The 914,168-nt window shown below is 34.3% G+C and overlaps 49 protein-coding genes, 2 long non-coding RNA genes and 1 other non-coding gene across 121 annotated transcripts; 23 read left to right on the top strand and 29 right to left on the bottom strand.

Annotated features, from left to right (window-relative positions):
* Nucleotides 1-1,069: 1,069 nt before the first annotated feature.
* LOC123681616 (S-adenosylmethionine decarboxylase proenzyme) lies at nt 1,070-20,804 on the bottom strand. The gene is made up of 7 exons (XM_045619812.1): nt 20,541-20,804; nt 20,331-20,417; nt 9,000-9,201; nt 6,868-7,101; nt 6,716-6,808; nt 4,433-4,588; nt 1,070-3,269 (listed from the first exon to the last, which is right to left on the bottom strand). Exons 1-7 carry the CDS (start codon nt 20,714-20,716, stop codon nt 3,132-3,134), a joined length of 1,086 nt encoding a protein of 361 aa, XP_045475768.1. The 5' UTR covers nt 20,717-20,804; the 3' UTR covers nt 1,070-3,131.
* A 1,890-nt stretch (nt 20,805-22,694) lies between these two features.
* Nucleotides 22,695-29,606, bottom strand: LOC123681614 (fatty-acid amide hydrolase 2). Of its 2 annotated transcripts, none has more exons than XM_045619811.1 (10): nt 29,458-29,606; nt 28,735-28,876; nt 28,221-28,632; nt 28,019-28,159; nt 27,811-27,966; nt 27,126-27,215; nt 26,817-27,048; nt 26,493-26,643; nt 25,253-25,402; nt 22,695-23,574 (listed from the first exon to the last, which is right to left on the bottom strand). In XM_045619811.1, exons 2-10 carry the CDS (start codon nt 28,753-28,755, stop codon nt 23,287-23,289), a joined length of 1,641 nt encoding a protein of 546 aa, XP_045475767.1. In that variant the 5' UTR covers nt 28,756-28,876; nt 29,458-29,606; the 3' UTR covers nt 22,695-23,286. The 2 variants fall into 2 exon arrangements, with proteins under 2 accessions (XP_045475767.1, XP_045475766.1); XM_045619810.1 differs by lacking the exon at nt 29,458-29,606 and adding an exon at nt 28,942-29,102.
* Nucleotides 29,607-32,069: 2,463 nt separating this feature from the next.
* On the bottom strand, nt 32,070-180,227 carry LOC123681613 (protein yippee-like 2). Of its 4 annotated transcripts, XM_045619809.1 has the most exons (6): nt 180,047-180,227; nt 75,992-76,032; nt 62,652-62,817; nt 52,268-52,311; nt 37,710-37,818; nt 32,070-35,058 (listed from the first exon to the last, which is right to left on the bottom strand). In XM_045619809.1, exons 1-6 carry the CDS (start codon nt 180,056-180,058, stop codon nt 34,969-34,971), a joined length of 462 nt encoding a protein of 153 aa, XP_045475765.1. In that variant the 5' UTR covers nt 180,059-180,227; the 3' UTR covers nt 32,070-34,968. The 4 variants fall into 4 exon arrangements, with proteins under 4 accessions (XP_045475765.1, XP_045475764.1, XP_045475762.1 ...); XM_045619808.1 differs by lacking the exons at nt 75,992-76,032; nt 180,047-180,227 and adding an exon at nt 122,077-122,215; XM_045619806.1 differs by lacking the exons at nt 75,992-76,032; nt 180,047-180,227 and adding an exon at nt 73,553-73,653.
* A 1,905-nt stretch (nt 180,228-182,132) lies between these two features.
* On the bottom strand, nt 182,133-265,889 carry LOC123682030 (ankyrin repeat domain-containing protein 12). 2 transcript variants are annotated; one of them, XM_045620410.1, is made up of 13 exons: nt 265,617-265,889; nt 246,095-246,265; nt 205,901-206,084; nt 205,075-205,257; nt 204,835-204,942; nt 202,750-203,006; nt 200,340-200,497; nt 194,273-194,556; nt 192,862-193,026; nt 190,989-191,280; nt 185,721-186,391; nt 184,014-184,210; nt 182,133-183,845 (listed from the first exon to the last, which is right to left on the bottom strand). In XM_045620410.1, the coding sequence occupies exons 2-13, from the start codon at nt 246,205-246,207 to the stop codon at nt 183,560-183,562; spliced, it is 2,898 nt and encodes a 965-aa protein (XP_045476366.1). In that variant the 5' UTR covers nt 246,208-246,265; nt 265,617-265,889; the 3' UTR covers nt 182,133-183,559. The 2 variants fall into 2 exon arrangements, with proteins under 2 accessions (XP_045476366.1, XP_045476367.1); XM_045620411.1 differs by lacking the exons at nt 246,095-246,265; nt 265,617-265,889 and adding an exon at nt 223,316-223,565.
* Nucleotides 226,634-227,247, bottom strand: LOC123682031. The gene is made up of 2 exons (XR_006747766.1): nt 226,979-227,247; nt 226,634-226,915 (listed from the first exon to the last, which is right to left on the bottom strand). It is a non-coding gene; the product is annotated as an uncharacterized LOC123682031 (long non-coding RNA).
* An 11,158-nt stretch (nt 265,890-277,047) lies between the features above and the next one.
* LOC123681952 (zinc finger protein 91-like) lies at nt 277,048-284,728 on the bottom strand. The gene is made up of 3 exons (XM_045620337.1): nt 284,430-284,728; nt 284,032-284,223; nt 277,048-282,316 (listed from the first exon to the last, which is right to left on the bottom strand). Exons 1-3 carry the CDS (start codon nt 284,537-284,539, stop codon nt 278,431-278,433), a joined length of 4,188 nt encoding a protein of 1,395 aa, XP_045476293.1. The 5' UTR covers nt 284,540-284,728; the 3' UTR covers nt 277,048-278,430.
* A 471-nt stretch (nt 284,729-285,199) lies between these two features.
* Nucleotides 285,200-286,333, top strand: LOC123682505 (EKC/KEOPS complex subunit Tp53rk). The gene has a single exon (XM_045621148.1). It carries the CDS (start codon nt 285,201-285,203, stop codon nt 285,939-285,941), a length of 741 nt encoding a protein of 246 aa, XP_045477104.1. The 5' UTR covers nt 285,200; the 3' UTR covers nt 285,942-286,333.
* A 57-nt stretch (nt 286,334-286,390) lies between these two features.
* Nucleotides 286,391-287,654, bottom strand: LOC123682506. The gene is made up of 2 exons (XM_045621149.1): nt 287,493-287,654; nt 286,391-287,427 (listed from the first exon to the last, which is right to left on the bottom strand). Exons 1-2 carry the CDS (start codon nt 287,523-287,525, stop codon nt 286,969-286,971), a joined length of 492 nt encoding a protein of 163 aa, XP_045477105.1. The 5' UTR covers nt 287,526-287,654; the 3' UTR covers nt 286,391-286,968.
* A 290-nt stretch (nt 287,655-287,944) lies between these two features.
* LOC123682525 (U3 small nucleolar RNA-interacting protein 2) lies at nt 287,945-289,413 on the top strand. The gene has a single exon (XM_045621172.1). It carries the CDS (start codon nt 288,017-288,019, stop codon nt 289,394-289,396), a length of 1,380 nt encoding a protein of 459 aa, XP_045477128.1. The 5' UTR covers nt 287,945-288,016; the 3' UTR covers nt 289,397-289,413.
* An 819-nt stretch (nt 289,414-290,232) lies between these two features.
* LOC123681919 (protein-L-isoaspartate O-methyltransferase domain-containing protein 2-like) lies at nt 290,233-306,053 on the bottom strand. 2 transcript variants are annotated; one of them, XM_045620284.1, is made up of 6 exons: nt 305,346-306,016; nt 304,888-305,139; nt 303,435-303,506; nt 299,599-299,984; nt 291,150-291,358; nt 290,233-290,817 (listed from the first exon to the last, which is right to left on the bottom strand). In XM_045620284.1, exons 1-6 carry the CDS (start codon nt 305,785-305,787, stop codon nt 290,388-290,390), a joined length of 1,791 nt encoding a protein of 596 aa, XP_045476240.1. In that variant the 5' UTR covers nt 305,788-306,016; the 3' UTR covers nt 290,233-290,387. The 2 variants fall into 2 exon arrangements, with proteins under 2 accessions (XP_045476240.1, XP_045476241.1); XM_045620285.1 differs by lacking the exon at nt 303,435-303,506 and having other exon boundaries at nt 305,346-306,053.
* A 997-nt stretch (nt 306,054-307,050) lies between these two features.
* On the bottom strand, nt 307,051-312,749 carry LOC123683453 (platelet-activating factor acetylhydrolase IB subunit beta homolog). Of its 3 annotated transcripts, none has more exons than XM_045622517.1 (5): nt 312,731-312,749; nt 311,903-311,949; nt 311,170-311,318; nt 310,417-310,600; nt 307,051-307,432 (listed from the first exon to the last, which is right to left on the bottom strand). In XM_045622517.1, the coding sequence occupies exons 2-5, from the start codon at nt 311,903-311,905 to the stop codon at nt 307,163-307,165; spliced, it is 606 nt and encodes a 201-aa protein (XP_045478473.1). In that variant the 5' UTR covers nt 311,906-311,949; nt 312,731-312,749; the 3' UTR covers nt 307,051-307,162. The 3 variants fall into 3 exon arrangements, with proteins under 3 accessions (XP_045478473.1, XP_045478472.1, XP_045478471.1); XM_045622516.1 differs by lacking the exon at nt 312,731-312,749 and adding an exon at nt 312,218-312,306; XM_045622515.1 differs by lacking the exon at nt 312,731-312,749 and having other exon boundaries at nt 311,903-312,211.
* LOC123683451 (ATP-dependent (S)-NAD(P)H-hydrate dehydratase) lies at nt 308,485-309,647 on the top strand. Its single transcript, XM_045622512.1, has one exon. It carries the CDS (start codon nt 308,576-308,578, stop codon nt 309,596-309,598), a length of 1,023 nt encoding a protein of 340 aa, XP_045478468.1. The 5' UTR covers nt 308,485-308,575; the 3' UTR covers nt 309,599-309,647.
* Nucleotides 312,750-312,845: 96 nt separating the features above from the next.
* Nucleotides 312,846-326,810, bottom strand: LOC123683443. Of its 4 annotated transcripts, XM_045622492.1 has the most exons (12): nt 323,770-324,189; nt 323,499-323,717; nt 323,255-323,442; nt 322,889-323,168; nt 321,993-322,144; nt 319,711-319,906; nt 319,633-319,660; nt 319,416-319,483; nt 317,580-319,082; nt 315,094-316,819; nt 313,647-315,063; nt 312,846-313,091 (listed from the first exon to the last, which is right to left on the bottom strand). In XM_045622492.1, the coding sequence occupies exons 1-12, from the start codon at nt 323,815-323,817 to the stop codon at nt 312,962-312,964; spliced, it is 5,955 nt and encodes a 1,984-aa protein (XP_045478448.1). In that variant the 5' UTR covers nt 323,818-324,189; the 3' UTR covers nt 312,846-312,961. The 4 variants fall into 4 exon arrangements, with proteins under 4 accessions (XP_045478448.1, XP_045478449.1, XP_045478446.1 ...); XM_045622493.1 differs by lacking the exon at nt 323,770-324,189 and adding an exon at nt 326,368-326,810 and having other exon boundaries at nt 313,647-316,819; XM_045622490.1 differs by having other exon boundaries at nt 313,647-316,819; nt 323,770-324,187.
* Nucleotides 326,811-328,191: 1,381 nt separating this feature from the next.
* On the top strand, nt 328,192-330,705 carry LOC123683450 (SPRY domain-containing SOCS box protein 3). Of its 2 annotated transcripts, XM_045622511.1 has the most exons (5): nt 328,396-328,533; nt 328,595-328,694; nt 329,251-329,485; nt 329,575-329,805; nt 330,146-330,705. In XM_045622511.1, the coding sequence occupies exons 2-5, from the start codon at nt 328,641-328,643 to the stop codon at nt 330,424-330,426; spliced, it is 801 nt and encodes a 266-aa protein (XP_045478467.1). In that variant the 5' UTR covers nt 328,396-328,533; nt 328,595-328,640; the 3' UTR covers nt 330,427-330,705. The 2 variants fall into 2 exon arrangements, with proteins under 2 accessions (XP_045478466.1, XP_045478467.1); XM_045622510.1 differs by having other exon boundaries at nt 328,192-328,694.
* A 457-nt stretch (nt 330,706-331,162) lies between these two features.
* LOC123683454 (acyl carrier protein, mitochondrial) lies at nt 331,163-332,323 on the top strand. Its single transcript, XM_045622518.1, has 4 exons — nt 331,163-331,429; nt 331,527-331,637; nt 331,670-331,780; nt 332,081-332,323. Exons 1-4 carry the CDS (start codon nt 331,286-331,288, stop codon nt 332,258-332,260), a joined length of 546 nt encoding a protein of 181 aa, XP_045478474.1. The 5' UTR covers nt 331,163-331,285; the 3' UTR covers nt 332,261-332,323.
* Nucleotides 332,324-332,541: 218 nt separating this feature from the next.
* LOC123683455 lies at nt 332,542-333,158 on the bottom strand. The gene is made up of 2 exons (XR_006747982.1): nt 333,021-333,158; nt 332,542-332,810 (listed from the first exon to the last, which is right to left on the bottom strand). It is a non-coding gene; the product is annotated as an uncharacterized LOC123683455 (long non-coding RNA).
* Nucleotides 333,159-333,258: 100 nt separating this feature from the next.
* Nucleotides 333,259-338,272, top strand: LOC123683447 (kinetochore protein NDC80 homolog). Its single transcript, XM_045622508.1, has 14 exons — nt 333,259-333,631; nt 333,787-333,913; nt 334,014-334,094; nt 334,151-334,364; nt 334,494-334,582; nt 334,811-334,895; nt 335,000-335,118; nt 335,187-335,304; nt 335,475-335,680; nt 335,805-335,924; nt 336,159-336,350; nt 337,585-337,700; nt 337,906-338,008; nt 338,068-338,272. The coding sequence occupies exons 1-14, from the start codon at nt 333,384-333,386 to the stop codon at nt 338,170-338,172; spliced, it is 1,923 nt and encodes a 640-aa protein (XP_045478464.1). The 5' UTR covers nt 333,259-333,383; the 3' UTR covers nt 338,173-338,272.
* A 9-nt stretch (nt 338,273-338,281) lies between these two features.
* LOC123683446 (dynein axonemal assembly factor 5) lies at nt 338,282-347,569 on the bottom strand. The gene is made up of 10 exons (XM_045622507.1): nt 346,846-347,569; nt 346,562-346,745; nt 346,221-346,366; nt 345,539-345,771; nt 345,107-345,316; nt 344,684-344,996; nt 344,431-344,613; nt 340,747-341,040; nt 340,491-340,682; nt 338,282-338,497 (listed from the first exon to the last, which is right to left on the bottom strand). The coding sequence occupies exons 1-10, from the start codon at nt 347,483-347,485 to the stop codon at nt 338,379-338,381; spliced, it is 2,514 nt and encodes an 837-aa protein (XP_045478463.1). The 5' UTR covers nt 347,486-347,569; the 3' UTR covers nt 338,282-338,378.
* A 284-nt stretch (nt 347,570-347,853) lies between these two features.
* Nucleotides 347,854-439,679, top strand: LOC123683444 (tight junction protein ZO-1). 12 transcript variants are annotated; one of them, XM_045622494.1, is made up of 22 exons: nt 347,854-348,048; nt 413,599-413,762; nt 413,849-414,090; nt 421,270-421,560; nt 424,474-424,776; nt 424,838-424,907; nt 425,067-425,217; nt 425,951-426,224; nt 426,285-426,629; nt 427,132-427,354; nt 427,409-427,586; nt 427,976-428,236; nt 429,350-429,577; nt 429,758-430,245; nt 431,544-431,670; nt 431,749-432,080; nt 432,171-432,248; nt 433,082-433,352; nt 433,582-433,937; nt 436,491-436,939; nt 438,058-438,099; nt 439,139-439,668. In XM_045622494.1, exons 1-22 carry the CDS (start codon nt 347,947-347,949, stop codon nt 439,318-439,320), a joined length of 5,157 nt encoding a protein of 1,718 aa, XP_045478450.1. In that variant the 5' UTR covers nt 347,854-347,946; the 3' UTR covers nt 439,321-439,668. The 12 variants fall into 12 exon arrangements, with proteins under 12 accessions (XP_045478450.1, XP_045478452.1, XP_045478457.1 ...); XM_045622496.1 differs by having other exon boundaries at nt 424,474-424,755; nt 439,139-439,667; XM_045622495.1 differs by lacking the exon at nt 347,854-348,048 and adding an exon at nt 364,425-364,567.
* LOC123683452 lies at nt 348,605-350,914 on the bottom strand. Its single transcript, XM_045622514.1, has 4 exons — nt 350,274-350,914; nt 349,580-349,902; nt 349,138-349,499; nt 348,605-349,049 (listed from the first exon to the last, which is right to left on the bottom strand). The coding sequence occupies exons 1-4, from the start codon at nt 350,423-350,425 to the stop codon at nt 348,876-348,878; spliced, it is 1,011 nt and encodes a 336-aa protein (XP_045478470.1). The 5' UTR covers nt 350,426-350,914; the 3' UTR covers nt 348,605-348,875.
* Nucleotides 368,004-390,238, bottom strand: LOC123683448 (heat shock protein 68-like). The gene is made up of 6 exons (XM_045622509.1): nt 389,822-390,238; nt 386,319-386,519; nt 374,183-374,557; nt 372,549-373,003; nt 370,329-370,576; nt 368,004-368,526 (listed from the first exon to the last, which is right to left on the bottom strand). Exons 1-6 carry the CDS (start codon nt 390,108-390,110, stop codon nt 368,178-368,180), a joined length of 1,917 nt encoding a protein of 638 aa, XP_045478465.1. The 5' UTR covers nt 390,111-390,238; the 3' UTR covers nt 368,004-368,177.
* A 2,125-nt stretch (nt 439,680-441,804) lies between the features above and the next one.
* On the top strand, nt 441,805-446,910 carry LOC123683442 (15-hydroxyprostaglandin dehydrogenase [NAD(+)]-like). The gene is made up of 5 exons (XM_045622489.1): nt 441,805-441,961; nt 443,228-443,378; nt 444,607-444,713; nt 444,944-445,278; nt 446,717-446,910. The coding sequence occupies exons 1-5, from the start codon at nt 441,866-441,868 to the stop codon at nt 446,847-446,849; spliced, it is 822 nt and encodes a 273-aa protein (XP_045478445.1). The 5' UTR covers nt 441,805-441,865; the 3' UTR covers nt 446,850-446,910.
* A 1,126-nt stretch (nt 446,911-448,036) lies between these two features.
* On the top strand, nt 448,037-448,944 carry LOC123683441 (probable Bax inhibitor 1). Its single transcript, XM_045622488.1, has one exon. The coding sequence runs from the start codon at nt 448,085-448,087 to the stop codon at nt 448,814-448,816; it is 732 nt and encodes a 243-aa protein (XP_045478444.1). The 5' UTR covers nt 448,037-448,084; the 3' UTR covers nt 448,817-448,944.
* A 3,831-nt stretch (nt 448,945-452,775) lies between these two features.
* Nucleotides 452,776-455,374, top strand: LOC123683439 (15-hydroxyprostaglandin dehydrogenase [NAD(+)]-like). Its single transcript, XM_045622483.1, has 5 exons — nt 452,776-452,952; nt 453,869-453,995; nt 454,173-454,279; nt 454,445-454,782; nt 455,179-455,374. Exons 1-5 carry the CDS (start codon nt 452,857-452,859, stop codon nt 455,303-455,305), a joined length of 795 nt encoding a protein of 264 aa, XP_045478439.1. The 5' UTR covers nt 452,776-452,856; the 3' UTR covers nt 455,306-455,374.
* A 2,600-nt stretch (nt 455,375-457,974) lies between these two features.
* Nucleotides 457,975-494,401, top strand: LOC123683440 (15-hydroxyprostaglandin dehydrogenase [NAD(+)]-like). Of its 3 annotated transcripts, none has more exons than XM_045622487.1 (5): nt 457,975-458,256; nt 481,399-481,525; nt 492,080-492,186; nt 493,454-493,791; nt 494,036-494,401. In XM_045622487.1, the coding sequence occupies exons 1-5, from the start codon at nt 458,161-458,163 to the stop codon at nt 494,160-494,162; spliced, it is 795 nt and encodes a 264-aa protein (XP_045478443.1). In that variant the 5' UTR covers nt 457,975-458,160; the 3' UTR covers nt 494,163-494,401. The 3 variants fall into 3 exon arrangements, with proteins under 3 accessions (XP_045478443.1, XP_045478440.1, XP_045478441.1); XM_045622484.1 differs by lacking the exons at nt 481,399-481,525; nt 492,080-492,186; nt 493,454-493,791; nt 494,036-494,401 and adding exons at nt 460,823-460,949; nt 463,635-463,741; nt 471,198-471,535; nt 472,976-473,376 and having other exon boundaries at nt 458,057-458,256; XM_045622485.1 differs by lacking the exon at nt 457,975-458,256 and adding an exon at nt 477,479-477,713.
* Nucleotides 494,402-498,883: 4,482 nt separating this feature from the next.
* LOC123683438 lies at nt 498,884-502,444 on the top strand. The gene is made up of 6 exons (XM_045622482.1): nt 498,884-499,460; nt 499,905-500,004; nt 500,090-500,191; nt 502,045-502,200; nt 502,282-502,368; nt 502,428-502,444. Exons 1-5 carry the CDS (start codon nt 499,000-499,002, stop codon nt 502,348-502,350), a joined length of 888 nt encoding a protein of 295 aa, XP_045478438.1. The 5' UTR covers nt 498,884-498,999; the 3' UTR covers nt 502,351-502,368; nt 502,428-502,444.
* A 2,414-nt stretch (nt 502,445-504,858) lies between these two features.
* Nucleotides 504,859-521,921, bottom strand: LOC123683435. 2 transcript variants are annotated; one of them, XM_045622479.1, is made up of 11 exons: nt 521,749-521,921; nt 519,820-519,947; nt 511,107-511,309; nt 510,767-510,948; nt 510,466-510,701; nt 509,340-509,516; nt 508,974-509,283; nt 507,387-507,625; nt 506,451-507,135; nt 505,757-505,911; nt 504,859-505,351 (listed from the first exon to the last, which is right to left on the bottom strand). In XM_045622479.1, the coding sequence occupies exons 1-11, from the start codon at nt 521,906-521,908 to the stop codon at nt 504,992-504,994; spliced, it is 2,835 nt and encodes a 944-aa protein (XP_045478435.1). In that variant the 5' UTR covers nt 521,909-521,921; the 3' UTR covers nt 504,859-504,991. The 2 variants fall into 2 exon arrangements, with proteins under 2 accessions (XP_045478435.1, XP_045478436.1); XM_045622480.1 differs by lacking the exon at nt 505,757-505,911 and having other exon boundaries at nt 505,220-505,351.
* LOC123683436 lies at nt 516,188-519,926 on the top strand. The gene is made up of 6 exons (XM_045622481.1): nt 516,188-516,882; nt 517,335-517,434; nt 517,522-517,623; nt 519,425-519,580; nt 519,662-519,748; nt 519,812-519,926. Exons 1-5 carry the CDS (start codon nt 516,422-516,424, stop codon nt 519,728-519,730), a joined length of 888 nt encoding a protein of 295 aa, XP_045478437.1. The 5' UTR covers nt 516,188-516,421; the 3' UTR covers nt 519,731-519,748; nt 519,812-519,926.
* An 8,922-nt stretch (nt 521,922-530,843) lies between the features above and the next one.
* On the top strand, nt 530,844-561,533 carry LOC123683434 (probable sugar efflux transporter). Its single transcript, XM_045622478.1, has 6 exons — nt 530,844-531,056; nt 555,202-555,709; nt 557,951-558,242; nt 559,296-559,476; nt 559,531-559,899; nt 561,182-561,533. Exons 2-6 carry the CDS (start codon nt 555,216-555,218, stop codon nt 561,376-561,378), a joined length of 1,533 nt encoding a protein of 510 aa, XP_045478434.1. The 5' UTR covers nt 530,844-531,056; nt 555,202-555,215; the 3' UTR covers nt 561,379-561,533.
* Nucleotides 561,534-562,312: 779 nt separating this feature from the next.
* LOC123683433 lies at nt 562,313-565,219 on the bottom strand. 3 transcript variants are annotated; one of them, XM_045622476.1, is made up of 4 exons: nt 564,942-565,148; nt 564,687-564,840; nt 563,240-563,896; nt 562,313-563,173 (listed from the first exon to the last, which is right to left on the bottom strand). In XM_045622476.1, the coding sequence occupies exons 2-4, from the start codon at nt 564,802-564,804 to the stop codon at nt 562,512-562,514; spliced, it is 1,437 nt and encodes a 478-aa protein (XP_045478432.1). In that variant the 5' UTR covers nt 564,805-564,840; nt 564,942-565,148; the 3' UTR covers nt 562,313-562,511. The 3 variants fall into 3 exon arrangements, with proteins under 3 accessions (XP_045478432.1, XP_045478431.1, XP_045478433.1); XM_045622475.1 differs by having other exon boundaries at nt 562,313-563,896; nt 564,942-565,219; XM_045622477.1 differs by lacking the exon at nt 564,687-564,840 and having other exon boundaries at nt 562,313-563,896; nt 564,942-565,147.
* Nucleotides 565,220-566,114: 895 nt separating this feature from the next.
* On the bottom strand, nt 566,115-577,400 carry LOC123683432. Its single transcript, XM_045622474.1, has 6 exons — nt 577,246-577,400; nt 574,393-574,724; nt 572,075-572,351; nt 569,847-569,930; nt 567,726-569,783; nt 566,115-566,950 (listed from the first exon to the last, which is right to left on the bottom strand). The coding sequence occupies exons 1-6, from the start codon at nt 577,331-577,333 to the stop codon at nt 566,181-566,183; spliced, it is 3,609 nt and encodes a 1,202-aa protein (XP_045478430.1). The 5' UTR covers nt 577,334-577,400; the 3' UTR covers nt 566,115-566,180.
* Nucleotides 577,401-578,104: 704 nt separating this feature from the next.
* On the bottom strand, nt 578,105-579,267 carry LOC123683431 (5'-AMP-activated protein kinase subunit beta-1). The gene is made up of 2 exons (XM_045622472.1): nt 578,502-579,267; nt 578,105-578,448 (listed from the first exon to the last, which is right to left on the bottom strand). The coding sequence occupies exons 1-2, from the start codon at nt 579,168-579,170 to the stop codon at nt 578,302-578,304; spliced, it is 816 nt and encodes a 271-aa protein (XP_045478428.1). The 5' UTR covers nt 579,171-579,267; the 3' UTR covers nt 578,105-578,301.
* Nucleotides 579,268-579,728: 461 nt separating this feature from the next.
* Nucleotides 579,729-579,820, bottom strand: Trnay-gua. The gene is given in 2 exon segments: nt 579,729-579,764; nt 579,784-579,820. It is a non-coding gene; the product is annotated as a tRNA-Tyr (tRNA).
* An 878-nt stretch (nt 579,821-580,698) lies between these two features.
* Nucleotides 580,699-621,742, bottom strand: LOC123683430 (insulin receptor substrate 1). Of its 10 annotated transcripts, XM_045622470.1 has the most exons (12): nt 620,999-621,742; nt 600,284-600,468; nt 600,132-600,223; nt 589,920-590,047; nt 589,496-589,561; nt 588,940-589,014; nt 586,828-586,959; nt 585,556-585,888; nt 585,074-585,424; nt 584,690-584,932; nt 583,860-584,348; nt 583,669-583,779 (listed from the first exon to the last, which is right to left on the bottom strand). In XM_045622470.1, the coding sequence occupies exons 1-12, from the start codon at nt 621,384-621,386 to the stop codon at nt 583,697-583,699; spliced, it is 2,565 nt and encodes an 854-aa protein (XP_045478426.1). In that variant the 5' UTR covers nt 621,387-621,742; the 3' UTR covers nt 583,669-583,696. The 10 variants fall into 10 exon arrangements, with proteins under 10 accessions (XP_045478417.1, XP_045478420.1, XP_045478427.1 ...); XM_045622461.1 differs by having other exon boundaries at nt 580,699-584,348; nt 620,999-621,740; XM_045622464.1 differs by lacking the exon at nt 588,940-589,014 and having other exon boundaries at nt 580,699-584,348; nt 620,999-621,740.
* A 13,805-nt stretch (nt 621,743-635,547) lies between these two features.
* LOC123683421 (sialin-like) lies at nt 635,548-662,274 on the top strand. 2 transcript variants are annotated; one of them, XM_045622447.1, is made up of 7 exons: nt 635,548-635,710; nt 646,518-646,759; nt 649,347-649,589; nt 658,484-658,789; nt 660,153-660,432; nt 660,491-660,732; nt 661,785-662,274. In XM_045622447.1, exons 1-7 carry the CDS (start codon nt 635,695-635,697, stop codon nt 661,992-661,994), a joined length of 1,539 nt encoding a protein of 512 aa, XP_045478403.1. In that variant the 5' UTR covers nt 635,548-635,694; the 3' UTR covers nt 661,995-662,274. The 2 variants fall into 2 exon arrangements, with proteins under 2 accessions (XP_045478403.1, XP_045478402.1); XM_045622446.1 differs by lacking the exon at nt 635,548-635,710 and adding an exon at nt 644,344-644,498.
* Nucleotides 662,275-662,597: 323 nt separating this feature from the next.
* LOC123683419 (GPI inositol-deacylase) lies at nt 662,598-672,198 on the bottom strand. Its single transcript, XM_045622438.1, has 16 exons — nt 671,978-672,198; nt 671,680-671,821; nt 671,372-671,595; nt 671,052-671,297; nt 670,800-670,973; nt 670,487-670,746; nt 669,135-669,288; nt 668,815-669,080; nt 668,643-668,756; nt 668,368-668,586; nt 668,123-668,308; nt 667,906-668,068; nt 667,685-667,853; nt 667,356-667,629; nt 667,197-667,298; nt 662,598-664,404 (listed from the first exon to the last, which is right to left on the bottom strand). The coding sequence occupies exons 1-16, from the start codon at nt 672,116-672,118 to the stop codon at nt 664,185-664,187; spliced, it is 3,054 nt and encodes a 1,017-aa protein (XP_045478394.1). The 5' UTR covers nt 672,119-672,198; the 3' UTR covers nt 662,598-664,184.
* Nucleotides 672,199-672,302: 104 nt separating this feature from the next.
* On the top strand, nt 672,303-673,087 carry LOC123683429 (glutamyl-tRNA(Gln) amidotransferase subunit C, mitochondrial). Its single transcript, XM_045622460.1, has 2 exons — nt 672,303-672,661; nt 672,718-673,087. The coding sequence occupies exons 1-2, from the start codon at nt 672,345-672,347 to the stop codon at nt 672,881-672,883; spliced, it is 483 nt and encodes a 160-aa protein (XP_045478416.1). The 5' UTR covers nt 672,303-672,344; the 3' UTR covers nt 672,884-673,087.
* LOC123683422 (DNA polymerase subunit gamma-2, mitochondrial) lies at nt 672,886-674,443 on the top strand. Its single transcript, XM_045622448.1, has 5 exons — nt 672,886-673,338; nt 673,410-673,580; nt 673,648-673,834; nt 673,993-674,219; nt 674,280-674,443. Exons 1-5 carry the CDS (start codon nt 672,886-672,888, stop codon nt 674,337-674,339), a joined length of 1,098 nt encoding a protein of 365 aa, XP_045478404.1. The 3' UTR covers nt 674,340-674,443.
* A 321-nt stretch (nt 674,444-674,764) lies between these two features.
* LOC123683423 lies at nt 674,765-676,976 on the bottom strand. Of its 3 annotated transcripts, none has more exons than XM_045622452.1 (5): nt 675,891-676,976; nt 675,712-675,834; nt 675,391-675,655; nt 675,193-675,338; nt 674,765-675,129 (listed from the first exon to the last, which is right to left on the bottom strand). In XM_045622452.1, exons 1-5 carry the CDS (start codon nt 676,072-676,074, stop codon nt 674,924-674,926), a joined length of 924 nt encoding a protein of 307 aa, XP_045478408.1. In that variant the 5' UTR covers nt 676,075-676,976; the 3' UTR covers nt 674,765-674,923. The 3 variants fall into 3 exon arrangements, with proteins under 3 accessions (XP_045478408.1, XP_045478407.1, XP_045478405.1); XM_045622451.1 differs by having other exon boundaries at nt 674,765-675,150; nt 675,712-675,822; nt 675,891-676,974; XM_045622449.1 differs by having other exon boundaries at nt 674,765-675,150; nt 675,891-676,971.
* A 1,011-nt stretch (nt 676,977-677,987) lies between these two features.
* LOC123683426 (NFU1 iron-sulfur cluster scaffold homolog, mitochondrial-like) lies at nt 677,988-680,698 on the top strand. 3 transcript variants are annotated; one of them, XM_045622455.1, is made up of 6 exons: nt 677,988-678,002; nt 679,265-679,410; nt 679,466-679,833; nt 679,886-679,972; nt 680,023-680,269; nt 680,332-680,698. In XM_045622455.1, the coding sequence occupies exons 2-5, from the start codon at nt 679,352-679,354 to the stop codon at nt 680,256-680,258; spliced, it is 750 nt and encodes a 249-aa protein (XP_045478411.1). In that variant the 5' UTR covers nt 677,988-678,002; nt 679,265-679,351; the 3' UTR covers nt 680,259-680,269; nt 680,332-680,698. The 3 variants fall into 3 exon arrangements, with proteins under 3 accessions (XP_045478411.1, XP_045478413.1, XP_045478412.1); XM_045622457.1 differs by having other exon boundaries at nt 680,316-680,698; XM_045622456.1 differs by lacking the exons at nt 677,988-678,002; nt 680,332-680,698 and having other exon boundaries at nt 679,250-679,410; nt 680,023-680,318.
* On the bottom strand, nt 680,306-681,858 carry LOC123683425 (lipid droplet-associated hydrolase-like). The gene is made up of 2 exons (XM_045622454.1): nt 681,458-681,858; nt 680,306-681,400 (listed from the first exon to the last, which is right to left on the bottom strand). Exons 1-2 carry the CDS (start codon nt 681,740-681,742, stop codon nt 680,792-680,794), a joined length of 894 nt encoding a protein of 297 aa, XP_045478410.1. The 5' UTR covers nt 681,743-681,858; the 3' UTR covers nt 680,306-680,791.
* Nucleotides 681,859-682,028: 170 nt separating this feature from the next.
* Nucleotides 682,029-683,395, bottom strand: LOC123683424 (lipid droplet-associated hydrolase-like). The gene is made up of 2 exons (XM_045622453.1): nt 682,829-683,395; nt 682,029-682,719 (listed from the first exon to the last, which is right to left on the bottom strand). The coding sequence occupies exons 1-2, from the start codon at nt 683,111-683,113 to the stop codon at nt 682,102-682,104; spliced, it is 903 nt and encodes a 300-aa protein (XP_045478409.1). The 5' UTR covers nt 683,114-683,395; the 3' UTR covers nt 682,029-682,101.
* A 190-nt stretch (nt 683,396-683,585) lies between these two features.
* Nucleotides 683,586-685,743, top strand: LOC123683427 (superoxide dismutase [Mn], mitochondrial). 2 transcript variants are annotated; one of them, XM_045622459.1, is made up of 4 exons: nt 683,586-684,267; nt 684,859-685,035; nt 685,090-685,319; nt 685,371-685,743. In XM_045622459.1, the coding sequence occupies exons 1-4, from the start codon at nt 684,242-684,244 to the stop codon at nt 685,568-685,570; spliced, it is 633 nt and encodes a 210-aa protein (XP_045478415.1). In that variant the 5' UTR covers nt 683,586-684,241; the 3' UTR covers nt 685,571-685,743. The 2 variants fall into 2 exon arrangements, with proteins under 2 accessions (XP_045478415.1, XP_045478414.1); XM_045622458.1 differs by lacking the exon at nt 683,586-684,267 and adding an exon at nt 684,606-684,766.
* A 257-nt stretch (nt 685,744-686,000) lies between these two features.
* LOC123683420 (protein CLEC16A homolog) lies at nt 686,001-691,593 on the top strand. Of its 6 annotated transcripts, none has more exons than XM_045622440.1 (10): nt 686,001-686,443; nt 686,498-686,637; nt 686,691-686,839; nt 686,935-687,164; nt 687,270-687,982; nt 688,037-688,370; nt 688,430-688,592; nt 688,918-689,065; nt 690,195-690,508; nt 690,858-691,593. In XM_045622440.1, the coding sequence occupies exons 1-10, from the start codon at nt 686,241-686,243 to the stop codon at nt 691,488-691,490; spliced, it is 3,027 nt and encodes a 1,008-aa protein (XP_045478396.1). In that variant the 5' UTR covers nt 686,001-686,240; the 3' UTR covers nt 691,491-691,593. The 6 variants fall into 6 exon arrangements, with proteins under 6 accessions (XP_045478396.1, XP_045478395.1, XP_045478398.1 ...); XM_045622439.1 differs by having other exon boundaries at nt 688,918-689,068; XM_045622442.1 differs by having other exon boundaries at nt 686,002-686,443; nt 688,918-689,056.
* A 2,963-nt stretch (nt 691,594-694,556) lies between these two features.
* Nucleotides 694,557-710,550, bottom strand: LOC123683418. Its single transcript, XM_045622437.1, has 3 exons — nt 710,108-710,550; nt 697,639-697,883; nt 694,557-695,057 (listed from the first exon to the last, which is right to left on the bottom strand). Exons 1-3 carry the CDS (start codon nt 710,365-710,367, stop codon nt 694,738-694,740), a joined length of 825 nt encoding a protein of 274 aa, XP_045478393.1. The 5' UTR covers nt 710,368-710,550; the 3' UTR covers nt 694,557-694,737.
* A 10,422-nt stretch (nt 710,551-720,972) lies between these two features.
* LOC123683417 (beta-1,3-galactosyltransferase 1-like) lies at nt 720,973-722,116 on the top strand. The gene has a single exon (XM_045622436.1). The coding sequence runs from the start codon at nt 721,006-721,008 to the stop codon at nt 722,041-722,043; it is 1,038 nt and encodes a 345-aa protein (XP_045478392.1). The 5' UTR covers nt 720,973-721,005; the 3' UTR covers nt 722,044-722,116.
* Nucleotides 722,117-727,812: 5,696 nt separating this feature from the next.
* LOC123682540 (DNA-directed RNA polymerase III subunit RPC8-like) lies at nt 727,813-730,823 on the bottom strand. The gene is made up of 5 exons (XM_045621188.1): nt 730,618-730,823; nt 729,404-729,696; nt 729,085-729,268; nt 728,694-728,953; nt 727,813-727,944 (listed from the first exon to the last, which is right to left on the bottom strand). The coding sequence occupies exons 2-5, from the start codon at nt 729,512-729,514 to the stop codon at nt 727,894-727,896; spliced, it is 606 nt and encodes a 201-aa protein (XP_045477144.1). The 5' UTR covers nt 729,515-729,696; nt 730,618-730,823; the 3' UTR covers nt 727,813-727,893.
* Nucleotides 730,824-734,257: 3,434 nt separating this feature from the next.
* On the bottom strand, nt 734,258-737,393 carry LOC123682539 (DNA-directed RNA polymerase III subunit RPC8-like). The gene is made up of 5 exons (XM_045621187.1): nt 737,135-737,393; nt 735,829-736,185; nt 735,510-735,693; nt 735,122-735,381; nt 734,258-734,402 (listed from the first exon to the last, which is right to left on the bottom strand). Exons 2-5 carry the CDS (start codon nt 735,937-735,939, stop codon nt 734,352-734,354), a joined length of 606 nt encoding a protein of 201 aa, XP_045477143.1. The 5' UTR covers nt 735,940-736,185; nt 737,135-737,393; the 3' UTR covers nt 734,258-734,351.
* A 1,182-nt stretch (nt 737,394-738,575) lies between these two features.
* LOC123682471 lies at nt 738,576-763,870 on the top strand. Of its 15 annotated transcripts, none has more exons than XM_045621097.1 (5): nt 738,651-738,804; nt 741,624-741,671; nt 750,670-750,708; nt 760,378-760,513; nt 763,598-763,870. In XM_045621097.1, the coding sequence occupies exons 1-4, from the start codon at nt 738,723-738,725 to the stop codon at nt 760,494-760,496; spliced, it is 288 nt and encodes a 95-aa protein (XP_045477053.1). In that variant the 5' UTR covers nt 738,651-738,722; the 3' UTR covers nt 760,497-760,513; nt 763,598-763,870. The 15 variants fall into 15 exon arrangements, with proteins under 15 accessions (XP_045477041.1, XP_045477048.1, XP_045477051.1 ...); XM_045621088.1 differs by lacking the exons at nt 760,378-760,513; nt 763,598-763,870 and adding exons at nt 756,459-756,671; nt 756,840-757,529; XM_045621090.1 differs by lacking the exons at nt 760,378-760,513; nt 763,598-763,870 and adding exons at nt 756,459-756,675; nt 756,840-757,529.
* A 2,101-nt stretch (nt 763,871-765,971) lies between these two features.
* On the bottom strand, nt 765,972-779,324 carry LOC123682102 (platelet-activating factor acetylhydrolase-like). Of its 4 annotated transcripts, XM_045620509.1 has the most exons (9): nt 779,161-779,324; nt 773,260-773,374; nt 773,047-773,182; nt 772,717-772,852; nt 772,277-772,374; nt 770,752-771,032; nt 769,207-769,563; nt 768,671-768,844; nt 765,972-766,404 (listed from the first exon to the last, which is right to left on the bottom strand). In XM_045620509.1, exons 4-9 carry the CDS (start codon nt 772,757-772,759, stop codon nt 766,176-766,178), a joined length of 1,182 nt encoding a protein of 393 aa, XP_045476465.1. In that variant the 5' UTR covers nt 772,760-772,852; nt 773,047-773,182; nt 773,260-773,374; nt 779,161-779,324; the 3' UTR covers nt 765,972-766,175. The 4 variants fall into 4 exon arrangements, with proteins under 4 accessions (XP_045476465.1, XP_045476466.1, XP_045476467.1 ...); XM_045620510.1 differs by lacking the exon at nt 779,161-779,324 and having other exon boundaries at nt 773,260-774,013; XM_045620511.1 differs by lacking the exons at nt 773,260-773,374; nt 779,161-779,324 and adding an exon at nt 773,375-773,534.
* Nucleotides 772,497-783,060, top strand: LOC123682104 (deoxynucleoside kinase-like). Of its 2 annotated transcripts, none has more exons than XM_045620513.1 (5): nt 772,497-772,728; nt 780,093-780,345; nt 781,876-782,182; nt 782,582-782,812; nt 782,875-783,060. In XM_045620513.1, the coding sequence occupies exons 1-5, from the start codon at nt 772,592-772,594 to the stop codon at nt 782,958-782,960; spliced, it is 1,014 nt and encodes a 337-aa protein (XP_045476469.1). In that variant the 5' UTR covers nt 772,497-772,591; the 3' UTR covers nt 782,961-783,060. The 2 variants fall into 2 exon arrangements, with proteins under 2 accessions (XP_045476469.1, XP_045476470.1); XM_045620514.1 differs by lacking the exon at nt 772,497-772,728 and adding an exon at nt 778,993-779,132.
* Nucleotides 783,061-785,910: 2,850 nt separating this feature from the next.
* LOC123682257 (class A basic helix-loop-helix protein 15-like) lies at nt 785,911-913,911 on the bottom strand. Of its 4 annotated transcripts, XM_045620792.1 has the most exons (7): nt 913,827-913,911; nt 867,518-867,561; nt 845,082-845,153; nt 790,614-790,773; nt 790,377-790,522; nt 788,977-789,113; nt 785,911-787,912 (listed from the first exon to the last, which is right to left on the bottom strand). In XM_045620792.1, the coding sequence occupies exons 4-7, from the start codon at nt 790,762-790,764 to the stop codon at nt 787,774-787,776; spliced, it is 573 nt and encodes a 190-aa protein (XP_045476748.1). In that variant the 5' UTR covers nt 790,765-790,773; nt 845,082-845,153; nt 867,518-867,561; nt 913,827-913,911; the 3' UTR covers nt 785,911-787,773. The 4 variants fall into 4 exon arrangements, with proteins under 4 accessions (XP_045476748.1, XP_045476749.1, XP_045476746.1 ...); XM_045620793.1 differs by lacking the exons at nt 867,518-867,561; nt 913,827-913,911 and adding an exon at nt 849,655-849,697; XM_045620790.1 differs by lacking the exons at nt 845,082-845,153; nt 867,518-867,561; nt 913,827-913,911 and adding an exon at nt 828,394-828,679.
* Between the last annotated feature and the right edge of the window lie 257 nt (nt 913,912-914,168).

The raw sequence follows: 914,168 nt of genomic DNA, 5'->3' as shown, positions 1-914,168 counted from the left end.
AACACGTTTTTTATGGAAAAATACTGTGCGAGTAAAGCAATAGGTTGATTAGTGTTCAGACTCTGTTCCATCGATAACAACAACGGTTAAAAGTTACCTAGAGAAAGAAATTTGAAGAAGTGCCGAGGTTGACTATGGTCTCCAAGCGCGCTTAAATGGTTAGGAGAACAAGGCCATGCTGTAACTGTCCGAACGGTTTACCGCCGGATAAGGTCTTTTGGACTGCAGCATTATCGACCCCATCTTGTGTTACCTCTGACGGTTGAGCATCGCCAGCAACGATTATAGTGGTGCAGAGAACCTTAACATTGGAATGTGGAATGGCATCAGGTCGTCTTTTCTGATGAATCTCGATTCTTCTTGGTGCACATGATGGCCGAAGAAGGGTTAGACGAAGTCGGGGAGAAAGACATGAACCTCAGTTTGATGTTACAGTAGGCATTATGGTATGAGGTGCTATTGCGCATGCAAGTAGGTCACCATTAGTTTTTATTCGAGGTAACATAACAGCACTCCTTTACCTTCAAGAAATAGTGAAGCCATATGTTCTCCCTTACCTTAACCGGCTTACCTGATGCTGCCAGAGTTAGTTAAAACTTTTTCGAAGCGACGCATGTGAATCTTTTGCCATGGCCGCCCAGATCCCCCGATCTTTCGCCCATAGAGCATGTTTGGGACATCATGGGTAGAAGGCTTGGAAATTTACCCCAGCCCCCACGGACTTTGGCGACTCTGAGACATGAAGTACAGGTATCTTGGGATTGTATCCCTCAAGAAGAAATAGACCATCTTATTGCATCAATTTCGAGACGTGTTGGGGAGTGTATGGAAAATCGCGGTGGACAAACGCATTATTAACAAATTTATTAAAAAAAAATTGTAAACCCTTCGTTTTTTCTCCTAATGTCAATCATTCACTCCTTTCTATACTATCTATGCTCTACAAAAAAAGAATTAAAATTTAAACAGCTCCTTCTGGGTGTTGCAGTTTCTTTGTCAGTTAGTATATTTTGACAAAGCCTTTCAAAAACTTTATAGGTGTTGGGTTTTCTGTAATGAAAGATTGTAATTGTCTACTTGTAACTTTATTTAATTTCCATTTCTTTATAACATCAACATTATTAGATATTCATTAAGAAACTAATTTCTACTCTTAATTTCAATAAGCATAGCATCTATAAGAATAATTCGAAGGTAGAGGAATCCTTTTAATTAGAATATCTGTGAAGAAATACCGTTATAGGTTTCTTAAATATATCGTATCACAATTTTTATGTAATTCGTAATTGATATCGATTTATAATCGTTTCATACAAACTATATCAATCACAACTAACATTTAACAATTTCAACAATTAAACATTTCATCTATTTGGTGGGAATAAGGAAGTACAAGATTCAATTAATTTTAAAAACTAAGGTTTTAAGCGATCTACTGCTATGTTCTTGTGACAACAAGGATATAGATTGATATGTTCAAGTAACATTTGAAAGAATTCGAAACTTGTGATTGACAGTTTGGAGGACTTAAGTCATCTGGAAAGGGATGAAAAGAAATAGAGTGAACTTCACATTGTAGAATAATTAAAATTATTTTGGAATTGAAAGTAGTTGTTCGCTAGTTGGGGGGACTTGATGATTTTGGCATTGCAATTGATCTGAGGCATATAAGTGCAAATGCTTTGTTACAAAGTTTTGTTACCGTAGCTTTATTTTCAGAAATTCTTTATTTGAAAGGAATATGATTTAGTATGGTAGATCCACCTTTCCAGTGACAAAATTCCTAGGTATTTGGTATTTATCGTATTTCGAATCAGTACATCGAACGAACCTCTATTGAAACCAGTAAAGATTTATCAAAGGTTACTTGTGTTCACCCACATCTAAAACTCTGGTCTCCGAAACTCTAGAACAAGGTACATAGAACACCATGGGATGAGAAACATCGGAAATCAATAAACCTAACTTTTTGACTTCAAGGTTTAATATACAATTCAGTGGACCATGGCAACCTTGCTTCTTTTTAAATGCAGAAAAAAAATTCGAAACATCTCGTACGCTTCTCTCTGAAGAAAATATATTATGACACGAGTTCTGTTCAGCACTTAAACCTTCTAAACAGTGATACATAGTGATTATGGCCGTTCTTCATGAAAATAGTTGATGCATACATCGGAAAAATACCATATCAAACACATTACTATAAACTCGAACACAATAATAAAACAATAAAATAGAATGCTAAAAGTTAAACAAATTTACAAACAACAAATATATCATATGTATCAAACAAAATATTCCCCCATAAATTTTCATTTGATTGGATAAATGTGAATATTTTTTTTAGAAAAAATCAAATTTTGTTTGTACCTAAATAAAATATGCACTTCCGGTGTATACAACGAATTATCAAATTTATATGACTCCTTCAACCCTCATAGGTAGAAGAGTGCGCAATATCACTATGTTCTACTGTACCCGAAGGTTTATAGTAATTCTCACGAAATCTTATTTCTCCACCACACGAAAAGTAGCAGCAAAGATACAAATTCTGTATGAATGAAAACAATGGAACATAAAACAAAAAGCATAGAGAATAACATAAATAAAAAGTTCTCTTCGTAGGTAATACTGGTTAAACATCTCTCAAATGTGCGCTCAAACCTTTTCTTCGAGAAATACTTGTACTGAATATTCAATATGTCCTCAGCCATAATTATAATATCGGACAATTTTCTGTGTAAATTATAAAAAAATTTTGAACACTCCCTGCTTATCACAAATTTCGAATTCTGAAGTTCGGTTTTGTATTTCAACAACGAATCCAACATATTCTTCAATAGTTTTTCGGATAATAATGTTAGATGGTAAAAATCATACTTAAGGGACTTGTGACTCTTCAGAACACCTGAGAGCACCTTTTTGAGATTTTGCGACTGGTAAAAAGAATACGGTTGCGTATTTTGATAATTCTGTAGTATGAATACTGACTGGGATTTTTTCAGGCATGGTATACATTTTATGGGAGAGGGGGGAAGAGAGGTAGATGGGACGTTGGGGATATGGGTGGAGGAATAGGTAGTGGGGGGTGCGGGTACAGCTACGTTTTCACGCAGCCTTTCCTGAAACCCTCAGCTGGGGAAACGGCAGAAGAAGGCGTAGACGAGATCGTAGTTCTTGAAGTGGCAAGTCTGAAGGTCTTGCCTCTCGTATTCACCAAGTTGTGTGAGCTGCCTCATCTCTCGAGTGGTCTCTTTTGGGTTGGAGGTCTGAAAAAGGGAAAGAAATTATTATAATAATTGAGTTCTTCAAATGAATTTTATAAATCGTAAAACAAAAATGGATGTTGAAGGATGTGACACCACAGTGAAGAAGAAAGCTGTAACCTGAATTTATGGGTTACAATTTCTGGGAAATTCATTTGAACATGTAACAAATAAAATTAAAGGACATTCTTCTCCATATGATTTTATGAAAAATTTTATCACATATTGTTGGAAATCTACATCGCACACATTTACATATTTCTTGTATCGTGCATCAGCCAAAATTATTAAATTCCTGCCACAAATACATTCACATAATATTCTCAAAAATAAGATCAACATAGTTTGACTGTTACGAAAAATAAAGTTTCTTTGGAAACAAACGGAACGGGACATTCTTGATAACTTGGTGGAAAACACATAGAAAAATGCCAAGTAGTTATTGGTGGTCAAATTTTACATAATTTGTATGAAGTCATATTATTCTAATCTGCAATACCCTATATATAGGATGAGTTCTAAAGTCGTACATTATATTTGACCATTGATTCCTCTCATAAAATAAAACCCTTTTTTCATTCGCCATTTTTGCAGATTCAGCTCAGATGGAAGAATATAAACTGTTAAAGTTTATTCGTTTATAGCTTCAAAATGATCATTCAGAATGAAATAAATTTAAGGTTGCAGTTAAGAGACATATTCTTCAATTATCATTTTTTCTACTTCTAATGGTTTCCATAAGTTATATACTCGCCGATCCATAAAGTTAGCATATAAAAAAGCAATTAGAGACTACCTAAAGCCACTATCAGAATACTCAAACATTTAAAAAAATTTAAATATTCTTTATGGCAAAACGAACTATTTCAAAGATATCCAAAGTGGAATGATATAAAATTAGTGAAAAATCGGACATATTACACAATAATTATGATCCATCCCTGAGTAAGAAAACATCGTCCTGAATCTGCTAAACTAAAGCAATGTTGATTTTTTATATAATACTATTGACTAGCCTTTTATTTGTACGCCAACTATTATTGAGTGTTTAATTGTATGTACCTCACATAATACTTTTGACTAGTGGGTACGGTTCATCCCTTAAAAACAATAAATGAACTTTCTTACAAATTTACCGAAACTATTCAAAGAAAATAGAAACTTACCTCGCTGGTGAAACAAGTTATCATGAATTTGCCTGGCTGGAAAGTGTTCAAAACTTTTCCGATAATTTCTTTGTAGGAATCTGCTGGTACATTTGTTTCGAAACTGACGTAGGAGCATTCTGGTTCAGGGGTAACGTGAATCGTCATGTAGCATCCCTATGAAAATTGAAAAAGAATTCTGAGGTTAGGTAATCGAGTGTTAACTGACAGAAATATGCAGGATGTCTGATGACCAGTGGGACACTCTTTTGAAGGAAGACTCATGGCATGCCATGGTTTCCTGAGGAATGGCCACCTCGATCTCCTGACCTAACACCACTTGACCATTGTCTTAATTGTTTAATAGTATAGAAGGAGTCTTGTGGAGAGATAGATAAATAGATTAGTTTATTGTGACATAAACATGAATACGGAATAATACCAACGTAATTCAAAAATCAGACTAGAAGAGTCCATGTATAAACCTTACAGCGTAATTCAAATAATTTTTTTTACAGCCTTTTCGAATGTATTATCCAAGCTTTGCTTCGTCATCATTTCATTGAGATCTTTTTTAAAAAGTTTGTGTTATGATGTTTGATACAAATATTCACAACAATAAGACAGAATGTTGTTTATTTCTGTATCTCGAAAACGGTCTTGAGGCGAATTAAAATATCATTTCCCAATTTACATAGATGTCTTCTATCTTCACCTGCTTTGTTCCACTGGTCAACAGACCCCCTTTATATAATTATGTAATGAAATTAATTCAAACACTAAACATTGAATAAGCTAGTTTATCTGAAAATGTTATTGTTTCACTTATATTTACATTAGAATAGAACTTTTGAATTGAGAGGCAGAAATGTGCTTCATTAGTTCAATAGACTACTAAGAAGGATAATATTATCAAGGTTTAACTTTAATCTCTCATTTGTTATAAAACAATGTAGCACTACTAGAAAACTTTAAAATATGGTAAAAACATGGAAGACATTTTGTAAACAATTTCAAAACAATGCTCAACTTCAATAGATTGAAGATGAAGATGCTAAAATATTGCACAAATATTTTCTTTTGAAATTAATAGTCGATTACAAGCCTCGAAGGTGATTCTAAATTTTGCTGAAATGAGTAGTTATTTATAATAAAAGTGCAGGAAGCATGGATATTCTTACACTAGTTTGAAATCCAAAAACTAGCCACGAAGTGGCGAATTTTTGAATGAACTAGTGTTAGAATGAGCTTTCTTTCCGAGTATTATACATTTTTTCTCTCTAATTCATTGAATTTTTATAGAAATCAATGGAATATTTCTATAAAGACTGTTTAGTGATTTATGATTTATGCAAAAATGTTGGTTGGCAGAACTGTTTTCTGCATCACTAATTTGACAGATGATAGATGCCGAGTACCAACATATAATGATGAAATTTAACCATGAAATCAGTGTAAAATCGAGATATTCCCGCACGATTTTGTTCTACAAGGTACAATGAATGGTTTGCCACAGAATTAGAGAAATTATGTTCAAATTTATAGTTTCAATTAGACTGAAACCACTCATGTTTTCTTATTACTATCGATTGTCGATTGTTTTAATATTCTCAGAATTACGTATAGAATAGCTTGTTAGGGAACGGTAATTAACTGTATTATGATCGTCATGTCATTAAATAGAAACACTAGCTTTATGTCGGTAGGTAAGAAGCTTCCATGGCTTGACGTGATATTTGTTTGAAATATGGAAGCAGAATTAATTGAGCAACAAAGTAGTAATATTCAATATTCATTAAACTGATGGAATTGTAAGAAAAACGGCAATCCCAATAAGCATCTTTGGTATGAACATGAAACGTTAAAAGAAACAAATTTTTTCAAAATGTCCACAGGATGTCTTTTGATAATACGTAGAATCTATGTAACCACATGTCTAAAAGAAGTAGAATGCAAATATTTTTGATAACGCTCTTTGCATTTCGATTTATTATTATTTGTTAAAAACTACTTGTTTGAATTTAATTAAAGAAATAACAACTGCATAAAACTAATCGAGTTTTGAAGAAAGTGCTTTTGGACACAAGATTTGAATTTTATATTGCCTTAAAAAGAAGTAGTATATTGAATTGAACTTATTCAAAAGCATGCTCAGTAATACTCACTTCTGAAACTTCTGTTATGACCTAGCATGCAAAAGAAACTAGAATGTTACAATTCAATAAAAAAAATCTAAATCTACTGAGACTAGTTTTCAGATAAGTTAGTCGGAGTTGTTGCAGGACATGTATAAAAGAAACTTACGTTTTTGTTTATTCCATTCATAGAATAGCCACAAGGATCGAAAAGGAAGTCATCTATAACCATATTGGGTATGATCTTATCAATTCCTGATTTCTGTAAAATTGAAAACAGAGTTAGCAACGAATAGTGGTAAAAAACAGGTTTATATCTACCTTTGTAGCTTCTGTTGCATTCAAACACTCCTCCTTTGTGAATATTGACATCACCTCAGAGTCCAAATCTGTCATCAATATCTCCAACGTTTGGTCCTGTTCTTCAGCAGTGATAGGACTCCTCTTTGACATCTTGACCGGCGAGTTCAAGGTGTATAGATACCAACAGTCTCTATTGACTGCTCCCAAACAATAAGCTGCTCCATCTTGGAATATGGAGTCCAACAATCTCACCTAAGAATTGCGATGTTAAGTTAGAGTTGTACATTGGCTTTGATCAAGAAAAATGAAAAGACTGTCGTGAAGAAGACACAATTTGATCTTTAAGGAATTAAGGTGATATTCAATTGATCATTAGGGAATTCACGATTCCATAGGTGTATCAAGGGCTTAAGATATGATTTCAATTTTTTGAGCTGATTTAGTAAGACCAACTGTTCATTTCCCAAATTGAAATATCTAGCCTGTGCAGCTAATATCATTTTCAAATCAACCAATGATGTCTCCACTGCAAAAACAAAAATGATACACGAGGAAAAATAATCAAGTTCTGAACCACTGAATGAATTTTCGGAAAAAAGACTGATATATTTCATTTATTTGCTGGGATGGCCAGAAAGAAATGCCAAGATACAACAAGAACGAAATTTTAATCAGGTGTCGAGTTGATAGCAATAAGACGCTACATTTATTTAAAAAAATTGGTAAATTTCAATTGAAAAAGATCCAAAATGGAAAAATCCGAATATAATGTTCTTTCCTCATCATTTGTCCATGATAAAATGATATAACCAATAGGAAATTATGCAATTTAAAATTTTTATGATGGCAACACTGTGTCCTGTGTTTTAACATTTTTTATGTCATTCTCGCTCAGTAGGTTATGCCACAGTGTAGCCACTATAACCATTTCAAATTGTATTACACCTATTGGAAAACCTTTTATTACCTCTTCAAATAATTTACTTTGTTATTTATCAACACCCTTCTAGAATACATACATTTGTAACTGAAATTTTGAAAATAATGCATCAAAGAAATCTTGAATAAAAATGTAGATACTTATTGATATATTTTGGTACATTAGGTCCTTATGGGTAAAAGTATGAAAGGACAAATTTTGAAGATATTCATTCTCAGCTCATTAAACAGATAACCATCCATTCTTGGTTTCGTGATATCCCTGAATGAAATTATATAAACCAAGCACTCCTCGGCATGGCTCTTATATGACAGACTTAACAGTCCAATATCAGAAATGTGAATTTACATTTCAGTTCAGTCAACAATAAAGATCCACACATTTGATCAATTAACACCAAATGGTTTTAGTAAATACCTAAATTTTCACACTACGAAATTGTTCCAAACCCATCACTATTACCCATACATTATGGTTATTGTATAACGTATAAACAACTGTACCTGTACCACTTTATTTCACCATCGACTGAGGATTGGAGGTACTTTCAAAACCTGAACAGAAATCACAGAGGAGATTATACATGCAAAAGGCTCAGTATAAATGCTCATCAGACTCATGAGACAACATCTTAATATTGAAAGTCCTGCTTAACATAATATACTTAGGTGAGTGCATTTATGCAGCCTCAAATAGCTAATAAAAATTAACAAGAATAAGTTGAATGTCTTTTTTTAACGAGAGTGGTTTTGGAGTCAAATAATATCAAAGTTGGTCAACCTTCAACTTGAACGAGATTTTCTCATTGGTCGTTGATAATCATGGATTGGTCCACCCAGTGGTGAAATATAACCAAAATCTGAATATTCATTGCAGTGAAAGGTTTCATTTTGAATAATCCGCTATCTGGACAACTGCCACTTTTGAAGCTGTCATATTTGGAGATTTTAAGAGTAAAAACTACGCCATTACTAAAAATGGAAGATATATGCTTCACCAACGCACTGAAATGGTTAAAATTCACTAAAAAAATGTTTTGTAATCCATGTTCGCAAAATTAGAGCATTTTTGGATTGTCGTGAAGCACCTTCTCGGCAGTGAAGTTACCTTCATTGAAATGACATGAAACTAGCTGCACATGTCAGCACTTGTATTTGTTATTTGATGCTACATGAATGCACACTTATTTAATTAAATGGAATGTTCTCACCTCTTGATCGAAATGCTTATGAGGTGTCATCTGTAGGTCTGGTCTCTTGTAGTTTCTCCTTGAATAAAATACGTCCTCTACCTCTGTGAATCCTGCGTATTGTTCTGCTAGCAGAAGGAGATGCTCTAGACACAAGAGAGGAGTTGTAGTACCGCAAGTCTTCAAGATGAAACGTCTCTTCGAAATGAACATGGAACTTTCACTGAAATAAAATTAATGTTACATAAATTTCGTTCAAAAAACAGTGGTCAAGATTTTAGTTCAATAACAATAACGACTCTTCATGAAAAAAATTCATTTAAACATATATCCTAACAAGCTTAGTTTTCGAGACACGGGGTGTCAAATAGGGATTCATCAAGCCAAGTAGCTTGACATTTTAACCAACTATTTGACTTGAAAATCAAGCTCGTTAAAAATTACATACTTGAGCTTAACTTGACTTGATTTTAGATATTTATTGCTTGACTTGATATTACTTGAGCTTGAGCGCCGCAAGGTAAATATATTTCTGCAATCTCGTGTGCGCTTAGACTAAATAAGGGGATTCCTCGAGCGCCGAGAGACTGATGTATTCGCCAGTGTGACTTTATTAGTAGTTTTCTCATATTTCTATGAAATCTATTGGTAGATTTTGGAGGTTTCAGAAATATTTTTCCAAACTTGGCCAAAATGGCCAAGGATTTTTCATCAACGCCAGCATCTCTGCAGTTGATAAAAAGAATTTTCCAGGGCTGCTCTTACAGTTACAAAAACCCGCAATAATTTAGGCGACAAATCTATAAGATGCCTCATGTGTTTTAGATCCTGGATGGAAAATGATGAAATCATATATTTTTTATTTTTATTTTGTTATGATTTAATTTATGTTTCTATTTCAACGCTTCAGAATGCATTAATTTGAATATCTCAAAAATTTTGTAGCATTGAACTAAAATCTGGACCACCCTCTTTTTTTTCAAAAAGGTATAGTGAAAAAATGTTCTTATGTCTTCGTGTGTCTTTTAATTGGGAAAAATGTTCTGACTCCTTGAACGATTCTAAAGGTATATCATTTAATTGATAACTTTCAATTAATAATTCGATATTGATTAGAAAAAGTCATCCTTTCATAAAACCTACTGCGTCATTCAATAATAGAAAAATATCAAATACCACGAAGCTACAGAACAATGAATTAGATAAGAACGCTAATAAAAAATAGATGTATCAAATTCGCATAAAAATAATAGCTCAGCGAACTGCTTGCAATGAATGCACCGGTTTACAATAATTGCAAATGCAATGAACCTCCTTTGAAAACAATAACAGGAAAAACCACACCAACGAATATCTACACCTGCTGATGTTGCACTTTATGCAATTCAATATCTCTTCTGAGAAATTGATATCGAATTGACCTAGGATATTCAAATTGAATTATTATTTATGGTATAGATTCACCTAATGCACACAGGGATTTTTGCCAATATAAATTATTATTAGGTATTAGTCTGGATTGTATATTTTCGTATCGTTTTCTTCAAAAATATGACTAAATAACACTTTTCTATTTTATTGTTTTCAAAAACTTGAAACGTGAAACTAATGATACAAACTTTCGACGTTATTTACTACTCCCAAGTTATGAATCTTTTATTTTGACAATGAATACTAACGAGTGAAAATTAAGCATTATAATATTCATTCATTTATTAGGTGTACAATTTTGCTTCCGCCGTTTTGCAATACATGGCTGTAGCAGTAAGTGGTAGTCGAAATAATTAGGTCGTAGATGTCATACAATAAGCTTAGGTATTTGTAAACATAACGCCATCGAAATATTAGTCGATTTGGGTCTGCATCATAAAGTTATTCTCGATTAATCATGTCAGCTTACGACCCAAATTCTCGTCATTTGCAGGTTTTAATTTTCTGCTTGAATATGAAAAAAATCTGCGGCTGAGACTCATCGAATGCCTTCTAATACCTATGGAAAGACCGCTATTAGTGAAAGAACCTGCCGAGAGTGGTTTCAACGCTTCAAGAACGGTGATTTTGACGTCGAAGATCAGTGGAAGAGAGAAGGTTTTCGAAGATGCAGAATTAGAGGCATCACTTGATCAAGACTCGTGTCAAACGCAACAAGAATTGGCAGGATCATTGGAAGTGACGCAACAAGCCATTTCAAAACGCCTGAAAGACATGGGAATGATTCAGAAACAAGGAAATTGGGTGCCGTACGAGTTGAAGCCGAGAGATTTTGAAAGGCGTTTGTTTGCTTGTGAACAGCTGCTTACAAGGCAAAGACGGAAGGGATTTCTCATCCCCATTGTGACTAGAGAAAAGGATTCATTACGATAATCCCAACCGCAGAAAATCATGGGGATATACCGGCCATGCCTTTCCGGATTTTGTGGCAGAAAACCAGATGAATAACGAACTGCAATAACGAAGTTCTGACCAAGCTTCAAACTCAACTAACAATTACATGCCGATTTTCAGTAGATAAAACACCAATCCCCGACTTGAGTCATATTCCTGGCAATAAATTACGTCCTTCTGTACAATTTACAGGTTTTTTTGAGGTCAGTCAACGATGTGGTTTTCCTTCCTTCGACAAATCCCAATTTAACTCTTGAGAACCCCATATTTCACCATTTATGGGCTCCAAGAGACGCGTAATATCTCCCACGGCAACCGTTCCAACGAAACAACGGTGTACAAATATATCTGGCCGTGTGTGCCACCTGAAAACGTGACTCCGGAGCGCGGAAATCTGACATGAATCGATTTCGCGGCTATCAATAAGCCAAGGGCAAGGTCAGCCGGCCTCGCAGTAGGCAGGCTGGAGAGGACCAGCTGGTTGTAGCGGTCTCCAACCCGTAACATCTCAACTGTGCTGAAATCGTCCAAGAACTCTGATCATTGTTACAGAATCGCACAACTGGTTTTATTGGATGGAGACGTTATTTTTAGAACACATTTGCGAGAGCTTAGGGCAGATGAAATATACTAGGTGACATTAAAAGTGGAACACAAAGAAGGAATGATTTGGTTTTTCAACAATATGTTATTAGAACTATCAGGGCCAGTTTCATGAATGAAAGTAAAATCTCGTTGTCCGTGAGAAATCTTCTCTACAAATGAAACGTTTTTCATAAACCGATTTCAAGGTTAGAAAAAGGTTTGGAGTGTCCTTCCTCACAAAGTCCCGATATTGGCCCTTTATGGCAAGAAAGTTATCTTTTTCCAACACTAGGAAATTTAACACTTACGAATAAAAGAAAGCTTGCTCTAAAAGACGGTCGGATTATGTTCATGAAACCGGAGCCACTTTCATGCTCCATTTGAAGGCGACTTTCTAATGAAAGTGCCTTTATAAAGTGGAGCCTTTTCCGATGGATTATGAAACTGGCCCTTAGCAGTGTTTCTTTCAGTGTTTCGTTCCGGGGTAGCAGTGCCCCACAGAGCTTTGCAGGTGTCCCCTTGGCGGAAAAATTAAGGGGGGCTAGATTCAGTTCTTCTTCACGAAAAAAAATATTCAAAATTCAAATGTAGGTGCAGTAAGAAGAAAACTTTCTGAAATAGTCTAAATAGAAGTGCTCCATATGCATTGCCTAGCGCAGATATTCTTTTATTAGCTGCAGCATCCTGCAGGAATAAAAATTGAAAAAAAAAACAAAATGTTTTTTATGTACAGAAGGACAATACACTCTGTTCAGCAAATCACAAAAAAAAAGAAAATATTCAGAATTCTATTTTGATAGCTTGCGGATACATTCATAAGTAAGGTGAAGATTTGGCAAATCAAGCCAATTTGCTTGACATCAGAAATGAGAGTTTCACCGTCTCCTACCATGTGATGAACGAGGTGCTAATTGCACTCTCTTATCTCAGCAATGCTTTGCAAAGAAAGAACTTGTGACTGACCAAAGTGAATTCGTCAAGTAGAAAAACAAATTTGCTTTTGAAAGAAAATGCAAAAAATGCAGAGATGAGATAAGTCCCTTACAAAAAAACATAAAACAAAAACCATGAAATTAAAGATCAAGTCTAACTTACTCAAGATGAGAAAGTTATAGAAACATTGAAGTTCTTGAAAACGTATTGTGAAATCAATGAAATAGATGACAGTTTCAATAGTGAATCGATTAAAGTTGAGACTTTTTCAAGCAAATTTGAAACTTTCTTGTCCTTTATAGTCTTTCAAAGAAAATGAAATCAATGCAGCCGTTATGAGTAGACAAAATCATTTAAATTTTACATTTAGGCAATACTCAATAATGTTTTGATTAAGATGGATGATAATTCGATTTCAAAGATTTTGGAAGCGGATGTGGGATACAGAAAATTACAGAAGCTCTGTGAAATAATGCTTGTTATCCATAAACTACTGCATTCGTGGAAATATCTTTCGGTACGATGAATATAGTACCTAATGAATAAATCAGAAAATAGAATGTTATCCAATATCCCATAAGTAATACTTATGGGACCAGAAAACCCAGATGAAGAGTACATAGATAAAGTTATAGATTTATATGATGGGAAGAAACCTAATAAAGAATTAGATTCTTGCAAAGAAAAATGTTTTTTTTTCTCAAAATTGAGATTCTTTTTATTACTTCCCTCAATAACTTCCTTTCATCAATGAAATGTTTTGAAAATTTTTTCAAGTTAATATCTTTCCAAAACGTTCGTACTTTTTCAAGAGATATTGACGTTAAAACCCATACATGCATACATACATACATACACCAATAGTTGTTTATACCGTTTTTGTATCCTTTATGTATCAGAAATAATTTTCAATTTCAATTCAATCAAAATATTGATTTCCCAGAGGAATGTAAAAATGTTGGCTAAACGATTCTATAAGTTACAGAATCATTTCGTGAATAATGGCGAAAAAGAAACTATGAGAATCAGCGAGAATTTTTTAGGAATTTTTTCTAAAGAAAAAAAATAGTTGGAGGTGATTTTGAAAAAGTTAGCGAACTAGAAAAATGTCTCTTTCACTCAAGAATATGAGTGCAGGGATACAAAAATAAAAGAGCTCCCTCTGGGGAACACCCTAAGTCAGCGGTAAATAGTATGACTTGACTTGTCCATAACCTATTGTCACTAAGCAACTTTATACGCCTCGTTTATCTTCTTGGTGTGCATTTCGCCATAGGACAATCTAACATCACAAAAGGCAACAGTCCTCAGTCCTACTACCTGTCGAAGTCAAGTCACTTACACTAACGTATTTCAATGGCTGCTAGGTAACAAAAAAAACCTTCATTTTGAGTATTCAACCGTTAACTTTTCATATTTGATATAAGACGTTTTTCAGGATATTCTGGTACCAATTTGAATTCAACATCCTCAAATAAATTTCAGAAGAGTGTTATCCTTGATTTGCAATCATATTGAAATTATAAATCATATAAACTATCAAATAAGCGTGTCAAAAACAATTGAAATGAATATAATCCTGATCTGAAATCAATATTCAGTAGTGTTACTGAGATTATGGAGGTTTTAAGAACAAATAATGTATAATGCACATTTTTAAATGTCCTTAAGCACTTGCAACGCTGTTTGCTTCAAAGGTTAACTCATTCACTTGTATTATAATATATTTTTTCCTCTGTGTAATCTGCAGGTTCTTTCATAAAGTCAGAGACGCAATAACTAAAAATATATCTTTATGTCAGCTCTCAACCGGTTTATTCCTTAAGGACTGCGAAATAAAATGTTGTTTTTGCAAAGAAAAATCAAAGATATTACGACGACATTTCTTCCATCTCATTATTTAAATATAAATTCATCAAGTTGAAGAAATTATTTTTTTTAGGTGTAACACTTTTATTGTCGTAGAGTATATGTAAAATAGGAATGAATCAATGATACGACGTCGCTGCATGTTTACAACACCAGATGGCACTCGAGATGAAGTCACAGACAACAGATTTTTAGGTGTGTTTTTCCTTCAATTCGCACTCAAATTCTAAATTTATGTTAAAATTATTTCGTTCAAATGCATACCACTACTTCATTGCCAATAAAGTATACGATCGTCCAAGTTCATTAAAAGACTGTCACACATATGAGCATTTAACATATTTTTTGGATGTTAGGTAAATACCTGAATAATTCTTGGATTATTATCGTAAATCTCTTGAGTATATTCGATAATATTTTTTATGAAAAAACAATGTATGTCTGTTTCTTTGTTCTTTTTCCATTACTACATCATTCATCTGATGGGATCAATAATTTAGAGAATTGTTAAGTGCAGTCACGCAAAAGCTTAGTGCAATTCTAAGATGAAAACTTTTTGAGAATTAAATTTGATAAAACTGAAACTTGCGCATCCACCAATTTGTTGCGTTTTCTTTTCTTTATTTTTTTTTGAACCTCTGAAATATTCCGCATGTGACAAATTTTGAGCTCGAATAAAACGCATATTTTGAAACAAACAAATGCTAAAAAATATTCGAAGAATTAATAAGGGGAAATTTTAATTTACAGACTGCTGTAATTCACGTTTGTGAGATTAGTACTTTTTTTAATGCTTTTCTTCTGTATATTTGATAGCATCTCTTCAAGCCTGTTCAAGTAGTATATTCCAATAAATCTTCAGTTCAACAATTTGGGTTCGATGAGAAACTAAACTGATTGAAATACGATATGTAGGATTTCAACTACAAAGTAGCATGAGTTTACACCAGTTATCACTGGAAAATAACATTTTAACTCAATTAGAAGTCATTTACGCATATTTATTTGCAATTGGAAAATCTTCATTTCAATTGGACTCTTTATAACCTCTTGTAATTCGATTATTATAAAGTTAGAAAACGAAATTTCAGTAGACTGTTTCATCATACGAAATCAATGACAATTTTTGATGTCTCTTCAATTTCGACATATCTTTCAAATTGGATAAAGAGTAATTTCTTCTGTGGAAACTCAGCATATAATTATTATATCGACTTGCTCAACCACAACTCGAATATAAATAACAGGATCATAAAATCAATATAGAAGAACAATAGAGAAGTGCGAAAATTTTTTTACAGGCGGAAACCTTACAGTATAGGTATATGAAGATCAAAGTAAATATACAGAGGAGAACAATAAAATGTTGCTATGAAACGATATGTGTTTGTTTTATCATTGATGCGTTAAAATGTACAAATCTACAACGCTATGCAAAATCAGAAAGGTATTATTGACCTACATTTTAATATCGCTTAGTCTGAAGTCTGTTACGTCACTGTCGGCCAGTGGCGTAATGGTAATTTAGAATTTTCAAGGTAATATTCTGATACCTCCAAATTCATATGTACAATATACAGGGTGTATAAAAACGTTAGAATAGGTGGAACACATAAAAATAAGTAGAGTTTATTCAGTAAAAAATGTTCGTAACGGCCCTCATATTCAAGATAAAGAGAGCTGAAAGAAAAAACAACTCATTTTGGGGTGTTCTACTTATCCTAACATGAAGTCACCTTCTTCGAAACACCCTATATAATAAAACTGAATTGAATATATATTCAAATGCAGTTAATTTTTAATTACTTCGCCTGAGTTTTGTCATAAGTACCTACCTAGTATATACCGTACTTTAAAATGTATTTAGTTCTAATTTTCGGTAATTTGATTTATTTCGTCATAAATTTCATGTCATCTATTCATAATTTATGGGATACCTTTTTGACTTGGGTAACGTTAAGCCGTCTTGCCTTTTACGAGATAATCATTCTTGAATGCGTAGTAGTCATAGTTTGAAATAGAAAGTTTTGTGTACGATTTTGAAAAGGAATTTGGCTTAAACCTCTTCCAGGAAAAATTTGACTTGAGTAAAGTCCAAAGGAAGCACGTACAACTAGCAGAAAATAGGTACAGTTAACGGTAATAGTATATTAAAAAATGAGAAATGAAAAATGAAAGAAATGTAAAGAAATAAGAAATGAAAACATTTCTTATTTCTTTAGACCTTTTTCTGGCTGAAGATGAGGGATTGTTCCCTTGAAACATGTCCCATTTGATATAACACTCAATAAAGTTTGTATTTGGTGGAGTTTGACTGTGAGTTTTCACCTACCCTATATAGATATTTATTTCAATATACATATTTTGAGTTAATATGAAATGTTGATTTACTATTACTATTACTATATGTGACATAACAAGTGCGTTCTTTGTGGAGGAACTCGCGAATTGAGTGAAATATCGTATCACTGATATGTTTTCATTTCCGCGCTTCATGTAAAATTTGGTAGTTCATATTGGGGCCAAAATTTGCTTACTGAAAATGACATATTCTCCCTCTATCTATGTTGCTACAAAAATATAAGGATTTTTTTTTCGATATTCTGCTTGATTTTTTATGGTTTTGGTCATGCGATCCATATGAAATTCATATAAAGTTTGGAATAATTATTAATACACGCAAAATTTCAAATCGATCGGATTTGTTGTCACTGTTAAGTTGAGATTTTGCAAGCTTAAAATTGTTTTTCCTATATCTGCAACGCAAAATTTTAGCATGATCGAATCTTTTATCAACTTGATTTTTTTTCGTTCGAAAGTTATCGTGTGGACGGACAAAGCGAATTAAATTTGATTTGAGCATGCACAGATTTCTCATCAGTTGATTGAACCGTATCATTTGAGACCATTTCCGGTTCAAGACTCGACAATTACAGAAATCGTGACGAAATAACAATTTTCAAGATCAATTTTTGACAATATCTTTTGTTCGCTTTTTGTCGAAATTTTCAACTTTGTTACTTTTTTTTTATAAGGCAATGAATGAGTAATAGACGAATAATGACAAATGACATTCTAAGTAGAACATGTCATGAAGATCATAAAAGTGTTATCGGTGTTGAAATTTTTCGTGGAAAGAAAAATTTAAGAATAGTTATATGAGCAAGAATGATGATGATATTAGTGGTATTTAATAAGTCATTATTCATACTCAACCATCATGAATTGTAGCAATTTTCAACTTAGTGGCTTTCTTCACTAAGCAATGAATAGAAATAGACGAATAGTGACAAATGACATTACATTTAAGTAGCAATTGCCATGAAGATCATAAAAGTGTCATCGGTGTTGAAATTTTTCGTGGAAAGAAAATTTAAGAATAGTTTTATGAGCAAGTATGATGATATAAGGGGTATATATATACAGGCGCGGATCCACGGGGGGGGAACTGGGGTAACGTCCCCCCCCCAAATGACCCAGGCACCTCTTAAATTTTGCCGTCCCTCCTAGAATTTGACATACTTAGGCTCAAATAATTACAATATCAGCAAAAATTTCACCTTCAATACATTTTGGGAAGATCCATATCTATGAACGGCAAAAAAAATGACGTCCCAAAATGGCGAAAGTGTCTGGGGTCCACATTTTCAGTATTTTGAGTATCTAAAAGTTCCCCCCCCCAAAAGTGGAGCCTGGATCCGCGCCTGTATATATATATATATAATAAGTCATTATTCATACTCAACCATCATGAATTGTCGGAATTTTCAACTTTGTGTTTTTTTTTTCATTAGGCAATGGATAAGTAATAGACGAATAATGACAAATGACATTACATTTAAGTAGAAATTGCCATGAAGATCATAAAAATGTTATCGGTGTTGAAATTTTTCATGGAATGAAGTATTTAAGAATAGTTATATGAGCAAGGGTAATAATAATAATTTGTATTATCTAATGAGTTACTATTCAATAATAATATTAATAATAACGTTATTTGGGAAGAAATCTCATTGTGTATTACTAATACTAAACGGAGTTGAAAACAGGATAACTTATGAATAATTTGTTTCCTATCTGAAAACATTATGTGGCTTGATTTAATTATAGTTTGGGAGTGAATTGTAATTTTTTCCAATCGATTCATAACATTAAAGACACATAATTAGGTAATATCAACTTTATGTAAATTTAGGAAGGTATTACCAAAGTGTATCTACCTAAGTAATGGTTTTCATGTAGAAATATAAAATATTTCAATTGATGTAGAAATGTCTGTATGAAATAGGGAAAGGAATTTAAATTATTTCTTATCGCTTACTTTCCTTGCCTCTTTATCAGTTACCAAAGTGTTGAATTTTTTTTATGTGGGAATCAATTCATCTCATAGTTCATTATGTTCAGATTGTTTATTTATTCGATGTCAAATTTGTGAATCGTCCAGATTGATGGAATATTTGCAACAATGAATTACACATATTGATAAAAACTTATAATATTATGTATTATCTGGCCTAATACTAATATTCAAAGATATACGTCTCAAGTATCAAACTGCGTGCGAATTATCTAAGATATTCAATCATAGATATTAGAATATAGGTCCCTTCTAATTCTTTAATTTTGATGAATAACATTTTAGAAGGAATTCTTTCTAGTTTACGAATTGAAATTCAAAAAATTTTTCTATACGAAATCTAATAGTTTTGTAGCTCTGAAATTTTTTTCAAAATGCGGAACAAATGAGCCTGAGTTCAAAGCTCGTGCGATATTATTTATAGATTTTTTGAATGAGTTCCGATATTGTGTGAAATAATAGACCATTATGTATGTGCAATTTGTAATGTTTTTATCTCTCCCGGACATGAGTAAGACATATTTGTTTTTTTTTTAGTTCGAGTATTCACATGTTAATTTATGCAAATAGCTACAAGCAAATCTAAAGATTCATTTGGAATTCGTTCAATTATCTTGGAATGAAAAAAATTACAGAGCTTCTTCAATCTCTCAACATATTCGAGCATAATCTTCGTGTTATCGTCTTCAAATGTACAAATTTAATTTACTTCTATGTTCGTTATTCATCTATTGTTATTTATATTATTTTTGAAGGTGTCCGTTTCAAGATGCTAAACCTATTCCTATGTTAATCTACATACGTTTGTCATTAACTTTCAAAATGCTTCTAAGTGTTATCTTCAGAAATTACGTTCAATTCGTATTTCGCCTCAACAGGATCAATCAAGGACACGAATATCCAACACTTTGTGGTAGGTCAATTAATGCGTTATCTAAAAATAAGTAGGTAATAGTTTGCACGAAATTATTCGAATTGCTTTATTGGTAGCATAAACTCCAAATCGTCTATATTCAAGGACATTCATTGCAACTCCTTCTAGACGTCATTTTATAATATAAGTATGTATATAAATTGATTTAGACCTCGAAGAATACCGTTTACAAAGATTGGTATCGAATTGCCACCTGCTAAAGTTTACGTAAATTTGAATATCCCGTTTGTTTCAGTCATCTATTTCATCTAATAAACATTTTATATCATTTGTTGACTTTCTCACTTACCTCAGTACATAGGCATCGATCTGTTCGTTTCTGGTAAAACTGATTATTTCGCATCTAACGATCTTCAACAGCATCTCCAGCTCCTTTCTGAAACGCATCAAGAAGATATCAATTGAAGAAACCGACATAGAAGCAGATGTAAATAAAGCTACCGGGATAAAATCGATGAATGTCAAAACCGGCTAGTGACATGTTACGTGAAAAACTCACCTGGGTATTTTCCTCAAATCCGGAGATAGGTTACCGTTGTCACCGGTAGCGAACCATATCTCCAGAAGCTTCTCCACCCCCTCGAAAAACTGGACGGGGTCACTCATACTGTAACTTCTTCTACGTGCTGCGTGAGCTATTCTCTCGGTTTGCTGCGATCTGCAGTTGACAAACATCCGCGCGCTCTGACACTGATTTGAGTGCTATTGTGCGTGCGTCAAGTTATAACTAACCCAGCAGGCCGTGTTCGCCAGACGCCTTGCGTTTCTGGTCACAAGATCGTGCGCGCGCAACGAAAACAATAATAAATAATGTAATGCAGTGGAGACGGCTTGTTGCATTGGCTGGTTTATGTCCCCCCCTCTACTTCGATATTATCTATCTATTCAAGCCTTTCGATCTGGCTTTTGGGGGTTTTTGGAGCCAAAAATTTGAATTTTCGAAAATTAGATAGTAGTATGTATGATTTAGTTTTATATTCTGCATCTCATTATAGCCTTTAAATATTAGAAGTTGATTTTTTAATATAATTCGCGGGAATTCCACAAGGCAATGTTTTTGGACTCCAAATATACATCTACACGTGGTTTTCGTGGGATAATTTTATGTCCGGTGTATTTGCTGATTCTAACCAGTAATGTGAATCAACTGGGATGTAAATATACCCAGATTACTATTTGTTGATAGTATTGAAAAAGGGGGTAACAGCAGTAACAGATAGAGTTCTAAAAGAATGTCTGCAAATGTAATGGAACTTCAGATACCTACACTACAGTAATTATAGGTTGGCCTCACTGTAAAATGAGCACCAGAGGCATTGCAGTGTGATCTTTATGTATGTAGAAGAAGCTTATTGTGTATTATGGAGAAGCTTCTAAGAATGTTACTATCACATGTACCTACTTCTTCTTCAAGTACCTATCTGATGCGAATGTTTCCAATCATAATTTTTTTGGTGACAGCTCGAAACAGTTCTGCTGAGCTTTTCCCAAACCAGGTTCTCAGGTTCTGCAACCAGGATATTCTTTTTTTTTCGAGTCTCTTCTTACCTACTACTTTCCCTTGAATTATATTCTGCTGTAGGGAGTATTTCTCTTTATTTCTCATGATATGCCCCAGGTATTCGAGCTTTCTTTACTTAACTGTAAGAATTATTTACAGTTCTTTTTTCATTCTCTCTAGCACATCTTTATTTGTTATGTGAGCTACACAAAAGGCAATTAGTAAATGTGATTTATTTAATTTTTGGGAAGACCTATACTGATATAGATTTGTCAGAATGCAGTTGGCTTGTTTGGAACCGTTCATCCATTTAATCTTACTTTACACATAAAAATAGAATTCAAGTGATAGGAAAAAAAGTGAAATTACATTATTTCATTTCATCATAGAATATTTTGATATGTAGAAAAAATTATACAAGAAATAACAGTATAGAAATATTCAAATTTAATTTTCAGAAAAAAAAAATGTTAAGAATTTTCTGTGAAAATATTATTTTATTATTATTATTTCATGGTTAAATGTATTTAAAATGAATTCTGAGAAAATAATGTAAGCTTTCGATATTCATAGATTGTGAGTTTGGTCTGCAAAATTGCAATTATAGTTTTCGAGAAAAGGTTTAGAGGCCAATTTTTTCATTTGATTTCACACATACCCAAAGGGTATGTATATGAAATCCAAAATAGTTGAAGAAATTTCAATTGAATGATCTGAAAGGTTGATTTGTGAAAAATACACCAAACGACGAAGATAATGTAAACATTACTTTAATGTCAACCAAAGTAAAAAAGGGGGGCCAAAACACATTAATTGAGAGTCATAATAATTTTCAATTTTCTATCAACACGTCACACCTACAGGGTGGTTCCACAACAATAAACCAACTAGAGGTATTATTCACGTCAATTGGTGATGAATCTTATACAAATGTTGATAGCTCCCAATATACAGGGTATTGAAAGAGCAAGACTAGCTAATTAATAGAATAAGAATAATTGATACTTCTGTCATTCAAGGTCGGTTTGAATAAAATAATTTGATCTTACCATACAATATTAAAATACCTTAAATATTTCCATACTACAGGAGCCTTCGATCAAATAACAAAAGATTCCAATATTTCTTTAGAACTGCAATAAAATACAAACATTTAAATATCTAAATATCTTTATTGATTCCTTTAATAAAATAAATTCAATCTATCACATTAGTTTGAATACCCAGACCACAGCCATTGCATAGAAAACCCTAAAGCACTTGATAAACCATCAATTCAATGAAGGTTGATGAAAACAATTAAAAAACCATGTAACAACTATTAAAAGCAGAAATTCTCTAAAATAGATCACAACTTCGAGCTTGAATTCCTCTAGTCAAAATATGTAAGTATGCAAAAATAAACAAAAAATGTTTGAATCTAAGTCCCATCGCCTTGCTATGACAGATTTGAACATGAATGCGTCATTAGCACACCTTTTTCAGAACTGATGAAATAGCTAATGAAATGTTCACATCCTGTGATCATACGTACAAATCGTCCCTCAAAATCGAAGATCGTAACTTGAAACGTCTACTTTTTTTTTGGTCTAGCATGAAGTTTTTGATAACGCTCATTCTTCTCTTGTATTTTGACTTGAATAATCCTATCTTGAAGTTATAACGACCTTCAAATTGAGATATAAATAAATATCCTGATATTTTCTAAGATATAAATATTCCTGATATTTTCTAAGATACAGATTCAAAGCTCTTCCACTTTAAACGGAGGCACATATCCACCAAATTGCTTTTCCAGACGTTTGGCTACAGCAATCGTTAGTCTATCGTTGTACGGGGCTGCCACTACTTGGATACCCAGGGGTAGTCCTTCGGAGCTCAATCCAAGAGGTACCTGTGTAACTGGTAGTTTCATTGCATTCCAAATTGCGAAAAGATTGAAGTTCCACGGTCGGAGAAATGCTGTGTAATGATAACTGGCAGGCCATGGTGCGGAAGGATACAATAACACTCCATCATCTCCTAGTTTATCCTAGGGAAAAAATAATTACCTATTATTTTTTATTGCTAGCATTTGGTTTTCATTGAGAATCCCAAAAGTTCAATAAAAATGATAAGCTCGGACATCAAGTCAGGAGCTTTTGAGCGCTCCTTCGTTAATGTGCCAACCTCTTTTTTGGAAACCACAAAACTGTATACAGCACATAGCTTGAAAATGTTATTCTTTATATACACGCAAAATTTTAACTCTGTCACTGTTGTCACTGAAATATTAGGTTTTATCGATATTCTGTTTGAATTCAAGTTCTCAACCTATCTCTGTTCCTTCGGGAGTTATCGCGTTTACGGCCGGACGGACTTGAATTTGACCACGAATTCGTCATCAGAGTCCAGGGTCAACCTTCAATTCGAAACATTTTTTGGTGAGATGTTTCCTCTTCGAGATTTTTGACTAATTCAAATTAAAAAAACCATCAAGTATAATAAAAATAAATAAAGATTACCAATTGAATATGGTGTTAACCAAAACTGATCCTATAGAAAAATCATATGGTCCCTAAGGCACCATGTTTAAAACTTCATCATTATTTAAGTCAACATCAAGGAATCCTTTTTTGAATGCTATAGCCATATTGTGAAGAACTTCAATAGCCACTATAACTTTCAATATTTTGTCCATTTTTTTCAAAGTGGCCCTTTTTTGTACAAGGAAATCTAAACTTACAATACTCCTATACGATAAGTAATTGAGATCTAGCATAAATTGCTTTGGAACAGGCGACAAGGACCAGAGAGACCACAAGGACCGGACAGGAATGAGCTCTTTTCTTCTGATATTTTAACTATGCGAAATTAAGTGAATTTTCCCTTAGCGGGGAGTGAGAAAAATGGGTGCGAGCAGTTTTCTCACCTTCGCTGATAGGCTAAGGTCAGGGATATATTTTTTTTCAATTTTCGCCGTTCGAAAAACGAGAAAAGAAAACTTCTCTCAATGAAATGAGAACATAATGGAGGGTTGACATTAAATTTAACCAACCACTGATGTTTCCATTAAATTTGGATACCTAAAATTGAATACACCGTTTAAATAAGGATTAAAATTGTATACACCGTTTAACGAAGGATTAAAATTACGTTGTCGGATTGTGATATATTTTCAAATCCACAATTTTACTATATCATTATGAATGTATAATATATTGAATGAAATATATTTATTTGAGTGATTCCTGATCAAATGTGCAAATTTGAATATTTGGAATTGTAATGACGGCATTAAATTTCAATTATGGTTAAGGAACCATAATTGAAATTTAATGCCGTCATTACAATTTTAATCCTTCGTTAAACGGTGTATACAATTTTAATCCTTATTTAAACGGTGTATTCAATTTTAGGTATCCAAATTTAATGGAAACATCAGTGGTTGGTTAAATTTAATTTAATTTTGACTGGGTGTTAGTTATACAGATAAAATAATATGAGACAGTTACATAATATTCAGTTCTACAGTGAGTTGCAATACAGCTGTTTCATTTGAATTCCTAGAATTGAAAATTTTGAAGACTCAATTATAGTCGCAACATCTGAACAATTGATAATTTGATTAATAATTTTATTGCCAATTACTGCAAGAGCTATAAGTATGTTGATAAGACGGAACAATAGAAAGTTATCACTACAGAGTTATTCACGCGAACAAAACTCACCAGTATTTGCCTTCTTAGTGTTTTTATTTCTGCAGCAGCCCACTCTTCTTTTTCAGCTGGTAGAAGTTTATTGACCATGTTGAAAATAGAAGACAAAGAGAAATCTCTATTGAAGCAAGCATACTTGGCAATTTCAACGATAGGATTGAGCTGAAAGAATGTAAGTACAGTTAAAGACATCCTAGTTAAAAAAACATTTACTGCACATTACATGTATATTTACATATCTGACAATTTGTTCCCTTTTATCAATTACCTGAATTTCTATTCTTCTGGTATTGGAGTGAAAATGAAGACAATAAGAAATTCAATATTATATTTCATTTTTTAGGTCCATTTGCATATTAATGATATTTTTTTACCCTTAATGTTTAAAAACGTTCGATATGTACTTAACAAAAAAAATAAGAAAAGCAATAACGTCCGGAACTTTCCAGCGTCCGGTCATTCATGCACCCTTGGAGACCACATAATTGTACATAGGTATATGTGGTGTCCAAGGGCGCAATTGGTGAATTAATGAACGATCGCTCAAAATCTCCTGACTTCATCTCAATATTTCCTCATTCTTACTTTGCACAAAGCTTCAAATTGTTATTTTATATTTACCAGCAAAATCTAAATATACTGTTCTCTTGTTATCGAAATATTATATTTTTTCGATATTATAGGTCTTTCCGTTCGTCAGTTATCGTATTCACCATAATAACAACCATAAATTATTTTGAACAATTTAAAATATGTTAAAATAAGTGCAGACTAATGAATGTGAAAGATAATAATCAACCATTGTGTTATAATTGTTTTTTATGTTAGTCAAAAAAGTACCATGAAATGAACAATTGAACATGTATGTATTATTTATACAGGCAGTACATGAGAATGTGGAGGTTGATAGATAAGATCTGATGGGTGTTTTGTCAGAAATTAGTAATTATGGTTAAAATGGATAAATTTTCTGTTCATTCTTTTTCATTGATGCTCTGTTTCAATGAATTTTTTAACTTTTCAGCACTAAGGAAATCAGCTAACAATGCAAAACACATTTGAGATTTTTTTAATGAAATGAAGCACAAACAAATTAACACATTACTTTTAGTTCCTCATGAATATTAATGATGAACTGGTCAACTTCATGACAAAAAAAATTCCACAATCTATTCCACTGTAATTACAAATGATAAATTTAAAATACAAAATGCATTTTGATTCAATTCGATTAGTGTTAAAATGTACTCACTTCTGTTTGTCTATCGGTCAAGTCTCTGACAAAATTAGCATTCGGTTCTTGGCCCATAGAGTATCTCCATAGTTTTCCACCATATTGCGTTCCTTTGAATTCCACTCTTCTAGGTTTCTGTGGTAGAGTTTCTTCGAAAAAGTCAACTACCCTGTGAAAAAACGTTAAACTTTTCACATAACCTAACTGAAAAGTACTACCTAACCTAACCTTAATGAAAGGTTGTATTGCTTTTAATAACCCGGTTCAGCTTCAATTATGAATAAATTATTTTACTCCACCCCTACGGTCTATGACAATGTATTTTCAATTTCTCTTTCTCACTTTTTAAAGCAGTCCTTCATTTCCTGTCTCATGGCACTTATGGTTGGATCTTGGGGATCATCGATATAATACACATTGATGCTTTCGAAATCTACTGGTTTTTCCAAGTTCAATTTAGAAACATTATCATCCAATAATACTTTCAGGAGTGGAATTATATCTTCTGCATATCTGGTCATAGGCCCAGGAACTACCATGGTGTCTTTCTCTTTACCGGTTCTGAATGTCATGCCTGAAGAATATCGATTAAGTTGAAATTAACTTATAACACGGGATCACGATTGTACATGAATGGTTCAACTGACCTACCTCTGGTATTTATCAAGTTGCAGGTAGGTTTATGGCCGTAGATTCCACACATAAAGGCAGGTATTCTCAAAGATCCTCCGATGTCAGTACCTGAAAATTTATTATTACAATAAGAGCTGGAATGGAAAATTAATTGTATTTCAAACTTTAACTTTAAAATTTTCATGAACGCTTTTCATCAAGTATGAGCCCATACATTTAAAAGAAATTTTCTGATTATAAGAGACTATCCAATCATTCTATGTTAGTTGAAAATCAACATTAAATCAAAAATTAATTCGTACAAGCTTTCTAAGCAAATGAAAGGTCTCACCAAAGGAAGTCGATAGACAAAATATTGAACAAAGCAACAATATTCAATTTAACAATAATAAATTGTCCAGCTTCATTATGAGAAACAGATTGTAACAGTATGAATTACAATAGGAACTAATTTAAGGAATAAAATTCTGAAGTTGTCGGACCAAAGATAAATGTATTTTTAAAACTTGAGAATTAATTGTCTTCAGAAATAATTTCTAATTAACTCAGAAAAAATTTAACGTTTCCTCACTCTGATAAAAAAGTAACATAAAAATTCTTCAAGCATAACAAACAATGAAAAATAACCTCATTTGAAATTATGTTTTGACTCAAAATATAACTTTTGAATATTTCTAATGAAACCTTTTTTTTCAGTGCTTACCAAGTCCAATAGGGGATCCTCCAGCAGCTATTATGCTTCCCTCACCTCCAGAGGAGCCTCCAACATTTCTGGTAGTGTTATAGGGATTCCTCGTCAGGCCATATATTGGATTCATAGTCTCTTGCCACATATTTAACTGAGGAATATTTGTGACACCTAAAATATATCTTGCAGTGATGTTTATGGTTGCAGATGTTTCTATACACACCTAAAAGTATCCCTCCAGCATTTTTCATTAGTCTAACAATTTCGGCATCTTCTTTCGCTTTTCTATCTTTGCGAGCAAATATTCCAAATGTATATGACAAACCTTCTGCTGCGGTGCTTTCCTTAGAAGTGAATGGTACACCTAAAGCAAAATAATAATAATGATTTTTGGAGTTTGTTTCAAAAACTTTGATGTTATTCACCTAAAAATGGTTTTTCCTGAAAATCAAGGTCTGTTATTTCCCCAATCTCTATTTGTTTATCAATTTTTTTGGCTTCTTCAATTGCTTCTTTGAATCTATTATCTACTACAGCGTTCAGAATAGGGTTCACTTCCCTTATTCTACCTATGAAAGCTTTTACTACTTCCTCAACTTTGACTTCCCTTTTTCTTATCTTTTTAGCTATAGTGGTGGCACTGTCTAGAATAATAGGATTGTCTGCTGAACATACTCGCTGCTTTTTTGATTCACTGAAGATTCCAAACAGCTTATCGATGAACATATCGAAGTAATATCTCAACCAAAAGAACATACTTAATAGAAATCCTTTAATGATATTACACACTTTAGCCTCCCTTTTCTTCAATTTTTTCTGCTTTATTTTTTCATCATACTGAAAATTAGTACTTCAATAAAAGATTGAGATTTTAAAAAAGTCAATGCAGTTAATGATATTTCATAATTTTAATTGATAAAATGATTATTGAACACCTACTTCCATACTGAACTCGGTCATGGTGATAGATTCAATAGAGCAACGTCATAAATTACCATATATAATTTATTGATTTCTTCCTTTTCTAAAGTTCATATAGGTATTGAAATTAAAAAGGTGATATTGTTCATTGGCACTTATACTGAAAAGAATTAATGTTTATTAATTGATGATGGGACAAAAACAAAGGGAGCAGATTATCATTACCTATAAAAATAATTTAATTGATCTGATCATGAGTGAAATCATTGACATTAATTACAGGCGAATGAATCTAGAATTTCTGATGACTGAATATTGAAAATGATTGAAGTGAATATTCAGATTCTAATATCGCACTGACGGCAGCGTCGTGTGGTCAATAAAGGAACTATTATTAATGTGTGTTTTAATCTCGGAGGATCTGAGGTTTTGATATTGTTCAGGTTATTTTGTGTTTCAGATTTTGATAGTTTCAAGATTTTAATTTTTGCCTCACGTAATTTATGAGATAAAAGTGAATGCGCACATTCAATTATATATCATCTCAATCTGTAAACAAGTGCTTGGAACTTAGGTACTGATGTTACCATAATAATTGAGAGAGACAATTTTAATTCTTATGCCTTGAGCCTTCAATTCACCTACCAATTCTGGACAAGCAAATCAAACACATATAAGTACTTGACAGAAGTGAAAAAATCAAAATTCTGTCATCAATTATTGTACCAGTTTTGTTTTTACCTTTTCTAGTTTCTTGATCTTTCACTGTAGATTCAGGAAACAAAAATGATTCATTATGATAATACTAGCAACGTAGTTCGGCTTCAATATGAAGTATTCTCCAAAACAAAGGATGTAAAACGACTCCAAGAAATACTTTCTTTCAGTCACTCTGTAGATGCGTGTGTTTTTATTTAAGAAATTTCTGAATCTTGAAGGTAGTGATCTGTCTTAATGAAATATTGACGCTACACTATTGGCGAGATAGATGGAGCCACCTTACGTTGAGAATCAATTCAAATTTTTGATAAGTGCAACAGTTGAATTCTAGGTTTTTTAACTATTAATAAGGAAATAGACTTTTGCAATAATTATTTCCCTTATTCGTTATGGAGTTATACTTTTTTCACGAAATAGAAAACAAATGTTTTTCACAGCATCTCAGAAACATCGAGAGCGCTTTCATTCGAAACTTGCCTCTTCATATTTTCGCACTACCTTGAAGTTTGGACAATTCACAGTAGCAATTTTTTTTTCAAAATATTTTTTTTACATCTAGCTCCTAGCTGACTTTCTTATATGTTTTATTCGTTTTCGACATACAGGATGTCAAAGTCGACTTTAACTTTGTTAAGATCTGAACAAAAATTAGTTTTTTACTTTTAACTCTAAGTATTTATTACATTCATTGTTCGAATTTTTAGCTATTGAAGTCTAGATAATGTAATGCTTCGGATTAGGTAAATGTCTTCTGCCAAAATTATCCATTAGCGTAGATATAGGAGATGCCATGATGATCATTTTCCTATTGAAAATCTACACCACTTTCTTTTTTTCGAGAAAATTATTTCATTTCTGAAATCAACAGAGGTTCACTAAAAAAAAGTTAAATTTTTTTCATAGAATATACCGTTTCCAAGATAATCGAGTACAAATTTCCAAAAAAATCTATAAAAATTGATTTTTCAAATTTTCCTATTAGTGATAAATGAAATGAGAGTACAAAAAGTGGCTTGCTTTATTATAACGTTTTCAGATGGTATTTAATTGAAAATTTCAGAAGGAACTTTTATCGGACACTTAAACAATAAAAAATATTCACAGAATTTTTTTATTGTTCGAGTCTGATAAATGTTCTTTGTGAAATGTCCAATTAAATTCTTAAAGCGTTATATAAACTACGCCAATTTTTGTAATTTCAAATAACAAAACATAGTTCGGATAAACTGACAAAATATGAAGCAATGTGAATAAACTAGACATAATATATCCCAACTTAAAGCTTTTCAAATGATCCATTACTTGTTTACTTTGCTGAAATGCATAATAATACTTTTGGATTTATTTGGGATCAAAGAGTTCATCTTCATTTATATGTGCAGCAAGCAGCAAAATTATCTCATTCATCTTTAAATATGAAGTGATATCATAAAGATCAATTGGTCAACAATAAACACAGTTTGAATTTGTAGGATTTATTAAATCGTACTCATATCAAGAGATGCTGGAAAATAAAAAATAATCCACGTCATCAAGATGATATATATCAATTATATTTGACTAAGGAAAATACAAAATAAAAACGTAAATTTATATTTAGTTGAATATTAATATTAATGACAACACTAACGCTACTGGCAGTATGAATGCAATGAGACAATATGATTTATATTATGAAGTAACACGTGTTTTACAAATAGGACTCAACTTAAAGTAGAGTGGCTACATAAGAATCAAAGAGATTTTGAATAGTTTATGTCCCTAATACATGTATGTGTATTGAAATAAATTTTGGTTGGCTGATTCACTGAAAAGTTTATTTTTCTAGTTCAGGATCTTTATAGATACATGTTATCTTTTTATTGATTTATTTATAATCTTGTCAGAAATTGATCATATTTCATTTTGTTATATGAATATCAATTAGTTTTTGGCCATTATACAGGGTGTTTCCTAAACATGTGGCACAAATTCAGGGGGTTGTTCCTTGGACTATTTTAAGCATGTTTTGTCCTTGGATGATTTTTGAAAAACCTCTTTGTTTCGAAGATACAGGGCGAACAACATTTTTCATATTTTTAAAATTAATAATAGTTTAAATGAAAATGCGTACCGCACTGTGTTTACTAAGTAGGTACAATTTATTTTTAAATTTGTTTAACAACATTCCAATTACTAAAAACGGCCAGTTTTTTGACTAAAAATTGATAAGTGCAGATGGTAAAGGAATACAGATTAAACACGGTTTTCATTTGAATTCGTTTTGTGATGTATTAGCAATTAACATTTTATCTTTGACTATTATGAATCGCTATACAAACACCGAGATGACTGACATGCATTTCATTTTCAACAGTTTTTGTAGGTTGAGTTGAATTTTCATGTAATTTTTCATAATAAAATGTTATTATCTGAAATTTTGTTTCCCCTATATCTTCGAAACAAATAGGTTTTTCAAAAATCATCAAAGGACAAAATATTCTTAGAATAGTCCAAGGAACAACCCCCTGAATTTTTGCCGCATGTTTAGGAAACACCCTGTATAATAACAAATAGGAATTATATGTTTTTGTGTAGCATGATCTTATGAACATCGATATCAAATAATAAAAAAATTAGGCTGAATTGATGAATCAATTTTTTGGTGTTTCAATCTGAAAGCATTCGAGTCAATGAACTATCAAACATAAATTTTTCCTGGTACTCAACCATCCAAAGTCCAGCGTGGGTTGAAAGCTCCGTAAATGTTGCCACTCAAGAAAAAAAATTATATCACATAACTATCACAAACATTATTTAAAAAACACACTTCAGTTAACTTCATCGCATTATGGTATTCTCTTATCATATTTGCTCCTAAAAATTTTTGACTCAGATTAATATAATCTGTCATTCAAAATAAGCTACACGAAAATAACAATGCGATGAAGTTAATGATACTTCACTGATCCCTCTATTCATTCTTAACCGAATACATTTGCAAATATGTAGATTTAGATAATCATTTATAGTTAAAAGCACCATCTAAGACCAACAACACTAAACACTGTTTCCAGTTTCTTCTCCCATCGTCCACTCAAATATTTATGTGATCCCACTATTTGAAGTAGCTTTAACATTGATCAACATCGAAAATGTTTAACACTACTTTTATCCTTAAAAAATAATTTCGATAAATATAAACTGAAAATTTGAGGTCTGTTCCTTACACAATATCCCAGCTAAACATATCAAATATTCAAAGTTAGGAATAACAAATAATTGAATTTTGTTTTTGTCACAATTCCTGTTATGTAGGTAAAAAATCGATTATTCATTCTTATATCAAAGGCTTAATACAGTATAAACTGTATGCAGTTGTAATTAAATATGTTATACACCGATTATTTATGTATAAAATATTTCATGATTCCAATAATGTGATGATTTTTATCTAAGTATTAAGAAATTGGCAATTGATGTCAACACTTATTTTGTGATCTGTGTTCTTGTAAATATTTTTCATTTATTGTTTCATTATTGTTTGTAGGTTTTATTTTATTCGTGTTCTTTGCTAATAACTTATTCTCATCAGTGTCAAATCTTGAAATATTATATACAGTGCTGGCAAATTGATATCTTGGTATTGTACCTAATATCTACATGTGAGAAAGAAATACCCAAAGAATTGATGAAACTCATGCAGTTCAATTAGAAGAAGATGATCTCTCCCTTTCTCTTCAAATCAGAATTAAGGTAAACTTCACCGAAGCATTTCGAACAGGCCTACATGTATTCCCTACTCTCAAAGCGATGTTAGAAAAGGAGAATTGCTCAAATGACCTACTTTCTTTGTTGGGATTTCATCTCTGTCCCTCACATTGGTCATCTGCCCTATCAAGACGTATCTTTGCCAATACTGTATTGAATTTTTGTTGATAATTTTCTGTTTGATTCATGAACTATGTTATACATAATAAGAGAATCTAAATATACATAATTCCATCTAATTTGAGTGATCCTTCCAAGAGAAAGAGGTTATAAAAATGCAGACCACCAACGATTATGAAAATTCTACATGTATAATAATAATTATTACAAATATGAACAATATAGCAGTGCACAGTGCATTCTTCTTGCACCGCATTCAATCATTTACCACAGATTCTTTACCACAGACACAGTTTATCTACCACAGTATGCTTTTGCAAGGGTCGAGATTATCCAAGATTAGGTTGAGGAGGTATTTGCCAAATTTGATCCAATATCATCACCGAATGTTAGAAAATGAGAACGAAATATTGAAATTTTATGTCATTTTTCGAATAATACTTTATTCAATTTTTGTCAATGTGTACTTAAAATAGAGTTGATTATATTTGATTGTCTAAAGTACCCGCTTTTTTTAATTTCAATGGTTCAAATGAATATAAAATTTATCATCTAAAGATTTTGATTTTACAATTTTTGTTCTGTTGAATTCTTCAAATGAAATTTTTTTTAAAATTCCTCTTTCATTTACAATTTTAATATCGATTCAACATTGGAGAAAATTGACAAGGAGCTATTTTTGGGAAGCCGAGCGTCTAATCGAAAGAAAGCACTAAACATCAAGACGTCTGTACCTCTCAGAATTGACGATATTTATTCTTCACCCGAGAAATTTTTGGGATAATCATTTTGGTCCTATAATAGCGAATCCAGCTGACTCTAAAAACAAACCTTCTGAACCGCAGAATCATATTTATCACGCTGGTCAAGAAAAATCAAGCAAAAAAGGAATTGGTGCAGCACATATAACGACTGTGGTATTGAAAAAATGTCGATAATATGAACAATAAATAGAAACCCAAAAATATTTAAATTCTTGATTATTCAATTTTTTCAACTCAGATGTCTGAAAAATGGCAGAACCTTTTTTTTTAAAAGCTTCATGCGATATTCTACTAACAACACTGCTAGTGACATGCATCAGGAATATTAAAAATATTCTCATAATCGTTTTAACATTCACATTAATATATCATTTTATCAATAAAATATGATATGGATGCGTGTATAATATAATTGAGCACATTTTTGAAAGTTTTGACATCTGAACGTCATTTTTTTTAACGACAATTCCGCATCTCTTTCTCTAAATGTTTTCGCAATGTTGGTACTAATTTTTAGTGTTTTTTTTCCTGCAGTGAGATTCATTTTCAGTCAGTTAGGCACGCTAGAAACTATACCCCAATCAATCGACACATTTACAAGACTTATTCTCTACTTATAACAATGGTACAATGTCCAAACACTTCAACTACCTTCGAAGAAAAAAATCGAAACGAAAATAACTCAATAAATTCAGGGTCTACACATGTCATCACTAATGTCCACTGTCAACACCCTGCGCACTGCGATCTTGCTTAGGTCCAATCGAGAAAACAGAAGTTTGTGTTGTACACTAGACCCTTATATGCATGTGAGGAATAGCCTATCATTAACGTCTTCTTCGGTAACATAATGCAAGATGGCAGTGCTTCTGCCTGCGTCAGAACATACGTAGAATGGTCAGTCCCATCCATTTTCCTTGATCATATGAGCTAGTTCGATGATGAATTTACCCTCCTTGTATTTTTGGCTGGATTCGAAGGCGTGCTCCTGGAAAAATTCAAGGTATTAAGTATTTTTCAGTGAAATCCAGTAGATAAATCAAAAGTTTAGCCTCCTTCGGGACACTGAGCAGCGGAGGGAACAACATTTCTATCAAGGACCGAATCTATTCGTAGTGCCCGAGAGGTGGCGGTATGGGCGTCACGCCACACTCTAGTACGGCCCCAGCGGGTTTATGAGCGTCACCGCGTTGCAGCAGAGTCACTTCTCCACGATGGTGTGAGAGGGTGTCTCAGACAGAGAACGCTGGATGGCCTAACTGGAGACTCCACCAGCGATCCCGGGACGATACAAGTATTAGGGAGAGGGTGCCTCTAGGTAAATTTTGGTCGAGAACGTCTCGCCAATTATCAAAAACCCAGTTAGGGCGTCATGCATTTCGAAAAATTCAAGAAAACCATTGGCTTGGGGGTACGGGCGTTTAAATTTAATCTCTTGGTCATTCACGCCACCGTAGAGACCACAAAACTATAACTTTCGAGAAACGACATATTTTGGTTATTTTTTGAAGAAAGACCATAATAACTGAATCCAAATACTTATATCTTATGTACAATAATATCAAAATGTTTGCATATTTGGACCTTATAGTACTTTCCATGTAGGATGAGGAAATCCAGCTGTTGGAAGCAAACTGTGAATGTAAATTTTGAAGAAAGAAATATAAGGAAGTGAATTCAAACTACAAATGAATGGAAATTCAGAAATGAGATAACTGTGTTTATATCTATTCGTGGATCAAAATCGAAATGACTATTCATTACGGGGTTTACTACGAAATTTTAATGAGGCTATTCTCAAACTGCTTATTTCAAGGATTAATTAACATACTAATTGAAGTGGGTGTATAAGGAAACAATAACAAATCAGACAACTTCGCGTCATGGAAACATTGTCAATTCCTATTCCTCGGGTGTTTTCTCTTTCAATCCCAAGACACACTAGAATGTTCTCTTACCCAACTATCGGATCAAGTTCGCCATTTAATTAAAACTATCCGTTTGAAGTAGGAGCATCCCCTCCCATTCAAATTACACCGAAGAAACGTATAACATCCACGACTTTGAATCTATTCCTTTCGAATGTAGAAATTGTTCGGTATAATTTGAGAGAGACTATTTATAACAAAACTTCACTTGTTTGTTCTTATGTTTTCCTGGTACTTTCAGATCTCATAAACCGAACAAAAAATCGTAGCAATCTAATTTATTTTCATCTAGATTGTAGATAAATTATTGACTAGAGATCAACCTTTCAGAACTGTGAACATTTTGATCTTTTGTTCTAATAGCCTGCTTCACCATTCCTGAGTACATCTCCATTAGTAATTTCACGACTACGCGGATAAAAGGGAAGTTGATAGATACATTAGGAAGAGAAGCCAAAATTAGCTGCACATAAGACGATGAAAATTAACTTGGAAAAAAGAAGCAGAAGAAAATGAAGAATTGATGTGGGACCCACCGGATTCTAAACCATTTCTAATCCAGCAAGACCAACAGAGATCAACGAAGTAATCAAGAAATTGAAAATCAAAAAAGCTCCAGGTAAGGACAAAATGAAAAATTTTATGTTACAGAAGATACACAGAAAAGGAATATAGCCAATGGATAACAGATCGAACACTATCCAAAGAGATTAAAAACTGCAGAAGTTATTATTTTCACTCAGCCAAGGAAAGATAACAAGTCTACTGTCTGCCATTGTAAAAGAAGTTGATAGAAGAAATCATTCTACACAACTGCAACTACTGAGGCTTACCGAATATGCTACTGAAGTATTTCAGAACAAACAAGCCTCAGAACTAGTGCTATTAGATTTTGAAAGAGCCTTCCACCGAGTCTGGCACAAGAGACTACCGTAAAAGATGAAAATGGCAGGCTATATTATCAAAATTTGCCAAAATAATAAGAAACTACCTGAGAGACAGGAATTTCTACGTCAAACTCTATTACCTAGTATCTGCCAAAGGACCAGTAAACACATTAGACATCTCAAAAATCCCAAGAGATTTGTTAGCCCTATATCTATATGCAGATGATACGGAAATATCATCAGATATCGACGAATAGACGTAATATACAAGAGATTGCTAGAAGATAAATGTTTCATTCAATGAAAAATTCAAATAAACGGCAAAAAGAGCTAGGCTATTCATAAAAGAAAAGGAGACTAGAAATCAACTCAAATCTAAGAATAGATGGAGAAGAGACAGAGATAGATAATAATAGTCCTACATGGAATAACCATATAAAATACTCGGTGGTTCAAACAAGCTCTGCAATGATTAGACTTCACCCATTTATAGTAAGAAACAGCAGAACTAAGAATGTTCAAGTGGATTCAAGGCCTCAACTAACATATGGATCAGTAGCCAAAACCCGTGATGAGTATGTCGTGGTTCGTTTGAGGCGGAAAATTTGCACACTCACTATAATACCGTCTCAGATTTCCCGAAGAGAAAAAACAAGTCAACATCTCATTGTGAACTAAAAAGACGGGTTGACTACAACCATATTTAATGGAACGTATGAATTTTAATGATTCAGGACGGTGTTCAGAGATGTGGAATCGAAATTAGGTGCATTCACCTAATTTCGATTCCATATTTCGATTCGAAAGTTGAGTCGAATACTTACGTATTTCCAGCCGAGTATCGTTTTGCAGCATTCGCAGTAGATATCAGCCACGGCATGTAGACCTGTCAAAAGCACTCTTTCTTCTGCCGGACCACATCCAACGTTTACCCTGGAAAAAATATTAAGAATTTGAAGAGAACAGTATTAAAACATCTTATGAGCTTATTCTACTCATGTAAAAACCTGAAAATGCATCCATGATATCTACGATCAAAGACACCGGTAAAATATGAATGCAAAAAAATTGTTTTAATGCTCTAATTGGACATATATACAGGGTGATTCACCGCGATGGCCTATTTGAACTAATTATAATTTTGTGCTGAAAATTTGCATGTTGGGGTTTGAGGCCATGAACTTTCTCCCTTTAAAATTTCAGATTTCTGCAACTTCCGGTTATATCGGAAAGAGACTACTACTTCCTTATTTCAAATGGCACACGCACTATATTATTGCACCATTAGTTAGCTTTTTCGATGAAAATTTTAGCAATATGTCATACCTTGGGAAAAAACTCTACGGTTCATGAGTTGATGGGATTCTTATGAAAAAAATGGTGGCGACTCACATTTTTTTCGAATATGTCTGCTGAAAAAGTTTTTTCATTTTCGATTCTGCAAATACGTAGTATTGAGACTCTTTGCGGTTCGAGTCAAAAAAGTACAGGGTCTTTAAAGAAGAAGATCATGAACTTGGACATTTATCGAAACTCAAGATTTTCGAATTAGAAACCTATATTTATTATTATTTCAGTCAATTCTACGTAGAGAAAGAGTGGGGGTTACTTAAACAAACCCTATACTTGAAGTGAATACTTTAAAAGTCATCGAGGATGAGGAAAAACCTCAATTTCTAACTAAGTAGAGTAGTACTGTGGGCAGTTTGTGACCGGAAAATACAGAAAGAAACTAAAATTCGATGTTTTGATAACTAAATTTTACATTTCATGAGTTATAATTAATTTTTCGTTGGGATTGTTGAGAAATCCATAAACCAATGAAATTTTCAATCACGAATAATTGATTACAATTCTTGAAATTTCATATTTACTTATCGAAACATCGAATGTTAGTTTCTTTCTGTGCTTTTAATGATTGATTAAATTTTTACTAAACGGCTCTTAATAACTACCTAAACTAGTTGAATTGATGATATTCGAAAAATTAGCACAATTCCCACTAATAAGAGCTACCAAATTGCCGCGCGGCAGCATGTGCAGAATTCCGAGCAATGAAAGTGACCAAACCGACACATACTATTTCGATAGACAATCAACTAGAATACTGGAACTTATCCAAAAGGATTAGTGAAACAATAAATCAAAAAGAGTGAAAATGCTCAATTCATTAATCCCCTACTGACCGCACTGGTCAATGCGAATCATCTTGAAAGATAATTAAGAAGTAATAGCTGCAGCTAATGAAAGTAATCAAATCGGCACCCGGACCGAACGTGGACTATTTAAGCCAATAGAAACAACGAAATCGACACATTCTGGTTTAATCCAAGTGACTTAGGCCCAGTTTCACCAAATGCTTTAATCTTGACTTAGCTCTTAAGTGAGGCCTTAGATCACGATTAATGTAATGTAGCGTTTCACCACACTCCAAAGCGCCATTTAATCGACCAATCGCGATTTAGCACTAATCGGCCATTTTTGGAGGATTATAACCTTTCAAGTTGAGATTAATAATTATTTATCAGTATGGAACTCTTGTCTATGTAATTATTTTTCCTGAAATTTCTAATTTTTGGGTCAATTTTATCAAAATATATGACTATATGTATAGGCTCAACATTTCCCATTTAAAATACACGTAAACTTTGGTTTTGTGTTTTATGAAATTTATTGCAAAGAATAATTTATTGATATGTTTGATTGAAATATTATTTAAGAAGCGGTTAAACTTGTTAATAAAAATAAATAAGTTAATAAAATTACTTATATAGTTTTTTTTCCAGAATGTGTGGTTTTGTGAAATGGGATAATTTCTTTTTAACTTCTGCAAGTTTCCGACATTTCGAAGCACATCACTTGACATTTTCGGCAAAAATTAACTTTGTTACAAGATGACAAATGATTTGAAATGTTATGAGTTATGAATGAATGACACCTGACACATAGCGCCAATGGTGGTCATCACTGCTAATACGATACAGAACACTATATAACTTTTTGTTCACAACGTTGCCAAATGGTTTGACTATTTAATCGCGATTTGGTTAATCGCGATCATCTTCGGACGGGTTGATGCTTGGTGAAACAGAAAACACTGTTAAGCCTGCTTTAGTAACAAGCGAAGTTTAATCAATCTGGGATCAAGTGCTGTTTGGTGAAACTGGGCCTTAGTGTATACTATATGTATCTAATAACAAACAAAATGTATATGGAACTGGTAGAGCCATCTGTGTCGAGTCCAGGGACTTATTGAGTGACAAGTTAGTATTGCGAAAGGGTTTCCATACACCTGAGCAATAATCTGCTGAGTATATCGAAGATCTATACAAAATGCAATGATTATTTGCCCAAGAGTGTGGTAGCCGTAGACAAAAATAACTATAAATTCCCAGTCAATCCAGCGAATGATTCAATAAGCTGTTCCGCAACCTGCGCCCTTGCCGGATCGATGTTGCCGACAATCTGGAAGCTATAAATCTCCCCCGCCAACAATTGGGATGGAAATTGTGTTCAGTTATCAATGGTAAGCGTTGACGTGAAACGACGGCGACATGTCATGTATTATTCACCGGACAAGGATGGTTGAAACTAGGACGACAGCTTTCGAAGGCTACACCACCCATCAGAGCGATGGGGGATGTAGATCCGGGGACCATGAATAGATTTCCTCATCTCCCAAGTAGGGCGAGATTGATAGTTCTTCGCGAAGAGGTGACAGATGAAATATGCCCTTCAATAGGAAGAGCGGCAGCAGTTTAGCGGATGCACAAAACTCGGTTTTCGATAGTCGGAGTTATTCCTCTTTTGGACATTTTATTATATTCTTCACTATTGGAAAACTCTGTGAAGAAGGGTGGCACAATGATTCGTCGTCCTTGGCTCTTGTGAGGTCAACACTACACAGAACGTTGATATAACGGGTGTTTTATTAGCTGCATATGGAAGTTTCGATGGTTCGTCTATGGTTTGACAATTGAGAATGTCAAACCATAGTATAAGGAAAGGATAGTAAGCCAACCTCCGTTTGACGGCAAGGAAATAGTCACCAGGAGTCGCTACTTAGTTGGATTTGGAGAAGTAACTCGATAATAGATGGCACTGAATCTTGAGCTATAGATGGCGCAGAAATAATACGATAATTCATTCAGTGGCGTGGTTGAAAAGGGGTCGCATGACATTGCCAACAATTTTTATGTTATTATTAAGTTATCACAAATACACGCCACTGGCGTAAATGCTTATTACAGAGCAGAAAAAATATCAAAATATAGAAATCTTCTGACCACTCTATTTCAAATATTTTAGTTCTTCAAAATAACACCGATTTTTTCAGAGGGCTCCACTTTACGGACCAATTTTTGACAGTAAAATTCGAGTAAAAGTGAGTACAACTAGATGGCGCTCAACATCAACAAAATCGAAAAAAGCACTACACTGGCTTACTATCCTTTCCTTATACTATGGTCAAACTGTGTTGACATTTCTATTTGGCAATGAATCGTTTACAGCCAGAAATTATGGAAATTTACTTTGAGAAAAAATCTGTTCGCGAAGTTCATAGAGCACTCCGTTCATTTTGCGGTCAACATAATTGGTCATAATGAGCGAGCATTTCGAGCAGTATTATTGATCGCTTTCGGAATAATTTCACTCCTCTCGATTCAAAACCATCAACAAGACGAATAAATGTACGTACCGAAGAGAATATTGCTGCTGTCGTGCGAAGTGTTGAAGAAAACGCAAAAATGTCGATACGTCGCCGTTCTCAACTTGTTGGCTTTTGTCCTTTGAGGGAAAATTTTAGTAATGATCTAGCTATCGTGACTATAAAATACAGCTCGTGCAATTAAGGCCAAATGACCATCGTATACGTCGCATTTTTGCTGATTGGGTTAATCTAACTAAGTGAAACTGACTCTTTCGATGATTGTTATAGTATGTTTATGAAATTTATATAACATGTTATATTATATTTTACAAAAAAGAGCGTTTTATTTGCTTTACAAATTGTTATGCTGTTTACATTTAAAAAAACACAAGTTTGTATTATGACTTCAAAACTAATAGCAATAAAAATGAATGATTACACTAATGAATTCGACTAAAAAAAGTGCCTGTAAAATGTAATAAAGAAGTTTTGAGAACTTTTCATTTAACGCTATGTTACAGTTTTCCCTTATAGCTTGAAAACAGTGGAAATCATGAGGTTGTAGTTTCTACCAAATTAATTTTCCCAAAAATCGAGCCCGAAAATGTTTCATTCATTTTTTTTTAGCACAAAGGGGTTGTGAAATCCCCCAACTAGACAACGAATTTGGTACTCCCGATACAGCAAATGCAATTTGAAATTCAATACTCTGTAACAAAAAGCAAATATAGCATGCATGCATCTATCTAATTGAACAACTAATTAATGAAAATGTAATTTTCAGCAATGCAGGTCAATATTTTTTTGTGAACGTCATTGCGCGTGATTTTCACTTCGGATTGAAATAAAAACAATAACCTATTGATTGATTTTGTCGGAATTACTCCATGTGAATCAATCAATCACTCTAGACAAGAATTTTTTGTTTGCTTTCCACGATACCAAAAGAAAGCCTCTGTCCATCCGGATGATGGAACGTTCTGGAATTAGTGGTAGCATTTCCAAACGTTTAATCACGTGAAAGGGTCTTGAACACTCAGTTACGATTGTAAGAATCCCACAGAAAGAGGAGTATTACAATAGCATTCTGAATCCCCGGATGTATTCCAAAGAATGGAAAACTGAAAGTTGGGGATGTCTAAATTCACATCATGTTCTATTATGCCACATCTAAATCGAGCTGACTGAAATTCATCCCGAAATGAAGCTTTCATACATTCGCAAACTTTTCTTCTAGAGTTCTTATGAACTCCAGAATCTGAAACAGCATCATTTTATGGCAGAAGCATTTTTGGTGACCACATCGTAATATTACATTGAGATGAAGCAACTTGAAGCATCTCGAATCATTTTTAATAAATCATAGGTCTAGGACCTGTTTAGGAGATAGTGCTGCAAGATGTAAGTATAAGCCAAAATATATTGAAAACAAAAATGCGTTCAATCTTCAGAAATTCTTATAATTCGATATTAAATCAATTCCATCAATCAATTTACTGATTGTAGCAAAGCGAGGCATAAGTCATTGACAAATTGAATGAGGAAACTGCAAGGTAAATCATTGGGCAAATTTGGATGCAGCACTACCAGCATACGTCAGAAACAAGTAAACAATCTAGTCACAGATAACTCTTATTTGTTATTGGTTGGCCCAAGGTCAAACACTTCAGGAAGATTGTTGTTGGAAAGTTGTGCAGAATTATTGACGTATTAGGTGCCTACAGATACGTATTAAATACAGGCAGTTGAACATTGATATAATAATGAAAATGGACGCTTTTTTTTCAAAACAATACATATAAATGGGAAAAGCACTAATGTTGAGTCAGGAGCTATCGAGCGTTCATCTATTCATGAGCTAATTGCGTCTTTGGACACCACAGAAGTGTATATAGGTATATGTGGTCTTCAAGGATGCAATTTGTGCCTGAATTAGCACTCAAAAGCTCTTGATTTCACGTCAGTTGGATGTCCAAACTTCCTGGCGTCTTACATTCCAAATTATGTGCCCTAAAATTCCATCATTATGAAACACAATTATGTAATCAATCTGCAATGTGACAAGCCACATTACGTTGTTAGAGCAATTTTGCTGAGGGAACGAAAGAACTTATAAAAAACATTCCGAAAGTACCTCGGTCATATCGTATTATTTCTTCTCTTTCGTTATACAATCAACCCACATTCCAGAGATAATCATCTCTCTAACTATGATGGTTAAAATTTTATATCGGAATATTTCGACCGAGACCTGGGAGATCGTCGCTACCTTACCCAGCCGTTTTTAACACAACGGTCCTGGCAACACCAAACTGTCGTCAACCCATATTATGCATCTTGACATCGATTGTTACATACAATTTTTCAATTAAAAAGTTATCTTCGTAGTCATTCAGTGACTCAATTTAATCAATTTCCCAATTTCCTGGATTCGATTCCAAAGATGCCGTACACAAGCTTCGCCTTCCTCTCGACATCAATACAAATTGCAACCTAATACTATGCTACTACGATTGTACCAGTTCAAGAACTTCCTGGCATGTTTGATTGCAAATTAGCATATATGTATATGGTCTTGCTTGTTGACAAACATCGGCCCGAGATGGAACTGATCAACAGAGCAGGCGAGCTGAAAGCAGATATCAGTCTGCTTTGAGAGGAGGTACAAAACATGAATGGGCTACTGGAGCCGAATAAATATTGCATATGGCTGTTTCTGCATTTCGACTGCAGTCAGCGAAGGTGAACGAATCGAATACTAGATGAATTTGAATATCTTTTCGATTTGTATACTTGAACTTCGTGTGTTAGGAGGTGATATTCGACATAAAGCATTAAGGAGTGAGAATCTATCTCTATACCTTTCTGCATCTGCTGAAACGTATATTATTATTACTTTTCTATAGAAATTATTCAATATTCAGTTAGTCCACTCACTGTTCGTCGCATCGAAAGCAAATTGAATGTTCATTTTCTTCACACGATGCGAGAGTATCAGATACTCAGCCGTACATGGTACCACTTCCATATTTTCTACAATACTACGAACAGCGAGTTGATTGATTGAATATTTTGATGAAATAATTTAACAATTTCTAAACGTTGTTGAATCGTGTATTTATTTATTTAGTCAATATAAACTGGAATCCTAACAGGAATAACCCAATTTCAAGGATTCATAAAAAAAAATTAAGAAATTTATAGTTGGTAATCAACATACACTATTAGATAAAAATAATATGAAGTACGAGAAACCAGAAAGTGCAGTAATGGACTAAAGTTTTTATTTTACATTTTACTAAACTACCAGTGTTCCACCAACGGCGTTTGTTTGATTATGAATAGTTGCTTGCAAGGCAATGACGGAAAAGATTTCTGCATCGCATTTTGACAGAAGACGAAAATTAGATTCATTATGATAATCCCAAGCGCAGAAAATCATTGGGATATCCCGGCCATATTTCCACGTCAACGGCCAAACCGAATATTTAAGGTTCTAAGGTCATGCTTAGTGTTTGGTGGGACCAACTCGGCGTAGTGTACTATGAGTTGTTAAAACTGACTGAAATGATTACAGACGATCGTTATCAAACGCAATTAATGCGTTTGAGGCGAGCAATACAACGAGATACATGATAAAGTAATTTTACAGCATGACAATATTCGACCCCATGTTGCGAAAGTTATCAAGACATACTTGAAAACGTTGAAATGAGAAGTCCCACCACACCCTCCGTATTCTCCAGACGTTGTTCCCTCGGCTATTGCTTGTTTCGATCAATGGCACACGGTCTGGCTGACCAGCACTTCCGGTCTTATGAAGAAGTAAAAAATTGGATCGATTCGTGGATCGCTTCAAGAGATGAGCAGTTTTTTCAACGCGAGATTCGTACGCAGCGCGAAAGATGGAAGAAAGTAGTGGCCAGTGATGGACAATACTCCGAATAATAAATGTATAATCAGTTTCTTACAATAAAGCCTATAATTTCGGATAAAAAATGGTAGAAGCGCAGTTGTACGTCTATGTAAATGGCATAACATACTGACCAAAAATGACATAAGAAATGTCAGAAAAATACACATTGTTGCCATAATAACCATTTCAAATTGTATCATTCCTATTAGAAAATCCTTTACTACTTCATTTGGTACTTGAAACGCTCGAGAATGAAGTGAACTGACAATATCTTAGAAATTCCGATGTCTATGAAACTGTTGCTGAGGCGTAACATTAGCATGACGGAAAGCAGAAAGCAATTAATAGAAATGACGACTAAAGTGTATATTTCGCAAGCCGTTGATGTTTCAACACAAATACAATGTCGCGAATGTTGAATATCGAATGAAAACTGCACTTTGGCAGAATCGTATGATAATATTTGCCTTTCATCTGCATCGGTTTCCGGGAGAGGAGACAAGATAAGCAATCCGAACAAGATTAGACGTTCAATCGCGTTTCATCTTTATCCGCTGAATCTGCCTGCTTTAGTACTTGTTAGCTTTATTCGATCACATATAGAATATTGCTCAATATTGTTCAACGACAAGGTTGATTGGAACTATTTGAATATTCATGGTGGACGAACTAAGGGTAAGAAGTTAGGATTGGATCGGTATGATTGAGTGAAGACATTTTTTTGCTCCTGAAATTTTTATTGGAATTGCAATGAAAGTTTTAAAGTTTTAGTTTCATCTAAGCCAAGCGAACAGATGGCACAGGCATTTCCATATCACTTTTTTTTTATTAGTGCCAAGTTTCAAAAGCTTTCGAAACATATGAGTAAAGTCTGGATCAAGATATTGAAGGTTAAGTGACTCTACTTTTGTTGTTATTCGTGAAAAGAGATGAAAACAAGATTCGTGTATTGATAAAACACTGATTTTCGATGGGTAAATGCAACGTGCAAGTGAAGCAATGGCTTGGATAAGTGTTCAAATTTTGCTCCAACAGTAAAAAAATGCTCCAAAGACCAATCTTTCTACAGAAAAGGTATTATTGCATAACTGGGAGAAGCATTGGAGTACATGGTATCACTTTTGAAGGTGACTAAGTTGAAGAATGAAGTCGAGTTTTTAAGAAAAAGTTTCTACTTGTTAGGCCCGATACTCATTGAGTGAAGTGTTGTCTATGGCGACAAAAAGCAATTAGACATAATGCCTGTGTCTAGCCGAATTTTTCGTCACATTACTTTATATAAATTTACCTGCATTAGTGTAACAATGGTCTTTCGTGGTAGGTACTTGTGCATACAACTTTCTCATTCATAAGGTTCTCAGTAAGATACAATAGAGAATATCTTTCCTCTACCCTAATGAGTGTGCAGGTACCATGATACCATTGCGCAGGCATACAATTTAGAGAATAAGAAAAGGAAGAAGAAATTCACGGTGTACAATATGATTCAATGTTTGTAACTCAGGTATAAAACTGGCCAAAGGAGAGTTCAGTGGAGTAAGTTAGGAGATGATGACCAGTTGAGTTAGTAGAGTGTTCAAGAATGATTCCAAGTGCTGTACCACAATAAAGTTCTCGTCTGTCATCCATCAGTGTTTTAATGAACCCCACGAAAATGCGATACCCCAAATGTCGTTTAGTATATCAACTTATATGGAAAAGGGGACTATTGTGCTTATGAGGCTTAATTGCGACCTTGAAGGCCACAGTTCTGTTTAAAGGTGTATATTGATTTATGGTGCTTCGTGCAAAATAACTTTTAGATATATCGGAAAACAAACAAATAATAAAATATTACATGTTTATATACAAACAATAGTATTTCCAAGCTCTGTGTGAAACTAACCGGCGGAAAAGCACCGAATTGAAGTCCGCTATTCACAGTAGGGGTCACTTAGTGATATTCTCCTCGGTCTCGGCTGAAATATTCCGATACAAAGAACCATAATCATGATAGTTAAATTCAAACTGAAAAAGTATAAATAATACGATATGATCAAAGGTATCTACCTCATCAATGTATTTTTGAAAGATTTTTCGTTTTTTCTACTAATTGCTTCAACGAAGTGATGAAAATGATATGTTGAAAGTAGGTAGATACTTTAATTCTTTTTTTTCTTGCATGTCAATTTGGAGATTAATTGAAGAATTGTTGAACATAACTATCAAGATGCGAAGGTACATATTTCGAAAATTAAGAGACCAGAATGTTTAGACTTCCAACACGTCTTCAGAGACCAGTCTCCAAGGGTGCATTTGGCGTATGGATGAACGAGCGCTCAAAAGCTCCCGACTACACGTCAGTGTCAGCCATTTTTATTGTTCAAAAAGGGTGCCAATCTCAAATTCAATTCAGCGCGAATTGAAAGTCTCACTAACATCAAACGAATTAATAGTTTGGAACGCTACCCGACAGTCGTAAAATTTTTATATTTCGCCACAGACAACCTCAAGACCTCTGTCGGCAAAGTGATAAAATATCGATTCCGCTTCGTCTTCCGAACAGAATTCACGGATCAAACCGGTCACATTATTGTCTTCAAATCCCTCAAGCCTCCGAAAACTTCGATTCTCATAAACTCCCAGTCTAGACGGGAAAACGTTAACAGCTAGAACAAGCCGGTTGTGTCCTGGATAAGCCGCTTCCGAACTGTGGCCTCATGCCGAGGCTCGTCTAGCTCGGACTTCCGGCCGGTGTTGCCAGGTCTGGCGTTTTTTTCCCAGAACTGGGGAAATTCAATGCTGTTTGGGGACTGCAAAATCTGGGGAGAATCAGAAATATTTTCTCAGAAAAATTTTCTGAGCATTTCAAACAGTAAAGCTATGTTATTCAATTATGCTATCGACACATACATAGAGAAATAAACATATATATAGGGAGTAAACGCAGCTTTACATGTCCCTTACATGGATAGCTTGGATTGTGGTATATTTTCAAATCCACAATTTTACTATGTCGTTATGAATGTATATTATATTGAATGAAATATACTCATTTGAGTGATTTCCGATTAAATATGCAAATTTGAATATTTGAAATCCGATAGTTTCTCAGCATGGCGGTGGAATACAGAAGATTTTTGAAGACGCTGAATCGGAGGCATAATTTGATCAAGACTCGTGTCAAACGCAACAAGAATTGGCAGGACCATTGGGAGTGACGCAAAAAGCCATTTCAAAACGCTTGAAAGTCATGGGAAAGATTCAAAAACAAGGAAATTGGGTGCCCTACGAGTTGAAGCCGAGAGATGTTGAACGGCGATTGTTTGCTTGTGAACAGTTGCTTGGAAGGCAAAGACGGAAGGGATTTCTGAATCGCATTGTGAATGGAAACAAAAAATGCGTTTATTACGATAATCCCAAGCGCAGAAAATCATCCCATCCCATCCGATTTTCACCATGTGTCAGGTAGCTAAAGGAGTCGATTAGCTCAGAGTAGATACAGCCATTCAGAACTACAAATTGTTTGATCCATAGTGGAATATTTTCCATTGAGCAGTACACGTAAAAACCAGAATTGACGGTGGCGACAAAAAGCAATTAGTGTCTTGCCGAATTTGCCATCACAATACTTAATATAAATGAACCTGCATTAATGTAACAAAGGTCTTTCGTGGTACTTGTGTATACAACTTTCTCATTCATAAGGGTCTCAGAAAGATACAATAGAGAATATCTTTTCCCTACCCTAATTAGTTCGCAAGTACCATGATACCATTGCGCAGGCATACAACTTAGAGAATAAGAAAAGGAAGAAGAAATTCACGGTGTACAATATGATTTTATGTTTGTAACCCAGGTATAAAACTGGGAAGAGGAGGGTTCGGAAGGTAAGTTACGAGGTGACGACCAGTTGAGTTAGTAGAGTGTTCAAGGATGTTTCCAAGTGACATACCACAATAAAATTCTTGTCTGTTATCCACTCAGAGGAAAGAAAAGATAGAGGTGCCTTATAGCATTTGTTGACATCGCTATAACATTTTTGTTTACAAACACTTATAATGTACTGCGTTGCCATTCTGAGGAAGAAGTAATCTTTTCTCCGTTCTGTGGCATAGATGTTTTGCGAATATTCTGAGGATTTGGCAACACGGTTCTGTTGTTGTTATTGCACGTGTCAACTAGAGGTGCGTTAAGGGTTAACTGTTCATTTTAATTTCACGTTTGTAATCGGCGTTATTTCATACAAGTTTGTGAATTTTAAGTTACATATTGTTAATTTTAATCATGGTAAATACTCGAAAAACATGTATAGTGTGTAAAACATCGGAAATGAAAACCTAACCTATCATAGGTAAGTTCCCGTTTTGAGTCCATAGGCGTAGAATATATCTCGTCTATGGCGTAGTATTTGTGAGATATCGAAAACTTAATTCAATGCTAACATTTGTAGGTTTCCTTCAAATAGAGAATTTAGCAAAATATGGTGCCACGTATTAATATTGCAAATGAACAATTTGCCGAAATATGCATATGTTTGTTCCAAACATTTCAGCACCGAAAACTTAATAAGAGGCAGTAAGAGAACCATTGACTACGCCACCGAAATGTTTACCGCCCCTCTAGTTGTCAATTTTGCAGGTTTGTTGTTGTCCTATCTCACTTTATCATCATGCTGTTGCAATTGATTACAATACAACGCTATTTACTTCTAAGGGCACCTCTATATTTTCTTTCCTCTGAGGTTATCCATCAGTGTTTTAACAATGCCCCAAATGACAATTTTGATAAAATATTTTTTTTTATAATTTTTACGACGTGTCAGGACAACTTCGACCATTTTTTCCACAATTCCTTTGAAAAAGAATCCCAATCCTCTGATAGCTGAAGTTTATTGAAATGTGACCAATTTGATCCATTGTTGTTACCAATAGTCTTGTTAAAAGAAAGAACTGTTTCCATCGGGTAAAATCTCCTAATTTTTTAAGGCAAAATATACCACAATATGTCTTGTTTTCATCTCAACGAAAATTTGAAATAGAAATTCGGGGTTTTCTCTTCAATATCTGGCATCATTTGATACAGATTCTGGGATAAATATTTTTTTTAGACTTGGCAACACTGCCTTCAACTCAGTTGGGATAGGAACAGCAGCGGCAATGCCGAAGTATAAAGTTTACAGTTCACAGGGGCAATGTGCATTTCGAAGTTATCTGTTGTATTATGTGTGTTTCCCCAGATAAGGGGATAATCTTGGGAACGAGACGAGGTGCTGCTGACCTTCGTTGGAAAATATACCGTTCGCGATGTTGAGGAATAGCCTTTTCCCGCTATTCGGAAATATAATTGAGTTCAGGAGGAAAATTGCTTCAAAAAACAAACAAGCCGTATATGGATAGAGAAATGAAGAAAGCGCCGACTTGAAGCCTGGAGCTTCTGAGCGCTCGTTCATACACGCGCCAATTGCGCCATTGGAAACCACATAACAGCAGGTGCTCTCCAAGTGTGCAATTGGCACATGAATGTAACCTAAAAACGCAGTTATTTTGGGTATACTTAGATCTCGTATATTCTTCTTGAATATTCTATTCATCTGGAAAAATACTGAATGAAATGATATTTGTTCGAGTAAAGTACTCGGATGCTTTTTATCATTGTACCAATTAACAATAATTTTTTCACCAATAATACTCATGATCAATTTCTTATATTCAGCTGAAAAAATATTATATTTATTGTGAAGTTTGATACAGGAGTAATTTCAAATGGGAAAAACCACTCGTCTATAATCATTTGCCAAATAATTCAAGAGGACTCTTCGAGAATATTTAATCCAAGGAGTTTTTTATATATAGTTTCGATAAATGTCCTCAGTGTTATTGTGTCTGTTTTATCTCTATTATAATATGTTTCTTTTGTTGTGTTGTTATAGTCATCATTTTTTTTTCAATTAGTGTTATTGATATTTTATATAATGACTATCAAGTATTGCCTCTTGTTTGTGATACTTCGTACTAACCTAAAAGGAAAATTTCGAATTTTATACTATTTCTTTTTGTCTTGCAGAATATTTGTCATTTTCTGCACCATTTCGCGAGAATTAAAATAAAATGAGAAATTTTAAATTTGTATCCTTTATTATTTTCTCTTCGAAATTCATGGATCTATTTCCAAAGCTATGAGGATTAATACGGTGTTGCAACAGATTTTTGTTGCAAAAATTTGGAAATAGCACATATAGCTTTAATATTTGTATTCCACGCATTATAAAAAGTAAATTGAAAATTTCATGGGAGATTGATTTTTTTTTTCCGCAAACGATTCAAAGATTCATTTTTAGAAATGAACACGATATAAAATGTTTTATTTGTACGACGAAAGCAGAAAAAAGAAGAAGGAACAAGAAGGACAAGTTATTGTCCGAAAGCTTGGCTGAAGCAATAAAGACCTAAAATTGTTTAAGTTTGACTACATACCCGATAACCTTTCTGTTTCAAATTATAAATTGTTAGTCGAGATTTACAAGTAGTTAGCAGAAAAAAGATTCAACCGTCATATCCATAAGTAATAAGGGAATACAATTCTTTTGATCGCTATAAAAATGATAAAAATTGCTATCAAAGATTCAATATGCTTCCTACTGGAAACAAAAATGGGTAAATCAGAACAGTACATCTCCCGAACGCGCCATCAGATTTTATATTATCCAGACATGAACTTCTTACCCCGTCTCTGATTCAATATTCGAAATTAAGTGCAAATTTCGCTATTCTAGCATACTGAAGAGGAAAAGGTTTTCACTTCACTGAATACATTCAAAGTCGAACATTACTTACACCGAGTTGAACAAATACGCCCGTCCTTGGCTGCCTTGGAATGACTGTAAAAAGAAAAGACAGTTAGCTCTCTTCCATAATGGTCCAACACTGGAAAGCAGTTAGCTAATGAAATAGAATTCGATCCTTTCGAAGAATGGAACATTTCAGTTCTCTTGAAAGGGTAGATGGGATTATTCATTACTAAATACTATTTATGGGTGCATATTTTCAATGGAATGTGTATGTGTGTTCAGTGGATTGTGCCTATAGAAATATTTTTGTGTCTAGTAGCAGATGTAATGGTTAATGGATATACAAATTTTGAAATGACAAATGTGAAATATGAATATGTAAGAATAAAACTTATTTTTAGGGAAAAAACTTTGTAACTTCTATGTTCTATGTTTAAGATTCTAACCTAAAACTACCTCATGTTATATTTAGTCAGATGTTAGAAGTGTGAATTGAAGTGTGAGCTATTTCTTTTTATTTTCTTTCTTTTTATTTCTATGTATGTTATTAGTTTTTTTTTGTATGTTATTATATTATATTTTAAACTAAAGAAAATAAAATCTTTCAGGATCAAGTCATCAAAGAGTCTATTTCTCCGATTATGAAGATAAGAATAGATTACATATATATAAATATATGTCCAATAGACATCAAATAATAAATAAAATAATATAGTTTGGTATGTCACCAAAATGAGATGAAAATATATTTCCAGTCGAAAATATCTGTTCGACATGAAAATAATTTCAAGAGGCGAATTTGAAAATACTCTATAGTAGAAAAAAAAAGTTAGATCTCTAGAAACAGAACTGGATGTGTTCTTTTTGTTCACACGTCTGTTAATAGTAGAAGTAGCAGAACGCACCGTATAACACGCAAGTATATAACAGCGTGAATAACTTTATAAATATGGAGAACCGTTGTTGGAGAATGGAGATTGCTTATTCAGAGGCATTGAAGGCCTTCCTTTAGCAGCGGGTGGCAAAATTTATATGAGATGATAATGCCATATGAAACATGAACAAGTAATAACACGCACAAGGGACAATAAGGCTTAGAAGGGAAAATTCATCCTCTCTTTAGCATTATACAGTGCTGGCAAGTAGATATCTCAGGATGTAATACCAATGTGTTTGAAAGAAATGCATGAAGAATGCTGAAAGTCAAACAGAGAGCGATAACGTTTTCCTATATCACTTCCACAAGCAGTGAAAGTCCAATTAGAAACGAGATGAGAGTACATCCCTGACTATGCAAATTCTCATCTCCATATTAATACCATAGCCTAGTTCACATTGGTATAATTAGTAGATGTGTTCACTAGAGTACTATTTTCTGAAATAGTCTGCTATGCTCATTTTGGTAGAGTAACTGTATTCATGTTTGCTAGTAATTTGAGAAAAAAGCAACACACATGCAGTTAGAAAGACACACTATACACTGGCGAAACCCAACTTGTGTTTGTCAACAAACAAACCGTTAGAAAGTCAACTATCCTCTGCTAAAACCAAACTTATGCTTGTTTACATTGGTTTAGTCAACAAACAAACCAGTGGAGTAGATTAAGATTGTGAAATGGGAGTGGGATAGTCAACCTAGACTCGAAACACTCAACTCGAGTAATATTCAACATGTGCTATCCAATTCACTATCCCCTGTACTATATATTTACATTATTATAGTAGGGGAATAATAAGCACTCCACCAGTCAACCACCGAATTCTACTACTAATTATACCAATGTAAACCTGGCTTATCATATTCGTAGCTCCTCATAGTATCATTTCCGCTTAGTATTTCGTGAGAGCATTTTGCAGAGTATACATTTTCATTCTAAAGCAATATACTCGCGATGAATAAAATCTTCTTCTTAGTGTTCCTTCCCCGTCAATGGAGGTTGGATATCACCATGGCATATTCCTCTTTGTTTTCGGCGGTTCTTATGAGTTGTTTGAAATTTAGTCCAGTCCACTGTCGTATATTTCTCAACCATGACAGATTCTTTCTTCCCTGCCCGCGCTCTCTTTCGATTTTTTCCTTTATAATGAGTTGAGCGTAACGGTATTTGTCGTTTCTCAAGATGTGGCCCAAATGTTTTGCGGATCTTTATAAGCTTCACCAGCTCACGTTCGGTCCCCAATCTGCGCAATACTTCTTCATTTGTTGTGTATGAAGTCCATAATATCTTAAGGATTTTTCGAAATGTTCACATCTCGAAAGCTTCCAATTTATTGAAGGTATTCGCTTTGAGCGTCTATGTTCCGGCTCCAAACCAAGACCGACGCCGATTCCAAGTCCGAGAAAAGCTTCCTAAGTCGCACAAAGCAGTTTCTGGTTTGTTCTATTCTTGATCTAACTTCCATGTCTGGATCCTGCTTGCAATCTACCCAGCACCCTAGGTACCGAAACCTATCTATCTGCTCCAGAACTTGTCCGTCTATCTAAACCGGTTGCGGGACATTTTTGGTTCTTTTAATGACCATAATTCTGGTCTTTTTCATATTTATTTACATTCCAAACTCCTCACAAGCCCGACACACAGCGTCAAGGAGCAGTTGTAGATCCACATCCGAGTCAGCAATCAAGACAGTATCGTCAGCGTATCTGATAGTATTGATATTCACGCCGTTATCCATGATTCCCTCAGAGACGTTCGCCAGAGCTTCGCTGAATATAAGATCCGAGTACAGGTTGAACAGCAATGGCGATAAAACACAGCCCTGTCTAACTCCTCTTCGAACCTTTATCGGGCTTGAGGTCGAGCCCTCTATTCTAATCCTAGCACTTTGATTCCAATATATATTCTGTATCAAAGAGATGTCCCTTGAGTCCAGTACCACACCACGAAGAATGTCCACCAAGACATCATGTCTCACTCTATCAAATGCTTTCCCGAAATCGATAAAGCAAATGAAAATGTCCCATTGCTGATCGTAGCATTTTTGTGCTAACACCTTCAAGCCAAATAAAGCCTCCCTCGTGCCCATTCCGCTCCTAAAGCCAAACTGATCGTCTCCAAATAAAATAAATATTATAATATAACAATCTGACAGCGTCTATATATCAATGATAGGGACACTTTTAAATTGGAAATGTAGATGATTACTCTCGAACTCTGCTAGAAATTAGCAACTTTCAGGGTAGATTCAAGGTCCGAATATCTTTTTTAAGTTAACTAATGGGCAGAATCATTCATATTGATTCGGAGTTATACCTATATGATCATCTTCAGGTACCTTTTTGGTTTAGTTAAATCTTAAGTTACAAAAATAAATCATTGTTATAATGAGAATTATCCTTATTTCCACTTCAACTTTGGAAGTTCAAAATTTTCCCGTCAACATCAGTAAAACCCTGTTTTCAATCCTACCACGTCGAGGCAGCTGAATCCTAAGAATGTTCAAATGAACAATTTCATTTTATGACCATTTTCCGCAGTTCCGCTTCAAGGATATCAACCAGTTGATGAACGTCAATCAAATTCTGCATATCTCGAGTCATAGAAATTCCCAGTCTTCATTTCTTCGTATATTACTCATCTCCCTACTGGAGACGATCTTTCGACGCCAAAGTGTCAACTTCCAAGGCGACGACAGAACTAACTCTTTCAAAGACAAAGTTCCCAAGGTGACGGCATAAACTCTACGACTTTCTTCAACTGCTACAAAGTGGCAACCTCGAATGCGACTCAATAAACACTTTTTCGACGACTTTGCGGAATCGTCAGCACTAAAAAGTTATATCCCCATTGGCCGAGCCCTCTCCACTGTTGCCAAATCGCCATGGCGTGACCGTAGCCGGTGAACCCGAATAACCTCGTTAAAAGTGCAATTTTTATTAGGAGGATGTCACCAGACCGGGGTCAATTACACTAAATGGGGGGCTTGCATTTCCCTATGCACCCAGCCTGGTTCGTTTCAATTAAATGGAGCTATTAAATTACCAGGAACTAGACGAGACGTGTTTTTGTCTCCGTTACAGAATTGCAATTCTATCCCAGGGTGCTCTTGAACCGATATAACTGGCAGATACGGAGCAGTTCGGGTTTAATTTGAATGCAATGGTTTGGATCCTGACGATGGGGGTTATTTCGAGTTTGGTTCCGTTGAGGTGCGGGCTAGGGTTGAGGTTTACGTAATGATAGAGTAACAAAAGTTACATAGTTATTCATCGGTTCCCTTCAAAATGGTAAGACCTAGAAGATTGTATCTAATCCTTTATCTACAGCGTTTTACGTAAAGACAGTACCTAGAATTCATCAGCAATGAAACAAACAAAAACGAAATGAAAATGCTCACTGAAAATAGTTGATAGAAGTCTTTGAAAATATGCAAAATGTTTATAGCCAAGAAATCTCGAAACAATGGTAAAGACACCGTCAAACGAAAAAAATTCTTAGCAAATTTTATACCTACTCTAATGAAAATTGAGAAGATTCAAGTTGAAGAATGAAGGAAGCTGATTTGAAAAATTATGGGAAAATAAGGGGAAATATTAAAGAAAACATAAAAGTAAGAGACCTTCTTTTGGGAAAAAGAGGAGATAGCTGCTAATCGCAAATGAGTGAAGTTTCGGAAATCAATTTCATATCAAGGTTGGACCTCTAGGAAGAGAAATTGACATATTTCTTTTGTTCACACGTCTGTTATTAGTAGAACACACCGTATTACACGCAAGTTAACAACACTTTATAAATATGGAGAAGCGTTGCTGGAGATTTCATATTCAAAGGCATTGAAGGCCTTCCTAGAGCAGCGGGTGGCAAAATTTATATGAGATGATAATGCCATATGAAACATGAACAAGTAATAACAGGCCTCATATCCAGAAGGGACAATAAGGTTTAGAATGGCTGGCAAGTCGGTATCTCAGGATGTAATATCAATGTATTTGAAAAAATGCAAGAATAATGCCGAAAGTCAAACAGAGAGTGACATCGTTTTTCTATTTCCCTTCAACAAGCAGTGAAAGTCCAATTAGAAACGAAAGGAGAGTACATCCCTTCCTATGCAAATCTTCATCTCCATATCAATACCATAGCCTAGTTCACTTTGGTATAATTAGTACAAGAGCTCACTAGGGTATTTTTTTCTCAAAAACTCTATGTTCATTTTGGTAAAGTAACTGTATTCATGTTTGGTAGTGTTTTGAGAAAATAGTAACACACAAGCAGCTAGAAAGACACACTATACTCTGGTGAAGCCAAATTTGTGTTTGTTTGGTATAGTCAACAAACAAACAGCTAGAAAGTAAACTATCGTCTGCTAAAACCAAAATTATGCTTTCTTACATTGGTTTAGTTAACAAAAAAACCAGTGGAGTAGAGCAAGATTATGAGTGGGAGTGGGATAGTCGAGTCTCTCGACTCGAAACACTTGACGCGAGTACTATTCAACATCTGCTATCCACTTCACTCTCCCCTGGACTATATGTTTACATTATTAAAGTAGGAGAATAATAAGCACTCTACCAGTCTACCATCGACTGCGTTTGACGTAAAGCTAGTACCTAGAAATCATCAGCAACGAAACGAACAGAAACGACTTGAAAATGCTCACTTAAAATAGATGATGTCTTCGAAAATATGCAAGCAAAATATTCATAGTCAAGAAACGATGGTAAAGACTCCGTGAGCATATCGTCAAACGATTCAAACGAAAAAATTCTTAGCAAATTTTGGACCAACTCCAATGAAAATTGAGGAGATTCAAGGGGAAGAATGAAGGGAGCTGATTTAAAAAATTATGGGATAACTGATTACATTGACTCTACCCAAACAATTTATATAAGAAAATACTAATTAAATGTACAGGTGCATAGGCTCTTCCAGAACTACAACAACTTTTAACTTTCTGTAAGCTACTCAGGAATTACCATATTGGTAAATCTGTCTATGGGGTATGCAGAATATGCATATCTCATCTGCTGGCAGGCCCATGTAGAACAGAAAGTATTCATATGGACAGTGTCTCATCAGAATTCTCACGATAACTGGAAATGGAACCTCAGCTCAGGTCCTTCTTTGTTTCAGACAAAAAAAACTCCACGAATCTTCAGGTGTATTATTCCTTCAGTTCTCTTTTCCTGACACTCATATAGCAAATTCCCTTCAAAGCCTTCAGTCAGAAGTTTTAAGGTATTGCGGCACTACCAGATCAGCTTTTGATATGAAATTTCAACCTCCTCAGTGTGATCTGAGGGTCTGTGTTATGTTATAATGCACGAGTAAGCACGCCCCTTCAGGGTTTCTTAGAAACACATACAGATAGATGTTTATTTGATTCTGTTCCTGCCTGCAAGACTTGAGGTTTTTGGATCAGGTAAATACATGGATATCGTCAAATTTGGTTCAACTCATCAAGAATCAAGCATACATACATAGATTGGCTCTTTGCGATTTGCCCTAAACAACTCAACAGAACTGCACTTGTACCATTTTTTCAAGTTGTTTAACCAGGAGATTCTTCTTCTTCCGATGTTCCCTCTTTCCTGTATCACTATTTGCAAGAAAGTATATTTCTCCCCTCTCAGCACATGACCCAGATACTGCAACTTTTCAATCTTTACCTTGTTAGTATTTCTCTCTCTTTACCCATTTATTTGAGCACTTCTGTATTTGGTTCTTGTCTATCCACCTCATCTTGAGGATTCTCCTGTACGTCCACATTTCGAACGCCTCCAGGCGATTAATAATATCCTGCTTCATTGTCCAAGTTTCCATTCCATAGAGGAGCACAGGGAATACGTAACATTTCAAAAACCTGATCTTGAGCTATAAACGGAGATCTTGTGGGTTGTGGTCCTTATACAGTGACTAAAGTAGTTCACGGCCAAGGACAAATTAGGGAAATTAAAGAACGGGATAAAAAAACTAATTTAATTTATTTCCAATCCACTAAAAATGTGTGAAGAAGATGATAGTTAGATCTAATCATTTTTTAAGGGTCGCTGGACACTTGGGTCGTTGCGGCTTGGTAGCAGGTACTTTTTTGCCGGTCTCGGGAACAGATGTGAAAATCTTTACTCTTCTCGTTGTCGGTGCAAGTGTTGCACATATGTTGTAGATGTAGTTTCTCGTAGTCTGGTGTGAACTCAATTGTCTTATTCGCCCTGAAATGCCGAGTTTTATGGGCATTCAGGCTGTTTCCCATTCGACCGTTAGCAAAGCATTTCTACGGATCCCTTAGAGGTGTGGCTTTGATAATCCTAAGTTTGTACACCGAATTCTTCAGTTCTCGGAACCGATAGATTCCCTACAATCTTTTCGACAAAATACTTTTCTCATTTCATTAAATATATTTCAGGCTTGGCCAATTCGCACTCGAATTTCCTCCATACACTCATTACTCTCATAAACAATGGCTCCCAGATATTTATACTTCCTCACCTTTTCCACTGGCTATTCTTTAATCCAAAGATACATTGTGATCGAAAGAAGAGCTAATTTCCAACCAAAACCTTCAAGAAACACATAAAACACTGTATAACTTCGGCCAATTCCAGCGATTCATCATTAAAACTAGAGCTATGCCTTGAACTCATATTTTTTTGTATTTAAGAAATAAATTCTTTCATTTTTAAGGCTGACGTATGTTGACACACGAAGTCAAGAAATTTCATCGTACAAAACTCCCATAAAATACCAACATCAAAATATCATCGCATGCAGAACACTTTCCAGTTATTATAAACACGAACACTCGCAGAGTACTCCATAAATCCAGAACTAGCAGCCTTCAATTAAACAAAAATTACCGCCTTCCGTGTAAGATACGGTTCTCACGGTAACAAATCACTAAGGGATAAACTAGAACTGATCGAATGGCACTCAGCAATGAAATGTCTCTCGGACTCTTTCGAATATCAATTATTAGATGGAATTGAAAATCCTCCAGCTGAATGCATCATCACGTTGTTCATTCAATCTCTCGAGCATTAAGATGCTTGAAATAAATGGAATCGGATAATTTTCTAGCAGCTAAAACGAAGAATTTCTTAGCAGCGTAAACGGAAAATTTGAGATGAGCAATACAGAGGTAATCTGATCTTCAGCTTGGTAAAAGCCTGGGCTCAGAACTCTTTCAAGATTTTAAAGAGCTAGACGGTTTTTCAATAAGAGGTTTCATTTTGGATATCCAGCTATCTGGGCATGTGTCATTTTTTCAGCTGTCATCTTCTGAAATTTGATAGTGAAAAATACACCGTTACTTAAAATGCTTCAACAATTGTTGTCTTGATATTGATGATGGACTATATGGTAGATAGTTTATTGGGCTGTTTCCATCATTTGAAGGTTGTTCTTTGAGTCTCTCATCAGCTTTTCCATTTTTCTCGATTGTTTCTCTTTTTGTTGTTCGTTTGTTCTCTCATAACTCTTCTTAACTGTTCTTGAAGTCTCTCATCAGCTTTTCCAGTGCCAACAATGCTTCAACAACGCACAGAAATTGTTGAAATTCGATACAAAAACGGTGAAAATTTTGCACAGACAGTTAGGAAAACTAAAGCACTTTTGGGTCGTCATGAAGCACCGGTGATAAACAACATTACACCGTATTTTGCATAAAGACTTTGATCTTGAGTCTCTTCGCTGATTGAGTCCTCGAAATGTATCAAAATAATAGGGATTTTTATCGAAAATTTCTAAGATTTCATCAAAAAATCATTCCCTGTGATGAGGTCCGTTTTCACTTCGGAGGCTACATTAATAAGCAGAATTGTTGAATTTGGGGTTCGGACAATCCAAGAAAAGCCTCTCCATCCTCAACGTGTCACTGTTTGCTGGTGGTGTGATTGGACCTAACTTATTCGAAAATGAGGCTGGTGCAACTATTATAGTAAATGGATGGCTTTGCCGAGCTATGTTTTATGATTTTTTTCTGGCCGGAATTGGAGAATATTGATGAGGACGACGTTTATTTTCAACAAGACGGCGCTACGTGCCAAATAAGCAACGAAACGATCGCAATTTTGCAGGAAAATGTTTATGGCCTTATTATTTCTGCTGTAGCCTTGGCGGCCATTTGACTTATATCGTTTTATATCCTTAAGGGCATACCTACATTTCTCTTCACAATGAAATAAACATACAATTTCTCTTAAAATATACTCCTTAAATATCAAAATGAATTATCTAAAAATTAATATTATATTCCATTCTGAGCTCTACCTCTCCTAAACTACAGATGTGTTTCATTTGTGCACTTAACATGCCTCAGCCAAAAAATTACAATTTCTTTCAAAAAACTTATGTAAATAATAACCCAAATTTCAATACTAGATAAAATTTAAATTTATAATTCAAGAACCATGTACACATTGTAGTTATACAGGGCGATTCACAGCTGTGACATATTAGACGTTTTTGTACTAATCATAATTTTGTGCTGAAAATTTGCATGTTGAGGTTTGAGACAATGATCTTTCCTGCTGAAATATTTTCAGATTTCTTAAACTTCCTTATTTCAAATGACTCGCCCTGTAGTATATCAATGCATCATTAAATACAATTCTTGATGACAATTTCAGCAATATACATAACCTTGGGTAAAAAATCAACGGTTCATGAGTTAATGGAATTCATGAAGTGTCAAATTAAGTTATCCAAACACAAATTTTAGTTTCTGCCTGTGTCTTCCCGACGCCACAGAGTACTCTACACAGTTAGAAATTGCGGTTTTTCCTCATTTGAAGGTCTTCCTCGATAACTCTTAAAGTATAGGGTATGTTTAAGTGACCCCCTCTTTTTATACTTAGAATTGACTGAAGTAATAAAAAATATAGGTTCTAATTTGAAAACCTTTTTTTTTGGTGAATTTGAGTTGTCAAACTTCATTACCCTGTGCATTTTCGGGCCAAACTCCAAACAGTTTTATAATTGTATGTATTTGCAGAATATTCAAAAAAATGTGAGTCCTCGTCACCACCATTATTTTCATAAGAATCTCATTAACTCTTAAGCCATTGAGTTTCACCCGAGTTTCACATATTGGTGAAATTGGTATAAAAAATCCATCTAATGATGCAATGACATACTGGGAGTGTCAATTTGAAATAAGGAAGTAGTTGTGTGTTTCCGGTATAACCGAAAGTGTAGAGATCTGAAAATATTTGAGGGAGAAAGATCATTTTCTCAATCCCCAACAAGCAAATTTTCAGCGCAAAATTACGATCAGTTTTCCATAAACGACTAATAGTCCATCGCTGTGAATCACCCTGTACATCCTCTTGTATATATAAGTAATAGGATGCAGAGTTTGAACTCTGAAAATAAGAAAACAGTTGTGTTCCATTCATTCGAAAAAGTCACCATGCTCCGCTGTGGAGGTTGAAGGTGTATAAAGCAGGGGCTACTGAAGATTCCTGTAATTCGCCAACAAAAGTTCAAACTCACCTTCGAAATGAGCTCGTCGTGATTGGCTAGATGGGCCCGGCAGTGGATGCATGAATATGTGCGATGGCATTGTGGTAAGTAGGCCTGAAACGTCTTCACCATGGTGACCTGACTGCTCGAGCTGCTGCTGTCGGCTGCGACGGCATGCCATGCGGAGTTGTCACAGCTGAAACAATGGAGAATGCAATTAGATCGTTTCGTCGACGAGGTGAACGTGTCAGATGGAGTTCATGAGAATGAGGAAATGTGCACGTGTGACGATGCCTTTCGCGGCATAACTGGTTCGCAGAACAACGAACAAGGTGTATATTTCATGTCGAGTAAGAAGGAATTCTGAATTTCTTGAGGAGGCGGATAACTAGGTTATATTTGGCAACGCCGCGATCTTTCGATGACTTTTGGTTTTTATCTACGACTAATATATGGAGAGTCCCACAATTCAATGAGTCACCACAATAGTCTTCGATCAAAAAAATTGCGAATTAAAATAATTTTTTTTCGATAAATATTTCTTTATGAATCATAAAGAAACATAAAGTGCAGTCCTTCGATTGCACGACCTTTAAAATTGATTTTTTCCAGAACTAACGCAGCGCTTCAGCAAATATCGTAAAATTTAGTTAAGACTCTTGTTATTCACGAACTCAATTAACTACTGTTAACATTTGCTGATAATTTCAACTGGAGGCGTTTGAAACTGGGCGATTCAAAGTTAATTTTCACAACTCTTTCGGACCTCAATATTTTTTCATTTTGATGTAACATTTCTATGATGGAAGTTTACAACTCATAATACTGAGCATGACCTTGGAACCGTGAATATTCGGTTTGGCCGCCGACGTGGAAGCATGACCGGGATATCCCCATGATTTTCAGCTGTTGGAATTATCGTAATGAACCCATTTTCCGTCTCCAGTTACAATTCGATGCAGAAATCCTTTCCGCCCTTGCCTTGCAAGCAGCTGTTCACAAGCAAACAAACGCCGTTCAACATATCTCGGCTTCAACTGACGGCACCCAATTTCTTTGTTTCTGAATCATTCCCATGACTTTCAAGCATTTCGAAATGGCTTGCTGCGTCGCTCCGAATGATTCTGCCAATTCTTGTTGCGTTTGACACAATTCTTGATCAAGTACTGTCTCCAATTCTGCGTCTTCGAAAACCTTTTCTCTTTCACCGCCATGCTGATCTTGCACATCACAACCACCGTTCTTGAAGCGTTGAAACCACTCTCGGTACATTCTTTCACTAAAAGCGGCAATTTGAGAGCATTCGATGAGCCTCGGCCGCAGATTTCTTCATATCAAAGCAGAAAATTGAAACTTTCCGCAAATGACGAGAATTTGGCTCGTACGCTGACATGTTTAATCGACAATGACTTTATAAGGCAGACACAAATCGACTAATATTCAGAAAGCGTTATTTTCACAAAGCTTATTGTATGACATTTACGATCTATTTGTTTCGACTATCACTTACTGCTACAGCCATCTATTGCAAAACGGTGGAAGCAAAGTTGTACACCATTAAATTTTACTATCAATAAAACCTCAACTAAAATCATAGTTGGCTTCAAGTTATGCTATGCAGGAAGTAATCTAGTCTCAAATTAAAAGTCAGTATATGATTTAACTTCTCTGGAAATTTTCAAGCAAATTTATGAGCATAAGAATTAATAGGGCTTGCTATATAACGTTAATCGGGTCTATTCTCCTTAGGATTCATAAATTGAATCAATATTGATTTGAATTTTTGTTAGTCTCTTGGATATTGGGCATATCCATATATAACCCAATACCAGAAATTTCTTGAATTATGATACAGCAAAGAGAAGTAGAACATTCATTGAACTAGTTTGTTCGAATGGAATGAAATCGATTTGCTGCCACGGCCACCTTTACCACTTGTTTTTAACCTATTAATCACGTCTAGGTCATTAAGGGTGAAAGATGGCAAAATTCCCCACATTCCTACAACTCTGCCGTTATATCCACAGCGTTTTGGATGAAAGGAGGAAAAACATGCATTCATACACAAATACCAAAACACGTATACCTCCTTCTAGTTTTACCCAATTTGGTAGCTTTTAGGGTCAGGTGTTCAAAGAGGAAGTAGCTCTATTGCCACCAGGATTTTTAAAAATGTGGGGTGCTCAGATAAAAGAATGTGGCGACAAAAGCAATTAGACAATATATATGTGTCTAGCCGAAACTGTCGTCACAATACTTAATTTCAATCTACTTGCATTGGTGTACCAATGGTCTTTCGTGGTACTTGTGCATACAACTTTCTCATTCATAGGATTCTCAGAAATATACAATAGAGAATATCCTTCCCCTCCCCTTATTAGTGTGCAGGCACCATGATACCATTGCGCAGGCATACAACTTAGAGAATAAGAAAAGGAAGAAGAAATTCACGGTGTACAATATGATTTTATGTTCGAAAACCAGTGATAACCAGTTGAGTTTAAAAGTGTTCAAGAACGTTTCCAAGTGCTGTACCACAATAAAGTTCTCGTCTATCAGTGTTTCAATAATCCTCACGAAAAATAATGAAATAATACCCCTAAAGAACAACTTATCCGGATCATGTTCAATATTGCCAGTCAGCATTACTCCAAAAGGCTCATTAAAATACTGTCGAAAAAAAAACAAACGATATTCAACATAAGCTCAGCACAAGGAGTCTGATCTCCTCGACATTCGAAAGCTGATATTTACAGCTTTTTTACGGATGAAGAAATCGTGAATAGAATACGGCGATATTGGAATCTTTTCGACCAGCTCAAGATTCAACATGAATATTATGGTGTCACTGTATAGAAAAACATGTAAAAAGCGCTGTTTTCCATTTCTAGGACCTAGGTTATTCAATTTGTAACTCATTTGCGCAATATCACAACAAGGATAAGCTTTGTGAAATTAAGATTGTTTATTGTGGAAAATTTCAGTGTTTTTGAGGATTTGTTTCAGGGATTTTTTTGTATTGTATTAGTGTTTGGTAGCTGTTGCTCTTGCATCTCTTTATTATTATATTATTTTGTATGAGCTTCTTTTTTATTGTAGGTACATTTGTTTTCATTGTGGATATTGAACAGATTACCTCAACTGCATTATATTTTGGATCAAGCTACACAACACAATCCTAGCTTCAGATTCAAACTTATTTGTACATCATTTTGTGAAGGCTTTCCTGAATATATCTATCTATTCGAATGAAATATGTTGGACTTGAATATACATCAGTAGTTGATGAAGAAGTCTTCAAAACTTCGCGAAAACTTGCAAATTCATTATTCAGAACGGACGGATACAATATAATCATGCCCGAACACAACAAAGTGTTTGTAACAACAAGACGAAATGCATACAATGTCGATTCACCCTTCAGAACATCCCAAGGCGTGAAATATTCAGAGTGATTACAAGCAGAGAGAATGTGTAATGAAGACGGGGATGAAAATGCTGGAGATGAACGTAAATTAATCTAGAATGAGGAAGGCGCAGTCTGATGGATGCAGGGCACCATGAATTGTCTACTAGTTCCCACCTGTGGTGCGCTTTCGATATATATATGCGGAAGTAGGCTGGTTTGAGTAATTTGGGTGAGTGATATTATCTTTTGGCTGACGATTTTCAACGGTGGTAATGAAACGAAGAAGGATTGTGGTGTAAGTTTTATTGTTGTCAAGTTTCACGTCTGGATTTCTTGCCTGGTACAATATAGATGAAGTAGTGTCAGTTGTTTTTCGCTTCCCCAATCAACGAAATATCAGATGACTGAAAGAGCCAAGTACTGGGTTTTTGTAAACATCGTAGTGGTCTTTGGAATAGTTTCAATTGAGGGTTTGGAAACAGAGAGTTCATTGAATCTTAATAAGGATTGATAGTACACTCAGAGTACTAAACATAGATAGAGGGAGCATGTATCATTTTCTGTAAGTCAATTTTGTCCCCAACATGAACTATCAAATTTGACATGAAGCGCGCGGAAATGAAAACATATCAGTGATACATTATTTCACTCAATTTGCGAGTTTCTCCACAAAGAACGCACTTCTTATGTCGCATAGTGAATCAACGTTTTATATTAACTCTAAATATATTGAAATAAATACCTAAATATATAAGAAATTCAGAAAACAAACTTCAAGCGCGCCAAACAAATGATGATACTAGGAGAGAAAAAGTTGCCAAGCCTTGGATTTCAGCAGGTAGGTACAGAAAATAATAAGTATTCTGCTTATTATCAATTCAACAATTAGGGAATAGTATATTGTGCAACAAGTGGGGAAAGTCTAACTTTTCTCGCGAGTGTGGAAGTTTGTGGCACGAGCCTGAAAGGCGAGTGTCGCAAACACACGAGCGAGAAAAGGACTTTCCTCACATGTTTCACTATACTTTTCCTACAACTGCACAAATTTCAATAATTCAAGTAATGGACTTGACTCAAATCAAAATGGTCTTCGTTGAAAGTATGTGCTAATTTATTGCGTTTCCATAGAAACGAGTCAAAAGCCCAATTTCATTGGTCTACTAAGCGAGGTGTGGGCAAAGTGCCGTGAGAAATAATATTTCTCATAGTATGAGCAATACATAGTTTTGGAATTGAGTAAACTATGAAGAATACTATACTTTTCATAGCAGTTGTAGGAAAAATAACATAAATAACAGGGATGCATTTCAAGGACCCAATCAGAGAAGATACTTCGTTGCTGGTGATCGACCGGCTTGAGTTCTTGTGTCAACTGCATTTCGAAAACCTTAAGACTTTATGTAAAAAACGGTATGATGTTGTTTGAGGAATGCCTCATTTCCAAGATCGACAAGGAAATGTTTAAACTGGGTTTCTGTCAGGACTACTGCATGGACTACATCAGCAATATTGTCAGTTGTTCTTGAGCGAGTCTCTATTCCAAAAATAATACTTGACGATATAAAGCTTCAGGTTGGAAACAAGTGGCATCGGATAGTAAGGGGCAGATCAGAATGAAGAAATTTGAAGTAGGTCTGAATCTAGTAGTGGATCAACAATGGCTGAAGAAGAAGGAGAGAAATTTCAAAATGTCATCATAAACTAATCGTTCTAGACAAATTTCAGCTCAACCTCCAAAATTTACATTGTAGAGAACTGAAAAAATATCATATTAACTACTTTGAAGTATCTAAGGTATCCTATTTCCTTTATATGAAATCCAACAAGAGCGAATAATTAATTCGAGTGAGCTGTATCGAAATGCCTCTTCTGGGAGTCCACTATAACTGTGGACTACAAGTGCAAGTTTGAAATTGTTTGAATTCCCGAAGTTGGCTTCGCAATATGGGGAGTGAACAGTGAAATTACGCCTTGACCGGTTTTTCTGTTGGGCAAACTGCTCAGAAATACCATCCCCATTAAACTAAATGTGGCATGAATGGAGACCAAGTGGAATTTTTGCTCAAGTACCTTGGTGTGAAACCAGCTTTAGTCATGGAAATTTATTACGACTTTCAGAAACAAGTTTACAATAATTATATGAACAATAACTATAAATGCTGATCTGTTTTAAACCTAGAGTAAGCTGATCTTACACATATCTCTGACAGTCGGAATTGTTGTCAGTTAGTTTTTTGGTGAAGTGTGAGAAAACTGTGAACATGCGTATTGTGATGATAAAAATCAAAGGAGAGTGGAAACCTAAAATATCTTTGCATCAGTCGATAAGTCCATCAAAAATGTTCTCTCAACAAATATCGAATCATTCTTGAAAACCTCCAATATTCTCAGTTTTATAGCAGTGGTAGAAATTAGTCTAGACGTGATTTTTTGTTGGAAATTACGTATATGTACTTTTATGCTCTTGTGTCTTCACGTAAGAGCAAACAGTGAAATATGTATAAACATGAGGCACTTGGGATTTTGTCACCTTGGAAAGCACGACTTGAAATATTTCCATAATTGACTCAACCAATCATCCTAACAGCTTTCCCCTGTAATCCAAATGGAGCCTTCATACTAGCTAGCATCATGGCCTCAAACATCATTCTATGTTTATTTTCATTTCAATTGATGCCTGTAAACATACACCTTTGAAGATACATATATCATTTTATGTATAGCAGTTCTCGATGAGTTTTCTGAGAAAGCCTCATAAAGAAATTCATAAATTTAGTACTTGTTTATTACTATCAATGAATATCTCAGTCGCCCCTTTTAATTGTCTTCAGCGTAAAACCACTCTAGGGCCATTGCTCTCGAAAAGGTAAAAAAGATGAGCAGTTAACGTTAAGCTAGAAGAACCTGAAAGCCTAATCATGTAATCAAACAGTTCTTGGAGGTTTCTCAATATGAAGAAACTGTATTTTTTTTATTTCATTTTATTATGATTTAAAATGATTTGATTTGTATTTCCAATTTAAAATAGTTGATATTTTTGGTTCTTTTGTTCAATAAGTTTAATAAATAAAGTGTTTTTTGCAACTTGCAAGGTTCCTTCTCATATCATAATTTTTTCATTGATGTGCACACTACACAATAAATTTACTGAACATCAGGTACCTAGCTTGATAGAATGTACTTGATTTCTTAAGTACTTGATGAATGAATACCTGAATTGACATTGAAAAACTAGTACTTGACTTGACTGATGTGAACCAAATGAAAATTCGAGTTATAAAGGTGAAGGTATTCCCAATAGTAGGAGTAGATCGTCCATATTTGGAAAAATTTACTGAAAAATGAATTTAAATTTGAAAATTTCAAAACGAATCAACGTCTTTGCGTTTGGCAAATGTTAAATGACAAATTCTGAATATTTTAAGAGTTTTTCCGATGATGGAGTTTGATTTGGACTCCAAAACGTCTAAAAATCAATTGATTCAAAGTGTTATTGTTCGTTCATTTTTGGGTAACATTTTTTTTCAATTGATTTACTCTTGACATATTAGTGCAAGAATATCCTCAGGACCATTTCTTTCCTAGGACTATGCAGGGTCCTAGGAGGAGAGTCGGAATAAAAACAATAAATAAAAGATGTGTTTTCTACAGTCTTTACAAGACTAAACGATCCAATTATTGCACCATTAAATATGACCTATCCACCGACACGTTGTGACTACTTACTTGGGGTTATAAAAGTATATACAGGGTGGCCATTTGAAAACGAAACAGACGAGATTACAGACGAAATAAAGTTTTTCGATAGAAATGCTCGGACAGGTCGATTTCTGTTTCGAGGGGGACAACTTAAGATGTAGGTTACGGACGCATAGCGCTTCAACCCTTGCTGCTACAACCCCCACCCCCAATTTTTGAATAGGGAAGATGGGGTGAGTGATACCTCAATTTAAAGTTATTTTTATACTGATTTCAGCACAGTAATTGTTTTTTCATTTTATGCATTAGTTCTCGAAATATTCATGCGTTAGTTAGTTAGGAAGGAAGCCACAGTCATGGTTGTTTTGAAGCTCAAAATGTCGATTTTTCACAAAACACTACAAGTGCCATGAAAACACCATTTCATTTTCAAATACTTAGTTAAGAATATTTCGAGAACTAATGCATAAAATGAAAAAACAATTACTGTGCTGAAATCAGTATAAAAATACCTTTAAATTGAGGTATCCCTCACCCCATCTTCCCTATTCAAAATTTGGGGGTGAGGGTTGTAGTAGCAAGGGTTGAAGCGCTATGCGTCCGTAACCTACATCTTAAGTTGTCCCCCTCGAAACAGAAATCGACCTGTCCGAGCATTTCTATCGAAAAACTTTATTTCGTCTGTAATCTCGTCTGTTTCGTTTTCAAATGGCCACCCTGTATATCACCGTAAAATGATTTCCAGTTATGCATGGTTTTTTGTTCAAATTAGACCGGTTTTTTTCAAGGGGATTGAAAATAATTCGAGTATCGAGGTTCGAGTTAACAAGAGCCGCTGCATTTTTTGTTTGTTTCAGAGACAAGTTGATAACATACCAAATGACGACGTAAAAACCACCCCCAAGTATCCGAAGACCACCAAAATCCACCAATAACATCAAAGATCACTCCGAAGCCTGATACACCCTCTCACAGACCGCGCTCGCTCTGTCTAGATCACATGGACGTTCCATCAACACCACGCGCTGTACTGGATTCGGCACTTGCAGCGACATTTTCGGATTTCGGTGTTTATCGGAGCATTTATCTTCCGCAATTGTTCCTCTTATCGACGATTACGAGGTGTGCTGCTTCATCGCGAGAGAGTTCCTTTGTCCGGGGCTTCGAGCAGACCGGAGATAGTCCGCTCTTTTGTTGTGGTTATCATACAGATGACGGAGGGTCAACATTGACTGGTGTCGGCCGGTCAGACGATCAACGCGACCGCAGCTGAAGTTTGAAAGGACGGTCCGACAATCGAATGGCGAAGTGTGATCGAATTGCGTCAATCGAGATGAGGGGAGCGCTGGCATTAACGAAGAAGAGATTTGAAATTCGTTGCTTATCTCGATCGAAATAGGATAGGTTGTTCATTTGGCTTTGCAACAATAACTTGAAAGTCAATATAAAAAAATCGAAGTATATGTTAATAGGTAGTGAATATAGGACACGTAGTAACGACATAAGTAATTTCAGAATTAATATTGATAAAGATGAAATAGAGAGGGTTACTAAAATGAAATACTTAGGATTGATTTCAGACGAGAATTTAAAGTTTCAGTTTCACGCGGATTATATCGCAAATAAAATGTCCAAAAAGGTTGGTTTCATATCTAGAATAAGGGGTAAAATTGATATGAATACTTCACTGATGTTGTTTAGTTCATTGGTACTTCCTCATGTGGATTATTGCTCGTCAGTTATGTTTAATTTAAATAAAGGTAGCATAGATAGATTACAAAAAGTGCAAAATAGAGGTATGAGAATTATTTTGAAATGTAATAAAAGAACTCCCATAAGAAATATGTTAAATTGTTTGAAATTGATGAGTGTCAATCAAAGGATTATTTATAGAACATTAGATTTAATATTCAAAGCAAGGAATAAAATGTTACCTGAATATTTGAGTGAAAACCTAAAATTTGCTAAGGAGATACATAATTATGAAACACGACGTCGAGATGATTTTTACATAGAAAATGTTAGTACTACATTAATGAATAAATCCACATTTAGGAGGGGATTAGTTATCTTCAATAAACTACCTGAAAAGATCAAATATTGTAATAATTATAGAGAATTCAAAAAATGTTTAATGAGTTATATTTATGAAGAATTTAATTAAGTTAGTGGATTACATTTGTATTGTTTTCAATAGCTGAGTGCTAAATAAAGTTTATTATTATTATTATTAAATGATTTTTTTCGTGCTGATGTATGGTTTTGTCATTTTACTTTATATTTTGTAATTTTTTTTTGATGGAATACAACCAGTTTGAATCTATAGGAGATGATTCCCAATATAAGGGGTCTGTGGCGATCTTGGTACACCTGAGGATTCTAAAAATCATCGCGTGGAGAATGGTCTTGGTTGGAGTAACCCTTCCGATTTTGGAGCAGATTTGGTATTGCATAGGCTTACAACTATACTTCCGCCGTTTTTTCCTGAAATTCGAGGCTTCATTGTAAAAAAATGGTTATACATTTATGATTCGAAGCATGTCCATCGCTGGTCACTACTTTCTCCCATCTTTCGGGCAGCGTACGAATCTCGCGTTGAAGCGATCCACGAATCGATCCAATTTTTTACTTCTAATTACTTAATGCCTCCAATTCTGCATCTTCGAAAAAATCTTCTCTCTTCCACTGCCATGCTTATCTTCGACTGGTCATCATTCAATGTTGTATATATTGGAAACTATATCATTTATTACTCCTTTCTGATTTGTTTTTCTGTTTGTTTTCAGATTTATTATAATTTATGCGTCGTCACCTTTTGGTGAATGAGAAGGATGGAAGGATTCAGTTTGGATGAAGAGGAAGCCCTTCAATATATGTACATGCCAGCTTATCCTATAAACAAATACACAAACCAGTCCCTATATACCTATACGGGGAGACAGAGTTTTTGCTGGAGTTTTATCTGTGCTATTGTATCATACATTGAAATGTATGATGCCCCGTCCTCTGTAGAATTTTTTTCGAAAACCAGGGAGTTGGGAGAAAAATTAGAGATAATCACTGACTTCATTACAAGAATTTCCGTTCCGACATCGCATAGAGGAAAGGTATAGGTAAATGTACCTACAAAACTGAGATTCAGTAGAAGGGAAAAACCGAAAGAGAAATACTCTAACGAAATCTTCCTGAGTAGTATAATTCTAAAAATGTTCTTCGAAACTTTGTTACTACGATACCTAAGAAGTATCTGGATCTTAGCAAGAATATGCTACACCTCCGCACTGGATTCCTCACAGGGCATTGTCGCCTCAGGAAACACCTAATGAGAATTAGTCTAGCAGAAAACGACGAGTAAAGATTCTGTGCAAAGGAGGACGACACTTCAGATCACCTGGTGACGGAATGCCTCGCCATCACTAACCAACACAAAATACTTTGGACAAGAGACTTGTAGAAGTGAGGAAGTAACATCCATGAAGCCATCTCAGATACTGGAGTTCATTAAAACTTTGCAACTGGAGGACGAGCTGAAGACTACGAGGAATAATGGCAAAAACAGCTATGATGAGGACACAATAAAATTCCCTTAAATCTACCATCTAAGCATAAAAACGATAGCATCAACTACATACAATAATACAACAGGATATTTCGAAACGATGAGAAATATTTAAAACTGTTTCAACACACGGAATTATTTGAACAATATAAACAGCAATAAATCGACAAACCACTTTACCCGCGATCTCATTTCTCAAATCCCATTCAATAATATAGATTATTTCTTCAAGTGAATACATTTTTTTAGAATGACAATTCTTACTGTGATAAGGCTCTCCTCTTGTTTATAATTGAATAAATCCACTGTTTGTGGAAGGGAAGAGTCGTTCTCTGTTTGACTGCCGACATTCTTTATTCTTTCTAACACATTGATATTACCATCCCAAGCTAGCGTCTTGCCAGCACTGTATATGAGATGTCATTTATTGTGACGTCAATTGTCGGTTAGTTTATCTAGATGAGGGGTTCTGATCCTCCTGAAATTCATCATGAACATTCGCATGACTATTTTACATATAGAAACTATTCTAAGCTCCTATGTTAATTCAATTAATATTTTCGGTCGCAGCAAAAATCCATAAATAATCCCCAAATATGTTTGTGACTGTAATTTGTGTTTCTAGGAATTTTTTTTTGATTAGCTCATTTATAGGTAAATACTTTGTTATACTTTGAACATAGGCATTGCCAAAACATGACGTTTTGAAATTTATTTGGAATGAAGTTGTCAAACTCATTCGTGTTGTCCTAGTGATTGATAATTGCACTGATTACAAATATCAGTGTAATGTTGACATGATGATGGGTGAAATTGTTTCATATGACACAAAATGACCAAATTTGATTGGTTGTTGGAACTGTAAAAAATTTTTCAGGAGAACAAAAACTGCATGATGAATCAAATCAGTAGTGACATGGATTTGTGTGCATACCTTGCTTTGAATTACTTTTTTGGAGCTGGTTTTTTTACGGTTTTTTCTGAACCTCGTTCGTAAAGCCTAGACGTTGAGCGAATTAGGATAAAAAACCGATTGAATTCAATGTCAACTGTATGCGTGAGAGGATCCTTTATGCTTGACCCTAGAAAATTCATTTCCTGGCCGAAGGATGCGAACCCATAAACTTTTCGGTCACGAACAAAAACGTCCCGAGAGACAGTGAGAAGACAAAAAAAGGGTACTTCGAGATGTCACAGTGCAATGCCCTAAGGGCCTTGATGACGAAGGTCTTGAGCGGGAATGGCATTTTCATAGAAAAAGCGCATTCTTCATTCTTCTTATGATGTTAGATCAAATGGTATTTGTTCAATTTGAAACATATTCGTCGAGAACAGATATCATACAAATACTTATTTCCCACTGCACAAATGAAAAACGAAACTTCATCATCAAACAAAAAGGGTAAACATTCCAATTGAATCGACTACACCTGATTGATTACAGCATAACGTTCAAATACTAAAAGGTTTGAATTAACCAGAATTCTTAATGAAAAAGTCACTAATTTTCATTCCTCAAAATGCGTCATAAATGTCACCGGTAGGTTTGTTGTTTCGATAGAATTTTTGAACAAACCTGTGGTTTTCTGAGATAGACGTTCTTTTGAACTCGCTATAGACCTACTACCCTGATTATAAAAACTATATCTATATTTCTGTTCCCTTGTATACCGACCAACTATCTTTCCCAAACCAAGTTCTTGATGTTTGTTCTTGAACTATCTCGAGATGTTTTTTTCTATAAGTTGATTTACCTTTAGGTAAACTTTTTTCAGCCTTCTATAAGTGTTTCCGTGAAACAAAAGTTTTTTTTTCTTGGTTGCTAAGTTTTATTTCTCATTCCTCCAATGTTATCAAATATCAATCCCTCCCAACTACGACTAAGTAATAATATAACACCATAATTTCTTAATATTGAGAAACCTTCAGGCTATGTTTGATTTTATAATTTTCCATCCAGGATCTAAGACACATGAGGCATCTTATAGATTTGACGCCTAACCTATTGCGGGTTTTTGTTACTATAACAGAGGCTTTGGAAAATTGTCTTTCAACAGGAGATGCTGGCGTTGATAAAAAATCCTTGGCCATTTTGGCCAAGTTTGAAAAGATAATTCTGTAACTACCAAAATCTACCTATAGATATCGTGGAAATGTGAGAAAACTATTAATAAAGTCACACTGGCGAATGCTTCAGTCTCTCAGCGTTCGAGGAATCCCCTTATTTATTCTAAGTGCACACGAGATTGCAGAAATATATGCCGTGCGACGCGTGCATATCAAGCTCAAGTAATATCAAGTAGTTTGATATCAAGTCAAGCAATAAATATCTAAAATCAAGTCAAGTCAAGCTCAAGTATGTAATTTCTCACGAGCTTGATTTTCAAATCAAGAAGTTGGTTGAAATGTCAAGCTACTTGGCTTGATGAATCCCTAAATCTAACCCATCCCGGCACATGAAATTTTCAAGACTGGTAGATAAACACTCTCTCTATCTGTCAGATAATCCTATGACAAACAATATACCTATAACATCCTCATCAAATTCACTTAGCGTGCCACTTATCCATTAGCATGTGTAAGGTGCAGTGATGTCTGAACGAAAACAATAAAGATGGTGATGAATTGTTGATGGGGCTCGTGTATTATAATGGAAAAATTGAATGAGGCGAGTTTTTGAACGTTACTGCAATGTCTACCTACCCTTTAAACACATTACCACACGATGCAAGTCCCAACACAACCTGGAATAGGTTAATGTTAATACATAAAATCTAGGACAAGTCACACCGACACAGGCTGAAAACAAGCAGAAGAAGGCAAGCATGGAAGTTCAGGCAAAACATTTAGATTATCTTCTACTGATGTTATAGCACGTCACCCAATAATAATAATTTATTGATCCTTCAGGACACATAACAATGTGTATAGGATAAGTCAGGATAAGGTCACAATTTAATAAATACTATTCTAATATTTACAACAATTACTATTCTATCGAGTGATCAACGAAACAGAGAAACAGAGTTAGAACTTAAAGACACAATTTGGTTTTTCGCAGTGCATCAGTTGAAGAATATCTTCTTCTTCAGAACGCATGAAATTATCGCTTTGCGACCTCCAGGTTTTTTCATGCAAATTTGATGGAATTTCTGTTTCTGTTAAAAAAATTTCATCATTACATTTGAAATTTCGCAGTAAAATGAACAAAACAATGAACTGTTTGCCCCCTATCGAAAGCAGCAAAAACAAATTCATCATGAGTATTTTTTGTCCCCAATCAACGAGATATTATCTCTTAGACGAGATCTAATTTGCTCAAAAATGTTGAGCCAAACTGAAGTTACAGGCGTTTCAATCAGTCAGATTTCTCGCTTTCACCTACCCTTATTTGATGTCGTAAAATCGAAAATGACAATTTAAAAAGATAGAGAATTTTTCAAGGATTACAGTGATGATATGTTTTCTTCAACTTCATATGAAACATTTTCGAGTAAAATTCATTTTTCTACTCGACGGTAGCTATTACGCCCCCTAGCGGTAGAGGTATGAACTTCAAAACAATTACCAGTTTATTTTGTTGTACACTTTAGTGTTAAAATTTTTTACCGCAAGACTCTACGATGAGTGGATCCTGAGATATAGCCGCTTACCTCGCTTATTTGCCCACCCTGTACAATTATCTCAAGATATGATGAAATTTAGCTCAAAATTTCCAAGAGTTATCCACCAATCCAACACTGTTGATTCACCCTGTATAACCTTAGCAAGTTAAAAGTTGGGTGAATTATATTATGTAGAGATTTTTGAGCGCTTATTTCCGAATTGATCCCTATATCATTATGTCACAAAGTTCGTGATTTCACACCAGTCTTTTCTCAATTTTTTCCGATATTTTGCTTGAATTTTCTTTACAATTTTGAGGCCAGGGTCAACACGAAATTTTAAATAAAGCTTAAAATTGTTATTTCCTATTCACTCGCAAAATCTCAACCAAATAGGTCGGTTTTATTTGAACGCAATAATTGTGTAATTTTTTTCACGAATTTTCGCTCACCCCCGAGATTGAACGGTAAACAAATTCTCACATTTTATTTACACGTCGAAAACAACGATTTCATGTACATTCTGAATATTTATCGCCACGAATCGCACGAAAAACTGACACATCGCATGTTTGTTCCAATCCTGGAAAGCTGCGCTATCGTTCGATCAATCCTTGCTCACAAGGACGCGGAAAATTAAAAACGCAAAGTTTTCCATTTCGCCCATTTTCGGCACGGGCACGGACTGCTTATTAGATTGGCCGGTTGCAATCGAGCGGAAATTTCAGATCGAAAAAGGATTTCGGTATTCCTCATCACGTTCGATTGGTTCGTTTGTATCAGACGTATAATTACGATTTGACTTTGACGTCTGTAAAGGACGCTTGGTCGAATGTTGGATGAAAATATTCGGAATGAATATTGCAGAGGGTGTGTAAGGATTCGTTTTTGACATGTGATGGAAAAAATTGATATTTTTTTCATTGATTAAACAGGGCAACCAAAAATAATTTTGTTTTTTTTTGGTGCCTTGGATTTTAGAGCTGATTTTAACTATATCTGGGACGCTGAATCTGTTCATGCAATCGGTTTTTCCCAATCAGCTCTACTTCTTCAGATACATCAACTTATCTACCAATGTGGGTTTCATTCGGTATATTCACGTATGATAGTTCTAAAACTATTATATATTCTTTAATGTAGGTACAATGGTTTTATTGTCAGTCTGCAATTGAGTAAATTACAGGTAAATCTATAAATAGTGGAACCATTGCCTATCAGGTACTAGAACTGACCCTTCTAATCCCCTTAACTCGGGTAAGTAATAAAAAAAAATCATACTTCCTCCGTTACATATAAAGTTGGGCTTAATGAAGCAATTTGTGAAGGCTCTTGCTATGAATGGGTAAATTATTTATATACTTATAAGGGTAAAAATGCATCAGTTGAGCACAGAAAAACTCAAAGCAGGATATTTGACGGCCCACAAATAAGACAAACAATTAAGGATCCTGCCTTCATAAATTCAATGAATCAAGTAGAACGAGAAGCTTGGACATCATTTGTTGCAGTTGTAGAAAATTTGCTACGCAAACATAGAGCTCAAAACTATGTTGAAATGGTTAACAAGATGCTTAATAGTTTCAAATCCTTAGGGTGCAATATGAGTATTAAAATACACTATTTACACAGACACTTTGACTGTTTTCCAGAAAATTTAGGACACATGAGTGAGGAACAAGGTGAAAGATTTCATCAAGATATTAAAGTTATGGAGGACATCTATCAAGGAAGATGGGGCATGCACATGATAGCAGATTACTGCTGGAGTTTAAAAAGGGACTGTTCAAAAAAACATTCAAGAATGTCGCGAAAAGAAGATTTTGAAATGTTGAGTGACTTTTTGATTTCTTCGATGTTTTTGTTGCTTGTATGTACGACATAATATTGTATTTCGTACAAATAAAATAAAATTTTGTATCTACTTTTGTTGACTACACCTACGGATTTGAGTTAAAATAATGTAACTTATATTTCCCTAAAATTGTATATCTTAAAAATTTGAGCTCCTAATGAATACGTTATTTGAATTCAGGACTTCAAACTGATATATAATGAGCTAAAAAAACTTCGACACCAAAACAGCTGTTTTCCTTTGTATTGACTGAAATTGTTTATTCAATCTTACGATTTTATATCGAAGAACATTGACCGGCGCCTCCACCATTCTGCAACTCCCATTCTCTTAATTTTTACCCAGTTTAATTCCAGAACTGAATTTAGTCTACAACCTTCACAGTAGGTTGTAGCAGAGGAATTTTGAGATTCCGTCGATTAATTCTTGAGATAAGTGGTAACATACAAACTAGTTATATCTCGTTATATGAAGCCAGCCAATATAATATCAGGTTTCATCAATCATCATCAAAGACTTAGAAGGATTGTGCTCTATAATCAATAATCACCATGGATTTATTTGCAAACTGTCATTCAATTTGTTTATAGTTCATTATATCTTCATCTTTGCATTTTTTTTTTATCAATCATCTTATTTCTCAAATGTGTTCTATTGACGATTTTTTACAGCGTTTCCCTCGGCATTTTCCAATAAGAGGTTTCGTTTTGATATTAAAATAGTGTATTTTAAGAGAAATCAATAGATGTGTATTTCATTGTGAAGAGAAAGGTATGCCATGCTATTAATGATGGAAAACAGTATCAGCTTAATGGCCACCACAGCTCCAGTTGCAGCACCATACTTGGAATACAGGTGCTTTACGAAGACTCAAAAATGCTTTAGTTTTGCGAACTGTGACTGCAAAATGTTCATTATTATTGTTGTGTATTTTGACGATTTCAATGCCTTGTTTGAGCATTTATCTCTCCATTTTTAGTAATGGCGTAGTTTATAACATGTCAAATGTGAAAAGATGACAGCTTTGAAAGTGACAGCTGCCCAGATAGCAGGCTATTCAAAATGAAACCTTTTATTGGAAAACCCTTTACAATTTATTTTTATTGTTCGATAAATTCCGCCTTAACCAGTTTTATATTCTGCAACATCTTCCACTCCTTTTGAATGCTTCCCGAGATGACATAATCAATCTCGTGGAGCATGGATACGTTCAAGATTACAAGCTACATAGCAACCACATTATCATCATCGCTGTAATTGTCGAAATCGGGCATATTCCAGTAATTATATAATATTGAAGCTCAGAGTGGATCATTATGTCGCATCCCCGATTTTAAGATGTTCTCATTAAAAGGATATAGACGGTAGATTCTCCCCCCTCCCTGTCTTCCCTTACTGTCCATCTTCGTATCCAAGAGCATTTCAGCACTTAGAACGGGATCATTCCATCGATGTAACCGTGAAAAATTAATTAATTGTAGAGGACAATAATTCAGCGAAGTTTTCTTGTAATTCTTTCACGAAATCTCGCATCAACCTTCACACCGTCATCTTCCATTCAAATACAACTAAGTGCCTCCCATTTTTGAAGATTAAATTTCGTGAGCAATCATTGGGTGGATGGTGCTTCGATATACTTGACACTTTCTGTTCTCTCTTAATCTATCTCAGTTGTCAAAGGATACACTAGCCAATTTTCATTCTTCCATAACAAAAAAATTCTGAAATTATGACAAAATGAACTTCACATATTTTGTCCATTAACGATTCTAACCGAGATATTTGGAACCTGATTCTATCCTGAAAATTCTCAATCACATTCCAATCGAAAGTTATGGTGGGCAAATAAGCGAGGTAAGCGGCTATATCTCAGGATCCACCGCAGGACTTGCGGTAAAAAATTTTACCACTAAAGTGTACAACAAAACAAACTGGAAATTGTTTTGAAGTTCATACCTCTACCGCTAGGGGGCGTAATAGCTATCGTCGAGTAGAAAAAAGAATTTTACTCGAAAATGTTTCATATCAAGTTGACAAGTTGAAGAAAAAATATCATCACTGTAATCCTTGGAAAATTCTCTATCTTTTTGAATTGTCACTTTTCGAATTTACGACATCCAATAAGGGTAGGGGAAAGGGAGAAATCTGATTGAAATGCAGGTAACTTCAGTTTGACTCAACATTTTTGAGCAAGTTAGATCTCGTTTGAGACATAATATCTTGTTGATTGAGGACAAAATATACTCATGATAAATTGATTTTTGCTGCTTTCGATAGGGGGCGCTAAGTCAGAAGTTCATTGTTTTGTTCATTTTACTTCGAAATTTTAAATGTAATAATAATAATATAATAATATGGTTTATTCACAATTAAATTTACATTGATTGCTTTTGACAAAAAAGTAATGTACATACTGGAAAACTGAACAAAATAATAAGCCAATACAACACAAAAAAAAAGACTGTTGCTGAATAAACATAGATTTCCTCCAAAAACCGAAGGTTGCACGGAGGATTAATCTCTTCTTAATATGTGCATCTGTTTTGTGACCATGGCATTGAAGCAGTTTTATGAGCAAGGTACGACTTAAGACGTTGGACATCGCTATCTCTGGTTGATCATGTCTGCTACTTTAGCTCTACCAATTTGTCCCAAATAGTTTTTAATATACTTGCTGAATAATTTGCAGGAGTTTAGTGAATAAAATTTAGTTAGCAGTTCACCCTCCAGCAAGTTAAAAATACGTGGCATGATGTAAGTATATGTACGTTGTCCTACAGTCTTCTTCGTTCTATGGGTCTGTACTTTCGGCTTTTCTGTTCTACGAGTATTATATCCGTGATTGAGGTACTCCATCGAATTTCGATTTTTAAAGCTTTGCATAAGTAGGGTGTGGAAGTACATCCCTCTCATATCAAGAACTTTTGCTTCCAAAAAAAGATTATCTGTTGGATACAATCTCTCCCTACGTAGCATGATTCTCAAGAAGTAATTCTGTAGAACCTGTAATCCTTTTAGATGTATATCATACAGGCCACCCCAGGCCAGAATACCATATTGAAGCCGGGATTCTACGAGTGCATGGTATAATATTTTCATCTGCTTGAATCCCAATATTTGATTAAGAGAGCGAAATCGATGGAGAAATCGTCGCAGTGTATTTATTGTATTACGGCAGTGAACATCCCACCGGAGATGCCGGTCGATATGTATACCTAGGTACCTAATGGAACTCGCTTGGCCAATTCTGAATGTTGTTTCTCCGTCACATATCAACAGATCATCAAAACGTGGTAGCCCACCTGCGCAAAGTGAAAAAGGTAAATATTTAGTTTTTTCCTCATTTACTGTCAAGTATCTGCATTTAATAGCATTCAAAACATTTTTCATGTCTTTCTCGACTAGCACTTTTAAACTACTCCATTTCAAGTCCTTATAGAGAATGGCTATATCATCTGCGAAACAGATTATCTTTCCCATACAATCAATACCTAGTATGTCATTTATATACAACGTGAATAAAACAGGACCCAGTAACGTGCCTTGAGGCACCCCACACTGTATTTCCAACACATCACTCAACACTTCACCAACCTGCACCCTCTGTGACCTATTTTTTAAATACGTACTAAATAGTTGAAGGGGTATTCCACGCACTCCAATATTTTCCAAGACATTCAGCATCTCATTATGATTTACCGTGTCAAATGCCTTTGAGAGGTCCAAGAACACACACACTGCCGCCTCATTAGCATCCAAGATCCTATACACCATATCAGACAGGTACGATACCGCATCCGTCGCAGACTTCCCCTCACGAAAGCCAAACTGATTATGTGATATGATCTCATATTTTTCCAGGTAGCTGTTCAACCTCGTTCCGACAATCTTCTCAAATACCTTGGCAAAAGAGGTAATCAGCGATATAGGCCTATAATTTGAAGGTGATTCCCTTGTTCCCTTCTTATATATTGGTCTCACAATTGATAATTTAAATTCTTTGGGACAACAACCAGACTGCAACACTTCATTTAGTATATGCGCCAACGGGACAGATATTTCGTCTTTAATTTTCCCCAAGGTTTCACCTGTAATGCCATCGTATCCCGGAGATTTATTCCTCTTTAAGCTATTAATCGTTGACTCAACTTCTGCTGGGGTCGTTGGGTTAAGAAAAAAAGAATGTTGAATTTTTCCCGGCTTGAATGGTTTTGTGTCTGCAACAGTTAGGTTATTTGCAAGGTCCGATGCAGCATTTATAAAATAGCCATTAAAAATATCAGCAACCTCCCTTTCATCCTCTGTTCTCGAACCATCTCCTCCTCGAATCCCCTTCACTCCGACCTTGTTTCCACACTTATATTTCTCCTTTAGTATACTCCATAAATTCCTTGAGCTACCCCCATTCTTCTCTATCTTCTCGCTGTAATAGCTGCACTTGGCTGCCCTAATTATTCGGTTTAGGTGGTTTCGATATCTGACAAATTCCTCTCTATATTTGTCTGGTTCTCTAATGTATTTCTTATAGAGCTCGTTTTTATGATTTACAGATTCAACAACCCCCGCAGTTATCCAGTAATGATAGGATTTTCTTAATAGAAACAAAAGTTCCATCATATTTGTATAAAAAACCAGTATGTCGAGAAGCGATAGCTTCAGATGTTCTGGAGTTATGGCCGAAAGAAGATACAATTTGGTTTTTCAGTGCATCAGTTGAATAATATCTTTTTTCGGCCATAACTCCAGAACGCTTGAATCTATCGCTTTGCGACCTTTTGGTTTTTTCATACAAATTTGATGGGATTTATGTTTCTGTCAGAATTTAAAGACACAATTTGGTTTTTCAGTGCATCAGTTGAGGAATATCTTCTTTCGGCCATAACTTCAGAACGACTGAAACTATCGCTTTGCGACTTTCAGGTTTTTTCATGCAAATTTGATGGAACTTCTATTTCTGTTAAGAAAATCCTATCATTACATTAGAAATTTCGGAATGAACAAAACAATGAACTTCTGACTTAGCGCCCCCTATCGAAGTAGTAAATATTGTCCCCAATCAACAAGATATTATCTCTCAAACGAGATCTAATTTGCTCAAAAATGTTGAGCTAAACTGAAGTTACCTGCATTTTAATCAGATTTCTCCGTTTCCCTACCCTTATTCAGAAAGATAGAGAATTTTCTAAGGATAACAGTGATGATGTTTTTTCTTCAACTTGATATGAAACATTTCCGAGTAAAATTCATTTTTCTACGCGAAGATAGCTATTACGCCCCCTAGCGGTAGAGGTATGAACTTCAAAACAATTACCAGTTTGTTTTCTTGTACACTTTAGTGGTAACATTTTTTACCGCAAGTCTCTACGATGAGGTGCTCCTGAAATATAGCCGCTTACCTCGCTTATTTGCCCACCCTGTACAAGTCGGCATCGAGCATCGCAATAAGTTTGGTAAAACTCTCAGCTCGAAATTACACAGACGTTTCGACAAAACGACGTTCCGATCCAGACGAACAACCACGCGAAAAGAGGAAATGCAACGGTCATCGCCGTTCTCCGACTGCTGCTACGAAATTACGATGGAAACGTCAAACGAAGCAACGACCCTAAAGAACGAGCTGCCGCCGTCCGACCAGCGCTTTTGCCGATTCCTCCAACGGCCGGGCTACTCATTTGCCATTCCGCCAAACGACGAGATGATTAATCGCACGTCTAGCCTCGGCTCTTTTTCGACGACGGTTCAGACGAATTGCGAAACGCGCGAATCCGATACGAGTGGACACATCGATGGCGGCACGGGTAGGGGAGAGAGAGAGAGAGAGACGGTCGAACAATGGTATCTCGACCGGCTTATTGTTTCCGAGAACGGCTATCGGATTTAATCGTCTGCATTCGCGGAAATGGACGTACTTCTGGCTAAACGATTATGGTCTATCAAGACGGGAATTTGATGCAGACGGCGTGGAGCGATGTTGAGGTCAATGCTTTTTGAAGATGTAGTAGGATTTGGACGAGGATTGGCTGGAGTGGAGTGGGATAAGGGTATTTGTCAACGTCAATATGTTCGATACATCCCTTCCAATGATCTTAAGTTATGCAGTATCAAAAGAGGAATCGACTCCAACATATTAGTGCAGGCTTGGTTAATCGATCGCCTAGAGATATGATTCGATTACTTGGCCTTTCCTCTTCTTTTCCGTGACTTTGCTCGGGTTTGCAATAATTGAACAATTTTAATTATATACATATGTAGGATCCAGTTATTGTTCCCTGTAAATAATTGAGATGGTCAACCTTATGCTTGGAGACCTATTAGTTTCTTCAAGTGTCGAGGGCATGACACTTTCAATGAATTTTCAGGGAACGAATTGTTATTGTACATATAATGTAAAAAGGATGTGTTATTTTTCGAGGTGTCGAAGATATGTCAAGAGTTGTAAATCTTGAAGAGATTTACTGGGGGGTTGTGAAAGTTCGAAGACAATACGGTCGTACCAGATGGATCACATCTGGGTATCAGGTTCTAGTCCTTCGAGAATATTCGATTTCCAGGAATCCGCGAAGATCTTATTTGTGGGCGGTACGGCAAAGCTCTTATTGGACTAGGGGATGGTACTTTCCCTAAGGGTGTGGTCAAGCCGAAAGAAGGGAAGTCGATATTCGAGACAGGGTAAGTTCCAATCGGCAGAGAGGACAGTTCAAGTTAAGTCGAAGACGAGTAAAGTTCGGTCGGTCAACTTAAGACGTACGACGTGAAGACGGTTCGCGGAGTAGATTAAGACGAGTCGCGAATAAATCAAAGACGAGACGATCGAAAACTTGAAGTACGACGAAGACGTGATAATCGAAGACGTTTCGAGTAATCAACAAACGAGTTAAAGACGAAATTCAGTACCGTAGTGAGAAACTTGTAATTAAGACGTAATTAGGATCTTCCCAATACTGAGTTTGTACTGTGTAAGTGTGGCTTTGTAAATAGATGTAAATAATTCAAAAGAGTTTAATTATTACAAATCCGACAAAGTCACGGAGAAAAAGACGAAAGGCCAGGTAATCGAATCATACCTCTAGACGATCGATTAACCAAGCCTACACATATATTTACAAAGCCACACTTACAGTACAAATACGGTACTGAATTTCGTCTTATCCTTCAGTGTTAATTACGAAACGTCTTCGAATTTCACGTCTTCGTCTTACTTTCTTAGTTCCGGTCGTCTCGTCTTCAATACGTCTATGATTTTATTACGGTATTATGGTGACGTCATTGCATAAAACAGTCAGCACCGTAGACTAACTAACTAGTTCATCTATGATCGCCAAACTGAACTAATATAAACTGATTATGACAGTCAAGTCGGTTTGATTATATCATCTGACGTTCTAAACCATAGATAAACTAGTTCTAGATAAGATTAGTTTGTTTATGTTCTGAACGTTTCAGTGCTATGACGTCAAATTGCCCTGATCGGCGTTCGCAGTGACGTGCTAGTCGATAAGAATTAACACAATTTGTATCAGTTTTATTGAATTGAATTCGAGAAATAAGATAATAAAAATGCCATTTTATTATTTCAAAAACGGCTTTCAATGTGGAAAACCTAAATTCATTTGATTTCATTATATGACGCAACATCCCTATTGTGCGACAACCTCTAGGTTTTCACTTCTAGCCGACGAATTGCGTTCCACCACAGCCAACTACGCAGTCTGAACCCCGCAATGAAAATCACCTTCACATACCGGAACCTGCCGCGATAATAAAAACGCCCATTTTCATAACTCTTCGTGTCGCCCTCCGTGTCCAAACGAAATGTTTATTAAAAGCGAAAACACCGCGCCGAGAATCGATCACTTCAACAGGCGGCCAGTCGTCTCGAGCCCCTCAATTAGGACGCGGAACCTTCGGGAGGTTCGTATCTCCAATCCCCGCGCTACTCACGTCCAAATTAGAGGTTCGCCACGAGTCGGTGAGCCCCTGTGCCGAAAGACGGTCATTAGCGAGCCTAGCTTTGCGGCCTTCTTGGCCGATTTAACTCCGCTCGGCATTGCGTGCCGTCCTTGCTGCGATAAAATGATTCATTTGGCATGCGGTCTGGTTTTTAGTGCGGTAGTGTTTAGAACTGGTATGTTCACCCTTGGGTGTCGAGTACTGATGTTACAAGGTGCCTCAAAAGAAAGTTTTCGTGGGGATTATTGAATAACTGATGGACGACAGATGAGAACTTTATTGTGGCACAGCACTTGTAAACATCCTTAAACACGCGCTAATAACTCCACTGGTCATCACCTCGTTCGTAACTTACTTCACTGAACTCTCCTTTTCCCAGTTTTATACCTGGGTTGCAAACATAAAATCATACTGTACACCGTGAATTTCTTCTTCCCTTTCTTATTCTCTAAGTTTATATATATTTACTAATTAGGGTAAGGGAAAGATTTTCTTTATTGTATTTTTCTGAAAACCTTATGAATGAGGAAGTTGTATGCACAAGTACCGCGAAAGACCATTGTTACACTAATGCAGGTACATTTATATAAAGTATTGTGACACAGATATTAATTCTAATTACTTTTTGTCGCCACAAAAGTTAATCGTATGTGAAAAAATAATCCGTTTATCGAAAAAATGTTTGTTGGTTATGAAAATACACTATTTTGAGAGTTCTTTCTCTTCTTCATTCTTTCTTTAAGTCTTGAAGCATGTTCCCCTTCGAGGCATAAATTATCACTACATCTCTTCCTTGAACGATCAATACTCCTCCATTCTAGAGGTGATCTACCTCTGAACTCTTTCACGATTCTATCCTGTCCCATTCTCTCTTTGGGCGCTCTCCTTTCTCTCTTCATGTTGGTTACCCAGTCTTGGATGTTTTGCACTCCACACATTCTTCCTATGCCGTTCAAATGTCTCACTTCGCGTTCTCGACACTCATTCAATCCAACACTAATATTCTGATGATGGCTTGGCTCCGTGATGTATTTACGGAAACACCACAGGTCAAATTCCATAGGCAGTTGAATCAGTACTACGGGGTAGGCCAATGAATGTCACCTCTTCTGGAAATTAATTTTCCTGGAGAAATTTCACGAACTCGTTGCAGAAACACATGATATTATTATATTGTAGTGTATATTGCTTGCCCGAGAGATGACGTCGTGAGCTGCGCATCTCTTGAAAGATTGGAAACGCTTGGAAATATAAACTATTCCGTTCTACGGCAAAGACACCATTGTACGCTATGTAGATGAAAGTGTGTAAGGCAGGAATCACTAAGTGTCCCTGACCGATGGCGATGATTCGATGGAATTATTATCTTCAAAAAACAGATGTTTCTCAACAATGCCTGCACAATGCACATTCCAACAAGGGATCTTCTCCAGCATTGTAATCATTTCGGTAATAGTATAAGGAAAGGATAGTAAGCCAACCGCCGTTTGACGGCAAGGAAATAGTCACCAGGGGTCGCTACTGTAGTTGGATTTCGTGACAACCCAAAGTGGAGAAGTAACTCGATAATAGATGGCGCTGAATCATGAGCTATAAAAAAAACCTAGAGATATCATTTCATGACGACTGGACCTGATTAGTGATTTCATGATAACTTGTAGCATTGTACTTGTTTATCACAAATACACGCCACTGGCGTAAATGCTCATTACAGAGCAGAAAAAATATCAAAATATAGAAATCTTCTGACCACTCTATTTCAAATATTTTAGTTCTTCAAAATAACACCAATTTTTTCAGAGGGCTCCACTTTACGGACCAATTTTTGAGAGTAAATTCGAGTTAAACGTGAGTACAACTAGATGGCGCTCAACATCAACAAAATCGAAAAAAGCACTACACTGGCTTACTATCCTTTCCTTATACTATGTACCTACCTACCTTCCAGAAGGTGGAAACAGTGACATGAAGCTTTACTCTGCAGACAGAGAACTTCAACATTAAAAATTCGAGTCACTGACTCTGTCACCGATTCGAAATTTATCCAATACATCAAAATAATTCTCAATAGGAAATATATAGTTAAAATTGATTAAGAACTTCTCGAGAAGGACGATGAGTAATCGATGAATTCTGTCAATTGAAGCGGAAATAGTAGCTGATGTTAATTATGGTGTGAATATGAAAAAAATTCAGTGAAATCTAGTACTGGAAAATGGAAGGTGTTCTTGCAAAGCTGACATTTTTCGACGTACAAGGAAAAATAATACTCATACACTTGAGTGTAACTCGAGCCAACTTTCCCGGAAGCCTATCATGTAAACCAGTAAACATATAATATTAACACTACCAACATCAAGGCGCTATATTCGGATAACCTTTCACGAACTAATTGAAGTTCGAATGGAACGCGCGTGCACCCTCCGCCACACTGCCTAATGAGCGATTTCCCGGAAGCGGAAAGGTATTATTATTATTTTCTACATAAACCGATCTCACCCCCAGTTCCGGGAAAACATACACAATCACCTAATTGAATATTCCGGGAATTATAGTTAAGAGTTTTCCGATAATCCGGGACAATATCCCTGTTGATTGGCGTTCAAGTATACAGAATATATTTATAGGTATATACGCCCGGTCCGCAGCTATTATAAGTACCACGGAGGTGGATTAATCGAACGCGTTTTATGTGAATATTCAACAACTAAATCCTACGACCTTTCCACCTCCATTCTGTGGTTTATTCTGATCTTCTTCTAGCAATGTTGAAGGAGTTCAGGTTCGGTCAAGACTTTATTAAAGTTGTATCCGACATTCTTTGAGGAAAAATGAAGAAAGCTTTCTCGGTTCAATAGTTTGAAACAGAGATAAACACATACACAAACGACCAACATTAAAATTATATATATGTAATACTAAATTCAAAAATTGAATTAGTCCTGAAAGTAGTACACTAAAAGGCTCTTCAGCACTGTCAAGTTCGAACTGAAATATTGTTCTCCGCAACAAAACAACTCATATGCTTTGGGACCACTCAAAAATTAAGGAATATATGAAATTAGGATAGTCTAGTAGTTAGGAATAAGTGTTTCTTCTTCAAGAACTGAAAATTGCTAGGAAGTGATACACATCTTTGAAAGTGCAGACCAAAATAAGAAAAAACCCGCAAATTATGGTCCAATCTCAACTCTGTCGGCACTATCAGAAGTGAGGTTGGCGTATTGGTTGAACATTAATCTGGATGCCAAACTTCAAGATCAACAAATTTCTGAGCTTGTTAGGAATTTCATGCTACAGACCAACAATGGATATATAAAATTATATGACTTGATTTGACTAAAGCATTTGATAATGTCAGTAATGCAATACTAATAAAGACACTTTTTACATATGGAATAAAGGAATAACAGGTTCAACGACAAAATGAGAAATTAGACAGAAGATATGTAGAATTTTTTGTTCCCCAAGACTCCTCATTGCGGACCTTAATTGTTTCTGATTTTTATGAATGATTTGTATGAGTGCAAACGTTCAGGAATACTCCTGATTGCCAATGATACAACCTTTGTTCTGAAATCATCAGATTCAACATTTTCGAAAGAAATGGTAAAAAATCGTCATTCAAAATCCAATAATTGGTTCGACTGTCATTCTCTATCTGTGAATGAAACTGAGACACAATAACTTGTCCTTAAAAGTAAAAGAAAAATACAATCAAAGTATTTAGATGATGGACTGTCTTGGTAAATGCATGTTGAGAACACAAAGAAACATGAACATTAGCCATCGACATGATAACAGTGGTGATAGAAGTTATAACTAGAGAGGAAGCCCTAACAACATACTCTACCATCTTTCACTCTGTTACTTCATATGGAGTTACCTTTTGGCGTACTTCATATACGTGAAAGATTTACTTAAGTATTACCAAAAGATTGTAAGAATATGATATTGAATTTGAAATTTGCATCAAATAATTCTAACTATAAGTTTGGTACAAGAAAAAGACAACATCATTCCACAACATAGATGCAGATTTTTTCCAGCAGTTCGTGGACCAATAATCTACAATAACCTATCCTCAAGTTTAAGAGTACTGGCAAGGAAAAATCGGAAAATGTTTAAAGGGATACTTCCTAGTACATTATATTCAATAGATGAATTCAAACAAAGTTGATCACTTAAATTTTTATTGACTTGGCATGTATTGATACTGTAAATATACATAATTTTTACTATTTATCATCATATTTACAATCATCGATAGGATCCCCCATCATTTAAAGTAAAATCCATGTGTCTAACTAGTAACTACACTTGATAAATTCATGAAATAGATGATATGAAACAGTTGCATTAGAAAGAAACCATTTTTATTCCTTGTTCTGCCTTTCTGTATGTAGACGCTGAATTCCGACAGTGCTGAATTGATTTAATTTCGGTTTCAAAGGTAAATTCAGCTCATACTGGGAAACATTTAGATTCTCCACGTGTCGAAGATTGAAAATATTTTATAAAAAGTCTATGAAAACAATTTTTAAAGTGAATTTTCCAATTCTTTCATTGCGGACCTAAAAATGGCTAATCTGCAACTACGAATTCAATTCCAGAGGAAATATTCAACTTATTCCTGTGTGGGACGATTACGTCGATTTCAATTTCGTTCCTGCCAATTATATTTCCCCTACTAGTCCCCTGGAGTGTTCTCGTTCCACTCTGGCCTCCACGGAATTTCACATTTTCATCTTTAGAGCAAATTTCGATACCGCTTGTCTTCGTTGCTCCTTCTCTACTTCATGAAAACAAAGGCCAATGTTTGTCGTTCCTGACAGATTTTGAGATTCTAATGGAATGCTGTAAGAGGAAAGGAAAGATACCGGGATAAATTGAGTCGAGAAGTTTTATGATCTGGTAAGGAAGTTTGTTTTTGCCTTATTGATTGGAAATAGAGTGTCTTATGAAAAGGGTGGCACATTGAATTTTAAATGAGATATCCTCGAAGGAAGGGATTTGATCTTGTTGGGAAGTGTTGGAAGTGTAATTTTCAGTGCTCATCATACAGTTTCGTCATCCGGTAGTGTCTTTTATTGAGAAAAACCATTCTGAAACTTTCAACCCTCGAAAGCAAAGTCTGTAGGCATCATTGGGTCTTACTTTTTAAAGTAAACGGCGAAGAGAAAAACAAAGTTCTTCTGATTCCAGCAAGATGGTGCTGCTAGGACTACGATAGGTTGTAACTGACTTTTTTAGCTTTGCCTGAAGGAGGAGGTAACTCATAAGCTTTCAGGACGAATCCATGGGTTCAAGTATTAATAACTCATAACTGTAAAAAAGCGCTTTGTTTAGAATATCCCCTATTTTTCAAGTGATCTGGGTCTGATTATGGATGAAACACTCTCTAGGGATGAAAAAAATTATTTCCGTAGCTCTTGCATCAACAAAAGAACATTTTGCCATTCCAAACTTGAAAAAAACCTTCCCTCACACTCCATATACTTGATTATGTCAATATATAAGCCTTACGACGAATTCGTTGAACAAACTATAGCGCTTGCAGAATGCTGGTGTCAAATTCATCTACACTTTGCGGAAGTTCGATAAAGTCAGTAAGTTGAAGCAAGACCTTAATTTTGTTAACTATAAAACAACGCCGCATTTGGCATATGCTGCTCTTGAGATATAAGATTCTGGAAACCTAAGTATCTTTTTTAAATACAATTGAATTTTGATGCTTCCAGACGTTGAATTAACGCAAAAGAGTCAAAGGCCCTTCTGAAGTGACTTTTTGATAGCCCGGTAGAAGGTGTTGTATGCTCCGCATCTTTTGGAAGAATGGTACCGCTTAGGACATGAACTCAGTCGTTATGCTCCTCTATAGAAACGGAAGGTGTATATGGCAGGGATCACTGAGTTTCTATACTGATGATTAAATCAGTTCCCAGGATGAAACACAGCAATGCTTGAGAAAGGGCGCATTTTCAAATTTGGCTGCGAACGCCTCGCCATGCTTCGCTGTCACCTCCACCTTTCATTTCAAGCATTTCAAAAAAGAAAATATAACTTGTTCCGCAGTTCGAACAAACGAAACTACTCTCCGACATCGCCCTAAACGAATATACCCGTTATTAATGGATCACGGAAATAACGGATTTTGAATAAATAACGTTTATTTGTTGCTATACTGATGATTCAATCAGTGATCACGGGATGAAACACCCCAATGCTTGAGAGAGGGCGCATTTTAGAAATTGGTTGTGAACGCTTTGCCAAGCTTTGCTATCACCTCCACCTTTCGTTTAAAAAAAGGGAATATAAATTGTCGGTCTAAGAGTACACAGTTCTAATAAACGAAACTTCTTTCCCTCATTAATAACGGAAATCACGGATTTCAAATGAATAACGGTTATTTCCGCCGTTACGAACTATCGATTTCTGCCTTAATTTTCACGTGTCGATATGTACGCGACGCGACCGGGCCTAAAACGTCGATGCTGCGGAACTGCCTTTATCGGCGTCGCTGACGCGCTCATTACCATTTGCGCCACCCGCCAATTACTCTCTCGGTTCTCGTTGCTCGCGCTGCCACTCGTAAGGTTTCATGTTTCGCGTCCCCGTCATTAGCCGACTCGAAAGATTTTTCAGCATCTGCCAGCTGCATATTCCATCGTTGGGTTTTGGCCTTTTCAGCATCAAGAACGCCACGTGTAGAGGCAGGTCGTTTCCGAAGGGCGTTTTAATGAGAGCGCGAGTTTTGAATTGCGCGCCATTTGGGCTGTCATCAAGACATATTGTTTATGTTTCTTATTGTTGGACAATGAGTGCGTCGCGGTTGATTTCCATTTTTCAAAGGGCTTTGAGAAAAACGAAAAAAACCTGACTCGGATTCAGAAGTTTTTGAGTGATAGCTCATTCATGCGCCTTTGAAGACAACATAATTGTGTATATATGTACCTGAGATCTCATTTACTTTGAGGTAGATGTATATTATGCCAGATGTTGGTATACCAGCCATTGATACAGGAGACCATTCCAATATTATGTTCTAATACCATGATCAATCAGTTAGATCTTCTATAGTGTAGATAAATCGGACATACTTGGGACCCTTAGGTATCACATCGTTGGGATTAAGAACTGACCCTACTGGTCCTCAGCCAGTAGTTTGTAGAGCCTGCAGATTTCATCTGCCCACAAAGCTATTTGACCCCGTTAGCACAATGAACCAAAACTCAGATCGTAACAGCTGAAGACGCTCCTTACAAAAACTGCACAAATCTTGTTGCCTGCGCAACTCTGGATGTGTTTCTCCAGGCTGTGTCTTTGTTTGTGTGTTCCCACTGCCGAATCATCGCCCTGTAGTATTATTTTTCCAGCTAGGGTTTAAGAAGGATTGGGGTCCGGCAGGTGGTAACGGTCAAGTTGAAAAGTCCCCGATTTACCATAGTAATACACATTTTTTTGGCAAAATTCGTATTTATTATTCAACATAGTTGCTTTCGAGGGCGATAGAGCGATTATAGCGTTCTTCCAACTTCAAAATAGACCTCAGTTTCGGCGATTACTTCTTCATTGGCGCTAAATTTCTTTCCAGCGAGCATTCTTTTGAGGTCTGAAAACAGGAAAAAGTCGCTGGGGGCTAGATCTGGCGAATACGGTGGATGCAGAAGCAATTCAAAGCCCAATTCATGCAATTTTGCCACTGTTTCCATTGATTTGTGACACGGCGCATTGTCTTGATGGAACAGCACTTTTTTTTTCAAATGGGATGGGACCGTTTTTCAACGATCGTTCAAACGTTCAAACGCTATATAATAATAGCTGTTGATAGTCTGTGTAGTCTTCTCAAATGACTTTCGAATGGACTCCGGAGTGAAATTATGGATCTATGTTTCATCCAATATTCAAGGCTTTTTAGGAATCATGTTTGGAATCCAAGAAATAGAAATCGCAGTAAAAAGTATGGCGGCCAATAAAGTTGCTGAAATGCACACGTGAACGTCGAGCTGTGTCTGCTGCAGCACAATTAGAATAATTCTACTTAGCGAAGTTCAGCATGCCACAATTACTGGTCTCTGAACTGATATCTCAGGGATCAAAAAAAAGGAAGCACTCTGATGCTTAAAGATGCCTTTCGGATGTGAAGGAATGGGTCTTAGCTTATGTTCTCAGGGTGTGAGTTGTATAATATAATGCCAATTCTACATATAAACACCTTCACTTAAAAACCGTCATAAGCTTCACCGCACTTCTTACTCTCCTTCTGCGTACTTTAAAGACTCGCTTGTACCTATTATCATACCCATAATATGCATATTTTAGCTATCAACAGGCGTTATGAAAAGCTCTGTAGAATGTAATTTCCACATTATCTTTCTCTCTCAGCATGTAACAACTGTACTTGTTCATTAATTTAAATAGTTATATTTCGTACTCAGAAAGATAATTTATCATTTTATTCATTCAATTTTAATGAAGCTATGATTTTGAACAATCACCAGAATTCAGAATGTTTCTATAAATAAATATGTCAAATCCCGCTAAGAACCAGCATTATTCTTTATGCCTTCACAAAAATGGAACGAGAGAAAAGCGCAGAAAGGAACGTACATTTCATTCCATCTGGACAGAAAGAAACACATATACCATACGAGAAAAGACCGAGAACGTTCACAAAGTAAACTCGAACAATAAACCCGTGCCAGAAAGTTGCGGAGATGGCGTATCCGTCCGTCCACCCCGTTGCCATAATTTTCACCCCCAAAGGGGCAAGGAGGACGAATGCATCTGCTCGAATGGGACCGCCCGTCGTGATGCAAGACGTCCTTTATTCTACTCTGAAAACTGACCATGAAAATGTGGGTTGACAAATCGTTTCATTACATTTTTTTGGTCAAAATTTGAAAAACCTTAGAAGACAACCTAGAAGGATTTTCTTTTCAATTATTTTTGAATCTTTGTTGAATTCAAAATGATACAGTTTCAACTGGAAATGATGTTAATTCCGTTGACGATTTAATTATAAGTCTTTTTTTCAATATAAACATACAAGACTGGTTTCGGTTGGAGTCGATAATTTCAGATATTTGGATCTCCTCTTGAGAGGTCGCAGAGTCCAGTTTCAAATTCAAGTGTTTTTTCAATTAATTAAACCAGGTTCACACGAAACACAATTCATTTATGGAACTTTGGAACGGATATGGTAAGTTACAAGTTTCTAGATTATTAGGGAACTGATACTCGTATCAGATACTACTTACTCAAATGTCTAAATTCCCGTAACAAACTACTTAACTCGTTTTTCTTGTTGATCTGAGAAGCAAATACACTTTAAATTCATTCATTTCAAGCAGAGTTTCCAGATAAGCAGTACTACAATAAGATACTTCTCAGCACTATCAAGTTTGAATCGCAGTGTCCAGTTTTAGAGTCGTTTAACTAAACGACTCACACTTGATAGTGCTGAAGAGTATCTTATTGTAGTACTGTTGTCGTTTTTTCGAGGTCTATTTTTCTGGTGTTGAGTGAATCTTTTTTTCATGTTGCGCGTTCTCATACCTATATAAAAGGATTGGCAATCTGTACATAAACCATTAAAATTCATTTGTTTTTTCCTAACCAATTTTGATTCTACAGTTTACTAGCATATTTTGTAGGGTCCTATTTCGTTTATTCGCTATATCAAAATTATATTTTGTGAGAGATATACACAATTTATGATTTAAATTTACATAAAAGGGGGTTGAAATATGAAATGTTTTTCGGCCGAAACGTGAGGGTGAATTTAATCAATGTTTAATTTTCTTTTTATAAAGGGTGTTTTTTTAGAGCTATAGAACTTTGAATTGCAATAAAACAACGATGGATTATTCGATTGACATGAATTTTATTTATCCGCAAGATGATCTTGTGGCATTACATTTTAAATATGATTTCTGTCATATGACCGCCACGGCTGGCTCGGATGTAGTCCAATCTGGACGTCCAATTTTCGATTACTTTCTCCAACATTTGTGGCCGTATATAGGCAATAACACGGCAAATGTTGTCTTTCAAATGGTCAAGGGTTTGTGGCATATCCGCATAGACCAATGACTTTACATAGCCCCACAGAAAGTAGTCTAGCGGTGTTGAATCACAAGATCTTGGAGGCCAATTCACAGGTCCAAAACGTGAAATTAGGCGGTTACCAAACGTGTCTTTCAATAAATCAATTGTGGCACGAGCTGTGTGACATGTTGAGCCGTCTTGTTGGAACCACAGCTCCTGGACATCATGGTTGTTCAATTCAGGAATGAAAATGTTAGTAATCATGGCTCTATACCGATCACCATTGACTGTAACGTTCTGGTCATCATCGTTTTTGAAGAAGTACGGATCAATGATTCCACCAGCCCATAAAGCGCACCAAACAGTCAGTTTTTCTGGATGTAACGGTGTTTCGACATACACTTGAGGATTAGTTTCACTCCAAATGCGGCAGTTTTGTTTGTTGACGTAGCCATTCAACCAGAAGTGCGTTTCATCGCTAAACAAAATAAAATGGACGTAGTGCGCGATACGTATTCCGCACAGAACTATTATTTTCGAAATAAAATTGCACTATTTGCAAGCGTTGTTCAGGCATGAGTCTATTCATGATGAATTGCCAAACCAAACTGAGAATAAATCACTTGACAGCTGTTAAATCGGTCGCTATATTGAACAGTAATGCCAATTTACAGTTATATACCTCGAAAAAAAAAACACCCTATAGATTTCAAAATGCTGTCCAAAAATTCATCTTTTTATTGATTGTTTCTTCCAATTTGGTAAATGGTTTTCAGATTTCTGGTTTTCTATTGGAGATTTTAGTGTTGCTACTATTTCTTGTTAACCCGTCACTTAGAAAACCACTCAAACAGTTTTCTCCTACACCAATCTCACACCAAAACCCGACGCATTTCCCATGGCTGCCTCCATTTTCACCACTTTCATCGTTCACCGTTCGCGCCAAAGTAGAAGACCGGTTCATCTCCGAAGCAGGAAAATCATATTTTCCTCGTCGATTTTCCAATTAGTCGACCAGCGTCAGGATGAGAAGAGATCGAAATGGCCGCCGTCTAGACAGCCTCGCGCCAGAGGCGGAAAAGGAAAAACACCGAAGCTCAGTAGCGGTAGCGGAGCTCCTACGACGTCTGGCTCTTTCAGTTTTTTGTCCAGGACCGACGAGGGCGCGAGCGAATATGCGGTCGCTGCAAACGAGGAAGTGGCCTTCGTTCGATAAGTGATATATAGCCAAAAAAAAATTGAGTTTAAATTGGGGATGTGTTGAGAAGTTTCTGATGAGATGGGAAAATAACACATTTTGAAGTGTATTTATTCATTATTAACTTGTTTCCACAACTTCGTCTGCATAAAAGGCGATTGTCTCGTACCACGATTAGTTTATCGCGTTGTTTCAACTTAATCTTTAGGATTAAGCATGTTGTGACGAATTAGTATGGCCACAACCCAAATATAATCGATGCTCTGTAAAAACACCGATTCTGTGATTATCTCCGCGGAGATAATCGTAGTGAAGAAGGATAGGTCTAGGATAGCACTAAAACTATTTCTTGCACAAAGTTTAATTATTTTCTTGTCATCCAACTTGATAACAAGAACTTGTTACAGGTTTGTACACGTTAAGTATAAAAAAAGTAAATATGACTTTCTTCGTTTGAAGGGATCACCCTCTTTAACTAGAAGTACTCACACTAACTTGTGATCAAATGATGAATATAAAAGTGGTTGCAACATATTTGAATATTTACAAATGATCCCTCAATTTGTGAAGTGGGAAATATAGGTTTTCTCTTAGTTACTCATATTTTCATGGAAAGAGTGGAGGATTTAGGGATCGGTCTATGTGAGTGGAAGGAGAAAACGGAGACGAAAATATAACATAGGTCTGGCCATCGTGGGCTCTCGGGCTATTGCAGAAAAAAAAATTCTCACGAGTTTCTAGAAACAAAGCGTTATTTTTATGGATGTTAAAGCCTTACATCGAGTATATAAAAATACTAGATTTCGAAGGCCTCTGGCATCTGGCACAGCTCAACGATGCAATATTCTTTCAACGACGCATCGCCTAAGTGAGCGTCAACCAAGTGCTGTAAATGTTGTTCCGATATGAAAAGAATATCCAGCAAAGCACGCCATGGAAATTGATGCCGCTGGAATTTTCAATTTATCACCTAATCCAAAAGCGTTCCGGTTGATGAAAGAATCAACTGATAAAAGGTACCGAACAAAATTCAAAAGCGGGAACATGATTGATCGCAAAGTATACTCAAATTATCACTTTGATTTGCGCTGGCTTTTTTGAGCTATAATTACATCGACAAGAGATTACAACGAGGTGTGCAGATAATTGAATCAGTGTAAAGTGCCGTATCATGCTCTGGTAAACAAGGCTGAAAGGCAGACAATGCATTTCCTTGGAAATCATTAAATTTAGTACAATGACTCACACAAGGCGTCTGTTTTAGTGGATGAATTTATTTTATTGGTGAGATTTGTATTGTTTCGTTAAGTATGTAGTTATATTTATGGTTCATTCCAAAAACAATGTACGCGCAAATCTCGCTATGCAAATGTCAAAACTTTAACACCAGTAATACTGAACAGATATGTTAGTGAATTAATTGAAGTATTGGGTATATCATATTCACTCCTTTCAATTGGCTGGAAGTTAAAAATTGGTTTTCCTTTTGTTTCCCCATAAGAATCTTCTGAATTATCATAGCCTTATTTGTCAATAAATGTTCATACATAACTGTCTGCAACACTCCAGTCACCATGGAGATTTTTGAAGCTTATACATTGTTTTCTAACAAGAGGTTGATTTTGAATAGGAAGCTGGGAAGCTGTCACCTGTCATTTTTTGGCATTTGACAAGTAAAAACTACGTCATTACTAAAACTCAAACGATATACGCTTCAACAATGCTTAGTTAAAATTTACTACAAACATGGTGAAAATTTAGCAGATACATTTAGCTAAATTGAAGAACTTTGGGGACGTTGTGGAGCACCTTCTCAGCGGGCAATAGTGGAACTGGTGGAAAAATTTGAGCTGTTGAGACAAATCAGTGAGTGAAGAATAGAAATCATATGCGTCGCTCAAGAACAAGTGAGAATATTGCTTCTGCAGCTCGTAATGTTAACGAAAACTCGGATTTTTCGAGTCTTTGTCGATCTTGGAAATCAGGCATTCCACAAACAACTTAGATCTTGAGGTTTTTAAAGTTCAGTTCACACAAGAACTCAAGCTGGTCCATCACCAGCAACGTAGTATCTTCGCTGATTGGCCCCTTGAAATACATCAAAATGATCAGGATTCTCAACGAAAAATCATCTTCAGTGATGAGACCCATTTTCACTTCAGAGGGTGAAGTAATAAGCAAAAATGTTGCATTTGGGGCTCGGAAAATCCAAGAATGATTGTTGAAAAGCTTCTCCATCTTCAACATGTCACTAATTGATGGGGTTCATGGATTGGTCTTGTGATTGGAGCTTACTTACTTGGAAAGAAGGCTGGTGCAACTGGTATGGTGAATAGATTGCGCTACCAAGCTATTATTATTGATTTTTTATAGCTGGAATTCGAAGATATTCATGCGGACGTCGTTTATTTTCAACAAGACGGCGTTACGTACTATACAAACAACGAAACAATCGCAATTTTGCAGGAAGAGTTTCCTGGCCGTGTTATTTCTCGAAGAGACGATCACAATTTGCTACCTAGATCGTATGATTTAATATCTTTAGACTTTTTCTTTGGGGCCACGGGAGATATAAAGTCTAAGCCAATGCTGCACAATCTATTCAAGACGCTGAACATGACATTCGTGAAGTTATCGAAGACATACAGCAGCAAATATGCGAATTGGTCATGAAAAATTCAATGAAAAATATATGGTGCTGGAATAGTAGCTGTGGAGGCCATTTGGCTGATATCGATTTCCATGGTTAATGATATACCTTCCCCTCCACAAATAAAATAAACATACATTGTGTAACGTTACTATTGCCCATAAGACTCTAAAGACTAATTTCTAGGGGTGGTTTGGCTCATTTGGCAACAAAACTCCTACCCAGGTTTTTACGAATTTAATGAAATTTAAATATACAATGATCGATCCTTTTCACTTTAAACAAATAATGAAATAGAATCTTCACTTAAATCGGTTTTAAATGAGGTACTCTGCTATAAGGATGGAACCTCTTCTGTAAATTATTTTCAGCCTTTTCAACACCAGATCTTATCAGGAAGCTATAGTACTCCAATCCCCATTCAACGAAGTTGATGTGATAATGCCAGGTATTACGCAGGTATTCTTTCAAATTCAGGAACTAAAGTGGTTTAACATACGTACTATTCCAAATTCTGTATCTCAAGCAAGTACTTCTTGATCAATCCCAAGAAAGGTTTCTGTTGTTCCAATTCCACGGGAGGTGCTTTGAGAAAATGGACAACGATATTAGAATATGTTAACTGAATTTACAACTCCTTCTCGGATTTCTAACCAAGAAATTACAAAGAAATCATTACATTTATTTATTATCAAATAAACCTGAGAAGGAGTTTTGTTGAAATTGTTTGACACAAAAAGAATCCTACCAAACCTGAAATACGTTTCGATAAGATGGATGACTCTAAAAAAAAACGACTGTTTCAAATTAAATTAATTCGTTCTGGTGAGATTATTACTTGTTGAATACAAATATTAATGTCAACACTTACCGAGAATCCCGACATTATTCTCGCCGATAAATTAGATTCCAAATCTCAGATTGAATTAATAATGACTAAATCTAAATCTTAGGTACGTATCCTTGCTGAAGTCTCGACAACTATTGAAAATCTCTCGGAAGATTCTCTCTAGATCCGCGCATCAGCGTTCCGACCGATGGTATACGATTGATTGACAAATTACCGCGTCTTCGAAAATTCCAACAGCGTAACATGGAATGAAGCGTGCAAAATCGTTGCAATTGATTTCTCTTAAAGATATACCTCCTCGATTATTTATATCAAACCTCTTCTTGAAAAACCCTTCATATCAGAACCTGTATGGGTCAGCAAATATGTTGATAAGCGTCGTGTAGGAAGATGAATTGGTTTATCTGAGGTATTCGGCTATTTTTTTTGGCACTCATCCAAAAGTGTTTTACCTACTGGTTTCGTGGAACATTTATTATTTCCATAACTCACAGGAAATCGTCTTTCTTATGCAAAACTTATGCAAAAACTATTCGCTTAATTTCTGATGGTTCACTACTAGTAACACAATGTATTTGTTTCATCACACATCAATCACAATATTTGAATTGTCCAGGATTTTTGTGGCAATAAACGCTCCACCTTTCCGCAGCAGCTCTTTCATAATTTCATCCCACTTTTTGCAATATTCATTTCAAAAAACCTAGTATTCTTCCATAAAAGCAATAATAATATAATATTTCAATAGTTTTGTTCTTACGGTTGGTACAATTTACATCTTTTTGGTTAATTTTTTCAGTAAAATATTGCTGAAGAATGATTTAAACGTTTACATCAAAAACATTCTCCGAACATTTTAAAGGGGGGTTATGAGAAATATTTTTATTGGAAATTTTGGTAGTGGATTATTTTTTTCATGAAGTTTAGCCCATCGTAGTGGAAAAAAAATGTACCGAGCTACTGCTGCACATTACACCAATAAATTGTCTATTTTATAGTGATTTCAAAGAGGTATCACACAAGTCATTTGTTATTCAAAGAAAAAAGATATGGCTGTTTTTATCCAAATGGGTACGTTTCTGACAAAATCAAGTTTGTCAATTCTGTCAAGAAATCGTCGATATTGCATTACTCAGTGAACAATGGCAATTGTTTACGTGCGAAAATATTATTCGCATGATTATTCACCTCAACGAAATTCAATTTTGCCGGCAAATTTTGCGAAAACAGGGATAATCTCCGCTCCAAATGATCTTATTGAAAAAATCTGGATCTACATGATGTTTTCGCGAAATTGAATTTCGTTGAGGTGACTAATCATGCGAGTAATATTTTCGCACGTAAACAATTGCCATTGTTCACTAAGTAATGCAATATCGACGATTTCTTGACAGAATTGACAAACTTGATTTTGTCAGAAACGTACCCATTTGGATAAAAACAGCCATATCTTTTTTCTTTGAATAACAAATGACTTGTGTGATACCTCTTTGAAATCACTATAAAATAGACAATTTATTGGTGTAATGTGCAGCAGTAGCAATATTTCACTGAAAAAATTAACCAAAAAGATGTAAAATTGTACCAACCGTAAGGACAAAACTATTGAAAGGGGCAAAAATTCATTATTTAAAAAAAAAAAATATCTCGAAAACGGTAAGACTTTTATAATGGGAATTTTGTCATAGCAGGTGGGTTATCCTTTGATCTACATTCTCCCTCGGTTTGACGTGGTCTTTACGGGACACCCTGTATAATAATAATATTATTTATAGGTCGTTATGATGATCAAATTTAGTTTCTTATGCCATCTAGATTTTTGTGTAAATTTGAAAATTCATATCGGCAATTGATTAATTTCTTTTTTCAATCAAAATCGTTGATAAGTGCAGTCAAGTCATGCAAAAAATGGGTATACTTTTTTCCTCGGTGCTCTAAAGCTACAAACGCACCTCGGGAAAATCTTACATTTTATTCCCAAAGTATTTAATTCACTTTTTCCTCCAAACGAATCCAAAAGAGCAAATAACTCACCTTAGTCAAGACCCATACCGTGCTCCTCATCATTTTCCATACACGACCGAGAAAGTGAAATTGAAATGAATGTCCAACACACGAAGACTTACGACCCGAAAAGTGTTCTCGACGGTTTCGAAATGAGGTCGCAAAAAATATTCGCGTTACCCCGGACTTGGCCTTACGCAGGCATTTCATCCCACACGCCAAGGCGATGGCGGCATAAGGAAAATATACGTTCTCGTATTTCACTCTCCGAAGGAATGACCCCAAAACTCAACGCAGGTCTGAAATTAAACCGGCGAAAGTATCCTAATCTGTTTTTATTATTTTGACAGGGGTGGTTGCGAAGGTGGCGTAATATATCTTGAAGGGTTAGAAGTAATAGGGTCGGTTTGGTATCGTTTCTATACAAGAAATATACCTACTCGCCTACTCGGACACATTGAAAGTTTTACTTCCGGAAAGATTTTTTTTTCATATGTAATTCTACAAATCATCAATACATTGATGTTCCCATAGAATGAATACGTTTCGCAAAAAATTACATTAAGTAAAAGTAAAAAACACCTATGGTGAATGTGTCATTCTTTCTCCTTCAGTTCTTCTGGTGAGTTGTTGTATTCCGTTGCAGCCTGGTAGATCAGGTGAATATTTTGCTCTATTTGTTCTTATACTATTTAGAATCTAGATGGTAATTGTTTATTTTTTTTGTCTGGTAATTATGTACGTCTAATCTTTCTTTAAGTTCCGTGTTGATTTCGAGCAGGACATGCTTCATCTTGTACTTTACTTCAAATTGTTATACGACCTTCGTGACCTTCATGTTGGGTATCTTCAGGGTATCATATAAATCAGTTGTTGAAGTATCATTATTTGGTGAATGGTATTTAGCCTTCAACTTCAAAGCTCGATTTTGCAATCTTTATATCCTCCGTAAATTGCTGACTGTTGTATTCAACCACACACTAATAAAGGATGCAAGCACAGAATGAATATTCGAGTAATATTATAGTCTTTTTTGCTTGCTTACTAAGATAGGGACTGACTGTTCTCAATGCTCCAATAAGTTTATATGACAAGTAATCTATGTGTGCAGTCTACTCCAGTTTTGTGACGATATTCAATTCAAGATAGGTGTATGGATTATTTTGATTCCATTAATTTTGATGTTTAGTGGGTTTGGGGGTTCATTTTTCTGTTGGAAAAGAAGAACAACCGTTTTCTTCACATTCGAGATGAGTCAGTTTTCAGTTAACCATTTATGGAACTTTTTTAGGTCAACTTCAACTTGCTGCTGCAAAATGTCTAGGTCCCCATCCTCGCAGAACAACGCTGTGTTGTTAGCAAACATATAATACATAGCCTGCAATCTCGCAATCTCAAGATCTTCTACGAACAAAAGAACAACAGTGGTCCAATCACTGATCCTTGCGGTACTCCCTTCAATACCCTTTCCTCTAAGCTTCTTGTAGTTTTTATTACCGTGTGATGTATTCTGTTCCTTATGAATGTTTTATAAGAGTATAGGCTTTATTGTCAATTGCTATTTTTTCAGTTTTTTTAAGAGTAAATCGTGATCAACCAAGTCAAAGGCTTTCCTTAAATCTATAAACCGCATTATCACATAATTTCTCTCATCTATACCTGCACTTATTCTTTGAACTACGTAAATTGTGGCCCCAATGGTTGAGTTATTACTCTGAAAACCATACTGATAGTCGGAGAAACTTTAATAAGAGCAAATTCTGTTTTTTACTGTCCTAGTAGTTTAGATTTTTTCAAATCTACTCATGAAAATATGTATAACTACTCTGTAGAAAGCATGTTTAATTTTGATATTTTCTAAGGAATTGGGTTTTGGGAGTGAAAACATGATTTTTTCTTATAGATTTTTGATAAATAGTCTAGCCATAAAAAACGTTCTTCTCTATATTGAACTTGTAGTATTTTTACTACAAATAGTATTTCTATAACAGAAATTAAATTGGAAAAATATTTAAAATATATTCATTTCTGTAGTCTATAGTTTTATAACTTTCAAAATGAAGAAAAAACATATATTTTTTCTACGTCAAGGAAAATTTGTTGCTTGAAAGGATTCTGCTCAATCTCTATTCGATTCATAGAATCTCATTTCGATTTGAAGTTATAGAAAAGACCTGAATGGTTCAACTAGGTTAAAAAATGTTAGCCGTAACGGACCTTTAGAAATATGATTTTCGGTAAACAACAAATCATTGTTGAGTTCAATGAAGGTTTTTCCTTTGAGAAAAATCCAATTTATGCTCGCATGACCATCATGGCAGTTAATTTTTATAACAGTATAAATCTCAACGACGTCACGGACTGTTGGATACAATGTATGTCAATAAAATTAAAACCGGTACTTTTTATACGAGCCATATTTTTGATTTTATTGTTTAGACGACGTTTCTGTTCATTTCACTAGATTTTGCAAGGCGATTCTTCGAATTCAATTGCTGTTGAATGGTCTCACTCATCAAAATGAATGAAATGTACAGTCAAGGTCGGATTACGACTCAACCCAAACAAAACGACATCGTCGAGTAATAACAGTGCATTTTGTACTTTCACGTTCGCAGAAAAACCTGTATGGTCGGCGATGTATACAAAACGCTAGTGTTTAATGATAATTATCGAAGCCGAGAACCATACATTAGCTCGTTAGTAGGACTTGTGGGTAGATAATAGAGTGAGTTAATGACATGATTAGACCAAAACGTTTCTCGCTATCTACATGTGGAGACAAAGAATTTTCGATCGCACGGCGGGTATGTTGAAGAATGTCACATGTGTGCATTTTCTCTACTGTTTTTTTGCCGGGAATTTATACATTCTGCGCTATCAATCTTATCCGTCATTATGATAATCACCTGACTGCAACGTTTTATACTTAGAGCCATATGATTCTGTTGATCGTGATGGTTCTCAGACGTCCCTTTTTTAGTGTTCGTTCCCCGAACAGAGAGATATACAGGGTGGGCCACGGTCGATGGTACCCTGAACTTTTACGAAAAAGGAAAGGTACGATTTTATTGAAAATTTGGTATAATATAATATATTCGTATAATAAAATACTTCCCTAATCATATGGAGTTGTTCGAAATCACAGAATTCAACAAGACATAATAAAATGATGAAAACCGCGTTTTTTCAAATGGAATGACCAGCATATCATAAGATGTATTGGAAGAAAATTATATTTTTCCATCGTGAAAACAACGGAATAACACCGAAAGTTATTGGGCAGTTTATTACGTACATGAAACTTTCAATTCTAGAGTCGTAACTCTACATTACTTTGACCTGTGGAAGCAATTCTGGAAATTGTAAAAGCACCATCAACAATATCCCTGTCCCTCTCCATTGTTTCCGAATGGGTCTACTTTGGGGTTCAAGATAATAGCTTTTATTTTCTTTATTCGATTTTGACCGCCACTCCAACGTTGAATGTGGATATTCCTGGAAATGCATAAACATGTCTCCTTGTAATATTTCGTACGTTTTTGAACGAAAGCTGCTGAATCCCTATATCATTTATCATTTCATCATGATGTCTGAAACGTTCGAACTTTGAATCAGAAATTTAGTTTCCAAAAGATCGAATTTCAATTTCTTTCTATGTTTTCCGGAAGTCACAGACTACTCCATTCAGTTAGATATTGAGGTTTTCCCTTAGTTCAAGTTTTTCCTCAATAACTTCATTTCATTTAAACTATAGAGTTTGCGTAATCCCCTTCTTTTCACACTTAGAATTGACTGAAAGGATGAAAAATCTTGAGTTTTTGGCCAAGTTCATGATCTTCCATAAACACCCTGTACATTTTTGATCCAAATCGCAAACAGTCTTATAATACTACGTCCCCGGTCTACCATAGTAAAACCCATTTTTTTGGAATATTCTATTTTATTATTCAACATAGTTGCCTTCGAAGCGATACAGCGATTATAGCGATCTTCCAACTTTTCGATACCATTTTTGGCGATAACTTCTTCATTGGCGCTGAATTTCTTTCCAGCAAGCATTCTTTTGAGGTCTGAAAAAAGGGAAAAAGTCGCTGGGGGCTATATCTGGAGAATACGGTGGATGCAAAAGCAATTCGAACCCAATTCATGCAATTTTGCAATTTGTTTCATTGATTTGATGAAACAGCACCTTTTTTTTTCTTCAAATGGGGCCGTTTTTAACGATTTCATCCTTCAAACGATCCAATAACGCTATATAATAATCGCTGTTGATGATCTGATGCCATAACCTTGCCAGCTGACTGTTGTATTTTTCCCTACTTTGGATTGAGTTCATCGTTTGCAGTCCACTCACCTGACTGTCGATTGGACTTCGAAGTGAAATGATGGAGCCATGTTTCTTCTATTGTCACATATCGACGCAAAAATTCAGGTTTATTGCACTTAAACAGCTTCAAACTCTGCTCCAAATCATTAACACGTTGTTGCTTTTGATAGGTTGTGAGCTCACGCGGCACCCATTTTGCACACAGCTTTCTCATGTACGAATATTCGTGAATGATATGATGTACAGGGTGGGCAAATTTCGATGTTTTAGCACTACAACTTTTAAACCAGAGGTGATAGACAAAATCTGATACCCTTTTCTCGATCTCTTTTTCTGAGAAACTATCAAGGGTAGTATTCATTTTTGGCCACCTTCTTTTGTTTTCGAGTTATAAGCGAAAATTGGAAAAATGGCGATATAGAAAAACATTCATATCTCCGTTGATATTGATGATAGAGCTCTGAAATTTAAACATTATACAGGCACTTTTTTACGTAGAATCCAGTGGCGTACTCGTCTTTTCAAAAGGGCTTTTAATTACGGAGCTATGACCCAAAGTTATGTTTTTTTAAATGGGAACACTATATTTCTGTGACATTTTTTGAAAGCTTAATTTTTCCTGATTTCAAAAATGTATAACATCATATGGTTCGTATCAATATAAATAATAGAAAATGGTCAAAAACCTTTTTTTACCTAAGATTCTCATTATTTCTATGGTTTCAACTGTTGACGAGCACATAAAAATTGAGCTTCATAAAACAAGAGTAGTGTCCTTCCATCAATCTGATTATTTCTATGCTTTTTACTAATTTATACAAAATTCGAATCTAGGTATATTTTATAAATTTTTCATCTAAAATAGATTCGGAAATAACGAAAAGATCCACAGGATCGATTGTTTCAATCGAAAGAGTTGTAATGAGATGGATGCATCAGAAGATTATTTTCATAGGTCTCCAGATTGAATACGCACAGTTTATTCAAAGTCACTTGAACTATTCCATAAAAACTCTTGGCCATAGATGCACCTTTGAAGTGGATACCGCGATCTGCAAAATACCGGGGTTTATCTAAAAGTATTGTTAGGCAATAAATTCACTGGGTCCAAAGGAATTTCTGGAAACTTGGACAAACCTTGTATAATTGAAATATTCATCTTCCTCCAAGTGACTTTGGATATACTATACCAATCCATTTCAAATAGCACATGAAACAATGCATATATGATTGAACAATTTAATTACGAAGGGAATTAGTAAAAATCATAGAAAAAATCAGATTAACGGAAAGACACTTCTCTTGTTATAGGAAGCTCAATTTTTATGTGCTCGTCAACAGTTGAAACCATAGAAATAATGAGAATCTTAGGTAAAAAAAGGTTTTTGACCATTTTCTATTAATTGTATTGATACGAACCATAGGATGTTATATATTTTTGAAATCAGAATCTTTTTTCAAATAAAAAAAGTAGCTACACTCACAACGCAATATCCCACAAACTAATGATCGGACTGCTGTCAAATTTCGACACGTATCGTTTTAAGGTTGGTTCTAGCTAAAAATCATATGGATTCAATACTAGCACTGCCATCTGTGCATCAAACCAGGGACTTTTCAATTGCTCTAATCTATACAGTTCTATGGTCTCCACTAGCGCAATTGGCGTCAAGTCAGTGCGAATCCCAATTTTTTTTAAATAACTCAATATCGGTTACTACAGACTTCAGCTGGACAAAACGATCGTTTCCTTTTCCATATAGATCCCACGACCATGTAAAGCCGTCCCGAAAGATAGTGGTACGATCTAAAATTCCAAAAACGCACGTTTCGATAACTCAATCTAGTCCGGGAATGGCGGAAGACAAACCTCCCTTGTCTCGTCTGCGATTCCCGCTGTTCGATTCTGCAGCCAGAGACAAAGCGACTCGATTAACCCAGTTAATTAGCTTGGCTAGACTCGTCGCGATCGAACAATGCCTCGTTTATAATCAGACGATGCTCCTACAACACCGCGAGGGTTGTGCGACCCAAGAATTACTCACGCAACATGTTCAATTACGCATCTTCCAATCGGAAGTTTCGACGGAATTAAGTGATCGATTCATTTGGGGGGCGGCAATTCGGCCCAGTTTGCTGGCCGTCTTTTCATTAGAGATGAGCGATACCGTGATTTCCAAATCACGTTGTGAAACGTTACTTTATGATATCAGTGAAATTAAAGCGTGACCTGATCACTGCTTAGGAATCGGATTCGGTTGCATTCCGTGTTGTGCTTTCTATCAGTATTTGTATGAATTACCCAAATTTTAGCTCGTTTATCTCTGCACCTTGAATTGATGGTATTTTCTGTTAATTCCTAGCAGGGGTAAATAATTCTTTGGAGTGTACAGATTTGTGAAATATTTATGGATATGAATAATTTTGGACATCGAATAAAAATAATACACACAAATTAAAACGAAAATATACATTGATATTGCATTAGTTGGGGTGTAACAGTGAAGCGACTGTTGCAGGTGTCCCTATTTGAGGGGAGGCAGTTCAGCCCAGTTTGCTAGACGCCTTTTTATATTTCTTCCTTGATTCTTTAAAACAACATAAGGTTGATCCGCTCCGCTGCATTTGTCAACACTCCCTGCAATAATAATCCCCACACCGCCTTTTCTAAGCCGCCTATATTAGGCCAATTGAAAAGTCCCCGGTCTGATGCACAGATGGCGGTGCTATTATTAAATCCATATGACTTTTAATTAGTACCAAGCTTTAAACGATACGTGTCAAAATTTGACAGCAGTCCGACCATTAGTTTGTGAGATATTGCGTTGTGTAAATATTTTTGTTATTTGAAAAAAGATGAAAAAAAAATCTCCACACCGCCTTTTCTGAGCCGCCTAGGCCAATTGAAAAGTCCCCGGTCTGATGCACAGATGGGGGTGCTAGTATTAAATCCATATGATTTTTAGTTAATACCAAGCTTTGAACGATACGAGTCAAAATTTGACAGCAGTCCGGCCATTACTTTGTGAGATATTGCGTTGAGTGTAGCTACTTTTGTTATTTGAAAAAAGATGAAAAAATAATTTCGTGTGCTGATAAAATATTGCTTTTTGAAGGTAAAATATACAGTTGAAACAAAATCTTGGCTTGATGAAGAGTTTTCTGGGTCTGCACCAGGAAAATCAACCATCATTGGTTGGTATGCTAAGTTTAGACGTGGTGGAATGAGCACCGAAGACGGCGACCGCAATGGACGAAAAAATTCAAAAATGTTCACAAAATAATTTTGAATGACCCTAAAGTGAAGTTGATCGAGATAGCAGACATTGTGAAGATATCATCTGAACGTGTACATTATATCATTCACGAATATTTGTACATGAGAAAGCTGTGTGCAAAATGGAAGCCGCGCGAGCTCAGAATCGATCAAAATCAACAACGTGTTAATGATTCTGAGCAGTACTTGAAGCTGTTCAAGGTCAATAAACCTGAATTTTTGCGTCGATATGACAATGGTTAAAACATGGCTCCATCATTTCACTCTGGAGTCCAATCGACAGTCAGCTGAGTGGACTGCACACGATGAACCGAATCCAAAGCGAAAAAAATCACAACAGTCAGCTGGCAAGATTATGGCATCAGTAGGGATGCGCAAGGTATAATATTCATTGATTACCTCCAAAAGGGCCTGACCATCAACAGCGATTATTATATAGCGTTATTGGATCGTTTGAAGGATGAAATCGTTAAAAACGGCCCCCTTTTGAAGAAAAAAAGGTGCTGTTTCATCAAGACAGTGCGCCGTGTCACAAATCAATGAAAAAAATGGCAAAATTGCATGAATTGGGCTTCGAATTGCATCTGTATTCACCGTATTCGCCAGATCTGGCCCCAACGACTTTTTCCTGTTCTCAGACCTCAAAAGAATGCTTGCTGGAAAGAAATTTAGCGCCAATGAAGGAGTCATCGCCGAAACTGAGGCCTATTTTAGAACGAAAGACAAATCGTACTACAAAAATGGTATCGAAAAGTTGGAAGATCGCTGTAACGTCCTCAAAGGCAACTATGCTGAATAATAAAATCGAATTTTTTCCAAAAGAAGTGTTTGACTATGGTAGACCGGGGACTTTCCACTTGGCCTGTTATATTAAATAACACATGGCAGCCCAAGAAATTTAAACAGAATTATCTGTTATCCTCATTGGAAGATGGATAAAATCATTATGTATTTCACAAAGACGAAAAAACGTCAAAACTTTCGCTTTCGAATAATTTGGAAAAAGATGTTTACACATTCAACACATGAAAAATTCCTACGATTTTGCATTCGCAACTGATGGTTACAGCTGAATGCCAAATGTTTGCAGTGTACTACTATACTATAAGTTGAAGATACTACCTTCAAAACTAATCGTTTGATCTATGCAGTTCTAAACTGGTTCCGAACTACTTCCAAATGAAGCGATCACTTAATTTCGTCCAAACTTTCGATTGAAATAAACATTGAAAAAAGCAATTTAGACTATTATGCAACTATAGAGGGTATCCCAGAATAACCACGTCAAAAGAAAACGGAATATAAATCAGAATGTGCTCTACCTGATGTGAAAAAATGTTTTATCTGAACGTCTCACAGTTTTAGTTATAGATATAGATGTTATGAAAATTCACATTTTCACTAAACATTAAATATCTCGAAAAGATAGAGCACATTCTGATCTACATTCCGTTTGACGTGGTCTTTTCGAAACACCCTGTAGATATCCATATTTCTAGACATTGCAAGAAATAGAAGGAAACAATAGAGAGGCTATGAAAAGAACGAAATCGGTTTTTGTCAGATTTTCCCAGATGTCTTCATTTCTACCGAAATCCTCGTAAGCACCTAACATTCCCCGCCTTCAATACATTCAAGATTGCTCCTCTGGAATGCGAGCTGGCATTCGAACATGACTAGGAATCTCCTTGAATATTTAAACGGTCCATACTAGGGATGTTTATCGTTCGACATTGGTCGCGACGGTTGTTGCCCCAGCAAGGATACAAAATACGAACTTTTTCTCCGCTCGCATAGAATTTCTGGGAATTCTGTTTATCGAACTTATTCCGGAATGATAGGATACTGAACGATATGAAAAGTTGGATCTGGATATTTACAAATACCGTTTTTTTGGCGTGGGCGAGTCTAAAAAGAAAAAGAGTTTGAGGTTGAGTGGCTGCACCACAATTTCCCAACTGAATGAACGGAATATTTTGTTTTTCTCCGATTGACAGCAAATATTAATTTCGCGGTCACATATCAATCAGTAAAGTATTACTTTTCCTGCCTAGGCAGCAAAGTGATTATTTTGAATGGGAATAAAACATTCGACATTTTCTGACAATCAATATTTTTTTGCCACCTCCCTTATATCTGGAGGAGTAAGTACCTCTAAGTCGCTATCACTGACCATAATACGAATATATCCGATATTTTTCCAAAAAACTGCATTACTGGACTCCACCTCTTCTCAAATTGGTTTTTTTTCTTTGTAAAATTATTTGTATTGATTTTGTATTGTGGGAATAAAGTCAATTATTATTATTATATTTCATAAATTGTTACACTACAATAATTATGGACATACATGTAGGGTTTTTATATGGTTGTCTAGGGGTTTATATAAAAGGCCGCCGGAACTTAACTATTGTTTATTTACACAATATACAATTCAACTTCAATTGAATGTACAGCCACTGAACTTTCGTCAACTATCGAAGTTATTTTATTCCGTCTAATTCTTAATCGTCTAATTGTCTAATTATCGAATTTTCTAACTCGCTGCGTCTACTATTTTACGTCGAACTCTATGCGTCTATCACGTCGAATTCTTTAACCTTTCCCGTCTCGTCTCTAATAATCTATAACGTCGAATCCTAACTATGTCCGTCTACTATCTTACGTCGAATTCCACCCTCGTTCCAGTATCGTACCTCAGTCCTTAAGTTTCAAGTACCTATTCCCCTTACGTCTTCCTATATCGATAAATCTGCATGGTGCAACCTTTTAGGGTCGATCGTGAAGTTCTCGTTTCGTAAAGTCAGTAGCGTATCATTCAGTCGGGTGTTAAGAATTTGGATCCCACATACATTTCCATAGCAGGAAAATGAAAAAATTGTGGGAATTATAATAATTTGCAAATACAATATCCTACATATATCATTATAAACAATCGAAAAATAAATTATATGTTCAACTCGGCAGCAAAGTCGACTGATTGCCTTGGCTGAATTCCTAGCCTCGCTATGCGGATTCGCCCCTGTACGTGCCACAAAAGCAACAAAACAATCGCAATTTTGCAAAAAAAGTTTACTGGCTGTGTTATTTTTCGATTCGATGGGGTGATTACAATTGTCCACCATGGTCTTGTGATTCAACAAATTCAGACTTCTTTCCTAGGGATCACGTGAAAGATTAGGTCTAATAATGCTCAACTATCGATTTAAGACCTTAAAGATGAAATTGGTGAAATTTTGATATTTTTCGGCACCTTGCAAGTGCCACCTTTACCACGACTTAGTTACGGCCCTGTTTGCTCCTCTCAAAACATTTGACCATAGACATAAAAAAGTTTTCGCAATAAAAACTGTTTTAAAAATCAACTCGCCCAGCTAGTTCATAAATAGCACTTTCCCTTCAAACATAACTGCAAGATCTGAACCTTGAAGTAGGGATGGGCAGTAAATATCGATATATCGAAATATCGATATTTTTTCAAAAAATTTTCGGTAAATATCGTCGATATTTTCCAATTCGATACTATCGATTGCCGATATTTTTGCAACCGATATAATCGATATATTTATATAGAGTTCAGAGTATCAAATTCGATATTTTTTTATATTTCGCATTATGATTTTGACCTCACGAAATATATTATACTTTAGTTCCAATAGTCGAAAATCCTGATTTAGCGGACTATAAAATAAATATCGAATTTTTTCGATATATGTAGCAGTTTTGAAATTCTACTCATCGAAAATAAAAAGTTATGTCTCGATCTTGCTGAAAGCTCAAGAAAAAAAGACAATGAAATTGTAATAAAATTTAACGGCTGTTGTTAAATACCTTTCTTTCTGTACATAAACGTCCTGAACCATTTTGCTGGAGTTTCCCTTTTACCCAAGGTCTATAGATTTAGTGTAATCTATAGACCTTGCCTTTTACCTACCCCATATTAACCCATACAATAAGAAGCATTTTCAGTTTTGAAATTCTACATATTGAAAGATGGCAAAACTACTAAATATGATGTTTTCAACTGAATCTGGTCACGATGAAACTGGATTTTCGTCTAATGGAATTAGAGCATAATATGTTTCGTGTGGTCAAAATCATAATGCAAAATATTAAAAAATATCGAATTTGACACTTTCACATAAATATCGAGTATTTTCGATATGTAGTAAGTACCTACTGCATTTTGAAAATATTTTATAAAAATGGAAGCAAACTACTAGATGTGTTTTCAACTGAATCTGGTCACGATGAATCATAATGCGACATATTGAAAATATCGAATTTGAAACTCTGAAATACCTAAATATCGAAATGTAAATCGCAAAACAGAAATTCTGCATACCGAAAATATTCCATGAAATGGGAGCAAACTACTAAAAATCTGGAATTTCGACTAATGGAAGTAGATCAAAATATGTTTCGTGTGGTCGAAATCATAATGCGAAATAATGAAAACTACTAAATATATATTTTCAACTGAATTCCGTCATCTGAATCTTATTATTCTCCTCTATGGTAGAAAAACTTTATTAATTCAACAAAATTTTTCCACACTAAAATATTACAGCGATATATATCGATAAATATCGATAAATATCGATATTTTTACTCTAACATATTTCGATACATTTCGATAGTGCCAGAAAATATCGCTACAATATATATCGATAGTTTTCTGTTCCTTGCCCATCCCTACCTTGAAGTAATAAACGTTTATTACTCTGAGGTTTGAACCTAGGCTGAACCATTGTTTCTCGCAAAACGTAGGCAACCTAAGCGAAGGTACCGCTCTATCCTTAGGTAGGAGCGATAAAGTTGCCAAACGTTTTGAAAAGCGTGAAAGTAAAAACTAACCGTCATGGTGCACAAAATTGCATTTGAGCACGAACACGTCGTTAGTGAGTCAAACTTTTTTCTTTTGAGACCTCTGCTCGGAGTTGAGAGTGCTCATAAATCAAGAATTCAACTTGTTTGCACTGCTCGGTCGTGCAAAAAATAGTCGTTTTGCTTCTCAAAATATAGTGCTTATTAAAATATAATAAATTCATTTTAGCAATGGTGAAATTTTAGTACCAACTAAAACTAGGGATATTTGCTAATTTGTTCGCCCTGCTGTTACCAATTGAAAATGTTGACGATGTGTCATTTTGATTGTAATTAAAATTTGAGTTTTAATTTCAATCATCCAAGATAGGTTTATACATTTCTTTTGAGAACCACCAAATTTTCGAAAATTCAAAGCGTAAGAATATTCTCCTCTATTTCGGTCATTATACCACAAATTTAGAATGGATTTTTATAAGTTTCATTCATGATTTTTTCAAATTACCTGCAGAAACTATTTCAATACTCTTTTCAAAAATAGGTTCATAAGAGTTGGTAAGGCCATTAGCAGTTTATGATTGATATACAGGATATTCCAACATTGACCCGACGCTGTATTACGGTTAAGCGTTGGAATTTTCGATTATTTTTTAGACAGACGATCACTAGGCTTCACTAGATGTATATTCTCAAATCATTTGAAAATACACAGGACACACCAAAAAATATAAATGACTAAACATATATTTTTTTTTGTGGAACACACAATTTTTTATTTTTGAAATTGCATGAAATAAATAAACCAAAGTTTGTTCAAAGTTGCATATGCTTAAAACTTACCGTTTTTGAGATATTTAAATTTTTCATGAATTGAAGTGTCTTCGTAAAATCGTAATAACTTCGAAATGAATGAATTATATGAATGAGATTTTGAAAGTGGACACTGGAAGAACGAAGGTGGGTACACTGACTTTTTGATAATAATTCAGAACTCTACGGGGTGTTCAAAATGAGACGATTCAAGCGTTAATATCGAAGTTATTGCAAATGGCATACTCTGTATTTTATTCTTTATTAGGTAGCATCTTCGATAAAATATCTACCAAATGATAAAATAAAATATGGGGTATGCCATTTGTAATGAGTCCGATATTAACGTTTGAATCATTTCATCAATTCATCGGTTAATCGTCTCATTTTGAACACCCAGCAGAATTCTAAATCAGAAAGTCTGTATACTTCCACTCTTCTAGTATTCACTTTCGAAATCTAATTCAAATAGATTCATTTATTTCGAAGTTTTCCCAAAGACCCTTTTAATAATGAGGAATCTGAATATCTAGAAAACGGTTAGTTTGAAGCATATGAAACGTCGAACAAACTTGAGTTCATTTATTCCATGCAGTCCGAAAATTCAATGAAAAACAGGAGGTTCCCTAAGAAAAAAACATATTTTTGGTACAACAATTCGAGAATACAGCTCTAATGGAGTAAGTGTTACTGTGTCGAAAAAAATTTCAGCGAAATCTGCGGACATATAGAAAAATATAAGTATAAACGATACCACAAAAATATCAATGAAACAAAACAAATATAAATAAAATTGAAGGAATATGGATAAAACCATAAAGCGTAACGATAAAATTGTAACAAATAGAAATGAAGATAAAACAACGTGAATAAAATAATATGGCAAAGCGAGGAAAAAAACACATTCTGAAAAAGAAGCGAATAAACGTTTTATGGAGTATAACTAACATATCACTGATGTGTTCTACAAAACTTTCCACCCCCAAAAAAAATCGCCCTATCTACGAACATCGATAGGCGATATCGGCCCTTAATCGAGCCGTAGCTCGGAATAACCCACATCTCGCCTTTGTTCGAAAAGTGCATCCCGCGATTCCGGCGGCGACCGTAAAAACGACGTCAAAAGAACCGCCCTTGAGTCCGAAATGGGGCGGCGGAAGCACCCCCACCTGACCCAGATACGGGCGATTTCCGCGACCGCCGGATCTCGCGCGCGGGCGAAATGCAGCGTAATGTCGGACGAACGACGACTGTACGTTGTCACGTTCCTTCTTCTCATAGCCCCCCCTGCGTATCGATTGTCCCCCCGTTGTTGGGGAAGGTCACGTTGGTGTCGCGAGTGGGCGAGATGGATGTAGGTGTATACGGGGTTGATGAAAAAAAATGTAGATGTTACAATGTGGTTTACAAGACCGCAGCCAAGGGGGGTCCGATGGGGGTATAGAACCCCCCCTTGAATTTTTTAAGAAATACAGTAATCTTATTTCACCGAAAATACTCTCAACTCTCATTTTTAATTGCATATTCAGAGGTATAGTAAATCCAAAGTCACTTGGAGGAAGCCAGAATATTTCGATTATACAAGGGTTGTCTAAGTTTCCAGAAATTCATTTGGGGACAGTGAATTTATTTCCTAACAAATTTATTTATTTCAAATAAACCCCGATATTTAGCGGATCGCGGTATCCACTTCAAAGGGACATCTAGCCAAGCATTTTTATGGAATAGTTCAAGTGACTTTGGATATACTATATTTCTTAATTCATACGTTCATTTGGTGTATAGGGTGTTCCAAATTTGTTGTGAGGGAATCTCAGAATCCCTTTGGCATATTTTCGAGCTCGATTTTTGGGAGGATCAATTTGGTGTAAACCACAACCTCATATATTCAAATGTTTTCAGAATATAAGAGGAAATTGGAAAATGACGTGAAAAGAAAAGTTCTCATAACTTCTTTATTTCTGATACCATTATGTTTACAACTTTGCTTCCGCCGTTTTGCAATAGATGACTGTAGCGGTAAGTGATAGTAGAAATAAATAGATCGTAGGTGTCATACAATAAGCTTAGGTATTTATAAACATAACGCCAACGAAATATTAGTCGATTTGTGTCTGCAACATAAACTGATTCTCGATTAAACATGTCAGCTTACTAGCCAAATTTTTGTGATTTGCGGGAGGTATTAATTTTCAGCTTTAATATGAAGGAATCTGCGGCTGAGGCTCATCGAATGCTCTCAAATACCTATGGTGAGGCCGCTATCAGTGAAAGGACGTGCCGAGAGTGGTTTCAACGCTTCAAAAACTGTGATTTCGACGTCAAAGACCAGGGAAGATGCAGAATTGGAGGCGGTTCTTGATCAAGACTCGTGTCAAAAGCAACAAGAATTGGCAGGATTGAAGGAATGGCGCAACAAGCCATTTCAAAACGCCGAAAAGGTGAATGAATCAGAAACAAGGAAATTAGAGATTGAGTTGAAGACGAGAGATGTTGAACAGCGTTTGCTGTGAACATCTTCTTACAAGGCAAAGACGGAAAGGATTTCTGCATCGAATTCTGACTGGAGACGAAAAATAGGTCATTACTATAATCCCAAGCGCAGAAAATCATGGTGATATCGCGGTTATGCTTCGACGTCGACGGCCAAACCGAATATTCACAGTTCCAAGGTCATACTTAGTGTTTGGTGGGACCACCTCGGCGTAGTATATTATGTGTTGTTAAAAGCGACTGAAACACAATCGCTCGAACGCAATTGAGCCGAGCATTGAAAGACAAACGTCCACAATACAACGAGAGACATGACGAAGTGGTTTTACAGAATGGCAATGCTCGACCCCCTTTTGCGAATGTGGTCAAGACATACTTGGAAAAGTCTGAAGTTCACAGATTATGATAGATAGGCACAGTTGTTTAGAGTTGTGACAGTGTTGTGCAATTTAGATATCATGTTATATTCTTATTTTGGAAAAGGGAAAACAACAAATTATTTCTTATTACAATTTTTATGATTTTATTCGAAAAAACAAATGTTGGTATTATAACTTCGATACTTATTTTGATAAAAAACAAATGATTACACCAATGGATTCTACTAAAAAATATAATGTTTTATGTCATGTTCATAGCAGTAATAATAAATAAATTATGAGAACTTTTCATTTCATCATCATTTTTCAATTTTCTCTTAGAGTTTCCGAGATATCGAATTTTTCTTGGAAACGGACTATTTATTTATTGCTCTGAAACCGGTCGAGTTATTCGAATAAAATTTAATTGGTTTCAAGAAGAAGTTATTGCGCATTTATTGACATGCAATTATGAATTTTATGTTCATCATTGGCGCACAAACTGTGTAAACTGCTGGAATAGTTCGAGCTAAAAATCATTTTTGAATTCTTCATTCAATTTGTGACCTTTCCTTTTTTCGTATATTAAAAATAAAAAATCTCAAGGCGTATTTTTTTTCCTTCAATAAATTATCTATTATTAGACAGTTATTGATAATGTATTAAAGTTGAGTCAGTTGAGATGGTTTATTTTTTTGCATGAAAATGGCGGATTATACGAAAAAAGGCATGGGGTATTTTTGTTTTCTGCATTAAAGGAATTTTTTTGAATTTTATGAATGTTTCGTCAAGGAATTTTGGTGGCAAAGCTTTGATTCGGATTTAGCACCCCGAAAAACATATAAAATCGAAGAAATCAAAAGTACCTCAAAAATTTCCAGTGAAAAACACATTTTGACTGGACTATAGTTTGAAATTTAATTTGTGCATGTAAAATTATCACTCGAATGTTCATGCGAAATTCGAATCATAAGAGCTTTTCATCTAGATAAAGTAGTCGACAAATTATCTCATCTCATATAATACAAACAACAGGACTGTGGTCTCCGATAGGAGTATTATTGACGAGCTTGCAAAAGCTCCTGATACAAAGTCAATGCTTTCTTTAAATTTTCATTCAATCTCATCGTATATTATGTAGACTGAACAAAAGGTTTTTAAAGATATTATTTAAACAAACTTAAACAACGATGAAATACCTCGTTAACTCATCCAGTTCTTCAAAATGCTACTTCATTGTAGTAATTTGGCAAACAAGAGCCATAAAATCGTCGTAGATCTTCATTTTGAATGCATAACAAAATTCCATGAACCATAATTTCAATTTAAAAAACAAGAAGAAACATATTTTTTATTAGCTTACCGTTCGAGATCAATATCCCAGTGGCGGCGAGTACGACAACAATTGTTTCCCATATTTTTACACAAAATTCCAGAGAGATGTTCACTAGATAATTATAACCGTCGAACTGAGTCCAAGAGAGACCAGCATGGCTTCAAAATGGAACCAGGTAGAAACAAGTTGTCAAAGTAGTAAAGTACCAAAATGTTATCGCAATGAGGTCTTGAGATAAGGGTTTCACAATTACCACCTTTCACAGTCAGTTCAGGTAGACATAATAAGAGCTATTGCTATTGACAATAAACGTTTGAGAAAAAGGAATGAACAAATTTATAAGATTCAAAAGACATTATTCTACTAGGTTAGGTTAGGTTATTGATACGCAAATAAAAATTTATAGACGTTTCTCATTATCCACAAAATTCTACTCCAATAGAAACAACTCCTTCAAATTTTCTAGAGCATTAAAAAATATTTTACAGTGATAAATCTACCTCGGGATATATACGCCCAATATATCATATGTTTTATCATTAAATTTAACAGTTATCATCAAGAGAAGTGAATTATATCTCGTTTTTTATCTCTCCCTGATAGTTTACAATCTGAATCGCTTTGAAATCATTAATGCTGGATCTAGTCTGTGATTATTTCCAATCTATTTCTGAATAACATGCTTTCAATTTTCGTTTATTAATTTATGATATGAATGAAGTATTCAGATATTCAGTCCAAAATAGTCGTAATATAGTTAGCTATACTGAATGAAAATTCGAACAAATAGGGTTTTCATCATCATAGAATCAATAAATATGTGGATGTAATTAATTCTCGAATAAGTTCATCATGTTTATGTTGGAAATAATAACTGATATTCAGAATTCAAATTGGATTGCAAACACACACAACCCTAATTATAAATATGTTTCAAATAAAGGGTTGTATTTGTTTAACATCCATATTGAAGAATTGTAGTCATTTTCCTTGTAAATATATGCATAACTCTATTTTAACTCCTTTTTCTTTTCCGAAATACATGTAGGTATGAATTTTAGTAATCCACTAGTTCGATTTTGGTTAAAAGTTACAAAACATACCTCGAGTTTTTCTTCTTAAAAAATCCTTGAAGATACACATTGAACTTTGTAAGCAACCAGTTCGATTTTGGTTAAAATTTACACAACATACCTCGAGTTTTTCCTCTTAAAAAAGTCTTGAAGATACACATTGAACTTCAACATTGTTGTTAGATCTTGGACTGTCACTAAGTGTCAAAAATTTCGTTTCATTCATTTCATATCCAAGATAACTCGAAAAGATAGTCGTTTTGGAACGTTTGAATACTTTATATGAATTACCCAAATTGATGATTACTATCACTTCTCATTTAACAGATGTTTTTCAATATAATTTTATGACATAGCAACTACACTCAAAGTTTTTGGTTTTTTGTGAAGAAAAGAAAAATCGTAAATGTCTTGTGAAGTAATTGAAGAAAATAACTATTTTCTCATGACCTCTGAGTTTTCCAGATTTATCACTAGTTGAATTTAATTTGGATTTAGAAACCTAATTGATATTAAGCTCACATTTTCGAAGCTTGAAATGACTTTATTTCGTGAATCATTCATTTTCTTGGAAAGTTTTTGAGTTTCCGATTTTGTCCAAAAATCCCATAATTCAAAAGTTATTCAGCAAAGCAGCAGATCATAATTTTGATATCGAATGCAGGTAGATATTTTCATAGCTTCAGTTCAAATTAGGCAATTATTTCTATTAATAACGCTTGGGCTCGTTCAAGGAATTTTCAACCTCCCAATTCGTTCTGGGAAGTGTGAAATGTCAAATTTGTGCACTCGTTCGAGTGATTATTTCGCCCAAATGTCTGCAATTTGGTGGTTTTAAGTCGAAACGAGGAGGTTGAACTTACAGCTGAAGAATTCGTGGTCAAATTTGGTTATGTTCAGTCAGATGTAGATTTAACTTTCTAATAGAAATATTAGAAAACTTGATTTAACTTGGAAGTTTGAAATTGGATTGGATTTAGATTTAGATAAGATTGATTGGTTTTCCAATAGGAACAAGTTAAAATGGTTTTAATGGAAACACCGCGTATTATTTTGAAATTTTTCATGTCATTTGTGTTCAGTAGATTATGCCATTTAAGTATGGAAATATAGATGCTTTCAGTAGGCAAATTTTGTCCCCAACATAAACTATCAAATTTGACATGAAGCGCGCGGAAATGAAAACATTTCAGTGATACGATATTTCACTCAATTCACGAACTTCTCCACAAAGAACGCACTTCTTATGTCCCATAGTGAATCAAAGTTTCATATTAACTCAAAATATATTGAAATAAATACTTAAATATATCAGAAATTCAGAAAACAAACTTCAAGCGCGCCAAACGACGTGAAACAACCGATGACATTAGGAGAGCAAAAGTTGCCAAACCTTGGATTTCAGCAGGTAGATACAGAAAATAATAAATATCCTGCTCATTGTAAATTCGATAATCAGGAAAAATATATCCAAATATTCAAATTTGCATATTTAATTGAGAATCACTCAAATAAATATATTCCATTCAAAATAATATTCATTCATAATGATATATGTAGTAAAATTGTGGGTTTGAAAATATATCCACAATCTGACAACGTAATCTTACCAGGTTGGGGACATGTAAAAATTGCGTATACTTCCTCTATATATATATATATGTTCACTTCTCTATGGTCTCGATAAATTCAATCGAAATCAAACTGAATAGTTTTTTTTTTTAATTACGAAAGAGAGAAGAATTATCTAAAATTTCGAATTATTCAATTGGAAGCACTGGAAAAGTGGATGAATTTTCCTATGGAGTATTACTAAGGCCAGATATTTTTAAGTAGAATAGGTAGATAGAAACATAAGATGAAATAGGATTTGCAGTTCAATGATCACTTCCGTTTCAGACAAACTACGTTTATAAAGAGGAACTGAATATTATCAAAGATATGACCATATAAATGTAACTTAAATAATTTTTATGTTAGTCTATTTTCTTATTGATATTCCAAAACTGACTTACCAAACTTTGAACGCCTTTGTAGGGTGGGCATGCAAATGAATCCAAATCTTTGTGCTAAAAAATTTAATAACAATTCTGCGTTATAATGAATACATAATTCTTGGAACGTAATATAAATTAAAAATACATAACTCTCGTTCTAATGGAAAATCGACCAATCAGTGATTGGACCATAGATGAAGCATTTGACAGGTATGCTAACATCGAAAAACAAATTGTTCCCAAATCGAATATACGGTCTTGAGAAATGTAAACTGACACTATATTTCCAAAAAAAAAGTTGAATAATATATTTCAAAACAAGTTGCAGAATAGGCTCCTATACCAACATGAATGCAAAATTCGAAATTGGAATTCAGTTAAGTTATGTGAAATATTGGCGAAATTCAATGAAAATTTCAGATTATACATACATCCTAGTAACTTTTGTATTGTAAAATGACAGATTACGGAATTTGAATTTGAATCGTACGTTTCGAATTTTGAAATAATTACGCATTGAATTTGTGAATTATGACTGACGAAATCGATTTAATACCACCATGATTAAGAGAAATTGCGAATAATGTTGCAGATAATTTCACTATATCCAAATTATATTATATTGACGTGTGTTAAAATTTGATAGAAACTGAAGTCAGTGTTGACAACCACAGAACGAAAAATATAACTGTAAACAATGCTGTAATGAGTTCATTACAGCACTGTCCTTAGTACTGTAATGAACTCATTACGATACTGAAATAGAAAAAGAAACTTATTATGCAAAATCTTCAAATCAACAGGTTGGAATGATACATTTCCGGACCTACTACAAAACATTTCCATTGTTATTTCAGTGTTAAAGATCTAAACCTTATAAAGAAAAGAACGTTTAGTTTCGTAACATCTAATCTTTTTCAGAAAAACTCGGAGAAACCGCCCACCAACAGTCTCCCTGACAAAGTTCCTATTATTAACCCATCACCAAAAGAACACAAAGAAACACAAGCGGCAAAAGATAACAGACCTCTCGAATCGAAAACCATTCGAGACGTAAAATTCCAAGTATCGTTCAACCGCTCCGACTCCAAACAAATTACGTTCTTGCCTCCCATTTCTCCCGAATTCTTGGAGGGAATTTAGAGGAAATCGTGCTGTTTATCTAGATGGACGATCTCCCGGAACTTTGGGGCAAAACCGTTCCGAAGTTGGCTGCACTGTTCCTGTGGGGTACAGAGGCGTGTTCGTAGGTAGGACATTGCACTCGGCTACCGAAAAACGAGGTAGAAATGAATGGACAAGTTCAAGGTGGCTTGCACTGAAGCGTCCGATTATGTGGGAGGTCAAACAAGGATGTTTATGTACGATGTGTGTCCGAATATTAATGGGACTTGAGATTTCCTTGCTTTTGTTTCCGAGTACTGATTACAAGAAAAAAGGGTACTTATTATTTTTTTTTTCTCTAATTCTGTGGCTAATCCATTCATTCTGCTTCATCTTGAAGTACAAAATCGTGCAAGAATATCTCAGATTCGCACAGATTCCATGGTTATATTTTGTTATTGTATGTTGGTACTCGTAACGCCCATGTCACGGATTTATCTGTTAACTGTCAAATATGTCATACAGAAAGCTTTTCTGTCAACCCACATTTTTCAAAACAAAAATCACTAAACGATATTTATGGAAATCTTACTGTCTGAAATATTTTTCGATCCCTACAACTTCCGGTTAAACCGGAAACAGACTACTATTTTCTTATTTCAAATGGTACACCCTGCATATTAATGCATCATAAGATAGATTTTTTGATGGAAAAAAACTCAAGGGTTCATAAGTTACTGGGAATCTTATGCAAAAGGTGGCAATGAGGAGCCACATTTTTTTAAATATTTTTGCAGAAAAGTTGTTTTCGAAGAAATCTTTTTTTTTTATCCTGTCAATACGTAGTATTGATTTAATGGATTCGGTCCTTATACTTGGCGGAAATTCATTATAAATAAAATAAAACGAAGTAATTTCCACTATGTTATTTAATTGTTAGCAACAATTGTTTTGCCACACTGTGGCTTCATCAGGCTACATTTCTGAACTGATAAGAGTACAAAGGTTTTCGGAATCTTATATAGGAACAAAATTAGCACAAAAATATTCGAAAGGGTATAAATTACAAAGTTATATTGGACCATTTACCGCCTGGGATTTCCAAACTATCGGAAGAAATTCAATAAAGGAGATGAGTTTACATCCGTTTGTTCGTTCAACAGAATATTTTGGGTATTATACCTGTTTATTTCTAGGGATTTAGTTTCTTTATCTAAAGATAAAGAAACTAAATCCGGTGTCTACAAGTTAACCTGTAATGATTGCCCTATGGTTTATATTGGACAAACAGGAAGATCTTTCAATAAAAGGATAAAGGAACACCAAAAGAGTTATACATCTGATAGTTCGTTTTCAACCTACGCGAATCACTTAAAAGAATGGGACCATACCTTCAATAATAACTTTAAAATTCTTCATTTAGAAAACAAGAGCTTAAGACTAACACTCTTAGAATCCCTAGAAATAAACAGGTATAATACCCAAAATATTCTGTTGAACGAACAAACGGATGTAAACTCATCCCCTTTATTGAATTTCTTCCGATAGTTTGGAAATCCCAGGCGGTAAATGGTCCAATATAACTTTGTAATTTATACCCTTTCGAATATTTTTGTGCCAATTTTGTTCCTATATAAGATTCCGAAAATCTTTGTACTCTTATCAGTTCAGAAATGTAGCCTGATGAAGCCACAGTGTGGCGAAACAATTGTTGCTAACAATTAAATAACATAGTGGAAATTACTTCGTTTTATTTTATTTACGTAGTATTGAGACTATTTGCGATTTAACCAAGAATGTTCAGGATGTTTATGAGGTGATCACGAACTTGAACAACTCAAATTCATCGAAACTCAAGATTTTCGAGTTATAACCTATATTTATATTCTTTTAGTTAATTATACATGTTAAAAGAGGGTGGTTATTTAGGCGAAGCCTATACCTAAAATGAAAACTTTAAGAGTATTGAAGAAGAATTCAAAAATGACATACACTTGACCTTTTTTGTTAGTACTTCCGAAAAATAAAAAAAGGAAAATAGTTACAATATAACAAGCAAGAGTTGCGATGATGCATGAAAATAATTAAAAAAAAAAATTTCCATGAAAGATTTTCAAAATGTTATCAATCATTCTGTAGATAGCAATATAACCTATTTTCAAATTCGGTCCTTACGTTTTGAAAACTTCAACTTGAATTTCTCGACAAGATATGCGCATTCCTATTTCAGTTCTTTCACATCTCTGGGCTGTGTTTTATTCTCAACAAACTTGGAAAGTCACCAGAAAAAAACAATAGTGCCCCTTCTGTCAATACATTTCTCTTAGAAATGACCTGGGTGCCACTGGCTATTCTACTCTTTTTTATTTTTCCGAAGTACTACCAAAAAAGATCAAATGTAATGTTTTTTTGAAAAGGCAATCGAATTACCTTTAAAACAAGGTGTCACTGAAATCCCTTCCCATCTAAAATTTTAGTGGTTGCTGTCATCACGCTTACAGGTTTGATCCAAATTAATTGGAACCAACAGTATAAAATGTCTCTCTACGAGCCTCTATTTGCATTTTTGTTATTTTGCATGGAGGCGTCATAGCCAGAATACCAAGATCTTTTCAGTCTGGGTTCTTGGGCACTCGGGAATTAAAGGGAACGAAGAGGCCATCTCACTTGCCAGAAAAGCACAAGAGCACAAACTCTTTTCATTGGCCCGGAACTTTTCTGTGTTATAGAGAAATGAACCTACGAGAAAGATTTTCAGGAGGAAGGAAAAACCAATAAATAAGAGCTTCTTCCTGAGTAAGTTCATTCCAAAAACATTCTTCGACACTGCGAGATATAATCTCTGGATCTTAGCAAGAACTAACACCTCCTCACTGGATTCCTCACAGGTCATTGTCACCTCAGGAGACACCTTATGAGAATGGGTCTAGCAGAAAATGACGAGTGCAGATTCTATGGGAAGAAGGAAGAAACTCCGGATCACCTGGTGACTTATTGCCTTGTCATCACTGGCCAACACAAAATCTGATTTGGACAAGAAACTTGTAAAAGTGAGGAAAAAGCCTCTTTGAAGTCATCCCAGATACTAGAGTTCATTAGAACTCTGGAACTGGAAGGCGAGCTTTAGATCACGTTATGGCTAGAAGAGATCTAATAGGGAGCGACAATAAGGTCACAGTGCAACGAACCCCCTTAATTAAATATAAATCATAATCCTAATGGAGTGTCCTTTCAAATTGACACAAGGAATACAGTAGATAATCAAAACAAGTAATCAAATAGAAGCATAATAGATCTGATAAAACCCTGAAGACAACGAAGAATTTGTCCAGGTATTCTACACTTTGTTTTCTAGTTTTAATCGACAAAAATGTCTTTGTGTCTGTAGGAACTCCATAGAGCCAAGGCATTGATTAAAAACCCGATGTTTTCGCAATTCCCATTTAGACCGACCAGTCTCATCAAGGCTGCATTTTTTAACGAGATCAAAATGATCTCGTCCCGTCCTTTTGAAATTTTCCAGAACAAAAGTCCCCCAGAATTAATGAGTCCGTGATGAAGCTCCACTTTCCAGCTCTCTCGGTCCCCTACAAATGATACTTATTATTCGGTTATGGTCTGCCGTCATCCCTCAGGATCCCTCTATTCCAAATAAACTTTTTATTCCAGCCGGATGCCTCTCAGGATTTCAGGGATGTGTACATAAAGAAGCACCACAATCTATTCGAATTTATCATGCAAACTTGGCATTCCTTCTCTGTGCTCGTCGGCTTGTTTGAATGTTTGGGTCCCTTTCATGGCCATAGTCTCCCGGTTTAGCCAGCTAGTGAATTGGATTGTTTGTCTGCAAATTGAAACCATGGAGCGGGATGGCGTGTTAACGTGGGATTCATCAAGCAATGTGTGGTTTTGGCTCAAATATTTATCGAATAGATTAGGTTTAATTTTGGATTGTCAAGGGGTTCATATTGTTAGGGCTTTGTTGAAGAATTTGAATATTGTATTGAAGCTTTGAATTACTGTAGTAGGTTGTAGATTTTAAGAGTTATTGGTGAAGAATTTTCACTTGTTTTTTTTTGTTACTGTACCAATTGTAGAAACGAAATAATATTTTTTTATTATCATAGTATTGATCAGGTTCAATTTTAGATTGTTAAGGTGTTCATACGGTTGGGGCTTTGATGAAAAATTTGGATATTGTATTGAAGTTTTGAATTACTGTAGTGAATTGTAGATTTCGAGAGTTATTTGTGGACTATTTTTACTTATTTCTTTTTGGTTACTGTAGCGTTTGTGGAAATTAATTGATATTGTTATTATCAGGTGTGTGAATAAGTCTTTCCCGTTTTTTTTCAAATTTTGAGCCTTTATTGTGAAAAAATGGTTACAAATGAATTATTGAAAGTATTGGCCATCGCTAGCTACAACTTTTCCCCATCTTTCTGGCAACATACGAATCCCGTTGCGAAAAAATTCGACCGGTTTGGCCTCTATCCAGTCATCCGCCCATTTTTTGGCTTCCTCGTAGGAATGGAAGTGCTGGTCAGCCAGGCCATGCGTCATCGATCTGAAGAGATGGTAATCAGACGGAGCAATGTCTGGACTATACGGCGGGTGGGGTAGGACTTCCCATTTGAGCGTTTCTAAGTATGTTTTCACCGGCTGTGCAACATGTGGGCGAGCATTGTCATGTTGCAAAATAACTTTGTCGTGCCTGTCGGAGTATTGTGGCCGTTTTTCTCGCAGTGCGCGGCTCAAACGCATCAATTGTCGTCGATAGACCTCACCTGTGATCCTTTCATTCGGTTTCAGAAGCTCATAGTAAACCACACCTAGCTGGTCCCACCATATACAGAGCATGAGCTTGGCGCCATGAATATTTGGCTTGGCCGTCGATGATGATGCATGGCCGGGTAGTCCCCATGATTTTCTTCGCTTCGGATTATCGTAACGGATCCACTTTTCATCGCCAGTCACGATACGATGCAGAAAACTCTTTCTTTTATGTCGCTGAAGCAGCTGTTCGCAAGTGAAAAAACGCCGTTCGACGTCTCTCAGCTTCAGTTCGTACGGCACCCAATTTCCTTGCTTTTGGATCATTCCCATGGCTTTCAAACGCTTGGAACTCCCAATGCTTCAGCAAGTTCTTCTTGCGTTTGACACGAATCTTCATCAAGCAAAGTCGCCAATTCTTGATCTTCAAGGATTTTCGGCCGCCCGGAACGCTCCTTGTCTTCCACGTCGAAATCGCCACTTTTGAAGCGTCGAAACCATCCGCGAACACTTGAATCATCGACACAACCTTCTCCATAAGCTTCCTGAAGCAACCGATGCGCCTCGGCAGCAGATTTCTTCAAATTGAACCAATAAAGTGAAACTTCCCGCAAATGACGTCGACTCGGCTCAAATTTCGACATTTTCACGATTTCAAAAATTTATGATGCGGAAAAATTTCAACTAATGTGTTAGTGTGGAATTGTTGACAGATGAATAAGCTTTGATTATGACATATGTAACCATTAAATACTCGCACATTATTGGTGGCGCCATCTCTTACAAAAAACGGGAAAGACTTATTCACACACCTTATATTATGGTATTGATCAAATAGATAAGGTTTAATTTTGGATTGTCGTGGGGTACATATTGTTAGGACTTTATTGAAAAATTGTATTGAAGATTTGGTTTAATGTTGTATTTTATGGATTTTAAGAGTCATTTTGTATTTTTACTTATTTCGTTTTGTTGCTTTGGCAATTGTGGAAATTAATTGATATTGTTATTATTATTATAGAATTGATCAAATAGGTTAGGTTTCATTTTGTATTGTCAAGTGATTCATATTATTTGGGCATTGACGAAAAATTTGTTCTTTGTATTAAAGCTTTGCTTTACTGTTGTAGATTATAGATTTAAAGAGTTATTTGTGGAGTTTTTTTTTGTTACTGTAGCAATTGTGGAACTTAATTGATATTGTTGTTATCATTATAGTATTGATCAAATAGATTAGGTTTAATTTTGGATTGTCAAGGGGTTCATATTGTTAGGGCTTTGTAGAAAAATGTGAGCATTGTATTGAAGCTTTGCTTTACTGTTGTAGCTTATAGATTTAAAGAGTTATTTCTGGAGTATTTCCATTTATTTTTTTTTGTTACTGTAGAATTTGTGGAGATTAATCGATATTGTTGTTATTATTATAGTATTGATCGAATAGATTAGGTTTAATTTTGGACTGACGAGGGATTCATATTGTTAGGGCTTTGTTGAAACATTTGTTCATTGTATTGAAGATTTGGTTTACTGTTGTAAATTGTAATTTTTAAGAGTTATTTCTATAGTATTTTTGATTATTTCTTTTTATTACTGTAGCAATTGTAGAAATTAATTGGTATTGTTAATATTATTAAAGTATTGATCAAATAGATCAGGTTCAATTTTGTATTGTCAAGGCACTCATATTTTTAGGGCTTTATTGAAAATTTTGTTTATTGTATTGAAGCTTTGCTGTATGTACTGTTCTAGATGATAGATTTTAAGAGTTATTTGTGGGGTATTTTCTTCTGTCATTGTATTGATTGTGGAAATGAATTGATATTGTTATTATTATAGCATTGATCAAATAGATTATTTTTAATTTTGTTTTGTCAAGGTATTCATATTGTTAGGTCTTTGTTTGTGCATTGTTTGAATACGACATACGAAAGTTTAAGGGGAGGAATTTTTGTCAAAAATTCAAAGAGGTCTTTCATGTAATTGCAAGATTTGATATAGTTACTTTACATCTAAATTTTTTACCGATTGTATCTGTAGTTTTAAATAAACAAGAAAACCAACATTTTAACGGCCCTATTATCGTGTTTACGGCCAGCCAGATGGACGGACAGAATAGAATTTGAGGACGGATTTGTTATCATTGAGCCAAATCTAATCTTTTGAGACCATCTCCGGCTAAAAATTCGAAAATTACCAGCATTGCGACATTCATTAAATGTTCAGAGTACAAAACCCCAAAAAAAAATTAAATATACAAGCAATAATATCTATTATTACCTCGAATGTTACTCCCTCCCTGCTTGAACGCCTCAGTTCGCATTTTTTGCGCAGAAATAATAGGTATCATTATCATATTATCACGATTGTGTACGTTGAATATTTTCATAATCATGATTACGCCACAAATTGAGGTATGATAACTCCGATAACACAGTTTCTGATTGTATGAAAGCAATTGAGGTAATTTAAACTTTGGAATGTATAATGCCTAATAAGCCCAAAGTGCAGCGTAACAATTTTCTTTGTTTTCATTATATTTGTGGAAACTTATTCAGACAACATTGGAAATTACTATTGGGCCAATTGAAAAGTACCCGGTCTGATGCACAGATGGCGTTGCTAGTATCAATTCCATATGATTTTTAGTTAGTACAAACCTTCAAACGATAGGTCTCAAAACTTGACAGCAGTCCGACTGTTAGTTTGTGAGATATTGCGATGTGAGTGAAGCTACTTTTGTCATTAGAAAAAAGATGAAAAAAAAAAAAAATTCGTGTGCTGATATAATATTGCTTTTTGAAGGGAAAAAATACAGTTGAAGCAAAATCTTGACTTGATGAACAGTTTCCGCGGTCTACACCAGGAAAATCAACCATCATTGATTGGTATGCTAAGTTTAAACGTGGCGAAATGAGCACCGAAGACGGCGAACGCATTGGACGCCCAAAAGAGGCTGTCACCGACGAAAAAAAAAAAAAGTTCACGAAATAATTTTGAATGATCGTAAAGAGAAGTTGATTGAGATAACACACATTGTGAAGATATCATCTGAACGTGTACATCATATCATTCACGAATATTCATACATGACAAAATGAGTGCCGCGCTAGCTCACAATTGATCAAAAGCAACAACGTGTTAATGATTCGGAGTAGTGTTTGAAGCTGTTTAAGTGCAACAAACCCGAATTTTCGCGTCGATATGTGACAATGGATGAAACATCTCTCCATCATTTCACTCCGAAGTCCAATCGACAGTCAGCTGAATGGACTGCACACGAAGAACCGAATCCAAAGCGAGGAAAAAACAACAGTCAGCTGGCAAGGTAATAGCATCAGTATTCTGAGATTCGCGAAGTCATTGATTACCTCCAAAAGGGTCAGAGCATCAGCGATTATAATTAATATAGCGTTATTGGATCGTTTAGAGGATGAAATCGTTAAAAAAGGCTTCATTTGAAGAAAAAAAGGTGCTGTTTCATCAAGATAATGCGCCATGTCACAAATCAATGAAAACAATGGTAAAATTGCATGAATTGGGCTCCGAACTGCTTCTGCATCCATCGTGTTTGCCAGATCTGGACCCAAGCGACTTTCTCCTTAAAAGAATGCTCGCTGGAAAGAAATTTATCGCCAATGAAGAAGTAATCGTCGAAACTTAGGAAAGCTGGAAGATTGCTATAATCGCTGTATCGCCCTCGAAGGCAACTATGTTGAATGATAAAATCTAATTATGCCAAAAAAATGTGTTTTACTATGGTAGACCGGGGACCTTTTATTGGCCTGTTATGGTTAGAGGTCTAGGGATGTCGAATCAAATACATTGAACATCACCGATTGAGTGAAAATGGCACAACTTCATTCCTAATTAATAATTAACCACCCCTCCTAACCGATTGCAATCTGTACGGATTACCTGGGGTTTAATAGCACCTTAGGTGTTCAATTATCCAAGGATTCTTAATTGGACTTCCACGTCAGCTGCCACGTCATTTTACCTGACATAATACCCCTAAATAATCGCTGTTTCAACACTCTCTTCTAATTGTTACGAACCTAGGGGAAGATAGATGTTTAAAACTGAGATAGATTGAGTTTGTCGAGATAATTAGTCATGGGATTCTACGTTTTAAGTCTCGAAGAAGGTCAAGGTTGGGCATGGTCAGAATCTGTCAGAACTTTGAATCTATTTTAATATGTAACATAGCTCTCATGAGAAATCACTCAGAAACTTTGAATTAATGAGGTGGATTTCGAGTTGACTTGTTCAATAACAAGTACATTAAAATTGTTGCCAAATGGACTACTTTTTTTTTCAAAGAAATTCAAAGAACGGTCCAAAAACCATCACGGATTCGTACAAGGCAGAAGTAAAGAGACTGCTATTTTCAAATTTAATCGAGAATGTAATAAAGAAATAATAATAAAGAAAAAGATGAAATTCCCGAAAGACATTTTTTTTACTTTTCTAAGGCATTTGACTGCGTTGACCATGAAATCTTGCTGTATAGAAACTAGAAAAGTGTGGCACCAGAAGTATACCACTCAAATTTTCGAGAGTTACCTTGGTTAGAGAAGGCAAATTATTGTTTTGCATAACAAAAATGGATGCGATGTATCACCTAAAAGGACCGTTATTGTGTGCCACAGGGTAACATGTTAGGAGCCAATTTTTTGGTGAGATATATTGATGACTTTTCGGAGATTTTTTAGTTAAACCATTCATTCATTTCATTAAAGGAAAGTTAAATACGAAAGTGTATACGTGTGCTCAAGTTAAATACACACATCGTAAAAAGTCTTGCCCCCTCCTATCAGCTATCAACTTGTTGAATGTAACATGACAATTTTTTGTGAGTGGAATCTTCAAAATAAAGGGTGTTTTTTTTAGAGCTATAGAACTTTAAATTGCAATAAAACAATGATTATTCGATTGACGTGAATTTTATTTATCCGCAAGATAATCTTGTGGCATTACATTTTGAATATGATTTCTGGCATATGACCGCCACGGCTGGCTCGGATGTAGTCCAATCTGGACGTCCAATTTTCTATTACTTTTTCCAACATTTGTGGCCTTATATCGGCAATAACACGGCGAATGTTGTCTTCCAAATGGTCAAGGGTTTGTGGCTTATCCGCATAGACCAATGACTTTACATAGCCCCACAGAAAGTAGTCTAGCGGTGTTAAATCACAAGATCTTGGAGGCCAATTCACAGGTCCGAAACGTGTCTTTCAATAAATCGATTGTGGCACGAGCTGTGTGACATGTTGCGCCGTCTTGTTGAAACCACAGCTCCTGGACATCATGGTTGTTCAATTCAGGAATGAAAAAGTTAGTAATCATGGCTCTATACCGATCACCATTGATTTTAACGTTCTGGCCATCATCGTTTTTGAAGAAGTACGGACCAATGATTCCACCAGCCCATAAAGCGCACCAAACAGTCAGTTTTTCTGGATGAAACGGTGTTTCGACATACACTTGAGGATTAGCTTCACTCCAAATGCGGCAGTTTTGTTTGTTGACGTAGCCATTCAACCAGAAGTGCGCTTCATCGCTAAACAAAATGAAATGGACGTAGTGCGCGATACGTATTCCGCACAGAATCATTATTTTCGAAATAAAATTGCACTATTTGCAAACGTTGTTCAGGCATAAGTCTATTCATGATGAATTGCCAAACCAAACTGAGAATAAATCACTTGACAGCTAAGTTAAATCGGTCGCCATCTTGAACAGAAATGCCAACTTAAAGTTTTATATCTCGAAAAAAACACCCGTTATATCTTATCACTCAAATGAAAACAATTAACCAGCAAAAACATGTTGCTTGTTCGGGAGAATATAGGTGTATTCGAAGTTAATCAGTTTTCAGCGAATACCAAGAGTTGTACTATTGACTATATTCCGTGAAAAATGCTAGGACATCCAATTTCTCAGTTTGACCAGACAAGAATAGTAGCCCTACATCGAGAAACTTTGTCGAACCACCAGGTTGCGCAACGTTTTGTATATTCCATGGACTTCAATAAGGCGCATAGTGGCCCTTTTCCTGGAAACCGGCAGCGTTGCCCGGAGACCGGTGCCTGGTCGACACAGAGTAACATCTGCAAGAGAAGACCATTATATCGCAAATTTTACTCGAATGAATTGAACGATATCTGTAACAGCCCTTCGAAGTCACTTTTTGAGGACCTATAAACGGATAGTCTCGACCAGTACAATAAGGAGACGGTTGCATTTTTTAAATTTAAGGGCAAGAAGACCTTAAAGAGTACCTCGGCTATCTCCTGGACATAGAGCTACTTGTCGGCAATGGGCTGAATTACACCAAGACTGGCTTTTGCCACAATAGCCAAACGTACTTTTTTTCGGACGAGTCACGATTCGGTTAACAAAGTGATAGTCGATGAAAAAGAGTTTGGAAAGGTCCAGGCAAACTCAATTTCGCCGGAAAGTTGTGTTCTTTCAAGGTGGATCAATAATGTGCTGAGGGGTATAATATTCGGTCACAGTACCCCTTTTTTTATCGTTGAACGAACAATGACTGGTGCCATTCTACGTAGAAAACATCATTGAACCAATCATTGTTCTTCTGCGCAACGAATTTGGAGATAATTTCATCTATCAGGATGATAACGCCCCACCACACTGCACACGAAGTGTTCAAAACATTCTTCAAGAGAACAATATCCAGAGAATGAACTGGCCAAAAAACTCACCATGAATCTAATTGAGTACGTATAGGATTACTTAGGAATATCCAATCGCCAAAAGTCACCTCCAACTTTTCAGGAATTTTAGCTCTTCAGGAAGAATGGAATGATTTGCCTGAAAATTTCATTAATGACTTGATTCGTGGGATGTCTAGGCGTATTGGGCAGTTGATTGAAAGAAGAGTTGGTAGTAAGGACTATTGGATTTAGATTCAGTTGTGAAATAACTATAATTAATCAAAAATAAATAATAATAATTTAGATCTTTTGTCTGTTTTCCTATCATCCTGCATAAAACAAAGAGTAACCGATAAAGATTTTCTATCAAATATAGTACAGTTGATATAGAGGAAAATATTGGTCTTATTTCCAGAACATAGATTGTTTATTTCTTGAGAAACCTAGGGGAGCCAAGACTCTGACGGTGTAGGTATGTATATCAAATATTTCATATTCGTTAGATTATTCAAAAATGAGTTGAAAAAAGGGAAATCCTGGCTGCTCCATTGTGCTGTTGCGAAAATGGAATCAACTTATAATGGGTGTTTTTTTTTCGAGGTATATAACTTTAAGTTGGCATTACTGTTCAAGATGGCGACTGATTTAACAGCTGTCAAGTGATTTATTCTCAGTTTGGTTTGGCAATTCATCATGATTAGACTCACGCCTGAACAACGCTCGCAAATAGTGCAATTTTATTTTGAAAATAATGGTTCTGTGCGGAATACGTATCGCGCCCTACGTCCATTTTATTTTGTTTAGCGATGAAGCGCACTTCTGGTTGAATGGCTACGTCAACAAACAAAACTGCCGCATTTGGAGTGAAGATAATCCTCAAGTGTTTGTCGAAACACCGTTACATCCAGAAAAACTGACTGGTGTTGGTGCGTTTATGGGCTGGTGGAATCATTGGTCCGTACTTCTTCAAAAACGATGATGGCTAGAACGTTACAGTCAATGGTGATCGGCATAGAGCCATGATTACTGACTTTTTCATTCCTGAATTGAACAACCATGATGTCCAGGAGCTGTGGTTCCAACAAGACTGCGCAACATGTCACACACCTCGTGCCACAATAGATTTATTATAGACTCGTTTGGTGACCGCCTAATTTCACGTTTTGGACCTGTGAATTGGCCTCCAAGATCTTGTGATTTAACACAAGACTACTTTCTGTGGGGCTATGTTAAGTCATTGGTCTATGCGGATAAGTCACAAACCCTTGACCATTTGGAAGACAACATTCGCCGTGTTATTGCCGATATACGGCCACAAATGTTGGAAAAAGTAATCGAAAATTGGACGTCCAGATTGGACTACATCCGAGCCAGCCGTGGCGGTCATATGCCAGAAATCATATTTGAAATGTAATGCCACAAGATTATCTTGCGGATAAATAAAATTCATGTCAATCGAATGATCCATCGTTGTTTATTGCAATTTAAAGTTCTATATTTCTAAAAAAAACACCCTTTATATTAAATATTTCATATTCGTAGAATATTCAAAAATGAGTCAAAAAAGGGAAATCCTGGCTGCTCCATTGTGCTGTTGCGAAAATGGAATCAACTTATACATATATATTATCATATTCCCTATTTTCCTTACTATCACAAAAAGGCCTCATTATTATCACGTCCCATCGATATAAACTGCGTAGAAACGCAAAAAAAAAGCGTGAACTCTACTACATCTTCTCCCTAACAAAACCATATCAATTCAGCAATTCAATACGCGAGTTTGAGACTATGTAACATAACCTCGGACGTCAGATATTTCCCATTCTCCCTGTCAAACGAAATCGTACGGATCCCTTAATATGACAGCTAATCGATATGACGCTTGGAGGCACAAGGGGAAGAATAGGAGGCCCTGTTAGGCTTCCCTCCAAATCTAATATGATAGACGCTATGTTGAAGCGAGTACTTGGCCTAGACTTGCAGATACGAGGATACCCAGAAAGATTAGAGCGTTGGCAGAGATGAAGGTAGGGCCGGTTATAGGAAGGAACCACCGGTTGCTTTTATTTCTGTGCTCTTCAAGGAGTTTCAGAGTTGAACGGTCGTTTTCATTCATTGCATTGGAGGTCATTGAGAGTCATTAGAGCGTTGGCTGGCTTAACTTTTGGGTTTTTATTATGCTAATTGCTTTCAGAAGGAAGATGAAGGGTATGGTCGGTTTTAGTTTGAAGTTGTTGTTTTTAAGGACTGGTCGTCGTCTCAATATTCAATTTAGCGTTCGATTGACTTAAATGAGTTATCATCTATACCCACATTCTGATTAATCTGACCAGTAAATTTTAATTTTTATTATTTAGTATACTTGTCTGCAGCATCAAATAACAATATCGAGTGGTCCAACGAAAACTTAACACCTCAATTTTCCGGCTTTAAAATGAAAATGGGGAAAATCGCTCGGATCCGTCAATCCGTCAACAAATTTTTCGCTCTTCGCATTCCCGTAAATGCAACCCCATAATGGGGGTGAGTATCACCCCTTGATTTTGGAAAGGGATGAGGGGTGTTGCGATACCTCATTTCAAAGATCTTATCTAGTATTATCTGACCCTGAAATTTTGCTTCCAAATTTCTATCGATAACGAAATGACAAGTAAAAAAGTGGAACAGTACTAACTACTAAATATGTATAGTACCTATATCCAAAGTCACTTGGAGGAAGCCAGAATATTTCGATTATACATGGGTTGTCCAAGTTTCCAGAAATTCCTTTGGAGCCAATGAATTTATTGCCTTAGGTACAAGACTTTCAATTAAACTCCGGTATTAAGCGGATCGTGATATCTACTTCAAAGGGACATCTGGCCAAGCGTTTTTATGGACTAGTTCAAGTGACTTTGGATATACTATACCTTTGAAATGTGTCGGATACGAAAAATATTCACGATATGAATTCCTCACTCCCTTATTCACTATTTTCGCTGTTATTTCATAATAATTGGTATTTTGAAGCGAAATTTTAGGGTCAGATAGTACTCGATACGATCTTCACAATAAGTTATCGAACACCCCTCATCCCTATTCAAAACCAAGAGGTTATGCTCAACCCCTTTCGGGGGTTGAAGAGGAAAGAGGAAAAGTTGTTCCCCTTCGAATCAGAAATCGACGGGTCCGAGCGATCTTCCACATTTTCATTTATAGTTGAAAAATCAAGGAAAATCGAGTTTTCGTTGAATCACACTGAATAACAATTACACAGTTGAACCAAATGAAGAAAAATATGAAAGAAGTCAATGGCCTTTTGTGTTGATTGAAAAATGGTAAACTTTCCTCTTGGATAACGAAGTTAATATACAAATTGTCCTAGTTTATTATGCCTTTGAGACATCAGATCGAAAAATGAAAACTGGATTTATAGAATTTGGCCTTCGAGATATCATGATGTAAGATTTAAGTAAACAAAACTCACAGATTTTTTCATGAAATTATTTTGTATTATACCTATCACTTCGAAAATTGAAAGGTTTTACCAATTTTCCTAAAACACTACTTTGAGCCAATTGTCATTCATCGATTTCTCATTCAGTATTAATTTCATTTATTGATATTCTGAAATTTCAAATTGAAATACACGAGAACGTATTATTTTTATTATTATTATTATATAGATATGTATTTTATCATCAGAATGTAAAAATTCGAAAAAAAAATGTTGATATTCACCCTTGAAATAATTGAGATACAGAAAAATCTGCACCCTACCTAGTAAGAAAGATATTTTATACCCTTAAACGAATATACCCTACTAAAGTTCAAGGTAGATAGTCATAATAAAATGAATTTGATAAGTGACTAATGTATGTAAATTTTGTGATAAATACTTAAATCTATTTGAATTGACAATAGTGAAGTCATAACGTGAAATATACATAAGTTGAAAATAAAAAATGGCAAATATAACATATCGCAGAATAGTTATTTACAATACGAGTGCAGAAGGCATTGATATTCCTCCACGAGTTCAAAATTCAAAAATGAGCCACGAAGTGGCGAGTTTTTGAATGAACGAGTGGTAAACAGGTAACTGTACGAGTATTATACATTATTTTCTCTAATTTATTGCATTTTTATTGAAATGAATGAAATATTTCCATAAATATCATTGTTGTGCTAGATACGCAATTTACTATTCTTCAATTGAATTTTTGGTAATAAGCATTCACATTGTCGCAAAATGGTGGATGCGCAAGTCATATCCCATACAGTAAATACCTACGTAATTTTAACTACGAACAGTGTATTTTTTTATATCTTCTGAAGCAACTGCCGAATTCAATTCATTTGATCACGTTCAAAGTCAGTAGTCCACCTATTGATATCATTCACATTTTCCCATAAAACAGTGTTTTATCAATACACAAAATCCTTTTTTATCTATTTTTCAAACAACAACAAATGAAGCATCACTTTTCCCCCAATATTTTGATCCAGACTCAAGAGGGAACACCACTCAAAAAATAATTTATATGGAAGAAAGTGAATATTTTTAATTTGAAAATCAAATTTTGGTAACTTTCCGTTTTTTGTATATGTTAATATACAATTTTAATTTTAACACGCATCTTATGGAGAGAATGGCTCTGATGGGGGACCCAATAGACCATTAGGTCGCAGCGAAACGTAACCTCCTTAATTGAATATAAATCTAGTCTCTAAACACGCATCTTTTGAAGCTTGCTACTGACGAGAAAAAAGAGATATGGCATTGGTGATGCCATCTGTGCGCCAGGCCTGAAACTGTATTAGTGACGTCGTATAAAGATATTTTCAAATCGAGTTGATCCGATGATGCAGGGGTAAATAATGAACCGTTGCATTTAACTCGCTGTATTCCCTAACGAGATTAAATAAACATCACAAAAACCGCCATTTTTAATGCCAGATAATATTCTATTTTTCGTCAAACGAAAATTGATCCATTCAAAAAACCCTGCAGTATATTATCCCCTACAGTGTGGCCGTTAATTTTATTTATCCGAGCAGAATAGCTCGGAGTGACCTGGATGCATTAATTTTTTAGACTAAGCCTGTTATGTTACGTCAATGCCTATCATCGCCAGTGAACTCTTCCATCCTTTGAATCTTTGATCGTAACCTATAACATGAGGGTTAGTTATTTTTGAATAATAGATGGACGCCTCTGCCTGGAATCGATTGACCTATTCGGTTCATTGGTCAATCATTCCTCGGAATCGATAACAATTAGATTAACGCATGCAATAATGATTCACTTCGTTATCGGTCAAGTGACCGTTGCTCGGACATAAGTGATTCGAGTAAAAGCAGTAAATGATAGCAATTTTACGGTGGAATTATTTCTAACCACCACTCTACTTCATATTAGTCCCTATTTTCTTGGAATTCACCGCGGTTTCAGGAATGTAATCGAATAATAGATTAGTGGTGAGTTTCAGAATTTTCCTGTTGGTAATTGTCAGATCGAATCATTTCCTTGTTGACTTTCAATACGTTATGGAGCCTACCTTTGAGTTTATGAGGACACAAAGTACTGTTTCAGAAAAATTGTTAATTCCATGATAATTAAAGAATTTTGAAAGAATTTTTGTGAAGAAAATCAGTGAGTTTTTTCTAAACTGTCATAGAAATAATACTTCTAAAAATTGGAAGAATCAATCAAGCGATTTCCGTACAGAATCTAAATGAATCTGCATTGAGAATTTAGTGGGAAAGTTGGTACACACCCTTAAGGCTGTAAGGGTTTTCGGACACACAGACCAACAAACGGACAGAACAAAAGTTATTCGGAATGTTTTGGAATGCATTTTTCATTCCGAATGCTTTTTCTGCCTTGAATAGGCTAGAGAACGAAATATTAGCGATGAAGAATATCTTGTTCAATACTCACTTGGGTATGCAAACATAAGTCATTAAGAAAATAATAGTCACTGATTGGTTAAATCTAAAATGAGAGAAATAATATATACACTGTGTCCGTAAAGTATAGAAAAAATTTATTTTTAGCTAAACAGGCCATTTTAAGAAATAATCCTGAAACACGTCGATTTTTGATTTTGATTTTCCGTATTTTAAAATAATAATCTATTATACGGGGTGAATTACTTTCGAGTAATGACGTCACTGTCATTTTTTTTTAATGGAACACCTTCATTTTGTCTCAATTTTCCAATTACTCTAGCTGAGCTGATTCCAAAAATGTGTCACATGTTGATTCCAATTGGTTAAGGGTGGACAAAAATACAATAGTTTTGTGTGTGCTCATGTAGTAACGCGTTACATTTTTCATTAGTTGAATTAACAATATTTTCAAAAATACTTATTGTCTAGCGGCAATTGGTTTGAATGTAACACCTGTAGTTTGTTACATATTTAGATTAATAAAAATGAGCTGTTTCCAAACATGTTTGGTATTTATGGCCTAGCAGACAGAATATGAAAGAAATTATTTCTTATCAATTTAAAAAAAAACATAGTCGTCTAGTTTTTTGTGAAATGTCATTATTTGTTTATTGCCGCTAGACAATAAGTATTTTTTGATAATATTGTTAATTTAACTAATAAAGAATGTTACGCGTTACTTTATGGGCACACACAAAACTATTGTATTTTTGTCCATCCTGTACCAATTGGAATCAACATGTGATACATTTTTGGAATCAGCTCAGCTAAAGTAATCTGAAAATTGAGACAAAATGGGGGTGTTCCATTTAAAAAAAATGACGGTGACGTCATTACTCTGAAGTAATTCACCCTGTATATTAGACTATTATTTTAAAATACGGTAAGATAAAATGAAAAATCGACGTGTTTCAGGATTATTTCTTGAAAAGGTCAGTTCAGTTAAAAATGAATTTGTTCCATACTTTACGGACACAGTGTATGTTATTAATTCCCATATTTAATGGATTCGGTCTTCACTTGATTGAAGAACATTATCACTTTCAAAGAAGTATATTATTATACTCACAATAATCAAGTCTCAGAATCCCAATTCGCACTAAAGCAATCATAATTCGGAATGTGTCTATAATTACGTCCAGAAACATCGAAATAGAATTCGGCGCAAATTTTCGCACGTCATATCTTGTTTACATTCGAAGGCAGAAAAATACATAAATCGGGTACACTTAAATGAACCCGAGACGCACACACGGATGGTCGCTGCTGCAATTTTCATTGTTTCCAGCCATTCGTTGACCTTCCAGCCTGTTGTGGTGGACAGATCGTCAACAAACATCGTCCTCGTGTAGTTTTAATGATGTTCAAACATCGTTTATAGCTGCGTTGTAGTCTTCGATGAAGAATATTGCAGAATAACACTTGCACTTCATGGGAGGGCAGTGATCTAAGCAGCTATATAAAATCATTGCTCTTTTAATGGGTGTTTGCGTCGATTTACTAACAGTCTCAGTAGATGGCGTTAATATAATTTGTAGACAAGGCCGTAACCAGAAATAAAGAACCAGGCAGCAGCCTAATGGAGAAATTGTCAACGATAATTTTTCTGAAAAGTTGGGTATGTTTTAGAATGGGGTCCAACTCAATCCAATAGTTTTCGAGATACAGGTTGTCGATGTTGGAAAATGGCATCTCTTCAAAGTAACATTTCTCGTAGAAAAACATCTTGAATGAAACACTTTTCCGCAAAGAATATTGCTTACCCATAAAATAACAATTTTAGACTGGTTTTTAATGGAAATTATTGTTAGATACGGGGTCAGTCAAACATTATTCCAAATGAAATTCGTTTGGTTCATAATTCCCCCTGTAATTAAAAAAAACGTAAGTGGAATATTCCAATTTTTAGTCATTACTTTCAGTTCAAGGACTCTATTTTAATGTCAAACAGTATTGGCTTTACTATAACCAGTTTTTGAGATACACAGGATAATAACAGAGGCGACCATTATTATAAAAGAGCATCTCAAGTAATATAAGACTCAGAGGAATAAATCTTCAAAGACCCCCACACATTTTTTCGAAATAATTAGATATCAGAATGCAGATAATAGATATCTTGATTGGTTCTCATGTTGCAGGGCGTTTCTTCAAAAATTTTCCTGCCTATAACCAAAGAACATGTTTCCAGCAGGAGGGTTACAACTTTGCACATGTCCAATGTGTTTTGCCAAGAGTTATTATATTTTTCCAGACAAATTAATTTACAGAAGAGGCGACAATACTTCAACTATAACACGATTGTCTTTGCGGTGAAAATTTTGTATTCAGTATTACCAGGGATGCACGGTTTGGCTTGAGCTTGACTTGATTTCAAGTCGAGCTCATGTCAAGTAGTAGTTTATCAATCTCAAGTCAAGTATTTATTTATCAAGTACTTGAATCATATCAAACTACTTGGTTTTAAGCAGTTTTATTGTGTAGTGTCACATCAATAAAAAAAAGATTAAATGAGAAGGAACCCTGAAAAAAACACTTTCATTTATTAAACTTATTGTATAGAAGAACCGAAAATATCAACTTTTTTGAAATAGAAACGTAAATTGAATAATAACTTTGAATCATAACAAATTAAAAAATTATAAAAAAATAAAGTTTCTTAATATTGGGAAACATAGAGGCTTTGTTTGATTTCATAATTGTCCTTCCAGGATCTAAGACACATAAGGAATCTTATAGATTTGTCGCCTAAGCTATTGCAGGTTTCTATAAATGTAAGAGCAGCTCTGGAAAATTGTCTTTAAACAGGAGCTGACAATACTGGCGGTGATAAATAATCCTTGTCCATTTTAGAAAGATATTTCTGAAACTACCGAAATCTACCAAAATATTTAATAGAAAATTGAAAAAACTACTAATAAAGACACACTGGCGAATACTTCAATCTCTCGGTGCTCGAGGAATCCCCTTATTTAGTCTAAGCGCGCACGAGATTGCAGAAATATACGCCGTGCAAGGGGTGTATATCAAGCTCAAGTAATATCAAGTAGCTTGATATCAAGTCAAACAATAAATATCTGAAATCAAGTCAAGTTCAAGTATGTAATTTTTCACGAGATTGATTTTCAAGTCAGGAAGTTGGTTAAAATGTCAAGCTACTTGGCTTGATGAATCCCTAAGTATTACCGAAGCAATAGATATTCTAAATATCAAGATTTTTGAATATAATTTCTTCTTTGAAAATTTTGAAATTTGTGGATCGTACTCGAGATCTAGAAGCATCAATGTATAGTAATTGAGTAATATTCCTTAAAATATTCAGCTTCTGTGCATTCCTAAAATAATGTACATATAATTAATAGGTGAGCCAGAAAAATTTGCTACATTTTTGTATGTTGATTGGAAACAAACACGGTGAATCATCTATTATTCTATACTTTCATAAATATTTCATATTGTTCCGCTGTTCTGTTTATGTCTCCTCAATGAATTTTTCATTAATCATTCCATAGATTATGAAACTGTGAATTCAGGTAGACCGCTCATTTGGCTACTAGTCCTTTATTATACGAGTATTCGATAAGTTTTATGTAATTCATAACCTGACTAATTGATCCAATAAGTTGACCTTGTGCGACAATCTGAAGTAGATGTCAACGAACTTTTTTTTATCGTTATTGAATCTGAAAGTATCGGCTGCTTGTAACCTTGGGTTGATATTGAAGTATTACACCGCAATGAACGATAGATAACTATCATAGAAACTTCTGGTTTCTGCTTCTGCAACTGTTCCGTAAATAGAATATAGACAATGTTCTGAGAAGAAAACGAAGAATCTGACCCTACATGTTCATCAACCTATCTGACTATCTGAATTTGCAAATCTTTATATAGTTCACTGTCTTGTTTTTATATACCTATTCGAAAATAATTTTCTTTGAAAATTAAATTTTGTTGAATCAAGTTTGAAGCTATGAATTTCAACTTTTTCAACTGACATGTGACTACTTTCCTGATTTCTAATTATCTATAATTAATCGATAAATAATTTCAGCGCCAGCAAAATACTTCACCTTTTGGTCTAGCATCCGGTTAAAAAGATCTAGGTACCGTCTTAAGAATAGATACCTACGGTAAATATTCAACAAACCTGGATCATGTGAATAAATTTTCATACACAAACTCGGCAGCAATAATATCAGAGTAAAGCAAAACAAAAGTTCTCAACAAATGAAAATGAGGAAAGCACGGTCATCAATTCTGGAGTTTTTGAAAGATTTGCGTGATCTACAGCTCACCTTCTAGTTCCAGTGTTCTAATGAACTCCAGTGTCTGGGATATCTTCGAGGAGGCTACTTCCTCATTTCTACAAGTTTCCTCCTCCTATCCACAGAATCTGCACTCTTCGTTTTCTGCTAGACCCATCCTCATGAGGTGTTTCCTATGGCGACAATTCCCTGTGAGGAATCCAGTGAGGAGTGTAGTATATTTTTACTGAGATCCAGATACTTCTTGGATCTTGTTTAGTCCAAGTTTCGAAGAAATTCTTTCTCTCGAGTGATTCAAACCAGGAAGATTCCGTCTTTCGGTTTTTTCCTTCTCCTGTAACTCTTTCTGGTAGCTATGTACATTTGCCCGTTCCTGGCCTATGAAAGGAGTTTGTGCTTCTTTTCTGTAAAGTGAATTAGCCTCTTTATTCCCTTTAAATACCAAGTGGCCGGGATCGAGACTAAAAAGTCTTTGTAATTCTTGCCTATTTCATTGAGTTTTCTTGGGCACTGCAATACTATCTCAGAATCTATGATATGTGAGCCTAATGCTTTGATTGCAGCCTGACTATTAGAATGTATCGCTAAATCACATTTCTGATTGGGTAAGGGTAGTAGTGAAGATTTTCTCGATGCTAATTTTCTTTATCATCTCGTCACTGGGAAGGTTCGCTGATGGTATATAATTTGTCAGGGAGGATCTGCCTTTCCAATTCTTATTTTCCTCACTGCTTCTACCTTCTCTGGATAATCTTAGAGTGCCAAATAGTAAAGGTTAGTAATGAAGGGTATCTCGGTGCTAATTTTCTTCATCATCTCGTCACTGGGAGGGTTTGCTGATGGTATGTAATTAGTCATGGAGGACCAGCCTTTCTGATTCTTATTTTCATCACTGTCAGTATCTTCTCGGGATAGTCTTAGAGTGCCCTCATAGGCTACTCCATCTATCACAAGTTGAAGAGGTGTGAGATCTGATCTCCAATGTCCTAGTTCAGAATAGCTTTTTTCATAGCTTTAAGCGCTCGTCCAGTCATGCTACTTTGGAGACCACATAGATATATGGATAGATGAGCACATAGAAACTCCCAACTTGACTTCAGTACATTTTTTTTTTTATATTCTTCTTGAAATTTTCATGATTCTGAATACCCCTATCAGCTCGAAATTTTTCACGAGGTTTTGAATTGCCATTCTACATCCAATTGTGAATTTTCATCTAGATAGAATGTGCAGTTTCCAAATTGACAAGAAAAAAGTTTCGAATGGTCATATCTACGGAACCCGCAGTCCGATTTTATTCATCAACGAACTACACCACGCCATTCAGGATCCGAACCTAACCTGCAAATTTGAAGATTCAAGCTCCTTTCTTTTGAAAGTAATCGAGTATTCGGCCGGGCGGACGGACAGAATCTAGTGCGATGGGTCCAGACAACATGCGTTCAAAAATAGAAAACCCTCATACAATCATGAAACGAATGGCGTTCCACTCAGCGAAAGGAAATTGCGAAACCACCGAAACAATAAAATTCAATTGATACGCGGATAAGTCCGGAATAGAAACGGATTGAATTTCAATGAAGGTCGTCCCCGGGAGACAAAACCGGAAGAATTACTGCGGAACTAAATCAATTAACGTCGCCGGTCTCTGATCCATTCGTTCCGCTAAGTGAAACTCAGTTTTCAATCGGACTTTCCACGTGGTTCACCCGCTTCTGGCTGTGCTGTTCTGGCCTGCATTTTTTAGTACATTTTTTTAGCCTTTTTGGCAGATTGAATGAGGCTTGTCGCCTCATGCAAAAACGTGACTGTATTCTGTGAAATGGCATGCCATTGAAAAATTCAATTTGAGTACAAATGTCAACACAATTTTTCTACTGGAATCACTGAGATACCATCACGAAAACCTTAAGAGTGAATTTTTAAGATCAGGAAGTGTCACTAGAAACAAAAGTATTTAATTACCTATAAGATACAGGACTGTAAGTTCCAAAAGTAGCATTGTTAGAGCAATAAATGTTTTCAATTCTCTTCCAAATGAACTCAAGGTTTTGGATGATGGTTGTTTCAGGAAGAATAAACTAAAGAGGTGGATTGCGGCTGGTTTCATTGATTTCTGTATATTTTTTGTATCAAGGCAATTATATTTCATTGGCTGGTATTTGATTATTATTGTGACTTTTCTACTTTTGTTATTATTTAGTTCTTGTTGGCTATGAATTGTGCAAATACGGTGGATCTAAATCGAGCTCACAAACAGACAACTCGATTGCCTCTGTGAGATGCAAATCATTGTATTGTGTATTTTCGATCAATAAATGAATAAACGAAAACGCTCATGAAAAAAGCCCGCTGAATCATCTCGTATTAATTCTCCTCAATCAACAGATTCCAGAAAGAATCATCTCTCTATCAGGGATCCTCATTCTTTTCGATATTCTGTTGTCCATCGCGATTATCTATACACTCCCCAACACGTCTCGGCATTGATACAATACGTTGGTCCATTTCTTCTTGAGGAATACAATCCTAAGATACCTGTACTTCATGTCTCAGAGCCGCCAAAGTTCGTGGGGGCTGGGATAAATTTCCAATCCTTCTACCCATTATGTCCCAAAAATGCTCTATGGGCGAATGATCGGGGGATCTGGGCGGCCATGGCAAAAGATTCACATGGGTCCCTTCGAAAAAGTTTAAACTAACTTTGGCAACATGAGGTCGGGCATTATCTTGCTGAAATATTGGATTCTCGAGCCGGTTGAGGTAAGGGAGAAAATATGGCATCACTATTTCTCGAAGGTGAAACACCGCTGTCATGTTACCTCGAATAATAACTAAAAGTGACCTACTTGCCTGTGCATGTGCACACCATAACATAACGCCTACAGTCCGGTGTACATGACGCTCAACATCAAACTGAGGTTCACGTCTTTCTCTCCGACGCCGTCTAACCCTTCAACGGCCATCATGAGCACCCAAAGAGAATCGAGATTTATCAGAAAAGACGACCTGATGCCATTTCACAATCCAATGTTGACGTTCTCTGCACCACTGTAATCGTTGCTGGCGATGCTCAACCGTCAGAGGTAAGACAAGATGGGGTCGATAGTGCTGCAGTCCAAAAGACCTTATCCGACGGTAAACAGTTCTCCTAACCACTCATCAGCTAAAGATCGAGTTGTCGCAAATCGGTCACTAATGGCCATAAGTCTTAGACGTCGATCATGAACTTCATTTGTTCCCTTTCGACGTCCGGTGCCTACTCTTCTTCGATTTTGGGCATTATCAAACCACGCTTGACAACATCTCATAACAGTAGTTGGATTTCTGTTCGTACGGTTAGCGATTTCTCGAAATGACAACCACGCCTCCCGTAGACCAATAATTCTACCTCTTTCAAATTCACTTGGCTGGCGATAAATTCCGCGTACACGTGCTCTAGGCATTTTAATAACAACCAAACATCGACTTTGGTTCTCTTCGAACAGTTGGTTTGTTATGAAATTTAAAAAATTTGAATAAAACAACTATAATATTTGAGTAACAAAAATTGTTTATATACATGAAGAAACCTTCAAGATTTTTATCTCCAAATTCAATAATTTACTCCTTTCTATACTATCTATGTTTTACCAAAAAAAAAAAATTTAAATTTAAACAGCTCCTTCTGGATGTTGCAGTTTCTTTGTCAGTATATTTGTTTTTTGATATTTTTCTTGAGTTTGTGATCTGCCAAGGTTTACCTAACTACTGCTGCCTACTCAGCGTTTTTGAGATCCTACTACTTTTGAGGATGAAAGAAGCAATATCAACGTTCCTCTGATTTAAGGAGAACTGCTTTATCATCCTTTAACTAGACCTTTTTATAATATTTTCATGTGAAAATTCATAAAAAAAATAAACTTTTGTTCGGAAAATTATATAATGCATATATTGATTCTTCAATAAAAAATTCATCTCATTTTTCCGATTCCAAAAAAATTAATAAATAAGGACTTTTACGACAATTACGAACTCTTTGAAATGAACAATAGTTAAAAACTTATATAAATCGATGGTCTCTTGCGCAAAATAAAGCGGACCTAAACTTTGCATTTAACTTAAAATTGTTACTTCACACCAATGCCCAAAAATTAAACTCTGTCAGTTTTATGGTCACACAATTATTGGGTAATTTTTTTTCGATATATTACTTCTCATCGGTCGGACTCGCTAATATTTCATTCATTTATCTTCGGTCGATCCGTTTGAGCTTTAATCTTCGTTTTCGTTATTTTAATATTTGCGAATCCAATTCATTCCTATTCAGTCAAAGTTTCTGGTCTCCGAGCCGTTCGTTCCGCTAAGTGAATTTCAATTTTCTATCGGACATCCACGTGTTTCATCCGCTTTTGGCTATGTTCCTGAATTTTTCGGAACCCACGCCTTTCGACAGATTAAATAAATAGGGCTTGTCGCCCCACGCTGAAACGAGACTACTGATGAATAAAACTAGAACTATTTAGAGAGGGAAAGAAGTTGGAAGTTGAAAACTTGTTAACTTGTTCCCGATCCCGTTTATATTAGCTTTGAACGACGTAAAATTAAGATGGAAAAGAAGTTTTTTTTCTATCGGAAATTCGGAAAAGTTTGATGAGTCAGGAGAGTGCTCTTGAAGAATTCGATTTTTGAATATAAAGCTTTATTAGCTAAAAAATATTCTTCAAGAATTGCCACCAGTTTCATCTGGAGTTAGAATAGTTGGATTTGTTAATCAAATACAGAAAAATCTGATTACATCCATTGAAGCCTTGGCAATCACTTCGTGAGGTTTTAGGACTGGCATTCAAGGAAGTATACTTCTTAAGATGGCTGGTTCAGGATATTGAAACTGTGCATTTCATCTGTCGAGAGGCCCATATATTACCCAAGTTTTACGAGCAGATCTGTAATGAGATTGAGATTCAATTAAGGAGGTTCCATTTCACTGCAATCTAATGGTCTATTGTGCCCGCCATCAGAGCTATTCTCGCCATAACGTGATCTACAGCTCGCCTTCCAGTTCCAGAGTTCTCATGAACTCCAGTAGCTGGGATGGCTTCGAGGAGGCTAAATCCTCACTTCTACAAGTTTCTTGGCCAAAGAAATTTTGCTTTGGCTAGTGATGGCGAGGCATTCCGTCACCTGGTGATCCAGAGTTTCTTCCTCCTCCCCACAGAATCTGCACTCGTCAGTTTTGCTAGACCCATTCTCATGAGGTGTTTCCTAAGGCGACAATGCCCTGTGAGGAATCCAGTGAGGAGGTGTAGTATATTTTTGCTAAGGTCCAGATACTTCTTGGATCTTGCAGTGTCAAATTTTCGAAGAAACTTGTTGGAATGATCCAAACCAGAAAGATTCCGCCAGAGTGTTTCTCTTTCAGTTTTTTCTTCTCCTCTTTCTTGTAGATTCATTTCTCTTTCTTGTAGGTCCATTTGCCTCTACCACAGAAAAGTTCCGGGCTGATGAAAGAAGTCTGTGCTCCTTTCAAGTCAAGTGTGTTGGCCTCTTCGTCCCATCTAATTTTCGAGTGGCCGGGAACACAGACAAAAAAGACTGTTATTTTTGCCTTTTTCATTTGGCAATCCAATACTATTTTAGAATTCACTTGTGGTAGATGCATAACGTTCATCGTGAAGGTAGAAGAAATTTTCAAAAAATTTATCACTGGCGCAAGTAAGGATACATTCCAGAGGGATCTCTTATTCCTGAATTCTCATTGCTAAAGTTCTGTTTTTCAATGTTTTTTTTTCAAGGGTGCAGATATAGATAGTGTTATCTTTGGTGCCTTTTTTGCAAGTTTATCAACTTGTCCGTTTTCTTTAATAGCATTTTGCTCTGGCAACCAAAACAGGGTCGAAGAATTTACTAATAGATGAACAGAAAAGTACTGATTGTCAATTGTCGTAAAGTTATAATTTCAATAAAAGTGAAAGCATAATAAAAAGATTATAAGATGTTACAATGATTCTTCTTTGAGTATAACGATGTATTATATTGTTCAAAAAGCTTGATCGAATGATTCTTAATATTTGCGATTCCTTTTAAATCTTAATCAATTAACTTTTCCCGTCTCTGAGTCATTCGTAACACTCAGTTCCACGTATTTCACCCATTTTGATCTATATTCCTGTTTTTTTCCAGAACCGACGACTTTTGGCAGATTGAATAGGGCTTGTCACCTCACGCCGAAACGAGACTATAACTCTTGGATGAAACTAGAACTATTATGAGAGGGAGAGAAGTTGGAAGTTGATAGAAAACTTGTTAACTTGTTCCCAATCCCTGACTATATAAGCCTTGATTGACGTAAAAGTAAAGTGGTAAAGAAGTTTTTTATATATCGGAAGTCCGGAAAAGTTTGATGAGAAAGATACGAGGGTGCTTCGAAAAGATTCGATTTTTGCATTGAATGTAGCAGTAAATTGGCTTGGAATCAACCTTTTAGAACTTCAGCCAGTTCGATCTTTTGTTCTATGGTCTGTTTAACAATTTCAAAGATGATGGTGTACCATGTTGTCGAATAATAATAAAGAAGTTCCATTTAACTTCAATATATTGTAAGTTATTTCAGCGTTTTTGTCTAGGCAAGTTTTAGTTCGATCCAAGATGTAGATGTTCACCCTTGGCACACCGGCCGTCTGTTCAGCTAACCTACATCAATTTCATTTCTTTCATGTCCTTCTGAAAATTTAATTTAGTGTAATCGAGAAACATTTTGTACATGAACTGGCGATGGGACACAGTGATAAGTTCCTCACATAAAAACAAAACCAATTTTTCAACTCGCACAAGACCTAAAGATTCTCGGAGGCACCACAAAGACGTATGTGTTATTGAACGCAATTAATGCGTTTGAGCCGAGCATTTAAAGACAAACGACCGCAATACAACAAGAGACATGATAAAGTTATTTTACAGCATGACAATGCTCGACCCCATGTTGCGAAAATGGTCAAGACATACTTGGAAACGTTGAAATGTGAAGTCCTAACACACCCGCCGTATTCTCCAGACGTTTTTCCCTCGTTCCCTTGTTTCGATCAATGGCACACGACCTGGCTGACCAGCACTTCCATTCTTATGAAGAAGTGAAAAATTGGATCAATTCGATGATGGCTTCAGAAGATGACCTGTTTTTTCAAACGCAGGATCCGTACGTTGCCCGAAAGATGGGAGAAAGAAATGGCCAGCAATGGACAATACTTTGAATTATAAAAATATAACCATTTTTTTTACAATATAGCCCCAAATTTCGGAAAAACGGCAAAAGCAAAGTTGTACGCCTATGTTACATAAGAAATATCGAAAAATAATAATTTGGTTGGCATAATAAATATCTTTTCAATTGTATAATTCCTATTGGAAACCCCTATATATGTAAAATAATGGACATCAATCAACTTTCGCCTAAAGAAGTTGGATACATTATTTTCAAAGCCATCAAAGAAACAAAACTCTGTCGCTTAGTGGTACTATGCTTCTTCTCCTTTCGCTCTTAAGATCACACTCTTTTCCGTACGTTATTTTCGATCTTTTAACACTTTAATCTACCAAATGTTCTGAGTTACACATATAAAACGTATTTTCGATTTAATCTCAATATACAAAATACATTTCATAAAAATAAACAAGCAGAACTAGACATATGGGAATACAAAGAATGTCATTTGCTCATTCTCAACGAGTATCCTTCTCTGGAGGAGCTGAATTTTGCATGAGGCTATCTAAAGCCCTAACAGAATTGTCCCCCTTGAAAGGATTTATGGGCACATTGTCCAACAGACTGACACGAATCTAAAATTATCTAGTTTATAAAGTGTTATGTGTAAGAAAATGTTCAAATCGAAGAACAAACTTTTTTAATGCCGAAAATGATCACAGCGCTTCCTCTACCTCCAGTAGACTCGGAAGCTAAACCAAAACTTTTATCATAACCCAAACACGATATTATCACATCGACGCACGTCAATGGAGGGAACACCAGCGACCTTGGCCTTGACCCACAAACCGCTGGATTCATCCGCACAGCCCAAAGCCAGCTCAAACATCCGGAATAATGACACCTGTAACGGCTCAATTAAGATGACACGCAACTAAATCGGAACAGTTAGGCGAGTTGTGTTGTGAACGGAACCACCTGGTTATGAACAGCTCCAGAGGCCGAACCTCGTCAGTTCAACGGCTGAGCCGTTGACCTGGCTGGCCTCAAGGGGGCGAACAACTCTCATCGGCCAAATTCGAAGTAACTGACCTCTCTTGGAACCAAGAAACGTTATGGATGACTAAAAACGGAACTGACTACCGTCGAGAGTTCGAGGAACCCGAACTTGCGTGAAGAATTTGCGTTTTTTCGAACCGTGATCGCGAATTATGCTGATCCGTATTAGGTTGAAACCGCCGGGGGGATTGTTGATTATATACCTAGGTATAATGAGCTGAGGGGTAGCATGGAATTGTGGAATATGAATCAGGGGTCACTGGACCTTGATTGAAACGTTCGACAGTTTTTTTGCCTTATTTTAAATCACTTATTCTTCTGAAAAATGAAAAACCATTGAAGTGAAGTCGGAAACTTTTAGGCAGCAAATTAGTAGATTGAGTGCAGTGGTTTATAGTTTATAGGCTCGCTATGCTCGGCTAATAATTCAGCTGAGGCCATGGGTCACTGGACCTGGATTGAAGCGTTCGAAGAGTTTTTTCTGCCTTATTCTAAATGACTAATTCTTCTAAAAATTAAAAAACCATTGAAGTGAAGTCAGAAGCTTTTAGGCAGCAAAGTAGTAGATTGAGTGCAGCTGTTTATAGTTTATAGGCTCGCTACGCTCGGCTAAGAATTAAGCTAAGAGAGTCAATCTACTTTGGTGCCGAGTTGAATGTTCAATTATTTCTACGAATGTTTAAAATCATATATGTGGGTTTTTGTGTTTGCAAATCATTACAATTCCCACAATCTTTTCATTTCTCCTGTAATGAGAAATTCAAAAAAAATTGGATAAAAATTGCAATTATTGGAATAATTGGTTGCTATGGAAATGTATACGTCCTTGGCTAAGAGTAATAAACATAGATAGAGGGAGCATATGTCATTTTTAGTGGGCAAAATTTATCCCCAACATAAACAATCAATTTCGACATGAAAAGTGCGTATATGAAAGCATATCAGTGATACGATATTTCACTCAATTAGAGAGTATCTCTACAAAGAACGCACTTCTTATGTCCCATAGTGAATCAACGTTCCATATCAACTCAAAATATAATGTGATGAATTCTACCTAAATATATCAGAAATTCAAAAAACAAACTTCAAGTGCGCCAAATGACAACCGATGACACTAAGAGAGCAAAAGTTGCCAAATTTTGGATTTCATCAGGTAGATACAGAAAATAATAAATATTCTGCTCATTATAAATTCGACAATTAGGAAACATCCGATTCCAAATATTCAAATTTGCATATTTAATCGGGAATCAGTCAAATAAATATATTTCATTCAATATAATACACATTCATAACGATATTGTAAATTGTGGATTTGAAAATATATGACAATCCAAAATTTTCATTGTATACAACTTTTTGACAAGTTTTGTAATAATAATCCCCCCTTTTAATATATTACCCTCTAATACCTCAAAAACTGTTTAAAGCAAAGCAAACACTGTTTGACATTATAATGATGTACTCGGACTAAGAGTAATGACAAAAAATCGAAAAATTTCACGGCGACTTTTTCAATTACAGGGTGAATTATGAACTAACCGAATTTCATTTTGAATAATGTTCGACTTACCACGTACCTCACAGTAATTTTTATTAAAAACCAATCTAAATGATTACCTTATGGGTGAGCAATATTTTTCGCGCAAAAGAGTTTCATTCAAGCTGTTTTCCTACGAAAAATTTTTATTTTAAAAAATGCCATTTTCCAACTTTGGCACCCTGTATCTCAAAAACTTGTCTAAGGATTGAGTTTGACCCATAGACTTTTTTGTTAAAGAGGTCAGATCCTAAAAAATACGAAAAATTCAGAAAAATTAACCGATGACATTTTCTCCATTAGGTTGATGCCTGGTCTTTTGCAAATTGGTCATGTAAAATTTCATGGAAATGATTTGGTGCTCCAACCAAATCTATGGCGACCACCATTTGATATCGTTCTCCATCCTTAATGGCTTACCCTTCCTCTTTACAATGAAATAAACATTCATTGGTTCTTGAAATTTACTTTTTTTATTATTATTTCTTCTGATATCGAAAAAAAAGTGTTATTGGAAAACCCTTTAGATGATGAAATGACCACCAAAGTTATTTTGAGTGACATCAAAATATCTTCTAGTTTTTACCAACATCCTGTGTCTCGAAAGGAAATTTGTTCTTATATTCATTAGATACTAGATATCTACCCTATCAGTGTGTTACACCAACTTTAGGAAAACCTTTCAGTCTTCAGTTCTATAGTTGATATGCTGCGAAGTGTTCTCAATTTACTACTTTGATCGATAAGTTTACTTTGGAAAAAAGTCAAGATCTCCAAATTGCCCAGACATGTTGGGAGATTCTAGCTGGGAACGTGACACTTGGCAAGTTAATGAAGATTTCAACGAACTAATTTTCTGGGACGTATATTTCCAAGAAAACTTCTCGAGTCGCATCACGTTCTGTATTAAATTTCGCTGAAAAACATTTCCGAAGAGAAAACAGCGGAAACAACATCAAACATCTCTCTCTCCCGATAAGTTGTACCTTCAACTCGATCTTTTTAAACACATGCAGATATAACCAGTATGGGTTGTTGAATGAATTGTAGGTGTTCTAGAACGGATGTTGAATATTGACCTCATTCACCTTGTTACTCACAACGTACTCGTATCTTCAGCCGATATTCTGTCGATTTACATCTGGTTATGGTAAAGATCTAGTGAACTGAACTTTCATTAGGTGTGTTTAGTAATGAATATACTTTAACACTCTTTTAAATGCCATATTGGTTTGCATTTTCATACTCGTCTACTAGGTGCGTTATTTTCAACAAAGAACTTCGGAAATATTTTCAAATCCACAATTTTACTATATCATTATGAATGAAACATATTCATTTGAGTGATTCTCAATTAATATGTAAATTTGAATATTTGGAATCCGATATTTTTCCTTCTTCTTCTCAAGGTACCATCTCCACTCAATGAAGGTTGGACACAATCTAATTGTCGAATTTATAGTATGCAGAATATTGATTTTTTTCTGCATCTACCTGCTAAAATCCAAGGTTTGGCAATCATTGCTCTCCTAGTGTCATCCGTTGTTTCACGTCGTTTGGCGCGCTTGAAGTTTGTTCTCTGAATTTTTGATATATGTAGGTATTCATCCCAATATATTTTGAGTTGATATGAAACTTTGATTCACTATGGGACATAAGAAGCGCATTCTTTGTGTAGAAACTTGCGAATTGAGTGAAATATCGTATCACAGATATGTTTCAATTTCCGCGCGCTTCATGTCAAACTTGATAGTTCGTGTTGGGGATGAAATTTGCCTACTGAAAATAACATATGCTTTCTCTATCAATGTTCAATAATCTGAGGTTGGAATTAAGATTGAGCCTCTTGAGAAAAATCAATTCATATTTTTTAATTTGCATAGAAATTCATCAAATATTCAACTTTTTATTAGATCCCACAGAGCGTTATTCAAGAACGAAGTGCCTAGTGGATTTCTGCTCTCAATTTAAGAAATATTCGAAATATAATATTTCCTAAGTAGTTTTGGTGTTTCTGTAATGTACACAATTTGATCTTCTGAACATAAATCATAATTCTAAACTTTCTGGTTTGTCTTTTCGAAAAATGTCCTTCTTAATATTCATAAAATCATAATTCGATAAAATAATAAGTCAATTAACCTGTAGAAGGAGATACAACGCAATTTCAATTCATTACCTTTATAATACAATTTTCTTGAGTTAACGAAAAAACATAAAAGCATAATGAATGCATGATGGAAAATAATATTTTCTCGCAATTAATATATGCCATTATTTATTGGCAGAAAATCATGGAAAAAGAACAGTCTACACTTCAAATTGATGAAATCAGTAGGTATTTGCAATTATATTCACTTTTTTAATGAGTTATAAATACAAAGACAAATTTTTCGTGGGTTTTCCAATTCATGGCAATAAGAATGAAGTAATAATATGCATAAATTCGACGACCGACGACAATTCTTGCTTATACTAATAACTCATTAAAAAAGAAGTGGATAGTTTTTGTGAGCTATATCATTTCGTCACAAAGTCTGTATTTTTCGAATTTTAAGTTGAGAATGGTCTAAAACTATAAAATTCTCTTCATTGATGATAAATTCGACCGTAAACATGATAATTCTCGAATGTAAAAACCTAGGAATTCGAAATTTTCAGGGATCAGGTTCAGATCTCAGATGCATTAACTTCGTTTATGCACAAAATTTGAGTGTCCTGTAAATTTGGAATATCGATTTTTTCCTTGAAATTTCAAAAGTACAAATACGATGAAATTTCAAGGAAAAAATCGATATTCCAAATTTACAGGACACTCAAATTTTGTGCATAAACGAAGTTAATGCATCTGAGATCTGAACCTGATCCAGAATTGAAATTCTGCTTCAAATAGAGAATCATAGAAAGATAAAGCAAAATATAAATGAAAACTTATATTTCCATTGATTTCTCTCAAAATAAACTCCTTTTTTTTAATATCAAAATTAAACCTCTCATTAGAAAACCCAATTTCAAGCTTCAAACAAATTTTAATATTGATCCTGTCACCAAAAAAAGCCTCATGAATGTCAATTTCGGAAAAAAATACCCAATATTTCTATGATACTCGTAACAAATCTGACTAGGTTTGAATTTAGTTTGTAACTATATTCGTAAGTAATATCATAAGGGCATCTAATTTTTCCGAAAAGAATCGAAAAAACACGTTGCTAAGTAATATTTTGACAAGAAGCATGAGTGCTGGTGGCAACAAAAATCCGAGTCGAAGACGAGGATTTTTGCACCTGCACGAATGCTGTTTGTCAAAAAATATTACTTTGCAATGTGTTTTTTCGATTTTTTTCACAGGAAAAATTAGATGCCCGAATGGTATTTGACAAGACTATTTCCTGAGTAACAGATTATTCTGCATGCATTACCTAGGTATAGGTATTAATTTGAAAACAGAAAAACAGATACTCAATTTTATTTCATCCAAAATACTACAAATTTAATTATTTATGGTACAATTAAAATATAAATTGCAATCTTGGTACACGGTAGGGGTGTTGTTTGAAACTTTGGTTGATTCATTGAAGATGTGGGGTGTAGGTACATCATTAATGTAATCTGTTGAGTGAGAAGCGGGAGGAGTGACTGCAGGATCTTCTGTTTTCTGCTTTTTAGCTGGAGGTTCTGAGGCGTCACTTCTAAGGGTGTTTATGATGTTGGAGTAGTGCTCATTATTCATTTGCAGATATGGTTCAATTGAGTTGGCTGAACTGTGGCCAGTAATTTTAATTAATTGTTGTTCACCTACTCCTGCTTTAGCTAAGTTACTGACTGCTGTCGACCGCATACAGTGGTTTGTTATTTTTATTCCTTTTGTATTCAATCCTGCCTTCTCTGCCGCTTCTTTAGTCCATTTCGAAAGTTCATTTTCTCCCACTGGAGTGTTTTTGTACCATCCACTTGAAAGTTCTTTATTCCATGATGGGTTAATCGTTAAGCATAATCTATCAGTTGTTATTCTAGATGAACGTTTAACCATCAGAATTTTAAATAGGCGGACTGGACAAAAGGTTGGGTTCTTCGTGTTAGGGACCAGCCATTTACTTTCGGCCATTTTTTTTTCTCCACCCTGTGCCGTTTTATTGAAGAGAGAATTATATTCTACTCTTCCTAAAAAGTTGGATTTTTGAAAATCAGTTATTTGAAAAAATGTGTATTCTACCTGTTTCTATCCCAGAATTATCCACTTCCTCTTTAAGATAATGAACTTTGCAGTTTACTGCTTCTCCACCTCTCCAGGCAAGTTCCACTGAAGCGATATGGTAAAATTTCCGTTGGAGTCCTGCTGGAGTGTTTTCATCCCATAATGAAACCATTGCATAATACTCATTCAATTTCAATGAAGCAGAGCTGCACTTCTTTTTATTTGCACACGTCTGCAAATTCCTTCTTTTCGCATTACAAGCTTACCCTACTAGACTTAAAGATAATGTCTTTAAATGGATCAAAAATTATTTTCCACTTCACAAAATACATTTCTTGCATTTTTTTTGCAACGGTGTTCCACATTGTCTTCACAACTAGTTCTTTGTAATTTTCACCGTTTTCCTTCTTCATATTCCACGCCCAATCTTTCAGAATTAGGTTTAGTTGTTCTAAAGTTGTGTTTTCCATAAGCTCATAGTTCTTTGCTTTGCAGAATGTCATATTTCCATATTGAAGTATGAGTTCTGAGGGTATTATACGGTATACTTTTCTCAATCGCCAGATCAATATTAGACAAAGAATCGCTTCCAAAGCGACTCATTTTCACGATATAAGCTGACTAACTAGCACTTGACAATAAAATCAGAAAAAATTGTTGAGCGTCGTTTTCTGGTGTCCTTGGAGATTATGATTACGTTTGTTTTCAAAGGTATTGTAATTTTTGGTGACAACAACTGTCAAGTTTTGCCGCGGGTAAACGCGAATAAACTGCTGACAGGTCCTGCCAAACAGTTTTTCCACCTAGAAACCATTTGTAATTCAAAATTGCGCGTTTCTGATTGGTGCAAATTACGACGAGGGAAATAGTCGAAATAATCACGCAAATGTGCATACCGAATTTCAGAAGGATTATTTCCAATGGTGTAATTGGCGCGTGAATGACAGGTTTTCACATGACAGCTGTCAAATGTTGTCTCTAATTGGTAAACCCTGCATAAACCTAATTTGAATCCACTCTGATCTGTGTGAAAACAACGAAAATCCTAAACTCCAAAACATACAACCTGAACAAGAACAAGTAATATTATTATTGTGTTTCATCGATTGACAGTGCATCAATAGTTACTCAGTATATAAATAAACAGGACTTTCCTCTCGAAAACGTTAGATTCGGCCCACATCAACCTATCGACGTACATATTGCCAAACAGCGGTCAGCTAAACACATAATATGCGAACGACAGGAGGCATATCGAATTATAAATGCATTCTATTTATAACCAACGACCTATTTTCAAGCCACTGAAATCACGAACTGGATATCACTTGCAACGTACACAGAGAATGCAAGCGTAACGATGCAACTGGTTCTTGCTCTCCATTTCATTTCCTGATTGAATGCAAAGTGTCATTTTCTGCCAGAACGATAGCCGTTGAAATATTCGAGCTGATTGTTCAGAAGGCTCTGGAACTTCGAACAAAGACCTTAACCTAGACAATCATGTTGGCTGATATCGACTTTCGATTCAAATTCCGCTGACTACAGACTTGTCGAATATGCGACGAATCATCGGATGTTTCATGGTATAATATTCCATAATTTTAGTTTAGACGGAAATTGCATAGATGCAACTTGTCATTACGTCGTTTTTATGTTCGTAATGAATTACGTTTGGAGAGGACATAGAATCGATAGAAAATGCCGCAATCTATACCATTTTAACGTTCTTTGTTTCAGAGCATAGACTAATAAACATAGAGGAAGTATATGCAATTTGTACATGTTCCCAACATGGTTAGATTACGTTGTAGGATTGTGATACATTTTGAAATCCACAATTTTACTATATCGTTGTGAATGTATATTATATTGAATGAAATATTATTATTTGAGTGATTCCCGATTGAATATGCAAATTTGAATATTTGGAATCTAATATTTTTTTTAATTATCGAAATTATAGTAAGCACTATATTTATAATTTTCTGTATCTACCTGCTGAAATCCAAGGTTTCGCAACTTTTGCTCTCCTAGTGTCATCAGTTGTTTCAAGTCGTTTGGCGCGCTTGAAGTTCATTTCCTGAATTTCTGATATATTTAGGTATTTATTTCAATATATTTTGAGTTAATATAAAACGTTGATTCACTATGGGACATACGGAGTGTGTTCTTTTTGGAGCAACTAGCGAATTGAGTGAAATAAATGATATGTTTTCCGCGCGCTTCATGTCGAATTTGATAGTGCATGTTGGGGACAGAATTCGCTTACTGAAAATGAAATATGATCCCTCTGTCCATATTTATTACTCTGAGTTTCAGAGTAATATTAGCATTCTATGGCTCTTCGTAAAGTTCAGATTATTGGAAGAAAAATGCATATTGTTCCCATATGGGTACAAGTCTATGTTCTAACTACTTATGGAGATCCTTTCAACAATTGTTATTTGGATCCTTTGGTATCAATGATGTGAAATAAGTAAATAATAAAATTGAATAGATATTTCACAGTCCCACTTGATTTACACCTCAAAATGTTACCTATTTCAGATAAAATTTGTTACACAATTCTATTTCATACACATAGCTCATAGGTCAAAAAGAAATAAAGAGTGAAGGCCATACGAACACCAAATAATATTATAATAATTGTTTGACATTTTTCACCTATACAATCTGCAGTTCCGTTAGACTAGTTTTCGATATGCATTAATTCAGTTGAATTACATTTAAATTCTAAACAAACGAATGGATTTCTACAAAGGAATTATACATTTTTAAATGGGTAGAATAGCAACACTGTATATAATTTTTCGACATTTCTTATGTCATATGTGTTCATGAATCATTTCAACGCGGGAGAAAAACAAGTTTCAAATTATTTTATCAAAATCACGTAGAGAAATTCAAGAAGAACCGACGCTATTGTAGACAAATTTGCAAGTGGTATCAAGCACGGCTCAGTACTTTGAAACTGGTAATCTTATATCATGTAAAGATAATTCACTTTCAAATTTGTCTACAATATGGCGTCGATTCTGAAAAGTGTCGAAGGAAAAAAACAGCGTGTGGGGTAGGACTTCCCATTTCAACGTTTCCAAGTATGTCTTGACCACTTTCGCAACATGAGGTCAAGCATTGTCATGCTGTAGTATCACTTTATCATGTTTCTCGTTGTATTCCCGCCGTTTGTCTTCTGATGCACGGATAAAACGCATTAATTGCTTTCAATAACGATCGCCTCTGATTGTTTCAGTCGGTTTTAGCAACTCATAATACACTACGCCGAGCTAGTACCACCAAATCCAGGGCATGAACTTGGAACCGTGAATTTTTGGTTTGGCCGATGACGTGGAAGCATGGCCGGGATATTCCCATGATTTTCTGCGCTTGTGATTATCGTAATAAACTCATTTTTCGTCTCCGGTCACAATGCGATGCAGAAATCCTTTCCGTCCTTGCCTTGCACGAAGCTGTCCACAAGCAAACAAACGCTGTTCAACATCTCTCTGCTTCAACTCGAACAGCACCCAATTGCCTTGTTTCTGAATCAGTCCCATGACTTTCAGGCGTTTTGTAATGACTCGTTGCGTCACTCCCAATGATCCTGCCAATTCTTGTTGCGTTTAACACGAGTCTTGATCAAGTAATGGCTCTTCTGCAGCTTCGAAAACCTTTTCTCTTCCACCGCCATGCTGATCTTCGACGTCAAAATCACCGTTCGTGAAGCGTTGAAACCACTCTTGGTACGTCCTTTCACTGATAGCTGGTCACCATAGGTATTTGAGAGCATTAGTTGAGATTCAGCCGCAGATTTCTTCTTATTGAAGCAGAAAATTAAATCCTCCCACAAATCATTCAATATTTCGATGGCGTTTTGTTTACAAATATCTAAGCTTATCGTATGACATCTACGATCTATTTATTTCGACTACCACTTGCCGCTACAGCCATCTATTGCAAAACGGCGGAAGCAAAGTTGAACACCTAATAAAATCTACTGTTGGATTTCGAATTCGCATCGCAATAACTGCTCATCACCCCTGTCATTCCAAAGCGTCATTCTCAACGCTCCAGAGATTCAGCAGATTCGGGAAAACCGCAGCAAACAAAATATCATCGGTATTTGCTCGCCGATAGCCCATAAATCAATACGGTCTGTAATTGCACGCAAAATGCGATAATGTAAACATCCCAGGGCTCCAGATTAGAACTCCTCTAATGTATCCTCACGTCCGTTAAGCCGGTCGTACATCCTTCACATCTAGATGAATTATGCATGCATTTTTTGCGGATCTCCCGAACCGCGCTACTCAAGTTTGTATACATTGCATTAGTGCTCGGAGATACTTCTGATGTAACACGTCATTTTCCATTTGTTTGGCGCAGTTTCAACTTCTGAAATTCTGAATGCGGAAGAGGCAAGAAGTTCGTGAGGATATGGAGGTGTACCTGGTTAGGTAGCTTGGCATGTTTCGTTCGGTTTGGTGTTTCGTGAACTTAGAAATTTGGCTGGCAAAAACTTTTAGGGTTAAGTTTTGTGGTAACCCCTGAGAGGAGGATATTATATATTACACAGGCTCCAACAGTAGTTAGCTAACATGTGGATACCACATAATCCTTGATATCGATCTTCTATAGTTGTAATATACTGATAGAAATGTAATATTATTAGGTGTACAACTTTGCTTTCGCCGTTTTGCAATAGATGGCTGTAGCGGTAAGTCGTAGTCGAAATAAATAGATCGTAGATTTCATACAGAAAGCCTAGGTATTTGTAAATATAACGCCATCGAAACAATATTCGATTTGTGCCTTAATCAATAAGTTATTCTTGATCAAACATGTCAGCTTACGAGCCAAATTCTCGTTATTTGCGGGAGGTTTTAATTTTCTGCTCTGCTCATCGCATGTTCTCAAATACCTATGGTGAGGCAGCTATTACTGGAAGAACGTGCCGAGAGTGGTTTCAACGCTTCAAGAACGGTGATTTTGACGTCGATGACCAGCATGACGGTGGAAGAGAGAAAGGATTTGAAGATGCAGCATTGGAGGCATTACTTGATCAAGACTCGTGTCAAACGCAACAAGAATAGGCATTGGGAGTGACGTAACAAGCTATTTAAAATCGCCTGAAAGTCATGGGAATGATTCAGAAAGAAGGAAATTGGGTGCAGTACGAAGTTGAAGTCGAGAGATGTTGAACGGCGTTTGTTTGCTTTTGAACAGCTGCTTTCAAGTCAAAGACGGAAGGGATTTCTGCATAGCAATGTGACTGGAGACGAAAAATGGGTTCATTATGATAATCCCAAGCGCAGAAAATCATGAGGATATCCTGGCCATGCTTTCACGTAGACGGCCAAACCGAATATTCACAGTTCCAAGGTACTGCTCAGGATTTGGTGGGTTCAGCTCGGCGTGGTGTATTGTGAGTTGTTAGAACCGACTGAAATAATTACAGGCGATCGTTATCGAACACAATTAATGCGTTTGAGACGCGAGAATCGTACGCTGCCCGAAAGATGAGAGAAAGTAGTGGACAATACATTGAATCATTTATGTTGTAACCAGTTTTTTACAATAAAATCTCGAATTTCGGAAAAAAACGGCGGAAGCAAAGTTGTACGCCTATGTAGTTCCTACGTGGATAAAGAAGATTCTTTTCTTTCGATCGAGATGCAAGAATTTAAGTAGACTCCTTTGTGTCTTCTTTGTGTCCTTTGTGTCTCTCATGAGATCATGCAGTTCTTTCTGATTCATAAACTTTCTTCAAATTCGCTGCCATCATCAGACTGATTTTTGAATCATCTCCTGGAAGTTTAGGAAGACTGCTGAAGAATGAAACAGGTATTTCTTCCCTATGCACTACCTACTTCTTGCAGAATCTATTTCAGGGTATGCCTATTAGTGTCTTCTTCTGTAGCTCTACAACCCTGGATGAATTTTGGCTGACTGCCTTATACTGCTGCCATGAGTTCAGGTCCAGCTATTTTTAGTTACATCTAATTTAATTTTCAAGGTCAGGGTCAAGTCAGGTGAACCATATACAAATAATTGCACTTTGAAAAATTGGATATACGATTATTGTTGAAACTAATTTGAAGAATATCTTGTAGTATATTCGTTATTTCCTTCTATGAAAATCACTGAGTAATTTTTGATACAAAAAGCATTGAACAAACAAAGATAATAAACTCGATGTATGCACATAATTATCAAAATACAAGATTATTTGCAATCCCAGGAAATGTTAGCTGATCATTATATTCCTAGAATGTAAACCTGTTAGATCATATGAGAGAAAAAGTGCATTATAATTGATGTATTTCGTTTATTTTGATTCTTTTCAAAAAAAAAATTGGGATTATTCAGTGAACTTTGGTTATTCCCATGATTTCTACATGTTTAAATCAGAATCAGATAACGCTTCAACATTTTCCAGAAAATTTGACGAGTTAATTCAAATATGGAAATAAAAACCCTTAAGTTTTTCTTGTCTTTAAATTCTTAAATTATGCGTTTCTCTGCAAAAATAGAGGGAAATAACTTTTAAAGCCTCTAGATCGATTCCTCTCTTCATGATTCTCGAATGAAACTCAATTTATCTTGACTATTCCAAAACTTCAATTATTCTTACATTCCAGGTAACTTGAGTGAAAAAATTAAAGAAAAGCACACTAATGAAAACGTAATTTTCTTTTACATTCATAATCTCAATTTACGTATAAATGTTCTCGAGGTAGATAGTACAACAGATTTCAAAACTTCGTTAGATATTTTGAAGATATTTTTATCCACGATATTCAAATTCGTGATCAGAAGAAGGAACTGTACCGATTGCAAACGAATTGGATGCCCACCACGGAAATTGCTATGTGAAATTACGCAGAGTGAATGGTATTCAAGTTCATTTAAAAATACCTACTTGTATATGTGTTGTCGGTATTTTGGTTGGCAATGAACTTTCAGTTGTTTTTCATTCATGAGTACGCAGTATAGTATTTGTTTGGAAAAACTGGTTTTGATGGCTATATTCGCTAGAGCCAATGGGAAACGAAAGTTTTGTTTACTCGTTATAATTTTCATTTGATGTTCACTTCAATCTTAACATAACAGAAAATCCGAGAGGTTGAAACGAAAAATGATGTGGAATATCCAACAAAAAATTAATAATGACTCTCACATTACGCGTGAGAATTAAGAACTGTTGATGTGTTAAATTAACGGGAAAAAGAATTTCAACAAATCTTATTTTGGTAATTATGTTTCATTCCATTTATGTAACCTTTATTCTCTATCTATATCTTTCTGATTCTTGTTGTTTGACTTAATTCTTGGATTCATTGATCTGATGTGTTTTTCTCTAGGAGATATAGTGAAACCACTTCTACAGTGAATATCAATGTTATAACAATGCTTCCAAAGTAATCCAATACATCAAGAAAAGTTAATCTTCTGAAAAGCTGGCAGAAAGAGATAAAAAAGGGAAGGGAAGACGTGAACACAATAAACTTCGGAAATTATTATTTCCTTGTTCAATCAAGCGTTTTCTTGAACGAGAAAAAAACATTTTTCCAGTCTATCGTTTCAGCATGATTTATTTCGGTCTTATTTTCAGAGAATCGTTGGTCTTAGTTTTTCTATTCTTCAGTATCAGTTTGGAAGACTTGTTTGGAAAGCGGTAGAATTTCGAGACGTATACTAATGACATTGATAAAAAAAACAAAATTGAATTTATTTCAATGATTTTTTGAAGGTATAAGTGTCCTACTTCCATAAGCAATAGCCCCCCCCCCCCAACCTTAATTTCAACAGTGTAGTACACATGTATTTCCAATATTTCCATTCATAGAAACAGGAGGTTATCCTCTTTCCCCACATCTTCGTAACACCCTTGCTTGGTCAGCACCAAATGGTATTACATTCGAGATTTCAGTTCAACCGTGCAAAAGTGAGAAAGATACGTGGTGAAAGATGATTACCTCAATTTTCTATGCAGAGGCATAAACACCAAAACATTAGAACATTTTAAAAACGATCAAGTCGATTTGTTGCTTTGGTCTCCTAGATATCCCGATCTTACACCCATTAAACATTAAAGATGAAGATTATTCCGTATCCCTCCACAGACTCCAACGCCACTTGCGAGTTACAACTAACCTGACATCAAATTATACAAAAAGAAATAGATATGAGTATAATCTCCAGACGTGATTCTGAGTGCATAAAACATCTTGGAGACGGAACTTATTATTAATTTATTATGTCTGTTCCAATAGTTCGATTTTTTAAAAATTTTGATCAAATTCCTACTATGGATTAAAGAAAATTTTCTGTAATAAATTAATTATTACTAGGTGTCTTCCTTGTTATTTCACCGAGTAGATATCTCTATCATTTAAATGTCAATTAGTCCCTATCTCTCTGTTTGAAAATGAAAGTGAAAATGTTTAATTTCGATATTTCACAATCATGTAATATTTTATATGTCTCTAACTACTGATAGCTGATAACTACTGGAGATCATTGCAGATCTCACACCTCTTTCATAACATCAGAAATGTGATATAGCAATACATTCTGATAGTCAGGCTGCAATCAAAGGATTGATTCTAAGATCGATTCTTGGATGGTATTGGACTGCCCAAGGAAATGGGACAAGAATAATCAAGTCTTGCTAGTCTGCTTTCCCGGCCACTCGGGAATTAAAAGGAATGAAGAGTCCAACAAACTTGCCAGAAAAGGAGCACAAACTCCTTTTATCGGCCCGAAACCTTTCTGTGGCGTAGACAAATGTACTTTTAAGAAAGAGTTTCAGGAGAAACACGAAATCTTCCTGGTTTGGATCATTCCAAAACTTTGACACTGCGAGATCCAGGAAATATCTGGATCTTAACAAGAATGTACTTCACCTTCTCACTGGATTCCTCAGAGGGCATTGTTGTCTTAGGAACTACCTCATGAGAATGGGTCTAGCAGAAAATGATGAGTGCAGATTCTGTGAAGAGGAGGAAGAAACTCCGGATCACCTGTTGACGGAATGCCTCGTCATCATTAGCTAACGCAAAATCTGCTTTAGACAAGAAACTTGTAGAAGTGAGGAATTAGCCTCCTGGAAGCCATCCCAGATACTGGAATTCATCAGAACTCTGGAACTGGAAGGCGAGCTGTAGATCAAGTTATAGAGAGAATAGCTCTGATGGGGGCACAATAGACCATTAGGTCGCAGTGAAACGGAACCTCCTTAATTAAATCTTAATCTTAACTACTGATAAGCCTCTGCATGGACCTACCACGTCAGCGATTTGGCATAGATCTATCTTCCTGAAGGGTCTCGGTTTAGGACGGCGAACAATGGTGATTCAGAATTATCTTCAAAGGCTAGATTGTTCCAATGTTAGTAGTAAATCCAAAATTTTTGCCGAATTACCTTCACATTGCACTTGTCTTTTTTCGTTTACCAGGAACGTACTCTTCGCTTTGTTATGAGTAATGACATGGTTGATGAAATGAAAGCCTACGTTTTGAAATATTGAAATTAAATAAAGAAATCTACCAAAATGCGAATAAAAATTTCAATTAGTACCTACATGCCTCATTCCAACACTGTATAATTCCACATGAGGATCGTTGCATCGTAGTATTTCTGGTTAAGTATCTTATCAGTCTCGGCTTATCATTAACTGATAGCAATTACATTTTGTGTTGTGGTTCTGAAGCAGTACAAAATAAAGTCGTCAAACTGTCTATCTTGTTAAATGAATTACAGTGCAAACTAATTGCCATTTGTTTTGAAATTCAATGCTTTGTTTACTACGAATTTATTGGCTTTTGCAATATGACATTTAGGTTCACTAATCCCTCATCCGTGATAAGATATCAGAGAATTGTGCATAAGGAGAAAACATGTTAGATTTTTTCCTAGAAATCGGCGTGTTAGGTGAAGATTTCAACAGGTTATGTTGAGGAAAGGCAGTATGCTTCACTAAATTTGATGAGGAAAGTTTCCATTAGCGTGTTAAAGCATCAAAAAGAAATCAAATAGTTGGTTGCATGTGACTAGTATTGAATCAACCAATTTTGATAATCAGGTTATACATAATTGCATATTAGGCCAATTGAAAAGTCCCCGGTCTGATGCACAGTTGGCGGTACTAGTATTAAATCCATATAATTTTTAGTTGGCACCAACCTTCAAACGATACTTGTCAAAATTAGACAGCAGTCCGACCATTAGTTTTTGAGATATTGCTTTGTGAGTGTAGCTATTTTTGTTATTTGAAAAAAAGAAGAAAAAAAAATTTCATGTGCTGATAAAATATTGCTTTTTGAAGGGAAAAAATACATTGTGAAGATATCATCTGAACGTGTACATCAATATCATTCACGAATATTTGTACATGGGAAAGGTTTGTGCAAAATGGGTGCCGCGCGAGCTCACAAACGATCAAAAGCAACAACGTGTAAATGATTCTGAGCAGAGTTTGAAGCTGTTTAAGTGCAATAAACCTGAATTTGTGCGTCGATATGTGACAATGGATGAAACATCGCTTCATCATTTCACTCCGGAGTCAAATCGACAGTCAGCTGAGTGGACTGCACACGATGAACCGAATCCAAAGCGAGAATAAGCACAACAGTCAGCTGGCAAGGTTATGGCATCAGTATTCTGGGATGCGCTAAGTATAATATTCATTGATTACCTTCAAAAGTACCAGACCATCAACAGCGATTACATAGCGTTATTGGATCCTTTAAAAGATGAAAAATTACATTAATTGGGCTTCGAATTGCTTCTGCATCCATCGTATTCGCCAGATCTGGCCCCCAGCGACTTTTTACTGTTCTCAGATCTCAAAAGAATGCTCGCTGGAAAGAAATTTAGCTCCAATGAAGAAGCATTAGCCGAAACTGAAGCTTATTTTAAAGCGAAAGACAAATCGAACTACAAAAATGGTATCGAAAAGTTGGAGGATCGCTATAATCGCTGTATTGGCCTCGAAGGCAACTATGTTGAATAATAAAATCGAATTTTGTCGAAAAATGTGTTTTAATATGGTAGACCGAGGACTTTTCAATTGGCCTGTTAGGTACTAAAGGCATCCGAACGTGTCAAATGTTTTTTCAGCCTACTGTTCCACAGATTTTGATGTGTGAATTCAAATGGGGGAGCATCCTCGAAACCACAACATAGTGATTAACAAACGTTAACCCTCTACTTTGTCGATAATCTCATTAGCAACTGCATTCCAAATAAGTCCATTCAATTTACCGCTCTCTGTGTGTATATTATTTTAAAATTGCAGTAATTACACATATTGTTGATTGAGGATTATATGTTCTTTGCAAAAATGTCAAAATAATCAACAAACTCAATCTTTGCTCTTGAGCTGAGAGATTATGAGGTATACTTGTGTCGCATCACGTATACACAATTAATTTGAATCTGTTGAATATTTCGCTCATTCAATTGTCATTTACAATTGAATGAATTATATTATGTATCCTTATTACTGCTACTATAACTAGAAGAATTAGAAAACCTATTGATGAACTGAAAACTAATGTTAAAGAGCGATGGTAGATAAAAGAATTTGAAAAAACCATAGGGTAATAAACAAAGATAGAGAGAGTATACGCAATTTTTACATGTCCCCAACATGGTTAGATTACGATGTCGGATTGTGATATATTTTCAAATCCACAGTTTTACTATATCGTTATGAATGTATATTATATTGAATGAAATATATTTATTTGAGTGATTCCCGATTAAATACGCAATTTTGATTATTTGGAATCCGATATTTTTCTCAATTGTCGAATTTATAATAAGCAGAATATTTATTATTTTCTGTATCTACCTGCTGAAATCCAAAATTTGGCAACTTTTGCTCTCCTAGTGTCATCGGTTGTTTCACGTCGTTTGGCGCGCTTGAAGTTTGTTTTCTGAATTTCTGATATATTAAGGTATTTATTTCAATATATTTTGAGTTAATATGAAATGTGGATTCACTATGGGAAATAAAAAATGCGTTCTTTGAGAAGAAACTCGCTAATTGAGTGAAATATCGTATCACTGATATGTTTTCATCTCTGCGCGCTTCATGTCAAAGTTGATAATTCATGTTGGGGACAACATGAACTTACTGAAAATGACATATACTCCCTCTATCTATGTTTATTACTCTGAGGCAAAAACAAATTCAAAATCTGTCAAAATCGAGCGTATCAAAAGGGGTGTATAAGATATATTCCCCTTAGGAAGAATATCCATTTTATGACTGTCGTCGGCACTATCATTATTTACATATGAGCTAAAAATTTCAAATTGATGATGAACAATAGCGTGAAAATTGATGAGATCCTGAAGTAGAAGCTCCTAACTACTCAAATTGAATCGGTGGCATCCTGATAACAATTTATCCAATTTTTTAGGTCCCTAAGGTAATGAATAATATCATATTATATCTAATTATCCCTTCGCGCAAAGAATCTCTTTGTTGCACTTTGGATTCCATTACATACTGCGTTAACATTTTCACTCACAAACATAGCTCAGTAGGTTTAGTTTATTCTGTTGATTATATCAGTTTTTTTATTATATTCTCTATTATATTTCATGTTAAACTTTCAATTTGTGTTGCATGATCTCAAAACTAATCAAAATATTATTAAAAATAAGCAAACTACTTCGAAAACTTCTTCAATGAAGGAAAATTGATGCAGGCGAATCTTCAAGTTTTTCGGTGCATTGGAGTAAATATTGTAACACTCTAAAGATGACCATGTTGACTAATAAAGTCGAATTTTAAAGAAGAAATATGTTTTTACTGGATATGCCCAGGATTTATTGAGTGAAGTACTGATCCCGTCCAACGCTAGCTTTGTAGAAAGTGAAATGCACCATCCACAATTTTCCTTCTAGGCTGATAAAAACCTGTTTTTCCAATAAAAAATACGATTACATTTTTGAGCAATAATATCAGACTTTTTTACTCAAATGCTATTGATTTGCCTTCTAGAAAAACTCATTTAGAAACTCAATACCGCTTATGAATTTTGGGTCGAACAATATTGTATAATACCTATGTGAGATGTACACACGCTGTGTCTTCTACATCTCTATAATCAATCAAGAAAGGGTGTATTTATAAGCCATATGCCAATTAAACATAGTAGAAGTGATTAAATTACCATCTACTTATGATCACTTTCTCTCTACTATGCCATTAAGTGAATTGGTTACTTATTACAAGAAGAGGGCAATTTGTGCACTATAATGATGCGTTTCCTTCGAATGACTATAATCGAGCCTCTTTCCTATATGGAAAAAAATTATATCTCACTCGAAAATAACCACCGTGAATTTCATTAATTTTTTTTAGCTCATAAGTGTTAGCTTTATATATTTTTCTCAACTCAATAATATAATAAAGACTAATAAAATAAAAGGTTTTATTCTCAACTCAATAATCTCAACTACACAACTACTTTTCCAACATTCGAATATCCTAACCTCACTTCTCGACCATAGATTCATATTATACAACACAAAATAAATTATTCTTTCTTATTAGAATTTCTATATAACACTCGGCCTATCCTGACGTTAATAAAAAATTTATTAAATAGAATAATCTTGCAAATATTTCGGTGGTCTTCTTCTTCTTCTAACTTCTCGTCCTCTGTGTACGTCATCATTTGGTTCTTGGTCTTCATCTTGGTTTACTATAGGGTCTTCCTTCCGGTTTTCTTTCTTGTTCTCTTCTGGGTCTTCTTTCTTCTTCCTTGGTTCTCGTTCGCTCTCTACGTTTTCTTCATCGTAGCATACATCTTCATCGCAGTCATAGTTTTTCCATAATTTAAGCTGACTCACATGTGCTGTAGTTCTCGTCTGGTCTTGTTTGTCTTCTAAGTTTGTCACTCTATAGGTATCTGATGGTAATACTTGGGTAATCACTAGAGGTCCTTTGAATCTTCTTTGTAATTTCGTAGATTCTCCTGTACTGGCTCGATTTGCTTTCATATAAACAATATCTCCAACTTGGTATTTTATACCTGCATGTCTATGTTTGTCGTATCTGCCTTTGGTCTTGTTTTGTTCATTCCTAATCTTCTCTTGAATTTCTTCTTGGATTTCTTGCGGTGGTCTATAATGTTCATTTTCTTCTGTCAATGTTCTCATAAGTCCATCATTGAATCTAGGTAAGTATCCATATAATGCTTCAAAGGGAGTTTTATTTGTGGTCTTATTAACTGAAGCATTCATCTGTTTCTCGATTTTCTTAACCACTTGGTCCCAATCTCTACCTTCATTGTCTTCAACATTCATCTGTAACATAGGAATTAAAGAATTATTAACTCGTTCTACCATACCGTTCGCTTGTGGGTGCCTGCTGGAGTTCAAGGTGTGTCTTATGCCATGATTGTTACAAAATTCTTCAAATTTCTTGGATGTAAAGCAAGTTCCTCTATCCGTTATCAGTCTAATTGGTGCACCGAACTTATCAATGAACTTTCCAAGTCTTGTTATCGTAGTTGTTGTATTAACGTTTTTAGCAATCTCCAATTGTACATATTTTGTCAAGTTATCGATTATAACTAAAATATATTTGTTTCCTTTACTGCTGGTCACAAAGGGTCCCAAATAGTCACAATGTACCACTTCAAATGGTCTCTTCCCGGGGGGTATTGGATTCAAGTAACCTTCCTGTTTTCCTACTTTATGTTTGGCTAAAATACATTCTAGACACATTCTCAAATGATTTGATACATACTTTCTCATTCCTGGGAAATAATAGTATCTCTGTATCTTTTCTAAAGTTCTGTCTAATCCTCCATGTCCATCTAAGTCGTGATACTTGATTAATATTGATTTTCTCATTGTCGCTGGTACAACATATAAGTGATTTTCTTCATCGTGTTTCTTCGCAATCTTGTATAATATCTTATTCTTCAAAATGTAGCTTTCAACTTCACCATTTTCTGCTTTGGTTCTTTCGTATGGTTTCATTTTTAAAATTCTGATTTTCCTACTCAAATTGTCATCAGTCCTTTGGGTCAACAGAATTTCTTCTTCTCTGGATATAATTGAATAAACTGAAAATTTATCATTAATTAGGTCTTCTACATCTCCATTTGGTTCTTCTGTTGGTGCTCGTGATAGTGCATCCACATGTTGCATTATTTCTCCTGGTTTGTATCTAATTTCGAAATCGTACTCACTAAGTGTATTGCACCATCTGATTATCTGACTATTGTTGGTCTTATTCTTATTCAGGTAACATAGTGCTTGACAATCTGTAACAACTGTAAATTTAATTGGCAACAATAAAAATCTAAGTCTTTCAATTGACCATATGATCGCTAACAGTTCTAATTTTGATGAATGATATGATTTCTCTGCGTCAGTTGTCTTTCGGCTAACTGCGTATACCATTTTCATTTTTCCTGTTTCATCAGATTGGAGTAAAATTGAAGCTAACCCATCCTTACAAGCATCAGTGTGTAACTCGGTTCTTCTAGCTTTTGGATTGAATATCTGTAACACAGGTTCTTTCATTAGAATTGATTTTACCTCTGTAAAACTTTTCTCCTGTTCCTCGTCCCAATGAAATCTGCTTTCCTTCTTCAATAATCTGCTCAATGGTTCGACTATCAAGGCAAACTTTGGGATGAATCTCCTAAAAAATCCAACAAGTCCTAAAAATCTTTTAATTTCGTGGTTATTACAAGGTCTGGGGTAATTAAAAATTGCTTCCAGCTTTCTTGGTCCTGGCTGTAATCCTCTGGAAGATATAACAAATCCTAGATAATTAATCTCATTCTTTCCAAATTCACATTTCGGTAATTTTAAAGTTAATTTTGCTCCTTTCAACAGTTTCAACACTAGTTCTAATCTGTCCATCAGTTCTGTCCAATTATCTGCAGGAATTAAGATATCATCCAAATAAAATATTACTAATTTGTTCTGATAAGGTCCAAATATTGAATGCATAAGTTTGGCAAAATAAAATGGAGCGTTCATCAAACCAAACATAGCTCTGGTAAACTGACCGGTTTCATCTGGGGTAATGAATGCTGTTTTGTGCTGGGCTTTTTCTGCTAGAGGTATCTGTAAATATCCATGGGCAAGATCTAGTGTTACAAACAGCTTGGCTCCTACTAAAACTTCAGAAATCTCATCAAAATTTGGTATAGGAAAATTAATTCTTTCTGTCTGACAGTTCAATCTTCTATAGTCTACAACTAGTCTGTGCTCACCTGTTTTCTTCTTGACTAATAGTACTGGTGAAGCATATGGGGAATTCGTTTCAGTTACAATGCCAGCTTCCTTCCATTCTCCAACAATTTCTCTGATTTTCTCTTGTTCTTCTTGAGTTGTCTTATATGGTTTACACATAACAGGTCTACTTTCTGGTTTTTCTTCAATATCCATTTCGATCAGGTCCGTTTTTCCGATTTCATGTATGTTCTTAGCTATCACTTCTCTATGCCGATTTAAAATATTCCACAGTTCAGTTTTCTGCTCATGCGTCACCTCCGATCCTACTACAATTTCATCCATAGTCACTTCTTCGTTGTTCCTAGTCTCTACAGGTTCTACAGTCTCGATGTTCATGATCTTCTCGAATTCTTTCTCATTACCAACCTTCTCTTCAACATCACTCTTGTTCATGATAGGTAAAATGTAGTCCTCGTTCTCCATATGTGCATTAATGAAATTAATACTTCTCTGAGGAAATCTGGTATTTTCTGCAATTTTAATTTCTTCAGTCTGATTTTGCTCCTGGTTGATAAATATATCCTGGAGATGATCTTTATATGCAAAATTAAATTTGTCATCAATCTTATAATAAATGATATGGCTCAATTCGGTGAAATTTCTACCTATTATTACATCTATAGGCTGTACATCATCTGGTACTATCCTGAACAATACATTATCTGCTTTAACTCCATCAATCTCTACTGACTCTACTATTATTCCACATGATTTAACAATACTTTGTGTCTCATTGCCAAATCCTTTTAATTCACAATCTTGAATCATTATTCTAAATTTTCCTTTTATGGCAGCTGTAGCTTTAATGGTACAGTCTGAACTACCACAATCTATCATTGACATATACTCTTCGTTACTAATTTTAACTTTCTTTATGTATTTGTTGCAAGGACTCACAGAACCTAAAATTTTAATTTCTGGTTTCTCAAAATTCCTGGGTTTTTTACAATATTTTGGTGTATGACCTACTTCATTGCATCTTAAACATTTGATTTCTCTTTTGGGTTTTGTACAATTATAAGAAAAGTGTCCCATTTCTGAACAATTATAACATTTTAATTCATTCGATTTCATTCTTGGTTTGCTTTCCGTTTCAACCTTTGGTTTTGTTACTACATCATTTTGGGTTTTCTCTTTAAATTCGAATTTTGGTCTTTTCTCTCTAGCTTTTTCTATTCTAGCACTAACTATACGATTGTAATTGATAATATCACCTAATAATTCATCTTCATCTACATGATTTTGGCTCATCAAAAATTGGCTCAACTCTTTCGATAACAATCCTATAATGACTTGCTCTTTAATTTCGTCAAAATCTAAATTCAATTGTTTACATAAAGAAACTTTCTCATGAAAATAAACATTAATACTTTCTCTATGTAGCTGTACTCGTTTTTGCATTTCGTTCCATTTTTCTGTTTTAGACTTGATGAATAAAAATGTCTTTTTGAAACTTCTACTGAATTCAGTCCAATTTCTAATAGATTCGACCCTACCTTCATACCAATACTTAGCTGCTCCAATAAGATGACTTCTGGCTGTCTCAAATATGAATTCTTCAGGCCATTTATGAAGTGTTGCAGTCGTCTCTAATTTGGTTATCCACACCTGTGCTTGATGAGGTCCATCTTCACCGTTGAAATTCTCGATAGTTTTACTCAGATCAGGCATGACATGGTAATTTTGTGGAGTACTTCTATTCAAATTCTGCTGTTGCATCATCGTGTTCATCAACATGGTATTCTGATTAATCAAAGTCATAATAGCACTCATTAAATCTGGTTTGGATGACTGAGGTCGATCATCATTCATATTTTCGTTTGTAGATCGTTCTTCATTAAAGTTTCTTTGGAAATTTTCAAAATCCTCTTCTCTTACCACAACGTGTTCTTCATTCTGAGATGCCATGTTCTTCAGTTTTCTCAAGGTATCTTCTTCACAGTTTCACAATCGGTTTTCTCACGCAGATATTTTTCGATATATCCCACTTCTGATTTGTTAGCTTTATATATTTTTCTCAACTCAATAATATAATAAAGACTAATAAAATAAAAGGTTTTATTCTCAACTCAATAATCTCAACTACACAACTACTTTTCCAACATTCGAATATCCTAACCTCACTTCTCGACCATAGATTCATATTATACAACACAAAATAAATTATTCTTTCTTATTAGAATTTCTATATAACATAAGTTTGTCTGATTTTGTGGCTCGTGATACAAAGGAAGATCTGGTCCTTTTTTTTCAGTTTCGTTTGATCAACGCCCGATTAACTTTGTTTGCGGTCACTCCTCCAGTGAGGCTGAAAAAAAAATTGGATCGGTTTTCTACGCACGTATTTATCCTTTGTTCTCTGGAAACGCTGAACAAAGGAACTGACCACATCAAAATGCGTCACAAGAGAAGATTTACAATCAGGCATAAACATGAATGACTTGTGCCTACAACTTTTCCGATGAGTAATAAAGAAACCAAAGCATGGGTCTGGATGGGAGATTTACAATCTTCAGGCCCGTATTTTTTAAACTCGTGCACATATAAAGCTAGGGTTATCACTTCAAAGAACACCTTTGAGATTGCATTCAACGCGCACATCAAAATAACAACAAGCACAGCCTAACGTCGCCAGAAGCTTGAATGTGAAAGACAGAGAAAGAAGCAACTACATGAGTCGAAGATGAGAGAGAAATGAACAGCTGACTGCCATAACAAAGCCTTGGCAGATATTTTAAATCAATCAATGCTTAGTGTTTTCGTTGTTCAAAACGAAATTAACGTATACTGAACCTTATTGCTAAGTTGCCAAATCGAATGTTGTTCGTTTTTCGAATTACCTGAAGGTGAATTGGAATCATAAATAAATGCAAATTTTGGTTTGAAATTTTTATTTTCAGGTAGTTCGGGATGTTCACACAACGGTGCATTGACAAACAATTGGATGCAGGTTATGGATAATTGTGACAAAAATAAACAATCTACGCGAAGAAAAATGGCAGCCTGGACTGCATACAAACAAAGAAAATGCATTCATTCAGGTTCAAAGAACTGACATTGAACTTACTTTAGAAATCATACGTGTTTGTGAGTGTGTTAAGTCTTTACACACGGACTCGTCAGTTCGAATCACTCCACTTTTCGGACAGAATGTTGTGAAATAACTCAAATAACAGAGACACTCTCCGAATTGAACGCAGGTGCTGCTTCGACAGCAAGCGTATAGAACTAACTGATTTGATTTTGTCGAGTGCCGCTGATGAATTGGTGGCGCTACGGTCTAGAGCGCAGTATGCGCATAAAATAAATATATTTTCGGAATTTTTACAGTTAATCCCGCCAAAAATGTAGTGTTTATTTTTATTCGGTTCGATAAATATGGATTTGTGTTCGATGACACCTCGTTCAAGGGAATCGTGGTGATAAAATATTTATTATGGTTTCCTGGTGGGTTAATGATCTCTTGAGAGTGTGAAGACTATCAGTCACAATTCATTCAATTATAATATAAATTTAACTTCAATGTTTGTTTGCTTCACTTATCTTGATGTATAGGTATTGAGTTTAATTATTTCTTAGGTCCAGAATGATGACCGAGTCCTCAAAATATTTTTTCTCTATTGACCTTTTGTAATATCTAAAAAATCCATTTTACAATATTTTGCTCATCTGTTATAAACTTACCACACTTGAAAATACCCCATTATTTTTTTCAATTGCTAAATTAGGATTCTTATTAATTTTCTATCAGCTGGAGGTTTTAAAATGTAGGTAACCTGACCACTAAGATTATAGACTCGATTTTCTTTCCAATTAATAGCGGATTTAACTCAGATCTTATGTAAAAGAATTATATGAAGTTTTTTTCAATCAAAATCACAAAATAGTCCTTTCTCTCCGATTCCAACAAAAATTTAATACGGTAACATTCTGATTGAAAAATCACTTACTCGAAGTGGGGGCTAATACTTAATGAAGATCTATTCATAGACAATAATTTAGAATTATCCTCCTCTTGAATCGATTTTTCAATTACCATAAAGAATTGAAACAATTTTCCTAATCGACCTTCCGAGTTGGAATATTGATACAAAATCTACTTGAATGATTTGAATTTCTTGGTTCTATCAACCTTCCATAAATAAACGATTCGAAATATAAAGAATTTAATTTAGTAAAATGAAAAAAAAAAATTTCATAACTTTATGACTCTTTTGTACCATTCTGTTACTTAAATCCACAAACTCGTGCAGTAGTGTCCCCTGTTACGATCTCATGAAACCTCAGAGAAGTAATCTGTAGTAGAATTCGATTGTAATAGAAGTATTCTGTGTCAGAACTATACAAACGAAGATTCCTTCGGCACAGGGTATTTCAACTTTGAACTTGACGCTGAGAAATTGAAGACAAATTCATCATTTTCGGCAAGGCCAAAGTTGGGTGGGGCACTGGGGTAGCATCTTTGTAATACAGACTGTTCGAAATTCGTAGATAGATATAGATATTGCTGAGTTTCTCAGTTAACAGTCGAGTGATACCAAGCTAATTTTTTATGAAACCAAAGATGCCAGAAACAAATCTGATCTAGCTGTTACTCTTTCTGTGCTTCTGGCTCAATTTCATTGAAATAGCCCTAGAATCCAATGGCGTCATAGTTTTTGAGGTATTCTAAGATTCTATGCTTATCCGATAGATGTCATCGTGGGCTGCGCATCTTTCTCTAAATCGGTACCACTTGGAGTAGAACCGTGCTACGACAGAATCACTATGCTCCGATATGAAGATGGAAGATGTGTTTTATTTTATTTTGTTCCGCACATTAAGAGCTTTTTGAAGAAATAACACAGTCCATATGGATTGCCTCAAATGAAGTCAAATATGAATTTTATTACCTTCACTTTTTTCCTTTTTGCCTGTGGGAGGCCATATTAGGGTAAATTATAAAATAATCACAATCATTATTACATTATTGTATGTTTATTGACAATTGTCTTAATAAACTTATTGATTGATTGATTGATCACTCTAGTCTAGACAATTAAAATAATTTCTAAGTTGAGAAGAATATTAATATTATCAGGATGAATTGAGTTATTAATTCGATTAGAGATCTCAGAACCTATTGGCAAAAAGTGGAAAATGAAAGAGCAGAATCTTCTTAAATATTTATTCAGCATATAAACGTGATACAAAGTTGTGTTTGAATCTAGGAATATTGGTCTGCCTCCACCGAAATATCAGCAAATTTCAACAAATTTCAATTACTGAATAACAAATTCGGAACTTAAATGTAGTTCATAACATAACACAGGTGAAATATGGATGGATCATGAATTTTCACACGTCTACATATTTACACAACGAAAAACATTCACTCAATATCATACATTCTATTCTCACTTAGCAACAATAATGATAATATAAACAAGCTATGATTATCTATGGAAATCACAATAAATTGACGTTTTTTAAATACATACAATATAATAGATACAAAATTAAAGTACAAAGTTATTGGGAATAGTTGAATAGCACCAAAGGAAATAAAAAATTCATACAGAGATATAACAAATCCAAATAGCAACATGTAATTTAGGTGTGAACTATCTTAATAAATTCAGTTCTTATTTACACCGTTTCTACAGTGTGGCAAATTCCTTATTATTTGAGTAGAAAGAATAATCCATAAGAAAAAAAATCGATGAGAAGTTTGGAATTTTGATTTATTTTGTTGGCGACCTATAGTTTTTCATATAAATTTTTTTAATAATTTGTTTTGTTTATTTTTAAATTTTTTAAAGCTGCTTTTTAAAAATTCAAGCTCTTATATTGATTCATATTATTTTTTTGGAATAATATAAAAGAGAGTGGATGTAACTCGAAGTTCTACTCAGGTGAAACTTTATTTTGCGAACAGTTTCCAAGAAAAAAACAGGTTACTTTCATATTAAATTTATCAGATTCTACATGTTGATTAATTTCGAAAATACCTGTTTATTGATCGAATTTTGTCTCATCTTCGATTTCTATTCATGGATGGTTTTTTGATGAAAATAGAAAAACAAAATTGTTCTTAGCAACTACCTATATTGAATAATTTAAGGAAATACATAAGGCATATTCACAGCATTCCCTAAAGTCCACCGATAGCAAACTTTTTATGGTTGATATACAGCTCGGTCACATATGCTCAATTTAGCAAATTATAGGTACTCATTGAATTCTGAAGCATTTTAGAGGGTTGAGTCCTAGTGGAATACTAATCAGATACCTAAGGTAACGAAGGTACATTTAATCAGAGGTGAAGGACCAAAATACGAAAAAGAGCGAATTACCAATTTGCGTTATTTGTAAAACAGATTTTCAACACTCCTGATTGAGCCAATTCTAATCAAGGCGAACAAAATAAAGCCAATATACGAAAAATTTGTTGCTTCATTGATACTTCTAAAGCTCTGAAATTCTTTACATCGCAAATCATCAGCAGTATGTGACCGTTCTTTGATGATGAGAATTTTCAAAATTCACATCCAAGCGATTTAACCGATAATAAATATGTATATAATATATGATTGAACTCTCAATCCAAGAGATTCAATTTACTATTTGTTTTCCTCAAGTGCGCCCTCCAAGGAATAATGTTGGCTTCTTCATCCGATTGTTCTTTCGAATCTAATGAAGATGTGTTCATATTTTCCATATTTTTACTATTTTCTATGTTGTTGTTATTCAAGTCTTCTTTCATTTGTTCTTCCTTGTTCTTGTAGTTGTTATTTTCATTGTTTGACATCGCGTCGTGGTTTTCATGGGCTGCAGGGTGGTTCTCTTGTGTCTTATCTACCACTTTTGGTGTGTAAATTGTAGACCTTAAGTGAGAAAAAAAATAATAGAAAATAATACTTTTATTTCGTTTTTTCTAGGTCTTTGTGAAACCTTTAACAATCAGATATTTTCAGAGTTAAGGATTTCCTTATTCTTAGGCCATTATATGGTTTGAAAAAGTAATACCTACTTTCAATTCATTTGGTACTCACTTTATTTTATTATCTGTTTCTTCTTTCTTCGCCATAAGTTGTCTTTTCCATTGGGGTATCGATTGGAGTCTTTTCGCTTCTGCTTCTCTTAGAAGTTGTTCTTCTAATTCCTTCTTCGCTTTTTCTGCTGCCTTCTTTGCCAACATTTGACGTTTCCATGCTGGTATCAAATTTCCGGTGTTATCCTTGTCAGGAATCTGAAAAATTATTCTTGAGTGTGATGAACAGGAGAAAATGGAGTAGGTTGATGTTTATTCTCGTTAGCTCTAATGAATACGGAGAAACTTTACAGTAGAATGTATTTGTCCATAAAACACAAACAGAACTAATAAAGAAGAATTATAATTGTAAATATCATAATAAACAATATCGAATATGGGGCATTCGAAGAACTGTGTTGTTCACAAATGACTAAGATATTCATATCTTTTTACTGTATAAGAAACTAGTAAGAATAGAATGTTTATTTCGATTTTTCTAATTGTTGGTTGTTAATTTGTGTGATTGGTAGAGCAGAACAATTTGGAACGATATCACATTAGTTTCATTAGTTTGTGTTAGAAAGTTCGAATTTAATATTCAGAAGAATTCCCATTTTCTCAGAAGAGAGTAAATTGTATATCTTCAATCATCTGTGTCTCTGCTTTGAAATCTAGTGCATTTGATTAATGAGAAATAATTTTGTCTATACAATTTTATATTTGCAAGATTTTATAACAAAAACTACTACAAAAAAAATGTACTCAATCGTATTGTCTCTAATGGAACTGAAAACTAATGATTCAACACATTGAACTAGGCATGGTAATCACCTCAATTAAAAAAGAAATTGCAGATTCAAAACCTATAATCATTCTAATATTTTCTAAGAGTGGCTTTATCAGGTCTTTTGAGGTATGTTGTGGTTGACAACAAAATTTGGATTCATATAGTGGAATCGAACGTTTCAAAGGCTTGAAGGTCAGTAAAATTAAGTTTTGGTCAATAAACGGTTAGTATATAAACTATAAACCTACTGGAATATGTTGAAGCCAGAGCATACATTTGGTTGAGTAGGCCTTTCAACAGTTAAACTGAACAAATAAAAATATTGTTGAAAACTACGAAGAGAAAATCTAAAGAAGAATTGTAGTTTGGTATAAGCACTGATCATTGCAACAATACTGTTCTTCGCTTTGAAAATTTTACAACATGCAAAATTATTTGGTGCTGTAGGCCCTTTGGTACACTTTCCATTCATCAATTGAATCACGCTGCTCGAAAATAATCTAGTATTGAAATTGCGAAGATCAATATCAAGAAACAGTAGCAAAGAATTTTTGTGCAATTGGCCCTGGCTTTGCACTTTCTTGTACTTTGAAAATATGACGAAATGCAAAGTAGAATGTGAGAAGTGAGTTGCATGGTAGTTTGATATAAAAGGTCCATGGTTCTTAATTTCAATGAGATCAATTCGAAGGTGATCTATAGTAGTCCTTCAAAATCTAACGCAAAGGTTCGTCCAAGTAATATTTCAAGAGAGCAGATTTAGAGCATTTGAGTTTGAAATATCATCTTCGTACACCTTTATCAATCAATAAATCATCATCCAAATGGATATATAAAAAATATAGGGACCCTAAAAGATATTGTTTGCCTTGTCAAATGAAATATTTCTTGAGGTCGGAGGTCGTCATTAGGGTTAGATAAATAAAAATAAAAACTTACTTTCTCGACGAAATTCGTAGCAGAAAACTGCCTCGATATCTCCGAATATAGCTCCTTCTCCCTACACACCTCATTCTTAGCACGCTCCAACTTCATCTTCTTTATCCCATGGATATTCTTCGACATCTTTAACTCCGCAATAAGATCCGTCTTGGCAGCCAAGAAAGGCTCGCACTGTAAACTCTGCAGACTCACCGACCTCGTAGGCGCCGAAAAAGTCTTCGACGCCACCATCTTATCCGTCCTCCTTAACTGCACGGAGTTCAAATCCTGGATGCTGATAGCCGACAAAGGTTGCAAGCCCTTTTTCCTCTCATTGTCTCTCTCTTCCCTCTCGTGGTGGTCTTCGAACTTCGGAGCAGGAGGTGGAGGTGGTGGAGGTCCTCCAACCCTTTGTTCCTCCAACACCACGGGGAAGGTGTCCTCGCTCTCCGACTTGCTTCTCATGCTGCCGGTCAGAGAAGTTTTGTCGCTGATGCTGCGCAAGTACTCCGAAGGCTTGATCAGGTGGTTGGAGTTAGGGCTGATGCCTGGGAAGGTGGGAGGCACGAAGGGTAGCACGCGCTGCTTGTTCACCAGGTTGGGACCCGACAGGGACGATCTCTCATCGGTATCCGTGCCCAAACTGACTATGGTCAGGTCCGAGCAGGAGGAGTTCAAACGGCGAGAGGCTGAAAACGCAAAATGAGCTCATCAGAGAAGGGGCATCCTCGAATCCGCTGAATTTATTAGTTCAGTTGGCTGGGTATCATTCCACCCGGCTAAATGCACGGACGGTTGGACGCCTAATCACTTTTGTTTTATTCAGAACTGTTGGTTTCATGGTGTGATAAGTATGTGTTATAGTTAGTGAAAATATTCAGTGTAATTGAGGCTGGATAGCGTACGTCTGCGTCAAAATGTGATTTGTAGGTCACCTTCCAAAGGGGGGTTTCTCTTTTTGTTGTCTAGGCTTTAGGGGTTATCGCGAATTTATTACGCTTTCGCATTTGGTGACCGTGAGGGGATTTGAAGCTGAAGCGTTCTTGATTTTGAATCCAAGGCATGATGGCATATTCGAAACTGATCTTGTTTTCATGTATTGAGTGCATTGAAGCTGTTTTTTCGCGAAAACCAATGACTTGTATCGCCGTTCGATCAAATTTTTCAACTGCGAAACGAATTATGAACTATTACGTGGAAAGTTTACCTAAAACTGATCAATCAAATGTAAACTATGTTTTAACCAATAAGATTTATTGTAACGCCTTCAAATTAGTCTATTTTTGAAATAACACACTCAGCAAATCAATAAAACAATCATCTAAATAGTTTAGAACAGCATTTTCAGGAATTGACTGGCTCAAACTGATTATTTGAGTCTTGGAAATAGAATAACTGAAATATAAGAGGAGCATAGTGGTTGTCAGTTGAGACCCATTGAATATTGGCTCAATTCATCAATTGTTTGGCCACACTGTGGCTTCATCAGGCTACATTTCTGACTGATTACAGAGTAAAGAGTTTTTGGAAACTTATATAGGAAAAAAAATTCGACTTTGGCAGAAAAATATTCGATAGGATATAGTAAACTTCAACGTTATATTGTACAATTTGCCGCCTGGGATTTTCAAACTATCGGAAGAAATTCAATAAAGGGGATGAGTTTACATCTGTTTGTACGTTCAACAGAATATTTTGGGTACTATAGCTGTTTACTTCTAGGGATTCTAGAGTGTTAATCTTATGCTCCTGTTTTCTGAATGGAGAATGTCGAAGTTGTTATTAAAGGTGTTAAATTCTATCTATCAGATGTATAGCTCTTTTGGTGTTCGTTCATCCTTTCCTTGGAAGATCTTTCTGTCTGTCCAATATAAACCATAAGGCAATCATTACAGATTAACTTGTAGACACCGGATTTATTTTTTTTCTGTAACCTATAACCTGTAACCTATAAGTTTCCAAAAACTCTGTACTCTTATCAGTCAGAAATGTAGCCTGATGAAGCCACAGTGTGGCAAAACAATTGTAGCTAACAATTAAATACCCAGTGGAAATAATTTTGTTTCATTTTATTTATAATGAATTTCTGCCAAGTAAGGACTGAATCCTTATGTATTAGATATTTCTAACGAAAATTTGAGTTTTTATTATCTTTATGTAAAATGAATTTCTGTCAATACGATTGAATTGATTCAATTCAATTTTGATATTGAATAATGCAAAAACCTTCAGATTGGATTCATTGAGAAACTTTATTCAAAATCATTTTATCAAAAACAAAACAAAATTCATTATAATTTGTGATGAATTTTCGTTGAGTGTTGTCTCAAACCTCTTCATTAATTATTCAATAGGTTAGCCTGAATGACCAAAACACACAGAAGTAAACGTTAAATGAATTATTCAAATGCAGACCAACAATCTGCCTCACAGATTGCAATCTAGTTGTAGAATGTAGATATGAATCTTCTTCCATATTAAGTTAGCGAACTAATTGGCAATAATGATAATTATTGAAGGATGGATGTCGGCTTCCTAAAAAATTGCTTTAATTAGATTTCATTCTCAACCCGACATTTGATTAGGTATTCGAGGTTTCTAGAGCATTGGTAAAATTGAGACGAAATCCATTAAATATACAGATGAATACGTTAAAGGAAAGTATACATTTCCATATTCAACCAATTTCATTTTCGTTTCCGGGAATCTTTATGCTCGAATTAAACTCTTGAAAAAGAAGATATTTTCCCGGAATACAAATTCATTAAAATCCCAAAATGAACTTCGAAATGAATTCAATAATACCTCTTCAATTTTCTCTTCTCTTTTATTTTCTTCAAGAGTATATCAAACTCATTCGAACGATTTATACCAATCATCTATATATTCCTTCAAAGTGTGCATCAATGAGAATGCAAGATTCGAATTACAGCCTTTCTGTTTCTATATAGAAATCCATTGATAATAATAGGTCTATGTGATATGTAAATATGGATGGTTAAATGAAAGAAAAACCACAACAATTGAGCATGAATGCAATTATCTACATCTACAAATACATTTTCAATGATGAGAATCATTTTCTCCTTTATGGCTCCTTCAACGTTCATTTTGGGATCGCATAATCCACGAATGATTAATAGGAAGATAATGTATCTGAAGTTTAACACTGTTTGATTTTTGTTATGGTCTGTAAGAATCATTAGACAGTTTTTCGTCTGAGTAATGTATTAATGGTTAATGAAAAATGATATTGTGCTGACCTAAATAATAAACCAGAATCTCGTGTGTGACCTGTTTGAGGATCATTTCTGCAGAGTATAAATATGAGTAATAAATAATTACAGCAAAACTTCTGGAAGACGAAGCTCTGCCAGATTGTTGAAGATGCAATAGATTGATACAATGGAGTTTCAAATTAAGAAGAATGAACATTACACTTTTAGCCGTGGTCTAGTTGATTTTCCCTGAATTTCCCTAACTACCATAAAACCTCCGAATTTTACAACAGAGAGGTCCTAACTTTGTGACAGAGGTTTTTGTAATATTAGCACTCTTTATTGGCTTTAGTAAGAAGTATGAATATCAAGTCTTCATGTTCACTGGAAGGTATCTATTTTATAATGTTTATATTATTTGGCTTATTCTGAATCAGTGCGAATTACTGCAACTACTTGGTGTTTGTATGTTTTTAAAAATATTGGAAAATGTGGTTAGGCTCACTATGTTCCATTACGCTGACAAATATGGTTAGTTTATACTTTCTCAACAATAATATGAGCTATGTTATGCAACCTTTATTAATTCAATATGTCTTTCATTTTTTATGGACTGTATTATGAAAAATCAAAGATTATCTGTTAACTTTGTGAAATGAGTATGAAAACCAAAGAAACAAGGGCTGATTCATTGAACTTAGAGGACTCCTTTAGTAAAGGTGATATTCCATAGCGTGAAAGATTTATCTTCAAGATGCGATCATACAAATCAAGAAGATCTTGAAGATCCACCTTCCCTTGTTGCTGCTGTAGCAAATCAGGGTGTTCATCGAAAAGGCCTATCTAAGGAATCAAACCAAAGAATCATTCTTAGTAACCCGAGAAATTTTTTTCGAATTGTTATAGGACAGTATATTTTTTATCCAGCAATTTTCGGAAGATCTGTTCAGTTGCTTGATCAAACGAAGTTCATGAAATAAAATTCTATGATTTAGACCAGAAATCAAGAAGGGATGGAAATAACAAATTGTTGAAATTGAAAGTTCATTCCCTTTGGAACTAATAAAATCAGTGGATACTGGATACCACAACGTGACAAATTTATACTGTAACGGGTTTTCTTGAGAAAACGAGAAACGTTTGGATTTTGCGAGAGAGCATATCCATTGGGAAGAGGCTGATTGGGAAAGAGTGCACGGAGCATATCTTTCATGTGGACGTTTGTATACAAGGGAACGTCGATCACAATGGTAGAGGCAGAATCTAGACTCATCTGTGAAGAAAACTCTTTCCCAATCAGCCTCTTCCTAATGGATATGCTCTCTCGCAAAATCCAAACGCGCCCTTCGATGGGCTGGGGTAAGAGCTGGGCCTCTTGCCTCGACACGAGGCCTTAAATCATATTCTCTGAGGCGATTTCTTATTGTCTGAGTGCTAATTTGCACCCCATGAGTTTGCTCAAGCTGATTTTGAAGGAGGCGAGCGGTTTTAAACCGTTGTCTCAACGAAGAAACTCTCAAGTAACGTTCTTGAATGGCAGTTGTTACCCGTGGTCTACCCTGTCCTGGTCTTCAGACATTTATACCTGTCTCCCTGAATCGCTGCAACATTCTGGACACACTTGTATGGGAAACTCCAAACCTTTCTGCAATTCTTGTGTATGTCCACCCTTCTTCTCGCAAAACTACCGCTTGGGCATATTCCTCTTGGGTCAAATTGCGTGTTTCGCGTTGCATAGCGATCGAGTGTAGAAAATCAAACGAAAGAAAAACTATTGATCACTAGAATTGATCGAGAACAACTGATTTCAGAATGGAGCCAATACATTCAAAATCTGATAATCTCATCTTTTTTTATTCCCAATGGGAAAAAACATCTGTATTGAAGAAAAACGTTGAAAGTGGATAACATATGCATGCATAATTCTGATAAAAATAATTATCATTGAGAACACCTTCAGTTGTAGAATAAATTTGAGATTTCCATAATGTGCGTTAATTCTTTTGCGCAGTGTACATTCAAAGTACCCAAACCCATATAGTCTATAATTATATAATTCTATACTCACATAAGGCAGATATACTTCTAACCATCCCTTTAACAACATCCGAAGGTCTGACGGTGGGTTCCTCTACAACCTCTACGATTTCAGCACCTCTTGGTTCGTCATCTTCTATAACACTTCTTGCTTTCATCAATTTGACGTTGTTGGTTGGAGGTGGTGGTGGAGGGGGAGGTGGAGAGATGACTGGTACTGATGTCACCCTCTTCAATATTTTGCTGTCTTGTGTTTCACTCTTGACTGTTGCGGTCGTATTGGCAGGTACGGAATGACGTACACCAAGCTTAGTTTTCTCGACCTGATGATGTCAAAAGCATTTAATGAGGAGTAGCAAAAATTCGAAGGTTCGTTTGACAAGAACTCGTTTGGTATAAACCTATTTCTGAGCCTGACGATCCGTGCTTGATTTGCGCATGCTTTCTAGTTTATTGTTGATACTCGAGTCAGGTATGGAATTCAACATAATATCATGATATTCGATAGCTCACAGACAATTTTTGAAATTCCGGAAAAAGTACCCCCCGAGCGAGACTCGAACCCGCAACCTCAGAATCACTAGTACAGCGCTCTCACTAACTAAGCCACCGATGAGGTGAAATTTCATAAAAAAAATTGGTTAATATCTGAAATTATTTAAAATGCTATTTTAATCAATTTCAAACATTCACCTATTTTTTTTATGGAATTTCTCCTCTCTCCATGCGTTATCTACTTATTTTTCAATCAATGATAAATGCCGAAAATGTTATAGTCCGGGAGCCAGGTGCAAATTTGGTTGATTATTTCCTCTCGATAGATACTTGGTGAGATGCATCAGATAATAGTAATAAAAAGCTTCGTGAACGTCAGCCACGACTCGGTTGGGGGGGAGAGCGGCGACAGCCCCCCAAACACGAAGAAAAAAAAAATACATTCAGTCATTTCCTTCCAACTGAAAATTCGTCAAATTGTAGCTAACCCAATATCTAGACGAAAAAATACAATCAGCTGGCTATAGCATGGTGAATTATACGTCAGCTGGTGCCTCAAACATGAAAAAAAAAAATTATATTTTCTATGACAGCTCTGAAAGCGACTCTGATACTGAATCATAGAGTGGAAGTAACTAAATATAATTGTGCAACATGTGGAGAAAGTCCTTTTCTCGCTTGTGTGGCACTCTCTGATTCATTACCAGAGTCGCTATCAGAGCTGTCACTGAAAATTTTTTTGTCATGTTTGAGGCACCAGTTGACGTATAATCCACCATGCTATAGCCAGCTGATTGTATTTTTTCGTCTAGATATTGGGTTAGCTACAATTTGACAAATTTTCAGTTGGGAGGAAATGACTGAATTAATTTTTTTTTTTCTTCGTATTTGGGGGGCTGCCGCCGCTCTTCCCCCCAGCAGAGTCGCAGCTGACGTTCACGAGGCTTTTTATTACTATTACCTGATGCATCTACTAATTACTGTTTGAGAGGAACTTGGTCAGGTATATCTGTTACTGGCTCCCGGACTATTATGTTATTCTCTTAATTACTTATGAACTTAACATAAATATAACTTCAAACAGGATTACATTCTTACAGTAAACCAGTCAAAAAAGCATGTTGAAACAAGCATGCCGAACAGAAATCAGCCCAGAAATAGATACGAAACTGGCCTAGTGTACTGGTTAGAGAATATGACTATAAAAATAAAATGTAGTATTCAACGAATATGTGACTATCCGAATAAAACAAAACCAGTGAATGAACAAAATTGAAACTAAAAGTCGGTCAACGCTCACATCTCAAAAATACGTGGTTAAATTAGAAATTTGAAGCAAACTTTAATTTCAATAGGAAAATCTGCGATATACTGTAATTTCAAGAAACTCATGAAACATTGTTAGATACCTCTTCTTCTGAACTCAGAACAGAAGGTGAGGAACTCAGGCCACTCTCATTCCAATCCTTCTTAGCCTTAACCTTGTCCGCTTTTTCGTACTTCTGGGGCTTTGGAAGAAACTCATTGAGTTTACCGATTTCCTTTTTCTCTTTTTTGGATGCATCGCCGTTTGTCTGGAAGTAATCAAAAATGCTTAAATTTTAGTCTATTTTCAATATTTCATTATGAATATGGAGTTCTGAATCAATGAGCAGTAACTGTAGTCTAGATATAAGTAAGAAAATCAATAGGTATCTGAATTACATATAAGGTTATGTACTTTGCCCACTAGATATAAGTAAAGGATGAAAATTTTTATCAAGGGTAGCTTCAGATAAAAAACACGGGATTCTGCCATGTTTTGAAGTAGGTATCTCCCGAAGGTAGTGAGAAAATGAAACATTATTTCAAATTCTGTTGCAAGCTTCGATTTTCCTGATTACTCTAAAAGTGTAGATTTAGAGAAGCATCAAGAAATATAACATTAACGTAGGTATGTAGTTCATTATGCTTTTCAACTACAATAATGTCATTCCCATCTCAAAAAAAGCTTCTATATTGTGTTATAGGCAAATTAACAATGATAAGTAATGGTTGTTTTTTTACAATGAATGGGGACATTACTGGTGTATGGGTCAAGATATTTAGTCAATAAAGACAAAGGTACTCAGTCAACCAGCTATAGTAACTGTTGTTAATATTTGATGTACCAGTAAAGAAAATATAAAGTAAATACAATATCAAAAGTAATCAGTAGAATTTATTGATCTGCGGAACGTATCAAAACAGTGTCATACCTATCCATTTGATGATAGATTTATCACAAAAAGAATATTATATATTCAAAATAATGTATATCATTCTGAATGGTGACTGTAGAGATAATTTCTGATAAGGAGAAGAGATTTGAAATGAACCTACTAGAGCAGCAACAAAAAGAGATTGTCTCTCTTCTTTCAGTGAATCAAAATAATGATCTTATAAAATCAAAGCTATATAACAGAAATTACTTGATGAAAATTATATGGAAAAAAGTCCTCAAGAATTACAAGAAGATCAAACCTGCAGATTGACAGTGTTTATCGAAATTCAAAATTTTATTTCGCACAAAACACACCTTATGCTCAACAGAAACCCCTCCTAAAGAATGAAAGTCATTGTGAAAACGCAAGCTCAAGATTAGATGGTTAAACTTAAAAACTTCTAGAAGTATGGGAGAGTAAAAAAATATTGAACACAAGCCAGAGTATGTCATGCCATAAAAGATAATTCTTATTTTTTTAAATCCTATATCATTCATATTCGGCTAACCTAGTAGTGTCAGCTAACCAGATTCACCAAGATCAACTAGAAGATGCAAAACCGTTTGGAAGTACTCACCGTGGGTGAAACCTTTAATATCACGTTACAACCTGAATTTGAAGAACTGGCTGAACCAGATCTACTGTGCGATCCGCTGTCTCTAGATCGAGACCTTTGCGTTCCCATGGTCTTTTCTGAAGCTGCAGGATTCCTCTGCGAGTCCTGATTCAACGTCTCCTCGCGTACCATGTAGATGTCCTCGTATTCGTGGTCGTGGTCACCTGACCTCTCTGATATATCTGACGAGCTGAGGTTCCCGTCTGACCCGGCTCCACTGCTGCTGGAGTGAACTTCGACTTTCACTGGAAGAAAAAAAAACATTACAAAATACAAAAATACATTAAATCGTTATCAAACGCAATTAATGCGTTTGGGTCGAGCATTGAAAGGCAAACGGCAGCAATACAACGAGAGACATGTTGCGAAAGTGGTCAGGACGTTGAAAAAACGTTGAAATGGGAACTCCTACCCCACTAGCCGTATTCACCAGACTTTGCTTCTTCGAACTATGGCTTGTTTCGATCATTGGCACATGGCTTGGCTGACCACCACCAATTTTTTCAACGCTGCCCGAAAGATGGGAGAAAGTAGTAGCCACCGATGGACAATACTTTGAATCATAAATGTATAACCAGTTTTTTACAATAAAGCCTCGAATTTCGGAATAAAAAACGGCGGAAGCAAAGTTGTACGCTTATGTAGCTTCAGGTTATGTTTACTTAGCATTATTTGTATCAGTTAGTGAATTATTGTGTGTAGAAGGATAACCTGAAGCTAATTTTATTTTTCAAAAGGTCACAGTTGTCAAGAAACTTTTAATTGGTACTTAAAAAATCATATAATTGTATATATATCATATAATGTATATATTTGATAATATTATGGAAAATTGAATAAATCTTTTGAACAGCGTAGATATTCATAGTTGCTACTTTTATTATGCGTTATTTTCAAGAAAAATGTCTTTTCATTGGTGAAGGACCTGTCAAATACCTATTTATACCCACTTTTGAAAAACTATATTTCTATAATTTCTTGCTGAATCATCGTTGATTTGAGCAGATTGTCAGATTCATTTTCATCTTTCGCGTTTATGGAGTAATCGTTGTAATTGATTCGGCCAATAAAGAAAAGTTATTATAATATACGTATGTCCAATGAGATTTAAATCAAATGGCCTTACCAAATTAATATAACGCGAAATTATATCGTGATTAGTAATAGTATAATTTTTCTAATTTCTCCAAGTATGAATTACTACTTTCCCCAATTGTAAAGTGAATTGGAAGATCTTTAATTGAGCAAGAAAGTTATAGCTCTAGCAGAATCGAAGATTCAGATTCTTATTTTTATTATTGAGTTATTTAATTTAATTGATAGACTTCAAAATGAATTCATATTTCAAGGAATTCCTAAATGATTCCTAAATGAAAATAGAGTTCAGTCAATTTGCTTTTTTCAATATGAAGCGCGTAAATTTCGAAGAGAAATGAACAAAATTACATATCAAGAACATCCTACATCCGATCATATCATCAAATCGACAATGACAACTGCAATTTTGTTTTGGTAATGAAAATGTTCACTGGCCAGGTCATTAAAATGACATCTATAAATGATATTCGGTGAATTATTTCATTACCTCGAATTGCTTCAACCTTCAACTGAATTTCAAAACCTTGAATGGAGAACAAGAAAATAACGCAGTCTCAAGAAATGAAAAAACATCTTTAACTCTCACAAAATCGAATGAAAGGTAGTGCTTTCATTCTCTAAACAACACGCAAGAAAAATTGTCCAGAATCGAGAGATAAAAGTGGAGCATCTCAACCCGAATATCATCCAAGCAATGAAAAAACGCTGGTAGAACTAACGTTATCCTAATTTATCACCAATTAAACGTATGTAGCTCAAAACCGAGGCATAACATGAACATAGAAGCCTAGGACAACCACCATAAAAAAGACATGGATCGCCTTAATATTTCCACGCTTCGTTGAATTAGACATTGTTTTAATAACGGGCCAGCCTATGATGGAAAATATTACTGAATGCTATCAAATTTCGATGAGAGTGACTTTTTATGATAATTTGAGCATTTTGATACAATTTCATATAAGAGGAAATTCCACAGAGTGAGTCAATAGTTCTTAATCGGTCGATAATTCGATGGAAATTTTGAGCTGGAGAATGATTCGAATTTTGACGGAATGGACAGTACTCAGCGCATAAGCTTAAATTGTTTTTGACTCTACAGCCTGGTCCGAAAATCGGAGGGAGCATACGTCATTTTCAGTAAACAATTTTTGTCCCCAACATGACAATTAAGGTGCGCGAAAATTAAAATATATTATAAGTTTCTCCACAAAGGAGGCACTTCTTATATGTCGCATAGGGATTTGAAGTTTCATATTAACTCAAAATATATTGAAATGAATACCTAAATATATCAAATTCAGAAGACAAACTTCAAGCGCGTCAAACGACGACAACCGATGACACTAGGAGAGCAAAAGTTGCCAAACCTTGGATTTCAGCAGGTAGATACAGAAAATAATAAATATTCTTCTTATTATAAATTCCACAGTTAGGAAAAATATCGGATTCCAAATATTAAAATTTTCATTTTCAATCGGGAATTGCTCAAATAAATATTTCATTCAATGTAATATACATTCAGAACGATATAGTAAAATTGTGGATTTAAAAATATATCACAATTCGACAATGTAATCTAACCATGTTGGGGACATGTGAAAACTGCGTATACTTCCTCTATCTATCTTCATTATTCTATGGAAATACCCTACTTGTCATAATTCATCTGTGGTGCTTTTTGACCATTTTTTTTGAAAAATTTAATTGTTAAATACCCTGATTTTTTTTGCCTGTTGAATATCCTAGTGAGGAGCTTCATTTTTGTTAAGACACGTTGTGCCTAACTTGAATATTTTTTTAAATGATGTTGAATGATGATTTACAGAAGACTTGAAAACTTTTCAATTAAATTCAATTAAAAAAAAAACATTCGGCTTTTAAGATATGATCTTCAGTTTAGACCATTATTTTCATGAAATTTATCGAAAAAAGTGGCCTACGTCAAAAAGTACCACAGGGGTAAAAGTGGAGTATTTAGAAATCAGGATTTCATTAAAATTATAAGTATGACATGAAAATTGGGTTCTCATTTAAAAAAAATTGAGTGGTATCGAGTTTCACCACTTTCGGCCCAGCCTGTAAAGTCAAAAATTATTGAAGTTTATGCACTGAGTATTGTCCATTCTGCCATTCTTCTTGAACTATTCCCCTAGCCCAAAATTCCCAAGAGTTATCGAACGATCGAGCAATATTGACTGCCCCTGTTAGTGTATATCATTAAAAAATGTTTTTGATTTCTGAAGTGGCAAGAATATAATATATATAATGGTCCAGATAAATCCAAACCTTTAAAACTAAAAGAAAAAGGAAGTGAGAAATTATAATAAAAATAATAAATTATAATAAAAATAACATATAAAACATTGTTCAGTAAAAGTCGTTTTGTTATGCCTTCTCATTCGTCTTACCCATTGTCGAAAATTTTTTCCATAAAAACAATGACAAACTCCAGTAATCACTTCCACTCAACAGTTGAACAAGACCGACTGTTTGTAATTTTCACATTAGAAATGTAAATTCCTGTGCACTTTTCCAATGTTCACGCGCAAGCTGCTTATGCTGATTAGAGAAACTTCTGTACCAGTTCGATACCTGAACATCATTCAGGGGACTGAACCAGGAACTCCGTTTCAATATTTTAATTATTACATCCGAGGTTATTGCATTCAATCTGTAATTATTGTTTGGTGCAGTATTCTGTCGGAGGCTCACTACATCGAGATGGGTAAACAATGTGTGCTTTGTTTTCATTAAAATCACCGTCGATAGCACTGGGAGATCTGTTCGTCGATTGTTTGTTGAAGGCGAATCCATTAAACAATTTTTTATGGGTCGAAAAAAAATTCCGCCAACTCCCACTTTCCTCTCCAAAATCAATGTTTTAAAGTGCACATACACACAGGCAAAATTAGAGAAACAGACAAAATTCAAAGAAGTTTGTGTTTTATTTTCTCTTCTCTTTCAACCTTCTCGAGTGTTCAGAAGCCGTTCTCATTGACAACATTTCTTGTTAAATACAAGAGTAAACATGAAAATTTAAGTTTTATTCAGGTTTTATTCAGAACATCTGTGGAATGATCCGTTAACAGATATCCTAATTTTGAGAGAAATTACAGCGCTTGATGTGAAAAGCTGTCAGAGATTGATTATTAATTTCAATGTCATGGATTCATAATAACCATAATTCTTCGAAAAACACCTAAAGATATATTCCCTATATATCTAAAGACGAGTACCCACTGGCGAGCCGATGGCGATAGCAACTGCTGTATTTCAATGAGAAGGTACATCTACTTCACATAATCGTGAACCAAAGGCTCCTAGAAAAACCGACAATCTTGACCCCCCCTCTAGGTTTCGCAAGAAATAAACAATCTATCTTCTGGAAATGAGATGAATATTCTCCTCTATTTCAACTGAAATGAATTTGATGGAAAATCATTGTTTGTTATTCTTTGTTTTATGCAGGATGAGACAAAATAGGAAAAAAGAGCAAAAACCTAAATTTATCGATTATTTATTTTTGATTGATTATAGTTATTCAACAACAACAAATTCAATAGTCCGTATTACCACCTTTTCTTTCAAACAACTGCCCAATACGCCTAAGCATCCTACGAATCAAGTCATTAGTGAAATTTTCAGACAAAACGTTCCATTCTACCTGAAGGACTAAACTCATTTCCTGAAAAGTTGAAGATGGCTTGGACGATTGGATATTGCTCTCCATAAGTAATCCCATAGTGCCCAATTAGATTCATATCTGGTCAGTTTGCTGGCCAGTTCATTCTTTGGATATTGTTCTCTTGAAGAATGTTTTGAACCCTTCGTGGGGCGTTATCATCCTGTTAAATGAAATAATTCCCAAATATTGGTTGCGCAGAGGAACAATATGATTCAATGATATTTTCTACTCTGATGGCACCAGTCATTGTTCATTCAAAGTTACTAGGAGGGGTACGGCGACCGAACATTATACCCCCCAGAACATTATTGATCCGCCTTGAAAGGGCACAACTTCCCGGGCGAAATTGAGTCGCTTAAGTCTGCCTGGACCTCCCCAAACCCTTTCTTGTCGTCTATCACTTTGTAAACCGAATCGTGACTCGTCCGAAAAAAGTACATTGCGCCATTGTGATAAAAGCCAGTCTTGGTGATGTTCTGCCCATTGCCGACGGTTAGCTCTATGTCCAGGTGATAGCCGAGGTATTCTTAAAGATCTTCTTGAGGAATGCAATCGTCTCCTTATAGTACTGGTTGAGACTACCCGTCAATTGGTTCTCAAAAAATGACTTCGAAGGGCTGTTACAGATATCGTTCCATTCCTTCGAGTAAAATTCGCGATATAATGGTCTTCCCTTTGCAGATTTTATTCTGAGTCGACAAGACACAGGTTTCCGGGCAAGACCACCAATTTCCTGGAAAAGGACCACTTTGCGCCTTTCTGAAGTACGTGGAACATTCAAACGTTGCGCAATCTGGTGGTTCGACAAAGCTTCTTGATGTAAGGCTACTATTCTTGCCCGGTCAAACTGAGAAATTAGATGTTTCGGCATTTTCCACAGAATATTCTCAATATTACAACTATCGTTATTCGCTGAAAACTGATTAACCTCGAAAACACCTGTATACTCCCGAACAAGAAACATATTTTGCTGGTTTATTGTTTTCATTTAAGTGATAGTAAAGAATTCACACACAAAAAATTGTCATATTACATTTAACAAGTTGAGAGTTGATAGGGGCGGCCAAGACTTTTGACGATGTATTTATGTGAGCGCGTCCACATTGACGAACTAGTAGTATTCTGTTTGCTTTTGAAGAGCTCGGCTAGTCAGTTACAAAAAAACAATCGAAGACATGTCTCCGTTGGCAGTGAACAAAATCAATGAAATCTCTCGAGTTTATAACAAGAACAAGAACTCACCAGTGAGGGCAGAGAGATGTTTCTTATTCTGCTGCTTATGATTCTGTTCCTGAAATAGATCCTTCACTCTGTTGTAGATAACTTCTTGTGGGTTATGGAGATAGAAGGATTCACCATTGATGCTTCCACTGGAACAGCTTTCAGATATACTCGAAGCACTGAAATTGAAAATGTCAAATCAACAATCTTCGTTATGCCGTCTTCCAAATGAGATAAAACCGAAAAAGATCAAAATAGAAAGTTGTGTGCACACAATCTAGTTTCGGTCATAAATAACCTAAACTCGATTCAACTTAATCGCAGAAAAAAAATGTTGGCTGCCACTTATAAAAACTTCGATGCTTGTATTAGCGAAGAGTACTGCAATAAAACATTTGCCAGATTGCCAATGATTGATGGAATAGGAAATTTCTTTTCTTGAACTTTATAACAAACAGTCGGATAATTGGTAATAACTGTAAATCTATTCGTTGAAAAGTGCATAAATTGTGAGGCACTTTCATTAGTTACAGTTGTAGGATTATTATGTAACTGAAACATTGAAAAATGGGCAAATTGAAGACTATTAACAGTGTTGACACGTGAATCTTTTGTAATATTAGTTGAAAGATTGGAAAGTGTTTATTGGTATTAGAACATCAGACGTTTATGAAATAATACTGATGTGAGATTGGAATTAGGAATTAGAACGCGGAAATATATTTGCTTCAGTTAAATGATTGAGTAGACGTGCTTTCGTTATATTGGTGTTATAAAAAAGGTCGAGTTCTTGAGGATTTAACACATGTAACTTTTATTGTCGGAATTATGACAGATTTGTCTATAATTGCGATGTAATCAATTTCCTCAATTACTCTTCTTGATTTGCGTAACAAATGAGAAAAAATGTCAGTGATGTCAAAGTTGAGTTATTGCACGCACTAGTTCATTCATTTATGCAGTGTGTCAATTTGAAAAATCAGAAAAAATGCAAAAAAGGTAAACTTTGGGACTTTTATATGGTTGGTTCCAATTTGTATCAATCCTGTGAGCGTGATGATAGCAACCCCTAAAATCTTAAATGGGGTGATACCTTGTTCTGAAGGTAATTCAGAACTGTATAACATACAACAACAAACCTAGAACGGATCCTTGTTGAGGACTTATCTCAAAGTGTTTTGACTCAGATTTTTATGTGTCCATTATATCCCGTGCTCGTATTTTCTTTTATTTTCGTCTATCAAATAAGATTGAATAATATTCAGTGCAACTCGTCTTATTCCATACTTTTCCAATTTTGCCAATAGAATCTCATGATTGACTATATCGAAGACTTTTCATATGTCTAAGTATGAGTTGTGATGGTTTTATTCTCATTTAGTAGTGTGTAGTAGCAAGAGCTTGATATATCGCATTTGTCTTCGATTTTCCTTGTCTGAACTTATATTATTGTTCCTGATTCTAATTTCTGAGAATTTTAATTGGCAACTGATATATAAAAGTCAGCTCTAATATTTTGAATAAGTTTCAAATGATGTTCTGCGTCTAGTAGTGATATGGTTTTAAGAAGTGTGCACTCTAATATCCCGTTATTTTAAACAACTCATGTCCATTAACTCCATTTTTGGCCAATGCTGAATTGGTAGATGGTCTATGGGAATGGTTCGTTATTTTGAACTTTTTTCTGCTTATTACAATATTTTTCCCCGATGTTGTTCATATTAACATTTTATTTATCCCTAGAGGTATGTTTTGGTACCAAATTCCTCTTCACCAATTGAGATGTGTAGCCAGAAAAAGTTTGTCAGTTGTTGGATTTGTCGATATTTTCCCCATGAGTTTAAGGTATAAACAAACGGGACCCAAATCTTCATTTTCCTTATTTCTTATGAATCAATTGTTATTCGATAACATTGGAAAATTTTGGAGAACATTGGGTTAGATTTCACTTTTTTAGAAACTCACCTGGCTTATCCGGAGACTGATTCTACACAGATGTACAAATTTGACAATTTTATTCTGAATTTCTTTCGAGTGAATATTTGTGAATTCTTGGACGCTCAATTTTCAAAACTAATGAACAACCAGTACCTATATGATGCGATCCTACTACTATAGACCATTTGAAAAATTTTTGCTAGGCTATTTTGAAATTGAGAAATGTCAAAATTTTATAGCTGAAAAACCAACTCGTTGGTTTTGTTGTCTTGCATCTTTCATCGTTGTGAAACAAACGTCGAATTGGATTTTTTCACTAAAAATTGTAGGAGTGAAATAGTCAATAGAATATTTTATTTTATATTTGAACTCTGGCGACCTGATGAATCTGTGAAATCAAAGAGCAACTTCACGAACTAATGTCAATAAACTCTACATTTTTGGTCCTTTGAAGAAAAAAAAATGTTTTTTTCGACTCTCTAACAAATCTCACCTTTGCCGATGGCTGTTCATCGGGTTGATGTAGAGCCCGTCTTGAGGTGCATGAGGAGCCTCCACTAGCCTATTTTCCACTGGTGGATGCAGGTAGAACGGTTCTGATTTTGAACTGTTGGAACTGCATTCGTTGCCGTTAGAATAAACGTTCTCATCAGTTCTTGTGTTGCTATCCCGGTTTTCGGTTCCGTTCACCCCGTGAGAAGGCTTGCAACAGGAGCAATCACCATTTGGCATGTTCAGGGTGTGGTGTACCTGGAAGGGACAATTCTCGTTTAAACCAAAAATTAGATACTTTTAATAGTGTATCGTTGGATCGTCACATTACAAATATACCATTTGAACATTTAATTTTTTTTATTACCTTAAGAGGAGTTTCAAAATTTCAACATAAGGTAGCTATATTAAATTTATTGTTTTCATTAATCAAGACCATGCTCCTTGACACAAATCGATGAGAACCATGATCAAATTAAACTACTTCCGCTTCCAACTGATTGAGTACCCAGCTTATACTTCAGATCTGGTCCCTAATGATTACTGGCTTCTTTCAAACTTCAAAAAAATGCTCCAAGAAAATGAATTCGGCTCGAACGAAGAAGTGCCAGCCGAGATTGAAGCTGTAGCGACAGAAAGCAATTACACATAATTTCTGTGTTTAGCCGAATTTGTATAGAAATAGGACTCTTTCTTCAAAAGTGTCCAATTTCGACCATCTTGTATGTATATATAACATATGACAAGAAATTATAAAAAAATTACTTCGTATTAAACATTTTCTATTTGCTGCTCTTCTTCATTAGCTTTCAGCGAACTCGACCTATACAATTTATTTCAAAGACTCAAGTATTTGAAATAATAAGTCATAAGAGAAGAAGTAAAAGTTCAAAATCACTTTATTTGTCTCTTAAACTAACCTAACCTAGTCACAAATTATCCAATACAAATTGCCCACAATAAATGTTGACGTTGTAAACTTTCATTGCGATTACGCTGCTCTATCCTCTCAATCATCCGCCATAATCATCAGTTATGTCTTGTTATAAACCACTAGGTATTTAATTAAATAAAAGCTAATTTGATTATGAAGATAGATACAACGCAAAAAGTAACGCATTTAATTGAATGAAACACATTCATTGTTACGAAGAATCAAACAAAACTTTCTCCTCGCATTTTTTAATATTCGCCAAATTATAACTTTACGTAATATTCTAATTTGTTTAGTACTCTTATAGACTTTATTATCACCTTGTTTGCAGTAGATGTGTTAATTACGCAACTTCGGTTTAGTAATGAAATGAATAATAAGGAAAAAATAAAGATATATTGTACAGATATCTACTACTTGGAAAGAAAAAGTAATTCACACTTTTATGACACACAACACCAGGAATAAGAAATCAACATGAAGATTATTTGGAATTCATTGATAAAATGAGGAAAAATATGATTAGTTTCTATATATACCAGATTATTTTGGCGGTGGTTTTTTTAAAACAATAGCCTCTGAGGATTCATTCATCTCCAATATCAATAACTGATAGCTGTTTGTTGAATGATTTTCTATCATTTTATCACTAAAAATGGAAATATTCAATGAAATATGCTGAAGAGATTTTTTGCAGGACTTCATTCCCTGTCACAACAGAAAAACTAATAATTTTTATGTACTCGTAACAGTTGAAAGAGTACACTCCAAAGACTCCAAAAAAAAGCTAAATCCATCCTTTCTTGAAAATGATTCAACAAATATTTATAGCTTTCATCTGCTTAGTAAATTGGTCTTTGCCAAACGGTGAACACTCGTATATTGCAGTGACACTGTCTGCGTTATGGGTTTCGCGCCACACATACTTTGGCACCGACGGATTTATAGAGGTCATCGCGTTGCAACAGAGTCACCTCTCCACGATGATGTGAGAAGGTGTGTCATAGGCAAAGATCGCTGGATTGCCTAACTGAAGAGTCCACAAGCGATCTCGGGACAAGACACCTAACCGACCCCTGGCAGAGGGCGCACCTCTCAACTTGGCTCGAAAAAGACTCGCCAAAATATCATTATTAACCATCATCATCTTACCCTTTTCACAGCTCCACTCTTCTTGGTGCATGAACATCCATGTTTAGAATGTCGTTCACTTTCCTTATAATCCACATTAGTTCCATGTTGCACCAGCACATTCAAACACTGCAACAATATTACGAATAAGAACAATAAAGGAAAAATTAATTACAGAATGATAAAACCCAATTATTCAACTGGCGAACTGCCAATTTTAAATTTTTTCAAGGATAGGTTCAAACATTTTTCATTACTTACTTCCACCTGTTGATTCTCTGCAGCATCATTTATAGGACTCTTTCCGTATTTGTCTAGAGAAAGCCGAGCACCATGCTTGAGCAACCATCTCACAGTGGTAAGATGACCTCTAGAAGCAGCAAAATGAAGTGGGGTGGCACCATCACCATCACGAAGATTCGGGTCGACCCCTTGATCTTGAATCTGAAATTTGCATTTTATGACTATCACCATCCGAAGAAATGAAATAAATAGAGAAAATCTTTCAAGCTTTTCAGCATTTTTGACATATAGGTTAGGACAAAAGGCAGGTCCTTACATATATAAAACACAAGGCTGCAGCACTTTAAAATGCTCTTCAGTCAATTTTATATGCCGAAATTTATCGTCACACAACATTAAAAAAAAAAATATTTAACTCGTGGAAATTGGAAAGAAACTTTCAGAGCCTATTATGACAACAAAAGGCCAAAGACAGGGATATAGCCCATTTCCGTTGATTTTAATGCCTATGTTGAGATACCATTTGAAAGTTGGAAAGCGAAATACCAGGGTATATGTTTACTAACCAAGGATGAACATCTGTTCACATTAAACTTCGCGGATGATCAAATGGTACTGGCATAGGACTCCTAAGATTCAGAATTGATGTTAATAAGGCTCAATAATGAATACAAAACTTGTAATTTACAAGTGAGTTTAAAAGGGCAGAAGATAGGTGACTATGTTGACCAATTAAGTTGAATTTTTAAGAAGAAATGTGTTTCTAAATTCTAATTGTTGAGCCTGAGACTTATTGAAATATATTATCGGAAACTTAATCGGGAAGTCGAAGTGATAGACTTACCATCCATTTGACACAATTCAAGCACCCCATCTGACTAGCTGCATGAATAGGAGCCATTCCATCTTTGGCACGGACGTAGAGAGAACCACCAGCTTCTAACACGAGGAATTTGAGAACATCTAAATGGCCTTCTTGGGCTGCCAGATACACTGGCGTCACATCGTTGTCCATCTGGGTATTGGCACTGAAATTAAATTAATGAAGTTATTGAATGATGCATGATTTAAGATTAAGATTTATGAAGAACTAGAATGGTGCAAGAATTCAAACAAATTTTCAGATACCACAAGAAAAGATATCATGAGGGTGCACTTCTTAAATGTAAAAATTGAAGGGGTTATATTGGAATGACGAATCAAGGAACGCAATATTCAGCGTATTTTTAAGCAAGATCGCTGGTTTACGAATGCGGTTTGTTGAAATTGTCGAACGTTTCGTGTGTTCTGTATTGGGAATGAGTCATTTTCATAGTTCAACTACTCTGTTTCCTGCTATTTTTACATCGGCTCGTTAACTCAGTTGGTTAGAGCACCAAGCTTTAATGAACAAATATTGGAGGTCGTGGGTTCAAATCCCACACGAGCCCGCACATTGTTTTTTGTATATATAGATAGAGTTCATTGTTTTATACTTCCTAAATTGAAGGTACAGACGAAAATGAGAGAGTCCTTGGGAAATTTTAAGAAAAAAGTTCCCGCAAACGTTTTGTTTTCAAGATACAGGGTGAATCTTGTTATTTTCCTTTTTGTATTGCTATAAGAATTTATCGAATACTCATTGCTGGATATCAATCAACACCAAAACTAATAATAAATTTTTCTACAAGCGTGCGCTTTCAACTCTTTTTCCACACGCATTTTCTCTATGCACCGAACGCCCAATTAACGTCAAGGATGACATAACTATTCGTAATGCAAAATTACGTCTGTCATTCATGTGTATAGGAATATTCAATAAAATCTTTTGAGTTTCAATTTATTTCAAGCGCTTGTAGAAAAATATATTTCCCCTACCCTAATTAGTGTACAGGTACCATGTTACCATTGCGCAGGCATACAACTTAGAGAATAAGAAAAGGGAGAAGAAATTCAGGATGTACAATATGATTTTGTTTGTAACCCAGGCATAAAACTGGGAAAAAGAGAGTTCAGGGAATAAATTACGAGGTGAGGAAGAGTTGAGTTAGTAGAGTGTTCAAGGATGTTTCCAAGTGCTGTACCACAATATAGTTCTCGTCTGTCGTACATCAGTGTTTTAATAATCCCGACGAAAACGCGATATCCCGAAAAATCAATAGCAGATACGACAAAACTACAGGACACCAAAATTTCACAACTAGATCGTAGGTTCTTTTTACATTTTTCTAAATTACCAGTAGTCCTAAAAAAAAGGTCTAGGGGAAAAATGCGGACCCTGTTCCAAAAAGAATATCGTCTGATTTGCAATCGAAGTTGGTATGTCACGTGATGTAAACTCTAAATTATTCAAGGAATCACTCATTTCCGTTTCTACCTCCAATTTGGGAACATTCTGTATGCTATAAATACATTTGATGATCGAATGAAAAAACTACTGATATTGAAGGCAAGTCTAACATCTGATTGTTTCGTCAATTCTATCTCGAATGAAAAATTAATTTCTACGAATACCCGACCAAAATCTGGGTTATATTGCAAGATTTTCTTTGGTTTTGCTCGTGACCTCATTCATGACAAGTAAATTTCAACCAAAACACCTGTCGAATGAACTTCTCTTCAAATATTTCAATTATTCTTCCATAATATGAAAATATTTTCTTAATGAATTGAATCCCGCTGCACATATAAAATATCATAGAATATACCGGTTAATATTTATTTTTTGAGCTAATTGCACTTTTGGAGACCATCTAGGCACTTATATGCAGTTATGTGTATGGGCCATGAATGAAAGAGCGCCCAAAAGATCACCACAATGCTTTTTCTGTAGTTCTGATAAGTCTATCAACACAAAATTATGCGCGAAGCTTGAAATTGTTTTTTTTTGTATACAGGCTAAATGTTGAACAGATCGAATTTGTAATCATGGAAATATTAGGATTTATTTTCCAATATGTAATCAGCTTTGTCTTTGCATGTAACAAAAAATCTAAAACCTTTCGTTTCTATCGTCATGGAAGTATTAAGTAATATTTTTCCATTTTCTACTTGAAATTTTCATTATTCTGATACGATTGAATATTCAGTTTTGAAATAAACACAAGAACATAATTTTGAACCTCCATATTCACGGAACCCTTAGTCGGAATTTGCCCAAAAATGAACTCAATTGCATCATAATTTGAACTTGTCCTGAAAATTTCAAGTTTCTAACTTTTTTCGTTCGATAGTTACGCCAGGACAACCAGGAGGACTGGCAGAATCGAATTTTAGGATTAATTCATGAGTCGAACCTTATCGTTTCAGGCCAATTCCGGCTCAAAATTCGAATAATACAGACATTGTGACAAAAATAAAGATCGAATTCAATTATTCAAACATTTTTGGAGGGATTTGACATGTTTTGATGATAAATTCTACTTTACTTAGATAATTTTATCGTATCTATACCTACGCAAGCCAGAATATCTATAAATTCAACAGATATACTCTGAAAAACGTCAAAACGAAAAATCAGTAAGTAATAGATTCCTGAAATATTAGTAAAGACTAGAGTCTATATTACAAGCGACTATCATCGTTGTATTCACAAACTCAAGAATTTCCCATGAAATAATTGCATCACTTTCTTATGATAATCATTTTAGATTGTCACAATAAACTGAATCACTATCAGCGGACATTTTATAACAAAGTAAATCCTTTCCCAGAAACCTAATAATTAGATATATATCCTTTCTTTCCATTTCTTACATATCGGAACCAACATCTTCTTAGGTATAAAATGATTTAAAAGTCCCTCAGCATAACATATTTGAAAATAAGAATTTCTCTAATTCTGTGGTTATTCCGTTCATTCTTCCACATCTTGTAGAACAAAATCGTGCGAGAATATATCAGAAACGCACAGTTTTCATGGTTATATTTCATTATTCTATGTTGGTTCTCTGAACTTTCCGCCACGGCTTTATCTGTCAATTCATCAATTTGCCTTGAAGAAATCAGTTCTGCCAACCAATATTTTTCAATGCAAAAATCACTAAAATATATTTATGGAAATATTTCATTAATTTCAATGAAAATGCAATGAATTAGAGAAAATAATGTATAATACTTGTACAGAAGGCTCATTCTACCACTCGTTCATTCCAAAACTCGCCACTTCGTGGCTCGTTTTTGAATTTTGAACTCGTGGAAGAATATCAATGCCTTCTGCACTTGTATTATAAATAACTATTCTGTAATGCAGTAAACATAAATGGCATTTTCAATCTTCAACTTCTACTGGAAAATCATCTTATTCCAATGGAGTTCATTAAATGTGTAATTTTTGATGCCACTTTGTTCAAATTACGGGTACCCTAAAAGCAAACCTAAAAATATTGCCCGTAAAGATTACTACATACATATTTCCATACGTTCAAACCAATTTTTCCATTCCGAATCAGGTAGCTCCAAAACATGCCATTTGAAAAGATCTTTCGGTGTTGAAAAACTCTCCCATGGAATTTGTTTTTCTGTGAGGGAACAAGAAGAAGTCATTCAATACTGAATCAGGCCTATACGACGGATGACCCATCAATAAGACGTTTTGGCCACTAAGTAATTCACCTTTTCGAACCAAAGAGTGAGAGCTTGCGTTGTCATGATGAAAGAAGATTCTTCTGCTAGATTTTTTTTTTCCAATTTCCGCAAACACTTCTGGTAAACAAATGGTCATGTACCACTCAGAATTTACTGTTCTACGTTGCTCTAATGGTACAGTAGTGCCTTGTCCAGTTATTGCGTAGAAACAGGCGACCATTTGCTTCGGAACGCTTCAAGTGCGAACAACTTTTGTTGGATTTGGTTCATCAAGAGGGGAAAACCCATAGGGTCGACTACTGTTTAGTTTCGGTTCGATATACAAGATTCGCCACCAGTGACAATCTTAGAAACGTCTTTTGAAGCACTACTTTTCAATTTTTGAGCATTTTTGTGCACCAATTTGCACGAGTCTCTTTAAGAGCGGTTGTCAAATTTTGAGGGATCCAACGCGAGCAATTTTTTTAGCATCACGAAATTCGTCCTTGAGCAAACGATGGCCACGATTGAAGTTTAAAGTCATTATATCAACGATAAACAGTGGTTTTAGTTGGTGCTTTCATCTCCAAAGATCAAATTAAATACATAAATGCACTGTTGTTTAGATCATCTACGACGAAAGTAATAAAATATTTCTACATAAAAGTTAAAGAATCAATTCCTTCTCTTTGCCTAGATGAATTTTTCAAATCCCTGCAAACAAAAAAAACAAATGACAAGACTAAGATCTAAGTCTGAAATACTGGTGAACTCGGATCGGCACGAATCCTATTTCTCTTTGCTTCCTGAAGGTGGAGCTATATACGAAGAATTTACCAATCAACGGCATCATTTTGTAATTTTCATTTGTTCTGTCAAAAGTTGATCGACTTTTGATTTAACCTCAAAACGACATCGACAGAAAGACGACGTGAGCGCCGCCTTAAGAAACGATGCGGAAATCAAGTAAAAAGGGAGCAATACCATTAAAATCCAAGAAGGCTAGTCCCTTCAAAAGTAGCCACTTTAATCTTTTTGTTTTTCAAAAGTAAGTGAGCACACCAGTGATTTAGGTATCTTAGTTAAGACGTTCTGAGTACGTTCATGCCAAAACAAAACTCAACTACACGATGATAACGTCGCTTTCGACCTTTAATCTCAAGCAAAAAAATTCGTTTTATATTCTTAATTTTGCTTATGAAATTTCATTAATGAGCTCATACTCATAGACAAGTTGACCATTCATTAATTAAAAAATTTGACACTTCTTTCATTGGCAAATCTACAAATAGTGAAGAATTTCGTTGCATCACTTTCTACCGATCCCTAATTTAGATATTCCGGTAAGAAATGAATCAATTATCACCGGTCATCCCACAACAATGTAATCCCTCTCTCAAATACCCAACAATTAGTTATGCTACTGATCTGTGATAATCAGATGCAGAGACAGCAGCGCCACGATTAGAATGATTTTAGCGGCTGCAAAATCAACACCTACCGCAGTAAAAACCGGGCATTGAGTGAAAGTATCATCTTTATTAATTCAATTTAACAAAGCGGATTGCTCGAATTATGTCTTCACTAATTTTAGTAGAAAGTGTACGAGATACACACACTGCTGTTCCCATTTTGGTTCACATCATCCAAGGTAACGCTTTCTTGCGTCTCGTTTTGTGAATTAAAGCTCATTTAATATATTTTCTGTTGATTCACACCGCGAATTATGATTGGTTTGATGGAATACCTGCTGACTTTGATTGTGAGGACTGCTGGTCGTTTCGTTTCAATGACGCGTTTGCAAGAGTCGTTTCTCCAACTGGTTATGGTCCTAATGAACAAGATCTCCGTGAATTTGTGATGCCAGATTGGTACCATATGATTATGTAATTTGATTTAAGTATCCATTCACGCGCTTGTACCAAGAACCTATCATTTCTTTGCAATTTTAGTATTCTGTGGTGTCATCAGTCCTTAAACATGATAACTTTAGAAGGAAAAGACCTGGAGTTAGTTATATCCTTATCTCCAGCAGAACGAAAGTATTCCTCTTTCTATACTTAGATCAGAAATAGAGAATTTCAACAAAAACTCACCATTACCAGATAACATAAATAGTCGTACAATTTTGATTCGGCCGTTTTTTCTAGAAATTCGAGGCTTTATTGTAAAAAACCTTTCACTGATTCGAAGAATTGTCCATCACTGGCCACTACTTTTCCCATCTTTCGGGCAACTTATGAATCCCGCGTTGAAAAAACTGGTAATCTTTTGAAGCGAACCTCGGTTCGATTCAATTCTTTAATCGAAGTGCTGGTCAGCAAGACCGAGTACCATTGATCGAAACAAGTGATAGTTCGAGGGAGCGACGTCTAGAGAATACGGCGGGTGGGGTAAGACTTTTAATTTCAAAGTTTCCAAGTATGTCTTGACCACTTTCGCAACATGGGGTCGAGCATTGTCATGCTGTAAAATCACTTTATTATATCTCCCGTTTTTCATACAATGCTCGGCTCAAAGGCAGTAATTACATTCGATAAGCATCTCTTGTGATTCTTACAGTCGTCTTTAACAACTCATAATACACTACGCCAAGCTGGTCCCACCAAATACTGAGCATGACCTTGGATCCGTGAATATTTGGTTTGGCCGTTGATGTGGAAGCATGGGATAAACCCATTAATTTCCATACTTGTGATTATCGTAATGAACCTATTTTTCATCTCCAGTCAGAATGCGATGCAGAAATCTCTTCCGTCTTTGCCTTGCACGCAGCTGTTCCCAAGCAAACTAACGCCATTCAACATCTCTCGGCTTCAACTCGTACGGCACCCAATTTTCTTGTTTCTGAATCAATCCCATGACTTTCAGGCGTTTTGAAATGGCTTGTTGCATCACTCCCAATGATCCTGCCAATTCTTGTTGCGTTTAACACTAGTCTTGATCAAGTTATGCCTCCAATTCTGCATTTTCGAAAACCTTCTCTCTTCCAACGCCATGCTGGCGTCTGACGTCAAAATCACCGTTTTTGAAGCGTTAAAACCACTCTCGGCACGTTCTTTCACTAATAGCGGCCTCACCATAGTATTTGAGAGCAGAAGAAGAAAATTAGATCCTTCCTCAAATGACGAGAATAAGGCTCGTAAGATGACATTTTTAAACGAGAATAACTTATGATGTAGACACAAATCGAATAATATTTCGATGGCGTTATGTTTACAAATTACCTACGCTTATTGAATAACATCTACGATCTATTTATTTAGACTATAACTGCGGAAGCAAAGCTCCATCAGAAAGGAAAATAAGATTTTTCTGAAAATATCGTTCAGGTTTTATGTCCAATATCTCTTCTTCTCGATGTATAAGAAATGTCACCTTGACATGGAAGCATATTTATATCAGATGTCAGTTTCTCGGTATATTAATCTGGTAAGGTTAGAATTCAATGTTGTTTTAAATGCCCTAAGTTTTCAAATACCTTTATCTAAGGAAAATTAATATGTTTATACTGTCAAAATAACTAGCATGTTTCATTGTTGAAATTCGCTGAAAAACGCAAAAGAAGAAGAATGCAAAATAATACGTGTTTTCTTCAAAATGATATCATCGTTAGTTCGCTCATTCCAGTTCGTTTTTTATCACGTGATAATATGTATGAATTATTCAATTTATATGACCTTTTTGTATAATCATATACATATTCCTTCCCAAAAACCTTTCTATGAAGATGTCGTAAAATAAGACCTTTCTTAGAAAATTATCTAATTCACCAGCAATGGAAATTAGTCAATAACTTTTTCTGATTAAAAACTCTCTTACGTCTAATTGATCATTCTGGCTAGATAATCCAAATTATGAATACAGAAGAATAGTACAATTTATTTTGTGAACGATTCCAACGTCAAAAACTGAAAGTATTATTTTAATAACATAATAATTTAATATTGAATTTATTTAATTATGTTTTTGATTATAATGCTTATATCCTTGTCATTCATGGAATCAACATTAATTTCATTATCATTGATGTTCACTCTCAAAATAATCATTCAAACCTAGCCACTAGACAATTTCTAATTCTTTGGATACTGAATATCAGAAATGAAAAAAATTAATATTGATTCGTATTCAGATCTTGTCAACTGCTGCCTTTCGCTTATGTCGCTCGGATAATTATGGAACATATGCAATAGTTTATCATTGTTTCAGTATCAATTAATTTTATTCTGACAGGTAAATCTAGTCTTACACTTTACAAATCATTCTTCATATCATTCCAGTTCAATGGTTTTTTTTTGAGTTGTAAATCAGGTTCACTATTGAGCAATATACAACAGTTTAAACACTTATCAATTAAATATGTGTTTTCCTATGACATTCCTGGGAATGCAGATAATAGCATGTTTCATTGAAAGGAAGTAAAAAGATTTAAATGATAATATAACCGTTTATTTGCTTTATTGGCATTACCTATAGAGAATTGAAAGCTAGTTCTTCACTAGTCGATTTAAAATCTAAAAAATCATATGGTAAATTATTCAGTGTTGAAAATTTCCTGTCGAAATGGACTGAAATGACATAATTATTGTGGAGTAAATGACTTATAACAATAAGTTTGGCTGGAATTTGTAACATGGCTAATGTAACCAATCACAAGATTCGGCTGTTGGTTTAGATATTTTGAATAATTGCGACAACTTCGTCTTAGGTTACTTCAACATTTCTAATGCTTTTGTCGATTTCAATTAATTTAAATATTTAAAAAGTGATGCAAATGAATTATGTAATTAATATCTATTTTTGTTTAATTTCGTCGCAATGTCTGTATTTTTCGAATTCTGAGCCAGGAATTGTCTCAACCGATAATGTTCTACTCACTTATAACGAATACGTCTTCATATTCGATTTATCTGGCCGTAAACACAATAACTTTCTAACATGATCTAACTTCCTACTAGAAGTTCCGTAAATAAGGCCGTCCGAAATTTTGTATAGATTCGATAGAGATGAAAATTTACATTTGAATGTAGCACAAAATAAGTGTTGATATAAAATTCCAATTCCAAGGTCCATTCAAAATTTCAAGCATATCACATAATTAGATCCATAGAAAATTCAAGAAGAATACCTATTGAAAAAAGAAACTAAAGGCTACATATTTCCGTGATGACAGATTTCAAATTTCGAATTCTTACAAAATTTTATATTGATAGCTCAACGACGTCAAAGACCAGCATGGCGGTGGAAAATAGAAGGTTTTCGAAGATGCAGAATTGGAGGCATTACTTGATGAAGACTCGTGTCAAACGCAATAAGAATTGGCAGGATCATTGGGAACGACGCAACAAGCCATTTCAAAACGCCTGAAATTCAGGGTAATGATTCAGAAACAAGGAAATTGTGTGCCGTAGGAGTTGAAACCGAGAGATGTTGAACGGTGTTTGTTAGCTTGTGAACAGGTGCTTGCAAGGCAAAGACGGAAGAAATATCTGATCGCATTGTGACTGAAGACGACAAATGGGATCATTACGATAATTCTAAGCACAGACAATCATGGGGATTTTCCGGCCATGAAGCAAAGTTGTACGTCTATGTAGAATAAATATTTCAAACTTCATCTAAAATCTTGTATTGAAAGCTTATCCAGAACCATTGGAAAATTCAAGAGGACAAAGTTTTAACGTGTTTAACTATTTACAAAAAATAACAATTTCAAATGTGCGAAATTTCGAGGTTATCACATAATACATAATGATCACATATCACAAAACCATAGAGTACTGAAGGAAAATATTGGATAAGAAAGATCCAATATTGCATTGGGGTTGAGTTTTTGCGTGTATATACAAAATGAAAATCAAAATACTTAAAAAATAATATTTAAATATATGGTTAATCAATTCATGTTTCGTATATACAAGAAAGAAATGATTCACGAACGAATGGTTAACTAAAAGACAACATGAATGAGATGACCACATCCTCGTAAACCATCGTAGAAATTTTATGGACCTTTACGTAGGAGAATACCTCCATTAGTCCTTTTAACCGACTTTTTAATTCGATTTAGTTATAGTCTAGTAATTGCGTATGATCATAATTGGCATTGCTCGAATATATATCCTACAGATAACAATTAACTGAAGTCTATAAAAATAGATAAACAGCTAGTTAAATGAAAACTATGCTGCTAATTATACGGATATGTACAAGACTGAAGCTAATTCAGTAACAAAATACCTTCAAGCGGTATACTTTTGGCCTTGTGCTATGATAACTAAAACGGAGTTTTTCATAAGAGATTTTTGCTCTTGATATAGGCTGTATACTGGCTGCTTATACAAGATCAAGGTGAATATATCGAACTGGAAGAACATATCTTTCAGCAATATCCCTGTTGAAAGCCATAGGAATTCAAATCGCTCAGAATTTACACTGATCAACAATTGCTAGGGATCACTTATGAACTTCTCTTCATTTGTATTTTTTCAAGTTATCTCGTGAATATCTGTACATTATATGTTCTCTAAGGAAAAAGTAAGATGTTTTGAGTTGATTATATCAAAGTCTTCCTCACTTCATCGGCTCTTGTTCACAAAATCGATTATTATCTGTAGGCTGTTACAGGTGGAGTGAAAAGCAATGTGGTATTTGTTATTAAATCTGTTTTTTTCTCTCGTTCAAACACATAAGGTGACAATAATTGAAGAAATGAGAACAATATCAGCTCATCAGTCATGCCGAGAAGACTTTTGGCTCCTGTGCAATTGGACCAAATCATACGGTGGATACAGGAAGGTTTGTCCCAGCGAGAAGTGTCCCGGCGGTTGAATGTTTCGCAAAGTGTCGTGACTCGGGCTTGGAATAGGTTCATTCAAAACGACTCAGTTGCTTATGTTCATGGGGGAGGTCGGCAGCGCAGTACAACAGCTGCCCAAGATCGTCTTTTGATCCTCAATGCTAGGAGAAATCCCACTTACCCGGCGTCGCGGCTCAATAGATCACTGAGAGTTGCAACAGGAGTTCTAATTTCGAACCAGACTGTAAGACGACGACTACATGTTCGTGGTTTGAGAGCACGTAGGAGGGTACAACATCCCCGTTTGAATAGGGAACACCGGGTTCATCGACGGCAATGGGCTGAGGAGCACCGCAATTGGACACTTGAAGATTGGAGCCGATGTTTATTTACGGATGAGTCTAGATTTCGTTTGGTCAACTCCGATGGACGTATTCTTGCTTGGAGGGAAAGAGGTCGAAGGTATGCAGAACAGTTTATGGTACCCACAACAGCTTTTGGCGGAGGTTCTATATGTGTATGGGGAGGCATTTGTTTGAACCAACGCACAGAGTTGGTTGTTCTGCAGAACACCACCATGACCAGCCAGAGATATCACGATATGATTATTGAACCCATAATTGTTCCGTTTGCGGCTGCCGTGGGTGAGAATTTCATTTCAATTGTCGATAATGCCCGTCCACACCGTAGTCGTCTGGTTAATGAAGCGCTAGAAACTCATGCTATTGATAGGATGGACTGGCCAGCTCGCTCTCCAGACATGAATTGCATCGAACATGTCTGGTCTGATATGTCTAGACAATTGTCAACCTTAGAACAACCGATCAATAACCTGGAGGACCTTTCTTACGCTTTACGGGATATTTGGACGAATTTGCCCCAAAATTTTATAAATCGTTTGATCGAAAGTATGTCTCGTAGGGTAGAATGCTTGAGACGAGCTCGTGGGGGACCAACTAGGTACTAGCTTAACCGAAACTTCAGCCTTCTTGTGGTTTCATCATAAAATTTTTATGTTATTCAAACACAGAATTTTGAGTGTTCCTAATAAAGTCTTTTTTTCTCTCCAACTTTCCATTTTTTCATTCTTTTCTCAAGTGAACCATATTATCAACTGAAATTATCTGATATCTGACTAAATTTATAATCTTGGAGCGAATATTTCAGAAATAAATTTAGAACAAGTAAGTGATCCCTATCAATTGTTGAGCAGTGTAATTAGTGCACATAGAGTGTTAAACGATAGAATAACGCCACTAACTCATCCTTGAACAACAAGAGGTGTACCTATATCTACTTTACGCAAGAAAAAATTTTCAGTAATGAGGCTTATTTTTCCTATGATGGCTTCTTTAGCTGCTTTCGTCTGGCGTTGTTTAGTGCGCTTCTAGGTCTAAAGGACCCATTGTGTCATTTTTTTGGAGGACGAGCTAGGTAACGATATACTGCAATTATCGTAATCAGATAGATGAAGATTTTGTTCTAAATGAAAAGCGGTTTCATCAAGACGACTATACTTGCCATATCGCCTGTGAAGCGTTGCTGCAGTTCTTTTCGGAGTTGTCTGACTGTTGTTATTTAAAGTTAGAACACCGGTACCAACAAGCTAGTGGCCATTGACAGCGGATTTAGATGGCGCCATAAGTGTCCAACACATCGTACAAAATTTAGCTGAAAGACTAAAGCAAAACCGAGAATGCCATATACCAAAAGTGTGCGTTAAAAAAAGTTTCAAGATTCTTGTAGTTTTTCTTTTCATAGCTCTTTCAGGCTTTGAGATATTAAGTTCAAATCTTGAATATTAGTTCTTTAGGTTCCTTTTTTTTTTAAAAAACTTGTTATTTAGATCACAAACCAATTACGTGGAGTTTTTTGTGTTCATTGTGATAATATTAGTACAATTTTGCTTACGCCGTTTTGCAATAAATATAAGCTTAGATATTTGTAAACATAACGCCATCGAAATATTAGTTGATTGGTGTCTGCATCATAAAATTATTTACAATTCAACATGTCAACTTACGAGCCAAATTCTCGTCATTTGCGGGAAGTTTTAATTTTCTGCTTCAGTATAAAGAAATCTGAGGTTGCTCGAATGCTCTCAACGCTTCAAGAACGGTGATTCTGACGTCGAAGACCAGCATGGCGGTGGAAGAGAGAAGGTTTTTGAAGATGCAGAATTGGAGGCATTACTTGATCAAAACACGTCTCAAACGCAACAAGAATTGGCAGGATCATTGAGAGTGACGCAACAAGCCATTCCAAAACGCCTGAGAGTCATGGGAATAATTCAGAAATAAGGAAATTGAGTGACGTACGAGTTGAAGCCGAGAGATGTTGAACGGCATTTATTCGCTTGTGAACAGGTGCTCGCAAGGCAAAGACGGAAAAATAACTGCATCGCATTGTGACTGGAGACAAAAAATGGGTTCATTTCGACAATCTCAAGCGCAGAAAATCATGGAGATATTCCAGACATGCGTTCCAAGGTCATACCTAGTAATCAGTGAGACCAGCTCGGCTTAGAGTATTATGAGTTGAAGAAACCGACTGAACCAATCGAACACCATTAGTGCGTTTGAGCCGAGCATTGAAGGACAAACTATCGCAATACAACGAGGGCATGATACAGTGATTGTATACATCCTGTATACAAATGTGCTTTCATTTCCGAAATATGAAATTGGTACATTCTCAATTCCTATTATTCAATAGATGAATGACAGTTCAAAATCGAATATAAAGATCCGGTTCAGTCCAAAATCAGAGCGACTAATAAAGAAATCACCAGGCAAAACATCAAACCTGTACAGGCAATCATTCTTAATGCCACCGGTTATTGGAAATAACAAGAACTAGGTATCCATCAGCAGAGACACTAACGAAAACGCAACATATGTCAGATGTGACACTATGTATTAATTAATCACAGTTGTTTATTTGAGAGGAGTGCTATTTTTCGGTAGAAAAACATGAACTTTCGAATTCGACTCATTTTATTGATGTTTGGACAGTTATAACTCTCATCTTCATATGATTTTAAACACTTTTTACAATACTAATAGGTATAAATTATTCTTCGATAGATGAAACATGATGAATTAAATTGCATATTTTAATATTCCAAAACTAATAGATAATTAAGACTTCTGCTCAAACTACCTGGTCAATTCCTGACCTAAACATAAAATGCAATAATGTATCTATCGTTAAATTTTATGAGTTCACAATTTTTCATTATACTCTTATCCATGGAATGAATGTTTTCAACTTTTAGGTTCCTGAAGATGGAAGCATTGTGGTCGAAACACTGTAAAACACAAATGAAAAGTTCGTTCACACCTTATCTAGTATTGTGCTTATTGTCAAATGTTGTCTTTCAAAAAAGTAAAATCAGGTTCCAGGCTCATATCCTGAGAACTTTTTTATATAAACCTGCCTGACTAGAATGAAAGGATTTCCTCTGAATGGAATCGAAATTAATTAAACATATATTATATAACCTTCTCACACAGCTTTGTCATATCCATACCAACTCGTTTCCCTCATTTAGATATTTCAAATTTTAATTTGAAAAAATTGTACTTATTTCCTTCACAACAAGGCTAATCATGATTTTTGTGTATTGATATGAGAAAATGATAACATCCCAAAATTTTGACAATTTTAGGACTTTTAAAGTTTTCCAAGTTGAGAATGTTGATATTGAACTGTATTGTATTGTACCGGGTTTTTCACCATAATTTGACCCCCCCTTCAACTTTGTTACTAGAAGAGGTACAAAAAATTTTTTTTCACAAAAGTTTCACGAAATCGACTAGTGTTTTTAAAATGATTTCACAAAACGAAATATATATAGAGTGGGCAACATATTGATAGCAACTTCAGTTTTTCAGATGGAACACCCTGTATATTTTTCTATATTTGACTAGCTCTTTTTCCCCTGATTTCGAATATATAACATATGATTAGCCTATCTTTCTTATTCTGAGTACCACAGAGTTTCAAATTTTAAGAACCACCTGGCAAGCTAAGTAATCAGTTTTCAAGTGGAAGGCTGCCCTTATTCGAGTTATCTCGTTGGAAACGATATACAACATACGTTTGTCATTGAGTAAAACTACTCATTGAATATGCATTATACAGAAGCGGAAAAATTTGAAATATTTTCGCTTTTTGTGGAGAACAATAAAAATAAGAAAGCTAGAAGGAGAGAATATATGGAGTTGCACCCGAATGATCCTATTTCAATTTGTAGTGAAAAACGTATATCATATCGTTGCCAACCAGATAACTCAAAAAAAGGGCATTTTGAGTTATCGCAGCCTTCCACTTGAAAACTGATAACTTAGTTTGCCAGGTGGTTCTTAAAATTTGAAACTCTGTGGTACTCAGAATAAGAGAGATAGGCCAAACATATGTTATATATTCGAAATCAGGGAAAAAAGAGCTAGTCAAATATAGAAAAATATACAGGGTGTTCCATCTGAAAAACTGAAGTTGCTATCAATATGTTGCCCACTCTATATATATTTCGTGAAATTTTCGTGAAATCATTTTAAAAAACACTAGTCGATTTCGTGAAACTTTTGTGAAAAAAATTTTTTTTTACCTCTTTTATTAACAAAGTTAAAGGGGGGGTCAAATTATAGTGAAAAACCCGGTACAATTATAACACCACCATCCGATTTTATTTGTTAAATTATTCAATTTCAAATCAATTTCAAGTGCAAATTCTACACTAGGACTTTACTCCCATCTCGTAGAATATTTCAAATCATTCACTAAAAAAAATTTTTTCATTGTATTGAAGAATGGCAATCATCAAGTTGTTTTCATTGATACAATGCACTTTTAAATAAACTCAATGGAATTTTATTCCAATTCATTGATATTATGGATCCCTGTACATCATTATCACGATTATAAAAATGATGTCGATGTTCGTTGTTTCGATAAAATATTCATTGAATAGAGAAACTTTTTTCATTAGATGTATACCTAAAGTCGTACATCAACTGATTCGTAAATTTTCAACGAACAGTAATACAATATTGATAAAAATTACAACTGATCGAATAATGAAGCGAACACAATAATATTCAAAATTTCATTGAATAAATCTTCCTTTATACAATGAAAATTATTCATCAATACGATGTACGACTTTTTATAGTACATTTTAATGTTTCTGTACATCAGTTGAATGATGATTACTGTATTTATCAATAAAAAAAAGTCTTTCATTGATTTTTTTTACAATGTTGGTTCAGTGTTGAGGAGAACGGTTTTCAAAAAGAGACAAAATATTTAGCATCGTGTATTTGAACTCTTTGATGAATTTAACTCATATCACTCAGGCGTTTATCCATAATTATTGAGGATAGGACTTTTGATTAAAAAATATTGTATTTATAGAAAAACCGTGTGAATTGCTTTTATAGCACAGGACAAAGCTCTGGATGGGGAAAGGATTTTTATATCCCTTCTACACATTTCTAAATGTAAAGATTTCGAGTGGATGATTTGAGAAAAGGAGTTTTACTTGACTTATTCCAAAGATTTATTTTTTTATTGAAAAATCAGTAGTCATCTCGTGGTGGAGGACAAATATTCATCGAGTTTTGTGCAATGGAATATTAAGGTAGATTACAAAGAAATGTTGGAAAAATGAAAAGCTTTGGACCATGAACAGATCCTTGTAGTACCCCCACATCAGTTATTCACTATTGTTAATGAGTTTACTTGAAGATCTGAATCTCCATTTGTTAATATTGCCTAACAGAGATTCAGATGATTCAATTGAATCATTCTATTTGAGTAAGGATGCAAATGAAAATTGCAATTACTTACTATTCCAAACATTATTCGTTTATAGTTTTAGTGTCTATTAAATGTTATTGTCAATCCAGTAAAATCGATAATCAAACCAATGTAGAACTATTCAATTTCAGATGAGATGTTTTCTGGGATAACTTCTCGGATTATATGTGCTTCAAAACTGTTGAATTTCAGGACAATAATATGTTTTTTCTGAACTTCGAATAAGTACTGATTCAAATTGCTAATTATAAATTGAATATTGATGCATGGGCGCCCACAGGGGGGGGCCAGGGGGGGCCATGGCCCCCCCTGAGATTTTGATTGTCTCATTTTTCAGCACAACACCCTCAATATAACTTTCTCAAACCAAAGGGCAAGGAAAAAAGGAAAGTTATATGGATTCACAACAATTTTCCGGTTTTCAATGACAATCATGGACGCCTTATCGTTTTTCAATAATTTTCATTTTGCCCCCCCTGAGAAAAATTTCTGCGGGCGCCCATGTATTGATGAGACTAGCCTTAACGAGGTTAGGTATAAATTCAAAAACAATTCATCTGTTATTCAATTCAATGTATGGATATTGAAAAAAGCTGTTTCGCTCTGGTTCAAATTCATTTTCCTGTAATTTCTCCATAAATTTTGCATCAACCTCCAAATCTCTATAATAGAATACAATTATTAAATTAACCTGCAATTTCAAGTCTACCATTTGTACCAATTTCATCGTATACTGGACAGGCAGAATTGTCCTATTATTAAACACCACCTGAGGTCCAAAATTCGAAAATTATAGACATTGGGGCAGAATGATAGCCCACTGTCCTACTTCAACAAGGGCACAAAAAAATTTATGGAATCTTATTTGAGAGTAAAGTGGTCATTAAAATTCAAATTAGCACATGTCAACTGCTTTGCAACTATATTGGAAAAACTATAAAACTATAAACATACTGATATTTTGTAAGCTTATAACACTCTTCGCTTGATTGCAGAAAAAGAAAATTCGCAAACTCGAAGACGACAATCATTCTTGCACCGCAGATGCTACCTTGCAATCATCAAGCATTCGATAACTATCATTAGTACCTCAACATCCTAGATCCCGAATTCCTATGCTTCTTCCTCGAAGTGGAACTGGATCTGAAGAACAAATTCGCCATCTTAAACATGCACCAAGCACCACGAAAACAATCAGAGCCAAAAGTAAAGTCACATAACAGTAATGAATGTGGATCAAGTTATCACTGATGAGTTATTTAAGCGCGCTCACATGTTACCCGCGTTCTTCGATCTTTTCTCGTGCAACCCAGTGGTTCAGACAGTTACTACGGTACTGCCTGTCAGTAAGGTCTCGCCGGAGCATCGTAGAAAGTACCATAAGTGGGAGACCTGAATATGACACTTTCAGAGTACTTTTTCTACCGGCGATTTCGACAATGAAAAAACACCGACTTCCTGAACTGCGAAGTACCGCTGATGCGAATCAGATTGGGCTAGGATTTTTCAAGTTTTCCTTTCGATTTCACTTCTTGCAGTGATGGACAGAATGAGAATGACCGCAGACCTAAACGAAGAATTAGATAAGAAGAAGTCAGTCGCCGTTCGCCTTTAATGATAGGTTTTTTATAATGCTTTATTCAGCTATCAATCCGGTGTGCACTCTTGTGTTTACCAAGATGAAAAACGAAGGACTTGATAATGTTAGTACTCGAATCTAGGATTCATCATTCTGACGGCTCAATTCTATTTTATTTTGATTGTGAGAAGATTCAAAACAGTTGTTAATTATTAGAAATCATATTTTCTTCTTAAGAAGGGGGAGTTCAACAAGGTGCTATTTTAGGGCCATCATTTTTGTACAAGTCAAATAAATCCTTGATGAAAAATACCAAGCGATCTATAAGAAGCATGGACTTCTTGAATCGAATACACTTCTATAAATGATCTATCTATCTATTTAGGAACTTGAAATAAGCAGAATTGTTAGTTAGTTGTAAGCTTCGGATCTTTAATACCACGATTAAATTCGTTAATAGATAAAATTCGACTAGGGGTGCTGTAAATATTTCCCTTGTAAATTTTGTTTTTTTGTTCAATTTGAAAATAGCAGATTCGATCGTAGAAAATATCATAACTGGGAGACCTGAATATGACACTTTCAGAGTACTTTTTCTACCGGCGATTTCGACAATGAAAAAACACCGACTTCCTGAACTGCGAAGTACCGCTAATGCGAATCAGATTGGGCTAGGATTTTTCAAGTTTTCCTTTCGATTTCACTTCTTGCAGGGATGGACAGAATGAGAATGACCGCAGACCTAAACGAAGAATTAGATAAGAAGAAGTCAGTCACCGTTCGTCTGTAATGATGGGTTTTTATAATGCTTTATTCAGCTATCAATCCGGTGTGCACTCTTGTGTTTACCATGATGAAAAACTAAGGACTTGATTATGTTAGTACTCGACTCTAGGATTCATCATTCTGACGGCTTAATTCTATTTTATTTTGATTGTGAGAAGATTCAAAACAGTTGTTAATTATTAGAAATCATATTTTCTCATTTAGAAGGGGGAGTTCAACAAGGTGCTATTTTAGGGCCATCATTTTTGTACAAGTCAGATAAATCCTTGATGAAAAATACCAGGCGATCTATAAGAAGCATGTACAGAATTATATAAGGACTTCTTGAAGAGAATACACTTCTAAGTGATCTATCTATCTATTTAGAAACTTGAAATAAGCAGAATTGTTAGTTGGTTGTAAGCTTCGGATCTTGAATACCACGATTAAATTCGTTAAAAGACAAAATCCGACAGAGGGTGCTGTAAATATTTCCGTTGTAAATTTTGTTTTCTGTTCAATTTGAAAATAGAAGATTCGATCATAGAAAATCAAAACTGGGAGACCTGAATATGACACTTTCATAGTACTTGTTCTACCGGCAATTTCGACAATGAAAAAACACCGACTTCCTGAACTGCGAAGTACCGCTGATGCGAATCAGATTGGGCTAGGATTTTTCAAGTTTTCCTTTCGATTTCACTTCTTCCAGTGATGGACAGAATGAGAATGACCGCAGACCTAAACGAAGAATTAGATAAGCAGAAGGCAGTCGGCGTTCGTCTGTAATGATGGGTTTTTTATAATACTTTATTTAGCTATCAATCCGTTGTGCACTCTTGTGTTTTCCATGATGGAAATGGAGAACTTGAATATAATACTACCCGAGTATAGGATTCATTATTCTGGCGGCTTAATTCTAATTCATTTTGATTGGGAGAAGATTCAAAACAGTTGTAAATTATTAGAAATCATATTTTTTTCTTTAAGAAGGGGTTCAACAAGGTGCTATTTTATGACCATCATTTTTGGGCAAGTCAGATATATCCTCGATGAAAAATACCAAGCAATCAATATTATTATTATTTGAACTGGGATCGTTGTGGCTCGGTAAGCCTTCCAGGAACTGCGACCATATAGATCTTTTGTTCTCTACCCTACTCATTCATGAAAGCCCAAGGAGGTCGTCAATGATGTTAATAAAACTGACAACCTCCTTAGGGGCCTTGGCCGTTACCTCTCTGGTATCTAGGACCGGCTTCCACATATAAATGGTTCTTAGGCCAGCCAGCTCTGAACATTTGCATACCATGTGTTCGGCTGTTTCTGCTTCTGATCCACAGAGCCTGCAAATCTCATCTGCTGATTTTTCCTGTCAGCAGTTCCACCATCGCCCGGAGCTCAGCTCGCGACAGCTTCAAGAGCTTTCTGGCGTAGGTAAGTGAAATCATCACTGAGTAAGTCCAGGAGTGTTAATCCAGTGGGTTATCCTGTTATGCAACTCCAAGTGGTGGACCGCAGCCTTATATTGGTCTTTTCCTAGCCCACAGAAAGGCTCAGGTCCAGCAGGTGTTAACATTGATGCCCTTTTTGCAAGTTCATCGGCTTTTTGTGGTGGCTTCAACACCACAGTGCCCTGGTACCTATATTAGAGTCACTTTTTTGCCTCTGGCCAGTTGCCTTATGGTGTTTCGGCACACCAAGGTCAACAGAGACCCCTGGCAGTACGATTCCAGGGATCTCAGCGTGGTCCGGCTGAACGTGGTGATGTGAACATGCGCCCCCTTGAGGTTCATTTTAAGACACTTCTGAGCGTATACGTAAACAGCCAGTATCTCGGTCTCTAAAATAGAGAGCTCACTTACCAGGGCTTCAGAGATGCTCAGTTTAGAGCCATATTAGGAAGAAGATTCAAAACAGTTGATTGGTTAGATAAGAAATCTCATTTTCTTCCTTTAGAAGAAGGGGTTCAGCAAGGTGTTATTTTAGGACCATTATTTTTATTCAAATCAGACGTATTCTTGATGAAAAATAAGAAGAGGTGTCCCGAAAATTATAGAACCTTCTTGAATCGAGATATATTATCCAAATAATATATTAGTGGACTCAACAGGCATTTTTATAACAGAAAATCGGCTTTCTTTTCTCGGCCCAATTGATTTCGAAAAAAAATAAGAACATGAATTTTGAGTTCTTATCTCCAAACCTATCGCTCTATCATTCCTGCCAATATGTCTATTCAAAAAACATTGTCCGTATCGGGAGATTGTTCAGAAAGGTCTGAAATATATTTCGCTAGCGGAAACTCTCCAATCCCGTCCAAGTTCTTCAGACATAGATATTGTCTGAAAAGAAGATACCAATAAACCATTTTGTAATAAATAATCAAAGGCAGCGTTTTTCATTACCCTAGTGTCCTCTGTATCCTGAAGTTAGCTTACTTATCATTGTAATTCAATGTTGAACTTTGCCCACCATTCAATGCTAACTCTCTGTCGAAGATAATAACAATAAACTTACTTCTTCCACTTTGTTAATTTATCTCTACAATCCATTGGAATATTGTGGTTAGATCCGTTAGCTCCTTAAATTCTTGTCCGTAAACTTAATATCTTCATCTATATTCGAATCAGGTGAACAAATTCTTGGAGACGTCTGTAACAGACCTTCATATAAAACGTCAGTAATTTATCCAGATTTCTCAGCTGGTATTGCAGTAATCTTGCAGTCACTGAATCTCATTGAAACCACCGATATCCAGCACTACCAGGTGTCTTGCGATCTATGATCGTCTCATCGTATCACCTTACCGTTTCAGCTTTCGGAAATCGACCAGTAAATGCACCTAATTAGCCAGCTTTCCTGCCTGCTATTGAAACCATAGAAATGCATAATGTAACGAGATTTCGTTCTTGTTTGTGCATCCAATTGGCGATTTCAGTTGGCATGCGCTGTCTCCATTAAAAAAAAAAATAGATATCCAGATTGTAATTAATTGATTCGCAATACAATGTATGAGCATAACGGCCACTGTTGGAATAATTGGAGTATACGAAGAGATTTACCATGCATAGGAGATGGGCAACGAAGCAAATTACCTGAATGAGGTCATAATTATTGGTACTTTCGGATGCGTGTTGATCTTTATCGAATGTTACATATTATTTTGAAGCTGGTCTGGTCAGTTTTCGAACATCGAGTTCGCTGTCAATTAGAGGAAATGCAATAATTGGGTTGGTGAAATGTGTCAAAATTCGAATTATAAGTAGACATGGAAATGCTAACTTTTTTTTAAATGATTACTGTTTCGGTGCTATTTTTTTACCAGAAGAAGTACAGCTATGTTGCGTGTTTATGAATAGAAATGTATTCAGATTTACCTATATTCATTCATACCAACATATGAGATCATATCAAATCATAACAGAAAAACTATTCAAAAATGTAATATCGTGAGATTTGAACCTGAGATTATATTCATTACATTTCACACCATAAGAGAAGAATAGAAGTTCAAAAAAATAAGAAGAACACTGACGTGAATTCAGTGAAGTTCATAGAGTAATAAACATAGATAAAGGAAGTAAAGGGTGTTTCTTTTAGAGCTATAGAACTTTAAATTGCAATAAAACAACGATAGATTATTCGATTGACATGAATTTTATTTATCCGCAAGATAATCTTGTGGCATTACATTTTAAATATGATTTCTGGCATATGATCGCCACGGCTGGCTCGGATGTAGTCCAATCTGGACGTCCAATTTTCGATGACTTTTTCCAATATTTGTGGCCGTATCTCGGCAATAGCACGGCGAATGTTGTCTTCCAAATGGTCAAGGGTTTGTGGCTTATCCGCATAGACCAATGACTTTTCATAGCCTCGCAGAAAGTAGTCAAGCAGTGTTAAATCACAAGATCTTGGAGGCCAATTCACAGGTTCAAAACGTGAAATTAGGCGGTCACAAAACGTGTCTTTCAATAAATCGATTGTGGCACGAGCTGTGTGACATTTTGCGCCGTCTTGTTGGAACCACAGCTCCTGGACATCATGGTTGTTCAATTCAGGAATGAAAAAGTTAGTAATCATGGCTCTATACCGATCACCATTGACTGTAACATTCTGGCCATCATCGTTTTTGAAAGATTACGGACCAATGATTCCACCAGCCCATAAAGCGCACCAAACAGTCAGTTTTTCTGGATGTAACGGTGTTGTGACATGCACTTGAGGATTAGCTTCACTCCAAATGCGGCAGTTTTGTTTGTTGACGTAGCCATTCAACCAGAAGTGCGCTTCATCGCTGAACAAAATATCGTCATCTTGAACAGTAATGCCAACTTAAAGTTATATACCTCGAAAAAAAAACACCGTTATAAGCAATTTTACATGTCTCCAACATGGTTAGATTATGGTGTCGAATTGTGATGCATTTTCAAATCCACAATTTTACTTTATCGTTATGAATGTATATTTTATTGAATGAAATATATTTATTTGAGTGTATCCCGATTAAATATGCAAATATGAATATTTGGAATTCGTTATTTTCCCTAATTGTTGAATTTATAGTGAGCAGAACATTTATTATTTTCTGTATCTACCTGCTGAAATCCAAGGTTTCGCAACTTTTGCTCTCCTAATGTCATCGGTTGTTTCACGTCGTTTGGCGCGCTTGAAGTTTGTTTTCTGAATTTCTGACATATTAAGGTATTTATTTCATTATATTTCAAGTTAATATGAAACGTTGATTCACCCTGGGACATAAAAAGTGCGTTCTTTGTGGAGTAACTCGTCAATTTAAGTGGAATATCATATACTGATATGTTTTCATTTCCGCGCGCTTCTTGTCAAATTTGATAGTTCATGTTGGGCACAAAATTTGCTAACTGAAAATGATGCATGCTCCCTCTTTCTATTTCTTTTACTCTAAGGTGATGTTAGTTTCCTGAAGAACATCGAAAACATAACATATCCTGTCATAGCATGAAGTTATCAGAAAAACATTAACACATCTTAAATTCTGGTTTACAATATATAACGAGGCAACTTCTCGAAATTACTGTGTACTCGAAAAACCTACTAGGCAATCAAAAATCGACAGGTACACCGCATTGGCCTCATTTTGGAAAACAATCCATGAATTTCGAAGATTTGAAATGAAGAAATGAATTTTAGAAATAATCTAACCAAACGACATGGAAGAAGCTGACAAATTTTATGCAGACAACGCATCACAAATAAAAATAATAATAATTTAAAGGAGGTTGACAAGTCGATTAACAAAACGGAATGGTAAAAAATGACATTCTCTTATGTAGAATCTTCATTTTTTTTCCAGTCACGAATCCTTGACTTTTATAATAGTCGATTATAATAATTGTCTGATTGTTTTATTCTTTTGACCCACAAAACCAGTCTGCTCAGTTGCTAAACACCTCATCAATCTGAATATTTTTATCGACATTCGTTTTCTCTTCCTATTTGCAACCGAATCTGTATCTCGAAATATCTAACGAAATTCGATTTGCTAAGGAAAGGAATTTTTCAAGAATAAATTATTCCGTGGAGATCTTTCAGCATACATGGGATATAATTCAGATGCCTCGACAAAAAAAACTTGATGAAAGGATTTTGGTCATTCACAAAAAATTGTTATTTTCCAAATTATATACAAAAAATTGTCAAAAAATGGAATATTTAACTTTTTTTTGTATTTTTTCAATTTTTGATCACGAAATTTTGGTGGCAAACCTCAAGTTCGGATTCAGCAACCCAAAAATCATATGAAACCGATTAAATCAAAACTACCTCAAAACTTTCTTGTGAAAAACACATATTGACTGGATTATTTTGCGAGAACATTTATTTGTCCTTGAGAAAGCTTTTCTCGAAATGGTGTGAAACTTGCTCACCACTGATTTAAAAGCAACAACGCATCGTCAATTCCGAACGCTATTTGTAGCTGATTGAGCGAAACAAATAGGATTTTTTGCCATTTGTGACAGTGAATGAAATATGGATTTATAACTATACACCTGAGTCAAAGAGAGCGTCAGCTGAGTGGTAAACAGTCATTGAAATCCGTTCAAAGCGAAAAAACTCTCAAACGTCAGCTGGCAAGGTTATGGCATCCGTATTTTAGAACACGCATGGAATATTGTTCATTGACTTTCTTGATAAAGGTAAAACCATCAACAATCATATTACATAACGTTATTGTATTGATTGATAACAGGTGCTCAAATGTAAAAGAAAAAATCCTTTGTCATCAACACAATGCTCTTTGTCGCAAATCGACATCCCACCACATCCTCCAGATCAGGCTCTCAGTGATAAATAATAATAATAATATATTGTAAGGTGAAATTGGATTTCACCTTACAATAAAAAGTGTAAGGATAAATAATTAAATCAGTAAATAATAATATAAGTCTGATTATGAGCTGATACATAAATAAACATTTGTGATTACTAGCCTTTTGTAAACCTCGGAAGAATATTCAGGCAAAGAAATTTGGTACTGATGAAGAAGTGAAATTGAAGCATATCAAGGAAGCAAAGACGAATCTTTCTGCAAAAAGATATTGAAAAGTAAGTAGAGCCTTGGAATACAGGTATCCCAAATTCGATGCTCACTGAAAGCATCTCGAAAACTATAAGACTTAGAAAAAAAATCTTCAAGCACCCCCGAGCTCATTTTTCGAAATAATCAGATATCAGAAAGCAGATCATATATTTCTTTATTCATTCTCGAGTTACAGGGGTTTCTGAAAAATTGTTTTCACTGGTTAGGCCCGAGACTTATTGAGTGAAGTGTTATGAATTCAATGATACTGTTCACATTTACGTCTACCTGTCTGTAAACATGTACGTAAATCATGTTATCACCGAGCATTTACATATATATGTTGAATATATCGAATAATTCAAATAGTAAAAATCGCTATGCTATTCACAAGGCCGCAGCAAGAACTGGAAATATCTGTTTTTATCATGAATAATAGAGATTATGATAAATGAAAGGGTCCCTTTCCTCATATAGATTCTATTTGCATAGTTGAATTCCTTTTCTCCTAATTGCTCAGCAGGTTGTCGGACAAGACAGCTTTTTCAAAGTAAAAATAAGGGAATTAGTTTCACAACAAACCTACGTCCCAATTAATGACATTTTCTGTTTGAATATTTAGTCATGGTCTTATTCCTTTATACTGGCCAAAGGATTTTTGAAAATTCAAACTTCCACAGTAATTTTGAGTGGGAATATTTTATTCAATTTCAATTTTAAATAATTAATGAAGTCGCTATCACAACCAATAAATATTTGGCCATGGAAAAAAAATTGAAGAAGTTTTGTCGTTAAGTGAGCAGCTTTTACGTTGTAATTTCAGTCATCTCATTTTTTTTTCACGAAATTCGGTATTCTGACAACCTACTTTTCCATCACTTTTTCGCATAAATTTGGCTCTATTCTGAGTAAGTTCAATGTAGAGTTTCAAATTGCTCAGTTGTTGTTGGATTATCAGCATAAACTTTTGATTAAAACATATAACCACAGAAAGAAAGCACAGTATACAGCGAGTATTAACCAATTAACTGTACCATTTGTTGTGATAAATTTATCACCTAATTTTGTTTTCATTGAATCGATTGTTAAGGTAGCTCTGTGGCTGATGGAACCATCTTGTTGAAACCACATATCCTCCAGATTATTCTCAACAACAATTAACATTGTGTTTTCTTCAATGAAATAAGAAGTAAGCATAATATGCATACTACACAGTGACTTTATATGGATCTAATAGTGTCTCATCAGTTTCGTATTGTATTTTCATCACTCAAATCCTGCGATTTTGTTTGTTCACATAACCATTCAACCCAATATTATCGTCATCACTAAATACTATTTTTCGAGAAAATTGTTCATCAAGTTTCAAGAGCAGAGTCTAATGGCTCTAGTTCAGGAAACACTTGACTTATTTTTTTTTTCCAAAATCTTTCCTTAAAATTAAGATTTGAAAGGGATTACCACCACGTGGTTTTTCACATATAAGTCAAACTTTGGTACCCATTCATTTCCCCTCTATGACCAAACTTTGTACGTTGTACGAAGTTATTATACATTGACTTCATCTCCACTTTTCATTATCGAAGCAAATAAGTAGAGGCCAGGACTGTACGTCGACCTTCACGAAATTTTAATTTTAGCTCTTTTGTAATAATTTTTGGTTTTTACCACGAATATTTCAAAAATATATCAGTATCTACTTTGTAGAAAATATATATCATCAATTTTTTTGCGAAAAACTAAAAGTTACAAATATTACCGAAATGTGCTGGCGAGTCATCAAAAATCACATCACAAGGATCGAGTCCTGTAAGAGATCACATGGAGGAGCATCATATTGAAATAAAAATCCATTCGATATTCTAAATGGAAGTGTGTTTTATTTTCGGAAGCACAAAGTGGATTAACCTTTATGTTTCCTCAGTTCAGTTAACACTGAAATGCGTAATAGTTTCTCCAATAATATTAATAGAAAGTCTCAGCATTCAGTATAATTTCCTTGATTTGGAAACGTAGGAGTTTTCTTTATCTCATTTTGTTGTTAAAAAAGTCTTCGATTTGCAACATTTTTCTATAATTTCAACTTATATTAAGTGAATCAGAAGTAAATAATTTTCTATCATGCGTAGTGAGCATATCAATCAATTAAAGTCAATACAAGTCTTTACAAGTGATTATGTGATCTCATTCAAATTATTTATCGGACTCATCCCACTCATCGTCTGCACCATTCATCATTATAACGGATATGACTAGAATCAGCTGGTCTCATGTACTAACAAGGAGGAAATATGACATGTGAGACTAAGCACTACATCATAATACTATGATATTATATTGCTTTAAGCTCCATCTTACAGTATATTATCAAATGGATAATTAAATTTTTATGGCACTCCTCCTATTAACATCCAACCAAATAGGTTTATAACGTTATTACAATCTTTTTATTGAGGGATCTCCTCATAAACAATGGTATACCAGCTATCTAAACTATCAATAAGCATACACACAATGATTTCTTTGTTTAAACTGGTCAATACAAAGAAAATACCGTTTTATCAGTGATTTTTTAGCAACAAGTTTGTAAAGACTCAAAAGTTTCCATTCGTGTTTTTTTCAGATTCTTTGATTTACAGTCTTTGAAGTTTATACTCGAATTCTCAATCTGAAAGAATCAATGAAATATAGTACTCATTAGTTCTCTACAACTTTGAGCAGATGACTCCATTGGTTATTACACTTCAAAACTGTGTAACTTTCATTTTCGTGTTTTCTGTTTGAAAAGATGATAATAATCTCGAGTGTAACATTTGCTCCATCTTCTAATAAGCCTAATTACTCATAGGTGAACAACTTTGTTTTCGCCGTTTTTTTTTTCAGAAATTCAAGGGTTTATTGTAAATTACTGGTTACACATTTATGATTGAAAATGTTGTTCATCGCTGGCCACTACTTTCTCCCATCTGCCGGGCAGCAAACGAATCCCGCGTGGAAAAAACTGGTCATCATTTGAAGCGATCCACGAATCTATCCAGTTTTTTACTTCTTCACAAGACCGGAAGTGCTGGTCAGCCAGGTCGTGTGCCATTGATCGAAACAATTGATAGTCTAGGAGAGCAACGTCTGGAGAAGCGGGTGGGGTAGGAACGTTTACAAGAATGACTTGACCACTTTCGCAACCTAGGGTCGAGCATTGTCATGCTCTAAAATCACATCATCATGTCTCTCGTTGTTTCGCGGCCGTTTGTCTCTTAGAGCTCGTCTCAAACGCATTAATTGCGTTTGATAACGATAGCCTGGGATTGTTTCAGTCGGGTTTAACAACCCATAATACACTACGCCGAGCTGGTCCCACCAAATACGGAGCATGACCTTGGAACCGTGAATATTTGGTTTGGCCGTCTCTGCCTTCCAAGCAGATCTTCACAAGCAAACAAACGCCGTTCAACATATCTCGGCTTTAACTCGTACGTCACCCAATTTTATTGTTTCTGAATCATTCCCATGACTTCCAGGCGTTTTGAAATGACTTGTTGTGTCACTTCCGATGATCCTGCCAATTCATGTTGCGTCTTGATCAAGTAATGCAATTCTGCATCTTCGAAAAAATTCTTTCTTCCACTGCTAGGCTGGTCTTCGACGTAAAAATAACCGTTCTTTAAGCGTTGAAACCACTCTCGTCGCGTTCTTTCACCATAGGTATTTGAGAGCATTCGATGAGCCTGAGCCGCAGATTTTTTCATATTAATGCAGAAAATTATAACCTCCCGCAAATGACGAGAATTTGGCTCGTAAGTTGAAATGTTTAATCAATAATAACTTTATGATGCAGACACAAATCGACTAATATTTCGATGACGTTATGTTTACAAATACCTAAGCTTACGATCTATTTAATTCGACGGCGAAAGCAAAGTTATATAAGACTTAGAGACCCATTGGAGATGTTTTCTCTAAGTTTAATAGTTTTCGAGACTTGGGACATCTTGTACATACGAATGACGAGTGGTCGATTTTTTTGAAATAATGTGTTTTAACTAGTTAGGCCCTTAGGACTTATTGAGTGAAACGTTATTCTATTCGATACAAAAAAAAAACAAAGAGCGCGTAAATGAACCAACGCTCAAAGCTATGTACATCAGTACAAAGCAACAAAGACATTTTTTGTTTGACTGTATCGGTCTTTGCTTGATAGAATTATTCACTATCACAGATCTTTTGCCTAGATCTAGATGATATTTTTGTATCGCTTAATGTTGTAAAATAAATGTAAATGTAAATATACTCAAAGATTGAATATTTTGAATAGCAGTTGTTCTTCAATTCGCCATAACATAATGTGCCTTTGGTAACTATGATCGGTTTCGTTTATTACACAATATAAATGAACTTTGCAGTTGATAATTCATTTGAAAGCATTATATCTTTGACAGACAGTAGCAAAAGCGCAGATTTTCAATACGCCATATTGAATAAAACCGTTGAAATTTCACCGTTTGTTCGATTAAATTGACTAGCAGAGTTTCCTTTCAAACTCTTGATTGCTTACCAACAATCCGTTTTTCAGAATCTGCATCATATCCATCGAAATTACGAAATTACTTGTACCAAAGCGATTACTCAATCTTGTCGCTAAACTGCATATTCACGCCAGTATATGAATATTCCCCTGTCATATTTATAAGGATTGAACTTTCGCTGTTATACCTAATAAATGAATTAGATTTCGCAAGGTTAATTATCCTGACCTTTTTTGCGGCCTAGAAATTGAAGTCAAGTGGGTATGAACAGTTTCTTGAAAAATGGAAAAAGGACTATGTCATGTATATCCTTAAAGGTAAGGTATGGTGTGAGAGATCAATTTATCAATCATCATTATGACTTCGGATGGTTTTCAAGTGATTAAACGACATAAACAGACAACTACCTATGTTATGTCATATGATTTATTTTTAAGCTCACCAGTATATGTTGAATACTTAACGAAGATAACACAAGGCAACGAATAAAAAAATTTTATTTTTGGTTCTTGGGATTTTGGAGTTGATTTCAATTATATTTGGGACGCTTAATGAGTACATTCAATCCGTTTTTCTCTATCAGCTCTACTTTTTTAGATACATCAACTTGTCTACCAATGTTGGTTTCATTCGGTATATTCATTCATGAGAGGTCTAAAATTATTATATATTCATTAAAGCAAACACAATGGTTTTATTGTCAGTCTGTAATTGAGTAAATGCCAGGTAAATCTATAAATAGTGGTACCATTGCCTATCAGGTACCTAACTGACTATTTTAATCCCCTAACTCGGGTAAGTAAGAGAAAAAATCATACTTCCTCCGTTACATATTGAGTTAGGCTTAATGAAGCAATTTGTGAAGGCTCTTGATAAGAATGGGTCATGTGTTACATATATAGGGGTAAAAATGCATCAGTTGAGCACAGAAAAATTCAAAGCAGCGATATTTGACGGCCCACAAATAAGACAATTATTTAAGAGTCCTGCCTTCATAAATTCAATAAATCAAGTTGAACGAGAAGCTTGGACATCATTTGTTGCAGTTGTAGAAAATTTTCTAGGCAAACATAAAGCTCAAAACTATGATGAAATGATTGACAAGATGCTTAATAGTTTCAAATCCTTAGGGTGCAATATGAGTATTAAAATACACTATTTACACAGCCACTTAGACTGTTTTCCAGAAAATTTAGGATACATGAGTGAGGAACAAGGTGAAAGATTTCACCAAGATATTAAAGTTTTGGAGGACCGCTACCAAGGAAGATGGGACATACCCATGATCGCAGATTACTGTTGGAGTCTAAAAAGGGACTGTTTAAAAAAACATTCAAGAATGTCGCGGAAAAGAAGCTTTCTAAGTGTTGAGTGACAATTTGATTTCTTAAATTTTTTTGTTTGTTTGTAAGTACGACATTATATTGAATTTTTTCAAACTAAAATAAAAGTTTCGTATCTACTTTTGTTTACTACACTGACGGATTTGAGTTAAAATAATATAACTTATATTTATTTAAAATAAGATTTCTTAGGAATTTGAACTCCTAGGTAAAAATGAATACGTTATTTGAATATCAAATTGATATAAAATCAGCTCAAAAAACCTCGAAACCAAAACAGCTGTTCCCCCGTGAATCTGAATAAATATCTTCTCAATACCAAAAGAACTTCCGAGTCTAGGTTTTTGTTGTGATATTATGATAGCTCACGTTCCGCATTGAAGATCATATTCGTTTATTTATGTTGTATAATGAATAGTTATGCATGGATTATTTCGTTTCAGAATGACATGTTAATGAGCGAAAACAAATGTTACATGTTGACTGCGTTTCAGAAATTTCCTATAATATAAACTGAATGATTCAATCAATGAAAACACAATAGGAATTTCACACAATGGTTGCTTATTTCCTACCGCCTCGAAGAATATTTCAAATCCAAAATTTATCAAGAAAAAGTGAAATAAAAAAAATTGAATTTAATTAACCTCTTCGGAATTGAACATGAAACCGTGGAAATAACGGGTGTTTTTTTCGAGGTATATCACTTCAAGTTGGCATTACTGTTCAATATGGCGACCGATTTAACAGCTGTCAAGTGATTTATTCTCAGTTTGGTTTGGCAATTCATCATGAATAGACTCACGACTGAACAACGCTTGCAAATAGTGCAATTTCATTTCGAAAATAATGGTTCTGTGCGGAATACGTATCGCGCACTACGTCCATTTTATTTTGTTTAGCGATGCCGCATTTGGAGTGAAGCTAATTCTCAAGTGTATGTCGAAACACCGTTACATCCAGAAAAACTGACTGTTTGGTGCGCTTTATGGGCTGGTGGAATCATTGGTCCGTACTTCTTCAAAAACGATGATGGCCAGAACGTTACAGCCAATGGTGATCGGTATAGAGCCATGATTACTAACTTTTTCATTCCTGAATTGAACAACCATGATGTCCAGGAGCTGTGGTTCCAACAAGACGACGCAAAATGTCACACAGCTCGTGCCACAATCGATTTATTGAAAGACACGTTCGGTGACCGCCTAATTTCACGTTTTGGACCTGTTAATTGGCCTTCAAGATCTTGTGATTTAACACCGCTAGACTACTTTATGTGGGGCTATGTAAAGTCATTGGTGTATTCGGATAAGCCACAAACCCTTGACCATTTGGAAGACAACATTCGCCGTGTTATTGCCGATATACGGCCACAAATGTTAGAAAAAGTCATCGAAAATTAGACGTCCAGATTGGACCGCATCCGAGCCAGTCGTGGCGGTCATATGCCAGAAATCATATTTAAGATATAATGCCATAAGATTATCTTGCGGATAAATAAAATTCATGTCAATCGAATAATCCATCGTTGTTTTATTCCAATTTAAAGATCTATAGCTCTAAAAACAACACCCTTTACTTGCAAAAAGCATACTTCACTGATAATATTAGCGGACAGATAGGATTGTGTTTTCTGCTCAAAATTAAAAAATTACAGACATTTATGTAAAATGATAGACCGCTGTTCCCCAACAACAAGTAACTTTTCAAATATAAATTACCACTCGGAGAAATAAAATCATAAAACGAGACGTAGGAATAAATGTTTTCGTGAAAATTGCAGTATCATTCAGAGATCATGAAACCTACACTTGGAGATTATATAGTACACAATTATCTCGAAATTAAATCTATAATTGAATAGCATGATCTTTTTCCAACTTAACATGAAAAAAATTAGAGCGTAACAATATGCCAGGTGAAATGAGATAAATCTCAATCGAGAATAGGAACAATTAACCTCCTTTGGCAATTGATGTATAAATCGATAGGAAGAGCAGATATTTCAGATTATGTATTCGAACTGCTGATGACCAACAAGGCGATTTCATAATGATTTTGATTGATCCTTATAGATAATAAGTATTGGCTTGGAGAATTAAAAAAAACAAACGAATGGATTTAATCTGTATTCATTAGTATTGTCGATGAAGGAGTAATTTGTATCAACGGAGTTAGGAAATATTTTGTATATCAATTCCAAAATTATATTCTTCTTTTTTCCTTAATGTAAGCGTAGCGATAAATTACGCTAATTTCATAATTTTCCATATTAAAGGTTTTTTTTCAATATTGAAATAGTTATCTCAGGAATTCCAGCAACAACATTTAATAATCCTAAGCGATGTGGGCGCAGGCTTGATCTCCGATGGTTTTTTTTCTCTTCAAATTCTATTCAAGTTCACTAAGTGTACAGGAGGGAATTTTTTTTCAATGTATCTAACTACATATATGCTCAGTGCTGGAATATTTCTTTTTTAATTCTTGGTGAACTTTTGGGAGCTTACATATAAACAGTCTCACTGTCGTAAGTGTCCTTTTTGCAAGTAAAATTATAGGATATGTAGGATCCAGTTATTGTTCCCTGTAAATAATTGAGATGGTCAACCGGATGCTTGGAGACCTATTTATTTCTTCAAGTGTCGAGGGCATGACAATTTCAATGAATTTATAGGGAACGAATTGTTATTGTACATATAATGTAAAAATGATGTGTTATTCTTCGAGGTGTTGAAGATATGTCATGGAGTTGTAAATCTTGAAGAGATTTACTGGGGGGTTGTGAAAATTCGAAGACAATACGGTCGTACCAGATGTGTCACATCTGTGTATCAGGTTCTAGTCCTTCGAGAATATTCGATTTCCAGGAATCCGCGAAGATCTTTGTGGGCGGTACGGCAAAATTCTTATTGGACTAGGGGATGGTACTTTCCCTAAGGGTGTGGTCAAGCCGAAAGAAAGGAGGTCGATATTCGAGACAGGGTAAGTTCCAATCGGCAGAGAGACAATTCAAATTAAGACGAGTCAAGTTCGGTCGGTCAACTTAAGACGTAAGACGAAAAGACGGTTCGCGGACTAAATCAAAACGAGTTAGAGACGAGACGACCGAAAACTTGAAGTAAGACGAAGACGTGATAAACGAAGACGTTTCGAGTAATCAACAAACGAGTTAAAGACAAAATTCAGTACCGTAGTGAGAAACGTGTAATTAAGACGTAATTAGGATCTTCTCAATACTTAGTTTGTACTGTATAAGTGTGGCTTTGTAAATAGATGTAAATAATTGAAAAGAGTTTAATTATTACAAATCCAACAAAGTCACTGAGAAAAAGACGAAAGGCCAGGTAATCGAATCATACCTCTAGACGATCGATTAACCAAGCCTACAGATATTTATATTTTTTTTTTTTGACTGTTTGGTGATTTTGTTTTGTATATTATCTGCAAATAAAGTTCATTATTATTATTATAACGATTATTTTGTATGCTCCCTCGCTGCGTACGCTCATGATTACTGAAACAGTATTATAAGTCTTGAGTTACCCCCTACGGTATATTTAAAAACAATATCCGATGAAAAGCACCTGAGACAAGATAAACTTAGTTTGAAATCACAAAAATTACAAAATCTCAACAATAAAAAGTATCATAAGAGATATTATTTTAGTGAAGCATTGAAAGGTTCAGTTATTTCCAGTTTTTCAATATTCGCTGTTTGATTTTACTTGTAAAAAGCTTGAGTAAAATAGGCTTTTGTTTGTTTGGATGGTGTAGATTATGTTTTCCAATTTTGTAACGTAACAAAACATTTCGTTCGTTCGATATTGTTTTTACGAAGTCAGATTCATGACGTATTTGAATCTTCTTCAGGCTCTTTTGGGATTCCATGGTTGCAGACGTTCATTTTATAATTCCAGTTTTCTAAATTTATCAATATTTATCAGATCTTATTGTTGTGAATTCAGAATAACCTTTTCCTAGCTCTTTAACGCTTCGACCAGTTATAATAGGACTTTATTGATTCAAATTCGTTACAAATGAACAGAAAAGCAAAACAACCCCAGGGCGAAGTTCAGATGGCATTCGATGATGCCTCTGTTCTGCCACTCAAACCATTTTCCATATGTTACAGTTTTTGTCTTTTGTAGAACGTATGAATCGATTGATAAAATCCTCGCTCTGAATTATTTTTTATTAATAATTGCTTCTTCACAATAGATTGCAAATCCTGCTTCACGAATTCGCTTTTTATGTATCAACGAAATCTTTCCACTGACAATCTCTCTCAAACTGAGAAGGAACCTTTACTGTTCTATTTAGAATGCATAAATCAAAGTCCCAACTGATATTCAATTCCATTGAGTCATTAGTATGTCATTTTATATTCTGCAGAAGGTTCAATCTCAACAGGAACTCTGTAATTAAACTCGTATAATTGAGTGAGCACAGAATAAAGAGGGAGATATTCAACTCAGTTTCTCAATAGCATTTCTCTGAACGTGATACTGGCGCCTTCGCCAATTTGCATTCAAGCGATATAAGTTCAAAAGAATTCTAACCATCTAATTAAGTTATGTTCAGTGTTATTATATGCAAGAATCTATTCGCAAAATATTCAGAATGCCTCACGAAGGAATCAGTTGGGAAAATGCCTCAAAGATATATAAAACTATGTGTAGGTCAATTCTTGGACATACGGACATACGCAACGAATTCGCTGTTACGAAACTTAGAGGTTGGGAGAGAACATCGCTGTGATAAATCACATAGCTAAGACACCCCCTCAAATTATATATTACACAACCTACCCAATGAACTCCTATACAGAAAGACCAAGATACAGCCAATATCAGAAAGAATGAAAACTCTGAATGGAAGATTTCTGAAACGTGTGAAGGAGCTGGAAGACATATGATATGTTCCATAGAGAACATCTCATGAGAGAAGTGACTGCGACACCCAGAAAGTTTCCGACCCTCACTGTGATAGACGGACTCACAACAAACTAATAACATTAATTGTTCAAGATCAATTTTTACACCAAATAAATTTTTTTTCTTCCATCTTATGTAATTGAATGTATGTAGGCTTGGTTAATCGATCGTCTAGAGGTATGATTCAATTATCTGGCCTTTCCTCTTCTTCTCCGTGACTTTGTTATAATAATTAAACTCTTTTTAATTATATACATATATTTCTCTTTTTCAGTATCGTAATGAGTTCATTACAGTTCTAAAAACAATGCTGTAATGAATTCAATGAAGCATCGTTTTTAGAACTATTTTTCGTTTTGTGGTTGTCTATACTGACTTCCAATCCTATCAAATTTCAACAAACGTCAATAATTGTAAATCAATAAAATTTGGATATAGTGGAAAGATTTGTACATTATTCGCAATTTCTATTAATTCTGGTGATGTTGAATCGATTTCGTCAGACATAATTCACGAATTTAGTGCTCAATTGTAAATTATTTCAAAATTGGAAACGTACGATTCATATTCAAATTCCGTCAATGGTGTCAATGTTTGTAACAATCACACCAACTGCCAAGATGAAATGAAAAAGTCACTAGGATATATAATCTGAAGTTTTCATTGAATTTGTTCAATATTTCATAAAACTTGACTGAAATAGAGAAAATATCGTCTAATAGTCATTGCAGAAGGCAATTCCGACACTCTTGCGTTCGAAAACTCGCTCCTTCGTCGCTCGTTTTCGAATTTCGCATTCGTGTTGGAATATGAACTCATTCTACAACTTCTGTTAGAATATACTATTACAAAGCCACACTTCAGTACAAACACAGTAGATACGATACTGAATTTCGTCTTTAACTCGAGTGTTAGTTACTCGAAGCGTCTTCGAATATCACGCCTTCGTCTTTAATTCTAGTTTCAGTCGTCTCGTCTTTAACTCGTTCGCGACTCGTCTCAATCTAGTCCGCGAACCGTCTTTACGCCGTACGTCTTAAGTTGACCGACCGAACTTGCTCTTAACTTGTCTTAGACTTAACTTGAACTGTCCACCGGCTGGAACTTACTCTCGACTCGAACTTGGACTTCTTTCTTCGACTTAAACTGAACTTGAACTGTCTATCGGCTGGAACTCACTGACCTTCCCTGGCTATCGACTTCCCTTCTTCCGGCTTGGCCAAACCCTTAGCGCCACTCTGATATCGGGGGAAAGTACCAAGTACCACCCCTAGTCCAATAAAAGTTTTGCCGTTCCGCCCACACAAAGCTCTTCGTGGATTCCTGGAAATTTCATCGGCCATGGATCATGGAATATTCTCGAAGGACCAGCATTCGATACGCAGATGTGACATCCGGTACATAACCCCCAGTAAATCTCTTACGATTTACAACCGACATGACACATCTTCGACACCCCGTAGAATTAACACTTCCTTTGGCCTTTTTACATTATGTACAATAGCAATTCGTTCCTTGTAAATTCATTGAAACTGTCATGCCCTCGACACTTGAAGAAACTAATAGGTCTCCAAGCATCCTGTTGACCATGTCAATTATTTACAGGGAACAATGACTGGATCCTACATGTATAGATCTACGGTCGCTGGCCTTAGACTGTGGTCAATAAAGTACAGGTATTATCATTATTATTCTATGCTGGATGATTCATTCAACTATTAAATAATTTTGTATTATAAAGATAGATTTTTTTTTTAATTATATATAAAGGGTGTTTTTTTAAGAGCTATAGAACTTTAAATTGCAATGAAACAACGATAGATTATTCGATTGACATGAATTTCATTTATCCGCAAGATAATCTTGTGGCATTACATTTTAAATATGATTTCTGGATGACCGCCACGGCTGGCTCAGATGTAGTCCAATCTGGACGTCCAATTTTCGATGACCCATAAAGCGCACCAAACAGTCAGTTTTTCTGGATGTAACGGTGTTTCGACATACACTTGAGAAATAGCTTCACTCCAAATGCGGCAGTTTCGTTTGTTGACGTAGCCATTCAACCAGAAGTGCGCTTCATCGCTAAACAAAATAAAATGGACGTAGTGCGCGATACGTATTCCGCACAGAACCATTATTTTCGAAATAAAATTACACTATTTGCAAGCGTTTTTCAGACGTGAGTCTATTCATTATAAATTGCCAAACCAAACTGAGAATAAATCACTTGACAACTGTCAAATTGGTCGCCATTTTGAACAGTTATGCCAACTTAAAGTTATATACCTCGAAAAAAAACACCCGTTACATTATATTTTTGGAGTACTTGACATTATAAAATAAATCCTGCAAACCATTTTCCCATGGCTATTGTGATGAATTTTCCATGCATTTCATACAATAACCTCCGCAAATAGAAAGTGAGGGTGTATTAAAGAAGTGAAAAGATCTTCGGAAACGATAAATTTCACAGCAATATCTACGAATAAGGTGTGACTGGCGCCTCCTCCAATTTGCAACTTGCAACGGGCTTGTCAATTTTTCTATTTAGTTGCGTTATAATATTCGAATATCAGTAATAAAAATGATCTACGATTGGGCTCCCTTAACATCGTTGTCAACTTTATCTATAAAGCCTGCCGTGAATTCGATAACTTTCGGCTGTTTCTGCTTCTGATTCACTGAGCCTGCAAATCTTGTCTGCTGACTTTCCCATGCGGTACAAATGATGTTTGTACCGACAGTGCCCCGTCAGCAGTCCCACCATCACCCGAAGCTCGGCTCGTGACAGCTTCAAGAGGGGTGTTAGTCCAGTGGGTTATCCTGTTATTCAACTCACATTACTGGACCGCAGCCTTACATTGGTCTTTTTGTAGCCCACAGAAAGGCTCAGGTCCAGCAGGTGTTAATATTGAGGCACTTTTTGCAAGTTCATCGGCTTTTTCATTTCCTTCAACCTGGTACCCATAGTAGAGTCACTTTATTGCCTCTGGTCCATTGCCTTATTGTGTAACGGCACTCCCAGATCAACAGAGACCCCTGGCAGTACGATTCCAGGGATCTCAGGGTGGTTTGGCTGTCCGTGGTGATGTAGATTTGCGCCCCCTCGAGGTTCATTTTGAGACACTCCTGAGAGCATACATAAACAGCCATTATCTCGGTCTGTAGAATCGAGGGCTCACTTCCCAGGGCTTTAGAGATCCTCAGTTTAGGTTCATATTTCCCAATGCCAGTGCCCTTCTCAGATTTTGATCCATCGGTGAACTATATGGATGACTTTTTGTCCAAACGATTTACGAGACTTATTGCACGAGGACGGTCTTTTATAACCGTTTCAAAATCATAGGTGGTTGGCATAACATCCGATGGTTTTGCTAAGAGGTTTGAATCTAATTGATTCAGTATCCTCATATGTCCAACCCAGTTTCCAGGAAGGAGCTTTCCATTAAGGGAAATTCTTATTGCTTCCAGCAGGCTAGATTTCCTCACATATAAATCCTAGGGAGGCAAGTCCAGTATGACCTCCAGCGCTCTTGTGGTAGCTGAGTGCATAGCTCCTGTGACACCAATGCATGCCAGCCTTTGCAGTTTCAGCAACCGGCTGCGTGTGGTGGCTGCCTCAGTTTTTGTCCACCATGCTAGAGATGCATAGGTGACAATAGGGCGTACCACCGCTGTGTCTTTCCAAAGAGTCTTTTGCAGGCCATATATATGTGGCTATTGCAAATAACATGTTCTTCTTGTATTCAGTTAGTCGAGGGTACATTTTATTAGAGTTTCAAATCTTTCAATTGTGTCTGCTTCGTTTTTTTTTTCTATTTGTAAATTAAACTTCAGTATGTGTATCAATGGAACTACTGATAAAATTTAGGTATTGCTATTGCTCAAATTCTAAGTAATCTCTCGAAAAGGATGTAACATGGGTCAAGGACTCCTCTGCTTTCCTGCTTTACTAATCGATCTAAATCGCTCTGTCTTCATTAGTAATACAGAATCTTAACATTCTTAACCTAAACCGGAATCGGAAGATTAATTTCAAGCTCCATAACATCCCTACCTGAAATAGGCAGGAAGGCATTTCGTTTCAACATAAAGCTCGGAAAGAGACACGAAAAAAGGTATTGAGTCATCAGAGTTTAAAAAATGCACCTACCTCAACTCTGGCGACGTATCCACCAGCAACTTAACGCAATCCAAGCACCCTCTGGCGGCAGCATAGTGAAGCGCCAGCGTTACATTCGTAGTAGACCGCTCCAGGGCCGGCATCTCGTTGTGGGTCTGTGCTTCCCACAGCAACCAACGTAGGACGTTCAGTCGGCCGTACCTGCAAAACGAAATAGCGTAGTGTAAATTAATTGTTTTATTGGCCGTTTCGACAACAAGAATTATTTGCACTAGATTAAATTGAAGATATGCATGCAACCAACGGTTGCTCATCGATAATTAACAAAGAAAACGGTAAAAAACTAGCGGTTTTATCGCCAATTCATTGAACGTCTTTCGATTCAGATGATGCAGATTATGTTCATGATATTTACTGCTTTAATTACGCTATATTTCTGCAGATCTTCAGATAATAGTTGTAGTAACCCACAAAGAATGTCTAAGGACTTGTTGCTCGAAAAAGTTCCTAATATTTATCTATGGTTTTTTCTCTCCTCTTGTGTCTCAAAATCATCACAAGAAATATGAAAAGTTGATACAGGTTGTCAGAGAATAATGTACCATCATATTATATCTATGACTAATATATTGAGAGATATTTTTTGAAGTGTTTGCCGTTTGAACTTACATCTTTCTTCATTTATTATTTTATAATCTGATATGTCACTTGTTATTTCATACATAGCTTTAACGACTGTGCACTTACTATGAAAATTTCGGTGCGTCTCAAACTCGAGGTTTCAAGAATAACTTTCACAATCTCTTTTTTTAACTCAATATTTTCAAAATTTGGAGAATCCACTGTTTGCACTAACAAAATACTCTTCTATCTTTACAATACATATCTTTACCGTATTTGAAAAAACGCCGTTCAAAACTTTTCATCTCAGGAAAAATTGCCTGTTGCATCAAAATTGAAAAATATTGAAGTACGAAGAAGGAGTAGCTTCCAAGTATAGTATATTTATAGCTGAATATTTCGATTATGTAAGGGTTGTCCAAGATTCAAGAAATTCTTTTGAGGTCAGTGAATTTAATGCCTAACAATACTTTCAAATGAACCCCGGTATTAAGAGGATCGCGGTATCCACTCAAAAGGACAATTATGTAGGGATTCACGGCTTGGCTTGGCTTGAGCTTGACTTGATTAAAAGTAGATCATAGAAATGTGAGAAAACTACTGATGAAGTCACACAGGCGAATGCTTAAATCTCTCGGCGTTCGAGGAATCCACTTATTTAGTCTAAGCGCGCACGAGATTGCAAAAATATATGCCGTGCGGCACGTGCATATCGAGCTCAAGTAGCTTGATATCAAGTCAAGCAATAAATATCTAAAATCAAGTCAAGCTCAAGTATGTAATTTTTCACGAACTTGTCAAGTAGTCAAGTAGTTGGTTAAAATATCAAGCTACTTGGCTTGATGAATCCCTACATTTATGGCCAAGCGTTTTTATGAACTAGTTCAAGTGATTTTGGATATACTATAACAAGATGCATACCAAATTATATGATTTTTGCTGTGTTATTATTATTATGGGTTGAATTATTGGAGTTATTTGAACTTTCACCAATATTTCTGATCATGGTGGTGAATTATTGATTATTAATTATGGGAAGCTCCGTATGAATTTTTCATACTACTATCGCGGATTCTTAATTTAGGGAAATTGTAATTCTAACTAAGAAGTTTCCATAAGCAAAATTCCTTTGAAATTGACTAATAATTGTAAAGGGTCTGAAATGCATTTGTCCAGCGGAAATTTCAAAATCCATGAATTTTTTCATACTTCAAGTGATCAAAAAGCTCTGTCTAGGTATACCAACGATGGACTCGGAAGAAATATTGAAGAATGTTAATTCCACGAAGGAAATATTGGGGAAACGATTCCACATCATTTCTATTTCATCATTTCATAGTAAAAAAAAAAAAATGTAAAATGAGTTTCATCATATTCTTACTTTTTCAATGTACCTGTATGTATGTATGTATATATGTATATTTGTATATTTGTATTCTAGAATGAAAACTCCAAATTAAGTTAAACTCAATCATTTTTTATTTTTCAAGCAATTTTTTAGGCTTTCACTGATATCTACGATGTAAATTATTTGCAATAGATGGCATTTATAAACATATTTGTAGATATACCAAAGTGTTTCCAAATCACTTTGTGAATAAGAGCGAAACAGAAATTATAAGTATTTTATAATATTTGTTCCTACGCCAGAAGGTGATTTTGAAGAAGTCAAAGTTCAATCAACGAGAAAAAATGTATTTACCACTCAAAAATATGAGATCATATGATGCAAGTAATATGAGGAAAGAAAAAAGGTTTACTTTACCTAAATTGAATTTAGTTTTTTATACAGGTTTGAAGTTGTTAGTTTTTTGTTAATATGTTTTTATGATATTAACAAAATGTCTGTAAGAGATGCCCTCAATTGTTTTATCTCTGGGTAGAAGACTACACAATATTAAATTCTGCATTCAGCAAAGTTGACTTTTGTTAGGGAAGTTAGCGAATACTCAAAAAGTAAAGGATAAGCCACTCTTTATTTTACTTAAGATGTTTTGTGAAATCAATACATACTGCTTACTTTCTTCCTCATTTTTAAATAATCAATTTATATTCACTCTCCTTAGTCATTAATGATAATCTTGAAATTTTATGTTCATATGTTAAATTGGTTGCTACAATTTCACACTCAATTTTGCTTACAATCTCTATGTTAGGTACAGTCAGAGTTTAGGAATGTTTTATAAAAGATGATCTTCCTGCATAAGACCGTTTCAAATCATAAACCATGAAGACTCAATCCGCTACATAAAATATAGGTGATGATCTTGAGTTGAATATATTTAACGTTCCACATCTTCTTCACCAGGAAAACCTACTTTATGGAAGGCAAAATGAACTAGATATACCTATTCATTCTCTTTGAAACCTTCAAGAACGAGGTCATATCTATCGATATGTTACTCAACGGAAGATTTTCTTTGAATACGCATTTTCTTGTGATATGAACTGTCATTTATAATATACAGGGTGTTTCCTAAAAATGCGGCAAAAATTCAGGGGGTTGTTCCTTGGACTATTTCAAGCATGTTTTGTCCTTGGATGATTTTTGAAAAACCTCTTTGTTTCGAAGATACAGGGCGAACAACATTTTTCATATTTTTAAAATTAATAATAGTTTCAATAAAAATGCGTACCGCACTGTGTTTACTAAGTAGGTACAATTTATTTTTAAATTTGTTTAACAACATTCCAATTACTAAAAACCCTTAGATTATTTCCTATGGGGCCATCTAAAATCATTAGTTTATACCACTCCAGTAGAAAATGTGGAAGACTTGCGAAATCGGATCATTGCTGGGTGTAACTTAATAAGAAATGATCCTGGTGTTTTTGAAAGGGTTCGGCAGTCAATGAGGAGAAGATTGGATGCTTGTATGCTGGCTAGAGGTGGTCATTTTCAACAGTTTTTGTAGGTTGAGTTGAATTTTCATGTAATTTTTCATAATAAAATGTTATTATCTGAAATTTTGTTTCCCCTATATCTTCGAAACAAATAGGTTTTTCAAAAATCATCAAAGGACAAAATATTCTTAGAATAGTCCACGGAACAACCCCCTGAATTTTTGCCGCATGTTTAGGAAACACCCTGTATATTAAGGCATATATTCCGTTGGAACAAGGAGCTCAATCCAAATATCTTTGATTTGGGAATTTTAAGATGAAATATTCTCATACGATGAAGAATTCAAAAGACATCCTATGGGCATTTATTAAAATCATTTCTGCGTTCAATTTCAGTTCTCCTTCTTCTTTTATACTTTTATGTGCTCAGCGAAACGCCATTCAATTTCAGTTGATTTATAGATTCACCAGCTTTAAGAGGGAATGCTACCACTTGACTGCCCAGTTCAAAACTTAAAGGAGAATAACTGTTCTTGCAGATCACCGATTTGTATGGGGTTTTCTGATAATTTCTTCAAACAATGATCTGAAAGGCAGGGACGGGCTATTTTTAATTTGCGAATGAAAAAACAAAAAAAAAAGTTGGTAACTTTTCGTTTTCCGCAAAGGAATTGATGATATGTATGAAAGGGCTTATCACTGATTTATTTTAAAATTATTCGTAAAAAAAAAAACTACAGAAAAACATTTCAAAAGAGCTGAAATCACTTCGTAATAAAAAAGAATAATCGACCGTCGTATAGTGCTGCCCCTACTGTATAAATTCGCAACGAATCACCAGATTCTTCAATACTACCTACAATTTGATAATTCCGGCAACGTTGCTGCGTTATGAATCAGTTCTCAGTTAGAGTCGTAAACAGTATTAGGTGAATAGAAAGATTTCCAGCTTGTTCGTTTCTTTTCGAACGGTTGAAGGTATGAACAGATCGACGCGGGACTTCGGGAACGGGAGCGATGCGTTCAGCGGGCAGATTGCATAGCATGCACACCTACGCGAAAATAATGAGACACGATTATTAGTATGAATCTAAAATTATCTATGAAAATGACAGTTTTTCGGAGGAAGAAGTTTTACTGCTCAAAGCCGTTGATTTCCATCCCACAAAAGTTTCTTTCCCGCTCCCGCAGTCACGCGTCGGTCTGTTCATACCTTTATTCAGTTTAGTTAGCTGTCAATTCTTTTCGATATGGGTAACAAGAGATTCAAGGATTTATTTATTCTGATCCTATTACTTGCTTTTTGGGAGTATCATGTAAAAATATCAAATTTGATTTCTACAGGAAAACAAGAAAAATCTTATTAGTTCATGGTCATTCTTATGATGATACTATTAGTTTTTTAATCATGCATAATCTGTGTCATCTTTCAGTGTATGGGAAAGAGATTATATGTTCATGCACAACATGATATAACATTTCAGTTGAAATGGTAGATAATTATATGGTAATATTGAAGTTCAGTACTACGATGTTACGATGTGAGTCAATTTCTGAACATGAGAATTTTTTGAAATTTGAGAACCTTTTATTGCCTTCAAAATAAATGGATCGCAATTCTGAGCAAGGAGAATCAATGCGATATTGCGATATAACAACTGATTTTTGTACGAAGTCAATTTCTGAAAATGAGAATTTTCAAAAAAGATTTTAGTCCTTTTTTTGCCTTCCAAATTAATGGATCGTGATCCTGAGTATGAAAGATCAATAAGTGATATAAGAACTGATTTTTTACCAAATTTCATGTTTATAGTTTTCACATTTTCCGAGAATAATCTCATTAGTACGTGGTCATTCTAATAATTATGACAACTATTAGTTTTTTTAATCATGTAAATTTGTTCCGTAGATATTCAGTCAATCCCAATTTATCTTTCAGTGTATGGAAATGTGATTATTTTTATGCACAACAAGAATTAATATTTCAGTTGAACTCGTTGGTAATTATAAGGGAATATTGAAGGTCAGTACTAAGATGTTATTATTGTTTAGAAATTTCTTGATTCTGCATAGTCAATTTCTGAAAATGAGATTAGAGTCCTTTTTTTCTCTTCAAAATTGTTGGATCGTAATCCTGAGCATTGAGAATTAATGCGATATTTTGATATAACAACTGATTTTTGTATGTAGTCAATTTCTGAGAATGAGAATTTTTTATAATTCCATTCTTTTTTTTGCCTTCAAAAAATGAATCGTAATCCTGAGCGTCCTGAATATTAGAATCAATGCGATATTGCTATATAACAACTGATTTTTGTACGTGGTCAATTTTTGAAAATAGGCTTTTTTTTCAAATTCCAGTACTTTTTATGCCTTCAAAATTCATGGATCGTAATCCTGAACATGGAGAATCAATGCGATATAACAACTGTTTTTTGTACGAAGGCAGTTTGTGAAAATAAGAATTTTTGAAAATTTTAGTACTTTTTTTTTGCCTTCAATATAAATGAATCGTAATATTCAGCATGTTGATCAATACGCTATAACAACTGACTTGAAATGAATATTGGTCATAAATGACCATGTTCCATCATTCATCCGATATCATATTTGGATGACCATCATATTGATGGTTCATTTTGATTTGGCTAACCATATGTGACCCGCTTATGTGAAAAGTTTCGGTGCATTTGTTTTGATTTTTTTTATTATTCCACTAAATACGTTTTTGAATCAAATTAATTTTCGTAAGAATGAAGGAATCTGAACAAATTTAGCATATACATTTTTTCTCGAACCCATCTGATAATAGTCGATCCTAACTGATATTTCTCACAACCCTCTCTAAAATCGGTTTTATTGCCCATCATAAAAAGCGAGTTATTCCTTTCAAAACATCTGGTCAATCCGTCCTAGAAGATACCTAATACCATCTCTGTACCTGTCTTTCGAGCTCGAAGTTGCTGCATTGCCAAATGTTCGAACAACCGTTCGTACAGTTCACTGCGATTTCATTGGCTGGCGTGTAAGAATTGAATGCCGTCAAACGTATCTGAATTCTTAGATGTGGTAGAAAAGGATGGAAAATCATAAGAACGTTTGAGATTGCTCCACTCATCCTTAAAAGTGAAGGCTTCTCAGAGGGGCTGGAGGGAGCTGAATAGGTAAACTTTGACAGATGCGCTCAAACGCACGTGGTACCATTCCGTCTTAAGTGTTTCTTTGGTTTTTGAATTGCATAGTAGGAATTTTGGTTGCAATTTGCACTTCAACAATTTTAATGGTTTTGTTATTAATGAAAAAAGTATGTGCTATCGTTGTATTCCAAATAGAATGAAACATAATTTTCACTGACAATGTACAGGGGGTGCCATTCGAAAATAAAAGTTAGGGGTAGCTTGGTAGCTACCACAGGGCTGTCAAATGTAAGAACCTTTTTTATGCATCATTGGAAAGGTACTTTGATGTTATTCAAAGCAAGTTTTTAATTTTTTTTATTATATTATGAAATGAGCCTGTATACGATAACTACACGACATCCGGTATATGGTCTCCAAGGATGCAATTGGCGCATGAATGAACGCTAGCTCAAAAAATCACATCAAGGATATCCTCAGTTTTATAGTATTCAACTTATTTTTATCTTCAAACTTCCCTGAAGTATTTTTAATGTTCTACGAGTTCTTGCACATATTCCAAGTTCCATCGTTATTTCAAAAGTTATGTAAACGAAAAGAAATCAAGTCGAAAGTACCGGAAGAAAAACTAATGGAAATTCAAAATTATCCACATGAAAAATCACTCCTCAGCATGCATAAATATTCGTTTATGTAAGTAAATATTAATGATATATGGTTTGTTGGTTAGTAATGACGCTACACCTACAAAAATGCTGATTAAAATTCAAAGATAAGAATGAAATATTCGAGTTTATCGAATTATAAATCTCAATTTCGCAACATCCTGAAATGGCGAAATTTCTCTCTTGGAACCGGAAATATTTTGCTGAAATCGCTAAAACCATCTCGAACATAATAATCACCATAAAATTTTGTTACGCTAGGAAGATTCGCCTTGGATTTCGTTCAGTTATGCCTGCTTCTTCAGATTGTTATTCGATTTACAAGGGTAATAGTTTGTATTGCAATTAAACATCTTCAAATAACGTGGAATTACTGTCTGCGGGAGTTAAATGTGAAAATAATCAAAGACTGATCAAAATTTAGCAATAATTTTCGAACTTGCATCCATACTTCATGGAAATTGGCTTTGAGGCTTTCAATTTATAAAAATCGTTCAAGAAAATACTCTCCCAATACATTTTCGTCCTTTGCTCCCAATATATCATTGCTTCACATGTATTTTCAGTCTTATAATTTTATTATAATTACCCGAGAAGTTCTGATCAATGCATGTGTAACCAGTACCAGCACCAGGTGAAATATTGAGGAACCGGTAATTTCTTCGAAATCAAACTATTAAAACAGAAGATTTGAGAGTGGACAACGTGTACCCAATATATGGACAAGCTGGAATTCTTATTGGAGCATCTACATCCCAAAAAGGATAATACCCATACCAAACTTGATCAAAATCTGATATGAATGCAAGAAATTAAGAATTTCCGAACGCACAGACCGACAGACCCTAAATAAAAGTTGTTCAGAATGGTCTAATATGCATTTTACGTGTAGAAATTTCCACTTCTCTCACTTTTCTAGGATATCTAATCCTCATTAAATTTGATACAAATGTTTAATCTAAACTATATTAATTATATTAGGTACATGGGCTAATCGCACAAACTATTTTGCAAATTTTCGAATGAAATATATTTCAGGAAAAACATTCAGATATGAAAAGTACGATGTTTTCTTCGAATGTCCAACTACATTAGTTTTTGGGTATTGTGTTTGTGAAAATTGCATTGTATTTACAATTCTTTTTACATAGGTTGCAATATTTTCTGAAATGAAGTAAAATTTGTGTTTTGTCGTATAGTTTAGATTTGATAAGTCATTTCGAAATTTACCTATAAATTACGATTGTAGATTTCCACTTAGTCTATGCCGGAATGAAACAGTTCAACATTCGCTAAAGAATAATGAATGGATCAATAGGAAATTTCGATATTTTATTGAGGATACATTATTCAATGTAAAAGTGTTGAAAAGTGGAAAAAATATTTGTGACAGGATTTCCTGTGTTTTGTTATTCCGGTAAAAAGCTTTCTCCGATAATAATTACCGATCATCTTACATGTGAAAAAGTAACTGATTAATAGTTCAACTGTCATCAGAGTGAACTCAAACACTAATAAATATTATAGAAAATCTGTTTTACTGAAGAATGTCAAAATATCATTTATTTCCTTTTACCGGAAAAGGAGTTTGTTCATAAGAGAAGTTTAACTCCAAATATGTTTTCTGTTAGATTTTAACTTCACTGTTTATGTTAAACGTAACATGCCTAAAAGTACTGGTCTATTCACTGATTAGATTTTGTTTAAATTAATTTTGACGATTGGAACTGGACATTGCTGATACTTTCCTTTTCTTCAGTAGATGGCACATTTCATTAAAAATTACTACAGAGACTAAATTAAGTACAGTGACGACAATACGTTCAAATTGAGCCTAAAAATGGCGAATGTCGTCAAAATAAAACTTATTGGGCCTGATGGATTTGCATATAGAAGAAATTTTTTCAATTGAATAATACTACAGTGACTTGATAAAATGGGCCTTACATTCTGAATAAATCCCAAAAAATAAGGTAAACGGAGAATGTAAACAAAAATCCCCCCATATTTAGGCTCAGAAATCGGCCGCCAATCAGAAACGAGACCACTTGTGTCGCCACTAAGTTACTATGAAAATGGCCATATTTTCATAAAAATTACAACAAAAAACTTCAATTTTTTTTCCATGGAAGGCGGTTTATGATGAAATGTTTATATTTCCATGAAAAATGACCTCAAAATTTTAAGTGGGCTACATAGGAAACGATGTAAAAATTAAATAAAGTACCGACAAGTATTATTAAATCATATGTCATTTTGACATTCAACACATAATGATCACGATTTTTGAGAACCCTATAACCCAGAAGGTTATCATATTGTTCAATTAAAAATTTATTAAAATCTTGGATTGTTTTTACAATCCAAGAAGGCTAGTCCTTTCAAAATACACCAGATTTTAATAACTTTTCAATTGAACAATATGATACCCTTCTGAGTTATAGGGTTTTCAAAAATCGTGATCATTATGTGTTGAATGTCAAAATGACATATGATTTAATTATACCACAAAGTGATAAACATAGATAGTAAGAAAATTTTGTCCCCAACATGAACTATCAAATTTGACATGAAGCGCGCGGAAATGAAAACATATCAGTGATACGATATTTCACTCAAAGTGCGAGTTTTTCCACAAAGAACGCACTTCTTATGTCCCATAGTGAATCGATGTTTCATAATAACTCAAAATATATTGAAATGAATACCAAAATAATCAGAAAAAAAATTAAGCGCGCCAAACGACGTGAAACAACCGATGATACTAGGAGAGCATAACTTGCCAAACCTTGGATTTCAGCAGGTAGATACCGAAAATAATAAATATTCTGCTTATTATAAATCCGACAATTAGAAAAAATATCGCATTCCAAATAATCAAATTTGCATATTCAATCGGGAATCACTCAAATAGATATATTTCATTCAATATAATATACATTCATAACGATATAATAAAATTGTGGATTTGAAAATATATCACAATCCGACAACGTAATCTAACCATGTTAGGGACATGTAAAAATGGCGTATACTCCCTCTATCTATGTTTATTACTCTATGAATTATACTTCTATGAATATTCATGTTCAACAATTTTGATCATTTAATATTGAGGTTTTTTCGAAAGTTAACGTGTTTATAAAAGGACAGACGGCACCACGAGAAACTTACATTGTGACGAAATGATAAGAAACTAACCTCAAATTCTGAATCTTCAAGGACACTCTGCCATTACCAATTTTTTTCTGTTCATAATGCGTTCTTGCTATGCTGTCGTACAAACTTCCTTCAATTTTTTCAACCCTTGCCTTTGGACGTTCAGATTTCAACCTCTTATAACCCATTCTCAGTCCTAAATTCTTTTTACCCAAAGCCAACATAAAACGTACTCTAATATGCTGTATTATGTACTTCTCAGTCTTGATTCTATACCTTCTAGAGCTAGTTTTTGCGAACCACACTGTACCTTTCTTCGTAACGCTTACTTCACCGATTTTATCCAGAAAATTTCCTGGTTTCTTAAGATGGTTGCTTCTAAAATCGTAGTATTTTATATTGTCTGTGGAGTAAATTGGATTATGAAAGATTGTAAGACTATTACTTTCTTCGGAACACTCGTAGATCACTTCTTCTTGGAGGTTCCTGCTGTATCTAAATATTTTGGCATTTTCTTTCGATGGGTTTTCACCATTGGACGTTTGGTATATTTTCTGGAGCATACTGTCAGGTTCTTGGCTGGTTTTCGGGATCGAGATATCTTCCTTCATTTGTTTCATATGACTACTCGGCATATTTGGAAAATTTAGTCTGTAGTTCTTGGAACTTTGCAAAAAAATCTCGGAAACCCTCTGCTCCCTAATTTTAGAAGCCTTAGTCTTTACTTCTTCTTCAACGTAAACATCTGAAGATGAGCTAGACGAAATCGTATCAATCCTGTCAAAATCCAGTTGGCTTTCATCTTTACCCTTAACCTCTACATTACTGGTGAAAGAAATCAACTCGTCAATGTTCTCAATGGAAATTGAGGAATTCTCAAGGTTATCCACGTCTTCTTCGCAAGGCATTTCGTTCAAGACTACACTTGGTATGTCCAACAAATGCGATCCGTTGTGTTTCCAACCCTTACTTATGGTCCATTGCTTCAACCAGTCGGGTTTAGGGAAAGCTGCAGTTTTCGAAGGTTTGGTCTTTTTGTCGCGAATTTTTCTTCTCAGGTGCCTTCGCGAGCTCAGAGTTCTTGGAGATTGAGGAGTCCAGTTACCTCTCTTGATCGCTATGCAGTAACATATGTATCTTAGAATACGTGAAATATTCATTGTTAGCTAATATCTTCATATTTTGGACGAATTATACGTCGAGTTTCACTTCTTTAGTGCTCATATTGGGCTTGAACAATAATTCCTTCTATGCAACACTTCGAAAATCACATCATAGACTCTTGCACAAATCAAGATATGGTCTTAACCATGTGTGCAGAGTTTAGCGTTAGGTAAGTGGATCTCTGCAAATGGGTTACGGTTCAAAATTGAACCTAAAAACGGTATTAACACATCTGCCAAATGACTGACCAAAAATCAGCTCTCGTACTAGACGTTTCCACTCAAAGACTGCAATCCCTGAGGCATCCCACTTTAGATTGGCTCATACAATTATGTTCGAGATTATGTCCGCACATAAAAAACCGATAACTCCGAAAACCAAGCACTCTCGTCTTTGAATTTAACCGGACTGTCTGTTCATATAGATTGGTGACCAACGCAAACTGTCGAACTAACTAAATAATGTAAAATATTCCAAGTACAGAGCGATCCGACGAAACCATGCATGACATTAACACAAAAGGTGATCACTCATGTAGAAATTATTTTATCTCCCTTGCCATGGTGGTGTTATTGTTAACAATGCATGTTGGATGTGAACTCTGCAATGCTGGTACAAATGCGGTCCCCAAAAATATAAAACAAAGCAGATTCGTTCCCAATTTATATTGTGCTCACGCTGTATCAGGTCTAGTGTGTTTTGTGCGCTTGTTCCATAAGAACAGCGAACTTTCATTTTTCCCATATATCTGTAATTCTGAAATTTTGAGCCGAATGAATTATTAATGAAGAATTCTAAATCAAAATCAATTCTGTCCATCCGGAGGTTAGAAAAAATGGTTGTAAAATTTCTAAATCTCAAAATTTCTGCTTTAGGTGAAGTCATAGGGTAATATACATGGATAGAGGGAGTATACACAATTTTTACATGTCCCCAACGTGGTTAGATTACGTTGTCGGATTGTGATATATTTTCAAATCCACTATTTTACTATATCGTTATGAATGGCTATTATATTGAATGAAATATATTTATTTGAGTGCTTCCCGATTAAATATGCAAATTTGAATATTTGGAATCCGATATTTTTCCTAATTGTCGTATATATAATAAGCAGAATATTCATTATTTTCTGTATCTATCTGCTGAAATCCAAGATTTGGCAACTTTTGCTCTCCTAGTGTCATCGGTTGTTTCATCGTTTGGCGCGCTTGAAGTGTTTTTCTGAATTTCTGATATATTTTGGTATTTATTTGAATATATTTCGACACTATGGGACATAAGAAGTGCATTCTTTGTGGAGAAACTCGCGAATTGAGTGAAATATCGTATCACTGATATGTTTTCATTCCCGCGCGCTTCATGTCAAATTTGATAGTTCATATTGGGGACAAAATTTGCTTACTGGAAATGACATATGCTCCCTCTATCTATGTTTATTACTCTGAGGGGAAAGTTCATCGATAAAATAGGGGATTCACAAATTCAGTTATGAAGAAATAATCAAATTTTCCTGTTCCCTCTAAACCAATATCTTCACCTGAATATGTTTCGGAAAACGTACTGATTTTTCAGAATGCTTTCAGTGATGTACAGAAAGTGTCAAAAAACTTCCAAGATTCAAGGAAATATCAGCATTTTGGTGTGTTGCGGTGAACAAGATGTAACACTGAGTGCAACACTTATTTCCAAAAAATCTGCAAATATTAATGAAAAGATCGGTTTAATTATTTTGAGTATCAATCTAAGAAACAACAGACTCTAGAAAAATAATATAGCTATAGCAAAAACCTCATTTCCCACACGAAAAGAACATCATTGGAAAAATTGTTATCCCAATTTGCCGTCGAGATCTTGTGATTTAACGTCTTTAGACTTTTTTCTTTGGGGCCACGTGTAAGTTCAGGTCTATGGCAATGCTCAACAATCGATTCCTTAAAATGCGAATTCGTGAAATTATCGAGAACATATAGCCGCAAAAGAGGTGATTTGTAATGAAAAATTTCTTGAAAAATATATGGTGCTACAACCGTAACTGTGGCGGTCATTTGGCTGATATCTTTTACCATCATTAATGGCATACCATCCTCTTACAATGAAATAAATATCCATTGATTTCTTTTGAATTATATTATTTTTTTTAATATCAAAATTATTGGAAAACACTTTATATAGGTAACAATTTTGAAAAAAAAAAATTGGTAACCGGGTCCAGCCTTAGACAGATTCCGTTTGAAATCATTATCGGCAAAACAATTCCAAATCACAGACTCATAAACAGAATAGTAGCGCGAGCAAAAAGTGAATCCAAAAAAAATTGAACCCATTCAGTTTTCACTAAGTGAAAACTCTCTCATTGATCAGCAAAAAGAACTAATAGGTTCATAACAATTTCGAAAAATTAATTGAATGAAAACTTCGTTGTCGGTCTGCCAGATGTCATATCTGTGAAAATAACAATTCGAGGAATACAAAAATGTTTGTGCCACTTATCATCCACAAGAAAGTTGTTTCTGATTCTGTGTATAGATTGTCACTTTCCCAATATAGATGTCTAGCGATACTATCAACTTTCACATACAAGCGATTAAATGAAGATTGTTTAGGCAGACGTGATCCCAACAATCAAATATTGACGTTTTCCAGGTGAAAACTCGAAAAGTTTTACTAACTGAATGTATGTATTAATAAACATCCAATAAGTATATGGGTGCAAATATATGAGAAACAAGAACAGGTATGATTTTTGTTCACTGTGCTGCGAGTTTGTTTCTACTTTTATAATTATAATTATCCATTTTGAAGTTGAAAATGGTGATCAGATTTACATCGAAAACTCTTCAAGCTTTTGCATGAAGTCTATTTCAATTTACCTTTATTGCTCATAATTAATTTTTTAAGAAAAATCCAACCTCCTGAATTCCTCACAGTGAACGATTATTTGGAAAATGTATTGCATTCGATTTCTAGTTTTCAACTCCTCAAAAATGATGGATCGAATATCAAAGCTATTGGGAATTGTCGTCACGCAAATATTAGAAATTTTTCGATATTGATTTGGTGTTTTCAGGTCCACGAGTAAACGTGTTGAAGTTCAAGTCATCAATTCGGACTAAGTCAATCTATATATTAGGTGTAGATGTCATACAATAAGCTTAAGTATTCGTAAACAAAACGCGATCGAAATATTAGTGGATTTGTGTTTGCGTCATAAAGTAATTCTGGTTAAACATGTCAGCTTACGAGCCAAATTCTCGTCATTTGCGGGACGTTTTAATTATCTGCTTTAATATGAAGAAATCTGCGGATGAGGCTCATCGAATGCTCTCAAATACCTATGGTGAAAGGACATGCCGAGAGTGGTTTCGGAGCTTCAAGAACGGTGATTTTAACGTCGAAGACCAGCATGGCATGGTGGAAGAGAGAAGGTTTTCGAAGATGCAGAATTGGAGGGGTTACTTGATCAAGACTCGTGTCAAACGCAACAAGAATAGGCAGGATCATTGGGAATGATGCAACAAGCCATTTCAATACTCCTGAAAGTCATGGGAATGATTCAGAAACAAGGAAATTGGGTACCGTACGAGTTGAAGCCGAGAGATGTTGAACAGCGTTTGTTTGCTTGGGAACAGCTGCATGCAAGGCAAAGACGGAAGGGATTCCCGCATCGCATTGTGATTGCTGACGGAAAATGGGTTCATTACGATAATCCCAAGTGCAAAAAATCATGGGATATCCCGGCCAAACTTCCACGTCGACGGCCAAACCGAATAGTCAGGGTTCCAAGGTCATGCTCAGTATTTGGTGGGACCAGCTCGGCGTAGTGTATTATGAATTGTTGAAACCGACTGAAACAATCACAGGCCATCGTTATCGAACTCAATTAATGCGTTTGAGCCGATCATTGAAAGACAAACGACCGCAATACAACATGATAAAGTCATTTTACAACTTGACAATTGACAATGTTCGAACCCATGTTGTGAAAGTTGTCAAGACATACTTGGGAACGTTGAAATGGGAAGTCCTACCTTACCCGTCGTATTCTCCAGACGTGGCTCCATCGAACTATCACTTATTTCGATGGCATACGGCCTGCCTGACCAGCACTTTCGAGCTCACAATTTATCAAAAGCAACAACGTGTTAATGATTCTGAGCAGTGTTTGAAGCTGTACAATAAACCTGAATTTTTGCGTCGATATGTGACAATGGATGAAACATGACTCCATCATTTCACTCCGGATTCCACGCGACAGTCAACTGAGTGGACTGCAAACGATGAACCGAATCCAAAGCGAGGAAAACACAACAGTCAGCTGGCATGTTTATAGCATCACTATTCTGGGATGCGCCAGGTATAATATTAATTGATTACCTCCAAAAGGACCAGACCATAAACATCTATTCTATTCTGAAGCGAAAGACAAATCGTACTACAAAAATGGTATCGAAAAGTTGGAAGATCGCTATAATCGCTGTATCGCCCTCGAAGGCAACTATGTTGAATAATAAAATCGAATTTTGCCAAAAAAAATGCGTTTACTATGGTAGACCGTGGACTTTTCAATTGGCCTGTTAGCGCTTAAAAATCCATGGAATGTCCATTCGAGCAAAACCAACGAACTATAAACATTGTTGAGGTTTTGCTTTATACGAATCATTGAACTCAATAATTGATGGTGAAAGATGATTTTGCTAGAATTTTATCGGTTGCGATGCAATAATTTCATGACTAGTTCTCATAGAACAAAAGTAAGTGTTAAGCATAGATTTCCAAGAAAGAATAGATCGTATAGTGAATTTTAATGCGCTCATTATACATACTCTCACTTAACTGTTTTTCACTTTCGATTTTAGAATTTCACGAAGTTTACCCATAGATGGTAGAAAACGAGGCTACTGCGGTTATCACTGATGATTTAAATTCGTCTTCATCCTGATGAATGATACATATATATGCAATTTGTGTTGTTAGTTTTTCGTTTAATTATATTGACCTTCTTTCAGATTATTCTTGCCTTTCATGGCCTTACGATCACATAATTATTCTTGATATTCATCACTTCTTCCTGTGCCATCTACATTTGAAAGATTTGCTGTTGTTGTAGCAATGAGGTTTTGATTTTTACTTTTTTGGGAGAGCGCTGAAAGTGTTTTTGAACCATTTGCGAGGCATTGACTCTCACTTTCTTCATCGTCCAATATTCCACTCGATAAAGGATAAAAACACTAGAACTCACTGGTTTATAATTTCTTTCGAGATCACACAGAAATTATGGTACCGGTGGGTTCAAACCCGAGATTCTTTCAAATAAAATATTTCATCGCTATTAGTAGTAGTGCATATACACTTTTAAAAAAGTTTTATAGTAAATATCATCGTCCTCCTCCTCAATTTTTATGATTTTATATAATGTAAGAAGAATAGGAAGGTTTAATTCAAATTTGTAATAGTAATTATTGGTAAATTTCATTAAAATATATGAGGATAAGATTAATAAAATTGGATTTTACTATCAAGTATCAAAATTGAAGTCGAAATCATTTAATCAAAATGAGAATTGAACCTCGATTTTAGTCCACAGAAGACAAAAAACAAAATCGTGACGAATTGATTCGTTCTTATATCATTCAAATAAAACATAAAATTATATATTCATATTATGGAAGCTAGATCCTACTCTAAGGAGGTTAAAACATTCTTAACTTCATTTTGATTCATCATATGCAATCATAAAATTCTGGGAACGTTCTACAAAAAATTATAAAATATTTCATATAAATTTCAAAATTCAAGTTCAAGAAGTCGTAAGGTGTAAAAAATCTATTAAAAAACCTTGTAGCATGTTCCAACTCATTTGAGTTGATATTAAACATATCACATGCATTTGGATTTGGGATTTTAGTTCGAATTCCGTATGAGATTATTCAAAATTTCATAACTTCGAAGATATAGGTTATTCGAACAGATCATAATTTTCTCTTTCAATGTTGGTAGAAGTCGGGAATGATCTTAAACGATAAAGTTCGATTCACTGCGATGACGAATCCATCTTCAAATTCGATTTTGTCCGGCCGGCCGCCAACACGATAACACTCTAGATCGGAATGTCCTAGAAATTCAAAATTTTCAGGTTAGGTAAGGATCTCAAATGCTGTTTTTGACAAAATCAAACAAGCGATTCCGTTGAGAGTTAAATCATGCTTCGTCCAAAATTTTTTGTTGATAGCGTCTTCAGAAGCATAAAAAATTCAAAAAGAATATAGAACAAAAAATTTTTCGGATGAATTGAAATATTCTTCAAGATCACCGATATAACAACACCTTGTATAATATTTACAGCGATTTTTCTAAGACACACTCAATATATGATAATATTTTCACCATCAACTTCCCACAAAAAATTAACGCACTTAACATTAAAAAAGGTGGATAAAGATCCCATCCACGGGACGTTTTATTCCAACCTATTCATTTTTCGAATGAATTGAAATATCATTCAAGATTCAAGATCAGTGATTTAACTGTCCCCTGTGTAATATTTACAGAGATTTATCTATGAAACACTCGATATATGATAATATTTTCACGATCAACATTCCACAATAAATAAACACACTCTACAGAAATAAGGGTGGCTAAAGGTACCATACACGACCAGTGACCAGTTTTATTCCAACCCCAAAATACATTTCGGACAGTTTATAGCAAAATCAGACTAGAGGTTCCGTAAGAGTTAAATCATGGTTCATTCAAAATTTCGTGTTGATAGCGCCGTCAGAAGCGTACAAAATTCAAACAGAATATAGAAATAAAAATTAGGAAAGCACTGTCGAATAGACCTCTCGTTAATTCATGCATCTATTTCGCCCTAAGAGGCCACATATACACTATAATATTTTGTGGTCTCTAACTGCGCAAATGGCGACTTCATAACAGTGCTTTGCTCATTTATTTCATTTTTTGCTTGATTCAGACCCTTTGAACTTTACAGATACAATTATTTTCACTTTCCTTAACAAATTGCATTTGAACCTAATAGTTTATATTGTTTGAAGAATTAATATTTCATGTGTTTTCAAGATTAACCAAGCTTAGTTTCTTCAAAAAATTCAAAATGTTTTGTTGGTAATAACACCAAATACCTCTCTGTCGAAGTTTTTTCTCGGAAACTACAAAATCAAATTGTTATACGACATTTAAAACGTATATTATTATGATAGATATGTATTATGTTCTGTATTAGATTATACCATCAATTTTTGGGAAGAATAGAAATATAATTGAAGATCATCGATTTAACTACCCCTTGTATAATATTTACAGCGATTTTTGTATGAAACACTCAATATATGATACCTTCACGATCAACATCCAACAAAATATCAAAGAACTTTACAGAAAGAAGGGTAGCTAAAGGTCCCATACAAGGGCAGTTTTATTCCGAGCTATTCATTTTTCGGATGAATAGAAATATTAATCAAGATCGGCTATTTAACTATATTTTTTACCGAATACTCAATACAATCAAAAGGCTATTGTCCTAGGTCTTCCTGTCAGTTAAAAACATCGTCATCTACAGGAATATCTGTAGATTATATTTGAAACTGTTTTAGAGGTTTTGAGTATTCAAATATTGGGAGTGCAGGTAGTTTTGCTTTCGGTGGTGTTGTCTTTTGGTAGCTGTGAATCAGTGAATCCATAAAATTTATGTTATTCTGGTTGCTGATGAAGTTTTTCAAGTCTTGGTTCTACTTCTGTAGTTTCATATTGTGATTTTCCTATGAAATACTCGATATATGTTAATATTTTCACGATCAACATCCCACAAAAAATCAACGCACTCTACAAAAATAAGGGTAGCTAAAGTTCCCATAGACGACCAGTTTTATTCCAACCTCAAATTACACTCCGAACAAGTTCTTCCGATGGCCGGTCGAAACAACAAAAACAACTTACCTTAACAAAAACTCGGGTTATTTAAATTCCTCAAAACACCAATACACCACAAATCACAGCCAACCATCCATCTCTTTTCACTCGACCGAACAGAATCGCGTGTCCTTCGCGATCGGATTTTTGTTTTTTTACGCGCACCTTACGGATTTTGCCACACACGTGCCGGTCTCGAGGTGTCTGTGAGAAGAATTAAATCCTACTAGGTGAAATTAAGCGACGTATGATCAGCCTCCGTAGGGAAAGAGATACATACTGTTGAGAAGAAATTTCACGAGTGATGGTGATCCACGGAGGTGGAAAGTTGTGGATGTGCACGTCGCCGGAAGCAGATATATGGGATGATGCACTTTCTTTCGGACGGTGTATCGATATCAGTCTAGATAAACGGGATATTAGAAGTATAGCGTATACTTCTAGATTCTAAGATTGTCGATCCAGTCCTCTCCATATGTACATGATATTCAGAAACACCCTATATGTATAGTATACTACAACTACACTCGGAATATCCATGATTTAGCATACCAACACACAAATTGATTGGTTACCTGTTGAAATCAAACAGGTAAAGAGCAATCGTTCCTTTGATAAATCAGTAGAAAAATGTTTGTCGAAAAAAAGCTTTTAACAGGCCAATCGAAAAGTCCCCGGGCTACCATAGTAAAACAAATGTTTTTGGCAAAATTTGGTTTTATTTTTCAACATAGTTGCCTTCGAGGGCGATACAGCGATTATAGCGATCTTCCAACTTTTCGATACCATTTTTGTAGTACGATTTGTCTTTCTCTTCGAAATAGGCCTCAGTTTCGGAGATTACTTCTTCATTGACTCTAAATTCTCTTCCAGGGAGCATTTTTTGAGGTCTGAGAAGAGAAAAATGTCGCTAGGTGCCAGATCTGGCGAATACGATGGATGCAGAATAAATTCGAAGCTCAATTCATGCAATTTTGCCATTGTTTTCATTGATTTGTGACACTGCGCATTGTCTTAATGAAACAGCACCTTTTTTTCAAATGGGGCCGTTTTTTAACGATTTCTTTCTTTAAACGATCCAATAACGCTGAATAATAATCGCTGTTGATGGTCTGACCATTTTGGTGGTAATCAATGAATATTATACCTCGCGCATCCCAGAATACTAATGCCATAACCTTGCCAGCTGACTGTTGTATTCGTCCTCATTTGGATTCCGTTCATCGTGTGCAGTCCACTCAGTTTACTGTCGATTGCACTCCATATGGAGCCATGTTTCATCCATTGTCGCATATCGACGCAAAAATTCAGGTTTATTGCACTTAAACGGCTTGTTGCTATTGATCGATTGTGAGCTCGCGCGGCACCCATTTTGCACACAGCTTTCTCATGTACAAATATTCGTGAATGATTTGATGTATCTACACGTTTAGATGATATCTCCAAAATGTCTGTTATCTCGATCTACTCCACTTTACGGTCATTCAAAATTATTTTGTGAACTTTCTTGATTTTTTCGTCGGTGACAGCCTCTTTTGGGCGTCCACTACTTTCGCCGTCTTCGGTGCTCATTTCACCACGTTTAAACTTAGCATACCAATCAATGATGGTTAATTTTTTTGGTGCAGATCCCGGAAACTCTTCATCAAGCCAAGATTCTGCTTCAAATATATTTTTTCCCGTAAAAAAGCAATATTTTATCAGCAAACGAAATTCTTTTTTTTCATTATTTTTTCAAATAAAAAAATAACTACATTCACAACGCAATATCTCACAATCTTATGATCGGACTGCTGTCAAATTTTAAGACGTATCGTTTGAAGGTTGGTAGTAACTAAAAATCATATGGATTTAATACTAACACCGTCATCTGTGCATCAGACCAGGAACTTTTCAATTGGCCTAATATACTCTCGAAGAGTATTTTTGGGATTCTTTTTGATTTATTTAGTTGCTGTTTTTTTTTGCAATTTTTTTCTGGTGGCAGATCCTATGCCGAATGTATTTCAATGTAATTTTGTAGTTTGAAGGATAAATATACATTATTAATTATTATTATTAATGTATAGGTAATGTATACTGGGTTTTTTTAATATCATGTATATTCATTTCATTAAATAAATTTCAAACAAACGCTTCGGTATCGACCTTAGCGGTGTTGAAATTTAGATATTTTTAGAAGCGGGTAAAATCGGGAAAACCACTTACTTGGCATAAGGAGCTTTTGAGCTCTCTTTTATTCATTCTTCTAGCGACCTTGAAGACTGCATAACTGTATTTAAGATTCGATTAGCAATTATGTCAATGTTGTCAATGGTTATCTAAATGGGGGGTAAGATCCTCCAGAAATTCGGCATGCTCATTCAAGTGATTATTTTATAAAACCTGAAAGTTTGTGTGTGCATGTCCCCTACACAGGTAAAGATAACCAGGAACTATAGAGTTTGAGTTGTGCTTATTATAAAGTTCAATTTTTTTTTTCGGGATAACTTAAGAAAACTCATTCATTGCCGGATACTTATGATAGTTACTAGCCCCTGCCAGATCCCTAAACTTTAATAAACTAAAAACGATTACGACGTCTAAAGCCAGGAAGAGAGGAGGTTTCCGAAAATGCAGAATTGGAGGCATTACTGGATTACTGACTCGTGTCAAACGCAACAAGAAATGGCAGGATCATTGGGAATGATGCAACAAACCATTTCAAAACGCCTGAATCAGAATTAGAAATGATTTATTAAACATTAAAATATATGGAATACACTCATATTTTCTTATACAATAATAGTTCCTACATAAGATTTTTACCTATCATTTTTTATGTGGTATTATATTACCTTGCAATAATTGTTAATTTATACTAATCGAGTATTCTTTTTCAAATCCAAGTGTTTTTTGTCTTCACCGTACGAGTTGAAGCCGAGAGATGTTGAACGGCGTTTGTTTGCTTGTGAACAGCTGCTTGCAAGGCAACGACGGAAGGGATTTCTGCATCGCATTGTGACTGTAGACGAAGAATGGGTTCATTACGATCATCCCAAGCGCATAAAATCATGGGGATATCCCGGCCATGATTCCACGTCGAAGGTCAAACCGAATATTCACGGTTCCAAGGTCATGCTCAGTATTTGGTGGGACCAGCTCGGCGTAGTGTATTGTAAATTGTTAAAACCGACTGAACAATTACAGGCGATCGTTATCGAACGCAATTGATGCGACAAACGGCCGCAATACAACGAGAGATATGTTGAAGTGATTTTATAGATTGACAATTCTCGATCCAATGTTACGATAGTAGTTAAGTTATACTTGAAAACGTTGAAATGGGATGTCCTACCCCACCCGCCGTATTCTCCAGACGTTACTCCCTCGGACTATTACTTGTTTCGATCAATGGCACACGGCATGGCTGACCCGCACTTCCGGCCTTGAGAGAAGTAAAAAATTTGATCGATTCGTGGATCGCTTCAAAAGATGACCAGTTTTTTCAACCTGGTATTCGTACGCTGCCCGAAAGATGAGAGAAAGTAATGTTCAGCGATTGACAATACTTTGAATCATAAATGTCTGACCATTTTTTTACAATAAAGCCTCGAATTTCCTAAAAAAACAGCGGAAGCAAAGTTGTACGCCTTTGTAGTTAATTTGATAAAATAATATGTGAAATTAAAAAAAAAAGATTTTATAATTCATCAGATACATTCTTCTAGCAATTCGGATAAAACAGTAGAAAATGATGCCCTCCAATATTTGCCGCCCCAGCAAAATGCCGGTTTGCCGGCCTCTAGAACGGGCCCTGGGTAAGATTAAAATCAAACATGAAAACAAAATAATAAACCGATAACCAAATATTGGTTCCAACCGCTCCACCTCTTCCAACCTCCATAGCACCACAGAAGAGCACTTTCTTCGGAAGCAAACGAGCTGATACTCTCGACTCCCAGAGATATCGAAGTTTCTTCATCCGCTCGGCCATGCCAATGACATTGAGATGCAGAATGTGGGTCAGCTAACTGGGACGAAATCGCATAATCAAAACAGTATTGTAGTCGGGCGCTCTATGCTTGTTGTTCTACGTGATTTTTTGCCGAAGTACGGAAACTGTTAAACGTCCACACGAAGGATCAACATTAATATGTTGTTCGATTCTTGCTGCGCGGTGCTTCAAGGCTGAAGGCGGAACAATTCGTTCTTCTACTCGAATGGATCCCACTGGCCAATAATTAGAGGCTACCCGCTGACCATATGCCTGTCAGTATGAAGCTAGCATAAACGACTTTGTGCATGTTTTGTAATAATCGCAAAAATAATCTTCATTCAGACACTATCTCACGGAAACAAAGCATTTTCATCAGGTGGATAGATGATACTTAGATTCTGCGGAGTACATAGCGAGAAACATAGTTTGTAACTGTGTGTGTTTTTTTTATTCTATTAGGTGTACACCTTTGCTTCCGCCGTTTTGCAATAGATGGCTGTAGCGCTAAGTGGTAGTCGAAATAAATAGATCGTAGATGTCATACAGTAAGCTTAGGTATTTGTAAACATAACGCCATCGAAATTTTTGTCGATTTGTGTCTGCATCATAAAGTTATTCTCGATTGAACATGTCAGCTTGGTAGCCAAATTATCGTCATTTTCTGGAGGTTTTAATTTTCTGCTTTGATATGGGGAAATCTGCGGCTGAGGCTCATCGAATGCTCTCTAATATAAAACGGGTGTTTTTTTTTTTCGAGGTATATCACTTCAAGTTGGCATTACTGTTCAATATGGCGACCGATTCAGCAGCTATCAAGTGATTTATTCTCAGTTTGGTTTGACAATTCATCATGAATAGACTCACGCCTGAACAACGCTTGCAGATAGTGCAATTTTATTTCGAAAATAATAGTTCTGTGCAGAATACGTATCGCGCACTACGTCCATTTTATTTTGTTTAGCGATGAAGCGCACTTCTGGTTGAATGGCTGCGTCAACAAACAAAACTGCCGCATTTGGAGTGAAGCTAATCCTCAAGTATATGTCGAAACACCGTTACATCCAGAAAAACTGACTTTTTGGTGCGCTTTATGGGCTGGTGGCATCATTGGTCCGTACTTCTTCAAAAACGATGATGGCCAGAACGTTACAGTCAATGGTGATCGGTATAGAGCCATGATTACTAACTTTTTCTTTCCTGAATTGAACAACCATGATGTCCAGGAGCTGTGGTTCCGACAAGACGGCGCAACATGTCACACAGCTCGTGCCACAATCGATTTATGGAAAGACACGTTTGGTGACCGCCTAATTTCACGTTTTGGACCTGTGAATTGGCCTCCAAGATCTTGTGATTTAACACCGCTAGACTACTTTCTGTGGTGCTATGTAAAGTCATTGGTCATGCGGATAAGCCACAAACCCTTGACCTTTTGGAAGACAACATTCGCCGTGTTATTGCCGATATACGGTCACAAATGTTGGAAAAAGTCATCGAAAATTGGACGTCCAGATTGGACTACATCCGAGCCGGCCGTGGCGGTCATATGCCAGAAATCATATTTAAAATGTAATGCCACAAGATTATCTTGCGGATGAATAAAATTCATGTAATTCGAATAATTCATCGTTGTTTTGTTGCAATTTAAAGTTCTATAGCTCTAAAAAAAACGCCCTTTATATGGTGAGGCCTTTATTAGTGAAAGAACGTGCCGAGAGTGATTACTTCGCTTCAAGAAGGGGTTGACGTCGAAGATCAGCATGGCGGTGAAAGAGAGAAGGTTCATTACGATAATCCCAAGCGCAGAAAATCATGGGGATATCACAGCCATGCTTCCACGACAACGGTCAAACCGAATATTCACAATACCAAGGTCATGCTCAGTATTTGAGGGGACCAGCTCGGCGTAGTGTATTACGAGTTCTTAAAACAATCACAGGCGATTGTTATTGAACGCTATTAATGCGTTTGACCCGAGCATTGAAAAACAAACGGCCGCAATACAACGAGCTCATGTTGCGACAACGTATATGTACTTTGAAACGTCGAAATGGGAAGTCCTACCCCATCCGCCGTAGCCCAGCACTTCCGGAATTATGAAGAAGTAAAAAATTTAAATGATTCGTGGATCAATTCATAAGATGAACAGTTTTTGCAACCCGAGATTGGTACGCTGCCCGAAAGATGGGAGAAAGTAGTGGCCAGCGATGGATAATACCTACTTTGAATCATAGATGTATTACCAGTTTTTTCAAAATAAAGCCTCGAATTTCGGAAAAAACGGCGAAAGCAAGTTATAGTAATATGATATAATTAATGATTTTGCGAATTTAAAGTTTCGAAAAGGTATTGTAATGCTTTTATAGTTTTATATATAATTATAATAATTCATAATAATTATAATTATAATTTCATAATGTATTGTATTTGAACTGTGAGTGTAAGACAAAAACTTTATCAACGTTCGTAAAATTTATTTTCTGTATAAGCTTTATTTGAATTATTGTATAGGTTTAAGACATATACCTTACCTAACTTCAAAAGTGGTGCCAGGACCAGCGTTAGAGGTGAAACAGTGAAACGACCGTTTCAGGCACCTCTACTTGAGGGCGGCAATTCAGCCCAGTTTGCTGGCCGCCTTTTCATATTTCATCCTTGATTCATAAAAACAACGCCCCGCTGCGTTTGTCAACATTCGCTGCGAAGAAATTTCCAAACCGCCTTTACTAATGCCGCCTGTATAATAAATAACAAATGATAGCCCCATTACTCCCATTGAAAGAGGGATAAAATCAAAAAACAACACTACCTTCGAATTATTTGGAAGCCGATGTTTACACATTCAACATATGGAAAATTGCTAGGATTTTGCAGTCGAAGAAATCCAGGAATAAAATAAGATACCTACACCGATAAAAACATGAGGTAAATAAACACATAAACAATCATCGGAGCAGGTGCTGTTGTTATTGATGCTTTTTCGGCAGGGGCAGCAAAACATTATTTGCTTCAGGCGCAAAAATTACTCGCGCCGGCCTTGAGTGGTACATGATATATTCTTTGCTTAAAATTTGTAATATATGTACAAGTCAAAGACTCACCTTGTATATTTAATATTTTTTCATACCTAACTTCGAAATTAATAAATATTTTTTAATATGATTTTGAAAGTGAATACTAAGAAGAATGGACTACTGACTTTCTGATAATCATTGACAACTCTACTTTGAGTTCAAAATGGAACTTTGAATTGATGACTTATTCAAACGTTAATATCGGGCTTATTCCAAATGGCGCACCATGGATTTTATTTTTTTTTTTGTTAGGTAGCAAATTTTATTATTTCAGAAGATTCCTCCCCAAATGCGAAAAAAATTGAAAAAATAATTAGTTGAGGCGCGTTAATTTTTATGATACGCTCTTTCTGAGTCGATTGCGGTGTTTCATTCTGGGACTCCTGATAGAATCAACAGTATGAAAACTCAGTGGTCCCTGCCTTATGCATATCTCCATCTCCATAGAGATGGTTACTTTGCCAATGGGGTTTATGTCCCAAGCGATGCCGTTCTGTCAAGAATTACGCAGCGTGCGGCGCCATCTCTCGAGCTAGTAAAGAGTGTAGGGAATTTATCAATTCCCTCGAAAATATACGAGTTGAGTTAAATTTCTAACCAAAATGCTAAAACCAGAAGAACTCGGTGTAAAACTTGGAATAATCAAAGACACACCCCTAAGTGATCCGTAGGAAGGTTTTGCTAAAGGTCGAATGGAAAACGGCCTGAATGTCCATAAAACTCGGCATTTCAGGGCGAATAATTCAATTGAGTTCAGACCAGTCTACGAGAAACTACATCTACAACATATGTGCAACACTTGCACCGACAACGAGAAGATTAAAGATTTTCACATATGTGTCCAGCGACCTTTAAAAAACGATTAGATCTAAATATCATCTTCTTCACACATTTTTAGTGGGTTGGAAATAGATTGAATAAGTGTTTTTATCCCGTTCTTTTATTTCACTAATTTGTCATTGGCTGTGAACTACTTTAATCACAGTATAAGGACCACAACCCACAAGAGAAACCACAATAATAATGAATAACACCGCTGACAACTCAATAAAGATGTATAATCCCGGCGTTTTCACCTTCCACCAGTTAAGATGCATGAAAAACTCGATATGAGTTTTTGGCATTGGCAATGGGAAAAAGACTGTACGCAGAGATTTAGTTTTTGAGTCACCGCTAGGAGAAAACTTAAGTGTTTGGAAGCTTGGTGTCGCATCAAATATTTGAACAAAAAGCCTTTGTTGTTATTAGGTTGTCATCGATATTTGGATTATGGGATAGTAATGAAATCCAAAGAGAGCGAAATCGGTTTGTCGCTAACTTACCTCCGTTGACAGCACGTTTCCTGTGTTGTTCACTTTTGATCTAGACTTCTACCAATCCGATATTTGTTAAAAATTACGTAATACATAATATACCACAAAATTAATCCAAAAAAACTCACCTGAGAAATATATCAAACCAACGTGAACATTGATTATTATTCTTGAAAAGGAACCAGTTCGACTTTTCCACAAAAAAAGCTAAAACAACGACGTTCCTAAAATTATCATTGAACTTTGTAAGCCGATTGGGCCATTTCTTTTTTCTCAAAAATTTCACTGATCCTATTGTCTTCTTTTTCGCACTGTTTAGATCGCGATGATAACTTCTCATGTCGTACCCCACAAAACAATGACCATGGTGCAATGAAGAGTATATGCGAATGAAAAGAATGTTTAATTTATACAATGGCCGAAAAATTAGAACACATTTCTGATGATATTAAAAGCTTATTAAATCTTGAATGGAAATAATTGAATTATTTATTGATGAGGATGAGCATTGCAAATCAGAAGCAGTCACAAATGTAACAAGATCTAAGGACTTTCTCCTTCTATTCAAAATAATGTAGGACATCTATTCGAACTTTATCAAATTATTTTAGATCTATTCTAGTATATTTTGTTTTCAAGTCTGGGTACTAGATGATGGAACTTTTGATAGGAAAAACTGTTTAGACTTCGGTTTTCAAAATTTACGATAATAAAATGCATTTCAGATGATTCTGAGTAATTTTTGGTTTCGTGTAAGTCGGTCTGTGTGTTCGCGAATCCTTATATTAGGTGTTGTAAAAAGAAATCCATTATTGTTCCAATAGATGGCTTCAGTTATAAATATCTTGCGTTGTATAAGTTCAATCGGTTCCACTAGAGGGCGTTAGAAAGATGAGATTTCGTACTACAGAAACTTTTGTAGTAGTTTTGTGATTAGTTGACTCAGTTCAGTTTGAGCGAGCGTCAAAGATGGATACAAGCTAAGGAAAAATACGCTATACTTCACAGTTTTTCTTCGATAAAGGTGAAAATGCAAGCCAGACGGCTGAAAATGTTAATAGTTAATTATTATAAATAAAAGTGTATCCTGAATTACCGAAAAATATGCACTCCTTTAGTTTTTAATATTTTTTTCTAATAGATAGCTTTATTTATCTGTATTTCGCGTTTAAGTCCGATCGGGTTCCACTAAATGGCGTTAGAAAGATGAGACTTCGTACTACATAATCTTTTTCCACAGTGTTGTGATTAGTTCACTCAGTTTAGTTTGAGCGCGCGTTAAAGATGGACATTATAACAAAGAAAAAATACGTTATATATGAGTTTTTTTCGATAAAGGCAAAAATGCAAGCCAAGCGGCTGAAAATTTAAATAGTGTTTATGATCTTGATACTGTAATAGCCAATCACGCGCAATTCTGGTTTCGTCGATTCCGTTCTGGTAATTTCTAGGTCAAAGATGCATCACGCACTGGAGACCAATTGTCGAAAATATCGACAAAATCATGGACATTGTCGAGTCCTGTTTCCATTGCTCAAGAGTTGAAGATCGCTGCTGAATCGCAACAAAATAACCCAATTTTTGGAACGGTTGGTGGCTGGTGATAAAATGTGGATGAACTTACGACAACGTCAAGCGAAAACGGAAGTAGTAAAAAAGCGGTGAGCCGTCGGAAACGGTCAGGAAGGTTTTGCTGTGATTGGCAGGGAATTATCTACATAAGCTGCTCCCCTAAGGCACAAATGTTCTGAAGGAAGCAATCGCCCAGAAGCGACAAATAGGAGAGGAATTGTGTTTCATGGGGACAACGTAAGGCCACACATATCGATAGTGACTCGCCCCAGGTTCTTATGCATCCACCTTATAGTCCGGACCTGGCCCCAAGTGATTACCATCGCTTGCTGTCCATGGCTAACAATTTTGCTGGTGAAAAATCCGTTTCAACAGAAGCTTGTGAAAATCGACTGTCTCAATTTTTTGTCAATAGCGACAAGGGCTTCTATGAGAGAGGCATACACAATCCTTCAAAATAGCAACAAGTTATAGAACAAAAAGGCGCTTCTTCGACCTAAATCGGATCATCCTAACTGTGGTAATTGAAGTCTTGATTTTCATGCAAAAATAAAGTTTTTTTTTTGTATACCTCATACTTTCTTGTGCCCGAGTTTTCTCATGAAATAAATCTACATATTATATTCATGAAATTGTTTGAACTTGTTTTTGTACTACAAAAATTTTGGAAACTGAATATACGATTTACTAAAATACACTTTCCTATAAAAAAAAACACTTGTCCCAGTAGGCACCAACAAAATATTCCGCTATTTTGCTAATCGATATGAGCCGTGACTTTCTATGCCCCCCTCAGACATCGCCTGGATCCGCCCCTGGCTTGCGGAAATATAATGTCTCAATTTTTTGCCAATAGGGAAGAGGGCTTCTATGAGAGGTGCATAATGATATTACCTTCAAAATGGCAACAAGTTATTGAACAAAACGGTGCAAATTCGACCTAAATCGGATCATTCTAACAATGACAATTAAAGCCTTGTTTTTCATGCAAAAATTATGGATTTTTTTACTACACCTTATAATAGCGTTGACTTCTTAAAATTTTTAAACAATTTCAATCGATTCTGTTATAGATGGTGCCATACCAATTTCAACTTTTTCAGATACAAGCGCATGTGCAAACCCTGCAAACATGGAATTCATGGTATCTCCATATCTCACGTTATTGAAGTTGGCTCAAAAGTGGTTTTGAAAAGAATCTCTTTTAGAATTCCGTATCATTTTGGAATGGGCCTCGAAGAAGATACAATAAATAATACATATTATATACATCACTAAATTCCAGTAATTTATTGACACAATGGTATCTTGTAAAAAAAATACTGAAAATAGCATGAAACAAAATTATTTGATTCGCATGATCATCACAAAAAAAATGAATATGTATTCGATTTAAAGAAAAGACACTCTGGTTATTAAAGACCTAGATGTATGAAATCAGTAGATATGAAGAATTGAATCTACAATCCTAATACCCATAGAGGATTTTGCAGAACCTCAGGAAAATGAAAATAAAAAAATGTTATTATCATTTTAATTGTATATCCTTAATATTAACAAAGCATTCTTCCAGTATGTACATCAGACACAGATAATAAAAAGTTGTGGTTTTCCACAGGATTATTAAAAAATGACATCATTTCTTGGCTGATTTAAAATTCAAAACACATTATTGCACAAAATAATTACTAATCAATAAAAATAAATAAAATTTGAAGCAGTAGTTCAAAAAATTAACAGAACAATATTTTATTAAATCATAATTTCTGGAGACATGAGAATTGTTCTGTTATTCATCAAACTGCTACAGCAAAAAAATATGTCCAACATTCAACAAGTTATGATAATAATCCAAACATATTAATTTGTAAAAGCAAGACATAAAATCGACATATGTTAAGAAGTAATTAAACTTTAATATGTCTGAATCTGAATCTATTTTTACAGTCTACTGAATTCCATGGGATTTCAGAAATTATAAATATAAATGCATATAATAATTAATTAAAGGAAACTTTTTTATATTTTGATGAAATGTTTTATGAATAATGGAACTTATTATAAAATAAATAAAGACTTTCACACAGTTGCTAACATACTTTAACCTATTTCCTTTTTTATTGTATTGAACCAAAGATGTATAATATATTAATATTTGAGTTGACACCCCAATAATTTTTCTTCAATCAAAATTCTATAATAAGAATATTAAAAACAAACTATATAATATTACACAGATGTACCAAAACCCTATGATGATAGCATGTTCTAATTCATTAAAATCTTGAAAAGTAAAATACGTTTTATATCTTTCAGTTATCAATATCAATTTTTAAGTTTCAAACATAAGCAATCTTAAATGTTGATTTGTGTATCTGAAAATATAGAAAACAATTTCTCAATTTGTGAAAATCGAGAAACATAGCACATCAATAATAAGATATATCTTGAGCTTTGGGACACCTCTAAATATGTTCTGAAATTTCTACAATTTTTGTTTTGATTTTCCATTTACCAATTAAATTATTGATCTTCAGTGGGTCTCTAATCAATCAATTAGGAATATTGGAAAATAATGAGTACATATTCAATGAATCATATACTTCTTATTGTGAATTCTTCAAAATGAATTAATATTAACTGAAAAATTCAACACTTACCACTTATAATCTTATATACCTAAATAGCTATGTTTAACTTTGTACATCTACTGAAATTCAGGATGTCTCATACTCATCATTATGATGAAATAATTAATTTAGTCACCTCTAGCTCTTATATTAAAAAATTTCTTTTTTTGTTTCTTCTTCATTTAAAGTAATTTCATTCCTCTCAGTCATTTTCATTTGCTTGACAATTAGGATAACCATTTTTTTATATCCATCATCAAAAAACCAACTCTATCATTGAGATTTCTTTTCAATATTATTTTTTCCTTCTTCAGATTCAACTACTTCTTTTTCCACATCAACCTTTCCATTCACTGACTGATTCATTTGTTTTCCAATGGATGTTTTTTTAATTTTTAACGATACCTGTTTTCTTGTTTTAACACGAGAATCACCATGCCCCTTTTTTCCTTTTCCTTCTTCAGCAGCAACTAGTTCTTTCTCCACAATTACTTTTTCATTAAATACCTGGTCTGTTTGTTGATTACTAGATGATTTTTCATTATTCAACCTAGTGTCAACATTAGAATCACTCTGCATATCATTTGTGTTTATCTCTTCTGGTTCTTGTTTTATATTATGATCACTACCATTCAAATTATTCACAATATCTTGAGGAATGTCATTTTCAGCTGCCACAACTCCTTCAATTTGGGGATCTTCAATAGATTCTTGCTTAATATTTGAGATAATATTGTCAGTGTTGTCATCATTTTGTTTCAGTACTTTGTTGCTTTCATTGTTCTTCTTGGTTAAATTTTTTTTTAATATTATCCGTTTTCCATTTATTCTTTCTTTTGCCTTAGTTGCATTAAAAATTTTACTTCTTCGAGAAAGTCCATTTATCAGATTGAGATTTTTAGATTTCTTACGTAGATCAGTATTCCGTTTCAACAATCTAACTCTTTTTGATACATTATTTTTGGAAACACAATTTTTCTCCAAACTATCTTGCGAATGTGAATTATTATCATCTTGTATCTCCACTTTTACATCAGTAGCAATGTAACCTTTTCCTTCACTTTTTTCATCAATTAAAGAACTAGAATCACCAATTGGTTGTGAATCTTCAACCTGAACTTCTGAAAGATTATTTTCGACAGATTGGTCCTTGTTGATTTCAACGTCACTTTGTTTATCATTGGTTCCCAACTCTACTTCAAGAAAATCTTCACAAATGAGTTCATTTTCCTCCTCATCGCTCTCTTCTACATAATATGGGATGAAGCTCCTTTTCCTCTTGGAACGACTTAATAAACCTGTCCCCTCATCACATTCATTACTTATGTTGAGAGTAGATTCATCCAGATCTAAGTTTTCATCCTTATCATTCAAGTCAGAAGGATCTATTTTAGATATATCTTCATCAATATAATCATCTACACAACTGTCTTTAGAATCCACCACCATATCATCCTGTTCTAAATTGTCGTTTTCTTGATCTTCGTTCTTAGGGGATGAATGCTTCAATTTGAAGTGTCTATTCAAATAGTTCTTGGAAGGTGTTCTATAGCTGCACAAACCACATTTCATGGCTTTCTTTTCATGCTTATTTTCTATATGTTTATCTAAATTTCCCTGAGTTTTTGATGCATAGTCACAATAGTCGCATGCAAAGTATCTTCCTTCATTTGGTTTATACTTATATGAGAAATTGCGAGTGACAGATGCATGTGATCTAGAAACACCTGAAGCATGTATGCTGCCTTTCAAATGCATTCTCAAACTAGTATAATGAATTGTTTTGAATTGACAGTTAGGTTTAGGACAAGGATAGTAGTCATCCGATTTATGAAGACTTTCAATATGTTTTCTCAGCCTAAATGTGGAACAACCTTTGTACTCACAATATAAACAAGATACCCGACATTTTCCGATACTATGTTGCTTTATGTGCTTTCTAAGGTAATTGGGCCACTTTGTGGCAAACTCGCACTGGGGACAGCGATAAGCATTTTCCTTTGTATGCTTATGCCGATGAATTTTCAAAGTATAAAGACTCCTAGCCTTATACTCGCAAAACTGGCACTTGTATTCTCCATTTTCAGCTTTTATCTTGGCATCATCAATATTGTGTTCTTTTTTCAAGTGAATTTTTAAATTTCTCCTTTCAGATGTTTTGAAATCACATTGGTCACATTGATACCTTTTCTCCTGTTCTATATATTCTGCAGGATGCTTTCTGCGAATGTGACCCTTGAGATTTCCTTTCAACGTACATTTATGATCGCAATAGGGACATTTATGGATAATTTCACGGGTGTGCACAGAATTGATGTGATCTCTCAAACTACTAAAGGATAAGCTCCTGTGGTCACAATATTGACAAGGGAAGAGCCTGCTCTGGTCAGTATTAGGTTTGGTACTTCTTTGTCTACCAGTTGAGGTTTTCGGTTCATTATGTCTTTTGATGTGAACTTTCATATAGTGATTCCAAACAGTTGAATAAGGACAGTGTGGGCATTTGATAACATTCTGCCTTGTATGCTTATTAATATGTTTCTTCATAACTTGTTGATAAAGAGTTGTGTACGGACAATATTGGCAAGTATATGTTTTCTCATCTTCTTTCTTTAGATCGTCAATTTCGACATTCATGTTATGCTTTTCACTTAGGTGAGTTTTGATTTCTGTGGAACTCTCTGATGAGAAATCGCATTCCTTACAATGATATTTGCCATTATCATCAGGTTTCAAACCATGTTTTCGTCTGATGTGCATCCTTAAGTTTCCGTACACTGCACATTCGTAGTCACATTGTGGACACTTATGCATGTTCTCTCGGGTATGTTTTGAATTAACATGTAGTTTCAACGATCCCATCTGGGTAGCTACATAATTGCAATACTGACAAGGATAAGACTTGATGGACGCATCTCCTTGCTTCCTGGTTTTGAAATTATCGGCGTTATGTTTCTGAATGTGACTTTTGATGTAAGCTCTCCATGTCGTCTTAAATTCGCAGTGTGGACAATTGTAAATATTTTCTCGAGTATGTTTATTCTGGTGAACTTTCAGCGTGCTCAAGTTTATTGCTTTATAAGAACAGAAACTGCATGGAAAACTTGTTTTGTTTTCCTCTTTAGATTCAGATTTCACAGAGTGTTTTCTCTTGATATGGAATTTCAAGTATCCGAACCATGTAGTCTTGAAATCGCATTCATTGCATTTGTATTCTATAGCCTTGGTATGTTTGTTCTCATGTATTTTCAAGTGACTCAAACTTATAGCTTTATAAGGGCAGTATTGACACTGAAAATCTTTTTTTTCTACAACATCGTTTTCATTGTTTTCACTATGCTTTCGTTTAATATGCAGTTTCATATAAGTAATCCATAGTGTACTGAATGGACAATGTGGACACTGATGTACCTTTTCACGAGTGTGCTTGTTTGTGTGTTGTCTCAATAAGGTGGAATTTTTAGCTTTGTAATCGCAAAAACTACATGGATACTCCTTAGCGGATGGAGATTTTTCATCTTTAAAATGCTTATTTTTAATGTGTAATTTTATGTAGGTTGTCCATACTGTTTTATAAGGACAATAAGGACATTGATGCTCCTGTTCCCTAGTATGCTTATTTGTATGCAATTTAAGTGTACTAGGAGTAGCTGCTTTATAATCACAATACTGACAAGGATATTCTTTTGTAGCATTTCCAGCTTCTGCAGATTGATCACTATGCTTCCTTCTTATATGCATTTTTAGATATCCTTCCCACAAAGTGTTGAATTCGCAAAAAGAACATTGATGTTTCACTTCTTTTGTATGCTTATTCATATGATTTTTCAAAGCTGTAGCATTGGTAGCACAATAATCACAAAATTCACATTTCCTCTTGATTATCAACTTTTCATCATCTTCATTAGAATGCTTACATTGAATGTGTTCTTTCGTCGAACGAGGAATTGTAGAACTATATTGACAATGTGGACACTGATACACAACAGCTTTAATATGGCGATTATTCATATGTGAAGTTAGTAATTTTGGATGGGTTCCTACATAATCGCAATAATTACAAGGAAACAACTCTGCCTCGCGTTTATCTGCAAAATCGTTTATGTCAGATGTTCCAGGCTGATTCATAAAATGTTGATCCGCATCTGACATGGTGAATCTGGAAAAAATTCCATCAACTTTAAATTTCAAATTTTAAACGAAAAAGACAAATGTCCAAGATCCAATTCCATACATTTCATTAAAATACTCATATTATTTGTGTATCCTTCCCATATTAAAATACTACAAGTTGCATAAGAAGGAACTATCCATTACCATATAATTTTGTCTAATTTCAATGAAGCGAAGCCTAAATGTAGCTCCAAGCTTATCTCATCCTACAGTTAAAAACAGTAGTTTCGTAGATTAGAGTGTAGAGACTTCCAAAAAAAAAATTGAAAATGTATTTTAGTGTTCTGTCAATTGTTTCTCATCTCCCATGGTAAATTTAGTATGAATTTATTGAATGTATGGACACATTGGTTCCTGCTGCTTTGTCAGATTTATAGATTCGAATTTCTGAAGTTAAGTCTAATGCAGAATAATATCAAGTTGATTCTAAACTTATTTTTGAGTTTGGATATTTTATCATAAGAATAAAACTAATGAAAATTTACGGTGCTTTCATTGAGGTAATAAATTGAAATAAAGATACTGTGTAACAAGAAATTAATATTTCTGTTGAATTCACAGTATTTTTGTTTTCAATGTAATTCATTTCATTATGCCCTGTTCAACATATTCAATTTAAGACATTTTTTATTAGCATGTTCTCTTCAAATGAAAATTAAAAATTGATGAGAGTTTTATTTGAGAAAAATGTTTACATTCCTGAAATTATAACACTACAAATATTGCAAAAAGATTTATGGTTGGTTTGTGCACCATTCACATCTAAGAACTATGAACTTAGAACCAATAACTAAGAACTCTACCTAAGAATTCAGTGGTGTTTATGCACTCTCTTGTTAGTTCTTAGTGGAGGAAAGCGCACATGATCGAACTACTTTGTTCTATATTTTGATGTTTGACAATGATATTGATTGTGAAAAAATAAATTTTAATTTTTTTCATATACACTGAATACTTTTCATCAATAAACACGAATAACGGAACATGAAATAATAGAAACTGGTACTGTTAATATTGAAATTCAATGCGGCACATGCAATCTTCATCATTATAACTAAGAGCTTATTTCTTAGTTAAAAGTTGGCCAACTTTCTAGTCATAGTGTTAGTTCTTAGTCCTTAGGTAAAATGCATAAACGCCCTCATTGATTTGTTAGCGTTCAATTCTTAGTTCTTAGTTTTAGTCTTAGTCCTTAGGAACGGTGCATAAACCAACCATTTTTTTTTTATCACCTTATATCTTTCATGTGTCATAACTTGACAACATAACAATCCTAGGCAATACCTCTCCCCACAAAATAGTAATAAATTAAATAAATCTATTGTGACGTTCATTCTTTTTGTCTACCATTAAACAGTGCCAAATTTTGTTTGTTTTTGAAGTGAATTTTAGGAATTGACAATTCTCTAATTCTATCACAGTGAAACTGTGCAGTGCACTTGCAAGGATACTATAATGCAATTGTATGAATATATTATTAGATGTGTTTTCCTCAAATTTCAGATTCACCATTTAATAATCGAAAATAATGCTTTGATTAAAAATATTCAATACCCAAATAAAAAAGTGTATTGTTTGTGTGTATATATACATTTAGAAGAGAAGATTAAGTAATGAAGAGGGGGTAAGAGTGGTTAAAGAAAGATAAACATGCCTATTAATGAACATACAGCCGAATAATGTGTATAAAAAAAATCTTACCCCTGCAAAAGAGGCCAGCTACCAGCATCTCCCACACTTTCCTGAAAATTATCTTCGGTATAATCTTCATTCTGATAATTTCCCATTCCATAATCAGCATAATCAGGACCAACATGTTCCTGTTTAGTGACAAACTGCTCATTGAAATCGGCTCCCCCTTCTCCATACTGATTGTTACATATTTCTTCATTTCTGGAAAAGAATAATTGTAATTTTGAAGAATTTGTATTTAGAGGAACCAACTAATAAAATCAATACAAATTGTAAATAAATAAAAAAAAAATTGTGAAAGAATCCAAATTTCAATAAATGGGGAGAATATTCTCAAACAATAATTATTTGGACAATTAACATCTACTGAGGAACATTTTTATTTACTATTAGTAGAAGTAACCTACTCATTTTCTCTGTTCTCATGTTCAGCAGAATCGTAATCTTCTATTTCTGTTTTAACAATAGAAATGGTGCCATCATCATTTTCCCAGCTACAGCCCGTTTTATTTTCCATTGTAGGAAGTTTCAAAGTTTGAATAAACTTTATTTATTTTAACATCGCCATTTCTTATATTGAAAATACTGACATGACATATTGACAACTAGTCGGTAAACACTGCACAGAATTTGACAGAAGTCATAGACTTCATAAATTGATTATTATCATAATATTATTTCTTTTCAATCGAAGAGACCAAAACCCATTTTGTCATTATTCACTCTTCAAGTCTTCAGGTTCTTCTTCGTCCGTTATCTCTTCCTTGACTGGGACCTCAAGGATAACGCCACAGATTACGGATAATCCGTAATATCCGTAATCTGTGGATAACGCTTTCGTTAGATTCCAATCTAGGATCCTTACAGTTCAACCACAGACTAGTAATCTGTGGTTCAACCTTCTACACCTCCCAAATCTTTGGCAAAAAGACCTGAATTTCTATTCGACAACAAAAACATTTTAAATCACCAGATATAATAGAAAACAAAGCAAGATGCTAAAACTTATTTGACGACATATCAAATTCAATGCACAAATTACTACTATTGCATTATATAGATATAAAAAATAATACCAAACAACCAATTATTCCAAAAATCATTTCATACAGATTATTTATTAATATCTGTGTTCAATGTTAATAGCTATCTATGATTTGATCATAGACCTAATATCCATGGATATTAGGTCTATGGATTTGATATATAACCTAGAAATGGAAAGATTAAATTCAATTATGGATTTAAAAAATTTTGTACTATTTAAACAAGGAGCTGAAGCTAGAATTTATAAAGGAGTGTATTTGGGAAAACCATGTTTAGCTAAAGAAAGGTTTCCTAAAAAGTACAGACATCCTGACTTGGATCATTCTATAACAACAGAAAGAATAAGGGCTGAAAGTCGAGCTATTGTTCGTTGTAAAAATGCTGGTATCAGAACTCCCATGTTATATTTGGTAGATTACAACAGAAGAATAATATTTTTAGAGTATTTTGAAAATCATATTACTGTTAAAGATTATATAGAACAGTGTTCTGATGAAGAAACACTAAAAAGTTTATCTTTAAGAATAGGAAATTTAATTGGTAAATTGCATTCGAAAAATATAATTCATGGAGACTTGACTACATCAAATATACTTTTGATTAAAAAAGGTGATGGAGAGTTAACAATTACAAAGAAGGATTTAGTGTTGATAGATTTTGGCTTGGCTCATTTAGAAACTAGTGCGGAAGATAAAGGAGTAGATTTATATGTATTAGAGAGAGCTTTGATTAGCACCCATAGTGCTGCAAAAGAGATATTCATCAATATTCTAAATGGCTATAAGGAAGTAAATAAAAATAACTTCAAAGAAATATATTCCAAATTTGAAGAAGTGAGAGCTAGAGGTAGGAAACGCACAATGGTAGGATGAATACTGTGGATGTAATACATAAAAATCAAATTAATCTTTATAGTAAGTAGATGGCTCACATCAAATTACTTTTTTATGAAAAAATAAGTATTAATTCCTTGTAATTTCTTATTGCCCCAAAAAATATATCTACCTACCTGTGAAAAAAATTAATGATTTAATGAATGTTACTTTAACAAGTGCATTATGCTACAAGATTTCTGATAATAATATTTTTTCCTTGAACATTACCTGGAAATAGCCTCATAAAACTTTATTGAGAAAGGACCATGATCTCTTTATCACAAATAATATGGTACTTTGAAAGTAACGGTTCAATCAATTTTTTCAAGAAAAAACCTTGTATATTGATTAGAATAAAGCAGAAATGTATGAATATATTTTGAGTGTTTTATTGCTGTTTTAATTTTTTTCAAATATTGCTAGTGTCTTTTTGAGAGAAAAACAGATTACTGAATAAATATAATGTTCTGAAAAGAATTACACTTATTCTTCTAATGACAATCAAATCACTTTCTAGTCAACAAAATATATAATTTGAATTAACATGTTTATTGCAAAAACTGAGATATATTTGTCTAAGTTGACTTGCAAGATATCAATTAACAAAATTCTTGGTTAGTTTTACAGAATACATAAAAAAACATTTTAGTATACTAACTCAATAGATTTTGCATTATCTAATACTTCTACATATAGAAATATTTCAAATACAGTAATTTTCACTTCTATATTTATCGTGTTGGTTTAACCGAAAATTATATTCGTGAACTTTTACCTACATTTGATGAATTATTTTCACATGAATATTCTTCAATAAAACTCTTAGTTAGTTCTTCAGATAATAGTTATGGTTATTAATTTTTTTAATAACTAACAATTTGATCTTTTGTACTGTAGATAGTTTTACTTTACAATAAACCTACAATGCTTCAAATAAAATAAATTAAATCCTTATCAATGGGTCAAGCCAACATTTCAAAGAATAGTGCTGAATTAACCTGCATATAGGGAATTCGACATCAATTTATTCTCCAAATTTTAAATTCTGAATACATTCATTTACAGTTTCCAAGTCTGATAGATTTTCAAAGCAAATCTTAGTGAAATCAACTTGTTCTTTGTTTTCACATACTATACTTTCTAAAGATTTTGCTTTTTTCAGCTCAGTGATATTATCAACAACATTTAAAGAGTCATTCAACATTTTATGTATAATATCATAGCTTTCACTGTCGCTATTTTCTGATTTGGTCCTATTTCTTACTCTTTTTATATAAGGTTTAAATCTACTGTGTGTTTTAGTTTTGTAACTCCCACATGCTATCATAACATTGCTTATATATTTTGTATTTATTTTGAGAGAACTTGTGCATGGGTTAGCCGAAATTTCTCTCATGTATTCATTTCTGGAATTGGTAGATGTAGCTAGCATTCCCAATTCTTTGAGTGCTGAGTCCAAATCGGAAAGATTCAATTTATTCGTCTACAATATAAAATTATAAAAGAATTAATAATATCTCAATAAAATGCAATATACTCTTTGCTTACTGCAGAAACTTCTTGTATTTTATCGAACTGCATTTTAATCAAATAAAGCAAGGTAATTCTACAATCTATTCTTTGAAGTCTATTTAAAAATATAGAATTCAGCAATTCTCCGCTATTTGTTTATATTTTTTGATGCAGCCATAATCTATGACCATACCATAGACCAGTTTGTCTTTGCATAGATCTAAAGTAAAAGTATGCTGTTGTTTTTGCAATGTGCTTAGCTCAAGTGACCATCTACAGCCCAAACCCCTCAGAGAGAAAAGTTCTAAAGGCCAGTTGCACCATTTGCCTAAACATTGATTAAAATTTAAACATTGATTACTTTCTGATTTCTCTCAAGAAATCAGAAATTAAATTTTTAGAGTGATTCAAAAAAGAAGAAGAAAATGTCTATGAAAATTTCTATGAATTTAGTGATTTGATATTTTAACCTCCAATTCTACAATCTACATTTGAAATCGAGGAATAAGGTTATAGTGTTAAATGTAGTGCAAGTATAAGTTTGTGATATTATTTCTAATATGCCGTTCTTTATAAAAGAAAAGACTAAAAAGAAAAAAAACAACAAACGTGCCAGAAATGTGGAGAATGGACCAAATAAAAAAAGGAAGTTAGAGCGTGAGAGTGAAGAAGAAATTACAACCAGTGAAGATGAGGGGACTGCATTGAATGGTGATTTATTCAATTCAAATTCTGAAGATGAAGATGAATCACCACAAGATAAAAAACTCAGGTTAGCAAAAATATATCTACAGGAAATTGAACAAAGGGAAAAAGAAAAATTAGGTGAAAATGAAGAAGTCGATAACAGATTGATTTCGAAACGTTTGAATGAAGATTACCTCAAGGAAATTGGAAAATTCAAAAGTAATGTAGCAGAGAATTATAGTGAAGATAAAATAGAAAAAATCGATACATTAAAATGTAGGCAACAAAAAGAGTCGATAACTTGTTTATGTCTGTCTTCCAAAAATGATTATCTCTTCACTGGAAGTAAGGATGGCACCGTTGTTAAGTGGAATATTGAACTCAAAAAAAAAGAAAAGATGATTCCTTTTGTGAAACTTGAATCTGATAAAATATCAGGGCACAGCAAGGCGATAACTTCAATTGCTATATCTTTTGATGATAAATATTTGGCTGTAGGGGATGAATCATCAGAAATTAAAATTTGGTGTCCTAAAAATTTATCTTTTGTGAAGAAATTCAATGGACACAATAAAAAAATAACTGGTGTTTCTTTCAGAAAAAACTCGCATACTTTATATTCCTGTAGTGCTGATAGGACCGTTAAAGTGTGGAATTTAGATGAAATGATGTACATCGAAACTTTATTTGGCCATCAAGATGTCATTACCTCAATCGATTCATTATATAAAGAAAGAGCTATTACGTCAGGTAGCAGAGATGGTACCCTCCGCATTTGGAAAATCCCTGAAGAGTCGCAACTGATTTATAATGGACATGCAGGTTGTATAGATATTGTTAAATTAATCAACGAAGAAAACTTTATTTCTGGAGGTGAAGATGGAAAAATTTGTATATGGAGTTTAATGAGGAAAAAGCCTCTATTCATAATACATGATGCCCATGGTAAAGACCCTCTAAACCAAGAACCCAATTGGATTAGCAGTATCGCCACTTTGGTTAATACAGATTTATTTGCATCAGGTTCGTTTAATGGATTTGTTAAATTATGGAAGCTGACCTCAAATTTTAAAAGAGCAGAACTGCTGTTTGATATACCTCAAGTAGGTTATATAAACAGTATGGCATTCACATCGAATGGAGACAAGTTAATAGTTAGTACGAGTCGAGATCATAAGTTTGGAAGATATACCTTTTTAGAAGGACAAAAAATTAAGAATTGTATAAAAGTGATTTCTTTTAATAAGAAATAAATGTTAAGTTATTTTTTTTTATTTGTTTTATTCATCCCAGTTATCAGGTCTCTGACACTGGATCATTAACAGACATCATTTTGTCATCACCAAACTTTCTATTATCCAATGTCATGAATTGGCCACGTTTGTTTAAAATATATATATATATATATAGACTTCAAACTTATTTTTAAGAGTCTTTAGTGTATAACTGTGAACTATTGATAAGTCGTTTGACCCTTATCAATAGTTCACAGTATATATATATATATAATTTTCTTTATTGTAATAGAATTCACATTATGGTATACCAGATGCCAAAACTTCAAATTGTTTAGTAAATTTAAAAATCGAAAAATCAATATACAAGTATATAAAATAATGTAACTCAAGAACTGGGGAAATTTTACGATAGTTTAGATTTGTCTCTGTCCCAAATAACGATCAAATCATCGGTAAAAAATGCAATACTTCAAAAAGAGGAGAGGCTATAGATGAGATTTGAAGTTAAAATGAACATGTTAAATGTAATTGTGGGGGTTCGTTGGACTAATATTTATGATGATTATGTACCCTACATATTTTTGACATCAATGGTGGCTCCAAAATGAATTCTGTTTGGTCCAGTAGTTTGTTCATGTTGAGTAGACCAGAAATTCTATTATTATCAAGGACATTTTCAAGTAAACATTCTTTTGAAATCCATAATTGTTCAAATAGTAAAAGATGTGTATAGGCACTACTTTAAAAAATTGTAGCAAATATTTGGTAATACTTTCTTGTTCATTACATATTACAAATCTTTATTGAAGAGGGGAAACTAAACATTCATAAGAAATAAATTATAGAATACATTATTGTCAAAAAAATTTATTCAACTGAATTGATATACTATCTTCAGTATTAGCCTCTAAAATAATAAAATAACCCAATATTCAATATATATAATGAATACAATATACACTAATCTAAAATGTGTAAATATAAGGTTGAATAATCATTAACAGTTTTAAAAATCCCTATTGCAATTAACATATTTCTTGAGAACTTGGGGCAAAGGTAATTGTTGTATCTTCTTTTTCATAGGAATCGAATAGCAGCTTTTATACATTCTATATTCTGTATTGGATTGATCATCATCACTTTCTGAGTCAGTAGACATATTGGGATCAGAAGAAACTCTTCGCCATTTTACACTTCTAGAACCTCCTTGTCTACTAGATCTTTTCGCACTTCTTAAAGGTTCCAAATCACTTACAGATATATATCTGCTGTGATATGCAATCATAGGATTTTCGCTATCACCGTCGTTTGTTTCACTATCAGATACTTCCAAAATTTCATTTTCATCACCAATTCCACTATCAAATTTTTTTCGTTCATACGTGCTTCTAGATTGATTTGAGCTTGTGGCTTCAGATTCTGAACTTTCAGTGCACCTATAACAACACTTCATGTTAAATGAAATAAATAATGTATATTTTGTTATATCATCACAAAACAATTGTTGCAGGTCATGTCGTATTCCGATAAAGAAGAACTGTTTTAATTGTTTAATTCAGATAGACAATGCAACTTCTAACAAAGTTAGAAATTATTTACTTTGTATTAATATGTCTGTGAATAAAGATTATTATTATCATGCTAGATTTTATTAAATTCCGAAAATATAGTACTTTGTTTTTTAGAGCTCGTTGCCCGAACACAGTGATAATATCCTTGATAAAAAACGCCCCAACATGGAATATCCTGATAAATAAAATCATCTTACCCAGAAGTATTTGAGTTTGATGGCCCCCTTTGATCTTGATATGATATAGAGCTGCATGCTGATCCATCATTGGCTACCATGGATGATGAGGTAGCATTTGCATTTTCATTCATTACTTCATCCATTCCTTGTCCCACTCTTTCAGAATTGACTTCTAAGTCTACTCCCCCATCGCTATCATCTTCATCTACGGAGGAACTCTGATTCCCCTAAAAAATTAAGTAATACATTACTGCCAGTTTGAAATCGGATGGTAAAAAAAAAAACTAATGATTTATGTTTTCTTCCGCAAATAAAGAAATATTGATTTTTTTCTGAGAAATATCATGGACTGACAAAGACTATGAATAAAATTATCCTAGACAAGCTTTTAAACAAATTAATTTTCAACACATGAATTAAAACTTACAGGAATTACCGTTGAACACGCAGTTGTAAAAGTTTTAGGTATTATGACTGGATGGACCTGATACAGGTGCATTAACAGCTGTAGCTAATACATTATCAGAATTCGACACGAATCTCAGTTGTGGTGCTAATTCATTTAGTTCATTTTTCAATGATTTCTTCATGGTGACCTTCATCTAACTGCATATACAGTGTGATCGATTTAGTGTTTGAATGGTCAGTAATTTTAATGAGCTGCTCTTCACCTACACCTTTTTTTGCTAGAGTTGAGACAGCTGTAGACTGTTTCGAATGATGAGTTATCTACACGTTTTATAGAAAACATGTGAGTCAATAGTGCTTAATCGGTTGATAACTCTTGTAAATTTTGGGCTAGGCGAATTGATTTAAATTTTGACGTAATCGACAGCACTCAGTGCATAAGCTTGAATTATTTTTGACTCTACAGGCTGGTCCAAAAGTAGTGAAACGATCCTGTGTTTTCAAATGGGAATGCCCAATTTTTATATCTTACTCATAATCTCCATGAAATTCTGATTTCGAAAAATTTCATGGTTGAAACGGTTTAAACTACAGATCATATCTTGAAAACCATTTGAGAAAATTATACAAAGTATTTTTTACAGGATTCCCGAAAAGTTCTTCCGCATATTTACGGATCACTCTATAGGTGGTCCGAAAGAAGCTGCAATTTTTAAAACTTTTTAAAAAATGTCAATAAGTCCATATTTTTCAAATGGCATGCTCTGATTTTTTTTTTGCTAGTCGGATAGCCTAATGAGTAGTCTTCTTTGTCTTGACGTGTGGTGCCTAAAATTAAAATCAAATCAAAATACCGAAATATCAATAAGCCAAATCAATGAAATCATCAAAATATTTGGAAACATTCATTTTGATAAAATGGAATGGACACTACGTGAAAAAACAGGAACATAGTCTGAATTCTCTTAAGGAGTTCGAAATGACTGCATATTTTCAGTTGAAAAAGTCTAATCAATATCATTTTTTATTGCTTATATGATCTGATTTTTTATCGCTTAGATGTCTGCAAACTTTCTTCAAATCAAACTGCATCTCAGTACAATCATATTGAAATTATTGAAAAAGTTTTCAGACATCTGAACAGATCATAAATATTGATGAGACATTTTCAGTTGAAAATATGCAGTCATTTCGTCTTTTGGACCAGCTTGTAGAGTCAAAAATAATGTAAGCTTGAGCTGAGTGCTGTCGATTCCGTTAAAATTTGAATCATTCTCCTAGCCCAAAATTTACAAGAGTTATCGATCACTATTGACACATTCTGTACATAAAATAACAATTCCAAATTTCGTTCAAAAGTTCGCGTTAATGGCGTCATCAGAACCACAAATAATTAAAGCAGAAAAAAATCGAGGAAAGCACTGACATAAAGTCCAGAGCTTTTGAGAGCTTGCATATTCATGTGACACAATAATTGTAGCACATGATAAATCAGTCAGAACCTGTATCCAGCACCTTCAGTTACTCATAGATCAGATTTGTAGATGGTTTTAATTATGGCGAATGAAACTAAATCCAGACAAATCAAAGTTTATGATTTTTCACCACTGAATAAATCCAACATCTCTGGCTGTATGTATAAACAAAGTCAACGTCTATCCCTCCACTTCAATGAAATATTTGGGTGTACAGATTGACAATAAACTGAATTTCAACCTGCAAATGAAATTGGTAAAAAAAAAAACTATCACTAGAGCCAAATATTTTGCCAAACTGACATAAAAAAACAAGTTATAACCATCCAAAATGCTACAAAATTTCATAAAAGCATATGTCGACCTTTAATTGAATATGCACACCCAATATATACACTGCGCAAAAAAATAAACTCACATTATGGAAATCTCAAATTTATTCTACAACTGAAGGTGTTCTCAATGATAATTATTTTTATCAGAATTATGCATGCATATGTTATCCACTTTCAACGTTTTTCTTCAATACAGATGTTTTTTTCCCAGCAAAAATAAAAAAAGATGAGATTATCAGATTTTGAATCAATTCTAGTGATCAATAGTTTTTCTTTCGTTTGATTTTCTACACTCGATCGCTATGCAACGCGAAACACGCAATTTGACCCAAGAGGAATGTGCCCAAGCGGTAGTTTTGCGAGAAGAAGGGTGGACATACACAAGAATTGCAGAAAGGTTTGGAGTTTCCCATACAAGTGTGTCCAAAATGTTGCAGCGATTCAGGGAGACAGGTATGAATGTCCGAAGACCAGGACAGGGTAGACCACGGGGTAAATAAACTTGATTTTAGAGCTTCATGCAGAGGTTATTTCAAGAGTAGCAATTTTCTAACAGTAATAGCGCTACACATTGAAGAGTGTATAATGTTTCTTTTCAAGAATAGAGATTACTTCAGTTCAAATTTGCCATCACATTCTTATAATAATAGAAATTGTTTATATGTATATCCAGTTCATAGATTGACTGTAACGGAGAGAGGAGCAAAGTATTCTTGCATGAAGTACTATAACAAATTGCCACCAAGAATAAGGCAAATTGATCAACAAAATAGATTCAAAAAAGAATTACACAAGTTTTTACTAGATCTTGAACCATATACAATCCATGAGTATCTCAATTCTCCAACATAGAATTTATATTTGTTTTTTTCTTTGACATATATTTCGTTCTGATTATATATATATTGTAAAAGTTTATGTGTAAGATTTTCGAAATAAATATTATTATCCGACTTTTGCCTATACGCGTAGGATTTCTCCTCGCCGTCGGCTTCTCACTCCTCGCTAAGAGGAACATTCACTCAATCCCAGATATTTAAAATATCAGAAGGGCAGAGCTCGGTCGTGTCCGGTCGTTGTGGTCCCCCTGGTTCTCGTCGAACTTCTGGTCCTCTCACACGTGATCCTTGGACCTGTCCTTCGCTTCCTAGGAATTTTCTCACCGTCCTTGCAGTACCTAAAAGAACAGCTTTTTGCATTATATTACATATATACTCACTAAGACCTAGTTCCTTGATATTTCTCTTGAGATTTTTGGGTACTATTCCTGTTGTTGAGATGATAATTGGAATAGTTCTCGTTGATATCATTCCCCACTGGCGCTTTATCTGAAATTCGAGGTCCCTATATTTTGAAATTTTTTCGACCTCTTTTTGACGCATGTTGTTGTTATTGGGTATTGCTACGTCGATGAGTATTGCTGCCTTTTGATGTTTATCAACTAGCAATATATCTGGCCTGTTGTGAGGGACTGTTTTATCAGTCAAAACTGTACGATCCCAGTACAGTTTATAGCGTTCGTTTTCCAGGATGGTTTCCGGTCGGTATTTGTAGTATGGCACTTTTTCAGAATGAATTAGTGTTAATTTAGTTGCCATTTCTTGGTGTAGAATCTTTCCTACTGCATCGTGTCTCTCTTTATATTCATTTCCTGCAAACATTTGACATCCTCCCGTGATATGTTGGATTGTCTCATTCGTTGGACACCCATAACGGCATCGATCGTCAGTAATAGTTCGATCCTTTATGATATGCTTGCAGTAATTTCTTGTTGAGATCACTTGATCTTGGATGGCTAAAAGAAATCCTTCCGTTTCTGGATACATCGCACCTGATGTGAGCCAATAGTTCGACGCTTCAATGTCGACATGATCCTGGTTCACCTCGTTGAAATGTCGTCCATGTAGGGGCTTTTCTCTCCATCTTTGCATTTTTTCTTGGATTGTCTGGTGGTTGTATGACAATTGCTCCTTGTGCAGTTGCAAAGGTGTTGATTCGTCTGCTTCACACAGTACTTTGTAGATCTCTGACGTGCCTGATTTGTCTTTGAAGTATGTTCGTAGGCATTCAATTTGACCATTGGCAAGTTCCATGATGTCTAGCAGACCTCTGTCTCCTTTATTCCTCGGCAGTGTCGTCCTCTCAATGCTACTTTTCGGATGGTGCTTGTGTGCTTTCGTCATCAAGGTTCTCATTTTGCGTTGCAGGTTTTCCATATCTGTTTTGCTCCATGGAATGATACCGAAAGAGTATGTGAGAATTGAACATGCATATGTGTTGATGGCTCTCGTCATGTTCTTGCTGTTGAGGTTTGTTTTTAAAATTTTGTTGATTCTCCTAATGAACTCAGTTGTTAAGTCTTCCTTCATTCTTTGATGGTTTATTCGTCGGTTTTGTTTCATTCCTAAGTATTTATAAAGATCGTCCGATTTCATTGCTTCTATCTCCTGTCCATTGGAGAGAGCTATCGGTTCATCTTGGATTTTTCCACGCACTACGCTAATCGTACGACACTTGTCCAATCCGAATTTCATCCCCACGTCTTTCGAAAAATTTTCCACTAGTTTGACCATAATTTGCAAGTGGTTTTTGTTGCCTGTTATAAGTTTTAGGTCATCCATGTATAGCAAATGATTGAGTGCAATGGTATTTCTATTTCCTTTGACATTGAAACCTTTTTCAGTAGCATTCAGTTGTTTAGAAAGGGGGTTCAGCGCCAAGCAGAACCATAAGGGACTCAATGAATCTCCTTGGAAAATTCCCCTCTTTATTGGAATCTCTTTAGTAGTTATGTTCGCCGTAGAGAGTTCGATATTCGTTCTCCAGTTGCACATTGCATACTTCAGAAAGTTTATTGTAATTGGATCGATCTTGTATATTTCCAAAATTTTTGTCAGCCACCCATGTGGAATAGAGTCGAAGGCCTTCTTATAGTCAAAATATGTCATAAAAAGATTTCTGTGTTTTTTGAAGGCTTGGTTACATATGATGGAATCTATGATCAGCAGTTCCTTCGATCCTAGTGCATTCTTGGAACATCCTTTCTGCTGTGCTGTCATTATGTTATTTGTCTCGCAATGCTTGTAGATACGAGATGCTATACATGATGTGATGATTTTATATATTGTTGGTAGACATGTAATTGGTCTGTATTTCGATGGATCCGCTGTGTGTTGCAGATCCTTCGGTAGGAGATAAGTGGTCCCTGTTGTTAGAAATTTGGGCATTTCCGTTGGATTCCTCATAACCTCATTTATGGTTTCAACTAGCCTGCCGTGTATACACCAAAATTTCTTCAACCAAAAGTTGTGGATTCCATCTGGGCCGGGTGATTTCCAATTGTGTGCGTTTTTCAATATTTCATGGAATTCTTCTATAGAAACTGCGTTATGCGGCATGTGTTCTATTGTCTCACAGGATTTCTCTTCACTTCTTATCCAATCAGCCTGGGAGTTGTAGGGGGTTGGTGAAGCCAGTTGATCTGTCCAAAAATTCTCAATAACCTCGACGATTGGATAACTTCCTTGTGTTGCTGACATATTGTTGTTTAACATTCTATAGAATTTTCTTTCGGAGTTTTCAAAAATCATATTATCCTGTTTTCTTCTATAGCTCTCATTGTATCTTCTGAGTCTTTCGGAGTACACACTAAGTTTTTGTTTCAGTGTGTCTAAAATTTGTTGAGCATTTTCATTGTTTGGATCATATGTTGTATGTTGCCGGTGACGATCCATCATTATATTCACCATTTTTTGTAATTTTCTAGACGGCGAACCTTTTGCAAATTGGGTGAGCCTCCCAATATCTTGGCGGATGCTGTGCACTTTATTTTCTAGTCTTTTTTGCCAATGTGGTTTATTTTGTTGTTTTTCTCTGGCTGGTTGCTGACTTTTAGGTTTTGGCTTCACACCTAGCACTGTTGCTATTGAAAATGCTGCACAGTATATGATGAGGTGTAATGATTCGAGATCATGGTAGTCAGAAAGATACTTTGGTATAATCTCCTTGTTGGTCATGACCAGAAGATGAGATAGTTTCTTGGATGTCCTCAATCTTGGTAGAATCGGTCGTCTCAATGGATCTGTGCCCTCAAAATCTATAACGCATCTATTCATTGTGGCAGATAATCGCTCCAGTAGTTCTCTTTGGTCTTCTTCTGGATTTTCGACGGGTGCAGCATATATTTTCCGTCGTTGAGCATCACTTATTGCTATCACATCTGCGTTGTTTTGTTCCTCAGTGTTCATTTGTGCATTGATGTTCTGTTGGTTTTCAGCACATTCGTAGTTTTCTTCAATTGTCTTTTCCTTGTTAGTGAGGTCTCTATTCTGTAGCCTCAGTTGGACTTCATTTTTTATGGTGTTAAGTCTCTCATCGGGTACAAGTTTATTTCTCAATATGACCCGGTATTGGTCGGCTACTCTTTGCTCAGAAACTTGGAGTTCGGGATAGTTTCTTTCGAATTCTGCAAATAATTTTTGCCGGTAGCCTATTTTATCCTCTTCCATATTAGTCACTTCATAGTATATGCGCATGATCGTTTCATTTATCGAACTTGTCCATTTCATGCGTCTTCTTGGTAGACCTGCTTGGGTGAGTGCTGGTTGGGGATCCTGCGCAGCACCTTCAGCGGTCGGAGAAACTCGTGTTATTCTTCTCCTAGAATGTTGAGATTGTGGAGGCGTAGCATTTTGTTCGACAGACGCCCGTCTCCTAAGCACTCTGTCACCGACGTCCCGCATACTGTCATGTCCAGCGCCGGCTCCAGACACGCCCTGACGAACCTCAGGCAGCGGCTCTATATTCCTATTCCTCATTCCTCATTCATGGGTTCCCCCGTGTCGTGGGGGAGACGGCCTTTGATCGCTTTTTACGATCCGCAGAGCTACGGTGGGAGAATTCTTGAGCTGCTTTCCACACGGCTTCGTCCGTTACCCTGGACAGGGACCCTTCGACAGGTTTCAGCTTCCCGGGTCAGGGAGCTCCTGGAATCTGCGGTGGGCAGGAGTCGATTCAACTCTCCTGATAGGTGAATCGCTAGGAATTCACCTACCGCTACCCATGATTATTATTATTATTATTATTATTATTAACAACTGCCATTCAAGAACGTTACTTGAGAGTTTCTTCGTTGAGACAACGGTTTGCAACCGCTCGCCTCCTTCAAAATCAGCTTGAGCAAACTCATGGGGTGCAAATTAGCACTCAGACAATAAGAAATCGCCTCAGAGAATATGATTTAAGACCTCGTGTCGCGGCAAGAGGCCCAGCTCTTACCCCAGCCCATCGAAGGGCGCGTTTGGATTTTGCGAGAGAGCATATCCATTGGGAAGAGGCTGATTGTCTCCCTGAATCGCTGCAACATTTTGGACACACTTGTATGGGAAACTCCAAACCTTTCTGCAATTCTTGTGTATGTCCACCCTTCTTCTCGCAAAACTACCGCTTGGGCACATTCCTCTTGGGTCAAATTGCGTGTTTCGCGTTGCATAGCGATCGAGTGTAGAAAATCAAACGAAAGAAAAACTATTGATCACTAGAATTGATCGAGAACAACTGATTTCAGAATGGAGCCAATACATTCAAAATCTGATAATCTCATCTTTTTTTATTTCTGCTGGGAAAAAAACATCTGTATTGAAGAAAAACGTTGAAAGTGGATAACATATGCATGCATAATTCTGATAAAAATAATTATCATTGAGAACACCTTCAGTTGTAGAATAAATTTGAGATTTCCATAATGTGCGTTGATTTTTTTTGCGCAGTGTATGAATTGTAGAGCTCCAGCAGTGAAAAATCTCAAGGTGGCAGAGACAATAGCACTTAGGATCATCACAAGAATCAGACATCCCAACAATATATATATAACCCGCCAAACCAAATGATGTATTCAAGAACCAAGATTGAACCAATTGATTCTAGATTTTGTATTCTCAACAGAAAGTATTTCAACAAACTTAAAGAACTCAATGACATAGCTGACCTTTACCACAATGAAGAACATCATACAACTTTTAGCAAATACCTTACACATACTTTATTCGGAGCATTAGAAGACACATAATGTACTTTTTTTTGGAAGTATTTATGTATATGCTGTGTAATAAGCTGAAGGACCTCAGGTCGATGGCCATCAATAAACTTTTCTCTCTCTCTCTCTAGCATTGAAAGAGGAAATAATAAACCCTAGTGTAAAATAAGCAGTGTTCAGCATCAGTAAATAATAAGAGAAAAAAAATGTCTAACCCTTCTGGTTCGAGAATATGTAGGTCTTCTATGATCATCAGTTTGGTTGCTACTTCCAGCCCCCGACTGACTTCTATTACGTCTCGTGGTATTGTCATGATCTCTATCCCGGTATTTGAGGGTCTCGAACAGGTGTCCCAAAAGGTTGCTCTTTCTGTTCAATTCCCACCAACCTCCATCAGTAAGATCATCGTCTGAGCTGTTGTCTAGTACAGGCACAATGTATTTTTTGATCAGCTTCCTGTTTTCAATCGCCTCTCTGAAAGATGGCTCATTCACAGAAGGTCTTCTAATTACGGTGGGAAGCTCCTTTTGGATGTTCTTTCGCAGGATGTCACGAATGACAATTCGAGATAACGCTTGTAAACTTTGAGGTTGGATGTCAACTATAAGGAAATAATGATTACATCACTTAAAAAAAATAGCCTTGAAAAAATTGATTTTACACCAAAGGAATAAAATGCATGATTTTTTCCAAGGTGTGTTTACAGCCCGAGGAATTAAGCTCGAGCCACAAAGCACTGAGGGAAAAAGTATTCCCAAGGTGTATACAGGGTGATTCAAGAAAGTAGTTGGTTAGTATATTTCATAGAAAGACTAGAGATAAGCATCTGAAATTTTATAGTTGAGCTTTGTTTTCGAAAAATGAATTCTTGGAAAAATTCTTAGATTCGTTTGACTTCCGGTTTCACCGGAAATGATCCCAACTTTTGTTTTTTAAATTTGACACCCAGTTTTTTTATTTATAATCATTGAATTTACATTGCTGCAATGTATCATTAGCATTTGTCTGAAATCGATTTACTCAAATAGGGTTTCATTCCTATGTTAATGACTGAGATTTTTGCATGACAATTTCCTATTGTCTAGTTTCTATCAAAAGACGGACTAATGCTTCTCCTCCGTCAATTTAAAATACAATCACCACATATAGGATGTTTCGATTTCAATGCCAAAATCAGCTAAGACAAAAAACTCATTTTTTCAAATTAGAACCCATTTTTTATTGTTTATTTCACGAGATATAGGGCAAAATTTCTTTTTCTTCTCAAGAATAGTCTGATTCTCGTTTGAATTATTGAAGTTTCGTACATTCTTCAGAAGTCATGGTGAAGGAAACAAGAATTTAATAATCAATATTATGTTTTCAATCTCAAGTTCCATTTCCATATGGCCATTCGGAAAAAATGAAATGCCAAAACATAGGTATTATTTTTTTATCACAAAAAATTTTGAATATATTTAAATTGAATCACCCTGTTCAATTGACGGAGGAGAACCATTGGCATGTCTTTTGATAGAAGTTAGAATATTAGAAATTTTGTTGCAAATATTATAATTATTGGAATGAAGCAATATTTTAAGATTCTTTTCAGATTTCAGTATTTTTCAAGTATTTTCTGGGAAAAATTTTTCCAACCGACACATTAAAGCAAATTGGTATAATTTCCGTCAAACGAATCTGGAATTCATCTTTCCCAGCAAAGCTCAACTCTAAAATTTCAACTGTTTATCTAGAGTCTTTCTAGCAAATATTCTAACCAACGGTCTTCGTGAATCACCCTGTATACTTTTTTTTTGCATGACCCAACTGTGCACATTCCCGATTTTAATTGAAAAAATAATGTTGACACCATCGAGTATTCAAAATTATTAGCATTTATGAAGAGAAAACATGTTGGGTACCAGTCAACAAAATACAAAAGTCTTACTAGACATCAAATTCTAATTGAAGCTTCAAATGAAAAGTTCCCAATGGCAATGTGATTTTAAATAAAATATTCAATTTCTATTTTGGGTAGCAACCATTATAGGCATAGCTGGGAGATCAGATGAACTGATAAGCCTGACTATAGTGATGATGTCCAGGACTTGGGATCACCCATCACTCCAAAGAAAATTTTTCTATTTATTTTGATGCCATTTCTAAAAAGTATATGGTTCTGCAGAAAGAGTAAACATAAAGTTATAGGAATAAAAAATGTTCTAGTACTGTTGCAGATAGTTAAGTTCATTAATAAATAAGATGATTGTTGAGAAGATTGTTGTGGGGAAACATTCGGAAAAGGACCAACCTTTAACTTCCAGCTAGTTGAAAGAAGTGAAATAATATTATGATAATATAGTAAATAATTCACTAACATCTTAGTATTAATGTAAATGTTAATATTAAGTAAATATGATAAAATAAACTTCAATTAAGTTAGCTATGCTTTTTTACTCAAGTCAGTAAAAGACTCACTTTACAGTCGCCTTTTGAACGTAAAACAGTTAATTATAAATGGGTCGTGCAAAAAAGAATTTTTTCCATGAATGAAGAGAATATTCAATGAAAAAACCTTAAATTTTTGAGCGCTTGTTTCAGAGGAACTACTGGTTATCATTTTGCCTTAATTTCTGTAATAAATACATCGAAGATCAAAATCAGTTTGATGGTTCCAGAGCAACCAGTATACACATATAATAATAATAATATATATATATATGTAGTTTTGTTCCCTAAATAATTGAAAAAGTACCGATCTTATCGAACTGAAATTTGAAAAAAGGTTGCAAAATTTCAAGCGGATCATATTATTGGGAGGTAAGTTTTTTTTTGTGAATTTTCATGAATCCGAGTCTAAATTTCACTACAATGTTCATCGATGAAGTGAGTTATCCAAGAAATTCGTCTAGTTAGGTTATACACAGGAAAAAACAATCAAGTTTTTATTGAGCTGAAAACTCTGTGAACCACAGTTTCAGTTGACTCATTTATATCGAATTTTTTCAGTTATTTTCAAAATATCTAAACTAATTCAAAAAAGGGAACCCTTAGACAGAACCAAATCAAAAATTCAATCATATTGTTATTATTATTAACTATTCACATATCTGAAACACAAAAAGCTGAATATTATTATTTCCATTGAATATTCTCAAAATAATCCACAAATAAGTCACTAAGATACACCCAAATACAAATACAAAATGTTAGAAATACAAAATATTCTCTTGATTAGCTTAATCATTACAATGAAGTAACAGTTCTCTGCCTAGCTATTGAAGTTTCGCAATCAAAAACTAGAGAAAAAATAAGAAATCAAATGATACTAAATAATCAATTCAAACAGATTAATAACTTTTCAACCTACCCTGTAAACATTAATTCAATTACCTCCAATAACTTGGAACTTGTCAGTTGGTTAGCACCTCAGAGTAATAAACATAAATAGAGGAAGTCATCTTCAATAAGCGAAATATTCGCACAATATTGGCTTATTGAACAAACATCTTTACGTCTCACGTGAATGTAAGTTTTGTAATAACTCACAAAATATTGAAGTAAATAACTTAAAATATCTGAAAACACTACAAACTGCCAAAAAGAACTGATGACACATCGAGGGAAAGAATCCATCATAGATGTTAAAGCTCAGATTCAAGCAGGAAATAGTTAATATTCTTTCTCGGTCACGTGTAGTGCGTACGCTAATTTTACAAAAATAGTAATTGTGGACTTTTATCTATGGGATTTCTGTAAATCTAAAGTTTACGTGTTGAACCAACATCCCTAGACCAGTTTGAACAAAATATATTTTCTAATTTTTTTTCCTATGAACATTTTTTTGAGACACCTTGTACAATCAACTTAAGAATTGCATATACGCCTTCCATCTATGTTTATTACTTTGTGTTTATCACATTGTGTTGATAAGGAATATCTAGCGAAACAACAAATTGTAGGCATTATAAATTACAAGTACACCATACAACGCCAATGCAGCTTCGTAAGAGAGTTATTTCTCCACTATTGCAAGATAAGATAAAAAATGCAACTATTAAGAAATCCTTACCCTGCTTCCAAACCGAAGACTCGAATAGGTTCACTTCTGGGATGAGATAGGCACATTTCCCTGAACATTCTACTACACAATGAGGTTAAAGCAGTAAATATCACATTGGTCGAAGCGGAATTCGCAAAGATTCGAAAATCAGATGAAAACAGTTACGATTTCGAAAAGAGATATGACAGGATGTTCAATCTTGATTTGTACTGGCTTTAACTATATTTTCCATAGAATGTAGTTAAAATTTATGAGCCTCAGATAAGGCGAAAACATTCTAATGTCCGTTCTTATGTTGATATCGGAACAAAAAAATACAACCTCTCAACTGCCCAAAAAAAAAAAAAAAGCTATGACTTCATTCAAAGTAGTAAATTATCTTCTTTTCAAAAAAAAAAATCTGGTAACCAAGCACTTTGATAATATTAAGTACAGTGTGGCCAATTTTTGTTATTTATCTCATTTACATTATTTAATTGTATTCACATCAAGACGAATAAAATTTATAATGATCTTACTATAATAATAATGTCCTTTTATGGGAAATAGGCAAAAAAATTGAAAATGTTAAAATCTTGACTTTTAGACATCTTTAGAAATAACTTGTCTTAATTTTTTATATTACATGTTTCATTGTATTACTATTGACTCCTACAATAACATGATCATTGGAGTTAAAAAAAAGCCCTTAATTAAGAAACTGAACAAAATACATAGAGATGTAGCAAGAGTCATTGAGAAAAAGATGTTTTTTCTCTTTACTAGAACTACTATATCGTTGTCAAGTACAAGTTTGATATCCAATATGACCTTTGCTACACCTATGTACTGGAAGTAAATGATGTGTCCCCAGATTTAAAATGAAGCAGTGAATAATATGACAACTGAAAAAGGATGATGTGCCTCGAAAGCGTTAATATAAAAAAGAGATATAAAAGAATTTAATGAAGGTGACCATTAATAAAGTCCCAGAAAAGGCTATAGGTCAACCCCTTTTACAAAATTTCTACAAACTTTTCGCCTTAGGATCAAAAGTGCCATTTTTGTCCCAAAGACCAAAGTTTATAATGTTCTATTTGATATTATAAGTTTGAAATGTGGATCAATAAATTGGATACTACCTGAAAATATGTTCTCAAGACTTTGATTATAGAATCGAACGCTTAAGGGTTAAGAATAAATAAAGCTTAATTAAAATGTGCATATTGGTTTTTTTCAGGGCTTCAACTGAGAGAACTTTAAGAAATTGGAACTTGAAATGAATTCTAAATAGTGCTCAGTTACCATTACTCTTAAAATATATCTATGTTATCTACCATATCTTGAATAAGGATTTGTAAACATTATTTAACTACTTATATATGTTAGCTTTGTTAGATATGATTAAATTAATTTAAATACCCAACCAAGTACATTCAAAAGTTGAAAATTTTATTTCAATTTATCAAAAATCAATACTCACATAATTTAGTCAAGTCTTGGCTTGTCTCATCTGCTCTCAATAAATTTGCAAAAGATACAGGCAACAATGATTTCGATTCCCATCGAGTACCAGAAATGCGCTTATACTGCATTAAATTTTCACCAATAGGTACTACTAATATACCACCAATTTTGATGAGATTCTTTAAGTGCTGCTCATATTCTATTGGGCAAGCAGCTCCACAATAGACTCTATCATACAATCGATTTTCGGTAAGGCACAAACAATTTGCTGAAAAAGCATATAACTTTAATTCAACATAGACTTCTTAACATTTTAATCAAATAATTCTATTTCCATTGGTACTGGTAGAATAAAAAAAACCTTTAATTTGGATGGAGAAAAAACCATTTAAAATTACAACAAGTTTTGCTCAAGGACAATATTCAAGTACAAATCAGCAAAAATAACCCAACCATTAAAAATGAAAAGTATACCTCTTGCAAATACTGGTTCACAAAAATCAAACTCATCAATGGCACCAGAGTATTTTTTAAAATCTTCCAGTTTCTTATAGGCATATTGTACTACATCTTCATGAAATTCAATTCCATGATTAATTCCACTAGATCCTAATATAATACCAACGACTGTGCTCAAATATCCAGTTCCAGAACCCAAATTCAAAAAAGATAATCCTGGTTCTAAGCACAATCCTTCTATTACTTCGCTATAAATACAAGGAGCTGAAATATGTAGATGACCACACTTCCAAGCAGCATCTTGGTAAGCATTTCCCCTATTTTCTGGTAAAAAATATTCAGCTCTATCTACGGCTCTGAATGCTATCTCTGCGGCTGATGTCTTTATATAGTCAACTTGGACTAAATTATTTATCAAATCTTCATTACTTTTGCCTGTACTTACTATTCCTCCCATCTTATAAAAATGTCCGACGTAAATACAAAGCTAAATATATAATGTCTTAAAATAACTATGAAATATTTCGTTGAACACTAAGATACTAATTAATATATGGATAAATTATTGTTCTGTCTAAAGTCATATTAAACAACAAGAAAAAAATTATCTCAAAGAATTCGATACTGGATGAAAGCTCACAAATATAAACATCCACATAAGTGACAGCACTTTGTTTACCAAAATTTGCACAGATGTCCTTGTTCCATAGAGTGCATATGTAGACAATGTCATTGTCATTAGATGAATGGCCGTTATTTTTACATAATTGAAAATTGAATACAATTTTAGGAAATCTTTTAGAAGAATTATTTTCGTTCAATTAATAGATCATGTAAAAGATCACAGTCATCACAGAATAACAAACTAGTGCGTTATGCAAGCAATACAGCAAAAATAAGGCCGATGTCTAGAAATATTGGTGTACGCACCCCAATCTTGAAAAAAGTTAACGAAAAACTAGCAATTTTCGCATTTGTAGGAGATCTCTGATTTGTAGTTATAGTATTCCCAAGTTTCTTGGAGAAATATTTCGATTATACGAGAGTTGCCCAAGCCCAAGTTTCCAGAAATTCCTTTGGGGCCTATGAATTCATTGCCTTTCAATACTTTCAAATGAACCCCGGTATTTAGCGGATCGCGGTATCCACTACAAAGGGACTTCTGACCTAGCGTTTTATGGACTAGTTCAAGTGACTTTGGATATACTATACCACCAAACTAATTTAACTGAAATTGCTCATACTTTAGTTGGTTTCCGCATCGTTTCTTATAACGCTCACAATAATTGAGATCTCAAGCGCGATCTAGGGAAGCAAAGGGAAGTTTTGTTAATCCTGAATTGTCTTAGACAAAATTAAAATGACTACAACATCTTAAACAAAGTCAAGCCATCAATTATCCAACTTATCCCCATTATGGCACGTTTGGTTTTTTGTAAATTATGGAGCTAGTGCCAAATTTGGCAGGGGTACGCAAAATTGATTTCTATAAAATAATATATACATGTATCTATGTCTTCTATCAATAACTTCAAAATCGTTCATCTTTTCTTGATAAATTTAAAATGTTTTCAAGAACCCAATACGCCAAACAGACCAAAGGTAAAATATAGGAAATTAAAACATATTTACATTTGATCAACATATTGAAATTCTTATTTGTTGAAGAAACATTATAAATAACACATATTTCTTTTATTGTCTTTAGAAATTCAATAGATGAATGGCATCTCTTTATTGATATATATCTTATAAAACATTTTTTGATACAGCTGCAATTGTTGAAAATCATAAAAAAAATACAAATGGAAATACTTTCATGTTAGCAAAAATTATTTTTTCAATACTTCACATAATTTATCGTACACAGGTCCAAAAATTTTCCAGTAAGCTGAATTTGTCAGGTGTAAATAATCATGTAATATGAAATGTGGTATTGTTTTATCATTTTGGACAATATTGTCATGTATTTTTACAACATGCACATTAGGTGTTAGCATATCAGCATTATCGGGATTGCAGAATTTGTCCAAAAGAAAGGTATTAACTTGATCATTTCTTTCTCTATACGGGTTTGGATACTGCCCTCTAGGAAGAAGAGTCTGTAAATAAGTTTAAATATCACACAGTTTGATAACGAATCAAACCAAACCATTTAATCAAAAACTTACAATAAAAAATAAATAACGATAATATAATCTTTGATATCATCATGTAATGTACGTATAAACTAGATGAACTTTACAATATACAGGGTGTTTCCTAAACATGCGGCAAAAATTCAGGGGGTTGTTCCTTGGACTATTTTAAGCATGTTTTGTCCTTGGATGATTTTTGAAAAACCTCTTTGTTTCGAAGATACAGGGCGAACAACATTTTTCATATTTTTAAAATTAATAATAGTTTAAATAAAAATGCGTACCGCACTGTGTTTACTAAGTAGGTACAATTTATTTTTAAATTTGTTTAACAACATTCCAATTACTAAACCCCTTAGATTATTTCCTATGAGGCCATCTAAAATCAAAATCATTAGTTTATACCACTCCAGTAGAAAATGTGGAAGACTTGCGAAATCGGATCATTGCTGGGTGTAACTTAATAAGAAATGATCCTGGTGTTTTTGAAGGGTTCGGCAGTCAATGAGGAGAATATTGGATGCTTGTATGCTGGCTAGAGGTGGTCATTTTCAACAGTTTTTGTAGGTTGAGTTGAATTTTCATGTAATTTTTCATAATAAAATGTTATTATCTGAAATTTTGTTTCCCCTATATCTTCGAAACAAATAGGTTTTTCAAAAATCATCAAAGGACAAAATATTCTTAGAATAGTCCAAGGAACAACCCCCTGAATTTTTGCCGCATGTTTAGGAAACACCCTGTATATTACATGCTGTCTCAGATATAAAATACCAATATTCTAATATATATTATGTATATAGGTTGTTGTTTTGCATTTAAATTGAAATTAGAAAAGTTATAACTTATCAAACTGTTTTAAAAGTTTTGTTGTACTCATTTTCGTATCGTATAGGTATATTAAAAAGCTTTGTACTTTAAATTAATCGATTTTTCAGTCCGAGAAAGCAGCAAATAGGTCATGATTTAAGTTGACTATTGTATTCACCATGTTTACCTCAGAGATGTTTACCTTTTACCATGTCAGTCCAAAGTCAAAACAAAACACCTAACCTTGTTTTCGAATTATCGTCATGATAATAAGATACTATATATTTCCTTATTGTTATGCATTTTATGAAAAAATCAAGCAAGTGCATAATTAATATTTTCTCCTTGAAATATTTAGTTTCTAAAAGAATGTCCACACAACCGAAGTTTCTCAAAGAAGACTACCTCCTAGCAAAATGTAAACAGTTGCCCCCTTCTCTATCTCAAGATAAACACAAGGGAGAAGCTGGAAGAATAGGAGTATTTGGAGGAAGTCTCGAATATACTGGAGCTCCTTACTATGCTGCCATAACTTCGCTGAAAGTTGGAGCAGATCTAGTGTATGTGTTTTGCATGAAAGAAGCAGCTACAGTTATAAAAACATACAGTCCGGAGCTGATTGTGCTTCCATATCTTGACCATAGCCAAGCAGCAACTAAAATAGAACCTTGGTTGGAAAGACTCCATGTTATATTGATTGGTCCAGGTTTAGGAAGAGACGAATCTACTTTCAACGTTATAAAGCAGGTGATCAGTTTATGCAAGAAGTTGAGAAAACCACTGGTTATAGATGCAGATGGATTATTCCTGATTTCAAATAATATTGACTTGATAAAAGACTATCCAAATAAATTAATTTTAACACCAAATATAGTTGAATTTTCCAGATTGGTAGGTAATTCAGAAACCGAAAAATATAGGACTAACTCAGCAAGACTTTTTGAGTTGTGTTCGAACTTGACAATTGTTGTAAAAGGGCCAGAAGATATAATTTTCGATAAGGCAATTGAGACAAAAGTAACTGGTTCAGGATCAGGTAGAAGATCTGGAGGCCAAGGGGATTTGTTAGCAGGTGCAGTGGCCACCTTTTTGTGTTGGTCTATGCAAAAAGATATTCCGATAGAAAGTGAAGAATCACATGATGAGAGAGCTCTTTTAGCTTCCTTCGGGGGTTGCAAGCTTGTGAGAGAATGTAATAAAGTAGCTTTTTCCAAATTTGGAAGGAGCATGACTGCTTTAGATATGACATCTATGGTGCACACTGTTTTCGATCATTATTTTGAGAATAAGAAAAATGTTATTGGGAGTGTTTTTGATTGATCATTAGTACTTTTTTGATCAAAGTAATCAAAGTAAATATTATTTCTATATAATTGTCTCCTCAATTACCCTACATGAGTTTCTGTCAGACGTAATTTTACATCAACAATATCTATACATATTATATTGTTTATTATTAAGTGTTTATAATGTAAGAAGAAATCAAATTAACCCAGAAGTATCCATTGGAAAATAGGATTTCATTATAATTTTCTAAAATGCAGATGTGGAATAACTCTTACAATGATATAATAATAAATAGATGAGCCCTTAAGTGGTTGTGCCGTGTAGAGCATTGACTCCAACATTAGAGAGAAAAAGTTTAAGACCTGGGTTATGTGACCAAGACAAATAGAATAAAGATGTTTGATTTCAATCATAATGGATGTCAAATCACATGATCTAAAAGGATTCAATAATCGATTGGTTCAATATATTAAACCAATGTTTTGATGTATGAGAGTCGATTCATCTGCTTTTATGTGCTATCTACTAATTATTAGATCATTGAGCTCTTCCATAAATCTTGAAACATAGATCATTCTCAAGTGTCGTTTTATGAATTATTCACCCCCAGAATTTGAAGAGAAAATACTTTTCAATTCACTTCTTTTGGATGGTCACAATGGTTTTTGAGTGGTTATGGAGATTGTAAATAGATTAAAGATCTACTGATCAACTAATTACATTAATATTCTTGAAGGGGGTTTCGCTTGATATAAGACAAATTTGAAACTTTCTCTTTTTTACTTATTTACTTGATGAATTATTGTAAATTATTGATTTTTATTATAACTACCAATAAATTTTTTACCTACCGGTAGAATAATGGCAATGTTTCCTGATTTTTGCTTTATATTTTTGATGATTTCAAGAATTCCTTCAAAAACCTCATGAGGAGTACAGTCAGTATTATTAGTTCCGACAAATAAAACAATAGCTTTTAATTTGGAATGAAAATCTAATTCACCATTCTGTATCCTCCAGAGCACGTTCTCCACCCTGTAAATGAAGAAAATATGGATAGAATTCAATTACATATTTCAGAGACAGTTTACTTAATGAAAAAGCTCATATACTGATATATTTTCAGTAACAGTGACTCACATCTATTCGAACTTCTTGACAAAAAATTAATAGGAATATTTAATGATATTATTTTGCCAACACTGAATATGTTACTAGTTCTTGTTAAAGGGTGAGTAGTCGTGGTAGTTTGTTGGGGCAATTACAATGCCAATCATAGAAATATCATTACAATTCTATTCTGATAAAGTAACAGAATTGTTCAGATTAAATGGATCTCTTATTACGGTAATCCTAAAGTTGAAGCGGAAAGAATTGTGGTTGCAACTGCATTGAATCAACTACTGTTCAAGTAGCAACTATTTAACTACTGAAACATCAAAAGTTTTTAAAGGTCGATTCCGCGAGGTGGAAAAAAATCTAGTTAATAAAAGTATACAATTTATCATTTAAGAACCGACTTGATAATAAAATATGAGCATCTTGGTCAGTTTATATAAGCCCCGAAAAATAAAGTTATGCAGCATGTTACTCTAAAATTTTACCTGTCACCTCCAATACCAAAATTACAGCAGTGCAGAGAAATGAATTTTTCTGCCCATATGGTGGAGAACTGTAGCTGTTGAACGATTGAATCTCCTATAAAGAGAACCTCTGGCTCCGAATTTTGAGCTTCATTTAGGTATCTGTTGTGCTGTTCGTGAAATTTATATTAGTTAATATTAGAATATTGACTTCAATAAGTTATATCATGCATGAATTACGTACTCAATTGTATTAATATATAATAAGTTTTTCATAATATATAATAGATCGGATGTTTCACGACATTCGAATACTAAAATGTGAGCAGCTATTTAAATCTTGGAATTTTCGTAACAGCAAAACTATTAGTCGGAGTTTGATACATCATATTCTCTATTTAGAATAATTGAATTAATTCACATTTGTAATAGAATATCTCCTGAGTGTCGGGATAGAAGACATCATATGAATACATAATGGATATATTATTAAAGAGCTAAATAAATTATGTCATTGTTCTTATTGTCCATTAAATATCAATGTATCATACGTATGAATAAGAGAGCGCTAAACTTCTGCGATACTTTGATCTTTGTTTTTGATGAGTAGTGTATGTAGTAAAAAACATTTTTCACTAATTCTTTGAGAATATCAAAGTAATCCGACTGCAGTTACAATATAATTGTCACCAATATTTTCACTATTAGGTAAATTCAAGAGTAAATTTCCATATCAAAATAAATATGAGCTTACCATGCTTTGCCATCTGCCATCACCAACTTCATCTTCAGGTGGTTGCGCTAAAATACAAGGATTCATTTCTAGAAAAATATTTTGAGGATGCCGAAATGTCACAGCAATAACGTAAGAAATGTGAAGGAAATGAAATGAATTAAGCACTAAATCTAAATTGAGGAAGCGTTTTAATATCTTGCGTATGCCCTAATAAAAGTTAGTTATCTTTCTCTTGCTAATAACAAAGGATATGATTTTTATCAACTGATGATACATTTTTTTTTAAATAAATAAGGGAGCATGATAGGAGACAATTCTAAAATATTATTTTACATTTCTTCGTATTCATAATTTTTTGAATTAAGGTTATGTAAAATATTGACACAGCTGCCCAAGTTGTTTTTGATCAACCTTTGTCCTCGAAAAGCATTTTTGAAGAATTCAAAACACCCCAATTATATCATAATTGAATTTTAAATAGAACCCAGTGAAAACTATATCATTATAATATATAATGTATAGGTTCGCATCATAGATGTGATATAATTATTATGTCTGTTTTCATATATTCATTCAAGATGATTTTTATATAAATGTGGATATCCCTTATCTACAAAAAGAGTCACAAATTGAGGAAACCAGCCTATAGAATATTTTTTCCATCTTTTATGTATGTTTCATTACTTCTTCAAATTCAAAGTGAAGAACCTTTAAACTACAAAATACACCCCCTCCTATAATAAATAGATTTAAGTTTATTTTTGGGATATTTTAAAAGTTTGCCAATAGCATGTGATGCAAGAAATAATAAAAATTCTCATTATTCTCTATACCCAAAACATTCACCTTTATTCGACTAAATGATCTTGCCTTGATAAAGTTTAAATAAATAAACGGCTTAGTCCAAATTGGTTGCCTGATTCCATAGAAACCCTGTTATTTGAACTTTAGTAATGAAAACTTTCAAAATAGAACATTTAATAATGAAACATTGAACAAAACAACTTTTATGGGTAAATATGCAATATAGGTAATCTTATTTTTTCCTGTTATCATTTCTTATATAAATAATAATAATTAAAGTTCGCACAGTAAATCTGCTATAGCCAACAGATTATTCTGAGTAGAGAGTGAAGGTCTTTTAAAATTCCCTTTGGCAATTTTTTGGCAAATTGTTCCAAGACTTCTCATGAATACCCTTATTTCTCTGAAAAAAATCAATATATTAGGTTAGTAATGTGATTTGTTTAATTAAAAAGCACATAGTCCAATTTTGATTCTAGTCTGCACACAATTGACACGAAGTTTGAGAGTCATATTAGTTAGTTTGCACTTAGTTCTCGATTTTGTCAGTTGCTTAAAAGTATTTTACAAGTTTTATAACGGATGAAAATATTGAACAAAGAACATGCCTCAAATTTAATATTTCAAGAGAAATTTAATTTGCCAAGCACTGACTTTTCACAATCTGAATTACTACTACTTTGAAACAATCGTTTTTGTTTGATAAAAAATATGAAAAGAATTGGGGAGTGTATTATTCATTGGTCTATTTTGAAGGCAATACGATGTGTTTTCTAAACTTTAATTCATTGATGACCCCTCAACAATAAATATCTCATTGCTGGTATCAGGACAACAATATTTATAATAACGTATTTTAATATGTTTCATTGGCCAATTCTACTCTATACTATGAATAATAGTCTTTCTAACTCATGTCTTAACTTTCAACAATTGGTATCGAATTATAAGTACTTACTCATCATCATTTTCAATTTGATTCATCGTATCACTTCTATTCTTTGAACTACGAGTAGCGGGACCGCTTTCATTTTCATGGATGATTTGATTCTTCATATCACTTCTATTCTTTGAACTACGAGTAGCGGGACCGCTTTCATTTTCATGGATGATTTGATTCTTCATATCACTTCTATCCTTTGAACTACGAGTATCGGGACCGTTTCCACTTTCATGGATGATTTGTTCATCATTTGCATTTTCATTTCGAAAAACTTTAGATTTGGTTTCTGGCGTTTTTCTGTTTGTGTGAAAACTCTCTTTGAACAGGGAAAAATCTAAATCGTATTTAGCCTGATTATCAAATTTTGGAATAACGGAATATGAGGTTCTTGAGGAAGTACTTGGTTTTCCAAGCCTTCCTATAACTCTATCATAAAATGCATCTAATCTCTCCTTCCTATTGTGCTTTGGTATTTCACTATATCTTTTTGGATGAGTACTTCTACTTTTGTTTTTATTCTCTTCCCACTCTGCAGAAGTTTTATTGGGTACTTTTCTTTTTGGAGATTTCAAACGTTTCACTTCTTTTTTTGGGGTATTTATATGTTTCACTTCTTTTTTTGGAGTATTCATTTGAATCGTCTCTGTTTTTGCTCCCTTTTTTTTAATATTATTAATTTTCTTTTCGACCTTGGTGAAATTCATGAAATTCTCTTCTTCATTCTCATGATCAAAAAGCCTTCTTCCTCTCTTAAGCATTCCTACACTGCTTGTTATAATCGAATTTGTACTGTTATTTATGCATTTTTCTTTTTCTGTGGGAACTTCAAAAGGACAATTTTTCTTTGAAATAGGTTTTTCTGCTTCTACGCCAAATAACAAACACATTGACTTTTCCAATTCATCATCTAGTTTTTCGACTTCCTTGTCAGTTTTCTTTTTACCAGTATGACTTTCGTCTTCAAGGAGTTCATTTTCCTGTATCTTTAATTCTTTCAAGTCTTTATTTGTATTGGCACTCTGTTGTTTATCATTTTCATTCAAGACTATTTCATTTCGTGAATTTTGCCTGTAGTAGTCTTTTCCATTGATTAGGCACTTTTCTTCACGAATGCAAGTGGTGTTCTCTATTTCATCATTTTTTCCAATGCTCATGTTAATTTTGTCCGCATCACTCTGGTTTTTAGAAAGGCTCCCTTGGTGTTTTGTTTTCATGTACATTTCAATACTCAAAGACTTTTTTAGAAGTATTTCATTTTTTTTCTTATCAGACAAAATGTTCTCATTCTTATAATTGTTATTATAGAGATTATCCATACCTTGAATATTTTCTTTAGTAGTATATTGAAGAAAATTCTCTTTTTTTTCGTTTTGGCTGGGTTGTTTTTCTTGAATTACAATATTTGTTTTACTTAACTCGTTTTGAGAGCCCTTTTTGTAAAGTTTTAAAATTTTTGAGGAATTCTCGTTTTCATTTGCTTGAAGAGGTGGAGAAATTGGTACTTTACATTTAACATGATCATTTATCTGTACTTTTTCAGCAACTATTTCATTACTGGGCAATTTCTTCAATTCTATCGTAGAATTCTTGTATTGTCTTTTCTTATTTATTTTCATCTCGTCTTGTTTTTCATTAGTTTTCGAGAATGGAGTCATTTCTAGTTGAACTTTTTCATTATTTCTATTGGATGAAATTTTTATATCACAAATGTTTGTTTCTATTTTGGCCACACCCTGACTACAAATATTTACAATTTCCCCATCGACATATTCAACATTTTGATTGTTATGCTTGATTCCTCCACTATTTTGACTTTTATTCACCTCATTTTTGCTTTCATTGAGTTCCAGAGACTCAACTGCACTGTTCTTTATCATTTTATTTTTTAGAAGTTTTGAAATTGGCAATTCGTTTTCAACTTCTTGCTTTTTCATCTCAGTAGCCTTAGTGTTTTTTAAAATTTTCTGTAATTTAATTAATGGTATATCATCTTCATTCTTCTCTAAAGTTGCCATTGAACTTTCAATTTTTCCAATTGTATTCGTTGAAACTTTCTGTTCAACCTTTAATTTTGTATGTTTTATTATTGGTGTGAGATTTTTGTCTTGTATTTTAGGTTTTTTGACCTTTGAAGTATTTCGACAGGTAGGATTAGGTAACAATCTTTTTTTACTTTTCTTTTTAAGAATAAGTGTCCCAGTATCAGCATTGTCACTACATTTTTCATTCGACTTCAAGCTCTGACCAGATTGGTCTGCTGTTGCAAGTTTTTGTTCCCTAGATTCTTCATTGAGAGAATTGCCTTTCTGGTATTTTTCGATAATTTTTTTCTTGTATTTTTTTTCAATTTTTCTTTTAATTTCCTCTTTATTTGTATGTGATAAATCTGCTTCTTTTGAATTCTTTAAGGCTTGGAAAATTGAATCAGATTCTTCAATTATTTCATTACTCATTGGTTCTACATTATGTATATTTTTCGTTATTATTTTCATTTCATTATTACTAGTTATTGAAGAAGATTGATCTCCATTTTTGTTGCTATTCTTTAACGATTCATCTTTTGTGTATGACAAATCTGCTTCTTCTGAATTCTTTAAAGCTTGAAAAATTGAATCAGATTCTTCAATTTTCTGGGACATCCTTTCATTATTCATTGGTTCTCCTACAATATCCATATTTTTTTCTATTATTTTTATTTCATTATTACTAGGTATTGAAGAAGATTGATGTTCATTTCTGTTGTTATTCTGAGACGATTCATCTTTTAATTTTTCCTCTAAATTATTGTTGGATTCTAGATGATCATCAAGATTTTCCTGTGATGTTTTTATCTCATAGTGATGAGAACTTTGCGAATCACTTTTTTGTGTTTCTGAGTATTGAAGATCTTGTGAGAAAAATTTACAAGAATCATCTTGGAGAATAGAGTCATCTGCAGATTTAGGATCGGTTTCAAAAACATTTTGAGGTTTGATAAGAATATCAGCTTCATTAACTATTGAGTTTTCTTGACTTGACACAACCATATCATTTTTTTCCGATTCTTGAATATTTTTAATCAACTTCTTGTCTTCACTTTCAAGCTTTGGGGATTCGACACAAACCAGTGAATCAGAACATTGAGGAGGGGCTGAGGCTGCTACTCCTTTGGTGGATATTTCCATTTCTGGTACGAGTTTCTTCCCTTCCTGCATTTAAATAAAATGTAGACTTTGTCTTTTATTTCAATGAATATAACTACATAAAATAATTCGCAAATTGATTTTCATATTGCCCAAAATAGAAATCTGTTCATTATTGAATTAGTGTTCAAATATGATTTCATTACAAATCGCATCAGAAAAAACATTACAGACAATTTAAAAGTACTGTGTATCTAAAAAAAATTAAGATGAATATCAATGTATACAATAGTTTCAATCAATCAAGAATGAGCAAGTTTATTCTAAAATATTATGGAAATCGAATCATTATAATTTTTTTTTATATATAAAATGAATTTCCATAAAATAAAGACCAAACGAATCAAATAAAACCATACCCAAACATGAATGAATGGCATATTCATGGGTACTTGAATAAAAGAAAAAAAATATGCATATTAACTACAGGGTTAAATATGTATAAAAAAATACTGATATTTGAGTTATGTCTAAACTGCAATTCAAAAGGACCAGGTAGTAATGGAATAGAAAAATTGTCACCGGTAAGCTATATTTGTCACGCAAAAGTGTTTCATTCAAGATGTTTTCCTAAGAGATATGTTACTTTAAAGAAATGCCATTTTCCAATTTCAACACCCTGTATCTCAAAATTAGTCGTAGGATTGAGTTGGGTCCATGGAATTTTTCAATTCAAAAAAATTAACCAGTGACAATTTTCCCATTAGGCTGCTGCCTAATCCTTTTCGTAACATCATAAAAGTTGAACCAAAAGTTATTTTCTCACCTGACTTTTCTGTGAGAAAGTTTTACATTGACTTTTGATTATTGGGGAATGAATTTGAATATTAGATAAAATCTTGATCTTAGTTTTATACTCTTTGTTCAAATGGAAATTTTTTTCCTGAGAATGCTCTTCAGAACTGTTTTTGAAATATTCATTTTCTTGAGATATATCTTGGAATAATTCGAATTGACTTTCAATTGCCTGGATATGTGCCACTTCTTCACTAGCCAAATGTGTTCTGGCAGTCTCGAAAATTTCAGTTTCAGTATTAAGAATTTCGTGAATTTTATCTTTCGGAATTTCTATCAAATCAGGCTCAGGTATTTCATAAGGGTCCCCAATAATAGAATTCTCTGGTGAATTTTTTGGTCTTCCAAACTTCAAAATATCAAATTCATCTGAAGCACTGTCACGAATTGGATCAATCAATAATACATCTGGTATCTTCAACTTAAACTTATTTGATAGCACATGTTTCTTCTTATTTGTTCGATAAGCATTATCTTTATTGTGGTTTTCATTGCCTTCATTAAACAATTCTTGGCTTGGTACATCGAATAAATCTGGAGTTAATTTGATTCCTAAGGAGGTTCTTTTTTTTGTTTTTTCGAGAATTTCAGTTCTCTTTATTTCATCTTCTACTTGTTCTTTTGATTTTTTTTTAATTGTATTCTGTATTTCTTTTTTTCCTTTTACTAATTTCTCATCTGCCGAAAGACCTGATGAACTTTTTTCAAGGGAACTGGAAATAACTTGACTGGCTAAGGCATCTTGGCTTTTCAGTGTTTTATAACTTAATTTCTCTTGACTGAATTTTCTGGTTTTTGCAAAATCATTGTGTGAATTTTTCCTTTTTTCTGCACGTTGCAGATCTTCTATAGAAGATAATACATCAGAGGCTATAAGTTCATCATCTTCCATCAAGACACTACAATTAGATAATCCACTCACCAAGGTGGTTGAATCAGCTTCTTTCTTTGTTAATTTTGATTGATTCTCAGAATAACTTTTATTTCTTTCCAAGTTAATATTGATGTTTTCCTTATATTCGCAAATTGGATCTATATTTTCTTCTATATCCATCAACTTTGAAAGAAACTTTTCACTATAAACATCATATGCATCCTCGGTTGTACCGTGTACTAAGCCAGAAAGTTTAATTTTTTTCGAAGCAACTCTTTCATCATTTTTTCTAGTTCCAGCATGCTCTGATATAGAAAGATTGGAGCATAAGCTGGCTTCATCAATAGTTCTTCTCTTCATTTTATCATTGTAAGATTTCTTCAGATTTTTCTTCTCACCACTTGTCCCAGACAAATCTCCCCAATTCACATTTATTTCTCCTTGAATTGAATGGTTTGATGAAGTGTTATTCATACTTTTTCTAGATGAAATAGTTTTGGACTTAGAAGAGCTAGAGATTATAGTTGAATCAGCAACATTAACCAATTTTCGTCCAACGCCTGATTTATTTTCTTTATCTGCAATACTTGTATCCATAGTCTGTAAAAACAGACTAATGTAATAATTGAATATTCCCCATACAACTAGTCAAAAGAATTTGGGATATTGATCCCTTGAAAAACCTGCTAAAGGAGTTGTAATTATTTTTGTTCAGTTTTAGGGTTCATTTCCAAAAATGTGAATTATTCGCTGGCATAAGTATATTATTTGAAAAGGTTCAATTTCAGATACTTTTTTGAAATAGCAGTTCAACTGAATAAATAAAAGGAAAAAATAACTAACTACAATGATAAAAAAACTCTTATTATTTAATGGTTGAAGACGACTTTTGGTAGTAATTACTTTTATAGTACATATATTCAAATCACTTACCACATTAAAAGTTGTGCTATGGTTGGTAGTACTACTTTTAATAGAAACAATATCAAGAGGTTTGTAAACTGAAAAAGAAATTATTTTAGTATCGGGTACCTAAAACAGTAACGCAACAAAATAAAAAATGGTTGCTTCATTACACTTCAGCTAATTTCTGAAACTATGTAAAACTGTTTTTTTTTTTTCATAATAACAATATATTGAATATAATTACCTCTTTTGCAATGAAAAACTCCAGTCTGCTGAAAAGAAACGCATTGAATTGTTTGATTTATTATATCCCAAATATTACCTTTGATTTCACTTTATGAATTTTTGGAAATTCTTGGTTGAAGAATTCCCTGAATTTTTGAGTATCCAATGAATGAATTGCAAGTAACCTACAATCAAGCAATTTATGTTGCGAGTTGGTATTACATAACTGGCAATGTCCCTTCAATATAAATTTGGCCACACCTTCTTTTTTCCCCCTCTCTTCATTGAATACACTAAAACATTGATTTTGGTTTAGTAGTTCTAATAATAATCCTTCGGCACAATCCTCAAAACATGAACACTGATAAAGAAGCAACAGACAAACACACATCTGGAAATAAAATTACGATACACAAAACATTTGAGAACCTGTTTCTCATCAAATAATACACTACCCAACACAACAAGAGTACAAACTGCGAATTCATGGATTGAAATATTTCCTTATAATACAGATATAATATTACAAACAAGACAAGGATTCATAGTTAAATCAGACAACATTAAAAACAACTTAACTAGAGCACTTGAATACCTTAAAAATGAAAAAATAATATCGAATTTTTTTGAGACAACAGAAAATAAAAAATTTGACCCTACTAAAAGATCAACTGAATTTTACTCCGCTGTCATCTCACACGTGGATATAGAAATAGAAGAGCAAGAAATCGCTATGGTTTTGAACAAAAACCAAATAAAACACCGATACTGCAAATGGATTATCTCCAAGAAAACAAACAGAGCATCACTTTTTATTAGAATCATCACAGGGGATATCGCTTCTTATGAAAAGCTAATAAATAAATGAAGGAATTTATTACAAATGTAGACATGACACTGCAAATCCAAGTCACCCACCCGACCCTATTCCAATACCTTGTACAAAATGTTCACTATTCACACATAAAACAGAAGACTGCAAAGAACCTATTAAGTACAGCAAATGTGGAGGTAACCATATAAATACCCAGTGTGAAACAAACCTTCCACAAAAATGTACAGCATGTAACTCTACGGAGCATGTGCCTTGGTCAATAAAGTGTCCAAAAAGACCACTCAAACCTATAGAAGGAATACCTAATGTGAAGATTCGATCAATAAACAAAAAAACCTCTGAAATTGACAAAGACAAAAATGACACAAGTAGGATTCACCAAAGCATAACAATCCACGATTACATCATTGAAACATACTTTAATAAAAACAAGCCAAAGAATACGGATAGACAAATACTTATACAAAAACGATTCAAGGAAACCTATTGAATAAACACAATACCAACTTTTGTGGGAAACAGGCTATATGTGCTGATGTTCGATATGGAAAAGGAACCCAGAACAATCGAAACTGAACCATCAGAAAGAACACAACTTCACAGAACTATAAATGATTAAGATAATCTATTGTAATATAAACAGCTTGAAAAATAAAAAGGAACTGATACGTCACTATATAGAAGAAAACAAAATGAATTGTGCAATGTTTGTAGAAACCAAAACAAATGAGAAAAACACTTTCGGCTACAGGGACTGGAGAACAATATGTAAGCATGGAACTATACTAGACCAGAACGTCCGCGGAGGAACAATGGTGCTGGCTGAAAAAAATAGTCCAAATTGGAAAAGCAATCCACCACATTTTAACAACCCATGGAATGACGTCCTGCACTTCACAGTCCCCTTCAAAATTGATAAACATATATTCCTGGTATACATGCATCACTCTAGCAGACTAATCGAAGAGAATTTATTTGTAAAAGCATTGAGAGATTTCAACATGAACAACCGAAGAAAAACCCAACTTTGCAATTTTCTGAAAAACTCTGACTTCACCAAGATAGACACTCCTCCGACATTCATAATGGAAAACAATCCAGATTCTACACCTGATATCATATCACTGTTCAAACGCAAATTAATAGAATAATAGTTTTTTTTTATATATGTTTTCTGATAATTCAATACAATATAATATAAAAATGTGTATAACTGGCTGGAAGACTGCGGTCGATAGCCATTTGATTGAAAAATCAATAAAACTTTCTCTCTCTCTCTCCTTCGGCACCAAAAAGCAAATTGAACACCTTCAAAAATTTTCAGTTTACATTATAGGAGTTGAAGAATTCAAAACTGATAAAAGAATTTTTTCAGTTAGTACACAATTCAATTATCACATTATTATAGAGTGAATTATTTCCTCAACACAAATATTCATGTATAATTTTAATTATCTGAATTTTAAAATAAAATGAATTTTTTTTCAATTCTTCCTGAAACTGGTATAATATTCAATTATATAATGAAGTTTCAATTCACTCACTAAGAAATCTCCGTTTTCAAAATATTTTCCGGAAAGAGGGTGATCATCTCCCATCTAATATTTTGATTGAAGGGTTCATTATTAAGAAAAAGAGTAACAGTATTAGCTCTTACATTGAAATCAACCCACATTCCGTTGAAAGACTTCAATTCCTAAAATTAATAATAAATAATTCTTTAAGAAATTTTTATTTACTCTGAATTGGTTTGTTCATTCAATTGTGTTGGATTTAGTGGAACTTTGAAACACAAGTTTTACAATGCAATAAATGCACACGCAAAATATTTCTTCAAAATATCAATTTCAATTCTTTCGAACCAATCTAAATCATCTTACTAAGCTGAATATATCGTCCCTTGAGATTAGAAGTAGTTTACGTCCAAAATCACAACTTTTCAGGAGGAACATTTTTCTATTCACGACAACAATTATATTCACAACTCACTAATTTCCCACCATTTCTGGGATTCCCCCATGTGAGATAATACTTTTCGACCGAAATTCGCCTTGTTTTATGAGCAGATAGAATACTAAATCGGCAAAATGGGAAATTTGGACTTAAGACTAGTTCTCGTCTCAAGGAATGATATGTCACCATTCTTTCGTTTTCTGTAGTTTGAGATCAGATCCCCCACCTTCATTCTAACCACTCATCTTTCTTATATTAACTAATCTAGCTTGCAAAGTAGTTGAGTTAGATGAGTTGAAATAATCTAAGATTGCTTCGAAGTTTTAGATTAGTTGGAAAGAACGGTACTATGGTCTCAGGAAAAAATAATAATACATGTTTTCAAAAGTTCTTAGTGCACTATACAACCCAGGCTTATTGAATGAATCAACCATATTACAACTGGAGGCTAAAATAAATATAAATGCACATTTTGTTTTGAACTTACAGGCGGTTCTTGGAGCTGATAATCATCAAAGGTAACTTTATTACATAAGAGGGAAACAACATGTTTTTCAGCCTCATTCAAAAGGTTCAAAAAATTTCTTGCTGTTAAATCAAATTCACTTGTACTTATTTTGTGAAATGACTCTGTTTGTTCTTCACTTAAAAAATTCACCTTAGGCATATTATTAAGTTCTTCTTTGGTACAGATTCTAAAAAGGGTCTCAACAATGATGAGCTGAAATTCAAAATCTCCAAAAGGAAGAGCATCCATTAATCTACCTCTAGAACAAAATTAAAGATGTATATATTGATTAATGTTTTTTGCAAAAATACCTGTAAAATAAAATTCAATAATATATACTCTTACAAATAATAGGGGCCTTTCTTCTGAATCGCTTCTGACCTAACAGTTCTATCTGAAGTCTGTATAGCTGTATTATACATTCTTAGGATTTCTTTAGCTATCCATGACGGCTGTCCAAAGAGGAATTCAAAAGTTTGTAATGATATATTCTTAATGAATTCATGCTTAATCTCTAATTTCGCCACAGCTGTCTGAAATTATAAAAATGAAACTAGAAATATTTATGAACTTTCATAAATGAACTCACACAAATTTTGTCACATAACTGTTGCAATGTTGCTGATCTTGTTTGAGCAGTTCCACCTTCTGCATATTGAATGATACAATTGAGGTACTTAATGATACAATCTGTAATGATTTTAATATCTGCAGCTTTATTTCCATTGACCAAAAGTTCACATTTGAGTTTGGTATCATCCACTAATTGGACGAAACTATTTGATAACTGGATAATAGATGCATCAGACTAAAATTGGAAATAGGTAATAGGATTAGAGCTAAATGGTATCTTAACATACCTCTAAGAATTTATCCGCAACGGACAAGAAATTACCCACGGAATCCATCGCGAACAGATATAGAAACGATAAACCGAAATACTACATTATTTTGATTTCCAACGCCATTTAACTTTTTCATTCGACTGTTTTTTTCCAGCACCACAGAATACAATGAAAATTAGATTATTAATCTAAGGTGAACTTTTTCATTCGACTGTTTTTTCCAGCACCACAGATTACAATGAAAATTAGATTATTAATCTAAGGTGAACTTTACGCTATAACATTTACGCGCTAAAGATAATCAAATATTCTGCAGGAGGACATTTGCAGGCGTAGAATAACGAATTTCTCTTCGTACGACCGCGAACTTAAATTTGATTTGCTCCAATTGTCTTGCGCACGAGGTACAGCGGAATTTGTCTTTCAGGAGGCTGCTTATCACAGAATACTATGTAAATGTAAATAAATACTGCTTATTCTGTAGTTCGAGCTTAATGACCCATAGAATATAATATAAATGTTCGATTCAAAAATTTTCATATCATTTTATCGCAATGTTTGAATTTTTCGAATTTGAGCCAGAAATTGTCTCAAAGGATAAGGTTCTAATAATTGAAGACGAATCCGTCCCCAAATTTGATTATGTCGGTCCGGACGCAAAAACGATAACTCAAACGGAAAACCTAGATTTCAATTCTGAATCTCTTTCGTAAAACATAAATTATTATTCCTTGATAATGGTATATGGATCATTTTCAGTTTTTTAAGATCCGTTCTTATAAAAATAATATGACAAAATTATGCAATGTTTAGATAACTCGCGCTCTTGTAAAATTATTGGTAATTGTTATACATTTTTCAATTATAACATTTATTGTTGCTACGATAATAATGTCATTCTTGAAAAATATCGTTCCTATTTTTTCCACATATATCAATGTTTAACTACTACTAAAGTCAATATCATTTTTGAAATAAATAATGTTTTAAGCAGCCCACATAGTAGAGCACAACAAACCTTTGTCACTATGGTTTATTATTTCTTCATATCTCAAATCATTGATTAATTAACTCCGAAACTATAACAGTTAGGACTTAAGTTAAAAATATTGTATTCAGTTTCATCTCAGCAATGTCTTAAATTTCATAATTATATCTTGTCGAGTTTCCAAGAAATTATTTTTTAAAATTTTGTTAGAAGAACCTCATATCCTTCCATTCCTTTAGGAGCTGGAAACGGCTATTATGCAAGACATCTAAAAGGCTAACGTCAATATCTTGCTGTGTATTTGGATATAGTTCACGTATAATATATGTATATGATGCAGTGAATAACTGAACATTGATATTATTATATAATATATAATACACCTTCAGTGAACAGGGCGCTTCTGATCATTATAATAAACTTATTCTTTGGGTTATAAAATAGCTTATAATGAAAAGCTGGTTCAAAGACTTTATGAATTCTTTTACCGTTTAACTCGCCAGTTGATTTACAATAAAAGGTATTGAAACTGTAGTTTTATTATCTCAGTTGAATTTATAGTAAATAAGAATTTTATTACATAAGTGGTATTTCAACTTTAGTAATTGATCATGCTGATTTTTTATGTACTTCACATTGTATCCACTCTCCTTGCAAATCTCATGAGCATGTTCGACAGGAATATAAGTGAATTCTGACTGAATATAGCATATCCAGGCCATTGATATTCGTCATTTCCTATCAAGAAGTCTGCGATCCAGATGTAAGTGGCACCAATCACAGCCCCAAAAGCTGCCATCAGGCCTAAGAATAAACAAAATATTGCCGTTCCTTTACCACAAACTCCCCTAGAATAATATGCTGACTCATGAATAGAATTGGCTGGAATGGAGTTATTGAAAAAAAGAGTGATCGTTCCCACTATTCCTGGAAGATGGTATATTTTTTTACTATGCATCAATTCAGAGTAGTTTGTTTGTAAATCGAAAAGTATCCACCATCCAAGAAAAAAAGAAGTTCCTGCGATGCAAGCTACAATGAGGTTCATTTTATAAGCCGGTAATTCACATATTAAACATCTCGATACCCGATACATGTTTCAGAAGTCTTTTTTTCTGAGAAACTGAACAGTATTGCTGAATTATTTTCATCACATTTGGGATAAATTGTCAAACGTCAATCTCTGAATACTTCAAGATATTATATTATTCTTTAACGTCCTATAAATTATACTCTGTGATATAGAGCGCAGAATGTCTAACTACAGAATAGGACTTTACTTCAGAAAATGAACCTTGCTGTACATTTTTCAGTTTGTAGAGTGTTCAGTCTTCGTTCCATTCTACAAATACTTCTGATATCTGCAACTTTTTCAATGTACTTGGAGATAATGAATCCCATATATTTAAAAAAATGTTCTTAAGGAAGTAGAAGAGGTATACAAACTGAATATGGTCTGGTGCAATGAAGCTCAATATAATTTCATAACAACATTAAGTTTCACAAAAACTGTGTGCAAAATTTTTGACTGCAAACCTTATCTCCTTGTGGTTCAACAAAAAAATGTATGCTTAACAGCTATAAATATTGGACCTATATTATGTAGAACTGTATGTACTATTTACCTTAATAATTCAAAATGCTCTCACTCCAAAATACTCCTTTTGTTCTTAAGTTTTAATTTTCTCTAGTTTTATTTTGCCATCACTCAAGTATACCAGGATTTAAGACCAAATATGGCTGTAAATATCCTTTCAGTATATTCACTTATCATGAATTAAAAATCGTATAGCTAAAATCCAATCTTTACAATGATTGGGATATTTCATGTGTAATTCAAGATTTAATTTATTAGAGGTTTCATAATCTTTTTTAACAATACTATCTGACAACTTGTATAAATCATTTTTCATACTGGTGGGAAACTGACCCATTTTCCACATGTCTTCCATGAGTTTTATTTTTTCATGTACCTCATTTGTGATTCCAGAATCAAGAAGGCTTTTAAAATTAATAAAAGTCGCCTCTGCCAAATCTTCAACAAATTCTTCTGAAGAATCGCTTTTAGGCTTTTCAATGTTAAGAGGTAATGCTGGTTTTTGAACAGATGTTGAACCTAATGGAAATGGAACTCTTTTGTTTCCAATTCTACTTCTGGGTGGAGGTTGGGATGCATTGAAATCCAATATAGGAGGATCATTCCATCCTGGATCAACTGCAAAATTAACTAAGTAATATATTTTAGAAAGACTTATGAAATAATAATATGAATTCTCCCAAGTGTGTAACTATTTTGTTTTTTCAATATTCCGAAGTATTACAGAATTAAAAGTTGAAAATCACCTTTTTTTGTTTCATTATTCATATTATAGTTATTCAAATAAGAAGATTTTAATTGTTTCTGGTGAGAAAATATAGAAATGTTTTCTGTAATTAATTAACCTACATTTTGAAATGTTTTCACAAATCAGTAAATGGAACAAGGGGTCTACCGCATAGAATATAATAACATTATCTCTGTTTTGTTTTTAAGATGTTCAAGATAAATAATTTTAAAAACTAAAACGGGCAATTTATCCTTGGATGAAGGTGAGAAATTTACTGAATATCACTCTTCAATAAGATATTAATAATATTTTGTTTATAAATAAAATAAAAACAAAGTAATTTCTACAAATATTTTATTATCTGCGATAATTGTTTCGCAACACTGTGGCTTAATCAGGATACATTTTTTGATTGATAAGAATACAGGGCTTGAAGGAAACTTATGTAGGTGACGAAAAAACTCCACATAGTTAGAAAATATGAATTTCGCATAGGACATCATAAACTTTACAGTTTGAACAATTTACCGGTTAAGATTTCCAAACTATTTGAAGAAATGCAATAATGTGTACATCTGTTTCTTCGTTAAACAATATATGTATTTGGGAATTAAACCTGTTTATTCCAAGGGTTTTTTGATATGGAGATTTTCGAATTTGTTATTAAAAATATGGTCCCAATTTTTTAAATGATTCGCCTATGTTGAAAGCGAACTATCAGTTGTATACCTTTATTGGTGTTCATTTATTCTTTTCTTGTAAGATCTTCCTGTCTGTCCAGACTTACATAGTCTATAATATAAACCATAGGACAATAATTGCAAGTTAACTTGTAGACACCGGATTTATTTTCTTTATTCGTTTTGTCTTTGTTATTTTTGATAAAAATTTATGAATTGTTCCTTGTTTTAAAAGATATTGTGTAGTTGAGTTCACTGTTCAGGTGTTGAGCACTTTTTTCTGAGATATTATTAACATAAAATAACGAAAAATATTTATCATCAATATTGATAATAAACTTTTTAATTTAGCTGGTTCGCGTCCCCTCCATCCTCATTTCCTTGCCCTTGCTTGAAGATTTGACGTGATTCAAAAAAGATTATAAATACTTATCACAGAACAAGAAGTAGTAGTTCAGTCAATAGCTAGTCAATAGATCACTTGCAGTCTGTTATGATTGTGTTTTTATAACCATAGACTACATTGTCATAACATAAGTCTGTGAGCTAAGGTAGTAGAAAGATTTGTGTTGTGTTAGTTTTTTTGAATTCTGTTCATATTTTTCTTCTTAATTGTAAACAAACTAGTTGAAACATTCTAATAAAATGGCAATAAGAACTGTTCCATACAATGAATCTATTCACTGCTCGGAAAAATGTTTGTCGAAGTTTCTAAACGGTAAACTTGAATGTGATTGCGGCAACGATATACGAATATATGAGTGGTTTTGGGAAAAAGATGAAGGTGAAACCAATTTCCAACTAGATCCAAAAAATTTTATTGTCACTTTTCATCCGGTTTACAGTTCTGGCACCTCCGTTGTGCGAGGTAACAAACCTTTCCAACAAAATATGCATTATTACTGGGAAATGAAGATGATATCAAAGTTATATGGGACTGATGTGGTAAGTAAAATTCAATTTTATCCATTTTCTTCTGTGCATATTACACATATTCTCTATTTATCTCAAAAATTTGAAATGAATTATTGTTCTATATTGCATCATAGTCAGATGGTCAAATTATCTAGTGAATATAATCAATATTGTGAAAGATCTAATTGACCTGAATCAGCTGAACTTGGGTTGAAATTTTGCAATATTATATGCCGTGACACTATGATTTATTTACTATTTTGATGCTAATGAATGATATCTATCAGCAACATGCAATATGTTGTTGATGGAATTTTTGTTATTGCTTGGAAAAATTTATTTTTTTGAACAAATAATTGTACCATAATCATCTAATAAGTTGATTACTCTATTTAAAATAATATCCTTTCAAATATCACTCATTTCAATATTTTTGAAATTTCATTGGAAACCATTATTATAAGTGCAAATTTTTTAAAACTCGAACTAGAAAATCAAATACCTATGTGTAGCATAAAAAAAGTTTACTTTTTGAATCAAACATAATTTTTTTGATTACGTATTTTACTTTAAATTTTTTTCACAGATGATAGGAATAGGTACAAAGGAAGGATTTCAAAATTTTACAAATTACAGATTCAGGTTTTGTAGTATGCTGGGATTAGATAATCAAACATGGGGTTATTCTTATCATGGTAAAATCCAGCATGACAAGTTAACACGGATATATGGGGAAGGTTTTGGTTTATCTTCCAAAGTGGGTGTTCATTTGGATATGTGCACTGGAAAGTTAGAATATTACCTTAATAGAAAACCACTTGGTGAGTGATTCATTTAAAGATTGACAATTACAATAATTTACAAAAGCATTAAAATAATTTTCCATTTATCATGATTAATTTTGTTCTAGGTGTTGCATTCAGTGGCTTGAAAAAGAAAGAATTGTATCCTATGGCATGTGCTACTGCCGCTCAATCTTCTATGAAGCTAATTTGTGCTGTATCACAAGAACAAACCCTGCAAATGTTATGTCTCCAATGTGTTCATCAGAATTCGTATCTCTATGAAAAATATTCTTCTATTCCTGGTCTTTGTAAGATATATAGACAGAAGTATTTTTGGATGACTCCTAAAATATCTAGTGAGTATTAAAAATTTTTTTTTTTTGTAGAAACCATGAAAGAGAAAGATTCAAATTAATTGTGTGGAGGGTTATAAAGGATTTCAAATAATGTTGAATGTTTAATTTTTTTGGACTGGAAATACTTTAATCACTGAATGTAGTTCCACTACTATTATTAAATCAATTAAACATGATATAATATGTGTTCACAAATATGATTACAAATATAATATAAAAACACAAATTTAAGGAATGAATACCACTAAAATAGAAATTTGCATTTGGTCTTTTCAGTTATTCTAAATGAAGTTCATCATAGAAAATTACAATATTCTAATAACTTCTATATTTTTTCCAGCTTCAATACCTACCAAAGAACAAGAAGAAGAAGAGTTATATTTTTTGGCTTTGAACAACAATTCTGCAAAAAGGAAACAAGAAGCGAATTATCTTGTTACACCAAAGTCGAACAAGAAATCCTCAACTGAATTTTGTTCATCCAGGGAGCCCAATTTGTCCTCCAATTCTAATAGAGCATCACCTCTCAGAATGGATTTACAACATGTGCCAAACGATAGTTTATTGAGATTCCTATCTCAAGGAACACTTGATCATTCAGATGATTTGGACAGTCCTTGATTGTTTATTGTGAATTTGTTGGTTGCAAATTTTGTTTGAACTGTTGAATAATTGAATTCCGATTGAAAATCATTTCACTTATTGATGATCTCAGAGAAAAAGTGTGCTATGGAAATATTTGTATCCCTGTTTTAAAAGTGCTATTCTGCAATTAACTTGTTTTTTTTTTATTGAATTCACATATTTATTTTATTTAAGTTTGAAATGTTTATGTATATTAATTAAGTGTATTAGGTAAAAATAAATTGTTTTTTAATACAATATATTAATAATACTTTATTTGCATTCAATTACTCATACAAACAATACATCTATCTGCCTCCAAAACCTTTCCTTAGAAATTAGGGATTCTTTCATTTGAGACCCAACATAATTTTCATTTCCCTAGATTTTTAATACAAAAAAAGAACTGGATAGAATAATTAAACCTAAACAATGTGTTTATTAAAAAACATTTTCTTCCAAAATTTCCTAGGCCTCTGAATAATTCTGCGATTAGGATAATCTATTTTTTCTAAGCATTGACACTATTCAAATACGATCTTAAAAACATTCTTGTGTCTTTTATAAAATCGATGAATTCGTCATATACTGGTTTTTTGATTAATATAAAACTTATTTTATACAATTATACGCAATAATCGAAGTTGATGATTAGTAATGCAAGTTATCCCATCCGTCAAATCCAGTTATTGAGAATAAAGAAGACGAGAACATAGATGAGATTGAGGTTAGCAAGGATATTGTCCAATTTGTCAATGACAAATTGACAATTTTCGTCTTAAACGTGCATGAGATATTTCAAATTTTAATATTTGGAAAATATTTTTAGGGAAAATTATTAAAGAAATACAAAAAAATGTCAGGACTAGCTAGAGGTTTGCGGCTCTTGAGTATGAGTAGGTCAGTAAGACAATTCTCGAACAGATCGGTTCTTATTGGATTGAGTAAGCGTCCTATTCATACTCCTGGATTATTTTCTAATGAAATTTCTGCTAGCCAGGTAATTATAGCCTTTAATGATAGGTAAATGCACAAATTCAATTAAATTCAAATAAGCATTCGAAGTATTACATAACTGATTAACCTAACTTCACTAGATACAACTTCGATTTTATTCACCAGAAATTAAGAGTAAACCTTCTGAAGAAGAAGTGAAAAAGCGAGTCCTGAACGTTTGCGCTTCTTACGATAAGGTCACAGCTGAGAAGGTATTAATTTAATTGTATTTCTCCTTTTTTAGAGGTCCAGGTTGCCACGATTTTACAGCTCCAAACCGCCTCTTACTATTGATCTAATAAGTCAAAGAGTTTGTCTGGTGCTTAAATTGTACGATAAAGTTAACCCAGAAAAGGTATAGTTTAGCTTTCATTGATATGGCAACAACAATTTAGCATTGTTAACTTTTAGTTGATGTGAATTGAGATAAATTTCAACTAATTTTTTTCATTGAATACAAAAATGTTATTTTGTATCATTGTATTAATAATGAATTCACAATAATCTACTTCGGTTTCTGATATTTTTAATCCATATACATGAAAATATTTATGATGATAATTTAAAAAATTTGTTTTGAAATGAGTTTGTTGTTATATCATTGTGGCATCCTGGTCTTTTTGTTGAACCTCACTTATTGTGTTTTTCGTTTCAGCTGACTTTAGATTCTCATTTCATGAATGACTTAGGTCTTGATTCTTTAGATCATGTTGAAGTGATCATGGCTATGGAAGATGAATTTGGATTTGAGATTCCTGATGCTGATGCAGAAAAACTTCTCAAACCTGCAGATATTGTTAGATATATTTGTGATAAAGAGGATATTTATGAATGAACATACTTTAGATTGTAGTATAATTGATGTTTAAGTTGATAAGTAAAGTAAGCCAATACTGAAGTTTCATTGTAATATTTAAGATGATGTATTTGAAGATTCTAAAGTTATTTTCAAAAAATAATAATTCAAAGATATAGTCATACTGAGTTTCTACAGCTCTTGATAATATAAATATTTTGATGACTTAGCGCTTTTAATTTGTATTTTAAGGTTTATTTGAAGAATTTTCAATAAAATGAAAATCTCATGTTTCTTGTGGGATTCTTCAAATTCCTTCAGTTATTTGATCGTTCGATTTAAAATTGAACATTACTGAAAAACAATAATACCCAGAATTATGATGAAACTGGGCTGAGTATAAATATTGATAAGTATTCCCATTTGGCATTTCTTCTTACATCACTTCCAGATTGGAAGGTTTCTTCAAGGGTGAGCACGCCCCCTTCATTATATCTGCCTCTGCTTCCAGTTCATTAGATATTTCTCTGACTGATATAAGCATAGCTTCCGGGATTGCCTCAGATATCCAAGGTTCTAATAATGTAAACTAATTGTTTACAACAAAATAATAAAGAAGATAATATATTACAATGCATTTTTATGAAAAAATATTTTTTAAACAATGATTGTACCCAAGTGATCGAACTGCCAGCTAATTTCACATTGCCAGTGAAATCTAGCAACTTATGTGAAAAAATAAACCGCAAAGAAAACAGAGTAGAAGATAAGCTGTTATAACATGCATTCATATACCTACCAAATGCAACTATACGAAAGTCGACAAGGAAAACATTTTAGTCGTTATTTGAAACATGATTTTATGAGATCATTCATATAAGGTTGTAGAATAAGGCGTTGAAACTAACATAAAAGAATATTGAAGTTTTTGTTTATGTATAATGATTAATGAATTTATTTTGTTTCTATCAATGGAAAGACATTCGAAAATGTAGGATTTTGACATCTTTTCTGTCTTGCGCAATATAATTAATAATTTGAAATTGACATTTATCGTTGACCGTTGTTGGCTATGGCAACGTACTTGCAGAAATAAATTTTTGCTTTGAACAACTAAATTTTAACTTTATTTTGATATAACAGGCACATATTTTACAATAAAATGCGCAGATCAAGAAGTTTTTCGAATATTCCACTGCCCACGTCTAGAAGAAATCTTTCAAATGATAATTTGAGTGTACGTTCTTCTCAACAAGATGTGAGAACGTCTCAACTAGGTGTGAGGACGTCTCAACAAGGTGTGAGGACGTCTCAACAAGGTTTGAGGACGTCTCAACAAGGTTTGAGGAGATCTGTTAGCTCTAATAATCTCTTTTTGGCAACAAGATCAGCTGTTACTGTTGACTCAAGGTTTGTTCATTGTTCTTTTTTTGAACATTTTATTTTGATTGTTCAAAGTGTATTCCAAAATTGTTTTTTCTATTCTTTTGACGAATTTCGACAAAGAGATTATTATTGTCCTTTAATTCTCAGAATATTCATACTAAATATTTACATATTTTCAGAGAAAATAATGATATACTTGGGTCAACTAATAAAAATGCTAGTAGAAGGATTACTGCAACTCCTTTACGTTCCATAGGATCTTCTAGTGTATGTCGTAGAATCAATGCTACTCCTCTCTCTCACTGTGTGAGTAATATATCTTCACAAAAATCTTTCTTCTGATAGAAGTGAAAATATAAATTGGGCTCTGGAGTGTCTTATATAATAAATAAATAATCATTTTCAGAAAGTGGCTGCTTCTCCAGCTCCTCTTCTCACTACTAATTTAATAAATGACAAAAAGTTTAGTTCTGATCAATTAAGAAAGGTGAGATTTTCATTTGCTTGAATTCAAGTCTTATTCACAGATTAATTTTATTTCAGATTTCTACTTTTCTTGAGGAGAAATGGGAAGTATTCGATCCAAAGTCTCTGAAGCCTCTATCTCTAGGAAGTTTTGTACAAATAATTTCTCTGCTTTTCAAAGAAATAGACCCTAGGATTAAAATCAATATGCAAAATTATAAGGAAGTTGTGTTTAAATATTTGAAACTATACAAATATCCGGGTCCTGTTACAATGTCCTTGCTCAAATCAGGTAATAATTCTTTACATATTAATTTTAAAATTAATCTATAAAAACAAATATTAAAATCCTTTTTGGAACTAAATTCTATCCATCTATTTATTAGTTCCACCGTGGAATAATAAAATAAAATATTTTCAGTCAATACTAATATCTCTTGGACACAGGTAATGTCTATTTTTGGTTGGTTGGTTGACCTGATCGGAGAGATGACGAGTTTACCCAATGAGGTTAGTTTCTAGATCTAGTGGAGTACTTCCTTATGGAATTCTTTGCTCAAATGATAAAGATATTATGAGTATGAATTCTGAACAAAATATATTTTTCTTTATATTCTCCAAATTAGCAAAATTCAATGAGCTCATATTCTCTATCATTTGTTACCCTTAAAAAAAACATGAGAAAAATCCCTTTATTGAAAGGGAGCTATAATTCTGTGTAAAATAATTTAATTGCAGTATCTTTTGCGTAAATATATACTTCATAATGCCAAAGAGTGCCAATCAGGAAATGAAAATAAGGAATTGTACATAGAATATATTGGTGAGTTTAAATAATTATTTCATAAGTTAAAATGAATCCAAAAGAGACAGTGTTTGGTTTCTAATGATATAAAATTAATGAAAAATATCTATTTAATATTTCAGAGGAATATTTAAATTTTGATAAAAGTGAAGCTGATACGCTAGAAAATGAATTCGAAATATTGAGGCAAGAAGCAGAAATCAAAAGGAATGTCATAGATGAACAGAAGAAAATAAAAGTTGTGAGTGTTAAGATTTTTCTTGATCCATTATATCTCTGAGTATTTTTTAAAATTTTGTTTTTATGCAGTCTTTGTTGGAAAACCTGGAACGCATGAAGTCAGAAATCAAGGAATTCAAAGAGAATAATATTGAAGCTGAAATTGAGAATGAAACTAGAATATTACAATCAGAGAACAAAATGCTAGGTAAGGATAAGGTAGCAAAATAGTGATAAAATATATGAGAACTCCAAGCAGCTAAATGCCTCTATGATGCAAACAGAATGTTTTCTATTAAAGTATTCATTGTATTAAAAAATATTTTCATTGTTCAGTATCTTATCTAATACATCTATTAATTATTATTATACTTGTAGCAAAAGAAATTGATGATTTGAAGCAATCTATTTATGAAATACAACAAACAATTTCTAATCAAAAATATTCATTGACGGATAAACAAGAGCTGTTGAAAAAGTTTGAAGATAAAAAGTATTCTGTATCTCTAAGGAAAGAGGAGCTACAAAATTTGTTGATGTTAAAAGACGATTTTGACTACAAACAAACAAATTTCAGAAGACAGGTATGGGACATTGATTTTCCTAGCAGTTGTTCAAGCATCTTATGGAATCACTATTTACTTTTTAGTAAATAGTAATATTGAGTGTCAAAATATTTCAAATATATCAAGTAGGTACATATTTTAGATTGAAAAAGAAATCCATGAGATCAACGGCAGACTTGTAGAACTCAACCTATCGAATTTTATTGATGCCAGAATAATTCGTTTACCAGATTCTGGAATGGGTCAACCAAAATTTGCAGAGGTAAGCGGGAATATGCTATCGGCAGCTTTTTTATATACTCCCAAATTCATCATTGTTATTAATTGATGAAGTTGAATTCATCAATAGGACATTATTTTATTTCGTAAAGATTATTTTGATATGAATAATAAATATTACTTTATACTATTTCATTTTAAACATTACTTTGACTAATTACATTCCTACCAGAGAAATTTATTTGAGGTTAGAATTAAATGTTGTTTTAAATTTTAGGAAATTGAACAGAAAAAACAGTTATTGATAGATATTGCTAAGAAGATTGATTTTAAGTTTGAGGAATCAAAAAAGACTTTAGCAATGAAAGAGAAAGAATTTGGTCAGTTATGTGATGAAGTTGAAAAATTTAAATCAAGTAATGATACCCTAAAGCAAAAAATAGAGAAGAGTACTGTTGATATAAATCGGGTGAGTAAATTAGCAAAAATATACAGGGCAAGTCTTGAAGTTGTTCATGAAATTCAATCATAGATCTCCTCTTATCAAATATTTTTTCATCTACCATTTTTCCAGATTCGGCTCAGGAGAAAAGATACTGGCTATTACAAAAATTTGTTTTCCTTTATAGCTTTAACATGACCATTCAGAATGCATGAAATGAATTTCAGTGTGAAGCTTTCTATAACTAAGAGACATATTCTTAAATTATCAATTTTTTTCTTCTAAAGTTGAATTTAATGTACCGGGTTTTTCACCATAATTTGACCACCCCTTCACATTTGTTACTGGAAGAGGTACAAAAAAATGTTTTCTACAAAAGTTTCACGAAATCGACTAGTGTTTTTTAAAATGATTTCACAAAACGAAATATATACAGAGTGGTCAACATATTGATTGCAACTTCATTTTTTCAAATGGAACACCCTGTATATTTTTCTATATTTGACTAGCCCTTTTTCCCCTGATTTCGAATATATAACATATGTTTGGCCTATTTCCCTTATTCTGAGTACCACCTGGCCTGCTCAGTAATCAGTTTTCAAGTGGTAGGCTGCGATAACTCAAAATGCCCTTTTTTGAGTTATCTCGTTAGCAATTTGACTATATGTCATATCGTTGCCTACGAAATAACTCAAAAAAAGGCATTTTGAGTTATCGCAGCCTACCACTTGAAAACTGATTACTGAGCATGCCAGGTGGTACTCAGAATAAGGGAAATAGGCCAAACATATGTTATATATTCGAAATCAGGGGAAAAAGGGCTAGTCAAATATAGAAAAATATACAGGGTGTTCCATTTGAAAAAATGAAGTTGCAATCAATATGTTGACCACTCTGTATATATTTCGTTTTGTGAAATCATTTTAAAAAACACTAGTCGATTTCGTGAAACTTTTGTAGAAAACATTTTTTTGTACCTCTTTTAGTAACAAAGTTAAAGGGGGGGTCAAATTATAGTGAAAAACCCGGTACACCTGTATAAGTGTAAAATAACTTTTATTCTGTTGATCATTTCACAATTGTTCTTAAGGAGAAAATAATAGATAAATTGATATCGTCTTGTTTATAGAAATTACAATTTGATACTTAACATTAAAAGTCGTTCACTAGGTATTTTATGCAGACAAGAAAAAATTAAAATATGAATTACTATTGACAGTTTTAAACATTCTAAAAGTGAAAATTTTTGAACTGATTTCAGGTCATGTTCGAATGTGATGAATACAGGAAACAACAAGAAAAAAAAAATAAGAATATGACGAAGATTGTTACTGATATTGAGGCTGTTAAAGAGGAAAGAAACAAAATAGTAGAAGAGTAAGATATCTATCGAATGATAAAGTTTGAAGAATTTTTTTGGGACTTCTTTTCAAAAATCCTTGAATTAATCATCCAACTTGTTTATTTTTTCCTCTCCAAAGAAGATGCCTTCCGAAATAGTACACTGTCAACTAATATGTAGTTTTAAAAAAAAATTCAAAGGCATACAATTGTATAGTTCTTTAACATAATTATTTTTCAGGCTTTTATTTTTGAAAGGAGAAAACGATAAACTTAATAAATTTGTACTCAAAGTATCCAAAGATTTTTATACACAAGCATTAAACAATGTAACTCAAATGCAAGTAAGTACATACCTGAATAATTATTTACATTTCGAGTCTGACTTATATATATTTTTCAGGAGATCAAGACCAATTTAGCAGAAAAATCATTGAAAGCTTATGAAAAAATGGTTTATAAAAAAAGAGAGTTTGTTCGAATGTTGTACGAAAATATTAACAACTAAAAAAGTTGTAATTGTTATTGTTTCGATATATATCTAATTTATTAATTTTTTTTATAGTGAATGAGTTATGTTAATTGATTTATTTTTTGGTAAATAGAAAAATCATACAAACTTTATAACCAGTTCTTTTATTTTATTCAGAATTCTTTACAAACAGATAAAATGGGTGAGAAATGAACATCAACTATCCCGCAGCATCCAATTATTCATTTGAGAGCATCTATTAAAGATTCACAACCTTTTTGATTATGCAGCAATGATTTTTGTTTTTCGAGCTTGGCAATAAGTTGTTCTTTATTGATTTTAGCAATTGTTTTAAGTACACCTGCAAAAAAAGATTTAGAATATTAGCAATTCAATGAAAATGGTTCAAACAAAATTGCATTCTAACATGAAATATTTTTATTATATGAGACTAAACTGATTGCTGGAAAGATGAATTACAAAGTAAGAATAATCTAAGAAAGAGAACTATTGGAGAGTAGAGAGAGAAATTTTTATTGATGGACCTGAGTCTTTCTATGGGCTAGGAAAAGCCCAATATAAGGCAGTGGTCCAGAAATGGGAGTTGAATAACAGGATAACCCACTGGACAAACCCTCCTGGACTTACTCAGGCCAAGAAATTCGTGATGATTTCAACTATCTACGCCAGAAAGCTCTTGCAGCTCTCACGAGCCGAGCTTCATGTGATGGTGGAACTGCTGACGGGGCACTGTCAGTACAAACATAATGGGAGATTAAAAGCCAAGGCTCCTAACGATGTCGTCGGTTTCGTTAACCGTATCGACGGCCTTCCTGGGTTTGTATGAATAGGTAGGGTTAAGAACAAAAAATCAAATGGGTTGCAGTTCCCGGAAGGCTAACAGAGCCGCTACGATCCCGATTCAATGAATAATAATAATAATAATGGTAGGTCTGTACAGGGTGGGCAAATAAGCGAGGTAAGCGGCTATATCTCAGGATCCACTCATCGTAGAGACTTGCAGTAAAAAACACACTGGAAATTGTTTTGAAGTCCATACCTCTACCGCTAGGGGGCGTAATAGCTATCGTCGAGTAGAAAAATGAATTTTACTCGAAAATGTTTCATATGAAGTTGAAGAAAAAATATCATCACTGTAATCCTTGGAAAATTCTCTATCTTCTTGATTTGGCACTTTCGAATTCACGACATCAAATAAGGGTAGGAAAAGGGAGAAATCTGACTGATTGAAATGCCTGTAACTTCAGTTTGGCTCTACATTTTTGAGCAAATTAGATCTCGTCTGAAAGATAATATCTTGTTGATTGAGGACAAAATATACTCATGATTAATTTGTTTTTGCTGCTTTCGATAGGGGCGCTAAGACAGAAGTTTATTGTTACGTTCATTTTACTACGAAATTTCAAATGTAATGATAGGATTTTCTTAACAGAAACAGAAGTTCTATCAAATTTGCACGAAAAAACCTGAAGGTCGCAGAGCAATAGTTTCAGGCGTTCTGAAGTTATGGCCGAAAGAAGATATTCTTCAACTGATGCACTGCGAAAAACTAGAAGCTCGCAAAGCGATAGCTTCAGGCCTTCTAGAGTTATGATCGAAAAAAGACACAATTTGGTTTTTCAGTGCATCAGTGGAATAATATCACTTTTTGGCGATAACTCCAGAAAGCCTGAAGCTATCGCTTTGCGACCTTCTAGTTTTTTCATACAAATTTGATGGAATTTCTGTTTCTGTTAAGAAAATCCTATAATTACATTTGAAATTTTGAATAAAATGAACAAAACAATGAACTTCTGACTTAGCGCCCCCTATCGAAAGCAACTAAAACAAATTTATCATGAGTATATTTTGTCCTCAATCAACAAGATATTATCTCTCAGACGAGATCTAATTTGCTCAAAAATGTTGAGCCAAACTGAAGTTACAGGCATTTCAATCAGTCAGATTTCTCCCTTTCCCCTAACCTTATTTGATGTCGTAAAATCGAAAGTGACAATTCAAGAAGATAGAGAATTTTTCAAGGATTACAGTGATGATATTTTTTCTTCAACTTCATATGAAACATTTTCGAGTAAAATTCATTTTTCTACTCGACTATAGCTATTACGCCCCCTAGCGGTAGAGGTATAAACTTCAAAACAATTTCCAGTTTGTTTTCTTGTACACTTTAGTGGTAAAAAATTTTACCGCAAGTCTCTACGATGAGTGGATCCTGAGATATAGCCGCTTACCTCGCTTATTTGCCCTCCCTGTACAAACAAAATTGAAAATTCAAGGAAGGTTTTGTCATCAATGAGAGACATAAAGCTCATGAGTAAAGTTGTCCAAATTACCATATATCAAATCTTGAATATTTTCTTCATCATCGTCGAAATGTATTAGTAGGGTATCTATTATCAAATCATGATGTGCCTTGTAGTGAACTGCTTTGAAGTCATCTGGGCAATCTTCAAATATATCCACTAGTGCCCTCGTTGTACCTTCCCGTACTTTTTCTGTAGGATCATCGAGGCGTTTCATCATTTCTAAACGAAAAAAATTGAAAAAATTAAAGTGATAAATATCTGCCGGAAGGTATCATTGCTTTACCAGGATAAATTTTGATCAAACTATCCGAGTTCCATATATTCTTTTGAACCGCTATCTGTTTCAACAAAACCAAGCATTCCAAGGCTAAAACCCTACTCTTCCAAGCAGCGTCTTCAACTAATGAAAGAAGAAGTGGCAGCAGTTTGTCAAAAAGTGGTTGAAAACTATCACCATTTGCGAACAGGTCAACGTTAGGCGCTGGAGACAGAGCAGTTTTCAGACATGTAGCAACCATTGTTCTCATAGCTTCTGCGGTTCTTCCTGCATGCCAAACCAAAGAAGGGATGAATACATCTGAAATAAAGAATTGTTTATTTGTTGGAGGATATGAAAGAGTTATGTTATTTGTTTGTTCACTATAAAAACGATTCAAATAGGGTAGGGATTTGCTCTATAATAGACGGTTGACCTAGTGTATGGCCTCTTGGAGAGGCTTACAACAGGCGGATTTAACGTCCAGGCTTACGCCGACGACATAGTGGTGACGGTTAGAGGCAAGCATGTGGGCCCAATAAGTAGCCGAATGCAACTTGCTCTCAAAACTATTGAAAATTGGTGCGGGGAAGAGGGGCTTACTGTCAACCCCTCGAAAACATCAATAATCCCGTTCACTAGAAGAAGGAATCTCGACCTCAGAGCTCTGGTCTTAAATGGTCAGACTCTGCACTTCTCTAGTGAGTGTAAATATCTAGGTGTTATCCTGGACAGTAAACTGAACTGGGGGAAACATATAGATAAGACTCTTTCCAGAGCCACGGCGGCTATGTGGGCATGCAAAAGACTCTTTGGAAAGACATGGGGAGTGAAACCGAAAATGGTACTGTGGTTATACACAGCGGTGGTACGCCCTATTGTCACCTATGCATCTCTAGCATGGTGGACAAAAACCGAGGAGGTCACCACACACATCAGATTGCAGAAAATGCAAAGGCTGGCGTGCATTGGTGTCACAGGAGCTATGCGCACAGCTCCTACGGCAGCGCTGGAGGTCATACTAGACTTGCCTCCCTTACACCTACATGTAAGGAAATGTAGCCTGCTCGAAGCAATAAGGATTTCCCATAATGGAAAGCTCCTTCCTGGGAACTGGGTTGGACATATGAGGATACTGAATCAACTAGATTCAAACCTCCTCGCAAAACCATCAGATATTATGCCAACCACCTACGATTTTGAAACGCCCTTTGAAACGGTTATAAATGACCGTCATAGTGCAATAAGTTTCATAAATCGTCTAGACAAAAAGTCATCCATATGGTTTACAGATGGATCAAAAACAGAGAAGGGCACCGGCATTGGGATATATGGACCTAGACTGAGGATCTCTAAAGCCCTGGGAAGTGAGCCCTCGATTCTACAAGCCGAGATAATGGCTGTTTATGTATGCGCCCAGGAGTGTCTCAAAATGAACCTCAAAGGGGCGCATATCTACATCACCACGGACAGCCAAGCCACGCTGAGATCCCTGGAATCGTGCTGTCAGGGGTCTCTGCTGACTTGGGAGTGCCGTAACACCATAAAGCAACTGGCCAGAGGAAACAAGGTGACTCTACTATGGGTACCAGGGCACTGTGGTGTTGAAGGAAATGAGAGAGCGGACGAGCTTGCAAAAAGTGCATCTAGGCTAAGACCTGCTGGACCTGAGCCTTTCTGTGGGATAGGAAAAGACCAATACAAAGCTGCGGTCCAGCTATGGGAGTTGAACAGTAGGACAATCCACTGGACTAACACTCCTAGACTTGCTCAGGCAAAGAAATTCGTGAAGATTTCACCTACTTACACCAGAAAACTCCTGAAGCTGTCACGAGCGGAGCTTCGGGTGATGGTGGGACTGCTGACGGGGCACTGTCGGTACAAACATCATTTGTACCGTATGGGTAAGTCAGCAGACGAGATTTGCAGGCTCTGTGGATCGGAAGTAGAAACTTCTGAACACTTGATATGCAAGTGTCCAGAGCTGGCTGGCCTAAGAACCATTCACATGGGCAAGCCGGTCCTGGATACCAGAGAGGTAATGGCCAAGGCCCCTAGGGAGGTTGTCAATTTTATTAACGTCGTTGACGACCTCCCTGGGTTTCTATGAATGAGTAGGGTAGTGAACAAAAGATCTGCATGGTCGCAGTTCCCGGAAGGCTCACCGAAGCAAAACGACCCCAGTTCAAATAATAATAATAATAATAGTGTAAGAAGGTTGATTCCGATATAATTCCAGGTATACAGGGTGTTCCTAAATTGAACGTACAAACGAAAAGGGGAGATTCCTTAAGTGAGTTTAAAAAAAAAAAGTCCCATAAACCTGGGGTCGCAAACGTTTCGTTTTCGAGATACAGAGTGTTGAAGTTTGAATTTTTTTCAAGTTTTTTTCTCATAGTATCTACACTCCACAAGATATTCAACTGAAATTTGGCATAGATATTACATTTGAGAGTTCTCACCACGTGACATGGCAATTTCGATAGAAGATCTACAGGGTGATATTTTTTCTGGAACACTGCCACCTGTTCTTCAGCAGACCTTTTTTTTGGTGTGCAACTGTTGATTTGAAAAAATGTAAAAAGAAGCTTTGTTCTTATACTAAACTTTTCGGTCTTTTGTAGTTTTGTCGTATCTACCAACGATTTCGAGAAAAAATATTTTGAACGATTCTCTCGAAATTCTCTTGAAAATCCAAATTATGATGGGAAGGCCACTTTGTAAGCTGTGGTGAATGAATTCAGTGTCAGTTTTTATGGAAATTTTCCTGATCTGTAGCGATGATTCATAAAGATTCGATAAACTCGTATAATCAACACAAAAAATGTATTACAACAAGAAACGTAAAACTAAAAAAAAAAATCATAACAAGAAAACTAAGTAACCCCAAAGGACTGAACTACAGCAAATGTTGAAAATGTCCTCCCCCAACTCTCATACAAGCTTCTGTTCTTCGTCTCATAATACTAATTTGATGTGTCAAAACTGGCACTGAATTCATTCACCACAGATTACAAACTGGCCTTCCTATCATAGTTACGAGAATTTCGAGAGAATCGTTCAAATTTTTTTTTCTCGAAATCGTTGGTAGATACGACAAAACTACAAAAGACCGAGAAGTTTAGTATAAGAACAAAGCTTCTTTTTACATTTTTTCAAATTAACAGTTGCTCACCAAAAAAAAGTTCTGCTGAAGAACAGGTGGCAGTGTTCCAGAAAAAATATCACCCTGTAGATCTTCTATCGAAATTGCCATGTCACGTGGTGAGAACTCTCAAATGTAATATCTATGCCAAATTTCAGTTGAATATCTTGTGAAGTGTAGATACTATGAGAAAAAAACTTGAAAAAAATTCAAACTTCAACACTCTGTATCTCGAAAACGAAACGTTTGCGACCCCATGTTTATGGGACTTTTTTTTTTAAACTCACTTAAGGAATCTCCCCTTTTCGTTTGTACGTTCAATTTAGGAACACCCTGTATATTTGGCTAATGAGATTCCGATTTTTAGTAGGAACTTTCTATTTTGACTGTTAAGATGTATTTGTTTCTTTATTTTTGTATAGTATCAGAACTAACATCGAATAATCTGTATCTTGTTAGCCTCTGTTATTGGTAGACTAGAAAACAAAATGCGATGAAAAATTCAAGTAGGAGTTTCGAATATTAATATGTCGTAAATATTTCTGAGTTTTTCAAACGGTAGGTACCTTTTATGACTTCTTCGAAGAATTGTGTCAAATTGCTGGATTTCTTCAATGTCGTATCTTTGGCTTCAAAAGCGACTGTTAAAGCTAAAAACATTTTTAGTCGACATTCTGCATCTGTATTGGAATCCAAAACTTCCTTCAGGATTGGTAGAATATCATCCAAATGTTCTCCAAAGGCTTCCCCTGAAAAGACAGTGGTATTTTAAGTGAATCGGATGAGTCGTTTCGAGGAAGAAATATTTCTGTAACTTACCGGATTCTGTGAGAACAAGTTCGAATATGCAACATTGGGTAGTGACTAACGTCCAGACAGATGGATCGATGTTGATTTCTTTCAGTAATTTTTTCAAATAAGTGCTCCAAAGGTCAGTCACATTCTCCATATTCAAAGTGGTCCTTAAATTTTCTAAAAGATTTATTCCCATATGAGTGTTTTCAATATCTCTCAGAGCGATTGTTGTTACTAGTATTTTAAAAAGGTGATAGCCCACATTGGACTCTGTTTTCGCTTGATATTTCTCACAAATGGCTTCAACACATTTGACCATTTCTATTTGATATTTTTTCTGAAAATTAACGTTAAATTTTCGAGCTGGTCCAGAAATTCTCAAGATTGCATATTTTGTTATTTCAATTTGAATGTTAGTTTATGAACAACTTGAAAGTAGAAAATTACCTTCCTACTAATACAAATAGCATCAGTTTCTAAAATTTCAGTCACTTCCTCTAAATGACTCCATATTAAATCCTTGGGACTTCCCATTATCAGGCTCCTCAACACAGTTATATGACCATAATGTGAGCAGTTCTCAATTTGTGGAAAAACTAATTTACTCCAAGATTCAAATGGAACAAATAATCCAATTATTTCAGATGCTCGAATTATCTAAAAACAGATATGATACATAAGCAACCATAACAGTTTCTAACTTCTAGTTACCAGATGAAAAAAATACCTTCTTAATACTTATCAGGTGTTTTGGTTTTTTGAACTAATTATGATCGAAACGATTTTACAATCTGTTCTTGAGTTTGAAGAAAAAACAGTTTTTCAAAAAATAAATTTTTGGAAAGTTAATGATATTATCTGAGTTAGAAAGTTACTAACATTATCCACCACCCTCAAATCATCATCTCTAGCAGTAGAGAACATTGCTGGTAGGATTGATTGAAGATGCATGGTAATTAGGCTTTCTGAATGAAGTGCGACAGAGCAGAGAAGTTGACTACACCGGAACCTCACATCAGCTTGCCAACTTTGTAGTTCATTGGCTATAGCTGGTGCTATTTTTCCCACATGTCTTTGAACTAATACTCTGCATCCTAAATTTGGGCGTTTCACTGTAATTCATCAACATGAGATTATTATAACATCAACAAAATTGCAGAAATTTGAATAGGAAAACGGAGGATGAATAAATGTGCAACTTATGAATTGTACACCTCTTCTACACATTGATTATGTCATGACAGAAAACATAATGTTTGGTGTGCCTTCGAGTAGTTTTTATTCAAAAATGGTAATATATAGGTGATATTGTAACAGTGAATGAAAAAATATTATCATGCTATAATAAACTAGTTTTTCTGCCTCGATTGTGTTTGGCTCAAAGTAGTTTCGAGAGGATGGAAACTCATAGCGCCTCGAAATACAAATTATCTGCTACAGAAAATCTAATTTCATTGCTATATTATTTGAACATCCCTTAAACCTGCCTCAACTGTTTCAGTTTGTCCCTATTGAAGTATTTTTCAAAATACTGTTCTTTATAGAAATAAGTAATACTTACAATGATCTAAATAATATTTTGGGGGTTCAATAAGGAAATCCATCTCATCTTTCAAATCCTTTTCATTCTCTTGTTGAAATTGCAGACCAACTGTCTCCCAGAATTCTGTAGCTTCTTTTCTGGTCTCTTCAACCTCATCATTCAATCTTAATGTGTAAAATTAAATATAAGTAATAATTTCGCACTTTATACTGCTATATACTATGTGACAGGAACCCGAACACCCATTTAAACTATTACTTCTATTTAATTATTATGCACAAAGTATTAAAATTATTTCAATGAAATATTAAGTTTTTAACTGAACTGAACCCCTATCAACAATTTTTCTTTTACATTACCCAGTTAACAGAAGAGGAAGTATCTTATGAAAGAAGGAATATCTGTCTCTATATTCGGTCAGCCACTTTTTGGCTACTTGTGCTACAGTTCTCCTGACTATTGGTATGGAATCAAACAATTTTTCTGCCATTGGAATCATTACCATATCCACAGCTTTGTAAGTGCAGTGCATTAAAATTTCACCTGTTTAATGGAGTAATGAAGCTTAGATCATTGAATTTTATGAAATTCACAGATTCTATAACTCAAAATACTTTAATATTCTGAAACAACTGTAACATACCTATACAATTGATGCCTTCTACTCTCACTTTGAACCTTTGATGATTGAAACATGTAAGCACAGGTTTGATTAAACTTTCAGCTTGCAGATGAAAATCTCTAGGCAAGGCTTTCGCAAGTGATACAATACACCTGCAGCTGATTTCCTTTATTGCTGGATATCTATCTTTGACTGTTTCACAGAGAATTGTAACAGCATCATTCAAAAATGGTTTCAATTGTTCGGTTTCAGTGTATTTTGAAATTATTTTGGAAAGGAATACCAATAACTCCAATCTTATTTCCTCAGAATCCTCAATTAGTTCGACGGTTCCAATACGTTCAACAAGAACAGGAAATATATAAGTTAGATAAAAATCATTTATAGGTAGAATATCAATTATCAAAAACGTCAAAAAAGAAATTCCAGTTTCTCTGACCTCTTCGGACTTATCCCTAAGAGTGTTCACCAAATAAACCTGCGTTTCGTTGAATATGTTTCGAAGGTTTTCGTGATCTGGATTCTTTTCGGTCAAAAATGTTTGAAGTTCTTTTAGAGCAAGTTTCCGCTGTTTGCGGTCTTCACTCTGCAATTTGGTACATATCTTTTTTGAATATTTAACTACATCTACTGGTTCGTTTTCTTCGGTTTTCAGCGTCATCTTTATTATTGACTTAATAAAGCTTGATGACAAAGCCGAAAAATAATTTCATGTGAAACTATGACAATATAATTAATTCAAAATAACAACTCGTTACTATGGTAACGATGACATACATCTGTTTTGATTCGATTGAACTACAATAATATTAGTGAACTACTCCTAATTTCCCAGAATTTTCTTCGTTATTTGTAATTATCCACTAAGTTCATTTCACAGAAATATTCTGATTTGAAAATGAATTTATTAATCTATTTTCCAATTACATTCATCCTATAGGCAATCGTTCAAAAACTTTCCCTTTTATTTTGAATTTTATGTGTAGGGCTCTTGTTCACATGCGCCAAGATTACTCATCCAATTTGAATGTAAACCTATGTGCTCTCTTGTGTTGATAAATAAATATCGTAAATAATTTTTTTTTTAATAATTAAGTTGTGAATGATTTAGAGATATCTTTAATGATTTCCCGGCGTGAAAGGGTAGAAGCGATTGAAAGGTGTATAATGTGGATTAATAAACAAAATGAACTCTCTTCACAGACAAGTCTCAACCTGAATGAGGTAAGTGGATTTTTTTTTTGTTTCTTTACTTTTCCCAATATTTATTTCAATTGATGAATTTAATAGCTTTCCATTGTATTTTTTCAACAGATTAAATAAAATGAGTGTTTTTTCGAGTTTTCTCTTATAAAAAAATGAGATAACTGTTCTCAAAAATTATAAAAAATGGTTTTTATAATGAAATTTTGTTATTATGAAAAATTTCATCAGCCTCAAAAATCGAGTCTAATTCAATATTTTATTTAGGCAACATTGAATATTTTCATCAGATATCATTCACAAACTTCTTGCAATTCGGAATGATTGTTTTTCTTGGAACACTTCAGTCTGAAGATCTAAATCAGTTGTTCCTACAAGACATTTTAGCAGATTTTGTGGATGGAACACAGTGGCGACGGAGGGCCCCTTAAATTTGACATACCAAGGCTAAAATTATTACAAGATTAGCAGAACTATAATTTCGCTTTACTTTGACCCCCCTTGGCTACCTCTGCTTTTTAAAGCTGGGGTCTCCACTGATTGTGATTTTATTCATAGTGGAAAGGGAAGAAAAGTGTTGTGTATTTATCATTCATTTATTCATAAGGTGCTAAACAAGCTGGTAAAAGTCAAATATAATTTTAATGTTGAATACAAATCAACAAGGACTAAGGTTACAATTTTAGTATTTTTTTTTTCAATTTTGATATAATTGATATAATAGGAATAAAAACTAATAAATATACTACATAATGTCAAGAAGTTAAAATGTCAATAAAGACCACAACCAATATAATGAAAAAAAGTATTGAAAAAAACCTGAGGGTTTCTTTATTTTTGGCTCTTTGTCAATAATGCTCCGCAAACATGCCGATATCATTATTTACTCCAAGCATTATCGAAACGAAACTTCTGTCTTGCATCATTTCCCCAATTTCTCGTAGTAGTTGGGGTAGGGAGTTGACTGGGAGATTGAGTTGTTCGTTGCATTTATTTATCAATTCAGCAGATATTCCATCAACCTGAGAAAAAAGATAGAATGTTATTTCATTGTTTCAATTAATTTCAATAATTTTTTTGTTTCAATGGTATGTTTGACGAGATACTCACTTCTTCACCTTTGGAAAATTGAGAAAACTTCATTTTGACCCTTCTCTTAAGATCTCCTTCCTTGTAGAACATGGTAAATTCATCTGAGTTTTCCTTCATTTTGAAATAAATTCCAGCAATGAGATGACCCTTTTGGTCTCTAGATAGTAAGCTTCTAAAGTTGTATACTAGATTTCTTCTTTCCGTTACATCAACTGCTGTCTGGTAAGCTCTAGCGACGTAAATGAGAGCAGATTCCGAACTTTGTACAACTTCACCCTTCACATTTAAAGATTTCCACTCTATAAAATCATTGCTCAGGCCAGAATATTCATAACTGTATTCTTTTTTCATGTTGTTCTCATTCGACTGAACAAACCAACCTATAAAAAAATTAGATGATTATTTTCATACATTTCAGTATTCAATTTGAATCTTTGAAGGAAACTTTAAAAAAAATTACCAGTATGTGGATAAGATTTATCCTTCATCACTGTAACAACTCTTCCAATATGATATCCAGGGTCCGATAACAATATTCCTTGTCGGTTGCCTACTTGAATCTTCAAAGCGAGAAGTACATGTTCCTTTTCCACCGAATATGGATCCAAGAATCTGCCGTTGGATATGTATTGTTCTAATAATTCAATGTTTTCTTCACATGAGACAATGAAAAAGTGCTCGCTTATGTTAGGAAATTCGTCATCTAGTATACATAATCTATTCCATAATTCTAATGCCAGTCCTACACATGTTAGATTGGGCGGACAAACTGGTGGTGAATAGCTGTAAATAGGTTGAAAAAAATTAGTTTTCAGCGATAATTTCTTCATATATATTTACTGTACAAAAATTGGGATGTTTATATGGCAAATGTGTTGAAGTACTTCTTACTTTGGGATAACATAAAATTATTCAACAAATAGTCACTGCAGACTAGATAGTTTAAGAAGATTTTCTGCGCTCATTGATTTGATGTATAAATTATAAATAAATTAAATACTTGATGAGAGCTGAATCTAAGACTAAGATGGTTCATTCTCCAGAGAGGACAAAGATTTAGAAGAAGACTTTGTGCAAAATGAGATTTCCATAATTTGATTATTGTGTTCTAAAAAAGGTCTTTAAAAAATCAACTGATGTTTTGTAGTATGTACCTTCTGAAAAACGTGATAAAGTCTCCTCTACCCCATTTCTTGTAGGCTCGATAGAAGGTCAGCAAATTATTAACGGTGTCATAGTTAAGGTCCTCCAATAACTTCTGCAAATTGACTTCAATGTCCCAACATAGTTTCTGATAAGTCTCCATATCTTCGAGATAATAAGTTTTCTGAACTCTGGTCTTCCATTTTGGTAATGGTAAAGGATGTTCTGTTGGCCAAGCGTTTATCACTTGGGTCTTATCTAAAAGTCCATAAAAGGAGTTCTTGATGTTGTTGTTGTCGAGGTATGGAGTTGGAGAAGTTGTTAATTTCCCATTCGAGCTGCCGAAATACTCGTGAACGTCATCATTTTCTTCAGATCCTTCCAAAAGCAACGAATCAAGCCTGTCCAATCCAATGGTATTCGAATCGATGGGGGTCACATCTAGGTCCCCCACATCATCCCCTAAGAGGGTGCCATTTGGTCTCCAATAGCTTCTGTCATCGAGTCAGCTAGGCCATTCGCTGCCCCAGCGGCCAACCGTGGGAACAAAAGAGTTTTCGCTGTTCTCGATGACCATTTGAACGTTGGCCCCATTGCTGTAGGATTTCTTCGTTGAATCCTTGCAAAGGTGTTCAGCTGCATAGTGGCCAGCCTCGTTCACGTGCGACGGCTGTTTATCAAGCTCTGGAAAAAGAAAAATATGTTTTCGTTAATTCATAATACGTTATTCGACAGATTTTCCAAATCCTCCAGAATTCTTCACTGATTGAGAACATTTAAAGTTCATATTTATTTCTAATTAGCATTAATATTTCTCAAGAAAAAAAAAACAGCAATCAAAATGGAAAGTTCAAAGAGGCTGCCAAAGTATAAAAATCAAGTGCCGTATATTATAACATTTATTTTCATTATTGATTAAATTGCTTGTTTTAGAAGATGATTTTGATGCTAGTATTAAAGTTATTATAATTTGATACTATTTCATTGTAAATATTTTTTTGATTTATTATATCATTACTTTAGCAACCTATTCGAGGTTTTTTAAATTTCAGTTTTCAATAATCCTTCTATACGAATAATGAATATGTTCAAAATATTAAAATAACTGGCATCTTTTTTTATAGAAATCGTCGGATCGTCCTATTCAGCTATTTGAGTTTTTAAAGCTTTTATTTTGGAAAATTTGATGCAAAATTTTTCTGTCATCTATTCTCATAGGGACCAGATTTTTTTGTACAGTTGAGAGATAGTCCAAAAAATTATGGCTGTTTTTTTATAGGTTTATTTACCTCACTAATATTATGTACAATCCACTTGAATCCGTAATTGAGTTTAAATGTTCACATTATTTTAATTCTCAATGGTAATGAACAAATGTACTTGAATATCTACTCAGGTATTATAATAATCTCAATAATAATATGAAAATATCAAAGTTTGCAAGTAAAATGTACACACAGTGACATTTCCAAGGCCTCAGTTATTTTTCAAAGGATTTGTACAATAGCTATCTTGTCCATATAAAAGATGCAAATAAATTAAAAACATACTAAAAATATATGAAAATATTCACGTCACTTGAGCTTCATTATTGACTTTGAACGAAAAGCTAATTGGTATGAATTTCTTAAATACATTGAACCAACATAGGCGTTTCTTCGAATTTCTACCACTTTCATTTGCCAAGAATCACATCCTAATTACGTCAATTCTATTTCTGATGGATAACAGCTGTCCCAATATGTGAGTAATAACTTCCTGGAATTTCACGAACAGTTGACGTATGAATGTAGTCATACGCGTTGTGAGAAAATTGGGACAATTTAAAAACATAAGTGTTGGTATTAATTCTTAATATGGAATCACAGATTAGGATTCAACATGAGGTTCTAAATTTCTATGATAATTAAGTTTTCACGGATGATTAGTAATTAATTCTATGGATGTGAGTCGTGACAGCAAGAAGTGAAATTTTTAAATCGTACACACTGTGTCAAATATTATTTTTCAAAATGAGGTCAACTTACCCATACAACGATGAACACAGGAAAACCAAAACAAACTAGGACCAACAACGAATTCAATCTACCACTCCTTAACGACTGATGAATGAACGAAAGGAACCGACTTTTAAAATTGTTGCTTCCCCACTTCTCAACTTTGGGTTTGCCCAGGTGATTTGCTCACGTATATTGACCACGTGGCGTGTGACGTAGAGGAAAAATCTCACTAAACGCAGAACACAGTAGAGTAGGCACTGATCCGATCACTGAACTGCACTTATGATTCACAATAATTTACGAGAATTTCACAGTCCGTAGAGAAACGTTTCTGATGAAATGTTTATAAAAACACAAAGAAGGCCGATGATTCATCTGTATTGTTGTAGGTTCGCACATATCTGTAACAAAAAATTGATTCAGCTCAAATGCTAACGATATTCGGAAATTTTTTTCGTGTTTGCAAATAGAACTGCTATTTTTTGAGAATAATAGCGTCTTCTTTTCTCTACTATGTTCTAGATTCAATAACGGAATACCTATAATGTATTTTCTCTATTTAAGTATAGTAATGAGTTTATTACAGTTCTGAACTGTGCTGTAATGAACTCATTACAGCATTGTTTTCAGTTATATTTTTCTTTTTGTGGTTGTCAACACAGACTTCCAATACTATCAAAATTCAACACACGTCAATTGTCAAGATAATATTATTTGGATTTAGTGAAATGATTTGCGACATTATTGGCAAATTTTTTCTTAATTCTGTTAGTGTTAAATCGATTTCGTCAGACATAATTCACGAATTCAATGCGTAATTATAAATTCGAAACGTACGATTCAAATTCAAATTCCGTAATCTGTCAATTTTCGTAACAGTCACACCAACTGCCAATATATAATACAAATGTCGCTAGGATGTATAATGGGAACTTTTCATTGAATTTCGACAAAATTCCACGAATCTTAACTGAAATATATACCTAGAGAAAATATCGGCTAATACTCGTTGCAGAAGGCAATTCCAACACTCAAGCGTTCGAAAACTCGCATTCATGTTGGAATAGAAGCCCATTCTGCAACTTGTTTCAGAATATACTATTAAGATTATAATACTTTGTTATTTTAAAAATTTAAATACATATTTCATATTTCATTTGAATTGACAAATTTAATTTTACATTCATAGAAAAAAGTGTATCAAATATTGCAACGAAAATATAAGTGTCAATAAACTAAACATAAAAATATAATATACAAAATATTATATTTTATAGTTATCAATTAATATTATCACAGAAAATTCTAACAATAGGTATGTACAAAATTTTAATATACATATAGATATGTATTTGTATTCTTACCCCCCTTTATTGAACGAATTAAATTATAAAGTTATTAAAATCTCATTTATTTTATTCATTATATTTGAGGGACGAATACGTTGAATAATTTCCTACAATAAATTTGTTATATATGTGTTAATTTTTTCAATGAACCAGTTTTCTTATATGAAAGGTTAAAAATTAATTACAGACTTTTTTTTACTAAATATCGGTGCTACAGATGAAGAAAATAGGTACTAAACATCAATTGAAAAGGGTGAGATCTAATTGAAATAATATAATTGACAACAGAACAATATCACAAAATTACAATTTTTTCATAATCCACATATTGTGTGTTATAAAAAAAATAATATATTCTTGTATTCTCAAAATTTTAGAAGTATTATTTCTTATGAATTTCTGTGAATTGCAATGTATCATAATCATAAGTCACGCCATAAAGATTATCTCACTAATCTTATCTTTATCTTTGAAAATACTGACGGGTCTGGTACTTTCATTGATGGCTTGTCTACAGTACCAACAGAATTTTTTCGTTTTTTACCTGAACAGATCGCTCTCTGATTTCGTCACAAAGTCTGTATTATTTGAATTTTGAGCTGGGAACGGTCTCAAACGATAAGATATCTTTGTACAATTGTATCAATTCCTTGAAACGATGTTCTAATTGTGATAAAATCTCATCTAATGTTGCGAAATCAATATCAATTGGAATTGCACTATTAAAATTTCGTGACGAGAATGTTACAAAAAACCGAAAACATGGAGTAAGTATATACCGATGACGAATGCAAAAATCACATATGACAAAACAAGGGGCGACAAAGCGGATAGATTAAGGAAAATAATAACTCTCGGATATAGATGTGCTCTTAGTGTAATAAACTCATAAATCGTAAAAGGGTTCGATTTTTTACTGCATGATGATTTCAAAGAAAAATAAAATGATTATTGGTTCATTTTTATGGAAAAAATTCCTTTTTTCGACTTGGCGAGAAATAGGTACCTACTGATGAATAATTATGATCACTCTGATATTTTTCAAATTTATAAATATTTCACATGCATGAATTGAATAAATGTTAATTCTGATTAATTTTTATGTAAATTTTTTTTTTGACATGGCGAGAAATAGGTACTGATGAATAATTATGATCATTCTGATATTTTTCATATTTATAAATATTTTACACGCATGAATGAAATAAATGTTATATCTTCCAATGCTGAAAAAGTCGAGCACGGCACCCCTTGCAACCCCTGTAGCAACGCCCCTGTTTATGCAGATTTCAGTATGCCGAATTTTTTTGTTTGTGACTAATAACATTTCGAAAAATTAAGACATCGTAACGAAATGATAAATACAACGCTCTGTTCAGGGAACGAACGTTCTAAAATGAAAATTTTTCATTGGAAAATTTTATTTTTTTTTCAAGTAGATGGAATTTTCCCTGTAAATTATTTGTCGTTATGGTAATGATTTGAAGATAGTGATAGATAACATTTTAACAATATAACAGTTCGGTACATCAAATCCATCCATTGTTTCGAGTATCACTCAATACCACGTGACAGTTCATTAGAAGTGCAATTGATAAAAATATGAATTGGTTCTTTATGTATTTTGATATCGTCTGGCGATTATATGTGCTCAAGGTTGAGTGAATTATAATCCTATGGTATGAGAGATAACAATGCGGCTGGTGTTATTATTTTTTGTTTGTTTAACAGAAATTTCCCAGTTTTTCACAAGTGTTGATTATGTTTCTCTCTTTTCCACCTTTTATCATCTCACTTTAGGTATCTGTGAATTCCCTCTATTGCGTGGGTATAATGTTATGAAATATCAGATAAAAGCGTTACTTGGAATAATGATAATTTCCACATTTCACTTTTTCTTCGAAATATGATCTCCATGAAAAAATGCATTGTTTTCACTTATTTCTACAAATTAGTTATTTTCTCAATAAAAACCGAGATAAAAACATATTAAAATTGAGTTTTGGTGTCTTGTACTCTGAGGTGACTGAGGAGAATTTATCTCTTAAGTTTGTCTTTCAGTTCATAACTCAATTAAGCAACTCAGTTTCATTATGAATTAAATGGACAAACTTACTCTTTTTGAATTAACCAATCAGCAGATCTAGTTTGGATTATTGATAATCCAAACTTGACTCTTATTGGCTTGTAAAGTTCAGTGTTCACATATTTTTTATCATTCACTTTGTAAGTGAAATAATCAAAAAAAAAATCTCTCAACCTTTGGCCACGTGGTGTTTCCAAGCAACTCAGTTTCGTTATTAAATAAATCAATAGACTTATCGGAAAAATTATTATTCTACGATTGGAATTCCATTAGAGAAGGATATTTATATTTTTTTGACTTGTCACATACACAAATCTGAAAACACCATAAAGTAATAAACATAGATAGAGGGAGTCCCCAACATGGTTAGAATACGTTGTCGGATTGTGATATATTTTCAAATCCACAATTTTACAATATCAATATGAATGTATATTATATTGAATTAAATATGTTTATTTGAGTGATTCCCGATTAAATATGCAAATTTGAATATTGGGAATCCGATATTTTTCCTAATTGTCGAATTTATAAGCATAATATTTATTATTTTCTTTATCTATCTGCTGAAATCCAATGTTTGGCAACTTTTGCTCTCCTAGTGTCATCAATTGTTTCACGTCGTTTGGCGCGCTTGAAGTTTTTTTTCTGAATTTCTGATATATTTAAGAATTTATTTCAATATATTTTGAGTTAATATGAAACGTTGATTTACTATAGGACTTAAAGCAGTGCGTTCTTTGTGGAGAAACTTGCGTATTGAGTGAAATATCGTATCACTGATAAGTTTTCATTTTTGCGCGCTTCTTATCAAATTTGATAGTTCATTTTGGGAACAAAATTTGCTTACTGAAAATGACATGTGCTTCCTCTATTTATGTTTATTACTCTGAGGAAAACACCGAACTTGACTGCATTCTCAGATTGATTCATTTAACAAGACCGTGAAAGACCTAGAAAACCTAGAATTTTCAGGGCAGGTTTCAGTCTGGAATGTCCCAGTTCATTAATGGGATAATCCAACTAGGGGTTCCGTTAATATTGAATTTAAATTTTGTTTTCTTGTTAATTTCAAAATTGAATTTTCGATCGAGATAAAATTTGCATCTAGATAAAAAACAACAATGTTAAGATTTGTGAAAAATTTCATTTGATCGAATAACAAGAATCATGAAAAATTCAAAAAGATTATCGAAAAAAAATGACCAAATGTTTCCTAAAAAACTGACGGGATCGAGATAAAATTTCAAGTTTAGCGCGTAACCAGAAACATAATTCGAAATTCGAGAAGACACTATGTTTAAAAGAAAATTACTCATTGTTTCCTTGACCATAGAACCGACAAAGTTGAGGTTATGGGCGATGATATGATATAACAATTTAAAATTTTGTACAAAATTTCGAGCTGATCACACCATAAGAACCATAGAAAATTAAAGAATGATAATATTGGAAAATGCGAGATAAATGAGCGTATTTAGAATAAAAATTTCAACCTTCGTTCAAAATTTTGTCTTGATAGTTTCACCTATAAAAAATTCTAACATTCTTTTCTATAAAAAATTAATATAACTCAGTGAGTTGAGATTTTGCAAGTGCGTATAAAATAATAATTTCAACTTTTAAGCTTTACCCAAAGTTTCGTCCTAGTCGCGTTATTAGAACCATAGAAAATTCGAACAGAACCACTTAAAAAAAACAGTTCTGCAGTTTCCAACTTCCTGATTTTATTTCAGTGTTTTCCATATTTCATTATCCTTTTTTAATCTCGATTATAAAATTTCTATAATTCACACGATGAAAACGGAAAATTTCACGGGGGTTGAAATTTGTCTACTCCGTTATTTCCACAAGTTTGAAATTCCAAATGATGAAAATAATTGTTGAAGTGACTCACCTATTCGTTTAAAGGCCACTAATTTTGTCGTACATAATTCTCAGATTTTCAAAAATATAGCACGTTGATGACTCGATGTTCTACAACTGCAGGAAAATGCGTAGCTTGCGCCCTTATGTTAGCGTAGAAAACAAAGGCGCCGTCGCGACGCTACTCACTCAGATCGATACACTGACGTCAAAGTTTTATTTTAATATAGAGGTCTTCATAGATGTGAAGGCTTTTTGAGATATCTGTTTTTTAGCATTGCCGCAATGTTGTTTGAATATTTCGATAAAAGCACTCATATTGTGCCCTTGGAGACTAAAGAAATGTATTGAGATGTGTTTTACCATGGCGTTATTGTTGTCGATTAGTTTATCTAGATGATCAAATTTCAATCTGTTGTCTTGGGGCAACTTTTTTGGATATTCTTCCTGAAAATTCTAAGGTTCTGAGCATCAATTCGCATCACAGCATCATCAGAACTATAGAAAATTCAATTATCATATCGAAAAAAATCAATATTTCAGTGACAACAAATCCTACCTAGTCGAAATTTTGCGTGTAGATGAACAATAGCTACTCCAAGCTCGATGCAAATTTTCATCTTGATCGCATCTTGGGATTCACGGCTTGACTTGATATTCAAGCTACTTGACTTGATATTCAAGCTACTTGACTCGGGCTCGACTTGAAATCAACTCAAGTAGTAGTTTTTCAATGTCAAGTCAAGTATTTATTTATCGAGTTCTTGACTTGACCTTGAGTTGATTCAAGTCGAGCCCAAGTCAAGTAGTAGTTCTTCAGATGCTCTCAGTGAACATCGAATTTGGGACACCCTGTACAATTTTTTTCATTGTACAAAATAACAATGAGTGAATGCCAACGTATCTCTTACCTAAGATGTCTAAAAACCTGGTGTATGGACTGATTAGCTTTTGTATTGCCAATTTTGAGAATATTAGTTTAAGCTTCTGATTGGCTAGGATCAGTTTTAATTGATGTATTCTGTCAAAATCAAAGGAAAAAAGATCGAAATGAAAGGTATGACATTGCGGCGCCGCCACGAAATAAAACTATTATTTTCAATTTGGTCGAATGTCATTCCATTCAAAAATTGACGAGTGCATTCACCATGTTTTTAGACATCTTACTCTTACCTTACCGTTACTCTGTATGACATTTTTCAATGTACACAAATTTTTGACAACTTTTACAATAACTGTCGCCCCTCCTAATATATTACCCTGTATATCTCAGAAACAAGTCATAGCAAAACCAATAATGTTTGACATTATAATAGTGTACTCGAACTAAGGATAATGACAAAAAAAAGGAAAATTCCACCGGCAACTTTTTTAATTACAGGGTGAATTATTATGAACTAAACAAATTTCATTTTGACTAATGTTTGACTCATCCCGTATCTAACAATAATTTTCATTGAAAACCTTTACTTTACATTTACTTTAAAGAAATGGCATTCTCCAACTTCGATACCCTGTATCTCGAAAACTAGTCATAGGCAAGGGCGTAGAAATGGGGGGGTACTGGGGGTAATTACCTCCACCCCAAGATTTTCAAAATATAAAATTTCAGAAATCTCGCAAAGACGAAGAACGAAAAGTTCTCCATAAAATGAACCAATAATAATCATTTTACTTTCCTGTGAAATCAACACGTCAGTAAAAAATCGGACACCTTTACGGTTTAGTGTTTATTATCGCTTTCAAGATGAGCACTTTTATTGCACTACGAGCTCGTCTTTGTCCGAGGTTTATTGTTTTCCTTTATCTATCCGCTCTTTCGGCATCGCCCCTTATTTGCCAGCTGTGATTTTTGCATTCGTCATCGGTATACATTACCCGTTGTTTCGGTTTTTTGTATTATTTTAGTCACAAAAATTCAATACTGTAGATGTATTTATCAAATAACTGAATTGAGTTATTCGCATCGAATAATTGTCTGGGCTGTGTTGTACAATTTATTGTGTTTCATTCAAATTGTAATTTATTTGTGAAGACATCAGTTTTGAATTGACTATATCTACAGGGTGTTCCTTAACTGGAGGTACAAATGAAAATGACAGATTTCGGGGATCATTTCAAGAAAAAAGTCCTATAAATAAAATAAGATGTGAATCCATTAAATAAAAAGTCCTATAACATGAGTTCTCAAACGCTTTGTTTTTGAGATGCAGGTCTTAAAATTCAAGTTTTTCTCTCATAGCACCTTTCCTTCACAAGATATTTCACTTGAATTGGCATAGATATTCCAATTTAAAGTTTTCATCATGTGATATCCTGATTTTGAATGCAAATCTACAGGGTGAATTTTTTCTGGAAGGATGTCCGCTTCTTTCCTCCAGAATTATTTTTTTGTGATCGACTGGTAGCTTAGGAGAATTTAAAAAGAAATTCTGGTTCAGTACTACACTTTTTGGTTTGTTGAAGTTTTGTCGTATCTGCAATCGATATCGAGAAAAAAATTCAAAGAACTCTCAATATTAATTCTAAGGAAAATCCAAATTTTTATAAAGATCCAGTTAGTAAGCTGTAATGAATAAATTAATTATTAGTTTTTGTAGGTACTTATTTATCAACTCTGTATCGAAAATTAATAAAGATTCGATTAACTGGTTAGGAATAACAAAAAATGAGGACTTCAAAAACACCCTGTATGTCGAAAACAAAGCGTTTGCGGGCTTATGTTCATGGGTCATTATATTTTCAACATTATCCAAGGAATCTCATTTTCCTTCGTAACTCAAATTTAGGAACATCCAGTATAAGATAAGAACAATCGAATTGGTGAGATAAAAAAAATATTTCTAGTAATTTGGTTCAAACTTCGTTATCAAACCTCTTTTTCTCACATTATAGATATGAGTAAACAATTTTTTTTCGAGAACCCCCCCTAAGAAAAAAAAAGATGTACGCCCTTGGTCTTAGGATTGAGTTGGAGCAGTTTGTTCAGGAGTGACAATTTTTCCATCAGGTTGCTGCCTGGTCCTTTGGAAAAATACAGATATTGGAACGAAATGGTAAAGCCATCGGATAACTAGCACTCAAAACATTCAATGCTATCATTCTTTGATCGACAATTCGCCTTAATTTTAACATTCTTTACCATTTGTCCGTTCGGACTTCTCCGACTGCAAATCTTGTCGGGTGTGGAACCCTTAAAACTCACGTTTTTAGTCATGAGGGGGTTCATGCGAAGGTCATTCGCTGTGATGCACACGGCGACCTTTTTAAATTCCTTCAGGGTTCTAGGAAAACTTTAGCGTGGGATGGTTAATTGATATCGTGGAAAACTGGAGGTTTGGAATAAGCGGAAACGTGAAAATCGATGGAAAAATATTGATCGCTGGAGGTTCGGCGAATTAATGTATTTTGTATTCGGAATTTAGGGTGAGCCTGAAAGATTGATTAATATACTTAATACATAGACGTACAACTTTGCTTTCGCCTTTTTTTTTCGAAATTCGAGGCTTTATTGTAAAAAACTGGTTTTTATTTATGATTCAAAGTATTGTCATTCGCTGGCCACTACTTTCTCCCATCTTTCGGGCAACGTACGAATCCCGCGTTGAAAAAACTGGTCATCTTTTGAAGCGATTCACGAATCGATCCAATTTTTTACTTCTTCATAAGAGCGAATAATACGGCGGATGGGTTAGAACCCATTTCAACGTTTTCGAGTATGTTTTGATCACTTTCGCAACATAGGGTCGAGCATTGTCATGCTGTAAAATCACTTCATCATGTCCCACGTTGTATTGCGGCGTTTTTCTTTAAATGCTCGGTTCAAACGCATTAATTGAGTTCGATAACGATCACCTGTGATTGCTTCAGTCGGTTTCAACAACTAATAATACACTACGCCGAGCTGGTCCCATTAAATACTAAACATGACGTTGGAACCATGAATATTCGGTTTGGCCGTCGGTGTGGAAGCATGGCCGGAATATCCCTATGATTTTCTGCCCTTGGAATTATCGTAATGAATCCATTTTTCGTTTCCAGTTACAATGCGATGCAGAATTCTCCTCCGTCTTTGCCTTGCAAGCAGATTTTCACAAGCAAACAAACGACGTTCAACATCTCTCGGATTCAACTCGCACGGCACCCAATTTCCTTGTTTCTGAATCATTTCTCATGAGTTTCAAGCGTTTTGAAATGGCTTGTTGCGTTATTCCCAATGATCCTGCCAATTCTTGTTGCGTTTGACACGAGGCTTGATCCAGTAATGCCTCCAATTATGCATTTTCGAAAACCTCTCTTCCACCGAAATGCTGGTCTTTGACGTCAAAATCACCGTTTTTGAAGCGTTGAAATCACTCTTGTCATTTTTTTCCACTAATAGCTCACCATAGGTATTTGATGGCATTCGATGAGCCTCAGCCGCAGATTTCTTCATAATAAAGCAGAAAATTAAAATCTCCCGGTAATGACGAGAATTTGGCTTTAAGCTGAAATGTTCAATCGAGAATAACTTTATGATGCAGACACAAATCGACACAAATATTTCGATGACGTTGTACGATGTGTACAAATACCTAAGCTTATTGTATGACATCTACGATCTATTCATTTCGACTACGATTACAGTGTCTTTATATACCAAAGTATATAAAGTCACTGTAACTACCATTTACTGCTACAGTCAACTATTGCAAAACGGCGGAAGCAAAGTTGAACACCTAATATAACGGGTGTTTGTTTTCGAGATATATAACTTTAAGTTGGCATTACTGTTCAAGATGGCGACCGTTTTAACAGCTGTCAAGTGATTTATTCTCAGTTTGGTTTGGCAATTCATCATGAATAGACTCACGCCTGAACAACGCTTGCAAATAGTGCAATTTTATTTCGAAAATAATGGTTCTGTGCAGAATACGTATCGCGCACTACGTCCATTTTTTTTTGTTTAGCGATGAAGCGCACTTCTGGTTGAATGGCTACGTCAACAAACAAAACTGCCGCATTTGGAGTGAAGCTAATCCTGAAGTGTATGTCAAAACACCGTTACATCCAGAAATTTTTTAGTGTTATATTTTCTTTGAACATTTATCTGTTATGTCATACTTCTGCAAATAAAGAAATTTATTATTATTATTATTATGAAAACTGACTGTTTGGTGCGCTTTATGGGCTGGTGGAATCATTGGTCCGTACTTCTTCAAAAACGATGATGGCCAGAACAATGCAGTCAATGGTGATCGGTATAGAGCCATGATCACTAACTTTTTCATTCCTAAATTGAGCAACCATGATGTCCAGGAGCTGTGGTTCCAACAAGTCGGCGCAACATGTCACACAGCTCGTGCCACAATCGATTTATTGAAAGACACGTTTGGTGACCGCCTAATTTCACGTTTTGGACCTGTGAATTGGCCTCCAAGATCTTGTGATTTAACACCGCTAGACTACTTTCTGTGAGGCTATGTAAAGTCATTGGTCTATGCGGATAAGCCACAAACCCTTGACCATTTGGAAGACAACATTCGCCGTGTTATTGCCGATATACGGCCACAAATGTAGGAAAAAGTCATCGAAAATTGGACGTCCAAATTGGTCTACATCCGAGCTAGCCGTGGCGGTCATATGCCAGAAATCATATTTAAAATGTAATGCCACAAGATTATCTCGCGGATAAATAAAATTCATGTCAATCGAATAATCCATCGTTGTTTCATTACAATTTAAAATTCTATAGCTCTAAAAAAACACCCTTTATAGAAAAACTAATTCAGAAAGCTATAGTATTTTTATGAAAAAAGTTCAAGGAACTCAGCTCAATAGATTTCAAGATTCTACTAAGCATTATGAAATGAGTATTATGAAGATTTTCGGAACTATTTTCAAACAATATAAAGGAATTATCAGAAGCCTGATTCACATTATTCACGTATTCAATTGAATCACAATGGAAATGAAGTAAAATATTTTTATAAATAAATATATAAATATATAAATATTAATAAGTTTTTGTAATCTACGTCTATAAGAAAAAATGAGCAAGGCAATGACATCAAGGTAAGAGCATTTCATGAATTGTAAGATTGGTTAGGTGCGAAAGTTTTCAGGAGGTAAATTTTTGTCGAAAATTGAAGAGAGTCTTTTATATAAACAAAAGGCCTTTCGTGGAAAAGTTACACTTATCAAAAATAAAATTTTTGTATTTTCTTGAAGAGAGTTGAAGGAACGGCAATTGATCGGCATGTTTAATGATTCCACCAGCCCATAAAGCGCACCAAACAGTTTTTCTGGATGTGACGGCGGTGTTTCGACATACACTTGAGGATAAGCTTCACTCCAAATGCGGCAGTTTTGTTTGTTGACGTAGCCATTCAACCAGAAGTGCGCTTAATCGCTAAACAAAATTCGCTCATGAAAGTCTGGAACAACGGCAATCTCATTTTGGGCCCATTCGACGAATCTGCAAGCGTTGTTCAGGCGTGAGTCTATTCACTATGAATTGCCAAACCAAACTGAGAATAAATCACTTGACAGCTGTTAAATCGGTCGCCATCTTGAACAGTAATGCCAACTTAAAGTTATATACCTACCTCGAAAAAAAAACACCCTTTACCCACTATTCATGTTACTATACAGCTTGAGTATTTGTTTTGTCTCAAAGCTCTCAAAGTATTGTTCATGCTAAGTTTGATTACATAAATATACGAATTTGAATGAGCTCGTGAAAGCTCCCGACTACTCCTTTAAGCTTGTCCAATTTTATTGACAAATACTTCATGCTCTCATAGGTTCAGCAATACGATTTCAGCAATCGTCATTATAGGCGTTAAATAAAAGTATATCAAATTACCCATAGTCGGTTATTTTGTTAGACGAGAATGATAATTGGGTCAGTACTGTCGTGAATCCTCAAACGTATTATGGGTGACACAAAAAATGATAAAGGTAGAAAGAAGAGGGTCGATCCAAAAAAAAGTCGCAAAGCGAAAAGGCCGCGCAATAAAAAAGTAAGTATTATTTTGACAATCTAAACCGCAAATACCTCATTTTGTTTGATATGATTTTATTTTTCCCTATCAATCATCTCTTCAAAGTTTATAATCTTATATTCATTATTATATGATAATAATTGCAAATATCTCGTGGAAACACATAAGTGGCACTTATGATTTATGTTGAAATGGAAAATTTCAATTAATACTTGAATTGGTGAGCGTTATCTGATTCCTATTGTTTAAACGTTGCAAACTTTTTATCATATCCTAGAAGTACTTCATCCCAAATCATTGAATAGCTGTTCAAATAATGGAAAATTTTAGGGGTAAGTAATATTCGAACGCACATAACTATTGAGGCTAGGGCATATGAACATATTGTGTTGATTACAATTATGGCATTACCAGTTCAGAATTTCCTGATCTACCCAGTCAATTTTTGATAGATATGATTTTTTCCAAATTTGAATTCTAAATTTTTTTCCTTCACAATTTATGGAGGGTTCAGTGGATTGACTAGGAATAATAACTGCTTTTTGTACCAAATTTCCGAGAAAAGCTATGGAGAGACTTTTTCATTTGATTTTTGAATTTTTCCCATTCTTAAACGTGAATGGTGTATTTTTCAGAGGTGTTAAATTTCTTTCACTTATATACTCCAAAGATTTATCATGTGATGTGATAGACTAAATAAAATTTTTTATTATAAAAGTGCAGAGGGCATTTATATTTTTTCACGGTTTCAAAATTAGAAAACTAGCCTTTTCGTCCCATGTTTTTGAATGAACTAATGTTAGAATGAACATTCTGTACGAGTATTATACATTACATAGGCGTACAACTTTGCTTCCTCCGTTTTTCCGTAATTCGAGGCTTTATTGTAAAAAAACTGGTTATACATTCATGATTCAAAGTATTGTCCATCGCTGGCCACTACTTTCTCCATTTTTACGTCAATCCCAATCATCCTGACAATTCTTGTTGCATTTGACACTAGTCTTGATCAAGTAATGCCTCCAATTCTCCATCTTCTTCTCTCTTCCACCGTCATGCTGGTCTTCGACCTCAAAATCACCATTCTTGAAGCGTTGAAACTACTGGCACGTTCTTTCTCTAATAGCGCCCTCAACACTTCCCCATTTCAAATTGCACACCCAGTATATTATTGCATCATTAGATAGCTTTTTTGACCATTATTTCGGCAATATGCTATACCTTGGGTAAAAACGGTTCATGAGTTAATGGGATTGTTAAGGAAAAAATGGTGGCAACGAGGACTCATATTTTTTTGAATATTTCGGCAGAAAAAGCTTTGTTCGAAAACATTTTCTTCTTTTTCGATTCTGCAAATACGTAGTATTATGAGACTGTTTGCGGTTTGGACCAAAAACGTACAGGGGTATTTGAGAGCATTCCATGAGCTTCAGCCGCAGATTCCTTCATATTAGAGCTGAAAGTTGAAACCTTCCGCAAATGACGAGAATTTGGCTCGTAAGCTGACACGTTTAATTGAAAATAACTTTATAATGCAGACACAAATCGACTAATATTTCGATGGTGTTATGTTAACAAATACCTAAGCTTATTGTACGACATCTACGGTCTATTTATTTCGACTACCACTCACCGCTACAGCCATACATTCCAAAACGTCGGAAGCAAAGTTGTACACCTAATATTTTATTTAATTCACTGAATTTTTATTGAAAGTTATAGAATATTTTCACAAATAGCTTTTAAGGATTTTTGCATCGAAGTTGGTTGGTTCTTTTCTCATAGTAATAAACATATGTTTATTACTCTGTGGTTCCTTTCAAAAACTTGGAATTGGATTGTAATACTTTGTGTGATATTGACTGCAATTATCGTTTTGGAAATTTATAGATAATACAAAAATTTAGCTGATTATATGTGTTAGGATTTTTAATTGAGAAATCAAAATAGATTAAAATTATCCCTTGCATTGAAAAAAGCATAACATCAAGGTTGAGTTATATTTTAATCGTTTTCGAGTTGACCTCTCATTAATATTATATCAATCTTGAGAAAATTTCCGACGAAATGAAGATATTTGAAATGACTGATATACGAATAATCAAAAGTAAATTAAAATTATAATTTGAAGTTTTATCATTTGATAACTTAAACCGAATGCCAGTATAGCTACATTAATAATAATATATTTCCTTAAGACAAAATACACTGTATAGAAAACGTCAAAATAAATATGCATACAATAATAATAATACGAAAAAAAGAAACAAAATAGTAACTGAAAACGAAAATTTGATTAACAAAAGATTCAAATTCCTCAAACAAAAGAATAATCCAAGTATTCGCTGACACTATAAAAACAATTCATCAACAACAATTCCTTAATTTCATTCTTAAATTTTCTGTATTCCAAAACTTTCAGTCTCTCCGGAAGAAGATTGAACAATCTGATGCCATAGTACGTTGGCGAGTGCTGAAATTTAGTTGTTCTATGTTCTAGATTACAGAGAACATCTTTATGTCTTGTATTGTAATCATGGTAATCAGAGCAATTTCTCAGCAACCTCGAGTTCTTTTTGGTATGCAATAAACAATTTCATATGAAAACGCAGGGAAAACTTAACAATCTGTTGGAAATGAAGTAGTGTCTACAGGACTCCACTGGTGAATGCACGATGATTCGAGGAGGATCCTCCCCATAACACAAAGTTGAAGCTTAGGTAAGCTTCAGAGTAATAGACGCAAATTAGAGATTACTCCGAAAGAACTTGCTTGAGACGTCTAATGGCGAAAATGCACTACTCAATCTCGAACATACTGAGTCAGCGTGATTCCTCCAACTCAGAACACTCCTGACGATGCTGATAATAATAATGAACCAGTGAGAATAATGAACAACGTAAAGAACCAAGCATCTGCATGTATGAAAAATGGTTACCGGTTGATTTCAAATGTTATATTTGTTTTTTTGGAGACCTTCATGCCCTTAATAAGAAAAGCTGACAAGAAGTTCAAAGAAGACATGGCAATAAAATAATATAATATCAGCATTCTTGAATGGCATTCTTCCTAGCAAGTCTGTTTGCTTTGAATCAGTATTCAGCCAGTATCGTCTACAAAGTTGATATGGGTCATAGTTTTCCGAATCGTTGGATTGGTAGAGGTGCAGCGAAGCTCCGATTCATTGGCCTTCTCGGTTATGCGATTTCAATCTTCTAAACAACACAGTTCGATCGTATCTTAAGGAAAAAGTTTATACTGCAGAAGTAAATTCACGTTAAAATTGGAAACTGAATTCAACTTCACTTTATTAACCCCTCACAACATAGCTGATCTCCAACCGATTGAAGGATAGAAAGGTTTTCAGAAAAAAAGGATAGATTTGTGTATTCGTTAAAACTTTAATTCCCTCCACCTTTGACTGGTCAACTTAGTTCAGGTTATACCTCAAAACTCATCATAAACTCTTTATTTTTATCAATATTTATTTGCTGCAGAGTTACATGGCAAGTCTGATAAATTCTACACCTATAAAAAAGCTAATAGCGTCACCGTTGCTTCGAAAGATCAACTATAACAATTTAACCCCAAAAGCTCATTTTTGCATCGACTGTCTATGCCTAAAAAACTAATCGACTTCTTCTATGGTTGGACCGCTTCCCCCTTTGTTCCTCTCACCGCCCCCGTGACCACCACCACCATGGCCACTGCTAGCACCCTTGTGCAGTTTCGTCATCACAGGACTGCATATCTTGGTCACCTCCTTCAGCTTGTGCTCGTACTCTTCGTTTTCTGCCAGCTGGTTTCTGTCCAACCACTTGATGCATTCCTCGCACTCTCTGGTCACCTTCTTCTTGTCGGACTCGCTCAGTTTGCTGCCGTGCTCTTCCACAGCTTGCTTCAAACCGAAGACGTACGATTCTAGCTTGTTTTTGCTGGCTACCCTCTCTCTTTGGCGGTCGTCCTCTTCCTTGTACCTAGTGGAGATTGAGATTCATCTGATCAGTGATTAGAAGTACAGGGAACAAAGAAGGTATTTTCGTAAAACCAAAAATTGCGATTATGCACTATGGTAAGGTACGTCCATGGTGCAAGGCTCTCCTTTATCGCTCTATCGCGGTGTCTAAGTGATAACTATTGCGTAAAAATAATGTACGCGTCTAGTCATAGTACGGCTGCCAATCTGCTTCAACGGGCTCAGCTAACATTTTCGTCTAGATGTGTATTTCTAATTTTTTTCTATATTATATCAACGTATATAAGGAAATTTTAACTCCTAGTGTTTTCTAGATATCTGTAGCTAAGACGACACACACTAGATTCTTCACGGGATAGCTATATGATGCCAAATGACTCAAATTGGTATTTGGAAAAACGCAGCTTGATGATATGATCAGTGACGCTCTAAGTCTACCTGACGCAATCCCGTAGATGTTCAATTATTGTTATAAATAGTAAATGTTAGCAATTCATAATTTAATACTGAGCCCATGAAATACTGAGACCATAGAATCCTAAGCACATCATGCTGAGGCCATAATTGTCAGAATCAATCACGCGCACGAGTCTCTATGATCGAACCCAATCTACAGGGCAGGTACCAAGGTACCGTTGCTCTAACATACACTTTCGATATGGCCCCCACTGGTATCATGGTTAGTTCAGTTGTGTTCGTTATAATAAACTCTGCATCCTGGATGATAGTATTTTTTTACATTAGAAACTTTAGATAATTAAACATGAATTATAATTTGTTCATTGGTAAATAATAGGTATTTTTTCGACTTAGCAGTCACTAATGAGTTCGATTACGTAATACTATGCCAAATAATGCAAATTTCTACTTGGTTATTCATTTCAATTTCATTCACCTTGCATCATTACAACCAATACTCATTTCAATATACCTTCTGTTGATGAATATGATGCTTCAAATTCAACATCAAGTGGGATAAGAAAAGTTAAATATTCAAAGGAAAATTTGAGATGAAAGTTTGTCCTACGACTTTGTTCCATAAACCTCTGATTGATCTCGTCGATTATTGTGCCAAAAATGAACTGAAATCGAACACAGGAGTGATTCGATCGAGCAAATCACCACGATCAATCTTTTATGAAACCCACCATTAGTCTATTATAAAAACATCATTCTTTATTGGAAAGATTCAATAATTGTCGTATCTTGTTTTGAATATCATTAGAGTTTTATATGAATGCAGGTTAAATTGAAAAAGGAATATAGTAAGAACATAAGATACAGTAGATTTTGCCAATATTTATAGTTGAAAAGAAAACGAAGGAGCATCAAGGCTACCACCTCAACTCCAAAAGAACAGGGCTCTTGAAATAGTTTACAGAGAAAGCATACTTGCCATTTAGTGCCATTTAGTGCCATTCAGTGACCAATAACATAGGAAAATTCCTTGAAAGACACCATACAACCGAATTACAAAACTAACATGAAAACTGGTATATATCTTAAGAAGTGCAAAAGATAAAATTTATCCATTTTCTAAAGCTGGTATATACAGGACCCTGATTGTGGAAGAGTGTACATATCAATATAAAAATATCGACAGATTCATTCAGAAGGACCCATATTGAGAGAGGCAAATCAAGATTGACAGAGATGTCGATTTGATGATAATTTACAAAGCAACGTGAAGTTGGTGATGGGTGAAAGTATTGAAAGATGCAAATAAATGGCGAAGTTACGAAAAAATCTATAGAAAAGAATGCATATGTAATATTCTGAAGGAATTGCATAAAATCAAAATACTTGTCTGCTTCAGCCAGCATCCTCTCGATCTCCTTCTGGGAAAGACGACCCTTGTCGTTCTTTATGGTGATGTTCTTGGATCTTCCGGTGCTGCTCTCTAGTGCCGAGACGTTCAAGATGCCATTCGCATCTATATCGAAGGTGACGTCGATTTGAGGCACCCCTCTTGGTGCTGGTGGTATGCCTGTGAGGTCGAAGTTGCCTAGCAGGTTGTTATCCTTGGTCATCGCGCGTTCTCCTTCGTAAACCTGTAAAATTGCATTTTTTTCATGGAAAACTTATGCTGGATTACTTTAGACTATTGATTGGTTAGATAGCAGCATTTCAAAAAACTCAACTTAACAAAGATATTCTACTATAATGCCAAGTCAAGTCTATGGGGGTCTCGGCTACTTCGATAGGATGTAGAACTGGTTTATTGGATATGCACTTCTTAGGCTGGATAGTTCTGGAAATTTACACATAACGTGTTCAGATGAAGTGGATTACGATTTGAAACAGGACCATGTGACACAGAACGTACCGACAGTATATGTAGAGTAGTGAGTCTTTAGTCCCGCAATAATAAAAATCTTAACTCAAGGCAGATTCATAAGCCTCAAATCATAAGATTTTATAAGCCTTCATATGCTTTTGACAGACTACTGACCATCAAATACAGATCTCATCTTTCATGTTAGTCCGAGTGTATTTCCTATAATCTCTATTTCTCTTATTCCTGTGCTATTATTACTGAACTGTTATCTTCTTATATTCCTTTAAAACCTTACAGAAGGGTTCAGATTCAGCAGTTGTTAGCTTCAATGCGTTTTTTTGCAAGTGTATCGGCTCGTTCAATTCCTTTAATACCATTTTGCCTTTGTATGGCGACCTAGACAGACTTATTCTGTTGAAGAACTTTGGTTGTTCGATTTCCAGTTTCTGAGTTTTACCTCCGTGATTTTAAGTTGTGCGATGTGCGCCTCTCTGAGGTAAATTTCAAAATACTTTTGAGCATACATACAGACAGTTAGGCTATTTGCCTGTAAGACAGAGGATTGCTAACCCATAGTTATGGATAGCCTCAATTCCATATACCCCGATGACATAAAGATTTTGATTGATTGATGCTTATAATATCAAGGACCTTACTGTTTTTTTTTCATATTGAAGAAGACACTGAAAGTTATGGCATAGAAGTGCTGTATGTTTATGAGATTGTTTGCTCGTGTTATCATATCATTCTTCTTCTACCTGCTTTCACGAATTACAGGGTGCGGCAGAGCCGATTGACGAGTTTTGACAGGTCATTGCTCGGGATGTGGTGGGAGCAGGTAGGTGCGGAAGAGGTCTTTGTGTTTTTTAGAGTCATTAGTTTTTAGTCAGTACCATGATTTGGACCGGAATGCATCGAGCCTTCTCCGTTTGCAGGTTTTACAAAAAAAAAAAAACGTTTTGTGATCGCGACCCAGCGGGCATTTCAGTGCCCTTCTCGAACACAATCAACACTTGGGCTCGTCAACTTGAGAAAACAAGAAGTTCAAGACGAGGGCGACCGATAACGGTAAGAACACCGGAAAATGTGCAGGCTGTTTGAGTAGCAGTCGAGTATTCACCAAGACGCTCTGCACGGTGGCATGCGATAGTTTTGGAAATGCCAGACCGATCTTCGAGGGGGAGTCTGCATGAGGATTTATCATTCCATCCGTATAAAACCATGCCTGTTCAGAAGTTGAATCCTGCTGATTAAGTGAACCGCAAAAATAGTTGTGAGGAAATGATTCAGCGCACCTCCCCAAGAGCAACTTCTCTCATGAATGATGAGGCACATTTTCACCTTTCAACAGTGGATAAGCAAAATTTCCGGTACTGGGCTGCATGTAATCCTTTTCAACTCCACGAAAGACCACTCCATTCATCCAAAGTCACAGTTTTGTGTGCTGTGTCTCAATTCGAAGTGATAGGCTCTTATTTTTTCGAGGAGGAAAATGTCACAGTCACAGTAACTTCCCAACGTTATGTACTAATGTTGGAAACCTTCCTACAGCCTGAATTGGAAGAACTTGCCGAAGATATAGTGATATCTATCTCAAAACTTGAGCAAAAAAACTATATTTCCTATTGCTTCGAATGATTAAACCGTTTTTCTCTAACTTTTACCATTTTTTTTAAATAGCCCTTTGAAACTCGTCAGTCGGCTCTGCCGCACCCTGTATTTGTTGGACGATGGGAACGTCTTACCTGAATCGTAACTGCCGGCTGGTTGTCAGAGTAGGTGGTGAAGGTCTGGGACTGCTTGCACGGGATCCTAGCGTTCCTCTCGATAATCTTGGACATGACGCCGCCCGCCGTCTCGATGCCGAGAGACAGTGGCGTTACGTCTACCAGAAGGACGTCCTGTATCTTGGAGCTCGTGTCGCCGCTCAAGATGGCAGCCTGGATGGCTGCTCCGTAGGCCACTGCCTCGTCCGGGTTGATGCTGAGGTTCAGGGTCTTTCCGTTGAAGTAGTTCTGGAGCAGATTTTGGATTTTTGGTATCCTGGTGGAGCCACCCACCAGAACCACGTCGTTAATGGAACCTTTGTCCATCTTGGCGTCGTTCAGGGCCTTCTCTACTGGTTGCAAGGTGCTCCTGAAGAGGTCGGCGTTCAGTTCTTCGAACCTGGCCCTCGAGATTTTGGTGTAGAAGTCGATGCCTGAAAGGGTGATAGATGGGTGTTATTTCTTATAACAGATAATTTAAGATTGAGATTTAATTAAGGAGGTTCCGTTACACTGCGACCTAATGGTCTATTGTGCTCCCCATCAGAGCTATTCTCTCCATGACGTGATTCACAGGCTCGCCTTCCCTTTCCAGAGTTCTAATGAACTCCAAAATCTGGGATGGCTTCAAGGAGGCTAATTCCTCACTTCTACAAGTTTCGTGTCCAAAGCAGATTTTGTGTTGGCTAGCGATAGTGAGCCTTTCCGTCACCAGGTGATCAGGAGTTTCTTCCTCCTCCCCACAGAATCTGCACTCGTCATTTTCTGTTAAACCCATTCTCATTAGATGTTACCTAAGGCGACAATGCCATGTGAGGAATCCAGTGAGGAGGTGTTGCATATTTTTACTAAGATGCAGATGCTTCTTGGATCACGTAGAGTCAAAGTTTCGAAGAAACTTTTTGGAGTGATCCAAACCATGAAGATTCAACCAGAGTATTTATCTTTCGGTTTCTTTTTTCTCCTGGAACTCTTTCTTCTAGGTACATTTGTCTACGCCACAGAAAGGTTCCGAGCCGATGAAAGGAGTTTGTGCTCCTTTTCTGGCAAGTGTGTTGTCCTCTTCATTTCCTCTAATTCCCGAATGGTCGGGAACCCAGATTAAAAATACCTTGTTATTCTCGCCTATTTCACTGAGTTTTCTTTGGCACTCCAATACCATCTGATAATCGAATAACAAATAATACTCATACGAGTAATATGGCAAGATTTGATTCAAGCCTCATGGTCAAATCATTGAAAATGCTTAATCTTTAAGGAGTCTCCTCATGAATTGACCTGTCTCTCCAGTCGATTGAACTTCTGTCAACCAAACTGAAAACCTGCATATCGATCATTCTGATCGGCAGGTCGTTTTTAGCGAACGTTTTTACAACATTGAATGTAGGGCTATAAGTTATTACATTTAGTTGATGCAGTGTGTATAATTTTGGCCTTCAATGCCTCTGTGACTTTTAAGAATTCCAAAATCAAAATTGCAAGAACCTGAGGTGAATTATCAAAGAGGTATCCTCTCTAGTTTCACAAGGAGTACCCTTGAACCCCCTCTCGTTCCCGAGACTGCTGAGGTCGATAAGAACCTGTTAATCTTCCCTTGATAAAAATTTCCTCACCTTCGTATAGGGCGTCGATCTCCAGGCTGGCCTCGGTGCTTGAACTGAGCGTCCTCTTGGCCCTCTCCGCAGCAGTCCTCAGCCTCCTCAGAGCCCTGGGGTTGGACTTAAGGTCCTTGTTGTACTTTCTCTTGAATTCGTCGGCGAAATAGTTGACGAGGCGGTTGTCGAAGTCCTCGCCACCCAGGTGGGTGTCACCAGCCGTGGCCTTGACCTCGAACAGAGAGCCTTCGTCGATGGTCAAGATGGACACGTCGAAGGTACCGCCCCCCAGGTCGAAGATCAGCACCTTGCGCTCCCCTGTCAGGTTTTTGTCAAGGCCGTAGGCCAAGGCTGCGGCTGTAGGTTCGTTTATGATCCGAAGGACGTTTATGCCTGCCGAGGAATGAGAATATTGTTAGAAAAAGAGGTGGATCTGGTGAAAATGGTGGCGACGCTTTTATCATGTTTTAAGCATCACATGTAGGAAAGGTAGACCTGAAACCATTCATAATAATGATAATAATAATAATCTTTATTGGGCGAAAGTTTACCGCTTACACTCTAACCCACAATATAACAATATATCCCTTAATCTTAAACCAAAAAATCAACATTTATGATTAACAAAAAGAAAAGAAAATTAAACAATTATATTCTGGCATTTAGATCCCTGGCTGAATAGAAGTGATTTTTTTATTTTTGACTTGAAACAATTCAATGATGTTGTTCTTATATTGAGATCGATATCATTGTACATGAAAGGAGCCTGACATGAGAAGGAACTTTTGAACTTAGATGTTTTGTGGCGTGGGATACTGATACCTGACGAACTGCGGACATTGACACTGTGGACATTCCATCTATATATGATATTTTGATGCAGATATGAGGGTTGTCTCAGCTGAATGATTTTATGAATGAAACATTATAAATGAAGTCTACGGCGATTTCTCATGTTGATCCAACCCATATAATTTATGTAGCCAGAAGTTGAAACAGTCTTCCCCAAATTCAGCACCAACCTGAATCGAACGCATCAAGGAAGGAGCCATAAACAACATCACAGAAATTAAATTATGATAAGACGACTCGATCACAGAGCATCATTTTCGTACGTTCATGAAGAAAATCACGACTATTATAAATGAGTCTGAGAGATAAATAGGCTCTCTTGATGTAGGCAAAGTTATGATCTGAGAATTTTAATTGAGAATCAATATACAACCCAAGATCTCTAACTGTTTTCAATGGCTTTAAAATCTTGTTGAGAATCCTTACAGGAAAAGCATCTAGCTTGGAGATATAGTTTGCGTTTCCAATTATCGAAAAATTCTACTTATCAGAATTCAAGTGTAGATTATAATTCCTCGCCTTCAATGCCAAGGAACTTAGATCTTTATTTATCTGAGAACATGTCACTGCAGCCTGATCCGGTTTGAAACCAATATTGAATAAATCAGAAAAAACATGAAACTGACAAAATTTAACAGTTTCACCAGATCAGCAGTATAGATAAGAAACATGAGTGGACCCAGAATCGAACCCTGTTGTACTCCCTTTGAGATATGAACACACGATGATGTGACCACCGTGAAGTATATTTTTGGAAGAATATACTAGTTCTCTTCGAACCAATGGCCTAGCTACAAAAAACAAGGTGTACACTACCTTTTTCATTAGATTCTTCAGTGAAAATTCATTTTTATTCTATGCGGAAATGATTTCATCCATTCTTTCAATTTTTTGCAGAAACCTTGGGATTGCAGTTTAGAATAAACTCACTGATTTTTTTCACAAACAAATTCATAGTTTTTGTTTCAAATCACTTTGAAAGGTGTATCAATCGTATCTCAATTATTTCAACGATGAATTTCAAAATTTTTGAAAATTTATATGCTGATGAAAAAATAAAAGAACAAGTCATTTAGAGTTTTTTAAAGAAAATTATACGTTTTCGTGTGTTTCAGTTTTTAAATTCAGAATAAATTCAATGAATGAAAATATTGCGTTTTAGAAAAAATGAATAAATGACATTGTGCTGAAGTATCCTGAATATTTTCATGATACATCACCTTGCAGGTCAATTGAGAAATTTTTGTATCCTGTTATGACTGTTGGGAAGTTTTGACTTAAGATGTCAGAAGTATTCAGAAGACTGATTGTGTCTAGTTATCGATGCAAAAATCCACAATACTGGAAAACTTTGATAAAATACTTTCTCTGAAGATGAAGCATATCATACAGTTCTCCGAAAAACAGTTGGAGGACTCTAGATAAAATAACGTGGATAATTACGTGAATACAAATTTGAACAAGCGCTCATAGGATCCCGACTTACGTCAGTGCTTTTGTCGTTCAGGATGAAATCATTTATTGGTTTCAGATACTGCCTAGCTACGTTTGTATTAAACTTGTTAATGCTGTTATCATTACGGGAAATAATGGGTTAATCATGGTATGTTTTATCAGGACGTTGTTTCATTGGTAACTGGCGTCAATAACCCCGTTAAACAACATAACAATGGTACAATGGTACAATTACGTTAGGCCCTGTGACCTCAAACATGCAAGTTGTTCAAACTGCATGGGCTGATATATTTTTCCGCTATTGTGGGTGATGTTGTTTGTTCTTGGCTGGATTTTTGTAGACGGGACTGAGCAAAACGTAAAAGTTCATCTCATTAAAGGGCATGGTTATTACCTTCAGGAAGGTAGACGAATGCGATGAAAAAAATTGGCCCTTAATTAAAAAATATCCACACCAAATAGATACCTTCTGTATCTATTGAAGGCTCATTTTCACAGTAAAAGTTCAAGGTATTTTTCAGAAATGCCCTGTAACTCGAGAACGAATCAAGATATCTATGATCTGCTTTCTAATATCTGATTCCTAAAAAAGAGCTCAGGGTCTTCGAATGTCTTTTTCTCCAACTCTTATAGTTATCGAGATGCTTTCAGTGAGCATCGAATTTGTACACAAACTATTTTTTTTTCTTATCGCAATCAACATAATCATAAATGAAGTATCTTTTAAATGAAAATTTTCGATTATAATCTCACTGCCTAGTCAGATAATCATTACTTATTTTAGTTCAAAACTCTATTTGTCTTCCAAAAATGTTTGAAATGGACGGCGATGAAGAACTTCAGATGTGCTGGACACCACCAGTGTTGATAGATGCTGCTGAAAATGTCATTTGAATAAACTCAAGGAAACTATGAATACGCTTACAAACGTTTCATGGATTATTATCAAGACAAGAGGCAATCATTTCTATATTAAGTGTATTCTCAAAGCTCATAGAAAAAATAATATCGTACCGTAGTATGTCAAAACAAATTGGATTTAATTGCAGAAAGTCAATATGGCTGTAGATCCGGACGTTTCACCAGGACGGCTGCTATTGGATTTCTACAATTCGTTTAGTCATCTTTGGTTGGTTTTTTTAACCTATATCGAGCTCTTGATACTATTGATCCATGTTTACTCCAAAAGCAAACTTTATGAACTAGGTTTTCGCTGAACTTTCTCGAGGTGGATTATAAGTTACATGTTCCGTCGTGATTCACAGTTACGGTGTTCTTTCAAATGGAAAATCGAACTCCTACAGGGTTCTGTTCTAGGTCCGTTGATCTTTATTTTATTCGTTAATGATACACTGAGGTTGGTAAAATTCAAATTTTTATAGATGATATATTTCATTTCTTTTGAAATCATAGAGTTCAAGCGAGCTTATGGATTTGCTGATAAACAGCTAACAGCAAATTTTAAAGATCTTTAATTGTTTGTTCCAATCTATACTTTACAATTATTAAATAGTAGATATTGTTAAAATCAATATTTAATGCATTCCTTATCTTCAACTCAATTAACAACTTTCGACAATTCAATTTGGATCCAGCTTCTTTTATTTATTCAATGCATTATGGATCGAAATTCTATTGGACTTTGATTTTCGTCACTTCGAAATAAAATACCAAATATTAGTTCTTATCGGACAATAAACATATTAGTGTCAAATATCGTAACCAGGCCATTCTTACTTATCTCTTTCCATTAGAATCTAGTCATATCAACCATAAGATATCCAATCTCGAAATCATTTTCCTCAGTTTCAAACCCCACGTATTCCTTAAGGTTCATCTCGCTCTGTTCGTAACATTCCTGGATGAAAAGAGACCCGAGTGTCTTCGTTACTCATTGGCGTAGCCAGGGTATTTTTTTGTGTGAGATTTTGTTCAGTATAACATACGGATGGCGTTACAAAAATTTTTATCAAGCAAATCCCATTTACTTCTATATATTATATCTATATTATAGTTTTCTACCTATCCTAGAGACGGGGTCATCTCTTTTTGGACCGCCTTTTAATGAAGTGCATTGAATTTTGAAAAAATTACCTCCGAAAGAGATTCTTATCACATAAGTGGCTCTTGTCTTAACGTACAGCGAGATGGTACCATGTTTTCTCTTTTGCTCCTTAAAAGTCATTCCATAATACATTCCATAGTATGATATACTATAATATAATGTTCAATATACAGGGTGGCCATTTGAAAACGAAACAGACGAGATTACAGACGAAATAAAGTTTTTCGATAGAAATGCTCGGACAGGTCGATTTCTGTTTCGAGGGGGACAACTTAAGATGTAGGTTACGGACGCATAGCGCTTCAACCCTTGCTGCTACAACCCCCACCCCCAATTTTTGAATAGGGAAGATGGGGTGAGTGATACCTCAATTTAAAGGTAATTTTATACTGATTTCAGCACAGTAATTGTTTTTTCATTTTATGCATTAGTTCTCGAAATATTCATGCGTTAGTTAGTTAGGAAGGAAGCCACAGTCATGGTTGTTTTGAAGCTCAAAATGTCGATTTTTCACAAAACACTACAAGTGCCATGAAAACACCACTTCATTTTCAAATACTTAGTTAAGAATATTTCGAGAACTAATGCATAAAATGAAAAAACCATTACTGTGCTGAAATCAGTATAAAAATACCTTTCAAATGAGGTATCACTCACCCCATCTTCCCTATTCAAAATTTGGGGGTGAGGGTTGTAGTAGCAAGGGTTGAAGCGCTATGCGTCCGTAACCTACATCTTAAGTTGTCTCCCTCGAAACAGAAATCGACCTGTCCGAGCATTTCTATCGAAAACTTTATTTCGTCTGTAATCTCGTCTGTTTCGTTTTCTAATGGCCACCCTGTATAATACATAACATACATAAGACTATCATCTCCGAAGAAGTTCTAATTCATACATGCGCAAAGCTCGTCGTATATTTGAGAAAACTGAAGATCCTATGAAACCTTTAAGAGGGATTACTACCACGTGGTTTTTCACGTAGCAGTCAAACTTCGGTACCCATTCATTTTCCCCTTTCTCCCCTGCGATGACCAAACTTTGTACGGTGTACGAACTTGTACATTCACTTCATCTTCTTTATTTTTGCGGAGCAAATAAGTAGAGGGCAGCACTGTACGACGACTTTCACTAAATTATAATTTTTCCTCTTTTGTAGTGATTTTTGGTAGGTTTTTTTTCACGAATATTTCAAAAATATATCAGTACAAAGTAGTCCACCATCAATTCCTTTGCGAAAAACGAAAAGTAACCCAATTTTTTTTCATTCCCAAATTACTTTCTACAATGTTGAATATTATGTGAAAACCCCATAAAAATCGGAGATTTGCAAGAAGAAATATCTCTAATTTCGTTTTGAACTGAGCAGCCACGTGGTGGTGTTCTTTTTAATGTCCCAACAAACCTACTTTACGATCTGAGTACCCATATCAATTTGGAACACGAGATATGGAAATCCCAGGAATTTCATCTTTGCGCATTCTCAACGCGCACCCTTCATTTCGAAAATTCGATTATTTTATCGGATCATCTACGGCCCAAAATAAATATGCATACTAAATTTCCTCAAAATCGGAAAAGAATTGAAAAAGTTAAGGCTGCTAATGATGTGCAGCCCTACAGACCGACAGACACGAAATCAAAGTCAAGTTCAAGATGTTTCTCATTTTGGCTTGCACTGAGACATATGTTTAATATAATCTTGAGACATGCATATGACTTGCTTATACGATCCATCCACACCTCAGAATAATAAACATAGATAGAGGGAGCATATGTCATTTTCAGTAAGCAAATTTTGTCCCCAACATGAACTATCAAATTTGACATGAAGCGTGCGGAAATGGATACATATCACTGATACGATGTTTTACTCAATTTGCGAGTTTCTCCACAAAGAACGCACTTCTTATATTCCATAGTGAATCAACGTTTTATATTAACTCAAAATATATTGAAATAAATACCTACCTAAATATATGAAAAATTCAGATAACAAACTTCAAGCTCGCCAAACGACATGAAACAACCGATGACACTAGGAGAGCAAAAGTTGCCAAACCTTGGATTTCAGCAAGTAGATACAGAAAATAATAAATATTCTGCTTATTATAAATTCGACAATTAAAAAAAATATCCTATTCCAAATATTCGAATTTGCATATTTGTTCGGGAATCGCTCAAATAAATATATTTCATTCAATATAATATACATTCATATATATATTTTTTTATTAATCTTACCAAAGTCCCGATGGGACTATACAGCTGAATAATAACAATTACAGATTCGATTTATCAATTAAAAATTTTGAAATATGTCTAAATGTTTAATTCACAATCTTGAAAATACCCATCAATCAAAATTGTATTCTGATACAAACGAATTAAAGATAAAGGGTGGGAACTGTTTGTACTTTGCTAGATTTTCGTAAAGTACAGATATTTGATTGTTATACAAAGGACATTGCCATAATATGTGATCAAGGTTTTGTTCATCATAACCACAAGAACACAATGGGCCTTCTATAATTCCAACCCTTGCTAAAGACGAAGCTAAATTATAGTTACTTCTGCAGCGTTTGATGCTAACCACAAGTTTTCTAGGAAGATTTTTTTTTCCAAAACCAAGGTTTGGTTGACCCAGAAATGTACTTTTCCTTTGTACTTTTCATCATTCATATTCTCCTTTTTTGTGTTAATATACATTTTCTGCTTATATTGTTGTCTATAGTTAGTGTATGGTATTTTTATTTTATTTTTGCTTTCATTCCAAGCTGCGTTTTCAGCAGATTCATCAACTTTTCTGGTACCCTCTATATTGCTGTGAGACGGTATCTAATAAAACTCTAATTTTCTTGAGTTATTCGAATTTTCTAGAAACAGTAAGTATTTTTCTTTCGCTAATAAAATATATGGGTTGATTTTTATATATAACTTAATGTCGGCCAAACATTGTATTGATGTTGAGGGAATCGGAGAAAATTCTGTAGTTCTTATTTGGGTTCTTCTTCTTGGCGTGCCCTATCCGTTCCGGACGTTGGCAATCAACATGGCAAGTTTTATCTTGTTCGCTGCGTTTATGCGCTGCGTTATTTGGGTTAGATAGCGTTATTTTGATAGGCCCATAAACAGCTACACATTCAGCGGTAAATATTGAGGATTCTTTAGACAAAATATTCGAAAGATTTATTTTCAGCTCTTCGGTGAGTACTGCACTTCCAACTGATCTGGCGTTGGGTTATTTGCTTCCGTCAGTAAATATATTTACGTAGTTACCTTGTGCTATCAAATTATTTATGACAAAGTTGGGGTTGGTACAATTTTTTGCCATTCTACCAATTTCAGTGTTAATTGGAATTTTAGTGAATAAAGCTTAGAAATTTACGTTGTATAGATTATTATATTTGCTTCTGATATCAATTTTATTAGTGATTGACTCATATAGATTTTCTAGGCATTCTTCAATTAATCTACATTTTGATACTCAATTTTTCATAATATTATGAATGTTTTGACTCGATAATGTACTACTGTTTGAGAGTGCCCTTGTTAGGAATGAGCCCATTGATATTCGCAAAGAATTAATCTGCACCTGTTCTAATTTTCGAAATAATTTCTTAGTTTTAGGTAAGTAAGCCGATAAACCATATTCTATGAAAGATCTTATGTAGCTTTTGTATATGGTAATAAGAGTTTCTAGGTTACTGCCTCACCAAGTCCCTCGCAAAAATGTTATCAAATTTAGACTTTTGTTGCATTTATTGAGAATGTGGGTGACTTGACATTCTGTAGTAAAAAAATACTCCTAAGAAGCGGATGCATTCACTAGATTTGGTAGTGAAGTTATTTACTTTAGGACCAGTTGCACCATTTTCCTAAACATTGATTAAAAATTTAAACGTTGATTATTCTATGATTTCTCAAGAGAAATCAGAAATTAATCAATGTTTAAATTTTAATTAATGTTTAGGCAAATGGTGCAATTGGCCCTTAATCTCAGTTTTTCCGGGAAGAATTTCACTTCACACTGCGAAAAATACTCATTCAGGAGGAAACAAAAGGTGGACTGAGTTTATCAAGAGTCATTTTTAGGTTTTCCGTTGATTTAAAATTACTAGTAATGGTGGGCTCTACATTCACCCATCTGTTTTCAAATATTTTGCATTGGTTCCAGGTATACTTTACATTTGTGCTGAAATTTATGCTTTCTGCAAAATTACGAAAGCTTTGTCTTTTTTTCATTTCGAACGTTTTCTGGGTTAGCGCTTTGATTCGTCTTTTATCTCACACGATGAAACCCATTCTTTAAAAGCTTCTTTCCTCATTTTTTTTTGAGTTCATTGCAGTCCTGATCCCACCTAGGAACGGGGTTATAATGGGAAGAAAATTTATTATTCGACTTTTTTGGCGTGTTCTGGGAAATTGCATCTGATATTATTTTAAAAAATATTTCATATTTTTTGTTTGCCGGTGCGTTTGTGTATTCTGCCGTGTAAAATTTGGAATATTCAAAAACCAATGCTCGATCGACATTCTCCCAGTTTGTTTTTGATGAATAAAGTTTAAAGGATTTTTTAATATAGAATTGTTTCTTCGTAATGATTGTTACGCGTATAGGATAGTGATTTGAACCGAGTATTTCATCAGAAACTATATCGGCAATTGAACTTTTTGTTGAAATCAGATCGAGATTTGATTTTTTTCCACTGTAAGGATCAATGTGCGAGGAGGAGTCAGTATTGTGAGTGATAAGATTTGAGTTGTGAATTGCTTGTAATAACCTTTCGCCGTTATAATGGTTATGTTCGCAGTTCCAACCAACATGATGAGCATTAAAATCTCCCATAAATAGAATATTTTTGCTTGATTTTATTTATTTATTTATTTAAATTATCCCATGTCGACTGGCTCAAATTGGAGCCAGGAACTGTTACTTAAACCATGTTTTAGATTTTACTAGCCTAATATGCAAGAGAAAAAAGTTACAGGTTGTTCCTAAATAGATGGCGAATTTTGATTCGAAATTAGGGTAGTAAAATCTAAAACATGGTTTAAGTAACAGTTCCTGAAAATTTCATCTTTTTGGCGTGAAAGGAAAAGAAATAGCTGAAAATTCAAGACGAAAAACAGTTTTTTGTGAATAACTCAGAAAATATCCACTTTAGGGCAAGGGTGTGATGCATACACTCACATTATTTTTTAACGTAGATTCAATATCTGCCATGAAAAAATGGGGTTCTAATTTGAAAAAATTGATTTTTCACGATTTTGTCATCCCTAACTTTGAAAGCGATTTTTTCACCCCCTGTATCATGAATCGCGATTTCGATTTTTAAAGTGGATACATCAATCTTACATCTTGAAAAATCCCAAAAATGAAAATTTTCCATCCAAAAACCTCGAAGTTATTCTTGTTTCAGCGGAGGTCTATTTTCGATTTTTTTTTCGAATTTTCCCGCTCAGAGAGAATTTTCCAACCAAAACTGAAAAATGATACATCAAAATAATTTGAAATTTTCTAAGGAATCTATTTCTGCAATAAAAAAATGGTATTCTAATTTGAAAAACGGAAGTTGACGTCATTTCCGGAAAAACCGGAGGTGCTCATGCCTTGAAAATATTTTACATTTCATCAGCATCGTGAAATACTTATAAGTGCTGAATTTCATGAAAATACGTTCAGTAGTTTCCCGTATAAATATGGGTGAGGTTCCTCGTGAAAGACCCTGTATAGAATTATTAAATCCAATGACGGAACTATCTTGAGTAGGGAAACACCACAAATTTCTAGGGAGTCAGTTGGAGTCGTTATGTAATCGAGGTCTTTGAAAGTTATATACTTTGATGTTAGGAAATATCGGTCTCAGGAACACAAAAAATGAACAAGTTTCACTCCATTCTTTCACAACGTTTCGGCCTTTATTAGACCTTCTTCAGGTGTCAGAATAATAAAAACTTGAATATTTTCATCTACAGAAAATAGTCATTCAAAAAAAGAGTTCCACTCAACCTAAGTATTGATGTCTGTTGGTTTTTTTCGTGGAAAAGAAAACAACATTAGTTTTATACTTTTTTATTCATATCAAGATACCACCACCTCGCGACTTTTGCCCTGTCCTTTATATAACAATTAAAACCTGAATATTTGAAATTATCTTTGTCTTTCAACCAACTTTCGGTACAAACCAAAACACCAAATTCGTTCAATCTCTTCTTCACGTTGTTTTATGCTTCTTGTATTCCAGTATAAAATATTCAAATTATTTTTGCCCGCCATAATAAAGTCTTCTATAAATCTGATATATCATTGAGGCTGGAGCTTGTGCTTAAAGGTTGGCCGGTGATGCCTACTGGATCTAATTTGTTGATGATTTTGGTGAATCTTGATTTCATTCTATGAGTTGACACAGCCTTGTAAAGTTATCGGAGTTCTTTTGCGAGTTCCAGGTGATCATCAGTTATTGTATAGGCAATTTCCGTGATATTATCTTGTATATAAGTACCAACAATAAATTCTTTTAGTTGAAGGGAGTCGAATTTAAATAGGTGTTGATTTGTTTCCATGGCGGTTTCCACTGGCTAGAGGTCGTCATCGTCGAATTCAAAAAGGAATGTTTTCTTTTTTTTTAGTACTTTTGAGGCAGAGAATGGTCAAAATTTATCGAATAAATTGAATTATCGTAGTTTATCTTTAAGCATGTTGGCACTTTCGAAAGATCTTCACGAGGTATATAGACTTTTCTACAAAAACTTAAAATGTGAGAAAATCCTGGTTTTGAAAATCCAGCACTGAGATGGGTTATATTCGAAAAGTGACTTATGTTGAGTCTTCTGATGAATACTGCAAGTTCTCCATGAGTAATCATTGGAGGTACATTAGATATAATAATTTTTATATCTGGATCTATGAGTGGTCTAATGTCTATGTCCCAATTTTGAATCTTGATGAACTTGTATCCTTTTGTTAATTTAGATGCAATTTCCTTTGTAGATAAGAAAACACATATTCGATCATTCGGTATTCTGGAAATGAATCGAATATCTGTTGGCGTCGTAAGTTCTCCAATCGCAATTGCGTATTCCTCTATTCCGATTCCATCGATTGCATCTAACACAATTGCTTGATCTTTAGTTTGGCGAGGTTCAGACTGATTAGCTGTTGCATAACTTTGATTGTTCTGGGTGGACATGTTTACGAGTGAGTTCGGCCTTCTGTAGTCAGAAGGGTCCCAGAAAACAGTTTTTGATGATTTAAAAGTAAGGATGCTTTGTTTGAAATTTCACTAACTCTGTTATTCTTCGAAGGAAATATCGTTCGAAACCAGATTGTTGATAAAATTGTCACCTTTTATCGAAGCGCGCTAACACGTTCACATCGGCTTCACACACAAGAATCATACATTCATAATGATATAGTAAAATTGTGGATTTGAAAATATATCACAATCCGATAACATAATCTAATCATGTTAGGGACGTGTGAAAATTGCGTATACTCCCCTTTCTATGTTTATTACTCTATGATCCACACAATACCCGTTGAAATGCTTCGAAGCGGCAGTATTGAAATCAGAGAGCAAACATTTGTTTCATCCCAAAAGTGATAAGACGTCCCTTTCGATATTCTGGGAAGGAAAAATCATTCGTTCAAATTCAATCATGCAGGAATTCGATTTTTTTCTAAGGAAGGACCTACCCAAGCCCTACCCCTACCTACGCCGATGTTCGCGTTCCTTCCCGAAGACCACCTGTCCGATGGTCCCCCTTGGTTTTTCTCCCTACCTGCTATGGTGCCTGCGTCTTTGGTGGCTTGCCTCTGCGAGTCGTTGAAGTAGGCAGGCACGGTTATAACAGCATCTTTGACTGATCTGCCCAAGTAAGCCTCCGCCGTCTGTTTCATTTTAGTCAACACCATCGAGCTTATCTCTTCTGGGGTGAAGGTTTTGATCTCGCCCTTGAAGTGTACCTGGATCTTGGGTTTGCCTAAAAAACGAAATGGTTAGTAGCTGAATACGTCGACGGTTTACCTAGATGATTGTATGAAGGAAATAAGGGATGATTTGGGGTGTTCTATTAGACTTCTTAATTTAAACGAATTCAGTTTCCACTAATGCTATAATGTGGCAACACCGCTTAGTAGGATAGCTTATACAACAAACCCAAGGTAAAGTTTCGTATGACAGATATAAAATTAATTCTCTTCTCTTGTTCAATTCCTCGTCGTTGGCAAATAAAAAACTGTTTTTTCTTTGGAAAAAAATAAAGTGCAAGCAAAGCAATGGCTTGATAATTGCTATTCAGACTTTGTTCCAGTTAAAAGGTAGTCCAGAGAAAGAAATATAAGTCTAATGAAAGTGATTACCGAGGTTGAAGTCTATTTCGAAAGTAAAGGCAAATAATATTTTGACAGAAATGGCATTAAAAAGTTAGAGGAGCCTTGCAGTACATGTATCACTCAATATGTTGACAAATACATTAAATTTTTTTAGAAAAATGTGTTTTATTGGCTGGCCCGGAAATTATTCAGTGGAATATTAGGCGTACAACTTTGCTTCCGCCGTTTTGCAATAGATGGCTGTAGCGGTAAGTGGCATAACGCCATGGGAATATTAGTCGATTTGTGTCTGCATCATAAAGTTATTTTCGATTAAACATGTCAGCACACGAGCCAAATTCTCATCATTTGCGGGAGGTTTTAATTTACTGATTTATGAAGAAATCTGCTGCTTAGGCTCTTCGAATGCTCTAAAATACCTATGGTGAGGCAAGTATTAGTGAAAGGACGTGCCGAGAGTGGTTTAAACGCTTCAAGAACGGTGATTTTGATGTCGAAAACCAGCATGGCGGTGGAAGATAGAAGGTTTTCGAATATGCAGAATTGTAGGCTTCACTTGATCAAAACTCGTGTCAAACGCAACAAGAATTGGGAGGATCATTGGGAGTGACGCAACAAGTCATTTCAAAACGCCTTCAAAGCCATGGGAATGATTCAGAAACAAGGAAATTGGGTGCCGTAGAAGTTGAAGCCGAGAGATGTTGAACGGCGTTTGCTTGCTAGAGAACTTTGAATGGCGAATACAAAAAAAAATTCTGTCATTGTCATTACTGTTAGTTCATCTAGGAGAGGGGTTTTGATGATGATATGATCCTCTTAAAATTTGGCATGGACGTTCCTGTGATAATTTTAAACATACAAACGAAATTTGAACCTAGTCGGATAAAATGCTACGGAAATAATGTCTATTTTTTCTACCGTTCTGGTGACGCGATCAACATTTTGCATCAAGGTCAAGATAGTTATTATACGGGGTCTTCCAAAAACGGAGCATTATTGCTTGGGAACGTACAACTCTGCAATTTAAGTTTAGTTCCCTCACTAATAATATTTCCTAACGGCATATTCGGGATACTTGTAACCACGGAACCAAACCTTATCGTTTGAGACCATTCCCGGCTTCAAATTACAGACTCTGTGACGAAATGCTATTCGGTGAACAAGCGCTAGGAAAGAAAAATGGAGCAGAATAAGTGTTCACTGTCTTTTAAATGACAATGGTTGACTTGTGTCAGCATTTGGATGAACAATCGCTCAAAAGCTCCAATTCTCATGCACAAAGATTTTTCGGGTACCTATTTGGTTTGTCATTTAAACTATAAACCTTAGGAATCGCTCAAGGAATCTTTTAAAAAGCTATTAGTCGAAAGCTTATATTCAACTAGCGATGTAATGAAGCTTCGATTCTGATTTCGGTTCCTACACTTTTGGAGCTGAGGTTGAGAATGTTAAGATGAAGAAGTCAGAACAATTTAGATCGACTGGCAAAGCAGGAAAGCAGAGGAGTTCTTACCCCATGCTACATCCTTTTGATGAAATTACCTACCCGGCATCTCAGAACTAGCAGTACCTGCATTTCATCAGTAATGCCATTAATACACACACTGAAGTTAACATTACAAATAAAAAATAATGAAGCAGCCATAAATGAAAGATTTGAAAGTCTAATGAAATGTACGCTCGACTAACCGAATTCAAGATAATGAGGCTGAAAATATTGATGATACTGCAGCAAAACGGCAAAGGTTGGCTTTACCAGCAACTGCTCTATCTAGCAAAATCAATAACAGTATCCAATCAGTGTTATTGGATATAGAGATAATAGATTGAATATGAATCCAAATTGATCAATTCACTTGAAGATGGAAATCTGCAAATGAGGCTGAAAATATTGATGATCTTGCAGTAAAACGACCAAGGTTTGCTCCACCAGTAGCCGGTCAATCTAGCAATATTGATAATAGTGTCCAAACAGTCTTATCAGATATATTGTCAAATAGCCACGGTGAAGATGATGCCCTTGGCCAAATGAGTTTGAGATTTGGATACCACACTTGGATGGAACATGTTATTTGCAATAGCCACCTAACTGAATCCTGGGTATGAACCAACATTTTTTATCGTAGAGATCAAAGAACAGGTTGATGAATCCAAATGGATCAGTTTACTTGATGATGGGAATCTTCAAATGAGGGTAAACATATTGATGACCCTGCTGCAAAACGGCTAAGGTAGGCTTCACCAGTAGCTGGTTAATCAAGCAATATTAATGATAGTGTCAAATCTATGATATCGGATATATAGTTAAGATATTGAAGAATAGGTTGATGAATCTAAATTGATCAGTTTACTTGATGATGAATATCTGCAAATGGGGCTGAAAATATGGAGGATCTTGCAGCAAAACGGCCAAGGTTAGCTTAACCTTAACCAGTAGCTGGTCAATCTAGCAATATCAATAACAGTGTCCTTGTTTGGAGATTTTATCGGATATATTGTTAAATAGCGACATGCGGTTTTGGACAAAGTTCCCAAATTGAAAGGACTATTAGAAATACAATTCAGAAAAACGTATTCCCATCAGTTAAGATCCATGGTTATGGTAGAAAATGACTACAAAATAGAAATCCATGAGTTGAATTGTCCTCCAATATTTGTCATGTCCACCAAGCTCGGTAGCAATTTAACAACTATTCAGTCTTGCTGGTCATTGTCAAGTACATTGGACGTGGATAAAGCTGCGAAGCTCTTATTCATCAAATATAATTTGCTTTCTTTTGAAGCCGCTTGGTATAATTAACCTTTAAAATTGAATAACATCTAAATTATTTTTAGGGAAATTGAAGAGACAAAATAATGTGTCTCAATGCACATCGGTTACATCCCTAGTTACATCACCAACGAACGTCATAAGGCTTCCTCTACAACCCTTGGTTGGTACGGTACTCACCATTGACATTGACCACCTTAAAGGGCCAGTGCTTCATATCCTGCTGCACCTTGTTATCATCGAACTTCCTGCCAATGAGCCTCTTGGCGTCGAAGACAGTGTTGCTGGGATTCATGGCCACTTGCATCTTGGCAGAATCCCCGATGAGCCTCTCCGAATCCGTGAAGCCGACATAGCTGGGCGTCGTCCTGTTCCCTTGGTCGTTGGCGATGATCTCCACCTTGCCTTGCTGCCATACCCCCACGCAGGAGTAAGTGGTGCCCAGGTCGATGCCTATTGCACGGGCCATCTTCTTTTTCGCGCGTCTTATTTATCCCGGTTTCGACTTTTTCGTCCGTTTGACGTTTCGAGGATTGTTTTGACGTTTACCGCGGCCAACTGACCCTGGGACGACGAGCCTACTTTTGCGTGTGGGCGTTTGAGAATGGTCGGGATCTGAAATGGGGATTTTCAAGGTTCCCGGCTGCATTTTATCGATTCTGGACGTTTCTAGAGAATGATCGTAGGTTTGGTATGGGTACGGGGTGTGGTCTGGAAGTGATTCTACCGCAATGGTCTGTGAGTGGATTTTTGGTGGTTGAAAATGGTATGAGCATGAGGTGGTACGTTAGTTACACTTGTGGAAAAATTCAGTGACTTGGTGTCAGCTGTTTTTGGGCCTTTTGGGGCCTTAGCGTTCACATAACTGCACATAGGTATATTTTTTGGCAATGGTAGATATCCAATGCTAGCAAAATATAGATTAATTGATGGGTTCATTTGAGACATTTGAGAAAAGGGAGGTACACGTAGGTGTATCTACCAGTAGGCGTTGTCAGAGGTTAGGTATAGAGTTTTATTTTGTAGGATACAATGGTGATATTTTCATACATTTTTATATACTCCATTCGCGCTGTTAGCTTTCAAATACAATTTTATATTATTGATTTTTTGTTACTCTGGAAGAGGCTCTCACGAGTCACGATAGGCTAAGTGGAAATAACACTGCCAGTATGCTGCTGACATCAGAGCTGAAGATTTGCAGAGGTAATGATGTGTTCTCCTCTTCTTTCTTATTGCATTTAGAGTCAAATCTTTTCGTTTGAAACCATCCCTGATGGCTGAAAATTCTATTCTCTGAAAGATGTTCTGTAGTTCACATGGTTGTCCGATCAGAAATATTTTATCTGTACATTTTTATAATTTTTGAAAGGTAATTTTGAATCTGACGAGCTTTCGCTCACATTTCTAGGAGAAGTTTAAAAAATTAACAAGTTTTTGAACTTGAAAACTACTAGTGGATTACCAAAATTTATTTTGGTGATTATTTTGTCAAAACCTGTTATATACGAATGAAATTTATTATACAGCGATTTTTGGATATTAAAAGAAAATTAAAATAGTTATTATTCGTTAAAATTAATATTACCTCCCAAATATTAATATATTAGGATTATTAGGTGAGTTATGAAAAATTGAATATAAAATGAGTGATAGGCAACCAAATATATTGAATGCTGTTAAATGGGTTGTTAACATAATGGCGATTAGGTTCGTTCCGTAGATTATTCAGGTCCTATTTGGAAAAATTAGTATTTAAATTCCCATATTTTACCCCTTGAGAGCTATAGGGTAAAATTCTTTGATAAAATTCGTTCATTTGCCTTCCAGAGCTTTTCTTACAACTATAAATGAAATCTGAATTGTACCAAATTTGAAGCAAATTTAATTCACGAATTCCTTTTGCTGAAATTCGAGGTGTACAATTGGAACATTAATTTTTCAGACTATGTACAACATAAAATAATGAAATTGTCGAACTATATACGCTCCACCTCTGACTACTAATCTCAATGATTTAGGAGTTATAAGATTTTGAACATTGGAACAGATTACTGTATATCGACATATTTTTAACCTTGGTATTAACTCGCTAGATGGCGTCAAAAATATTGAATGAACCTTCTCATTTGAAGTTCTGAATACAATAGTAAATAATCGTAAGCTATCCTGTTGAAAGAGGAAACAATAAATTTTAGTTTAAGATTTGCAACCTTTTGTTGGATTTTATATCCTATTCTTCTGTTTTACTTAACATTCGTGTAAGTTCTAAGATTCTAAGAGGTCTTAACTGAGGCCTAGGAAATTTGGGATAGAAAACCCTAAATTATTAGGGATTTCCAATAGAAATGTTTCAATTTGAAGGGGTCATAATGGCAACAATGTGTATAAAGTATTAGTAGATAATTCGAAGCCCAATTCATGCAATTTTGCCATTGTTTTCATTGATTTGTGACACGGCGTATTGTCTTGATGAAACAGCACCTTTTTTCTTCAAATAGGTACGTTTTTTAAACGATTTCATCCTTCAAACAATCCAATAACGCTATATAATAATCGCTGTTGATGGTGTGGCACTTTTGGAGGTAATCAATGAATATGACACCTTGCGCATCTAAGTGTACTGATGCCATAACCTTGCCAGCTGACTGTTGTATTTTTCGTCGCTTTGGGTTCGGTTCATCGTGTGCAGTCCACTCAGCTGACTGTCGATTGGATTCCGGAGTGAAATGATGGAGCCATGTTTCATCCATTGTCACATATCGACGCAAACATTCAGGTTTATTTCTCTTAAACATCTCCAAACACGGCTCAGAATCATTAACACGCTGTTGCTTTTGATCGATTGAAAGCTCGCGCGGCACCCATTTTGCACATAGCTTTCTCATGTACAAATATTCGTGAATGATATGATGTATAGTATATCCAAAGTCACTTGGAGGAAGATGAATATTTCAATTATACAAGGTTTGTCCAAGTTTCCAGAAATTCCTTTGGGCCCAGTGAAATTATTGCCTAACAATACTTTTAGATAAACCCCGGTATTTTGCAGATCGCGATATCCACTTCTATGGCCAAGAGTTTTTATGGAATAGTTCAAGTGACTTTGAATAAACTATACACCTTTAGATGATATCTTCACAATGTCTGCTATCTCGATCAACTTCACTTAACGGTCATTCAGAATTATTTTGTGAACTTTTTTAATTTTTTCGTCGGTGATAGTCTCTTTTGGGCGTCCACTGTGATCGCCGTCTTCGCTGCTCATTTGACCACGTTTAAACTTAGCTTAGCATACCAATCAATGATTGTTGATTTTACTGCTGCAGACCCCGGAAACTCTTCATCAAGTCAAGATTTTGCTTCAACTGTATTTTTTCCCTTCAAAAAGCAATATTTTATCAGCACACGAAATTCTTTTTTCCATCTCTTTTCAAATAACTAAAGTAGCTACACTCACAACGCAATATCTCACAAACTAATGGTCGGACTGCTGTCAAATTTTGACACGTATCGTTTGAAGATTGGTACTAACTAAAAATCATATGGATTTAATACTAGCACCGTCATCTGTGCATTAGACCGGGGACTTTTCAATTGGCCTAATATTAATATTATTATTATTTCGAAAAGATAATTTAAAAATTTTTAAACGTTGTTAAAGCTTCTATATTTCAATGATAAATTGGCATAACCTATTGAACACGTATGACATAAGAAATTCCGAAAAAATATTACAGTGTTGCCATTATAACAATTTTGAAATATGTCATTCTTATTGGAAAACCTTTTCTTATTGCTAATTTCAGAACCAATATTGGTTAGGCTCCTCCTAACTCTTTTCAACCGAAGACTTAATTTCTTGAACACACATCGTCATGACTATATTTACACTTCATTTTACGTGCTGATGTTCCTCATGCTGCGTCATAGGGGTTAAGTTTAATAGACTAATTGACTTTAGTGATTTTAGTAATTCTTACTACCCTCACCCTCGTAATTTTAGGTTTCACACACTCATTATCCTAACAGCTATCGACTTCCTTTTCAAAAAGGGACATCGAGAGCGTTGAACGTGGTTAAGATAGGGGATGATGTTATTCGATAATTTCAATGTACAGGCTGTCTTTCGGAGAATCTTCCATTTGCTATATCGTAATGATTCTGTAGTATTGTTTGTTTATCATAATAAGAATTTGCTCTCTTTCAAAAATAATCGTATAATGAAATTTAATGAAAAAGATTCAATTTATAATAAATTTTTGTTATTTTGTTATTTATTTTACCAAATTTAGTACAATAATTTTCAAGAAAATACTGTCAATTAAACCAATGGTTTGTGCCTGACAGTAACAATCTTTATATCTAAACAGTTTCAAAATCAACAAATATACATGAAACCATTTTAGTATTTTCATTTCACTAGCTTATAATTATATATACAAATATTCTTTTATTTATTATTTCCTTCTTTTATTATTTTCTCCCCATTTTATTGATTCCCCCCCTATTTTTGTTCTTCCCCTTATCGACAGAGATGAATGCAGCACAGTTCAACTCAAGAATTAAGAATTGTGCTTTTTATTTTTCTGACAAAATGTCTGAGGTCACTTACACGCTTTATCTCCTGAGGTTAGGCGTTGTATAATCGTATACCCACCTGTGAGGCATGTTTTTGAGAAATTGTTTTCTGTATTTTCGGCGTTTTTATTTGATTTTGGGATTGACTTCTTGTGCCATAAGTATGCTCATACCTTACATAATCTACACGGTGTTTTTATATCATCAACAGAGAATTTTTGTGGAATAATTGTCCAATTGTGTACACTTTAGTTTCATTGAATAGAGAGTGAGAGGAGTATAAACGATCTTTTTTTCATTGTTATCCTCAGAATGAATTTCTGAGTGGTTTCCAAACTTTCGAGATGAGTTCTATAAGCTGCACCCCAATCAACTATACCATATTCCAAAATTGACTGCGCTCACGCAAAATAAATTGTAAATATTGTTCGTTGTGATAATATATTGACTAACAGTTTGAATTGTGGTAATGTACACCTAAGTAATTCTACTATATGTTTAATATGCTCATCCCATCGTAGCAATCGGTCTATGTACACGCCCAAGTATTTTATCTTACTGGCTTCTTCGATAAAATTCCGACAATCGCAATTATGGTCACAGTTCTTTTTCTTGTGTATTTTAATGGTTTTTATATTTGGATAAGTAGACTCTGTCAACGTAAAAGTGATAAATTTCGTTTTCTGAATATTTAAAGTTAACAAAATATTTTCCATTTCCCTACAAATAACTGCCAACCCCTCCTCAGCTTTTTTAGTGACTGACTCCCTGAACTCTGAAATAAATTGTAATAAAATAATAAAAATAAATTGTAATATCACCAATATTAGTGATAGTTGAAATATATTTAATTTTTTTGGAAATTATGATGATTTCTCTACCCTCAAAACTGTTATTTAGGTTTTCAAGCTATCATAATGAATGCAATTTGAATTTAAGTTTTGACTTAAATTTTGAGTTTTTGAATAGAAAATTCGTCGAGAGAAATATTTTTCGACTACCTCCGTATTTGAACTTTGAGGGTTGAAAGTCACGAAAACATGCAATATAGTTGGGTTAATGTTATAGGTTACTGAAATAAAATATTTTAATAATCAGTTCGTTATATATTCCAAGGAAATTGATCAATATATGGAAATTTCCAAGTTGAGGCACTACTTCATTCGCTTTATTAGCTCCTTATACAAAATAGGTAAAAATCTTCTTTAATTCCGTTAAAAAAATGATTGAATTTATTACCTATAGGTCCTATGATTTTCATGTTAATTTTTATGTCTTGAATGCTCAACAATTTGATCTTTCTCAAATAATATAGTTTAAATGGTTCAATTACAGAAATTAAACTATAATAACCGTTGTTTATTTTCTAATTTCGCTATTGAACAACTTAAAAACGGTGAACATCTTTATGGAAAAATTTTATTCAGTGATGAAGCTTATTTTTGGTTAAATGGTCATGTGAAAAAACAGAATAGTCTATTCATCACTGTTGTATTTAAAAAATATTCGTAAAAAAATCCTCCAAAAAATTATAGCAATAGAGGCAAAACTATAATTTTGTGGAAAATTATGAAAATACTCGTAATCGTAATCGTATCGACATTTTGGATGAAAGTTGGAATTTTTGTAATATTCCTATCTTTCATTTACATTGAATCGTTCTTTTATTTTCATTTGTCCTTCTCTGGAAAATATTGACTTATCACGAGAATGTCAAGTGATGGTGTTCCCTCCCAACAATACAATTATTGAAAGCAAAATTTGGTGATGAAATAATCTCAAGAAATGGTCCTATTGGCAGTTATCTAACTTGATCGTGTGACTTAACACCTTGTGATTTGTTTCTTTGGTGATCTGTTAAGTTGAAAGTATATCCATGCTGATAATCCAACAAAGTATAATGATGAACATTTAAAAATCAGCATTGAACGTACTATCGATGTTATACAACCAAATTTATGTGAAAATTGGGTTGACAGAATACAGTACGTACGGAGAAGAGGTGGTCATTTTAATTATGTTATTTTCATTAATTTCACATAGAAAAATTTGTATCTTACAGAATATTTTTTTATTTTTAAATTGTATAAACGTTATTGGAAGACACCTTTACATCGTCAATACGCTCTATTAGTGATGACGTTACACACCGCCATTTTAGTTCTCCTGTCAGTGTTCGGAATCCAAACAAACAAATTGTCATTCAAATTAGTACGTTGTCGTTGAAGAAATTGGCTTATTTTGATAAATAAGATTATTCAAGGAACGATTTTACTATTAATTGACAGACAGAAGGCACGAGATTAATGCCAGTAAGTTCGAACTTGAAGTTCAACTAATAAACACGTCTTTATACAAAATCTGGGGAATGATACAGGATTCAAACTTACTGGTATTAACCTCGTTCCTTCTGTCTATCAATTAATACTGAAATCGTTCAAAAAAAAACTCTTATTTATGAAAATAAGTCAATCCCTTCAACGACACCGTACTAATTTGAATGACAATTTATTTGTTTGGATTCCGAACACTGACAGGAGAACCAAAAATGGCGGTGTGTGACGTCACACTAATAATGTATAGGGTGTTCCAAATTCGACGCTCACTGAAAGAATCTCGAGAACTATCAAACTTAGAGAGAAAACCTTCAAGGATCCTCGCTCTCTTATGGGTAATACAGGGTGGCCACTTTTTCAATGGGATTGTATTGGTAACTTTTAAACCATAAGAGTTAGAAGGTCGGTCAAATGGAGAAAAAGTTGGATGCATAGAAGCATTATCAAGCAGTTCAAACAAATCGAGATTATCAGGGCCGGTTATTGAGATATCATAAGAAAAGTGAATTCTGTCATTTTAATTTTTCTTTTTTTCCCACTTTATTTCAAATTTTATCAAAAAATGTTACAGGAATTTTTTATTCGACAGTAAATTGTTCTCAATTTGACGTAATAAGATTTCGTATCCAACGTTTCGTGCTCTCTGGGCCACCCTCAACCTCATTTTTTTCAATACGGACCTGTATATTTTATGACACTTTTCGAAATAACTTTTAACGTTGAATCATACAATGTCATTCAAAGTTGATTTTCAGATGATTTTGACCCTTATCCAATTTTCTTTGGGTCGGATCTGTAGTGAATGCAATTTATCAAAAACTGATGTTAATAAAATAGTCAAGAGGCGCGAATACAATGATTTTAAATTTGAATACCAAGCCTTGCAAAGCTTATATCGTAATGATATCAAAATAAAGTTCGATTCTGTGATTTGTTTCAACGGAACAAATGACAAATCCAAAAATAGTGATTTCTCGCGAGATTGAGAATGTATTGGAAGGTATTCAAGAAGACAAAATAAGCAAATGTATAAGAAGTATGGGTTCCGGAACCGTTAAGTGCATTTTACAAAATGTTGGACATTTTCAACACTTACTTCATTCATATTCATTTACTTTCGAAAAATCATTCGATTTTTCTTTCATTGAATGATAATTCGTTTAATTATTATGAATTGAAATATGTGAATAATTATTATTTGTTTCTTGATTTGATTCTGATATGTTCCATTAAGTTCAAGATGAGTAAGATGATTTTCTCATCGAAATGTATTGCATGTTGATTGTTGTTAATTAAACTAAAGGTACCTAAATGTAATATAGATCCGACCCAAAGAAATTTGGATAAGGGTCAAAATCACCTGAAAATCAACTTTGAATGACATTGTATGATATATTGTTGAATTCAGCGTTAAAAGTTATTTCGAAAAGTGTCATAAAATATACAGGTCCGTATTGAAAAAAATGTGGTTGAGGGTGGCCCAGAGAGCACGAAACGTTGGATACGAAATCTTATTACGTCAAATTGAGAACAATTTACTGTCGAATAAAAAATTCCTGTGACATTTTTTGATAATATTTGAAATAAAGTGGGAAAAAAAGAAAAATCAAAATGACAGAATTCACTTTTCTTATGATATCTCAATAACCGGCCCTGATAATCTCGATTTGTTTGAACTGCTTGATAATGCTTCTATGCATGCAACTTTTTCTCCATTTGACCGACCTTCTTACTCATATGGTTTAAAAGTTACCAATACAATCCCATTGAAAAAGTGGCCACCCTGTATATAAACCATAAAAATTACTGAAAAAATATTTTAGAATATTTCGAGAATCACATCACGAGAATCAAGATATATATGATCTGCTTTCTCTTATTATTTCGAAAAAAGAGTCAAGTTTTATAGCTCGCAAGATGCTTTCACTGAGAATCGAATTGGGACACCCTGTATAAAAATTTCTTTATATATAACTCCGGCCGGGAAGAATTGAGTTTGAGGAAGGATCATCATTGAGACAAACAAAAATTGTGATAAAATTATGAAGTGTTCCAAGAACGATCACTAAAAAAAATAAAAAGCCACCCTCTTGTGCAGTACCTTTATCGTTACGCGCAGTATATAAATCAAGCTTTTTGAATCCAAAGCGTCTCTCTATCGCTCCCATGGGTTTTGTCAAGCAGCGTACCACCTAGGTAAGAAATTCTGATGCCAGACGAAGAAAGAAAACCACTTAACACAAGCGGACAAAGACGGAGAAGTTGACGCAAACTTTCGGAATTCAACACTGTACAGTCTCAATTCTCTCGGTTACCAGAGATCGTGAGCCGAAGTTATCCGACGCTTACGGATTCCCAGATTCTTTTGTGCCTTTTAAAAGTTTTCTAACACAAAATTTGCCTAAACGACCTTTCAAGATCGCCAATACACCTGATCGAATGTTGTGCTTTAAGTGCAAACTGAAGACTGGTCTTCTATAACTTGTTTTTCCACGTTTACCAGTGAGCGTTCCCGTGTAAAATATGTTCGAAATGTTTTAAATGTTGTTTACTCATTGTTTGTTAAGTAAAAGTGCATAGTGTGTAATCTGGTTGTGCAAGTGGCTGTGTCAATTTTGGATTAAGTATGGAGAATGTAGCCAATAACTTGGCGAACGAGGTGAGCCCTTTGGTACTTTCGAAAATTTGGTGTTTGATGGTTTGAAGATGGTATCCAGGCAACGATATTGCAGGTGCATAAGTAACACAATCCTTGGGCTGTAGGTGGTTACCTGATTTTGGTTTATCAGTTCGGACCGTTCAAGGAATTTTCTTTAACGCACAAAATGATCGTAGATTGCGCTTTGGAATGTGCAGAATCTGAAGATCGTATTGAAAAATCTATTCGTCCGCTACTTTTAGCTTTTCTTGGAAACTATGGAAGGTAATCGCATTTCATGCGATACCAAAATCAGTTGCTGTACTGCGTCGATTTATCTGGCTTTAAAATCCGTTCCGTGTGTTTTAAAGGCTTGAAATCAATTGATCGAAAACAACCCAAAGAAAATGTGCAATAGCACGGTTACTGAATACTATATTCTACATTTTCAAGAATAAACGTAGCATTTTTTCTATGAAATTCGATATAGGGGGAAATAATAGACTGAATATTCAATAATTCCAATAATTTTAGGGTCAGAAATTAAGAGAATGTTCAGAATAAATCTCAACAAATACGAATTACCTACTTACATATTTAATTTGATCTTCAGGACCGGCCACTACTTTGTTTTTTCGTGTTGTATCAACTGAAAACTGTTGCCCCGATGAAAAACTCTACTGGTGCCATATCAGGGGAATATGATGGTCGTTTGTTAATATTTCTCTTTCTCGTTATTCAAAATCTTCGAATTTCATTTTTCCAATTCAAATTTTCTCGAATAAAATATGAAAGATTCTTAGTGCTTTCTCACACGAAATTTCATTCCTTTGCAAAATGAAAGATAGGAATTATTTGTTCTATAAAGGGTGTTCCTGAATTGGAGGTACAAACGAAAATGGTAGATTCCTTGGATCATTTTAAGACAAGAAAATTCTATAAACATTGACCCGTGAATGCTTTGTTTTTGAGATACAGGATGTAAAAGTTTGATTTTTTCTTTAATTATTCAAGATATTCAACTTAGATTCGGCATAAATATTCCAATATCTCTCATTTCCTCCAGAATTTCATTTTGGTAGACCACTGGTAGGTAGTGTTAGAATAATGAAAACAAAAACTTTGATCCAGTACTACACTTTTTGATTTATTGTAGTTTTGTCTTATCTGCTGATGATTTCGAGAAAAAAATTTCAAACAATTCTCTAGTAATCCTCAGGAAAAAACAAATTATTATGAAGATCTAGTTATAAAGCTGTGATGAATAAATTAATTATAAGTTTTGGTACTTAATTACCCAACCTATAGAGGAGATTAAAGAAGATTCGATAAACTGGTATAATGATCACAAAAGAATAGGACTACAAGAAACACCTGTATCTCGAAATCAAAATGTTTGTGGGCCCATTTTTATAGAATTTTTATTTCTTAAAATCATCCAAGGAATGGCTCATTTCACTCTGTAATTCCAATTCAGGAACCCTCTGCATTTATATCCATTATAAAAATGTCAAAACACGTTTTAGATGAACTGACAAAATAAACACACTGTAAACAATCTTAATGTCAGATTTGGATCAAACCATTATAGAGGAAAGGTGTACCAACTCACACACCAAAAAATTCAACAATCTTTTCAAGTGGTCTTTTCAAATGGTCAATATTTCCTTGGCAGAATCTATAATGATTGAGGATATCCTAATGATGACAAAACTTGAATTTTAATGAACGGTGTCGGCGAATTAAAGAAAGACATGCCTTGACAAGTAGAACATGCATTTTTATTTGTCTCTGAAGTTTTCAGGTCATCAAGCACGTCAAACGTGAGAAGAAATGTAGGTTTTTATTAATTAGTATTCGATTCAATGTGCTTCAACTCTTCCAAACTCATCTAGTTTCAATAATAATTGCGTAGTGAATATTTACCAAACAACATCTATTCGATAATCGTGATTAACACCAGTTGATTTGTATTTGCGATAAACATTGGAAATATCAATATGTGATATCATTGATCCAGTCAAAATAAAAATAATAAACTAAATGACGTAAACACAACAATCATATTCTTAAGTTGGCTGGGCAAGGTGATTTCCTGCATTGTTTTGTTATAGTTAGATGGATTTTGAATAAATTATTGATATTTACCTTTAACAAATGCAACTTACTATGAGACAACCATAAAAATGATAGTATTATCATTACTAATTCGACAGATATACATAAGGTCACTTCCAATCGATTGAATATTCAAGTCATGGTAAAAATGACTTTAACATTACGAAATTTTGCTATAAAATAACTAGTAATTGGTTTTTGCAAATGAAGCTGGCTACTTCTGATGACTGAAAGTTAGAAAATTATTAAAATTAACAGAGGAAAAAGAGTAGAACACTAGTTCAAGATTCGCGCCATTGGAATCATTTTCAGGTAATATTTCACCTAAAATATATTGCCTGGAGAAATTATTCAACAAAAGGAAGTTATGGTTGGAATTGTAGCAACTAGGTACTTAAATTTCTTCTAAAAGTTACGATTACTTCACACTTACCTTTCAGTCTCTCACGTTTTAGTATTTGCCTTCTTTAAATTATTGCTTTACGATACTTACCGAAATCTATTTTGTAATAATAAAAATAGTAAACCAGAACTTCAGGGTCATAAATAAAAGGACACAAATGTTCTGTAAAAAGTCTTTCTAATCATTCAGTTGGTTAGTAGTTTCATTAATTGTTTGGAACCTTCTATATATTCTTCTTTTGACAAGCATTATCATATTGTTTACTTAAAGTTAAACCATTTCTTTTCGCACGTGATTTCAGTTTATGCCCTTTTCTCTATAAAAAACATTCCTTACCATCTACATTTTACCTTCAAGGATGTATAAAACCGAAAATCGAATGAAAAATTCGTTTGTATGCCTTTCAAAGCATCTCCTCAAAAATGTAATATTTGCTTGCAAGTTTCAACTCACTGATGATGAATAACTCTCAAACGGAAATATCTTGAAGCTTGTAATTTCACTTTTGCTGGTGCTTTTAGCTTATGAAGATAGAACTGTAGTAGTACAAGTAGTAAAAGTAGTACAACTTTGCTTCCTCGGTTTTTTTCCGAAATTCGAGGCATTATTGTAAAAAACTGGTTATACATTTATGATTCAAAGTATTGTCCATCGCTTGCCACTACTTTCTCCCATCTCTCGGGCAGCGTACGAATCCCGCGTTGAAAAAACTGGTCATTTTCGATTCACGAATCGATTCAATTTTTTAATTCTTCATAAGATCGGAAGTGCTGATCAGCCAGACCGTTTGTCATTGATCAAAATAATTGATAGTCGGAGGAAACAACGTCTGGTAAATACGGCGGGTGGGACTTCCCATTTCAACGTTTCCAAGTATGTCTTGGTCACTTTCACAACATGGGGTCGAGCATTGTCATGCTGTAAAATCACTTTAACACGTATCTCGTTGTATTGCGGTAATTTGTCTTTCAATGCTCGGCTCAAACGCATTAATTGCGTTCGATAAGGATCGCCTCTGATTGTTTCAGTCGGTTTTTATCAATTCATAATACACAACGCTGTGCTGGTCCTACGAAATATTGAACATGACCTTGGAACCGTGAATATTCAGTTTGGTCGTCGACGTGGATGCATGGCCGGGATATCCTCCTGATTTTTTGCGCTTGAGATTATCGTTATGAACACACTTTTCGTCTACATTCACAATGCGATGCAAAAATACCTTACGTCTTTGCCTTGCAAGCAGCTGTTCACAAGCAAACAAACGCCGTTTAACATCTCTCGGTTTCAACGCGTACGGCACCCAGTATCCTTGTTTCTGAACTTTCAAGCGTTTTGAAATGGCTTGTTGCGTCACTTCCAATGATCCTGTCAATTCTTGTTACGTTTGGCACGAGTGTTGATCAAGTAAAGCCTCCAATTCTGCATCTTCGCAAACCTTCTCTCTTCCTGGTCTTCGACGTCAAAACTACCGTTCTTGAAGCCTTGAAACCACTCTCGGCACGTTCTTTTGCTAATAGCGGCCTCACCATAGGTATTTGAGAGCATTCGATGAGCCTCAACCGCAGATTTCTTCTTTTTAAAGCAGAAAATTAAAACCTCTCGCAAATATCGAGAATTTGACTCGTAAGTTGACATGTTTAATGGAGATTAACTTTATGTTTATAAATACTTGAGCTTATTGTATGACATCTACGATCTATTTATTTCGACTACCACTTACCGCTACAGCCATCTATGGCAAAACGACGGCAGCAAAGTTGCACACCTAATATATTTTTCAGAACATAAAATTATATTACATAATAAAAACGTTATACAGGGTGTCCCATAAAGACCTCGTCAAACCGAGGGAGAATATAGATCAAAGGATAACCCACCTGCTATGACAAAAATCCTATTATAAAATTCTTACCGTTTTCGAGAAATTTTTTTTCGGAAATAATGAATTTTTGTCCCTCTCAATAGTTTTGTCTCAACGGTTGGTACAAGTTTACACCTTTTTGGTTATTTTTTTCAGTAAAATATTGCTGAAGAATGATATTAACGTTTACATTAAAAACATCCTCCGAACATTTTAAAGGTGGGCTGTGAGAAATATTTTTATTGAAAATTTTGGTAGTGGATTATTTTGTTCATGAAATCACTATAAAATAGACAATTTATTGGTGTAATGTGCAGCAGTAGCTCTGTACATTTTGGTCCCACTACGATGGGCTAAACTTCATGAACGAAAGAATCCACTACCAAAATTTTCAATAAAAATATTTCTCACAGCCTCCCTTTAAAATGTTCGGAGAATTTTTTTAATGTAAACGTTAAAATCATTCTTCAGCAATATTTCACTGGAAAAATTAACCGAAAAGGTTTAAATTGTACCAACCGTAAAGACAAAAATATTGTAAGGGGCAAAAATTCATTATTATATATTTAAAAAAAAAAAATATCTCGAAAACGGTAAGACTTTTATAATGGGAATTTTGTGATAGCAGGTGGATTATCCTTTGATCAACATTCTTCTTTGGTTTGACGTGGTCTTTACAGGACACCCTGTATAAAAACGTAAAGCTTCACTAGGGGTCGTTAGGGAAGATCATTAAATCTGAAAGGTTTATCAAAATGTTGGTCATTTAACAAAACAATTAACAGTTCTCTCAGATCAATTTAAGCGAAAGTGGTGATCATGCTTTGAGAACCTTTAATGATGATAGCTTTGACAACTTTTCTGTAGATCAAGTTGCCACAAACAGAGCGTTAATTTTTCCAAAAGAATCCGACTTGCAACCGGGCTAAAGTCATGAATACCGGCCACGCTTCGGCTCCTCCGGTGTGAACGTAGCTTAACACATAATTTCGACAACCAGAAACAAATTGATATGCGACATACACACACATCCGCATAATCTTCATATTTTTCGTCTGCAAGAGGTGCCAATTATTCGATAGAGATCAGTGCCGATGTCTGAGGCACAACAAGTACCATTGTTAACTGTTCCCATGAAAACAGGAAGTCCATTCATTTTTGTTTTCGTCCAGAGGGATCATTAAACGCTGTCCAATCGGCTTCAATTGCCTAGCTGTCTACGTATTAATAGAATATGTCCCGAGGGCTAAAGTGCTATCGCTGTCTGTAAAAATAAACGTACTGCATGTGCATGTCATTGGAACATCTTCGCTCTGATGGATGGTAGATGGAACAGGAAGCGATATGTGATCCGTCGAGACTTTTGGGGGTATTTTTTTTTTCGAAAAAGTCACGAACTGGTAATAGTACATTGTTTATTTAGTTGTAAAAACGATACTTTCCTGGATGATTTAAATTGTTCGATGCGTTAGGCTGAGACCAAAAAAGGTTCAGGAATGTGCTTTTACTACTTTCTCTTAAATCGCCATCAACATCATCATAAATCAAGAATTTTTTCAATAAATAAAGATTTTCGATTACAATTCTATTGCCTATCCTGTCCCTGTCAATCGATTCGTTTATTGTTGTGACAAAAGTCAGATTTGATATCTACTTATAACCCAAAAATATTTGAAATGGATAGTGATGACAATGGCGTAAATCTTTTTTTTTTCTTGCGGGGGTATTCGAAAAAAAATTCGTTCGGTACACATCAATTATTTTATCAGAACATAAATACTTATAAAACGTATGCATATACATAGCAAGGAACATTTCAAAAACAACAAGAAACTTTTTCCCGTAAGAAAACATTTGATAAATTTGTGAGCATAATAAACAGAAAAAACATAAATATAACATGCTTACAAACTAATGACACAAAAATAATTTTTGTAAAAGATAAATAAAATCATTTTTCTACTCCCCATACAGAAAGTGACGATATTCGTACATTTCGCCAACCATGTGATTGCATAAAAACTGTGCAACGTGAAACTAAGAAACTGTGCGATTTACTTTACCGTAAACAGAAAGTACGATCAACAACCAATACCGTAGCATCTGTAAAGTAAATCGCACAGCGAATAAACAATAAGATAAAACCTTCAGTAGTTTCCACGGAAGTCCAATCGACAGTCAGTTGAGTGATCTGAACACGATGAACAGAATCCAAAGCGAAGAAAAACACAACAGTCAGCTGGCAAGGTTATGTCATCAGTATTCTGGAATGCGCAAGGTATAATATTCATTGATTACCACCAAAAGGACCAGACCATCAACAGCGATTATTATATAGCATTATTGGATCGTTTGAAGAATGAAATCGTTAAAAAAAGGTGCTGTTCCATCAAGACAACGGCCGTGTCGCAAATCAATGAAAACAATTGAACAAAATTGCATGAATTGGGCTTCGAATTGCTTTTGCATCCACTGTATCCACCAGATCTGGTCCCCATCGACTTTTTCCTGGAAAAAACCTCATAAGAATGCTCGGTGGAAAGAAATTTAGCGCCAATGTAGAAGTAATCGCCGAATTTTGAAACGAAAGACAAATCGTACTACAAAAATGGTATCGAAATGTTGGAAGATCGCTACAATCGCTCTAGGAACTATGTTGAATGTTAAAATCGAATTTTGCCAAAAAAATGTGTTTTACTATGGTAGACCGGGGAATTTTCAATCAGCCTGTTAATATAGTTATTGTTCTTTATAATACCAATTCCAAAAATCTCCTCTTCATATTCGCAAACCTTCCTTCACTGAATCAATATCAATTTCCCTATGGATGTATAATAAGGCCAAATATTTCCTGACCCATTGTTGATCTGAGCCAAGTTTTCAACCTCTTCCATAGTGAAAAACTTCTCCAGAGCTCGCCACACTTACATATTGCATTACAGATCAATCAAATATAGTGTCAAGTAAACATTCGGATATATTGACTTATCGCAAAATTTTGGTGCAGTCAATGCTGTATCTGTCAGATTTTCAGTCTGACTAGTGCATTTTTCATACGACAACTCTAATTCTGTTTCCATCAGAGTGAAAACGATATAATTTTTTTTTATTTTAATTCGAATTCCGCTAAATTCGGATCAATCCAATGACTGTGATACAAAAAACCGAAAACATGGGGTAAGTGTAAAGCGATGACGAATGCAAAAATCACAGTTTGCAAAACTAGTGGCGACAAAGCGGAATATGATAAACTTCGGAAGTAGACTAGTGGTGCAATAAAAGTTGTCATCTTAAAAGCTGTAATAAACTCATAAACCATTAAAGGGTCCGATTTTTATTACGTGCCGATTACAGAGAAAAGAAAAATAATTATTGGTTCATTTTTATGGAAAAACGTTCGTTCTTCGTCTTGGCGAGAATTCTGAAATATTATTTCTACTCATTTTGGAAGTCTTTGGGGACAATTACCTCCAGTACCTCCCATATCTGAGATATGATATCTCAGAAAATTCTAAATTAGGAGCTCCTCTGGAAGGCCAGAATGATAAATATAAACCGAAAAAATAAAAGAATTCAGTCTGATGAACAAATCAAGGCATAAATTACGCAAGACTCGATCACATATAATTAATGGATAAGGTGCGTTTAACATTTAAGATTATTAAAGTTACCTAGATATTTATGTGCAGTTTACATTCTAGTTGACCGTAGTATCTGATGCCGGAGAATGTCGCCATGATGAGTTATGTATCAACTGAATTTGAATGATATTGAGGATTTTGGATCTAAGCTTTTGATCTAAAAACTTACCCAATAACGAAAGTTGAAATTTGCGCTTTTTCTTTGAATATTCCTTTGGGAAAGGTTGTAATCAAGTAGCAGGAATGAATACATTAATTTTGGTAAAAAATTGCAAATTTTTTAAAAACACATGAATAATTCAAAACACTGTTTCTGTCGGTCATCTGCAACTATTTTGTTCAATACTGCATAAATATGCGATATGCAAAAATAGATATATTCAATTGGGAATCCAATAAAAAGATTGATGGGTCACCAAGAAAAAACTTTTTCCTACAACTGCTATGAAAAGTAGCGTATTCTGCATAGTTTACTCAATTGCAAAACCACGTATTGCGCATACTGTGGGAAATATTATTCCCCACGGTACTTTGCCCACACCTCCCTTGGTAGACCAATGAAATTGGGTTTTTGAGTCGTTTCTATGGAAACGCAATAAATTAGCACATACTGTCAAAGAAGGTCATTTTGATTTGAATCAAGTCCATTACTTGAATTATTGAAATTTGTGCAGTTGTAGGAAAAGTATAGTGTGCAACATGTGGAGAAAGTCCTTTTCTCGCTCGTGTGTTCGCGGCACTCGCCTTTCAGGCTCGTGCCACAAACTTCCACAGTCGCGAGAAAAGTTGGACTTTCCCCACTTGTTGCACAATATACTATTGTTTTAAACAAATGGTATTCTATCAATGTGAAAGTGGATTTGGTGAGAAATTACAAAAACTAAAAAAAGATACATGAAAACAAACAGTCAGATGTTAACAGAAAACAAAGAATATATTCATGGAAATATATAGAAAAAAAGAAACAACGAATAACAATTAAATAATTCAAAAATAAATAGAAACACAGTTGCCACAATTAAAAAATTCAAAGGGACACTAGGTAGGGTTATATCATAAACATAGAATAGAATGTTACACTACTTATGTCTATGGTTTACACTTCAAAATGACGTAATTCGCTCTGATAAGTGCTTCAGATAATATAGCTGATTGTTGTATTTTACACTTCTATTTGATTGAAATTCTCATTAATCTCCATGTTTAAATTAAAACATTCATTTTTCAGAATCCTTTTAACATATTTTATTGTCTAAGACTAAGAGTCCTAAGAAAATTTGAAAAATATAAGAAATATAAAATATTTCAAGAGAAAACTGAAAGCTTGGGTGAGTATTAACACAAGACTTCAAATAATGAATTTAATAAGAAACATACAGATAGTAATTCAATTCGTAAATGGACCTGATGATATATGATACCCTGAAACTATTCACCTGATTGGAAAATACTTATACCTTATACATATTCCCTCTCATGATTTACTTTGTTTGTTTTCATTTCTCTTTCCTTAGTTATTTAATGTATTTCTCATTGGTCATTTTTTAGAATTATTATTCATTTAATATCGCGCACTGGTTATAATATTATAAACCTCAGCGATGTAATTAGTTTATTAGGTATAAAATAAACTTTTTCCTTATTTCTTCTTCTTCTTCTAAGACTCTTTGATATGGCCATCTAGCATATTTCTCTTACAAACTGGTAGACGAGTATTTGTAGTTGCCTCCTCTCATGACAGTTTCATAATAACCCTCTCATTTCTCACAATTTCTTGACGTTGCTCAGATTATACCGACAATTCCTTTCCCTTTTTATTTTAGAGTATTTAGACGTAACCTGATTTGACGCGTTCGTTGATCCCTATCGCAATCGGATATCAAGGAATGGGACACTAGCCAGAAACTTGTCAAGCAGCTGTGTGAATAGTGTTATTTCTGGTGTTCCAGAAGTGAATCTTAAAATCAATTGTATTGCAGTCCCATTGAAATTCACACCTGACGAATGAATAAATGAATTATAATAGCGGTCAGGATTTGAATGAAAGCATCAACGAACGATGTAATGTATCCTTTGACATTTAAAGAATCATAAATTCATGAAATTCCTAAAAGAGATACTCGTTCTGTCTGCTTCTTAAATAGTGGTAGTTATTATTTGTTCTACATACGTCGCGGTTAAAATATTCTATAGCGTGATTATAATTTTCTGATTTCACTTTTTATGTTTTGTTTGTCGGACATCACTTTTGGGTCATTATAAAATGTTTTTAATAAGATAATTCATTTTGATATGGAAAAAATAACGAGTATATTTAAAAAGAAATCAATCGATGTTTATTTCATTGTAAAAAGGAAGGTATATCTTTAACAATGGAGAATTATATCAGTCAAAAGACCACCACGGCTACTGTTGCAGAATCATATCCTTTTCATGGAATTTTCTATGACCAATTCGCATATTTGCAACTGTATGTCCTCGATAACCTCACGAATTCCATCTTTGAAATCTTGAATCGATAGTTGCGCATTGACATATACCTTATCCTTCACTTGGCCCCCAAAAAAAGTCTATAGGTGTTGAATCACAAGATCTCGGTGGCCAATTGTGATCACCTCCTCGAGAAATAAAACAACTAGGAAAATTTTCTTGAAAAAGTTTTGCGAAATGCGACTACAAAATTTTCATCATTTCTAATAATAATAATACTTTATTGCCATAACAAAGTGTTACATCATTTATTACATTGTGCAAAAGGTGAGCATATCACTAAAGCGATATCTACCTGCCTACCTCCTGCCTACATTTCTATTGTGAATTTGAACAATTTCAGTGCTTTTTTGAGCCGTGTTTCGTTCAATTGTTGAATGTCAAAAGATGAAAGCTTCAGAAGTGCCCTGATAACGGGCTAAACGAAATGAAACCTTGCTATACATACATGGAAATTTTTTCTTTTTGTGTTGTTCCAGCATATCTCTATTGAATGTATTTTTCTTTAGTAAACTGTAAAGAATTTTTGAATGAATAAATATATATTATTGGAAAACCCTATACCTAAAATCGAATTTTTAGTATCGCTGGAGAAAAATCAATCATTTGAAATTTTTTCATTCTCGGCAGCACAGTTCATGAATCTACCAATGAGAAGGCAAAAATATGTTGTTCAGTGTAATATTTCAATATTTATTTAAGCGTACTAATTGAATTGATGAACTAGTGCACTTGAAGCCATCACCCAAAAAAAAAAACAAAATGTTGAAAAGAAATGGATCATGATGAAACTTGGAACATAATTTGGAAAAATTTGACCACGAAATTCAACTGTATGTTTCAAAATGAGGGGTTCAACAATAAACTTCTGATAAACCCTTTATAGTAATTAAAAAGCCAGCACTTTATGTATAAATTTTGAAATTTGAGCTAAAATAAAAAAAAAACTATAAAACCTGAGTGTAGTTTAAACCATTACATAAAAAGGACCACAGATAAGTGATGACAAGTGACAAATCAGAATTTTATGGAGATTACGAGTATGATAAAAAATTGGGTATTCTCACTCGAAAAACAGGGTGGTATCGTGTTTAACCACTTTCGGACCAGCCTGTAAAGTCTAAAATTATGCGTTGAGTACTGTCGATTTCGTCAATATTTGAATCATTCTCCTAGCCAAAAATTTCCAATAGTTATTGACCGATCGAGCACTGTTGATTCACCCTTTATTCTTACTTTATGATTTACCTTTGAATTTGAGCACTTCAAATTGAGTTAGAGGTATTAGAAGAAGAATTAAGTAGAATAGATGGAACTTATAAACAGATTTTGTTGGTTTTTGTTAATGAATACTTCCCCTATGTTATTATCGACATTTTTTAAAGAGTTGCCTTCAATTCTTTCATCTTTCGGTAGAAGACCCTGATATTAATATTAATATTTTGTTTTCTGCATATTTGACATCTATTAGGGCGGCAAACAGCCCAGGGCGGCAGTTTTGCTAGCAACGGTTTCTCAAAAATCCCCATTGTCACAACTGATCTGAGTCATCTTTTAAAAACGTTTGTTATTTCCGCTTCCAACGGCCTAGCCGATCTCCTACAATGCTGAAGAAGCCTCGCCCATATCGTAGGCGCACTCATGCATCAAAACATCCAGTTCGTCCTCTAACCATCGACCTAACGTTCGATTAAATCCATAAAATCCAAAGGTGGGCGATTATTTACCTACCATGCAGTTAGTAGGTACCTAGCGACATAAATTGACGGAGGTGTAGCCATGATTACTCGCTATTGGTCAATAAATTAACCTCTCTCGGTGATGACGGACGGGTCCTCAAGGTCGACCCGATGAAATCAATGTAATTCGAGCATCTGACAGCGGTGCGAGCCTCTTGAAGGCCATCATCTATGGTGCGGTCGTCTTTGTTTCGGTGTTCCTGATCTCATTGAGGCTACCGTGGTGTAATAATGACGATTGATTGTTTGTTTCTATGTTGGACGGCTTGATGTTAGTGTTGAGTCGATTTTGGTTTGTTATTATCGGTAATAAATCTTTGAAATCTGTTGTGGATGCCAAGAAATTCAAACTGGAAGCGAAATTGCTGCGGATTCAATTCTATGGTTCATTGTTTGATCATAGTTCTTTGTTCTGAATGAAATATTTCGGTTTTTAGTCTGCCGAAGATGGAGCAAGATTTGTTGTAACTATGGTTCTGCGACTGTCTTGTCTGTCTGCCTGTGTGTGCAAATATTCGCTTCAGCTTCAACTTCTGCAATTTTCATACCTTTTTTATATTGTTTCGTAGGTCGTAGGTGAAATAATACGAAATTTAAGTTTCCTTGCAGAAAACACTTTTATTCATTAAACTTATTAAATTAAAAGAACCCAAAAATATAAACTTTTTTGAAATAGAAACATAAATTAAATCACTATGAATCATAACAAAATAGAAAGTAGTAAAAAATAAAGTTTATTAATATTGAGAAGATTGTTTGATTTCATAATTTTCCATCCAGGATCTTAGACACATGAGGCATCTCATAGATTTGTCGCCTAACCTATTGCGGGTTTTCGTAACTGTAAGAGCAGCTCTGGAAAATTGTCTTTCAACAGAAGCTGAAGATGCTGGCGTTGATGAAAAATCCTTGGCCATTTTGGCCAAGTTTGGAAAGATATTTCTGAAATTACCAAAATCTACAAAAAGATTTCATAGAAATGGGAGAAAACTACTAATGAAGTCACATTGGCGAATGCTTCAGTCTCTCGGCGGTCGAGGAATCCTCTTATTCAGTCTAAGCGTGTACGAGATTGCAGAAATATATGCCGTGCGACGCATATCAAGCTCAAGTCATATCAAGTAGCTAGATATCAAAATATCTAAAATCAAGTCAAGTCAAGCTCAAGTACCTGATTTTCAAGTCAAGTAGTTGGTTAAAATGTTAAGCTAATTGGCTTGATGAATCCCTAATAGGGTTCGTGTATGCCTTATTTGAATGTTACCTCTCCTGGAGATTAATTCGCTTGGAAAAATTTCACGAACTCACAACATAGACATATTGGACTTGTGCAAAGTTGCACCATCCTGCTAGAACCATATTATTCGGCTTCAGATCTTTCTGCAGAATGCGCATTCAAGGCACTTCCACGCTTCCCAATGGAGAAGTCGGGATGATCACGAACAAATCGATTAACCTCAATATAAAGAAATTTCTTCAAGCTTTAGTCGCAAAATAACCATTTTTGTAAAATTCGCGTACGCAGATAGCGCGATCCGCTCCCGAGAAACTCTCAAGAAGAATTAAATTCCCAAGAGCCAGGCTACCGATTGACATGTCCCTCCAAATATAAACTTTATTTTGAAACACCTTGTATAATGCGTTCCGAAAAAATTAAATTAAAAAACACTAATAAGCTGAAAAATTACCAAATGATTTATCTACTAAACAGTGACATCATTTAATAGTATTTCTTTCTCATAATTTATTTCTGGAGTTGCTGAGCCCAAAAAGCAGAATGAAAACGGTTTCCATCAATAAAATGCGCAAATGCGCCATTCACTTTTTGTTCTTCAAGAATCCCATTGGTGGTGTTGTTTAGTCATGTAACACTAATGACTTATTGTTTACTTCCACTTTTATGTCACCCGCGCATTTTTATGATAATTGCTCGCAAACAATAAGATATGTTGGCTAAATAGATTTAAGGTTTTGTGGGAATTTAGAAAACCATCAAACTATTGCAAGGTGACAAATCGGGGGAGCGGGAAGGCCAATTGTTCAGACTTAAATCGTTCATACACCATGCTATTAGTATATTTGCTATTTCTTACATAGTTAATTGAATAATTGTGATATTGTTTATCAGAATACTCATTTCCTTGCAGGACAGAGGATGGGAATACAAACAAATCAACGTGACCCGTGTGCCTGGATATGGTTTTGGTATTGCCGTATCAGGTGGAAGGGACAATCCACATTTTGCATCAGGCGATCCTAGCATAGCAGTCAGTGACGTATTGGCCTCAGGTCCTGCAGAGAGGATATTACAGTAAGTTACCGTCATTGTTTTCAAATTCATATAATCTCTTCTAAATAGTTTTCAGTTCTCTCATCATGTATCTTTCTTCTTTTCAGAGTTAACGATAGGATAATATCTGTAAATGGTATATCGTTGCAGAATGTCGACTATCAAACTGCAGTACAAGTACTGCGTGATTCGGGTGATACAGTTAGTTTAGTGATAAAGAGAAGAGTGCCACAGCATAATCATCAACATAGTCTCAGTGCCTTAAGTGCTAGTTACATAGGACCTACCCCAAATGGATTCAGTGGGTTACCTTCCAAGGTTACCCTGACGAAAAATTCAAAAAAAGAAGGTAAGATCCTATACTCATGACGACAAATGCAACACCAAGAAGGTTTTGCGACCAAACTTGGCAGAAATCTTCAACTAGCCGAATCAATATGTAGAAATTAAAGATTTTTTTTAGTAATAACGTGTTCCACACCCTCTATCAGTTTGATGCTCTCTCACTTTTGGCATGGATGTGATCCTGAAGTATTGTATCCCAGGCAATCTGTTGTAGTGACTCTGCATGCCCTAAAGGTGGCGTTGCTGGCTTCGCCACACTCTTTAGCGAGGCATCGATGAGTTCATGAAGAATCTCGCATTTGTGCAGAGTCCCCTCTCCACGATGGTGTGAGAGGGTGTGTCTTGGGCAGAGATCGCTGGATAGCCCAACTGATGAGTCCACCAGTGATTTCGGGACCAAACACCGTAATCTCTTGGGAGAGGGAGCACCTTTATGCCGATGAGCTTCTATTGTTTGTGGAAGATTGGATATTTGATTTATTTTTTCTAATTATCATGTACCACACATGTTCGATGGGCGATAGGTCGGGAGATCTGGGTGGCCAGGGCAATATTATTGGCGAAGAGCTGCATATATTGCCTTGCAAGATTAGGACTGGTTTTATCCTATTGAAACATCGAGTATTCTAGCTCCTGGAGAAAAAAAATTATCATATCGCTGGGCATTCATATTGCCTCAGATGAATACCAACTGAGACCTGCTGCCATAAACAATATCATTCCATACTCAAAAAAGGTCTAATTCGACGGTAAATTGTACGAAGTGTTCTGGAAGCCCTTCATTTCGAAACTATTGATTGACTATTGATTTTGTATTCGAGAATTGGTCTCTCTATGCCATTAATCGAAGATGGCGGTTTGGACCTCATTTGTTTGACTTGGCCTTCTATTTCATCGTCTACGAAGTTCTTTACCTTCTCTAGACTATGCTCAATAACATTGTACCATAAATAATTGGTTACGGTTAAAGAGTTTAGCAATTTTTCTGGGCATAATCGCACTCTCAAAACGCAAAGAAGAACACAAAAACAGAAAGAAATGCAACCAAAGATAATGCCAAAATCGACTCAATCATTAAAAAAATAAATCAGATAATTTCGATTGTAACAAGTAGGTTGTAACATGTAGAACTTCAAATTTTCCATGACTACCAGATTATTTTAAATGAAAATTTAATCGATCACAACCTTTCAACTAGCTAATTTTGGTGTTGCATTTATTGTCACACAGTATATTTCCCTTGCTCATTCTAATTTTATTTCACATTCGTTCAGATGAAATCACTGCTTTTATGGATAATAAAGCATTGCAAAATAAATTTCGTCATCTATTAAATGCTTAGAAATGTAGGTGATTAGGTATGATTTTACGGTAAAGAATGATTCAGTCAATACTATCGTACCATCATTATTTTCAAATACATAATTAAAATTTGTTTTTTGTCGAAAAAAAGCTTTCAGGCTAGAAGGAACAATGCGATAAGGTAAATTAATTTATGTCGAGACGATTTTTTCAGTCGGTGCTCTGATTCTACACCTTCTAAAAAAGTTTAATATCAGAAATAATGAATCAAAATTGGTACCACCTGCCTTTGGACTCCTTAACTCTATATTATTTGCCTTATTAACTTGATAATATGAGCACTCAGAGCCGTCGCTAGCCAAACTGCCGCCCTAGGCAGAGACCCAATTTGCTGGTTTTGTAAAGAATTACCGAAGTCAACACTGAAGAATGCAGATATTGTGTAATCAGGGTCTTCTACCGAGAGATGAAAAAAGCATCCCTTTGAAAAATTTGAGGATTGGATATTACCAATCCGCTATCATGTACTTTGGTATTTTTTAGTTCGCAGATTATAACTTTTTCAAAATCATCTCCAGCTCCAGCAGTTTTTTTTCTGAAGAAACAAATTCTTAAGAATACTCCCTGATTCTCATAATAGCTTTTTTGCCATTATTCACAAAATGATCTATCTATTATTTATTCAAGAATAAAAAATAATGTGCTCACTTTCATTAACTTCATTTGAAGTCCTCAAATCCAAAGGTAAATTGAAAAAGTAAGAATCTCGGTCAGAATATTATTATTATTATTATTATTATTACAAGGTAAAGAGTTGAGGCCAAGCCTATAAACTCACAAAAATTGAAATATATGAAAAAATACACCGAAACTTAAAAAAAATGCATTACAAAAGAAAAAGCAATTCACAGCTCCACAAGTAGCACTCACTCGCGACGAAACCAGGTGTCGTAGTTGTTTTTAAAAGAGTTCACAGAAACTGAGTTCACCACCGATGAAGGTAAAGAGTTCCAAACGGTAAACACGCGGTTTGTGATGAAGAACTGTCTTTGGGATGTCTTGAAACTTTCCTTCCTCAGCTTGAAAGCGTGACCTCGCAGACGGTCGTCCAGGTTCAACTTGAAGAGACCACTGAGGTCAACTCCAAAAAAGTTGTGAAGAGCACGAAAAGTAATGATGAGATCACCACGCAGCCTCCTGTCATCAAACGTGGACAGATTCATGATGGACAGTCTTTCACCATAACTGGGACGTAAGATGCCGTAGGGCAAACGAGTTGCCCGTCGCTGGACGCTCTCCAACAATGCCGAGTCTCTACTCAATGAAGGACTCCACACAGGGCCAGCAAACTCCAGTATGGGTCTCACGTAGAGTTTGTAAAGGATAGCACAGGTGGAGGGATCACATCTACCAAAAGCTTTCTGAACCATAAATAAAGTTCTTTTGGCCTTGTTTACCGCCTGAAGAATGTGGTCGGACCAGCTTAGATTCTCTGACACAATTACACCAAGGTCAGCATGACTACTACAAGTAGCGATGGGGTTGTTGTTTATATAGTACTGACGACGGGGATTGCGAGCACCCAAGTGCAGAACAACACACTTCTCGTAGTTCAGAGGCAACCTCCACTCCTGGCACCAATGGTTCAATTTCTCCATGTCTTCCTGAATCAGATGAGCTGCCACGTTGGGGTTACCGAATAATTTGGTATCGTCGGCAAATTGGGAACACTGAGAGTTGAAGATCTTGGGTAAATCAGAGATGTAGAGGAGAAAAAGTAGTGGACCCAAAACAGAACCCTGTGGAACTCCACTTCCAACAGGTCTCGCCGAAGAGAGAGATTTATCGACTCGAACCTGGAAGGTTCGATCGGTAAGAAATGCTTCAATCCAAGAAAGCAGGCGGCCGCGGACCCCAAGATGTTCGAGTTTATGTAAGAGAAGATCATGTGGTACACGGTCAAATGCCCGAGAAAAATCCAGATAAACAATGTCGACTGGAAAGCCTTTATCAAGGGACTCGGACCAGGAGTTTACGCATTCAAGGAGGTTAGTAATGACTGATCTACCAGGAAGGAAGCCGTGTTGACATTCGGGAATAAGGTTACCGCTAATTGCAAACTCAAGGACACCACTCAAGATGATCTTCTCGCACACCTTTGCCACAATCGGAACCAGACTAATTGGACGATAATTTTCTGCGTCACGTTTATCTCCCTTCTTGAAAATTGGCGTTACAAGTGCATTACGCCAAGCAGAGGGTAGGCAGGATGTTTGAAGTGAACGTTTGTACAAAATAGAAAGAGGATACGAAAGAGGTTGGGCACATTCCTTGAGTATTTTAGCAGTGATACCATCCGCACCAGGAGAGGAGTTAACATTGAGTGAAGATAAATGGGCTTCAACGACTGCAGGGTTGAAAGAAGACTCTGTTATTTCAGAAGAATTCCTCTCAACGTTCAATCTTGGAAGTTGGTGGGCTCCTCTTGTAAAAGAGGCAGCAAAGGAATCAGCTAGGACGTTTGCCGTCTCCTCGGGACAGGAGCAGGGAGTATTGCTAGAATTGCGAACCAATGGTATGTCAACTTTAGAATTGAGGGTTGATCTGACGTATTTGAAAAACTTTTTATTGTTCTTAGAATGTATTAGATTGGATTCAAATTCCCTTTTGGAATCGGCAATTAGTGATGAAAGTGAATTGGAGAAACGTCGATGGTCTTCGTAGTCTCTTACTTGCTTACGACGTAGGTAACGTTGCCATATGGACTTCTTGTGACGTATTAGTCTAAGGATATTTTGATCGATCCAGGGCTTAGCTGGTATGCAAACAATATTTCTCACAGATGAGCATTCATTGGTCAAGTTTAGAAGGGTTGTGGTAAAAACAGCCCACATCTCCTCAGTATCAGTATTGGGCGCAAGAAGTGTACTCCAATCGACGTCCCCCAGTCTCAGACAAAGTTGATGATAGTCTATGATTTTTAAATGTTTTCTTGACCTATTGGATGGTGTACGTGATCTCATATGAATGGTGGAGAGTAAGATAATGTGGTCTGATTTGCCTAAGGGTGGATATTGTTCAATCTTGGAAACAAGGTCAGTATCGTTCGTTAGCAATAGATCTAGAAGAGAAGGAGTCTGCAAATTGCGAAAGCGCGTAGGAAAGTCCACCAGTTGAAAGAGGTTGTAGTCGCGGATAGCGTCTACATAAACGCTAGATGCCGAATTATAGGTCTTTGATGTCATAGGCCATTCAACATCGGGCATGTTGAAATCACCAGCTATATATAGATTGCGCTTGGTCGTGGAAAGACTACCCAGATGAGCAGCCAGTGAAGTATCGGATTGGCAAGGGCGAGGTCGATAAATGCAGCCGATGGTAAAGAAGCAAGACTTCTCCTCCAACAGATCAAGGAATATATTGTCAATTCCTGGCAGGTCAAGGTTAGTTACTTTCAGAGAAAAAGATAAAGAGATATTCGTGGCCACATACATGCAAACACCACCATGACCCACAGTTGTTGTACTGTCCTGCCTATAAATCAAATAACCGGGTATGGAAACCAGTGAGTCTGGAATACCAGGATGAAGCCAGGATTCCGCAATCAAGATGAAAGTTGGATGATGGACGTCCACATAAGCTAACAATTCCAAGTACTTGGAGAACAGAGACTGTGCGTTGGTATAAAGGATGGTCCACTCATGGAGAATGTCTAGTTTTTTGCGCTCTTAGAAGTGGAGATCTTTGTGATAGTAGGCTTACCGGAGATATATTTGATGTTGATGTTAGACTCGCCCGCGTCGATTCTGTGCTTTAGTTCGGCACGCAAATCATTGAGCTCTTTTACTTGTAAAGGTGTTTTATCGTCAGTAATGCTATATTTCCGCCAGTCGCGTACGCTGGCGATGACTCGCCTGTCTTTGAGAATTCTCGTGACTATCAGTGGGTTGTTGAAAGATACCTTGAGAATTCTTGGACGGTTGTTAGTCGATACTCCTATTCTAGAGATGGAGGTACGTTGCAAATTAGCATCTGGATTCACGCGGTCGAGAACTTGAGAAACACTCGCCTCGTCATCCGCGGGGCCAGCTTCAGGAATTCCGCGAATCAGTATATTGTGGGACCTACGTAAGCGTTCCAACATTTCAGCCGGCTGAATCTCAATCTCGGATATTTTGGTGCTGGCGTTATCAATCGCGACGGAAAGTTGTTCATTCGATTCCTCTAAACTCCGCATTTTAGAAGTGCAGGCCTTGATATCAGTTTCGTGCTTAATGATGGAGTTGGAATGTTCATCGAGAAGGCTCTCATGACGGCGCAAATCCTCAGAATGTTCCTTCAAAACAGACTTGCACTCGGATAAATCTGACTGTATCGCTAGTTGGGTGGATTTTATGGTAGACATATCAAGAGACATTTCGTTTAATTTTGCCATAATGGCAGCGAATTGATCACCACTGAGTGAGGAAGCCGAGGAAGACTGTGAGTTTAAAGTCGAGACCGGTTTATTTAGATGCTGGGAAGGGGATGATACCGATCCACTACGAAGTGAACGACCCTCCTTCTTACAATAGCTACAGATCCAATCTTTATCAATCAGACTCAACTCATCAGGCAGCAAACACAAGCACTCCACATGAAAATGTTTCTTGCATTTAGAACAATTTGTGAATTTAGTGGAGGCTGTTTGTTTCGAGCATATATGGCATTTAGCCATTTTCCTACTGTATATTCTGGGTTAAATGGAAAGGTGGAAAGGGAATTTACGAACTTCACTCTCTTGGGCCGATAAGAGAGACTTACACAGATAAGGTTGGCCACGGGAAGGAATAGGGAGGTAAATAGATGAAGGATTTAAGTTTATATGACCTAACAATGTGAAAACGACCCTGCCAACAGTGCGAAGACTTACGACGCCCACGCTGTTGAGTTTGGAAGCAGACTTGCATAGTTCTCCCGTCAAAGCAAGAAAGGTACTGAGCGGCAGGCAAACAAACCAAGCGGAAAACGAAGCGAAGCGTACCGACGCAACGTAGGTATCACGCGCAGCTGGAGGGGTTATCGACGCAATGGAACTGCGTATATTTAGTAAACAATGAACAAGTCAGGGCGAACAAGAAAAAATAGAATACAAAAAACCTAATTTAAAAGGTTATATTCTTCAGATTATCTGTGGTTTTCATACCTCGGGAAGCACAGGAACCATCACTCAAAAATTCACTATAAAAAGATCGGTATTTCTCGAAGAAAATATGCAACGATTAAGGAGTAGCTCGTAAGACGTGTTAACAGTTAGATTCGGTGAATATCATATCATCTTCATCAAAGAGAATGTTGACATGCCTGATGAGTGCTTGAGTTTTAGTGTCAATTACTTGTCAAAAAGTACCTTTGAATGTTTTTGTCTGTAATACTTTCGGATGTTTCTGACTGAATTACATTCTCATTCGTTACTTTGAATTGCCACACATGGGATTTTTGTTGAAATGCCGTTTTTGAAGTTTGGCGCCCAAGGCGACCGCCTACCCTGTCTACCCCTTAGCGACGGCCCTAAGGGTAGATAATAGCATAGTATAATTCCTTATACATACTATGATAATGGTAATAATGATAGTTCTTGAAGAACTAGTTATAGTTTCTCTGCTGATGAAACCATTAATCAACAAAAAATTTCAGAATAGGATTCAGAAAGAATTCTTCGCATATATTGTAATGTTTTTACTTCTTTCTTTTTTTTTAATTACCTTATTTGATAACTGCTATCTTCAGTGTGAAATTTTGATTTTACATTTTGAATTCTGGCTATTGAAGAAATTTGCAATGTTCATCTCGTTCTATATTTCTTATATCCAATTTTAAATTATCATCTCTTCTTTTTCAGACTTTGGTATAGTGTTAGGTTGCAAATTGTTCATAAAAGAAATATCTTCGAAGGCCAGGGAACAACTTCTTAACACGAATCAAGTCCTAACGGAAGGAGATTTCGTCACGAAACTCAACAACACAAACTGCCATGACCTAATGAGCCTTAAAGAAGCAAAAAAAATCATAGATGGCAGTAAAGACAAAATACACATAACAGTGGTCAGGGATTTCGGTCAGACCATCAACAGTATACATCAGGCTCAAAGTTCTATTAGTACTACTGGTGCCGTAAACAATTTTTACAAAGGTAAGTACCACCATTACATCTGCTGAATTTCTTTATTCTCAATTATATTTAGTGGCATTTTAACAATTGTTTACTTAAACGAAAAAAGAAATTTTATATGAGCAAATATGTCGAAGCACGCAATTGTAGATGATTATTCGTTAGAATAAAAAAATCATTGCGGAAAGCACTTGTTTGTAACCTCAAATAAATTATCCTTGAATCTATTGCTAATACGTTCATCGAATCATTGATGTACATATATCATCGGGAGTCTTAGATACATTTGGATTATCGAAATTACATAGAATACATCTGGAAGTAGCAAGAGCTTCACTACCACTTTCACTGTTAAATTGGAGCGTGCAAGTGTTGAAGTATTATAATTGCAGGCTAGTTTATTTGAACTGATTGGTGGCTAGTCTCTGTTTTATCGCTCACAGTTTATTTCTAATAACTACTGGTAATACTTCCGTAGACAGGTAATTAGGAAATTGAGTTTGAATGAGATTTCTGCTGGTATTCGCAGAATGCAACGTATCCTTTCACTTTATAACAAGCGGGCAATTGGCAATTATTCGCTATCTGACTTTGGGCTTGGAATTTGCATCTTTTTTCAGAATGGATTTTACGCTTTGCTCCTCTGTGCACTAGTACTATTTAAGTATAGAAAAAGTCTCGATTTTCAAATCATTTCGCTACTACATCAGTAATTTTAACAGGAGTAGAATTGTTAACTCTTAAATGATATTACTTTTATGCTAATTGAGGTTATTGAACTATGAAAAATAATATTGGTTAGATGAGTACCATTCTGTTGAATGCAAGTGTCCACTCGTACTGCAAAATCTTCCATAATTAGATGCAACATTTCCCTATTCCTTAATGTTAAGTGTGTTTTCGGAAAATTTAGCTTGTTCAATGTTCTGGACAAGTGAAAATGAACCTCATTACTTATCACTTATGAAGATAATGGCACTTTCTTCTTCTTCTTAGGTAACTTGAATGCTTAAAGTGAAATCTCCTTGTTGTTGATAGTTACTTGGCTGTAGCTGTTGGACAATTCTTATCTTGTAATTGATTCAGGACTCAATTCTCTTGCGTGCTGAATGTCCAGAGCTTCAAGATTTACCTTACTCTGCGTTTCTTTGTGTCCTGCGTTTCTTTGTGTCCTAACAATCTATTTTTATTCAAGATGCGCTAACTTAAATGAGTAGAAAATCTGAGAGAGACTCATCAATCTCGCTCTGCGTCTTTGGAACTGCCTCAAGCAACATCGAATTCTCGACAAAAAGTAGCTGTATTATAATAGAATCATTACTGCGAACGAAAGCTTTTACACAAACATGCGATGTTTCAAGTTTCACTGTTCCGTTGTTACTGAAATGACAAAGGTTTACCTAATTTTTAAAATTTCTTTTTGGCTCATCTACACTGTGTCCGTAAAGTATGGAACAAATTCATTTTTAGTTGAACAGACCATTTTAAGGAATAATCCTGAACACGTCGATTTTTTATTTAATTTACCGTATTTCAAATTCAAATTCAATTCAAAATTCAAATTCAAATTTATTCTGATTCCAATTACATTGTGCCTATGTACAACTAAATTATAACATTACACTGAATATCATCATCGACGATCGGAAACTCATCTAAGCGCAATGGGCTTGTATTTACCGTATTTTAAAATAATAATCTAATATACAGGGTGAATTACTTACGGGTAATGACGTCACCGTCGTTTTTTTTTCAATGGAACACCCCCATTTCGTCCCAATTTTCAGATTACTCTAGCTGAGCTGATTCCAAAAATGTATCACGTGTTGATTCCGATTGGTACAGGGTGGACAAAAATACAATAGTTTTGTGTGTGCTCATAAAGTAACACGTAACATTCTTTATTAGTTAAATTAATAATATTATCAAAAATACTTATTGTCTAGCGGCAATTGGTTTGAATGTAACACCCTGTGGTTTGTTTTATTTTTAGGTTAATAAAAATGAGCTGTTTCCAAACATGTTTGGTACTTGTGGTCTAGCAGATAGAATATGGAAGAAATTATTTCTTATCAATTTAAAAGAAAACATAATCGTCTATTTTTTTTGTGAAATATTATTATTCGTTTATTGCCGCTAGACAATAAGTATTTTTGATAATATTGTTAATTTAACTAATAAAGAATGTTACGCGTTACTTTATGAGCACACACAAAACTATTGTATTTTTGTCCACCCTGTACCAATTGGAATCAACATGTGATACATATTTGGAATCAGCTCAGCTAGAGTAATCGGAAAATTGAGACAAAATGAGGGTGTTCCATTTAAAAAAAATGACGGTGACGTTATTACTCGAAAGTAATTCACCCTGTATATTAGATTATTATTTTAAAATGCGGTAAATTAAAATCAAAAATCGACGTGTTTCAGGATTATTTCTTAAAATGGCCTGTTTAGCTAAAAATGAATTTGTTCCATACTTTACGATCACAGTGTATAATACTAAGTGAATTCATTCATTTGATTTACTAAGAATATTAGGCCAAGAAGAAATTTGGTACATGTTCTGCCGAAGCTGTTTTTCAATGCATTGAGGATATTTGAGGAATCTTTTCGGAGATCTTGTTCTTTAGATAGCGAACGGTTTGTCCTAAGTATGTTGATCGACAGTCTGTACAGAGTATTTTGTGAATTACATCACTGTTCAATTCTTTAGGAGTTGCTCTTTTAGACATAATAATTTTTTTATTTGTGTTATTTCCGGTTTTCTCCTTTTTTCTGTTGTTGATGATGTTCCGGTTCTTTTTTGTTAAGAATTTTCTTATGCTGTTTATATTTTTTTATAGTTAGGTTTGTTAAATAGAGCCATGACCTGTTTCGATATTTCTATTGAACTTATTATAAATACCCAACTTATATTCCATATTGCAGGAGATGACTTCCTTACTTCTAGTCAAAGCTACTCAAATCAGAATCTCTACGTGCAGCCTCCTACAAGAAACCCCAATATCAATCCAGCAGGCTATGAAGATAAATTGGAACATAACAACAGTGGACCTAACTCCCTACTCGATGACAAGAGTAATTTGGCGCCAAGGGATAGATCTAGAGGTCCCTTGACTGAACAAAACCTAAATCATTTGGAGAATAGGAGCTATGGCAGATCAAAAATGAGAGAAGAACCACCTAGACCACCGCCTCCTAGGAATGAAGGTATGGATGGTGTTGAAAATCGTATGTACATCAACTTAAAGCATTTGCGTCACTTTCTATTAATTATATTTTCATATTTCAGATTTTTATGGTGGTACCAGGAGACAGATGTATGACAGCGACCCTATCATTCAAAAGATCAAACAACCTATGTAAGTTCATTGTTCATCCATAATGTTGCTAGAAATCTAGGAAGAATTTCGAAATATATCAAATGATGTAGTCTATTCACTCACTACACTAGTGACATTTTGGTACCAACCATTTTTCACTGGAAAATTAGGTGATTTCAATTAATATTTTGATTTCAGTCCAGATGCAAGGTTCATCACATTCCACAAAGAGGGCTCTGTAGGTATAAGACTGACAGGGGGCAATGCAGTTGGTATTTTTGTAACAGCAGTTCAACCTGGTAGTCCTGCATCCCTTCAAGGTCTACAGCCAGGTGATAAAATCCTCAAGGTAAAAATGAACACATTGCCTTTCCCTCAAACAGATTACCATGACCTCTAAAGTTTTTGAGTTATATTTAATTATAACTTTATGAACGGCAACCAGGTTTTTAAAACATTATTTTTTTACTAGGACTACAGGTAAATCGCCAACCGTTTCAATATCTCGTATTGGCGTGAGATGATTAATTAAATGCTTTAATTATACTGTCTCTAATTGAACTTATTGATTCAGTATCTTTAATTGGACTGAATACTAATAACTATTCATGTGACATTAATAATATCTTATTTCTATTAATGAGTGATCACAGGCACTTGTGCAATTTAGCAAAGAAAAATAGTACATTGGAATATAAAAAGTAGAGAAAAGGTTTGATCATACATATGTATAATTAGAATGAGGCAATTTCATTTATTTATGTACAGGGTGTATCTGAATTGATGCGAGAAATTTGGAGAGAGACCCCTTCAAGTTATATACCTCTGATATTATATATATGTTTTCGTTTTGTGATCAAGCTAAAAATTTTAGGAGAAAGAGTTGAGTTACAAAAAAGTTGAATATTCTGAATATTCTTATCGTTTCTCCCCCAATTTCGAAGGTACTGAAGGTACTAGAGGAGAAGGGACTTACAACAAAAAAATATGAAAAACCCTTCTAATTAAGTATCACCTCAAATCTTCCGCATCAATTCAGATACATAAAGTTATATATTATATCAAAGTCAGAATTATTCTAGGTTAACGATATGGACATGACTGGCGTAACTAGAGAAGAAGCTGTACTCTTTCTTCTCAGTCTCCAGGATAGGATAGAGTTGATAGTGCAATTCTGTAAAGAAGAATACGACGGTATAGTCGCTTCTCAAAAGGGCGACAGCTTCTATATAAAGACACATTATCATTACGATGATCCAGCCAAAGGGGAAATGTCGTTTAGGAGTGGGGATATATTCCATGTGATAGACACGTTGTACAATGGCGTTGTCGGTTGTTGGCAGGTCTTCAAAATCGGTAAATGTCTTGAAGATTTATTATCGAAGGACCATGTTCACGCTTACGCTCTCTTTATAGGTAGGAACAATCAGGAAGTACAAAAAGGCATAATACCAAATAAATCCAGAGCGGAAGAATTGGCAACGGCGCAATTCAACGCCACCAAGAAGGAAATGTCTACGAACGAGTCTAGAGGGAGCTTTTTCAAGCGGAGAAGAAGCTCGAATAGGCGGTCGAAGAGTTTGGGGAAGGAACATTGGGATGACATACTGTTTTCGGACACTGTTTCCAAGTTTCCGGCATATGAGAGGGTGCTTCTGAAACACCCAGGATTCACTAGACCTGTGATAATGTTTGGGCCGATTGCTGATGTGGCCAGGGAGAAACTATTGAAAGATTTTCCGGATAAATTTGTATCTCCCCGTGAGTAGTGGCATTAAAACTTTTTGAGCGCTTGTTCTCCGAACCCATTGCTCTCTATCATTTCTTCACAATGCATGTAATTTTCGAATTTTTGGTGAGGAGTTGTCTCAAACAATAAAGAAAAAAATATATTGGCATGCTGAAAATTTTTCAATTCCGGAAAAAGTACCTTCTCGAGTGGTACTCGAACCTTCGACCTCCGAATCACTAGTCCAGTGCTCCACCAACTGAGCTACCGAGGAAGTTGAGAGTTCCAGTTGGTGGAGAACTGGACTAGTGATTCGGTATGCGCTCTGAACTTTCAACTTCCCCGCTAGCTAAGTTCGAGTTCGAGTCCCGCTCGAGGAGGTACCTTTTCTGGACTTGATGAATCCATCCTCAAATCTCAAGCTCAAAATTAGAAATTTACATATATCGTGAAGAAATTATACTTTTTACGATAACATACAAGCATCGCATCCTTATTTATTCTAGTTTTTTCATTGATACTTTTAATTTCCAGAACAAGATACTAACGTAGAGGACCACAAATCTCAGAAAAACTCCTCCAACATAATTCGTTTGTCAGCTATCAGAGAGGTTATATCAACTGGAAAACACGCCTTACTAGACATAACCCCAAATGCCGTAGAAAGGTTGAACTACGCCCAAATGTATCCCATCGTGGTTTTCTTCAAGTCTGAAACTAAATTAGTGATAAAGCAGTTGCGGCAAGGTTTACCGAAGTAAGTTATACATCTCTGAACATGAGCTCATCTGTATCAATTATATTGTTTCAGATCGGCCCATAAGAGTTCTAAGAAACTTCTGGAACAATGCCAAAAATTAGACAAAGTGTGGAGTTATGTGTTTAGTAGTACAATAACCTTGAATGACAATACGGATAATTGGTATCGCAAAGTTAGAGACGTTATTGATAAACAGCAGAGTGGATCTCTATGGATGAGCGAGAATAAGGTGAGGCATTCTTTTTCTTTTGCGTTTCTTCCAACTCCACTGCGTAATAAAAGAATTTGATAGGCATTTTTATAGTGTAGTTTAGGGTCATAGTGAAAATAGAAAATTTTCGTGTTTTGTCCAATCGAAGCATGTTGTATTTCAAAATTGGAAGCAATTTCACCCTTAGCTCAAATTTGACTACAACTGAGTAACGTGTTGGCCAAACGTTGCAACAGAATAACATGAATTGCCCAGGAATATAGGTTTAAGATTCTTATGTGTTGCCAAAGCTCAAAATTTGACAGAACAAGCTCCACCAACATGGCCGCTATACATTGTCATAGTTCCAGCGCCCTTGGAAAATACGTTATGTGCATTTATGTAACAAATTCAATTGTGATTTTCAGTTTCCAATGGAGTTCTTCGACGACCTGTGCATAGCAATAACTCCGATACCATACGTCTACGCAAGAACGTCAAACTCGCTCCCCTCCTATTACAATAAAACATGCAGACAGAAAAGAAGAGCGCCACATTCCATGTACAGTTCACCCCAATTCATGCACAGTTACTACTATGGTAACAGCTACGGTTATCCCATTACCTCAGTACATCGATATTCCCAAAGCACGTTGGGAAGCTGTGACTATCAAAATTTGCCACATTATGCAAGTAGTCAACGTCAGTACTTTGATATTAACGAAACTAACAGTGCGTTGTGTCCTGCTGATGGTGCTGAATTCGCGCCTGCGCAAAGCTTTGACAGGTTTTCGCATGTCGAGGATGAATTCGTCGATGATCACTATGAACAGCTCAAGGACAGTTTTTCGCGTAATAGTTTGGTTGTGCGTGATAAATTAAGTTTTATGAAGAGTTGTACGACTATTGCTGAAGAAGAAAGCCTAGGCGATATATAATTTTTTTTTGATTTTGTACTGACTATTGTACATCTAATAATCCTTGAAATAAACAGAAACTGAAACCAATTTTAAAATGAACCTCGAAACTTGAAGATATTACCGTCCAGATTATGAGAAGTAGTATAAATTTTGCTTTAGAAATTTAGATGAAAACCTCAAGATAAGGCTTCTTTTTTTAGGAAATATTTTTATGTCAAAACCAATCAGATTTGCTATTTTATTTATTTTTTTACTATATCTGCCCTACAGCACTGGCCACTGGCTATTGAGGAAAACCAGTGAATGGTTTTCATCCCACTTTTCATGATTTATAAAATTACTTCTTGTCTTTGCCAAAAATGCATTGGAGATCTTTGACAGATGTTTCATTAGGAATTCAATACTCGAAGAGTTTTGACATTGATTCCAAATGTAAGATAACCTGGCTATGAGGAGCCTGGACCAACATAAAATGCATGAAAACATGCTTTTGTACGAAGCATGCTTGATTAATTGTAATGTTATGATTTGTATGTCGCTTTATCCTAGAAAATTCCATCCTTATTTATAATCACAGATGGGTGGGTTTGTTATATCGGTAAGTTTGAGAACAAAATTCAAAATTCGAATTGTATATAATCATCCTTCATTACACATTTGTCTACCATTGTTATGCGTAAAGCATTTGTTTTTGTCGTTATGTTCCATGCATTTTCGATGAGTTTGATTTAACTGACTAATAAGGAACTAAAATCAAAGAGTTTTCACTAATTCAGATGCGTATCTGCTTGTATATAGTTCTCAACACTAAACTGAGTGTCATTTTTCATAGAAAATTATGTTAACATTCACAACTAACGAATTTGTATATAATAATTTCAGCCTGAAGAGTCATTATCCGATGATTTCCTATTTCCAATGTCATCACTACGGTTGTCCTATGCTAGTTCTCCAGAAAGTGACCTTGAACACAGCCCAGGCCCTCCTGGCAATGGAACTGGAACCGGTGGTACCAACACTGTAACCCCAGGAAGACTAACTAAGGCTAGTTCTGATCCCAGTGTTGTGATGGCAGATAATAGTACTACGGATGTTCTACCTCCCTATCAGGTTCGTATATTCCATTCACTTCAATTATGAAATGACGTCTCACCTAGTGAGATTTTGTGTATACCCAGTATTTCCAGATTGTTCCAGATAAGATCAAATATTAAACCCATATGAACATTTTTTTATGTTTTTTTTGTCTCTTGAAAGCAAACATTCAAAACTCTACCAATTGATTCACAGCCCAGTTACGATAGTAGATACGGCTTCAACAACCAAAACCACATAGCAGAACCAGACACGCCTACAAGCAAAGATCCCAGCTACAGCATATCAACTCAAGATATACCTTCAACGATCGACCAAAGTGCCTACAACAAATCTGGACTATACTCGGCTCAACCTAACCAGGAATACGAGAAGGGCGAATACCCCAAGCAGGATTCCAGAATCGAGTACACTACGGAGAGGATGGCAGAGCTCAGAGATGAGTTCGATGAAAATGGGAAGATTGCCGATTTCAATATGAGGAATAGGCGACAGCAGAACGCCATGATGAGCCCACAGATGGGCGCGTATCAGGGTAAGGAATCTGGTGATCAGACCCCTACGAGAACGCCTTCTAAGGAAGGTCTGTATGGACATATTCCCGATTTACCTCCAAGGGTGGATAGAGGAGCTAAGCCTATGGGCGGTAGTGCTCTTTCGTCGCCTAGTAAAATACCAAATGGGTGAGTTCTAACGAATTTTATTGGCAATGAAGGGTTTTCTAATAGGAATCATTAAAATGGTTGCAATGGCAACACTGTATATTATTTGACATTTCTCATGTCATTTGTGTTCAGTAGGCTGTGCCTTTTAATCATGGAACGAATCGATCCAGTTTTTCACTTCTTCATAATTGATCGAAACAAGTGATAGTCTGAAGGAGCAAAGTCTGGAGAAAACGGCGGGTGGGATCGGACTTCCCATTTCAACGTTTCCAAGTATGTCTTGACCACTTTCGTAACATAGGGTCGAGCATTGTCATGCTGTAAAATCACTTTATCATGTCTCTCGTTGTATTGCGGCCGGTTTCCTTTCAATGCTCGGCTCAAACGCATAAATTGCGTTCAATAACGATCACCTGTGATCGTTTTAGTCGGTTTTAACATCTCGTAATACACAACGCCGGGCTGGTCCCACCAAATACTGAGCATGACTTTGGAACCGCGAATTGGCCGTCGACGTGGAAGCATGGTCGGTATATCCCCATGATTTTCTGCGCTTGGGATTATCGTAGTGAACCCATTTTCCGTCTTCAGTCACAAAGCGATACAGAAATCCCTTCCGTCATTGCTTTGCAAGTAGCTGTCCACAAGCAAATAAACACTGTTCAACTTCCTATCGGCTTCAACTCTTACGGCACCCAATTTCCTTGCTTCTGAATCATTCCCATTAATTTTAGGCGTTTTGAAATGGCTTGTTCGTTACTCCTAATGATCCTGCCAATTATTTTTGCGTTTGACACGAGCCTTGATCAAGTAATGCCCCCAATTTTGCATCTTCGAAAACCTTCACTTCTTCCTCGCCATCTAAATCACCGTTCTTGAAGCGTTGACACCACTCTTGGCACCTTCTTTCACTAATAGCGGTCTATTCTTTCATATTAAAGCAGAAAATTAAAACCTCCCGCAAATTATGAGAATTTGGCTCGTAAACTGACATGTTTAATCGAGAATAACATTGTAATGCAGACACAAATTGACACAAATTTCGATGGCGTTATATTTTCAAATACCTAAGCTTATTGTATGACATCTACGATCTATTTTTTCGACTACTTACCGCTACAGCAATCTATTGCAAAACGGCGGAAGCAAAGTTTTACTCCTATTAAAAGATCGCCATATATTGAGGTCCCGGGAATTACACATAACCTATATAAGCTTTGATTATCCGTAACAAATAGAATCAGTAGCACAGACAAGGATGTTTTATTTGAGCTCTGAAATAAATAAAAAAAATTGAATCAATCTTTTCTTTGCAGCCGCTCTGCCCATGAAAGGTTGTTCGGTGCAAAATCAAATCCAACTAAGGAAGGCGAACAAGTTTCAACCGATCCCAATTTCAATACCAAACTTGGGTCTTTGGAAAGAAGTAACAACTCAAAATCTGTAAGTGATTACTTATGCCCATAACTTTTTTGAGCGTATACAACAACAGTCTGTTATGGTTATGGATTCTCCTTTCAGGATTCCCTTTCAAGCTATGACTCCTTCAACAAACCGACAAATACTCGAATAGGACCAAATGCTCACGACGATCTCAAAACTACTCTGTCTAAAATAGATCATCCTCCTGGTACAGTCCCAAATAGCACTTCTAAGTATAATTCCCCATCTGGTCAAAGATGGGATCAGAGCCCCCATCGATACGGCTCTAAAATGGATCTGAAATACGGACTTCCAATTGTGAATGATCAGGGTTTAGATAACAGTCCTCGGACATCTAGAGAAATGGACAAAGATGGCAATCCGATAGACATGATGAACTTGAGAGGTGCCAATGAAAAGGATATGTATAGGTAATATGCTTATCAGAGTTATTTGACTGGTTTTGATTCATTCCAGTTGTTGCAAATCATTGTCTTTGATGATAATTACAAATTTTTTAGGTATTCTAGGGCCATTGCCAAACAGCCTTTATCGCCAAGAAGTCACATGGAAACCAAAACTGATTATGGCAGATATAGGTGAGTTTAGTAGCTCTCCGTATATGGTTACAACTCTAACCTAACTACAACCTGGTGGTTTTTTAGCATTTGGGCATCAAACAGATAGCTCTGTTGGTATTTACTGCTTGCATTTTTGAATTTTTAGTCGGGAATGGTCTCTCAAACGATTAAGTTCTACTCGCTGATGACGCATCCATCCTCAATTTCGATTATGTCAGAATGAAAAGAGCTAGCACCTTGAAATGTTCAGGGTAGCTTCGGATCTTCAATGTCGCGAAATTTCGTGTGAATAACTTCATCAGGATCATAGCAAATTCAAGAAGAATATTGGAAAAGATTAACCCAATATATCCGTGATTACGAATCCGATAGGATTGAGATTTTCCATGAGAATATAGAATAAGCATGTCCAGTCTCATGCAAGATTATGTGTTGATAGCTTCATCATAACCATAAAAAATTCAAGCAGAATAATAGAATTAATGAGAAAAGCACTGACGTGAATTAGCTCGCTAATGGCACTCTTGAAGACTAGATGACTTATGATGAGTTTTCCATGAATGTGTAATAGGCCATCGCGGTGAATAACCCTCTATACCTATATACAGCTGTGTGGTCTCCAAGGCTGCAATTGGTGTATGAATGAAAGAGCGCTCAAAAGTTTTTTTTCCGATATTCTTCGAGTGTTCCATGGTTGTGATTAAGCTATCAACACAAAATTTCGTATAAAGCTACGTGCAAAATTCAATCCTATCCTCATTTTTTACTTTGCCGTCAAACATTTTTCTCCCATAACCATCAATACTGAGTAGTAAACTCAATAGCTGACCTGTCGGTTTCTTGTTTTCCAGGAGTTCTCAACAAGATCTTTCCCAGTCTCATCTCAGCATCTTATCGCCAAATCATCATGCATCACCAGCTAAAGCTGTGCCTCCATCAAACGGCTACGACCCTCAGTCTAGGCATGGCGGTGGTCAACAGAATCCAACATCTTACAAACCAGTGCCGCCACCCAAACCAAGGAATTACAAACCGCCTTACAATGGTGGAAATATGGAAGGTATGGTTCAACCCCCGCCGCAAAATTCTTATCAACATGGGAAAAGTCACAGCAATCCTATCGTAAGTATTTATGCCAAAATCATTGTAAAGAGGTTATGTAGTAAATGTAGTGTTTAAATTCGATTTGAACAAAAAAATTCATGCAATGGAAGCAACGATTTTTGCTGAACTCTTTGTTTTCAGTACATGTACTGTCATTGTTCATCTGAAATTGGCCTTATCTAACCCAATGGTGTTTTTTTTTAGTTGAATTTCTTGGAATCGACTGCTAATGGTGTTTTAATTTCAGGAAAGAGGACAAAGCCTTCCACCAGGTCACAGCTATTATTACAACGTCTCCTCCAACTCCAATTCGAATAACAATTCTTGGCAAGGGCCACCAGCAGAAGGTATGCGATATAGTTCTTCACATGGTCATTACGACATGGCCCCACCCTACGACACAAGAAGACATCCAGGAATATCCTACGCATCCAGAAGCGAAATACAGCCTATATCTGCCATGGAGAATTCCCACCAGTTGTATGGGGAGGAACCTCCATCCAATCGTCCAATGGATAGACCAATCGTAGACCTTCAGGGTTCTAGGGAGCAGAGGGGTTCCGCCTTCGAGCTCTACAGGAAACCCGTTCATCATAACTTACGGTAAAGATCATTTTGTGTTTGGAATGGGTTTTTGTGTGAGCTTCAAACCGGTCCTTGAAAATGTGGAATGAAGAATGATTGAGGATAGAATGAATTGCTATTTCTTTAACGCTGTCAATATATTTTGGAGCGCTCTCTGTTGGGGAATTGCCTTGCTATACCTGAAACTGATGAAATAATCAGCGAGACTGTTCAGTGGTATCTGCCTTGTACATCCCGGCACATACATAGCGCAGGGTGGTAACTTATCTCGGTTTTTATTGGGAAAATACCTCAACGTCAATGTAATGCATATGCATGCATTTGAAAACAACTATTTCTTCGCCTTTGCGAGATTTTTAATTTCGTTCATATAGATTGTATAAGAGGTTCCATATAGATTCCATTCGAGTCATTGCTGCCAAGTCTCCACTTCCATACGAATATACATGCTGAATCATTTATAGTGGAATAATTTTCATTTCACGATGTGTAAGCTATGAGCATCTACATCTACATCACTGCTGATGTTTGATTCGGCAAAATAAGCTGGCTGATTAGGCTATCTCATGGGCTGTGAGCTAGAGGAAGTGTGCTGCTTTCAATTGATGAAAACACTTGCACATCGAAGATGGCGATGAGGTGATAACAGAAAAAATGCTTTACATCCAGTTTGCTTTGACACTGATTTATGTATTAGAAAAATCTTCACCTCAACAAGACAGTATTACTGTTCTGATTGATTAAAAGTCGTTTAATGATGACATGATGCCCTTACTGGCCTTTACTGTTATACTCAATTTTTCTTCCAACTTTCTTTTATGTCAAACTAATGGATAAAGCTGATCTCGTGCCATAAATCCGTCTTTCGTTTCGCAATTGATATTAAAAATAGTTATTTTCAATGCACTTTCAAAATGACCAGTATTGCAAATCCGGAATTCCAAATAGAAATTATAATTTCTTTCCAAAGGAGAACAATATTTTTGGGCAAATAATATGATAAGGTGGCATAGCTCAATGATAGGCAACCAACCTAAAGTCAGCAAAACAGAAGTCAACATATATTCTGCAACATCGAAGGTCGAAGTCCATGTTGTTTTTTTGAGAATTTCCAAAAAAATGCCTTTAATTTTCGGTTTTCTACTCAAATGGAGCAGCTTCGAGATGAATTGCATGGAGCCGATTTTTGAACTTATTTGGTGCTTGGATTTACATAACTAATGAACTAATTAACGTGATTCCTACCTCTAGTCCCAGTTTACAACGAATATCCGACTGCAGAAATGTAATCTTCAATTCAAGCGCAATACATAATCTTTGCAAGTAGCATGACATCGTCATTTATCGTCGATTATTGGTTATGAAGTTTGAATATAAAGGGTTTTCCAATAATCCATTTTGATTTAAAAAATGAGCATATTTTAAGAGAAGTCAATGGATGTTTATTTCTTTGTAAAGAGGATGGTGTGCCATTAATGATTAAAAATCAGCCACGGCAGCATCATATCCATTTCATGGAATTTTGCATGACAAATTCGCACATTTGCAACTGTATGTCTTCAATAACTTCACGAATTTCATCTTAAATATCTTGAATCGATTGTGGAGCATTGGAATAGACCTTATCTTTCACTTGGCCACAGAGAAAATAGTCTAAGGGCCTGTTTCAACACCTTCTGTAAATGTTCCGGATAGTCTAGTCATAACTTATCCGACAGATATCACTAAAATTGTGTTTCACCAGTGTCAGATTGGTTAAAGTGGCCACTAAGCTTTAGGATATATTCATATAATTCTTAATCAGCAAATAACCGAACTTTTTCTCATGAATCACAACAGATCCTAGTCTGACAGACCAGTGGCTGATCCAGGAGGGGGGTGGGGTAAAGGGGGTAATTACCGCCCAAAACCTCGTCGAAATATTCATAGTTTGGAGCGGAATCGGCTTTCAACCAAGAGTAAATGCTTGAAATATATGCAGAATGTTGTTTGTTTAATTTAATATTGATATAATAATAGAAAAAGATATATATTTTTACGTTCGATCAAAACAGTTGTTCTATGCGCAAACCATACGATTTACTTTGTTTATATTGCTCTTACGGGATGTGATATCATAAAAATTTCTGCTATTTCGTGCAAACGCGAAATACTCGGCACCTCAATATTTCGTGTTCTGCTGTTCCGATGTTGATAAAATTTCTTATGAATAATTGGATTGGGTTTTTAGTGGCTCTATCTCTTTCGGGTATTCGGTGCGCCTTATTCATTGCGCAACCATGAAATACCGAAATACATATACTCAATATTTCAGGTTCTACCAATCCGATTCTGGAATTTGGTATGTGGTGGTATTTAGGTTGAGACGAATGATGTTCCACTGCACTTTCTGCTCTTTTGAATATACCGTGTGCAGTTCGCATGCGTAAATTAGAATTTTTTCAAGCGTATCAACTTCCTCCTCTAATAATATAGGTCTTTCGGGCACCTCCAAACATTTCATATTCTCCCGAACAACCACTCCTAATGCTGACACCCAATTAACACAGTTTTTTTTTATCATTTTTCAAGGAGAATGGAAGACCCATCATTGTTCGGATCGCAGCCTAATATCGCACAAAAACTAACAAACTCACCAAAAGTAATGCCTAAACTAACCAAAGCACAATCTTTTAAACAACCAAAGTCGGAAAGCTTCGGACCAAAACTTCTGAGGAAACTCTCGTTCAGAAACAGAAACAAAGAGGCCGCATCGAAAAAACTAAGCACTCCGACGATCACAGAAGATACGAGAATCAGGCAGGATTCGAATCGGAACCCGAACTTCGATAGGCCGAGTAAAAGGGACATTTCTAGTGCTATGATGGATCACAGAGGAGGCACGTTGATAAACGAATATTGGGGTGTCGTGTTAGAGGTACCCGAAGGTGCGATAGCCAGAGGGGAGAAGAAAGAAATCTACTTCGTTGTTTCCGATCCTAGACTTTGCGATAATATTCCGCCGTTGGACTTGGATAACGGTAAAGGCTTTTTTCAAAACGTGTTTTGTTGTTGTCTGTTTTTTTTTGGATTTGTCCGGTATTTTATTTAGTGACTAATCACGATGGAAATTTGTGGCTGTTCTCACACTAGTGTTTTACTAACATTGATCCCTTAGTGTTGTTGAGGCTACACTGAAAAGAAGAAAAAGTCGGGATATTCGGTGACATTCAAAGTTTTACGTCTAATGATAACAATTGTCTTCATCTCGATTCTATGACACCATAATCGTTATATTCAAAACATGTCATGGCAACTATGCCAAATGTATTAGTAAGCTCGCACACCGGTGCAATAAGCAACTAGCAATAGACAATGAGCCACATGCATCTCTACACAGACGATAAGGATATAATAATAATAATCTTTATTATCATTATTAATAATTTATTTATTTCACCGGTTTGTATATTTATAAAAGATCTTTGTCAGAAAAACTGTCATCATCGAATTTATCATCTCAGCAAATTAATAGCTTATACGCGCATCTTGTTCTATTTTACTTAATCTTCTACGACAGTCTTCCTCGTATCTTCCAAATAAATGTGATATTTCTGTGGGTCAAAGTGAGGAATAGCATCCCATAGAATGCTGTCATATTAACTTAATAAAACGCACCAAAATAATGAGGCGATGAATATATTCAACTGTTATCGGGTCAACGGGTCATCTGAATTGTACTCAATTATGGTGGAAAATTGTAGCACACAAGCTGTTCACAACTTAGGCCATCACATGATCCATACCTTTATTTACTGTTTAATTATTATATTTACTTTCTGTTGGATCCTTTATTGTATGGATCATTATTATCTATATTTTGTAACTTTGTGGAATGAACTATTTGAATTAGTTAAGTGTAAATGTTGTCGCTTAAAACATTTTGCATGGCATCTTCTTTATTTGCTTTCATGTGAAAATTTGTTGTAACATCGTAAAAACCAACCAAAAGTTGTGACAAAGACCGGCAGAGACTATATTAACACCCTAATCCATAGAGTTTTTAGTTGCATGTAGCATAATTTTTCTGTATATGGAATAAAACTATCATATAAATCACCGTATACATCTACGCTATATTATATTAATTTTTTTCCAGGTGAAACGATGTTATCTCCGTTAGTCATGTGTGGACCTCAAGGTAATCATTCAATTCTTTATTTTTTTTTCGTTGAACTCAAAATTATAGTTTTTTCTTCATTTTTACTTTTTGTCAGTGGTGATTCATTTCTCAGTCCGTTTATTTGACACATGTAATTTCTTTACGACTTGTCAATTACATACGTCATGCGTAAGATGTCTTACACACTGGTGTGCTCACTTACCATTGAAAAAACCTTAAGATTAATTGGTGACTTCTGAAGGGATCAGCCTTCTTGGATTTTAATGGCATTGGTCCCTTTTCACTTAATTTCAGCATCGTGTTTTATGGCGGCGCTCACGTCATCTTTCTGTCAATGTCGTTTGGACAATAAACTACTTCTGACAGAACAAAAAAAAATAATTAAATGATGCCGTCGATTGGTTAATTCTTTGTATAGCACCATCTCAAAGAAGCAAAGAGAAATGGGACAAAATTTAATCAGTGAACACACTAGTATTTTAGACATCTTAGCCATGCGACAATGTCAAAAATATTTTGTTATTTATAGAAACGAACTGGATCGGTCAAACTTACGATGATGTCAATTTGTGGTAAAATACGTGTGTAATATGAATAATATGTTTAGCGTTGTGCTGCGAATTTCATCATAAGGGACAATATGGAATTCTAACCTTAAACGAATTTCTATTTACCGAATCAAAGTATTCACAGTGTAATAGTTTTGAATTGAGAAATATACATAATATGATTAATAAAAAAATTGTTGAACAATTAATAAGATCAAACGCTTTTATATATGGCATTTAATTGTTTATATTTCACACTATGCTGTTTGAAATTGCATTTTGACAGCTTTAAATTTCAGTTTTTCCGATTGTGTTCTTATGCAAATTGAAATTATCTACTTTTTATGTGCTCATTAATCAACACTAATTGATTTGAGAGATTTGAAATATTAGTCGAATAATATATCAGATGAAGGTTTCCTTTGGACTCTATGCAGTCTATGCTATCCAGTCCAGTTGTCTCCATTGACTTTCAATGATATTAAAATATTTTCTTGAAATTATTTTAGGAACCGAATTCTTGAAGCCTGTGATTCTCAATATTCCCCATTATGCAAACACACTTCCAAGCCTTGGTATCACCCTCAAAGCAACAGATTCGGAACAAGATATTTGCACTGACTGGGATAATATTTTGTTGCCAAGCAACCACGCGGCAAACAGTGTTGCCGTCAAAGTTGACCATTTTTGATGTGTTTCAAAACATTTATACATTCTTAAAAGTGACATAAATTTTGTAGCCAAAATGACTTGAATTTTTCCTATGCCTGAAATTTTTTTTTAGTGTGTAGATCTGTATTTTTTTTATTAACAATAAGTGCAATGATGATTTGCAATAATAGTTAAGACGATTTTTATTGCTCAAATTTTATATGTATCTATAAACTATAGGTTCTTATAATTATTCTGAGATGATTTTTGTGAACTGAAATGATGTTCTATTGTGTGATTACCTTAAAAATCAAAATATCAGTGTGTTGTATATTGATAAGATATATTTTTTATAGTTGAATATAAAATGTAAAATATTTAATAAAGACAATTTTAGATTATTTAAAATTATTTTCTTTTTTGTAGTGCTTGAATTATTCCTTTCTTGAAATGGTTTTATTTTTTTTCTTGAGTACAGGACCGGTTGAAGAGTTAGGGGTGATACAGTGAGGCGACTGTCTCAGGCGCCTCTATTTGAGGGGCGGAACTTCGGCCAAGTTTGCTGGCCGCTTTTTCATCCTGGATTCTTAAAAACAACATAAGGTTGTTCCGTTCCACTAATTTTGTCAACATTCCCTGCAATAAAAATCTCTAAACAGCCTTTACTGAGCCGCCTCTATAACAAATAACACTTGGCGCCAAACCTATATGAACAGAATTCCCTATTACCCTCATTGCAAGAGGGATAAAATCATTATGTATTTCACAAAGACGAAAAACAACATTACCTTCACTTTCGAATTTGAAAGTTGATTTTTACACATTCAACATATGGAAAATTGGGAATCGTAATCCCAATTAGTTTTCGAAGCAATACTGAAACTTTGCATGCCCTACCGCTCTTTGTATCTTGTGGTGTGATAGGTAATCAATCTTCGATCGTACGCAGCGTAATCTGGATTGTGAAAATTACATTATTCATCGGCGTCGAAGAAATCCAGTAATAAAATGAGATACCTACATTGACAAAAACATAAGGTACTACACACAGACATACATTTTGTTTTATTTGATTTGACTTTTCTGCAATAGCAGGCACGTGAAGTATTATTATTATAAATTTATTGTAGGTGAAAATGCCAGAAAAAAGAAAGAAACCCACCGAAAACGGCTTAAGTAGAAAGGATTAGGAAAAACACTTTTTCAGCAGGGGCGCCGAAAAATTCATTGCTTCAGGCGCCAAATATACTCGGGCCTGTCCTGCTTGAGTATAAACATACTTGTTATGTATGGAGTATCATTTAGACTACAGTGCTCGTCTGGCCTTAGAACATTATTCTCTTAGTATTTTCAAAATACTTTTTTTCATAGGTCACTCCAAATTTCCGATAAACGTAGAGGAGCAAACTTTCAGTAAATAAAGTATCTTCCCGTTCAGCCGAAAGTTCTGTTTTTTATTCAATATTCACCTTATTTCGAACCGTTATTCATTTTTTAATTATTAAAGAAAATACTTTCATAAAGAACGTATTTATAACCAATTAATCAATGATATCAATAAGTACCTAACTTCAAAACAGTATTTAATTAGAGAGAATAAACAATAAGCAATAAACACCGTAGTACAAGTGTTCTTAAAGTAGGTACAAATGAAAATGAGATATTCCCCGGTTGTTTTTAAGAAGAAAAATTCCTAAAAACTTGGGCCCTCAAACGCTTTGTTTTCGAGATACAGGTGTTAAAGTTTAAATTAAAGTTAAATCAGTTCAAAGATGAATGGATGGACCTAATAGGGTGAATCATACTTTCTAAATATCGATCGAATGTGCTTGGTGGTTCTTAAATTATAATAAATTGAAAATATTGGTGAATACATAAGATATCCTATATCTCTCTCTACTATGAAGCAGGTAATGATATCTACTATACATATAAAGGTTTTTTCGACTCTTCGAGGGACGCTTTATCTTTATGTTTTATTAGGTTATATTAGGTATATGTTATCTGAGTGGGAAAAAGACTCATTTACTGTATTGATTGTTACAGAATTTTTTTTTCATTTAAATTTGGATTTTTATTCACATATACACATATTATGCCTTCCTTCAAATTCTCTTTGTGTTTATTCTATTATGCAGATGACGGTACATCAACAGAATTTCTGAATGTTCTCAATGTATCTATTAATGTATTGAGATGAATGCATTGGCATCCAAGAAAAAACAACCTTGTATGATTAGGAAATGATTGAGCAAAAATAGTGTTCGTAAAAGAAAACTTTGAAATAAAAAAAGTCTCAATTCAAAAATAAGGTTTCTTTTCTTTGAATAAATTCAATTCATCAAATATAGTAGAGAAAACTGAAAAATTGCAATCTCTTGGGATGACAAAAATGACCACACTATGTGTATCTAATGTTTATATTCAATATTTGATGAATCAATAAATTCGGCCAAATAGAGAGATTAAACTCGACCTCTGTTCTTCTATAATTAATATGTCAATGAGTCATGATTGCTTTTTCCATCAAAAATAATATTGTCATCATATCTGAACATTATAAAAGTTAAACTTAGGTCAGCCAGATGTTTGAACTTGAGGGAAAAGTGGCTTTAGTGACAGGAGGCGCTTCTGGTATTGGTCTTGAAATAGCCAAACGATTATTGGCAGAACGTGCAAATGTAAGTATTATAATATTCAATAAATAATAAAAAAAAAAATACAGGGGGTGCCATTTGAAATAAGCCCGATTTTAACGTTTGAATGAGTCTTCAATGGATCGTCTTATTTTGAACACCCAGTATAGAGTTTTCAATGATTACCAAAACTGAATCTAAGCAAAAACATAGTATTCGTAATTATCGTTTTACATCCAAGTGCAAATTTTCATCTAGATCGAAATCAATAGAAACCCAAAATTTCAAACTCGCCTGTTATAAGTGAAAATAATATATTGGAGTATTTATAAATGAATAATAATCAAAATAAATATGTAATTGTAAAATCGTAGTTGCCCTTGAAATACTCTTGATTGAGTTTTAACGTTTTGAAACAGAATTATTTGGAATGCAATTTAATATGCTTGGGATATTCTCAAGGTAATAAGTGCTCTCAAATAAAATCTATATGCACGTATTATAGTTATTTTCCTAACAAGTGTGGAAAGTGATACTTTTCCGCAAGACACGGGCGTAGCTAGGTTTCAGTTTTGGGGGGGGGGTTTAAGACAAAGGCGTATACAGAAAGGATAATGGGAGAAATAAGAATTTTTTTCATAGAAATAAATGAGTGTTTGTATTGTGCCTGCATGTACATGATATAGCAAAAATATCAAACTAGTTCTCAATATATGCCACTGGTTCAAGAAAATAAAGCGAATAGAAGTGCTTGACATAACCATAATCATATTTATTATAAAATATATATTTAACCATATAAAAAAACAAAAAAGAACAAGTACAACAGTCTTCTGTTTTTCTTTTTAAACATATCAACTTCATGAGAGCAAACCCATTCAGACTATTTTCACTAGTTTTATTTCTCAAGTATGTTTTGAGAAGAAGAGCATTTTCACTTTTTGAAATTTAGTTTATTTATTTACATCGATTCCTATGAACCCCCAAAACCCCCCCTGGCTACGCCCGTGCCGCAAGAGACCAAACGACGAGAAGCGGAGTTCGGTCAAGCTGTCGAGTGCGGAAAATGCACTTTCCACATGAGTTAGGAACAATATTTTTCCTACTAGCTTAAATGAAACACTTTCACGGAGAGTTTTCGTCTTGATTGCGATTGACGTTTGAAGAAATTATTTATTATGCGTGCGCAAAAAACCGCATTTTGGAACCGAATTTGGAAAAGTACTACTTTCCGAACGTCAATGCGTGTTGAAAGTAATATATTCGAAACACTAGTAGGAAATTTTTTTTACATATGATATTCTGTTCCAGCATAAAGAGGCTACTGGGCTTCGGGGGGTAACAATTGCTGATGTCGACCAGGAAACTGGAGAAAAAGTTGTCGATGAACTGAAGAGAGAATTCGGCAGCCATAGAGTTATATTCGTGAAAACTGATGTGTCTGACAAGCAATCTTTTCAAGGTAAACTTATGCTAGAGATGAAAATATTATGCGTTTTCACTCCCCCTACAGAAAATGACGAAAATTTACGCCAAGTATATGTACCTAACTGTATATTTAAGCTCTCGCATAACTATGCGATTTACTTCACTGTGAACAGATAGCACGATCAACAACCAATACGGTTGCATCTGTTAATTATATTGCACGGCGAATAACCAATAAGATGTGAACTACTGTTGAGATGTCAAAGATGTACTACGCACTGAAAGCCAATTGTCGTAAATGTCGATAAAATCATGGACATTGTGGAGTCCGATCGTCATATAAGCCCTGTTTCGATGACCAAGTGCTAAAGATTGCACAAAAAATCGTTTGGAACCATTTGCATAAAGCTGGTCGCAAGAGGAAGCTCGATATATGGGTAGCGCATAAGTCTACGCAAAAAACCTCATGAACCGAATCTCCATCAGCGAATCGCTGCTGAAACGCAACAAAATCGACCCATTTTTGAAACGGTTGGCGACTTACGACAACGTCAAGCGAAAACGGTAGTGGTCGAAACGCGGTGAGGCGGCGGAAAAGGCGGCCAAGATATGATTAAAGGCCAGGAAGGTTTTGCTGTGTGTTTGGTAAGCATTTGCAGGGAATCATCTACAATGAGCTGCTCTTCTACGTCGCAACTGTTAACTCGGAACTGTACTGTCAACAAATGGACCGTCTGAAGGAAACAATCGCCCAGAAGCGGCCAGCTTTGGCCAATAGGATAGGAATTGGACATCTGGTCAACGCCAGGCCACACCATTGATGGTAATTTGCCAGAAGCTCCGGGATCTTGGTTGGAACGTTCTTATGCATCCACCTTATAGTCTGGATCTGGCACCAAGTGATTACCATCTGTTCCTGTCCATGGCGAATAATTTTGTTGGCGATAAATGCATTTCAATAGAGGCTTGTTAAAATCGACTGTCCCAATTTTTTACCAATAGGGACGAGGGCTTCTATGATGATACCTTCAAAATAGCAACAAGTTATCAAAAAAAAATAGCGCATATTTAACTTAAATTGTTAATTGATCATTTGCCTCGTCCTTCACTAGAGGAATGATTACTTTAACTTTGCGACTCACCCTGCATAAATATACATATACGCTTAGTTCACATCACTATGTGGATATTAGGTACCTACTTACATAATAAATACGCACCTTGATACGCACTCAACATTAACAAGACATATTTGATTTTAGATGCTTTCGCAGCCACTGTGGGATCTTTCGACAACATTGATATTCTTGTTAATAATGCTGGAATATTCAATGATTGTAATTACGACAAAGAAATTGATGTCAATTTCGTGAGTATGTTATATAATACTTTCATTAAAGGAGGATTTAAGTATTTCTGGAACAGTTTAGTAGTTGGGGAAATATCTAAAGACAGTTTTCTCTAGTTGAATTTCACTTCATCCTCAGTTTCCCATTTCAGTTATTATTACTACTACTACTGCTCATTTCTATTTGAGATACTGTCGATGCTAATCCCCACCCTATTGTTGAAAATAGTAATTTTCATTTTTTTTCTTAGAAAGGGGTTGTTCATGGGATCACCCTTGGCCTGCAGTACTTCTCTGAATTCAAATCGGGAACTGAAGCAGTTATAATGAATACTGCTTCGATAACTGGCACAAAGGTTTATCCATCAATGCCTATTTATGGCTCCACAAAGAGTGCAGTTGTGAGCTTAACAATGGCATTTGGTGATGAAATTCATTACGACAGAACGAAAGTGAGGATTGTGGCTATAGCTCCTGGTTTCACCAAAACAAATATTTCTCTTTACTCTGATTTGGAGCATTTATATCTAGATGAAGATTTTGGTCAAATATTTAAGAATGAAATAGATTCACACAAAATACAGCCGTAAGTTTTACTTTTAGTTTGTTTATCTTTGAGTTTTATAATGAATATAGATTAAAGCCGCTTTCAAATTGCACAAATGTGTGAAACTCAGAGGTTAGTCAGTTTAGGGACCTTGTACCGTGTTTTCATCTATCGTCCATTTGATGATCTAATTCATTTTGGTCAAGTGCATCCGAACCAAATGCATTTATACAAAGAACAGAACAAAACAGAAGTTCCACTTTTGTAACCATTTTGGCTTTCAGAATTAATATAGCTACCTTAAAAACACATTAAAGTTAGCATCAGAACTTGGCCAATGTTGGAGTGTTGTAGTATTAAGTACCATATACCGTCCATGAGGATCTAGGTAATATAAAACTTAAAAAAAAATATCAAAAATTTGACAACTTTGTGTTCATCCCCTTCACAATAATATATATTTATTATACATTTGTTTTATTTTTATCTTGAATTCAATTCCAATTCTAAAAAAGACAAAATTCTCGAGTTACTGAGCATCGAATTTTGGACACCCTGTACGTTTCAAATTCTGATTATATATGTTTTTGATGAAATTTTGTTTTTCATTTGAGTCCTTTATTTTTGTTCAGTTATTTCTTTGTCATAACAAGATGTAGGTACCACATAGGGATTCATCAAGCCAAGTAGCTTGTCGTTTTAACCAACTACTTGACTTGAAAATCAAGTTCGTTAAAAATTACATACCTACTTGAGCTTGGCTTGACTTGATTTTAGATATTTATTGCTTGACTCGATATTACTTGAGCTTAGACTAAATAAGGGGATTCCTCGAGCGCCGAGAGACTTAAGATTTCGCCAGTGTGACAATATTAGTAGTATTCCCACATTTCTGTTGGTAGATTTTGATAGTTTCAGAAATATCTTTCCAAACTTGGCCAAGGGCTTTTTATCAATGCAGCGTCTTCAGCTCTTGAAAGACAATTTTCCAGAGCTGCTCTCACAGTTACAAAAACCCGTATTAGTAGGTTAGGCGACAAATCCTGTGTCTTATATCCTGGAGGGAAAATTATGAAAACAAACTAAGCCTAGAGGTTTGTCATATTGAGAAAATATTTTTTTATTATTTTTTATTTTGTTATGATTTATAGTGATTTAATTCATGTTTCTATTTCAAAGAAGTTGATATTTTCGGTTCTTTTAAACAATGAGTTTAATAAATAAAAATATTTGCAAGGTTCCTTCTCATTCCATAATTTTTTATTGATGTGATACTACACAATAAAACTGCTAAAAATCAAGTAGCTTGAAATGATTCAAGTTCTTGATAAATAAATACTTGACTCGACTTGAGATTGAGAAACTACTACTTGACTTGAGCTTGACTTGAAATCAAGTCAAGCTCAAGTCAAGCCGTGAATCCCTAGTACCACATACTAGTTATTATATGAGTTTGTAATTTTTAAATATGTTTCAGGGTTGAAATTGTTGGAGAAAATGTCATAAAGATAATTAAGGAGAAACCATCAGGAACTGTTTGGATATCTGAAGAAGAAAAAGACATTTTCGAATATATTCCTTCAAGGTCTACATTCAAATCTTCTTGTTAAAACAATCTCATTCTTGTTAGCTATGTAACTGTGAACTCATTAAATATTTTTTTGAAACTTTTTCTTGTTTTTGATAAAAAGGTCAGTTATTTATGAATCCCTTACAAACACCATCGAGATCTAGACTTGACATGAAAAGTTAGAAGTACAGAAAAAAAAAGAAAAAAAAAACAGAAAAATATAGCACAGGCCTTATGTTTTGCACTGAACAAATCTATTCCGACTTTCAAATATTTCATTAGTAACTATGTATCATCATTTTGCATTATGCTATCCACACGAAATTTTGCACGGAGCTTGAAATGATTATTCTATACAGGGTGATTCTTTGACCTAGGTACGCAAAATCTCAAATAGATCATGTAATCTCGGACATATAGGGTATGTATTTTTTCATATTCGTTGGAATCGAATTTGAAATCACTGATATACATATTGAGTTTTTCTTTTCCAATATTTTTTTTGAATTTTGTATGCTCCTGATGATGATGTAAATCAGTACGAAATTTCAAATATAGTTTGTAATTTTTATTTTAAATGAATTCACAAATTCTCAAGACTATCGGTTTCGTGGTCATGTAAGTTAAATTTTTTTATTACATATATGATTCAATTTGAAGACAAACCTGTGAACTAGAAGGTAAATTATAGACAATGTTCATGCACACTAACAGATGTGGATAAAAGGGCAAACGAAATAAACATAATAAAAATTAAAATGACATAAAAAATATTTTCGATGGATCTGGTTAAGCTACAAATACAATTTAAAAAAAAACTTGAATACAATTTTGAGCCAATTGATTCCTTGGAGACCACATAACAGTATATAGAATTACACGCATCGTCAAAAGTCTTGGCTCACACTATCAACTCTCAATTTGTTGAATGTAACATAAAAATTTTTTGTGTGTGAAATCTTCACTATATTATCACTTAAAGGAAAACAATAAACCAGGAAAAATGTTTCTTGTTCGGGAGAATACAGTTGTATTCGTTGTATTCATATTTTCTGCTAATAACGAGAGTTGTTATATTGAGAATATTTTCATTGATCATCTCTTGTTCTTAAAAAAAAAGAAGAAAACGTTGATATGTATTTACACATAATATTCTATAATATTATTCTAAATGCATAGAAGTGGATGTGACCTAATTCAAGGCACTTTTGAAGTCTAAGTGACAACCAAGAAAGTCAAAAATGTCACAAACACCTCTAAATTCCTGTTAAATGAATGGAGCCATCGGTAGAACACCTGAAAAATGTTTACGTTTGCCTTGCAGTATCAATCCTCTCAGCAGCAGTAGGACTATTATCCATTGGCTCATTACTTAAGAACCTACTCTCCATAGCTCTCCTATCAACTGGGGGAAGCACTTTGTTCTTCCTTTTGGTACTCATATTACCCGATATACCCGACAAGAACAGATCCCTGAGGTTCTCCTTCCTCCTGGGCTTCGCAGGATTTTCTGGCATCGGCCTGACGAACATCTTCAGGAGTGTCATGCAGTATGATCCAATTTTGTCAATAACAGCACTTCTGGAAACTTGTCTGATATTCAGTTCGTTGTCAGCTTGTGCAATTTTTTCAGAAAGAGGTCGGTGGCTCTTCCTTGGGATACCCTTGACAGTGCTACTCTTCACCTTGATTATCGTGTCATTCGCCAACGTTGTTGATGAATCCAAAGCAGTTTCCAGAGCTATAGTTTATCTGAGTCTTTTTGCGATGTGCGGGCTTGTACTTTATGATACCCAGGTTATCATTGAAAGATACAATAATAAGGATGCTGATTTCATTGGACAGACCATGAACGTTTTCACCGATTTTATTGGAATTTATCGGAGACTTCTGATTATAGGAGTAGATAATAAATTGCGAGAAACCTCAGAAGACTCAGATGAAGATGAAGAATTTTTATTTGGTTTATTCTCTTCAACTGCTGCTCCTATGCATGCCCTTTTATGAGAATTTCGTGCAGGGCAACAAATAACTATACGAATAAAGAATTTAACAACTCTAAATTGTCTAAAGGAAACAAACATTGTTATTCACTGTTACCCAATCAAGCTAAAATAATTAAAATCGTGGTAGTAGCCTGTGTGTCTGTCCTTGTAGAACCTTTTAATAGGTGTTTTTTAAGAGCTTAGAACTGAATAATAAAACAGGACAGAAATATTGTAGGAATTAAATTTTTCATTATAATCTGATAGATATGTATATACATGGTGATTCACCGCGATGGCTTATCATGAGTTTATGTAAAACTGATTATAATTTTGTGCTGAAAATTTTCATGTTAGAGTTTGAGACAATGATCTTTCTCGCTAAAATATTTTCAGAACTCTACAACTTCCGGTTATATCGTAAATAGTCAAACGGACTACTACTTCCTTATTTCAAATGGCACACCCAGTATATAGCTTTTTTTATGACAATTTCAGCTATATGCCATACCTTGGGTAAAAACTCAACATTCATCAGTAATGGGACAAAAAAATGTTGACGACGAGGACTCATATTTCTTGAATATTTCTGCAGAACGAATGCCATAAAATTATCTACCAGATTAAAATAATAAAAATCAATTCCAATAATATTATTATTTGAAGTTCTCAAGCTTTTAAAGAACACCCATTAGTTCATTAATTTCTATTTATTATTTTGAAGCATAAATTTTTCTAAAAACTCCTATCTAAATGGGAATTGAACTTTAGAATGAGAGGTCTAGGACGTTTCTCGTTGAAATCTCTTTCACCCAACCTATAGCATGCATTCATTCTTAAATTCTTCAGTTGATCTAAGTCTTAATTGCCTCATTTTCATTGGCCATCTTACGATTTACTTATTTTTCAGGCACTCGATATCAATCATTTGCTCTTCTCATTTTTGTAGTTTAATTATTATTATCTGAATCACCTCGTTAACTAGTTCAATCAGACCATCAAAGTCTACATGAAAACCTTATCAGAAAAAAAACATTGCTTGATTTAATCTTTTTATTCTTCGCTATTAGAATCATTTCAGCTATTATTTTTATTCTGAAGCCATCAGGTGTATTTTTATAGAAACGTCGATAAGCACGAGAATTTGAAATTCAGATATAACAACATAAACATTACTACTAACATAAACACGTTTACTTGTTTTGCAGTAGGTATATTATTATGCAATATATTATAGAATTTAAAAGATGAAATAAATATGTATGATTTGATATAATCAATAGGCCATCGCTTTTTACTGGAATAATTACTAATTATGATAAGAGCGATGTTGGTTACCATCGTGGGTTATTCCACCACGGTAAATATAGTTATATTTTCACATGCTGTTGAAATAAGTGATCAACTGTTCGGATGAAGAAACAAGGTGATAAATTCCAAAAATTTCACTTCAAAAGGACAAGTTTCACGGAAATGGGACTATCTTTGTCGCTCCTCAAGAAATTTTTTATTTGTCTCTGTGGATCAAAATCTGCGGCAAAGAATTGTGATTAAACAATTCGAAGAATTGATGAAATGACTACCTGCATGAATTTTTTCTACAAGATCAATGATTGTAATAGCGTTTACTCAAATGCTCCACAATTTTTTTTTTAATTTGAAAATACCCTGCTAAGAAAATGTATTAGCAAAAATGGAAGCATTGATACAATAACTATATTTAATAATGTTTTTCGATTTATTGAGAAAGCTCTAGAATGCCATCTCCAAGGAAATTTGTTTCGTTATTTGAAAATATCCGACCAAGAAAATTGATGAATAAAATATTTGTTCATATTTATTCTTGAAGCTGGCGATGTAGAGCTTCCCCAGTAAAGTGGAAAAATTTATTTACATAGTTATTATATCAATGCATTCATTTAACTCTTCAAATTCTTGGCTAGATGATATCAACTTCAATTTCAACGGCATAGGAATAACTGTTCATGTAGATTTTTGGAGCAAACGCAAATTCAACTAAGAAATTCATTCAAATACTCATTTTTTGAATTATAAGATTAGGGAAAATTCTTGGCTTTTCATTGTGAAGTTTCATTGTTCGCCTATTTTCTTTTAATTGAAAATCGGTTTCCAAGATTTCAAGAAATCAACATTTTATTATCATAACACTAACTAATTCCTACATAATTCGCAAGTAAACATTTTCATTTTACTACTGATACTTGCACAGGCTCAATGGCTTCCCATTCTCTGATAAAAATGACGATCCAGCTTGCATCTACTGAAATTCATTATTTTCGGCGTCTTCTCCTCGAGAACCATGGATTCGTTGCATGCAATGTTTGAAATGTTTGTTCGTAACTTCTGCTGCTGCTAAATATATACAGGGTGGCCATTTGAAAACGAAACAGACGAGATTACAGACGAAATAAAGTTTTTCGATAGAAATGCTCGGACAGGTCGATTTCTGTTTCGAGGGGGACAACTTAAGATGTAGGTTACGGACGCATAGCGCTTCAACCCTTGCTGCTACAACCCCCACCCCCAATTTTTGAATAGGGAAGATGGGGTGAGTGATACCTCAATTTAAAGGTATTTTTATACTGATTTCAGCACAGTAGTTGTTTTTTCATTTTATGCATTAGTTGTCGAAATATTCATGCGTTAGTTAGTTAGGAAGGAAGCCACAGTCATGCTTGTTTTGAAGCTCAAAATGTCGATTTTTCACAAAACACTACAAGTGCCATGAAAACACTACTTCATTTTCAAATACTTAGTTAAGAATATTTCGAGAACTAATGCATAAAATGAAAAAACAATTACTGTGCTGAAATCAGTATAAAAATACCTTTCAAATGAGGTATCACTCACCCCTATTCCCTATTCAAAATTTGGGGGTGAGGGTTGTAGTAGCAAGGGTTGAAGCGCTATGCGTCCGTAACCTACATCTTAAGTTGTCCCCCTCGAAACAGAAATCGACCTGTCCGAGCATTTCTATCGAAAAACTTTATTTCGTCTGTAATCTCGTCTGTTTCGTTTTCAAATGGCCACCCTGCATGTAGTAATACATATCAAACTTCTCTAGAAAACAAATTTAGAAAATATATGTCGTGAACATATTATGATATTCGATTGAAGATCTGTAGTATTGGCCTATATGTTCTCAATGAAAACCGCAACAAGAATAAAGTAACGAATTTCGTTAGTATTTGTTGTCAAAGAAACGGCCTGAAACGGTCCCTCCACTGTTTCACCTTGTAGGGAATCCATCGATTCCCTCAAAAATATTCGAGTTAAGTTAAATTTCGAACCAAAATGCTAAAACGGTGTATGAACTCGGAATGATCAAACCCACACCCCTAAGGAATCTGTAGAAAGGCTTTGCTGACGGTCGAATGGAAAACGGCCTGAATGCCCATAAAAATCGGCATTTCAGGGCGAATAATTCAATGGAGTTCAGACCAGACTACGAGAAACTACATCTACAACATATGTGCAACACTTGCACCGACGACAAGAAGATTAAAGATTTTCACATCTGTTCCCGAGACCCGCGAAAAAGTACCTGCAACGACCCAAGTGAGTAGCGACCCTAAAAAACGATTAGATATAAATATCATCTTCTTCACAAATTTTTAGTGGATTGGAAATAAATTGAATAAGTGTTTTTATCCCGTTCTTTTATGTACCTAATTTGTCCTTGGCCGTGACCTAATTTAGTTACAGTATGAAGACTACAACCCACAACCTGTTTATTCATTTTTTTGAATAAAATTTCAATCCATTACAACCAGTCGAACATTTCTGTCAAGTTTGGTCAAAAAATTGAAACGTCTTCGTGGAGTTGCATTTTTATGTCACAAAGTCTAAATTAACCTGCAGTGATATGGCAGGAAGGGTATCAACCGTGGTGGAATAACCCACGCTTGGATCTGTCCGGCTAAGGGCAAACCTAGACTATATAAACATGTCTATGGAGCTAACATCACTGCGGTTATAAAAAGAATATAATCATAAGCCTGTACCGCATTCAACATTATAAGAGTTATTTGGGTCAGCAAGATGTTTGAAATAAAGGGAAAAGTGGCTTTAGTGACAGGCGGAGCTTCTGGTATTGGTCTTGATATAGTCAAACGATTGTTGGGAGAAGGTGCAAAAGTAAGTACTTTATCATTAATCTGAAAAATGATTTGTCAACATAATAGGAACTAACAAATCAATGAATTTATCATATAGGAAGGGGAAGCTCTAGGTGCACTACCAATTCCAACCACTTTTGTAAACAGGGCACACGAAATTAGAGATATTTCTTCTTAAAAATCACTGATTTTCATGGAGTTTTCACATAATTATTTTTGACCATATTTCTCTAAAAATATACCTATTGACAGACCACGAGCATATTACATGGTGGTATTTCCTCTTAAGAAGTTACTAGAGTTCAATCGAATGATGCTGCATTCCTCGTTTAATAGAAATATAAATCGAAATTGAATTCAATAACCCAATTTCGGTGTACATACTTTCTGATGCAAACAAAGTAGCTACAAGACCTTCTCACTGTGCTTGCAAGAAGATGATGAGCTGGAGAAATCAACCTCACCATATCGCAAAACTTTTAATGATATCTTGATGTTCTATCTACCAGATTTTAAATGGCTCATTGGAGCCAAAAGTTCTTCTCGAGGTATATCTTTTCAAACTCCGAGTATAGCAATGAGGACAAGCAACTTGTTTTACCTCCGAAGGAGAAAAACTGTTGCTGTACTGAATTCTCCTCTGCATCGTATGCAAATAGAAACATCCATGTTTGGAGAGTTGTGTATTTCATTTTTTGACAGTTCAAGAACAATTAGGCAGAAAAATGAAAAAAAAAATCATTTTTGTACCGATGAAGACAAAGTAAAAATTCCTCGAAATATTTGATTTCACAAAATATTGTTTATAATATTTTGTGAATACCTTTACACCTATGTGTATTCCTTTGTGAATAAATAAAAAAATAATCAGATGATTCTACCTCAAAAAACTAGCATAAAACGATGTTCATTATTATTGTCAGATTTGATTTTAGGGAGTTTCAATCGCTGATATCAACCAGGAAATTGGAAAAAAAGTTTGCAATGAACTACAGAAAAAATTCGGCAGCAATAAAGTTATATTCGTGAAAACTGATGTGTCCGACAAGAAATCTTTCGAAGGTAAGCTCAAGGTGATTGTTAAAGAAAAATATTCACCAGTAAATTTTATGTCCTTGTCGTGATGGATTTTTTCAAACAAACAAAAAAATATTACCCTTCGTTAACATCACTTTGATGATTAACTTGTGTTATGATATCAATTTTCTCGATATTAACACCGATGTGTATATCTTCCAGATGCTTTCCAAACCACTGTGGAATATTTCAAGAATATTGATATTCTTGTTAATAATGCTGGAATATTCAATGATGTTAATTACGACAAAGAAATTGATGTCAATTTTGTGAGTATGTTGTGGTATCGGTAGATATCTATTTGTGAAAAAGGAGGTTTTTCCTGCTATAAAAACATGAATTTAGATTATAATAAAGATCTGTTGTCAAATTTTGCTTCATTCTTTCTTTCTCTTCTCAGTTATAAATATAAGTGCTAATTTTTTATTTTTCAGAAAGGAGTCGCTCATGGGATCACTCTCGGTATTCAGAAATTCATCCCTCAATATAAATCGGGATCTGAAGGAGTTATAATGAATACTGCTTCGTCAACAGGTACAACAATTTACCCAGGTGCGCCCATTTATGGTGCTACAAAAAGTGCAGTTGTAAGTTTAACAATGGCATTTGGTGATGAAGTTCATTACAACAGAACCAAGGTGAGAGTTGTGGCTGTTGCTCCCGGTTTAACCACAACAAATATTTTTCCGAACGCTGGATTGATGTCTGTTTGTCTAAATGAAGATTTTGGTCAAATATTCAAGGAACAAATCGATTCATACAAAGAACAACCGTAAGTTCTACTTTTAGTTTGTTACCTACTCTTTGAGTTTTAAACTTAATATAAATCAAAGAAGCTGTAAATTTACACAAAGGTGTGGAATTCAGAGGTTAGTCAGTTTCGAGACGTTGTAGCTTGAAATTCCATCTATCGTCTATTTGACGATCTAATATATTTTCCAATAGAAAATCCAAAACTCTGAGCAGCTAACTACTAATATTACAAATTTTTCACCATCAGAGGATTTGTAACGTTACTCATTCTGATTCTTCATTTTATGGTTTTGAAAAAATGTCTTTTTTAATTTGATTCCATTTTTTTTGAGCCAAATTTGTTATTATCTATGACTGATAGGATTAACCAAAAGATGGTTTTTCTGATGATTTTAAATTCTAGATTATGTTTTAGGGCTGAAATTGTTGGAAAAAATGTCATGAAGATAATTAAGGAGAAACCATCAGGAACTGTTTGGATATCTGAAGATGGAGAAGATATTTTCGAATATATTCCATCAAGACCTACATATAAACCATGAGGTTAAAAAAATCTCATTCTTGTTATCTATTCTGTATCTATGAATTAATTGAATATTTTGTTGAGCCTTGATGTTGTTTTAGTTTTTGACAGATTTGGTTCTTTTTTCCTTCAATCCTCAAAGGTGTAGCATGCTAACTTGAAATCTTCAAAATTGATGTGATCTAAATTTTATGGAATTCCTGGAAAACAAATCATAAATGTGGGATATTCTACACAATTGAGTTTTCTGATTGGATTAAGTTTTCTAATTGGAAATATTAATTTTTGTACCCTATAATCTTGAAAAACCCAAATTGGGAATATACAATTATATAATTTTTTTTTGATATTTTGTACATTTCCAACGTCACTTTAGGAGTGAAGAAAATTTATGAACACTAAAAAGGGTGTTTCTTCAATTTTTTCCTTGCAATTGCGATTGAGAGCTTCCAAAATGGTTTTGTCTCTAAAAGTAGATCAAGGACGCGATGAATCAATCATAAGAGCTGCATTTCTGGTTCTGAGTTTGAGAAAACTGGTAGAATTTTCGAGCCGTATTATTATACAGGGTGGGTAAAATTAGTTGTCTAGTGGGGGGAGAGAATTGTCGAATCTAGAAGAAAACAAATGATAAAGCTATTTTTTTCTGGTTCTTTGGCGAGTATTTTTCGAGCCAAATATCGTAGGTGCGTAGGACGTATTACGTCCCAAGAAGGGACCCTCTCACTCTATGGTGGATATGTGACTCTGCTGCAACGCGGCAACTCTCATAAACCCGCCGAGACGACACTAGAGTGTGGCGCGACGCTCATAACTCCACCTATCGGACAGACAGAGTCACTACAGTTCTGACAACGATATTAACATGAACTTTTGCAGGAAGCTCGAAATTGTTAGACGCCATATTTCATCTGATCTGATGTCAATCGGATACAAGCCTTTTTTTATTCTGCTCAAAATTTCTATGACTCGGATGACGTTTCCAGATGAAATTTCGCACAAAGCTTGCAATGGTTATTCTTAGTAAACACGCGAAATTTCAACTTGATCAATTTCATAATGACGGAAAATTTTCAAAATGACGGTATTTTTTATTTTTTTGCAAGGCAAGGGTGTTTTTTTTCGAGGTATATAACTTTAAGTTGGCATTACTGTTCAAGATGGCGACCGATTTAACAGCTGTCAAGTGATTTATTCTCAGTTTAGTTTGGCAATTCATCATGAATAGACTCACGCCTGAACAACGCTTGCAAATAGTGCAATTTTATTTCGAAAATAATGGTTCTGTGCGGAATACGTATCGCGCACTACGTCCATTTTATCTTCGACAAAATCGTCCATCAGAGCAGTTAATTCGATTAACCATGGAACGTTTTCGCACCACGTTTACTTTTATTGATAACTCGCATCTGTACGGTGCGTACAGAAGAAGCTATTGCTGCTGTAGAGCGTAGCATTGAGGAAGACCCGAATGAGTCTATCCGCCATCGAGCACAGGAATTGGATCTGTGTCTATCCACTTTATGGAAGATTTTGCGGAAGGATCTTGGATTGCGTGCTTACAAAATCCAACTCGTGCAAGAATTGAAGCCAAACGATCATCAAGTAAGGCGTAGATTCGTCGAATGGGCCCAAAATGAGATTGCCGTTGTTCCCGATTTTCATAAGCGAATTTTGTTTAGCGATGAAGCGCACTTCTGGTTGGATGGCTACGTCAACAAACAAAACTGCCGCATTTGGAGTGAAGCTAATCCTCAAGTGTAGGTCGAAATACCGTTACATCCAGAAAAACTGACTGTTTGGTGTGCTTTATGGACTGGTGGAATCATTGGTCCGTACTTTTTCAAAAACGATGATGGCCAGAACGTAACAGTCAATGGTGATCGGTATAGAGCCATGATTACTAACTTTTTCATTCCTGAATTGAACAACCATGATATCCAGGAGCTGTGGTTCCAACAAGGCGCAACATGTCACACAGCTCGTGCCACAATCGATTTATTGAAAGACACGTTTGGTGACCGCCTAATTTCGCGTTTTGGATCTGTCAATTGGCCTCCAAGATCTTGTGATCTTGGACGTCCAGATTGGACTACATCCGAGCCAGCCGTGGCGGTCATATGCCAGAAATCATATTTAAAATGTAATGCCACAAGATCATCTTGCGGATGAATAAAATTCATGTCAATCGAATAATCCATCGTTGTTTCATTGCAATTTAAAGTTATACAGCTTTAAAAAAAACACCCTTTAGATTTCAATCGATTGAATCCAGTGGGTCACTTGTATGGCAGCGTGTGAGAATTCTGAAAATATACTCTGTGTATAAAATTCAACCCCAAGGATGCTTTGAATGCTTTGACCAAATTTGGCAGTTTAACTAGTCGAAGGTAAAAATTGATGAAAATTCCAAAGAAATCAAACAAAAGATGAAAACATTTTCCATTAAAAATGTGTTACACTACAACTATTAGTCTCACACTTCAGCACCCTTCTTGGCATATATTCCACCAGGCGATTGATTTCCTCCTGAGGTATTGCATTCCAGGCATTCTATCATTCATACTGAAGAGTTTCTATTCAACCAACTCCTGGAGTGGCATTCTGTAAGGCCGTAGCGAAAAGTAATGGTACTAAATCGCGAAATTATTTCGGATCGGTATTCTGTGATGGGGTTCGGCAATAGTAGCGGTCACCTAAGTCAAAACCGATAAGGCAAAAACGGTGTTGACCTTGGTAGAATAATCTGCGCTTGGAGCTAGCCAGAAGGGAGCTAATATCATCAGCGATCAGCGCTGTTATAAACTGAATGCATCATAAGCGTGTACTGCATACATCCTTACGAGTATAATAAGATTTGCTCAGGACAAGAAGATGTTTGAAATAAAGGGAAAAGTGGCTTTAGTGACAGGCGGAGCTTCTGGTATTGGTCTTGAAATAGCAAAACGATTATTGGAAGAAGGTGCAAAAGTAAGTACTTACTTATTTTCAATTTCCAATCATTTATGGAATTACAAAAAAATTATTTGTAGGCATGATAGGAAAAATAGTTATTTATTGTACAAGATGATACATTTTTACTTTATCTTTGAGAGGTCGTCTTTTAGCCTCTAGACGCTAGTCGATTCACTAATTACGCACAAGAAGATAATGCGATTTTATAATCGTGTGCAATAAAACATTTTTTTTTTATAGCAAGACTCAAAACTCAAGTCAAATAAAAATTGTAATTTTGTTGCGATTCAGCAGCTATTCGCAGTTGGAAATTTCGGTTCATGAGTTTTTTTTTGCATTAACCGAGCTTTGTCTTGGGTACAGCCATAAGTAAATGGTTCCAAATGATTTGCAATCTTTAGCTCTTGGGCAATTGAAACAGTGCTTACTTGACGGTCAGACTCGACAATGTCCATGATTTTATCGACATTTTCGACAATTGTTCTTCATGTGCGTGGTCTTTAGCATAGAAATTACCGAAACGAAATCGACGAAACCAAAATTGTGCGTAATTGGCTTTAACAGTATCAGAACCATAAACACTATTTACATTTTCAGCAACCTGGATTGCATTTTCGCCTTTATCGGAGAAAACTGTAAAATGAAGCGTATTTTCTCTTTGCTCAGTTCATCTTTGATGTGCGCTCAGACTGAACTGAGTCAACTTATCACAAAACTGTCAGAAATGTTTTTGTAGCACGAAATTTTATCTCTCTAACGACATCTAGTGGAACTCAATCGGACAATAGATAACTGAAGCCATATATTGGAAAAATAATGGATTTCTTTTTACTACACCTAATATTGATGAAATCAGATAAAATTTTTCAACTGATTAACATAAACATTAATACAATGGAATCGAAAAGTCCAATTATATGTATCACAATGTTCGTTTTTTTAATCGATCAGTTGTACTTTGTATTAATAATGCATTACTGTTCATTGAAATTGTCCGAAGTAGAGTTAGTGTACGACTTTATGCATCTATTGAACAAAGTTCTCCAATCCAATCATTGGCGATACTAGAGTTGACTCATGGAGGGGGGGTTTAACCTATTTTTAAAAAGCAAAATCTTTCAATTATCTATTAAATTTTTTTTTTGAATTGTTACTTACAATTTTTTCAAATTTCTTCTAATTAATGGGGGTTTTGTCTCCAATATAACCCCTACCCTCGTTACCTATATGTATCAAATAAATTCAATGAATTTTTCAATATTTCAACGCACACTTAACATCAATTTTGGGGATTCATAAAATCAATGAATACCGGTATAAGTTAAAGAATGAAATTTCAATATATTGATGAAAAAGTAGGTACATTGTATCAAGGAAATCAAGTTAATTATTTCTATTTCTATTCTTCAATATAATGAACCAATTTTTTCCACTCAACCTGTACCTTCTCTCAGAATTAAGATATCACAATTAATAAAAAGAGTAATGTTCAGAAAATGTACGCCAACATCTGAGTGTTCGTGAACATTCAGTTTGTTTTTATTATTTTTTTGTTCGCCCTGTATATAACCATAAGCAAGTACCTGAGTACTGGAGTAGAACAGTTATATTCCTGAGAAATAACGATTTCCAACTTTGTCAGACTGTTAATTTTACCAATTAATATTTTATTCCCATATTTTTTTATCATAAAATAAATATCAAAAATTGGTTATCAAAAATTGGTTATCAAAAAGTTCAAATGCATTGAATTTTATGTCAATGTCATGTTTATTGTTATGCCACTGTATGCTTAAGTTTATCTAGAGGAGAAGGTCTGACACTTGATATGAACATTCGAGAGATATAATTAAATCTCAATTTTCGTTACGGTAGCCTAGGGAATTTTTTTCGAAGTTTTCCGAATTATATATGTTTTTGGTGATGAAATCAAAACGAAATTTCAAAAACAGCACGTAGAATTTTAACTTTGTCGGATCTGACTTCACTGAAGTATTAAGTTTTTTGTTCAACATTCTGCTGGAATTTTCTATGGTTTTAAGGTAGAAGATTTTCAGCCACGTGACACAATCATTTCCTATAATAAACATTTTGATTAACAGCAACGTTTCAGGCATTATATTTCCTTCTCAAGGTTTATGAAGAGTAATAATCATTTGAACAATAATTAAAAGTCGTATGGGTCATATAAATAAAATTTGCATTATCTTAGGGATTCTAAACGCTGTCGTATTCATAGATTTACATCCATTTAATCATGAAACAGAAATGTTCTGTTCTGTTTCAAAGAGTCGAACCTTCGACATAGTTAGAGACCATTCCTGACTCAAAACTTGAAAATCACAGACATCACGACGAAATTATATGGTGATATGTTCGAGGAAATGTTAGAGCCGTTTGTAATAAATAAATAAATAAACATGTGCTCATAATCTAATTCATACAGCACAAGCTGCCATTGCAATTATTTTAAATTATAATTTAACTTCAGCTCGAGAGTTCCTTAAGGGATACTAAAAATATGCAATAGATACTTTTATATAAATCGAATATACATCCGACATTTTGATGCTGATTTTAGGGAGTCTCAATTGCTGATATAAACCAGGAAATTGGAAAAAAAGTTTGCAATGAACTACAGAAAAAATTTGGCAGCAATAAAGTTATATTCGTGAAAACTGATGTGTCCGACAAGTCGTCTTTCGAAAGTGAGCTTCACATTAACACTCATATAAGTATTACATAATTATTAGTTTTTTGAATCGAAATATACAAAACGGAGGTAGCCTTCTATATTTTGCGAATGGATAAGGAAACTCTCTGCTTTTTTTTCGAAATATCCACTCGGGAGTTAGAGGGAATGAAGAGGCCAGAAAAGGAGCACAAACTCCTTTCATCGGCCCGAAACTTTCCCGTGGCGTAGACAAATGTAAAGGGTGTTTTTTTCGAGGTATATAACTTTAAGTTGGCATTACTGTTCCAGATGGCGATCGCTTTAACAGCTGTCAAGTGATTTATTCTAAGTTTGGTTTGGCAATTCATCATGAATAGACTCACGCCTGAACAACGCTTGCAAATAGTGCAATTTCATTTCGAAAATAATGGTTCTGTGCGGAATACGTATCGCTCACTACGTCCATTTCATCGTCGACAAAATTGTCCATCAGAGCAGTTAATTCGATTAACCATGGAACGTTTTCGCACCACGTTTACTTTTATTGATAACTCGCATCCCCAGAGACGCCGTACGGTGCGTACAGAAGAAGCTATTGCTGCTGTAGAGCGTAGCATTGAGGAAGTCCCGAATGAGTCTATCCGCCATCGAGCACAGGAATTGACTCTGTGTCCATCCACTTTATGGAAGGATCTTGGTTTACAAAATGCTTATAAAATCCAACTCGTGCAAGAATTGAAGCCAAACGATCATCAAGTAAGGCGTAGATTCGTCGAATGGCCCAAAATGAGATTGCCGTTGTTCCCGACTTTCATAAGAGAATTTTGTTTAGCGATGAAGCGCAGTTCTGGTTGAATGGCTACGTCAACAAACAAAACTGCCGCAGTCCAGAAAAACTGACTGTTTGGTGCGCTTTATGGACTGGTGGAATCATTGGTCCGTACTTCTTCAAAAACGATGATGGCCAGAACGTTACAATCAACGGGGATCGGTATAGAGCCATGATTACTAACTTTTTCATTCCTGAATTGAACAACCATGATGTCCAGGAGCTGTGGTTCCAACAAGACGGCGCAACATGTCACACAGCTCGTGCCACAATCGATTTATTGAAAGACACGTTTGGTGACCGCCTAATTTCACGTTTTGGACCTGTGAATTGGTCTTCAAGATCTTGTGATTTAACACCGCTAGACTACTTTCTGTGGGGCTTTGTGAAGTCATTGGTCTATGCGGATGAGCCGCAAACCCTTGACCATTTGGAAGACAACATTCGACGTGTTATTGTCGATATACGGCCACAAATGTTGGAAAAAGTCATCGAAAATTGGACGTCCAGATTGGACTACATCCGAGCAAGCCTTGGTAGTCATATGCCAGAAATCATATTTAAAATGTAATGCCACAAGATTATCTTGCGGATAAAAAAGTTCATGTCAATCGAATGATCCATCGTTGTTTTATTGCAATTTAAAGTTCTATAGCTCAAAAAAACACCCTTTACCTACAAGAAAAAGTTTCAGGAGAAGAAAAACACTGAAACAGAAACACTCTGGCGGAATCTTCCTGGTTTGGATCACTCCAAAAAGTTTCTTCGAAACTTTGACACTGCGAGATCCAAGAAGTCTCTGGATCTTAGCAAAAATATACTACACCTTCTCACTGGATTACTCACAGGGCATTGACACCTCATGAGAATGGGTTTAACAGAAAAAGAGCAGATGAATCTGCTCTGGGGAGGAGGAATAAACTCCGTATCATCTGGTTACAGAATGACTGGATATCACTAACGAAAAACCTGCTTTGGGCACGAAACTTTTAGTAGTGTGGAATTAGATACTGGAGTTCATTAGAACTCTGGAACTGGAAAGCGAACTGTAGATCACCTTATGAAAAGAATGGGGGCATAATAGACCATTAGGTCGCAGTGAAACGGAACCTACTTAATTAAATCTAATCTAATCTTTCCAAAATATTCTCCATGAAGATTAATACACTTTTCTATTCGTCTAACCCAATTTTCAAAACAAATTTTACACTCCACTGGAAGGATTCAACTGCGTTTTCTAGTGATGAAACACTCTCGCCAAACTATTTAATCTATATAGAAGGGAACAAGATGAAGTCAATGGGTGCTAAACCTAGACTGTGCAGCGGATAACTCATCAGTTGGACCACTCAGAAATTCACTTGTTCTAGCTGAAGTGTCAGTGCTGGCGTTGTCATGATGAGGATGATTCTTCTGCGCAAAACAGTTCAACCACTATTAAATATTTTGAGCATTTTTTTGCATCAATTGACACGAACCTGGTTATGAGCGATTGTCAAGTTATGCACAGCATCGATGTTTTCTGGCACCGCTAGGTAAAATGACGCTACATTTGTTCCTGTTTGAAGAATGGATAAATACTAGTTTCATGTGTTGATAGTGTTCCTTGTCACAAATCGATGAGGATCATGGTTAAACTGAACGAATTGTAATTCGAACCGCTTGACCACCCAGCTTATTTTCCAATTATGGCCCCCAGTGATTTTTCAGCAAACCTCGAAGAATACTCTAGGAAAAAAAATTTGACTCCAATGAAGGTTGTCGATATTGACATCTATTTTTTTTTATTTGTTAATAGCAAGACTTATTGAGTGCTGTTTTAACCATCGCTTACACTTAAGTAATGAATTTTCATGACATTAACATTGATGTGTATATTTTTTTTTCCAGAAGCTTTCTTAACCACTGTGAAAACTTTCAACGGTATTGATATTCTTGTCAATAATGCTGGAATATTCAATGATCGTAATTATGACAAAGAAATTGATGTCAATTTTGTGAGTATGTTGTGTTGTGGTGTGGTATAGGTATCTTGTAAAAAAAAGAAGTGTAAATTTCCTTTTCTGTAACAATGACTTCAGAGCGCAGAATGAGCCTAAATTAGAAGTACAAACGAAAATGAGAGATTCTCCGGTTATGAAAACAAGTGCCATAAATATGTTAAATTGTTTCCGTTTAATTATTAAAGTTTGATTGTTTTTCAAGTTTTCTTCTCATAGCATCTGCACTAAATAAGATATTCGACAAGAATTTGGTATAGCTATTCTTTTTTAAAGTCTACTTCTCATGTCAATTTTGATTGCAACTCTACTGGGTGCTATTTTTTCTGGAGCAGTGCCCGCCCTTTTCCTCCAGAATTTTGTTTTCGTTGGCCATTGGTATTTTAAAAAGAAGGAGAAGGAACTTCAATATATATTTTTTTAAATTTATTTATTTACTTATGCATAGTAAAAATGTGATACAATCAATATAAAATTATCTTCAATACCAGCTCGAGAGGTAACCTAAGCGCAAGTGGCTTGTTTTGCACCTATCCTACCCTTCGACCTGGTTTTCTATCTGTAAATCTTCTGAAACATCAACAATATATTAATTTATTTAATTTTTTTTTAAACTACCAATGGCCAATTGAAAAAACTTTTTAGTAGTAAGAAAGTTGTCATGAATGCATTAACTATTAGTTTCAGTGCCTATTTTCCTGATCTGTAGCTAATCATCATACAAAAAATAGGATTACAAGAAACATCCAAAGCGTTTGCGGGTCTATAGAACTTTTTTTCTTGATCCATGGTGCGGCAAAACCTACTGACGAGTTTCAAAGGGCTATAAAAAAAAATGGTGATTGTTAGAGAAAAACGATTTCATTCATTCGAAGCAGTAAGAAATATAGTTTTTTGCTCAAGTTTTGAAAACGAAATCACTGATGTAGACGATTTCGGAGATTTTCGAATGCTTTTAGGCATATCCCGAGCGGTATGGCCCGGATTTCTTCGATTATTCGCTGCTAGAGTTCTAGCAGGGTGTGTGGACGATGCTTGAAGACCTTATCTTCAAAGTGGCCCCAAAGAAGGAAGTCGCAGATGCTAAAAAGTGATGAACGCGCTGGCCAACCCACGTCCCCTCTCAGTGAGACCAGTCTCCCTGGGAACACTGTCTCAAAACAGCTAATGAAGTTCGAGCTGTGGGCTGTAGCGCCATCCTGCTAGAACCAGATGTCACCCAGATCGTGTTCTTCAGCAAGTTCTTCCAATTCAGGCTGTAGGAAGGTTTCCAAAGTTGCTACTCGAACAGCCTGCACATTTTTCGGTGTTCTTGCCGTTCTCGGTCATCCATGTTCTCGCCCTTGTCGTATACTTTTTGTTTCCCCAATTTGACGAGCCCAAGTTTTGATTGTGTTTGCAGAGGGGACTGAAATGTTAACAGGAATGACGAAATGGCGCCGAAACGCCCGCTGGGTCGCGATCACAGAACGGTTATATTCGTAAAACGTGCTCACGTCAAAGCTTCGATGCACTTCGGTCCAAATAATGGTGCTGACTAAAAACTACTGACTTTAAAGAACACAAGACCCCTTCCGCACCTACCTGCCCCCACCACATCGCGAGCAATGACCTGTCAAAACTCGTCAGTCGGTTCTGCCGCACCCTTAAGAGTCCGTTCACGCGGCGCAAATTCAGGCGTTTTCTTAACTAATTCGGTCTTGATTTTCTCAGGAACGGTAAACGCTATCCAGATGATTCAAAACAATATTGGAAAGTCTTTATCCCTTGTATGTTCGTTAGGTAATAATTTCACTTTAAGTTGCAAATTAATTGTTTTATTGAAGTAGAAAGTACGATTTTCAATACCAATTTTAAATAATTTATTGTCGCTTCAGTTGACCTAAATTCGAAAATCTAATACAATATGGTCATAGCCTATTTCTTCTTCTTTCCAATGATACCAATTAGAAATATATTACATCATAGTTACTCAAAATTGTATGTGACGTTGTAAATCTGTTTCAAGTGCCAGAATTGTGAACTAAAAATCGTTGCTCCTCCCTGAGGGGCGTGGTTTGTAGCTATCAGGACCGTCTTTTAAGAAATATATTCTTGAAAACCTGAATTATTTATCACGAACAAAAAACAATTTTGTCGCTTATAACTGCATGTTTCTATTGCAGCATTGATTATCTTTAGAGCCATACGATCGATTTTCATGTAACTTTCTCGAATGAAAAAATGGATTCCTCATGGAAGGTTTTGGATTGGATCCAATAGTCAATTAATTACTTCGGATCGAAGGTTTCGTAAGTTTGGGAAAAAGTAAATGTCTGTTATTATGAAGGAAAGCGATTCGGATGTAATGATGGTTAGCAAATTACCTTGTTTTTACCATATTTCATATAATACAAAATTTGGGAAGTTCAGAAGCTCTCTTAGATTCGGTATTGTGCTTGAGGATAATACTTTGGAAGTTAACGAGAAGTGATTTCGTGTAAATTTATTTGAGTTATTTCACGATTTTATTGCCACATCAGACAAACATCAATTGTAAATAAAGGTTATTCGGTACTCTTTTGTGTACCGTATTATTTCGTTGCTGGACAATTTGACAGTTTCTAGGTAGGTTCAGCATTGCATAGGTACCTGAAAGAAGGCAATTTCGGAGTAAAGATTCAAAATGGTCTATTTTTGTACCGATACATATATTTCTACTTACTCAATGATATTATGTAGAAATGAAGAATACTAACTATACCTGACATTAAAATAACATCAAATTTTCAAACTGAAATTTCTAGAATGGTATTTTCAATTTGGGGTTGAGGTACCTATTACTAGAAGTTTTCATATCTATTTGGCGTGTGAGGTTCTTCTTATAATTTTGTTAATGTGTATTGAATCGAACCTTTTTTGCTGGGAAATATCTTTGGATGAATTCCGAATTGTTTATATTCTGCAATTCATAGATTCTCTGAAAGAACTTTCTAATCACTCCGTTTTTTTTTTAATGAAATTTATCTAATATGCGTTTGGTGAAGGAAATAAAAATTGGGTTTCAATCGAAATTAGTATTCGTACGTGATATGTGTAGAATTTCGAAAACAATATGTACTTGTCCAGAACATCCAGAAATACTTGATATATGCACATCCTCCGTCAGTAGTGTCATGAATCCTTATGATGGTTATGCACAGCTGAAGAAAATAGGAATGATATGTATATTCCTTGTTTTTCATTTTCACTGTACGAAAGAAAGAAGAAGAAAGAAAGTTTATTCAGAAGTAGTTAACAGAAAATCATTCAAAATTTTTACAATGATCATAACTATAATAATTTCAAAATAAAAGAGTAAACAATGAAGTATGTAATGCCTGGGAACAGATAGCGTTGAAATCTATGGAAGAAGCCGCAGCAGAAGAAGTGAACTAAGCGATCGAATGTGGAAGTATCGACATAAATGGTACACCTTCAATAACGGTATTTTGTGATGGTAGTTGGGCTAAACGATCTTATCGAAACTTGGGAAATTATAATTCACTCTCCGGAGTTCCTACAATTGTTGGGATGCAAACTGGAAAAATTTTATACTTAGGCGTGAAAAAAAGTATTGCATAATATGTCAAAGAGTTCAAACTAACAATGACACACCAACAGAGCATACATGTTAAAAAATTGGAATTCATCTTCGACCGCCATGGAAGCTGAAGGATTTTGTTCCAGTTCACCCATGTACAACAAAATGATTGCCGATGGGGTCAATAGTTGTTACAAAAAATTCTTGATAGTAGATCTTATGAACATTGTACAGGGTGGGCAAATAAGCGAGGTAAGCGGCTATATCTCAGGAATCACTCATCGTAGAGACTTGCGGTAAAAAATTTTACCACCAAAGTAAACAAAAGAAAACACTGGAAATTGTTTTGAGGTTCGTACCTCCACCGCTAGGGGGCGTAATAGTTATCGTCAAGTAGAAAAATGCATTTTACTCGAAAAATTTTCATATTAAGTTGGAAAAAAAATATCATCACTGTAAACCTTGGAAAATTCTCTATCTGTTTGAATTGTCACTTTCGATTTTGCGACATCGAATAAGGGTGGGGGAAAGATAGAAATCTGACTGATTGAAATGTCTGTAACTTCAGTTTGGCTCATCATTTTTGAGCGAATTAAATCTTATTTGAGAGACAACATCTTGTTGATTAAGGAAAAAATATACTCATGATGAATTTGATTCAGCTGCTTCCGATAGGGAGCGCTAAGTCAGAAGTTCATTGTTTTGTTCATTTTTCTCTGAAATTTCAAATGTAATGATAGGATTTTCTTAACAGAAACAAAAATTCCATCAAATTTGCATGAAAAAACCTGAAGGTCGCAAAGCGATAATTTCAGGCGTTCTGAAGTTATGGCCGAAAGAAGATATTCTTCAACTGATGCACTGCGAAAAACCAAATTGAGTCTTCAAGTTCTAACAGAAACAGAAATCCCATCCAATTTGTATGAAAAAACCAAAAGGTCGCAAAGCGATAGCTTCAGGGGTTCTGGAGTTATGGACGAAAAAAGATATTCTTCAACTGATGCACTGAAAAACTAAATTGTGTCTTCTTTCGGCCATAACTCCAGAACGCCTGAAGCTATCGCTTTGCGACCTTTTGGTTTTTTCATACAGATTTGATGGGATTTCTGTTTCTGTCAGAACCTAAAGACACAATTTGGTTTTTCGCAATGTATCAGTTGAAGAATATCTTCTTTCGGCCATAACTTCAGAACGCCTGAAATTATCGCTTTGCGACCTTCAGGTTTTTTCATGCAAATTCAATGAAATTTTTGTTTCTGTTAAGAAAATCCTATCATTACATTTGAAATTTCAGAGAAAAATGAACAAAACAATGAACTTCTGACTTAGCGCTCCCTATCGGAAGCAGCTGAATCAAATTCATCATGAGTATATTTTTTCCTTAATCAACAAGATGTTGTCTCTCAAATAAGATCTAATTTGCTCAAAAATGTTGAGCCAAACTGAAGTTACAGACATTTCAATCAGTCAGATTGCTATCTTTCCCCCACCCTTTTTCGATGTCGCAAAATCGAAAGTGGCAATTCAAACAGATAGAGAATTTTCCAAGGTTTACAGTGATGATATTTTTTTTCCAACTCAATATGAAAATTTTTCGAGTAAAATGCATTTTCTACTCGACGATAGCTATTACGCCCCCTAGCGGTGGAGGTATGAACTTCAAAATAATTTCCAGTGCTTTCTTTTGTTTACTTTAGTGGTAACATTTTTTACCGCAAGTCTCTACGATGAGTGGTTCCTGAGATATAGCCGCTTACCTCGCTTATTTGCCCACCCTGTACAGTTCAGAAAATAGAATGTATCAATCATTTACTGAGGAACTACTGTAACAAATTACGAGAACTCTCGAAAGCACGTAGTGTTCTAGGGCCGTTGAAGAATGTGATCAGCAAAAATATTTCACGATGCAGAACGGCTATATTATAATCTGTACAATTCAGAAAAGGAAAAAACGCATGAAGATAACATTAATTTTTTGAAGATGGATATTATTTATAGCGTCAGTCATATATTTGGTGAACATAAGAATTGTGCCACATTAGGCTACTTTTGTGAGAAAAAAGTAGCTGATTAAGACAAGTATATGCAAGATTTGTGACAGTTCGATATAGAGGAGAAAATTATGCAGGTGTTGAGATATTTAGCACTACATGCCAGAAGTCTCATAGAAAAGGTAACAACGAACATTGTGGAACAATTCAATGCTATGATCAAAGAGTAAGAGGTAAAAGAATTAATTACGCTTTGAGAAGATGCTACCAAAGTCCTTGTTAGGCAGTAGTTGTTGCAAAGAATTAAAAAAACCGCTATACGCTATAGACAAAGATATGATAGGTCGTAGTCCAGGACAAACGGTGAAGAGAATGGAACGAAGTAGTGTCTTCAAAAAGAAAAAGAAGAAGGGGCTGGAAGCTACAGTTCTCTGCAGGGCCAGATAATAATTATTGAGAAAATTGTGAAAACCCAGACATGGATGAGGAAATAATCCAATTATATAGGACTGAATTCTTGAGGGGTTTAATCAAAACAGAAGAAGCTCATAAAGAAATTGAGCTGAAAACACGCCTTCAAACTGATTCCGCTGATTGGCATCAGCAGAGGAGGAAATTGTTGACGGCTTCAATATTTGGAAAAAATGTAAATTGCTCGAGAGTTGAAAGCATTTTAAATAAACATTTTTCTGCAAAAGCTATAGATTGGGGAAAAATAATGAAGATCGAGCGAAGCGTCTATTAGAGAATGAATTGTGCTCGAAGATCACAAACAGTGGCCTTTTTATTAATAAAAAAAGGTCTAGGTCCTTCTCCAGATGGCATTTTTGAAAAAAGTAATCATTCAATTGAAATCAAATGCCCTTTTTCAGCAAGAAATAATATGATAAAGGACGCTATTGAAAGGAAACAAATAACATATTTGGAAAAAATGATGATCAGGAATATCGATTGAAACAAAGTCAGAATTATTATTTTCAAGTTCAGGGACAATTAAATATAGCTGAAAGAGAAAAATGCTTTTGTCGTGTGAACTTTGAAGAGTTTTTCGAAGGAAAATTTCATTAGAACTGTGCTTCACCTGTAATAATTGACCTAAGAAATAGAGGCTTAAAAATAAGGATCCTCAATACAAACTAGATCTTCAGGATAAGAAAAATTGAAGAAAACAGTAGGCAATTTGAGATATATCATTATGAACCAAGCTGATTTTTTTCAATTATAACAAAGTACTATTCCTTAAAACTGTAGATATTTATGAAATGAGTTCATCAAAATTCTCAATGAAACTTTTTTATTTCGGATTAGATATTTCAAAATTCATTCCATTTAATTCATAAGGGTTTTTAACAATTCAAAAAATGGGGATAATGGTATATCAAAGCGTATTTGGATTCTCAATTCGATATCAAGTAATTATGGAAAGTAGAGTCTTTTTCAAAACCTAAAAAACAGTTCGTGTTTCTCAACTCTGTTCTTATTATAAAGAAACCGTCTTTACAACCATAATCATAGGTGACCATTTGACAATCATTTCATTTCATCAAAATGTCGAAAATGCGGCTGCATATTCCGACACGCACTAGTAGAATTCGAGAAAGAAACGAGATCATCCCAATGCGTTACAAATTCATTCAATATGGGCTGAGGGCCTAATACGTTCCCTATATTTTTACTACGATAGTCGACGCCCACCCGCTCTTGCCTCTTCACGTTGCGACCCCTCTGCTTCCCAAGCAGTGTGGTGTAAACAGACTCTTAAGTATCCAAAGAATCTCTCATTTGGTTTGTACCTCCAATTCAGGAACACCTTGTATTAGACAGACTTCTGTCAAATGCTTCATTCTTACTTTCTCTTTTTAGTTGTGAATACTAGTACTAATTTTTCATTTACTTTTAGAAAGGAATTGTTCATGGGATCACCCTCGGTATTCAGAAATATATCCTCCATTATAAATCAGGATCTGAAGGAGTCATATTGAATACTGCATCGTTAGCAGGTACAACAGTTCATCCCGTTGTGCCTGTTTATGGTGCCATTAAGAGTGCCATTGTATCTTTAACAATGGCATTGGGTGATGAAATTCATTACAACAGAACTAAGGTTAGGATTGTAGCTGTAGCTCCCGGTTTTACAACAACAAATATTTTACCGAAATCTGGAATGAAGTCTGTTTGTCTGGACGATGATATTGGTCAAATATTCGAGGATCAATTCCATTTACTCAAAGAACAGCCGTAAGTTTTACATTTAGTTTGTCACCCATTGAGTTTTCGAAGAAATATATCAAAAAAGTTGTCAACTTCGACAATGATATATAAAACCATAGACCTCTAATAACATGGACTGGCTCTAACGTGGCTTCTACTCGCTACGCTCTGCGGACTATCAAAGAGAGAGGTGTTGTGGAGGATGGAATAATTAATGGCAAAAGAAAATATTTTTTTATTTCTATTCCAGAGTTTTTAGATAATTCGGTATATCAATAATATTACAGATAATTAAATTTATATTCGATATAATATAGCTACAAGTGTAACTGAACTTTGGGGAATTCAAAATTTGTGATGAATAAAAAAACACAAAGGGAAATTTACTAAATTTTTAAAATTTTATACATGTTGTCTTCAGAAATAGCCCAAATATTTTTGAGTAATAAACTGAGGAATTAGTGAGTGTTATTGGGGATGAAAGTGCAATATTTCTCATATCAAAGAAGGACAATTCAGCCTTATACAAAAGTATTATATCAAAAATATACATCTTCCTTTACTCTGCAGTTTAAAAAAGTACTGCAAATTTTATACAAGGGTTTATTATATTACCTTTTATCATCAAATATGCAAGGACATTTGAAAGAAAAACATATAAAACATATAATAAAGATCAATATAAAAAAATTATGATTAACATCTGACGGAGAGATTCGGAACTCGAATACCATGGTCAAAAACTTCGGATCTATAAAGGGTAGGAGTTTGCCGTAGAGTATTCATTTAATTTTAGTAACACATGTTCTCAATATCATAATTGTATGGCTTCTTCCTTCAAAACTTTGGTTCCATAGGGATTGACACAATAGTCTTCTGTTTCGAAGTAATTACTACATATTACGGATGTGGCAGAAGGTTTTCAGTCTTTGCTTAAAATTGCCATCACCCATTTCATTTAATTTCTCGGAAACCTGTGAAAATATTCAATAATATAAACGATACATAAGTTCTTGTTTTTTACCTATGAAATGTCACGTCCAACCCTTTTTTGGAACTAACAACTCAATTATGAGCTACACACGAAGCAGACATACTTAAAATTGTTTATTACTACTAAAATAAGGAGAAGAATTACCACAACCACATAGTAAAACGTTAAGAAATGCGTAATATCCACAAGAAAACACACACAATCAATTCACAAAACCAATGCTTTGCCATTAACACTCTTTCATTGTCACAATACACCGATATCAATAATCTCTCTCTAATGCCCAGTCAATGTTATTATAGGTCTATGTATAAAACTTAGAAATTGAGACAATTTTGGAATATTGTACCGTGAAGTACCATCTATCGTCCATTTGATGAACTGTTCAGCTGACATTGCTATTCTGCCATGATAGAAAGAACCAAACTATGATTATTGTGAAAATTTTAAATGATATTCAAAATATGTTTCAGGGTTGAGATTGTTGGAGAAAATGTCATGAAGATAATTAAGGAGAAACCATCAGGAACTGTTTGGATATCTGAAGATGGAGAAGATATTGTGGAATATATTCCATCGAGACCATCATTCAAACCATGAAGTCAAAATAATTTAATATTTTTCTTACTTATGTGAAACTGTGTAGTTGAAAAGTGTTCTTGTTTTTGAGAGAAATATGGTTAGGTTAGGTTAGATCTTGTTTTTGAGAGGAACTTTTTTACTTTATTATTCTCTGAATTCTCTCCTAAAAGGTGCTGTATGCCAACTTGATATAGTTGAAACCATGTGATGTAACTTTTAATGAATTCTAATAATACACATCTTAAAATGTAAGACATTTCTTACAATAAAGTGTACTAATTGGATTTATTCATTTTTGTTTTTTTATAATCTTCTCCATTCTGTTTCCTCATATTGAACTCATAGTCCTTTAAAATAGTGGCTAGTTTTGTTGTTAATATCTTCTCTTCCAATTTATATCCCCTCTCGTCGCAAAATAATTGGAATTGTTTTCAAATCGATGCGTTGCTGATTTTGGTATTCTAACATGCACTTTTAATGATGATTATATGTGTTTCATTGGGAAACGGAAATACTTCACAGGTGCATGGGTGGCACCAAGGCGGTTCTGGAGATACCCCATTTATTGGGTCTTACTGTCTTCGTAGCCGAGATACAGGGTGTTTTATGAATTTTGCCTGTTTCTTTTTGAGGCTATATCAAACGAACCACCAGGTGTATTTTCTTCATATTTGGCAAATATGTTCCTAATTGAGAACCCACACGTATCATGCAATAACCGCCTTGAAAATCCAGGTCTGGGTTAACAAAAAATTATGAATCCTTTGAATCCTCGGAACAACACCCTGTACATCGGAATTTTGAAAATCTGTTTTAATATTCGGAAACACCACTAAAAACTAAACTGAGACGTGTACTTCAAATTTTCGCGCAGACAATTTTACTGCACAAATTTTCAACGTAAAAGTGAAGCTTCTAAGAACTTGGATACCTGAAAGTGGTTTGAAGTCTAACAATGTACATTGAATTATTCTCGTTGGAATAATGTAAGTAGATTATTTCTACTATAAAAATATTGTGATTGGCTAGAACGTATATGAATTACTAGAATTGAAAATTTCTATTGGTTTCGAGAAACGTCAGAAATAATCTATAATATTATTGATATATTGAACTATCTAAAAACTTTGGAATAGAAATTAAAGAATAAGAAGTGCTTCAGATAGCACTCAATGAAATTCACCTTTTTCTGAAAGAAATTTTAGATATCATGAAAATCAGTACCATACAGTACTGTAATGAGTTCATTACAGCACTGTTTTTAGTACAGTATTGAACTCATTATGATACTGAAATAGAGCAAAAAAAAAAATTTAAGAGCGCGTTCCCATTGCCATATTGAGCTATTTCAATACTATTCTCATCCGAATAACTCAATATTTCTATAAAAAAAAATGAAAACGTGTTATTCCTATAGCCAATCATGTGTTCTGCCATCAATTATTCCATCCTTCACAACACCTCTCTCTTTGTTGGTCCGCAAAGCGCTGCGAGTAGAAGCCACGCGGGGGTCAGTACATGTTATTATAGATATGTCTATGAATAAACCTGAATTAACTCCTGGCAAGGGCGTAGAAATGGGGGAGGTACTGGGGGTAATTACCCCCCTCCAAGATTTTCAAAATATAGATAGAATTGTTTTGAAAACAACTTGAAAAAGCGTTTAATACTTGAAATGGTGTCGGTTAAACACAGCGTATTTCAACTTAATTGGCAAACTAAAAGAAAAGGGTTGAATAAATACCGAAATTTGACTTCCGTCCTTTCGTTCGTACAGCATATGTCATATCATTGCTTTCTTTGATGTTCCACCTGTTCTTCGACAACAATCAGTTGTGGTTTAACTCCCAGTGAGCATCAATGTATCGCTCTGTGTGTTTCAGGTATCGTAAAATACGATTTTTAATTCTTAATATAACCAATAAGGCCAACTGAAAATGTAAGTGGCTTCCAATTCATTTTAATATTGTATATTGTGTTTTTATAATGATATTGTTGTGTTTGGTTCATTAGTGTATTGTGAATCTTTCAGAGCCACGAAGAAGATTTCAAATAAATCGAAACGTCGGCACATTTTTCCAAATAAGCCTTTGGTTTTACTGACCTCATCCCGTTAATATACCCGATATAAAATTTTAGAAAACTCGCAAAGACGAAGAACTGAAATTTATCCATAAAATGAACAAATAATAATCATTTTACTTTCCTATGAAATCGACACGTCAGTGAAAAATCGAACACTTTTACTGTTTATGAGTTTATTATCGCTTTCGAGATAAGTAGTTTCATTGTATTACAAGCTCGTCCGAGGTTTATTATTTTCATTTATCTGTCTGATTCAGCATCTTCCCTTTTTTGTCATCTGAAATTTTTGCATTCGTCATCGGTATACACTTACTCGTTGTTTTCGGTTTTTTGTTTTCATTCTCGTCACAAAATTTCAATATGTAGTTATCAAAGAACTGAATTCGCATCGAAAAATTGTCTGGGCTGTGTTGTACAATTTATTGTAATTCATTCAAATTGCAATTTGTTTGTGAAGACATCAGTTTTGAATTGAATACATCTACAGGGTGTTCCTTAATTGGAGGTACAAATGAAAATGACAGATTTCTCGGATCATTTCAAGAAGAAAAGTCCTATAACATGAGTCCGCAAACGCTTTGTTTTTGAGATACAGGTGTTCAAGTTTTTCTCTCATACCACCTTCCCTTCACAAGATATTTAACTTGAACTGGTAAAGATATTCCAACTTAAAATTTTCATCATGTGATATCCTAATTTTGAATGCAAATCACAGGGTGAATTTTTTCTGGATGGGTGTCCGCTTCTTTCCTCCAGAATTATTTTTTTGTGAACAACTGGTAGTTTAGAAAAATTTAAAAAGAAACTCTGGTTCAGTACCACACTTTTTGGTTTGATGTAGTTTTGTCGTATCTACAATCGATTTCGAGAGAAAAATTCAAACAGCTCTCTGTAGTAATGGACTAGTTTAGTGATGTTGATAATACTATATTTGACACGATAGAATTAAAATATAGAGCAAAACTGATAAATCAGTGAAAAAATTTTGAAAATTCATCAATAAATAGATTATTTAAATTTACGTATTTTAGCGCGGAACGTCTTTGGTCTGTGACGTCACTGCACTTGCCTGTGATCGCTCCACCATAAATTACGTTTAAATACTTAGCCGCGCCAAGGCTCTCGCGCCGTTTGTAGTTGTACAGTGTAGTTTTAACTCGAGTTTTGTTTTTATGTCACCATAATGGAAGAAGGCTTCGTGAAAGGACAAAGTGACAATTTGCTTAAAATAGATATATTCGCATTGATGGAGTTTTTTCTTCAAATCCATCTTATGTCAGTGCTGAAATAAAAGGAGTTAAACTTTTCAAGTACGTATCTACTTTCGAGTTTGCTTCATCATGGTTCAACTTATAACGATGTTTTATTTAAAAAACGTTTCATAAACAGTTTGTAGTGGAGTACTGTTTGTTGAAGTCTATCAATGGCAAAACATATTTATGTGAGGAGTAAAAAGTAAAAAGAGAAAAAAGTAATTTATATGTATGTATATAGTAAGTTATTTCAGCCATCGTGTAACGTACAAAACACGACACGAACGGCACAAGTGATTGTACACCAATGAATTCGTAAGCACTCTGCGAATACCAGTCGTCTAGTGTGTGACGTCACGCCACTTATACGTACTATGAAATTATTCTTCCAAGCGCAACTTCAAAGTCCCATAACTTTTTCATTTCTAGAGATATTTCAATGATTCTTCCACATTTTTGTTTCTTTTTACTTAAATTTTTAGAATTAATCGTTAACAAAAAAATGAAAACTAGTCCATTCTCAGGTAAATCCAAATTATTATAAAGATCCAATTAGGTAGCTGTGATAAATAAATTAATTATAAGTTTTGGTACTTATTTACCAACTCTGTAGCGAAGATTAATAAAGAGTCGATAAAGGGGTTAAGGATCACAAAAATGTAGGACTACAATATACACCTTGTATCTCAAAAACAAAGCGTTTGCGGGCTAATGTTTATGGGTCCTTTTATTTTTAAAATTTCCAAGGAATATCTCATTTTCCTTCGTAACTCCGATTTAGGAGCACCCAGTATAAAATAAGACAAATCTAATTGGTAATAAAAAAAAATTATATCGAGTAATTCGGTTCATACTTCGTTATCAAACCTCTTTTTCATTATAGATATGTAGGTAAACAATGTCGATAACCCCCCGAGAAAAAAAAAGATCTACGCCCTTGACTCCTGGGGTGGGATTCTGTAAGGCCATAGCGAAGCGTAATGCAACGAAATCGCGGAAATTCCTTCGGATCTGTACTCTTGAAGTAATAACCGATATGGTAAAAACGGTGTTTACCTTGGTGGAATAACCTGCACTTGCAGATAGCCGGCTGAGAGCAAACATCACCGATCAGCGAGGTTACAACCAGAATGCATCATAAGCGTGTACTGCATTCATCATTACGAGTTCAATAAGAGTTGCTCAGGTCAAAAAGATGTTTGAAATAAAGGGAAAAGTGGCTTTAGTGACAGGGGGAGCTTCTGGTATTGGTCTTGAAATAGCAAAACGATTGTTGGAAGAAGGTGCAGAAGTAAGTACTTATTATCAATTATTAATTTCCAATCATGGAATTACAAAAGAATTATTTGTAGGCATAATAGGAAAAATAGTAATTTATTGTACAAGATGATACACTTTTACATTATCTTTGAGAGAGTGTTAAGCGTCGAGACATCAGTCGACACGTTAATTACGCTGTAGAAGATAATGTGATTTTATCGTCCTGTGCAATACAATATTTTTTCGGCAACCGTCCGGGAAGTGCTCACTTCCCGGACGCTTTTTCTCTGAGAAAGTAGCATTTCCCGGCCTAGTCCGGAAAGTACGTACTTTCCGGACTAGGCCGGAAAAGAATCACGTCATTTATGTCATTCTGAATATAAAAATCTTGGTAGGTATATTTTTAATAAATGAAGTTGATCATTAACGTAGCAACCGAAAAAACGGCTGACAGTTCATATGAAATCAATTGTCAACAATTTGCATGCTTTTTGAAATAAGAATTAAAATGTTTATAAAAGAAATGTGTCGTCTCATTGATCTGTTATTCTACACGGTTGCAAAAAAAATATTGTACGCAACACGCCCGAAAATGGTTTTTTTGGATTCACAGACCTCCAGGACGAGCTTAAGCGAATTTTGTCTATTCGTCCAAAAAAAAAACTATTTTCCGGACTTGTTACCTAAATTACTATTTCTCTATAGTAAGACTTCAAATTCAGGTCAAATAAAAATTGTAATTTTGATGCGATTCGCAGATGGAAATTTCGGTCGGTTCATGAGGCTTTTTTTGCGTTAATCGGGATTTGTCTTAGGTCCAGCCATAGGTAAATGGTTCCAAATGGTTTGCAATCTATAGTTTTTGGCCTTTGGGCAATTGAAACAGTGCTAACATGACGGTTGGACTCGACAATGTCCATGATTTTATCGAAATTTTCTACAATTGGCCTTCCAGTGCTTGCTGCATTTTTGGCATCGAAATCACCGAAACGAAATCGACGAAACCAAAATTGCGCGTGATTAGCTTTTACATACTATTCACATTTTCAGTAGCCTGGCCTTGCATTTTCACCTTTATCGGGGAAAAACTGTAAAATATAGATTATTTTCTCTTGCTTGGGTCCCTCTTTGACGCACGCTTAGTCTAAACGGAGTCAACTAATCACAAAACTGTCAGAAATGTTTTTGTGGCACGACATCTTATCTCTCTAACGCCATTTACTGGAACCCGATAGGACTTAAAAAAGATAACTGAAGTCATCTATTGGAAAAATAATGGATATCTGTTTACTGCACCCAATATTGATGAAACCAGATAAAATTTTTCAACTGATTAACAGAAACATTGAAAAAATGGAATTGAAAAGTCCAATGAAATGTTCATTATTACAATGTTCATTATTTTATTCGATCAGTTGTACTCCGCATTAATACTGTTCATTGAATTTTCAGGTGTAGAGTTAATGTACGATTTTTTGAATCTATTGAACAAAGTTCTTTTATCTAATCATTGGCGTAACTAGAGTTGACTCATGGAGAGGGGGAGGTTAACCCATTTTAAAAAAGCAAGATCTTTCAATTATTTATAAATTTTTTTTTTCAAATTGTTACTAACAATTTTTGTCATTTGTTCTAATTTTTAGGGGGTTATATCCCCAATAACCTCCTTCCTTCGTTTCGCCTATGCATCCAATGATTTTAATGAAATTTTCAATATTTCAACGAACGCCAACATCAATTTCAGAATCGTGAAATTGATATACAGGGGTTCATAATACGAATGAATAGCGGTAAAAAACCTTATTTTTAATTTTTTTTTCTTCGTCCTATATATAACCATTAACAAAATAACTGAGAACGCTAGTAGAATAGTTATATTCCTGAGATATAACGATTTTCAGCTTTGTTGATACTTTTTCAAATGTTATCATAAGATAAACATCAAAAATTGGTTATCAAAAAGTTCATATGCACTGAATATTTTTATTTCGTGTTTACTATTATGCTATTATATGCTAAGTTTATCTAGAGGTGAAGGTCTGATGGTACAATACACTTGAAACTTGATATGAACATTCGTGTTCATACAATTAAATCTCAACTTTCGTTACGGAAACAGGAAATATTTTTCGATGTTTTGCGAATTTTATATGGCAATCAAATCGAAATTTCAAAAACAGCACGTAAAATTTCAACTCTGTCGGATCTGAATTCACTGAAGTATTAGATTTTTTCAACATTCTGTTTGAATTTTCTATGGTTCTATGGTAGAAGATTTTTAGCCACTCGACACAATCATTACCTATAATAAACACTTTAATTAGCAGCAACGTTTTAGGAATTCTATTTACTTCTCCAGGCTTATGAATATTAATTATCATTTGAACAATAATTCGAAGTCGTAGATATAATAAAAAAACCACCGCTGCCGTACTCATAGATTTCCATCCATTTAATCATGAAACAGAACTGTTCTGTTTCAATCAGCCGAAGCTTATACATAGGTTGAGAGCATTCCTGACTCAAAATTTGAAAATTACACACATCACGACGAAATTATATGGTGATATGTTCGAGAAACATGCGCTCAAAATTTAATTCATACTTCACAAGATGCCATTGCAATTATTTCAAATTGTAAGTTACACTACCCTCCAACTATACTCACAAACTCACTAGAGAGAATAACTTTCATCCTATCAGCTCAACAGTTCCTTAAGGGATACTAAAAATATGCAATAGATACTTATCTAAAGGGTGTTTTTTTTCGAGGTATATAACTTTAAGTTGGCATTACTGTTCAAGATGGCAACCGATTTAATAGCTGTCAAGTGATTTATTCTTAGTTTGGTTTGGCAATTCATCATGAATAGACGCTTGAACAACGCTTGCAAATAGTGCAATTTTATTTCGCAAATAATGGTTCTGTGCGAACCATTCATAAGCGAATTTTGTTTAGCGATGAAGCGCACTTCTGGTTGAATGGCTACGTCAACAAACAAAACTGCCGCATTTGGAGTGAAGTTAATCCTCAAGTGTATGTCGAAACACCCCTACATCCAGAAAAATTGACTGTTTGGTGCGCTTTATGGGCTGGTGGAATCATTGGTCCGTACTTCTTCAAAAACGATGATGGCTAGAACGTTACAGTCAATGGTGATCGGTATAGAGCCATGATTACTAACTTTTTCATTCCTGAATTGAACAACCACGATGTCCAGGAGCTGTGGTTCCAACAAGACGGCGCATCATGTCACACAGCTCGTGCCACAATCGATTTATTGAAAGACACGTTTGGTGACCGCCTAATTTCACGTTTTGGACCTGTGAATTGGCCTTCAAGATCTTGTGATTAATACCGCTAGATTTCTTTCTGTGGGGCTATATAAAGTCATTGGTCTATGCGGATAAGCCACAAACCCTTGACCATTTGGAAGACAACATTCGCCGTGTTATTGTCGATATACGGCCACAAATGTTGGAAAAAGTAATCGAAAATTGGACGTCCAGATTGGACTACATCCGAGCCAGCCGTGGCGGTCATATGCCAGAAATAATATTTAAAATGTAATGCCACAAGATTATCTTGCGGATAAATAAAATTCATGTCAATCGAATAATCCATCGTTGTTTTATTGCAATTTAAAGTTCTATAGCTCTAAAAAAACACCCTTTATAAATTGAAGATACAGTCGACATTTTGTTGTTGATTTTAGGGAGTCTCAATTGCTGATATCAACCAGGAAATGGGAAAAAAAGTTTGCAATGAACTACAGAAAAAATTCGGCACCAATAAAGTTATATTCTTGGAAACTGATGTGTCGGACAAGCAATCTTTCGAAGGTAAGCTCCAGGCGAAGGTAAAACTTCACATTAATATTCATATAAGTTCTACATATTAGCCTTCTATATTTCGCGAATGGATAAGAAAACTTTCTGCTTTTTTTCTCAAGATATCCACTCAGGAGTTAGAAGGAATGAAGAAGCCAACACACTTGCCAGAAAAGGAGCACAAACTCCTTTCATCGGCCCGGAACCTTTCCGTGGCATAGAAAAAGGTGTGACGTGTCGACCTTGAGTAAGCCGGGTCACAAGGCTAAAGTTCGGCTCGCGACTACACTCAGTGAAGACGGGAGTGAGTTCTTCAAAATAAGGTGGAAATAATGGGCGCCAGGTAGAGATATGCCTGTCTTAAGAATAAATTGCGTACTCCTCTACCAGAGTAGCAATAAAACAAATCACTCAAGTCCAACGTTTAATAAAATTAAAATTTATGCAGTGGTTGATAATAAACAATAAAATAAAAAGAATTCTCAAAGTTGCCAAGAGCCAGAAGGGCTTCCCAAAACTTTACCTAACACTAACAAACGCCAGAAGGGCTTCCTAAAACCTATATGCCTAAACTAATCCTCAAAATAGAATATTTATATCAGCCACACTTGGCTTAGGCTAAACCTAAAACTTCAATACCAAAACTAAACGTAAACGGAGTTCAACAAACTCCAAATATACCAGATAATAAACAAGACAAATAACCAAGTAAACAAGAAGATTGACCTAAACCACAGATCCTGAAGGAATATACAAATACAGTGGTTGTAATAACTGGCTGGTATAAAATAGCAGGTTGAATAAAGTGATAATAAATTCCAGTTACAAATCCTGAAGGGATACACAAGTATTATAGTTGTTAAAATAAATGGCCAGTTAGTGAAGTGCACCTCACCGCAAACTGTTTACAATTTCCACAGTATCTAATAAGCAACAAACAACCTTGATTCAATATATTTCAATATAACTGTCAATGGACAGAAAACTAATAATAAAACCGTTAACTTATATTCCAATGACTGATTTACCATCAGTACACTAAATCGTTACTTCTAAAACTAAATCTCAATACAATACCCAGTGCAAGCACCGGTTACCTGATACAAGATCAATATTGAAGGTTGACAGCAAATCTAACGGTGAGATCTCTATACGTAGAATATACCATCTACTCGAGCTACACCATATGCCAGCAATATACTATGTACTCGAACTGTACCATCTATCAGAAAATACCATCCACCAGAACTGCACCAGAAATTTACCATCTACCAGAAAATAAGTACCATAACCTCAAACCATACCATATACCAGACTCCAGAACGTAACCAGGCACTAGGATTCTCAACGTTACTCAGGCACTAGGATTCTCAACGTTACCCAGGCACTAGGATTGCCAAAAATATCCAGGCACTAGGATTACAAATCCAACCAGGCACTAGGACCCTAATAAAATACTATAAGATATTGTTCACAAAATGAAACGGAATTTATACCTCTCAGTTGTTGTTCGAGGGAAAAGGATCTTCTTGATATTCTTCGTGTAAGTTCAACAGGTGTTCGAACTTATCGGCGGAAAGCGAATCCTAATAAAATAGAAATCTCAGATAATGACACAAGACATAGGAATTATATCATACCTCTCAGATCTTCAGAGTAAAATTCAATACCAGAGATGGGCCTTGTGGAAGAAAATTCTCATAATCACGTATAAAACGTATTTCCCAAAATTATTCACAATACCATAAACCATACAGGGAATTACCCACATTGAAGAAATAATCGCCTATAATAAGGATGATTCTAGATCATATATTCTTCAATCAGGCAAATTTTCTTTCCAAAAACTCTCTTTCAAAAAAACTATCTCAAATCGCCGATAACCTCCATTTTGACAATCTATAACCACAGAATCTACCAGTTGTCAAACAAAACTTCCGACAAAGAAGAAAACAAACAAGAAATCCAGAAACTATAAACTATTTCCCAACGGTAATGATATTCGACCTCACTTATCCGGAAATAACTGTTCCATAATAAATTCAAATTTAAATTAATACGGAATATTCCGAGTTGAATCAACAATCAAACTCCAGAGGGCGTAGTACCAACCGAAATATCAAATGGTGTAAATTGAACCGTTACAAATCCCCCCTTACTTTAAAAAAATTTTTACCAGAAGGGTCAAATTTTTTTTCTGCCAGTAACTTCAAAAAGCCAAATACGGTAAACCAAATAACGACAATACTTCAATGAATCCTAAAGAAACGACACCAGCAAAAACTGCAATACCGACAAAACCAAAACCAGAATTGTCACACTTGAATTAACTTCAAAAGTCCAATATCTCCAAAGTGAAACAGAGATGGACAATATAGCATGTTGCTATCGTGGATCTGACGATACAAAAGATGTTAAGCATATGTCAACCACTAGATGGGGGTAGTGACCACCCTAGTAAATTTATGCTCAAGGCAAGGGTTAACCATCCTTTAACCCAAGCAAAAACAAAACAGCCAAAATCAGTCCGACAAGTGTTCATCAGTCAGTTGATCCGGTGGATGGGCTTTTAAGTCCTTTATATGCCAGACTCCCTGGTATTTACCGTCCTCACTCTGCAGTTCATAAGTCCAAGGGGATACCCGCGCGGAAATCAAGAAAGGTCCAACATACTTCGGTGCCAGCTTAGCTGTAAAATACTTAGCGGCGTCCGAAAGCACCTGATTTCTTCTCCACACCAACTGGTTAACAGTGTATTGGACATCCCGACGTCGAAGATTGTAAGTTCGACTATTAGCCTCGTACGCTCTCGCCAACTTAACCTTAACGTCACCATATATTCTCGCGAAGGCTTTTTCCCGTTCTTTAGTCAAAGCAGACCTGTCGAAACTAATCTGTTCAGGGCAGGTATTTTCACCCTTACACGAAACTTCCCTTCCAAAAACAATAAAACTTGGAGAGTAACCGGTGACTTCGTGCTTTGAGGAACGAATAGCTAACCCAACCTGGTTTAACTGTCTATCCCAACCTCTCTGATCTTCTGACAGGTAGGACCTCAACATGGTTTTTATAACCCTATTAATTCTTTCGACCGGATTAGCTTGGGGATGGTATAGTGCGGTATACTGAATGGTGACATTATAAGATTGTAAGAATTTAACAAATTCTTTAGACCGGAACTGTACGCCATTATCGACAATGATGGAATTGGGACACCCAAAGACAGGAAAGACATGTGTATCCAGTATTTTTACAATGGCTGATGCAGTAGCCGTACGCAGTGGAAAAAGAAGAGGGAACTTGCTGAAACAATCCGCGACGACAAAAATATATTGGTTACCGGAGCGAGACCGAGGTAAAGGACCCACCAAATCCGCAGACAGAAGCTCGAATGGTCGAGAAATTGAGACCTGTTTGGAGAGCATGAGGCCAGCAGGCTTCTCCTGGCTCGGTTTGATGGCATGGCAGGTTCTGCAGCAGCGGATAAACGAAGCCACGTCATATCGCATCTTTGGCCAGTAATACCGTTGTGCCAACTTACTATGAGTTTTGAAAACTCCCACATGCAGTAGAGATTCATGGACCCGCCTAATTAAAGATTTTCGTTGAGGACGGGGAACAACTTCTCTCCAGTAATCCGAGTCAGAGGCTAATTCAGGAATTCGAGGTGTCACATTCTTGAAAAGCTTACCCTGAATAATTTGCCAGGATGGAAACCGGTGAGGGGCATGAGTCACTTTTCCCAGAAGTTTGTCATACCACAAATCCGTGGAATGACCCTGAGAAGTATCAACGGTATCGACGATAGGTACCGCCCTAGATAAGGTATCAGGTACGATGTTATCTTTACCTTTACGATGGATAATGGTATAGTCATACTGTTGGAGTCTGATAGCCCACCGGGCCAATCTTCCAGAAGGTGAATTCAGTCGATCCAGCCAGAGCAAACTAGCGTGATCGGTGATAACAGAGAAATGTGACCCTTCAATATACGGTCGCAGCTTCTCTATCGCCCATAGGACGGCAAGGCATTCACGTTCTGTAGTGGTGTAATTGCGTTCTAACCGGGTTAAAGACCTGGAAAGATAGCATACCACCTTTTCTCCATCCTCTTGTTGCTGAGTCAAGACAGCACCAATCCCATAACCGGAAGCATCACACTGAATGGTGAACGACCTCGAAAAATCCGGGCAAGACAAAACAGGGGCACTAATCAAACATTCCTTCAACTTAATCAAAGCCTCATCACATTGGGAACTCCATCTGAAGGACCGATTTTTCTTGAGTAGCTCCGTCAAGGGAGCAGTCAGATCCGCAAAGTTTGGTACGAATCTCCGGTACCATGAAGCCAAACCCAGTATACGTCGAACCTCCGAAACAGAAGTGGGGACTGGTATGTTCAAAATAGCCTGAACCTTCGCCGGATCCATTCTTAGACCTTTTGAATCCACTACATAACCTAGATACAAGAGTTCCGGTCGACAAAAATGGCACTTTTTCTTTGAAACCGTTAAGTTAGCCGCTTTGAGTCGTTTAAAGACTTCCTTTAATACCTCTACATGTTTCTCAAAGGTATCAGTAATTATTATTATGTCATCTAAATAGACAAACACATATGGTTCCAAATCCGGACCAAGAACTCTGTCAACCAAACGCTGGAAGGTAGCCGGACTATTAGACAGTCCCATAGGCAGACGGAGGAATTGAAACAGACCTCTATTGGGTACTGTGAACGCAGTTAAAGGGCGAGAGGATGCTTCTAAGGGGACCTGGAAATATGCCGACTTTATGTCCATAGAGGACAAGAACTTGGCGTTGCGGAGCCGATCCAAGGTGGAATTAATATAGGGGAGAGGATACGCATCTTTTTCTGTGACGGCATTCAATTTCCTGTAATCAACGCAGAATCGGTACGAGCCATCCTTCTTTTTAACAAGAAGAATCGGTGATGACCAGGGGCTGGTCGAAGGTTCAACAATGCCCTGCTCCAGTAAGTTGTCTAACTCTGCATCAATATGACCTTGCATTACCGGACTCACAGGATAATACCTCTGCTTAATGGGACGACACGAGGTTTTAATCTCATGTTCCACCAGTTTAGTACACCCTAACTCGTCACCCATGTTCTGAAAAGCTTCCTGCACAACCTCATTCAAAATCCTAGATTGCTCAGGGGTAAGGTGTTCCTCTGATGCAATCGCATCCACAGAGACATCGGCATCTCGCTGAAATACCCATTTCCCACAACGAAGATCCGGTACGACACCAAACTTCCTCCAAAAATCAATGCCCAGGATTAAAGAGTGCGGCAACTCAGGAACTACTAAGGCTGAAATCATCTTAACTTTATTTTCAAGCTTAATCGGTAAATCCACCGAACCGATACTAGAACAACTTTGTCCATTAGCGACTCTACAAGCAACAACATTATCGACATTAATACTAAGATTCAATTTCTTCAACATTGTCCATCCAGGACCTCCAATAATCGTGCATGAAGCACCTGAATCTAAAAGACCTAACAACTTAACATCAAAAACTGAAACCGACAAATATGGGCGTTCATCATTTTGCGCATGCGCCAACACATAATCTAACAAAGCTTTCTGGTGTAAAGGTAAACGATCACGGGCAGAGAAATGAGGGAAGGCACACATACTGCCATTAGAGGTCTTCCCCCTCAGTTTTCCGACGGCTTACACTTTGGACAGGTCCGAACAGTGGAACCTGGACGACCACACTTGAAACAGTACTTATTTTTGGTCATCTTACAATCCCTAGCAGCATGACCAGGTTGCTTACAATTCCAGCAAGTCAATACTGCACTTACCTCAGCCGCAGAGGTACCTACATCAACAGACGAGGTACTCACATCAACAGAAGAGGCAGAGGGTTGTTCGGCATATACATATGCTAAATCAGGTTCCAACAAAGAGCTCCTATTTCGTGGAGGAGGTACAAAGGATTCGATGGATTCCTTGCGAGCCTCGAGTTGTCTTCCGATATCCAACAGTTGCGAAATTGAGGTGATGTTAGTCAAACCTAACTGACTCTGATAAAAGGGTGAGATATTGCGAAGAAGGATTCTTAGTCGAGCATCCTCATTAACTGGTACAGTGAGACGTTTGAACATAGTGTCCATCATTGCCAGATACAAACCGATGCTTTCATCAGGGCCCTGTGTTCGGCGTTTAATCTCCTCGAAAAGTTTCTCGTTATAATTGGGAGGGAGAAACTGTTTTCTCAGTTCATCAACCAGCTGAGACCACGTTGACAAGGTGGACCGGACAGATCGGAACCAGATAAGAGCCTTACCCACAAATAGATCACTAGCAGACAAGAACAACTGCTCCTCTGTAACGTTCCGGGAAATACATAATTCCTCAACATTTTCAAGGAAAGAACTCAGGGAACATTTAGAATTATCTCCACTAAATTTGGTAATGTTCCATTTTGCTACTGATACTGAAGGTACCTTACATTGAGGAGATGAAGCTGTATTAGTGGTCCGGTGAACTATATCACTAACTGTGGCGTCATCCGACTCAGATTCCGACGATGAATCAGATATACCAGCTTTATCCATCAGCATGCTTAACTCCAGAGGTGACTGAGTTTGCATCGACAATCTCCTATATTTCCTTGCTCGCGACCCCAGTTCCGCCTGTAATCCAACTATTTTCGCTAAATAACCTGACCGGAGAACCTGTTCTTCTTCTGAGAGCGCTTGAGATCTTTCAGCTCGTTTGAACAAATGTACCAAGCGGGTAGACGTCTTTAGGAAAGATGGACTTTTCTCATCACCCGAAAAATCTGATAATTCTCCTTGAAAAAATGAAATTGAATCCTGTATCACCTTTGAGTCATCTTCGAACCGATATGGATAAGGTGGATACTTGGTTTTAATTCCCGATTTTTCTAACCTCAAATAACCTCTAAGACACTTTCTCATCTCAGCAACCGTACTCACGTTACCTACACCTCTTACAGCCAATTCATAACCTAATTCATCTTTGTCGAGACGATTCACGTCCATTCGACCCTCCATACTTAACGAAATACCAAAAGCACAATTTTACCTAACCTCAAAAATACAAAATATTGGCAGCGCCAATAAATACAACGGAAATCGACACTACAGAAAAAAAAAGTGATAACCAGGTAGATTTGAAAACTAACGCAATACGAAAAATATCAATAATAACAACAAGACCGATCAACCACTGCAAGTCAGATAGAATGACTTTTGGGCCCCACGTTGGGCGCCAATTTGTGACGTGTCGACCTTGAGTAAGCCGGGTCACAAGGCTAAAGTTCGGCTCGCGACTACACTCAGTGAAGACGGGAGTGAGTTCTTCAAAATAAGGTGGAAATAATGGGCGCCAGGTAGAGATATGCCTGTCTTAAGAATAAATTGCGTACTCCTCTACCAGAGTAGCAATAAAACAAATCACTCAAGTCCAACGTTTAATAAAATTAAAATTTATGCAGTGGTTGATAATAAACAATAAAATAAAAAGAATTCTCAAAGTTGCCAAGAGCCAGAAGGGCTTCCCAAAACTTTACCTAACACTAACAAACGCCAGAAGGGCTTCCTAAAACCTATATGCCTAAACTAATCCTCAAAATAGAATATTTATATCAGCCACACTTGGCTTAGGCTAAACCTAAAACTTCAATACCAAAACTAAACGTAAACGGAGTTCAACAAACTCCAAATATACCAGATAATAAACAAGACAAATAACCAAGTAAACAAGAAGATTGACCTAAACCACAGATCCTGAAGGAATATACAAATACAGTGGTTGTAATAACTGGCTGGTATAAAATAGCAGGTTGAATAAAGTGATAATAAATTCCAGTTACAAATCCTGAAGGGATACACAAGTATTATAGTTGTTAAAATAAATGGCCAGTTAGTGAAGTGCACCTCACCGCAAACTGTTTACAATTTCCACAGTATCTAATAAGCAACAAACAACCTTGATTCAATATATTTCAATATAACTGTCAATGGACAGAAAACTAATAATAAAACCGTTAACTTATATTCCAATGACTGATTTACCATCAGTACACTAAATCGTTACTTCTAAAACTAAATCTCAATACAATACCCAGTGCAAGCACCGGTTACCTGATACAAGATCAATATTGAAGGTTGACAGCAAATCTAACGGTGAGATCTCTATACGTAGAATATACCATCTACTCGAGCTACACCATATGCCAGCAATATACTATGTACTCGAACTGTACCATCTATCAGAAAATACCATCCACCAGAACTGCACCAGAAATTTACCATCTACCAGAAAATAAGTACCATAACCTCAAACCATACCATATACCAGACTCCAGAACGTAACCAGGCACTAGGATTCTCAACGTTACTCAGGCACTAGGATTCTCAACGTTACCCAGGCACTAGGATTGCCAAAAATATCCAGGCACTAGGATTACAAATCCAACCAGGCACTAGGACCCTAATAAAATACTATAAGATATTGTTCACAAAATGAAACGGAATTTATACCTCTCAGTTGTTGTTCGAGGGAAAAGGATCTTCTTGATATTCTTCGTGTAAGTTCAACAGGTGTTCGAACTTATCGGCGGAAAGCGAATCCTAATAAAATAGAAATCTCAGATAATGACACAAGACATAGGAATTATATCATACCTCTCAGATCTTCAGAGTAAAATTCAATACCAGAGATGGGCCTTGTGGAAGAAAATTCTCATAATCACGTATAAAACGTATTTCCCAAAATTATTCACAATACCATAAACCATACAGGGAATTACCCACATTGAAGAAATAATCGCCTATAATAAGGATGATTCTAGATCATATATTCTTCAATCAGGCAAATTTTCTTTCCAAAAACTCTCTTTCAAAAAAACTATCTCAAATCGCCGATAACCTCCATTTTGACAATCTATAACCACAGAATCTACCAGTTGTCAAACAAAACTTCCGACAAAGAAGAAAACAAACAAGAAATCCAGAAACTATAAACTATTTCCCAACGGTAATGATATTCGACCTCACTTATCCGGAAATAACTGTTCCATAATAAATTCAAATTTAAATTAATACGGAATATTCCGAGTTGAATCAACAATCAAACTCCAGAGGGCGTAGTACCAACCGAAATATCAAATGGTGTAAATTGAACCGTTACAAAGGTATCTACAAAAAAGAGTTTCAGGAGAAGAAAAAAGCTGAAAGAGAAACACTCTGGTGGAATTTTCCTAGTTTGGATCACTCCAAAAAGTTTCTACGAAACTTTGACACTGCGAGATCCAAGAAGTATCTGGATCTTCTCAAAAATATACTACACCTCCTCACTGGATTTCTCACAGAGCATTGTCGCCGTAGAAAACACCTTATGAGAATGGAACTATCAGAAAATGACGAGTGCAGATTCTGTGGGGAGGAAAAAAAAACCTCCAGATCATCTGGTGACAGAATGCCTCGCCATCACTAACCAACCTAAAATCTGCTTTGGGCACGAAACTTGTAGAAGTGAGGAATTATATGCTGGAGTTCATTAGAACTCTGGAACTGGAGAGCGAGCTGTAGATCACGTTATGGAGAGAATAGCTCTGATGCGGGACACAATAGACCATTAGGTTGCAGTAAAACGGAACCTCCTTAATTAAATGTAATCCAATCTTCTCAAAATATTCTCCATGAAGGTTAAAACAGTTTTCCATTCGTTTAACCCAATTTGCGAAACAAATTTTGCACTCCACTTAAAGGATTTAACTGCTTTTTCTGGAGAGGATACACTCTCGCCAAACTGTTTATTCTTTACAGGAGTTAACAAGATGAAGTCAATGGGTGCTAAATCTGGACTGTGCAGTTGGACCACTCAGAAATCCACTTGTTCGAGCTGACGTGTCAGTGCTGGCGTTGCCATGATAAGGATGATTCTTCTGCGCAAAACAATTCAACCGCTATTACATTTTTTGAGCATTTTTTTGCACCAATTGGTACTAGCCTGGTTATGAGCGATTGTCAAGTTATGCACAGCATCGATGTTTTCTGGCACCGCCAGTGCCATACCAATTTTTTCTCCTTAGTTCCATTAGGAACTAAATTTTTTCTCTTTAGTTCCATTAGGAACTAAAGAGAAAAAAGTGGTATGACACTGGCGGTGCCAGAAAATTTTTACATGACATATTCATGTCATGTCGAAATTTAGGAACACAGATATCGAGATATTAAAGCTACATTTGTTCTTGTTTGGAGAATGGATAAACACTAGTTTCATGTCTTGACAGTATCCCTTGTCACAAATCATGGTTAACGAATTGAAAATCTAACTGCTTGACCACCCATCTTATTTTCCAATTATGGCCCCCAGTGTTTTTTCAGCAAACCTCGAAGAATACTCTAGGAAAAGAAATTTGACTCTAATGATGATTGTCGATATTGACGTCTATTTTTTTAACTTGTTAATAGCAAGACTTATTGAGTGCTGTTTTAACCATCGCTTGCACTTTAGTAATGAATTTTCATGACATTAACATTGATGTGTGTATATTTTTTTCCAGAAGCTTTCTTCACCACTGTAGAAACTTTCAACGGTATTGATATTCTTGTTAATAATGCTGGAATACTCAATGATCGTAATTACGAGAAAGAAATTGATATCAATTTTGTGAGTATGTTGTGTTGTGGTGTGGTATAGGTATCTTTTAAAAAAAATAAGTGTAAATTTTTCTCTATATCATTGACTTTAGTGTACAGAGTGAGCCTAAATTGGGGGTACAAACTAAAATTAGAGATTCTCCGGCTAAGAAAACAAGTGCCATAAATATGTTGAATTGTTTCCGTTAGGTTGTTGAAGTTTGATTGTTTTTCAAGTTTTCTTCTCATAGCATCTGCACTTAATAAGATATTCGACAGAAATTTGGTATAGCTATTCTTTTTTAAAGTGTACTTCACATGTCAATGTTGATAGCAACTCTACAGGGTGATATTGAATTTTCTTTTAGTTGGCCATTGATAGTGTAAAAAATGGAAAAATGAACTTCAATATAGTAATCTAGTTACATTTTTTTAACTACCAATGGCCAATTAAAAAAACTTTTTGGTTTCTTGTAATTCTGTCGTATCTGCTACCGATTTCGAGGAAAATATTTCAATAAATACTCTCGAATTTCCCGGGAAAATCTAAACTAACATGAAATCCAGTGAGTGAGTTGTCATGAATGCATTAACTATTAGTTTCGGTGCTTATTTTCCTGATCTGTAGCAATGATTCACGAAGATTTGTACAATCATCAAAAAAAAAAAATAGGACTACAAGAAACATCCAAAGAGTTTGCCAGCCCATGTCTATAGAACTTTTTTTCTTGATGCAGACTGCGGCAGAACCTATTGATGAGTTTCAAAGGGCAATTCTTCCAATTCTGTCTCTGGGAAGGTTTCCAACATTGCTACTAGAACAGCCTGCACATTTTTTGGTGTTCTTGATGTTCTCGGTCATCCATTTTCTCGCCCTCGTCGTATACTTGTTGTTTTCCCAAGTTGACGAGACCAAGTTTTGATTGTGTTTGCAGAGGGAACAGAAACGTTGACAGGAATGCCGATATGCCCGCAGGGGAGGTTATTTTCGTAAAACGTGCGAACGGTAAAGCTTCGAAGCACTTCGGTGCAAATCATGGTACTGACTGAAAACTACTGGCTCCAAGGAACACAAAGACCCCTTCCGCACCTTCCTGCCCCCCCTACATCCTGAGCAAAGGCCTGTCAAAACTCGTCAATCGGTTCTGCCGCACCCTGTAGTATCCAAAGAATCTCTCATTTGGTTTGTAACTTCAATTCAGGAACACTTTGTATACGACAGATTTTTATCAAATGCTTCATTCTTAGTTTCTCTTTTTAGTTATGAATACTAGTGCCAATTTTTAATTTACTTTTAGAAAGGAATTGTTCATGGGATCACCCTCGGTATTCAGAAATACATCCTTCGTTATAAAACGGGATCTGAAGGAGTCATATTGAATACTGCATCAATAGCAGGTACACAAGTTTATCCCGTTGCGCCTGTTTATAGTGCCATAAAGAGTGCAATTGTTTCTCTAACAATGTCATTTGGTGATGAAATTCATTACAACAGAACTAAGGTTAGGGTTGTAGCTGTAGCTCCTGGTTTAACAACAACAAATATTTTACCGAAATTTGAAATGAAGTCTGTTTGTCTAGATGATGAAATAGGTCAAATATTCGAGGATCAATTCCATTTACACAAAATACAGCCGTAAGTTTTACATTTAGTTCGTTACTCATTGAGTTTTAGAATAAATATAAATTTAAAACGCAGTCAATTCAGACAAAGGCATAAAACTCAAAAATTGAGACAGTTTTGGGATGTTGTAGCTTGGAGCATAGTATAAGGATATACTATGCTTGGAGTACCATCTATCGTGCTATTCTACCGTGATAGAAAGAACCAAATGTTGGTTATTGTAAAAATTTTAAATAATATTCAAAATATGTTTCAGGGTTGAAATTGTTGGAGAAAATGTCATGAAGATAATTAAAGAGAAACCATCAGGAACTGTTTGGATATCTGAAGGAGGAAAAGATATTGTCGAATATATTCCATCGATACCTACATTCAAAGCATGAGATCAAAATAATTTAATTTTTCTTACCCATATGCATCTGTGAACTAATTGAATATGTTGTAGAAAAGTGATCTTGTTCTTGTTTTTGAGAAGGATTTGGTTACTTCATATTTCACTTCTAAACAATAGCAGTATGTAAACTTGAAACAGTTGAGGCGATGTAATCTAACCTTTCAATGAGTTTCAAGAATACACATTTTATATGTGAGATTTATGTTACAATAAAGTGTACTAATTGGATTTATTAATTTTTCACACTTTTATTGATATTCTGGTTTTCTAATTCTCCAAAAAGGGCAGATATATATATTTGTGAAGAATTTCAAAAGAATACTGAAAAATTAGAGTAAATAATCTAAATTTGTTTCAGAACAAGATTTATTATCTACTTGGTACTGTTTCAGTCTTCTTGGTATGTCAATTTCTTCTTCTAAGATCTTCAGAATGTCCAGTATGATCCTTATTGTACTGGTTATGCCATAGTGGTTAGGTATTGTGTATTCTGCAGCTGGTAGTCTAATTTGCCATGCAGATGATTGGACACCACAACCAACAAGATACATACCCTAAAATTTCAAATAATTTTTTACTATTAAGATAGTGCGAGGTTTGAAGTGTGCATCATTTTGTCTGATAAATATATCAACTTAACGAAACGTACAATAAACAGTTGCAAAATTGTCAAAGCTAATCAAAAATTGGCAATTTTATTTGTGAATACCCAAGACATCTCAATACTCTTCTGGACAAGAACATGTTTTTAATTATGTGTTTGTTTTTTTGTCCTTTATGTGTTACTACACCATGTATCCAATCCCTTTCAAACTTCAAAAAGTTGTAGAGTACAGTCCCGTAAATGTTTTTGACATGCCTTATACAAGTTTGAAAACCCCTTGAAAATATATTTAAATTAATCTGAAATATGCGCCTTCGCCATTTTGTTACACTTAGTTATCTCTTCCAATTCTAAAAACGATAAAATTAATAACCAAACCAAAGGAAATTTCAAGACAAAAATATATCATAAAGATATATTATTGTGAAGAGAGTGGACACAAAGTTGTCAATTTTTTTTGATATTTATATTGAATAACCTACATTGAGTAGACTCAATAAACTTTTATAATTAGTTATCTCTGTCGAATTGAGTTGAGTCGAATATACATATGAAACTGAATGAGTTGAAAAAAATGACAAAATGTGAATTGTGATCTAGTCAGGCCAGAGTGGAAGATTATGGAGGAGGCTTTCATTCAGGAGTGGATGGTAAATAGCTGAAAGAGAAGAAGACTATTTCTCTTTGGAAAACTGTATCAATTATACGTTTAAACATGGTAACATATAAATATGCTTCATGTTATTTATGTCAAATGATTTTCTGAGCTTGGAGAGAATTTTGTTCTTCCAGGAATGAATGTGTTAAATAGAGTTAAGTCTGGATCGAAATATTGAATTTTAAGTGACGCAATACTTGATATTGTTAAGAAAATGGATCAAAACGAGTTTCGAGTATATATAAAAAAAACTTTTTTTTTATGGAAAAACTACTGTGCTAGCAAAGCAATGGATTATTATTATCGGGGTTGTTATGGCTCTGTTAGTCTACTGGAGACTGAGACCAAATTGATCTTTCGTTATTAACCCTACCTATTCAAACAAATCCAGGGAAATTGTCGATATTATTAACGAAACCGACAATATCGATATACCGTTGGCTATTACTTCGTGAGTATTTAGAACTGGCTTTCCCATGTGAGTGATTTTTAAGCCAGTCTGCATTTGCACACCATGCATTCGTCTGCTTCTGCCTCCTTCCCACCAAGTCTGCCGATCTCATCTGCTGACAAAAGGTATTTGCACCGATAGTGTCCTGCCAGCAGTCCCACCATTACCCGAAGCTCAGATCTTGGTCACTTCAAGAGCTTTCTGGTATAAGTCGGTTTTCGACTTTCGAATTTCCTTGCCTGAGCAGGACCCGATGTATTCCTCCAGAGAGTTTTTCTATTGTCCCACTCCTGTTGTTGAACCACTTTCTTATATTGGAATTTGTTTTCAGGACGAACAGGTGTCCACCTTGATGCCATTTTGCAAGTTCATCGGCTTTTTCATTTCATTCAGTGTGGATCTTCGTGTGGCCTGGCTGTCCGTAGTGATATAAATACGCTCCTCTTTGAGGTTTCTTTTGAGACACTCTTGGACGCAAGTATAGACAGCCATTGTCTCGGTTTGCAAGATAGAGGGCTCACTTCCCAGGGACCTAAAGATCCTCGTTTTAGGTCCATATACCCCAATATGTGTGCCTTTCTCTGATTTAGATCTATCTGTATATCATATGGAGGAATTTCTGTCCAAGCGATTCACGAAATACATTGCACTGAGATGGTCATCAAGATGGACAGTTTCAAAGGGTACTTCGAAATCGAAGATACTTGGCACCACATCCGAGGGTTTTGCCAAGATGTTTGATTGGTTTGAATCTAATTGATTCATAATCCCCAAATGTACAATCCAGTTTCCCGGACGGAGATTCCCATCGCGGAATATTCTTATTGCTTCCAGCAAGCTACATTTCCTCACACGAAAGTGTAAGGGAGGTAGATCGAATATAACCCAAAGCGCTGCTGGGGGAGTTGTGTGTATAGCTCCCGTGGCATCAATACAGGCTATTTCTGCAGCCGGCTGCGTGTGGTGACTTCTTCTTTTGCAGACCCACATGGCTGTTGTGGCTCTGGAAGAAATTTTGTCTATATATTTCCTCCAGTTGAGCTTACTATTCAGAGTAACACTCAGATATTTTCATTCACTGGAAAAGTTCAGATTCTAGTCATTCAGATCCAGTATTCTGAGGTTAAGATTACTACTTCTAGTGAATGGTGTCAGTGTTGTCTTTGAGGGATTGAAATTTAGTCCTTCTTCCTCGCATCACTTCTTGATAATACTCAAACATGCTGCATTCGGTCACTTGATGAACTCTCATGCTTACCTCTCACAGTCACCACTATGTCCTCGTCTACGCCTGAATATTGAAGCCATACGTCCCAGATGTGTCTTGAAAACAATTGCCTTTATGAAATTGCGGTTTTAACCAAAATAATTTTCACAAAAATCGAGCCCGAAAATGTATAATCCATTTTTTCCTTGCTCAAAGAGGTTCTGAGATCCCCTTATTAGACAACAAACACCAGATACATAACGTTATTGAATCCATTGAGTGCAGAAATTAAGAGAAAACGTCCTCAAATGTCAAAAAAAAAATTCTTTCACCGGGACAATATAAATCCCACAGAGCACAGACGAATACACCTACAGAAAAGGTATTGAAAAGTAAGAGGATGGTTGACGAATAATTTCAAGAAAAAATATGTTTTCAGTGAGTGTGATTTGTCGTCTAGAAGCCTCACTAAAATTTCAAGGTTTTTTTCACAATTATATACACATGAACTACTTACTACTTAATACGCTCCTCCAGTTTCTATATTTGTTTTCATTCAATAATCAACGAACATTAGGTTGATGACCACCATCTATTACGGTAATATTATAATGTAGTATTGTCGACCCCATATTTATAAGAAACAATATGCAATTTGAGCTTTTTATCTCAGACTATTCTAATGACACATCTTTCTGAATAATCCAGGATGACAAGTAACCAAAATAATGGTTATTATTCTACTCGAAACTTCATATATTCTACGGAATTTGTTGACAAGATGATATTGGATTGTGTAGCTATAACTACATACCGTTTTCAAGAGAATACTTCTATCATCATCTAAGACAGCAATATTTAATTTATTCAGAAGAATATGTACAAGGAACCAAGTTAGAAATCGTTAGATAATTTGATATTCAACTAAATAATAATTATTTTAAGGTGACTTGGTCGCAATTAAAAGAACATCCTTGTTATGGTACAAGTCTAAAATACAAATACATGGTAGTCAGATGGCATTTTTATCCATTCAAATTTATATTTTATTGTTGTTTCATGAAATTTACAAAAACGGGATGGATCTATATTTTGTGTTGTCATATGGTGCTAATATATTTTCTTACAGTTTCGTGAGTACCTATTAATGATTACTAATCTCAAAATAGAAACAGCCAAGTTTGTTTCATAATAGTCATTTATTTACCTAGGGCTTTAAGTAGATGTTCATAATAGGCTAATTGAAAAGTCCTCGGTCTATCAAAATAAAACACTTTTTTTTGGCAAAATTCGATTTTATGATTCAACATAGTTGCCTTCGAGGGCGATACAGCGATTAAAGCGATCTTCCAACTTTTCGATACCATTTTTGTAGTACGATTTGTCTTTCGCTTCAAAATAGGTCTCAGTTTCGGCGATTACTTCTTCATTGGCGCTGAATTTCTCTTCAGCGAGCATTCTTTTGAGGACCCTGAACAGCCTCTTTTGGGCGTCCACTGCGTTCGCCATTTTCGGTGCTCATTTCACCACTTTTAAACTTAGCATACCAATCAATGATGGTTGATTTTCCTTGTGCAGACCCCGGAAACTCTTCATCAAGCCAAGATTTTGCTTCAACTGTATTTTCTCCCTTCAAAAAGCAATATTTTGTCAGTACACGAAATTCTTTTTTTTTTCTCATCTTTTTTCAAATAACAAAAGCAGCTACACTCACAACGCAATATCTCACAAACTAATCGTCGGACTGCTGTCAAATTTTGACAGCAGTCAAATATTTTCTAATAAATTCCAATATTTACTGCAAATATCAAACCTCATTTAAATCTAGATTCTTCATTTTCAGTACTCAATAGTTTCATACACCTACATAATTCAAAATAAGTGGGTTTATCGCATCGAGAAATATATGATGGACAATTTCCGTCAGATTTCTTCAAGAGGGACGACCATCAAGAAGAGTATAATGAAGATAATAAAAAGAGGCAAATACATCGGCTTCATGCAGATCATCTTGACTTTCATGGGTACTATAGCGATCCTTCCTATAAATTCAGATAGAACTGGAATTTTGTACATCATAATGTTGATAAGGAGAGCGAATGTACCACAAGCTATCGAAATTGTCCATTACATTCATTTTGCTTTGGTGCATTATTTTGTTTTTCAAGTTACTTATTGCTATTCGAATACAATGCTTTATTTCGTTCTTCACCTTCATATCCAATATGTGTTATTGATTGAAGACTGCAGGCGATTGGAAAGTGATTTGGACATATCCAAATTTTCTGATGGAGACCTGGACCAATATCATGCAATAATCGAGAAGAGGTTATCTTCCATACTGAGTTATTACCATATTATAGACAGGTTAGTATAAAAAATTCGAGTGAAGCTGTACATAAAATTCAGCATGAACCGTCGATTGGTTATTTTACATATACTAGTTAACTGAATTTCAAACTGATCTAATCTATTGTTACGGGTGCAAAAATTACATCAATATTTATGAATTTGAACATGTTCACACTAACCAAAATTTATGTTATTTTATTTATTTCATTTTATTTTGAAAATAATACATCCAAGAGGACATAAAGCCCAATTACAGGTGTACAATAATAAGCAGAAAAAATATGTATTCATGCCTCAATAACACCCTTGAATACTACTAAACATATATAAATAAATGTGATCCCAACCGTTCAAAAGCTCATAACTTCACGTCAGTGCTTTCTGATATTTCTATTCTATTTTTCGATGATTTCTCACATAAACATCTAGAATACAGGTTTTTGATTGCTTTTTTTTCAGATATCAAGTTTTCATTGCAGACCTCTTCAGGCGACCCATGTTTTTCGTAGTTTGGTTTGGACTCTTTACTCTGATGTTCACCAGTTATTTATTACTTAAAGTAAGCAATAAAATTGTTTTTTCTTTTTTTAATTTTGATATTGTTTTCCAATTGAATATCTATGAAATTCGCAAGTTTATTACAGGTTGATTTAGGACCAGATGTGTTATTAGTTTTTATCGTTTGGATATCCATAATCGAAGTAGCATTGCACTTTGTTGTGTATGGACAAATTTACGTTGATCAAGTGAGTATGTCTGTAGAACTTCACTTTGAAGCAGAAGTTTATTGGATTTTTTTATATTATTTTTTTCATCAGAGTTTTATTCAAAATTTCCCAAACTCCGGAACCATTTGCAGAAGAATAACGATTCCACTTTCCAATCATAATAATTTCTTTGTTAGTTCAAAACACTATAAACTTTACATTATGATTTATTACATCCTCGGAGAATACCTATCTCAAAACAGACGGTTTTATTAGGTCAATTGAAAAGTCCCTGATCTCATGCACAGATGGCAGTGCTAATATTAAATCCATATGATTTTTAGTTAGTACCAACCTTTAAACTATACGTGTCAAAATTTGGTAGCAGTCCGACCATTAGTTTGTGAGATATTGCGTTGTGAGTGTAGCTACTTCTGTTATTTGAAAAAAGATGAAAAAAAAAGAATTTCGTGTGATGATAAATATTTCTTTTTGGAGGGAAAAAATACACTTGAAGCAAAATCTTGGCTTGATGAAGAGTTTCCGGGATCTGCACCAGGAATATCAACCACCATTGGCTGGTATGCTAAGTTTAACCGTGGTGAAATGAGCATCAAAGACAGCGAACGGAGTGGACGCTCAAAAGACAATATCAACGACGAAAAAATCAAAAAAGTTCACAAAATAATTTTGAATAACCGTAAAGTGAAGTTGATCGATACAGCAGACATTGTGAAGATATCATCTGAACTTATACATCATATCATTCACGAATATTTGTAGATGAGAAAAATGTGTGCAGAATGGGGGCAGCGCGAGCTCACAATCGATCGAAAACAACAACGTGCTAATGATCCTGAGCATTGTTTGAAGCTTTTAAGTGAAATAAACCTGAATTTTTGCGTGGATGTGTGATAATGGCTGAAACATATGGCTCCATCATTTAACTCCGGAGTCTAATCGACAGTCAGCTGAGTGGACTGCACACGATGAACCGAATCCAAAGCTGAAGGAAAAACACAACAGTTAGCTGGTAACGTTATGGCATCAGTATTCTGGGAGGCGCAAGGTATAATATTCATTGATTACCTCCAAAAGAGCCAGGCCATCAACAGCGATTATTATATAGCGTTAGTGAATCGTTTAAAGGATGAAATCGTTAAAAAATGGCCCCATTTGAAGACAATGCGCCGTGTCACAAATCGATGAAAACAATGGCAAAATTGCATGAATTGAGCTTCGAATTGCTTCTGCATCCACCGTTTTCGCCAGATCTGGCCCCCAGTGACCTTTTCCTGTTCTCAGACATCAAAAAAAGGAATGAAAATGGAATGGAAAGAAATTTAGCGCCAATGAAGAAGTAATCGCCGAAACTGAGGCCTATTTTAAAGCGAAAGACAAATCGTTCCACAAAAATGGTATGGAAAAGTTGGAAGATCGCTATAATCGCTTTATCGCCCTCGAAGCCAACTATGTTGAATCAATAAAATCGAATTTTGCCAAAAAAATGTGTTTTACTATGGTAGACCGGGGACTTTTCAATTGGCCTGTTAATGATTGAATTGAAATAATCAACAATTAATTATTCTAAAACTGTTGGGGATAAAATATATTGTATTCACTACAAGCGTGGCAACAGGCATTTTGATTTCCGTGAGTCTATGTAATTTGTCTATTTTTTGGAAATAAGGATTGATCAACATTCGATTTCTTGATTTTCCGTCCTCAAAATTAATGGATTATCTTTTCGAACTAGGAAGATCAGAGCGGCATAGCTACTGATTTTCAGATTGTACCTATATTTAAAAATTCCTTGAGCGATTCCAAAAGATTATTAGCAATAATAAAACAAAATCGTACAAATCTCAAAACATAATACAAAAATATTTTAGAGAGATGCATTATGGAGTGTTCTTACGGATTTCCAATGGTTCAACTGGAACAATAGGAACAAAAGAACTTATCAAATGTTTCTCAATCACGTGAACAAAGCGAGAGTCATTATAGCAGGAGGACTTATTCCATTTGACGCAACTTTTCTAATATGGGTAATGTATATAGAATTATTTCGTCCAATTTTGCATTCTTTACTTTGATTTTATTTTTGAAATTTCCGTTTCGGTTTTCAGTTTGGAAGGAAAACAGTTTCTACAGTTGCATTTCTATCTACCATGGAAGAAATAAATAGTTCAAAATGAATCCTCTTGAATTTCTTAGTAAGTTGGAAGAAAATTGTAGAATTTACTACTCTGGTACTTAATAAACATATTTTCAGTAACTCACATAAATCGCAAATCTTGGATCTGCCGAGCCTGCTACACATAATAATCTCTGGACCAATCTCTCGCTAATGTTTTTCGCTCGTAATAAAGTATCTGCAATCAAAATCGACAATATTCATTCAAAAACTTCTTTCACTTGTCCACCATATTTTATAGCTGTAACCTTAGTTCCTAGGAACTGTATACCAAAAATGTATATCAAATGTTAAAGGTTCTCGAAAAACTCAACAATAAATATAAAGTTGTAAAGGTACTCGAATAACTCAAAAATTAATATAAAGTTGTGAAAATACCTGCCAAATTACGGAATGAATATCAAGTTGGAAAAATATTCTTATAACTTGAGAATGAATATAAAGTTGTAAAGATACTCGTCTAATTCAAAATTCGATATAAAGTTCTGAATAGAGATTCACGGCTTGACTTGATATTCAAGCTTCTTGACTTGGCTTGACTTGAAATCAAGTCAAGTAGTAGTTAGTTTTTCAATGTCAAGTCAAGTATTTATTCATCAAGCAATTGAAAAATCGAGTATACCTTGGTTTTTAGCAGTTTTATGGTGTAGTGTGCTCATCAATGAAAAAAATGATGAAATGAGAAGGAACCTCGCAAAAACCACTTTTATTTATGAAACTATTATAGCAACTATTTCAAAGTGGAAAGCCAAATAAAATTACTATAAAACAAAACAAAATATAAGTTATAAAAAAATATAGTTTCTTAATATTGAGAAACCTAAAAGCACTATTTGATTACATCATTTTCCATCTAGGATCACATGAGGCATCTTATGGATGCCTAATCTATTGCAGGTTTTTGTGACAGTCAGAGCAGCTCTGGAAAATTGTCTTTCAACAGAAGCCTAAGGTACTGGCGTTGATAAAAAATCTTCGACCATTTCAGCCATGTTTGGAAACACATTTTCGTGGCTCTTCCACCATTCTAAAATATATTCAGAACTGTCAGCACGTGGTTCAGTCAGGAATTTGTCATTTCATTCGATCGACTTACATGAGATTTCTTGAATAAATTTGGGATATCGATGTCAAACTCACCTATTTATCCTTTCAAGATTATTATTTTGTCTAAGCGAGCACGAGCTTGCAGAAATATATGACGTGCTACGCGTGCATATCAAGCTCAAGTAATACCAAGTAGCTTGATATAAAGTCAAACAATAAATATCTAAAATCAAGTCAACTCATGCTCAGGTATGTAATTTTTCACGAGCTTGATTTTCAAGTCAAGTAGTAGATTAAAATTTCAAGCTACTTGGCTTGGTGAATCCCCTAGTTGTAACTCTACAATGACCAATTTCAATCATTCAGCAGAACAGAATGAGAAGCTAACAGCAGGTAGATGGAATCAACATAAGAAAGAAAGAGAGCCTAGAATAAACATTCTTATCAAAATTAACAAAAAATAAAAACTATAATTTTACCTTAAATCTTAAGCGGCTCTTAATTTCGATGTGATTTGAATATATATTTTGAGTTTCCGCTGATTTGAACTGACATACATGGTCGGATTAACTGGGAATAGAGTTGCACAAGTTTGACTTGAATGTTTGAGATTGACTTGAGTTTGACTTGATTTCAAGTCAGTACCGTTGTATGTTTATAGTTGCCTGTTTATAGTGCCATAAAGAGTGCAATTGTTTCTCTAGCAATGTCATTTGGTGATGAAATTCATTACAACAGAACTAAGGTTAGGGTTGTAGCTGTAGCTTCTGGTTTAACAACAACAAATATTTTACCGAAATCTGAAATGAAGTCTGTTTGTCTAGATCGGGGATCAATTCCATTTACACAAAATAAAGCCGTAAGTTTTACATTTAGTTTGTTACTCATTGAGTTTTAGAAGAAATATAAATTTAAAACGCAGTCAATTAAGACAAGGGTATAAAACTAAGAAATTGAGACAGTTTTTGGATGTTGTAGCGTGGAGTACCATCTATCATCCATTTGATAAACTGTTCAGCCAAAATTGCAATTCTACCGTGATAGAAAGAACCAAATGATGGTTATTGTGAAAATTTTAAATAATATTCAAAATATGTTTCAGGGTTAAAATGGTTGGAGAAAATGTCATGAAGATAATTAAAGAGAAACCATCAAGAACTGTTTGGATATCTGAAGGAAGAAAAGATATTTTCGAATATATTCCGTCGATACCTACATTCAAAGCATGAGATCAAAATAATTCAATTTTTCTTACCCATATGTATCTGCGAACTAATTGAATATGTTGTAGAAAGTGATTTTGTTCTTTTTTTTGAGAAGTATTTGGTTACTTCATTTTTCACTTCTAAACAACAGCAGTGTGTAAAATTGAAACAGTTGAGGCGATGTGATCTAACCTTTCAATGAGTTTCAAGAATACACATTCTATATGTGAGGCATTTGTTACAATTAAGTGTACTAATTGAATTTATTAATTTCTTCACACTTTTATTTATAATCTAGAAAAAAAAATAACAAAATGAAGCTATACAACAATATAAAATATTATTTGGATATCTTTAGAATTGTGTTGTTTACATTATAAAATGAGAATATTAATATTTGAATGATTGGCTTTTTCTAAGCATTTCTTTTTTATTCGTATTACTAACAGATGGAAAATAAACATCGTTTTCTTTCATCCTCAATGTCCTACACTTTCTAATCAATGTCTCGTATCCTGGTTGCTCATTCTGTAATTCTTTCTCTCTGATTCCTGCACTTTCTTCCATCGGTTTGTACATCTGAACGTCACCTTTCGGAGTAAAAGAGATATTTTTATGAACTCTAGGTAAGGTGTTTGTCCAATTTTTTTCGTTACAATTGCGGTTGCGAGTTTCCAAAATGTCATCAATAGTTTCATTGAGATTGATCTTCTCCTCTTCTGATAATGTTGATGTTATTTCTTGATAAACCTAAAATTGGTGATTTGGTTGATGAAAATAGATCGAGACAAGAGGAAATTATGTCTGAGAGCTTCATTACTGGTTCTGAGAATGCGAAAATTACAATATATAGAAGGATATATTTCCCTTAATATGCATTTTAGGCCATATGTTTATTGATCGAAATATGCTTTTTTTTCAATCTACTATCACCCAAAGAAAGCCTAGTTCACATTTTTGGCACACCCTGTATATCCTTCAATCACATCGATCAAGTATGCTGTTTCGAAATTATCAGGAAAACAAAATTTCGAATGGATATATTTACGGAACCCCTAAGTAGATTTCAACCTAATTCTAAATTTCAAATTCGTAGGTGTTTCTGATTCATGAATATGTTTCAGTTATAATATTCTTGAAGGAATGGTTACTTACACCCATTTTCCTCATGTGAATAAGAGACATGAATGTGTCTCCACAACCTCTGTGTATTCCTCTCCTGTGAATTCTACTTATGATTGAAGTCAGTGGGCTCTTAATTTTCAAAAGTTCTTGTTGAGGAATATGGTCATCATTTGGTTCCTCAAGGTCTACGGGATCAAGTGATTAATGTTTTTTATTTTGCTTAAATAAGTAAGTTCATGAAATGTATGAATTTGAAAAAAAGAAGAAAAGCTTCGCGAAAAATGTATGTGATAGAATCTGAAGTAGGCGAATTCACCATTTTGTAACATTAGTTTTCTATGTTGAATTGAGTCACCATACAGATGAAACTGAATGGGTTAAGAAAATGAGAAAATGTGAATTGTAGGCTTTTTTCTGGAAATACAGAAAAGTGTAACAGATGATTATAAAATAACATCAAACTAGATTGAAGGAAGATCGGTATCTACTTATACATAGCTAACCCAAAAATAAAGCCGATTCAAATGTTAAAAAAATTCAAGAAGACCACTGACTTGGTGCCAGGAATTTTAGAGCACTAGTTTCATCATGCTTTTATACGAGGTCATGAGTTTCCTTGGGTTCATGCATCTAGTGATGCATTCAACATGAAATTTACAGAAAGCTTAAGAATGTTGATAATTGATAACAATAATTCTGAAAAATAACTTTTACTTCTACCCACCTTTAGATCTGAGAGTATTGAAATAATTTTGACCTAGTAGAGTATCTTTCCTTCTGGGTAAATTTCTACGTTTAGTATCCCCACTGGATTTTTCATTTGGGTATACAACATATTGGTTAACCTTCTCTCTATCAGGAATAAGAAAAATCCGAACTTCTCGTTTTTCTATCAGTTCCATCATGTCTTTTGCCCAAGTCCAATTCTTCTCCAAGGCATCCTCGAGGCCTTGTTCAGGTGTTATCTCTCCAGAATTCACCAGTTTACAGAAGCAACCTAAGGACTTCAATTCATCATCGTTCAATCTTCTCTTTATATCTTCTAAGTGCCAGGATATTACGAATGAAATTTCATATAAATCCTTCAGATAAGGTTGTAGAACACGACCAATATATTTCTCTTCAAAATCTACAGCTCTGTGAAGCATATTGACAATAGTACCCACCACAACAATGTCTTCTTCTAAATTCAAAGATTTTATGTTTTGATCTTCTCTTAAAAGTTCTATGAATTTCGAAGTGTGTAAGACATATTGCCTTTCAAATTTCGACTGCTTCTTATCTTGTTTCATATTCTTCATGTAGTGGTATCTAGCTTGGTCCATGAGGATTATCGTTAGGTATATAACATCTTCCACCCGTGCTTCATTTTCGTATATATCTGATTTAAATGCAAGCGTTGTTTCAGACTGAAAATAAATAGAATATAATGGTAATGTGCCACTTTCAATGATATTGTCATATATTAGGAGTGCTCTTACTGGTTTGATATTTCTACAACAATTTGAATCTCAGAAATGCACTGCATCTCTTATGATTGATCAAAATTTCAATTTTGTATGATCACTTTTTTTTAGAATTCGGATCTGAATTGATATGGTTTCAAACCAATCAGATAATACTGGATGGCTGGTAAAAGCGTTGTTTTGCCGAAACCTACCTTCAGAATCTTTTTACGAACATTTAGAATACTCCACAATACCAAACTGATGTATTCTAACTGATACCTTGAGTAATGCAGTTGTTCATAGTTCTTCATTTTGCGAGACTTCATCAGACAAAATCCATTGTTTTTGGGCTTAAGGTGTGGCAACATTCCTTCTATCAGTTCTGCCCATTTAATGAGTAGATTAATCTCGTTTTCTTGTGTTTTGGTCATTGTTCTGTATTGGTCGTCACCTTTTGAAGTAATTATTTCGATGAAATGAGAAATCCATCATTGAATCCATGTTAATAAAATAGATTTTCTAAAATGAGAAGGAAAAGGAAAGAACACACTCTGATGGCATTAGAAGTTTTCACACAGCCCAAACTCGACATCTTGACAATTACAGAAATTCTAAAACAGCACATGCTTTGCTTGGCAAGAGCTTTAGAGCTCTCGTTTATTCATGAACTCATGGCCGCCATAGAACTACATAGGCGTACAACTTTGCTTCCTCCGGTTTTTTTCTGAAATTCGAGGCTTTATTGTAAAAAACAGGTTATACATTTATGATTCAAAGTATTGTCCATAGCTGGCCACTTCTTTCGGGCAGTGTACGAATCTCGCGTTGAAAAAACTGGTCATCTTTGGATGCGATCAACTAATCGATCCAATTTCAACTTCTTCATAAGACCGGAAGTGCCATTGATCGAAACATCGATTGTTCGAGGGAGCAACATCTGGAGAATACGGCGGGTGGGGTAGGGCTTCCCATTTCAACGTTTCCAAGTAAGTTTTGACCACTATCGCAACATGAGGTCGAGCATTGTCATGATGTTAAATCACTTTATCATGTCTCTCGTTGTATTGCTACCGTTTGTCTTCCAATGCTCGTCTCGAACGCATTAATTGCGTTCGATAACTATCGCCTGTGATTATTTCAGTCGGGTTCAACAACTCATAATACAACACGCCGAGTTGGTCCCACCAAATACTGAGCATGACTTTGGAACCGTGAATATTCGGTTTGACCGTCGACGTGGAAGCATGGCTGGGATCTACCCATGATTTTCTGCGCTTGGGATTATCGTAATTAACCCATTTTTCGTCTCCAGTCACAATGCGATGCAGAAATCTTTTCCGTCTTTGCCTTGCAAGCAGCTGTTCACAAGCAAACAAACATCATCGTTTAACATATCTCGCCTTTAACTCGTGTGGCACCCAATTTCCTTGTTTCTGAATCATTTCCATGACTTCCAGGCGTTTTGAAACGGTTTGTTTCGTCACTTCCAATGATCCTGCCAATTCTTTTTGGGTTTGCACTAGTCTTGATCAAGTAATGGCTCAAATTCTGCATCTTCGAAGGCGTTATGTTCACAAATACCTAAGCTTATTGCATGACATCTACGATCTTTTTATTTGGACTACAACTCGATGCTTCAGTTATCTATTGCAAAACGGCGCCGGCGGAAGCAAAGTTGTAAAAAACTGACATGGAAATGAGCGCACAAAAAAGAGATTCGATTTTAAATATCTATCTATGCTACAGGTTTGAAAAATCTACACACCATCATTCGAAAAACCAAAATTGATATTCCTTACTTGAAAGATTTTGTAGAGATTCATCGAAAAGTTTGTAAATGAACATCTTCACGTTATTCGCCTCTATAATATAATCATCTTCTGACAAATGCCCAGGATTCACCATCAAATTTGCTTGTTTGAAGAAATAATTGGAAAGTCTCTGTTGAGTCAGATTGAATATAAGTTTATCCATTATTATGAGTACAATTCTCGATAGATGCATGGAAGACCAGTTCACAGCATCTTTTAATGGTTGGATAGAGTTGCTTTCTAATTCTTCGAAAAGGGCAGTGAGGTATATATATTTGTGAAGAATTTTGTAAGAATACTGAAAAATTAGAGTATATAATTTAAATTTGTTTCAGAACAAGATGTATTATCTACTTGGTACTGTTTCAGTCTTCTTGGGATGTCAATTTCTTCTTCTAAGATCTTCAGAATGTCCAGTATGATCCTAATTGTACTGGTTATGCCATAGTGGTTAAGTATTGTGTATTCTGCAGCTGGTACTCTAATTTGCCATGCAGATGATTGGACACCAAAACCAACAAGATACATACCCTAAAATTTAAAATAATTTCTTACTATTTCGATATGAGTGCGAGGTTTGAATTGTGCATCATTTTGTCTGATAAATATATTTACTTAACGAAACGTACAATAAACATTTGCAAAATTGTCAAAGCTTATCAAAAATTGGGAATTTTATTTGGGGATACCCAAGACATCTCAAACTCTTCTGGACAAGAACATGTTTTCAATTATGTTTGTGTGTTTTTTTGTCCTTTATGTATTACTACACAATGTATCCAATCCCTTTGAAACTTCAAAAAGTTGTAGAGTACAGTCCCGTGAAAGTTTTTGACACGTCTCATACAAATTTGAAAACCCCTTGAAAATATATTTAAATTAATCTGAAATAGGTGCATTCGCCATTTTGTTACACTTAGTTAATTACAAAATCTAACATCAAAGAAGAAATAAAGATAAGCATCTAATAATAAGAAACATAATATAAAATAAAATCTCTTCAAATGTAAAATTTCAGGAGCTTTTGAGCGCTTGGTGATACATTCAGAATGAAGTTTGAATAAAGCTTGAAAATGTTATTATTCATCTGAAAATTTCAATTCAGTCAGATCTTTACTGAAATTTCTTGGCTGATATTTTGCTTGAATTTCTATGATTCTGGAAAGGCGATCAACAGGAGATTTTGAACAAAGCTTTAAATTGTTATCTATCAATCTTTTGTCATTCAGACATTGATTTCTGATCTTGAATTTTTTTCTTTTTCTGAAGATACGATCAATATTGTATAATATTTCTACAAATAAATTTATTATTTATTATTATTATATGTAATTCTGCATGGACGTTACAACTGTTACTCTTCATCTAAATAAAAATTTGTATTTCCATCTCATTCTAATTTTTGAAATAATAAGGAGATAAAATTCCAATGACCACATTAACGGATGTTTTCAATAGAGGACTTGAAAAAAAAACTCACCGTTTCAGCTGCCATATGATACAGCAAGCAATCAGGATGAATCAATGGAATTCTCCCAGGATAACTTGTAGAAGATGGCCAAGCATCCACACCTATCGCAATCAAGAGCCTTATGTCCAAACAGATATTGTCATAAGCTGGTGATAGAAATTCCAACCTCAGTATAATACCTTGTGGCTCGTCAACTATAGCTATACGAAAATTAGAGGGATCTGGGAATCCTAAATCCTTTCCACCTAAAACATAATCCAAATATTGAGTTTTACTAAAATAAAAAACACGTGTGTAAGTTTCGATTTACCTGGTCCATAGTAAAGTTGCTCGAAAGAAGGTACTTTCAAAATCTTGTTTAAGGTTGCTGCATCCACAATCTTTCCAGGTATACTACATACCACTGATTCATCAACACTTCTTGGTGAGAGTGGACCACCCTTATCAGCTGCTTCTGCTAGTAGTTTCACTAACCGAGTTTGAACTTTGTCTCTATAATTGGATTTCCTAAGTTATTTATTAAATGAAAAGTTTGAAATTAATTTTAAAAAAGGTTTTTTTGCTTAATCCGGTGCTTCTCTACAGTTATATAGACTCTTCCTATAAAGTTTCTATAAAGAACTCCCCTTTGACATATTATTATTTCTCACCTCCTAAGAAACCCATTGGGATTGATAAACTCATTCCAAGTCTTTGTTTTTGAAGATGGAATTCTTATTTTACAGTATGATGAAGGACAGTCCGAATCGTTTTCAATTATTTCCAATTTGGTTGCAGGATCCAGATCATACAAGGGAGGAGTTGATAATTCATCCAAGCGTACCAAGAAGGATAATGTTTTGTTGGAGTTGTTCTGCAAAAGGAAGAGATAATTATGTAGCTCTACAGGCTACATTGAATAAGACAAAAAAAGGATTGGAAGAAATTAAATAATTGTTTAGAACTCATATAGGTAATTCATTTGGAAGTTCAAAGAGATATAAAAACAATAAGTTCATAAAAATAAGAATAGTTGAGCTGCGGTATTAGCCAAAAAATTGAAGCAAACGAAAAAAATAAATATAAATTCTTTGTCTTTATAACACCTTGGGCATACTAATTATTATATCTTCATAAGAAGGAGCACGATACTATTTCTCTTTGGAAAAATGTATCAATTATACGTTTAAACATGGTAACATATAAATATGCTTCATGTTATTTATGCCAAATGATTTTCTGAGCTTGGAGAGAGTTTTGTTCTTCCAGGAATGAATGTGTTAAGATCGAAATATTGAATTTTAAGTGACGCAATACTTGTTATTGTTTGGAAAATGGACCAAAACGAGTTTCGAGTAAATATAAAAAACTAGTTCTTTATGGGAAAAATACTGTGCAAGCAAAGCAATGGCTTATTATTATTTCACTTAATTGGGTTTGTTACGGCGCTGTTAGCCTACTGGAAACTGAGACTAAATTGATCTTTTGTTATAACCCTACCTATTCATACAAACCCAGGGAGGCTGTCGATACTATTAACGAAATCGACGATATCCCTAGAAGCCTTGGCTATTACTTCGTGAGTATCCAGAAATGGCTTTTCCATATGAGTGGTTCTTAGACCAGTCAGCCCTGGGTATTTGCACACTATGTATTCGTCTGCTTCTACCTCCTTTCCACCAAGTCTGCAGATCTCATCTGCTGACTTATCCATTACGATACAAAAGGTATTTGCACTGACAGTGTCCTGTCAGCAGTCCCACCTTTACCCGAAGCTCAACTCGTGGTCACTTCAAGAGTTTTTTGGTATAGGTCGGTGAAAGCACCACAAATTTCTTTGCCTGAGCAAGACCCGAAGTATTCCTCCAAAGAGTTTCTCTATTGTCCCACTCCTATTGTTGGACTGCTGCCTCATATTGGAATTTGTTTTCAGGACGAGCAGGTGTCCACCTTGATACCCTTTTTGCAAGTTCATCGGCTTTTTCATTTCTTTCATTAACACAATGCTCCGGTACCCATAGTGAAGTTACTTTATTGCCTCTGGTAAGTTGCTTTATGGTATTACGGCACTCCCATGTCAATAGAGATCCTCAGGCTGTATGATTCCAGGGAACTCAATGTAGCCTGGCTGGCCGTAGTGATATAAATACGATCCTCTTTGAGGTTTCTTTTGAGTCACTCTTGGACACAAGTATAGACAGCAAGTGTCTTGGTTTGCAAGATAGAGAGCCCACTTCCAAGGGACCTAAAGATCCTCGTTTTTGGCCAATATGTGTGCCTTTCTCTGATTTAGATCTATCTCTATATCATATGGAGGACTTTTTGTCTAAGCGATTTACGAAATACATTGCACTGAGATGGTCATCAAGATGGAGAGTTTCAAAGGGTACTTCGAAATCGAAGATAGTTGGAATCACATCCGAGGGTTTTGCCAAGATGTTTGATTGGTTTGAATCTAATTGATTCAGTATCCCCATATGTCCAATCCAGTTTCTCAGAGGGTGATTGCAATCGCAGAATTTTCTTATTCCTTCCAGCAAGCTGCATTTCCTCACATGTAAGTGTAAGGGAGGTAGATCGAGTATTACGTCAAACGCTGCTGTGGGAGTTGCGTGTATAACTGCCGTAACACCAATACAAGCTAGCCTCTACAGTTTCGGCTACGGTTTTCGTCCACCATGCTAAAGACGCATTAAGGAAAATGGGGCGAACTACTGCTGTGCATAACCGCAGTAACATACGGCATCATGCCCCATTTCTTACTGAAGAGTGTTTAGCAGGCCCACATGGCTGCAGTGGCAATAGAAGAAGTCTTGTCTATATGTTTCCTTCAGTTGAGCTTACTATCCAGAGTAACACCCAGATATTTACATTCACTGGAAAAGTTCAGATTCTGGCCATTCAGATCCGGTATTTTGAGGTTAAGATTCCTACTTCTAGTGAATGGTATCAGTGTTGTCTTTGATGGATTGACATTTCGTCTTTCTTCCTCGCACCATTTTTTGATAGTACTGAGGGCATGCTGCATTTGGTCACTTATTGAAGTCTTATGCTTACTTCTAACAGTCACTACTATGTCATCTAAACCATCCCATATGTGTCACGACGATAGCACGTCTTGAGAACAATTGAATTTATGAGATTGCGGTTTTAACCAAATTAATTCTCACAAAAATCGAGTCCGAAAATTTATCATCCATTCTTTCCTTGCTCAAAAGGATACTGGGATCCTTTCACTAGTCAACAAATTTGGAACTCCTGATACCTAACGTTATTGAATCCATTGAGTGCATAAATTAAGAGAAAACGTCCTCAAATGTCAAGGAAAAAATCTTCTTTTACCAAGACAATATAAATTCCACAGAGCATAAACGAATCTATCTACAGAAAAGGTATTGAAAAGTTAGAGGATGATTGACGAATAATTTTAAGAAAAAATGTGTTTTTATTGAGTGTTATTTGTCGCCTAGAAGCCTCACTAAAATTTCAAGGTTTTTTCACAATTATAGACACATGAACTATGTACATACTACCGAATACGCTACACCAGTTTCTATATTTGTTTGCATTCAATAATCAACGAGCATTAAGTTGATGACCACTATCTATTTTACGGTAATATTATGATGTAGTATTGTCGACCCCATATTTATAAGAAACATTATACAATTAAGGGTTTTTATCTCAGACTATTCTGATGACATATCTTTCAAAATAATCTAGGATGACTAGTTACCAAAATAATAGTTATTATTCTACTCGAAACTTCATATACTCTACGGAATTTGTTGACAGGATGATATTGGCTTGTATTGCTATAACTACATACCTTCTTCAAGAAAATACTTCTATTCTTCATCTAAGGCAGCAATATTTGATTTATTCAGAAAAATATGTACAAGGAGCCAAGTTAAAAATCGTTAGATAAATTGATAATCAAGTCAACTAATAATTATTTTTAGGTGACTTAGTCGCAATCAAAAGAACATCCTTGTTATGGTACAAGTCCAAAATACGAATACATGGTAGTAAGATGGCATTTTTATCCATTCAAATTTATATTTTATTGTTGTTTCATGAAATTCACAAAAACGGAATGGATCTTTCCTTTGTGTTGTCATATGGCGCTAATATATTTGCTTACATTTTCGTGAGTATCTATTAATGATTAGTAATCTTAAAATAGAAACAGCCAAGATTTTTTCATAATAGTCATTTTTTCACTTAGGGCTTCAAGTATATGTTCATAACAGGCCATATAAAAAGTCACCGGTCTACCATAGAAAAAAAAATTTTTTTGACGAAATTCGATTTTACCATTCAACATAGTTGCCTTCGAGGGCGATACAGCGATTATAGCGATCTTCCACGTTTTCGATACCATTTTTGTAGTACGATTTGTCTTTCGCTTCAAAATAGGCCACAGTTTCGGCGATTAATTCTTCATTAGCGCCAAATTTATTTTCAGCGAGCATTCTTTTGAGGTCTGTGAACAGAAAAAATTCGCTGGGGGTCCGACCTGGCGAATACGGTGGATGCCGAAGCAAATTCGAAGCCCAATTCATGCAATTTTGCCATTGTCTTCATTGATTTGTGACACGACGCATTGTCTTGATGAAACAGCAACTTTTTTCTTCAAATAGGGCTGTTTTTAACGATTTCTCCCTTTAAACGATCCAATAACGCTATATAATAATCGCTGTTGATGGTCTGGCCCTTTTGGAGGTAATCAATGAATATTATACCTTGCGCATCCCAGAATACTCATGCCATAACCTTGTCAGCTGACTATTGTGTTTTTCCCGCTTTGGATTCGGTTCATCATGTGCAGTCCCCAAAGCTGACTGTCGATTGGACTCCGGAGTGAAATAATGGAACCATATTTCATCCATTGTCACATATCGACACAAAAGTTCAGGTTTATTGCACTTAGACAGCTTCAAACACTGCTCAGAATCATTAACACGTTGTTGCCTTTGATCGATTGTGAGCTCGCGCAGCACCCATTTTGCACACAGCTTTCTCATGTACAAATATTCGAGAATGATATGATGTACACGTTCAGATGATATATTCACAATATCTGCTATCTCGATCAACTTCACTTTACGGTCATTCAAAATTATTTTGTGAACTTTTTTAATTTTTTCGTCGGTGACAGCCTTTTTTGGGCCACTGCGTTCGCCGTCTTCGGTTCTCATTTCTCCACGTTTAAACTTAGCATACCATTCAATGATGGTTGATTTTCCTGGTACAGACCCTATAAACTCTCCATCAAGCCAATATTTTGTTTCAACTGTATTTTTTCCAATCAAAAAGCAATATTTCGTCGGTACACGAAATTGTTTTTTTTTTCAACTTTTTTCAAATAACAAAAGTTGCTACACTCACAACGCAATATCTCACAAACTAATGGTCGAACCGCTTTCAAATTTTGACACGCATCGTTTATAGGTTGGTACTAACTAATAATCATATGGATTTGATATTAGAACCGCCATTTGTGCATGAGACCGGGTACTTTTCAATTGGCCTAATACATGGGAGAACGACTTGAGGATTTGCGGAGATGGTTTAGCTGTGCTTCCACCGATATTTTTCCTAGAATTATGATTGCCCGATGGTTCACCAACTTTCGTCAGGAGATTGCGTTTTAAGAAGAAGAAGAAGAAGAAGAAGAATCAAATGCTGACTTATGCGATACTGATGAGCTCCAAAAAGAGCAGAACTAGTCTATCGCTACTCATCTTCTACACTTCCTTGTAGTTTTCTTTAAGCCTAGATTATGCTAGGTCGCTTGTAGGGGAAATAACGCTTTTTCTTTACGTGACGATTCATGCCATGTTAAGAAATATTTTCTAATAAATACGAATATTTGCTGCAGATATCCAACCTCATTTTGAACTAGATTCTACATTTTCAGTACTCAATAGTTTCATACACCTACATAATTCAAAATAAGTGGTTTTATCGCATCGAAAAATATATGATGGACAATTTCCGTCAGATTTCTTCAAGAGGGACGACCATCAAGAAGAGTATCATGAAGATAATGAAAAGAGGCAAATACATCGGCTTCATGCAGATCATTTTGACTTTCATGGGTACTATAGCGATCCTTCCTATAAATTCAGATAGAACTGGAATTTTGTACATTATAATGATGATAAGGAGAGCGAATGTACCACAAGCTATCGAAATCGTCAATTACATTCATTTTGCTTTGGTGCATTATTTTGGTTTTCAAGTTACTTATTGCTATTCGAATACAATGCTTTATTTCGTTCTTCACCTTCATATCCAATATGTGTTATTGATAGAAGACTGCAGGCGATTGGAAACTGATTTGGACCTATCCAAATTTTCTGATGGAGACCTGGACCAATATCATGCAATAATCGAGAAAAGGTTATCTTCCATACTGAGTTATTACCATATTATAGACAGGTTAGTATAAAAATTCGAGTCAAGCTGTAATCAAAATTCATCATGAACCGTGAATGGTTATTTTACATATACTAGTTAACTGAATTTCAAACTGATCTAATCTATTGTTACGGGTGCAAAAATTACATCAATATCTATGAATTTGAACATGTTTACACAAACTCCCGACCTGAAATTATGTTATTTCATTTATTTTATTTTATTTTGAAAAAAATGCATCCAAGAGGCCGTAAAGCCCAATTACAGGTGAACAATAATAAGCAGAAAAAATATGTATTCATGCGTCAATAACACCCTCAGATACTACTAAACATAAATAAATTAATGTGGTCCCAACTTCTCAAAAGCTCATAACTTCACGTCAGTGCTTCCTCATTTTTCTATTCTATTTTTCGATGATTTCTCACATGACATAATCTAGAATAAAGATTTTTAATTGCTTTTTTTTTCAGATATCAAGTTTTCATTGCAGACCTCTTCAGGCGACCCATGTTTTTCGTAGTTTGGTTTGGACTCTTTACTCTGATGTTCACCAGTTATTTATTACTTAAAGTAAGCAATCAAATTGTTTTCATTTTAGTTTTAATTTTAATATTGTTTTCCAATTGAATATCTATAAAATTCGCAAGTTTATTACAGGTTGATTTAGGACCAGATGTGTTATTAGTTTTTATAGTTTGGATATCCATAATCGAAGTAGCATTGCACTTTGTTGTGTATGGACAAATTTACGTTGATCAAGTGAGTATGTCTGTAGAACTTTACTTTGAAGCAGAAGTTTATTGGATATTATATATTATTTTCTTTTCAGTTTTATTCGTAATTTCCGAAACTCCGAAACCATTTGCAGAAGAATAACGTTTTCAATTTCCAATCATACTAATTTCTCTGTTAGTTCAAGGAACACTGTAAACTTCACATTATGATTTATAACGTCCTCGTAGAATATTTCAAAACAGACGGTTTTATTAGGTCAATTGAAAAATCCCCGGTCTGATACACATATGGCGCCGCTATTATTAAATTCATATGATTTTCAGTTAGTACCAACCTTCAAACGATACGTGTCAAAATTTGACAGCAGTCCGACCATTATTTTGTGAGATATTGCGTTGTGAGAGTAGCTACTATTGTTATTCGAAAAAAGATGGGAAATTTCGGGTGCTGATAAATAAAATTTAAGCAAAATCTTGATTTGATGAAAAGTTTCCGGGATATGCACCAGAAAAATCAACCATATATGGTATGCTAAGTTCAAAAGTGGTGAAATGAGCACCGAAGACAGCGAACGCAGTGGACGCCCGAAAGAGCCTGTCACCGACGAAAAAATCAAAAAAGTTCACAAAATAATTTTGAATGAACTTGATCAAGACAGCAGACATTGTGAATATATCATCTGGAAGTGTACATCATATCATTCAAGAATACATGAGAAAGCTGTGTGCAAAATGGGGGCCGCGCGATCTCACAATCGATCAAAAGCAACAACAAGCTGTTTAAGTGCAATAAACTTGAATTTTTGCGTCGATATGTGACAATGGCTGAAACATGGCTCCATCAATTCACTTCGGTCTTCGGAGTCCAATCGACAGCCAGCTGATTGGACACGATGAACCGAATCCAAAGCGAGGAAAACACAACAGTCAGCTGGCAGTATTTTGGGATGCTCAAAGTATAATATTCAATGATTACTTCCACAAAAGCCATGCCATCACAGTGATTATTATATAGCGTTATTGGATAGTGGAGGATAAAAACGACTCCATTTGGAGAGAAAAAAGGTGTTATTTCATCAAGACAATGCGCCGTGTCACAAATCAATGGAAACAATGGCAAAATTGCATGAATTGGGCTTCGAATTGCTTCTGCATCCACCGTATTCGCCAGATCTAGCCTCTAGCGACTTTTTTCTGTTCTCAGATCTCAAAAGAATGCTCGCTGAAAATAAATTTCGCGCCAATGAAGAAGTAATCGCCTATTTTGAAACGAAAGATGAATCGTATTACAAAAATGGTATCGAAAAGTTAGAAGATCGCTATAAGCATTGTATCGCCCTCGAAGGCAACTATGTTGAAAAATAAATCGAATTTTGACAAAAAAATGTGTAGACCGGGGACTTTTCAATTGGCATTTTAACGATTGAGTTGAAATAATCAACAATTAATAATTCTAAAACTGTTGGGGATAAAATATATTGTATTCACTACAAGCGTGGCAAGAGGCTTTTTGATTTCCGTGATTCTATGTACTTAGTCAATTTTTTGGAAATAAGGATTGATCAATATTCGATTTCTTGATTTTCCGTCCTCAAAATTGATGGATTATTTTCTCGAACTGGAAGGATCAGATCGGCATAGCTACTGATTGTTGATACAAATTCATATATTCATCGAAAAAAAAGCCTCAAAAGGTGCTCGACAGATTTTTTGTATTTGATTTTCAGATTGTATATTCAAGAATTCCTCGAGCGATTCCAAAAGATTATTGGCAATAATAAAACAAAATCGTACAAATCTCAAAACATAATACAATAATATTTTAGAGAGATGCATTATGGAGTGTTCTTACGGATTTCCAATGGTTCAACTGGAACAATAGGAACAAAAGAACTTATCAAATGTTTCTCAATCACGTGAACAAAGCGAGAGTCATTATAGCAGGAGGACTTATTCCATTTGACGCAACTTTTCTTATATGGGTAATCTATAAAGAATTCTTTCGTCCAATTTTGCATTCTTTACTTTGATTTTATTCTTGAAATTTCTGTTTCGGTTTTCAGTTTGGAAGGAAAACAGTTTCTACAGTTGCATTTCTATCTACCATGGAAGAAATAAATAGTTCAAAATGAATCCTCTTAAGTTTCATAGTGAGTTTGACGAAAATTGTAGTATATACTCTACTCTGGTTCTTTAAATAAACATATTTTCAGTAACTCACATAAATCGCTTCAGGATTGTTATCTATCAGAAACTTTGAAGCAAATCTTTGATCTGCCGATCCTGCTACACATAATAACCTCTGGACCAATCTCTCGCCAACGTTTTTCGCTCGTAATAAAATAGTATCTGCAATCAAAGTCGACAATATTAATTCAAAAACTTCTTTCACTTGTCCACCATATTTTATAGCTGTAACCTTAGTTCCTAGGAACTGTGTAACAAAAATTTATATCAAATGTTAAAGGTTCTCGAAAGACTTAACAATAAATATAAAGTTGTAGAGGTATCTACTGCAATAACTCAAAAATTAATATAAATTTGTTAAAATACCCGCCAAATTAAGGAATGAATATCAAGTTGGAAAAGTATTCTTATAACTTAAGAATGAATATAAAGTTATGAAGGTAGTCGGAAAATTCAAAATTCGATTTGAAGTTCCTATTAGCGATTCACGGCTTGACTTGATATTCAAGCTACTTGACTTGACTTGAAATCAGTCAAGTTTAAGTCAAATAGTAGTTTTTCAATGTCAAGTCAAGTATTTATTTAGCACTTGAAAAATCAAGTACCTTGATTTTTAGCAGTTTTATTGTGTAGTGTGCACATGAATAAAAAAAAATGATGAAATGAAAAGGAACCTTGCAAAAAACACTTCATTTATAACACTTATTATAGACAAGAATAAAAAATTGCAACTATTGCAAAGTGGAAACCCAAATAAAATCACTATAAAACACAACAAAATACAAAATATAGAAAAATATAGTTTCTTAATATTGAGAAACCTCAAGTCAAGTTAAGTTCAAGTATGTAATTTATCAGGACCTTGGTTTTCAAGTAGCATTTGGCTAAAATATCAAGCTACTTGACTTGATGAATCCCTAGTTGTGAAGGTGAAGGTACCTGTAAATACGAGAATGAAATCAAGTTGTGAAGGTACTCGAATAATTTTATTTTAATTCCTGAATTTAACAGGATCTTCACAATTTTATGTCCATTCCTGAGAGTTTAGTTATTCGAGTACCTTCACAACTTGATTTCATTCTCGTATTTACTATTTACTAGCACTGGCTAGCTAGTGGGATTGGGGTAGATGTTCAGTTGGCTATAGAAATCAAAATTTGATAGTAGAAGTGAAGTGGTTTCTATTGCACTAACTAATACAAAATTATTATCGGTAAATAAACTGAAATGTAATGTTGCCAACGAAAAATCACCAATGGTTCTGAGGTTTTGAAAGCTATGAGATAGTTCAATTCTTTATTTAAAAAAAATACAAATCACCCTCAGCATATGAATTCAGGTCTGATGGTAGTTGTTACCAGGCCTCTGACAGTGGTTGTTACTCCACAATGACCAATTTCAATCATTCATGAGATAAGAATAAGAAGCTAACAGCAGGTAGATGGAATCAATGTAATAAAGAAAGGGAGAGCCTTGTATAAAATTCTTATCAAAATTAACAAAAAAAAAACAATAATTTAACTTTAGATCTTGGGCGGCTCTTATTATTTCAAAGTATTTCAATGTGATTTGATAATTCGTTTTCAGATATGCTCAATGCCCAAATGTACTGATCCAGCTCCAAACAGAAAATCCATTTTTCCCAAAACTATGGCAATTCGTTTAGGTATAATATATACAACGCAATAATTATGTTTTCACGTTGGATACTTTTATAACAATAAAAAAACCTTTACAGCGTCGACATGTAGTTTTAATTTTATGCAGGTATCTATTCATATAGCTTAGAAAAGGATAGTCATACTGATTATTTAAAACCCAATGGTATTATCGAATGATTGTTATGAAATAATTCAAGCAAAGAGGATATTTCCCTCATGTGATAACGGAAGCTATCGAAAAAATTGAGTTCATGAATACCAGCGTTATATTTGAAGAAAAAACAAAATTAAACTGATATTACCTGTGCGACACTGCTTGGATTGTAACTTCTTGTAGAATATAAAATTCAAATTATGTAATTGCTCTGCAGAAAATTTCATTCTAGAGTTGTGCAGAATCAGTGGTTCTAATCTACAATCTGAGTTTTCACTACGATCTTGAGTCCTCTTCTTTCGAAACATTTGGATCACACTTCAACACTCAATTAAATGTCTGCAGCCAGTACTCCAACTCTGAAATTGAATTGATTAATAATGGCCTGTTATTGCATCCAAAGCTTATTTCAGATGACCGTAGAATTGAGATACTAGAACGTATTTTATTAACATTCAATGATGTATCGTGAGTTTCCGCTGATTTCAAATGACGTACAGGGTCGGATTAACTAGAGTTGAAATAGAGTTGCACAAGTTTGACTTGAATGTTTGAGATTCAAAATTCAAATTTATTCATCACAATATATAATATACAATATATAATATACTATATTCTCCAAAACATAAGTATCCGATCAGAAATGTATGACCTAAGCAAAGCTTGTATTTCATACAGTCCGATCAACAAAGATGAACACAAAAATATTCTCTACATTGAAAATTAATTCAATTCAAAACAACTGTCCTATAACTTATAAATAAGAAAATAAGCTCTCTACAGGCTGCCAAGATAAACTAGCACATATTCTCGAATACAGAGTAAAATATACCACAATGTAAGATTTAAGTTTTCGTTTATCTTTTTTGTTCTCTATATTAATATTCAATTTCAATATAGTTTTGGTCCGAAATAAGATAAACTGTGCTGTAAATGTGTTCTATGAAATGTTAGGACTATTATATTTTTATTTTGTACTCTTCTTGAATTATCATGTTTAACGATACTTTGTTTCTTTTTAAAATGGTTTATTAAAGTTTCATAAATAAATATTTGTTTGATATTAAGTTGTTTCGTCTCGTTGTATAATCTATCAGTATTGAACAGTCTTCCAACTTTATGAATAATCTTTAGTATAGTATGTTCCAATTGTCCCCTCCTAAAAACCGATCAACAATGAGTCCCAAATATTTGATAGAGTTTTTCCTAGAGATGGTAGGACAACTACAATCGCAGATGCTAACTCATTTAAAGGAGTAAATAGTCACTTTGGAAAAACCTGGTTGACCATTGACAGTCAATGAGAATGCGATGAATTTTGTTTATTATCAATCTCATGCCATTTTCCGTTGCTCTATAAAATTCATCCCAAGTCTCTCCCTCAAACGTTACTACCGTATCATCTGCATATGAGATGACATTCATATCATTTATGAAAATAAGGAAAAATACAGGTCCAAGAACAGTTCCTTGAGGGATTCCCGTGTTAGGAACCTGTGGATGACTCAAGTTTCCCGCAATCTTCACACGCTGTTTTCTTGTCGAGAGATACATTCGAAACAATCTCAGACAAATCCCCCTTATACTCATTTTCTCCAGTCTACACAGCAGAAGTTCGTGAGAAACTGGGTCGAAAGCCTTGGCTAAATCCAAAAAAACTGACAGAATCTTTTTTTTTCTATTCAAACCTTCATTTATATAGGTGTTAAGATTTTCGATCCATACTGATTGACTTGAAATCAAGTCAAACTCAAGTCAATCTTTCTGACAAATGATTCACGTCAAATCAAACTGGACAATGGTAACAGGTTTGAAAATTCAAACTGTTTGTCAAACTAGTTTGAAAAATGAATTATTTAGTAGATATACCTCGCATGAGTAAAATATTTATGTTAAATATAGTAAATAGGTACAACAAATATCTACATTAATTCAAAACAAAAAGAAAATACATTATTTCATACTTTTTTTTCAATCAATTTCTACTTGTCACCTCAAAATTCTTCGTGGAGAGTAAAGTTCTAACTTCGATACTTCTTTCAGATTAAGTGAGTGCTGTGAACAAAAAATCTGGCACTAGAGCGCCCTGCTAATAAAAAAATAAAAAGTACTTACAATAAAACAAAACGCATGTTTTTAACTTTAAGAATAAAAAAGCTGCCGTTCAAAAACTATTTTGACAATTTCGGAATAAACGTGTTATGTTGTTACGACCACAAATACTACTTGATCCAGAAGGTGTTGCTTCCTGCGAAAATTCTACTTCGTACAATTTTTTGTGGCTCTTCATCAAATATCGTTGAAAAACCAGTTCCACTATTGGCATTTTATACCGTTGTTCTTTATTTTTACATAATTTGTACTTTCCAATTTTTTTTGTTTTGGAATCACCCACCGCAATTAAAATAATTTTAATTGTTTTCTCCTCTGATTATCATCGTTATTATTTTGGCACATTCTAAACGCAGTCACTTAATTACATATGATTTCTTCTTTCATTCAATGAATACACATTTTGCGGTAATTGTTCAATTCCTTTCATGTACCAAGTAGTTTAAAATAGCCACAAACAAATTAATTTGCAGTTCATCACTCAGTGGGTACAAACTTTGAATCATGCTGTTGCAATGAATTTTTTCTTACTTGATATGTTGTGATGAAAAGTAGATCATTATAGTTTCCCATTAATTGAATAAAAAGAAGAAGAGTACCAGTTAATTTCTAGGAAAGTAGCAATAATTATTGTTTTTTTTAATATTTAATTGGATCAACTGTACTCTGTTCACATGCAGAGTGAGGGTACAATATATTATTTAGTTTGTTTATAGTGCTTCTTAAGGTGAGTTTTTCTGAGTATATTTTGCGATTTCTTCAATAGAAAAAATTATTAAATCATTCAATAAGATTGAATTTCCAGAGCTGATGCGCTTGAAATATGACATAGGTCGTCAAAAATGACTAGATTTGTGAAAAGAAAACGTTTAGAATCCAAACTACGAATAAGGATGATACTACGACAAATTATTTCTCTCCAACAAATTCAATCGAAGGTAATTATTTTCCTTCGATATGGTCCCTATTTCTTTTCTGAGCAAAATAAGAATTACCACTCAGAAAAACCGTTTTTCCTTATTTTGATGAACCTCCATTTTTGGTTTATATATTACTATGGACTGTTGATTGCTCACTACAAATATTCGAATTTCAGAACTAGATTAGTTAATTTTTCCATTTAACGTATAAATATTTATCACCTGATTCATTGCTAAAGTGAAACAAAAATTCAAGCTTGGTCGCACCGCCCCTGTATATAAAAAACTCACTTCCTGTCATTTGAATGAAGGGACTGTCCATATATAGAATTCACCTGTGTTGACCAATACGTTTCTATTTTGAATTAGCTATTGTTATCATTGATGGATATATGGAACATTACCATTGATCTACATTTGGGATTACTACAGTAACAATTCAAATAAACTCATTGTAAGTGGTAAATTCAAGAGAATTAAATGGATTAAAAATCTATAAAAATTACAAGGATCTCGAGAAAATTAATCTTATAATTTTAATAATTTTTTTTCCATTTTGTTGAGTTGTACTGTGAGACAGCAGGAAATAATAATCGATTATATAAAAATTTGTGTTCTTTGTCCATACAGATGTGAAAATTGCAATAATTGTCATTTTATCCTGGAAGGAAATAATCAATGAAAATCAGGTGTTCAAACTGAAAATGGTTTATCTACCTAAAATAGATTACAAACAGGTGATAAAAGATAAAATAAGTTGAATACTTCCGCACTTCATGCAAAAAACTTATCCTCAAGGACCTCAAGGTCTTTCTTTCATTTTGGGAACAAAACTTATTATTGGCAGTTTTATTTCCTCAGCAAAACCACACTCACTTAAATTAATTAAAATCTTATTACTCAACCGGATCGAAACAAGTAATATTGAACTCAATATTCCCAAGTTCAGAACAGAGGCGTGAAAACGCAGTTTAAAATAAAATCACTAACGTCTGAAACTTTTGAGCACGCATTTATTCAAAAGTTTCCTTGGATACCACTTAACAGCATATAGATATATGCAGGCCTCCATGTCCACGTTGTTTTCTATATAATGCTTGAATTCTCTACAGCCCTGGTGACAAAATTTACAAAATTTTGTACGATGTTTGTAATTGTAATTATATGAAAACATACAAATTATCTACTCGATCGAATAAGTTGTAAAAATTTCAAAAATATCAGTTTTTCATTTTCTGATATTTTTCATGAATTTTCTCTGGTGTTGGCTATGCTATCTTCACAAAATTTGAAATACATAATGAAATGATCAATGCTTTCGGCGACATAATATGAAATTAAAATATTTTCGTATCGAAAATATTTTAATTCACTTTCAGATTTTGAAAGTGAAACTACGGGTACTGAAATAAGGTAGTAAGAATTTTTTTCGAATTTGCTATATTACCATGACATTCCAACACGGGTTTTTTCAAATCCAAAATTTCTAAAAAGTAAATTTCGAAGAAAATACAAATGCAGACAACAAAATCAATATATTTAACCTTTTTCCAATTTTCTAAAAATTATATTCTGGCAATATTTTTAAACGGATCATGCATATCCTGAACCTCAAAGTTTTCGAATTTTCTATCAGTGCCCTTCACGATTGCATTTACATGCATAGCTCACAATTTTTGCGTAAAGTGTGGCGCCATCCTATGGACTTGCAACCAAATTAATTCATTCATGATCTCAAAACTAGTTCATAATTGAAATGGATGGAATTTTTGGGAGGAGTACCTTAAAAGGAGATCTTCTTGATTGTGCACTTTTATATCACCTAAATTAACCACTATAATCACAATCATTACACAAAGGCATAATTTTCGAATTTAATTGGGTTCAATATGAATAACAAATGAAGCAATATAAAAAATATCATGACCTAACTGATAAAATCACTAATAACATAAAGTTTCTATTTCTTCAATAAATTAGCTTCAAATTAAAATCATATTGTCAACATCTTTACAGCATCAAGTAAGAAGTATTCGAATTCCTAAGTAATTTTAATTTTAATCCATTAGAAAGAAACCGTCTATTATAAGTTAATTGCTGAACACATATATGAATATTATTTCGAATAAAATTAATTATAATTGACTCATATGATAAGCGAAGGTGTGGACAAGAAGTAAACACATAAGATATCTTCCAGTAGGTATCTATTGAGGTAAACCTTGAACTCTGCATGCACATTTGATTCATACTTTCAGAATCATGCAAATTCTCAACATTTACTCGCCTTGTCAACATAAATCATATTAAACCTTGAGTAGTACGATACTTTTAATTTGCCATTTCAACATCATTGTCTAAAAAAAAATTTCGTTTGAAGATGACCTAAAAAAACGACATTCCGCCATCAAAAGAATTCTAAATTGGAAAACGATATTGACGTGAAAACTTCCAATTTTTCCTATTTTCTCAGCTATAAGCCTAAATTTCAGGTAAAAATAGATTTAAAATTCATATTTACATACAAAGAACTATTGATTTTTCTAAATTTTATTAAAAATCCATATTTTGTTTGAACTGATATACGTCAACTCGGTTTGACTACCTGAATATACGGAATTCAAGTAGAATGTGAGGCACTGATACTTGATGGGACTTACCAAGAACCTTGGAAAAACAGAGTCACATTATGTCTCCGGAAACATTGGAATTGTTAATGAAACACAATGAGAGTGACTGCACAAATTGTAATCCAATTCTTCAGAAAATCATATATCGGAACACTTTTCAAAATGTTGGAAATTCAAGAAAATTTATTAATTATTTTGGTTTACTTCATCCTTATTCTTTTTTGGAAATAATGAATTTTTGTTCACGAATCAAATTATTTTTCAACATCAGATTCTTGTATACAGTTGATGAAGTGCTTAGAGATCTTAGAAGTTGAGAAATTGTAGATTTACCTACACGCAGTTGCAGGAACATTCATTTAAATCTAATGCCGCCATTATAACTTTAATCCTGCAGTAGGAGGATCCTATTGGCTACCTGCATCGTTTAATGGAGGTTTAAAATGTTAATGCGGCATTGTATTTTAATGGACATTCCTGTAACTGGGCGTAAGTATAAGAAATAATTACAGAATGGAAAGAAACATCGGAAAAATGAATTAAAATAAAGAAAACAATTTTAGCTTTGGCAAATTACCTACTCTGTGTATACTAGGTGAAATAAATTGTAATATCTATGAATCATTTCTCAAATCATGGAAAAGAAAAAACCTCGCAACAATAAGACTTAAAAAAATAAGTAAAGTTTACGGTTAAGGTGAAAGTCTACTGAAGATATATCAGGGGAGTTTTGTCCCATTCACAGTGTACATGTATTACTTTACATTTACAGTGAGCTAAAGCTCACTGTGAATGTAAAGTAAAGGGTTTTTCAACAAGAGGTCTTAGAACATTAATAAGAGGAACGGAAATCGCCTTGTAAAGGAAGCATTTGTTTTGATGCCAACATTCGTCGCTCCTTGTCTGACGGGACACTATAGCAGTAGCGTAACATAATTTGATTGATTTCGAAAGTATCAATTCATGCTCAAAATTACAATGTGATTTATTCATAAAAATTGTCTCGTATTTCAAAAGGGTAAATTTTTTTCTCAGTTTAATGATTTAGCTATTGTAAAGTTATGAAAAGAGGATTCCTTATAAAGCATTCAACAATCAAATCAGGATTCCTACGCCTATGGCTCCCTTGTATTCGGGACCGAGCACAAATGTTTTCTTTCATTCCTCCTATCTATATTCTAAAATTTTGAATAGTCCCCTATCAGGGCATATGTCACTTTTGAAACTGTCATATTTTAACATTTTAGAAGTAAAAACTACGCCATTACTGAAAATAGATTGATTCACGCTTCAACAACGCATTGAAATGGTTACAATTCACTACAAAACTGCTGAAAAGTTTACAGTCACAGTTAGCAAAACTAAAACATTTTTTGGTCGTCGTGAAGCACCTTCTTAGCTGGCAATGGATAAACTGGAGGAAAAATTCTAGTTGTTAGCACGAGTTAGTGATGAGAAGAATCGAAACCGTCTGCATCGCTCAAGAACAACTGAGAATATTGTTGCTGCAGTCCGTAGTATTGACGAAAACGCTGATTTGTTGATTTCTTGTCGATCTTGATCGAAATTAGGCATTCCACAAAGAATAATTAGGCCTTAAGGCTCTTGAAGTTCAGTAAATACAAGAACTCCAGCCGCCGAATACCAATAACTTCGTATCTCAGTTGATGAGGTCCTTGAAATTCTTCATAATAATTATGTTTTCATTGAAAAATCATCTTCAGTGCCCAGTGGAGAGGCCTTTTTACCTCTGAGACTACCTAAATGAGCCGAATTGTGGCATTTGGAGCTCGGAAAATCCCAGAATGATAGTTGAAAAGCCTCTTCATCCTCAACTGTTTGGTGAGGTTTTTGGGCTGGTGTTGTGATTGGACCTTACTTATTCGAAAATGAGGCTGCTATAACTGTTCTGGTGAATGAAATACTCTATCGAGCTATGATTAATGTTTTTTATGGCTGAAATTGGAAGATGTTGATGTGGATGGCGTTTATTTTCAACAAGACCGTTTTACGTGCCACATAAGTAATGAGACAATCGCAATTTTGCAAGAAAAGTTTCCTGGTCATGTTATTTCTTGAATAGGTGATCACAATTGGCCATCTAGGTCTTGTGATTTAACAGCTTTAGACTTTTTTCTTTGGGGCTACGTGGAAGCTAAAGTCTATGCCAATGCTCCACAATCATAGAATAATAAATATAGATAGAGGGAGTATACGCAATTACATGTCCCCAACATGGTTAGATTACGTTGTCATATTGCGATATATTTTCAAATCCTTAATTCTATTATATCATTATGAATGTATATTATATTGAATGAAATATATTTATTTGAGTGATATTTTTCCTAATTGTCGAATTTATAATAAGCAGAATATTTATTATTTTTTGTATCTACCTGCTGAAATCCAAGGTTTGGCAACTTTTGCTCTCCTAATGTCATCGGTTGTTTCACGTCGTTTGGCGCGCTTGAAGTTTGTTTTCTGAATTTCTGATATATTAAGATATTTATTTCAATATATTTTGAGTTGATATGAAACGTTGATTCACTATGGGAAAAAAGAAGTGCGTTCTTTGTGGAGAAACTCGAATTAAATATCGTATCATTGATATATTTTCATTTTCGCGCGCTTCATGCCAAATTTGATAGTTCATGTTGGGGACAAAAGTTACTTACTGAAAATGACATATGCTCCCTCTATCTATGTTTATTGCTCTGAATTCACAATCGATTCAAGACTTACAGATGGAAATCGTGAATTTATCGAGGACATACATTAGTAAATGTACGAATTGATCATGGAAAATTTCATGAAAAGGATATGGTAATGCAACCCATTTGACTGATATAGTTTTCCATCATCAATGACATACCTTCCTCTTTGAAATAAAATGAACATCTATTGATTTCTCTTAAAATATACTTTTTTCATATCAAAATGAAACCTCTTATTGAAAAACCCTTTTTAATTTCTCATGAAATTTAATTATAAATACAAAATGAAAGATTCTTTCTCGATATTCTATTCATTCTAAAAACGCAAAACAAAGTTTACAAATAATGTCAAAATTATGCATTGTAACCAAACTAAGCAAAAAATTACTCTCAGACTTAGCGTGCGCGTAGTGGAGAGTGCGACAAAACCAATATAGACAATCTTTCGGTGGACTTTTTTTTAATGTACTCTCTTTTAGTAGGTAATCTTGCTTGTCTTTATTGAATGGAGAATAGCAAATGAGATCCGCTCAGTTAAACCTCACTTTATTATGCATTCATGAAATTATTTCAATTCGCCTTCAAATACTCAAAATCATCATATATCAGCGTGTGGACGGTCAGTTTCACAACTTCACCATTGAATATGCAATATGCAAATCGCGAGATTAGAAGAATCTTTTTAAAACGCGAAAACAAGTTCTTATATGTATACTCCACTGAGCGCCATCAGAATTTACTTGATCCTATGGTCAAAAAATGCGTAACAACAAATTCAGTGCCTGAACTTGACATTGTGAATGGAAAGTTGCACAAGAATATCCAAGAGATTGGAGGGGAACACCTTTCCATTATTCTTGAAATGTAATGTGAGGAGCTTTCCTGAAATAATATTCAGACTGTGGTTGCCAGCGCAAGACCCTTGCATTGGCCACTCGTACCACCCTAACTTACCACCATAGATTTTGTTGGGGTATGGAGCGATTGTGACCTAGTGTTTCGGTGTTTTTTTTCGATTTTAATCAATTCAGGGTTTGTGCTTGGCAAGGGAAAGTATTCGAATTTTTGCTGATAAAGGTAAGATTTTTTTTTTAATTTGATTGAGTATACCATTACATGAAATTAATTTCATACAGAATAGTGATGAAAAATTGTATCCACGACTTTTGAAAAACAACAAAAGCTTCAACTTATATGAATCAATCAGTTTTACTAATTTGACATATTCTGAATGAAATAACATTTTTAAACTGAATTGAAAGAAAGAGACAATAAAATAGAAGCATTGAACAAAGAAAACATCATCAGAAATATTTTATATAGGAAGATATTCACAGGAAAAATATGTTTGTTATTGTAGCTTTTTCAGAAATTGTACTTTTTATTTATACAGATTCTATAAGGCTTAATGTAGAATTCTTGAAGAAGAATACTTTTCATGTATTCTCTTCTTGACCGATCTTCTGTTTTGGTTAATTAAACTCATGAAGCAATAAGCTTGACTGAGGTGAAGGTTGTTGTAACAAAAATTGTTATTTCTTAAAATATTTTTTCATTACATATTTCGTTTTTAATAATTCGTTAATAGAACATTTAACTGTTGAAGGTATAAAGGGCTTTTTGTTTCATCAATTGAGATCGAAGCTTTTATTTACTTATTCTACATGCATTTTGGTAAAATTATCTTCAGCATCAATTGGAATTGAATTTATGCTAGAGATTCAACTTAGAATATTGTGTCAGCTCATACTAATAGAAGGAATCACAATTTTTTTCGGGTCTTCTATCAGCCGAAAACTATTGCCTTGAAGCCCAAAAAAGAGACTCTGAGGGTGACATTTCAGGCATATGGCTGCTGCATAAGATTGCACAATATTTTTTCTTCCAAAAAATATGATCTTTTCAAAAATTTCAATCTCAAACATCACATAACGATCAGATTATATTATTTATTTACATTCCCATCAATTCAAAATGCACAATACTACTGTGAACATTTTCGACCGACTTTGACGTCCTTTTTTCAACTGGAAGACACCATCCTGAAGTAGGTCGACTAGTTCATTTTAAAACGTATTTGTTTTCCAAAGTTTGAATGCATTCATCATGCTTTCATATTGAAACAATCGTTCGAAATGAACAACATGTTCTCTACTTTTCAGCGATGTGGACTTCCGGCCTTAACTTGGTAGTTAATCTTTCTCTTCTCTCAACCAATTTTGAATGCACTGTACCAGTTATACGCACGTGTTGTTGATAAGGTTGATCTTCAGTCCTTCGTCAATTGTCATACTAAATGCTATTTGTAATGCAAATTTTAAAATAAATTTTTGAGTACTAGTTCTCTGAACATATCGCTCTATCATTTCGTCAAAATGTATGTAACTTTCAAGTTTTAATCAGATATAGTCTTATTATTATTATTTCCTCGAATTAAATTGTGTCCGTCCATAAACTCGATAATTCTCAAAGGGAAAGACCTAGAAACTTGAAATATCCAAGGCAGATTCGGATCTCAAATATATTAATAATAATAATAATAATAATACCCTTTATTAGCAAAATATACTATTTACAAACAATGAAATTACAGAAATACAATAATTCAGTCCTAATGCTCCTTAATGTAAGAAATCAATAATTTTCTAAAATTCCTATATTTATCACAATTTTTTATTTCATTTGGCAATTCATTATATAAAGTTAATCCTTTTACAAGTGTTGACCCTGATGCCGAACAGGTACGAAAAGAATCTACAAAAAAGTTATTTCTATTTCTTGTATATATATGTATACTCATGCACTTCAGATATATACTTAATATTTTCAGATAAATAGTTTGGCAGCATTTTATGTTCAATCTTATATATCATTTCTAATGTTCTGAATTTAATCCTTTGTCTTACATTCATCAAATTCAACGCTTCTAACATCAACCTAATTGGAGTTCTTCTATTACACCTCAAGACCATTCTCATACCACGATTCAATATTTTCTGCAGCTTATCTATGCTATTCGATTTCAAGTTGAAAAATAATGAAAAATATTCCGTAAATAATAAATTATGTTTTCCATTTTAATTCGAAATTATTTGAAAAAAGGACAATTTTAAGCTCCATGTGTTATTTTATGTTGTCCGCGCCACTAGAACCATAAAAAATTCAAGAAGAAAATCGAAAAAAATTACCTAATCCTTTTGTTATCACATGCAAATCCGTCGGTGTTGAGATTTCGAATGTGGATTTAAAATAACATTTTCAAGACTCCCGCCAAATTTTGAGCTGATCACATATGCAGAACCATGGAAAGTTCAAGAAGAATTTCAGAAAAGAAATACCCAATATTTTCGTTCTCACAGATTCGATCGGGTTGAAATTTTGCGTGTAAATAAAGAAAAACAATTTCAAGCTTCGAGCAGAATTTCTTATTGATAGCGAGTTTAGGATCATAATAAATCAAAGCAGAATATCGAAAAAAATAATAAAAGTGCTGATGTAAAGTCAGGAGCCTTTCGAGCGCTCGTTCATTCATGCATAAATTGCACCCTTGTATAATATTATAATTTGTTTAAAAAAAGAAATAGACTTATGAATGAATGAACGCTCAAAAGGTCCTGACGTAAATGCTTGTCTCATTTTTTTTTCAAAAAATCCGAAAATTCTACAAAAATCGTAGAAATTCAACTAAGCATTATTCAGTTGTATCAACATAGCGAAGAAAATAATTTCAAAAATCCAAACAAGATAGACTTTTCAAAGATCGATTCCTGGTGGACCAGAAAAACATAAACGCATATTAACGTCCAGAATATAAGCATATATGATAATCGTTTTTCATTCATTTTTTTCCACGCAAATGAACAAAACACACAAGGAATTTACACATCACATATATTCATATACTCAGATATTAAAATCCAATTAGTATAATATAATCACAAAGCAGATGGAGCTATTGTCTACAACAGGACTACGACCAATTAGATGAGATAATGAATTTCCGAACTGACCTTGTACCATTATGAGCATTGTGCATGGTGAAGATATTCACAATTCAAATTAGATGAACATGATGTAACATGTGTGTGTGGTCAGATGAAGTGGTGCACTATATTCTACAAATTATTCCACAAATACAGAAGGCGATGCTAATTTTTACCTCAAGGTTTATAAATGATTGCTTTATCTAACAGGACCATATGTTCTCCCATAAATGTCACATATTATTCTTTTCTGAAATCGCAATCCACATTATCATGAATTTAGGATTTTTTAATTGAAAAACGATTTTCAATTACAGTCTCATTGCCTATGAAATCTGTAATGAGTTCATTACAGCACTGTTTTTGGTACAGTAATGAACTCATTACGATACTGAAATAGAGAAAAAAAATTTAAATAGACAGTGATGTTCAGATGCGCGATACACCAACAGAGTTGGTAAATGCTGCTGATAATGTCATCTTGAATTTGTTGCTGATTGAATCCAAGAAAAAATATGAATACGCTTACAAACGTTTCATGAACTAATGTGAAGGAAAAAAGATGATCTCCCAATCCGAAAATTCAATAATTGCATACTTCTCTCAATTGTCTATGAAGTTGAAAACATTACTTGCTTTTCTCAAACACCTGAATGATGAATATAAACTGAAAAAAATGAAATTTAGTCTGATGAACATATCATGGCATATGTATTACACAAGACGTATGTGAATGTAAAATGGTTTTAATGTGTATTAATTTTTGATTAACTTGACATTTCTTTTGTCATGTGGTACCGAGTATGGCTCAGTACTTGGTGCTGGTACTCTTTATCGAGTAAAGAAAATTTACTTTCGTTTTTATTTCGAGATAGAGTTTCTTATAGTGATACATTCTTCTGAACATTTTATACCAGTTTATCAAACCAAGATGAATTATTGTTTTTGCAAAGGATTTCGAGAGAAATTTTTTCCTCAAAATCAGTAGCAGCTGCAACATAACTACAAGAAACAAATAAATAAAATATATTCCAAATTTCGGTTGAACATCTTGTGAAGTGCAGATGCTGTTAGAAAAGAAATCGAATTTCAACATTCTATATCTCGAAATCAGAGCGTTTGCAGGCCTATGTTTATGGGATTTTTTTTATAAACATCCAAGGAACTTATAATTTTTGTTTGTACCTCCAATATTAGAAGAGTCTGTATTCAGGGTTATTCGCTTATTAGATTCATGGAAAACTAATAATAATTTTGTGCTGAAAAGTTGCATCTAGGGGTTTGAGACAATGATCTCTTTCCCTAAAATATTTTCAGATCTCTACAACTTCCGTTTATACCGGAAACAAACTTCTAATTTCTTATTTCAAATGGCACACCTAGTATATTATGGCTTCATTTGATAGCTCTTTTGAAGACAATTTCAGCATTATCCCTGGAGTATTCATAGACTACTCCACACAATTAGAATTTGCGGTGTTTCCTCATTTAAAGTTCTTCCTCGATAACCCTTGAAGTATTCATTTTAGGTATAGGGTTAACTTGAGTAAACCCCGTCTTTTTATACATAGATCTGACTGTAATTATAAAAAATATAGGTTCTAATTTGAAATTCTTGAGTTTTGATGAATTGAGTTGTCCAAGTTCATGATCTTCTGATAAACACCTTGTACATTTTTGGTCCAAACCGCAAACAGTATAATAATATGTATTTGCAGAATCGAAAGTGAAAAAGGTTTTTTCTAAAAAAAATTTTTCGGCAGGAATATTCAGATAAATGTGAGTCCACGTCGCCACCATTTTTTTCATTAGAACCCCATTAACTCATGAAATTTTGAGTTTATACCCAATAATATATTAGCATATTGCTGAAATTGTCATCAATAAATCTATCTAATGATGTAATAATATACTGGGTGTACAGTTTGAAATAAGGAAGTAGTAGTATATTTCCGGTTAAACCGGAACTTGTAGAGATCTGAAAATATTTTAGGGACAAAAATCATTGTCTCAAAACCCAACATGCAAATTTTTAGCTTAGAATTATTTTTAGTTTTCCATAAACGTCTAACAGGCCATCGCAGTGAATCACCCTGTATACAAGGTCCACCATTGACGCTCCATTACAGTTAAGCACAGCAATTTTCGATTTTTTTTCGACGCAGAATCATTAGACTCTATTAGGCTACATTCTCAAATTGTTCGGAAACAGACAGGGTGTCCAAATAAACGTTTTTCTTATGGAACACCTGTTTTTTATTCCAGTAGTTGCCCTGATCTATCATTACCAATAGAGCATCGCGTCAATGGTGTAACACCCTGTATATAAACCAACATTGTGTATTTATAGTATAGGGTGTTTTTTTTCGAGGTATATAACTTTAAGTTGGCAGTACTGTTCAAGATAGCAACTGATTTAACAGTTGTCAAGTGATTTATTCTCAGTTTGGTTTGGCAATTCATCATGAATAGACTCACGCCTGAACAACGCTTGCAAATAGTGCAATTTTATTTCGGAAATAATGGTTCTGTGCGGAATACGTATCGCGCACTCCGTCCATTTTATCTTTTATCACTTCTGGTTGAATGGCTACGTCATCAAACAAAACTGCCGCATTTGGAGTGGAGCTAATCCCCGAGTGTATGTCGAAACACCGTTACATCCAGAAAAACTGACTGTTTGGTGCGCTTCATGGGCTGGTGGAATCATTGGTCTGTACTTCTTCAAAAACGATGATGGCCAGAACGTTACAGTCAATGGTGATCGGTATAGAGCCATGATTACTAACTTTTTCATTTCTGAATTGAAAAACCATGATGTCCAGGAGCTGTGGTTCCAACAAGACGGCGCAACATGTCACACAGCTCGTGCCACAATTGATTTATTGAAAGACACGTTTGGTGACCGCCTAATTTCACGTTTTGGACTTGTGAATTGGCCTCCAAGATCTTGTGATTCAACACCGCTAGACTACTTTCTGTGAGGCTATGTAAAGTTATTGGTCTATGCGGATAAGCCACAAACCCTTGACCATTTGAAAGACAACATTCGCCGTGTTATTGCCGATATACGGCCACAAATGTTGGAAAAAGTCATCGAAAATTGGACGTCTAGATTGGACTACATCCGAGCCAGCCGTGGCGGTCATATGCCAGAAATCATATTTAAAATGTAATGCCACAAGATTATCTTGCGGGTAAATAAAATTCATGTCAATCGAATAATCCATCGTTGTTTTATTGCAATTTGAAGTTCTATAGCTCAAAAAAAAACACTCTTTATAATCGCTAAAAAAGATTAAATAAATCAATTTCATAGTGTCTAACAACTATTTCCAAATGAGGTACTTCGAACACAAACCTCGTCTCTACCAAATGGAATTGCGCGGCTACCTTGATTGTTATCCGCATATGCAAAAATAGCTGACATATCCTGAAAATCTGTTTACGGATCTTATTTCGAAAAGCTGAAAGGAAAACCCGTTCCACCCAAGTACTCATATGGAATTAATAATGTACGACATGTCCTATTTACTTTGAAATTCTAACTGTGTCCAATCACTTCACCTGCACCACAGTCTCTTGTTCAACCCATGGACCATTTTTCAAGGAAACGGAACTGCCTAACAACTCACGCAGATAATGAGATCAGGCTTAAGGAATTTACACTCAAGCGTGTTGGAGAATTTGAGAAAAATATGAGGCCCACACAATTCATCTAAAGTCACGATCTGTTAATTGATCGGTGAAAAATTTGATCCAAGGTCGAACGCTGAATCGTTAATCATTCGGAATTCCTTGAGCTCAACCAGCGACCCTATAAAGATGACAAGTCTCCCAGTTTCATTTGATTTTATTATCTTAAATTAGGACGAATTGGGGTTAACCTTCCAGGTGATGAAAAAAAAATTGATTTAATTTTGGGAGAATTATACGGGGAGACGTATTCGATATGGTTAAATCTACATAATTCATTAAACATGAGATCCTGCATCGAAATTCATAATTGGAATGTAACACCTTGTTTTTTTTTTTTAATTTTAATCAATGGAATAGTATCCAACTGATTCTAGTAGTATGCATTATTTATAGGAAGGTTGTATGTATGATAATTTTTTTTTGATATACGAAATATTGGGCATGTGTAGAACCGGATCACTATGAATAAGTTGAAATTTTCGGAAAATTTCGAAGATTTTATGTTGATTCGTATCGAATTCCTTTCGATGTTTGAGAAATTAATGAGAGAGACAAACCGTTTTGTTATAGGTAGATTAATTCTTTCAATAGCCTTAAGGCATTCGGATATTATCTAATAACCTATAAAAGTCATTTGCATGAAATTCATTACATTGATTGATTTCAATATTGCATCAATTTATTGTAATGAGGAGATTCATTCTTTCAATAGCCTTAAGGCATCCAAATATTATCTGATAGCCTATAAAAGTTATTTGCATTGAATTCGTTACATTGATTGATTTCAAACATTGACTTTTCCTGTTCAAGATTCCAAAAAATTTATATTAAAGATTTATATCATGTAATTAAATTAAAATATTTTGCCAATAAGTGTGGCACTATACTTCATTATGCTGCACTTCTAATATATCTCCCCCCAAAGTAAGTAATTTTTGGTGTTTTCACAATATTATCTACCGAGAAATTACACATCGTAAGAGCTGAAACATTTTATCCAAATTTGATACCAAAAACAAATTTCATCTACATTGAGTTAGTAGAACGAGAAATAAATGTTTGATCTTGGACAAGGTTATATTAGAAAAAGCTTAAATTCCTATGAATTCACTTAAGACCTCATTCGAATGTCTATTCCAAATTTGATCAATATCGGACTAGTAAAAAGCACGATCCAAGAAGATATGAGATAATATTCTAATATCATGAGAGAACTCAAGATGTTGAGATCTCTGTAATTTTATATTTGCGCATATTACGAAAAAGCTAAAATTCATATGGGTTCAAATTCAATGCAAACAGGATATCTACAACAAATTTCACCAAAATCGAATTATAAGGTTGTTAAATGGATTTGTGGATACGCGAAATTGAAATTGTTCAGAATAATCTGAAATCCATTTTCCGTGCGAAAATTTTTGAATCATAGATCAAAAATTCTTTCCAACCCAAAATTTACTACATTCCATAATGGAATCAGGAAAGATGATTCAAAAGTCCTTGGCCTTTCGTATCACTTATTTTTAATTCCCCAATATAATTTCCTGAATCGACTTCTACTGCATAATCTGTTTTTCTATAAGTGCAAAATATTGCATTGAATTTTTGATGATATGTATATATTTGGCAATAGGTTGAAGAATTCATATTCTACAGATATCAGGCAGTTAAATTCGGTAATAAGGAAATCCAAAGACGAAATACGTGGGCCAAATGAAGTGGGAATACAAATTGATTCTGATTTGAATATTTTTTGGGATTTCCTTGTTATGCTTTAGGAAAATGAACTTGTTCTTGTGGATAGGGAATTCCGCTCTCAAATATCATCAATTTGTTGTCAGGAAGTAGACATTTACGGAAAAAACCACTATAGATTTCGAAGCGATTCGGATATTCTTTCAAATTTAAGTAATTTTGATATACATTGATATATATTTTTTTTTGGTTCGAATCTTATTTATCAATTTTCCCTAGGCCGAACATGAGAAAAATTTAGTTACTATGTCTGTCTGAAATAGTTGTTGAAGAGAATGAATGTACCGAATATCATAAAAATATATAGGATGGTCCGTTGAAGAAATTGACAAAATCAATAAAACAATCTGTATCTTGCTTATAAAATAAAGATAGACCCGTCAAATATCCTTAGCTTTTGCCTATTTACCAATAAATAAAATAAAGCTTTTTTAAATTATCTGAGGAACAACATTTTGAACGGCCATATTTACTACACCTAGTGGATTTTGGTCATTAACAAAATCAACCACGAGATCTGGACCTGCCCTACAAATTTTAAGTTTCTAAGTTTTTACAATCGTGTGTAGATAGGGATTTATAACTTGGCTTGATTTCCATGCTACTTGGCTAGAGCTTGACTTGATTTCAAGTCAAGCTCAAGTCAAGTAGTAATTTTTCAATCTCAAGTCAAGTATTAATTTATCAAGTACTTGAATCATATCAAGCTACTTGATTTTTAGCAGTGTTATTGTGTAGTGTCACATCAATAAAAAATTATGAAATGAGAAGGAGCCTGGCGAAAAAAAATTCATTTATTAAACTTATTGTATAAAAGAACCGAAAATATCACCTTTTTTGATATAGAAACATGAATTAAATTACCATAAATCATAACAAAATAAAGTTTCTTAATATTGAGAAACCTCCAGGCTTTGTTTGCTTTCATAATTTTCATCCAGGATCTAAGACACATGAAGCATTTTTTAGATTTGTCGCCAAACCTATTGCGGGTTTTTGTAACTGTGAGAGCAGCTCTGGAAAATTGTCTTTCAATAGGAGCTGAAGATGCTAGCGTTGATAACAAATTCTTAAATTTGGGAAGATATTTCTGAAACTACCAAAATCTACCCATAGATTTCATATAAATGTGAGAAAACTACTTATAAAGTCACACTGGCGAATGCTTCAGTCTCTCGGTGCTCAAGGAATCCCCTCATTTAGTCTAAGCGTGCACGAGATTGCAGAAATATATCATATGACGTGCGACGCTTGCATATCAAGCTCAAGTAATATCAAGTAGCTTGATATCAAGTCAAGCAATAAAGTATGTAATTTTTCACGAGCTTGATTTTCAAGTCAAGTACTTGGCTTGATGAATCACTACGTGTAGAGCCAGACAGTCGGACATTTTTTATTTTGACCATGAATTTGTCATGAGTAAGTCGATCTTTATCGTTTGAGACCTTTCGAACACAAAATTCGAAAATTGCGAAAAAATAATCTGATTAGGGAACGACCTCTGAAAAAGTTAAATAGAACACGAATTAAAACACCAACAATAAAAAAACTGTTGAAGGATTCTGTGTAATCTGGAATGGAGCAAACAGATAGAAGCATTATCTCAACTAATTTTTCCGGTATAAAATTACATAATGAGGTGATTGCCTAGAAGAGGAAATTAAAAAATTAATACAACTTTTAAGCGTCACCTTTCCATATCCAATCAATTTCCGTTCGTTTCGATCTCCAAATCCCAAGTAGGCCTTGAACGATCATTCACTGCTCAAAATCGCGGTAAGCCACGATATAACTGCCTAATCACAAAAACAAATTAATTGACGAATGTCATTGTCACGGATACGACGATTCTTTTCCGATTCTTGTCGTGCAAAAAATCGTCGGACTCGAATTGGACTCAATGCCATCTAATTGCGGACCTTCTACTTAATAATCGATAATTTACTTGAAATAAGAGAATTTCATGAATAATCGTGACGAGAGGGTACGATACGATGAATGCTAATGCGCCAGTGGGTATTAATTTGATTAATTTCATGATACTATTTCGATTTATGCAAGGATAGATTCCCAAGTATCGGATATCCAATATGACAGGAATTATTATACGTAGTACTCGGGATTTGATTGATATGTAGTCGTTTTCTTCGCATTTACAACAGGTTCAATGGCAAATTCTGATTCGTCTGATTTTCTAAACGTCAAAATAGAAAATCTGACGCCATACTGGAAAAACGAAGCAAAATATATCTGGAACTCATTCTAGATGAAAGAATGAACTTTAGCAAGCAGATAAAAGGAAACAGAAAAAAGGCAAGGCACAGGAGACTGTACCCGCTGCTCAACCCAAAAAGTGAACTTTACCTAGAAAACAAGCTAAGATAATAAAAAAAGTGTTAATACCAAGCATTATGTATGCAGGTGTAACCTGGTATAATACATCAATACGAAAGACAATAAGAGAAAGTTGCGAAGTACACTAAATACAGTAATCAGAACAGTTAATATATAAGCAACTAACAAATCAGAGAAGAATTGAAAATTAAAACTATTGAGGAAATAGAAAGAAGAAAATAGGGACGCTGAAAGAGCTTGAGACTAGGGAATTGAGAAAGATAATACAAATCCCAGTAAGGAAGACAGATAAGAGTTCAAAGAACTGAATAACTGAGATTCGCAAAATACGTGAAATGTCATAGAATAAAAAAAAGTTGATTTTGGGGTTCCCCAAGGTTCAATATCAGGTCCCATATTGTTCATTTCAATCCACCGTTCGAAGTTTCCGCACTTTGTTGTGGAAATGGATGTTTACTAGTGACAAAACATTTTTTCTGGAGATCTCAAACCCAGAAAGTCAATAGATTGTATAGGAAACTAACGCTTAAACAAGTGATGAGCAGAGCCTTTTGAATCCACTCTATTTCCTTTACTCTCCACGAAGAATGTAATGAAGGATTTTCCAATAAGATATTTCATTTTTATATTAAAAAAAAGATTATATTTCGAGAGAAATCAATAGATATTCATTTCATTTTGAAGAGGATGGTATGCAATTAAGGATGGAAAACAATATTAGCCAAATGACTACCACAGCTACGGTTGCAGCACCATATACTTTCCTAAGAGTTTTTCATGGTCAATTCGCACATTTGTGGCTGCATGTCCTCGATAACTTGAAGAATTCCATATTCAAAATCTTGAATCGATTTTGGAGCATTAACATAGAGCTTATCTTCCACGTGACAGCAAAAAAAAAAGTCTAAAGTTGTCAAATCAAAAGATCTTGGAAGCCAAATGTGATCAACCTTTTCAAGAAATAACACGACAAGAAAACGTTTCTTGCAAAATTGGGATTTTTCGGTTGTATGTGTGGCATGTAGCGCCGTCATTTTGAGAATAAGCGCTAAGTCTTTAAGCAATTCTCAATTAGTATACTTTTTTAGAATGGGCAGTTGAAACAGGGCCAATTATTAATTTTGAATATTTGATTGGGCAGAAAGTAACAATCACTCGCAAGAAGAAATAGTTGACTTCAAATTTGAAGCCAGAGTTTGAAGAATCATTCAAAGAGGTTATATAACAAAAAGAAATGATATCTCTAGTATCAAAAGTTGAATGACCATCACAGGATATAGACCTTTTGTATTTTTTGAATAACTTTTAAAATATATCACTCAGAACTTTTATTTTTTTCTGATAACTATTGTTACTTAGCTTGTAACCCGGTTCAGGCTCAACATCCACTTATGGGACACCCTGTCTACACACATGCAAATTCACAAAATTATTGAATTTGTTTACACTGAGATATTCAGGGTTTTTTCTGGATATTCTTATTGAAATTTCTCTAGATTCGATCGACATGAAGTTTTATAGAGCTTCAATCTGTTATTTTACATCAAAATTCAAAATTTAATGCCGATCGAATCTATTGTTTTTAAATTATCATAAAACCAAATATCTTCTTTATTTAAGGAACTCCTAGGCGAATGTTTCCCATTGACCAACTCAACCGCTACATTTGAGATCCAAATCACCCCGAAAATTTCAAGTTTCTATGTTTTTTTCGTTAGAAAGCTAACGTGATTAAAATATTTTCATTTGAAACCGTTCGCGACTCAAAATTCGAAAATTCAGAGAACAAGAGCTCAAAAATAAGTGGATCTTTTTTCATATAAGGTCACAAAAAAAGATTTGTGATCTCGAGACAATGAATTCATCTAATTAAGCGTTTCTAAATGAATAATCTTCAAAGTACCTATTACAAAAAATTTATTACTCAACTCATTTCTTTTCTTAATTGGCCATTGAGATATCTCTCATGACAGGCTACCAAGGTGCCATCCAATAGAATTCACACAACAAACTCCTCACGTTTATATTATTGTCGTGTCTACCGAGAAGAATCTAAATTGTAGCAATTTCCCATATCTTGTGAATGTAAAATTAGGTAAGACGCCTTCTTGCGGTGTTAATACTGATTTATAGGCAATTATGAAAAGTTATTCTCATTTATCCTTCGATAATCCATAGTTTTTCCAATCACAGAAGCTAGAAAATTTAATCAATCGTGAAAAAAAAACCGATAAATACGAAAGCCACGTGTGCGCTTAGCAAGAATCAAATAATTTAGAAAGGAGTCATGTCAATTGTTTCAATCTGAATAATGCATGATGAATTAAAAACCAGCTGACCATTATAATTCACGGTGTATTGCAGTCTTTAATGAGGCTAAGAGTATTGTTTAAGATTATGTCGTCATTTCATTCGTATACATGCAGCAAGAATCGGAGATAAAGATAAATTACATTAGGCATATATCGAATTTTAATTATCGTTTTTTTTATCTGGCCCGACAAGGAAAGGCTAGACCTGGCTAGACCCTGAATAATTAAGCCGTTGGCAGATTCACGGCTTGACTTGATTTTCGAGCTAATTCAAGTTAAGTATTTATTAATCAAGTACTTGAATTCTATCAAGCTACTTGATTTTTAGCATTGTGTAGCGTACATCAATAAAAAAAATTATGAAATAAGAAGGAACCTTGCAAAAAGCACTTTTATTTATCAAATTATATTGTTTAAAAAAACCAAAAGTATCAACTATTTTAAAATGAGAACCAAAAATAAATCAGTATAAATAATAACCGAATGAAAAATATAAAAAATACAGTTTTTTAATATTGAGAAACCTCCAAACACTGTTTGATAACATGATTAGGATTTTAGGTTTTGCTAGCTTAACGTTGATCTAGCAAAAGCTGCTATTTCTCTGACAATTTGAAAGGGAAAAATGTTTCAATAGAATAACAAATTAGCCTTAAATTATGGCCAAAAATAAATCTTAAGTTCCAAAGTCGTTCTACTAGCTTCCTTATATCTCCCCTAATATCTTTGAATATTTCCAAAGGCGAAGTATCGCTGGAAAAGATTTACAAGATAAAATAATCAAATACAGAATTTTTTGAATATGTCGAGGTACTAGATACAAAATACTTTTCGAAATTGGATAATAAATATAAAATACGAATCTTAAGAAAACGTTTTTTTAATTTTCAGATTTAGAATTAACCAAATCGATTCATGATTATCAATATTTTGATGATTTTTTTTTATTTTGTGATTATTTCTTCTGAGTCAAGTCTAGTTACGCCCCTGCTGGCGATCGCTTCAGCCATCTTGGAGCTCGGGGAATCCCCTTATTCTATCTAAGCGCGCATGAGCTTGCAGAAATATATGACGTCAATATATAGCTTGATATCTAGTCAAGCAATAAATATCTCAAATCAGGAAAGTCAAACTCAAAAATGTAATTTTTCAGTAGCTTGATTTTCAAGTCAAGTAGTTGGTTGAAATATCAAGCTACTTGGCTTGCCCTAAGGGCAAGTTTGGATGTTTTAGCATTACAAACTAAAGCATTTGAATCAGAGGAGATATACAAAATCTGATACCCCATTTTTGTTCTCTTTTTCTGAGAAACTAACAAGAGCATTATTCACTTTTGGTCTGCTTCCTTTGTCTTCGAGATATAAGCGAAAATTGAAAAAATGGTGATATTAATATTCTATCAGTCTGGTCTAATCTATGTCAACAAATAGTGTATAAGTATTATGCTTACTACTGCTCTAAAATGCTTATTTCCCGAGATATTTGGGAAAGACTAATTTTCTCTTCAGGAATTATCTGTTTTATTTTCTCCAAGAGTAAGGGTGACAAAAACCAATTCAATAATGATAAGTTTTTAATTACAAATGTTCTATACGAGTATGTCCACCGTTTTTTTTTGAAGCATTACAAAAGTCATTCAACACATTGTTTTGCTCTACGAATTTCTACCCTTAATGGCCTTAAAACAAGTCTACAAACAAAAAAACCTTCAAAACGAATTGTTCAATTTTCCGAAATATAATCTGTGGTTTAAAGAGTTTAAATTATTTTGGAAGCAAAAAATCAAGGCATCAAATTTGAAAAAAAACCTCAATTGACTTCTGGTTCAAATCCCCTCGCAAGTTATTCATTCGAATATTTTCATATTGACGTTTTTTATTACATACTTTGACATATTTGGATTTAAAACAAAAAATAATAAATCATAATTTAAAATCTGCATTGTTTTCTTAATATTTAAATAAAATCGAGGTAACTCTCAAACCCATGATATTCAATATATACAAGGAATTGATTACAATATTCAAATGCAGAAATTATTCATAAACGATAACACGAAAATAACTGAATTGAATATATTTAATTACCAATTCCTAATTGATTTCAACGAAGAAATAAATTGCAATTCACAGAAAAACAAATAATAAAATAGCTTTTATGAATAGTGTGAAGTGTGGGCGGTATAGCCATTAGACAAAAGAAGGATTTTAGAGGTCGAGAAAGTAAATAGCTATGTTGCAAATGACCTTAAATAGATATGATGTTAGGATTTTGAAGCGGAATTAATAATTCATGTGCATTTAATATTTCATCAATAGTTGGAAAGCATCATAATTTCTATGGTTCACAGAAACTGAGTTCAAACATTCTTGGGAAATTGAAAAAATTTGTCGAAATAATATTTTTCCACGATAGTACGACCTTTTTTAAGTTTTTAGTTTAATTAAAAGATGTGTTTATCTTGCGAAAAACGCCTAAAGTATGTCGGGACTACCGATCTTAGACAATAATTAGAACTATTGTCTTCGATCGGTAAGATGTCCTTAACGTTCTCGATACTTAATATTCTATTTAAACTCTCAAGTATCAACTTTAAATTAATTCCCTATGATATCAAGAATATTTATATAATAAATAGAATGAATTCACCATTTACAACAAAACGTTATAAATATCTATAGAAATGAATGGAATATTTCTCTTACTCTGAATGTTTCAGAAAATCAGATCATTAAGAAATTAAACATTCGTTTGGATTAAGAGTTTTTCTTTCCATTGAAATAAAGACTCATTTTAATTCAACATTCATTCACCTAATTTCATAGTAACCTGAATCGAGGCTATCGAGTTTATATTACCTACTCCCTTGTTCAAATATATAAAAAAGGTTTGATTGTCACCACAACAATAATTTAAGAATACTTCTCGATGCAAATATCTCACCTATTTCTTTCGAAAACCTCTACGAACTATACAGACATTTCCAAAACAAATAATACACGAGTACCTGAAACACTCTTATATCATAGACTAAAAATATTCTACATGAAAAGTGGTTATTACTGACATTGTTGGTTGTCAGTCGGTGGAACCACAGATGATCGTAAAAAAATTTCAATTTCGATTTTATTCTCTTATTGAATAGAACTGTTCTCTATAATTTCCCTTTATTAGAATTAGTTTTACCAAAATGGAGTGGTATTACTCACATATTTGAAAGTTTTTATTTCGGGAATAATATATTAAAAATCCTATTTCAGAAGATGTTTCTCGAGAGAATTAAATCGTCTCAATTGTTCGCATTATACGGTCCAGTTTGAAGAGTGGGAAAAAAATAATTCGATGAATGAAATATAATCTGGAAATACTACGTTTTCTAAGTACAGGGAAAGTTTGAATGAAAAAATAATATTTATCCATTTTTGCCAAACGAATGGAGATGTAAGAATACATTTTTGTTAAGCCTCAATTTACAGTGTAGAAGCAATTTTTGTGATGAAAACTGTTTGTTTTTTTCGTAACAGAGGCGCTTGGAGTAGCACGTGACTGGATAAAGAAAAAAATTGTCACGTCGATGTTTTTCATGAATATGATCATCAATTTTCGATTCCTCATTCAATTTTAAAGAAAAATCTATTTTTGATTCCTCAATTAAGTACCTTCCTTGTGTTAAGACTGAAATTCAAAATGGTTAATGACTAAATGAAACTATAAAAAAGTTAATCATTTATAACAACAAAAATTCAGAATGAACCCTGGATTTTCAGCCTTTGAAACTGGACCATCCAGTATATTCGTTTTGAGAATAATATATTATAATTGAATTTAACATTTTACTCGTATATATTAAAAATTCGAAAAAATCAACAACATGGCTTTAGTAGTTTTGAATAGGTTCATTAATGTGTCTATTGCACGTTTGGAAACTACGCAATTGCATATGACATTTAATTTAGTATGACGTCGTTGTTGTCGGTTAGTTTATCTAGATTAGGGTATCTGTTGAAACGACCACAAATACAAAACTTAATTTAAACCCAACATGCTGTTACGGCAATTTTGGGTAATTTTTTCAACATTCTTCTCGAATTTTTTATGATTATAGAACCTCAATCAATATGAAATTTGGCATGGATCTCGAAATTTCTAAATACATTCACAAAATTTTAACTGATGAAGCGTTCTGTTCGGGGAACGACTGCTTAATAACACTTAAGTCGGTATCTGTTTCAATATACTGCCTAAAAATAATTACTCAATATATAATACCGTGAGAACAAAAATGTTCAATATTCTCATCAAAATCAATCCTTGATCAGTATTTCGAAATATCACATTTGGATCCCACAAAAAAAATAGGAAATTGTTATAATGATTATTATATTGCACCAATTTCGCCAATAGAAAGTTACATTGGTACCAATTATCTATTTCCTCCCAATTCTGATCCTCCTTGGGCAGAGTTTTCGATAATACCAATTGATTTTCAAGGATCTATGCAAATTAAATAATTAATTGTCCCAATTAATTGTCTTGTAGTAAAAGTTATCGGTTTTTCGTACATTGTTTCCTGTTATTTTATCGAATTAATCAACCTTGATGTGGTTCATAAGTTCATAATATAATCTCAATCTATCAATACTGAGAGGTTGTCAATAATTCAAAAAAATAGAAGGGAATTGTTCCAAATTGTTATTGAGGTTATTCATTTCACTTTTAATGCATTTGCTTCATTTATGAGGAGATACAATCGAAAACTTGTCATGGACATTTTAGGTAAGAGTTGAGATAGGTAAAGGTACTTTATTGTATGCAGAAAACAAAGGCCTAAAAAATCCATCTTGAAAACGTGGGGAATATTTGACTTGGGGTCAGGGGACGTATTCTCGACAAGTGATCTTTCAAAACGTATACGTGCATTCAGTGTTCAGAGCACTGAAAGTACGTATACGTTTTGAAAGATCACTTGTCGAGAATACGGTCCCAGGAGCATTTTAGAACTCGTTTATTTATATTTTTTTAATTATTTTCATAAATAAAATAAAACGAAGTAATTTCCACTATGTTATTTAATTGTTAGCAACAATTGTTTCGCCACACTGTGGCTTCATCAGGCTACATTTCTGAACTGATAAGAGTACAAAGGTTTTCGGTATCTTATATAGGAACAAAATTGACACAAAAATATTCGAAAGGGTATAAATTACAAAGTTATATTGGACCATTTACAGCCTGGGATTTCCAAACTATCGGAAGAAATTCAATAAAGGGGATGAGTTTACATCCGTTTGTTCGTTCAACAGAATATTTTGGGTATTATACCTGTTTATTTCCAGGGATTCTAAGAGTGTTAGTCTTAAGCTCTTGTTTTCTAAATGAAGAATTTTAAAGTTATTATTGAAGGTATGTCCCATTCTTTTAAGTGATTCGCGTAGGTTGAAAACGAACTATCAGATGTATAACTCTTTTGATGTTCCTTTATCCTTTTATTGAACGATCTTCCTGTTTGTCCAATATAAACCATAGGGCAATCATTACAGGTTAACTTGTAGACACCGGATTTAGTTTCTTTATCTGTTTTGTCTTTATTGTTTTTAATGAACATCTCTAAGTTGTTACTTGTTTTGAAGGATATTGTGTAATTGAATTTTGTTTTCAAGTATTTAGCAATCTTTTCAGAAATATTATTAACATAAGTTAACGAAAAAAATTTAGTATCAATACCATAATTTACCTTAGGGTATGTTAGACTCAAAGCTTGCTTTCTTTGTTTATTCCTCAAAATTTGATCAATAACATGTGGACTGTAACAGTTATTCACAGCTATTTGTTTAATTAAATTTAATTCTTTACAAAAATTAGCATGATTCATAGGTATATTGATTAATCTATGGATCATACAATTGTATGCAGCCATTTTTTGGTTTAACGGGTGGTTAGAAGTAGCATGGATGGTAGTATCAGTATGTGTAGGTTTTCTAAAAATACTGAAACTATGATAGTTATTATTTCTGGTAATTGTTAAATCAAGAAAGTTGAGAGAATTGTTATGTTCAATTTCAGAAGTGAATTTGATACTTGGGTGAATGTTATTGATAAATTCTGTGAACAAAGAAAGTTGTCTATTTGTACCTTTGAAGCAACATATAATATCGTCTACATATCTAAACCAATAAAGGAAATATTTTGTGTTATTGTTAGAGTGAATTTTGTTTTCTAAATTATTCATGAATATTTCTGCTAGGATTGGACTTAAAGGGTTACCCATAATCAAACCTTCATCAGACTTATAAATGGTTTCATTAAATTGAAAGTAATTTTGACTGAGGCATATTTCTAAGCAATTTAAAATGTCATTCATTATAATCGGATTTGTGTTATTGGTAACAAGTAATTCTTTTATTATTTTAATAGTTTCTGCTGGGGGAATGCTAGGAAATAAGTTCTGTACATCGAAAGAAACAAATTTAGATTTGTTAGGCAAATAAATATGTTTTATTTTCTCAATCAGTTCTAAACTATTTCTTATCGAGTATACAGAATTAAATTTTGTTTCTTTTTGTATAATTGTTATTAGAGCTCTTGATAATTTGATGCTTGGTGCTGAAATGAAAGAAACTATAGGTCTGATGGGGTTATTATCTTTATGAAGCTTTACTAAAGAATATAATTTTGGAATCTGTGGATTCATTAAAATAAGTTTGTGTGTTTGTTGATTTTGGAAAAGACTAACGGATTGATTTATTGTTTCTTTTATTATTTTTTGAAAAGAATTGGTTGGGTCTTTTTTCATAATTTTGAATTTTTTTGGATTTAAAAAGTCTAATGTTTTTTCAATATATTCTGATCTAGTTAGGGCGACAATACTGTTTCCTTTATCGGCTCGAGTAAAAACTAAATTATTTTCATTGCTTTTTGTTACAATTGACTTGACAATTTTTTGGTCAACTGTCGTAGGGCTGGGTATTATTTTTGTTTTCAATATGTTTTTGATGATACATGGTTTAGATATGTAGACGATATTATATGTTGCTTCAAAGGTACAAATAGACAACTTTCTTTGTTCACAGAATTTATCAATAACATTCACCCAAGTATCAAATTCACTTCTGAAATTGAACATAACAATTCTCTCAACTTTCTTGATTTAACAATTACCAGAAATAATAACTATCATAGTTTCAGTATTTTTAGAAAACCTACACATACTGATACTACCATCCATGCTACTTCTAACCACCCGTTAAACCAAAAAATGGCTGCATACAATTGTATGATCCATAGATTAATCAATATACCTATGAATCATGCTAATTTTTGTAAAGAATTAAATTTAATTAAACAAATAGCTGTGAATAACTGTTACAGTCCACATGTTATTGATCAAATTTTGAGGAATAAACAAAGAAAGCAAGCTTTGAGTCTAACATACCCTAAGGTAAATTATGGTATTGATACTAAATTTTTTTCGTTAACTTATGTTAATAATATTTCTGAAAAGATTGCTAAATACTTGAAAACAAAATTCAATTACACAATATCCTTCAAAACAAGTAACAACTTAGAGATGTTCATTAAAAACAATAAAGACAAAACAGATAAAGAAACTAAATCCGGTGTCTACAAGTTAACCTGTAATGATTGCCCTATGGTTTATATTGGACAAACAGGAAGATCGTTCAATAAAAGGATAAAGGAACATCAAAAGAGTTATACATCTGATAGTTCGTTTTCAACCTACGCGAATCACTTAAAAGAATGGGACCATACCTTCAATAATAACTTTAAAATTCTTCATTTAGAAAACAAGAGCTTAAGACTAACACTCTTAGAATCCCTGGAAATAAACAGGTATAATACCCAAAATATTCTGTTGAACGAACAAACGGATGTAAACTCATCCCCTTTATTGAATTTCTTCCGATAGTTTGGAAATCCCAGGCTGTAAATGGTCCAATATAACTTTGTAATTTATACCCTTTCGAATATTTTTGTGTCAATTTTGTTCCTATATAAGATACCGAAAACCTTTGTACTCTTATCAGTTCAGAAATGTAGCCTGATGAAGCCACAGTGTGGCGAAACAATTGTTGCTAACAATTAAATAACATAGTGGAAATTACTTCGTTTTATTTTATTTATAATGAATTTCCGCCAAGTAAGGACCGAATCCATTAAATAATTATTTTCATGTTGATTAGATATTGTTGACTGAATATTTTGGTGACATACCAAACTATATTAATTGTTTCTAATATTTCGTCTATATTATCATTATGTCGATTGGAAATACATTTATATTATTATATTTACTTTAGTCGTATGAGAATTTTTATATTCATTACCCCTCCTAAACAGAACCATGGATCCGCCACTGCGGAGATATTAGGTATTTCTTTTCCAATATTTTTCTTGAAATTTTATGGTTTCTAATGGTTCAGCTTGAAATTTTGCGCGAAGCTTGAAGCTCTCAATTTATATCTACAACGAAAATTTAAACTGCTTCAGATTAGTGGTCTAGCAAATTTCGGGTGACTATTTTCAATTTTCTCTAGTTCTGTGATGTGAATCGATCTTAATAAAATATTGCTTGGAGCTACATACATATTGTTATACTTACATCAAAATGCAAAATTTTTTTGCATTGATCTAATTATTTTGAAATTAGTGCTTTCAATACATTCTCCTATACTTACAATATCCTATCAACAATTTATACAAATTATAGGTTATTGATAAACCCATGAACAATATATCGCAGAATTCCTTTTGTAATGCATTGCTCCCTCAATGAAAAGGTATCGGTAATAATAATGTCAAGGAGTAAATGATAAGGTAGACACAATTTCACAACAGACATGGAGGCATATTGAGAAATACTTACATATATTCAATTTTTTTTGCGACTAATGTGTCACTATATTATGTAGCTAGTTGACCTAAGGAATAATCTTAATGAGCTTTTATTCTCTGATTTTCATTCAGATATAACTTTCATTAACAAACGTCTTTTTTTTGGTCATGGACTTCTGCAATAGGACATTTAGAGCAAAAAGTGCCTCTCTAGTGCAAAAAGCATTTCTGAAACAAAACTATGTCTCTTCATCAACTTCTTCGTATTTGAACCCGCGATTCTGGAACTACGGAAGCTTGAAATTGCATGAAATTTGGTTAAATAATCAGCATCGAACCTCTAATACAAGAATACGGTCCATGAACTTTTAAAGCGAGAAATCTAGGAAACAATATAAAAAAAAACAAACAAAAAAATCATAATATTCAAAACTTATATTAGTCCGATGGGAATGAATACAATATTTTCCACTGCAAGTCCTAGCACTCGAGATTTTCATTCGGATTTCTGAATATATATTTATATTTAGGCTGAAGGACCTTAGGTCGATGGCCATTTGTTTGTTTATGAACAATAATGGACTGTTACTACTACTACTATTTATATTTTTTGCGTTGTATCGAGATATTTTGCGTTGAAATAATGAACCATAGTGCTTAATTTCCACTGTTCTCCATATATTGTCGTGCTAATGAAATTCTTCAACATTTTACGTTTGATTCTTTCGAAAATCAATTCAATAAGATGATTAATTCAAGGATGATTTTGGGTGAAATAGCAATCAGAATTGGTGTTCTTTTAGTCGAGTTTGGAGAATCTTTCAAGGGCAACTGCTTTACCCGCATGATGTACCTACAATGAGTGCAAGTCAAAAATCGACTTGATCATTAAGCATCATTTTTTTTTATTATTTTCATACGCAATGAAGCTTAATAACCTGTTCTCCTACAAAAATTTTTTTCAATGATTGGGGCCCCTTTTTATTAAATTAGTATGTTGATTTCAAACTCGCACAGTAAAAGTATCACTAACGCGAAGTAAAAGTTTTTGCCCATTTGTTGGAATTAGTTTCCATGTAAATTTTTCACGGAATTCAAGTTGTGGAATTTTGCCTCGATATACTCAATTAAATTTTCTGAAAACAAAGCAGAGGTCAAAACATACTGAGCTGTGATTTGTCATGATAGCGACAGTGATATTTTGATAGCGAAAAATAGAAAAACAATGACAATTAACCAAGCTAAAAGCAAAAACACGAAGGAAACTACGCGAAGAATGTTCTCAGACTGAGAATCGTGTAACTAGCTGAGTAGGTACAGCAACAAAGCAGCAAGGAAGAATTACAAAATATGCAACACGTTAGATAATTCCTTATATGCATTTAAGATGCATAGTTAACAGTTTTCCAATATGAGGTTTCATTTTATCATTAAAAAAACACGGGTATATTTTTAAAGAATCAATGAATAGTATTTATTTGATTGTGAAGAGGAAAGTATGTCACTAACGATGGAAAACCATATCAGACAAATGGTTGCCATGGCAGGGTTGAAGCCTCACATCCTTTTCATGAAATTTTTTTATAACCAATACTCACATTTGTGGCTGTATGTCTTCCATAGCTTCATGAATTCTATTTTAAGGTCTTGAATCGATTTTGAAGACCTCATCTGATTTTGGAGACCTCATCTTTCACGTGTATGGAGGTGTTAAATTACAAGATCTAAGTGGCCAATTGTGATCACCTCTTCGAAAAATAAGACGGTCCGGTATATTTTCTTGCAAAATTGGGATTGTTTCGTTACTTACGTAGCAGGTTGTTGAAAATAAACGTCGTCCACAACTATATCTTCCAATTCCGGCCATAAAATCTGAATCCATTTACCGTAACAGTTGCACCAGACTGATTTTTTAATAAGTAAATTCTAATCACATCACCAGCCAAAAACGCGTCAAACAGAAAAACGTTGAAGATGAAATAGTATTTCAACATTCCAATGAGACAATTCTGCAAATTAACGTAGCTTTTGAACTGAAAATAAGCCTCATCGCTTTAAACTTCAAAGCCTTAAACTTAATTCATTATGCATATATAGTTTGTGAAATGCCTTATTGCCAAGATTGAGAAACCTGGGTTTTTTAGTACAAAACATGTCTGACAGAAAACACAAAAAAAAACCAAAATATCTCAGTTAGTATAATACTTATAATGTATAAAAGATACTTCGTCTTATTTTGCTGACTTAATCCACTTTTCGTTCCAGGAAAAAAACTCAAAATGAAGCAAACCATTTTCGAAAAGTTCCCTCTGGCATATCCGTACTACGTGCTAGCTCTGGTTTCTGTTGGTTACGTGCTTGGAGAGTTAGGCCACTACCTCATTGGAGCTACCTCCAAGGCTGTAGCCACAGACCTGCACTACGGTGACGTGGCATGCCAGCTCAATTCCACAGAATTCCATCTTAATGCTCTTCCAGTCCAGTGTTCCTCAGCCAACAGTTCCGAGGTGTGTCTGTCCTTAGAATTGAACGGCACCAAGTACTGCGAGTGGTCTTACAATGGACTAGGCTTGGACTACCAAATCCTTGCAGGACCTGCTTTCATAGCGGTCTTCACCATCATGGGTGTCATCATTGGGTTTGCTGCTGATAAATTCAAGAGGGCTAGGATGTTGACAGTCTGTACCATTGTATTCTCGATAGCGATGATCTTGAGTGGTACTGTCACTGAGTATTGGCAACTGGTAGTATTGAGGATGATTTTGGCGGCAGGGTAAGTCTAATTTTTCTCTTTCCAAAACTGGAACTGTCTTGTTTAGATACCATGAAAGCTGAGGATCAGAATTATCCTCATTTGAATTAGAATTCAGTCAACTTGATGTTCAAAATTAATAATTTCAGAAAGAAACTATATTTCCTTTCAAAGGTTAACGAAAAGGATTATAAATAAATATGTGTATTATCTATGCGAACCTTTTAGATTAATTGGAAGACAATACATCTCACATTAAGAGGTCAAAAGCATTTATTGATCTTGGCAGTATTTTTTAATTGTTTATCTGCTCGTTGAAAACCTTGATTTACACCTAGAGGCCAATACACATGATAAGGCAATTAAATGTACCATAAAAACGAACACCTAGATTCATAGTAACTGTTGAAAGAAATTTATTCAATTGGTACATATTGTAAAACAATAATGCTTTTTAGGATGATATAAAAGTAATCCAAGGTTCACAACATTCAAAGAAATCCTTCTTAATTGGAGAAATACACCTACTTTGAGTAGATAACCAATTCGAACTAATTTATGTGGATAGCATGAAATCTTCAAAACTCAAAATCAACTTCTTCAGTTTATTCATTTATTTTTCAATAATAAATGAAATCAATTTCAAATGACAGCATAGTTTGTCATATTAATTTTGTTTCACTTTGGATAATCACATAGAATGACTAATGAATTTGAAAATTATTTTAAAATATTGAGCATTAAAAATACCCACTTCTTTCGGCACATTTTAGTCATGGAATCGTGCAGTTTTTTGTCGAGAAGTTTCATTTAGTTATTAAAAATTGCTGCGGTGTTGCCGCTTATGTCAAAAACTAGTAGGTACTTTGTTCTTTCAAATGGCATACTCATGGGCGCCCGCAGAAATTTTTCTCAGGGGGGGCAAAATGAAAATTATTGAAAAACGATAAGGCGTCCATGATTGTCGTAGGCGACATCAGTATTCCGTTTCTTTCTATTTCTGTATTTATATTTATCACCAGCGTCTACTCTGAATTTCAAAAGATCACTAGAATTGGTACAGGGTGGACAAAAATACAATAGTTTCGTAAAATAACGCATAATATTCTTCATTAGTTAAATTAACAATACTTATTGTCTAGCGCTAATTGGTTTGAATGTAACACCCTGTAGTTTGTTAAATTTTTAGATTAATAAAAATGAGCTGTTTCCAAACATGTTTGGTACTTGTGGTGTAGCAGACAGAATATGAAAGAAATTATTTCTTATTTTTATACATTTTTATTAATCTAAAAATGTAACAAACTACAGGGTGTTCAATTCAAACCAATTGCCGTATTTTTGATAATATTGTTAATTTAACTAATAAAGAATGTTACGCGTCACTTTATGAGCACACACAAAACTATTGTATTTTTGTCCACCCTGTACCAATTGGAATCAATATGTGATACATTTTTGGAATCTGCTCAGCCAGAGTAATCGGAAAATTGAGACAAATTGGGGTGTTCCTTCCAAAAAAATGACGCTGACGTCATTACTCGAAAGTAATTCACCCTTTATATTAGATTATTATTTTAAAATACGGTAAATTAAAATAAAAAACCGACGTGTTTCAGGATTATTTCTTAAAATGGTCTGTTTAGCTAAAAATGAATTTTGTTCCATACTTAACGGTTACGGACGCAGTGTATAAGATGAATTTATAAACAAATTGACACGCATGGAGTGCTTTCGGTTCCATGAATTTTCTCCACCCAAAAAGTGCTCAACGCGCCTAAGAAAGTTTTCAATTCAAAAAATACCTCTGCCGATTATGGATTATATGTATAGTATGTAATTCCATTGAAAACCGGTAAATAGTTGCGAATCTATTACTTTCCTTTTTTCCCTGCCCTTTGGATTGAGAAAGTAATATTGAGGGTGTTGTGCTGAAAAATGAGGCATTCAAAATCTCAGGGGGGGCCGTGGCCCCCCCCTGGCCCCCCCCTGCGGGCGCCCTTGATAATAGTATAATCTTAAATCGATTGCGGAGAATCAGCATAGACCATATCTTTCACGTGGCTCCAATGAAACAAAAGTCTAAAGGTGTTAAATCACAAGATCTCGATGGCCAATTGTAATCACCTCTTCGAGAAATAACACGTCCAGGAAACTTTTCTTACAGAATTTCGATTGTTTAGTTGCTTGTGTGGCACGTACCACCGTCAATAAAATTAATAACACCTACAATAATATTAATTAATGGCTTTTCTTTTCTAGGGAATCAGGTTGTAATCCTTTGGCAACAGGTCTTTTAACTGACATATTTCCCGAAGAAAAACGAGCTTTGGTCATGTCAATTTTCAACTGGGGCATATATGGAGGATACGGTCTTGCTTTTCCTGTTGGTAGATACATTCCACAGCTCAACCTCTGGGATGCAGGTTGGAGAGTCACCTACTACGGAGCTGGAATCATAGCCCTCATCATCGGTTTCATAACATGGTTAACATTGAAAGAACCTGCCAGGCAGTCTATTGGCGAAGATGCCAACAATGATACAGATAAAAAGGTGATTATTAACTATGTAAATTCTATCTATAAATAGGATAAACTTTCATTCTCGAAAATAATTACTGCTTCACTTATACTATGGTACAACTTTCGCACTAGATAGATCTGCTGAGTAGAGATGGCAAGATAGATCTGGGGGCTAGATATATCTGCTTAGCTACTGGTTATATATCATAATTGCACTTATGAACATAATAAAAGTTTAATGAAGGATGGTATTCCCTTGCAGAACATTATGGTTTCTGTTGTGTGATCGCATCCATATTCAATAAATGATAACAGGAATTTGATTTCCATAAGTGTCATCTATGTAAATAATTCATCTATAGGCTGAAGGGACTCAGTTTTATGATCAATTGCAGCTCAATGAAGGCAGTTATTGTAATTAATTCATCCACCAATTCTGTTATTTACTCTTGAAATGCATTCAATCAATATTCTAGTACAAAAAAGCCTTTTGTGATAAGTTTGGTAGGTTTCTATTGAAAAACATTGTTGTGCAGACCTCAAACTGCTGAAATTATTTAATTATTTCAGCTAAGCATGTTTTTTAGTTCGAATATATAATCAATCATAAGTATATAATTACCTATTCATTAAGGATTACAACATTCTCCAAAAAAATGTTTTCCATAAGTGTCACCTTTGTAAATGAACTCCTGTTATCATTTATTGAATTATGATTGTCATTTAGTTGTGAAGTTTTCATTTGGTAATTATAACACTTCATTCAAGAAGTCCACGCATCATCGATTATTCTTAAAAATTCGACTTAATTCGTCCACATAGTCACATTCAAGGGTGATACATATACTCCAACGCTCATCCAACGTTTCAATACTTTTTCTCTAAAAAGATTGGTATTTGCCTTCATGAGAGCCAAAGTCCTTCTCCTGGAGCTTTTTTTTGGGGTCTGCAAACCACCAGTAATCACTTGGAGTCACTGTGCTTATGAGTCCAAATATTTTGAGAACGCCATATTAAGAGCTTGCAATTCATTGCAAATGAAGCATAAATCAATGGATGGTTTATCACCTAGTATTTGTTTTAGGTTACCATTTGGACTGTTATGAAGGACCCAAGAATAATAATGCTCTGTGTGGCAGCTTCTATAAGACATTGTGGAGGAATGTGCTTCGCTTACAACTGCGATTTATACTACCGTCAATATTTCCCAGACTACGATCTTGGGTGGTGGTTATTTGCAGTAACTGTAGGAATAGGAAGTATCGGTAAGTATTCCCAAGAAAAGTGAATTTAAGTAAACTACAACCAGCAATTTTCAGGTGTGGTGGCTGGAGGTATCATCTCAGACAAATTTGTGGCCAAAATGGGTATCCGTTCCAGGGTGATGGTCTTAGCTGTATCACAAATAATAGCCACTCCCTTCTCCTTCGGCAGTGTATACTTCACCCCAACTTGGGCAATGGTAACCCTCGGCATTTCGTACATCTTCGCTGAGATGTGGTTTGGAATCCTTTTTGCTATCCTAGTCGAAATAGTACCTCTTAAAGTGAGATCTACTACTGTTGGTCTGTTCTTGTTCTTCATGAATAACATTGGAGGTAACCTGCCGATATTGGTGGAGCCTGTCTCCAAAGCCATTGGTTATAGAGAGTCCTTGTATATCTTCTACGCTGGATTCTATGGAATTAGTAAGTATGAATTTGAGGGACTTCTACTTTAAAGTCATTTCAGGTTGATTGATTCAGCCCTTACTGACTTTTTCGTCATACAGAGGTATCTCAAGTAAAGATAGATGAACATTGCTGATACAAATTGAAAATTTTAGTTTTCAGAACAATATACAGATTCTTTAAAAATAGACATAAACCTTGAAAGAGGTGTAAGTATCATATTTATTGATAACCGAAAGTCAACAGTTTCCGAGATATGTGAGTTCTTGTATTTTTTTTTTTAATTTACATCTCACTTCGTTTTTTCTCAATTTTTTCTACATTGACCAAGTTTGACTAAATTTCGGATTATTTTCATCAGAAAAGGATATGATATGTATGGAAAACGGAAAAATATGCTGTATTAGATGTTGAATAAGAATAAGTATGATTTGAAAGTTTGTATATGAAGAAAAAAAAAGTGAATTTCTAATATAAATGTGCCTGCAATTATCGAATTCCACAATTTATGAATGACACAATTATTCTAAAAACTTGCCAAATTCCTTCTTAGTTTCCTAAAAAGGTTTTCGTTAGAATGCAGGCACTAGTTTTGTTTCAGTAGATTTTGATTTGAAAGACGAAAAAAGCAAAGAAAGGAAAGTAATGAGTTGAATATTTTTTTATTGCAATTCAACTCAAAATTTCAGTAGAAAATGTATTTATGAACTATGTTTGAAATGACCTCCAACAAAAACGTGCCCCCTTTCTTATTTCTTCAGTTGTTACTCTCCGCCTGAAATTTACTCTCAATCTTCTTGCTGCTTCGTCTTTTCTAACGCTGTTAGATCCGGACTTTTCGCTGGCCACAAAAATTATCCATAATTATAATAAAATTTGGTCAACGTAAAAAAAATTGACGATAAAGGAAGTAAGGTGAGAAATTTTTTTAAAATAACATGAACTCAAATATCTTGTAGACTGTAGGGAGGTTGTCAATTTTATTAACGTCGTTGACGACCTCCCTAGGTTTCTATGAATGTGTAGGGTAGTGAACAAAAGATCTGCATGGTCGCAGTTCCCGGAAGGCTTACCGAAGCAAAACGACCCCAGTTCAAATAATAATAATAATAATCTTGTAGACTGTTGTTTTTTGGCAATCACTGAATATGGCTCGAACGACAGCAAATTAGTCCTCCAAGGTTCACGTCTAAATTGAAAACACTTTGTATAAAATTTCGTCTCAAAATGTTGAAAATACTCAACTCTGCAGTTCTCATCCACCTGCCTCCATTGTATTAACATAAAACATTTTTTTTAGGTTCCATCCTTTTCCTCTTGACCTTGTGTTTGATGGAAGGACCACAACCAACACAACCACCAGTGTCCATGCCCAACAAGCACCTCAGTGGCGTAGACAATGTTGTTTTCACCACTGCAGATGAAAGGGGTTTACCAACAATAACTTCAATGGTCTCGAATTCAAGAAGGCCTACACTTAGGGACAGTAGGATGTAACTTGTGATGTAGGAAGAACACAGAGAAGATATTGTATTACTTCGAAATAGAAGAATGGAAGCTGTGATGTAAATATGTAAGATATTTAATTGACTTGGGTTATTAACCCCGCTTATGTAAATAATTTTTCGAAGAGAATAAACTATTCGAAGGTTGATATTTTTCATTATTCCTTCATTGAACCCTAAGGTTTGAGTGATTAATTGGTTGCATCAGGATGGCTTTACTTGGCATTTGCTACTGATTATTTAGTATTTTACCCTAATTCCCTAATGTTTCTTTAAAACTTTATGAACATTTCAATACCTACCTTGCTACAGAAAACTTAATAATTTCGAGATCAAATTTTGCATTTAAATGTTATATGACAATTTCAAGATTCTTTTTGATCGCGTAATCAGAAGCAGAGAAATTTCAAGAATTCAATAGTATCGTGATTACAAAACCGATGAAGTTCAGATTTTGAGTGGAGATATAAATTAAGAATTTGAATTGTATGTAGTATGATAGTTCATAACGATTGAAAATCAGAACAAAACTTTGTGTCAATGCAATGCAATCGATATCTGGAAATCTGGAAATTTCCGGCTTGTGAATAAAGAATTTTCCTTTTTTCTTCACTGCCGAACTGCTTCTTCCAGAAGAATTGATTAACCCACAATTGATACCTGCTTCATAGCAGGTATCAATTGTGGGTTAATCAATTTTTTCCATCATCATTTTTTATATCAAGTATTTACTTGATGGAACCAACGCGAGTGGTTTGACTGTTCTCCAATGGCCGATGAATAAGCGATAAGAGCGCTCAAAAGCTCTTAATGCCAAGTCAGTGTGATTATTTCTCACAAGAAATGAAAATTGATTTGAAATTTCATATTTTACAATCGAAAACTACAAATAGAAGATAGTTTATTGTCGAATTAAACTGCAATCATTAATTGGAAGCAATTTTTTTATTGAGATATAAATAAAATCATAGAATTTACAGTGTTGTCCACAAATAAAAACCTTCCTTAAGTTTTTTAGTAAAAATTAAATATCTTTGGTTCAAGTTCATTCTTACAGTTAATACAATAAATTTTTATTTTAATAATCTAAATGTTGCATATAGATCAGTAATTCTTGATGATTTTCTATCGTTGAAGCAAGGAATGTTGTTTTAAATTGAATAAATCTTTGATCATTTGAAACCAAGTTTTTGGAAGTTCATTTGAAGGTGTTGAAGAAGTATTTAGCATATCTTCCACCATTTGTTTTGAAATAGGCATTTCTTCTGTAGATGCTCTCCCCATTAAAGATGTAAGACTTTTATGGAGAGATGAACGAGATACCTCTACATTTTTAGAATCAATTGATGATACAAATGCCGTTGGTAATGACATAGTCAGCTGTGCATTCGATGAATTTTTTGAAAACATAGTTTCTGAGGTTTCCGTGGTAGTTGCCTTTGCAAATTGAGTTTTATAGGGGCCATAGCCATTTGAGGATAAAATTTTATTCATAGTATCAATAATATTTTCTTTGTTCATAGTGAAGTTAGAAATTCCTGTTGTTGTCTTATCCATTTCATCAGTAAGTGTTGTTGAAACAGATTTTGTTAATGCATGACCTCCAGTTGAAATCATATCATCTGTTGTTGCTGATATCGACGTTTTTCTGGAAGATGTTTCCAGTTCTGTAAGGAAATTTTCTTTCATATTTTCAGTGTTCTTCTTTTTATTTTCAGTGGATTCTTGTGAAGTTTTGTGATAACCGGTCGAAGGCAACTTTGGAATTGAGGGGTAATTTGTTATTGTTGTCTTTTTGATTTTTTCAGAAGATTTCGAAACAGTTGTTGTTTTTTCAGATTTGAATTTTTGAGTTGTGAGTCCTGTCTTAACAGTACTTACATTTTTATGTACAACTGGAGAACGCGCTGTTGTGATGGTATGGTTTTGGTGACCTTTTATAGACATAGATTGTTCAAAGTTTAATATCATGTAATCTTTATCAGGTTCGAAATTGTTGTAAATGTAACTGAAGTTAATTTTAGGATTCTTTTTTCTTATTTTCTCAAATAATCCCTCCATGTCCTTTTGTGATATATCAGATTTTTGTCTTCTATTATAAACCAAGTAAACTATTCTAGCCATATTCTTATGGGGTGAATATCTTGTGATATCAACCGCATTGAAGATAGATTCAAATTTGAAATTTATTGTGCTGTATATTTTCTTCAGTTGAGGTATAATTTCTTCTCTACAAACTTTCAACAAGAGTTTATGTTCTCTTTCTAACGTTTCATCAAACGGAGTGATAACCACTTTCATTCTCAAATTTTTCAATATATCAATGCGTAATTCTGGTTGTACTAGGTATTTGACGGTCTGGTTTTTCATTACAATTTTTTTTACAGAATCATCCATGTCTTTTATTATCATCAGAAAATCTTCGCGCTTGGAAGCGAAATGTGCTATTATATTGAGATTGAAGACAATAGGATTTCTGTTTTCCTTATTTTGTACTGCTACTTCTCCTTCTAAAAATAAAAAAAGAATACCTAATTGCAATTTCAATTATTTATATTGAGGTTGTTCCTAAATTGGAGGTATAAACGAAAATTTTAAGAAAAAAAGTCCGATAAATATGGGTCCGCAAACGCTCTGGTTTCGAGATACAGGGGATTAAGTTTAGTTTTTCATAGCGCCTTCTATCAATCCCTTCACAAGGTATTCAACTCAAATTTGGGGATTTATTCCAATTTAACGTTCTGATTTGCTCATTTTGAGTGCCTATCAACTTCTTTTCTCCAGAACTTTTTTTTGTTGGTGGATCACTGGTAGTTCAAAAAAACGTAAAAAGAAACATTGATTCTGTACTACACTTTTTTTTCTTGTAGTTTTGTCGTATCTGCTACAAATTTCAAACAATTATCTAGTAATCCTCAGGAAAATACAAATTATTATGTAGATCCAGTTAGTAAGCTGTGAATAAATAAATTATAGGTAATTTTGGTACTTGGGTACTTACTCACCCAATCTGTAGAGAGGATCAATAAAGATTTGATAAACGGGTATAATCATTACAACAAAGTACTACAAGAAGCACCCTGTATCCCGAAAACAAAGCGTTTGCGGTCCTGTGTTTATAAGACTTTTTTTCTTGAAATTATACACGGAATCGCTCATTTTTCTTTGTACATTCAATTCAGGAACACGGTGTGTACAATTGAAACTGAAAAATATATTACACGAAAGCACAATAACTCTCGAATCCAAGAAAATCATTTAATTGGAAAAACTATTTTAGTTTACAATTTTTTAACTTACTTATCAATGCTCTTAGAGATCTCCATTGAGAATCATTGAAATCGAAAGAAAAAGTAGCACAATTTTTATCACAGACATTCATTGTTTTTCTAACATTAGATATTTTTCCGCAACTCATATACTTTATTTGAATTTAACCTGCCAAAGTATTCATCTGGAAAATTAAAAAAGGAAAAGTTTATATATGAATTTCCAGATTAAAAGATCTTATTTTTCAATACTAAACTGCTGTTGACAATAAACAATAAAACTTACCAAATTCTTCTTCAAATATCACCTTTCAGATTTCATTTAGATTATTAATAATAGTTTTCCACTTATTTCTTCAACTACATTCCCAAATTATTTTGACGAAAAATTAGAAACAACAATAATACTAATTATAATTTGGGTTATCATTTCATCGAATAACATATACGGTCTACGCGGATTTCACAACAACAAAAAATAAAAACTATGTTTCATATGGAAAATTTATGCATGTTAAATTTTAGAACTTATTCATATCGCAAACAACTAGGATAAACTCAATACCTACGTAATATAAATTGTGAGAGTTGGCATTTTCTAGCACAGTAATAAATAAGAAAATACATTAATTTTATTAATCCAGTTGGTTTTCGTATCCAAAAATTACAATGAAATTTCCATAATGAAAATTCTAAAATAAAAAATGGCATTTTTCTAAACTTTTTTGAAAAATCATAGAATGTGACTGGATACTAGAAATAACTATTTATTCAAAAACTTCAAGATCTACCTGATTTGCACAAGGACCAAAAAAATTATTTTTATAGGCTAATTATACGAGCATTTCATCAGGTTTAGTTTTTCGGCTTCAGTTTTCGAGAAATAGACTGATAAGGAGATAATTATACAAAGTGTCCCAAAATAAGAGTAACAAGCTTTTTCCTGGTTAGGGACTTGTACTCCCGACCTTAGGATAATGAGGTACACACACACTCGATTAAATCTTAAAATGTTTGAGGCCGATTTTTTGATAATAATATACAAGAATATCAATTCCGTTCAGAAATATGCTAAAATATCAGTGGCGTTCAAGTTGTAGACGTTGTAATATGAAATAACTCTTTTTCTGCGCCTCTGAAAATGTTTGAACCTTCATAAGTTAAACTTCAACAGTCAGTGTGGCTATGTTGAGTTGCTTCGAAATATCTTCAGGATAATTTGGAGCCATTTCAAGAAAATCGAGTTTTTTCTTCCAACTGTAACACTCTGTGTTTCTTAAGTGACAAAATTTAGGAAGTTGTTCTTATTTTCATTACACTATATTGCCTTTAAATTTGTAACTTTTACTATGGAACACTCTGAATATGGTAATGGAAACGCTCTGTTCTATTTTCATGCCTACCCATTCAAAAACTTGGAGGAAGTTGAAACAAAAAAGAGGAGAAATAAATAAATGAGAAATTAGAACTATTTTATTTTCAGAATTACACTTCAAATAACGACGCAAAAACTAAATTCGCTGAATCAGAAGATAGTCCAAATACGTCCCAGCTCTTTATTCCATCTCTTCTTCTCACCCTGCTTCTCTGGAACTGCTGCTAAACCCTCATGTGCTTGCGTATAAGAGTATCTCATGGAAATCTTAACCACCAGAAGTTTAAATTTGAAGTCATTGCCATCAATCAATTTGTAATTTTCAAATTTAACGCCTGGTATATTGTTGAAATATTGAGTCATTTCATGAAGGAGTATAACAAAGAATTTCCTATTGCTTCTTCCCAATTTGCTCTTCAATTTGAATGGTAATTCCAAGAATATTCTTTGCCCACTATTCGCTGTTCTTGCCATAAAAAGTTTGTATTCCATGATTTCCTCGATTCTAGAGTACAAATAGTCAACGTCTATGCCTTTTCTGGATACAAGTTCAACAGAATTATTCTCAACATTTGGGAATCTCTCCAGCATCTTAAATATTTCTTTTTCGGGGGGCAGATCTACCATCACTTCGATTGAAATTTCCGTATTGTTGATAAGCTTGAAGTGGGCTGGATGAATATGACATTTTGGTTCGATGTCCACCAAATCTAAATAAATGTCTTCAACTATTTGGTCCATTTCTGTGTTGGTCAGTGTGTGTTTTTTCATGTTGAAGGTGAGCAAAATAGTGTTAGGGCCTTTTTTCTTCCATTCTTTCATTTGACGTATAAATTCGGTGATAATTGGTTCTTTTAAAGAAGAATTGGAATTTGATATCTGGATTGGTCTCGAAGAAATTCTATTTGAATTCGATAAATCTGAAATGAAGAAGAAATTATAGAGTGCTGGCAAGTCGGTGTCACATGATTTGATATCAATGTGTTATAGAGCATAAGGACTGCCGAAAACCATAAGGTTTTTTCCTTTTTAAATAGTAAAATAAGCAGAGGAGAGAGGAGTGTAACAAGGTATCCCAAATTTGATGCTCACTGAAAGCATCTCGAGAAATTCAAGAGAAAAAAAATCTTCAAGGACTCCTGTTCTCTTTTTTTCAAATAATAACATTTCAGATATCAATTCGTGAATATTCTGCTTCATTCTCGAGTTACAGGGTGTTTCTGGAGAACGACCGTTTCGGATATTTCGCTATATCTTGGTTCCTTCTCATGTATAAAAATATTTATATATGTATAAGGTGTCCCGTTTCAAGAATGAAGTCGAAGAACTCAATATCTTCGAAGCGGATGACATTTTTGAAAAGGATGCTTTTTGACAAATCTGAAGCTAAAAATCTGCGTTAAAAAGTATAGAATATCCTATTATTTATACCCTATATGGGTATAAATCCTACTACCTACTACCCAAAGAATTTTCCCGAGAAAGTATATCAACGAATGGAATTTTGTGAAATTATAGGAGAAAAAACTATAGAAAATAATAAATTCACAAAAAATAGTGTTTACCGATGAATCATCATTTTCTGTATATTTCTCTATTTTGTTTAACAAGTAGACAATTTTGAATAACCTCAATACTTGAGTGGTCCATCGACTATTTTTGAGTGCTATGTTCGATAACATAATTTCAACATACCTTCTGAATATTGATCCTCAAGTGAAGACATTTCTGTTACTGATGAGCCGGCTGCTTGTGTTGATACCATTACACCATTTGATTTCTGATCTTCAAGAAGAGTCTTTGGTGTTGCAACTGGCATATAACCTTGGGTTGTTTCCATGTCATTGTTTGAATCAAATGGAGGCTTTGATCCTGCTGATTTCCCAACACCTTGGAAGCTTTCTAGTTCATCTTTCGAATTTTGATCACCTAATGTAGAAGCTGATTCCATTGATGTATTATCACCTTGAATTTTTTTCATTTTATACTTCGAATCCTGAGAGCCAAGTGAAGGATTTGATCCTCCTGATCGCTTCTCACCTAAAGTGGTTTCCAAATCACTCTCTAAAATTTGATTAGAATATTGAGGAATTGACTCTGGTGATATATCTCTTTGAGTTTCTTCCCTTGTAACCTTTGAATTCTGAGCTTCGAGCTCTTTTTCAGCGTTTTGTAACTCATTCTCTAAAATTTCATCAGAATATGGAGGATTTGATCCTGCTGATATATCTTCATCTTTGACTGGTTTGTTGTTGTTGTCTTGATTTAATTCTTTCGATAACTCATCGCTCTGTGTGCTATTCAATTCAGCAGATGGGGAATCTATTTCATTAATTATACCATTTACTTTTGACGACCGTCCAACAGGTCTTTTGTCCTGTTGACCTCTTGAATACTGATCACTGAATTTACGATAATATCTTGTTGGTCGCTTTGAATATTTATAATCATAAGGAGAATTTCTTCTAGCTGTTAAACTTTCATCTGGATTTGTTTCCTGCTGAACACTAGAATACGATTCATCCAACGGATCATCTGATCTTGGTGGTGATCCTACACGACGATTTGTTTCAGACTGAAGCTTCGAGTACTGATCATCGATTAGATGATTTGGACTTTCTTGTGAACTTTCATCTGAATTTATTTCCTGCTCAACACTAGAATATGGTTCATACAAGGGACCATCTGATCTTGCTGAAAACCTTCCTCCTCCAGTTGTTTTCTGCCTACGCTTTGATTTCTGATCATAGATTGGTTGTTTTTCTCTTGCTGGTAAATTTTCATCTTGATTTTTTGCCTGCTGAACAATAGGATACGGTTCATCTAATGGACTATCAGATCTTGCTGGTAGTCTTCCACCTCTAGATGCTTTCTGCCTACGCTTTGATTTCTGATCATAGATTGGTTGTTTTTCTCTTGCTGGTAGATTTTCATCTTGATTGTTTGCCTGCTGAACGCTAAGATACGGTTCATGTAATGGACTATAAGCTCTTGCTGGTAGTCTTCCACCTCTAGATGCTTTCTGCCTACGCTTTGATTTCTGATCATAGATTGGTTGTTTTTCTCTTGCTGGTAGATTTTCATCTTGATTTTTTGCCTGCTGAACACTAGGATACGGTTCATCTAATGGACTATCAGCTCTTGCTGGTAGCCTTCCACCTCTAGTTGTTTTCTGCATTCGCTTTGATTGTTGATCAGAGATTGGGTGTTTTTCACTTGCTCGTAGCTTCTCATCTTGTGTTGTTTTCTGTTTCCCACTTGAATACTGATTATTTAATCGATTTGGTATAACTGGTATTCTACCACCTCTAGTTGATTTGAATGTTTTATACTGAACATTTTTTGGATGATTTGATCGTGCTGGTTGCCTTCCATCTCTAGTTATTTTCTGCTGGCGCTTTGTATTATGATCATTGAATCGGTGTTTTTCTCTTGCTGTTAGCTTATCATCTTGAGTTGTTTCCTGCTCCCCACTTGAATACTGATCATCTAATCGACGGTTTGTTCTTGAACGTAACCTTCCATCTCTAAATATTATCTGCTTACGCTTCGAATACTGATGATCGACTGAGCGATTTGCGTTTGCTAATAACTTCTTATCTTGAGTTGTTTCCTGTTCACTACTCGAATTCTGATCTTCAAATTGACGATTTGCTCTTGCTGACAACTCATCATCCCGAGTTATTTCCTTTTGACTACTGGAATATTGATAATCATTTTCGTCGCCTACTATTTCTGTTGATTCTAATATTTCTGGAATTAAAAAAAATTGGTATGTAGTGAATATACTATCTTCTATTATTCTCAATAAATTACCTGACTCACTTGGGCTATTCTGATAAACATTTTGATAGGTTTCTGTTGATTCAGGTATTTCAGATTTTTTTCTATTCCCTGGAACTGGAATATTATATCATAGTGATGCATTTATTGGTTTTTATGAGAGGAATAAATGAATAAATATCAGATTACACAGATTGAGATTGTTTGGCTAGAAATCTGATATTCAGAACTGCGACCAATAATATTGTTTGTTTCCGAACACGTTTCAATAATATCGATGGAGAATTAATAATAGAGCAAAGGTAATGATAAATAAGGAAATTAGACTAGTTTAATCTAACCTAAAAATTAACCACAGAAAATTGTGCTGCCATCGTTTACAAAAAGCAGAGTAAAATTGTCGCATTTGGGGTTGAAATAATCCAAGAAAGATTGTTGAAAAGCCTCTCCATCCTCAACTTATCAATGTTTGTTGTGGTTTTTGGGTTGTGGTGTGACTGGACGTCGAATTGTACCTTACTTATACGAAAATGAAGCAGGTGCAACTGTTACGGCGAATGGATTGCGCTACCGAGGTATGAACAATGATTTTTTTATGACATGAATGGAGAGATATTGATATTTATTTCCAACAAGACAGCGCTACGTGCCACACAAAACGAAACAATCGCAATTCAACGAGAAAAGTTTCCTGGCCGTGTAATTTCTCGAAGAGGTGATCACAATTGACCACGGAAATCTTGTGATTCAACACCTTTAGACTTTTTCTTTAGAGCTACGTGAAAGACGAGGTCTAAAGCCAACGGATTCATTTTTACTGAAATATTGAGTATTTTCTTTCCAAAATTCTTCTTGTATTTTCTCTTGTTCTGGTTACGCGATTCACATAAATTCTGCAAGAAACTGGAAATTGTAACCTAGATTTTACCTAGATCGAATCAGACATCGGCCTAGATCTATCATTTAATCTTTTTTTCTCGACAGTATAATCAAAGAAGCCTTAGAATAAATAAATAAATGAATATAATGTCTACTTTTGTTCTACCATTCCCACTAGACAGCATCTACTTCGAAAGCAACATCAACAACATATTAGGTGAAGTATTATACCAATTATTTATTATTTTTCGAATAGATGGCTTTAGTTACCTAGTAGTCCGATCGGGGTAGATAGCGTTAGAACAAAAACTTCTCCGACAGTTTTGTGATTAGCTGACTTAAATCTGAGCGCACGTCAAAGATAGACATTAGCAAAGAGAATATACTCTATATTTTATAGTTTTTCTTCTATATAGGCGAAAATGCAAGCCAGGTGGCTGAAAATGTGAATAGTGTTTATGGGGCTGATACTGTAACAGCCAATCATGAGCATTTACAGTTTCGTCGATTTCGTCCCAGTAATTTCGCTGTCAAAGATGCACCAGGCACTGAAAGCCAATTTTCGAAAATGACGATAAAATTTTGGTCATTGTCTAGTCTGATCGTCATATTAGCACTATTTCGATTACCCCAAGAGCTAAAGATTATACAAAAAACCATTTGGAATCATTTTGGTCTCAAGAAGAAGATGAAAAAAACCTCATGGACCGAATTTCCATCTGCGAGTGGCAGCTAAATCGCAACAAAATCGACCCATTTTTGAATCGTTTGGTATCTGGTGATGAAAAGTAGATCAATTACGACAACGTCAAGCAAAAACGAAACGGTGGCCAAGCTAGGATTAACGGCCATATGAAGGTTTTGCTGTGTGTTTGGTGGGATTGGCAGGGAATCATCTACTATGAGCTGCTCCCCTACGGCACAACTGTTAACTCGAAACTTTTCTGTCAACAATTGGACCGAAGCAGCCAATAGGAGAAGAATTGTATTTCATCAAAACAAAACCACACCGCACAAATCGACTGTGACTCCCCAGAAGCTCTGGGAGCTTGGTTAAAGGTTTTTATACTTCCACCTTATAGTCCGGGCCTGGCACCAAGTGATCACCATCTGTTCGATGGTGTCGAACAATTTTGCTGGTGAAAAATTCGCTTCAACAGAGCTTTGGAAAATCGACTGTCTAAATTTTTTGCCGATAGGAACGAGGGTTTCTATGAGAGAGGCATAATGATATTCTTCAAAATGACAACAAATTATCGGAAAAACAACGCATATTTGACCTAAATCGGATTATTCTAGCTATGGTAATTAAAGTCTTCTTCTTCATGCAAAAATAATGGATTTCTTTTTACTACACCTTATATTACACATATGATACTAACATTCAGTTGTTTTGAAACTCGTGGCTACTTGCTTGACTTTGTTTTCCGGTGTATACCTGTGTGTGTATACACGAGGTGTGTTATTAAGTTTTCTTTCGTTTGCTAATTTCTGTCTTTTTAGCAACAAATCGTTCAAAGCTTTTCGTACTTTCGAAGCCAAATCGTTATCTGTGTTTGGTGGAAATCGAATATTCATATTATAAGCTTCAGGATTCTGTCCGAACACGATGTTCAAACTGTCCTTGTCCATTCTATAAGTGCTGGCATCAAGTACTTGCTGCAAAGTAATAGAAACTTCCTCATAATTAATTAAGAAAATAGAAAACAAAAGGCATTTCCATTATAAGTGTGTAGTTTTTGATGACGCTATGAAAAGTAATTCAGAATATCCATAAAAGCAAAACAGAGCTCATTTCAGAGGCTCGAAGGAATTAAATATATGACATTAATCTCGTGAAAACTTGTCTACATATGCGTATCTTATATTAGGTGCCTAATAAGATACATAAATATCCTTTTTCATACACACGCGAACAACTTTGCTTCCGCCGTTTTTTTCGAAAATCGAGAACTTTATTGTAAAAATTGATTATACATTTATGATTCAAAGTATTGTCCATCGCTGGCCACTACTTTCTCCCATATTTTGGGCAGCGTACGAATCCCGCGTTGAAAAAACTGGTAATCTTCTGAGGGGATCCACGAATCGATCCAATTTTTTACTTCTTAGTAAGACCGGAACTGCTGGTCAGCCAGGCCCTGTGCCATTGATCGAAACAAGTGATAGTCTGAGGGAGCAACGTCTGGAGAATACGGCGAGTTGGGTAGGACTAACCATTTCAACGTTTCCAAGTATGTCTTGACCACTCTCGCAACATGGGGTCGAGCATTGTCATGCTGAAAAATCACTTCATCATTTCTCTCGTTGTATTGCGGCCGTTTGTCCTTCAATGCTCGTCACAAACGCATTAGTTGCATTCGATAACGATCGCCTGTGATTGTTCAGTTGTTTTTTACAACTCTTAAGACACTACGACAAGCTGGTCCCATCAAATACTCAGCATGACCTTGGAACCGTGAATATTCGGTTTGACCGTCGACGTGGGAGTATAGCCGGATATCCCAATAATTTGCTGCGCTTGGATTTATCGTAATGAACCCATTTTTCGTCTCCAGTGACAATGCAATGCAGATATTTCTTCCGTCCTTGCCTTGCTAGCAGCTGTTCACAAGCAAACAAACGTCGTTCAACATATCTCGGCTTCAACACGTACGGCACCCAATTTCCTTGTTTCTGAATCATTCCCATGACTTTCAGGCGCTTTGACATGGCTTGTTGCGACACTCCCAATGATCCTGCCAATTCTTGTTGCGTTTGACACGAGTCTTGATCAAGTACAACCTCCAATTCTGCATTTTCGAAAACCTTCCAGGTGGCTTGTAACTGTGTTTTGGACGTATTTGTTATGGGACATGAAATTTTCGTTGTATTTTCAAAAATAATAGAATTTTGATTGTTTTTTCTATTTTTTTCTATTTTCGAAAACCTTCTCTCTTCCTGCGCCATGCTGGTCTTCGACGACAAAATCACCGTTTTGGAAGCGCTGAAACCACTCTCGGCACGTTCTTTCACTAACAGCGGCCTCACCAGTCACCATAGGTATTTGATAGCATTCGATAAGCCTCAGCCGCAGATTTTTTCATATTGAAACAGAAAATTAAAACCTCCCGCAAATGACGAGAGTTTTGACGAGATGACATGTTTGATCGAGAATAACTTTATGCACAAATCAACTAATATTTCGATGGCGTCATGTTTACAAAGACCTTAGCTTATGGTTTGACATCTATAATCTATTCATTTCGACTACCACTAACCGGTACAGCCATTCATTGCAAAACGGCGGAAGCAAAGTTGAACACCTGATATTTTTTCTGCGACCGAAATTTTGAACTTGTTATTTTCAATATTATATTACAAAACAAAATCTTCAAAGTGGTTCACCGAAGATGCGGTAAAGTCCAGGTAGATCGTAGGTGAAGTGAAATCGCTGTCACGTATTTTCATATTTCACCGAATCAGCTTTCATTGTTTCAATTACGTAACAGCTTTCCATAATTTCTCATCTGAATTTTTTGTTGATTATTCCATTTTCAATAATTTTCGACTGGAAAATTTTACAGGAAGCGAAAAATTAATAAGAAGTCATCGAGATCCGATATTTAAAAAGAGTATTTTGTTTTGGAAATTACTGGAAATGCCTATTGCTATCGAAGAAACAGTCAGAAAGTTACTATATTGAAGTCAGTTTTCCCACCTTTCGATCAGCATTTTCATTTTTTGTAAAAGTCGCATCATATTCGAGCAGTTTGATCTCATGATCATCCTCATTCAATTCTGAAACAAATCCAGAAGTTATTGTATACTGCAAGGATGGGGCAACCTTAGCAATAGTTTCTTTCAATGTTTTCATCAAAATCGTGCTCAGACTGCTGTTGGCGTTACGAGGAGGTTTTATTTCATAGGTGACTTTAGCTACTCCATCTTCCCTCAAATGATTCTCCACTTCCTCCAAAGACTCAGTAATAATACTTGCAAATTGCTTGACCTGACTTGATACATCAGATGAGTCAGATAGGTCCAATAGAACTACGAATAAAATTTATATTAAATATTTTAGTGCATTTAGATTTCATCGACAACTGAAAATATATGGAATATCAGAAATCTAATGGAAACATTAACTATTTGGATACAATTAGCCTTCGATAGAAAGATTTTAAATTTCCGATATATTTTGGTTTGGATAACGTTGTAGAGACGCTGTGCTTGCCCAAGAGATGGCGTCGAGGGCTACGCATCACTCTCTAAATCCGCACCGCTGGGTAAAAACCCACAGAGAACGCCTCCGGCCTCACTAAAGAAATGATCCCGACGTGGTGCGTGAGCACTGCCATGCTCAACATCATGGCCCCTAACGTGTTGATCGAACTTATGCGGTCAACATGTGCAGCGCTGGACACATTCTTAAGCCACATTTTTCGGCTAAGCATCGAGTTAAGCCTTGCAGTTTCGCCCTCACAACTCGTTTGAGCTCTCTTTCCTCGAATACACCTTCGTACCTTCTCTTCTGGAGCGTCGTCGGTATTGGCAGGGGAGTGTGTAGTGACTATGTGCTTGTCCGAGAGATGGCGTCGTGGGATACGTATCTAAATCCGAACTGCTTGTTATATAAACCCACTTGCAACGACAAAGTCACCATGCTACACTAGAAGATGGAATGTGTATTCGAAAGAGACCACTGAGTACCAAACTGATGATTCCATCAGTGATCTCGGAGGAAGCAACACCACGACCCAGAGAGGAAGAGAAGGTGCACCATGCATCGAAATTTGCTCGAAAACGCCTCGCCAAAATTTGTAAGTCTATGGTTTCAATATACCGATTAATTTCGTCTACAGACTCCACTGAGCTGTGATTCCTTCAAATTATATTTGTTTATAGTTAATTTTCGAATGTTATTATAACAGGCCAATTGAAAAGTCCCCAGTCTACAATAGTAAAACACATTCTTTTGGCAAAATTCGATTTTTTTATTCAACATAGTAGCCTTCGAGGGCGATACAGAGATTATAGCGATCTTCCAACTTTTCGATACCATTTTTGTAGTAAGATTTGTCTTTCGCTTCAAAATAGGCCTCAGTTTCGGCGATTAATTCTTCAATGGCGCTAAAAATCTTTCCATCGACCATTCTTTTAGGGTCTGAGAAGAGGAAAAAGTCGGTGGGGGCCAGATCTGGCGAATACGGTGGATGCAGAAATAATTCGAAGCCCATCAATTCATGCAATTTTGCCATTGTTTTCTTTGATTTGTGACACGGCGCATTGTCTTGATGAAACAGCACCTTTTTTTGAATGGGGCTGTTTTTCAACAATTCCATCCTTTTAACGATCAAATAACGCTATATAATAATCGCTGTTGATGCCATAACCTTGCCAGCTAACTGTTGTGTTGGATTCTGTTCATCGTGTGCGGTCCACTCAGCTGACTGTCGATTGGACTCGGGAGTGAAATGATGGAGCCGTGTTTCACCCATTGTCACATATCGACGCAAAAATTCAGGTTTATTGCACTTAAACAGCTTCAAACACTGCTCAGAATCATTGACACGCTGTTGCTTTTGATCGATTGTGAGCTCACATTGATTTTTTCGTCGGTGACAGCCTCTTTTGGGCGTTCACTGCGTTCGCCGTCTTCGGTGCTCATTTCACCACGTTTAAACGTAGCATACCAATCAATGATGGTAGATTTTCCTGGTGCAGGCCCCGGAAACTCTTCATCAAGCCAAGATTTTGCTTCAACTGTATTTTTTCCCTTCAAAAAGCAATATTTTATCAGCACACGAAATTATTTTTTTCCATCTTTTTTCAAATAACAAAAAGTATCTACACTCACAACGCAATATCTCACAAACTAATGGTCGGACTGCTGTCAAATTTTGACACGTATCGTTTGAAAGTTAGTACTAACTAAAAATCATACTATAGCACCTCCATTTGTGCATCAGACCGGAGACTTTTCAATTGGCCTAATATATAGCAACTCTTTTGAATATATAAAGTATAGCTTTAACTGCAAGTCCAGATAAAGTGATACTTTAACATCAAGGGTGGATAAAATGTTTAACTTTTTTTTTCATCCTAGATTTTTGGGGCAACAATAAACTTGCTGTTTCCAACGCTGCATCTTCTACATCTGATGGCAGGTTTTCTTCTCCTTGTGTTAGTTAATTCTTTTTCGTACACTTCGTATTGATTTCGTTCACAAAATGTAAAAATAGTGAACAATCCGCAAAAACCAGACTGTAAAATTTGTTGTATATTTATTGACAGGGTAAAATTCATATCTCTAGTAACAGTTGCGATTTTTGTGCCAAAAATTGCAATTTCCTTTGAAATTTTAGTCTTTTGCAATAAAAAAAATGTATTGCACACGACGATAAAATCGCATTATCTTCTCGAGCGTAGGTTATAGCGCCTCAACTGACGTCTCGAGTCTCGACGCTTTAATGGACACTCTCAAAGATGAACTACAAATTTATCGTTTTTTGTACAATTAATAACTATAAATGGAAAACTCTTCACTTATGGATTAGTGGTCATCACATACCTTTTTCACTACTTTCACACAATATATGTTTGTTGAAATATAATAAAACTGAAATAAAAAAGGAAATATCTGGAAAACCGAGCTTCATCTCTTCGTGTCAGATCAACAACAAATCAATGGAAAAATTGGCTTACCCTAATCGAAATTTACATTAATAAACAATTTCAGGCAACATTAATTCTGCTGATCAGTTTTTCCCGCAATTAAGTTACTGAATATGAAAATCTTATCTTGGGTAAAGCGGAACTAACTAGAAATAGATTCCATAAAATTGAAATATGGTGACAAAGAAATCGATTAGGAGGAAAAATATTCATTTCACTAATTTCTGATACATTGTTTCTGACAACAATATCTCCAAATAAACAATACCTAATAGTTTTCATTTTTGACAAAAAGTTAACATTTTATCTAAATTGAAAAAAAATTTTTTCCAAAAGAGTAATCATAATTCATAGTTTTTTATAATCACAAGATTACTATTCATGATATATTTCTTCTGGTGGTATAAATCCTAGATTTTGTTTGAGTTTAAGTTGGGTGCAGAATAAAAAGTGTTTGTGTCTGAAATACATACTCTAAAAACTGAATTATTGTATGAAACAACCAAATTAATTTCCTGGGAAACGCAGTTTATATACAACTATTGCAGGTGCATTTGAATAAACGTGAAAACTAATGAATTTAAAAATGTTATTTGGGTACAGTAGCACAAATGGATATTTAAAAATAATTTAAAGAAAATCATATGTCTAATGAAGTGGTTTGGAAACCAGCATGAAATATCATTACTGTTATCTAAGATCATTTTCAGTTTGATAAATTCTCACTGAAAACATATCTATAATCAAAAACTAGATTCAAATCAGCACTTTATTTCATATATAACAATAGTGATAAAAATACTTCAAATATTTTCACAGACTAAATTGATAACAATACCTAGAATAAATTTCCTTGAACACAAATAAAGCCAACAAAAAATTTTTAACTTTCAAATATAGTACAATTCTACATATTAATTTTTAAAAGCATTACATACACATATTTACAAAATCAAATCGGTTTATATAAAAGCGTGGTTACATATTTCTTGCGATACCTATGGGTGGCACTTAATACCATTACTCCATCTTTGATTGAGAGAGCATAAAGGTGGTTCAACATCACATGATTCGGCTCTGGTAATAAAGTAGGTTCACACTAAAATAAAAATTCATATGAGATTCAACAAGGAAAAATGGAATCAAATTTACCGATAAGGGTGTGTCCTTATTCAATATAACTTGTAAGAGATGAGGTGGTAGAACAGGAGGTCCGCTAGATTTTTCCCAAGGTTTGTTTAGAGGGATTTCCTGGGAAAACTCCTTCTGGGCATCATTGGCACAACTCTCTTGGTCTTTATCTAACGCCTGAAAAACTTCAAAATCTGATTTTTTAACTGATATTAAATTATTCCTGATTCCTGAAGGGTCCTCAACAGTTTTATGTCCTGGGTCATTTTTCCATTCTCCGTCAACATAGAATTTATATTGATGTTCTCCTTCGGGTAGGTCAATTATTGTAACAAAATCACGCTGAGATTTTACCATAGGAATTGTTTTCCATTCAGAAAATGTTCCGCTAATAAAGACATCTTTACCACCACCTTCCCATCTAAATACTGTTGGAGCCCTATCGCCTTCTGTACTGGTTTCTATAGGAGTTCCTTCAGATACAGTGTTTGATCTTTGTCTTTTCTTCTCAAATGAAAGATTGGGTGGTTTTGTGTAGAACTGTTCCTCGTCATCCTGTGAATGTTGTAAGACCAACTTATTTGCTTTCTTGTCAAAAACGAATGCTTGTCCTTCTTTAACTGGAGAAGACGGGACTGTCTCCCCTGAAGACTTATGTCGTTCCCTTTGGGCCCCTCCAGCATTTCCCATGGTTGCAAGAAATTGAATTCACTCTTTAAAACCTGAAATTTGACTTTTGCTTTCAAACAACTTAACCTTGAATTAATGAGAAAACAAAAACTTAGGAAATGTCAACACAAGGATGACCATAGAATAAAAAAGAATTTTATTTCACTTTAAATTTGCATTTCAAATTATCATACAATGATTTTTCTTGATACGGAATTTGATAATTATAAAATTTTGAACGAATGGAAATTGAATAAAAAATGGTTCATTTCAATTATTCGCAATTACTTTATATTGAAAAAAGTTACTATTGTACGTACATCTTCAAATATACTGCTCCTCAAAAGTTAGGAAACTCTGAATTTTTCGAACAACACACGTACATCATATATATCATATCATATATATCATATATGTAATGTTCTGAAATCTGTGTATGTGACTACGTACATAAAAACACATAGGAAGTTTTTGTAGTTTTACTCACAATGATTTCAAAAGAGTACAATTTTTTCTTAGTTCCATAACTTTTTAAGAGCAGTATATTTAGACCAAAAATGCATGATACAAAAAAAATATTCCTTCGGGCCGGATTTGAACCAGCGACCTATGGATTCCTACTTCATACATGCCACTACAGTCCACCGCTCTACCAACTGAGCTACCGAAGGTGTGGGAAGAAAGGTCGGCTGGTCGATAAAACCCTACGCCTTGAAACATTCCTTCATAATCAAATTGGTATTTCTTGTAAAATTAGATTAACTTTCATATACGCTGTACTTAATTTAAAGATAAATTCCAAAATGTTAGTGTTTGCTAAACTATCTCCGACTTCACAAAATCTGAATTATTCTGTAACAATTCACCTATAAGGGTTCATTATTTTCAATAATTCAATATTAATTTCGATAATTGGTTTATTATTTTTGAAATTTTAGGAAAAACAGTTTGAAAACTCTCTGAAATATATCAAATATCAAAGCCGTTTTTTGATACAACAATCGGTTACTTTACCGCGTTGATCCTTCTTGCTCGAAAACACGATCCATGAATTTTTTAAGCACATCATAAAGGAATCACATTTTGAAGAATTCATCTCTCAAAAACGGACTCCATAAACAAAAAGAATTCAAAACATGTGTTGCCATCATTGTCGAAATTTTAGAACATTAATAATCTATCTATATTCTAAGATCCAAATACATTTTTTATCAGAGGAGTCCTAACTCCATTAGAATTGAGGTAATGAATATACCTTTCTGACTACCAACAGCATAAGAAATTTTTTGAGTGCAGAGTAGACATTTTATTATACAGAAGTTGTAATATTTGTATTCTATTTTACAGAATCTTTAGTATAATTTCATTAATCGTTTAGATAACGATGTTCCATTTGGATATTTTACGAGATAGAAAGGAAAAACAAAATAGTGTAAAATTTGCAGTGTTTGTTATTGTCTATTCGTAGAGAAATTCTCTGGATATATTTTTAAAATATTTATTCATTTCATTGTTTAATAGATATAAGATTATACCAATAAAACACAAATTTTCGATTAAATATTTTTTTATTATTTCTTTTTTTATAAATGAAACATGAGTAACAGTTTCTCCAGGAGATATACATATAAGTATATAGGGTGTCCAAAAATACAACTAATGAATTCCAAAGCGTTAAAGCTACTTTTTCAAAAATAAAATGTTGTTTTACACAATGCTACAATCGCAAAATTTCATGTTTTCTCTCTGTAGAAGCATATGTGAAGATTCATCTGTCGATTATAGCCAAACCCTAAAAACTTATTATATTTAGAAATTTTTGAACATCCTCTGCAATCATAAGCTTAAAATTTACCAAATAATAGAGCTTACAAATTTATTTACATTTTTCCGACTTTAAGTTTGACCAATAATGGAAAAATAATTTTTGCAGGTATATTTTCCTATTTTTGTTTCTTTTTGGTCCAGAATATGACCCCCAACCGGAGCAAAAAATTTCACAATACATCGTATACATATGTTTTAAATTCATTTCAACAGGCAAACTATATAGTTTGTTTTTCACAAATGACTAATAACAAAAAGAATAATAAAATGATGGATTACCTACATCAAATGCAATCATTTCCTAAATACTCAAAAGTCTCAAATCTCTTGAAAGTGCAATAGTACACTTAGAAATTATTAAAATTTAGAAACAATTTCAACAAAATATCAATATATAGTTCCTCAAAACATTCAAGTTGAAGTTCTCTTCATTACCTAGTTTTACACTCATAGTTTATACTTCAATTCTCTACTACAGTTTATTTACTTTTTTAGAACATCAAACCAATTTTTACCAAATTTGGATATGTATGCATTGTAAAATCCACTAATTTCAATATAAAATCAACATTCAATGACAGAGAAGTTCATCAAACCCGAACATTCTAACGGAAATGAAAACAAGTAACAACAAGCAATCTAGTGTATTGTGCTTGTCAGAAAATAGTTTTCTGACTGCTTGACAAAGTGAGTAATCAAAAAATGCTGTAAAAATTTCGGGTTTTTAAGATTTAAATTTCTCAATTCATCTTATTTCTAATATTTCAATTTCTCAATTATATCATATATCTTTTTATATATAAAGGAATTATTTATAATACTCAAAATGCAGTTTCAAAAACACATTTTTTAAAGCTAGTAGTTATAGTTGAGGTTATAATTTTTGACAGCGAGGACAAATACAAATGACAGATGAATAACATGCAATCTGACATTTCTATAAAAATTAACCTAAGAGGAATCATTTGACAATGTTTCAACATTATTTTTTTTCATACTTTGAAAATTTTTAATATAAAATAAATCATTGTATTAGCTGAAAACTCAATAATCTCATTTTTACAGGGAGTTAAAACATTTAAAATTTCTCAAAAATTATGGCAGTATGAAGGATTTATGGTGGAAAAATCTTGTCTAAAGCTTCTCTTTCTTTGGGATTCTTTCCTTTCTGGAGTTCACTGTTGTAATCAATTTACATTATTATTGTGCTATACACTGTATATTTGCCTAGTCAAGGTACTGCTCAAAATACAAGATTACTGAAATAACCTTAATATTTTGAAGGAATTTTCAATATTCATCTGCATTTGAGCTTCAGTAAGTCAAATCTTTAACCAGTTCTTCAACTCTTCAATCAGGATTGACCAAGTTATACTCACCAAACAAATTACCACATTTGTTCAGAGTAACAATAAAATATCTCTTTCTTTCAATCTTCAACACATAACGAAAATATGGATCCTTGTAGTTTGTAAGAAAGATAAAATTTTTATAAAATAATATTTCTGTATGATAAAAATCTGAAGGAACTCTTTGAAGCATTGGCTTTATGTAATATGCCAAGCCTGATTTTTGAGCATTTTTTGAACATTAATACTTCTCAACGTATTTTAAGTTCAAAAAACTTGGACAAGAACTAGCCTTTTTTTAAGTCTATTTAGATAATCTCTCCAACTCCATTCCAATAAATAAATCCATAATAACAATCTAAGTCAATAATATTTAGAAAACAATCTACAATCACTAACAACAACTTCCAAATACGATATGCGCCTTCTATACAAATCCTAAAAAAACCTAAAGAATTCGCTAATCAATGCTTAACACCTTTCTTAAGTCCTTCGCTTTTATTGAAATCTATTTCGGCATATGTAAAACTAACTTCTTGACCACTATCATTCGAGTTATTTCTCACAGTCTTAGGGCTCTTACTGCCATCATCGTCGATTGTTTGTAGGTCTAAATTTGCATAATGTAGCGCTGAGGAGGGACGTATTGAATCACTATTTACAGAATCAGGTCGGGAACCAACCAACGTTGATGTGGAAGAACACAAATCGCTAGAAGCCGATCCAGGTCGTGACACAGGCTTTGACACACTTGAATCGTTTGAACTATCTGTACACTTATTGTCACTTTTCACTTCAGCGTCTTCAGTCTTGGGGGAATCATTTACACTACTAGTAGGTGAATTGGCTGGTAACGTTGACGAGCTAGAGGTTGGTGGTGGTGATGTACCACACTCCTTTGATTCTGAAATCGGCTTGAAAACCCTTGTAGAAGTTTCCGAGAGCGTCATCAGATTGAATGATTTATTCATATCGGAAGCTGCATGAACTCCTGGTTGCATTTCAGCATAATCACTCTGACTACTCTGCCTCTCGTTCACACTATGTTTAGACAAATCCACATTCATATAATCATTTGACTTAGCATTGACTTTGGTGTTTTTCTGGAAATCCATGACAGCATAATCATCTTGACTCTCATTACTCTTTCCACGAAACCTTTTATACAGATTGTTCAAAATCAAACTGGGAGTTGACTTTTCCGGAGTCTTCAAAGGTTTAACTGGTGAACTGGGGCTGTTCAAACTCAGTGGAAATATTGCGGACGAATTTGAAGGTGTCGTCACGCTAGAACTTGAACTATCTCGAGAATCTCGACGAGTACTGTTTTTCCTGCCTCTTGGAAGACTAGAAACGGGACTTGTAGTAGTATTAGTAAGATGTAGTTGCATTTTTGGTGAACCGTCGTAGTATATTCGACCATTGATTGGATTGTTTTGGTTTGAGTTCAGGATCTGAATTGGTAAAGAACGGTTATTTTCTTTTTTATTTGGTTTGAGCTCTTTCTTTTTCAATACTGAACCAGCAGACATACCTGAATAATCTTCTCTATTCAATTGAGCACCATCCAAACTTGATTGACGGTGGTGACCTCTACCCAATGACATTTCGACATAACCTTCATTGCTTTGGTCAGAATCACTTCTCACTCTATTTTTGCTATTCATGTCGAGGTAATCGGAATTGGGTGAGCCAACATTTCTGTAGCAATTGCCAGTAGATGGAGAGAGTTGGGAATAGGACCGACGTATTGTTGGTTGGTGATGGTTTATATCATTATGGTCTGAATAGTTAACATAGGCATAATTGTTATTTGTTAGTAAAGGTTTTTTGGAAGTGTTTTTGGCATTCATGTCCATGTAATCATTACGAGGTAGGTCAGTTCTGTTAGCGTATGCTCTGTTCAAATCCATGAAAGCATATTCATTGGCTCTATTTGGTGAAGTACCAGGTTTCATCTCCAAGTAAGGTCCGCTATTACAAATGCTGGGAGGTGTCACACCAGGCTTCATTTCTACATAACCTGCAATCAAAATTGATTTTTAAGAAAATCGAACAGAGCAATTAATAAAAATGGGGAAAGCATTGACTTGAAATCAGGAGCTTTTGAGCGCTAGTTCAAATTTTCATCGCTATCGAATCTGCAGTTTTGAAATTCAACTTCAGGCTAGTTGGATGTATTTTTATTGAATAGTTGTTTCCTTATTCATGGTACCAACTGAGTATGACTTTTTCCAAATCTAATAATTTTAAATAAAATGCTTTGTGAACTCAATCATTGAAGACAATTCTCGACTTTAAATAGAAATATCCCTGACAGCACGCAAAAACTTCGAGCACATCAATTAAAACAATGATGGGTACCTGATGGTGTTGTCACTGGTGTCGACACTGTAGACGATTTTGGACTGGGTTTCATTTCCAAATAACCATCTTTCATTGATTTCTTCTTGATATTTGTAAAGTCCATCTCTAAGAAATCGTCCATTTCTGACCCAACCGAATTTGTCGAACCTGGAATCCTTGATGAACTCAATAACGGTGCACTTGACGACTTAGGATGGACATGGGGATAATGCCCATGTGGGGGTAACACTCTTATAGGTCCTGAAAGGAAATACATTTGAAATTTTAACCCCTACAGGAAAGTGATAATTTTCAGGTTATGTTGTTTAACTATTGACATCTGTCAAAATATTATGCTGATATTTTAAAATTATAAACATAAAATTTTATTATCGGACTCACCCTTTTTTGTCTTGGAGCCAACACTTGCAGCTCTATCTCTCCTACTCTCTGCAGTTCCATGGATATCCATCAAATGCTTCTTGTACTTGTAAGTTTCTGGTCTTGATCCTACAGAATAAGCTCTTATCGGTCGTGATTCGTCATCCGATGATGGTGGGAAAAATGATACAACTTTATCTAGAGGATATTCTGCGAATCTCATGTCTGTAGAGGGCGTGCCAGATGTTACGCTGCTCAAACTTGCTGCCGGTGTGATGTTACTGTGAGCTCCTATCGGAGACATAGCTACATAGCCATCATCTGAGCTAGGCGGAGCCATTGGTAGATAGTTACCCGTATGTGGACTAATTCCTAAAAATGAATATTACCTTAAGTAACTGATAAACATTATAGGTCCTATCACTGATCCATGTGGAACTTCATTGAATGGATCTTTTACTTATAGGGAATGAATAAAACAAAGTTGTGATTGATAAACCTACCATAGTGAGCGCAAAGACTGTCACAGTCTTCCTCAGCAATAACTTCATCAGGTGTCAATGAATGTCCATATCTTCCATGATTGCTATCCAGATCTTCATTCTCATCAATCAAACTGTACGAAGAACCAGCAGAATCAGTGGATGCACCTGCTGAAGGTGGAGAGATGGGAGAACCAATTGGGGGACTACATCCCAGATCACGGTGCATAGAGCAGGGTCTATGCGGAGCAAGATGAGATCTCTGGAACATCGGTACCGGGTGATTTCCCTCACTGGTAGTTCTGGCGCGTGATGGCATACTGTCGCACCTTTCACGACCTCCAGATGATAAACCTATTGAAATAATGTAAGAATAAATAAAGAGATCAAGTGGTACACAAGATAATATATTAATTCGAAACATTCACGAAAAGTTAGTTTTGTTAATATAACGTAAGTTTAGAACAGAAACAGAGTGCATAGTGTACTATAATAGCTCATTACCAACTTGCATGAAAAAAGTTTCCACAATGATAGCACCCCCTGAATAAGGATGAAGTTCCAAAACATGATAAACATAAGTTAAACTCAAATTCTCAAAATCATTCAGACGAAAAATGTTCTTAGAGAAATAATACAACTTGAATTTCTTGCTTTACTTATTTTTTTCTTTATCGTTCCTTTTATAATCTTTCAACTATTAATTCTACACTGAAGATGAAAAAACTCTTCCTCCACATTTACGTATATTACTTTCTTTATATAGATTAGTCGTATGAGTAACAGACTATGACGTAAAACTGATCTAAGTACTTAAATGGAATATATTATCAGTACAAACAGAATTGAACGATTCAAGTAAAGCTCAAAATAAAGTGTTATATTTCCCATTTTTGTATTATACATATTGTCGTAAATAAAGAGCCTGCTTGCGCAATTTAGGATGTTAATATTTCCCTGAACTCATTGTAGGGTCAAGGCATCCAAACCAACATGTTAATATTGCAACCAAAATCCTTCCCAAGCAAGGTATATCAAAACAGCGAAGTTAGAAGAATTGAATATAGGAAAAAAGCTGTTGCTCTTTAAATTCAAATCTTCTTTTATTTCGTTAAACAAGGCAGCCAACTACAATCCGACTCCAGAGCTGTCCAAGTTACTTTCAAGCAAAGTGAGAAACTCAAGCATCATGTGTGTCTCAAAACCAAGCTCATAGATGGCATTACAATCTGGAGTCGGACTGCCTACATCAGGCAATATTCGACTTCACTTAACATGTGACATAATACATACATTTGGATTGGTTCGAGCGTTTGTTGGCTCTCGAGTGCAGCTGAAGGGGATGTTCTAGTGCAGTGGCGGGAGTAGCAAGGGGCAGTGACTGGGTGCGTTGATGGTTGATACTGCCCGAAAATGCAACACCGCCTATAGGTGGACAAATCACAAGAGACGTACGTCAATCACGAGTGATGGGAATGACACTTATATTGGGATAGGAGAAGGGCATCATCGAGTGAACCTTTAGCCAGGGATTTTTTTTTGATCGATCAAATAATGGTATTTTCTGAATAGAGGAAGTTTTAGAAAAGCTCACTCAGGGTGAGGTAGTTTTTACATTCCCGAAATATCAGGATACTCAGAAACTTGTAACAAATCCACAATATATATTTGTGAAAGCATTAACTCCAGTGTAGACGTCTTGAGGCAACCAGGAAGGTTGTATGGTAGAATTGTCTCAAAAATCAACTTTTGAAAGACTATAATTATAATCTCATGGAAAAGGAACAACCGAGGATACTAATGAACAAAAATAATTTTGGAAATAAATAAAATGAAATTTGTTATTCAAGGATGGAAGAATTTTTGAGTAGGTATCTGTATTTTCAACTGCCATTTGAAAAGTAGGTATTGTTTTAACCAAGAAAATCTCAATCCATATTGAGAACAGATTATCAGATACCACAAAAAATTTTGAAACACATCTAATACTTTCACAGCTATACAATATCACTTACTTTCAATTGAGTATCCTTGGTTTGAAGTCTTTTAACATTTTATTTATAAATATCTCTCACCCATACCCAAGATTGGATTACAGGGTGGGCAGAATGCAGTCGACTAATTTCGAAAATATACAATACCGTTTTCAGTAGTCACCATGCAGTGGCTAATTGAGTATCAGTTCCTTTTTTTGGGAAGCTGTTGGTAATTTTAATATGACGTAATGATAAAATTAATGGGTGGCTCAATCGAGATCTTTCCCATTGAAATTCATTTTGCTTCATTATGCGTTCAGACCATCCTGAACAACTTTGGTTTCGGGTATGTCTATCAGTCCATCGGTCTGTGTATCAACATATCCTTATAACGGCCTCAACTTCTACAAGCATAGTGCCACAACATAAACGATAATAATTCTGATCATCAGTTTACTGATACCACCAGTGCTCCTACAAAATAATGCTTGCTCATAGGGCCTATAAGATGTGCAAACGATCGAAGATTTCATCACTGGAATTTCGCAAGATATGCCTTCTTTACAGGGCTCAATATGCGTATAGCTTTCCAAGTCTGCCACTAGTGTCACTTGGGCGATTAGATCTTCGAAAGATTAGGATTATGTGTTTTTTCAATAATAAATTAGGGAATGCATTCTGTCCCACTCTGAATAGAAGTATGAGTAATAGACCAGATGTTGTTTTTTTTATATCAAGTATTTTACAAGATTTTTAAACAGAGCGAAATGTACAGTGAACTTCTAATAAATCAATGTTTATGAGTTATTCAGATCGTTAAAAAGTTCTAATCACTAGGTGTAATATTTAGCTTCCCCACTCGAAAATCCAAACTTCAAAACAATCCTCGATAATCTAAAATTTGTGACCTTCATCACGAACAAATCGCCAGAATAAATAGGTGCAGAACATTAAATGAAATTGCTTCGAACCTCACAGGTCGAATCGATATCCACGGCTGATATCAGAAACATGCAATTTAATTGCTTTTTTTCCGTAAGCTGATATCTTTAAAAAAAACAGTTGTTTTTCTCTTGGCCAATTGATTGCGATTTGTAAAGTTTGCCTATAAAAGTTTGGAAATCGAAGCGTACTCGCCGACAATAAATTTCCCTTAAGCCAATGTTTATGGAAACCTTATGTCATAAATCCATCAAATCCTTTTATTGCACATGTTTACAAGATTCTGTTTTGTACACACGAGCTAGGTGTTTCGTTATTTGCTTCTAACGCATTAAATTGTATGTCAAAGGAAATAGATAATTTGGATTTATTCATTCGATGAAAATGGGATAATCGAATCAAGGTTGATAAAAACATGCCATATTCAACAGTGACAAATATGAAAACACACAGATATTCATGAAAAGCAAATGGAAAATGAACAAACCTGAAATAGAATGACGTCGTTCAGATGATTTAGTAGCGCCCCTCAAATGTTGATAAATGGTAACCATACCACTCACTGCAAGCGAAAACATGCAAAACCAACATTAAAACATGTATGAACAACATCTTCACAAAGTAAATTGGGTTAAGAACATGAGACACAGTAGCAATGCTGAACACCACAAACAATCCCAGAATAGCTTTTATTAATGATCCACAATATTCAATAATTAAGTCTTAAAATAGGTATTCTTTTCAAACCATTCAAGATTTGTTTGTGGATGTTCTGTGACAATTAATGAGGTGGCTCATATTACACACTTTCTTCCTTGGTTTATATTTTATTTTTTTAATTAGGTTAAATGGTGCTGTATTTTTGCTTCCCTCAATCTTTTACTGAAACATGTAAATGGAGTAAAAACCATTTTTATATTCTTAATCTTGAAATTAATTCACATGACCGTTTACCACAATGTAAGCTTAAAAATATTTGCTCAATGAATATGAACCACTTTTATGATCATGCGAATATAAAGCAAAATGGAAGTAGGTCATACCAATAGGGTTTTGAATATTGTGAGATGGTACGCCACATGAGCAAGAGTCGACATTTTGCGGTTGATCTGCAAGAGATTTAACTTTCCTCAAAAACACAACAATTAAAATTTTATCATCAAAAAGTGCACAGTTGAATAAAATCTATTGACTCAAGTTGAATTGAATTAAGTTACGCTGAACCCTTTTTGATCTATAAAAAATTATGCTTATTTTCGAAACATTCAAATGATAAAAAAAACGTGCACATAAGACAAAAAATACATTTATTTACATTCAGAACAGATCACAAATGACCCAAGAAGTCTATACATTTTCAATAAAAATAGGAGAAACAAAAATCGTAGAAATTATAATGAGGAAGAATTAAAATATAGAAGAATAAGTTAAAAAGAGCTTCAGATAAAACCTTTCGTTAAAACTTACCTTGCGGGAATAAATGACTTTTGGAATTATATTTCTTATCTACATTTGGCTTTGATGTCTCTGTGGCTGATGATGACCTGAATCTGCTTTTTGGGCCTAGTTCTTCCTTTCCATTACTAGTCATGGTGCTGGAAGATTAAGAAATCGAAATATTGAATTTAAATGATTATTTCCCTCATTATATTATGGACCATTCGGAGGACGCCATTTTTCAAATAAATTTCAACTAAAGTATCTATGGGACAAAGTAACAAAGCCTACACAGAACTCAACCTTTCTTGAAAAAAAAGAATATATATACGCCACTGAAATATTTCAAATTAAAAATAAATTTTGAATTGTTCTTTCAATTTCAAGTCTTTTCCATACATGGGGCGCCGTGTTTATGTTAAAAATCATCTTAACTTCAATTAATCATCAAGAACTATCTAATTATAGATCATTTATTGAAAAAAAAAATGAAAAATAAGCGTTGAGAAGTCTTATTTTTTGCATAATTTAGCAAACTAATTATTTTTTCAAGCAGAATCATCCTTAGTAGTATTTATTCACAATCATCCTGTATGTATTCAACGCTAGAAAATGTCCAATTACATTATCAATAAATCAAAGAAGACCATTTTAGGCATGAACTAGAAGCTATACAGGAAATGATCTAGCCGCATATCACTTGACCTATGACTTTTAATTGATTAAACAATCAAAATATTTTTTGCATGATTTTGCTTTCAGGCAAATAGTTTAAATAAATTATTGTAGGTATACATTTAACTATTTTACGAGTAAAATTATGCTCAAAATATTTTGATTGTTTGATCGATCAAATTCATGTCATGTGATATTACGTATATGAAAATATTTCGAGAGTAATTCGGCTTTCAAATTCCATCGATTTCATTATAGTTTTGAAAGGTATTTCTCCAACCGTTTTTACAAGAAATTAAGCAAAATATTGACTGATTATATGCATGCAGAGAGATTTTAAAATTTTTCTTGTTTCAAATATACCCGGTGAATGTGATGTAAGCTCTTTCACATGATCCCAATGCATAAAAAATTCCATAAACCGTCCTTCAGGCAAGGTATACGTGTTCGAAGAAACAAAACAAGGTTGATTTACACATTGTCGAAGAAAAAACGAAAAAGATACCGCGCTTGTCAATAAAAACACATTAATTGAGCAAAAGAATTAATTTTCATCCTGGCTGGTGAATAAATTATACCGATGTGGCATCAAATGAATGGAAGTTTTATCAACTACCTTTGACCCCGTATATTCAAATTTTCAATTTGTTTATTCGATATTATCAACTTACAATAGGTTGTCTTTTCAAGGCACACAGTCGAAATATTTGACAACAGCTTTTCCTGTTTTTTTTTTGGCATAAACCACAGTATGGATTTATTAGCAATAAGGTATCAAGTGAAACAATTTTTCGCCATGGCTGATTTTTTTTTACTTTAAAAGTTTAATATATCGAAAAGTGAAAAATAGCATAATGAATATAAATAGCAAAAATTAAAATGAATATTTCCAAATTATAAATGGAAATTTGAAAAATGCATCACTCTGTAACTATAACACAAGGCCTGGTGCCTCGGATTTTAGAGCTGATATCAACTATATTTGGGACGATTAATCTGTACATGCAATCCATTTTTCTCTATCAGCTCTAATTTTTTTGATACTACAACTTATGTACCAATGTAGATAGAGTTTATTTATGTAATATTCTGAATAAACTCTCTTATTATTATTATTATTATTAATGTGGGTTTCATTCAGTATATTCATTTATGAGAGTTCTAAAATTATTAAATATTCATTAATGTAGGTACAATGGTTTTATTGTCAGACTGTAATTGAGTAAATTCCAGGTAATTCTATAAATAGTGGAACCATTGACTATCAGGTACCTGAACTGACCCTTCTAATCCCCTTAACTCGGGTAAGTGAGAGAAAAAATCCTAATTCCTCCGTTACATATAAAGTTGGACTTAATGAAGCAATTTGTAAAGGTTCTTGATAAAAATGGGTAATGTTTTTCTTATATAGGGGTAAAAATGCAGTTGAGTACAGAAAAACTCAAAGCAGGGATGTTTAACGGCCCACTAATAAGACAATTAATTAAGGATCCTGCCTTCATAAATTCAATGAATCAAGTTGAACGAGAAGCTTGGACATCATTTGATGCAGTTTCAGAAAATTTTCTAGACAAACATAAAGTTCAAAACTATGTTGAAATGGTTAACAAGATGCTTAATAGTTTCAAATCCTTAGGGTGCAATATGAGTATTAAAATACACTATTGACAAAGCACTTAGGCAGTTTTCCAGAAAATTTAGGAGACATAAGTGAGGAACAAGGTGAAAGATTTCACCAAGTTATCAAATTATGGAGGACCGCTACCAAGGAAGATTTCACCAAGATATCAAAGTTATGGAGGACCGCTACCAAGGAAGATGGGACATGCACATGATGGCAGATAACTGCTGGATTTTAAAAAGGGACTTTTCAAAAAAACATTCCAAAATGTCGCGGAAAAAAAGCTGTCGAATCTGGAGTGAGTATTTGATTTCTTCAATGTTTTTTTTGTTTGTAAGTACGACATAATATTGTATTTTGTATAACTAAAATAAAAATTTCGTATCTACTTTTGTTGACTACACTTACGGATTTGAGTTGAAATAATGTAACTTATATTTCTCTAAAAATATATATCTTGAAAATTTGAGCTCCTAAGTGAAAATGAATACGTTATTTGAATTCGGGACATCAAATTGACATAGAATAAGCTCAAAAATGTAGACACCAAAACTGATCCCCTGTGTTATGAAAGCTAGAACTTTGCGGTAAAAAATATTGTATTTTATCATCAAACGTTACCTAAAATTTAAATGATAAAATGATAAACCAAAAGGGGCATAGTTTAAGTAAATATGGAATGTCCATGACACTAAGAGGACACTGTTGACTAATTTGGTGAACAAAGAACCTGCGGTGGGATTCCACTAAATATTCGGCAATCGGTTGTTAATTTTTGATAAACTTTTACCGTATCAATTTACGACTCAGCTAAGTGTTTGAAATAATATATTTGGCATGTTAACAATTGTGAGGTTTGATTCGGCCTTCTAAACAAGCCTTTGCAGGCTTGTGACCTGTTATCGAGGTATTGGAGGCCTAAATTAGTCGCTCCATCAACGAAATACCACCACATTTATGCAATACCATAATTGAAAACTTTGCCAAAAAGTACCTCGCGGTCATTCACCTGAAGTTATGTCTCACGCATAATTATCAAACGTCTACATTATAAACTTCATAACAAATATCACAATTTTTCATTCAGTCTTCGAATCTTGCACTTTTATTGATACACCCTCTAGTTGAATGAACCTGGTGAACGAAATCCTTTGTAAAGTAGTCATAACCTAGTTCAACCACCCTATTGAGTATTTTTTTTGTAAAGTTAGGTTAGGGAAACCCATTACTGCATTTTTAATAGTACATTATAAATCTAAGAGATTGAAAATAAAGCAACTTAGGTACTTTTTCTTTAAAATGGTAATAATGGCAACACTGTGTATTATTTCTTGATATTTATTATGTCATTTGTGTTCAGTAGGTTATGCCATTTATTCATGGAAAGATACAAGCTCCAACAACACGATTTAAGGAACATGAGGCATCTTATAGATATGTCGCCTAAACTATTGCAGGTTTTTGTAACTGTAAGAGCTGCTCTGGAAAATTGTCTTTCAACAGGAGCTGAAGATGCTGGCGTTGATAAAAAATCCTTGGCCATTTTGGCTGAGTTTGGAAATATATTTCTGAAACTCCCAAAATCCACCAATAGATTGCATAGAAATGTGAAAAAACTACTAATAATGCCTTATTTAGTCTAAGGTCGCACGAGATTGCAGAAATATATGCCTTTCGACGCGTGCATATCAAGCTCAAGTAGCTTGATATCAAGTCAAGCAATAAATATCTAAAATCAAGTCAAGCTCAAGTGCTTATGTAATTTTTCACAAGCTTGATTTTCAAATCAATTAGTTGGTTAAAATGTCAAGCTACTGGGATTAATGATTCCTACTCAGACCACCAAATTTTTCTTCTAACGAACCCGTCGAACATTCGTTATTGCTTTTTTTAGGAAAAAAATACAGTTGAAGCAAGATCTTGGCTTGATGAAGAGTATCCGGGGTCTGCACCAGGAAAATCAACCATCATTGATTGGTATGCTAAGTTTAAACGTGGTGAAATGAGCACCGAAGACGGCGAACGCAGTGGACGCAAAAAGAGGCCGTCACTGATGAAAAAATCAAAAAAGTTCACAGAATAATTTTGAATGACCGTAAAGTGAAGTTGATAGAGATAGCAGACATTGTGAAGAACTTGTTCATTATATCATTCACTAATATTTGTACATGAGAAAGCTGTGTGCAAAATGGGTGCCGCGCGAGCTCAAAATCGATCAAAAGCAACAAAGTGTTAATGATTCTGAGCAGTGTTTAAAGCTGTTTAAGTGCAATAAACCTGAATTTTTGCGTCGATATGTGACGATGGATGAAACATGGCTCCATCATTCCACTCCGGAGTCCAATCGACAGTCAGCTGAGTGGAGTGCATACGATGAACCGAATCCAAAGCGAGGAAAAACAGTCAGCTAGCAAGGTTATGGCAACAGTATTCTGGGATGCGCAAGGTATAATATTCAGTGATTACCTCCAAAAGGCCAGACCATCAACAGCGATTATTATATAGCGTTATTGGATAGTTTAAAGGATGAAATCGTTAAAAACGGCCCCATTTGAAGAAAAAAAGGTGCTGTTTCATCAAGACAATGCGCCGTGTCACAAATCAATGAAAACAATGGCAAAATAGCATGAATTGGGCTTCGAATTACTTCTGCATCCACCGTATTCGCCAGATCTGGCCCCCAGCGACTATTCCTGTTCTCAGACTTCAGAAGAATGCTAGCTGGAAAGAAATTTAGCGCCAACGAAGAAGTATTCGCCGAAACAGAGGTCTATTTTGAAGCGAAAGAGAAATCGTACTACAAAAATGGTATCGAAAAGTTGGAAGATTGCTATAATCGCGGTATCGCCCTCGAAGGCAATGGACTAGTTTTCATTTTTTTGTTAAGGATTAATTCTAAAAATTTAAGTACATAAAATGAAACAAAAATGTGGAAGAATCATTGAAATATCTCTAGAAATGAAAAAGTTATGGGACTTTGAAGTTGCGCTTGGAAGAATAATTTCATAGTACGTAGCGTCTAGTGTGTGACGTCACGCCACTTACACGTGGCTACTGGTATTCGCAGAGTGCTTACGAATTCATTGGTGAACAATCACTTGTGCCGTTCGTGTCGTGTTTTGTTCGTTACACGATGGCTGAAATAAAAAAAAACTCCTACAAATAATGTATTGTGCCTATGTGTGCAAGCACGACAATTAAAAACCCCAATAAATTGTTTTTTCATGTACCAAATGACATGAATCAAAGGAAGAAGTGGTGCAAATTAATGAGGCGTGACTTAATTGGACCTAAAACTACTTCATATGTGAGTGAAGATCATGTTGATGTAATTACCTAGCAGTACTAGCTGTCTATTTCTGATAATAAAAATACTAAGGTGTAAGTTGGTTTGAAATAAGTTATTGAGTAAAAATAACTTTGTCCTTTCACGAAGCTTTCTTCCATTATGGTGACATAAAAACAAAACTAGAGTTAAAACTACACTGTACAACTACAAACGGCGCGAGAGCCTTGGCGCGGCTTAGTATTTAAACGTAATTTATGGTGTAGCGATCACAGGCAAGTGGCGTGACATCACAGACGAGTCGGAGACCAAAGACGTTCCGCTCTAAAATACGTAAATTTAAATAATCTATTTATTGATGGAATTTCAAAATTTTTTCACTGATTTATCAGTTTTGCTCTATATTTTAATTCTATCGTGTCAAATATAGTATTATCAACATCACTAAACTAGTCCATTATGTTGAATAATAAAATCGAATTTTGCCAAAAACATAATATGTTTTACTATGGTAGACCGGAAACTTTTCAATTGGGCTGTTTATCACAGAAAATCAACTCTTATTTCTCCAGAGCACTCTTGACCACGAATTTAAATGAACGCTCGTTAGTATCCAGGCTCAGACCGCCGAAGAATTTTTCTTCGCAAGACCCCATCGAACATTCGTTATTGGCAATAACAGCCCGAAACCCAGAATCTCATTTCCTCTCGTGATGGATTTTTCGCGTCAAGCAAAGGAGAGCGATAAGTCCGACCGTTTCGGAATTGGAAACAATGCGAAACGCTGAGTCGTAAAATCAAGTTTACTGACACGTTAAAATATTATCGGCACGTGTGCGTACTCTATCCGTCGGGTTCGATGAATGAAAAACGAAATTTGCGGTGGCGCTCGAATGGACTTTGTACCGCCAGCGCGCAATCAATTTTTGCTCGAGAACGGTTTAGCGGACGCGTATCGTCGCCTCTTGACGGCGTTTCTGTGTTCGAGGCGCCGTCAAACGACGCCAATAATTGTCTGCGAGCTGAGAGCTCTGCGTTTCGCTCGTTTTACGATTCCGCGACATAACCGCACTGTCTGAAGTCAGGTTGACGTATCTGGGGGGAATTTCTGTGGTTCGGAATCTATGGGGGATTCGCGCGACCACTGAGCGCGTTTAAGGTTCTGTGACAACTGTCAATTGATGCGAAGTGACAGTTTTAGGGTTTTATACGTTCACGTTTGAATTTAGTCACTTTTTTTTCGTTACTATTTGACAAAGATGTCTAAAACCATAGTGTGTGCACTCCTCAAATTTTGAATGCAATGACATTCGACCAAATTGAAAATATAAGTTTTAGTTCGTGGCGGCGCCGCAATGTCATACTTGTCATTTAGAACTTTTTCCGATGATTTTGATTGGATACATTAATTAAAACCCGATACTGACCAATCAAAAGCGATGTGTAACCGAGTATGATCGTGCAAAGTCGTGAAACAAAACACGAAACGTGTACTGGAATGAATTCAAATATTTGAAATAGAGAGAGAGTTTATTGGTATTTCAATTACAAGAATTGCTTCCATAGATCATAACTATAATGAAAGATATACATATATAAGTACATAATGGCACAAAACTCATAAATAATAAATAAAAAGAATCTTAATTTGTTGATAGCGCTACCTACAGTTGACATAACGAAGCTTAACTAATATTCTCAAAATTGGCAAAACAAACGCTAATCAGTTCATACACCTGGTTTTTAGACATCTTATATTTGACTTATTCGAATTTGGCCAGATACTGACTTTTAAGTTTGAAGATAAAATAATCTATTGGCATTGCTCAAAACGAGCTATTTTATCATGATCCTCTAAGGTTGTATCGGGTGTCACCGTAGAGTTATAAACATAGATGGGAGTATACGCAGTTTTTACATGTCCCCAACATGGTTAGATTACGTTGTCGGATTGTGATATATTTTCAAATCTACAATTTTACTATATCGTTATGAATGTATATTATATTGAATGAAATATATTTATTTGAGTTATTCTCGATTAAATATGCAAATTTGAATATTTGGAATCCGACGTTTTTCCTAATTGTTGAATTTGTAACAAGCAGAATATTTATTATTTTCTGTATCTACCTGCTGAAATCCAAGCTTTGGCAACTTTTGCTCTTCTAATGTCATCGGTTGTTTCACGTCCTTTGGCGCGTTTGAAGTTTGTTTTCTGAATTTCTGATATATTTAGGTATTTATTTCAATATATTTCGAGTTAATATGAAACGTTGATTCACTATGGCACATAAGAAGTTGCGTCCTTTGTGGAGAAACTCGCGGATTGAGTGAAATTTCTCATCACTGATATGGTTTCATTTCCGCGCGCTACATGTCAAATTTGATAGTTCAAGTTGGGGACAAAATTCGCTTACTGAAAATGACATATGCTCCCTCTATTTATGTTTATTACTCTGAGGGTGTCACAAATTAGTTGCCTAGAGGGGGGTATCTCGGAATCCCTTTGAGCTAGAAGAAAATGAATAGCACATTTTCGGGCTCGATTTTTGAGAATTTTTAATGAGGTAAAACCAGTGGCGATGCCAGCTTTCAAGAATAGGTGGGGCCAAGAGGGGACAGGATTTTTTAAAGGAGCCATGAATTCCAGATCCATCTATCTAGTTTACGTTAAATTCATGTTGTATTTGTTGTTCATAAGAAATTTCAAGTGTGGCAAGTAAAAAGTAAGAGCCAGCGGCGTTCCTGGCACCCCCTCCAGCGATGGCACTCCTTCAACGCTATAGAAATTATAAAAAAATTAAATTACCTATTTATTTTTGGAAAGCGTGTCACTTTTCAATGAAAGACCTAAGAGCTTTTGTGTATTGGGTGTACCAAATTCATTATCTAGTGGGTGGATCTCAGAATCCCTTTGAGCTAGAAAAAAATGAATGAATGGCATATTTTCCAGGTTTTTCTTTGAGAGAATTAATTTGCTGAAGACCGCCACCTCATAAATTCAACTGTTTTCAAGTTATAAGGAAAAATTGGAAAATGGCGTGAAATGAAAAGTTCTCATAACTTCCTTATTATTGTTATAAGTGTTCAAATAGTATGCTGGCAAGGAAGAATAAAAGAGATCATTAGTAACAGGAATAATTTAAGAATTGATTACAATATTTCACCTTCGACCGCATTCTTTATAAAGTTAAGAATTTCTCTCGATTGAAAAATATCTGTTTTACGAAACTGAAGCTAAGAATTTAACATAATAACGTAATTCTATGTTCATTTCAATCTATCGATAAATCCATGAGGCCAATAGATAATAATTCAAAGAATTTTATAAAGAGAACCAATGATCTAGTAATGAGTAGATAGCGCAAATAGAGAGAGATGAATAAACTCTTACACTTTGTAACCAGAGGCCCAACCAACCGATGTTTTGATTGGTTGAACACATTGAACCAATCAAAAATTTTCATTTTAGATCACGTGATTTGGCGTCCCCCTTCATTGATTGAAATTCAGACATCTTTATCCTCTCTCTTGGTCACGTGACATGAGAAGAGGTCTTTCTCTCTCTAATGTTGGAGCCAATGCTCTGCACTGCACTACCGCTCAAGGACTATGCATTATGAGATAATTGGAGAGTACAGAGGTACTGTCAAAAAAGTGACATTCTGAATTTAAGCGAAGATTCATAGTGTATTTTATTTTATGCATCTACCATATTTAATGGACGATTTGATTTATATTGTACGATATGGTTGAGGGTGATCTCAAAAGAGTTAGAATCTAAAAATCATTGAACGTGCAAGATTCGCATTGCGCACCATGATGATCCTTGATTGCTGTCTTTTTGCAGACCTCAAAAGAATGCTCCAGGGAAAGAATTTAAAAAAATAGTGTTTTTACTAGTTAGGCTCTCAAATGATTGAGTGAAATGTTAGCAATGATCTTATTGAAAAGAGTGTTGAGAAAATATGAATAATTATTATTGTTTTTGGTATCTTATACTTTACACAGTTCAATGTAGGCCTCACCATCTGTACAATACTCCGTATTAAAAAATCTCAATCTGTTCACCATGTTCAAAATTTCTGAGATAAGTAGCAAACTCATGATAGATAATGATATCAAACAACAAAGTTTATATTTTAGGATAAAAGCTTCTGAAGTACCAAGTGAACTAATTCAATTTGGATTCCTCCAAAATATAATGTTCGGGAGGTAAATATTATAGAAAAACATATCCAAACAAACCAATCAATCTTTATCAGAGCAGTATTTTATCAGCTGTCGTCACTTTGTACAATGTATACATAATTTTAATTTCTGAATGTTATTAAATAGAGATTGTGTTATAAACAATTTTTATCTGAATTTTACGATATCAGTTTTTCCAAAATCGAAAGGACACTTGAGATGTTGCTAATTGTCAACCTTGAAAAGTTAAATTTCTTTGTTTTTTTCTTACCTCTATTTATATTTATTTTAGTGTGTATATTGAACAACTTTTCGTTGTAATATTTTTCCATTTATTTTTGCACTTAGTTTGATCTTCAAAATTACAAATGAAAGATGTTAATGGCCACAAGGTCACTCTTGTTGATGTCCCATAGAAGATATATTTAACCGCAATAATGGTAATATAATTGTTCAAAATACTCACTGGTAGACTGTCAAATGGACATTCTGTGCAATGAACTGATCTTCAGTCTCCATCCACAATTCTCCAGCCCCAAGTGGACAGCTTCTACCAACCTAAAGAAAATAAAAATTGTTTTCCGTTTCAACTACATGTAAATCTCAATGACAACTCACCTCAAAATATACATATTTTTGGAGGCTACCACAACTTCGAATGCTGGATAGGTTGATTTCAATTTGGAAGTCAAAATCCTTTTTGACCAATGTTAGGGTTTTTTCCCTCAAGCAGAGCCTGTAGGTGCCAATAAGATCTTGTGTACCCAAACCCCTGTTCACCAACAGGACCTCCCATACATGTGCTGAAAAAAAAAGAGAAAAAAATTATCAGATGAAAACACATTATATTTTATCAGCGTGTAACATATATTTATCACGTTGGAAAAACGCTCAGAAAAAAAAAACATCAATTATAGATTTGGATGAGAGATTGTTTATCTATAATTTGCTTCACATGATAATTGAAATTTGACATGTTTGAATAAAAGCACGGTAACATCAACAAATCATTCGAATCGGAGAATATTTATTGATTCATTACTTGAAGTAATACCAGCAATCATAGTCTAATTTATCAGTAGACTAACATATAAAACATAAAAAATTTAGTTTTGCTTTTTTTAGAAAACTTGCAGAAAGAGTTATTTATTCAGAATCTGTCGATACCTCAATAATTTAATTGAGAATTTTTGGTGTCAAAGAGATGTTGTTGATTCGACATTTCGAATAGATAGTGTACCCTTGGGAATTTTTATTTTAGGGGGTTGGTAACAATTATATAACCAAAAATTCTAATTTGACATTTCGAATAAAAAGTGTACGCTTGGGAATTTTTACTATTGGGGGTTGGTAACAATTATATAACCAAAAATTCTATTTGACATTTCGAATAGAAAGTTGTCGATTTGGAAAGAATTGCATCCTTCTAAATCGATCAGAGATCCGTGTTTGTCGATATTTAAAACATCTATTAACGCATAAACAGGATGACGAATCAGAAGTGATCTGGCACATATCTCAGTTGGAAATACCGCATTACTCAATGATATTGGCAAGTACTCGAAACGGGTATAGAAAACAATTCATAGAAAGTCAAGTTGGGAACACTTGTTGAATATTTGTCGAATAAACTGACATGTATTATGATGGTTCCGAGAACCGATTGTAGGACGTTTACAAACAGATGTTGACATGTGGCGCCCCAATGCATACTGAAAAGATAAAAAAAATACGGAGAATTTCGCAAGAGAACACCTTGACAATAAGGCAAGCATTCAATGAAAGGAAGTAATAAGCAAGACTTGAATAGCATACCTCTAATGGACTAAATTAATTGAGTTAATTAATAATCGACTAGGTAAATCTGTGGGTGAAATAGATCTGTGGGCTAGGTAGATTTGTGGGTTACGTAGATCTGTAGAATATTGATTACATAGTTCTATTTCAAACCAAAAATCCAACAAACCTTATGGAAAAACCACTGTTTAAACACTTATAACAATAATGAGGAAGTTATGAGAACTTTTCATTTCACGCCATTTTCCAATTTTTCCTTATAACTTGAAAACAGTTGAATTTATGAGGTGGCGGTCTTCAGCAAATAAATTCTCTCAAAGAAAAACCTGGAAAATATGCCATTCATTCATTTTTTTCTAGCTCAAAGAGATTCTGAGATCCACCCACTAGATAATGAATTTGGTACACCCAAATACACAAAAGCTCTTAGTTCTTTCCTTGAAAAGTGACACGCTTCCCAAAAATAAATAGGTAATTTAATTTTTTTATAATTTCTATAGTGTTGAAGGAGTGTCATCGCTGGAGGGGGTGCCAGGAACGCCCCTGGCTCTTACTTTTCACTTGCCACCCTTGAAATTTCTTATGAACAAAAAATACAACATGAATTTAACGTAAACTACATAGATGGATCTGGAATTCATGGCTCCTTTAAAAAATCCTGTCCCCCCTTGGCCCCACCTATTCTTGAAAGCTGGCATCGCCACTGGTTTTACCCGAGGTTTTACCTCATTGAAAGTTCTCAAAAATCGAGCCCCAAAAAGTGCCATTCATTTTCTTCTAGCTCAAAGGGATTCCGAGATACCCCCTCTAGACAACTAATTTGTGACACCCTCAGAGTAATAAACATAGATAGAGGGAGCATATGTCATTTTCAGTAAGCAAATTTTGTCCCCAACTTGAACTATCGAATTTGACATGTAGCGCGCGGAAATGAAACCATATCAGTGATGAGAAATTTCACTCAATCCGCGAGTTTCTCCACAAAGGACGCAACTTCTTATGTGCCATAGTGAATCAACGTTTCATTATAACTCAAAATATATTGAAATAAATACCTAAATATATCAGAAATTCAGAAAACAAACTTCAAACGCGCCAAAGGACGTGAAACAACCGATGACATTAGGAGAGCAAAAGTTGCCAAATTCAAAAAGTGAGGTTAATAAAAACAAAATAAGAGATATCAGTAAGAAGTCAGAAACAATAATTGACGTTGATACTGACGGATTACACAGAGAAAGGAGTAGATCAAAGTCGACATTTCAGCAGGTAGATACAGAAAATAATAAAAATTATGCTTATTATGAACTCGACAATTATGAAAAATATCGGATTTCAAATATTCAAATATGCATATTTAATCAGGATTCACTGAAATAAATATATTTTATTCAATATTATATACATTCATAACGATATAATGAAATTGTGGATTTGAAAATATATCACAATCCGACAACGTACTCTAACCATGTTGGGGACATGTAAAAATTGCGTATACTTCCTCTATGTTCAATACTCTATGATTCTGATTCAGAATTGAACGAGCATTGTAGCCAACCGAAAAAAAATCAGCCATAACCGATAGTTGTACAATCGACACAAAAAATATCTTTATAATACCCTTCCTAAGTATTATTATTCAGTCTAACTCTCAAGACGGAAAAATCTTAGTCGGAAGTGGGGATAATTCAATTCACAGCCCTCTTATAAAGATGGATCCTCTATAAATACTACTTGTAACGAAGTGTCAAGTTGATTTTTTTTGACCGTGTGGCATCGTAAATTATTCCACCTTTTCATTTGTGGCTTCAACGGAAGTTTATGGCGGTTCATATTCCGACTCATAGATGATTTATAATTCATATCCCCCGTTATAAAACAAAGATTAACGCTCCTTAACTTTTCTGGGGTGGCTGATCGTAAATTCTAAGTATATCTTTCCCGACAACTGTCGTTGAAATATCATCATGGTTAAACTCGTTTCGTTTCTTTTATATTTAGAATATGTTTAAATTGAAGGTTGTTCGTGAAATAATGCGTATTTTTCTCTGGATTTCGAATGTTTACTTCGATCGGTCGGCAACCACAGAATGACGTGGTTGGAAAGGATTGGTATCACTGTCGAATATCATTGAATTCAAAAATTCAACTGTAATAATCAAGTATCAGTGTTGTCACTTGGAGAGAAACGATAAAATTTCATATACAAAACGTTTGTTTTCATTAGTGATTCCGCCAGTTCATTTTGAGAAGAATTTTTTACGTATTTCATTGCAGATAATACTTCGATTTGTTAGATTCTTATCATAGAAATCTCTCTGAGTATATAATTCAATGTTGTTTCAAGTTTTCAATGACCTTTTTAAAGGAAAAATGATTCTGTTTAGATTTTCTGACTTGCATATTTTATTTGAGAAAATACCAGCAAAATACCGAGTAAAATACTAAATATCATCATAAGTTCATCCAATATAGTTCATTTCTCATTACTTAAAAATAAGTTCGAGTTTTCTTAACACATTTTATTTTTATAAATTCAATGAATATCTTTCTTCAGAGTATTATCTATTAGAAATGAGAATGTCAATTAATTGGACAGTATTATTTTTACTTCCTATTAGCCATCAATATTGTAGAAGGGTGACTTGAATGCACTGAAATTTGACAGATAATAGATAAATCCGTGACAGGAGAGTTCCTAGTACCCTCAGAGTAATAAACATAGATAGAGGGAGTATATGTCATTTTGACTAAGCAAATTTTGTCCCCAACATGAACTATCAAATTTGACATGAAGCGCGCGGAAATGAAACCATATCAGTGATGAGAAATTTCACTCAATCCGCGAGTTTCTCCACAAAGGACGCAACTTCTTATGTGCCATAGTGAATCAACGTTTCATATTAACTCAAAATATATTGAAATAAATACCTTAATATATCAGAAATTCAGAAAACAAACTTCAAGCGCGCCAAACGACGTGAAACAACTGATGAAATTAGGAGAGCAAAAGTTGCCAAACCTTGAATTTCAGCAGGTAGATACAGAAAATAATAAATAGTCTGCTCATTATAAATTCAACAATTAGGAAAAATATCGGATTCCAAATATTCAAATTTGCATATTTAATCGGGAATCGCTCAAATAAATATTTTTCATTCAATATAGTATACATTCATAACGATATAGTGAAATTGTGGATTTGAAAATATATCACAATCCGACAACGTAATCTAACCATGTTGGAGACATGTAATAATTGCGTATACTCCCTCTATCTATGTTTATTACTCTATGGTCAAACCTATCGAAAACAATGAACCGAAACAAGAAATTACACATAACAGTTTCATGATGTTCAGCCTTACAGTTACTGCGTATAATGAAATACATACACTAATCCCCCTTTTTTTCTAAATTAATGATCGTTCTAAGCTGGTGAGTACGATACTAATAAAATCCCTTTTTAGCGGCAATATTGGCTCTGTTTATTTATCGGTGAACGATAGACCGTCAAATATATGTATTCAGATGGTTAACCGAAAGGTTTTACAGGGGTAATAACCAGAAAAATAATCAGCGTGCTCAGCAAAGCGTTAACCTAAGACATCGACCTACGATGACTCGAAGGGGGATTCATAATCATCAATATTTATGAAATTTTAAAATATTTCCCGATAGAGGAAGTACACCTATAATAATATGAAGTATGGTATAAACGGAATATTACTGCAAATGTACACGAAGCTTTATGGTTTCGCCTATACCTATCGCAACTCGTTGAAAACACCAAAAAATATTCGAATGAATATTGCAAATACATAATATATTAAAGAAATAATTAACCATTATATAAAAAATGTCAAGTATTTTTTAAACAATATGCGATAAATATGATTATACCGTTCCATTATTATTTCAGTGATATACATACATAACAACATAAACACCAAAATTTGAATTGAAATATCGATACCATAGAGTAATAAACACAGATAGAGGGAGTTTACGCAATTTTTACATGCCCCAACATGGTTAGATTACGTTGTCGGATTGTGATTTATTTTCAAATCCACAATTTAACTATATCGTTATGAATGCATGTATATTATATTTATTTAGGTGATTCCCGATTAAATATGCAAATTTGCATATTTGGAATCCGATATTTTTCCTAATTTTAGAATTTATAATAAGCAGAATATTTATTATTTTTTGTATCTACCTGCTGAAATCCAAGGTTTGGCAACTTTTGCTCTCCTAGTGTCATCGGTTGTTTCACGTCGTTTGGCGCGCTTGAAGTGTTTTCTGAATTTCTGATATATTCAGGTATTTATTTCAAAATATTTTGAGTTAATATGAAACTTTTATTCACTATGGGACATAAGAAGTGTGTTCTTAGTGGAGAAACTCGCGAATTGAGTGAAATATAGTATCACTGATATGTTTTCATTTCCGCGCGATTCATGTCAAATTTGATAGTTCATGTTAGGGACAAAATTTGCTTACTGAAAATGGCATATGCTTCCTTCATCTATGTTCATTACTCTGAGATCAATACCTATTCCATCTTACTCAAAACCTAAAGCTTATTGACAGATACCTTCTTCTTCTTTCCTCTATCTGAACTATCAACATGTTTCTAGGTACATACGTATTTCTATATCCGTCATAGAAAACTTTACTGTTTCATTAAATGACGCGAATATATTTCTTCATCTGTGTATGTCCGTCATAAAAAGCTTTACTTTTCCACGATCTTTTCCATGTTTCTACGTCAATTGTCTATATCCGTCATAGAAAAAATTACTGTTTGTTAACTGTTTAATTAAGGTCGGAAATGCATTTTTATAATGGGTGTCTTATTAAGACCTTGAGAACTAATACAAGATACAAATATTTTCGTTATAGTTTTTCATTATTATATCTAGTTGATAATTTCAAGTAATCGAGAGGCGTTAAGTCGCACTAACGAGAGGGCCAGCTAATAGGACCATATCTGGAAATTATAAGATGACACCAAATTGATTTTGCAATGAATTAATGGTTAAAATGGCAAATTGCATCGTCTTTTCCAAACCAAATATCGTCAATGTTTAACTGAAAAATCAATCAGCAAGATTCGGTAGCGCTCCATTCACCGTAACCGCTTTATCACTAAACACAATTCTTCGATAAACATGCTTATCTTCGGCCAGTTTTAAATTAGCCCCATCAGCAAAAATGTGACGTAAACGACGGTCATTTGGCTTTAATTCTTGCTCAAACTGTATTTTATAGCCTTGTAAGTCAAAATTTTCACGTAATCGAAGGACAAAGATCAACAAGTTGAGAACAGCGACGTATTGACATTTCAGCGTCTACTTCAACATTTCTCATTACAGAAACAATAATCTCTTTGGTACGTACATTTCTTTGTCGTATTGAGGACTTCGAATCGAGAAGAGTAAAATTAATGCAAAACGATTTGCATGCTCAATAGGTCGATTATGTTGAGCGTAAAATGGTCGAAGTGCTCCATGAAATCTATGAACAAATTTATTTATTTTCAAAGTAAATTTTCACAATTTGAAAGCGTTGTTCTGGCGTTGATGAATTGCTAAACTTAATTGTACAGAGATGTCAACACAGTTTGACATTCTGAAATGTCAAACCATAGACAACACCATCGAAACTTCTCATGCAGCTAAAAAAACACCCGTTATTTTTTAGTGCAGATTAAAAATAACGGAAAAGCCTCTGACATCACGTCTGTACCTTTATCGAAATTTCTCGTATTATTTATGAAAACCACAGAGAAATACCGAACCACAGTTCGATTTTCCACGGGATCAGATGGGAAAACACAGATCGCGATAATAAACGATGGGATTTCACGTACCAGCCCAAAATTCCCCGGTGGACGCCTCTGAACGTTGTCGGATCCATCAATAAAACGTCTGTTAACCGCACAGACGTCGCAATCTCGCATGTAGAGTGGAATATCGAATTTATGAATGAAATTATTGAAAGAGGAAGGAAGTACTATCGTATTTCCGATACCGAGTCAGAAATTTTCTCCTATTTCGATTTCTGACCGTTATCTTTTTCCGTTCTTAGCCTTTTCTTCCTGTTACATCTGGAAATGCGGCCTTTCCTATACTACACAGCGCAACAAAAAAAAATGTTTTTTTTTTTTGGTATCTGGGATTCTAGAGCTAATTTCAACTATATATTGAGGCGCTCAATCAACTTATCTACCAATGTGAGTTTCAGTATATTCATTTATGAGAGTTCTAAAATTATTATAAAGGGTGTTTTTCTTAGAGCTATAGAACTTTAAATTGCAATAAAACAACGATGGATTATTCGATTAACATGAATTTTATTTATCCGCAAGATAATCTTGTGGCATTACATTTTAAATATGATTTCTGGCATATGACCGTCACGGCTGGCTCGGATGTAGTACAATCTGGACGTCCAATTTTCGATGACTTTTTCCAACATTTGTGGCCGTATATCGGCAATAACACGGCGAATGTTGTCTTCCAAATGGTCAAGGGTTTGTGGCTTATCCGCATAGACCAATGACTTTACATAGCCCCACAGAAAGTAGTCTAGCGGTGTTAAATCACAAGATCTTGGAGGCCAATTCATAGGTCCAAAACGTGAAATTAGGCGGTCACCAAACGTGTGTTTCAATAAATCGATTGTGGCAAGAGCTGTGTGACATGTTGCGCCGTCTTGTTGGAACCACAGCTCCTGGACATCATGGTTGTTCAATTCAGGAATGAAAAAGTTAGTAATCATGACTCTATACCGATCACCATTGACTGTAACGTTCTGACCATCATCGTTTTTGAAGAAGTACGGACCAATGATTCCACCAGCCCATAAAGCGCACCAAACAGTCAGTTTTTTCTGGATGTAACGGTGTTGCGACATACACTTGAGGATTAGCTTAAATCCAAATGCGGCAGTTTTGTTTGTTGACGTAGCCATTCAACCAGAAGTGCGCTTCATCGCTAAACAAAATAAAATGGACTTAGTGCGTGATACGTATTCCGCACAGAACCATTATTTTCGAATTAAAATTGCAAGCGTTGTTCGACGAGAGTCTATTCATGATGAACTGAAAAAAAAAACATTCAAGAATGTCGCGGAAAAAAAGTTTTCGAAGTGTTGAGTGACTATTTGATTTCTTCAATGTTTTTTTGTTTGTAAGCACGACATTATAATTGTATTTCGTAAAACTAAAATAAAAATTTCGGATTTAAGTAAAAATAATGTATCTTATATTTGTCCTCGTATTTGTCTAAAATTGTATATCTTAAAAATTTGAGCTCCTAGATAAAAACGAATACGTTATTTGAATTCAGGACATCAAAATGATATGGAATAAGCTCAAAAACCTCGACACCAAAACAGCTGTTCCCTAGTGTTATAAGCGCCGTTTTCAAGAAACGTAGAGACCATCATCAGGGTGACGGCCATAACGGAAATGGCATTGTTATTGTTTTGTCTTCGCCCACTGCGGCAATATTATTTCATTAATCATTATTTATTATTATCCTCGTGTCCCCAGCCAAGAAACTCGAGAACAGGGTCATGCATCACGGAAAATTGGCGACGCTTTCCACTGCTTCCTTTCGGGTTGACGGAAATTCGAACATAGAGAATTTGGGTGGTTTTCGTCGAGGAAATCGACGAAAGGCTTTTGGGAAATTCAAATTGTGATTTTTTTTGTCTGAAAATAAAGGACCCCGCACGTTTTATATGGGAAATGGCTTTCCGTGAATTTGGCTGAATTTTTGATATGTTGTAGTTTTTGATAAACTGATCAGAAGTGTCCATAGCCACAAAGCTCAAAAATGGACAGTTTTCGAGATATGGAGCTTTAAAAATGGATTTTTTGCAATTTTCGGGGTTTTTACTCATCAATCGGGGAGCTCTCATTTCTGGTTGGGATGGAATTTGGATGTTCGGCGACCAGAACCCGACTGAAAAATGATCTTCCTTGGTTATATTAGGCACCGCCATCGATAATTTTTTATACACTGCTCCACATTGGCTATGAAATGAGATACAAAATCCAAGTTCTTCCATACATCTTTTCATGCCACAAGATGACGCCAGAATAATTCACTTGACCGAGAAACGACATATTGTGAGATTTTTTTAAGAGAGATCACAATAACTGAATCCTCATATATCTGATGTCCAATAATATCAAATATGTTAGCTAAAATGTTCATAACCAGGCACCGCGAGCTGTAATGGGGGGAAATGGGAAAATCATAATAATATATCCTCAGGGATAACAATTGTGATCACTATTGATGTCATTTACATATGATATGTGATTTTTTTCTCACAAATCTCGATAATCTGACAATGGGGTGCCAAGACATTTTCCTCAGAATGTCTCGAAATTGATGATAGCATCTCCCAGACAAACGAATCCGTGAAAATGTCTGCAGTTTTGATACAATATAGTACTATCCGGGTAGAATATAGAAGTACAAGTGTTGGAAGCTAACTATGAATGGAACTTCCGAAATTAACCCACGAATTCTTGAAAATACAATTTTTTTATGAACTTTTTGAACTTCACACATACGAATGAATACTATCTAATAATATGATCGTTCGCAAAATGAATGAGTATATCAATCAAAAACAATATAATAATGAGAGTAACATTCATAATCTCTATTTCAAGAGAAAATTAGTCGAAAAGTAATATGATATTGCTTGAGAAATACAAGAAAACAACAACTCTGAGGAAAAACCAAGTTTTGAATCATTAAAATGGAAATTGTTGTTTTTTTTTTAATTAAAATTAATTAAAATGAAAATTATAATTGCTGTATTTGCAATTGTTATTTGGGGATTATTCCTATGTACCTATTAAAGCAGACGGAATCCGATCCAAAGAATGAACTGATTCTATTTCAAATGATGTTCTGCATCTAGTTGTAGATATGGTTTTGAGGAGTGTGCATTTTAATCAACTATTAGTCATTAACTTCTTTTTTTGGCTAATGCTGAAATGGCAGATGCTCTATGGGAATTTTTGTTATTTTGAACTTTTTTATGATCATTCCAATATATTTCGCAGATGTTGTTATTCATTTTGATATCGAATTTATCCCTAGAGGCATGTTTTTTTAATGAATTCTTCTTTCCTAATTTGGATGTATAATCAAAAACAGTCTGTCAGTTGTAACATTTGGATCTGACAATCTTTTATCCATGATTTTATTCATTTTTCACTAGCTATTTACTATCCCATAAAATGTTTCAAACCACATTGGGAAGTTTTGGAAAATTTTGGGGTAAATTTCACCCAACCAGTGAAATTCATAGTAAAGTTCATACTCTGTAGAAATGCCAAGATGCAAGAAAATACAACAAGAATTGAATTTATTTATTTAAGAATCTAGACACATCTACTTCATCCGAAATAGACGAATTTGAATGTTATTTTTGCCTTGAATTGGTGCGAATATAATATAATGATGACATACTCGAAAAAATTGTTCCAAATAAAGTGATAAATGAAGTTATGTTGAAAGTATCACGTTGAATTTGTGAGCGATTCAAGTTGGTGCCAAAACTATGATATAATTCTCAGACTATGACCACAGAGTATTATGTAACAGGCATTTTAGTTTTAGAGAGTAGTAATCAAATCTTATTTGCTCAATAAATATAACTTACGACTCAAATTTTCACAATTGGAACAAAAATCGAGTACTACAACACATAAAATGTATTCAAAGTTTTCTCTTCACAATTTGGTAGCTTTTTTGCAAATCTACAGGGTTTTAATTTGTCTGTAACAGAGCCCGCTGCTTTCTTCCAGAACTTTTTTTGTTGATTTTGTTGATAGTTTAGTTAAATGTGAAAAGAAACTTTGACCAGTACTACACTTTTTGGTTTATTGTTGTTTTGACGTATCTGTTATCAATTTCGAGAAAAAAAATTAAAACAATTTTCTAGTACTCCTCATTAAAATCCGAATTATTAATATAAAAATCCAGTAAGTAAGCTGTGATGAATGAATTAATTATAAGTTTTGGTACTTATTTACCCAATCTCAAAATCAATCAATAAAGATACGATAAAATCACAAAAAAGTAGGACTACAAGAAACACCCTGTATCTTGAAAACAAAGCATTTGCAAGCCCAATCTATCATTTTCCTTTTTACCCAGTAATTTTTTTATTTTTGAGGAAAACCTAATATTTCAATGACAACAGATCCCATTTAGTTGTGATTGTGCAAGTAACTAGGAAATAATTATTTATAATACAAGTGCAGAAGGCATTGATATTCTTCCACGAGTTCAAAATTCAAAAACGAGCCACGAAGTGGCGTGTTTTTGAATGAACGAGTAGTAGAATGAGCTTTCTGTACGAGTATTATACATTATTTTCTCTAACTCATGCATTTTTATTGAAATCAATGAAATATTTCCATAAATATCATTTAGTGATTTTTGCATTGAAAAATGTTGGTTGGCAGAACTGATTTCTTCGAGGCAAATTGATGAATTGACAGATAAAGCCGTGGCGGAAAGTTCGGAGTACCAACATATAATAATAAAATATAACCATGAAAACTGTGCGTTTCTGATATATTCTCGCACGATTTTGTTCTACAAGATGTGGAAGAATGCACGGAATAACCACAAAATCAGAGAAAAACAATTACAATCTTTAAACAAAATTTTAGGTCGACCGCGTCATCAGAATAATAAAAACTTCAAGCGTTCGATACCCGTGGGATATTAAAATTTTCAAAGAATGGGCACAAAATCAATTTCTAGGTAATCGTTCGAAATGATTGTGAAATCAAAATAAAGACAACGAGGTATCATGGGAAACGTTATCGCACTCTAAAGACCAACGTCATGTTTTTTATAGATCTGATATCCAGATCCATTACATAAATGTACAGGGCGAAGCTTAAAATAATTGTTGTAACATGTACCAATGAGGTAGATGGCTTTCAATTATTACATTTGACCAGTTTTCAACAGAACACGTGTTTTTATTGCCACTTTCACCTCAATAAAGTTTTATTCCGTTTGGATTTGCACAATGAAAACAACCTAAAAACAAAACGCGTCGGGTCATTCCTACCAACATATGAAATGCTAAAAATGACATCGATGCCTATATTAAAATAAATTGCGGCTTCCAAGAAAACGGAAAAATTCCTCTTGGTAACAAAATAACAAACGCGAAAATTGAAAAACAAATGAGTAACGGTATACGTTTGGAGGGTCCATGTTGATGTTTCATGGGAATTCACGAATCAAGTAAATAACGTCATCTACATAAAGGTTACTGTTATATTCCCACTAGGTTCACTTTTTATTTTTGGGTGATTAAGAAGTGTTGGTATACGTATCAGGTAATGTTGGTTGTATCACGCTCAAAGCACCTACCCGCTGAATCGATACGAATCTATATATGATATCTTTAATAAAAACTTCTATTTGCTGAAATCTACAAGATGACAATCTGTCTGAATTAAAATTAATTAAATCTCAAAATTGACATATCTAACAAAAACTATTTCAAAACAACTACGATCAAACATTTATAAATTAATTGATCTCAAAATTGACATATCTAACAAAAACTATTTGAAAACAACTATGATCAAACATTTTAAAATAAAAGAAATCTCAAAATTGACATATTTAACAAAAACTATTTGAAAACAACTATGATCAAACATTTTCCAACAGGTTGATTCTAGTATGAACATCAGGGTAATTACAGATTTAACAATTTATCATCGACTATTTCCCTAGTCTTCCCAACAATCGCAAAAACTCAATTTTGAATTACAAATGGTTTCTAGATGGAAAAACCGTATGACAGCACCTGTCAGCAGTTTTTTCGAGTCTACCCGCGGCCATAGAGTAATAAACATATATAGAGGGAGTATACGCAATTTTTACATGTCCCCAACATGGTTAGATTACGTTTGTCGGATTGTGATATATTTTCAAATCCACAATTTTACTATATCGTTATGAATTTATATTATATTGAATGAAATATAATTTTTCCAGTGATTCCCGATTAAATATGCTAATTTGAATATTTGGAATCCGATATTTTTCCTGATTTTCGAATTTATAATAAGCAGAATATTTATTATTTTCTGTATCTACCTGCTGAAATCCAAGGTTTGGCAACTTTTGCTCTCCTAGTGTCATCGGTTGTTTCACGTCGTTAGGCGCGCTTGAAGTTTGTTTTCTGAATTTCTGATATATTTAGGTATTTATTTCAATAAAATTGAGTTAATATGAAACGTTGATTCACCATGGGACATAAGAAGTGTGTTCTTTGTGGAGAAACTCGCAAATTGAGTGAACTATCGTATCACTGATATGTTTTCATTTCCGCGCGCTTCATGTCAAATTTGATAGTCCATGTTGGGGACAAAATCTGCTTACTGAAAATGACATATGCTCCCTCTATCTATGTTTATTACTAGACCAAACGGTAAAAAACAATTAAGTAATGCAAGAATTAATCGAAACTCCAACAATAATGAAGACAAAACCTCAAAGCGACAAGAAGTAGGGTTATATCATTTAGACATAGAATAGAATGCCATACTGAGTATGTCGATGGTTTACACTTGAAAGCGACTTCATTCGCTCTAATCTTTTCAAAATCCCTCTAACATAATATTCTCTAATACCATTAATGCTTATATTCTTCGATAAATCGATTTACTATGATATAGCCTAATAAGCTCAATCCCAACCAATTCACCATTGGACCATAGATAAACCATAGAAGAAATTCGAATATAGATTCCTTGATCAACGATCAGTCTTACGACCTTAAGAAATCCCATCGTAAAGGTTAGTTTTTATTTATATGACGTAACACTAGCCAACCTCCGCAAAGGAATCTATCAATGGGCCTGTTCAAACTAATGTCACGTTGGAGAATAGATAGTTCTGACGCCATTTCAAGAGTGTGTGCACTTAATAGAACCCGTAACGCGCTACATAGTTGCATCCAATGACGAACAATATCTATTGTTTGTCGCTGGTTGCAGCCCATTGATGACAAAATTACTAACGCTTGTCGTATCATCACACATTGTCATGTTTGTGTATAGTCACGGTTTCGATTATCATTTTGTCAATATATCGCAGGATAAATACCAGGAATGCATTTAGAAATCGATTCTCTTTATCTGGTATACGATAAACATGTTTTTATCCCGGGCTGGATTCGGGATGATCGATCAATGTACACAGAAACGCATGTGATAAGATTTTTTCTATGGGAAAAGTTCTATGTTAGCTCATTTCTGTGGTACTGCGCTAGGCCTGCGCGGACTTGAGAATTCTACGTTTGCGCATGACCAAAGCGCACAGAATATTCGAAAGAGCTTAAATTCTCACAAAACCACTCACGACCCATATGCAATATAAAGGGTATTCCAATCACGCGGTTTCATTTCGATATTAACCAAATGGCCGCCACTGCTACGGTTTCAGCACCAAATCCACTTAAAGAAATTTTCCATGTTCAATTCTCACATTTTCGGCTGTATAACCTCAATAACTTTACGAATTCCATCTTGAATCGAATGTGCAGCATTCACTAACTTGTCCCTAAAGCTCAAATTTTTCCTCTAGTTGTCGGCCGAAGAGGTGCTTCACGAACATCCAAAATGCTTCAGTTTTGCGAACTGTTACTGCAAAATTTTGACTATTTTATATTGAATTTTAACAATTTCAAGGCTTTATTGAAACGTGTATCGTTCCATTTTTAATAATGACAGTTTTTACTTGTCAAATGTCAAAATATGACAGCTTCGAAAGTGACAGTTGGCCAGATAGCGGGGTATTCAAAATGAAACATCTTTAAAATGGAAAATCCTTTAGATTTCCGAAGTTTCACGTTGGTGGAAACTCAGTGTACCTCTATATGTGGAACAACTGATTTGGGGATGGGATCATCTATGATCCAAACACGATATCCATACTAAATTTCATTAAAAGTAGATGACGGTATTAAAAATTAAAAAAAAGTTGAAATGATTCTTAAAAATGACAATTTAAACATTGAGATTAATAAGATTTTCCATGAATTAAAAATACGAAATTCAGCAGTCAGCCATGTTGTCAGAAACACCAATCAGAGCGAATGACGTAACTTTTAAATAAAAGCTATTGACATACGCAAAATGATATTTTATTCTAATCTCTATAATATAATCCTACCTCTTGTCCAGTTGAAGTTTTGTTGTTATTAGGTATTGTTGACGTTTCAAATGATTTTTGCATTAGTTGATTGCTGTTCACCGTTTGATTGAGTGCAGATAGTAAGGTCATTGACAAAATAAGGTTCATTTTGAGAAATAGAAGTATTCCTTCCTACTTTCTAGCCTATTTTGGAAGTTGAGGCTGTTTTTAACAAGTATTTGTGGTCAGTCTAACAGATAGACTCAAAAACAGTTCTTCGAGACGGCCAAAAATGTATTTTACAAGAAGAAATTATCAATTAGAACATGAAACAAAACTGTTTCTTACTAAAAAAACGATCAATCATTCTATGATTTCATTTTCTGTACGACCATAAAACATTTCTTACACACAGAGATACAAATCTATGAATCTGATAATTAAAGAATCATCAATCATAGAATCCGTTCATCGTAGTACAGAGACGCAAATGGCCATCGAAAATTGGACGTTGGACCATCTGGAACGCGAACGTTCGATTAGATTACCCCTACACGAAATGTTTTCCAGCAGCGTGTACCACGTGGGCGTTCGCATTTCGCTCGAAATGCGATGTATCCCTAAAATGAGTTCGGGAAAATCTGCGCCAAACGAACGCATCGATCCGTTTCTGACGTCACACCCAAACACCCACTCTCGGCTCGTGGCGTTGAATTTCACCGCATGCGATGCAACAGTCGTAATAGAAAAAAAAACGCCGCAAATTCTTAGTTTTATTCCTTTTCGTATCTCACGAAATATCCGAATAAAATTCTGTGGGACGTTTCCATTTTGTTCATAGACGTCCAAACCCATAGAGTAATGAACATAAGTTGATAGGTCGTAAGACTAATCGTTGATCAAGGAATCTGTAATCGAATTGCATCTATGGTTTATCTATGGCCCAATGGTCAAGTTGGGATCATAGAGTAATGACCATAGATAGAGGGAGTATACGCAATTTTTACATGTCCCCAACATATTTAGATTACGTTGTCGGATTGTGATGTATTTTCAAATCTACGATTTTGCGATATCGTTAAGAATGTATATTATATTGAATGAAATATATTTATTTGAGTGATTCCTGATTAAATATGCTAATTTGAATATTTGGAATCCGATATTTTTCCTTATTGTCGAATTTATAATATGCAGAATATTCATTATTTTCTGTATCTACCAGCTGAAATCCAAGGTTTGACAACTTTTGCTCTCTTAGTGTCATCGGTTGTTTCACGTCGTTTGGCGCGCTTGAAGTTTGTTTACTGAATTTCTGATATATTTAGGTATTTATTTCAATATATTGCGAGTTGATATAAAACTTGTTTGTTTTCATTACCGCGCTCTTCATTCCAAATTTGATAGTTCATGTTGGGGACAAAATTTGTTTACTGAAAATGACATATGCTCCCTCTATCTATGTTTATTACTCCGAGTCCGAACCGAACACGGAACTTTTTATGAGTCACCGAAAAAAATCATAATATGTTCCGACAGCTGTTTTCTATGCTTGCTACTTCTTCATACAATCTGATGTTTTTAACACCTGTTCAGAGTTCGAGCTAATGAAAAAATGGACAGGTGCAAGTTGAGACGGCCTGCTAAGGGTATCAGACAATGCTTCTTCTGTGAGGTAAAACGTGGAACCCGCTTAGCATTGGGAACTTGAACATCGTCTCGTGTTTTCGAAAAGTCGCCATTCTAAATCATCAAAAACAAACCGTGCCGAAAATAAAAGAGATAAATAACGTAAAGACATCTAACCTCAAAGGAATATCTCGATAATTTATTCAGAGCGAAATTATATTGGGATAACTGGCGCAAACAACATCCAAGCGTCCTGTTTTGTCCAATGCATTTACCACTAAACAACGAGAAGATGCAGAGGAAGTGATTCATCTCGAATTAATGCGATAAACACACAAACATTCTACATTTCAAAACAATAACTATGTCGCCGTCCAAATATATACGGCATCTTCGTATAATGTTACACAAGGATGCGTCCATGATTCAGTTTCGATCTGTTTCTATGGTAATCGAGAAAGGGAACGTAACCTTTTCATTTAATTCTATGGATAATTTTCTATGTGTCATAATTTTCTATGACCCACCCTTATTTTTTCAGTGTCGATTTTGTATATCACAAAGTAAATAAACATTCATTATCCGAATATTCCGTTCGTGTTAATCCCACATAAATTGCTAATATTTGGACCCCAATAAGGAAAATTACACAGAAATAAATAACGATTATGTCACGCTAAATATCACATGGCGGCCTATCTTGCGTAGGTCATGTGCTTAAACGCAAATAGAGGCAACAACAACCATGTTCTACTGCAAACTATCAAACTTACTCATTCATGTGATTATGATTCATTAATATAAAAATACCTATCTAATAAACATGTGAGTTATCGATTACTTCAATCGGGGTACTTGATCAATTGTATAATTTATTTCGTTTCCTTTGGAAGTGTGAGCGGTCACATGAATTGATTTGGCTTTTATGGTTTCTCCGTCTAGAAATTTACATATTACTCTGTTCCACAGAAATAAAACAGATTGCTACTTTGACAGTTTTGTTTTTCTATGACTCAACATCCTGCAAGAAAAAATCCGTGGATTTAATTTATTTTTAAATATTACGTGTTGAAAAATCACTTATGGAACTGTTCGATTTCTCCGATATAAGTTGGATCCATATGACACGTATATAAAGCAAATCCGCAGGTTTCAAAAGTAGTTCAACAATATAAAATATTCACTTTCGTTAAAGTTATTCGGCAATCAGAACATGACGGAATTCTTGAACGAATCGACAACGTGGCGAAGACCTTGTTTACAAGTTGTTTACGTCTTGTGAGTACGTAATGTTAGTTTCTTGGTACCCATTCAATAGTTTCCACAGAAAGAATTATCCGAATTCCGTTGGGTAATTTATGTCTTCCGATGAAAATAACGGAAAAGTAGTCGAAATGGATAAAAATAGACGAAGAACCTATTCGTATCACTTCGAAGAAATACCTACCATAACTTTCGATGAATGTGTACTTTGACCCTGAATACGAAACTGATTACAATCGGAAAGTTCTTTCGGGAGTTCATCCTCACACTAACGATTATGTATTTCAAAAAACGATAACTAAATCCCTAAAGTAGACTTTAATATGTATTTCAGTTTACGAAGATTCTATAATATGAAAGTTCTATGAATCAGAATTATAATGTTCATGCATTTATCTATGATCCATTTTACAATGGGCTCAAACGTCAATCAATTCGTGAAAACATAGAGAACAATGGGCAATTCCATTTTTCTATAATCGCGAAATATGACACCGTCATTAAAACGATACGTCAGTTGAGAATTATTATTGGTTATAAAAACAATGGTCTTGAAAGTTCATTTCACGTGGAGAGATAGCAGCTTTTATACTTTTAACATAAAACTTCTTATCGCTTAATTAAGTTCAATTAAAACCGACGTAATCTGTGGAGGCATGAAAACGCATTTTCGTTGAATTTTGACGTTAAGAGGTCACTTGTGTGCAAACCGTCTAGCTGCCGTCTGGGATCCTGTTGCCTTTCGATGTAAGACGGCTAATTTTAGAACATGGCCCCCGTTTTCGTTTGTACGGCGTGGACAGACAAATACTCAGACTGTGAAACTTGTCCCAACTATTAGCACCTAGCAAAAATAGATACCGTATGTCTGACACGTATTCAGGCGACAGACACAGGAGAACTCTTCGAAATATAGATTACACTCATTAGAAAATCAGTCTGGCCAAGAAGACAAATATATCTCAACTTCGTCATTTACGTTTTACGACAAAACAAAACGATAAATAGCTCGCGTCATAGAATCGATCCAGATCCATTACTTAGAAACAAATTCATAGAATTATCACCAATCAGTCTATGATCGAAAAATGAATAAATAACTGAGGCCGTCCGAAATAAACGACGCCCCTAAAACAACCTCTCAACCATGGTATTATTATAGACCTATTTTAGAAAGGTCAACCTTGCGCAAAAACAACCAACTTTCATTCCACTCTGAAAGAGATTGTGCTGAAACCTCTACGTCTCAACAAAACGTTGGTAGACTTGATTCATTTCTATGGTATTCGCGGAATGTTCGTCGACCGAAATTGTCTTTCACAACAGGAAACCATCGATAAACAAAGACGCTCGATGGTCGACCAACCATTGAGCAGCACAAGAATCCACACCATTACTATCTATTCGATCCTGTGACGCTATTGGAAATTCCGCGAAAGAACTGGAAGAAATAGCGAAACGAAGATTGCCAATATCGTTGAGCAGCGAAGGCCGACGAAAACTGCGTTTAAATACCAAGAATTTTCGATGATCATCAAGATTTACCGAAACAAACGAACGTTAACGGTATGAAATTGTTGGAATTCCGCGGATAATACGATCTGTAGATATCGACTGCGTTTCAAGAGGAGGGGGGATTTAAAAACGATTTGAAAGAAGAAGTGCCTGTAATTTGTCTAATTCGTCGACTGTTACGTTGTTCTAAAATTATAACTATTGTTATTTTGTTTTGACAAACATGATTGCGCCATGGCTCGAAATCTGTTTTTCTCGCCAATAGTGTTATTGGACTCGGGTCTGTCGTGATCGAGCTCGACCACGTTGCCAAGCTTGACCCAAATCTATCAAAACAACATAGAACATAGAGACGGATTCACCAAAACAAACAAGCTCTAGCCTATTTTCCTACGGATACTTCATGCAAGGATTTCATAATCATTCAAAACAATTTATGAATAATTACCACAATATTATTTCAATTTCCACAACTGAAGAGTAGGTTATGAAATAAGCAATAAAATTACTGCGGAGTTTGGCTGTACAAAAGATTGTGAGAAAAATACAGGATAACTAAAATTGAGAGTCGAAAATTGGATACACCTGAATCCATATGGCGAAATGTCAATAGATGTTGGTAAAAATATTGCAATAAAAACATTTATTTTCGTTGAGATATTGAATGAAATAAAATTCATAACATAATAATTTTTTGATTTAACCGAATATCGAATTTAATACATAATATGAGGCCAAAACATTTGGGGGTTCAATGAATTTTAGAGGACGTTGTCCACGAGGAGAAAGGAATTCCCAAAGAGCAGGACTATCCGCGAATGTCGACAACACCGTAGCAGACTCCAGAGTATTTACAGCCACAATGACCTTGTGGCGTTATGTTTTCAAGTTGTTTGTGTCTACTTACCAAAAGTAGGCCTGGGTACTTGCCCCTCGGGAAGATCTTCTCCTTGCTGCATCAAAAGCAAATCTTTGAACCATTCATCAGCCTCTTGCTTGTCATCGATAGCCAATTTCAAACATTCATCTTTGGTGTATAGAGCAATGACGTGTTTATGTTTTGGATCACTGAGCTGGTTGATATTGAAACATGTTTTCATGATTATAGATTTGCGGGGCGCTATCCCGCTCTGGTATTTTTTTTCTGAATCATAATATTCAAGCCGCGCCTGAGCTTCTTGGGTTTCTTTTCGAAGTACGAACCATTTACGACGCCCTGTTTTTATTTTCTTCATATATCCCGTACGGAGGATATTGAAACCCTCTTCGGGTTGAGCACTTCCACTAGAGGACATTTCACATTCACTTGTCCTTCACAATAAAAAGAACCCAATGTAAAACCCGAATCATGGACATAAACAGTTCGTAGAAAAGTGCCACCACGCCAAATAATGTATAAACAGACCACAACAAACGCGAATGAGGCTACAGAAGTCGATTTAATGTTTACATTGCCTTGTAGCCGCCTTATTATTGTTTTGCTACCTCGTCTACCGTCAGTTTTCACGTGTTCATCTACACTGATGTATTCAAATTGAGAACTAACGTTCACTCAAACAATGCAGCACTGACTGCGCACATTTAACTTTACTATATTAGTCGCACTATCCTTTTGGTTGGTGTTGATCACAACTTTGTACTCGCACTGGGGAAACCACGCAACGTTGCCGCCAATCTTTCCCACTTTTCCGAAACCATGACAAGGCGTGACGTTACTTCGGATCAGTGGCGTAGCGGCCAATCACATGCGAACGTCCTTGCTACACCTGACGATGTTTACGGAAGATGTGGCACTCATTGCGTCTTATTTCTTCGTAATAGAGTGCTAATAATCTCCTTCCTTCGTAAACACATTGAGTTATCGCCGTAATTTCGAGGTATAATTGAATATTATCGAAGTCTACCGGTGCGGAAGAGAAATTAGATTCATAGAAAAATATATATTATTGCAGGTTCCATTGAATAATAATAATCTGTTATCTTATCACAGAATTTGAAGTCAACATAGTAGTGTGTCATATTATAATCATGCTCAATGAGAGCACAGAAAATGCGTAGTTGGTGTTTGTAAACAATCACGGAGGGATGGAAAATCGATATACCCAATTGGACGTGTTTTCCATCGAACCGGCAACGTCGAATCTCTGATAGCGCCAATATTCGCTTCGTCGCAATGGAAGCATCTTGTCGAGGTCGATTTCATGTCGTAGCCGTCTGAGATCGTACTATTTTGTCTGGAATGTGGCGCAACGGCGATTGTCCGTCTTTGTTTATCGCGAACTGTCATTCGAAAGAGGTGGTGTTACGTAGCGCCAGACAGCGTGATGATTGTAAACAATAACGGCGCATGTCCACGATGTGAACGTAGTATTCGATTTAAGAAAGGAAATAAAAAGAGAACACGCTGGGGTGGGGTGTTAGCGTAAAACAGGGAAGAGCGAAGAGGGCATTCCATGATGGTTCAATGTAACCGTGATCTGTTCTAGCGCCGATTTGGGTGTATGCCAGGGAAGAATACAGGGTGTCGCAAGGAAGCGCCGAACTTGACGAGTGATTTATGATGATGATGTCAAGTCGAGGTGGCGCTTGTTTTCGATGTTTCGGTCCCGTGGTCTCTTCTGACCGTAAAATCTTTTAGAGGGACTGTTTGGGATTTTTATGACTGTGCACTTAGATGAACAAGAGCTGTGGCTTCTTCATATTTTACAAGGTGTTGAATGTCTATTTTTAAGTCGAAAAGTTCAATGAACACAGGGGCGTTTTCGAATTATTTTCTATTATACAGGGTGTTGCCAAATTAGACGTGAACCTTGAAGAAGGTGTTAGTATCACTCATTTGCTGTCAATTGAGTCATATATATTTATAACCGGAAATCAGCAGTTTCCGAGATATTTGAGTTCTTGTTTTTGTTAAAAATTTCTCACCTTACTTCATTTTACGTCAATTTTTTCTGCGTTGACCAAGTTTCATTTAAATTTTAGATTATTTTCATCAGAAAAGGATATGATAGGTATGAAAAAAGCAAGACATAGATATGGAATGGGAATAAGTATATAAAGAAAAGAAAAGTAAATTTCTAATATAAATTTGCCTGCAACTTTCGAATTCCACAATTTATGTATGACAACATTATTTTAAAAGCTTGCCAAATTCCTTCTTTATTTCCTTGAAAAGTGTTCGTCAGAATGCTGGCACTAGTTTTGTTTCAGCAGATTTTGATTTGAAAGGGGAAAAAAGTAAAAAACGGAAGTAATGAATCAAACATTTTTTATTACAATTAAACTCAAAATTTCAGTGGAAAATGAATTCATAAATCATGTTTGAAATGACCTCCACCATTCCTTATACAAGCACGTGCCCCTTTCTTATTTCTTCAGTTGTTACTTTCCGCCTGATTTTTCTCTCAAACTTCTCACTGCTTCGTCTATTCCAACAGTGTTAGATCCGGACTCCCCGCTGGTCACGAAAATAATCTCAAATTATAATCAAATTCGGTCTACGTAGAAAAAATTGACGAAAAATGAAGTAAGGTGAGAAATCATTTAAAAATCACAAGAACTTAAATATATCTCATAAACTGTTGTTTTTTGGTTATCACTAAATAGGCTCAAACAACAGCAAATGAGTCATACTAACACGTCCTCCAAGGTTACGTCTATTTTGGAAACACCCTGTATATAAGAATAGGGTGTTAAAATCAATTTCTAAGAAATAGATTCTTCTTTATTTTTTGAGCTACATATAGAATGCCTTATAGAACATAATGAAAAATCTGACAATAGTTTAGTTCATTGATAGTGGAAGATTTGTGCTTTCATAACAGGCAATTTGATAAGAAAAGAATTAAACGAAACAACAATAAAATGATGACAACATTATAATGACGAAAACAATATAATGACAAAAACAATTAAATGAAATTTTAATGAAAAATTAATGAAACTGTTTACTTTTTGTTTTCAATAAGATGCAGAAGATAAGGTACTCGAAAAAAGTGGCAACTTAAAGATGAATGAATATGGATTCATGAAACTGTTTTTTATAGAAATCAAATAGCAGACCAAGAACAATTTAACAATAGTAAGTAAAGATTTAAAATTCTGACATATTATTTTCCTGTCGTCACCGCAAAAATTCAAATGAAATTTTATTGAAATTGTAACGAAATTTTAATTAAATTATTCACTTTTTGTGATCTAATGAACAACAAGATGAACAACAAGGTTCGGTGATAAGGTTCCCTGAAAAAATGACTGCATAAAAAAGAATAAATATGCATCAGATATTTCAGGTAGGTATTCATTTCAAATTTAATCGATGAAAAAAATTCAAAAAATATTTCGGTAGTTAAAATTCAAAGATCGAGTGATATATGGATATATAATTTCCGAATAACTCTAATTAATGTCAACTATTGTTTTATTGATTATAAAATTCGACTTTTCCTAACATTAAATTCATAAGAAATGTTTCCGCTTCGTTAAATATGCTTGTGTTTTGAATTTCCTAGTTACGCACTCCAGCAATTCACTCAAAAACCGTCTGGCTAAGATTACAAGTAATCCTTTGAAGTCCTGACGTAATTTTTTGCTTCTGTCACAATAAAAAATTTCAAAAAATTCTATCGAACTTGAATTTTCGAAAATTAATATCGCTATCAGGATCTTTGAACCATCAGGAAATTTATGATTTCCATGTATGTATATTGAATAATTCAAGTTTTTCAAGATTAGAACCAATTTCCCTGGGTAAGGGACGTATTTCAGGAAATTAAGAAATGCCTGCACATCTAAACAATTCTATTTATAACCTACCATTACATAGTGATAGGGAATCCTTGTAAGGATCTATTCATTAATGACGATGATACTATCACTATACTCCTGAAATTCAGCACGAACATTGTAGTGATTTTTGAAAGCTCGCTCCCCGGACAGATGGGGATTCTGTAATTTTAGAATTTTGAGCCGTAAGTGGTCTTAAATCATAAGGTTCAACTCACCGATGACGAATTAAGGTCAAATTCAAGTATGTATCTATGTTCGTCCGTAAACACGATAACTTTCAAACTAAAAGACATGGCAAAAATTTCCTGGCCGTCTTATTTTTCGAAGAGGTGATCACAATTGGCCACCGAGATCTTTTGATTTAACACCTATAGACATTTTTCTTGGGACCACGTGAAAGATGAGAAATTTAATGAAAAGAAAGGGTATGGTGCTGCAACTGTAGCCGTGGCAGTAATTTGGCTGATATCGTTTTCCATCGTTAATACTCAAAGATTTCTCTGGATACTCGTTTCTTTTCAATATAAAAAAACCTCTTATTGGTAAACCCTTTAATAAGTAATAAACATGGATAGAGGGAGTATACGCCATTTTTACATGTCCCCAACATGGTTAGATTACGTTGTCGGATTGTGATTTATTTTCATATCCACAATTTTACTATATCGTTATCAATGTATATTATATTGAATGAAATATATTTATTTGAGTGATTCCCGATTAAATATGCAAATTTGAATATTTGGAATCCGATATTTTTCCTGATTGTCGAATTTATAATAAGCAGAATATATATCTATTATTTTCTGTATCTACTCGCTGAAATCCAAGGTTTGGCCACTTTTGCCCTCCTATAGTGTCATCGTTTGTTTTCTGAATTTCTGATATATTTAGGTATTTATTTTCAGTATATTTTGGGTCAATATGAAACATTGATTGATGGGACATAAGAAGTGTGCGTTCTTTGTGGAGAAACTCGCGAATTGAGTGAAATATCGTATCACTGATATTTTTTCATTTCCGCGCGCTTCATGCCAAATTTGATAGTTCATGTTGGGGACAAAGTTTACTGAAAATGACATATGCTCCCTCTATCTATGTTTATTACTCTGAGAATAAATATAAAAGCTCTTAGATTCGGATGTATACATTTTTTAAGTTTTTATTTGGATTTCTGAACATACAAACCTAGGTTCAAATCTTGCCATTGGAAATTTGTGGAAATTTTTTCTTCGCCTATCGATATATTCCCCGTCGGAAAGGGAAATAATAAAACATATTTCAAAATTTGCAGTTTTTTTTACTGATATGAATCTACTATTAAATTGTAAGTTATGTATATTAGTCTATACGCTGAAATGTACAGTATTTTGTACAGTATACACTGTGTCCGTGAAGTATGGAACTAATTCATTTTGACCTAAACAGACCATTTTAAGAAATAATCCTGACACACCCCGATTTTTTATTTTAATTTACCGTATTTTAAAATAATAATCTAATATACAGGGTGAATTACTTTCGAGTAATGACGTCACCGTCATTTTTTTTTAAATGGAACACCCCCATTTTGTCTCAATTTTCCGATTACTGTAGCTGAGCTGATTCCAAAAATGTATCACATGTTGATTCCAATTGGTACAGGGTGGACAAAAATACAATAGTTTTGTGTGTGCTCATAAAGTAACGCGTAACATTCTTCATTAGTTAAATTAACAATATTATCAAAAATACTTATTGTCTAGCGGCAATTGGTTTGAATGTAACACCCTATAGTTTGTTACATTTTTAGATTGATAAAAATGAGCTGTTTCCAAACATGTTTGGTACTTGTGGTCTAGCGGACAGAATATGAAAGAAATTATTCCTTATCAATTTAAAAAAAACCTAGTCGTCTAGTTTTTTGTGAAATGTCATTATTTGTTTATTGCCGCTAGACAATAAGTATTTTTGATAATATTGCAAATTTAACTAATGAAGAATGTTACGGGTTACTTTATGAGCACACACAAAACTTTTGTATTTTTGTCCACCTTGTACCAATTGGAATCAACATGTGATACATTTTTGGAATCAGCTCAGCTAGAGTAATCGGAAAATTTAGACAAAATAAGGGTGTTTCATTTAAAAAAAAATGACGGTGACGTCATAACTCGAAAGTAATTCACCCTGTATATTAGATAATTATTTTAAAATACGGTAAATTAAAATAAAAAATCGACGTGTTTCAGGATTATATGATCTGTTTAGCCCTAAATGAATTTTTTCCATACTTCACGGACACAGTGTATAGTAGACTTATAATTTTGTTAATCCCCGTTCAACCGGTATGTCAAAACAAACCGAATATCACGTTCATGGATTTTCGGCAATTATTCCAAAACAAACGATGGCGAACTTTATCAGCGGCAATCGTTATCTATAAAACTTCCATGCGTATGCGACAGACTTCCACAAAAAAATATAATGATCCATTCGCGTATATTTATTCGTCAATTTACCGTAAAACATCGAAGCCATGTGAGCTTCACGTGCGCAAAGCAATACCGTAATGAAATTAAACTCTATTACTATTCGGGTATTACAACACATCACACTATTGTTGTACGTTATCGTTGTTATTTAATTTCGTTATCAGCGTGTTCAGACGTCAAGTTTTGTTTTTTTAATGTTGCCACATGGGTATTGTATCGGTTTTAATGGTTATAGGTACCTTTGGGAACCAATGCGTAGGTTTGCGATACCAATGATGGACATGTTGCATTTCAATTCGACAATAAAATCATTATGGTTTGAATTATTCGTACTCCATTCGATTCCCACTCCAACTTACAGGTGTCCCGAAATTGGGCACTTTAAATCTTTGGCGGAGTTGGGTTTGAGGGTTGAAATGCGTTCAACATAGTAAAACACATTTTTTTGGCAAAATTCGATTTTATTATTCAACATAGTTGCCTTCGAGGGCGATACAGTGATTATAGTAATCTTACAACTTTTCGATACCATTTTTGCAGTACGATTTGTCTTTCGCTTCAAAAAATTTCTTTCCAGCGAGCATTCTTTTGAGGTCTGAGAATAGAAAAAAGTTGCTGGGAGTCAGATCTGACGAATACGGTGGATGCAGGAGCAATTCGAAGCCCAATGCCTGCAATTTTGCCATTGTTTTCATTGATTTGTGACACCGCGCATTGTCTTGAAGAAACAACATCTTTTTCTCTTCAAATGGGGCCGTTTTTTAACGATTTCATCCTTTAAACAATCCGATAACGCTTTATAATAATCGCTGTTGATGCCATAACCTTGCCAGCTGAATGTTGTGTTTTTCCCCGCTTTGGATTCGGTTCATCGTGTGCAATCCGCTCAGCTGACTGTCGATTGGACTCCGGAGTGAAATGATGGAGCCATGTTTCATTTTTGTCAAATATCGACGCAAACATTCAGGTTTATTGCACTTAAACAGCTTCAAACACTGCTCAGAATCATTAACAGGTTGTTGCTTTTGATTGAAGGCTCGCGCGGCACCCATTTTGCCCAAAGCTTACTCATGAACAAATATTTGTGAATGATATGATATCTTCACAATATCTGCTATCTCGATCATCTTCACTTTACGGTGATTCAAAATTATTTTGTGAACTTTTTTGATTTTTTCGTCGGTGACAGCGTCTTTTGGGCGTCCACTGCGTTTGCCGTCTTCGGTGCTCATTTCACCACATTTGAACTCACATACCAATCAATGATGGTTGATTTTCCTGGTGCAGACCCCGGAAACTATTCATCGAGCAAAGATTTTGCTTCAACTGTGTTTTTCCTTGAAAACGAAATATTTTATCAGCACACGAAATTCTTTTTTTTTTCATCTATTACAAATAACAAAAGTATAGCTACACTCACAAACTAATGGTCGGAGTGCTATCAAATTTTGACACGTATCGTTTGAAGGTTGGTATTAACTAAAAATCATATGGATTTAATACTAGCACCCCATCTAAGCATCAGACCGGGGACTTTTCAATTGGCCTAAAATTGAAAATAAAAGGTCAGGAGCTCGTGAGTGTCTCGTTCAGAAAATTTTCCCTGAGGGGAGGGGGGGGGGACAGTTCAAAGTTTTTGGGGTGAAAAGTATTCGAACATTTTCGAAAAATATTAATTTGAAGAGTTTTTTGCTCGTGAAGGACACCGTAACTGAATCTAGGCGACCTCAATTTTTCTTTCGAGGGCAACTGCACAGCTCCTGATTTCACTGCCATCCCGAAAACGTACCTGAAAAAACAAGGGCGTAGATCTTTTTTTTTCTTGGGGGGTTAATCGAAAAAAAAATGTTTTACGACAACGCTCGTAGTGCAATAAAAGTACTCATCTTAAAAGCGATAATAAACTCATAAACCGTAAAAGAGTCCGATTTTTCACTTTCTCATTTTATGGAAAAATTTTCGTTCTTCATCTTTGTGGGAATTCTGAAATTTTATATATTTCAGAATTTTGGGCGGGTAATTATCAACTGATTAACCAAATTTAAACAATAATTGAATTTGTGATAAAAATATAGTCGAAAGTAGGTAGGTTATTACTTACTACCATTATATAATAAGGAATACAAAGATATTACCAAATATTTATGTTAAGAATTTCGAAATGAAACAGCATATAAAAAAAATACATCATATTTGGAACTAAATTTTTCTGCATCGAAAAGATTGTTTCATATTTTTTCTGATGAGATAAAAATTGAAAATAATTCATAAATCGTTCAAATTCATTTGAAAAGTTTATTCACAATTTTTTTAATTTACATTATTGTATCGTATTATTCTTCAGACATAGTGACATAGATAATGTTTTCACTTTGATAGCGTGCTTACCCTATTTCCCTAGAATTCAACCCTGTCTAGGGTGTTTCCTTATAGAAGGAATGACGATTACGAGAATATTTGACCAACAGGAAAAGGTACCAACTACTTAGAACTAAATTTATTGCATCAATTTGCTATGGAAATGGCCTCTTTCAGTTCTATTCAAGTGAAAGAGCTTGCTTTCATCAAAATAATGAGATCAGTAGGAAGATAAGCCATTAGGGGTCTGTCCCTGCTAAAATACGCATTTTAAATTACACATTTTGCAGAATGTTGATAGAAATCTGGGACCCATATAATTCGGATAATTTTTTCATATGGGCACTTAGCGATACCTTGCTTTTCATGAAAAGCGATTTGAGATAAGAAATAATACAGTATTATGCTCATATAGTCAACCCTCACATTTTTTTATTAAATTCAATTCAAGGGTTCCTGACTACTACTAGGGTATTATTTCTCACCTCAAATCGTATTAAAAAGCGTTTTTATTAATTATAAAAATGCTGTGAAGTAGTGGCGTAACCAGAGTTGACTTGGGGGGGTTACACCACTTTGAAAAAACAAAATATTTCGATTTTTCATAAAAATCTATTTTTAAGTTGTTATCTACCTACAATTTTTGATATTTCTTTTAATCAATGGGGGTTATGTCCCCAATAACTCCCCTCGTTACGCCTATGCTGTGAAATTCAAACCAGCTGAAATTAATTCTGTATTCGGAATGAGGAAGGTAGAAATGAATGCTAAAATGTTTTTAACATCACGGTAACAAACAAAAATTGCAATTTATTTCATTTAATTTTTTAGATCAGAATGTTTCAAATGTATTTGTAGCATGTTCCATAGTCTTAAGGCAAAAATTGTCCATTAAAAATGATACAATCCAACTTTATTTTACATTAGTTTTCAAAAGAGAGATTATGTTTAAAAAGCTCCACTTTGCTGTGAGGTTTTAAATAGTCTTTATTTCGATGAAAAAATTTACCTAAGAAGGAAAGGTGTAACTCGGATCCTAAGTTATTAGTCTTCAAATCAAGGCAAGTAAAAATATGCAAAGTATGTGTAATTTTCCAATAGGCAATAGCTTATAGAATGCAACAAATTATATTGTGCATATGAAATAAAAATGTTGATAAGCTTATATGAATAAGCTTATCAACATTTTTATTTACTATGTGATGAATAAAAAATTGTGGAAACCCACCTCATAATGCTAAGAAATGAGCATATTCAATAAGTTTTCTATTAAACATTAACTGTTTCCATTTAATAATAATTTTAGGCTACCATTAAAACAAACTTTATTTATTCTGATAAGAAATGTAGACTTCAATGATATCTACGGAATCTTCGAAAAAAAAACTAAATTATGACAGTTGGTGAAAAATTAATTCATTTTGATAACTCTCAGATTTCAAAACTCAAATAATATTTTTTCAATTCCATTTGTGTGGAAATCTCAAATTGGTGGATGCGCCGCCAGTTGGAAGATTATTGATTTTATGAAATTTGTGCGATACCTGTATGCCGACAATGTTTAATCCGATTGTTCGAGGGAAGATTGGCTTTGAATTCAAGGATATATTTCGAAAAATCAATTGGAGGAAGAATTACCAATCATCCAAAAAAAACATGGAAAAGTATTTAGCGCATTCACCAGAATAGGTTTCTAAAACTATTGGATTTGTGTTGAATTCTCTGGAAATAAAACCCACGACACGTGTACAATTGAAAATGCATTAAGTTTTTTGTAACATATTCATTATGCTTCTATTCCTATATGAAATATTAATGGGACCCAGAATATGTCGATAACAGATTTAACGTGGAAAATACAGAATTTCCTGGTCACATTTGTTACAGATAATTACAAATTCCAATTAGAGGAGTAAACCAACTCAAACACGGAAAACCTAATGAATGACCTCACTTATTGTCAGAATGTGAATTATTATAATATGCAAATAGTAACCCAATGGAGGAAAATTATTTTCATGGACTGCTTTGTGAACTTTTCAATGGAAACACCTGAAGAATTATTTTCTAAAGCATGTAAATAATTTCAATCGGTACACTTATTCAATATTTGTGGTTTGTGGATGGAAAAGTCCTGTGTGAAAATCAAAATTTTCCAGGAGTTAAGTGTAACAAGCTCAATTGCAATACCTGCCTACAGTAACATAACAATTGTGTAAACAACAGCACCACATACTCAAGCATTGAGTTGATGAAGTATTCCCACATTAAATGAATCAAAATATAGGTACCTATATACATAGTTGTATTATGAATGAGAAAATGTAATTATACGTCTAAACTGCACACCATAATCAAAGACTCAACGTTTTATTGCTTCCGAGCCTACCAAAGGTAGTAGAAGCACTATAGGTTAATTACTTCTGGTAAAGAGAAATTTTTGGTCTCCGATTATAACATTTCCGCCCGCAAAATGTATTTTAGGCCATCCTGAACCATCTTGATTTAGTGTCTGTCGGTCTGTGTGTTCGCACATACTAAATCAGGTTCAACATCCAACAATTATTATCCGATTTTTATGAAATTTGGTGTGGACATTCAGTCTAGGCTGTAGATGAATCAGGTTCTTCAGATAGAATCAAAATGTGCAATATTAAAATTCCTGGTATTTCCATATCTTACATACTTCTAGTTTCATTTTTGGATAGGGTATAGAGCGGTTTCATGTTAATATATCTGTCGAATCTACGAATGCGCAAAAGTGAAATATCCGTAATCTCAATACAAGGGCGTAGAAATGGGGAGGGGGGTTACTGGGGGTAATTACCCCCAAGATTTCCAAAATATAAAATTTCAGAATTCTCTCAAATACGAAGAATGGAAATTTTTCGATAATATGAACCAATATTCTTTTTACTTTTCTTTAAAATTGACAAGGCAGCAAAAAATCGGACCCTTTTAAGGTTTATAAGTTTATTATAGCTTTACGATGATTACATTTATTGCACTACGAGTACGTCTGTGTCCAAGGTTTAGGTATTATTTTCCTTTAACTACCCGCTTTGTCGGCTTCCCCCTGGTTTTGCCATCTGTGATTTTTGCATTCGTAATCGTTATACACTTACCCGGTGTTTTCTGTTTTTTGTTTCATTTTCGTCACAAAATTTTATCACTCCAGTTATCAAAGAACTAAACTGATTTGTTCTCATCGAAAAATTGTCTATGCTATGTTTGACAATTTAATGTGTTTCATTTAAATTGCAATTTATTTTCGAAGACATCAGTTTTGAATTAGCTGTAAAGGTGTGCCTAAATTGGCAACATCTGAATCTCTTATTTTCTGAATAAGGTTATCAACTGTATTATACCTTTTTGAAAACCTCACAGAATAGGCAACTTTTCAACTCAATATGCAGAAAAGGTCTAGTGCCTTTCTTTACACCACCTACGATCGAATTTGGTACAAAAAAACACTTTCTCCAAAACGTGAATTTTAAACATTTTTTCAGAATCCCTTTATAATATTTTGTGCTATTTTTCAGTGCAAAATGGAAGCAATCATTGAACACTATTAACGGAAAAAAAACTGATTCGAAAAGTATTCAGTTGGCAGGATAGAAATTATTTGAAGTGAAAAAATTCAACGTTTTCTTTAAACATCAAATATCTCGAAAACTGTGATACTTTCATATAAATAATTTTTTCAAATCAGGCAGAGCACACGCTGATCTACATTCCGTTTTCGTTTGGCGTGTTTTTTTCGGGACATCCTGTATACAGGGTGAGTCTTTGACTTGGCCATATATTTAAACCGAAGATTTCTGAGGTCAAAGGAAACACTTTTTTCCTTTGCCATTTTTTTCGATTCGGCTCAGTTGAAAAGATACAGGCTGTTGAATATTCATAAAAAAATGTAATTTTTAGTTATATCTCGCAAATGAAATAGAATTGAAGGAAATGATTTTCGGAGTATAGTTTTTTTTTGATGTAATGAACTTTTTCTGAACATAAAATTCCATCAAAGTCCGGTCAACTCCAGAATGGCAGCTATACTGAGTGAGAAAAAAAAACAAATCGGAAAAAATAGTAAAGGAAAAAAGTATTTCTTTCGACCATTGTCGTTTTGGGCGGCTATAAAGGTGGTCCAGATTTTAATGCAATAACTTTGGCATCGGATAAAACAACTTTATCCATGAAAAAAAATGTCACATATGCTAACAAGCTTCGTTTCAGAGGATACGGAAATCAGTTTTTCAATCATAACTTTAGTATTATTAAATTCATTGTTTTAATTTATAGGTTTCGAAGTCTTGATTATGCAATGTTTCGAATAGTTAAGTGTCTTCTGTCAAAATTATCCAGTGGCGTAGATAAAGGGGTGCCATGATCCTCTTCTATTTAAAAATCTACACCACTTTCTTTTTTTCGAAAAAATTGTTTCATTTCTTAAATCAACAGAGCTTTATCAACAAAAAAGATCTCCTGAATTTATTTCATAGAATGTACCATTTTCGAGATTATCGACTACAAAACAAAAACTATCCACAAAAATCTACAAAAATTTTTTTTCAAATTTTCCCTTCAATGATAAATGAAAGTACAAAAATTGGCGCAGTGACATCTAATTGAACATTTCAGAAAGAAAATTTATCAGATACCTAAACAATAAAAAATATTCACAAAATTTTTTTTATTGTTTGAGTGTCTTTTAGAAATGTCCAATTAAATGCCATCTGAAAGCGTTATAATACACAACGTCATTTTTGTACTTTCATTTTATAATGGAAAAATTTAAAAAATCAATTTTTGTAGATTTTTGTGGATAGTATTTGCTTTTTGTCGATTATCTCGAAAAAGTACCTACCATTTTATATGAAAAAATTCAGGAGACTTTTTTAATGAAGAGATCTATTCATATACACTTTGTTGCATTTTTATTAGGGAAACTATTGCTCTCGTGGACACACCACCATGTTAAATTGAGAAATTTTGTTTAAAATTTTGTTAAAGAGTTCTGATATAAAATGCAATGTTTCACCCCTTTGAAAAAAAACAACCAGAAATAAAAAAATATTCATAGGTAGCCTTCTTGTTGCAGGGTAAACAGGACCTCCAAATGCAAACCCTTCAACTATTAAGCAATTTCAAAAATAAAAAAAAAATTACTCATTTTTGAAAGTGTATTTTTCCTTGATGGATTCCAAATGATTATATGGATATAATAAACCAAAATCAATCGATTCATTTTCAGTATGAGAATCAGTTTTGTTGCTTATTGAATATTATCATTGTCTACATATTTAGGTTTCAGATATTATACTAAGAAAAATACAACCTAGTAGAAAACACTATCTCTAGAAGTTTACAAATCTTTATAACCCCTAATTCGTAAATTTGAATATTTTCTATTGTATCAGAGTAAATATTAGGATCTTTTCTGCTTCCCAATGTTGAAAGAAATCAAAAGGCTTACTACGTTAATTTTTATTTATCTTCCTGTTTCTTAAGCCTCAGGTAATGGGATAATCATTAAATTTCAATTTTTGACTTTCTTTTCCATATTTTAGTGCCCCAAACAGTAAGTGTATATCACTTAGTTAATTATTATCTTAATACCTAATTGTACCCTAACTTACTTGAAGACATCATTAGACTATAGCCTTCTTGGAAATCTTTCACAATGTCCCACCCTCAGCTACTTCATAAGCTTTTACTTTGCCAAACCGACACCTATAGAATCTAGATGTTCAAGTAATGAACTACAAACCAGTTGGTCTTGCCTGTCCATAATTTGTGTCATCCAGCGTATATCGAATGATCAGAAGCACAACATAAAGTGGGGATCGTAACAGACAGGTTGGGATTTCTTAGCCTCTCTTCAAAATTGGCAAAATTGGACCAGTCAATTGGTCTTACCTGTTTGGTATTAGAAGAGTGAAGACCTTGTAGGACAGTGTGAAGTGTTTATTTTGACAGTTCCGGAATGGTGAATCTGTTTTGTAAGTAACTTAGATTTTTCTAATCGTTGCCAGTCGTTGAACGTCTTAGAATTTCTTATTTTTGAATTTGCGTTCTTTGACATGTTAATTTTTTTGTAGTCAATAATTTTCAGGTTTTTTTTTTAATATTTAACGAGCAAGTACAGATAAAAGAGGCTTACAACTATTTTTAACATTTTTCCATACAGGGTGTTTTCTAACAAAGTACGAAACTCCAGAGAGTAATTCATTGCGTTGTTTTAAAAAAAGTTCCTATGGACATATGCCCTGTGATGCTCCATTTCTGAGATATAGGGTGAAAAAGTAAAAAAGACGGTTTTTATAAAATATCATAAATATTCTTAAACTGATACGGTTGAAATTTGGTACAGTAATTTGAAATAATAATGAGGACATTCTTGACTTATGGTTTTCATTTTATATTTTGTCCATGATTTAAAATTTTTTTTTTCCTCGAAAACGAAACTTTATATGAAGAGAACAAAATAAACCAAAGAGTTGAATTTTTAGTAGCTTAATCTAAAAAAGAAGACATAAATCTGTGGCGCACTTCTTTTTCTCAATATTGTTGGTTACGATCCCACTGAGAGTTTCTGGACCCAATAATTTCCATCTAGGTAAATATCTAAGGCTAAATAAGCACCTTATATTTTTATTTTCTCATATATAATGCAGCACTATAACATCTTAAAAAACTTCAATATTATTAAAACGCTCCTAAACCAATCTGAATAAATGTGAATACTATTAATCTACGCAATAATTGAACCAAAAAAAAAACTACAGGTTATTTCAGTGAGCAATAAGCCTACATCGTTTTGAGAAACTAGAATAAATGAAAAATTTAAAGCTAAAATATTCTGTGAAATATTTATTGAGTGAAAACGTAGATGATGCAGTTTTGAAATATTTAAACGAATTTGATACCTACCTACCTGAGCACCGGCAAAAATGTAAATCATTCTTAGTGTTTTTTTATTATTTTCAATGAAAAACATTATAATTAGATGAATTGTCAATTAATTTACAAAAAGTCGTTCTATCAAACCGAAATTTGGATAAATATGGCGTATACATAAAGATCAATGTAAAAATCTACCTTGGTTTTTTTTCGTTTCGTGAAGTAAATACTGGCAAAACAATATTGAAAATTTAGAATACTTCTACTCACCTTCAATACATCTATTACCTACTCAATACTGAGAGCAATTTGCAAAAGGAAATAAAATGAAGTACCTTTATCGTTATTTCTTGAGTAAATTAAGGTCTTAATTTCGATATGTCCCAGAGTTTTTTTTAATTGAATCCTGATAATGTGGAATCATTTATGTTGGTATATTTTGAAAAGCTTTCCTTCTCAAATAAGAGAAATCAATATTATTAACTATAGGTAGGCGAAATAACCTTTTTCTATTCCATCCAATGGGAAATAAATTTAAACTCATTATTTTTCAACATTCACTTCAAATTATTTTGTTTCTAGCTTACGAATTGGAAGCAATGCATATTATATATTCTCGAAAATATTTCAGTTTGTGCATAATGTAGGTATACACTTGACAAAATAATGCACATAATGAAATTTTGAGTTCTACTATGTATTTCTTTTTTATTCCTTGTTCCTGACAGTCATTGTAGTACATTTAACAGAAATAATTGTCAGATCAAAATAGAATAGTTCATGAAATTTGCAGTCGATGTTGCCAAAAACTGAGGAAATTCAATATAAGCGAATTTTCTTCTTGTCTACTGATATCGATATCGATGCGATGTCTGATTTAGATTGCATCCACGCTATTTGAGCTTTTCTCAAGTTGAAATTGTTACATTAAAACTTACTAATTTCCCTAATTTCAACTTTTTCAAATGTCACCAAGATAAGACACATTTGTTTTTCGCGCTTGACATTCGAACGCAATAAATCTCTCAAGAAATTATTGCATTTTGTAATCGTCATCGATATAATACGATAAGAAGTGAATTGTTTCGCCTTAATTTTTATGATGTTTTTGGAAAATTGGTATTTTATGCTACTAAATCAGTCTAAATGGACCATAAAAATGCTGCAAATTTCAACAAAGGTTTGTTATTTCCTTCATTTCGCTGGATATCTCATTCAATAAAAAAAATCAAATGATAAATATTTGTTTGGAGTTTGAAACCTTTGATTATCAACCTACATATTGCAAAATCAGAGTTGTATAGTGTTTGCGAGAAAGAATTATTTGAAAATACACCCTTTGCTTTTCAGCCTTTAAAGCTTAATGATCTTATTTTTGGGCGAGAATTATCAATGCAACTAAATTTTACTGATATCTAGAAATGATTTTCGCTATTTTAATTTTTCTCAATCCAAAAAAGCTGAACATTGAAGATTACATTTAATTCAATTCTATTCTACACTTTTGAATATTTGATTCAGAATGTTGTACAAGTATTGAAGCTTACAGTAAACTTGGAATTGTTTCACCATGACCCTTCGAAATATATGAACCTGAATTGATTTATCAAAACATGTGTTATTGACTTCCCTTTCAATAGGAATAACCTTTGTAGATCTCTGTATTCATATTTCCCATCACGTTCAATGCTAGTATGAAAAATTTCCCCACGTTATTATTTGAACCACGTACCTTAGATCTTGTAATTAGTTTTTTCATTATCAGAGCATCAGGGTCAACATATAGGTTCTCCTCAACTATATTGATATGATTTGATTAGAATATTGTTCATCGTTATTATACCTTGTGATTTGTTTTGCGAGTTTTTGATTTATTATTTCTAATAATAAACCTTTGGAATTGTTACACTAAAGAAAAATGTTAATCCGCTTCTGAAATATTCACAATTTACGTTTTGGAAAATGGAAAATTGGAAAATCGAATAAAAAAATCCAACCATTTTCATCCAGAGCTAATATTCTGAACTATAAGTGCTATATGCATGCAATTTGATACGAAAATTGGTACACAATCCATTAATTCTGATAGGAAAATGAATGACCTCAGTTTTTTTCGTTGATATTATCATGTTTTTTCCTCACCAGTCGAGATATTTTCTGTTGGAAGAGAAAATAATGAAACATAGTGTGAAATTTGCAATGTTTTGTAGGATATGAATAGAAAAAACTCAATATATAGTGCATTCTTATATACAGAGTTTATTATTATTTTATATTTCATTAGAGGCAGCAACTACTAAATTTAATTAGCGTCAGTCTTTTTCATCTTCATCAAATTTCAATGAAACAGGCCCATCTGTCAAATAGCAAGAAAATCGTTCAAAAGTTTAGGAGACTCACGTCTTTATACAGGATGTTTCATAATGTGTGCTTAACTGCATATGTTTTTTTGCCAAATATTGGAATCACGAATCGATTTAATGAATGATAGGTATACGATTTAAGCTTTTAAAACATTAAATTTATGCTTCGAAACATCCAAAATAAGACATCGCTGGTAATTAAAGACGAATATATGGAATAATAACCTGGTACCAGATATTTAAAAGCACAAGCACGATGTAAAGTTTTTTTTTTGATTAAGCAAGATATCCCTCAGGAATATGATTGAATCGATCCTTCGAGCTATAGAATATGATCCACAGTTAACATAATTTCTTTGAAAAAAATTAACTGAAGTACAACATTTTTATCGCTTCATTCATAGGTTAATATTTTATGAGGTAGAGATTAAAAAAATAAACTTTATTTTTTTGCAATTTTTTTTTTGCAACCCTCGAAACTGTAACAAGTAAATATAACGTAAGCAATCTATAGATTCGTGAACTATTAACAACAGGTATTTCTTCAAAGGAAATCATTAGTTATGTTAGTTATGCAAATGAGCTACTTTCGAATACTTTTCAAAAGGAGGTCAAAACTACATACATTTTTGCGTATGTTGAATCCAAACTATCCATCGAGCTCATACAAAATTATGTCATTATGCTCCTTGACTCTAATCCCATGAACATCAACGATGAAAGGTTAAGTTGCGATGTTTTTATTGCACCTGATTTGAATGAAGCGACTTATACGAGGGACGTCCAAAAAAAATCTGTCTTGAAAGTACCACCAATTGATCATTTGAAAATAAGGAAGCACTGACGTGAAATTGGAAGCTTTAAGATCATATAACTATATCCTGTGGGAGTAGAAACATGTAAAGCTCATAAGAATGAACTTTAAACAATAGTTTAAATATTCTTGAATGTTTTTTAAACAGTTCCTTTTTTAACTCCAGTAGTAATCTCTCATCTTGTGTTAGTCCCATCTTCCTTGGTCCTTCATAACGTATTTTGGTGAAATCTTTCACCTTGTTCCTCACTCATGACTCCTAAATTTTCTGGAAAACGGTCTAAGTGGCTGTGTAAATAGTGTCATTTAATATTCATATAGCACCCTAAGGATTTGAAACTATTAAGCATCTTGTTAACCATTTCAATATAGTTTTGAGCTTTATGTTTGCCTAGAAAATTTTCTGCAACTTCAACAAATGATGTCCAAGCTTCTCGTTCAACTTGATTTATGAATTTATGAAGGCAGGATCCTTAATTAATTGTCTTATTTGTGAGCCGTCAAATATCCCTGCTTTGAGTTATTCTGTGCTCAACTGGATGCATTTTTACCTCTATATATTCAAAACATGACCCATTCTTATCAAGAACCTTTACAAATTGCTCCATTAAGCCCAATTTTATATGTAACGGTGGAAGTATGATTTTTTCCCTTACTTACCCGAGTTAAGGGATTGAAGGGTCAGTTCAGGTACCTGATAGGCAATGGTTCCACTATACATAGATTTACCTGGAATTTACTCAATTACAGTCTGACAATAAAACCATTGTACCTACATTAATGAATATATAATAATTTTAGAACTCTCATAAATGAATATACTGAATTAAAACCACATTGGTAGATACATTGATGTATATAAAAAAGTACTGCTGATAGAGAAAAACGGATGGCATGTACAGATTTAGAGTCCCCCTGTTGTTGCCTTGTGAATTCATAGCTAATGTTTCATTCACCATTTGAAACAGTAACATCACACCTTGAACTCGTTAAAAAATCATCAAATGGTCCGAAGATGTTCAAGGTCCTAAGGCCAATTGATCGAGGTTTCAGTGTCACTTCCTATCGGGACGACCTCTACCTTCAGGCTTTGAAATATACGAAGGGCGACGTCGAAGAAAATAACCTCGATTGGATTTCTGCACATTGCCGAAAAGTTAATGAACTCGAAAGCCACTCGCGTTCAAGTTGCGTGGAACACGGCTGAATTTCAGAGATAAGTGAACCATCTAATTGCATACCTGTACGGAAAGGAATCCCGTTGCAGTCACTGCATCAGATGATATCCATTGAAATTCGTGGCTGAAGAAGAATTTGTGGAGATGGTTGGTTGGAAGAGAGTGAATATGATGTGGGAAATACGTTGAATTATTGTGATAAATAAGAACACCCAGTAGTTAGATTATTCGAATAATTCATGGATTTATTATTTACAATGGTAAACCTTTGAAATCATTCAAGGAAAAAAAGTAGTTTTGTTTTATACAGTGGCGTAGCAAGATGGGGCGCCCTGAAGCAGAATACATTTCGAATTGCTTACTGTAATGTCGATTTTAATACTATCAACATGAATTTAACAATGAATTAACCTATGCCAAATATGTTGAAACATTATTTTTCTATTAGGTGTACAACTTTGCTTCCGCTGTTTTGCAATAGATAGCTGTAGCTGTAAGTGGTGTCTGAATCATAAAGTTATTCCCGATTAAACATATCAGCTTACGAGCCAAATTCTCATCATTTGTGGGAAGTTTTAATTTACTGCTTTAATATGAAGAAATCTGCGGTTGAGGCTCATCGAATGCTATCAAATACTTATGGCGAGGCCGTTATTAGTGAACAAACGTACCGAGAGTGATTTCAACGCTTCAAAAACGGTGGCGGTGGAAGAGGGAAGGTTTTCAAAGATGCATAATTGGAGGCATTACTTGATCAAGACTCGTGTCAAACGCAATGGCAGGATCATTGAAAGTGACGCAACAAGCCATTTCAAAACGCCTAAAAGTCATGGGAATTATTCAGAAACAAGGAAATTGGGTGCTGTAAGAGTTGAAGCTGAGATATGTTGAACGGCGTTTGTTTGCTTGCTTGCCAGGCAAAGAGGGAAAGGATTTCTGCATCGCATTGTGACTGGAGACGAACAATGGGTTCATTACGATAATCCCAAGAGCAGAAAATCATGGGGATATCCCGGCCATGCTTCCACGCCGATGGCCAAACCGGTTCCGAGGTCATGCTCAGTATTTGGTGGGACCAGCTCGGCCTAGTGTATTATGAGTTGTAAAAACCGACTGAAACAATCTCAGTCGATCGTTATCGAACGCAATTAATGCGTTTGAGTCGAGCATTGAAAGACAAACGTTCGCAATACAACGAGAGACATGATAAAGTGAAATTAGAGCATGACAATGCTCGACCCCATATTACTAAAATGGTCGAGACATACTTGGAAACGTTACCCCACCTGCCGTATTTTCCAGATGTTGCTCTCTCAGAATATCACTTGTTTCGATCAATGGCTCACGGCCTGGCTGACCAGCACTTCCGGGCTTCGTGGATCGCTTCGAAAGATGACCAATTTTTTCAACGCGGGATTCGTACGCTGCCCGAAAGATGGGAGAAAATATAGTGGCCAGCAATGGACAATTATTGAGTCATAAATGAATAACCAGTTTTTTTACAATAAAGCTGAAAAGCTGAGTATTTTTCTTGAATTTTCTATGGATCTGGTGATGCGATCAACATAAAAATATGAATGAAGCTCAAAACTCTCATTCGATCTCTAAATGCAGTATTACATTCGCATCAAATGTGTTTTCAAATCATCAAGTAAAATTCGAACGGCCATATTCACAGAACCCCTATTCAGATTCTGCTCAAAAAAATTTCTGCATACTTTGTTAGCGCTGTATTGGTTTTCCAACAAATGCTCTGGAATTCTTGATCGATATATCCGATGAATTTCAATTAAACAAGACACTAAAACAAGAAAGAAATTGAGCAACTAAAAGACAGGCCTAGGTCAATAAGTGCTTCATAAATCTTACCTAATATAGAAAACTCATCACAGATTCTGTTGATCATGTCGTTTGAGATACCATGAAACTAATAAAACACTTCAGGGTTTTAAATTTCTTGAGCAAGTAACCGAAATAACTATAAATAATTTTTTTTAATAACCTACCTATATTTCAAATACTTCTACAGACAGTGGTGTATTATAAGCAAGAAATCCCATTTTCAACAAATGCTTCGATCACCATTATATGAACACAGCATAATTATAATTCATTCATTTATATTTTTCTTCAGAATAATTTAAATAAAAATCTACGGATATTCTTCATATTTGATCGACACGTGGATGCAGAATTGAAATGGATTTTACATTCCATTAGCATCTGATTATAAAATTCTAAAAACTCGTTGACATTGTTTCTCTGAATGTTCTCATTACCTTCAACTCACACTCAATTTTAATAATGTCTAGAAATATTACTCTATTAAAAAATCAGTTTGGTTTTCGTTTTTCTATGAAAAATGTTTTTTATATTGAAAAATTGTTCAATAAAAGAAAATAAATAAAGCACTTGACTATATGTTTTACAATTTGACTATACGTTTCACAATTTGTGAAACGTGTAGTCAAGTGTTTTATTTATTTACTTTTATTAATATTGAAATTTTGTTTCACCAAGAATAGATCTGAAAGAAGTTGAGCTTTTGAAGTTCACCTATATTTGTTCTTAAAATGAATCAATTATTATCTAGAATGCTACTGAAATGTGAAAAACAATTGTGTTCTCTTCAAGTTATTTTTTCATGCATGGTTTATAAAAATTTCCAAATCTAGTGAAACAAATCTAATTAAAAAATATTTATATAACACAATTATAAGAGAGGAGTAACGTTCATATTCCATAGATGGTATTTCCTAGAATAAATAACTACAAATGAGGCATATTAAAAACACTATTTATCCAGTTTATTACAATGTGTTTTTCTGAGGAAGTGGGAGGGTTACAATAAAATTAATTTCACATTATTTGAAAGATAAATAGATAATGGCAGCATGGTTCGATCAACAACAGAGGAAAGGATGTTCTAAAATAGTTTTTATCGAAATATCATGATCACTCCATATTGATTACACGAAAAATAAAAAATGTCATTTGGAAATGTCCTTCATATACATATTTACGTGATTTTGTTGCAGATGAATATCATTATGTTGGTACTATCGGGAGGTTTATGGACTTCCGTTGTCACTATAATCATAATTTATCGAATAATTCAACAGAAGTCCAATCGAGAATCATAAAATATTGGATTGATTGGATTTTGATCTGATATGGTCTACTTCAGGGATCTCTTCTTGGTACCCTTACATTTTGTATTGTAGAGAATGTTCACTTGTTCACATAATAATCGAAGACACAACTTCTTTCCAATATATATATTTAAGATTTGTCGAATTTTTTCGAGAAAATTAATGCAATTATTATTGTGACCCTCCCATATTGAAAGAAATCTTACATATAAAAGGCTTTCGCAACTTCTTTAACCGTTTACTTGTCAGTAGAAGTGGCCACTGAGTGGGACTCGAAATGCTGGTGAAAATCTTGCGATTATTGCGAGAAGAACTGTGATTTATTCGTGTAAAAAGTATAACCTCGAACACTCCAATGTTTCTGCAACTTCTTAAAAGAGGTATGTGAATTTTCTTCTGTATAAAATCACCAAAATTCTCACTTATCACTAAGCAACAATCACTATTTTGTCTCTCTCAATAATGAATCCGAAACCGTCCAACTTTTATTGGGACATAATGCAATAATTTTTAGTGTGGTATAAAAACGTGAAATCGAATCATAAATGCTAGAAATCTATCACAATAGTTAATTTTTCCAACATTACCGTTTCCTTGATTGGAATGAAATAACTCATTCTGAAAAATTGTTGTATTTATTTTTGATAACTGCTACACTGAAAATATTTCAAGGTGTGTATCATTTTAATTGATCTATTCTTTTAAATTAGTAAGTTTTTGAATAAATTTTCCAATATTGGCTTGAAAACTACCCGCGAGTTTTGTTTTATAACTTTTGACGGCCGCTTGAGTGTCAATTTTAATTATGGAAAGAGAAAAAGTCTGCTGGAGACATATCAGGAAATACAGTGGTTGTTCGATAAGATTTTTTGAGTTTTGCTCTGAAATTAGTTATCCTTGTGAAAATATGTGATTTCTCTTTCCAAGGATCTTGACTTTTCTACGAATTATGCAACGAAATTCAATTTGCAATGCAAAACACAAGCCAAACTCGTTGTTTTATGATTCATTGTGAAAATCACAAGACAAATTCGAAAAAATAAGAAGTTATTCAAAATGAAACACTTCTTTCAATTTTGAATAGCTTTTTGTTAATTTATCAATTTGAATCTTTTAGGTAATTCAATTACCTCATTTAACATTTTCAAGCTAGATAGATCAGTACCTACCAAATAAACATTGCAAATTTTACACTACGGTTTATTAATTCCCTTTATCAAAAAATATACTTACATACTAGGAAAAAATCATGTATAAATAGGTAGTATGAAATACTTTCAAAACAAAAAACTTCTATGGCAATGTTAGTGCCAAATTTGAACCCTGGGGCCAAAAAAAGAATTCCAAAATTTATAACTGAAAAAATATTCAGTCTAGAACTTCGCAGTAAAAATAACATATTCTGTATCATACAAGCACATGAGCAATATTTGTTTCCAATTTTATTAAGTTTGAAGGATAAAATGTGGTATAATAAATTTTTGTACCAATTTTTATGGAAATAAGGTGAATGGACAATTTTTTCCTGGTCAGATTTCAAGGGTTTAATATTGGAATAGTTATTTATAATACAAGTGCAGAAGGCATTGATATTCTTCCACGAGTTCAAAATTCAAAAACGAGCCACGAAGTGGCGAGTTTTGGAATGAACGAGTGGTAGAATGAGCCTTCTGTACGAGTATTATACATTATTTTCTCTAATTCATTGCATTTTCATTGAAATTAATGAAATATTTCCATAAATATATTTTAGTGATTTTTGCATTGAAAAATGTTGGTTGGCAGAACTGATTTCTTTAAGGCAAATTGATGAATTGACAGATAAAGCCGTGGCGGAAAGTTCAGAGAACCAACATAGAATAATAAAATATAACCATGAAAACTGTGCGTTTCTGATATATTCTCGCACGATTTTGTTCTACAAGATGTGGAAGAATGAACGGAATAACCACAGAATTAGAGAAATAATTTTTTTTGAAAATTTCAGAAGAGCACCGCTTTCAATTATGTATCTGATTTTATTGCATTATTGAGCTTTGTATTATAGGTACTTATAACCAGATTGCAAATATTCTGGATACAATATTTCTCTCAAAAAATCAAAACTAACAATGATCTCATTGGTTCATGCTCAAATTTACTGTAAGGTCGTAAAATATTCTTTTCACCAGATACCTACCTAGGTGCACATAATAAACAATTGATGAAATATGCAAATTCTATTCTCCTAAAATACATAATGAAAGAGAAAATCAGAAGGACTACTTTCTTTTATGACCATGACTAACCAACTGCATTGATCTCAAATCGAATTCAATGAATAATTGAAAAATATTTCTATTGATTTTGTTCGATATCATTGAAGTGAATATTTTTTTAATAGTTGTTGTTCTTTTCAGGTCGCCTGCCCGAAAGGGCAGTTTTAGCCCTCATGTTATTCTCAGCGTGTGCCATTTCCTACATGCTGAGGGTTAACCTTTCCATAAACATCATAGCAATGGTCAAAGCACCAGGAACACAATATAACAAAACATCGACATACGTACCAACATGTATAGCAAGAGCTGTAACGAATGTCACAGTACGGGAGGTTTCAGAAGAAAAATTTGAAAAATTGACATCAGAAATGGAACCGGAAGAGGTAAGTTACTCCTAAGAATCAGCTATAGAGTAGTTTAGATATACAGGGTGAGTCAAGTTGGCTCAATAGGTCGATAACTTTTGTAAATTTCGAGCTAGGAGAATGATTCAAATTTTGACGGAATGGTCAGTTCTCAGAACATAAAATTTAATTATTTTTGACTCTATAGGTTGGTCCGAAAGTGGTAAAACACGATAATACCCTGTTTTTTTTAAACGGGAATGCCTAAATTTTAGTTCATACTCATAATCTCCATGAAATTCTGATATCGAAATACCCCACATTTTTTATTGAATTCTCGAAAATTTTTCAAGTCTTCTGCAAATTTACGGATCACTCTATAGGTGGTCCGTAAGACACTCTAAGTAACACAGATAATAATGACAAATGGGGTATTTCGAAATCAGAATTTATCAGAGATTATGTGTGTGATATGAAAATTGACCTTTACCCTTTGAAAAACCGAGTGGTATCGTGTTTCACCACTTTCGGACCAGCCTGTAGAGTCAAAAATAATTTGAACTTATGCGCTGCATACTGTCGATTCCATCAAAAATTGAATCATTCCCCTACCCAAAATTTTAAAGAGTTATCGACTAGTGCCTCACCCTGTATTTTTCAGATACATATTGAAGAAATTTGTGGATTTCCTCAAATAAAAAAGAACGCACATTTCTAAATTTTTATGGCAGGAAAACTATGTATATTTGGTGAATATGTTAGTGAAGTTACTAGTATATCTACCTTGTAGGTGGATCAATAAAGCCCATAGATTTACATTGCCCATAGATCTACATTGCTCATAGATCTACATTGCCCATAGATCTACATTGCCCATAGATCCTCATTGCCCATAGATCGGAATTTCTAGTAGATCCAGAATGCGTATAGATCCAAATTGTCCATAGAAACACATTGCCCATAATTACTTTGTTTTTATTTAATGATCAGATATTTGTTGCATATTTCATTTGTCCATTCATATCCGAAGAGAAAATAAACAATGCATGATTGATTGAATTTTTCGAATCAAATTTTTTCGCTTGGCAATTTTTGAACGCTCGTTCACCGAGGAGTTTAGTCACTATATTTGTAATTTTTGAATTTTGAACCGGTAATGGCCTCTAACGATAAGGTTTAATTCATTAATGACGAATTCATGCTCAAATTCAATAATATCCGACCGAAAACATGACAACTCCCGAACAAAAAGGACTAGGAACTGGAAATTTCCTGGATTTCGAATGACACGTTTGAGTTCGTTTATGGGCATAATCAGACAAGGGGTTCCGTAAATATTGAGTGTTCTTCGAATGGAGGTTCAAATGAAAATGAGAGATTTTCAGGAAAAAATGTTCTTTGTATACCTATCTCATAAATTTTAGTCGCAATTATATAATGAACCAAATCCATAAAAATTTCCTTGTTGAAACAATTTATACCGTGATTGAAGCAATAACAATTCAAAGAAATCTAGAATGATCATTACCTTGATAGCTGATTTATCAATCTGCATTCGCGAAAAACAAGCGATAAAAAATTCATTAGAACTAACTCTATCGTCAGAACCCACTAATTGCATTCTCTTCGTACGGTGTGTTATCTGTAGAAATAGAGAACAATGCCCAATTTATTTTGATTGGAACTGCCGAAGATAACTTCAATAAGAATAACTGAGGAATTCAGAACAATTCCACATTTGGTGGAATGCCAATTGTATTATATTCCTTCGTATAAAGATCATGCTTTTGTATTGTTCATGAGCATAAATGGAGATCTTTTCAGTATAGAAACCAGGAAAGGAGTGTTTCATATGGAATTTTTTCCTGAAAGTATAGTCAGCTTTTTCTGAATCCTATACAGGCATCTATCATAGAATTTGGCATATCGTTCGTTTTAATATCATTCAAGAATACAATTGGTGGCACTCCATGTCACTCCATGTTTACCAACCTTCATGTCAACTATCAATCTGTTACGTTTCCCAAAGTCAAAATTTGTATCTTTTTTGTATCATAATTAGAGATTCACGGCTTGACTTGATATTCAAGCAACTTGACTTGAAATTTATCATATTTTATCGCCTACACTAATTTTTCAATAAATTTTTTCTATATACAAAATAAAAGAGTCTCAGCGGACACCTTAGATCGGTTGCTAAGGGGTTATTTGATGCTTCACATGACTGAAATAGGTTTCTGATTGAATTATTACTATTCCAAAATCAGAGTAATCTATCTAATAAACTATTTTTATGATTTGTCCTTATGACATGTCCCCAAGCAGCTGATCACTTCAAAGATTTATGCCGATGTTACTCTTTTTTCAAACAATAGAGAGAAGTGTCAGTCAATGTCACAAATCATCTGTTGAGGGGACATCCGACTCTTCATAAGAATGGAATAGGCTTCTAATTTGTCATTATTACTTCAAATCAGTGTATCTTGTCCCTAAGATGCATCTCAAATGTCCCCTAAGCAGCTGATAGGACTATAGAGTGCTGACACTAGTCCATTATCCTGGATAATGAGTAGTTTGCATTGAAATTTTGAAGACTGGTTCTATATGTTTAATACTTTTATTCCAGGACAACAAGGCTCCACTCCTTGAATGGGATCCCCAAACACAAGGCTATGTGCTAGGTGCTTACTTTTGGGGGCAAATCTTTTCTTGCGCCCCTGGGGGACTTGTTGCTGAAAGATTCGGGGCAACCAAAACAGTCTTAGTTTCTACCATTATTGCCGCAGTTTGTACCTTTTTCATACCTATGGTTGCACCTCTAGATTGGACCATGGTGTGGTTGTTGAGATTAGTCACAGGAATTATGGGGGTAAGTAAACATATTCCGACAATAAATTCACAAATTATAACCTTTTCTGTACTTCTAAAGAGAAACTGGATCTTCTGAAATTATAGAAAAACCTAACTGTTAGTGATAGTGTAGTATACCCCTTGTTTACCAGTGGACAATGGGCTTTATGGTGCAAACCACCAAGTGTATTTTTTAGGTTAAGTTAAGGTTCTATGTTCTCAATATGCACTCTACGAAGTTGTAAGAAGCTGAGTCTTTTTGTATTAATAAATGTAGTAAGCAAAATCAGCAGAGTTTCGCTATTTAATCCTAACAAACGGTTATGGGCCCAGATAAGCGAAACTAAGAAAGCAGTTGAAGTTGAATATTAAAGTAACGAGAAAATAAGTAAGAACGAAGAACACGTGGTCGACGAAATGGAGAACAAGAAAGTTGAAAATAAGTATGGAATAATTCCATTTGCTGGAGAAGCATTCGACAATTGGAAGTTCCGAATGGAAACAGTATTAAAGGCTATGGAGGTTGAAGAAGCAATGGTTTATGTTCCTGAAGACAAAAGAACTGATTCCTGGAAGAAAAAGAATTATAAGGCAGTAATGATTATCATACAGAGTGTAGCAGATTCTCATCTAGAATATGTTAAAGGAATTGAAGATGCAGTAGATATGATGGGTAAATTAGAAAGCATCTTTCAAAAAAAAGGTATGTGTTCCAAATTTTATCTACTAGAAGAGTTGATGAAACTAAAGTATGAATGTTCATCAGATCTGCAAGATCATTTTGCAAAATCAGATAAAATATTTAGAGAACTGAAAAATCTAGGAAGTAATTTTGATGAAAGTGAAATGGCATGTTTTCTTCTTTTGTCTATGCCTACAGAATATGAAAGTGTAGTTACAGCTATAAGAACACTTTCAGAAGATAATCTAAAAATGGAATTTGTAAAGAGCCGACTTCTAGAATTCAATACAAATAAAACTGTCGTAAATAAAGCTACATCCTCATTTTTTGCAAGGAAAGATATTAAATGTTTCAAATGTGGTAAATCAGGACATGTGAAGAGTGTATGTGGAATCAAATGTCACAATTGCAATAGATTAGGACACAAAGCTTCACAGTGCAGAGTTACCAAGGAACGACAAGCCAATTATGCAGGGAAAGATGAACAACACATCAAGAAAATATCTCCGAGGAATAAGTCAGAATGGGATCAAGAACCAATTGCATTCTGTGCTACAAGCTTAGAAACACCATCAACAAGAATGGAATGGTACGCAGATTCAGGGGCCACTCATCATTACATCAATGACGAAGAGGTGATGTACAACAAGAGACGATTTCCAAAACCGAAGATAATCCATTTAGCCGAAGAAGGAAAAACAATGGAAGCAACATGTATAGGTGATGTCAGAGTGTTAAGTAAGGTGGGAGAAAAATTTTTACCTATTGTTCTTAAAGATGTATTATGTGTTCCTAAATTAAGAGTAAACTTAATCTCAATTTCAACCATTGAGAAGGCTGGATTTAAAGTAATATGTTTTAATAGCTCCATAAGAGTAAAAAGAAATAAAATTGTGTATCTTGAAGGTAAAAGATCAGGAAATCTTTATAAAGTTCATTTGTATCAACATTATAATCAAAGTAAAAGTGCTAATGTAGCTATTAATCAAGATGAGGAAATATGGCACAAACGGTTTGGCCATGTGAACTATCAAACTCTTTTAAATATGAATAAACTGAATTTAGTATATGGTATGAATTTCAATTCGAAGTCGACACATGAATTATGTGAGGTTTGTGTTCTGGCAAAACAAAAATGTTTACCTTTTCATTCAAGGAAGTCTAGGTCAAGTCGAGTATTAGAACTAGTTCATACAGATATCTGTGGACCTTTAACCCCAGAATCTAATAGTAAAAATAGATATATCATCACATTTATAGACGATTTCTCAAGGTTCTCAGTAGTATATGTTATTAAAAATAAAAATGAAGCACTCAATTGTTTGAAAAACTATAAAGCTAAGGTTGAAACTCTACATGGTAATAAATTGACAAAAATTAAATGTGATAATGGAGGAGAGTATTGTTCAAATTCATGGAAGGATTTTTGCTCAGAAGCAGGTATTCAGATATTGTATACTCCTCCTTATTCACCACAAGTAAATGGAGTAGCTGAGAGAATTAATCAAACTCTACTAAATAAAGCAAGGTCAATGATTTTGCAAGCAAAAATGGAAAAATCTTTTTGGGAAGAAGCAGTTTTAACAGCTACTTATATTCTTAACAGAACTCAATCTTGTTTAGATAAAAATAAAACTCCTTATGAGTTGTGGTTAGAAAAAAGGCCTAATGTGATGAATATGCGGATTTTTGGTTGTATTTGTTATTCGAGAGTTCCTGATGCCTTAAGGTCAAAATTAGATAATAAAGGAAAGAAATGTAGATTGGTGGGCTATACGGAAAACGGTTACAGGTTGTGGGATTTAGAAAATAAAAAACTTATTCATTCTAGAAATGTCATCTTCAATGAAATGAATTTTGACGAAACTGAGATTTTCCAAAATAATGTAACTGAAGAAGATCCTAATGTAAAATATGATTCAGAAGATGAAATTGAAAATTCTGAAGATAATCGAAGTAAAACTTCAGAGAAATATGTTTGTATTGATGAAAATGAAGTAAAAACTCAAAGACCAAAAAGAAACATTAAATTGCCACCAAAATATGACGATTTTGATATGAACGTTAGTTGCTTAGCATTATTAACTGAATTAAGTCATTCGCCGAATTCATATTCAGAAGCGACAGCCAGCTCTGAATGGAATTTTTGGGAAAAAGCGATAAAAGATGAATTAGAAGCTTTACAAGAAAATGATACATGGGAACTAGTAAATAAACCAGCTAACAAGAAAATTATAAGTAATAGATGGGTTTTTAGAACCAAAAGTAATAATAATGGGGAAACTATTTACAAAGCACGATTAGTAGCAAGAGGTTTTGAGCAAAATATTGATGATTTATCTTTGTTACATGCTCCAGTGGCGAAACTATCCACTTTCAGAATTTTGTTGTCAGTAACTATAAAATATAATTTAAAATTAGAACAACTTGATGTTAAGAATGCCTTTTTGAATGGCTCCTTGAGTGAGGAAGTATACATGACAATACCTGAAGGTATAGAAATAAATGAATCCAATAAAAACAAAGTATGTTTATTGAAGAGATCTATTTATGGTCTTAAACAGGCTCCTAAAGTCTGGAATCAAAGATTTAATGAATTTATGATAAAATCAAGTTTTAATCGTTCAAAATCAGATTATTGTTTATATGTCTATGTTAAAAATAATGTAAGATGTTATCTACTTTTATATGTGGATGATATTCTACTTGCTTGTAATGATATAAATTTTTTGAAGGTTTTTAAATCTAATTTGTGTGGAACATTTAAAATGAAAACTTTTGGAGAATTATCTAGTTTCTTGGGTATCAATGTGGTTTTCAGAACAGAAGAAAACCTTATATCGATTGATCAGATATCAGCTATTCAAACTCTTATCAAGAAATATAATGTTGAAAATTGTAAAAACTTTAAGACTCCTATTGAGAAAGATCTTAATCTTGAGAGAAATACATGTGAAACTTTAAAAACAAAATTACCTTATAAAGAGCTTTTGGGCAGTCTTATGTATATTATGATAGGATCAAGGCCCGATATATGCTATAGTGTAGGCTATTTCAGTAGATTTCAGGATTGTGCTACTGACAAACATTTTACCCATTTATTAAGAGTTTTGAAATATCTCAAAACAACAATTAATCTAAAATTACTATTTTCGAAAAACGGAAATGATTTAACTGGATATTCAGATGCCGACTGGGCAAATGATAAAAATGACAGGAAATCCATAAGTGGTTACTGTTTTGTGTTATTTGGAAACCTGATTAGTTGGAGTTCAAAGAAACAGTCGATGGTAGCATTATCAACGACTGAATCAGAATTCATAGCAATATGTAATGCCATAAGTGAATTATTGCATGTTCACAATGTTTTAAATGATTTAGATATTCACTGTACAATTCCATACACTATGTATGAAGACAATCAAAGTACAATAAAATTATTAAGTAACTTTGAAAATAATAGACGCTGTAAACATATTGACATAAAATTTCATTTTGTGTTAGATATTATATCTAAAGGACTTGTAAAAATTGAATATGTATGTAGTAATGAACAATTAGGGGACATATTTACGAAACCTTTGTCTACCATAAAATTTCTCTATTTTGTTAAGATGTTAAACTTGGAAGTTTGAGGGAGGGTGTTAGTGATAGTGTAGTATACCCCTTGTTTACCAGTGGACAATGGGCTTTATGGTGCAAACCACCAAGTGTATTTTTTAGGTTAAGTTAAGGTTCTATGTTCTCAATATGCACTCTACGAAGTTGTAAGAAGCTGAGTCTTTTTGTATTAATAAATGTAGTAAGCAAAATCAGCAGAGTTTCGCTATTTAATCCTAACACTAACCTAGCCTAAACTTCAATTTCTTATGCGACTCTTGACCTTTTTGAGGTTATAATTGCAAGAAACATATAGGTACTAACTGACAAAGATACTGCAACACCCTGAAGGAGGTGTTTAAATTTCAATTTTTTTTTGGTAAAACATAGATAGTATAGCAAGAAGTAAATGAATGAATTTGAAGAAAAAAATCGTGAAGGTTTTTTCATGTAAAAAATGTATGTTACTTAAATATTCTAGTCGTTTTTTGCAAGTTTTTTAAATTTTACAACAAACCAGCTGTTCGAGGAGATCCAAGTTGCCTCTACGGGAGGCGGGGTTGTCATTTCGAGAAATCGCTAACCGTACTAACAGAAATCCACTTTCGTTATGAGATGTTGTCAAGCGTGGTATAATAATGCCCAAAATCGAAGAAGAGTAGGCACCGGACGTCGAAGGGGCACACATGAAGTTCAAGATTGACGTCCAAGACTTATGGCCATTAGAGATCGATTTGCGACAACTCGATTTTTGGCTGATGAGAGGTTAGGAAAGCAAGGCCATCCTGTAACAGTCCGAAAGGTTCACCGCCGGATAAGGTCTTTTGGAGTGCAGCATTATCGACTCCATCTTGTGTTACCTCTGACGATTCAGCATCGCCGGCAACGATTACAGTGGTGCAGATAACGTCAACTTAGAATGTGGAATGGCATCTATTCACCTTTTCTGATGAATCTCAATTCTCCTTGGTTGCACATGATGGCCGAACAAGGGTTAGACGACGTCGGGTAGAAAGACGTGAACCTCAGTTTGATGTTAAGCGTCATGTACACCGAACAGTAGGCGTTATGGTATGGGGTGCTATTGCACATGCAAGCCGTCTTAATTCGAGGTAACATGACAGCGCTGCGTTACCTTCAGGAAATAGTGGAGCCATATGTTCTCCCTTGCCTAAACCGGCTCGAGAATCCAATATTTCAGCAAGATAATGATCGACCTCATGTTGCCAGAGTTAGTTTGAACTTTTTCAAAGCGACCCATGGCCCAGATCCCCCATTCTTTCACCCATAGAGCATGTTTGAGACAGTACAGGTATCTTGGGATAGCATCCCTGAAGAAGAAATAGACCATCTTTTTGCATCAATGCCGAGACGACTTGGGAATTTTAAAGATAATCGCGGTGGACAAACACATTACTAACAAATTTATTAAAAAAAAATTGTAACCCCTCGTTTTTTTCTCCAAATTTCAATCATTTACTCCTTGCTATACTAGTTATGTTTTACAAAAAAAAATGTTAATTTTGAGGTCGTAAAATAAAAGTAGATGAGCTACTTTAAACGTTATTTATTATACCTCCAGATACAATTTTGGGAGAAAATAGTTTTTGGAAAAAAAAATCGTTACAATGCTTAAAATGGCGGTTACTACTATATTCTAATGATCACAGAGCATCTACCTCTGTCAAAAAATAAGTTCATAGAAACATTTCTTCTTTTATAAACTGAGAAACATAATATCTTAATAGTTAACAGCTCCTTCTGGGTGTTGCAGTTTCTTTGTCAGTTAGTATATAAATGCTATATTTCGTTGTATACAATAATAGATTATGGAAAGAGAAAAGGTTATTGTATATTGTACTAAAATAAATATTCGAAACGATGTTACTCAACTGAAATAGAACCATAAACAGAATTTATTTCCACTGATGATGTTAGTTATCTCAGGTAAAAACCGTTAAATCACTACTTCTTGGTACACTATTATTAGAAAGTTATTGGTACATACAATGACACTTCTTGCACACCTATGCTATGAAATGAGCACTATCAGTTTTACCAGCAGGCCGTAAAAACAATAAACTCCAGAAGAAAGAGCTGGAGCGTAGATATGTAACAGACCAATTAAAAAGTCCCTTCCATATAAAACACATTTTTTTGGTAAAATTCGATTTTATTATTCGACATAGTTGCCTTCGAGGGCTATACAGCGATTATAGCGATCTTCCAAATTTTCGATACCATTTTTGTAGTAGTAGTTCGTCATTCATGCGCCAATCAGTTTCTTGAAGAGCACAGAACTGTAAAAAGTTATAATATGTGGTCTGCAAAAGCGCAATTGGTTTATGAATGAAGAAATGCTCAGTACCTGATTCATGTTTGTTCATTTCATTCCTCATTCTTTGATATTCTATGAATAAAAAAACTTATGCGCTTCACAGTAGGCATTGTAATTAGCTTCTAATGTTTGCCCTTTCAAATTTCACGAATGAATTGAAAATTAATGGTCCATTAATTTTGGAGAAATAATCTTAAGTGTTAATGTTATTTACATCAACACAACAATGATATTATGATAATGTAATTTGTAGTGATGGAATATAAGAGTGGTTATTATGGAATTAATAACAGTATATAACAATTAACAATTATTTTATTCGCATTTTCGTGTTCTCAATGAATAGGAGTGGAATTAACTTATTTGACCTTGAGGAATCTTAGAAATTGAACTTCAAAATCGATTCACGTGCTTCCAGAAATAACTTTGGTATTAATTCTGCATTATAGTTCATGGAGGTTTTCCCTAATATAATAATTTTATCTGTGAATCTTCGAAGAGCACTTCGAAACATTCACGTATAATGGGAATTACCGCAAGATTTAAAAATAGAAAACTTACTAATCCTGTTTTGTATAATCGTTTCGGGATTCAAGAATTGGTATAGGTACCTGATTATCTATATTTCAAAGATTCACCAGGACAGGAAAAAACCTCAATAGAACTTCCATCCAACAAAAATTCATATTGTACCTATAATTAACAACAAGATTAGAAAACAACTCTTTTCACACGAGTGAAATGAAAAAACACAAGAATAGCAAGTGTGCAAAGTATCGTTCTCGAAGAAATTTCATTCCACTTAACTTCCTTAACACTGCAAATAATAATAATTTTTCTTTTCAAAACTTTTTTCTCAGAGAACTTCTAATACTAATAGAGAATATTCAGCAAATAAACAAAAAGTTTTTTCTTAATTTCTTCTCAATCGATCCACTAACATTATTTAATATCCCCTGTTGATGATTTTACCTTGCTCAAATAGTCAATGAACGTTATAACATGTGGGCACCAAAATACGGATGTCATAACCTTGCCAGCTGATGTTAATTTGGTCTCTTTGGACGGCTTTCGCCCATCAGCGATTGCTTTCCACTCAGCTGACGCTCTCTTTGTCTCAGGCGTATGGTGATGAATTCATGTTTAAATCTTCTGTTACATATCGACGCAAAAATCATGTTTATTCACATTAAACAGCTCCAAACAGCGTTGGACGGTGAATTTGTTGCTTGTTAACAGCAGTTAGCACGAAGCGCTGCATCTATTTCGAGTAAAGCTCTCTCATGGACAAAGGTTCACGCAAAATAGTGAATACACTGTCTTCTGATATCTTCAACTCCAGTGCTATTTCACTCAACTTCAATTTACGATTGCTCAAAACCATTTCGTGAATATTTTTTACATTTCCTGAATCAACTGCCGAATTAGGGCTACCGGAGCGTTTTACATTGTCCGTTGTTATCGATGGAGCAGAGTCTAAATAACAACCATCAAGACATTGATTTGCTTGCACATCAGTATTTTTCCTATCCAAAAACAGTGTCTTATCAATACACGAAACACATTTTCAAACATCCTTCAAACAACAAGAGTAGCATCACTTAACCTTCAATATCCGGATCCAGGCGTAAACAAATGTACCTACAAGAAAGAGTTTCAGGAGAAGGAAAAAACCGAAATAGAAATACTTCAGCGAAATCTTCCTGGTTTGGATCAATCCAAAAAGTTTCTTCGAAACTTCGACTCTACGAGATCCAAGAACTATCTGGATCTTAGCAAAAATATGCTACACCTCCTCACTGGATTCCTCACAGGGCATTGTCGCTATAGGAAACACCTCATGAGAATGGGTCTTACAGAAAATGACAAGTGCAGATTCTGTGGGGAGGAGGAAGAAACTCTGGATCACCTGGTGACGGAATGCCTCGCCATCTCTAGCCAACGCAAAATCTGATTTGGACAAAAAACTTGTAGAAGTGAGGAAGTAGCCTCCTTGAAGCTATCCTTGATACTGGAGTTCATTAGAACTCTGGAACTGGAAGGCGAGCTTTAAATCACGTTATGAAGAGAATAGCTCTGATGGGGGGCACAATATACCATTAGGTCGCAGTAAAATGGAACTTCCTTAATTAAATGTTAAATCTTGAAAAAAAATCTTATCTTGAAAGGTTCCGAAAATACTACTGTCCTAATTTAACACGCCGTCTAAAAACTAAGCATTTCCGGACCTTTTGTTCGTTTTGTTTAGTTTTTTTTATTTTATTTCCATTAATTCTATTGTTTTTTCCCCTAGGGAGTAATTTATCCATCTTTGCATTGTCTCATCTCGAGATGGGCTCCACCGGAGGAAAAAGGAAAATTCATCGGATCACTCCTTGGAGGCAGTTTGGGCACAGTTCTGACTTGGCCTTTACTTGGCATAATCATTCAGAAATGGGGATGGCCTTCATCATTCTTCGTTCCAGCTGTCATTGCTGTTCTATGGTGTGCCCTGTGGTTCTTCCTGGTTTCGGATTCACCACAAGACAGTACTAGAATTAGTGAAGAAGAACGGACGTACATCCAAAACAGCTTGAAGGGATTGGGTAACACCGAAAAGGTCAGTATTGACACCAGGTGTTTTGTTTTTTATAACTAACAGGCCAATTGAAAAGTTCCCGGTCTATCATAGTGAAACACATTTTTTTGGCAAAATTCGATTTTATTATTCAACATAGTTGACTTCGAGGGCGATACAGCTTTTCGATACCATTTTTGTAGTACGATTTGTCTTTCGCGTCAAAATAGGCCTCAGTTTCGGCGATAACTTCTTCATTTGTGCTAAATTTCTTTCCAGCGAGCATTCTTTTGAGGTCTGAGAACAGGAAAAAGTCGCTGGGGGCAATATCTGGCTTATACGGTGGATGCAGAAGCAATTCGAAACCCAATTTATGTAATTTTGCCATTATTTTCATTGATTCATGACACGGCGCATTGTCTTGATGAAACAGCACCTTTTTTTCTTCGAATGCGGCCGTTTTTTAACGATTTCATCAATTAAACAGTCCGATAACGCTATATAATAATCGCTGTTGATAGCCTGGCCTTTTGGAGGTAATCAATGAATATTATACCTTGCGCATCCCAGAATACTGATGCCATAACCTTGCCAGCTGACTGTTGCGTTTTTCCTCGCTTTGGATTCGATTCATCGTCTGCAGTCCACTCAGCTGACTGTCGATTGGACTCCGGAGTGAAATGATGGAGCCAAGTTTTATCCATTGTCACATATCAACGCAAAATATCTGGTTTATTGCACTTAAACAGCTTCAAACACTGCTCAGAATCATTAACACGTTGTTGCTTTTGATCAATTATGAGCTTTCTCATGTACAAATATTCGTGAATGATATGATGTACACGTTCAGATGATATCTTCACTTATTGCACTTAAACAGCTTCAAACATTGCTCAGAATCATTAACACGTTGTTGCTTTTGATCAATTATGAGCTTTCTCATGTACAAATATTCGTGAATGATATGATGTACACGTTCAGATGATATCTTCACTTATTGCACTTAAACAGCTTCAAATATTGCTCAGAATCATTAACACGTTGTTGCTTTTGATCAATTATGAGCTTTCTCATGTACAAATATTCGTGAATGATATGATGTACACGTTCAGATGATATCTTCACAGTGTCTGCTATCTCGATCAACTTCACTTTTCGGTCATTCAAAATTATTTTGTGAACTTTTTTGATTTTTTCGTCGGTGACAGCCTCTTTTGGGCGTCCACTGCGTTCGCCGTCTTCGGTGCTCATTTCACCACATTCAAACTTAGCATACCAATCAATGATCGTTGAACTTGGGAACTTTTGAAAAGTTGTATTCGATACAGCTATAATAATTATAAAATGATACTATATTAACCAAAGATTAGGATCCTCAAGAAATTAATCAATTATAATTTTCTAGGTTATCCCTCCTTACCTCCAAATCTTCACATCTGGACCCGTTTGGGCTTTCATAATAGCACATTTCGGAAACGCATGGGGTCTATTCTTCCTAATGACATCAGGCCCTAAATACATGTCTTCCGTCTTGGGCTTCAAACTGGATAGTTCTGGCTTCCTATCAGCCCTCCCATACTTAGCCAGGATGTTGTTTGGTTTCTTCTTCGGCTTCATGGGCGATGTGATTCGGTCGAACAAGTGGATGAAGACTACGACCATCAGGAAATCTTTTATCTTATGCTGTAAGTTCATACTTCTATTCGATGTAACATAAATTAACATATCATTCTGTATTTTCAGCCCATATCATCCCAGGAGCACTACTTTTCCTTCTGACAGCTGCTGAATGTGACGTTGTCTGGACAGTCACTCTAATAACATTTTCTCTTGGAGTTAACGGTGCTTCATCGATAACCAATCTGGCCAACTCCCAAGATCTCTCACCAGCGTTTGCCGGCAGCTTGTATGGAATAGCAAACACAATTGGAGGTACCACTGGGTTCATTTCGCCCTTTGTCGTTGGCTATTTCACCCATGAACACGTAAGTTGAATTGTACTATTGTGGTGACTGTTTGCTAGCTCGAGAGATGGCATCGCACGCTGCGCAATTCTCGGTAGAACGGCATCTCTTGAGACATAAACCCAACCGTTTTACGTCACAGATCGTCTGCTTGAGATGAAGGGTGCATATAGCAGGGATCACTGAGGTGCCATACTGATTATTCTATAGATGGTTCTGAGATAAAACACCATTTCCATGGAAATATACAATTCACCCCTTTATTTTGAATAGGGATGAGGGGTGTTGCGATAACTAAATTTGAAGATCGTATCGAGTAGGTACTATTTGACCTTGAATTTCGCTTCAAATTATCCATTGATAATGAAATAATAAAGAAAATAGTAAAAGAGGCAATGTGGAATTCATCTCTAGAATATTATTAAATTTCAAAGATATATTTATAGTAGTGAGTAGTAAGTCGCCTTGTTGTATCTAATTGAAGAATAAAGTCGTTTAAAAAAAAAAAAAATACTCTTCCACTATTTTACCTGTCATTTCATTATCGATTGAAAGCGAAATTTCAGGATCAGATAGTACTCGATAAGATCTTCAAAATGAGGTATCGCAATACCCCTCATCCCTATTCAAAATCAAGTGGTTGTACTCACCCCCGTTAAGGGGTTGCAGCTACGGGGATGCGAAGAGTGAAAAAGTTGTTCCCCCTCGAATCAGAAATTGACGGGTACGAGCGATTTTCCATATTTTCATTTAAAGTCGGAAAATCGAGGTGTTGAGTTTTCGTTGGACCACACTGTATTGCTTTGATTCTGCACTGACTTCAATTTTTGATCGCTCATCTCTGATCTGATCTCTCTATCATTTCGTCACATTTTGTGTCAGTAATTTTCGAATATGAGCCAGCGATAGTTTCAATCGCACCCTTGAAGACCATATATTATAACATTTTGCAAACTTAGCGACAAAAAAAATTTTGAAAATCCCAATTCTATCGGTTATTTTGAATGAACGTTTGTTGACTAAATTGATAAAAACTGAATAATTTTTTATTAACACCTTTTTACATCTTTCAGAATGGTATTGATGAGTGGCGTAAGATATTCTACATAGGCGGTGCTGTGTACATCATCACAGGATTAACCTTCTGCATCTTTGGCAGTGGAGAAAACCAAAACTTCATAATTGATGAGAAACCAGCGAAATCAGAAAAAGATCAGGAGACAGGCATTGAGAACAGCGCCTTCGATGGCGATGATCGTAAAAACAACACAACACAAATTTAATCAAGTTGAACAATTCAATTAAATATGCTCACTAAATGTTAATTGAACAAATATTTAATATGTTTTTAACGTCTTCCAGTATTCTACCAAAGACTGATTAAAAAGTGATAGAAGGCTATATTCTTCATGTGATTTTGTAAATACATATTATAAACAGATGATTGTAGATAATAGTTTTCAGTGATGAAACAACCGTGGATACGATTTTTATCAATTTAAATATTTTAGATGTATATATTCTCTCAAAGGTTTTTTAATATAATTAAATAGTAGTAGTCAATCCTTTTAATTTTTATTTATTAACTATACTCCTAAAAGTCTCATTGTTCCTTAATTCCTCTGCAGGTGAGTACTATAATATGCCATTTGATCTTGATTATTCAAAGCATGAGAAATATGTGTGATTTGTATTTTTGTTCCATCGGGTTTTGTTTTTTACTGGGAATTTCGAAATTTTCTCCAATAAAATTTAATAATTTGCAATCTTCTAACATGCTGTTTCAATGAAAAGTTTGGACAGAGGTCCAAGAAGATATAAACGGTTGGTCATTTTAATTTGCAAGAGGATATTTGGTGTATGTGAGAGATAGCAAAACAACCATAATATTATCTGTCCGATTTTTATTTGTACAACTGTGCACATCAACTGGGATACAATTTTTATCACATAAAGGTAACAGTCAGGATACAAGGTGTCTGAATGAAGTACTGAGCTTGATTTCAAAACATTGTGTTTGTTTGTGACACGTATGAACAGTTTATAAACTTTCAAGGTATTATTCAACACGTATATCACTAATGAAGTATAATACATAGTTTCAAAACTATAACTTTAACGTGTCTCAAACTAATGAGTATAACTATAGACTCGTTATTATTTATCTTTGTATGGCATCAATGTATAATATTTAAATCACAACTCTTGAAATTCAAACTTCAGAAGAAGATAGAGAGAGACACCAAAGTTACTACAGAGGTAATACTATTGGCAATAAAAATTAAAGGAACTTCAAGTTTCACTTTGAGCTAAAAATCAAGAATCAATCAATAACAATTTTCAAAAGATATATCTCTGAAAATCAATTAAAAACAATCCCATCATTGATCAAAACTCGATACTAAGCTTTTTTATTTTTATGCAACATGAATCTAACCTATATAACTTATGTTCTAAACCCAGAAATACACTAGTTTTTTTTTCTGTATATTTCTGAGCCTGACGGTCCATTCTTGAAATGCCCTTGCCTTCAGACTTAATTTTGACGCTTGAATCGAGCAAGAAATTCAACCAACGTTTTAACCTAGAAGTGTTAAAATGCAGGTTGAACAACACAATTTTCATCTGTTGAACATGAGATAATTCAAATTAGAATGGACAATGTACATTATAGTTACATGTATCACTTCATATTTTGTTGCTTTTATAATTGTTTTAATGAAGAAAATGATTTGAAAAATAAATAACTTCTTCTTTCTGAAGATGACAATATTGTTGTCGAAACGATCATTGACCGCATAAAAGGTTCTGTGAATTAGAATGTGGTTACTACAACTTCAGGAGTTTCAAAATGGTTGTTATGCCAAGATGTCTACTTTGCCTCGGGTCCCATTTTGACGCTCCCAATCCGAGTATTACTCAAAATTATGATAGAGTTTGAAGAATGAAATAAAAAAAGTATTTGTTTAGTGTTAGTTGTTGGAATTAGTTTGTGATTGTTTTGGAAAAATGTGATTTGACTTGTTCGATGTGTAGATGGCGAGAGACTAGCACATGATAAAGGATAGATGAGATGACTACAATTTCAGTAGAATAATATGTTAACTGTGAACTTGTCAAACATAACCTCAAAAATAAATTCAAGGTTTTCAGCTCTACGAAATAAGCGTCAAAATATATACCAAAAAGACCTAGTGTAATAAGGGGTTAAAGATTATGTGTACCTATATTATATAAAATTTGTAAAATATAAAGTAACAAAATAAAAAAGCAAATAATCTTTGAATATCATAAAATAAAATGATGAAAGAAGCTGATACTATCAGAATACTTTACAACTTTCTGATGAATATCACAAATACCTATATCGAACATAGGTAAAACAATGGAGTACTTCAACTAATTACTAAACTACATAAAACTATTGAATCGATGATTATCATGAGATCTTTACTCTGAGAGATAATATGTATTTATTCTAGTTTTGTTTTGATTTGATCATATTTAGTATGGTCCTCATCTCCACTTTCTCTTACTTCATCAGACGAGTCAGGAGCAAATATTTGGTGAGCAACTACAATTATAACAGCAGCAGACAAAAAGTAATTGAGTCTATAAATATAAATTGGTGCATAAATCAACCCAATTAGAGCAAGATTATTGATGAGAAAGCTAATTTGTTTATACCCAATTCTGAAAAAAAGGAGTTTCAAATTATAATAATTATTCATTTATTTATATAATTAATAATAATAATAATTAATCTATATATACACAATAATACTAGAAAATTTTTAAGGGTTTTCAACCAATAAACTCTGGTCGAAAACCCTCAAAAAATTTTCAGTATCAAAAAGTACGACCATTAAAATACTAAGATATATATATACACGGTTAAAAACTATTTAGAGGGCCACTACAGGGATATCGAAAACCGTGAGAAATACAGGGTAGCTTAAATTACAAAAAAAAGTTGCGTTGTTTAGGGATGAGTGTATTGGTGTAAATATATCCGAAATATCTCCAATGGTTCCCGAGATATCTCGAAAAAACTGAAAATCAAGATTTTCTTGTTTTCTGTATAACTATATTTTTTTTGGAGATAACTTCACGAAATTTAATTTATAGCCATTATCCAATATAGAGATACTAATGGTGTGTTCACATTTTTTTCTATTTTCCATTTTTTCAGAGACGCGATAATCAAGTGAAGATTTCACATAACAACTCTTCAAATTTGCTTACCTAGACTCGATATTTTTGTAGAGTGTGATACATAGTTGAATTCGTAATTTTCTTCTTTATCACCTCATAAGGAAAACCAATATGGCGTCCATAAGAAAAAAAAATTGACTATCGCGTCTCTGAAACAATGGAAAACACAACAAATCTAGATAATGACTACAAACCGAATTTCGTGAAATTATCTTCGGAAACAAATGAGTTCTACAGAAAAAAAAAAAATCTCGATTTTGAGTTTATTCGAGATATCTCTGGAATTATTGGAGATATTTTGAATCTGTTAACACCAACACACTAATCCCTAAATAACGCAACTTTTTTGTAATTTAAGCCTCCTTGTAACTCTAACGGTTTTCGATATTCTTGAAGTGCCCCTCTAAATAGTTTTATCCCTGTATAAAACAAAGTCAGGTTGAGTGGACCATTTATAAATACGCAATGCACGAGCTGATTTTTATGTTATCCAGTTTGTTGGATTTGCGTCTGTCTAGAATAGCTGAAAAAACTATTCTGATGTTTAGCATTAGAAAAATACAAAAAATGAGTAAAACGTTTTCAGAAGTCTCAACAAAACCGGAGAGTTCATCGCCATAATGGCCGTTCTGTATTCTATAATAAGTCAGGATATAGTATATAACATTACTAGCAAGGTAAGAGGGTTTTTACTGGCGAATGGAGGATATAATTGACGAGCCGCAGGCGAGTCAGTTACCTCCTTGAGCCAGTAAAACCAGTTACCTTGCGTGTATTGTTTTATATTTTATTTGTTTCTCATTTGTAAAAAGGTTAGATAAATTCCAAAAAAATCTCAATAATTTGTCTCAAATGTCGTAAGCTATCATAGACAAGTCTATGTAAGCTTTGGAAGCGTTGCCATGAACATGTCTGTTTATTTTTCTTTACATTTGTTTTGGCGAAAGAGAGAATGAATGTACCAAAAGAAATTATTGAGGCAGCCAGTAGTGTAGCTTCAAGTTTATTACCTGCAAAATCAGCTTCAAGGTACGAGCCAGAATACGACGACTTCAAAAAGTGGCAAAACAAAAATAGTGTGATTGGGGTAACTGAAGATGTTTGTTGGTCTACTTGAATCAACTATCAGCTAGATTCAGCCCTAATACTTTATGGGCAAAATGGTCTAGGCTGAAAAGCTGCTTGGAAATGAAAGAAAATGCCCCTGTTCGCAGGTTTGTTTTCCTTAAAAAATTTATTGAAAAATATGACGTTTAGTTGTCATTTGCAGATTTCAAAAGATAATAGCGTTTCTGAAACGAAAAAATGAGCGTTATACGCCAAAAAAGGCCAAGGTATTAAGTAAAGAAGAGGCTGAACAATTTCTTTTACATGCTCCTGATGACCAGTGGTTGCTGCCTAAAATTGTAACAATATTTGGGATTTTTGGATGTTGTCGATGTGACGAAATTCTCTCCTTAAACATGAATGATCTAGAAGATATGGGAAAATACGTTATTGTGACATTGCGGCAAACAAAAAATTTAACAACAAGAAGATTCACCATAACCGATGATGGCTGCAGCTTCAAGCCTTGCATGTTATACAGACAATATGTAAATCTTCGGCCTCCTGGAACAGAAAGCCTGAGATTTTTTTTGACATACCCACATGGAAAAATCTGTGTTACTGGAAATAACAATTGTACCATGATTTTCAACATATATGACGATAAAACGAAATTTTCTAATGTAAATAATGCTACTAACTTGTAAAAATTTTGCAAGTTAACTGTCAGTTTTACAAGTTAGTGACTTGATAAAATAAACTTTCTTGATTAATATTGTGTTTTTGGAAACTGACGTTTACAAATGAGAAACAAATAAAGTAATTTTTCAAAGGTTATAAGACTTTGACAATCGATGTCAATGTGCAGAATATAGGTTAACGTCATTTTGACGAACATTTTGTTAGCTGTTAATTATAATTGGTTTAAAATGTTCAAATATGTTGAAGATGGTTGTTATTAGCTGTGTTTGCCACTGTGGGATGTTATAGGTTAATCCTAGACTCTGTGACCACAGTAATCATTCCACTTTACTTTTATCGCTTGAATTATTTGTCTTTTATTACTTGATTATGGGTACATAGCATTACTGCCGAGTATAGTACTTTGAATATGAAGTGAAGTGAATTGGTTCAAAAAAGTTTTGACTCCAATGACTCCAAATATTCATAAAGGGAAAGAGCAGATAAAAATTGAACAAAATTGAGATAATAAATGAACTTACTTTTTGGTATTGGGCATCTCAAACTGCCACAAAGCTAATGTACATAAACTCAACAAAAAACCTGGTACAAATGAAGGATCAGGGTCAAGTGAAGAATTGAATCTGAAAAATAAATTATGAAATGTTTTTGCATGAACCCTAAAATTCAAACTTCCTTACTCATAGTTTCTGGCCCATGTGAGAATTGAAGGGATGTTTATAATGGTAGTCAACACCCAAATCAAGAACATAACGCCATGGAAAGATATTGTACTTGGGGGTGAGAATTTCAGTCCATTTGTATTTGACTTATTATCTTCTATATTACCAATAGTTTCAGTCTTTTGATTTTGTTCATTTATTTGTCCTGGTTCTGCTTCTTCACTAATAACTGCACTAGATTGTTTTCTATTATTTTCCTGTGATTCAGAAGCTTTTTCCTCCACAACTATAACTGAAATTGAACGAGTTAACATTCTGAATCTTAAATCATTCAAGATCACGCCTACCATCTCTATTTGAGCAATGATCCCCACTTGCACTCGGTTTCTCTTCTGTTTCCTCTCCTTTACTTCTTTCTTTCGATTTAGGTTTCCCTTTAATCCTATACTTGAGAATGAAGCTTTTTATGAGTGAAAAAACAGTCTCCTCGATAAAATCTTGAGACATTTGTGTCAACTATAAATAAATTTTGTAATAATTTTCTTCATCTCAAAATTAAGAAATTTACCTTCAGAAAATAAAAGATTGTACCCAGAGCTAAAGCTAAGCCCCCACAAGTTGTGAAACTAATATAAATTAAACCCATGGAGACCAAGTAAGGTATTTTTTGAAGAGCTGATATCATGTATTCAGACCAAATAATGGTGAATGGCACAGTTTTCGTCAAAAATCTAAAATTAAAATTGTTGTTAATCCATATGATAATTTAATTTGGGAGAACTTACTTGAGGAAGATTTTATGAATTGTTGACTCGCAAAATGTTATCCAAACAGTAATAACAGAGGCAAACAACCATATTATTCCAATACTAATTAAGTACATACTGTACGGTAAGAGAAAAAAATCTGTACCCTCTTCTCTAAAATCGTAACCTCTATTCCATGGAAAAATTTTAGATATTGCAGATGAACTGAAAACAACTTGTTGAAATAAAAATCCATTTTTCGAAACAGAACTACAAAATCATACTGTACAGCAAAAGCACCAACTCTAGCTACTCCCAGTATATAATATGGCTTAGTTCCAGTCTTCAAAGCTTCAAAAAATGAAGTACAGCCTTTTTTTTTAGCCAGACCCTGCAATTGAGTCCTCAGAATAAGTAGAATAGCAGTTGCTATGTTGACAATAAGAAGTGGAGAGTAGAAACGAGCCAGTTGATTCAGAGTACCTATCAAAGATCTTTGAATACTGAAAGAAGATAACATAAGTATACTGCATATTGTATTCAAATCTAATTTTAATACCTGACTTCATATCTACAGGTAGGGTCAAGAGTCAACCTCAAAAATGGTGCTTTACCAGTAGAATTATGTATTGAATTATGGAGTCGAAGATGAAAAGGATCTTTGATCACATCCCTGCAGAAATATCATAATATCAACAACATTTCAGTTAACTCTACTTTCATTAACTCACGTGAAATGCTTATGATTGTTTTCATTCCGCCCGGGAACTATAAGGGTAGCAGTAGCATGGTGAGCTTCTTTTGAGCACTTAATTGGTTTTAGATAAAAATAAAACGATTGTATCACATGATTAAAGTCAGGCAAGAGAATTTCATATCGTATAGCATTTTCGGTAGTTTCTTTAATCACACTTTTTCTCCAAAAATCAAACCAATTGGGAAGATCGAACACGATCCTTCTATCCTTAGAATTGTGGACGTCCACATGAAATACCACCTGGAGCATATTTTGTTCAAGGAAAATTAAACATTCATAAAATTAATTACTCACAGGTTCTTGAGTAGGGGCAACTTTGAAAACGATATGTGTAAGTTCATCTGAATAATTTTTTCTGATATCATGTAAATTGATAGTTAGTGATCTCCTTTTATATCTTGCAGATGGGTCTATAGTTGATAGATAGGTTAAATGTATACCATTATCACTGAAAAGAATTAATCATGTAACTGACAAACATAGACCTAATATCCATGGACCGAGTGTCACGTGATTTTTCAGAAGATCGTAGAGGGGAAAGCATTAGAAAGAGAAGAACTCATGAGTTCCCTTGATACGAACAGAGATGCTACCGTGGGCTATCAGTCAAGAATCTAAAAGTAATAAAATAGGCGATTTATTACTCTGAGGTAGTCCAACCAAATGTCAAAATCATATGAAAACAAATCTAGACATGATGTTTATACATTATTGAATTAAATTAAATGTACATACTTTTTTCATATATTTCATTTCAAATAGCTTGATTCAATGATAAAATAAAATATATATGATGAAATTTGATCATGTCATATGTGAATCAGGAAAATTGAGAAATTTCAGACTATATTTCTTACTGAGATTGTGGAGATAGAACAGGATTTAATTTAACAAAAAAAATAATTTTTTTCAGGAATCAACAAAACTTATTGGCTATAATGTAGAAATAAGTAATAATGGTCATTTCTATCAACTTAGGTGTTTTGAGTTGAAATTCTGAAAGTCTTTTCTTCTCACAAAATAAATCTAGTACCAAATTTTGACTGAAAATGTCTCATCTTCTCACTAGATTCTCCCAAAATAAAAACCCACTGCCTTGGAAGCAAAATTCGTAAGCTAATATTCACTATCACTTTCGTTAAATTCAAATTTCAAATAACCTTTGGGAGAGAGGTTATATTGTTTTCTTTCTCTAAGGCAATAAATCAAGAGAGTTGACAGACAGCCCACCAGTTGTTCCATCTTATTCGTTCTCCCAACTTCTCTCTCTAACGCGACGTCCATGGATATTAGGTCTATGCTGACTAACTAATTTAGCCATTAAGGAAAACTAACTTAACCTTAAAGGTTTCCTTGAAAAGGCTCAAAATGAAGCCGAAAGCTAGGTATGAATCAATAAAGAGTTGTATAACCCTCAATTGAACTAAAATTTGTTCCTTGATTTACTTGATTGTTTCAAACGCAGTTGGTTATTCATTTGATATTAAGATTGTTTTAACGTTTATTCATCCTTCACTTTTTAGAATAATGAATAAAATGAAAATATGAAAATGCTAGTCAGAGAAATTTGAGTAGCTATAGCAACTCTAGGAATTAAAGGAACAGTTGAAAACAATTTTTTGTGTTGTTTTAGTGGATAAACTCACCATATTTTATATGTTTTCTTTGGAATATTTGCTCTACAAGCATATACCCAGTCAACTGTCTCCAAATTCAAACCAACCAAAGTCAACATTTCATGTCTTGGATCATCAACTATCCTGATCATATACCACTTCAACTTTTTAGACCCCCTCAATAATCTCACACTATATTGTCTCGGCAGTTGTTCAATCCACTCAGCATCAGCTTCGAGATCAACTCTATTAGAATATCTTTCTCTCAATCTAGCTTTGGTCCCACTATGCTGAAAAACGTTTCCTTGAAATTTTAGGCCTTAGAAGAAGAAATATCATTTACTTGGAGAAGATGATGTTCAAATATTCTCTTTCGATATTCACTACACTCGGATATCTGTCTCTTTTTTGGATCTACACTATCAAAAAGACTCCTTGTAAGGGAAAGCACAGTCTGCTTACACCATAAGATTTGCTTATGATCTGCTGGTGCCCAAGATAATGGAATATGTGTTGTCTAAAATAGAAAATATTTCATCATTCTCATTTATTTTGCTTTAGTTAAGGCTATCAATCATCTTTTATGGAAACTCACAACAGCATATAGACTGGCGTTATCTTTGGAATCTGTTAATGTAGTGGGAACCAGCAAATCACTAAAGCCCCCAGCTAAATTGACAAAAGTGATATCAGGTCTGATGGGCTCAGCAACATGTTCATAGAAAGAACTTATATGTTCATCTAGAATTAAAGGTGATCTTTTATGAGGAGATGCTAGGGTTATCACAATCTCAATAGGACTAAATGGCATTTGAGCAAGTTTTCTAGCTATCACTCCTCCCTAAAAATTTGAAGTGCAATAAAATTGAAGATACAATTAATAGAATAATCATTTAACTCATTGAGAATAATTACCATTGAGTGTCCAATAAGAACTACAGATTTTGGTAGATATCTTTGATTTTTGTACAGTTTTAATATGAAATGTAAAGAGTGGTTTGCATATGCTAATTGATCATTTAGAAATACACCACTCAGTCCAGATAGTTCTTCATTCATGTCAATTGTAAAGTAGTCAAAATGATATGGTAACCTTTTGTTCACATATTTCCGTAGGGCTACACTTGCTAAAGATCTAACTGAAATGAAAAAAAAATTGTGGTAACTACAGAGTTTTTGATATAAATATCAATTTTGTGAAAGTTATACTTATGATTGTTTACCTTGTTTATGTGATCCTGCATTTCCTGGAATGAAAAGTACTGGTATACCCCAAAATTTTGGGGTACTTGCATGTGGTGGGCCCTCGTCATAATAATATAAACCATACTTGGGAAATTTCTTGTCGTAATTGTTCGAAATTCTCTGAAAATAAACACTCTGATTACTACTAAATTTCAATTCTATAAGTATCATTAGTGAATATTCGAAATAATTGATTAAACCTTAAGATGAATTGAGTTCGTGTAATTTCAAACCCTACAAATATAGATTTTCTGAGAATATTTTCAAAGGACTTACCACATATTGTGGAAGTTCGAACATATATGTCATGTCACATTTGTCCTTTTCATTATCGGCGAAGAAGGAAAGTAAACCAATAAAATAAGCAGTTGACAAAATCAAACATAAAATAATATAACCATTTATTGATGCAACCATCACTATTACTAAATATTCGTTTCTTCACCGGCCCACCGTCATTTCCGCATCTCTCAAATAACTTGTCAATCAATATATGTTTTTAATTCTGATTCTAGCAACTGTCACTACTAAAAATCTATCGATTTTTAGATCTACTACATAGAGCCGAAACGCCCGAGTAGAGCAGATGATGTATTACTTAATCTACTTAACCTTAATCCCAAATGGCAGGAATCAAATTAAAATGAACGCAAACGCAAGATTCTGTTCATTTTCAAATAAGAAATACCTTATCATTTTTAATAGAGTTTTGAGCAACTCTACTCATAATTGTTTGAAGCCAATTGTACGTATCAAATCCAACAAAATTTGGAATAACAAACCACAAGATCCAGTTAAAATTGACCAAGAAACTGTGAATCTTTTAGAAAGATTATCATTAGTGGATTGTGCGAATGAAAACAGTTTGAAACTGATAGAAAATGCAGTGAATTTTGCTAGTGTAATTCATTCTGTAGATACTGAAGGTGTCGAACCTCTTGTCACTGTTTCCGAAGATAGGTAAATATTAAACACAACTTCCTGCTCAGTGATAACCTGCGCTTATTTTATTTCAGACCACTGGCTTTGAGGGAAGATATTGTACTAGAGGATTTTTGTAAAGAGCAAATTCTAAGTAATGCAAAATTAACTGAAGAGGATTACTTTGTTGTGCCTCCTGGAAATGTACCAATAGAAACAGATGAATTATTTGAAAAATCAGGAAAAATTATAAAAAATTGAAGATGTTTCGAAAAATAGTAGATTTTTGTACTAGAAATTCTTTTCTTAAAATTGTTGAAAGTTCTCCCACAAATCAATTGCTACTAGAACAGGGATTACCTGGTACTCTTTTGGAAGAAAATTTAAGGAGGGAATGGTTTGATAATTTTTTGAATAGTAAGGAAATACCAGTATTCTATAGTAAAGGCGATTTCAAGGATACTTTTATTTATGCAAAAAGTTTAATGAATAATATGATGCCATTTGGAATTATTGAAGTAATACCTATAACAAATAAATTACCGGATATAAAAAAAGGTCCAATTAACTTGAGTGATTCATCTGAGTTAACAGGAAATTTCTCTGATTATTTCTTGAATGATTCTAGGTTATTATACACTGTTTTTATGGCTCCTTCTATGGCAAATCAGTTATTCCACCAAATACAGAGACAGAGGAAAATTTGGTGGCGAAAGGTTCAGTCTTAAAATCTTTATAAAATACTTTATTATATTATATAATGATGAAATAAAAAATTTTTATGTAGATTTCAGCATCACCGGGCCGCTATCATTTGAGTGATATCCAGAATGGTGATTTGAATTGTTCTAAGAGTTTTGTGAATATAAGTGCCAAATATAAATGGGGAAAACGAACACTTGAATCTATAAGTTTGTTTTCCAACAAATATCCAGGATTCACTAGCTATGAGTTGTTGGTATGTTAAATATATTGTATTGTGAGTGTGCTACGGTTAACTTTTTCATCTTCACCTATGTCTCTAGGTTAAAGATGGAAGAAAAGACATAGCAGCTATTTATATTCAGAGTGAAACTAATTTATCACACCTTTTCCTGAACTCATTGTGTGATGCTTATGAAGAACCACTATTTCAAAATGAAAAAAGGCCTTTACTAAGGTTCCACAGGAAAATTGCTCCATTCAAAATATCTTTCTCTATTCCTTCATCAAGTAGGTCACTCTTGAATCACTACATTATTATAAAAATATATTATTTTTCGTGAATTTTACTAGTACAGAGACTATTCTTACAAAATATAAAATATTTCTTAAAACACATGCTACAACCTTTTCCAAAAAATATCAACTCAAGAATAACTTTTTTTTAGCAAATGCCGAGGCCTTAAAGGAACTTCAAGACTTGGCTTTATATCTAACTAAATTATTGCGAAACAATTACATTACAACATTGCTTCTTCCATTGAATACAAGGAAAACTTTAGAAGCACAATACAAACAGTATGATGAATTAGGAATACCTTTTACTATCTACCTAAATGAGAATACTTTGAAAGATGGAATAACTTGGTTGAGAAGTCGTGATTCAACTTTGAAGGTATTGATCTTTTTTTCTCATTGTTTATGGATCCACAATTTCTTACTGAAATTTTTTCAGGAACAAGTGCATGTAGCAGAGCTGGTTCGATACATAGAAAAAATTTACAAGAATTTTTGATCGCAAATCTATCTATAATTGCTTCCTAAACAAGAATATAATTAAGTTTTTACTAGTAAAAATGGTATTTTTCAATTTCTGTAATAAAAACACTGTAAATATCACACGTTGATCATTTCCATACTGCTTAACATCCTATATTTATATTTCAGGCATTATCTTGATTCTCTCTGAGAAACAAACTAAACTTTTCTTATTTGATTCCACTAAAATATATCTTTTATGAAGGCAAGGTTGAAGAAAAAGCATAAATTTTTCATGCTCATATTAAACTTATATTCAAAGCAATAAATTGAAATTGACATATCGTGTTTCTATATTGGATAAGTGTTTTCTTTCTGCATTCTAAACAATGTTCTATCAGTTGGTTTTCAAAAGAAGCTCCATCACGGACATTATAAAATCTTGACAATGAGTTTCATTAGTATAAAATAACATGTGAATGTAATTAGGTCTTGTAAACCAAAATCAATTATATTACAATTCATTAAATTGAAACTGAGTACATCTGCCTTTTTAAACAGGAATTATAAATATTGTATTTGAATTACTATATTATTATTCCTTATAATGCCTTTGGATTATCACTTAACTGATTCATTTTTCCATTTGAAATGAATGTGTAATGCTAATACTGCTGATGCTAAACCTGTTGCATGATCTGAACATTCCTCATCGTGAACTGAAGAATTCAAGTTAGTTCCTCTAGTAAAAACCGGAAAACAACCTTGTTCCAACTGATTATCCAGAATCATATCAAGCCATTTTACATTCAAAAATTCCTTGTAACCTTCCACGCCACATAAAAATACTGAAACAATTGATTTATACATAAAATATTTTATTTACTTACTCTGTTCCAGAAAAAGATCAAAGAAAAATGTTCTTCCTCGAGTTGCTTTAGCTTGCAGATAAATATGTCTACACAAAGATTCAATATGTATTTTTTGGGATTTTGGATAAAGTTGCCACATTCTCATTATTTGTAAAAATAGTAATCTGCAATAATCACCAGATGATTTACATATAATTCTTTCATTGTGAAATTTACCTGTGCGTTGTTTCATATCCTATTCCCTCATAATTGGTTAAAAACAAATAACTGCAAGCTGAATTTGTTTTGAACTTTTTCATCTGATATGAATTATTGAGGCAGAATTCAAAAACTTCTGGCGTTATACATGCTGTTTCAGCTTCATTTCTCAATTCACCGAGGAATTTTTTGGTTTGGTTTTTGCCCATATAGTAACATTTATCCTCTAGATATTTATATGATATTTTGGTGTCCCAAAGAAAAGGATCGGATATATTCATAACTGAAAATGTGCTATTTTAAATATTTCATGATAAAAAAATAATTTACAATTCTTACCCCAATCATCATATTGTTTCAAAATGTTTATTTTCAATTTCAGAATATCTCCGCATTTATTCTTGATAAGATGTAAAAGAGAACTTTCTTCTTTATTCGAAAAGACAACATCTGTTAACAACGCTGAAAAATATTTAATTTTTTTTCAACTTAGTTACTCAGATGAGCGTAAGTTTCACCTTTTGTTCGAACTATACCAAAAATACTAGATAAACCAATTGAATTTGGATTTTTCAGAGAATAATCAAGAACTTTATTGAGTAAATTCAATATTTTATCAACGGCTATATGTATCGCATCACTTTTTTGTATATTACTGCACATCAAAATTAAAATAAACACCGGATAAATATGCATTTTCATTCGATACAGTTACAAATGAAAGAAATACCTGAAACATGTTTCCGCAAATTCTTGGTGGAATTCTGAGAGGGGAGAACATGGGCGTATATAATCCTTTATTGGAAAACTCGTAAGACGTTATTAGGAAAAATGATACGTCTCCGAAATACCGTCCCAAGATTAATTTCAGATGATTTGTTTCAACTAATCCTAATCTCTGAAGCGAGAGGCGATGTTTGCTCTTTGTTTGTTCTGGAGTTGAAGCAAATAATTAGATATTATAAAGGTTGACAACTTTGTTTTTGAATGAAGAATTGAGAAATGTTGCATTTAGAAAAAAGGTGAATTTTACATTCGATATCTTATACCGTAAATTGATTAGAATCACATCTCATATAGAGTTCCTGTGTTTTCCAAGAGTTCAATTTACGCATGAATGGACGAGTGTTCAAAAGCTTCGGACTCAAATTCGCGTCAGTGTTTTTCTAATTTTTTGTGGTAAGGGTTGTGAACACAAATTAATGGGGGTTGAGAACGAAGTTAAAACTAGCTGAAGCCCGCAGTTTCGCCCGCGCTCTGAAAAACTGCAGCATGCATGGATGGACAAAACCAAAATTAAATATAACCTTTCCGAAGTCGGGTAGCAGTGAATTAATTAAATATACCTATTAACAGGCCAATTGAAAAGTCCCCGGTCTACCAAAGTAAAACAAATTTTTTTTGGCAAAATTCAATTTTATTATTCAACATAGTTGTCTTGGAAGGCGATACAGCGATCTTCCAACTTTTCGTTACCGCATTTTTGTAGTAGGATTTGTCTTTCGCTTCAAAATAGGCCTCAGTTTCGGCGATTACTTCTTCATTGGCGCTAAATTTCTTTCCAGCGAGCATTCTTTTTGAGGTCTGAGAACAGGAAAAAGTCGCTGGGGGCCAGATCTGGCGAAAATGGTGGATGCAGAAGCAATTCGAAGCCCAATTCATGCAATTTTGCCATTGTTTTCATTGATTTGTGACACGGCGCATTGTCTTGATGAAACAGCACTCGTTTTTTAACGATTTCATCCTTTAAACGATCCAATAACGCTATATAATAATCGCTGTTGATGGTCTGGAATCTTTCAAAACAAGAAATAATTTAAAGATGTTCATAAAAAACAATAAAAATGAAACTGAGAAAGAAAATAAATCCCGTGTCTACAAGTCAACCTGTAATGATTGCCCTATGGTTTATATTGAACAGACAGGATAATCTTTCAAGAAAAGGTTAAACGAATACCAAAAGAGTTATACATCTGATAGATCGATTTCAACTTATGCAAATCATTTCAAAGAATTAGATCACACCTTTAATCACAACTTTGAAATCCTCCATTCAGAAAATAAAAGCATAAGATTAACACTCTTAGAATCCCTAGAAATAATATACAGGTATAATACCCAAAATATTCTGTTGAACGAACAGATATAAACTCATTTCCTTTATTGAATTACTACCGATAGTTTGGAAATCCCAGGCGACAAAATGTCCAATATAACTTTGAAATTTATGATATCCTATCGAATATTTTGCTGCTAATGTCGAATTTTTGTTCCTATATAAGTTTTCCGAAAAACCCTAATGTCCCCTAATCAATAGAAATGTAGTCTGATGAAGCCACAGTGTGGCGAAACAATTGTTGCTAACAATTAAAATAATCCAGTGGAAATTATTTTGTTTTATTTATAATCAATTTCCGCCAAGTAAGGCCGAATCCATTCTAAATGTTATTCTTTTTTTAAGATAAATAGGTGATTATAGAAATAACTTCGCTCGTTTTTTAAAAAACAAAACTTTCATTCGGAGAATTTTGGTTTTAATAGAACAATAAGGATGAAAAAAAAGAGTTTAGTTCATGTCCACAGTAGTTCAGGTAGATTATTGTCTATTTCAATATTTTTCTACTTATCCCATAGACCTAATATCCATGGACGTCGCGTTAGAGAGAGAAGTCGAGAGAACGAATGAGATGGAACATCGGATGGAAGTCTGTCAACTCTCTTGATTTATTGCCCTAGAGAAAGAGAACAATATACATCTCTTTCAACTCGAAGAGTTGAACGTTAAATCGTTATTTCAAATTTGAATTTAAAGCAAAGAATTGTGAATACTAGCTCTACAAATCAATCATGTTGAGTTTTTCATATTACATTAGACTTTAGTAGTATTTATTTTCAATTTGTCATTTATTAAATCATAGTATCATGGTGCTTTAAGATACCCCAAGTCCATATCTTACCCACAGCTTTCTTTTTCAGCCGATAATATTTGTTTATCTAGCGAAATTTATTTCTTTCCTTTCAGGTAAAGAAGCCTCAATATCATCTATGCAGTTATGGCAAATTTAGAATTTCTACAAATAATAATAATAATAGGCAAATATTATGGAGGTAAATTTTTTATGGCTGCTTTAATCTATTAAATTTGATTCTATTCGAAATAGATTGAAAGGTGAAATAGATCATGAGTTGGAGAATGGAATAGTATAGAACCTCAATGCTCAATCCTAATGGTATTTCGATAATCATGGATGAATGAATGTTCTCTTTTATCTAATAAAAATTTTCTGTAGCATAATTTTTCTACCTGAAGTAAAAGAAATATTACCAATTCAAAAGATGATTGAATCGAATATTACTTATCTTCACCTATAGCCAATAAGAGTATTGCTGATTCCTATAAGCAATTATTTATATGTATATTATATTTCCTTGAGATATCAACGAGTCCAACTCATTGTTACATTAAATCCTGTTCTGTCCCCACAATGTCAGAAAGAAGTATGGTCTAAAATTTCTCAATTTTCCTGATTCACATGGTAGAAGTTCATCCAAATATATGCCATATTTTATTCCATCATTGAATTAGGCAAATCGAAATGATAAATATAAAAAAGTATGTAAATTTCATTCTATTCAGTTCATAAAACGTATAAATAAATATCATGTCTTTATATCTTTCAATCAGATGATTTTGACATTTGACCATCTCAGAGTAATAAATCACCTATTTTATTGCTTTTAGGTTCTTTACAGATTTCCATCAGTAGCATCTCTGTTCGAATCAAGAGAAATCATATATTCTTCTCTCTCTAGGTCTTTCTCCTCTACGAGCTTCTGAAAAATCACGTGACACTCGGTCCATGGATATTAGGTCTATGACTTATCCCTTAACTTAACCTAAAAATTGTGTGAAGTCTTCATTTGGATAAATTCAAATACAGCTGGAAAACATTGGAGTGAACTCCCAAAATTGTAAATAATGTGGAAAACTTTACTGAATACTCGCCTACTAAAACAGGAAATATCTCATTCTGGAAGGTTGGTAGGTTTGGTCTGTTCATATAGAATAAATTTAATATTCAGCTGATTGCAGGAATATCTTCCCTGGGTTGATGAATCGCTTGATTTCGAGTACTTCCAAATTGAACATGTTTATACAAACCCAAGAAACTCCTAACCCAAACAGCCTTAAATTTTTACCAGGTACTAAAGTCCTTGATAACGGTCAAACAATAGATTTTCCGAATGGTCAAGCAGCTTACTGTTCCCCTCTTGGAAAACTGCTCTTCAGAATTGACGGTGTTAAAAGTGTGTTTTTGGGACCAGATTTTATTACCGTCACCAAACTAGACGATGAAGTAGAATGGAAACTTCTAAAACCAGAAATATTTGCTACTATAATGGATTTTTTTGTTAGTGGTCAACCAGTTTTGAAAGATGTCCAACCTAATACTGACACTCGTAAGCTTATGTCACTTGTTACGAATAATTTGTGACTAGGAAAATTTTCTAGAAATCAATGAAGATGATAGTGAAATTGTTCAAATGATTAAAGAATTACTAGACACACGAATTAGACCAACTGTGCAAGAAGATGGAGGTAATATTTGCATCAATATGTTTATTCATTACTTTAATAATTATTTTAAGGTGACATACTTTTCCTGGGATATGACAATGGAATTGTGAAATTAAAAATGCAAGGTGCATGTACAAGCTGTCCCAGTTCTATTGTGACTCTTAAAAATGGCGTTCAGAATATGTTGCAATTCTATATTCCTGAGGTTATTAGTGTAGAACAAGTTAAAGATGAAGTTGATGAAATAGCAGAAAAAGAATTTGAAAAAATAGAGAAAAAACTACAAAGTGAGAAACCTGATGCTTAATTTTTGTTATAGTAAGTTTGTGATGGCTATTTGTTGAGAAAATAAACTAGGTTTCAGTCATTTTTATTTTCAGTATGCAATCCTCAACAGTTACTTCTAGGATAATTCCATATCGGTGATTTATTGAAATTCTTTTGAATTTCGACTCACCATGTCGGATATACCTTCATATTCAAGGTATCTTTATTAATTGTTCATCATTTGATTATCAGCATTGAATGATAACTGGATATGTCGACAAATTTTTTCTTTACTAAAAAAAGCACAAGATGCTGTATAGACACGACATTTATCCATAATTAATAGTTTCTATTCTTAAAAAAGAGTCCAAACAATTGAATTTGGATCTTCATTGAAAATCAGTTATTTATGACTTGCTATGTATTCTATTTAACATCATATGTTGAATTTCATCAATAAAATGAAGAAAAATAATTGACTATTTTAGTATAAATAATATGTTAAGAGAATAAACAGTTTTCAGAAACATGAACTGAGACGACGAGAATAAAAAATATGTTTATCCCCAACTTTCAATAATATCTTTGTTTGTCTTCAGAGATCCACTTGCTTACTTTTTCAGCTAATTCTAGACTAGCGTCAAAGTAGAATGCATGTTTGAAATTAGTAACCTCAACATTTAAATTGGGAATCTTTCTTTTAAGATCTTCAGCACAGTTTGGAGGTAACCAGCCATCATCTTTTTCATATATCATCCTTATTTTATTTATATTTTTCTTGATAGTCGCTTCATCTACTTTTATTATTTCTGTGGATTCTTGAGCAGCAACAAAAAGTACCTGTTTTAAAACTGCTGGATTACATGACGATAAAATAGAGGGTATGTCTTTTTCTTGGACTTTCGCTGCCCTCATCAAATTCACAGAAATGATGTCAGGTAAAATATACAGGAGCCAGGCAAAAAATATTAAGAATGGTTCGAATTTTTCAAACTTCCTCATGTTCTTTCCTTTCAGTCCTTCATCCAATCTTTCGATCAGTGGAAAGAGCATGCAGACTTTCAACACTCTTGCTTCAATGCTTGGGTCTTTCATAAGCTCCAAAGCCATATGACAACCTATTGAATGGCCAATCAAATATACTTTAGTATTTAAGGGGATATATTTTTTGAAAAATGCAATCTGAAAAAATGAATGCAATTTATCACGAAAAATTACTGAGACGAATGCTTTCCTCACCTTTTGATTGGTCTGCTCTTTCAACCCAAGTGCTTTTTTAGGCGGTTTTTCTCCAGGTTTTAAATCATGCCCAGAATTAGCTACGACCCATACAGGACATTGGTATTTTGTATGTAAAATCCTCATGAAGAGTTTATAGAATCCTGTGCTTCCATTATTTGCAGGAAGCAACAAAATAATCTCATTTTCGTCTCTTTCTGTAGGATCAGTTACCCATCTTCCAAAAGTTGTCACTAGTGTTGGCACATTATTAATATTTACAAAACCCTCCTGCATTTTTACCATGGTGTAAAAATAATTTGCACTAACAATTCAATTTATTTTGAATGATGAATTCTTATCATTACCGTCTTGTTTTCATTCTATAATTATTTTGCCATTTGACCTCCGACTTTGAGACTCTGATACAATACATAATAATATAATATGATAATGCAATCAGAATAAGTAAATTCAATTTAAGAATCAATAAGAATAAGAATTGATAACAAGCATTAATTAGTGTCTTTGGGAAAATCTGATGCAACATGACCAAAAAACACTAGGTTATAGGGAAAAATAAAATTCAAAATTGCATCAATTTCACTAATTTAATTTGATCTCTGTTGAATATTTCAATTTATTATATTATACCTAAAATTTGATTAGTCACTCTTATTATCACCAATCCACTTACTAACTATATCTGCAACTTCCTGGTTTTCATTAAAAATGAAAGCATGATCATATCTAGAAGTTCTAGCAATTATATTAGGAAAATCATTCTTAATATTAGTGTAAAAATCACCAAGTGCCCATTTATCTACTTCACTATATAATATATGTACCCTATGAACATTGTTTTTAATATTCTCATTATCTCTTTCCCTTACTTGCTCCAATTCTTGAAAGGCAAGGAAAAAGACTTGTTCCAGAATGTTTCGATTGATTAAATTATATATTGTTTCCCTATATGACGAGGGCATACCCCTCAAAAACATGTAGGCACTCAATAAGTTAAGTGAAATCATCCTTGGCAAAATTGAGAAGAGCCAAGATAGAAAAAGTATAATTGGAAGAATAGGTCTCACAAATCTATGAAGGAACTTGCCATTTGGAGTATCTATCATTCTTTCAAATGTAGGAAATAATAAATATGTTTTGAATATTCTCTTTTCAATACTAGGCTCCTTCAATAATTCCAAAGTCATGTAAGTTCCTATCGAGTGTCCTATTATATGAAGCTCTGCATCTTCAGGAACATATTCTTTTAAGAACAAAACCTATAATGAAATGAGGTACTGAATAGGTTACAATGAACAACAAAGTTAATTTTTTAATCATAATAAGTGGCAATCAATAAATCGGGTGAAAATGAAAGATGCTACTCACTTTTTGATTTATTTGTTCCCTTAGTCCAATGGGTTTGGGGAACTTTGTATTTATATTTTTTTGTCTGTAATCCTCATGTCCACTGTAACCTATTGCCCATACAGCACATTTATGCTTTTTATGTAAAATTTCCATAAACTCTTTGTAAAATTCAGGTATTCCAGGATTACCTGGTACAACTAATATAATTTTTTCACCCTTTCCATTTGATTTCTCTGTTATCCATCTTCCAAAAGTTATAATTTTTGTAGGAATATTATTTATTTTAACAAAACCTTCCTGCATTTCGAATATATATAAATACTCAATTATTAAGTCTAGTTTGTTGAAGTAATCAATGTAAATGAAACTGAGGTGAGGTGACTATATAGATGAATTTTTTGTTACCGATTATCAAAGTTTAAAGTCGAATACAATAGAGCACTCATCGATTAATCATTGAATTCCCACATAGGTAACAAAAAACTGAATAAAGTTATAGTCGAAATTTAATTAAATTTTATACTACATAGCAAATTCGAATTTTCGTATGATAGCAATACTTTGCTTGATTTGATTTTGTATTTATGAACGTTCTTCCATTCTTGACTGAAAAATATTTAATTTATTTGCGTCATGCAAATGATTAGATTAGACATTGATACTTTTTAAACCTCAAGTTCACGAATCATAGAACATATATCGCTAATACATGTTTTGTTTTGAAACATTTCTGTAGTTACATATTGGCTTCATTTTACCTGAAATTGTAGCAACAAAATATCAAATTTAATTCAACGAAATATCTTCCAAATATTAAGTAATGAATATTATTACAAAATAAGATATGATGCTTGTTCTTTCGTTAGAAATATTCTAGGAAGAGGTACCCAATGACATTTTTCTCGATTTTGAAGCAAAAATGAAGTAGGAGTTTGGGTGTTTTTCACTTTATCCAAACATAAAACAATTCCTGTTTTCACCTCGTTATTTTCCACATAACTAACTTCCGCTTCTTTCAGAATATCCGGATCATGTATGATTCCATTCGGAGGAATTTCCGTTTCAATATCTTGCCGTAAAAAGTAAACTTTGAAACCATTTTTTATCACTGACGCTTCTCCAAGAACTAGGCAAGGGTATAAATTTCCCTTTTCCATAATTGCGAAAATGAATTTCGATTTAATGTCCCTGAAAATATTTTTTCACTCATGAAATATTGTGCATTTTTGATACATACGAAAGCTTCAAACAATTTATTTGTTCTTCGCACGTTGAACAAGAATTAACTAAAAATTTTTTGAATTTTCCCATAGTAATTTTTCAAATCTGAATTTTGTTTGACAAAACCTGCGGATAAAAGAAGGCTGTTGTCAAAACGGCAACAAAAGAAATATAATATACTGACGAATTGATTGAAGAAAAGATATTGAAATGAATTTAGCAACGAATTTGGTCAAGTAAGTACAAATCGATAATATATACATAAAAAATATCATGACGATAGAAAACTAACTGAGAACTTATTCTTTTGTGCAAGTAGGTACTTAACACGGCATTAATCTTTAATGATTTTTTAATCAAAATTGAGTAATTTTTTATACTGGCATGAACATGACCTTTCTATTAGCCAATGGAATCAAAATTTTTGGGAATAAGGAAAAAAGCGATATTTGATGATCTTTTGAAATCAGCAGCAGTGAATACTATTTATTTTCTGAGTTTCCTGCAAATATCGTATATCAAAAGAATTTGTAACTCTGGGATATTAGGTTACTTTTTAATTCGACAGTAATGTCAGGAAAATAAACTAATGAATTGGCAACAGTGCTTTCAGTCTGTTAGCAAAACCCAAGACTATTTTTTTTGGATTTGATTGTAAAAACATTTCAGTCATATTAGATTCTTGGGTTCTTCAATCATGTTTTCCCTAACAAGAGTAATTGCTCACAATATTAGGTACGTTTATAGAAAAGTATATGTAATACATTAATTCAGACTATTCAGATTCAGATTCAGATTATTTTGATTCTCTCATTTGATTTTTATAGAAATGCGAGAACAAAGTTCACTCTACCTGAATTGGCTTACAACTATAAGGCTTTGGAACCCATAATAAGTGGAGAAATCATGGAAATTCATCACACCAAGCATCATCAAGCTTACATAACCAATTATAATGCTGCGGAGGAAAAACTTAAGGTGGCAGTTGAAAAGGGAGATGCAAGGTGATTTTCACTTCCCTTTAAAGAAAAGTATAATTTGAAACCATAATCTTTTAGCGCAATTATTGCTCTTCAAGGTGCTTTAAGATTTAATGGCGGTGGTCATATAAATCATTCAATTTTTTGGAATAACCTAACCCCTGAATCAACAAAACCTAGTGCTGAAATGAATTCAGCAATAGAGGCAAGTTTTGGTAGTTTTGAAAAAATGGTTCAACTGCTCAGTGCTGTTTCCGTGGGAGTTCAAGGATCTGGATGGGGTTGGCTCGGTTATGATAAAAATGAAGGTTGATTTCGATACGATAATTATATTGTATAACCTAAAATATTCATTTTAGGAAAAATTAAGGCAGTTGCTTGTGCGAACCAAGATCCACTTCAAGCTACTACAGGATTGATTCCCTTACTTGGTATTGATGTTTGGGAACATGCCTATTACTTGCAGTATAGGAATGTAAGGGCAGATTATGTAAAATCTATTTTTGATGTGATTAATTGGAATGATGTTTCTGAAAGGCTCAGGAAAGCTAAAGAATAGAACCATACTAATGCATTGCTTGTAAATATAATTTCAAATGAAATGTTATGCTTTATTTCATAAGTCTGTTAAATGATTTTAGGGAAAAAATAATATTGTACCATTCCCACCAAATGAGTTGATATTTAATGATAAGGTTATTAGATGTAGATAAGAATACACTTATATTATTATTGATAGTTTCATTAAGTCTGTTTGATTCTTGAAATGCAATAGATCAATTCTAGCAAGATAGGTTCATTTATTTAATGGGATGAAGTGTGTATGAGGAAGAAGGATATCATTGTTTCATGACAAGTTATCACTTGCTAATTAAGTATTTATTATTTGTATATTTTGAAATGAATTGACTGAGTGAATATTGCTTTGAGAAAAGAATGTGAGCACAGATAAAATAAATAGTTTCAATATTCAGACTGAACCACTTGCTGTAGTTTAAATGACCATTTTCGAGGTGGGGTTATCGCAAAATTTTTGAAGTGACATAATAATATTCCAATATTTGACATTTTTAACAAAAATAAGAACAAACAACGAGTGATAATGTGAACAATTGTTTTGTGATGATGTGGCCACTCATTTGAAATTCATTAAACCCTGTGTGTTTATCATTCAAAACCAAGCGGTCTTTTAATGTTATCATTTCGAACGTAATGTATGCGAGGCCAACATGTTCCGTAGCAGAAGTTGGTTTGGGGGAGGCTGGGGGCGCCCCAAGAATCCCCATTCGTTAGAGCATCTAAAATACTTGTATAATGTACTTTCCAAGAATCAAACAGTGTCTGAACATAATAGGGGGCTACTAGTTGAGACCTTGAGGTCCATTGCAGAAATTTTGATTTGGGGAGATCAGAATGACTCTTCAGTGTTCGAGTATATGAAAGGTATTGTTTTTAACGGCTTTTGTAACTTATAATGAGATTTCAGCTTTTTCCTTGAGAAGAATATGCTGTCTTTCTTTCTCCGTATCATGAGACAAAGGAGTGGAGGTTCAAGTTTTGTATGTGTTCAATTACTACAAACACTTAATATTCTTTTTGAAAATATAAGGAATGAGACATCACTATGTAAGTAATCAATTAGGTGTTATTATAATATAATACATATCATTTTGTTTCAGATTATTTATTATCAAACAATCATGTGAATTCTATAATTGTTCATAAGTTTGATTTTTCTGATGAAGAAGTAATGGCTTATTATATATCCTTTCTCAAGACACTTAGCCTAAAATTGAATGCTCATACTATTCATTTTTTCTATAATGAAGTAAGTCTATTATACTTTTCTAATACTTGTATGATAACTGGAAATCACAGTAGCTGACTTAAATTATAATTGTATTTTTCTGTTTATTGTTACAGCATACTAATGATTTCCCCCTTTATACGGAAGCCATTAAATTTTTTAATCATCCTGAATCTATGGTGAGAATTGCTGTACGAACACTTACATTGAATGTTTATAAAGTTGAGGATGCAAGTATGCTTGCTTTTATAAGGGACAGAACTGCTGCGCCATATTTTTCAAATATAGTCTGGTTTATTGGAAAGCATATCCAAGAATTGGATAATTGTGTTAGAAATGATGCTGAGTAAGTAAATGATAGATTCCCAAAAATTCTAAATTAAAACAATTATGTATTAAACGTTTTGTGTATGTGTGTACCTAATCAGTAATTTTCAAATTTTTTTTTCAGTCATCAGTCACAAAATAGATTAGCAGACCTTGTTGCTGAACATTTAGATCATCTACACTATTTGAATGATATTTTGTGCCTCAACATTACAGATTTGAATCAGGTTTTAACTGATCATCTACTTCACAAATTACTTATTCCATTGTACATCTTTTCCCTTACTAAAAGACCAACACCTTTGAATGATATTGCAACAGCCAACATGAACCGGTTGCTGAATAAAAAGACACTTGCATCAGATAGTACTTCAAGTCCCCATCACGAAAGTTCAATAAATGGTGGCAAGGTTTCATGTGTAGTTGCATTGTTTCTGTTATCTCAGGTATTTTTGATACTTTCACATGCTCCACTTGTTCAAACTTTGGCATGGATTATCTTTAAAACAGATAGGATCAGTTATGAGCAAGGTGTTGACAAATTGTTAGAAAATTATAATAGTGAGCTCAAAAGAAACAAACAACAAGTTGAAGAAAGTACTGAAAGTGAACAATCTACTAAATCTAGTTCTAAAGATGGTTCTAATGAAAATTTACTTGATGTACCAAAAAATATCACAGATGAAGAAAAAGAAAGACTTGCTTCTTCTTCCGAGAATTCTACCGAGGTTGAAAAACCATTTTTAGAGTCTATCTTCACATCACTAGATTGCACTGAGAATGATTATACAACTTTATTTTCATTGTGTTTATTTTATGCCATTGCGAATAATAAAGGTAAAAGTGAAAAATCAAGTGTACTTTTTATAATTTATGAAATTTTCATTTCAGGTATTACATCTGACATTGTTGAGCAAATATTGAAGCCAAAAAAGACTTTAGTTGCCAAAACTTCAAATAAAGATATCAAATATAGTTATAATGTGCAACTCGTTGACAAAATTTTACATGTTGTTATGCTGGCTTGCCAACCAACATGTAGAGTTAGGTTGGTTACGTTGGAGCTAGCACTTAAATTCCTTTCACAATTGGTAATGTGTGATGGTAAAAGTATATTGTTAGAGCCACATAAACTCACAATTGAGGCAGCAAAGAGCCAGAGTACTGCTTCTTTGAGGAACTTCTATAAAAGTGAAGAGATTTTCTTGGATATGTTTGAAAATGAGTAAGTATTGGTATTATTATAAATATCACAAAGTATTAACGTAATATTATAATAATTAGATACTGTGATATGCAAAAAGGATCTTTAAATGTTGAATGGCTATGCATGGATAGTGCAATATTACTACCTCCAACGGGTACTCCCATGACAGGTATTGATTTCACCAAAAGACTACCATGTGGAGAAGTAAGTAGGAGTTCAAACCAATTTTCATTAAGCAAGGTTAGTTCAGGATGGTAGTGAAATCCATTTAGTGTAAATCAGGTTAATTACTAGTGGGTTCTATATAGCTACTAGAGGACAAACTGAGTTGTTCAACAATTTTTAGATTTGATTTAAGTACAATAACTTGAGTAAGGTAGTTTAACTTTTTATTTTGTTATGATGGTAATTCTATTATAGTTTTTATGAAAAAATCTTGAAATTCTCCAGAAAAGAAATAAAAATGAAAAATTTCATACTTTTTAAATGAATCAATAATAAATTGGTATGTTGTTTTGTGAAGTCTAAAATCTGCATATTCTATTGATGCTGAATTCTTTTCTAGGTTGAAAGAGCAAGAAGAGCCATAAGAGTATTTTTCTTGATCAGGGATATGGTGTTAATGTTAAATGGAGAGGTAGAATCCCAACTGCCTCTAACAAATCCGCAGAGCTGTGTTCAAATCGACCAAGCCTTGGACCTGAGTATATCTCGTTGTGTGTCATAGTTGCATGAAATGAACAATCACTAGAGTCATTTTAATGTAGTGTCTCATTTTTATCATAGACTAGCAAATAATACATGGTCAAATCTTTATATTCTCAACAGTAGTCCCATGTTCAAATAAGGATCCTTTCTAGGTGAAGGTTGTTAATTTCCTTAAAAATCATCTTTCTTCATTGTAGTTGTTATAGAATTTGAATGATACAGAGTGTTTTCAATGGTGAATCTTTTTCAACAGTTGGTAGAACATTAAAAAAACTGATTCAGCAAAAAAGGATGTAGTTGAAAAAATTATCGATATATTAAACCTAGGTCGTGTGTTATTTTTAGCTAAAATCTAAGGTAAATAAATTCGGAGGAAATGTGTTTATCTTGCTAATCTACAAATAGGGTGTTGGCTGGTGATTGGCGAATTCGAATATCCTTTGTAATTATTAGAGAATCATTCATAGAAATTATTCAACGTGTTTTTTGTGTATTATTTAGATGAGCACACATTCTTGCCTGGTGTAATGATGGGAAATCAGCAGCAATAAGATCAGTTTATACACAGATAACTTCACAGGCATTTTCTTCAATAGGAAAAATAAAGGAAAAAATATGTGGCATCTCGAAAGAAATAATAACAAGCTGCAAATTTTATATAGAAGATTATTTGTGATGAGTTCTAACTTGTTTGAAAACTCACCTTTGAAAACTATATAATGAATGTTTTTTCTACTATTCAATTCAGATCAACTGATGCATAACTTATGCAGTATATAAAGTCCTTTCAAAATAATTACTATTTTCAGTCATTTTTTATACCAACTTGAAATACTTTCATATGAAAAATTTAAAAATTCACCCTGTATATTTACTAGTGGATTATTTTGTTCCATTTGATTTATTATATTACTGCTTGTTTGGATTTTGCATTATGATATAATTATTTATTTAGTTATTGAAGTTTTGTAGTAGAATATGCTTGTTCAGCTTCAACTAGTGATTGTTCACTACATTAAATACTCAAAGAACCAATCCCATTTAAATTTATCATTTGAGCTTTAAAGGTCAAATTACATTAAATGAGAACGGTTTGAAGATTTTTCTTCAGTCTAACACTTTCAACTTTTTCAGATAATTCCGATTTGATTGGATGCACTGTAGTTTACAAAGAGGGAAACAAAATGCGAAGATTTCTAGTCATCGACATTCTCCAGCTCATTCTGGTAGAACCAGATACAAAAAGGTTAGGTTGGGGCGTGGCTAAACTTGTAGGTTTTCTTCAAGATATAGAAGTGTCAGGAGACAAGGACGACTCTAGGTGTTTACATATCACAATACATAGGCCGTTGTCTGGTACATCAACGAATAGAATTCCATTATTGAGTGCCAAGTTTGTTTTCGATGATAACATTCGTTGCATGGCTGCAAAGCAAAGGTTAACTAAGGTGAGGAGTATGAATGAATGAATTTCCTGAATCTTTCTTTTTCTTTCTGTCTCTTTCTATTATCTATATCTCTTATCGATATTCTTCAAAGAACACATTAACATAGGCAATACTACATCCAATTAACCAAGTGATTGAACTGATCAACAAGAAAAAAAATAGTAATTTAATACGTTAACTTTCTTTTCTTCTTTTCTTTTCTTATTATTAAATTTAGATAGCTTTCATTTCCATTCAAATCATTTAATATAACCAGATGAATTGAATAATGTCATAAATTCAACACAAAATCTCAGAATTTACAAGTGCAACGATAGGATTAATGTAACCTGTCTTTCTTCTGTTCCAGGGTAGAATCAAAGCTCGTCAGAAGAAAATGCAACATATAGCACGGCTTCTTGAAATACCAGGGCAGTCTGGTCCGCCAAGCCCAGCTTTCATAGGAGCAAGTGGCGTAGGATATACCAGCAGACAAATAGGAAGAAATAGGGACCGACCTCTATTCAATAGATGTCCCGGTTTTGCTGCACCAAAACGAGAAAATTCACCTGGAGTAGTTCATAAGGCTGATACAGAAACAAGAAGAACCAGATGTGCGGTTGAAAGTCCGAAGGCTCCAAGAATTAGGAACGAGAGTCCGAATGCTAAGAAGGATATCAGATCAAGGGATTCTTCATCGTCAAGCAAGACTAGGTCGAGGGACAGTTCACCAAGGATGCCAAGACCTAGATCAGAAGAAATACCGCTCGAATTGATCAAGAAAGCTCCGAATTCTGTGATTGATATGGCGCCAAAAATTAGTATATTGCCGAGACCTCAAACTCCCAAAGTTGAATGTGATAGGGGTTCCATAGAACCCATCGGTGGTCTCAGAGACAAGGATAGTGGGGTTAGTTCAATTTCTGAAGTATCAGAAGAAACTTCTTTTATTGCCGATGAGGGCGATTTTCAGAATGGAAAAGGATTTGTTGAAACTGTGTAACAAAAATCTTATTTATTAACTTTTGGTACTGCAGCTTGTTTTGTTATGTAATTTAGTTTATTTTATAAAATATAATTTTAGAAAAAAAGTGTTATTTCTGGCATATTTTATTATGATATTGCAAAGAGTACTTGGAAAAAGAAAATTTAGAGATTCTGGAAGGATTTTTCGATCTGAGTTGAAAGAAGGAATGCAGGTCACCGGTTTTCCATATCTAGTGTTCTACAAATCCTCAATACCTTGTGAAATACTTGAAATGAAATTTGGATCGGGTTTTCGTATTGAGATATAAAAGATTCCACTGGAATTTCACGCAGGTCAACTACATTTTTGCGATTTGGTCTTGATTTGAGTACAGTATATCTGGCTCAAGGCTGCAACTTGAATACCTCATGCTATAAACCTAGCTGTTTAAGAGATAAAGTGGTTCTATAGCATGACAATGCTCGGCCTCACGTTGCTAAACCCATAAAACCTTTCTGGAAACGTTCAAATGGGACATCTTACCCCACCCGCCGTATTTCCCTGATATTGCGCCGTCAGATTATTACTTGTTCCGGTCGATGGCACGTATGAATTATACTGGTTATATTTCTGGTACATTCTAAATATTTCAAATATAATGATTGCTGATTTTTTTCTGAGGGGATTGCGTTGTTTCATCCTGAGATCACTGTTGGTAATGTCAGTTTGGCATTCAGTGATTACTACCAAATACACCTTCCATGTTTTTAGCCGAGGACCTCTCCTGAAGGAAATAAATGCTTACTGTACGCGCTGTTCCTAAGCGGTAACCCATCCAATCCCTAACACTGACAATTTCAACGTGCTATGGGTGACTTTGCTGAATTAGAAACGAGTCACTAGAAGTTTCTATGTAATATAGAAATCAACCGCTTATTTGAATGTGTATATGTTTGAACATCAGAGATAAATATAAATAAATTTCATTCTTATTATTAGTATAATATCAATAATCAACGTTGTTTTTATACGCAGGGCCCCCGCAAGGGTCATCAACGCCCGCGTGCCGAAAATATTTTGGCGCCCCAAAAAGGGGGGAAGTGGAGAAAAACGTCGCAGGATAATCGGCAAAAAATGTTTCAGTTTTTGTTAGGAATTTATTTGTAGAAGGGTTAAAACAACTATCAGCAACCTTTATTGAATGACTTAAGAACTTTATGCTGTCAGTTGTTGCATAAAACATTTTTTAAATGTTTCATTATTTTATCCAAGCATTCGATCAAAACCGCATTTTATTTTAATTTTGTAATGAAACTGCAGAGTTTTCAAAACCTGAGCTTTATTCTTATTTAAATTATTCATAATATTATATTAAAATATTAATATTATTATTAATAATTATTAAATATTATTCCATACTCCCAGCCATCTTCTCCCTTTGTTGAAGTCTAGCTTTTTTTTGCTCTCGAAATTTTGCACCAGAAGGTCGTTTTCTCTTGTATGGCTCCTAGAATTTAAGAAAAACTTGATCCAAAATTGGTAAGGACATTCACCCATGATTAACTTTGCGTCATCTCTTTGAGAATAACCCGTATGTTTTCATTTTTATGAATTTAAACCTTAAATCCGAGCCTTCAAACCTAAACGGAGTTAATATTAATAATAATAATAAGTTAAGACCGATCTGAAGCACATACCCTGTTCCTGTTATAATAATTAATTTTTGGCAAAGGTGGAATATAATTTTTTTAGAATGTCCAACGGCTACGAACATCAAATAAATAATACAGATCCAGGGTGCATATTAAAAAAAAATTAAGTATAATATGATGGTGGCCCCAGGTAACAAATTCAAAATATCAAAGTCGATTCAATTTTTTCACGATTACAAACAATACTTCCCTATTTGAAGCAAATAAAAATAATATTATAGTATATAGGTATGGGCTAATTTAGGATGTGCACCATTTTAAACAGAAAAAAAATATCGAATTTTATAGACTAATAGAAATGCTAATACTGTATGTGGATAGGTACTTACCATTTCATAAAATTTAATTTAATCACAACAAGAAACAGTAAAACAAACCACAATTACACAAAATACAAATCTTTCCAATTATCGGAGTATTTTATTTTTTTGCGTCTTGACCTCAACCCCTAAACGTTTCGAAACAAAATAACTATTCTTTGGATAGGTTTCTGCTGTTATAGCATAGCAAGCAGATTTTGGTAGTTTCAGAAATTCTCTGTAACATGTAGTATTTTTCCTACAGATGGTGGCGAAAGTTTCAGTAATTCCCTTGGCTAAAAGCTATCGCTTCGGTATTTATGATTGTTTATGTATACCATATGCGTTTTAGTGATGATCGAAGAAATGGTGTCCGGTGCAAGGTGGTCCATAAAGAAATCCCGTACCGACAAAGGTATGATTATTTATGATTTGTTTACTGGAAAAGAATCGTATAAATGCAATCTGTGGCCCAGGTTATTTTATAGGGATTGTGACGTTTGGGAACTTGTTTGGATGTGTAAAAGATGTCTTTGAACGTTTAAAATTGTTGAAAAAATAAAAAATTTTTTTCAAAAACCTTTGGTCTTTCGGATTTTCATGCGGTCTATAAGAGATTTTGGCGCCCCTTAAGAATGGCGCCCTCGTGCGGTGCACGCGTTGAACGCGCGGTTGCGGGGGCCCTGTTTATACGTATAAATACGGTATTATTATGATATCAAAAGAAACGTCGATCGTATACTTAAATATATAAAAAATTGTTTCAAATAATCTAATGAAAGGGACAAGGAAATTTGGCATTCGGAATGGAGTTCTTGTCTTCAACAAAAGTCTTATCGTTAATCCTTCAGAAGGAAATAAACACTTACTGTACGCCGTGTTCCTAAGCGGTCACCCATCCAATTCCCAACACTGAAAATTTCAGCGTGCTATGGGTGACTTTGCTGAACTAGAAGCGAGTAACTAGAAGGGTGTATATAATATAGTAATCAATGCTTAATAGCGCATATAACAACGTTATAACATGATTAGTTCGTTATATATAAGAAAATCATTCAACATTAAGGTGAAGGATCAGGATATAGGGTTTTTCATATTGTCTAAGAAAAGGTTATAGTTAAGCCTCCCATTTTTTGATAAAAATATTTTATTCTCTAATATATATACTGTTTCATGAAAGTTTTTGTTCAGTTGTTTTATGGGTATTGTCTTAGATGTCTAATTGTGATATCGATTTACAAGGTTGAACTCAGAACTGTTAACCATTCACAACTAAAATTCTTTGGCTTTTCTGAAGGATTTGCCTTCGTTTCCATCTTGCACACAAGGCACTTTGACTAAATTGAAATAGATGTGTCCTAAAATTTGAGCGGACTTGGTATTTTGCTTTTTCATACACTTGTAGAAGATATCATCGCAAGTGCAGTGAGATTTTGTATATAAGGACTCGTTATTCAGATCATATTTCTTGGAATATGCTCTTATTTTCACTGGGCATAAATCATGGTTCCGACAGCACATGTCTGTTGCCACGTCGTCACCCAAGTCGTGGTAGTTTTTCGCTATATCTCCAGTACCACACCATTTGGTTCCTGAAAAGAAATTACAAGATGAGATTATTATTTTGTGTTGAAATGTTGCTATACACATTTTAAGACCACCATATAAACATATTTTTGAGCGCTCACTAGCTCCTACAGATCGCTCTATAATTTCGTTACAAATGTCTGTAATTTTCAAATTTTGAGCCGATATGAACTCTATTTTTTATTATAATAGGAAAGAGAGCACTCAGATTTAATTGTATATTTAAAGTGAATACTTTCTGATATTCCAATAGACAACTATTCACATCTTTTATACTAACAGACAGAGAAACTGCAACACCCAGAAACATATAGATAGTATAGCAAGAAGTAAATGATTGAATTTAGAGAAAAAAATGGTTTTTTCATGTGAACAATTTCAGTTACTTGAATATTGTAGTCGTTTTTTTGCAAGTTTTTTAAATGTTCCAACAAACCAGCTGTTCGAGGAGATCCGAAGTCGATTTTTAATTGTTGTTAAAATGCCTAGAGCACGTGTACACGGAATTTATCCCCAGCTAAGTATGTTTGAAAGAGGTCCAATTATTGGTCTACGGTAGGCGGGGTTGTCATTTCGAAAAATTGCTAATCGTACGAACAGAAATCCAACTACTGTTATGAGATGTTCAATGAAAAATATATTAGAATCAATAAGTTATTAAATATTCATTTTTAAGCATATCATGAAAAATGTTATTAGATATGTCGTCTAAGGTAGGTACACAATATGATATTTGCTGAATCAATAGAGAGAAAGGGGGGTGGTTCTATTTCTCTCAATAATTCAGAAACCACCTCGAACATCAGTTCTTTCGAAGCAGAAACTGAATTATTAATTATTTAAGGATCAAACTTTATGGTTGCGCCAATAAACTCAATTTATATAGGCTAATCGATTGCAATTTGGATTTGAATACATTTCATTCAGGGAGCTTTTAAATGCTCGTCTCTCAACCGATAGCATTATCATTTCGTTATATCGTTCTAAGTTTTGTTGTTTACGCAGCGTGTTACAACACTCTGTAGGTGCTAAGGGTTTTAAAATTAAGAGAGCTGAAAAATTCAAAATCTCAGTTGAAAACATCGACGTTCATCAAGAAAGAAATAAAAACTGGACCGTACTTTAAAAAAGTTACATAGGCGTATAACCTTGCTTCCGCCGTTTTTTTCAGAAATTCGAGGCTTTTTTGTGAAAAACTGGTTATACATTTATGATTCAAAGTATTGTCCATCGTTGGCCACCACTTTCCCCCATCTTTCGGGAAGTGTACGCATCCCGCGTTGAAAAAACTGGTCATCTTTTGAAGCGATCCACGAATCGATCCAATTTTTACTTCTTCATAAGACCGAAAGTGCTGGTCAACCAGGCCGTGTGCCATTGATCGAAACAAGTGATTGTCCGAGGGAGCAACTTCTGGTGAATACGGCAAGTGGAAGACTTCCCATTTCAACGTTTCCAAGCATGTCTGAACCACTTTCGCAACATGGGGTAGAGCATTGTCATGATGTAAAATCACTTTATAATGTCTTTTGTTGTATTGCGCCGATTGTCTTTCAATGCTCGGCCCAAACGTATGAATTGCGTTCGATAATGATCGCCTGTGATTGTTTCAGTCGGTTTTAACAACTCATAATTCACTACGCCGAGCTGGTCCCACCAAATATTGAGCATAATCGTGGAACGGTGGATATTCGGTTTGCCGTCGACGTGAAAGCATGACCGGGATATCCCCATGATTTTCTGAGCTTGGGATTTTCGTAATGAACCCATTTTTTCGTCTTCAGTACGATGCAAAAATTCGTTCCGTTTTTGCCCTGCAAACAGTTGTTCACAAGCAAGTAAACGCCGTTCAACATTTCTCGGCTTTCAGCCGTTTTGAAATGGCTTTTGTTTCGTCAGTCCCAATGATTCTGTCAATTTTTATTGATTGATCTCCGCCATGCTGGCCTTCGACGTTGAAATCACCGTTCTTGAAGCGTTGAAACCATTCTCGGCACGTTCTATCACTAAAGCTATTTGAAAGCATTCGAAGAGTCTGAGCCACAGATTTCTTCATATTAAAGCAGAAAATTAAGACCTCCCGCAAATGACGAGAATTTGCCACGTAAGCTGACATGTTTAATCGAGAATAACTTGTTGAAGTGAATGAATGAAGGGAACAAACCCACAAAATTTGAACAAAATCGGAGTGCTGATTTGTAAGTTGTGGATATCAGAAATATAGGTCATTTTTCATGAATCCTCATCTCCGAAACTGTCTTAGGATACATAACAAGCTACTTTTCTGAAAGGTTTGGATGACCTGCATTCACCACGAGGCTATGGCTAACCACTCATGTTACACTCTGTATAAACACGAAAGTATTGGGCAATTCCTTTCCAATATTCCACACACATACATTCATACATTCATTTCATGGCAAACCATATAATCCCCTTGAAAAAAAAACTATCCCACTTGGGCGTTAAAAGACTTATGGTCATTGAGTAAACCTATTGCTTGAGAAGACAAATCGAAATCTAAAAACGACCGGAATAACCAATTTCAATCTGGTCTTTATTCGAAAATAATAACAATCAACATACCTGGTATGATTCCACTGAGCAGAACTAATTGACTGTTCAAGATAGCTTTAGCTTCTTCCACCCTAGATGTGAAGTTTTTCTGTTCTTCCTGGCATTTTCTATTCACTGGGACCTTGTGTCTTCTATTAATTCTATCCACCTGCACGCACTGGTTCATCAGATGCACCATCTCATCAAAAGTAATTGGAACTGGGGTTGTTTTATCCCTTAGAGGACCCATGGCTTTGTCCACATCTGAGGGTGAGCTGAAATGGTAGATTTTGATTTATAGTGTGCTTGAATTCGCAGGTTTTGATTGAACAATAGAGTCGATCATTTTGAGCCGAGAATGGTTCCAAAAGATCCAGTATAAAAAGGTATTCAGGGCTTGGCTTGATATTCAAACTGCTTGGCTTGAGCTTGACTTGAACTCAAGTCAAGAAGTAGTTTTTCAATGTCAAATCAAGTACTTAATAAATACATACTTGACTTGACATTGAAAAACTACTACTTGACCTGAACTTGAGTTGAGTTCAAGTCAAGCACAAGCCAAGTAGTTTGAATATCAAGCCAAGTAGCTTGAATGTCAAGCCAAGCCGTGAATCCCTAGGTATAAAGAACCTACTGATTTAGGAATAAGAAGTTTCGTTTTGAATATACTGCTTTCTGGGCAGTAGTCACTTTTGAAACTGAAATCTTTTGATATTGATAAGTAAAAACGCCTTTGCTAAAAATGGAACATCAAACGTTTCAAAATCGAATTGAAATTGTTAAAATTCAACTAAAACATGGTGATAATTTTGCAGTCACAGTTTGTAAAACTGAACTACTTTAAGGTTGTCGTGAAGCACCTCCTTGGCCTAAACTGATGGAAAAATTAGAGCTGTTGGCACAAGTTAGTGATGTGAAGTATCGAAATCGCTCGCTCAAGAACAACTGAGAATATTGCTGTTGTAGCCTGTAGTGTTGACTAAACCGCTATGCGCTACCGAGTTATGAATTAGAATATATTTATGGGGACCACGTGTTATTTCTCTAAGAAGTGATTACAACTGGCCACCGAGATCTTGTGATTTGACATTCTTAGACTTTTTTCTTTGAAGCCACGTGAAAGATAAGGTCTATGCCAATAGTCACCTATCGTATAGTATCATGGTATGGGGTAATTCGACAGAAAATGGTGGAGTCCTTACTATTCAAAAAAGAATTTTGCGTATGATATTCAACGTATCTCTACGATCCTCTTGTAGACTTGTTTTCTTAGAAAATAGGATATTGACACTGGCTTCCATTTTCATATTGAGATGTTTGGTTTTTGCTAAGGAAAATGAGGAAAGTCTTGTAAAATTGTCAAGCTTTCATTCCCGTAACACTAGGAATAAGAAAATATTGTCAATTCCCAAACATAAGACATCAAAATTTGAAATGGAACCTAAGTACCAGTGTATTAAGTTATTTAACCATCTACCTAGTAACATTAAGTCGCTCAATTTATTTAAATTTAAGAAAGTTGTCAAGTCTTTACTTCTAAAAAAGGCTTTTTATAGTGTTAATGAGTACTATAATGATAGCTTAGACAATGTCTGAATTATTAATATTTTTGCATTTGTGACTTGTCCTATACATACCACGTTTGTCTAAAAGGATCAATAAACTATTATTATTATTAATGGTCCACGATCAATTCAAAACTATAAAGATGGAATTCGTGAATTTATCGAGGATATACAGCCACAAGTGTGCGAAAATGTGTAAAATTTCATGGGAAAGCATTTGATAGCTGATATCGTCTCCCATCGTTAATTACATTCCTTCTTCTTCAAAAATTTCAATTGATTCCTCTTAAAATATAGTTTTTTTTAATATCAAAATGAAAATTGTTATTGAAAATCCCTTCATAAATGAAAAATGTGAAAAAACAATACACAGTGTTGCCATTATGACCTTGTATCATTCCCATTGGAAATTCCTTTAGAATTGTTTATGCAAATGCTTCATGTACCTATTAGTGGTATTAGGTTTTCATAGAAACTGATATAGCAGATATACCACTTTTATATGAACTTCACTGAATTAAAGGTATATGTAGATATAGGTAAACATCATTAATTTATTTGAAAATCAATGAAAAAATAATGGGATAGTGAAAAAAAAAACGATTCTAGAAATGTACCGATCTCAGACAATAATTTAATTCACTTCGATCGGTAAAATTTATTTACCGTTTTTGATACTTAATACAGGGTGCTCCTAAATACAATAATAAATACGAACGAAAATGAAAAATTCCTTGGGTTATTTTAATTTTCCTATAAACATGGGCCTGCAAACGCTTTATTTTCGAGATAGAGGGTGTTTCTCGTAGTTCCATTTTTTTTATGATTATACAAATTTATCGAATCTTTATGAATTATAGCTACATATCAGGAAAATTTGCGCCAAAACTAATAATTCATTCATTTATCACAGTTTTCTGAATGGATGTTTATGATATTTTGGATTTTCCTGGAGAAAAGTACAAGAAACCAAAAAGTTCAGTACTAAACCAAAGTTTCCTTTTAAATTTTTTTAGACTCTACCATTGATCCACTAAAAAAAGTTGAGGCGGAAATAAGCGGGTACAGTTTCAGAAAAAAATCATCATGTAAATTTGCAATAGAAAGTGGCATATCACGTAATGAAAACTATAAATTGAGATATCTATATTCCATGTCGAACAAAATTTTTATTACATTTTTTATTGAAATGAGAATTTGTTTTTGATTCATCATTACCAGTCCTAATCTTGATACGTAGAGAGCCATGAAAACTTGGTTTACCATTTATTTGTACTTTAAAGTTGTAGTATGTCTCTATCATCGATACTTTTCGCAATTCTTATTGACAAATTCAATATTGAGGTATGCAGTTCGCTCATTCAAGGGTAATCGCTAAATTACGATTTATACTGCATTAAAATTGAGTGAAAGTTGTTGTTTTATGTGATTGAAGGTGTGATGAAGTAATAGTCAATTACCTTCTCGACATTGAGAACAAAGCTCTTGATAAATGTTAGTTTAATGTTATTATTGAAAAAAATACCGCAAAGTTTTTTTCTATGAGTCATGGTTTCCTTTTATATAGAAAAAATTTATTATTATGGCGCCGCACACGGCGTAATTCTCGACAGACGGTACCGCTTGGGATATGAATCCCAATTAACAATTAAAGAAATACTGAAATAGTAAAGAAACAAACAGAGAAGATTTTAGAAACGATAAAATACCACTCAAACAACGAACTGAAAAGAGTTCTGAAACACAGAGGGTGTTGATTGACAGTCTCGAAACGCGGAAACAATCGAAAGACGAAATTTAGACTATTGTTGAAAATCAAAACAAATAACATATGAACAATTGTAGAAGAATGGAAAATCGATAAATAACCACCTTTGCTATGGAGGTGGAAGGTATATATGGCAGGGATCACTGGGTTGCCGTACTGTTGAATCTATCGGTGGTCCCCGAATGAAACACAGCAATCCCATGAAAATAAAATTGGCAGAGAACGTCTCGCCAAAATTCATCCAGAAATCCAAATATAATAGTTGATTGAAACCCATTTTAGATCAATTGTCATACATCCAAAAGTAGATATTGAATTTTTTTCTCAAATGATTCAATATTCGAAACAATAATCTATAAGTGCCGAACCACTTCTTGTACATATGTACGTATTTATAACATACATTTCTGTTATGATAGATAATTTGAAATCATAAAATATATCTATCTATCATGCTCTCATTACAAAATTTTCAACTAGAACTGTCGTAAAAGTATTTTTCAATTTATTGGAAGAAACAATACCAATTTTCTCGTTTCTGTTTACATGATTCGAAAATATGAAAGAAATGTCAACAAGAAGCCGGTACTAACTCAAAGCTTGTTAAATAGGCCGAATCTTTCTCCAAGTAAAAAGAATGAAACCGACTACCGGATCTCATAATTATACCATCACGATCCATTAGATCTAAAAGAAATATAGTTTAGTGCAGAAACTGCGAATATTGATGGCATTTGATGAGAAAGTAGGCTTTGTATAGGTGATAATGTTGCAACCTAGATTTCAGTAAAAACTGTAACATCACAAGTTAAAGCGAAAAGTCCCAGGTCTACCATAGTAAAACACATTTCTTTTGGCAAAATTCGATTTTTTTATTATTAACATAGTTGCCTTCGAGGGCGATACAGCGATTATAGTGATCTTCCAGATTTTCGATACCGTTTTTGTTGTACTATTTGTCTTTCGCTTCAAAATAGGCCTCAGTTTCGGTTTACTCATTCATTGGCGCTAAATTTCTTTTCAGCGAGCATTCTTTTGACGTCTGAGAACAGGAAAAAGTCGCTGGGGGCCAGATCTGGCGAATACGGTGGATGCAGAAGTAATTCGAAGCTCAATTAATGCAATTTTACCATTGTTATCATTGATTTGTGACACGGCGCATTCGCATTGTCTTGATAAACATCACCTTTTTTCTTCAAATGGGGCCGTTTTTTAACGATTTCATCACAATCCAATCCAATAACGATATATAATAATCGCTGTTGATGGTCTGGAATTTTTTTTCATGCGATATTTCAAAGGTGGCCAGTAAAAAGTAAGGGGAGCCAGAGTCCCTCCTGGCACAGAGTAGGTATAGTGTGGTCCAAAGAAAACTTTAACACCGGATTTAAAATGAAAATGTAGAAAATCGCTCGGACCCTTCAATTTCTGATTAGACAGGAAACAACTTTTCCGTTCTTCGTCGGAGAGTTGAGGTGTTAAGTTTTCGTTGGACCTTGGTGGTGAAGGACACAATAGGCGCATGAATGAATCTCAAAAATTCATGACGTCAAGAGGGTGCTTTACTCGATTTTTTAAATATTCTTGATATACGTATATTGTGTAGGTGTGCAAAATTTCTATTTTCTTTCCCACACACCTTCTTCAGGATACCTATACAATCAATCGTTTATTCTTTACTAGACGTCATATATTCATTCATCTAAATAATGAGTGGTTAACAAAATGGTTAAATTGGCTCTGAAATAGAACACAATAGAATCTGGAAATTGGTTGAATCCAGATGAATTCACAAACGATTAAGGAAATTAGATCATTACCACAATTTATCACATAACAATAAAACAACTGAAGTTATCCGCTTGATTCACAAATTACGTTGGTTTTGAAAATAATAGGATTTTTATAAAGGATTCCTGAATCATCTTGTTCTTTCTTAAGAATGCATGTCATTCGATTGCATAATTCTTTTACTGATTCATTGGAGTTACGTAAGTGCGATTGAAAAATCGATTTTCTGAAGGTCTCCTATATTGACAGGCGAATTGTGCATTTTGCCAATTAGAAGCCTTATCTGAATTATTATCAAAGGCCTAATTACATTTTGCGGAAATTTTACAACGTACGGTGGGACATATGAATCATTTAAAAAAATTGACTGTGAATACGTTTACGTAGACTTATCGCTTTAAAGTTTATGAGGAAACTCGGCCTATTCATTATTAGAATAGTATCACTAAAAAACTTTTTAAAACTGAACATTAATTATGCGGTACAGCTTATTAGTTTCAAATTATGGATGGAATTTTGCAGAATTTGTTATTCCAAATTAGGGTCAGGTTTTTTACGAGGAAAAAGTGCATCAAACATAAACAATGAAGGGTGGTCCAGATTTTTGTTCAATAATTTTGGAGTCGGATAGATCAGCTCTTTCATGAAAAAAAGTTCATTTAAACATATATTCTAACAAGCCTCATTTTCAAGGGGTGTTGAAGTTTGAAAAAAAAACCGTTTTTCACTTATAACTCTAGTATTAATAACAATAACAATAACAATATGTTTCAAATTAGGTAAGTGTCTCCTGCCAAAATTATCCAGTGGCGTAGATATATGGGAGCGATGATATTTTTCCTATTGAAAATTTGCACCACTGACTTTTTTTCGAGAATATCATTTAATTAGGAACTCAACTGAGTTTCTCTAAAAAAAGTTTCTTGAATTTTTTCATACAATGTACCATTTTCGAGATAATTGAGTATAAATCAAACACTATCCACGAAAATCTACAAAAACAGATTTTACAAATTTTTCCTTTAGTGATAAATGAAAGTACAAAATTTATGTTGTGTATTGAAGCGCTTTCAGATGGCATTTAATTGAACATTTCAGAAAGGGTATATCATCAAAGCAAAATTCAGTATTCATTATGAGGAATATTCAAGTATCATATATGTATTTATCGACAATGACACGTGCATACCAATGAAACGTGTCAAGGAGTTAAAAGAAGTAGTTGTAGTTGAATATTTCTTATAGTACTCGAATACACTTAAATGTACAATTTGAAAATTTGTAATTCTTCTACCTATAAGGTGTCAAAGGCAATAAATTTATGTCTTCGTACTTATAGGGAATGACGTTGCAATACTCCTCGAAATGAAAACACAAAACAAGGGGTGGTATAATTTGAAAACGCATGTACTCGAGTACTTAAACAATATATCTAAAATATGTAGGTATATACTTCTCAAATTTCGTGAAGAATTATTCATAGAATATAGTCTAATTTTTCGTTCAACATTATAGATTTTACCGATTTGTTCTACGGAATAATTTTGCGAACAGAAATATGTCCATTGTCCAGGAATGTAATTTAGACTTTACCTACTCACACTATTGATTGTATAGGGTATTGAATTTGGAACTTGTATTTTTCCTTCCTTTTCAAACTATAGTAAAGCGCATCAAGAAACAATTCCCATCTAGGTATATATTTCGAAAAATTGACCTATATCATGAAAATGCACTTAAAATCAATGTCATCATTCCATGTTTATTTGCATGATGGTTTTGTTCTAGAAATCACGTCTATATCAGATCGATTGTGGCAAAGTGATTTCAATATCTGAATATATTTTTGAAGATATTGTCGAGTCAAAATAACTATTAGATACCAGAAACATTTATCATAATAGGTAGTAAAAACGTATATAATGCTTTGTTTATTTTGCAAACTTTGACGATAAGAATTCAACTGTAGATTCAGAATATTTACGAAGTATCTAAAAAAGTAAAAAATTGAAAAAAAATTAAATTTAATATTAAAAAAATTGAGTCGATTCAAAAGTTGATGTGTGTTCATGTTTTATTTTATTAAAATTTTTCAATTTAAATATATGTTGAAAATAAAGATTAATTGCAAAAATTTTTAATTTCTGTGTTATGTACCTATAGTGGGCAAATTTCGATGTTGTAGCACTACACCTTTTAAACCAGAGGAGAATGAGAAATTAAGAGTAGTATTCATTTTTGGCCACCTTATTTTGTTTACGAGTTAAAAGCGAAAATTGGAAAAATGGCGATATCGAAAAAAAATTATATCTCCGCTAATACCTACTGATGATAGACACTTCTTTTAAGTAGAATCCGGTGTTAATTCTTAGGATTTTCCTTCACCGGTATTGTGCCCTTAGTTTCTGGTGATTTCTAAATGATTCAAAGAAAATGACAGTTAATTTACATCTTCAAAGGATTCCGAAGTGTTAAGTTATATAGACCAATGAGAAGGGTTATTCTTGTCTAGTTGTTTGATACTATATCCGGGTGCCACAATCCCATGAATATTCCCATTTTCTGATAAAATTTCGATATCGTCTATAATTGTATTTTTATCCCATGATTTCACACACATGTCAGTATTTAATCAAGAAAATAATCTCTAGAGACATAACTACAGAATAATCTCAAATATTTGCATCTTCATCCGCTTGGTCTGCATTGTTCAGGTCAATAAATCGAAAAGTGATTGAATCTATTGTTTTCATATGATATTATTTTCCAAATTTTGTTTTTATGACCGAAGAACGATAAAAAAATGTCTTGTTTTATTTCGATACAGTTGAGCCTAATTGGTTTCATCCAAAAAGTACCTACTTCTTCGTGGCGATAACACTCTATAATTTTCAATTGTTTTCTCAATATTGAGATATTTCAAGTTGATAAATCAGTGATGAGTGGGCAAAATCTATAATTTTTGGCAATCAACAAATATTCCTCTACCCACTGTCTCAGGATACATCACTCTGTTGAAATATTTGCTGTAGGTAGGTACGGTGAAATTTCCAGATAGCTACTGAATCAATGATAATGAATTATTGATCACAATTTTCCAGCAAAGGAAATGGCATCATCATTTGTAGGTATGTATTTCATTAATATTAATATTCGAATGCCTCATTATTGAATTTGAGTTCGTGGAAATAGGAGATAGTATGCCCTATTGAAATAATGAAACAACTTTTTTATTATCTATTAGGTGTTCGACATTGCTTTCGTTGTTTTGCAATAGATAGTTGTAGCGGTAAGTGGTAGTAGAAATAAATAGATCATAAACCATAAAGTTATTCTTGATCAAAATGTCAGCTTATGAGCCTAATTCTCGTAATTTGCGAGAGGTTTTAATTTTATGCTATAATATAAAGAAATCTGCGGCTGAGGCTCATCGAATACTCTCAAATACATATGGTGAGGCCGTTATTAGTGAAAGAACGTGCCGATAGTGGTTTCAACGCTTCAAAAATGATGATTTTGACGTCGATGACCAGCATGGCAGTGGAAGAAAGAAGGTTTTTGGAGATACACAATTGGAGGCAACAAGAAATGGCAGGATGATTGGGAGTTACGCAACAAGCCATTTCAAAACGTCTGAAAGTCATGGGAATGATTCAGAAACAAGGAAATTGGGTGCCGTAAGAGTTGAAACCGAGAGATGTTGAACGGCATTTGTTCGCTTGTGAACAGCTGCTTGCAAGGCAGGGATTTCTGGTTCGCATTGTGACTGGAGACGAACAATGGGTTTATATCGATAATCCTAAGCGCAGAAAATCATGGGGATATCCCGGCAATACTTCCACGTTGACGGCCAAACTGAATATTCACGGTTCTATGGTCATGCTCAGTATTTGGTGGGACCAGCTCGGCGTAGTGTATTATGAGTTGTTAAACTGACTGAAATAATCATAGGCGATTGTTATCGAATGCAATTAATGCGTTTGAGCCGAGTATTGAGAGACAAACGACCGCAATACAACGCGAGACATGATGAAGTGATTTTACAGCATGACAATGATCGACCTCATGTTGCGAAAATGGTCAAGACATACTTGGAAACGTTGAAATGGGAAGTCCTACCCCACCCGCCTTATTCAGCAGATGTTGCTCCCTCGGACTATCACTTGATTCGATCAGTGGCACACGGCCTGGCTGACCAGTACTTCCGTTCCTATGAAGAAGTAAAAAAATTGGATCGATTCGTGGATCGCTTCAAAAGATGACCAGTTTTTTCAACGCGGGATTCGTACGGTGCCCGAAAGATGGGAGAAAGTAGTGGCCAGCGATGGACAATACTTTAAATCATAAATGTATAACCAGTTTTTTACAATAAAGCCTCGAATTTCGGAAAAAAACGGCGGAAGCAAAGTTGTACGCCTATGTATGTACCATAATAAAGCTTTGGAAAATTTTTTTTCCCATGAAATTTTCAGTTTCGTTGTGTAAGTACAAAATTCATATAAAGCATTCAAAAGACTTGGTGATAGAAGCTTTTGAGCGCTAGTTCATTTATGTTTCTATTGCAGATCACAAAAACTTCTTTTGTATACAGGGTGTTAGTGAATATGTAGGACAAACTGCAGGAAGGGATTCTGCATGAAAAATAATGACATTATGCTATATAACTTTTGTTATATAGTATAATGCAAATAACGCAAATGCTTCGTTTTCCGAAATACGGGGTGTTAAAGTTTCACTTAAAAACTGACTATTTATTAATTGCTCTGAAACCGGTCGACATATGCGACTGAAATTTGGTGGGTCTCAAGAGGTAGTTATGGGATATTTATTGATATGCAATTAAGAATTTTATGTTCATCACGCGCATACGGGTAATGATCTCTTTCTTTTTCAAGAAAAAAATGGTACGCGTATTTTTCAGTTCTTCAATGAATTGGCTATTATTGTATTCTGATCGAATTGGTAGTTTTGAAACGATGAGGAAAACTAATTTTTATGCGTTATTGGTCCAGTTCAGAGCTTTTTGCAGAAACTATGAGAGCTATTTGCATGACGGATATTGGATGAATTTTTTTCATTTTCATTTTTTATATTTAGATCATTTGTCTAGATATTGAAGGAGTAGGTAAATATCTAATCAACCACAGTTTAACATTTACAGTGTTTTCTTCGTTATTATTCATTAACATCTTACTCTCACAAGAGCCTCCATATAATTAAATACAATAATTGCCGTAATGAGATGTATTGCTTGCTCATTTATTAAAATGTTTCTTTATTGTGGTACAGGGGATTCCAGTGAATGGAACATTAAACGTTTCTGGTGAATCAAGCAACGGTAACCCTGAAAATCTAGAGAATATGTACCTCTACCTAGCTGAAATAATTTTCACACTGCCACTAATTAGAAAGTAGAAGGTGAAGACAAATTCGGTATTTCACCTTAAGTTATAAGTTATATGTTTATAATTTCCATATTAGGATCAGTTTCCTGACTTTTTATAATATTTCTCTTTGCCACATTTATAACAATTCATAGTTTTTATGTGTTTCTTTTTGTTTTGGATCTTTAAGAATCGAGTGGCTAGAAAAATAGTCTGTAATGGCATAAGCATGCTTTGAGTAAACCGTTTTTTCATTGATTAGTAGGTGAGTTAAAAGTTCTATTTTCTTTCACTAATTTGAGGGGATAAAGTTCAGAGGTTCAAATAAGTACATTACTTGATTCGTTTGAACAAATCGTATATAATAAATATCTAATCTCTTCATTATATGTTCAAGTTGGGTTAGGAAGATCAATGCGGTATACAATACGATTTTGGCAATGAATTGAACGCAAACAACTTTGAGAGTTTTCTAGAGAAGCTCTGAATGACAGACAAAGGATTTTTCATTCAATTTTTGGATACTACATTCCAAAACATGAACTGTTAGAAAATGTTGGATGATTTCTAATCATTTTTGAAAGTTATAACCCTGAAGGTAAAATTTAGCCTTAAGCATTTACAAATTTTCAAGAATAAGGGAAGATTAAATAAAAAAGTAATTTCCACTATGTGGTACTGGCAATTTCTTTGTTTCATTTGTTTAATATAGCGAATTTCCATTCAAGTAAGGCTGTCTACATAAAATAAGGGAAAAATTAAGATACTTATTCCTCAAAAATTTTCCAATTTGAAGAACACATATTTTGGAAAATATTTTCCGGTTCAGGGGTTTGTCATATTTTATTTATGAAATTATATACCAAGAGACGAAATTTCAGTGAAATTTGACGAATAAAACTTGATATATCTAAATTTCAGAGGATTCATCTTCAGATTCCCAGAGATATTATTTTTACGATTCGTTTCAATATTCTATCTGCAATTTTTCGAAAAATTTTAAAATTTTAGTTGGATCGGACGGTAATTTTTTTTAATGGAAATCCAAAATTTCATACCTATTGCTCTGAAACTTTCGAACAGATTTTTTAGAGTTATAAAACGGAAGGTAAAATTTGGACTTTTACTCATCTTCAAAAATATAGGAAGAAATGGGATACCCACTAAAAATTTAAAGATGCGTAAAACAGGGGCGGATCTAGGAAATGTTTGAAAAAGGAGCATAGAAAATCACGGCTAATATAGTTAAGCATTACGGTATTTTTTATAGATACCTACTGAGTCAAGTGTTTTTTATAGGAAGATGGATTTTAGTAGATCATTTCAGATTCCAAAATTTCTGTAGTACAAAAACAAGTTCAAACATTTTGACATATTTCATAAATAGGTATATGTAGATTTATTTCATAAGAAAGCACAGACGTATTTTTCGGTAATTCAGGATACAATTTTATATTTATAAGGTCCAGAGGGGGGCATGGCTCCTATGACCCCCTCCTGAATCCATCCCTGCCGTGAAACAGGTTTTGCCAAATATATTGACATTTTTTCTCCTCATTAAATTCATATAGAAACTCTGAAATGAATAAAACCAAACAAAAGAAAATGTTTGTAATTTTAAATAATGAATTATCTAGTGTGAATTATTTATTACAAGAATCATATCCGAAGATGATTTCATTCAGGGAAAAAAAAAACACGGTTTGCATATTAAACTTTGATGCATTTTATGGTTGAAGCAAGTATTGTCCATAATTTTTTTGCGTTTCACAGCATTTAGATCGAGATCTTGTTTTATTGCAAAAGTGTGGTCACCTCAAAAAAATCTTGTTGAGAGAATTTGACTTCAATACATAATCATGTTCAAGAGTTGACAAAACCAGAGCAACTATAGAACTCATTCAAATTTTTCTCAAGATGATTCACGAAAACATAAACTTTCGCCACAGAGTCATTACAAAGTGATTAACTTTTCGAATAACGATACTCACTAAATTTCTATGACATCACAATTGAGCAGTAATTTCTTAGGCCCCAACTCCACTATGGCAACACTCAGATCGTGGTAGTACACCATCAGTAAGGAATCCTCCTTCAACCTACTCCCATCGAAACTTTTGACGGCAGGTGGTGGTCCATCATTCAGCCTTAGTCCGGGAAAATTGAAACCCAGAGACCTACCAGCAAACACTGGCTGATGAACACAGAAAAGAACGAAGAAGAGTCGGAAAATAAATTTTCCGAAATTCATTTTCGAGCGAACTGAGCGAGCTTTGCGTTTCTGCAGATATGTCACATTTTAAAATTCGAACATTGTCAAGCGCGAAGACGAGAGAAAGCAGAAAGATGGTTTGACTTCGATTTGTAGGTCAGTACATCGATTGTGGTTGACCACGCCATGCAACGGTCTGTTGTATACTAAATACTTCTCCTGTTTCTATTCAGATAGGTGGAATACAGGCAGGTGGAGTAATGGAAGAATCAAACTTTATCAGATCTTGCGCATGTAAATTTTTTTTTATTTTTTGAAAATAGCCTGTTGCACTCGTTTACCATGATTAAAGTAATTGCGAAATATAGTGTTGATAGTCTATTCAATTCGATGTATAGTGGGTTGGTCAATGGGTAAATATGCGTTTTATTTATTGTCGAAACGTTATCATACATTGATCCTTTGTAGGTATCATCGTAGGATTTTGCACGATTGGGTTATTATGATTTTCCTCTCGATTGAGTTTTGAATGAATAAATAGGTAACAACATAGAATACCAAAATAAATAATACGGATTTTTCAGTAATTTAAATGGAGTATGAATCAAAGTGAAGGATTCATTATTAAGGCAGAGCGCAATGTAAAATATTTATTGGGTAATATATTAGACATTTGAATGAGAGTATTTTTTGGAGAAATTTCCAATGACTATTTCACACCTCCCATTTCTATATATGTATTTGTATTGTTCACAATGAGCATAAACTATTTAACCCATATAAACAAACATACATGGAGAGTCGATATACACACACTGGCAAAACTAGGTCTCAACGAAGTTGGGAGTTCATTTTCTCTTGAATCCTTCCAAACGCTCATATGTTGCCTGTTGCCTCATATTTTCTTAGTATTACCTTTATTAATTGCGATACCTTAATTTTGAGGAAAATTACAGTAATTTATATGGTACCGTTGTTGAACGAGAAATTAATCTTTTGAATCGCAAATCTCTTAACTTCATTCGATAAACTGAATCAGAAGTGTATAGGATGTCCCAAATTCGATGCTCACTTAAGTATCTCGAGAACTATAAGATTTAGAGAAAAAATATTCAAGGACCCTCGAGCCCTTTTTTCGAAATAATGATATATAAATATCAGAAGGGGATCATAGATATCTTGATTCATTCTCAAGTTACGGGGTGTTTCTGAAAAGTGACCATTTAAAATACTTCGCTATATCTTGGTTTCTGTTGGAAAAATTACAAAACTTTTTTTCAGTAGTTTTTATTGGTTATATGATACTTTAAACAGATCATAGAAATTAAATACCGTTTCAGAGATATGGAGCAAAAAAGGTGTTTCTTAAATGGGACACCCTATATTTTTTATTGCAGTTTTTTAGCCGCAGATGGAACTATTAGATCTACACCTTTACATTGGTTACTAGTTCCGCCTCATATTCGTAGAAAAGTCGCAGTTGAGATATCTTGGGATAAATTTTATTTTTACCCTAACATATTTCCAAATGTATCTTACCTCCCAGATACTAGAATTGCCAGATTAAAGTTATACGTAAACCTTTATGGATTAATCCTTCGATCTTTTAAAAGTGACAAGGAAATTTGGCGTTCGGAATGGAGTTCTTGTAATATCTTCAACAAAATGTAATCGTTAATCCTTCAGAGAAACTTCCAGGTTTCAATCTCCTCAGGAAAATTTGGTGTTCTTTCAATAGATTTTTTTATTTATTTTTTTTTATACGCATCTCTCGGGAAAAGACTGAGCTTATAACGGCCTTTCAAGCGCCCCGAGATGAATTTAGAAGAAATCGATTGTGCGTGTCTTAAACTGCTGTAAGTTGTAATCAAGGGGGAATACATCTTGAGGTAGGGTATTCCATAGCCTTGCAGTTCGGTAGAGAAAAGCCTTCTGATACACCGATGTCCTAGCTGTAGAAAGATGCACGACCTAGGATTTAGGACTAGTCATGCATGGTCGTTGCAATAATGCTCTTCAAAAAGCATTGACCACTTGAATAGTTCAATTTATAGATTTCAATTTTATTTCAATATAATGCTCAGACCTTGCCATTAGGTTTAGAATACAAGATCATTTAAATGTCCTCCGCGACATCTTTTGGAGGACTGGATACTTCTAAGGTAATTTTCGATGACCCACCGGCATATTTCTGGCAATATCTCACCAATAACTTGACAGATGTTGGTTTTCAGTCGATAATCTGAAGATTATCGGTATAAATATGATTCTTCGCATAACCCCACAAAAAAAAAATCGAAAGGCGACAAATCACAAAATCTTGGTGGCCAACTCAAATCACCGAAAATAGAAATAACGAGTTCTAGGAATTTTTCTTGCAATAGAGCCAGAACGAGTCGTGTTTTGAGGCTTATGGTACTATCTTGCTGGTTTTGAAAAAATGCCACTAGATTTTTCTATCAGCACTAGTTCTTGAGATGCAGGTTAGGTTGAGTTAGATTAGTTCAATTGAAGTTTTCTTCCGAGGTCAGCACCTTGTCGTGTTGGAAAGGTTTGTAGTAACTGCCTGCTGTGAAGTAGACAGTGAAACTAAGACTGACCAGAAAATGAGGCGTGGCTGATACCAGCCTGTTACATTCCACATACCTCAACAATTCCATGTTCCCCAAACACCACACTCCTGACAATACCTCTTCCAACCCTAAGAATATCCTCTAATCGCTACCCTTCCAACTGACAGGTTGTAGCAGAACGAGCAGCACTAGATGAGAAGGGGCCCACTAAAGAGGAGATAAAGGCGCAGAACCGACCAGACAGAGGCCATAAAGGTAGGTGGAAATCAATGACAGATCTAGCAGAACGAGACACAAGAGGCTGAGAAGGAAGAAAGAAGATGCCAACATTTGGCTGTTAGTACGTGGCAGAATAGGGGCTACTTATTTTTCCGCGGGCGCCAGTTAAGGACCTTGAGTTCCTTAAGGTAATTCTCGGTACACTGTTCGAGCAGGAACTATGACTTTAATGACCTCAAATCTTAGGAAACGAAGATAATAAAAAGGTATGTTAGCTCTCTGCTCAAGGTCAAAATCCCTAAGCTCCTTCAAAAACTGCCCTCTTATAACATCCCAGCACGAACCAAGGTGAATCCCGAGCTGTGTGGCATCCTTGGAATATTTTTCTACGTGTTCAGCAAGGTGTAAATGGAGGTTTTTAGTGTGTATGCTCTTGAAGTGAGCCTCACACTACCCCACAGGTGCCGACAGAAGCTGTCGAGATTTGTTGGGTGTCCATAAGGTAGATTTCCTTCCATTTCACAAAAAAAAATTGACATTTATTTTGATACTAGCCAAAAATAAAGACATGAATATCTTAATATTCAGGGTGATTCCGGAGGAGACCGTAAGATTTTAGGAGAAGTTTACACTAGTCGAGGCTGTTTCGAAACAATGTTTGGTTTATGGTTGTGGGCCTTTATTGAGAGTCTAAGGGTGATTTGTCCGATTCGACCGATTTTTCTTTTATTCATAACTCTGGTATGGTTTGATCAATATTGATGGAATTTTCAGTGTAGAACAATATGATTGTCAACTTTCAATAATTCCAACACCTTCTCGAAAATACAGGGTGGAAATTATGATAAGTTCAAATTAAATTTGCAGGTTAAAAAAACAACCTGTACTTTATTCCGTTTTCAAAAATTCGCCTGCTTCAGATTATACCATAAGTTTACATTACTGGAGTTTTTTTATTTTTTTGGCACACGTCCAGTTTTCCTAGAGAAAATTTTTAAAGATGAACAATGTCGTTATTTCGCTATTATTCTGAACTAGATAGCAAAAGCTGTATCATCTGTGGTACTTTTTGACGTAGGCCACTTTTTTTGAAAACTTTTATAGTTATAATGGTTTATACTGAAGATATTTTAAATTGTATTCCTGAAAAATTTTCAAATCTTCTGCAAATTCACGGATCACTCTACAAGAGGTCCGAAAGACACTATAATTAAGAAAAAAAACTATATACAGAAAATTTTTAATTGATAAGTGACTAATGTACGTAAATTTTGTGAAAATTCTTAAATCCATGCTTTTTTAAACTAGTTATGACGTGAAATATACACAAGTTGAGAATAAAAAATGCTCAATGTAACAAAAAAAAAGATCTGTAGATTGAACGATTACAAAGTTTGATGATTGTAATTCATTAATTATACGTATGGATATTTGAAATTTCATAATTTACCTACTGTTGAGGTGATTATTCGCCAGACTTCGCGGTTGCCGGTTAGAATACCCAATTTAGAAACATCAAACCAAATTATGCGTTATGATGAAACAAGATATTTTGTATATCCTTATCGAAATATAAAGAGGTTTCTAATTTTAAACTTTTTTCCATCGTATCTTATGAGATTCAACTATACAGGATGTTAGGTAATTCGACGTGATCCTTTGAAGGAGGCATACCATTAATACATTCATACTAAGTACTACATTTGCAACAAATTAAGTCCAATCAAGGGGTAAAAGTGGATGGTTACTGAGCTATGGCGGTTTTCTAATTTCTCAGAAAAGTTATTTCGGAAAATAATTAATTGTGTGAAAACTATTAGAGTGTAAATACCCAATTAATGTTTTCTTGAAAGATGAGAAATGAGGGATACTTTTGGAAAGTAGAAAAGTCACCCAAAACTTATATGATCTTAAAAATAATTGGTGTTAAGTGGCCACAACTTTTTTGTTGAAAATTTCCTTAGAATCAGTTGTGTATTACTCGAAAAAACTCCATGATACTTGGCCATCATCAATTCCATGTTTCATCAGCTTTCTAAAAAGGTATAAATTCTTTCACGGGATCGAACAAAAAATTAAATGAAAAACAATGCAATTGTGGATGCCCCACCACACATTGAAAAAGAAACGTCTCTGATGGGCAGTTTCTTTTAATTTTCGCAGATTTTGCGTTTTTAGGAGAAAATGGCAGAAAAGGAACTCAATATTCATTGGCATGTTATCTCTGAGTAATAAACATAGATAGAGGAAGCATATGTCATTTTCAGTAAGCTAATTTTGTCCCCAACATGAACTATCAAATTTGACATGAAGCGCGCGGAAATGAAAATATATCAGTGATACGATATTTCACTCAATTCGCGAGTTTCTCCACGAAAAACCCACTTCGTATGTCCCATAGTGAATCAACGTTTCATATTAACTCAAAATATATTGCAATAAATACCTAAATATATCAGAAATTCATAAAACAAACTTAAAGCGCGCCAAATGACGTCAAACATCCGATGACACTAGGAGAGCAAAAGTTGTCAAACCTTGGATTTCAGCAGGTAGATCAGAAAATAATAAATATTCTACTTATTTATTCGGCAATTGGGACAAATATCGGATTCAAATTTGCATATTTAATTGGGAATCACTCAAATAAACATATTTCATTCAATATAATATACATTCATAACGATATAGTAAAATTGTGGATTTGAAAATATATCACAATCCGACATCTTAATCTAACCATGGGGGGGACATGTAAAAATTGCGTATACTCCCTCTGTCTATGTTTATTACTCTATGCGTGTAATACAATGCGTCATTTTAAGACGATACGCTACTGCTCTCGTTGAATCTGTAGCATTTGTTTCAGATTCTCAAATTAAATTTTTGGCTACAATTCTCCTTTCTAAAGTGAAACCTCATTTTTCAGCTCTCAAAAAAGCATTAATTGAATTTTATCACTAATTGTTATTACACAATTAATTTTTGTCCGAAAAAACTCAGTTGATTTGACTTAATTTGTTGCAAATGATCTCTAGTATGACCCCTTCAAAGGATCGTGTCGAAAAACCAAACACCTGTATATGACAATTGAAACTTGATTGACATGTATAGAAAGAGCATCTGATTCAAACGCACCAAAATAATATAAGTATTTCATTTTACCATGGTATGTAATTTCAGACGTAATTCCCTTAGATTGTTCCTCCTGTAATTTCTGCATTATAACTGATATTAGTTAATACAACGTTTCAATGTTATTGGATATTATCGGACTTCTTGTTGGTGTTCAGTGGTTTTATTGATTTCCCAAACGTTTGGAGACAAACGTTTGGAGATAAATGGATGTATATAAGTCGTCCCAAAACATAAAAAAAAAACTAGAGGAGCTTTTTAATATTCGTTCATTCATAATATTAGCGCCATAATTGAAGACAATATATAAGTTCATATGGGAATTGGAAGGACAAAATTTAAAGTTGTCATGGCAACATTGTGTACCTATTATTTTTTTTATTTCTTATGTTATTGAGGTTCAGTACAATAATCAGAATTCAATAATCCATAACATGTTCACAGACATTTACAGTTCCCTAAATGAAAGTATTACATACGAGTATTTCCAAAACAACCATAAAGCATAAACTGTTATTACAAAATTTAACCAGAATTAAAACCATCGCGGTAAAATAAAATTCACATCTCCAAATAGTTGAGAAACTTCTACACCTCCATCCGACGTCCAAAATAATTCAGTGAACCACGAGTGTTGCATAACAAGTAGTCCTCATTAAAAACCAGACCAAGAATGAAATATAAGTACTTTCCCATCTTAGGAAGGTCAGTATACACCTTGGAAAACATCGTGGTCACTCAACCAATGATAAGGTCGTTATCCAAACCAACCCAGGAGGAATTACCTATTTCCCAAAAGGATGCTGGTCTGACCTTTTTAGATTACAAGTTGATGGAAAACCCGAATTAAAGTTGATTCTGCAAAATGAAAAATAATTTTAAATGTTTCTGATATTGTGGTAGCATAACTGCTAAGTATATAGGTACAGGAAGTTCTTCAAGCTCTTTGATAAAGCTCTGAACATTCTAGACATTTTTCTTCCATTTCCGAATCGTTGAGAAGATACTTGAATTAAAAAAAAAAATTTCTTGTTGAACTTAGACCTATAAGTAAGTATTAACAAAATAGTAGCTATGGAAATTTTCTTTTTTTCAGTTTCTTTTGAATATTTTGAAAATTATTGGAACTATATCAATATAATTTGAGGAATGAGTGATTGAGAATGAAAATCTTAATAATATCTGAGAAATAAAATGAAAAAAAAGAAAATTTTTTTCAGTTTTTGTTCAACCGGAAGTGCCGGAGATTGGAAAATGTTTTATAAGCTGAATACAGAATCGCGAACAATATCCGAATTTTCAGATTTCAAATAGAAAATTCTAATAGGCAGTCGAACTTGAAACACCCTGTATATAAACTGGTCAGCTTAACTTTACTAGACACATGAAAATAAATAATTTTATCTACTCCTATTGAATTATATATTCATTATTCAACTGTTTTTGAGCAATTAACAGTATCTATTAACAAACATCGTGAGTTATAATAACTCACTACTATAACTCACTATAATAAATCGGAAAAGATGGATCTGTGCTTCTATACTTCTGTGCTTCCATTCGATTGGACGAAAGGGAACATCATAGAACAAGTATACTTACTCTATGGGGAACATTCCATTACTGTTATTGAGAGGAGGAATGTCACTTTGATAATTTTGACGTTTATTGGTAAGTTTAGGAGTTTGTCAATGAAGTTCTTTCTCTATTCTTGTATTTTAGTATTTATTGTAATAGTCGTAGATAAAGTATAGTATTCAACTTGCGGTAATGGTCATAAATCACTTGATGAATTACAGCACTCGCCTGCGGCTCGTGCTGCAAACTTCATCTGCGTGAGTTATGACCTACATTACCGCTCGTTGAATAATATACTATTAAAATCTTACTTCTCAACGAAAACGAACTGGATCTATGTTCATAGGATAAAAATGTTCACAATGAGCACAACTTTCAATTGTCGAAGTTCGTGATAGATAAAACACCCTGTATAAATTTCATGCAGGTAGGTAGATACGCTATTTTTGTTCAACAATAGAAAACTTGATAAATAATAAACTGGACCAGCATATAATTTCTACACATGGTGATGCATATTTGATATCTACTAGAGTATGGATGCTCCATTTTCTAGTATTTTTTTCGAAAAATAAAACTTCATTTTTGATTTATGAACGAAAATTGGAAATTACCAATTTTTATCAAATCATAATTTCAGAAGTTCCGGAGATCCTATTGTTAGACATCGAATTTGGACAGCTTGTAAAAATAATTTTGAGGTTCGTCTTACCAGAGTTCACTTTTAACAAAAATAGTTATTGAGATGAAATTTCATCGAAAGCAAAATGGTAGCAGAAAAAAATCTCAAAGCTATGCTGACTCGGCTATAAAGATAAAAAAATCTCCTTCATCTGTTGGTCCAGTGAGTAGGACCTGTTTAACTATTCGCTGTTGGATGAAAAAATTGACAGTGCCTTGTCTGAAGTGGTAATGGGACACAGTAACAAGGCCTTCACAGAACACAACCGGTTTTTCAAATCATTCAGACGCTATAAGCTTCTGAGAGGCCTAGGAGAGTATTGGGAATAGACAATATTATATATGTCAAAAATGTATCGGTGAATAATGAATTTAATTAATTTTTTTGTTGTTGATTACAAAACAACATCAAGGGCATAGATTTTTTTTCTTGGGGGGTAATCGAAAAAAAATTTTTTTACAAGAACGTTTACCTATATCTGTAATGTGAGAAAAATAGGTTTGATAACGAAGTTTGAACTAAATTACTCTAAATAATTTTTTTATTACCAATTCGAATTCCGATTGTTCTTACCTTATACTGGGTTTTATTAAAATGGAGTTACGAAGGAAAATGAGAGATTCCTTGATTAATTTTAAGAATGAAAAGTCTCATAAACATGAGTCCGCAAAAGCTTTGTTTTCGAGACACAGGGTGTTTCTTGTATAGTCGTACTTTTTAGTGATGCTTATATCAGTTTATCGAATCTTCATTAATTTTTGTTACAGAATGAATAAATAAGTTCTAAAAATTATAATTGATTTATTCATCACAGCCTATTAACTGGATATAATCTTTATAATTTATTTGAATATTTATGTGGATTACTAGAGAATTGTTTGAAATTTTTTTTCTCGAATTCGACTGCACATACGACAAAACTACAACAAACCAAAAAGTGTAGGTAGTACTAGACCAGAGTTTCTTTTCACATTTTTCTAAAGTACCACTGCTTCACCAAAAAATAATTCTGGAGGAAAGAAGCGGATACCCTTCCAGAAAAAATATAAACCTGTAGATTTGCATACAAAATAAGCATATCACAAAATCAAAACTTTAAATTGGATATTCAAGTTGAATATCTTGTGAAGGAAAGATGCTATGAAAAAAAATACTTGAACTTTAACATCGGTATCTCAAAAACAAAGCGTTTGCGGACTCATGTTATAGGAATTTTTTTCTTAAAATGACCCGACAAATCTGTCATTTTCATTTGTACCTCCAATATATGAATACCATTTAGATATAATCAATTCAATACTGATATATGCACAAATAAATTGCAATTTGAATGAAACACAATAATAAACAATTATACAACAAAAATAAACAAAATAATAAACACAATAAATTGTATAACACAGCCCAGACAGTTTTTCGATGCGAATTACTCAGTTCAGTTCTGTGTTAACTACAGTATTGAAATGTTATGACGAGAATGATACAAAAAACCGAAAACACTGGGTAAGTGTATACCGATGACGAATGCAAAAATCAAAGATGGCAAATAAAGGGTGACGCCGAAAAGCGGATAAATAAAAGAAAATTATGAACCTCGGATATAGACGTGCTCGTAGTGCAATAAAAAAACTCATCTTGAAAGCGATAATAAATTCATAAACCGTAAAAGTGTCCTATTTTTTACTGCCTTGTCGATTTCAAAGTCATGTAAAATGATTATTGGTTCATTTCATGGAAAAAATTTGGTGTTTCGTCTTTGCGAGAATTCTGAAATTTTATATTTTGGAAATCTTGGGGATAATTACCCCCAGTACCCCCCTTTTTCTACGCCCTTGTTTCTAAATGAAAGTTCGGATGTAACAAAACAATCCCAAGTTTTGTGGTAAATTCCATTATGATTGCGTGACCACAACCTGAAAAAATTCAAGAAGAATATCTAATGAGAAGCTTGATACCGAATTTAAAGCTGATCACCAGAACCAAAGAAAATAGAAGAGTTTCGGAAAAGAAATACACAATATTTCCGTGAAAACAGACCCGATAAGGATGAGATTTTGGGTGTAGATTCAAAATGAACATTTCAAGCTCCGAGCAAAATTTTGTGTTGATCGCTTCATCAAAATCATAGAAAATTCAAGCATATATACTGAAAAAAGAAATGGAAAAACAATGACGTGAAGTCAGGTGCTTTTGGGAGTTTGCTCGTTCATGTGCCAATTGCACCCTTGGAAATATCAATATATAGTTCTGTGGAGTCCAAGAGCGAAATTGGCACATGGATGTCGAGCATTCAGAAGCTTCTGACTCCACGTCAGTACTTTCATCATTTTTTTGCAATATGATGTCTTCTCATTTATTATTATTATACAATTTCGAGTTAGGTGTAGGTACCTACTTCTTATTTAAACTTCTTATGGAACACATTTCTGTGTTTCGAAAGAAGTTCATATGAAAAATGAGATAAAATGTCAGTTGCAGTAATGTCATCCCATGTATCGAAGATATTTTTTCATGTGGAGATTCGCAATCAGGCAATTATGTATATTTTTCGTCATTCTTAACATTATTTCAATTGTTTTCCTCCCTAATAGTGATGACCTCCCAAATAATTTCAGTACAGTACAGACAGAAAATACGTCTACTTCAAATTTGAAACTCCCTTTGAAATTATCGAAACCTATCCACATCACAACACTTGGGGACTTGTATAAACGAGGATATTTTTATGAGAACTCAAGACTTTGTCCAGGAGAAGGAATAAATATTAAAGTTTTCATAACTATTTTTTCCAGCCCTACAAACAAAGAAAATCGAAAAATTATACGAATGACATGGGGTCACTTCTCAAAACGCAGTGATGTAGCCTTAGGTTTTTTGATTGGATCGTTCAATAATGATACGTTAAGAATAAAATTGAAACAGGAACAACATCTATATGGTGACATAATCCAAACCAAATGTTTGGACTCTTATGAAAACTTAACATACAAAACGTTATCAATGTTAGATTGGGTGAACCAATTCTGTCCAAAATCGAAATTCATTCTGAAAACTGATGATGACATGTTCATAAATGTTTTGAAACTTCTTGACTTGATTGAAACTATACCAAATGGAAATTTTGCAATGTATGGAAAGATTATAGACAGAATGACACGCTTTAAGGATAAAAATTGGAAGCATTACTTGCCCACGGCTCAATATCCTCATGATGTTCTTCCAACGTATCTTTGTGGTCCAGCATACTTAATTCCAGTTCACATAGCTCAACTTTTACTTAATGAGTCATTGTCCCGACCACCTTTTAGACTTGAAGATGTATTCATTAGTGGTATAGTAGCGAAAAAATTGAAAATAAAATTAGTACATATTTCTGGGTTCTACAATTTTCATATGAATATTAAAGAATGCAATGCTCAAAATCGAATAAGTCTGCATAATATGAACCAAGATGAACAACTGCAAATATGGAAAAATATACACAATCCTTTTATAAGATGCGGTTTACAAAAACTGATACTGTTTTAAGTTCAGCAAAAAAATAACACTACTGAGCTATCTACTGTATATTTTCAGCAATAAAACAGGTTGTTTTGTATCACCATTTGACTTATGGGCGTATTATAGGTAGGTATTTCATTCTCGGATATTCTTAACTCTGATTAAAATTGAAATAATTATTGCACCAATTAATGAATAAAAACATAAAAAAGTACTGACTTGTAGTAGTTTTAATTCGGTTTAATTTTTTATTCGTATTCAGATAATTTTTTAACGAAATAGCTCATGCAGATTTTGTATTCAATAAATAAAAACCTTAAAGGGGCGCACAGCTAGGTCTCTATTGAAATGGGAGTGCTGCTATACCATAGGGCTACTGGCCAGAGGCAATAAAGTAACTCAACTGTGGGTACCGGAGCATTGTGGCATTGAAGGAAATGAAAAAGCCGATGAACTTGCAAAAAGGTCATCAAGGTTAACACCTGTTGATCCTGAGCCCTTTTGTGGGCTTGGAAAATACCAATACCAATACGGCTGTAAGGTGGAGGAGTCCCTTTCCCATATGCTCCAGCAATGCCCACTTGGCCATACCAAGCGGATGAACAGGCACAATTTTGTAGTGAAGAGGATCGTCGATGCAGCTCGAAGGAAGGGATGGGAGGTTGTCGAGGAGCCTCACATCAGAGACACCAGAGGCAGGCTCAACAAGCCCGATATGGTCTGCACCAAAGGCGCGGAGGTGATAGTTGCAGACGTGGGGGTGTCATGGGAGGCCTCTAGGTCGCTCTCTGAAACATATGATCTGAAGAGAGCGACATATGATCAGCCAGAGCTGTTGGAGGTGGTGGCGGCAAGGAATCCTGGCAGAAGCATCCGAGTTCTGTCCTTCATCATCGGAGCAAGGGGGTTCTGGTGCCGAGAAAGCAGTGCCCTTCTACAAGCCCTCTCAATAGACACCACGCCAATTAGAAGGGACCTCGTGATGACAACTCTACGAGGAGGATGGTCCATCCACAAAGATGTCAGTCGCAGAGCGTGGGATTAGCATTTTATCTTTTGCTACCTCTGGCAAGATTCACAGAGCGTAATTGATCTTTTGTGCGTGTTGCATGTGTTCGTGTTCGGGATTATGGCCTTTTCCGTTCTAAGTGTGTGAGAGTGAACGGTTGAGCGTCATCAGAGACAATTTTTGATTTTCTCTTATACCATTGTTCACTGCCTACATTCCTTTGTTACCTTGTGATATATACTTATATGTACCATTGAATTGTGTCCTATATACACTTGCACTATGTAATTCACACTGTCTACTTGAATAAAGATCTTTAACAGCAGTCCAACAATAGGAGTAGGACAATAAGAAAACACTCTGGACACTGTCGGCGCAAATATCTGTTGTATCGCATGGGTAAGTCAGAAGATGAGATCTGCCGGCTCTGCGGAAAGGGGGTAGAAACAATCGAACACATAGTGTGCAAATGCCCGAGGTTGACTGACCTAAGAAGCACTTAGGTACATGGGAAAGCCACTTCTGGATACCCACGAAGAAATAGCCAAGGCTTCTAAGGATGTCGTCGGTTTCTTCAACAGCATTGACGGCCTCCCTGGTTTTGTGTGAATAGGTAGGGTTAAGAACAAAAGATCAATTTGGTCTCCCGGTAGGCTGACAGAGCCGTAACGACCCCAATTCAGTGAAATCATAATAAAAACTTTCTAAGCTGTGAAAATGAAAACATAGAATGACGCGATACTCTACAGAAAGAGGATTGGGAAAAGGAGTCCATAATTCCAGTTCTTAGAAAGAATACCATCAAATGGTATACAGATGGTTCCAAAACCATGACAGGGACTGGCGCTGGAGTATTCGGTGCTGGTACCAAATGCTCAATATCAAGCAATCAGGCAGCAATTTAAGTACTGAGCTCACATGTCATCGATTCTAAGATGGTATTGGAGTGCCGAAGAAAACTTAATGAAATGGGTAAGAATAGCAGGGTCTTTTTAGTCTGGGTTCCCGGCCACTCGGGAATTAGAGGGAATGAGGAGGCCAACACACTTGCCAGAAAAGGAGCACAAACTCCTTTCATCGGCCCGGAACCTTTCTGTAGTGTAGACTAATGTACCTACAAGAGTTTCAGGAAAAGGAGGTAACCGAAAGAGAAAAACTCTGGCGGAATCTTCCTGATTTGGATCACTCCAAAAAGATTCTTCGAAACTTTGACTCTACAAGATCCAAGAAGTATCTGGATCTTAGTAAGAATATGCTACACCTCCTCACTGGATTCCTCACAGGGCATTGTCGCCTTAGGAAACATCTCATGACGAGTGCAGATTCCGTGGGGAGGAGGAAGAAACTCCGGATCACCTGGTGACGGAATGCCTCGCCATCGCTAGCCAACGCAAAAACTGCTTGGACACGAAACTTAAAGAAGTGAGGAATTGCCTCCTTGAAGCCATCGAAGATATTGGAGTTCATCAGAACTCTGGAACTGGAAGGCGAGCTATAGATCACGTTATTGAGAGAATAGCACAATAGACCATTAGGTCGCAGTGAAAAGTTATTTATAATACAAGTGCAGAAGGCATTGATATTCTTCCACGAGTTCAAAATTCAAAAACGAGCCACGAAGTGGCGAGTTTTGGGATGAACGAGTGGTAGAATGAGCCTTCTGTACGAGTATTATACATTATTTTCTCTAATTCATTGCATTTCCATTGAAATTAATGAAATATTTCCATAAATATAATTTAGTGATTTTTGCATTGAAAAATGTCGGTTGGCAGAACTGATTTCTATAAGGCAAATTGATGAATTGACAGATAAAGCCGTGGCGGAAAGTTCGGAGTACCAACATAGAATAATAAAATATAACCATGAAAACTGTGCGTTTCTGATATATTCTCGCACGATTTTGTTCTACAAGATGTGGAAGAATGAAAGGAATAACCACAGAATTAGAGAAACGAAACTTCCTTGATTAAATCTAAATCGCGATACTTTACACTCTACAGATACATTTTAAGACGTGATACTTTCAACACATTGTCATTTATCACTTTTTCGAATTATTTTCAATCAAAAAACGAAAGGGCTTGGAGTATATAAAAAATAAAGAAGGCACTGACGTGAAGTCAGGAGCTTTTGGGCGCTCAAATTAATTCATGGAGTAGGTATGCAATAGGCGCACGTTCTTGGTTTTCTCATTTGCTTTCACGGCTATTTTCTAAAGTAAATAATAATTAAACCTATAGAACAATCACTACCACTGTGTGTTTCCGTCTTAAAACTTGCCAAGATGTTTGATGAGCATCAAACATCTTGACAACACACAGTTTGAGCTCACGTGCGGTTTAAAGTTGATCCGTTAATAGGTAGATAATTAAGGGGTATTCAACTGCCGAGATCTTCACCAGTCACCACGAGGCCTCCGTGTGTGATAAGAAACCTGTACTCGAACATACTGGTTCGACGTGATACCACCGATATCATTTCATATTATCTTATGGTTCAGAATGTTAGAAAAAACCTAATTGAAATGGTGAATTACCGAGATATTAACGACCGACAAAAAGCTTGGGATGAAATAGGAAAGGTGGTTCAAATGTCAGGTAATCAATGGCGAATTACTTTTATGTTATTCTATTAATATATTGCCACCCCGGAAACACACCTAAAAACACTGTTTCAATCTTCGTCCAAAATTTTGTGTTGAGAGTGTAGTGACTCCGTCTGCTCAAGAGATGGCGGATAAATTTATAGGGGTCGACACTCGACGCGTTGCAGCAGAGTCCCCTCTCCACCATGGTGTGGGAGGGTGTGCCTTAGGCAGAGATCGTTGGATTTCCTAATGCCCGCCACTCACGAAGCGTTTCTTCAAGCGTTTGGTAGCAAGCGTCGAAGAGATTCCAGTCAGACAGCTCGGGACACGGCCGTACGACTGTAAATCAGAGTATGAACTTGACTGCCCGACTGGAATCTCTTCGACGCTTGCTACCAAACGCTTGAAGAAACGCTTCGTGAGTGGCGGGCATAACTGATGAGTCCACCTGTCCACCGACGATCTCGGGACGACACATCGTAATCCCCTGTGAGAGGGAGCACCTACACAAACTTGGCTCGAGAAAGACTCGCCAAAATATTGTAACTTCCTGTCAGAACCAAATTTAATGAAAATATCGACAAAAAACTGCTAATGATTGGGGCATTATACTTCCTTGTCATTCGTTCCCAAAAAGTCAGTTCTTCATTCTACACATAATTTTTGTTCAAATTTGAACTCTTATAAAGATGTGCTGACACACAGGCCGACAGAAAAGAAACAAAAATTGTTCAGGATGGACTGAAACGTTTTTTCGATCGGAAATAAAACTTGAACATTATTTTCATCAGAACAGATCCGACTAGATTGAAATTTAGTTTGTTTTTGGAAAAAATCGCTTGGATTTTCACATAGAATTTCAGGATGAACGTATCAATAACAAACCTCATATAAAAGATAATTTGGAAAAAATTCCTTGAATCACGTTGATCACTTACTCCAATAAGTAATGCCATAAGAAATACCGAATAAGATTTTTTTTTAATTTATCGTAAAAGTATATTTCAAAAGGGCCTGCCGCTAAAGATACTTGGAACAAGTTAAGAAGGTGTTTCATGAATGCAAGAAATATATCACTCACCACGAAAAGAAGAGTAGCCAAAAACAAAGTTAATTGAAAATTCGAAAAACAGATGCTATTTTTATTACCAATCCTTGAGACCAGAAAGTGAGTTTCAAAATATTTCTAAATCTAAAAATTCAGTCTACAATAGCGGAGTACCTGATTACATTATTACTATATTAATTTTTCTGTATTATAAAGCTCACATCAATTTGAGTGAAACTCCAAATGAAATGTTTGACTTGGAAACTCCCCAATCCAACAAAATTAGTATAGACCCAGAGAAAAATGATGACACTACATTTGGGAATTTTGAAGTACAACCTCAGCAGACTGAAACTGTTCATATGGACTTAAATGTGGAATTGCCTCAATGAAATAAATGTGAAAAACCATCGTTAGGTCAAAATCACACAGTTGATATTTTAAAGAAAAGTGCTACTCTCATGGATGAAAAGTATAAGGAAAGGAGTCTATCTCATGGATCAAAATGTTTGGTAGATTTGGATGATATGGGCCTCTTCTTTTTGAGCATGTCAAGTATGACAAAAAATTTGCCAAAGCTTGAACAAGCACGAATCAAACTTGAATTGAAAATTGAATTTAGTATTATCGGCAGAACTGAAACATCAAGAGTCAAACTAGGTATACATATTTAATTTTATTAATATCAATATTTTTATTTCACCTTTTAATATCTTCTACAAGGTTTTGTATATGTGAATGAAATAATATTTTTGATATTAATTATATCAAATGACTCCTTTGAAATTTACAATTACCTGAAACAAACAGCAAGTTCTTCAAAGGTTGAACCTCTTTTAAGAAATAAGTCCAGTATTCATTTTATTTTCAACTCATGCTTTCTCTAATTTTAATAGAACACTATCTCTGACACTTCTTTCTTTTCGAAACACCACTCAGTCATATTTCAAAAACCCTAGTTTCACTATTCGTCAGCCAGAAGTGCTAGATGAAAAATTTATCACATACATTTGGACATTTGGTTTCAGATCAATGCTGTCATAAAAAAGGACGTTTGAGAATGTAGGTATATTTGCTACTATAAAAATTTTTTGAAATTTTATTTGACCTAATATTTTTTTGAAGAGATGAAAGAAATAAACACAATTCTAATTTTACTCTTATTTTATTCAATATATATACAATAATATACAAAAATAATTTAAATTTATCCACTGCCATATTTTAGTACTAATCAGACCACCAGTCTAATATTCCCAAACCTTGTTCATTTATACTTGCCTGAAAAAAAAAAGGTTTGGTTTATTTTTTCTCTCGTATTATACTTAAAGGAGATATTACAGCTCTGCATAAATACAATCAAATATAATCTAGAGCTTATAGGAGAGCCTTTACATGGTGGTCCACGAGCAACTGATACTCTTGATAGATTATTTCGATTTCAGGAAAGTTCATCCCAATATTAAGGGCAGTAATGGCACTCAAAAATGTGGAGCGTTACTTACTTTTTAAGGAAAAAAAATAATAATTTGAGTGCTGTTCCACTAGATAATACTAATCGAAGGATAAATTTATGGAGAATAAGATGTTAAAAAACAAACAAAACAAAACTACTAAAGCAAAAATTAAAATATCTAAGTCCCAGTCTGTACTTTTGTGGTATGGTTCATATAAAGAGTTTGATGACCTGAGATGAGGATAACTGGCATTTTGGAAACAATACGTTGAACAGTTCGGGAGTAATACTTAATCAAAATTCTGTTGAAATTAATCACCATGTATATCAGAAACAAGGAGCCTTAGCCCATATTTAATTATTGTTTTCTGTCTTTCCTGGGCACCATCTTTTTTTACCATGAAACTATGTACTGTTACTTGTGAACTACCCTGTATGATATATGCAGCACATAACCATATGCTTTTTCAACTAATGAACAAAACTCATCCAGATGTTGATGATTGATTGAATAGGATGATAAGACTTATTTTAAATAAGTATAACCATGTTAATAAGAAATATCTGAACTTACCTTTATTGAATAGGAAGATTTGAGGTTTTCTGTATCACTAATTTCAGGAACTTCTCCATTGAGCCCAGGAGTCATATCTAAGAATTTTTCTTCTATAACCCTGAATCTTATGTCATCATCTGAATCTATGTAAAGATCATGCTTTTCTCCATCACCAGTTACATATTCCCAAATCCACGCTTGATCATCCTCAGAATATCTTGACGGATGGGGAATATATTTCGGTGGTATGAATATTTCATCGAAAAAACCAAGCGTTACTGCAACGAAAAAAAAATGTTTATTGTTTTTTACTCCAATTTTCTTAGGCCTCCGTGAGACCTCTCAGAATCTTATATCTAAATTTTACTGCTAATCAACATTGCTACCAATATTGTGATATATTTCTTACCATGGATTCCCTCACGACTAACACTCTTTACTTTTCCTGTTATTATTTCTTCCACAGAAGGCCTGAACATGATATATCGAAATTTTACTTTTGTGTAAGTGGATCCATCCCCTGGTTTAATGAAGCTTTCTCCAATGTCTGTAATACCATGGAGAGCAATTCCGAGACCAGAGGTGTTGAGAACCTGAAAGATCAAAGTAATCAGTCACTCAAAAATCAGCCTTAAATATAACATCCAGAAGATAATAGCATTTTGAGCGAAAAAATGCTGTTTGGTGGAACTAAATAATTATAGCATATAACCTACTTCAAAACTTACTTTATTAGCTAATACTTTATTCAATTCTTGTTCAATAGCCTCCCGTAAATCCAGATGAAATAGTTCAGGAGGAATACGCACTGTATTTTCCAATTCAGCTAAGAAGAACATATTAAGTTTAATTTAATTTATTTATAACGTTAGTTTGTTTCTGTAACCGGGATTTGGATAAATGGACCATGGTAAAAATTTGAGGTTATGGTTTCATAAATTATTGCATAGAATTGAAGTGCAAATCTTCTTTTTTCTCATTTAATCAGTTTTTCCTCAATTCTTATGGAAGGTGGCGCTATCTGTAAAGAAACAAATTTTTAAATGGGTAAAATAAGCTGATAGATTGAAGTTAGAAAAATTTGGCAATTAATTTAAAAAAAAGTATTTAATAACGGATAAAACGTTCTTATTTCTTTGGATTGGTTTTTTAAATAATTTAAATTCTCTTCCAAAAAGCAGAAACATATCAGAAGATGAGTTTATATAAATTCCTGCATATTTCCATCAACAATATTGAAGAAGCGGTTTTGACTTCGAGCCTCATAACCCATTTGTGGTAAGTGTTTGATAAAACAGACGTAGGGTTGTTGAAATATTTGATTTAGGTCAGCAAAAGCAAAATTAACAAATTTGGAGATGATATCTTAGAGAAATCTTGTGGTAAAAGTGAAATCAACTTTCAGTGAGTTGAATGTATCATACTACCATGAAGGTTATAAAGCAAATAATTCACTTACATCTTCCTTTAGGATTATCCGTGGTTACAATAATACTGTGAATGTGGATATGCTTTTTCACCCGAGGGAGTAAAATACTCATTTTTTTTCACGCTCTTGAGGGAGTGAAATAGTTCATTATAAAATTTTATTAAAAAAAATTGAATTACTATCAAAGACAAATGACAAGAGTATACATTTCTTCTATACATTTCTAGCAACATGTTGAACCTACGATTCATGTTAACCCTTTCATTTATAAATATTACGTAGGTACTGAATAATTTCCCTGAATACATTCATGAAGTAAAGTTCGAATAAATATAATATTCTGGTGAGCATTGTTGGGGAGAATTTAAAGTTAACAAAACATTATAGAAGTTTACATGCTTTTGAGGTCGATATGAAAATTAGTGGAACGTATCTTTGTTAAATGCAAAATAGGAGAAATCCGAATATGAGAAATGGATAAATGAAATTAACATTAACAATGGCATGTCTCACCCTTATGTGTATGAACTCGATGGAATGCATCTTGTGGCTGTACTCACACTCCAGAAGCAGATTGATTGGATGTTCTGTATGAATTAAATTCCACTCCGAAATTGAAGGAAATGAAACAAAATGTATGATTTCACGAAAATCAAGAAAACTGAAAATGAAATTCGTAATTGGAAGCAATATGGAAGTATACGTCTCTTTACTTTAGTACGATAAGTAAAAATGCACACTGATTGTTGAAAAATGAGACCATATGTAGGTATAGGTATTAATATCTCTCGAGGAGAGGGTATCTAACATAATTCACAGCTATTACCAATGTTTAATCCATGAATATTGGGTTGAATTGAAAAGCGAAAAATTTATATTTAAAATATAAGCAAAAATTTTAAATGAAATGAAGGACACATATACATATAGGTATACAGGGAGTTCCATCTCAGACGAGCCACCCCATTTATTTTTTATCCCATAGTCAATAGTGATTGAAAAAATTTCCCAAAACACGTCGAATGATTTTGTTTGGGGGACATCTTTTGACATATATTTGAGGCTTGAATGAGCAACCCCTAAGAGGGGGCGCTTCAACCCCTCAGAATTGAAAAGGGAAGAGGGGTTGAGCGATACTTTGAAAGATTTTGGAAGCCTCTTTACAAAGGTTTATGAAAAACCTAATTTGATGAACCGTTTTTGCCAAAAATCAATTTTTCAGCTCAAATGAGCCACCTTGAATATTTTGATTTTTTTACAATGTACAATTTTTATTGAACCGCTTTTACAAACAGAAATATATATTCTGGTAATATATTTTTGAAATATATTTTCTTACACTCACAGTTTAAAGGCAATACAATAAATATCCTTTCTAAATTATCTGTCAGTATTACAATTTGAGTTGTAATATAAAAGTATTATAATATCTTTTAGCGAGACTTTGAATTCGCAAAATCATTGATTATATTATCATCGTAAGAAATCTTATTCCCTAGTATATTTTACAAATTGTTTACCAATTTTCATGTAGATCTTGAAATTTTGTGTATTTTTTAAATTTATCTCTAATGTCGAAATTCGTACATTGTATGCGTACAATATTTTCATCAATAAATCAGAATAAAAAAAATTAATAAGCTCAATCTCAATTAAATTTATCAGCATGCTGGTAAATCCGTCATTGAGCTGCAAAATATCATGTTAATAGCGTCATCAGAACCATAGGAAATTCATGCAGAATTTCCATAAGAAAAAATGAGGAAATTATTCACGTGGAGTCAGTTGCTTTTGAGTGCTCGGACGTTTATTCATGTGACAATTGCACCCTTGAAGACCTCATATTTACTTATATATAGCTTTGTCGTCCCCAAGGATGCGGTAAGCAACCCAAGAACCAGATGTTACGATATTATGCGTCTCCTGTGTCTCCACTTCAGACTTGAATTTTTTTTACGTGGAATGGGTGAATGCTTTTTCGGAAGATTAGAGATGTTCCTCTAAATGCGAAAAGAGTCGTGGTACCACCGATATCATTTCATTTCATATTATCTTATGGTTCAAAATGTAAGAAGAAAACCTAATTGAAATAGTGGATTATCGAGATATTAACGTCCGACAAAAAGCTTGGGATGAAATAGCAAAGGTGGTTCAAATGTCAAGTAATCAATGGAGAATTACTTTTATGTTATTCTATTAATACATTGCCACCCCGGAAACACACCTAAAAAACTCTGTTTCAATCTTCGTCCAAAATTTTGTGTTGAGATTGTAGTGACTCCGTCTGCTCAATAGATGGCGGATAAATTTTTAGGGGTCGACACTCGACGCGTTGCAGCAGAGTCCTCTCTCCACCATGGTGCGGGAGGGTGTGCCTTAGGCAGAGATCGTTGGAATTCCTAACTGATGAGTCCATCAACGATCTCGGGACGAAACACTAAACCCCCAGGAGAGGGCGCACATTAAATTTGGCTCGAGACAGACTCGCCAAAATTGTAACTTCCTGTCAGAACCAAATTTAATGAAAATATCGATAAAAAAAACTGCTAATGATTGGGGCATTATGCTTCTTTGTCATTCGTTCCCAAAAAGTCAGTACTTCATTCTACACATAATTTTTGTTCAAATTTGAACTCTTATAAAGATGTGCGGACACACAGACCGACAGAAAAGAAACAAAAATTGTTCAGGATGGACTGAAATACGTTTTTCCGATCGGAAATCAAACTTGAACATTATTTTCATTAGAACAGATCCGACTAGATTGAAATTTAGTTTGTTTTTGGAAAATAATCGCTTGGATTTTCACATAGAATTTCAGGATGAACGTATCAATAACAAACCTCATATAAAAGATAATTTGGAAAAAATTCCTTGAATCATGTTGATCACTAACTCCAATAAATAATGCCATAAGAAATACCGAATAAGATTTTTTTTTAATTTATCGTAAAAGTATATTTCAAAAGGGCCTGCCGCTAAAGATACTTAGAACAAGTTAAGAAGGTGTTTCATGAATGCAAGAAATATATCACTCACCACGAAAAGAAGAGTGTCCAAAAACAAAGTTAATTGAAAATTCGAAAAACAGATGCTATTTTTATTACCAATCCTTGAGACCAGAAAGTGAGTTTCAAAATATTTCTAAATCTAAAAATTCAGTCTACAATAGCAGACAGATAGCGGAGTACCTGATTATATTATTACTATATTAATTTTTCTGTATTATAAAGCTCACATCAATTTGAGTGAAACTCCAAATGAAATGTTTGACTTGGAAACTCCCCAATCCAACAAAATTAGTATAGACCCAGAGAAAAATGATGACACTACATTTGGGAATTTTGAAATACAACTTCAGTAGACTGAAACTGTTCATATGGACTTAAATGTGGAATTGCCTCAATGAAATATATGTGAAAAACCATCGTTAGGTCAAAATCAATCAGTTGATATTTTAAAGAAAAGTGCAACTCTCATGGATGAAAAATATAAGGAAAGAAGTCTATCTCATGGATCAAAATGTTTGGTAGATTTGGTTGATATGGACCTCTTCTTTTTGAGCATGTCAAGTATTACAAAAAATTTGCCAAAGCTTGAACAAGCACGAATCAAACTTGAATTTAGTATAATCGGCAGAACTAAAACATCAAGACTCAAACTAGGTATACATATTTAATTTTATTAATATCAATATTTTTATTTCACCTTTTAATATCCTCCACAAGGTTTTGTATATGTGAATGAAATAATATTTTTGATATTAATTATATCAAATGACTCCTTTAAAATTTACAATTACCTGAAACAAACAGCAAGTTCTTCAAAGGTTGAACCTCTTTCAAGAAATAAGTCAAGTATTCATTTTATTTTCAACCCATGCTTTCTCTAACTTTAATAGAACACTATCTCTGACACTTCTTTCTTTTCGAAACACCACTCAAAGTCATATTTCAAAAACCATAGTTTCACTATTCGTCAGCCAGAAGTGCTAGATGAAAAATTTATCACATACATTTGGACATTTGGTTTCAGATCAATGCTGTCATAAAAAAGGACGTTTGAGAATGTAGGTATATTTGCTACTATAAAAATTTTTTGAAATTTTATTTGACCTAATATTTTTTTGAAGAGATGAAAGAAATAAACACAGTTCTAATTTTACTCTTATTTTATTCAATATATATACAATAACATATAAGTTTATAAAAAAATAATTCAAATTTATCCACTGCCATATTTTAGTACTAATCAGACCACCAGTCTAATAAACCCAAAGCTTGTTCATTTATACTTGCCTGAAAAAAAAGGTTTAGTTCATTTTTTCTCTCGTATTATACTTAAAGGAGATATTACAGCTCTGCATAAATACAATCATATATAATCTAGAGCTTTTATGGTGATCCACGAGCAACTGATACTCTTGACAGATTATTTCGATTTCAGGAAAGTTCATCCCAATATTAAGGGCAGTAATGGCACTCAAAAATGTGGAGAGTTACTTACTTTTTAAGGAAAAAATAATAATAATTTGAGTGCTGTTCCAGTAGATAATACTATTCGAAGGATAAATTTATGAAGAATAAGATGTTAAAAAACAAACAAAACAAAACTACTAAAGCAAAATTTAAAATATCTAAGTCCCGGTCTGTACTTTTGTGGTAAGGTTCATATAAAGAGTTTGATGACCTGATATGAGAATAACTGGCAATTTTGGAAACAATACGTTGAACAGTTCGGGAGTAATACTTAATCAAAATTTTGTTGAAATTAATCACCATGTATATCAGAAACAAGGAGCCTTAGCCCATATTTAATTATTGTTTTCTGCCTTTCCTGAGCACCATCTTTTTTTTACCATGAAACTATATACTGCTACGTTTGAACTACCCTGTATGATATATGCAGCAAATAACCATATGCTTTTTCGACTAATGAACAAAACTCATCCAGAATAGGATGATAAGACTTATTTTAAATAAGTATAACCATGTTAATAAGAAATATCTGAACTTACCTTTATTGAATAGGAGGCTTTGAGGTTTTCTGTATCACTAATTTCAGGAACTTCTCCATTGAGCCCAGGAGTCATATCTAAGAATTTTTCTTTTATAACCCTGAATCTTATGTCATCATCTGATTCTATGTAAAGATCATGCTTTTTTCCATCACCAGTTACATATTCCCAAATCCATGCTTGATCATCCTCAGAATATCTTGATGGATGGGGTATATATTTCGGTGGTATGAATATTTCATCAAAAAAACCAAGCGTTACTGTAACAAAAAAAATGTTTATTGTTTTTACTCCAATTTTCTTAGGCCTCCGTGAGACCTCTCAGAATCTTATATCTAAATTTTACTGCTAATCAACATTGCTACCAATATTTTGATATATTTCTTACCATGGATTCCCTCACGACTAACACTCTTTATTTTTCCTGTTATTATTTCTTCCACTGAAGGCCTGAACATAATATATCGAAATTTAACTTTTGTGTAAGTCGATCCTTCCCCTGGTTTAATGAAGCTTTCTCCAATGTCTGTAATATCATGGAGAGCAATTCCGAGACCAGCGGTTATGAGAACCTGAAAGATCAAAGTAATCAGTCACTCAAAAATCAGCCTTGAATATAACATCCAGAAGATAATAACATTTTGAGCGAAAAAATACTCTTTGGTGGAACTAAATAATTATAGCATATAACCTACTTCAAAACTTACTTTATTAGCTAATACTTTATTTAATTCTTCTTCAACAGCCTCCCGTAAATCCAGATGGAATAGTTCAGGAGGAATACGCACTGTATTTTCCAATTCAGCTAAGAAGAACATATTAAGTTTAATTTAATTTATTTATAACGTTAGTTCCTTTCTATAATATTATACTGGGATTTGAATAAATCATAGACCTAATATCCATATTATATTATATTATATATATTAGGTCTATGGAATAAATGGACCATGGTAAAAATTTGAGTTTATGGTTTCAAAAATTATTGTATAGAATTGAAGTGCAAATCTTCTTTTTTCTCATACAATCAGCTTTTCCTCAATTCTTATGGTAGGTGGCGCTATCTGTAAAGAAACAAATTTTTAAATGGGTAAAATAAGCTGATAGATTGAAGTTAGAAAAATTTGCCAATTGATTTCAAAAAAAGTATTTAATAACGGATAAAACGTTCTTATTTCTTTGGATTGGTTTTTTAAATAATTTAAATTCCCTTCCAAAAATCAGAAACATATCAAAAGATGAGTTTATATAAATTCCTGAATATTTCATCAACAATATTGAAGAAGCGGTTTTGACTTCGGGCCTCATAATCGATTTGTGGTAAGTGTTTGAAAAAATAGATGTATGAGTAGGGTTGTTGAAATATTTTTTTTAGGTCAGCAAAATTGACAAATTTGGAGATGATATCTTAGAGAAATCTTGTGATAAAAGTGAAATCAACTTTCAGTGAGTTGAATGTATCATACTACCATATAGGTTATAAAGCAAATAATTCACTAACATCTTTCTCAAGGATTATCCGTGGTTACAATAATACTGTGAATGTGGATATGCTTTTTCACCCGGGGGAGTAAAATACTCATTTTTTTCACGCTCTTGAGGGAGTGAAATAGTTTATTATAAAATTTTATTAAAAAAAAATTGAATTACTATCAAAGACAAATGACAAGAGTAGTGGATTCTACTACTAAAAGTTAAGTAAACAATTGAAAAAGCTCTATACATTTCTAGCAACATGTTGAACCTACGATTCATGTTGACCATTTCATTTGCAAATAGTACCTACTAAATAATTTCCTTGAATACATTCATGAAGTAAAGTTCGAATAAATAGAATATTCTGGTGAGCATTGTTGGGGAGAATTTAAAGTTAACAAAACATAATAGAAGTTTACATGCTTTTGAGGTCGATATGAAAATTAGTGCAACGTATCTTTGTTAAATGCAAAATAGGGGAAATTCGAACACGACAAATGGATAAATGAAATTATCATTAACAATGAAAAGTCTTACCCTTTTGTGGATGAACTCGATGGAATAGATCTTGTGGCAGTACTCACACTCCAGAAGCAGATTGATTGAATGTTCTGTTTTTTTTTTTAATTAATTAATTTTTTAATAATTGTATGAATTCAATTCCACTACGAAATTGAAGGAAATGAAACAAAATGTATGATTTTACGAAAATCAAGAAAACTGGAAGCAATATGGAAGCATATGTCACTCTTCACTTTAGTACGATATGTGAAAATGTACAATGATTGTTGAAAAATTAGAACATATGTGGGTATAGGTATTAATATCTCTCTAGGAAAGGGTACCTAAAATAATTCACAGCTGTTACCAATGTTGAATATTTTGATTTTTTTTACAATGTACAATTTTTATTGAACCGCTTTTACAAACAGAAATACATATTCTGGTAATCTTTTTTTGAAATATATTTTCTTACATTTATAATTTAAAAGCAATACAATAAATATCCTTTCTAAATTATCTGTCAGTATTACAATTTGAGTTGTATTATAAAAGTATTATATCTTTTAGCGAGACTTTGAATTCGCAAAATCATTAATTATATTATCATCGTAAGGAATCTTATTCCTTAGTATATTTTACAAATTGTTTACCAATTTTTCATGTAGATCTTGAAATTTTGTGTATTTTTTAAATTTATATCTAATGTCGAAATTCGTACATTGTATGCGTACAATATTTTCATCAATAAATCAGATTAAAAAAAATTAATATGCTCAATCTCAATTGAATTTATCAGCATGCTGGTAAATCGGTAAATCCGTCATTGAGCTGCAAAATATCATGTTAATAGCGTCATCAGAACCATAGGAAATTCATGCAGAATTTCCATAAGAAAAAATGAGGAAATTATTCACGTGGAGTCAGTTGCTTTTGAGTGCTCGGACGTTTATTCATGTGACAATTGCACCCTTGAAGACCTCATATTTACTTGTATATAGCTTTGTCGTCCCCAAGGATGCGGTAAGCAACCCAAGAACCAGATGTTTCGATATTATGCGTCTCCTGTGTCTCCACTTCAGACTTGAATTTTTTTTACGTAGAATGGGTGAATGCTTTTTCGAAAGATTAGAGATGTTCCTCTAGATGCGAAAAAGAATCGTGGTATTATTTATTTTTCGAAAATAAAACCTTCGCTCTTCAACTTTGAATTATCTTACCAAAACTTAATTTTGCCTCATCTCTCATTTGTTAATAGAAAAACAGTGAATGATAGCAATGAATCACTTCAACTACATCTTTCACGTTAAGAAAATGATCATCAAAAAAATTTTTTTTGGATCGGAGGGAAGACCTGCCAGATTTAATGTATTTCCATTGAATTCAGAGGTGGCGCAATAATAACTCATCAAAATTTCGAAAACAATCTGAATTTACGTCTACCGTGGTAGATTATTTAATTTCAATGGAGGAATAAAGCAATTGATAGATCATTCATAAGTGGGTAGTTTATGTTCTACTGAATTACCTATAGTTTCATTCATCTTCCTTATAAACCCAATATTTTACTTAATCTTATTCAGTACGTTCTGGTTTAAGCAAACTATAACCAAACAGATTGAAGATGAAAGTGTTCAGCATTTTGTTGATTTTACTCTTGGCTTATATCGCTGTGTCTGATGCTTCGCCATCACCCCAAAGTCCTGGTAAGTGAGACGGATATTTATTCTTTATCCCAACAAAAACTCAAAACGTTTCAAAAGGCCAAATTCCTAGCAAAATTATCTGACCATGAGTGAAACTGACCTGAAGTCAGGAGCTTTTGAATGCACATTTATTCATGATTTTTATAACGTGCTCAACTAGAAATATATAAAGCTCAATATTATTTTTTATATATACATGAAAAATTTAAACTCGATCGGATCTGCCGTCTATGAAATATAAGGTTTTTTCAATATTCTGCTCGAATTCACTAATGGTTCTTATAACGTTTACTACACCAAATTTCGCACCAAGCTAGAAATTGTCATTTTTTTATAAACATTCGAAATTTCTATTTAATCGGGTTTGTAATCAACAAAATGATGGGTTTTTCTTTTCAAATATTTCCCCGAATTTTCTATGGTTCTGGTAAATATGCCATCAATTTGAAATTTTGCGCGAAGCTTGGAATTACAATTTAATTTCCAGAATCTTAAACTACTTAAATTAAACATTTTAAACGGCCGTATTTACGAAACCACTAGTTGGATTGATCGTTGCAAATGAAAATGAGTTGTAACTCGGTCGATTTTTATAAGATATAGTTCCATTTGAAATAATTAGTTTGCTGAGAGTTTTTGTAGATGATTCTTTTTTGTACTGTTAATATTCAACCTACTAAGATCTCTTCTAACCTATTTTATCTTCCTTATTTTTTGATCCAGTTTTTGTTCGGTTTTGGGAATAATAAGTAATTTAATCTTATTCGCTGTCTTACTAAATCTCAATTTTTTTACATAATTCATCGTTGATTTTTAAAGAAGCTTCTAATTTTAATATAATTCATTTCACTGACTGGCCAAATTACTACTCATGATTCACAAATTTTAGATTTCGAATTTAAAAAGGATTTTGAAAACTTATGAGTGCATTCTTGTCGATTTCTTGTAGTCTAGTCAATATGTGTTTTTCACGGGAAAGTTTTGGGCTAGATTTCATTTCTTTGATTTTATTTATTTTTGGGGTGCCGAACATTGAAAAAAATGCAAAAAAAGATGAACAGTTTAATTTTTGGCGGTTTTTTGCATATAACTCGGAAAATATTGATTTTGTGTGAATGGAGTAAGGTTAAAGAAGTCATGGCACTGCTTTGGTGAACAGACATTACGAAATATTGTTAGCTATATACAGGGTGTTCTGATTTGTTTCCAATAAACTGAAATGTGTGATAGATCACATCATTTTAAGCAAAAAAGTTCTTATGAACATGGGTCCGGAAATGTTCCGTTTCCGAGATACAGGGTGTTAAAGTTGAAAAAATAATTCGCGTTTTCTTTAATATGTTTTGACTGCTTCGAAATCCTTTCATGAAATTATTCCTATTCAAATATTAAATTTAAATTCATTTTGAAAATTTCTAAGGCGAAATGCATTTCTATTGCCCACTAATAAGTAGAAGTAGTATGCTATGTAATTGTTGTTTTTAAGTGTTCTGAATATTCTGTTTCCTGAAATATTGCGTTGTTGGGATGCTTTTCGAATACTGAGTTTTTATTTTCTTCGAAGGTCTGTAAAATCCTATTTCTCTGTAGATGATTTCTTCTTTGTATGCTTCGTTCGGGCCCTTGGTAACCAATACCATTTTCCTGTATTTGTTGATAAGCTATTAACTTAGTTAACTATAATTATAATTAATGACTTCTGAACCTAACACACTTTAAATCTGTCATTGTGTACAGCCATTTTAAATCTATTGCCGCAACAATTGTTGAATGTAAAACAATCAATCATTCGAAGATGTCATTTGTGCATTCAACAGAACGGTGGACATTTCGAACACCTTCTTTAAAAATTATTATGTTATTTTGTTTTGTTCTAAATTATTACTTCTAAAAAATATTTAATTTAAAATTATTACAAATTTGTTCTACATGTTTTAGAGATTACAAAAATATGGATTTGGCTTTAAATGCGTTTTTCTCTGGAATGGTTGCCCCTAGCAACTTAAATGAGTTATACCTTTTTTTAACTAGAAAAGTCAGGGAATCGATTTTTTCAGTCCAGAATGACGTACAGGGTAGCACAGAAAAGTTGCTACGGTTTAAAGGGGACGAAATGATTGCCAGTGGCGCCCTCTAGAAAATACAACCAAATCGACCACAAACTTGAATTTCTCACCTCAAAAAACCCTATGTACCAACTTTCATGCAATTATTCGGAATCAGTCGAAAGATATTTAAGAAAACGCGAATTATTTTTTCAACTTTAACACCCTGTATCTCGGAAACGAAGCATTTCCGGACCCATGTTCATAGGAACTTTTTTGCTTAAAATGATGTGATCTATCACCCGTTTCAGTTTATCGGAAACAAATCAGAACACCCTGTATAATCTTGACCATATAAATATGAATATATGTATAACTTATGTTCTCGTTCTGATGAACCAATGTAATCCGTAAATTTCCCAGTTACGGAGTATTTATAAGTGAATATATACCTTGACGACGTGGTATAATCGTTTTGGTGTTTCGCCTCCTACCATATTGTGATCATTTCCATAATAACATTCTTGGACGTTCGCCAGCTAGAGCATAGACAATATATTTCGATTATACGAACCTCTTAACTCGAAGTAGTTCGCGAATAATCATGAGAGCGCAGCTCGAGTTAATCGGTTATAATCGAATATTGTCTATGCTCTTGTAATATTTTAACTGGAAATTTATGGTAATATGTAAACTATTCCAATGAAGATATGAGACAACAAATTGAAAAGATTGTAGAAATTTCATTAATATCATTATATTCTTCAATTTCAGATACGGATGGAATGGTTGAAGGAGATAGCCAAAGTAGACTAAAGAGAGGTATTTTGATTTTTTTTTGCGATAAATCTTGTCATTGACATTGTAAATACCGTATAATGCACATAATTCTGATCATAATTGCAGAACTTTGATATTACACCGAACATTTTATTCGATTCTGGAAAGTTATAACGAAAAAATTAGTTAAATCTACCATACAAACTTTGAATTGTTTTTCGTTTCAGAATCGTCAAATGAGAAAGTTGAACGACAAGCCAAAGTACTAAATAAACTTATAAATATCGGTAAAAACAATTACAATACGTTCAAATGATAAAAACCCAACACAAATTCCGAAAATGTCATAGTCCAAGAAACGAAACAAGAGTTTTGTAGTTCCAATAATGAAATTAATTCTGCAAAAAACCTAAGAATTCTAAATTTTTCCAATAAAAACTAACACATTTTTTCGAGGTACATATGGTATAGTCATTAATTGAAATAAAGAAACTCGAAATGCCTTGTGTGCTCGTATTTTTCGTATATATCTACTTATTCTTTAAAGAATCAAAATATTCAACGATAAAATATAAGAATAAATTATATTGAAAAAAAAATCTATTTCGTTATAAATTAACTATAACGTAAACTTGACAGGAGAGTTTTAGATGTTATATTGAATTAAATGTTCGCACAACTTCATTCTAGTCAAAAATTACCTTAACAATTATATAGAGTAGGTATTTAGAGTTGTAATATGTAAGTTTTTTCGAAGAAATATGCTAATAACTTTTTGTAGAAACTGGTAGAGTAGAAATCCAATAAAAAAACCTCATAATATTTATTCAGAATCGTCCGAGAAGATATATAAAAATAGTTTAGATACGTTTGGAATGTGTACAATCTCAAAATTGGGTAATAAAATACTGCAAATTTCACACAATGATTGAATATGTATTTGTCAATATCCTTTAGAATATTTCAATTAATCTGAGACACCTTATCTTTTTTGTCGGGGATACCGATCAAAATTTTCAAAAAATAAACTTCGAAAATTTTGGTTGCCATCAACCAATATTTTTATCAAACCTAATGTAAATACTTGGTTATGATTTTAATTTGTTGTAACTGCAGCAATGATGAATAAATCAAACATTTGCCAATTATAAAACATTGAACTCTAATTAAATTGAACAACCCGTTACCTATGGCCACAGTAGCAACAGCTGAGGAGACTAAGTCAATGACTTTATCATCCTTCAATAGACTGATCGGCTGTGTTTTATGTAGGCTTTGATACTGTGACCTCTCACCACTTTAACCACAGCACTCTCAATTGTTTACTCAACAGTGAAATGGTAGAACAGACCTTCGATTCAGAATTTTTTTCTTGAACGATGGATTCCATTCATCTCAACCAGTTGGTCCCACAACAAATCGCTACCAACAATAATACAAACAATATAGTATAAATACAAACATAAAAATGCTTTACATTCTAAAACAACAGGACATATATGGAATTTACGCCAAGTGTTCAAGACATATTCAACAAACAACTTGAGCTTCACCACTTCGTTCATCCGATGAACGACACAACAAAAAACAAATGTCTAATCCATAAGGATTGTTAAGTTTATCAAACATACCTAATAACATGGTTCAAAACCTAGAAAAAATGATATTTAATATTGGAAAATATTCTCTTTGGGTTCATTCTTTTCTGACCTCTTGGAATGAGTTGATAGCTGCCAAAATTACTGTTGTATTTCAAGCAGCATGTATTCGAAAGCTAAGTTCACGTTTTCAGTGAAATTACGTAACTGAAGTTGAAAAGAATGGGCCTGGGATCAATCTCCTGGGAATGAATTGATGAGTTTTAGACAGCTCAGACAGCTGAAGTTTTCTTCGAGATATTGAAAAATGATAAGGCATTGTTTGGAACTTGTAGTATTTTTTGAAGAGCAGAAGTGTTATTGCATCATTTGAGAAAATTATCCAATATAAAATATTCAGTTAACTCAAATTCAAATTTTCAGCGAAGGTTATGAGTATGACGATGTCGTTTGAGTTCATGAAATCACTCAGTAATTTCGGCTTCTATATATGTATGAATATTTTATCATTGAAAATAAACAATTTAGTCGAAGTTGAGTTAGTTTGTGTTACGTGCACAAGATGAAACATTGAAAGTTTTAGCTGAAATTAAAAGCTATTTCGCGTGAATGTGAAAAGAATGTTTTATTAGCAACATTTTTCACGAATATTCACCGTTCACATTCAGAATGGTAGCATCAAACCGATAAGGATTGAGCCTTCTTAGATTCCATCCTTTGAACTCCATATTTCACTGAATTTTTAGTGAATTTTCAATGTAAAGTTTGACACAGTATTTTCAAACTTTTCGAACCATGCTCAAAGCTTTCAGACATAATAATTAAAAAAAAAAGTTGATCCTTCTCGCACGTACGGTTTTTTTTTTACCATGATCCTCTATCTCAAGTTTTCCTTCGTTGAAATTTCGTGAAGTGTTAGTGAATTGATGTGAGTATATGAAAAGTAGGTGAGTATATATTTCACTTTATGAATCATGCTTCAAATTTGCAAATGGATACCGCTGTTGGGTAAATAATATTATAGATTGCTGTGCCTAAGGTGTCAGAAAGAAACAATAATATTACCTATACCTAAGAAATACTAACCTTTACTCATAACTCTCACAATTTTGGAGCATTTGTAGCTTTTTTGAAGACTGCTAGAAATCTAAAATAGTTACGCTTCACTTTCCATTATGACACCATTATTATCACACCATTATTACACCATCAAAAAACCTTGAATAAACATAAAGAAATATTTTAATTTAATAAAATTTTGGAGAAATCATTATATTTGTTTCAAAAACACTAATTATCACATAATGAAATAAGTTGGTAGATGTGAATCATTATATGAAGGCAAAATTAATGAAAGAATGGAAATCATTATCTAAGTATACATCAATAAATAAAAAAAAAAAACTAAGTGGTGACTGGACTCTCAAAGCTGCAGAGCTGTTCAACAGGTTCTGAGAATGAGAATATCGGTTGTTTCTCAATATTTAAAGGCGTATTATTTTTTAAAATAATGTTAAGAAAATGAAAATGTTCAATTTTGTTTTTTATCGAGACTATAGGCAAATTTTTGTTTGCTAGTGATTTTGTTACGAGTATATTGGGATTTCACAAAATGAATTTGAGTTTCAAAAACAACTCTTCAAAATTAAGCATTCAGAATGAAACTGGAAAATGATTGAAATAGATGATCTACGCTCTACTTTAATTTTGAAGTGTCTTCTCCAAGTTTTCATAGCACTCAAACATTAACACTGTCTCTTAAGCACCTCACAAACAGTCACTAATCTGTAATATATGAAATATTTTTATGCAAATGTTTCTTTTTTTATTCATCATTCATATTTTTTCAGGAGTAACAATAACGTTAAGAAAAATGGCGAGAGCAACATTAGTAACAATACTTCCTGTGACGCAACCTTTCTTGAAAGCTTATGATGCCACAAAGTCTGTGATAGGGATGTCATGGAAACTACTCAACAGAATCTTCTGAAAGTATTGTTATATTCAATTATCATTCTGAATAAATGAAAATAAATCAGATATAACCTTTGAATGGCCAACCTCTCCCTAAAAAGAGATAAAAAATGACGGCTGATTATGTAAAGTATGGACAAACTCACAAACTGACCCAGCAATAGGAAATATCATCGCTGCATTGTACAGGGTGGGCAAATAAGCGAGGTAAGCGGCTATATCTCTGGATCCACTCATCGTAGAGACTTGCGGTAAAAATTTTTACCACTGAAGTGTACAAGAAAACACACTGGAAATTGTTTTTAAGTTCATACCTCTAACGCTTGGGGGCTCAATAGCTATCGTCGAGTAGAAAAATGAATTACACTAGAAAATGTTTGATATAAAGTTGAAGAAAAAATATCATCACTGTAATCCTTGAAAAATTCTCTATCTTTTTGAATTGTCACTTCCGATTTTACGACATCAAATAAAGGTAGAGGAAAGGGAAAAATCTGATTGATTGAAATGCCTGTAACTTCAGTTTGCCTCAACATTTTTGAGCAATATGATCTCGTCTGAGACATAATATCTCGTTGATTGAGGACAAAATAATATACTCATGATAAATTTGTTCTTGCTACTTTCGATAGGGGGCGCTAAGTCAGAAATACATTGCTTTGTTCATTTTACTTCGAAATTTCAAATGTAATGATAGGATTTTCTTAACAGAAACAGAAATTCCATCAAATTTGCATGAAAAAACCTGAAGGTCGCAAAGCGATAGTTTCAGGCGTTCCGGAGTTATGGCCAAATGAAGATATTCTTCAACTGATGCACTGCGAAAAATTAAATTGTGTCTTTAGGTTCTGACAAAAACAAAAAACTCATCAAATTTGTATGAAAAAAACCAGAAGGTCGCAAAGCGATAGCTTCAGGCGTTCTGGAATTATGGCAGAAAGAAGACACAATTTAGTTTTTCAGTGAATCAGTTGAAGAATATCTTCTTTCGGCCATAATTGCCTGAAGCTGTCGCTTTGCGACCTTTTGGGTTTTTCATACAAATTTGATGAGATTTCTGTCAGAACTTAAAGACACAATTTGGTTTTTCGCAGTGCATCAGTTGAAGAATATCTTCTTTCGGCCATAACTTCAGAACGCCTGAAACTATCGCTTTGCGACCTTCAGTCCCTCAATCAACTAGATATTATCTCTCAGATGAGATCTAATTTGCTCAAAAAATGAGGCAAACTGAAGTTACAGGCATTTCAATCAGTTAGATTTCTCCCTTTCCCCTACCTTTATTTGATGTCGTAAAATCGAAAGTGACAATTCAAAAAGATAGAGAATTTTCCAAGGAGAACAGTAATGATATTTTTTTCTTCAAAAGATAAAATTTTAACTGCAAGTCTCTACGATGAGTGGATCCTGAGATATAGCCTCTTACCTCGCTTATTTGCCCATCCTGTACATCAGAAAATTGAAAAAATCAAGGTCTGCACTTCAATTATAATATATTGTTTTGATGTTTTCTTGGCTTACTTCCGAATAATTAACTTTGATTCTTCATGTTTGAATAATGGAAAATATACGTTACGACTATTCACATTTCTTCAAACTATTGTTATCGTTGCAACATTAAATTAAAAAAAAATAGGTTTGATGTCCCAACTGTATTGACTCATTATCAGGATATTTAAAAAGTCTTTCTCTCAAAGGAGGAGTTAGAAGTATTAGCAGTTATAATATAGTTGTGGGTTGTGGTCCTTATACTGTGACTAAAGTAGTTTTATCTTCTCGTTGTCGGTGCAAGTGTTGCACATGTGTTGTAGATGTAGTTTCTCATAGACTGGTCTGAACTTCATTGAATTATTCGTCCTGAAATGCCGAGTTTTATTGGCATTCATTCTGTTTTCCATTCGACCGTTAGCAAAGCCTTTCTACGGATCCCTTAGGGTTGTGGCTTTGATAATCCTGAGTTTGTACACCGAATTCTTCAGTTCTCGGACTTAGAAAATTTTCGAAGGAATCGATAGATTCCCTACATAGTCATTTCGCTAAGAATACAGGTACTGATGTATACAAAATCACAGCCTAAACGGGGCTGTCTGGAGCAAAAATTACAAGGATAAGACCCGAAATCGTCTCGAGGCCCCAGGAAAACTTCCAAGCCTTCGGTGTTTGGGTCAAAAAAAATTTATACAATTCTATCAACTTTCGAACTTAATGAATTCTCTCCAGTCTTTCCTGTTTGCCACCAACGCTCTAGCTTCTGTGATGTTTTTCCCTCTTCTCATGATTTCCTTCGCAACCATATCGTCCCAACTTAGTCTTGGTCTTCCTCTTTTTCTTTTCTTGTCCACTCTCGCCTTCCATATCTGTCTTGCAGGTCTCTCTTCTTCCATTCTAATCAATTGCCCCACCATCCCATCTGTCTTTCTCCCACATAATCCTCCATTGACTCTATCTTCGATTCTCTCCTAACCTAACATCCTCATTCTTCCACCTATCCAATCTTGTTATACCCTTAACACTCTTAAGATACTTCATTTCCATTGCCTATAATCTGCTCCTACTCCTTTGTGTAGTAATTCATGTTTCAAGCCGTAAGTCAAAACCGGTCTGAATATACTCTAATATACTGTCATTTTGGTCTCATATTTTATTTCCCTCTTCTTCAAAATAATAATAATAATAATGATTCATTAAATACATCAATATTATTTTCGAAATTCGACCTCGACCATTAACTGAAGGAGAGCCTTTCGACCCTATAATGCTGGCAATACGGACAATACGGTATCTTAGGATAAAATATCAAATGTTAGAAAACAATGCATAAATAATGCTGGTGTCAGCATCATATTCGTAGCATTGTAGCGGAGATAATAGATATTCGATGTTTTTTGTTACTACTAGATGTTTAACTATCCGTTTTTTCAAAGGAAATTACTACATACGTTTTTGTGATATTGAATCGAACCAACTCGTGTTTCTAAATGAATCTGGGGTGTCCCAGTCAGATTGCAGGATCAATTCTTGTGGCCAATATCACTGATGATGCCATCATATAGATATAGACCGTGGATTTGGAGGATTATGTTTTTATTAAAATTGACATGGTTATTAGAATTATTATGAATCATTTTACGTTTTATTTGGTTTCTGTTTTATTTAATTGATTAGGTAATTAAAAACATATTATCAAATGGTATTTGAATGCTAAATTCTCCTATGATGATTTAAATTTCGACAAAATAAAATATAAAAATACATCAGTCTTGCCTGCTACGAATACTAACTCAGAATTCAGATTATCTAGACCGAATCATTTCCAATGCGTTTACATGAACCTTCATTCTCTCAAAGCGATGTTGGAAAGAGAATTGTTCAAATTACCGCATTTAAGTTCTATATTGGTTCAACTTATGGGATTTCATCTTTTTTGCTGTCATTGGATATCTATAATATTAAGACGTTTCGCTGTCAATACAGTATACTATTCGATATATTACTGATTAGTTAATTGGAGGCTACTCAAAAGCCTTCGTCCAAAAATCAGTGTGATTGTTCCACAGAAATTTTCCATTCATGATTCTATTGTTACTATCTCAACGTTATGGTTATTGAGGATTTGTCAGTCCCACTAAATAATTTAGTGGGAATTTTCCAAACTTGGCGGAAAGGTCTTAGAAAATTAAAATAATTCCATAAGAATATTTGAAATTATAATAATTACTCCTTGTCGTGTATCTAATCATTGAATTTGGAGAATAATCTTACACATTACAAAAGGATTTTCAACATGAAGTGGAGTTTTGTTTTATATACTCAACAACTACAATGTAGAAATATATTCAGCCATATAAACACGTCCTGAAGAAAATAACCACTGCCAAAAAATTATACAATGTGAAGGATTGCATTTCTCTCCTAGAAGATAGATATCATTATTTCGAAAAAAAAGATCACAATCATAAGAAAGGTTCACTAAGAAATTAATCAGTATGGCCAGTTTAAAAGACTTTAAAACTCAATTTCTTGTTGAAAACTGTAATAAGTATAATTAATATATTGAGAAATAATCTCATTTTCAAAACAAGACAATGGGGCTACTAATAAAAATCAAACGTTTGAAAGGTTTATAAACGACGTTTCAAAACTACCCGAAGTCGCTAATACTAGTCTATGAAATTGTGCATATGAATAATATGAAATAAAATTCCAGTGTTATGGTTTGATGGATTGAGAAGACTCTTCCATTTGAGATAGAAAATTCTGCCTCGGAAGACGATCTTATGACATCACTAGAATTTCTTGGGTTTTTGTCATTTGGTCCTTATATTGAAATTCTTTCGAAACACAACTATGATGCTAGTCTTTCAGGTATCTCTGTAGAAGACTTCATCTTGAAACGGAGGTATAAAGGATAAACCATGAAATTAAAAGAAGAAATCATATCAATGTTGAAATTTCTTTGAATGTAATTATGCAGAAATGATGTAATTCAAATTCTTGAATAAATTTTCAATATTGTCGAACATACATGTTGTCTCACTATCATCAATCATTTTCAATATCCAGTCAGATTTTTCTTGCAGCGAATAACAAGGCCTTATGAAAGTTAAAGCTTACAAAGTTTTGGTTGCTAAGGTTTTTAATTTCAAACGATGTTTACTTAATTGAATTTGATAATATTTCGATTATCTTCTAGTCTACTTGTGTATATTCTAAACCTATTGCAGCTCTACTACTAGATAGAAACTCCAAATTTTGATTGAGGATCATAAGCAGAACAAAAGTGATTCTCAAAAAATCTATATATTTCTAAAATGCCTCAAGTAAGCCCATTAATTTCAATATAAAATATTGAAATTATCAATTTTATATTGGAATGAAAAACCTAACCTAGGTTAGGTTAGGTAGTTCATTTTTTCATGTACAAAAATATGGGTTACATTTCCAATAATAAACCTATGAAAAAAATATTGACGTCTCTTGAAATTTTTATAGTTTACGTCCTGAAATGGTCCAGTGGTTTTCTCGAACACCAAAATAGTAATTCACGTGAAATCAGCTAAAAAATCTCCTGCTTTAAAAATACGATCTATTTGTTGTGAAGGCTAAAAATCAAGGAGTTAATTATTACAAAATCTTTTCAAACATGTGTTGACTCTAACTACTAAATACTTTATTTCTCACCGCATAGTTTTCACCCCAATAATTTTAGATTATGAGTTTTTGATAGTCTCCTCTGAATATAAGCACTATTTTCCAAATCTTGTAGAAGATACCTACTACAGCAACCTTACACTCGATACCGTAGAGGTTGATTTTTTTAAATCCATTTTGATAGCTGCTTTTTCAATAATTTAGAATACATTTGATATAGGTTGGAATCATGAACCAATGCGTTAATGTTGCAATGTTCCTTGTATGTGATTATTCAGGCTGATAAACTTAATTATTATTATTTTTAATTTTTACAGGAATCGACGATATCACTTCATTTGGCAGGGACAAACGAGGTGAGTTAACGTTAAGAATATTTAAAACTTATAAAATATAAATAAAATAATTAATCATTGAACATCAATTTCTGGTCGAATTGGTCAAGTTTTGAAATATTTACAAAACTTGTGACTTACGGTTTGTGACTGTTATTTTTACTTATAGATGTGTTTCATCTTTTCCTTATTGATTCATACTATACATTTTCTGTAATTTATTAGATTCATTTTCTCGTCAATAATTCAGATTTCGTGAGTGTTGTGAAGAAAACTAGCAAGGTAAGTCCACCTTTTTTTACATTATTATGTAATTTTTTTTATAAAATTGCTATCAGTTATTGAATAATATTTTAAGATTGGATATAACTCAAACAAATATTTGTAAATTTCCAATTATTATTGAAATTACATATCCATGAATATTTACTGTAATACCAAGATAAAGAGAGAATCTGCATATTCGAAAAGATAACTAATCAAGTAGTTGATTATGACAAAATGACATAAGTACTTGATTATACCTTTATTATATTTATAATTTTGAATTATATTTATGTTAGAGTCCTTAAACTCTATGGTTTGTTTTTACTGAGGATTTCCTTCGTAGAAATTTGATAGAGTTGATGATAAAGTATTCTTGCTCACTTCCTTTTTCAGAGCATATTTATTTGAGTCACTCATTCGATCACAATTTTCCGTCTTAACTACAAAATATCCAATTCAGATTAACTTTTCTCAAAATAGGTTTTACGTTTGTTCAACTAATACATTCTCTTTTATGTTTTCTATGTAGGTTATGAAAAAGCCGACATATCAGGTGAATAGAGAAGTTTTTCAATCAGATATTTCGAGTTTTTAAACATAGGTTTGTTATGGTACTGAGTTATGATGCAAAATCTAGAAGTTTATTTCCTTTTCATTCTCTTTGCAAAGCCAAACATGAACATATTGTCAATCAACTAATTGAACAATGCTCAAACTTCGTGTGTTTATAGACATTTCTGCCAATTGCAGAAAGGAAGAACTTGCACAATATTTCCGAGTCGAAAGTGTTATTGCTTTTACCTTCCGCAGTATCTCTGGTTCTTTTTCGCTTTTACCAGTTTACCCTGTTTAAGTTTTGATTGATATTTTTTATTTTCATTTTCAATCAAGTGTCTCCAATTTTGCAAGTTATAATCTATACCAATATTAATTCTCACACATTCAACTGAACCCTTAGTTTTTTTCTTTAACTTGTGCCCTTTTCCGATTTCACATTTATATTGATTACTATCCTTTTTTATCTTCAATTGAAATGATTTATTCGTATGAATCTGATTTATTTTAAATCTGTATTGATTGAGTTCAGACAAAAACTAATTTTTCTTTCCTGGGAGTATTGAGAATACGTTATCACCTTCTAGTGACAAAAATAATAATAGAATCGAAGTTTTGTAAATATTTTCGAACCTGGCTCATTTCTCCTGGAATGGAATCATAATCGAGTTCAGGAATAGTAAACCGAATTTAAATTTTCGGTTTCAGATGTGATAGGAGAGAAGTTCAAAGAAGTCACTAACCATGTCTCGAATATAGAGAGGCATTTCAAAGGAAAAGCAATCGAATTTATTAAACATTTCTCGGACTTGTTAATGGGAGTCTCTCGAAAAACTGTAGACAAATTGAAAGAATCGTTCAGAAAAGGAGATATAAAAGGGGGATTCTGTATTTTGTGGGAGATTATGGGAACTATCTTCAAAAATAAATTTTCGAAATCAGAAAGAGGAGAACCTACCCAGAGTGAACAAACAATAAAACAACCAGCTATATTTTCTAGATATTAAACAAAGCAGAGCTGAACTAATAAAAACCGGAATACTGACTTAGATTGGAGTTTAATGACAGATACTGTGCGGTTCTTTCCTGATTTCCTCTGATATTTTATTGAATACTAATTTCCTATTCGGGTGTTCTTTTTAAAAACAATGAAAACATTTAAAATTTTCATTAGCTTTACTAGAGTAAAAAGGGATTACTACCACGTGGTTTTTCGCGTATCAGTCAGATTTTGGTACCCATTCATTTCCCCTCTGGCGCTCTTGCGATGGCCGAACTTTGTACGGTGTACGAAGTTGTACATTTACTTTATTTTTATTTTTTTTCGGAGCAAATAAGTTGAGGGTAGCACTGTACGACGACTTTCACGAAATTATAATTTTACTCCTTTTGTTATGATTTTTGGTAGTTTTTTTCACCAATTAATCAATTTTTTTGCGGGAATTTTTATTCGCAAATTAAAAATATCAACTTTCTTCCATGTAGATTATGATTATTGTTTAAGGAAATTATATAAAAACCCCATAAAATCGGTGATTTGTAATAAGAAGTACCTCTAATTTCGCTTTGATCTGAGCAACCACGTAGTGGTGTTCCCTCTTAAGACTTATAAGAATGTGATTATGGCAAAGATGTTGAAATGTTGCATGTATTACTTCAAATTATCTTGTGTAAGCATATTATTTACAATGCTGATTCTTAGGTATTACTTTAATCCAATAAATGGAGAAAAACTATTTTTTTTTGTTATGTTCGACTTGGAATTATTATCAGAATAATATTTGTTGAGTCGTTTTATTTTAGCAAAATACTGTTGATTGTGCGATAAAATTTTGTTGTCTACTTTTTCTATCGAGTTTGATTTCAAAGAAATTGTTTTGTATTGGTTAAATTAGATAATATGATGTTATTCACTTCTTGAGTTGACCTATTTTAGGTGATTATATGATTATATAATGGTACATCTTTTTCTTGGAGAGGGCTGCATATTGAACACGATCCATTTTTGAAGTTATCCTTTTATTGCTCTATCACATATTTGTGATGTATTCGTGATGTCCGTGTACTTCCTTAAATCGTTCGATTTGATCGTATCGTATGCAGCACATTTGAGATTTTCATCGACAGTTCTGGTTCGAATTTTATCGATTAAATTTTATTCTTTGAGAAAACTAGATTTCCATTATTCCATAAATTACCAGTAAGAAATCCAGTTTGAGTTGAAATTAAAATTTTCTCATTTTAGCAAAAGATCAAGTGCATTTTAGATTGTAATAAATTCACGAAATGATATCGGTTCATTTTCCAATATTGTAATCCAAGGGCGTAGAAAGAAGGTGGGTAATGGGGGTAATTACCCCCAAGATTTTCAAAATATAAAATTTCAGAAATCTCGCAAAGATCAAGAATGAAGATTTCTCCATAAAATGAACCAATAATAATCATTTTACTTTCCTTTGAAATGATGATGAGTACTTTCATTGCACAAAAGCTCGTCATTGTCCGAGGTTTATTATTTTCCTTTATCTATCCGCTTTCCCGCTCCGTTGTTATCGGTTTTTGTATCATTCTTGTCAAAAAATTTCAATATGTAGTTATCAAAGAACTGAACTGAGTAATTCACATCGAAAAATTGTCTGGGCTGTGTTGTACAATTTGTTGTGTTTCATTCAAATTACAATTTATTTGTGAAGACATCAGTTTTGAATTGACTATATCACAGGGTGTTCCTAAATTGGAAGTACGAATGAAAATGACAGATTTCTCGGATCATTTCAAGAAAAAAATTCCTTTTACATGAGTCCGCAAACGCTTTGTTTTTGAGATACAGGTATTAAAGTTCAAGTTTTTCTCTCATATCACCTTTCCTTCACAATATATTGAACTTGAATTGGCATAGATATTCCAATTTAAAGTTTTCATCATGTGATATCCTAATTTTGAATGCAAATCTACAGGGTGAATTTTTTCTGGAAAAGTGCGCGCTTCTTTCCTCCAGAATAATTTTTTTGTGAACCACTGGTAGTTTGGAAAAATTAAAAAAAAAACTCTGGTTCAGTACAATACTTTTTGGTTTGTTGTAGTTTTGTCGTATCTGCAAAAGATTTCGAGAAAAATTCAAACAGCTCTCTATAGTAATCTCAGGAAAATTCAAATTATTATAAAGATCCAGTGAGGTAGCTGTGATAAATAAATTAATTATTAGTTTTGGTACTTATTTTCCACTTCTGTTGCGAAAATTAATAAAGATTCGATAAACTGGTTAAACATCACAAAAAAGTAGGACTACAAGAAACACCCTGTATCTCGAAAAAAAAGCGTTTGTGGCCTCATGTTTATGGAATTATGGGCCATTTTATTTTTAAAATTATGCAAGGATTTTCTCATTTTCCTTTGTAACTCCAATTCAGGAACACGCAGTATAAGATAAGAACAATCGAATTGGTAATAAAAAAATAGTAATTTACGTAACAAGTCCGGAAAATAGGGTTTTTTTGGACGAATAGACAAAATTCCAGGACGAGCGTAAGCGAGTCCTGGAAGTCTGTGAGTCCAAAAAAACCATTTTCGGGCGTGTTACGTACAATATTTTTTCGGCAACCATGTAAAATAATACTATCACTGCTGCTTTCCATATTTTATTGCGATTGCGATCAAAAAACATGCAAATTTTTGACAACTAATTTCATATGAACTGTTAGCCGTTATCTCGGTTGCTATGGATTCTATGATTCTTTTCCGGCCTAGTCCGGGAAGTACGTACTTTCCGAACTAGGCCGGGAAATGCTACTTTCTCATAGAAAAAGCGTCCGGGAAATGAGCACTTCCCGGACGGTTGCCGAAAATAGTAATTTACGTAACAAGTCCGGAAAATAGGGTTTTTTTGGACGAATAGACAAAATTCCAGGACGAGCGTAAGCGAGTCCTGGAAGTCTGTGAGTCCAAAAAAACCATTTTCGGGCGTGTTGCGTACAATATTTTTTCGGCAACCATGTAAAATAACACTATCGCTGCTGCTTTCTATATTTTATTACGATTGCGATCAAAAAACATGCAAATTTTTGACAACTAATTTCATATGAACTGTCAGCCGTTATCTCGGTTGTTATGGATTCTATGATTCTTTTCCGGCCTAGTCCGGGAAGTACGTACTTTCCGGACTAGGCCGGGAAATGCTACTTTCTCAGAGAAAAAGCGTCCGGGAAGTGAGTACTTCCCGGACGGTTGCCGAAAAAATATATTTCCAGTAATTTGGTTCAAACTTCGATATCAAACTTCTTTTTCTCCCATTATACGGGGTGAGGCTTTGACTTATACATAATATATTTCAACCGAAGATTCCTGAGGTAAAAAAAATATTTTTTTCCTTTTACTACTTTTTCCGATTCGATTGTTTTTTTTCTCACTTTGTATAGCGTGCTTTCTGCAATTGACCGTACTTTGATGGAATTATGTTCGGAAAAGATTCATCACATCAATAAAAATCTATATTCTGAAAATCATTTCTTTCGATTCCATTCCATTTGCGAGAAATAACTGAAAATTAAATTTTTCTATGGATTTTCAACAGCCTGTATCTTTTCAACCGAGCCGAATAGGGAAAAATGGTAGAGGAAAACAAAGTTTCCTTTGACCTCAAGAATCTTCTGTTGAAATATATGTACACGTCAAAGACCCTGTAGATATGAGTAAACAATGTCGTCAAAAATTTTTTTCGATTACCCCTCCCCCAAGAAAAAAAAGATCAACGCCCTTGATTTGATCGCATATTCAATAGTTGATTAGCTACTAAATACATGAGCTACTTAACTTTGAGACGAAGATGTTCTCACCACCAGAAAAAATCTTTGGGATTTGGAATTGTTATTGTGGTAATTGGTAAAATACGAATCGTTATGTCAAGACGGTATGGTCATCCAAATTACTGAAATAGTAATTGTTGATTCTAGATATTGACGGACCGACCTACTTTACAAAATGGTTAGAATCAACTAATATTTTTGGAGGCACCAGATTCGCTGCTAGGCTCTTGCTAAGATTTCTAGCTGTCTCTTTGCCAGTACGACATTTCAACAGACTTGTTGGAATGATCACATTGAGAATACGAGGCTCTTTACCTTTGCCGATTAGATTATTCCTTCACTAATAACCGATATATATATGTAAGTCATCTATAAAGTGTTGCTAGTCGGGCTGACATCAACTGAAAGAACATACGGATCTTTTTGAATTCAATAATCGAATTTACTTTAAAAAATTGATTTTACACGATTCGTCGATTATCTTTCATTTGTTTCATCTAAAGCTGCAGTTAATTATTTGCATTTCAGATGCCATGGAAGACCAACAAGCTTTGAGTTGGCTTACACATCATCTCAAAGGCTACAATTTATTCAAGGGTATCTGCTTTATTAGTTCGGGCTATCTAAAGGCTATTCCAGCCATGATGAAGAACATTATGAACATTTTTTAGTTTTATTGAAAATTATTACATTAATACAATTACCTATAATATATTCTGATTACGGTCCTTTATCAGTTGGGAAATAGCAAGAAAAAACTAACTTGACACATTGACCCATTAATCAAATATCAAAACTCTCACAACACTATAAGAATAAAATATAGTAATATATATATGATAACAATGAAATGAAGTTCAATACATAATACTAGTAAGTATAAAACACAAAGTATCTACAATTTCAATACAAGTTACACATACAACATTTCAACACTTACATTCGATCACGTTTCAGTACAAGTTACACATGCAACACTTTCACACCTACATTCGATAGTTGAATGGGTACTAAAATAGTGGTTCCGATGATTTTGGAGAACATTCTATCGAAATTCCTATATGTTCTTTCTGTACAAAGTAGGCCTGTTTTGACAATATTCTATAGATGATGTTGTACCTTAAAATGTGAATATTAATAGGAAATACAGTTTTGATTGACTATGTAAAAATCAATAAATATTGTTTTACCGAAATGAATAAACGACTTTTTTCGCAATTTTCGTTTTAATTCTAGGTTTCATTGTGCATTTTGAACAATAGGCATTTCCAGAAAAAGAATATAGGTATATGTATAGGTAGGTCTCCCGTTTTTTTTCTTATCATTTGACAAACCATCAAAGGACCAAAAAACCTCCAAATAAGTATCTAAGGAAAGTGCGTGAGACAGAAAGGTTGCTGAGGATGAGATGACAAAGTAGGCCTATTTGCACAATTTAGTCAGGGCCGTCGCTAGGGGGGAGGAAGATAGGTGGTCGCCTAGAGCGGAAAAAATCAAGGGTGGCATTTCAAGCTTGATTAACAAAAATCACATGTGTAGAAGAAATTAAAGAACTGAATGAGATTCAAGTCAGTCAGCAACAACAGGAAGGAATACCGGCTAATTTAATTAACATCAAAGGTGCATCAAATATCCAGATGTCGCGTAATCGCCTTATAGTGCTGTTTACGAGTTATTGACGCTAAAAAACACATGCTCTCATCAGGATTGTTGGCGTTCACTTTGTTAAACGTTGCCGAATTTTATTGCCACTTAGGGCGACTTTGACAGGATTATTTTTCTTTTCAATTATCGGATCAGAATGTTGATTCAGTATTAAAAACTAGTGCCCTATAATAACGTACTCTTTATAATGTCAAGTAAAAATTCATACTTTGGTAAGCTGGAAATGCCCATTGTTCCTGATTTAGGAAAATTCTGATGCGAGATTGTGGAAGTATTAATTGATCATGTCAAAAATATTTTGGAGCATATGAAAGGTCTCACATAAACCAAGATAGTCGGTATAAGAACAACAACTTTTAGGATAGTTGGTATTTGAACCATTTTTATTTATTTCTTGTGCACCGGGATCGTAGGAAATCAGCTCAAAAGCTTGTTGGGGTATTTATGTCTGTCCGTTGGAGTATCCCTATTTTGTATAACATTTGTGACAAAGTTTGGTTTTGAGTCGAAAGAATTGGTAAGTATTCGGTTGATTACGTGAATGCATTTATAAGTAAATCAATCACAAACTCATTATTGGAGGTTATACGTATAATTCAAAATTGCACATCTACAGAATTTTATTTTCATTTTTACTTTTGAAAATTCGAATGCATTAATTCTTTCTTTTGCAGGATTATATGTTTTCGATTTGGTACAGCCTGCTGATCTCTTTGTTATGGTGCACTATACACTAAATATGGTGTTCAAAGTTCTAAAAATCACTCCACTTCAGTTAATTTTCCTTTTGAGGATGGTGACTAAATTATTGGAAGCTTGGAATAAAATATCAGATTATTATCGAATATTTGCAGCTAAAACGCACTTGAATAATGTACTTCCTTAGAGAGGGACGAGTCTCAAGATAATTGTTTATGTTATTCCTTTATTATGGAATAAAATGATTTTTATGATGATGATTATTTCATTTTTAAACCAAAATATTGCCAAATATTCCAGTATAGTAAAGTTATAATATTGACCATATTCACATAATATTTTGTGTTGGATTTTCTTTGGTTATATGACCTTTCCTTATAAGATTAAAAAATTTAGCGATTATGTCTGAATCTTAATTTCTTTTATTTTCTTCTTCTATATCTTGTTCATTTACTTTTTTCTATTCCCTTTCATTCTTCACTTTTTCAACTGTCGAAATCTGAACTTCGTAGTCAGAAGTTTTTCCCTATGTCATTTCATTTGTTTTATGCTTTTGAAATTTGATGTTCTTCACCATTCTTTCGAGCTGAGAACATTAATTATTGATTTTCTCTCGCTAAAGTTATTTTCTATTTTTTTTGCGTTCCCCTATTAGCTACACTACGCTCTCTAAGAATTTTCTTGACGGAAGAATTGACAGTCTTTCCAAATTTCAATTCAATTCAATTCAAAGATTCTCTTATTGACTTCGGTGTGTTATTGATTTTCGACACTTCTAATATCGGCTTAAATCTGTAAAATTCTTCAAGAAGAAATCTATTTTCCGTCCATTCTAGAATCGCTTTCCGTAGTAACAGGAAGTTTATCAGTGTAAAATATTATTTTACTTCCCATTATTTTGCCCATTATTATTTGTTACCAGTACCTAAATTAAAGACATACCTAGTCCATATATCTACTCAGCCCACAGATCTATCTCGTCCGCAGTTCTATCATACCTGCAAATCCACCTCGTCCATAAGGTTTACCTTGCCCAATGCACATAGACCTACATTGCCCATAGGTCTACCTTGCCAATAGGGCTACTTTGCCCAAAGGTCTACTTTGCTCTCAGATATTCCTTGCCCATAGGCTAATTTGACCATAGTGTTCAGCTTTTCCCCCAATAATATCTTATTCATATTGAAAGTGATTAATTCGATTCTTATCGATTCAACCTTATTTTTTTATCGTAGTTAGGAATAAGTTGTTGAGTTTAGAATATTGATTTATTGTTTCCATGTTCCGGTCGAAATAACGAATGTATTTCAAATCTTACGGAAGCTGTTGGTAAACTCGCTAACTAAATTTTTTTCAACTGGAATTTGTCTGATTTCACACACATCAAAATCGTCAAGTCATTCTTTCAGTTGCGATTCACATAAGCTCCTGTCAGGTTTGATAATTCGAGGAACGTGCGTAGCGCTAGTTTTTACCTATGCTATTGTTTTTGCTAGGCCTAACTATTGGTGCTTTAGCTCAGCGTTATCTTCATAATTGTTATGAACTTATGAGTTTTAGTTCCATTAGTGTATTTGGAAGAACGCTTGGACGTTTTTGATGGGTGTACAGACATATCGTTTCCAGTTAAGTTGATAAAATTTGTAGTATCTATGTTAATTGGAACTACTCTATACTGAACAACATTATATTTTTATTTCAGAAATCATTTCGAGAGCATCTAGTTATGTCATAAAACTGGAGAGGAAGGTGTTTGCAGGAGCATCTAAAATGTTTAAAAGTACTGTCGGATCCATATTCTCCTCTAGTGTAGCAAAGTAATGGAACATTCCAAACAGGTCAGTTGGGCAGTATTTCTTCCTCTTCAGGGCTGTATTTGATATATTCAAATGTAGAGTACTATTAAATCTTTATAATCTTTGCATATTCTTTCACTATCAACTTCATCAGGGTCTGATTACGTTTGAGTGAGGATTTAAGAAGATTGAGGGAACTTAATCAGCATAATTATATTGAATTTACACTCGGATTTAGATATATTCGATAAATAATTCTACGATAAACTAACCCTTTGTCAGTGAAGACTTGAAGTCCTTAGTGTTAATTAACGTACAACGCCACCTACGGATTTAATACCTAACACAGAAGAGAAGTAAAGTTGTTTCAGGTTGGTGCGTGTAGGTGGTGCTCGGACTGAATTTTCAACCCTTTCAAGTCGAAAGCTTAAGGTTAATTTTCAAATCTAAAAAAAAAAAAAAATTTTAAAAATTGTCCTTTGTTGATCTGTTTTTCATTCCGACTAAATTAGCAACTTGTGAGACCTATCAAAAGCCCAAATTTGAACACATGTAACTGAATTATTATTTTTCGCCTGGTTGTAAGGTACGGTAGGTATACATTTTTATACACTCCAAAAATATTATTTTTTTCTTGAATCAAACGAAAAAATTCTAAGAACATAGAAAATCTGTTGATTAGTACATGTAGTATCTAAATCTGGTGAAGGTTTATTTGATGAAGACAATATGGGAGATTAAAATATAACTGGACCATCGAGTGGATTCTGAAGGTAAGAAATTTAGTGAAAATTACTACATAGCTTGTTGGTTTGATGAATACACTGTACATATCATATAATTATAAATTGTTAATGTTATGAAAATACAATTGTATATATGAGTCATATTGAGTCCAGCATAACACTCATATCGCATAATTATACAAAGCACTTATTGAGTGTAGATAACTCAGATCACAATTGTTGTTATTTATTTAGGTGATTGGAAAAGAAATATTGCCATAATTATTGATTTCTCTACTTGAACTTGACTCGATTTGTGATATTTATTACTTGAGCTTGATTTGCACGAGTCTCACGGCATATTTCTGCAAGCTCGTGCGCGCTTAGACAACATAAGGGCGTTCCCCGAGCTTCGAGATGACTGAAAGCGATCGCCTGTGTAATCTTTTAGTAGTTTTCTCATGTTTCTATGACATTTTTAGTCGGCAGAAATATGTTGATAGATTTTGGTAGTTTTAGAAATCAAACATTTTGAATATCAGCTCCAGCAACGGAGAGACGAAGGTACAGGAACGATTGGGAATTGGGTTGCCCAGACATGAATTAATTCGTTGTTCATTGAGATTCTGCGTGATTATAGAAGAATAAACATAATTATAATAAAATCGTAAAAATTCTTTGGTGGCTGATGGTAGAGAATTACTACAAATGGTGATAAAATCTACGTAAGGCAAACAGATGGTGTGAATTTTTTTTTACGTATCTTCGCATTCCCAATCAATTCGATTATTTAGATTCATTTAATTTTGTAAAATGAGACTATCGCAGCCTCAATTCAATTTTTGAATTTTTATCAGAGAAATAATCACAAAAGTGTAAAAAAACATTCAATATTATCGATAATCATGAATCGGAATTGATTAATTCTAATTCTAGAAATTGAAGGATTTTTGAAAAATTTACAGAAAACGTATTTATAAGATACTTTTTTTTTATTTAGTACTTAAAATTCATTTTCGAAAAGTATCTAGTTCCTCGAACACTCATGTTAGAATAATTTTGTATTCGATTATTTTATCATGTTCATCTTAGCATCTGATACCATGCTTTTGGAAATATTCAAAGTTATTAGAGCTTGTTAAGCTAGCAAAACTACATTGGAATTCAAGATTTTCTTTGCCAAAAATTTTACGCGAATTTATTACCCTATTGAGACATTTTTTGCTCTCAGATTGTAGGAGAGGGTTCTGCTAAAATCAAGTACCTTGATAGAATGTACTTGACTTCTCAAGAAAATGATAAATAAAATAAATACTTGACTTGACATTGAAAACTAATACTTGTCTTGAAATTGACTTGATTTCAAGAAATGCCAAGTCAATAAGCTTGATTATCTAGTAAAATCTATATATAACAGATCCGATGGTTTGGGATTTTGCTTGTACATATAAAATAGCCACCACAAGATATCTGCAGAATTTTATGTCGATAGCGTTATCAGGACTATAGAAATTCAAGCAGAATATCGAACAATAATACTAATATTTAGTGACAACAGAGCTGACCTCGTTTTATTGCATGTATATATAGAATAATAATTCCAAGCTTCGTACTAAGCATCATTAGAATCATAGATAATTTCAGAAGTACGAGAAAAGAACTGACGTGAAGTCAGAAGCTTTTGAGAGCTTCTTAATTCATTAATTGCACTTTTGGAGGCCACATATACCTATTAGCAGTTATGCGGTCTCCAAAGGCGCAATTAGCGCATGAATGAACGAGGAATAGCTCAAAAGCTCCAGTCTTTACGTCAATGCCTTCCTCATTTTTAGCTTTCAGATTGTATATATTTACGTAATATGGCCTCATTCTGATCATATTTTTGAATCCCTATTTAGTATTGCATATTTCATAATAGATAAGTTGTTCACTAAGCTATCTTGACACATGACGAAATGTGTGGGCGATGCCTTATTGAATTATAAGTCCTATGTTCAATCCTTTCTTCAGATACAATATATTTTGCTGAATCAATGAATTTAAGATTTTTGCAGGTGGTTTCTTTGGCCACGCCACAATTCACCATTAGATAAAATAATGTTATAAATAACTCAATGGGTTTTTTTTTGAGTCTTAAGAAAATATTCCATCACTATCATCCTTGTAAATAAATCATGTTTGAATTTTTTTGATTTTTGGCATCATCCCATTATTATATGCACCTGAAAAAATCAATTAATATTCATAAAATACATGAGTAGACAATTGAAATGAAAAAGTCTTGGATTTCTTAACATTCCTTTTGAATTCATTCACCTTACATCTGTAAATTTTTCATCTTATGGACTCATTATTTCAATAGAAAATAATTGAATCTTATTAACAGGTTACTGATTTTCAGGTGTGGTTCTTAGAACAATATGGAAATTGAGACAAAGGGTGCGTTCTAGACTGGGATATCGCATCGATCGTATGCGCCATTTCATCTACAACACGCGGCATATGATAGAAATGCATTATGGTTTTTTAACATATCTGAGACATCCCCTGTATCATACAGCTGAGAAGGCAAAATAAATTGTTGAAATATCCACTGATATTTTCACCACTAAAAGAATGATTATTTTCATGCCATTGAATCCATATGTTGAAATATACTAGGCATTTCTCAAAAGTGTATTTTTTGTCTTCCCTTCGAAATGTTTTTTATAAGGTTCAGAGCAATCAGAAGGAAGTATCTAAAATACTTTTAATGACTTTGTTATTTTGAAGTAGGTACTTACTTATCTCAGTTAATGCATCCTGCATCTCAGTTCCTATATTTTAATGACTCATTGTTTGCCCTAGAGTGTGCTACGGAAGAGTTCACATGCTCCGCAATGGAGATCGGAGGTGTATTTGATAGAGATCACTGAGTGCCAAACTGACGATCAGTGATCTCGAAATAAAACATTGCAATCTCTTGAATAAGAGGATGCACCTTTGAAATTGGCTTAAGAACTCATTGTCGAACTGTAAAATCTGTAACTGTAATCTTCTAACTATAAAAAATATCTCATATGCTGAAAATTAACTCTGATATCTGCCTGAACCTAACTGTTAACTATAACCTAACTGTTAAACCCCCTTTAATCTATGAAAGAATTGAAGAAGCTTATCAAACATCTAAAAAAGTAACTGAAGGTGAGTAGGTATTTTATTTCTTTTTCGGAAGATTAACTGGGTACTTAATTAACTGAAGACTGAAGACAGAAAGCGATTTTCTTGCAAATATATAGGTACATTAGTGAAGTATCCTTGACAGCTAGCTTCAATAATAAATGAAGTCAGATCTGACAGTCTCCGGGCTATACCTATGTATACTATTGTCATGCGGTAGACTAACTGTTCTTTCAATGGCATTTTAAATTGAGATTTGGTCATAAAACATTATTTTTTCTATGACTTGATATAGGACAGAATCTCGTCGCATTTTGCAGTTGATAGGCGTACAACTTTGCTTCCACCTTTTTTTTTCTGAAATTCAAGGCTTTATTATAAAAAACTGGTTATATATTTATGATTCAAATTTTATCCATCACTAGCCAGCAAGTAATGCCTCAAATTCTGCATCTTCAAAACCTTCTCTCTTCCACCGACGTCAAAATCACCGTTCTTGAAACATTGAAACCGCTCTCGGCACGCTCTTTCACTAATAGTGACCTCACCATAGGTATTTGAAAGCATTCGATGAGCCTCAGCCGCAGATTTCTTCATATTAAAGCAGAAAATCAAAACCTCAAAATGACGAGAATTTGGTTCGTAAGGAGAAATGTTCAATCGAGAATAACTTCATGATGCAGACACAAATCGACTAATATTTCGATGGCGTTTTGTTTACAAATACCTAACCTTATTGTATGATATCTACGATTTATTTTTCGACTACCATTTACCCCTACAGCCATATTATTGCCATATTGCAAAACGGCAGAAGCATAGTTGGGGGGAGAGCTTTGGCGCAGTAAGTATATCAACAGTTGAAATTTTCCTGACTTCTTTGTCAAACATCGACGATCGAATTCAATAGTAGAAATAACTGAAATAAGGTACTCATGGTACAAGTGGAGCAGTGAGAGCTAAATTTAATAGACATCTGCCTGCCAAAGCTACGGGACATCGCATCAGGATTATGTTGTATCGAATCATCAATCTAAAGATGCTGTATCCATCATCAATCGATGTTATTATTTTAAGACCAATTAAGTAATAACGGCTAATACCCATTTGTTTTGAGCTATACAAACTCAATCTAAATCAATACACATTTATTCGTCATATTTACTCAGAATCTATGTCTCTAATAGATTTTCGTTTATTATCATTTATTGCTTTGGCAGCTTCAAAATATGTATAAAGAATATATTGGGGTTTCTTCTCAAAGATAACCGTAAAAATCGAATTTGGTAGCAGTTCAGTAGCTGAACACCATGATACAAAGGAATGTTATTATTTCTTTAATTCTTTGAATGGATTAGAAACAGCCAACAAGATAAACCGCGAATGTGAATTCAAGATGTGAATGAAGGAATTATCGAGAATCACTGCATGATTACAGTACTTGAAAATCACTGAATTATTGTAATAATTTCATGGAACTTGGGTCATGATTCAGATCAATCCCGAATTATAAAATTTTTCATATTCAATATTTTTATACAACCGAAAACCAAAACTCGGTGCTTCTTTCTTAATTTTTATAAACAAAAATCATTAAAGCTTTCGGATATCAGTAATTTACTTAGTTAAAATAAATATTTATTTTATTTTACTTTTACATAATATTTTGATATTCCACTACTATTTTCAGAGAGAATGTTCGTCATTGAATAACAACAATAAAGATATCGAATAAATACAACCAAAACTGACAAAAGTAGAAAAAAAACAATAACATTCATATTTCTAAATTAAACATATTCGGAAAAATTTCACAAAAATCAAATCCAAGGTTTGGTGAGGCCCTTGTCGATATTTTTACTCTGCTCGTTTATAAGATCTTCATGTTGGGCTGCATCACTTGGATAACCAACATGAACGTTCAAGAATTTTAGGATCAGTGAGTTGTTTATTCTGAGTGCCATGAAAGGATCTAGTTTCTTCATGAACCAGTTCAGCCAATATCCTATAAGAAGCACAGAATCCGATTGATTTTCATGGGTGGTATGCCTGGAAAATGAAGAATAAGAAGTTAGAGATCATTATTTTGAATGAACATCGATGCATTGAATTTTTTCCGTACAAAGGTTAAATTTCATTTATATTTATTAGGTTTGTATATATTTTCAACCGTCATAAGTTGTTTGGGTAAAATAAAATATGACTATACTTAATGAAGAGTATTGACGTATGTTTACATCATTATCTATTCATTGCTGCAAATGTGTTAAGTAAGTGCAGAGCCGTATCTAGGTACCATTGCGCCTGTGGCAATATGTTAGACAGCGCCCCCCATTTTCGAAGATTTTTTTTCACCCATTATATTTTCTTATAGTATGTTTTTTATTCATAATTTGAGTCATATAAAGTTTCAAAATAATAAACAATATAATATTATACAGGTTGTATATGAATAGTTGCGAAAAAATTCAGGGAGCAATTCCTTGTCAAAAAATAGGGTGGGTCTTTAATACAAACTTTTTTTGCGCCTCCCTCTCCTTAGTTACAGCTCCCTAAAGATGGCTCCCGAAAAGTAGTTTTCAATTTGTGAAAAGTTTATAATTTTTTTTTGTTCCATTCATTTTATATTCGTACCATTTCTCTATAATAATATCGTTTTGACATCTGCCTCTTGGATACATTTGAGGTCGAAAAGAATTCCAACCTCCACAACTCAGGCGTATTATCTGTTTATATTTTTATTCTCAAAAACTTCTCAAAAAATTACAAGAGACCTCATTTGTTAAGAATGGATTAGTCTATCCAAAATTAATTTACTTATTGTAAAATATGAATAGAGAAAAAGTTATTGCGAAACAAGTTTGGAGGGCGGCTTCTTCTACCCCATGAAATGTCAGCTCAACTTCATTTTTGTGAATTATTTGGTTTTCAAGAAAAAAAATTATGTCAAAACAATATTTCTATTGAAAACTGGTACTAATATTGAATCAATAAAACAAAAAAAAAAACAATTATTAATTTTTCACAAATTAAAATCTTCTTTCCGGGCGCCATCTTTAGGGGCCGTAACTAAGCGGCAGGGAGTTAAAAAAAAGTTTATTTGAAAGTCCCACCCTATAATTTGAGAAGGAATCTGCCCCAAATTTTTTCGTAACTAATCATAAACACCTTGTATATTCTGTTATTTCTATTGAAATCATTGAAATACACGTTTCACAAAGGTACATATATGAAGAGATAACTCCTGAAGATCTAAAAAACCAATCGTTATAAAATTGTATCAAAGAAAAAGAAGCCGCACTCAAAAATAGATGGTACTGTTTGTCGAAGAAATACCGACAAGTTTGATGAAGCGCAAAAAACTCGTGAAAATAGTGGTAATAACACATGTCGACGCTCGACCGTAATATTTATGATCTGAACACGGTACCTTTGAGCATGCCGACGCTCAACAGAAATATTTATGACTAGATTACGGCACGCTTGGACATAGCCCTATTTATATTATTTCTTCCCTTAAACTAGAGTTTTCTTGATCCCGAGATCATTTTAGGCTTAGTACACAAATTTTATGGAAGGCTAGCAATATTTTAAATGTTTCCAGATTCCTCGGCATTATTCGTTGCTGGGCGTATACATGAACGAGTTGTGATCTTTGGAATTATTCCGCCTGTAGCTTCAATATTTTTTTCTTTTGATATTTTTGGGCGCCCATGTGGGCCTTACGCCCGTGGCGAGTGCCACCTTTGCCACGCCCTAGATACGGCACTCAGTAAGTGGTTCTTAAAGGAAGAAAATACATGGAATGAAATAGATCTCAAGTAGTAATAGTAGTATACCTAGGGACGCGGCTAGACATTTTGGTGCCCCGGCAAAAAAAAAATTTCGCCGCCCTGCTTTGCCTAATTTATCTGGCTCAATACAGAGTTAATTAGTTCATTATAGGCAATAGTACCTTCATATTCAATTGATATGTTTACCAAAAAAAATTGGTTTTGGTAGCTGAGTCAATTGAGTCAATTCTGTTGATTAGGCTCGGCATGGGCCCCTTTTACCTCTTCTTTCTTGAGGTGGCGCTATACATACTAAGAATTGACCAATAAACGGCATCATTTTGAAATTTTCATTTGTTCTATCAAATTTGTTGATAGATGATTTAACCTCAAAACACGATATTGACAGAAAGAGGACGTGAGCGCCATAGAAAACGATACGGAAATCAAGTGAAAAGGGACCAATACCATTAAAATCCATGAAGGATGGTTCCTTCGAAAGTCGGTGTTTTAGAGATCTTAATTCGATTTCAAATACTCACAATATTGTGTACATCTCTCGTTTCAGTGGATCAGTCATATACCTTGACATGGCTTCTGTGTTGGAACTCACATGGAAGGTTTGTGTATTAACAAAAAGTAGAGGTTGATCGACCTTTTGATCTAGCTTTTCATTTTTTATAGAGAACATCCAGGGATCCAAGAGTACTCCATACCTGAAACATTTGGTCACACTGACTGTATATTTGGTTCGACCGACTGATGACCAATTCGTGGTTAAATTCAAGAATGTCCGTCCAGAACCGTACAAAATTCAAGATGAAAATCGAAGAAGGTGACATTTTGTTCATTGATATGAAATAACAATTTTAAGCTATTTGAAAAATTTCAAGATCATCACATCTTTAGAGCTTTAGAAAATTCAAGAAAAATTCTGGCCTTCCACCAGTGCTTTCATCATAATTTAGCTATCCAACATTTGAAAACACAATATCGATGACAACCAAATTAAAACAGAGTCTATTTGTTCGAGAGTCTTCAATCGAATAGCACCTGATATCTGATGAAATAAGCTCACCTGAGTTCTTTTCTTCGGCTCAAAGTAAGCAATGCAGTTGCGCCTCCAAAAGAATGCCCCATCATAATTATATTCTCAACGTCCAACTGGCCAACCAGATCAGAAAGCTTGAAATTACATTCTCTCTCTTTGCACATCACGTCATCTAGTACATTATGTGGCACATTACCGGCATTTACGCCTAAAATAAAATCTAACACCTTCACACATTCGTCAGATCGTTGATGGACCTGCTTATTCCTCTTTTCGAAATGGCCTCTACTGAGAGGGACTCTTTTGTATCTTATATTACTTCTGTAATCGTTCTTGGCATGTTGTTCATCCTGGTAGTAGTAAGTGTAAGCTGCCGATTTATCTCTACAAGTGAAAATAGCTATTACGGAACTGTAGGATCGAGTTCAAAAGAAACAAATATAAATAAAATAATTGAAAGCATGAAAATATTGGAATACATTAAAATGAAAAAAGTATATTAGGTGTACAACTCTGGTTTCGCTGTTTTGCAATAGATGGCTGTAGCGGTAAGTGGTAGTCGAAATAAATAGATAGCAGATGACATACACTTATCTTAGGTATTTATAAACATAACGCCATCGACATATTATTCGATTTTTGTCTGCATCATAATGTTATTCGCCTTCAAACATGTCAGCTTACGAGCCCAATTCTCGTCATTTGCGGGAGGTTTTCATTTTCTGGTTCAATATGGAGAATTCTGCGGCTGAAGCTCCTCGAATGCTCTCAACCTATGGTGAGGCTGCTATTAGTGAAAGAACTTGGGTGTCGTACGAGTTGAAGTCGGGAGGTGTTGAAGCGTTTGTTTGCTTGTGAATAGCTGCTTGCAAGGTAAAGACGAAAGGGATTTCTGCATCACATGAAACGAAAAATGAGTTCATTACGATAATCCCAATCGTAGAAAATCATGGGGATATCTTGGCCATGCGTCTATGTCGACGGCCAAACCGAATATTCATGGTTCCGAGGTCATGCTCAGTATTTGGTAAAACCAGCTCGGCGTAGTTTATTATGAATTGTTGAAACCAACAGAAACAAACAGGCGCAATACAACGAGAGACATGATGAAGTTATTTTACAACATTACAATGCTCGACCCCATGTTGCGGAAGAGGTAAAGACATACTTGGAAAGGTTGAAATGAGAAGTCCTACTCTACCCACCATATTCTCCATATGTTGCTCCCTCGGACTATCCCTAGTTTGGATTAATGGCACACGAGAAGTTAAAAATTGGATCGATTCGTGGATCGCTTCAAAAGATGGCCAGTTTTATCAAAGCGAGATTCGTACGCTGCCCGAAAGATAGTGGAAAGTAGTGGCCAGCGATGAACAATTCTTTGAATCATAAATGTAAAACTAGTTCTTCACAATGAAGCCACGAAATTCGGAAAAAAAACGACGGAAGCAGAGTTGTACTCCTATGTGTATGACACGAATCACTGAGTTGCTATACTGATGGTTCCATCAGTGATTGATAAACCTTTCATTTCAAATTTAAGGATAGCGGAGCTCTAAAAAACCTACCTACCTGTGTTCTATGGCGAAAACAACAAACCCATGGGAGGCGAGCTCGTAACAAATGAGGCTGTACAAAAATCTGCTACCCCCAAGTCCGTGGGACAATATAATGCATTTCATTTTTTCACCATTGGGCTTTCTTATTTTTTCTCCGAACAAGACAGGGATATGTATGTTGCCTGACCACCATATAAGGCCTTTGACAACCACTGGGAGAAGCATGAGTACTGATGCTATTCCTTCTAAGTAATTAGCATCAGGGATCCAGGGAATCCATTTTTTATGATTATCCTAAAATATATTGCTTTTAGTTGAGAAAAAAAATTGGGGGTTGAGAGTTGAGTAGAGCAGAATATGCATGAGCATAACTGGACTCCGCCTTTTTTCACAATAAATCAAATTAGCTAATAACTAAAATAAGATAAGATAAGAATTATTGTAACTTTTTTGTGAAAATAAAGACATTATTATTATTATTATAACCATGCTATTTCGGATTTAAATCAAAGTGACACTTCAACAATATTTTTGAAGAAAATTGTATGATTTTATACAAATACAGCGCAAGATAAACGTTTCAAAACTATGTATGTATTTTCTCTTTTAATTGAATAGTTATTCACTTTGAACAAACGCCGCAATTTGTTGTATATATACCGATATTTCTTTTAGAGGATTGAGTGATATACAGGGTCCTCCTAAATTGGAGGAACAGAAAAACTGAAAGATTTATTGGAAAATCATAATGATATTCAATTGAAATTTGGCATAATTATTATAATGTTAAATCTACAGGAGGATTCTTTTCTAGGTAGTGCCGGTTCTTTTCGGCATAACTTTTTTTTGTTGGACCTCTGGTAGTTTGAAAAGATTTTAGTCGAATGTCATCACAAAAATGTAGGACTACAAGGAACACCCTATACCTCTAACTAAAACAAAGCGTTTGCAGGGCCATGTTTGTAGGACTTTTTTCCTGAAGTTATACCTACAAGGAATCTCTTATTTCTGTTCGTACCACCAAATTAGGAACACCCTGTATATGCCTATTGATATAAATCCGGAATCATCCAAAACTTTTTGACATTTAACGAATTGAACAGTGGTCTTCGAACCATGGAGATGGAGCTATCCTGAAAATTTAAATTTTCTCGTATATTCCTTTCCAGAGTTATCGTGTACACGGCGGCTGGCCAGTTGAGCAAAATTGATTTTTACCTCGAATTTTCAAGACCATTATCGTCTGGTAATTCAAAACTACAGACATTTGGAAACATCCTAGCCCGAAAAAGAAATGAAAATTGCATACGAAAAGGACTGATATACTGAATTGATTCTCTTAGCTCAATCAATGAATCAATGAATTTTGGGGTAAAAAACAAGAGAAAAACATTTTGCGATCATAATCATACTTATTGAATCACGTTATTCATTATACAAATTGCTTTCCATTCGAATCTTTATTTTTCATCTTTGAATACGTGAACTTGAAAATATCATAAACGAGATATATCGTTTTTGTGGATGAGCGTGCTTACCTGATCGACCTTAGCATCTGTTGGGTAGTATATTCTCATAAAAACGCCATCTATCGAATAATCAAGCATCACATCTGTTGCACCAGGCACATAGATCCCTATAAAATTTGGTACGGATAAAATGAACTAGATGACGCTAACATTTACTAAATAGAAATCTATTCTAATGCATAATTAGAGCAATTATCACAATAATGAAAATTTCAACCCTTGAACATTCACGGTAGGTATCGTTATCCTAATGAAGATCATTAGTTCAGATAAAACGTATTCAGGGGTTGCTTCTACAATGTTCCCGCCAAATTCTAGTTGAAAATGCGCAAGGTGATCGGTGCGCATTCTCAACGTACCTATTCTTCAGATATTGTTTGTGTTCTGATGTTTAACCTGAAAAGTGCACTCAAACGAATAATACCACGTTTTGAAAGTGTGAAACTCACCTTTGGCAACAGGTAAATGATTTGGTTTTCTGCCGGAGCTCATCTTTGACACACTATTGTTATTTGTTCACATGAAGTAGCTTTTGTTATTATTCTCGCTTTGAGGTTAAGAGGCAAACTCCTATTTCGACTTTACCTGTAGAATAGAGAGTAACTGATTGATCGTTTTAAGATAGAAGAACATTGCACTCTCCATTACAGGTCATTCTCGGTAATGAAGTAGACTTTCGTATTGAGGTTCAGTAGGTCTATGAAGTGCTCAGCCAGAAGGGATTTAATCGTAAACAAAACAAGTGGGAGACTATCTGCAGTTATAAGTTATAAACATACCTCCACACAAATCCAATATTTGAAAATTTTTTTATGTGTCCACACAATAGTTGTAGGTGTTTTCGAATTCGTGTACATCCATTAACTTTTCGTTGTTTAATTTCGTTCCAAAGTTCAAATCGATGATAAAGGAACGCTATAATATATGAAATATATTTATGATTAACATTAAATGAACATGAAAATCAATTTTACATGAGTCACTGCACTTACGTTCGAAAAATAAGTAGTTGTTGGTGTACTCAAGCCAAATGATAGATTCGAATGCGCTCTTCACTTTGGTACCTACCTGTCTATCAATTAAATCGAAGCCATAATAGATATTTACCTGAAAGTTGACTGAAGGTTTATGAACTCCTGTTTATTTGGAATGAAATTTGAATATAAATGGTATTCTGAACTATTCAATTTACGAAATCTTGTCATTCGACTCGGACATGATTTGAAAAGCTAATATTGTAATGTTTCAGGAAATATCTAATCAATCGATTCTGTTGATTGGGCAGTTGTAACAAATGGGTTTCTTTTTATTTGTAAGGTGAAAATTCCACAATTAATTATTTGACAGCATTTTCAAATCCTTTGATGTTTATTGCCAATAAAACAAGTGGATATTTTCAATTCTCATAAAAATGTTTTCAAAGGGTTAAATTGTATGAGTCAGCAAAAAATCAGCAGTGGCGTCAGCATAAACAATTGTGTGCCATTCACGAAAGCGTTTGTTTTCATTATTGATTATGTTTGCGATTATCCTTCTTCAGGGAAAATTAAACTGTCAAAATAACTTATATATTTTATTTTAGAAAATATTTAAATTTGCAGTAAAACACTGAACGCGAAAGAACGAAAATGTAAATGACACACGTCTTTAATTCAAATTGACGTCATCGTTCGTATACATTGATCGAGTTTTTATAATTCAATAATAATTGATACAAGCCTAAACTGTGAGGATGTTAATGAATGGGTAAGTATACTGTCAAATAGCCTATTATTCATTTTTGGGACACAGTAATAAAGCCTATGCAAAACACAATCTGTTCATTAACTAGCACAAGTTCCAAGTTCTGAGAGGTCTCATAGGAACCTAGGTGCGTCAAGACTCAAAAATGATATACAAGGTGTCTTTTTTTTTAAATTGATAAAAAGTTTGAGGAGATCGGTTCAACACTAGATGAACCAAAACGCGGGCGCCCAAGGTTACTGAGAATTAAAGAGAATGTGGAATGAGTTATTTGGTCTGTTCGTGATGTTCCCGAACTCTCCATTCGGAAGCCTTCAAGTGCTTTGAATTTGTTGCCTGAACTACAGATCTTTTCTGGCTATAACCAAAGAATATGGTTCCAGCAGGATGACACAACGTCAAACATATCCAATGTGTCTTTGTCATACGAGTTTGTGAAATTTTCCAGGCAAATTAATCTCCAGGAAAGGTGATATTCATTGCCCTCACCCCCCTGCAGTCCTGATTTGACTCCTATGGACTTTTATCTGTAGCGTTTCTCTGAATATAAAGTTTACGTTAGTAAACTAACTTCCCCGGCCCAGTTAAAATAAAATATTTGTCATGAAATGGGAGTAATTGAGGAGCATACGAGCCAAACCGTCATCAGGATTTTTAGTATTACCTAAATCGAGTGTCGTGAACGTGAGGCTAGATAAATTCCCAGATAATGTATTTTTATAATTAACAAAATCTTTCATTTCATTTCTTTTCATTTCAAACAGCATTTTTTTTCTATTATTTTTGATAACCTTTTTTATAAAGTAATGAACATAGAAAGAGGAAGTATTTTCAATTTTAAATGTCCCGAACATTGTTAGATTACGTTTTTCGGATTGGGATATATTTTCAAATACACAATTTTACTATACGATTATGAATATACATACCTATATTATATTGAATGAAATATATTTATTTGACTGATTCCCGACTAAATATGCAAATTTGAATATTTGGATTCCGATATTTTTCCTAATGGTCGAATTCATAATAAGTAGGATATTTATTATTTTCTGTATCTACCTGCTGAAATCCAAGGTTTAGCAATTATTGCTCTCCTAGTGGCATCGGTTGTTTCACGTCGTTTGGCGCGCCTGAAGTTTGTTTTCTGATATATTTAGGTATTTATTTCAATATATTTCGAGTTAATATGAAACGTTGATCCACTATGGGACATAAGAAGCGCCTTCTTTGTGGAGGAACTCGCGAATTGAGTGAAATATCGTATCACTGATATGTTTCCATTTCCGCGCGCTTCTGTCAAATTTGATAATTCTTTTTGGGGACGAAATTGCTTACTGAAAACGACATTCGCTTCTTCTATCTATGTTCATTACTCTGAGGCTTTTTACATATTGACTTAATTTTGAGAACTCTTGTATTAAACAGAAAGTTTTTAAAATCGTTGATGAAACAATATTTTCCTAACTCTCTATAAAATCGCTACTATGTAGAATCACATTCTTTTGATCTCAGATAGAAATTTTAAAGACCTTCAAATAACCTTCAAAATGGAACCGAGAAACTTGACACGTGAAAGATGTAATGGTGAAATAGGGCTCTATTATTGAAATTTCTGTACCTCTGTTGAGGAAATTCCATCTCAAACTACGTAACATTCAATAAAATTTATAGGTTTTAAAAAACTCGTCTTATTGCGTCATCTAAAATTTCATATATCATAATTTTCTTACCTATTTCAATGGCGCATAATCATTATTTACTTGCAAACTTCATTCGGATAAGATAACCCAAGCGTAAGATGATTAGTTCGGTAATGTTTTCGAACAGCGCTTTCCTTCAATAACAATAATTATTGTGGATAAATAACAATAACCCACTTGTTTGATAGTTTCCTCAGTGAGATTGATTATGATTTGATATTTTCATTAGTAAATATCTGGAATCGTTGTTCTACGCTTCGAATATAATATACCGATATACAGGGTGTTAAAAAGAGTGATTCCTGTTTCTAGTATAGGCATAAAACTGAAAAATAATTGGAGTTTGCTCAATAAGAAAAAAAGGGCGTTACATCTGACGGTAAATTGGGAAAATTTCAACTCATTTGATGTGTCATGCCAGCCCGGTCAAAGAATTGTTGAGATATTAGTGATTTCAGATCGTTGATATTGCCGAAATTATGTGAATTTCGCTTGAAAAAAAAACCAAGTAGTGGAAACATTCGACAGAACGTGCTTATTGCGGTGAATACATAGTTTTTTATTAGTTTTGCTTATTTCGTTGAAAAATATACAGGGTGGCCATTTGAAAACGAAACAGACGAGATTACAGACGAAATAAAGTTTTTCGATAGAAATGCTCGGACAGGTCGATTTCTGTTTCGAGGGGGACAACTTAAGATGTAGGTTACGGACGCATAGCGCTTCAACCCTTGCTACTACAACCCTCACCCCCAAATTTTGAATAGAGAAGATGGGGTGAGTGATACCTCATTTGAAAGGTATTTTTATACTGATTTCAGCACAGTAATTGTTTTTTCATTTTATGCATTAGTTCTCGAAATATTCTTAACTAAGTATTTGAAAATGAAGTGGTGTTTTCATGGCACTTGTAGTAATCGACATTTTGAGCGTCAAAACAACTATGACTGTGGCTTCCTTCCTAACTAACTAACGCATGAATATTTCGAGAACTAATGCATAAAATGAAAAAACAATTACTGTGCTGAAATCAGTATAAAAATACCTTTAAATTGAGTTATCACTCACCCCATCTTCCCTATTCAAAAATTGGGGGTGGGGGTTGTAGCAGCAAGGGTTGAAGCGCTATGCGTCCGTAACCTACATCTTAAGTTGTCTGTATTACATTTAGGTACTTTTTGTTTGATTAACAACATACAATACATTTCGATAAGAAAATTAACTAACTCAAATTGAACTGAATGGAACATATTAGAATCAAGGCAAGAAACAAGTAAAAATTATTTACCTATTTCAGTTCACACTATTTAAACGGAACTATTATTTAATCAAAGATAAATCAAATTTTTATTCGAAAGTAACTACCTAAATGAAAATTAATGATATCTCAAAAATAAAATTTATGATACTACGAATCCGGGAGACAAGGTATTCAAGGAGATGAAATAAGCAAATGTATAAGAAGTATGGGTTCCAGAACCTTAAAGTGCATTTTACAAAATGATGGGCACTTCGAACAATTACTTCATTAATTTTCATTTACTTCCGAATAATCATTTGATTTTCTTTGATTAAATGATAGTTCCGTTTAATTAGTATGTATTGAAATATGTAAATAATTTTTACTTGTTTCTTGCTTTGATTCTAATATGCTCCATTCAGTTCAAGATGAGTTAGTTGATTTTATTATCAAAATGTATTGCATGTTGTTAATTAAACTAAAAGTACCTAAATGTAATATCCGACCCAAAGAAATTTGGATAAGGGTCAAAATCACCTGAAAATCAACTTTGAATGACATCGTATGATATATCGTTGAATTCAGCGTTAAAAGTTATTTCGAAAAGTGTCATAAAATATACAGGTCCGTATTGAAAATAATGAGGTTGAGGGTGGCCCAGGGAGTACGAAACGTTGGATACGAAATCTGATTACGTCAAATTGAGGATAATTTACTATCGAATAAAAAATTCCTGAAACATTTTTCGATAATATTTGAAATAAAGTGGGAAAAAAAGAAAAATCAAAATGACAGAATTTACTTTTTCTATGATATCTCAATAACCGACCCTGATAATCTCGATTTGTTTGAAATGTTTGACAATGCTCCTATGAATGCAACTTTTTCTCCATTTGACCGACCTTCTAACTCTTATGGTTTAAAAGTTACCAATACAATCCCATTGAAAAAGTGGCCACCCTGTATATGTGCCATATGTAGAACATTATGAACACTGTCCCTTGAACTCGTGGTGGACATATACAATATGCATTCTAGCTCTTATTACGAAATCTTATTTCACACGTGAGTTTGGATACAAAAACTTTTTATGGAAAAAAAGCCACTCTTATGAATATCCCAGACGACAGTGAGGATGAAAATTATTTTGAAACCAGTTTCTAATTTTGGAAAAACAGTGCCGAAAACTTTGAAATACCTAGCAATTCCAGAAACAATTCCTCGTAGAACTACATAAGAAATTGAAGAAAAATAAGGAAAAGGTTGGCAGGCTGAAAGCCTTAGTCCGCCCGAAGAAGAGCTAAAATTTTGTGGCTTTGCAGAGTTGCCACCTGAGTTCAATCAAATATCCCATACAGATTTCGCAGTTTTTTTATGATACCAGAAATTATGAAAGAAATAGTGCATCAAACAATTTTTCACCGAATGATTTTACATAGACTTCAAATAATTCAAAAGAAACATTTATGTTCAATAAATAGTTTTTGCGAATGTGGTCTTTATTGCATAACGTGCCAATTATGGCCCAACAAAATTTGGGGTTTTCTAGAACGAAATATTTGAAAACAAAAATTTGTAGCATTTTTTATGATATCCTGGGCTTTTTGAAAGCTTTTAATTGGTCTATATCTATAATGAAATAAGATGTTGAAAAGTTTCTAGGATGCAATACTAATGTGACACTAGATCAGAATCGTACGGAATAGACTATGCTCGAATGCCATCTATACTTATTCGATCAAACTCCTTTACAAAAAATAAAGGGGTTTACAAATATTTTTATTATACTATATCCTAGGTGAATCAGTATTTACCTATTATGACTTTGAAACGTCGATACAATAAAATTATTTTTCCCCCACTCTTCAATTATAGTTGAGTTATTCTTCAAAGCAATTAAACATTATGAGAAATAAGATGTCGTTTGAACAGGAAATGTTATGCTTTTCTTATTGTTTCTATTTAATCAAGCGCTTAGAAATAGTGGCAATAAGTACATTGATAGATATATAATAAGTTAATTTGAAATAAAATGATTAAATAAAAATTATAATGTAAATAGTAGGTAGTGTCTAGTTAGTTAGACGAGTATAGTTTTGGAAATAAATGAATATTTCAAAACGTCGCCGAAAAATAAACAAACCATATTGCTTATTAGTTATTATACACAAATAATGTAAGTAAAGTGAGCTATCAATACATACAGTGAAATATTCGAATCATTGAATACACCACTGAAATCTCTGACTAAACAACATGCACATTCCCAATATTCAAATTAAGAATAATATATAATTTTTTCAGATACGATTCTTCTTATTTTGTGTGTTCTGATATAATAATCTAGTTTTACTGATATTAATCAATGGAATGAAGTTGATATCTGCTTGTCTTGTTCACGCAACAATCACAAAATGTGAATTGTTATATCTAGGAAGAAATGAAAATATTTTTCTGGAGATATCGATAAAGAGATGATACAAGTAGTTGAAATCGTATTTTTGAATATAACAATTTATTTTCATTCTCGAACTTTTTTTTATTATATATCTGTAAATCTGTCAAGAGACATGATATTCTCTATTTTTTCATTCTTCATATGTTGATTTTTTCGAGAAATTGTAATCATTCCAAACATCGTCCTTTCTTATATTTTTCTTTCTATTATTAGATATTGTTTGATAGCATACTTTCCCTATCGACTGATGCTGGAAGAGCTTGTTCTTGAAATTGATTAATCTTCTACAGTTTTCAATATTTTCTTAATTAATATTATGTCCGATCATTTAATATTTTTCATTCCCTATGTCAAAGCAGTACGTTTCTATGCTACATAAGTTGTAATAATCTTTTCTCAACACTGGGATTTGCATACATATCTAATACTTTTTGTATTTGAATAGTTGGTTAAAATGAACAACGTTATCATCTGAGTCTGAGATTAAAAATGATCCATCAATTTTGTTGTTCATGGCTATTTCGCTTACAAAATTATTTTCAGTCCTGATGACCATTTTGAACTCGATGATGAGGAAAACTAGTGTTTGTGAAGCTCAGGAAAAATTATGAATGATTCATTTTACAGAAGATCTAAAAAAACCTTTTATTTTTCATACATCCAACATTATTTTTTCAGTGTTCAGGCAATTTCTGTGGGAAATATGGAAAATGTACTACTCAATATAGCGAAAGGATCTAACGACGAGACAATCACTTCACTGTTTTCACCTGGCAAGCAGGCAAACTTCTTGGGAATATCGCCACTAAAAGGTGTTGAAATCAAAAGAGAAGGAAGACCTTTTAGAGTTTCGATTGAGGGAAACATAGGAGCTGGTAAATCAACATGTATTGAGTATTTCGAAAAGTTAGCTTCAGTCGAGACATATGCAGTGAGTACAAGATATTGTTTTCGAAGATATCAGAACTTCGAAACAGATATATTATTCGATTTGATAAACGAAACGGCAAATCCAAATTTCGATCAAAAGTGGAAATGTAATAACAAAAAGCTTTAACAGCAAATCTTAGTGATTATAAGGTGTTCAAAAAACTTGGTTATACTATGTTTCAAATGTGTTATTAACAATGAGGTAATTATAAATAGATGCGTTCTATTGCTATCGTGATGTGCAGAGCATTGACTCAAACATTTAAGAGAGAAACTTTCGATTGTCAAGTGCAGGTACAATTATAAAATTGTAACTTGATAGTAAACAAAACTCTGCCGCATCAGTTATTCAATTAGTGTATAATAATGAAAGAAAGAAAACACGTTTTTGGGTAAAAGAATGATTGTTTAAATAAGACCCATTTTCCCATATGAATTTATTCAATCTCAATCAGTAATTAACTGTTTTTCTCTTATAATCTCTAGTTTTGATCTCCCATAGACATGATAAATTGCTATATATGTCAAAGAGTTCCATTATAAAGTAGTTTATGTCGCTGGATCATTCATTTTCAACAAAAACAATTGAAAAAGTTTTGAAGGCATGGAATGATGATTGACACTTAAAAGGGATTACCACCACGTGGCCTTCCGCGTATCAGTCAAACATTAGGAACCCATTCATTTCCCCTCTGGTACTCTTGCAATGACCAAGCTTTGTACAATTTACAAAATTGTACATTCACTTTATCTGTCTTCTCTTTACGAAGTATAATTAGAGGGCAGCACTGTACGACGGCCGACTATTTTTTCTCAAAATTAAAGTTTTACCTCTTTTGTAATAATTTTTTGTAGGTTTTTTTCAGGAATATGTTGTAAATATATCAGTCCTTTGTACATTGAACATAATCATCAATTATTTTGCGAAAACCGAAAAGTTACCAACTTCTTTTTTTCATTCGCAAATTTAAAATTTTGCTATTCTACAATGTAGATTATTTTTTGAAGAAATTATGCTGAAACCTCATGAAAGAGAAAAAAATCTATAATTTCGTTTTGAACTGAGCAGTCATGTGGTGGTTCTCCTCTTGATTCAATAAGTCACGGGCATAACCAGTAAAAAGTTTTTTTTTCTTGAAAAATTGACTTTATTCGTCAACATAGTCTCCTGGGACTTATTGAGTAACGTGTTGAATTTGATCGTTTTCCTCTATCCCCGCGTGTTTATGGCGAACGTTCGATGCAGGTTGAAGATCTAGACTTGTTCCTAACATGATTTTATTTTGGCGTTTGCTGATTTATTAATGGTATAAACCCATTTTCACAATTAGTACAAGATAAAAATATATGAATAATGTACATATACAAGATACAAACGACATAAAGGAAAAGAGACCTTATTTGAATACTGAAAATCAATCAGCACCGAATTAAAGCCAGGCTAACTGAAACTGTAAAAATCAATGCCTGTTCGACTGATTAAGTTTGCGAATATCGAAATTCTAAGAATAATTCATTCATGTGTTACTAGGAACCAATCGAATGGTGGAGAGACGTAGATGGCAATAACTTGCTCGAATTACTATATTCAGATATTAACACATGGATAAGCGTATTCCAAAGTTACGTTCAACTCTCAAGACTAAAAGTACAAACAACTAAACCCCTAAAGCCTGATACCATAGTTCAAATCTTCGAAAGGTCGATACAGAACAACAGGTTTTGTTTCTTGGAACACGCTTATAGAAAAGGATCCCTCAACAGTGCCGACTATGCTGTCTTGGATCAATGGTACAGGTGGATTAGAGAAAATGTAGATATAAATTTAGATCTGATAGGTGAGAACTTATGATGACGTCCAAGGGGGATTAGTCCTTTTATATTGATCTATGAATCATCTATGATGTTGTACTAACCACACTTCAATCTAGATTATCTTTACAAACGTTTAATCATCAGAAACTAATAGTTACTAACTGAATCTGCGGCAACATGCCTCCAACTAGCTTCACTACTTGATATCATAGCTTAACCTTAACACTAACCCTGTTCTAAGCTACTTAGACTAGCTTTCTCTTTTACTATAAGAACCATGAACAAGTGGTTGTAATTGGATTAGTAGGTCAGAATTAAGCAAACTATATCTCATTGTGCCCCAAAACTCTTGATTGATCATTTCAATTGAATTTTGGATACAGCATGATAATACTGATTTATCATTATATTATAATTTTTAGTTTATCTGAGAACAACTCCAGAAGTTGTATATGAAAGAGTCAAAAAACGTAATAGACCTGAAGAGACAGGATTATCCCTACAATACCTCAAGGATTTACATGACAGTCATGAAAAGTGGCTCATGTCAAATGATGAAAGATTCAATACTGTACCACTTCTAGTTCTTGATGGTAATAAGGCATTGGAAGAAATGGAAGCACAATATAAATTATGCGAGAATCAAATACTAGGTACTTTTCTCATTCAATACATATTACTCGGAACTCATTATGATGCTGTTTTTTAATTGCAGGTAAAGAGAACAAGGGACTGAAACGAAGTAATTCGGTAGAGCAAGATGTGGGAAGAGTAAGGAAAAACTTGAGAGAAGAATTGTAACCATTAATTTATTAATGTTTGTGATGAAATACCAGAGATTAGCAAAAATTATATTCTTTTATGACAATAATAATATAATAAGAACTGTTTTATTCACCAATGGTGTTTTATTATTTACTAGTGGACTGAGAGAACGTGGTCCTGCCAGAAATTAAGCAGAGAAAAGAGCATATAATCATCATGAATTCAATCATTTCGATTGCATTTTGAACAAACTTACATAATGTTCATTTTCAGTTGAAACATCGAAACATTCTAGCTCTGACTCATGTTTCTTTTGAATATGAAAATATCAGAATTATATATCAAAATAACAATTCTCACTTCGAATGCAAAAGAACTTTAGTGGACCAATTTAAATCCCACCTCGAATTGTGTTCTGCAGCCAACATAACCATAACATTTGCTGAGGTTTGCTGTCGGCCTTGTTTGTGAAGATTTCTGTGGTTTATGGAGTTCAAAGTTTTAAGAAAATGTCATTATTCGTTTGTACTCTTCTTGTTTTACAATATTGATGGGGTATTCTTGCAACTTTTTCCTACCAGGACTTTTTTCAGTCTTCCCTTTTTGCGTTACGTTGTGACTATCATTTGATAGAAGTAGCAGGACAAGTTCAGTATGTTGCTGATTTCCTATTGGTACCTTGTGTTTGGGTTCAAGAGCTGGTTCATTACTGTTGATTGGGGCTGAACAGTTTGGTAGTATAGAAATTAATGATTGACATGGAGGTCTGCGCTTTGTGGACCACTCATCACAACACATCCAGGACGACCTGGTGCCAACGTACATTAAGGCGTAAAAGTAATTGGTGCAGTCAAAATGCTTGAGGATTTTTACTTTAACATTGCGCATCCACTATCTTTGCAATAATCAGATTGCTTATTTCATAATTCAAAATAGTGTATTGATTATCATCGCTTCGGATGTTAAGGAGCTTCGATTCCGATTGAAATTATAACAATTCCGATTTCGGTTCCGACACTTGGAATCGGAGGTTAAGAATATTACTGAATTACTAACCAATTGAAAAGTCCTCGGTCTGATGCACATATGGCGGTGCTAATATTAAATCCATATGATTTTTAGTTAATACCAACCTTCAAACAATATGTGACAGCAATCCGACCATTAGTTTGTGAAATATTGCGTTGTGAGTGTAACTACTTCTGTTATTTGAAAAAAGATGGAAAAAAAGAATTTCGTGTACTGATAAAATATTGCTTTTTGAAGGGAAAAAATACAGTTGAAGCAAAATCTTGGCTTGATGAAGAGTTTCCGGGGTCTGCGTCAGGAAAATCAACCATAATAATAATAAATTTGAGTATACTGAGTTTAAACGTGGTGAAATGAGCATCAAAGACGGCGAACGCAGTGGATGCCCAGAAGAAGCTGTGTCTGACGAAAAAATCAAAAAAGTTCACTAAATAATTTTGAATGGCCGTAAAGTGAAGTTGATCGAGATAGCAGACATTATGAAGTCTGCAAAATGCAAAATGGTCGCCGCGCGAGCTCACAATCGATCAAAAGCAACAACGTGTTAATCATTCTGAGCAGTGTTTGAAACTGTTGCAATAAACCTGAATTTTTGCGTCGATATGTGACAATGGATGAAACATGGCTCCATCATTCCACTCCGGAGCCCAATCAACAGTCAGCTGCACACGATGAACCGAATCCAAAGCGGGAAAAAAAACAGTCCGCTGACTAGGTTATGGCATTAATATTCTGGGATGCGCAAGGTATAATATTCATTGATTACCTCCAAAAGGCCAGACCATCAACATCGATTATTATATAGCCTTATTGGATCGTGTAAAGGATGAATTCGTTAAGAAAAGGCCCCATTTGAAGAAAAAAAGTGCTGCTTCATCAATACATCAAGTGCTGTTTCATCAAATCAATGGAAACAATGGCAAAATTGGATGAATTGGGCTTCGAATTGCTTCTGCATCTACCGTATTCGCCAGATCTGGCTCCCAGCGACTTTTTTCTGTTCTCAGACCTCAATAGAATGCTCGCTGGAAAAAAATTAGCGCCAATGAAGAAGTATTCGCCGAAACTGAGGCCTATTTTGAAGCCAAAGGCAAATCGTACTACAAATGTGGTTTCGAAAAATTGGAAGATCGCTATAATCGCTATATAATCCTCGAAGGCAACTATGTTGAATAATGAAATGGAATTTTGTCAAAAAAGGTGTTTTACTATGGTAGACCGGCGACTTTTCAATTGGCCTGTAAGTTGTTCGGTTTCATTGTTCTTGGTGGACATAGCAAATACTGAACAATGGGTCATAGGTAAGGTCAACCCAATGGTTGGCCATTGGTTTGCAAAGTAGTTAGATTGGAAAGAGATAAAACTGCGAAGCTTTTATTCATCTAGAATAATTTCTTTTTTTTGAAGTCCCTAGGTATAAATAATGTTTGAAATTGAATAGAACGTGTTTTTTTTTGCAAACTTAACATTATTTCGAATAATTAATCTGAATTATTTTCTAATAGAATTAAAAAGGCCATATAATATTTTCGTTCGTATTATTTCAAATTTAAGAATTTGTCTCCGATTTTGGTTCAGATTCAGATATATCACGATTTCGATTTCGTTTCCGGTAAATCGGATAAATGCACATCCGTTACATCGATTAATGGTGCACATAAGTATCACACAGTTGCCTGAGCTCAAGCGACGCTTAGCTAGTTTTGTAACAATTCAAGTTTTTAGGCAATTCAATGAGATGACATTTCTATGGCTGAGTTGTGTAGTTAAGGTGTGCTGCTCTATCATCTCAGTGAGTGTGCTTGGAATGTGATTCCATTTGCTAATCGAGAGGGACAAATCTTGAAAAGAAGTTTTGCAAACGATATACAGGTGTAAACCATCTTCTTGAAAAAGTTGTATTGACTGACCATTTTAATCTAGAACGAAAAAAGAACACAAAAGAAAAAAACTGATGTTCAGTATGCATCTTATAACTTTATTTATAGTCGACATGTTCCATAAACTTTAATATAATATACGTTCAATAATATTCTTATAAGAATACACAGTTACATTCATCATAAAATATATAATATAATAATTACTTATACATTCTTTATATAACTAAAAACTTGTGCAAGTTTTCTACCATATCACATTTGCATTTGGAACTTTATGCTTCAATTTTTCCATGTACAATTTGTTTATCAATAAAAGACTCTTTCATATCATTTGAATTTTCAAATATTTACCCATTATAAACAAATGTACATTTTGAATTATTTAGTACCACTTTGAGCATAGCTTGGTTAGAATAAACGGAAGAAATAAGGTTTCTTCTCTACAAGGTAACTCGATTTGTGTATTTCTTAAATCTAAATTCCTGTTCACTTTGAACTAGATGTTCAGATGATTCTATCCAACTAGGAATTATATTCAGTCATATTTTAATTGTAAATTACATTCATGTCGAAGAATTGGCTGGACTGATATGGAATGTTGTAAATAATGTACAGATTGTTTCAAAAGATTTTTGAAAAATACTTTTCACAATACTTTCAAAGGTACAAACTGGTATAACAGGCTTTTCTAGAATAATGTGTATGTAAAGGTAATTGAAATTACGAAGGTAAGAAATGGGTAAGTTAGAATGAAGGAGGAATGGTATAGAAACGACTTCAAACTATAGTTTTACTTTCAAGTCATTTCGTACTAATTAACTAACAATACATCTAGCTATATATACATATTTATCTACAAAACTAAGGAGTTATTCAGTGGATGTTTCTTCTGAATCTTCTTCATCTTCTCTGATTTTATATTCTATATAACTAAAATACACACCACAGAAGCACATAGAAATCACATTTGCTTATCTTAGAATCAGATTACGGCCGACTTAAGAGGCCTGAAGATATGCACATTCAGTGGTTTTTGAGAATGGTTGTCAACTTTGAACTTATCCTGTTATTTGAGGTTTGAATCGTTTTATAAAAATAAATTTGTAAAAATCTTTTGCTAAATGGTAAAAATTTTCTTGTTGCTTAGGTATGCAGAAGAAGTTCATAGTTTTGCGAAAGTTGTAAATCATACAAATATATAATATTTATATTTAGATTCATATATATCACTATCCTACGAGAATCTCAAAATAATAAATATTCTTAAGGAAGAAACTTCACAGATACACGAGGCTGGTATCGATATATTATAATTTTTTCAATTCATTTTGTATTTTGAAGAATACGAACAACAGCTTTTCGGTCAGGCATTTCTCATCAATCAAGCTATATTTTTATGAATCCTATACTATAAGTGAATATTGAATTGATGGTAAAAGGTCAACAGAATAATTTTCAATAAGATTTGTTGGGAAAAATGAACTAGAAGATGACTGGAAAAAAATCGATTGAGATAAAAAATTCTCTATTGAATTGAACAATTATCAATTATCCTCTCAAATTGAGATAGTTACTGTATCTCTTAATCAGTTTTTGAATTAAATGATTTCGAACAACAATTTCGTTATAAAACTCATGTTCTAAGACAATGATGAAGTTGAAGGGACATTGGATTTAAAATCATAATATAACAATAATGGTTGAATATGAGTTCCCTAGGAAAAATTAATGATACAACACAATTTCTGAAATATTAAGAGTTGTCATAACTTGATATTTCAAAAAAAAATCACTTTCCCACCAAAACATTTTCGTAACTTCCAAAAAGAAGAACTTTATGTGCGTATCTTGATGAGCACAAATTGTCTGGCTGATCAAAACCGAAAAATTCGAATCCAAGATGAATTTCTTCTACTAATTTCGATGATTGTTTGACTTCAACGTGAATTCATAGATTCGTTTTCTTGTTGATTTTCTAGGTTCTGTTGGAACATCGAGTTGTTATTTTGTTCTCTACTGATGTCTTCCGTTGTTGGCTCTAATTCTATATTCGTATCACTTTCTACATCTTGGAATCTGAAAATATTGAATGATTTCATTAGTGTCAAGGTTACAGTTATCAATGAATTAGAAATAGCCGAAAAAATAGGAAACACTGGCAAAGTTGTAAGGAATTCGAGAACTGTTCCGAAATATTAATTTTACCATCCATAATGAAAATTGGGATATCAGGTGTATTTCATCATTCTTGAAATATGATGAGTTTTATTTTCTAAGTGTGAATGAAAACACACACATAGATGTATCTACAATTTTGCTTCCACCGTTTTTTTTCGAAGCAACTAAGTGCTTCATTGTAAAAAACTGGTTATACATTTATGATTCAAAGTATTGTCCGTCGCTGGCCATTACTTTTTTCCATATTTCGGGCAGCGTAAGAATCCCGCGTTGAAAAAACTGATCACCTTTTGGAGCGACCCACGAATTGATCCAATTTTTTATTTCTTCATAAAATCGGAAGTGCTGGTCAGCCAGGCCGTGTGCCATTGATCGAAACAAATAATAGTCCGAGGGAGCAACGTATGGAGAATACGGCGGGTGGGGTAGGACTTCCCATTTCAACGTTTCCAAGTATGTCTTGATCACTAACGCACTATGTGGTCGAGCAGTGCCATGCTGTAAAATCACTTCATCATGTCTCTCGTTGTATTGCTGGTCCCACCAAATATTGAGCATGACCTTGGAACCGTGAATATTCGGTTTGACCGTCGACGTGGAAGCATGGCCGGGATATTCCCATGATTTTCTGCACTTGGGATTATCGTAATGAACCCCTTTTTCGTCTCCAGTCACAATGCAATTCAGCAATTTCCCTCTTTGCCTTGCAAGCAGCTGTTCACAAGCAAACAAACGTCGTTCAACATTTCTCGGCTTCAACTCGTACGGCATCTAATTTGCTTATTTCTGAATCATTCCCATGACTTTCAGGTGTTTTGATTTTGCAGTAATAACCCAGATTAAAGAAAATTCCCCATGTTCTCAGTTTTCAAATCTACATATTAATAAACTCCAATTATTTATCTCCCCTTCATTCACTAATTGAATTTCAACTAATTTTAAGAGAAAAAGCTTTTACTTACGTGTAATGTTTTTCTTCGCCTCTCATTTCACAAATGACGTTTGTGAGAGCCATTATATAATTTTTAGCTAATGTTAGTGTTTCTATTTTGGAAAGCTTCCTCTCCATTTTAATGTGTGGTATAACTTCTCTGAGTTGCTGCAAATCATAAAAAAACTTCAGTTAATGAGAATTATGAACAAAAACTTATTATTTTCACTCAACTACGTTTTCATATCATGTATTTGATATATGCCATAGAATTTAGTAGGTAAAATAATAACTATCGCAATTTCTGAACTAAACGACAATGAATACTTATTGTAACTAATCAGTTAAGGCTATTATTCATCATTTTGTACGCAGTTGCTATTGGGAGGCCCTTCAAAACCAAGATCAGGAATTTAACGGTTGTTTTTGAGCATAGGTTACGATATTTTCTGCTCTTCATATAGGTTTCTATTTGAAAAGGGAAAGAACTTTCGGTCTTCAAATGGGAAGACAATATATGTACGTTTCCTTCAACATATTCCTCGGCTAGCGCTTTTGTGGACGAGAGATGAAGCTAACAACCCTTCCACAGTCCAAAAGCTACAGTTTTGTGTGCTGCCTGGTCTAGAGGTATCTTGTGCCTTTTCTGGAGAGGGTGGCTTTACGTCACGGTGAACTTTGGCCGCTATTGTGACATGCTGAATAATTTTTTACGCGCAAAATCGTAGAATTAGGTGCAGTGCAGACAGCAAGATGATGCTACGGTACATGCAGACCTGTTTTTCACGTATCTTCATCTTCAGGAGATGTTTCAGCAAGGTGATCTCTTACAAGCAGCTTGTAAGCTCTACCCTCTGCACACTTCTGAGCACTTTGGCTTGAAGTCAACTGTCTAAAAGTGTAAAGTGTCACTTGTATAGATAACTAGTTCTGGTAGTTCACCATGGACGAACAAAGCCAATCAATTTGCCAGAAAACAGATAAAACCCCGTAGCGACCTCTGTGATTGTGGTGGAAGTTAATAAATGTATCAAAAGAGAGAAGAGAAGAGGTTTACTAGAGTTTAACACCACAAGTAAAAACAGGCCTTTAGTTGTCATTTATTGTTATCCAGGATCAACGGGTCATGACTTAAGATTTGGCCTACATAAATTGGAAAAAAATCATACCCAATTAGAAGGAAATGTAAAATGTAACGTATACTATGAAGCAAACATTTAATTGAATCGAACTCATGGTAAAACTAGACCTATTTTGCCTCCTATCGAATCTAAAAGCTTACTACATACTCTGAAAAATCATCTGGTTAGCCACGATTTTCGTGGGTTAATTGTAGGAGCATGAACAAGCACAAAATACCTTATTAGTATCAATTCAGAAACGAGCACACTTAATCTAAATTTTACCTATAATAATTTCTATTGAACTCACCTCGAAGGCATCATTGAGCGAGTGCATCCTCATTCTTTCCCTCTCATTGCTTTCCAGTCTTCTTAAATTTCTCTCTCTCGCACTTATACAGGTTTTCCTTCGCCTCGTCGTCGTACCACTTGACGCACTACCACTAGATGCGCTACCTGTGTTGGTAATACAGAAATTCGTTAAAAGGAACTCTCCAACCACAGATATGCATTTTTAAGTAGTATTAATGTTTTATGCATTATTTACCTCCGTTTTTCCTTCTTTTTCTACCAACTGCTTCATCGCTACTAGATTCTGTGAGATCATCCCTTCCGTCATGTTTGCTAAGCTCCATATCTTCTACTTCCACATCATCCTCTTCCTCAGGCCAAGGAGTGGATATCTCAAGGGATCGCATCCTCGAAATCTGAAAAAATAGAAAAAATCATATAAATTTTCAGTCGAAGCTTAGTAATAAATACAGTCAAGTATTGAAAAACGGTGGCGACAATACGTTCAAATTAAGAATAAATATGGCGAATGGGGCAAGGCTTAACCATAGAACTTAAGAATACGATTGACTGAACTGAACTGATACTTCGTCAAAATTAAAATTATTTTGTATATAGAACAAATTTATTCAACATACTATAGTGGCTTAATAAAATGAGCCTTACATTTTGAAAAAATTCCAAACATCCGGTATACGCCGAATGTAAACATAAAGTCGCCATATTTAGGCTGATAAACCGACAGCCAATCAAAAACGAGAACACTCGTGTCGTCACTGTGTTTTATCAAGTCGCTGTAGTAATAAATTTCTGCAACGCCCTCTGCAACTTAGGCTGATATAACTTAAGCTTTATTAAAATAATGTTAATTCATATTATTTCTTTGAATTCATTCAAGTAGTAGCAGAGAGTATAATGAGTTAACGTTGTGGACTAAAAAAGTGACATTTTGATGCAGTATAAATGTTTTGAACAACTTCAAGAGGTCTTCATTTGAAGTACTTGGCAATTCATTTCATGATCACATTTTATTTCAACTGTTGAGAGATATTTATAATTTCAAGTTTTTTCAACATTCGAAGTAGAATTTCTTCCAAAAAAACTTTCAAGCATATTAGAATGTAATAGATCGTAATACTAATAAACCTAATATCATGAAGCTTTTAACACACATGGACTATACTACCGTGACAATTGTTAAATTGAGATTGTCTTCCAAACAAAGCTAGTATTTCTAAACACCAAATACTTGAATCAGACTCTTCTCTTTACCCCGATTAATGATATTCCAGTGTCATCTCCTTGCCTTATAATCTTAAGATCAAAAGTAAACCTTGTGGTTGCCCTATGGTGATAATTTGCAGAGCACTCAATAAATTAATCAAATTTGACTACCTTGTCCACAGATCTAAATGTATAGCCTACATTGCCCACGAATATATAGTCTACAAATCTACATAGTCCCCAGATTCATCTAACCTAGAGCTTGACTGAGTTCGTAGATCTCCATTAGACTAACAGGAATCTTATCTGAAAGGAGTTCCCGGAAATGCTGGGTTCAGTTTATGCCTGAACCTGATAATATTGCGTTGTCCTTCATTATGAGTTTATCCTTTGCGCACATTGCCAACCCGTTGTCATCATTAGTTGGCTCGAAAATCCGGAAATTATCATTAGTATTTCCTACCTTTACGAATGGTGAAAAAAACGCATCATTAACTATCATTAATTAAGTAGACATTTTGGTGGTCATTATCATTTTACTTGCCCAAAAGAAACATTTATCATCTCAGTTGAAAATCATTTTGAATAACGAAGTACAACGTCTCTGAATGTATATACCTCATCCTTTATGTGTTTTAGGAAGATTAGGTATGTTTAAGATATTGAGAGTGTAGAATTTCCGAATAACCCAGGAGTTCCCCAAGGTTATAATTTTGGTTCGCGCCTCTTCATTCAATTGGTATCAAAAATGTTCTCATTTAGTATCACGTAAATACGAAAATAGTGCGTTCATGTATTTCTTTAAATTCCTAGAACAACTGTGCACCTATTCGTGAATGTTGATTGATTTTGATGACATTTCTCTTTTATGTTCATCAGATTTTTTATTGACAATTGTTGTTAGAATACCAAACAGTCCATCTTGGACTCGTAAGGTGACTATGAATTTTTTACGATGTGTTAACTTGCCTTTTTGAGATGGTTTATTTCAGGTTTGCTGGTCTGAGATTCAATTGCAACTACATATTTATGTTGGAAAAAAGTACAATGCACAAATTGAGCATCCAGAAATGGCTTCATTTGTAGGTAAGTCACTATTAGTGCTCGTATTATATTGGAGTTGGATTTTAGATGATGTTCTAAGAATAGATACTACTGAATGAATTGCACAGGATACATTTTTTTTTATCTACGATGGTTGATCTCTGTAGGTATTTATAGCATAATGAGTATGTAAACTTATTGATTATGGAAAATAGAAATGAAAAAAGTTCAATTTGCATTATTATCACTGTTAAACCTCTATGTCAAACTTTTGTGAATCTTGTTCATCGGTTTGAGAATTTCCTGCATATAAATGATTACAGAGATTAGGATGAGATTTCTCATTCTCGAAAATGATGCAAAACCAAAAAGTATTAGGTTTGAACAACATTCTCTGATAATAAGTGAATATGTTTTGAAATTTTCAAGTTCAAATTTGTCAATGTCACTTGCTTTTCGAGTTTACCTTTTATGCCCGTATATTTTTTCAAAATTTCAATAAGTTAATAAATGAAATAAATTCAATTTAGTCATATCATCATCTAATAAATTTTTCCCTAGTATTAGTCAAAAAGACACGATGTACGTAATTTTTTACTACTAGAGAGTGCAATTCGGAAAATGCAAGGAAAACAAAAACAAATGAGGAGAGGAAATTATTCAAAACTTATAACGATAAGAGATATAGAGTTATAGGACTTACATATTATTGAATATTATTTATCGATCACAAAAATTGTCACGCAACATTTGAAAGTAACAAAAACCAAGCACTATAATTTGTTTGATCCACCAAAATGTCAATAGAAACTTGAGGACAAAAGGAACTCAATTAAAATGCGAAACCGATAAGATGGCACTTAAGACTTGCATTTTGCATATTACGATAAATATCAATAACGAGAACGATAACTGTAACAAAAATATCAATTATTTGAGTACCTATGTGAACATCGAATATGTGAGGATTCTTATCTTGTTCTGGAGATCAAATGTCAAACTATAATGATTACATTCGTATACAGCTGAGTTTAATTAGTGTGTATTCCTTGAATTGAGATTAGTGATTAGGGAATTACATTTTACAGGCTGGTTGGGATTTGGGGAAATTTATTTGGAGTTCTCGAAACATCAATTCCATAAGACTATTTTTTTTGAAATGATGGATTCTGACGACATAGTTATGATTACTTATTTTTTGGTTATCAATTTTTTTTTTCGAATTCGTAAAATTGCATTCGAACAATCAGAGATAGCGAAAATAGTTACGTCAATGGAAAACTGGTTTTTGATTCGTTGCATGTTGAAAATCCAACGATTTCAAACCTCTAGACTGGATGTCAGACGTCTTAGTATAAAAGCTGAAAGTTTTTCTACACTGTCCAAAACAGAGTCAAATAAAAAAATGTTTAAGGTGCATAAAACGTCATAAGAATAAAAGTTGAAATGAAATTATATGAATAGCTACAAAATAGTTATTTATAATTAAGGTGTACAAGTTTGCTTCCGCCGTTTTGCAATAGATGACTGTAGCGGTAAGTGATAGTCGAGATAAATAAATCGTAGATGTCATACAACAAGCTTAAGTATTTGTAAACATAACGCTATCGAAATATCAATCGATTTGTGTCTGCATCATGAAGTTATTCTCGATTAAACATGTCAGCTTACAGGCCTAATTCTCGTTATTTGCTGGAGGGTTTAATTTTCTGCTTTTAGATCAAGAAATCTGCGGCTGAGGCTCATCGAATGCACTGAAATACCTATGGCGAGGCCGCTATTAGTGAAATAACTTGCCGAGAGGGGTTTCAACGCTTCAAGAACGTGATTTTGACGTCGAAGACCAGCATGGGATGGGAGTGACGCAGAAAGCCATTTTAAAACGCCTAAAAGTCATGGAAATGATTCAGAAACAAGGAAATTAGGTGCAGTACGAGTTGAAGCCGCGAGATGTTGAACGGTGTTTGTTTGCTTGTGAATAGCTGCTTACAAGGCAAAGACGGAAGGGATTTCTGCATCGCATTGTGACTGAATGCGAAAAATGGGCTCATTATGCCAACACCAATCTCGAAAAATCATGTGGATATCCCGACCATGCTTCCACGTTGATGGCCATACCGAATATTCACGGTTCCAAGGTCATGTTCAGTATTTGATGTGGTCCCCCCAAATACTGAACATGTAGTGTATTATAAGTTGTTAAATCCGACCGAAACTATCACAGGCGATCGTTATCGAACGCAATTAATGCGTTTGAGCCAAGAATTGAAAGACAAACGGCTGCAATACAACGAGAGACATGATAAAGTGATTGATGTTGGGAGAGTAGTCAAGATATACTTGAAAACGTTGAAATGGGAAGTCCTACCACACCTGCTGCATTCTCCAGACGTTGTTCTCCCGGACTATCACTTGTTTCGATGAATGGCACACGGCCATAATATCAAATATTTGCGAATCGAAGAGACTATCTTCAACTTCAAAACTGAGCCGAGCATGCTAATCTAACTAGAAGAATAGAGAAATTTTTAATACACAGAATAGAGATCTTCAAAACAGAGATACATAGTATAGTTTTTTGGGATTTCGAACGCTTTTTGGGCGCTCGTTTCCCGAACTTTGAAGTTCGATGCACTGATACGAATCTATCAAACTATAGAGAGTTGAAATTTTCACGGTAGATTTGAATCTCGAGTCCCACGTCTAAGTCTGTTAATGCGTCAGATCACACTGTGGGTTTCGTAAATATATCTGTTCGAAATATTTTTTTCCTGATCATTTCAAAGCTGCCAATCTTCGATAAAAAATATTTTCACCAAGAAGTTCTGATAACTAATAAACTTTGGCTTTGAATTTTGGATGATGATTCATGGTATGATTGCCTTTACATAATTTGAGATATGTTCGCTGATAAAGGGTTATCATAAATTATTGTGCGTAAGATTTGATTTTTTAACATTCCTTCATAGGATTTTTAATTCGAAATATTTTGAAAACTTGAGCTATTCAAATCTCCAGCGTACAGTCGGTATCGTTCATGCATTTCAAATTTACATATTTTCCATATATTTTCCTCATGTAAGCTTCCACGTTTTTCAGTTCGGTAACCCCAAATCCAAATAAGTTTTCCGATTTGAAAACATCCGGGTTTGATTAATTTAAAGAGAAATATCGGAATTTATTCATTGTCTTGTAGAACGAGGACATCGATAGAATATAAATTGAAAATTATTCAGCAATTTAGTGAACGTGGAAAAATATTCCAGTTTACGTCGCTGGTTGAAATATGTTTTCGTGAAAAATGGAATGATTTTTTGACTCGAAGCTCAGAAAATATGACAGTAAAATAACTTTCAGACGTGCTTTAGCTGCTGGTTATGGTGGTTGAGAGAAACAACAGAAGATTATTCAAACATTGAGAATAAAATTCATTAAATCTAAATCACTGAATTATTACATAGAGAGCGACACTGTTTGGGTTGGTAGTGTCGAGTTGATTTGTACATCCAGATTTCTGATAGACAAAATTAAGGATAACTGTCAGTGATGCAAATTTGTTATCAAATAAGTTTATTATTTGCTGAGTGTTTATCGCTTTCAAAAACAAAGATTTCTCATATAATGAAGATTTCAATACTTATTATCATTTTGGTACATTTAGGTACAAACGTGGTTCCTAGATTTAAATACGATTTAAAATATCTACGAATAGTTCAGAAATGAATAATAACTCAAACCGAGCTCATGATCTAATTTCAAATGTTGAGTATGCCGGATTTCAGTTGAGAACAAAATTTCAACTAACTTCGGAATCCTTCATTTATTGGTGTTTTGTTATTTCCAAGGTTTAATTGCCTGTCATGATGATTTTCTGCTCGTAAAGTGTTTCAAAGATTGCTATTTGCAATTCAATTTACGTGAAAAACGTGAGAAAGGTGCATTTCATTTACAGAAACGTTGACATTATCAGATATTCATTGTTACAGTTTTTAATTTTTATTGATAGCACTTTTGAGTTGTTCCAATAATAAAGTAATCCCTCTATTGTTATTTGTTATAGATATTATGAATCGTTGAACATATGCACAAATCTCTATTTACGAGTTTATTTTAAACTATAGATAGTACAAAATATCTCCAATAATTCAAAAAATGTATATCATCTTGACTCTAGTCCAAAGATGCTTGATATTCAAATATTTTTTTACGTTTCATTCATGCAATAGATTTACGTACATCTTAACAAATTTGGGTATTTTAGTGAATATCTGATCTTGTTTTAATTTTTTCTAGTGACAGAAACCTCATAAAATGTCTGCTCATCTATTTTTATCATATAGCCTAAGGACTTGGCTTAATCAGTTAGTTGGTCTCAAAATTAAATTATTTCTCAATATTATTTTCCATAAATAATCTTGGGATTCGGGACTGTTCATTCTGTTACAATTTTTCAATAATCGTCACATATTAGGTCAATTGAAAAGTCCCTGGTCTGATGAACAGATGGTGGTGCTAGTATTAAATCCATATGATATTTAGTTAGTGTCAACCTTTAAACGATACGTGTCAAAATTTGACAGCAGTCCGATCATAAGTTTGTGATATATTGCGTTGTGAGTGTAGCTACTTCTGTTATTTGGAAAAAAAGGAGAAAAAAAAATAATTTCGTGTGCTGATAAAATATTGCTTTTTGAAGGGAAGAAAAAACAGTTGAAGCAAAATCTTAGCTTGATGAAGAGTTTCCGGGGTCTGAACCATTAAAATCCACCATCATTGATTGGTATGGTATGCTATGTTTAAACATGGTGAAATGAGCAGAAGAGGCTGTCACCGAAGAAAAAATCAAAAAAGTTCACAAAATAATTTTGAATGACCGTAAAGTGAAGTTGATCGAGATAGCAGACATTGTGAAGATATCATCTGAAAGTGTACATCATATCATTCACGAATATTAGTATGTGAGAAAGCTGTGTGCACAATGGGTGCCGCGCGAGCTCACAATCGATCAAAATCAACAACGTGTTAATGATTCTGAGCAGTGTTTGAAGCTGTTTAAGAAGTGAAATAAACCTGAATTTTTGCTTCGATATGTGACAATGGATGAAACATGGCTCCATCATTTCACTCCGGAGTCCAATCGACAGTCAGCTGAGTGGACTGCACACGATGAACCGAATCCAAAGGGAGGAAAAACACAACAGTCAGCTGGCAAGGTTATGACATTAGTATTCTGGGATACGCAAGGTATAATATTCATTGATTACCTCCAAGAGGACCAGACCATCAATAGCAATTATTATATAGCTTTGTTGGATCGTTTAAAGGATGAAATCGTTAAAAAACGACCCCATTTAAGGAAAAAAGGTGCTGTTTCATCAAGACATTGCGCCGTGTCACAAATCAATGACAACAATGGCGAAATTGCATGAATTGGGCTTCGAATTGCTTCTGCATACACCGTATTCGCCAGATCTGGCCCTTAGCGACTTTTTCCTGATCTCAGAGCTCAAAAGAATATTCGCTGGAAAGAAATTTAGCGCGAATGAAGAAGTAACCGCCGAAACTAAGGCCTATTTTGAAGCGAAAGACAAAACATACTACAAAAATGGTATCGAAAAGTTGGAAGATCGCTATAATCGCTGTATCGCCCTCGAAGGCAACTATGTTGAATAATAAAATCGAATTTTGCCAAAAAAAATGTGTTTTACTATGGTAGACCGGAGATTTTTCAATTAGCCTGTTAGTTGAACCCTATACGGAACCCTCAACGAATCATCAATTGCTCTCCCATTTCTTTCCCAGAAGGGACCCAAACGAAGCGTGGAAGGAGCAATTAGATTGGAATCGGACAAGGCTGCTTCTTACTATTCTCAAAATCCCTTTCACAACAACAGTTCGCAGATGTATCCCGTCAGTGTGGTTGGAATTGAAAATGGAGCAGCCAATTCCACTCGATATTGGTGGCAGAAAGTAATTTCGATACTGGAACGAAAGTTGTTCTTCATCGCGTTTTTGCTATGAAGGAATTTTAATGGAGAAATGCGGTGAACTGATTATGAGATCATGTTATATCAGCGCATGATGTCTATTATCTTCGCTTTCTAGTACCGTGACCGTTCGAGAATGACTGTTTTCGGGGATAAATATCTAGAACTTAGCGAAACCACTGGAGATTACGTAAATTTCATTTTGTGAACTCACGTAGTTAGGTATCCTAAGCGAGATTCGTGAATATACAGGGTGAGTCAAAAATGTGTACCTAGCTTTCTGGGGGTAATAGTACATTGAAAAATAAGTATAGTTCGATGGGTGAACTTATGGCCTAAAAGGCATAATAATGGAGATATACATATACTTACAAAGTTGAAAGTTGATGAAATTAAAAAATTTCTCCGCATATCTTCTAAACGGTAAATGCCATCAGAATGAAATTTCGTGCATAAATGTATGCTGTTAAAATATATTTTCCATTACAGTTCTATATTTCTAATATTGTTAGAAAAGGTGTTTTTAGACCTTTTCTTACAATGTAGAACTGTAATGGAAAATGTATTTCAACAGAGCATACATTTATGCACGAAATTTCATCATGATTTTTTTGGGACAACTTCCTTCGTTGTGCTTGTTTTAGTGAAAAAATTGAAGCGTTCAATAGAGCGAAGAAAATAACATCAAAAAGGTACTCTTATCCAAATACAAAAAAAATTTGACCGTTTTTGAGATATTTGAGTTTTTGTAGTCACATGATGTCCGCAGATTCATTCATCGCGAGATTCATCCATAACCATAGAAATTATTCCCAAAAATCAAGACGCACCCTCTAAAAACACCCTTTATAACAATATCAGAAATGTAGAAGTGTAATAAACAAATGTATTTCAACAACACACATTTATGCACGAAATTTCAATCTGGTGGCATTCATTGTTTAGAAGTTATGCGGAGATTTTTTTTTTAAATTTATCAACTTAGGAAGGATAAAGTTGATTTATCAAACTTTACTTATTTTTCAATATACACCTCCAAAAAGCTTGGTATACATTTTTAACTCACCCTGTGTAACTATCCTGAAATGAAGGGCCTCTTGATAGGTTATTGGTCTGTTAGACTGAGGAAAACAATCGATAAATCTTCGTTTACTTATAGATAAATTTCGTATATTTCCATAAACTTCTTTAGAAATCTGAAATAAATATGATAAATAGTTACATGGCGTTGAAAAACTCAAACAGTAAGTATTCGTGGTACTCTTTGTCATAGGAGTTTCGTGAGCTCTTTGGCAATAAGTTTTCTTCTGCCTATTTTGCTCCGGAATCCGGAGGATTTTACAATTTCCTTCCATTTCTTCAATGTTCACTTATGAAGTTCGACAGTTTTTCATAGCCATGATAGTTTGTCTCATAGATAAATTTATATATACAGGTAACGTTAACTATGATAAAATCCAATAAAATTTTCAAATTTGTGGATGTAGTGATTGAATGGCATGACATAAATGTGCGCTCAAGTTTGCGACACAACTCTTTTGGGACCTAAACATCTACTCAATGCCCTTTGTACATAAAAAATTTGTTACCGCAGTTCTAGCTTTTATCATTTGGCAATTATGAATTTTTAAAATTCTTTTCTGATCATAACAGTATTTAACTATGGATAACTTTATTCTACCACAAGTGCCTATCTGTGGCAGATTGGTGAACGCGTTGATTTACATTATCACCATTACCAATTACACTGGTGCAGTTTCATAAATCTTTTGTTTCAAAAAAGAATTAGGACATCGAGGAGAAAGACGTGAACCTCAGTTTGATGTTGAGCGTCCTGTACACCGTACAGTAGGCGTTATGGTATGGGGTGCTGTACATTCAAGTAGGTCACCTTTAGTCTTTATTCGAGGTAACATGACAGCGTTGCGTTACCTTCAAAAAATAGTGAAGCCATATGTTCTGCCTTACCTTAACCGGCTTGAGAAACCAATATTTCAGCAAGATAATGCCCAACCTCATGTTGCCAGTTAGTTTAAACTTTTTAGAAGCAATTCATGTGAATCTTTTGCCATGGCCGCCCAGATCCTCCGATCTTTCGCCCATCGAGCATGTTTGGGACATCTTGGATAGAAAGCTTGGAAATTTACCCCAGCCCCCACGGACTTTGGCGGCTCTGAGACATGAAGTACGGGTAGCTTGGGATAGTATCCCTCAAGAAGAAATAGACCATCTTATTGCATCAATGTTGCGACGTGTTGTAGAGTGCATAGGTAATCACGGTGTAAAAACACATTATCAACAAATTTATTAAAAAAAATTGTGAACCTCTTCGTTTATTCTCCGAATTTCAATCATTTACTCCTTGCTATACTATCTAGGTTTCATAAAAAAAAATAAAATTTAAACAGCTCCTTCTGGGTGTTGCAGTTTCTTTGTCAGTTAGTATAATAGGGATGTTCGAAATTGATTCCTCGCATATCTCTTGGTGAAACATACTTTCAATATTGTTTAATTAATAGAACACGTATAGCCAATTGTTTCATTTATTTTCTTTTATCAATATTAATAGGGATGTTGCGTCATATAATAAAATCAAATGAATGTAGGTTTTCCACATTGAAGACCGTTTTTAAAATAATAAAATAGCATTTTCATTGTTTTATTTCTCGAATTCAATTTAATAAAACTTATTTAAATTGAGTTTATTCTTATCGACAAGCACTTGACTGCGAACGCCCGCCAATCAGGGCAATTTGACGTCATAGCACTGAAACGTTTAGAACGTAGACAAACTAATCTTATCTAGAACTAGTTTATCTATGGTTTAGAACGTCAGATGATATAATCAAACCGACTTGACTGTGAATATCAGATGATATTAGTTCAGTATGACAGACCGTTAGCAAATGGTGATCAAAGATAAACTAGTTACTTTGTCTATGGTGGTGACTCTTTTATGCAGTGATGTCACCATAATACCGTGACAGAATGGAGCGTTTCAGCGGGAATTTTGAAAGCTTTTTTTATTATTTACGTATTTTTTATTGGTACTTTCTATATTTCTCCATGAAAATATTTTTTTGTGTGTTTATATAGGGATTATATACAAATTAAAAGCAATTTCAATATATAGGCAACATCCCTATTATGTGAATTTTATGTTAGCATGAATAAACCTTATTATTATTAATATTTGTGAATGAATTCATCCACCACTTCACGGATGCTCCGTTTATTGGAAACCTTTCAATGTTAATCTATGCACTTATCAAGTTATAGAGCCGATTCACAAACAAGAACGCAAGAATTGATCAATACCTGTGCAGAAATGCAAAACCGGATTTCTTCGTCGATATCATGTTATCCATCTCGAACTAATCGAGCATCGCTTTATAATTTGGAGAAAGCTCATTTCAATGGCTAGGAAGTGAAGGAAAGAAAAAGTAAATCCGGCTTCTATTATACTTTCTTTCGAGTGGTAATCCATCGCTGAGAGATACAAAAAATTTCAACGACGGGGTATTTCAATCATGGTGGGAGTTTGCTGAAGTTTCATTGGAGGAATTAATTCGACAATCTCGTGGATATTAGGTGGAAAGAAAAGAGTCTCGACTTTTTTTTCTTCTGGTTTATTATGTCTAATATCGGTGTTCTTTGTTTGAATTTATAGTCGTCGTAGTTTACAGCTATGCGAATTGGATTATGGGGTGTTTGACACTAAGGTTTATTGCTTTTACGTTCCCGCCTACTCTTGTCTAAAAAAATGTTTACTGAATATCTTCATATAGTTTTATTTTATTTACATTAATGATGAACCATTACAACATACTGAGAAGTTTTTAACTATTCACAGGGCCCCCGCAAGGGACATCAACGCCTGCGTGCGGAACATATTTTTTGGCGCACCTTAAAGGAGGGAGGTGGAGAAAAGCACTGTTGGATAATCGGAATTTTTTTTTTGTTTTGTTAAGAATTTAGTGTAGAATGGTTGAAAATCTATCAGCAACCTTCATTGCCTTAAGAACTTTATGATGTTAGTTGTAACATAATACATTTTGAATGTGTTTCAAAACTTAAGATGTATTCTTCTTTAAATTATTCATAAAGGCCTAAACATTTAATTAGGATCCATCCAGAAATTGAATGGATGTTTTTCTAGATTTGGCTGTTGCAAATTTTTTCATATAATCAATCAATCAATTTTATCGAGTATCTCTTGCTCTATATCTAAGATTGCCAATCCAGAAAATCTTTCTTATGACATGGTAGACTTCAAATAGTTTTCAATTATTTTTAATTTAGTGAATGATCTCTCACCAGAAGCAACAGACACAGGTGAAGTGAGAAGGATTCTTGAGGCAATACTAAGATTCGGTAGAGAAGAAGTAAGATTATTCTCGAAAATATATTGTAGAATTTCAAGAGGATTTTCGCTTCAGATAATGAAAACAATCTTAGGGCTTTTATCTCGTTGAATAAATCATTTTCTTTCACGTCAGCTTCTTTTTTTCAGTTAGCTTTTGTAGAAGAGCATGACAGCATTTTAATAGATATTTATCATTTAATTTGAGAATATCAAAAATAAAACAGAAAATGTTATCGTAATCAGATATAATATCAAACCAACTATTTAAGGAAATTCGTGTTTGATCAATTATTCAAAAAGGAATTTATTTTAAAAGCGATTTTTGGATCTTAGAGGTGCCTCATCCGTCTGTTCATAATCGAACAATTTTGGTACTTTCGTCTTACAGTATATAATAGAGAAAAACCTTGATCTATCTCAAGAGCAGCCGGTAGTTTTTCCTCGAGAACATTATCATCCCTATAACTTTCGAAATGACCAACTAAATTCTTCAAATAAATTTGGCACACTTTAATGTCACTTTGCATCATTTTGCTTACAATATTAATCTGGAATGAAACATCATAAGAAATTTTATAACAGTCCAATCTTTTTATGGATGAAGAGAAATATATATAAAGTTCTTGTACAATATCAAAAGAGTCCGCTCTTTCATTTGAAACCTTAGCAGCATCATTTCAAATTTAAGCTGTGTGCAGCACATGGCGCAAAGAATGCCCTAAGATTAGCATCGAGTATGCGTTTTTGTAAACCAATATCTGGATATTTCATAGCGATTGCGACGTTCGGAAACTTGTATAAATTGCAAGAAAGAAGTTTGGAAAAAAAATGGTAAAAAAATTTGAAAGAATCTTTTTCGAAAACCTTTGGTCCATCGGTTCTTCATGCGGTCTATAAGAGGTTTTGGCGCCCTTTTAGAGTGGCGCCCGCGTGCGGTGCACGCGTTGCACGCGCGGTTGCGGGGGCTCTGACTATTCAATATTAAAATTCATAAACGATTGCGTGATTTGATGCATAGGACCCAGAAAACGAATAAAATACACACCAAATATTAAACCTTTGTGTACCTAGTTGTTGTTCCTGAATTGTTGTTCATAACATACCATAAAAATTAAAAACGATTGATTGGTTAATTATTTACAATAATTTCCACAGCTTTAAACATAAACTATAAGAGTTATTTCCTTGGAATTTGAAACAAAAATGAAAAATTTGCAAGGCAATACAATTGAGGAATTAATGTTGAGAAATTCATGTATCTAAAAATTGACTACATAGAATCATGAAATTCAAAACATAAACAGTGAGTTTAAAGTGTGGAACGCTTCATTTCTCCTGAAAACTAATTATAATGTTTTAATAGATTTGGGTGTGTAACTGTGTAAGGATGTTATAATAATAGGTTTGGCCGATATTATAGTTAAGTTGTTGTCAGATCTTTCCTTTTTCCGGAATTGTAATGAACTTTGCTATTTCAAATGGATCACATTGTAAATTTCTTGCCTTTTGAAATCCTTAAGAAATTCTGAATATTTTTCATTTGTTGTTGCCTATACCTAAATGCCATACTTTTGGAGTTATAGCTACATTTCATGAATAAACTTTCTTATCATTATTATTAACATCATCTTCACCGAAGTTGAAATAATGCATTGAGTTAGCTATGATTGAATAAACTACATAGGCGAACAACTTTGCTTCCGCCGTTTTTTTTCGAAATTCGAGGCTTTATTGTGAAAAACTGGTTATACATTTATGACTCAAAGTGTTGTCGACCGCTGGCCACTACTTCCTCCCATCTTTCGGGTAGTGTACAAATATTTATTTTGCAGACACATATCAATCAGTAAAGCATTACTTTTCCTGCCTAGACAGCAAAGTAAGTAGTTTCATGAATAGGCATCATCAGAAATGATTAATGGAAATAAAACATTCCAAAAAGTTGTCAAACTATATTTATTATGGACATATACATTTCCATAGCAACCAACCATACCAACAATTGCAATTTGTATCAAATTTTATTTTAATTTATCACTACAAAATAAATGAAAAGATCGATATTCAAGCTAATATCGGATGAAAATAGTTATTTTCAAATAACAAATACTTTCAATAGTTATTTATTTTACTATAGGTAGCAAAGTAGTAGATAGATTGCCGCTGCTGATAGTTGATAGCCGAGTCATATTATAAAAAATACTAATACATGGCTGAGCGTATCGTGGCTGGGAATTCAGCTAAGGAAGTCAATCACTACTTTGTCGCCTAGTAAAACAAATTATTGTGTGAATTTCATTTGACAATAACCCTTTTCATCCGATTTCGATGAAACTAAGCTTGAATATTGAACTTAGATGAGCTGAATATATCTGTAAAAACCCAAAGTGACACCCGATAGACAGAACAAAATACAACTTTTCATTCCTATTCTGTTACCCTTTTCTTATTGCCCTCACTAATTTTTTTTACGACTTATAATACGTGTCAAATGTCAAATAATCATTATGAATTTCAGGAGAATATAAAAAATTCTCATCTAGATAAAGAGACCGACAACAATAACCTAATAAATCACATATCTTATATTCCTATACACAGTGTTGTGGCCTCCAAAGGCGCATAAAATGAGAACTCAAAAGCTTTTCGAATTTTTCATTCTACAAATCTCAATATGCAAATTTTTCTGATTTTCTCTGTGAAATCTTATAACCAGAGATGATCATATATTTTTTCTCAATTCTAATAAATTGCTATTTCTATTATCCATACTCAAAATGAGTCCATGACAGTGGTTCCTTGTAATTTCTGTCTTCACAATATTTTCAGCGATTTTCTTATTTAGTATTATATACCTAGACAGTGGCGTACCCAGACATAAGCCTTGGAGGGGGGATAAAGGAAAAAAAGATTCAAATTTTCCTTCTTTTGAAGAAGTTTTCCAAAGAATTCTGCTTACTCATAATAAGATTGTGATATATTATAAGGTTGTAACATATAATGGATATTCCTCCTGGGGGGTATAGATCCCCCTTATCCCCCCCTAGGATACGCCACTGTATCTAAACTGAACTGAATTTCTAAAGTTTACAGAAACACAAATTTACTCTTTGCAGGGCTTCATCGAGAGTTGAGATTTTATTAGGGGTAATAAATACCAAACAGGCGGTTCTTCAAATAGAATGGGTGTGTCAGGTAAAAATCTACCAAAAATTTTCGGGTAGCTCCATCTAGCGGAATTGCAGTTTCAGCGCAAAGTAGTCTGCAACCTTAAAACTACACTGTACAACTACAAACGGCGGAGTTAGCTATGATTGAATAAACTACATAGGCGAACAACTTTGCTTCCGCCGTTTTTTTTCGAAATTCGAGGCTTTATTGTGAAAAACTGGTTATACATTTATGACTCAAAGTGTTGTCGACCGCTGGCCACTACTTCCTCCCATCTTTCGGGTAGTGTACGATTCCCGAGTTGAAAAAACTGGTCATCTTTTGAAGCGATCCACGAATCGATCCAGTTTTTTACTTCTTCATAAGACCGGAAGTGCTGGTCAGCTAGGCCGTGTGTCATTGATCGAAACAAGTGATAGTCCGAGGGATCAACGTCTGCAGAATAGGGCGAGTGGGGTAGGACTTCCTATTTCAACGTTTCCAATATATCTTTACCACTTTCGCAACGTGGGGTCGAGCATTGTCATGCTGTAAAATCACTTCATCATGTCTCTCGTTGTATTGCGACCGTTTTGTTTCAATGCTCGGCGTAAACGCATTAATTACTTTCGATAACCATTGCCTCTGATTGTTTAAGTCGGTTTCAACAACTTATAATACACTTCGCCGAGCTGGACCCACCAAATACTGAGCATGACCTTGGAACCGTGAATATTCCATTATGCCGTCGACGTGAAATCATGCCGGGATATCCCCATGATTTTCTGCGCATGGGATTATCGTCATAACCCCTTTTTCGTCTTCAGTCAAATTGCGATGCAGAAATTCTCTCCGTCTTTGCCTTGCAAGCAGCTGTTCCCAAGAAAACAAACGCCGTTCAACATCTCTCGGCTTCAACTCGTACGGCATCCAATTTTCTTGTTTCTGAATCATTCCCATGACTTTCAGGCGTTTTGAAATGGCTTGTTGCGAGACTCCAGATGATCCTGCCAATTCTTGTTGCGTTTGACACGAGACTTGATCAAGTAATGCCTCCAATTGAATTTGAATTTGAGGAAATAATGTTAATGTATAATACTCTTTCAGGCTCATTCTAAGACTCGTTCAAAGATTCGCCAATTCGTAAGTAGTTTTTGGATTTTGAACTTGTGGAATTCTTATTTCTAATGAACGCGCGCTCAAAACCTTACTCATGTATTTGTTAAGGTTTTTAAATTTTATCATGCTCTAACAGCTATGCGAATCTTACACAAAGAAGTAAAATTCTGACCTAACTTCGTCTGTTCCACATTGTCCTTAAAATAAATAACAGTAATTGATAAATATATTCCCTTTCATTTTGAAGAAAATCTGTAACGGATATAAGCGATGTCGAATAAAATACATACTTATAAATCATTGAGAGTAGTATTGCGGTGAGGAAAACTCAATTGAGTAACATCATATCAATATTCATGATTCTATTGAATAGTTGAGCGAGGTTCGATATTGTATAAATAGTGATTTATATGTGCTCAATTTTATGCAATTATTTCCTCTAGTTATCGAGGGAAACCGAGTGTTCAATTTTCAGCCTCTAACGAGACTAATGGTTTATTTATCATTGAAAATAATGAAAAGAAAGGAGGCTGATTAAAAACTTTCTGATTAATTTGAATTCTTTGAACAAATGCAACTGTCTATCAGATTCCTGCAGTATTTCGATTTCGTCCTGATTTTTTTAACTGTTTTGAATAAAACATAATTTGTCTCGTCCTAAATACACTGATCAACAATTGCTAGGGATCACTTATGAACTTCTCTTCATTTGTATTTTTTTCAAGTTATCTCGTGAATATCTGTACATTATATGTTCTCTAAGGAAAAAGTAAGATGTTTTGAGTTGATTATATCAAAGTCTTCCTCACTTCATCGGCTCTTGTTCACAAAATCGATTATTAGAATCTGTAGGCTGTTACAGGTGGAGTGAAAAGCAATGTGGTATTTTTTATTAAATCTGTTTTTTTCTCTCGTTCGAACACATAAGGTGACAATAATTGAAGAAATGAGAACAATATCAGCTTATCAGTCATGCCGAGAAGACGTTTGGCTCCTGTGCAACTGGACCAAATCATACGGTGGATACAGGAAGGTTTGTCCCAGCGAGAAGTGTCCCGGCGGTTGAATGTTTCGCAAAGTGTCGTGAGTCGGGCTTGGAATAGGTTCATCCATGGGTTCATGGGGGAGGTCGGCAGCGCAGTACAACAGCTGCCCAAGATCGTCTTTTGATCCTCAATGCTAGGAGAAATCCCACTCACCCGGCGTCACGGCTCAATAGATCACTGAGAGTTGCAACAGGAGTTCTAATTTCGAACCAGACTGTAAGACGACGACTACATGTTCGTGGTTTGAGAGCACGTAGGAGGGTACAACATCCCCGTTTGAATAGGGAACACCGGGTTCATCGACGGCAATGGGCTGAGGAGCACCGCAATTGGACACTTGAAGATTGGAGCCGATGTTTATTTACGGATGAGTCTAGATTTCGTTTGGTCAACTCCGATGGACGTATTCTTGCTTGGAGGAAAAGAGGTCTAAGGTATGCAGAACAGTTTATGGTACCCACAACAGCTTTTGGCGGAGGTTCTATATGTGTATGGGGAGGCATTCGTTTGAACCAACGCACAGAGTTGATTGTTCTGCAAAACACCACCATGACCAGCCAGAGATATCACGATATGATTATTGAACCCATAATTGTTCCGTTTGCGGCTGCAGTGGGCGAGAATTTCATTTTAATTGACGATAATGCCCGTCCACACCGTAGTCGTCTGGTTAATGAAGCGCTAGAAACTCATGCTATTGATAGGATGGACTGGCCAGCTCGTTCTCCAGACATGAATTGCATCGAACATGTCTGGTCTGAGATGTCTAGACAATTGTCAACCTTAGAACAACCCATCAATAACCTGGAGGACCTTTCTAACGCTTTACGGGATATTTGGACGAATTTGCCTCAACATTTTATAAATCGTTTGATCGAAAGTATGCCTCGTAGGGTAGAATGCTTGAGACGAGCTCATGGGGGACCAACTAGGTACTAGCTTAACCGAAACTTCAGCCTTCTTGTGGTTTCATCATAGAATTTTTTTGTTATTCAAACACAGAATTCTGAGTGTTCCTAATAAAGTCTTTTTTTCTCTCCAACTTTCCATTTTTTCATTATTTTCTGAAGTGAACCATATTATCAACTGAAAATACTCTGATATCTGACTAAATTTATAATCTTGGAGCGAATATTTCAGAAATAAATTTAGAACAAGTAAGTGATCCCTATCAATTGTTGAGCAGTGTATATACATACATATTAGGAACTGAATGAAAATATGGTGGCTCTTCGCTAACCCGAGAGAAGCCGTCGAAGACTGTGGCACCGCTTGAGACATAAACCCTTCTGTTCTATAGCAAAGTCACCATGCTCCGCAATGGAGATGGAAGGTGTATATGGCAGAGACTGAGTTGTCACATTCAGTCCTGGGATGAAACACTGTAATCCCCGAGAAAGGATGCAACATTCAAATTGACTGAGAACTTATCACCAAACAAAAAAGTCACTAGCAAAAATCAACATTGATCCTTGGATGGAGAGTTAACAGGCAAGATTATAATCTGGTAGATATCTATAATCAGTCTTCGCTCAATTACAAACAAAGAAAATTGTTCTGTCTATAGTTTCTATGAATTTTCATTCTACATTTCGCAGAATTACAATAGAGCTATCCGACGTTTGGATCATTATCTAGGAATCGAGAATATAATTAGAAGTTCGAAATACTTAAAACAGAATAATCATTGTTTATGTGGTTTTGTCATAGACTAAATTAGATGATTTGCACTTGAATACTGGATTTAAAAAATCCACTACACTTACTAATTTTACAACCATAATCGCCGTATCAAAAAGATAGTAAATTAATTAATTTTCATGATTTATAAAATTGAAAATAAAATTTTTGATAACAATTCTTTTTGCTGAAAACACCAAAGAAAAATGATATTTTTTTGTTTGTTACATCGTGAATAAACTTAACGTAAAAATAAAATCTCCATTTGAAGGAATTCTTGAGCACGATCAAGTTGTTAAACCTGAATTTATGCAGATACTTTTCGCGAATGAACTTGATTTATTCGTGTAATATGACCTTGCTCAGATAAAAATAGTGGTCCATTTCTTGAAAACATTTCCTTGAGAGAAAGATAATCTTTCAAATCCTTCATGTTGACATTTTCCTTAATTCAAATCCTCCTTAAGAAATTGGTAGGCATTGGATATAGATCAATATATGAGAGACTCTCAAATTAACTCGCATTATATCATGGACCTCGAAATAATAAAGAAGAAAATACATACTTTCACTATTGTTGTAAACATCACACTCTGTTAGTCCAATTGTGTTTATATTTTTCACGTGATTCTTCATGAGAACCAATATTAAATTGTATTCGAACTAAGTAGCTATAAGTCTTTTATTGTCATTCAATTTAAAAAAAAAATCGATATGTAGAAGACTGATTAAGCAACTTTGGCTCAAATTTATACAATTCGATTGATGTAAAGCCTTTAGATAATTTATGGAATTGAAAGTATGGCCAGCGAATGCTCGATTGATATTGAATTCTGAAACTATTTCAATGTAATGAAAAAAACTTTTTGATTATTATCCCCATTTTTATTATTATGATTAATAGTCCATTTATATTCTCGTATATTTGATCAAACTGTCGAACAAGTAGAAACAAATTTTGTGTTTCAAAGATATTGAGACACACAGAAGAAATCGGTAGATTAGATTTAAATGTAAGAGTTGGTCATTGCACCGCGACCTAATGGTTTATTGTGGTCCCCATCATAGTTGTTCTGCTAGTCTGCAGCTCGCCCTCCACTTCCAGAGTTCTAATGAACTCCAGTATCTGGAATGATTTCAAGTAGGTTACTTACTTACTTCTGTAAGTCTCTTATCCAAAGTACTTTTTGCGTTGGCTAGTGATGGTGAGTCATTTCGTCACCAGGTGATCCGGAGTTTCTTCCTCCTCCCCGTAGAATCTGCACTTGCCATTTTCTGCTAGACTCATTCTCATGAGGTGCTTCCTGAGGCGACAATACCCTGTTAGGAATCTAGTGGGTAGGTGTGGCATATTCTTGCTCGGATCTAGATACTTCTTAGATCTTGCAGTATCAGCAGTCCCACCATTACCCGAAGCTCAGCTCGTGGTCAATTCAAGAGCTTTCTATTACTATTACTCCAGAGGGTTTTCCTTTTGTTGCTCTTCCATCTTTGGACCGCTGCCTTCTATTGGTATTTTCCAAGCTCGAAGTAGGGCTCAGAACCAACAGGTGTCAACCTTGATGCCTTTTTTGCATAGTTCATCGGTTTTTCATTTCCTTCAATACCGCAATGCTCCGGTTCCCATTTTGAAGTTACTTTATTACCTCTGGCCAGTTGCTATATGGTATTACGGCACCCCAATGTTAGTAGAGACATATAGCTATATGATTCCAAAGACCTCAGCGTGGCCTGGCTGTGCCTAGTGATGTGAATACGCATCCTTTGAGGTTTCTTTTGGGACCCTCGTGTGCGCAAGTATAGATAGCTAGTTTTTCGGTTTGCAAGATAGAGGGCTCATTTACCAGGGCCTAGAGATCCTCGTTTTAGGTCCATATACCCCAATACCTGTGCCAGATAATAATGAAATACAACCATGAAATCTATGTGAAACTAAAATATTCCCACACGATTTTGTTCAACAAAGTGTGGCAGAATGAACGAATTTGCCACAGAATTAGAGAAACCAACTTTTCAATAAAATCGTACCTTCCATTCTCTGTTTCAGTCTAGGTACCATCGATGGTGGCCCATCCTGTATATCAAATATTCCTGTGGAGAAACTAAGGTTCATGTGTAATTCAAGTCAAGTTGTTTGAATGACATATAATGCTGTTCCATTCTAACCGAAGAATGAATCATTCAACAAATATGTGAGCAAATAAATCAATTCTCTCTTTCAAACCATCCAATTGTTTTCTAGTCATGACTTTCATGTACCCGTCCAATAGTTAAACGGAGCATAACTTGAATCCATTTCAGAGACAATTCTAGATCAGGTCTGTTCATTAATCCGAAAATGATCGAACCAGTCGAGAACAGTGGGTGAGAGAAAGTACCAGGTCGAGAAAAAAAAAGTAACAATATCTTTCGAAATCAATCCTGAAGCGGTCTATCAGGGAAGACTTGTCGTGGAACCGCTTCACCTATTAATTTTGCAATGATTATCTCGATATTTGCATTGAACCATGAAATTACAAGCGCATTATTCTCTAGTGGTCTAGATTCTCTACCTCTGAGATGAAAGACGTTTTGAGTGGATCCTTGACTGTACGTTTAAGAAACTACTGCAAAAGATATGGAGTTGTGAAATTAAGATAGCGAAGATCTGTTTTATGTTGACCTACCTGAACACTTTTTATAGTTTGGGTTGGCGAGGTTGCCGCAACTTCATCTTCTAAAAACGTTTTATTTATGCTGAATATAATATTTATTTTGTCAATAAATATATATTTCAAGAATCGAATAAAGAAATGTGTTATCTCAAAAGGAGTTTATACTCTCGTGATCTGCCGAAGTTTAACAACTTCTCCTGCCTCAGCGTTTATTGCAGACATTCTGGTGCTCACGGTATATTTTCAGAACTGTCATTTTATATTAATTCGAATAAAAAATGTCGATAGTGTTCGTAATTTGTTATAAATTTTGTTGATAAGACTTATTGAATAGAATTAGAAATCATTTTTATGTTTACGTAGAAGGGCCATAAAGTATTTGAGCTAAGCCATAGGGTAAAATGTAGCCAATAATGACATTGCTAACTGGTTAATAAAATCAAAATAACAATCAAGTATGACAAACAATATTATGTTCAGTGGCAACGTGACAATTTATGTCTTCAATTTTATCCTATGTTTCAATGAGTTTTTTTTTGCATTTTTCCCCTTATTATGGATCAGATTCTAGAGCTTGAAAGATCAAGACAGTCCAGAAAACGAAATTTTTTTCATGAATTTCAAGGAAACAGCTCTTTCGGATTTCAAGAGCTGCGGAAAGATGGAGTAAGAGCGGGTATTATAAAGATATTTTTTTGTGTCGGTTCTACAACCATCGGTTATGGCCGAATTCAATTTAGTTGACTTCACTGCTTGTTCAATTCTGACAGTTTTCTCTTCGATTTCCTTGTACGAACACAGAAAAAAACCAATATTTCTATATGCCTCAATGTCTACAACCTCATATTTATTCGTCGACGCTCGCTGAACTCAACCGACGGTCAACCATCCTTTATAAAGGGTGTTTTTTTTCGAGGTATATAACTTTAAGTTGGCATTACTGTTCAAGATGGCAACCGATTTAACAGCTGTCAAGTGATTTATTCTCAATTTGGTTTGGCAATTCATCATGAATAGACTCACGCCTGAACAATGCTTGCAAATAGTGCAATTTTATTTCGAAAATAATGGTTCTGTGCGGAATACGTATCGCGCACTACGTCCATTTTATTTTGTTTAGCGATGAAGCGCACTTCTGGTTGAATGGCTACGTCAACGAACAAAACTGCCGCATTTGGAGTGAAGCTTATCCTCAAGTGTATGTCGAAACACCGTTACATCCAGAAAAACTGACTGTTTGGTGCGCTTTATGGGCTGGTGGAATCATTGGTCCGTACTTCTTCAAAAACGATGATAGCCAGAACGTTACAGTCAATGGTGATCGGTATAGAGCTATGATTACTAACTTTTCCATTCCTGAATTGAACAACCATGATGTCCAGGAGCTCGTGCCACAATCGATTTATTGAAAGACACGTTTAGTGACCGCCTAATTTCACGTTTTGGACCTGTGAATTGGCCTCCAAGATCTTGTGATTTAACACCGCTAGACTACTTTCTGTGGGGCTATGTGAAGTCATTGGTCTATGCGGATAAGCCACAAACCCTTGACCATTTGGAAGACAACATTCGCCGTGTTATTGCCGATATACGGCCACAAATGTTGGAAAAAGTAATCGAAAATTGGACTACGTCCGAGCCAGCCGTGGCGGTCATATGCCAGAAATCATATTTAAAAAGTAATGCCACAAGATTATCTTGCGGATCAATAAAATTCATGTCAATCGAATAATCCATCATTGTTTTATTGCAATTTAGAATTCTATAGCTCTAAAAAAACACCCTTTACTACCGATTAAGAAAACTGGATTGGGCAAAACGAATGGGTTATTGAGTATTATTTCACCGATCGATTGGTAGTTCATAAGGCTTATTGCATGTATTGGACGATACCAATATTTTTTCTTTGATTCGAAAAAATTATTTCCATGGAATTGTTGAAAAGTCAAAAATGACGATTATGTTACAGTAATATAATAAATATCAAAATTATATCATTGTACCAGAACCTTCACTATTTGATATATTTCCTTGATATACACTTTTTTTTAATCTAGAAATACAATTCCAACTGACAAAATATTGAAACCAACCAAAAGAAAACATAATTATGTAAAACTGTACAATTGAGTCAACGGCTAATAAATTGAATAACCAAATTAATATAAAGAAGTTTTGGAATTTTTGAAACAATTTTTCCTCATCAGTGTCTTTCAGTTCGAAAAACGTAGTGAATTTACAAAATTACAAATTGTATATTCATTTCACTGAATTAATTTAAGGACACCGTAAGCTGACTCGCGGAAACTGTTTCATCAGTAGGATTTACAGAAACAGCAATCTTAATGGGTAGTTAAAGATAAAATCTTTCACCTTCCTGTGAAATGGATATACAAATCAACAGTTATTTTCTTGACGAATATATCGAGATTTCTTTATATTTATTCATTATTTTTTTTTTAAATTCAATGCATTATTATGACTTATTCCTTTGGCCAAGTTGAAGTATATTATCAAAGCTGAAGAGAATATTGGACAACAGTATTTGAATGTTTGCATATTAGATGATCAAATAAAATTGAATAATCTTTCAACTTTTTTACGGTGGTCTCTCAACTCAGTGGATAATAGTTTTGAATATCCCCTTTTCACTGTATTAGAAAATTAATTATTCAAAACACTCTTTCAAAACCTATCAAATCCTAAGTGTCAAGGCTAATAATTAATTTGCATGATAAAATCATGGTTTGGTCTAGACATCTTGGCAAACCAACCATTAATTTAAATAATTCAAATGTTATAGACTTGATGCTCACGAAAAATACTAGTTTCGAATCGATATCAGATCTAAATCTGTCATCTATACGTATGCACTCTTTCTGAACAACACCCAAACTGAATATTATGTTATTCGACCTTGTGGCCGAAGAAATGGGAACAATCTTGAACGTTCTCATGACGTTTACACGAAGAATTTCACTGCAGGTTAATGTTAACCGTTTCTGATTTCCGACTTCAAAATGAGCAATGCTATGATCATACTGATTAGCCTGTGTCTCATATCGAAAGGTCATCATTTTCATTGAATTGGTAAATGTAGAGATCGATGAACTATGGTTCACTTCTCCCAAATACGATTCCACATTCACATTCACAAAGATATTTCCTCTTTCGGCACAGTATGATATGTTCTTTTGATAAAATTCGAAGATTGTTAGTACCATGAGGTGTCAACTTTTGAGCAACTGATCATCTAAGCAAGATGCAACTTGCACAACAATCCCTGGTCTGATCTTAGAAAATTAGATGAAGCATCGTAATGAGTTCATTACAGTATTAAAAACAGTGCTATATTGAACTCATTACAGCATTGTTTTCAGTTATATTTTTCGTTTTGTGGTTGTCAACACTGACTTCCAATCCTATCAAATTTGAAGACATGTCAATTGTCAATATAATATAATTTGGATGTAGTGAAATGATTTACAATATTATTCGCAATTTCGTTTGATTCTGGTGGTGTTCAATCGATTTCGTCAGACATAATTCTCGAATTTGACGCTTAACTAGAAATTATTTCAAAATTCGAAATGAACGATTCAAATTCCATAATCTATCAATTTTCGTAACAGTCACAACAACTGCCAAGATACAATACAAAAGTCACTTAGATGAATAATCTGAAATTTTCATTGAATTTCGAGAATTTTTTACAAAACTTGACTGAAATAGAGAAAATATTGTCTAATACTCGTTGCAGAAGGAATTCCATCACTCATGCGTTCGAAAACTCGCACCTTAGTCGCTCGTTCTCGAATTTCGCATTCGTGTTGGAATAGGAGCCCATTCTGCATAACTTTTTTTACAATATTCTTTTATTGTATCATCAGTTATTAAGATTCTTTCTTTATTTCAGTATCGTAATGAGTTAATTACAGTTCTAAAAACAGTGCTGTGATGAACTCATTACAGCATCGTTTTCAGTAATATTTTTCGTTTTGTGGTTGTCTATGCTAACTTCCAATCTTATCAAAATTCAACAAACGTCAATAATTGTCAATAGATTATAATTTGGATAAAGTGAAATGGTTTGCAACAATATTCGCAATTCCTCTTAATTCTGGTGGTGTTAAATCGATTTCTTCAGACATAATTCACGAATTTAATGCGTAATTGTAAATTATTTCGAAATTCGAAACGTACGATTAATATCCAAATTCCGTAATCTGTCAATTTTCTGTAACAGTCACACCAACTGCCAAAATACAATACAAAAGTCACTAGGATATAAAATCTGAATTTTTCATTGAATTTCGACAATATATCACAAAACTTGACTGAAATAGAGAAAATATCGTCTAATACTTATTGCAGAAGGCAATTCCAACACTTCGTATTCGTTTTTGAATAGGAGCCCATTCGGCAACTTGTTTTAGAATATACTATTTATATTTCTTCTCTATTTATAATTAGGGGAAACATAATATTGAAGTGAATAGAATTTTCGTTCAGTTTATGATAAAACATTAGTTGCCAATTCATAATACTATTGTTACCTACACTTTTATGTGATTAGTTCTAGATTATTAACATGAGTTTTAATTTTTTGGTGATTTATTTGTTATTCATTATTAGGCCTCCTTCTGTTTTATTGCTACTGATTTTGACAGATTCGACACCCATGATTCAAAAGCTGCTACTTGCACTATCCACGTGATTCTGCATCTTATTTGATAACAGAAACTGATCTTATATCATCACACTAGTATTTGGCAAATTAAAATGTCTCCCATCTGAATCTTCTGAAAAATTGCAATTTTTTTCATCAGACTTTCTTCTAAATACCTCTGACAATCTTACTAGACTCCCATCCAGCCAGCTCTTGCAGATCTGAGATATTTTCACCAGCGTTGTTGACAAAAAATGTGGTTGACGATCTTCTCGTACAATGGACAGAGTACAAGTTTGAATTTTTGAGATTAAGATATAAGGTTATTTCCTCAGGTATTTTAGAAAGCAAGTGGATACCACAAAGTTGAACATTTACCTTTTTTTTTAGGATATAAAGACTTCTGTGTGTAATATGAGAAGGTCGCAAGGTCGAATATTTTTAATATAATGTCACAGGGTCAATGTCACTAGTAGATATAACTGAAAAATATCTTTTCTTGTGCGTTTTGTGCCTGGAATAGTCGCAATTATTTTTTTTCCATAATCCTGACATAGTTTGTAATCATTTTGACCCACTCATTAGTTCTACAAGCTTCGCCAAGTCCGTTTAATAAAGCAACTATCATCATAAAAATTTCCTCGTATGGAGTTGTTCAAGTAGGTTGGTTGACTTCTTCTCTCGTGAAAATTATGGATGTTTAGCTCTGTATCCAAAAATACCATATTTGTCAATTTCCACTAACATGGAATATTTTGGCCTTGAAGATGAAGGTGCATATTCTTCTGCCAGTTTAACAGTTTAAATGTTGGTTTTCAGTATTCAGAGGAGAGAAATGTCATCCTTGAGCAACCTTTTCTATCAAATCGAGAGGATACTAACTATACGACTACAAAATACCAAATATCATAACAAAATGATAACTTTAAAAGGATTAATAACCGTCACGTATAGAAGATGTATGAATCCATAAGTTGTCATTTGCTCTAACCATATTATTCCTTCACATGGAAGACCTTGAATAACGGTTAATGATTTTGCCAGACACCTACGATTTCTTAATGTTATCGAGTTCGGGAAAAACCATTGTTATTGCATCAAATGGAAATATGCAGTTCTTTACCCAGTGAAAAAAAAACGCCTTTGCCAATGCTCATCTCTTCTATTTATCTACCATATCAAGTTAATAATAATAATAAATACTTGAATCAGACGGGTTGGGATTTAAGATTTAAATGATGATCAATTTGTGGTAATTGTTCCGAGAAGCTGAGAGTTCCAAGTAATGTTGGAAAATATCTTGTAAAATCAACATATGCATAATAGAGTTAGTTTATAATAGACATTCCTGGCTTTCATTTTTGAGTCTGTAATTTTCGCATTTTGGACCGAGATGGTCTCCAATGATAAGGTTCACTGATGACGCATCTTTTGTATTTAGACCTTGACATAGAAACTTGAAATGTTCACGGTGTGCTCGGATGTCCAATGGCGTGAGTTCGTTAATTGATAAAATAAACCAATCGTATTCGAAATATAGTTTTTCTGATAATTTCAAAATTATGTATTCGATCGAGTTGAAAGTTTGCGTTTAGTGTAAACTCAAAATTTCCAGCTTCCTGCAAAATTTTATGTTGATCGAGTTACCAGATAAAATACAAGAAGGAATCGTTAGAAAAAAGTCCCAAAATTTCAGTGACAATGAATAATCGAGTTGAGATTTTTCGTGTCTTTAAATATATATCAAAATATTATTTCAAGATTCCTACGAAATTAAAGATACTTTCGGAGATATGAATTTTTGAAATTTTCGGATTTTGAAACTAATGACTTTGGGTTCGGGTTCGAATTCAGCCGAATCCATTAAAATTTTTTCCATAGATGATTTCATATTTTGTTCTTTTCACGTTGAGTTATTTTGCTTTGAAAGAGAAAATACTAAATCAAAATGTAAAATTTTCAATGTTTTTTCCCTTTCAATAAAATTTAATTATTCAGAATATGTTTCGATGTGCGTATCTGAACCTAACCTGAAATGGCTTTTCGAATAACACAACAAATTCGCAACATAAACAGAAGCGTGTCTGGCCCATAACCTGTTGCGAATATTGCTAATTGATGGTCGTGAATGGTGAAAATAAGATTTATTAACATATAACATGAATCATGACCTTGATATTCATTCGCCATTAATTCCTAGATGTCTCTAACAAAATATAACATCTAGTTATTATCCTTGACATTGCAAAACTGTACTCTTTCTCTAAGTAGGCATGGGGGGATTTCTCCTTCAAACAAAAATTGAATATTTTGTACGAAATATCGCGAAAACGAAATATAGCGAAATTACTTCTTTAAAAAGAAAGATAAATTATAAATTTGAAAATTGAAGTTCTTCATGACATGGTAACATCGACTGCAGATAACATGTATAGAAAAGGACATCCAATCGATTACGTTGATTAGGTTAACAAAGGAAGTTATAATTTCAAATTTGGTTAGAGTAGGAAGCGCATCCTTCATATGTTTTACATATTTTATATAATATTATTGTACAAGCTATCCAATTAGGCGTTATTATCAATTTGTGCAGTAACGAAGTGACCCAACTATTGATGAATATTGAATTTGAACAGTTGCTGCAGGTAACTGAAACAGTCATTAATGAAACCTATAATAATCGAATTTGAATTTGTAGTGCTAATCTAAATTGGGGAAAATTTCCCGTTGTTTAGGCACTGTTAATATCATTATATGAAAATTGCATTGTCATATGTTTGAATTTTAACATTTTAATGTTTTTATATTTAAAAAATTATATTCAATTTGGAGACATTGCAGGTTTTCTACCATTTTTAATTTTTTTTGAGAGTTCTCTACCTTTTTTTGAATTGACTACTCAAAACTACTCTGATTTGACCAGAAATCGCAACTTCGAAGGTTATACATAACTGACCATACTTAATAGAATATTATTCAGAAATGACGTTTAACACCCTGTATCTCGCTTATGCTTCGAAAACAAGGTATATGTCATAAGGCAAAAATGATTCTACCGGTGTCATCTACACGACTATATATGTTTATCCATTCTATGATGAAATACCCTGTATAATGTAACAATCCCAAGCTTAATGCAGAAATTCAATTTTTACCACATCTCACATACATATTCCTATTTTACAGTTCTGTGGTTTCCAATGACGCAATAGGCGCATAAATTAAAGAGCTCTTGAAGGTCCTGATTCTGAATGAGTGATTTTCAAAATCTTCGAAAATACTTGCACTGCATATTTTGCGAATGTAAAATTTCTTTCACTGATTCAAAACCACATACTCGTACGTTTTTGAATGAAGTAGTGATAAGAATGAATGAAAAAAATACATTCTCATGAATATAGAAACTCCTTGATATATTCCCTTATCGGACTGTCAAGGAACTTATCCTATCAGTCGTTTCCGTAGTTATTGTATTCATTGATGAACTGATGATCGTAAGGTGAGGGGCTAAAGAGTACATATCAGGTTAGGAATTTCATAAAAATAGACGAATTCCGAATTTAATATGGTGGAGATGTTTTGGGAAGACAACGTTTGCATATAACGTTGTCGCTTGTCTGGATGAAAATTATAATTTTATTTATTTATAAAAATGAAGCCAATGAAGAATGTAGTCATATTTTCAAGAGAGCTAAATCAAAACGAAATAAATGTCGATTATATCGACCATAACTTGCCCGTAATTCACGAAACGTACTTACTACAAAATTCTTATTTTTTGTAGTAATTTTCATTGGTTCACCTGTAAATATTGTTAAATGGCTAACCTTCAACTGAATATATCACGCATCGGATGACAGTTCTGTTTGACATGTCATTCTGACATGAATAACAAAGTATAACAATTAAGTATACAGCTTCGTACACTAAAGCGAGAAGTGTGAATCTCTTCAAACAATAACAGTTCGGCAATATGGATGGAAAAAATGTGTGTAATATACTCGAAAATTCGGTATCATGATACCAAAGAGATTCCCAGCGAATCTGGTTCGAACAATTCTCAATGAATGGGTGAACTGAGCCATACATCAAAGTAGGCGATTCAATAGGAAATGCAGCTATTAAATTTGGGCGATTTTGCGAATTTAGTTCGCGAAAAAAATGTTGTCACTGATGTCATTATAATTTGGCGAATAATAGGTGTTCTGGGAGATTATACCGAGGACATGCACATAAATGTGTTCACTACATAGAAATATGGTGTTATTAACAGCGAAATTATGATCGGCATGTTTATTACATGAAAATTTCACGCAACTCGTATTCATCCATTGTGGAAATTCGGTTACATGGAAAATCATGAGATAAAATCCATCTGTTTGATAATTTTGATAAATATTTTGGGAATGTATTCTGATTTCCTAAAATTTTTCAGTTCAGGTTTTAGACTTTTACGAAGTCCTGAAGGTATGATTTCACTGAAAATTTGATTTTTTAGGTTAGAACCATTGCTATATCGATTTAAAATATTTTTATTTATCAGTAAGTACTAACAATTTCGATATTTCAAATAGAAAACCCTACATATTATTACATTTTTCTGTATAACATAAGATGTATTGAAGCAAGTTGTTAGATTATATTGTCGGATTGCGATATATTTTCAAATCCACAATTTTACTATATCGTTATGAATGTATATTATATTGAATGAAATATATTTATTTGAGTAATTCCAGATTGAATATGCAAATTTGAATATTTGAAATCCGTAATTTTTCCTTTTTGTCGAATTTATAATGAGCAGAATATTTATTATTTTCTGTATCTATACCTGCTGAATTCGAAGATTTGGCAACTTTTGTTCTCCTAGTGTCATCGGTTGTTTCACGTCGTTTGGCGCGCTTGAAGTTTGATTTCTGAATTTAATATATTAAGGTATTTATTTCAATATATTTTGAGGTGATATGAATCTTTGATTCACTATGGGATATAAGAAGTGCGTTCTATGTGGAGAAACTCGCGAATTGAATGAAATATCGTATCAATGATATGTTTTCAATTCCGCGCGCTTCATGTCAAATTTGAAAGTTCATGTTGGGGACAAAATTTGCTTACTGAAAATGACATATGCTCCCTCTATCTATGGTTATTACTCTGAGGTCGGCATCGACTGTACGATGGGTGCTGATTGTCAAATTATCATAAGTTCTGACATTTCATGGATATCTAAAACAAATGTATGTTACCTAATATTGCCATTGGGATGAAAACTTGCTATTAATTAGGAAAACTTAAAATTTAGGTATAGGAATATGAGATATCGTCTTAAAGGAAATTTCAGTTTGTTCCAATACATCTTATGATTTGCAGGTTATTCCATTTGACAAAATGCCCTTTCTTATTTTAGTATGTCTCGTTGGAGCCTGTGATTTTGAACAAGCCTGTATGTTCAGGAACTATTTTATTACAAGTGAATGATGCACGGAATATTGCAATTCCTAACCCTAAATTTCAGCTTTCTAGGATTCCATTCACCGAAGTGAAGAATATTTAATTGAAGCTATCTTTTGCACGAAAATTAGAGGTAAATCAATCAATTACTCGAAAAGACAAGAAAGTCAGTACATAAATCATGAAGCTGCTAAAAACCGAAAAAATTATTGATAATATGCAGGATGTTGTAATTGGAATATCGAAGTAGTTAGAGCTTCTTGATTTAAGCGACAACATCCCAGCGCTAAAAATATTTTAGATCGATAAAGCGGTGGTTCCTACCCAAGAAACCAAATTTTCGATAAATTCGTACCTTCCATTGTTCGTAAAAGTCTAAGGTACCATCGACCATGACCCATCCTGTATAGAATCCGAAAATCGAATAACATGAGTTCGCCAATCTTCTGTCTAAAGCTTTTATAGGAAATATAAATTTCAAATCAGGTTTTATTATCACTTTCTATCTCGCAGAAAGAAATCTACTCAATTAATTATTCAAAAATTCTTCAAAATAAAAACTTGAATAAAACCTGAGACAACCAACATTCTTGATTGGCCCAAATCTATATAATTACGAGGTCGACTTGGTCAGTATTGACAACATAAAAATGTTCTAAAAAAAAAGTAAAAATCAATTTATTCAGCTTCTTATCAACTTCTTTATACGTTGACGTAAAAATGTAAATGAATATGCACATAACTGGTCGAATATGCAAATAAATTATTTCCTTACTATCTATTGGATATGATAAATTTGTTCAGAAACTGCAAGAATAATAACCTTGATCACAAGAGTTGCAATCTATATATATCTACTCCTTAAAGTCATAAAAATTTATGAGGTATAAAAGAAACAGTTTTCTAAATTAAATGAATAAATTCAAGGAGTATAATAGGGTGATTATCAGATCGATCGGAATCAAAAGAATTCGAAAGAATTTAGAAAGCCGAAATTGTGTTGAAAATAGGATAATAACTTTGTTCGATACATGTAGCTCCATCGAATGATAATGAAAGTGATGCAAATTTATTTCTACATCATTTCGTCACTAATTTTATCTCTGTATTACTTGAAGAGATTTAAATATATAGGGATCATCATTGAATTCGTAAGAACTCCATAATTTGGAATAATAAATTGGTCGATTGAAATTTCTGAAGGAGTATTGAAAGAATGATTATTCTTTGCAGTATTTTATTTCAGAAAACATATTTGCTTATTTTCGAAAAGTTGATCAAATTAAGTTTTCATTAGGTAGTTTCGGATGAGATTTATTCAGTTCAAATTCTGAATCAATAAGGTATTATTGTACTCTCTGAAAATATTCGATAATTTATTCCAAAACTGGAATCTTCTTCGTAGAAGTCTCCTCATCTTCAATATTCTGAAGGACATATGCAAATTTCTGATAGTTTCTGTACCTATATTTTTATACTCGCCATGTATTTAATAGTCTGTAAAGAACTCAACCCTTCTTAAAATTATAGGTAATATTTTTGGATTTATATTGAACTTTTAATGTTCGTAGAGTGCAGTTCAAAACTACTGTAGTAAAACTTCGAAGTAATAAATGTGAGATTTAATGATATTCTATAAATTACTGCTACTTTATGGAAAAATACCGAAAAATATTCAATGAAAAACAAAATATGTTATTAATCCTCATTTATTGAAGATTGCCCCTTCAAGAATAATTTACTGCACAAACGAATCAATTAAAAAATTTCCATATGCAATTTCAGAATTTACCTTCAGTACTTTTCAAGAGGCTATATGTTTGAGTTTTGGAGAGAGGAGAGAGGAATTTTAGGACAATTTGATAGTTGTTCGAAAATATTTATTGTGTTTCTGGACTGAAATTAGTTATCGTGATGGAAAATACATGAGTTTTGGCAGAAATCTCTTCTTTCACGTTTGAAATTGGTTTGATTTTTTGTGTTTCGGTATACGACGAAAATCTAGATTGATTTAAATTAGATTTATAAACCATTATAAAAATCGCAGAAAAATACTTGGTAGAACAACAAGAACAACTATGAACAAACTTAAATTGAAATGACTATCAAAATCTGCCGTATAATGGTACACTCAGCGAATCAAAAACTTTTTCGGGCGTTCTATTCAAAATCTCTTGACAGATTTCGATTGTTGTGAAATTCTATTGGAGTGGGGTCCATAGCTTCTGTTGTTGAACTTTCCAGAAATTGATTTGATTCATTCTTAATTCCCACTCGTCATTATAAATTATAAAATATTATAAATATTGAAGCGATGCAGTATACAAGTTTGCCATTTTTTTGGACAATATATTCTAAAACTTTTTTCTTGAAATTCGGACAAACTTCGGTGCCAAATGGGGCTCACATTTCAATCAATTAAATTCGACCGTTTTCGATAATCATTTGAATGTAAATATGTAATTATTTACACAAGAGAAAAATTTCGGGCGTGTTTTAATGAAGAATAGAAATAGCTACTTTTTATAACTAACCTTTTCAAAACCTCATCCTCATTTGAATTGTTTCGAGAATAAGAGCGATATGAATCAATATTATTTCTTTCAATCGAAAAAGTTACCTTAATTTGAACAAATATCAGGTGATTAAGGTGCGCAATAAAAATTTTACGGTATTTTTAGTGGTGATATAAAAAAAAGTGAAAAAGTCAAGAATGATAATACTTGTTGCATTATAATTGCATGGATTTCGATTCTAATATGTTTAATTGAAAAATGTGAAGATCACTAATGGGAAGTAGCTATTCTGCTTGAGTTTCCTGTATTTCTGATGATGCTATCAACATGAAATTCAGTAGATTGAAATAATATTCTATTCTCACAAGATCTGTAATCACAGAAATATTGGGTATTTGTTTTTTCTAATATTCTTCTTGAATTCTTAATATTATAAGCTCGAAATTATGATATATGTTGTCTGAAACTGGTATTGAATATGAATAACAAACGAAAATAATGCGTAATTTTTTCAATATTATTTTTGAATATTTAAAAGTTCTCATCAGGGTCTATGTAAAATGGTTAAAAACCAACCCCATTGACTCTGAAGTCAAGGAAATATTGGGTATTTCTTTTCCAATATTCTTCTTGAATTTTCTATGATTCAGATGTTTTGATCAGCTCGAATGTTTGTACGGATCTTGAAATTATTTTGTTTTTTTTTGTTATTCAGAACCAACACTAAAAATTTACACTTTTACGATTTCCCCTTGAATTTCCTATGGGTCTGGTTAGCTATCAAGCACGAATTGTTATTCTATATATACTGGCAGAATATCGATCTGATTGAATTTTCCAAGCTTGAAAATCTGCATGGAGCTTGATAATGGTATTTCATAGCCTAAATTCCAACTCAGTTTTGTGGTCACAGGAATATTGGGCAATTTTCTTTCGATATCCTTGTTTTGATTTTTATGGTTGTGATTTAGCGATCAGAATGACATTTCTTATTAATAAGGCTTCAAATTGTCCTTTCATCTTGTTCGAATCTACAGTTTTGAAATCAACAGGAACACAACATTTTGAACAGTAATTTGTACGAAACCCTTAGTTGGATTTTGCCAGTTAACGAACTTAACTGTGGCATCAAAGACCCGAAACTTCACTGAATTCTTTATCAGTGAGTCGAACCTTATTGTTTGAAACCATTCCCAACTCAAAATTTGAAAAATACAGACATGATGAAATATTCGTAGACAAGCAATCAAGAACATTGAAATGAGTTCTGCTTTGTATTACCCTCTATTCAAATAACGCTTATGTACTACTTACATACCGAGCAAACATTTTTTAAATTAATTTCAAAAATAGGCTAGATATCTTTCAAAAGTTGAAAGTACTTGAAGATATAGTTGATGTAAGTTTTATTAAAAAGGTTGTAATAGTTTGACTGAAGAAATAACTAATAGAAACAGTATAAGAATAATCAGTGGATTTGCGAAAAAAAACTGGTGATCCTGAGGTTATCAATTGTCTTTTAACCTGTATGCATTTCCAACACGCAAAGCTAAATTACTGCTAGAATACATTTCCACCAACATCTTCCACAACCGAAATAAAAAATGAATTCGGATGACGAAGATCGACACAACCACCCAAAAAAAAAACCCTTCCCGAAGACGAGGAGTACCAACAGAAAGACCCAAACCTACCCGAAGCCGAGCAACTCTCTCCTCAGTACCATCCACCTATTCTAAGCTGACCACAAATCACACCACACACTGAGGCATCTCAACCTCTAAATTTAAATCTACAAAACCCAAAACTAAGACTTCCTGACATCTTCGTCACAAACGCGAGAATCAAGTACCGAACGATAACTAAAAATCACCTCTACGGTCTCCAACTATTGGTACTACGCTGGTCTCGGAGCTGCGGTACTATCCAAGAACGAGCCGAATTCGAAAGAATTCAGAAAGCCAAAATTGTGTTGAAAATAGGATAATAATTTTGTTCGATACATGTAGCTCAATCAAATGATGATGAAAGTGATGCGAGTCTATTTCTACATCACTTGATCACTAATTTTATCTCTATATTATTTGAAGAGATTTGAATTTATAGAAATCATTATTAAATTCGTAAGAACTCAATAATTTAGGATAATGGGTGGATTGAAATTTCTGAAGGAGTATTGAAAGAATGATTATTCTTTGCAGTATTTCATTTCGAAAGAGATCTCTGCTTATTTTCAAAGTATTTAGTTGGAAAGTTTCTCGAATTGAGTTTCCATTAGGTATTTTTGGATGAGATTTATTTAATTTCAATTTTGACTCACTAGGGTATTATAATACCCTCTGAATGTATTCGATAAGTTATTCCAAAACTGGAATCTTCTTCGTAAAAGTCTCTTCAACCTTAATATTCTGAAGGACATATGCAAATTTCGTGATAGTTTCTGTATATTTTTATATTCGCTATGTATTTAATAGTCCATAAAGATCTCAACCCTTCTTAAAATTATAGTTCATATTTTTCGATTTATATTGAACTTTTAATGTTCGTAGACTGTAGCTCAGAACTACTGTAGTAAAGCTTCGCAGTAATAAATGTGGGATTTGATGATATTCTATAACTTACTGCTACTTTATGGAAAAATAAGGAAAAATGCTCGATGAAAAATAAAATATTTTGGGTAGGTGAAAACTCACAGTCAAAATATTTTATTTATCCTCATCTATTGAAGATTCAAGAATAATTTACTGCACAAACGAATCAATTAAAAAATTTTCAAATGCAATTTCAGAAATCACCATTAGTACTTTTGAAGAGGCTATATGTATTACTTGTACACCGAGCAAACGTTTCTTCTTAGTCTTTCCAAAAATAGACTACGTACCTTCTAAAATTTCAAAGTAATTAAAAACATCTTTGATGTAAGTTTTTTCAAAAGGATTTTAACAGTTTGATCGAAGAAATAACTAGTAGAAATAGTACAACAATCAGCCGTATTTATGAAAAACTGGTTATCAATTATCTTTTGATCTGCATGCATTTCCATCCACATCTAAGACCGATACAACCACTCGAAAAAAAAAAACCATTTCCGAAGACGTAAGGTACCAACATTAAGACCCAAACCTACCCGAATCCCAGCAACTCTTCTCCTCAGTACCATCCACCTATTCCAAGCTGACCACAAATCACACCACACACTGAGGCATCTCAACCTCTAAATTTAAATCTACGAAACGCAAAACTAAGACTTCCTGACGTCTTCGTCACAAACGCGACAATCAAGTACCGAACGATAACTAAAATGCACCGTGGCGCTCTCCGGTCTCCAACTATCGGTACTACGCTGGTTTCGGAGCTGCGGTACTACCCAAGAACGAGCCGAAGAGGTGAACCGTACGTACGTGCAGGAGTGAAACTGAATTATTTGAAACGTGTTCCGAAGAATTTCGCGCTTTCCCGTTATCTGGTGAATGGCAATGTAAAAATCTAGGTCGGTCAGCTTGGCTCAGGTTGGGAACCGGTGCTGGATGGCTAAATGGAACGAGATTTTGATTGATTCGTGTCGTTCGCTCCGAGTCCGTGATGATGGGGTACTTGTCTCTGGAGGTGGTACTACGGCATACAATGATGATCGTTATCTTGGGTTTGGTTGATTATTTTGCTGAGGTGGATTGTGGGGTACTCACTCGATGTTGTAGTAGGAGACTATAAATTTTAGTACCTATTATTGCTTACTACAAAGTAGTACCCTAAAGTACCAGCTACTACCATTATTTGCTATCAAATAGTGATATCTGGTACAATGAAGTATCATATAGTAATAGGTAGGTAGTACTTTTGACTTCCAGGTAGCTACTACTCTTTTCTAAAAATAAGTACTATTCAGGTTATTTTTGATGAAGCATTCATTGTTGGCTGTAGAATGTACTTTGGAACACAATTTTATTGCTGAGATGTACGTGGGGTACTCACTCGATGTTGTAGTAGGAGACGATAAATGAGAGTTCTCAGCACAACTCAGTAAAAAGTAGTACCAGGTAGGTAGTACTATTGAGTATTGGATGGCTAGCAATATTTACTAATAATAATTACTACTATTTTTCACAATACCCTTCATATAAATATAGTACCAGGAAGATAGTTATTTTAAGTGGTAAGTAGCTACTACTATATGTATACCTACTAAAAATTAGTACTATTTTTGTTATTTCTGATGTTGCAGTCAGTATGGGATATACTGGGTATATTTGAATACAATGCAATAACATATAAAGAACTCGTCAATGGACGAGTTTGGGCTCGGTTGATTAATTTGCTGAGATGAACTGTTTGGTACAGTTGTGGTAAAAAAATTGGACAGTTGTTGTTGCCTTATCTCTGGAGGTGGTACTTCGGCACACAATGGTTATCGTTATCTTGGATTTGGTTGATTATTTTGCTGAGGTGGAATGTGGGGTACTCACTCGATGTTGTAGTAGATGTTAGTATCCTATAGTAACAGGTACGCATAACATTTTACTTCCAGGAAGCTACTCCTATTTTCTAAAAATAAGTACTATTCAAATTATTTTGATATAGCATTTATTGTTGGTTGTATATAGTACTTTAGAATACAATGTTATTGCTGAGATGTAATATGGGGTACTCACTCGATGTTGTAGTAGAAAACGATAAATTAGAGTGCTTAGTACTACTCATTGAAAAGAAGTTCCCTTTAGTACCAGCTAGGTGGTACTATTGAGTATTAGATGGCTAGCATTATTTACAAATAATAATTAGTATTATTTTCACAAGATAATACCGTCAAAAGAAAATACTTCTAGGAAGGTAGTTTTTTAAGGGCTGCGTAGCCATTACTACAGACTATAAGTTAGTACTATTAAGGTTATTTCTGATGTTGCAATCAGTATGGGTTATGGAGGGTATATCTGAATACAATGTCATTGACGAGTTCTTTATCTTGCGTTTGGTTGATTAATTTGCTGAGATGGACTCAAAATCAAATTTTATTCCTTAGACATATAAATACAATTTCAATCATACAATCTGAAATTATATACCCCTCATGTGAGGATGGACGCACCTAAGTGGGTAACTAACTAACTGTGTGGTAAAGTTGAGGAAAAAAATGGGACATTTTTTGTTGCCTAGTATACATGTCTCTGGAGGTGGTACTTCGGCACACAAAGGTGATCGTTATTTTGGGTTTAGCTGATTATTTGGCTGAGGTGGATTGTGGGGTACTCACTCGATGTTGTAGTAGGATGTCATAAATTTTAGTTCTTTTTACCGCTTAGTACAAAGTAGTACCCTTAAGGACCACCTAGGTAGTACTAGATAGCTAGCATTATTCACTATTAATTAGAAATATTTGATACAAATTAGTATCCTATAGTAACAGATACGTATTACATTTTACTTCCAGGAAGCTACTCCTATTTTTTAAAAATAGGTACTATTCAAATTATTTTAATATAGCATTTATTGTTGGTTGTATATAGTACTTCAGAATACTCTGTTATTGCTGAGATGTAACATGGGGTACTCACTCGATGTTGTAGTAGGAAACGATAAATAAGAGTGCTTAGTACTACTCATTGAAAAGAAGTTCCCTTCAGTACCAGCTAGGTAGTATTATTGAGTATTAGATGGCTAGCATTATTTACAAATAATAATTAGTATTATTTTCACAAGATAATACCCTCAAATGAAAATACTTCTAGGAAGGTAGTTTTTTTAAGGGCTGCGTAGCCATTACTACAGACTATAAGTTAGTACTACTAAGGTTATTTCTGATGTTGCAATCAGTATGGGTTATGGAGGGTATATCTGAATACAATGTTATTGACGAGTTCTTTATCTTGCGTTTGGTTGATTAATTCGCTGAGATGGACTGTGTGGTAAAGTTGAGGAAAAAAAATGGGACATTTTTTGTTGCCTAGTAAACATGTCTCTGGAGGTGGTACTTCGGCACACAATGGTGATCGTTATTTTTGGTTTGGTTGATTATTTTGCTGAGGTGGATTGTGGGGTACTCACTCGTTGTTGTAGTAGGAGACCATTAATTGTGGTGCCTATTACTGCTTAGTACAAAGTAGTACCCTTAAGTACCAGCTAGGCAGTACCACTCACTACCAGATAGCTAGCATCATTTACCGATAATTAGTAATATTTGGTACAAAGTAGTGCCATATAGTAATAGGCACTATTTTCTAAAAATAAATACTATTCAGATTATTTTCGATATATTATTTATTGTTGGTTTTAGAGGGTACTCTGGAAGACAATTTTATTGCTGAAATGTACTGTGGGGTACTCACTCGTTATTGTAGTAGAAGATGATAAATAAGAGTGTTAGTACTACTCCGTACAAAGTAGTGTCTTTTAGTACCGGCTAGGTAGTACTATTTAGTACTAGATGGCTAGCCATTTTTACTATAGTACGATTATTTACAAGATAGTGATGAATGCTGGGTAGATACTACGATTTACTACAAATTAGTACTATTTAGTACAGGTACAAAGTAGTGATTTTTAGTACCAGCAAGGTACTAGGTAGTACCATTTAGTACTAGATGGCTAGCATTATGTACTATTTTCACAACTTAGTACCATATATTACTAGATAGGTAGTACTTTCGAGTGCTGGGCAGGTACTATGATTTACTGAAAATTAGTACTATTTAGGTTATTTTTGATGTTGCAGTATGGGTTATGGAGGGTACTTACGAATGAAATGTTATTGTGAATTTCTTTATCTTGGGTTTAGTTGAATAATTTGCTGAGATGGACTGTGTGGTACTCATTCGATAATTCAGACGATAATTTAATACTTCATGCACCTTTTAGTAGAAGGTAGTACTGTTCAGTGCCAGCAGGTGAAACTATTTAGTACTAAGTAGATTAGTAGATAATATTATTACTTCCGTGTCAAGCTCTCGAGAGTAGGCAAATTGCTCCTCAATTTGTATTCGATTCATACCCCTCCATCGTTTTTCTGAGCACCTCACCACATTCTTCCTCCTACATCCTACATTTCATTACAGTTTCTGCAGCTTTTCATTTTCTCCATATCATTAATGTTAAGGTGTTTAAAGATTCTGATGTTAGAAATAATCATCCAGTATGCAGAGTATGTTATAACAAATACAGTAAAACTAACTTACTATACGGGATCTAAGTTGAATGATACCAATGAGGGCCATATCGAAAGTGTATGTTGGAGCGACGGTACCTTGGTACCTGCTCTGTAGATTGGGTTCGATCATAGAGACTCATGCGCGTAATTGATTCTGACAATTATGGCCTCAGCATAATACATTTAGGATTCCATGGTCTCAGTATTACATGGGCTAAGTATTAAATTATGAGTTGCCAACATTGATGAACTGTAAATATCTCAAACCTTCCGAAATTATAGGTCATATTTTTCGATTTATATTGGAATTTCGATTTTCCTTGAGTAGTATAGTTTTATTGTAGTAAGGTTTCAAAATAATAATTGTGGAATTTAATGATATTCCATCATTCACTTTACTACTTTATGAAAAAATACCGAAAAACGAAATATGTGCGTTTTAGCGAGCGAATTATTCCTATTCAGGTTGGAAATGATAGCAAGTTCGAATACATTTGATTGAACGTTTAACCAGCTAGCATTCACCGTGGTCATGGTTCTTAACAAAAATCGAGTAATACTTAACCTCAACTTCATTATTCGCAAGTACAAAATGATAGTTATTATTTCCAATTCCAGTCAATCATGATGATTATCACCCAATGTCCTAGTAACTCATATCAGCCTGTTCAGAACCCTGTTCTGCACCCATATCCTGGATATGAGCGAATAGAAATTAAACGCTGTTTTCGAACGAAATCCGTAAATGTCACATGTCATACCAAGGCCGTCCAGATTCTAATTTAATGGAAGCGAACAGAGAAATAAATTACGACTTAGCCATGCGTGAATTCGAATTATAACAATCTGTTGACGATTCTTTTTTTGGGTAATCGATGTATCTGCGGAAACTGCTTTTGCGAATATTCGCGCATAACATGATTTAGACCAGATATTTTTCTATACGTCCGCTCACGGATTCTCTGCATGTGAGATATGTTAATCGATTCGGGGAAACGTGAAGTATTAATACAGATCCTTCCAACACGGGCTTGAAGAACTATTGTTTGCTTGGGTCGAAAAAGGATACGGAACTGGTATAATGCAGGTTGGTATGCAGTGAATTATTGAACTAGGAGATAAATTAAGATAAACGCATTGACATAAATGAGATCAATAAATCTTATCTCATATACAGGGTGATTCCGGGGGAAACCGTCAGATTTTAGGAGAAGTTTACACTAGTCAAAGCAGTTTCGGAACAATGTTTGGTTTATGGTCTTTATTGAGAGTCTACACTCTACAGGGTGATTTGTCCGATTCGACCTATATTTTTTTTATTCATAACTTTGATATGGCTTGATCAATATTGATGAAATTTTCAGTGTAGAACAATTTGATTGTCCAATTTTAATAATTTCAACACTTTCTCAAAAATACAGGGTGGGAATAATTATATGTTCAGATTATATTTGCAGGTTGAAAAAATACCCTGTACATTCATGTTATTTTACTGGAGCGTTTTTATTTTTTTTGGTACACATCCAGTTTTCCTAGAAAATTGAACAATATTCTTATTTCGCTCTAAGGCAGTGAGACTATTATGAACTAGGGTCTATTGCTACATGACCTAAGACAGCCAAGTCCTTCGCTTCGTCTCTTTCATGCACCCTTTTTTTGTTTCCGACTGAACTAGTAGCGTCAAACTCTGTAACCAGCACAACGTGAGCAGCGAATACATTTTTTCCAGGATATCATTCGTGAAATAAAGCCACTGTTGTTCGTGCAGTCGTTATTTCTAAAAAAAAATTATATCATTTCCACCCTTTCTTTCACGGAATACCTAGTCCATTTTAATTCCTTTACAAATTTACAATCGCTTTGACACACTTTTGACGTTTCTAAAATTCACGATAGACTAAGGTAAATCAAAAACATGGTCCGTATAATTTTTTGGACAAGAAATTAATACTTTTTTGGACAAAAAATGAACAACATAACTACTAAATATTTTTGAAATATGAATAATATTCTCGAGATAAATTCCACATTGCCTCTCTCACTATTGTCGCTGTTATTTCATATTCGATGCATATTTTGAAGCGGAATTTTAGGTCAGATAGTACTCGATACGATCTTCAAAATTGATTATTGAAGTTGAAGTTACGGGGATGAAAAAAGCGGAAAAGTTTTCCTCTTCGAATCAGAAATTGACGGGTCCGATGTGTTAAGTTTTCGTTGGACCACCCTGTATGTTACGGCTTAACAGAAGCTCAGAACAGTAGAAATGGAGATCTTGGGGAGAATTTCAGGGGTAACATTGAGAGATAGACAGACCAGCAAGTAAATAAGAGAAAGGTTAGGTATACAGGATATTGTCAAGTGGAGTAGGCAAATGAGGAGGGAATGGAGAGACCATGTTGATAGGATGGGTTCAGATAGAAGTGCATATATCTGCAAACATAAAGACCTAATGGAAGAAGGAAACCTGAACGACCACCGAAGAGATGGAGACAAAGTTGATTTTCCTCATTTACTGAATAGAAGCCAAGGCCCAGCCACCAGGGAGAAGTCACTAGCTAAATTAAGTTAATTTTTGAATAATTTATTTTTTTGATAAAGTTTCGTCAAGGAAAAACCAGAAGTAGTTGAAGATTCGAAATGATCGCTTGAAAAAATTGTTGAGATTTTACCTCTGATGATATAAATGTATTCTATACTCACGTCGAAAAATATCGAAAAAAGGATCCATCTTGAAAAATTAATAGTGTGGTGCACGTGTATCACGATTATTTACGGTTAAAAAATAAATCTAATTAGACAACCATCGTATATCCCTGATATGGCTCCGGTCGACTTTTTACTACGAACGAAACTCGAATTACAACTTCGAGGCAATAATTTTCAGTGAAACAGGACATGACAAAGATTTCGCGACGCGTGCTGAAGATGATCACTAAAATTGTGTTCTGATGGTGATTGCATTATTCGTTGGTTTGTTATTGCTTTCAAAGTAGGCGATATAATGAATATAAAGGAATTATACCAATTATCTTCATCTTTCCATTCAAATTATATGTTAATTTTTTTGGAATCAGATAGAGATAGTATATAATAGTTCAGTATAGAATAATTTGAATTATGTGTTAAAATATCAGAGTTATAAACATAGATAGAGGGAGCATATTTCATTTTCAGTAAGCAAATTTTGTCCCCAACATGTACTATCAAATTTGACATGAAGCGCGCGGAAATGAAAGCATATCAGTGATATGATATTTCACTCAATTTGCGAGATTTTCTACAAAGAACGCACTTCTTATATCCCATCGTGAATCAACGTTTCATATCAACTCAAAATATATTGTAATAAATACCTAAATATATATAAGAAATTCAGAAAAGGAACTTCAATCGCGCCAAATGACGTGAAATAAACGATGACACTAGGAGAGCAAAAGTTGCCTTATCTTGGATTTCAGCAGGTAGATACAGAAAATAATAAATATTCTGCCCATTATAAATTCAACAAGTAGGAAAAATATCGGATTCCAAATATTGAAATTTGCATATTTAATAGGAAATCACTCGAATAAATATATTTCATTCAATATAATATACATTCATAACGATATAGTAAAATTGTGAATTTGAAAATATATCACAATCCGACAACGTAATCTAACCATGTTGGGGACATGTAAAAATTGCGTATAATTCCTCTATTTATGTTTATTACTCTATGGTTGAAATAAATGTTAAATCTCACATTGAATACATTTATTGATAGATATTCAATTAAATTTTTGAAACTCAAATACATCAATATCATGAAAATATCAACAGTGATAACAGAAAAAAAAGCTGCTAAAATAATTGAAGTCCAATCTATGCCTTCCAGATCCTCCGTGAGAATTATTATCAGATCACTCTACTTAAAACGATAAATCTCCATCCATTATGTACATAAAATGTCCAAAAGTATATTTTAATGATCTAACCTATTCCCAGTTCTAGTTCATTAACTGCCGTTTTACAATCCATTGTAGATGTAATGTGGGCATAACTATGAAAAAACGATGGTTTATCGTTCATTTCGTTGACTGAATGCAGCTACTTCGTACATTAAATCGCGAATGGATTGATGAATGTCCATCGAATGCACCAGATTCGACACTTTAATGATTTGGGATGCTGATACTGAGATATCGACGATACGAATTCAATATTTTGTTTGTATGCTTCCAAAACTTCGATTAGCTCGTTGATTGTAATTACAATATCTATGGTACCTATCTATTATATCTATGGTTGAATCAGCAATTGACTGAAATGGAACCCACCTATTTTTGATTATGACATTGATGATGACATGATTATCACATCACAATCATAGTTGCACGAAACACAAAATGTATATCTGATGAATTTCCAGATTCTAGAGATGACTCCAGTTAACGTATATCTGTACGCGTATATAGTGCTCTACATAAGTTGAAGAAGTTCAGACTTTTTGAAACGTTTCCAAGAGTTTTAATTTTTTTTCACCATTTTTTTAAATATGGGAAATATAAATGTTTACTCACTTATCTGAATAATTTTTTGCCCATTCCTTCATGTGTTTCACAGTTTCACTTGAGAATAATTTTTTAATTTGTGGAGTACAAAATCATTTCACTAAAAAAATTGAAAAAATGAAGTTCAGTAAAGAGCTTGGAATATAGATAGAAGGAAAGGAAAGTAAACATTTGTGCTTGATCCCGAATACAAGAGAGATGGGAGTTTAGTGTTACCAATCACAATTGAGCTAGCTGATTGTGTGTGGGAGCCACAGGCATGGAGAATCCTGATTTTATTGTTGAATGCTTTATCAGGAATTCTTTTTTCATAACTTCGCAAAAGCGAACCCCTTTGAACACAAAAGAATTTTTATGAATAAATCACATTGTAAACTATTTTTGAGTATGAATTTCGAAATTAATCAAATTATATACGCTACTGCTATAGTGTCCCGTCAGACAAGGAGTGACGAATGTTGGCATCAAAACAAATGCATCAGTTATAGTATATCCAAAATCACTTGAACTAGTCCATGAAAATGGTTTGCCAGATGTCCCTTAGAAGTGGATTACGCGATCCGTTAAATACCGGGGTTTATTTGAAAGTATTGTTAGGAAATAAATTCACTGGCCCCTAAGAAACTTCTGGAAACTTGGTCAACTCTTATATAATCGAAATATTCAGTTTCCTCCAAGTGACTTTGGATATACTATACAAAGCGATTTCCGTTCCTCTTATTGTAACAATGTTATAAGGTAAAGAGTATGGCCTCCTCGAACTTCAACCACAGCTTCACAACGCCTTTGCATACTTCCGATCAGCTTGTAAAAGTAGCTCTGATCAATTTCCTTCCAGAGTTGCGGTAGCAGTCGTCAGAGTTCTTGAAGGATTTGAGGAGGTGATTAGTGAGAATCTAAAGCTCATTGCAGCAGATCCCAAGCGTGTTCAATGGGATGGAGGTCTTGCGACGGAGGGGGCACGGCCAAAATGCGGAATACCATGGATTTTCAGAGATTCATCGACAATTCTTGCACTATGGGGTGGAGCATAATCGTCCAAAAATAAAAAAATTTGGCCCAATAGCGGCATTCAACAGAGGAATGATATTGTCAATAACTGTTTTCATGTCAATATGTACATTCATGGTAGTATTAAGCACCAACAGTTCTGTAAGTCCGTTGAAACAAATGCCTCCCCAAACAGTAATTGTACCACCTCTGAACGGATGAACTTCCTGAACCTATCTGTGATTTGTAGGCACCAGAGGATTGGTCCATACCTGAACACGCTGACTATCTGAGAACCGTCCATATCTCGACTCATTTGTGAACAATACGGACCTCCATTGAAGGTTCCAATTCACGTGCTCATTGACCCATTACAATCGCAGTTGCATATTATTTTGAGTTAATGGAATACTTCTCAAAAGTTGTCGAGAATGTAGATCAATGCCTCGAAGTCTTCGAAGAACTCTTTCAATCGAGACCAAAACATCACAAGCGTCCAAAAACCGCTCTTGCTTGATTCGACAAGTTCTCAAAGGCTCTCTATATGTAGACACAGACAGCAACCGATCTTGTGTATGAGTTGTAGATCTTGGGCTTCCACTTCTCGGTCTTTCGGTTCCGTTTCCAGTTTACCGATATCGATGGATGAATCGGGAAACTACGCATTCACTAACTTGCAAGAAATTCGCAACATCTCTCTGATTACGTCCTCCCTTGATCATACCAATAGCCCTATTGTCTTCTCCCGCACTAAGTTTATGTCTGGGCATTATTGCAAAACAAATTTTCAGAATTTGAATCAAAGTTGATTGTGAGAATGTAAAACAACAACTGATCCAAAATTCTTAGGAACGCAAACGATAAGAACATGCCTGAAACTGAAAAGGCATCAAACGAGTAGCAAAAAACCATTCAGATATAAGAAAGATAACATCTTAATTCTCATAAATGAACATTTGGTAGACAAGAATCGGCAACTTTTGAAACGGTCACAAATGTTTGATCTTCCTCAACTTTTGTGGAGCAGTATATATTAAATTCGAATTAGATTAGATATACGGGTCGATTAGCTAGAAAGCAGTCTTTTGAAATGTATTCTACACTCTGCTTACGAATACTGAAAGATCCGGCATTTGGCAACGTTCATGCAAGTCTTGACTGTCATTTCAGTTCTGTACTATTTTCTCCTGAAGGATGCTTCTCAGACTGGCCAATTTCATACATTTGCATAGTGTATGCATGTAATTTCACCTACAGTAATTCCATGTACAATTTGCAGAATCTGCAAATTTCATATGCTGTCAGGCCCATGCGGTAAATGCAGAAGGACATTGTCGTTAGCAATCCTACAATAACTCCAGCTCAGCTTTAAAGCTGAGCCCAAGAATGAGAAGTGCTTGCTCAAGTACTGGTGTTCTTCTCCAGGAAGTCGCTTGCATTATTCAAGTGCTACCCAGTAGTCAGCCTATTGAAAGGTTTAGGTACCCATTTATTGAAATTCATCGGCTTGCTCATTGCCTTCGATACCACTATGTTTAAAGTTAATATGTTGGCTCTAGCAGATGTGTTATGCTATTACGGCACCACCATGTCAGTAAGATTCCAAGTTCCTTAGGGTTGCCTGATGTTCGTTGAAATGTATCGGTGCCTTCCTTTTAAGGTCCTTTTTATGATACTGTTGAGCATCCTTGAGGTAATTCCAAATGCAGTAATGAAGTCATAGTAGTAAAAAAGTTGAATCATACACTCTTTATTATTAGAAATTAATTATGAAGAGCTTTATGTGTGTGTTCTTAACCAGTAGATCCATAAACGAAGATCCTATGAGTGAATGTCTTATGCAACAGACCATGGATTATATCAGTTTCATTTTGAATTATTTGAATACTAATGATCATGCAACGAAACATTCTATTTAAGAACAAAATGACTACAACTCATAGATACTACTCCCAACATTTTTTATCTCTCCGATATTCAGAAAGTTTAGTTGCCATTGGTAAGGGATGAAAATTTCGTTCTCTATCAGTGCGTCATGTTCAAATATTATAACTGACAAAGAAACTGCAATACCCAGAGGGAGCTGATCAAATTTTATATATTTTTTTTTGGTGAAATATAGTAGTATAGCAAGGAGTAATTGATTGAAGTCGGAGAAAGCAATTGGGAAGGTTTTTTCATGTAAACAAACTTTTGTTACTTAAATACCGTAGTCGTTTTTGGCAATTTTTTTGAATTTTACAACAAACCAGATGTTCGAGGAGATCCAATGTCGATGTTTAGTTGTTGTTGAAATGCCTAGAGCACGTGTACGCGTGCTAAGTGAATTTGAAAGTCGAATTATTGGTCTACGGTAGGCGGGGTTGTCAATTCGAGAAATCACTAACAGCACGATCAGAAATCCAACTACTGTTATGAGATGTTGTCAAGCGTGATTTCATAATGCCCAAAATGAAGAAGAGTAGGCACCGGATATCGAATGGAAATAAATGAAGTTCAAGATCGACCTCTAAGACTAAAGGTCATTAGAAACTGATTTGCAATAACTCGATCTTTGGCTGATGAGTGGTTAGAAGAACAAGGCCATCCTGTAACTGTCCGAACGGTTTACCGCCGGATAAGGTCTTTTGGACTGCAGCATTATCGACCCCAACTTATGTTACCTTTGACGATTGAGCATCGCCGGCAACGATTACAGTGGTGCAGAGAACGACAACATTGGAATGTGGAATGGCATCAGTTCGTCTTTTCTGATGAATATTGATTCTCCTTGGTGCACATGATGGTCGAAGAAAGGTAAGAAAGACGTGAACCTCAGTTTGATGTTGAGCGTATGTACACCGGACAGTAGACGTTATGGTATGAGGTGCTATTGCACATGCAAGTAGGTCCCTTTAGTCTTTATTCGAGGTAATATGACAGCACTGCGTTACCTTCAGGAAATAGTGGAGCCATATGTTCTCTCTTACCTTAACCGACTCGAGAATCCCCCGATCTTACGCCCACAGAGCATGTTTGGGACTTATTGGGTAGAAATTTACCCCAGCACCCACAGAAAAATTGTAAACTCTTCGTTTTTTTTTTAATTTCAATCATTTACTTCTTGCTATACTATCAATGTTTCACCAAATAAAAAATTTAAAATTCAAAAAGCTCTTTCTGGGTGTTGCAGTTTCTTTGCCAGTTAGTATATCTAATGAGAATACGAAGAACAACATGTTTCCAGAAATCTTGTACCCATAAATGAATAAGCTGCATTGTGTTTATTCATAATTATTTCCTTGTAGAATGTTTTCAGTATATTGTTGAGCGTTCTATACTTATTGAGATTATCGCATCTAAATATTGTCTACTCTGTAATATAAGGAGATAACAGCAAAGTTGGGAAATACCCGATGATCTTATAACAATTTGATACGCTCAAGAAGTTCCGAGTTTAGTACATCGAACAAGGCAGACACTTCGAAGCCTGTTGATTTAATTAGTTTTATAAAACTTCGCCTGTACCACGAATATATTATCATCGTTGTAAGAAGCTCTGGCATATAAAATATTTTCGAACTGTATTATATTTTCAAGCCACGTTATACATCAGGTTCGATAAAATCTTCCTTTGCCTTACGCCTACAGAGGTTATTAAAGTGAAAAATGAAAATTATGAAATGTTGAAATCAACAAGACATATAGGGTGTTTTTTTCGAGGCATATAACTTTGAGTTGAAATTCATTCAGTTCAAGATGGCGACCGGTTTTTTTTTGATATTGTGATAGACATAATAGACCGGTATCAATATCACATAATTATCTAACGGGTGTTTTTTTTCGAGGTATATAACTTTAAGTTGGCATTACTATTCAAGATGGCGACCGATTCAACAGCTAACAGGTGATTTATTTTCAGTTTGGTTTGGCAATTCATCATGAACAGACTCACGCCTAAACAACGCTTGCAAATAGTGCAATTTCATTTCGAAAATAATGGTTCTGTGCGGAATACGTATCGCGCACTACGTCCATTTTATTTTGTTTAGCGATGAAGCGCACTTCTGGTTGAATGGCTACGACAACAAACAAAACTGCCGCATTTGGAGTGAAGCTAATCCTCAAGTGTATGTCGAAACACCGTTACACCCAGAAAAACTGACTGTTTGGTGCGCTTTATGGGCTGGTGGAATCATTGGTCCGTACTTCTTCAAAAACGATGATGGCCAGAACGTTACAGTCAATGGTCATCGGTATAGAGCCATGATTACTAACTTTTTCATTCCTGAATTGAACAACCATGATGTCCAGGAGCTGTGGTTCCAACAAGACGGCGCAACATGTCACACAGCTCGTGCCACAATCGATTTATTGAAAGACACGTTTGGTGACCGCCTAATTTCACGTTTTTGTGAATTGGTCTCCAAGATATACGGCCAAAAATGTTGGAAAAAGTCATCGAAAATTGAACGTCCAGAATGGACTACATCTGAGCCAGCCGTGGCGGTCATATGCCAGAAATCATATTTAAAATGTAATGCCACAAGATTATCTTGCGGATAAATAAAATTCATGTCAATCGAATAATCCATCGTTGTTTTATTGCAATTTAAAGTTCTATAGCTATAAAAAAAACACCCTTTACATCATGAAGACTATTGCAATAAAACTTTGAGAGGGGGCAGTTTGATTCATAGTTGAAGGATGCATATAACAAATTCATCATTGAATGAAAGATGTTTCATTGACATACCATCAAAAATTGAAAATCTGATGAGGCAAGTTGAAACGGAACAAAAATAATTTCAAAGTTCTTTGATAAAGCTGCAGAAAAAACTTTGAATAAGTAGTATAACCTATTAGACAGATAAATAACCAACTATGATACCTACTCCAATAAATCAGGATAATAACAATAGCAACTTTTCATGCGGAAACAGGGCAATAGATAATTCATAATAGCGATAATTCACAAGTGGTTCTTTCACCTTCACATAATCGAAATACCTCAAAGAAAAAGAAGAAGAAGAAAGTTTATTTTTTACCTAATAAACTAACTAGGTATATAATACATTATAACCAGTGCGCGATATTGAATCAATAATAATTCTAAAAATTGGTCTATGAGAAATACATTGAATAATTCAGGAAAAGAAAATAAAAATAAAAAAAGAAAATCATGAGTGGTAATATGTCCAATGAGGTATATATAGACATTCATCAGGTCCATCTACGAATTGAATTACTGCCTGTATGTTTCCTATTAGTTATCATCTATTAAATTTTTCATTTGAAGTCTTGTATTAATAATCATCCAAGCTTTCAGTTGTCTCTTGAATGATTTTATATTTTTATGTTTTCTGAAATAAGATTGTAAACTTTGGGTGCAACATCGCTGGCCAATTGTCTTCATACATCTGGGTGTTTGGTAATTATGATCTTTGTTCCTGGTTTTGTGATCATGTTGCATAGGGTTCACTCTTATATTATTGGACAGGATGAACTTCAGCTGGTTCATATAAAACATGGCTCGGGAAGGTACTTGGTTTTCTGTGAATTAGTTTCAGGACCCACTTTTGAACAACCTCCAATGGTCCAAAATGGTTTTGGTAAGTACCACCCCACCCAATAATGCCATAGCTGATTTGTGATTGTACTAAGGCCTCGTAGAAAATTTTTAAGTATTTGATATTTTTCAGATGAGCACGTAGGTATTTGAATAGCAGACCTCTTATTCTATTTTTTTCGGTGTTTAAGGTGAGCTACTATAAGCACAAGATTATCAAACAATTATTCTCTAGAACTATAGACATTTTAACAAGTACACTCGGTAGAGATGTAACAAAAAAATATCAGAAATGTGATATAGCGATACATTCTGATGATCCAGACTGCAATTAAAGAACTGAGCTCACATGTCATCGATTCTAAGATGGTATTGGAGTGGCGAAGAAAACTCAATGAAATAGGCAAGAATAACAAGTTCTTTTTAGTTTTTATGATATTTTGATATTATTGTCATTATAAAGCCACAAATATCATGCGAACCACATGCATTTCTTGCTTTGTTTTAGTGTTTATGTGAATAATTTTCTTGATATCTTTGAGCACATGTCAAAATGACTTTCTTCAATAGATGTCTGCACTTGACAAGCTAGAGAGGCGACATCTCTATCAACAGAATCGTGAAGAGCCCTAAGTTAGCATGAGTATTAAGGGATGCATTTCTGCAAATATTTCGACAACCACATGTTTTACCGCCCAATGTGTCTCACAAAGAGAGTTGAGCTTTGAATGAGACGAGTTTATTTTGGTGGTTGAGTCTCCTTGAAGCCACCTCTTATATACGCTCATGATATTTACGAACTATAGCCGACATTCGAATTGAAACGGTTAACGCTTACTCATTCATAGATTGTCGAACAAAAAAAAAATTGACCACTTCTTACCCGAACTTCAATCTTCCGCCGACAAAATGTTACATCAACATCCTTTATTCATTTTGACAGCATGATCGAACGAACTAACTGGATTTCTCGGTTGTGCTCATCCAATTAGATTTCAAACGGCCAAGTTTCGGGCATGAGGTACAAGTCTTTACGTTCCAAATGTAAAACAACACCAGACTTGTCGTGTCAACGACCCAGGTGTATGAAAATATTGGGCTGATTGTCGATTCCGAACAGGCAGGAATTTGATAGATAACTGTGGGTTTTATCTATAATTAAATACAATCCGAAATGGAGCTTGCACGACACTGGTCATGGGGGTTCTTGAATGGAAATACGCTTAAAATACTAAGGTGAACACCATTATGAGTCAGTTCAGATCCCTCCGTTCAAACCATATGAAATTCTTGCGAATTATCCCTTGACTAACAACAGAATTAAACGATTTCAAAATTTCGCAAAGTTGTAGTAGAAATTTAAAGAACGCCGCAGAATTTCAAGTGGACTGCGTAATGAGAACCTTAGAAGTAAAATATCGAAAAAATATTCAATATTTCTGGGATATAAGATCCAACTAGGTTGGTATTCAGTTTGTAAAACATTTTCAATTTTTTTTTGGCAATTCTGAACTGGTGTTGGAACACTAATAGGTTCAAAATAAATTTATAAAATAATCAACTATGTACATATAAATCCTTACCTTTTTTATTGGACTGATCAAAGAGGAGTCCACCTCTTCTAGTTTAGTATCGAGCGATCAGGTCTTGCATTACTGAAAAAAAAATTAATGAAAAAATAAGCTGACATCTTTGAAGTACATATTAAGATATTTTTCTTTGTTCCCTCATCTCAACATCAAAATTTGATAAATCATCGAAATGCCATTTGACAATAATACATATATGTCCTCTATATTGATATTCCATAGATTAGAATAACTTGTGAAAACGATATTCAGTGACTCTTGTCAAGTCTCTTCGATTTTCTTATAGTTCGACTTGGGCGTAGTTCGAGTTATAATTTTTTTTACATAGACGTACAACTTTGCTTCCGCCGTTTATTTAGGAAATTCGAGGATTTATTGTAAAATACCGGTTATACATTTGTTACTTAAAGTATTGTCCATCGCTGGCCACTACTTTCTGCCATCTTTCGGGCTGCGTACGTATTCCGCGTTGAAAAAACTGGTCATCTTTTGAAGCGATCCACGAATCGATCCAATTTTTTACTTCTTCATAAGACCGGAAGTGCTGGTCAGCCAGAGCGTGTGCCAGTGATCGAAACAAGGGATAGTCTGAGGGAGCAACGTCTAGAGAATATGGCGGGATCAACTTTCGAATTATGTATAGTTCGACTTGGGCGTAGTTCGAGTTATACAGGTCTTTCTTGATTGAATTAGTTTTACAGAGGTAATGAGATATATATGCGAAACAAATGAAAATGAAATAATAATAGTGTTAATCATTCCCTATAGTAGGAGTAGACCGTAGATTTTCAGATGAATAGAAAATTTCAAAACGAAATAGATCGACGACTCTGTGTGTTGATAAATGTCAATTGAAAAATTCTGAATATTTTAAGAGTTCGTCTGATAAAGGAGTCTGATTCTGATTTAGACGCCAAATCGTCGAAAGAGTTGATTGATTCAAAGTGTTATTGTTCGTTTATTTTAAAACAACATATTTTTCAAAACTGATTACTACTATTTCAAAACTGATTAAGTACTACTATTACTACTCATTCTTCATGCTAGAATATACGCAGAGCATTTCATTCAAATTTTTCAAACTTGTCCCAGAAAGTAGATCGTAGATTTTCAGATGAATAGAAAATTTCAAAACGATATAGATCGACAACTCTGTGTGTTGATAAATGTCAATTGAAAAATTCTGACTATTTTAAGAGTTCGTCTGATAAAGTCGAGGATAAAGTAGTCTGATTCTGATTTAAATAATAAGTTTATTCGTTCGAAAACTACAAATAAACTTAAAAAATACTGTGGAGTTATTCAATGACAACTGTGTACAAAATTTTTAGAAGCCAAAACGTCGAAAGAGTTGATTATTTCAAAGTGTTATTGTTCGTTTATTTTAAACAACATATTTTTTCCAAACTGATTACTACTACTTCAAAACTGATTTCTACTACTACTACTCATTCTTCATGCAAGAATATACGCAGGAGCATTTCATTCAAATTTTTCAAACTTGTCCCAGAAATTAGAGTGAAAGCTTTAAATAAGTTTTTTTTGTACAAGCTCTAATCTTCTGAGAGGTCTAATAATGGTCTATAAGAATTGGGATAGAAAACATTAAACAACAAACAAAAGATTGAATTCCTAGAGCCTTTGCAAAACTAAAGCTTTAATTCCTAATAATATGAAAAATTTTCAACACACATAAAAACATACAGAGAAAATGACACTACCATCCAGAATAATTATTGTCCATTTATTATTGAAAATAATAAAACAAAATAGATTACAAAACTACTGAGTTTGTTTAAAAAAATACATGGATGAATGGGCTTATAATAGGTGAATATTCATTACAAATTATGTAGTAATAAAACATGATATAAAATTTGTTATTTGTTGTAAATTGAAAAAAGCACACAAAGAACAAATTTTCGGTCCTCTCCCATATATATTTCGCTGTGAGATCCATATCAAAGTAATTATAACAGTTGTTCAATCACCGTGAAGAACCGGATTCGGCTAAGGAAATGAGAACTTGTTCGGGACGAGTAGATAAATTCGATAGAATATTTTCGTTTATACAGAGATTACCAAAGGATTCATGTGTGTTGATAAAATATTTATGTGGTACCTACAATGCTTTATGCAATTTGCTCTCAGCGCTCGGGATAAATATATTCAGATTTCAATATCCAATTCACTTAACTCCTTGGATTCCTCGAATATTCCAGCTTAACTTGTAGCAGAATATATTATATGAAGAAAATCGGAAGTATGACTTTTTTAACGAGAAAAGCATTTATTGAATGACATGTTGACAGCGTCTTTAGAACTATAAAAAATTCAAGCATATTATCGAAAAACAATTAATGAAGCACTGATACAAAGTCAGGAAGCTCTTTAGCGCTCAATCATTCATGCAGACAATGGAAGTTTTGTTTGATCGAAACAAAAGTTATAGAAATACATTTGATAGAACCCTCTTGATCGAAAGGATTTTTGATAGAAATACATTTGATCGAATTTCTTGTGATAGGAAATACATTTGATAGAACTATATATGATGGAGAATACAATTGATAGAAACTCAAGGAGTTTGAGCTTGACTTGAAATCAACTCAAGTTCGAGTCAAGTAGTAGTTTTTCAAATTTTAGTAAAGTAATTAATAAATAAATACTTGACTTGACATTGAATAACTACTACTCGACTCGAACTTGAGTTGAGTTCAAGTCAAGCTTAAGCTACTTGAGCTCGAGCTCGTGTCAAGTAGCTTGAATATCAAGCCAAGCCGTGAATCCCTATATAGTGGAGCAAACTTTACTATCATAAGATTGTCCACAATGCCTTCAAGCGAATTTTTAAATGATAAATTCCTGATACTTTCTGTATTTCGAAGCACCAAATTTTTTACTCGATTAGTTCCAAATATTCAAAATGAATGATGTCTTCAACTAGAATCACCATTTAATCCAATGAGATTTCGAGAACTAATTACATCGAGCATCAATAGAGGATTAAGCTGTAAAACCCTACGAATTAATTGAGTTTTGCGGGTAATTAGGTCCATTTCATTTATTGAAGGAGAAATAGCAAGCTATTGAGCGGAGGAGATTATATAAAATTTTAAATACAAAGCTCTGCACAAGATTATTTGCTGGTTTCAAGTGATTTCTATATGAATTGAGATATATATAATCCTATATTACTTCAGGTATAGTAATCTTTTATAAATTATTTACATTAAGTCTACATCAATATTTTTTCATTCAATGTTATCATATTATAAAAATTATTTAATCTCCTGATTTGATGTTTAGGCCGGATTGATTTTCGATTCAAGCTTTTGCAATTCATGAATCGGATTCTCAAAGCTTGTTGAACAAATGCAGTTCTAGCAAAAGATTTCTTCAAAAGCTCTCTAATACAATTTGTTATCATACTGTCAGTTTTCAAGAGATCAATAGTATTTGGCTCTACCTACAATTTTAAAGAGCACTCCCCTGCTACAAACATTTTGGGCGGTGTTTTAATGCTTATGGTATACATATTATGTTGAGTAAAGAATCTTGATGAATGTTTGAACAATCAGCAGATTTTCAAGCTTTGAAATATGTAGAATCAAAAAATCAAACAGATAAAGATTCATTCGATAATTGTCGAACGTTATTTCCATGAATTATAAACTTTTGTTTCAATAAATTCGCTACAAGAATTAGTCATATTGATCCTCCAGCTCCATTCATTTTTAAAACTAGAAATCAAGGACCCCGAAGATGAACATTACATTTTTGAAAGCAATCTTCAGTTTATTAACTGTATTTTGAAATTATGAGGATATAATATTACACAGGAGCTTTTTCGGTGACGAAAACACAGTTAATAATTGATACTTCCAATAAGAAGACATCTTCAAGTAGTTTACAAAAAAAAACCATAAATGAAATATTTAAATTTTTACTATTCGGAAGTTTATTATGATTAAAACCAGTTTTATAATTACCATCAAATGGATTTCATCAAAAATAAACGATTCTCCACCTCTGAATATGATCATCTTTTCCTCACAATTGACAACGTGCGAATTGAACATTTCGCATCAAAAGATAGGCGGCTTAACTCATTAACATATATTGAAATTTATAAGTTAGTGAGCAGATCTAGTTTCGAAATTATAAATGATGACACAGAACTATGTTATTCCAAAATATTCGTTAAAAAATAACTGAAATTTTGGACATTTGTATAACGGAGAAATCATTTCTCCGTCTTATACATTAAAAAAATCATTTTTTAGTTTTTTCTTTCACCTTTTCGTAGATGAATTCACATAAGTACTTTATGCTATTTGTGGAACTTTCAGTGTCAGGAGTAGAACTTGGAATAAAATCGAAATTGCGCGTTTATACAATGTAATCCTCTAGTTGTCAATATCCAATTATATTGGTAGTAAACACATAGGAAGTATAAAACCTGTATTAAAAAACGGTTCTTTGGTTGAACAACTTTTCTGAAAAATATAACCTAACCTTTCATGAATATGAAAAAGAAATTTTTAATAAACAGAAAAAAGCTTACTGCGATAATTCAGCACCTAAAGACTCTTAGGAACAGTTTCACAATGAATGGTTTACTTAACAAAAACACACAACAATGATATTCCTGGATTTTATACATTCAGAAATGTAAACATGTATGGGGTTTAAAAAATGTTTCCTTGACCAGAGTATTATTATTGAAATCCAAAAAAACAGAAGGAACAATCATTCGTATTTGATTCAATCTATAAAATCACCATGAGATTGGAAATAATGGAGATCGGGCCAACTACACATTCAACCTCAATAAATAACGAAATGAAAATTTCCTTTTCAACTCACATGTAAGTTACAACAATCAAAACACAGAATAGGCAACAAATTATCCCAAAGTGCTACTAAAATGTCACCTTGCCTACATGTCCGCTTATACCTGTCATTTTCTTTAGAATTATCTCGATTAGCTATACTCATAAAACAAGCGAATGCATTTTCGAATTCGTCGTGATTCAACAATGAGAAAATTCTTAATGACCAATCACAATAAACGATTTTATTATTCCGAATGTAAGATATTGCCTCAGAATCACGTCAATCTCAGATGGCGCTCAAAATCAAATTTTTTCGACGTCGTCTACTCAATTTCGCGTGCAATTGTTTCATTTTACTTTCACTTAGTGGAGGCTGTTATAATCTAGTGGTCTAGAATTCAGCGGATGGTAGTGCAGACAGAACAAATGACGAAACTAAGAATGGTCTTTTGCAAGTGGGTAAAGGGCAGGGCAGTTTCTACTTCATAGATATAATGCCAAGATAGGCTTGTGTTACGTCAGATGTATTCGTTACGAATAGAATGTTGATCCTTTTAATGATGTAAGAAGTTCAATTTCTTCAACTATCGGGTAACTGAAAAACTTTGCGCGATTTTTTTCACATTGATTATCATTATTTCTTTTTACTCGTGTATTGCTAGTGCATTGTTTCATTTACTTCCTTAAGAATTCTCCTTTCTTTCTATTTTTACTTATTTTCATATCACTACATAGGCGTACCTACAACTTTGGTTCCACCGTTCTTTTCCAGAATTCAGGGCTTTATTGTGAAAAACTGGTTATACATTTGTGATTCAAAGTATTGTTCATCGCTAGCCTATAGGCTAGCGATGAACAATGAATGAATGAAAGATGCGAGAAAGTATACTTTCTGGAATCTTTCAGCCGTACGAATCTCACGTTGAAAAAACTGGTCATCTTTTGAAACGAACCACGCATCGATCCAGTTTTTTTTACTTCTTCATAAGACCCGAAGTGATGCCTGTGATTGTTTCAGTCGGTTTCAACAACTCATAATACACTACGCCGAGCTGATCCCACCAAATACTGTGCATGGCCTTGGAGCCGAGAATATTCGGTTTGGTCCTCAATTCGGTTTGGAAGCATGATCGGGATATCCCCATGATTTTCTGCGCTTGTGATTATCCTAATGAACCCATTTTTCGTCTCCAGTCACAATGCGGTGCAGAAATACCTTTCGACTTTGCCTTGCAAGCAGCTCTTCATAAGAAAACAAATGCCGTTCAACATCTCTCGTCTTCAACTCGTACGGCACCTAATTACATTATTTTTGAATCATTTCCATGACTTTCAGGCGTTTTGAGAAATGGTTTGTTGCTTCACTTTCAATGACCATGCCAATTCTTGTTGCTTTTGACACGAGTCTTGATCAAGTAATGCTTCCAATTGTGCATCTTCGAAAACCTTCTATCTTCCACCTCCATGCTGGTCTTCGACGTTAAAATCACTGTTCATGAAGCGTTGAAACCACTCTCGGCACGTTCTTTCACTAATAGCAGCCTCACCTTAAGTATTAGAGAGCATTCGATGAGCCTTATCCACAGATTTTTTCATATCACTGCAGAAACTTAAAACCTCCCGCAAATGACGAGAATTTGGCTCGTTAGCTGACTCGTTTAATCGAGAATAACTTCATGATGCAGACGCAAATCGACTTATATTTCGATGGCGTTATGTTTACAAATACCTATGCTTATTGTTTAACATCTACGATCTATTTATTTAGACTGTCACCTACCGCTACAGTCATCTATTGCAAAACGGCGGAAGCAAAGTTGTACCCCTAATAAAATTGGCCAAAGGGTTCAAGAGATAATGGACAACAAACTTCGTTGAGGTTTTTTTCGTTCCCCTATTTCTGCTGGTGTGTAGAAAATAACAGCCATTTGATCCCGATGTGAAAAATTTGAAGTGCAATTAGTTTTCGATGCAAAATTTCATTTGATTGTAATTCTAGGTTTTTTCCTGAGTTAGATGAAAGACGTCAAAATAGGAAAGCTCCTATCATTATAAATCCAAGCAAAAATAGTCAGGCTCAGAAATACGCTTGGAAAAGCTGTGGTGTGTAAAATGGGTACATTTTTCAAATGAGTACAAATTTCGAGTAGCTAGATTGTCCAGAGATTATGATTGTTGAACACTATCCACGAAGAACTCCAGAACTGCGCTATCGGAAGTTGTGAACCAGAACTGAAATTTGCATTTTGTTGGAAAAAGAAAAAAATCATCATAACTGTCTCTTTTTATATCGAATTATATAAGAAGATAAACTTGTTCTATATCTGGACGTTCTACTTTCCATTTCCACCTCAACCAGTTTAATAGGTATTGAAAAAAAGGCTCAGCTTATATAGTACCGTTATCAATAATAATTATGAATTATTATTATAAACAGTGTTGAGATTATAATACGAAGCGTATCTAACGCTGCGATGTTGGGATATGAATTTGGTTTTTTCTCTAACGGATCGTGATATAGAGGAGAACTAGAAATGTCAAAGATTAAATTGATCAAGCTTTTCATATTGAATACCGATACGTATGTGGAGTATTTTAATTTCCTGGGGAACTCAAGATTTTTTTGAGCGAATAGGATCAGATTTTCCATTCAATTTTTTCTGGGTTGGGGTACAGTTCCAGCCGATAAAAAATGGGATAACTCTTATAGTAGATTCGCAAAAATAGACGATGGGTGAAAGGAATAACTGAAGAAAACTAATTCACATTATATAGGGTGTTCATGGTCCAACATAATCGACATATTGACGGTAATACTTCAATTCAAAATTTTGTGTTTTTTCGAAATATCTCAATTTTTTTTGTAGAATCAATCACATTTCAGTTATTCTTGTTGTCTTATAAAATTTGATCACATTTCTCGAAAGAGCAAATTGGCTATAGCACAAGAATTTTGTGTGCCAAAAAATCATAATTGTTCCCATAGGTTTATCGATGAAAAATTAATGATTGTGAATATGTTCTGTTTTCAGCAAAAATTAACCCATTTAGTGATATTTCGAATGACATATAAACTTTTGTACTAGCCGCTTGTTCTCTGCCTCAATATCTCACATGGTAAAAACGAAAAATAAGAAATTATTCGAACCTGATTTTTTTTCATTTTGAAGCTCTTTATGATTGAATCAGTGGTTTTCTCTGATTGGATATTCGAGTTACTCTCAGTTGAACTGTTAATTTATCTGTCCAGTTAAACGAATAAACTTTAATCGTGAGAAAGAAGTTGAAGAGAGGACAAAATACTGAAAAAATTTGCAAATGTTCGAAAAGTGTATCGCCTTGTTCGATACATTTCACACATCGTTTTCTTACTCAATCCACAACCCCTGGGTAGTTCAGAACGTTTCTGACCCATTTTTGCACAACACAATTTGATTCTATTTACCAGATCTTCTCGAGTTTGAACGTGTATTTGATAAATTTTTTCTTTTAATGTGACAGACATAAAATTCCAAAGGAGTAAGATCAGGGCTTTTTGGTGGCCATCTTCTTTCGGAGAACAATGGATGGAAGGTACGGACCAGTAAGATGGCCATCAAGGAGCCCTGATGTTAGTCCTTTGGATTGTTATGTCTGGAACACATTGAAAAAAGTTTATCAAATACGCTTTCAAACTCAAGATGATCGTTTATCAGTTTTTCCATTCGAGAGTTATCGTATTAAGGACGGCCGGACGAACGAACAGAATTCTCGGATTCATCATTAGTGAGATTTGGGACCATTCTCGGATCAAAATTGGAAAACTACAGACAACATGACTATTATAAAAAACTCTGTTCGGGGAACGAGCTGATGAGTCCTGATTTCAAATGCTTCAGACTTAAATAAAAAATTTAAGAGGTGTTCTGAGCTATTGTCGTCCGAGTTAGGCAAAACCATAAGTGTAAACGTAATTTTCGAATTTCATATCAATGATTTCGAGTTCATTCCAAATATTCCAAGGTTCCTTCTTAAATTCCATACGTCGAAACATTTGAAATTTTTGAACATCTGATATCTCGAAAATGAAAATAATTAGTTGACCAAAATTATGAATACATGCTCATTTATGAATATTCATTCGAATACCAAGGGAAATTGGGAATATATCAAGAGATTTCCAACAATTTTCGAAACGCACCGGAAAACAGATTGTTTTACATTCTTGTATAAACCCGATACAACATCCGGATTTTTGTTTTAAATAACTGTCTCTCTAGGCAATGTGACCGATATAACGTTATATTATGGTTAGAATTCCAACTTCCGAGACTATTCATTACATTCGAATAAGAATAAGACAGTGTCAACATCCGTTTCATTCTCTTCAATTAATTCAATATATACATCTGACTGTAAACAAAACGAACACTTTATCTAAACGCAGCTCAATGCATAATATGTACCAGAACAAATTACATATCAGGTGTAATTATGACATTATGATATAGAAAGTTGTATCTAACGTCGCTCCTAGAGCGACTCGAAATCATAGAAGTACCTACCTAATCACAGAGTTGCATAAAGCTTTATACGTTCCTTGTTCGCCTTTGTTTTCGGTCATTGGAATGAGATCATTTGGTTCCCTACTGCAGGATTATTCAATAGGTGAATACAGGCGAATAGAAGATTTGAAGATTCAAAATGCTAGATTATATTATAAGAGTGGTGATAAGGCACCTCAAGGTTAATCTCAAAAACACTTCGATCTATGCTGTTAACTAGTAGGGCAGTAGATACAGTTTCAATAAACTTCCCTAACTTCCTGAGCCCCACATCTAACGGGTGTTTTTTTTTTCGAGGTATATAGCTTTGAGTTAGCATTACTGTTCAAGATGACGACCGAATTAACAGCTGTCAAGTGATTTATTCTCAGTTTGGTTTGGCAAGTCATCATGAATAGACTCACACCTGAACAACGCTTGCAAATAGTGCAATTTTATTTCGAAAATAATGGTTCTGTGCGGAATACGTATCGCGCACTACATCCCTTTTATCGTCGACAAAATCGTCCTTCAGAGCAGTTAATTCGATTAACCATGGAACGTTTTCGCACCACGTTTACTCTTATTGATAACTCGCATCCCCAGAGACGCCGTACGGTGCGTACAGAAGAAGCTATTGCGCTATATGGGCTGGTGGAATCATTGGTCCGTACTTCTTCGAAAACGATGATGGCTAGAACGTTACAGTCAATGGTGATCGGTATAGAGCCATAATTACTAACTTTTTCATTCCTCAATTGAACAACCATGATGTCCAGGAGCTGCGGTTCCAACAAGACGGCGCAACATGTCACACAGCTCGTGCCACAATCGATTTATTGAAAGACACGTTTGGTGACCGCCTAATTTCACCTTTTGGACCTGTGAATTGGCCTCCAAGATCTTGTGATTTAACACCGCTAGACTACTTTCTGTGGGGCAATGTAAAGTCATTGGTCTATGGGGATAAGCCACAAACCCCTGACCATTTGGAAGACAACATTCGCCGTGTTATTGTCGATATACGGCCACAAATGTTGGAAAAAGTCATCGAAAATTGGACATCCAGATTGGACTACATCCGAGCCAGATGTAGCGGTCATATGCCAGAAATCATATTTAAAATGTAATGCCACAAGACTATTTTGCGGATAAATAAATTTCATGTCAATCGAATAATCCATCGTTGTTTTATTGCAATTAAAAGTTCTATAGTTCTGAAAAAAACACCCTTTATAATCTTCACGAATACCAATTGAGCATAGACAATATATTTCGATTATACGAATCTCTTCACTCGACGTAATTCGCGAAACACCACTCGAGCTGCGCTCTCGTGATGTTTAGCGAACTACGTCTCGTGAATTGGTGTATAATCGAATATTGTCTATGCTCTTGTGATATTATTACTGATTATAACTACCTCATCAACATTTTCGAATAAATATTCGCAGCAATTCAACGCAATAACATTGTCATATCTTGTTGAGTTGATCTATTAACAAAAATTCAAAAGTAGAAAATAAAAAGGAGAATAATCCTTGTCTATCTAAGATTATTCCGCCTCAACCTCGAATAGATCCGAACAAAACACATCTGAACCAACCATCCCACGCATTCAGATAAAACGTAAGATCAGGACGTCCTGAAACACGCATTATTCTAATTCGATTTCAGGACATGCTTCCATCTCTGAGTGGGCAGCTCGGAGCCACTATAAAAGCAGTCCTTTTGTCTGCTGAAAGGGCTTCAAAAAGCCCCCTCACTTTTGTGGATAATCTCGACAAATAATGTGCTCAAATGTAAACGTCACTACGACCTAATTTCTTTAAGTCCCATTGTGTTATATGGTGGCAGTTGGTCAGTAGCCGAAAAGCAATTCCTAATTTTGATGGCCAACAGGCTTTGTATGTACGCTTTCTTGCTCTATAAGGCGATTTTCTTTGAGGGGAAATTGGGTTTTAGATAGTTAGAATGGGAACAAGAAATTATAAGTTGTGGAGACGTAACTTATTCGTAGTTTTATGAGTATACAGTCGTGGAGTCTTCCCTCTCCTCATTAATAATTTCGCTGTGATTTTGATTTCAAGGTCTAGTTTAGAAATACAGAAAATATTGGTGGCGAAAAAAATCGAATCTACTAGCTACTAGCATATTCAAAACTAATGGGTGTTTTTTTTCGAGGTATATAACTTAAAGTTGGCATTACTGTTCAAGATGGCGACCGATTTGACAGCTGTCAAGTGATTTATTCTCAGTTTGGTTTGGCAATTCATCTTGAATAGACTCACGCCTGAACAACGCTTGCAAATAGTGCAATTTTATTTCGAAAATAATGGTTCTGTGCGGAATACGTATCGCGCACTACGTCCATTTTATTTTGTTTAGCGATGAAGCTACATCAACAAAGAAAACTTCCGCATTTGGAGTGAAGCAAATCCTCAAGTGTATGTCGAAACACCGTTACATCAAGAAGAACTGACTGTTTGGTGCGCTTTATGGGCTGGTGGAATAATTGGTCCGTACTTCTTCAAAAACGATGATGGCCAGAACGTTACAGTCAATGGTGATCGGTATAGAGCCATGATTACTAACTTTTTCTTTCCTGAATTGAACAACCATGATGTCCAGGAGCTGTGATTCCAACAAGACGGCGCAACATGTCACACAGCTCGTGCCACAATCGATTTATTGGAAGACACGTTTGGTGACCGCCTAATTTCACGTTTTGGATCTGTGAATTGGCCTCCAAGATCTTGTGATTTAACACCGCTAGACTACTTTCTGTGGGGCTATGTAAAGTCATTGGTCTATGCGGATAAGCCACAAACCCTTGACCATTTGGAAGACAACATTCGCCGTGTTATTGCCGATATACGGCCAAAAATGTTGGAAAAAGTTATTGAAAATTGGACGTCCAGATTGGACTACATCCGAGCCAGCCGTGGCGATCATATGCCAGAAATCATATTTGAAATGTAATGCCACAAGATTATGTTGTGGATAAATAAAATTCATGTCAATCGAATGATCTATCGTTGTTTTATTGCAATTGGAAGTTCAATAGCTCTAAAAAAAACACCCTTTACTTATTTATTTGAGTACAACTTTGCTTCTACCGTTTGGCAATAGATGGCTATAGCGGTAAGTGGTAGTCGAAATAAATAGATCGTAGATATCATACAATAAGCTTAGGTATTTGCTAACATAACGCCATCGAAATAATAGTTGATTTGTGTCTGCATCATAAAGTTATTCTCGATTAAACATGTCAGCTTACGAGCCAAATTATCGTCATTGGCGGGAAGTTTCAAGTTTCTGCTTTGATATGAAGAAATATGCGGCTGAAGCTCTTCGAATGCTCTCAAATATCTATGATGAGGCCGCTATTGGTGAAAGAACGTGCCGAGAGTGGTTTCAACGCTTCAAGAACGGCGATTTTGACATCGAAGACCAGCATAGCGGTGGAAGAGAGATGGTTTTCTAAGATGCAGAATTGGAGGCATCACTTGGCATCAAAAGAAGTGACGCAACAAGCCAGTTCAAAACGCCTGAAAACCATGAGATTTATTCAGAAACAAGGAAATTGGGTGCCGTACGAGTTGAAGCCGATATATGTTGATAGGCGCTTGTTTACTTGTGAACTGCTGCTCGCAAGGCAAAGACGGAAGGGGTATTGTGACTGGATACGAAAAGAGAGTTCATTACGATAAACCCAAGTGCAGAAAATAATGGGGATATCCCGGCCACGTTTCCACGTATTCGGCCAAATAATATTTTTCATTTATTGCGAGATTTAATTCATTTTGTGTATAATTGTAATCAAACCATACATAGAGTGTCCCATTTAAAAATCACCAACTCTCCTTTATATCTCTAAAAAGATAATTGATTTCTATGATCTGTTATGAGTTTCATTTGAACTCCTAAAAATTACCGAAAAATATGTTTTTATATTTCGAACAGATGACGAGATAAAGAGAAATATTTAAAACAGTATTTATTCAGAAACGCCCTGTAAATCGAAAATGAATCAAGATATCTATGATCTGAGATATTATCCGAAAGAATAGATCGGAGTCTTTGAAAATTTTTTCTCCAAGTCCTAAAAATCATACAGTTCTCAAGATTCATCGAGTTTGGGACACCCTATCCCTATACAATGGCCTGTCAGAAAAAAGCTTTCGTCTGGAAAATCTAGATGGCATTGTGAAATATATTCTCCTAGCTTTAAAATTATTTCCGTCCCCTTTAATAACTGTAAAATACGCTTTTTATCGGATTTTGTCTGTAGTGTATTTACAGAAAGAACTGAATTTTTAATTTCTAAGTGAGTAATTAAAATATTCACAAGTTTTTGCCCTCGGAATCCACCAAATATAAATGCAATTTTTTAATTGAAAACTTCTGATTCGATGCCTCATGAATGATTTTCACAATTTCTCCAAGTCAGAACTTTGAACTGTTTTGGATGATATCCTTTGAATCCTTGCTTCGAATATTCGACCAACTTTGATAATTACCGATGTTAATATTTCTATTTAACCTTAGGAGAATTTTTGGACCATGAAGAACTCGGAGAAAATGTTTCAGAGATATCGGTAACGTAACCAATCAGGACAGTTTTAAGCCATCCAGTTTGGTACTTTTTGTCATAGGAGGTTTGTGACATTTTTGACATTGAGTTTTCTACTTCCTTGCTTGCTTTCTCGGAAATTCAACAATTTTATTTTGTATTTACCATGTTTACTTTTAAGTTCAACTTTTACATTTGAAGTTTTTGTCTTGCAATGGTACGGTAGTGCTTTTTATACATAATAATTGACATATGTGAACTTGTTGTTCTTGTTGTAATAATCAACTAGTAAAGTAAGTTTGCATGCAACAGATGTTGATGCTCTAGGACGATTCACAAACATATATGGGTCACCACAAAGAAATTTGTTCATTTCATCTCGACTAAATACTAAATTTTGAATTTCCGATTCCGAATCAATCATGATCATTTTCGATAATACGGAGGATCTACAGGGTGTTCTGATTTGTTTCCGACAAACTGAAACGGGTGATAGATCACATCAGTTTAAGCAAAAAAGTTCCTATGAACATGGGTCCGGAAATGCTTCGTTTCCGAGTTACAGGGTGTTAAAGTTGAAAAAATAATTCGCGTTTTCTTAAATATCTTTCGACTGATTCCAAATAATTGCATGAAAGTTGGAACATAGGGTTTTTTGAGGTGAGAAATTCAAATTTGTGGTCGATTTGGTTGTATTTTCTAGAGGGCGCCACTGGCAATCATTTCGTCCCCTTTAAACCGTTGCAACTTTTCTGTGCTACCCTGTACGTCATTCTGGACTAAAAAAATCAATTTCCCTGACTTTTCTAGTTAAAAAAGGTATAACTCATTTAAGTTGCTAGGGGCAACCGTTTCAGAGAAAAACGCATTTAAAGCCAAATCCATATTTTTGTAATCTCTAAAACATGTAGAAACATATTTGTAATAATTTTAAATTGAATATTTTTTAGAAGTAACAATTTAGAACAAAACAAAATAACATAATAATTTTTAAAGAAGGTGTTCGAAATGTCCACCGTTCTGTTGAATGCACAAATGACATCTTCGAATGATTGATTGTTTTACATTCAACAATTGTTGCGGCAATAGATTTAAAATGGCTATACACAATGACAGGTTTAAAGTGTGTTAGGTTCAGATGTCATTAATTATAATCATAGTTAACTAAGTTAATAGCTTATCAACAAATACAGGAAAATGGTATTGGTTACCAAAGGCCCGAACGAAGCATACAAAGAAGAAATCATCTACAGAGAAATAGGATTTTACAGACCTTCGAAGAAAATAAAAACTCAGTATTGGTAAAGCATCCCAACAACGCAATATTTCATGAAACAGAATATTCAGAACACTTAAAAACAACAATTACATTGCATACCATCTTCTACTTATTAGTGGGCAATAGAAAATCCGCATGCATTTCACCTTAGAAATTTTCAAAATGAATTTAAATTTAATATTTGAATAGGAATAATTTCATGAAAGGATTTCGAAGCAGTCAAAACATATTAAAGAAAACGCGAATTATTTTTTCAACTTTAACACCCTGTATCTCGGAAACGAAGCATTTCCGGACCCATGTTCATAGGAACTTTTTTGCTTGAAATGATGTGATCTATCACCCATTTCAGTTTGTCGGATACAAATCAGAACACCCTGTATGTTCATATAGATTTTGCATACTTTTTCCTGTGATATTATTCCTTTTGAATAAAACATTCTTTATCCTATAGTAGAATACTTGATCAGGAAACAGAAAATTATATTATTTCATCATCCTGGACCCTCATTTCGTTCCGCTGGATGCTCTGCTTGAGATATTTCTCCTGTTTTCTCATTCTTTTCCTGTTCTACTTGTCAAAATTAAAATGACCTTCTGAAACCCCTTTGGATATTTCAGTGGAATATGTCAGTTTTCTCCTCATGAACAAGACACATGATGGAGAGTTTCATAGTTTTTACGATGAAAGCATTTGAGAGAATGATGGCGTATATTTATAGTAAGCACCTAGGTATAGTTGCCATAAAATAGATGGAAGAATATTCTCATGAATGAATGCATGGCCCTTCATATAATAGTTTTTTTATGTATCTACAGGGTGTACCAAATTCGTAGGTTTAGTAGGGTACTAAAAAAATATTTGTTCTGGCTGTTATCATTTTTGTTCTTCATGGTAATTTTCAAATTTTGCTATTTTCACAGGGTGTCCTATGATCGATGGAAAAAAAATTAGGAGTTGATTTAGAACTTCGAAATTTAGACTATACAGGTTTGCCTGCAGCGCTTCGTCGAAAAAGCTATGTTGCTTCAAGAATGACGATTTGATGATAGATTTATTCTATTTTTTCAAGGTGAGACAAAGATGTACAAATTGAATTTGACGGAGGCATTTTTCATATATAAAGGGTGTATTTATTCCAGGTATATAACTTTAAGTTGGCATTACTGTTCAAGATGGCGACCGATTCAACAGCTGTCAAGTGATTTATTCTCAGTTTGGTTTGGCAATTCATCATGAATAGACTCACGCCTGAACAACGTTTGAAAATAGTGCAATTTTATTTCGAAAATAATGGTTTTGTGCGGAATACGTATCGCACACTACGTCCATTTTATCGTCGACAAAATCGTCCATCAGAGCAGTTAATTCGATTAACTATGGAACGTTTTCGCACCACGTTTACTCTTATTGATAACTCGCATCTCCAGAGACGCCGTACGGTGCCAGAAGAAGCTATTGCTGCTGTAAAGCGTAGCATTGAGAAAGACCCGAATGAGTCTATCCGCCATCGAGCACAGGAATTGGATCTGTGTCCATTCACTTTATGGGAGATTTTGCGGAAGGATCTTGGTTTGCGTGCTTACAAAATCCAAATCGTTCAAGAATTGAAGCCAAACGATCATTAAGTAAGGCGTAGATTCGTCGAATGGGCCCAAAATGAGATTGCCGTTGTTCCCGATTTTCATAAGCGAATTTTGTTTAGCGATGAAGCCTACTTTTGGTTGAATGGCTACGTCAACAAACAAAACTGCCGCATTTGGAGTGAAGCTAATCCTCAAGTGTATGTCGAAACACCGTTACATCCAGAAAAACTGACTGTTTGGTGCGCTTTATGGGCTGGTGGAATCATTGGTCCGTACTTCTTCAAAAACGATGAAGGCCAGAACGTTACAGTCAATGGTGATCGGTATAGACCCATGATTACTAACTTTTTCATTCCTGAATTGAACAATCATGATGTCCAGGAGCTGTGGTTCCAACAAGACGGCGCAACATGTCACACAGCTCGTGCCACAACTTACTCAATAACATTGTTCAAGGAATACTGCATGGTGAACTATATTCAGGATTTGCTGTTCCTTTCTCTTTTTCTTTCGAATTGGGAATTCTTGACCCATTTTATCGAGCATTTTATCTTTGTTATATAACAATTCTTAAAGTGAATGGATGTTATTATTATCAAAGAAGAACTCAGGGAAAATGATTCAGAGACACCGGTATCAGAGTATCAGTTTTTTAATACATTCTTCACAGTTTTCTGCCATCCACTTCTTAAAATTGATGTATTTCTCATAGGAGTTTTGTCAAATTGGTTTTCACCCTGAGTAACTCTTCTTTCTAGCCTATCCGATGCATACTCACTCGGATTTAAATCAGATGACTGAGCTGGCCATATGACAAGTTCGGATTTCTAGGTCATCTAGAAAAGTGGCTGTTTGGACTGCACGGAAGGCATAGTAATATGGAATAATAAGAGGTTGCAGAATCTGTTGCATGTAGATACCCGCATTCAGAAATCTTTCCTGTGAAATGAGATCTGTTCTTCCATGGAATCAAATTCGCCTCATACCATAACAGTTCCGTCACTGAATCTGTGAACTTCTTGAACATGCTGTAACATTTCCGGACATTCTTCATTCTTCCCGAATATGGATTGAATCCTAACCTTAACTCATCAGAAAATAAGACCATTTATCAATATTTTCAACTCAAAGTTTTTGAGCCCTCTCTAATTTAGCTATGCAATTTCCTCTTGGTAAAGGTTGATCCATGAAAGGTCTTCTAGAATGCGGACTAGATGTTGGACTCAATTACTAATGGTGTTCAGTGAAACACTCAAACCATGGCTTGATTGTCCTCTTAGCCCGTTACACATCACAGTGCGATTCCAGTGTGCTGTTTGTTGAACAAATCTGCCTTGTTCTGCTGCCAGGGGCTACCAAGAAGACACTCCCACACTTCTCCTGTTTCCATATATCTGGCTACTAAACTTCTGAATAGTGTTGAGAGCTACATCCAAGTGTCATACCTGGTTGGATCATGCCTATAGCTCTGTCTGGGCTGAACAAGACATTTAGAACTTTTATGAACAACTAATGATATGGAAGATTATCATTATTATTATTATTTGAACTGGGGTCGTTGTGGCTCAGTCAGCCTTCCGAGAACTGCGACCATGTGGATCTTTTATTCTCTAAGATTATCATTGCTACTGTACAAATAAACATAATGTAGGGAGGTGTGTATAAGAAGAGAATATTCTTTTGAACAATAAATCGAAATTTCATTAATTCAAGTAGTAGCACTTTCAGAAAGAGGTTTGCTTCGAATTCAATCCCTTCAATTTGATCATTTGAAATTTATAGATAGCATTCTGAAACTGGAATGACTAAAAATAATGAATAAATGTGAAATGGTTTCGACATTTATCCATTTATTTCACGATTCACCGTCACTATCATTCTGACTAGATTTCCATTTCAGCTGGAATCGAAAATGTTTATTCAGATAGGAAGCTCACATTCAGAAGTGCATTTGTCTATGCGCACATATGCTGCATACAAAATTCGGAGATTATCAACTTTGACTACACTTTGTATGCTCCTACGATTGTAGAGCAGAGATAGGGATTGAGATGTGACATGGAAAGTGTGAAAATATCGGGTGACTCGTAGACTTTTCGAGAGCAGAATATTTCAGGGGATTGCGGTGAAAGTTGTGGATCTTATAAAATAACACTCGACTGAGGTCGAGTGGATATAAGATTTCCTACTGTTGAAGACTGTTCCATATGAAGAAGATTCAAGGAAAATTTTCTACTTATTTAAAATCGTCATCACCAATTCAATTCCAGTTTTTTTTTCAATATTATGACTTAAATATCTAGAAATCTTCATTCAGATGAATCACTTTATAGCTAAATTCACTCGAATACAGGTTTTCACATTATATTCTTTTTTCTTCAATACTCTCACTTTATACTATCTAATTCATAAACGATAATACACAGGGTGTTTTCAAATTAGACGTGAACCTGGAGCACCTGTTCGTATGACTCATTTTCTGTCGTTTGAGCCATATTTAGTGATAACCAAAAATCAACAGTATACGAGATATTTGAGTACTTATAATTTTTAAAAGATTTCCCACCGTAGTTCATTTTTTCTCATTTCTTTCTACGTTGAACAAGTTTGATTTGAATTTTGTATTATTTCCATCAGGTGCATTTATTTCATGAGCAGCATAAGGACCACACAGTGGGGGTTATGGTATGAGCTGGTAATGCTTAGGGAAGCAGGCCTGAGTTGGTATTCATCCAATATGATTGCCTACCGATGTGTTGATGAAGTGGTAGAAGCCCATAATATTTCCATTTCTTTAGAAGCCTTAGGACGAGATTTTTCAATAGAATAATGCCTGTCCTCAAGGCATTCGCTACCCATATCTCCTGACCTTTCGCCAATCAAAAATGTATGGGACTTGATGGGTAGGAAACTTAAGCAATAAGCCAATTTTCCACAAGTACTAGAAACTCCCCGGCATGAATAACAGTTTGCTTAGGATGCAGTGGGGAATCGATCACCTAGTGAAATCTATGCTGAGAAGGGTGCACAAGTGTCAAACTAATTGGAGTAGTGTTATATATTATTGATGAAAATGCCTTCAGCATTTGTTTAATTTCTTTTAAATATTTGACCAATTACTACTTCCGACTAGTTGAATATTTCTGGAAATGGAAATTCCTCCACTTATTTTCCATCGAAAAATCTTCTTAAGGCTGGTTTTAGAGTCACGCTGACCGTCGGCGCTGACAGGCCAATATGTATGATTACTTATGAAGCGTTTTAGAATAACGCTGACGGCTCAGCGCTGACCACCGTCAACGCTGAGGAATCGAGCGCGTACGCGCCTCGTGTCAGCGCCGCTGACCAGGCCACGCTGACGCGCTACCGAGCTCAGGGGGCGTTACTGTGTTACGTAAAACGTACGCGCTGACGGGGACAGTCAACGCAACAATGAATAGTGATATTGATACTGGTTTTTTGATTGAAGTTGTGGTTGGGCATGACTGTACCTCACGACGTTCAGCGTGACTCTGAAACGAGTTTCTAGTTGCTACGCGCTGAGAGCTACGCGCGTAGGCTTCAGCGCTGACGGTCAGCGTGACTCTAAAATCAGCCTTAAACCTACGTACCATGTGGTCAATTTTTCTGACATTGGCAAGAAAAGATATTTTAATACTTTCCCTACTCCTCGAAATATAAACTATATGATATGCAACTTGTAACGGGTGTTTTTTTCGAGGTATATAACTTTAAGTTGGCATTACTGTTCAAGATGGTGACCGATTTAACAGCTGTCAAGTGATTTGTTCTCAGTTTGGTTTGGCAATTCATCATGAATAGACTCACGGCTGAACAACGCTTTCAAATAGTGCAATTTTATTTCGAAAATAATGGTTCTGTGCAGAATACGTATCGCACACTACGTCCATTTTATTTTGTTTAGCGATGAAGCGCACTTCTGGTTGAATGGCTACGTCAACAAACAAAACTGCCGCATTTGGAGTGAAGCTAATCCTCAAGTGTATGTCGAAACACCGTTACATCCAGAAAAACTGACTGTTTGGTGCGCTTTATGGGCTGGTGGAATCATTGGTCCATACTTCTTCAAAAACGATGATGGCCAGAACGTTACAGTCAATAGTGATCGGTATAGAGCCATGACCACTAACTTTTTCATTCCTGAATTGAACAACCATGATGTCCAGGAGCTGTGGTTCCAACAAGACGGCGCAACATGTCACACAGCTCGTGCCACAATCGATTTATTGAAAGACACGTTTGGTGACCGCCTAATTTCACGTTTTGGAGCTGTGAATTGGCCTCCAAGATCTTGTGATTCAACACCGCTAGACTACTTTCTGTGGCGCTATGTAAAGTCATTGGTCTATGCGGATAAGTCACAAACCCTTGACCGTTTGGAAGACAACATTCGCCGTGTTATTGCCGATATACGGCCACAAATGTTGGAAAAAGTCATCGAAAATTGGACGTCCAGATTGGACTACATCCGAGCCAGCCGTGGCTGTCATATGTCAGAAATCATATTTAAAATGTAATGCCATAAGATTATCTTGCGGATAAATAAAATTCATGTCAATCGAATAAGCCATCGTTGTTTTATCGCAATTTAAAGTTCTATAGCTCTAAAAAAAACACCCTTAAATAATGGCTAATATACCTAGTTATTTTTCGGTAATAATATAATTATTGACTCTTGGTATGATTAACTATTATGTATTTAATAATTCACTTCTTCAACATCAATGTATGAACATCGTTTTCTGTATAATCCAGTAGGTAAAATTTGAACACAAGAACGCAAACTATTGAAGCCTCATGATGAAAATGTCGCTCAGAGAAACATTAATTCTACAAAGTAGAAATCTTCATCAGGGTAAAAAGCAATCCGGCAAAAACTTCAACATCTGCAATTCGAAAGACATTCCGATTTTATACTCCTGCTTGATCTTTTGTCCCAGCAGTGTTTTTTCCTGCTTTTTTTCGTTGGATTCAGGATTCGAAGAGTAATAAATATAATGGTGTTTTCAGTTTACGAAGGGAATCAATTTTACTGAACTCTGCCAATATTTTTTATGGAAGCTCGATAATGAATACCGAAGTTTTTTGCGTCTAATCACTGATAAGATAAGGCGAGTGACGCAGTGACATATTTTACAAGAGCTGCTGGAACCTATCAGAACAAACATATGCAATAGCAATCGATAAAAGTGAATTGAATGAAAGCTCCTGCACTTATGGACATTATGGTTTCTGTTTTTCTTTCAGTTGCTGAACTTAGTTGTAGGTAAAAACCGCACTCTGGAATGTTTGCAAGGAGCGAAAAGTATGTAACCGAATTGAAGAAAAAAAAAAGAGGGCTTAAAGTAATCTTAGTTCTTATGTATACAGACAAAAAAGTTCACGTACAAGATCATAGGTAAAAGAAAGTGACCCACGTTGCGTTCCCTGTGGAATAGCAATACTAGGCTGTTGCCTATCTATATCAGAAAAGTACAACTTCAACTAATGAATGAATGTTAGATCCCCCAATTTAAATTGTAATGTAAAAAATAATAGGTTTTAGACATGGCTTTTGTTAAAATGTACTTAACATTAGATAATGATTTTCAGATAGGTATACTCACATATAATGTTTCCTTCCTGCCAACGGAATGGATTGTTGTATAATCTGAAAAAATAAAACTTGCTTGAGAATTTTTATACTTTGTACTTCTATAACAGTTTTGATTATTTTCATATTACGGAAAAGTGTGAACTGTGTCATGAATACATAACTGCCACAAGTAGGACTGTGTTTCTTATAGAGGTTTCATTTTGATATTTAAAAGAATGAGTAGGTAAAGGGTGTTTTTTTTATAGAGCTATAGAACTTTAAATTGCAATAAAACAACGATGGATGATTCGATTGACATGAATTTTATTTATCCGCAAGATAATCATGTGGAATTACATTCTAAATATTATTTCCTGGCATATGACCGCCACGGCTGGCTCGGATGTAGTCCAATCTGGACGTCCAATTTTCGATGACTTTTTCCAACATTTGTGGCCGTATATCGGCAATAACACGGCGAATGTTATCCAAATGGCGAATGTCTTCCAAATGGTCAAGGGTTGTGACTTATCCGCATAGACAAATGACTTTACATAGCCCCACAGAAACTAGTCTAGCGGTTTTAAATCACATGATCTTGGAGGCCAATTCACAGGTCCAAAACGTGAAATTAGGCGGTCACCAAACGTGTCTTTCAATAAATCGATTGTGTTGCGCCGTCTTGTTGGAACCACAGCTCCTGGACATCATGGTTGTTCAATTCAGGAATGAAAAAGTAAGTAATCATGGCTCTATACCGATCACCATTGACTGTAACGTTCTGGCCATCATCGTTTTTGAAGAAGTACGGACCAATGATTCCACCAGCTCATAAAGCGCATCAAACAGTCAGTTTTTCTGGATGTAACGGTGATTCGACATACACTTGAAGATTAGCTTCACTCCAAATGCGGCAGTTTTGTTTGTTGACTTAGCCATTCAACCAGAAGTGCGCTTCATCGCTAAACAAAATAAAATGGACGTAGTGGGCAATACGTATTCCGCACAGAACCATTATTTTCGAAATAAAATTGCACTATTTGCAAGCGTTGATCAGGCGTGAGTCCGTTCATGATGAATTGCCAAACCAAACTGTGAATAAATCACTTAACAGCTGTTAAATCGGTCGCCATCTTGAACAGTAATGCCAACTTTAAGTTATATACCTCGAAAAAAAACACCCTATATATTCTAAAAGAAATCAAGAAATGGTAATTGGCAAAGACTCAATTTTCCTCGAGGCACCAATGAAAAAGGTCTGAAAGTGTTAAATCTCGGTAGCCAATTGTGATCACCTTTTCCATGAATAACATGACCAGGAATCTTTTTTTTCGAAATTGCGATTTGTAAATTTGCGACAAACCTGGGTTTTTCGTCAAAACTACAGGCAACAGCAGTAATATTCCCAGTTTTTTTTGAGCGACGCACACGGTTTCCATTCTTCACATCACTAACTTTTCCCAACACCTCAATTCATCACCCGTTTCACTATTGCAGTTCGCGTAGGTTCTTCACGATCACCCAAAAGTGTTTTAGTAGCGTTGTTGAAGACTGTATTGTTCCATTTTTAATGATATATTGTAGTTTTACTTGTCAAATGTCAAAAGATGACAGATGTCAAGTTAGCGGGCTATTCAATATGAAACCTCTAATTGGAATACCCTGCAGAATTTATCTGTTCAATATTAATTATTTACAATGTAGTCGTTGTAATTTGAACGTAAGCAATCAATCGGAGTAATATTGTGTTTAATATCGAATGAACAATCTCCAGATAATTAGTTTCTGGCTTCGTTCCACAAAGAATCTTCATATTTCAGTATTTAAGATGCTGGGAAGCAATTAAACTTCAATATTGATGGCTCATACCTTCTCATTCAAATGATGAAAGATCAAGCAGGGCAACTGCATAGAGACAACGTTAGATAGGAAAGTGAGCTTAAAAGGAGTCCATTGTGTGATTCGAATATGCAAGTAATTCTCATTACTGATCAGCAGTAGTATCTGGTATACATCTTCTTTGTAGCTGAATGGCTATTCAATCTTTAGGGATTTTGATAGATATAATTACAATGTTCTGAAATATTTGAAGACTCTCAAGAGTTAATTGGGACCACAATATACGGACTGTTTATGGTCTGCTTAAGTTACTTTTTTGGCCTAGGCTCTCAAAGTACAGGCGATGGTTATCAAATGCAATTAATGCGTTTGAGCCGAGCATTGAGAGACAAAAGGCTGCAATACAACGATAGACATGATGAAGTGGTTTTTCAGCATGACAATTGACAATGCTCGGCCCCATGTTGCGAAAGTGGTCAAGACATACTTGGGAACGTTGAAATAGGAAGTCCTATCCCACCCGCCGTATTCTCCAGACGTTGCTTCCTCGGACTATCACTCTTTTCGATCAATGGCACACGGTCTGTCCGACCACCACTTCCAGTCGTATGATGAAGTAAAAAATTGGATCGATTCGTGGATCGCTTCAAAAGATGACAAACTTTTACTTTTTTTTTATTTTGAATAACCAGTTTGTTATTCAAAATAAAAAAAAAGTAAAAGTTTGTCATCTTTTGAAGCCTATGTACTATTGATTCTATTGTTTGAATGCCAATGACTGAAATTGTCAAACATTTCATCCTGTTACAAATAGTTAAATTTAGAAGTACGATCCACCCAAGATTGAAAAAAGCTTATGTTGCATTCTGTTAGGAAAAATTCCATGCTTATTTCGAAAGATTTCATTTCGCGAAATAGAGATAAGATTTAAATTTATTCTCCTTTACTTCGTTCATAGGTCAACCGGCGCATCCACCAGGATGTACAATCCACGGACCACCTGATAATTACTTGGATCTCTAGCTGACATATCCATAGATCCAATAGATAAGTCGACCATAAAAGCTGATAAATGAATGGTGCTGAACAACTTACTGCAAAATCGTTCCCCGTTCGCCACGCCACTGACATGGAGTTGGAGAATCATTGAAATAGATTTCTGAACATGACATAACGAAAGACTCAAGATAATACAGGGTGTTTCCAAATTAGACGTGAACCTTGAAGAAGGTGTTAGAATCCCTCAGTTACTGTTGACTGAGCCATATTTACTGATAGCCGAAAATTAATAGTTTCCAAGATATTTCAATTCTTGTGTTTTTTAAAAAATTTCTCACCTCACTTCATTTTCTGCCAATTTTTTATACGTTGACCAAGTTTGATTTGAATCTTGGATCATTTTGATCAGAAGAGGATATGATATGTATGAAAAAGGCAAAACTATGCTGTGATTGATGTTGAACAAAAATTAGTCTGATTTAAAAGTTATATGAAGAAAAAAATAGTAAATTTCTCATATAAATTTACATGCAACTTTCGAATTCCACAATTTATGTATGACAAAATTATTTTGAAAACTTGCCAAATTCCTTCTTTATTTCCTGAAAAAGTTTTCGTTAGAATGCATGCACTAGTTTTGATTCAGTCGATTTTGATTTGAAAGGGGAAAGAAGCAAAGAAAGAAAAGTTATTAATTTAATATTTTTTATTGCAATTGAACTCGTAATTTCAGAAAAAAATTTATTTCATAAATTATGTTAGAAATGACCTCCACCATTCCTTATACAAGCACGTGCCCTCTTTCTCATTTCTTCAGTTGTTACTTTCCGCCTGAAATTAAATCTCAATCTTCTCGATGCTTCGTCTATTCTAACGGTGTTAGATCCGGACTTCTCGCTGACCGAGAAAATAATCCAAATTTACAATTAAATTTGGTCAACGTAGAAATAATTAACTGAATTGAAGAGAGGTGAAAACTCGAATATTTTGTAAGCTGTTGATTTTTTGTTATCACTAAATCTGACACAAACGACAGTAAATGAGTCATACTAACACGTATTCCAAGGTTCACGTCCAATTTGGAAACAACCTGTATAAATCCAAAAGTCTTTTCTTTCGATTGAAAAAAAAACTGAGTCGAATGAATATTCAAACTTCAAAACTTGACATCAATAAATAACATTTGCGTTGATTTTTTGATTCATTTCCTGTCTGACTGTAATTTCGGCTTTGAAATCCAGATGAAGTTTCGGGAAACTCCAGGGTTTCTGGGATTTATTCGAGCGGTTCATGATTATGCAAACGGGGGTAGGGATAAATTTAACCTAATGATTTGTTCACGACCGCCTGTAGATGAGATATTAAACGGGATTCAAGGTAAGTTGGGATTTCGTTTAAGGGTTCTGTGTCGCCAGGAAGAATGAAAAATTATCCACTCAAAATTCTATTACAGATTACAGGTCCAATTCGAGAGAATTTAAGAAAATTATTTGTTGAACTTGGTCGTTAGGGAGTTGGAAAAGGCCATTTGAATGATATTAAACACTAGGTATTTTAATTTTCACTATTTTATTATGTGAATAACAATTGTTTTGCTACACAGAAGCTATTTCAGATTTCTTGCATTTTGAATGACTAAACTTGATAAGCACAGACATCCATGAATGAAGAGTCAAAGGAAATAGGACTAAAAATGAATCCTGACAAAATGAAGATAATGAGCCATAGTCAGGAAGATATCACTATAGATAACATAAGCATAGAGAAGGTGGAACAATATGTATATTTGGTGCATATGACTAAAAATGGAAAAGAAAATCAAATATTGGAAATTGGAAGAAGAATACGCTTAGCATGGGCAGCCTTCAGCAAACTGAGTTTCATCTTCAAGGACTAAAATATTCCTCTACACTTAAAACGCAAAACCTACGACAGCTGTATATTACCAGTGGCAACTTATGGTCTTGAAACTATGGCAATAACGAAAAAAGTGGCAGAACAACTGAGAGTAACTCAAAGGCAATGGAAAGGATTATGCTGGGTATAAGCTTGAGGGACAGAATTCAGAACACCGAAATACGAAAAAAGACCAGGGTAACTGACATCATGAGTAGAAAGCGAAACTTGAGTGGCAGTGGGTGACACATGTCACAAGGTAGAGTGTGGAGAGATGGTCACACAAAGTGACGTTTTGAAAGAAGATAGGAAGACCGAGAAAAAGATGAATAGACGACATAGTCGATGTAGCCGACAAGCAATGGATGAGAACAGCAGAATGAAGAGAAGCATGGAAAAAAATGGAAGAGGCCTATGTCCGACACTGGATGAAAGAGGGCTGAAGAAGAAGAAAGAAGAAACTTAGTGATGGATAAATTTCATATAATTATAAAGGGTGTCTGCTGACAACGGCTCAGTGAAGATAGAGTACCTCAAATTGAATGAAGATTGGGGGTTAAAATGTCCCATAAAGTTCCAGAGATATAGGGTGTTTCATGAAAATATTCTGAAACTATCTTCGTTAAAATGACAAATCTTTCGCTGATATTTTACAGAATTATTTCTTAATGCATTCTGCATCAGCTCGCAAAAAAAAATAGAAATTGCAGGCCCGTATGAATAATTTTAATTTACGTGTCAGGTGAAAAATATCACTCGGTATATAAGGTTAAAAAAAATCAAATTGAAATTCGAAAAGAGCGAAAAAAAATTGAAGTCCAGGTTTTTATATGAATTGCGCAAATTTTTTATGGTTTTCATGAAATGTTGAAAGCAGAATATTACAAAAGTAGTGAAGATAAGTCCGACTTCCAGAACTTCCAGAAGTATATTCTATGCAACTGCAAAATGTGAAACAATTCTCTACCTGTTATGTTCTCAAGAAATTATAGTCTTGAACAAAATAATGTAATAATTATTAGGACATATATTTTTGGACAGGTACAAAGGTGGTGACATGAGTTTCTGGGCGTTCAAACTTGAGAAATGAATTGTTTTTGATGATCTACATTTAATTCAATATTCTGTTGTTTACATTGAAAAAATTCTTGTAGGAATAAAGTAATGTTTTTGTTCAAGTTTGATCGTCCAGAAAAAGGACAAGATTATAGAAAATAAAAATGAAGAAATAACCCACTTGAAGTTCGAAGCATTTGAGTGCTTGCTCATTGATGAGACAATTGCCTCCTTGGATATACCTATATACAGTTTTGTGGTCTCCAAGAGTTTCATTGGCGCAAAAATGAAAGAGAGCTAAAAAGCTTTCTACTTTATTTCAGTGCTTTCATAATTTTTATCTCTACAGCCCCTAAACTAATAACCTCAGTAATATAATTTTGAAATTTTTGCAATCCTGAAAATTTTAGAAAATATTACCTCAAATTTTATTGTTTGAATGCAGAATTGCAGCAAAAATAGCATCTTTTATTCGTGAAAACACACTATTTGTGGCTCGACTGAAACATTCAATCTTGTCATGAATATCTTGCAGGGGATAAGCAATTCCAATTACTATACTCTGAACTTTCAGGAGATTAGTCCTTTCAAATTCTGAAGATCCTACGAAGTTATTGAGAGTATAGACTTCCTACCCTTCACATGTGTCATCGTCTAAGATATGTAATTTATTAACTCAAAGTGCATGAAATATACGAATACATGTTTTATGAAACAATATTCTTTGGTCGTTAAATTTAATATTTGTAATCAAACATTATTGTTATAGATACAGAAAACTACAAAATATCTTTTTTTTTGAAAGACACATATTTATAGCTCAAATATCGATCCATTACGTGAGGCTAATAAATAAGATTTCGACATAGCCATATTTAATAATTAGATACTAAGGATTTTAAATTACGAGAGTTCAAGAATTGTTATATTCTATTGCCAATAAAACATTTATTTAACCTTCATCTATTGAAGATGATTCCGATTGCATAGAAATAATCTAAAAGCCTAATATTTCATTATGAACAATGTATTAATTCACGAAACAAGGGAATTAATGAAAGAAAAAGATGGTGAGGGATAAAAGTTATTTTCTTCAATCACAAATTCAACACTTCCTTCATCTTCATGGTCCATAATCCTGTACATTCAACTTTTGCATAATAAATGAATACCTTTGCAGAGTTGGAAAGCACATTTCTACAAAAAAAAAGTTCCTACTTATTACGTCATTCCACGTTCATTCATTGCTGAATTTCACGGGATCGAGAAAGATAAACTACAGTGTGGCAGAGATAGAGACCGTTGCAATTATTTAAATTCTGGTATTTTTCTTAAAATGTCAACTCAAATGAATATGCATAATTAAAATGAATTCAGAAGGTTAGTTGGTGACCCAGCCCAAAACTTGAAACCTGCAGATATGGATTGTTTACACCTTTCTCTTTATGTTATTCTGTAAAATAACATTTATGGAAGCGATTCATTTGTTTCGCATTATTCTGGTCAGGGAAATCAATTCACAAGTGAATGTCATTTATTTTTGTCATACACTAAATCAAGCTTGAATAATTCATATTTATTGGAAGTAGATCGACAGACATCTGGATTGTTGCGCTTTATGGGCTGGTGGAATCATTGGTCCGTACTTCTTCAAAAACGATGATGGCCAGAACGTTACAGTCAATAGTGATCGGTATAGAGCCATGATTACTAAATTTTTCATTCCTGAATTGAACAACCATGATGTCCAGGAACTGTGGTTCCAACAAGACGGCGCAACATGTCACACAGCTCGTGCCACAATCGATTTATTGAAAGACACGATTGGTGACCGCCTAATTTCAGGTTTTGGACCTGTGAAATGGCCTCCAAGATCTTGTGATTTAACACCGCTAGACTACTTTCTGTGGAGATATGTAAAGTCATTGGTCTATGCGGATAAGCCACAAACTCTTGACCATTCGGAAGACAACATTCGCCGTGTTATTGCCGATATGAGGCCACAAATGTTGGAAAAAGTCATCGAAAATTGGACGTCCAGATTGGACTACATTCGAGCCAGCCGTGGCGGTCATATGCCAGAAATCACATTTAAAATGTAATGCCACAAGATTATCTTGCGGATAAATCAAATTCATGTCAATCGAATAATCCATCGTTGTTTTAAAGTTCTTTAGCTCTAAAAAAACACCCTTTACATGGCAGACATACCAAAAATCAATAGATGCAAGATAGCCCAGTTTGCAGATGACACTGCCATATACTATCACAGTAGAATGCGGAAAACAATTACTAGGCAGTTACAGATAGACCTAGATAAACTGATGGAATACTTCAAGAAATGGAGATTCAAAGTGAATACATCGAAAATAGTTGCAATCTACTTCGAAGGAACAACAGTAAAGAAAAAGAAACGTCAAAATAGAATATCAGAAGATAGAATGGAAAAAGGAAGCAAAATATCTGGAAGTAATACTAGATGTAAGAATTCATTTTGACACACAAAAAAGGCAAGGCAATTGCTAGGGAGACTGTACCCGTTGCTCAACTCTAAAAGTGAACTTTCCTTAGAAAACAAGCTGAAGATAATACCAAGCATAACGTATGCAGGAGTTACTTGGTATAATACGAATGATAAGGATCAGTTGCAAAGTACGCTAAAAACAGTAATCAGAACAGTGGTTGGCGCCATGGTAAATAACCAACCAACAAATCAGAGAAGAACTGAAAATTGAAACTATTGAGGAAATAGTTACCAAACAAAGAAAGAAGACAATAGAAACACTGAAAGAGTATGAGAATCGGGAATTGAGAAAGATACTACAAATCGAAATAAGAATACAGATAAGAGGAAATACCTCTTTCAAAGAACCAAATAGAAGAATAAAGTGACATGCAGTAGATAGGAAAGTCTCGATCAGACAATAGTAGGAAATAGGAGAAATTAAAGTAGAGGCGTAGGGAATAAAATTCCAGTCCTTGAACAAAAGGAAGATCTGAGACAAAATTTATTTATGCAAACTCATTGAATTTAATTGAAAAATCCGAGTAAAAATCGAAACCTAAAAGAACGTTATTCCTTTGATCAGATTAATATTCTTCTATTTATTGCCTGCATACGTCGGTTCATACTGTTGATTTGTTTTTTAAAGTTTAAACCGTTGATGACAAGTTCATTTCTCTCTCAAAAATGAATAGTGTAATTAATGTCATAAAACAAAAAACAAAATGTTGAAAATAAATGGATCTTGACGAAAATCAGAAATTTGAAAAAATTCGACCACGAAATTATTTCACAGAAAGTTTCAAAATTAGGGTTTTACAACAATCTTCTGATTAACCCTGTATAGTGACTAAGCCAGCACTTATCAAAAGATTGAATATGCAGGTTGAAATTAATAACTTTATCTAGAGTTCACTGAAAACATGTTGAAAATCAAACTATACCTACTCACAGTGAACGTTTAAATACAAATTCAGTCACATTTGTGAGTTCAACTTCCTTTTATCTGAAATACCCAACTCACGTCATTCGAAACAATAATTTTTAATTACACTCGTTGTATGTAGTTCTGTCATAAAGTCGTGTAGATTCCTTCATAATGATAGGATTGGTTCCACATTAACCAACAATTTTGATAAAAAAAATGTATTGAAGTATGCTGAGTACTGTCGATCGAATTTAGCTAGCCTTCTTTGTCCATGTTTCTCAGAAAATGTTCAAATGTTGAATGTTGAAATTCAAAACACGATTCGTGTTCAATGAATTTTTTTACTAAACCAATTGGTTCTTTTCATTTCTATTTTTGTGAATGAATATATGATTCATTGATTAGGTATGATCATTCGGAATTGAAAGAAATTATTAGATTGATAATCCATTCGATTAACAAATCAATATTATATTTACTGACCGTGAACTAATTATTATACACAGTGATTCAGTATTCACTACACAAATGTTACGAATGAATCTATCATCAACTTTGAGGAAAATAATGCTTCCTGCTCTGATCTATATCCTAGATTCAAACAGAAATTTCATTCAGTAATTGGATCCTCAAGAAATATTTACTAACAAAACGATATTCTGTAAGAAAAAGGTACAGATTGAGACATTGTTGTATTTGCAAAAAAAAGCTGATGAAAATTAATGTGTAGAAACCTGTTTACAGGTAAAGTTCAGAGTAGATATATGAGGTCTTTGCAAACGAAAATACAATGTTTAATGAACGATTGAGTGCCAAAATGCATCGACATTTCTCATTGAATCTGATATGATTGTTTTTCAAATGGATTTCCCATGAAAATTTCTGTTTCATAAAATCATTTCACCCGACGAAGCAATTTAATAAAACTGAGCACCATTGTGTGACTGTATGTAAATTCTTCGTTAAGATTGAATTGAAAATTTCTTTTTATCCACATGCTGAAAAAAAATATTTGGGATTGGCTAATTAATTCAATACAAAAACTTATGTGCAAAACAACCTAAATATTTCGAATTATAAGGATCATTCCAATAGTTGTTTCATGTAAAAAAAATTATTCGATAAAGAAAATATATGTGCATTCATAGAGAGACTTCCAATTCGAGAGAAGGTATAGTACTTGTATTATATGTATTATTTAGATAATTCCAATTATTTTTCTAATTTCCCCAATCCAATTTTTCATAAAACTAATTATGATTTCGATAGAAATTCATCTATATATACGAAGATTTATTTTGTACATATTATGCTTGGCCACTGAAATCATGATAGGTACTATATTCTGAATCTACTTTCTCATTACATGTTGAATTAACATTTGCCACATTCCAAACTTATGTAATATAGATATATGATTTTTAAACAACTTTATCATATTCCAATATGCGAGCGAATTGATACAATAAATGAATAATATGTAACTCATCAGAATTATGAGTTACTTCATGGATAAGAGATTTTCATCATTTCATCATGATGATATTTCAATTCTGTCTTTGAGTAGGAAATACCGCATATTATTTTGCATTGATTGTCTTCGAAAGTTAAGCATATTTATTGAATTGAATATCTATGAGTGTGAGATATTTCTTTTATCGACCTTTCGTTCATATACTATTGACAGAAAATAATCTATGTATAAGATAGCAAAAGCAGATTTTGCATTGGTTTTAATATTTTTTAAGTCAGTACTTGCCTCCGTTCTTCTAGTAGTCACTTACAACATCTCATTCGAATAATTTCATTCATTTCGAAATGATGAAAAATCGAAATATCTTGAGAACGATATAGATTCAAAGCATATGAAACTTTGAACAAACTTGGGATCATTCACTTCATGCAATCAGAAAATTCTATAAAAAACAGAGGTTCCATAAAAAAAAACATATGTTTGGTCATTCACACTTTGTTGGTACACCCTGTGTATTTCCCAACAATTTGAAAATGTAGCTCTAGTGGAGGCTTATGATACTGTGTTGAAAATATTCAAAAATTTATAAGTGCTTAACCTGATAAATAAGTCGTTACGTCAATGGTGTAGCACCCTGTATATCCAGTAGATAAATATGTCTGTGGTAGTTTCTGGGTAATTGAACAAACATTAGAATCTCCGAGATCGTAAAAAAACTACCTCTCGATACAATTACTTAATTCAGTAACATTTCACTGTATATATTTACCAATCATTGAGATAATTTTTATGTTTACGGAAAACAATGATAAGATACCTATACTATCTTCCGATTGATAATTGTTTTTATCTGATATTCCCTCAATGGGTAGATTATTATTAAACAGATACTCCAGTTGCGATTAGGTATCACACTCATCTGACCATAAATAATGAAAAATATGGAAATTTATGTTCAAGTCTGCATTGAATTCAAAATGAGGAGGTTACAGGAAAAGGTTAAGACAAATGGTACTATATTCATCAGTTGTCTAATCATTGCTTATGGTTAATAGTGGACAACCATGGAGCCTTTTCACCTCTTTATATTAATCAGACGTAATATTTGACACTATATTACATACATCTATAATTAGAGCATAAGTTAACGTATATATTTCTGGCAATTTGAAGTAACAAGTGAAGTGAGACTTCGAGAACCTATAAATTCTGCTAGTTACGAATATTATAACTCGTTGTATTGCAGTGAGATGACGCTACACGATGTACAATACTATGTAGTACGATGCCAACCGTTCGCTTGATAAATTAGTTATTCCCAACTATGAAGATAGAATTGGCAAAGAAATAAAATATATTTGCTCTTGTTAGAAGAATCGACAAAAAAAGGACCTCTACGCCCCACTAAATAGGATAATAATAAGCCACAATAGAAAATTATTGGAATTGGATGCAATCAAAAAAGACATAAATATTATATCTTGGAATGCTGATGGCATAAATGATAAATTCGATTAATTTGAAATGTTATGCAATCAAAATAGAAATATTATGCATTCAGGTCATTCTTCTAAAGTACCACAAAAATATCTAAGACCAGTTGAAATAACAACCAGTAACTAAATTATAATTGTGAATATCAACCACCGAGCTAAACTAAGTTATGGCTCTCGGAAATAGTGTTATAATTGCAGGAGATTATAAATTTGAGGCAATCCATAACAGAACAGTAATTTTCAACGGTATTGCCATTAAACATCTAGATTCAGTGAAATAATATCTTGACGACTCTAGATTAAAAGTTAAACTTCATAACTCATATCGGAATGAAAGTACCTAGTATTTCTACTATTTCACCACTTTTGAGCTGAGGAAGCACGAAATCGAAAATTGAATTCTTCGAACGAGGTAGGTACATGACCTATCCATACTTCTTGACACAAGTTCATTCTGGAATTATTCTTCTGAGACGGATAACAGTTAAAAAAAAAACAAATTCATACGGACAATACTGAACTAATTCAAATATTCAAAATAGTTCTAATTTAGAGATCTCCTTAATAAAATAATAAACAATCAAATTTCTTCAATGTACAATTGTATAATTCATAAAAAACACATGGTGAAAACAACAGATAATACGATAAATAAATGAATAAAATAAATAAATAAAACAACAGATAATACCAATTTTCCATAAACTAACTTATCAGCAATTAATTTAAAACTAAACAATACATTGAAATGAATGAGTTGGTCATCAGCTTACTACTAGAAAAAATTAACTTCTATTCAAGCCGTCACATAAAAACTGACTAAAAATTGTAATATAATATGAACTCTTCAAGAATTGTCACTAATAATAACCAATATGTATGTCAATCTCTTTGAAGTAAGTATTTTCCATTCAAAATGTATGTGGTGTTCGAACAATTTATATTGAAGAATTCTGTAAATTGAAAAACTACTACCTTTGTTTTATTTATTATATTCATCACCTTAGCTACATAAAGGTAAAAGTGTATAAGGCAGGCACTGCTCACAGAGTTGACTGATGATCCCATCCCTGCCCATCCCAGGGTGTAAAATATTATTATAATTGTTATATAATTTATGTATTCATTTTAGGGCACATTTTATTCGGTTTTTCGATGTTCAAGTGTCACTGATTATTACTTATTGTTTTATGCTGAAAAAGGCCTAATAAAGGGCGAAACGTTGTGGAAGAATGGAGTAAGACCAAAGAGAAGAAGAGAATTTTTTTGTTACTCAGACCGATATCTGCCAACTTTAAGTATAACTTGGAACGAGATTTTTCTATCTATTATCTATCTATTATTTTAATTATTCTTAACTAAAAATTGAGAGGAAAAGTGTAGTCTACAGGGTATTTCTCAATTATATGCTAAATATATCATCGAAAAAAATAACCAGTAATCGTTTCTGATGAGAGACTTTGGTCGGGAATGGAACTGTTGAAATCATTTCTTCTGTCAGAACAAAACGACGTATTAATCAATTCAGGATTTCAGGATAAGGAATTGTTTGCTGAAGGATTTTCCTCATAGAAACTCGAATGAAAATCTCCGATATGACCTCATTAGTCCTTCAACGCTCTTCAATCGATCAGGACAATTTCATTCTTCGGTTTGTTCAAGACGTCGTCCATGTTTGCTCAACATTTTCCCGATTTTATGTGAACCCATTCCTGGTATATCCCATCCGGAAAAACTTTGAACGGTTGGATGGCGACAGCTGAGATGATAGGTGATGAGAATATTACATTTCTTAGGTACTTACATCATGTTATTATTATTTCTATAGATTTTATTACAACTCTCTGGAGGAACAAACCAATTGAGAAATTTCAATGAGTAACATCGAATAGTAGGTCGCTGAGGTATCTTAGATTTTGTGGATTTTAAAATTAAGGAAAAAATGAGAAAAGTAGTAGGATATGTCTGCAGAAAAAGTTTTTTCGAAGAAACCTTTTTTCATTTTCGATTCTGCAAATACTTAGTATTATAAGGCTGTTAGCGGTTTGGTCTAAAATTGTACAGAGTCATGAACTTGGACAATCAAATTCATCAAAACTCAAGATTTTCAAATTAGAATCTATATTTTTCATGATTTCAGTCAATACTACATCAAAACAGGGGAAATTACTTCGTCAAACCCTAAACCTGAAATGAATAATTCAAGAGATATCGAGGAAAAACTTCAAATGAAGAAAAACCGAAAAAAACAGAAACTTAAACTCAATGTTTCGATAAATACATTTGACATTTCATGAATTGTCATCAATTGTTCGTAATTGAAAATTTAATTTTATTATGAATTCCTCAACAATCCCAACGAACGATTAATTAATTACAATGCTTGAAATGTCAAATTTAATTATCGAAACATCGAATTTTAGTTTCTTTCTGTGTTTTCCGGAAAACACACACTACTCCACACAGTAGCGGTTTTCACTCATTTGAAGTTCTTCCTCGATAACTCTTGAAGTATTCAGTTTAGGTATAAGGATTGCTAATTTTTTTCTTTTTATACGTAGAATCGACTGAAATAATAAAAAATTGGTTCTAATTTGAAAATCTTGAGTTTTGATGAATTAGAGTAGTCCAAGTTTATGATCTTCTGATAAACACCTTGTACATTTTTGGACTGAACCGCAAACAATCTAATAATACTACGAAAATACTCGAAAATAAAAACTGTTTTTTCGAAAAAAACTTTTTTTGCAGAAATATTGAAAAAATGTGAGTCTTCGTCGCCAAAATTTCATTCATAAGGATCTCATTAACTCATGAATCGTTAATATTTATCCAAGGTATGACAAACTGCTGAAATTGTCATAAAAAAACAATGTTATGATTCAATAATATACTGGTATATATAGTTGTAGAGATCTGGAAATATTTTAGGGAGAGAGATCATTGTCTCAAACCCTGACATGCAAATTTTCAGCAAAAGATTATGATTAGTTTTCCATAAACGTCTGATAGGCCATCGCCCTGTAAAACATAATTCAACAAATTCAGAACTCCAATTACTCATCAAATTTCAAGAGTAGATATGCTTCTTCTTGAAGCGATTACGGTTACAGATTCAATAACAAAAATTATTAGATCTTATTAACTATACTCTTTTAATGAAAGTCAACGACAATCTCATTATTGCGGAACTTTTCCAATCGCTTTCTGAACATAGTTATTAGTCGGAGTAAACCATGTTTTCTCGAAGCACAAAATACTTCCCTTCATCTTAAATAATGAAGTGAAAACTATAAGTCTACTATTACGTAAAACTCAATTCACTTCATTGAACTGGATGGTATCAGGTTCTATCGTTAATTCCATCAGATTACTTCATTTCAATTTAAGTGGAGATAATATAACTGGAATCGGCGGAAAATATTCTTGTTCGATCACAGAATTCTCTCGTTGATTAACACTGATTTGAAAGGTATCATTACGGCATGAATAATGCAACTGATACTTCAATTTGTAAACATGGATTTAAAAACATGAAATACCGCTAAAGTCCCAAATAACTTGATGCCTGGGAACTGGATCTTTCGACTCTTTTATCCAATTCCAATTAAAACGACTCAATTTATATTATCCAGGGAAAATATACTAACTGACAAAGAAACTACAACACCCAGAAGGAGCTGTTTAAATTGAAATTTTTTTTTTGGTGAAACATAAATAGTATAGCAAGGAGTAAATTCTTGAAATTTGGAGAAAAAAACGAAGGGTTTACAATTTGTTATTAATGTGTTTCTCAACAGCGATTATCTATACACTTCCCAACATGTCTCGGCATTGATGCAATAAGATGGTCTATTTCTTCTTGAGGGATCCTATCCTAAGCTACCTGTACTTTATGTCTCAGAGCCGCCAAAGTCAGTGGGGACTGGGGTAAATTTCCAAGCCTTCTACCCATGATATCCCATACATGCTCTATGGGCGAAATATTTCTTGAAGGTAACGCAACGATGTCATGTTACCTCGAATTAAGACTGAAGTTGACCTACTTGCATGTGCAATAGCACCCCATACCATAACGTCTATTGTCCGGTGTACATGACGCTCAACATCAAACTGAGGTTCACGTCTTTCTCCCCGACGTTGTTTTACCCTTTTTCGGCCATCATGTACACCCAAGGAGAATCGAGATTCATCAGAAAAGACGATAGGATGCCATTCTACATTTCAATGTTGGCGTTCTCTACACCCCTGTAATCGTTGCCGGCGATGCTCAACCGTCAGAGGTAATACAAAATGGGGTCGATAATGCTGCAGTCCAAAAGACCCTTTCCGGCGGTAAACCATTCGGACAGTTACAGGATGGCTTTGTTCTCCTAACCACTCATCAGCCAAAGATCGAGTTGTCGCAAATCGGTCTCTTATGGCCATAAGTCTTAGAGGTCTCTAATGGCTATAAGTCTTAGAGGTCGATCTTGAACTTCATTTGTACCCCTTAAATGAAGTTCAAGTAAATATCGACTTTGGATCTCCTCGAACAGCTGGTTTGTTGTTAAATTTAAAGAACTTGCGAAAAACGACTACAATATTTAAGTAACAAAAATTATTTACATGAAAAAACCTTCACGATTTTTTCCTCCAAATTCAATCATTTACTCTTTGCTATACTATCTATGTTTTACCAACAAAAAAAATTTAAACACCTTCTTCTGGGTGTTGCAGTTTCTTTGACAGTTAGTATATCAACTCTCTAACTCCAATTAGAAGTGATTGCCGATCCTAATTACATTTTTCCAAAAATTGATCTGAACATTAATATTCCTTCTCTATATTAATTGTCACAATAGTGGTTTACCAGGTCGCATTGAAATATGGAAGCATCTCTCTCATTTAATTTTGGTGGCATTTACATTATTAATCTCACATATTTGTGCTCGACATTTACGCATACATACGTAAACCGAAACTATTATTATTATTCCTAACTAACTGAGATACTATGCAATATATCTCATTGAATGATATTGTATCAATCGAGGTTTCTAGGAAATGTTATTCTACAAACGTAAAACGTAACTTTTATTCAACATCAAATATTTACGTTGAATCCTTCATTCTATACTCTACTTTCAACCTATTGAATTGTTAGATATATAGTGAAGGTCAAGTTCGAAATAATGAGTAATCTTTTGATTTTGTTATTATTTTATGGAATTTTTCAAGTTTTGATTAGGTGAAAGAAAGAAAATAGTAGAATATAAGTAGCATGTCATATGCAGTGATCAAAAGTTCCAAAGAAAGGAATTAAGATACTCGTGCATAAGGTAATAAATTCTTATTACCTTATTTTTTATGAAATGATGAAAAAAAAATGAACAGTGAAGTTTACATATTTCGCTAAAGATGGTGTAGCAAGAAATACGTTTAGATCTCTCGTTAAAAATTATATGATTGAAATTTCCTACCCATATAAATTGTGATAGTTATTTTATAGATTAGAAGGGATTGACCACATAGTTTTGAGAGATTTTTTTTTATTACTCAGTTGGCTACTATCCTGTACACTGTGGAGTTTGAGATACTCAGTCGAGTGTTTCATTTTTTAGTCCATCTTGGAATTTTGTGACATCGAATAAGAAATCTGAATGAAATTTTGTATTGGAAATGGAATTCCATCGGACGAAACGATGAAAAAAAATAATGAAATCAAAATACATACATTCACTCAGAATTGTTGCCAGAATAGGAGACAGTTATTCTCTTCGTGGTAACAAAACTGATTTGTTTTTTCAAACTTCAAAAACTATCGATTGAATGAGTATACAAAAAATTTTCTCGACACGTGAGTAGAACATTGATATGTTTTAATTTGGAGAAAAATTGTTTCGTTAGATCTTAAAAATTTGTGTTTTCAGTTGACAAAGTCATTGGAAATCAATAGATCTAATAATCTAGGTGTTTTATTGCCTTCATATTGGTATTCCAGTTCTGTTATTGCAATTCATCATAATTATGACATTGAAGATTTGAGTATGGTATACTCCGCATGTTGAACAACACGACGAAAGTTTTTCTGACCTGATTATAATAGTCCAATCCAAATAATAATATTTATAATTATTTTGTCTAGGTCAGCACGAAACTTTTCTCACACCTTCACATTGCAAGAATTCCATTATTACTAGAATGGAACAGCTCCACCTACACTTTGATGTTGATTGAAAAAGATTAGTATAATTTTACTCCTTGTTAAACTCGATCGAAACGATTTATTGAGATCATTAGGAATATTGGGAGACGAAATTTTTGATCTTTTGATATCGTTTGAATATTTATCTGTCAGTGAACATGCGAATGTTGAACTTTACAAAATAAACAATTTCGTTATACTGACGAAAACCCGAGTTTTTCGATTCCTCGTCGATCTTAGGAGTTGGGCTATAATTGATAATTTTTTATGGTCGGAATTGAAAGAAATTGATTTTTTTTTTCAACAAGACTGCGCTAGCTGATACACAACCAACGAAACAATCGCAAATTTTCAAGAAAAAAATTTTGGCCTTGTCAATTCTCACAATTGGCCAACGAGATTTTGTGACTTAAAACCTTCATACTCTTTTCTTTGGCGCCACGTGAATGATTAGACCTTCAAAATGAAAAATCTTATTGGAGAATCCTTCATATCGATCCCAAAGGAATATTGAATCAGGTGTACCTCAAGGATCTGTAAACGTCCCTCACGGTACAATATTTCTGTTTCAGAGATGACGAGCAAGAAGTCCAGCTCACACACGAAATACGTTTTGCTATTGGAACCTTTTGAGTTTGACTAGAAAACTGTAGGAGGATCTCAACCAAATTGTGCATCACTTTGAACGAACAAAATCGACAAAAACTCAATGAAGACTGAAGCAATCTACATTGATGTTACATAATACAAAAGCATAAGAGAAAAAGCAAAATATTAATTATATGGAGTCAAAAAAATTGAACAGAAAAATATCCAAAAATATTGGACGACAACCAGAGCTTTTCCAAATAAGAGCTATGAAGAATCTATGAAGAGACCGAAGCAAGTGCAAGGGTGCCAACAATCGTCATTCAACTTGATAAACAAATTACTTTAGGACGACAAAGTCAAATTTATAAAAAAAGTGACGATTCCGTACATCACATACACTAGAACTACTCACATGTTGCAAACTCTAAGAAGAGCACCTTGCATAATGCATCAAACTGAATAACTCGACATGCTCTCTCTAGAAGCTTCACGATACGTGATCAACCTACATCTTAAAGATATCCTAAAGATTGAAACCATAAAGCAAAGGATGAAGGAACATAAAAAAATCATTGGAATGGATCGAAGAACATACAAAGAGCGAAATAGGCACAATATTGAAAGTCAGAAAGAGTCATAAACTGCCAGTTGCAGGAGCGCCCAATTAAATCTAATGCCTTGAAATTTAATCCTCCATTAAAAGGCGCAGGTAGCCAATAGGCTCCTCGTATTGGAGGATTAAAATTTTAATTACGGCATTAAATTTTAATGAACGTTCCTGCAACTGGGTGAAAGACTGATAGGATAAAATTAAAATGACTGCAAAGTTTATACACAGAGTGTACCGAGCTTTCTGGGGGTGATAGTACATTTCAAAATAAAAATAGTTTGATGAATTAACTTATCGCCCAAAATGCATATTGAGGGAGATATATCCTTCCAAAGTTGATAAAATCAAAAAAAATTCTCCGCACAACTTCTAAACGGTAAATGCCATCAGATTGAAATTTCGTGCCTAAATGTATGTTGATATAATATATTTTTTATTACAGTTCTACATTTCTGATATTATTATAAGGGGTGAGTTGTGATTTTTTGGGACAACTTCTACGGTTATTTATGAATCTCGCGATGAATGAATCTGCTAACATCTGACTACAAAAATTCAAATATCTAGAAAATGGTTCAATTTTTTGCATTTGGATGAGAGTACCTTTTTCATGTAATTTTCTTCGCCTTATTGAATCCTTCTATGTTTTCACCAAAACAAATACAACGAAAGAAGTTGTCCCAAAAAATCATGACTCCCTCTCTCAAAACTCCCTTTTCAACAATATCAGAAATGAAGAAGTGTAATAGAAAAATGTATTCTAACAACATTCATTTATGCACGAAATTTCAATTTGGTGGCATGCACCGTTCAGTTATGCGGATAATTTTTTTAAATTTTATCAACTTTGAAAGATATATATCCCTTAATATGCATTTTAGGCCTTAACTTCATTCATCAAACTATAATTATTTTTCAATGAACTATCAACCCCAGAAAGATCGGTACACATTTTCGACTCACCCTGTATATGAGGGAAATAGAGATTACATTGAAAACAACATTGAAAAAAAGGAAAGAGAAAAGGCTTAAAAACAAATAAGTAGATCTGGACACGGAACCCACTGTGTATTATAATTATTCAATAATAAACCAAACCAAGAGATAAATTAGATCACAGTTAACCTATAAGTATATCCTGTTTGAAACTTATCTCACCTACAAGTTGTTCACCTGAACCGTTAATCCATTCTTCGATAACGATATGATTTTCCGCTTCATTTCGTGGTTTTCGCATAAACACGATAACTTTCTGTGTGATAATTTTCTCCGAGAAATTACGAGGAAACCAGAAAGAAAACAATATGCGGCTGGAGCCATACTCTTCTCTATGTGTCGATGACGTCAATACTGCCATGTTTCACGCTTTCCTCATTGCATTCGATATTTTTCTATAGCGCAGGCTGGCTAAGTCATTGTTAAATCTATCGGTTATCTTGAAATATGGTTAAGGTGCGCGATCACGAGGAAAATAGGGGGTAAATGTTTTATGACGAAAATTTTTCTCGATAAGGGGTCAAACAAATTTGGCTCTGCGGAAATTTCAACAGCTTCAATCGATACTTCTTTATCAGAGGATGGGATGTTCATAGTATGTTAACAAAGCAGATACTGTTTACATAATTTGATATGTTGCTATTTCATTGCGTTTGTACAACAGTGAGATGTTTTCACGTGATGTTAATGGCAGAGTGCAATTTCCATTTCATGCTGATTGCTCGATTCATGGTAAATGCGCTGCTAGTGTTAACTAGTGGTTATGCCATATTACACACGGAAAATAATGTGTCTTTTATAATATGGTCACTTACAAATATCGAAAGCCAAGCTCCCAAAAGGAAATATGTTGTGTCAACCCTCACTATTGAATAGATAAGGTGTAAAATATATGCAATCTGATATAGTTAGGTACATTCATTGAGGGTGAATAGAACAAGAATATTCATTTCATTTCGAGATAAAAAAGTACCGGGTTTTTCACCATAATTTGACCCCCCCTTTAACTTTGTTTCTAAAAGAGGTACAAAAAAATGTTTTCTACGAAATTTTCACGATATCGACTAGTGTTTTTCAAAATGATTTCACAAATCAAAATATATACAGAGTGGGCAACATATTGATTGCAACTTCATTTTTTCAAATGGAACACCCTGTATATTTTTCTTTATTTGACAAGCTCTCTTATTCTGAGTATCACAGAGTTTCAAATTTTAAGAACCACCTGGTATGCTCAGAAATTAGTTTTCAAGTGGTAGGCTACGATAACTCAAAATGCCTTTTTTTGAGTTGGCAACGATATGACATGAATTTTTCACTATAAATTGAAATTCGATGATTTGGATGTTACTCCATATATTCTCTCCTTGTAGCTTTATTTTCATTGTTCTTCACATAAAGTGAAAATATTTCAAATTTTTCCGCTTCTGTGTAGTGCTTATTCCATGAATATTTTCATTCGACACTAGTCGATTTCGTGAAACTTCTGAAGAAAACATTTTATTATACCTCTTTTAGTAACAAAGTTGAAGGGGGGTTCAAATTATGGTGAAAAACCCGGTACATGATAATAGTACGGTGACTATATGGAAATTAAGATAGTTAACTTAACTTCATATATGAAAAAAAGTCAAGTTAGTTACATCATATACAGGGTGATTCAAAAAAATAGTCGTGAATTGTATATTGTAAAGCACAAAATATGATGATTTTGTCATCACGACTTATACAGGGTTCCCCAATGAGAGGCTTCATTTTGATTTCGAATAAGTAAGGTCCAATCACACCACAAGCACAAAATCGTGACACGTTGAGAATGGAGAGCCTCTTCAACATTCATTCTTAATTTTTCCAAGTCCCAAATGCGACAATTCTGCTCATTAATGTAGCCTCCGTGGTGAAAATAGGACTTATTATTGAAAATGATTTTTCGATGAAAATCTGGATCATTTTGATGACTTTCAAGGTCCCAATCACCAAAGACAGATACTACCTTGCTGACGATAGATCTGCTAGGGTTCTTGTGTTAACTGAATTCAACAGCCTTAAGTCCTAACTTTCACAAAGAAATTGTCGATTCAGGAGATCAACATGGCCTGAAGATTAGTATATCAAAAACAAGGGTGATGGTAGTCAATAGAAATCAAAACTTGAGAGCCTATACAGGGTGGCCACTTTTTCAATGGGATTGTATTGGTAACTTTTAAACCATAAGAGTTAGAAGATCGGTCAAATGGAGAAAAAGTTGCATTCATAGGAGCATTGTCAAGCAGTTCAAACAAATCGAGATTATCAGGGCCGGTTATTGAGATATCATAAAAAAAGTAAATTCTGTCATTTTGATTTTTCTTTTTTTCCCACTTCATTTCAAATATCATCAAAAAATGTTACAAGAATTTTTTATTTGACAGTAAATTATCCTCAATTTGAAGGGATCAGATTTCGTATCCAACGTTTCGTACTCTCTGGGCCACCCTCAACCTCATTTTTTTCAATACGGACCTGCATATTTTATGACATTTTTCGGAATAACTTTTAACGCTGAATTCAATGATATATCATACAATGGCATTCAAAGTGTATTTTCAGGTGATTTTGACCCTTATCCAATTTTCTTTGGGTCGGATCTGTATTACCTTCATTTAGTTTAATTAACAACATGCAATATGCAATAAATTTCGATAAGAAAATCAACTTACCCTTCTTGAACTAAATGGAACATATTAGAATCAAAACAAGAAACCAGTATACTGGTTTCTTGGTTCTTCTTTTATAATAATCATTTAAATATTTCAATTCATAATAATTGAACGAAAGTATCATTTAGTGAAAGAAAAATCAAATGATTATTCGAAAGTAAATGAAAATTAATGGAGTAAGTGTTCGAAATGTTCACCATTTTGTAAAATGCACTTTACGGTTCTGGAACCCATACTTCTTATACATTTGCTTGTTTGGTCTCCTTGAATACCTTCCAAAACATTCTCAATTTTCTCGCGAGGTATCACTATTGTTGTATTTGTCATTTGTTCCGTTGAAACAAATTACAGAATCGAACTTTATTTTGAGATCATTACGATATAATTTTTGCAAGGCTTGGTATTCAAATTTAAAATCATTGTATTCGCGTCTCTTGACTATTTTATTAACAGCAGTTTTTGAAAAATTCCATTCACTGGCCCCAGTTCTCGATTTTTTTTCTGGGTTCGATTGAATTTGGGTCAGAACATTGATATCGTTAATGGACTTGTTTTTTTTTTACATACACACCATTAAATTTGGATGACGGTCAAAATCACCTGAAAATCAACTTTGAATGACATTGTTTGATATATCGTTGAATTCAGCGTTAAAGGTTATTTCGAAAAATGTCATAAAATATGCAGGTCCGTATTGAAAAAAATGAGGTTGAGGGTGGCCCAGAGAGTACGAAACGTTGGATACGAAATCTGATTACGTCAAATTGAGGATAATTTACTGTCGAATAAAAAATTCCTGTAACATTTTTTTATAATATTTGAAATAAAGTGGGAAAAAAAGAAAAATCAAAATGACATAATTTAATTTTCTTATGGTATCTCGAAAACCGGCCCTGATAATCTCGATTTGTTTGAACTGCTTGATAATGCTTCTATGCATGCAACTTTTTGTCCATTTGACCGACCTTCTAACTCTTATGGTTTAAAAGTTACCAATACAATCCCATTGAAAAAGTGGCCACCCTGTATACGAGTATACAAAACTCCAATTCAAGAGGTAAGGAAGTTCCAATATCTCGGGTCCTGGATAACCCAAAACCTGGATCCAGAAGTCGAAATTCGAGCAAGAATTCGAAATGCGAAATCTACGTTCCTGAAAACTAAAAAATTACTCACAAACACCACCTTGTCACTTGATACCTGATACTGTTTCGTGAAGACATACATATATTCTATACTTTTGTATGTAACGGAGTCTTGGACAATAGGGAAAAGAATAATGCAGCGACTGGAAGCATTTAAAATGTGGGTTTTCCGCAGACTTTTAAAGATACCCTGGACAAGACGGATGACAAATGAGAATGTTATCAGGATGATAGGGGCAGATAGAGAACTCTTACAATGGGTAAAGCGGCAAAAAACGAGTTATATAGGACATATATACAGAGGGGCAAAATACGAACTTTTGAGACTGCTCTTGGAGGGAAAGATAGAAGGCTGAAGAGGTCCTGGAAGACGAAAATGTTCGTGGCTTAAGAATATCAGAGAGGGAATAGGAAAAAATTTGCTGAAATTGTCGCCTTACTTCAGTAATGAAGAAGGATCCTTAAGAAGAAGAAGAATATAGTTTGTAGAATGCCTAATTTCCAAGATCGACACTGAATATATAAACCTGGGTTTCCATCAACGGTACAGGTTTCAGCAGCAATATTCAGTTGTTCTTGAGCGACGCACACTGTTTTGATTCTTCAATGAATAATTTGTTCTAACAGTTTGAATCACTTTCACATTTGGTGGCCGAGAAGGTGCTTCACGACTACCTGAAAGTGCTTTAATTTTTGGAATTGTGACTGCAAAACTTTAATCAAATTTTCAATGCGTTTTCCAAGCGTGTATCATTTCATTTGTAGTAATTGCGAAGTTTTTACTTGTCAAATGTTAAAAGATGATAGCATCAAATTTGGCAGTTATTCAAAATGAAACTTTTCATTGGAAAACCCTTTATGAACTTCAGTAGATACAGGTTATGCCAAGTTATCGTATACTGGCAATATCTAGCTTATTCGACAAGATAAGGAAAAATTAAAATATTGCTTTGAATGACATCAGAGTTTAACACCTCTCCAATGATCCATAAAAAAGGTTCTTACATTTGATAGCCCTATGGTAGCTACCCCTTCCTTTTTATTCTCCAAAGGAACCCCCTGTATATTGTCAGTGAAAATTGTGTTTCATTCTATTTGGAATACAACGATAGCTCATACTTGGTATTTTCTCAGTAATAACACAAAAACATCAATATTTCGTGACTTCTATTACGTTTTTTAAGTATCCTTATAAAACTGAATGCTTCCACCCATATTTATACAAACTTCATATAAGAGAAGTAGACGAATTTTTTGTTTTAAAAACCGTTGATTTTTATAACAAAAAACTTGCTTTAAATGTTTCTTCGTTTTTTGAAATGCATAGAAGGAATTTTTGTTGCAATTCATACTCCACAAAATGTTAATGTTTTGTTTGTTATTAATAAAAAATACCAAGTATGTGCTATCGTTGTATTCCAAATAGAATGATACGCAATTTCCACTGACAATATACAGGGGGTGCCATTTGAAAATGAAAAGAGAGGGGTAGCAACCACAGGGCTGTCAAATGTATTAATTTTTTTATACATAATTGGGAAGGTACTTTGATGTTATACAAAGCAATGATTTTTTGATTATTAGCGATTTTCAAAACAAAATTTACCATTGTATCTGCAAAACCCCAATATTCATATGATAGTTCATTTTTCATCGTCAGTCAACAGCATTTCGGACTATTTGGAAAGAAATCCTGTTTCACATTCTCTATTTCTGTTTATGCTAAACAGTTTAGCTGATACGAATGTCATTTTCCACTCTCTATTACAGAAACGTTCTCACAACTCATTAACATACGAATATATATTTTCCCATTCCCTGACTACTTGCATAGAAATGGAACTCATATTCGCCATGGCTCTCTTCCTAATGAATCCTCCTCATATTCTCATAGATGGAAACGCGTCTGGTTTATCGTAACCCAACATTTAAGCTCCACAACTTTCACGTCTCAACAGGCGCATTATTGTTTTTTCCTTTTTTTTTTTGACAGGACCGGTATTTCGGTGCAAATCGCAAAAACTTGTTTCTCAATTACGCAAAAATCGTTCGTGTAGCGATGAAAGTTGCTCAAAACTTGGTTATGAATTTCGGGAGTTTCAGCGGTTACCGGTTTAACAAGGCTCGTTGATTCAGAATGAGTATCCTGCTCGGTCCGCATTCACACTGGAGATTTGACAGCAGAGATATCCCCGAACTGATCCTCGATCGGTATTTAATGAGTTGGATGCTGTGAATTATTCAATTCGGACAGCCACGTGTTCGGAGCGAGTCTAAAATATAGAGAATCATGCAGAGGGCACTTCAGACAGAATAGAATTCTCACTTTCTTTGGGATGTTTGTTTTAGAGTGCGTTCTTTTTGTGAAAACAAGTCCCCATTATTTCGAGGATCTCAAAAATATTAATAACACAAGACGTACCATTCCCTTTCACATTCCGATACATAAAATGTCATTAACTGAAAAAGGTACCAAGTATATGTGTGTTAAATTTCATAATAATCTACCCAAAAATGTATTAGAAATAGTTGATATTAGAAAATTCAAGAAAAATCTCACAGACTTGATTATCAATGTGGAACCTTATTCTATTTCGGAATTTTTGAATTATTGTGGTGTACATTCTAGGATATAGTTTAATTTTTTTTTCTGATATTGACGGTTTTCCATTTCTTTGTATATTTGTGTACAGGATTCAGGAAATAAAGCTATTGTTATTGTTATTATTGTTATTGTTATAGTAAAATTATTTTTGGAGCGAAATGGAGGGTGATATCATTGAGTAATAAACATAGGGCTGTTTTCTTTCGAGGTATATAACTTTGAGTTGGTATTACTGTTCAAGATGGCGACCGATTTAACAGCTGTCAAGTGATTTATTCACAATTTGGTTTGGCAATTCATCATGAATAGACTCACGCCTGAACAACGCTTGCAAATAGTGCAATTTCATTTCGAAAATAATGGTTCTGTGCGGAAAACGTATCGCGCACTACGTCCATTTTATATTGTTTAGCGATGAAGCGCACTTCTGGTTGAATGGCTACGTCAACAAACAAAACTGCCGCATTTGGAGGGAAGCTAATCCTCAAGTGTATGTCGAAACACCGTTACATCCAGAAAAACTGACTGTTTGGTGCGCTTTATGGGCTGGTGGAATCATTGGTCCGTACTTCTTCAAAAACGATGACGGCCAGAACGTTACGGTCAATGGTGATCGGTATAGAGCCATGAATACTAACTTTTTCATTCCTGAATTGAACAAGCATGATGTCCAGGAGCTGTGGTTCCAACAAGACGGCGCAACATGTCACACATGCTCGTGCCACAATCGATTTATTGAAAGACACGTTTGGTGACCGCCTAATTTCACGTTTTGGACCTGTGAATTGGCCTCCAACATCTTGTGATTTAAGACCGCTAGACTACTTTCTGTGGCGCTATGTAGAGTCATTGGTCTATGCGGATAAGACACAAACCCTTGACCATTTGGAAGACAACATTCGCCGTGTTATTGCCGATATACGGCCACAAATGTTGGAAAAAGTCATCGAAAATTGGACGTCCAGATTGGACTACATCCGAGTCAGCCGTGGCGGTCATATGCCAGAAATCGTATTTAAAATGTAATGCCACAAGATTATCTTGCGGATAAATAAAATTCATATCAATCGAAAAATCCATCGTTGTTTTATTGCGATTTAAAGTTCTATAGCTCTGAAAAAAACACCCTTTATAAATAGAGGGAGAAGGTCTACAATCACAATTTTACTATATTATTATGAATGTTAATAATATTAAATGAAATACAGGTTGATTCACCGTGATGGCCCATTAGAAAGGTCTGATAGGGCATCAAGCCAGAAAATTTTGATTAACTTTTCACAAAGGTATGGTAAAGTAATCAAAATTTAGTGGCTTTGTGCTGAAAATTTGCAAGCTGGGGTTTGAAATAGGTCTGGGACTTTTTCGTGTAATACTGAACACAGTTTACAGTTATCTGATGCATAAATGTAAAAACGTTCGTTATAAGTCTTGAAAAGTCGGGAGTAGCCTCAGTACCCTGGTTCTACCGAAAAAATTGTCATATTTTTATAATCAAAATGGTCGTTTGGAAAATCCAGCAATTATTTTCATAACATGAAAACTGCAGAAAAAAGTTTTTTCAAAAAATCCTTTTTCATTTTCGAATCTGCAAATACGTAGGGTTCTTTTCAGTTTGAACCCAAAATGTACGAGGTGTTTATCAGAACATCATGAACTTGGACAACTCAAATTCATCAAAACTCAAGAATTTCAAATTAGAGTCTATATTTTTCATTATTTCAGTCAATTTTACGTGTAAAAAAAAAGCACTTAAGCAAACCCTATTGCTGAAATGAATACTTCAAGTGTTATCGAGGGAGAACTTTTAATGAGAAAATGCCACATTTCTAACTGTGTGGAGTAGTATGAGACTTGCAGAATGCACAGAAAGAAACTAAAATTAGGTATTGGGCTACTGAATCTGTCATTTCATGAATTGTAATGGATTGTTCGTTGGGATAGTTCGTAAACCAATTAAATTTTCAATTACGAATAATTACAATTCATGAATTCTCAAATTTAGATCCAAATATCGAATTTTATTATCTTTCTGTTCTTTCCGGTTGTCAGAGACTACTCTATTCAGAAATTGCAGTTTTCCTGATTCGAAGATCTTCTTCGATAACTTTTAAAGTATTCATTTTAGGTATAGGGTTTGCTCAAGTATTCCCCCTCTTTTTGTACCTTGAATTGACTGAAACCATAAAAAATATAGGTTGTAATTTGAAAATTTCGAGTTTTGATGAATTTGAGTTGTCAAAGTTCATGCTATTCACATAAACACCCAGTAAATTTTTGGTCGAAACCGAAAACAGTTTTATAATACCACGTATTGGCAGATTCGAAAATGAAAAAAGTTTTTTCGAAAAAAACTTTTTCAGTAGATATATTCAGAAAAAGTTGAGTCCTCGTTGCCTCAGTTTTTTTTATAAAAATTCCATTAACTCTTGAACCGTTGAGTTTTCACCCAAAGTATTGCTGGAATTGTCCTATTTAATGATGCAATAATATATTAGGTATGCCGTTTGAAAAAAGGAAGTAGTAGTCTGTTTCCGGTATAAGTTGTAGAGATCTACAATATTTTAGGGCGAAAACTTTTTCTTCTTTTTTTGTGAAACTTGATTTTCATTATCAGAGTCGAAGCTATATAAAAGCAACAAAATTATGTAATATAATGTATCAACCTAGACATTTCTGATAAGAGTAGTGACGGTGAGTGACCTGTTAAAAGTGGGAATGATAAAAATTTGAAAACTTTTAAATGTGCGTTTTATCGCTGTGAGTATGACGTAGGCCATCCATTGCGTCTAATTTCCAGTTTTTAGCCAATGCTCGACCTCAAATGTTCTTTTATTTCGAAATCAAAACTTTTCGTACAGTCGACGATAATTTCGTCACTATGAATGTCATTTTCGTATGTTGTGACAGCAATGATCTCAAACGATAAGTTTCTACTGTAAACACGATAACCGTTGAACGGAAAGACCTAAAAAGTTTAAATTTTGAGGTAAGATTCATATCTCGAATGCCGCGGTCAAATTTGTTGATGAGCAGAATAGGGCTAGGTGAATATTATGATCATTCGAAGTTTTGTTTTACTGTTAATAATTAAATAAAATTTTGCATCTGGAATTTCTTGAAGTCAAGTTTTTTGGTGATCGTGTTACCAGAGCTAGAGCAAATTAAAAAAAAACATATCGAAAAAAAAATACTCAATGTTTCCATTATAACATATCCCATCAGGTTTAGATTTCGTATGCAGTTATAAAATAATATTTTAAAGCTTTCTGGACAATTTCATGTTGACCACATCTCCAGAACTATAGAAAATAAAAAAAAAGTTGAAATTTAGTTTGAGTATGTACAATCACCGAAGCATGCTCATGAAGAATTTTAGAGGGATTATTAGCATCCCTCATCTGAGTTAACTAACCGAAAATATAAAAACCATACAAATCATATCACATAAACATCTATATACATCTGTGCGTGATTGCTCCATGAACTATCTTTTCCCAATTTTTGTCAATGAAATTACAATATTCATTACTCACAAGAGTGAGCAATGCGTACGCCATAAACAAACGAAATAAGACAAGTACAAAGCGAAGTGAATTCGAACAAATTTAGATGCAGCACTGACAGCTTACGTCAGAACCATGTTGAGAAAATCTTGCCCTCTCTGGAGATAAATAATTCTCAATTGCCATTTGCGTGCTCAAGGTCAAATATTTCAGAAATATAGAGCTGCACCAAAATATTGTCGTAGTGGTTTATACAGCTTCGTATCATGTAATGACAAATGAAAAATACAGGTTGTTGAAAGGACGAAATTGGATAGTTTAGTTTTCAAAAAAATATACCTTGATCTCAAAACTTCTGTTTTTTTTTTCATTCTTATAACTGGTGTTGCCGCTCTTAGACACCAGCGCCACTGAATAAGGGTTCAGTTTGTTCAAAAATCCAATTTATTTATAATCTAAAACCCAATTGCTAAGGTTGTCAAAGTAATTTTGTATGGTTTTTGTAATTCACTAATTACGAGTGATGTTTGCGTCGTGTTAGAAACATAAGTAGATGGTAATGAGAGGTCTAGCTAAAAGCTCGAATGCAGCAAAAAGTCAGTATATCAGCGCCTTGTGGAGCTAGTTGTCTAGAGCTTCTATCTTATGATATGTTTCGATTTTATCCAAAGTATTGTTTTTGTTCCTATATATTAGACAGAGTTTTTGCTGAAGTTTTTATCTGTTCTCTTGTATCATACGTTGAAATATATGATGCCCCGTTACATTTCCTCTGCTAATACTGAGATTCATCGACACATATGCTTGATTGTTTGAAATTAATAATTTGTATTGCTCTTTCTCAAAAGAATATATATTTCTTATTAATTTTACTTCAGCCTTCGGCAAACTGAGTTTCATCTTTAAGGACAAAAATATTTATCTACACTTAAAACGCAAAACCTAATACAGCTGTATATTACCAGTGGCAACTTATGGTCTAGAAACTATGGCAATAATAAAAAAAGTGGCAGAACAACTGACAGTAACTCGAAGGGCCATGGAAAGGATTATGCTGGGGTATAAGCTTGAGGGACAGAATTCCGAACCCCGAAATAAGGAAAAAGACCAGAGTAACTGACATCACGAGTAGAATAGCAAAACTTAGGTGGCAGTGGGTGGCACATGTTACAAGGCGGATTGTGGAGAGATGGTCACATAAAGTGACGTTTTGGAGACCTCAAGAGGTTAAAGAAGCATAGGAAGACCGAGAAAAAGATAGATAGACGACATAGTCGATGTAGCCGGCAAGCAATGGATGAGAACAGCAAAGACACAGAAAAATGGAAAAAACAGGAAATGCCTATGTCCAACACTGGATGAAAGAGCGCTGAAGAAGAAGAATTTTACTTCTGTTGAAATAGCTGAATATTTTCACATTCATACGACCTCTTTCACAAAGTTTATATTAAAATTGACGAAGATTTTACTGAGCGATTTCGGTTAAAAAATTCATATTATTTTTGTTACACCTTAGATTTTCAAGTAAAATCTAGTACCTGAGCGATCAAAGTTACGAATTTTTCTCTTCCTCAACGAGAAAATAATAAGATAATTTGCAAACAATAATGGATATACAGGGTGTTCCTAAATTGAACGTACAAACGAAAAGGGGAGATTCCTTAAGTGAGTTTAAGAAAAAAAAGTCCCATAAACATGGGGTCGCAAACGTTTCGTTTTCGAGATACAGAGTGTTGAAGTTTGCATTTTTTTCAAGTTTTTTTCTCATAGTATCTACACTTCACAAGATATTCAACTGAAATTTGGCATAGATATTACATTTGAGAGTTCTCACCACGTGACATGACATTTTCGATAGAAGATCTACAGGGTGATATTTTTTCTGGAACACTGCCACCTGTTCTTCTGCAGAACTTTTTTTTGGTGAGCAACTGTTAATTTGAAAAAATGTAAAAAGAAGCTTTGTTCTTATTCTATACTTTTCGGTCTCTTGTAGTTTTGTCGTATCTACCAACGATTTCGAGAAAAAAAATTTTGAACGATTCTCTCGAAATTCTCGTAACTATGATAGAAAGTCCAGTTTGTAATCTGTGATGATGAATTCAGTGCCAGTTTTGACACATCAAATTATTGAACGTTTGTTTCGAGAGGATCGTTCAAAATTTTTTTTCTCGAAATCGTTGGTAGATACGACAAAACTACAAGAGACCGAAAAGTATACAATAAGAACAAAGCTTTTTTTTTACATTTTTTCAAATTAACAGTTGCTCACCAAAAAAGTTCTGCAGAAGAACAGGTGGCAGTGTTCCAGAAAAAATATCACCCTGTAGATCTTCTATCGAAATTGCCATGTCACGTGGTGAGAACTCTCAAATGTAATATCTATGCCAAATTTCAGTTGAATATCTTGTGAAGTGTAGATACTATGAGAAAAAAACTTGAAAAAAATTCAAACTTCAACACTCTGTATCTCGAAAACGAAACGTTTGCGACCCCATGTTTATGGGACTTTTTTTTCTTAAACTCACTTAAGGAATCTCCCCTTTTCATTTGTACGTTCAATTTAGGAACACCCTGTATACATAGAATAGAATATAAATCGAATGAATCTCCCTTCACTCCGAAAGATAGGCATGTAATCATCACTTTCTTGTCGCATTCGAAACTTCCCTTTGAACTTTTACCGAATCTGATCCAATAAATGTCAGACGTAGTTCCTTTCGCTTTCGATTCTCTTAGAATTTAACCGATACACGATGAATTAGAAAGTTGCCTCGGTTCATAATTCACTGAGGCATGTTATTTATAGATTATAATGAATCAATTATTACCTGTCCTGTAAGAACATAATCCAGAAGATCTTTAACGCCTCGATACAAAGTCGTCAGTTTCGTAGTTGATATTGTTCAAAGGACTTAATTTCAAGAATTGTTAATGCATTTCGTCTTTATATATCTTTATATCACTGATCTACAGAGTATTCCGTAATAAGATGATGATTCTTGATGAATTTGTATATTTACCTGATTTTGAGCAGAAAAGTTTTCATGAACTTATGTTTTAAATATTTCGAGATGAAGTGTAGAAATATTTTTTTATTATAACCTTAACAACTCCATATATATTTCTGGTGGTCACTTTCAACAGTTCTCTAAATTATGATAATTTTTGTTTGAGTAATTCAATGTCATTCCTCTCGAATCAGTTTATCGCTTTTCATTTTTTTCATCGGAAATTGCTCATAGGACAAAAAATATCAAGATATATAGTTCACCCTCAAATAAATGCGGATATCAGAATTAATTTTCATTTCGATAACAAAATGTGACTTGCATCATATTTAAAAAAAATGTAATTTCAATGGATGGAGGGGGCAAGGAGGGGGTCACGATTTTTTGAGGGGGACCAAGTTTCCCAGGTCTATCTAGTTCATGTCAAATTTATGTTGTATTTTTTTCATCATGCCATATTTCAGGGGGATCCAGCAAACATTTAGGAGAGGGAGGACTCCTGTCCCCCTGAGGATACTACTTTAACACCCTGAAGCTAATAAGTAAAAAGGCTTAGGACATAGGTTTATATAGGAATACTTCTTGAGAGCATCTAAGAATTCACAGCTTCGATGATGAGTTTCTTATTTTTGAAGACCCTGTATAACTGATTCAGGAAACAGAGCTTGCTTCACAATTCGGGTTATGACTTGAAATAAGAAAATAAGTTCATAGCAACAAGAATTGAAAAAAGCTTTTTGAAAGAGATACCTTTAGCTCTTTAAATATGTCTACCAAATTATAGTTTTTATTTTATAATGAAGGAACAACTTTTGTTGTTCAACTTTTTGTTAAATTTTGAAAATTGATAGGCAAGTAGTTTTCCACACTTTTTTCTTAATTTTGACAAAACGCTGTTTGATATCCTATGTAACGGGTGTTTTTTTTCGAGATATATAACTTTAAGTTGGCATTACTGTTCAAGATGGCGACCGATTTAACAGCCGTCAAGTGATTTATTCTCAGTTTGGTTTGGCAATTCATCGTGAATACACTCACGCCTGAACAACGCTTGAAAAAAGTGCAATTTTATTTCGAAAATAATGGTTCTGTGCGGAATACGTATCGCGCACTACGTCCATTTTATTTTGTTTAGCGATGAAGCGCACTTCTGGTTGAATGGCTACGTCAACAAACAAAACTGCCGCATTGAGCTAATCCTCAAGTGTATGTCGAAACACTGTTACATCCAGAAAAACTGACTGTTTGGTGCGCTTTAAAGGCTGGTGGAATCATTGGTCCGTACTTCCTCAAAAACGATGATGGCCAGAACGTTACAGTCAATGGTGATCGGTATAGAGCCATAATTACTAAATTTTTCATTCCTGAATTGAACACCCATGATGTCTAGGAGCTGTGGTTCCAACAAGACGGCGCAACATGTCACACAGCTCGTGCCACAATCGATTTATTGAAAGACACGTTTGGTGACCGCCTAACTTCACGTTTTCGACCTGTGAATTGCAGGCCTCCAAGATCTTGTGATTTATAACCGCTAGACTACTTTCTGTGGAGCTATGTAAAGTCATTGGTCTATGCGGATAAGCCACAAACCCTTGATCATTTGGAAGACAACATTCAACGTGTTATTGCCGATATACGGCCACAAATATTGGAAAAAGTCATCGAAAATTGGACGTCCATTTGGACTACATCCGAGCCAGCCGTGGCAGTCATATGCCAGAAATCATATTTAAAATGTAATGCCACAAGATTATCTTGCGGATAAATGAAATTCATGTCAATGGAATAGTTCATCGTTGTTTTATTGTAATTTAAAGTTCTATAGCTTTCAAAAAAACACCCTTCAGTTATGTACCCACAAGGGTATCAATATGCAGATAGATTTTTTCACTACTTCATTTCATCATTTCATTTATGAACTATTTTAATCTATAATCTTGTTTTTTTTTTGTTTTCGACATTTCAATGAAAATTTCTTTCATTTTACTTTTTCATTGAAATACCTCGACTATACCAAGGAAAAGTGTAAAATAGAACACAAATAAAAAGTAATAAAAACTGCTAATTTTCGAGATTGAATGAAATGTAGGTTCATGCTTCAAGATATACACCTCTACTTCAAAAGACAGCAAAAAGGCGAATTGCAGAAGAACAATTCCCCGGTCTGTTTAAAATTCCCCAGATGTACTACATCTAATCGGAATGCATAGGGAAAATTCTTCCTGCGAGAGGAAAAGTTGAATCACTGAAACCTCATTCGAAGTCTGAGATTAAGGAGTCTTTCCAGGAAATGTTCAGTCCAATCAACAACTCTATTTATAACTGAATTACTCTACACAATACCTATATCCATTAAAAATATATTGAGGCAAAAACGGTATAGGCATGATAAATGACAAATATTATTTTTCTGGTAGAGATTCTAATATTATAGTAGATCAGGAAATTTGGTTTTACATTAGAAATTATACAATTTGAAATGTCTGTATTTCAGATGGAATATTTGAAAATTTTCAAATAATCATTGCTTGCAACAAGTATGGAACTATACCTACGAAAATTTTGACAATTCCAAATAGAACCAACAAAAAACTGATCTCTGTAATATTATTCCATGAGAAATATCTCGTCTGTACGATTTCTTTTCCAATATATTATCGAATTTGGCTATAGTCCAAGTTGATTCCCTTCTTGAAAGGGAGAGTGCCATTCCCAGAAAACAGGCAAATGTAATCAGTATCTAACAGGTTTCACATTGTATCCTTATGGGTTTCACAGTGTATATTGGGGTCAAAATGAAATACCGCTCTTAGAGGGTGCCGAATGGCTGCTTTTACTGAAACTTGGTGACATGAAGTTCAGAATAAATCTCGAAAAATACAATTGAAAATACTTCAACACGGAAAGAAAATGATTTTATGTATCTACTTTATTATTTTTTGATCTATAGTACCTATACAAATATGAAAGAAAAATTGTGATGCCTTATTACGGAATTGATGTATTGAACATGATTCAGTTTCAAGAACTAGGTGCCTACTTTTCAGATATAATCAGAACGGTGATTTTAACGTGGAAGAGATAAGGTTTTCGAAGATGTAGAATTGGAGGCATTACTTGATCAAGACTCGTGTCAAACGCAACAAGAATTGGCAGGATCATTGGGAGTGACGCAACAACCCATTTCAAAACGCCTGAAAGTCATGGGAATGATGCAGAAACAAGGAAATTGGGTGTCGTACGATTTCAAGTCGGGAAGAGTTTGAACGGCTTTTGTTTGCTTGTGAACATCTGCTTGCAGGGCAAAAACGGAAGGGATTTCTGCATTGCATTGCTTTCAATGCTCGGCTCATCGATCATTATGAAATCCCTTGTTGCCCCCTCGGACTATCACTTGTTTCGATCAATGGCACATGGCCTTGCTGACCAGCACTTCCGGTCTTATGAAGAAGTGAAAATTGGATCGATTCGTGGATCGCTTCAAAAGATGAACAAAGAACCCAACTCATACAACATAAATAACAAATAAAGGTTTTTCCAAAAAGAGGTTTCATTTTGAATAGCTCGTTATCTGGGCAGCTATCATTTTTGAAGTTGTCATCTTTTGAAAGTTGACAAGTAAAAACTATGCCATTACTAATAATGGAAATACACACTTGCCAATTGTCAGAATTCACTTCAAGAATGGTGACAATAATGGACTAATTTAGTGATGTTGATAATACTATATTTGAAACGATAGAATTAAAATATAGAGCAAAACTGATAAATCAGTGGAAAAATTTTGAAAATCCATCAATAAATGACTGAGAAATAGATTATTTAAATTTACGTATTTTAGCGCGGAACGTCTTTGGTCTCCGACTCGTCTGTGACGTCACGCCACTTGCCTGTGATCGCTACACCATAAATTACGTTTAAATACTTAGCCGCGCCAAGGCTCTCGCGCCGTTTGTAGTTGTACAGTGCATCCCATTTTGGGTGAGACACCCAGGTATCTCGCTTGTTATTTAAGATAGAGCCTTGCGGTTTTCACGTTCCTGTCCTACTTTTTCGTGAAACTCAAGTTGGTCTAATCAAATTGTGCATAACTGTTTCCGTTCAAAAGATACAGGGTGATTTTGGAAATTGATACTTTTCGGACCCCTTCTTTATCTCCGAAGTTATTAGAAATAATGCTGAGGTATAAACTACTTCTGAATCAGAATTCTGCGTAGAATCCAGTGGCGTACTCATTATTTTTTTTCGGGGTATGGTTTAGAAGATTCAACACAAACTTATGTTTTTTTAAATGGAACACTATGTGTATCATTACTTCGTTGAATTCGTTATTTTTTTCCCTTCAAAATGATATATGACACTATGTAGGTAGGATGTTGAGAAATGTTAAAAAAACACAAAAACATCAAATAATGATGATTTTTTGTTAATGGGCAATGGATTTCCCATATTAAAGAAGAATCAATAATGATAACAATAATTTATAGCGATGACAGCTAGATCAGATTGGTTTTTTCCCTCCAATGCCTACTTGATAAAACAATGCTCCCAAATGCATAGTAGCCATAATAACAACAAGGATGTTTGTGTCATCAATGACCTACTACTTTTAAAAATCGAAAGTAATAATCCTCTTATTGAAACATAGAAAATTCATGGCCTATTCACAAAAAAATCATCATTATTTGACGTTTTAGTGTTTTTTTAACATTTCTGAACATCCAACCTACATAGTATCATATATCATTTTGAAGGGAAAAAAATAACGAATTCAACGAAGTAATGATATATAGGGTGTTCCATTAAAAAAAATATAGGTTTGTGTTGAATCTTCAAAACCATACCCCGAAAAAAAATATCGAGTGCGCCACTGGATTCTACGTAGAATTCTGATTCAGACGTAGTTTTCAGCTCAGCATTATTTCTAATAATTTCGGAGATAAAGAAGGGGTCCGAAAAGTATCAATTTCTAAAATCGCCCTGTATCTCTTGAACGGAAACAGTGATGCAAAATCTGATTAGACCAACTTGAGTTCCACGAAAAAGTAGGACAGGAACGTGAAAACCGCAAGGCTCTATCTTAAATAACAAGCGAGAAACCTGGCTGTCTCACCCAAAATGGGATGCACTGTACAGTGTAGTTTTAACTCGAGTTTTGTTTTTATGTCACCATAATGGAAGAAGGCTTCGTGAAAGGACAAAGTTATTTTTACTCAATAACTTATTTCAAACCAACATACACCTTAGTATTTTTATAATCAGAAATAGACAGCTAGTACTGATAGGTACTTACATCAAAATGATCTTCACACACATATGAAGTAGTTTTAGGTCCAATTAAGTCACGCCTCATTAATTTGCACCACTTCTTCCTTTGATTCATGTCATTTGGTACATGAAAAAACAATTTATTGGGGTTTTTATTGTCGTACTTGCACACATAGGCACAAAACAATATTTGTAGGACATTTTTTCATTTCAGCCATCGTGTAACGAACAAAACGACACGAATGGCACAAGTGATTGTACACCAATGAATTCGTAAGCACTCTGCGAATACCAGTCGCCTCGTGTAAGTGGCGTGACGTCACACACTAGACTGTGAAATTATTCTTCCGAGCGTAACTTCAAAGTCCCATAACTTTTTCATTTCTAGAGATATTTCAATGATTCTTCCACATTTTTGTTTCATTTTACTTAAATTTTTAGAATTAATTCTTAATTCTTAAAAAAATGAAAACTAGTCCATTATCAATACTGAAGCACTTTTGGGTCATGAGGCATCTTTTCGGCTGGATATAGTAAAACTGGTAGACAAATTTGAGCTGTTGGGACAAGTAAGTGATGTGAAGAAAAGAAATCGAAAACCAAGGTTTGTCGGTTCCTCGTCGATCTTAGAAATAAGGCATTTCAGAAACGAAATGCATGAAGACTAAGGTTTAGCCTCGGTATTAGCTTCTTTCGTTCGAGAATTATAGTGTCTACAGCCAGTCGGGCGGACGGGCATACTTGAATTTGACCACAGATACCTCACCAGTGAGTCAAACCTTATTGTTTGTGCGAATTCCCGACCCAAATTCGAAAAATGACAGAAACTCAGATTTCCTTGAGTCCCCCTGTACAATGAAACTATCGAAGCAAAAAATTTCATAACTCATTAAAAGAATACAAATCTCAATTCGATGTTTCATAGAGAACACGGGCGTGGTCGATCTGGGCTGCTATGCATTCTTAAACAAATGGAACATGTTTTGGTGTCAAGGCCTCCCCTCTTTGATATCTCATTTTTAATGAACGATATCGATATCGAATTAATTGATATGTGGTTTGCATATTGAATTCGCGAAAAATGCGAGAAATAATAATTATGTGATCTAGTGCTCGATATTCTACACCTCGTTCCTGATATCAGTTATAGAGGTACGCAGCTTTTAGATCATCCAACATTTTGTGAATGTTTTACTGTTTCACGTGAATTCAGCTGAAAGCAATTCTCGTGCAGTTGAAACGAAATGACGAGGAGAAATCCTGGTTTATTATTTTTCGATAATGGGGCCTTCAATTGTGCGGAACGTTTTTATAGATTCACGTGAAATGAATCAAAATAGTTGGGTCACCTTGAACTTCTTCCTTCAGATTTAGTGTTAGATTAGAATACGTGAAGAAAAATTTGATAGTTCTTACTTTAAACATGGTGTTCCTAAATTGGTACGAAGAAAAATGAGAAATTCCTTGAATAATTTTAAGAATTGAATGTTCTATACATGGGCCCGCAAACGCTTAGTTTTTGAGATATAGGGTGTTTCTTGTAGTCCTACTTTTTTGTGAAGCTTATAACAGTTTATCGAATTTTTATTAATCTTCTACACAGATTGGGTTGATAAGTACGAAAACTTATAATTGATTATTTATTCATCACAGCTTACTGGATCTTATAATAATTTGAATTTTTCCTGAGGATTACTGGAGAATTGTTTGACAAGAACCAACAAGAAAGCAAAAAGTGTAGTACTGGACCAGAGTTTCTTTTTCAATTTTTCCAAACTACCAGTGGTTCACCTAAAAAAAGTTCTTGTGGAAAGAAGCTGACACTCTTCCAGAAAAAATATCACCCTGTACATTTGCTTTCAAAATTAGCATATCACAGGATGGATACTTTAAAATGGGATATCTATGCCAAATTTAAGTTTAATATCTTGTGAAGGGAAGGTGCTGTGGGTGAACTTCAACATCTGTATCTCGAAAACATCGTTTGGGGACCCATGTTATAGGACTTTTTTTCGCAAAATGATCCGAGGAATCAACCATTTCCATTTGTACCTCCAATTAAAGAACACCCTGTATAGTCAATTCAAAACTGATGTCTTCACAAATAAATTTCAATTTGAATGGAACATATTTATTGAATTGTGAAACACAACACTGACAATTTTTGGAAGAGAATAACTCTGTTCAATTCTTTGATAACTGCAGTATTAAAATTTTGTGATGAAAACAAGGGGTAAGGATATACCGATGACGAATGCAAAAATCACAGATGGAAAAACAAGGGTGACGCCGACAAATCGGGTAGATAAAGGAAAATAATAAATCTCGGACATAGACGTGCTCGTAGTGCAATAAAATGCATGAAAATGATAAAAAAAACAATGAGTTCGGCGAGGTTGAAAATGAGTTTGTATATGTAAAATATCTGCTGAAATCTTCCTGCTAAACTTCAGGAGGATTGTGTCATTAAAACCTAGAATTTTATTTCCAATTAGCCAGCGCATAAAAACCCTGTTCTGGGATTTTATGATGATTATTATACGAGTTCAACACTGCCTAAATTGAGAGAATGTCTTAAAAAAAATTATAATTGAACGTGAATATACCGGAGCAGATACCTCCTGATTTTTAAAATTATCTGATTTTCGTGAATGGAGAATAGTTCTATTTTTTATAATGGTAAATGACATGTAACATGGTGTAAATCTTAGATATTCAGGATGTTTCTAAATAGAAAGTACATAGGAAAGTGAGGGAATCCTTGGTTAATTGGAAAAAAAAACTTTAAACATTGGCCCGCAAAATGTTTTTTTTCGAGATACAGAGTGTTTCTTGTAGTGCTTCTTTATTGAGATGATTATATAGTTTATCGAATCTATATTAATCTTATATACAAATTGGGTGAATACGTACCAAAACTAAAAATTAATTCATTTATAACATTTCATAATTGGATCATTATAATAATTTGGATTTTCCTAATATAAGGATTACTACAGAATTGTTTAAATTTTTTTTTTTGGAATCGGTAACTGATATGACAAAAATACAAGAAACCAAAGTGGTCTACTGAAAAAAAATTCTGGAGGAAAGAAGCGAGAACTGTTCCAGAAAAAATATCACCAATGAAACCAGTGGTCCACTGAAAAAAAAATTCATCCTGTAGGAATGCATTCAAAATTAGCATATCACATGATGAAAATTGGAATTCTATGCCAAATTTAAGTTGAATATCTTTTGAAAGAGAAGTGCTATGAAAAAACACTGAGTATCTTGACAACAAAGCATTTGTCCAGGGCCGGCGCGAGCAAGTTTGGCGCCTGAAGCAAAGAATTTTTTGGCGCCCCTGCTGATGAAGTCTCAATAAACAAACCCCCCCCCCCCACCAACAAAAAACATCACCTGCCCCGATGATAATTCGCCAGTTTTGATTTCTCTAGCGTTTTTACTAATCGTTTCTCTCTAAAGTCGTTTCTACTGGGTTTCTTTTTTTTCGGACATTTTTACCTACAATAAATTCCTGGATTACTTCGACGCCGATGAACAATGCGTGAGTATTATATCTGATTCTCACATTCACAAGACACTGCGTACGATCGATGAAAGATTACCTATCACACCACAATATACAAAGGGCGGTAAAGCATGCAAAGCTTCGAAAACTAAATGGGATTGAAAACATTTTTTTTTTGTTAATATATGTTCCGCTGAAAACATTTAGCATTTATCAGTAACTAGTTTCGAATTCAGAATCGCAGGAATTTTCTATATGGTGAATGTGTAAACAACTTCCACGTAATTCGAAGTGTTGTTTTTCGTCTTTGTGAAATACACCCCAAATTCAATTAGGGTAATAGGCAATGCTGCTTATATTGGTTGGGTTGCCATGTGTTATTTAATGAACAGGCGGCTTAGTAAAGACGGTTTGGAGATTTGTATAGCAGGGAATGTTGATCAACGCAGCAAAGCGGACCAACCTCATATTGTTTTTAAGAATCAAGACTATATTTTTTCAGAAATATGAAAGAGCGGCCAGGAAGTGGGATGAATTGCCGCCCCTCGAAAAGAGGCGCCTGAAACAGTCGCTTCATTGTGTCACCCCTAACGCCGGCCCTGTGCGGGTCCATGTTAATAGGATACTTTTTTTCTGAAAACGATCCAAGGAATCTGTCATTTTTATTTGTACCTCCAATTCAGGAAAACCCTGTGTAAGCCACCTTGAGAAATAAGGATGCCATGACGGAAAACGGAACAACTTTGAAAATTCAACATACCCCGAAAACGAAGCGTTTCTCTTCATTTTTACCTTCTATTTAGGAATATTCTGTATAAAATCTTTTCAGTTTGGGTCCTTGATGTCCTGCTTCCATTATTTTTCGATCAAATTCTTGATATAGAAAATGTACATACAGGTTATGTCAAAGGCTTTCACATGATTGTTCGAAAGAAGTTAAACATTTTGAGCTTTTCAGCCCTGGTTTTTCATAGAAAACCTGACTAGAACGTTTTGAGAACTCAATATTTACAGGATACAATAATTAATTTTTGTATAAACTTGAGCACACCTCTGCCATTGTTATGGAAATAAAAATAGAGAAAACACCTGGACGGTAGACGAACACATTTTTTTCAAGCAAAAATGATTTATACCAATTTGTACCCAGATACGACATGTATTTTTTCCTCATGAATATTGTTTACAGTATGAATATGCAGTAATAGTGATAATGGTGAGACTACTGCGATAAGCTGAAACGCTTATTCCAGTAATGAAAAATGTTGGAAAGTAGAGATAAAACATGAAAATACTTATTTTGTACGGGAGCTGAATGATGCCATTATTATTATTCATTCCAATGAGAGGTTAAACTACATTAAGATTGTGCGAGAATTTATAAATTATATTTTATTAGTTAAATATATCAAAGTTCGTTTAGTTTTAGCAAGGAGCAATGTTAACTTGTGTAAACAAACACTGATATTTTCTGTTTTTCTTCTGTATTTTATCAGCAAATTTTTTCATAGAGGTTTCAAGATAAATGAGAACCACTGGAAGGAATATTTGGAGGATTTTGGCGGATACATTTCTTCTATGCTACTTCTCAGCTAACAATCAACAATGGCCAGTATTTCATAGATCATATTCCCGCTTCTTTCCGATACTTGTTGTTTTTGTTGATTGCAATGAAATAATTTTGGTTGGTATTTATAGTAAGGATTTTCAATAGTGTCAATTACAATGAAAATGTTGCTTAATAATTTTTTGGTTTTTTGAGAATACATCAGACTTTTCAGAACTGATCCAAATTACCTTTAATTATCCTTTTCATGAACTGAAAAGCATAACAGGGTATGGGCCCATTATTTCCACGAAACAAAGCAGTTTAATTTTGTTTATGCGTGATTGTTTCGATGAACATGGTAAACTAACTCGAAATAGTGTTCTCTCAATATTTCTGGGGATATATGTACAGCCCATTCAACAATAATAATGAGAAAATCATTCAACACTATAAAAATATTCGCAGATCTCAATTAGTACTTTTCTTGATATTGTCGTCATCAACTGAAGACATCATTGATTCTTCTGGTGGAATATATTATAAATTTGGCAGCCTTAAGAAAAGTTTATAGGTGAAATAGCCCTTACAGACCATCAGTAGATACTTCTCATCAGAAACAAAGAGTTATAGTTAAAATGAAAGGTGTAGTAGGTAGGGAAAATAATTATTATATTCATCTGCTGATAGTTTGAATAATTAAGTCGAATGGTTGATAGAAGGATTTGAAGAATTTAACTGATGGAACTTATGGGTGCATAAATAATAATTGAGAAAAGCACTCTACTGGAATTATGAGCTTCAGCACTCCTTCTCATCTCCCAATTCCACTTAAAATCTCAATTTTTTTGCTTCTTTACCAAGTGATAGTATAGAACACGTTATTCATTAGAAATTTCAATAGAAATGATTAATATTTAATTTTGAATTGTTTGAATATTTTAGGAAAGAAAAATAAAAAATATTTTTGTGGTGGAAAAATCAAATTTTCAATAAACATGATTTCTGATACACTAATTTCGGTATGATATAGGTACCGACATAAAACACAACTGGAGTAGGTATAATTGTTTAGATTTTGGACTCAATCTTTTGGGTGTAATACAGCGTTCTGGTTCCTATCACTAAAACTCTCTTCCAGAGAATTTTGCATAATAAGATGAAAATATTGTCATCCAAATAAAATCATTACAACACCTTCAAATGCCAATCGCCTAGTTAATCAAAAATAGTTGAAACGTTTTCACAAAAACAAATATGCAAAATCTCAAATATCATCTGCAACAGGTTGATTCATAAATCCATCCAAGAACATCACTGTTGAGTATTTGATCCCATTATCGAATATATACAGGGTGGTTCCAAATTAGACGTAAACCTTGGAAGACGTGTTAGTATGACTCATTGGCTGTCGTTTGAGCTATATAATTAGTGGTAACCATAAATTATCTGTTTACGAGATATTTGAGTTCTTGTGATTTTCAAGAGATTTCTCATCTTACTTCATTCTTTAAGTTTTTCCTACGTTGACCGAATTTGATTATATTTTAGAATTATTTTCGTGACCAGCGAGAAGTCCTGATCTAACACCGTTTGAATAGACGAAGCGGCAAAAAGATTGGGAGTGAATTGAAGGCGGAAAGTAACAACTGAAGAAATAAGAAAGATGACCCGTGCTTTTTAAAGAATGATGGAGATCATTTCAAAAATAATTTATGAGTACATTTTCTACTGAAATTTCGAGTTTAAATGCAAATCAAAATTTGCTGAAACAAAACTAGTGCCTGTATTCTAACGAGAATTTTTTGAGGAAATATAGAAGGAATTCGGCAAGTTTTTAAAATAATTTTGTCATACATGAATTGAAGAATTCGAAAGTTGCAGACAAATTTATATTGGAAATTCACAATTATTTCTTCATATACCCACTTTCAAATCATACCAATTTTCATTCTACATCTAATACAACAAAGTTTTGCTTTCCTGATGAAAATAATCCAAAATTGAAATCGAATGTGGTCAACGTAGAAAAAATTGACGAAAAATGAAGTAGGTAAGGTGAGAAATATAGTAAAAAACACAAGAACCCAAATATCTCGGAAACTGTTGATTTTCGGTTATCAATGAATATAGCTAAATCGACAGCAAATGAATGATTCTAACACCCGGTATATATGAGGTGTCAACTGAGATAAGAACTCCGTTTCATATATATTTGAATGAATTTTGAATGAGAAAAAACCGTGAATGAACCAGCTAGCGGAAAATACGTGAAGCAATAACTGCGGCTTTCTTAGACGATTATCTTTTCAGATACGTGTATTTCCCAAATTCCCGGAGACAAACAAAACAACAACTGATGATCACCGTTTTCCGCTTTTCGATCAAGTTGATGCAACAGCAGCAATGGTTGGGAAACTCCGCCGACAGTGGGACACTACACGATATCAAAAACATGAAAAACTTACGTCGTTATTGTATTTAGCGTTCCACTTGTTCACATAGCCGCGTCAAGAAACTTTTCACGCACTAGCTACGCGAGAAGTGCGAAGTTAAACTGTTACTCTCGACGCTCGCGCCTGCGCCCACGAATCCTAAACGTCATGGAGTAGCACGTGGTGATGGAAAAGCTCTTAACACCCCCGCTTTTTCTGGGGGTGCAGACGGCTCTCTAAATGGGAAAATTGGTATGGAGCCAGTGACGTACAAGGTGGTACACGGTGTTGCGGAAAATTGGAATGTTACGTTCTTCTAGAGGGATTGCTGGGAGTTGTTGGATTGGAAAAACAGATTTGGAGATGGGTTCTTCG

This window comes from Harmonia axyridis, chromosome 6 (genome assembly GCF_914767665.1).
Source record: "Harmonia axyridis chromosome 6, icHarAxyr1.1, whole genome shotgun sequence".
Lineage (NCBI taxonomy): Eukaryota > Metazoa > Arthropoda > Insecta > Coleoptera > Coccinellidae > Harmonia > Harmonia axyridis.
Note: the sequence above shows the minus strand (reverse complement) of the source record. Positions and strands in the feature narration are given on the sequence as shown.

Bases quoted from the DNA above. Each gene is read 5' to 3' on its own strand.
- LOC123683427 (XM_045622458.1), top strand. From the start codon at position 684,729: ATGTTTTCCCTAACAAGAGTAATTGCTCACAATATTAG. The intron at 685,036-685,089 runs GTGATTTTCACT...ATAATCTTTTAG, and splicing joins GTTGAAAAGGGAGATGCAAG to CGCAATTATTGCTCTTCAAG. The intron at 685,320-685,370 runs GTTGATTTCGAT...TATTCATTTTAG, and splicing joins CGGTTATGATAAAAATGAAG to GAAAAATTAAGGCAGTTGCT.
- LOC123683440 (XM_045622487.1), top strand. From the start codon at position 458,161: ATGTTTGAAATAAAGGGAAAAGTGGCTTTAGTGACAGGCGGAGCTTCT. The intron at 458,257-481,398 runs GTAAGTACTTAC...TGTTGATTTTAG, and splicing joins TATTGGAAGAAGGTGCAAAA to GGAGTCTCAATTGCTGATAT. The intron at 481,526-492,079 runs GTAAGCTCCAGG...ATTTTTTTCCAG, and splicing joins GGACAAGCAATCTTTCGAAG to AAGCTTTCTTCACCACTGTA.
- LOC123682525 (XM_045621172.1), top strand. From the start codon at position 288,017: ATGCCGTTCTTTATAAAAGAAAAGACTAAAAAGAAAAAAAACAACAAA.
- LOC123682471 (XM_045621084.1), top strand. From the start codon at position 738,723: ATGAAAGTGTTCAGCATTTTGTTGATTTTACTCTTGGCTTATATCGCT. The intron at 741,672-750,669 runs GTATTTTGATTT...TAATTTTTACAG, and splicing joins CCAAAGTAGACTAAAGAGAG to GAATCGACGATATCACTTCA. The intron at 750,709-752,217 runs GTGAGTTAACGT...TTTCGGTTTCAG, and splicing joins ATTTGGCAGGGACAAACGAG to ATGTGATAGGAGAGAAGTTC.
- LOC123681919 (XM_045620284.1), bottom strand. From the start codon at position 305,787: ATGGGAGGAATAGTAAGTACAGGCAAAAGTAATGAAGATTTGATAAAT. The intron at 303,507-304,887 runs GTGAGTATTGAT...CTCATTGTGTAG, and splicing joins CCAAGACTTGACTAAATTAT to TAGAATGTTCAGGGAAATGT. The intron at 290,818-291,149 runs GTAAGATGATTT...GTGTTGTTATAG, and splicing joins TCAAACTCAAATACTTCTGG to GTGCACTGAAAGTTCAGAAT.
- LOC123683453 (XM_045622515.1), bottom strand. From the start codon at position 311,968: ATGAATCCTTGTATTTTAGCGCAACCACCTGAAGATGAAGTTGGTGAT. The intron at 311,319-311,902 runs GTAAGCTCATAT...TTTCACGAACAG, and splicing joins ATGGCAGATGGCAAAGCATG to CACAACAGATACCTAAATGA. The intron at 310,601-311,169 runs GTAAAATTTTAG...CTTCATTTACAG, and splicing joins TTTGGTATTGGAGGTGACAG to GGTGGAGAACGTGCTCTGGA.
- LOC123683429 (XM_045622460.1), top strand. From the start codon at position 672,345: ATGAACGCAAACGCAAGATTCTGTTCATTTTCAAATAAGAAATACCTT. The intron at 672,662-672,717 runs GTAAATATTAAA...ATTTTATTTCAG, and splicing joins GTCACTGTTTCCGAAGATAG to ACCACTGGCTTTGAGGGAAG.
- LOC123682505 (XM_045621148.1), top strand. From the start codon at position 285,201: ATGGATATTAGGTCTATGGATTTGATATATAACCTAGAAATGGAAAGA.
- LOC123683450 (XM_045622510.1), top strand. From the start codon at position 328,395: ATGGCAATAAGAACTGTTCCATACAATGAATCTATTCACTGCTCGGAA. The intron at 328,695-329,250 runs GTAAGTAAAATT...TTTTTTTCACAG, and splicing joins AGTTATATGGGACTGATGTG to ATGATAGGAATAGGTACAAA. The intron at 329,806-330,145 runs GTGAGTATTAAA...TATTTTTTCCAG, and splicing joins GATGACTCCTAAAATATCTA to CTTCAATACCTACCAAAGAA.
- LOC123681952 (XM_045620337.1), bottom strand. From the start codon at position 284,539: ATGGAAAATAAAACGGGCTGTAGCTGGGAAAATGATGATGGCACCATT. The intron at 284,224-284,429 runs GTAGGTTACTTC...ATTCTTTTCCAG, and splicing joins CATGAGAACAGAGAAAATGA to AAATGAAGAAATATGTAACA. The intron at 282,317-284,031 runs GTAAGATTTTTT...AATTTTTTCCAG, and splicing joins AGCTGGCCTCTTTTGCAGGG to ATTCACCATGTCAGATGCGG.
- LOC123683447 (XM_045622508.1), top strand. From the start codon at position 333,384: ATGCGCAGATCAAGAAGTTTTTCGAATATTCCACTGCCCACGTCTAGA. The intron at 334,896-334,999 runs GTGAGTTTAAAT...TTAATATTTCAG, and splicing joins ATTGTACATAGAATATATTG to AGGAATATTTAAATTTTGAT. The intron at 336,351-337,584 runs GTGAGTAAATTA...AACTGATTTCAG, and splicing joins GTACTGTTGATATAAATCGG to GTCATGTTCGAATGTGATGA.
- LOC123683418 (XM_045622437.1), bottom strand. From the start codon at position 710,367: ATGAATTTCGGAAAATTTATTTTCCGACTCTTCTTCGTTCTTTTCTGT. The intron at 697,884-710,107 runs GTGAGTATCGTT...CTACCATTTCAG, and splicing joins TGTGATGTCATAGAAATTTA to CTCACCCTCAGATGTGGACA. The intron at 695,058-697,638 runs GTATGTTGATTG...ATTTCTTTTCAG, and splicing joins GCTCAGTGGAATCATACCAG to GAACCAAATGGTGTGGTACT.
- LOC123682540 (XM_045621188.1), bottom strand. From the start codon at position 729,514: ATGTTCTTCTTAGCTGAATTGGAAAATACAGTGCGTATTCCTCCTGAA. The intron at 729,269-729,403 runs GTAAGTTTTGAA...TTGATCTTTCAG, and splicing joins ATAAAGTATTAGCTAATAAA to GTTCTCAACACCTCTGGTCT. The intron at 728,954-729,084 runs GTAAGAAATATA...TTTTCGTTGCAG, and splicing joins TAGTCGTGAGGGAATCCATG to TAACGCTTGGTTTTTTCGAT.
- LOC123682506 (XM_045621149.1), bottom strand. From the start codon at position 287,525: ATGCAGTTCGATAAAATACAAGAAGTTTCTGCA. The intron at 287,428-287,492 runs GTAAGCAAAGAG...TTTATATTGTAG, and splicing joins AAATACAAGAAGTTTCTGCA to ACGAATAAATTGAATCTTTC.
- LOC123683432 (XM_045622474.1), bottom strand. From the start codon at position 577,333: ATGAAGCTCGGTTTTCCAGATATTTCCTTTTTTATTTCAGTTTTATTA. The intron at 574,725-577,245 runs GTATGTGATGAC...TTTTATTCGTAG, and splicing joins GTGTGAAAGTAGTGAAAAAG to TTCTATTGGACCTATCTGAC. The intron at 569,784-569,846 runs GTAATTTATTGA...TTTTAATTCCAG, and splicing joins GAATAGCCCAAGTGAGTCAG to AAATATTAGAATCAACAGAA.
- LOC123683446 (XM_045622507.1), bottom strand. From the start codon at position 347,485: ATGACGCTGAAAACCGAAGAAAACGAACCAGTAGATGTAGTTAAATAT. The intron at 345,317-345,538 runs GTTAGTAACTTT...ATCTGTTTTTAG, and splicing joins ATTTGAGGGTGGTGGATAAT to ATAATTCGAGCATCTGAAAT. The intron at 341,041-344,430 runs GTACCTACCGTT...TCTTTATTTCAG, and splicing joins CTTCGAAGAAGTCATAAAAG to ATGTATTCATCCCTTCTTTG.
- LOC123683417 (XM_045622436.1), top strand. From the start codon at position 721,006: ATGTATCGAAGATATTTTTTCATGTGGAGATTCGCAATCAGGCAATTA.
- LOC123683422 (XM_045622448.1), top strand. From the start codon at position 672,886: ATGTTTCGAAAAATAGTAGATTTTTGTACTAGAAATTCTTTTCTTAAA. The intron at 673,581-673,647 runs GTATGTTAAATA...CTATGTCTCTAG, and splicing joins TCACTAGCTATGAGTTGTTG to GTTAAAGATGGAAGAAAAGA. The intron at 674,220-674,279 runs GTATTGATCTTT...AAATTTTTTCAG, and splicing joins GTCGTGATTCAACTTTGAAG to GAACAAGTGCATGTAGCAGA.
- LOC123683423 (XM_045622449.1), bottom strand. From the start codon at position 676,074: ATGAAAATGCATATTTATCCGGTGTTTATTTTAATTTTGATGTGCAGT. The intron at 675,835-675,890 runs GTGAAACTTACG...AATATTTTTCAG, and splicing joins TGGTATAGTTCGAACAAAAG to CGTTGTTAACAGATGTTGTC. The intron at 675,339-675,390 runs GTAAATTTCACA...TGATTATTGCAG, and splicing joins GGATATGAAACAACGCACAG to ATTACTATTTTTACAAATAA.
- LOC123683436 (XM_045622481.1), top strand. From the start codon at position 516,422: ATGATGGACAATTTCCGTCAGATTTCTTCAAGAGGGACGACCATCAAG. The intron at 516,883-517,334 runs GTTAGTATAAAA...TTTTTTTTTCAG, and splicing joins TATTACCATATTATAGACAG to ATATCAAGTTTTCATTGCAG. The intron at 517,435-517,521 runs GTAAGCAATCAA...AGTTTATTACAG, and splicing joins CCAGTTATTTATTACTTAAA to GTTGATTTAGGACCAGATGT.
- LOC123682102 (XM_045620509.1), bottom strand. From the start codon at position 772,759: ATGAGCTCCGGCAGAAAACCAAATCATTTACCTGTTGCCAAAG. The intron at 771,033-772,276 runs GTAAGCACGCTC...AATATATTTTAG, and splicing joins CAGATGCTAAGGTCGATCAG to GATAATCATAAAAAATGGAT. The intron at 766,405-768,670 runs GTGAGTATTTGA...TTCATTTTCCAG, and splicing joins CGAGAGATGTACACAATATT to GCATACCACCCATGAAAATC.
- LOC123683452 (XM_045622514.1), bottom strand. From the start codon at position 350,425: ATGGAGACTTATCAGAAACTATGTTGGGACATTGAAGTCAATTTGCAG. The intron at 349,903-350,273 runs GTACATACTACA...ACCTATTTACAG, and splicing joins TTTATCACGTTTTTCAGAAG to CTATTCACCACCAGTTTGTC. The intron at 349,050-349,137 runs GTGAGTATCTCG...CTTTTTTCTCAG, and splicing joins AATTTTCCAAAGGTGAAGAA to GTTGATGGAATATCTGCTGA.
- LOC123683451 (XM_045622512.1), top strand. From the start codon at position 308,576: ATGCATTTTATGAAAAAATCAAGCAAGTGCATAATTAATATTTTCTCC.
- LOC123681613 (XM_045619806.1), bottom strand. From the start codon at position 73,638: ATGTCGGCAGTCAAACAGAGAACGACTCTTCCCTTCCACAAACAGTGG. The intron at 62,818-73,552 runs GTAAGAATTGTC...CCATTGTTTCAG, and splicing joins AAGAGGAGAGCCTTATCACA to CTGTGACAACTCCGCATGGC. The intron at 52,312-62,651 runs GTGAGTTTGAAC...TTCTTTTTACAG, and splicing joins ACGACGAGCTCATTTCGAAG to TCATTCCAAGGCAGCCAAGG.
- LOC123683424 (XM_045622453.1), bottom strand. From the start codon at position 683,113: ATGCAGGAAGGTTTTGTTAAAATAAATAATATTCCTACAAAAATTATA. The intron at 682,720-682,828 runs GTGAGTAGCATC...ATTTCATTATAG, and splicing joins GGGAACAAATAAATCAAAAA to GTTTTGTTCTTAAAAGAATA.
- LOC123683441 (XM_045622488.1), top strand. From the start codon at position 448,085: ATGGAGCCATCGGTAGAACACCTGAAAAATGTTTACGTTTGCCTTGCA.
- LOC123683419 (XM_045622438.1), bottom strand. From the start codon at position 672,118: ATGGTTGCATCAATAAATGGTTATATTATTTTATGTTTGATTTTGTCA. The intron at 671,822-671,977 runs GTAAGTCCTTTG...GTTTATTTTCAG, and splicing joins TCGAACTTCCACAATATGTG to AGAATTTCGAACAATTACGA. The intron at 668,587-668,642 runs GTATTAAAATTA...ATCTTCTTTCAG, and splicing joins ACCTGTAGATATGAAGTCAG to TATTCAAAGATCTTTGATAG.
- LOC123683431 (XM_045622472.1), bottom strand. From the start codon at position 579,170: ATGGGAAATGCTGGAGGGGCCCAAAGGGAACGACATAAGTCTTCAGGG. The intron at 578,449-578,501 runs GTAAATTTGATT...TTTTTATTTTAG, and splicing joins ATAAGGACACACCCTTATCG to TGTGAACCTACTTTATTACC.
- LOC123683426 (XM_045622455.1), top strand. From the start codon at position 679,352: ATGTGGAAAACTTTACTGAATACTCGCCTACTAAAACAGGAAATATCT. The intron at 679,411-679,465 runs GTTGGTAGGTTT...AGCTGATTGCAG, and splicing joins GAAATATCTCATTCTGGAAG to GAATATCTTCCCTGGGTTGA. The intron at 679,834-679,885 runs GTAAGCTTATGT...AAAATTTTCTAG, and splicing joins CCAACCTAATACTGACACTC to AAATCAATGAAGATGATAGT.
- LOC123683433 (XM_045622475.1), bottom strand. From the start codon at position 564,804: ATGAGTTGCGGAAAAATATCTAATGTTAGAAAAACAATGAATGTCTGT. The intron at 563,897-564,686 runs GTAAGTTAAAAA...TTTTATTTTTAG, and splicing joins ATCTCTAAGAGCATTGATAA to AAGGAGAAGTAGCAGTACAA.
- LOC123682030 (XM_045620410.1), bottom strand. From the start codon at position 246,207: ATGCCGGCCCTGGAGCGGTCTACTACGAATGTAACGCTGGCGCTTCAC. The intron at 205,258-205,900 runs GTAAGTCTATCA...TGCAAATTTCAG, and splicing joins TGAATTGTGTCAAATGGATG to ATTCAAGATCAAGGGGTCGA. The intron at 186,392-190,988 runs GTGAGTATAGAA...TTGCGTTTTCAG, and splicing joins TAGAAGTATATCTGCCTTAT to CCTCTCGCCGTTTGAACTCC.
- LOC123683454 (XM_045622518.1), top strand. From the start codon at position 331,286: ATGTCAGGACTAGCTAGAGGTTTGCGGCTCTTGAGTATGAGTAGGTCA. The intron at 331,638-331,669 runs GTATTAATTTAA...CTCCTTTTTTAG, and splicing joins ATAAGGTCACAGCTGAGAAG to AGGTCCAGGTTGCCACGATT. The intron at 331,781-332,080 runs GTATAGTTTAGC...TTTTCGTTTCAG, and splicing joins ATAAAGTTAACCCAGAAAAG to CTGACTTTAGATTCTCATTT.
- LOC123683420 (XM_045622439.1), top strand. From the start codon at position 686,241: ATGTTCCGTAGCAGAAGTTGGTTTGGGGGAGGCTGGGGGCGCCCCAAG. The intron at 686,638-686,690 runs GTAAGTAATCAA...ATTTTGTTTCAG, and splicing joins AAGGAATGAGACATCACTAT to ATTATTTATTATCAAACAAT. The intron at 690,509-690,857 runs GTGAGGAGTATG...CTTCTGTTCCAG, and splicing joins CAAAGCAAAGGTTAACTAAG to GGTAGAATCAAAGCTCGTCA.
- LOC123683425 (XM_045622454.1), bottom strand. From the start codon at position 681,742: ATGGTAAAAATGCAGGAGGGTTTTGTAAATATTAATAATGTGCCAACA. The intron at 681,401-681,457 runs GTGAGGAAAGCA...TCATTTTTTCAG, and splicing joins AAGAGCAGACCAATCAAAAG to ATTGCATTTTTCAAAAAATA.
- LOC123683443 (XM_045622490.1), bottom strand. From the start codon at position 323,817: ATGGATTCCGTGGGTAATTTCTTGTCCGTTGCGGATAAATTCTTAGAG. The intron at 323,443-323,498 runs GTGAGTTCATTT...TTATAATTTCAG, and splicing joins AGTTATGTGACAAAATTTGT to ACAGCTGTGGCGAAATTAGA. The intron at 319,661-319,710 runs GTAATATTTGGG...GTTTCTTTTCAG, and splicing joins TTCATAAAGTGAAATCAAAG to CAGACTGGAGTTTTTCATTG.
- LOC123683434 (XM_045622478.1), top strand. From the start codon at position 555,216: ATGAAGCAAACCATTTTCGAAAAGTTCCCTCTGGCATATCCGTACTAC. The intron at 558,243-559,295 runs GTGATTATTAAC...TATTTGTTTTAG, and splicing joins ACAATGATACAGATAAAAAG to GTTACCATTTGGACTGTTAT. The intron at 559,900-561,181 runs GTAAGTATGAAT...CATTTTTTTTAG, and splicing joins CGCTGGATTCTATGGAATTA to GTTCCATCCTTTTCCTCTTG.
- LOC123683421 (XM_045622446.1), top strand. From the start codon at position 644,474: ATGTTTCTGCAACTTCTTAAAAGAG. The intron at 649,590-658,483 runs GTAAGTAAACAT...TTTTTCCCCTAG, and splicing joins TAGTCACAGGAATTATGGGG to GGAGTAATTTATCCATCTTT. The intron at 660,433-660,490 runs GTAAGTTCATAC...CTGTATTTTCAG, and splicing joins GAAATCTTTTATCTTATGCT to CCCATATCATCCCAGGAGCA.
- LOC123681616 (XM_045619812.1), bottom strand. From the start codon at position 20,716: ATGTTTGTCAACTGCAGATCGCAGCAAACCGAGAGAATAGCTCACGCA. The intron at 9,202-20,330 runs GTAAGTGAGAAA...ATTTTATTTCAG, and splicing joins ATCGATGCCTATGTACTGAG to TGAAAGTTCCATGTTCATTT. The intron at 7,102-8,999 runs GTGAGAACATTC...CGCAATTCTTAG, and splicing joins ATAAGCATTTCGATCAAGAG to GTGAGATTGTTGGACTCCAT.
- LOC123683435 (XM_045622479.1), bottom strand. From the start codon at position 521,908: ATGTTTCGAAAGAAGAGGACTCAAGATCGTAGTGAAAACTCAGATTGT. The intron at 511,310-519,819 runs GTGAGTTACTGA...TTCCTTTTGCAG, and splicing joins ACAATCCTGAAGCGATTTAT to AACAACTCCAACAAAACATT. The intron at 510,702-510,766 runs GTAAATCGAAAC...ATTATGTTTTAG, and splicing joins GCAACTTTACTATGGACCAG to GTGGAAAGGATTTAGGATTC.
- LOC123682257 (XM_045620790.1), bottom strand. From the start codon at position 828,426: ATGGTACTGAGGAGAAGAGTTGCTGGGATTCGG. The intron at 790,523-790,613 runs GTAAATAATGCA...TTACCAACACAG, and splicing joins AAAAAGAAGGAAAAACGGAG to GTAGCGCATCTAGTGGTAGT. The intron at 789,114-790,376 runs GTGAGTTCAATA...TATGATTTGCAG, and splicing joins CGCTCAATGATGCCTTCGAG to CAACTCAGAGAAGTTATACC.
- LOC123683430 (XM_045622461.1), bottom strand. From the start codon at position 621,386: ATGTCCTCTAGTGGAAGTGCTCAACCCGAAGAGGGTTTCAATATCCTC. The intron at 589,015-589,495 runs GTATGACCTACT...TTTCGCTTGCAG, and splicing joins CAATATTCAAAACCCTATTG to TGAGTGGTATGGTTACCATT. The intron at 584,349-584,689 runs GTACCCATCATT...TTTTGATTGCAG, and splicing joins ACCAGTGACAACACCATCAG to GTTATGTAGAAATGAAGCCT.
- LOC123683448 (XM_045622509.1), bottom strand. From the start codon at position 390,110: ATGGCCCGTGCAATAGGCATCGACCTGGGCACCACTTACTCCTGCGTG. The intron at 386,520-389,821 runs GTGAGTACCGTA...TTCGTTTTTTAG, and splicing joins TAAGGTGGTCAATGTCAATG to GCAAACCCAAGATCCAGGTA. The intron at 374,558-386,318 runs GTAGGGAGAAAA...ATTCCTCGGCAG, and splicing joins AGACGCAGGCACCATAGCAG to GCATAAACGTCCTTCGGATC.
- LOC123683439 (XM_045622483.1), top strand. From the start codon at position 452,857: ATGTTTGAAATAAAGGGAAAAGTGGCTTTAGTGACAGGCGGAGCTTCT. The intron at 453,996-454,172 runs GTAAGCTCAAGG...TATATCTTCCAG, and splicing joins CGACAAGAAATCTTTCGAAG to ATGCTTTCCAAACCACTGTG. The intron at 454,783-455,178 runs GTAAGTTCTACT...ATTATGTTTTAG, and splicing joins GATTCATACAAAGAACAACC to GGCTGAAATTGTTGGAAAAA.
- LOC123683444 (XM_045622494.1), top strand. From the start codon at position 347,947: ATGATTTCCCGGCGTGAAAGGGTAGAAGCGATTGAAAGGTGTATAATG. The intron at 432,249-433,081 runs GTGAGTTTAGTA...CTTGTTTTCCAG, and splicing joins ACTGATTATGGCAGATATAG to GAGTTCTCAACAAGATCTTT. The intron at 433,353-433,581 runs GTAAGTATTTAT...TTTTAATTTCAG, and splicing joins AAAGTCACAGCAATCCTATC to GAAAGAGGACAAAGCCTTCC.
- LOC123683442 (XM_045622489.1), top strand. From the start codon at position 441,866: ATGTTTGAACTTGAGGGAAAAGTGGCTTTAGTGACAGGAGGCGCTTCT. The intron at 441,962-443,227 runs GTAAGTATTATA...ATTCTGTTCCAG, and splicing joins TATTGGCAGAACGTGCAAAT to CATAAAGAGGCTACTGGGCT. The intron at 445,279-446,716 runs GTAAGTTTTACT...AATATGTTTCAG, and splicing joins GATTCACACAAAATACAGCC to GGTTGAAATTGTTGGAGAAA.
- LOC123683438 (XM_045622482.1), top strand. From the start codon at position 499,000: ATGATGGACAATTTCCGTCAGATTTCTTCAAGAGGGACGACCATCAAG. The intron at 500,192-502,044 runs GTGAGTATGTCT...AAAATATTTTAG, and splicing joins GACAAATTTACGTTGATCAA to AGAGATGCATTATGGAGTGT. The intron at 502,201-502,281 runs GTAATGTATATA...TTCGGTTTTCAG, and splicing joins ACGCAACTTTTCTAATATGG to TTTGGAAGGAAAACAGTTTC.
- LOC123682104 (XM_045620513.1), top strand. From the start codon at position 772,592: ATGCGCAAGGTGATCGGTGCGCATTCTCAACGTACCTATTCTTCAGAT. The intron at 772,729-780,092 runs GTAAATGATTTG...TTATTTTTTCAG, and splicing joins AAACTCACCTTTGGCAACAG to TGTTCAGGCAATTTCTGTGG. The intron at 782,183-782,581 runs GTGAGAACTTAT...TATAATTTTTAG, and splicing joins TATAAATTTAGATCTGATAG to TTTATCTGAGAACAACTCCA.
- LOC123682539 (XM_045621187.1), bottom strand. From the start codon at position 735,939: ATGTTCTTCTTAGCTGAATTGGAAAATACAGTGCGTATTCCTCCTGAA. The intron at 735,694-735,828 runs GTAAGTTTTGAA...TTGATCTTTCAG, and splicing joins ATAAAGTATTAGCTAATAAA to GTTCTCATAACCGCTGGTCT. The intron at 734,403-735,121 runs GTAAGTTCAGAT...CTTTTTTTTCAG, and splicing joins AAGCCTCCTATTCAATAAAG to GCAAGTATAAATGAACAAGC.
- LOC123681614 (XM_045619811.1), bottom strand. From the start codon at position 28,755: ATGACCGAGTTCAGTATGGAA. The intron at 28,633-28,734 runs GTAGGTGTTCAA...ACTAATTTTCAG, and splicing joins TGACCGAGTTCAGTATGGAA to TATGATGAAAAAATAAAGCA. The intron at 28,160-28,220 runs GTGAATAACATC...ATTTTGCTTTAG, and splicing joins TCAGGAAAAACCATTTTTAG to GTGTACCATTCACTTCTAAG.